The 1,153,433-nt window shown below is 32.8% G+C and overlaps 2 protein-coding genes, 1 long non-coding RNA gene and 1 other non-coding gene across 4 annotated transcripts; 2 read left to right on the top strand and 2 right to left on the bottom strand.

Annotated features, from left to right (window-relative positions):
• The first annotated feature begins 16,268 nt into the window (after positions 1–16,268).
• On the top strand, positions 16,269–19,504 carry LOC126890496 (nucleolar protein 58-like). The gene is made up of 2 exons (XM_050659477.1): positions 16,269–16,859; positions 19,459–19,504. Exons 1-2 carry the CDS (start codon positions 16,403–16,405, stop codon positions 19,470–19,472), a joined length of 471 nt encoding a protein of 156 aa, XP_050515434.1. The 5' UTR covers positions 16,269–16,402; the 3' UTR covers positions 19,473–19,504.
• A 40,263-nt stretch (positions 19,505–59,767) lies between these two features.
• LOC126890527 (uncharacterized) lies at positions 59,768–61,240 on the top strand. The gene is made up of 2 exons (XR_007700347.1): positions 59,768–59,984; positions 60,435–61,240. It is a non-coding gene; the product is annotated as an uncharacterized LOC126890527 (long non-coding RNA).
• Positions 61,241–181,091: 119,851 nt separating this feature from the next.
• LOC114336588 (uncharacterized) lies at positions 181,092–1,126,034 on the bottom strand. Its single transcript, XM_050659329.1, has 6 exons — positions 1,125,631–1,126,034; positions 705,388–705,593; positions 700,073–700,208; positions 515,944–516,077; positions 349,410–349,671; positions 181,092–181,396 (listed from the first exon to the last, which is right to left on the bottom strand). The coding sequence occupies exons 1-6, from the start codon at positions 1,125,704–1,125,706 to the stop codon at positions 181,323–181,325; spliced, it is 888 nt and encodes a 295-aa protein (XP_050515286.1). The 5' UTR covers positions 1,125,707–1,126,034; the 3' UTR covers positions 181,092–181,322.
• On the bottom strand, positions 699,680–699,751 carry Trnas-uga (transfer RNA serine (anticodon UGA)). Its single transcript has one exon. It is a non-coding gene; the product is annotated as a tRNA-Ser (tRNA).
• Positions 1,126,035–1,153,433: the final 27,399 nt, after the last annotated feature.

The raw sequence follows: 1,153,433 nt of genomic DNA, 5'->3' as shown, positions 1-1,153,433 counted from the left end.
GGGTGACAAAATTGAAATAGGAGAGGAGTGGACACATTAGTAGAATGGCAGAGGATAGGATAATACGAATACCACGAGATAAGTCACCAAATGGACGAAGAAGTATTCGTAGACCAAGAAAAAGATGCTGCGATAACTTCAATAATTTAGGAGGCTAATATTGAAGAAGAAACAGGCTTTAGAGCCTACATACAAGAAGGAAGAAGAAGGTATTATACAGGGTGTAACAAAAATACAGGTCATAAATTTAATCACGTATTCTGGGACCAAAAATATTTTGATTTACCTGAGTACAAATGTGCATAGAAAAAAACTTACAACTCTTTGAAGTTACAAAATGAAAATCGATTTTTTCCGATATATCGGAAACTATTAGAGATTTTTTTATTAAAAATGGACATGTGGCATTCTTATGGCAGTAGCATCTTAAGAAAAAATCATAGTGAAATTTGAACACCCCATAAAAATTTTATGGGGGTTTTGTTCCCTTAAACCCCCCAAACTTTTGTGTAAGTTCCAATTAAATTATTATTGTAGTACCATTAGTTAAACACCCTACTTTTAAAACTTTTGTGGCTCTTAGTACTTTTTCTAAAACTCAGTTTTTATCGAGATATTTTGAATATTTGTCAAATCCACCACATATTTGTATATGGTTATTGGTTAAGTACGATTATGGAGACTTGATAATAATATGAAAATTTATGTCGGATTTACATTTTTAGGTATATTTTGAACCATATTACAAAAGAAGCCACATCTCGATAAAAGATGCCTTCTCGAAAAAATACAAAGAGGCAAAAACGATTTAAAAACTCTGTGTTTAACTAACGGTACCGCAGTAACATTTTAAATGGAACGTACACAAACATCTGGAGGGTTTAAAAGAACAAAACCTCCATAAAATTTGTATGTAAACATATTAAAAATAGGCTTCAACTCGATAAAAACTGCCGTATAGAAAAAATACTGAGAGGCAAAAATTTTTAAGAATATTGAGTTTAACTAATGGTACCACAATAATAATTTAACTGAGACGTACACAAATGTTTAAGGGAACAAAACCCCCATAAAATTTTTATTGGGTGCACAAATTTCACTATAATTTTTCTTCAAGATATTCCTGTCATATATTGGAAAAAATCGATTTTCACTTTCTAACTTCAAAGGGCTGTAACTTTTTATGTGCATATTTGTACTAAGGTAAGGTAGGTCCATTCGAAACTATTTTTGGTCCCAGAATATGTGATTTAATTTGTGACCTGTATTTTTGTTACACCCTGTCGCACCTTCAGTGCAAGACTGCAGTAACTCAAAATTTTATGAAAATTAAGTAATCATGGAATTCGATTGTAAACATGCATACTTATCCCCTGTAAAATTTTAGTAACTTTCAAATGCTTAATGGGCTAAATACACTTCTCAACAATTGAAGTGGATATTATGAAAATGTGTATTTTATTTTTTGTTCATAAGGTCAAATAGAAAAATGAAGTGATATAAATAAAGATTTATTTTTACTTCGTATTTTCATACAGATGAACCGAAAGAAAGAAATTCTTTAAGAAAAAAAAATAGAAAATAAACAAAAATTGTAAAATTAACAACCTAAAATTTCTATTCCTGCTTAATTTCTAATATCCCGAAAAGAAAAATTAATAGTGTGTGGGTCCACCTCTGTGTCGCGTTAGCGCTCTAACTCTATTTGGAAGACCTCTTATTAAATTATTGATGAACTTCTGCGGTATACGTTCCCAAATCGCGCGTAATGTATTGGCCAACTGATCTAAGGTTTGGGGCGGTTGAAGGAGCCTGTTTTGTTGCCTAGACAATTCGGCCCAAACATGTTCAATGCAATTTATATCGGGTGAACACGGTGGCCACTCCATTCTTGTAATGCCATGAGCTTTTATATACTCATTCTCGCACGGTGAGGGCGAGCATTATCATCAATCAGAACAAATTGTCGCCTATTGCACCAAAAAATGGAACACCTATTGGTACTATGACTCTGTCTCGATATCGTGTAGTAGTCATTATCTCATTAATTAAGACGATTAAGTCCGTGCGACCGTCAAAACATATGCCTCCCCACACGCAAACGGATCCACCTCCAAAAAGAGTGATTGGGACTCTCAGATTTTCATTGTAACGCTGTCCGCTTTCCCTCCACACCAATATTCGGCCATCATTCGTATACAAACGAAATCTGAACTCGTCAGTAAAGAGACAATTCCTCCAATTTTCGAAATTCCACTGATAGTGTTCCATCGCCCAGCGATATCTGCATGCACGCTGCTCCCTAGTTAGTCGTGGATGGGTAGCGCGCCGTCTAGCCTTTAAATTGGATGCATGTAACCGTCTTCTGACAGTTTGACTGGAAATCGCTCGTCCAGTAGCATGCCTGAAGATACTGTTAATTCTGGAAGCCGTGAATGTTGGTTCCTTCTTGCCGTCAGAACTACAAAACGGTCTTGCCGACGAGTTGTAGATCGTTCCCTTCCTCCTCCATGCCTGTATGTTACAGATCCAGTTGCTACATACCGATTCCATGCACGACTTTTCACTATTACACTTTGCGACACATTTAGCCTCATAGCAACCTCTTCTTGAGTTATGCCTTGATGGATCCAACGAACTAATTGCTCGAGCTGCACTAGTTTTAAACGTCTTTGCGGCTTAATGTTTTTGTGATAAATAGATTACTTGACTTATTGACAACTGGTAAAGCCAATAAAAGCACTTTTATACGAATGATATATTCATGTTTGGAACAACATTTCTCTCTTTGTACGAGATAAGGGCCGATAAGAATAGGGAGAAAAAAACCACATGCAAAAAATATTGGCAATAAAGATAGCATATAGAGTATAGTATAGGCAATTATTTGAAAAATAGTTTTATATGTTAATTTTAGGAATTTTAAAATTATCCACTTCAATTGTTGAGTAGTGTATTACAACAACAACAGTTTAACTATTTTGCGTTTTTGCACGGAACATTGCAACGGATTCGATAACAAGCAATAACAAGCAATGAAAAAAGTATGATATTGTTTATTTTAATATTTATATCTGTGGTGTTTAATTTTAATATACAGCGCGTCTACGTAATCCATGAACGGCTGAGAAAATAAACAAAGATTTTCGAGACCAATATATTCATGTAAATTTTATGTCCTTTGTGTGATATTATATTTATTTTCCATAAGATGTGTGCGATGTCGTTTGACCATTTATTTGTTAGATTGGATTAAAACCACATAAATTAAGACTATGTAATCATTTACGACCAAAAAGTATTTTTTCTCATGAAAGGAAAAAGAGTTATCTTAAAACTTGTGTATTGACAATACTGAGACGTCAAAAATATCTATTCTCAGAAAACTTGCCAAAGAACAGCCAAAAATTCAAATGGCCAAAAAGAAATATTTGGTTTACTTATGCCATTCGGGTATGGTACCAGAAACCCACCATAGTTTTTATAAAAATATTTTGGCACAAGATGATGTACGAGAAGAGGACAACAACTACGGTAAAACCTGTCAGCAAAAGCCACTAAAAATGAAAGAACTACTGGCCGATATAGAAAGGTGGCCGGTATTGCCAGTTTTTGTAGTTTAGATATACATAATTGGTTTGGGGAATTTTTAAACTGGCCGTTAGTACAGGTGGCCGATGTTGGCAGGTGGCCGGTAACACAGGTTTTACTGTAAAATAAAATGTGTCTACACTTTTTACAATTTTCTCAGTTCAAAACTGTTGTAACTTTGAAATTCTAATACTAAATGTGTAGTGATTAACAATTTTTTCCGTGCAAAAGTGTTGTAACTTTGAAATTCCTAATTTTTTTTGCATTAATATTATTTTATTTAAATTTCTATTTTTGGTTAATGTAATATAGACTGAAAAGCATGCAAAATCATAATCAAGTATTAATTTTTCTTAAAACTTGTGTCTTATTTCACCGATATTAGCACGAAAATAAACAACATCGTGTTTATCTCGAAACTTACTTATTTTGATTTACTGCAGTCTTGCACTGAGGGTGCGATATAACGAATTGCGCTCTTGTACCATTTATTTGGTTCAAACATCATAACGTGGGCAACGCTCTTGCTAAATCCTAGGGCTAGCACCCCACTTGCGATTTGTAGTCGCGCGATTGTTTTGTCGCAAAGATTGAAAACATTGTGGCTAATACAAGTCAATCCATTTGCGACTAAATAATCACAACGAGAAAGAAAACACAACCGGTCCTATTTTTACAGCGACGCGATAGTCGCTCTATAAAATGAATCATACAGACAATCATATACATGCATCCCCCTGCGATTGTTTAGTCGCGATTCTGAAACCAACTGGTGTGTCGTGACACGTGAACAGTATTTAATATTCAATTTTTTTAAAATGTCAGGCGATGAAGATGCAAATGTTGGGGGCAATTTGGGTAGGTATTGTTGATTAAGAGATATTAATTAAAGAAGTTAAAAAAACACCAACACTTTATAATAAACAATTCAATGAGTACAGCGCGCCAGAAATATTAGAGAAGAAATGTGGGATGTAGTTTGCATTCTTGTGTGCCAAACTAGACCGAACTTTCTGCAAAAGATTTAACTTGCTCCGATTTCACGAAAAGTCCGATTTCAACCAAATTTAGTATATAGGTTTTCTTTTTGATTTACAAGAGGGATATGGTGAACCGGAAGAATCGGTTTACCAGAAGCTGTGTTTTTACTGGTTGTTTATCTAAAAATATGTTTTTTTTTTCAATTTTTTCCCTCTGTACATATTAATTTTTCAAAAAGGTAATACCGCAATTGAAAAGAACGTAAAAATATTTTGTAGAAAATATTTTGAACTTTTTAGTTATGTTAATTATCATTTAATAAATGCATAACGTATCATCACAAGTACCTATGTGTGGCAAATTCGTGCAAACATTATAAGAATTATTGTGCATTTAATGGTAGAAGCATATAATTTGGACCACATATACTACACACATCAAGGTTCAAATTTAGATATAAGGCCATCTCAGATTTTACCTTTTACAAAAATGGCGGGCATGCAAAATGGCGACTATACATATGTGACTTATAGCACGATAACTTTTGAACGAAAAGTCCGATTTCAACCAAATTTGTTTTATAGATTCTTATTTTGATGTGTTAGACCAAAGTCTTGAACCGGAAGAATCGATTTACCAGAAGTTGTGTTTTTCCTGATTTTTATGTAAAAACATGTTGTTCTTTTACCAATTCTTTCACCCTGTATATATTAATTTTTCAAAAAGTTAATACCGACGTTAAAAAGAGCGTAAAAATATTTTCTAGGAAATATTTTGAACTCTTTAGTTATATTAATTACCAATTAATAAATGCATAACGTATCTTAACATGTACCTATGAACCTATGTGCGGCGCATTCGTGCAAATAATATAAGAATTATTGTACATTTAATGGTAAAAGCATATAATTTGGACCACACACACTACACATACAAAGATTCAAATTTAGATATGAGGCCATCTCAGATTTCGTCTTTTACAAAAATGGCTGGCATTCAAAATGGATCTACCGCACATAGGTACATATGAAGATACGTTATGCATTTATTAAATGGTAATTAACATAACTAAAAAGTTCAAAATCTTTCCTAAAAAATATTTTTACACTATTTTCAATGGCGGTATTACCTTTTTGAAAAATTAATATATACAGGGTGAAATAATTGAAAAAGACAACAACATATTTTTACAAAAAAAAAAACAGTAAAAACACAACTTTTGGTAAACCGATTCTTCCGGTTCAAGACCTCGATCTTATTCATCAAAAAAAGAAACTTGATACCAAATTTGGCTAAAATCGGACTTTTCGTTCAAAAGTTATCGTGCTATTAGTCACATATGTATAGCCGCCATTTTGAATGCTCGCCATTTTTGTAAAAGGCAAAATCTGAGATGGTCTTTTGTATGTGTACTTTTGTATGTGTAGTATATGTTTTCCAAATTATATGACTCTAACATTAAATGTACAATAATTCTTATAATATTTGCACGAATCTGCCACATATAGGTACATGTGAAGATACGTTATGCATTTATTAAGTGGTAATTATAATTAACATAACTACAAAGTTCAAAATATTTCCTAAAACATATTCTTACGCTCTTTTTAATATTGGTATTACCATTTTGAAAAATTAATATATACAGGTTGAAAAAATTGAAAATATATTATTATCATAATATAAAAGTTTTACATAAAAAACCAGGAAAAACAAAACTTCTGGTAAAACAATTCTTCCAGTTTACGGCATCGATCTTGTAAATAACCAAACGAAACTACGTACCAAATTTGGTTGAAATCGTACTTTTCATTCAAAAGATATCGTGCTATTAGTCATATACGTATAGTCGCCCATTTTGAATGACCGCCATTTTTGTAAAAGGCAAAATCTGAGATGGCCTCATATCTAAATTTGAATCTTTATTTGTGCAGTATATGTGGACCAAATTATACGGTTGTATCATTAAATGTGCAATTCTTTTAATATATTGCACGAATCTGCCGCACTATAGTCTTTTTCATATCCAGTATTTTTATACGCTAAATCGATTGCCACTAGTCGTGATAGATTAAATCACTTTCCGGCTTTGTTAAATAAATTATTGCAAAAATACCGGTTAATAGTACTAGGTCTGGATCCCGCGTATGAGAAAAAGTTGATTAATAGCAAGCTGAAAATTTGTTAATAGCTTAAGGGTGTCTAGTCGGATAAACTTTGATATATGGGAACACTGGAACAGGGGTAGTTTTAATTGTGGAACATGTTAAAAATTTGGAACGGCCACACCACAAAAACGGCACATTTATTTTGTCCGACAGAACAGACTTAAACTCTTCGAACAGAGATTAAACTCTCATGCAAAAATCAGACTGCTATTTATCACCAAATGGGCGTTTTAATGAGTGGAACATGTAGAATATGTCAAATGACAGGAATTATGACAGGTGATAAATAGCAGTCTGATTTTTGCATGAGAGTTAAATCTCTGTTGGGAGAGTTTAAGTCTGTTCTGTCGTACAAAATAAATGTGCCGTGTTCGTGGTGTGACCGTTCCAAATTTTTAACCTGTTCCACAATTAAAACTGCCCCTGTTCCAGTGTTCCCATATATAAAAGTTTATCCGACTAGACACCCTTAAGCTATTAACAAATTTGCAGCTTGCTATTAATCAACTTTTTTTCATACGCTGGATCCAGACCTATACCACAGCATAAAGAGGGACAGTAAAACAACTTCTCTGTCGGCACTTTGATCTCAAGAAGTAATACCGGCAGTACGCAATTGATAATTCACCAGTGGTGGATGTCAGTTTTCCCTGTTAAAACCCGTACGTTTCTATGCGAATAGCAATGCGAGAGTGGGGCAAAAGCGACTAAGAACATTGCGCGGTCGCCATGCGCGACTACAGATTTTACTTCCAATTTTTCGGAGAGTGGTTCTACTGCCCTCTTTATACTGTGCCTATACGTTTACCCACGGTTTTGCCCTAGATTTTTAAAAACCACTTGAATTGACATAACATTTGGCATACACGTATGTAGATAACATGTCAAACAAAACAAGTGATATTGTGCCGATGTGTGCTTTTACCCTGGGTGTGAGTTTCACCCCTTTTCATGGCTGAAAAAAGAAACCTTTAAAATATGTCCGAAAGTGGATCGACTGATTAATTCTAAGCAACTTTTGTTCTATACAGTTTTTTCACTGAGTCGATACTTTTTGAGTTATTTGCGAGTGAATATGTTCATTTTTCAACAAAAAACCCACGTTTTTAGACGGTTCCTCGCAAATAACTCAAAAAGTAAAAATGAAAAAAAAGTTTCCTAGCAAAAATGTAGATTATAAAAAAGTGAAAAAATGGTTTATGTGTGAGATCCGTACAACCTGTAGAAGCGGAGTTGTAGCTAATGAACCACAGGTTCATATTCGTCAAATTCCAAATCGAATATTTCAACATAAGATAACCAAAAAATGAAGCACTTTTTAAGAAAAACTCATTATAACTTTTTTCAAGCTTTTAAAAAAAATTTATTATGGTTTTTTGAGAAAATATCTAGTATTAAAAATAAGCAAGTTACGCTCAAAATAAAGTTGGTTCCTTTTATTTTGGTAAAAAACGGGAAAATCACCCCCTAATTAGCATCTCAAATAAAATTAATCATTACCGCTTCCCAAGTTGCTTTACTTATGTTAAATTTGTATGATCTGTAAGTTTCATCAGTTCGAAAGTGCTTATAAAATCACCAAAAACGTGGTTTATTTATTGAAAAATGAATACATACACTCGAAAATAACTCAAGAAAATATTGACTTAGTGAAAAAACTGTATATAACGAACAAAAATTGCATTGCTCAGAATTAATCGGTTTATCTACTTCGGACTTATTTTAAAGGTTTATTTTTTCACCTTCTAAAAGGGGTGAAACTCACCAGGGTGAAAGTATAGATCGGCACAATATCACTTGTTTTGTTTGACATGTTAGCTAAGTGTATGCCAAATTTCATGTCAATCCAAGTGGTTTTTTTTAATTCAGAGCAAAAACCGTGAATAAACGAACTATAAACCGTTATTATTGCTATAATTTATTAATAACAAAGTCGAAACGTAGATTAAGCTATCACGACTAGTGGCAATCGATTTAGCATATAAAAATACTATGATAATGACTACACACTTGCTGTAGATAGCGCATTATTTCGAGTCACATTCGATTCAGCGACCAAAAATACACCAGAGAAGATATTAATTCTACAGGGCTTCTAATAATACCTGAAAAATAACTAATTTTACCATAATTTGTTAATAACAAATTAACGCACCATATTTGGGCATCCAGAGCACTTCTGTTGGATTCAGGGACCCAAAAAACCTATAATACCACCATCACGGCGAGCTAGAACTTCCCACGAGATCCCCTATGTTGCGACTAGACTATAAGATTCAGATTGGTTTACACTAATAAATACCAATTAACTTCCCATTAGCGGAAGTGACAATTGAGTAATAGACGTAATAATATTAACACTGTTTATGATATTATTAATATACATATTATGGCTACGACCTCAGTTGGATGAGTTCAGATAATTTCATCAATTCTGCAATTTTCGGAACAAGGTACACGGTACACATCTCGCACTATAAGCGATGACGCATATGGTTTCGATGTCATCGATTGCAAAAGTGATGTAATTCAGCGACTTAAAAATCGCAGTTGAGGCACCCTCTAGATTTTCTACGACACCGATTTTTTTGTCGCCGCGACTATAAATCGCAAGTGGAGTGCTAGCCTTAGTGCACAACATTTTATAAAGCACCACAAATATAGGAACCGACTCATTTCAAGACGGCCTATTACACAGCCATCAGGATAGATGGCGTTTTTGTGCTTGGTCACTGAAACTGTGAAGTTCCACGACACATCGATTCCCTTCTGCTTGCGAATTTTTGTTCTACTCCGATGGCTGAAGAGGTGGAGACACCGAAACGTATTTAATCCTATTGAATACTAATTTAAAAGCAGAGGGTGTAACGAACTGACTGAATAATTATCACAATAAAGAAATGGGTCATAATTGTGAGTCCATGATGTACAGTATATGAAAAAAGGGGTCAATACTCACAAATTTTATTATTGTGTTTAATAAGGCGACCGGTTTCGAGGCTTACAATTTATGCCCTATTCTCAAGCCCAGTGTAAGAGTCTGTTTAGAAAAAAGAAATTAGTTATGAGAAGTTTTCCGCTAACGTCAGAGGTACCGTCTGTCATCATCCTTTCTTTAGGATACTCATATTAGTCCGTTCTTTAACGGTAAAATATTGCAAAACCTCTAAATTTTAAAGAACCGCTTGGATTGACATGAAATTTGGCACACACATAGCTAACAAGTCAAAGAAAAAAAAGTGATATTGTGCTGATATCTGCTTTTACCCTAGGGGTGGTTTTCACCCCCTTTTGGGGGTGAAAAAATATTCGTCCAAAGAAAGTCAGGAAATGGATAAACTGGCTAATTTTAAGTAACTTTTGTTGTATAGAGTTTTTTCACTAAGTCAATACTTTTCGAGCTATTTGGCAGTGAATATGTTCATTTTTTCAACAAAATAACCAAGCTTTTAGACGGTTTTTCGCAAATAACTCAAATAGTAAGTATTTTGTCGAAAAAACATTGTTAGAAAAAATATAGCCTGTAAAAAATAAAAAAAAAATGGTGGATACTTCACGTCTCTACACCTAGTAGAAGCAGAGTTATAGCTAATGAAAAATAGGTTCATATTCGTCAAATTCCAAATGGAATATTTTAACGTGAAATAACCAAAAATTAAGCACATTTCGGGAAAAACTCATTACAACTTATTTAAAGTGTTTAAAAAAGCTTAATTTTTGTTTTATAAAAAAAATTCTAGCATCAAAATTAAACAAGTTACGCTCAAAATAAAGTTAGTCCCTTTTGGTTTTGGTAAAAAAATCGAGAAAATCATCCCCTAATTAGTATCTTAAATGAACTTACTCGTTAGAACTTCACAAGTTTCTTGACTCGTGTATATATTGTTTATATGATCTGTAAGTTTCATCGGTTCAAAGTCCTTATTATTGAAAGGGCTGTAGTTAAAATGGGTTGAACGAGTCACTGATCACGAATGTATGCAAATTTAGAAACACCAAATCTTAATAAATTTTTGTCTAACAAAAAAATACATGATATTTAGAAAAGCTAATCTGACTTTTTTTGTTTTTCGAGATTTCTGGTATCTCTAACAATTTTTAAGTTATTTTGAAAAAAAAGCATATTTTTCAAAATTTAAATTTTTAAAAATTTTACTTTGAAACCAAATTTTTTCAAAAATAAGCACTTTGAATCAATGAAACTTACAGATCGTATAAACACAACAAAAGTAAAATAATTTGTGGAGCGGTAACGATTAATTTCATTTAAGTTGCTAATTAGGGCTTGGTCTTCCCGATTTTTTTTTTGCAAAAACAAAAGGGGCCTACTTTATTTTGAGTCTAACTTGCTTAAATTTAATGCTAGAAGCTTTTTGTAAAAACAGAAATAAAGACTTTTTAAAACACTTTAAAAAAGTTAAAATGAGTTTTCCCCAAAAAGTGCTTAATTTTTTGGATATTTCACGTCGAAATATTCTATTTGAAATTTGGTGAATATGAATCTATTTTTCATTGGCTATAACTCTGGTTCTATGAGATCCAGAGACCTAACGCGTACACCATTTTTTTTACTTTTTGTAAGCTATATTTTTGCTAAGAACGTTTTTTTCGACAGAATACTTACTTTTTGAGTTATTTGCGAAAAACCGTCTAAAAATGTGGTTATTTTGTTAAAAAATGAACATATTCGCTCGCAAATAACTCGAAAAGTGTTGACTTGGCTAAAAAGCTCTATAGAACAAAAGTTACTTAAAATTAGTCAGTTTACCCATTTCCGGACTTATTTTGGACATATATTTTTTCACCCCCAAAAGGGGGTGAAAGTCACCCCCAGGGCAAAAGCACACATCGGCACAATATCACTTTTTTTCTTTGACATGTAAGCTATACTCATGCCAAATTTCATGTCAATCCAAGCGGTTCTTAAAAATTTAAAGCAAAAACCGTAAAAGAATGGACTATATATATTTAATTGAGTATAATATACATATTATGTATAGTGTTTTATTTATACATATTATTTGTTCTTTATATTCTGTGTGTGTGATATTTTGTTGTAATTAAGCTCTTGGATAGAGTGCAATTGTTACTTAGGTGTATTGTATATTTAGAATTTTTTAAATTTTTAAGCTGCTTCAATAATTTTGTAGTTGTTTTTGTTACAAGTTTTTACAGACTTTTCTATTCTTGATTTCTTCGTGGTTTGGGACAACAAATGTACTATAATTAGATGACATACACATACACATAGCTTAAACTACACAGGATGTACTTTACATTCCCAATTTTTGTGTTTTATTCAGGAGGTTCTGGAAGAATTAATATTCTTTTTGTGGTTAATTAGATCAAACACACAGAATATTAAAAAAAAAACACATATAGTACATACATATTGTAGTGGTTTGCTCACATGTATGTTTATGATATTTATTTTAAACTTCTGTCTCTATTTGGACTTATAATTTTTTTAAACAAATTAATATGATATCTCAGGGCTCTTTTACTAATTAAAACAAAACGTGGCTTCAAAGTATTTTTTGCTACTTGTCTTTGAGGAAAGGGATAGACAATACGAAAATAAATTTACAGCAAATCATGAAATTACAAAGCAAAAGTTATATTTTAAAATCAATCAAATATTAATAGTAAAAAGATCCAAGCAAACATATACCATACACCATTATCACAATAATAAAAAATTTCAATCATCCATCAAATCATGCACCCAAAATTATCAATAAAGATTAATTAAATTTATATCCAAATCAAAGATTTATTAATTTTAGTGATTCAAGATAAACGAATAACTCTAATGTAACTAGGTGGTCGTGGTTGATAATCTCTGTTTACTAAAATTGACAAAACTAACCTTATGTCCGCAAAATTGTTGACTCACTCTCCTTGGATTGTGCCTTCTCCACCTTGCTCCTTCTTGTCAGTTTCTCCGAATAGTTCTGCTAACTCCTCTGCTCCAAATCTTAATTACATGAACCAACTCCTTCTCTCCAGACACAATGATATCTCAACTAATCGACTTGGTCCAGTATAAAACTATACATCTGTTTATTACTTACAGCATGTCAGTTATTTTTTCAATTTCTTCTATCTACTACCACCGTTGGAACTTTTTCCACAAACATAAACACAACTTTTCAACACATATACTGTTATATTCCTATTTGACATAAGAAATAAAAGTCTATAGTTATATTTAAAATTCAAATAAAAATAAAGGTTTTCGTTTTTCTCGACCGCGGGCATGTAAATTTGGAACACCCTGTAAAAAACAAATTTTGTATAGGTAGTTTTTAAGAAAGTGTTTCGGAGAAGTGTTTACGAACCCCAGGAACAATACGACTCAAGTAAACAATTAGAGTGATGTTTAAAAAGAAAGTGTTCGTGGAAAGGTTGTCAATAACCACCGATAACTCATATTCTAGTAAATAAGATAATAGGTTATTAAATTTGTAAAGAGGATTAATGTGGAAAGTAAAATTGAAATGGGGAATATTATTTTTTCTTGAAATCCATTAAGATATTTAGAAAAAGGAAAGTTTGTGTTGGTAAATACGGATAATTGAAAGTTGCTTGGGATTGGTTGATTTTTGAATGCTGAAAGGGGTATTTTGGAAGGAGGAGAATGAATGAGAAATGAGAGTTAGTGTGTTTTGAGCGATCGGGAGGCGAAGTCCAGTTTTCGAGAAGAGTGTACAAAAAAGTGAAACGCTGGGTTAGATAGTTTTGTTTTTGAAAAATAAAAAGTAAGATATCGTGGAACGAGTGATAGGCCGAGTCGAGATAGTATATAACTCCTTGAGTCTAGAGTATCCCGGTTTGTTGAAGTGTTTAAAAAAGGTGGAACACGGCATCAGGAGAAGGCAGGAACGAGTGCTGTACGAGGCGTAGTTTTCAAAGGATCAGAGGCATTACTGGAAGACTGGGACGAGTCGTTGGATCGCAACCCAAGCCAAGAGGAAACGTGTTTTGTGTGAAGACATTGTCAAATCATCAGTAAAAGTCAGTCTAATTTGTTATGACATGAATGTATGGTTTGTTTATTAAATACCGCATTGAAAATTGAGACACACAATCACTATTAAAAAAATTTCATCAAACCTAAATCAATTTGTTACTGATAAATCATAATGGTTCATTATAAATAAAATAAATTTGAAGACAAAAAGAAATAAGATTCCCATTTTTGTAACTGTTGTATTAAATAGAGATAGAAAGATAAGATATAAGAAATATTAAGCAGTTATTGCAATTTAGATAAAATAAACGATTTTTATAATTTCTAATTGAAATCCGTATGTGTGTATTATTTTACTCTCTTTTATCTATCCCGATTAGGAATCCACTGAGAAATACTTTGAAGCCACGAAAGTAAGTAATTGATATTCTAATTTAGCCCTGAGATTGACACTATATTGGTATTTGATCTGTTTGATTAATGAGATAATTATTGATTAATTAATTAAGATAAATTACATCTGAGAACATCATTAGATTTCAAAAGTAAGATCACAACAAAATGGCGCCCAAAGTGGAAAGCATTGAAAAGTATTTCTAATGGCAAATTTGAAGGAATAGAAAGGGAAAAGCCGGTGGATGGAAATTTATATGCCCGTGGTGAAAAGTGAGATATTTACATTTGATGACATAAAATTTTAGATCTCTTTAGGTACACATTTGCCATAATTGATTTAATTTATCGATATTTACATTTGATAAATTTAGTGACAATTTATTAAATTTGGGTGAGAAAAATTCGTCTTGGTAACATACTATTCAAATTTCATATTTGACGGGGATAGTACTTCTTGAAAACAAATACCCGTGACAAGAAGCAAAAGCAAAGACAACAAAAAACAAGAAGAACATTCAGATCAAGAGGAAAATTTAGACCAAGAAGATATTTTAGACACAACAATCATGGAAACAGGAAACAAAGAATTATCAGAATTAGAAAAGATATTACAACTGATGCAACACCAGTCACAAAAAATGGATGAAAATCAACGTGAAACGAAACAAGACATAGAAGAAACATCAAAGAAAATGGATAAAATGCAAGAAAATCACGAAGAAGCAAAACGAGTAATACAAGAAAATCAGGAAGAAGCAAAACGAATCATGGAAGAAACACAACAAAAAATGCAAGAAAATCAGGAGGAAACAAAACAAGCAATAGAAAAAAACTACCAGAAAATGGAGGAACGCATACGAAAATATGAAAAGAAAATGAAAGCATGTTTGACAACAATGAAAAACGAGATGAAAGAACAAGAAATGAAAATTCAAAATAAAATGAAGGAGTTAACGAATTGCCAGAAAAAGGAAATAGAAAATTTGGAAAACAAGTTGGAAAACGCTAGATATAGAAGAAGTGGAAAGAAAGATCAAAGAAAACAAAAGAAAAATTGCGGAAATCAATACTCAACAAAATGTCGGAGAAAGAAGAGAAATGGTTATACATGGCACAGATGACGTGAAAATACGGTTTGGCGGGGATGTAAGAAGATTACACCCAGTGCCGTTCATAAATAGCCTGAAAAAGAAAGTACAGCACATCGGAAATTTCGAAACAGCTAAAGAAACAATCAGAAACTATCTTAAGTATGAGGCAAGTCTATGGTTTGATAGCAAAGAAGAAGAATTTGGCAGTTGGCAACAATTTGAACAAAAATTTTTGAATTATTTCTGGGGAAAAGTCCAACAAGTGGAAATTAACAAGGAATTGCAAAATGGGAAATACAATGATAGGATGGGTATCTCAGAAAGGACATATGCATTACAAATTTACATAATGCAAAACATTTGCAATATAATTATTCATCAGAACAATTAGTCGAACTGATTGCAAGACATTTCGAAGAAACGCTGGAAGACCATATCACGTTGCAAAACTACAAAGACATAGCTAGTTTATGCCAATTCCTACAAATAAGAGAATCACGTCTAAGAGAAAGAAAATCAAGAAGGTCGCGAGAAGATTACAGGCCCCGAGAAACACAGGATTACAGAGATAGAAATCAAAATAGGAGGGACTATACAAGACGAGATTTTAATCCCAGAAGGGAAAACGAAAATAGAGACAACGGAAGAGGAAATTATGAACAAAGAAATAAGCAATGGAATGAGGACAGAAATCGAGAATACCAGAATAGAAATGCCACTCGCTCAAATCAAGAAAACAGAAATAATGGTAGACAAAATGAACAGGGATATCGAGAAAACCGAAACAGATCCAACAGACCAAGAGACAATAGAAGAGAGGTAAATAATACCCAGACAGAAGGATATGACGGAGAGAGACATTATGACGAAAATATAAACAACGAGGAGCAACCGGCGTCTTTTCACGAAGGCGCTCACTAAAAACAAAAAACCAAACAGGAATCTTTTGTCACCCCAAGGAGTTTATTAAATTGGCAGGAAACAACGAAAAGAAAAATGGATCTGATTTAAAATTTGTGGATGGATTTATCAACGAGAAACCAATTAAAATTATGAGAGACACTGGATCTGAAATAACACTGGTCAACAGAAAACTAATAGAAGAAGTTAACTTAACAAATTTAATTTACAAAATACCTAGGGTAAATTTAGTGGGCGCAAACAAACGGACATTGGCAACTATAAATGAAGGCATACGAGTAATGGTACGACTGGGTAAGAATATGTGTGCACTACAATGTGTAATAATGCCAAACATGTCACATGACATGATAGTAGGAGTTGACGAATTGGCAGAAAAACATGTAGTGATAGATTTTAAAAATAATACGATGAAACTAACAGAAGAAAAAGAAGAAGAACAGGACAAGGAACATGAGGAACAAAATACGGACGAATCAGGTAAAGAACAAACAGTGGAAATGAATTTGGCAACGAAGCAAGGACAAAGAAGAAAAAGGAGAAAAGGTCAGAAAAAGATAAAAGAAAATAAAACCTGGGATTCCTCAAAAGAAGAGACGAGCTCAGGAGAAGAAGAAATAAAGCTAACAAATGAAAGTGAAAAGAATATGATTGAAACAGTGGTATTTGAAGAGGAGGTATATGCAAACGAGGATGCAGAATGCACGGTAAACATATGTGAAGAATCTGAGGAAAAAGGCAGAAAATTGATATGTGGAGAAGGAAAAGAAAAAGAATTGCGGCTGATGTTAAGAAACTATGAAACTTTGATCAATGAGGAAAACAGAGTGGCTAAAAAGTACGAACATTCATTTGAGGTTAAAAACTTGGGAAATTTTCGATCAAAGACTTACACGATTCCATATAAGTATCGACAAGAGGTGAAAGAAGAAATTAATAAAATGTTGGAAGATCAAATTATCGAAAGATGTGATTCACCGTATGTTAACCCAATTGTGATAGTAAAGAAAAGCAATGGAGAATTGAGATTATGTTTAGATGCCAGGAATATCAACCAGCACAATGTATCACAATATGAATCACCTCTAAACATCGAGGCCATTTTTGGAAGAATTACGGGGTCATACATATTTTCTAAAATTGACTTAAAACACAGTTTTTGGTTGATACCTTTAGCTGAAAAGTCTAGAAACTATACCGCTTTCTCAATTGATGGTATTGTCTACCGGTTTAAGGTAGTGCCATTTGGATTGCAGAGTGCTTGTGCAGCACTCGTACGAGCTCTACATACCATTTTAAATCGCCATGAAGATTTCATAATTCATTATATCGATGATTGATTAATTTTTTCACAAGATACACAGAGTCATTTGGAACACATAAAAATAATTCTGGAGGAATTGGACACAGCGGGATTAAAATTAAACATTGAAAAAAGTCAATTTTTTCAAAAAGAAGTAATTTATTTGGGTTTTAAATTGGACACCAAAACAGTAAGATTAGCCGAAGACAGAATCATGCTCATAGATGAATACCCAAGGCCAACGAATTTGAAAACATTGAGAGGTTTTCTTGGCACGATTAATTATTTTAGCTGATTCAAAGCTGATTCCCGATTTGAGCCAAAAGGAAATCCCTCTGATAAAATTACTGAAAAAATGAATAAAATGGAATTGGAAAGAAGAACAGGAGGAAGCTTTCAAAACATTAAAACGAGAATTCGCAAAAGGAACGAAAATATATCACCCCATTTACAATATACCTTTTATACTCCGAACTGATGCGTCCATAAAAAAATTTGCAGGAGTTTTGTCTCAAATACAAAACGACCAAGAAGTGCCGATATGTTTTATATCTGGAGTGACTAAAACACATGAGAGAAAATATAGTGTAACAGAATTGGAGTTTGCCAGTGTACTATATTGCGTAAACAAATTGAGGTTTTACTTATTGGGAGCGAAATTCACAATCGAAACAGACCATGCAGCTTTAGTACATATCATGAAGAATCGATTAGTAAATAATAGAATACATAGAGGCATTCTATTATTAAAGTAGTATGATTTTGAATTCCGATATATAAAAGGAGAAGACAACATAATAGCCGACGCTCTAACACGGGATGAGGACACCGGAAAAAAGAAACAATTACTCTACAGGTGGGACTAAATAGATTAATACAAGAAGAAGGGGTATATTCGTTAAATGAGATAAGGACAAACCAGGAAGACCTAGAGGAAAGAGAGAAAAGAAAAGCGGAGGTAGAAAATAACATATTTTTTAAGAGAATATACGGAAAAGAACTATATTTAGTGACACAGACATTGGCAGAAAAGATAATAAAGAAATTACATGTGGACAATGGATACATCGGTAGCAGAAAGATTTGGCTCGTTTTTAGGGAAAATTACATCAGCCGACAAGATTACCGCATTGCAAGGGAAATTACCCAGAAGTGCGATGTATGTCAAAAATATAAGAGTAGGAATTTCAAAAATGAAAATATTGCAAAAAATATTGAAGCTCGGAACAAATTGGACATTGTAGCAATAGATATGTTAAGCGATCTAATTATGACCACTAAAAGGAACTAAAAAGATCATATTCTGGTGATGGTGGATGTGTTTTCAAAATACGTAAAATTATACAGTTGCCGCACCACAAAGGGGGAAGAAATATTAAGAAAAATCGATAATTTTATAGCCACAGTAGGAACACCAAAAAAGGTTCTACTAGACAATGCAACGTATTTCCGAAATGATTGTTTCAAGGGACAACTTCGAGAACGGGGAATAGAGACAAATTTTGTCAGCATCAGGCATCCCCAGAGTAATCCTTCGGAGCGATTCATACAGGAAGTGACGAAATTTCTTCGCATTGCAACGGATGGTCAACATCGCCACTGGGACAGGAAAATGGTGGAAATAGAAATGTATCTAAATACCATTCCGAGCACAGTAACAAAAGAGACCCCGGAATACATCATGAAGGGTGTAATGCCGATAAGGCCATGGGAAGACCCAGAGCCAAAGGAATATCAACAGGTGATTGAAACAGTACATTGCGGCGATGCAATGAAAAGTATATCCAAAGATAGGAACATAATAGAAAACGAAGACCAGTGACTTTCCAAAAGGGTGAAAAAGTACTTGTGAGGGCATTACGAGTTTCAAATCTTCCTGGGGGCATTTGCGCAAAGTTAATGCCTGTTTTCGAAGGCCCGTACATCGTGAATAATGAAGATGGGATAAACAGTTATGACTTGAGGCATAGGAACTCGGAAAAGATCCGAGGAATTTATAATATTCACGATGTGTACAAATATCACGAATAAAAGACAGAACTGCATAAAGTAGATAGTAAGTTAGGGTATAAGACAAAGCAAGGTAATATACGGGGAGTTGGTTTTGCCTCGAGAAAATTTAGTTGAAGATGTAGATCAATTTTATCGAATACAAAGGCGGGGATTTGTTATATTCCTATTTGACATAAGAAATAAAAGTCTATAGTTATATCTAATTCAAATAAAAATAAAGGTTTTCGTTTTTCTCGACCGCGGGCATGTAAATTTGGAACACCCTTTAAAAAACAAATTTTGTATAGGTAGTTTTTAAGAAAGTGTTTCGGAGAAGTGTTTACGAACCCCAGGAACAATACGACTCAAGTAAACAATTAGAGTGAAGGTTGTCAATAGCCACCGATAACTCATATTCTAGTAATAAGATAATAGGTTATTACATTTGTAAAGAGGATTAATGTGGAAAGTAAAATTGAAATGGGGAATATTATTTTTTCTTGAAATCCATTAAGATATTTAGAAAAAGGAAAGTTTGTGTTGGTAAATACGGATAATTGAAAGTTGCTTGGGATTGGTTGATTTTTGAATGCTGGAAGGGGTATTTTGGAAGGAGGAGAATGAATGAGCAATGAGAGTCAGTGTGTTTTGAGCGATCGGGAGGCGAAGTCCAGTTTTCGAGAAGAGTGTACAAAAAAGTGAAACGCCGTGTTAGTTAGTTTTGTTTTTGAAAAATAAAAAGTAAGATATCGTGGAACGAGTGATAGGCCGAGTCGAGATAGTATATAACTCCTTGAGTCTAGAGTATCCCGGTTTGTTGAAGTGTTTAAAAAAGGTGGAACAAGGCATCAGGAGAAGGCAGGAACGAGTGCTGTACGAGGCGTAGTTTTCAAAGGATCAGAGGTATTACTGGAAGACTGGGACGAGTCGTTGGATCGCAACCCAAGCCAAGAGGAAACGTGTTTTGTGTGAAGACATTGTCAAATCATCAGTAAAGGTCAGTCTAATTTGTTATGACATGAATGTATAGTTTGTGTATTAAATACCACATTGAAAATTGAGCCACACAATCACTATTAAAAAAATTTCATCAAACCTAAATCAATTTGTTACTGATAAATCATAATAGTTCATTATAAATAAAATAAATTAGGAGACAAAAAGAAATAAGATTCCCATTTTTGTAACTGTTGTATTAAATAAAGATAGAAAGATAAGATATAAGAAATATTAAGCAGTTATTGCCATTTGGATAAAATAAACGATTTTTATAATTTCTAATTGAAATCCGTATGTGTGTATTATTTTACTCTCTTTTATCTATCCCGATTAGGAATCCACTAAGAAATACTTTGAAGCCACGAAAATAAGTAATTGATATTATAATTTAGCCCTGAGATTGACACTATATTGGTATTTGATCTGTTTGATTAATGAGATAATTATTGATTAATTAATTAAGATAAATTACATCTGAGAACATCATTAGATTTCAAAAGTAAGATCACAACAATACTTTTTCAAAACTAGGCTAATTAGCAACGTCGTCTCCGCAAAACTGTAGTGTTCTCGCCTGGTATTCAAGTCACAATGGCCTTTCCTCTCTGGCAAAACTCCATCTAAATCATTAAATCTCCCTCCACTTTTTTATTGAACCAATCAGGACGTATCTCCTTCCAAACAAATTTTACCGTCTTTTAAAAAAAACCAACTTTCTACTATCCAATAATCCGAAAGTCATTCTTCGTAAATACATAATAAACATTTTTAATTTCTACGGAAAAAAGGATAATTACCTATGCCCCACGACCATTCACTAAACCTACTCTTTTGTATAAATCTTTTCATTTTTTGTGGTAATCCATACAATAGAATGTTCCACGTTAAATGTTTACAAAATTTCGGACGGGGTCGAGTTCGCTCCCAATGGTAAGAATTTTACCTGAACTAAAAAATTAGAGTCCGAATTGGCTCCCATAGACAAAATTGATTTTACCTAAACATGTCGAAAATATCACCCAGCGTTGTCACTTCTTTCAAATTTTCTCTTTTTGTTAGAAACAGGTACCTTCCTAGAAATATCTATGGGAAAGGAGGAAGACCTAACCCTTCGGTCCTAACTTAACTTTCGGGTATTAGAGTGTAGAGCGCAAACCGGCCGATTTCAGGTAAGAGCGCAAAACGGTCGAGCGCATACCGGCCGACACCGATAATTTGTGTTAAAATTGCCACATATGCCAATGTTGAACTAAAACAAACTCTAAAAGTATTTGTCTAAAAGTATAATTTTCCTATAAAAAGTCTATATCGCTATGTAAATTTCCTAAGCAGTATAAATATTACACGATTTGGCAACAATGTCTAATGTTTCCGCGATTATATGAGAGCCAACCCGCATTCATGAGGGAGCCAATTCGTACCCTTCTAAAATATACCTGAACGAAGCGGAGCGAACTCTCGACTTCACCCAAAATTTCTATCTAACTAAACGGTAGAAAAACCAATATATTGTTTTCTAATTTTCTTGGAATGTCTCTAACCGAATAAGATTCACTTACTCCGAAAAACACTTTCTACATCTAATGCTTAATAGTATAATATACAGGGTGTTGAGGTTTCTGTTGGTCGGTGATTTAATTTTTGCCTTAATATTTTCTGTTTTATTTATAAAAAATAAGGAACCTTATTAATATGTATATATAAAATCTACACAAAATATTACACACACACACAGATCATAGAAAACACATATAGGTATATTATGTATAAATAAAACACTATGCTAAATTTACATTCAAGATGCAGAAGAAATAAACAAACCAAGATAATTTGGGATTTACAATGTATATACATTGTAAATTATGCTTCGGGAGTGCTCCTAGTAGCATTTAACGTGTCGGTTTGTTTATTTCTACTGCATCTTGATTGTAAATTTAGTATACACATATCTTCACTTAAATAGATAGTGTACTAAGGAAGGGATGAAAAAAGACGCTGCCTCTGATGTTAGTAGGTTAGTGGAAAATTTCTCATAACTGATATATTTTAAGTTTTTTCTAAAAAACTCTTACACTGGCTCTGAGGATGAGGCATAAATTAGGCTCGAAATCGGCCGCTTTATTGAATGCTAATAATATAGATTTTAAGTGCATAATATATACCTACCCCTTTTTTTATATACTACAAATTATCACAATATTACTACTAAAGGCAGCACCAAATATTAGGTACATACTATCAATGTTTTTCGACTTTGCCTCAATTATTGTTCCTAATGACCAAATATCCCATTCTATTCTGTTGGGATATACCGGGTGTCCACTTATATTTTCCCCTATTTAACTGCCTATAACTTCTAAACGGCTTAAGATAGAAATATGCGGTTTTCGATGAAATGTTTTATTTTAGTAAAAGTTTTGTCTGAATGGATTTAATTTTTTATATCGCTTTCAAATACGAAAATAAAAATGGCTGATTTAAAAAAAAAACGTTGTTGACTTTTTTTAGTGGAACACCCAGTATATTTTTTTGTAAATTGAAAGAAAGGTCATTCACCTATCCAGCGATATAAATTTTTTCAAAATCGGTTGTCAAATCACTGAGTAATTATTTTTTAAAATGAGCGGTGCAACGTGGATATCACATACCTAAATAATATAACTAAGCAAAATGATATTATGTTATGTTATTTCCACATTGCATCTTTCATTTTAAAAATTATTTGCTCAGTCATTTGACAACCGATTTTAAAAAATTTAATATCGATGGATAGGTAAATGATCGTTTTTTCAAGCTACAAAAACATATACTGGGTGTTTCAATGAAAAAAGTCAACAACGTTTTTTTTTCCAAAAATCCGCCATTTTTTATGTAAAAGCGACATAGAAAATGATTATTTACCTAAAAACTTGAAAAAACGGTCATTTCCCTATCCAACGATATAAATTTTTTTAAAATCGGTGGTCAAATGACCGAGCAATTAATTTTTAAAATGAGAGATGCAATGTGGAAGTCACATAACATAATATCAATTTGCTTAGTTATGTTATTTAGGTATGCGATATCCACGTTGCACCTCTCATTTTAAAAATTAATTACTCAGTGATTTGACAAACGATTTTGAAAAACTTTTTATCGCTGGATAGGTGAATAATCTTTCTCTTAATTTACAAAAAAATATACTGGGTGTTTTATTAAAAAAAAAGTCAACAACGTTTTTTCACAAATCAGCCATTTTTCTTTTCGTATTTGAAAGAGATATAAAAAATTCAGTCCATATTTTACTAAAATAAAACATTTCAGCGAAAACCGCATATTTCTATCTTGAGCCGTTTAGAAGTTATAGGCAGTTAAAAGGGGGGAAAATAAAAGTGGACACCCGGTATTGTCCCAGAGAATTACTAATACATAATCATTAAAATAATTTAAATGCTAAAATATTAAAAAATATAAAAAATTAAAAATATTAAATATTAAAATAATTTAATATTTTATTCGAATCTGGAATTTTACTACTGTACGGTCATAGGTTGGTAAACAAGTCCAAACATTATCTCCTTTGCTGTTGATTTCTGTCTGCTTTTTTTTCAATCAAATTTCATCGGACTCGATTTATAGATGTTGCTAGCAAAGAGTGGACACTGATTTTTTTATTCAAGTTATAGAAACCAGTATTCTATCTCTAAATAGAAACCATTTTATTATTGAATACACAAAGTGTAACTCACCAAAAAATAAAATAAAGTGTTATAACCAAATTGTTGAAATGTCTTTTCTTCTGGAAATTCAATTGCTCTATATACTTGAATGAACATCAACGGCCAATGGATAATCACTACTGACACACATAACCATTTTGCTGTTTTACTTGCAAATAATTTTCTATATATTTTCATGAAAACTTCAAGTGGATCCCCTAAAAATAGTACGATAATTTTTTATGAATTTTTTACAATAACGTAAAAATCCTTTTTCTACGAGCGTGCAAAAAAGTATACTTTTCCGCACGCGTTTTAGATATTTTAATATGGCCTTCAAATAATTATAATACATGCAATAAACTAATATTTAGATATTATTTATTAAATTGATTAAATTTTGGTCATTTTTTAAATCCTCGTAGAAAAAATATTGTTCCTAACTCTTGCAGAAAGTCTGTTTTCCGCACTCGACTGCTTGCCGAACGAAGCTACTGGCGATATTTCTTTGCGAGGTATTGGGTTATGTTTGTTCTTCTTCATTATCATCGTCACTTTGTTTGTTATCAGTGTCAGACTGATGTTCAGGAACATAATCATCGTCTTCATCTGATGAGTCTCCAAAATCATCTTCGATGGTCTCAGGTTCATCTTCATTCGCCCACAGCTGTTCAGCATCCCACTCTAATTCTTTTGTTGTCAGTGGACGCTAATATTTTCTCTTAGAATATGCCATACTAGCAAATAACAAAAAATCACCCATAAAAAGTACCCACAACTCCACTAAAAGCGTCACAGCAAACTATACAACAAACTCGCGCGGCGCAGCGATTGTCTCTCAACGTAGTCGGCTGTTAACTGAATTTACATGCAAGGGATCGCCAAAAAAAACGCAGACATGTGCATAATGTGCAAGTTACATTGAACGATTCATGTGCCTGGGTTTTTCAGACCCCAATGTGCTGTTCCAGGGTTAAAATGCCCAGTTGGTGATAAATACTAGTCTGATTTTTGTATTAGAGTTTAATGAAATTGTAACTTTGATACAGTTTGAATTTTGAAACTCTTTTGTGGCGCCTTTACTTCAAATTTAGCAAATATTATGGAAAAATCGTTTAAAATAAAACTAAAATTTTATTTTGCATCAAAATTAAAATACATTTTCGCGCTACGTAATATTCCTATCAGATTTTTTTAGCTGGAATATTGTATGCGCCACTCATTTTTAAGGGGTTTAGCGATTTTTTATTCTTGTATCAAGCGTTTTTCAAAGTTTTTTATAAATTAAATGTATGAAGTTGAATACAGTTGTTTTTCTCGATTACACGTTAATCTTTATAAATGGTCGACTTTGTCGCATTATCTCCCAAATGATCTAGTGTCCATCGAATCTACAATAGATTTTTTTCTATTCGAAATAGATTGAAAAAAATATTGGGATGACCGGTTATTGAACTAGGATTGCCCGTTGTCAGATCAAATTTAGCGTCGTAACCACTACAACTACATAAACCATTTCGGGAATAAATCGTTAATTATTGTATTATATTTTGTAGCTTAATAACTTCTAAACGGCTTAACCGATTTTGATCACTATACATGAGTTTGAAACGTATTGACAAGTAGTATTTGATGCATCTAGGGTCAAGTATGATAACTGAAGCTATTACAGGAATTATTGAGCTTGAAAACCGTTTTACCCATAGGAAATAGATTTGATCATATTTGTGAAGCCTATAACTTAAAAATTCGAAATTTCCCGGATATAAGGCATACAACGTCAGATTCGCCTAGAGTCTTTCTATTAGTTACTGGCGTAATTCTTATGTTGAAATTTTGAGTAATTGTCGAAAAACTAAAATTTTCAAAGTTTAGTTTTTCAGTTTTTTGGCGATACTGAGCCGTGTGTATGTCTGATCCTGACAGTTTAGACACCATTGGAAATCTTAACTCAACACTATTGATCTGGTGTATTTGCGGTTCTTCTGTCCGCAAATGAGTAGTTAGTTATTTCATGCTTTAAACAAAAATGATATATTTTCTTTCATCTAAAGCGTGTCGATAAAAATTAGGTTAAAGCATTTTTGTTTCAGTTATATATATTTTTGGTTTATTCTATTTTATTATTAAATTTATAATAGGTCTTTACTAGTTCTTAAGCTAAGCCTAGATATAATTATATATATTTTCTTTAAAAAAATGTTTTGTCAAAATTTATATGCTTATTTTCATGCTTTTTTTGTATAATAAAATGCTTTTTTTCGTAAAATTGTTATGCAGGAAAGTAGTGTTTATTTATAGTTAATTTATTATATTTTTGTGTAATAGAACTAAGTTGTTGGCCTATTTGAAAAAATAGATTATTGTTAATTGTGAGTTTTAATTATATGTAGGTAGGTAAGTATATTTTACGTAAAAATATTTCGAATTCTAATGCGAGCATATAAAGTTTTAGAAGGATTTTTTATTCTAAAAATATTAATAATAGTTAAAAAAATGGGATAAGCTCATTTAAAGTTCTATTTTAAATAAAGGGTTGAAACTAGATAGAGTGGTTTTGGCGCTCTATGAACTAAATAAAATAAGACGCCTCTTGTTTCGCTTCACAACGAAATGATTATTTATTATTGTTTTATTACTATTTCGTGCAAATACCTATGTTAACATAAAATTTTCACCCATTTTGGTTTATTTTTATAAATATCTATTTACTAATAACAAAATTGTTTTCTATTACTTCCATTGAGCGCGCCTATGAGTATAATTGCCAAAATATTGATCTTAGATAATGTCAAAGAGTACCACTGTTGCCAAAGTTTCGGAATCCTTACGAAAAAAGGTATGATACTATCTCTCGAAGTTATATTGATGACACGCTACTGTATGCTCTTAATATGTTTACCTTAAAATTTTATAGGGGTTTTGCTCCTTTAAACCACCCAAATGGTTGTGTACGTTCCAATTAAAATATTACTGTGCTACCATTAGTTAAACAGTGTTTTTAAAATATTTTACTCCTTAGTATTTTTTCGATAAGCCACATTTTATCGAGATGTGGCTGTAAATAGGGAGTCAATAGAGATTTTGACTACGGACTATCAAACAAGATAGAACTTTCTGTGATTTGATTAAGAAATGTTTACTAAACACCATATCAAAAAGTTCTAATTCAGAAGTGGTTACTTCATTTTTTATTAAACAAATGAACTGCGAAATTAGTTAGTTTTTTTAAGTAACTACGAAAATATAAATCTTAGAAATACTGATTTGACCATTGAAAATTTGAGAAAATTTTACACATAAAACCTTGTATAAAGATACATGTATTTCTAAAATTAAATATATAGCTTTTATAATTTTTTATTTATAACGCTGAAGTCACCCTTCTCACAAACATTGGCGCACTGTATACTAGCGTCTAGCGAAGCGCAAGAATGAGTTATTTTAATATAATTCTTTAATTAATGGATCAAATGAAATTTTACAAATTGGACGTGAAAGAAGAACAATTAAGCTATCTTGTAGTTATAATAAAAAGAAATAAAATGTATGGGCATAGTACGGTGTGGGCGGAAAATTAGACTTGCTTGAAGTTTGTTGAAAAATGTGTAAATAATACAATTTTATTTATATAGCTTTCAAGTTTACACAACTAACCTAACAAACATATTACTAAATAATATTTTATTCAACAAAAATCTCAAAAATTTAACTCAAATGATACGATGTCTCAAAAATGTAATTTTTGAAAACTCCATAGCTTTACAAAAGATGACTACCACTTTGAGATGGTATTACGATATTACTCAAGTTTAAACAGATATATTACAATTTTATAGGTGTATTTTAAAGCTTAAGATGTAATCTTTAAAATGCACTACATTAGTTTACTTTAGACATAAAAAAATATAACTTATTTTTGAGAAAATTAAAAAGATAAAAGAATGTGATACAAAAACCGAAAAATACAGTTAAAAAAATGTTTGTACAAAGTCATCAAAACTTTTTTCTGTACAACTTACCTAAAATATATTTAATAACAAACTTAAAAAATAATAAATTATGTTCAAATTTTTTTGGAGCTCACAATATACCTGCGTAACATGGAACCTATTGATAACTTTTTTATTATCAGTTTTATGAAAAAAAGTTATTCTTTATAAAATGCTTCTCATCGTATAGAATCTAAGATGCAACCATCAGATATAAAAATTTATTAATTTTATGCGAGGTATGTCAAAAAATATGAATTTCGCTCAAGAGTAAAGTACCTTCATATTTCACAATATCGAAAATTGTTATTAAGAAAAGTTGTTTGGAACTAAAAATTATTATTTAATATTCAATTACATCGTTCTAATTGAAATATTGTAAACTTATAAAGTAGTATGGTATAGTTAGACCCAAACCCAGACATCCAAAGTGAAAGTTATCCTTCAACACCAAATTGTTCTATATGGTCCACATAATCTTCAGAAAAAAGTCACACCATTTTGAGCGTCCGGTTTGGGGGGGGAGAGGGGGGAGAAATCTGCAAATTTGTAGTTTTTCGTCAATATTTCTAAAACTAAGCGGTTTAGCATGAACAACCTTCTACACAAAATTGTTCTACATTAAATTTAAAATAAAAAAGGCCCTATGCATAACCCTTCTATAATGAACAGTTCCAAAGTTACGGAGGTAGTATAATATAATTGGTCCAACAAAAGGCCTAACCCAGACATCCAAAGTAAAAGTTTTCCTTCAACACCAAATTGTTCTATATGGTCCACATATTGTTCAGTAAAAAGTTACACCGTTTTGAGCGTCCGGTTTGGGGGGGAGATGGGAGAGAAATCGGTAAATTAGTAGTTTTTTTTAAGTTTTTCGTCAATATTTCTAAAACTCTGCTTTATCGTAAGAAATGTTCTATAGAAAAATGTTCTACATAAAATTTAAAACAAAAAAGATTCTATACATAATTGTTGTAAAATCAACGGTTCCAGAGTTACGGAGGGTGAAAATTGGAGGTTTTCGATACTTTTTATGTTTATTATACAAATATTAAAAATATCTGGATAGAAACTGGCTTATCGAGAAAGTACTGAGATTCAAAAAGGTTTCAAAAACGTTTCAAAAACATTGTATTTAACTAATGGTACCACAATAATAATTTAATTGGAACGTACACAAAAGTTTGAGGGGTTTAAGGGAACAAAAACCCCATGAAATTTTTATTGGATGCACAAGTTTCATTATTTTTTTAAGATGTTCCTACCATAAGAATGCCACATGTCAATTTTCAATGTTTTCGATATATTGAAAAAAATCAATTTTATTTGGTAACTTGAAATGGCTGTAACTTTTTTTATGTGCACATTTGTACTAAGGTAAGCTAGGTTGAATCTACTTATTTTGGCCTCAGATTATGTGATGTAATTTATGGCCTTCATTGTATTTCAACCTGTATTCTGGGTATGTGCAAGTAAATTAAACAACGAAATCCATCAAAAAGTCAATCGAAAATATTATACATCATGACAAAAAATATCGAAAATACCAATTCATGATGATCTGAGGATAAAAACTAATTTATTTATTATAAAACTTACTTGTCATTATTCTACTTGTAGAGACCTGGTAATAATAATTCTCAGATCTTACTAATGGAACTCTTCGAACTAACTGGAATATTTATTCACTCATTACTTTTTAAGTATACAAAGAAACCCTTAATTATATATAAAAAAAATGGGTACAGGGTGTTTCATTGGGAAACGGAAATACTTGAATGGTGAATAGAGGTCACTGAGGCGATTCTAGATTCTTGTTCTCTAAGTGCCGTCTCCTAATCGGAGGTTGGATATCATCATCACTATCTTTACTTTATTTACTGCTGCTCTTATAGAACTGCATTTGACCAGTCCCTTAAATTCTTCAGCCATGACACTTTCCTTCTTCCTTTACTCCTTCCGCATCTTATTTTTCTCTAGAAGAATCGGTGAGTTAAAGAACAATATAAACGCCAAAAACGACATTTTGAATTGAGATACAAACCGAGAACAAAAGAACAGTATAAACACAACTCTCTGCGATTCAATATCGACAGGGCAATTTGGTAGATGAGTGAAAGAACCGTATACTTGCAACGCTTATACTGTTTTTTTGGCTGCTTATATTGTTCTTTTACTCAATGGCATTACGTCGCGTCGTCGCGCTCCACTTGTAATCAGGATTCATTTAGTGGTTGACAGTCGGTTCTAGGTCAATTTGTCGACATGAAAATTGCTCGAAATACAAATTGCTCGAATAAAATAAAATAAAATAAAATAAAATAAAATAAAGTAAAAAAGAGAAGTATATATCTAAAACATTTATTCACAATAATGTACAATATTAATATGTATGTACTTACATAAGAAAGACACTCTTAATGTGACAAATTATGTAAAATTGCACGTATATAATCACAGATGTTAATTTGTGGTTCATAATTGTTAATTAAACGCAATAACCTATCAGCAGTGTCTCTATATCTCCTATGACCCACTTGAGGTTGTTCGCCACTTATGTATTGTTCAATTTTTAGTTCATTTAAACTTTGTTCACGTTTTAGGGCAGAAATAAATTTCCAAATGCTTGGATGGTCCGCACTTATTTGTATTTGAAATCCGCGATGTCAACCTTCGATAAAATTATTTGTTTTAGGAAGTCCATCCCGTACTCCATCGTAACAATTCCACATGGCATGGGCAAAAAGTGGTTGACGTCGTTGATGTCCTCTGCGTTGTGGCCGGCCAATCCAAGTATCTTCGAAATAATCCAGGACAGCCTGAAACTCTGTTGGGAAAATGTTCTGGTCGCAGAGATGATCAAAAGCGTTAACCACATCATTTGTAGGAACAAATGCCAAGGCTGGAAGCATTTTTAAAGTTAAAGCTGTCAGTGGATTCTGCTCATATTCCCTTTGTAAACCGTTGGACTGGATATGGCGAAAGATGCATTGACGAAAATGAAAAAAGCATCCCCTATTTACAGTACCTGGTAACTCTTGTTGTACAGCATTTATCATCGCCAATTCAAAATCAGTCATGATCGTAATTGGTGTTGCAGCAGCAGGCAAAAAAATTTTTATTTCTTGTAATAATGTAATATAAGTCTGTTCTGTCTTATTCGGCAATAGGAATGGCCACATTGTCCTTTAGTCCATGAATTGTATAAAGTTGTTCAAAGAGCGTTGGAACTACTTTGAAAGTGCCGTCGGCATACCAATGTTGTGACTGTGCCAATAGAGTAATGTTGCGCCGAGTGGAAAAAATCAGGATTCTAGTAGGTATAGGTCCTGAGTCAAACAAGGGAAAAGTTTCTCCAGACTCACTCGTTTTAAATTCATTTGGTAAAATGAGATCCTCTCTTCTGCTTGGATTGGCTGGTGCAACTTCTTTTTTTTTTCTCTTACTTTCCTAATGGTTCGCTTCGTATTTCCAACGCAAGGTAATTTGGCTGCAACAGCTGCTCCTATGTTTGTAGAAGCTTGGGACAGAATGTATTGCGGAGAACCCCTCATGTTTTCTGCATCTTCTCTTATTGTCTGCATAACTTTTGTTCCTTCTAATCTTGCAGCGTCGGCATTGTGGTTATGGTCGTTGTTAGATGAAGACACTTGTCCATCCACGGTTATTACACGAGCGCGGCACTTATATTTCCGACTGAGATCGCACTTCCAATATACTTTTGTGTCGACCCTTCGATCTTCGATGAAGAGGAAATTGTTATAACAAAATTTTCGTTTACCTTTCTCGCTTAACACGTACTCCATGTCTCTTAACAAAGTATATTTAAAAATAAAAACAACTTATCACCACTGACACAAAAAATACAATGAATAAAATCAAAACGAAAAAGCAAATATATACCCAATAAGGAAACATTAATAACTAACATTTTAATGGGCAGATAAAGATTAAGATTAAGATTAAAGGACTTATTATCATAATAGGCCTTGGGCCCACATATAAAATTATTATTTATGACCACACCGTTGAAACTTTTTGTACTTGTTATTTGGGTGGAGTCGGACAAATTTGGAGCTTGGCGCATTATGGTAGTGGGGCGTTTGTCTGTCAAGCGGTGACGAAGTTGTCAATTTTATGCAAGAAAAAAATTTATAACCACATCGGTCATTTTATTTTAATCAATGGTTTTTATCATATAAACAGCGAAAGCAATTTTGTCGGACAAAAATATTGGGGCATATGACGCGTCGGACACGCTAAATATGTCAAATTTATAAAAAAAATAGATTTATTACCACATGGATAATTTTAACTGAATCTACCATAAATCCTTTTTCCAATAATGTGGTAACCTTGTCGGACAATTTTCACGGGGCATATGAGCAGTCGGATGCGCCAAAGATGTCAATTTCCTGAATTTTTTTTATTTATTACCATTTTTCCGACAATATTAGTAGGTTATAAGTAATTATATTCTTAATAAAAAAATCAAAGTGTCGGACAAATATATTGGGGCAAATCGACAGTCGGACAAAAAATTTAATTTTTATTGGTAAACTATACTTTTAAACTATGCTGGATTCGTACATCCCTTATCTTTACAACCATTTTTCCGACAAAAGTAGTAAGTTACAAGTAATTATATTCTTAAACAAAAAATGTAATTGTCTGACAAAAATGTTGGGGCAAACGAACAGAAAACTTAATTCTTTTAGGCTATCGACGAGGAGGTATTATCAAAAAAAAATTTAAAACAGCTTTTCTCGGTTATTTTTGAATCGATTTAGCTGAAAATAGGTACACACACTAAGTAAAACATTTAAAAGGGTATGACGAAGAGCTGTACCCAAAATTTTCTTAAAAAATTTTCCGACAAGAGGGAAAATTTGAGAAAAATCGTGATCTGATAATTTGTGTACATACTCCTTGAACAAACAACAATCGTCATTCTATAGTTTTTTTTCTCGAATTTAAAAAAAAAACATTACCGACACACGTATCAGGTTATAAGTAGTTATATTCTAAATCAAAAATCTAAGTGACCGACAAAAATATTGGGGCAAATCCAAAGTCGGACAAAAAATTTAATTTTTATTAATAAACTATATTTTGAAATTATGCTGGGTTCGTGCATCCCTTACCTTTACAACCATTTTTCCGACAAAGTTAGTAAGTTACAAGTAATTATATTCTTAAACAAAAAATGTAATTGTCTGACAAAAATGTTGGGGCAAACGAACAGAAAACTTAATTCTTTTAGGCTATCGGCGAGGAGGTGTTATCAAAAAAAAATTTGAAACAGTTTTTCTCGGTTATTTAAGAATCGATTAAGCTGAAAATTGGTACACACTAAGTAAAACATTTAATAGGGTATGACGTAGATCTGTATCCAAAATTTTCCCAAAAAATTTTCCGACAAGAGGGAAAATTTGAGAAAAATCTTGATCTGATAATTTATGTACATACTCCTTGAACAAACGACAAACGTCGTTCTATAGTTTTTTTCTCGAATTAAAAAAAAAAACATTTCCGACACAAATATTAGGTTATAAGTAGTTATATTCTAAATAAAAAAATATAAGTGTCCGAGAAAAATATTGGGGCAAATCCAAAGTCGGACAAAAAATTTAATTTTTATTGGTAAACTATACTTTTAAATTATGCTGGGTTCGTACATCCCTTATTTTTACAACCATTTTTCCGACAAAAGTAGTAAGTTATAAGTAATTATATTCCTAAACAAAAAATATAATTGTCTAACAAAAATGTTGGGGCAAACGAACAGAAAACTTAATTCTTTTAGGCTATCGACGAGGAGGTATTATCAAAAAAAAAATTTAAAACAGTGTTTCTCGGTTACTTTTGAATCGATTTAGCTGAAAATAGGTACACACACTAAGTAAAACATTTAAAAGGGTATGACGAAGAGCTGTACCCAAAATTTTCTTAAAAAATTTTCCGACAAGAGCGAAAATTTGAGAAAAATCGTGATCTGATAATTTGTGTACATACTCCTTGAACAAACAACAATCGTCATTCTATAGTTTTTTTTCTCGAATTTAAAAAAATAACATTTCCGACACACGTATCAGGTTATAAGTAGTTATATTCTAAATCAAAAAATCTAAGTGACCGACAAAAATATTGGGGCAAATCCAAAGTCGGACACAAAATTTAATTTTTATTAATAAACTATACTTTGAAACTGTGCTGGGTTCGTGCATCCCTTACCTTTACAACCATTTTTCCGAAAAATTAGTAAGTTACAAGTAATTATATTCTTAAACAAAAAATGAAATTGTCTGACAAAAATGTTGGGGCAAACGAACAGAAAACTTAATTCTTTTAGGTTATCGACGAAGAGATATTGTCAAAAAAAAATTTTAAACAGTTTTTCTCGGTTATTTTAGAATCGATTAAGCTGAAAATTGGTACACACACTAAGTACAACACTTAAAAGGGCATGACGTAGAGTTGTACCCAAAATTTTCCAAAAAAAATTTCCGACTTTAGGGAAAATTTAGGAAAAATCGAAGTTAAAAAAAAATCGGACAAAAGGGAAAATTTCGGAAAATTTTTTGAAAATTTTGGAAAGTTCTCTACGTTACGCCCTTATATTATAAGGAGTATTCCTACAAATTTTCAGTTTGATCTATGTAGAGCTAACCGAGAAATATTGTTTATAGTTCGCTTTGGCCTCCTTATTATTTTTTATATCCCAGAGGACGGCTGTTCCCGTACTTGTGACACTATATATATGTACAAGAAATTTTCTATTTTCTAAATGTGACTGAATTAAAAAAATTGGGCCAAATCCAATCTTAAAGTATAGGGAAAGACTCGCCCATCCAAATGTCAACCATCCATTTTGGTCCAAGGGTGTGGATTTTACGGCCCTTCCCATTTAGGGTCTGTTTTTCGTTCTCGTCCCCAAAACTCCCAAAAATTTCGAAAATTTAAGTCCGACCTTTACGGCTTCTTATAGTACTGATCATTACCTTTCCAACGCATGTTTAATTTTGAAAATTGGTTATACCATTAAAAAGTTACCGATCTCAGAAATTTTATTCAATTTCTATTTAAAAAGGGAAAAATGTTTTGTATGTGTGTATGTTTGTGAAAAAGTTACACCGATCTGAATTTTGTTTCTATATTTTAAGATGGGGTCAGGGCCGATTCATAACTGGTGTAGCTTGTGATTTTCGACCACCCTTAAGCCAGCTATAGGACTTGGTAGGTACAAAACGGCATATTTTTTGGGGGTACATACATATCTTAGGTTCAAGGAGAGACAGGAAAACCGCAAATACACCAAATTAATAGCTTTAAGTTAAGCTTTCAAATAGTGCCTAAGTGGTTAGGATCAGAGATACACACGGCTCAGTACAGCTGAAAAACTGAAAAACCAAACTTTGAAAATTTTGGTTTTTGGACAATTACTCAAAATTTCAACCTACGAATTGCGCCAATAACTGAGGAGAACTCTAGACGCGTCTAACGGTGTATACCTCATATCAGGAAAGATTCGAATTTTTAAGTTATAACCTTCATAAATGTGATCAAATCTATTTCCTATGGGAAAAACTGTTTTTCAAGCTCAATTGTTCCTATAATACCTTCAGTTATCATACTTGACCTTGGATGCATCCGACACTACTTCTCATATTTAGTGATCAAAATCGGTTATATCGATTAGAAGGTATCTAGTTCAAAATGTATAATCCATTTGACCATTATCGCCGAAATGGTTTATGTAGTTGTAGTGCTTGCGACGCTAAATTTAATAGAGCAATCCGAGTTCATTTACCGGCCATTAAAGTAATTTTTTATTCTATTTCGAATGGAAAAAAAAACTCTAGTGTACATTCAATGGACACTAGATCATTTGAGAGATAATCATAATCATAGAAAGGCGACCATTTATCTTAACGTGGAATCGAGAAACAATACATTCAACTTCATACATTTAATTTATATACAGGGTGTTTGGTAAAGAATGGGCCATAGCTTAACCTCAGGTTCCTGAGGTTAAAATAGACCGATTTAAGCTAACTTACCTTGGTACAAAGTTTATAATAACCGAGATACAGGATGTCAAAGTTAAACTTTTTTTTATTTATTATTGAATATTTCCTGACAGGTATGGGATAACAACATGAAATTTGGTATGTGGAGGTTTTTTGGGTCGAGAAAACTAAATTCCCTACCAAAAATTATGTATTGCCCAGAGGGCGCCACATACGCCTTTCAGCACTCATTTATTACGTTCAATTTTTTTTATCCCTCACTCTGTATAATTTTGACATTAAAAGTTTTATTCTCCTATTACTTTTACTTAAAAAAGGTATACTTTTTCATCTCCCTAAACTCAACTGTTTTCGTGATAAACGCATTTTAAATCTGCGATACACCATCATTTTTTGCATAATATCATTGTAGTTACACCCGAAAAATAACTTATGCCTGGTTGCACCAACAGATCTTAAGCTCCAGCTTGGCTAAGCTCTACTTATAGATAGGGCCTCCTTGAGTATCACTTACGTTGCACCCTAATTTTAGATTCTTACCTTATTATCAATTATATCTATTATTATATTATGGTATTTTTATTGTAATATATTATTATTATTTTATATTAATTCTTATGATATTCTCGACTTAAGCTTAAGATCTGTTGGTGCAACCGGGCATTAATACCATAATAATTGTGCCAGTTCTCAAATTTATGTCATTGCATCGCAAATTCCATTCGCAAATTCCATTTGAAGAAATTTGCGGTACATTTTTGGATAATTTTATGGTTTTAAGTTATTTTTCGGGTGTAACTACAATGATATTATGCTAAAAATGATGGTGTATCGCAGATTTAAAATGCGTTTATCTCGAAAACGGTTGACTTTAGGGAGATGAAAGAAGTATACCTTTTTTAAGTAAAACTAATAGAAGAATAAAAATTTTAATGTCAAAATTATACAGAGTGAGAAGTAAAAAAAATTGAACGTAATAAATGAGTGCTGAAAGGCGTATGTGGCGCCCTCTGGGCAATGCATAATTTTTGGTAGGGAATTTAGTTTTCTCGACCCAAAAAACCCCCACATACTAAATTTCATGTTGATATCTCATACCTGTCAGGAAATATTCAATAATAAATAAAAAAAAAGTTTAAATTTGACACCCTGTATCTCGGTAAACGCCCCATTATTTTTGTCCGACAAGTGATCCAATATGCATTACACATGTAAAAGAACAGTACAAAATAAAAATGACATCTGTGGTAATAAATAAAAAAATTCCAGGAAATTGACAACTTCGGCGCATCCGACTGCGCATATGCCCCGTGAAAATTGTCCGACAAGGTTACCACATGATTGTAAAAAGGTTTTATGATAGATACCGTTAAAATTATCCATGTGGTAATAAATTTATTATTTTCATAAATTTGACATATTTAGCGTGTCCGACGCGTCGGACAAAAACCATTGATTAACATAAAATGACCAATGTGGTTATAAATTTTTTTCTTGCATAAAATTGACAAATTCGTGACCGCTTGACAGACAAACGCCCCACTGCCATGTTGCGCTAAGCTCCAAATTTGTCCGACTAAACCCAAATAACAACCACAAAAAGTTTCAACGGTGTGGTCATAAATAATAATTTTATATGGGGGCCTAAGGACTATAATGGTACATAAAATACAATGAATACAATCAAAATGAAAAATCCAATACATACCCAATAAAGAAATATTGGTAATGGGTAAGCATGTTAATGGGTATTTAATGATTTTAATCTTTCCCCAATACCTGGAAATTATTATAAACCCTAATTATCATAATGAGAGAAAATCAAAACCGTTATTTTTCTTATTATTTTAGAAGTTCAAAGATAGTTTTGATTTGTAATACATACTTTTTCAACATAAATTAATATACTATTATATATGTATGTGACAAATCACATAATTTGTCCTATTTCAAGAATCTTCCTTAGGTCTATATTTTGTATTATTTTGAATAAATATTTTAGATACATAATTTTCTTATTTATTCGAGCAATTTGTATTTCGAGCAATTTTCATGTCGAGCAATTGATTTTCGAGCAATTGCATTCGAGCAATTGACCGGTTACCTTGACAGTCAAAGGTTAAAAATCTTGCATTCCATGCATTGTTAACAAATATTTCTAAATAAAACCAATAAATGTAGTTTCAGAATTGTGTTTTTTTTTAATTGAGTGAAAGAATAGTACGACATGTACGCGAAACATTTTTGCAAATATATTTTTTTTTGGACTCTGTTTTAATAAATTTTATTTGGTCATTTAATAAACAAGAACAAAAGCTACAACTTTACAATGTATGAAAATATCAAAAAACCACTCGATTTTTGTTTAAATGTTTTTTTTTATTTTCTTAAAATGACAGTTTTGGAGATGTACCGTTCTTTCACTCACCGATTCAAGTATTATCAGTCTTAGCAATTTATATATCTGTCCCCTCATTACGTGTCCCAGATATTTTAACTTTCTTATTTTTATTGTGTTTATTATTTCGCATTTTTCCGTGTTCGTTTTCTTCTGTGTCTATGCTATTCTAAGTATCCTTCTGTAATACCACATTTCAAATGACTGTAGTTTATTATTCATGTGTTTTTGCTTCAACGTCCAGCTTTCAACTCCATATTGCAGTATCGAAAACATGTAACATCTCAAAGCTCTTACTCTCATTTCTAATCAAAAGTCTTTGTTGCAGAGAAATGTTTTCATTTTTACAAACGCATTTCTTGCTAATTCTATCCTGGTCCTTGTTTCTGTTTTTGATAATTTTTCTCTGAAATCCAGGTTCCTAGGTATTTGCATTTATCAACCCTTTCTATGGGTACATTTTCCAAAAGTATGCTTGTTTATTTGTTTATTTTCTTAGTTATTATCATGCATTTGGTGTTTTCTATGTCCATTTCTAGTCCATATCCTTCACAGAAACTGTTTGTATTGTTTAGTAGTTATTGGAGTTGTTCAGAAGAGCTTGCCACAATCACTGTGTCGTCTGCATATCTTATGTTGTTAATAGATCCTCCGTTAATTATTATTCCTTCACTTTCAGATAGTAATGCTTCTTCATCAATGGCTTCACTGTATACATTACAGAGTAATGGAGACATAATACATCCCTGCCTAATAGTCGAGGAAATGAAGCATTTTGGCTCGCAATTTTTTCATCCAGCATGGATTTACTTGAAATTTTTACAGAAGGTAGGGCTGTACGCTAACACCTACCGGGTGATTGCCACTCCATCTCGGGGGTGGAAATTTTTTATTACATTTTAACCATGTAAATCGATGTAAAAAGTATTTTTAAGAAAAAAATGCTTTTTACACTTTCTTCGTAAAACTAATATTTTTCCAGTTATTCGCGCTTGAAAGTAACAGTTTTTCGTCGAAATAATCGACTTTATTAGAATTTTTTTTGGGAATACCTCAAAAAATACGCATTTAATAAAAAAAACTGCAGATAACAAAATTGTATCTTTTGGTAACACAAACTAAATTCTTTTTTTATAATATCTTTAAGACTAATATAAACCGAAATAAGGCATGTTAAATGTTAGCTTTTCTCGACAAATGCATAATTTGAAACATTCAAAGCCAAATAATGGGAAAACTTTGCATTTTTAGATGAAAATTTTAATTATCTTTTTTCAAGCATACGATTAAATCTTTCACAGAAAAATAATAAAAAATTTCTAGCATGAAAATAAAGCGACTTATGATTAAAAAAATGTCGGTACAGTGGAACCCCGATAAGTCGGCCCCCGATAACCCGGAAGTCCGGCTAACCCGGACCGATTTTCATCAGAAAAACATTTTGATTTTCAATATTTTGTATTTTTCAATTTAATTGTGGCTTATTTTCAATCAAAATAGTTAATTATCAGACAAACCTTTCAACAATAGGTTTGTTCGTAGTACGATCCAATCGATCAGCAACCGTTGCCAACCATCAGACGCATGCGCAGTTAACAGTTCGAGTTCGTAGACTACGAACGCGCTTGCGTCTGACGGTTGGCAACGGTTGCTGATCGTTCTACGAACAAACCTAATAAAAATGTATGTAATATAATATTTGAGAGATAATGTGTATGTGTGTAATTTGAACTATATGATATTAAAAATGACTCATAGCACACGCCGCAGAAACAACAGCCACCTGTCTGTAGTATCTATTCCTTTTTATTTCAAACTGTCAGCATTGTTTAGGAAAGACTATTTAAAAAATTCTTTTATAAACAATGGTCTTTATTATTGTGTGTCTTGTATTGCTCGCTTCCATTTGCTTACGTTTGGGTTTGGTGTTTTTTAGTAATTTTAATGAGTAGGTACTGTGCATATTTATAAATATATTTCATGTTATTTCAATTCTAACGGAGTTTATCTGTAAGCATACCGTATTTTATTAATTTTTACCATATTCTCCAGCTACCTCGGATTTTCGATAACCCGGATCGGTCGCGGTCCCGATTAATCCGAGTTATCGAGGTTCCACTGTACCTACTTTTCTCTAGGAAAGTATCAGTGAAAATAACCCCCTAACTACCCTTCTAATTAAAAATTGGTCTTCACCTTTCTGTAATTCCGTGTATATTTGTATTTTCGTTACACCCAAGAAGATTGACCTATTTAAAAAGCCTAATTTTAGAAAAATTGGAGTTTAAAGAAAAATTTATTTTTTGATAGTCAAAATTATATTGTGCACATGTTTTCATTAAAGTGAACAGTTAGCGAGATATAGCTGTTTAAATCCTCTATTTACGAGCAAACACCCCCTTATTCGAGCCCTTTAAACCCACTCCAATTAAAATCTAAGGGATCTAACGGAATTTAATTTACATAGCCTTATATCTCTTCAAAAATCCTACAAAGTCATTTTTGAAAAAACTTTTTATCGCCAAAAATAAAGGAGCTATAAAACGAATTTTTTTTTTTTTCGAAATATTCGAATAGTCGACTCATGGAATGTTTTTGTAATACTTTAATTCTACTTTTTTTTCTGTATAGATCTATTAAATTATCTACTTATAAAAATTGTAATGTTTTTAAGGGTGGTTTTTAAGGGTTGAAATATTATGATATTATATCCTAAAGCCTAAAACAATCATCATTTTTAGCCAATCAAAACCAAATTTTACCCATATTAAAGTTTACAATATTTTTATATAATTTTTGACAATAAGGGTTAGTTTACACCCCTAAAAATAATCGACGCCCTTGAGCATGTTATAGAATATGAAGTACAGGGTGAGATGATCCTAATCCCAAATTTTTATCTAAATCGATGCAAGCCGAAATGATTCTTTTAGGATAAGTAATTTTTTATATATAGCTCCAACAAGGGTGGCTTTAAGGGTTGAAATATTATGATAGTGTATCTTAAACCATAAAACAATCAATATGTTACTAATAAGAACCAAATGGTGACAATATTAATATTAAAGTATAAAATGTTATTTTATAATTTTTTACAAGTAGTTTTTAGGGGTAGTTTTCACCCTTAAAAAATCAAAAGCGTACAACACCTCAATATAGAAAATAAACTAGAGAGTGAAATGAACCTAATCCCAAATTTTTGTACAAATCGATGCTAGACGAAATAATTGCGAAATTTTGTCATTTTTTCAGTTTCATTTCCTCGACTATAAGTCCTCTCCTGATTTCAATTTCTGGACAATGTTCTTTATGTATTACAATGTGTGATCTTGGATTCCAGTAAAGGTTTGTTATTATTCGTAAGTCCCTTTTGTCTATGTTCTTGTCTTTAGAATTTGGACTAATTTTTCATATTTAAATTTGTTAAATGCTTTCTCAAAATCATCGTAATATGCACATTATATATAATATCCACATATGCACATCGTAATATCCACATTCATATCATACATCTTTGAGCTAACACATTCAAAGCAAATAACGCTTCTCTGGTTTCTAGTCCGTTTTTGATCCTAAAGTGACTATCATCTATTCCTTCTTCCAGTTTTCTATTTTTTATACGACTATGTATTATTTTCAAGAATAATTTGAGAATATGCCTTTTAATGAAATTGTTCTCTATCCACTGCAATCTTTAGCGTTTGTATTTTTAATGATAGCAAAAAAGGTGGAGAGTAATGATTATAGATATACTGTATTTATTGCTTTACTGATTTTTTATATTCGAGTTACAGGGTGTTTTATCGATTTTGCCCATTTCTTTCTAAATCCATAAAAACCTTAGAACCACCTTAATATTTTTTTGATATTTGGTACACATATGTATATAATATGTTACTTAGAACCCAAACCACCCATACACTAATCACAAGAAAAAGGCAGCTCCGGATTAATAAAAAATATAATTTCATTGTGCATATTGTGTATTGTGCATAAAATCAGTTTGAATATTTGAAAAGAGTACAAAAGACTAATTTTAATGGTACGCTTTAATTTTTGGCCAGAAAATTTAACGACTTTAATTTTGAAATTATATTGAAATTTTTAAGAAATCTGAGATTAAAAAGCTGGTATAACAATAAATTAATTAAGTTAATGATTAAATACTAATTTTAAATCAACACTTATTTACTACATTGAAACGATCCGCTTGTTAATAACAAAAAAATACAGGTCCCGATTAACAAAACATATAAAGTAATTGTGACTTTGAAGCAACACCCTGTATGTTGAAAAACTTTCAAAATCCGTTTGCACATTTGAAAAAAAAACATAATAAATTAAGTTTATGGTAGGCTATTGATTATGTTCAAAATAAGAGAGCTTAAAGGAAATACAACAGTAACGGAGTTTTATTGTTTCATATGGTCAATGGACTTTTTAATATGAAAAACCGTGGAGTGCTACCATTTAAAGGGATGCGTTTTTGAGAAAGGTGTGAATTACTTCCTAGGCACAGGGGGCATTAGGGTAAATTCTATGCACTTTTGGTACAAATACGTCTACAGAAAAAATGTTTCAGGTCAAATTTTTTAGCGAAATATCACCTTTTAAAGTCAAAAATATTTTTTTTACAAAAATATATTAAAAAAGCAAAAAAACCGCAAAACAAATCAACACTCCTGTTAAATTAGTTGTTTATGTATATTTATCTAAATTATTTTTATATCTACACTGTTTGGAATTATTTATTATAAATATATTTGTCATTAGTACGGTTGATTTTTATTTCAGTCTTTATTATCAGTATATAATATAGCAAGGCAAGGTAAGTATTGAGTATTTTGTATTTCAGGTCATTGTATCAAGTGTCATTTATTTCCTGTCGTTCGCTACTTCAAATGCCTCGAGCTTTTCAAATTCTAGGTCCAGAAATCCCGAGTTGGCGCCCTTCTTTTTCCAGCGTTCTTATCTAGTTGCCTTCCATTTTTATTTTAACCGGTCTAATTTTCCCCTTGTTTCTATAATTTCGTTATCCCATATCTCTGTTTTTTAAACGTTTTCTCTTTAGTTCAATAGTTTGCGTCAAATTTTTAGACGTTAATTTGACTGCCTTTTCTTCAATGCAAATGAATGAAAATTTGCAGACATATGCATTCGCGGGAAAAATACACGAATAGTCGGTAAAAAAGTTCTTTTTTGTTTATTAATTGTTTAAATAAAAAATAAGCGATTTTAATGGAAAATGCTTAAATTCTCTTGTTTTTTACAATGTAGAAACTTGAAATTTTACGGATTGTAGCTAATGATATAAACTATACATAATTTCACTTTTACGTTAATTGCTTACGTTATGCTTCATAAAAATAAACAATAAAGTTTCAAATTTTGAACGCTCATATATTTGTTTATATAAAAATCGGCGCTTATTCGTGTCAAATTTCAATACGACACGAAATAAAACTTCAACCAAAACTCGAATTAAAAAAATTCGTGCTTTTATCGTAGTCTTAGAAAAACCACCGGTAGAGACGTTTTGTGCTAAAATTAACATTAGAATTCGTTTTGGCGTATTAATTAAACGCTTTTCTTTAGTTTAATCGTTTAGGTCAAATCTTTCGACGTTAATTTGACTGCCTTTTCTTCAATGCAAATGACTGAAAATTTGCAGACATGTGCATTCGCGGAAACAATACACGAATAGTCACTTTTTCCGTTAATTGTTAACGTTATGTTTCATAAATTAACAATAAAGTTTAAAATTTTTTGCCGATTCCGACTACTTTTCAGGTTTGTACATCATGTTTTATACCTACATATTTTAATAAACATGACGATATATTTTAATGTTTGAAAAGTGTAAGACTAAAAAGTAAAAAATAAAAAAAATAAAGATTTTTTAAGAAACGCTTTTCTTTAGCTACGAGTGACTAAAATTAAAAATATTATAAAAAAAGAATGTGTGTGTACTTTGTACGCACGTAAGAAGATATTCTTCTATTATATAATAGGTAATTTAAACGAAGTAAATATACTTAAAAGGTTATTTGTACTTATTTTATTTAAAAATCAAACTAACTTTCTTATCTACTACTTTCAAAAAAGAAGAATATCTTCAAAAATTATACAATAATATACTTACAATCATAAAATCTATAAAAAAATAAAAAAATAATAACTTGCTTGGGGCTTGAACCCACTTCACGTCTACCGCGCCGTACGAAAGTTGACGCCATTTCAAACTGCACCAAACTCTCGTATACGTCATGTAGGAATATACACAAACTAAACGTTTACACCATAAATTTATTTGAATTTAATAAAATTATTAGTTTAATTTTTGTCGAAATAAAATACAACAAAATATAGAGTAAGAAAACGATATATGAGATGAAGATTTGTAGAAAGTTTGCTCGTAATCAGATTATATAAATTACAGCATTGCCTACTAATAGGTAACTACATTATTTTGTTTACATTTTCCAAATAGATAGGTATTGAAACTATTAGGTATTTCCAACTGAAACATTTAGAATTACGTATCTGCGGCTTTTCAAAACTATTTGAAAAGTCACTATAATTATAAATTTGATTTTATTTCTGTCCACACATCAATAAAAACTAATATTATACAATATTTTTCTTTACCGATAACCTCCATATTGAACAATTATTGACAGATCATTTCAAAATTTCAACACCCAATCAGAGCCCGTATAACAACTAATACCATACTGTCGGTGTGAGCATGCGCGCGGATCAATCAAATTTTACCCTCAATCGATTCGCCGCTAAAGAAGAATATCTTCAAAAATCAACTAAAAAGCAAAATATAAAAAAAAATTGAAAAAATCCAACACATTCGTTAAAGAAAAGGGTGGAGCAAAAACCGTTTATTCGATGAAGACGCGCCACGCTTTCTTTGACGAATGTGTCAGATTTTTTCAATTTTCTTTTTATATTTTGCTTTTTAGTTGATTTTTTATAATATTTTTAATTTTAGTCACTCGTAACTAAAGAAAAGCGTTTCTCAAAAATCTTTTTTTAATATTTTTTTTATATATCTCAAAGTCAATATTCAGTGTATTGAGGCTAGCCCAAATACTCACTTGAGATTTAGTGTCTCTCTGCCTATTTGATTTGTTCTTCTGAGCTAAGCCACTCTTTACTATAGTCTTAAATCTCTTCTCTTCTAGTTTTTTCCCCTATTTAGTCTGTTCTTCCTCTTCAAAATCTCCGTACCGAGAGTATTGAGGTTTCAGATTGTAAAGAATATAGGCCAATATTTTGTAGGTCACATTTAGCAGGGTAATGCGTCTGTAGATATCACAAACTGTTTGGTCTCCTTTCTTGTGAATAGGTACAATTTTACCTATGTTCCAGTCTTCTGGTAGTTTTACCTGCTTCCAAATCAGTTCTACTAGCCTATTATACTAGAGGTCAGATTTTTTGCGCCATGTTTTAAAAGGTCAAAAGGTATGCTATCTGATCAAGGAGATTTGTTTTCTTTCAATTTTTGCATTGCTTTGATGACTTCTTCTTCTGTCGGGATGCTATCTTTCTTTCTTTCGTCATCCATGTCTTCGAGCTGTATTTATACTCCCTGCAACCTCATCTCACTTCTTATATTTAGTCTACCCTCAAGATTTTTTGCCCATCGTTCTAGTATCTCTTCCTGATCACCAATTATTTCTCCTGTTCTCTTTCTAACTATTGATAGTCTAGGTGCGAATTCCTTTATGGTCTGGTTAATCTTCTTGTAGAACTTTCGCGTTTGCACTTGTGTGTTATACACCTCTAGTTCTTTCAGTTGGTTTTCTGTATTCTCCTTCTTCTTTCTTTTCAGTATTTACTTTTCGTCTCGTCTCAGCTGCCTATATTCTTCTTTTACTTGTGTCCTTGTTCGTGCTTGTAGTCTTGCATATGCTTGATTTTTTCTTTGTGTTGCTTGTGAACATTCCTCGTTGTTCCAGTCCGGCCCAAATTTTTCACGCTTTTGCGTTCCAATCACCTCGGTTGCTACCTCTTGTAATATCGTTCTACACCGCCTCCAATAGTTATCAACCTCTTCAACTATATCACAACTATATATGGCTATTGTAGGGTTTTTTAACGCTTCCACGTTAAACCATTCCTCTTTAACTCCTTTAGCTTTCTTTGAATTGGAGATTCTAGCTCTTATTTTTGTTTGGACTAGGTAGTGGTCCGAGTCTATGTTTGCCCCGCGTCTTGCATGCACCTAGGTCTATACCCAAGTAGCAATTTTACGACCTGCAACCAATTTTGTCCTAATGGGACGTTAAATTTAAGGACAAAATTGGTTCACAATAAGCCTTAACCAAGGACAACGTCTGTTTTTCCTATGGACCAACGTTGCTACTAATAAGTAATATAATCTGATGACCAACCGACATCGGGAATAACGACGTCAATTATTAGGATAAGGTTTGACGTTAAGCTGACGTCGGTCTTAACCTATCTGTAGTATAAGTGCAATTAAGTGGCATACATCAACGACTACTCAACGTCGGGAATTACAACGTATTTTTTAGGATAGATGCCAACGTTCAGAGGACGTTGGTGTTTTATCGAGTATGGTAGACGTATTTTTCGGAAAGACGACAACGACAATCCAACGTTGAGAATACCAACGTTAATTATTAGGTTAAGGTTTAACGTTAAGCTGAAGTCGGGTATAACCTATATACTACAATGTAATTTACTGGAAGACATTTAACGAGTGCTCAACGTCGGGGATTACAGAGTATTTATTAGTATCGAACCCAACGTTCAGGAGACGTCGGGTGTTTTCTCAGTAGGTATATGGTAGATTGCTGCGTGTACTTGCGGGAAGGTGAGAACGACAATACAACGTAGGTAATCAACGTAGAACTTAAGTAAAGTGGTATACGTTAACCTGACGTCAAAGTTTTTTTTATAAGATACCTGTAATTTATTAAAAAACGTCGACGACTATCCAACGTCGTAAAGTAAATTGTCCACCAGATTAAGGCGTGTTCACGACGACGACCGGTCATCGGGAGTCTGTCGTCAAGACCAGGTTGTTTGCGCTTACTTTAGGACGTATTAGGTATACCAATAGGTAAATTAGAGGTGTGCAAGGTAAAAATAGGTTATACTAAAGGTCGGCAGGGGGTGTCCTTGTCCAAATCAGTTAAAATGTAGTGCAATTTAGGTCGCGAGTCAAATCCGCCATTAATGAAAGATCGCCATGGTTCAGCCATTTTTTGAAACATAATGTTTGGCAATTTTTTTGCTAGATTTTAATGAATATTTGATTTTAATTAACGAATTTTGTTTATATATAAATCAAGGATAATTTTGTATGGGTCTAGACATAATAATATGTTTTTTTAATTACGATGGTTATTTCTATTTTTACCGTTTTGTTCGATTTAACCTGTAAATTTCTGAGGCGCTTTCAGTTTTTAGCAATTTTTATACCTAGTTTAACAGTACACTTCCTTGCGTTTGTAAATTTTCGACCGCATTATGCAATGAGGCAGATGATTAATAAAATAATTATACAAGTCACTTAGGTTATATTCTGAAAAGAGTAGAAACCTACTTAAATAAGTATCAACAGGCCGTCATGCATCTTAGTTTCTGATGATTTAATATCCTCCAAGATTATTAACCTATTTGGTAAAAATGAAGTGTGTCAGCCGTACTTCTGTGGTAGAGAATTTTATACTATTACTTTACAAGACCAAAGTCCTAAAAACTAACGTAATTTGACGATAAAATATCTCGAGCTGAGAAGTCGAGAGGGGGATGTCGAGGCAACCCGTATTTCTATTCCCCACTTAGGTGCAAATAGCAGTTTTCTGACCGTCGTCGCAACGTCGCGTATTAACGTTGGGGCATTTAATCCAACGTTAAGACATCGTAATATTACGTCCAATTGCTTCTTGGGTAATGTCACTGAAATATCTTGCGTCGATCACTACCTGGTCGATTTGATTTACTCTATTCCGATCAGGGCTTCTCCATGTTCCCTTATGGATATATTTGTATGTACATAAAGCATGTGCTGGCAATGACCATGTTCATTGAGGCGGCTAGGTGTATCAGGGGAGTTCCGTTGTTGTTCGTTTCTTCATGTTAACTGTGGTTTCCAATGGTTGGCGCATATTCCCTCTCTTTACCCACCTTTGCATTAAAATCTCCTATTTATAATTTTACGTAATTTCTAGGACATCCTTGTATTATACTTTCTAGTTGTTCGTAGAACTCCTCTTTCTCTTCGTCCAACTTTTTCTCAGTTGTCGCATGAGCATTTATTATTGAATATTTAAAGAATTTGACTCTGATTGACTCTGATTCTTATTTTGCATAGTCTTTCGTTGATAGGCTGGAAGGCTATTATGAGGTGCTTCACTCATTTATTTAATATGAAGACCGTTCCTAATTTATGTTCTGTTTGATCGAATTTTATCGCTTTGATATATTTTTAAATTGCTAGTAAGCACCTGTAAGGCCCCTGGCCTGTAAAGCTATCTTACATTCCACGTGAATAGACTTAAATCTTTGTCCTTTTTCTTGCCAAGTCGCCGTCTAGATTTCACTCCAGAAACTTCTCCTTGAATACTCGTAACGATATTTTTTTATGGTGTCAGATTAAAAACTTGCCAGATAATAATTTTTTTAAAAATGTGTGTTCGTCAAAGTCAGTGTTTGTGATGTCCATAGTTTTAAATATTTTATAAAATTTCAACCCTTTTGAAAAAATACCCATAGACTCCGTAAATGGAATTAAGAAGAACCAGACAAAAGCAGCTATATCACAGAAAAAAGCACATAAAAAAGGAACCACTACATCTGGTATCCTACAGCCGTAAAATAGTTTGATACAATTTTCAACACAAAAAACACACACAAATAGTAAGATTCCCAACCTTAAAACTGGGGAAACGAGGTCCTGTTTTAAGGAGATGATGACACTAAATATATCTAAACATGTTAACTTGCAACTCCCTTTTAACTGATATCTTATCGTTTTGTTTTCAACAACGAACAATAAAACTTTTTTGGCCTTGAATGGGACACCACTATTTAACATAAATAAACAAACAAGCTTGTGAGTATTTGTTTTGTTCAGTTCAATGATGGATTCAGAGGAGGAAGGTCTCCTTCGACGTCAAAATGTATAATAAAATGTAAATATAAATAGAGAAAATATTGCTTACTGGATTTATTCTTTAAAATCTTAAGACATCGACTTAATGTCGACTACTTTTTAATGTACAATGTAGCAATAATGTAATTTAGAGGTTTTTACACATACTGAAGTGGCTAGTTACAATTACTTGTACACTGGACGTTTACACTGATGATGATCAGTTTGACCGAAAACGTTTTGTACATTTTCCACTTCCTCGTGGATAAATTTTAAGAATTTTAATAAATTCATATATCCATATACAACAGAAGTGTTTATTTAATTCCACGTTGTTTTATCTAAGGTATATATCCACCTACAGGGTTTACCTTTTTTAAAGTTATAACTACTACCTAAATCCAAATTTTTAAGGAAATCGACCTCGATTCTCAAAATTCCACGAAAAAATGGCTGTCGATTGGACTATTACTTGGATCGTTGTCGACACTCATTTCAAAATTACATTATTTTTAAATAATTCTGTTTATTTCGTTACTAACAAAAAATTTATATGCTGTGCTCCATTCTTGATTTTAAAGAGCCATAATACAATCCAAAACTTCTTTAACTAACTCGTTTTGCTGAATTCAAAATGAAAAAGATTAACTATAGTTCAACAATTCCAAAGTCATAGCAGCCGACTTGATTACTTTCAGAAAGTTCGCCCTCTTTACAAAACTTCTGTCTACGCTTATGCATATTTTAATAGAAAAGCATTTCCACTAAGGCCTGCAGGTATAGCGACCCAGGGAGTTTTCCTGAATGAATTTGAATGCCATTTTCGATTCTTTTCTATTTCTTTTCCCAGCGCAAACAACAGAGGATATTCTTCGCCTACTGCTATATTCGAAAATGGAATAAGTGAGCAACAGTGTCGAATGGAGTGAATTTCATTTTCTGTAATACTCGATATTACTGTTTTTATTACGTGCTACATATATATAAAAATTGTTTACTTTTCCGGAAACTGATGTAAGTGCTACAATTTTATTGTTAGATATTGGGATAGCGGGTTTGGAAAGTATGTATTCTTTTTCGGCACTTATTTCATCTTTTTCTTTGTCTGCCGTGCTTATTTTCAAGCGTTGGCTATCGTCGTATTAACAAGCTGATGAAATTTTTCTCGAGCGGAAGCTATATGAAACAATTCGTCAACCGTTCGACCTGTTCATTGTCTAATATTACGCAGCCAGGACAGTTGTTTTCTTCCAACAAAGCCGAAGTGAGCGATATTTATGTCCTCTCGTTATAGGGATGGGAAAACCTACCGGTTATAACCTAAAACCGGTTTTTTTACTTCGCAATAACCGGTTTTGCCGGTTGTTTTTTTGTCACGGTTATAACCGGTTTTTATTTTTAATGTAATAACCGGTGAAAAACCAGATAAGATGCCTTAGATAATAAAACCTTAGTAGTTACCGGGTAATTAAAAAATAATGAATTCCGAGCAAAAATACTGTTTGTTTAAATTCTTGCTCACTGAAATATGTTTAAGAAATGTGATAAGCTGAACTAGCTATTTTGATGAACTTGAGAATAAGCAGGTCATGGTTGCTGAATTGGGAATACTATTAAAAACATATATTAAAACATATTAGTATCAATGTCAATCAGCTGTGTGTTGTGCAGAATGTGCAGTCATAGTTGTATTATTTATAATAAATGCTATACCTACACAAATGACCCTGTGGAATCACTTAAAAAAATGAGAAAATAAAATAGTTTTGTGTGTCTTGTATAAAATTTTTTGATTTTTTTTTTTCGAATATACAACAAATTTGCAAAACATCTAGGAAAATAATACATCCAGTTCAGAATTTTAACAATGATTCATTATTTGCTTTTACTAATTTTAACTTCATAATTCATTCATAATACTTCATAACTACAGTTTATCTCATGATCATCTTTCAGTGCGTCACAGTTTTTCGATTTCTTTCTAACGCATTAAATTGTATGTGACAGAAAAAAAGGCACGTCGGTGATTACATTTCGTCGGTGACATTTTTATAACATTTATTCTAGTTATTCTAGTTGTCGATAGATGGCGCCATAATAAAAAAATAATTTTTTTTTAATTAGATAATAATATTACAAATATAATCTGTATAATTTATAAGACTAAACAAATCAAAGAAAATACCGTTTTATAAATGTAAGAAACACTTTTGATTTGTTTTTATTCCAAATTGAAAATAAAATGTGAAAACTGTCAGATTTAACTAAAATGTCATGTTAGAATAAATGTCATAAATGTGTATTATCACGGACTAACCCTTTTTCCTATCATTTGTTACGCACTGAAAAATGATCATGAGAAATACTGTACGTTTATAGTCTTATAAATAAGTACCTGTTTCACCACTTTTGTATTTTTCAATCATTTGGTATTATGTATTTGGACCCGAAACTTTCAGTGGGTTAGTTTATTATTATAAAGGGTTTAACAAAAAGGTAGGTCATAAATTAATTCACATATTTGGGACCAAAAATGAATCGATTTAACCTAATTTACCTTAGTACAAATGTGCCGTTAAAAAAGTTACAGCTCTTTGAAGTTACCAAATGAAAATTGATGTTCTCCAATATATCAAAAACTGTGAGATTTTATATTGAAAATAGACATTATGGAGTATCACAAACTAAAGTGAAATGTAAATGTGACGGTGAAACTTATTGGGTATTGAATATTGATTCAAAAAACCTAAAACCGGTTTTTGGAATAACCGTTTTTTTTTCACCGGTTATACCCGCCAGGTTAAACCGTAAGTATAATAAAACCGGTTTAACCGAAAACCGGTGTTTTGTCAGTAACCGCCATCCCTATCCCGTTATATACGAACGAAGTATTTATTTCATGGTACACGGTGAATGACAAACCTAGAGTAACAGTAAAATAAGTCATTCTACGTTCTGTAGATTCGGTCACAGAAGTACCTAATTATCACAAAATTTTCTTACACTATACACCTGCAAGTAAATGCTTTTATCAATGAAAACACATCTAACTTATACAGTGATGAGTGCACTACTAACCGGCAAAATAGTGTAAAAGACGGAAAACATAATACGTTTTAAAATAAAAAGAGATGAAACTAGTAGAGGTGGGAACGTATCACTAAAAACCTAGCAATTTACATTATATTGATAGTTTCCCACCTTTAGACATATCGGAGGAGTGTTTTACAACTACAACTGTGGCATGAAAATTTTATAAAATTCTCCTGTTATTTTACCTCCGATACGTCTTAAGGTGTGAAACTATCAATCTAATAAAAATTTATAGGTTTCTATTGATAATTTCTCACCTCTACTAGTTTCATTTCTTTTTATTTAAGTGTTATGTTTTCCCTCTTTTACGTTGTGTTGCCGATTATTACCGCACTCATCACTGTATATTCATACAGGAATAAAAAACCGTTAAACGCCGTAAAAATGAGTGGCACATACACTCCAGCTACAAAACAGCTGATATGAAAAGTACATGGCGCAAAAATGTATTTTTGTGTTGATGGAAATGAAATTTCTAGTTTTATTTTGAAATATTTTTCCATTATATCTGCTAAATTTGAAGTAAAACAAGCCACAAATGAGTAACTTTGATACAGTTTGCATTCTGAAGCTCTTTTGTGGCGTGTTTTTCTTCAAATTTAGCAAATATTATGGAAAATTCTTTAAAAATAAATCTAGAATTTTATTTTCCGTCAAAATGAAAATATATTTTTGTGCCACGTAATATTCGCATCAGATTTTATGTATCTGGAATATTGTGGGCGCCCCTAATTTTTACGGCGTTTAGCAGTTTTTTATTTTTGTATCAGGAAATTTTTCAAAGGTTTTTATAAATGAAATGTATGATATTGAGTGTAATGTTTCTCGTTTCTAGATTACAGGTTAAGCGTTATAATTGGTCACTTTTGTCGCACTATCGCCTAAATGATCTAGTGGTTACGACACTAAACTTGTAATAGAGTAATGCGAGTTCATATCCCAGCCATCACAACTTTTTTTCAATATAATTCTGTGTGTCCATCGAATGTACACAATTTTTTTTCTCTACGGAATATATTGAACAAAAATATTGGGATGGCTAGCAAATGAAACCGGATTTCGCGGTCAAATTTCCCTATTATTTTCTATTTTTTTCCCAGCGCAAACAAGAGAGGATATTCTTCGCCTACTGATATATTCGAAAATGGAATAAGTGAGTAGCAGTGTCGAATGAATTTGATTTTCTGTAATACTCGATATTACTGTTTTTATTACGTGCTACATATATATAAAAATTGTTTACTTTTCCGGAAACTGATGTAAGTGCTACAATTTTATTGTTAGATATTGGGATAGCGGGTTTGGAAAGTATGTATTTTTTTCGGCACTTATTTCATCTTCTTCTTTGTGTGCCGTGCTTGTTTTCAAGCGTTGGCTATAGTCCAGGGGTGGGCAAATACTTTTAAGCGCGGGCCAAAATGGAATTTTCAAAATGTCTCCCGGGCCGGAGACCTATACCATACCCAGTATGTACGCTGCGCACACGCTAATGTTTTTGGTGGATGTTTTTCTCTGCCCAAGAAATTTTTTTGACAACAATACTGTAAGAATTATTTTAAAGAATTTGGACAAAGACATTTGACTGTTAATAATAGATAATACTGAAAATAAGTTGTCATAGTTGGGTGTGGGTGTACATGCGAACCATTTGTTCCCAGTAAAATTACGAAATTTTTAACGTGGTCCATTATATTAAGCCATAGCAAGGATCCAGATAAAAAATTAAATTTAGAAATTCAAGAGCAGCCTTCTGAGTAACCAAAAATTTAATCTGCAAATCTGATATCGAATGGTAAAACGTTATGTCAAGTCAACCATCATTGACGACATTCAAAGGAGACAACTGATCTGGTATGGTCATGCAGAAAGAATGGACGACGACAAGCTGCCAAAACAAATTTTAAAATTAACGCCAAGGGAAAGAAGAGAGGAAGGCCGATGGCCGAAACAATCCTAGCCCTGTAGCATTCAAAAGGTAATGTCAAAAAGAAACCTTCACCCTGGCGAACGCAACGACAGACGAACGAAGCTGGAAACTGGGAACCGGAAGCCAGAGAACCCTATAAAAAACCGGGATAATAATAAAAAGGGTATGTCCACTCTATTCTCGTTTATTGGATTGTTACTGCTGACTTAATGAAAAAGCTGGAAGCTTTTGAGATGTGTCTTTTTAGGAAAATTTTGAAAATACCATGGACCGATCATATTACGAACGAAATGGTGAGAAATCATTAAAAGGAGAAAGACAGCAAGGAGAAAGGACACATACTTAGAAATGATAAGTACGTTGTTGTAAGTTGTTGCAGCAACTGATTATGAAGGGTAAAATCGAAAGAAAAGGGTCCTGGTAGACGACAAACACCCTGGCCGAAAAATATTCGTGCCTGGACCGGGTTCAACATAGATGCTTTTAAGAAAAGCAGAAGAGAGAGATTCATTTCATTGAACACTACGAATACTAATACTGTTTATTTCAACAAAATCGCATAAAAGAGATGAAGAGCGTAGGCGAAAAATTTCGGACCAATGCTTTTTAAATGCATTCCTTTTTTCAAATCCTGAGAAAACTAAAAAATCTTTTTGAAAAATTTAAACGCAGAATGAAAGATCACATTATTACCGAGGGCCGAAAATCCCCTAGAATAATCAAACAGTTTCTTTTGAATGAAATATTTGAAATTAAAAAACACATAAAATTTCCTCTTTTTTTCACCCCTGTGACTTATTAAAATATACATAGATGTTTTCAGGGACTTTCGGCCCTCGGCAATAATGTAATATTTCATTCAGCGTTTAAATTTTTCAAAAATACTTATAAGTTTTCTCAGGATTCGAAAAAAATGAATGCTTTTAAAAAGCATTGCGCCCATGCTCTTAAAAAATTGCTTGCGGGATTTCTCAACGGGCCGGGTAAAGTAAGCAAAAGGGCCGCATCCGGCCCGCGGGCCGGCTTTTGCCCACCCCTGCTATAGTCGTATTAACAAGCTGATGAAATGTTTTTCGATCGGCAGCTATATGAAACAATTCCTCTACCGTTCGACCTGCCCATTGTCTAATGTTACGCAGCCAGGACAGTTGTTTTCTTCCAACAAAGCGTTTTCCTTCGATTTTGAAGCGGAGTGAGCGATATTTATGTCCTCTCGTTATAGGGATGGGAAAACCTACCGGTCATAACCTAAAACCGGTTTTTTTACTTCGCAATAACCGGTTTTGCCGGTTGTATTTTGTCACGGTTATAACTGGTTTTTTATTTTTAATGTAATAACCGGTGAAAAACCAGATAAGATACCGTAGATAATAAAACCTTAGTAGTTACCGGGTAATTAAAAAATAATGAATTCCGAGAAAAAATACTGGTTGTTTAAATTCATCAATAATTCTTGCTCACTGGAATATGTTTAAGAAATGTGATAAGCTGAACTAGCAATTTTGATGAACTTGAGAATAAGCAGGTCATGTTTGCTGAATTGGGGATTCTATTAAAAACGGATATTAAAAGACATTAGTATCAATGTCAATCAGCTGTGTGCTGTGCAGAATGTGCAGTCATAGTTGTATTATTTGTAATAAAAAATGCTATACCTACACAAATGAGCCTGTGGAATCACTTAAAAAAATGAAAAAAATAAAATAGTTTTGTGTATCTTATATAAAATTTTGTGATTTTTTTTTTCGAATATACAACAAATTTGCAAAACATCTAGGACAAAAATACATCAAGTTGAGAATTTTAACAATGATTCATTATTTGTTTTTACTAATTTTACCTTCATAATTCATTCATAATACTTCATAATTATCTTTATAGTCCTATAAATAAGTACTTATTTCACTACTTTTGTATTTTTCAATTATTTGGTATTATGTATTTGGACCCGAAACTTTCAGTGGGTTAGTATATTTATTATTATAAAGGGTGTAACAAAAAGGTAGGTCATAAATTAATTCACATATTTTGGGACCAAAAATAGATTGATTTAACCTAATTTACCTTAGTACAAATGTGCAGTTAAAAAAGATACAGCTCTTTGAAGTTACCAAATGAAAATTGATGTTTTCCAATATATCAAAACTGTGAGATTTTATATTGAAAATAGACATTACGGAGTATCACAAACTAAAGTGCGTGTAAATGTGACGGTGAAACTTATAGTGAAAACCTAAAACCGGTTTTTGGAATAACCGGTTTTTTTGACCGGTTATAACCGCCAGGTTAAACCGTAAGTGAAAAAAACCGGTTTAACCGAAAACCGGTGTTTTGTCAGCCACCGCCATCCTTATCTCGTTATATATTATACGACCGAAGTATTTATTTCATGGTACAAAGTGAATGACAAACCTAGAGTAACAGTAAAATTAGTCATTCTACGTTCCATAGATTCGGTGACAGATGTACCTAAATGTCACAATTTTTTCTTACACCGTACACCTGCAAGTAAATGCTCTTATCAATGAAAACACATCTAACTTTTACAGTGGTGTTTGCGCTACTAACCGGCAAAATAGTGTAAAAGACGGAAAACATAAAACGTTTTGAAATAAAAAGAGACGAAACTAGTAGCGGTGGGAACGTATCACTATAAATCTAGCAATTTACATTATATTGATAGTTGATATACCTTTAGACGTATCGGGGGAGTGTTTGACAACTACAACTGTGGCATGGTAATTTTATAAAATTCTCCTGTGTTACTTTGTCTCAGATACGTCCAAAGGTGTGAAACTATCCATCTAATAAAAATTTATAGGTTTCTATTGATAATTTCTCACCTCTACAAGTTTCATCTCTTTTTATTCACAACGTATTACGTTTTCCGTCTTTTACGTTGTGTTGCCGATTATTAGCGCACTAATCACTGTATATTTATATACTTAATACAAAAATAAAAAACCGCTAAACGCCGTAAAAATGAGTGGCACATACAATACTCCAGCTACAAAACAACTGATATGAATAGTACCTGGCGCAAAAATGTATTTTCGTTGTGATTGAAAATAAAATTCTAGTTTTATTTTGAAATATTTTTACATTATATTTGCTAAATTTGAAGTAAAACACGCCACACATGAGTAACTTTGATACAGTTTGCATTTTGACGTTTTTTGTGGCGTGTTTTTCTTAAAATTTAGCAAATATCATGGAAAAATATTTCAAAATAAATCTAGGATTTTATTTTCCGTCAAAATAAAAATATATTTTTGTGCCACGTAATATTCGTATCAGATCTTATGTATCTGGAATATTGTGGGCGCCCCTAATTTTTACGGCGTTTAGCAGTTTTTTATTCTTGTATCAGGAAATTTTTCAAAGGTTTTTATAAATTAAATGTATGATATTGAATGTAATGTTTCTCGTTTTCGATTACACGTTAAGCCTTATAAATGGTCACCTTTGTCGCACTATCGCCTAAATGATCTAGTGGTTACGACAATAAACTTGTAATAGACCAATCCGAGTTCATATCCCAGCCATCACACCTTTTTTATTTCAATATAATTCTGTGTGTCTATCGAATGTACACATTTTTTTTTCTCTACGGAATAGATTGAACAAAAATATTGGGATGGCTAGCAAATGAAACCTGATTTCCCGATCAAATTTCCCTATTATTTTCCATTTTTTTTCCAGCGCAAACAACAGAGGATATTCTTCGCCTAGTGCTATATTGGAAAATGGAATAAGTGAGCAACAGTGCCGAATGGAGTGAATTTCATTTTCTGTAATACTCGATATTACTGTTATTATTACGTGCTACATATATAAAAATTGTTTACTTTTCCGGAAACTGATGTAAGTGCTACAATTTTATTTGTTAGATATAGGGATAGCGGGTTTGGAAAGTATGTATCCTTTTTCGGCACTTATTTCATCTTCTTCTTTGTGTGCCGTGCTTGTTTTCAAGCGTTGGCTATCGTCGTATTAACAAGATGATGAAATGTTTCTCGGTCGGCAGCTATATGAAACAATTCCTCGACCGTTCTCCCTGTCCATTGTCTAATGTTGCGCAGCCAGGACAGTTGTTTTTTTGTTCATCCCAACGTTTTTCTTTGATTTTGAACCGGAGTGGGTGATATGACTGAAGTATTTATTTCATGGTACACGGTGAATGACAAACCTAGAGTAGCAGTAAAATAAGTCATTCTACGTTCTATAGATTCGGTGACAGAAGTATCTAAATGTCACAAATTTTTCTTATACCGTTCACCTTCAAGTGTAAAAATTAATGAAAATTAATTAAAATTAAATTAATAAAAACACATCTACAGTTGAGTCCCTCAATCTTTACCCGTACGTCATCACTTAAAGCGTACGAAACAAGTCGATGATAAGTCGAAAATTGAAATTTACTAAACGCAACAGCAAGTCACTTACTGTCACTTACTGTTGCGTTTATTAAATTTCAATTTCCGACTTATCATCCACTTATTTCGTATGCTTTAAATGATGACGCACGGGTAAAGATTCCCGGACTCAACGGTAACTTATAATACAGTAATGAGTACGCTACTAACCGGGAAAATAATTCAAAAGATGGAAAACAGTACGTTTTGAAATAAAAAGAGGTGAAGCTAGTAGAGGTAGGAACGTATCACTAGAGACCTAACAATTTACATTATATTGATAGTTTCCCACCTTTAGACGTATCTGAGGAGTGTTTGACAACTACAACTTTAGCATGACAATTTTATAAAATTATCCTGTGTTACTTTATCTCCGATACGTCTAAACGTGTAAAACTATTAATCTAATAAAAATTTATAGGTTTCTATTGATAATTTCTCACCTCTACTAGTTTCATCTCTTTTTATTGTAGCGGTTACGCCATTAACTAAATAAATCCCATTAAAATTTCATGAAAAATACCCCTCTAGAAAATTCTTTGAAGACGCCTATGGAATCGCCCAGGTGCCTACTTTCACAACGAAGCAAGAATAAAGCATCGCGCATGAATTTTATCGGATCGACACGAATCGATTTCATTGAACATTGAACGGCAGTTGGTGAGGAAACGGCTCTAAGGGCAGACGCCGCTTGTGAGGTTATTCTCATTTTTAAGTGACGGGATTGAAACAAATTTTAGATGGAAATCAAATAATTATAAGGAAATCAAACGTCAGCTAATACCATCTACAAAATTTGATAATCAAAATTAAACATCTCTTTGGACTTCTTCGCATAACAGAAGTGGATATTCCGGCGTACCTGCCTTTATTTCAGTAAGTACATAATACATTTATCTCTTATTCCTTCGTTGTGAAATCAAATGCATCATTGTAGTTAGATCTTTCGTAGATTAATTTAGCACATAAATTCCATATTATAGCTCATATTATACTTTAAATATTTGTAAAGAACGTAGAAGGTCGAGTTTTTATAGTGTCAAACCTAAATTCTAATATATTTTATACCTTATCGTTAGGCTTTTTACTTAAGTTTGTTTTATCTGTGATTTATGGAAAGTTTTACAAATACTATACAGCCTTCTGACACGCCAATCTACTGTGCGAGTCTCTGTCATGTTACCTTAAAAGTAGATTCAGAAATTTTGACATGACATTATGTATACCTAACCTGAGTTTTTGTTTTGGGTTCAGTTCAGTGAACTGCTGTACTGGTCCACAGATTCTAATAAAGAATGTAATTTAACTTGATAAATTTCATTTTAGATTCCGTCACTTAGTTATTTAGTCATGCAACTTGACTCTATCACGTTAATTATGTACTAGTACCAGATTGTTAGCAACTCGGGTGTGGATTACCCCTAGAGGTTGATGCTTCTGTTTGGAGATACCATTACCTGTAGGACAATACCATCTTTCCAGTAGGACTTACTCACCACAGCAGCCAACTAGTTTTTGCCGTGCCAAAAGGACCTTCCTAAGGACTTCAACATTTTTTTTAATAGGCGTTGTGTTAAGATAAGTTTGTTTACCTTTTTATTTACTTTTGATTACTATGTATTTGCTACTGTGTAAACTTTTCGTATGCATACGAGGAAGTAAACTACAATGGGTACATATTTTCGTGATAGATAGGGTTTTAGGTCGTTGTTTTTTTTCTCTTTGATTCAATATAAGTAGTAGTTTGTTCAAATAAATAAAATCAGGTATTGTTTAATAATCATTATAAATAAGTGCATCTTAAAATCTAATATGGAATCGGGTTGTAAAAATTTCGTCGAGGGTTTTAAATAGGGAATATGTCTGGTAGGTTTGGTTTTTAAATAGAATATAAAGAGTCACTGACCAACTCATTTATATAGACCTTTTTGCTATTCCAACGGACTTTGATTTTGGATTTTGTGATAAATACCTTTACTTAGCGCAGTGTGTAGTGGTTCATTGCACGTTAGTGGCTTTTTGGTCCTGTTTGACCGTTACACCACCCACTACCACTGTTATTGTGTTTATAGAGAGTTATATGTAACTTGTAATATATATAACTTATTTATTATTAATATATTTGTAAGTATATATTAAGGTTGGCGTTTTATTTCAGTGTGTATTACCAGTATGTAACATAGCAAGACAAGATTAGTATTTAGTATTTTGTATTTCAGGTGGTCGTAACCAGTGTCATTTAGTTCCTGTTGTTCGTTACTTCAAAAAAATCTCGAGCTGTTCAAATTCTGGGCCCAAAACTTAGTTTTTTCTTTTTGCTATAGATAAGTAGAGTGAGCTTTCAAATATTGTGCCCTAGAAGTTGAGCTGACCGAGTTGGCGCCCAGTTTCTTCTCTCTTTATCGTCCCTTTTATCTCGATCTCTCTCCAGTGGTCTTACCAGGTTGTATTAAGTTTTTGTATTAACAGGTCTTATTTTCTGCCTAGTTATTATCATTTCATTATCAAATCTTTCCTTTTATATCTCTAAGCTAATATTCGGTGTATGGAAGATGGAAGCTAGCCCGAATAGTCATACTTGAGATTTAGTGTCTCTCTGCCCATTTGATTTGTCCTTCTGAGCTAAGCCCCTCTTCTTTTTGTCTTAAATCCCTTCTCATTTATTTTTCACCCTATTTAGTCAGTTCTTTTCTTTAAAATCTCTATACCCAGAGTACAGAGGTTTCATTATTTCACAACATGTTTTTCCTCCTTTACGTTTTGTTGCCGATTATTAGCGCACTCATCACTGTATATTCATAATTCTTAATAAAAGAATAAAAAATAGTTAAACGCCGTAAAAATGAGTGGCACATACACTCCAGCTACAAAACAGCTAATATGAATAGTACGTGGCGCAAAAATGTATTTTTGTTTTGATGGAAAATAAAATTATAATTTTATTTTGAAATAGTTTCCATTGTATTTGCTAAATTTGAAGTAAAATGCGCCACAAATGAGTAACTTTGATACAGTTTGCATTTTGACGCTCTTTTATGGCGTGATTTTCTTCAAATTTAGCAAATATTATGGAAAATTCTGTCAAAATAAATCTAGAATTTTATTTTCCATCAAAATGAAAATATATTTTGGTGCCACGTAATATTCATATCAGATCTTATGTATCTGGAATATTGTGGGCGCCCCTAATTTTTACGGCGTTTAGCAGCTTTTTATTCTTGTATCAAGAGTTTTCAAAGGTTTTTATAAATTAAATGTATGATATTGAATGTAATGTTTCTCGATTGCACGTTAATCGTTATAAATGGTCACCTTTGTCGCACTATCGCCTACATGATCTAGTGGTTACGACACTAATATAAACTTGTAATAGAGCAATCCGAGTTCATATCCCAGCCATCCCAACTTTTTTCAATATAATTCTGTGTGTCCATCGAATGTACACCAGATTTTTTTTCTCTACGGAATAGATTAAACAAAAATATTGGGATGGCTAGCAAATGAACTCAGATTTTCCGATCAAATTTCCCTATTATTTTCTATTTTTTTTCCAGCGCAAACAACAGAGGATATTCTTCGGGGACTGCTTTATTAGAAAATGGAATAAGTGAGCAGCAGTGCCGAATGAATTTCATTTTCTGTAATACTCGATATTACTGTTTTTATTACGTGCTACATATATATAAAAATTGTTTACTTTTCCGGAAACTGATGTAAGTGCTACAATTTTATTGTTAGATATTGGGATAGCCGGTTTGGAAACTATGTATTCTTTTTCGGCACTTATTTCATCTTCTTCTTTGTGTGCCGTGCTTGTTTTCAAGCGTTTGCTATTGTCGTATTAACAAGCTGATGAAATGTTTTCCGATCGGCAGCTATATGAAACAATTCCTCTACCGTTCGACCTGCCCATTGTCTAATGTTACGCAGCCAGGACAGTTGTTTTCTTCCAAAAAAGCGTTTTCCTTCGATTTTGAAGCGGAGTGAGCGATATTTATGTCCTCTCGTTATAGGGATGGGAAAACCTACCGGTTATAACCTAAAACCGGTTTTTTTACTTCGCAATAACCGGTTTTGCCGGTTGTATTTTGTCACGGTTATAACAGGTTTTTTATTTTTAATGTAATAACCGGTGAAAAACCAGATAAGATACATTAGATAATAAAACCTTAGTAGTTACCGGGTAATTAAAAAATAATGAATTCCGAGAAAAAATACTGGTTGTTTAAATTCATCAATAATTCTTGCTCACTGGAATATGTTTAAGAAATGTGATAAGCTGAACTAGCAATTTTGATGAACTTGAGAATAAGCAGGTCATGTTTGCTGAATTGGGGATTCTATTGAAAACAGATATTAAAAGATATTAGTATCAATGTCAATCAGCTGTGTGCTGTGCAGAATGTGCAGTCATAGTTGTATTATTTGTAATAAAAAATGCTATACCTACACAAATGAGCCTGTGGAATCACTTAAAAAAATGAAAAAAAAAATAGTTTTGTGTATCTTATATAAAATTTTGTGATTTTTTTTTCGAATATACAACAAAGGCTATAGCGGGATAAGATGGTAAAATCTGCACTCGGCTGGATTCTTAGTTGGGGTTGGTCAATCGAAAGTACATAATTCAAAAACCCCCTAACCAAATTTTTAGCTCCCTATGTGACCCCAGGTGTCCCCTATCGAAAAAAATGTGTTTTTTAGAAAAACATTTTTTTGGAGCGATCTGTTGCTTTAAAAAATGTGAAAAAAATTGTGAATGTACACTATTATACCCTAAATCACACTGATTTTTTTCAGATTTTTTGGATCAAAATTGACGCCAGAAAAAAATTTTGAAATTTTCAAAAAATTTTTGGGTTATGTAGGTAATTTTTGGCTAGCTCCGACAAATTTTTTTTAGTGTAGTTTTTTCTGTTCTTTTGAATGGCAGTTATAGTTTTGCCATTTTCTCGCCGGAAATTACTCAAAATTCGAAAAAACCCATTTTTTTGGTTACCCCCCTCATATTTTTAGTGTTTACTGAGCGATCTTTTCTTTAAAAAATCTAAAAAAAATTATGAACATACATTGATGCCCAAAAATATACTATTTTTTTTTCAGATTTTTTGGATCAAAATTGAAAAATTTTGAATTTTTCAAAAAATTTTTAGGTTATGTAGGTAATTTTTGGCGAGCGCCGACATAATTTTTTTTAGTGTATTTTTTCCGTTCTTTTGAATGGCTGGGATAGTTTTGCCATTTTCTCGCCGGAAATTGCTCAAAATTCGAAAAAACCCATCTTTTGGTTCCCCCCTCATATTTTTAGTGTTTACTGACCGATCTTTCCTTTAAAAAATCTGAAAAAAATTATGAACATACATTGATGCCCAAAAATATACTGTTTTTTTTTTCAGATTTTTTGGATCAAAATTGAAAAATTTTGAACTTTTCAAAAATTTTTTAGGTTATGTAGGTAATTTTTGGCTAGGTCCGACATAGTTTTTTTTAGTGTATATTTTTCTGTTCATTTGAATGGTTAGGATAGTTTTGCCATTTTCTCGCCGGAAATTGCTCAGAATTTGAAAAAACCCATTTTTTTGGTTCCCTTCCTCATATTTTTAGTGTGTCCTGAGCGATCTGTTCTTTAAAAAATCTGAAAAAAAATTATGAACATACATTGATGACCAAAAACATACTTTTTTTTATCCGATTTTTTTTAATCAAAATTGAGGCTAGAAAAAATTATTGAATTCCTCAAAAATTTTTTAGGTTATGTAGGTAATTTTTGGCTACCTCCGACATAATTTTTTTTAGTGTATTTTTTTCCGTTCTTTTGAATGGCTGGGATAGTTTTGCCATTTTATCGCCGGAAATTGCTCAAAATTCGAAAAAACCCATTTTCTGGTTTCCCCCCCCCCCTCATATTTTTAGTGTTTACAGAGCGATCTGTTCTTTAAAAAATCTGAAAAAGATTATGAACATACATTGATGCCCAAAAACATACTTTTTTTTCAGATTTTTTGGATCAAAATTGAGGCCAGAAAAAATTATTGAATTTTTCAAAAAATTTTTAGGGTATGTAGGTAATTTTTGGCTAGCTCTGATATAATTTTTTCTTCTTTTGAATGGCTTGGATAGTTTTGCCATTTTCTCGCCGGAAATTGCTCAAAATTCGAAAAAACCCATTTTTTGGTTTTCCCCCCTCATATTTTTAGTGTTTACTGAGCGATATTTTCTTAAAATAATCTGAAAAAAATTATGAACATACATTGTTATGCCCAAAAACATACTGATTTTTTTTAGATTTTTTGGAATAAAATTTTACTCAGGGAAATTTTTTGAATTTTTCAAAAAAAATCGTTTATGTAAGCCATTTTTGACAGACTTCGAAATAATTTGTGTATTTTTTTTTTCGTTTTTTTGAATAACTGGGTTAGATTTGCCATTTTCTCTCCGGGACTTCCTCACAATTCGAAAAGAGCCATTTCTTTGTGTCCCCCTATGTGTACACATAAACTCAATTGCATGTCAATAAATAACGATTTTTGATGTCAAGAAATAACGATTTTCCGTTATTTTGAATAGCGTGATCAGGTTTTTTGAGAAAAGAAGGTAGCCATTTTGAGAAGAGAATATGCATAAAATACGACAAACTCCCTTTGTTGATATTTTTCCTATGTTTTTAGTAGACAACCTTAGCCTCTAACTATAGGAACATGGCTACCTTAATTACATTATGTATAGATCAATTCATAGATATTTCTTCGTCTTAGTTGTGTTTTCCGATTTCTCAATTGAAATTACCATATTAATATTACCTTTTGCGTATTTATTAATTAAGTTAAGGTAATTGAAAGTTAATTTTTTGATACGCTAGAGTACCTATTTTAAAAAATATATCAATATTAAAAATATTTAAATATATATAGACATTATTAATGTTATTAATAAGTAATTATAAATAATTAATAAGTAATTATTAAAAACGTTTTCACAGCATGAAATATGCCATACAGTTATAGGCAAACGTTTATTTTCAACGTTATTTGATTTATTAATTTTACTTTTCAAAGGTGTAAAATAAATAAAATTATTCGTTAAAAGTTACATTTTCAATAAGCAAACACATTTGCACCGTAATCAAGTTATTTCCATAAATGTAGCTTACTAAATAAGTATGTGAATATCTACATATTTATATTTTCAATCCATGATATACATAGATAGAATAAAAATACAATAATACTATAGGTAAGCATAAGCCAATTCGTGCTCGATTTTCCACGTGCGGCACAGTGCGCAGCACGTGGAAAATCGAGCACGAATTGGCTTATGCTTACCTATAGTATTATTGTATTATTATTCTATCTACAGTCGAAAAAATGAAAGAATACCCATGGACGAACATATAAAACACGCTGTATTTTCCTGTCACCTTGTCACAAAGAAAATTGTCCAGTGCAATTACATGTAACAATAATTGTTACATGTACTTGCGCTGGCCAATTTTTTGTGTAACACAGTGACAGGAAAATACAGCGTGTTTTATATGTTCGTTCATGGGTATTCTTTCATTTTTCCTACTGTATGTATATCATGGATTGAAAATGTAAATATGTAGATATTCACATACTTATTTAGTAAGCTACATTTATGGAAATAACTTGATTACGGTGCAAACGTGTTTGCTTATTTAAAGTGTAACTTTTAACGAATAATTTTATTTACTTTACACCTTTGAAAAGTAAAATTAATAAATCAAATAAAGTTGAAAATAAACGTTTGTCTATAACTGTATGGCATATTTCATGCTGTGAAAACGTTTTTAATAATTACTTATTAATTACTTATAATTACGTATTAACAACATTAGTAATGTCTATATATATTTAAATATTTTTAATATTGATATATTTTTTAAAATAGGTACTCTAGCGTATCAAAAAATTAACTTTCAATTACCTTAACTTAATTAATAAATACGCAAAAGGTAATATTAATATGGTAATTTCAATTGAGAAATCGGAAAACACAACTAAGACGAAGAAATATCTATGAATTGATCTATACATAATGTAATTAAGGTAGCCATGTACCTATAGTTAAGGGTTAAGGTTGTCTACTAAAAACATAGGAAAAATATCAACAAAGGGAGTTTGTCGTATTTTATGCATATTCTCTTCTCAAAATGGCTACCTTCTCTTCTCAAAAAACCTGATCTCGCTATTCAAAATAACGGAAAATCGTTATTTATTGACATCAAAAATCGTTATTTATTGACATGCAATTGAGTTTATGTGTACACATAGGGGAACACAAAGAAATGGCTCTTTTCGAATTGTGAGGAAGTCCCGGAGAGAAAATGGCAAATCTAACCCAGTTATTCAAAAGAACGAAAAAAAAAATACACAAATTATTTCGAAGTCTGTCAAAAATGGCTTACATAAACGATTTTTTTTTGAAAAATTCAAAAAATTTCCCTGAGTAAAATTTTAATCCAAAAAATCTAAAAAAAAATCAGTATGTTTTTGGGCATAACAATGTATGTTCATAATTTTTTTCAGATTATTTTAAGAAAATATCGCTCAGTAAACACTAAAAATATGAGGGGGGAAAACCAAAAAATGGGTTTTTTCGAATTTTGAGCAATTTCCGGCGAGAAAATGGCAAAACTATCCAAGCCATTCAAAAGAAGGAAAAAAAATACACCAAAAAAATTATATCGGAGCTAGCCAAAAATTACCTACATACCCTAAAAATTTTTTGAAAAATTCAATAATTTTTTCTGGCCTCAATTTTGATCCAAAAAATCTGAAAAAAGTATGTTTTTGGGCATCAATGTATGTTCATAATTTTTTTCAGATTTTTTAAAGAACAGATCGCTCAGTAAACACTAAAAATATGAGGGGGGGAACCAGAAAATGGGTTTTTTCGAATTTTGAGCAATTTACGGTGAGAAAATGGCAAAACTATCCCAGCCATTCAAAAGAACGGAAAAAAATACACTAAAGAAAATTATGTCGGAGGTAGCCAAAAATTACCTAAATAACTTAAAAAATTTTTGAGAAATTCAATAATTTTTTCTAGCCTCAATTTTGATCCAAAAAATCTGATAAAAAAAACAGTATGTTTTTGGCCCTCAATGTATGTTCATAATTTTTTTTCAGATTTTTTAAAGAACAGATCGCTCAGTAAACACTAAAAATATGAGGGGGGAACCAAAAAAATGGGTTTTTTCGAATTTTGAGCAATTTCCGGCGAGAAAATGGCAAAACTATCCCAGCCATTCAAAAGAACGGAAAAATATACACTAAAAAAAATTATGTCGGACCTAGCCAAAAATTACCTACATAACCTAAAAATTTTTTGAAAAATTCAAAATTTTTCAATTTTGATCCAAAAAATCTGAAAATAAAACCAGTATATTTTTGGGCATCATTGTATGTTCATAATTTTTTTCAGATTTTTTAAAGGAAAGATCGGTCAGTAAACACTAAAAATATGAGGGGGGATCCAAAAAATGGGTTTTTTCGAATTTTGAACAATTTTCGGCGAGAAAATGGCAAAACTATCTCAGCCATTCAAAAGAACGGAAAAAAATACACTAAAAAAAATTATGTCGGCGCTCGCCAAAAATTACCTATATAACCTAAAAATTTTTTGAAAAATTCAAAATTTTTCAATTTTATCCAAAAAATCTGAAAAAAAAAATAGTATATTTTTGGGCATCAATGTATGTTCAAAATTTTTTTTCAGATTTTTTAAAGAAAAGATCGCTCAGTAAACACTAAAAATATGAGGGGGGTAACCAAAAAAATGGGTTTTTTCGAATTTTGAGTAATTTCCGGCGAGAAAATGGCAAAACTATCCCTGCCATTCAAAAGAACGGAAAAAAATACACTAAAAAAAATTTTGTCGGAGCTAGCCAAAAATTACCTACATAACCTAAAATTTTTTTGAAAATTTCAAAAATTTTTTCTGGCTTCAATTTTGATCCAAAAAATCTGAAAAAAATCGGTGTGATTTAGGGTACAATAATGTACATTCACAATTTTTTTCACATTTTTTGAAGTAAAAGATCGCTCCAAAAAAATGTTTTTCGAAAAAACACATTTTTTTCGATAGGGGACACCTGGGGTCACATAGAGAGCTAAAAATTTGGTTAGGGGGTTTTTGAATTATGTACTTTCGATTGCCCAACCCCAACTAAGAATCCAGCCGAGTGCAGATTTTACCATCTTATCCCGCTATAGCCTTTGCAAAACATCTAGGACAACAATACACCCAGTTGAGAATTTTAACAATGATTCATTATTTGTTTTTACTAATTTTACGTTCAAAATTCATTTATAATACTTCATAATTATCTTTATAGTCTTATAACTAAGTACTTATTTCACTACTTTTGTATTTTTCAATTATTTGGTATTATGTATTTGGACCCGAAACTTTCAGTGGGTTAGTATATTTATTATTATAAAGGGTGTAACAAAAAGGTAGGTCATAAATTAATTCACATATTTTGGGACCAAAAATAGATTGATTTAACCTAATTTACCTTAGTACAAATGTGCAGTTAAAAAAGTTACAGCTCTTTGAAGTTACCAAATGAAAGTGATGTTCTCCAATATATCAAAAATTGTGAGATTTTATATTGAAAATAGACATTATGGAGTATCACAAACTAAAGTGCAATATAAATGTGGCGGTGAAACTTATTGGGTATTGAATATTGATTCAAAAAACCTAAAACCGGTTTTTCGAATAACCGGATTTTTTGACCGGTTATAACCGCCAGGTTAAACCGTAAGTTAAAAAAGCGGTTTAACCGAAAACCGGTGTTTTGTCAGCAACCGCCATCCCTATCTCGTTAAATGCGACCGAAGTATTTATTTCATGGTACACAGTGAATGACAAACCTAGAGTAACATTAAAATAGGTCATTCTACGTTCCATAGATTCGGTGACAGAAGTACCTAAATGTCACAAATTTTTCTTACACCGTACACCTGCAAGTAAATGCTTTTATCGATGAAAACACATCTAACTTGTACAGTGATGAGTGTCCTTACTAACCGGCAAAATAGTGTAAAAAAATGAAACTAGTAGAGGTGGGAACGTATCACTAAAAACCTAGCAATTTACATTATATTGATAGTTTCCCACCTTCAGACGTATCGGAGGAGTGTTTCACAACTACAACTGTGGTATAACAATTTTATAAAATTCTCCTGTGTTATTTTACCTCCGATACGTCTTAAGGTGTGAAACTATCAATCTAATAAAAATTTATAGGTTTCTATTGATAATTTCCCACCTCTACTAGTTTCATTTCTTTTTATTTCCCAATGTGTTATGGTTTCCCTCTTTTACGTTGTGTTGCCGATTATTCGCGCACTCATCACTGTATATTCATATACAAGAATAAAAAACCGTTAACGCCGTAAAAATGAGTGACATACAATCCAGCTACAAAACAGCTGATATGAAAAGTACGTGGCGTAAAAATGTATTTTTGTTTTGATGGAAATTAAATTTCTATTTTTATTTTGAAATATTTTTCCATTATATTTGCTAAATTTGAAATAAAACAAGCCACAAATGAGTAACTTTAATACAGTTTGCATTCTGATGCTCTTTTGTGGCGTGTTTTCTTCAAATTTAGCAAATATTATGGAAAATGATTTCAAAATAAATCTAGGATTTTATTTTCCGTCAAAATGAAAATATATTTTTGTGCCACGTAATATTCATATCAGATCTTATGTATCTGGAATATTGTGGGCGCCCCTAATTTTTACGGCGTTTAGCAGTTTTTTATTCTTGTATCAGGAAATTTTTCAAAGGTTTTTATAAATTAAATGTATGATATTGAATGTAATGTTTCTCGTTTCTCGATTACACGTTAAGCGTTATAAATGGTCACCTTTGTCGCAATATCGCCTAAATAATCTGGTGGTTAGGACACTAAACTTGTTATAGATCAATCCGAGTTCATATCCCAGCCATCACAACTTTTTTTTCAATATAATTCTGTGTGTCCATCGAATGTACACAACTTTTTTTCTCTACGGAATAGATTGAACAAAAATATTGGGATGGCTAGCAAATGAAACCGGATTTCCCGATCAAATTTCCCTATTATTTTCTATTTTTTTCCAGCGCAAACAACAGAGGATATTCTTCGCCTACTGCTATATTCGAAAATGGAATAAGTGAGCAACAGTGTCGAGTGGAGTGAATTTCATTTTCTGTAATACTCGATATTACTGTTTTTATTACGTGCTACATATATAAAAATTGTTTACTTTTCCGGAAACTGATGTAAGTGCTAAAGTTTTATTGTTAGATATTGGTATAGCGGGTTTGGAAAGTATGTAGTTTTATTTTTCGGCACTTATTTCATCTTCTTCTTTGTGTGCCGTGCTTATTTTCAAGCGTTGGCTATCGTCGTATTAACAAGCTGATGAAATTTATATGCTCTGCTCCATTCTTGATTTTAAAGAGCCATAATACAATCCAAAACTTCTTTAACTAACTCGTTTTGCTGAATTCAAAATGAAAAAGATTAACTATAGTTCAACAATTCCAAAGTCATAGCAGCCGACTTGATTACTTTCAGAAAGTTCGCCCTCTTTACAAAACTTCTGTCTACGCTTATGCATATTTTAATAGAAAAGCATTTCCACTAAGGCCTGCAGGTATAGCGACCCAGGGAGTTTTCCTGAATGAATTTGAATGCCATTTTCGATTCTTTTCTATTTCTTTTCCCAGCGCAAACAACAGAGGATATTCTTCGCCTACTGCTATATTCGAAAATGGAATAAGTGAGCAACAGTGTCGAATGGAGTGAATTTCATTTTCTGTAATACTCGATATTACTATTTTTATTACGTGCTACATATATATAAAAATTGTTTACTTTTCCGGAAACTGATGTAAGTGCTACAATTTTATTGTTAGATATTGGGATAGCGGGTTTGGAAAGTATGTATTCTTTTTCGGTACTTGTTTCATCTTTTTCTTTGTCTGCCGTGCTTATTTTCAAGCGTTGGCTATCGTCGTATTAACAAGCTGATGAAATGTTTCTCGATCGGAAGCTATATGAAACAATTCGTCAACCGTTCGACCTGTTCATTATCCAATGTTGCGGAGCCAGGACAGATGTTTTCTTCCAACCCATCGTTTTCCCATGAAGTACTGTGGCGGCCGGTCAGGGTCGGCAGTGCCGACCCACACATTTATATAGATAGATTTTTTTAATATTTGTATCTGTGAAGTAAAAAAAATCTGTCAGATAATACAGACTAAATTTTATTCATGGTCTTTAAAAGGATTTGATCAATCCGAGCGTTAAGTGATCCCTGCGCATAACAGACTTCTCAAAAAATGAATGATCCGAGCCATTCATCTGACTTTTCGGCTAACCGTACCCAACTCATCCGTAGCTTGACGATTTACACGTAAAACTCAACGAAATAACAAGTCGATGAGCAAACGAACATACATTCTCTCCGTAGACATTAAGCGGCAGGTACGGCATATTTAAATCTGCCGGTCGGTGTTTCATTTGGCATCGCCAGATCGCATCGGCAGAAATTGTCAAAAATAATCACGCCGTTTTACGTCGTTTAATTGATATTGTAATTTTTTTAAGTTGTCAGGAATTATCATTTAGTGGACATGATGGATCGAAGCATTTGTTAAAAATCAAAGTAATTATAGAGAAAATAATAAAATTGTTTTAGAAATATTTACTTTCTGATTCGAAGTGTATTCGTAATACAGAATGAACTAATACATATAATCAAATAGTTACATTTTGAATAACGTTATTGAATCTGAGATTTAGAAAACCATTTGCTTTTCGCTGGAAGTAGATGAAACTTCTGATTATCATGTCATTCACAATTATCAATTATTGTTGTTCGATACGCGTTACGTGGAAATATTTATGAGAGGTTTTTAGGTTTTAGAGACGTGAGTAAAAGCAATAAGGCAGAATATATTTTTGGTGTTTTAAAGAACAGATTAAAATTTTTTGATATCAAAAATAAATTGGTAGGGCAAACGGGGGCAATCTTATGACGGCGTTGCTGTGATGTGTGGTGAATTTAATGGTCTCCTGTCAAAAGTTAAAACTACATATTGCATCACAAGCTTTATTTACGCACTATTATGCGCATATAATGAATTTAGTTTTGCATGATACGTGTAAAAAAATAAAGAATGTCGTCTTTTCTTGCCAGTTTAGCTCACCTAAACGGATTACTCTTTTAGAACAAATTTGTTTCGAACAAAAAAAAAGCGAACAGTTTGTCAGACGCGATGAAATTTTAAATCTCGGTTAGTTTATCTAAGCAGATTATCTCTGGTAGTTTTAGTATCTGTAGCAGATTTTCGTGAACAGCTTTTGGAAGTTTTTGATTTTGTTATCGAAGACGACGATTTTGAAATTGGCGATACCTCGATCCGTAAAGCAATCGGTTTGAGAACTTTATTAAATAATTACTCTTTTAATATTCTTTTAAGTATTTTTAAGACAGAGTTTGCCCAAGATATTCATTATTGTTCAAAATCAGTCAACTGACATTATTTATTAAAAAAATAGAATACGAAAGCTGGTGCAAAATCTCAGAGATTTTCGTAATGATAGTAGTTTCCAATATATACGCAATGACATTTTGGATTCGCTTGATATTTCCGAACCATCCCAAAAAGACAACAACATGATACATATCTCGAAAAATGAGTAGGTATATCTTGAAATTTTGGATACCTACTAATATGTGCAAATAGATACTCGTTTTTCGAATTTTGAAGATTTGCAAATTTTTAAAGTTACCTTCGCCAAAGAATTTCCAAGATATTTATTATAACAAGTTATGTACTTAAAAATTATGCCGATCCAAATATTTTCAGAAAGTTGGATAAGTTACAAAATATGTATGTATAATTCTATGTAGTAAGTACTGCAATTCAATATAACAAACTGTTGATCAATTTTCTTATCACCACTACCACCAATTTCTGTCTCAAATAAAAATAGGATGTATCTTGTCAAACAAGAGAGAATGTCAAGTACATCAAATAAAAAAAAAAACAAAAAACAACAAAATCTCCTCTGATTATTTAAGCCTTTTAGTTTGATGGTATACCTATTATGAGGAGACAAAAAACCTTGCCGATCCTATCTCCAAGGCCACGAGCCGCCACTGAATTGAAGTATTTATTTCATGGTACACGGTGAATGACAAACCTAGAGTAACAGTAAAATAAGTCATTCTACGTTCCATAGATTCGGTGACAGAAGTACCTAAATGTCACAATTTTTTCTTACATAGTACTCCTGCAAGTAAATGCTTTTATCAATGAAAACACATCTAACTTTTACAGTGATGAGTGCGCTACTAACCGGCAAAATAGTGTAAAAGACGGAAAATATAAAACGTTTTGAAATAAAAAGAGACGAAACTTGTAAAGGGGGTAACGTATCACTAGAAACCTAGCAATTTACATTATATGGTTATTTTCCGTTAGTCTTTTCACGAAAAAATGAACATGGTACACGGTGAATGACAAACCTAGAGTAACAGTAAAATAAGTCATTCTACGTTCCATAGATTCGGTGACAGAAGTACCTAAATATCACAAATTTTCCTTACACCGTACACCTGCAAGTAAATGCTTTTATCAATGAAAACACATCTAATTTATACCGTGATGAGTGCGATACTAACCGGCAAAATAGTGTAAAAGACCAAAAAAAAAAAGGTTTTGCAATAACAAGAAATGAAACTAGTAGAGGTGGGAAAGTGTCACTAGAAACCTTGCAATTTACATTATATTGATATTATCCCACCTTTAGACGTATCGGAGGAGTGTTTGACTACTACAACTGTGGCATGACAATTTTATAAAATTTTCCTGTGTTACTTTGTCTCCGATACGTCTAAAGGTGTGAAACTATCAATCTAATAAAAATTTATAGGTTTCTATTGATAATTTTTCACCTCCACTAGTTTCATCTCGTTTTATCTCACAACGTATTATGTTTTCCGTCTTTTACGTTGTGTTGCCGATAATTAGCGCACTCATCACTGTATTGTATATATTAATACAAGAATAAAAAACTGCTAGACGCCGTAAAAATGAGTGACACATACAATACTCCAGCTAAAAGAGTGCTCCAGCTACTTTTTATTCTTGTATCAAGAGTTTTTCAAAGGTTTTTATATGTTAAATTGTATGAAATTGAATGTAATATTTCTCGATTGCACGTTAAGCGTTATAAATGGTCACCTTTGTCGCACTCTCGCCCAATTGATCTAGTGGTATAGTCGGTTCGCTAAACTCAGACGCAAATGGCTAAAGATTTTAGTACGTAACTTTTTTGTTTTTTGCCAATTTTGACAAAATTTGCAAAACTACTAAAGATTTAGTAAATTGTTAACTATTTAGTAATAATTTTTTTGGCAATTTTATCAAATTGGCAAAATTACTAGCTTAAATCACTAGCCAGTTGAGTCTGAGTTTAGCGAACGGACTATATCCATCGAATGTACACTAGATTTTTTTCCTCTTCGGAATAGATTGAACAAAAATATTGGGATGGCTAGCAAATGAACTCGGATTGGCCGATCAAATTTTCCTATTATTTTTTTCCCAGCGCAAACAAGAGAGGAATTCTTTGCCTACTGCTCTATTCGAAAATGGAATAAGTGAGCAGCAGTGTCAAATGAATTTGATTTTCTGTAATACTCGATATTACTGTTTTTATTACGTGCTAATATAAAAATTTTTACTTTTCCGGCAACTGATGTAAGTGCTAAAATTTTATTGTTAGATACCTATTGGGATAGCGGGTATGGAAAGTATGTATTCTTTTTTCGGCACTTATTTCATCTTTTTCTTTGTATGCCGTGCAAAACACCAAAACTGGAACATTGGAAATTGGAAAATTGTGCTATTTTCAAACGAAAGTAGAATGTGTAAAATCAGATGATTAACGAATTCGTTTACTAAGAGGGCGAGGAACACAGGCAAGAAAGGAAACTGACAGATTTGTTGATAAATATAAAAGAGGAAGGGTCATGTTCTGAGAGGAATTAAGATCGGGAAAAAAATCCTTAATTTTCATTCAACCAAGTTTAATAGCTCGTATAGGCTATTGATTATATTCAAAATAAGATAGCTAAAAGGAACTACAACGTTAACGGGGTTTTATTATTTCATATGGTCATTGGATATCTATGTATGAAAAAACCGCGAAGTGCTACCATTTAAAGGGGTGCGTTTTTGAGAAATGGGTGAATTAGTCCCTGGGCACGGGTTACATTAGGGTGAGTTCTATGCACTTTTGCTACAAACATACCTACATAAAAATTGTTCCTGGTTAAATTTTCTATCTAAATATCACTTTTTAAAGTCAATGATACTTTTTTTACAAAAATATATTTAAAAGAAAAAGCACAAAGAAACCCAAAAGAAAGAAATTTTGTTTTTTGTCCCATAACTTTTGTCCACGAGGATATAGTTATAGACATTACCTTAGAGAAAAAAAACCTACATATCTCTTCTTTAAAATGTTGTTAAGTAGAGGTAATTAGGATTTTTGGTTTTCGAGATATGATTTTTCAAATTTCGCCACTCACAGCAATTTTGGGCAATTTTCCTTGTTATTTTGCAAATATTGTTCTGTAACTTTTTTCTACGTAACTTTAGGTATATGCAATAGTACATGTAATAAAAATAGAAATCAATTACCTTTAAAATGGTCTACTGTATAACGTTGTACGACTTTTTTCTAAAGAGATTATGGTTTTTAAACGTTTTATAATTTTAACGATTTTTTTATAATATAATATAAAAATAAAATAATATATTATAATTATTATAATATAATATTATATTATAATATATTATATATTATATAATATTATATTATATATTATATAATACCTAATATAAAAAAATATCACTTTTTACGATTATTTTTGAAATTTCTCATTGTAACTTTCTTCTTCTACATTTAGGTATATATTATATTATATAATAAAAAAGCTTATTTTTTTTACTTTAATGGTGCATTTCAAAAAATTGAAAAATACAAAAAACTACAGATATTATTTTCCAAATGTAAACGATTTTTGATTTTAGGATTATTTTTTAAATTTCTCATTATAACTTTTTTTTCTTGTACATGAATATACTATATATTGTTCAATAAAGAGGGCTTACTTTCTGTTCTTTAAAATGGTGTATCATCTATATTTAAATAATGGAAACCAAGTGATTCTTTGATATTTCTTTACCTGTATTATTTAAAAGTATTTCTTTTACAAAAATTACATAAACAGTAGTCTTAGAAAACATCACTTTAGTTAAAATTATTTAAACGTTGACATCTAAAAAATTTTCAAAATCAAAGTCCATCTCTTCGTTAGCGTTAGCTTCAATATCTTCCTCTGACACCTCAGTTACCTTAGAGTTCCCACAATTAGTACCCATGCACATGCACCTTTGCAGAATATTGAACAACTAATTTCTATCTTCCTACAACCACAGTTTTTTGTACATCCTTTGGTACATTTACATGCTATTTTTTTAAGCAAAGCTTGTGGTGCAGGAGCTTTGACAGTAAATATTGGAATTAATCCAGATTTTGAAGTTTGCCCGGCCGAGTCAAGTGGATCCAAGTATTACCTATAAAAAAAAAGGATTCAATCATAACACACAATCACATAAAAAAGTTATAATGAGAAATTTAAAAAATAATCTTAAAATCAGAAATCGTTACAAGTACTTATTACATTTTGAAAAAGCATACCTTATTCAAAAATAATCCTAGAATTTTTTATAATACACCATTTTAAAGTAAACAAAATAAGCTTTCTTTTTTATTATATAATATACCTTAATGCAGAAAAAAAATTGTAATGGAAAATTTAAAAAGTAATCGCAAATAATATAAAAACTTGTTAAAAGTATAAAATCTTGAAAAAGATAACCTCTTTAAAAGAATTCGTACAACATTATACAGTAGAACATTTTAAAGGTAATTGATTTCTATTCCTCTTACATGTACCATTGCATATGCCTAAAATTGCATATAAAAAAGTTACAAAACAGTATTTGCGAAATAACAAGGAAAATTGCCCAAAATTGCTGTGAGTCGCGAAGTTTGAAAAATCATATCTCGAAAACTGTAAACCCTAATGACCTCTACCAAACATCATTTTAAAGAGAAAATATGTAAGTTTTTTTTCTGGGAAGCAATGCCTATACCTATATCCCCGTAGACAAAAGTTATGGGACAAAAAACAAAATTTCTTTCTTTTGGGTTTCTTTGTGCTTTTTCTTTTGGATATATTTTTGTAAAAAAAATATCTTTTGACTTCAATAAGTTATATTTATATAGGAAATTTAACCAGGAACAATTTTTATGTAGACATGTTTGTACCAAAAGTGCATAGAACTTACTCTAATGTAACCTGTGCCCAGGGACTAATTCACCCATTTCTCAAAAACGCACCCCTTTAAATGGTAGCACTCCGCGGTTTTTTCATATATAGAGATTCATTGACCATATGAAATAATAAAACCCCGTTAACGTTGTAGTTCCTTTCTATAGTACATAATCAATAGCCTAGTAGGTATGTTGATTTGGTTCTATAACCTGTAGTTAGACTCCTGAGGGATGGGATGGAAGAAAATTTAATTTAGCATTAATTCACTTAAAATAATAAAAAATATCAGATGAATCCATATTCCAAGTTTGGTTAAGTGTATTATACATTTTTGGTAAAAGGATCTCAGCAACATTTCTTGTTTGAAACAATTTTTTGTACTGCGTACATATTTTCCATTCAGCCCCTTCCTAAGCGAGGAGTTTTTATGGATAATCTCCGGGATAGGCGTAGCAAACTTTTTTGCATATTTTGTGTGCCAAAATTGATTTCCTCAGCAAAATTCAGCTTGTTCGTATTAGAAATCAAAATATTGTCTCTGATTACTCTAATATTTGTTTTGTTATATTATAAGCAGCAGCAAAGATAACTCTGGGCTAATTAGCAAAATACAAGGAAATGTTATTTATCAGCAATTTTATTGCTGGAATCGAATCTTATGATTGTATATAATAATAATATAGGTAAACAAAGTCCGCAAATAGTGTGCTCCTTTTTTTTATAAACAAACTGGCGCCCGAAAATCGTGTTTTTTCAATTTTTGCTCTCTAACTCCAAAGATTTTAACTTTACACCAAAATACCCAAAAAAATTCACCGTAATTATATTCTGCATAGGGAGGTCTTTTTTCCGATTTACTTCGACGAAAATTTTCCCCGGAAAATGCCGGTTTTTTCAACAAAATCTTTAATTTTCAACTAGAGTCGGATGAACTAAAGTTCAGAAGTCGATGGAAATTGAATGAACAGTTTGGCAAGAATTGAATTGTTAATTAAAAATTTACGGTCGCTATAATAACCACAATAATTTTGATAAATATTAATAAATAGACATCGTATAAGAAAATAAAACTACATATCTTTTCCAGTTGTAGACTTTTTTTAGATAAACTTACTACAAGTGTACCGTTTAACGTTAAAAACACAGATATTTTTATTTGAAAGCTATATAATTATTTAAACAATCTTTATTTAAACAAATTAATATTTTTTGTTATAATAAATAAATTAATTTATTATAACCAAACAAAAGCAAGTTTGACATTTAATAATGCGTTAGTTAGATGGCTCTACTCGAGTTACTTGGGAACAAAAACAGAATGAAGAAGATTGCTCTATGGGAAGCCAAGAAAATGCATTTTTTTAACGTATACCGATTTTGACCTTTGGGAAGACATTTTCCCCAACCTAATTTTTGATTGGAATTTTACTATTTTTTCAATTTTCATTCGTAATATCGATAGTTTTTATTATAATAATATATGTTATGAGTATTTCAAAGATATGAAAATTGGTGTGGAGAAAGAGGACCAAAATAAAAAGGTGATGGTTCAAAAATTAGGATCCTATTGTTTATATCTTTGCCGTAAATGCCGGTCAATTTTGACCGGTTGTATCTCAGGATCCACATATCACAATTACACGTTTTTTCTTTTAAAATAATCATCCTGCTGATTTTTCCCAATACCGTTTTCACGATTTAATTTAATTTAATATTTCCTGAAATATTCTATTTTATATAAGCCAAGAAATTGTTTATAACTTTAAAATATTCCTGAGTCCGCTTAAATACTCCAATTTCAATTCTGTAAAGTACATTGGATAGGTACAGTATCTATTTATACAGAAATGATGACTACTCGTACCTATTATAACTATTGTGGTTATTATAGTGACCGTAAATTTTTAATTAACAATTTAATTGTTGCTAAACTGTTCATTCAATTTCCATCGGCCTCTGAAATTATAATCTATACAAAAAGAACTTTTATATTACCAAGTTATTTAATTATTGATAAACAATTACTTATCTAAAATTATGTTTAAAAATTAAAGATTTAAGAAAAACACGTCTCTATGCAGAACTTAATTACGGTGAATTTTTATTTGAGTGTTTTTGGTATAAAGTTAAAATCTTTGGAGTTATAGAGCAAAAGAAAAAAAAAACGATTTTCAGGCGCCATCTTGTTTATAAAAAAAGTAGCATATATCTGCGGACTTTGCATACCTATATTATTAATATATAGAATCATAAGATTCGATTCCTGCAAGAAAATTGCTGGTAAATAACTTTTCCCAAAAATGGCCTATTCTCCGATAATCTGTCCAGACTAATAGGATATTATCATTTTTAAAGTTTGTAGAAAACTACACAGGAAAAGACGACAATAAATTGGCACCAGTGTTTTATATTGTTTTTATGTTAAAGGAAGCATCCCCTTAAAGACCTATAAACATAGCGGTGTCCCTAATCCTCCCATCCGACCAAGACACTCGCCTATGGCACCAAAACGTAAATGTTTGCGAGCAAGTGAAGCGGTAAATTACATTTGACAATTGCTTGCAGTGAGCGGGTGTCGCCACCACAAAAGGTCGAATTAGTGTTCACGAGATACGCCTTTCCATTTCCACTTGGAGAGCAAGATCGACTCGATACGGCTCTTGCAGGATGAACCCGATAAAGGTCGATTAAGGCGAAAGCCGCAGATCGTTAGTAAAAACTGCAATATATCGGGCTTAAAAGTTTGACTCCGCGTGGTGTTTTACGGATAATAACACAGAAGGCATGTTGACGAAATCGACACTAAATCATCGATTCCTTTTTAATTTGTACTTCCTTGCTTTGAAAACATTTTACCTTTTTTTCAGTTACTTGTATAAAAAGAGTTATTTTAGTCTATTTAAAGTGTAATTGTATTTATCTCTAATAGTATGGTATAGTTAGACAAAAACCCAGACATCCAAAGTGAAAGTTATCCTCTAACACCAAATTGTTCTATATGGTCCATATAATGTTCAGAAAAAAGTCATTTTGAGCGTCGGGTTTGGGTGGGAGAGGGGGAGAAATCTGTAAATTCGTAGTTTTATACGTTTTTCTTCAATATTTCTAAAACTATGCGGTTTAGCATGAACAACCCTCTATACAAAATTGTTCTACATTAAATTTGAAATGAAAAAGGCCCTATGCATAACCCTTCTAAAATAATGAACGGTTCCAAAGTTATGGAGGTAGTATAGTATAATTGGTCCAAAAAAGGCCTAACCCAGACATCCAAAGTAAAAGTTTGCCTTCACCACCAAATTGTTCTACGGTCCACATATTGTTTAGTAAAAAGTTACACCATTTTGAGCGTCCGGTTTGGGAGGGATGTCGGTAAATTAGTAGTTTTTCGTCAATATTTTTAAAACTATGCTTTAGCGTAAAGAATGTTCTATAGAAAAATGTTCTACATACAATTTAAAACAAAAAAGGTTCTTTACATAATTGTTATGAAATCAACGGTTCCAGAGTTACGGAGGGTGAAAAGTGGAGGTTTTCGATACTTTTTATATTCACCGATTTCTCCCCCCTCTCTTCCCCAAATCCGGCGCTCAAAATGGTGTAACTTTTTTCTGAACATTATGTGGACCATATAGAACAATTTGGTGTTGGAGGATAACTTTCACTTTGGATGTCTGGGTTTTTGGTATAGTTATACCATACATTGTCCAAAAAATATAAAAAGTATTGAGAACCTCGACTTTCACCCTCTGTAACTCTGGAACCGTTGATGTTATAACAATTATCTATACAAGATTTTTTGTTTTAAATTTCATGTAGAACACGTATACAGGGTGGTGAATTGGAAAACGGGCCATAGGAAACTCAATGTAAAATTCTAAACTGTTGAATTCCTGCTTCCCTAATTATTCTACATCAAAAGACATGAGAAACTATTTGTAGATGATTGAAATCTTTATTGAAAACAATTGTTAAAATTGTTCTACGAATTAAACACATTCCAAAATTTTGTAAAATATAATAAATTTTATCAAAGTATTTGCCAAATTTAGGCCACACACAATGAGAGAATGTGTATAAGTTTGCCTTCAGTCCCAATGAAAATATTATATTAACAATATTTTGACCTGTCAATATTTTTATTTTATCGTTTTTATTGTTTAAAAACAATAAAGTCGAAAATATGTCCTCAGTTGAGGAGAAAGTAGTAATAATAAAGATGTTTTATTTAGTAAATAGTTTGCGTGCTGTCAGAAATAGTAACGTGTGGGCTTACTTTTACGCACTTGCTTAGGTATGGCAAATGTATTCTATTTTTCAAAATTTTGGACTCTGTTTAAATCGTAGAACAATTTTAACTTTTGTTTTTAATACAGATTTAATCCTCTACAAATAGTTTTTAATGACTTTTGATGTAAAATAATTAGGGAAGCAGGAATTTAACAATTTAGAATTTTACATTGAGTTTGCTATGGCCCATTTTCCAATTCACCACCCGGTATAACATTGTTTACGCTAAAGCATAGTTTTAGAAATATTGACGAAAAACGTAAAAAAACTACTAATTTACCGACTTTTCCCCCATCTGTCCCCCAAACCGGACGCTCAAATTGGTGTAACTTTTTACTGAATGATATGTGGACCATATAGAAAAATTTTGTGTTGGAGGAAAACTTTTACTTTGGATGTTTGAGTTAGACCTTTTTTTGGACCAGTTATAATATACTACCTCCGTAACTTTGGAACCATGCATTTTAGAAAGATTATGCATAGAACCTTTTTTATTTCGAATTTAATGTGTAACAATTTTGAATACAGGGTTGTTTATGCTAAACCGCTTAGTTTTAGAAATATTAACGAAAAACCTAAAAAACTACGAATTTACCGATTTATCCCCCCTCTCCCCCCTCAAACCCGACGCTCAAAATGGTGCGACTTTTTTCTGGAAATTGTTTGGACCACATAGAACAATTTGGTGTTGAAGGATAACTTTCACTTTGGATGTCTGGGTTATGCCATCTTTTGGATCAACTATACTATACTATAACATAACCCTTTCAGTCTCAATTGTGTATACAGTGAGTTGAAATCGTAATTTCTTTTACTTTACGCAAACAGGATTTCATAAGATATTTTTCTTAATTTTGACATTGACAGATGGGACGTATGTGTCCCACACGGTTCTTAGACATTACTACGGTTGCCTAAATCGACTAACCAATGAACATTAAGGGTGCGATTACGTCACGAGAGTGTACTGTCATTTGAATCGTAATATGATTTTTGCGAATGCTGAGAAAACCAAGTATTTTAGAAAAATTTAAACGCAGGATAAAAGATTACATTATTACCGAGGGCGGAAAGCCCCTTAGAATAAACAAGAAATTTCTATTGAATGAAATATTTGAAATTAAATATCACACTTCTCTTTTATTTTCAGCCCTGTAACTTATTAAAATATGTATACATTATAGAAGTTTTCAGGGACTTTCGGCCCTCGGTAAGAATGTAGTCTTTCATTCTGAGTTTAAATTTTTCAAAAATATTTATTAGTTTTCTCAGGATTCGAAAAAAATGAGTACAATTAAAACACATTGATAATTTTAACATGCGTCAAAATTTTGCATTAACTCAATGTAAAATTCTAAACTGTTGAATTCCAGCTTCCCTAATTATTTTACATCAAAAGACATTAGAAACTATTTGTAGGGGATTGAAATCTGTATTGAAAATAACTGTTAAAATTGGTCTACGTAATTAAACATATTCCAAAATTTTGTAAAAATGTAATACATTTTAGTTTTCAGCCCAAACTTAGGCCACACACAATGCAATAATTTTCACATTTTTGAACTGTCAATATTTTTATTTTATCATCTATTGTTTAAAAACAATACAGTTGATAATATACCCTCAGTTGCGGAGAAAGTATTAATAATAAAGATTTTTTTATTCAGTCAATGGTGTGAGCACTGTCAGTTATAGTAATGTGTGGCCTAACTTTTACACGCATACCTATTGTGGCAAATGTATCATATTTTTCAAAATTTTGGAATGCATTTAAATCCTAGAATAATTTTAACTTTTGATTTTAATACAGATTTTAATTCTCTACGAGTATTCTCTCATGACTTTTGATGTAAAATAATTAGGGAAGTAGGAATTCGACAATTTAGAATTTTACATTGAGTTTACTATGGCCCTTTTTATGATTCACCACCCGGTATAAGATAAAATGTGTACTATTTGTTTTATTAATTCATAATAACACAAATAATACACATATATACACAATAACACACATTCAATTATCGAAAATCATTTAAAAATATGGGAATGTGAACTCTTGTGACGTAAAGTCAAAAATATAAGTCTCCAAAAATATAACCGTGTGTGTCCCATTGGTATTATTATCCTGGATTTTTATATATCCGAGTGGTAACCTATGAAAACAATGTAGTGTTCTTAAGTATATACTTTACAGTAGTTTTAAGTGTGATGTGCTGTAAAATAATTTCTTCAAAGTGGAACTTAACACATTCTGCATAAGGTTTGAAGTTCTTTTTTTAATTTTCCGTTGGAAATATCTTGCACAACGTTGACGTATTTCATTCTCGACTGGCAGGTGTTTTCCTACATTTATCATGCTTTTTGTCCGCTTGGACGGCCTTCCGATAACTTTCTTCTTGTGTGAACTTTTGACGTAGACTTTCCAAACTGAATCAGCCCTTCATCGATGAAGAGTCCTGTAGATGACCCAACCGTTTGCATCACCAACCATCTTCTTCTTCTACGGCACTACAGCCCAAATTGAGCCTTGGCCTCTTTATTTTTTTGCCTCCACCCTTGTTTGTCTGTGGCTGCTCTTCTCCATACACGGACCTCTAAAAGAGCGTCGCTGTTCACTTTGTCTTCCCAGCGTTTTCTTGGCTTTCCAACCGGTCTATTTCCCTGCATTCTAGCACTCAGTGCTCTCTTTGGCAACCTATCCTCTCCCATTCTTATCACGTGTCCGGCCCATTGCAATCTTTGTATCCTGATGAAGTCTGACAGGGGTGCTTTCTTATAAAGTTGATAAGGTTCGTTTTTATATCGACTTCTGAAAATTCCGTTCTCCCTTACAGGTCCTAGTAATCTCCTCAGTACTTTCCTTTCGAATGTGTTGAGTTTGTTTTTAGATGTTTCTTTCAGGACCCAGGCTTCACTGCCATAGCATGTTATTGGTCGAATTAAAGTTTTATAGATTCTCATCTTTGTATTTCGGTGGACACTTTTAGACCGAAATATATGGTAGAGGGCAAAATAAGCTCTGCTTTCCTGGGTTATTCTCTTCCGTATTTCTCCGTCTTCTGATCCGTCGGCATATATTTCTACTCTTAGGTATGTAAACTTTCCAACCGTTTCAATGTCATCTTCATGTATAATGTTTTGTGGGACTGGTTCGTCCACATAAGTAGGAATAACAATTTTTAATTTTCTTGTTTTTGTAAAGAATATTTTAATTCATTTTCTTTTCAATATTATGGGACACCCCGTATATACGAGTAGGCCAATACCTAATTCAGTGAGTATGTATTAATTTTTATCATTATTTTCAAGTAAAAACCTTAAAGTTTTTTGTATGTAATTACTTGCCTACTCGCCTCATTTTAAAAAGACAATTCGCCAACCAACTCTCTTGGTTAACAGTCACTTACAATCATTCCGAAAAGTGTATAGAAACTCAATATAGTCCTCGCGAGTGATTTATACTTTATACTACTCAGCAATAGCAGTACGAAAAATAGCAGGCCTGCTCCAGCTTGTGCAACGAGAAATGACAAGGTAGGAAATATTTTTATTACAATTTACTTTAAGGTCTGGTTTTTTTACTGTTATTTTTTTTTATTCTATTTTAAATTCACCCTATGCTAAACAGTCCACTAATAAAGCTCACTGAGTTAGTAATCTCCTCCAAGATGATTTATTGATCCGTTACGAGCCTGATAGATCCATTTTCTATATTTTTTTCTTGCATTTTTCATTTTTCTAAGAGGGTAATATAGTCGGGGAAAGTTTCTTTTAAACCTGAATTGTTTGATTTTATTGTCATACTTTGCTAATTTACAAAGATCAGAATCAAATTCAGGTTATTTAACCGCATTTCCTTTGACTTTATTTTTTGTTATTCTTTAACATAAGGCGATAAAATATTCTTTACAAAATTAAAATCACGTATCAATTAGTACATTGGTTTTTTGTTTGTGCCGATCGTTAGTGGTACCTATACCTCAGTTAATGTTGTTTTTTAAGTAAAAAAGGAACACATTAATGTAAAAGTAATTATTATTAAATTGTCAACGTCGGCCAATAGACAAATTTTGTTATAATAATTATTATACAGGTTGACTCTATTATAGATGAAACTGTGTGTTTATTTTACACAGTAATTTTTATTTAAAGGGTTTATGTTTTATAATTATTTTTTGTCTATAAATATTCAAATAGCAGAGGACATAGTTTTCTATTTTATTAGCACAAAGTTCGGTTGTATTTTATTAATTTTCGTGTGGTGAACCTATTTTATTTCCTAACGCTAATTTCATATTTTTCTAAATTTATTAATTCTACATTTAAATTTACAAAATGGCAGATAAAATTAAAAAATATCAATCTTTAAGACAAGTTGAAGTGCAACAAATGACTGAAATTCATGCTGTTGCTTTAAAGGTAGCTGCTGACGATAAGAATTTTTACCCGGTTTTGGAAGTTATGTATGAAGGATTGGAAAAAATTCGTGACAATTTTTATGATCTTCATAATAAAATAATTATGTTAGTTTCTGAGCAAGATAATGAGGACGCGCTATTTAAAGTCGAAGATGATTGCCGTAGTAATTTTGACAAATTATATTATAAAATTAAATTAACATACGTGCAAGCCTTTAGAAAATCTTCAACATCAAGTCAGCAAACTACATCAACTTCACAGTCTCAAAATCCTTTACCTATAAATTATTTTAATTTACCAAAACCGGAATTGCCATCTTTCAGTGGAAAAATAACTGAATTTAGAAGTTTTATAGATCAGTTTGATGCTCGCGTTCATACTCTTACTTACTTACAACCAATTGACAAATTTAATTTGTTACTATCGTGTTTAAAGGGTGCAGCGCGCGATGCTGTGGATCATATTGACATCACAGCAAACAATTATCCAATTGCCTATGATCTGCTTTGTGAAAGGTTTAATAATGTTAGGGTAATCGCTGCCAATTTATGGAATAACCTTGAAAGTTCACCACAACTGACTTCAGAAGATCCAAAAGAACTACGCAAGTTGTTAGATACATTTTCGAAAAATGTGGCATCTCTAAATAAGCTAGGACTACCCACAGTACATTGGGATTTTATACTTGTTCAAATGATTTTAAAACGATTAACTGTTTCTTTAGTAACACGTTTTGAGTTTTTTCATAATAATTCAACCATCCCAAGCTATAAAAAACTGATTGATTTTTTAAATCAAAGTTGTCTCGCTTTAGATAATATTGATTTTCACACTAAACCAAAATCTAACTTTTCTAAAAAACCTAATTCTTCCAAATCTACATCATTGCTTGCTCAAACAGAACCTGAACCAAAATGTTCTATCTGTAAAACTAATGATACCCATGCCATTTATAAATGCTCCGTTTTTTTGGCAAAATCTCCTGTAGATCGATTTCAATTAATAAAAAAGAACAAGATGTGTATTAACTGTCTTGGATCACATCGTTCTAGCCTATGCAAATCTACATGGACTTGTCACTCGTGCCATAAAAAACATCATACACTCCTTTGCTTCTCCTCTTCTAAGAAAGAAGAGAATGTTCGAGGTTCGGCGGCATCCACTTTAAATTCAACGACTGGATCATCCGTTTCTGTGTGTTTTTCTTCCGCTGATAAAAGTACTTTGCTTTCCACTGCATGTATTGAGGTGCTTGATTGTCACGGTAACTACCAACCTGTTAGGTGTCTGTTAGATTCGGGAAGCATGACGTCCTTCATCTGTCAAAAGACCCTTAGGCGTTTAGGTTTACGTCCCATGAAAACTTCAGCTAACATCCAAGGATTAGGTTCTATGCAGTCGACCACTAATTTAGGTGGGGTTACCATTTCTTTTAAACCAGTACGTAAATCTTCTCCTATTTTGACAACCGATGCGTTAGTCTTGACAAAAATATGTGAGGATCAGCCTTTATGTAATTTAGAAGTTAATACTTGGCCCCATATTGCTAATTTAAAGTTAGCAGATGATAACTTCTTTCGTAGAGGATCCATCGACATTCTTTTAGGAGCTGATGTATTCTCTACAATTCTTTTGGATGGACGTATTTACGGCAATCAAGATCAACCTGATGCAATTAATACTATATTTGGCTATGTGCTTATGGGAAAAGTAAATATTTCAAAGGCACCTACTCTTACTTCTTTATTTTGCCAAGTTGAAGATACGGTTTCTTTGGATCAGCAAATAAAGAAATTCTGGGAATTAGAAGCAGTCCCTGAAGTTTTTTGCTTAGCTCCTGATGACGCTAAAGTGGAAAATATGTTTATGAATACTTATAAGCGTGAACAATCAGGACGCTTTGTAGTAGATCTACCTTTTAAGGAAGAAAATCCTGTCTTTCCTAATATTAGATCACTTGCTCTTAGTAGGTTTTATTCATTAGAAAGAAGGCTTCAAAAATCTCCTGAACTTTATGACCAATACCGCACCTTTATGAAGGAATTTGTTGAGCTCGGTCACATGGAACCTGTCCCATTGAATAACTTCGATTCACCTTATGTTTACTATTTATCGCATCATTGTGTTTTAAGACCTGAAAGTCTAACAAGTAAATTAAGGGTCGTTTTTAATGGTTCCGGGCATCTTCCAAATCAACCCTCACTCAATGACAAATTATTCACTGGTCCTAAGCTTCAGACTGACATCTGTACAATTTTGATTAATTTTCGATTGCATGGTTATGTAATTACGGCCGATATTTCTAAAATGTATAGGCAAATTTTAATTAATCCTACTCAAACAGATTATCAAAGAGTACTTTGGCGTTCTAATAATTCTGAACCTGTTCGAGATCTTCGTATCAACAGAGTTGCTTATGGTCTCTCTTGTTCTCCTTATCTTGCTATTAGATGTCTACATCAGTTGGCTAATGATGACGGGGATTCGTTTCCTCTAGCAGCCGAGGCACTTAAAACTGGAACCTACGTTGATGATATCATTTCTTCCTGTCCTAGTTTCGAAAATGCCTTAGCACTAAGAGACGAACTTATTGCCTTACTTGCCAAAGGAGGTTTTGAGTTGAAAAAATGGTCCAGTAATGTACCCGATTTATTGAAAGGATTAGCTGTATCAGATTTAGCAATAAAACCTCTTACATTTAATGATGATATTTCGTCCAAAACACTTAAAGTATTAGGGTTGGAATGGGACGCTTCTTCGGATACATTTGCTTTTAAAGTTCAAGTTTTAGACTCTTCTTGTACAAAACGTCATCTTTTGTCCAATTTAGCAAAAATATTTGATCCTCTTGGATTTTTATCTCCAATAACATTTCTAATTAAACACCTTATTCAAAGAATATGGACTCAAAAGATTGGTTGGGATGATGCTCCATCAAAAGAAATTATCCGTTTGTGGAAAAAATACATTGATGATGTAGCATATTTGAGTAAATTAAATTTACCTCGTCGTTTATTAATTGACGATATTTTACGCTTAGAAGTTCACTGTTTTGGTGACGCTAGCGAGAAAGGTTACTGCGCTGTCTTGTACTTTCGATGCTTATCACCTTCAGGCCAACCTTTTGTTTCTTTTGTTATAGCTAAATCTAAGGTCGCACCCATTAATAAGGGACTTACTATTCCCAGATTAGAATTGTCTGCTGCGGTTTTAGTGGCTCGACTAGTCTCCTTTGTTTCTTCTGTTATTAAAGATAAAGTAGAAATCAAGGAAATATACTGTTATTCTGATTCTGCTGTTACATTACGTTGGTTACAATCTTCCCCTCATCAGTGGAAAACTTTTGTGAGCAATAGAGTAGCTTATGTGCAGGAACGAGTAACTTCTTCATGTTGGCACTATGTTCCTTCTGAAGAAAATCCTGCTGACATTGGTTCAAGGGGTTGCTTACCCTCTGAGTTAATTAACTGTTCCAAATGGTGGGCGGGGCCAACCTTCTTACAATCTGATCCGCTAACGTTCTTTGAACTTAATTCAAAGGAGTCTACTAATGTAAATTTGGAAGTGCGGACTGTCGCATTGATTGCTGAAATTCCCAATAATTTTTTAGATATTTTATTGGATCGTCATTCGTCTTTAAATAGGTGTGTTCGATGTTTGTGTTACATTATTCGTTTTTTCCATTATGTAACCAAAAACCGATATGGTAATCTGGAAATAGGTTGTTTAAGTTTATTGGAGCAACATAACTCCTTACTGGTTTTTGTTAAACGAACACAGCAGATCTTTTTTAATACTTTAATAAATTTTATCCAAGATAAACAGCTGCTTCCAAAAAATTTAAGAAAGCTTTCACCTTTTATCGATGCAAAGGGAATTCTACGTGTAGGTAGTCGCCTAGCTAATGCGCCCATTTCGTATGATCGCAAATTTCCGGCATTACTTCCTAACAGTTGTAAATTAACTGATATGATTATTGAATCTACTCATCTGCAATATCTACACGCCGGGCTTCAAACTGTTCAATACCTAATTTCTCAGCGTTTTTGGATTATATCTTCCAAACGAGCCATTCGTAGAGTACTGTCTAAATGTGTTAAATGTTTTAAGGTGAATCCTTTGTCCCCAGTTCCGTTAATGGGAAATCTACCGCTAGCTCGAATATCTCAACTAAAACCTTTCAGTAATGTTGGAGTTGATTTTGCGGGCCCTTTTCCTATAAGAGCTTCCAAACTTCGAAAGTCTCAAACTCTTAAAGCGTATTTGTCGCTTTTTATTTGTTTCTCAACAAAAGCTCTTCATTTAGAGCTCGTATCTGATTTATCCACTGACGCGTTTTTAGCTGCGTTTAAGCGATTTGTCAGTCGTAGAGGCCGATGTCAACATGTTTATAGTGACAATGGCACTAACTTTGTTGGAGCCAGAGCAGAACTTAACAGATTGGCATCACAAGCTGCTTCTCATGAATCTATTCAATGGCATCTCATTCCCCCTTCTTCTCCACACTTTGGAGGTTTATGGGAATCTAATATTAAGACGGTAAAGGGTCATTTAATTCGCACAATTGGAGAACAAGTACTAACTTTTGAAGAGTTATATACTATTTTTTCTCAAATTGAGGCCATCATGAATTCGAGGCCAATATGCCCGTTAAGTTCAGACCCAAACGATCTTAGTGCGTTAACTCCAGGACATTTTTTGACCATGGAGCCTTTGAGTGCTCCGCCCGAAGAAACGTTGCTCGATGTTCCGCACAATCGGTTGAATCGTTGGCAATTATTAAATAAGTTGCACCAACAGATTTGGGAACGGTGGTCTAAGGAGTACCTCCAAACTCTTCATCAAAGGGCTAAATGGAATTCTCCGTCTCCAAACGTCCAACTAGGTACCTTAGTGGTAATCCGCCAAAATAATATTCCCCCGCTACAATGGCCTTTGGGCCGTATAATTGAGGTTCATCCTGGATCTGATGGTATAGTTAGAGTGGCCACAGTGAAAACTAATAGTGGTATATATAAACGCTCTATAGTAAAATTATGTCCTTTGCCTTTTGAGCCGTAACAATACTGCGTATTGTGGTGGGCGGTTGTGGTTCGTCCACATAAGTAGGAATAACAATTTTTAATTTTCTTGTTTTTGTAAAGAATATTTTAATTCATTTTCTTTTCAATATTATGGGACACCCCGTATATACGAGTAGGCCAATACCTAATTCAGTGAGTATGTATTAATTTTTATCATTATTTTCAAGTAAAAACCTTAAAGTTTTTTGTATGTAATTACTTGCCTACTCGCCTCATTTTAAAAAGACAATTCGCCAACCAACTCTCTTGGTTAACAGTCACTTACAATCATTCCGAAAAGTGTATAGAAACTCAATATAGTCCTCGCGAGTGATTTATACTTTATACTACTCAGCAATAGCAGTACGAAAAATAGCAGGCCTGCTCCAGCTTGTGCAACGAGAAATGACAAGGTAGGAAATATTTTTATTACAATTTACTTTAAGGTCTGGTTTTTTTACTGTTATTTTTTTTATTCTATTTTAAATTCACCCTATGCTAAACAGTCCACTAATAAAGCTCACTGAGTTAGTAATCTCCTCCAAGATGATTTAGGGACTATATTTCTTCTCGTCTGAGTCATTATTTTTGTTTGTTCTGTTTTAATTTCCAGACCTAGCATTTTTGTTTTTGTTTTTAACTCTTCTTATGTTTCCTGTGCTCCTGTTGATGTTCTACTCATAATATTATTATCATCGGCATAAGCGGCCCGTTGAACCGTTCGGTTGGTCAGTAGGTTTCCTCGTCCAGTTTGCATTTGCCTAACCGCATACTTCAGTGCCAGGTTAAACAATGTTGGGCTCAGCCCATCTCCCTGCTTTAGTCCCTGCGAAATTTTGAAAAAGTCTGTCCGGTGGATTTGTATTCGTACACATGCCTGACTTTCATCCATTGTGGCTTTAATGAGCCTTATTAGCTTGTGTGTTATTGCCAATTCAGCCAATATATAGTATAATTTGTTCCTTTCGACTGAGTCGTATGCCTGTTTGAAGTCTACAAACACGTTGTGAACATCAATATCGTGTTCCCATAATTTGCTCAAGATCTGTTTGACTGTCACTATTTGATCCAGTGTCGATCTTCCCCGTCGGAAGCCCGTCTGATACTGTCTAAAAATATTTTCTGCTCGAGGTTGGAGCCGCTGGTTTATAATATATGTAAGGACTTTATATGCTGTACATAGTAGAGCGATTCCACGGTAGCATTTGCATTGGCTCTCTTTTTCTTTCTACATAGCTTGTCTGCTTTCCGTCTTGCGACTTCAAATAATGTTCGTCTTTCCACATCACCAACCATACTCGTTTCAAAAATACGACTATATCACCAAGCTTTCCGTCAACTTGTCCGCCTTCCTTCCTAGCAGACATAACGAGGGCTAACCAGAAATTTTGTTACGTTTTGACCTGTAGCTGCTAAAGGAGGGGTTAGCGCGGCCATCTCAGCATCGTGGCGTTCCTCCATTCCTCCGTTCAGTAGCTATCCAGCCATGCTACCGCGAAGTCACTGTCGCTTGTGTGCCGCTATCGAAAACCCTGCCAGTTCTGAGGCGCGATTGGTAATGCGGTTCCTGTTGGCTAAAAACAACAAATCAATTGAAATTGTTCACGAAATTTGTGCTGTTTATGGGAACAATGTAATCACTGAAGGTGTAGTGCATCAATGGTGCATTAAATTCCAAATGGCCAAACCAATGGTCACGATGAAGAACGAAATGGGCGGTCAGGCATTATGACTGATGAACTTGTCTCTTCAATTTATGTGAAAGGTGTTGCCTACCATCTGTAGCGACTACCATCTGTTTCGAGCAATGAAAAGCTGGCCTGCAACGCATCGCTCTGATGACGATGCGGATCTAAGGCATGAACACCTGGTTGAAGTCTCAGATGGCAGAATGTTATGACGCTGGTATTTCGAAGCTAGTAATAGAGTGGTCGTTATAAAGAGAGTGTTAAATAAGGCATACAGTGACTCACAGCTTAAATGATGCAGTCGCTACTCCATTAAAGTAGCTTGTATAGGCTAATTTATAAAAAAAATATATATACATCGATAAGCTTGCTAATAATCGGTAAAATAACGCAAAATATGGAAAACATTCTTATTAAGTTGTGAAATATAGAGATGAAACTAGTAGCGGTGGGAAATTTAGCGATAGAAACCTATAAAATTACATTACATTAATTGTTTCCCACCTTTCGACGTATCAGAGTAGTATACCAACTAAAACTGTCGCTATCACTTTATACAGTACAGATTACAATTTGTCTCCAAGGCCAACCTGGCCAAAGATGGATATAAATTGAGAGTCGTATATCTAGGAGAAAACAAAAGTGGTAAACTGAGCAAAACATTATTAAAAAAATATCTATTTTCATTACACTCATTTTGGTCTTCACAACGCCAAGGTTCAGAGGGCTGTATTGTACCTTTAAAATTAATAAACTTTTCTTAATTATGTCTTTCTCTTACAAATCTATACAATTTAAAAAATTATATCTGTATTTTAGTCGTAGAAATGGCGGATTTCCTGAAAACAGTTTGAGAAACACGTCCGTGGGACCATTTTACCGCTAATAGCATTATCGTACACGTGTTACGTAATCTCACAATAACACGAATGGAATTGCGGGAACCACTCGCTAGAGCTAGGTTCTTTGGATATATGTGCAGATATGGAATGAATGTGGAATTGCGTAATGCGTGCCTATCGATATATTCATTTCCCGATGTACATGTGTTTTTCTTATCAAATTGGAAGAAAGTTGCGGAAGAAGTCCTTAATATTGTTGTTAATGGAATGGATATTGAACAGACCGCATATAATAAGTACTTGGTACATGAAATTCAATACTATCGATAGTATTGAAACCTGGTCCTTTTTGTCAGCCCTCAGGGATGCTCGAATAGACTCACGGTACACTACACTCATTAAAAACATTTTGAACAGGCCACATTCCACATCAAAATCAATGAAGACCAAAAAATCGAAAAAATACGCCTTGGTAAAGGTATTACACAAGGTGATACTATTTCACCAAAACTTTTTACCTTGGCATTGGAAAATGTATTCAAACAGCTCGACTGGGAGGAAAAAGGTCTAAACATTGATGGTGTACGTTTGAGTCATTTGAGGTTTGCGGACGACATAGTATTATTCAGTACAGATATCAAGGAACTGGAACAAATGATGAAGGAACTAAACCAGCAGTCAAATTAAATAGGTCTCAAAATGAATCTTCAGAAAACAAAAATAATGAGTAATGTACAAACTAATCTTGTTATTGACAACGTCAGTCTTGAAAATGTAGACCACTATATATATCTTGGACATACCATTAAAATCGGCAAAGAAAACCAAATAGCCGAAATAAAAAGACGCATACAATTGTCTTGGGTAGCTTTCGGCAAGTTAAGCTTTATCTTGAAGAATAGAGATATACCAATGTGTCTAAAACGTAGAGTTTATGACAAATGTATCTTGCCTGTAACTACATATGGACTGGAGACCATGGCCTTTACAAAGAAAACCTTAGAGCAGCTCAGTACAACTCAAAGAGCGATGGAGAGGGCCATGCTAGGGATTAGTTTGAGAGACAAAATTCGAAATATCGACATTCGTGAAAGATCAAAGATTACTGATGTCGCAGAACGTATAGCAAGGCTCAAGTGGCAATGGGTCGGACATGTTGCCCGAGATAATCCTGAAAAATGGACACAGAGACTAACAAACTGGAGACCAAGAGAGAACAGGCGAGGAGTAGGTAGACCGCAGAAGAGGTGGGCAGATGATATCAAACAAGTCGCGGGCAAACAGTGGATGAGAATTGCCAAGAGTAGAAATCGATGGAAGCAAATGGAAGAGGCCTATGTCCAGCAGTGGACGAACACAGGCTGAAGAAGAAGAAGAAGACATGAAATTCGGTTGGGAAGAGATAACCAGACGTGAGAGCTTCCACGTAGCATAGGATTAGCCTGGGCAGCGTTTGGTAAACTTAACTATGTATTTAAATCGGACTTGCCCATATGCCTCAAAAGGAAAATCTTTGACCAGTGTATGTTGCCTGTACTCACTTATGAAGCCGAAACACTATCACTCACACAAAAGGTAGTGAGCAAGTCGCTATGTTCGCGTAAGTCAGAGGGCTATGGAGAGCCAGATGTTGGGTGTCTCCCTGAGAGACCGAATTCCGAAGAAATACGCCGTAGAACAAATACAACAGACGCTGTCGAAAAAATCCCGTCGCTAAGTCAGATCGAAAAACTAAAAAATACGTTTTTAATATTTTTCAAAAATCCATCGAACGATACCAAACACGACCTACCACGGAGAGAGGTGAGGGTAAATTTAAAATTTTAAACACGAATTCCGCGATATTTCGCGAAATAAACATCAGACCAAAAAACTGCAAAATAAACGTACCTATTCAATATTTTTGAAGAATCTATCGAATTGCGCCATACACGACCCCCCACGAAGGTGGGGTGGACGATTACTTTAAAATATTAAACAGGAGCCCCCATTTTTATTGCATATTTGAAGCCCTTTCGTAAAAATAAGCAACTTTTATTTGAACCATTTTTTCGAATTATGGATAGATGGCTCTATAATCGGAAAAACGATTGTTGCAAATGGAAAATTAAATTAAAAAATGGAAAGTCCCCACTAAAATGAAAAACTTAACTTTTTTTGGTTTTAAGACATACTCTTCACAACCCAATAGGCCCCCAAAGCGCTCGAGTAACTGCAAATTTGGCATACTTCCCTCCCCTACTTTATAACATGAGAATTTTACTGTCATCATTGCATATGGTATGTGGTTGTCTTTTTAAAGACAAATCACATGCTAATATGATTTCTCTGCCGGATATTTTTGAGATAAAGTTGATTTCACTTATAGCCCGATCAGGGAACACAAAATTTAACGAAAACCTCCAAAAAGATAAAGGAAGGATGAAAATTTGGAAATAGGTAGTTGAAATTGTCTATTATTATATAAGAAAAAGTTTACAATTCTACATCCCCTCCATTTTACAAAAATTGGGAAATACGGGGAGAAAAATATGTTCTCGTGATTGAAAAATATACGTTCAAAATAGGCCCGGAATTGGATAAAATGACCAATTCAAAGCAACTTTTGCTCTATAGAGTTTTTTCACTAAGTCAATACTTTTCGAGTTATTTGCGAGTGAATATGTTCATTCTTAACAAAAAAAAACATGTTTATGGACGGTTTTTCGCAGATAACTCAAAAAGTAAGTACTCTAGCGAAAAAAATATTCTTAGTAAAAATATAGCTTATAAAAAACTAAAAAAAAGATGTACGCGTGAGGTCTGCAGACCCCATATAAGCAGAGTTGTAGCTAATGAAAAGTAGGATCTTCTTCGTCAAATTCCAAATCCAATATTTCAATGTGAAATAACCCAAAAAAAAAACAGAGCACCTTTCGGGAAAAATTCATTACATCTTTTTAAAGTGTTTAAAAAAAGGTTTATTTTTGTTTTTTAAAAAAATTTCTTTAAACATTAAAAAAACATTAAAAATAAGTGAGTTACGCTCAAAATATTGTTGGTCCCTTTTATTTTGTGGTACAAAAATCGCGAAAATCACCCCCTAATTAGCTTCCCAAATAAAATTAATCGTAACCGCTTCACAAGTTATTTTACTTATGTATTGTTTATATTATCTATAAGTTTCATTAGTTCAAAGTGCTCAGTTTTGAAAAAAATTGGGTTTAAAATAAAACATTTTTTTTTAATTTGGAGAAAAAATGGAATTGTTCATGGAATTAACTTAAAAATTATTAGTAATACCAAAAATCTTAAATAGTAATAAAATGTACGTTTTGATTTTCTGAATATTTTTCCTTTTTTGTTTTCTTGTTACACTAAAATTGATTATGCTATGGCTGTTCAAAATTTGCCTAAACTCGTGATTAGTTACTCGTTCAAGCCATTTTAAGCACAGCTTTTTCAAAAATAAGCACTTTGGACCGATGAAACTTAGAGACCATATAAATAATACATAAGTGGTAATGATAAAATTTATTTGTGATGCCAATTAGGGGGCGATTATCGCGATTTTTTTACCAAAACATAAAAGGGACCAACAATATTTTGAGCGTAACTCACTTACTTTTAATGTTACAAGTTTTTTAAAAAACAAAAATAATCCTTTTTTTAAACACTTTAAAAAAGTTTAAATTAATTTCCCCGAAAATTTTTTGCTCAATTAGAAATCCAATGAAATCAATTAATTTGTGGTCATCTGATTGAATACAACCAATAAAACCAACATTATACTGAAAACAGATCCCATGGGCTGTTTTCACTCAATCATGTAGCTATGGATACCTACATTTCGTTTCATTTCGATTTTGACATTTCAAATATTCAATATTTCAAAATGTCACGATTTGGTTGTAATACTGATGAGAATATTAATGAAATTATCGAATCAAATATACCGAAGAATACTGTTTACAGTAAAAAATTTGTATGGAAAGCGTTTATGGACTTTTGCAATGATAGAAAATATGAATTAGATGGAAATCGGACGGTGGAAGAATTGTTAATTGCACATTTAAATAAATTGTTTCTGCTCTGTATTTTTTTTTCATAACCAGCAAAAAATTTTCTATCCGAATAACCCTCGAACATTGATAAATGCTTAAAAATTTTTTAACAACTTTCTCAAGCTTGTTGCTTACAGGCAACAGACCTCCGCCTACGGCGTCGGTCTGTTTCCAAGCAACAAGCTTTCGAAATCTTTTATAAAATTTTTTCGAACAATTATCAATGTCCTTGGGTTATTACTACTGAAAAGTGCTCCGTTTTTGGGTTATTTCACATTGAATTATTCGATTTGGAATTTTATGAAGAAGAACCTACTTTTTATTAGCTACAACTCTGCTTCTACTGGGTCTACAGACCTCAAGCATACACCATTTTTTTCAGTTTTTTATAAGCTATATTTTTTGCTAAAAATATTTTTTCGCTGAAATACTTACTTTTTGAGTTATCTCCGAAAAACTGTCCAAAAACATGTTTTTTCTCTGTTGAAAATGAACATATTCACTTGCAAATAACTCGAAAAGTATTGACTTAGGGAAAAAAACTCCATAGAATAAAAATTTGCTTAGAATTAGTCATTTTATCCAATTCTGGACTTATTTTGAATGTACATTTTCACCTTCGAGAGGGGGTACTCCCCTCTATTTTTGACAAATGGAGGGGATGTAGAGTCGTAAACTTTTTCTTATATAATAATAGACAATTTCAACTACCTATTCCCAAATTTTCATCTTTTCTTTATTTTTTTTAGGTCAGATTTTTCTTTGATCGGGCTAGTAATCGAATGAACTGTCTTAAAAAATAATCAACTTTTCTTTATTCTGCCTTTCTTTTACAAATGTATACAATTTAGAAAAATCATATCTATATTTTAGTTGTACAAACGGAGGATTTTCTGAAAACAGTTTGAGAAACACGTCCCTGGGACAATTCTGCCGCTAATAGCATTATCGTACACGTGTTACGTAATCTCACAATAACACGAGTGGAATTGCGGGAACCACTCGCTAGAGCTAGGTTCTTTGCATAAATGTGCAGATATGGAATGAATGTGGAATTGCTTAATGCGTGCTTATCGATTTATTCATTTCCCGATGTATATAAGAGCAATATTTTAAATAAAAATTTCATTTGTCTGTGTTTATAAATAATTCATGTTTTGCAGACATTTCTGTATTTATGTGAAATTTAATTATTCCCTTTTGTACTGGTAAACCAAACATTACAATTTTATTAGAATTGTCTCTACTCATATAGATATACATATTTTTAAACTGCATTTTTTTGCATTTTTTATTTGTAAATAAATTGATACATTTGCAGTATGGTGCTAATGAAAGGATTCGTTATTTCGTAAATTGGCGACTTTAAGGAAAAATCTCGAAACAGGTCGATTTTTATTTTTTAATAGTGATTTTCTGACATATATATGATAATAGCGACGTCATCCATCTGGGCGTGATGACGTAATCGATGATTTTTTCAAATGAGACTAGGGGTCGTGTGCTAGCTCATCTGAATGATAATTTAATTATATGTTCACTAATATAAACATTAAGATAATTATTTATACAGGGTGGCAAAAAAAAAATGGTGCACACAAAATATGATTTAACAAAATCAGAACTTTTCAAATTACCCCGCACAAACCTTATGGAAAATAGGTCCCAGTGGATTTAGTTCATACTTTGGGAAAATACTCTTTGAAGCATTGTGATGAAAAGTTCTCATGGGCAGATCTCGATCGTATGAAGGATTTTCAAGATATAAAGGCACAAACCCGGAAAATTATAAGATTTACCGGATATTCCAATTCCTTGAGTTACTGGTTATCTGGCAACATGTAGAAGTTTGGATCAAAGAAAAGTACTAGTAGTCTAGGATTTTTTCCTGGCTATCCAATGGCGACCTTCACTTTGACCTTGACCCTCAACGGATATCATCTTCTAGAGTTTTGAAGGTTATTGGCATTAAATTTATATAAACAGATTACTCATGGGTTTTTAGGATCGCTAAACACGAATATGTCATCAAAATTGACCTCCGGAACACGTAGTGGTCAGGGCCACTGCAAGGGACGTCATCTTCTAGAGTTTCGATGGTTTTCGGCATTTAATTAATGCCAATGCATTACTGGACTATCTTTTGAAGTCGCTAAACACGAATATGCCACCAGAACCGACTCCCGGAGCACCTGGTTTCCAAGATCAATGAAAGGGGGTCCTGGAGTTTCGAGGGTCTTCATTCAAAGTATGAACTAAATTCACTGGGACCTAATTTCCATAAGGTTTGTGCGGGGTACTTTGCGTAAATTTTATTTTCGTTGGATAATAGATAGATACAGTCGTAAAAATGAAAGAATACCCATGAACGATCACATCAATCACTTATTTTGTATTTGCTGTCTTTCTCTATAAATAACAAACGTTTGTTATAAAAAAAAGATAGCAAATACAAAATAAGTGATTGATGTGATCGTTCATGGGTATTCTTTCATTTTTCTGACTGTATATATATTTAAAGGTAGCTTTATGACCTATTCTACTGCGACCTTTTCAAATCTATTGTGGTCCTCTATTCCAGATAACATTCTCTAGCCTGACCCTTATTAAAAATTCTAATAGCTTCGCGACTGAACCTTCCATATAGCTATTTGCCGGTGGATTTTCTTCTTCTAATGGAAAGAACCACACATTTGCCAGACTGTCACACTGACATAAAATGTGCTCTGTTGTTTCTTCTTCCAGGTGACAGAATCTGCACAGGTCATCATCTGACAATATCATCAGCTGCAAGTGCCTATTCAGCTTACAATGCGCTGATAGCAGACCTACTTATTGCTTCGATTGTTTTCCTGTGTCTGCTTATTAGGTTTGCCGTAAATTTTGGCAAATGTTCTGTACTGAACTTATAGATAAGATAGTTGTTTTCGATGCGTTTGTCAGGGCCGCAATAGGGAACTTGCGCATTTTTATTTTATTACATAATAATGTTCAGTTGGGTTTAAAAATAATATTTCCATAATCTCACACCTCAAAATTTTACAATAATTTAGAAGTAGAAATTTAAAATCTTCCATGTATTTAGATCATTTCAAACGATCTAAAAAGCGCTCGAACCCTTGTGACTTCATAATATCATCATATTTTGTATGACGTTTTTAAAATCTCATTTAAAACTACATAAAATTTTGTTTACTTTGGAGTCTAAAACAGTTTTTAAAGAGAATTGTGTGTGTGTTTTACTATGAGAAATAAAAGTAAATACTATGAAAGTGTTGTTTATACCATTTTGTTAAATTAAAACCATTGAAACTCACAATAAAATATTTATTAGATTATCGATTATCAGTAGATAAGAAACGTAGTTTAATAAAGTGGTTAAAAAGGACATTAAAGACATTTTAGTTCATTCTAATGTAAATATTTATTGTTTTAACCCTGGAACAGTCGCGCTCTTTTCTGTCACGTAAGCGGTCGCGCGTTATGTTAAATCTAACAATACGGATTTAGACGCGAATTTACAACAAATCTTTATGTTATAGTATTTTTATTTACTTGCAATGTTAGAAATATTATTTCTAACAATTATTAAAGCTAATTTTTTCTCACCAAAGCCATAAATTCCAAAAAAAAGAAGAAGAGGAAGGAAGAAAAATAAACCTACGCATTACTACACCCTTCCTCGAGACACTTACGAGTGGAAAGTTATGTTGCAAAATGTTTCATTAAGTTATCACGAAAAAGGATAAAATATTAGATTTTTCTAACGGCGCGACGGCTCACGGGTTAGTGTAATATCTGTTGTGTGCTTAATAGTTTTTTTTTTATAAATCAAATGTATTTTGGACAAAAAGTAACATAGAATTTTTGAATACGGAATGTATAAATGGTACATTCCATGTCAAATCACTCAGGCACAAAAATTTGGATCTCCGATTTGTCTGAAAATTGGTATATAGCTTCTGCGGGACGTAAAAATAAGATATTTAAGGTCAAAAAATCTTTTTCTTCTTTTTTCTTAAATTGTTATTTTATGCGATTTTACAGTGATTTGGTGCTTATTTAAACAAATTTGCATTTACTATCGTAAAGTATCAATGAAAAACATAATATTTTAATAGAAGGGACTTAAAAATGTCATTATATGGCATTATAACAAGTTATTTTGATTCAAAACAAGTTTTTGATCAAACTTTATAGTGTAGAAAATGTTAAAACACCGTTTTTTACATTTTCCTCCATTCCCAAAATACATCATCATCGATTTGGCTAAAAATTTGCCACATATAGCCAAAACATAGGACTTTAAGTGGTTAGAAGGATTTGAATTATATTACAATACCAAAAAAGTTACATGCAGTAATATGAGACTCAAAAGTATATTAGTCCAGTCGGGATAGCATTTGACCTTGCATTATTTTTCTAATCTTTAGGGGAGTCAATAGTAGCCTAAATTTAAAATCATGAATGAATTCCTCCGTTATATTAGTCGCCATCTCGATTTTAAAGAAGAACCTGTTTTGCTCAATATCTCCGCCATTTTTAACTTTTCGACAAAAATGGTAGGAACTGAAATTATTCCAAATATATCGTATTGACAATTATTACAATTTATTTTAACAATTTTTGTCGTGAGGTCGATATTTTCGAGTTAATTTTACTTAAAGTAGGAGCCTATATTTTTGGCTATGATATTGCATGTAACTTTTTTGGTATTGTAACATAATTCAAATCCTTCTCACTGCTTAAAGTTCTATGTTTTGGCTATATGTGGGCAAGTTTTCATCCAAATCAATTATGATATATTTTGGGAATGGAGAATAATGTAAAAAACGGTATTTTAACGTTTTCTACACTATAAAATTTGATCAAAAACTTATTGTGAATCAAAGTAACTTGTTATAGTGCCATATAATGACATTTTTGAGTCCCTTCTATGAAAATATTATGTTTTCCATTGATACTTCACGATAGAAAATGCAAATTTGTTTAAATAAACACCTAATCACTGTAAAATCGCATAAAATAATATTTTGATAAAAAAAGAAGAAGAAGATTTTTTGACCTTAAATATCTTATTTTTGCGTCCCGCAGAAGCTATATACCAATTTTCAGACAAATCGGAGATCCAAAATTTTTTTTGCTCCAAAATTAAGTGATTTGAAATGGACTCACCCATATAGATGTAGAAGATAAAAATAGTAATTTAATATATTATAATATGAGTTCTGTGAAATTTTTTTATCCTTTTCAAAATATGTGGCCACCTGCCCACCATAAACATATTTACATTGGGTACGTTATCAGACTGCCCTTTCTCTTCGGTGATTTTGAAAAAATTGTCTTAACCAAAACACTCAGATTTTATGAAATATATAGTTCACAGCAGCTATGTAAAGATTTATAAAACTGAAATACACCATAAAATGATTACAAGAAGTTAATGAATATAAAACGTAATGATTTACTGACGCTGAGTTTAAATATTACAATGGTATACGACCAATGAGGGTGAGTTTTGGGTTGGCCGCTATAATTTGAGTTTTCTCTTGATTTTAATCGTCTTTAGCGACAAAACGAAGGACAAAAACAACTTTTTTCCTTAAATAAAATATATTTTAAATTATGTTTTCTTGTGATTTATAGCATCTTTTTCGAATTAAAAATGTTATGCAAGTTCCCTATTCTTTCTGTTTTCTTAGAAGAAGTAAAAACTTTACTCCGGCAATTATTTCTCAGAGAAAATTAATATAATACATAATTTAAGTTCATCTATTACATGGAAGGCTCAAACAAAATATAAATTTTAATAGAACATATCGCTAAAACGATTTAGAATTTAAGACTTTTATCTGTATTTTCGGTATTGAGGAAATATAACAATAGCCGGTTAGTAGATTAATCCTTTTTAAGATTCTGATTGGCATAATTTTGGGAAAATTCTGACAACAACAAAGGTATTGTCAAGTCAAGTGCTGCGATCGAGGACGCAAACAGTTATCGATATACAATATACACTCTCTCCCACACTGCACCTTACTTATAGTACTTTTAAATCCCATGGAGGCTTAAGTTTTTTGATTACCTGGTAGATAGAAAATCTCGCCAAAAAACCTGTCTTTTTAGAATATTTATTTTTAGTATTAAAAAATACCCTGTCAAAATAGCAATTGCACTCCCTTCCGGAAAAAAGTACATAGCTATACTTGTATAGTTATATATTTCACATTGGTTAATAGTATGTATAGATTCACATGTAACCCGATGAAGTTCAGATTCACCCACTGAAAGTAATACTGGGGGCGTCAATGCAAGCATCTTGCGGAGATAATATCCCTCGCAAATCGCCTGGCTTGTTTCATTTATTTGTTTTTGAATATCTAAATTTACTTTAAGAAGCTTTGAAATTACTCTCTCTCTCTCTCTCTCCTCTCTCTCCTCTCTCTCTCTCTCTCTCTTGTCGTTTCCCCATTACTGAGGATCGTAATTTCTTCCAATATTCCTAACAATGTTCCTCCATTGGTCTCTATCTTCAGTTGCTCTAAAAGCTACGCAGAATGAGTTTCCAGATGAACGCTTTATTTGGTCAGACCATCTAGTTGGTGATCGTCCTCTTGATCTTCTCCCCGGAACGTTTCCAGAAACAATTAATCTCTCTAAACTGTCGTCACCTCTGTGAACCAAGTGACTAAAGAACTGCAGAATTCGTTGCTGAGTTGGTTTAGAATGGAAACGTTTGTCCTATGAGCTATCCAAGGTATGCGTAGCATTTTTCTCCAGCACCACATCTCAAAGGCATCAACTTTTTGGCGCTCGCATGCGCGAAGAGTCCAAGTCTCTGCTCCGTATAGAAATATTGAGAATACAAGTGCATTCACCAGTCGCATCTTGATATTTTAAGAGATATATATGTCTTTCCAAACTTTAGTTAGGCGACTCATCGCATTTTTTGCCATACCAATACATCTCCGAACTTCTGCTTCACAGTTACCATCGTTAGTTATACTAGACCCGAGATAGACAAAGGTGTTTACTATCTGGTATTCCTGTAACATGTTAGTCAGTTGAATAGTGTCGAATCTGTCGACCACCATTATTTTTGTCTTAGCTTTATAGATTTTCAGACCAAGTTTATTGTTTCGTACTCAACTTTTCGCAGAAGATCAACCATTTCTTACTCATTTGCTGCTATAAGTGTAGTATCATTAGCAAATCTTAAATTGGAGATTTTCCTACTAGCTACTGTTACTCCACCGGCCCATCCTTCTAAAACCATATTCATGACATGTTCACCATAAATGTTAAATAAGTCAGGTGACAACACTCATGCTTGTCTAACACCTCTATCGGTCTTGAATTGGTTTAAACTCACTGCTGTAGTCAAAAACCATATCAAAAGAGAAAACACAGCTTTATGTTAGCATCTTCAAAAGCGTGATACTGTATGGATGTGAAACCTGGCAACTGAATGAGCGAACAGAACAGAAGTTGCTCGCACTGGAAATGGACTTCTGGCGAAGATCGACCAGCACTCCAGAGTCTCACATATAACGAATGAACGCGTACGAGACATTACGACTAGGAAAACAAACATAATAAAAGAAGTCAATATTTTGTATTTTGGCAACGATATCCGATGTGGACGTCGAAAAGTTAATAAAATCATTTTTTTTATTTAAATTGTGGTTTATTTCCCATTTAGAATATTAAATTCTTAATTTTTTGTTTAAAAAATGGGCAATAATTATGTTTTAAAAACCACCAAATTTGATTTACATATCTCACCTGGTTTTAAAGCAATAAATAAATCATCAGTTTGTAAAAAAAATTGAGCATCCCGTATCCCGGAAACGAAGCGTTTGTGGACATAAGACAACTATGGCCTCAGGTTTTCTTAACATTCCGTTTTTAGATTCATTCGCTTATGTTGGATAATAAAAAAGTTAGGTACTTTAACAACTAGCCACGTTCTTCATCAGTGCAGGGTGTTTCTAAATAAGTGCGACAAACTTTAAAGGGTAATTTTATAGGGTAATTCTTTAAAGGGTGATTATAAAGCAAACTGTCATTATTTTTTCATGTAAAATTACCCTTTAAAGTTTGTCGCACTTATTTAGAAACACCCTGTACTGATGAAGAACGTGGCTAGTTGTTAAAGTACCTAACTTTTTTATTATCCAACATAAGCGAATGAATCTAAAAACGGAATGTTAAGAAAACCTGAGGCCATAGTTGGTTTTTAATTTCAGTATTTTATAAACGCTAGAATAGTCCACAGAGTGATGCGAACTTTAAGAAAAAACACAGTTTGATTCGTACACCCGGTACAGAATGACAGTTTACCTGTCTAGTAACAATATTATTACAACGATATTGTTAATGAATAAAGCTATAACATGGTAAAAAAATCATTTAAATCGGACAACAGGTTTAGGAAATTCGAGACATGACAAATGGCCAAATTTTCAGTGGATCGATTTTTTTGCACCCGAGTGTATAATATATGTATAACCCCATAATATATGTATAAAAAATCTTCCTCATTTTTTCTCTGAACTGATTATTTTTTCCAGGGGTAACTTATTCGGTTTTTCACCGGTTATTACGTTAAAAATAAAAAACCGGTTATAACCGGGACAAGAAAACAACCGAAAAAACCGATTATTCCGGAGTAAAAAACCGGTTTAGGTTATAACTGGTAGGTTTTTCCCATCCCTACTGGAAAGGATTAATACCGGCTGCAATAGTAGGTGGTGTAGGTGGAAAAACACGTGGTGGTGTAGATGAATAATATTTTCTATGGGTGATATACAATGTGCAACTTCTCTCACTACTTACATACATTCAAAACGAACAATTTGTCACGCAGTGAGAAAAGTCGGTCATTGCAGTGAGAAATATTTTTTGTCACGGGTTCTCGGTCGGTCCATACATATGCTAGCCGTTTCCATGGTGACATGCACAATGCAAATACAATAATTAATATTGTTAAACAAAATGTGTTGAAGCAAAACTTACCAGGAATTATTTTTCAAAACTGTTCAAGTATATTTTATATGTGGTTTATTTCAATTTATGCATATAATATACCTAAAGCACTTAAATTATTTAATTTCGAAGTATGAACTCCTGACAAAACCGCATCCATAGAAAAAGTACAGTGTACAACATGTGAGAAAATGACATATTTCTCCCTCGCTTGATTTGCGGCCATCGCCTCGTCCCTCGGCTCGTGCCAACAAACTTCTGCGCTCGTGAGAATTATGTCTTTCCCAAAAAACGGTTATTAGACGCCATTTTTTCATTATGGCCATTTCATTATCACCAGCACTATTTTTAGTTTTCAAAATCATTTTAAAATTAAATATGGCATTTAATTATCACAATCACAGCTACGCCTTTGGTTATTGAATATTAAACATGCCGGTCGAGCAAATTAGACGTGCCTTTATCCGATTCGGCATTCCTGTTTTTGCCGACTGGAGATAAACATGTTATTGTTCGGCACAACTACTATACTCGATTATCATTTTATTTCCATTAATTACCTCCACCTCTAGTGTTTCGTTAATAAATTAAGTGTTGATTCCTGTTTGTGAGAGCTTAATTAAAACGGTTATCTCTTGTGAAAAATGGCTGAATTAATTCTTTTTTCTGACCGTCTGGAAGATTCAACGGGGATATAAGATGGCGACGAGATGGTGCGAGAAATAGGTTTATCTCTTTTCTTTAGTTCGGGATTACCTTCAAACAGTTAGGTTCGGTAGTGTATATCTTAGGGCCAAACCAGTCGGGCCACTCTGCAGCGCTACTCTGTGGATCCACAGAGTGGCTGAAATAGGCGATTTTCTAGCGCCGGCGACTACGTTGCGAAGTGGATCGTTTGGAAGGCGTTTAATGTAATGGGTGAGAAAAAAACAGTAAGTTTAATCAAATGATTAAAAACTGGCCGGCCAATATTTTTTTAAAAAGTGTGTTCGTCAAAATCAGTGTTTGTAATGTCTATAGTTTTAAATATTTTATAAACTTTCAACGCTTTTAAAAAAATACCGATAAACCCCATAATCACAGAAAGAAGCACATAAAAAATCAACCAGTAGGTACATCTGATATCCTACAGGCGTAAAATAGTTTGATACAACCTGACAACTGAGTGAAAGAAAAAAACATGTTAGCTTGCAACCAGTGATTTGCGAGTGAATATGTTCATTTTCCATCAAAAGTTCCACTTTTTTAGACGGTTTTTCGCAAAATAACTCAAAAGTATGTATTTTGTCGAAAAAAAAACACTCTTAACAAAAATATAGCCTGCAAAAAAATGAAAAAAATTGGTGTATGTGTTAGGTATCTAGACCTAGTAGAAGAAAAGTTATACTAATGAATAATGTGGTCATATTCGTCAAATTCCAAATCGAATATTTTAACGTGAAATAACCAAAAAATGGGGCACTTTTTGGGGAAAACTCATTTCAACATTTTTAAAGTGTTTAAAAGCTTCTTTATTTTTATTTTATAAAAAAATTTCTAGCTTCAAAAGTAAGCAAGCTACGCTAAAAATACAGTTGGTTCTTATTTTCGTAAAAAATCGAGAAAATCACCCCCTAATTAGCATCTCAAATGAACTTAATCGTTACCACTTCACAAGTTGCTTTACTTCTTATGTATTGTTTATATGATCTGTAAGTTTCATCGGTTTAAAGTACCTATTTTTGAAAGGGCTTGAACGAGTCACTTATCACGACTGTATGAAAATTTAGAAACACTAAATCTTAATCAATTGTTGTCTTACAGAAAAAAAAATCCAGCATAATCAGAAAAGCAAAGCCAATATTTTTTACTCCATGAGATTTTTGATATCACTAATAACTTTTACTTTTTTTTCTTTTAAAAAAACAAGTTTGTCCAAAATTAAAAGTTTTAAAAATTTTATTTTAAAACCAAATTTTTTCAAACGTAAGCACCTTGAACAGTTGGAACTTACAGATCCTATATTATTAACACAATGTACATAAGTAAAGCAACTTGTGAAGCGGTAACGATTAATTTCATTTAAGATGCTAATTAGAGGGTGATTTTCCCGATGTTTTTTGCCAAAACAGAAGGGACCAACTTTATTTTGAGCGTAACTTACTTACGTTTGATGCTAGAAACTAAAAAACAGAAATAAAGTTATTAACACTTTAAAAAGTTATAATGAGTTGTCCCCAAAAAGTGTTTTTTTTTTTTTTTGTTATTTCACGTTGAAATATTCTAAGAAAACAAAGCAAGTTATCAATCGAAGTAGCAGAGAAAACGACAATAAGTATCGTCTCCATACCACCAGATTGACAACAGGTGGAATACTTTCTTTGGCTACACCCCCTGAGGGGGAAACTACCCCCGAAACCGGTATAGACTCTTCCTGTAATCTTAGTTTTGACCATAGTATTATGCAGCTGTTGCAATTTCGTGTTGCAAAGGAATTGAGAATGTTTATATATTTTTAATTTATTTACCCTTTTGTTTAAGTATTAAGGAATCTTTCTTGTTGGAGCTTTTACCACGGTGAGCAGATGAGTTGTGAATTATTTAAAATTCTCTGATCTTAATTTCCTTGGCATCCTGTTTGATTTATAAATGTTGAAAATCTCAGGAGGTGTAACCAAAAAAAGTATTCCACCTCTTGTCAATCTGGGGGTATGGAGACGATATTTATAGTCGTTTTCTGTGCTACGTCGATTGATAACTTACTTTGTTTTTCGGTAGGTGGCCCTAGTTCATCCGTGACATTTCTTTCTTTGCCATTCGGAAGGCCAAGGGTGTGGTACGTGGAAGAATCTGAGAGAGGAGGATATGGGACTACTGATGAGGGGGAAACAACCCCCGAAACCGGTATAGACTCGTCCTGAACTCTCAGTTTTGACCATAGTATTATGCAGCTGCTGCATTTTCGTGTTGCAAAGAAATTGAGAATGTTTATATACATTTTTTGAAATATTCTATTTGGATTTTAGCGAATATAAACCTATTCATAATTAGCTGAGGTCTAGAGACCCATATATTAGGGATGGGAAAAACCTACCGGTTTTAACCTAAAACCGGTTTTTTACTTCGCAATAACCGGTTTTACCGGTTGTTTTTGTCCCGGTTAAAACCGGTTTTTTCTTTTTAAAGTTAAAACCGGTTATTAGGTTCTTACGGTGATTATCATAATTATTATTCTCAAGTAATTATTCCAAACAAAACCATAATTCAAATTTTATTTAATTTTATAAAATACAGAAGCAAACTGAAAGTGCAATTTCACATCAGCCAGAAACAATTATTAAGTTTTATTATAATATTTCCTTGAAAAGGTATTTGTAATCATAATATTTACATAAGAAGTGATCTGTTTGAATTAGACGCAAACATCATCTATTTTTCACACTTAACTCTTGACATTGAAAGTGGGTGGATGACTTTTTCTGATTACCAAAAATAATGACTATGACTCTGAAAATGAATGTCGAATTACTGATTACGAATACGAATCTTCAAGAATTTCGCTAGGTTTTCAAAACGATACACTCATGCAGGAAGTATTAAATGAGTTAAAATGTACCTATTCTACAAATATACAAACGTGTTAAAAGTGATACATGTTGTTTCGATAGTATGTACTAATTTTCATCATATTGATATCGAGTCGAATGGAGTATCGCAAACTATAGTGTATTGTAAATGTAACTTTTTAACCTATTGGATTAAAAAAACCGAAAACCGGTTTTTCCAAAAAACGGTTTTTTTGACCGGTTATAACGGCTAGGTTAAACCGTAAGCAAAAAAAACCGGTATAACCGAATACCGGTATTTTGTCAAAAACCGCCATCCCTACCATATATGCACATTATTTTTTTTACTTTTTTTACGGGCTATATTTTTGCTAAGAATGGTTTTTTCATGATGGCTAACATGAACATATTCAGTCGCAAATAACTCGAACAGTATTAGTGAAAAAACTCTATGGAATAAAACTTACTTAGAATTAGTCAGCTTATCGAATTCCGTACTTATTTTGAACGTATGTTTTTTCACCCGGAAGAGGTGAAACTCACCCCCTGAGCCCTGAGCAAAAGCACACGTTGGCACAATATCAGTATATTTCTTTGACATGTTAGCTATGTGTATGCCCAATTTCATGTCAAACCAAGCGGTTCTTTAAAATTTTGAGCAAAAACCGTAATTCAATTTACTAACACTATTTGTTTCGTCACAAATTTCACTTTTAGTGGATTATCTCTGTACTCCAGGCCGGATCCTTTTTGAGTTCAACAATTTTCATGGGCGTCTATTTTTTATGCTGGGATAACTTCAAAATGTAACTTATATCAATAATCACGATATGGTCCTATCGTAAACCTTGTGTTGAATCCAGTAATCTAGCCAGTAATTCACCCCAGTGCTGGACTGGATCATATCTTCCACATTATTCTAGCCATTGAAAAGCTGTAAGATCGGTGAGACTATAGTGACTATGCAGCACTGGATTGGCTGTGTGCACTATTTCAGTGGTGCTGGAATGAAAAATAGGCCGTCACTTAGGTTAACTGGACTTAATTGATCACTGGAATGATTCAGTGGCATTCCAGTGGGAAATTGTTGCTTTTTGCGTAAATAACTCAAAAGATAAAGCCCCAACAAAAAAAATTGTAGAAGATAAACGTTTCTTTTTTCAATTTTACATAATAATATGTACCTAATTGACTTAGAATAGCCATGCTGATCGCCAACATCCGGAACGGATAGGTAACGTACAGAGAAGTAGTTGACTAGCTAAAAATGAAAGAATTAATGTTTCGCTCCCCGACTTCGTTAGTGCCATAACCCTAAAAAAATGGAAAATTTTTTTTGGCCTAATTTGTTCATTTAGGTGTTGCCTTCATTGTACAATAATTTCATTTAATTTAGTTATCTTAAAATCAAGATATTGCGCCTGTGTCGTTATGACGTTTTCCGGTTTTGACGCTCCCAGCGACAGCAAGCCCCATTGACATATTAAGCCTAGACTCGGCATACTCCCCAAAAAAGCGTAACGCGGAAACAGCATGGAAACAGTCGGTCGGTGGTCTATCTATCTCTTTTGACCAAACGATCCCGTGCATGTGACAGACAAAGATGGCTAGACCACTCAATCCTATGTCGACGTTACACCTCGATGCATTGAGTGGCATATCCTTAGCCAAGTCTATTCTATATACATGTCTCTGGCAAGCCCGCCACAAGACAGTTTGGGTCACGCTGTGGTCAATAGTAGATGTGTGGTAAGTAGCTTTCATTTTTCAATATTGCCCTAACATGTGATCATGCATTTGTTAACCAAGAAAATTTACTCAAGTAAAACTTCTCTAGTGCCGTAACCTGGGATATGGCAGTAATGCATATTGGAATTCTGGGTTTTTGTGATACACTTAACGTTGCTGACTGCCCTAACCTGTGTTATGGCTGTAATGCGAGCTTGATTAGAAATAGATTTCCGATGGTAGATCATTTGCAATACTGTTACATTATGTGCTAAGGCGTTATTGTAGGATAACTATAATTGACCTATGCTGGTATAAGACGCCATTACTTATGATTATTGGTCATTTAAAAGGCTTATTTAAGAGATTTAAAGCAAATTTGTAGCATCTTTTTTTTAATTTTGAAGCTGAGTTTTTAATAGCTATATATAGCTTATTAATATGGAGTTGGTCCTTCATTGCTCTGAGTCCGAAATTTATTCTGACACATTCCATTATTAAATTCCCTAATACATGGGCTGCAGTATGTATAAATGCATTCAATAAACATGATTATTAATATTTTCCTTCCTCTTCCTTTAACACAATGAATACCAATTCGAGAGCCGCCCTGGCCTTGATGCTGCGCCTAGTTCGCGACAATTCCTGGCAATACAAAGTAGAAAAGGAACTTCAAAAACAAATGGGTGCCAACTTTGATGTTGATAAAGCTGGCCAGAAGCATAAGCTTACTGAAATCAAGATTGCATGGTTCAAAAGGCCGGACTACTACTTAATAGCTACTTCGTACGAAGACATAGATGAAATAAAAAATGTTTTCTTCAAACAGCGATAATGCAACAAAAAATCTGTTAAATGATTACTGACGCATGCCTACAAGAAAAAAAAATGATATTGACGAAAAGAAAAAGCGTGATATTGAAGACTTGCTTAGTCAGCGAGTCATTCCCGAAGCTTATGGTCCCATGTTAAGAACCATTTTAGATTCATGAATGATCTTATCATTTTAAACAATTATTACAGTGTTTAGTTTGTTAAAATAATATCCTCATTTGTATATGTATTTATAACATGACAAATTTAGTTTGTTAAAAATATAGTACAATATATTGACCATTATTTTACAATTTTGCAGTTTTATTTCGTTAAACCTCTTGCTATTTAAAGAGCCTCCACGTAGACACCAAATCCGTACTTACTCTCAAAGAAATTCCACCACAAAATATCACCCAGCCTCATTAAACAATCTTGCCCTTATATTTTGCGTTGTGCTTACCATACCGCTCACTTGGTCGACAAATAAAGTTTTTGGCCGTTTTTAAAGTTTTGTTAACTGTTCACGAAAAAATTAACTATGAAAATGACCATAATTTTAGGTGATGCATAACTTTTGAAACTATATGTGTATTTTAGCTCCGGATATTAAACTTGCGTGCAAAGCAATCGGTCCACTTAAAAATTTGATCATTTTTGATGTCTCGAATTTCCTAAACCTATTGTCCGATTTAAGTGATTTTTTTAATAAGTTTTAATTTTTTAAAAAGTAAAGCCTTATTACCTAGCAACATCATCATCAACCCGTACTCGTCCACTGCTGGACATAGGTCTCCCTCAGCTCTTTTCATCTTTTTCTGTTTTGTGCGGCTTGCATGCAGTTGCCGTCAATACGCTTCTAGGCCAGGGTAATAAGACAAAAATATACCCTGTTTGTGACACTTCAGCAGCCAGGGTACTGAAGCGTGTTTTCGACAGGTAATACCTATAGGAACAAATTGTAAATATTTCCTGCGTAGGATCTAGCGGCCATTTTTATTTATAAACAATTAACTGTCAAAAAATGGCATTTTCCCCTTTTTTCTTCAAATCAATGGAAAACAGTGCAAACCTATGATTTTTTTAGTACAAATATCTTCGAGATTATGGAAAAAGCTTTAAAAGGACGTATTACAAAGTTTGGTATACTCGTTTATTGTTAATATAATTTCGAAAAAAGGTCGGAATTGCAAAAAAATATATTTTTGCAGTAACTGTTGTAAACAAATGAGGGTTCTTTGGTGTTTAATATGTGATAAAAACTTCAAAGCGATTAATTAAATTGTTTAAATTTTATTCAAATTGTTTATCCCAGAGAGCATTTTTTTTGCAATGACATAAGTCAGGAAAAAATCACGTTAGAACCATTCCACAGGTGTCAAATGAAATAGCATGAGCTACGTTTTCAACATGGTTTAAAAAGGTAAATAAAAGTGCATTTATTAGTAATAAATAATTATGCAAAAGTATCGTCAATTTTTCTTTATAAACTTTTTGAATAACTTTTTCCAAAAAAATTAACTTTTTTACCGTGTTTTAAGTGGACAACTACCAAGTAATGTTATTTATATTATAATTGATAAAAAATTGTAATAAATATATATTATAATTTCTTATATAACAAAATAAAAAGTTTATAGGGAAAGATTTACGATACTTTTGCATAATTATTTATTAGTAATAAATGCATTTTTTATTCACTTTTTTAAACCAAGTTGAAAACATAGCTCATGCTCTTTAATTTGACACCTGTGAAATCGTTCTAACGTCATTTTTTCTGACTTATGTTATTGCAAAAAAAAATGCTCTCTGGCATAAACAATTTGAATAAAACATAAACAATTGAATGAATCGCTTTACAATTTTTATCACATATTAAGCACCAAAGGACCCTTATTTGACAAAAATTTCAAAGCTGTACACTAATTTTTACAACAGTTATTGCGAAAATAATTGTCTTTGCAATTCCGACGTTTTTCCGCAAATATATTAACAATAAATGAATATATCAAACTTTGTAATATGTCATATTAAAGCTTTTTCCATAATCTCGAAGATATTTGTACTAAAAAAACCATAAGTTTCCCTGTTTCCATTGATTTGAAAAAAAAAAAAAGTGAAAAATGTAATTTTTTGACACTTAATTGTTTATAAATAAAAATGGCCGCCAGATCCTACGCAGGAAATAGTTACAATTTGCTCTTATAGGTATTACTTGTCGAAAAAACGCTTCAGTACCCTGGCTGTTCAAGTGTCAAGGAAAAAACCTTATTACCCTGGACGATTCAGATCGTCAGCCCATCTCGTTGGTGGTCGTCCTCTGCTCCGTAGTGCTTCTTCTCGTGGCCTCCTCTCGAGAATACGTTTTGTCTATCGATTGTCTGACAATCTGGCGACGTGTTCTTCCCAATTCCATTTGAGCGACGCGATTCTTTCGCAACACCTCTGTAATAATATTGTTGCTAAGCAGGGAAATTTAAATTGTATACCAGGTGTATAAATCAAAAACCTAACTATAGCATCATGTTTGTTCAACATTTTGTTTTTTTGATTTATTCGCATATGTTGGACCATAAAAAAGTTAGGTATTTTAGCCATGTTTTTCATCAATACAGGGTGTTTTTAAATAAGTATGGCAAACTTTATTGGGTATTCTGCTTACAAATTTAATGACAGTTTGCTTTATTATCGTATGTCCGCAAATGCTTCGTTCCGAGATAGATGGTGTTGAAAGTTTTCTTACAAATTGACTATTTATTTATTGTTTTAAAACTGATTGAGATTCCTAATTAGAAAGTCAACGAGTACACACGTTGTCGCTTTATCGTTTGCTGTAGGTAGATACTTCTGATATCTACGAGTTTTTTTTTCTTATTACTAGTTTGTACTAATTACCATGTAAACACAAAGAAATATGTGATATTTACGAACAATTCAGTGTTGTTTTTTAAAAAACTGTGCATCGTAAACTACATTAATTGAACAATTTGATTATCCAGTGGCGTAACATCATACCAGGTAACTGTTATTTTTTTTATCACTTTATCCACAGAGTCCTACTAGGACGTCTGTTGCATTAATAAAATTTACGTGTAGTGGTTTTGGCATCCAGGACCACTCACAAAAATGACCTCAAATAACTCTCAATTAAATTTACAAACTAACGTAACAATGAATATGTCTTATGTCGCCGCAACCTTAACTAAACCTGCACCTCCATCGTTTCCTCATAAAAATCAAGCCCTTGTCTTACATGCACTTCCAAATGTCGTTCTGTTTGAGTATATAAAAGCTATAGGTGACATTGTTACCCCCAAGAATATTACCTTTGCATCTCGAATTTCTAATAATCGTATTTGTATTTATTTAACCTCCGTTGCAGTAGTCGACGAACTTCTGAGTACCCACCAAAGTATTACCATAAACTCAATAGTTGTCCCTATCAGACGACTTATTACTCCAGCTAAACGTATCCTCATATCAAATGTATCGCCCACAATACCGCACCTTATAATAGAAAAAGCACTTAAAGATATCGGATTACAAATAGCTTCTCCTGTATCATTCATGAAATGTGGCTCACTTAGTGATGATTATGCCCACATAATGAGCTTCCGAAGAGTCTCTTATGTTATTCCTGATAACGAAAACTTTTCAATTCAAACCTCTATCTTAATAACTTACGACAACACGCCAAATAGAATATTTGTGTCTACTGACAAATTAGAATGCTTCTTATGCAAACAAGCTGGCCATACTGCTGACGCTTGTACAAATGCTCCAATCACAGTAACTCATACCGAACTTTCTACACCCGCTACCCCCGTATCTCTTCCCACCGATATATTATCTCCAACGGAAAGCAGTCATATTGAAACTAATTTACTAAATGCAACTTCTTCCGAAATTCCAAGTACTTCAACACAAACTGACATTACAGAGTCACCACCCCTCCTAACACACGGCCATAAAAGACCCATATCTACTGACAGCAATGCAAGCACCCCACTTCAAATTTCTCCGGTCGCTACACCGGATCTAACTAACAACCAAATGCCTCCACCCTTGCTTGTCAAAACTAATACTCCCTGTAAACGCAAAAAGAAAAAATCCAAAACAACAATAACAGAAGAACACAAACTAACAGTCAGTTCACTTAATGCAGTTCAAGGCATCTACAAAAATAATTCATCGGAACTAACTCTTACCGAAACTCAGTTTACAGCTTTCCTAGAAATTACATATGGCATCCCAGATCCACTTAAAGAAGCTCTTAATTTCACTTCTAACATTGAAGGATTACTAAACGATTTATCACTTCTCCATTCAAAATCAACTGAGAGGTCTTTTAAAAACCGCATTACTAGACTACAAAAAAAAATTAAACGACAACTTAATCCTGATGACAATGACAATATGAGTGCCTCGTCTGACTACCAAACTGAAGATGAAACCACCTTTCCTATTTCTGAACAAGCTCTTCCATCTTCACAGTATTCTACCTCTCAAGCTAACTAAAACTCGCTTTCAAAATAATTCAATGGAATTGCGATGGATTTTTTCCTCGCTTGGAAAGAATCCAGCAATTAGTTGCCGAAGAACAACCTGAAATCATATGTTTACAAGAAACTAATTCCAAATTATCCAAACTTCCTAAACTAAAAAATTTTGAAGACTATCACTATGTTCGAACTGACTGCCATAGAGCCAGTGGTGGAACCTCAATTTTTGTTTCCAGTGAACTATTTTCATCTCACCTCTCTCTCACCACCGAACTTGAGGCTATCGCCATAACCGTATGGTGTCCAAATAAGCTCACTATTTGTAGTGTATATATTCCACCCAACCACTCACTAAAGGAAATTGAACTTCTAGACCTTATTTATCAGCTTCCTACACCGTACATTCTAGTAGGCGATTTTAATGCTCATAATTCTATGTGGGGATCCAATCATACGTCAAATAAAGGCAAAACTATCGAGAATGTAATTAACTGTACAGGCTCTTGCATATTAAATACAGGTTCTAATACACATTTAAATTTTTCCTCTGGGACGTTTTCTTCGATAGATCTTAGCTTTAGTGATCCCAAATCTGCACCTTTACTAACTTGGAAAGTCTCTGATGACCTTTATGATAGCAATCATTATCCTATCTTTATATCATCTAATATTCCCAATACTGAACAAACTCTGCCCAGAAGCTACTGGCGACTTAAAAATGCTGACTGGACAAGTTATACATCCCAAACAGATATCGCATTTCCTTCTCTCATACTATCAGATAATATTGATAATAACATATCATTAATCACAGACATCATACTTTCAGCTGCCAATTTGCACGTTGGCAAAAGTACTATGTCACATAAACAAAAAAGAGTTCCTTGGTGGAATACCTCATGCCAAAGCTCTGTAGAACAACATTAAGTGGCACTAAAAAATTATCGAAAAAATAAAAACCCCGAAAATCTCACAACATTAAAAAAAGCTAGAGCCAAGTCACGGTTCATTATAAAACAAAGTAAAAAATCTTCTTGGAAAAACTATGTATCTTCTATTAACGAGAATACCAATCCTACTGATCTCTGGAAAAAAATACGCCAAATCCAAGGCATCAATACAAACACTAAAATCTCTAGTCTTATCTCAAATAATATTACTATCAGTGATAATCAAGAAATTGGCGAAACCCTAGCAAAACACTTCGATACAAAATTTAAAAGCAAAATAAATTCTTCTTTACTTGAGCCATTAGTCAACACCCTTCCTCCATGCTCTTCCGAAACAGTTAAGGATATTACTTATCTGAATTCGGCGTTCTCTTACGCAGAACTTACCTCGGTCATTAACACTTTCAAAAACACTGCTTCTGGCCCCGACGATATTCCCTATATCTTTATAAAAAAACTATCCAACTTAGGTCTCCTTAAACTTCTTGAAATGTTTAATTTAATCTGGTCATCCAACAAATTTCCCAACCAGTGGCGAACCTCAATTATAATACCCATTAAAAAACCTAACATAGCTCGCTCGTCACCCAGTGCTTATAGACCAATATCACTCACTTGCACCATGTGCAAAATCTTAGAAAAAATGATTAACAAAAGACTCATCTGGTTCTTCAACAAATATAACATAATTCCCAAAGAACAGTCAGGTTTCCGACGAAATCGCTCGACTCAAGATAATCTAATACTTCTCCAAAGTCATATTTCTGATGCTTTCAACAAAAGTCAGGAAGTCGTCGCTGCTATATTTGATATCGAAGGCGCCTTTGATACTATTAGCAGGCAATCTATACTGAACAAACTAACCCTTTATAATATTAAGGGTAACATATTCAATTTTATACAAAATTTCTTATCACTTCGATCGTTTAGAGTGTCTGTCAATGGTATTTTTTCATCAGTTCACACTCAAACCGATGGGGTACCACAAGGATCAGTATTAAGCCCAACTCTGTTTAATCTAGCAATAAGTGATTTATGCTCTAATATACTTTCCCCCATTAGACATGTCTTATATGCAGACGATCTAATAATTTACTGCCACGGACGATCTATCTCTACAACTTCTAAGCTCATTCAATCCGCAGTAGATACCCTCATTAAGAAAACAAGCTCCATAGGCTTATCATTATCATATACAAAATCAAAAATAATAAAATTTAGTAGACGACCACCATCACCATCTCCTAGTATTACGATTGACAAAGCTTATCTTCCCTCTGTCAGAGAATGTAAAATACTCGGTTTAACGTTTGACTCACGACTTACCTGGAAGCAACATATATTAGAAATAAAAGGTGAAGCTCACAAAAGACTAAATATTATCAAAACTCTTTCACACTATCAATGAGGTGCAGATGAAAATTCTCTTCTGAAGATATATAGATCTGTTATTCGTTCCAAACTGGATTATGGTTCTTACATATACATCTCTGCTCCTAAAACATATCTTAACCTCCTAAATTCAATACATAACACAGCTCTCCGCATTTGTATAGGAGCTTTCCGATCTAGTCCCGTAGAGAACTTATATTGTGAAGCAAATGAACCCCCTCTTTGGATTAGACGGGAGCAGCTGCTGCTATCCTACGCAGTATCTGTTTCTTCTAATCCCTCTAACCCAGTATATCCTCTTTTTGTATCATCCGCGAATAAACTGCATGACCACTCTAAATTACCTTCGATAAAACCCGTCCCACTAATTTTGGCGCAGTTACTTGATGACATTTCTTTATCACAAATAATTCCACTTCTCCCAACCCCTTATCCTCCTTGGTCTATAGTCATTCCTCATATTAACACATCACTCTCAAGATACGATAAATTTACAACTCCGAGGGAACTCATTAGGAACAGTTTTAAAGAAATAATCTCTACAAAGAAATACGACTTAGTTCTGTATACTGACGCTTCAAAAAATGATACAGGGGTAGGCTGTTCTGTTACAACGTCACATAATCTTATGACGGCATCCCTTATCCCCCCTTTTTGTAGCGTTCATACTGGCGAATTATTCAGCATACTTCAAGCTATCAAAAACATTTCTCTATCAAATAAGCAAGTTGCTATATGCACAGAGTCTCTAGCCTCAATCCAGTCTATCCAAAACATATTCACTGATCATCCTATCGTCCAAAAGATCCATGACCATTACCAACGTATCCTTTCCCAAAATATAACAGTTACTCTGATCTGGCTACCATCTCATATTGGGATAGAAGGTAATGAGCTTGCAGACCACCATGCCAAGATTGCCTCAACATCATCTGTTATCGCCGATAACATCCAAATTAGCAAGGATTTAAAAGCTTACATTAAAAGAAGAACAAGAGTCCGATGGCAACAACACTGGGACACCAACTGCTCAGCTTTACATCAAATTCAACCGCTAATCGATAGTCCTCCTATTTTTGGACCTACAAGTTTGTCTAGAAGAGATCTTGTCGTGGCAAGACGACTCCGTATCGGGCAAACAAAATTAACACATGGTTACCTAATGTCATCCAGCAACCGACCTAATTGTGAAAGCTGTCAATTACAACTGACAGTGAATCATATTCTCACCGAATGCCTCCAATATTCTGCCAGAAGACTATTTTTTCACCTCAAAGACAATATACGAGACATACTAAATAATGCGGATCAAATCAAGTGCGCCATAAAATTTCTAAAAGACATTCAGTTGTATTATAAAATATAATTTTCATTGTACCATATTTTTTGCATTGTGTAACATATTATTTATTGTAATATTGTTGTAACCGTTCTTGTGCAAGTGGCCTTAGTAGCCGAGCACATTAATTTTAAATAAAAAAAAAACTGATTGAGATATGCACATGAAATTTGGTGGGTTTTAAGATATGATTATTGTAAATTTTTTGATATACATTTAAAAATTTAATATTCACATTGGCGCGCATACGGGCAAAATGACCGATCATATTACCCGTATGCACGCCAATGGTGAGTATGTATTGATGTGATCTTGATTATTGATATGAGATAATATTCTTATATGTCACTTAATTTAATCAATGTATTAATACTAATCTAATTAATTAACCAGATCACATATCAATATGTTTTCAATCTCAGGGCGAATTATAAATTAATTACTTACTTTCGTGGCTTCTAAATATTTCTTAATGGTTCCTAATCGGGATAGAAAAGAAAAGAGTAAAAAAAATACACATATGGGTTACAATTATAATCAAAATATTTTTTATTTTATTTAAAAGGCAATCAATGCTTAATATTTGCTATTTCTTATTATTCTTAAACATAACATTTACAAATGGGAATCTTATTTCCTTTTGGTTTTCAATTGAAAGTTTTTATTAACATTTAACTATTAGGAGTTATTAGGAACAACTCTATTTAAGTTTGATGAAGCTTTTCTGATATTATTGATTATGTTATTCAATTTTTTATGTGGAATTTAATACGAAAAACCCATACATTCATGTCCAAACAAATGAGACTGACCTTTTCCTGGTGAACTGAAAATGTCCTCACACAAGACCCGTTTCCTGCTATCCTTGGCTGCGATCAAACCTCGTCCTGGCTTCCAGTAATGTTCTCCTTTGAAAAACTAGCTCGTATAGCTCTCGTTCCTGCGTCTGTCGTGATGCTGTGTTCTACCTTTCTCGAAACTGCTATCAGCTACCGGGACACTCTTGGCTCAAGGAGGTTCTTTTACTCTCGACCTGGCCTACTTCTCGTTCCACGATAGATACTCCACACTCACGGAACTACATCGGCTTTCTCACTCTCCGTACACTACCGTCTACTACTCGACTTCACTTCTCGACAGCTCAAAACATTCTGCTCTCACTTTGTCATCCATTCCCCTACTTTCTAAATATCCCTTCCAGATTCACAAATCAATCTTCCACCACCAACTCTCATTCGTAATATTCCTCAAAACCAATTTTTAATCTTTCTAAATATGCTTAATGGATTTCAAAAGAAAATATTTAATTCCCATTCTAAAATACTTTCTAACTATTTACAAATTTTAATGACCTATTCTCTCTTTCAAATGAGTCTTATTTAGCATAGGCTAATGATCGAAACCTTCCGCGAAAAACGATAATGAACTATCATCTATTTCACTGAGTTTTATTTAGCATAGGCTAATGATCGACCTTCCGAGAAGAACGATAATGGTACGCGTCATTCACTTTGTTTATCTAAGCACATTGTTCCGAGTTTCGTACGCTTATTCTAATCACTTCTTAAAATTAAATATAACAATTTGTTGTATACAGGTTGTTCTAAATTTATATGCCCGAGGTTGAGAAAATTAAAAATATTTTATATTAAAGTGAATTTTGTTTATAATTATCAAATTTTAATTTTTATATCAAATAGAAATAAAACAGTATGTAAAAAATCCGCAATAACTATCTCTTCAAACCTGCCAAATTTCATTTGCATATCTCAACTGGTTTTAGAACAATAAATAAATCGCCAGTTTGTAAGAAAAAATACAACATCCCTAATCTCGGAAACCAATCATTTGCAAAAATATGTTTATAAAGCAAACGGTCATTATTTTTTCATGCAGAATTTCTCTTTAAATTTTGTTGCAATTATTTACAAAATCTCTGTACTGATGAAGAACATGCTATCTTTTTTATTATTCAACATAAGCGAATGAATAAAAAAACAAAATGTTAAGAAGACCAGAGGGTTTTAATTTCAGCGTTTAACAAATGCTAGAATATTCCACAAAGTGATGCGAACTTAAAAAAAACACAGTTTGATTAGTACACCCGGTATACAATGAAAATTTACCCGTTTAGCAACAAAATTATTACAGCGTTATTCTTAAGGAATGGGGCTATAACATATTAAAAAGTCCCTTAAATCGGACAACAGGTTTAGGAAATTTGAGACATCAAAAATGACCAAATTTTTAAGGGGGCCGATTTCTATGCACGCAAGTTTATTATCTTCTAAGGTTTGTTTTTAAACCGAGAGGAGTAAACTAAAAAGACAGATTCACACCCAAGAAAGTCACTAGAAATATCACCAAATACATCGTCTTTTTTGGTTGATCATAATATCGACCTTTTACGGTAATCCATAAATACTATATTATACTAATACATCGCTAAAAAGTTCTAAAAACAGCTGTTTTTTATATAAAAACAGACTGTTTTTTTCCATATTTTAAGAGGTGGGTGGGAAATCATCTTAAGATACCGGTCTTATGCCTGGTTATGTGGGATTCCCTCGCCGCCGCCGAGATGGCTGCTCAGCCCACCACGTGTGGTACGCTGAGCCGCAATCCCCGCCGCGGCAAGGACCTACCCACTAAGACCCTCCGTCCTCTCAACCAAATTTTTTATGGCTGTAGCTGTCTTCATTCAGTCTTCTTGGATTTTAGCGTCTGTCTCACGAACGCATGGGTCCTTGCCCACGTACCTTCATCCTCACACATCCTCGCAATCATATCACTCACAGAGTCAAAACGAACACTATTCGTTCTCTCCAATTGTAATCTATCCACTCTCCATTAGTGATGTTGATTATAATTACTTTCGAGTATTCGCTACAAATCATTCTTCTTCTTCATGTACCACCTCCTTTCAGAATGTTGGTTACCATCATAGCTATCTTAATTTTTATTCACTGCCACCCTAAAAAGCATGCTTGTATCAATACCATACCAATCTCGCAAGTTCTTCAACCATGAGGTTCTTCTTCGTCCTGGACTGCGTTTGCCTGCTATTTTTCCTTGCATAATATTTTGTAGCAACCTATATTTGGGACCTCTCATTACATGTCCGAAGTACTCCAGCTTTCTCTGCTTGATGCTTTTTATGATCTCAGTAGTCTTGCTGAGACGTTCTAGTATTGTGGAGTTTCGAATCTTCTCCACCCAGGAAACTTTTAAAATTCTTCTATAGCACCACATTTCGAAAGCCTCAAGGCGGTTTAGATCGATTTTATTCACAGTCCAGGACTCGACACCATAAAGTAAGACCGAGAACACGTAGCAGTGAAGTAGGCGGATCCTCAATGCCAATTTTAGGTCTCTGTTACATAACACCTTGGACATCCTTCTAAAAGCGGCTCTAGCCTGCTCTATACTAGATCTAATATCGCTGTGACTTTCTGCGTTACAATTTAGTTGCTGTCCAAGGTAAACGATTTTATCAACTTGCTCAAGTTTGGCATTATTTACATATATATAGACGGTTTTATTTGCTGCTGTTTACTTATTACGAGTATTTTGCTTTTTCGTATGTTCAGATCAAGACCTGCCTCCCTACAACTCTCAACGACACTATAAAGTAGTGTTTGTAAGTCTTCTTGACTAGAAGCTAGGAGTACTGTATCGTCCGCATATCGCAAATTATTTTTAAAAATCATTACTTTTGTATAAAGTAATCATTTACAGTATTCGTTACTTTGATTACTATTATTACTTTTGTATTTGAGTACACCGGTAATCATATCGAAAATCGTATTTCTCAGAAGGTACTTAGGTATTTTGTATAAAGTAATCATTTACAGTATTCGTTACTTTGATTACTATGATTACTTTTGTTACTTTTGTATTTGAGTACCGGTAACGATATCAAGAATCGTATTTCTCAGTGGGTAGGTATTTTGTATAGGTATTCCAATATAACAACTACCTTCACCGATCTCTTTAAGGGATAAAAATGATTTTATTTCTATGATTACTTTTGTTACTTTTGTTACTGTTGTATTTTGTAACGAAGTAATCAGAGTAATTAAAGTAGATACAATAGTCGTTACTCGCTCTCATACGATTGGTACGAAGTAACGAAGTAATCAGAGTAATCAAAGTAATAAAAGTAGATACAATAGTCGTTACTCGCTCTGATACGATTGGTACGAAGTGACGAAGTAATCAGAGTAATAAAAGTAACGATCTTCCTCTCTGTAGTAATCGTTACTTTTGGTATTCGTTAGTAACGAGTACTTTTTAACGAATAGTTACTTTTTAAACATCACTATTCTCCATCTTACACATTCCAACAACGTATGTGACACGGTGTCGACCAAACCGCAGTAAGGGCAGTTTATATAAAAACAGACTAAAAATCTAAAAGTTAAAGGAATAACGCAGAAAATACAAAAAATCGCTGATATAACTTAATTAACCTATGAAATGCCAATAGTGTCAAAATTTTATAAATGTCATTAGTGTCAAAGTTTGATAACAGTGGGGTAAGCTTGCCTGAGGTTGGACCAATTACAATCAAGCTTTACGGCGACGGAAATTTAAATTACTCCTCTTGGTTTAAAAACAGACTAGAATAATGTCTAAATGTCAAAGAAGATAACCTATTTAAAAAATATTTTCGTTACCTTAACCATACCTTAACAGTATAAATTGTAATTAAAAATATAATAGTAACATTTCCGCCGACTCAGATTTTTCCGTTATTCATGTCGAAAGCCACTTTTGTGTCCGTTTTCCAATTGTCAGTCCTTCGCGATCTCAAAAAAGAGATTCTCGTTGAAGTTGAAGTGGATACAACAAGCTCTCCAGAATCGAAGTCTGAAAATGCTTTTATGTTTTGTCTTGGCGAGAGGTTATTGTATTTTTTGTTTTTCTTAAATTTTCCCTGGTGGTCTTAACAGAAAGAAGTTCGCAATAAACAATCTGAAATAGAAACACACTGTTTACACAGCAGGGGAGATAGGATGTCATTCTTTGTAAAAAGATCGAACTACTAAACAGATATCACCATATCATTCAGAGCATAGCATGTAATATTTCGCTGTTTGAAGCAAGTTTGTTAAAAATAAAGTCCGGCAAATATGCAGGCTGAGAAGTAAGTTATATGCGCATATAATAATATATTGTTATGATCTGCTTTCTATTACTTTTATATTAATTATTATTTACTTGATCAATTATTTAATTAACCCAAATCATACATAAAAATTAAAAATCTCAAGGTGCCTTTATATAATATAAAAAAAATGTCTAAATTATTTTATGTTATACTTATCTTCTCTCGTGGTTTCAGTATCTTTTAGTTGATCCTTATCGGGATAAAATAGGAAAAGGAAATAAATAGAAAAATCATAAATAAAAACATACAATTACCTTTATTATCAAAAGCAATGTTCTGAAAATTTATCAATTAAATTCGGTGGGCATAACTGTTCAAAAGAAACTTTTACCATATAAATTAATCTAATTCAAACAAATTTTTATCGCTTTGTTCTTGATACCATTAATAAACCCAGCTAAACAAACAAATTTGGTATTCGCAAAATTACTTATACTTCCTATTAAATTTTTGAAATGTTGGAATCTTAAATTCATATGCTGTTACGTAAAAAAATTAACTTCTGATTATAAAAAATCTATCACATAGGTTATTGACTGACCTTTTTGATTCACACACAATGATGTCTCCTCTTGACCCAAACAGCTCCTCCTTGTTGATTATGTTAGGCTACCAATCAAAGCCCTCTCCGTTCTCAGCAAACAATCCAGCAGGATACCAGCAACTATTTCTCCAAAACACAAGCCAGGCCTCTTTTTGCCAGTACTCGTTCAATAAACTCCAAAACTCTCTCCTCTCTTTCTCTCAACAATAATCTCCTGAGACCCAAGTATCTTTTTTACTTGGTGCCACAAATAATTTTTATTTTGATATTTCTTGTAACTTACTCTCTTGGACTGTACAGAATCAAAGAGGTATTTCTTCTCGATTTGATTTGTCTCTCGTACCACGTTTCGGCTACTCCCACTATCAAAACAAAACACTAGTACTTGCTGCTGAACTACTCACGAAAACTTTTGACTGCTCCTTTCGGATCCCGGTAGCACAATAATCTTTTCTTTTCCAAACTGTCTCAACATTCAAACAAAACTTCCCCATTCCAAATTTCCAAGCCAATCAGAAACATTTGTCTCTCCCCATTCTTTTTTTCATTCGAAAACCCAGTCATTCTTTCAAACAATACTTCTACTCAAAACTAATGACTTTTCGGAAATTATCTAAATATTTCTCTCACTAAACAAACATATTTAAAATTCCAAACTTTCTTTACCTTAATTTTCTAAGAACTAATTACCTATGGCTTCTATCTTTCCCGTAATAAACAATCGGTTTAAAATACTAATCCTAAATAACTTTCACTTCACTTTTATTTACAAAAATGTTTTTAATATTCTTCATGGAAAAATTCATTAAGGAGAAACCATTTTGCGTTGAAAGCTAAGTTCTAATAAATATTTACAAATCAATATACAGGGTGTATCAAATTTATGTGCCCGCGTTATATTAAAAAAATTAAAATTTTTATTCTATTTTTGATTGATAAATTGAAACACCATAATATTCATATTATTTATGTCAAATATGCATGTGTAAGCATTTATTTAAACAAAATATGCACTTCATAAACCGTTTGAATACAATAGTTTTATAAAATATTAGTTGTAAGCTTGATATTATAAAATAAAGTAAAACTTTTAAGCAATTGCTATAATTAGATAAATATTGTTTACATGGTTATTTATTTAAAAAACCATATGTGACCATATGTATTTTTCAAAATTTTCCAAAAAAATGTATGCTGCCTATCTGTATACATATGTTTGCATATAGAAAAGCTTCGTTCTACATCCACCGAAGTTATATGAGCTTATTTTTAAAATTATTTAAAACTTCAGCCTCCACATTGAGTGTTTTATCAAACTACTTTACTTAAAAAAAAACTAAGTTTTCAATCTAATAGCACATAAAACAACATCCAAAAATGTTATTTTACATCCCACCAGACTGCAAACAATGGGAACCTTCTCTGGTAACACCTCCGAAGCTTCTACAATTTGCAAGCCATAACGGATGCTGAGACTAAGGAAGATGAGGGAATTTTACAATTTATAATTCACATCCCATCTGCTCAGCGCGGTAAAATTCCAACGAGAATGGTTCGCTTCGTACTCCAATCGGAGTAAATATAAATCAAAAATGAATAACCATTTTAAATTTCGTTGCAGCACGAAACTACAGCCGCATCATTATTCCAGTTCAATCAGAGACTGCAGCAAGCACCTCTACCGGTTTCGAAACTTATTAGTCTCTCATCAGGAGGCACATATGCTGCTCTCTCTCTCTGACCCAACTAGGACAAACCCCGACGTGCAGTCACGGATTGCAACGAACGAAATGGCAGGGATGCCGTAGCGGCAACTGCTATCAAAAAACTAAGTTTTCAATCTAGTAGCACATAAAACAACATCCAAAAATGTTATTCTACATCCTACCAGACTGAAAACCATGGGAACTTTCTCTGGTAACACTTCCGAGGCTTCTACAATTTGCAAGCCATAACTGATACTGAGACTAAGAAAGATGAGGGAATTTTACAATTTATAATTCACGTCCCATCTGCTCAGCGCGGTAAAGTTCCAACGAGAATGTTTCCTTCGTATTCCAATGGGAGTAAATGTACATCAAAAATGAATAACCATTTTCAATTTCGTTGCAACACAAAACTACAGCCGCATCATTATTCCAGTTCAATCAGAGAGTGCAGCAAGCACCTCTACCGGTTTCGAAACTTATTAGTCCCTCATCAGGAGGCACATATGCTGCTCTCTCTGACCCAACTAGGACAAACCCCGGCGTGCAGTCACGGATTACAACGAACGAAATGGCAGGGATGCCGTAGCGGCAACTGCTATCAAAAAACTAACATCAAAAAACTAAGTTGTCAATTTATTAGCACATAAATACTTTACTTTATTTTACTTTACTCCTCTTGATTCCATTTGGAACATAGGGCCTCTACAGTCCGCCTCCGTTCATCTCTGTTTCTGACCAGGGCTTTCACCTCTTTCCATGTTAACCCATTGTCTTCTAGCTCTCTGGTAATATTTCTTTTCCATCTTCATTTTTCCTTAATGTGTGCCCAATAAACTTCCATTTGCGTCTATTTATCGTTTTGGCTATCGGCTCTTGATTAGTTTTTCTCCAAAGTTCCTTGTTACTTATCCGATTTGGCCAATATATTTGCAATGTTCTTCTAAGGCATCTATTTACAAATGTTTTTTTATCAAACACCCCTTAAAACATTTGCAACATAGAAATATGAAATCAGTATTTTTATCGTTGACTGAATTACCTTTATTTAAAATGTCTTTGCCAATTTGACCCTCAACAATTTTGCAAGATGTTCAAATTTGTTTATTAGTTTAACTGCTTCAATTAAAGATAAACTTGTATCCCGTAGCTGAAGGATCAGAGAAAGAAATCAGAGATTGATTTTATGTATGAAAGTTGAATTATTTTATTTTTCGTCAATTTTTACTTTCTATTTTCAGGTACCTATTTAGACATTGTTAAGGGATAAAAGATAATAATAATATTATTTTGAAAATATTAGGTACGAAGGTATTTGAACCATGAATCAACAAATAAATTCATTTTAAAAACCTAGTATATGCACTTTATTTTTAAATATACCAGTACATACAAAATACAAAAATATGCAAATGCATATGCATATGAACACTTGCATATTTGCGTGACTCTGGTTAAAAAGGATTAACAAAAATACAGTTTCTATTGTTAGCTCGGGGAAATAGGACTTCTCTCGAAATTAAAACAAATCCAGCTATCAGAACAGTGTTAAAAATGCAATTTTTAGCACTTCATGCGAGCGTTAAAAATGCTACTTTAAAGCACTAGTGCTTTAAAATTTTTAAGGCACTGCAGTTGGTATTGACCGTATAGGCAATTTTGTTGTAATGTCAAAAAAATATAAAAATGGAATGTCAGTCAAGTTCAAGTAAAAGTTTTTGTAGATATTGTCCTGTAATTACGTTTGTAGAAAAAATATTGTATGTTATGCGTGTTAAAAAGTACATTTTTAAGGCACTCATGTGAATTGCAGAACTCGCTATCGCTCATTCTGCAAACTTTCACATGCGTGCCTTAAACGTGTAATTTTAACACTTATATCATAAATAACTATTTCTTTTATAAATTCGCAAAGTCTGTTCGTTCGTGCGTTGCCGCTCCTGTAACACTTGGAGCCGATATAGCAGTCGATCCCCATGTAGTTTTGTCTCCTGAATCCAAATCTGAAAAATGCATTTCGATGATTTCTTGAACCATCTTTGCGAAAACCGGCCTCAAATCAACTTGCAACTCGGGACAGCAATTTAGTGTCTTTTAGCAATATAGCAAAATAATTCTACAATGGAGACACTGCTAAAAATTTATTAAACCTAATGTGCGTAAATATGCAAATGAAAATTTCATACAAGCGACATCTGCTAAACGCTTTTGATCAGGGTCCTAAATTGCTGTCCCGAGATTCTAGTCTTTGTTTCGTTTAACATATATTAAACGTCAAGTTGAAATGTCAAATAAATAAATTCAATGTATTAATGTTAATGTGGGTAATAGGCGAGCGGCAAACCCATAATTTGAGGCTTAAAAATCGAAAAAGCGGCCATGATGAGTGAATGGCAAATTTTGAACATTCTTTTTTTTTTTGAGGTCGCTCAATCCGAATATGAAGTTTATTTTTATCTATAGTTGGTGGAACTTGTCCAAAAATCAAATTTTATGCAAAAATGCGAAAAATCAATTTAGATGATTTTTCAATTTTAATTCGCTGTATCTTTCGTTGTTGTACATATTTCCTTTTGAAAATTTTACATTATTACCTTAAAAGTATTTAAATAACAATTAAATTTATCCAAAATGTTTCAAAAATTATGAGAGGAGTTGTTATTTTTAAACATTTTGTCGTTAGATTTCGTTAGTTTCATGTTTACTTAACCTTCGGATAAACAAGCGGGGAAAATTGTGACCCCAGCGTAAGTTTTTCTTGAATAAATTCAAAAGTATTTTCAATTTTTCACTCATTATTTTTTTTATTTGACTTTAATGTCATTCTAGATATCCTCATATTTTGAAATAAAAAAATTCCCTATATTTTACGAATAAAAAATATATTCTGATGTTTAGTAAAATACAGTCTATTATGTGTAATTCCAAGTTAGAGCAGTAAGGATCTGTGTTTAGGTGGATGTGAGAGGTGGCATTCAGATTTTTGCGGATAAAGTTAGCTGATACCTTCGTTAATAATAATTGATTTATGCTCCTTCTCAAATATGCCCGGAACATTAATAAAAAAAATAGAATATTTAAAAATTTTAAAAAATTTCGTTTTTTTTTTCTACTTTTTTTGCTTATATCTTAAAAACTGTTTTATTAGACTTATTTTAGAACAAAGTCCTATAAGAATAAAACAAAGATGATTAAATTTTCTATCAGACGCAATTGGTTAAAAATGTCTTAATTTATCACCCTTGCTTAACAAAACCTATGCAAAAAACCAACTTCTCCCTGTTCGGGGTAGGGAAGAGGAGATGTTAAAGGTGGGTACGGTAGGCTAACGGGGTAGCCTCGAGGATGTTTTCGTACTCCACCGGGAGTTCGTCAATGCATGTTTCCATTAGAGCGGACGGTAAATGAATCTTTTTGCGTTTGGGCTTTCGGTGGAGTACGTGGCCGGAAGATGAACAGGAACATTTGAGAGATTCTTGTGTGTCGGAGGGGGGGCCGTTGATTACTTTGATTGTGAAGTTCCTGTTCAGAGAGTTTATTCTCTCGGTGATTTTGGGGATGTTCGAGATGTTATGGATTTCGTTTGAGGGATATCGCCAGTGCTCATAGTTACATCTACGCAAGATTCTACGTTCAGCTCTCAACAACCACTCTTGCTTTGATCTAGCGCAAAGAGAGTAGAGGCAAGATTTGTACTCCATGACGGGTCGAATAAAGGTCTTGTAAGTGTGAATGAGAGTCTTCTTGTGTGTCTTGCCAATTCGTCCAGAGAGAGAGTTGAGAAATCTGGCCCTGTTCCTTACCCTATCTAAAGTTGCCTTTAGATCTGCGTTCCAGTTAAGAGTCCTGGTGAACAGAACTCCTAAATAGTTCGCAGTCGGACTAACAACAAGCCTTTCTCCCAACAGTCTCAGAGGATATTGGTAGTCTTCATTAATTATGATTCTATGTGACACAGAAGCGGCGCGAAACACAATTGTTGTTGTTTTGTTCGCGTTCAGCGTGACTCTCCACTTACAACACCATTCGCCGACACCGTCCAACAGAGCCTGGGCTCTTCTGAAGAGGAGTCTTGGGTTGTATCGAGAGGTTGTTGTGAGCAGAGCCGTGTCGTCTGCATAGAGAAACAGCCGAGTGCCTGGGATATTTTGGTTAGTGATATCGCTGTTGTAGATGATGTACAACAGCGGTGCTAGGACTGAACCCTGGGGGACTCCAGCTTGTGGAGTGAAGGGGGTGGACTTTTGATCACTTATTTTCACTCTGACAGTTCGGTTGTGGAGGTATGAGTGTACAATTTTGGTAAATTGCAATGATAGCCCGATGTCCAGAAGTTTCCGAACAAGTCCGTCATGCCAGACCTGATCGAAAGCCTTCTGCACATCCAGGAATGTGGCTATGGCGAATGAACCATCGTTGATGGTTTGAGTAACTTTAGTAGTGAAATCAGTTATTGCATGTTTGGTAGATTTACCTGACTGGAATCCATATTGAAATTTTGGTATGATATTGGCTAACGGCTATTGACATTGAATTTATATACCTACTGGTGTGGAAAAATGTTTAAGTTATTTAGGTATTAATAAATAATTAAACGTTGTTGGGATATAAGCAATAATAAATTAACACAAAAGAACATCATAAAAAATAATGTTGTTCTGAAGCTATTTCCTTGTCGCATTTTTATAATTAACTATTTATATGGGAAATAACCCACAATTAAATTGAAAAAAATAATTTTTGGTAACGTTTCGACGCCCAAATCGGGTGTCGTTGTCAAAATACAAAATACTACTAAATTAAACAAAAATTTTGTTGCTTAGTAAAAAATTCTTCTAATAATTTATTTAATCTGACTCATTTATATCGGCAATTCAGGCATATATTATACATTTTAAAGTATTTTTTACTAAGCAACTTCAATTTTCTTTTAATTAAGTAGTATTTTGTATTTTGACCACGACACCCCATTTGGGCGTCGAAACGTTATAAAATTATTATTTTTTAATATAATTGTGGCTTATTTCCCATCCAAATAGTTAATTATAAAAAATAATATTAGATTAATGAGCAGATCCATGCCCTTTCGCGTTAAGTGGGTTGTCTGTGATGTTTCTCATCAGGTTTCTGCTTCTTTTTTTTTCCTTTTTTGCCTCGGTTTTGGAAAAATAGTATGTTTACAGATGCTAGCGTGTGTTCACACTAGGGCACTAGGGTGTTGAAATCAGTTAGAGTTTGGAAAAACAGTACATTTACAAATACTAACAGATTTGGACACCAGAGTGTTGAAACAAGCTAGCTTTTTTAGTGGTTATACATGCATATATGCTAACGGCTATTGACATTGATTTTATATACCTACTGCTGTGGAAAAATATTTAGTGATTTAGGTATTAATAAATAAATAATTAAACGTTGTTGGGATATAAACATTAATATATTAACACAAAAGAACAACATAAAAAATAATGTTGTTCTGAGACTATTTCCTTGTGCCATTTTTATAATAATGTATAACTATTTAGATGGGAAATATGAATAGATAATAACACCCAAGACTTTACCCGTGAGGACTACTTCATTACTCACGGGTCATTACTCACGGGCTGAAGTAATGTTCAACTAGTGCATGCCACTTTCAGTATATTAGTTGTATATAAACCGCAGATAATAGTATATTATTCAACGAGCTTCATCATGTAATGATGGCTATTACTCACGATGATGAAGTTTGCGGCACGAGCCGAAGGCGAGTGTCGTAGTTCATCAGAGTGAATAATAGCCATTACGTGCGAGTATAATCCTATACTTTTTCTACGACCTTTTTTATTGAAGTTATACTTCTTTACGGGCGTAATGACGGTGAAATTCTATATGGGAAAACCTAGCGACCGGGCGCATGCGCATTATAACTTTGTTCTGATTGGATGTTCAAATGACATGACAAAAATTATCCAATATGGCAGCTGTGGCACAGCTGTGGGACTGTGTTTGGTTATAATGTATGCTTGTTGCGTTTGTTGCCTTTTTAAATAGTTTTCATATTATATTTTTGGACTTATTTACATAGAAGAGATTATTGTTGCATGCCAATGTGAAAGCTCATCAAACTGTGCCTAGTATGAGTGCCGCAGATCTCGCTTATTCAAAGCTAAAGAATCTTTCACTGGTAAGTGTTTTATAAATAGTTGATCAAATTTTGTTATGATATTTGAACATAGCCACTTTGCACGACGCAGGTGATTGCGAAATTTATTAGTCGTTATACGGGCTCCGATACCTACCTTGAACCTACCAAAATACATAAGTAGTATGTAATACTTTTTTTTACATAATTTGATTACCATCAAAATTTCTATCAATATTCACCTAATACATTGTCTTCTTACCATATGTTTTATTGTATTTTTTCAATTCTAAATCATTTCAATTCAAAATCAAAATAATTTGATTTACATAAGTTAAAAATGTCTAAAGGTTAATCTGTTTAGTTAGACGATCTTCGCACATAATGACAAGCTGTCTCTGTGGCGCAGTTTTAATGCGAGTGAATCCCAATACAACGCAAATACCAGCCGCGTGGTAAGTTAGTTCGAATCCCAATAGAAACTTTTATTTTTTTATTTTTTTTATATATTTTATGATTGTAAGTATATTTATTATATAATTTTATTTTCAGAAAATACGTATTTAGTTAAAAATTTTTCCGACAATTAATGTTCAGAAATCATTTGTGGCATTTTTTTAATGTGTTTGTGTGTGTTTTATTTTTTTATTATTTTAATTTTTGGCACTGTTTTAATAAAAATGTTTGAGAAGTATTAAGTATAAATTAATTTAATATTTAAATAAAATATAAATAAAAAGTATATTAATTTCGTTTATAATCATATAATCATATAATAGAAGTATAACTTCTTACGTGCGTACAAAGTACACACACATTCTTTTTTTAATTAGTAAAAACATGATTATCAACTACTCGAGATTAAAATTATACAGAATTATAAAAAATGTAACAATGGTTGAGTATACTTTTATATTTACACCTTGTTTAATATGTATGAATTTTGACCTTTATCATTTTTAGTGAGAGTGACATTAGCGCATTTGCTGTGTTTATTGGAATTTATAACTTACACTTATTGTGTTTATTTTATAAAATTATATTGTCTTAAATATATTATAACATAGTCATATTATTATATTATATAGTTAAATTTAAAAACGTACATTATAACTTATAACATACGTCCACCAGTAATAGCCATTTCTTACTTCTTACATTAACAATAGGTACAAAGTGCTTGAAATTTTCGTAAACGAATAGAACTTGAATTTACTATTTTTTGTTGTATTTTTACAATACATAAGACAGTATTTGCCGTTTTTTTAATTTTATAAAGCAACATTTATTTTTGTATATTATAATTTTAATCTCGAGTACCTAGCTGACAATATTATTTTTTAACTAATTAAAATAAAAAAAAGGTCGTAGAAAAAGTATAGTATTCTACTCTCATGTAATGACAATTACTCACTCTGCTGAATTACGACACTCGCCTTCGGCTCTTACCGCAAACTTCATCGTGAGTAGTAGCTGCCTATCAATGCATGCTCGTTGAATAATACAGGGTGTTTGGTAAAGAATGGGCCATAGCTTAACCTCAGGTTTCTGAGGTTAAAATAGGCCGATTTAAGCTGACTTATCTTAGTACAAAGTTTATAATAACCGAGATACAGGGTGTCAAAATTAAACTTTTTTTTTTATTTATTATTGAATATTTCCTGACAAGTATGAGACAACAACATGAAATTTGGTATGTGGTGGTTTTTTGGGTCAAGAAAACTAAATTCCCTACCAAAAATGATGTATTACCCAGAGGGCGCCACATACGCCTTTCATTACTCATTTATTACGTTCAATTTTTTTTATCCCTCACTCTGTATAATTTTGACATTAAAATTTTTATTCTCCTATTAGTTTTACTTAAAAAAGGTATACTTTTTTCATCTCCCTAAACTCAACCGTTTTCGAGATAAACGCATTTTAAATCTGCGATACACCATCATTTTTAGCATAATATCATTGTAGTTCCACCCGAAAAATAACTTAAAACCATAATAATGGTGCCAGTTCTTAAATTAATGTCATTGCATCGAAAATTCCACTTGAAGAAATTTGCGATACAGTTTTGGATAATTTTATGGTTTTAAGTTATTTTTCGGTTGTAACTACAATGATATTATGCTAAAAATGATGGTGTATCGCAGATTTAAAATGCGTTTATCTCGAAAACGGTTGAGTTTAGGGAGATGAAAGAAGTATATCTTTTTTAAGTAAAACTAATAGGAGAATAAAAATTTTAAAGTCAAAATTATACAGAGTAAGGGATAAAAGAAATTGAACGTAATAAATGAGTGCTGAAAGGCGTATGTGGCGCCCTCTGGGCAATACATAATTTTTGGCAGGGAATTTAGTTTTCTCGACCCAAAAAACCCCACATACCAAATGTCATGTTGTTATCTCATACCTGTCAGGAAATATTCAATAATAAATAAAAAAAAAGTTTAACTTTGACATCCTGTATCTCGGTTATTATAAACTTTGTACTAAGGTAAGTCAGCTTAAATCGGCCTATTTTAACCTCAGGAACCTGAGGTTAAGCTATGGCCCATTCTTTATCAAACACCCTGTATACTATGAAGACCTAAGTGGAGGAAGGGGGTATGTAACATTTTCTAAAATTTTGAGTTTCTTAGTGAATGAAGGTGGTATGTAACTTCACTATCATATGACACTTATACTGTATCTCTAAAAAGCTTAATAAGAGATATTCTAGTGGATGAAGGACGTATGTAAAATTTAAAATACGATTCTTGAATGGAAGAAGGTGGTATGAAATATTTTTCGTCTTTTTCAGGTTTAAATTGTTTATAACTCAAAAATATTAACTTTGGAGAAAAATTACAAAAGACCTTTTTTGTTTCCAATGATCAAAAGGACCTAAAATAATGTACCCGTGTTGTAAAAATTGATTTTTTTAATTTGTTTAAATTTCTTTTTATTAAATGTAGCTAAATAACTACGAAATTATGGTATTTAGATATACGGAATAAAACACGAAAAATAATCAGCATTTCTTAAGGACTACAAAACGCAAAAATATACAGGGTGTTCCATTTGAAAAAAGAAAATTCATTACATTTACAGAAAAATGGAAGTTCTGACAGCAATGTAATTGTCACTATTATATCGGCAGCATTAGAAAACCCTTTGTCACCAAAATCTATAAAAAATCGTGCATGCCGTTTCTGAGATAATTGAGGCTTTCCATATATAAAACTCAGTATGTGTAATATACTACATTTAATAATACAAGGCAAGGTATACGGAAGAACAAAGGCCAGGTCGAATAAGACCGTCATGGCTTAGACACCTGTGAGAATGGTTTAACAGATCATCTGCATCCCTTTACCGAGCTGCCATTACCAAAATTACTATAGCCTTGCCAATATAAATGAGTCAGTTTAAATAAATTATTACAAGAATTTTTTACTAAGCAACAACATTTTTGTTTAATTTAGTAGTATTTTGTGTTTTGACAACGACACCCGATTTGGGCATCGAAACGTTAATAAAATTATTTTTTTCAATTTAATTGTGGCTTATTTCCTAGTTTTTCCTATCTAAATAGTTAATTATAAAAATGCCACAAGAAAATAGCCTAAGAACAACATTATTTTGTATGTTGTTCTTTTGTGTTAATATATTATTGTTTATATCCCAACAACGTTTAATTATTTATTAATACCTAAATCACTTAAATATTTTTCCACAGCAGTAAGTATATAAAATCAGTGTCAATATCATTCTTTCACGGTTTTTGCTCTAAATTTCAAAGAACCGCTTGGATTGACATGAAATTTGGCATACGCATAGCTTACCTGTCAAAAAAAAGTGATATTGTGCCGATGTGTGCTTTTCACCTGGCGGTGACTTTCACCCCCTCTTGGGGGTGAAAAATATATGTCCAAAATAAGTCCGGAAATGGATAAACTGACTAATTTTAAGTAACTTTTGTTCTATAGAGCTTTTTCGCCAAGTCAACACTTTTCGAGTTATTTGCGAGTGAATATGTTCATTTTTCAACAAAATAAGTACATTTTTAGACGGTTTTTCGCAAATAACTCAAAAAGTAAGTATGTTATCGAAAAAAACGTTCTTAGCAAAAATATAGCAAGTACAAAAGAAAAAAACATGATGTACGCGTTAGATGTCTGGACCTCGTAGAACCAGAGTTAAAGCCAATAAAACATAGAGTCATATTCACCAAATATCAAATAGAATAATTCGAAGTGAAGTATCCAAAAAATTAAGCAATTTTTGGGGAAAACCCATTATAACTTTTTTAAAGTATTTAAAAAAGGCTTTATTTTTGTTTTAATAAAAAGTTTCTGGCATTAAATTTAAGCAAGTTACGATCAAAATAAATTTGGTCTCTTTTGCTTTGGCAAAAAAAAATCGGGAAAACCACCCCCCTAATTAGCAACTTAAATGAAATTAATCGTTACCGCTTCACAAATTATTTAACTTATGTTGTGTTTATATGATCTGTAAGTTTCATCGATTCAAAGTGCTTATTTTTAAAAAAATTTGGTTTTAAAATAAAATTTTCAAAAATTTTAATTTTGAAAAATATGCTTTTTTTCAAATTAAACTTAAAAATTGCTAGAGATACCAAAAATCTCGAAAAACAAAAAAAGTCAGCATTGCTTTTCTGAATATCATGTATTTTTTTGTTTTTCTGTTCGACAAAAATTGATTAAGATTTGGTGTTTCTAAATTTGCATACATTCGTGATCATTGATTCGTTCAACCCCTTTTAACGACAGCCCTTTCAAAAATAAGGACTTTGAACCGATGAAACTTACAGATCCTATAAACAATACATACACGAGTCAAGAAACTTGTGAACTCGTAACGATTAAGTTCATTGAGATACTAATTAGGGGGTGATTTTCCCGATTTTTTTACCAAAAAAAAGGGACTAACTTTATTTTGAGCGTAACTTGTTTACCTTTGATGCTAAATTTTTTTTTTATAAAACAAAAATGAAGCTTTTTTTAAACACTTTAATTAAGTTGTAATGAGTTTTCCCCGAAATTTGTTTCATTTTTGGTTAGTTCACGTTAAAGTATTCCATTTGGAATTTGACGAATACGAACTAATTTTTAATTAGCTACAACTCTGCTTCTACTAGGTACAGAGACGTGATATTTACACCATTTTTTTTTTAAATTCTTTACATGCAATTATTTTTGCTACAAACGTTTTTTCGACAAAATACTTATTATTTGAGTTATTTGCGAAAAACCGTCTAAAAGCGTGGTTATTTTGTTGATAAAATGAACATATTCACTGGCAAATAACTCGGAAAAGTATTGACTTAGTGAAAAAATTCTATAAAACAAAAGTTACTTAAAATTAGTCAGTTTATCCATTTCCGGACATACCTACTTTGGACGAATATTTTTTCGCCCCCAAGAGGGGGTGAAAACCACCCCCGGGGCAAAAGCACATATCGGCACAATATCACTTTTTTTCTTTGACTTGTTAGCTATGTGTATGCCAAATTTCATATCAATCCAAGCGGTTCTTTAAAATTTAGAGATTTTGCAATATTTTACCGTTAAACAACGTACTATAGTATTTTTACTACAAAAACGTTATTACGTAGGTCAAAATTTTTGACGTAAGAGAACTGTCAAAACAATAGAATGTGACTTTTCATTATTGCTATGTTTATTATAAACACGGCAATAATGAAAAGTCACATTCTAATGTTTTGACAGTTCTCTTACGTCAAAAATTTTGACCTACGTAATAACGTTTTTGTAGTAAAAATACTATAATAGCCGTTAGCATATATGCATGTATAACCACTAAAAAAGCTAGCTGCTTTCAACACTCTGGTGTCCAAATCTGTTAGTATTTGTAATTGTACTGTTTTTCCAAACCTGACTGATTTCAACACCCTAGTGTCAACACACGCTAGCATCTGTAAACGTACTGTTTTTCCAAACCCTAACTGATTTCAACACCGCGGCACACCGTGGTGTCAACACGCGCTAGCATCTGTAAATGTACTGTTTTTCCAAACCCTAACTGATTTCAACACCCTGGTGTCTACACACGCTAGCATGTGTAAATATGCTTCCGGGCATATTTGAGAAGGAGCATATGTCAATTATTATTACTGAAGGTGTCACCTAACTTTATCTGCAAAAATCCGAATGCCACCACTCACATCCAAAATTAGACGTTTTTTCGCAAATCCTTACTGGTCTAAGTAGTTTTCGCTAATGACGTCGACTTTGCAAAGTAATAAGACACTTACTCAACATACACACTACACATGACACTAATACTCATGTTGTGACTGGCTGAATGACATAAAATCCATGCCATAAAAAAATAATAAAAAAAAGCACTTTATTTTTTTGTTAATTTTTATTTTTGACATTTTTGACCTGGGGTCATTTTTCCTCCCTTGGTCATCCGTGTAACAAAAAAAGGTTGGTCATCGGAAGGTTAAAAAAGTTGAGTGAAAAACTTTTTATTTTATACTATTAACCATTACAGCATTAAAACATGTCATAGGAAAGTTTTCTGGAAAACTTCAAGTCAAAATATAGAATAAGGAAAAAGTTATGTAACTTTATATGTAGACAACTGTCACTCCCACAAAAAAACGCTTTTTTCTTGAGATACTGACCTCGTTGTTTCTGATGGTGCTGAGAAACATTGACAAAATGGCAATTTTACCCTAAAAATGAAATCATGGTGAAAGGTGAAGATTTCTGATTTGCAAAGTTTAATCGCAAAATTTGAGTAACAAAATTTGAAATTCAGCTTTTTAATCAAGGTTATGTTAAAATATAGGGCACAAGGAACACAACGTTTAATAGAAAAAAAAATGGTGCAACTTTTAATTTTAAGAAAATAGTGATTTCATTTTGTTTATTTTTAGGACAAAATTGCGATTTTAACAATGTTCCCCCACTTAAAATTCAACATAAACCTCATTTTGGTTTTCAGAACCATCAAAAACCTAAATTCTGTCAAAAATTAGTCAGTAGTCAAGTCGCATAATTTTTTTCCTGTTGCATATTTTGACTTAAATTTTTCCGGAAATTCTGTTCTTGATCACTGGGGGAGTAACTTCGTTTTGTTTTTTTCTTTGGAATATTATGTACAGTAGGGTGGGCTGAAAAAAATAAATGTTTTTTTTTTCAAGTGCTATACCGCGAAAAACTTGCATATATACTTCATAAATAAAATGCAACTGAGAAAAAAATTATTTTTTCAATATCACGGTAGCGCAATGCAATTAAAATAGTTCGTTTTTTGAAAAAAACTTGGATTTTTAAAATTTTTTCTCCGGTGTAAAAACTTTAAATAATCAATCGCTATAGTGAAAAAACTGTATAATTTGACTTAGAAAACAGAAATACACAATGAACCAGTTTAAAAAACAATGTTTACGGTAGCGCAAACAGCTTTAAATAACGGATAATTACGCTAAAAGGCGCAGTTTACAACACTGCCGTCCTGCGACAGTTTACTCACAATGCCTTTTAATAAAAAGATTTCTTTTAATTTATTTGTTGTTTAAAGTGTGGGGACTGCAAATTAATAATTCAAATTCCTTTTAACATAGTTTATTAGCATCAACTTAAATCATAGCATTACAAATCTTTCATGAAAATTGTTATTGAAAATTCAAAAAGGAATTTTGATTAGTAGAATATATTTCATCACTAAGTCCATAATCATTCTTGTTTAGGAAGTTTGAAGGCTGATTTGCTTTCAAAGCATGGCATAGCTGCTCTTGACTGTAGTGTAGTTCGGATGAGCCCATCTCTTGCTTCAAAACCAACTACTTTTTGTGAAGCGCTGGTTACAAGTTTGATGCATCGTTCAACCGCTTGCGTATGACAAGGAAATTTGTCGAATCTCCATTCAGCTGCGGTGTCCCCAGTGAAGATTTTTGCACGAATTTCTTCGTCGCTGATTCTTCTTAGTAATGGTGGTGGTGACAATGTGGTGGCAGTCCAGTCAATCAGTTCACTGTACTCTGTGGCTTGAAAATTTAATTTGGGTGGATGGAAAGCTCTAATTGACTTTCTTTTGGGTGCTGATGTCCTGGCCTTTATGATTCGTCTCAATCCCAATTCTCTTATGTGAGTTCTTTTATCTACTATCATACTCAACATCAAGTTTTCTGGGTGGGCAAAGTAAGCGTTCCTTTCAATAACGGGGTCTATTACTTGAAGCAGATTTTCAGGCAGGAATCTTGAGGATTTTACAGTTTGAAATATGTGTTCTGGTCCATCAGTTAAGTACTTGCTTTTTTTGATATTGAACCAAACAGGCATGTATGACTTCAGAATAAAATGAACTACGATTTTATGTTCGTCTGATGGATATTCAACACTCACATACAATCTTAGAATCCTGTTAGCCATTGTTAGCCATCTTGCGTGAGAGAGTGGGCCAGGTTCACGGTGAGATAAATCTATGGGACAGATTCCTGATTGTACAGCAGAACTTATGTCCAGTAAATACTGTTGGTCCTTGCTCAATATGCTTCGGTCAATATCTGGAATTTCACACTCCACACTAGCAAATTTCACCAAGGGGAGTTTTTCGCAGTTATTGAGCTCTGTTCCGATAGGTCCTTTAAATGTTGTAGGCCCTGTAGTGTCTCCATCCAAAAACTGGAACAGGTGTCGGAGTGGTAATTCGTTGAAGTGCAAGAGACAAACTGCCCACTGCATTGGCCTTTTCAATTTTTCTTCAATTGTTCGAATTACGCCCCCTTTCCACCCTGTATTTGTAACAGTGCCGTCACATCCAATGACGTCTAAATCATCAAGGGAAAGTCCAGTTTTTTTCAAATAAGTAATTATACTGTCGGCAATGTTTTGAGCAGATCCAGAACAAGGTGTAACATGACCAACATATACAGATCCAGGTTCTTGAATGATAGAATAATGTTCTTCCTTAATCACTCTCCGAAAATGCTTTGAATTTACCTTCTCAATCACAATGGTGTCATCTTTCCTTCCATCAAAATACAATCCTTGAAATGTGTTGAGCTCAGCCTTATTCTGCACCTGCAGTTCTGTGCGGATAACCTTTTTCCCCCTTCGGATTTTATTTTTATCAATAACATTAGAATGTTCAGTTTCAGTTATAATACCAAAATCTTGCAAAAGGCTAGAAGCAATAGCAGCTGTTGCTGTATCAGAAACTCCAAAACGATCACTTGTTAGCGCAGTATTAGTCAATTTAATTCGCATCTGCCATGGTGACTTTACAACAGGTTCAAACTCTTCTTCATCGCTACTATCCTCATTTCTATTTATTTCAGTTGAGTCAAAGTCTTCTATTTGTGTAGGTTCCATAGTTTTTGAGCACGATGGCTGTGACAATGAGTCAACGTTCGACTGACATCTGCTGTACTCAGACTCAGTGTTTTTTCTTTTTTGTCTTTGAATAATTTTTTTTGACTCCTTCACATCTACGTTACCAATTTTGCCTAAACTATGTTTTCTTTGAAGGTACAAAAACTTAAGTTCAATGACTGGTACTTTTTTTGACTTCTCACATGTACAAACAATCGATACCGGACACTCACACAAGTCAACGGCCTTTCGGCAATTGCAATCTAATGTTATTGTGCATTTGCATGCGGAGATATCAAACAGTCGCAAGGACTTTTGCTTGAAATCTTCAACTTTTTTTTTGAACGAGTCTTTTTCCTTATCTCGTTTGTAGCACTTCATAAGACCTCTGTAACTGTTATTGTAGGCATTGATCATTTGAACAATTCTGTAAAGGGAGACTGTTGGTATTGAGGCTTTATCAAATAATTGCTTAACTTTCGGTGCAACAATATTAGAAATTTGTGAAAAACTGTTGTTGTTCAACAATTTGTTGTTGGTTTCCACAGCTAAATTGTAATGTTCAAGAAAGAAGCACTTTAAAACGTTTTCATAGGAAGGCAGTTTACTTACAGGTAGTTCCTTTGGGTAACCGAATATTGGACAATCAAACTCACTACGCGTAATTTTCTTGGACAAAGCCATGACACTCAACACACACTCAACGTAACAGTAAAAGTAACACAACAAAAGCTTTGACACTGACAAACACTGCCGAGTCACTGACGCGAGCTCACAAAATGGCGAAGCAAGCGTACACAACACAAGGAATTGTGGGTTGGGTACGAGTGGTGGGGGAAACGGTACAGTCACATACAAAACGAATCATTCCGCGCGGGACGGCAGTGTTGTAAACTGCGCCTTTTAGCGTAATTATCCGTTATTTAAAGCTGTTTGCGCTACCGTAAACATTGTTTTTTAAACTGGTTCATTGTGTATTTCTGTTTTCTAAGTCAAATTATACAGTTTTTTCACTATAGCGATTGATTATTTAAAGTTTTTACACCGGAGAAAAAATTTTAAAAATCCAAGTTTTTTTCAAAAAACGAACTATTTTAATTGCATTGCGCTACCGTGATATTGAAAAAATAATTTTTTTCTCAGTTGCATTTTATTTATGAAGTATATATATGCAAGTTTTTCGCGGTATAGCACTTGAAAAAAAAAACATTTATTTTTTTCAGCCCACCCTAATGTACAGTAATAGAGATATTCAGAGTTTTATTAGGATCTTTTTCGGGTAAGAGCATTTCGTTTGCAGCACGTTTTGGGCTGAGGGAATTATCCTCGTTTACAGTTATAAGTAGTGTATTTTTGGAGTTTAATTCTGTGTTATAGAGATGAGAGTATTGTTTAGGTGCATTACTAATAGTTTTCTTTGAACTTGCTGGAGGTAATAAAATTAATACCTCACTGGATTAAAATATTGTAGCTGGGAAGATTGAGAAGTTTGTATAAGTTGAGGGTCCAACAACGGTTGTGAAGGTGAAGGTTGTGAAGTACGAGAGATGATCGGTGGGTAGTTTTGAAATTATAATAATTGAATATTGCTCTGTATATAAACGAAGAACATAGTGTTGGCATTGGATGGTGGTTGTAGCGGATTCCGCTATTCTGGTTGTAGGGTTTGGTATTCAGTGCATAAGGATGCTGTATGACCAGGCTTTTTGCATTTATAGCAGTTTTTGGAATCTGAGGAAGTGAATATCCTGTAGGTGTTATCTTCGTAGCTAACCAATACATATTGACTCTGGAATAACAGTATTCTAAGTGCTTATGACAACTTGACGTCTGAAGCTTAAGATATGTTTGTACTCTGGAAGACTGGCATTAATCTTTAAGAATGATATACACGATAAGATATTTAGGCCAATCTTTTGTAATTCTTGAATTAAAATATCGTGCTGAATTGTTGGACTTACGTTAGATAAAATAAACCTCTCGGATGGAGATACGAGTCATCTTGCATGACCAATGGTCTATCCTTCATGTTAAGAGTTTATATATTTATTTATTATAAAATTGGGCTTACTGCTAACATGTAGAAAAATGCAAAAATATTCTACTCATACTCATATTATAATAGTAGGGGAGGCACATATGCTAAATTTGCAGTTACTCGAGCGTTATGGGGACCTATTGGGTTTGAAGACTAAGTCATAAAACTAAGAAAGTTAAGTTAAGTTTTCCATTTTAGTGGTAACTTAATATTTTTTATTTTATTTTTCCATTTCCAACAATCGTTTTTTTCGAATATGGCGCCAGCTATCCATAATTCGAAAAAATATCTCAAATAAAAGTTATTTGTTTTTACGTAAGGAATCCAAATGTGCAATAAAAAATAAAGGCTCCTATTTAAGATTTTAAAGTAACCCCCCACTACACCTCCGTGGGCGTCGTGTTTGGTGTAATTCGAAAGATTTTTGAAAAATATTGAATATATATATTTTTCAGTTTTTCGATCTGATGTTCATTTGGCGAAATATTGCGGGGTTCTTATTTAAACGGGAACGACATTTATTGTCGTTTTATGTGCTACTTCGATTGATAGCTTACTTTGTTTTTCTGCAGATAGCTCTAGTTCATCCGTGACATTTTTTTCTTTGCAGTTCGGAAAGGCCCAAAGTGTGATACGTGGAGAAATCGGAGAGAAGAGGATATGGGACTAATGATGAGGGGGAAAAGACCTCCGAAACCGGTATAGACTCTTCCTGCACTCTCAGATTTAACCAGAGTATTATGCAGCTGCTGCAGTTTCGTGTTGCAAAGAAATTGTAAATGTTTATACATTTCTAATTCATTTACTCTTTTGTAGGAGTATTAAGGAATCTTTCTTGTTGGAGCTTTTACCACGCTGAGCAGAGTTGTGAATTATTTAAAATTCTCTTATCTTAATTTCCTCATCCTGTTTGATTTATACATTTTGAAAATCTCAGGAGGTGTAACCAAAGAAAATATTCCACCTGTTGTCAATCTGGTGATATGGGGACGACATTTATTGTCGTTTTCTGTGCTACTTCGATTGATAACTTACTTTGTTATAATTTTAAAATTACCCCCCAACCCTCGCCGTCGGGAGTCTTGTTTGGTATCACTCGATAGATTTTTGAAAAATATTGAAAACGTTTTTTTTAGGTTTTCGATCTGGCGTTAATTTCGCGAAATATTCGCTTTTTTGAGAAACTTTTTCTAAGTACTAGCCCATTTTCTTGCGCCCCGTTCAAATCGTTTAATTCGGATTTGCGCCCCGTAATCAAATCGGATTTTTCAATATACACTGTTCTGCATGTACTTAACTTACCTTATCTTAATCTTACGATTTCGAGTTTTTCTAAGGATAGATTTCTTTTCGGACTCCCTTAACGAACTCCCCTGTATTAATAGCCAATATATGGTAGAGGTACATTTACAGGGTACAAGGTTTCTCCCCATGTGATTTTATGACGCGCTCGAGTAACTGCAAAAATCCCGGCTTGGGTTCCCCTACCATAAAATTAATGTTGACCAGTCAATAGGCTTTTCTTTGAGTCACTAAAGGCGGCTACAGACCTTCCGTTTCAATTGAACCGCTGAACAGTCCAGTTAAAACCTATGTGTGTAGACAAAACTGTAGTGTGTGTAGTAAAGATTTTAACTGCACAGTTCATCTGTTTCCTTGAAATTGTGCAGTTAAAACTGAAGGTATGTAGCCGCCTTAAGTAATTAGCATGAGATCGTTTATTGGCACTAGTTTCTCCACTACTCTCCGTTTCAATTGTTAGAATCAGTATGGTCGTATATTACAAGCGGGTTTGCCATTCTCTGAATTATCATAAATAAATCCTCCTTTAGCATTCCACAGCAGTTAACAGCGATAATCCTCTAGAAGTACCTGCCCATTACTGCCTTTCACGGCCTCTACCGTAAAGAACGGCAACGTTGTCAAGAGAATTCTCATTTAGTTAGCATAGGGCTGGCTATCCTTGTACTTTACACTGCATCGCATGTTTGAAATACGCTGTAGATTGTAGATCATGTCAGCCTTCGGTGCAGAACCAAAAATCCAACTAATTTAACTATTAAATACTATTTCTCCGGTCCGGAATAATAATGACGTAACTGCAAAAAGCCAAATTTCTCAGGAGAGCAAAAAACGATTTTTAAATATTTAAAATAGGAATTACATGAGGAGTGATCATCCAGGAGCATCGGTATGACGTTTAGTGTTACAATTATGGCCTTTATTTTTATCCCTAATGGTTCTAATTTCATTATCTTAATTTAATTCCCGCATTTCAACTCTTTTTACAGTTGCGTCATTCTTCATCTAAAATTTTTTAAATATTTAAAATAGTGATTAAATAAAAAGTATCCGTCCGGAGCATCGGTGTGGTGTTTATTCATACAATGATGGCTTTTACTTTCATCCCCATTGGTTCGAATTTAATTATCTCAATTTAATCCCCATTTTCAACCATATCTACAGTTGCGTTATTCTTGACCAGAAAATTTTTCTGTGCAAAAAAAAACGATTTTTAATATATACTAATATATACTATGCCATTTATTGCGATGGCTCTTAATTTCATCCCTATTGGTCCAAATTTCATTATCTTAATGCAGTCCCCCCATTTTGAACCCTATTTACAGTTGCGTCTTTCTTCATCTGAAACAAGGTCTAAAATGTTGCGTATTTCAATAACGACGCAACTACTCTGTGGTGGCTCAGCACATAGTTACAGTTCTGTCTCTTTTGTATCATCTGCATACAGTATTTTAGAAGTTAATTACGCAATAAACAGTAATTGATAAATTTTGCAGTTACGTCATTTTTATTCCGGACCGGCAATTTTATCTTCGAAAAATCGTTAGAAACTATTATTTTTTGTGTAAGCAGATTAAATTTAAATATTGACTTTCATTGAGTGACATTAATCGTGTTAAATATTTTATCTATTTATTGTTTATTATCAATTTTGTTTAATATTACTATTAAACTATGGGGGTAGACGCAAAATTTCGGCTCCAACGCTTTTTAAATGCATTCTTTTTTTCGAACCGTGAGAAAACGGTTTATTTTCTATAATGAGAAAATTTACTGTGATTTTTAATTTTAAATATCTTATTCAAAATAAAGTTTTTGTTTATTCTAAGGGACTTTCGGCCCTCGGTAAAAATGTAATCTGTTATTCTGCGTTTAAATTTTTCAAAAATATTTATTAGTTTTCTCAGGATTCGAAAAAAATTAATGCATTTAAAAAGAATTGGAGCCGAAATTCTGCGTCTACGCCGTTAAAGTGATGTTGAAAGACCTCGCAACTGTATCCACGTCACTTTTCTCTACACGTGTTCAGCCAGGTTAAAGTGATTACCTCGTGAAATGGCATAAAAAATGAAAGACGATTTTATAACAAATCTTTATTTTAGACATTTGATAACAAATATTTCACATTTATGAGTTTTATTCTATACAGTCCATAGTTTATTGTTACATTTAATAATAAACTACTTAAAAGATTTACAGTTTGATATACATGCTTATACAATATTTTTATTTAAATATTTAAAATATTAACTAGTTGAATATTAACTTACATTCCTGATTTGGAGCAGTTTCATAAAATCAGAATTTAATGTAAATTATTTAATGAGATTAATTTTCAATATAAGTTCATTCTGCTTAAAACTCATAAAAATATATTTTGTTACTAAATAAATTGAAACATCTGAATCTCGCTAAATTTTTACTTTATATCTATTTAAATGGTAAAGTGTGTGTTTTGATCAAGATTTAGTCTTTTGGGGGCAGATATACACTTAATACAGATATGTACCACCAAAAATCATCACCGAAGTTCACAGTTTTAAAAGCCTGCAGTAATCCTTGAAGTGGTTATAAATTAAAACTTCGTCATTACATATAGGTACTAACTCCTTTTGAAATATAGCGGAAAGGAGATACTCACAAAATACTCTCCTGACAGGAAGGAGATGACAGAGTACACCTGTTGGGAGACTGTTTTGTTGTCTTTAGCTTGTATAAAGGTCTGCATACAACTCTCTAGCTATTTTCAGAATGTCCTGCTTATTTATCATTGTCTTTTATCGTTTGTTCCTTAGCTTGTACATCTTTTTTCCTTTAAACCTTTGTTTCTTCCTACTATTTGAATAATAAGATAAGTATCTATTACATCTTCTTAGACCTTTTCTAATTTTTGCTGAAATTTTTTATTTGATTTTCTATATATTTTTTGTTTTCCTTTAATTGTTTGCTTCGTTTTAGTCATATTTCCGTTAAAGTTTTTGTATTTATGCTAATATTTTCGCTTTTGATGTCATGTTTCTTTCAAAATTTGAGTTATGAGTTTATCCGTGCCTGTTATTAATTGATTGTAATTGTTAATTGTCGATACTCCGCGAAATAAAACTTCGAATTGTTTTAGGTAGATGCCGCTACGGCATCCATTTCGAGTTATTTTGTCGTGATTCGGTACTAGGAGGCTCGGTTTGTTTCAGTTTGTTCAGAGATAAACATATAGACACTCCCAAACTTATATGGAATCACCTGATATTTCTTATTATTTCGTGCGAATTTAATGAAACACGCACACGAAGTCAAACAATATTTATTTAAAGCAATTTAGTAACAAATACATGACAATAATAAAACAATAAAGTATTTAACAAACAAATTGAAACTAGTTGTGTTAAAGTCAATAGCATAAAAAATTTCAATTTAAAACGAATAATGTTTAAATTGTTTTTATTTTTTTTTTGTAGTCATTGTTTTCACCTCTAGTCCTCAGTTTGCGTGGGCCCGCTCCTAATCAAATTATCAACATTTTGTTGTGGTAGGTTGCTGCATCCTTCAAGAGCAGCTCGTACTAGCCGTGAGGTGTTTTGTGGATTATTCTGGCGAGCTCTAATTTTTCTTTTAGGCATATCCCACAAATTATCTATAGGGTTAAGCTCGGGTGAGCAAGCAGACCACTCCAAACAAGGGATACCTTCTGCTTCAATAATGTCTCTAGTCACTCTAATGGTATGTGGACGTCCATTATTATGCAAGAAAATAAAATTTCTCCTGTTGAATCTCTCCAGAGCCCAACTACAGGTTATCAACATACCTGTGAGGAGTTAAAGTTGATTTGATGAAAATTAAATGAGTTTTTTACGGATCACAATTCCTCTCCAGAATATTACAATTTCTCTTGTATATTTGTGAACAGATTTGACAGTTTACGTTCTTGCTTGTCTTCCTCAATCCTTAATTACACGATTTCGTAAGTTCACTGATTTTACACAAATCCTGACTTTTTCTGAAAATAGCACATTTTGTAAATTCCCAGTGTTCCAGTTGTGGTGATGAAGACACCAATTTAGGCAATCAATCTTCTGCTGCCTGGATAACTCGGGAACCCATAACTGTCTCCTGCTGTATACTTCTTGCTACGAACTCTTCCTCTTATCATTTCAACTGAAAGAGTTGTGAAAAAACCTGTAGCTTCCAAAAGCTGCCTTTGGAGCTGCAGGTGAGAAATGGTTGGGTGTCTTCCAGCTGAAAGGACAATTAAACGATCGTGGCGAGCCGTTATTACTTTTTGGTGACTTTCCCTTGCTTTATGTTTCAGCTTTTCTATTCCTGTTACCTAGCAAAGGTTTTGGACAGAGCTCCCGGTGTTACGCCTATCTCTACAGCTATGTCCCTCTGAGAACATTACTTGCTCCACAAGACTAATAATCTTTCCCCGTTGTAAGTTATATAAGCCCATATGACGCATATTTTCGATTTTGGACGCATAAGTTAATTTATTTATTTTCCTGTATGATTTATAAACTTTGAAAATCTCAGTAGGTGTAACCAAAGAAAGTATTCCACCTGTTGTCAATCTGGTGGTATGGAGACGATATTTGTTGTCGTTTTCTATGCTACTTCGATTGATAACTTACTTTGTTTTTCGGTAGATGGCCCTAGTTCATCCGTGATATTTCTTTCTTTGCAATTCGGAAAGGCCCAAAGTGTGGTACGTGGAAGAATCTGAGAAAAGAGGATATGGGACTACTGATGAGGGGGAAACAACCCCCGAAACCGGTATAGACTCTTCGTGCACTCTCGGATTTGACCATAGTATTATCCAGCTGCTGCATTTTCATGTTGCAAACAAATTGAGAATGTTTATACATTTTTAAATAAATATTACTTTGAAATACATGGTGATTCCATATAAGTTTGGGTGTGTGTATACACTCTCTGATGATTTCTAATGAGACTAAAACTAGTTAGGGTGTTTATGGCACTCTCTGAAAAAACTGAAATAGAATACGTCTCTTGATTTAGTTTCACGGCGAATTCTTTTGTATTTAGATTTACTCCTAACTGAGTATCGAGACCAAGTTTTCGTTGGAATTTTGTCACGTTGAATAGACACGAAGTGAGGTGCAATTTATAGACCTCCCAGTGTCTTCTTTTCAGCATTCGTTTGGTTTGTAAGTAATAGAAACCACGAAGGCGTAACCAGAAACTTTGTCTCATTAAAAGTTTTATTCCCGGAGAAATGAGTCGAATTAATTATTAACACTTTGAATATTGGTACTATAATTTCTACCAAGTTAACCACAGACCGGCAAATTTTCCACCATGTCACAAATAGTGACTACCTAGATCACCAAACTTAAATATCTTAGATTTGTTCTTGTAAATATATCCTTAAGAAGGAAAGTTGTAGTTAGCAAAATTCAGAAAATAGGCATTGTCTAAAGGGGAGGATACTCAGAAAACTACAAAATATTTTAATGATTTTTGCAGGTTATGCAGGTGTTTTACTACTAATAAAGATTTTATGTTTATTTTTTAGATAATAATTTAATTTATTCTATTATTCAGATAGTTAATATTTTTATAAGAATATTGATTTAAACTAAAACAGTTTTTTTTTCATAAACATCATTACATAACATCTTATTTGTTGTATAACTTTCTTTACAGACAATATTTTATTTTACAAGTATTTCAAATACTAAAAATAATACTCTGCGAGGCATAAGTTAAGAATGCTCATAGTAAGAAGGCTCAAGTAATGTATGCTCATTTTCATAGTTGATTTTTTCATGAACGGATTAACGGATTTCGCCAATTTTTTTTATTATTTTAGACATTTCTGTAGTATTTACACAGTTGCGCAAATATTTACACAAACTTCTTTTTATACTTATACCGGGGGGAAGAAATAAAACGTTTTTCTTATGTCAAGTTTTAACAACCTCTAGGGAGGACGAGGTACAAATCTGAGTATAGATCGGGATCGTATTGTAGTCTTATATTTTGTGAACATTTTGATTCTTAAATCTCCCTGATACCTTTAGAAACAACGAAAATACCAATGAAAATAGGTGGTTTTATTCCTTAACATGTGTTGTAACGGAAACAAAACTAAATTAGGAAAAGACTTTGAACCTCCGAACCGTAAGTACGTATCGAAGACGAGCTAGGTAGTAATCAAAAAGCAATTAACAGAAAATGTATCTTTCATTAAGTTAATATAAATTAAAGTTTATTTATATATAAGTTAAATTTTTGTGAAAGTGCATACAAGTAAAAAGACAGGAAGTGATATACGGCATTTATCTACTTTTTAAGTAATTAATTGAAATATTAAATATTTTATTGTATTTTAATATACAGTTGTATATGCTAGTAACATTTTAAACACACTTTCAATTTTATTGCGTCTTATACTGAAAAGAACTGGAGTCGGTTCCAAGTAGGGGGGCAGGGCCGCACTCACTCTTGCGGATGATACCTGTTCTTCTAAAAAAATCTCCACCGAAGCAAGCATGAATCAGCCATCTTAACATAACCAAAATTCATCTAAAAGCTACTCAGCGGTGACAAATCAATTCAAATTCCCTTAAAAATAACAAGCACTAGTCTTTGTAACATTATTCAACCTAAAAATATCATTTTCGCCTCACGCCTTTCCAACAACCGAGTTTGCATGTACCTTGCGAACAAAAAAATATCCTAGATGAGTTTTTAGATAACTATGGCCAAATCACTATCTAATGGGAACTTTTAAAGGCTAGACGACTTATAACATCTGCCGAAAGAATTGTTATGTCAAATGTATGCCCGACCATTCCACATCATGTTCTTGAAAAAAGATTGCTAAAAATCGCTAAAAATCGGTCTACATTTTGTATCTCCCATAACATTTCTAAACATTAGTTTAAAATCTTCTCGACTACAGCAGTATCCTAAGCTTTCGACGGCAAGTATATGTTAGCCCTCACAATTTAACCATCGCTAGCGCCATAACAATAAAATTCGACAACACAAACTACACAATATTCTTATCTCAAAATGGAAACGTCTTCTTCAAAAAACATCTGAAAAATATCTGCAAATCATTTGCAAAAACCAGGATACGTGGCAGCAGCCTGCACCGAACCTACAAATATATCTGCGACACAACAAACTCCGCTAAGTTCTATAACTTCAAATACTACAACTGTAGCTGATTCGGCTGCACAAACAGCAGCAGCATCGATTGCTAGACAAGCCCTTACCAGTACGACTAACCAACCTGAAACGTCCCAATCTAGTCAAGCTCCAACCACATCATCACACCAAAACACCTTTTCACAACATACTGAGTCAAAATTACCAAACGAAAATACAAAAGTAACTAAAAACAAAAAAATTCATTTAAAACTCTCTATAAATGAAGTCGCCTCTCCAGAAACTGACAATGCACTTCAAGAAAACCCATTTGTAGTACCAAAATCTACAGGAACTCGTAAGAAGCGAAAGACATCTAAACCTAAAGAAACGCATTCGAATGTATCCATTTCATCCACCATTTCCGCTAAGAGAGCTCAATTAATCCTCCTTCTAGACAAAATAGCTGGCTTATCGAACCCCATAATCTCAATCAATTACTTCACTTCTCATTTGAGAGGTCTCAGTGACATGTTAAAGGAAATCCGTCCCCACTTAAAAGAAAGATCAATAAAAACAAGGCTGACTAATTTGAATAAAAAAATACTTGCTCATCTTGGAGAGGTGGGCTCCGGATTAGAAAGTGATGCATCACAGTCATCATAGATCAGGCAATGAAGAGGCAGACAGAAGTTCTCGTAATGCAGCAAAAAGTGCGGATTCTGAATTAGTGCGCGAGTGTGTACATAAAGATCTCAAAACGTTTTTGAAGTTATACTTCTTTAGGCACTACTGTGAATTTTTACATTCCGTGGCGCATGCGCACACCGAAAGTATGGTATTAGTCGCTACATCTTTATGTAGCGCAAATAAGGTGTGCGTGAAAAGAATAATATATTATTAGTGTTTTTAGTAAATATATTTAGTATATATATTAGCAGAACTGGACACCAAAACAATAGTGAGATTGTAGGCCTCTACGGAGAAGATACGTGCAACGATAATGGGAATAGACTAATTTATGTATGTCAAAACAACAGACTAAAAATTGCCAATGGTTTCTTTAAACACAAAGATATACACAAATTTACGTGGACGCAACCAACCCTTAATCTAAAATCAATCATCGACTACATCATTGTGAAACAAGTTTCAGAGCTAAAAATAAATGATATTAGGGTCATGAGAGGAGCAAGCTGCGACTCTGATCACTTTCTAGTTAAAAGCAAGATTGTAGTTCCCTATATTACAAGCAATGAACATCAAATCGAAGAACAACTAGAAGAAATAAAAGAACCTAAGTATAACCTTCAAAGCTTTATCCATGAAATTACTAAAGAGCTGTATCAAAGAAGACTAGATCAAAATCTCAATGAGCATTTAGAAAACACAACAGACCTATATCAAGACATGCTATGGGCAATGCAGAAAAGTGCCAAAGAAGTGTTAGGAGAACAACCAAAAACCAAACCAAGCAATAAACTCTGGTGGAACGAGGAAATAGAAGAACTAGTTTTGACCAAGAAGAAGTTTTACCAAAAATGGTTAAATACTAAAAATGACGAAGATCGAATAGAGTACAACAGAATAAAGCGAGCAGTGCGAAACACTGTTATAAAGGAGAAAAACGATTTATGGGATCGCAAATGTATGGAGATAAACACATATATAGGTGGCAGGAAAACCACAGAAGCTTGGAGATTTATAAATTCCGTAAAAAAGAATGATAAAGAAAAAGTACCCATACACTGTATACAGTCACAAAAATGGATGGACCACTATAAAAAATTGTTAACAGAAGAACGAGGCGAATATCTAGAAAATATAGCTACACCAGGTATAGAAATAGAAGGAGAACATATAAATATCGACGTAGAAAGTCTGATAAAAGCAGTGAGAAGCTTAAAGAATGGTAAAGCTTGCGGTCCAGAAGGTATTCCAGCAGAACTGATTAAAAATGGAACAGCTAAGCTATTTCGAATGCTAACAAAAGTCTTCGTCGAATTCTTAAATGGACATCCAGTGCCTCATGAATGGAAAATGGCTTATACCTCATCCATCCACAAGAAAGGAGATAAGCGAAATTGCGAAAACTACAGGGGAATTTCGGTGACCAGCACACTCAGTAGACTGTATGGTAGAATACTGAGAGACCTAAAAGAGTCCGAATATAGCCAATATGAAGAAGAAGAACAAGGGGGCTTTAGAGCTGGCCGCTCCTGTACAGACAACGTATTTAGTTTAAAACAAATGATAGAGAAAAAACAGCCAGAAACAGAGAAGTGCACCTGACATTTGTTGACTTACAAAAGGCTTATGATAATATACCCTTAAATAAGATGTGGGAAGTTCTACAAGCTTCACCAGTAAGCTACACTCTCACCAATGCATTAAAAAATCTATATGCAGGATCACGTTCACGAGTAAAGATAGGAAACTCACTTACTAATAGCTTTCCGGTAACTAAGGGGCTTAGACACGGATGTTGCATATCTCCGACCCTGTTTAAAATCTACCTTGCAGCAGCACTTAAAGGTTGGAAGAGGAAAGTAAATGGAATGGGCATCGAGCTAAACAATACATGCCTCTACACGCTCCAGTTCGCGGACGACCAGGTCGTAATAGCAAACGACAGGGAAGACATAGAATACATGATGCGTAAGTTGGTCGAGGAATATTCAAGATGGGGATTGGACGTCAATATAGATAAAACAAAGTACTTATGTGTTGGTTCAGAAGAGAACGATATTCATCTTACTATGGAAAATAATCAAAAAATTAAAGCCTGCCAAGATTATAAATATCTAGGAGTAACATTTGATAAAACTGGAACTGATGACAAAGAAATTACTTCCAGAATTATACAAGCAAAAAGAGCAATCCGATGTCTCAATAATATTCTTTGGAGTACTCAAATATCAAATAAGAGAAAATTTAATATCTACGAGACTATGATTAAGAGTAGTTTATTATATGATGCTGAAACTTGGAGGCTTACAGAAAAAAACAAAAACAAAATTGAAGTAGTGGAAATGGATGCAATCAGAAGGTCATTACGTATATCCAGAAGAGAACATATCAGAAATGAAGATATTAAAAATCGAATGGGAATAGAAGGAACAATAATGAAAGATATAGAGAGAAGACAACTGATCTGGTATGGACACGTAAACAGAATGAATGACGAGAGACTTCCAAAACAATGTCTGGAATGGCAACCTCCTGAACATCGGAAGCGAGGGAGACCGAAAGTTAATTGGACCACCGGCATCCGAAAAGCGATGAGCGCGCGAGACCTCAGAGATGACCTGTGGCAAAATAGGAAGGAATGGAATTTGGGAATCGGACAACGCCGCAAGATGTTCTAAACCGATCATATATATATATATATATATATATATATATATATATATATATATATATAGTAAATATATTTATTATAATTTTTGTGTCTTTGGATTTGTCTTCCTCGGAAATAAGACACTTTATAATAATAGTAAGTATATTTAAAGTATATTTGTATACTTCACTTGGTCTATTAAATTTGTCAGTATGTATGAGAAATCTTGTAACCTCTCACAGCAAAGGGAATATAGCTCAGTGGTAGAGCGTGTGACCGGAGATCGAGAGGTCCCCGGTTCGAATCCGTTTGTTTTCTAATTTTTTTTTATATTTGGTATTGTTTTAATAAAAAATTTTGGAAAGTAGTAAGTAAAAATTAATTTAATCTTTAAATAAAATACAAATAACGCATTGAAAGTATATTTATTTCGTTGAAATCATATAATAGAAGTATAACTTCTTACGTGTGTACAGGGTGTCCCAAATTGGTATGTTTTGCAGTGTATACCGAAAACTAGAGGAGAAAGAAAAAAGTAGTTAAGATGTCATGAATTCTTTTTTCGTTAAAGTAACGATTGCCCAATCGAATCATCAATAGCTCCTCACATTATCGAGATACTGGGCGATTATTGAAAAATGTCGAAAAGGACAGGGTTACAGATCTTCTTTATTAAGAAAAATTTTAAAAAACTTTATAGGAACTTTTGATAGATATATTATGTACGGATTCAGTGGCGTACAAAAACTTTTTTAGGGGGTCTCGTTAAGGAAATATAAACCATTCTTATGTTTTTTTAAATGGGACACCCTGTATATTTTGACATTTTTCGTTTAGCTTTTTAATTCTCTTTCATCTGATATGACATATCATATATCTGTTTTCAGTTGTTGGAGCTACCGTGCAAATAAATTGTTTATAGTTGACGTCAGGTTAAAGGCACTTAAAAATAAAACACTTGGTAACGTATTTTAAAATTTTAATATTGGGGTACCAATTTGATTTAGCAAAAATAAAATCAATCAACTTAAAAAATAGGAATAACGAATTTACCAACAACAAAAAACTACTTAACTACAAGAATTAATTTTACAAAAATGTTAACATTAACATAAACCAACAAACAAAAATAATGAACAACGTAACAACTATAATTAATTTTACAAAAATATGAAAATTATAATAAATGTTCAAAATACTCCCCGTTTTGTTGTAATAATAATAATAATTGATATCCTAACGATTATTTGAGAAGGATACAATTTGCAGAATGGTATAAAGAAAAATGTAATGAAAATCCAAATTTTTATTCAAAGGTAATATTTAGCGATGAAGCTCGCATATCCAGTGCAGGAATATTTAACCGACAAAATGAACTATATTGGAATGACTCAAATTCCCACTTAGATCAAGGGATCAGGAGGCAAGGCAGATTCGGTTTTAACGTTAGTTGTTTTGTCAAGCATAATAAATTAGTTTATCACGTATTTGACAATAAAATAACTGCTGTCGGATATGTAGATATATCTTAGAAACGAATTTAAATGACATTTCTGATGAGTAATATCTGGCTGATCGGAATACATTTTGGTTCCGACAAGATGGAGCACCTGCCCATAATGCAGAATTCGTTGGAAATTATTTAAATGAAAAATTTCATAATCGGTGATTGGAACTTATGGTCCTGTTAGGTGGCCCCCTCGTTCACCAGAACTAAATCCTCCTGATTTTTTTATTTGGGGATTTTTAAAAAACAATATTTATAAAACTGAATTTAACTACAAGGAAGAATTATTACAAAGCATTCATCAAGCATTTAGAAAAATAAAATCAGTGTATAATATGCACTGCATATACTCAATTGTGTAAGATCTGTAAGAAAAAGGTGTCATTATTATTACAACAAAACGGGGAGTATTTTGAACAGTTTTTATAATTTTCATATTTTTGTAAAATTACTTATAGTTGTTACGTTGTTTATTATTGTTGTTTGTTGGTTTATGTTAATGTTATTATTTTTGTAAAATAATTCTTGTAGTTAAGTAGTTTTTTGTTGTTGGTAAATTCGTTATCCCTATTTTTCAAGTTGATTGATTTTATTTTTGCTAAATAAAAATTTCAAGGATTGGTACCCTAGTATTAAAATGTTAAAATACGTTACCGAGTGTGAGAATTTTTAAGTGCCTTTAACCTGACGTCAACTATAAACAATTTATTTGCACGGTAGCTCCAACAACTAAAAATAGATATATGATATGTCATATCAGATGAAAGAAAATTAAAAAGCTAAACGAAAAATGTCAAAATATACAGGGTGTCCCATTTAAAAAAACATAAGTATGGTTTATATTTCCTTAACGAGACCCCCTAAAAAAATTTTTTGTACGCCACTGAATTCGTTCATAATATATCTATCAAAAGTTCCTATAAAGTTTTTTGAATTTTTTCTTAATAAAGAAGATCTGTAACCCTGTCGATTTCGACATTTTTCAATAATCGCCCAGTATATCGATAATGTGAGGAGCTATTGATGATTTGATTGAGCAATCGTTACTTTAACGAAAAAAGAAGTCATGACATCTTAACTATTTTTTTCTATCTCCTCTAGTTTTCGGTATACACTAAAAAACATACCAATTTGGGACACCCTGTACAAAGTACGCACACATTTTTTTGTTTTAACAAAAAGTGATTGGTCAGTGGCAACGCGAATGGTTTCTGTCGCAATATAAACTAAGATCGGTAAAACCAAATACACGACAGTGGAAAACAAGTCCTAGTTCACGGTTTATTTAAACGGTTCTAACGCGCCTACGTATAAGACACATCTAGATTCTTCTTCTTTTAGTGTTTATTCGTTTCGAATATTGGCGATCATTCTGGCTATAATTATTGTATTAACTGATGCTTTAAATAGATTAGTTGTTGTGGTGAACGACTTCCTCAGGTTATTTAACCATGATATTCTTCTTCTCCCAATTCCTCGCTTTCCGAATACTTTACCTTGAACGATTACCTTGAGTAATCTGTATTTAGTGCCGTTTCTCATTATGTGTCCGAGATATTCTAACTTTCTCCTTTTAATGGTATACATCACCTCTCCTTCTTTGCTTACTCTTCGTAATACGGTCTCGTTGGTTACCTTGTCTGTCCATGATATCCTTAGGATTCGCCTGTATAGCCACATCTCGAAGGCTTCAAGTTTTTTTTACACATAGATTACATACTCATATTTACTTTCAACCAGTGAACGTCCCATGTGCGACCTATGTGCTTCGCCTCTTACCGTCACCCATATGTTAATTGAGTGGCCAAAATATCAAAGTGAACGTTCAATAAAAAATCTACCAAACACTATCCAGCTTTATTAGAAGAAAACTGCTCAGTAAAATACTTATTAAACTGTCTAATCTCAATTAATATTTTGTATCAAATCTAGTTATTTGTTATTTGTTAAAAATCAATTATAACCTTTGTTTACCAAGTAATGCCGCTAATAACCTGTTGTTGGATGCGGTAACTTTTCTTTAATAAAAAATAAACTAAATTAACAATAAAAAATAACAGTTAACAAAACTTTAAAATCAGAAAGGCACATAACGTAAACAGTTCTTATCGACACATGCCGACCAGGTAAGCGGTATGCACAGCGGAATATAAGAGAGACGATATTGTTTAATGGAGACTCTGTGATGTTTTGGGGTGGAATTTCCCTGAAAGTAATACGGATTTGTTGTCTACTTTGAGGCTCTTTAAATAGCGAGAGGTACATTACACATATTATTTTTCTTTGAATACTTTTTTCCTTTCGCTCTCTATGTAAGAAATAATTTCATCTTAGTGATATGATAAGACATGGCCTCCTCACCTATCGCAGTCGTCAGTTAAAACACATATTAAAGAGTAAAACCGTCTAGTTTCTTTGTTGTTAAAGACATCAGAGAAATTAAAAAATAAAAGGTTCACACAATATGAAACTACAACATAGTATCGATGCATAACCACCTTTCACCTTTTCCTCCCTAAAGGATGTCTCAAGCTTTTGTTTCAGTTAAAACACATGTTAAACTACAAAACCGTCTATTTTCTTTGTTTCTAAAGATATCAGGCACTTTCAAAAAACAAAATGTTCACAAAACATAAGACTACAATACGGTTTCGATCTATACTCAGACCTGTACCTGGTCCTCCCTACAGGGTGTTTAAAACTTAACATAAGGAAAACGTTTCTTTTCTTCCACCCGGTATAAGTACAAAAAAGAAATTTGAGTAAATCTCTGCACAACTGTGTAAATACTAAAAAAATGTCTAACATAACTTAAAAAAAATTAGCGAAATCCGTTAATCCGTTGACAAAAAAATCAACTATGAAAATGAGGATACATTTTCTATACTCTTAACTTATGTATGTCTCGCAGTGTAGTAGAAAAGCAAAATTATACTGTGTTTTAAAACATTAACATGATGCCATTTATTAACAGTTCACGTAGGCCTTTCGAACTATTTCTCTGATTAGTTTTTTAAAGAGCTTAAAATAAACTTGAATTAAAATAGTGCCGAATCAAGGCAAATCTGACCTAAAGAACTTATTGGGTGTGATATTAGTTATCTTTATGACGACTATAATATAGAAAATAAGTCAAATCTTTAAAACACATTTTGATTTTTTTGGTAGGACCCACTGATCAAAATATATCGAATTTTTACCTTCGAGTCTATACAAATTTTATTAAAAAAAATTAATTTGCTGTGTTCAAAAGCGCCGGTCGCTTCAAGGGTATCGTCAACATGGGTATCGTCAGGTGACGCGATTTTGCCCGAGCGAATGGAATCGCTGCGAACGGGGTCGCAAATAGCTATCGATAATACGTTCTCTCTCACATTGCACCTTACCTATAGCGCTTTTCCTACATACACACGTGTAATTTTGTTGGTCTTCTGGCAGACAGAAAATATCAACACAAAAAACCTGTCTTTTTTAAAATATTTATTTTTAATATTAAAAAACACCCTGTCAAAATAGCAATTACACCTCCATGTCAGGAAAAAAAGTACATAGCTATACATGTATAGTTTTATATTATATACTGATTAATAGTATGTATAGATTTAGATGCAATCCCCGGAAGTTCAGATGCACCCCCTGAAAATAATCCTAGGGCGCCTATGCAAGCATCTTACAGAGTTAAAATCACTCAAAAATTGCCTGGTTTGTTTATTTTCTTTATATCTGAATATTTAAATTTACTCTAAAGTCACCTGCAAGATATTTTGTGCAACAACAAATTTTACCCTTTTTTTGAAATTTGGGAGGGATTTTGGGAAAGTAACCGCTACTTTTCAGCCAGACCGGCATTTTTGTATTAGGCTATCACGGAAGAGTTACCTAAAAAATTTTCAGATTGCCTAAAATACCTACTAAAAATATTCTTAAAACTACTCTATTGAAGGTCTAAAATAATCAATCATAATGGCATTTGAGAAAGCCCAAGGACACCTTACTGATCATAGTGATCATGGAAGTCGGAAACCAAGATCCGACAGGAGAGGTACACTTAAAGAGTATGAGGCCTCTCAAGTCGTCAGCAAACGACACCCTCATAATCAGAAGGAAACCAAGAAAACCATTGGTTTAGAAAAAATAGAAAAAGTAAGAACCCTAAGACTGGCCACATGGAACGTGAAGAGTTTGTATCAACCAGGTAAGCTCAATAACCTAACAGCTGAAATGAAACGCCTTAAGGTAAATATATTCGGTATCAGCGACGTTCAATGGCCCGATTCAGGAAAACTAACCACAAACAACGGCATGATGTATTATGTTGGTAACAATGATCCAAGACATCGATATGGAGTTGCCAAACTTGTAGACAAAGAGACAAATAAATCTGTCGTTGGTTTTACCCCCTACTCAGAAAGATTGATGATGATTCAGTTACAAACATTCTCTAAAAAGATAAACGTTGTCCAAATATATGCACCTACTGCCGACAAAAATGAAGCCGAGATAGAAAGGTTCTATATGCAATTGAACGGAATCATAAGATCCACAAAAAAGATGACATATTGTTGGCGATGGGAGATTTCAACGCCAAGATTGGAAATGGTAAAGTGGATGGATGTGTGGGAGAATTTGGCTTGGGAGAAAGAAATGAAAGGGAGGACAGACTTGTCGAATTCTGCCAAAACGAGGAGCTGGTAGTAATGAATATCTTATTTAAATTACCTAAAAGAAGACTTTATACCTGGATATCACCGGCGTATTCGGAAGACTACATTTTAAGAAACCAGATAGATTACATTTTAATCAAATTCAGAGATAAAGTCTGTGAGAACATACCCCGGAACTGACATAAATTCAGATCATAATCCATTAGTAGGCGTGATGAAGATACAACTGAAAAAGATCCAAAAACAAACAAATTTACCACGATTTGATGTCTCAAATGGAACATGATACAAGAAACGTTAGTAGAGGAAGGAAAGAAGATACTACCCACAAAAATAATAAAAAAACAGAGATGGATAACTTCAGAAATTCTAGAGCTAATGGTGAAAAGAAGGAAACATAAAGGCAGGAGTAGGGCAAAATACACGGAAATCCAGAGATTAATAGGAAAGAAAATAAAAGAGGCCAAATTTATCTGGCTGGCAAATCAATGTAGTGAAATAGAAGAATATTCTAAAAAGTATGATAGCTTTAACATGCACAAGAAAATAAGGGAAATCAAAAATACACAGCGGAAAAAGAAAGATGGCCTTCTTAAAGACATAAATGAAAAAATTATTATTATTATTATAGAAGTCAAAGAGAAATTAAAAAAGTAGAAGACACACCTAACAGATCTGTTTGAGGATAATAGACAAGAACCGGAAAAAATCGACAGCGAAACGGGACCAGACATCATAATGGAGGAAATTGGACAAGCAATACGAACGCAAAAAACGGAAATACTGTAGGTCCAGACGAAATACCTGCGGAATTACTGAAATGTCTAGACGATGAAACTCTACCGGTACTACTGGATCTGTATAATCCAGTATATAAAACCGTAAAAATCCTTCAGGAATGGTTGGTGTCCACGTTTGTTATAATACCAAAAACAATATATGTCAAAGATTGTTCGGAATATAGGACAATATCACTAATAAGCCATATAGACCAGTAAATGAACGGGAAATTCGGCGATACCGTGTAATTTTCAGGGGCAACTCCGAATTGCATGAAAATTTGGATTTAGGTTCTACTTACCCTCCACTTCAAAGTTGAAATTGTGCCGTTGGTTGCTTTTACTTGGGGGGTGACAGTCACCCCTTCTCGGGGGTGAAAATACATACGTTCAAAATAAGACCGGAAATGGATAAATTGACTGATTTTAAGCAACTTTTGTTCTATAGAGTTTTTTACGTAAGTCAATACTTTTCGAGTTATTTGCCATTGAAAATGTTGATTTTTCGACAAAAAAACTACGTTTTCAGACGGTTTTTCGCAAATAACTCAAATAGTAAATATTTTATCGAAAAAAATATCCTTAGCAAAAGTGTAGCTTAAAAAAACCCAAAAAAAATGGTGTATCAGCAAAGTCTATCAAAAAAATTAAAACAAAGTTGTAGCTCATGAAAAATACGTTCTTATTCATCTAATCCCAATCGAATATTTCAAGGTGAAATCACCGAAAAATTACGCACCTTTCAGGAAAAACCCATTTAAACTTTTTTAAAGTGTTTATAAAAAGCTTTGTTTTAATTATTAACAAAAGATTTGGCATTAAAAATAAGCGAGTTATGCTCAAAACAAAGTTTGCCCTCTTTTTTTTTTGTAAAAAATCATGAAAATTTAGCCGTGTTTAGCTCCCTAAATGAAATTAATCGCTACCGCTTTACAAACAATAATTTACTTACCTATCTATTTTTTATATGAACTGTCAGTCTCACCGGTTTATAGTGTTTATTTTTGAAAGGGTTATAATTGAGAAAGCTTGAATTTGTCACTAATCACGAGTGTATGCAAATTTTGAACAGCCATATCTTAACCAATTTTTGTCTTACGGAGAAACAAAATGAAACTAGCATATTTATAATAGCAAAACCTACATATTTTTACTCTTTAATTTTTTTCTATCACTAATACTTTTTAAGTTATTTTGAAAAAATGAAATTTGTCCAAAATTTTTAAAAAATTTTTTTTACTATAGAACCAAATGTTTTCAAAAATAAGCACTTCAAACCAATCAAACTTACAGATCATATAAACAATACACATACAGTTAAAATAGATGGTAAAGCCAAACTATTAATTTCATTTAGGGTGCTAATTACAGGGAGGTTTTCACGATTTTTTTTTTAACAAAAAAAGGGGCAATCTTTTTTTTTAGTGTAACTCGTTTATTTTTAATGCTGTAAACTTTTGTAAAAAACAAATAATAAGCTTTTTTTCGATACTTTAAAAATGTTAATAAGGTTTTCCCGAAAAACGCTTTTTTCTTCGATGATTTCGCGTTGAATTATTCGATTTGGAATTAGACGAATAAGAACGTATTTTTCATGAGCTACAACTTTGCTTCTACCCAATTTGTAGACTTTACTGGTACACCATTTTTCTCGTTGTTTTTTTTATAGGCTACACTTTTACTAAAATTATTTTTTTCGATAAAATATTTACTTTTTGAGTTATTTGGGAAAAACCGTCTGAAAACGTAGTTTTTTTTGTCGAAAAATCAACATTTTAAATCGCGAATAATTCGAAAAGTATTGACTTACGTAAAAACTTTATAGAACGGATACGGAAGGTGCTTAAAATTAGTCAATTTATCCATTTCCGGCCTAATTTTAAGCACGCGTATTTCACTCCTGAGAAGGTGAAAATGTCACCCCCCCAGTAAGAGCAACCAACGGCACAAATTCAACTTTGAAGTGGAGGGTAAGTAAAACCTAAATCCAAATTTTCATGCAATTCGGAGTTGCCCCTGGAAATTACACTCCAAAACGGTCATTTATTGGGCTAATTCCCTCAAAATATTTCTAAAGGTGATTCATGGAAGATTATACAGAAAGCTAGAATATGATATGGATGATATCCAATTTGGGTTCTGCAAAGGACTTGGAAGAAGAGAGGCATTGTTTGCGTATAATGTCCTCTCTCAAAGATGCTTAGATATGAACCTGAATATTTATTGCTCTTTCATCGACTTCCAAAAAGCGCTCGACAGGGTCCCACATGAAAAACTAATAGAATTATTAAAAAAACAGATATAGAGAGACGAGATTTACGAATTATCATCAATCTGTATTGGAATCAAAATGCCAATATACAGATAGAAGAACAAGAATCCGAGAATATTGATATAAAGAGAGTAGTAAGACAGGGTTGTGTTCTGTCTCCGCTACTGTTTAATCTGTACAGTGAAGCCATACTTCAGGAAGCGATAGCGGAGCTAAGTGATGGAATCTCTATAAATGGAAGAATAGTAAATAACATAAGATTCGCTCATGACACCTTTATAATGCCAGACACCCTGGAGTCGCTACAAGAATTGGCAAATAGAATTAAAGATTATTGCATTCGATACGGACTAAAAATAAACAAGAAAAAAACTAAATTTATGATTGTCTCAAAAACAGAACATGGAAATAAAAGGTTTATGATGGAGCAAACCCAAATAGAAAAAGTTAAGACATACAAATATCTGGGAACCTGGGTTTATGACAAAAATGACCAAAGCAAATAAATAAAGTCCGAATTGAAACTGCAAGGCAAGCATTCATAAAAATGAAGACACTGCTTACAAACAAAGGCCTTCAGTTGCCTCTCAGATTCAGGGCTCTAAGATGCTACATATATTTTCTATATTGCTATACGGAATGGAAGCTTGGATATTGAAGAGACAACACATAAGAAGAATAGAAGCGTTCGAAATGTGGTGTTACAGAAGAATATTGAAAACTCAGTGGGTTCAAAGGATTACCAATGTTGAAGTTCTACGACGTTTAAATAAGGAGTTAGAAATTATGAAAAGTATAAAAACTTGAAAACTGGAATATTTCGGTCACATTACCAGAAGAGAAAAATTTGAGTTGCTGAGAATTATTATGCAAGGAAGGATTCAAGGAAGAAAAAAAAGAGGAAGAAGACGTATCTCCTGGCTGAGGAACCTCAGAGAATGGTTTAACTGAAATTCATTACAACTATTCAGAGCAGCAGCCAACAAAGTGACCATAGTCATTATAATATCCAACCTCCGATAGGAGAGGGAACTTTAAGAAGAAGAAAAAGTACCTACTCAAAAATGTCTAACAGCTCTCGGACCAATAAGTAAGATAATAATTTTACGTTTTTTCAGACACTTTTATCAGGATGTGTGTAGAGTCGATCCCGACAAAAATAGCCGGGGAATTTTGTCCTGTCAGGAGACCTAACTTTGTCGGCCCCGACTTTGTCAGAGCGTGTGTAGACGGCTTAAATCAGGAAAGAAATAACAGGTTGGCCGTCCAATACCGCCCCAGTTTTCCACTTTGTCCCTTCAAATGCCTATTTAAATTTTGCGAAGCGATAACTGTGTTCAAACATTATTAGATACAGATATTAATATTGCATTCTGCGCACATTAATTAAAACTATTCTATACCTTCACATACTATTAATATTCAAACTGAATAGCATTGACCAATTTATAAACTAATTCGGGATAATATGCTTAGAGAAGTGTAATATTGCAGAAATTAATAGAATGTAACATAATTATACAATTCTAGCGTAAACATGAAAATATTAACATAAAACACTCAGGCCCGGATCCCGAGTACAAAACAAAATTTATTAATAGCAAGCTGAAAATTTGTTAATAGTTTAATAGACGGAGAGGCAGCTCTGAACAATTTCTTTGAATTTAATAAATCTAGATTTTTCACAGTTGATTACTGCGAGTGTGTAGAGAAACATACTGCGGTCGGTCAAGCGAAACGTAGAACAGGGGTTACTGAGAGGGTATCAAAGTTGCTTTCCTACGAAGGTAATTAAATCCATTTACTAAGGCTGAAAATCTGTACACACATTCTAAATTAAATATAAATAAAAGTTTTTATAGTCGGTCAGCTGTATGATGGGACAGAGCCGGTCGGCCGGCCCCAATAGTCGATTGAGGAAATAAAGCATTTTGGCTCGCAATTTTTTCGTCCAGCATGGATTAACTTGAAATTTTCACAGAAGGTAGGGAATAGTCCAAGGATCATTTTATATATCATGCCTCTATCATACGCTAAAACCTTGGTGGTGGTTGCCACCCCATCTCGGGGGTGGGAATTTTTTATTACATTTAAACCGTGCAATTCGATGTAAAAAGTGATTCTAAGAAAAAAATGTTTTTTACATTTTCTTCGTAAAACTAATATTTTTCGAGTTATTCGCGATTGAAAATAACAGTTTTTCGACGAAAGAATCGACCTTTTTGAGGGTTTTTTGAGAATACCTCGAAAAATATGCAATCAATCAAAAAAACAGTTAACATCAAAATTGCATCTTTTAGTAACACAAACCAAATTCTTTTCCAATAGTATCTTTAAGGCCAATACAAACCGAGATACGGCATGGATAATTCAGCTTTTTTCGTCAAATGCATAATTTGAAATATTCAAGCAATGGGAAAAACTTGGACTTATCGAGGAAAACTTAAATAATTTTTTTAAGTATACAATTAGACCTTTCAAAAAAAATAATAAAAAGTTTTTAGCATGAAAATTAAGCGATTTGTAATCAAAAAAATGTCGGTACCTGCTTTTCCCTACGAAAAAATCAGCGAAAATAACTTCATAACTACCTTCTTAATTCAAAATTAGTCTTCACTTTTCTGTAGTTCCTTTTACATTTATATTATCAATACACTCAAGGAGTTTGACCTATTTAAAATGCCTAATTTTGGAAAAATTGGAGTTTAAAGGAAAATAGATTTTTTGCAATTTCGTATTTTTCACCATTTACTTCAAAATATCTCAGAAAATACTGAAGATACGAAAAAAATTACAAAATACTAAATTGTAGCTTTTTTAATGACTAAAACTATCCTGTGCAAAAGTGTTCATTATAGTGAATAGTTAGCCAGATATAGCTGTTTAAAACCTCTATTTACCAGTAAACACCCCCTTATTCGAGCCTTTTAAACCCGCCCCAATTAAAAACTAAGGGATCTTAAAGAATTTAATTTACACTGTCTTATAGCTCTTTAAAAATCCTACAAAATCATTTTTAAAGAAACTTTTTATCGCCAAAAATATATAGGATATTTTTCGAGGAATTCTCAAAAAACCCTCTAAAAAAGTCAATTTTTTCGTCGAAAAACTGTTATTTTCAAGCGCGAATAACTCGAAAAATATTAGTTTTACGAAGAAAATGTAAAAATATTTTTTTCTTATAATCACTTTTTCCATCGACTTACATGGTTAAAATGTAATAAAAAATTCCCATCCCCGAGATGGGGTGGCAACCACCCCCAAGGTTTTAGCGTATGATAGCGGCATGATATAGAAAATTATCCTTGGACTATTCCCTACCTTCTGCAAAGAATTCAAGTAAATCCATGCTGGACAAAAAAATTGCGAGCCGAAATGCTTCATTTCCTCAATCGACTATTGGGGCCGACCGACCGGCTCTGTCCCGTCATACAGCTGACCGACTATAATAATTTTTTATTAAATGTGTGTACTGATTTTCAGCCTTAGTAAATGGATTTAATTACCTTCGTAGGAAAGCAACTTTGATACCCTCTCAGTAACCCCTGTTTTACGTTTCGTTTGAGCGACTGCAGTATGTTTCTCTACAGACTCACAGTAATCAACTGTGAAAAATCTAGCTTTAGTAAATTCAAAGAGATTTTTCAGCGCTGCCTCTTGATCTATAACGGTGTCTAGTCGGACAAACTATGATGTATGGGAGCACTGGAACAGGGGAAATTTTAATTGTGGAACGTGATTTTATTTGTGGAACGTGTCATCCTGACAGGTTTATGATTGTGAAAACTAGCAGGTTGTTTTTAAGTTTATTCAATAGCAAACTTTATACAGGGTGATTCATTAAGAATGGCTAATCTCTGAGTTGCGGATTCTCCACTTCAAAATATTAAGATTTAACCCAAATCACTTACATCAAATGTGGCTTATAGGGTTTTTCATTCACAGTCATTTGTTTCGAGCTGCTGTCATGTGTCACATAATATTAATATAATATCTACGCCATACGTTATTTATATAACCAATGAGACAAACCAAAGACGTATGACGTAGATATATTAGTGTTATGTGACACATGACAGAAGCTCGAAACAAATGACTATCGATGAAAAGCCCGATTACCGAGTTATAGGGTGTTTTATTTAAAAATTTAATAACTATTTTTACCCAGTGCTTTAAAACTGTTTGACATATCATTGTCATACTTGGCAGAAAATGTAGGTATCTACTATTTATATTCTAATACATTATGACAAACAGACGTTTCTGGCTACTACCAGTGGTGTACGACAGGGGACAATGAATAGTTTACCCTTCCCAAATTCTACGCCATTGGCGGAATTGCTATTTAGTATATAGTTCAGAGAAATAAGGAAAAAAAAATATCCTGTTGGTGACACAACCCCCTCCAGGTCGAAACCAAATTTTTTGAGTAGTATGGACATCTACATATTGATAACCTATATGTTTCCTGCAGCCGATTTTGATGATATACATAGTTATAAACAAATGAAAATCAAAAAACGGTAAATTTTCAGTTTTTTCGTCTATAACCAAAAAGTTAAGTATTTTAAACACATTTGAGAGTGATAAACTCATAAATCGTATAAAAAAACTTCAATATGGCGTTCGCTGAATATGTCTATCCTTATTGGTTGCTTAGAAAATTGCAAAATAAATCATAAATTTTGAGTTTTTTAAATGTACAAAACTTATGTAAAGCTTAACTTAGAACGTTCTTATTAAACGGAATGCTGAGACTTCTGGTGATTTAAAGTATACCGTAAATTTCAAAGCAATTGGTCAAATAGTTCAAAAGGTATTTAATTTGTTTATTCCAAATTAATTTTTTGTGCAACGCTATAAGTCAGAAAATGATGAAGTTACACTAATACTTTGGAAAGTTTAGGAAAGAAGAAGATTTATACTATTAATTTAATTAAAAAAAAATGACAAAAAAATTCTAAATACTGCAAAATTATTTTGCAAAAACATGTGAATTAAAAAAAGTGGGGGGGGGGGGCTAACTTCGTCCGTAATTGTCCTAGGACAATTATTTTTCTTTCTAAATGTGTATAAAAATTCAGTCGTTCCAAATCTTAAAGAAATAATTTTCTACGGGTAACGGTTAAAAAGTTATTCTAATTGTTTAATTAAGTAGCAAAAAATCGACGTGATTTTACAAAATAATTTTACACTGTTTAAAATTAGTTAGTGTCACTTTTTTTAATTAAGTCAATAGCATAAATGTGCTTCTTCTATAAACTGTCAGAAATCTTATTGTAACCTCATAATTTTCTGACTTATAGTGTTGCAAAAAATAATGAATTTGGGAAAAACAAACTAAATAACTTTTAAACTATTTGACCAATTGCTTTCAAATTTAGAATATAATTTAATCACCAGAAGTTTCAGCAATTAGTGTAATAAGAAGGTTCTAAGTTAATTTTTACATAAGTTATGAATATTTATAAAAACTCAAAATTTATAATTTATTTTGCAATTTTCTAAGCAACCAATAAGGATAGACATATTCAGCGGACGCCATATTAAAATTTTTTAGACGATTTATGAGTTTCTTACTCTCAAATTTGTTTAAAATGCTTGACTTCTTAGTAATAGACGAAAAAAGAGAAAATTTACCGTTTTTAGATCTTCATTTGTTTATACTATATATATCATCAAAATCGGCTGCAGGAAACAGATAGGTTATTAATATAGATGTCCATACTACTAAAAAATTTGGTTCCGGCCTGGAGGGGGATGTGTCACGAGAAAAATCTTATTTCTCTAGACTAATAATATTTTGATTCTACAATACTTTTTGTGTAAATTTCACACTCTTCATTCATAACGTTAAAGCCATTAGTTTTGGAGATATTTGAAGTTAAAAATGAAACGGCACAGCTATTTTGATTAATGTAGTGTGCCCTTCATTTTTAACTTCAAATATCTCGAAAACTAATGATTTTATCGGTGCAAATGGAGAGTATATTATTTGCACAAAAAATATTGGAGAACCGAAAAATTTCACTAAAATAGCAATTCCGGCAGTGGGCTAGAATGTGGGAAGGGTCAACCATTCACTTTCCCCTGTCGTACGCCTCTGATAGTAGCCAGAAAGGTTTATTCAACCTATTTAAGTAGGTTGTACAGCATCTACATTTTCTGCAAGTATGATAAAAATATGTCAAATACTTTTAAATTACTGCACACAAAAATATGTAATATTTATGTAAAAGGGATGTTAAAAATTTTTAAAAAATTTTTACTCAGTACTTTAAAAGTATTTGAAATATCCTTATCATACTTTTCAAAAAGTATGTGTACCTGAGCAAGACATCCCAGTGTTTCGTTCACCGATTGAACTCTGAAATATGAATAGAATAGAATAGAATAGAATAGAACTTATTTCATCAAATATACAAAATTTCTTTTGTTTTTGACAAGTCAAAAGAGTACGTACCTACATTATAAAATTTTGACAAAATTTAAAAGATAAATATTATAAATTATAATGAACAGATATACAAACAGGTACTAACAAATTTAAACAATTTAACACACTATGTAAAAACGTAAAGACATGAAATAAACTTAAAAACATGAAATATCGTCATAATCGGCAAAAAACCCTGACCAAACTAGTGTACTTATTATAATGTATTATAAGCGGTACCTAAGTACTCTGTCTTTGTGTAAAAACAATGTTTTAAAAAGTGTGATTTTATTTTATTTTTAAACGACTGTAAATGAAGACTTTTTACTTCATCTGGCAAAAAATTGTACAAACTAACATCAGTTGAGTTTTTTATACTTTTCGTCAACCTAAAACGTTGTGCTCTAATAGCATCGCTCGATCTTGTATGGTGATCATGAAAGTTGGAGTTTATGTTAAACTTACTTTTGTTGGAATGAATTTCAATCAGCGTCTCATATATAATGAGTGAAGGTAGTGACATAATACCTAACTTCTGAAATAAAGGTTTACAGTGTTCCCTATATTCTGCTCCTGCAAGTATCCTCACTACTTTCTTTTGTAACTTAAAAATTCTGTCTGCGTGACAAGAGCCACCCCAAACAGTTATTCCGTACTTTAAATGGCTATGGAACAGTGCAAAGTAGATCATTTTAAGGGTACTTTTAGGGATCATAAAAACTAAGTTGCGTATCAAAAATATAGTTGTAGCAAGTTTAGAACTTAAGTAGTCTGTATGAGCACTCCAGTCCAAATTATCATCATGCTCTAGTTTGAGTGCTATGGCAGTGATTAGAGATTGCAATTGCATGCTTTTTATATGCTGAATCCAGCAAACCGTGCTGGATCCAGCAGCGCGTATCCGAGAACGTGTGTAATTCGAAATAAGTTACTTAATGTCTTTATTAGCCTCTATTCAAAGCCGTGAGTCGCCAACTTGCTATTATATTGTGCTAGCAGTAGCTCATTATACTGAAAAGTTTCTACGGCCTAATAGTTTGCATCGATAAAGTGTTGATAGACATTGATTCTGCGATAAAATTCTTTGATGGCGAGTGTTCAATAATCAACGAGTTGATCTCCACTCTTTAATCGGTCAAACTGTCTGTATAAGCTCTTTGCAGAAGAGAGTCCACTTTGATAACGGCCGACACAACCATGAAATTTGTCTAAGACAAACTAAATAGTAGGGTGGTTCGAAAAAAACTTTTTTCTTATTTCAGATCGCTACAGTGCGCAAAAGTTGCCATTGGTATAGACTTGAAAAAAGCACTAATTATTATTTGTCTTCCGGTCGCGCAATGCCATCGAAGGTAACAAAAATTGTGAAAAACCTTAATTTTTCAATTTTTTTTTAAACAGGCCATATGGTTTTAATTGCGTTCCTATACCATGAATTAACTACTAAAAGTATGTAAAATCAATATAAATGCACTTATTATACATTATTTGTTTCATATCTTCCGGTCGCGCAACGTAATACAAAATGAGTAAAATTAGTAGTTTTTGCAAAATTTCAAAGTTTGACTGTTTAGTACAATTTAATCATACGACTTTTAGAGATGCTATAATTTAATTTAATTACAATAATATATTTAAAATCCAAGCATCTAAGATACATTTTAATATTCAAGTGGAATTAGGTCGCGCAGCTTCGTCAAAAACAGCAGACTACCGAGAGGCGAGGCGAAAGTGACGAATGCCAGCGAAGCTCGCGCAGCCACAAATAGAGATACATGTGGGAAGACCTCTACAACAGAGTATTTGTCTTCTTCATTACAACGAACTGCCATTCCACCACCTTTTCCAACACTTTAATGGAAATACAAGAGGCACTATAGGATATCCGGACCGATTGGAAAGGCCCTACCTGATTGTGAAAGACTACCAGTTGTTGTTGATTTTAATCGTTGGCATCGCTGAGCAGTGCAATAATGTGGTTCTAATATAGCTGTCTCTGGAACTGTGTTAACACACTTTACTTGAAGCTACGGTCACTAGCTTAACACATCTTTCAACTGCCTGTGTATGGCATGGCAAAGTATCTATACTCATAACAGGCTTGAAATTGCTCACATACTGTTTTATCTCTTCATTAGTCAATGTTCTTAGCAGTAGAGGATATTCAGTGTACTGATGTTCCATTTGATAATTTCGTAATACTATTTAGCTTCAAAGTTTAAGTTTGGTGGTTTAAAGATTCTGATAGAGTCACTTTCAGATATTGCTTGCTTTTCCTTCATGATACGCCTAAAGCCCAGCTCTCGGATATGGTTTCTGTAATCAGTTACCATAGCCAAAAGTAAATTTTCAGGATGGGCAAAGTGAGAATTCCGTTGTAAAACGGGATCAACAACTTGAAGAAGCTCTTCTGGTAAGTATCTTGAATATTCAATGATTTTGTAATCATGTCTAGGCCCATCTGTGAATTTGTGGTTTATTTTTGTGGCAAATCACATAGGCATATTATAACATTTGATAATGAATGTGACAATCTCTCTCAGACTTTCAGAAGGGTTGGACACACTGATGTAGAAACGCAAAACTCGGTTTGCAGTAGTAAGCCATCTTGAATGTGAGGTTGGGATAGGATCACGTAACCACTACAAAGTCTTCTGAACAATGTCCTGACTTGATGACTTCTGATATCTCAAGCAAGTACAATTATTGGTGCTTGCTAAGAATATGCTTGTCAACTTTTGGAATCTCACAATCAATAGGATTAAAATCAATAAGTGGTAGTCTTTCAAAATCAGGTAGGGCCTTTCCAATTGGTCCGGAATATCCTATTAGGCCTGTTGTATTTTCATCTAAGTGTTGAAAAAGGTGGTGGAATGGCAGTTCGTTGTAATGGAAAAGGCAAATACTCCATTGTAGAGGTATTCCCACATGTATCTTTATTTGTGGCAGCGCGCGCTTCGCTGGCATTCGCCACTTTCGCCTCGTCTCTCGGTAGTCTGCTGTTTTTGACGAAGCTGCGCGACCGAATTCCACTTGAATATCAAAATTTATCTTATATCCTTGGATTTTAAATACATTATTGTAATTAAATTAAACTATGCCGTCTCTAAAAGTCGTATGATTAAATTGTACCAAACAGTCAAACTTAGAAATTTTGCAAAAACTACTAATTTTACTCAGTTTGTATTATGTTGCGCGACCGGAAGATATGAAACAAATGTATAATAAGTGCATTTATATTGATTTTACATACTTTTAGTAGTTAACTCATGGTATAGGAACGGAATTAAATCCATCTGGCCTTTTAAAAAAATATATGAAAAATTAAGGTTTTTCACAATTTTTGCTAACTTAGATGGCATTGCGCGACCGGAAGACAAATTAATAAAAAAATAATAATTAGTGCTTTTTTCAAGTCTATACCAATGGCAACTTTTGCGCACTATAGCGATCTGAAATAAAAAAAAGTTTTTTTCGAACCACCCTACTAAAAAGCCAATACTCTAGCCTTAGTGCTGGTCTATCGGAAGCACTACGCAACAGAAACGCGGAACGGCGCCTCTTTAAAATTACAGGTACTTATAGTTTACTTACAAAATCCAAAAAAGTATGACGAAGAACTAAACAATCCTGGTTATTTCCCCATGCCCAAACAGAATGCAATGCGACAAGAGATGAAGAATTTTTTGATTCGTATAAATAAACAAATGATGGGGGAACAAATCTGGAGCAAATGCAAGAGGGCATAGTAGAAGAAGATCCCCAGTTAATCAATTAATCCGGAGCCTGTGAGTTTTAATTTGGAACAAGAACTTGAGATTGAACTGAAATGAGAAAGAGACTGGCTCTCAAAAAGATTACGAAACGATATTGGTAAAGGAAATGGGCGTTTATGAGACCAAATGAGTAAAAGGCGATCATTTGTCCATGGTCTATGACTATTTGATGACTTCAAAACGTCTCACTTCCAAAAAACTAAATAATTCATGTTTCTGTTGTTTAGAAATTTAGAATACAGACAAAAAAACATTAAAAGTTGTTTTTATTTTGATTTCAAATTCTGGTGGATGCACACTGGATCCAGATGGATTCAGACCAATCTTGCAAAAATCCAGCTGGATCGAAAATGCTGCCGGATTGCAATCCCTGGCAGTGATGATAGAAAAACGCTTAATCATAGTATGTTTTTGAAGATCGTAGAAAACCATTTACAAAGTTTTCTTGTGTATTAAAAATGTCGATATACTTGAAAATAGGGTAAATTCTTGGGATATTATAAATTTTTGTGCTTTGACAGAAATGTAAATAATAAAGTTCCATAAAATTATTCAATCAATATTAAAGCTATTTTATTTATCTACTATACTAAAAGTATACCTGTATTATACCTACAAAGGTATAAAATCCATCATTAGAAGATTTTAAAATACAAAACTTTATGAAATATACACAATATTTGTGTTATGTTTTGTAAAGTTTCTATATTATGTATCTTTGTATACATTTACTTAAAACTTGCTGGTAGATTCGTATTTTCTGATTCTCTATTTCACAATACGTTTAGAATTCGTACACAAGTATAAAAAATGAATATTCAGATTTAGTGGAGTCACTTAAGGTGGATATGAGCTATTACCTCCGATTTCGTTCAACCTCCATCGATTTGCATGAAAATTGGTGAGTGGTTAGAGGATATCTCAAGGAACAAATGTGACATGGTTCCAACTTGCGATTTTACCCTGGGGATGGATGCGACCTCTTCTCGGGGTGAAAATTATTTTATTAAAAATAACCCCATAATTAGATAGGGACATATTCTAAGCAAAACTTGTTATATAAAGTTATTAAAATAAATCAAAACTTTTTGAGTTATTAAAGATCAAAATTTTTAATTTTTCGTAAGAAAAATGCAGGTTTTTAACCGATTTTTCATAGATAACTTAAAAACTATGTTTTTACAAAAAAGTTATTATTACCAAAATTGAATCTAATAAAAAATTAAATAAAGTTCTTACTAAAAAAACCTTTTAATATTCACTTAAAATGAGTTATAGGTAATTGAGTGTATATTTTTTCGGCGAGTACCCAAATCTAAGAATTCAAGCTTAAGTTACGGGAAAATGATATATTTGTGAAAGTACTTAGAAGTACATATCTATCAAATGAGATCCCGAACAAGTTAATAGCATTAAAATTTATGCTACAAAAATTTTTCAAACTTTATCTTTTAAAAATATTTCCAAAAAATGTTATCGTTTTTTTTTAATAACTCCGTTAATTTTTATATCAGATTCACCTAAAAACGGTTCGAAAGGTAATCCTAAAAGCTATTAAAACTCGTTGAATTTAATCCTTTAAACCCCTTACTTTTTTAAAAATCAAAGATTAAATGGCCACGGTTAAATGGTTCTCGTAGCAAAATTTAAGTTTAAACGTTTCTATCTCGGTTATTTTTCATCCTACAGAAATGGTAAAAAGGGTAAAACATTTGATATAGAAAAAACTCAAATTTGGTTTTTTACCATTTTTTACAAATATTTTTACATTTCTATCAAATGAGATCCCGAACATGTTAATAGCATTAAAATTTATGCTACAAAAAAGAAAATGAAAATGACGATAATTTTAAAAATTCTGATTTTTTTAAATTGTATCTTTTTTCCGAAAATATGCATTCTAAGCCAATGAAAATTGTTAATATTATTACTTATGCTAATACAAAGAAATTTTTGTAAAGATTACTATAAATTTAAATTTTTGTGCAAATGGCGTATATTTTATTTTTCACTTTTTCCTAAAAAATTCGAATCTTAGTTTCATTATAACTTGCTTAATTTTGTTGCTATTAACTTCTTCTGGAGCTCGTTTGTTAGGTAGTCTAAAGTACTTTGATAAGTGTTTGGCAGGTATATTTTATAGAATGCATCGTTTTCCCATTATATAAGCTTGAATACTTAGATTTGAGTACTCGTCGAAAATAATATACATTCAACTACCCAAAACTCACTTTGAATTAACATTAGTTTAGTACTTTGAGTAAGTAGTATATTTAATTTTTTATTGTCTTCAATTTTCATAATAATAACTTTTTGTAAAAACTAATAGTTTTGGAGTTATACGTGTTATAGAGTTATACGTAAAAACAGCTTTGAAACATGCATTTTTTACGAAAAAATAAAATCTTTGATCTTTAATACCTAACTCAAAAAGTATTGATTTATGTTAATAACTTAATATAAAAAATTTTGCTTAGAATTTGACCCTCTATCGATTTATGGTATTATTTTTAAATAAAATAATGTTCACCCCAGAAAAGGGGTGGCATCCACCCCCAGGGTAAAAGCGCAAGTTGGCATCATGTCACCTTTGTTCCTTGAGGTAGCCTCTAATTACTCACCAATTTTCATAAAAATCGATGAAGGTTCAACGAAATCAGAGGTGAAAACTTTCAGTGACTGCACTAATTATTATTCATTGTATTATAGCTTCTTAAATTATAAAAATTTAATTAGAAAAATCATTGGGGAGCTTCCTTTTGGCCAAATTTTAAATTAGATGTAGAGATTAAAGCGTCAAACATATCTTTCAATAGCTTTAATTAACTTTCCAAATTCTCATATGCAGCATATCACAATCACTGTATTTCATATACTATTAACTATACACTTTCCCATTTAACATGTATAATTATTTATATTGAATATCACACCACTAATTTTGATTTTATACTATTTACATATTATAAAAGTATTTACATACGCAACGACAAACTTAGCCTATATAAAAAATATTATTCAGTCCTTTTAATTGTTACCGCTGGCACACCTGCAGCACAAATAACAGGCAGATGATGAAATTGGCGGTTGCAGGCCTATAAGTGGAACCTGAAAAAAAGTTTCAAGATTAGATTTTGTATATTTTAGAAAAATATTTAAATATGTATTTATTTATGGGTAATGACTTCCATAATAATTATAATTTCGTATTAGACAAGGCGAAACCGGCGGGTTCGTTGGGAAAAATATTCCTATGAGATTTTTTTGCATAATTACATTCGTGAGACATCCCAGAATAAGGTTCAAGAAGTGACCACGTGAAAAATGGTCCAAATTTTTTTAACAATTTTTTTTAATCAAATTGTAAAAATCAATATTTCTGGTTCGGACAATTTTTTTGTAGGTTTTTTGGACCATTCTAGATAAAAAAAGGTCTCTTATAATGTTTCTGTAGAGTTGATCGTTTTCGAGTTATAAGCAATTTAAAATTGAAAAAAAAAAACGAAAAATGGCGATTTTCAAGGCTTAATAACTCGGTAAGAAGTTATTATTATGAAAGTCAGAAAGTGACTAATTCAAAGTTTAATGCCCCCCTACAAGATCCCGAAGAAACTTTTGTCATTATTTTATTACCAAGCTGTTATTTTTAATTAATAATATTGAGCGCCATGCACGTGGTAGGCGGCCGTAAATGTGAGTGCAAGTAAGATGCACTGCCGGAGTGGCATCTCTCTCGCACTCAGCATTTACTGCCTGCTACCACGTGCATGGCGCTCAATATTTTTACTTAAAAATAAGAGCTTAGTAATAAAATAATAACAAAAATTTGTTCGTTATCTTGTAGGGGGAGCATTAAATTTTGATTTAGTCACTTGTCACTTTCTGACTTTCATAATAATCACTTTTAACCGAGTTATTAAGCATTGAAAATCGCCATTTTTCGTTTTTTTCAATTTTAAATTGCTTGTAACTCGAAAACAATTAACTTTAGAGAAAAATTATACGAAACCTTTTTTATCCAGAATGGCCCAAAAAACCTAAAAGATATTAATTTTTACAATTTGATTAAAAAAAAATTGTTAAAAAAAATTTGGCTTACTTTTCACGTGGGCGACTTCTTGAACCTTATTCTGGGATATCTCACGAATGTAATTATGCAAAAAAATCTCATGGAAATATTTTTCCCAACGAACCCGCCGTTTTCGCCTTGTCTATATGGCATTTTTGTCGTAGAGATCCTTTCGGACAGGTTCCGGCTCCACTTGCATCTTTAACCCTCTTTGAAGTAGGTAGTGTTGATGCTCACACTAGCCCAGGGGGACCGACGGCCTAACACCCCTATCGGGCTGCCCCCCTCTCCACTTGCAGAAATTAAAAAAACAAATAACTCTAATTTACGAGCTATTTTTGAGCTCTTATATTCCGCAAATTAAAAATTTTAAGCTCGGTAAACTGGGCAGGAATTTAATATTTTGCTGCAGAATTACGATCTATTTATGAACTTTCAGAGAAAGATCAAAACAGATGGATCAACACCTCCTAACATAGTTAGGATGTATTTAAAGTGCAATGTTAGAGAGAAATGTTCAGAAATGATTATAGTACATTGTACAACAAGTTAAAAAAAAAGACATATTTCTCACGAGCGCAGAAGTTTGTTGGCCCGAGCCGAGGCACTTGGCGAGTGCCTCAAATCAAGCGAGGGGAAATAAGTTATTTTCTTACGTGTTGCACACTGTACTTTTCCTATGGATGCATTTTTGTCAAGAATTTAAACTTCAAAATTAAATAATTTAGGTGCTTTTAGGTATATTAGATGCCTACATTGAAATAAAATACACATTCATACACATATGTAGTTATTTAATATTCTTAATTTATGTATAGTTTATTTATTTAAAATTATAATTTACAGTTGTATTTGAACAGTTTTAAAAGGTAATTCTTGATAAGTCTTGCTTCTACACATTTTGTTTGACAAAAAAATAATTGTGTTTGTATTGTGCATGTTACCATGGAAACGGCGATCATCTATAGGGAAAACAAGCAATGGCCGACTTTTCTCACTGCATGAGAAATATTTCGTTTTGAATGTATGTAAGTAGTGGAAGAAGTGGCACATTGTATAGCATCCATAGAAAAAAGTATTTACTATAAACATAACTAATTAACTCACCTTTTAAATTTTAACAAAATTGTTGTTAAGGAAATTATCTATATTTGGTCAATATCAATCTTATTACTGTATTACCCTTCAAAATTTATTTGACTGCGCTAATGTTGCAAACAATAGAGAAACTAGTTTGCAGATTATGTCAAAAGTTTTAATTGAAACTTATAATTACGCTGATATGAGAAACTAATACATTGTAGGTATACATTGTAGATAAGCTGAGAGTTATGCAGTAAACACTTCTCTTCAGAATATAGCATAAACATAGTATGTTCTTAGTGATTACGCTTCATAGTTAATTAATTTATTAAAAATAAATATATTCGTTTTTCATTTATTTATTGTCAGAATATCTCTGAAAATAGTCGCTTCCTATCTTACTTACAGTCCGTCTAATTTACTTAACGTTGCACGTCATTATTTACGTTAGAAATCTAAGTTGACATTGTTGCCTAATTACAAAAAAACTCTTGAATTCATTTTAAATCAAATACATCACATAATTTTTCCGCAAGTGGATTATACAGCAAAACAAATTAATATTCAATGTAAATCAATAAAAACTTTAGAAATAAAAAAGACGTTAAAGTGCATACTTAGTAAAAACAGTAAATATAAAAAAACAAAAACTTATAGTAAAGAATCAAAAAAATATGAAGTGTCATCGCCGAAACTGTTAAATAAATGTTACCAATTTATGCCAAAATATCACCTTCATTCGATTACAGTTATAGTGTGTTCCGAAAAAATGTGCTTCATAAAAACGCTTTATAATCCATTTATACAAATTAATTGAAAAATATTATTGTGTATCTCTTTAAGTTAACATTAATAGAAATCTTTAAATATTATTTCTACGCGTACATAATAAAATATGTCTAGTGGGTGTAATGCCAGTGTAATCGGCAAAATGATTCTAAAAAAGAACACACCTACCGCCTAAATATTTCGTGTTGGTATCATGTGAAGTCACGGGCTATGACGCGGATGACGTGCAACGGTAAGTAAATTAGATGGAGTATACGGTCCATTGGTCGCTAAATTATTATCATGTTTGTTTTCTGAAATCTGTCAGTTCGTCCTGTATCCAATGGGTTTGTTTTATGTATTGTATTAACTGTTATAGACGTGATTGGGATGCTAGCAGATTCGCTCTCAACCAACATCCGATATATCTTTTGGTTCATTCAGTTAGAGTTAGACCCTAGTCCATTGTATCAAGGTGACATCAAACATTTTAATATTATCAGTAAAATCTGCCGAAGCTGCCTTACCGTGTTAAAACTTCGTGAGAAGTGAATCGTCCATATATGATTTTACAAAAAGTATGAGTTTCAGATGAGTGACATTATATTCAGATTTCGATAAGGATTGCGAACACGAGAAGTTCTTTTTCCCTTAACACGTTGACTGAGAGAACGTCTATAGACGTCTAATTTCCATTGATGTAATGTGACACAACGTCTATAGACGTTGCATTTTTCCCTATTCTACTTTGCAAAATACATATAGTGTCACAACACTTGTTTATACATTTGACGCACTGTCCGTCAACGTGTTAAATTTGTTAACACAGCTATGCAGAGACATGAAGAATGTAGTTGTATACTTCTTCTTCTTCTTTAAGTGCCGTGTCCTCCCAGAACATTGGCGATCAGTCGCATGATTTTTACTTTGTCCACAGCTGACCTAATAGACCAGGGTAATAAGCTAGAAATATACTATGTTCGGGACACTCAAATATCCAGGTAGCTGACTACTTTTTTAGTTATTGTATACCTATAGGATGAAAACCTACCTGTTTCCTGCCTAAAGTTCATGTCCGTTTTTTAATTATTAAAAATTTAGTGCAAAAATCGCGATTTTTAAGATTTCTTGCACCCCATTCAAAAGCTAAATAGTTGACATAACGCACCCTCAGTGCAAGACTGCAGTAACTTAAAATTTTATGAAAATGAAGTAATCATGGAATTCGATTGTAAACATGCATATCTATCCCCTGTAAAACTTTATTAACTTTCAAATGCTTAACGGGCTAAATATTACAACAACAACAGTTTAACTATTTTGCGTTTTTGAACATAAGTTCCGTGCAAAACTGTTGTCTAATGTAACAGAGTTACAACAGTTTTGCACGGAACATTGCAACGGATTCGATAACAAGCAATGAAAAAAGTAAGATATTTGTTATTTTAATATCTATATCTGTGGTGTTTAATTTTAATACACAGAGCGTCTACGTAATCCATTAACGGCTGAGACAATAAGCAAAGATTTTCGAGACCAATCTATTCATGTAAATTTTATGTCCTTGGTGTAATACAGTAAAACCTGTCAATAACGGTCACTAAAAATGACAGAACTATTGGCCGATATAAAAAGGTGGCCGCTAATACCAGGATTTGTAGTCCAAAAATTTTGGTTTGGGGAACTTTGAAGCTGACCGGCTAGTTCAGGTGGCCGGTTTTGACAGGTGGCCGTTAACACAGGTTTTACTGTATTATATTTATTTTCCATATGATTTTAAAAGGAAAAACAGTTATCTTAAAACTTGTGTATTGACAATACTGAGAGGTCAAAAATATCTATTCTCAGAAAACTTGCCAAAGAACAGCCAAAAATTCAAATGGCCAAAAAAAAAGATTTGGTATACTTATGCCATTCGGGTATGATACCAGAAGCCCACCATAGTTTTTATAAAAATATTTTGGCACAAGATGATGTACGAGAAAGGACAACAACTACGGTAAAACCTGTCAGCAACGGCCACTAGAAATGAAAGAACTATTGGCCGATATAGAAAGGTGGCCGTTAATGCCAGTTTTTATAGTCTAGATATACAGTAAAACCTGTCAATAACGGTCACTAAAAATGACAGAACTATTGGCCGATATAAAAAGGTGGCCGCTAATACCAGTCTCTTTTCCGCACTCGACTGCTTGCCGAACTCCCGCTTCGCGTCGTTCGGCAAACTGCATTCGCGTGCGGAAAAGAATGACTTTCTGCACTTGTTAGGAAAATAATTATTTTTTATATTTTTTTAATACATTTTGATACTATCACTCTTCTTTCATTTGGCATACTCAGAATTGCACTATCTTTATTATTTTCTATCTTATCTTATTGCAAAATAAGGTCTCTGGGAAAAACAAATAGAATAACTCTTAAACTAATTAATGGATCGGTCTCAAATTTTGAGGGTTTTTTAAGTACCCCAATATCCAACATTGGGTGAAACACTAAAGTTCTAAGGTAATTTTAGTAAAAGTTATTAACAAATAACGATTTTCACTTATTTTACAGCTTGCGTAGCAACAAATTACCTTTTTAGCTTTCAAAAATCGGTATATTGAAGGTTTTTCAATGTTCTAAAAAACTGAATTTTGTAATTTTATGTCAACTATTCAGCTTTTTAATGGAGTGCAAAAAATCGAAAAAATCGCGATTTTTGCAATAAATTGTGAATAATTAACAAACGGACGCGAACTCTAGACAGGAACAGGTAGGTTTTCTTATAGGACCTATCCTATAGGTCTACAATAACTAAAAAAGTAGTCAGCAACCTGGATCTTTGAGTATTCCGAGAAAATCCTTATTACCCTGGACTATAAATAGTGTCGTGGTGCTCACTCCATATCACTGGTGGTGGTTCCTAAGCCAGGATAGGATGTTCTTATGCGTCCAGGGTCGCGCGTTCCCTCTACCTTTCGTTGGATGATTACATGTAGCTTTTCATATTATTGTCTACGCATGTTTTATATAATTAATGCAGTAATTCGTCATATCTAAACGGGTCCAAAACTAAAATTCTAGTATTTTCAAAGATAGCAATAAACATATGGGTGTTTCATTGGGAAAGTAACATACGTTAACTGTAGAAAGAGGACACTTAGGCGGTCTCAAAAATACCTACTTACTGGGTCTTACTTCATTAATAACAAAGATACGGGGTGTTTTATCTATTTTGCCATTTTTTTGTTTGGTTCATAACTTTTTAACCACACTGTATATTTATTTTATATTTAGCACGCAAATATTCTTTACCGCTCACTCCATACCACTGGCGGTGGTTCTTAAGCCAGGATAGGATAGGGTCGCGCGTTCCCTCTATCTTTCGTTGGATGATTACATGTAGCAATTCATATTATTGTCTACGCATGTTTTATATAATTAATGCAGTAATTCGTCATATCTAAACAGGTCCAAAACTAAAATTCTAGTATTTTCAAAGATAGCAATAAACATATGGGTGTTTCATTGGGAAAGTAACATACGTTAACTGTAGAAAGAGGACACTTAGGCGGTCTCAAAAATACCTACTTAATGGGTCGTACTTCATTAATAACAAAGATACAGGGTGTTTTATCTATTTTGCCATTTTTTTGTTTGGTTCATAACTTTTTAACCACACTGTATATTTATTTTATATTTAGCACGCAAATATTCTTTAAGGTGTACAATCAACTAATTTATTTACAATTGAAAAAAATCCAGATCCGCATTAAAAAATATTGGAAAAATATTCGACCCAAAAACACCATGTACATTAAATTTTTTTTAAAATGGATTTTGCATTTTAAGAGAGGATAAAAAACTATATTTAGTAGTATACTTTGAATTTTCGGTAAAATGATTTTTCTTGTAAAATTTTGAATATGAATTCTGAAATTATGCGAATTGCGAGAGCTCTAAGTAGAAAATTGCAATACGACTTAAAACTTGTTAAACACACTGCATATTTATATTATATTTAACACCGAATATCATTTTAGGTGCCCAATCAATTAATTTATTTAAAATTATTTAAAAAAAGGCAGGGCCGGATTAAAAAAGATTGGAAAAATGTTCCGACAAAAAAAACTAAATTATATTTTTTTGGATTTTGCGTTTAAAAAGAGGATGAAAAACTAAAGGGCCTAGCCGGGTAAGATGGTGAAAAGTGTCCCCAGCTCGATTTAAATTCCATATAGGCCACTTTTTAGCACATATAGAGGAACTCACTTTCTGAAATTTTTAGCCCCCTAGGTGGTCACGTGACCCCCCTAGAGCCTAATTAGTCATTTTAGGTTTTCATTTTTTATCTCAGCCGCATCAAGAGCTAGCCAAAAACTTTATTTAAAAAAGTTGTAAGTTTCAAAAAGATCTATAAGAATTTTTTTTTTATTTTTTGGCGGGAAATTCGAATTTTTAGAACAATTTTAATCTTTTAAATAACTCTGAAAAAAAAACTAAGACACTCGTTTTTACGAAAATCAATTATAATGTGTATTTTTGCACAATCTTTCACGCTGAATTTTTTCAGATTTTTAAAATTGGTGAAACGTACCTTTAAAAATAAAAAACCGCGTTTTTTCGGTTTTTTTTTTCGTTTTTTGATATAATTTTATACATATTTTTCAAAAAAGGTAACACTGTCACTAGAATAGGTAAAAACTGAAAAATAATTGGGGTTTGCTTAATAAAATTTTTTTGTAATGCCATCGATTTTCAAGATACAGGGCGTTGAAGAAAACAAAATTTTACACATTTTTTACGATTTTGCTGAAACTACTAGCAACATTGTAATAAAACTTGGCGAGATTTAAGAGGTAGTTATTGTGCATGTTTTGACATACAATTAAGGATTTGATATTCATCATTGGCGCGCATAGGGGTAATGGTCTGAACTTTTTAAAGAATAAAGATAGTACGCCACTGACATATTTCAAATTAACAATGGTTTTTGAATTTCTCGTTCAATTTGTGACAAAAAATGTATCTTCTTATTTTTTCATCCGACGCGCCATTTTTATTCGAAAAATAAAAGATCTTAACCCTTACAAAGTATTCGAACTTCTAGTACTTTCTACATCTACATAATAAACTCGTACATCCATTATTTATCAACATTAATTCGAATACTTTGGAAGCGTTAAGATATTTTCTTTTTTGCAGCAAAACGGCGCGTCGTATGAAAAAATGAGAAGATAGATTCTTTATTGAAAATTGAACGAGGAATTCAAAAATAATTGTTAATTTGAAATATGTCAGTGGCGTACTATCTTTTTTTCTTTGAAAAGTTCAGACCATTACCCCTATGCGCGCCAATGATGAATATCAAATCCTTAGTTGTATGTCAAAACATGCACAATAACTACCTCTTAAAACCCGCCAAGTTTTATTACAATGTTGCCAGTAGTTTCGGCAAAATCGTAAAAAATATGTAAAATTTTGTTTTCTTCAACGCCCTGTATCTTGAAAATGGATATCGTTACAAAAAATTTTTATTAAGCAAACCCCAATTATTTTTCAGTTTTTTACCTATTCTAGTGACAGTGTTAAATTTTTTGGAAAATATGTATAAAATTGTAGTATCAAAAAACGAAAAAAAAAACCGAAAAAATACGGTTTTTTATTTTTAAAGGTACGTTTCACCAATTTTAAAAATCTGAAAAAATTAAGGGTGAAAGATTGTTCAAAAATACACATTATAATTAATTTTCGTAAAAACGAGTGTCTTAGTTTTTTTTTCAGATATTTAAAAGTTTAAAATTGTTCTAAAAATTCGAATTTCCCGCGAAAAAAATAAAAAAAAAATTTTCTCACCTAGATCTTTTTGAAACTTACAACTTTTTTAAATAAAGTTTTTGGCTAGCTCTTCATGCGGCTGAGAGAAAAAATAAAAACATAAAAAGCCTTATTAGGCTCTAGGGGGGTCACATGACCACCTAGGGGGCTAAAAATTTCAGAAAGTGAGTTTCCTCTATATGTGCTAAAAAGTGGCCTATATGGAATTTAAATTGGGTTGGGGGCACTTTTCACCATCTTACCCGGCTAGGCCCTTTAGTGGTATATTTTGAATTTTTGGGAAAATGATTTTTCTGGTAAAATTTTGAAATTGAATTCTGAAATTATGTGAATTGCTCGAAGTAAAAAAAAATTAAATGTGATTTAATTTTAATTAATAAAATTATTTTATCTAAATTGGTAAAATATTAACATTTCAGTGTTTTTTTATTATTGCGACAAATAATTCATAACAAATATTCACCACTAATAGTTAATGAATATATAATAAAAATAATAAAAATAATATAGAGACAAAAGATACATAACTTTAATCAACGAACTATCTTAAAAATTAAAAAGAAACAGAAAAATTTTTCAAAAAAATTAATTATTAAAACTATAGTAAATGTTTAAAATAGCCACCAACTTGTTGAAGACAAAATCTTGCTCTTTTTGTTATTTGTCTGACTGACTTCCTAATCTCGTCAGGGTTTTTATTCTTCATTTCTTGGAAGGTGTCTCGAATCCGGTCAAGAAGTTCTTCCCTACTATGTATTTATTTCGTCGTTATAAACTTTGGATTTCAGATATCCAAAAGTTATTTTTTAGCAATTTTTTTCTGTTTTTTTTTAATTTTTAAGACAGTTCGTTAATTAAAGTTATGTATTTTTTGTCAGTGCCAAGGGCACTTGGATATCACCTGACGGAAACACAATAAATCAAATAGACCATATACTGACTGAAAAAAGAATGGCGACGAGTATATTAGATGTAAAAAGCAGACGTGGTGCAAGCTGTGACTCAGACCATCTACTAGTGCATACACGGTTTAGATGCAAAATCAGTCGACAGGTAAAGGAAAAATATCCAAAACAAGAAAAACTAAACTTAGATAACCTAAAAGTCCCTGAGGTACAAGAAAGATTTGAGAGAACAGTGGATGAAAAATTACTAGAAGAAAACAGAGCAGACTCCACAATAGAAAATCAGTGGAACACCATAAGCAGTATAATACTAAACACAGCGAAAGAAGTCATAGGAACAAAGACACAACGGAGAGAAGAAACATGGTTCGATGAAGAATGCAAACAAGCTATACAGGAAAGAAATGAAGCACATAAGAATTACATACTCAGACGTACTAGAGGGAGAAAAACAGAATTTGAGAACAAAAGACGAAGAGCAGATAAACTGTGCAGGCAGAAAAAGAGAAAGCACGAAAACCAACGGATACTAAACATAGAGAGGGAGTTTAAGGAAAACGAAACACGTAGTGCATACCAACTTATTAAACATTTAAGACAGGGATACAATCCGAAGACTAGCCTCTGCAAAAATAAGAAGGGTGAAATCATTTGCGATATGGACGAAATTAAGATAACCTGCATGACATATTTTAAGGAAGTATTAAACAAAGGGGCACAACCACCATTACAACAACAGAGGCAGCAGCAGGCACGGCAGGAGGTACAACAACAAGAGCTGGGGGAAGATGGAGAAGAAAATGAATTAACTAGACCCCCAACGCTATCCAAACGGCAATCCACATACAAAAAAGCCATAAAGCACCGGGAATAGATAAAATACCGGCAGAACTACTCAAGCAAGGAGGAAGGAATTTGACACAACAGATGTACCAGCTAATACGAGAGATATGGATAGAAGAAGAAATCCCCCAACAATGGAAGAAAAGTATAATCTGCCCTATTCATAAAAAAGGAGACAAATTGTTGTGTCAGAATTATAGAGGCATCTCTTTACTTTGTTCGGGATACAAAATATTTACAAACATCCTTAATCGAAGACTTCAACCTCTCACGGAAAAAATTATCGGGGAATATCAAGCAGGGTTTAGGCAAAATAGATCTACCATTGACCAACTATTTACAGTTAAACAAATACTAGCCAAAGCATGGGAATATGACATGGACGTTTACAATCTCTTTGTAGATTTTAAACAAGCCTATGATTCAATAGATAGAACAATTCTACCTAATATATTGGAAGAATTTGGCATACCATCAAAATTAATACGACTAGTGCAAATGACAATGACAGAAACAGAAGCACAAGTATGTATTCAAGGACAGATCACTGATGCGTTTACGATAACGCAAGGACTGAAACAAGGCGACGGACTGGCTCCAACGCTTTTTAATCTTGTTCTTGAATATGTAATTAGACGGTTGACGGTGAGTGGAAATAACATACTTACAAACAAATCTACCCAATTAGCAGCATACGCGGATGATATAAACATAATGAACAGAACAACGAATGCAGCAAAAGAAACCTACGTTGAGTTGAAACAGAGTGCAGAAGCAGTAGGGCTAGCAATAAACACAAATTAAACAAAACTACTCATACAAACCAGATCAAATAGACCGGCGCAACAACACTTTATTGACGATATAGAACATGTGAATAGATTCACGTACCTAGGAATGGATCTGGTTGCAAGCAATGAAGAAGAACCGGAAATAAATAAAAGGCTTGTGCTGGCAAATAAAGCCTATTTCGCGATGGGCCACATATTCAAATCGCGAGACGTACACCGGAAAACAAAACTCCGGGTATATAAAACAATAATCAGGCCCATAGTAAGTTATGGCTGTGAAACATGGGTGGTGACACAGAAATCTGCCAATGCATTGGATGTGTTTGAAAGAAAAGTATTACGCAGGATACTGGGCCCAATAAGTGAAAATAACAACTGGCGAATTAGGTATAATAGAGAAATATACGAGCAATATAGCGAACCAACTCTAGCACAACATACTAAACTGCAGAGATTACGGTGGGGAGGGCACGTGGTCCGCATGCATGAGAATAGAATCCCCAGAAAATTGCTGAATGCAAGAATGCAGGGAAGAAGACCTGTTGGAAGACCTAAAAAGAGATGGGAAGACGAAGTCGATGAGGATGCCAGGAACTTCCTGGGAACGCGTTCATGGAAAAGAACAGCGGTAAATCGAAATGATTGGAGAAGCTTATTGAAGGAGGCCAAGGCTCGATTTGGGCTGTAGTGCCATTGGATGGATGGATGGATGGATGGATGGATTTTTTGTGGACTCTTTACTATTTATTCATTAATTATTGAAGGTGAATATTTGTTATGAATTATTTGTCGCCATAATAAAAAAATACTAAAATGTTAACATTTTACCAATTTAGATTAAATAATACGTGGTCGAAATTAATAAATGATATGTGGTCTAAGTTATTTTTCACTTATTTCATCATTCCCCGTTAGAGGACAGTCTAGCCATACTCCGGTGCAAATATTTTAATATTTCTTCGTTTCGTTATGGTACAATTCAGTCTGCTTGTAAAGCCTTTTTGACAAGGAATAGATTCCGAAACATCGGATGTGGTAAGGCAGGAGACTCAAATTGAATTTCTTTTTGTCATACCTTACTCGGTTTTAGAGTACAAAATGGCCACGTGTCATATAAGTAATCTGCGACGCATTATTGGAGTGTTCTCCTAGCGGCGTCGCTTGGTACTAGTTTACTTTGGTTAACAGATTACTTGCTACGTGGTCGAAATTATTTTTTCTCATTTCAACTAATTAATTTTTAGCATATAAGCAAAACGCTCCGACAGGTCGATTTTTAAAATAATCGTAGTATAATATAGCATCAATATTTCGAACTTTCCGCTATCCCTCTTCAGGTGACAGTCATAATTTTGATTTTTTTTAATGGGAAGGTACATCATGTCACATCTCATTTAAAAGCTTTTAAAACACTGATTATAAAAATCTATATTACTTGGGCAAAAATTTTGATCCAATGCTTTTTAAATGCATTCATTTTTTTTAATCCTGAGAAAACTAATAAGAATTTTTGAAAAATTTAATAGCAGACTGAAATATTACATTATTAATGATGGCAGAAAGTCCCTAAAGACTTCTATAATGTTTTAATATTAATCAAAAAAACTGTTTGTTTATTCTAATGGACTTTTGGCCCTCGGTAATAATGTAGTCCTTTATTCTGCGTTTAAACTTTTCAAAAATACTTATTACTTTTCTCAGGATTCGAAAAAAAAAATATTGCATTTAAAGAACATTTTACCAAAATTTTGCCCAAGTGTTATACATTTTTGTAATCAGTATTTCAAAAGCTTTTAAATTAGGTGTCACATGATGTACTTTCCCATTTAAAAAAAGAATGTGTGTGTACTTTGTACGCACGTAAGAAGATATTCTTCTATTATATAATAGGTAATTTAAACGAAGTAAATATATTTAAAAGGTTATTTGTACTTATTTTATTTAAAAATCAAACAAACTTTCTTATCTACGACTTTCAAAAAAGAAGAATATCTTCAAAAATTATATAATAATATACTTACAATCATAAAATCTATAAAAAAAAAATAAAAAAATAATAACTTGCTTGGGGCTTGAACCCACTTCACATCTACCGCACCGTACGAAAGTTGACGCCATTTCAAACTGCACCAAACTCTCGTATACGTCATGTGGGAATATACACAAACTAAACGTTTACACCATAAATTTTTATGAATTTAATAAAATTATTAGTTTGATTTTTGTCGAAAAAAAATACAACAAAATATAGAGTAAGAAAACGACATATGAGATGAAGATTTGTAGAAAGTTTGTTCGTAATCAGATTATGTAAATTAAAGCATTGCCTACTAATAGGTAACTAAAATATTTTGTTTACATTTCCCAAATAGATAGGTATTGAAACTATTAGGTATTTCCAACTGAAACATTTAGAATTACGTACCTGCAACTTTTAAAAACTATGGAAAAAAGTCACTATAATTATAAATTTGATTTTATTTCTGTCCACACATCAATAAAAACTAATATTATACAATATTTTTTTTTACCGATAACCTCCATATTGAACAATTATTGACAGATCATTTCAAAATTTCAACACCCAATCAGAGCCCGTATAACAACTAATACCATACTGTCGGTGTGCGCATGCGCGCGGATCAATCAAATTTTACCCTCAATCGATTCGCTGCTAAAGAAGAATATCTTCAAAAAGTCAAAGTTCTGACCTGAAGAGGGATCGCGTAAAGTTGATGCGAAACATTGATGCTATAATACTATGAATATTTTAAAAATCGTCCTGTCCGAGCATTTTGCTTATTTGCTAAAAATAAATAAGTTAATGTAGGGGGGGGGGGCACTTATTCCAGCTCATTGTAGATGTACTCCGATACCTGCCAGTTCTGAATTTGATTAGATATTTCTGTTCTGTAAGGTGTACCAACCTTTTCTAATCAAAAGGAGACCGTGCAATAAGCAGAAAATAACTATTTAAGATTACTTACATTTCTTAGAAGAGCTATCCTTTCGTATTAACAATAAGTTAAACTGGCTCACGACAAAATTAGGACACTTGGACCAAATAAACTTGCAACCTATGTAGGTACCTATGTAGGTACTATGTAATACCTATATTTTCTTAAATGTGACAGTTGTCAAAACTAGGAGACTGGTTGCCATTAAGCAGAAACAATCTACTTAAAAAAATTCTATCGGTAATTTTCTGAAATAGATCATTCTCAGTATAATATTAATATGATTGGACAGAATTAAACACGTGATCAAATATCTTACTATAGCATTGGAAGTTAAAATCATCAAAAAATAATCACTTTAATTTTTATTTCTGTAGCTTTCTATTGGTCAGAATCTCTTATGAATGAAATAATCGCGCTAATTTCATTAAAACACGAACACAAGATGAATTTGAAATAAATTAGTAAATAATATCTAAATATTAGTTTATTCCATGTATATTAATATGCCATATATAATAATGCCATTTTATGTACAAGGTATTTTACTTTCCCGCACTCCGTGCGGGAACATTAACTTTTACGCACTTTAATTTTACGCGCGCCGTGCGGGAAAGTGCAACTTTTGGCAACAAAATGCGTGCGTGAAAGTGGCTCTTTTAGCACGGCCGTAGAAAAAGTTTATTTTTCTTCGGTGTATATGTATTTGTTTAAAACAAAACACACACAGATTTAGAAAAAAATACACTCATGCAATATCTGGTATACACAAGAACATTTTGCAAGTGTTTTAATATAGTTTGACATAGTAAGCTGTCTATGCCCATGAATCAACCCCCAGACTATAAACGCAACGCTACCACAAGTCTGCATTACCCCCAAAAAAGTATCGGTTTCTTTCCTCGGGGGAAATCAGGACTTTGAGACTCCAGGGAGCGATTCACATACTGAACGTATGGCCTAATAATTGAATTAGTTTGGAAGTATATCACATTTTTGGGGTCTAATGGAGACAATATTATTAACTAATGAAACCCTATATCGAAAGAATTGTCCAAAAATTGACGGAAGTTACGATGGCTGGGTCTTCGGAGAATTCTCTTTATAAGATTACGTAACTTTCAAAGTGTTTTTTGCTCGTCCTCATGTTAGTTACTTTTATATTAAATTTAGAAGTTTATAGTAACTATATCGGTACAAGCTTTACAATAAATTTGAAACTACTTGTAGTCCAAGTAATGAAGCTTAAAATAGGACAAAACCTCGCAATTTTTACAGAATGGATCGATTTGCTTGAAAATTTGAGAATAAGTAGTGGATAGTCCAAGGATCAAAATCTATATGATGCTGAAAGGCGCTTTCACCATGGGGGTGGTTGCCATCCCATCTCGGGGGTAGACATTTTTTATTATATTTTGACCGCAAAATTCGTAAAACCGTTTATTATAAGCAAAAAACGTTCCATACATTTTTTTGATAAAATTAATAGTTTCCGAATTAGTCGCTATCTAAAGTGTTAGTTTTATATCGAAAAAATCAATGTTGTTAATAAGTTTTCGGCTAATAACTCCAAAAGTTTTCGTTTAATCAAAACAACTTTACTTAACAAAAATGTACCTTTTGAAACAATAAACAAAACCGTTTCTTTTAGTTTTTTTAAGACCAATAGTAATCGAGCTATATATTATTAAATGTTAGGTCTTCTTTGTCAAATGCTAAATACTGTAGTTTCAAAGTCAAAAGACGGGAAAACTATGCATTTTTCGAGGATAACTTGTTTAAACTAATTTAAAACATTTTAAAATATCTATCTCCAGAAATAAAAACAAAGTATTTAGCCCAAAAATTAAGTGACGTACATTGAAAAGAATGTTATTCCCTACTATTTTCAGCGAAAAAGTGATCCGTAGCAACCTCCTAATCACCACCCTAATTAAAATTAGTTATTAGCCTTATTTGGTCTTCTTTATTTTTATATTATTAATAGGTTCTAGAAGTTTGACCTGATTAGATCGATTAGTTTAAAAAAAAATGAAGTTAGGAACGAATTACGAATTTTTGTAGTTTGGAAAAAAATGGTATTTTCTTTAGAATAGAAAGATTAGCTTCAGAGATACGAAAAAATGTTTAAATATGAAATTGTAGCTTATTTAATTCTCAAGAAACTGGTTTGCAAAAATCTTTATTACAGCAAAAATTTAGTGAGCTATTGATAATTAAAACTTTTAATAACATGCAAAAACCAGCTTTACCAACCCTTTCAAAGTCACCTCTTTTGGCGACTGAGGATTTTAAAGAGAATTAATATTAACACTCTTATAGACCTTATAAAAACCTACAAAACTCTTTTTGCCAAACTTTCTAAGATAAAAAATAGAAAAGTTACGGTTAAAAAACCAATATATTTTTTTGAAGAAATAAAAAGGAGAAATCCAATTGGAAGCAAAATAATGTAAGTTATTATATTTTAAGCGATATTTTTAGTCATTGGCCTTATTCATTCTTCTTTATTTATGTATTATTAATAGATTCTAGAAGTTTGACTGGCTTAGAAAGATTAGTTTTTAAAAAACTGGAGTTAAGATCAAATAACTAATTTTTGTAATTTGGTAAAAATGTCGATTTCTGCAGAATAGAAAGATTAGCATCAGAGATACGAAAAAATGTTTAAATACGAAATTGTAGGTTATTTAATTCCCAAGAAATTGGTTTGAGAAAATTTTTTCTACGGCAAAAATTGAGTAAATCGTAAATTAGAATATTATTGAAAAACACTTATTTTTTCGATATAAAACTAACAATTTCGATAGCGAATAAATCGAAAACTATTCATTTTATGAAAAAAATGTATAAAACATTTTTTGCTTAGAATGAATGTTTTTATCAACTTTTGTGGTCAAAATATAATGAAAAATTTCCACCCCGGGATGGGGTGGCAACCACCTCCATGGTAAAAGCGCCTTTCGGCATCACATAGATTTTAATCCTTGGACTATCCACTACTTGTTCTCAAATTTTCAAGCAAATCGATCCATTCTGTAAAAATTGCGAGGTGAAAAGCTTCAGTTCCTGGACTGTTGGTACAAAATATAATTGAGACACTTTTATAAAGTTCAACAATTGTAATAATTCACTAGACTTGAATAATTAACTATTTTAATTAATAGGGGGTCAATGGAGTTTTTACTTACGGAAAAAAATCAAACAAGGTAGAACTTTTTATAATTTCATTAAGAAATGTAAAATAAACAACATATCGAAAAGTTGTACTGCAAAAGTGTGCTTAATTTTTTATTAAACAAATGAACTGCGAAACTAGTTGTTTTTTTAAACACCCGCGAACATATAAATGGACCAGGACGCATCTGTAAAAATATTAGTACATTTGGACGTTGAGAGGTGACTCAAATTTTTTTGCAGAAATTGCTTGAAAATAAATCAAATAATAATATTTGAGTTATCCTCCCTCTCAAAAAGGTCCGGAACATTGTTTAAATAATCAAAATGTAAAAAAATTAAGGAAAAATTCGATTTTTTTCTTGGTTTTTTGATTATAACTTTAAAAGTATTCATTTCCGAGAAAAGTTGTACTGATATAAAAGTTGCGTAATTAAATTTCCTACAACAAAGAAGAATTGGTTAAAAATTTAAATAATAGTCACCCTTGTTGCAAAATAGCAATAATTGTGAAAAAAACATACAAAAACAAGTATTCGTATTTTACGCTTTTCAACCATTTATGCTACATTTAGGACCTTTATATTTCACCGTGAAAAACTTTATGATACAGTAAAACAATACTGTAAATTCCATTAAGATCGGTTCAACAGATTTTGCAAAATAAATTTTAAAATCCAGCTTTCGTAAAAAAAATTCATTTTTTCAAAATGTTACAGGACTGAAAATAAAGCAGAGAGCAAGTTGAAATTTTTTTGCGTATAGAAGTGTACTGTACCTTTCATTCGCAATTTTGCAAAATTAAAATCGATTAACACCACGGCGTCAGGAATTTTTTTAAATAAACATTAATTATTGGTGCTACGCGCAGGACAGCGGATAGTTTGCTCTGATTGGGCATTCCAATGACCTTTGAAAATGATTGATACATTTTAATTTTTATTACATTTCGATATAAATAAATAAATTTGTTTATTGCAAAATAAAAACACATGCTGTATCCTTTGAAATAACACTTTTATTAGCCAAAACTTTCTTTGTTCATATATTTTAACTTAAATAATAAAAGTTTATTATTTTTAAACATATGCAATTTTTTAAATAATATTTCACAAACAATAATAAAATTAGTTTGATTTTTGTGGAATTAAAATATTAAAATACAACAAAATATAGAGTCAGAAAGTAATATATATTAGATAAAGATTGGAAGAAATTTTGGTAGAAATCAATTTGTGTGAATCGAACACCGCTGTCCTGCACGTAGCACCAAAAATTATTGTTTATTTCAAAAATAATTTTCTGACACCGTGGTAATTAATCGATTTTAATTTTGAAAATTGCAAATGAAAGGTACAGTACACTTCTATAAGCAAAAAAAAAATTCAACTTGCTATCTGCTTTATTTTCAGTCCTGTAACATTTTGAAAAAATGAATTTTTTTTGCGAAAGCTGGATTGCGAAATTTATTTTGCAAAATCTATTAAACCGATCTTACAGAAATTTACAGTATTGTTTTACTGTATCATAAAGTTTTTCTGGGTGAAATATAAAGGTCCTAAGTAAATGGTTGAAAAACGTAAAATGCGAATACTTGTTTTTGTATGGTTTTTTCGCAATTATTGCTATTTTGCAACTAGGGTGACTAATTTTTAAATTTTTAACCCATTCTATATTGTAGGAAATTTAAATACGCAACTTTTATGTCAGTACAACTTTTCTCGGAAATGAATACTTTTAAAGTTATAATCCAAAAACGAAGAAAAAAATCGAATTTTTCCTTCAATTTTTGACATTTTGATTATTTAAACAATGTTCCGGACCTTTTTGAGAGGGAGGATAACTCAAATATTATAGTTTGATTTGTTTTCAAGCAATTTCTGCAAAAAAATTTGAGTCACTTCTCAACGTCCATCTCAAAACAGATGCGCCCTGGACTAAAATTTTAGAAAAAAACTGACTTGACCATTAAAAAATTAAAAAAGTTTACCTAAAGAAACTTATAAATTCTAACTTATTAAACTTATTTTTCTAAAATTAAATCTACAGCTTCTATAGTTTTTTTATTTATAACGCTCAATTTACCCCTCTCACAAATATTGGCGCACTGTATGGCATCGTTTGGCGTAGCGGGCGGTTCAGTTAACTTAACATATTTTTTTACCTAATTGATCAAATTAAATTTGACAAATTGGACGTGAAAGAAGAACAATTAAGCTATGTTATAGTTATAATACAAAGAAAAAAGTTATGTGCATAAGTACAGTGTGGGCGAAAAGTTGGACTTACATGAATTTTGTTTAAAAATGATTTAAACATGTATAACTAATACAATTTTACCTATAAAACTCTCAAATTTGAACAAATTACTTTTCAAACGCCTTACTAAACAACGTTTTGTTTAGTAACTCTAGTACTAAACAATGTAAAAAAATCTAAAAGAATTTATTCAAATAATTTGACTTCTCAAAAAATTTAATTTTTGAAAACTTCGTAGTTTTACAGAATTATTACAATTTTAAGAGGATATTACGCATGTTTAAACGAATATATTATAATTTTTTAGGTATTTTTTAAAGCTTAATATACGTTCTGTAAAATTCACTAAAATATTTTACTTTAGATGAAATAAAAAACTTATTTTTCAGAAAATTAAGAAAGTTAAAAAAATGTAATACAAATACCGAAAAATATCAGTTAAAACAAACGACAAAATAATCAAAACTTTTTTCTGTGCAACTTACTTAAAATACATCTAATAACAAGCTTACAAAATAACAAAAATATTAAAAAATTCTTTATGAGCTCGTATAAAGTATGTCTGCGTAAATTTAAACCTATTGAAAACTTCTTTTATTATCAATTTTAAGAAAACAGTGATTCTTCATAAAATGCTATATATGGTATAAAACGTAAGAAGCATTCATCAGATATCAAATTTTACCAATTTTATACGAGGTATGTAAAAAAATATGAATTTTGCTCGAGAGTAAAATACCTTTATAAATTCACAATATTGAAAATTGATATTAAAAAAGGTTGTTCGAAATTAAAATCTATGTTTGAAAATGCAATTAAGTCCTTGTAATTTTAATATTGTGAACTAGCATAGTTTTTAATTCTGAACAACTTTTTATAATAACAAATTTCAATATTGTGAAAAATAAAGGTAATTTACTTTTTAGCGAAATTCATATTTTTTAACATACCTCGTATAAAATTGATAAAATCGTTTATGTATTACTATTGGGTCTTAGATTTTAGACCATGTAGAGCTTTTTATATAGAATAACATTTTTTCGTAAAATTAATAATCAAATAGTTACCATAATTATAGTAATAAAATTATATTGAGTATCCGTAATTAAGAAAAAAATCAATTTGTTTCTCAAGTAGAAGGATTGTGACTACTTGTATTTTTGTGCCGTGAAAATCGTCACCTTTTGTTCTTCTTTCAGTTTTAAATTGTTTATAACTTGAAAACGATCAACTTTAGTGAAAAATTACAAAAGACCTTTTTTGTTAGAATGATCCACAAAATTTAAAATAATGTTTGCCCGATTTTTTTTTAATTTGATTTATTATCTGTTGATTTATTATATGGTGTTGATGTATTATCTGTTAATGTGGCACGAAATTTAGGTTTAGAATTAAATACAGATCTCAAATTTGGCAGTCATGTGAATAAGTGCATTAAACGGGCTTATACCAATCTAAAAATGCTTTTTCCGCATCGTCACATTTTAGATCAAAAAACAAAAATTTTATTGTGTGATACAATGGTTCTCAGTCACTTTATTTATTGTGATACAGTATATGGTCCGTGCCTTGACAATATAGAAACAACACGTATTCAAAGGGCTCAAAACTCTTGTCCCTGGTACATCTACGGTATCAGAAAAATTCGAAAGAATTAGCCATAAACTGATTGAAGCTAAATGGTTAAATATGAAGAGTAGAAGAGAGTTACGTTTGACCACATTGTATCATAGGATAATAGGTATTATATAAGTCTCCACCATATTTATACAATAAAATTACGTTTCGCAGTGATGTGCACAACATACATACTCGTTTCAGAGGCCAAATATCACCACCTGCTCACCGAACTACTAAATTTCAAGGATCATTCACATATATGATTTTTAAAATATATAACCAAGTACCCCAACATCTAAAATATCTACCAATAAGTACGTTTAAGACTAAGTACAAAAGTATTTTACAAGAAAGTAAATAGCAATTCTTTTTCTTTGTATTTTTTTTAATGTCACATATCATTTGTTTTTGTTTATAGTAATAAAGGGATGACACTTCATTGTATCAGCCTAGCTGTTTGTCATCTCTTTTTTGCAGAAATGTATTATTGAATTTAATATGTAAGTATTATAATGTATTGTTACATATCATTCTGCAAATAGAACATATTATTATCCAGATTTAGCCATACGGCTCACACTCCCGCTGAGGGGAAAATTGACTCATCCCAGATACCTACGGTATCAAAAGGATTGAGCTCTGGTGGGACTCTTTCCGTGTTATCGAGCCCTAGATGACTTGGAATGCAGGTGTATCTCCCAAAAATTTTCTTACACTTCTGGCCGTCGCAAGTAGTACAGCTTTCTGCATGGTCTTATAAATATGTTTATTGAGACCCAGCTTTTTTATGCTTTCGAGGAGGGTCTTCGGAATGACTCCAGTAGTAGACATAACAATAGGTATCGTCTGGGTACTTTGCATTCTCCATTGTCTCCGTATTTGAATTTCCAGATCTCTATACTTGGCGATCTTTTCAGTAAATTTACTACGTAGATTATTGTTGTTAGGTATCGCCACATCAATTAGTGTTGTTTGTCTTGTTAATTTATTAACTAGTACGAGATCTGGTCTATTATGTGCCACTGTTTGGTCTGTGAGCACACTGCGGTCCCAGTATAGCTTGTAGTTGCCATCCTCAAGCATACTCTCAGGAACGTATTGATAATATGGGAGATGGTCCGTTTGGAGAAGTCCCAGCTTGTTAGCTATCTCTTGATGAAGGATTTTTCCCACTGCGTCATGCCGTTCCTTGTATTCAGTTGCAGCAAATGCCTGGCAGCCCCCTGTAATATGTTGGATGGTTTCTTGGGCTTGACATCCATATCGGCATCTGTCGTTTTGAACATGAGGGTCTTTGACGATATATTTCAGGTAATTTCTGGTTGGTATAACCTGATCCTGAATGGCCAGTAATGAACCCTCCGTTTCAGGGAACATCTTTCCTGATGTCAACCAATAGTTCGACGCTGTATTGTCGACATAGTCTTGGCTGACCTCATTGGGATGTCGCCCGTGCAGAGGTTTACCCATCCAGGCGCGCAGTTTTTCGTCCTTAGTAAGGTGGTTTAAGCGCATTTCTGGTTCCCTCAGTTTGATCGGTGTTGTGTCATCTACTGCGCAAATGGCGCGGTGTAGAGTAGATGTCTCAGCCTGCATCTGAAAATAAGTTCTTAAATGAGCAATTTGTTTATCTAATTGCTCACCTATATCCATAAGCCCTCTTCCTCCTAAATACCGGGGTAATGTCGTTCGTTCTACTGCACTTTTAGGGTGGTGTTTTTGTGCCTTTGTGAGGTGTGTTCGTACTTTTCGCTGAAGATTTTCTATATCCGTTTTTGTCCACTTAACAATACCAAATGAGTAGCTAAGCGCGGAACAAGCGTAGGTGTTTAGTGCCTTAAACAAATTTTTACTGTTAAGCTGTGAACGAAGCAGCTGTTTTACCCTTCTTATAAACTCAGTAGTTATCTCAGTTTTCATTTGCTTATGGTCAATTTTCCGCGCCTGCTTTACTCCAAGATATTTGTACATATCGTTGTCGCCCATGGCCTCGATGTTCTGGCCATTTTGCATATCGAATCCACCGGGCTGTACCTTTCCTCTGACTATATTCAAAACACGGCACTTGTCTAGACCGAACTGCATACTAATATCATTAGAGAATGTTTCTACAGTTTTTAGCATCTCTTCTAGGTGTTCTCGAGTGGAAGCCATTAATTTCAAATCATCCATATACAACAGATGATTGAGCTTCGCTACCACAGTATTATTGCTTTTAATGCTAAAACCTGAGTCAGTGGAGTTTAATAGCTGGGAAAGGGGGTTCAAAGCTAAACAGAACCACAATGGACTCAACGAGTCTCCTTGAAATAGGCCCCGGTTGATTGCGATATTTTCGGTTTCGATATTGTTTTCACCAGGTATTTGGAGGTGAATTTTAGTCTTCCAATCTCTCATTATATGCCTTAAAAAGGTCACTATGTTATCATCGACTTTGTATATTTTCAATATATCTATTAGCCATTCATGCGGTACTGAATCAAAGGCCTTTTTATAGTCAATAAAAGCAGTAAAAAGGTTCCTTTTTTTAGTGAATGCCTGGTTAGAAATGACTGAGTCGATGATAAGCTGTTCTTTGCAACCCATGGAACCCTTAGCGCATCCTTTCTGTTGAGGCTCTATGATATTGTTTAGAGCACAATGTTGGTAGATACGCTGGGTTACACAGGATGTGACCAATTTATACAAAGTTGGAAGACAAGTAATTGGGCGGTACTTGGATGGATCTTGGGTGTTATTTTGATCCTTGGGTATTAAATAAGTAGTTCCCTGAGTTAGAAATGATGGTAATTCCTGCGGATTAGAAATAACATGATTAATTAATGTTGATAAGCACTCATGAATACTCCAAAACTTTTTAAGCCAGAAGTTCTGGACTCCGTCTGGTCCAGGAGATTTCCAGTTATGAAGCTCTTTGATGACATTTGAGACTTCTTCAGTCGTGAATGGTTCGTAGTTAGCAGTGACGTAGTGGTGACAGTTGTGCGTCGTATCTTCTATCCAGCCAGCATTGTTGTTAAAAACAGCTGGTGTGGAAAGTTGATTTCCCCAAAACTCATGAATTTCTTCTTGGCTTGGGTAAGACTTGTCGACACTTTCTACGGTGGAATTGAGTTTTCGGTAGAACGCCTTCTCAGAGTTCTCAAAAAGTGCATTGTCACATTTTCGGTTGTTACTAACTTTATACCTTCTTAATCGTCCTGAATAGACGGAGAGTTTTTGTTTTAATGTATCCAGACACTGTTGGGCTGTGTTATTTTCTAGATCGTATCTCGAGTGTCTTGAAGTGCTCCGCATTATTTCTTCAGCTCTCTTAATGACTTTTCTACTTGTTACACCTCTTATATATTCTGTGACTTGACCAATATCCCTACGCAGTAATTCAATTTTTCCGAGAAGTCTTTTTTCCCATGGTGCAATTCTGTTACCAGTCTTTCCGTTATTAGTACCCCGTCGTGTTCTGATCTTAACGCCCATTACATTGGCAATTGCTGTTGCTGCACAGTAGATTAGCATATGCAGATATTCCAATGTGTGGGCTTCTACGACATAATTGCTTAGGACTTCAGTGTTCACAATTTGTAACAGCGCACCTAGTTTCTTACAAGAGTTTATTCGTGGTAGCGGTGGTCTGCTAAGTGGATTTGTTCCATTAAACTCTTGTACGGCACGAGCCATTTCGTTTTCTAGACTATGGCGCAACTCGTTGTTTTCCTGCTGTGTATTGTCAGGTTGAGTTTCTGGTATGGGAATCTCAGGAATCTGCTCCTCAAGGATTTCATTAGGGACTTGATCTAAAACTAGCTCTTGGTTGTTAATCTCCCGTTCGACTTCGCTTTTGATGGCATCGCGTCTAGTCTCTGGGATAAGATTATTTCTTATGATCACCCGGTATTGATCTGATACTCTTTGCTCCGATACTTGAATATCTGGGTACTCCCTGCAAAATTCGGCATACAGCTGTTGTCTGTAGCCGATCGTTTCTTGACCGAGGTTTGTCACCTTATAATAGAAGCGCAAAATGCTTTCGTTGATGGACACAGTCCATTTCATGCGCTGCCTCGGTCGTCCCGCTTGAGTGAGCGCCGGCTGATGTTCCAGCGCAGCACCTTCAGCGGGTGGAGCTCTTGCTGTTGTTTGGCTCGCTTGTGGTTGTGGTTGGGCTGTAGCTGATTGTATGACAGGGGCCCGCCTCCTCAACACCCTGCCACCGACGTCCCGCATGCTGTCACGTCCAGCGCCGGCTCCAGACGTGCCCTGGCGATCCCCAGGCAGCGATTCTCCATTCTCATGGGTGTGCATTTTATACCTACTGCAAGGTGTCAGTTTTTGTTCCACGGCAAGTATCCCTGCTACTCTCTGGGTACTGGCGCTACGAATACCCAGAAAGCATCCCCCATTCGCAGGGGGCCGCGCCTGATAGAAGAACTGACAAAAAACTCCCACAGGTTATTATTATTATTATTATTATTATTATTATTTTTTAATTATTAATTAATTATAGTTAAAACAAAATTAGATCGGGTACCCCTTGTTTTATGTAATTGTTAACATGATAAATTATAATAAAATCCAATAATTTTTATCCGATAATAGACGAAGCAACCAAGCACTAAAAAGCCCAAAACCTAGGAATTTTGTGCAGTAAGATGAATCGTCATGGAACTTTTTTGCATTCGATTAGAGAGAGTGTCAGGCAACTTTGTGAACTAAATTCGTCTAGGGCAAAAATTTTTGTGCATAAGAAAATGCATTTTAAAAGTGCATCTCGAAGAGGTGAAAATGAAAAATTTAGAACTTGGGAAATATTGACGAAAATGAGTTGAATTTTTATACTCGGGGATTTTGGGGATCGCTGAGTACGAATTTCATATCGGCGATGGTCTTCAAGGTACCTGGTGCCAACGGTGGAACTCATCGCCTAGAGTTTTATGTTATAATCATTAAAAATCAGTCAATATCCATTAGTCGGGGCTTTTTGGGTTCGCCGGCTACGAATTTAGTGTTGGCGATGGCATCGAAGATACCTGGTGCCCAGAGTGGAATTCGTCGCCTAGAGTTTTTAGTTATAATTATCCAAAATCAGCCAAAAACTATTACCCTGGGGGTTTTGGGGGTCGCTGAGTACGAATTTCATGTCGGCGATGGTCTTCAAGGTACCTGGTGCTCAGTGTGGAAGTCGTTGCCAGGAGTTTTTAGTTATAATTATTCAAAATTAGTCAAAAACTATTACCCCGGTGGTTTTGAGGGTCCCTGAGTACGAATTTTATGTTGGCGATAATGCCCAAGGTACCTGGCGCCAAGGGTTGGAACTCGTTGCCTAGCGTTTTATGTTATAACCATTCAAAATTAGTCAATAACCATTACTCGGGGGTTTTTGGAGTCGCTAAACACAATTTAATGTTAGCGGTGGTCTCCAAGGTACTTGGTTCACAGGTTACAACTCGTCGCCTGGAGTTTTATGTCATAATTGTTCAAAATCAGTGAAAAACCAGTAATCTGGGGGTTTTGAGGGTCGCTTAGTACGAATTTCATGTCGGCGATGGTTTCTAAGTTACCTGGTGCCCAGGGCGAAACTCTTGCCTGGAGTTTTATGTTGTAACCATTCAAAACCAGTCAATAACCATTACTCGGGGGTTTTTGGGGTGTCTGAGTACGAATTTCATATCGGCGATGATCTCCAAAGTACTTGGTGCCTAGGGTGGAACTCGTCGCCTTCAGTTTTATGTTATATTCATTCAAAATCAGTCAATATCGATTACTTCGGTGTTTTGGGGATCGCTTAATATATTTTTCATTAATAATTTTTCTTAAAACACTTTTGTATTATATCCTAGAAAATTACCTATTTAAAAATTATTTTAAAATTTTGTCGCTTTTGAAGCAGTAGTCGTTAAATTTTGACACTAATGACATTTATGAAATTTTGACACAATTGGCATTTCAAGGGTAATTAAGTTATATCAGCGATTTTTTGTGTTTTCTGCGGTATTATTTTAATTTTTAGATTTCTAGTCTGCTTTTATATAAAAAAACAGTGGTTTTTAGAATTCTTTAGCGACGTATTAGTATAATATAATGTTGATGGATTACTGTCGAAGGCCAAAATGATCAACCAAAAAAGAAGATGTATATGATGATTTTTCTATTGACTTTCTTGGGTGTGAATCTGTCTTTTTATTTTACTGCTCCTGGTTTAAAAACAAAGCATAGCATATATGTGAATACCTCCAAGCTACACTTTTATGTAGTTCTGATATTTTAAAAATTTTTAATTAATTATAAAAAAACATCTAAAATGTGATACCGTATTTAAAGCAAAGTAAGTTTTTAATGTTAATGTTTTGAAAAAGTCATATATTTTATACTTATTAGTTTTCTTAATTACAGGATAAATAATAGAATAAATAATATTATAATATCAAGCCGTTTAGGGTTGGTATTAAAGGAATTTTCATTATCTACAGTCTATAGCTGCGCTGTTTTATAATTTTGGTTTTCGAAATTGCGGAAGAGTTAACTTCAAGTAAGTAAATATATTTTTTTATTTTATTTTACTTTTTTATTAATTTTTTCATTATATTATACAAATAAATTGATTATGAATACGTGCACTAACATTTACTTTAACACGTATTTTTTAGATTATTGTATACCTACCTTGAAGACCATCGCCAACATGAAATTGGTGCCCAGCGACCCCTAAAACCCTCATAGTAATGGTTATTGACTGATTCTGCATGATTATACCATAAAACTCCAGGCGATGAGTTCCACCCTGGGCACCAGGTACCTTGGAGACCATCACCGTCATGAAATTCATGTTCAGCGACCCCAAAACTCCCCGAGTAATGGTATTAAATGATTTGTAATAATTATAACATAAAACTCCAGACGACGAGTTCCACTTTGGGCACCAGGTACCTTGAAGACCACCGAACACATGAAATTATTGTTCAGCGACCCTCAAAATCCTCAGAGTAATGGTTATTGACTGATTTTGAATGATTATAACATAAAACTCCAGGCGACGAGTTCCACACTGTGCACCAGGTACACAGAAGATCATCGCCGTCATGAAATTCGTGCTCAGCGACCCCCAAAACCCCCCGCGTAATGGTTTTAAAGATTTGGAATAATTATAACATAATACTCCAGACGACGAGCTCCACCCTGGGCACCAGGTATCTTGGAGACCATCGACCACATGATACTCTTGTTCAGCGACCCCCAAAACCCTCAAAGTAATGGCTATTGACTGATTTTGAATGATTATAACATAAAACTCCAGGCGACGAGTTCCACCTTGGGCACCAGGTATCTTGTAGACCATCGCCAACACTAAATTCGTGGCCGGCGACCCCAAAAACAGTGAACCCGAGTAATGGATATTGACTGATTTTTAATGATTATAACGTAAAACTCTTGGCGACGAGTTCCACCGTGGGCACCAGGTACCTTGGAGACCATCGCCGATATAAAATTCGTGCTCAGCGATCCCCAAAACCCCCGATTATAAAAATTCAACTCATTTCCATCAATATTGCCCGAGTTCTAGATTTTTTATTTTCACCTCTTCGAGATGCACTTTTAAAATGCATTTTCTTATGCACAAAAATTTTTGCCCTAGATGAATTTAGTTCAAAAAGTTGCCTGACACTCTCTATCATCGAATGCAAAAAGTTCCATGACGATTCATCTTACTGCACAAAATTCCTAGGTTTAATGCTTCGTTGCTTCGTGAAGTTCGACCTTATATCGGTTCCTCCACTAACTATTTAAATATATAGACTTGGATCACGCGTACCAAAAAAGGTTATTAATAGCAAGCTTTTTGTTAATAGGTTAACGGTCTCCATTCGGCCAAACTTTGATTTACGGGAACACTGGAACAGGGGAAGTTTTAACTGTGGAACAGGTTACAGGTTTCGAACGTCAGACTACGAAAACGTCCCATTTATTTTGTCGGACAGAAGTTCCAATTGATTTGTTACCCTTTCATTAAACTCTTATGCAAAAATCAGACTACTATTTAACACCAACCTAATTTCTGCCATTTGACATGTTCTACGTGTCGGACTTATTAAAATGCACAACATATTATTTGTCGGACAAACATTTTTTCATATATTATAATAAATATAAAGCTTGCTATCGAATAAACTTAAAAACAACCTGCTAGTTTTTAAAATCATAAACTTGTCAGGATGACACTGTCCACAATTAAAATCACGTTCCTCAATCAAATCTTCCCCTGTTCCAGCGTTCCCTTACATCAAAGTTTGTCCGACTAGACACCGTTAAGCTATTAACAAATTTTCAGCTTGCTAATAATCAACTTTTTTTTGGTACGCGGGATCCGGGCCTATAAGACAATCGCGCACAATGAATGTTCATACAAACAGTTTAAAAAACCATTATTTGCAACTTCTTATGGGACCAATATTCAGGAATTACTAAATTAGAAATGTTTGGAAAGGAAATCGATTAATCGATCCCTATTTGATCGCTATCGATCAGAAAAGTGAAACATAAATAAAGCTGAAAAAAAAAGATTGATTAAAATTTGAAAATTTATTTGCAAGAAAACATTCCAAAGTAAATAAGTAATGAGAAAAGTGTTGTTTTTGTTTATTCCATTTTAAGCCCATACTGCACATACAAGCGGCTCAAATTGTTTTCAGCGTATTTTTTTATACGTTGGCAACAATGTAAGATAAAAAGAAACGATTTAGCTTAAAAAAAAACGAAAGAAAAAAGAGAAGGCGCCAACTATTTTTTCAAGATAAAATAGTAAAACAAAAAAAAATGTTAAGAAATAAATAAATTCATTAGAAATTATAGTCTAACAGCTGGGAGCGTATTTTGTGCGTGATAAGTAATATGAAAAAACTATAAGGGGATATTTTGAATTAGTTGTGTGCATGACTTTCCCCAACGGCCAGAAACCAGAGTTGGGGACGACGGTAGTTATAAGGGGTCAAAGTCGCGGTTTTTCATTATTTTCTTTTGTGACGCTCATGATCGAGATAGAGCACCAAAATTTGGGAATAAGTAGGTCATGACATAAATAAGTAAAATCTCTAGGGGCGGTACGCTGCGTGGCCGACAAAGGGGTGGGGGTAGAGGTGAATATAAAAAATGTAAGGGTTTTTTTGCGACGTTCGTAATTGAGATAGTGCACCAAAATTTGGGAATAAGTAGACTATGACATAAATAAGTAAAATCTCCAGAGGCGTAAACCAGAGTGGGGGACGAGGGTAGTTGTAAGGGATAAAATTCGCGGTTTTATTATTTTTTTTGTAACGCTCATGATGGAAGTAGTGCACCAAAATGTTGGAGTAAGTAGGTCATGATGTGTCTAAGTAAAATCTCTAGGGGCATAACGCTGCTTGGGGTACAAAGGGGTGGTAGGCAGGGGCGAGTATAAAAATATAAAGGGTTTTTTGCCGTTCGTGATCGTGATAGTTCACCAAAATTTGGGATTAAGTAGATCATGACATTACTAAGTAAAATCGCCAGGGGCGGAACGCTGCGTGTGGGACAAATGTTGTGCGGCGTTACAAAAAAAAAATAATACAAACTGCGACTTTGACCCCTTAAAACTACCCTCATCCCCAACTTTGGTTTCCGCCCCTGGAGATTTTGATTAGCTACGTCATGATCTACTTAATCCCAAATTTTTGGTTCACTATCTCGATCAAGAACGTCACAAAGAATCTCTTATAATTTTTATATTCACCCCTGCTCCCACCCCTTTGTCGGCTCTGCAGCGTTCCGCCTCTGGAGATTTTAATTAGTTACGTCATGACCAACTTATTACCAAATTTTGGTGCACTACCTTGATCATGAGCGTTACAAAAAAAATAATAAAAACCACTACTTTGACCCCTTATAACTACCCTCGTCCCCCACTCTGGTCCGGCTCTGGGGATTTTATTTAGATATCTCATGGTCTACTTATTCCCAAATTTTGGTGCACTATCTTAATTACGAACGTCGCAAAAGCCCCTTGTATTTTTTATATTCACCCCTACCCCCATCCCTTTGTCGGCAACGCAGCGTTCCACCCCTGGATGTTTTACTTAGTTACGTCATGACCCACTTGTTCCCAAATTTTGGTGCACTATCTCGATCATGAGCGTCACAAAAAAAAATAATAAAAACCGCGACTTTGACCCCTTATAACTACCGTCGTCCCCAACTCTGGTTTCTGGCCGTTGGGGAAAGTCATCTTCTTCTTTAAGTGCCATCTCCGCGGCGGAGGTCGGCAATCATCATAGCTATTCGTATTTTAGAGATGGCTGCTCTGAAAAGTTCATTTGATGTACATCCGTACCACTCTCTCAGGTTGCGCAGCCACGATATTCTGCGTCGCCCTATGCTTCTCTTTCCTTGAATCTTTCCCTGCATAATCAATTGGAGCAAGCTGTATCTCTCTCCACGTGTAATATGTCCGCGATATTCCAATTTTCTTGTTTTGATGGTATTTAGGATTTCCATTTCTTTATTCATCCTTCTCAGAACCTCTTTGTTTGTAACGTGTTCTGTCCACGATATTTTCAGAATTCTTCTGTACACCCACAGCTTGAATGATTCTAGTTTTTTCATTGATGCAGCATTCAAGGTCCAAGCTTGGGAAAGTCATGTACACAACTAATTCAACATATCCCCGTATAGTTTTTACATGTTACTTATCACGCACAAAATCCGCTTCTATGTCCCCGACTATTATAACAAAATAAATATTTAAATATGGAATACTAAAGATTTAATGTTTATAACGTTACACTAACGTTACATTATATCGAACAAAATTTTGAGACCATCAAGCGTGAAAAAATCATAAAATATTCCGTCCGACAAATCGCTCTTTAGCGCGCTCAGTTTTTTTCCATCACCGTCTGCCGTTTTGTGAAGTTTTCTTCGTCTTTAAGACAGTGATAAAGGCAGTCGGGGCACGCCGTGAATAAGTAAAATTGCCCAGTCCACGCACATCACACGATAATGATTATAAATTGCACCACTTCATCCCCTAAAACAGAGTAGGCCAGGACCGGTCGCTTTTAGCGCCAACTTTTCGTTAACTGATTCCGATTACGTCACTTCCGAGTGCGGCAAAAGTCTGCGAAACTTTGTTTAAGTTTCTGAATCTAACGTTGACAAAGTTATAGGTAACTTTGTGAGATGCACTTTTTGCTAAAATTGTAAGTTGGCGCTAAATCTACAAAATGTATTTCAAAGTTGAAAGATTGAAGGAAACAAAAAGAAAATTTATTAAAAAACTCTATCCTTTATAAAACAAAGTTAATTAGCAAACTATATAGAAAATGGCACTAATGAAAAATGGAAAGGTATTTTTATTTCCTAGTGAATAAGCGTTTATTAACCCTTTAAACGCTGAATCATTAAAAACTGTAAAAATAGGAAATATCCGTAAAAATATATGTTATTATGGTATCTTTTATCATTTTATTTTGTAAGAACAAAAATAAAATATTAAAAAAAAAAAAAAACAGTGTGACACTTGCGGAAGGCCGAAAAAATAAATACTTCTTATAGATTCGATTATTATAGTCGATTCGACTTAATTCGTTTCGATTCGATTTGATTCGATCCGATTCTATTTATTTTATTTATTATATTTTATTTAATTTTACTTACTTTATATTATTTTATTTAAGTTTATTTTATTTTATATAATTCTGTATAATTTTATTTAATTTTATTTAATCTTATTAAATTTAATTTAATTTGACAAAGTTAGAGGTACCTTGTGAGAGGCACTTTTTGCTAAAATTGTAAGTTGGCGCTAAATCTACAAAATGTATTTCAAAGTTGAAAGCAGGGATGGGAAAAACCTACCGGATATAACCTAAGACCGGTTTTTTTAGTTCGCAATAACCGGTTTTAGCGGTTGTTTTTTTGGCCCGGTTATAACACGTTTTTCCTTTTTAAAGTAATAACCGGTGAAAAACCGTACAAGTTAAGTTACTTCCAAAAAAATAAGGAGTAAGAAAAAATTTTTGGTTAAATTCATCAACAATTCTTGATTTGTTTAATGTTTATATTCGTTAATGACCCTCGCACTCACCGAAATATGTTTAAGAAAGGTGATAAGCTCAATTGGCTATTTTGATGAACTTGATTAGCATGTCTTGCTTGTTGAATTGGGAAATCCTAGTTAAAAATAGATATTATGTTAAATAGATAGTAGTATCAATCAGCTTTGCAGTCATAGTTGTATTATAATTATTGTATAGATGCTATGCCTACACAAATGAGCATATAGTTATTTTCCTAACTACTGCGAAAAGTGATAATTTCACGTACGAGACTGCTGTTGACCGAACGGCATATTTACAGATGCTTGCGTGTATAGACACCAGGGTGTTGAAATCAGTTAGGGTTTGGAGAAACGGTACATTTACAGATGCTAGCGCGTGATGACACCACGGTATTGAAACCAGTTAGGGTTTGGAAAAACAGTACGTTTACAGACGCTAGCGTGTGTTGACACTAGGGTGTTGAAATCAGTTAGGGTTTGGAAAAACAGTACAATTACAAATACTAACAGATTTGGACACCAGAGTGTTGAAACCAGCTGGCTTTTTTAGTGGTTATACATGCATAGATGCTAACGGCTATTGACTTTGATTTTATATACCTACTGTTGTGGAAAAATATTTAAGTGATTTAGGTATTAATAAATAATTAAACGTTGTTGGGATATAAACAATAATATATTAACACAAAAAACAACATAAAAAATAATGTTGTTCTGAAGCTATGTGCTTGTGGCATTTTTATAATTAACTATTTAGATGGGAAATAAGCCACAAATAAATTAAAAAAAATAATTTTATTAACGTTTCGACGCCCAAATCGGGTATCGTTGTCAAAATACAAAATACGTACTGCTAAATTAAACAAAAATGTTGTTGTTTAGTAAAAAATACTTTAAAACGTATAATATATATATGAATTGTCAATATAAATAAGTCAGATTAAAAAAATTATTAGTAGAATTTTTTACTAAGCAACAACATTTTTGTTTAATATACAGGGTGTTTGGTAAAGAATGGGCCATAGCTTAACCTCAGGTTCCTGAGGTTAAAATAGGCCGATTTAAGCTAACTTACCTTAGTACAAAGTTTACAATAACCGAGATACAGGGTGTCAAAGTTAAACTTTTTTTTATTTATTATTGAATATTTCCTGACAGATATGAGATAACAACATGAAATTTGGTATGTGGGGTTTTTTGGGTCGAGAAAACTAAATTCCCTACCAAAAGTTATGTATTGCTCAGAGGGCGCCACATACGCGTTTCAGCACTTATTTATTACGTTAAAATTTTTTTATCCCTCACTCTGTATAATTTTGACATTAAAATTTTTATTCTCCTATTAGTTTTACTTAAAAAAGCTATACTTCTTTCATCTCTCTAAACTCAACCGTTTTCGAGATAAACGCATTTTAAATCTGCGATACACCATCATTTTTAGCATAATATCATTGTAGTTACACCCGAAAAATAACTTAAAACCATAATAATTGTGCCAGTTTTCAAATTCATGGCATTGCATCGCAAATTCCATTTGAAGAAATTTGCGATACATTTTTGGATAATTTTATGGTTTTAAGTTATTTTTCTGGTGTAACTACAATGATATTATGCTAACAATTATGCTGCACCGCAGATTTGAAATGCGTTTATCTCGTAAACGGTTGAGTTTAGGAAGATGAAAGAGGTATACCTTTTTTAAGTAAAACTAATAGGGGAATACAAATTTTAATGTCAGAGATATACGGAGTGACCGAGATATGGATAAAAAAAATTGAACGTATTAACTTTGACACCCTGTATCTCGGTTATTATAAACTTTGTACTAAGGTAAGTTAGCTTAAATCGGCCTATTTTAACCTCAGCAACCTGAGGTTAAGCTATGGCCCATTCTTTACCAAACACCCTGTAGTAGTATTTTCTATTTTGACAACGACACCCGATTTAGGCATAGAAACGTTAATAAAATTATTTTTTTCAATTTAATTGTGGCTTATTTCCCATCTAAATAGTCAATTATAAAAATTCCACAAGCAAATAGCTTCAGAGCAACATTATTTTTTATGTTGTTCTTTTGTGTTAATATATTATTGTTTATATCCCAACAACGTTTAATTATTTACTAATACCTAAATCACTTAAATATTTTTCCATAGCAATAGGTATATAAAATCAAGTCAATAGCCGTTAGCATTTATGCATGTATATTAATTACTAAAAAAGCTAGCTGGATTCAACACTCTGGTGTCCAAATCTGCTAGTATTTGTAACTGTACTATTTTTCCAAACCCTAACTGATTTCAACACCCTAGTGTCAACACACGCTAGCGTCTGTAAACGTACTGTTTTTCCAAACCCTAACTGATTTCAACACCCTGGTGTCTACACACGCAAGCATCTGTAAATATGCGACCGAACAACGCGATAGTTGAGTTCGGGCAAGCAGTCGAGTATGGGGAAGACACTTTCCTCGTGAGTTAGGCACAATATTTTTTTAAGGCAGTACGTTTGGAATAAAAACCACAAAAAATAGAGTTATATCAATTTTTATTTAGAAGTGAAAATACACAAATTAATTCTTTGACAAGGTTGTCAAAACCAAACTTTCAATATAATGGGTTACTACGACGACGATATTGGTTTGCATGACGACGAATCAAAACCATTGTAATTGCCTACTGATCTGACTCTTGAATATTATATCAAAATAATTTTATTTCATCGAATTATCGCGCTAATTTCATTAAAACACGTACACAATAAGATAAATTTGAAATAAATTTATAAATAATATCTAAATATTAGTTTATTGCATGTACTATAAATTATAATATACTATAATGCCATATTACAAGGTATTTTACTTTCCCGCACGCCGTGCGGGAAAATTTACTTTTGGAAACGAAATGCGTGCGTGAAAGTTCTTTTAGCGCGACCGTATAAAAATAGTTATTTTCCTAACTAGTGCGGAAAGTGATACTCTCACGCACGAGACTGCCGTTGACCCGAACGACGCGATAGCGGAGTTCGGGCAAGCAGTCGAGTGCGGAGAAGACACTTTCCGCATGAGTTAGAAACAATATTTTTTTTGGGCCGTACGTTTGGAAAAAAACCACAAAAAATAGAGTTATATCAATTTTAATTTTGAAGTGAAAATACACAAATTATTGCTTTGGCAAGATTGTTAAAACCAAACTTTCAATATAATGGGTTACCACGACGACGATTCAAAACCATTGTAATTGTCTACTGATCTGACTTAAATATTATGTCAAAAAAATTTAATTTCATCGAATTATCAGTAGTAATTGCGCAAGAGCTCTAAAATTCTATATTAATTTTAGAGATCGAGTGCAATTTGTTGCGATTATTTCATGAATAAAACTGTTCAAAACCAAAATTTTATTGTAATCTATTTATGTTAGTACAAATTAGTACAATTAAACACACAGTTGTTATAAATATTTGACTGTTGAAAGTCATCACTTTTATAATTTTTAAAACATTAATTGTCATTAATGTCACTGAAAGTATTTTTTTATAACAACGAAGGGCATCTGACGTAATATACTTGACGACGGGGAATTATCAAAAATTATCGGCTTTAATATCACAAGAGAGTGAGAATAAATTGAAAATAATGCGACAGTTTTTCGAAAATTTGTTGTCTGGCAATAGACACGAGAGCCCGCAGGGCTCGAGTGGCTATTGCCCACTGACAACAAATTTGAGTAAAAATTAAGCATTATTTTCTTATTTATTCTTACTGTTGTGTGATATTCGTAAGATTATTGTTTAATACGTATATTATGGATATTTTCTTAAATGTGACAGTTGTCAAAACTAGGAAACTGGATGCCATTAAACAGAAACAATCTACTTAAAAAAATTCTATCGGTAATTTTCTACAGTAGATAATTCTCAGTATAATTTTAATCTGATTGGACAGAATTAAACACGTGATCAAATATCTTACTATACGATTGGAAGTTAATATCATTAAAAAATAATCAGTTTAATTTTTATTTCTGTAGCTTTCTATTGGTCAGAATCTCCCATGAATGAAATAATCGCGCTAATTTCATTAAAATATGAACACAATAAGATAAATTTGAAATAAATTTTTAAATAATATCTTAATATTAGTTTATTGCATGTATTTTAATATATAGGGTGAGGCAGATAACTGGCCTATTAGAAATATCTCGAGAACTAAAGGCAACAGAATCATGAAAATTAAAATAAAGGGGTTTTGAAGGATGATCTATTAAATGAAAATATTTTCATCTCTTTGCCACTTCCGGTTATACCGGAAGTTGCTTAAAACTTCGTTTTTTTAAATAGGACACCCTGTATATTTTTACATTTTTGGATTTTCTTCGATGTCTTCTTTCTTAAAATATAAGGTTTTGTAATATTATACAGGGTATTTTAAAAGATAGTTACGTTTTTTTATTAATTTCGTAGCAACATTCACACCCTGTAGAATTGTAGTAGTTTGACATCTAAAACTCTACTTACGTTCAAATGATTTTTAATATACTCTACTATTGTTAAGAATCATTAGTATAGCTAAATTTTTAATTTTAGTATACAGGGTTGGTCGAAACTCGGAATGAGTATTTTCTGAGTTTTCTTAAATGGAACACCCTGTATTTTTGTATTGTAGTGAAATGATATTTTATAGTACTTTTTTATTTCTAAAGCATTCCCTATAGCTAACTGCTTTAATTTGCGAGCTATTGGTGATTCAAGCTAAACATTAATTGCAACAAAAAATACGTAAAATCTTATTAGGTTGGCCGTGAAAATACTCAATCCCAAATAATTTTTCAAAAATAAATACATATTAATCCACACTGGTCCTTAAAATTACCAACAATGGTTTAGCTTTTGAAATACTTACTTAGTTAAGATTGTTGGTGCGATTAACAATTAAGCACAAATTAAAGCAGTTAGGTATAGGGAATGCTTAAGAAATAAAAAAGTACCATAAAATATCATTTCAGTACAATACTAAAATACAGGGTGTTCCATTTAAGAAAACTCAGAAAATACTCATTCCGAGTTTCGACCAACCCTGTATACTAAAATTAAAAAGTTAGCTATACTAATGATTCTTAACAATAGTAGAGTATATTAAAAATCATTTGAACATAAGTAGAGTTTTAGATGTCAAACTACTACAATTATACAGGGTGTTAATTTTGCTACGAAATTAATAAAAAAACGTAATTATCTTTTAAAATACCCTGTATAATATTACAAAACCTCATATTTTAGGAAAGAAGACATCGAAGAGAATCCAAAAATGTAAAAATATACAGGGTGTCCCATTTAAAAAAACGAAGTTATAAGCAACTTCCGGTATAACCGGAAGTTACAAAGAGATGGAAATATTTTCATTTAATAGATCATCCTTCAAAACCCTTTTATTCTAATTTTCATGATTCTGTTGCCTTTAGTTCTCGAGATATTTCTAATGGTCCCTTTATTTGCCTCACTCTGTATTATAATGTCATATTACAAGGTATTTTAGTTTCCTGCGTGCCGTGCGGGAAAATTTAATTTTACGCACGCCTTGCGGGAAAGTGCAACTTTCGGAAACGAAATGCGTGCGTGAAAGTGGCTCTTTTAGCACGGCCGTAGAAAAATAATTTATCAATAAATCCCGGAGAAAAAAATCACTGCAATGGAATCTGGAATCACTTAAAAAAAATGAAAAAATTAAAATTATTTTGTGTCAGTTGTGTAAAAAGGATTTTTTTTTCGGAAATACAACAAATTTGCAATAACATTTAGGACAGTAGTATATCCAGTTCAGAATTTTAAGAACGATTTTATAAGTTTTACTATTTTTGATTGGGTCCGAAATTTCATTGCATTAGTTTATTATAAAGGTTTTAACAAAGAGGTAGGCCATAAATTAAATCACATGTTCTAGGACCAAAAATAGATCGATCGAACCTAACTTAGCTCAGTACAAATTTGTACTTAAAAAAAGTTACAGCCCTTTGGAGTTACCAAATGAAATTTTTTTTTAATATATCGAAAACTGTAGGGATTTTATATTGAAAATGGACATGTGGACTATCACAAACTACATACCTCAAGTTCAGTATAAATGTAACGTTCTAACACTAACCTATTGGGTATTTATTGAATATTGATTCAAAAAACCTAAAACCGGTTTTTGGAATCACTGCTTTTTTTGGCCGGTTATAACCGCCAGGTTTAACCGTAAGTAAAAAAACGGTCTAACCGAAAACCGGTGTTTTGTCAAAACCCCCATCCTTAGTTGAAAAATTGAAGGAAACAGAAAGAAAATTTATTAAAAAACTCTATCCTTTATAAAACAAAATTAATGAGCAAACTATTTAGAAAATGGCACTAATGAAAAATGGAAAGTTATTTTTGTTTCCTAGTGAATAAGCGTTTATTAACCCTTCAAACGCTGAATCATTAAAAACTGTAAAAAAAGGAAATATCCGTAAAAATATAAGTTATTATGGTATATTTTATCATTTTATTTTGTAAGAACAAAAATACAATATTTTCTTTTGAAAAAAGAGCGTGGCACTTGCGGAAGGCCGCAAAAATTAAATACTTGTTATAGATTCGATTATTATAGTCGATTCGACTTAATTTTTTGCGATTCGATTTGATTTGATTCGATTCTATTTATTTTATTTATTTTATTTTATTTAATTTTACTTATTTTATATTATTTTATTTTAGTTTATTTTAGTTTATATAATTTTATTTAATTTGACAAAGTTAGAGGTAACTTTGTGAGATGCACTTTTTGCTAAAATTGTAAGTTGGCGCTAAATCTGCAAAATGTATTGAAAGATTGAAGGAAACAGAAAAAAAAATTATTAAAAAACTCTGTCCTTTATAAAGCAAAGTTAATTAGAAAACTATTAGGGCAGTCAATGAGGGTATTGGGCTCCGAATTCCATCCTACTACATCGATTTATTTAATATTTTCACAGTAAGCAGGGAATAGCTCAAGAAACCAATTCTACCCTATGCTGAAGTGCGCTTTTATCTTGGGGGTGGTTTCCACCCTTCTCGGGGGGTGACAAATGTTTTGGTTGAAATAGCCACGGAAGAGGCTAGAGAACACAATTTTAAGCAAAAACTGTTCTATAATTATTTTTTGAAAACTCAATACTTTTTGAGTTATTCGTGGTTGAAATTTGGCCATTTTCATTGAAAAATTACACCTTTTCGGACGGATTGTTGCGAATACCTTAAAAACTATGCATCTAACAAAAAAACTATAGGTATAACATATTTCTGTAGGTTATAAAAATCAAAGAGATTTGATCCTTCATAAATCTTCTAGTTAAAATTCAAAGAGGGGTATGGTAGGTAAGAAAAGTTTGTTTTTTTGCTGCATGCTCAAATCGCTTTATTCAACTTGAAATAACAGAGAAACTGTCAATTTTAGGTGTATAATGATACTAATAACTTTTTTAGGGCTTGAGAAGACCTTTAAAATGAGCAATACTAAATGTCGATCACATTCAAACTAAGCGAGATATTCTGCAAAAAGTTGATTACTAATGTATTTTAAGAAGAAATGAGAAGTATATTTAACCCCTCATCCATCAGAACTTAAATGCATTGTTTTTCTTCTACAATACTTTTTATTATAGTGTTATTTCTATGTTCAAAAAGTTGGAATATATTAAAATAAACGGTTTTTGGAAAAAAATAAGATTAAATTATAGAGCGCGTTTTTAAATTTTCTTAAAAATCTTCCTTTTCCTCCATGTAACTCGAAAAAGATACGAAAAAAAGATACCACACAAAATGTAGGGCTTTTTCAGATATAAATTTTCATTTGATTTTTCATTACTGTATCTCTTATCATTTTCAAGTTACATGGAGAAAAATGAAGATTCTTAAAAATGCGTTCTATAATTTGATCTTTTTTTTTTTCAAAACCATTCATTAAAAAAAAACAGTAAAATCCTGTATAGAAGGTATATTTAAAATCCCTTAAAAAGACCACATCAAAATCACCTTTAATACAGGATTTTACTGTTTTTTTTTATTATATGGTATACAGCCAACTACAGGAAAACTTTTTCCTTGTGGATTATTCATTTTAAACCCGTCCAACTTTTTGAACATAGAAATAATACTATAATAAAAGGTATTGTAGAAGAAAAACGGTGCATTTACATTTTGGTGGATGAGGGTTAAAATTACTTCTCATTTTTTTTTTTAAATACATATTAGTTATCAATTTTGATTGCAGCCTATCTCGCTTAGTTTTAATGTAATGGACCTCTAATGTACATAGCTGATTTTAAAGATGTTTTCAAGCACTACAAAAGTTATTAGTAGCATTATACACCTAAAAATTACCGTTTCTCTGTTATTTCAAGTTGAAAACACCAATTTGAGAACGTAGCAAAAAACAAACTATTTTCATCTACCATATTTCTTTTTGTATCATAACTAGAAGATTTATGAAGGTAAGTTCCTCTTTGTTTTTTTATAACCTACAAAAATGTTTAATACAGTTTTTTTAGTTAGATGCATAGTTTTTAAGGTATTCGCAAAAAACCGTTCCAAAAGGTATTATGTTTCAATGAAAATGGCCAATTTTCAACCACGAATATCACAAAAAGTATTGAGTTTTCAAAAAAAAATTATAGAACAGTTTTTGCTTAGAATTAGGTTCTCTAGCGAATTCCGTGGTAATTTTAACCAAAAATTTTTCCACCCCTAAGAAGGGGTGGCAACCACCCCCAATATAAAAGCACAAAAGCACGGCATAGGGTAGACTTTGAATTAGGAGAAGGTAGAGGCTAGGCCCAAAATTTTATTAAAATCCATGCAGTAGGATAGAAATCGGAGGTAATATCCTATTCGTGCTCCCATTGACTGGAGTATATTATGTAGAAAATGACAATAATGAAAAATGTAAAGGTGTTTCTATTTTCTGTGAGTAGACGTAAGTTTGTTAACCCTTTAAAGGCAGATTCAGTCATTACAACCACGTGCAGAAATTTGCCACAGTTCCAGAAATCCTTAAAATAATTCGATTATTCGTAGGTGTAAAAGAAGAGTCGTGATGCTGAATATGAGTGCGTACTGTATAGTACGAAGTGTACTAAACGGTACACTCGTAGGCCAATCTATTCTGCCGTTATCCGTTGTCGAAATATATCCTGTTTATTGAGCATTCTGCTAACAGGAGTGTTATACCGTGGTAAGTTAACCTTCCACAACTAACACAGGTTTTCTGAACATTAAAGCTAACATCCGTCTTAGAGACCGACATAAAAAATGTTTCCATTGACACACTTCCAAGTGTAGGGTTGTGTTTACTCCTTGAAGAGGTGAAACTAAACAAGAATAATAACTACTTTTAATTTACTAAGCCTCTTAAACATTAGCAAAATACCAAAGAAAATAAAAACAATTATATCACATCCCATTTGTGAAAAACAAGTTCAATTTTTCCACTGGTGTTTTTTGTACATAGCTTCACCTTTTACTCCTGGCAAGTGGGTTCATAAATTATCAGCACTTGTTTGCACGTTCTTTCGTTAATATAAATATTTTTTTTCGTCGAGTACGTTTCATCGATGTCGCGTCCAACATGGTCTCTGAGACAAAATTTGCCGATAATTGCATAATCACTTGACACTGAAGACTCAAACTTCAACACTAAAAACATACACCTGAATCAGGCAGCTACCGATGGCGGCGAAGATACATAACGAACAATTTGGATATAATTGTAAAAATTCTAAGTAGTCCGTCTCACAGACCCAATGTTAGTCACAGAAGGTTAAGTGAACAATTTGCTAATAGAACTGTTGCTAGGTAAGTATTTAAAAAATTTATTTTTACTAGTTATACAATTAATAGTTATATAATTTCAGTATTTTAGTGTTTAATGTAAAATGGAGTCGTATGATCCATATGAGGCGATAGGTGATGATTTATGTGATCATAGTGATACCAATGAAGCAAAAATAATAAATCATGCAGAAATCGATAAGGACTCACAGGAGAGTATTGCAGAAGAATTTTCGCAGACTCAGAATATGGCCAATGAAAAGGGGAATTAAAATTTATATCCGGTTTTTAATAAGATTTAAGTAAAGAGCTTCTAACCGACTCGGTTCTATAGCATTTTATATATCTTCCAATATCTAGATGTACAGTTGAGTCCGCGAATTTTTACCCGTGCGTCATCATTTAAAGCAATCGAAATAAGTCAATGATAAGTCGGAAATTGAAATTTACTAAACGCAACAGCAAGTCACTTACTGTCACTTGCTCTTGCGTTTAGTAAATTTCAATTTCCGAGTTATCATCGACTTATTTCGTATGCTTTAAATGATGACGCACGGGTAAAGATTCGCGGACTCAACTGTAAGTATGTTACTTACGGTATGGTATGTTGGAAGTTATTCTGACACTTGTCGGTCCTATTGTGACTCTCACCCTATTTAATTTACTTCTGCTAGGTAAGGTATTCAATTTTTGGTAACCGTTGTTGTTCTTTGTTTACTTTTAATACATTACCTATAAAAATTTCTATTTTAAATTTATAATTTATAAAAAAAATGAATAACCATTTTCAATTTCGTTGCAACACGAAACTACAGCCGCATCATTATTCCAGTTCAATCAGAGAGTGCACCAAGCACCTCTACCGGTTTCGAAACTTATTAGTCTCTCATCAGGAGGCACATATGCTGCTCTCTCTGACCCTACTAGGACAAACCCCGGCGTGCAGTCACGGATTGCAACGAACGAAGTGGTATGGATGCCCTAGCGGCAAGTGCTATCAAAAAACTAAGTTTTCAACCTAATAGCACATAAAACAACATCCAATAATGTCATTCTACATCCTACCAGACTGAAAACAATGGGAACCTTTTCTGGTAACACCTCCGAGGCTTCTACAATTTGCAAGCCATAACGGATGCTGAGACTAAGGAAGATTAGGGAATTTTACAATTTATAATTCACGTCCCATCTGCTCAGCGCGGTAAAGTTCCACCGAAAATGGTTCCCTTCGTACTCCATTGGGAGTAAACACAAATCAAAAATGAATAACCATTTTCAATTTCGTTGCAACACGAAACTACAGGCGCATCATTATTCCTGTTCAATCAGAGAGTGCCTATCAGAGAGCAAGCACCTATACCGGTTTCTAAACTTATTAGTCTCATATCAGGAGGCACATATGCTGCTCTCTCTCTGACCCAACTAGGACAAACCCCGGCGTGCAGTCACGGATTGCAACGAATGAAATGCCCTAGCTGCAACTGCTATCAAAAATCTAAGTTTTCAATCTAATAGCACATAAAACAACATCCAAAAATGTGATTCTACATCCTACCAGACTGAAAACAATGGAAACCTTCTCTGGTAACACCTCCGAGGCTTCTACAATTTGCAAGCCATAACGGACGCTGAGACTAAGGAAGATGAGACATCTACAATTTGCAAACCATGTCCCATCTGCTCAGCGTCCCATCTGCTCAGCGCGGTAAAGTTCCAACTAGAATGGTTCCCTTCGTACTCCAATGGAAGTACGAGGATTGACTAAGGACGATTCCCTCATCTTCCTTAGTCTCAGCATCCGTTATGGCTTGCAAATTGTAGAAGCCTCGGAGGTATTACCAGAGAAGGTTCCCATTGTTTTCAGTCTGGTAGGATATAGAATGACAATTTTGGATGTTGTTTTATGTGCTATTAGATTGAAAACTTAGTTTTTTGATAGCAGTTGCCGCTAGGGCATCCATGCCATTTCGTTCGTTGCAATCCGTGACTGCACGCCGGGGTTTGTCCTAGTTGGGTCAGAGAAAGCAGCATATGTGCCTCCTGATGAGAGACTAATTAGTTTCGAAACTGGTAGAGGTGCTTGCTGCACTCTCTGATGGAATTGGAATAATGATGCGGCTGTAGTTTCGTGTTGCAACGAAATTGAAAATGGTTATTCATTTTTTATTTGTGTTTACTCCCATTGGAGTACGAAGGGAACCATTACGTGAATTATAAATTGTAAAATTCCCTCATCTTCCTTAGTCTCAGCATCCGTTATGGCTTGAAAATTGTAGAAGCCTCGGAGGTGTTACCAGAGAAGGTTCCCATGGTTTTCAGTCTGGTAGGATGTAGAATGACATTCTTGGATGTTGTTTTATGTGCTATTAGATTGAAAACTTACTTTTTTTTATAATTTATATTTTTTTTTATAAACTGGGATTGTTTTGTATTATACTATTATACTACTAACCTTAATGATAAGTTACTTCGCTTTTCTCCCGGACTTTGATTATTGTTTTTCACTAATACCTTTTCTTGGCGTAGCCTAGTAGTGGTGCTATTTTTATTTGTTCGTGGCTATTAGGTCCTATTCTACCCTTACACCACCGCACTACTACTGTTATTCAGCGTTTCTTTATATGTATATAAATTATTTATACATTGTTTAACAAATATTGTTTATTAAATATATTTATTAGTATTTTTGCTTTATACATAGAAAGTACCCGGTGATACCCCAGGCAAAATCATAAGAAACCAAATTGATTTTATCAATATAAAAAAAAAGGTTTAGAAATTCTGTCACCTCAACAAAAACATATCCAGGCGCCGATGTCTTCTCAGATCATAGTCTATTAGTTGCAAATATCAACATATGACTCAAAATAATTCATAAGAAAATGAGACCCAAGATAGATATAAAACTAATGAAAGAAAATTACATCCAGGAAAAAGTAAAAACAGAGGTTAATAATAACTTTGCGAAAATAGTTGAAGACGCTCCTAGTGACTAGTGGCATAGAAGAACAATGGAACGAAATAAAGACATCTATTAACACACTTTCGCATGAATATCTTAAATCAAAAAGACAAACGAAGCAAGAATGGGTGACAGATAAAATATTGCAGATCATGGAAGGGCGAAGGAAATTTAAAAGTTAGAAATGACAATGAATACAAAAAGTTGCATAAGAGGAAATAAAAGGGACAAAAGAAGCATGGCTGATGGAGAAATGTACGGAAATTGAAACAATACAAATACAACGCAAACATGACGATTTCCATATGAACAAAAAGATTAAAGAAGTACAAAACATCAGAAAACAACGCAATACAGGCATAGTCGTTGACGTCGAAGGTCAGATTTTGACTACAATTGAAGATAAATTAAGAAGATGGAAAGAATATATGCAAGAATTATTCGAAGATGCTGCACGAATTCCGTATGAAATAGACAATCCCTACGGCCCAGAAATAACAAACGAATAAGTAACTATGGCCACTAAGTCGATTAAAGATGGAAAATCACCATAGCCTGATGAAGTGCATGGTGAAATTTTAAGGCTATTAGAGGCACACCAAATTATAGCACTTACGAAGCTATTGAACAACATATATGAGACTGGTTACTTAGCAAAATACAGGCTACTCTCAATATTCATTCCACTTCCCAAAAAAGCCAACTCTAGAAAATGTGAAGAACATAGATTAATTAGTTTGATGAGCCATGTACTTAAAGTACTTCTTACTATCATTCACTCCCGAATATACACCAAATTAGAAGAACAGCTGAGTGAAGTTCAATTTGGATTCAGAGCACGACTCGGAACGAGGGAATCACTTTTCAGCTTGCAAGTTTTAATACAGAGAGCTAGAGATGTCAACTGCGATATGTATGCATGTTTCATAGATTTCGAGAAGGCATTTGATAAGGTCCCACATGGAAAACTAATTGATATCCTAAAAATATCAGGACTCGATGGCAAAGATATAAGATTCATCTCAAACTTATATATCCAACAAAAAACAACAGTTCGATTCGAAAATGAACTCTCCGGTATCTTCACAGTCGAAAAAGACAGGGTTTCATACTGTCACCAGCATTATTTAACATATACTCTGAAAACATATTTAGAGAGGCCTAGGGCGAATCAGAAGATGATATTGCAGTAAATGGACAACTTATAAATAATATTAGATATGCAGACGATACAGTATTGCTGGCAGATAGGGCACAGGGGCTCCAAAGGATCATGGATAATGTTGTAGAATCATGTATCAAATACGGCCTAAAACTAAATTGTAAGAAGACAAAATAATGATCATTAGTAAAAACACCAACATAAACGCCCAAATTACCATAAACAATACACCCCAAGTGAGAGTACAGAAAATATGCTATCTGGGCTGCAACATTAAGGATACCTGTTATCATAACTACGAAATAAAAAGTTGTATTGAAAAAGCCAGAAGCTCTTTTAACAGTCTTAGGAAAATCCTGTGCAACTTGTTTTTAAGTATCAATGTACGCATAAGAATACTTAGATATTGCGTTTTTAGTGTCCTTCTCTACGGAGTTGAAAGCTGGAGCCTGACAGAAGATGCTATAAAACGGTTAGAGACGTTTGAAATGTGGTGATACGGACGTATGTTTAGGGTCTCATATATACACCACACAACTGATATAACTATTCTACAAAGGCTAAGAAAAGACAAAGAAATAATGAACACCGTAACGAACAGAAAATTGGCTTATTTCGGCCACATTATGCGTAATGAAAAATAGTGACTGCTACAATTAATTCTGCCCTGGACGTAGACGTATTTCCTGGCTGGCCAATCTTAGGAAGTGGACTGGTCTAACGTCCACTGATCTATTTCGAGCTGCCATAAATAGAATAAGATGGATCAATGTGGTTGCCAACATCTCCAGAAGATAGGCAGTTTTAGAAGAAGAAGAAGAAGATGTTTGCTTTTATTTTAGTTTCTACTAACCAGTACATTATATAGAAAGACCAGGTAAATAGTGATTTTTTAAATTAATTCCAGGTTCTTTTCCTAATTCTAATTTCTTGTTGTTCATAATTTCCAAATTCTCAAGCTAGTATGGAGTCGCGCCCACATTTAGTATCTTAGGCAACTCGGTATATCTGCTTATAGTACATTTAGTACAAGTAATAAATTCCAAGTTGTCCCATCTAATTGCATTGTTTGTTTGAATAGGTCTCATTTCTCCCTTGTTATATAATTTTATTATCCAATATATTTGTCTTTTTTATCTCAAAGCCAATCTTTGGTGTAGAAAAGCTAGCCCGAATCATCACTTTAGTCTAGTCGCAACATAGGGGGTCCCGTAGCCAATTTTAGCTCGCCGTGATTTGATGGTGGTATTATAGGTTTCTCGGTTGCTGAATCCAATGGAACTGGTCTGGAAGCCCAAATATCTATTTACATCTTATTTATCAAATAGAAAACAGGCAGTTTTTCTTAATAATAGCTTTTCTGATTTGAACACGGTCGAATACGGTGTTCCTCAAGGTTCAATACTAGGACCCACTTTGTTTCTTATTTATCTTAACGATCTATTTCACTACACTTTTCCCATAAAATGTGTGTGCTTTGCAGATGATACCACTCTCATAAATACTGACATTAATCAACATAATTTGAAAATTAAAATAGATAGTGATACTCAGAAAGCAAAAAACTGGTTTTTGCATAATGGTCTGAAGCTAAATGAAGACAAAAATCAGAATTTGATGTTTAGTTCTGATCGGAAGTGTGTCTTAGGAAATAGTGTTAAACTCTTAGGAATTTTTCTAGATGATAATTTGGACTGGAGTGCTCATACAGACTACGTAAGTTCTAAACTTGCTACAACTATATTTTTGATACGCAACTTAGTTTTTATGATCCCTAAAAGTACCCTTATAATGATCTACTTTGCACTGTTCCATAGCCATTTAACGTACGGAATAACTATTTGGGGTGGCTCTTGTCACGCAGCCAGAATTTTTAAATTACAAAAGAAAGTAGTGAGGATACTTGCAGGAGCAGAGTATATGGAACACTGTAAACCTTTATTCAGGAGTTAGGTATTATGTCACTGCGTTCACTCTATATATATGAGACGCTGATTGAAATTCATTCCAACAAAAGTAAGTTTAACATAAACTCCAACTTCCATGATCATCATACAAGATCGAGAGATGCTATTAGAGCACAACGTTTTAGGTTGACGAAAAGTATAAAAAACTCGACTGATGTTCGTTTGTACAATTTTTTGCCAGATGAAGTAAAAAGTCTTCATTTACAGTCGTTTAAAAATAAAATAAAATCACATTTTTTAAAACATTGTTTTTACACAAAGACAGAGTACTTAGGTACCGCTTATATAATATAATAGTACTAGTTTGGTCAGGGTTTTTTTGCCGATTATGACAATATTAATTTCATGCTTTTATGTTTATTTAATGTTTTTACGTTTTTACATAGTGTGTTAAATTGTTTAAATTTGTTAGTACCTGTTTGTATATCTTTTCATTATAATTTATAATATTTATCTTTTAAATTTTGTCCAGGTTTTATAATGTATGTTCTCTTTTGACTTGTCAAAAACAAAAGAAATTTTGTATGTTTGATTCAATAAATTCTATTCTATTACCCGTTTAATTGCTATTAACAAATTATGGTATAATTAGGTATTTTCAGGAATTATTATAAGCTCTGTAAATAAATTGATGGTGTTAAGGTCTTTTCTGGTGGTGTATTTTTGATCGCTGAATCGAATACGACTAGTCGCGATTACTCAAAATATGTTCTTATTTTGTTAATACAAAATAATTGTTTATTTCCGAAAAGCTCGAAATAATGCGCTATCTACAGCAAGTTTGTAGTCTTTTTCATAGTATTTTTATACGCTAAATCGATATTGCCACTACTCGTGATAGCACGTTCTGACTTTGTTATTAATAAATTATTGCAAAAATAACGGTTTATAGTACGTTTACTCACGGTTTTTGCTCTAAATTTTAAAAAACCACTTGGATTGACATCAAATTTGGCATACACGTAGTTAACATGTCAAACAAAACAAGTGATATTGTACTGATGTGTGCTTTTCCCATGGGGTGACTTTCATCCCTTTTAGGGGGTGAAAAAATAAACGTTTAAAATAAGTCCGGAAATGGATAAACTGATTAATTCTAAGCAACTTTTGTTCTATACAGTTTTTTCACTAAGTCAATACTTTTCGAGTTATGTGCGAGTAAATATGTTCATTTTTCAACAAATTGAAACACGTTTTTGGTGGTTTTATAAGCACTTTCGAACGACATACGATACGACATAAGTAAAGTAACTTGTAAAGCGGTAACGATTAATTTTATTTGAGATGCTAATAAGAGGGTGATTTTCCGGTTTTATTTTTAACAAAATAAAAGACATCAACTTTGTTTTGAGCGTAACTTTCTTACTTTTGACTATAAATACTTTTTCAAAAAACAAACATTTTTTTTACAAGCTTTAAAAAAGATGAAATGAATTTTCTTCAAAAAGTGCATCATTTTTTGTTGGTTATTTTATGCTGAAATATTAGATTGGGAATTTGACAAATATGAGCCTGTTGTTCATTAGCTACAACTTCTACTGGGTCCACGTACTTCACAGTTACACCATTTTTCACTTTTTTATATAGTCCATTCATTCACGGTTTTTGCTCCAAATTTTAAAGAACCGCTTGGATTGACATGAAATTTGGCATGCGCATAGCTTATATGTCAAAGAAAAAAAGTGATATTGTGCCAATGTGTGATTTTGTCCTGGGGGGTGACTTTCACCCCCTCTTGGGGGTGAAAAAATATATTTCCAAAACAAGTCCGGAAATGGGTAAACTGACTAATTTTAAGTAACTTTTGTTCTATAGAGTTTTTTCGCCAAGCCAACACTTTTCGAGTTATTTGCGAGTGAATATGTTCATTTTTCAACAAAATAACCACATTTTTAGACGGTTTTTCGCAAATAACTCAAAAAGTAAGTATTTTGTAAAAAAAAACGTTCTTAGCAAAAATATAGCATATAGAAAAGTAAAAAAAATGGTGTACGCGTTAGGTCTCTGGATCTCGTAGAACCACAGTTATAGCCAATGAAAAATAGACTCATATTCACCAAATTTCAAATAGAATATTTCGACGTGAAATATCCCAAAATTAAGCACTTTTTGGGGAAAACCCATTATAACTTTTTTATAGTGTTTAAAAAAAGCTTTATTTCTGTTTTTACAAAAAGTTTTTAGCATTAAATTTAAGCAAGTTACGCTGAAAATAAAGTTAATCCCTTTTGTTTCTGCAAAAAAAAATCGGGAAGACCACCCCCTAATTAGCAACTTAAATGAAATTAATCGTTGCCGCTCCACAAATTATTTTACTTATATTGTGTTTATATGATCTGTAAGTTTCATCGATTCAAAGTGCTTATTTTTGAAAAAATTTGGTTTCAAATTAAAATTTTTAAAAATTTAAATTTTGAAAAATATGCTTTTTTTTTCAGAATAACTTAAAAATTGTTAGAGATACCAAAAATCACGATAAACAAAAAAAGTCATATTTGCTTTGCTGAATATCATGTATTTATTTGTTTTTCTGTTAGACAAAAATTTATCAAGATTTCGTGTTTCTAAATTTGCATACATTTGTGCTCAGTGACTCGTTCAACCCCTTTTAACTAAAGCCCTTTCAATAATAAGGACTTTGAACCGATGAAACTTACAGATCATATTAACAATATATACACGAGCCAAGAAACTTGTGAAGTCGTTACGATTAAGTTCATTTAAGATAATAATTAGGGGGTGATTTTCTCGATTTTTTTACCAAAACCAAAAGGGACTAACTTTATTTTGAGCGTAACTTGTTTAATTTTGTTGCTAAAATTTTTTTTGTAAAACAAAAATGAAGCTTTTTTTAAACACTTTAAATAAGTTGTAATGAGTTTTCCCCGAAATGTGCTTCATTTTTGGTTATTTCACGTTAAAGTATTCCATTTTTAATTTGACGAATATGAACCTATTTTTCATTAGCTATAACTCTGCTTCTACTAAATAAAAAGACGTGATATATACACCATTTTTTTAAATTTCTTATAGGCTATATTTTTGCTAAGAATGCTTTTTCGACAAAATTCTTACTACTTGAGTTATTTGCGAAAAGCCGTCTAAAAGCGTGGTTATTTTGTTGAAAAACTGAACATATTCACTGCCAAATAACTCGAAAAGTATTGACTTAGTGAAAAAACTCTATAGAACAAAAGTTACTTAAAATTAGCCAGTTTACCCATTTCCTGACTTTCTTTGGACGAATATTTTTTAACCCCCAAGAGGGGGTGAAAAGCACCCTCAGGGCAAAAGCACATATCGGCACAATATCACTTTTTTTCTTTAACTTGTTAGCTGTGTGTATGCCAAATTTCATGTCAATCCAAGCGGTTCTTTAAAATTTAGAGGTTTTGCAATATTTTACCGTTAAATAATGGACCAATAGTCTATGTTTGCTAAGCAATTTTTTTTGGAAAACATATTTACTTTTTAATTATTTGCGAAAAACCGTCTAAAAACGTGGGTTTTTTGTTGAAAAATGAACATATTCACTCGCAAATAACTCGAAAAGTATTGACTTAACGAAAAAAAACGGTATAAAACAAAAGTTGATTAGAATTAATCAGTTTATGAGTTTATACTTTCGGACTTATTTTAGAGGTTTTCTTTTTTCACCCCCGACAAGGGGTGAAACTCACTCCCATGGTAAAAGCACAGATCAGTACAATATCACTTGTTTTGTTTGATATGTTAGCTACGTGTATGTCAAATTTTATGTCAATCCAAGTGGTTTTTTAAATTTAGAGCAAAAACCGTTAGTAAACGTACTATAAACCGTTTTTTTGCAATAACTTATTCATAACAAAGTCAGAACGTGGTTTAAGCTATCACGAGGAGTATAAATATCGATTTAGCGTATAAAAATACTATGAAAAAGACTACAAACTTGCTGTAGATAGCGCATTATTTGGACCTTTTCGGCGAATGAACTGTTATTTTGTTATTAACAAAATAAGAACATATTTGAGTAATCGCGACTAGTCGTATTCGATTCGGCGACCAAAAATACACCAGAGAAGGCCTTAACGCCATCAATTTATTTACAGGGCTTCTAATAATTCCTGAAAAACACCTAATTTTACCATAATTTGTCAATAACAATTAAACGCACCATGTTTGGGATTCCAGACCACTTCCATTGAATTCAGCGACCCAAAAAACCAATAATAGCACCATCAAATCACGGCGAGCTAGAATTGCCCACGGGACTCCCTATGTTGCGACTAGACTACTTGAGATTTTGTGTCTCTTTAGCCATTTAAATTTATTCCTCTGATCTAAGCCATTCTTGATTAGTATATTCAACAACTTCGCTCCCAATTCTACTTCAATTTTAAATTCTTACTGCTTCGCAATCACAATAACCCAAACTATTTAGTGGAGTCACTGAAGGTTTTCACCTCCGATTTCGTTGAACCTTCATATATGTTCATGAAAATTGGTGAGTAGTTAGAAGATACTTCAAGGAACAAAGGTGACATGATGCCAACTTGCGCTTTTACCCTGGGGGTGGATGCCACCCCTTCTCCGTGGGTGAAATTTTTTTAATTAAAAATAATACCAGAAATCTATAGAGGCGCAACTTCTAAGCAAAATTTGTTATATAAAGTTATTAACATAAATCAATACTTTTTGAGTTATTAAATATCAAAGATTTTATTTTTTCTTAAAAACAATGCATGTTTTAAAGCGGTTTTTCACGTATTACTCAAAAACTATAAGCTTTTTTGAAAAAGTTATTATTACTAAAATTAAAGATAATAAAAAATTTAATACACTCCCCACTTAAAGAACTAAACTGATGTTATTTCAAAGTGAGTTATGGGTAATTGAATGTATATTTTTTTCGACGAGTACTCAAATCTAAGTATTCAAGCTTACATAACGGGAAAACGATGCATTTTATAGAATATACTTGTTAAGCATAAAGTATGTACTTCGGAATACCTATCAAATGAGCTCCAATAGAAGTTAATAGCATCAAAATTAAGCAAGTTATGATGAAAATAAGAGAACCCTTTCGATTTTTTTAGGAAAAAGTGAAAAATAAAGAACATACGCCATTTACATAAAAATTAAAATTTGTAGTAATCCTCACAAGAATTTCTTTAGGTTAATATAGTTAATGATTTCAAAAATTTTGACCGGTTTAGAATGCATATTTAAAAAAAAAGATATAAAAAGACATAATAAATCAGAATTTTTAAAATTATCGTACTTTTCATTTTCTTTTGATAATAACGCCAAAAATACTCAAAATACGTAAAAATGATATATGACTAAATTTTAGTTTTTTCTAGTCCAAATACTATACCCATTTTACTATTTCCGTAGAGTAAGAAATAACCGAGATAGAAACGTTTAAAATTTTAATTTTGCTGCGAGTACCATGTAACCGGGCCATTTAACCTTTTATTTTTAAAAAAGTAAGAGGTTTAAAAGACTAAATTTGACATTTTTAATAGCTCTTGGAATCAACTTTCAATTACTTTCTAGGTGAACCTGATATCTTAAAAATTAACGGAGTTATTTACAAAAAAACAATAACATTTTTTGGAAAAAGTTTTAGAAGATAAATTTTGATAAATTTTTGGTGCATACATTTTAATACTATCAACTTGTTCGGGGGCTTATTTTATAGATATTTATAAGAACTTTGACAAATGTTTAATAAGTTTATGTTATAAAATGCATCATTTTCCCGGTATTTAAGCTTGAATACTTAGATTTGTGTACTCGACGAAAGAAATATACATTCAATTACCTATAACTCACTTTCAGTTAACATTGAAAGGTTTTTCTAGTAAGGAGTTTATTTGATTTTTTATTATCCCCAATTTTGGTAAGAATAACTTTTTTGTTAAAACTTATAGTTTTTGAGTTATTTATGAAAAATCGGTTAAAAACATGCATTTTTCTCACGAAAAATTAAAATCTTTGATCTTTAATAACTCAAAAAGTTTTGATATATTTTAATAACTTTATACAACAAATTTTGCTTATAATTTGTCCCTTTATTGAATTGTGGGGTTATTTTTAATAAAATAATTTTCACCCCCGAGGAGGGGTGGCATCCACCCCCAGGGTACAAGCGCAGGTTGGCACCATGTCACCTTTGTTCCTTGAGATATCCTCTAACCACTCACCAATTTTCATGCAAATCGATGGAGGTTCGACGAAATCGGAGGTAATAGCTCATATCCAACTTAAGTGACTGCACTAATTGTGTTACACGTTGTTTATATTTTATGAAATTTTTTGGTCACTAAACTTATACGTTTGCTATAGTAGCCTAGTTGTGACTCTACCTCAAAAAGAAGCTTCAGTTTTCTTCTCTTCGCATCTATTATTTAAAAATTAGTTTTAAATTTACAAAATTTAGGTCAGCAATATTATTATTAGTTTTTTTAATCCTTTTTTAGTATGTGAATTTTCGTTTCAATCCATCTTTTAATCATCATTTTGTACTATCGGGCTTTTAATTTGTCTTCGATCGTTTCCATGTTCGGCATGCTTCTAATTTATCACTCAGCAAAGGGATTATCGATATAATGAAAGAGTCAGAACAGATATTCCCGGAAACTCTTAAAAGTATTCTCGATTGCCTTTAAGACCATCCCTATCGAAGGGATGGAATTATTCAAATTCCTTTCTAACCTTCGTGTTTCAGTAGCGGTTCAACATTCGCAAATAGTGTTACTAGAATATGAACTTAGATGTAAAACTTTGGAATCACTCAGTTTCGTGCTTAAGGCCATCGGTACATAATTCGCAAATATTTTACGGCTATTCCTACTTTTTCTGTCTTTACACGGCAAACTACGTGTAGTAAAATTCAGACTGGTATGGATATGTAAACATTACTTGACAATGTCATTCTATTTGACAATGTCATTCTACTTGACAATGTCATCATTAACTTAAAGAGATGGCTTTTGATTGTTCTTGGATAACTCTTATTTGTATAATTGCAAATTGTTAATTCAGATAATAAATGTAATAGTTTTGTCACTATCTATGTATTCAGTGATTGTAATAATTTATATGTACAACAAAAACTAATACTCAATCGAGAAAAGAAAAAAAGTGTTAAAGTGATTTTTTAATATTATATTGTTACTATGGAACGCTTACAATTTTAAACATCTTTAACAACAAAATACTTGGATCACAGAATATAATTATCCTGATGTATTCTCTGGTTCCATCTTCCACAAATAATACACAATAAATAACGTTTTATTAAGTTCACGTCTTAAATAATTATTTATCAAATACACTATATATCAGTATTATTTAAGTCCATCGGTACATAATTCGCAAATATTTTACGGCTATCCCTACTTTTTCTGTCTATACGGCAAATTACATGTAGTAAAATTCACACTGGTATGGATATGTAAACATTACTTGACAATGTCATTCTACTTGAAAAATCATCATTAACTTAAAGAGATGGCTTTTGAATGTTCTTGGATAACTGTTATTCGTATAATTGCAAATTATTAATTCAGTTAATAAATGTGACAATTTTTTCACTATGTATTCAGTGATTGTAATAATTTATATGTACAACAAAAACTAATACTCAATCGAGAAAATAGGAAAAGTGTTAAAGTGATTTTTTAATAATATATTGTTACTATGGAACGCTTACAATCGTGCCCATCTTTAACAACAAAATACTTGGATCACAGAATATATTATCCTGATGTATTCTCTGCTTGGATCTTCCACAAATAATACACAATAAATAACTTTTTATTAAGTTCACGTCTTAAATCAATTATATTTATCAAATACACTATTATTATTTATATATATATCAATATTATATATATCAATATTATTTAATCAACAACTAAAAATATTCCCGATGCCATGTCAAATATTTAAAATTGTCACTGATTGTCACTGTTTTCCTGACAATATGCTATTATGCTGACAATATTCTATTCGACTGAGGGCGTTGTAAGACAAAGATAGATTTGGAAAATATTACCACGGACATTGTGTTACTTTTTTTCGAATCCTGAAAAAACCAATAAATATTTTTGAAAAATTTAAATGCAGAATGAAAGACTAAATTATTACCGAGCGCTTAAAGTCCCTTTTACTAAATAAAAAGTGTATTTTGAATGAGATATTTGAAATTAAAAATCACACAAAACTTTCTCTGAGTGTTTCACCCCTGTAACTTATTAAAATAAACATTATAAAAGTTCTCAGGGACTTCCTGCCCTCGCTAATAACGTAATCTTTCATTCTGAGTTTAAATTTTTCAAAAATATTTACTAGTTTTCTCAGGATTCGAAAAAAATAAATCCCCATTTGAATAGCATTGCAGCCGAAAACACGTACCCATCCCCTTAATCAACAACTCAAAATATTCCCGATGCTATGTCAAATATTTAAAATTGTCACTGATTGTCACTGTCTGACTGAAAATATGCTGACAATATTCTATTCGACTGAGTGCGTTGTAAGACAAAGATAGATTTGGAAAATATTACCACGGAGATTTTGTTCATTTTTTTCGAATCCTGAAAAAACCAATAAATATTTTTGAAATATTTAAACGCAGAATGAAATAATAAATTATTACCAAGGGCCGACAGTACCTTAGAATAAATAAAAAGTTTATTTTGAGTGAGATATTTGAAATTAAAAATCACGCAAAATTTACTCTTAGTTTTTCACCTCTGTAACTTTATTAAAATAAACATTATAGAAGTTCTCAGGGACTTTTGGTCCTCGCTAATAACGTAATCTTTCGTTCTGCCTTTAAATTTCTTAAAAATTCTTATTAGTTTTCTCAGGATTCGAAAAAAACGAATCCCTATTTGAATAGCATTGCAGCCGAAAATAGGTACCCATTCCCCTTAAGCGGTTGGGATATATTATTATTATAAATTGATTAGCTCAAAGAATCAGAGACTAAAAATCCGAATTATTATTTCTCTGATGCATTTTAGGATGTAAAAATAATGCCATGCAGAATAACGAATTGGTCAAAAAGGGGATCTAAAAATTTCATCCACAGACTGTCGTTCATCTCAATAACAATTCATAGCGGAATAGTTCCTTTGTTACTCACAAAAGTGAGTAAAAATAAAATAAGAAATAAATCTGATTTAGATCTGATTACAGAATAGGGCATCTACTATGTGCTTATACATATTTCAGGTTTATCCTTTCCCTCTTCAGAGCACCTGGCTAGAGGCCTAGAAACCTTTTCAGCATTTCTGTGTAATTATTAAAATAATTACGAAGGATTCAAGAGCCCCATCTCTAAATAGTTAGCTCAAAGAGTCAGTAAATAAAAATCCGAATTATTATTTCTCTGATGCATTTTGGAACACGGGAAGCTTTGTTTGGTCTGAGTGTGTTAATGCAAAGATGTTTGGATGTAAACCAAGACCTCTACGTAGGCTTCATAGATTTTGAGAAGGCCTTCGATAGAGTCATACACCAAAAGCTGTATGAAATCCTAAGAAGCAAGAACATCGACAGTCGCGATATTAACATCATATCCAGGTTGTACTGGGGACAAACAGCAAAAATCTAGATTGATAATGAGTTAACCGAAGAAATTGAGATTTGTCGAGGTGTGCGTCAGAGTTGTGTGCTTTCTCCACTACTATTTAATATATATATATATATATATATATATATATATATATATATATATATATATATATATATTGTTATATTTCTATTTGATAGGAAAATTAAATTTTGATAATTATAAACAAAATTCAATTAAATATAAAATATTTTCAATTTTCTCAACCACGGGCATATAAATTTAAAACAACCTGTATACAACAAATTGTTATATGTAATTTTAAGAAGTGATTAGAATAAGCGTACGAAACTCGGAACAATGTGCTTAGAATAAACAAAGTGAATGACGCGTACCATTATCGTTTCTTCGCGGAAGGTCGATCATTAGCCTATGCTAAATAAAACTCAGTGAAATAGATGATAGTTCATTATCGTTTTTCGCGGAAGGTTTCGATCATTAGCCTATGCTAAATAAGACTCATTTGAAAGAGAGAATAGGTCATTAAAATTTGTAAATAGTTAGAAAGTATTTTAGAATGGGAATTAAATATTTTCTTTTGAAATCCATTAAGCATATTTAGAAAGATTAAAAATTGGTTTTGAGGAATATTACGAATGAGAGTTGGTGGTGGAAGATTGATTTGTGAATTTGGAAGGGATATTTAGAAAGTAGGGGAATGAATGACAAAGGAGATCAGAATGTTTTGGGCTGTCGAGAAGTGAAGTCGAGTAGTAGACGGTAGTGTACGGAGAGTGAGAAAGCCGGTGTAGTTCCGTGAGTGTGGAGTATCTATCGTGGAACGAGAAGTAGGCCAGGTCGAGAGTAAAAGAACCTCCTTGAGCCAAGAGTGTCCCGGTAGCTGATAACAGTTTCGAAAAAGGTAGAACACAGCATCACGACAGACGCAGGAACGAGAGCTATTCGAGCTAGTTTTTCAAAGGAGAACATTACTGGAAGCCAGGACGAGGTTTGATCGCAGCCAAGGATAGCAGGAAACGGGTCTTGTGTGAGGACATTTTCAGTTCACCAGGAAAAGGTCAGTCTCATTTGTTTGGACATGAATGTATGGGTTTTTCGTATTAAATTCCACATAAAAAATTGAATAACATAATCAATAATATCAGAAAAGCTTCATCAAACTTAAATAGAGTTGTTCCTAATAACTCCTAATAGTTAAATGTTAATAAAAACTTTCAATTGAAAACCAAAAGGAAATAAGATTCCCATTTGTAAATGTTATGTTTAAGAATAATAAGAAATAGCAAATATTAAGCATTGATTGCCTTTTAAATAAAATAAAAAATATTTTGATTATAATTGTAACCCATATGTGTATTTTTTTTTTACTCTTTTCTTTTCTATCCCGATTAGGAACCATTAAGAAATATTTGAAGCCACGAAAGTAAGTAATTAATTTATAATTCGCCCTGAGATTGAAAACATATTTATATGTGATCTGGTTAATTAATTAGATTAGTATTAATACATTGATTAAATTAAGTGACATATAAGAATATTATCTCATATCAATAATCAAGATCACATCAACTGTCGCCCAACGTGGAAAGCATTGTAAAGTATTTCCAGTGGCAAATTTGAAGGATAGAAAGAGTAAAGCCGGTATTTGAAAATTTATATGCCTGTGGTAAAAAGTGAGATACTTACATTTGGTAACATAAAATTTTAGATCTCTTTAGGTACAAATTTTACATAACTGATTTAATATTTTATTTTTACGATATTTACATTTGATATATTTATTGACAATTTATAATATTTGGGTGAGAAAAAGTCGTCTTGGTAACATACTAGTAAAATTTCATATTTGGCGGGGACAGTACTTCTTAAAAACAAATGTCTGTGACAAGAAGCCAAAGCAAAGACAACAAAAAACAAAAAGAACATTCAGACCAAGCAGATATTTTAGACACGACAATCATGGCATCAGAACAGCAAGAATTATCAGGAATAGACAAACTATTACAACTGATGCAACTCCAGTCACAAAAAATGGATAAAATGCAAGAAAATCAGGAAGAAATATCAAAAAAAATGGATGAATCACAACAAAAAATGGAACAGAAAATGGATAAAGTGGAGAAAAAAATGGATGACAATCAACAGGAAACAAAACAAGCGATAGAAGAGAACAATAAGAAAATAGAGGAACGCATAGAAAAGTATGAAATGAAAATTAAAGATCACATGCAAAAACAAGAAATGAGAATGAAGGACCACATGAAAGAACAAGAAATGAAAATTCAAAATAAAATGAAGGAGTTAACGAATTGCCAAAAAAAAGAAATGGAAAGTTTGGAAAACAAGTTGCAAAACGCTATTCAAGCAGACATATAAGAAGTGGAAAGGAAGATTGCGGAAATCAATACTCAACAGAATGTCGGAGAAAGAAGAGAAATGGTTATACATAGCACAGATGACGTGAAGATAAGGTTTGGCGGGGATGTAAGAAGATTACACCCAGTGCCGTTCATAAATAGCCTAAAAAAGAAAATACAGCACATCGGAAATTTCGAAACAGCAAAAGAAACTATCAGAAACCATCTCAAATATGAAGCAAGCCTATGGTTCGATAGTAAAGAAGAAGAATTCGGCAATTGGCAAAAATTTGAACAAAAATTTTTGAATTATTTCTGGGGAAAATTCCAACAATTGGAAATTAACAAGGAATTGCAAAATGGGAAATACAATGATAGGATGGGGGTATCAGAAAGGACATATGCTTTACAAATTTACAATAATGCAAAACATTTACAATATAATTACTCATCGGAACAATTAGTCGAACTGATTGCAAGACATTTCGAAGAAACGCTGGAAGACCATATCACATTGCAAAACTACAAAGACATAGATAGTCTATGCCAATTCTTACAAATAAGAGAATCACGTCTAAGAGAAAGAAAATCAAGAAGGTCGCGAGAAGATTACAGGCCCCGAGAAACACAAGATTACAGAGATAGAAATCAAAATAGGAGGGACTATACAAGACGAGATTTTAATCCCAGAAGGGAAAACGAAAATAGAGACAACGGAAGAGGAAATTATGAACAAAGAAATAGGCAATGGAATGAGGACAGAAATCGAGAATACCAGAATAGAAACACCACACGCTCAAATCAAGAAAACAGAAATAATGGTAGACAAAATGAACAGGGATATCGAGAAAACCGAAACAGATCCGACAGACCAAGAGAAAATAGAAGAGAAGTAAATAATACCCAGACAGATGAATATGACGGAGAGAGGCATTATGACGAAAATATAAACAACGATGAGCAACCGGCGTCTTTTCACGACGGCGCTCACTAAAAACCAAAAATCAAACAGGAATCTTTTGTCACCCCAAGGAGTTTATTAAATTGGCAGGAAACAACGAAAAGAAAAATGGAGTTAATTTAAAATTTGTGGATGGATTTATCAACGAGAAACCAATTAAAATTATGATAGACACTGGATCTGAAATAACATTGGTCAACAGAAAACTAATAGAAGAAGTTAACTTAACAAATTTAATTTATAAAATACCTAGGGTAAATTTAGTGGGCGCAAACAAACGGACATTGGCAACTATAAATGAAGGCATACGAGTAATGGTAAGACTGGGCAAGAATATGTATGCACTACAATATGTAATAATGCCAAACATGTCACATGACATGATAGTAGGAGTGGACGAATTGGCAGAAAAACATGTAGTGATAGATTTTAAAAATAATACGATGAAACTAACAGAAGAAAAAGAAAAAGAACAGGACAAGGAACATGAGAAACAAAATACGGACGAATCAGGTAAAGAACAAACAGTGGAAATGAATTTGGCAGCGAAGCAAGGACAAAGAAAAAAAAGGAGAAAAGGTCAGAAAAAGATAAAAGAAAATGAAACCTGTGGCTCCTCAAAAGAAGAGTTGAGCCCAGAAGAAGAAAATTTGAGAGTAAAAGAAACAAAGGAAACCTGGGATTCCTCAAAAGAAGAGACGGGCTCAGGAGAAGAAATGAAGCTAAAAAAATGAAAGTGAAAAGAATATGATTGAAACAGTGGTATTTGAAGAGGAGGTATATGCAAACGAGGATGCAGAATGCACGGTAAACATGTGTGAAGAATCTGAGAAAAAAGACAGAAAATTGATATGTGGAGAAGGGAAAGAAAAAGAATTGCGGATGATGTTAAGAAACTACGAAAATTTGATCAATGAGGAAAACAGAGTGGCTAAAAAGTACGAACATTCATTTGAGGTGAAAAACTTGGGAAATTTTCGATCAAAGACTTACCCGATTCCATACAAGTATCGACAAGAGGTGAAAGAAGAAATAAATAAAATGTTGGAAGATCAAATCATCGAAAGATGTGATTCACCGTATGTTAACCCGATTGTGATAGTAAAGAAAAGCAGTGGAGAATTGAGATTATGTTTAGATGCCAGGAATATCAACCAGCACACTGTATCACAATATGAATCACCTCTAAACATCGAGGCCATTTTTGGAAGAATCACGGGGTCACACATATTTTCGAAAATTGACTTAAAACACAGTTTTTGGTTGATACCGTTAGCTGAAAAGTGTAGAAACTACACCGCTTTTTCTATTGATGGTATTGTCTACCGGTTTAAGGTAGTGCCGTTTGGATTGCAAAGTGCTTGTGCTGCACTCGTCCGAGCTCTACATACCATTTTGAATCGCCACGAAGATTTCATAGTTCATTATATCGATGATTTATTAATTTTTTCACAAGATACTCAGAGTCATCTGAAACACATAGAAATAATTCTGGAAGAATTGGACACAGCGGGATTGAAATTAAACATTGAAAAATGTCAATTTTTTCAAAAAGAAGTCATTTATTTGGGTTTTCAATTGGACACCAAAACAGTAAGATTAGCCGAAGACAGAGTCAAGCTCATAGATGAATACCCAAGACCAACGAATTTGAAAACATTGAGAGGTTTTCTTGGCACGATTAATTATTTTAAAAAACTGATTCCCGATTTGAGCCAAAAGGAAATCCCTCTGATAAAGTTGCTTAAAAAAGGAATAAAATGGAATTGGAAAGAAGAACAGGAGGAAGCTTTCAAAACATTAAAACGAGAATTCGCAAAAGGAACGAAAATATACCACCCCATTTACAATTTACCTTTTATACTCCGAACTGATGCGTCCATACAAAAATTTGCAGGAGTTTTGTCTCAAATACAAAACGACCAAGAAATGCCGATATGTTTTATATCTCGAGTGACTAAAACACATGAGAGAAAATATAGCGTTACAGAATTGGAGTTTGCCAGTGTACTATATTGCGTAAACAAATTGAGGTTTTACTTATTGGGAGCAAAATTCACAATCGAAACAGACCATGCAGCTTTAGTACATATCATGAAGAATAGATTAGTAAATAATAGAATACATAGAGGCATTCTATTATTACAGGAGTATGATTTTGAGTTCCGATATATAAAAGGAAAAGACAACATAATAGCCGACGCTCTAACACGGGATGAGGATACGGGAAAAAAGGAAACAATTACTCTACAGGTGGGACTAAATAGATTAATACAAGAAGAAGGGATATATTCGTTAAATGAGATAAGGACAAACCAAGAAGACCTAGAGGAAAGAGAGAAAAGAAGAGCGGAAGTAGAAAATGACATATATTTTAAGAGAATAGACGGAAAGGAACTATATTTAGTGACACAGACATTGGCCGAAAAGATAATAAAGAAATTACATGAGGACAATAGGCATATCGGTAGCAGAAAAGTTTGGCTCGTTTTTAGGGAAAATTACATCAGCCGACAGGATTACCGCATTGCAAAGGAAATTACCCAGAAGTGCGATGTATGTCAAAAATATAAGAGTCGGAATTTCAAAAACGAAAATGTTGCCAAAAATATTGAAGCCCGAAACAAACTAGACATTGTAGCAATAGATATGTTAAGCGATCTAATTATGACCACTAAAAGGAACAAACATATTCTGGTAATGGTGGATGTGTTTTCAAAATACGTAAAATTATATAGTTGCCGCACCACAAAGGGGGAGGAAATATTAAGAAAAATCGACAATTTTATAGCCATAGTAGGAACACCAAAAAAGATCCTACTGGACAATGCAACGTATTTCCGAAATGATCGTTTCAAGGGACAACTTCGAGAACGAGGAATAGAGACAAATTTTGTCAGCATCAGGCATCCACAGAGTAATCCTTCGGAACGATTCATACAGGAAGTGACGAAATTTCTTCGCATTGCAACAGATGGTCAACATCGCCACTGGGACAGGAAAATGGCGGAAATAGAAAGGTATCTAAATACAATTCCGAGCACAGTAACAAAAGAGACCCCAGAATACATCATGAAGGGTGTACTGCCGATAAGGCCATGGGAAGACCAAGAGCCAAAAGAATATCAACAGGTGATTGAAACCGTACAGAGAAGATTACGGCGAAGCAACGAAAAATATATCCAAAGACAGGAACAAAATAGAAAAAGAAGACCAGTGACTTTCCAAAAGGGTGAAAAAGTACTCGTGAGGGCATTACGAGTATCAAATCTTCCTGGGGGCATTTGCGCAAAGTTGATGCCTGTTTTCGAAGGCCCTTACATCGTGAATAATGAAAATGGGATAAATAGTTATGAGTTGAGGCACAGGAACTCGGAAAAGATCCGAGGAATTTATAATATTCACGATGTATACAAATATCACGAATAAAAGACAGAATTACATGAAGTAGATAGTAAGTTAGGATATAAGACGTAGATTAAAGTAAGGAAATATACAGGGAGTTGGTTTTGCCTCGAGAAAATTTATTTAAAAATGCAGATAAATTTTATCGAATACAAGGCGGGGATTTGTTATATTTCTATTTGATAGGAAAATTAAATTTTGATAATTATAAACAAAATTCAATTAAATATAAAATATTTTCAATTTTCTCAACCACGGGCATATAAATTTAAAACAACCTGTATACAACAAATTGTTATATGTAATTTTAAGAAGTGATTAGAATAAGCGTACGAAACTCGGAACAATGTGCTTAGAATAAACAAAGTGAATGACGCGTACCATTATCGTTTCTTCGCGGAAGGTCGATCATTAGCCTATGCTAAATAAAACTCAGTGAAATTAAATTAAGTGACATATAAGAATATTATCTCATACCAATAATCAAGATCACATCAATATATATATATATATATATATATATATATATATATATATATATATATATATATATATATAGCGAAACAATATATCACGAAGCGCTCCCAGAGCAAAACATCTAAAAAAAAGAATGTGTGTGTACTTTGTACGCACGTAAAAAGTTATATTTCTATTATATGATTTAAACGAAATTAATATACCTTTATTTATATTTTATTTAAATATTAAACTAATTTATACTTACTACTCCTCAAACATTTTTATTAACACAGTGCCAAAAATTAAAATAATAAAACAATAAAACACACACAAACACATTAAAAATGCCACAAATGTTTTCTGAACATTAATTGTAGGAAATTTTTTTAAATAAATACGTATTTTCTGAAAATAAAATTATATAATAAATATACTTACAATCATAAAATGTATAAAAAAAATAAAAAAATAAAAGTTTTTATTGGGATTCGAACCAGCTATCAGTGCGGTTGGTATATTGGGGTTCATTCGCCTTAAACGCTTCGCCACGGAGGCAATATGTCATTATGTGCGAAGATCGACTAACTAAACGGATTAAGCTTTTGACATTTTTGAATTAAATTAAATTATTTTGATTTTGAATTGAAATGCTTTAGAATTGAAAAAATACAACAAAACATACAGTAAGAAAACAATATATTAGGTGAACATTGATAGAAATTTTGATGGTAATCAAATTATGTAAATAAAAGCATTACATACTATGTATTTTGGTATGTTCAAATAGGTAGGTACCTATGATATATTTACAACCTGTTGCGTACCTATTACGTACCTGTTGCTTTTAAAAACTATTTAAATGTCCCTACAATTATAAACTGTTTTGTTTCTGTCCTCACAACAATAAAACTAATATATTATACATTTGTTTACCTTGATATTGAACAATTATTTATTATTGACAGATCATTTCAACACCCAATCAGAGCCCGTATAACGACTAATACCATACTGTCGGTGTGCGCATGCGCGCAGATCAATATAAATTCACCCTCAATCTCAATCGCGCCTAAATAAGTATAACTTCAAAAATTTAGGCACATCCAAAAAATAATTTTAAACCAACTTATCCTAGGGGTAGTAAGACTAAGTGATATTGTATCAAAGAAAAATAATTAAATCACCCTCAAGATCCATGACCCCCCAAAAAATTTTTTATATTGTGTGATAAAAATATACAGCGCACAGTTTTTATACAGTTTTGGGTGTGTGTTGTTTATCATTTTTCATCACTTATCATTAATAAACTAGTCCCGGTCGATAGCAGAGACGGACAGAAAAACTTGAAACTTGAATCTCGAGAGCGATATGGATACGTATTTACCTCTCGGAAGTCAAATACGAACGGGGTGTGCGTGTGCGTTGTTTAAAAGAATATTTTTGATTTGCGATGGACCTTAAAATTATTTTAAGCGAAAAGAGAAAGCCGTTAGCAGTTATAAATAACTATAAGTATAGTTTTCAAAAAAGGTTGAAAAGTGGGGAAAAACGGTGGATTTGTACTAACAAAAGTAAATGTAAATCATATGTGCTTACTTTGGGCGAGGTGGAAAGTTAAATTATAATAAAGCATGTACAGGACCATTGCCACAGTGCCAATGTGGGACAATTACAGCGCCAAATTATACGTGGTTCTTGCAAGAGGAAGGCAACTGACGATTTATCCGAGAAGCCTTCAAAAATCATTCGGAAGGAGCTTCAAAATGACCTGCGTGCAGCGATTAAAACAACGGACGTTTCATTGATAAGGAGGAATCTCTACAACGCCCGACGAAAACTGCTTCCAACATTGCCATATAGTATTGGACAAACTTTTGACATTCTGCTGAACATGAACATTCAGGCATCTAAAGGTGAAAATGACAAGATGTTATTATTTACTGAATCCCTCATAAAATAATTTACTGGGGACCGAATTTACATACACACACCCAAACCTATATGGAATCACCATGTATTTCAAAGTAATATTTATTTCTTTTAAAAAAACTTGTTATTGTTGGGAAGACTAAAGATTTTTATTGAAAATAAACAAATATACAAGACAATCGGGTAGTACAGCCCGGTACGGTATAGATTATTTGCTTGGGTTGCAAGTTGAACGAAAATAAATAAACTAACTTTTGCCTCAAAAAACGAAAATATGCTTCATGTGGGGTTATAGAACTTACAACAAGGAAAGATTATTGGTCTTGTGGAGAAAGTAATGTTCTCAGATGGACATAGCTGCAGAGCTAGGGGTAATACAGAGCGTTCTGTCCAATATATATGCTAGGTAACACGAACTAGGAAAGCTCAAAAATAAAGCAAGGAAAAGTCGCCAAAAGTAATAACGGCTCTCCATGATCGTTTAATTGTCCAATCAGCTGGAAGACACCCAACCATTTCTCACCTGCAGCTCCAAAGGCAGCTTTTAGAAGCTACATGTGTAACTGTTTCAGTTGAAAGGATAAGAAGCACAAATATACAAGGGGAAGTGTAATGTTCTGGAGAGGAATTGTGATCCGTAAAAAAACTCCTTTAATTTTCATCCAATCAATTTTAACTGCTCACAGGTATGTTGATAACCTGTAGTCAGGCTCTGGAGAGGCGCAACAGGAGAAAATTTAATTTTATTGCATGATAATGGACCTCTACATACCATTAGAGTGACTACAGACATCATTGAAGCAGAAGGTATCCCTTGTTTGGAGTGGCCTGATTGCTCACCCGAGCTTAATCCTATAGAGTATTTGTGGGATATGCTTAAAAGAAAAATTAGAGCTCGCCGGGATAATCCACAAAACACCTCACAGCTAGTACAAGTTGCTTTTAAAGGATGGAGCAACCTACCACAACAAAATGTCGATAATTTGATTAGGGGCGTGCCTACTCAAACTGAAGCTTGCATAAGGACTAGAGGTGATAACACTGGCTACCACAAAATGCAAAAAAAAAATAAATTAAAACAAGTTAAACGTTATTCGTTTTACATTGAAATTTTGTATGCTATTGACTTTAAAACAACTACATTCAATTTGTTTGTTAAATACGTTATTGTTTTATTTAATTGTTATGTATTTGTTATTAAATTGCTTTAAAATAAATATTGTTTGACTTCGTGTGTTCGTTTTTTTAAATTCTCCCGAAATAATAAGAAATAGCAGGTGATTCCATATAAGTTTGGGTGTGTGTATATGCAGTGTCAGGTAGAAACGAAGTTTGGGACCCAATTTACTCGTTATTTTGGGCGTAATCTTTCTTGGGACCGAATTTACGTATTCCCCTCTATAGGATTGGGGTGAGGAATAGTCAGCACCGCGGCTCTTCTTTTATGCGAACAATATACATGTTCATTCCGAAAATTAACCACCACAAATAACGTAGAGAGGTAGTACGAGTCTTTAAGCGTCGTTTAAACGCAACGACAAGTCACAGCAACTAGTTGTGATGACAAGTTGAAACGCTGTTTAGACGCTGCGATTCAATGCGATACCACCTTCAACCCAACTCCAACTTTGATAAGTTGTGCGATGCACCGTTTACACACAATGATAAGTTGCAACAACTCGATTGACCTTGATAAGTTGTTTGATTTATCGCTGTGTTTAAACGATCCTTTAGTAAACTCGGTAAACCACAACCAAGCCAATTACGTCGATGGTAAAATGGTAACTACTATAATCCAGTATCGATAAAGACTCCTTTAAGCTATGGGCACAATCGCATCAGCAGCAGATTTAATCGTCACAGCTCAATCATTATTAGGTACTTAATGGAATTTCTGCTCTTCTGGTAAAATTTATAACTTGCATAAAAAGGTAAGTAACAGATGAGGGTGAAAATGGATGTTTATTGATCACAAGGAAGAAAGGTTTGGTGAGAGACGGGGTTCTTATTTAAGTAAAGTATAAAAATGAAATCTTTTAAAAAATGGCAATTGTTTAAATTTACCCACCTACAATATGCACCAATACTGCGACCGAAAAAGACAGAAAAGAAAAACCATGGATGACCGACTGTATATTACAGATGATGGACAGAAGAAGAGAATCCAAGCGGAAAGACTACGTTGCATATCAGTTTCTAGACAAAGAGATAAAAAAAGCTGTCAGAGAAGCTAAAAACAGAAATCTGGAAGAACAGTGTGAAGAAATCGAGATGTTGGAACGTAAACACGATTCCTTCAACCTCCACAAAAAGATCAAAGAAGCAGCAGGCATCTATAAATCAAAAAGGCCGGGACACTTAACAGACGCTCAAGGAAATCCAATAGTTGATATTGAAGAAACAAAAACAACATGGATGAACTATGTGACAACAACATTTGAAGACGATAGGAATTTCACCATCACACAAAATAAAAATGACGATACCGGACCACCTATTTTCGAAGCGGAAGTAGAAGGTGCTATAAACAACATTAAGGAGGGAAAAGCCGCAGGACCAGACGAGTTCTACTCAGAATTTTTGAAAATTATGGATAAAGGCGAAGTAAAAAGACTTACCTTGATCTTCAACAAAATATATCAAAGTGGAAAAATACCCTAACAGTGGCTAAGATCAACTTTTATAACAATCCCTAAAAAACCCAATGCCAAAAAATGTGAAGATTATCGAATAATAAGCCTTATGAGCCATCTCGTGAAAACTTTTTTAAAAATTATACAAAAAAGAATATATAAAAAGTGTGAAGAACACATGACAAACACACAATTCGGCTTCAGGGATGCATTGAGTACTCGACAGGCACTTTTTGCAATACAAGTTCTCTTTCAAAGATGTAGAGACGTGAATTGTGATATATATGTGTCTTTTGTTGATTACCAGAAAGCGTTCGATAGAATAAAACATGACGAACTGATGAAAATATTAAATTCAATTGGTCTAGACAGCAGAGATCGCCGTATAATAAACAATATCTATTACGAACAAACTTCAGCTGTTAGAGTAGGGGATCAGTTAACAGACGACATAAAGATAAAAAGAGGTGTGCGACAGGGATGTATATTGTCCCCATTATTGTTCAATACATATTCAGAGCACATTATGAACATAGCGCTAACGGACATAGACGAGGGAATACTTATAAACGGAGAACGATTGAACAACATAAGATACGCTGATGATACTGTCATTTTTGCAGACAGTCTTGAAGGTCTGCAGACACTTGTCTCCAGGGTGGCAGAAGTAAGTAGCAGGTTTGGGCTTGATTTTAATATAAAAAAAACCAAATACATGGATATAAGCAAAAATAGGATACCACCTGGTCAATTACTAGTTAACTAATAACCTATAACACAAATCACCAACTTTTGTTATTTGGGTGCAAACTGAAATGAACAATGGGACCAATCGACGGAAATTAAGATAAGGATCGAGAAGGCAAGATCAGCCTTCGTCAAAATGAAAAAAATCTTTAACAGCCACGATATAAAATTGGAAATAAAAATTCGTTTACTAAAGTGCTACGTATTCTCCGTTCTTTTATATAGCGTGGAGTCATGGACCTTAACTGAAGCATCACTGAAGAGACTCGAAGCATTTGAGATGTGGTGCTATAGACGCATTTTGAGATTTCCTGGATAGACAGAGTTACCAACGAAGAAGTTCTACATATAATGGGTAAAGAGCGCGAACTAGTCGTAACCATAAAACGTCGCAAACTGGAATACTTGGGCCATGTAATACGCAATGAACAACGATATGACCTACTTCGGACCATACTTCAAGGTAAAGTGCATGGGAAAAGAGGTCCAGAACGAAGAAGAATATCCTGGCTGCATAACCTGCGAAAATGGTTTAACTTAACCACTACCGGACTTTTCAGGGCAGCAGTCAACAAAGTCAGAGTAGCCATGTTAGTGTCCAACATCCGTAACAGATAGGCACCATAAGAAGAAGACAATATGCAGAAATTCTAAGGAACAAGCAAAACCCTTATACTGTATAAACATGATTTTAAATTTTTAACATTGCGGACCAAGTACGGGTATAAAGGTTGAAAATTTCATGGATAGAACCATGTACCAATAATCAGGTGTTTCGGCGCATCTGTAAACAAAAGGAACTGCTAGCCACGATCAAATAGAGGAAAATAGAATAATTGGGTCATACCTTAAGAGGTGATAGATATGAAATAATCCAAACATTTTACAAGATATTGTACAGGGTAACATATCAGTATGAAGACGCCAGAACCGATGGCTAAAGGACCACGTAAGATGTTTTGACTTCTCGTCCGTAGAACTTACACTTTCATACTTACAGCAATTTTTAAACCTACAGTTGTTATTCGGAACATCAATTTTCAAAATGGGATGACGTGAGAAAAATATTTGGGTATTATTTATTGCAATAAAATTTAAATGGAGTCATCATTTACTTAATCATCATAAACCTGTCTGCGTTTTCTGCTAGACCTAGGTCTCCCTAAGCTCTCTCCTTGGGATTGTAATTTTTTCCACGACGATGGTGGGAGAGCCGCGTAATTGGTCTTAGTCCCTAAATTTTGTGAGGGGAGCACGACCAGTGAAACCAAACACAGTCCCAGCGTCCAGTGTCTGTGCACCGGGTGGTCACCGGACACCGCCACTGGACGCTAAAAGGCGCGGCAACTGAAGCGACCAGTTGCGGCGTCTTCGCCTTCAGCAATTTGAGTAATAACCTCCAACTTCCCTGCAGCTACTCTAGTCCCTAAGTCTAATCGCCACTTCCAACAAACGTTTTGTCGGCTATCGATAAACACTTTATTCATTCTTAGAATGATCTTAACCCCTCTCTAAAGGGTAGCCGAAATGTCTCACCCCATCTAAGTACCTTTATCCCCCACATAAAAATCCCCACCCAAATCCCGGAAATTCAAGGTAGCCTGCGAATACCGACTGCCACTGCGTCCTGAGGCAACCGTGATAAAAAGCCTAGGGGAGTAAACCTCAATAAAATAATCCCCACTATCACGGTGAAAGGCATCGTGCCAAATATATGAGAGATGCGAGGGTTAGAGCATCACAAACGATGCCTTCGGGATACCTGGCGACCTCCCGAAGTAACCCAGCCTTAACACGGTAAGTGTGCAGTCGGATGTGTAGCACGTCCCGACTGGTGGGAACTACATGGATAGACCAACACAAAAAAAAACCGATGGGGGAGAAAGATGACAAACACAGGCAAAACATACAGGAAAATGAGAAGGAAAACGATTCAAAAACGAATAGGGGAGAATAGTCGCTAGACGACTTTAGAAAGGATGGAGAAGAAGAAATGACCAGTTTCGAAAAGGAACTCTTAATCACGCATAACGAATGAAGGAGAATGAATAGGTCGACTGTCCAAAAGCAGTCAAAATTATTCGGGGAGACAATCGATTTAGAAGACAGCCAGAACGACGAAGAAGATGTAAGGGAGGAAAAATCGCAGGCGGATGCAGACGAAATGGAGGAAGGATGGCGCAATTTCCTTCAAGAGAGTGTGCTAGCTACCGTCTTGCTTAAAGAAGAAAGAGATGGGGGAGTATAAACACAAAAAAGAAAGGGGGATAGCCTAGAGAGGATAAATGACCTCAAGAGGGAAATACTAGAGGAAAGTATAAAATTCCTGAACAAGAAAAGAAAAAATAAATAGAAAATTGCAGGAGCTATTCGAGAAAGTAAGCAATAAACTAGGGGAGGGAGTGGATACCGAAATACGAAAACATCTTTTTTAAAAACTTGTCAAATTTGGGGCACCACCCCCGCTAAACTGTGGGTGATAGACATATGCTATCTGGAAATAAATAGTATAAAATATAGTCCTCTTCATATTTCTATTAAAGAAATTTTTTGCAAAACGTACAGGAATGGCTACGTTTCGCAAGAACCACAAATTACCTCCTTTAAAGGGATGAAAAGGGGTTTTTCGCTGCAAAATTTTTAAGAAAAAGTTAGTCTCGTAATACCCCTTGATATACCAGAAACAAAATTTAACCGGACTTGTGTCCATTTTGCGGGGTTTCAGCCCAAATGAAAGGCTGTACCGTCAAGAGATGAGCGGTACCCGCGTTGACCCTTCGAAAAGTTGTAAAGAAGAAGGTTATATGTCCGGTTATCGCTATCAATGCTCAACCAAGTTTTATGTCTTAAGTACTTTCATGGTTTCCATAACACCTTGTATCCAAGGCGAATGGTTTTCCTCGTTTCCTTCTATTACTTGGATTACCATATTAACTATCTAGTTTCTATTCTCTCCGATATTTTATATACTATATCTGTTTTCCTTCTAATTTCACTAATACATAAAGTACTTATACGATGCAATCTGCTCAATATCCCTTCCATCAACAGCAATATTGCGATTTGTCATCAGTTTATTTGCGACTTGATCATGGTAATCTTTATTCCGACCTCCAAGTAATATAACTTTTCCTAGATTATTATTGCATCCTTCATACGATCGGCTATAAGAACGATGTCATCTACAAATCTCAAATTATTAACCATCTCCCCATTTATGTTAATACCATACTCTTTCAGATGTGCCTTGTTACAAGAATGTTCTAAAAGCGTCCTGAATAACTTTAAAGAGACGTTTCCTCCCTGCAATTCTTCTTCTTCTTTTTCTTCAGCCTGAAATAATCCAACTTTGGTAATAAGCCTCCCCCAATTCGAACCAATGTTTATTATTTTCCGCCAATTGCTTCCATTTATGTCCATATTTTATTCTTCAGTCGGGCATTGTGTCCTGCGAAGCTAAATTTTAATTTGGCAGCATGTTCTCCTGCGTCTTTTACTTTGGTTTTGCTCCTAATCCATTTGTTTGTATTTTGTCTAACCCAGAGCATTCATCTTTCCGTCGCTTTTTGTGCCTTTACTATTTTATCCATATTGGCCTTGGTGAGTGTCCACGTATGTGAACCATACGTGAGTATACAGAAGATACACTAATCGTAGACTCTGGTTTTCAAATATTGTTCTATTCTAGTGTTTTTCAAGATCTAACTCAGTTTTCAAAATCCTGCCCACACCAAGCTTATTCTTCTGGTAATTTCGGCAGTTTGATTTTCTTTGTTAACTTTTATTATCTGTCCAGGTAGATGTATTCGCTTACTGTTTCTAAATTTATGTCGTTTAACGGTATTTTTCTAATATTCGGTGTTTTCGTCATTATTTTTGTTTTTTCCAAGTTCATCTTAAGACCTACTTTTTCCGAAGCTTAAAATAGTTGCGGCATCAAGGTCTGTAATTCTTCGAAACTTGTAGCCAATATTACAATGTCGTCAATGTCGTCGTCATTGTCTCCTTGTAGTACTCCCCACTTACAGAATTGATTTGTTTCTTGTTCAGATACTCTTATGCCAACCATAGCATTTTGGTAGATTATAGATTTGATTAAGTTAGTACTACGATGGTCTGTCTATTCGGTATTCTGTCAATGCTATTAAGATTTTCTGCTGGGTTATACTATCGGAAGCTTTCTCGTAGTCCACAAATATCAGTGCCAATTGTTTGTTGCATTCTGTAGACTTTCCTGCCAGGTTTTTTATCACTAGCAATTGGTCATTAGTGACGTATTCCGATATAAACTCAACTTGCTTTCTAGGCTGATAAAAGTCTAACTCAGCGTACAGCCTTTTTTAAGAATTTTTGTGAAAAGTCTAAATACCATAAGGATATTAAATTTATATTAAAAAAGAAAGTATACAACATGTAGGGTAAAGAAAGATATATTGTTGATAAAAATGAACAATACTAATAATATAGGAATTTGACAACTACGCCAGAAATAAGTTTTGCTTTATTATGTTACTTATGTATTATTTGAAATAAATATTTAGAAGAGTTAATTGAACATACAATGAATAATAATAATACTAAATGTCAAATTGACATACAAACTTATATTAGGTAAGTTGGTGATACGGTAAGGTATATTGGTGATATTGGTTAGAAAATTTGGTGAAACAACCACAATTTAAGGAATTTAACTTACCTTGAGTAAATCACAAATTCAGTGCAGCTTTTTTTTATTGATAATTAGTTTATTGAATGGTTCTATAAAGTTTTATAAAGAAAACAGCAATTATTCCAATAAATATGTAACTGTCTCTCACATTAGATGAGAAATGTCTCCATTGTCGACTGTCGCACAACGCAACGGTCAATATAGTCTGTTTACTAAAAATCGTAATATATGCTTGTCTTGCATACACTCGTAACAACTTACTAGCGCTGTGTCATGAATGTGCTTGCATAGGTAACTGTGTGGTAATCTGATTAAAAATTATCACCAAATTACTTGTATCACCAATATACCTTTCCCTACCTTATCACATAATTTTACAAATAATCTTATGGGTATATTGCGACCAATCACAAAATAAAAATTCGATTAGTGCGAGGTTAAAAAAGTGTAATTTGTGTAAAACAACCCACGTAGCACCACTGTTTTACACCCTGTCTTCTAGGTCGTAATCCAAATTAATGATTATGATAAAAACGCGATAATAAAAGAAGACTAAATTTCGAGGTTCTTTGTATTCAATTGAAATAAATTTCTTTCTTTAATCTCCTTACTATCAGGTGCTGACTCATCTAATGAACATTAATTTGCAATCACGTAGGAATCTTTCGATGGATCCGTTTTTTCTTTTTTATTACCCTTTTTTCCTTCGTTCGCGGTGAAAGTGAAACGTAATGCTTCTAGAAACGTCAATCTACTTAAAAGCAGGACCGGGTTGAAAACGTCTCAATTAGTGAATTTCGGGTCTGCAGAAACTCGATCCGAAGTTAAGAAATGCTTAATAAGACCAAAGAAACGGGTTGTTGGAGAAATTTAATTGGATGGTCGATTTTTGTATGCAGAAGATTAGCGGGATAAGATGAAACTTTTTATTTACGGTGTAATTTCGGATGATTTGAATCATCCCTTTTTCCTTTGAATGTTGAAAAATTAGATATCTATATTAAACTTACGTTTATACCAAACTGTCCTATAAATATAAAATATAAAGCATTAATTAATGTTATCTTTCTACGTCCATTAAAATAACAAAGCTTTATTAAACCAAATATTATTTAATTATTAGTGAACACATTCTTTCTTTTTCTCATAAGGCAATATAGTTATTTATGAAACAGTTCGTTAACTATGCCGTTTACGAACGCATGCGAAGTTTAGAGAACGACCGACAACTGAGCGAGTGCTATACATTGCGTAAGTTCGCAAAAGTACTTTACGCACAGTTTTATACAATGTTTTATCTATGATGAACAAATAAAAAAACTGTAACTCTTCGTCACTGGAATTTATTTTTATTCTACAATTTTTAGGACTTTGATATTTAAAAATTCTAACTTCTTTCAAACCACAAAACTGTCAAAACTTTTGTCGTAATTTATTGCTCATTATGTCATCACCATGACAACGCGAAAGTTAAGAATATTTGATTATGAAAGTGTGTCAAAAACAGTGCTAAAAAGTAAGTCCCATTTAAAATACATTGTTACTTCACGCACACTTTAAATACTTCACGCACTGCTATCTATAATGGCAGTTTTCACCAACTAAAAACTTATACATAATATGACATAGAGTAGATAATAGTTATTTATGAAACAGTTCGTGAAGTATGCTTTTTGCGAACGCACGCGATTTTTAGAACACGAACGACAAAGGAGCGAGTGCTATACATCGCGTAAGTTCGCAAAAAGTACTTCACGCACAGTTTCATAAAATATTTTATCTACGATAAACAAATAAAAAAAACTGTAACTCTTCGTCACTGGAATTCATTTTTATTCTACAATTTTTAGAACTTTGACGTTTAAAAATCCCAACTACTTTCAAACCACAAAACTGTCAAAAATTTTGTTGTAAGTCATTGCTAGTGTGCCAAAAAATCCATTGAAAGTGTGCGAAAAAGTATATCCCATTTAAAATACATTGTTACTCTATGTCATATTATGTATAATTTTTAGTTTGTGAAAACTGTCATTATAGATAGCAGTGCGTGAAGGGTTTAAACTGTGCGTGAAAACTGTCATTATAGATAGCAGTGCGTGAAGAGTTTAAAGTGTGCGTGAAGTAACAATGTATTTTAAATGGGATTTACTTTTTCGCACACTTTCAATGGGTTTTTTGGAACACTTTCATATAATCAAATATCCTTAACTTTCGCGTTGTCATGGTGATGACAATATGAGCAATGACTTACAACAAAATTTTTGACAGTTTTTTGGTTTGAAAATAGTTAGGATTTTTAAATGTCAAAGTTCTAAAAATTGTAGAATAGAAATGAATTTCAGTGACGAAGAGTTACAGTTTTTTTATTTGTTTATCGTAGATAAAACATTGTAGCAAACTGTGCGTGAAGTACTTTTTGCGAACTTCGCGATGTATAGCACTCGCTCCGTTTTCGCTCGTGCTCTAAAAATCGCGTGCGTTCTCAAAAAGCATAGTTCACGAACTGTTTCATAAATAACTATTATTACACTCATGTTGAATTATACGGAGTGTAACAAAAAGGTAGATCATAAATTATCGGTAGATCAAAAACTGTTAGAGATTTTATATTGAAAATGGGATTTCTTGGCTTTCCTATAGCAGGAACATCTTAAAAAAACTAAGAGCGGAATTTGTTGCCTTACATCCCCTCTCTCCCAAATGTTTTTATACGTTCTAGTTAAATTATTATTTTGTTCCCATTAGTTTAAAACTTTTTCGCCTCTTAGTAATATTTCGATAAGCCAGTTTTTATCGAGATGCTGCTTGCTTTTTTAATATGTTTCACTGAGTAGGTACCTAACAAAATGTAAATTATAAATCAAATTTCATATTATTACCAGGTCTCTATAATCTTACTAATCCATTTACAAATATTTGGTGGATTTTACAAATGCTCAAAATACCTCGACAAAAACTGGCATACCGAAAAATACCTACTAAGAGACAAAAAAGTTTTAAAAACATTGTGTCTAGTGGCACGACAATAATAATTTAATTGGAACGTACACAACGTATGGAGGGTTTAGAGCAACAAAACCCCCATAAAACTTTAGTTACAGCCTGTAGGATAGAGTTTTGTAATTTTGATTAAAATAATATAATATATTTTTGAAAAGTACTCCCAAAAAGAAATTTATTTTCAATAAGTTTCTATATAACTGAAAACATTCAAATACGTGATAACGGTTAGTGCGACAGATTCGTGAAAATATTATAAGAATTGTACATTTAACGATAGAAGCATATAATTTGGACCACGTATACTACACATATAAAGATTCAAAATTAGATAGGAGGCCATCTCAGATTTTGCCTTTTACAACAATGGCGGGGATTTAAAATGGCGACTATACATATGTGACTAATAGCACGATAACTTTTGAACGAGCCTTCAGATTTCATCCCAATTTGGTATATAGGTTATATTTTTGATTTATAAGATGGAGGTCTTGAACCAGAGGAATCGGTTTACCACAAGTTTTATGTAAGTCCAAACCAAGTCCTGGTTTTTATGTAAAAATATATTGATTGATTCGACCGTTACTTGATGGAAGTTCATTTTATCTAATAATAAAACACTAAAAACGTTTGTTTTCTATATTTCTACAGAATTTATTATAACTAAGTGACGACAGCTGTTTCGGCAGAGTGCCTTTCTCAAGTGATATAGTTTACAATGTGCTTGCCTTTTTAAGTCTTCAACTGAAGAGGTTGAGGAGTGGGGAGCTGTTTGTCTCGAGTTGGTCATTCAGAATTATATCTGTATTTTTCAGTTTATTAATTTCCATAGATTCTAAAAAAGATAGCTTAAGGCCTTTATTTTGAATATGCAGAATTTGAAACTCTTCATAGAAAGAATGATTATGATCTAGAAGGTGAAGTGCGTATGTAGAAGTGTCTGTTTTTCTATTGTTGAATGCCCTTTTGTGTTCTGCTATCCGTTTGTCAAAAGTTCTGCCAGTTTGACCGATGTACGTTTTCGGACAGTCACCACACGTTAGTTTGTACACACCACTCTGTAGTTGCTTTCTCTTTCGGTTTTTATTGTTCTTAATATATTTGCTTAAGTTGTTGTTAGTTCTTAAAGCTGGTGTTATTCCTTTCTTTTTTATGTATCTGGCTATTTTTGTTGTTATCTTGCCAGTATATGTGAGAGAGCAGAAGGTACTAGGTTCTTTCTGTGGTGGTGGATACACTAATTTCAGGGCTTTCTTATGGAGTTTTTGGTTTAAAATTTTGTTAACTGTTTGTTCGTTATAGCCGTTGTTTACTGCTATTTGTTTAATGGTGTTTAGTTCTATCTCGAAGTTATTTTTTGTCATGGGAATTTCTGTCAGTCTATGTATCATGCTATGGTAGGCTGCTAATTTGTGTTGTGTAGGATGGGATGATGAATTGTGTATAGTTGTGTCAGTATGGGTAGGTTTATGATATACGGAGAACTCATGTTTGTTGTGTAGTCTGGAAATCGTTACATCTAGAAAGTTTATGGAGTTATTCTGTTCTGTTTCTATTGTAAACTCAATATTATTATGATTTGAATTAATATATGATAGAAATTGGTCAAGTTGTCTGTTAGTTCCTGTAAAGCATTCTAGTATATCATCCACGTATCTCCACCAATATAAGAACTGTTTAAATACGGGATGTTTAAAAATTGTTGTTTCAAGTAGGTTCATAAATATATCTGATAGCAATGGGCTTAGAGGATTACCCATAATAAGTCCAGCACTGTTGTTTGTGTATATTTGATTATTCAATTCAAAATAGTCTTGATTTATGCAAATTTCAAGAAGGTGTAAAATTTCAGATGCAATGATCGGATTTGTACTATTATGGTCTAAAAGATTCTTAACTAAAACAAAAGTTTCTCTAGGAGCAACACTAGGAAAAATATTTTTTACGTCAAATGAAATTAGTCTGGAGTTGTTGGGCAATTGAAAATGTTGTATTTTATTAACTAGTTCTAGTGTATTTTTTACGGTGAATTTAGGTGAAAATTTAGTGTATTCTGTAATAATATCTGACAGTTTTTTTGAAAGTTTATATGACGGAGCTGTATAAAAAATAAACTACAGGTCTTATTGGGTGGTCAGGTTTGTGTAGTTTAATAAAAGAGTATAATTAAGGAGGTTGTGGGTTCATAATGTTGAGGTATTTCTGTTCTGTTGAATTTAGTATTGATTTTGAATTTTCAATGGCTAGTTTAATTTGTTTTCGGTATTTTTCTGTGGGGTTTTTGTTTAGTTTTGTACTGTTTTGGTTAGTTAAAAATTCTATTGTTTTGTTATTATAGTCTCGTTTGTCGATAGCAATAGTAGTGTTACCTTTGTCTGCTTTTGTAAATATTATGTCATGTTTTACTGATTTATTTTTAATTGAAACGGCTATTTGGTTTTCTTTGAAACAGCAATTATTAGCTTCACTACATACATCGGTAAAAGATTTTGCAATGATGCTTTTTTCTATGTTTTTGGCAGTTTTGTTTAACGCTACTTCACATTCTACACCTAAATATTCTAAGTTTTTTTGATTATTATGTTGAGGCAAGTTGTGTTTGAATCCTTTCTCTAAAAGTTCTATTTCACTATTATTGAACTTAGTATCTGTTAGTTTTATAAATCTACTGAAAAAACTATGATTTGAAAAAAATTTTGTATGAGTATTGAGTTTCTTACTATTGCAAGCTTTTCAAAAAGGTGATACCGGCATTGAAAACGGCGTAAAAATAGTTTTTAGGAACTCTTTAGTTATATTAATTACCAGTTAATACATGCATAAAGTATCTTCATATGTAGGTACCTATGTGCGGCAGATTCGTGCAAATAATAATATAAAATTATTGTGCATTTAAAGGTAGAAGCATATAATTTGGACCACACATACTACACATACAAAGATTTAAATTTAAATATCAGGCCATCTCAGATTTAGTCTTTTACAAAAATGGCGGGCATTCAAAATGAATCTGCTGCCCATAGGTACATGTGAACATATGTTATTCATTGATTAAATGGTAATTAACACAAATGAAAAGTTCAAAATATTTCCTAAAAAGTATTTACACTTTTTTCAATGGCGTTATTACCTTTTTGAAAAATTTATATATACAGGGTGAAATAATTGAAAAAACAACATATTATTACATAAAACAAAACAGTAAAAACACAAATTCTGGTAAACCGATTTTTACGGTTCAAGACTTCGATATTATTCATTAAAAAAATAACCTATATACCAAATTTGGTTGAAATCTGACGTTTCGTTCAAAAGTTATCGTGCTATTAGTCACATATGTATAGTCGCCATTTGAATGCCCGTCATTTTTGTAAAAGGAACAAAAACTGAGATGGCCTCATATCTAAATTTGAACCTTTTTATGTGTAGTATATGTGGTCCAAATTATATGCTTCTACCATTAAATGCACAATAATTCTTATAATATTTCCACGAATCTGCCGCATATAGGTAGGTACATGTAAAGATACGTTTTGCATTTATTAAAAATGGTAATTAACATAATTAAAAAGTTAAAAATATTTCCTAAAAAATATTTTTACGCTCTTTTCAATGGTGGTATTAACTTATTGTAAAATTAATACTTACAGGGTGAAAGAATTGTAAAAAAAAACAGCATATTTTTACATAAAAATCAGTAAAAACACATGTTCTGGTATACCGATTATTTCGGTTTAAAACTTCGATCTAATACATAAAAAAAAACAACCTATATACCAAATTTGGTTGACATCTGAAGTCTCGTTCAAAAGTTATCGTGCGATTAGTCACAATGCAGAGTCGCCATTTTGAATCCCCGCCATTTTTGTAAAAGGCAAAATCTGAGACGGCCTCATATCTAAATTTGAACCTTTACCTATATGTGCAGTATATGTGGTCAAAATTATATACTTCTATCATTAAATGCACAATTGTTTCACATATCGGCTGCACTAGGTAGATTTGCTGTTATATTATCACTCTAATAATGAAAATATATCGCACCTCAGCTCAAAGAGTGTCATAAGTCAAAAAAGCAAAGTTTCTAGAAAACGACGTGTGTGGGTTAAATTCAAAAACTATTAAAATTAGAATAATAACTGTTTTAGTCAGTTACAATGGTTTTTGAAGCTCTATATAATAGCTTATTAGGTATATTAAAAATATTAAAGAAAAATTTTTTGAGTTGTGACACTATACAAATAAAATAACGAAAAATTTACGAAATATTATTCATCAAAAGTAACACTTGTAGTATCATTATAATATCTTTATTATTATCTGGTTAACAGACTTATACTTTTTAATAATGTAACTTTAAATACAAGTAACAACATTAAACATAAAATACTGCGCAAAAGAAAGATAAATAAGTAATAAATGTGTCTCTTTCTTGAGCACATACACAGATTGTTTTGAATAAAGTAATCACATATTATACTGTCTTAACTCGACAAACTACGCTTTACACACATCTTAAATGGATAAATGCTTTGCACAAGTCAATATGTGACACTGTTTGTATTCGGTGCGTCGTTGATTTTGGATAATCGTATAATGATACTAGGGATGGCGGTTTTTGACAAGACACCGGTTTTCGGTTATACCGTTTTTTTGCTTATGGTTTAACCTGGCGGTTATAACCGGCCAAAAAAACCGGTTTCTCCAAAAACCGTTTTTCGGTTTTTTAATCCAATAGGTTACAATGTTACATTTGCAATGCACATTATTTTGCGATACTCCACTCGACTCGATACTCGATATCAATATGATCAAAATTAGTACTATCGAAAGAACATTAATATCAATATAAATAAAACACAATTATCCAGATTTAGCCATACGGCTCACACTCCCTCTAAGGGGAAAATTGACTCATCCCAGATACCTACGGTATCAAAAGGATTGAGCTCTGGTGGGACTCTTTCCGTGTTATCGAGCTCTAGGTCTAGGTGACTTGGAATGCAGGTGTATCTCCCACAAATTTTCGTACACATCTGGCCGTTACTACTTTATGCATGGTCTTGTAAAGATGTTCATTTAGACACAGCCTTTTTATGCTTTCGAGAAGGTTCTTCGGAATGACTCCAGTAGTAGACATAACAATAGGTATCGTCTGGGAACTTTGCATTCTCCATTGTCTTCGTATTTGATTTCCAGATATCTGTACTTGGTGATCTTTTCAGTAAAACTACGTATTAGATTATTGTTGTTAGGTATCAACACATCAATTAGTGTTGTTTGTCTGGTTAATTTATTAACTATATTTATTTATTACTTATATTTATTTATTATTCTATTAATATTATATGTTTATTGATTATTATTAAATATAACATAGCGTAAGATTAATATATACATATTGCAATAAAATACAACTTAACCTAACTGGGATTTTAAAAAAATAATATCAACGTAAATATTTTACTTAAAAATAAATTGGATAATGCAATTTATCTTTTATTTTTACTACCATCAAAAAAATTTATCATGTATTTCTTTTAACACGTTTGTATATTTGTATAATAGATATATTTTAACTCATTTAATACTTCCTGTATGGGTGTATCGTTTTGAAAACGTAGGGAAATCATTGAAGATTCGTATTCGTAATCAAACATTCGTTTTTAAAAACAAGATGGCGCCCAAAAATCGTTTTTTTTTCAATTTTTGCTTTATAACTTCAAAGATTTTAACTTTACGCCAAAAACACCCAAATAAAAATTCACCGTAATTAAATTATGCATAGAGGCGTGTTTTTCTCGATTTATTTCGACAAAAATTTTCCCCGGAAAATGCGGGATTTTTTAACAAAATCTTTAATTTTTAACTAAAAGTTTAAATAAGTAATTGTCTATCAATAATTAAATAACTTGGTAATATAAAAGCTCTTTTTGTATAGATTATAATTCCAGAAGCCGATAGAAATTGAATGAATAGTTTAGCAACAATTGAATTGTTAATTAAAAATTTACGGTCGCTATAATAACCAAAATAATTATGATACATAAGAATAACTATGATTTTTGTATAAAAAGACACTGTAACTATTTAATGTACTTACTTGTACAGTAATGAAATTAGACCATTTAAGCGGCCTCAGGATTATTTTAAAATTAGAAACAAATTTTTGGCTTATAAACAGATAGAATGTATCGGGAAATATTAAATTACATACATTAAATCGTGAAAACGGTATTGAAAAAAAAAACGGCAGGACGCATCTTTTAAAAGAAAAAACGTTTAATTGTAATGAGTGGTTCCTAAGATACAACGGGTCAAAGTTGACCGGCATTTACGGCAAAGATATAAACAATACGATCATAATTTTCAAACCATCACCTTTTTAATGTTGTCCTCTTTCTCCGCATTAATTTTCATATCTTTTTAAAATACTCATAACATATATTATTATAATAAAAACTATCGATATTACGAGTGAAAATTGCCAAAAATAGCAAAATTTCAATCAAAAATTAGGTTGGAGAAAATGTAATCTCAAAGTTCAAAATCGGTATACGTTAAAAAAAATGCATTTTCTCGACTTCCCATTGAGCAATTTTCTTCATTCTTTTTTGGTTTCCAAGTAACTCGAGTAGAGTCATCTATCTAACGTATTATTAAATGTCAGACTTGCTTTTGTTTGGTTATAATAGATTATAATTTATTTATAAGGAAAGAAAACTACATATTTTGTCCAGTTGTAGACTTTTTTTAGATAAACTTACTACAAGTGTACCTTTTAACGTTAAAAACACAAATATTCTAATTTGAAAGCTTTATAACTATTTAAACAATTTTTATTTAAACAAATTAAAAATTTTTGTTATAATAAATAAATTAATTTATTATAACTAAACAAAAACAACTTTGACATTTAATAACGCGTTAGAAGGATGGCTCTTTTCGAGTTACTTGGGAGCAAAAAAAGAATGAAGAAAATTGCTCAATGGGAAGCCGAGAAAGTGCATTTTTTAACGTATACCGATTTTGAACTTTGAGACTACATTTTCTCCAACCTAATTTTTGATTGGAATTTTGCTATTTTTGGCAATTTTCACTCGTAATATCGATAGTTTATATTATAATAATATATGTTGTGAGTATTTTGTAGATATGAAAATTGGTGTGGAGGAAGAGGACAAAACTAAAAATATGATTTTTTGAAAATTATGGTCCTATTTTTTATATCGTTGCCGTAAATGCCGGTCAACTTTGACCGGTTGTATCTCAAAAACCACTCATTACAATTAAACGTTTTTTCTTTTAAAATAAATATTCTGCTCTTTTTTTTTCAATACCGTTTTCACTATTTAATTTAGTTTAATATTTCCCGAGATATTCTATTTGTTTATAAGCCGAACCATTGTTTATAATTTTAAAATATTCCTGAGGCCGCCGAAATAGTACAATTTCAATTATGTAAAATAAATTAGATAGGTACAGTGTCTTTTTATACAAAAATCATAGTTATTCTCGTGTATCATTATTATTGTGGTTACTATAGCGACCGTAATTCTTTTATTAACAATTCAATTGTTGCTAAACTGTTCATTCTTTTTTCATCGGCTTCCGGAATTATAATTTATACGAAAAAATATTTGATGCTACTAAGTTATTTAATGATTAATAAACAATTACTTTTTTTGGAAAAACCCGCATTTTCCGGTTAAAATTGTCGTAGAAGTAAATCGGGAAAAACACGTCTCTATGCAGAATTTAATTGCGGTGAATTTTTATTTGGGTGTTTTTGGTGTAAAGTTAAAATATTTGGAGTTATAGAGCAACAATTGAAAAATAACACGATTTTTGGGCGCCATTTTGTTTATAAGAAAATTAACACACTATTTGCGGACTTTGCATACCTATATTATTAATATATACAATCATAAGATTCGATTCCAGCAATAAAATTGCTGGTAAATAACTTTTCCCCAAAATGGCCTATTCTCCGGTAATCTGCCCAGACTATAACTAGGCAAAAAGTACGTGAAATATGTATACTTTGCAATGCATGTAGTTCAAGCATTGGAAATATTACTGAAAGCAAGAGTCTTCTAGTGAAATTTACGGCGTGGAATTTATAACAAGAAAATTAAAGACTTTGATATTAAACTATCCGAACCCAATAATAAATTAAATCAACTTGATTCGATTGCAAAACCTGAATTTACTGACAGAATTGTCAATGAATCCGCTGACCGCATATCACGTTCCAATTTGTTTTTATTACGGGTCTTCTTGAAACTTCAGGAGATTACATCGAATGAATAAGAACAGAGAAATAACAAAAACGATAAAAATTCGAAAGTACAATATTTCGACTATGTAATGAGACATATAACGAACTGATGGACAAGAGGTCATGAAGGCTGAACCAGAAGGATCAGGACGATATTATCATTAGATGGAATAAGGAATGACTGAAGATGGAAAGGTCCAATCGCCTACATTGACGAAACAATGGCCACGCTGCTCAGTCGGAAGAGATGTGAGCATGGTTCTTTGTATTGGGCTTCTGTTACAATGATAGACGTTAAATGAATAAATAATGGTATGCGAATAGAGCTAATGAAACGAAGACTTTAGACAAAAGATAAATAGATAACATTAACTGATGGTTTGACACTTGGACTCTAATAAAACGTAAATACTGAATACACAAACGAAAATATAGGGCGCCATTAAATTTTAACCGTTTTAAATTTACAAAAGAACAATTAACGATACGTAACGCAACAAAGAAATGATTAACTCTACTACGACTCTTAATGCTACAAAAGAAAAATTAGCAACATTGCTACAACAAAACACCAATAGTCTAGTCTTGAGCTGTAAATAATAATTAAATGAAATACAACATCGTACACTTTAATAAAACATTTTTTTAAATCTCAATGGAATCTTAATATTCACATAATATATACAGACAAATAACTATAAAATGGTTGACCAAAAAAATAAAATTTCAAATACATGTAATTATTACTGTATATAAATTGGTGTATTCACCAACACAGTAAAACCCAAAAAAGTACAATATCTAAGTGCACGAATATAACTCTTAATAACTCAAACGAAAATGAACTGAATAGTTAGGTACTCAAAAAAATAAAAAGTCGATATTCTAAATAAAATCTCAAAATCTTACCGTTCACTTACAAACATACAAGGAAAAGAGCTCTTTGCTGAACTCATAAATCTAATACTTAATAATACTCAAAATAATACATATTTACATAATGAAAATGTCTTTACGCACCGAACTACATAGCGATCTATAAAAAAATTAAGGCAATGACCTTATGTCATGTCAAAATGAAAATAAAGTAACTGTTTATCACTCACTTGCGAACTTAGGTAGAGGAAGCCCATGTTTCAGACTAGACAGTGTCCAGACTGTCCAGATGGTAGGATGGCAGCAAAACAGGGCTAAAATTGAATTTCGGAAGAAATTGCATATCGTATATGCATTACGATATAGAGAGAGCTATTTATTAGTCCAGAAGAACAGCTCATACATGAAGAATTATATTGACAGCATAAGGCTAACATAGATGGACAACATAATGGGTGGATGGAAGGTGTACCCTTTAAAAATAGAAAAACGCAATTGTATTGTAGGCATTTATAAAAGATTGTTTTTTTTTTAAACTCACCGACATAAGTCGGGTCTACCAAACCTATGGCCACTGGAAATCAGATGACTGAACTTTATCAAAACTCAACCCACAAAAATGATGCCGAATTTTAAGAAGTTGTGCTTTTTATGAACGCTAAGCGTCGTTTTGGGTGGAGTGGGGTTTTCCAGCCAATGGGAAGCTGTGTGAAATATTTAAAAACGGATTTGTTAACACTCGAAAAGGGCTTAGCGAACCTAATACTTAAAATGAGTTATGAGATGCAAGGCCGATATCTTTCACAAAAAAGCTATTAAAGTCTAACATTTTGCATGAGAACGCAGCTATCGATAGCGACACATGTGTTTCTAAGGAAAACACTCCGATAGGGACTCTAAAATCTAATCAGCTAAGCCAAAATCGTGAAATGAAGGGGGACCAGACCAAAATCTACACTGGGAAAACGTAAACGTTACAGACATCCAGAGAGGTATAACCTTCTACACCTCATAATAAAGGGCAAGATCGCCGGAAGAAGTGGCTCAGGCCGAAGACTAACATCCTGGCTCCGAAATCTTCGGGAATGGTATGAATAGACCACCGCTAATCTGTTTAGAGCTTCCGTAAACAAAGTTAATATTGCCAATATGTTCGCCAATGTTCGGTAATCGGACAGGATACTAACAGAACAAGAAAAAATAATTATATACTATTTTTATATCATATTTTTAATTATTACTTGAATACTAGTCACTAGTCACATTGGCCTATTCAGAGGGTGGTAGAAGAATTTATCAAACAGCGGAATTTGTTGCAGTTTTATTGAAAGCACATGCATTCTATTCATTAGTATTGTTTTGTGTTTTTTGTAACAGCGTAAATGCAATATCACGATGTGCTGGATACAAGTAGTTAAACCGAATTTTAGTTTCTATGAGTTACGGGTATTGTGTAAATACCGAACAACAATATATCGACAGGTTATTTAAAAAAGCTTTGTACAATATAAACTTGAACTTTTATTAAAAAAGGGTAATAAACAATTTCATTTCGGTAAAATAAAGCGCTGAAATTTTTTTTAATTCCCAGTTTTTCACTGCTTGTTTAGCAGATTAATAGGAAATTGAAACTGGATTTAAAAATATATGTATATAAATGTTATAGTCAAAGCTCGAATATCAGGTACTCCTAGGTTTAACTAGGCAATCCTCAGGTCTGACTGACGGTCTTGATCAAATCTCGAAATAAATTAGAGTTTCGGCCTTTGACTAGTCACACCTAGGAGAGACTAAGTTAGTCAGGCAAAGGTCAAAATATAATTTTCTGAAATCGGGGTTTGGCTAGTCAAACCTCGATCAGCTATTAGTATAATAAAATTGATCCAAATAATGGCATAACCCAGACATCCAAAGTGAAAAGTATCCTCCAACACCAAATTATTCTATATGGTCCACATAATGTTCAGAAAAAAGTCACACCCTCTTGAGTGTCGGGTTTGGGGGGAGAGGGGGGAGAAATCGGTAAATCCGTAGTTTTTTTAGGTTTTTCGTCAATATTTCTAAAACTATGCGGTTTAGCATGAACCACTTTCTATACAAAAATGTTCTAAATTAAATTTGAAATAAAAAAGGCCCTATGCATAATCTTTCTAAAATGAACGATTCCAAAGCTACGAAGGTAGTATAGTGTAATTGGTCCAAAAAACGCCTAACCCAGACATCAAAAGTAAAAGTTTTCCTCCAACACCAAATTGTTCTATATGGTCCACATATTGTTCAGTAAAAAGTTACATCATTTTGAGCGTCCGGTTTGGGATGGAGATGGGAGAGAAGTCGGTAAATTAGTAGTTTTTTTAAGTTTTTCGGCAATAGTTAAAACTATGCTTTAGCGTAAACAGGGTTCTATACAAGAATGTTCTACATAAAATTTAAAACAAAAAAGGTCCTATACATAATTGTTATAAAATCAACGGTTCCAGAGTTACGGAGGGTGAAAAGTGGAGGTTTTCGATACTTTTTATATTATTTGGACAATTGATTATTACTTTCGATGGTGAAGTTGACGTTTTTTTAAGGGCTTATCCCTAACATACCATCGGCCACTAAAATAGCAAATTTTATTTATAAAAAAATTTCTTTTATCAGTAATAATATTATAAATTGTCCAAAAAATATAAACAGTATCGAAAACCTCCACTTTTCACCCTCCGTAATTCTGGAACCGTTGATTTTATAACAATTATGTATTGGACCATTTTTGTTTTAAATTTTATGTAATAAATTTCAGTATAGAACATAATTAACGGCAAAGCACAGTTTTAGAAATATTGACGAAAAACATAAAACAACTACTAATTTACGGACTTATCCCCCATCTCCCGCCCCAAACCGGACGCTCAAATTGGTGTAACTTTTTACTGAACAATATGTAGACCATATAGAACAATTTTGTGTTGGAGGAAAACTTTTCCTTTGGATATCTACGTTAGGCCTTTTTTTGGACCAGTTATAATAATATACTATCTCCGTAACTTTGGAACCGTTCATTTTAGAAGGATTATGCATAGGGCCTTTTTTATTTCAAATTTTATGTAGAATATTTTTGTATAGAAGGTTGTTCATGCTAAACTGCATAGTTTTAGAAATATTGACTAAAAACTTAAAAAACTACGAATTTACCAATTTCTCCCCCCTCTCCCCCCCCCCCCCCAAAACCCGACGCTCAAAATGGTGTGACTTTTTCTGATGTGGATCATATAGAACAATTTGGTGTTGGAGAATAACTTTCACTTTGGATGTCTGGGTTAGGGTCTAGTTATACCATACTATATTCATAGGTGGCCAAACTGTGGCTCGCGAGCCACATGTGGCTCTTTGAAGAATTATTTGTGGCTCTCAATAAATGTACCTACCTGAATTACTTTTAATTCTTGTGTTTTAAAATGACTTAAATTATTGACACAAAAAATATAATAGACTGTAACATTAGACTTAGACAAGGAGACCCCTTATCATCGTTGCTATGTAATTTGGTCTTAGAATAGGTAATAAGTAAAATATCCTCTGAGCTGACAGACAAATTGAGGATCAAAACTGTTGTTGGCCTTTGCTGATGATCTAGGTGCAGTCGCTCATTTACAAGAGACGTGAGAGAGGTGTTTTCACAACTAGTGGAAGGAACAGGTAGGCTGGGCCTTCAAATAAACGAAGAGAAGACGAAAAACATGACAGTAACCAAAAATCCAAGACCAAGAGTTAGGCGGAACATAACTATTAACAGGATCGCATTTACGTCAATTGCCGCCCTAGACAATTTAGTAGCCGCCCTTCAACATGTGGTACCATTTTTGTGTATTTTTGCTTTTGCCGCTCTCCCATAATTTGCCGCCCTAGGCAACTGCCTATATTGCCTAATGGATGAAGCGGCCCTGATTATTAATGACCACAACTTCAAAGTAGTAAAAGAGTTTAAATATCTAGGGGCAGTTTTCACAGATAACAGCCACATATAAAAAGAGAGCTCAGAAAGAATAACTGTGTGGAACAGAGCATCATACTCCCTATCATCATTATTAAGATCTAAGATACTAAAAAGGCAATCTAAATTAAGAGTACAGTGGAACCCCGATAAGTCGGCCCCCAATAACCCGGAAGTCCGGCTAACCCGGACCGATTTTCATCAGATAAACATTTTGATTTTCAATATTTTGTATTTTTCAATTTAACTGTGGTTTATTTCCCATCAAAATAGTTAATTATCAGACAAACCTTTCAACAATAAAAATGTATGTAATATAATATTTGAGAGATAATGTGTATGTGTGTAATTTGAACTATACGATATCAAAAATGACTCATAGCACACGCCGCAGAAACAACAGCCACCTGTCTGTAGTAAAAATACCTATTCCTTTTTATTTCAAACTGTCTTAGCATTGTTTAGGAAAGACTATTTAAAAAATTCTTTTATAAACAATGGTCTTTAGTTTTCACTGTTCTTTAATAACATTACATCGTTGTGACTGTATTGTGTGTCTTGTATTGTTCGCTTCCGTTTGCTTACGTTTGTGTTTGGAGTTTTTTTTTTTAGTAATTTTAATGAGTAGGTACTGTGCATATTTATAAATATATTTCATGTTATTTCAATTCTAACGGAGTTTATCTGTAAGTATACCGTATTTTATTAATTTTTACCATATTCTCCGGCTATCTCGGATTTTCGATAACCCGGATCGGCCGCGGTCCCGATTAATCCGAGTTATCGAGGTTCCACTGTATATGTCAATTATTCGTCCCATTTTCATATATGGGAGTGAAACATATACTCTATATCAGCGGGAAAAAATAAGCTGCTGGTATTTGAAAGGGAGGTTCTCAGAATGATATTTGGCCCTCAAAGATGAATTGATAGAAGAGTGGAGAAGGCGCCGCAAAGCTGAATTGGTGACTGTATGGTACTGAAAATATCCTAAGAGATATAAAAGCTAAGATAAGATGGGCAGGTCATGTGGTAAGATCAGAGGAAGACAGTGTGTTAAAGACAGTGCTTTTTGAGAGACGGTAGAAGATCAGTAGGCTGTCCCAGAAAAAGGTGTAAAGATAATGAAGAATTGAAGTATTCTGAATTAGTAAAGGCTGCTTGTAGATTAATTTGCATATTTGAAACAACAAACAACGATGTGAAACATTTTATTTCACTTTAAAGTTCGTGTAGTCCAAACAGTATGAGAAAAATTAAATACCTTTGTTACACTTTTTAAATAATTGTTTAATTGCGGCTCGCGAAAAATTTCAAATTTTGAAAAATGGCTCGATTATCGAGGAGCTTGGCCACCCCTATATTACAATGTCGTCATTTGTTAGATTGGGTTTAATAAAGCGTCATTTTTTCATTTTAATATTTATTATTTTTATATTGTACTAATTAAAATACAAAAATTAATGTTTATTTTCACATGTTGACGCATTTTGTCATTTAGTTTTTCTCAAATATTTCCAGAACACTTCTATGTAGAAAAACGAAAAGTGGTACACTTATAATTTATCACCCAGAGATAAATCGATTTCATTAATTACGAATTTCTAGTACCGGTCATAGGCGTCCTTTTTGGGTAGGGCAACGGTAATTTTATCACATAACTTTTTTGTGTTTAACTGCTGAGCATTTTTGACACTGGATTATATAATTATGTGGCATTCTAGTACTAAAAGGTACTCTTACCTTAGGTCGGTAGAATGTACCGTTTTTTAGAAAAACCGATTTGAAAATTTTTAGTTTTTTGAATGCAAAAAATTTTTTCAGAAAAAAACGGTGTATTTTACTGACTTAAAGCAAAAGTAACTATTAATACTCTCATAATTTAATCATCAATAGGGAGCGGATTTTATGCTAAATGCATATTGCATGCATATTTCGCATATTTGAGAACTTTACTAAATTTTGCATATTTTAAAGAAACATGCATATTTTGTGCCTATAAAAAACAGTCCAAAAAAAATTTTAAATTTTTTAATTCGACACAAAATTAATATTTCCCCGCACAGGATGTTCTATTAATTCGAGAACTACCTGAAGAGGGACGGCTCATTCACTGCCTTTTTCTTAGAAAATATCCGATCTTTGCACAAAGTACTTATAGTACGCCGTTATCCCTCTTTATACTGTGCCGTTATAAAATGATTGTAGGATGTTAAAATGATGAATGATGGTTTACCGGGAAATCCGAATTTTATTTACTTTTATTAATTGTACAATTTTATTGTATTATTTATGGCATTATTTAGTACAATTTGTATCCCGATTTAGTAGGTACCTATAATTGAATCGTTTATTTCAGAAAGGGGTCAAGTGACTAATTTTGACAAAATGAGTTTTTGGTGGAATTTTTTAATTTAAACGTAAATACAGCTTTTCTTGCAGAAAGGAATCAATTGCTGCCATAGTGTTGCCTTGGCAGCGCAGAGAAATTAGCGTTTAGTGCAGAAAGGGGCCAAACAACGCATGATTCCTTGCCTAAAAATTGTGTAACCACCAACTTTATTTCAGAAAGGGGCCAAGTGCAAAAAATTATTTATTTTTTTCTTAAACAAATTAAACAGATAAATTTTTGAAAAATACAATACTTTTTGACAAACACTACAGGTTATTAGTGAGAATTTTATTTTATATAAATAAAAATTTTGTTGAATGTAAACACGTTTTTTTTTTGTTTTTCTCAAAAGCAGGTTTTTGTGACTTGACCCCTTTCTGAAATAAACGATTCAATTCTGGTGATTCTTTTAAATCCCCTATTAAGAGAGTTTGTTTGAGAATATTGTTTTACGATTTTCTAACGGAAATTGAAATAATCATGCTTTAGATCAGATCCCGCCTTTAAACGGCTTTAAAACTTTTTAGGACATATGCGAAATTTTTAATGGAAATTTTGAAATTGATTTTGGTTCAGAATTTTCGGCTTTAACAAATTATTTTAAATACGCCTCGATTACTTCTGTTGGTGTTGAAAGGCGTTTTCCAAGTTATAAAAATATTTTATCTGATTCTATCTGAAAAGGTTTCCTCTTAAAAAATTTGGAAAAACACATTGTAGTGAATTATAATCGAAGATATAATATAGTAATATTGTTGTTTTATTTTAAATAGGTAACTGTTGGTATCAGTTTTTGTAAAAAATGTGAATAAATTGCATATATAAAAAATAATGATTTTATTTGAAAGATAATAATTAAATAAGTTTGCCGCCCCCCTATAAAAGAACCCCCTAGAATACAATAGAACAGAAAATTTGTGGTTTCTCGAAATGCGCATTTTTTAAATTTTTGTGCATATCTTGCGCATATTTCGTAATTTTTTACTGCATATATATGCGCATATTTCATCAAAATTGATGGCATATAAATCCGCTCCCTAATCATCAAGTATCAAAAATGCTTAAAAATTGGAGACAAAAAGTTATGCAATTAAATAACCGTCGATCTACCCAAAACGGACGCATATTTATGATTTGTACTAGAATTTCGCAATTATAGTCCCAGTAATGAAGCATAAAATAGGACAAAGCCTCGCAATTTTTACAGAATGGATCGATTTGCTTGAAAATTTGAGAATAAGTAGTCGATAGTTTAAGGATCAAAATCTATATCATGCCGAAAGGCGCTTTTACCATGGGGGTGGTTGCCACGCCATCTCGGGGGTGGACATTTGTTGTTATATTTTAATCGCAAAAATTGGTAAAAACGTTCATTTTAAGTAAAAAACGTTCTATACATTTTTTTGATAAAATTGATAGTTTTCTATTTATTCTCTATCGAAAGTATTAGTTTTATATCGAAAAATCAATGTTTTTAATAAGTTTTCTGTTAATAACTCCAAAAGTTTTTGTTTTATCAAAACAACCTTACTTAACAAAAATGTACCTTATGAAAAAATAAACAAAACCGTTTTTTTTAACTTTCTTTAAGACCAATAGTAATCGAGATATACTTTATTATATGATGGCTCTTCTTCGTCAAATGCTAGATATTGTAGTTTCAAATTCAAAAGACGGGAAAACTATGCATTTTTTGAGAACAACTTGTTCAAACTAATTTAAAGTACTTAAAAATATCTATCTATAGAAATAAAAAAAAAGTCTCTAGCTTAAAAATTAAGTGACTTACAATGAAAAGAATGTCAGTACCTATTTTTTTCAGCAAAAAAGTGATCGCAAGCAACCTCCTAATCACCACCCTAATTAAAATTAGTCATTGACCTTATTTGGTCTTTTTCATTTATGTATTATTAATAGGTTCTAGAAGTTTGACTGGCTTAGAATGATTAGTCTTAAAAAAACTGGAGTTGAAAGTGAATGACGAATTTTTGTAATTTGAAAAAATGGCCTTTTCTTCAGAATAGCAAGATTAGCATCAGAGATACGAAAAAATGTTTAAATATGAAATTGTAGCCTATTTAATTCCCAAGAACGTGGTTTGCAAAAATTTTTTCTACGGTAAAAATTGAGTGAGCTATTAGCAATTAAAACTTGTAATAACATGCAAAAACCACCTTTACCAACCCTTTCAAAGTCACCTCTTTTTGTGACTGAGGATTTTAAAAAGATTTAATGTAAACAGTTTTATAGATCTTGTAAAAACCTATCAAATTATTTTTACCAAACTTTCTAAGATAAAAAATAAAAAAAGTTACGCTTACAAAATCAATATATTTTTTTGAAAAAAAAAAGAGAAATCAAATTGGAAGCATAATAATGTAAGTTAGCGGTGTTTTTAGTCATTGGCCTTATTCATTCTTATTTATGTATGTATTGTTAACAGATTCTAGAAGTTTGACTGGCTTAGATTGATTAGTTTTTAAAAAACTGGAGTTAAAAGCGAATAACGAATTTTTGTAGTTTGGTAAAAAATGTCATTTTCTTCAGAATAGAAAGATTAGCATCAGGGATAGGAAAAAATGTTTCAATATAAAATTGTAGGTTATTTAATTCCCAAGAAGTTTGTTTAAAAAAATTTCTACGGCAAAAATTGAGTGAATCATAAATGAGTAAGTATATCGAAAAACATTGATTTTTTCTATACAAAACTAACACTTTCGATAGCGAATAAATCGAAAACTATTAATTTTATCAAAAAAGCGTATACAATATTTTTTGCTAAGAATGAATGGTTTTATCAACTTTGGCGGTCAAAATATAATAAAAAATTTTCACCCCCGAGATGGGGTGGCAACCACCCCCGCCTTTCGGCATGATATAGATTTTGATCCTTGGACTATCCACTACTTATTCTCAAATTTTCAAACAAATCGATCCATTCTGTAAAAATTGCGAGGTCAAAAGCTTCGGTTCCTGGCCTATTAATGAAATCGATTTATCTCTGGAAGATAAATAACGTACCAATTATCGTTTTTCTAAATAGTTTATTATTTTTTTTTATTAAAAAAACGAAAAATTTTCAAATCGATTTTTCTCGAAACGGTGCATCTATCGACTTAAAACAGGAGTAGGTACCTTTTTGTACAAAATGACCTCACAATTTAATAATCCAGTGTCAAAAGTGCTAAGAAGTTAATGACAATAAAGTTATGGGATAAAATATCCGTTGCCCTATCAAAAACAGACGCCTATGACCGGTATTAGAAAATGGAATCGATATATCGCTGGGAGATAAATATGATTAATTATTTATATGGGAAATAAGCCACAATTAAAATGAAAAAAATAATTTTATTAACGTTTCGACGCCCAAATCGGGTGCCGTTGTCAAAATACAAAATATTACTAAAATAAACTAAAGTGTTGTTGCTAAGCAAAAAAATTCTTCTAATAATTTATTTAATCTCACTCATTTATATTGGCAATTCAGACATATATTATACATTTTAAAGTAGAAGACTTTAAAATGATATTGCCAATATTTATGAGTTGCGTTCTATTTATTCTATTTATTCGGGAGATAAATAAGCGTACCACTTTTCATTTTTTCTAAAAAGAAATCTGATCTGAAAGTCTGATCTTTTAACACAGGCAAAATTTTTCCTTAGTTATACCTCTCTGGATATAAACTGATAAGCGCGCTAATAACCGGAAAAATAACGCAAAAGATGGAAAACATAATACACTGTGAAGTAAAAAAAGATGAAATTGGTAGAGGTGGAAAATATCGATATAAACCTATAAATTAACAATGCAATACCCAGTTTCCCACTTTTAGACGTATCGGAGGAGTATGACAACTGTCATTGTGACAGAAGAATTTTAAAAAGTACTCTTGTCACAGACGTCTACAAATGGGAAAACATGTAATGCAATCTTGATACGTTTATATCGATAATTTCCACCTTTACTAGTGTCATCTCTATTTACTTCACAATGTATTATGTTTTCCATCTTTTGCGTTACTTTGCCGGTTATTGGCGCGCTCATCACTGTATAAATGTACCTCTCTAATGAGAGTGAAACGTACGTAATAGTAGGGGAGGAAAGTATGCTAAATTCGTAGTTACTCTAGCGTTATGGAGACCTATTAAATTGTGAAAAATAGGTCCTAAAACCAAAAAAAAGTTAAGTTTTCCATAAAGTGGGGGACTTTACATTGTTTAATTTAATTTTCTATTTCCAACAATCGTTTTTCTGATTATATCTATCTATCTATCCATAAATCGAAAAAATGTTTTGAATAAAAGTTACTTATTTTTATGTCCGCAATCCAAATTTGCAATAAAAATGGGGCTCCTATTTAAGATTTTAAAGTAATGTTTGATGGTCGTGTTTGATATCATTCAATAGATTTAAAAAATAAGTACGTGTATTTTTCAGTTTTTCAATCTGATGATCATTTCGCGAAATATCGCGGGGTTCGTATTTAAAATTTTGAATTTACACTCCGCCACTCTCCGTGGAGGGTCCTGTTTAGTATTATTCGATAGATTTTTGAAAAATATTGAACACGTATTTTTTAGTTTTTCGATCTGACGTTCATTTCTCGAAATATTCCCTTTTTTTGTGAAAACTTTGTGACTCGCCCATTTCCTGACGCCCCGCTCAAATCGTCAGATTTTTAAAATATACACCGTTTTGCATGCACTTAACTTACGTTATCTTAATTAATCTGACGATTTCGAGTTTATCTAAGGATAGATTTTTTTTCGGATCCCCTTTAACGAATTCCCCTTATTAAGAGCTAAAATATGGTAGAGGTACATTTACAGGGTACAAGGTTTCTAGTGATGAGCGAGACTGGTCTTGGTTTTGCGGTCTTGGTCTTGGTCTTGCAACAAGACCAAGACAAAGACCAAGACCGCCTTTTGGTTTGCAAGACCAAGACCAAGACCAAGACCAAGACCGAACCTTGCAAGACTACGCAAGACCAAGACCTACCTGCAAGGCTCTTGCACTTTTTTACAAAATTGGTTTTTTATCATTTAACTTTATTTTTTTAGTTCAATAATATATACTAACATTGTAATAAATTTTAAACAATATCGAATTTTTTAAATACATAATATTTTGGTTATATTTTTAAGTCGTTTTGATTAAGTCAAACGGTTTGAATTTTCTCAACCTTCAAAGTGTCCAGAAGGCAAGTTTTCAAACGGCGACAGTTCAAGGACAATTGAAATTACTTGTAAGATAAAAAAATGTAATTACAGATTTAATTACAAATGTAATCCATTTAAATAAAATGCGATTAAAAACGGTTTTTATGTACCAGTAGTTTTCGCTTTTTTGTCTATTAAAAATACTGACACTTATTTCAATTCTTTTCGCATAATCGAGGAAAAATGTAGGTCGTTAAATTTAAAATTAATACCAAAAAATATCATAATAAATTTTGAAAAGGGATTCACAATGCTGTGAAGGCATTGTGGCCTGAATAAAAAATAACTGGTTGTCGATTGTAATGTGTCAAGCTTGGTATCGTAAAATCCAAAACTTAGGTTCAGTTATAGAATATAATGGCAAAAATTCCGATACTGGCAAATTTTTAAAATTATTTTTTGGATTAATTTTTTACAATCAACGAAAGTTGGAAGTTGAATTATTTGTGAAAATTCCGGATGACAAATGCGTATAGAATTTTACTGATTTCATAGTTGAAAACTATTTGGAAGAATCTAGGTTTTCCCCAGAAAGGGCCAGTACTACAAATAGTACGTGCCGCACTTGAAATGCATGCGGATCATTTCAGTTTGTTTTAAATTCTAGTTTTTACTACCCAAATCCAAATATTTTCAACTTTTTAAATGTTATAATGGGTATTCAATCCAAAAATCTGTGAAAATAAAAAGTTCGAATCACTCGTGCTACGAGAGCAATGTAGTTTAAATAAAATTAAAGAACTCCAAGATAACAAATTACAGAATTAAGCGTTTATAACTCCCCATTAGGTTTAGTTATTATGATATAGTATTAGGTCTATAAATAGGTATGGTAAATATGTATGTATTTACTAAAAAGTATGTTTTAGTCCGTTTATAAAAAAAGTTAATTATAATAAATAAAGTAAAAAAATATTTGATTTTTGTGTATTTTATTCGAAATTGTTTAGTTCAAATTATTACTACCAAAAAGCAAGACCAGCAAGACTCTTGCACAGCAAGACCAAGATCAAGGACAAGACCGGCTAGTGCAAGACCAAGACCAAGACCAAGACTGTCTTTTAGCTGCAAGACCAAGACAAAGACCAAGCTTGCAAGAACAAGACCAAGACCAAAGCTAGCCTAGTCTTGGTCTTGTTCTTGTTTTGCTCATCACTAAAGGTTTCTCACCATGTAATAATCTGACGCGCTCGAGTAACTGCCAAAATCCCCGCTTGGGCTCCCCTACTATAAGAACGTTTATGGCGCTCTTTGAACAAACTGAAATATACGACGTCTCTTAATTTCGTTTTACGGCGAATTATTTTTCCTATTTACTTTCACCTGATTCGTTTTTGAACGGAAGAATACCTACTTATCTGAGGATCCTTTTCGAAAATGTAGCCTATAATGAACGTGTATGTAGGTCCATTTTATCGCATTTTATTTTACACTAATGTTTTGTTAAACTGTAAAGATAACAGATATTGAGATAAAGCTCAAAACTGCAATTTTTAAATAATCTCTATCAGCTGATGCACTAACGACAAAAGCGATAAAATATTAACTGCTAACACAAAACACTTAACAGAATGTGTGTCGATAAATTGCTAAAACGTTAGAGAACTTAATGGTGGCAGTTTAACTATAAATTCAGTTATCTCTAGAAAATAACGCAAGCACAACTTTAAATTATGGGTGGCGTGCTGGTATTTTGGGAGTTATTTTAAATTATTTACACAATATACTTCCTGCAACCTATAATGACTGCGCCACAAATTTAGGTCAGAGCTTTTTATTTTACGAGTAAAAACATGTTATTTGTGGAGAAGTTATGGAGAAATCAGTGTGATATCAGTAATGAGGATACCGCTTAGGTAAACTTACGTAAGGAGAACTTACAAAAGTTATATCGTAGTGTAATGTGTGCATGTTGTAGGAGTTTACCATTAACTGGAAGTGTAGATTAACCATAACAGATTATAACTTGTTACAGTACCTTAGATTTTATTTATTAAACATATTTCCATATAATTATATATCTGTGTTCATGTTGGAGATCTAAACCCCCGGCTGACGTTGCCAAGTGCGGTGTTGCCAATATATGCTCAACAAAACAACCACATGCAACACGTAGGAGCTGTAGGTTTCTGCTTAATAAGAATAAAAATAGGGAAGTAAAAAATGAGCCGAAAACCACGCTAGAGAAAGATGATATTAATTAAAAAAATATAAAAGAAATTTTTTAAGAAACGCTTTTCTTTAGTTACGAGTGACTAAAATTAAAAATATTATAAAAAAAATCAACTAAACGAAAAATAAAAAAAATGAAAAAATCTAAAACATTGTCAAAGAAAAGCGTGGCGCGTCTTCATCGAATAAACGGTTTTCCTTAATGAATGTGTTAGATTTTTTCAATTTTTTTTTATTTTTTGCTTTTTAGTTTATTTTTTATTTTAATATTTTTAATTTTAGTCACTCGTAACTAAACAAAAGCGTTTCTTAAAAATTTTTTTTAATATTTTTTTATTTTTTACTTTTTAGTCTTACACTTTTCAAACATTAAAATTAATATATCGTCATGTTTATTAAAAAATGTACAGTAAACTCTCTCTTAACGGACACCTCTCTTCGCTGGACACCTCCTTTATACGGACGATTTTTAAAACAAAAATCATTCGGCGATATATTAACCTGTACTTTTTAACTCCCTTAGACGGACACTCTCAACAACGGACGCGAACAGTAAATGAGGGTAAATGCGGACAGTACATGAAAAAAATTAACATTTTTTTTTTGAAGTGATTACTTCTTATTTCAAATATTTTGCAACATAAATGTGTAAATATAATACATTTATTATTTCAAATCAACAAAATGTCTACGACGTGATATTTTATACCTATTGTTTAACACTAAATAATAAAAATTGAATGTGTGTGTCCCTCGATGAAAGAAATGCGACACCAGGAACTCACTAAATTATTTTCTTGACTGGAATAAGGATTTAAGAATTTTAACCGAAATGTCTGATTTAGCCATTTCAATAGGCGTAGGTGTATTTTTATGAGTGTTTTTGCAACGTAAATAATATGGGGTCCGATAAAAGGAAGTTTTAAGATTAAAAGAAAAAGTCGATTAGGGTGCTGCGTTAGACCTAGAAATAATTGTTTTCGATTGATTTTGTAAAGTGCTTCTTCTTCTTCTTGACTGGCTTTACAACTCGGGGTGAGTCCTCGCCGCATCCACTATGGCCCTCCATCGTCTGCAATCTTGCGCTTCGATTTGCCATTGTTGTACCCCAATCCTAGATAGATCGGTTTCAACATCATCCTTCCATCTTTTTCTGGGACGGCCCACTGATCTTCTACCGTCTGGTCTCTCGAAGAACACTGTCTTTAGCACTCTGTCTTCCTCTGATCTTACTACATGACCTGCCCATCTTATCCGATTAGCTTTTATATGTCTGACGATGTTTTCAGTACCATATAGAGTCACCAATTCAGCATTGCGGCGCCTTCTCCACTCTCCTGTCAATTCATCTCTTTGAGGACCAAATATCATTCTGAGGACTTTCCTTTCAAATATCAGCGATTTATTTATTTCTCGCTGATGTAGAGTCCATGTTTCACTCCCATATGTAACAACTGGGCGAATAATTGACATGTACAGTCTTAATTTAGATTGTCTTTTCAGCAGCTCAGATCTTAATAATGATGATAGGGAGTATAATGCTTTATTTCCCGCAGCTATTCTTGCTGAGATCTCTTTTTCTATGTGATTGTCCTCTGTGATTACTGCTCCCAGATATTTAAACTCTTTTACTACTTCAAAGTTGTGGTCATTAATAGTTACGTTCTGCCTAACTCTTGGTCTTGGATTTTTGGTCACCAGCATATATTTCGTCTTCTCTTCATTTATTCGAAGGCCTAGGTTACCTGTTTCCTCCTCGAGCTGTGAAAACACATCTCTTATGTCTCTTGTAGAATGAGCGACTGCATCTAGATCATCGGCAAAGGCCAACAATAGTTTTTGATCCTCGATTTGCGAATCCCCCTGTTAGTTCAGACGATATTTTACTTATTGCGTATTCTAAAGCCAAATTGAATAGCAATGGTGATAAAGGGTCTCCTTGTCTAAGCCCTGATATTATACTAAATGGCATCGATGTTCTGTTTTTGTATCTTTACCTGTGAATATGAGTCTGCCACGCACATTTGAGTAAGCTGCACTAATTTTCTTGGTATTCCCATTTCTAGCATTGCTAGCCATAGTCTGCTTCTTTTTATCGAGTCATATGCTTGCTGGAAATCTACGAAGATTTGGTGTACATCTCGGTTGAATTCCCAGTTTCTTTCTAATATTTGTCGGATGGTAAATATTTGATCTATTGTTGACCTTCCACTTCGAAAGCCGCATTGGTAGTCGCCTAGAATATCTTCCGAATTCTTAGTAAGTCTCTTTAGTAAGATAATTGATAGAATCTTATACGCTGTATTAATAAGCGATATGCCTCTGTAGTTTCGGAATTGCTCTTTATTTCCCTTCTTATGTATGGGTATTATAACGCTTCCATTCCATTCTCTAGTCATTTTCTTCTGTTGCCATACTCTGAGAATAATGTCATACAATTTTTGATGTAAAACGTTTATAAAGTGCGGTCTAAAAATATTCCTGTTTCTGGTAAAATTATTCAATAAAATGCATTAGAAGTTGCAAGGGAACTAAGCGTTGGTGTGAAAGCTTCTGGTGGATGGCTCGAGAAATTTGTAAGCGACACCATATATTTCCTTCAAATCTGTGTGTAGCGAAGCAGCTGCTGTAGATTTATTAGTGGTTTCTAACTGGAAGGAAAAACTGCTCACTTGATGAGACGGGATTATTTTTTTAGAGTTTACAGCATTACCCAAGAAAACTTATACCCTGAAAGGAGAAAATGTGTTGGCTTCGAAACATAAGGCAATGGACAGGGATTAACGACATTCAATCTCTGATATACATTGCAAGAAATAGAGAGTTTTAAAAAAATGTGATCGCTAACATCCATTGGTGGATTTGCATTTGAAGAAGAAGAAGAAGAAAGGAGAAAGGTGCACTGGAGGTAAGGCTTCTAAAGATAGTATCACAATTATATTTTGCACCAATATGATGGGAAACAAAGAAAGACCATTGGTAACAGGGAACACTAAAAGTCCACGTTGGTTCAAGGTTTCACACGCAGAACAATTACCCACATTGCCTATCGAATGGTACAGCAATAAGAAGTCGTGGATGACAAATGACAGGGGAAATCATGACAGACTGGCTGAATAAATTAATTTGATAGAGGAATGCAGAGAGAAAATTCAAAATTTCGTTTGTTCCTAGAAAATGCTGCGTCTCATCCACAACTTGTTATAAACTAATACATACTATACATAAATACATAATATGTCCATTATACAGGGTTATTTACAGAAACCCTGTAAACTGCTTTATTTACAGAATTAGAAAAAAATATAAAATACCAAAGTTATTCGATTTTCAAATTATGATTTTTTGACATATTATACATACATCATACTAATATCTAACGTCATCCATCTGGGCGTGATGAGGTAACCGACTATGTTTTTAAATGAGAACAGGGGTCGTGTGCTAGCTCATTTAAAAGGTTATTCAATTCTCTATTCAGTAATATAAACATTAAGATAATTATTTACACAGGGTGTCTAAAAAAATTGTTTGAATTAAATTAATTGACACAAAATGAAGAATTTATGTAATTTATTTAATTCAAGGTATCTTCGACTACTGTTAGAAAAAAGGAAAAAAAGTTTACTGCACAAATAAACATTGCTTTTTGCCTAAATCCAATGTTAAAACTACCAAGAGGCAGATGGGTGGCAGCTTGAACATTGAATTTAAGTGAAAAGTGATGTTTATTTGTTCAATAAACATTTCTTTCTGCTTTCTGACAGCAGTAGAATGTATTTTTAATTAAATAAATTACATACATTCTTCTTTTTGTGTCAATTAATTTATTTAAAAATTTTTTTGGACATTCTCTACAAATAATTATCTTAATTTTTATATTACGGAATAGAGAATTTAATACACTTTCAAATGAGCTAACACACGACCCCTATTCTTATTTAAAAAAATAGTCGATTACGTCATCACGCCAAGATTGATGACGTCGCTAGTATGATGTCTATGTCAAAAAATCATAATTTAAAAATCGAATAACTTTTGTATGTAACATTTTTTCTAATTCAGTAAATAAAGCAGTTTACAGGGGGGTCAAAATATAGTAAATAACCCTGTACATGCCCTTATTTTTAAAAAATTAAGTCAACATATATTTTTTTTTCTCTTCAACGGACACCTCTTTAAACGGACACTTTTTGAGGAACGACCACTGTCCGTTCAAGGGAGAGTTCTGTATAAAACATATGATGTACTAACATGAAAAGTAGTCGGAATCGGCAAAAATTTTTAAATTTTATTGTTTATTTATGAAGCATAACGTAAACAACTAACGTAAAAAGTGAAATTATGTATAGAAAAAAGTAATAAATATTTTATATGTTTATATCAAATTCAACCACAATTGTTTGGAATGCCTCTTTCAACGTTTTAAAGATTTGTATAATTTCTAGTGTATGATTTTATCATACACTAAAAATTATACAAATCTGTAAAAGGTTGACAGAGATATTCCAATCAATTGTGGTGTATAGTCCATGTGGTGGGACCGCTCCCGTCTGGAAAATTTCTGATTCGGTTTCTTTGTGGATTCCTATTCAAAAATGTCCCCTTTAAACAAATCTGAAGGGTGTCGGGAGGAATTTTTGGGCAGAATTTTTTAAACAATTTTTTAAAACAAATACAAAAGATCACGTTATTTGCTCCATAACATATATTTTTAAGTTTCGTGAGTCATTCTAAACAAGAAAGGTATCTTGTAAATTTTCTCAAAAATTGATAGTTTTCGAGTTATAAGCGATTTAAAATCTGAAAAATGCGAAAATAAGCATTTTCGAGGCTTAAAAACTGATATTTAAATTAGTATTTTTGAGGTTGCCATATACTTAAATTGAAGTTTAAACATTCAGCTTCATGATTCTGAAGAGTGATCGCGTCTAACCTTAATTTTAATCGTTGTTTTTTAATTGTTAAATATGCATGTCCATCCGATTTTTTTGCCGGTGCGGCGCGCTCTATTCCAAAAATCTCCTATTTTCCTCCTAAAAATATTTTTTATAGATTGTTTGGGACATTCTAAATAAAAAAGCTCCCTGACATTTTTTCTACAAAGTTAATAGTTTTAAAGTTATAAGCGATTTAAAAATCGAAACTACGTTTTTTTGTCATTTTTCGGATTTTAAATCGCTTATAACTTTAAAACTATTAACTTTTGAGAAAAATGTCAAAAAACTTATTTTATTTAGAATGTCCCAAAGAATCTAGAAAAAATATTTTTCAGAGGAAAATAGGAGATTTTTTAAATAGAACGCACCGCACCGGCAAAAAAATCGGATGGATATCACTCTTCAGAATCTTGAAGCTGAATGGTTAAACTTCAAACTAAGTACCTGGCTACCTCAAAAATACTAATTTAAATATATGAGTTTTTAAGCCTCGAAAATGCGTATTTTCGCATTTTTCAGATTTTAAATCGCTTATAACTCGAAAACTATCAATTTTTGAGAAAAAATACCTTTCTTGTTTAGAATGACCCAAGAAACCTTAAAATATATATTTCAGAGCAAAAAAGTGATCTTTTGTATTTGTTTAAAAAAATTGTTTAAACAATTTCTGCCCAAAAATTCCGCCCGGCTCCCTTCATATTTGTTTAAAGGGGACATGTTTGAATAGGAATCCACAAAGAATCCGAATCAGAAATTTTTTCAGACTGGAGCGGTCTCACCACATGGACTATGTATGATAATATCATACACTTATTTATACACTTATTTAGTGTATGATAATATCATACACTAGAAATTATACAAATATTTAAAACGTTGACAGAAATATTCCAATCAATTGTGGTTGAATTTGATATGAACATAAAAAATATTTATACTTTTAGTCTACAGGAATTTAAAGAAATGTGTCTATTCGCCTTTTGGATTGTACACAGCTTTGGCGAATTGAAATATATTTCATATAGCCTATATTTTCTTCTGTATATCATTTCACTAATGCATATTATAAATCAACCGTTAAAACATCTTTTCCGCCACATCCGGTGGCGTTTTTTTAACAAACTACGCTTTCTACGCGTAATAAAATTTCAAACAAATCCCAACAATTTTTTTCGTATCATCAACATCGGGTATAAATTACTTGAACAAATCTAATATTTCACCGCTTAAAATTCACCGCATATCTTCGCGTATAACGCGAAAATAAAAATCAAAACATTCTCCAACAATGAAAATATGAGACACAAAATGCCGCCCCGATCCTCATAAAAATGCTTTCATGAATTTATAAGTTTTATTGAAGTTTTGGCGCTGCGAAATGTAGAATTTATGGCTCCAGTCTTGCCGGCAAACACCACTATCCAACAGATAACTCTGCTACTAGTCTTTTCTTTCCTCTCTCTTTTCGCTAAGTTTTGCCCCTCATCCTTCCATGAAATACTACAACTTTATCGATTTGTTTAAAAGCAACTTTCTATCTTGGCGACAATATAATGAAATGAAAACTGTCGGGAGACTAAAGACACTATCTTATAGTAATAAATCTTACGCATATGTTTATGTTTATGGAAAACATCTTGTTTTTATTATATAGATTATATTTACTGCTCAATTTCGGATGTCCATATAATCCTTATAACCGTATCTTTTGTCAAAAGGTGACGGAAAGCAACTGGTCTTGTACATTATTTACTTAAATATTTGACTTGTACAGTACATACCCCATAACTAGACAGTCGAAGAGCTGGGAGCGGATTTTGCTCGTGATAAGTAATATGGACAAACTACGAGCAGAAACCAGTGTGGGGGACGAGGGTAGTTATAAGGGGTCAAAGTCGCGGTTTTTATTATTTTTTTTTTGTGACGATCATGAGATAATTGTTTTATTCATCCCTGCCCAGCGCATCTTTGTCCCACACGCAGCGATCAGCCCCTGGAGATTTTGCTTAGTTACGTCATGATCTACTTCTTCCCAAATTTTGGTGCACTATCTCGATCATGAGCGTCATAAAAAACCCCTTATAATTTTTATATTCACTCCTGCCTGCCACCCCTTTGTCCCCCACGGAGCTATCCGCCTCTAGAGATTTTGCTTATTTACATCATGATCTACTTATTCCCAAATTTTGGTGCACTATCTCGATCATTAGCGTCACAAAAAAATAATAAAACCACGACATTGACCCCTTATAACTACCCTTGTCCCCCACTCTGGTTTCCGTCCGCAGGGGAAAGTCATGTACACAACTGATTCAACAAATCCCCAAATAGATCCCCAAATTACTTATCATGAGCAAAATCCGGTTCTATCTCTCCAAGTAAGAGACAGGAATATATTATGGAAAATGCTTCTTCTTCATCTTTACGTGCCATCTCCGCGACGAAGGTTGGCAATCATCATTGCTATTCTCACTTTTGACACTACATCCCAAAGGAGTTCAGTTGAGCTGCATCCAAACCATTTTCTCAGATTTCTCAGCCAGGATATTTTTCTCCTACCTATGCTCCGCCTTCCTTGAACCTTTCCCTGCATAATTACTTGTAGGAGTTTATATCTGTCACCACGTGTTATATGACCCAAGTATTGAAGTTTTCTTATTTTGATGGAATCCAGTATCTCCCTGCTGTTCTGTATTCTCCTTAGTACTTCCTCATTTGTTATCCTGTCTGTCCAGGAGATTCTCAGCATTCTTCGATACGTCCACATCTCAAATGCTTCCAATCTATTGAGGCAATGCTTATTAAGAGTCCATGTCTCCACACCATACAAAAGAACAGAAAACACATTTTAGTACTCGCTTTCTAAGATTTAGGCTGAGGTCCCTACTACATAATATTTATTTCATATTAGTGAATGCACTTCTAGCCCTTTCGATTCTAATTCGTTTCGGTATAATAGTTTGTTTCACTAATGTTTGTCCCTAAATAATTATAATTCTGAACTCGTTCTTTCGTCTTATTATTTACGTGTAGATTGATGTTTCTAATATTTTTCTTTGATATAACCATGCAGTTTGTTTTCTTTATGTTTAGTGACAGATCAAATTCTTCACTCGTTGCAAATGCATGGAAAATGCAGTTTTTTGCAATTCTGTCATATTTTTCACACATTTCAATTTTTACATGAAACTGTATATTTTTATAAAAAAAATCAAACGGTATAATGCCAATATTTTCTGAATGTGTCGACCTTTTCTGAATATGAGGAGCAAGATCCTAAAAGATTCTGCGGTCTATAGTTCTCGAAAACATAAAAATAAAAAAACAAGCATACTCTAATTTATTCGAAACGCTCGGAAATAGATTAATAGCAGGAGGGGACTATAATTCCATCCCACGGCCAGACTAATAATGCTCCAGACTAATAACTACTACCAAACGTAGAGAATTACTTAAAATTATAAATTCCAGTAACTTAAAGCACTTCGCCACAGGGGAACTCACATACTGGCCCAGTCATCCACAGAAAGCACCAAATGCCATAGAATGTTTCTCAACATAACGTATTAAGAGGCTACATCAGCGCGTCATCATTTTTTTTTTTCGAAACTTTTGCGAACTTTCAACAGTGCGGCAACAATGCATGGGCAGTACATGACACTATCAAAAATGATGGTACAATATTGTGATAATAATTTTTATATTTATAGGCACGCTAAATGTTGCCAAGTCAGTCAGTTCGATTTCTTGTTATAGATAATCGATTTTAATAAGTCCAATGTGACGCAAAATCTAGGAAAGGAATAAAAAAGTTTATTTAAAGAAAGTGTATTTTTGTGCGGCCTGAATAGCTCAGGCAGGCCGGGATTCGAAAACCAGCGCCGGCGATAAGATGTTAACATTTTTAAATGTCTACAAGCTTCAGGTCAACTCAGCCTGAATAAGATGAGTAACTTGGTAGGTACTCAATGTGGGTTTCGTGTGACGATAAAGGATTACTTTATTTGGAAGGATTCATTGAGTTGTCCCTGTTTAGGATTTTGTCCTCTTCAGGGTAAACAGTCCGAAAAAACACTGGGGCAAGGAGCGGTTGCCAGACGGTGGTGGTTCAGCTGACTGTCAGAGATGAGAGAATAAAGTTTGATGGAATTGGTGTTAATTCCATTGACAAGTGTGTGTACTGTCCGTGCTTTGCCCTCGACCAAGCTCCCTAGAAACAATTTTACAATGGACAGGCAAACCTGCAATCTTCGTCGGCGGTGAGGAGGTGGTTTTGGGCATTGCGTGGACAGTATGCGTTCAAGTGGTAGAAAATGGTTGCGGCTATTTTCTTAGGGCGAACAGGTATAATTGTGCAATGAAGTTGGGAAACCGCAAGAAACCAACTTCTCCCTGTTCGGGGTAGGGAAGAGGAGTTAGAAGAGGAGGGTACGGTAGGCTAGCGGGGTAGTCTCAAGGATTTCTTCGTATTCTGTCGGGAGTTCGTCAATGCATGTTTGCATTAGAGCGGACGGTGGGTGGACCTATTTCCGTTTGGGCTTTCGGTGGCAGAATACGTGGCCAAGAGAAGAACAGGAACATTTTAGAGATTTTTGTGTGTCAAAGAGGGGACCGTCGTTTACTTTAGATGTGAAGTTCCTGTTCAGAGAGTTTATTCTCTCGATAATAATTGTGGGGATAAAAGAAAGGTTATCGATTTCATTAGACGGGAATCTCCAGTGCTCGTATTTTGCTTTACGCAGGATTCTACGTTCCACTCGTAACAACCTCACTTTCTGTTCTCTATTGAAAAGGCTATAGAGACCTGCTTTGTACTCAATGATGTGTCGAATATAGGTCTTGTAAGTGTGAATGAGAGTTTTTGTGTGTGTCTTGAGTAGCTTGAGTAAAACCAGGGGAAATAATAGGCGGTTGAAGCGTAGCACTGGCCTTGATATATTCCTTGTATACCGTAGGCCCTAGATATAGCAGACTACCCTGCTATAATCCCAAAACCGCTATAAAACGGGAGACTGTTTTTATTAGTATTTTTTGTTCTTCTTAATGACGGTACAGACTCTTTTTGTTTAATATATTAGTTAATTATCGAGTAATTTCCACATGTTAACATATTTCTCAAATTGGACTATGAACCGCCATTCTTTACTATATTACGTATGCGTGTGCCAAATAACTCGACAACATATTCAATATTAAAGATGCAGTCTTGGAACGTGCTTTCCGCAAGCTGATGTGTCAATTTTTAATCTCTCATCCGACCCTTCACCAATATTTTAAACTATTTTAATAGAATAGGAGAGCGACCAAAAAACCTATAGTATGCAATCTTAAAACAAATTGGGGCACCTTCAATAAAATATCGTTATACTCATAGATCTTAAAAGTCCTATTAAAAAACAGAGGATAAAGAAGGATCATTAAAAAGACTTGCATTGAAACGGCGGGCTGGGCTGCAAGTCCGACACAAAAAGACAGCGAAAAAAACCGACGAAAACCCAATAATATTAGGTTTGTTCTTGCATCAGTTTCAAACGGTTTGAAACCATCAGCGAATAGCGGACCAGCGCGAGTAGAGGGGATAGCACTGGTGACTGTATTATGTTCCCTCACTGACCAACTGTTTGCTGACGGTTTCTGACTAGTTTGACTGTTTGCTAGAACAAACCTAATAAAAGACCAAATTTCTTAAAAAAAGAAGATTATATATTATAGATGGTAGCAAAAAACGACAACAGGTCTATATAAATCTTAAAATCAGATTAATATATTAATATTAATCAGACTATTAACTTCAACTAAGAAGAAAACATGGACAAAATTTGGTGATAAAATCGAACAAGACAGTAAAAGTAATCAAAAGCTTTTTTATAGAAGACTAAAAATATTAAGAACAGAGAACAAACAAAAAATACACAATGTTAAGAGAGTAAAAATGGAAATTCATTAGCAGAACCAAATCAAATAATGAATAAATGGAAAGAACATTTTGAAGAGCTATTGAACCAGGACAACCATACAGAAACCAGCACTGAACCAGAAGAAACACCTGAAGAAAATGTAGAAGAACCAATAACATTAGAAGAACTACAAGAAGCCATAAAAGAACTAAAATATGGAAAAGCTCCGGGAATTGACAAAGTAACGGTGGAAATAATAAAAAAACCGGGACAACAAGGTACTGAAACACTACCAGAAATATTGAATAAAGTTTGGAAAGATGAAATATTACCAGAAGACTGGAAAGCCGCATTGATAGTTCCCATACATAAGAAAGGTGACAAAAGAGAATGTAATAACTGCAGACGATTGACGCTACTATGTGTATCAATTAAAATATTAGAGAAAATTATAGATAAACGAATAAGAATAATCGCCGAAGATACACTAGACGAGTCACAAAGCGGTTTCAGAAGCGGAAGGAGCATACATGATCATATCGTCGGTATACTGCGAAAACCAGGTAAATGAAAAATTTTAAAATATTGAGTTAAGTATACCAAAATTCTCAGCTTTTTACGCTCTACATACAGGTAAAACCCAGTAAATGATACGAATTACCATTGAGCAGATAATCTCTGCGATAAACAAATAAGTTACACATAACCAACTTTTCATTTTCAAGTAAAACAATATATCGCTACTTACTTCCACAAAATTAAAGTTCTGTTGCATGTAAAACCAAGTAAGCGCTCATATATTATTTTGCCGGACAACAATATATTTGTATTGCTGTATACCATATTCAGTAAAAAGGTGATAAATGTCTTTAATACATTTTACATGTATATTTTATTAAAATTTCTCATTCATATCGACTGGTAAAATCGATAGTATCGACTACGTTTCTTTGAATGGTCAAGAGGTACAGGTATGTGAGAAGTTTTTTTGTAAGAAACTTTGTATATTAGCGTCGTTAATGCAAGATGTTGTAAGAAAAGTTGATATTCTATGTTGTTATGCAGATACGGGCAAAAGAGACCAGCATATACTGCCAAATAAAACAAGCAATGAAAACCGAAAAATTGTGAAGGCTCATATTGAGTCTTTTCCAACCATGGTCCCACATTATATTCGCTAAAGTTCGAAGCGTAGATATTTGGGCAAAAATTTGAGTATAAGGAAAATGTATCAACTTTATATAAATGATTTTCAGCTGAAGAAACCGGAAGGTATTAGTGAAATTACATCTCTATCTATCTAATTAGCCTTCTTCGGTCCATCTTTGGACATAGGCCTCCCCAATCCTGTTCCATTCTTCTCTGTCTGTCGCTACAGTTATCCACCTAGAGCCCACGTGCTTCTGGACATCATCTGCCCATCTCATTTGTGGTCTTCCTCTGCTTCGTTTATATTGCGACGGTCTCCAATTTATGAGAATTTTGTTCCATCGGTCTTCCTTTTGTCTTATAGTGTGTCCGTCAGATCTCCATTTCAACTTTGCAACTTCTTGTCTAACATCCCTAACTTTGGTTTTCTCTCTTATCCACTCGTTTCTCTTTTTATCCAATAGTTTTATGTGCAACATTTGCCTTTCCATTGCTCTTTGCGTCTTTATGATCTTGTCCATGTTTGCTTTTGTAAACGTTCAAGTTTGGGAACCGTAAGTGAGAACAGGGAGTACGCATTGATTGTATACCTTGGTCTTAAGATGTTGTGGATATCTTTTGTTTTTAAGGATGTAGCTTAGTTTTCCAAATGCCGCCCATGCCAGTCTAACTCGTCTTTTGATCTCTGCTGTTTGGTTTTCCTTGTTAAGTTTTGTGAAATTACATACCGAAGAATATTTTCTAACGACTATAATTTAAGCTTTTTTTCCTAAATAAGATCAATGTTTAGTTTGTAATAACTAATATTTATTAGCCCTATCATATCATGATATGGCTAATCCAACTGAGAAACCGGATTTAGAAATCAGTTACAGGCAACGTCAGAAAAAAAGTAGTATGGAATCTCGAAAAACGAAATGATAAGAAAAGCTCTAATCAACAAAGGAATTTTGTTTAAATCACTTTCGATCTACAGGCTATACTACAGATTTCAGATTAACTGGACAATTCATATATTCTTCCCGAAAATTATGGGTCTACAATTTGTGTGTAAATGAAGCCGCATTACCAAATATAGCTTACCGTTTTGCCTGGTCAGAAATTAACGGTAGACGAGGAAGTTCTGAAATAGAAAGCATTATACTCAACTACTTATCAAAATGTGTCCTAGAATATGTAAGCAAGTGTAAAAAGTGTATTTTCTTACACCTGCGGAGGACAGTATCTTAAGATAAATTTTTAGAGTCGGGACATTCTTGTATGGAAGTTGACTCTATACATAGCAGCATCTAAACCGCTAGAAATCAGGTCTCTCTATGGTATGCCAGATTACTTGTCTGCAAGGAAACTAAAAATGTCATTGTCAGTGATAAAAAAGTATGTATAGAACCATACAACTGTAAAGATTTTAAATAGGTACTACGACTTTTATGATTTAAAAAAATTGTCACACACTCTAATTAAAAACCGAACAAAAGACCAAAACGGCGAAAAAATAAAGTGGTTAAAGATAAAAAGATGAGATTCGTGAAAGAAGAGACCAACAGAATCCATTTCAATTATGATGCGTCACCAATAAGCTTCATTTCCTTATTGATACTGCACGGCAGTCAACAAGAAAAAAGCAAGCTGAGTTATCAACTAACGTAAGCATGCTTATGTTGGTCGATAAAAACTTAAGCAACTTTATGATAGACTTTGCCAACTAGCATAGCAAAAAACAGAGATTTGTTACAACTATCTGATAAGGGAGTTATACCGGAGGAATATAACAGGTGGTATAGTGTTTTACGATGCCAATGGCATCTTGTCAGATCCTGATTTCAGTAAATAATCTGACGAGTAATACGCATAGTAATATTATTTTCTTGTATCTATAACACGTTCAAAATAAATTTGTTTTTTCTATAAAACTGCCTATCATTTATGTAAATAATATCCATATAACTACAAACAGCTCTGAATAAAATGTTCAGGGAAAACCAGTTAAATCTTATAATTATCGACTAATCACTTAAAAATATTGCTAGTAACTAGTTAAAGCCTTATATTCCGATCACAAAACTACAAAATATTATATTTGGTTTACTATATTTGTTATAAATGTGTTATTTTAAGGGTAACTGATTAATTTAGATTTACGGGTAAAACCAGGTAAGTGACCGCATCTCCATCTTAAATTTAGGTTAATTCAGCTAGGCGTCTTAACATTTTCAAACTAATGATATAATATCATTTCTGATATATGCATCTTTCACTAGAATACCGAATATCAAACACAAATTGTCCTTTCAATTCAAAATAAAACACTAAACTTTAAAAACGTTTTTTCTCGGTTTCGATATTTCGGCATTTACCTGGTTTTCGCAGTATACCGACGATATAATCACGCTAAAAGAGATAAGCGAAAAAGCGCTTCAAGAGAAAAAGAACATATACTTGGACTTCTTAGACCTAGAAAAGGCATTCGACAAAGTACCCAGACAGAGAGTGTGGAAAGTGCTAAGAGAGAAAGGTGTAGGACCGAAAATGATACGAGTCATCCAGAAAATATATAGTCAAAATATGAACTCGGTGATTAGTAACAAACACTTTTACAGTGATCAAACACTTTTACAGTAACAGGATCACAACAGTGATCACAAAGTGATCAAACACTTTTACAGTAACAGGAGGACTAAGACAAAGCGGAGCACTTAGCCCAACGCTGTTTGTATTGTTTGTGGACCAAATAATTAAAAAATGCACAATAGAAAGCAAAAAATTAAATGTTAGACACAGATATCTACGTAGAGCAGAAATATCAGAAGGAGTGTTTGCAGACGACTTGGTGTTAATTGCAAGAAGTGAAAAATATTTACAACACAACATTGAAATATGGAATAGAGTATTCCTCAAAAATGGAATGGTAATAAACAAAAGCAAAACCAAACTACTACAGATCGGTGAAGAGAGTCAGGAGCTCATACTCTATACAGCATATACTGTATAGAGTACACAGACCCTTTTCATATGGGTTCTCTGAACCGCAAAGTGGAATGTTTTCCTAGCGGTGCCTGTTGGTATGGTTATACCTGGGTAAACAGAGAACTTGAATCGAGTCGAAATTTATTTCGCTTATTCCCCGTTAGAGGGCGTTCTAACCATACTGTTATATAAATTGTTTTAATTTATATCGAGAATCTACGGTCGTGATGGTAAAAATCTGCTTTCTCAGAGCCTCCTTGACAACAGGTAGACCTAAAAATGGTACCATCGGGGGATGGAGGAAGACAGATTTTAATCAAAACGAAACCGTAGATTTTTTTATTTTACTAATGCCATACTCTGTATACAGGGTGTAACAAAAATACAGGTCACAAATTAAATCACATATTCTGGGACCAAAAATAGTTCGATTGAACCTAACTTACCTTAGTCCAAATGAGCATACAAAAAAAGTTACAGCCCTTTGAACTTACAAGATAAAAATCGATTTTTTCCGATATATCGAAAAATATTAAAGATTTTTTAATGAAAATGGACAAGTGGTATTCTTATGGCAGGGACATTTTAAAAATAAATTATAGTTAAATTTGTGCTCCCCATAAAAATTTTATGGGGTTTTGTTCCCTTAAAACCCCCCAAACTTTTTTGTACGTTCCAATTAAATTATTATTGTGGTACCGTTAGTTAAACACAGTGTTTTTAAAACTTTTTTGCCTCTTAGTACTTTTTCGAAAAGTCAGTTTTTATCGAGATATTTTGACTATTTGTCAAATCCACCACATATTTGTGTATGGTTAAGTACGATTGTAGAGACCTGGTAATAATATAATTTTTTTTATAAATTACAGTTTGAGGTATATTTTGAACCATATTAGAAAAGAAGCCACATCTCGATAAAAGGTGCCTCATCGGAAAAATACTAGGGAGGCAAAAAAGTTTTAAAAACATCCTGTTTAACTAATGGTACTGCAATAATAGTTTAATTGGAACGTACACAAACATTGGGGGGGTTTAAAGGCACAGAACCCCCATAAAATTTTTATGTAAACATATTCAAAAAGAAGCCGCATCTCGATTAAAACTGGTTTATCGAAAAAATATTAAGAGGCAAAAAAGTTTTAAAAATATTGTGTTTAACTGAGGGTACTACAATAATAATTTAATTGGAACGTACAAAAAGTTTGGGGGGGGGGTTTAAGGGAACAAAACCCCCATTAAATTTTTATGGGGTGCACAAATTTAACTATAATTTATTTTTTAAATGTTCCTGCGATAAGAATGCCACGTGTCCATTTTCATTAAAAAATCTCTAATAGTTTTCGATATATCGAAAAAAAATCGATTTTTATCGTGTAACTTCAAAGGGCTGTAACTTTTTTTGTGTGCATATTTGTACTAAGGTAAGTTAGGCTCAATCGAACTATTTTTGGTCCCAGAATATGTAATTTAATTTATGACCTCTATTTTTGTTACACCCTGTATAAACTGCGTGTCATAGAAAACGGACACCCTAAAAAATGGGTAATTTTTGAGGTTGCGTATCTCCTAAATTTGTTGTCCGATTTAAGTGATTTTTTAAATATCTTATAACCTTATTCTTTCCCAATATCACTGTAATAATATTTTTGCTAAACAGGTAAATTTTCATTGTATACAGGGTGTACGAATCAAACTGTGTTTTTTGCTTAAAGTTCGCAACACCCTGTGGAATATCCTAGCATCTATAAAATACTGAAATTAAAACCCAACTATAGCCTCAGGTTTTCTCAACATTTTGTTTTTTGATTCATTCGCTGATGTTCGATAATACAAAAGTTAGGTACTTTAACAATTAGCCACGTTCTTTTTCAGTACAGGGTGTTTCTAAACAAGTACAACAAACTTTAGGGGCAATTCTGCATTAAAAAATAATGACAGTTTGCTTTATAATTGTATGTCCGCAAATGCCTCGTTTGCGAGATACGGGATGTTGAATTTTTTCTTACAAACTGACGATTTATTTATTGCTTTAAAACCGGTTGAGATATGCAAATGAAATTTGGTGGGTTTTAAGACGTAGTTATTGCACATTTTTTGATATGCAATTAAGAATTTTATATTCACAATTGGCGTGCATACGGGTAATATGATCGGTCGTATTACCCGTATGCACGCCAATAGTGAATATAAAATTCTTGATTGCAAGTCAAAAAATTTGCAATAACTATCTCTTATAACCTACCAAATCTCATTTGCATATCTCAACCGGTTTTAGGGCAATAAAATAAATCGTCAGTTTGTAAAAAAAATTCAAGATCCCGTATCTCGTAAACGAAGTATTTGCCGACATAAGTTTATAAAGCAAACGGTCATTATTTTTTTATGCAGAATTGCCCCTTAAAGTTTGTCGCACTTATTTACAAGCAACCTATACTGATGAAGAACATGACTAGTTGTTAAAGTACATAACTTTAGTATTATCCTACATAAGAGAATGAATCAAAAAACAGAATGTTCAGGAAACCTCAGACTATAGTCGGGAGTTAATTTCAGTATTTTATAAAGGCTATAATATTCCACAGGGTGTTGCGAACTTTGAGAAAGAAACAGAGTTTGATTCGTACACCCGGTATACAATGAAAATTTACCTGTTAAGCAAAAATATTATTACAGGGATATTGACAAAGAATAAGGCTATAACATATTCAAAAAATCATTTAAATCGGACAACAGGTTAAGGAGATATTTGACATCAAAATGACCCATTTTTTAGGGTGCCCGTTTTCTATGACGCGCAGTTTAGTACACAGACTCGTTTAATACGGGTTCTCTGAACCGCAAAGTGGAATGTTTTCCTAGCGGTCCTGTCGGTATGGTTATACCTGGGTTATTCAATTCTCTATTCAGTAATATAAACAATAACATAATTATTTATACAGGGTGTCCAAGAATTTTTTTAAATAAATTAATTGTCACAAAAAGAAGAATGTATGTATTTAATTTATTTAATTCAAAATACATTCTACTGCTGTCACAAAACAAAAAATATTTTTTGATTAATAAACATTGTTTTTTGCTTAATTTCAATATCCAAACTGCCACCCATCTGCCTCTTGGTAGGTTGAATATTGAATTTAAGCAACAAACAATGTTTATCAAATAAACATTTGTTTCTGTTCTCTGTCAGCAGTAGAATGTATTTTGAGTTAAATAAATTGGAGACATTCTTCTTTTTGTGTCAATTATTTTAATCCAAAATTATTTTTCTTGGACACCCTGTATAAATAATTATGTCAATGTTTATATTACTGCATGGAGAATTGAATAACCTTGCCAATGAGCTAGCACACGACCCCTATTCCCTATTAAAAAAAAGAATGTGTGTGTAATTTGTACGCACGTAAGAAGTTATACTTCTATTATATAATTTCAAAGAAATAAATATACTTAACAGGTTATTTGTATTCTATTTAAATATTAAACTAACTTTCTTACCTACCACTTTTAAAATTTTTTTATTAAAACAATACCAAAAATTAAAAAAAATAAAAAAAAGAATATGAATCGTATGGGATTTGAACCCGGGACTTCTCGATCTCCGGTCACACGCTCGACCACTGAGCTATATTCCCTTTGTTTTGGCAGGTTACAAGATTTCTCATACATACTAACAAATTTAGTAGACCAAGTGAAGTATACAAAAATACTTTAAATATACTTACTATTATTATAAAATATCTTATTTCCGAGGAAGACAAATCCAAAGACACAAAAATTACAATAAATTATACATTTACTAAAAACACTAATATATCCTTTTAATGACTTATTTGCGCTGAAAGCGCTGATACATACATATCTTGAAAGATTAGCAACGAACTACATACTGTCTGTGTGCTCATGCGCCCGGCATTATAAAATTTCACTATCGATCGTAAAGAAGTATTGGGACCGTGCAAGTTCGGAAAAGCGGCACCTGGTTTCTACGGTCTGCAACTTTATTCGCACTTTTAATTATGTTGACCAATCATATGGTCCTGGTTGCTGGATAATTGTCAAGGCCATAGTCCAAAAAAATAATATGAAGAAAAAATAAGATTCAGGTTATGTTATTAAAACGTAAACAATTGTATGTAGTAAATAAAATTAGTTATTAAAGTGCAGTACTGCAAGCAAAATAAAATTAATTAAATTTACCTTTATATAATAATTGCATATCGTATCAATATTGTGGAGCAATATATAATTTTCCTTCTTCAATGACAGTAGGTATTAAATATATGTCAATTTGACAATTTCAATTGACAATATGAATTATTTAAGCAAGTTGCAATATTTCTCCGCTATTCCCGCACGATCGTTTCTCGTATCCCCTCCAAGTACTTGCACACCGCGAATAACTTCAATAAGGGGTGGAGAATGTGGAAGGGAGGGGGTTGACAAATGACAGATGTATGTATCGTAAAAATGTGTCTCACTTAGATCAAAAATCGACCTGTTTCGTCTTTTCCTTAAAATCTAATAAATACTGCCAAATATCGAGGTGGACTGTTTTCTTTGGCCCACACTGAGTACATAAAGTAAGTAGATTTCATATGAAAGTTTTGTAGCATAAGAATGTTTCGAGTGGAGTCTGGGAATGATCAAATTAAAAACCATAACGCGTAATGTCAATCTAATCACGGAGTCCGTTACTGGAGGTCCGCAACATCCGCCTTGTACTAAAGTATTTAATATCTCAAGAATGTGGTTGGGGTTTAATATGCAATTTTCATAGTCGAGATTCCAACCGGCGTGTCTTCTTTATGGCAATCCGGAGTGTCTGGAAACATGTTAAAATTTAGATAATGTCTACTATTACGAACGTCGTGAATATGGTTATCGTTATTTAATATGTGACATTTCTGGATTTAATTTAAGTCTCTTGTTTAACTATGTAGCGGGATGATTTTATGTTGCCATTCAAAATGCGTTGCCTGGAGAATATTCACCTGCGCCATAACTAATAACCAAGTTTCTTAGTAGAGCTTGAGACTTTAACAATAAGATAGAGTTACGATATAGGAGATTCAAAATGAAAATACAAGTTATTGATTATAATTGAGGTTAGGTGTCTAGAGCTGCGAGAACTTTAAGAAAGGCACTTTAGAATAAATATTATGAAATTTTCATGTTGTAATAAAGTTTTTTTAAAGCTAGTTTAGAGAGTCTAAAGCAGAGATTTTAAATAAAGCAAGCATTTAATTAAAGTTTTGAAAATTATTAATATATTGGGATAGTTCACAGAACAAAATTTTTTATTAACTTGGGTATCAAGGTTATTAGTATTATCCAATAAAAAAAATATGAAAAAAAAAATGTAGGAAAGGTTTTTTTAGTTACGAGTGACTAACATTAAAAATATTATAAAAAAATCAACTAAAAAGCCAAAAATAAAAAAAATTGAACCCAACACATTCGTCAAAGAAAAGCGTGGCGCGTCTTCATCGAATACACGGTTCTTGCCCCACGCTTTTCTTTAACGAATGTGTTTGATTTCTTCATTTTTTTTCTTATTTTTGGCTTTTTAGTTGATTTTTTTATAATATTTTTAATGTTAGTCACTCGTAACTAAAGAAAAGCGTTTGTTAAATTTTTTTTTCATATTTTTTTTTATTTTTTACTTTTTAGTCTTACACTTTTCAAACATTAAAATAAACTGCGCGTCATAGAAAACGGGCACGCTAAAAAATGGGTAATTTTTGAGGTTGCGTACCTCCTAAACTAAGACTCATTAAAGCCACAATGGATGAAACTCAGGCATGTGTACGAATACAAAACCACCGGACAGACTTTTTTAACATTTCGCAGGGACTAAAACAGGGAGATGGGCTGGCCCCAACATTGTTTAACCTGGCACTGGAGTATGCGGTTAGGCAAATGCAAACTGGACGAGGAAATCTACTGACCAACCGAACGGTTCAACTGGCCGCTTATGCTGATGATATTAATATTATGAGTAGAACATCAACAGGAGCACAGGAAACATATGCAGAGTTAAAAACACAAACAAAAATGCTAGGTCTGGAAATTAACACAGAAAAAACAAAAATAATGATTCAGACAAAAAGAAATATAGTCCCAGAAAACATTATACATGAAGATGACATTGAAACGGTTGAAAAGTTTACATACCTGGGAGTAGAAATATATGCCGACGGATCAGAAGATGGAGAAATAAGGAAGAGAATAACGCAGGCAAACAGAGCTTATTTTGCCCTCTCCCATATATTTCGGTCAAAAAGTGTCCACCGAAATACAAAGATGAGAATCTATAAAACCTTAATTCGACCAATAACATGCTATGGCAGTGAAGTCTGGGTGCTGAACGATAAAAACATCCAAAAACAAACTCGACACATTCGAAAGGAAAGTACTTAGGAGAATACTAGGACCTGTGAGGGAAAACGGAATCTTCAGAAGTCGATACAACAACGAGCTTTATCAACTTTATAAGGAAACGCCCCTGTCAGACTTCATTAGATTACAAAGATTGCAATGGGCCGGACATGTGATAAGAATGGGAGAGGATAGGCTACCAAAACGAGCACTGAATGCTAGAATGCAAGGAAAGAGACCGGTTGGGAAGCCACGAAAGCGCTGGGAAGACACAGTAAACAGCGACGCACAAGCCCTTTTAGGAGTCCGTGTATGGAGAAGAGCAGCCACAGACTGGCAAGGGTGGAGGCAAAAAATAAAGGAGGCCAAGGCTCAATTTGGGCTGTAGTGCCGTAGAAGAAGAAGAAGTACATCCTAAACCTTTTGTCCGATTTAAGTGATTTTTTGAATATTTTATAGCCTTGTTCTTTGTCAATATCCCTGTAGTAATATTTTTGCTTACCAAGTAAATTTTCATTGTATACCGGGTGTACGCATCAAACTGTGTTTTTTCTCAAAGTTCGCAACATCCTGTGGAATATCTTAGCATTTATAAAATACTGAAATTAAAACTCAACTATAGCCTCAGGTTTTCTCAAAATTTTGTTTTTTTATTCATTCGCTTGTGTTGGATAATACAAAAGTTAGGTACTTTAACAATTAGCCATGTTCGTTTTCAGTACAGGGTGTTTCTAAACAAGTCCGACAAACTTTAAGGGGTAATTCTGCATTACAAAATAATGACAGTTTGCTTTATAATCGTATGTCCGCAAATGCTTCGTTTGCGAGATACGGGATGTTGAATTTTTTCTTACAAACTGACGATTTATTTATTGCTTTAAAACCGGTTGAGATATGCAAATGAAATTTGGTGGGTTTTAGGAAGTAGGTATTGCACATTTTTTGACATAAAATTAAGAATTTCATATTCACCATTGGCGTGCATACGGGTAATATGATCGGCTATATTACTCATATGCACGCCAATAGTGAATATAAAATTCTTGATTGCAAGTCAAAAAATTCGCAATAACTATCTCTTAAAACCTACCAAATCTCATTTGCATACCTCAACCGGTTTCAGGGCAATAAAATAAATCGTCAGTTTGTAAAAAAAATTTAACAACCCGTATTTCGTAAACCAAGTATTTGCGGACATAAGTTTACAAAGCAAACGGTAATTATTTTTTAATGCAGAATTACCCTTTAAAGTTTGTCGCACTTATTTACAAACAACCTATACTGATGAAGAACATGACTAGTTGTTAAAGTACATAACTTTTGTATTAGTCAACATAAGAGAATAAATCAAAAAACAGAATGTTCAGAAAACCTGAGGCTATAGTCGGAATTTCATTTCAGTATTTTATAATGGCTAGAATATTCCACAGGGTGTTGCGAACTTTGAGAAAAAAACACAGTTTGATTCGTACACCCGGTATACAATGAAAATTTACCTGTTTAGCAAAAATGTTATTACAAGGATATTGACAAAGAATAAGGCTATAACATATTCAAACATTCAAACAATCACTTAAATCGGAATACAGGTTAAGGAGATATGCGACATCAAAAATGACCCATTTTTAGGGTGCCCGTTTTCTATGACGCGCAGTGTATATCGTCATGTTTATTAAAATATGCATAAAACATATGATGTACTAACATGAAAAGTAGTCGGAATCGGCAAAAAATTTTAAACTTTATTGTTTAGTAATGAAGCATAACGTAAACAATTAACGTAAAAAGTCAAATTATGTATATTTCATATATTTAGCTACAAACTGTAACAGTTTCAAGTTTCTTCATTGTAAAAAACAAAAGAATTTAAGCATTTTCCGTTAAAATCGTTTTTTATTTAAACAATTAATAAACATAAAAATTTTTTTTATTAATTATTCTTGTATTGTTCCCGCGAATGCATATGTCTGCAAATGTTTAGTCATTTACATTGAAGAAAAGGCAGTCAAATTACCGTCCAAAGATTTGACCCAAACGATTGAACTAAAGAAAAGCGTTTAATTAATTAATACGCCAAAACGAATTCTAATATTAATTGTAGCACAAAACGTCTCTACCGGTGGTTTTTATAAGACTACGGTAAAAACCCGACTTTTTTTAATTCGAGTTTTGGTTGAAGTTTTGTTTCGTATCGTATTGAAATTTGACACAAACAAGCGCCGATTTTTATATAAACAAATATATGAGCGTTCAAAATTTGAAACCTTATTGTTTATTTATGAAGCATAACGTAAACAATTAACGTAAAAAGTGAAAATATGTATAGTTTATATCATTAGCTACAATCCGTAGAAGTTTCAAGTTTCTACATTGTAAAAAGCAAGATAATTTAAGCATTTTCCATTAACATTAAAATTAAAAGTACTGACTGAAATTCACAGAAAAAGGGCCCAGTTAATAAAACAGTCTGATGTTAACGTTCATAATACGCGAAACTCTAACTATTTGCGAACAAATCGCTCTAGATTGCGTCTTTCAGAAAAAAACTGTCTTAGTTATAACTATTACAATATTTTACCAAAAGATATTAAACAGCTAAGCTGTAACAGTTTCAAAAAAGTCATAAAAAGGTATCTGTTGAAACATTGCTTTTATTGCTCGGAAGAATATAATATAACTCATTGCAGAACATCTACTGAAATGCTTACCGTGACACAAAATATTTTTTGTTAATCTATGTTCTTGTTTGTGATATTTATAGGTTATGTTTTATATTTCTATTTTATATACCTTGTAATTTTTATATACCTTTTAATTTTGACTTGCTACAAACAATTTTTTTGTAAAGTAGTTAAATAAACCTGTCTATCTATCTATATATCTATCTATCTGTCTACCATTTTTTTTATTAATTATTCTTTCTAAGTGCCGCCTTTTTCCTGTACAATTTGAACTCTTTCTGTAATCTCTTTAATTTTTCGTCCTTCGTAAGATTTATCTCTGATTGTAGTCAGTTTCTCGTTTTACGTGGCTTGGACCTCCAATTCTGTATTAAGGTCTTTCAGCAGCTCATTATTGTTTTATTGTGATTTCTTTTTCTGTACTTTTTTGATACTGTCTCGGAATACCCCCACCAGTGGAACTTGGTTCGTTTCCAAAGTCTACTCCCGCATAACTCTTGACAACTGTCTAAAATGGACAGTAGATTAAGACTAAGACACTAGAACTGTAGACTAAGACTGAGACAGAAATAAAATCTAACTGATTTTGATAGAGACAAGAATCACACCTCAAATCAGAATTGAAGGAGAGCACACCGAATACGTGAAAATCGTGCGAAAAGTGAGGCAAGGCTGTATTTTCATCTCCTCTAATCCATCTCTCCCCTGAAAGAATATTATTTATAGAAGCTTTGCACGAAATTAAAAAGGTATTATGCTGAACGGGTAGCGGTCAAACAAAAATTAGATATTCAGATGACACCATGGTATTTGCTCACGACCTAGAAAACCTATAAGTCGTTATGAAAAACATCACGTAATTAAGTCTCAAAAATATAGACTTATATAAACGTAAATAAAGCTTATAAAATAAATCAAACTCCAGTAAAATTATTAATGAAATCTGACTATTTCGGCACTATCATAAATGAAGACTGTACCAACAACCGTGAGATAAGAGCGCGCATTGCAAAAACTAGATCCATCTTCAACCAGATGGGATACTTCCCAAAAATCACAACCCCTCTCTTGGTATAAAAGTAAGAATTATACGATGGTGTGTCCTTCATGTCCTTCATGTGGGAACACATGGATCTTGCTTGAACGAACATACGTGCAGAATATTGGAAGCATTTGAGGTGTGGTTATATCAGAGAATACTTACGATCCCGTGGACTTTTATACACAAAAATATTATAATAAAAGCGGAGTCCAGGATGAAGAAGAACGTCCTGGCTTAACAATCTTAGAATCTGGTTCAAGACAAAACCTATTCAGCTTTTCCGCGCTGGTGCACATAATTGTATCTTTACAATACACAAAATATAAATAGCATCATTATCTTCCAAAAACACTACAGGAACTGCTAGGAGAATCCAGATATACATCACACTGTAACACAATCACTATTTAATTTAATTAAACTTAGACGAAGGTGTAAGTTAAACTACCTAAATATTTAATTCAATATTAAAAACAGGTTACTTTCTACTCCAATGGAAAGTAGCTCAAATTGTTCTAATCCCAAAACCTAATAAAGATCACGCGGAAGTATTTTCATATCGTCCAATAAGCTTGTTGTCTATTCCATAATATATCCAAAGTATTTGAACGGCTTTTCCTGAGAAGACTAGAACCTATCTTAGATAGCAATAATGTTTTACCCAATTTTCAGTTTGGTTTTAGGAAACAACATGGTGCCATCGAGCAAATTCATAGAGTGGTAAAAACTATCAGAAATTTGCTCGAACACAAAAATTACTGTACAGCTGCATTTCTAGATATCTCACAGGCATTCGACAAAGTTTGGCATGTGGGTCTTATCTCCAAAATTTAATCCATATTTCCCTATCCCCTAAGTTCTCTATTAATATCCTATCTGACAGATAGATTTTTTCTAATCAAAAGAGGTGGGGAAATTATCAACCTGTTTCAAATATATTTTGGAGTTCCACAAGGAAGCATATTAGAACGAACATTCTACTTAATATATACATACATCAGATCTCCCAACCACCAAAAATTCAACAATTGCTACATATGCGGGTGACACAGTTATCATGGCTTCAAATTCTATAGCAACGGGAGCATCCGAGGCATTGCAAAATCATCTGCTTAAACTGGAGAGCTGGCTTAAACTGTGGCGAGTCCAAGTCAACAGTTTAAAATCAACACAGATAACATTTACCTAAAAAAAAGGTGTCGCGCCACCTCTTTCTATAAATAACACTACACTACCAGTCAATACAGTCGTAGAATACCTCGGAATTCATGTGGATAGTAAACTTATTGGGGCACCCACATTTGGAAAAAACGTCTTTACCTCAGTATAATCTACAGAAAAATGTATTGGTACATGAGTCGAAAATCAAATCTTAGCCTGGAGAACAAACTTCTGATTTATAAATGTATTTTAAAACCAGTATGGCTATATGCAGTACAAATATGGGGAGCAGCAAGTAACACCAACATTAAAAAACTTCAACGATTCCAATAAAAAATATTGCGCCAGATCTGCACTGCTCCTTGGTATGTTACGAACCACAGATTACACCACGATCTACAGCTACCAACTGTTAGCGGAGCAATATCTGCTAGAACTCTACATAGAAGACCAGACTATCTTGCCATCCAATTCCGCTCACCACGGACCTGCTAAATATTTTACATGAAAGAAGACTAAAAAACCTGACCCTTTGGACCTCTAGTACATCTGAAGAAACAGAGTGCAGTGTGATAGTGCGGTGAAATAATCAAGTTTTATTTTCAGTGATTTTTTACACTTTTTTCGTATTTTTATTCTTGCTTTTAGACTTCTAATAGACTTAAGGAAAAGAACAGGTATCACTGACCTGTTCAACGTATAGCCACGCTGAAATGGAATTGGGCAGGTCACATAGCGCGACTGAAAAACTCAAGATGGACCAGAAAACTAATTTACTGGCGCCCAAGAGAAGATAAACGTAGCAGAGGACGACCACCAACAGGCTGGATGGACGACATTAACCGAATATCCAAGAAATGGCAACAAGAAGCACAGAACCGTGAAGAGTGGCGAAGAATGGGAGAGACCTATGTCCAGCAGTGGACAGAAGAGGTTGTATGATGATGATGATTAGACTTCTAATAATCATATTTATTGCCTGTGCTGTCTAATATACTAAATTGTATCTATTATGTTTCAAGTAACTGTATAGGGTGAGGCAGATAACTGGCCTATTAGAAATATCTCGAGAACTAAAGGCAACAGAATCATTAAAATTGGAATAAAGGGGTTTTGAAGGATGATCTATTAAATGAAAATATTTTTATCTCTTTGCAACTTCCGGTTATACCGGAAGTTGCTTATAACTTCTTCTTTTTAAATAGGACACCCTGTATATTTTTACATTTTTGGATTCTCTTCGATGTCTCATTTCTTAAAATATGAGGTTTTGTAATATTATATAAGGGTATTTTAAAAGATAATTACGTTTCTTTATTAATTTCGTAACAATATTCACACCCTGTAGAATTGTAGTAGTTTGACATCTAAAACTCTAATTACGTTCAAATGATTTTTAATATACTCTATTATTGATAAGAATGATTAGTATAGCTAAATTTTTAATTTTAGTATACAGGGTTGGTCGAAACTCGGAATGAGTATTTTCTGAGTTTTCTTAAATGGAACACCCTGTATTTTGGTATTGTAATGAAATGATATTTTATGGTACTTTTTTATTTCTTAAGCATTCCCTATACCTAACTGCTTTAATTTGTGAGTTATTGGTGATTCAAGCTAAACATTAATTTCAACAAAAAATACGTAAAATTTTATTAGGTTGGCCGTGAAAATACTCAATCCCAAATAATTTTTCAGAAATAAATACATATTAATCCAGAATGTTCCTTAAAATTACCAATAATGGTTTAGCTATCGAAATACCTACTTAGTTAAGATTGTTGGTGCGATTAACAATTAAGCACAAATTAAAGCAGTTAGGTATAGGGAATGCTTAAGAAATAAAAAAGTACCATAAAATATCATTTCATTACAATATTAAAATACAGGGTGTTCCATTTAAGAAAACTACGAAAATACTCATTCCGAGTTTCGACCAACCCTGTATACTAAAATTAAAAATTTAGCTATACTAATGATTCTTAACAATAGTAGAGCATATTAAAAATCATTTGAACGTAAGTAGAGTTTTAGATGTCAAACTACTACAATTCTACAGGGTGTTAATTTTGCTACGAAATTAATAAAAAAACGTAATTATCTTTTAAAATACCCTGTATAATATTACAAATCCTGATATTTTAAGAAAGAAGACATCGAAGAGAATCCAAAAATGTAAAAATATACAGGGTGTCCCATTTAAAAAAAAAGAAGTTATAAGCAACTTCCGATATAACCGGAAGTTGCAAAGAGATGAAAATATTTTCATTTAATAGATCATCCTTCAAAACCCCTTTATTCTAATTTTCATGATTCTGTTGCCTTTAGTTCTCGAGATATTTCTAATAGGCCCTTTATTTGCCTCACCCTGTATATATGTTGTATTTTAAAGTTATAATCTTATATGTCTTACAGGGTGCTCGCCACTGGGCGGCTTCCCTCTATCCTATTTTATAATAATTATGCATATTGCTTATTGTTTGTGATGAGACATATTGCAGTAAACATTGGATGTGATTAAAAAAAGCGGCGTCCACGATGAAAAGAACATCCTGGCTAAACAACCTCAGAATCTGGTTCAACACAAAACCTATTTATCTTTTCCACGCTGGTGCAAATAATTGTATCTTTACAATACAAAAAATATAAACAGCATCATCACTAGAGCTCGGGAAATATGCAAAATGCATATTAAGTGCATACTTGCATATTTTGGATAAATTTTGTAAGTGCATATGCATTTATTAAAATTGCATATTTTTAGACTTTTTTGCATTTTTTGCATAGATGCATTTTAAAGAGAAATGAGAAGTCCCAGATCTAAATAATAAATCTGAAAATTCTCGTGTAACCACTTTCTGGTAACATCCTTTCTCTGCCTTTTACAATTTTTAAGGCGACGAATAAAGGAGACGAAGCAGACTCTACAATATGCAATGCAGTCACATTTTGTTAGTGAAAACATTTTGTTATTGTTAGGTGATGCTGCGCCATATGACCAAAAGTGGAAAACATTTAAAAATATTTTTTCAAATTTATTACTTGTCTAGGGCACGCTTCCGCTACAAATAGAGTAGCAGAAGGCTACAAACTGTAAGGATGGAATTTCCAATGATTAATACCCTTCTATCAAAAATAAAAACATAATTTTGAAAGCCCTTCTGCGAGTATAGGTGTATAAAGGTCGTTTACCTAATGTGCCTTTACCACCTGAACCTATGATAACTAGATGGAGAACATGGTTAAATTCTGTAAATTTTATAACCGATATTTTGAAGGAATTAGAGACGTCAATTTGTAGTTTCGATGTAGACGTAACTCAGGTGCTATGAAAAATGTGTTGATGTTTTAAAAAAACCGTTATTAAAAAGTAATTTGACACATATCCAATCCAAACCAATTTTGTAAATATTGCTTAGCCAATTACTAAATTAGAAAAGCGAAACGTTTCTTTAGACCAAAGTATTGAAATTATCAATTCATTAAATGAAATAATTAAACACCTTGGTGAAACCAACAAAATGTATCAAAAATTCTGCACGGCGTTAAAGAAAAATGAGGAATATCACAAAATAATTAAAAAAAATATTATTATGATGGGGAAATGTGAAAATAATTTAATTTTATAGGTACAACCCTCAATTAAACAATATTTTAAGTAAGCTTCTTTAACTTCATGTGAAGTAGAAAGAATTTTTTCCGTGTATGCTTAAACAATTACAATCAGATATACCTACGGCTGTTTTTCTGTAGAAAATTTAGAAAACGTTTAACCTTTAACTACCCGCGCATCAAGTTATAACATAACTACACGCGTGGCGTACTTTATACGCCACAAGAAAATACACTTAAAAACAGCGGATTTGTTTAGTTTTTTTTTTGAAAAAATACACTTAGTTGTTTGTTATAAACCGTATTCGGCATCAGTGAATACTTGGAGTTCCTTCTCAGTAAGCCAATTGGGATTTATAACTGGAATCATGGAATAACTGGATTCCATGATAAATAAAATTACTAATAAAAAATTTTATTTTTGTATTGTGAAAAAGTATTGTTTATAAAGAAAAATATATTTTGTGCCATCATAACTCAAAAACAATTGAAATATGTACTTATATTACGACTTACATTAATATAATCGTGACGTATATTGTCCACCACCGGAAACAATAAATAATAAACTGTAAATTACGATCTTCCCAGAACGCCGATTATAACGAAATTAAAACCAAATTACAAAGCACATTCCACTGATAGGTTAGAGAGATAAACAAAGTCAAAAATCATATTTTTAAATATATTTGCAGTAGAATTCTTATATCTGGCGTAGAGAATACGCCAGCGCGTGTAGTTAAAGGTTAATAATGTACAGTTTTAATAATAATTGTAATAATAAATAATAAAGAATGATGATAAATATAAAGAATAAATGAATATAATGATGTAGGTTATAGAAATTTCAATAAATATTTTTTATGACTTTAGCATAAAATAAATATTTTTTTTTATTTAGCTTAAATGCCTCTACAGTCCATTGGCATCAAATAAATAATTAAATACCTTCAAAACAAGGATTACCGTGTTGTTTATTTATATGCAGTAAATGCATAAAAGCATATTTAAGTGCATATTTGAACTGTTATTTGTGCATATTTGCATGCATATTTTAGGGTTTTTTAAGTGCATATTTCCCGGGCACTAATCATCACCATCTTCCAAAAATATTACAGGAACTACTACGAGAATCCTGATATACATCACACTATAACACAATCACTATTTTCTTTAAAATTGATAAACAGTAATTGAAATAAACAAGAACTAAGGAAGCGATTTTAAAATTATTAAAATACATGTTACAAATCCAGATTCCCGCTACAAGAGTTCTAGAAAATGTCTAAATATTTGCCAGTAGCTTAAAGCTATTCTATATACAATTATTTCCAAAATGAGTACACGATTCTGAATTTAAAACAACCCATTTACACAAGTTCAGTCTTGCAAAATAAGTCTGAGAAGATATTATTGCCTCTAGAGGATTTTATACGAAATGTTTAAGAAAGAGGTACATTACCATTACCATCTGATAAATTTAAATATATGAATACACAACTAAACATCCTTGTGTTTAAATTACTACACAAATAAAATTTCATTAATTTTATTTTTCCCGTAATAATATAAAGTATATAGTTTTATCAATAATAGACAAGACGATAACAACGGTGGGTTCGTTGTAAAAAATATTCCCATGAGATTTTTTTGTATAATCACGTTCGTGAGACATCCCAGAATAAGATTCAAGAAGTCGCCCACGCGAAAAGTGGTCCAAATTTTTTTAAACAATTTTTTTAACAAATAAAATTTTTTTTGACAAATTTGTCCGGGTCGAAAATATTGATGTTTCCAATTTGTTAAAAAAAATTATTTAAAAAAATTTGGACCACTTTTCGCGTAGGCGACTTCTTAAACCTTATTCTGGGGTGTCTCACGAATGTGCCTATGCAAAAAAATCTCATGGGAATATTTTTTCCAACGAACCCACCGTTGTTATCGTCTTGTCTATAACTGAATCTCGTTTTTGTTTATTTGCCACGTATTGTTGATATCTTATTTCCTTAAAGCTCAATAGCTCCGCTATAGTAATAGATAGCAATAAAAGTTAATAACAAAAATTTTAGCCACCTTTGAGCTTCATATTACAAAATTAGGTATAATGTTACAGGGTGTTCGATAACACAGTGGCAGACCTAACTTTTGTTTTTTTAAATAGAACACCCTATATTTTATTTTATATTCGAAATCCTGTTAACTTCTCCATCACAAAAATAGATAATACATAATTGTAATGTTATACAGGGTATTTAAAAAGTTATAACCAATTTTTTATGAAAATCGTAACAAGTTCAACTCCCTGTATAAATAAAAATAAGCACAACAGCAATGGTTTATTAATGCCATATTTTTTTATTTATTGTCAAAATTTTTAAGAATTATTGATATTGCTAATTTTCTTTATATCAAATACAGGGTGAGTCAAAACGCAAGTACATTATTTTCTCAGTAATATTAAATGAAACACCCTGTATTTTATATAAATTTTGAAAAGTAACATTAACGTACTTTAATTTTTATATAACATTTCCTATACCCAAATTCATTAGTTTTCGAGATATTTTCATTTTTCAGAGCAAATTATTTTAGGTGTTGATATGTTTCAACCCTTGTTGATATGTTTGTTGATATTTTGTATTCAAAAACTTGACATGTTTTTGTAAATTGTTTGTCAATTATGTAAGTATCTAAAAGAAGCCAATTTTTAATGTGCATTTTTTCCAAATATAAATAAATATTGATCATTTCTTACTATATTGTCATTTAAATATAGTTATGTTAAACATTTAGTCACATCAAAATATTAACAGAAAATCACAACCTAAGATATTCATTATTAAAAAAGTCGGTGTCGTAGACCGAGACGTTACCAACTATGTTACAAGAATTCACGTTACCGGCGGAAGGTTAAGTAAGCCATGACTGAATTGACAATTAAATATTACCGATTATCAATCCGGTGATCAATGTAACACTGTAGCAAATAAAGAAATAAAAATACTTTATTAGTAATACATTTTACAAACAAAAACAGAACCATCACATGCAACATTTTTGAAACAATTAAAAACTATGTTTTTATGTAAATGCAACAAATAAACAAAGAAAATTAGTAATAAATTTTACAAAAAAACACACAAACACAAAATACAATATTTTGTGAAGAAAATTAAACACTACTTTTGTATGTAAATGTAACAAATAAAGAACGAAACATAATTAATCAGTAATACATTTTGCAAAAAAACATGTTTGAAAAAATTAGAAGCTACTTTTAATAAAATATTTTTAATATTTAATTTCATAAGGTGTTCAAAATTATTCCCTAACACATTTATGTACGCCTAAAAACGATCATTGAATGAGCTACTTACTCTAAGGAGCGTTTGTAAATTAACACATCGAAATACACTTTGTATTCTATTTTTCATCTCATCCCTTGTTGTTGGAGGTATTTTATAAACTTCATTATTAACGTAACCCCAAAAAATCAGTCCAGTTTATTAAATTCGGGTGATTTGGGTGGCCACGCTACTGGTCCATTGAAAAATGAAAATATCTCGAAAACTAATAAATTTAGACATAGGGACTGTTATCTAAAAATTAAAGTACGGTAATGGTACTTTTCAAGAGTGATATAAAATACAGGGTATTCCATTTAAAATTACTGAGAAAATAATTTACATGCGTTTTGACTCACCCTGTATTTGATGTAAAAAAAATTAGCAATATCGACCATTCTTGAAAATTTTGACAATACGTTAAAAAATATGGCATTAATAAATCATTGTTTTTGTGCTTATTTTTATTTATACAGGGAGTTGAACTTGTTACGATTTTCATACACAATTGGTTATAACTTTGTAAATACCCTGTATAACATAACAAACCTTTATATTTTTGTGATGTAGAAGTTAACAGTATTTTGAATTTAAAATAAAATATAGGGTGTTCCATTAAAAAACACATAAGTTAGGTCTGCCACTCTGTTATCGAACACCCTGTAACATTCTAACTAATTTTCTAATGTGAAGCTCAAAGGTGGATGCAATTTTTGTTATTAACTTTTATTGCTATCTATTACTATAGCGGAGCTATTGAGCTTTACCCTACTAATCAATCACCCTGTATATTATGACAACTTAAAAAAAAACTACTACTACATGTCGGTTTATAACGTTCTGCGACGTTTTCCTACTTCCAATTGAGACTTCGTCCAGTTGTTCCATAAGTACTCTTCTATGTTTCTTTCTCTCAGCTCTCTGTCTTTTCCTTCGCTCCAACTTTTTTTCGATCTACCTCGTTTTCTATTTCCTTCTGGTTGCCATTTTAGTACTTCCTTTATTATTCGTTGTTCACCCATTCTTTCTATATGTCCGAATAAGGTAAGTTATTTTCTTGGTAAGTCATTCGAGATTGTGGTTTGATTATTTCTTTCTTTCAGTGGCCATACCTCAGGGCTGTACAGAGTGATACTTTTCGTTATAGTCTCATATTTATATCCTCTTTTTATTGTCTTTGTGAATGGACTGATTCCATAAAATACTGTTTCACATTGTGATATAACTTTAAATGAAATAGTAAATTTAACAATCTCCAGCGATTACATTCCAGAATTTCATACAAAATTAAAAAAGGAAAATATCTAGAAACAGAAGTTCAATGATTTCAGAATTTTATATTACAAACAATATATTTCCACAAAGTTAGTAGGTAGTACTAAAATCAACGAACATAACATGCACCTATCTTTAAATAAAAGTAAAGTTTCATTCAGTGCAGAAAACAACAAAAAACAAAGGAAACAAATACAATAAACTACCTATTATGACTGGAAACCTGCGTCTAACTCGAACTTTCTCGTGCACTACGGATCGCAAGCGACGAGAGTCGTACAAGACGAGGAGATTTGCAATCCTAAACGCTTCGTGTACGGAACTCAATGCCACAACGAAGGAACTTTACTGGCGGGGAGAGACCTACGTGACTGGAATCGAGTCGAGTAGTTCGAGCGTCGCTCCATGTGCGGATGATCTAAATCATGACAACTTTCCTGCACATTTAGCTAAAATAGGAATGCGTATCAACTCTCTCTATTCATGTGATAACTACTTTACCTCAGATTTAAATCTATAGAGAGATAGCGCCAAACCTATTCTGCAGCCTTTGTTGTTCTACGGCGAAAACATTGCACCGGAAAATGCAATGTTCCGCATCGTCCCTCTCGTGACACGTGGTGCATATATCATCGTTGGTTTTTTTGATGCCATACGTGTAAGACCTAAAAGATCCATGACCCGTCAGGAACTGAGTAAAGTAGTAATTTACCCGTTTAAATTTACAGTTGTACCAAGCTACAACATCGGGGATCAGTGTTTTGGTCCAGCGAGCCTTCGTGGTCTGTACCTCCCATTCCCTTTGCCATTCCATTAGCATGTTTACTCGTATGGTCGTTCTCACCTGTTGTAAGTGGCCATCGTGTGCTTCATACAGTATTTGTCTCTCTTTGGCTAACAGGTGAATAGGAAGAGTGCCCGCTATCACCTGTAAGGCCAACGTAGAAGTGGTTCGGTACGCACTCACCACTTTTAAAAGAGGCTTCCTTTGGGCTCTTGTTATGATATCTTTGTACTTCTGGTATTTTAGTACGCTGATCCAGACGGAGTTCCATATAGAAGGGTCGACTGCACCACTTGGAGGTACAAACTTCTCTTGTTGCTGCTGGGCCCTCCAATGTTAGGTATTATTCTCTGGATAGCTGCTGTCCCTTCGTCTGCCTTCTTAACCACTCTTAATAAGTGTTTCGTGTATCTTAGGCCTCTGTCCAGGTCAATACCCAAATACCTCGCACAGTTTGTCGGCTCTAGTTGGCTACTACCTATTTGGAAGGTCAAGTCCGGCCCATTTCTTGGAGCTTTGAGGATGACCACTTCTGTCTTGTGACCTACAAGTTCAAGATTATTATTTTCCATCCACCTGTTCACTTTCTCGCAGCATTCGTTTACGATTTCCACAAGGTCCCAGTACATGTCGTTGGTGACCAATATAGCAAGGTCGTCTGCATAGGCTACAGCCATGTTGTTTCTACCGTAATCGATATTTAAAACCCCATTGTACATGACATTCCACAACGTTGGACCTAATACAGAGCCTTGCGGTACGCCGTCTGTTAGTTTCATCTCAACATTTTTGGCCACTGATACATGTTTCTCGCTTAAATATCTTTTTATAATCAAGTATATTCAAATGGGAAATAAGCCACAATTTTACCTAAAAATGATTTTATTAACGTTTCGACATTATCTTCAGAATATAATATAATATTGAAAATAGCTTCAGAACAACATTATCTTTTTATAATATTGATCAGATATCCCGAGACTTTAGCGGTTTCTAATTTAGTAATAATATGGGCCAAGTTGGCCGAGTTAAAGGCGTCATTTACGTCAAACATTACTAAAACGGCCCATCTTTTTCTGGTGTTCTTCACAGTGTCTGTAGGGGAAAGGCGGGCAAAATGGGGTACTTAAGGTTTAAATTCGGATTTAAAAAAAAATCTGCAACTTTTAAGGTCTTAAAATAAGACAAATATCATTGTTATAGTATTAACTATTTATTAATATAATTTAAGTTTAAAAAAAGTCAAAGTTTTTTTTATTATGTGAAAAAACAGAAACGAATGTAAATTGCCCTATTATGCCCGTCGTATAGGGTAAAATGGGGTACCAAATTGAAACCAAGAAAAGCCTATTGACAAAATTCGCATACAAGTACTACTTCATCATCCTCATCTTCTACACCTGCACATGAATTTTTAGCCCATTTAAGGCAGCTGGATCGGCTTATCGATCCTTCTGTGGAACTTGAATAAAAGTTTCCGCAGAACCAGTCAGTGTCACTATCTTCGCTTTCTGAATCTGACTCTACTTTTTGAGTTTGATTCAATTGCGATTTCTTACTCGTCTGTCATTTGGTTTGATCATCTGCTATCTTACTTGGTATGGTAAAAGGGTAAAGACTACCAACAAGTATGGTAAAAAGGGTACCCCATTTTACCCTACCTATTGGTATCCCATTTTGCCCAAAGAGCAGATTTTGAGATTATCACCTGTTTAAATTATTACAAGTGTTTATTTTTTGACATAATGACAAACGAATACTCTAGAACACATTCACTGTTAGTTGGAAGTAATGATATTAAATAATAAAATGTTTTAGTAATACTAACGATGGATTATTTTTCGGCCGATATTATAACTTGGTTAAATAAAAACGCACATGTACTCTTCACAACAATCGACTAACAGTTAATTATATTTGCTTTATGATAGAAGGCGTAAACAGGCGTCTATAATATAATTTCATTAACGTAGTATAGATGGAGCGAGTGATATTGAAAAAAAAGTGGGTACCCCATTTTAGGCAGCTACCCCGTTTTGTGCGCGTTTCCCCTAATATGCTTGACCGCATCTATAGCAGATTTTCCTTTCCTGAAACCCTACTGTCTGGTTTAGATGATGTCTTCTTCTCTCAGCTCTCTTTCAAGACGGTTTTTAACAATATTCTCATACAACTCTCCTAGGCAGTCGAGTAGGCATATCGGTCTATAGGCGGTGGCTTCTTCCGGGTCTTTACCGGGTTTGAGTATTAGAGTTAGTCTTGCGAGCTTGAGCTGGTTAGGAAACTCTTGTTTTGTCAGCAGCTGGTTCAATATGGCTCTGATAGCGTCTGGCTGTATTTTAACTATTAGTTTTATCACCTCTGGTGGCAAACGATCGGGTCCTGGGGATTTACCTACTTTAACGGACTCTGCTGATTTGATGAGTTCCGCATTACTTATTTTCTCCGGACAGATATGTTGATTGTACGTATGTTCAATGCCGGGCTTGTTGGGAAAGAGAGTGTTAGCTATTTCTCTTCTTTTCTTATCGCACAGATTGTATGGGACCTCGAACTTCAGCGTTTTGGTGGCTATTCTATAGGCATCGCCCCATACGCATTTTCCAGTGCCTCGCACAAGTCTTGCCAACATGTGCGCTTTGCGTTCTTTATAAGTTTGTTTAGTTCGTTTTTGATGGATTTATATTCGTCTTTTGTCTGCTGGGTCCTGTGTCTCTGGGCGATTCGTCTGATTCTAAGGCATTCTGTCCGTTCCGACTGAATTTCGTCATTCCACCAGTAGGGTACGGTATATGAGGCGGTTTTGCTCCTACTACTTAATTTGTATGCCCTAGTAATGGAGTTCCTGAAGGTGGAAAAGTCAGTGGCTTCTTCCTGTAGATTACTAATCAACTCCGCACATCTTGCTTTGTTGAAGTCAAGTACCTTCCTGCCGTTCTTTTTTGTTACCTTTGTGCCAGTCTCGAAGAAGATGTACTTATGTAAGGTAAATATGTTATCATCTAGCACGTTCCAATTCGTAATCTTCTTAGCGTAGTTTTTGGATGCCAGGGTAACATCTATGTGGCTCCGCGATTCACCTCTTTCGAACGTGTGTTTCCCATTATTCATCACTACCATATCGGTAGAGGCAATCCATTCATTCCATATATTCCCTTTGACGTCATTTCTTGGGGACCCCCACCATATGGACTTGGCGTTTATGTCGCCAGCAATTATATAATGCTTCTCTGTTATTGCCGCCTCTATGATGTTTTCGACCGTCTCTTGGTATTGTGTGATGTTGATATTTGGTGAGATATAACAGGCTATAATAGCTACATCATTGAGTTTTAACTTGATAAAGCTTTCTTTCTTGGTGATTTTGCTTATGGACAGGTTCCTATTAACCAAGAAGATGGCGACGTCAGCCCGCTTGTCGGCGACCCAACCAAACTTTTTAGAGATGTTTTTATTAGGTTCAGGGACTATAATGAGGTCTGCTTTTATTTCCAGAGCTTTGGCGTGAATCAGATCATGTCCCACCTTGGCCCTTCCGATATTTACTTGTAATATTTTGGAGTTTAAATACCTAGGCATCACACTATCTAGCTACGGAAGGCTCGAAACAGAAGTGGACGATCAATATGAAGAAATAAAAATATCTGAAAAAAAAAATTAAAGGCAGAATTTACAAAATAGTCATCAGGCCAATAATGACATATGTGGCAGAGACACGACCTAATACAAAGAGTACAAAAAAATGCTAGAAACAGCAGAGGTAAAAACACTTCGAAAAAGCGATGGTAAGACACTATAGGATAGAGCTAGAAGTGTAGATATACGACGGGGATGCAAGGTAGATAACATTAATAACTGGGTGAAAAACAGAAAAGTAGAATGGAACGACCACATAAGCCGAATGACATCAAATATAGTAGTAAGGATGGCGAGAGTCTGTCCCCAATAGGAAGACAATCTGTGGGAAGACCACGAAAAGATGGAATGACAACTTACTGGATTCACATTGAAAAACAGACAGAGTCATGGCTATACAAAAATAAGAAGAAGAAGAGGAAGAATGTTCATCTTTGTAGAAAGTTAGGTCCTGGTTTAAGTGAAATAAATTTTGTGCTCCTAAATAAAAATAATTAAAAACTGAATTTTGTTGTTTGCTCTTTTGTAAACCCTAGCCATAGACTTTTGTAAGTAATCGTATACATTACATTAACTGACCACACCTTTGTAACCGTATCTATACATTACATTAGCGTACGTGCACTACACGAACCATTCAATCCAAAACGTTTTCCTATAAGTAGCAATATTAACTATAATGTTTTGGATCAACAATGCGAATCAAAGGAAATAGCTGAATGAGAGCTCCGTTTCGAGGACGTAGAGAATGCACTTTGTTGTTGAGTGTATGTTTCAGCTCTCACATAATATACGCTTACAGAGTTCAAAACAATGGCGTACGCCCTTAAGGTGCACAGGGCCAATTATTGTTCATTGGAAATGATACACGTCAAATTTACTACCGCAGATGGTATCACGATGAGTCTGAAACGCTTTTGTAAATTATATTGCTGGAAAATTATAACATCAAAGTAAAAGTTCTTTACTCAAACACGCTTTATAGGAATAAAGATTTTGTTACATAAGGCAAGACATGAAATGTATTAAATAGAAAATAAAATTCGCATATAGTAGCATTCAAACTATATTCATAGAATTTTTAAAGTATAAACGGTGAATCGATGCATAATGCCTATCTCGTATAATATAAGTTCTGTAGATGGCGAATCTGCCATCAAATTTCATAACTCCTAAACTAATACTAAAGATTTCTATCACGTCAATAATGGGTAATATAATAAATAATTATACTATGGTTCGTTTTTTAAATAGGAGGAGTAACGTAAGAAGACTGACTTACACAGGGTAAACATATTTTGGGCGGCAATTTTCAAAACATCGTAATTGTTAATAATAAATTATTAAGACCTTAGTTTGAATTTTTTTAAACTATACTTCTTGAGGTGCTATTGAGAACATGATGAGAGTGAATTTTTATAAAACCAACAGTATGAAGTAAAGCAAAAAATTAAGTGTGAAAAATATATTGGCGTTTTTAGTAAATAATATATTTTATTATAACTTTTGTGTCTTTGGATATATCTTCGTTGGGAATAGGATAATAAATATTAAAGTATGATGAAAAGAAAATTAAAAATTGGTGTAGAAAATCTTACGTTTTTTAGACATTTTACGATTCATCTAGAAAAGAGCAATTGCGGGTAGGATACAGTTTATAAAAAATTACGTATTAATATTTATTTTTAATTTTTGTTATTATTTTAAGTAATAAAATTATTACTTAAGCTGAAAATTTGTTGGTAGTTTACTTGTGTCTAGTCGGACAAACTTTGATGTATGGGAACCCTGGAACAGGGGAAGTTTTAATTGTGGAACGTGATTGTAATTGTGAAACGTATTATCCTGACTAGTTTATGATTGTGAAAATTAGCATGTGGTTTTTACGTTTAAACAATAGCAAACTTTATATAATGATATAAGAAAAAATGTTTGGCCGACAAATATGTTGGGCATTTTAATAAGTCCTAAACGTAGCATATGTCAAGCTGAAAATTTTTTAATAGCTTGATGGTGTCTGGTCGGACAAACTTTGATGTACAGGAACACTGGAACACGGGAAGATTTAATTGTGGAACAGGTTAAAAATTTGGAACGTCAGATTACGAAAACGTCCCATGTATTTGTCCCAAATTATATGTCCCAAACATATTAGCATGTTAGCATATTATATGTCCCAAAACCAATTATTAATGCTCATATTTTAATTAGACTTTGTCATTTGAAATGGGGCTCTACCATAGAATCTTACGCATAAAATGAAACGCTGTAACATTTTTTTATATAATAGTGTTAGTAAATAATTAATATACCTTTTGGAGTAATTCTTAAGCCCACTAGCACTAATTACGGGTACACCTATGGCCGTATCTGCAAGTAACTTAGTTTATTATTATAAACGGGACCATTTTTTATTGCAGCTTTGCCTAAACACAATGTTTTGGAATAAGACCGAAAATCTCTTATTTTGTATAGCTCCTGTTATTGTAATCTGTTTAGTATAAAAGATAGCTTTAAAAAACCTCCCAAAGCTTACTGCTAAGATCCCGTTAAGTACTCCACTCTATTCAAAGCGGCAATGTGTATTGCAATGTCTCATTGCTGCTTTCCGTTTACTTTCGATTTCAAAGGAAACCTTTTTACCCAATAACTTACCGTCTTCTGCTTTTTTGGCATTTTTTTTCATGTTCCGTTATATTGTTTAGATTACCGAGAAACAACCTGGTTTGGGCGAAAGCAAAGTTTTAATTTTTTTTTGAAAGGGGAAATATCCCCAATTTTTTTTAAAGAAAAAGCATCGAAAAGATTGCGAATAGGAAAGGACTGGGTGGCCGAGTATCTTGGAGTGCAGACGTGTATCTCTTGTATCTAATATCTTATCTACAATATATCTTGTTAGTGAGAATCCACTCTATCTTTCTGTATTTAGATCTAACATCCGATTAGGTCCAATATGCAATATAAGTAACTTCAGTGCTTGATTACTAGTTAAAGTAAAGTGTATTAAAGTTACTGTATGTGTCTTAATTTAACATACATCCAATTATCTCCAAAAGTAGAGCTAATCTACGGGCTATCTACCTCAAACCTTTCTTCATCTGTGGTTAAGGCTAACCACCGATTTAATCTAGTTCATTAAAGGACAGAGATTTCATTAATAGAACTTTTTAATCATTAAATAAGAACTTTTCATTGTCAAACATCAATCACAAACATTTACTATTTAAAAGAGTGCGGGTGGTTTTTCAATTTTGAACTATAAACTTTTGTTAACTTTGTACGCTTTGCATTTAATTTTATTATACATTTGTTCTTTATATTTCCTATCCATCGTTAAATTTATAATACTAGTTACCTCAAAATAAGCCCTAAAACAGCAAAGAGAGTATATTTTATGATAGATGCTTGATTGATTTTTTTTAATTGATGACCAGGCTGGTGGACGACGTAGGTGGACAACTGTCACCGAATATATTTGTTATTTCTTTATGTAGTGTGTTGACAACATTTATTTTTTACTAATTAACTGTTCATATCTTTTCTTTTCCCGAAGAGCTCTGGTAAAATTAACAAACCTCTTTAACGGCGCATTCAGATTAAAATATATACCAATGATATGGAAGATGGCGGAAGTCATTATGATTCCTTAACCAGGAAAACCATCACATGAGGTTTCGTCATACAGACCGATATCTCTGCTTCCTGTAATATCGAAGCTGTTTGAGAAACTGCTCCTCAAGCGAATAAAACCAATTATTGAAGCAAAAAATTTGATACCGACACATCAATTCGGATTTAGAAATAAGCATTCAACAATTGACCAGGTGCGCAGAATCACAAATATTATCGAAAGATCCCTAGAAGAAAAGAAAGTCTGTTCAACTGTATTCCTTGATGCTGCACATGCTTTTGATAAAGTATGGCATGACTCAAAACTTTTACAATCATACATAAAAGAACGACATTTTAGAATTAAGCAAGAAGACTGTTTTTCAGACTTAAAGAAATTAGAGCAGGTGTTCCACAAGGCAGTGTGTTGGGTCCGGTCATATACTTACTATACACGTGTGATATACCTGTACTGGAAGACAACACAGTTGCCACCTTTGCTGATGATACAGCTATTCAAGCAGTAGGGACGACAAGTGAAGAGGCGACCAACAAGGTCCAAATAGCAGTTAACCAAATCCATAAATGGACACAAAAATGGAGAATCAGGCTGAATGAAGCTAAATCTGTCCATGTTAATTTCACCAACAAAAAAATACAAATATATAATAGTGATAATCAACAATATCCAAGTACCATATGCAGATACTGCTAAGTATTTGGGTATAACATTAGATGCAAAACTACGCTGGAAGGGGAACGTTAAGAAAAAAAGGGAAGAACTAAATATAAGATATAGAAAAATGTATTGGCTAATTGAAAGAAAATCCACATTGTCGATGCAAAATAAGTTACTAATTTACAAACAAATATTGAGACCTGTATGGACTTATGGATGCCCACTAAGGGAGTGTACTATTAGACCAAGTAATATAACAGTAATACAAAGATTCCAGAACAAAATACTAAGAAATATTGTAGATGCTCCTTGGAATGTGACAAACAGTAATCTCATAAGGACCTAGGAATGGAAACTGTGGATATAATCATCAAGGAGATGGCAGGAAGTCACGAGCAACGACTTCATATGCACGAGAATATTGAGACAATCCAGCTCCTCGATACCACTGAGCAAGTCAGAAGACTGAAGAGGACAAAGCCTTTTGAACTAGTTTAAGTGATAGGTGATAGTGAAAAGCAGAGCATAGTGCTTGTGCGCGTTAGTGTGTATGCTAGAATAGTGCACTATCTTGTTAGGTTAGATAAGAGACGCTATGGGGTAAGCTCTTAATTTTAAGGAACAGTAATAACTTAGGTTATTTTAAAATTGCTCATTGGTCAATTATGACCAGATTGTAATTGTAATAATCATCATCGTAGTGATGATTAGGGGAAAAATGTCTTTCTTGTATTTGGTCTCAGAACTTAATTATCTTCCCTTACCTGCTTCCGTTTCTAAGGTTTCTTAATTTGCCCTTTGTATAACCTCAGAAAGTTAAGTGGCGCCCTGTATCTCTTTTCTTTTTATGGCATTTCTATGGTAATTTTCCTATCTATGTTTTGATCTGTTTCTCCCTCTTCGCTAATCTACCTTCTATTGTCTTATCCTTACCTATTTCTTCTATTGGCTCATTCCACGTTCCAAAAGCTAGTTTCGAACCCACGACTCGCTTTCCACCAACCATCTGGCTGCCGTTCGCAGTGTCCCCATTGGTGATCTTTCTAGCACCATTCAAAAAAGTTTCCGAGGTTACAACGCACATCGCACAAATAGTTCAATAGTAGAAGAACTTAACGTAAAAACTAGACACCACAACTGTCAAACAAAATAAACTGAGATATTTTGGACATATAAATAGAAGAAAAGAAGGCATGGAGCGAACAATAGTTGAAGGCAAAGTAGCGGAAAAATATCCAGAGGAAGATCTCTAATACGATGCCCAGACCAAATAAAAATATGACTGGTTAGTCATTCTCCCAATCAAAACAACACGCACAGGAGATAAATAATTCAGTATAAATAGTCAAACAAATTGCTTAACTCCATTACATCCTTACGAAGGAGAACAGATAAAAAAGGAGAACTTACTGTTAAAATGTCAAAAATACCAATGCAATTTGATGGAATTTGAAATTGATAAAATTTGAAAAATAAAAATGTAGGTATACCACGGCGACAAATTCGCATAGTTAAAGAAAATTGGCTTAAAGAAAAATGTGATGAAATTGAAACGATACAACATAAACATGACAGCTTTAATGTACACAGGAAAATAAAAGAACTAAATACAAAACCATAATGGACATAGTAATGGATACAGAAAACAAATTGATGGTATGGGCAAACTATATAGAACAGCTGCAACACAAAAGAGACACAATAGATAACGAATATTTCACCATTAAAGAAATGAAAACTTAGAAAGCGGTAGAACGGGATGAAATACCGAAAGAAATATTACAACTTATAGCCGATAGCAATATAGGTACAAAGTAATTCTCGACTTATTTAACGACGTTCTACACCTTCGGCAAAGAATTAAGGATTTGCATGAAATTTTAGTATGTTATAGTTTACATTAAAAAACTAAGACTTGATTTTTTAAAAATTGTTTTACCGTGCCGTTTAATTACTGTTAAGGGTCAAAATTAAGTTTTAACATGTAGGCTATTGATTATGTACTATAGAAAGGAACTACAACGTTAACGGGGTTTTATTATTTCATTTGGTCAATAAATCTCTATATATAAAAAAACCGAGGAGTGCTACCATTTAGAGGGGTGCGTTTTTGAGAAATGGGTGAATTAGTCCCTGGGCACATGTTACATTAGGGTGAGTTCTATGCACTTTTGGTACAAACACGTCTACATAAAAATTGTTCCTGGTTAAATTTACTATCTAAATATAACCTTTTATAGTCAAAGATACTTTTTTTTTACAAAAATATATTCAAAAGAAGAAGCACCAAGAAACCCAAAACAAAGAAATTTTGTTTTTTTGTCCCATAACTCTTGTCTACGGGGATATAGGTATAGACATTGCTTCACAGAAAAAAAACATACATATTTTCTCTTTAAAATTATGTTTGGTATAGGTCATTGCGATTTAGAGTTTTCGAAATATGATTTTTCAAATTTCGCCACTCACAGCAATTTTGGGCAATTTTCCTTGTTATTTCGCAAATATTGTTCTGTAACTTTTTTTTACGTAACTTTAGGTATATGCAATGGTACATGTAAGAGGAATAGAAATCAATTACCTTTAAAATGGTCTACTGTATGATGTTGTACGACTTCTTTTAAAGAGGTTACCTTTTTCAAGACTTTATACTTTTAACGAGTTTTTTATTTTTTTGCGATTTTTTTTTAAATATCCCATTATAACTTTTTTTCTATATGGTATATATTATATAATAAAAAAGAAAGCTTATTCTGTTTACTTTAAAATGGTGTATTATGGAAAATTCTAGGGTTATTTTTGAATAAGATATGCTTTTTCAAATTGTAATAAGTATTTGTAACGATTTTTGATTTTAGGATTATTTTTTAAATTCCTCATTATAACTTTTCATGTGATTGTGTGTAATGTTTGAATCTTATTTTTTATAGGTAATGCTTTGGATCCAGTTGACTCGGCCGGGCAAACTTCAAAATATGGATTAATTCCAATATTTACTGTCAAAGCTCCTGCACCACAAGCTTTGCTTGAAAAAATAGCATTTATGTACCAAAAGAATGTCAATGTAAATGTACATTTACATTTATGTAAATTTATGTACCAAAAGAATGTAAATGTACCAAAGGATGTACAAAAAACTGCGGTTGTAGGAAGATAGGAATTAGTTTTTCAATATTCTGCAATGGGTGCATGTGCATTGGTACTAATTGTGGGAACACTAAGATAACTGGCGTGTCAGAGGAAGATATTGAAGCTAATGCTAACGAAGAGATGGACTTTGATTTTGAAAATTTTTTAAATATCAACTTTTAAATAATTTTAACTAAAGTGATGTTTTTTAAGACTAATGTTTATGTAATTTTTGTAAAAGAAATAATTTTAAATAATACAGGTAAAAAAATATCAAAGAATCACTCGGTTTCCATTATGTATTTAAATATAGATGATACACCATTTTAAAGAACAGAAAGTAAGCCCTCTTTGTTGCGCAATATACAGAGTTGGAATAAAATATGGAACCAAGCAAATATATTTGAAACGAAAAGAACAATATTTATGAAACTTTGCATGCAAGTACAGTGACGAAAAAGGCATACGTTGCCATATTTGTTTGTTACTACTCCTCTTCCGGTTTCACCGGAAATACCCTTAACTTATTTACTTTAAATGGGACACCCTATATATTTTTGCAGATTTTAAAAGAACTTGTTATTTTTAATTTATACATACCAAGTTTGGAAGAAAAAACTATTAAAACAAGAAATAAATCTCTTTAGAGTTAAAAAATAGGTTAATTTGTTTACGTTAGACCAATGATATTAAAAATAAAAAAAAAATAATTTCAAATGTTGAAAATGTTTGCTGTTCACCTCCTGACAACGTGCAAGCCTATAAATAAATTCGTGACTCACTTTTTGCAAGATTTCTCCACGTATTAGTTCACATTCATCAATTATTATTCTTTGTCTCAAATCCTGCAAGCATGTTGGTCACCTAACGTAAACACGTACACGTAATTTTAGAAAACCCAAAGAAAAAAATCTAACGGGTTGAGGTCCGGAGAACGAGCGGGCCACTCTATGAATCCTCTACGTCCAATCCATGGATTTGGAAAATTCACTTCCAAAAAATGAAAATTTACCATAACCTATTTATCATTAATATTTCAATACGATCTTTTCCACTTAAATGAACTATTTTTAATACAACTTATTTCTGTCAATTAGTTCAGTAACAGTTTTACCTACTATACTAAATTCAAATAAGTCATGCAGTGCATGTAAACAACAATAATTTTAGTCTACAGCAGCGTTTCCCAACCGGTGGGTCGCGGTCAGATTTCAGATGGATCGCGGTGTTGCTCTTACAGTAGCTGAGTAGGGTACAGTGACCGTGTTCTCTATTTTATTCTATCATCCATCATGGGTGAGGGATGGGTCGCGAATTTGAAAAAATATCAGAAGGTGGGTCGCCAGTCATAAAAAGTTTGGAACCACTGGTCTACAGTATAGATGGTACTCGTTTATTTCCTATTACGTTGTATTAATACAAAAAATTATCTACAGACACTTTTTAACAAATTTTCTCTACCAAATTTGATATGTATGAATTAAAAATAAGAAGTTCTTTTAAAATCCGCAAAAATATATAGGGTGCCCCATTTAAAATAAATAAGTTAGGAGTATTTCCGGTGAAACCGGAAGTGGAATAGTAACAAAAAATATGGCAACAGATGCCTTTTGCATCACTGTACTTGCATGCAAAGTTTCATAAATATTGTTCTTTTCGTTTCAAAGATATTTGCTTGGTTCCATACTTTATCCCAACCCAGTATACATAGAGTGTATATTCATGTACAAAAAAAAAGTTATAATGAGAAATTTCAAAAATAATCGTAAAAAATGTAAAAAATAATATTTTTTTATATTAGGCATTATATAATATATTATATTATATAATAATTTTATTGTATTTTTATATTATATTATAAAAAAATCCTTAAAAGTATAAAACTTTGAAAAACCATAATCTCTTTAAAAGAAAGTCGTACAAAGTTATACAGTAGACTGTAGACCATTTTAAAGATAATTGATTTCTATTCCTATTACGTGCAACATTGCATATACCTTAAGTTACATAGAAAAAAGTTACAGAACAATATTTGCGAAATAACAAAGAAAATTGCCCAAAATTGCTGTGAGTGGCAAACTTTGAAAAATCATATTTCGAAAACTTTAAATCTTAATGACCTCTACCACACACCATTTTAAAGAGAAAATATGTACGTTTCTTTTCTGTGAAGCAATGTCTATACCTATATCCCCGTGGACAAAAGTTATGGGACAAAAAACAAAATTTCTTTCTTTTGGGTTTCTTTGTGCTTTTTCGTTTGAATATATTTTTGTAAAAAAAAAGCACCTTTGACATTAAAAAGTTATATTTAGATAGGAAATTTAACCAGGAACAATTTTTATGTAGACGTATTTGTACCAAAAGTGCATAGAACTCACCCTAATATAACCTGTGCCCAGGGACTAATTCACCCATTTCTCAAAAACGCACCCCTTTAAATGGTAGCACTCCGCGGTTTTTTCATACATAGATGTCCATTGACCATATCAAATAATAAAACCCCGTTAACGTTGTAGTTACTTTTAGCTATCTTATTTTCAATATAATTAATAGCCTAATGGGCTCTTATTGGAATTCTTAAAAAGTTCATAACTTTTTACCCAAATTTACGATTTTTAATTATTTGTGCTTAAATTAAAGGTTTTCTCGTAGGAATAACATATTAAAAAATGAGGATTGTTTACTGTACCATATATTTTTAATTTATTTATTATAACTAATTCCGTAATTTATTCCGTAATTTCCGTAATTTATTATAATTTATTTTTATAAAGTATTCAATACTGAAACATATGATTTGAGTTTTCTGCTATAAATGCATTGTTACCAACTTTCGCTTGCATATAAGTTTCCCCCCCTTTCTTCTGAGAGGCATACCCCGCAACGAAGGTGTAGAACGTCGTTAACCTTCGGATGACCAAGCGGGGGAGATTGTGACCCCAGCGTAAGTTTTTCTTTAATAAATTCAAAAGTATTTTTAATTTTTAACTCATTATTTTTTTATTTGACTTAAATGTCATTCTAGATATCCTCATATTTTGAAATAAAAAAAATCCCTATATTTTACGAATAAAAAATATATTCTGAAGTTGATGTTTAGTAAAATACCGTCTATTATGTATAATTCCAAGTAGTTTTACGCTAATAACGTCGACTTTGCAAAGTAACAAGACACTTATTCAACATGCACACTACACATGTCACTAATACTGATGTTGTGACTGGCTGAATGACATAAAGTCCATGCCATAAAAAAAATAAAAAAAAAACTTCATTTTTTTGTTAATTGTCATTTTTGACATTTTTGACCTGGGGTCATTCCCCCCCCCTTGGTCATCCGTGTAACAAAAAAAGGTCATCGGAAGGTTAATATCATATACAGAACTAGTATATTACCTAAATAATGGCTTCTATCAACATTCGTGATTATACCGAAAATAGAAACGCCAGATAATGTTGTGAACACCGTACCATCACTCTAATGTGCCTTATACTCAAAGTATTTCTAAAGTTTATTCATCCTAGAATATATATAAAAAGTTAGAACAAGATATTGGACAAACTCAGTTCGGATTTAGAAATACTCAAGGAACCAGAAAAGCATTACAAACAGTAAATGTGCTAAAACAGAGATTGTTAGATGTAAACCAGGACATCTATGTCTGCTTGCTAGATTATAGCATGGCATTGAATAGGGTGAAACATAATCCGTTAATAAAACTACTAAGAACAAAGAACATCGACACAGTGGATATAAGAATAATAAATAATCTGTATTATGAACAAGAAGCTGTCTCAATAATATATAATTTATAAACTAATAAAATCAAAATCAAAAGAGGTGTTAGACAGGTCTTGTCGTCATCATTGTTTAATGCATACTCAAAGGAAATATTCAAAAAAGCATTAGAAGATGAAATAGGAGGCATTAAAATAAATGGCTTATCCCTATGTGAAATTAGACATGCTGATGATACAATATTAATAGCACAAAATATTACACAACTACAAAGAATTTTAGATAAGGTTGTTGAAACGAGTGAATAATTTGGTCTGTCGCTAAACATACAGAAAACAAAATTCACGGTTATATCAAAGAAAAATAATAGAAGCATCAAACTACACTTGAATATTAAGACGAAAGAACGAGTTCAGAATTATAACTATTTAGGAAAAAATATTAATGAAACAAACGATTATACCAAAGAACTCAGAGTTAGAATAGAAAAGGCTAGAAGTGCATTCAGTAATATGAAACAAATATTATGCAGTAGAGACAATATCCTAAATCTTAGACAACGAGTACTAAAGTGTTATGTATTTTCTGTTATTTTGTATGGTGTGGAGACATGGACTCTTAATAAACAATGTATTAATAGATTGGAAGCATTTGACATGTGGGCATATCGAAGATGCTGAGAATCTCCTGGACAGACAGAATAACCAATGAAGAAGTACTAAGAAGAATAGAGAACAGCAAGGAGGTACTAGATTCCATCAAAATAAGAAAACTGTAATATAGCCCAATAAATGACCGTTTTGGAGTGTAATTTCCAGGGGCAACTCCGAATTGCATGAAAATTTGGATTTAGGTTCTATACTTACCCTCCACTTCAAAGTTGAATTTGTGCCGTTGGTTGCTTTTACTTGGGGGGTGACATTTACCCCTTCTCGAGGGGTCAAAACCGCGTGTTTAAAATAAGGCCGGAAATGGATAAATTGACTTATTTTAAGCACCTTTTGTTCTATAAAGTTTTTTACGTAAGTCAATACTTTTCGAGTTATTCGCGATTTAAAATGTTGATTTTTCGACAAAAAAACTATGTTTTCAGACCGTTTTTCCCAAATAACTCAAAAAGTAAATATTTTATCGAAAAGAATATCTTTAGGTAAAATATAGCCTATAAAAAAACGAAAAAAATGGTGTACCAGTAAAGTCTACAAATTGAGTAGAAGAAAAGTTGTAGCCCATTAAAAATACGTTCTTATTCGTCTAATTCCAAATCGAATAATTCAATGCGAAATCACCGAAGAGAGAAGCGTTTTTCGGGAAAACCTTATTAACATTTTGAAAGTATCGAAAAAAAGCTTATTATTTGTTTTTTACACAAGTTTACAGCATCAAAAATAAACGAGTTACACTGAAAAAAAAAAGTTGGTCCTTTTTTTTGGTAAAAAAAGTCGTGAAAACCTCCCTCTATTTAGCACCCTAAATGAAATTAATCGTTTGGCTTTACCATCTATTTTAACTGTATGTGTATTGTTTATATGATCTGTAAGTTTTATTGGTTTGAAGTGCTTATTTTAAAAACATTTGGTTTTAAAAAAAAATTTTTCTAAAAATTTTTTAAAAATTAAATTTTTTCAAATTAACTTAAAAAGTATTAGTGATAAGAAAAATCTTAAAGAGTAAAAAAATGTAGGTTTTGCTATTATAAATATGCTAGTTTATTTTGTTTCTCCGTAAGACAAAAATTGGTTAAGATACGGCTGTTCAAAATTTGCATAATCTCGTGATTAGTGACCCATTCAAGCTTTCTCAATTATACCCCTTTAAAAAAAACACTTTAAACCGGTGAGACTGACAGATCATATAAAAAATAGATAGGTAAGTAAATTTTTTGTAAAGCGGTAGCGATTAATTTCATTTGGGGAGCTAAACACGGCGAGATTTTCATGATATTTTACAAAAAAAGGCTAACTTTATTTTGAGTGTAACTCGTTTATTTTTAATGCTAAAACTTTTATTAACAATTAAATCAAAGCTTTTTATAAAAAATTTTAAATGGGTTTTTCCCGAAAAGTGCTTAATTTTTCGTTGATTTCACCTTGAAATATTCGATTTGGAATTAGACGAATAAGAACGTATTTTTCATGAGCTACAACTTTGTTTTTATTTAATTGATAGACTTTACTGATACACCATTTTTTGGGTTTTTTATAAGCTACAATTTTACTAAGAATATTTTTTTCGATAGAATATTTACTTTTTGAGTTATTTGCGAAAAATCGTGTGAAAACGTAGTTTTTTTGTCGAAAAATCAATATTTTCAATGGTAAATAACTCGAAAATTATTGACTTACGTAAAAAACTCTATAGAACAAAAGTTGCTTAAAATCAGTCAATTTATCCATTTCCGGTCTTACCTTGAACGTATGTTTTTTCACCCCCGAGAAGGGGTGACTGTCACCCCCCAAGTAAAAGCAACCAACAGTGCAATTTCAACTTTGAAGTGGAGGGTAAGTAGAACCTAAATCCAAATTTTCTTGCAATTCGGAGTTGCCCCTGAAAATTACACGGTATCGCCGAATTTCCCGTTCATTTACTGGGCTAATACTTGGGTCATATAACACGTGGTGACAGATATGAACTCCGAAAATTAATAATGCAGGAAAGATTCAAGGAAGGCGCAGCATAGGTAAAAGGAAAATGTCCTGGCTGAGAAATTCCAGAGAATGGTTTGAATGCAGCTCAACTAAACTTTTTCGGGCTGTAGTGTCAAAAGTTAGAATAGCAATGATGCTTGCCAACTTTCGTCGCGAAAATGGCACGTAAAGAAGAAGATGGTTTAATGCAATTATAAACTTATGTGAAAAGAAATCGGTCAACTTAAAAATTTGGTCATTTTTGATGTCTCATATTTCCTAAACCTGTTGGCCGATTTAAGTGATTTTTTGAACATGTTATAGCCTGATTCTTTAGCAATACCACTGTAATATTATTGTTGCTAATAACGTAAATGTTCACTGTATACCGGGTGTACCAATCAAGCTGTGTTTTTTTCTCAAAGTTCGCATCACCCTGTGGAATATTCTAGCATTTATAAAATACTTAAATTAAAACCCAACTATAGCCTCAGGTTTTCTTAACATTCTTTTTTTTGATTGATTCGTTTATGTTGGATAACGAAAAAAGTTAGGTACAGTGGAACCTCGATAACTCGGATTAATCGGGACCGCGACCGATCCGGGATATCGAAAGTCCGGGTTAGCCGGAGAGCATTGTAAAAATTAATAAAATACGGTATACTTATAGATAAAGTCCGTAATAATTAAAATAACATGAAATATATATGCACAGTACACATCTAACTTACCTATTATAGTTTTATATTGTATAGAGTATAGTATAAACAGTATAGATAGAGTATTGTTCATTTCTAAGTAAAAAAAACTCAGTCAGTTTCGGTTGTGTCAATTTCGTCTGCCATCGGAACGATGTTATGTTATTTAAGAACAGTGGCTCTTTCATTGTTTAAAGTTTAAAAGACCGTTGTTCTAAAAATAATTTTTTAAAAGACATTTGAAAATAAATAAAGGAATAAAGGTGCCTGTTGTTTGCGATAGCCCGATAATGGATAATGATCATCGCTCTGCCGCCGCTGCCGCCGTGTGCCATGAGTAATTTTTACCGTATAGTTCAAATTACACGAATACACATTATCTCTCAAATATTATATTATGGTCCAAGCCAAGTTTTATCAATGAAACTCGATATTTTTAAGACATCACAGAAGCGGCTACAGATAAAATGTTTTAACATAATACATACACTTTTATTGTTAAAATGTTTGTCTGATGAAAATCGGTCCGGGTTAGCCGGACTTCCGGGTTATCGGGGGCCGACTTATCGAGGTTCCAATGTACTTTAACAACTAGACATGTTCTTCATCAATACACGGTGTTTCTAAATAAGTCCGACAAACTTTAAGGGGTAATTCTGCATGAAAAAATAATGACAGTTGGCTTTATAAACGTATGTCCGCAAATGTTTCGTTTCCGAGATACGGGATGTTGAATTTTTCTTACACACTGACGAAATATTTTATTGCTTTAAAACCAGTTGAGTTATGCCAATGGAATTTGGTGGGTTTTAAGACGTAGTTATTGCACATTTTTTAACATACAATTAAGAATTTAATATTTACCATTAGCGCGCATACGTGTAATATGACCGATGATATTACCCTTATGCACGCTAATGGTGAATATAAAATTCTTAATTTTATGTCAAGAAATCCGTAATAAATATCTCTTAAAACCTACCAAATATCATTTGCATATCTCAACTGGTTTTAAAGCAATAAATAAATCGTCAGTTTGTAAGAAAAATTTCAACATCCCGTATCTTGGAAACGAAACATTTGAGGACATACTTCTATAAAGCCAACTGTAATTATTTTTTCATGCACAATTACCTCTTAAAGTTTGTCGCACTTATTTAGAAACACCGTATATTGATAAAGAACATGTCTGGTTGTTATAGTACCTAACTTTTTTATTATCCAACATAAACGAATGAGTCAAAAACAGAATGTTAAGAAAACCTGAGGCTATGGTTAGGTTTTCATTTTAGTATTTTATAAATGATAGAATATTCCACAGGGTGATGCGAACTTTGAGAAAAAAACACAGTTTGATTGGTACACCCGGTATACAATGAAAATTTACCTATTTACCAACATTGTTATCACAGTGGTATTGATAAAGAATGAGGCTATAAAATGTTCAAAAAATCACTTAAATCGGTTAACAGGTTTAGGAAATATGAGACATCAAATATGACCACATTTTTAAGTGGGCCGATTTCTATGCACGTAAGTTTAGTTTCATGTTTTTTATGATGTTACTAATAATGGATTTAGAGCAAATATTTTATAGGTCAACAATAGATTATTCTAAAACATAATGTGTTACTAAGCATGCACCGATATTAATTTCTATTATCTATGTAATTTAAACAATCTGTAAACAAAACCGCATGTGCTAATATTATCCACCGCTAATTTTCTGACTATATGATCAAAATATAATTACATATTTTATAAAACCAAATTTTCAACCACGAACACCGACCACAAAAACACTAATTATTTAATAATTCAATACTGTTACCGCTAACGGCTATACACGTTTTCAAGTTTAGGTCTCACCAATTTGAATATTTTGTCGAAAACATAAACCAGATATTTTTATCTGGGTCATTTATTTTCTGTTTTATTTGTGATGCCTAACCATTACATACAGATATATCCAAAAGATTGGATTATTGGAATATTTTCTTTTTTTGATTTCTATATTATAAACCCTTCTGAATATGTAGTTGTATCATTTCGTGGGGTTCAGTGGAGGCTGTTCTTCAGAGAGAATGGAAACACCAAATAGTAATGCGAGAATTTATTAATGAGACCTACACCCAGGGAGAACTTTGAGTATTGACTTATGACTTATTCGCGTTTCAGTTGAAGACTCTAATGATACTACATATTGATTGAAGTTAAAGGCACCTCTGACCTGGTTGAAGTGATTCTTGAGAATGATTCTAAATGTGTATACTTTCTCAGCGGTGGAAAATATATTTGATCATCAAATTAAATAATGCAATTGCCCGAACGATTGTTTACAATTTACAATTCGTGAACTAAATTAGAAACCCGTACATGTATTATACCATAACAAATTGGCTCATGTTATATACGGGGTGATAAAAATATACTGTTCACTATCGAATATGAATTCTGAATATTTGTTATTGGACATACTGCCCGCCGGCCAATCTGGCCCAAGTGTCAGTGCTCAAAGTTTACAATAATCCTGATGCATTAGTTTACAAAGATAGGTTAATATAATGTGTGATGTCAAGACACTAGTCTTTGAACAAATAATACTTCTCCAACTGCAACACCTTAGGTAATAAATCAAAGTCAAGGTTAGGAAATGAAATGAAAGTAAATGCAAGGTATTGAGTGGGATATATGTTTCAAAGTGTAACGTGTTGTATTATAATTGTATTATTTTATTATTATTATCGAATTGTATTACTAGTATTAAAAGTTTTATTATTAATGTTATCGAATTGTACTAGGAGCTCTCGGACTATTTTTACGTAGATATATTTAATTGTATTTTATGTCATCCAAACAACTAGGATTTATTGTTCCTGCTGAATCTCGATAATTATGTTTTGTAACATACTCCGTGTTGTATTACCTCAAGTAAACATATTATGTAGGTTAATAATGAAAGGTCGTGTTTTATAAACACGAGAAATAAAAATATTTAATTTTAGAAGAAGATTTTAGATTTGATTATTAGAGGGTTGTACTATTATTTAATTTATTGTTTCTATTATTATAGCGTTGTGTGTATGTGTTTATGAATTAATTATATTGGTCTACCTTTTGTATTATTCTTCTTGTGAGTATTCTTCTTTCATAATTGAAGTATTAAGTTTTCAACCCTGTAGTTGTATACAGGGGTTGAAGAAAATGTAAAATAATCTAATACAGTTATTAGATTCCTTGGGCCGAGTGAAAAATTCCTCCAACTGCAGCGTCATAGCTGATTTGAAAAAAAATATTCTAATTCCATAATCCCAAGTTCCGTTTGTTTATTTCCATCATGTAAACAATCTATTTTGGTGTTAAATTTGCAGGTCCTCAAACCGAGTGGGATTCGAATTACCACCCTAAGCCTACCTCCTAACATCATCCGACCCGACTTAGTTTTCAACCCTTAAGGCCAATCCCTATCTAGTTTGCATACTTTCCTGAAAAATTTTGCATCAGGCACCGCATTCTTTTGTCGCTCACGGTGGTTGTAAGTCACCTGAGTCCATTGTTTGTTTCTTCTACCTTGTTGAACTTGCTGTGCTCCTCTGTTTCTTTGTTTTCTATTCTTATTTTAATAAGTCCTTCTTTCATATGTTTCATGTTTTTTCTTATTTGTATGGTTTTCATAATGATTCCTCCTCTTATAATTGTGTCTGTCATATTTTCTATTTTTATTCTTGTAAGTTTTCTGCTTATTTTCGCTTGTAATCATGTAAGTTTGATCCCGATACGTCCTTGTATCACGACGTCTATCTTTTGTTTTTCTGTAAATTTTATCGCGGTACATCTTCGTGTCACGTTTTCCTTGGCGTTAGTGCTGTTGCAGTTTTGTTTCTGTATGTTTCTCTTCTTTTTTCAGAGTTATTGTTATAATCTTTCTGTGTTACATTGTTTTCTTCTTTCCGTCGATCGACGTTTTGTTTTGTATTGTATTTGTGTCCGTTTGGTACACCTCTTCTGCTCCCTTATACCTACTGCCATTCGGTACCTGCGGGAGTCTTTTGTTTTGTTGGGACAAGTGTTTTGTCATTCTTTGCCCATGTAGTAATGTATTTGTGTCCGTTTGGTACGGTACACCTCTTCTGCTCCGCTACCTACTGTCCTTCGGCTTCTGCTGGATTCTTTTGTTTGGTTGGGACGAGTGTTTTGTCACTCTTTGCCCACGTAGTTGCCCCTGATTAGGAGCTGAATTGTACTGTATTGTACGATGGTTATCGTATTATGACCTGTCTGTTGAGGATTGGATTCCTTTCTTTGTGTCGCTCCTGACACTATCCATCCTCGTTTCGTGTTTTGAGTGGGTAGGCCGTTACTTCCTCGGTCGATATCTTCCTCGTATATGTAACTGTATTCTTTGGTAGTACTAAAGCCTCTGTTTTTCTTATAATGCTTCCTGTTTATAAAGTTGTTCCAATTCGCACATTTCTAAGTATTTTTATTATTTCCTTATTTAATTCAACAAACTGTCGACGATATCGAATCTGCAGTTTTTCTATTTACAACCTATGACACTGACCTAATTGTAATATTGTCTGCTGTTATGTAATGCAGCTCCTGTTTTGTGACATTGACTTAATTATGTGTAAGGTTGTGGTAGAACACGTAAATATTATTGCAGCAGAAATTATTTTTATTTTACATGCATTGAAATAATTGTGTACTGTTTTTCATTTATTTATATAAGTATTTTGAATTTTAATTCAAGCGGCTATTTAAATTAAATTCAGTCTAATTATTAAAAAAATGTTTGGTAAATGTATATAGCTACGTTAAATATAAATATATAATATATGAGATTGCTTTGTAGAATTATGAAAGTTTTACGTATTTGATTTTAATTCAAGTGACTATTTATGTTTTGAACTATTTGTATCGTTTTTTTTTACCAAATTTTCAATTAATATAAATATGTACTAAATATTTTTAGAGATACATTACGCTAATATAAAATTGAAATTCTTTGCCACGATGTTCTAGTAAAATTATAAAATGAACTACAAATGAAATATTTAATATGTATACGGTTTTCTTTATAAAATTTTCAATTAATATAAATATGTACTAAATATTTTTAGAGATAAGTACCGTTGGTTATTATTATATAAAATTTTTCTGTATAATTTAAATAGTTTAGGTTTAAATATAAGTTTCGATATACTATACGTGAAAGTTGGAGAAATAGTAACTTATTCAAAAACTTACGGTTTTTTTTTCTTTTTATCTTGGACGCTGAGGCTCTCCTGATTCTGGTTCGGCCCTGCGGCTGTGGTTTGGCTCTGCGGCTCTGGTTCGGCTCTTGGCTCTGGTTCGGCTCTGCTCTAGTTCGGCTCTGGGCTCTGGTTCGGCTCTTGGCTCTGGTACGGCTCTTGGCTCTGGTTCGGCTCTTGGCTCTAGTTCGGCTCTTGGCTCTAGTTCGGCTCTTGGCTCTGGTTCGGCTCTTGGCTTTGGTTTGGTAGATCCTTTGCTTGTTTCTCCTGTTCTCCCGGGTCTAGTGATCCCTCTCTGCTACTGGGTGTTGTTGGTGTGGACTGTATAGTATATAGGTATCTTGAATCTTCTTAGTTCCTCGAAGTTTTTTTTTCCTAATAAGGACCATCTATAATTTCGTGGGGCTCAGTGGAGGCTGTTCTTCAGAGAGAATGGAAACACCAAATAGTAATGCGATAATTTATTAATGAGACCTACACCCCGGAAAACTTTGAGTACTGACTTATAACTTACTCGCGTTTCAGTTTAAGACTCTAATGATACTACATATTGATTGAAGTTAAAGGCACCTCTGGCCTGGTTGAAGTGATTCTTGAGAATGATTCTAAATGTGTATATTTTCTCAGCGGTGGCACTTAGTATTGGTGTCAAGTCACGGGCTGAGTATATTTACAAATATTGAGAACAAAGAAATATATTTGATCATCAAATTAAATAATGCAATTGCCCGAATTATTGTTTACAATTTACAATTCGTGAACTAAATTAGAAACCCGTACATGTATTATACCATAACAAATTGGCTCATGTGATATACGGGGTGATAAAAATATACTGTTTAATATCGAATATGAATTCTGAATATTTGTTATTGGACAGTAGTTAAACATCATTTTGCTTCAATTCTCATCAATACTAAATAAATCTCAAAACCAGACGTAATGCAAAAAAAATTAATCCCTGGGAGTGAAACACTTACAATATACTACTGACATTTAAGAATAAATTAGAAAATTAGTATAGATAAAAATAATTTTTAATAAAACTAATAATCCGTATTTCCTCCATTGGCCTGTATGCATGCCAGTAGGCGATCTGACATGCTGCCGAATTACTGGTCGAGCTGGGCTTGAGTAATCCTCTCCCATTCTTCACGAGCAGCATCTTTTAGTTCTCGAAGTGTAATAGTTAGGGGTATTTTTTCGCTTCTGGATGCATGTTTTGATAATGTTCCAAGAATATTCAATGACGTTCATATCAGGGGAATTCGAATGCCACTGTAATGTGGATACTCCTTCTTCCAGAAAATTTTGTACTGCTGCTGATCGATGAGGAGGTGCGTTGTAATGATATGATGCCACAGCTGGCGATTGGGACCGGTCGACCGTAGATGATCAAAGAAGTATCCGTGTTGGCGCATCCCCTCTGAACGAAAACTAAGGAGAAGTGGCACGGAGAGCGTATTTAAGACGAGGAGGAGATTCATAAAATCAGTTATTCTTAACGTATTGAATTCAGAATAGCTCATTGGCAGAGATGCACCGGGTTGAGATGCTATTCTGCCTAGGTAGGCGCCGCAGTATTGACGTGGCGCTCCACCGAAATCGTTATCGCAGTGAGCGGTAGTATCGATGGACTGAAATGCGATGTCTCTGAGTCTGAATGTGTAGATAGATTGATTCCATGTTATTATGCAGGGTGTTTCATTGAGAAACGGAAATACTTGAATGGTAAATAAAGGTCACTGAGGCAGTTCTAGATATACCACATTTATTGCTTCACCGATTTTAATAGCCAAGTTACAGGGTGTTTTATCGATTTTGTCCATTTCTTTCTGGACACTAACTTTAGAACCACCCTGTATATTTTTTTTATTTGAAGGGTACAGGCAAAGAGGGTGCTATGTCAAAATAATAAGTTTCGAGAAGAATGGTTTTAAAGGTTAAGACTCTCTGGTGTTTGTTTATTATTTATGCACTGACGAAAACTCGTTTATTTACTAAAGTACCCCGCACAAACCTTATGGAAATTAGGTCCCAGTGGATTTCGTTCATACTTTGGGAAAAAACTCTTTGAAACATCCTGATAAAAAGTTCTCGTGGGCACAACTCAATCGTATGAAGGATTTTCAAGATATAGAGGCACAAACTCGGAAAATTATAAGATTTACTGGGTATTCTAATTCCCTGAGTTACTGGTTATCTGGCAACATGTAGAAGTTTGGATCAAGGAAAAGTACTACTAGTCTAGGATTTCTTCCTGACTATCCAATGGCGACCTTTACTTTGAGCTTGACCTTCAACGGACGTCATCTTCTAGAGTTTCGAGGGTTTTCGGCAATAAATTGATAGAAACAGGTTACTCATGGGTTTTTGGGATCGCTAAACACGAATATGCCATCAGAATTGACCTCCGAAGGACGTGGTGGCTACGGCCACTGCAAGGGACGTCATCTTCTAGAGTTTCGATGGTTTTCAGCATTTAATTTATGCAAATGAATTACTGGAGGGTTTTTTGAGGTCGCTAAACACGAATATGCCACCAGAACCGACTCCCAGAGCACCTGGTTTTCAAGGTCAATGAAATGCGCTCCTGGAGTTTCGAGGGTTTCGAGACTACATTCATGCAAACGGATTAGTTATAGGTTTTTGGGGTTGCTAAACACGAATACGTGATCAGCACAGACACAGGAGCACCTGGCGCCTAAGACAGGTTATCTTCTGGAGTTAAAAACCTAAGAGTAATCCATTTGATTCCTTCGAAACTCCAGAAGATAACCTGTCTTAGGCACCAGGTGCTCCTGTGTCTGTGCTGATCACGTATTCGTGTTCAGCAACCCCAAAAACCTTCAACTAATCCGTTTGCATTAATGTAGTACCAAATACCCTCGAAACTCCAGAAGCCGCTTTCATTTACCTTGGAAACCAGGTGCTCCGGGAGTCGGTTCTGGTGACATATTCTTGTTTAGCGACCTCAAAAACCCTCCAGTAATTTATTTGCATCAATTAAATGCCGAAAACCATCTAAACTCTAGAAGATGACGTCCCTTGCAGTGGCCCTGGCCACCACGTTATCCAAAGGTCAATTCTGATGACATATCCGTGTTGAGCGGTCCAAAAAACCCATGAGTCAGTGGCGGCCGGTCAGGGTCGGCAGGGTCGGCAGTGCCGATCCACACATTTATATAGACAGATTTTTTAAATATTTTTATCTGTGAAGTAAAAAAAAATCTGTCAGGTAATACAGACTAAATTTTATTCATGGTTTTTAAAAGGATTTGAACAATCCGAGCGTTAAGTGATCCCTGCGCATAACAGACTTCTCAAAAAATGAATGATCCGAGCCATTCACCAGACTTTTCTGCTAGCCGTACCTAACTCATCCGTAGCACTCCGTAGCTTGATAATTTACGCGTAAAACTCAACGAAATAACAAGTCGATGAGCAAGTGAACATACATTCTCTCCGTAGGCAGGTACGGCATATTTAAATCTGCCGGTCGGTGTTTCATTTGGCATCGCCAGATCGCAATGGCAGAAATTGTCAAAAATATTCACGCCGTTTTACGTCGTTTAATTGATATTGTAATTTTTTTAAGTTGTCAGGAATTATAATTTAGTGGACATGATCGATCGAAGCATTTGTTAAAAATCAAAGTAATTATAGAGAAAATAATGAAATTGTTTTAGAAATATTTACTTTCTGATTCGAAGTGTATTCTTAATACAGAATGAACTAATACATATATCTAATCAAATAGTTACATTTTGAATAACGTTATTGAATCTGAGATTTAGAAAACCATTTGCTTTTCGCTGGAAGTAGATGAAACTTCTGATTGTCATGTCATTCACAATTATCAATTATTGTTGTTCGATACGCGTTACGTGGTAATATTTTTGAGAGGTTTTTAGGTTTTAGAGACGTGAGTAAAAGCAATAAGGCAGAATATATTTTTGGTGTTTTAAAGAACAGATTAAAATTTTTTGATATCAAAAATAAATTGGTAGGGCAAACTGGGGCAATCTTATGACGGCGTTGCTGTGATGTGTGGTGAATTGAATGGTCTCCAGTCAATAGTTAAAACTACATATTGCATCACAAGCTTTATTTACTCACTATTATGCGCATATAATGAATTTAGTTTTGCATGATACGTGTAAAAAAAAAGAATATCGTCTTTCCTTGCCAGTTTATCTCACCTAAACGGATTACTGCTTTAGAACAAATTTGTTTCGAAAAAAAGAGAAGGTAGTTTTAGTATCTGTAGCAGATTTTCATGAACAGCTTTTGGAAGTTTTTGTTTTTATTATCGAAGGCGACGATTTTGAAAGTGGCGATACCTCGATCCGTGAAGCAATCGGTTTGAGAACTTTGTTAAATAATTACTCTTTTAATATTCTTTTAAATATTTTTAAGACAGAGTTTGCCCAAGATATTCATTATTGTTCAAAATCAGTTAACTGACATTATTTATTAAAAAAAAAAATAGAATACGAAAGCAGGTGCAAAATCTCAGAGATTTTCGTAATGATAGTAGTTTCCAATATATACGCAGTGACATTTTGGATTCGCTTGATATTTCTGAGCCATCCCCAAAAAGACAACAACATGATAAATCTCTCGAAAAACGAGTAGGTATATCTTGAAATTTTGGATACCTACTAAATATGCAAATAGATACTCGTTTTTCGAATTTTGAAGATTTGCAAATTTTTGACCTCTTTGACGATTCAAAATTTAAAAGTTACCTTCGCCAAAGAATTTCCAAGATATTTATTATAACAAGTTAGGTACTTAAAAATTATGCCGATCCAAATATTTTCAGAAAGTGGGATAAGTTACAAAATATGTATGTATAATTCTATGTAGTAATGTACTGCAATTCATTATAACAAACTGTTCATCAATTTTCTTATCACCTCTACCACCAATTTCTGCCTCAAATAAACGGGATTTATCTTGTCTCAAAAGAATCAACACGTATTGTCGAAACATCATGAAACAAGAGAGAATGTCAAGTACATCAAATAAAAAAACAAAAAACAAAAAAATCTCCTATGATGATTTAAGCCTTTTAGTTTGATGGTATACCTATATGAGGAGACAAAAAAACCTTGCCGACCCTGTCTCCAAGGCCACGAGCCGCCACTGCCATGAGTAATCTGTTTACATCAATTTAATGCCGAAAACCCTCGAAACTCTAGAAGATGACGTCCGTTGAAGGTCAAGGTCAAAGTAAAGGTTGCCATTGGATAGCCAGGAAAAAATCCTAGACTACTGGTACCTTTCCTTGATCCAAACTTCTACATGTTGTCAGACAACCAGTAATTTAGGGAATTGGAATACCCAGTAAATCTTAGAATTTTCCGAGTTTGTGCCTCTTTATCTTGAAAATCCTTCATACTATCGAGTTGTGCCCATGAGAACCTTTTATCAGGATGCTCCAAAGAGTATTTTTCCAAAGTATAAACGAAATCCACTGGGACCTAATTTCCTTAAGGTTTGTGCGGGGTACTTTGCTGGAATTCCAGCGATGGCTTTTGCCTATGTGTACAACATGACATAGCACTTTTTTCGCCGGGCCCGCGCGAACCTGACACCTTCTTAGCCTGACTAGAGAAATTAAAATATGTTGTTATTCCTGACTGAACACATTCATAGCGGTGATTGATTTATAGAATGGTAGTCGAGATCGCTGGCTAATAGTAGCGACCAGAAACCCATTTTGTGGAAAAATTGACATAGCACCTTCTTTGCCTGTACCCCTCATTTGGTACACATATGTCTCATTTACAACCCAAAACATTCAACTACTAATCACAAAAAAAATCCAGGTCCGGACTAAAAAAAATTATAAATTCATTGTGATCTTGAAACAACACCCTGTATATTGAAATTTTCAAAATCTGTTTGCATATTTGAAAAGAGCACAAAAAACTAAGTCTGGTGGTTCTCTTAAATTTTTCGGCCACACAATTTAATGACTTTAATTTTGAAATTATATTGTTGTTTTTAAGAAATTTTACATTAAAAAGCAGGTATTATTAACTTCTAATAATAAACTATTAAAGCTAATGAACGACTACTCATTTTAAAAATAACCAATACTTATTTACTATATTATAACAACCCATTTACTAATCACAAGAAAAATCCAAGTCCTGATTAACAAAAACCATAAAGTAATTATGACCTTGAAACAACACCCTGTATATTGAAATTTTCAAAATCCGTTTGCACATTTGAAGCGAGCACAAAAACTGAATTTACAGGTTCGCTTTAATGTTTTGCGCAAAAACTTTAATAACTTATAATTCTGAAATAAAAACAATTGAAATTTTTTATAACTCTGAGATTAAAAAGCAGGTATTAGTAACTTTTAATAATAAGGTAATGACTAAATACTCATTTTAAACATAATCAATAATCATTTACTACATTGGAACGACCCATTTACTAATCAAAAGAAAAATCCAGGTCCGGATTAACAAAACAATATCAAGTAGGAATAGTCACCTCGAAAAAATAGCCTGTTTACTGAAACTTTTAAAATCCGTTTGAACATTTGAAAAGTGCACAAAAAATTAAGTTTAATGGCTCGCCCCTAATTTTTTGCGCATACAATTTAATGAAATTACATTTGAAATTATATCGAAATTTGTGTTAGGGTTCTCATAGTTCTGAGAACTCTTAAAATTTCGGCATAATTTCAAAATTAAAATCATTAAACGGTCTGCGCAAAAATTGGAAGCGAAACATTAAGCTTAGTTTTTTGTGCTTTTTTCAAATGTTCAAACGAACTGTAAAAATTTCGATATACAGGGTGTTGTTTCAAGGTCATTATTACTTTATATTTTTTTTTGTTAATCCGGACCTGGATTTTTGTTTTGGTTAGTATGTGGGTCGCTCCAATGTAGTAAATAATATTGATTATTTTTAAAATAGGTATTTAGTCATTAACTTTATTAATGTATTATTAAAACTTACTAATACTTGCTTTTTTATCCCAGAGTTCTAAAAAATTTCAATAGATTTAATTTCAAAATTATGAGTTATTTGTATTTTCTGCGTAAAAAATTGAATCCACCCTATAAACTCAGTTTTGTGCTCTTTTTAAAAGTGCAAACAAATTTTAAAAATTTCAATATACAGGGTGTTGTTTCAAGGTCATAATTACTTTATGTTTCTTTGTTAATCCGGACCTGGATTTTTTTATGATTAGTGAATGAGTCGCTTTAATGTAGTATTTAACTATTATTCACAGGGTGTTGCGAGCTTTTAGAAAAAAACGCAGTTTGATTCGTACACCCGGTATACAATGGAAGTTTACCTGTTTAGCAACAATATTATTAAAGCGATATTGTTAGAGAATAAGGCTATTATAACATATTAAAAAAATTACTTTAATCCGACAACACCTTTAGGAGATACGATTCATCAAGAATTACCCATTTTTTGGGGTGTCAGTTTTCCCTGACGCGTATTGTATATAGTAGTCCTTACAAGCGTCTAACGGTTTTTTTATATATGTACAACAAAAAGATAAACATGATCAACTTACCCGCAGAGGTATCTCTATTTCCTAGCACAGATGAAGGCCTTGGTCTAGGCCTATCTTCTTCAACTTCTATTTCTTTCTGCCTTTTATACAAATTGAAAACGGTAACTTCACACATAAACCTAGCCTTGCCGCCATAAAAGCTCCTCTCGTCTACTTCCACCTCAATTCCAGAGAAGGTTACTTGTGGCACCCTCTTTGAAGTTGATGGTGTTAACTTTGTCTGGCCTGCTGCTGGTAGAGTGCGTTTCATGCTTTCGTTTATCTGAAACAATAATTATTTTCAATGTAGCATTAGTAAGCCTAAAAACGATTATAGAAAAAGAAAACTAAATTATAAAACCTGTATATTTATACAGTATGTTGCAAATGTTTGGAATAAATTCGTTATTTCGTAAGCCAGCGACTTTTATGGAAAATTTCTGAAACAGGTCGATTTTTATTTTTAACACGTTGACGGACAGAACGTCTATAGACGTCTAATTTTTATTGATGTAATATGTAATATGACACAACGTCTACGAACGTTTTTAAAATAACGAGTTGTGACAAAAATCGATCTAAGTACATATCCATATAAAATGCGACATGACGTCCATGGTCGTCGTACACATGTTTACATAAATTGTTAAAAAATTCATTGATTTCATTAACTATAAGCACTAAAAGAAATTCAAGAATTTCTTTATTCTACATTACAAAATACAGTCACAACACTTGCTTATACATTTGACGCACTGTCCGTCAACGTGTTAATTTATGATTTTTTTACATATTATATACCATACTTGCGACGTCATCTATCTGTGCATGATGAGGTAATCGACGATTTTTTTAAATGAGAATTGATGTCGTGGGCTAGCTCATTTGAATGGTTATTCAATTATCTATTCAGTAATATAAACAATAACATAATTATTTGTACAAAGTGTTCAACAAATTTTTTTTGCAGTAAATTGATTGACACAAAAAGAAGAATGTATGTTATTTATTCAATTTAAAATACACTCTACTGCTGTCAGAATACACAAAATAATGTTTTTTGATAAATAAACATTGATTTTTGCTATCGACCTGTCCCAGCATTTTTCCTTAAAGTCGCTGGCTTACGAAATAACGAATTTATTCTAAACATTTGCTGCATACTCTATATACAGTGAGCACGTAAAGGTTGGAATAAATTCATTTTCTCGAGAACGGACGACTTTAGAAAAAAAATAACGAAACAGTTCAATTTTTATTTTTAAATTACGACTTTTTGGCATATATATCATTCTAGTGACGTCACCCGTCTGGGCGTGATGACGTCATCGATGATTTTTTTAAATGAGAATAGGGTTTTTAATCTAATAGCACATAAAACAACATCCAAAAATCTCATTCTACATCCTACCAGACTGAAAACAATGGAAACCTTCTCTGGTAACACCTCCGAGGCTTCTACAATTTGCAAGCCATAACGGATGCTGAGACTAAAGAAGATGAGGGAATTTTACAATTTATAATTCACGTCCCGTCTGCTCAGCGCGGTAAAGTTCCAACGAGAACGAGAATGGTTCCCTTCGTACTCCAAGAGTAGATTGAAAACTTAGTTTTTTGATAGCAGTTGCCGCTAGGGCATCCCTGCCATTTCGTTCGTTGCAATCCGTGACTGCACGCCGGGGTTTGTCCTAGTTGGGTCAGAGAGAGCTGCATATGTGCCTCCTGATGAGAGACTAATAGGTAAGTTTCGAAACCGGTAGAGGTGCTTGCTGCACTCTCTGATTGAACTGGAATAATGATGCGGCTGTAGTTTCGTGTTGTAACGAAATTGAAAATGGTTATTAATTTTGGATTAACATAATTATTTATACAGGGTTTTCAAAAAAATATTGTTTGAATTAAATTTATTGACATAAAAAGAAGAGTGTTTGTAATTTATTTAATTCAAAATACATTTTATTGCTCGCAGAAAACAGAAAAAAATGTTTATTTAACAAATAAATATTTTTGAAGTTATACTTTTTTAGGCGCGATTGAGATTGAGGGTGAATTTATATTGATCTGCGCGCATGCGCACACCGACAGTATGGTATTAGTCGTTATACGGGCTCTGATTGGGTGTTGAAATGATCTGTCAATAATAAATAATTGTTCAATATGAAGGTAAACAAATGTATAATATATTAGTTTTATTGTTGAGAGGACAGAAACAAAAAAGTTTATAATTGTAGTGACATTTAAATAGTTTTTAAAAGCAACAGGTACGTAATAATTGTAAATGTATCATAGGTTCCTACCTATTTGAACCTACCAAAATACATAGTATGTAATACTTTTATTTACATAATTTGATTACCATCAAAATTTCTATCAATGTTCACCTAATATATTGTTTTCTTACTCTATGTTTTGTTGTATTTTTTCAATTCTAAATCATTTCAATTCAAAATCAAAATAATTTAATTTAATTCAAAAATGTCAAAAGCTTAATCCGTTTAGTTAGTCGATCTTCGCACATAATGACACATTGCCTCCGTGGCGAAGCGTTTAACGCGAATGAACCCAATATACCAACCGCGCTGATAGCTGGTTCGAATCCCAATAAAAACTTTTATTTTTTTATTTTTTTATACATTTTATGATTGGTAGTATATTTATTTTATAATTTTTATTTTCAGAAAATACGTATTTAGTTAAAATATTTTCCGACAGTTAATGTTCAGAAAACATTTGTGGCATTTTTGTGTTTGTGTTTGTGTGTGTTTTATTCTTTTATTATTTTAATTTTTGGCACTGTTTTAATAAAAATGTTTGAGAAGTAGTAAATATAAATTAGTTTAATATTTAAATATAATATAAATAAAATGTATATTAATTTCGCTTAAATCATATAATAGAAATATAACTTCTTACGTGCGTACAAAGTACACACACATTCTTTTTTGCTTATATTTAATATTAATGCAGCCACCCACCTGCCGCTTGACAGTTTAAACATCAAATTTAAGCGAAAAGCAATAATTATTTTTCAAATAAATATTTTTTTCTGTTTTTTGAGAGCACTAATATGTATTTTGAATTAAATAAATTACATACATTCTCCTTTTTATGTCAATAAATTAATTTTTTTGGACGCCCTGTATAAATGATTATGTTAAAGTTTATACTACTGAATAGATAATTGAATTACCTTTCAAATGAGCAATCACACGACCCCTATAATCATTTAAAAAAATCATCGATGACGTCATCACGCCCAGTGTCAAAAATCATGGGTGACGTCACTAGTATGATAAATATTTATGCGAAAAAGTCGTAATTTAAAAATAAAAATTGACCTGTTTTGGGATTTTTTTCCAAAATTGTCCAAACTCGAGAAAATGAATTAATTCCAACCTTTACGTGCTCACTGTATTCCTAAATATATAAATATGTAGGTATAGTCCGTCCGCTATAACTTTTCCCATGCGGTACGATTCATTTTCAATCAATTTAAGTCAAAACATAAATTGAAACGAACGTCGATGTGTATATACATTTTATATATAGGGTGAGGCAGATAACTGGCCTATTAGAAATATTTAGAGAACTAAAGGCAGCAGAATCATGAAAATTGGAATGAAGGGGTTTTGAAAGGTCATCTATTTAATGAAAATATTTTCATCAATTTGCCACTTCCGGTTATACCGGAAGTTGCTTAGAACTTGGTTTTTTTAAATGGGACACCCTGTATATTTTTACATTTTTGGATTCTCCTCGATGTCTTCTTTCTTAAAATATGCGGTTTTGTAATTTTATACAGGGTAGTTTAAAAGCTAATTACGTTTTTTTATTAATTTCGTAGCTATTTTCACACCCTGTAGAATTGTAGTAGTTGGATATCAAAAACTCTATTTATGTTAAAATGATTTTTAATATAGTCTACTATTATTAAAAATTATTAATATAGCAAAATATTAAATTTTAATATACAGGGTTGGTCGAAACTCGGAATGAGGATTTTCTGAATTTTCTTAAATGGAACACCCTGTATTTTAGTATTGCAATGAAAAGACATTTTATGGTACTTTTTTATTTTTTAAGCATTCTGTATACCTAAATGCTTTAATTTGTGCTTAATTGTTAATCCCGCCAAGAATGTTAGCTACGTAGGTATTTTGATAGCTCAATCATTATTGCCAATTTTAAAGAGCAGTCTAGATTAATATGTATTTATTTCCGAAAAATTATTTGTGACTGAATATTTTCACGGCCAACCTAAAAAAATTTCACGTATTTTTTGTTGAAATTAATGTTTGAGAAATAATAAGGTGGCATAAAATATCATTTCATTACAATAATAAAATATAGGGTGTTCCATTTAAGAAAACTCAGAAAATACTCTTTCCGAGTTTCAACCAACCCTGTATAGTACAATTCAACATTTAGCTATACTAACAATTTTTAACAATAGTAGACTATATTAAAAATTATTTGAACATAAATAAAGTGTTTGATGTCAAACTACTACAATTCTACGGGGTGTGAATGTTGCTAGGAAATTAAGAAAAAAAGCGTAATTATCTTTTATACTACCCTGTATAACATTACAAAGCCTCATATTTTAAGAAAGAACACATCCAGGAGAATCCAAAAATGTAAAAATATACCATTTCAAAAAACGAATTTATAAGCGACTTCCGGTATAACCGGAAGTATCAAATCGATGAAAATATTTTCATTAAATAGATCAGTCTTCAAAACCCCTTCATTCTAAATTTCATGATTATGTTTCCTTTAGTTCACGAGATATTTCTAATAGGACTTTTATCTGCCTCACCCTGTACTGTATACTATATACTACACACATCGGCGTACGTTTCACTTTCTGTTTTGACTTAAGCATGGGAAAAGTTATAGCGGACGGACTATACATAAAATAATATATTATTTATGTAACATTTTGTGAATTTCTCAATGATCGGGTAAGTTTTTTTAAACTTTATATTTTCATTGGTATTTTAATAAAACAACTAATTTTGCAGTTCATTTGTTTAATAAAAAATTAAACACCCCTTTTGACGTAGAACTTTTTGATTTGTTATTTATCATACCCTTCTTAATGAAATTATGAAAAGTTATATCTTGTTACATTTTTTCCGAACTAAAATCTACATTGAGTCCACTAAAGAGCATATTAGGTTCCTAGAATTCTATCTACGTCTTAAACTTATTTTCTCATGTATGTATGTCCAATTTCTTGTAGCAGTCATAGTCCAGAGAAATAAGGATTTTCTCAGGACACTAAAATATCCAGGTAGCTAACTACTTTTCAGTTATTGTAGACCACTAGGATGAAACCTCTCTGTTTCCTGCCTAGATTTCGCGTCCGTTTTTTAATTATTAACAATTTAGTGCAAAAAATGCGATTTTTTTCGATTTTTTGCATCTTATTAAAAAGCTAAATAGTTGACATAAAATTACAACAATTAATTGTTTAGAACATTGAAAAAGCTTTGAAAATGCCGATTTTTGAGTGTTAAAAAGTCAATTTGTTGCCTTTCAAATTGCAAAATAAATAAAAATAGATATTTAGTAATAACTTTTACTAAATTTAACTAAGAACTTCAAAGTTTTACCGAAAGTTGGGTATTGGGGTACTTAACAAATCGTCAAAATTTAAAACCGATCCATTAATTATAGTCCTGTTGCCAGGGGGGGTACAACGGCCTCCTGTATTCAGATGGACTTACCCAAGTTTTTATTATGTATTTTGGCCCGTAGAACACGAATTTTTTGGGTAACATTTGATCCGGATGTCGATAAGTTTGTTATAAACAAAGAAGTTGAGGAATTTCATAACAGCGATTTCTCGCAAAACAAAACATGTTTTTGTATTTTTTGGGCCATTCTAACCAAAAAATGTTCCTACAAGTTTTTTCGTAGGATGCATAGTTTTCGAGATAAACGCGGTTGAACTTTCAAAAAATTGAAAAATTGCCATTTTTGAACCCGAATAACTTTTGATTAAAAAATAAAATAGCAATTCTGCTTACCGCATTTGAAAGTTCAAGTCAAATTCTATCGGTTTCGAATATATACTGCTGAAAATGTATGTGTTTATTGCTAAAAAAAAGCTATAAACACATAGTGTTTCCCGTGCCTAATACATGCGTTTACATGCATGCTACGTAGAAATAGCCTCGCTTGCACTTTTACCTACTCTACCTACTCGTTCGATTTTAAATGAGAAATCATTGAAAACATCACTCCAGCACTAGGTGTTTATACTTTTGTTTAACAATAAAATAATAAATTTTTAGCAATGCAAATAACTAAAACCGATATACTTTGACTTGAACTCTCAAATGCGGTAAGCAGAATTGCTATTTTATTTTTTAATCAAAAGTTATTCGGGTACAAAAATTGCAATTTTTCGATTTTTTTAAAGTTCCACCGCGTTTATCTCGAAAACTATGCATCCTACGAAAAAATTTGTAGGAACACTTTTTGGTTAGAATGGCCCAAAAAATACAAAAACATGTTTTGTTTTGCGAGAAATCGCTGTTATGTAATTCCTCAACTTCTTTGTTTATAACAATCTTATCGACATCCGGATCAACTGTTACCCAAAAAATTCGTGTTCTACGGGTCAAAATACATAAAAAAAACTTGGGTAAGTCCATCTGAATACAGGAGGCCGTTGTACCCCCCCTGGCGACAGGAATATTAGTTTAAAAGTTATTCTATTTGTTCATACCAGACCTTTGTTTTGCAATAACATAAGGCAGAAAATAATGAACATAGGACAATTCTGCGTATGTCAAATAAAAGTAGAGGAGTGATACTGTCAAAATGTATTATAAAAAGGTAAAAAAATTATTTAACGTAGTCAATTTTTTGGAATTTGTGGTTTATAAATATTTAGAATACCTAAATGTAAAAATTTTGCCCGTAGAAAAAATCTTTTTATACATTTATACACAAATACAAAAGTATACACTATACAAAACCTTATAGGTATTTTAACACGAATTTTCAAATAAAAAAATTAACCTAGGTTCATTTGGGCCAAAGTTAGCCATGTAGTTTTTTAATTTACAGCTAACTTGTCTTTAATAATTAAGGAACTTTATTGACGCCATTTTAAAGCATGGGATTTGTATTTTTTGTTAAAAAATTTTCGTAAGCATTGTACTTTTTTAGGACCCTTTACGAATTTTCAAAAATGTAGTTCAAATGGTTACTAGTGGGAACCTACAAATCCGCCGAGTTCAAATACCGAAAAAGCAATTTCAAACTATGTAATACAATTTTCTGTATCTCTGGACATAATAAATGGATTTTGATCTATCTTGTTTTAATTTGTATGTAATTTCGGCGTACATTAAAAATATGCAATCTGTTGTAAGTTTATTCATTTGTTTTAAACAGTCTAATTTGTTTAAACAATTCTTGAATTTATTTTTATCAAAAATCAATTTTTTTTAATCATGCTATCAATAATGATTATAGAAAAAGTTCAGTACGCTTTATAGGCTATTGATTATATTCAAAATAAGATAGCTAAAAGAAACTACAACGTTAACGGGGTTTTATTATTTCATGTGGTCAATGGACATCTATACATGAAAAAACCGCGGAGTGCTACCATTTAGAGGGGTGCGTTTTTGAGAAATGGGTGAATTAGTCCCTAGGCACAGGTTACATTAGGGTGAGTTCTATGCACTTTTGGTACAAACATATCTACATAAAAAATGTTTCTGGTTAAATTTTCCATCTAAATATTACTTTTTAAAGTCATTGATACTTTTTTTTACAAAAATATATTCAAAAGAAAAAGCACAAAGAAACCCAAAAGGAAGAAATTTTATTTCTTGTCCCATAACTTTTGTCCACGAGGATATAGGTATAGACATTGCTTTACAGAAAAAAAACCTACATATTTTTTCTTTAAAATGTTGTTCAGTAGAGGTAATTAGGATTAAGAGTTTTCGAAATATGATTTTTCAAAGTTCTCCACTCACAGCAATTTTGGGCAATTTTCCTTGTTATTTCGCAAATATTGTTCTGTAACTTTTTTCTGCGTAACTTTAGGTATATGCAATGGTACATGTAATAGGAATAGAAATCAATTACCTTTAAAATGGTCTACCCTATAACATTGTACGACTTTTTTTTAAAGAGATTATGGTTTTTCAAAGTTTAATACTTTTAACGATTTTTTAAAATATAATATAAAAATAAAATAATATTATTATATATTATATAATATTATATTATATATTATATAATACCTAATATAAAAAAATATTATTTTTTACATTTTTTACGATTATTTTTGAATAAGATATTATTTTTCAAAATGCAATAAGTACTTGCAACGTTTTTGATTTTAGGATAATTTTTTAAATTGTCATTATAAATTTTTTTTCTTATACATGAATACACTACATATTGCTCAATAAATAGGTCTTACTTTCTGTTCTTTAAAAGTGGTGTATCATCTCTATTTAAATAATGGAAACCTAGTGATTCTTTGATATTTTTACCTGTATCGTTTAAAATTATTTCTTTTACAAAAATTACATAAACATTAGTCTAATTATTTCTTTTACAAAAATTACATAAACATTAGTCTTAGAAAATATCACTTTAGTTAAAATTATTTACACGTTGACATTTAAAAAATTTTCAAAATCAAAGTCCATCTCTTCGTTAGCATTAGCTTCAATATCTTCCTCTGACACCTCAGTTATCTTAGAGTTCCCACAATTAGTACCCATGCACATGCACCCTTTGCAGAATATTGAACAACTAATTCATATCTTCCTACAACCGCAGTTTTTTGCACATCCTTTGGTACATTTACATGCTATTTTTTCAAGCAAAGCTTGTGGTGCAGGAGCTTTGACAGTAAATATTGGAATTAATCCATATTTTGAAGTTCGCCCGGCCGAGTCAAGTGGATCCAAAGTATTACCTATAAAAAATAAGATTCAATCATACTACACAATCACATAAAAAAGTTATAATGAGAAATTTAAAAAATAATCCTAAAATCAAAAATCGTTGCAAGTACATATTACATTTTGAAAAAGCATATCTTATTCAAAAATAATCCTAGATCTCTTTATAATACACCATTTTAAAGTAAACAGAATAATACTTCTTTTTTATTATATCATATATACCTAAATGTAGAAAAAAATTATAATGGGAAATTTCAAAAATAATCGTAAAAAATATAAAAACTCGTTAAAAGTATAAAATCTTGAAAAAGATAACCTCTTTAAAAGAAGTCGTACAACATTATACAGTAGACCATTTTAAAGGTATTTGATTTCTATACCTCTTACGTATACCATTGCATATGCCTAAAGTTACGTAGAAAAAAGTTACAGAACAATATTTGCCAAATAACAAGGAAAATTGCCCAAAATTGCTGTGAGTGACGAACTTTGAAAAATCATATTTCGAAAACTGTAAATCCTAATGTCCTCTACCAAATATCATTTTAAAGAAAAAATATGTAAGCTTTTTTTCTGTGAAGCAATATCTATACCTATATCCCCGTGGCCAAAAGTTATGGGACAAAAAACAAATTTCTTTCTTTTGGGGTTCTTTGTGCTTTTTCTTTTGAATATATTTTTGTAAAAAAAAGTATCTTTGACTTTAAAAAGTTATATTTAGATAGAAAATTTAACCAGGAACAATTTTTATGTAGACGTGTTTGTACCAAAAGTACATAGAACTAACCCTAATGTAACCTGTGCCCAGGGACTAATTCACCCATTTCTCAAAAACGCACCCCTCTAAATGGTAGCACTCCGCGGTTTTTTCATATATAGAGATTCATTGACCATATGAAATAATAAAACCCCTTTAACGTTGTAGTTCCTTTCTATAGTACATAATCAATAGCCTATTAATAAATAAATTGTTTTTAATAAATAATTATTTATTGAAGATAAGTTATTTATTAAAGTATACCTTAACTTTTTCTATGATTAATAATGATAATATGATTTAAAAAAAATTAATTTTTGGGAAAACAATTATTTTTTCAAAAATGAATTGAACAATTTAGACTGTCTATTAATAAATAGATGTCTAGTCAAATTGCATATTTGTAATGTACACAAAAAGTAAATACAAATTAAAAAAGAAAGATCAAACTCCACTAAGTAGATCCCGAGATATAGAAAATGATAGTAGTTCGAAGTTGCTTTTTTAGTTTTTGAACTCGTGCATTTGTCTGCTTTCCCTTCACTTACCACGAGTATTCACCATTTGAACTACATTTTTAAAAAATTCGTGTAAAATACCAGCTTCTCGCATATATAAAAAGATTTTTTCTACGGACAAGTTATTATAAATGTGTACAAACTACGAAATTTCAAAAATGTTGCATTAGGATTTTTAATTATATTAGATAATTTTTGTATCTTTTTTAGTACATTTTGATAATATCACTTTTCTACTTTCATTTGGCATAAGTATAATCTTCAGTATTTTCTGTCTTCTGTTATTGCAAAAAATAAAGGTCTCTGGGATAAACTTTAAACTAATCAATGGATCGGTCTCAAATTTTAAGGGGTTTGTTAAGTTCCCCAATACCCAAGTTTGGGTGCAACACTAAAGTTCTAAGTTAGTTTTAGTAAAATTTATTAACAAATAATGGTTTTCACTTATTTTGCAGTCTGCGAGACAACAAATTAACTTTTTAACTTTCAAAGCAAGCAGGGTGCCATAAATGCAGCAGAAATGAAGCATCTGAGAAATTAGCTGGAAAGACGAAGATGGACAGGAAAAGGAACGAAAACATCAGAAACATGCTAAGAGAGGAACCAATAGAGAAAAAAAAGACTGGATTGGTTTGGACATATAACTAGGATGAACGAGAACAGACTAGTAAAGAAGGTGAAAGATGCCAAAAGACAGGGGAAAATATAAAGGGACAGACCTAGAAAGGGGTGGTTGAAACAAATCGAGGAAATTGGGACCAAGAGAGGGAAACAGTGCAACAGATGAAGGAAATGACAGGAGACCGAAAGGCGTGGAAGAAATAAGTAAAAGATGGATAGGTGATCCAAAGTCCGACGCTATTATAGGGAATAAGGACAACGAGAAGAAGAAGAAGAACTTTTAAAAATCGGCACTCTGAAGGTTTTTCAATGTTCTAAAAAAAATTGTATTTTTATGTCAACTATTTAGTTATGGAGTGCAAAATATCGAATAAATCGCTTTTTTTAACTAAATTGTTAATAATTAAAAAACAGCTCCGAACTCTAGGCAGGAAACAGGTACTTAGGTTTTTCTCCTATAGGTCTACAATAACTAAAAATGTTGTCAGCTACCTGGATATTTCAATGTTCCGAAAATATGGTATAATTCTTGCTTATTTCCCTGGATTATCAGCAATTTTAAATGTTCAGTCTTATGTCGTTTTTATTTACATTTCATCCTACGCTTAACGATCTTATAAGCATGTCACACGTGCGACGTCTTCTTGCCCCCAACTGTTAAATTTAAATTAAACTCCCAAGAGTTTTAAAATACTTGCTTTTTACTAATCAAAAGTCAGCTCACAAAATTCGGATTTCGTTTTATCCATGTAGTCATTGGGATTTGTTTGCCTTCTGCCCTGCGAAATATTTTTAAAATAAAAATAGAATAAGAAATATATTGTAAATAAAAATGGATTTATTTTGTTTACATGTTTAAAAATTGAAAAAAAGGTCAATTTATAGTCCAGGGATGAAATTTTAAAAAAATATTAAGCAGGCGAGGCAATAAAGCCGTAAAAACCCTTCTTCTTAATAGTATGATACAGTTGATCCAAAAAATGCATAACCCAGACATCCAAAGTGAAAGTTATCCTTCAACACCAAATTATTCTATATGCTCCATATATTGTTCAGTAAGAAGTTACACCATTTTGAGCTTCGGGTTTGAGGGGGAGGTGGGGGAAAAGTTGGTGAATTGGGAGTTTTTACGATTTTTCGTCAATATTTCTAAAACTGTGCGGTTTAGCGTGAACAACGTTCTATACAAAAATGTTCCACATTAAATTTTAAGCAAGAAAGGTTCGATGTATATGGTCATCCATATTTCAAACTGTGTTTGGTGTAAAGCAGAACAACATGACAATTTTAAAATCACTGTCTAAAATAATATTAACAACTACACATTGTGAGTAGAGAATGACAACTAATTATTAAAAAAGTAAAATGGAACAGTTTGAATTTTTTTCCCATCTATGTTACAAAATAAAGTAGTACTTTTACATAACTGTAAATAATTTTTGTCAAACATTTGGGCAAAACTATATGTCATTTTTCAAGGAATCCAAAGATTTTGCTACTAATTGTGGCTTTCGCTGTACTTTTAAAAACAAAAAGTTTGGTAGAGTTAAGAAGCATTTTGATTATTCTTACATGATCAACTCATCTCAAACCCTGAAGAAATATAATATTATATATTATAGAGTAGGCATGTTTTTCGAAAATCTCGACGTAGTCATTGAACAATTTCAAGCTGGATTTAGAAATATGTACAAAGTGAACAACGATTTTAAAGTCTTACATCTTAGAAGTGGATATCTTTTCAAATCGGATCCAGAAGTTTTTGCAGGAGCCAGTAGATCAGTTGCTGCGTACCTGTCAGATTTAAGTAATGAGTTTTTGGAGCAACTGCAATTTGTTAGAAAATCATTAGGGACACAGTTGGAATCGGAAAACTCAATTTATGATGCAGCCAAAATTATTATTCTTATAGATTTTCATTGCACTAGTGCTTGCATCTTGCATACCAGAAGTGTGTCATGCGTACTTTATGTTTTCAACTTTGTCACGACCGCTAGTTCAGAGAGATAATTTTTAAACTTAAATTAATAAAACCATATCATCTTAGTATAATATCAGAAGCACGGTTATCTTCTCTAGCGCTTATAAGTATTGAAAACGAAGTTGCCCATCAGATAGATATTAATAAAATAATTGTAGATATATTCTCTGATAGTAATTGATAGCACGAAGAAAATTGTTCATCTTATAGAATAATACTATGTAATAATGTAATAATTTCAAGAGTGTAGGCGCAAAATTTCGGACTAATGCTTTTAACACGCATTCATTTTTTTCGGATCTTGGGAAAGCTAAGAACTATTTTTGAAACGTTTAAACGCAGAATGAATGGTTACATTATTACCGAGGGCTGAAAGTTACTTGAAATAAACCAAAAGTTTCTTTTGAATGGGATATTTAAAATTAAAAATCATACTAAATTTTGTTTTTTTTTTCACCCTGTAACTTATCTAATTAAACATTATAAAAGTTTTTAGGAGTCATATGTAGTCTTTCATTCTGCGTTTAAATTTTTCAAAAATACTTACTAGTTTTCTCAGGATTCGAAAAAAATTAATGCATTTTTTGTTCTATTTTATTCTATACCAATAAAGATCAAAAATGTAAGTTGTTATAAACAGTGCATAAATACACTAAAACATATACGTTTTTGTTACAGAAGTCGCATTTAGTAATTTTTTAAAGTTTAAAGAGGGCCCCATTTCCAATTCTGCGGGGGGGGGGGACGGAGTTTGTTCCGCCGCGGCAGCTCTCGCAATAGTAAACAAACGATTTATCTCCTTGTAAATTAGTTTACACCCACACCTATAATACACGTCTAGTCTCCTACGTATAGGTGCGTATCTTAATAGGGAACTTGCATATTTTTGTTTTATTACACAATATTGTTCAGTTTCGTGTAAAAATAAGTTTTCCAAAATTTCACACCTCAAAACCTCATAATAAATTAAAAGTACAAATTTAAAATCTTTTGTGTATTTAAATCATTTCAAGCGTTCGAAAAAGCGCGCGTAACCTTGTGACGTCATCATAATATTTTATAATGACAATTCTCATTATGAGAATATAAAAATATAGGTACACCAGCTTGTTTAGATTGAAGTTTAATAAAGTTTTGGAAGAGATAGTGTTGAATTGTATGTGCGTGTGTTTACTACGGAAAATAAAAGTAAATAGTACAAGTGTTGTTTAGCACCACTGTTTAAAATTACAAAATTATACAAACCCCCAATACAATATTTATTAGATTACCAGTCGATAAGAAACGGCGTAAGTGGTTACGTTCATTTCGAAAGGACATTAGAGGCATTTTAGTTCATTCGTAAGGTTTTTATGGATTAACTAGTTTTGATGGGAAATAAGCCACAATTTTACTAAAAAAATGATTTTATTAACGTTTCGACGCCCAAATCGTGTGTCGTTGTCAAAATTCAAAAAATATTTTTAATATTTTATTTATCATTAATATTTTTTGTATTTTGACAACGACGCCCCATTTGGGCGTCGAAACGTTAATAAAATCATGTTTTTATTAAAATTGTGACTTATTTCCCATAAAAACTAGTTAATTGCAAAATGCCACAAGAAAACAGCTTCAGAACAACGTTTTCATGGATGCGAAGATAAGTTTAATCGAAATATTTAATGTCCGTTGTCTGCTTTAATAGTTTGTTTTTAACAAATAAAGTGTATTTTGAATTTCTTCTTCTTCGTGTGCCGTTCTCGATTATCCAACGTTGGCTATCAAATTGGCTATAGCAATTTTGTTAACGACAGCTCGGAAAAGGGATGCAGAGGATCTGTTATACCATTCTCTCAGGTTTTTAAGCCATGACGTTCTTCTTCGACCTGGCCCTCTTCTTCCGTCTACCTTGCCTTGTATTATTAAATGGAGTATATTATATCTTTCTGGGTGTCGCATAACATGACCAAAATATTCAAGTTTTCGATTTTTAACTGTTCTGACGACTTCCGTGACTTTTCCCATCCGGTGCAAAACAACTTCGTTACGAACTCTATCCTCCCAACTTATTCGTAGGATTCTTCGGTATACCCAAATTTCAAAGGTATTTTGAACAAAAAGGAAACATAACTTTTGGTATATTTTGGTAATATTAATAACTGGGTAAGAAACAGAAGAGTAGAATAAAATGACCACATAAGCCGAATGACAACAAATAGGGTAGTCAGAAAAGCGAGAGACGGTTCCCCAATAGGAAGACGATCAGTGGGAAGACCACGAAAACGATGGAATGACAACTTACTAGAGGCACATTGAAAAAAACAGACAGAGTTATGTCTATACAAAAAGAAGAAGAAAAAGAGAGGTATATTTTAGTAGATTTAAAATACAGATTAAATGATATCTACCTATACAATACAATATTTTTCTGGAAATGTTTTTACTATAAAGTTAAAAGAAACTATTCATAATAATAAAAATTAATGTTCATAATGGGTAAGTTAATCTACTGCTCTTTAGAAAACCCTCTTCGGTCATTTTAAAAAAGTCGTCCAAACAAAAACCCTCAAATATTATGAAATATATATTTTTCACAGCAACTACTATCTACAGATATACAGAGTGGGCCAAAGAAAAGAGTCCACCTCGATAATTGGCAGTATTTATTAGATTTTAAGGAAAGAAGAGACAGGTCGATTTTTGATCTAAGAAGGACACATTTTTACGGTACATACATCTGTCATTTGTCAACCCCCTCCCTTCCACATCTCCCACCCCTTATTTTGAAATAGGAAAGAGGGGTCGTGTGCTAGCTCATTTGAAAGGTTATTCAATTCTCTATTCAGTAATTAACATTGACATAATTATTTTTACAGGGTGTCCAAGAAAAATTATTTTGAATTAAATTAATTGACACAAAAAGAAGACTGTATGTAATTTATTTAACTTGAAATACATTCTACTGCTGACAAAAATCAGAAAAAAAATGTTGATTTGATAAATAAACATTGTTTGTTACTTAAATTCAATATTCAACCTACCAAGAGGCAGATGGGTGGGAGCGTGAACATTTAAATTAAGCAAAAAGCAATGTTTATTTATCAAAAAACATTTTTTTTCTGTTTTATGGCACCAGTAGAATGTATTTTGAATTAAGTAAATTACACACATTATTCCTTTGGCGCCAATTAATTTAATTTAGCAATTTTTTTCTTATACACCCTGTATAAATAATTATATTAATAATGTAACATTTCCAATTCCTTTGCAACACGAAAATGCAGCAGCTGAATAATACTCTGGTTAAATCGGAGAGTGCAGGAAGAGTCTATCTCGGTTTTGGAGGTCTTTTCCCCCTCATAAGTAGTCCCATATCCTCTTCTCTCCGATTTCCCCAGGCATCACACTTTGGAACTTTCCGAATTGCAAAGAAAGAAATGTCACGAATGAACTAGAGCCATCTACCGAAAAACAAAGTAAGTTATCAATTGAAGTAGTACAGAAAACAACAATAAATATCGTTCCCATACCACCAGATTGACAACACGTGGAATAATTTCTTTGGTTACACCTCCTGAGATTTTCAAAGTTTATAAATCATACAGGATGCCGAGTAAATTTAGATGAGAGAATTTTAAATAATTAACAACTCATCTGCTCAGCGTGGAAAAATTCCAACAAGAAAGATTCCTTAATCTTCTTCTTTAAGTGCCATCTCCGCGGCGGAGGTCGGCAATCATCATAGCTATTCGTATTTTAGAGATGGCTGCTCTGAAAATTTCATTTGATGTACATCCGTACCACTCTCTCAGGTTGCGCAGCCACGATATTCTGCGTCTCCCTATTTCCTTGAATCTTTCCCTGCATAATCAATTGGAGCAAGCTTTATCTCTCTCCACGTGTAATATGTCCGAGATATTCCAATTTTCTTGTTTTGATGGTATTTAGGATTTCCATTTCTTTATTCATCCTTCTCAGAACCTCTTTGTTTGTAACGTGTTCTGTCCACGATATTTTCAGAATTCTTCTGTACACCCACAGCTCGAATGATTCTAGTTTTTTCATTGATGCAGCATTCAAGGTCCAAGCTTCCATTCCATAAAACAGAGTCGAGAAAACGTAGCACCTAGCCAACCTAACTCTTAGCTCCAACTTCAAATCTCTTGTGCAGAGCACTTTCCTCATTTTGTTAAAATTTGCTCTAGCCTTTTCTATCCTGATTTTGATTTCCTGTAAGTAATCTCCTGTGGAGTTGATCATTGTTCCAAGGTATGCATATTGATCGACTCGTTCGATATTGGATCCGTTGATGACGAGATTTTCGTTATTTCTTTGAGTTTTCGATATTCTCATAAACTTTGTCTTCTTGACATTCATTTTTGCCCGTATTCTTCTCCAAACTCTGCTATACTGGTCACCAGCCTCTGAAGATCCCAATATTTTCAGCTAAGATGACAGTGTCATCCGCATATCTAATGTTGTTAATGGGAACTCCATTTACCTTTATTCCAGCTGTTTCACCATCCAGAGCTTTTTTCAAGATCTCTTCCGAGTAGGCTTTAAAAAGAACCGGCGACAACACGCATCCCTGTCTCACTCCACGTCTGATGTCAATTTCCTCCGACAGCTGATCGTTAACATGTACTTTTGCTCGTTGCTTATAGTATAAATTCGATATAATCCTGAGGTCATTGTAGTCCAGCTTCCTTGATTCCAGAACATGCATTAATTGTTCATGTCGTACTTTGTCGAATGCTTGATTATAGTCAATAAAACACGCAAATATATCTTGATTGACGTCCAGGCACCTTTGTATAAGTATGTTAAGTGAAAAAAGAGCTTCACGAGTTCCCAGGCCTTTGCGAAACCCAAATTGCGTATCATTAATGTCTATGTCTAGTTTATGATATATTCGGTTATGGATGACTTTCAGTAGCAACTTTAGCACATGGGACATCAAACTAATGGTGCGGTAGTTGCCGCATTCTCGTGCGTTTTTCTTTTTAGGGAGGCAAATAAAGATCGACGTCAACCATTCTTTGGGTAATGTGCCTGAGCTATAAATTTTGTTCAAGAGTACCACTAAAATATCAATATGCTGCTCATCTACAATTTTTAAAAGGTCGATAGGAAGCATGTCAGGTCCTGGGCTTTTTCTGTTCTTCATTGTTTTTAACGCATGTATTATTTCTTCCGTTGTAATATATGGACCTACTTCTCCTGAAGTAAGTTCTATGTGTTCCAGGTACCCTCTTTCATCATCGAACAGTTCAGCGATGTATTCTGCCCAACGTTGTACTTTCTCATCGGTCTCTGTTATAGCGACCCCGTGTCTATCCAGAAGTGCACCAGTTAGATTTTGCTTTCTTAGTCCAGCCATTTCTTTGACTTTCTTATGTAGGTTAAATAGATCGTATCTTTTTTGGAGATCCTCGATCTCTTTGCATTTCTCTTCAAAGTGTTTTTCTTTTGCATGCTTTATCATCTTCCTTATCTCGTGGTTAATCTCCCTGTATTTATTGTCATTTTTGTTCTTATATTGTCTCCGTTGTTCCATCATATTCAGTATCTCGTCATTCATCCATCCTTAATACTCCTACAAAAGGGTTAATAAATTAAAAATGTATAAACATTTTCAATTTATTTGCAACACGAAAATGCAGCAGCTGCATAATGCTCTGGTTAAATCGGAGTGTGCAGGAAGAGTTTATACCAGTTTCGGAGGTCTTCTCCCCCCCCCCCCCCCTCAGTAGTCCTATATCCTCTTCTCTTCGATTTCCCCAGGCATTACACTTTGGGCCTTTCCGAATTGCAAAGAAAGAAATGTCACGGATGAACTAGAGCCATCTACCTAAAAACAAAGTAAGTTATCAATTGAAGTAGCACAGAAAACGACAATAAATGTTGTTTCCATACCACCAGATTGAAAACAGGTGAAATACTTTTCCTGTTCTCTCTTCCTGCGGTGGAGGACTCTTCCTGCACTCCCCGATTTAACCAGAGCATTATGTAGCTGCTGCATTTTCGTTTTGCAAAGAAATTGAAAATATTTATACACTTTTAATTCATTTACTCTTTTGTAGGAGTATTAAGGAATCTTTCTTGTTGGAAATTTTACCACGTTGAGCAGATGAGTTGTGAATTATTTAAAATTCTCTCATCTTAATTTCCTCGGCATCCTTTATGATTTATAAATTTTGAAAATCTCAGGGGGTGTAACCAAAAAAGTGTTCCACCTGTTTTCAATCTGGTGGTATGGGAACAATATTTATTGTCGTTTTCTGTGCTACTTCGATTGATAACTTATTTTGTTTTTCGGTAGATGGCTCCAGTTCATCCGTGACATTTCTTTCTTTGCAATTCGGAAAGGCCCAAAGTGTGATGCCTGGGGAAATCGGAGAGAAGAGGATATGGGACTACTGATGAGGGGGAAAAGACCTCCGAAACCGGTATAGACTCTTCCTGGACTCTCCGATTTAACCAGAGCATTATGCAGCTGCTGCATTTTCGTGTTGAAAATAAATTGAAAATGTTTATACATTTTTAATTCATTTACTCTTTTGTAGGAGTATTAAGGAATCTTTTTTGTTGGAACTTTTACCACGCTGAGCAGATGAGTTGTGAATTATTTAAAATTCTCTCATCTTAATTTCCTTGGCATCCTGTATGATTTATAAATTTTGAAAATCTCAGGAGGTGTAACCAAAGAAAGTTTTCCACCTGTTGTCAATCTGGAGATAAAAGAACAACATTTATTGTCGTTTCCTGTGCTACTTCGATTGATAACTTACTTTGTTTTTCGGTAGATGGCTCTAGTTCATCCGTGACATTTCTTTATTTGCAATTCGGAAAGGCCCAAAGAGTGATGCCTGGGGAAATCGGAGAGAAGAGGATATGTGACTACTGATGAGGGGAAAATGACCTCCGAAACCGGTATAGACTTTTCCTGCACTCTCCGATTTAACCAGAGCAGTATGCAAGTGCTGCATTTTGTATTGCAAAGAAATTGAAAATTTTAATTTTAACTATTTATAATGGGAAATAAGCCACAATATTATTAAAAAATTATCTTTATTAACGTTTCGACGCCCAAATCGGGTGCTGTTGTCAAAATACAAAATACTACTAACATAAACAAAAATGTTGTTGCTTAGTAAAAAAATTCTTCTAATATTTTATTTAATTTGACTCATTTAAATCGGCAATTCAGATACATATGATACATTTTAAAGTAGAAGACTTTAAAATCATATTGCCAATATTTATGAGTTGCGTTCCTGGGACGACTTAACTGAAAGATAGTTCATTCGATTACATGAAATCAACCCCAAATCAAGAATATCCGTCACAAAAAAAAAATCATAGCATGTGATCTGTCTTTAAAAAGACAACCACATGCAACGGTGACATTAAAATTCTCGCGTTAGAATTAAAACTTTAAAATGTATCATATGTATCTGAATTGGCGATATAAATGAGTCAAATTAAATAAATTATTAGACGAATTTTTTTTACTAAGCAACAACATTTTTGTTTATGTTAATAGTATTTTGTATTTTGACAACGGCACCCGATTTGGGCGTCGAAACGTTAATAAAAATAATTTTTTAATAGTATTGTGGCTTATTTCCCATTCTTCTTCTTCAGTTGCCGTCCTCGTTCCGAAGTTTGGCTATCATCAAGGCTATGCGTATTTTCGACATCGTAGATCTAAACAATTGGCAGCTGCTGCACTTCTACCAATCTCTTAAATTCTTCAACCATGAATGTTTTCTTCTGCCAATGGATCTTTTACCTATTATTTTTCTCTGAATAATTAATTGTAGCTGGTACTTTTGTCCCCTCATTATATGTCCCAAGTATTTCAGTTTGCGCTTTTTAATAGTAAGCGCAAGTTCTTTTTCTTTCTGCATCCTTCGCAACACTTCCATGTTTGTCACTCTCTCTGTTCACGATATTCTCAGTATCCTGCGGTACATCCACATCTCGAATGCTTCTATTTTCCTTGTATCGATCTTTTTCAGTGTCCAAGCTTCCATTCCATAGAAAAGAACTGACAGCACGTAACATCTCATCAGGCGAATTTTAAGATTTATTTCCCATTATAAATAGTTTAAATTGTAAAAATGCCACAAGAAAATAGCTTCAGAACAACATTAAGAAACCGGTATTTGCCTAACGTGTGTCAAAATTTTAGGAAATTGGAAACCTTCTACGAGAAACTGGCACACTGTCAAAATTCTATCAAATTCTTAAAACGATGTAGAGATAACAACTTAATACCGAAGGGCTTGAGGTTACGGCCAGCATACTCAAGCAGAAGACTCCAAAATATTTTACATAGTGCCAGTTTGTCAATGATCCGGGAAAGGTTACAATTTCACAGGTCAAATTTATTTTTTATTGAACAAGACATCGTAAGTATTAATGATTTGCTTTTCGGAATGATATCAAATTCTGATTTTGATCGAATTATTTTTAGTTTACACATAATTTCAAAATTCATATCAGAAACAAAGAAATATACATTTAAATAAATTTAATATTCTTTTAGAAAAAAAAGTATACATACTTTTGATAACCTAAATAGAAATAATGACATATTAGCGACAGTTGTCAATCTATCAAATAGACAGTTAAATGCAACGGAGAATTTGGTATTGTCAAAGGGTTTAAACTATGCTCTTACTCATCCATCTATTCCAAAATTAGACATAATTAGTTCAGTGGAAAAAATATCCCAGTGTTTACCAACTCATGAAAAAGAACAGTATAGGGTACTATGTAAACTTGAATTGGAATAGACAAATAAAATTGAACAGAACATCAGTAAAGAGGAAATGGAAGCTTTAAAAACTTAAAAAAATGATGACTCCATAACGATCCTACCAGCGGATAAAGGAAATGCAACTGTAATAATGGATAAAATACAATATCAGGACAAAATTACAGATCTAATTACAAATGGACCTTATAACAAATTAACGAAGGATCCAACGAAAACACTAGAAAACAAAATCTATAGAACTTTATTCAAATTTAAAAATGATCTAACATATTATCAAAGAAAATTAATGACACTTCATTACAGTAAGTCACCTCATTTTTATGGAGTGCCGAAAATTCATAAAGCGAACATACCACTTAGACCCATTTGTAGTACCATCAGTTCTCCTTGTAGTGAAATATCAAAATTTTTATTAAATATTATAAAACAATTTGCTAATAATGATGACACATTTATAAGAATACAAAACATTTTTTAAACAAATTATCAACTATTGAGTTTAATCCAAATAATATTTTAGTAACTTTTGACATAAACAGTTTATTTACAAATGTGCCATTAGATAAAACTTTAAACATAATCAAAACGAAATTAGAGAATGATGATACATTGACAACTAGGACAAGACTAAATGTATCAGCTATAATGGAGTTATTGACATTATGTAGTAATAATACCTATTTTCAACTAAATAATGAATTTTATAAACAAAATTTTGGTCTAGCAATGGGCTCCTCTTTATCTCCATTATTGGCTAATATATTTATGGAGGATTTCGAAACTAATATCATTTCTAAACAAAATTTAAAACCCACTGTATGGTGGAGATATGTAGATGATGCGTTTTCAATATGGCCTCATAGATCAGAATTGTTGGATACATTCCTGAATATTATAAATGATCAAGAAGAGACAATAAAATTTACAATGGAAAAGGAATATAATAACACCCTACCTTTCCTCGATGTTTTAGTCTCAAAGAAGGATACTGGATATGAGACTCAAGTGTAGAGAAAACCAACACATACCAACAGATATCTCAATTACAAATCAAATCACAACATCAACGTTAAAAAGGGAATCATAAAATCCTTATATGATAGAGCCAAAATTACTTGTTCTAACAAAAATTCATTTTTAGAAGAAAAACAATTCTTAACATCTGCTCAAGGGCGGATCCAGGGAGGGGGCCATGGGGGCCATGGCCCCTCCGAGAATTAAAAAAAAAATTAAATATTTGCAGTTCAAATTTTTTTAGTTTCAAACACATATATGTAAAAAAACAGGGGATAAATATGTCTTCTGAATTAGAATTGAAAAAAAGCAATAACGGAAGCTTCAAGAATGACATATTTTGTAAATCAAAATGTTGATAATTTTACAAAGTGCCAATTGTTAGATCGACCTTGGCAGCCATCAAAATCGTATGAATTTGCATATTCTGTACACAAAAAGAATAAAAAAGAAATGAAGAGTTATACTTGTGTCACCAGCACTTAGAATAAAGTTGGTTGGTACTTTCGCACATTCGAAAGGGATTGTTTTGCAAGTATTGCGTTTTATTTTTCTAATGAAAAATGTAGTCAAAATAAAGGGATGACAGCCCAAAGCCTTGTCACAAAGCCTTTAACATTTTTTGCCAAATTCATGGGCAAAGACGGAGCCATACAAACCCATGAAAAAACATCATACCACAAGGAGTGCGTCCAGGTTGGGCTGGATTTTCTACAAAGTTATCTCAACCCGCAAAACTCAGTCATTAACCAGTTAGACTCTCACAGGTCTACACAGATAGGTACTAGAAAATAGATAAAGATGCTGGACATAGCAATGAGGGGAATTGTTAAGATTTAAAATCGCATCAGGAGATAAGACCCGTAAACAACACCTATCCACAGCATCTTCCCGAGCAACATACATTCTAGCTCCAGCCAAAATCAATTGATAACATGTGGTGAAGAAATAATTGAACAAATAATGAATTAGAGTCAAAGTACAAATTATTACTCTGCCATATTTGATGAAACGACCGACGTATCCCACGTGGAACAGCTTTTTCTAAATTTGAGATACATACACAATAACAACATTCATGAAGAGTTTGTCAAGTTCATTGACGCTTATGAGGACATAAAAATAATTCGTGAAAATCAAGATAGATGGAAACAATGCCTGACAGGAGAAGCATTGGGAAAAATAGTATTGAATGTGTTGAAAGAACTGCCCTTGGATCCGAACTAATGTGTAGGAATCGGTACTGACTTCATTAACGATAAGTTTTGAATGTCTTTATGACACTCAAAAGTGTGAAAAGTACCTTAAAACTTATCACCGTAACCCTATTTTTTAAAAATTACCCCCAGATCTCCTGGTACCCACCCCTCAAAAAGTGGATGGCCCCTCCCGAAAATCGATCCTGGATCCGCCCTTGCATCTGCTTTACTAATAAATGATTATCCTTTATCGTTTATAAATAAGGAAATCTCAAGATTGGATCGAATGGAACAGAACAACATAGAACGGGATCCTACAACATTCACAAGAAATAATACGAGGAAAATATCAATACCATACTTAAAAGGACTATCCGAGAAACTTAAAACAATAGGAAATAAATTCAACATTTCAACAACATTCAAAAAAACCAACACATTGAGATTTATTCTATCTAAAACTAAACCTAACAATGAACAAGAAAGGACAAAGAATTGTATTTATAAAATACCTTGTGAATGCGAACAGTTTTATATAGGTGAAACATCAAGACCATTAAAAGTTAGAATAAGTGAACATCAATCTTATATTAAAAATAGAGAATTTGATAGATCTCAAATATGTCAACACGCATGGGATAATGAACATAGAGTTCAGAGGAGAGATTCAAGTATAGTCCTGAAAGAAACAGATAGTAAAAAGAGAAAAATCAAAGAAGCGGCTCTAATTATGCTAAACGAAACCAATTGTGTCGCAAATTCCTCGATGGAATGCAGTAGGATGTGGATACCCATACTGAAAGAGGAAGCCAATAGAAAGAAAATACCACAATTAGTAAGTCAATAGTCGAGTTAGTACATATTTTATATTTTAGTATTCCTTATATATCCATGTATTATTGATATTATTTATAATTTAAACAAAATTATAGTAAAGTCAGAGTTTGGTATTAATTTTGAGAGTCAATTAAATGTAAGACCAAATATTTACGAGGTCGGGATAGTATCACGAGGTTTTTCCTGGTTTTCCCTCGTGATTTACTATGAGATCTCTAACGCGAGAATTTTAATATCACCGTTGCATGTGGTTGTCTTTTTAAAGACAGATCACATGCTATGATTTTTTTTTTGTGACGGATATTCTTGATTTGGGGTTGATTTCATGTAATCGAATGAACTATCTTTCAGTAAAGTCATCCCAGGAACGCAACTCATAAGTATTGGCAATATCATTTTAAAGTCTTCTACTTTAAAATGTATCATATGTATCTGAATTGCCGATATAAATGAGTCAAATTAAATAAATTATTAGAAGAATGTTTTTTACTAAGCAACAACATTTTTGTTTATGTTAGTAGTATTTTGTATTTTGACAACGGCACCCGATTTGGGCGTCGAAACGTTAATAAAAATAATTTTTTAATAATATTGTGGCTTATTTCCCATTATAAATAGTTAAAATTGTAAAAATGCCACAAGAAAATAGCTTCAGAAATTGAAAATATTTATACATTTTTAATTCATTTACTCTTTTGTAGGAGTACTTAGGAATCGTTCTCGTTGGAACTTTTACCACGCTGAGCAGATGAGTTCTGAATTATTTAAAATTCTCTCATCTGAATTTTCTCGGCATCCTGTATGATTTATAAATTTTGAAAATCTCAGGAGGTGTAACCAAAGAAAGTATTCCACATGTTGTCAGTCTTGTGGTGTGGGAACGATATTTGTTGTCTTTTTCTGTGCTTCTTCGATTGATAACTTACTTTAAATATGTTAATGTTTATATTACTGAATAGAGAATTCAATAACTTTTCAAATGAGCTAGCACGCATCTCCTATTCCCTATTTAAAATAAGGGGAGGGAAATTGGAAGGGACGGGGTTGACAAATGAAAGATGTATGTAGCGTAGAAATGTGTCCCCCTTAGATCAAAAATCGACCTCTTTTGTCATTTCCTTAAAATCTAAGAAATACTGCTAAATAACGAGGTGGACTCTTTTCTTTGGCCCACTCTGTGTAAAACTGAGATACACTATAAAATGATAATTTTACAAGTTAACGAATATCAAACGTAACGAATTTTATATTATAATGACATGACCTCACGAACAACGAGGGCGCGTTTTTGGCTGGCTGCTATAATTTGAATTTTCTCTCGACTTTAATCGTCGTTGGGGGACAAAACAAAACACAACAACAACTTTTTTTCTTTGATATATATTTTAAATTATGCTCTGTTGTGATTTATAGCGTTTTTTCGAATTTAAAATTTTATGCAAGTTCCCCATTGTACAAAGATCAATATAAAGTTCGGTTAGAAATTTCTGTGGAAATCTTTCTTTATATTATAAAAATAAAGAATAAAAAACTTTAATTAAACCACAAACACAAATTAATTTCTTAAGAATTGGTATAAGATTTAGCTTTCTTAAGATGCCTATCTTCTTACAATAGTCTTTCTAGTAGAAACATTAAAGAATAAAAACAACAAATACCGCGCCAATAAAAAGGGGTTAATGAAATTAATTAAAAAGCATTTCAAGAGAATCGGTTTCCTCTGGAATCTTGAAGCTGAAACACAATTGAAAGGATTAACGACAAACGCTTTAATAAAAAGCAAAATGGAACAAAAAATTTCTGGAAACTGAAGTTGTAGTTTTGAAAAGGAGTCCATTGCGAGAGAGTTTATCCAAACTTACAAATCCACTAAAACGTTGCTTTCATTATCAAAGTTGGAGATTTCCTGATGAATTATTTGTTTAATGAAAAGAATTAAGCTCTAAGTTAAAGAAGAACAAGAACACGGAAAAAAATAAAAAGTTTTCTTATAAAGTATCCAAGATAATCTTTTCATACAATGTAAAAGTTAAAAAATCTGGGAAAAAATTAATTTATACATATATATGTATAATTCAATTTTTAAAAACGTTTAAATATTATATTTTGTATAAATACATATTGGGGAGTTCATACAGATTTTCACTTCGGAAAAGATCAAACAAGATATAATTTTTTATAATTTAATTAATTATTAAACGACATATCAAAAAGTTTTACTCGAGAAGTGGGTGCTTCATTTTTTATTAAACAAATGAACTGCGAAATTCGATATTTTTTTAAATAACTCCGAAAATATAAACTTAAAAAAACTGACACAACCATTGAAAAATTAAGAAAATTTTACAAAAAAAATGATAAAAGATAATTTTCTAAAATTAAATCTGTACCTTCTATATTTTTTTATTTATAACGCTAAAGTCACCCTTCTCACAAACATTGGCGCAATGTAAACTAGCGTACAGCGAAGTGCACGGTTGAGTTATTTTAATGTAATTCTTTAATCGATCGGTCAAATGAAATTTTAGAAATTGGACATTAAAGAAAAATAATTAAGCTATCTTATGGTTATAATAGAAAGGAATAAAATATCTGGAGATAAGTACGGTGTGGGCGGAAAATGAGCCTTAGATAAATTTTGTTTAAAAATGATTTAAAAATGTTTAACTAATACAATTTTTCTTATAAAACTTTCAATTTTGCACAACTTACCTTTCAAGCACCTTACTAAATGATGTTTTATTCAAAAAAAAATCTCAAAAATTTAATTCAAATGATATGACGTCTCAAAAAATGTAATTTTTGAAATCTTCGTAGTTTTATAGAATTATCACCACTTTAAGATGGTATTACTTAATTTTAAACAGATCTATTACAGTTTTATAGGTGCTTTTTTAAAGCCTGGGATATAATATTTAAAATGCACTAAATTATTTAACTATAGAAATGAAATGAACTATTTCTTTTTGAGAAAATTAAGAAAGATAACAAAAATTTAATACAAAAACCGAAAATTACCAGGTAAAAAATGTTTATACAAAGTGATCAAAACTTTTTTCTATAAAACTTACCTAAAATACATTTAATAATAGGCTTTAATAATAATATGTGCAGCAAAAAAATATTTCTAGCTCTTATACAGTATGTCTGTGTAACTTGCAACCTATTGATAACTTTTTTATTATCAGGTTTACGAAAAAAAAGTTATTTTATATAAACTGCGCGTCATAGAAAACGGGCACCCTAAAAAATGGGTCATTTTTGATGTCGCGTATCTCCTAAACCTGTTGTCCGATTTGAATGATTTTTTGAATATGTTATAGCACTATTCTTTGTCAATATCACTGTAATAATATTTTTGCTAAACAGGTAAATTTTCATTGTATACCGGGTGTACGAATCAAACTGTGTTCTTTTTTTCTCAAAGTTCGCAACACCCTGTGGAATATTCTAGCATTTATAAAATACTGAAATTAAAACCCAACTATAGCCTCAGATTTTCTTAACATTCTTTTTTTTGAGTTATTCGCTTATATTGGATAATACAAAAGTTCTGTACTTTAACAACTAGCCATGTTCTTCATCAGTACAGGGTGTTATAAGTCTAAAGGGTTTTAGGGACTAAATAAGTTCGACAAACTTTAAGGGGTAATTCTGCATTAAAAATGATGACAGTTTGTTTTCTAATCATATATCCGCAAAAGCTTCGTTTCCGAGGTACGGGATGTTAAATTTTTTCTTACAAACTGATGATTTATTTATTGCTTTAAAACCGGTTGAGATATGCAAATGAAATTTGGTAGTTTTTAAGAGATGGTTATTGCGCATTTTTTGACATTCAACTAAGAAATTTATATTCACTATTGGAGCGCATACGGGTAATATGACCGATCATATTATTCGTATGCAGGCCAATGGTGAATAAAAAATTGTTAATTGTATGTCAAAAAATGTTCAAAAATTACGTCTTAAAGCCCACCAAATTTCATTTGCATATCTCAACCGGTTTTAGTGCAATAAATAAATCGTCAGTTTGTAAGAAAAAATTCAACATCCTGTATGTCGGAAACGATGCATTTGCGGACATATGTTTATAAAGCAACCGATAATTATGTTTTCATGCAGAATTACCCCTTAAAGTTTGTCGTACTTCTTTAGAAACACCCTGTACTGATAAAGAGCATGCCTAGTTGTTAAAGTACATAACTTTTGTATTATCCAACATAAGCGAATAAATTAAAAAACAGAATGTCAAGAAAACCTGAGGCTATAGTTGGGTTTTAATTTCAGTACTTCATAAATGCTAGAATATTCCACAGGGTGTTGCGAACTTTGAGAAAAAAACACAGTTTGATTCGTACACCCGGTATACAATGAAAATTTACCTGTTTTGCAAAAATATTATTACAGAGATATTGACAAAGAATAGGGCAAAGGAATATCATATTCAAAAAAATCACTTAAATCGGACAACAGGTTTAGGAGATACGCGGCATCAAAAATGAACCATTTTTTAGGGTGCCCGTTTTCTATGACGCGCAGTGTAAAATACTCTGCATCGTATATAATCTAAGATGCAATCATCAAATATCAAATTTAATTAATCTTATACCAGGTATGTCAAAAAATATGAATTTCACTCAAGAGTAAAATATCTTTACATTTCACAATATCGAAAATTGTTATTAAGAAAAGTTGTTTGTATCCTTCTAATTAATTATTGTGAATAATAAAGGCACTTAACTCTTAAGAAAAATTCATATTTTTTACATACCTCGTATAAAATTAAAAAAATTGGATATCTGATTGTTGTATCTTAGATTTTAGACCAGGGAGGGAATTTTATGAAGAATAACTTTTTTTCGTAAAAGTGATAATAAAATAGTTATCATAATTGTAATAAAATGATGATGAGCATGTATCCGTAATTTGAGAAAAAATAGAAATTTTTTTTTCGATTAGAATGATGAAATTGTATATTTAAACATAGTTTTTAATTTCAAACTACTTTTCACAATATCATTTTTTGATATTCTGGAATATAAAGGTACTTTACTCTTTAACGAAATTCATATTTTTGACATAATTCGTATAAAATTGATAAACTTTGAATGATAGTTGAGTCTTAGATAGTCCTGTCGCCAGGGGGGGTACAACGGCCTCGTTAATTCAGATGGACTTACCCAAATTTTTTTTATGTATTTTGACCCGTAGAACACGAATTTTTTGGGTAACAGTTGATCCGGATGTCGATAAGATTGTTATAGACCAAGAACTTGAGGAATCAAATAACAGCGATTTTTGGCAAAACAAAACAATATTTTGTATTTTTTGGGTCATTTTAAGCAAAAAATATTTCTACAAGTTTTTTAGTAGGATGCACAGTTTTCGAGATAAACGCGGTTGAACTTTCAAAAAATCGAAAAACTGCAATTTTTAAACCCGAATAACTTTTGATTAAAAAATAAAATAGCAATTCTGCTTAGCGCCTTTGAAAGTTCAAGTCAAATTATGTCGGTTTTGATTATTTGCATTGCTAAAAATTTATTGTGTTATTGCTAAACAAAGCTACAAACAACTAGTGCGTGAGTGATGTTTCTATGATTTCTCATTTAAAATCGAACGAGTAGGTAGAATAGGTACTAGTGCAATCAAGACTATTTCTACGTTACATGCGTTAAAACGCATGTAAAAGCACGGGAAACCCTACGTGTTTATAGCTTTGTTAAACAATAAAAAAATAAATTTTTACCAATGCAAATAATCAAAACCGATATAATTTGACTTAAACTTTCAAATGCGGTAAGCAGACTTGCTATTTTATTTTTTAATCAAAAGTTATTCGGGTTCAAAAATTGCAATTTTTCGATTTTTTTAAAGTTCAACCGCGTTTATCTCGAAAACTGTGCATCCTACGAAAAAACTTGTAGAAATATTTTTTACTTAAAATGGCCCAAAAAATACAAAATATTGATTTGTTTTGCCAAAAATCGCTGTTATTTGATTCCTCAAGTTCTTGGTCTATAACAATCTTATCGACATCCGGATCAACTGTTACCCAAAAAATTCGTGTTCTACGGGTCAAAATACATAAAAAAAACTTGAGTAAGTCCATCTGAATTAACGAGGCCGTTGTACCCCCCCTGGCGACAGGACTATAGATTTTTGACTATCCAGAGCATTTTATGAAAAATAAGTTTTTTTCGTAAAATTGATAATAAAATTTTTTTCGTATAATTGATAATAAAAAATTTTCCATGTGGTTCCTAGCTACGCAGACATACTGTATAAAAGAGCTTCTGTATAAAAATATTGAAATTGCAATGCCATATTCGGATTGAGCATAATCAAAAACAAAATAGAAACATATTTGATCAAAGTAAAATGATGAATTTAATGATATTTTTAAAATTATTTATAAAAAACAATTGTTATTGTTTAAACAATTAATAAACAATTAGCGACCAAATCTGCGAGTAGAACTATTTACTTTAACAAGTATATAAACTAACAAAAAAAGTTTTAGAAAAATAGAAGCTTGTTTGAATTTTTCCGAAACAATGCATATTTTCGTTCTAATTGCACTCCCCTAATAATACAAAGTACAAAGAAATAAGGTAAAAAAGTATCCTGATGAGGACTTCCTATCCTGGCCAGGTAACTGACCATTTTTTTGAGTTTTATGGACCTCGACATCGTCGGTCTAATATAAAAAATGCATAAGTCCAAAATAGTCAATTTTAGACTTTTGATGGCATCTGTTGGCATTATTTAAAAGCTATGTACGGCTCTGTTTTCTTCTGATATAGTTTACTAGATTTTGCTAAAATTGTGGAAATGAAATCTGCATAAGTTTATTAATGTTGAAAACCATATGAAATTTGTAAAAGTCAGGGTACAGGTTAAAATGACTCAACAAATTGATTTGTAAAAAGGTGAATAGAAATTGTTCAGGGACTTGTGCAATTTTCACATTATATTTAGCTGTACACGTGGAGTTATGCACAGTTAGTTTTTTGTCTCTCCTGTAAAATCAAGTATTTTGGACTCATGCATTTTTCAAATTAGGCCGGCGATATCCAGAAGTCTATACTTCCTGCTGTTGGTACGGTGAATTTTTTAAATTTGGGGTTCTAATTTCGTGGGGAACCTAGCTATGGGAACCAATGGAAGACATCGAAGGTCCACGAATAACGAATGTCCACGAAACAAGAATAACAAATTGGCTATCAAAACGGACAATAGAATATGAAGTCCATTTAACCCGCGAGTAGTCGCGCGGTGAGATAGAATCTCAATTTTTATCCTTTTTCGCGATAACTTCATGAACAATTTTGCAATTTTGAAAAAAATTCGTAAGTGCCTCGAGTAAGGGTGTAGTAACGCGCAGGAATTTTTTTCTTCTTCGTTTTGTGGAATTTATGGCTTTGGGGAGAGCCAATTAGCTTTAACCCGCGAGTAGTCGCGCCGTTAGATAGAATCTCACATTTCATCCTTTTTCGTAATACATACAGTAAAATTTGTCAGTAACGGCCACTAAAAATGAAAGAACTATTGGCCGATATAGAAAGTCGACGGTATTGCCAGTTTTTGTAGTCTACATATAATTGGTTTGGGAAATTTTTAAACTGGCCGTTAGGACAGGTGGGCGATGTTGGCAGGTGGCCGTTAACACAGGTTTTTTTAATAAAATTGTTAGAAATATATATTTTCAATATAAAAAGTAGATAAAAATAGTACAAAATAAAAATTTGTTTTAAATTTGTATTTTGAGATAGAATCTCACACGCGACTATCGACGTTACAGAAGTGAGCGCGACTACTCCCGGGTTAAGACGACAAAGGGACTACTACAAAGTTGCTCCAGATTCTCTACCCTGTTCAAAATGTTCCTGGAAAAAACCCTGACACCATGAAAAAAAAAGTGAGAAGGAATGGTGTAACGTTTAAGTTTTCTGAGTGTAGATTTTAATTCAGTTTTATCGCTTCACGGTTTTTGACTTAAAATACATGTGTTGTTGCTATCGATATATGCGATTCTCACGTAAAGTGTGAGCCTTTAATAGGTTTTTTTTTTGGGTAAAAGATATCGCCTTTGCCTCTCATAACTCATTTAATAATTAGTGTTGCTAAGCCCTTTTCGAGTGTTAATCTGTTTTTAAATATTTCGCACAGTTTCCGATGATCTTGATTGGTTCAAACCCCACCCCCCATCAACCGACGCCACACGTCCATAAAAAGAACAAATTCTGAAAAATCGGCGTCATTCTTATTAGTTGAGTTTTGATAGAGTGCAATCATGTGATTTCGAGTGGCCATAGGTTTGGTAGACCCGACTTGTGTCGGTAAGTTAAAAAAAAACAATCTTTTATAAATGCATCCAATACAATTGCGTTTTCTATTTTTTAAAGGGTCCATCTAAGGTCGCATTATGCGGTCGAACTTCAATTTTATTAACACTGTTAATGTTATTCGTTCGACTGTGTCTAGAGTCGAATTTCTTCCTGGTCATCTTTCGCACCTTAAGAGCCTGCCACCTTACAAAGGGCCATCCTACCATCTGGGCAGTCTGCAACACTGTCTAAGTCTAAAACATGGACTTCCTCTACCTGTTATGTGTGAGTGAACTATTATATTTTTTGGTTTATTTTTGTTCCTCTGAGATAACGTAGCTACCATGTGTTATTTGCATAAAGTTCAGAGATCTTAGGTCATTTCCGTTTTGTATTTTTAAAAAAAGAAATATAGACATCTACTTTTGCATAAATTTCTAATTCAGGATATATAGGCACTTTCGCTTAATTTTTTTGACATTTACAGTGAATTTGAAGTATGTTGTTATATAGTTAATTCTTTTACTTAAGAGGAAACAGTAGCGATCAACAGGTAGCGAAAGCGCGTTCCAAGATTGCGGCTGTAAATTTGAATATTTTTTCGAGATATTTGGCACACGTATTCGTAATATAATAAACAATGGCAGTACAGAGCCCAATTTGAAAAATATATTAATATGTGGAAATTACTCAGAAGAAATTACTAAGAAGAACTAAAAATTAAACTTTCTTCAAATAAACTTTTTTATCCGATGCCTAGATTTTGTCATTTTGGAACTACTAAAATTTTTTATTTCATTAGTAGTTAGAAAATGACACACAATCTAGGCATCGGGTAAAAAAGTTTATTTGAAGAAAGTGTATTATTTTGTTCTTCTTAATGGCGGTACAGGTTCGTTTTTTAATATATTATTTAATTACAGAGTAATTTCCACATATTAATATATTTTTCAAATTGGGCTCTGTACCACCATTCTTTATTATATTACGAATACGTGTACCAAATATCACGAAAAAATATTCAAAATTACAGCCGCAATCTTGGAACGCGTTTTGGCTACCTGTTGATCGCTACTGTTGTTAAAGTATAATTTAAGTAAGTATTTTAATCTTATAGAGATAAAAAGGCCTTTTTTACTATATTTAGAAATGGACGAGGTATGACTAATTATCGTCTATGGTAATAAACAATTTAAATTTTTTATATTTTTAAACTTTATAGATAATGTTTATGAACTTCAGTTAATTCCATTTTCAAATAATGAGAGTCACAATCGTCCATTTATCAATTTTTTTTTGTGTGTATATGCAATTTGTTATTCATTTTTAAATGATTCTTTTTTAATTTTTATTTTTGTGGTTCACGTTTTTACGCTTCTTTTATGTATATTATGTGAGTATTAATATTCCATTGAGTTTTAATAAATGTTTATTAGAGTGTACATTAGAGAGTGTTAATTATTCCTTTATGGATTTAGAGGTAAAATCCCAGGTGCCCAATTTCGTTTATGTATTCAGTTTTCTCGTTTTATTTGAGCCCAAGTGTCAAACCATCTGTTAATATTGTTATCTATCCATCTTTTGTCTATTGTTTTTCGAGTAGCCCTATTCACGTATCATTATCTATTCATTTAACATCTTTCATTGCAACAGAAGCCCAACCCAAAGAACCACGCCCACATCTCTTCCGACTGAGCAACGTGGTCTTCGTATCGTCAATATAAGCGATTGGACCTTTCCGTCTTCGGCAATTCGTTATTCCATCTAAGGATAATTAGTATTGTCCTAATCCTTCTGGTTCAGCCTTCATGGCCTCTTGTCCATCCGATCGTTATAATGGTATACCAGTAAGGAACATATTATATCTGGATACTCTAGGTTTCATCTATCACAGATCTATCACAGATATACAGACCTAATAGCCAATATATATAAAGATGCCACAACAACAATTAAAGTATACGAAGGAACACAATCAATTCAAATAAATAGAGGCGTAAGACAGGGTGACACAATATCACCGAAACTTTTCAATCAGGTTCTGGAAGATATCTTTAAAAGATTAGAATGGGAAGAAAAAGGTATAAAAATTTGTGGACAACGCTTGAACCATCTAAGGTACGCCGATGACATCGTATTGATAACCGATAAAAAAGAAGAATTGTTTGAAATGATGAAAGAACTGGACATAGAAGCCGGAAAGATAGGCCTTAATATGAATTACAGCAAGACCAAAATCATAACAAATACAGATGAGGACATCACAATGAGGATCGGACAAGATGAAATAGAACAAGTTCATGATTATATATATCTGGGTCAAATTATAAAACTTAACAAGGAAAACCAAACAGCAGAGATCAAAAGACGAGTTAGACTGGCATGGGCGGCATTTGGAAAACTAAGCTACATCCTTAAAAACAAAAGATATCCACAACATCTTAAGACCAAGGTATACAATCAATGCGTACTCCCTGTTCTCACTTACGGTTCCCAAACGTGGACGTTTACAAAAGCAAACATGGACAAGATCATAAAGACGCAAAGAGCAATGGAAAGGCAAATGTTGCACATAAAACTATTGGATAAAAAGAGAAACGAGTGGATAAGAGAGAAAACCAAAGTTAGGGATGTTAGACAAGAAGTTGCAAAGTTGAAATGGAGATTTGCCGGACACACTATAAGACAAAAGGAAGACCGATGGAACAAAATTCTCATAAATTGGAGACCGTGGCAATATAAACGAAGCAGAGGAAGACCACAAATGAGATGGGCAGATGATGTCAAGAAGCACGTGGGCTCTAGGTGGATAACTGTAGCGACAGACAGAGAAGAATGGAAAAGGATTGGGGAGGCCTATGTCCAAAGATGGACCGAAGAAGGCTAATTAGATAGATAGATAGACTCTAGGTTTTGCTGACGACCAAATAGTGGTCGCACAAGACGAATATGACTTCAGTTTTATAATGAGAAAACTGGAACAGGAATATAAAGAATGGGATGGAAATAAACCTAAAGAAAATTGAATATCTAACAACGGAGGATACAGAAATAAAACAGCTGAAACTGAACAAATCAACGGAACAGACAAGTACAAGTATTTATGTTTCATAATATCAAACAAAAGAACAACCGAAGTAGATACAAAAAATAGACTAGGACAAACAAGAGACTGCATACGAAAAGTAAACCGGCAGTTAGGGATAAGAACATCAGCATAGAAACAAAAAAAAAAAGAATATAATAATACCATGAAAAGAAGTAATCCAAAAACAAACTACGAGCAACCGAGATGAAATTCCTAAGGATAAGCTGCAGAGTAACAAGAGGAGATAGGAGAGGAGAATAGATAGGGCAGAAGAAATGAATGTGAATTAACCCAGTTATAATAGACTACATCGAAAAAAAGATTAACCTGATACGGACATGTCAGAAGAGCGGAACAAAATCGTTAGGTAAATAGAATAACAGAGTGGAGTCCCATAGGAAGGAGGAAGATAAGCAGACCCCGAAGATCTTTCGGAGATAAAGTGGACGAAACAATGGAAAGAAATCTGCAGAAAGGGGACTGGCAAAATAGAAGGAACTGGAGAGAACGGTTGAGTGAAGCAATACAGTGAGAACTGTGGAAATCCTTAGTTAAAGACTGGTGGTAAATATGGAATATTAAGATGAATTTGAATTGGTATGTGCGATAAAAAGTAGAATCCGACATTCGTGGCTGCGAAATATAAGAGTTTGTTATAAATTTCGAAATGCAAATAAAATTTTATCACTTGCTAGAAAGGGACTATTGCGATTAAATGAAGAACTTTATAGTTCAGAGAAATAAGGAAAAAATATCCTGTTGCTGACACAACACACTCCAGGCCGAAAGCAAATTTTTTGAGTAGTATGCACATCTATAATAATAACCTATATGTTTCCTGCAGCCGATTTTAATGATATATATTTATAAAAAAATAAAGATCAAAAACGGTAAATTTTAGCGTTTTGCATCTACTACCAAAAAGTTAAGCATTTTAAACAAATTTGAGATTGAGAAACTCATAAATCGTATAAAAAACTTTAATATGGCGTTCACTGAATATGTCTATCCTTATTGGTTAATTAAAAATTGCAAAATAAATCATAAACTTTGAGTTTTTATAAATATTCATAACTTATGTAAAAATGAACTTAAAAGCTTCTAATTATAAGGGATGCTGAGACTTCTGGTGCTTAAATTACACCCTGAATTCCAAAGCAATTGGTCAAATAGTTTAAAAGTTATTTAATTTCTTTATTCCAAATTAACATTTTTGCAACACTATATAGTACAGCATTTTTAACGCTCCTATGAGTCCTAAAAATTGCATTTTTAACACGTTTTTAGAAAAATATATTTAAAAACATTAATATATTCTTTCCACACCTTTTCTGGACTGATACATACATAAATTAAAACATTTTGAAATATAACTTCAAAAATATCATATGAAAACTATTTAAAAATGCAGTATAACTATTAACTAACCTTTGTTGTTTCTCTTCCCACAAATTTTAAAACGCAACAACCATACATAACCAAACCGTCAACCGTCCAAACCACAGCTGCCATATTGGATAATTTTTGACATGTCATTTGAACATCCAATCAGAACAAAGTTATAATGCGCATGCGCCCGGATCGTAGGTTTTAACATATAAAAATTCACCCTCATATCGCGCGTAAAGAAATATAACTTCAATAATTCTAAATATTGCAAAATTATTTTGCGAGAACATGTGAATTAAAAAAAAGGGGGGGTTCTAACTTCGTCCCTAATTATTGTCCTAGGACAATTGTTTTTCTTTCTAAATGTGTATAAAAATTCAGTCTTTCTAAATATGAAAAAATAATTTTTCTGCGGGTAGCGGTTAAAAAGTTATTCTAATTGTTTATAAGTAAGCAAAAAATCGACATGTTTTTGCAAAATAATTTTACACTGTTTAAAATTACTTCTAGTCATTTTTTTTAATTAAGTTAATAGTTAAATGTTAGTTAAATGTTCATCTTTCATAAACTGTCCGAAGTGTTATTGTAACCTCATAAATTTCTGACTTATATTGTTTCAAAAAAATTAATTTGGGATAAACAAATTAAATGACTTTTAAACTATTTGACCAATTGCTTTGAAATTATTTAAAATATAATTTAAGCACAAGAAGTCTTAGCATTCCGTGTAATAAGAAGGTTCTAAATTAATTCTTACATAAGTTATGATCATTTATAAAATTTCAAAATTTATGACTTATTTTGCAATCTTCCTAGCAACAAATAAGGATAGATGTCCATACTACTCAAAAGATTTGGTTTCGGCCTGGAAGGGGATGTGTCACGAGAAAAATCTTATTTCTCTGGACTATTAAGTTTGAATCGGAGGGTATCAATCGAAGGGAATGGTTTAATTAGGCTTGGGCACATTAGGATATTAAATATCGTTATTAAATATCATTAATAATTAAATTTTAATTTAACGTAGTAGATCAGAATTGGTTGGTTAGTAGGTATCATGAATAAAGTACGTGCCTCCTATTGGTGGGATACGGGTAACAATGCACTGGTTTATAGGGCAGTTCCTAAAGTAGGAATCCTGGTCATATAGAGATCGGACGAGCTTCAGTCGCGGACCAATCAGCGTAGAGAGAACATGTCCCACAAATTGTTCGAAACGCGATTGGTCCAACCACTTGGAAAATCCACTCTCCTACGTCATAATCCTTAGAACAAAGGAAAATATGGATATAAAAGGAGGTGGATTTTCCATCAAAAATCAGTTCGAGCTGTACCTCGTAATCGAAGACTCCTAGGTTCGGTACTTGTTTACCCACCTAGAATCTGACTTTTATTTCTTTTACCTATTGCTATTTGTGTATATTGCAGAGAAACGAAACTCTGCCATTTATTTGAATATTTGATATTTCTTGATATATAATATTTACTTGTATATTTTTGTGTACTGTTTCCAGCGGAATCTCTGCTTGCCAGACCACGCGCTAGAAACATACCCCATTTATTTGCCATTTTATAGTTGCAATACTTTATATTTTTTTTACTTGCTGAAAAATAGTGTCTAGTGATATTCCTCCCGTAGGTCAAACACTTGGAGCTATTTTTCCCATTTTACCTGTGCATTCTTTGTGGTTTAATTTTATTTCGAAAATACGGCCCAGGTGCTCTTCCTTCCGTAAGTTAAGGAACCTCTTGGCCTATTTTCACATTTTCACCTTCTACTGTTTGATCTACTGTTTGATTTCGAGAATACGGTCAGGTGTCTTTCCTTCCGTAAGTTAAGGAACCACCTCCGCTTATTCTCGCATTTATCTTTTCATATTTCCATGCTGTTCTCTTTTAGGGTCCGTGTTTCCGAATGTAAGAAATTGTTTTGACTTGTTCTTATCAGAACTAACCAAAACTCCTCCTATATGCCCTGCCCAGCTTCTTTTTCAGGCATTGTTCATTTTTAATATAAAAGATCAAACAGTATAAAATTTAACCTTTCGTTTTATATTTACGATATATATTTCTGTGCCAGGTATTCCTTCCGTAAGTTAAGGAATCACACAATACCTTTTCTTTTTTTTTTTTTTTTGATTATCATTGCTTACCATTACATAAACACGCTCCAGTGGTATTCTTGCCGCAGCAAGTCACGCATCCGAGCTGTTTATTACTTTCTGTGGACTTTCTCTGCAACTCAGGTGATATTTCCACTCTGTGGATCAGACACCCGAGCTCACAGCAACTCCAGGTCTGCGATATTTCCCTACGGGATCAAACGCTCACCTGTATATTATTTTTTTCGTGTCAGAAACGCTCTGTACACACGAGATATAAGAAATTCTTGTCTTACTTGTTCGAATACGAATCATGGACACTCGAAATGTTCTCAGGTCCAACGACAAGGATCTTACTAAGTCGGAAGAGGGTCAAACTGACAAAATGGACACATCCAGCCTTACTCCGCAACATGGCGCCCAACTAAACAAGGAATCCACGACCCCACCAGAACTCAAAGACAACAACGCTCAACCTGGACCCACAGCTACCACTCAACAACCGACCACAGACCACAAAAATCAACCATCCACGAGCCACACCGGACCTTCCGAATGGATGACCACATTCATACAAGCTTTAACATACTTCTCCGCTGCCCAGACCACCAAAGAACCAGCCAAACCTCCTAGGATATGGACATCCAAACCACCTAGATTTGAGGGACGCGAAACAGAGATCCCAAAACAGTTTCTACAAAAAGCAGAAGACTTCCTAACGAAATTCGAAGTTGACAAGGACGACTGGGTGGACTATCTAACGACCAATTCACTTCACGGCGAAGCAAAATCTTGGGCAGAGAGTCACAATTCAGCCGAGATAGGCTATCAGACCTTCAAGACTCGATTTTTGGAAAAATTCGACGACCCAGCACTTCTATCAGCCCTCACGGTGAAATTGTACGGCCAAATACAAAGAAGCGAATCTGCCGAAGACTTCATCGCCAGAAAAGCTGCCCTTTTCAAGAGACTATTACCAGACATCCCGGAAGCTCAAAGATGCAGAGTGATAGCAAACCAACTCCACCCACAAATCAGAATTTGCCTGAGACTCGGGATGCCGACAACCGAGGACAGCCTTAGGGTGATAGCCAAAGACATGGAAAGCGACGCTCAATACCTGCGACCCAGGAGACACGAGGACCAAACACCTCGCCAATCAGAAACCATCCAAGACTGGCGAAACAGAAATCCACAAAGGCAGAGGCAGAACCAACAAACCCAACAAGAACAGCCGGAAAACTCCAACAGGGGCACCAACTAACCCCTGTTGACGAACTGGTGCCCCAACTGAATCCCATCCACCAACGGTCGATGACGGCAGGGCTCCCAAACCTCGATGGAAGGATCAACGACAGCAAAGTGAAGATTTTGATCGACACCGGAGCATCTGGAAACTTCATACACCAGAGTCTGATCCAGAGGGGAGACCTGCAGATTCGACCCGGAACGATTCAGCTGGCATGCACGGACAGCACGTCCCATAGCCCAGGGACTGCCGATGTCGAAATTTCACTGGACAACTTCTCCACAACCGTACGATGCACAGTATTGGAGAACTTAAACCACGATGTTGTACTCGGAATGCCATGGTTGGAACAAGAAGAGGCCAATGTAGACATACCCCGTAAATGTTTACACGTAGGCACCACCAGACGAACCACTATCTACTGGAGGAACCAAGGCAAACCACACCCCAAAACTCAAACATTAGAGGCACACCAGGCTCCTACCTTCGCCTTCGAGACAATCAAACAAATAATTCAACAGTACAACGATGTTTTCGACGACCGTCTACGCCAGCCAACCACAAAAGCTACGGAAATGACAATCGAAGTAACAGACACACGACCAATCAACATCAAACCCTACAAGTATTCCACGCAGAAGAAAAGGATAATGTTCCAAGAGGTGAAAGAGATGCTCACAGCAGGAGTCATCAGACCAAGCAAATCACCATACAATAGCCCGGTGGTTATTGTAACCAAGAAGGATGGCACACCCCGTTTCTGCGTGGATTACAGAAAACTCAACGAAATCACAATCGACGAAGCCTCCAGTATGCCGCCAATACACGATAGCATCAAAGAAATCGGCACAGCTAAGATCTTCTCCACACTGGATTTAAAAAGCGGGTTCTGGCAGATACCACTACATGAAGACTCCAGCCCTAAAACCGCTTTTAGCCTGCCAGACGGATCATCCTACGAGTTCTCAGTGATGCCCTTCGGAATTAAGAATGGACCAGCCGTCTTTCAAAAACTAGTGACAACAGTCTTCGCTGGATACATCGATGAATTTATAAAAGTTTACATGGACGATATTATCATTTTTTCCGAAGACTGGACACAACACCAAAAACATCTCCACTTGGTGTTAGAAAGACTACGAACACACGGACTATGGGCATCACTGAAGAAGTGCAGGTTCGCAGCAGACGAATTAGAATACCTAGGCCATAAGATCACATCAACAGACACTCAACCCCTAGAAAAACACGTGGAGAAGATTAAAGGCTTCAACACCCCCAAGACGCTAAGACAGCTGAGGAGCTTCCTGGGAACAGCAAACTGGCTAAGAGATTTTATCCCTCGATTCGCAGAGACAGTAACACCCCTCACCGATCTCACCGCAGGCAATAAGAAATTGCTAAGATGGAACGAGAAAGCCGAAACAGCGTTTAAGGAGATCAAAAAAACAATCGAGGGCCAACTACATCTGAAACGACCAGACACCTCCAGACCATTCAGCCTCCAGACGGACGCCTCCGACATAGGTATGGGAGCAGTGCTGTTCCAAGGAACCCCAGAGAACAAAGACGTTATCGCCTACGCCTCCACAAAACTTCGACCAGCAGAAAAACGTTATCACATTAACGAGAAGGAATGCCTCGCACTGGTATGGGCACTGAAAAAATACAAACATTTTCTACAAGACCAACACTTCACGCTATACACGGACAGCCAAGCACTCATATGGCTCAACAGGTTCAAGGAAGACAAAGCAAAGCTGTCCAGATGGGCCTTATTACTACAAGAATTCAACTTCACAATACAACACATCCCAGGCAAAGAAAATGAGCTCCCAGACCATCTCTCGAGAAACCCAGTAGAAAACAGAGAAGAAGACGAAAACCAGGACGAAGAAGTGAACCGATTAAGCTGGCCCACAAAACAAGCCGTCGAAGAAGACACATTCCCACTACTCTGCATGCTGGAAGATGTGGAAGAGGGCGAAAACAACCCAATACTAGACGATCTCACAAACCTACCACTACAGGACAAGATAAGGAGAAGCCACCTGGTCCACCATGGGATGAGACGATTCCGAAGACGGTACCAAGAAATCTCAGACAGAGGTCCAAGAAGCGAGGTAGAAGAGAGCCTTCTACGGGAATTCACCATAGTAGAAAACGCAGCCTACTACAAACAAGACGAAAACACAAGAGTACTGGTCGTGCCACAGTCACTCCGAACACAAGTCCTGAAAGCATACCACGACTCAGAAGAGGCCAATCACCCAGGACGAGACGAGACCATCCGGGCGATCAAGAGGTTCTATTACTGGCCAACACTATCCAAAGATGTCCGAAACTACGTTCGATCCTGCACGACATGTGCCTCCATAAAACGAGCACCAACACAACCCACAGCACCAATCGTAGCAAGAGAGCCCCGCCAACCATGGGAAAGGGTCTCCTTTGACGTATTAGGACCATACCCAGCTGCCCGAGGGACACGCAACAGATACATCTTCCTGGCCACGGATTGCCTAAGCAGTTGGGTGGAGTTCCGCTGTGTCCAAACAACCAAAAGTAGACAAATCATCTCGTTCCTCCAAGACGAAATATGCAGCCGCTGGGGGAAACCAACCACCATCATCACAGACAACGGGCCCCAATTCCGGACGGATGCCTGGGAGAGATTCCTGAGGAGAAACAACATTCAAGCCGAATTCAGCCCCATTTATCACCAACGAGCCAACCCGGTGGAAAGAAGAGCCCAGGAACTGAAAAAGGGAAAAAGGGACTACGTGCCAGGGTCAAATCTCCAGACGACCCCCGATGGGACACCTACCTACCCGACATCATCTTCAGCCTGAGAACCAGGAGGAACGAGGCCACCAAAGAAACACCAGCAGAATTATTGCTAGGATACCTTCCCAGACGCTCGGAAGAGAGCGAAAAGGAAATCAGAGAGGCCAACACCGCAGCCAGACGGCAAGCACGAGTAGAACAAGCAGTCCGAAGAGCCACGGTGTACGCCAGGAACCTATATCCTGACAACCCAAACGAACCACCCCCCAGACGCTACATCCAAGGAGAGCAAGTTAGAATCAGAAACCACCACAAGGGAAATTTTGGACCTACATGGACAGGACCACACACAATCCTGAAGGTCCTCGGCAACAACACCTACGAGGTTCACCGTGACCAGGATGTAAATCGTACCATCCATGGAGACGACATTAGACCTGCCCTTCCACCTAGAGACGAAGAATTGAAACAAGAAGACTAAAACAAATTCAAAATATAAACTTTGTAAAAAATATATTTATCACAGTTAATATAACCTTTTTACCACACCTAGGGTCTTCGAAGGGGGGGGGATGAGATCGGACGAGCTTCAGTCGCGGACCAATCAGCGTAGAGAGAACATGTCCCACAAATTGTTCGAAACGCGATTGGTCCAACCACTTGGAAAATCCACTCTCCTACGTCATAATCCTTAGAACAAAGGAAAATATGGATATAAAAGGAGGTGGATTTTCCATCAAAAATCAGTTCGAGCTGTACCTCGTAATCGAAGACTCCTAGGTTCGGTACTTGTTTACCCACCTAGAATCTGACTTTTATTTCTTTTACCTATTGCTATTTGTGTATATTGCAGAGAAACGAAACTCTGCCATTTATTTGAATATTTGATATTTCTTGATATATAATATTTACTTGTATATTTTTGTGTACTGTTTCCAGCGGAATCTCTGCTTGCCAGACCACGCGCTAGAAACATACCCCATTTATTTGCCATTTTATAGTTGCAATACTTTATATTTTTTTTACTTGCTGAAAAATAGTGTCTAGTGATATTCCTCCCGTAGGTCAAACACTTGGAGCTATTTTTCCCATTTTACCTGTGCATTCTTTGTGGTTTAATTTTATTTCGAAAATACGGCCCAGGTGCTCTTCCTTCCGTAAGTTAAGGAACCTCTTGGCCTATTTTCACATTTTCACCTTCTACTGTTTGATCTACTGTTTGATTTCGAGAATACGGTCAGGTGTCTTTCCTTCCGTAAGTTAAGGAACCACCTCCGCTTATTCTCGCATTTATCTTTTCATATTTCCATGCTGTTCTCTTTTAGGGTCCGTGTTTCCGAATGTAAGAAATTGTTTTGACTTGTTCTTATCAGAACTAACCAAAACTCCTCCTATATGCCCTGCCCAGCTTCTTTTTCAGGCATTGTTCATTTTTAATATAAAAGATCAAACAGTATAAAATTTAACCTTTCGTTTTATATTTACGATATATATTTCTGTGCCAGGTATTCCTTCCGTAAGTTAAGGAATCACACAATACCTTTTCTTTTTTTTTTTTTTGATTATCATTGCTTACCATTACATAAACACGCTCCAGTGGTATTCTTGCCGCAGCAAGTCACGCATCCGAGCTGTTTATTACTTTCTGTGGACTTTCTCTGCAACTCAGGTGATATTTCCACTCTGTGGATCAGACACCCGAGCTCACAGCAACTCCAGGTCTGCGATATTTCCCTACGGGATCAAACGCTCACCTGTATATTATTTTTTTCGTGTCAGAAACGCTCTGTACACACGAGATATAAGAAATTCTTGTCTTACTTGTTCGAATACGAATCATGGACACTCGAAATGTTCTCAGGTCCAACGACAAGGATCTTACTAAGTCGGAAGAGGGTCAAACTGACAAAATGGACACATCCAGCCTTACTCCGCAACAATATTCTGTGAGCATCATATCCTGTATAGGATAATGATTATCCTATCCTATGCAGGATATGATGCTGACAGAAAAGGCATTAAGACATTGAATGTTCAAACTCATTAATAATGAAAATACCTTTTTCAATGTAATAAAACTTAACTGAAATGATGGCATCTACTGAGGTAAAATGTTCCGAAAGCAAAAATGAGAGGATTTCTGGGTGAGAACCATTTCAGCGGAAACACCATTACGGGTTATAAAAACCAGGATATTGTATTAGTTGTCTTAGTAGTCATAGGTGTGGAGTTAGTAAATATGCTAATAAAGGAGACTACCAATAGGGAACTTGCACATTTTCTTTATTAGATAATAATGTTCAGTTTTGTTTAAAAATGAGATTTCCAAAATTTCACGCTTCAAAAACTCGTAATAACTAAGAAATACATATTTAAAGTCTTCTGCGGTATAAAGTAGTTCAAACGGCCCGTGACGTCACATAGTTTTGCATTCGTTTTTATTATGGTTATATTTCGCTGTGTCTAGGTACACGATAACGTGTACGCAAATAAAAAAGTTAGGTAGACGCGAATTAAACTTCATCAAGCCAGTGACGTCATTATTTAGCTTGCGCAGTGACTATATATTTTGGTACATGCTATTTTGATATGTTTAGTGTTTGTTTGATAGAAATATATTTGTTAAGGGAAGGGAAGCAGAACTATTCAGATGTTTCAAACTTAATTGTAATAAATCAATGTATAATATAAAAGTATATATTTAGGTTAGCAAAATAATTATAATATGTATTTAGTTTACATGACATGTAGGTACAAAATATTTTTAAAATAATTTTTATACGTAAGTGAATTATTATTATTAACTATTCTAAATGCAAAATAAGCCACAATTTAACTAAAAAAAATATTTTATTAACGTTTAGACGTCCAAATCCGATGTCATTGTCAAAATACAAAAATTAGTCAGATTAAATAAATTATTAAAAAAAAGTTTTTTACTAATCAACAACATTTTTGTTTAATTTAATAATATTTTGTATTTTGACAAACGACATCCGGTTTAGAAGTCGAAACGTTAATAAAATCAATTTTTTAGTTAAATTGTGGCTTAGTTCTCATTTAGAATAGTTGATTACAAAAATGCCACAAGGATAATAGCTTCAGAACAAGTTAATTATTATTGTGAAAGCTTCAGGTCTTCCTTTTATTTTAATCTTTTACGGTAATACTATTTCATTTATAAATAAAAAAAATATATATTAATTTATAGTCTCTTATCTTTTTCGTACTATTTTAAAATGTTCTTAAACTCATTAAAAGAACTAAATAATTGTCCACACTCCGTAGTTAATTTAAAAAACAAACACTAAACAAATAAAAAGTAAGAAATCACTGACACTAACTTTTTTTATTTGCGTACACGTTAGCGTATACCTAGACACAACCTTATATTTAGGTATATTCTTCTTCTCCTTCTTTAGTTTATTGGCCTCCACCTACTTGGGTATTTGGCAAGCTCATCGTCGTGGAATAAGTCAAAAGTATTTATATTCTAATGACATTATCGTATATCATTGTAATAATCTATACCAGGTTGTTAAAATTGTAGCTTTATACTGTTTTTGAAGAAAAGGAACGAAGGTTTACTATTGAAAATAAAACCAGTTTGTAAAAGTACAAATTTTCTATGAATAGGTCTAACGATCAAAAACACTTGTAACGTCACATAAATGTATTTTCTACTGACGTTTATAACGTCTAATTTAAAATTCTGTTTACTTTATTGGAAAAATGTAAATGTAAAACCAAGTGACGTCACGACGCATTTTGGACCACCTGTTTTAATTTGAATTTTTAATCGTCTTTAGGGGCCAAACGAAAGACAAACAAAACTTTTTTATCTTTGATACATGTTTTAAATCATGTTCTGTTGTGATTTATAACATTTTTTTCGAATTTAAAAATTTATGCAAGTTCCCTATTGCTTGCATTCAAGAAACTAGGTGTAAAGTGCGAAAAAACTAGGTGAATGGTACAACTTGTGGTATGGAGGGAAAAATGATTAGGAAATAAAATCTATATACATATAAAAGAAAGTCGAGTTATGTTAGTTACACCGTTAATAACTCGAGAACGGCTCATCAGATTTTTATGAAATTTTACACGTGTATTCTACCGGACTGGGAATGCCGGTATGGATGTCAAGCCCAAGAAACCATCCAACATCTTACAGGGGGCTGCCAGGCATTTGCTGCAACTGAATACAAGGAACGGCATGACGCAGTGGGAAAAATCCTTTATCAAGAGATAGCTATCAAGCTTGGACTTCTCCAATCGGACCATCTCCCGTATTATCAATACGTTCCTGAGAGTATGCTTGAGGATGGCAACTACAAGCTATACTGGGACCTTACTGTGCTCACAGGCCAAACAGTGAAACATAATAGACCAGATCTCGTACTAGTAAATAAATTAACAAGACAAACAACACTAATTATTGATGTGGCGAAACCTAACAACAATAATCTACGTAGTAAATTTACTGAAAAGATCGCCAAGTACCGAGATCTGAAAATTCAAATACGAAGGCAATGGAGAATGCAAAGTACCCAGACGATACCGATTATTATGTCTACTACTGCAGTCATTCCGAACACCCTCCTCGAAAGCATAAAGAAGCTGGGTCTGAATGAACATCTTTATAAGACCATGCGGAAAGCTGTACTACTGGCGACGGCCAAAAGTGTACAAAATTTTTTGGGAGATACACCTGCATTCCAAGTCACCTAGGGCTCGATAACACGGAAAAAGTCCCACCAGAGCTCAATCCTTTTGATACCGTAGGTATCTGGGATGAGTCAATTTTCCCCTAAGAGGGAGTGTGAGCCGTATGGCTAAATCTGGATAAATAATAATTTAACCGAAAATAGTGTTGTAACCAAAAAATATCATGAGATATTTCAATTATCAAAGTTTCATGAATAGCGTATTTTTCGTTTCAAAGATGTCTACTTGGTTTAAAACCTTATCCCAACCATGTGTACATGTATATATTGAAATGATGTTTGCTCAAAACACACATTAATTTAACAATAAAACATTGTTTTCAGTTTTAAATTATATTTGAGCTTGATTTTGTTTTGTAGCAAATTTAAAAAGTTAATAATTCTAGTTTTTGAATTATAAAAATATTTTCATATACAACTGTTCAAAGTTCAATATGACACTCCCTTTGTAATAAATCCTGTCACACTTTAATTAATATATCCGTAACTGCAACGAACAGAAAACAATCGGGACATGTAATATCAGCATGATAACAAAAGGTACTCAAAACCCAACCAATAACGTCCTATTTTACGCTACAGAATATGCTTTGGGTTTTTATTCGACTGTGGAATATTTTCCATTTTCATTATTTTCGTTAAACGTGGCGGCGCTTTTAAAGCTTTTCTCTTTTCTGGTTTACTTTAAATTTCGTCGTTCATTTTCCAAATGGGTCTCTCAGGATCTCGGTGTTAGAGCTAAACAAGAAATTATATTTAAAAAAAAACTAAAGTAAGCAAAATAATCTACCTCTTGTTTACCTAATCCTAAGTAAAGTGGAAAATTTAATTGGGAGTTTTAAACAACAATATTTAGACGATTATAATAAAATAAATATGAGCTTTTGTTATTTGAGTAAATGGTATTATAGGGTAGTGCAATTAGAACGAAAACATGCATTGTTTCGGAAAAATCCAAACAAGCTTATATTTTTCTAAAACTTTTTTTGTTAGTTTATATACATGGTAAAAAGTTCTACTCGCGGATTTGGCCGGTAATTGTTTATAAATTGTTTAAACAATAACAATTGTTTTGTATTAATAATTTTAAAAATATCGTTAAATTCATCCTTTTACTTTGATCAAATATGTTTCTATTTTGTTTTTGATTATACTGAATCCGAATATGGCATTGCAATTTGCAAATTCTTATACAGAAGCTCTTATACAGTATGTCTGCGTAGCTAGGAACCACATAAAAAAGTTATTCTTCATAAAATGCTCTGGATAGTCAAAAATCTAAAACTCAACCATCAGATATCCAATTTTATCAATCTTGTACGAGTTATGCCAAAAATATGAATTCTCCAACAATATGAAATATACGCCAAAAATATCAAAAATATGAATCGTTAAAGAGTAAAGTACCTTTATATTTCAGAATATCAAAAAGGGCTCTTATGAAAAGTTGTATGAAATTAAAAACTATGTTTAAATATAAAATTACATTATTCTAACCGAAAAAATTTTTCAATTTTTTCTCAAATTATGGATACTCATCATTATTTTATTACAATTATGATAACTATTTTATTATCACTTTTACGAAAAAAAGTTATTCTTCATAAAATTCTTTCCCTGGTCTAAAATCTAAGATACAACCATCAGATATTAAACTTTTTTAATTTTATACGAGGTATGTAAAAAATATTAATTTTTCTTAAGAGTTAAGTGCCTTTATTATTCACAATATTTTAATTAGAAGGATGTAATTGATCAACAAAACAAATTTTTTAATTCCAAACAACTTTTCTTAATAACAATTTTCGATATTGTGAAATTTAACGATACTTTATCTTTAGTGAAATTCATGTTTTTTGACATACCTCGTATGCAGAGTATTTTATAAAAAATACCTTTTTTTCGTAAAACTGATAATAAAAAAGTTATCAATAGATTTCAAGTTACTCAGACATACTGTATAATAGCTAAAAAATTTTTTTGATGAACATTTATTATTGTTGAAGTTTATTATTAAATGTATTTTAGGTAAGTTTTACAGAAAAAAGTTTTGATCACTTTATATAAAAATCCACGAAGAAAAATTTCCTGTAGTTGGCTGTATACCATTACAAAAACATAAAATCCTTTATAAAAGGTATATTTATTAAAATCCCTATACAGGGCTACATCAAAGACAGAACTAGTTTTCAATCGGTTGACCGATCATCATCAGTGCAATCTTAGAATCTACATGCAAGCCACCAAAGTAAAAATAACAGGGTAAAAACCCTTTACAATTGATCCGTCATCGGAACATATGACTAAGATGTGAATTATAACATGGATGATTAAGATATCCAATGTTTTTCGCCCGAGGTACCAATGAGCTCTATCTGACAAGTTCACATCATGACTGTATGGAAGCAAGTGATTTTGATAACGGAGATGTTATCAAAATCACTTGCTTCCATACAGTCATGATGTGAACTTGTCAGATAGAGCTCATTGGTACCTCGGGCGAAAAACATTGGATATCTTAATCATCCATGTTATAATTCACATCTTAGTCATATGTTCCGATGACGGATCAATTGTAAAGGGTTTTTACCCTGTTATTTTTACTTTGGTGGCTTGCATGTAGATTCTAAGATTGCACTGATGATGATCGGTCAACCGATTGAAAACTAGTTCTGTCTTTGATGTAGCCCTGTATAGGGATTTTAATAAATATACCTTTTATAAAGGATTTTATGACTTTATATAAAATTTTTTTAGCTGGTAATTTTCGGTTTTTGTATTACATTTTTGTTATCTTTCTTAATTTTCTCAAAAAGAAATAGTCTATATCATTTTTAAAGTAAAATAATTTACGGCAATTTAAAGACTGCATCCCAAGCTTTAAAGAAGCACTTATAAAACTGAAATAGATCTGTTCAAACTTGAGTAATACCGTCTTAAATTGGTGGTAATTCTATAAAACTACGAAGATTTCAAAAATTACATTTTTTAAGACGTCATATCATTTGAATTAAATTTTTGAGATTTTTTTTGAATAAAACATCATCTAGTACGATTCTTGAAAGGTAAGTTGTGCAAAATTGAGAGTTTTATAAGAAAAATTGTATTAGTTACACATTTTTAAATCATTTTTAAACAAAATTCATGTAAGGCTCATTTTTCGCCCCCACCGTACGTATGCCCATACATTTTATTTCTTTTCATTATAACCATAAGATAGCTTAATTATTCTTCTTTTGGGATCAATCTGTAGAATTTTATTTGATCCATTAGTTAAAGAATAACATTAAAATAACTCAAGCATGCACTTCGCCGTACGCTAGTTTACAGTGCGCCAATGTTTGTGAGAAGGGTGACTTTAGCGTTATAAATAAAAAATTATAGAAGATACAGATTAGTTTTAGAAAATTCTTTATATAAGGTTTTTTTGTAAAATTTTCTAAATTTTTCAATGGTTAAGTCAGTTTGGTTCTAAAATTTATATTTTCGGAGTTATTTAAAAAAAACATCAAACTTCGTAGTTCATTTGTTTAATAAAAAATGAAGCACCCACTTTTCGAGTAGAACTTTTTGATATGTTGTTTATTAAATATTTCTTAATAAAATTATAAAAACTTCTATCTTGTTTAATTTTTTCCGAAATGAAAATCTATATGCACTCCTATTAGTGAAACAGTTTTATTGTAAGGTAATCTTCGGAAAATGAACTGTTTAATTTGCATTTTTAATTTACAATTTACATTGATGAATAATTCTAACAATTTTCTTTTACTACAAACGGGGATGTTCTAAAACCATGAAAATCAATAACTCCTCCTTCATTAGATCAGATATAATTACAAATTAGGTATCGAATTAAAGGCTATAACCCAAGAATAGAATTAAAATTGAACAATTTGACCTAGGACTTCCGGTTTTTAGTTGCAAGCGGAAGTACTATTTTAAATTTGCCGAAATTATACAAGCGGTATATTATTATTCTACGCGTCTTAGCAAGACGAAAACAAATATATATATTTCCGGGTTTATGCCTGTCTGTCTGTCCGTCTGCCTGTCCGCGAATATAACTCCTACGTTATAAGAACTGATAGAATGAAAAGTGAGGCGTGGAGTCAGAGTTCATACCGACTCCTATTACCCCTATGCGCGCCAATGGTGAATATTAACAGCTACCTGAGAAAAAGAACGCCAAGATGTTTAAAACATAAAAAGGATGTTGATTAGTGCGAGTTCAAAGTAAAGGTATAGATAAGGAAAAAATATTGGCAAAGCTCGCAATATGGTGTAAAAAATACACAAAAATACCTGAAATTATGTAATGCAACCAAAGACACGTGTTTCTGACTCCTTAGTCGTCATTAGTACGGTATAGCTAAGTTAGAAAAAGGTGGAATTTTAACTTGGGAAAGGATCACTACAGGAGCAAGTGCCCAATTGTGGCAATAATGCTAGAAGACCCCGTTGGATTCAGGGCTACAACTAACACAGCCACACCAAGGAGCTACAGCTACCTGAGGAAAAGAACGCCAAGATGTTTAAAACATAAAAAGGATGTTGATTAATGCAAGTTCAAAGTAAAGGTATAGGTAAGGAAAAAATATTGGCAAAGTATCGCAACATGGTATAAAGGATACACAAATACCTGAAATGATGTAATGCAACCGCAGGCACGTGTATCTGACTCCTTAGTCGTCATCAGTACGGTATAGCCAAGTTAGAAGAAAGTGGAATTTTAACTTGGGAAAGAATCACTACAGGAGAAAGTGCCCAATTGTGGCAAAAATGCTAGAAGACCCCGTTCGATTCAGGGCTACAACTAATACAGCCACACCAAGGATATACAGCTACCTGAGGAAAAGATCGCCAAGATGTTTAAAACATAAAAAGGATGTTGATTAATGCGAGTTCAAAGTAAAGGTAAAGATAAGGAAAAATATTGGCCAAGCTCGGAACATTGGTATAAAGAATACACAAAAATACATGAAATGATGTAATTCAAACGCAGACACGTGTTTCTGACTTTTTAGTCGTCATCAGTACGGAATAGCAAAGTTAGAAAACTGTGGAATTTTAACTTGGGAAAGGATCACTACAGGAGCAAGTGCCCAATTGTGGCAATAATGCTAGAAGACCCCACAACACCAAGAACTAACATAGCCACACCAAGGAGCTACAGCTACCTGAGGAAAAGAACGCCAAGATGTTTAAAACATAAAAAGGATGTTGATTAATGCAAGTTCAAAGTAAAGGAATAGATAAGGAAAAAATATTGGCAAAGCTCGCAATATGTTATAAAGAATACACAAAATCAATCGTCAGTTTGTAAAAAAAATTGAACATCCCGTATCTCGGAAACGAAGCGTTTGCGGACATACGTTTATAAAGCAAACTGTCATTATCTTTTCATGCAGATTTACCCCTTAAAGTTTGCCATATTTATTTAAAAACAACCTTTGTGGATGAAAAACATGGCTACTTGTTAACATACCTAATTATTTTATGGTCAAACATAAGCGAAAAAATAAAAAGACAGAATGTTGAGAAAATATGAGGCTATAGTTGGATTTTAATTTCAGTGTTTGATAAATGCTAGAATATTCCACAGGGTGATGCGAACTCTGAAAAAAAACACAGTTTGACTAGTACGCCCGGTATGCAATGAAAATTTAACTGTATAGCTGTTTATTACTACGATATTGTTAAATAATATGGCTATAACATATTAAATAAATTACTAAAATCGAACAACGGGTTTAGGAAATAAGAGACATCAAAATTTACCCATTTTTAAGGTGGGCGGTTAATTTTGGCCTAGAGTGTATAATCTATAAATAGTTATAACATTTGTGTTTATTGAATTAATTCAATCTTTTTCTTCTTCGTGTGCGTCATCCTTTCAGGGCAATGCCGAAAATCACGACCCATTTTTTTCTGTATGCAACGGTTATGAAGAGTACTATTTTTGTTTTTACTTAAAATTTTTTAACCAGGATATGCGTCGTCTTCCCGGTTCTCTTTTTTCTTCCACTTTTCCTTGTATAACTAATCGCATCAATTCATATTTTTCATTTCTTGGTACCTATGTGATCAAAGTAGCAGACGCGTAGCTACCGCCGTATCAGCCGTATCAATTATACAGGGCCACCGACATTCAGGGGCCCCGGCGCGGCATGTCAAAACAAAAAATCTATTTAAAATAATTGAACAAAATATTCTACAATTTCACTCTTAAAACACTTTGAAACAGTGTGTATTATTTTCATATCAAAATTTTTGTGTAATGGATTCTTTATCTATCTTATTATAAATTATGTATCTACCTATGCATATATATTTGCTGCCGCTCGCCGTTATTCCATGATAACAGAGCTTTTCTGTTTTTAAGCTACTTTTCATTGTCGATTGTCCATTCACCGTTGGCTGTGTGTGACATATTGTATAATGTATAATGCCAAATTGCAATTTTGTAATCGCTATACCTTTGAATATTTTTAACAGTGTGTGTTGTTTGGGTATATTTTCCTGTAATATATTGTTTATCTAGATATATTCTATTTATTTATATAAATTTCTAGGAATTCGGGGTATTTCCTCTTCGAGGTAACAAATGGTTAGAGCAAATGATACCTACTGACTTTATTCTCACATACATTGTATGTGAGATACCACAGGGTTCAGTATTGCGTCCTCTACTTTTTCTTATCTTTATAAATGACATCATCAATTTAAAAATCGATGGAAACATTTTTCTTTATGCTGATGATGCGAGTATCACTTGGAGCAACATAAATATTGCAACTCTTCATGCAACTATAGTTTCTGATCTACTTACAATAAAAACCTGGTCCGACCCTAGCTTACTCTCATTTAAGGTGGCTAAAACAGTGGCATCGTGGCATTATTCAACTCTCGCTTCGTAATAACAGCCAGATTAGTACCGTTGATTCTGTAAAATTTCAGAATCTCAGCACTAAATTTCAAGCCGAGCTCAAGCTTGTCAAAAGCTCGGCTCGGCTTGAGTCCATCCCTAAAAATGGGCCCCGCGACAAAATTTGATAGGGGGCCCCTGTGGGGCTAGCTATGCCACTGCAAAGTAGCTAATTTTTCTTTTCTTCATAGTGTTGAGTATTTCTTTTTCACATTTTATATTTCTTAGAGTTTGTCCATGTTTGTTACGTGTTCTGTCCATGATATTTTTAAATTATTCGATAACACGACACCTCCAAAAATGGCAAGTCTTTTCTCAATTGAGTCTGTGATTGTCCAGACTTCGACTGCATATAAAAGGACAGAGAATACGTAGCAACTTAATTAATTAATTGTCAATTAATCTTTAATTAATGCAATAAACACATATAACTATTTACCGATCATATAGAGGAATCCGTGTCTCGAGGGAGTCCGACGAAAAAGAAGAAAATGAATATTTTAACTCAGATCGAAAGTTTGAAGCAGTACAAGATTCGGACATGGAATTAATTTGATTTATATTTTTATACTTTTATACCTACTTATATATTTATAGTAATTTTTTTTATCATAGAGCAAGATTTATCTTGGAGTATGTATGATTTTCTTTTAATTAATAAAAAGATATCGGAGAAATCTAAAATATAACATAATTACTCCAACATTGTGAGGCACAACAACATGGGTATCATCAGGTAACGTGATTTTGCTCGAACGAATGGAATCGCTGCGAACCAAGACCCAAACAACTATCGATTATACGCTCTTTCTCAACTGCAGCTTACCTATAGCGTTTTTTATTCATATGCACGAGTAATTTTTTTGATCACCTGGCAGGTAGAAAATCTCACCAAAAAAACCTGTCTTTTTTAGAATACTTATTTTTAATATTAAAAATACCCTGTCAATAGCAATTGAATCCCCCTGTCCGGAAATAAAGTACATAGCTATACATGTATAGTTGTATATTGTATACTGGTTAATAGTATGTATAGATTCAGATGCAATCCCCTGAAGTTCAGATGCACCCCCTGAAAATAATCCTGGGGCGCACATGCAAGCATCTTGCAGAGTTAAATTCCCTCGCAAGTCGCCTGGCTTGTTTATTTTTTTATATTTGAATATTTAAATTTACTTTAAAGTCACCTCAAACATATTTTTTGTAATAATAATGTTTACCCTTTTTTTAACTTTGGGGGGCATTTTTGGGAAAAATGGAGGTTATTCTTCAGCCAGACCAGCATTTTTGTATTAGGCTATCATGGAAGAGTAACCTAAACATTTTTCAGATTGCCTAAAATACCTACCCAAAAATGTCTAACAGCTCTCGGACCATTGGGACTTCACAAAGAACACATTAAAACATTTGACTATGGGATCAAGGTTTCATGATAAGGATCAATGATCATGGTAATATCACCCACCATTTGAAGTGTAGTTGGCTGACAGAATTCTGGAGATGGGCCTTGTAAGCCGAAAGCACTTCGCTAAGAATTTAATAAAAATATTTTTACACACTTGAAAAATGCATTTCTTTTTTTAATCATTCCTTTGTCATAACGTCATAAGTATATAAAAAACATAGCAGTTTTTTCAATGTTTAAAATAACCGATTTTTATATAAGGATAGGTACAATGTAGACGATCAAAATCGATATTCCTGCATTACCAATATTTAACCACCCCTAAAGTAGAGCGGAAAATTTCCATCACTTCTAATACCAAAGTTATAACCCTGTCACGTAACCGACCCGGTGTAACTGCCGATTTATTTAAATATTCAGCGAATGTGCAAAAATTCTCTAATATTAAACTTTAGAATGATATTAAACATTTATATTTTGCACAATGTGTCATTAAATATCTGTATGTATATTTAAAATTAGTGGATAGGTTGGGTTTAAAAATCAAAAACATTTTTATTGTATGCATAATTTGGTAAATACCGAAAAAGGTACAAAAATTTAAGGTTTTAAATTTTTACCACCTACTTTTGAAGTGAATACTTCTGATCGTTCGGTATGGAATTTTGACGTGTGTAAAATCGTATTGGGCGTACATCGAAAATCGTGACCCGAGAGCTTACCTTGCGGTTACCCCTCGCGGCATACATATAATCCGATCAACTTAGACATCAAAATAATTGGCAAATAACAAGAATAATTTACCAAGAATAATTTAATTGGAACGTATACTAAAGTTTGGGGGTTTAAGGGAACAAAACCCCCATAAAAGTTTTATTGGGAGCACAACTTTCACTGTTATTTTTTTACGATTAGCGTGCCATAAGAATGCTACATGTCCATTTTTATTAAAAAATTTCTAATAGTTTTCGATATTGGAAAAAATCAATAATTTTGTAAGATCAAAGGGCTGTAACTTTTTTTATTTCTATAGTGTATTTAACACATTAGATCAAACTAAGTGACAAAATCGGTTAATTCGAAATAGTTGTCATGTACCTACCATATCCAAGATTGGACAGTTATATACCAACGATTTACCAATAATGTGATTTAATGCTTGAGAAATGTCATATATTGTTCGTCCGCTACAACTTTTCCCATGCGTCACGATTCATTTTCAAACAAATTAAGTCAAAACATAAAGTGAAACGTACGCCGATATGTGTAGTATATATTATACAGTATACAAAATATACACATCGACGTTCGTTTCACTTTATGTTTTGACTTAATTTGTTTGAAAATGAATCGTGGCGCATGGGAAACGTTATAGCGGACGAACTATACCTATCCAGTCCCACAAAAGGGATTCTTCTAACATTATATCTGCAAACAAAATCGGCCAAACTGATTTACGATATCTAATGAAAGGTCGTACGAAGCTGGTTTTGTTGAATATCGCATGATAGCATTTAAAAATATAGCGTCAAGCGTTATTTAAAATATAGTGTTCATTACAGTCAATTGTGTCTTAACACTATATAAAGAAAATATTATAATATTGTAGATAAATTGTATAAATTGTAGAGTAAGAAAAGATAAACAAAAGTTGACTTTATCTATTCATAAAAGTGGAAAGGGTAGTTAACGATGTTTTTTAAAATCAAATGAAAAAGAACAATTAATTTTTTTAATAAAAAAGTATACAAATCATCAAAGTTCCTTTTTATTACTTTTTCGGTGGTATTTAAAATTTTGAGTCACGATCGAGGATCAGAAACTTTTGGCCATATTCATTAGTTAATCTCTCTAACAACTTTTCAAAAAAAAAGTCCTAAAAAGCTGATTCTCGCGGGACACGGAAAACTTCTGTAAATTCGACTTTCTACCAATTTGTTTTCTCCCGTAAACCTATTGAAAAAAATACCTTTCAGTAAATAACCCAAAACTTTGACAATCAATGGCAAACTTTAAAACTTTGTTACAGATAAATGAAAGCTACCTGAAGCGCATACACATCCGGCGAGGAACACAACAAGATGGCGGCGAACAATGCCAGGAGATTTATTCAATAAATGGGTCGAGTTACCTAGTTAAGAGGATATCTACATAAATTTGAATTTTTATTACTTTTAGTTCAGAGCAAGTTCTTGTTTTATGAAGACATTGGGACTTCTTTTCATTATCTATTAAACCTTAGTCAAACAAATCGCTTAGGTAGATAAATTAATTTATAGCAGAATTAACTTAAATCTCAGCAACTTGTACAAGTCATCATTTATGGAGTCGTATAAGAGGAAATTAAAAGGTAATAAACCCCACGAGTTACTTTATATAGATATAATGATCCTGTCTTTTTTATCTGAATGTTATGGTCGATTGCTAAGATATCAATTTTATAAGATTAGTGCAGCACATAAATTTGATGAGTCCTACAGTATTGTAACAGTTTTTTTAATTTTAATTCTTTTTCCTTTTTATTTTACTTAGCTAACTGTCCACTTGAGATAAAATCTCGAGTTAGTAGAGTAACAGGTTACTGGAAACCAAACAGAATGGCGACGAATATTGGAGGAGGCCAGGATTCCAAGATGATAGTCGAGCAAAAGATGATGATATTGTCGACGATGCTGATTTTGCTGATGATGATGATAAAACAACAACATAGTAGTCACTTTGGGCACCAATTTTTATAACATTGAATCTCTAAATTTTGCATGTAGATATGTAAAAAAGCTAAACAGAGTAGGTCAAGGCGAAGGTGACTTAATGAACATGATAAAAAAGAGAAAATTTGAATATCTGGGGCATATAATGAAAGGTAGCAGATACAGGATACTGTAGTTAATATTCAACGGACAGATCGACGAAAAAAGAGAAATTGGTAGGAAGAAATATTTATGGTTCAAATATTCAGGTTCTCAATCTTCGTCAATAGACTGGTTTATCAGCAGATGAATTATTACATGCCGCGCAAGATCGTGAACGATATCGACAAATTGTCATGAAAGCTACCCAGGCCTAAAATTTGGGCACGGTACTTAAAGATGAAGACGGAAAAAAAAGGACAGTACCTCAACTAACATATTGCAATTTTATTGAATTAGTTGATCACCATGATTACAGATAATATTTAGCTTTTTATGATTATTAGAAGGAAGTTAATAAAAAGTGATACATGGTGAAATATTTTGTTTATTTAACTTAAATGCCTTGACAACTAAGGCCATTGGCTTGGTACAGTTGATTTCGCAATCATATTATAGTGTAATGTATATAAGGCAATAAGGCATATAAGGCAATATAATTCACATAAGGCAATTGATGGAAAAATACAGGAATAAAATCCAAACGCTCATATTATGTTATTCATTGATCTTAAGAAAGCATATGATAGAGTTCTTCGAAAAATTTTATGGTGGGTGCTCATGTGCTCAATAAGAAAGGAGTCCCTGATGAATATGTAAAGATTTTGAGAGATATATATGAGGGAGTAACGACTAGTGTTAGGCCAGGTGTGAGAGAGATTGATACATTTCATGTGAAACGAAGTATTTCAAGTAGGATTGCACCAAGGCTCGGTGCTGAGTCCTTATTTATTCGCATTAGTTTTGGACCAGATAACAGCGAAACTACAGGGTAACATTTCATGGTGCTTAATGTATGCTGATGGTGTAATGTTAGTAGGAAATATGTAGTAAAAGAGACTTAGAACAAAAACTGGATCCGTGGAGACAAGCTCTGGAGGAAAAAGGTTTAAAACTTAGAGAAACAAAACCAGAGTATTTGAAATGTTCATTTAAAGATGGACTTACTACAAATAAAATGAAATTTTTGGATGGTGAAATGATTGTGAGAAACAATAGATTTAAGTACCTGTGATCGGTATTACAGAGTAATGGAGAAAAAGATGGAGATGCATGCAGTAGAGTTAGGGCTGGATGGATTAAGTGCAAGAAAGCTAGTGGTGTGTTGTGTGACAGAAAAATTCTATGAAGGAAGCTAAAGGAAAAATTCTTTAAAACAGCCATGACCGGCTATGATGTAGGGAACTGAATGTTGGGAAGTGAAAAAGAAAGAGGAACAATGAATGCATGTGGCGGAGATAAGAATGCTTACATGGATGAGTGGAGTGACAAAAAAAGATAAAATTAAAAATAAGTATATTAGGGGAAGTCTAGGTGTGGCACCAATTGATGCCAAAATGAGAGAGCATAGGTTAAGACGGTTTGGTCATGTTGGTCAAGTGTATGGAGAAATGCAATAAGAAAAGCCGACCCCGCATAGAGATAAGGCAAAGAGAATGATGAATATAGTCTAATGTTTAGTGTATGTGATGAAATGATGAAAGGCTTTATGATAGCTATATGATAGGATAAACGCTAAATGATAGCCTCCAACTATATCCAATTGTTTAGTGTATGTATTGAGTAAATGTCTTGTTAGTTAAGTCGACTTCATTTACAAAGAGACGCTAACTTGAACATAAATTAATTAATAATAAACAAATTCAAGACAAAAATTTACTATGTGACAGTTCAGTATATCTATTCAAGATAAACTCTCAAACTATCAACTTCAAAATCTGTTGAAATAAGGCCATACCTATTTTCCGCCAAAAATTTTACTCCGCTAATGCAAAATAAGTTTCTAAAATCCATTTCATGACCTAATTACAAGTCTTTTATCTAGAGTAATATTTTATAGTCAAATTGCTTTATAAAGTATATTGCATTGTGTTATAAAAATGAAGTTAAATTTTAAAGTTGCCCCTACAAAGGTAAATGCATTACTCCGTAAACTCTAAACGAGGTCTTGTATAAACTTTTATTTAGTTTTAAAATGAAGTAAACTTCGTCCAATTAAAAGTTTTACTAATCATATAGGACAGACCATTAGAGTTAATGCAGTTTAAAAATGCATGACGGGATTACTAAAAAAGTCTTTTTACATATTATCAAAGGTAACTGAATGACTAGAACTTAATAATTGGTAAAATTGAACTATCAAAGCCCAATAAAGTTGGAATATACATACGACCAATATAGGCAAGCGGCAGCAACCCCTACAATTAAGAGGAAACAGTAGCGATTAACAAGTAGCGAAAACGCGTTCCAAGATTGCGGCTGTAGTTTTGAATATTTTTTCGAGATATTTGGCACACGCATTCGTAATATAATAAAAAATGGCGGTACAGAGCCCAATTTGAAAAATATATTAATATGTGGAAATTACTCTGTAATTAAATACAATAATAAAAAAACGAGCCTGTACCGCCATTAAGAAGAACAGAAAAATACACTTTCTTCAAATAAACTTTTTTATCCGATGCCTAGATTTTGTGTCATTTTGGACCTACTAAAATTTTTTATTTCATTAGTAGTTCCAAAATGACAGAAAATCTAGACATCGGATAAAAAAGTTTATTTGAAGCAAGTGTATTTTTTTGTTCTTCTTAATGGCGGTACAGGCTCGTTTTTTTAATATTGTACTTAATTACAGAGTAATTTCCACATATTAAAATATTTTTTAATTTGGGCTCTGTACCGCCATTCTTTATTATATTACGAATACGTGTGCCAAATATCTCGAAAAAATATTCAAAATTATAGCCGCAATCTTGGAACGCGTTTTGGCTACCTGTTGATCGCTACTGTATCACCTTAAGTTATACGGATCACGAAAATCAACTTTAAGGTGAATGACCAATTTTGATAATTATATATGTTTTCAGGCTCGCTGAATTCGAATATGAAATTTATTTTTATCTAGAATTGGTGGAACCTGTTCAAAAATGAAATTTTATGCAAAAATGCGAAAAATCCATTTTGATGATTTTTCAAATTTACCTCACTGTACCTTTGGTCGCTGTAAATATTTCCTTGTGAAAATTTTACCGTGTTATCTTTGAAGTATTTTAATAAAAATGAGATATGTCCAAAATGTTTAAACAAACTAAAAGATGAGTTGTTAATTTTTAAACATTTTGTCGTCAGATTTCGTTAGTTTCATGTTTATTTAAAAAAGTTAGGGACAAACTTTTTAACCAACACAACATTAAAACATAATTCATGAAGAAGTTTTCTGGAAATTTTTAAGTCCAAATATGTAACAGGACAAAGTTACGTGATTTTAAAGACGAGCGGCACACCACAAAAAACGCTTATTTCTCGAGATACTGACCACGGTGTGGTGAATGGCCAATTTTGATCATAATTTATGTTTATGATGAAAATATTAGGTTTATTTTGAATTTTAATAAATAATACAGGGGGAACATTTTCAAAATCGCAATTTTGCCGTAAAAATAAAAAAAAATAAATCACGTTTTTTGCGTTTAACTAGCTACAACTCTGTTCAATTTTAATATTTTTTTCTGAAATTTTTACAGTATAATACTTCTTACCTTTCTGAGGACAACGGGATCTGTTTCAACCTTTCTGTCTTAATATAATAAAATTTATCAACGGTTTAAAATAAAAGGTGCAGATTCTTGAATTGCAAAATTTGATCGCAAAAGTTTAGTGACAAAATTTGAAATTTAACGTTTTAATCTAATATTCTAATATTCTTTTTATTGATGAGTCAAGATTTGCACTTTGTGGATCCGACAGAAAAAATGGTCTGCTGTTTTATTTCTGCAAAAACAAGCTTCAAATTGAAATGTTATGGGTTTGTAGACACATAAAGAAGAAGATAGACGAGTATTATAACATTCTGTTAATAATTAAAATTATTTTTAAATTTTTTTTATTTTTAAAAATTATGCTATACTTTTTGTGATTAGTGTATTATGTCTGAAATGTGAATATGAACGATTCGAATATAATTAAACTATTAGAAGATTTTTTTACGGTACAAATAACAGAAACAAATTATTTTTAATTTTTTAATGTTTTGCATTTTGAGAAAGATTTCCGAAGTGTAAATGGAAACACTAAAATAAAATTTGAAGTAAATATAAAATTTTAAAGTAAAATTATGGCTCATTCCCAATAAAAATAGTAAATTATATTAAAATGCCTCAAGATATACTTAGAGCTTCAGAACAATATTACCGTTGAACAACGCAAACAAGTAAATAATGAACAAAATAAATTATCTGTCTACTACTTTGTTGATCAGCTGGATAAATAAAGCAGCCGAATCCAATTTTATGCAATCCATTCATTTCCCAATTCAACAAGTCCCAATATTAAAATTCCTATTTCCATATAAACGGCGAACGGCAAAACATTTTCGAATCAGGAAATGTAATTTAAAGCTAGCAATAAACTAAACTACGTCATATAATTGAACAACAAATAAACATGATATCGAGATTGTTCTGCTAAAACTACTACAGTTTGATATGATTATACGGCATTGTATGGATGTAACACATTTACAGATAATGTAGTAGGTACTTATTTTAAAAACGAACTCTAAACATGTAACCACTATACATAATATGGGTTGTATGTATGCTTAGTAAAAAGTATAATTATATTTGTGAATTACGAGGTTTATGTAAATACATGATTGTTATATATACGCCACTACTGGAGCTGAAACATCAAATATGTTCATCATTATCAAAAAGCTTAATGTTTTATTGGTTTAGTCTGTGTGCTGTTTCTTTGCACTCACGGTTTTTACTCAAAAATTATTGTATTATTTTAGGTATCTTTTTAACTCAAAACTAGAGTTGCACAAGTTTGCCTTGAATGTTTGAACTTGACTTGAGCTTGACTTAATTTCAAGTCAAACTCAAGTCAATCCTTCTGACAAATAATTCAAGTGATGTCAATCTGGTCAATCGTACAGGTTTGAAAATTCAAACTGTTTGTCAAACTAGTTTGAGAGTTTAAAAAATAATTTATTTAGTAGATATACTTTTTTGTCGAGATTGACATGTTAGTTGCCAATTAAGACAAGAAAATTAATAATACAATGAGTGCCACATAAAAGTAGCTTGATACAGGAACCGATTATAATCAAAATAGGGTAAATTTTTTGAAAATGATTACTGTATGCTTAGAACTGCTCGCTGGCAAGGTTCGTTTTATCGATTTAACTTTTTTTTATATTTGAGGGTTAGTAGATTAAAACAAAGAATTCGTTGGATAATTTTTTTTATCATACCAAGTGTAATTTAATCTACTTTGGAAGCTTTCAAGTATTACGTAACGCAAGTTGGGGGAGGGGTGCCATGTAAAATGTTACGGCGCGTTATACGGGGGGAGGGGGTTCGAACAGCGCGTTACGTAACATTGTTTTTTAACTTAAATAAAAAAACTACGGAAGCACAATCTCAAAAATTTTCAACTTTCGTTTATATTTTACATAGAACTCCTGGATTTTATTATATTGCCCCCTCACGCTCCGCTCATGTTACAATACGATAATAGTATTCAAGTGAAAAAATCTTAAAATTTGTATTAATCAAATCAAACACAGTAACACGTGTTTGCAATAAATAGCTGGACCTTTCTATACAACAAAAGATGAAAATATACAGATGGGATAAAGAGGTTGTAAGAGCTTAAAAAATTGCGTTTCGTAATACTTGAAAACAAATTACGTAATACAAAAATTTATGAAGGAATAACAAATTATTATATTTTTGATAGAGTAGGTTTAATGAATTTTTTGCTACTTTGCAATGTCCTCTTAAAGAATTAGTTCACTATTTGTCATTCTATAACGTTGTTCTTTATTTTTACATAATACAAGTATGCAGATTTTTTTCTCTTAATTTTTGCACTGGGAATACCTTCAAAATCAAACTCAATTTGACCTGGTACTTTTTCTGAGCCGAAAAATATTCAGGTTCAGATATTATTTCACAAAGCACACACTTCAAAACAAACATAATAAACAAGCCAAGCATATACTTCTTAATAATATGAACTACAAACTAATTTGCGGAGTAGCAGATTCAGACCTATCCAAATAAGTCAAACCAAAAGTCGGTACGCTCTCAATTAGAATTGAAAATAAACACGTTGCGCCATATAGTCCTGTCGCCAAGGGGGGTACAACGGCCTCCTTAATTCAGATGGACTTACCCAAGTTTTTTTTATATATTTTGACCCGTAGAATACGAATTTTTTGGGTAACAGTTGATCCGGATGTCGATAAGATTTTTATAGAGAAAGAACTTGAGGAATTACATAACAGCGATTTCTCGCAAAACAAGACATCTTTTTGTATTTTTTGGGTCATTTTAAGCAAAAAATATTTCTACAAGTTTTTTCGTAAAATGCATAGTTTTCGAGATAACCGCGTTTGAACTTTCAAAAAATCTAAAAATTGCAATTTTTTAACCCGAATAACTTTTGATTAAAAAATAAAGTGGCAATTCTGCTTAGCGCATTTGAAAGTTTAAGTCAAATTATATCGGTTTTGATTATTTGCATTGCTAAAAATTAATTTTTTTATTGGTTAACAAAGCTATCAACACATAGTGTTTCCCGTGCCTAATACATGCGTTTTAACGCATGCTACGTAGAAATTGCCTCGCTTGCACTTGTAGCTACTCTACCTACTCGTTCGATTTTAAATGAGAAATCATTGAAAACATCACTCGCGCACTAGGTTTTTATAGCTTTGTTTAACAATAAAATAATAAATTTTTAGCAATGCAAATAATCAAAACCGATATAATTTGACTTAAACTTTCAAATGCGGTAAGCAGAATTGCTACTTTATTTTTAATCAAAAGTTATTCGGGTTCAAAAATTGCAATGTTTAGATTTTTTGAAAGTTCAACCGCGGTTATCTCGAAAACTATGCATCCTACGAAAAAACTTGTCAGAGCATTTTTTGCCTAGAATGACCCAAAAAATACAAAAAGATGTTTTGTTTTGCGAGAAATCACTGTTATGTAATTCCTCAAGTTCTTTGTCTATAACAATGTTATCGACATCCGGATCAACTGTTACCCAAAAAATTCGTATTCTGCGGGTCAAAATATATAAAAAAAAAACTTGGGTAAGTCCATCTGAATTAAGGAGGCCGTTGTACCCCCCCCCTGGCGACAGGACTAATATGATATTCAAACTTCAAACTGTTTGAAGAAGTTTAATTTCAAGTCAAACCTAAAGATATTGAAATTCAAGTCAAGTCAAACTTTTATAAAGAAAGTTTGGTCTTCAAGTCACGTTAAGTTTGTTGAATAAAATCAAACTAGTTTGACTTGATGCATCTCTACTCAGAACCTTCTTTTTCTCATTCCTGTTTATAAGCAATTCTGCTTATTCATTGGAGCAATGAAATCTCTATAAAAGATTGTCACTTCATCTTTTACGCGGACGTCCACTATTTCTTCTGCCGATTGATGATTTGTCTTTTCTATTTTGACCACACAGGTTTCTCCCATTCTGCTTGTGTTGGTAGTTGTTCCATTCTTTTTTCTACTTAGTGTCCATTCGTTTACAGAATCTACGTTCCATCATTCCAGACATTCTTCTAATGTCTTTAATTCTCTTTCGATCATCTGACAGCAGCGATATTGGCTGATATGATGTTACCACGTTTGATGGTTTTCGAGGTTTAGTTATCATAGTTATTTTCGCTACCTTCCGGCTTCCTGGGAAGTATTTAAATCTAATCGATGCATTGAATGTCTCCGACTGTCTCCGACTTTATTTAAAATATATATTCAATCATCGCTAGAGCAGTGGAGGAAACAAGTATCCGGAATGGGAATAGACATAGGCAGTGGTAAATGTCTAACAACTTTGTTTTTTGCAGATGATCAGGTAGTCGTAGCGAATGATGAGGAAGACATGGACTACATGTTTAGAAAACTAAATAAAGAATATGAAAAATGGGGCCTCAATATGAATATGTCAAAGACAGAGTATCTTAAAATAGGGGATGATGAAGAAGATCCAGAGTTAGAAATTAGAACCACGAAAAGATGTAATGAATATAAATATCTCGGATCTATAATATCTAAAGAAGGCACTACCAAAAGAGACATCGAAAAGAGAACGCAGCAGGGCAAAAAAGCGGTAAACATTCTGAGCTCTCTACTGTGGTCTAAAGATATAAGGCAAGAAACGAAATTGACAATGTATCGTACCTTGGTAGAGCCTATTATGACTTATGGGGCAGAAGTTTGGCAGATGACAAAAAAAGATAGGAAAAGAATAGAAGTAGTAGAAATGGATTATCTAAGGAGAGCGTGTGGTATATCTAAAAAAGATCACATCAGGAATGAAGATATTAGAAGGAGGACACATACTGTATATTCCAGTGTAGATAAAATTGAAACTAGACAACTAGTGTGGTATGGTCACGTGAAACGAATGAATGAAGATAGATGGCCAAAGAAAGATTTAAATTACATACCACACCAAAGAAGAAGAAGGGGAAGACCTTCAGTTGCCTGGGAAGAAAATGTACGGCACATCATGAAAGATAGAGCCATCAAAGAAGACGAATGGATGGACAGAAAACGATGGCGGTCGAAAGGCGAGAAGCGGCAGAGGCTGTAGGAACCTCGCTGATAGATAGATAGCTTAACTATTGCTTTTATTGGCAACTTTTTACTGACAGACCTGTTGTTAATAACCTTTAAATGAATTCGACTTTATCTTTAAATAATAGTTATTTATGTACCAAGTCAGTAAAATGACCATTTATCGAACGAGTCTGATATTACGAGCAGAGGGAGCGAAGCGAGCGAGGCGAGTAACAGACGAGTTCGATAAAGACTCTTTACTGACGTGGTGCATACAAAATTTTATCGCCTTAACACTTCCTTAATTGCATCTTTGTAATGAAAAAACACGTTAGTGTTTCGTACGCCTCTGGTAGTTGCCAGAAAGGTTTGCTTAACATAACATTGAAAAAAGAGTGTGTGTACTTTGTAAAAACGTAAGAAGTTATACTTCTATTATTATGATTTCAACGAAATAAATAGATTTTAAATAGTTTAATCCTATTTTTATTTAAACATTAAAATAATTTTAATACTAAAAATAAATTAACAAAAATTAAAAATACCGTTAATAGTTAAGTCATTGTTTATGAAGTGTAACCTCCCTCGGAGCAGTTGGTTTCCCCTTGATGAATAGTAGAAATTCTAAATAAATATATTTGCAAATTATCGGAAAATATCTATCACCGTCCTAGGCCTACATATAATCGAATTAACAATAACACCATTTCATGCTATAGGTATTTGCATTACAACAATAAAAGATTTATAGACCAATCAAGTTAGTAAACAATAAGCCGTTTTTCGACATAATTGAAAAGACGAGGTTTGACAGTTAAAATGTGTAGTATGAGATATTACAAAAAGGCTACCATCTTGGGATTCATCAATTTTTTAGTGGAACATTTCTTAAATAAACAATCAAAACGTCAAACTTAGTTTTTTGCTCATAACTTAAAAACTTGTTTATTTAGAAATTTGACGTCCACAGGTAACTTTTTCAGAAAAAAAAGATACATCGAATGAGATACACCAAATCAAAATCGGTTAATAAACAAAAAAGTTATTGCAAAACGGACGACAAAATCACTGTTTTTGAATATTGTTAATAACAATTTTATTGTTTATTAAAATATGTTTAAATATACCTAAACTTAAGGGCATTATGGTGCTTGAATGGTGTGCAAAAAATGGTCCAGATCTGTTAAATAGTTTTTGCAAAATTTAATTTGTTTATAAAAATTTTTGAAAAACGAGCTAAGTTCTGAGGCTGGTCCAGTTAATATGGCTGAATGTATCTCAATAATCAGGGACTCATTTCCTTCGTTAAGATGTATGCTAATACCCTATGAAAAAAAAAGTAAAAAAAATTACATGTACGTACACAAAATTATTTGTTAATAAATAGCAGTTTTAAGCTTATGAACAATTACAATAATTTCGTAGAAATTAGATCAAATTAAATGGCAATAAAAATACTGAAATCTGGTTAAAATACACAACTTCTAAAAAAAATTTTTAGGTCCTACGCTCCTTGGGGTCTGAGATAGCCCCTTTTTTTGAAAAAATCACTGTTACGTTAAATAACAACACTAAGATCTGAAATTAACCAATATAAGAAAAGTCAAAGTTTTTAACAAAGTTTTTTGCAAGAAAAATGTTAAAAATTGTTTAAACAGTATTGTTATAAAGAAAGAGTATTTTGCGTTCCGACTAAAGTAAAAAAAAATGATGGGCGCAGCCGAATGAGAATAAATTCGCGGACTAGCATTCGCTAGCGCTAGACCGTTGAAGCCCATTTTTAACATTGACAGTATACCGGATTTGAAGCTTAATATTATGTTTATATATTTTGGTAGAAACTTGAATTTTATGAATATTATTATGTTGCACATTTATTTAGTAAAATTATATTTTAAATAAATAAATTTAAAAAATAACAATAAAAAGGCCACAAAGTCAAAATATGCAACAGAAAAAAAGTTACGCGACCTTATAGACGAGTAGTACGTGGTACTAGGTCTGGATCCAGCGTATGAAAAAAAAGTTGATTAATAGCAAGCTGAAAATTTGCTAATAGCTTAAGGGTGTCTAGTCGGATAAACTTTGATATATGGGAACACTGGAACAGGGGCAGTTTTAATTGTGGAACAGGTTAAAAATTTGGAACGGTCAGACCACGAAAACGGCACATTTATTTTGTCCGACAGAATAGACTTAAACTCTCCCAACAGAGCTTAAACTCTCATGCAAAAATCAGACTGCTATTTATCACCTGTCATAATTTCTGTCATTTGACATATTCCACATGTTCCACTCATTAAAACGCCCATTTAGTGATAAATAGCAGTCTGATTTTTGCATGAGAGTTTAATCTCTGTTTGGAGAGTTTAAGTCTGTTGTGTCGGACAAAATACATGTGCCGTTTTCGTGGTCTGACGGTTCCAAATTTTTAACCTGTTCCACAATTAAAACTTCCCCTGTTCCAGTGTGCCCATATATCAAAGTTTGTTCGACTAGACACCCTTAAGCTATTAACAAATTTTCAGCTTGCTATTAATCAACTTTTTTTTCATACGCGGGATCCAGACCTATACTCCCCCAAAAAAACGCTCATTTCTCGAGATATCAACCACGGTGTGGTGAATGGCTAATTTTGGTCTTACTTTATACTTTTTATGGTGCTGAAAACGAAAATGAGTTTTATTTTGAATTTTAGATGGGGAAACATTGTCAAAATCGCAATTTTACCCTAAAAATAAAAAAAAATGAAATCACATTTTTCTTAAAATTAAAAGTTACACCACTTTTTTTCTATAAAACATTTTGTTCTCTGTATTCTAGATTTTAACTTAAAATTAATTAAGTAGCTAAATTTCAAATTTTTTTACTCAACTTTTGCGATTAAACTTTGCAATTCAAGAATCTGCACCTTTTACTTCCAACAATTTATAACTTTCTTTATGGCAAGACAGAAATATTGAAGCAGGTCCCATTGTCTTCAGAATGGTGAGAAATATAAATATACTATAAAAATATCAGAAAAAAATATTACAATGAAACAGAGTTGTAGCAAATTAAACTCAAAAAAACGTGATTTTTTTTTATTTTTAGGGTAAAGTTGCGATTTTGATAATGTTCCCCATGTAAAATTCAAAACAACCCTAATTTTAGTTTTGAGCACCATCAAAAATATAAAGTATGACCAAAATTAGTATCAGTATCTCGAGAAATAAGCTTTTTTTGGGGTGTGCCGCTCGTCTATAAAGTCACATAACAGTTTTCCTATTGCATATTTTAAATTAAATTTTTTTGGAAAACTTCTTCATAAATTATATTTTATTTCTGTGTTAATTAAAATTATAAACTAAAAAGTTTGTCACTCGACTTCTTTAAGTAAACATGAAACTAACGAAATCTAACGACAAAATGTTTAAAAATTAACAACTTCTCTTTTAACGTGTTGAGTCATTTTGGACAAATCTCACTGTTATCTAAATGCTTCAAAGATAATACAGTAAAATTTTCAAAGGGAAATATTTACAGCGACCAAAAATACAGTGAGTTAAAATTGAAAAATCATCAAAATTGATTTTCGCATTTTTGCATAAAATTTGATTTTAAACATGTTCCACTAATTCTAGAAAAAAATTAACTCCATATTCGGATTGAGAGACCTCGAAAACATAAGGAACGACGAAAATTTGTTATTCACCTTAAAGTGGATTTTTGTGGTCGGGATAACGTAATTTTAATAGTTGCTGCCGCATGCCGGTCGCCAACCGCACCCACTATTCAGTCAGTCGACTACGCCCGCTATTTTTTACTTTAGTCGGAACGCAAAATACTCTGTGTTTATAACACTCCTATTTAAACAATTTTTAACATTTTTTCTTACTCAAAGCTTTGTTAAAAACTTTGACTTTTCTTATAAAAGATTGGTTAATTTCAGCTTTTAGTGTTGTTAATTAACGTAACAGTGATTTTTTCAAATAAAGGGGCTATCTCAGACCCCAAGGGTCGTAGGACCTAAATTTTTTTTTTTAAAGTTGTGTATTTTAATCAGCTGTCCGTATTTTTATTGCCATTTAATTTGATCTAATTTCTACGAAATTATTGTAATTGTTTATAAGCTTAAAAACTGCTATTTATTAACAAATAATTTTGTGTACGTATATGTAATTTTTTTTTACTTTTTTTTTCATAAGCTGTTAGCATACATCTTAACGAAGGAAATGAGCCCCGGATTATTGAGATACATTCAGCCATATTAACTGAACCAGCCTCAGAAATTAGCTCATTTTTCAAAAAATTTTATAAACAAATTCAATTTTACGAAAACTATTTAACAGATCTGGACCATTTTTTGCACACCATTCAAACACCATAGTGCCCTCAATTTTTGGGTATATTAAAACGTATTTTAACAAACAATTAAATTGTTATTAACTATATTCAAAAACAGTGATTTTGTCATCCGTTTTGCAATAACTTTTTTGTTTATTAACCGATTTTTATTTAGCGTATCTCATTCGATGTATCTTTTTTTTCTGAGAAAGTTACCTGTGGACGTCAAATTTCTAAATAAACAAGTTTTTAAGTTATGAGTAAAAAATTAAGTTTGACGTTTTGATTGTTTATTTAAAAAATGTTCCACTAAAAAATTGATGAATCCAAAGATGTTAGTCTTTTTGTAATATCTTATACTACACATTTCAACTGTCAAACCTCGTCTTTTCCGTTATGTCTAGTAAAAACCTAACTTGATTGGCCTATTAAGAATTATTTTAATTTTCGACGAAATAAAAACTTCGTATTACAGTAATGACAGTGACAGAATGCAGATTTGCATGATGGTCGATTTCGATGTTTAATCTATAGTTGTTATTGTACCTAATTACTAAATCTGTAAAGTTTTGATTTATGTTTTATGAATATAAATGCAAAATACTACAGAATTTCACTTTCTGACACAAATTTAATCAATAATAACGTAAATTTTGTACAATATTTTTAATAATTAAAGCAAATAAATTTTAAGTTCACTGAAATAAATAATCGATTACCTACTGCCATCGACCACTTACATTCAATCTCAGTCAATTTGATTAATCGCGGCAGGTAAAATAAAATTTTCCTTTCAGTACAATAAAATGTTACTTTACTGCCGCAAATGGCGGCAAATGAGTACAATAATAATGAATGACTTTAGAGACGGTTGGCGATAAAAAATTATTATTATATGCGAACCACCAAAGCAATGAATACATTTAGAAGTTCAATATTATGGTAGGGGAGCAAAGTATGCTAAATGTGCAGTCACTCGAGCGTTATGGGGACCTATTGGGTTGTGAAGAGTAGGTCCTGAAACCAAGAAAAGTTAAATGATGTTTTCCATTTTAGTAGGGACTTTCCATTTTTAATTTAATTTTCCATTTACAACAATCGTTTTTTTAGATTATCTATCCATCTATCCATAATTCAAAATATGTCTCGAATAAAAGTTACTTATTTTTGCGTGAGGAATCCAAATTTGCAATAAAAAATGGGGCTTCCATTTAAGATTTTAAGGTATCCCCCCACCCCACCTCTGTGGGGGGTCGTGTTACGTGCCATTCGATAGATTTTTGAAAAATATTGAGCACATGATTTTTTAGTTTTTTGATCTGTCATTCATTTCACGAAATATTCGCTTTCTTCTTGTGAAACTCTGGGACTTACCCATTTCCTTACGCCCCAGTCAAATCGTCAGATTTTTGGAATACACTGTTTTGCATGTACTTAACTTACCTTATCTTAATCTGACGATTTCGAGTTTTTCTATGGATAGATTTTTTTTCGGCCCCTCCCCTAAACGAACTTCCGTGCATTAAGAGCCAGTATTTAGTAGAGGTACATTTTCAGAGTACAAGGTTTCTCCACATGTAAAAATCTGATGCGCCCGAGTAACTGCAAAAATCCTTGCTTGGACTCCCCTACCATTATGACGAAATTTTATAAGAAGCCGGCTCAGCTTAGGAATAGAGGCAAAGTAATTGATAACAAACTGTTAGCCGTCTTTGGTTATTTTAAAAAAATTAGGATTATTATTTTTATTTTCGTCTGTTTAGATTTATGTGTTGAAGCTAATGCCCCCATATTTTCCACAATAGGGAACTTTCATAAAATTTTAAATTCGAAAAAAAATGCTACAAATCACAGCAGAACACAATTTAAAATATATATAAAAAAGAAGTTATTTTTTGTCTTGTGTTTAGCCCCTAAAGACAACTAAGATCGAGGGAAAATTTCAATTATAGCAGCCAGCCCAAACACGCCCTCATTGGTCGTGACGTCATATGATTATAACGTTTAAACACCGCCGCAGTAATTTATTATTAGTCTAGTCGCAACATAGGGGGTCCCGTGGACACTTTTAGGTTGCAGCGATTTGATGGTGGTATTATAGGTTTTTTGGGTCGCCGAATCCAATGGAAGTGGTCTGAAAGCCCAAATGTGGTGCGTTTAATTTTTATTACCAAATTATGGTAAAATTAGGTTTTCAGGAATTATTAGAAACACTGTAAATAATTTGATAGTGTTAAGGTCTTCTCTGGTGTATTTTTGGTCGCTGAATCGAATGCGACTAGTTGTGATTACTCAAAATGTGTTCTTATTTTGTTATTAGTAGAGCTTCAAATAGTTCCTGAAAAACACCTAATTTTACCATAATTTGTTAATAACAATTAAACGCACCACATTTGGGCTTCCAGACCACTTCCATTGGATTCAGCGAACCAAAAAACCTATAATACCACCATCAAATCGCGGCGACCTAAAATTGCCCACGGGACCCCCTATGTTGCGACTAGACTATATGTTTGATATTCACTTACTTGTAATTATTTTATGGTGTACTTCAGTTTTATAAATCTTTAGATAGTTGCTGTGAACTCTATATTTCATAATATTTGAGTTTTCTAAAGGGCACTCTGATAACTTACCCGTTTTATCTATGTTTATGGTTTCCATGTGGCCACATATTTTCAAAGTTATGAAAATTTTTCACATAATTGAAATTATAATAATATTAATTTATTATTTTTATCTGTTACATCTATATACATTCTGTATTCAAAAGTTCTATATTCTTTTTATTCAAAATACTGTTGATTTAAAAAAAGACTATTAATCAGACAACAGATGTTACATTAAAACATCAGATACTTACATTAAAATTAGCTTCGCATCCATGAAAAACTTGAGAATGAACTAAAATGTCTTTAATGTTGCTTGTAACCACTTTATTAAACTCCGTTTCTTATCGACTGGTAGTCTAATAGATATTTTATTGGGGGTATTAATGGTTGTTTTTTAATGCAACGGTATTAAACAGCACTTCTATATTTACTTTTATTATATTATTTCGATATTTGCTTGAATTTTTTCTATCAATATAAACTGAAAATGTCCAGAAACGGGGGGTGTCCAATAATGGGTACATTTAACATATTCGAATATATTTTTGCTAAATTTTACATAAATGTCTTAAAACAATTTAAAAAAACTTATATAAATAATATAATAATTAAGCTCCAAGTTTTGAACCTTCCGATGACCAACCTTTTTTTGTTACACGGATGACCAAGGGGGGGAGGGGGAATTACCCCAGGTCAAAAATGAAAATTAACAAAAAAATGAAGTTTTTTCTATGGCATGGACTTTATGTCGTTCAGCCAGTCACAACATGAGTATTAGTGTCATGTGTAGTGTGTATGTTGAGTAAGTGCCTTGTTACTTTGCAAAGTCGACGTCATTAGCGTAAAACTACTTGCAATTACACATAATAGACGGTAGTTTACTAAACATCAACCTCAGAATATATTTTTTATTCATAAAATATAGAGAATCTTTTTTATTTCAAAATATGAGGATACCTAGAATCATATTAAAGTCAAATAAAAAGTAATGAGTTAAAAATTGAAAATACTTTTCCCCCGTTTGGTCATCCGAAGGTTAAAGCCCAAACTTTGAAAAATATTTGTAGCATAATGTTTAATGGTATCAACTTCTCCGGGAGCTTGAATTTGATACATATTTGTGAGTACTTTGACAAGTATTTAGTAATAGTTATTTATGAAACAGTTCGTGAAGTATGCTTTTTGCGAACGCACGCGATGTTTAGAACACGAGCGACAACGGAGCGAGTGCTATACATCGCGTAAGTCCGCAAAAAGTACTTCACGCATAGTTTCATACAATATTTGATCTACGATAAAGAAATAAAAAAACTGTAACTCTTCGTCACTGGAATTCATTTCCATTTTACAATTTTTAGAACATTGATTTTTAAAAATTCTAATTTTTTCAAACCACAAAACTCTCAAAATTTTTGTTGTAATTTGTTGCTCATTATGTCATCACCATGACAACGCGAGAGTTAAGGATATTTGATTATATGAAAGTGAGTCAAAAACAGTGCGAAAAAGTAAATCCCATTTAAAATACATTGTTACTTCACGCACACTTTAAACCCTTCACGCACTGCTGTCTATAATGACAGTTTTCACAAACTAAAAACTTATACCTACATAATATGACATAGAGTAGATAAATATATTTTTTCTACAACCGTGTTAAAAATGCAATTTTTAGCACTCCATACGAGCGTTAAAAATGCTACTTTAAGGCACTAGTGCTTTAAAAAAAATTTAAGGCACTGCAGTTTGTATTGACCGTATATGCAATTTTGATGTAATGTCAACACAATATAAAATTGGAATGCCAGTCAAGTTCAAGTAAAAGTTTTTGTAGATATTGTCCTGTAATTACGTTTGTAGAAAAAGATTGTATGATATGCGTGTTAAAAAGTACATTTTTAAGGCACTCGCTTTCGCTCATTCTGCAAACATTTACATGCGTGCCTTAAACGTGTACTTTTAACACTTATATCATAAATAACTATTATAAAATGCATTTTTCCCGTTATTTAAGCTTGAATACTTAAATTTAAGTACTAGCCGAAAAAAAAATATACATTCAGTCACTCTTTTAATTAATTCTCAAAGGTTTTTCAAATAAGAAATCTATTTTATTTTTATTTTCTTTAATTTTAATAATTATAACGTTTTCGGTAAAACTTATAGTTTTTGAGTTATTTATGAAAATCTGCTTTACACCATGCCTTTTTTTCACGAAAAAATTTAAATCGTTGATCTTTAATAACTCAAAAATTATTAATTTATTTTAATAACATGGTATAACAAATTTGACTTAAAATTTGTCCCTCTATCGATTTGTGGGGTTATTTTTAATAAAATAGTTTTCACCCCCGAGAAAGGGTGGTATCCACCCCCAGGGTAAAAGTGCAAATTTGCACCAAATTAATTTTGTTTCCTGAGGTATGCTCTAACTAGTCATCAATTTTCATGCAAATCGATGGAGGTTTAGCGAAATAGGAGGTAAAAACCTTAAAAGACTACACTAACTTTCCCCTTTCATCCCCTATTGCTACTTCCTGTATCCACTGAGGTGTCAGCTGAAAGAGGTCATAATTATCAATATACAATAGACACATTTCACATGCCAAACTCCATATTACTTATGACGATGATTTTTCGGCTCTATTTCTTAGACGTACTTAGACGCTCTTATAAGGTTTCGAGCCGTGAGCTTTTGGAAATCTTATTTTAAACGAAACTGAACATTACCTATTTCAATATGTAATAAAACAAAAATGTGCAAGTTCCCTATTGGACATAATATTACAACTACATTAGTGTATAATAGCCGTACGCTATAGTTTGTTATTTCCACATACTTTGTGCTTCTGCCACTGGCTAAAACATCGCATCACATCGCTTTCCAAACTCAGCTTTCTAAATCTAGTGAACCATAAACTGGCATCAATTTGGGTTATGCTTCCGCTTTACGATAAGTTTTATGATAACAACTGTATGCAGCCGGATTTTACATGGTAAATACACCGGGTCACATTCAATGCTTTTACAAATGTTGGATTCCTACTCTTTAATAGTTTTGAAAAGTATTTTATTTCATTCTGGATTACTAATTAAACCAATGGTAAATTGCAGATAGGCTAAAGCAAACATTTGCCAGTAGAATAGTTTATAGGAGGTTTTCCGTAACAAGAGGTAATAAATACATATTACCACAGTAGTTGTAAAATAAAGTAGGTACTAAATAAAATATTTTAAATTCTTTGCTTATATTATGTATGTCCCTCTAATTTGGAACCATATGGAAAAAATTTTTATTATTAATTTTACGAAAAAACGTTATTCTTCACAAAAAGTTCTGAATGGTCTAAAACCTAAGATTCAATCATCAGATACATATCAAATTTTATGAATATTATACGAGTTATGTCAAAAAATATGAATTTCGCTCAAGAGTAAAGTAGCTTTATTTTTCAAAATATTAAAATTTGTTTTTATGAAAAGTTGTTTGGAAGTAAGAACTATATTCTAATATGCCTAAATTAAAATTTTTCTTAAATTATGGATAACACTATTTTTAATTATTTCAATTATGATAACTCTTTTATTATTAATTTTACGAAAAAACGTTATTCTTTACAAAATGTTCTGCATGGTCTAGAACCTAAAATGCAACCATCTCATATTAAATTTTATCAATTTTATACGAGGTATGTCAAAAAATATGAATTTTGCTAGGAGTAAATAAAATAACTTTATTTTTCACAATGTCGAAAATTGTGATTATGTAAAGTTGTTTAGAATTAAAAACTAAATATGTTCCAATATGTAATTCTTCTTCTTCTTCTTATGCAATCCACTAATGGATGTTCGCGATCACGTTTGACCATTTTTCTCTATCCCTTGCAGTATGTATTATGTCTCCTATGTTTTTTAGTCCTGTCCATTGTTTGACATTACGGAGCCATGACATTTTCTTCCTGCCCACTCCCCTTCTTCCTTCAATATGTAATTATATGATTCGAATTGAAATATTCTGAACTACATACTTTACTCTTGATCGAAATTCATCTTTTTTAACAAACCCCGTGCTTATAAAATTGATAAAATTTGATATAAGATGGTTGTATTTTAGGTATTAGACCATGCTGAACTTTTTATGAAGAATAACTTTTGTCGTAAAAATAATACTAAAAGTGTTATCATAATTTAAATGAATGAAAATAATGTTGGTTATCCATAATTTAAGAAAAATTTTCAATTTTTTGTTAATTACAAGGATGTAATTTCATACTAGAATAAAGTCCTTAATTCCAAACAACTTTTAATAATAACAATATTCAATATTGTGAAAAATAAAGCTATTTTACTCTTGAGCGAAATTCATATTTTCCCATACCTCACATAATAGTTATAAAATTTGATATCTGATAGTTAAATATAGGTTCTAGACCACGTAGAAATTTTTATGAAGAATAACTCTTTTTCGTAAAATTAATAATAAAAAAGTTTTCCATATGGTTCCAACTTACGGGGACATACGTACATAATATTAATATCGAATGTAATTTAGTAGGTATTATTTTGGTGGGAGTAAGGTACAGTGAACTCTCCCTTGAACGGACAGTAGTCGTTCCTCATAAAGTGTCCGTTTATAGGAGGTGTCCGTTGAAGAGGAAAAAAATATGTTAACTTAGATGTTTTAAAAATAAGTGCATGTATGTATGTATATATAAAAAGAGATACTAGGTTTAATATTACATAACACAAGTTGTGGATAACCACGCAGCATTGTTTCTGAAGAATCTTCTCTCTGCATTCTTCTATCAAAATATTATATTGGTACAAAAGAGAATTGTGATTCTATCTTTAGAAGCCTTGCCTCCAATGTCCCTTTCTACTTTCAGTGTATAAGTTTTCTTGGGTAATGCTCTAAACTCTAAAAAATAATCCCGTCTCATCTGTGTTAATAATAGGTTTGTTCCAACACAACGAAAATTGTCCATGTAACGATCACCGTCCTGCGCAGTGAACAAAATAACTTATGGAACGCACGATATACAGACACAGAATGCACGGAACGTATTATTTTATAGTAACGTGATCGTTACATGATGGTTCTTCGTTGTGTTGGAACAAAACTCAACGCTTAGTTCCCTTGCAACTTTTATAATGCCTTTTCTTGAATAATTCTACGAGAAACAGGAATATTTTTAGACCGCACTTCACTAAACAAATCGAAAACAATTATTTATAGGTCTAATGCAGTACCATCGGTTTTCAAAAAATTTCTTTTCGCTTCCAGGTGACCGTTCTCAGAAAACTGATTGATTAAATCACTTTTATGTTTCAAAATTTCACTGGCTTGAGGTTTTTCAATTACAAAGTTTTCAGCTAACTGTCTAACATTTAATTTATGCTTCTCTCCATTATGAACCAAATCGACTTTTTCTTTCAAACTTAAAAAAATCTAATAGACACAAAGGACATCGCACACATCTTATGGAAAATATAATGTCACTCAAATTGAATAAAATTTATACGAATAGATTCGTTTTAAATCAACGGTCAAATCTTATCATTGCGCCAACTCTATATTTTCAATAATAAGAGCAGAAATTGATATAAATAAATCTGAAATCAAATGAATACGTACATAAGTTAGAGAGAGACAAAAATATTTTAAAACACCCAAATTGTCGGTACTCCATAAATCAGAGGATTAGTTTCACTAATTCGCTTAGGCCCAGCGGGGGGTTTAACCTCTTTTGAATAGTACCCAGAGCAATAATGATGGTAACTGACGCTTTTACTGACTCAAAAAATGTGATTTCGATAAACTTTAATTGCAATTTGCTCCGTAATTAATCATAATTAAGAGTTGGCGCAATGATGAGATTTGACCGTTAATTTAAAACGAATCTATTCGTATAAATTTTATTGAATTTGAGTGACATTATATTTTCCATAAGATGTGTGCGATGTCCATCCAAAATAATTTTTTTAAGGAAACACTCATAAAAATACTGCGACATCTATTGCATATGCTTAATTAGACATTTCCGTTAAAATTCTTAAATCTTTGTTCCCGTCAAAACACAATTAACAATTTCCTGGTGTCGCATTTCGTTCACCGACCAACAAAAACATTAAATTTTTATTACTTATGTAGTGTTGATAATGTGAAGCGTACCTACCAAATATCATTTCGTGGACATCTGTATTGATTTGAAATAATAATTGTATTATATACTGAAGATTTATATTGTAAAATATTTCAAAAAAAGTTTTAATTTTTTTCATTTACTGTCCGCATTTACACATCATTTAATGTCCGCGTCCGTTGTTAAGAGCGTCCGCCGGAGGGAGTTAAAGGGTACAGGTTCATATGTGGCCGAATAATTTTTGGTTTAAAAATCGTCCGTATAGAGGAGGTGTCCGGCGAAGAAAGGTGTCCGTTAAGAGAGATTTTACTGTACAATTTAACGGTACCTATTTAAAAAAACAACAACTAATTCCGCAGTACATTTGTTTAATAAGAAGTTAAGCACCCACTTTTGGAGTAAAACTTTTTGATAATGTTGTTTATTAATCATTTTTTAATCACTTAGGGCCGTTTGTTCGAACGCTAATCAACAATAATCATTATCAAATAATTAATTACTGTCAATGTCAAATTTGTTTGGGTTGTTAAAAGTCTGTGGAGTCTATAATCAATTAATATAGCAATAATTATTAACATAATTAATAATACATGTCATAATTGTAATTAATTATGTTTTCAGCAACCCAAACAAAGTTGACATTGACTGTTTTGGTGACAGTAATTAAATATTTGATAATGATCATTGTTGATTAGCGTTCGAACAACCGGCCCTAAAAGTTCTATCTTGTTTGATTTTTTTCGTAAGCAAAAACTCCATTGACTCCCCTACAAAGCAAAACAAGACATACGTCTCACGGATTTTTAATCAGCTACCTCTAATTTATCTTTTAGAACCTTCAAATATCTCTATAAGATTTTTATGTAAAATTGGTGATTTTTTCACAGATAATTGGTGTAGGTTATACATGTTTGTTTCATTTTGTCGTCAAATTTTTTAATCATTCTATTATTAAAAAAAAAAAAAAAAAAAAAAAAAGACTCACTCTAATGGTATATATCATATCCCACCAGAATGAAAACAATGGGAACCTTCTCTGGTTACACCTCCGAGGCTTCTACAATTTGCAAGCCATACGGATGCTGAGACTAAGGAAGATGAGGGAATTCTACAATTTACAATTCACGTCCCATCTGCTCAGCGCGGTAAAGTTCCAACGAGACTGGTTCCCTTCATACTCCACACAGAGTAAATGTAAATAAAAAATGAATAACCATTTTCAATTTCGTTGCAAAACGAAAATACACCCGAACCATATTCCAGTCCAATCAGAGAGTGCTGCAAGCACCTCTACCGGTTTCGAAACTTATTAGTCTCTCATCAGGAGGCACATATGCTGCTCTCCCTGATCCAACCAAAACAAACCCCAGCGTGCAGTCCAGAATTGCAACGAACGAAATGGCATAGATGCCCTAGCGGCAACTGCTAGCAAAAGACTCACTCTAATGGTATATAGCATATCCCACCAGAATGAAAACAATGGGAACCTTCTCTGGTTACACCTCCGAGGCTTCTACAATTTGCAAGCCATACGGATGCTGAGACTAAGGAAGATGAGGGAATTCTACAATTTACAATTCACGTCCCATCTGCTCAGCGCGGTAAAGTTCCAACGAGACTGGTTCCCTTCATACTCCACACAGAGTAAATGTAAATAAAAAATGAATAACCATTTTCAATTTCGTTGCAAAACGAAAATACAGCCGAACCATATTCCAGTCCAATCAGAGAGTGCTGCAAGCACCTCTACCGGTTTCGAAACTTATTAGTCTCTCATCAGGAGGCACATATGCTGCTCTCCCTGATCCAACCAAAACAAACCCCAGCGTGCAGTCCCGAATTGCAACGAACGAAATGGCATAGATGCCCTAGCGGCAACTGCTAGCAAAATACTCACTCTAATGGTATATAGCATATCCCACCAGAATGAAAACAATGGGAACCTTCTCTGGTTACACCTCCGAGGCTTCTACAATTTGCAAGCCATACGGATGCTGAGACTAAGGAAGATGAGGGAATTCTACAATTTACAATTCACGTCCCATCTGCTCAGCGCGGTAAAGTTCCAACGAGACTGGTTCCCTTCATACTCCACACAGAGTAAATGTAAATAAAAAATGAATAACCATTTTCAATTTCGTTGCAAAACGAAAATACAGCCGAACCATATTCCAGTCCAATCAGAGAGTGCTGCAAGCACCTCTACCGGTTTCGAAACTTATTAGTCTCTCATCAGGAGGCACATATGCTGCTCTCCCTGATCCAACCAAAACAAACCCCAGCGTGCAGTCCCGAATTGCAACGAACGAAATGGCATAGATGCCCTAGCGGCAACTGCTAGCAAAAGACTCACTCTAATGGTATATAGCATATCCCACCAGAATGAAAACAATGGGAACCTTCTCTGGTTACACCTCCGAGGCTTCTACAATTTGCAAGCCATACGGATGCTGAGACTAAGGAAGATGAGGGAATTCTACAATTTACAATTCACGTCCCATCTGCTCAGCGCGGTAAAGTTCCAACGAGACTGGTTCCCTTCATACTCCACACAGAGTAAATGTAAATAAAAAATGAATAACCATTTTCAATTTCGTTGCAAAACGAAAATACACCCGAACCATATTCCAGTCCAATCAGAGAGTGCTGCAAGCACCTCTACCGGTTTCGAAACTTATTAGTCTCTCATCAGGAGGCACATATGCTGCTCTCCCTGATCCAACCAAAACAAACCCCAGCGTGCAGTCCCGAATTGCAACGAACGAAATGGCATAGATGCCCTAGCGGCAACTGCTAGCAAAAGACTCACTCTAATGGTATATAGCATATCCCACCAGAATGAAAACAATGGGAACCTTCTCTGGTTACACCTCCGAGGCTTCTACAATTTGCAAGCCATACGGATGCTGAGACTAAGGAAGATGAGGGAATTCTACAATTTACAATTCACGTCCCATCTGCTCAGCGCGGTAAAGTTCCAACGAGACTGGTTCCCTTCATACTCCACACAGAGTAAATGTAAATAAAAAATGAATAACCATTTTCAATTTCGTTGCAAAACGAAAATACAGCCGAACCATATTCCAGTCCAATCAGAGAGTGCTGCAAGCACCTCTACCGGTTTCGAAACTTATTAGTCTCTCATCAGGAGGCACATATGCTGCTCTCCCTGATCCAACCAAAACAAACCCCAGCGTGCAGTCCCGAATTGCAACGAACGAAATGGCATAGATGCCCTAGCGGCAACTGCTAGCAAAAGACTCACTCTAATGGTATATAGCATATCCCACCAGAATGAAAACAATGGGAACCTTCTCTGGTTACACCTCCGAGGCTTCTACAATTTGCAAGCCATACGGATGCTGAGACTAAGGAAGATGAGGGAATTCTACAATTTACAATTCACGTCCCATCTGCTCAGCGCGGTAAAGTTCCAACGAGACTGGTTCCCTTCATACTCCACACAGAGTAAATGTAAATAAAAAATGAATAACCATTTTTAATTTCGTTGCAAAACGAAAATACAGCCGAACCATATTCCAGTCCAATCAGAGAGTGCTGCAAGCACCTCTACCGGTTTCGAAACTTATTAGTCTCTCATCAGGAGGCACATATGCTGCTCTCCCTGATCCAACCAAAACAAACCCCAGCGTGCAGTCCCGAATTGCAACGAACGAAATGGCATAGATGCCCTAGCGGCAACTGCTAGCAAAAGACTCACTCTAATGGTATATAGCATATCCCACCAGAATGAAAACAATGGGAACCTTCTCTGGTTACACCTCCGAGGCTTCTACAATTTGCAAGCCATACGGATGCTGAGACTAAGGAAGATGAGGGAATTCTACAATTTACAATTCACGTCCCATCTGCTCAGCGCGGTAAAGTTCCAACGAGACTGGTTCCCTTCATACTCCACACAGAGTAAATGTAAATAAAAAATGAATAACCATTTTCAATTTCGTTGCAAAACGAAAATACAGCCGAACCATATTCCAGTCCAATCAGAGAGTGCTGCAAGCACCTCTACCGGTTTCGAAACTTATTAGTCTCTCATCAGGAGGCACATATGCTGCTCTCCCTGTCTCGTTGGAACCAGTCTCGTTGGAACTTTACCGCGCTGAGCAGATGGGACGTGAATTGTAAATTGTAGAATTCCCTCATCTTCCTTAGTCTCAGCATCCGTATGGCTTGCAAAATTGTAGAAGCCTCGGAGGTGTAACCAGAGAAGGTTCCCATTGTCTTCATTCTGGTGGGATATGCTATATACCATTAGAGTGAGTCTTTTGCTAGCAGTTGCCGCTAGGGCATCTATGCCATTTCGTTCGTTGCAATTCGGGACTGCACGCTGGGGTTTGTTTTGGTTGGATCAGGGAGAGCAGCATATGTGCCTCCTGATGAGAGACTAATAAGTTTCGAAACCGGTAGAGGTGCTTGCAGCACTCTCTGATTGGACTGGAATATGGTTCGGCTGTATTTTCGTTTTGCAACGAAATTGAAAATGGTTATTCATTTTTCATTCTATTATTGCTTACAAAACTGGTAAATTTATTGGGACATTAACAAATATTTTATTATTTGTCACTGCTCCCTTTTTAACGGCGTAAACACAATAAAACTGACGAAACACTTTCAAAAATAAAAATTGAATTTGAACATGAAGTGAAATTTAAAAATGCCTTTGTCATGGATTAAACATATGAGTAAAATAAAAAGACTTGTTATCAACACCGGCTTCGCAATAGAACACAATGCATTAATTGGACATTCAACGACACATAAAATTCAGTAACATTAAAATGCAGGAGTATCATGGAATCAAGTTTAACACAGTACACTGTTAAAAGTTAATATATTCAGTTTACATGCACACTATGTTACTACTAAACATTGTCTTGCTTTACCGGAACCCTCCATGGATGGGTAGATGACCAAAAACACCAAGCCGACTCAAAATGGATGCACATGGCTCAGAATAGAGAAAGATGGAGGAGTGAAGGGGAGGCCTATGTCCAATATTGGATGTCGCAAGGCTAATAGAATAGAACCGTAACCCTCCATATGCCTCCATAAATTCCTCAAACGTGAGGTCAGTAGCTTCTTAGACTTGATTTACTTCCACTGCTTCATCTACGTCGTGGTCTCCTTCGAATGGCGCCAGTCGGTTATGGTGTACTTTCATCGACATTCGGCTCAAAATCTTGCTTATTCGGTAGATAACGTTGTTAACATTCTTCACAATGAGCTACGGACCTTCTCAGAACTGCTGCAACTTGGAAAGGCAACCCTTTCGCTTCTTTGGATTATACAGCTAGACCTCGTCGTTGTTCGTAAAACATTCCTTTTAGGATTTGATATCGTATCGCTACTTAATTCGGTCGCTAGCGATCTGAATATAGAAACGGGCCAACTTGTGTATATCGTCCATTTTTCTTCGTAATTTATTCACAGTCTTCACCAGCTACTTTTTCAGGTCGACAAACCCTAGATCACAAGTTCACAAGTAGGTACCTAGATCTCGCTTCTAAATTTTAACTCTCACATATATTGTGAGGGTTAAAAATGGCCGATTTCGCAATTTTTCAGTTTTTAATCGCTTATATGTCAAAAACTATCATTTTTAGAGGAAAGTTATCAAAGATCTTTTCTGTTTGGAATGATCCAAAAAACCGAAAAGAACTTTATTCCATGCAAAAAAAATAATTTTAGGAAAAAAAAAACGTTTAAAAAATTTTTGACCACCTTTTGGTCCTGGCAACATGCAAATTTGTTAAAAGGAGTCCTTTTTGAGTCAGATTGTGCAAAAAATCCGAATCAGAATATTTTTCCTAGCGGATGCGCAGTGGCTTTCTGGACTAATAGAAACGGACTTGTGTATAACTTGTGTATATCGTCCATTCTTCTTCGTAATTTATTCACATAATCTTCACCAGTTACTTCTCCAGGTCGACAAACCCTAGATCACAAGGACCTAGATCTCGCGTCTAAATTGTACTTTTGATGGTGTTTGGCCCGTTGATTCATTAACAGCAGAAAGTAGGCTATTGCGTTTTTATAATAATCAGTTTACATGCACACTATGTTACTACTAAACATTGTCTTTCTTGATCGGAACCCTCCATAGGCCCCCATAAATTCCTCAAACGTGAGATCAGTTGCTTCGTGGACTTGATTTTCTTCCATTGCTTCTTCTACGTCGTGGTCTCCTTCGAATGGCGTTAGTCGGTTATGGTGTACTCTCATCGACATTTCCCTCAAAATCTTGCTTATTCGGTAGAAAACGTCGTCAACCTTCTTCACAATGAGCTACGGACCTTCTCAGAACTGCTGCAACTTGGAAAGATAAACCTTTCCCTTCTTTGGATTATACAGCTAGACTTCGTCGTTGTTCTTAAAACATCCCTTTTGGGATTGGGTATCGTATCGTTACTTAATTTGGTCGCTACGTCCCTCAAGTTAGCAGAAAAAAGTCAGCAGAACACAAATATTCTTATACCATAATCAAGTGTAAATTAAATGCTAATTTAATGTTACAAGAAAAAATTTATTGCTCTTCTTGTTTAAAAGTTATCGCATGTTCTGCTAACTTGATAATAAAGCTAGCAGAACACTAGTTCAAAATTTTGATAAATCATTTATAATTGAATGCCAAAGTATTATCTGAATTAAATGCTAATTTATTGTTCCAAGAAAAAAATTATTGCTCTTCTTCTTTAAAAGTTATCGCATGTTCTGCTAACTTGATAATCAAGGTAGCAGAACACTAGTTCAAAAATTTGATAAATCATTTATAATTGAATGCCAAAGTATTCTCTGAATTAAATGATAATTTAATGTTTAAATAAAAATTTATTGCTCTTCTTCTTTAAAAGTTATCGCATGTTCTGCTAACTTGATAATCAAGCTAGCAGAACACTAGTTCAAAAACTTGATAAATAATTTATAATTGAATGCCAATGTATTCTCTGTACTAAATGCTAATTTATTGTTTAAAGAAAAAATTTATTGCTCTTCTTCTTTAAAAGTGGTCGCATGTTCTGCTAACTTGATAATCAAGCTAGCAGAACAGTAGTTCAAAAATTGATGAGATAACTTTTACAGAAGAAGAGGAATAAATTTTTTCTGGGAACATTAAATTTGCATTTAATTCAGAGAATACTTTGGCATTCAATTATAACTGATTTATTAAATTTTTGAAGTACCGTTCTGCTAGCTTGATAATCAAGCTATTAGAACATGCGATAACTTTTAAAGAAGAAGAGGAATAAATTTTTTCTTGGAACATTAAATTTGAATTTAATTCAGAGAATAATTTGGCATTCAATTATAAATGATTTATCAATTTTTTTAGTACGGCCCTGCTAGCTTGATTATAAGTTAGCAGAACATGCGATAACTTTTAGAGAAGAAGAGCAATAAATTTTTTGTTTGGAACATTAAATTAGCATTTAATTCAGAGAATACTTTAGCATTCAATTATAAATAATTTATCAAATTTTTGAACTAGTGTTCTGCTAGCTTGATTATCAAGTTAGCAGAACATGCGATAACTTTTAAAGAAGAAGAGCAATAAATTGTTTCTTGGAACATTAAATTAGTATGTAATTCAGAGAATTATTTGGCATTCAATAAAAAATGATTTACCAAATTTGTGAACTAGTGTTCTGCTAGATTGATTATCAAGTTAGCAGAACATGCCACAACTTTCAAAGAAGAAGAGCAATACATTTTTTCTTGGAACAATAAATTAGAATTTAATTCAGAGAATACTATAGCATTCAATTATAAATGATTTATCAAGTTTTTGAACTAGTGTTCTGCTAGCTTGATTATCAAGTTACCAGAACATGCGATAACTTTTAAAGATGAAGAGCAATAATTTTTTTCTTGGAACATTAATTTAGCATTTAATCTAGAGAATTCTTTGGCATTCAATTATAAATGATTTATCAAATTTTTGAACTACTGTTCTGCTAGCTTGATTATCAAGTTAGAAAAACATGCGATAACTTTTAAAGAAGAAGTGTGACGTTCCGCCCCTTATAGAATCGATTATTGATGGGAAGATATTATTTAACTATCCAAAATATTATTTAATTATTTTCAGAATTATTTTCTTTCAATGTTTATTCAAATAGAACTTAAACCCATCTCAGAATTTTTAAATGCTTGATGACGTCACATTTAAAACGTGGCAACATTGGTTTCCCCACTTTGACAGCCAATGCTTAGTAGAGGGGTACGAAGGATTCAGCTGTGAACGTGAGCCTTGGATTGCCATTGTTTCTCGAGTGTTCGGTCTGAATCGTAGTGTGCGGGGTCATTAGACTCAATTATTCACCTCTAATTCTCAGTTCCAAATTGATTAAATATTACAATAAAAGTATAGTGAAGTTATCCAGCAGCAGTGGATTTGAAGAATTTTAGAGCATACTATATCCAATGAGTTCTACCCCGCACCTACCATGAAATCTTAAAGCCACCCTACAACAACACCAAGGCCAGACCACACAGAGAGAAACAATCAATAGGCGACCAGCCTGGATTATTTCCACATTTTCTTTTTTTTTGAGTACCTCCAGCTGCTTTCCAACAGTTTTGAGTACCTTCAGCTGCTTTCTACCAGTCTTCCTCTCCTGTACCTCCAGCAGGACAGCTGCTAGCGAGAGTTAGCACCCTTGGGTGCTCATTACATCAACTTCAAGATTAGGAAAGAGTGGTTTGTTTGGGAACATTTACTGTGCTCGTATTAAAGACAGACTGGTTTTGTGATATTTAGTACATTTTTTTTTTATAGTTCAATTGCACACACATTTTTCCTGCTTTATATTTTTTATAGGTTTTTTTTTCTTTACAACATAATATTTAATTGATAGCGTTCCCCAACACTCTGCAATCTATAAAGGTATAAATTTCTGAGCTCAGATATTTTCCCTGATAATAGTAGTCGGTACTCTTATCTTGATTATTTTTAGGCTGTGTTCCACTTTTGTATAATTATTTAAACTCATTCCATTATTTTAGTATATGTTTAATTAAATTTTTAAAAATTAACTTCACATATTAGTCAAAATTGTAATTATTAACTTTATTTAACTTGAACTTATTAACTTTACTTAACTTTAACTTATTAACTTTATTTAACTTTAACTTTAATTTATTAAATTCATATGAACTTCTGGATTCTAATCCCTCAGATTAGTTTTTGGTTTCACTTGTTATTATTACTATTATAAACCACGAGTTAGGAAAAGGATCTGTGTATCCACTCGTAGGTTTATTTATTCAATAAGGCTTGTGCCTGTCCCACTCACAGTGAGGTATTTATATGTTATATATAGTATCAGGTAGTATTTAATTAAGGTGTACGTATTATAAACGTACAATTATTATTTGGTGAGGGTTCTACTAACCTAGTTGTAAGTTGTACTTCCTGTATTAGAGGTACCCGTAGTCAGTTTTTCTAACCTTATAAAGAGTATTCTTAGATCATAGTTGTATGATGATTTTGTAATTGACTTTCACTAGTATCACTTTTTCCTGTCATGTTAGAGTTACACACTAGTTACTTGTCCTAACTCAGAGATTGTTAAAAAGATCTAGTAGTTACATTCAATAAATATACATTTATTGTGAAAAAAAAAAAAAAAAAAAAAAAAATGTCACATCTAGCTGATGATTTTCTGTTGGAGTGAATGAAAAGGGAGTGGTAAACTCCAACAGAAGTAGTAAAAAGAAGAAGGTCTACTTAATGTAGCCAAAGGACAAAAATGTGTGGCTTCTCCGTTGAAGAAGCTGGAGTAACTAAAATACAACTTTGTAGTAGTATTTGTATGGAAGGATGCCAAGACAAAGAATATCGAATTGATACAGGACTAGAGATGAGAAATCATTAACAGATAGATATAACTTGAATGGCTAGCTAAATATGTATGAGAAGGGCCACTTGACACTCAAGGAAGGATTCGGCCAATTTGCACGGCTATTTTTGGCCAGACAATAGATTAAAGGAAGTGACAATGATGGCTCGAAAAGAAGATATGAAGATAATGTTCAGAAAATAGATAGAGTAAATATAATAATATACTGAAAATAGAATGAATTTTTGGGCGCCAGAAGAAGGATAACTAGGTTAACGCTCTTCCAGGTATTCTACGCTGCTATAGAGTATGTTAAATTTGTAGTACAAGTATGTGAAAAGTTATTAAAGATTATTAAATTATAAAATATACTACTAAAAATAAAGGAGTAATAAGAAAAAAAAATCACAATAAATGTATATTTATTGAATGTAACTACTAGATCTTTTTAACAATCTCTGAGTTAGGACAAGTAACTAGTGTGTAACTCTAACATGACAGGAAAAAGTGATACTAGTGAAAGTCAATTACAAAATCATCATACAACTATGATCTAAGAATACTCTTTATAAGGTTAGAAAAACTGACTACGGGTACCTCTAATACAGGAAGTACAACTTACAACTAGGTTAGTAGAACCCTCACCAAATAATAATTGTACGTTTATAATACGTACACCTTAATTAAATACTACCTGATACTATATATAACATATAAATACCTCACTGTGAGTGGGACAGGCACAAGCCTTATTGAATAAATAAACCTACGAGTGGATACACAGATCCTTTTCCTAACTCGTGGTTTATAATAGTAATAATAACAAGTGAAACCAAAAACTAATCTGAGGGATTAGAATCCAGAAGTTCATATGAATTTAATAAATTAAAGTTAAAGTTAAATAAAGTTAATAAGTTAAAGTTAAGTAAAGTTAATAAGTTCAAGTTAAATAAAGTTAATAATTACAATTTTGACTAATATGTGAAGTTAATTTTTAAAAATTTAATTAAACATATACTAAAATAATGGAATGAGTTTAAATAATTATACAAAAGTGGAACACAGCCTAAAAATAATCAAGATAAGAGTACCGACTACTATTATCAGGGAAAATATCTGAGCTCAGAAATTTATACCTTTATAGATTGCAGAGTGTTGGGGAACGCTATCAATTAAATATTATGTTGTAAAGAAAAAAAAACCTATAAAAAATATAAAGCAGGAAAAATGTGTGTGCAATTGAACTATAAAAAAAAAATGTACTAAATATCACAAAACCAGTCTGTCTTTAATACGAGCACAGTAAATGTTCCCAAACAAACCACTCTTTCCTAATCTTGAAGTTGATGTAATGAGCACCCAAGGGTGCTAACTCTCGCTAGCAGCTGTCCTGCTGGAGGTACAGGAGAGGAAGACTGGTAGAAAGCAGCTGAAGGTACTCAAAACTGTTGGAAAGCAGCTGGAGGTACTCAAAAAAAAAGAAAATGTGGAAATAATCCAGGCTGGTCGCCTATTGATTGTTTCTCTCTGTGTGGTCTGGCCTTGGTGTTGTTGTAGGGTGGCTTTAAGATTTCATGGTAGGTGCGGGGTAGAACTCATTGGATATAGTATGCTCTAAAATTCTTCAAATCCACTGCTGCTGGATAACTTCACTATACTTTTATTGTAATATTTAATCAATTTGGAACTGAGAATTAGAGGTGAATAATTGAGTCTAATGACCCCGCACACTACGATTCAGACCGAACACTCGAGAAACAATGGCAATCCAAGGCTCACGTTCACAGCTGAATCCTTCGTACCCCTCTACTAAGCATTGGCTGTCAAAGTGGGGAAACCAATGTTGCCACGTTTTAAATGTGACGTCATCAAGCATTTAAAAATTCTGAGATGGGTTTAAGTTCTATTTGAATAAACATTGAAAGAAAATAATTCTGAAAATAATTAAATAATATTTTGGATAGTTAAATAATATCTTCCCATCAATAATCGATTCTATAAGGGGCGGAACGTCACATTCCCTTTCAACCACCAGAAAAAAAATTTTATTTAAAAAAAATTTTTTTTTTTTTTTTTTTCAAAATATTAAACTAGAGTAGTAGTGCTTAGTGTATCATTCCCCGTTGATTCGCAAGATTACAAATAATCACCACTAATAATCAAGGGAAAGTAGGATGGTCACTGCAGCAAATAACGGAAATTGCAAAATATGACCCGAAGTCCTAGTAAAAGTGCTAAAGATGAGACATAATTTATAATGACAAATAAGTGTCGAATTGGCAGTAAATCCAAAGTTGAACTATCCATGGACATCAGATTTATAAGGAGTATATCCAAGGACGAACAACCAGGCAAAGGTGAGAGCCAATTCATACCATAACGCAAGTACATATACTAAAGTCACCAATGAAATCAATAACTATAATAAGTGAAGAATCAAACACTCAATCCTAAATTGGACTAGCAATGGACACCAGATTCGTAATAGCATATCCAGAGAAGAACAACTAGGAATATTTATAGAATAATTTTCACCAATACCAACTAATATAAATAGTGAACATACCAAAGGAATGCAAACACATTAACCAAAATAAATGTGGAATCAGACACTCAATCCAAAGTCAGACTATCAATGGACAACAGATTCACAAAAGCATATCCAATGAAGAACGACCAGGAAGATTTATGGACCAATTCACATCCATACTAAATCATATAAATAAATTAGGTCTACGTACACCCACATCCGGTAATACGAACCTATACAACCAAATAAACAAAATAAGTGAAGAATCGGACACTTAATCCAAAATCGGACTAGCAATGGACACCAGATTTATAGGAGCATATCCAAAGAAGAACGATCAGGAAGATTTATGGACCAATTCTCACTAATACTAAATAACTAACTAAATTAGCTCTAGATCTACCCTCATCCGGTAATATGAGCCTATCGAAACTAAATAGTAAAAATAAAGGATGAACTTATAAGTTCTATGACTCCATGGTAAATACAAAATATGACGGGAACGAGCTCCCAATCTTTCATAAGACTGTATATTCATGTGAACATACATAGGATTATCCAGGAGATATTCCTGAATCTAAGCAACAATTAATGCCTAAGGAAAGAAGAGGGAATCTACTAAAAAGAAAATCAATAATTTGTCCCAGTGGGTTAATCACTAACATTACGACTCTACGTCTATGGAAAGTCAAGCATCAATATACTATGAACTAAGAGACATAAAATAAGCAAACTAGACTTCCCTATTATCGTGTGAAAATGTGCCTGGAATATTTGGAACAATTGCACAAGAATGGTTAGGAAGTGTTGTACACCATTTCCCAACCAGAAATATTATCATGGATAAACATCTGCCTACTCTGACAAGAAAGACATGGATTACGAAATCGGATAGCAGTGATCAGTTGCTGAACTTCGAACCCACGTATTCACCAACTTTGAGCATTAACAGACTAGTTCATAAGAAGAAATATGAAGGACTCAAGAATTCATTTATAAATCAAAATTCCAAATTCATTCCAGAATCATCCTGTGGAGGAAGTAAGAATCCGAATTAATATAAAGTATTTAAGGTACCTGTGACAAATATCAATAAAGTAACCCAATAACAAATTAACAACCACAACTTCTTTCCAATATGGCAAATCCAATGACATGATATAAAAACAATAAGAAAAAAATAATAGGTATGTAATCAAATATCCAAGATATAACACATAATCTAAGATATGGTAGTGTAACATAGCTCCATCTATATTAAGCAAGAATACTTGTATGAGCCCACACATCCAAATATCTTAATATATAATAATCAACAGCCCTTTTATTCTGAGAGGTTGAGTACAAAACTAAGAGTACAAGTGGAGGTTATTAACTTGGTAATACTACTGGCTGGATTAGTATTTGAGAATATTTGTCGATAATGACTCAAATGCAATCTATAATACAAAAAAAAATAATAATAAACTCATACAAGCGGTATTACACAAGAATTCGGTACCTAATAACTAATACGTGAGAAATCATCAAGCCATGCCGAAGGATAAAAATTGCTATGGTCAGGCATTATCTGGTGATTAACAATTTAAACTAAAATACTATACCATAATAAAACTAATTAAAGGCAAACACAGGAAGATATTAGCTTAAACAACCCTGTTAAGCTAATCTTCTTCCGATGAAGTTGAAGAATCCACATCGTCCATGGTGTTGTCAGGCAGTAAATCCTTTACATGAAATTGACCAATTCGCTTATTAGTCGAATTGTCCTTTAATTCATAAATCAAAGGAGATATTACCCTTGAGACAGTACATGGGACATATTTCTGGCAAAACTTTGCAGAAATGGCATCACCCTTATTGGATTTGACAAAATTGCGCTTTAAGACTCGATCACCAACAAAGAATCGCAGATCTCGTTTCCTCAAATTATAGTGCTGCTGGTTCCTTAGGTAAGAAGTTTTTAACTTCTTCCTAATGTCTGCGAAAATATGAGGTAACGTCTGGAGATCATCTAAGCGATGAAGTTTCTCAGATATTTGAGGAAGATTTTCGGAATTGTCTGAAATTACACCAAAATAATCACCTGATAAAGCCACATTCCTACCAAAATTCAAATATGCTGGAGAGCACTGGGTAACTTCATGGACAGAAGTCCTTATGGCTTGAGCTATGGAATGAATATATTGATCCCAAGCTCTGTGATCAGGGTAAGTATAGGACCTTAGAGCTGTGACAATACTGCGATTTACTCTCTCAGTATGATTTGCTTGTGGATGGTAGGCAGCATTATAAAAGGTCTTTTGAACCTTATATTTAGCTAGAAGATCTTTAAAGGCCTTCGATACAAACTGAGGACCGTTGTCACATGACACAATTTGAGGAACACCATACACCAAAAAGACTTGTTCCTCCAAATATTTTAAAATTGCTGGAGTTGTGGCCTGGCGAAGGGGACAAACTAAAGGAAATTTAGTGAAATAATCCACAACTACCAGGCAATAGGTATTACCCTTGTAACTCCGAGGATAAGGTCCAATGAGATCCATTGAGATCATCTGCCAAGGAAAATTTATGTTCCTGAAGGAACCCATAAGTCCAGCCTGTGGTAGGTTACTTGGTTTACAAGTAGCACAAACCATGCATTTAGAAATGTACCTTTTTATAGACTTCCGCATACCAGGCCAATAATATAATTCGGCAATACGGTGATAAGTCTTATAAAAACCAAAATGACCCGCCGTAACTTCATCATGAAACATATGCAGAATATTTTCCCTATTTGGCGTAGGTACAACTATTTTCCACTCCGACATATTGGATAAGGACTCTATCGGACTTAAGATGTGTTTGTACAGAATATTATTCTCTACCTTAAAATCAGGATATTTTTGTGGGTCTTGAGTGACCCTATCAATCATATTCTGATACCACATATCAGGACTTAAAGAGGACAGATCTAGGACATTAATATCATGGACACGTGAAAGAGCATCTGCGACCACTACCCCGTTTGCCTTTCTATGGACAATCTTATATGAATAGGCAGCCAGTTTGCATATCCATCGAGAAAGCCTCTGTGAAGGGTTTTTCATACTATGAAGCCATACTAAGGAACTATGATCAGTAATTATAGTGAAATTACGACCTTCCAGATAATAACGAAAAGCTTCTAACCCATGGATGATAGCTAAGAGTTCTTTCTCCGTAGTTGAATAGTTTTTCTGGGCCTTGTTCAACTTCTTACTAGTGTACGCTATGGGGTGTTCGGAGCCATCTTTCAACTGAAATAATACGCCTCCAGAAGCTGTATTAGAGCAATCTGTCATTAGATAAAAATGCTCATCAAAATTAGGTGACATCATAACCGGAGCGCTCGTTAAAGCATCTTTAACGCGCCTAAAAGCTTCGTCAGCCTCAGGAGTCCAAGTAATGGTCTGTCCCTTTTTCCTGTTCTTCAAAAGATCAGTAAGAGGTGACAACAAAGTAGAGTAGGACGGTACAAATCGCCGATAATAGCCACACATTCCCAATATCCTACGGACTTGGGTGGTGGTCTTTGGTATAGGAAAATTTTTGATAGCAACTATTTTCTCAGGATCAGTCCTCAGCCCCTGGTTATCCACAACATAACCCAAGAACTTAAGACTAGGGCGACAAAACTGACATTTATCCAGATTGACCGTTAGATTAGCTTCCTTAAGACGTAAAAATAACTTATCTAAAATTTCCATATGAAGGGAAAAATCAGGAGTGACAACCAAAATATCGTCTAAATAATAGAAAACATAGGGCTCTAACGGTGGACCAATGACTAAATCCATCAGACGACACATTGTCTGAGGAGCAGAAACAAGACCGAAAGGCATGGTGACAAACTGGAATAATCCTTTACCACTGACAGCAAAAGCAGTATACTTCTTGCTCTCTTCACTCAGTGGGATCTGTAGGAAGGCCTTAGACAAATCAATAGAAGAGATGTATTTGGCATTCTGAAGTTTGCTCAAAATCACATCTATTCTGGGGATAGGATAAGCATCCCTGTTAGTTGTGATACTGTTTAGTTTTCGACCGTCAAAGCAGATCCTGAAGGATCCATCCTTCTTCTTCGTTAACCAGAGCGGAGAACAGTAGGACGATGTTGAAGGTTCTATGATATTTAAAGCAAGCATCGAATCTACTTCCTTTTCTAAGTCTGCCTGCCAGGCTTGAGGTATGGGGTACTGATATAATCTGAAAGGAGTGGGATTTCCCACTTCGATAGTGTGAGAGATTAACGACGTACGACCTAGTTTGTCTTTTGAAGAAAGAGTAGTAAATTTAGAGATCATACTCTCTAATTGCCTTTGTTCAGAGCTTGATAAACTAGCAAAATCGTGAATAGCACTAAGGGTAGATAAATTAAATTCAGATATGGAAAAAGAAAAATCAGAACAACTTAAGGTACTATTGAAAGCATTGAAAAAGTCCATACCTAAAATTATAGAATTCTGCACGGAAGGAATAACATAAAATGTAATTTCCCTACATAAATCTGCCACTGTGATTTTAATTTGGAGTTTGCCCGTAATGGACTGAACTGTACCATCTGCAGTAGATACTTGCAAAGATGAAATGGGCATAATGGGAATACTAGAATTTTTCAATAAATTTAACGAATGTGCCCCTATCAATGAAATATTAGAGCCACTATCTAACAAAGCTAAACACGATTGTCCTAAAATTTGAATAGGAAGATATGGCCTATTATCATTTTGTTTCCTAACTAATAACGAATTAATATCTAGATCTAAAGTATTTGGTTGTCTACAACCGTTATATGGAACTAACCCAGACGTATCATCATCATTAACAAAACTAGAATCTAATATAGATAATGGAACCACATTACTATCACAATTATTATTGTTACGTTGAACACTACCAATCAAAGAAGCGTTTGTAAATGACCATCTGTGATCATTTGAATCAAGCGAATCTAACGTATTATCTATAGAAATAAATTTCTGGTTTAATTTTGTTTTGTGGTGTGTGCTGCTTTCTTGAACGACACCCCTTTCCCTTTTCGTGAAGATGGGTTTGGGTTGCTGGATGTGCTTGGTCCAGCAGTTTCGTTTGACGATGGGGTTTGATTCCCTGATTGGATGTTGGACGGAGAAACGTTCAGGGGACGGACCTCCGACGTGTCGTTTCCCGAACACTTAGAACAGTTTCTTTTAAGGGTGTTCTCTCGGCCACAACCATGGCAGAAAATACGATTTTGAGGAATCCCACAATTGTAAAATGGGTGACCAGGCTGATCACAATTCCAGCAGACAAGAGAACTAACAACCGAAACATTATGTTCATGACCCTTATTTAGCCAAGAACGTTGCCTAAAGGAAGTTGGCTGAGAAGAAGAGTTAGAAGAGGATCGAGATGTGGATGGAGGTTGAGAAGACCAGGATAACGTTTCCTCCAAACGTTTGCATTTTATAGTAAGGTCATCAATGTTCTGAATGTCCATAAGAGCTAATTGTTGATGATAAAAGGGCAATAGACATTTAAGGATGATTTTAATTTTAGCTAAATCTGACAAAGGAGTGTCTAAACGACTACACATACCTAATATAGTATTAATAAACATAGTAACAGATTCCCCAGGTTTCTGCTTATGATTCTTAATTTGATCTAATAAATCATCCTGGAATGAATACGGAAGAAAATCTGACTTCAACTTTTTAATCAGATCAGACCAACAAGAAAAATTACCCCTGTTATTCATAAACCATGTAAAAGCGGTCCCGGTGAACAACTCAGCAGAAGCAGCAAACAAATCCTCTTCAGAAACACCTCTAGATATTCGAAGACATTCAACCCTTTCTAAAAATGACATCACATCAGTGTGCTGTTTTTCACCTGAAAATGAAATACCCCATTTGTGTACTTGAACAGGTTTGGAGTACGTAAAGCTAGGTACATTGACTGAAGCATTAGGAGTAGAGGTAGCAATGGGGTTAACTCTAGAATCAAGTTCACCCTCTAGTGTTAATATTTTAAGAGAAACAGACCTCTTGAACGGTTCCTGTTCTTCAGAAGGACAGTGTAGCAAGTGTACACGGGCAGAAATATGGCCTAGACGAGATGTTAATCGCGCATACTCTGTATCCTTTACAGTTCCCCTAAACTTTTCGATTTTTTTAGACAAGCTGTCCAATGTTTCAGTGATTCCTTTTTGTTGTTCCTCAAAAGGAAGGGATACAGCTGAAATTTGGAGAAAACTTCTATTGCCAGCTTCTTGTTTCAAAGCACCTCTCAAAAGATTGCGTTTTTTATCGACAGTTGTCGACTCCTCTGGCATTATGTCCCGAATCTTTAATTCATAATCCAATTCATCCACCAGAAGATGTTCAGCTTTAAAAGCACACATGATGAGAGCAAAGTTATTGACAAATAGTCCAAAGAACAGAAATATGAAAAATATGAAAATATGAAAGTTTGCACGCAAAATATATATAATATAAACCGAGAAAATATCAGCAACACACCAACAAAATCAAAATAGCCAGCAAAAAAAAAATATATATATATAATGCAGTATATAATCTAATAAATAAGATCAAATAAATATATAAGATCAAATAAATGGATAAATAATCCAATAAATATTGTATACTCAAGTAAACCTACTACCTAAATACTGGAAGTAAATTTTTTTATTTATATGTAACTTACCACCACTCTAGAAAAAATATATATCTATAATAATAATAATAATAATCAACACTTAGTTGTACCTCCAACTATACCACTATTGACTGAAGAAATAAAATTGTTATATGAATTATATTATTAATAGCAATATTAAATATAAGTTCCCAATAAAAATTCAAAATCTAACCCAGAATGTAAGCTGCACAAACATATACTATAATGAGGTCCCAAAATATAAACAAAAATCAAAACAGCGTTTAAGAATACCTGATATGTATCAGAAATTAAAAATAAAATAAATAAGTAACAATATGTGTATAGGATACCAAACGGAAATAACAAAGAGATTTCAGATAAAAGAGAAGAATTGACCTAAATGAATACTGTCTCAGACCAAAAATAAAGCCACCACGTTGGAAAGCCGATGTAACAACTAGCTGATACTATATATAACATATAAATACCTCACTGTGAGTGGGACAGGCACAAGCCTTATTGAATAAATAAACCTACGAGTGGATACACAGATCCTTTTCCTAACTCGTGGTTTATAATAGTAATAATAACAAGTGAAACCAAAAACTAATCTGAGGGATTAGAATCCAGAAGTTCATATGAATTTAATAAATTAAAGTTAAAGTTAAATAAAGTTAATAAGTTAAAGTTAAGTAAAGTTAATAAGTTCAAGTTAAATAAAGTTAATAATTACAATTTTGACTAATATGTGAAGTTAATTTTTAAAAATTTAATTAAACATATACTAAAATAATGGAATGAGTTTAAATAATTATACAAAAGTGGAACACAGCCTAAAAATAATCAAGATAAGAGTACCGACTACTATTATCAGGGAAAATATCTGAGCTCAGAAATTTATACCTTTATAGATTGCAGAGTGTTGGGGAACGCTATCAATTAAATATTATGTTGTAAAGAAAAAAAAACCTATAAAAAATATAAAGCAGGAAAAATGTGTGTGCAATTGAACTATAAAAAAAAATGTACTAAATATCACAAAACCAGTCTGTCTTTAATACGAGCACAGTAAATGTTCCCAAACAAACCACTCTTTCCTAATCTTGAAGTTGATGTAATGAGCACCCAAGGGTGCTAACTCTCGCTAGCAGCTGTCCTGCTGGAGGTACAGGAGAGGAAGACTGGTAGAAAGCAGCTGAAGGTACTCAAAACTGTTGGAAAGCAGCTGGAGGTACTCAAAAAAAAAAGAAAATGTGGAAATAATCCAGGCTGGTCGCCTATTGATTGTTTCTCTCTGTGTGGTCTGGCCTTGGTGTTGTTGTAGGGTGGCTTTAAGATTTCATGGTAGGTGCGGGGTAGAACTCATTGGATATAGTATGCTCTAAAATTCTTCAAATCCACTGCTGCTGGATAACTTCACTATACTTTTATTGTAATATTTAATCAATTTGGAACTGAGAATTAGAGGTGAATAATTGAGTCTAATGACCCCGCACACTACGATTCAGACCGAACACTCGAGAAACAATGGCAATCCAAGGCTCACGTTCACAGCTGAATCCTTCGTACCCCTCTACTAAGCATTGGCTGTCAAAGTGGGGAAACCAATGTTGCCACGTTTTAAATGTGACGTCATCAAGCATTTAAAAATTCTGAGATGGGTTTAAGTTCTATTTGAATAAACATTGAAAGAAAATAATTCTGAAAATAATTAAATAATATTTTGGATAGTTAAATAATATCTTCCCATCAATAATCGATTCTATAAGGGGCGGAACGTCACAGAAGAGCAATAAATTTTTTCTTGGAACATTAAATTAGCATTTAATTTACACTTAAATATGGTATAAGAATAACTGTGTTCTGCTGACATTGTTCTGCTAACTTATGGACGTTCGGTCGCTAGCGATCTGAAGATAGGAACGGACCAACTTGTGTATATCGTTCATTCTTCTTCGTAATTTATTCACATAATCTTCACCAGATACTTCTCCAGGTCGACAAACCCTAGATCGCAAGGACCTAGATCTCGCGTCTAAATTATAGTTTTGATGGTGTTTGACCCGTTGATTCATTAACAGCAGAAAGTAGGCTATTGCGAAGAACAGAAGGTACTCTGGTCCCAGTCTCACTGGTGACTGGACACCTTCTGTTTTATTCATCCGCTCTACCATATCCGTTTGCGGGGGTTAGGCTGTAGTTCTTGTCTTCTTCATGCCTATTCTATTACAGATTCGTAAACTCGATAAAAAACCACTGACGCAACAAATTCAGAAATAAAAAGTGAATTCGGACATAAAGTGAACGTTAAAATGCCTTTGTCACGGATTAAACCTATAAGTAAAATAAAAAACTTTTTATCAACACCGGTTTCGCAATAGAACACAATGCACTAATTGGACATTCAACGACACATAAAATTCAGTAACATTAAAATGCAGGAGTATCGTTGAATCAAGTGAAACACAGTACACTTTTAACAGTTAATATATTCAGTGTACATGCACACTATGTTTTTACTAAACATTGTCTTGCATTACTGGAACCCTCCATAGGCTCCCATAAATTCCTCAACCTGAGGTCAGTAGCTTCTTGGACTTGATTTGTTTTCACTGCTTCCTCTATGTCGTGGTTTCCTTCGAATGGGGACAGTCGGTTATGTTGTACTATCATCGACATACCCCTCAACATCTTGCTTATTAGGTAGATAACGTCCTTAACCTTCTTCACAATGAGCTACGGACCTTCTCATAACTGCTGCAAATTGGTAAGACAACTCTTTCGCTTCTTTGGATTATAGAGCTAGACCTCGTCGTTGTTCTTAAAACATCCCTTTTGGGATTGGATATAGTATCGTTACTTAATTCGGTCGCTAGCGATCTGAAGCTAGGAACGGACCAACTTGTGTATATCGTCCATTCTTCTTCGTAATTTATTCACATAACCTTCACCAGCTACTTCTCCAGTTCGACAAACCCTAGATCACAAGGACCTAGATCTCGCATCTAAATTGTGCTTTTGATGGTGTTTGGTCCGCTGATTCATTAATAGCAGAAAGTAGGCTATTGAGAAGAACAGAAGTTACTGGTTCCAGTCTGGCAGGTGACTGGAGTCTTAAGCAAGCAATTTGATTCAACCCGACCTGTGGGAGATTTTCACCCTATCGAAAATACATTCCGGTGTAACAATTCATTGGGGCAAGGTGTTTTGACCCAAGTAAAAACAGGGATCGCCCCACCTCGCTCCAATGCCCCAGGCCATCCTTTCCCCCCCCCCCCATAGTACGCTGATGCGCGATGGGGGCACAACTATCGTAGCCAAATGCTCTTCACAATGAAATCCTGGGTAATAAGAAACCAATGTGGTGCCCTAATCGAATTCAAAACTAGGCCAGCGTGAAGCGTTTTATGCCTTTATCTTCTAATTACTTTTCCTTGGAACTAAAAATTGCTTGCTTGGGGCCCAAGTCATTGTACCAAGCCCCAGTGAGCTCAGTCCAATGGCTTGGTGCTCAAGTATTTTTTGTTTTTATATTTTTTTCGATGGCTTGCGCCCTTTTTTGTTTTTTATTTTTTTGGGGGGGGGGGGGTCTGCGCCTTTTTCTTTTATTTTTATATGGGCTGACTTTACCTGATCGTGATGTTGGACCTACGCTTTGGTTACGTGTTTCTTCGGCACTTGGTGTTTTCGAGCTACGAACTATCTACTATTACTTATTCTTTCTTTTTTGTCACATTACTTTCGCTTTCTCTTTATATCCCTCTTGATCTACTTTATTTATTTCCCTTTATTTTCACTTTATTCCACTATTTGTTGTTTAGGACGTTTGTGCTTTCATCGGTGGAAAGCGTCATACCTTAACATCTCTCGCAGTATGGGACTTAGGTGGTGCTCTAGTTCCGCGAATTTGACCCTCGCCTCGCCTTGTCTGTCATCGTTTCGGTGACTCTCACCTGTTGTAGTTTTCTGAACAGGAATCTTTCAGCGACGTATCTCGGGACTCTGGCTGCTGCTCTTAGGCTTCTGTTGTGAACCGCTTGTATCTTCTTTTTGTGAGTTTTGCATACTTGTCCCCATGCGAGAGATGCTTATGTTAATACCGGTAATATTATGCTGTTTATTAATCTTAACCTCTTTTTAGTCTTAATTTACTTTTCCTGCCTATGAATCCTCTTAATGTTGCTCTTGCCATGTTGGCCTTCTGGGCTGTGGCTTCTACATGTTTTTGGAAGGTTAATCCTTTGTCCATGGTGACTCCCAGGTATTTAGCTTCATTTTTCTACTGGATAAGGTTGTTCTGCACCGTCAGTTGTTCTTCTGGCCTAACCTAACCTAACCTTCTGTCTTATTCATCCGCGCTTGTCTTCTTCATGCCTATTCTATTACAGATTCGTAAACTAGATAAAAAACCACTGACGCAAAAACTCAGAAATAAAAAGTGAATTTGAACATAAACTGGAAATTAAAATGCTTTTGTCAGGGAATAGATATAAAGGGTAAAATAAAAAAACTTGTTATCAACACCGGTTTCGCAATAGAACACAATGCACTAATTGGACATTCAACGACACATAAAATTCAGTAGCACTAAAATGCAGGAGTATCATTGAATCAAGTGAAACACAGTACACTGTTAACAGTTAATCTATTCAGTTTACATACACACTATGTTGCTAATGAACATTACTTGTTAACGCCTGAATATTGACGTAATCTGATTTCAGAGTTTGCTGATAATTCCGCTATGAATAAATACATTTTCATTAAACAGGTGAATAAGAGACTTAATCAAATATTAAGCGATGCGTTTATATATATATATAGTGACTGTACACCCCGATATGGGGCTAAGTCGCGTAAGCTTTCTAGATCTTATTTCTTAGGGAGGATCAGTCCCTTTTGCTTATGTTATCTTCTTAACGATTTCTCTCCATTTTTTCCTATCTCTAGTTTTTCCCCGCCATTCTCTGACTCCTGCGTTTTTTAAGTCTTCTTCAACTTCTTGCAACCACTTTGATCTTGGTCTTCCTCTTTTCTTTCTTCCTCCTGGATTCCATTCTATCATAGCATATGTCACTGCTTCATCTCCTGCCCGCCAGATGTGACCTAACCATCTAACTCTGCATTGCTTTATTTTGGTCACGATATCTTCTTTTAGTACTTTCTTAATCTCTGCATTTGTTCGGCTTCGATATTCATTTTGCTCTGTTCTGATTGGTCCCAGTATGGTTCTCATGATCTTTCTCTCCACTATTCTTAAGTTTTCTTCATCTTTTTTAGTCATCGTCATTGTTTCTGCTGCGTATAATAATATTGGTCTAATTATGGTGTTATACATTCTCATCTTGGTTTTAATAGACAGTATTTTGCTTTTAAGTAGTGTTTTATTTGCAAAATAAGCTTTATTCGCTGCCAATATTTTTTCTTTTATTTCTGGTATTCTTTCAACCGTTTTGCTTATTGTCACTCCTAGGTATTTGAAATGTTCTACATCTTCAAACTCTGAATTTCCTATTTTGGTTTTTCCTTTTATTGCTGGTTTCCCTAGTCTTAATATTTTCGTCTTTTCTTCATTTAATGTGAGTCCCATTGTCTCCCCTTTCTCTTTTATTTCTTCTAGCATTTCTTTCATTATGTTTCTATTTTTTGCAATAATAACAATGTCGTCTGCATATGCAATTATTTGTCCACCTCTTGTTCTTAGGTTTCCTTTGTTTATATTTCGTAGTACATATTCTAAAGCTAGATTAAACAGTGTCGTGGATAAGGCATCCCCTTGTTTCACTCCTTTATTTATAATGAATTCATCTGTCTCGCCTCTTTGCGTCTTTATGCTAATTTTGGTAGTTCTCATTGTCATATTTATTAATTTTCTGAGTTTATATGGGATTTTTAATTTTTCCAGGGCAATCATTAGTTGTTTTCTCTTAATCGAATCAAATGCCTGTTTGAAATCGATGAATAGCATTTCTAATTGCAGTTTGTATTCATTTGCTTTTTCCATTATTTGTTTTATTGTGTGTATAGCATCTATTGTTGATCTTCCTTCTGTGAATCCACATTGGTACTGTCCCACTCTCTTCTTCGTGATCTTTGACAATCTTTTTCTTATTATCGAAGTCAATATTTTATATGTTGTGCTTAGTAGTGTTATTCCTCTATAATTTTCACAAATTTGTTGGTCTCCCTTTTTATGTATTGTTATTACCTGCCCTATCTCCCAGTCCTCTGGCATCTTCTCTTCCTTCCATATATTTTTCAATAGTGATAGTATTTTTTCCTTCAGTTCCTTTCCTCCATATTTTATAAGTTCCATGTTAATTTCGTCTTTTCCTGGAGCTTTTCCATTTTTGCTCTTCTGTATTACTTCCTCGAGTTCATCCATTGTTGGCTCTTTTGAGACTGCAATGTGTATTTCGTCTGCTTCTTCGTCCACCGTTTCCTCTTCTTCGTACATTTCTTCTCCAGTGTATTCCTCCGTCAAGAGTTCTCTGTAGTGATCTGCCCATACCTGCCTATATTCATTGTCTTCTACAATGACTATTCCCTCTTTATTTTTTATTCCGTTTGTTTTACCTTTGTATTTTTTGGTTTGTTCTTTAATATTTTTATAGAAATGTTTCGTGTTTCTATTTGTTCTTTCCTGTTCTATTTCTTGCATCTTTTCATCTGCCCATCTTCTTTTATTTTGTCTTATAATTTTCTTAGCGTCCTTTCTTAATTTTTCATAACTTTCTCTGTCTTCCTCTTTATCCGTTCTCAGCCATTTAATTCTTGCTTGCACCTTTTGTGCTGTTAGTTCTTTACATTCGTTGTTATACCATTCGTTTTTTGTTTTCTTCTGGTGTTTGCCTACCTGCTTTTTTGCAGCTTCTTCTATTGACTTTTTGATCATGTCCCATTCTGATTTGATGTCCTCTGCTTTATATTTCTCTCTTATTTGCACTGTTACTTCTTCTTCATATTTTTTTCTAATATCTGCATTCTGCAATTTATTGACATTCCATTTTTTCTGTTGATTTTTCTGTTTAGTTTGGATTTTAACTTTTTGTCTTATGGTGGCTGCGACCATATAGTGGTCTGAATCCGCACACGCACCTCTGAAAGTTCTCACGTCCTTCATTGAAGATTGTTTTCTTTTGTTTATTAGTATGTGATCAATTTGGCTATACGTTTTCTGATCAGGTGACCTCCATGTTACTTTATGCATTTTAGGGTGTTCAAATTTTGTTGAGCTTATTATCATGTTTGTTCTTGTTGCTAGGTTACATAGTCTTAGACCATTATCATTAGTGTTTTTGTGTACGGTGTGTTTTCCTGCAATTTGCTGTAAAAAATCTTCTTTTCCAATCTGGGCATTGAGGTCTCCTAGTATAATTATAACATCTTCTTTGGGTATTTTTTCCATCTCTTCTTCTATCTTATCATAAAAATTGTCTTTATCGTCTGTGTTGCTTGTTTCTGTAGGTGCGTATAGGTTTAATAGTGATATATTGAATGGTTTATTATTTATTCTTACATACGCAATTCTTTTACATATCGGTTTAAAGTTTATGACTTTTTCTCTTAGCTGTCCTAGAGTCATGAATCCCACTCCTTTTTGTCCTTGCTTCTTTCCTCCTGAGTATAATAGTGTAAAGTCTTGTTTATCAATCTGTCCTTGTCCCTCCCACCGTATCTCTTGCAGTGCTGCAATATCTATTTTATACTTTGCTAGTTCTTTGCTTATTTCTAGCATTTTTCCTGGTGCCAACATCGTTCTTATATTCCATGTGCTTATTTTCAGTTCTTTATGTTTTTTATTTTTTTGTTTTCGTCTTGTATTTTTGTTTCCTTGTCTGCTCTTATTTATTTCTTTTTTGTGATACATCAATTTATCTGCACTCATTTCCTTTTTATTTGCCTCGTCCGTCGCCAAATAAGTATTGTCTTCTATTCTCTCATCAGTTGCTAGTTTTTTGAAACGTTTTGAAAAACCTCATCCAACTGATTCTTGTTCTTATTCCATTTCCTCTCCCGTCCATCTATTATCAATTTGTTGTGCTTAATTTGGACGCGTTTTCCTTTCTCTATTTCATCATTTGCTATTTTGACTATTTCTTTTTGTATTTGTAATTCCTTTTCGTTAAATCATTGTTTATATATATTCTTTCTTCTTTTACTTCTTTAAGTTTTCTTTTATTTTCCATTACTTTTATTTTTTCCTCTTTGTTTGGCAATCTGACTAAACATGTTTTGTTTCCTAATTTCACAGCTTCTTCTATCTTTATATTAATATCTAGTTCTTTTTTCATAAAGTTCTCCATTGTTTCTTTTAGTAATCTTCTATCTCCCGTATCTATTGTCATTCCCTGTACTATAACATTATTTTCTTTTCTTGCTCTATCGAGTCTTTCAAGGCGCACTTTTACATCTTCCAGTTCCTTTTTCATATGTTCATTTTCTCTTCGCACTTCACCATTCTCTTGTCTTAATTCTTCTAATTCAATTCGGAGTTCCCTCATTTCTTCTCTGTATTGCCTTTGCTCCTCTTTAATTTCTTTTACGTGAATTTTCAGATCTTGTGTCTCTTTCGTTAAGTTTGCCATCATATTTAATATTTGGTCTAGTTTGTCTTCCTCTGTGTTCCTTTTATCTGGGATTCTTGATACTTTTTTGCTTTTCGAAAAAGACTGCTCTTCATTTTCTCTATATCTTTTCCGATTATCGTCGGATGTGTAATCGTCGGGGTTCATTTTCTTACCGAAATTGCTCGCGATAAAATCACCCTCCCCACCTATCGCGCCGGAGGAAGATGATTTTCTCAAGCAATATGTTTCTCTTTCGAATGTGTTGCCCCTAAATTGAATTAAATTAAATTAAATTATTTTCGTTATTTTGGAGCAGTTCGATTCAACAGTTGATGATTTTCTCAAGATGATTTTCTCAAGCAATATGTTTCTCTTTCGAATGTGTTACCCCTAAATTGAATTAAATTAAATTAAATTATTTACGTTATTTTGGAGCAGTTCGATTCAACAGTTCCCACCTTTAACTTTCAAAATTCCAGTTTCTGGAGCTTGTAATCAACGTTCTAATGATCTACTTTTTTGGCTTGATGTTGAATTAAATTTTATTTGTTGTTTTAAGTTTATGTATTGTATTTAATATTATTGTACTTACAGTCTGTTTCAAAAGTTTATTTCTATAACTTCACTTAACACTAATCGTCTTTGACACACTGTAACTAAAATCACTTTACAAACTATTTCTTATTCGCCAAAAAATTGAATTTTTAGAGAGCCTGATTTTTCACGTGTTGATCTGCCCACACTAGAGATGGGCTTCATTTTTCTACTCGATAAGGTTGTTCTGCACCGTCAGTTGTTCTTCTGGCCTAACCTAACCTAACCTTCTGTCTTATTCATCCGCGCTTGTCTTCTTCATGCCTATTCTATTACAGATTCGTAAACTAGATAAAAAAACCACTGACGCAAAAACTCAGAAATAAAAAGTGAATTTGAACATAAACTGTAAATTAAAATGCTTTTGTCAGGGAATAGATATATCAGTAAAATAAAAAACTTGTTATCAACACCGGTTACGCAATAGAACACAATGCACTAATTGGACATTCAACGACACATAAAATTCAGTAGCATTAAAATGCAGGAGTATCATTGAATCAAGTGAAACACAGTACACTGTTAACAGTTAATCTATTCAGTTTACATACACACTATGTTGCTAATGAACATTACTTGTTAACGCCTGAATATTGACGTAATCTGATTTCAGAGTTTGCTGATAATTCCGCTATGAATAAATACATTTTCATTAAACAGGTGAATAAGAGACTTAATCAAATATTAAGCGATGCGTTTGGTGGATTTAATTTCGATAATAGTGTTGTAACCGGCTCAGATTTGCTGTAATAGATGGCTGAAGCTTGTTATTGTGATTGTTAGTAATATGCATCCATTTGAATCGTATACAATAATTTCCATGCAAGAATAATCTTACTAGGAATGATATAATATGTTGTTAGGTATATTGGAGTTCTATTAGAATAGCTCCCAAATAATAAACTAATAAACTAATAACGATATATGTTATGAAAGTATCTTATAAAATATTTTTTCTACGAGCGTGCAAAAATGTCTACTTTCGCGCACGCATTTTAGTTTAGAAAGTTTCACTTTTCCGCACGCGTGTTAATTTTCCTGTTTTACATGGAAAAGAACAGCGGTAAATCGAAATGATTGGAGAAGCTTATTGAAGGAGGCATAGGCTCGATTTGGGCTGTAGTGCCATTGGATGGGATGGATGGATGGTGTTACTTTTCCGCACGCGGTTTTTACTTTTTCGCACGCGTGTTAAGTTAGATATGTTAATATGGCTTTAAAGTAATTATAATACATGTAATAAGCTAATATTTAGATATTATTTACTAATTTATTTCAAACATATCTTATTGTGTTCCTGTTTTAATGAAATTAACGCGACAATTCGATGAAATAACATTATTTTGACATAATATTCGAAAGTCAAATCGGTAGACAATAACAGTCATTTTGAATCATCGTCATGGAAACCAAGATCGTCGTCATGCTAACACTAATTTTATTGAAAGTTTGGTTTTGACAACCTTGTCAAAGAATTAATTTGTGTATGTATTTTCATATTAATTAAATTAATTGATTATAATTTGGTAATTTTTTAAAGACTATTAGAAAAAATATTGTTCCTAACTCTTGCAGAAAGTCTCTTTTCCGCACTCGACTGCTTGCCGGACTCCCTCTTCGCGTCGTTTTGCAAACTGCAGTCGCGTGCGGAAAAGAATGACTTTCTGCACTTGTTAGGAAAATAACTATATTTTTAACAACAAGTTATATTTTGAGAAAAATATAGCATAAACGATGCAATAAAAATTTTTAGTGAAATCAATAATAATATAATTTACACAATATTTATAGTTCAGGGACTGAGCAATTTCGCTACAAATTATTTAACCCGCGAGCATTTTTTCCTCTTTCGCGATAATTTGATGAAAAATTTTGCAACATAACTTTCCACTCGTAAGTGTCTCGAGGAAGGATTTGCATAGTAATGCGTAGGTTTCTTCTCCTTCTTCTTCTTCTTCTTCTTCTTTTTCTTCTTCTTCTTCTTCTTCTTTTTGAGGAATTTATGGCTTTGGAGAGAGCCAAGTAACTTTAATTATTGTTGGAAATAATACTTCTAACATAGCAAGTAAATTAAAATACTATAAAATGAAAATTTGTTGTAAATTCGTATTATGAGATAAAATCTAACACGTGACTGTTTAAGTTACAGAAATGAGCGCGACTGCTCTCGGGTTAATAGTTATTTATGATATACCTAAGTATTAAAAGTACAATTTTAAAGCACGCTTGTAAAGGTTTTGTCCTGCAAATCACATGAGTGCCTTAAAAATGTACTTTTAACACGTATATCATACAATATTTTTTCTACAAAAAACTGCTGCCGGTGCAGCGAACATCACCAACAACATCCGAAGATATTGTGGCCTCAACGTCGACTGGAAATTCAGTTGTTTCTACTCATTCCGCCTAAACCAGGGGGTCGGCAACCTTTTGAGTCGGAAGAGTCAAAAATTACAATTTCCAAAATTACATAGTTTTTAAAGAGCCACAAATTTTTTTTGTCAACAAAAACTCGCATAAATATAGTTCTTTGATAAAAAAATTTCTTCTATTTATTCATATGTATACAATACTCTTTTTCACATAACATATATTTTCATACATTTCCATTTATTCAAGTAAAAAATTAAAACAACTAAATGTTCACTTACAACACTAACTTATACTTTAATGACAAATAATTGAGCAAATAATCTCAATGGGAGCATTGGCTTTGCATGGTTTTAGAAAGTTTGGATAAATCTGGCACGTAACTTGTTGTTTTAAGTTTGAAACATGACTCTAAATTTGCATTTGTTAGTTGGCTTCTTAGTTTACTTTTAATTATATTCGTGCAAGAGAACGCTTGTTCGCAAGAATATGTGTCGATCCGAAGATAGTTAGCACTCCCCAAATGCCAAATTCTTTTCCTCACTGTAGCGATATGAATATAAGTACCTCAATTCACGGCATTTCTTTCAAAGCTGTCCACTTTTGTTGCGTTACGTACATACATTTCTGGACCTCCAACTCTTCCAACTTGCTTTTCAATTCTGTAAGGTTTCCACTCCACAAAGCTTTACTTTTTAAATCGATCAATTGCATTTCTAAAGATCCAGTAACAATTACAATTGGCTCAACGTGGATTTCGTTACTTTTTGTGTGGAGAGGGTTTACTATGAATGCTAGAGTGGTTTTGTTCTTTTTGAATTGTTCAAATCTGCCAGAAAATGCATCTTTAATTTTTTTTGTAACTGTGCTGAAATAATTCGTGTCAACAGTTGCACTGGTTTTATCGCGATATTGCTTTAGAAATTGAAAATGAAGTAGTTTACCGGTCTGAATATCTTCTCCTCCAAAAAGAGTTTTTTTTTTTCAAAACAAACCAATTCTTCCACCAAAACATAGGCTGGGTTTTCCTTTCCTTGCAGTTTTAGATTCAGTTCATATAATTTCGCTGTGATATTCACCATAAAGTAAAATTTTTGCAACCATTTGTCGTTACGTAATTCAGGGTGATTAATGCAATTTCCATTTGGGAATGTATTTATTTCATTCAACCACAAAGCAAAAGGTTTCAACAAATTACCTTTGGAAAGCCATCGCACTTTATTTTGAAGAAAGAGGTCGGACTACAAAGCCTCCATTTCGTTTAAGAATTCTTTAAAATGACAACGGTAGAGTGCTTTTGACAAAATGCTATTAACAATCTTGATCACCAAATTCATGACCTCGACTATTTCGTCTGGAAATGTTTGGGCACAAAGCGTTTCTTGGTGTATTATGCAGTGAAACGTAAGAATTCCGTGATTTATTTTGCTTTGAAGAATCGTTGTTGCCCATTTATTTTTTGCTGTAATACTTCTGGCTCCATCAGTTGCTATTGAAACGATTTTATTTAAATCATCTCATTGTCTTCAAGGCATTTTTGCACGGCATTCGCTATATCTTCAGTATTAAAAATATATACCTAACAAAAAGGGCAACGAGTGCCGTGTATTTTACATCGCAAGACTCATCTATAGCAAGGAATAAGGCGGAAGAAAGTTGAATATCTTCCACCTGCAAATATGTTTTTCACATTTGAAGATATTTTAGCTATTCTATCTTGTACTGTTTTAGCGGATAGTGGCAAATATTGGATTTTTTCAAGATTTCTGGTTTGTTTTTGAAATCATGAAAGAGTTTAAAAGGCTTTTTAAATGTTTTTTTTTTGTAAAATAAATAATATTTGCGTGTGGGACTAAAGAGCCGCAGCTTCACATCCAAAGAGCCGCATGCGGCTCGCGAGCCGCAGGTTGCCGACCCCTGGCCTAAACCATGGAAAATGGTAAAACTGCAGTGCAAAAAATTCATTTATCAAATTGTGCAAATTGTAATATGAATAGTAATGTTAATAAATGAAATATAAATATTTTGACATTTACTTTCAAAATTTGACATTTCACATTTAACTGCAGTGCCTTAAAAATTTTAAAGCACCCAGTGCTTTTAAGTGACAGTTTTAAGGCTTCTATGGAGTGCTAAAAATTGCATTTTTAACACGTTTGTAGAAAAAACCAAATAGATTTACTTGCAATTTTGACAACAGTTGTAAAATACATCAAATAAGAAAAGATATATAGTGCTCAACAATTGATAAGAATCACCCTAAAAATTGGTCATTTTTAATGTCTCGAATTTCCTGAACCTCTTGTCTGATTTAAGTGATTTCTTTAAAAGAGGTGATACACACGCGAGTAAGTACGCAAACTTATGGCTCGCGACCTTTTTCGCGCGTGTATCACCTGAAGTACGCGTACTTTAAGTCGGCCGAGTAAGTACGCCGTCGATCCAACAAGTTTGAAATCTTACTCGTAACCCGTACGTGTATCACTGCCACGAGCCGCAAGCCTCGAGCCATCATGTTATTGCGTTTAAAGTTACACTTATATTTTTACTAATTAAGCAAATTGCCTAGAAATATTTCAATCGTTTATTGTTGAAAGGAAACAAGTTACATTTTATAAGTTTTGAGAATACCGTAAAACACTATTTTAAGCTATACTAATTTTTTTTAAATTATTTGTTTTTGAGTAAACCTAATTATGTATAGGCTGTTTTATCCTCCTGATGAAAATATTACCATCTTATCTATGATATTTTGTTTGTTTATGCCTACCTTGTATTAAATTAAAATAGATCAAAAACAAGTGCTATACTTCACATCATGGTTTTGACAGCTTACTACACTTATAAAAAATCAAATTGTTCTTCTATTTAACAAAACCTAATCAAAAAAATAATCAAACTCTACTAAAGAACATAAGATTTCAGCAAAATTAGGTACACAGAAAATAAAAAATTTAACCACGAGGACAGTTTCTAAATTTTTTGCTACCGACGGCGACCGCGATCTTTAAAACCGCGTACTTTAAGTCTGCCGTGTATCACCGACGGCGAGCCGAGTAAGTCCGCGATCTTTAAATCCGCGTACTTAAAGATTGCCTGTGTATCACTCGCTTTACATGTTATAGCCATATTCGTTAACAATATCGCTGTAATAGTATCGTTACGAGACAGGTAAATTGTCAATGTATACCGGGTGTACCAATCAAACTGTGATTTTTTCTTAAAATTCACCACCTCCTGTGGAATATTCTAGCATTTATAAAACACTGAAATTAAAACCCAACTGTAACCTCATGTTTTCTTAACAATCTGTTTTTTGATCTATTCGCTTATGTTGGGTAATAAAAAAGTTGGCTAGTTTAACAACTAGCCTTGTTTTAATCAATACAGGGTATTTTTAAATAATTATGGCAAACTTTAAAGGGTAATTCTGCAAGAAAAAGAAACGACACTATGCTTTATAAATATATGTCCGCAAATGCTTCGTTTCTGACATAGAAAGTGTTGAAATTTTTCTTACAAACTGACGATTTATTTATTGCTCTTAATCCGGTTGATATATGTTAACCCGGGAGTAGTCGCGCTCACTTCTGTAACGTGAATAGTCGCGTGTTAGGTTTCATCTCACAATACGAATTTACAACAAATTTTTATTTTATAGTATTTTTATTTACTTGCTATGTTAGAAATATTATTTCTAACAATTATTAAAGCTAATTGGCTCTCCTCAAAGCTATAAATTCCACAAAAAGAAGAAGAAGAAAAAAAGCTACGCATTACTACACCCTTTCTCGAGGCACTTACGAAATTTTTCAAAATTCCAAAATTTTTCATCAAGTTATGGCGAAAAAGGATAAAATGTGAGATCCTATCTAACGCCGCGACTACTCGCGGGATAATGAAATTTGGTGGGTTTTAAGAAGTAGTTATTGCGCCCCAATGATGAATATTTAATTCCTAATTGTATATAAAAATGCACAATAACTACCTCTTAAAATCCACCAAATTTGATTTGCATATCTCAACCGGTTTAAGAGCAATAAATAAATCGTCAGTTTGTAAGAAAAATGTTAACACCCCCTATCTCGGAAACGAAGCATTTGCGGACATACGTTTTTAAAACAAACTGTTATTATTGTTTTATGCAGAATTACGGCTTAAAGTTTGCCATACTTATTTAAAAACACACTATTGATGAAAAACAAGGCTAGTTGTTAAAGTACCTAACTATTTTATTATCCAACATAAGCGAAATACAGAAAGAAATAAGCAAAATGGCGAAAGAAGAAAGAGAAAAGGGAAAAATGGCAAGAATAGGATACAAAGAGTTAATAGTAGACGGTAGAGAATGGAGATGGGATGAGGAGAAGGAGCAACTCTACGAAATAAAAAAAAGGGGAAGCTGTAAAAGGGGGATCAAAAAACTAATAACTAGTAAACAACAAAGAAAAAATGATAACGACATGGCTACAACACGGACGACGATTTGGGCGGAAGGAAAAGAAGATAAGAAAGGAAACAATCAAATTGAAAATGGATTGAAAGTGGGCACATGGAACGTAAGAGGCACCTACGAGGAAGGAGCATTAAGAAATTTAGATGAAATATGTGAGAAATATAGAATCGAAATAATGGCGTTGCAAGAGACAAAGCAACTGGGAAATGAGAGAATAAAAGTTGGGAAAAGTACTCTTTTTAAAAGCGGCGGACCAAATAGATACCTGGGGACGGGTTTTATGGTATCAGAGAGAATAAGCCGAGTAGTAACTGACTTTCAAGCAATATCAGAAAGACTGTGCTATTTAAGATTACCGGGGAAATATAGAAAAATCAGCATAACTAACGCACATGCTCCTACAGAAGAGAAAGACATGGAAATAAAAAATGAGTTTTATGAACAACTCGGGGAGCTAATTGGGAAAATACCAAAATATGATATTAAAATAATTGTGGGAGACGTGAATGCGAAAGTAGGAAGAGGGGATATGTATATGAATATAACAGGGGGTAAAAGCCTACATAAAGAAAGTAGTGACAATGGCAAAAAACTAATAGAATTTTAAATGGAACATAACCTTAAGATAGTAATTACACAATTCGATCATATAGATGTAGATAAAATAACCTGGATCTCTCCTGATGGGAAAACCAGAAACCAAATATACCATGTTCTAATTGAAAGAAAACACAACAGATCCGTGACTGATTGTAGAAGCTACAGAGGAGCAGATGCTGACAGTGATCATATATTGACGATAGTTAAACTGAAGCAAGAAATTCCCATACTACCCAGAAAAGGAAAACAAGGGAAAAAGTACCAATTAGAGCGCCTTCAAGATAAAGAGGTAGCAAAAAGAATAGAGGAAGAGATAAACAAAAGATTGGGAAGAATCACAACGGAGAATGTAGAAGAGGAATGGGATATAATACAAACAGCCGTGATAGAAGCGACAGATCTTAGTATTGGTAAAGCAGAAAAAGAAAAGAGAGAATAGTGGTTCGATGAGGACTACAAAAGAATCCTAGAGCAGAGGAACAACGCAAAATTGGATAATATTAGAAACAACACAGAAAAAAGTAAAGAGCATTATAAAAACCAAAGAAGAGAAACTAAACGATTATGCAGGCAAAAGAAGAGAGAATTTTTGGAAAAACAACTAGAAATAATAGAAGAAAACTATGCCCCAAAAAAAAAGGTTAGAAATTTCTATCAAGGAGTAAAAAAGACACGAGCAACTCAAAATAAATACACAATGTTTTGCAGAAATAAAGATGGTACGTTATTGGAAGACAAGACAGAAAAATTAAACAGATCAGTAGAGTATTTCGAAAAATTATTAAACGATAAAGGCCAAACAGAAACAGAAATGCAACAACAAAGACCAGAAATAGAACAACAACAAATACAAGAAACAGAACCACTACAAATACAAAACCCGACAGAAATTGAGATAATAGCAGTAATAAAAGATCTAAAAAATAATAAAAGTACCGGAGAAAGCGGAGTTCCAGCAGAGATATTAAAGCTAGGAGTAAATATGCTGCAGCAAAAGATAGCTCGACTAATAAAGAAAATATGGGCACACGAAAAAATGCCAGATCAATGGAACACAGCCATTATCTGCCCAATTCACAAGAAAGGTGATAAAACCATCTGTGAAAATTATAGAGGAATCGCACTGTTAGAAGTGGTATATAAGGTATTGGCAAAAATCATAAGAACCAGAATAAAAACCTATGAATCAGAAATAATAGGAGAATACAAGGCTGGTTTCAGATATGGAAGAGCAACAACCGATCAAATTTTAATGCTAAAATTGCTACAAAACAATAGTTATGAACAAAATCTAGGCTTGCATATGCTCTTTATTGATTTTAAACAGGCTTACGATTCCATCTCACGAAACGGACTATATGAAGCAATGAGATCACTAGGAATACCAGAGAAACTGATAAGATTAGTTAAAATGACGCTAACCAATACAGTCAACAAAGTCATGATCGAAGGTAATCTTTCAAATCAGTTTAACGTCAATAGAGGATTAAAACAAGGAGATCCCCTGTCCACAGATTTATTCAACATAGTACTGGAAAAGGTAATTAGAGGAGCCAATATCCAGACAAGCGGTACGATTTTCAACAAAAGACAACAATGCATAGGTTTTGCAGATGACTTGGTGTTTTTGACACGTTCAAGAATAGAACTTCAAAAAATGTTCAAACAATTTGAAGAAGAAGCTAGAAAATATGGCCTGAATATTAAACAAGAAAAAACCAAGTATATGGAAATGAGAGGGGAAGATGCAGAATAAAATAAATGGATCACTCTAACGACGAATGACAGAGAATATAAATTTGAGAAGGTAACTGAATTTGAGTACCTTGGAGTAACCGTTACAAATAGAGGAGACGAAGAGAGAGAGGTTGATAAACGGTTGTTGAAAGCTAGCAAAGCAGTAGGATCATTAAACGCACTGTTGAAGGCCAAAAACGTGTCCAGGGCAGCCAAAATTCGAACTTATGAGACAATAGTGAGACCAACGGTGATGTATGCATGTGAAACTTGGACCATGAAACAAGAAAAAAAGCTAGAGATTTGGGAGAGGAAAATCTTGAGAAAAGTTTTTGGTGGTATCAAGGAAGCTAACGGGGAATGGCGCAGAAGAACAAACCAGGAGCTAATGCAGATATATAAGAGACCCAAAATAACACAGAAAATCAGGGCGCAGAGAGTTAGATGGTTGGGACATCTTTCACGAATGCCACAAGAAAGAAACGTCCTAAGAGTTTTGTTAGCAGGAGAACAAGAGAAGAAAAGAAGAGGGAGACCACGAAGGAAGTGGTTGGATGCCGTCCGGACTGACATAGAAGAAATGGGTACAAGAGGCTGGAGAGAACAAGTGAAGGACCGGAAAAAGTGGAAGAATATAGTCAAGACTATCGAAGCCAAGGGCCTCTAAGGCCTGTAGCGCTGTTATATATATAACATAAGCGAATGAATCAAAAACAGATTGTTAAGAAATCGTGAGGCTACAGTTGGGTTTTAATTTTAGTATTTTATAAATGTGAAGACTGAAATAGTTTTGTACACACTTATGACTACAGGCAAACAGGGCGAAGTGTACGTTTGAAGTGATACCGTACACTTTAGATTGTACGGTTTCTTGACCTTATCATGATCAAATATTCGTTATATGTAATGCAATATTTTTTGTGTGAAAGTTTTTGTGCTCGTATTGGATGTTTTTAACTTGTCCGGCTACAAAAGCCAACAGCAAAAATTAGCAATTTTTTCAACAAACAGACTAGGTTTTTTTCCATCATTAAAAAAAACTGCATAAGAAATAGAAGTATTTTTATATCGTACATGGGATCCATCTCTCTTCATAGTGGTATTTTGAACTTTTTGACCATAGCTCTGAGGATGGCTTTATAAGCCGAAAGTGCTCAGCTAGGAATTATTTATTTTACACACTTCAAAATACAGTTCTTCCTGTTTACCTCTATTTTATAAATGCTAGAATAAAAGGATGAAGTAGTCTCCAATCCTAATAGCCATATTAAAAATATTAAAAAATATTAAAACATTACTAAAAGATTTTTAAATTGAAAACTTATTGGTCCATTTTTGCAAGCCAGATGGATGCTGAAGCAAAGAAGACAAGGGGGAATTCAAAAACTTACAATTCACGACCCCGTCTGTTTAGCTGGTAAATTCCAACAGAAAATGGACCTAGTTACTCAAAGAAGTAACGACCAATATAAAAAGAAAATAAAAATTCCATTTAAAAATAAGATTGTTTTGCCTTTGCATTGCAACTGAATAAAAATGGAATTTTTATTTCCTTTTTATATTGGTCGTTACTTCTTTGAGTAACTAGGTCCATTTTCTGTTGGAATTTACCAGCTTAACATACGGGGTCGTGGATTGTAAGTTTTTGAATTCCCTCTTCTTTTCTTTGCTTCAGCATTCATCTGGCTTGCAAATTTTAGAAGCCATGGAGGTGTTACCAACGAAATGGACCAATAAGTTTTCAATTTAAAAATCTTTTAGTAATGTTTTAATATTTTTAAATATTATTAATATTGCTATTAGGATTGAAAACTACTTCATCTTTCAATTGCCAGATGACGCTAGTCACCTAGTCCATTCACGTCAATTGCTATGTTTGGGATAAACTCTCGGTGTTGGTCACTTAGGGTATGGAGTAGCAGGTTTACGTTCTCTCCGATGAGACTCCAACAAGAGTCGAAAATCGTCGATTCAGAGTGCTGGACTGCGCTTCGTATTCTAAGTGAAAAATAAGATTGTTTGTCCTTCGCATTGCAACTGAATAAAAATGGAATTTTTATTTTCTTTTTATATTGGTTGTTACTTCTTTCAGTAACTAGGTCCATTTTCTGGTTGGATGTCTGGGTTAGGCGTTTTTTTGGACCAATTACACAATACTACCTCCGTAACTTTGGAACCGTTCATTTTAGAAGGATTATGCATAGGACCTTTTTTATTTCAAATTTAATGTAGAACATTTTTGTATAGAAGGTGGTTCATGCTAAACCGCATGGTTTTAGAAATATTGACGAAAAACTTAAAAAACTACGAATTTACCGATTTCTCCCCCTCTCCCCCCCAAACCCGACCCTCAAAATAGTGTGACTTTTTCTGAACATTATGTGGACTACATATAATAATTTGGTGTTGAAGGATAACTTTCACTTTGGATGTCTTATTCCATTATTTGGATCAATTTTATCATACTAAGAGTGCAAAATTCGTAGAAATATCTTTAAAACATTACTCATCAAACTAATGGTTCGGTAGTCACTACATCTTTTCGCGTTTTCTTTTTTAGGTATCGTCACAAAAGTCGACAGCAGCTAATCGGTTGGTAAGTAATAGACGAAGCACTAAAAAGCCCAAATCGGTTGGTAAGTAATAGACGAAGCACTAAAAAGCCCAAAACCTAGGAATTTTGTGCAGTAAGATGAATCGTCATGGAACTTTTTGCATTCGATTAGAGAGAGTGTCAGGCCACTTTGTGAACTAAATTCATCTAGGGCAAAAATTTTTGTGCATAAGAAAATGCATTTTAAAAGTGCATCTCGAAGAGGTGAAAATGAAAAATTTAGAACTTGGGAAATATTGACGGAAATGAGTTGAATTCTTATACTAGGGGGTTTTGGGGATCGCTGAGCACGAATTTCATATCGCCGATGGTCTCCCAGGTACCTGGTGCCCACGGTGGAACTCGTCGCCTAGAGTTTTATGTTATAATCAGTCAATATCCATTAGTCGGGGGGTTTTTGGGGTCGCCGGCCACGAATTTAATGTTGGCGATGGCATCCAAGATACCTGGTGCCCAGAGTGGAACTCGTCGCCTAGAGTTTTTAGTTATAATTATTCAAAATCAGCCAAAACTATTACCCTTGGGGTTTTGGGGGTCGCTGAGTACGAATTTCATGTCGGCGATTGTCGCCAAGGTACCTGGTGCCCAGTGTGGAACTCGTCGCCTGGAGTTTTATGTTATAATAATTAAAAATTAATCAATATCTATTAAACGGCGGTTTTTGGGGTCGCTGGCCATGAATTTAATGTCGGCGATGGTCTCCAAGATACCTGGTGCCTAAAGTGGAACTCGTCGCCAGGAGTTTTTGGTTATAATTATTCAAAATTAGTCAAAACCTATTACCCTGGTGGTTTTGAGGGTCCCTGAGTACGAATTTCATGTCGGCTATAGTGCCCAAGGTACCTGGTGCCAAGGGTTGGAACTCGTTGCCTAGCGTTTTATGTTATAACTATTCAAAATCAGTCAATCAGCATTACTCGGAGGGTTTTTAGAGTCGCTAAATACAATTTAATGTTGGCGGTGGTCTCCAAGGTAACTGGTTCCCAGAGTGCAACTCGTCGCCTGGAGTTTTATGTCATAATTATTCAAAATCAGTGAAATACCATTAATCTGGGGGTTTTGGGGGTCACTTAGTACGAATTTCATGTCGGCGTTGGTCTCTAAGTTACCTGGTGCCCAGGGTGAAACTCTTCGCCTGGAGTTTTATGTCCAGTCAATAACCATTACTCGGGGGGTTTTTGGGGTCTCTGAGTACGAGTTTCATGTCGGCGATGGTCTCCAAAGTACCTGGTGCCTAGGGTGGAACTCGTCGCCTGCAGTTTTATGTTATATTCATTTAAAATCAGTCAATATCCATTACTTCGGTGTTTTGGGGGTCGCTAATATATTTTTCATTAATAATTTTCCTTAAAATACTTTTATATTATATCCTAAAAAATTACCTATCTAAAAATTATTTTAAAATTTTGTCGCTTTTAAAGCAATAATTGTCGTTAAATTTTGACACTAATGAAATTTATAAAATTTTGATATAATTGGCATTTCAAGTGTAATTAAATTATATCAGCGATTTTTGGTGTTTTTTCTGCAATATTATTTTAATTTTTAGATTTCTAGTCTGCTTTTATATAAAAAAACAGTGGTTTTTAGAACTCTTTAGCGACGTATTGGTATACCTAATATAATGTTGATTGATTACCGTCAAAGGCCGATATGATTAACCAAAAAAGAAGATGTATATGGTGATTTTTCTATTGACTTTCTTGGGTGTGAATCTGTCTTTTTATTTTACTGCTCCTGGTTTAAAAACAAAGCATAGTATATATGTGAATACCTCCGAGCTACAATTTTATGTAGTTCTGTTATTTTAAAAATTTTTAATTAATTATAAAAAACATCTAAAATGTGATACCGTATTTAAAGAAAAGAAAGTCATATATTTTATACTTATTAGTTTTGTTAATTACAGAATAAATAATAATATTATAATATCAAGCCGTTTAAGTTTGGTATTAAAGGAATTTTTATTATCTACAGTCTATAGCAGCGCTGTTTTATAGTTTTGGTTTTCGAAATTGCGGAAGAGAGAAATTTGTGTAACTTCAAGTAAGTAAATATATTTTTTTATTTTATTTTACTTTTTTATTAATTTTTTTATCATATTATACAAATAAATTGATTATGAATACGTGCACTAACATTTAATTTAACACGTATTTTTTAGATTATTGTATACCTACCTTGAAGACCATCACCAACATGAAATTGTTGCCCAGCGACCCCTAACACCTTCATAGTAATGATTATTGGCTGATTTTGTATGATTATACCATAAAACTCCAGGTGACGAGTTCCACCCTGGGCACCAGGTACCTTGGAGACTATCACCGTCATGAAATTCATGTTCAGCAACTCCCAAAACTCCCCGAGTAATGGTTTTAAATGATTTCTAATAATTATAACATAAAACTTCAGACGACGAGTTCCACTTTGGGTACCAGGTACCTTGGAGACCATCGAACACATGAAATTATTGTTCAGCGACCCCCAAAATCCTCAGAGTAATGATTATTGTCTGATTTTGAATGATTATAACATAAAACTAAAGGCGACGAGTTCCACCCTGGGCATCAGGTACACAGGAGACCATGGCCGTCATGAAATTCGTGCTCAGCGACCCCCAAAACCCCCCGCGTAATGGTTTTAAATGATTTGGAATAAATATAACATAATACTCCAGACGACGAGCTCCACCCTGGGCACCAGGTATCTTGGAGACCATCGCCAACACTAAATTCGTGGCCGGTGACCCCAAAAACCCCCCGAGTAATGGATATTGACTGATTTTTAATGATTATAACGTAAAACTCTAGGTGACGAGTTCCACCGTGGGCACCAGGTACCTTGGAGACCATCGCCGATATGAAATTCGTACTCAGAGATCCCCAAAACCCCCGATTATACAAATTCAACTCATTTCCATCAATATTGCCCGAGTTCTAAATTTTTCATTTTCACCTCTTCGAGATGCACTTTTAAAATGCATTCTCTTATGCACAAAAATTTTTGCCCTAGATGAATTTAGTTCACAAAGTTGCCTGACACTCTCTCTAATCGAATGCAAAAAGTTGCATGACGATTCATCTTACTGCACAAAATTCCTAAGTTTAATGCTTCGTTGCTTCATCTATAAACTTTATTAAATATATGAAGGAGAGATCTTCACAAAAATGTGCTTGAAATGTTGATTTCCGTAACATTTTTTTAAAATGTCTGTATTTGCTTCTCATTCCTGCGACTCTCCCACCAGATTCCTTTTTCGTCCTTACAGAGAATCATTTTTACTTGTAATGACTGCTTCTGTTTTTATAGAAAAATTACTGATTTTTTGTAAAAATTTCTAAAACATTTTTTATATAATTTTGTTTTAATATTTAACAAAAAATTACTATTTTATTGCATAAAATAAAATTCCTTTTAATGAAAAGTAAACCAAATAATCCATTTATATATACAAAAATGACATTTCTAACGAATTCTCGAATATTGCTGATTAAATAACACCAGACAACTACTATTTTGTTCCGTGAAAATCGAGCTTTGATTTAACTTTGATTCCTCGCTGCTTGAGTTGATTAGATGCTTCATTGAAACCTAACGAACGTTTTTATATCTAGGCGTGCGTGAGATAGTAAAAGGGCGTTTTAAGCTTTTTCGTTATACAAAGCGGCTGCGAACTTTGTGGGGGAATATTTTAGCATTGAAGGTATTTTTAAATTGTTTGTTTATTTTTTACTCCGATATATTCTGAAACGTTATTGTGCTAAATCAAATTGATCAGCGTAGGCTAAAGTATATTTTATTATTTTATTTATTACGTTACTTAAGTATTTATTTATTATTATCCTACAAGCCATCCTTCAAGAAAAAATCTTTAAAAAGCGAGGTCCAAGAAGAAGAAGAACATCCTGGTTAAAGAACCTCAGGACCTGGTTCAACACAACATATGTGCAGCTTGTCCGCGTTGCTGCAGATAAAGTGAATATTACCATGATGATCGCCAACATTCGTCACGGATAGGTACATCAAGAAGAAGAAGTATTTATTTAACCCTGCTGTACTGTTCAAGTTTAATTCACAAATCTGCTGTTAGATTAATATGGCCCAGTTATAGTTTACGCACACAAATTTAAATAAAATCAGGTAATTGTACAAAGGAATATCAACTGCGATGCTTATGCATATTAAAATTGATTTGAAGAACGCATTTGATAGAGTCCCACATGGGAAACTAATCAGGGTATCCTAAAAGATCAGGACTCGATGGTAACTAGTCGAAGTGTAAAATTATCGATAGGAACCTGAAGCGTTTAATGAGCTTGTGAGGATTAAGGTCGCTGGGTTTAATTAATTTAAATAAATGATGAAAACATTGCAGTGGACAGTAAATGGTACAGTAAATATAAGATATAAAGTACTGAGTGTGAAAAACTGAATAAATATGTGCGTTCGTGTATAAACGTGATAAAAACTTCTCTATATTCATAAATTTTATCTATGTCAAAGATGTTATCACCTACTTTTACAGTAGTTGGACAGCATCTCCAGGAGTGGCAAGGAACCCGCCGCGTCGTAGACGGTCGTCCTTTTGGTAAGCTAGGCAATGTGACTCAACTTATAATTTCGTACTGAATTTTGTCTTTTGTCTTCCTTTGCAACGCCCAGGTACAGCTCTTTCTTGGTAGAGATAGCTTGGGTCATAAAAGTATCGACGCATATGGTGCTTTGAAAGGCGTTAGCTTTAAAGATGCCTTTGTGTTAAAAGTGAAAGTGCGTTTTCTCTGAATATCTGCTCAAAATATGAAATAGCCAGTATGGTAACTTTACAGGGAGGTGTTAAAAAATACGAAAATATAGGGTGAATTTTGAAATAAAAAGAGATGAAACTTGTGGAAGAGTAAAATTATCGATAGGAACCTATAAACTGACATTACATTACAGTTTCCCACGTTTAGACGACTGTAACAGGAGAATTATATAAAATTCTCCTGTGACAGTTGTTATACTTCTTGGATAGGTCTAAAGGTGGGAAACTATGTAATGTAACGTACATTTTTAGGTTTCTGCCGATAATTTTATACCTCTACTAGTTTCATGTCTTTTTATATCACAACGTATTATGTTTTCTATCTTTTACGTTATTTTGCATGGGAAACATCATCAATTGTGAAATAAAAAGAGATGAAACTAGTAGATGTGGAAATTATCGATATAAACGTATAAATGAACATTACATTATATAGCTTCCCACCTTTAGATGTCTGTGACAAGATTATTTTTATTTTATAAAATTGTCCTGTCACAGTGAAAGTTGTTATACCCCTCCGATACATCTAAAGGTGGGAAACTTTGTAATGCAATGTAAATTTATACTAGTCTGGGCTGATTATCGGAGAATAGGCCATTTTTGGGAAAAGTTATTTACCAGCCATTTTATTGCTGGAATCGAATTATAAGACCCTATATATTAATAATATAGGTATGCAAAGTCCGCAGATAGTGTGCTACTTTTTTTATAAACAAAATGGCGCCCGAAAATCGTGTTTTTTTCAATTATTGCTCTATAACTCCGAAGATTTTAACTTTACAACAAAAACACTCAGACAAAAATTCACCGTGATTAAATTCTGCATAGAGACGTGTTTTTCCCGATCTGCTCCGACGAAAATTTTCCTCGGAAAATGCGGGTTTTCCCAACAAAATCTTTAATTTTCAAAGAAAGTTTTAGATAACTAATTATCCACCAATAATTAAATAATTTGGTGACTTAACAGTCTTCTTGGATTAGATTATAGTTCCAGAAGCTGGTGAAAATTAAACTAATATTTTAGCAACAATTTAATTGTTAATTAATAATTTACGGTCGCAATAATAACCAAAATAATTATGATACACTGATCAAACTTTCAAATCTTATAAAGATGAGATGCCTATTTAACATTTTGTTGACAAAATATAATTTTTTTATTTTTTTGCAAAATCTTTAAATGTTAAAAAAAATAGTTATAAACAAATTAACGTTTCTTAGAAAGTTTTTATTATATTATAATTTTAAAAAATAACTAAAATGCGCATTTCAAATATCTTGAAAATCAATGCTTTAAAACTTTTTTGCAACCATTTGCAAAAAAGTTATGAAACAGCAAAGTAAACATACGATTACTACGGTGTTTATAATTTTTTTTAATTCTTTCAAAGCGTAGAAGTGAGTTTAAAGTACAAGCTAATTATTTACAATAAAATATCGATTATCAGTTTAATGGTTATATTTTAATTAAAGATTATAAATATATTTTTTTGTAATTTACACGCGTGAAAGTATACTAATACAGCACTGTAGCTAAAATTTTCACTCGGAGCGACGACCGGCCGCGCAACGTACACTTTTATTAAATAATGTATGCTGCATGTCAGTCGCTTCGAGTGAACATTTTAGCTCCGACTCTGTATCAGGTATACTTTTGCGCTAAAAATTACAAAAAAAGTATTTTTAATCTTTTATTAAAATATAACCATTGCACTAATTTTTGCCATTCTTTGTGAGTAATCAGTTTCTACCATAGACTCACATTTAAGCTTTGAAACAACTTAAACAAATTATAAACAACGGAGTTATCGTATATTTATTTTGCTGTTTCATAACTTTTTTACAAATGGTTGTAAAAATTTTTTAAAGCATTCATTTTCAAGATTTATGAAATACGCATTTTAAGTATTTTTTAAAATTAGAATATAATAAAAAAAATTTCTGAAAAATGTTAATTTGTTTATAACAATTTTTTTAAACATTTATAGATTATGCAAAAAAATGAAAAAACTTATATTTTGTCGACAAAATATTAAATAGGCATCAAACCTTTATAATCTTTCTAAGTTCGATTAATGTCTCATGATTATTTTGGTTGTTATTGCGACTGTAAATTGTTAATTAACAATTGAATTGTTGCTAAAATATTCGTTTCATTTTCACCGGCTTCTGAATTTATAAGCTATACCAAGAAAGCTTTTATTTCACCAAGCTATATAATTATTGATAAATAATTACTTGCCCAAAAAATTTATTTGAAAATTAGAGATTTTGTTGGGAAGACCCACATTTTTCGAGAAAAATTTTCGTCGGAGTTGGGAAAAAATTGCCTCTATGTAGAATTAAATTGGGGTGAATTTTTATTTGAGTATTTTTGGTGTAAAGCTAAAATCTTCGGAGTTATAGAGCAGTAATTGTCGGCGCCATTTCGTTTATAAAAAAAGTAGCACACTATCTGCGGACTTCGCATACCTATATTAATAATATATAGGATCTTATAATTCGATTCCAGCAATAAAATTGCTGGTAAATAACCTTTCTTTGTACTTTACTAATTAGACCAGCGTATTATAACTATTTTTTTTTCAAAATTTAAAGATTATGCAAAAAAAAAGAAAAATTTATATTTTGTCGATAAAATATTAAGTAAGCATCTCATCTTTATAATCTTTATAAGTTTGATGAATGTATCATTATTATTTTGGTTATTATTGCGATCGTAAATTGTTAATTAACAATTAAATTGTTGCTAAATTATTCGACTAATTTTCACCGGCTTCTGGAATTACAATCTATACCAAGAAAGCTTTGATGTCACTAAGTTATTTAATTATTGATTAATAAATACTAACCTAAAACTTTATTTGAAAATTAGAGTTTTTGTTAGGAAAACCAGCATTTTCCGAGGAAAATTTTCGTCGGAGCAAATCGTGAAAAACAGATCTCTATGCAAAATTTAATTGCGGTGAATTTTTATTTGAGTGTTTTTGTTGTAAATTTAAAATCTTCGGAGTTATAGAGCAATAATTGAAAAAAAATACGATTTGTCGGCGCCATTTTGTTTATAAAAAAAGTAGCACACTATCTGCGACCTTGCATACCTACATTATTAATATATAGGATCTTATAATTCGATTGCAGCAATAAAATTGCTGGTAAATATCTTTTCCATGAATTTTGCTAATTAGCCCAGAGTATACGTTTATATCGATAATTTCCACCTCAACAATTTCATACCTTTTTATTTTACAGCTTACTGTGTTTTTCATCTTTTGCGTTATTTTGCCGTTTATTAGCGCGCTCATCACCGTATACTATATTTATTTTTCCTTCTCTGTCTAGAAGCTTAAATTGTAATTAGTACAGGAGTATTATTATCTGATGGAATATTTGGCGACTTATGTGAAAACCATGTGTTGTTATTATTAGATTCCAACTATACGAACGTACGGCGCGTTAAGGCAAAACTGCGGTTTCTGCATTCTGTAAGCTTGTCGCTGATAAACACCAAGCGATCGCGAGACTCCATTGTTGTAAATTTCATTAGGTAATTAACATTAAATTTGACGTTGGTACACAACACCTAGAACACATCGAATTATAAACACCAACTTCCAACTCAATACACTTCTACCATCATCACAATAATTATGCACCGAATAGGGAGTAGCTTCCTTGTCATGCATTAAACAGCCACATGTCCTGTAAAATTACGTCCGCTGGGAAAGCATGTTTTATTATCAAGTAATGTCAACAGTCGACTACACAGTCATGAAGGGACGATAAACCCTCTCGTATCACTAAAAGTGACAACATCTCCACAACCATTCATCACATCACTTCAACGCGAACACAAACAAAATTATGGCGGACAACTTTTCATCAATGCAACGGGCGCCCAGGGAAAATGGAGAACTGCGGTTACTGGAAAAACATAAGGGACAAAGGTCTATCAGCGAGTTGGTAAGGGAATATATTGTTTAAACAAAGAAAATGTCTGTTAGTGAAAGCGTCCAAATTAGGGGTTTCTGCTAAATTTGTGGTAGATTTAATCTGAAGCTTTTCGAAAATCTTTAATATCTCAGATACAAAGTTCTACAAATTGTACATTTATCATATTTCTACATAAAAATATTGGTAATATGTATGTATATTCTCTGCGTTTGGAACCCTTATGGGAAATTATTTTGTTGTTAATTTTACGAAAACTTTAGTTTTTGATAAAAAGTTCTGCATAGTCTAAAATTTAAGATGCATCCATCAGATATCACATTTGAAGACCTTGGGACCACAAGGGGACAAGCCACAATTTCGTTAAAAATGGGTTAAAGTAGAAATCGCATACTTTAAGGCCATATTAATGTCGGAAACAGAAAATTTAAGCTGGTTTCTCATAGTTGGCGCCACTGTAGTAAGTCCCGTTATGTCACCATAACTTTATATTGCAACAGAAGGAGACAAGCCACAGTAATAATCAACATGGCGGCGGAACATTCCCGTGTATGTAAATGGAAAATAGACGTTTCTGAATTTTATTCTGAACACAGTGACCAAGATCCGTTTATATATGAAAGCGAAGATGTTAAAGACTATACAATATGCGCAAGTAGCAACGATTCCTAAAACATAAACTTAGGAACGGTATGTTTATTAAATGTGTGGCTTGTCCCCTTATGTTATATTTTTCAACCTAAAAATATTAGGATTGTTCTAACGGTTTTTTGTGGCTTATCCCTTTTTAGTAAAATGTTTACTTTATTGTAGGAAAATGAATAGGTTTATACGCCATAGCTTCAGGTGCCTTGCCAACTCCAGAAAAGAAGGCGCCTTCTAGATGGAGACACAAGGATAACCAACGACATAAAAAAATTAAGCACAAGACTAAAAGAAATATAGGTTACGAATATATAAATACAAAAGGAAAGAAAATAGAACCAAAAAAATTGGGTGCACCTTGCGGTTGGACAAAACAGTGTAGAGAGAAATTGGTACTTACCAACAGATTCTACCAGATACTGAGAATAATGGACCACTGAAGGACACTGAACATTTGGAACCCTTTTCAGCAATTGAAAATATTTACATCTGAAAATTTTATTGGTGAATTTTATGTTCATTTTAGAATATAATTTTTTATACAAAAGGGGATAAGCCTCATATTTTTTTCAAAAAATGTTCAAAAACTCAAAAACCGTTAAATAAACATTTGTGTTACTTTTATTGTGTATTTAATAACATATTTCCAAACGATTATGCGCCTTACTTCCGAGAAAAATGTAAAAATTGGATTTCGGGATTTGAAAATAAGTTTAAAATGATGTTTTCTCCAAAGTATTGTTTGGTGGCATGTCCCCTTCTGGTCCCAAGGTCTTCATTTTATCAATCTTATACGAGGTGTATCAAAAAATATGAACTGCGCTCAAAAGTAAAGTATCTTTATATTTCACAATATCGAAAATTGTCAATTATGTAAAGTTGTTTGGAATTAAGAACTATGTTTTAATATGCAATATGTAATATCTTTCTAAATGAAAAAAATTGCAAATCCGTCTTAAATTACGGTATTGTCAACATCATTTTCATTTTTGAAGTTATACTTCTTTAAGCGCGATTGGGAGTGAATTTTTATTTTACTGGGCGCATGCGCACACCGACAGTGTGGTATTAGTTATTATACGGGATCTGATTGCGTGTTGAAATGATCTGTCAATAATTGTTCAATATGGAGGTTATTGGTAAACAAAAATGTTGTATATATTATGTTTTTATTGTTGTGAGGACAGAAATAAAATCAAATTTATAAATCTAGTGACTTTTTAAATAGTTTTGAAAAGCCACAAGTACGTAATTCTAAATGTTTCAGTTGTATTGCAATAAAAAATTATCTTCATACCTATTTGGAAAATATAAAAAAAAATAATGTAACTACTTACCTATTAGTAGGCAATGCTTTAATTTACATAATCTGATTACGAACAAACTTTCTACAAATCTTCATCTAATATAAATATCGTTTTCTTACTCTATGTTTTGTATTTTAATATTTTAATTCGACAAAAATCAAACTAATAATTTGATTAAATTCATATAAAAAACAAAATGTCAAAAAGTTTATGGTGTAAACGTTCAGTTGGTGTATATTCCCACATGACTTATACGCGAATGTGGCGCAGTGGGAAATCGCTTTGACTTTCGATCGACGGGGTGGACGGGAAGCGGGTTCGAGCCCCAATGCAAGTTATTAGTTTTTATACATTTTATGATTGTAGGTATATTATTATATAATTTTTTTCAGAAAATACGTATTTAATTAAAATTTTTGGCAACAATTATTGTTCAGAAATCATTTCTTTGTGGCTTTTTCAATGTGTTTGTGTGTGTGTTATATTCTTTTATTTTTTTAATTTTTGGTATTGTTTTAGTAAAAATTTTTGGAAAGTAGTAGAGAAACTGTTTAAAGTATATTGATTTCGTTGAAATCATATAATAGAAGTATAATTTCTTACGTGCGTACAAAGTACACACATTCTTTTTTTACAAATATGACAACTCTTTTATTACTACCGGAACTGACTATGGCATATAACATATTGTCAAATATTGTGTATGAGCGATTGAGACCATTTGCGGATCAAATAGTTGGGGGATATCAATGTGGTTTCTGCAGGCAGAAGTCCACAATAGATCAGATCTTCGTCTTGATACAAATCTTGGAAAAGACTAGTGAATTTAATATAGACACACATCATGTCTTCATTGATTTTGAGAGTGCCTATGATAGTATCCATCGAGAATTTCTGATACACGCCCTAAAGGAGTTTAATATTCCAACTCATCTCATTGATATAGTAAAAGTAACACTTAAAGTACAAAGAAATATTCGAATTCAAACGCACTAACAGATACAATAAATGTTAGAACGGACCTGCGACAAGGAGATTCCCTATCCTGTATTCTATTCAACATCACATTAGATAAAATAATTAGAGAGTTAAAAGTCAACACCAGAGGAACAAAGATAACAAAAGTATACAAATATTGGTATTTGCAGATGATGTTGATATTATAGCTAGAAGCGAAAGAGATATGATATAATCATTTAAGTCGATAGAAAAAGCAGCACAAGACCGAGGCCTAAACATTAATGAAATAAAAACCAAATAAATGAAGGCCAGCCAATCTGCATGCCAAAGAAACTTACAGAATCTGACAATAGGAGATTGTAACATCGAAAGCGTGAAAAATTTTACATATGTAGGTTCACGAGATACCGCAGATAACAATGACAGTGAAGAAGTTAAGAGAAGAATACATATTGCTAATAAAACATATAATGGACTACTTTAACATTTAAGATCTAACAACATCACAAGAAAAACCAAATGCACAATATACAAAACTCTGATAAAACCGGTCTTTATAATATGGATCAGAAACCTGGACGCTGTCGAAAACCGATGAGATCCTATTAGGTACGTTTGAACGAAAAATCCTCAGACACATATATAAGGGGGTTAAATAAAATGACGTATGGCGCAGAAGATATAATTTTGAACTATACGCAGCATACAACGAACCCGACGTCATAACATCCATAAAGTGCGGACGTCTGCGCTGGGTGGGCCATGTTGAAAGCAAGTTGGAGACTGAAACACCAAAACATATAATGAGACAGACACCACTAGGGAGAAGATCAAAGGGAAGACCCAAACTTAGATAGATAGAACAAGTGGAACAAGATCTGAAAACAATTAAAATTACCAACTGGACAAACCAAGCAAGGAACAGAACAGAATGGCGGAAAATCCTAGAACAAGCCAGGATCCAAAAAGGGTCATCGAGCTACTGATGATGAATGTGAACAGTCCACTACACAGTCATGAAGGGACGATAAACCCTCTCGTATCACTAAAACTGACAACATCTCCACAACCATTCATCACATCACTTCAACGCGAACACAAACAAAATTATGGCGGACAACTTTTCATCAATGCAACGGGCGCCCTGGGAAAATGGAGAACTGCGGTTACTGGAAAAACATAAGGGACAAAGGTCTATCAGCGAGTTGGTAAGGGAATATATTGTTTAAACAAAGAAAATGTCTGTTAGTGAAAGCGTCCAAATTAGGGGTTTCTGCTAAATTTGCGGTAGATTTAATCTGAAGCTTTTCGAAAACCTTTTAATTCATTTCAGATACCAAGTTCTACAAATTGTAGCTATACATGTATTATACAGTGCGTCCATAAAGTAACGCATAAATTCATTATTTGGTAAACCAGCGATATTAAGGGAAAATCCCGAAACAGGTCGATATTTATTTTTAAATTCCGATTTTTGGCATATACATCATACTAGTGACGTCATCCATCTGGGCATGATGATGTAATCGATGTTTTTTTAAATGAGAATAGGGGTAATGTGATAGCTCATTTGAAAGGGTATTCAATTCTCTATTCACTAATGTAAACATTAACATATTTATTTATACAAAGTGTTCAAAAAAACATTTTTTTAATTAAAATAATTGAGACAAAAAGAAGAATGTATATAATTTATTTAATTCAAAATACGTTTTACTGTTGTCAGAAAACAGGAAAAAAATGTTTATTTGACAAATAAATATTGTTTTTCGCTTAAATTCAATGTTAAAGCTGCCACCCACCTGTCTCTTGGCAGTTTGAACATTTCATTAAAACGAAAATCAATGTTTATTTGTCAAATAAAATTTTTTTCTCTTTACTGACAGTAGTAAAATGCATTTTGAATTAAAATAAATTACATATATTCTTCTTTTTGTCTAACTTATTTTAATTATAAAAAATGTTTTTCGAACACCCTGTATAAATAATTATGTTAATGTTTATATTATTGGATAGAGAATTGTATACCCTTTCAAATGAGCTATCACATGACCCCTAATTATATTTAAAAAATCATCGATTACGTCATCACGCCCGGATGGATGACGTCACTAGTATGATATATATATGCCAAAAAATCGTAATTTAAAAAAAAATCGACCTGTTTCGGGATTTTTCCTTAATGTCGCCGGTTTACGAAATAACGAATTTATGCGTTACTTTATGGACGCACTGTATTTTTACTTATATACCGGTACATATAATTATATACAGTGTGTCTGCGTAACTTGCAACCCTATTGGAAACTTTTTTTATTAATTTTAAAAAAAAAGCAATTCTTGATACAAAGCTCAGCATAGTCTAAAACCTAAGATGCATCCATCAGATATCAAATTTTATCTTATAGGAGGTATGTCAAAAAATATGAGAAATAAGCCACAATTTTACTAAAAAATGAATTTATTAACGTTTCGAAGCCCAAATCGGGTTTCGTTGTCAAAATACACAATACTATTAAAATAAAACAAACATGTTGTTGCTAAGTAAAAAAATTCTTCTAATAATTTATTTAATCTGACTCATTTATATTGGCAATTCAGACGTATATTATACATTTTAAAGTAGAAGACTTTAAAATGATATCGCCAATATTTATGAGTTGCGTTCCTGGGACGACTTTACTAAAAGATAGTTCATTCGATTACATGAAATCAATCCCAACTCAAGAATATCCGTCGCAAAAAAATCATAGCATGTGATCTGTCTTTAAAAAGACAACCAAATGCAACGATGACAGTAAAATTCTCGCGTTGGAGATTCCATAGTAAATCACGAGGGAAGATATAAATAAATTTTTTTGAAGGTAGATTAAATGTAAGACCAAATACTTACGATGTCGGGATAGTATCACGAAGTTTTTTCCTGGTTTTCCCTCGTGATTTACTATGGAATCTTTAACGCGAGAATTTTACTGTCATCGTTGCATTTGGTTGTCTTTTTAAAGACAGATCACATGCTATGATTTTTTTGCGACGGATATTCTTGAGTTGGGATTGATTTCATGTAATCGAATGAACTATCTTTTAGTAAAGTCGTCCCAGGAACGCAACTCATAAATATTGGCGATATCATTTTAAAGTCTTCTACTTTAAAATGTATAATATACGGCTGAATTGCCAATATAAATGAGTCAGATTAAATAAATTATTAGAAGAATTTTTTTACTTAGCAACAACATGTTTGTTTTATTTTAATAGTATTTTGTATTTTGACAACGAAACCCGATTTGGGCTTCGAAAGGTTAATAAATTCATTTTTTAGTAAAATTGTGGCTTATTTCCCATAAAAAATACGTAAAATTATAAAAATGCCACAAGGAAATAGCTGCAGAACAACATTTAAAAATATGAGCTACACTCAAAAGTAAAATACCTTTATCGCCAACCGTCACTAAAGTCATTCATTATTGTACTCATTTGACGCCATTTGCGGCAGTAAAGTAACACTTTATTGTACTGAAAGAAGAATTTTACTTTACCTGCCGCGATTAATCAAATTAACCGAGATTGAATGTAAGTGGTCGATGGCAGTAATCGATTATTTATTTGAGTGAACTTAAAATTTATTTACTTTAAGTATTGAAAATATTGTACACAATTTACGTTATTATTAATTAAATTTATGCCAAAAAGTGAAATTCTGTAGTATTTTGCAATTATATTCATATAAAATTAATCAAAACTTTACCGATTTAGTAATTATTCAATATTGATAACTATCAATCTATCGATTAACAATCGAAAGCGGCATGCAGAAGTCACCTGTCATCACTGTCATATTTAAAAAATTTAAATTGAAAATTGTATTTATTGTAATAAAAGTGTTAAAACGAATATCAAATTATAGTACAGAAGTGCTGCTTTGGAAATGGAAGAAATTACATGAACGCCACCTGAAATACGCAAGTAATCGTTAGAGGCAGTTTCAGCCCAGCAAAATCCATCGAAAAATTCAATAGGCAATATGACATATTTAAAGCATAGCGTGAAAAAATTGTATTACAAATTATAGTGAAAGTGTTTTACTAGCATATTTCTCTGAATGGCCTAAAGAATATTCCCCATCGACTATGTGGTCCTATTATTCAATGTTAAAAGCAATTTTGACCACAAATAAAGACATAAATATAAGCGATTATAAAAAACTTACAGCTTTTTTGAAACAAAATGAAGGAATTACATTCCCAAAAAATCAAAAATCCTGCCCCAAGAAGAAGTGCTAAATTTCTTATTAAATGCACCTGATAACGATTATTTCTAATGATGAAGGTAATTCAACAAAAATAAAATTACTATTACATATCATATTGTACGTATAGTTCTTTTTCATATCCTTGAATCTACCATGATTTATGTATAATGTCTTTTCATTTGATGTCAATTATTTTTTTACATTTTTTACTTGCCTATTTGTTCTTTTTATACCTATTATCGGCCGGGTCTAGCAAGTGGTTGCGTACGCTAGCGGTATGTGTATCTAGCTACGGACGTGTCAGTACTTGGTTCGAATCCCCCGTAAGGAAAACTTTTTTGTTTATTATTAATGATTATTGACATACTTAGACTATTATAAGGACTAAGTACACACACTCTTTTTTCATTAGAAGGATATAATTAAGTAAGTGTTAAGTAAGTGTTAATGTTTTTTATGATTGGCGATAAAATTTTGTATGCACCACGTCAGTAAAGACTCTTTATCGAACTCGTCTGTTATTCGCCTTTCTCGCTACGCTCACTCGACTCATAATATCAGACTCGTTCGATAAAGAGTCACTTTACTGACTTGGTACATAAATAACTATTATATTTCACAATATCGAAAATTGTCATTATGAAAAGTTGTTTGTAATTAAGAACTATGTTTTAAGAGGCTACTGTAGCGCGTTATCAAAACGGAAAACATGTTCCAAGATTGCGGCTTTAATTTTGAATATTTTATCGAGATATTTGGCACATATATTCGTAATATAGAAGAGAATGGCGGTACAGAGCCGAATTTGAGAAATATGTTAGTATGTGGAAATAACTCTACAGGGTGAGGCAGATAAAGGGCCTATTAGAAATATCTCGAGAACTAAAGGTAAGAGAATCATGAAAATTAGAATACAGGGGTTTTGAAGTATGAACTATTTAATGAAAATATTTTGGTCCCTTTACTACTTCCGGTAATACCGGAAGTTGATTGTAACTTCGTTTTTTCAAACGGGACACCCTATATATTTTTACATTTTTGGATTCTGCTCGATGTCCTATTTCTTAAAATATAGGTTTTGTAATATTATACGGGGTAGTTTAAAAAATAATTACGGTTTTTTATAAATTTTGTAGCAAACTTCACACCCTGTAGAATTGTACTGATTTGATATCAAAAACTCCATTTATGTTAAAGTGATTTTTAGTATAGTTTATTATTATTAAAAATTATTAATATGGTTAAATGTTTAATTTTAGTGTACAGGGTTGGTCGAAACTCGGAATGAGTATTATCTGAGTTTTCTTAAATGGAACACCCGGTATTTTAGTATTGTAGTGAAATTAAATTTTATAGTACTTTTTTATTTCTTAAGCATTCCCTATACCTAACTGCTTTAATTTGTAAGTTATTCGTAGTTTTTTAAGCCTAACAATAATTGCAACAAATATTACGTGAAATTTTATTAGATTTGCCGTGAAAATATTCAATCACAAATAATTTTTCGAAAATAAACACATATGAATCTCGACTGACCCTGAATTTATTAATAGTGGTTGATATATCAAAATACCTACGTAGTTAAGATTGTTGGTGTGTTTAATATTAATAAAAACATAGGTACAATATTCTATCTAGTTGGCTATGACTGACACTAAATGCTTAAACATTTGCTTTGCTTAAGCTTAAACATTCTACCATTTTTGAAGTTCCAGTTGCTTTGCTACCATTGCTAATATGAATTTTTTTAATGAGGAACTGATTCAGATGTTTTTTTTGTTCTAGGAGAGTATAACAAATAAAAATGGGCTACTAGCAATAAGAGTTTATCATCAGCAATTCCATGATAGATGACCACCAAAAAGAGAAACTTTTCAAAATTTACTAGAGCGGTTTCAACGAACTGGAAATTTAGATTACGAGAAATCTGATCGAAGAAATAACTATTTGTATAACAAGGGAGGAAAGTGCTACTTTTCCTCCCGAGAATGAAGTTTACTGCCCGACGCGTAGCGGAGGGCAGTAATCATTCAAGGGAGGAAAAGACACTTTACTCCCATGTTATACAAATGGTTTTTCCACCTTCCTCAAATTAAAAATAAGTCACTTTTCATTTTTACTTAATTTATTTATGTAACTAACCAACAAAATCTATTAAAACTAAAACTAAGAAGTAGGTACAATATAACTGTCAACTGTCAAATATAAGTAAAATTATTAATGTAAACATTGTTAAATCAAAATAACAATTTACTGTTTTTTACCATTCTGCAAAATACAGGGTGTTTTATAAATAAACGTTAAAATGTATAGAAACTTACGTAATAGAAAATAGATATTGTACAGGGCGTCAATAAGTTATATTTCATGAATGAAATACCATGACGTCACTTTTAATTTTCCTCCCTAGGGAGGAAAAATATTTTCCTCCCTAGGGAGGAAAAGTACAACTTTGCTCCCTACAATCAGGTCCGGAAAAGTATACTTTCGGTAGAGGTAGGTGGAAAAATTATTTTAAATGATTAAAATGAATTAAATTTTAGTGTCACTGAGAATCTGCGTATTAGTATGAACGTTCTCGTAAAGTGTCTAGCACGTCGAAATTACTCTAGTAAACTTTGAAAAGTTTGTCTTCTAAACTTTGAAAAGTATTCTTCTTGGCTGTCGTGTATCAGGGAGTTGCAGATGATAAATTCTTATTGCTAGTAGTACATTTTTGTTATACTTACCCTCCTAGAACAAAAACTTTACCAATGAGTTCCCCATTACAAAAATTTATATTAGTAATGGTAACAAAGCAACTGGAACTATAAAAATAATTTAATGTATAATGTTTAATCAACTTTGGTAGAATATGTTTTGTTTTTATTAATATTTTATGCACCAACAATCTTAACAACGTATGCATTTTGGTATCTCATACACTATTAATAAATTAAGGATCATTCTAGATTAACATGTACTTATTTTCAAAAAAATATTTATGATTGAATATTTTCACGGCAAACCTAATAAAATTTCACGTAATTTTTGTTGAAATTAATGTTTGGCTTAAAGAACTACCAATACCTTACAAATTAAAGCAGTTAGGTATAAGGAATGCTTAAGAAATTAAAAAGTACTATAAAATATCATTTCATTACAATACTAAAATACAGGGTGTTCCGTTTAAAAAAACTCAGATAATACTCATTCCGAGTTTCGACCAACCCTGTATACTAAAATTAAACATTTCGCTATATTAATCATTTTTAATAATAATAGACTATATTAAAAACCACTTTAACATAAATGGAGTTTTTGATATCAAATCAGTACAATTTTACAGGGTGTGAAGTTTGCTACAAAATTTATAAAAAACCGTAATTATCTTTTAAACTACGCTGTATAATATTACAAAACCTATATTTTAAGAAAGAAGACATCGAGCAGAATCCAAAAATGTAAAAATATATAGGGTATCCCATTTGAAAAAACGAAGTTACAATCAACTTCCGGTATAACCGGAAGTAGCAAAGAGCCCAAAATATTTTCATTAAATAGTTCATACCTCAAAACCCTGTATTCCAATGTTCATGATTCTCTTACCTTTAGTTCTCGAGATATTTCTAATAGGCCCTTTATCTGCCTCACCCTATATAATTAAATAAAATATTAATAAAAACGAGCCTCTACCGCCATTAAGAAGAACAAAAAATTACACTTTATTAAAATAAACTTTTTTATCCCAGGCCTATATTTTTTGTAACATTGCAACTACTCAAATTTTTTGTTTCTAATAAGAAATCTAGGGGAGTGCAATTAGAACGAAAACATGCATCGGAAAAATCGCAATCGGAAAAATTCAAACAAGCTTATATTTTTCTAAAACTTTTTTTGTTAGTTTATATACATGTTCAAGTAAAAAGCTCTACTCGCGGATTTGGCCGCTATTTGTTTATTAATTGTTTAAACAATAACAATTTTATTGTATTAATAATTTTAAAAATATCGTTAAATTCATCATTTTACTTTGATCAAATATGTTTCTATTTTGTTTTTGATTATACTGAATCCGAATATGGCATTGCAATTTGAAAATTCTTATACAGAAGCTCTTATACAGTATGTCTGCGTAGCTAGGAACCACATGCAAAACATTTTTATTATCAATTTTACGAAAAAAAGTTATTCTTCATAAAATGCTCTGGATAGTCAAAAATCTAAAACTCAACCATCAGATATCAAATTTTATCAATTTTATGAGTTATGTCAAAAATATGAATTTCGTTAAAGAGTAAAGTACCTTTATATTTCAGAATATCAAAAAATGCTATTATGAAACGTTGTTAGAAATTAAAAACTATGTTTAAATTTACAACTACATTATTGTATTCAAAAAAAAATTAATTTTTTCTCAAATTACGGATAGTCATTATCATTTTATTACAATTATGATAACTATTTTATTATCACTCTTACGAAAAAAAGTTATTCTTTATAAAATGCTCCTCCTGGTCTAAAATCTAAGATACAACCATCAGATATTAAACTTTTTTAATTTTATACGAGGTATGTAAAAAATATCAATTTTTCCTAAGAGTTAGGCGCCTTTATTATTCACAATATTTTAATTAGAAAGATATAATTGAACACTAAAACAAATTTTTTAATTCCAAACAACTCTTCTTAATAACAATTTTCGATATTGTGAAATTTAACGATACTTTACTCTTGAGTGAAATTCCTCGTATAAAATTCATTAAAATTGATATTTGACTTTGATTGCATCTTAGATTATACAGTGAGCACGTAAAGGTTGAAATAAATTCATTTCCTCGAGAATGGACGATTTTGGGAAAAATTCCCAAAGCAGGTCAATTTTTATTTTTAAATTGCGACTTTTTGCATATGTATCATGCTAGTGACGTCACCCATCTGGGCGTGATGACGTCATCTTAAAAATTTTTAAACGAGAATAGGGGTCGTGTGATAGCTCATTTGAGAGGTAATTGAATTATCTATTCAGTAATATAAACATTAACATATTTAAAAATGAATAACCATTCTCAATTTCGTTGCAAAACGAAAATACAGCCGAACCATATTCCAGTCCAATCAGAGAGTGCTGCAAGCACCTCTACCGGTTTCGAAACTTATTAGTCTCTCTTCAGGAGGCACATATGCTGCTCTCACTGATCCAACCAAAACAAACCTCAGCGTGCAGTCCCGAATTGCAACGAACGAAATGGCATAGATGCCCTAGCGGCAACTGCTAGCAAAAGACTAAGTTTTCACTCTAATGGCATATAGCATATCCCACCAGAATGAAAACAATGGGAACCTTCTCTGGTTACACCTCCGAGGCTTCTACAATTTGCAAGCCATACGGATGCTGAGACTAAGGAAGATGAGGGAATTCTACAATTTACAATTCACGTCCCATCTGCTCAGCGCGGTAAAGTTCCAACGAGACTGGTTCCCTTCATACTCCACACAGAGTAAATGTAAATCAAAAATGAATAACCATTCTCAATTTCGTTGCAAAACGAAAATACAGCCGAACCATATTCCAGTCCAATCAGAGAGTGCTGCAAGCACCTCTACCGGTTTCGAAACTTATTATTCTCTCATCAGGAGGCACATATGCTGCCCTCCCTGATCCAACCAAAACAAACCTCAGCGTGCAGTCCCGAATTGCAACGAACGAAATGGCATAGATGCCCTAGCGGCAACTGCTAGCAAAAGACTAAGTTTTCACTCTAATGGCATATATCATATCCCACCAGAATGAAAACAATGGGAACCTTCTCTGGTTACACCTCCGAGGCTTCTACAATTTGCAAGCCATACGGATGCTGAGACTAAGGAAGATGAGGGAATTCTACAATTTACAATTCACGTCCCATCTGCTCAGCGCGGTAAAGTTCCAACGAGACTGGTTCCCTTCATACTCCACACAGAGTAAATGTAAATCAAAAATGAATAACCATTCTCAATTTCGTTGCAAAACGAAAATACAGCCGAACCATATTCCAGTCCAATCAGAGAGTGCTGCAAGCACCTCTACCGGTTTCGAAACTTATTAGTCTCTCATCAGGAGGCACATATGCTGCTCTCCCTGATCCAACCAAAACAAACCTCAGCGTGCAGTCCCGAATTGCAACGAACGAAATGGCATAGATGCCCTAGCGGCAACTGCTAGCAAAATACTAAGTTTTCACTCTAATGGCATATAGCATATCCCACCAGAATGAAAACAATGGGAACCTTCTCTGGTTACACCTCCGAGGCTTCTACAATTTGCAAGCCATACGGATGCTGAGACTAAGGAAGATGAGGGAATTCTACAATTTACAATTCACGTCCCATCTGCTCAGCTCGGTAAAGTTCCAACGAGACTGGTTCCCTTCATACTCCACACAGAGTAAATGTAAATCAAAAATGAATAACCATTCTCAATTTCGTTGCAAAACGAAAATACAGCCGAACCATATTCCAGTCCAATCAGAGAGTGCTGCAAGCACCTCTACCGGTTTCGAAACTTATTAGTCTCTCATCAGGAGGCACATATGCTGCTCTCCCTGATCCAACCAAAACAAACCTCAGCGTGCAGTCCCGAATTGCAACGAACGAAATGGCATAGATGCCCTAGCGGCAACTGCTAGCAAAAGACTAAGTTTTCACTCTAATGGCATATAGCATATCCCACCAGAATGAAAACAATGGGAACCTTCTCTGGTTACACCTCCGAGGCTTCTACAATTTGCAAGCCATACGGATGCTGAGACTAAGGAAGATGAGGGAATTCTACAATTTACAATTCACGTCCCATCTGCTCAGCGCGGTAAAGTTCCAACGAGACTGGTTCCCTTCATACTCCACACAGAGTAAATGTAAATCAAAAATGAATAACCATTCTCAATTTCGTTGCAAAACGAAAATACAGCCGAACCATATTCCAGTCCAATCAGAGAGTGCTGCAAGCACCTCTACCGGTTTCGAAACTTATTAGTCTCTCATCAGGAGGCACATATGCTGCCCTCCCTGATCCAACCAAAACAAACCTCAGCGTGCAGTCCCGAATTGCAACGAACGAAATGGCATAGATGCCCTAGCGGCAACTGCTAGCAAAAGACTAAGTTTTCACTCTAATGGCATATATCATATCCCACCAGAATGAAAACAATGGGAACCTTCTCTGGTTACACCTCCGAGGCTTCTACAATTTGCAAGCCATACGGATGCTGAGACTAAGGAAGATGAGGGAATTCTACAATTTACAATTCACGTCCCATCTGCTCAGCGCGGTAAAGTTCCAACGAGACTGGTTCCCTTCATACTCCACACAGAGTAAATGTAAATCAAAAATGAATAACCATTCTCAATTTCGTTGCAAAACGAAAATACAGCCGAACCATATTCCAGTCCAATCAGAGAGTGCTGCAAGCACCTCTACCGGTTTCGAAACTTATTAGTCTCTCATCAGGAGGCACATATGCTGCTCTCCCTGATCCAACCAAAACAAACCTCAGCGTGCAGTCCCGAATTGCAACGAACGAAATGGCATAGATGCCCTAGCGGCAACTGCTAGCAAAAGACTAAGTTTTCACTCTAATGGCATATAGCATATCCGCCAGGGCATCTATGCCATTTCGTTCGTTGCAATTCGGGACTGCACGCTGAGGTTTGTTTTGGTTGGATCAGGGAGAGCAGCATATGTGCCTCCTGATGAGAGACTAATAAGTTTCGAAACCGGTAGAGGTGCTTGCAGCACTCTCTGATTGGACTGGAATATGGTTCGGCTGTATTTTCGTTTTGCATCGAAATTGAGAATGGTTATTCATTTTTGATTTACATTTACTCTGTGTGGAGTATGAAGGGAACCAGTCTCGTTGGAACTTTACCGCGCTGAGCAGATGGGACGTGAATTGTAAATTGTAGAATTCCCTCATCTTCCTTAGTCTCAGCATCCGTATGGCTTGCAAATTGTAGAAGCCTCGGAGGTGTAACCAGAGAAGGTTCCCATTGTTTTCATTCTGGTGGGATATGCTATATGCCATTAGAGTGAAAACTTAGTCTTTTGCTAGCAGTTGCCGCTAGGGCATCTATGCCATTTCGTTCGTTGCAATTCGGGACTGCACGCTGAGGTTTGTTTTGGTTGGATCAGGGAGAGCAGCATATGTGCCTCCTGATGAGAGACTAATAAGTTTCGAAACCGGTAGAGGTGCTTGCAGCACTCTCTGATTGGACTGGAATATGGTTCGGCTGTATTTTCGTTTTGCAACGAAATTGAGAATGGTTATTCATTTTTGATTTACATTTACTCTGTGTGGAGTATGAAGGGAACCAGTCTCGTTGGAACTTTACCGAGCTGAGCAGATGGGACGTGAATTGTAAATTGTAGAATTCCCTCATCTTCCTTAGTCTCAGCATCCGTATGGCTTGCAAATTGTAGAAGCCTCGGAGGTGTAACCAGAGAAGGTTCCCATTGTTTTCATTCTGGTGGGATATGCTATATGCCATTAGAGTGAAAACTTAGTCTTTTGCTAGCAGTTGCCGCTAGGGCATCTATGCCATTTCGGTCGTTGCAATTCGGGACTGCACGCTGAGGTTTGTTTTGGTTGGATCAGGGAGAGCAGCATATGTGCCTCCTGATGAGAGACTAATAAGTTTCGAAACCGGTAGAGGTGCTTGCAGCACTCTCTGATTGGACTGGAATATGGTTCGGCTGTATTTTCGTTTTGCAACGAAATTGAGAATGGTTATTCATTTTTGATTTATATTTACTCTGTGTGGAGTATGAAGGGAACCAGTCTCGTTGGAACTTTACCGCGCTGAGCAGATGGGACGTGAATTGTAAATTGTAGAATTCCCTCATCTTCCTTAGTCTCAGCATCCGTATGGCTTGCAAATTGTAGAAGCCTCGGAGGTGTAACCAGAGAAGGTTCCCATTGTTTTTGTTTTCATTCTGGTGGGATATGCTACATGCCATTAGAGTGAAAACTTAGTCTCATTAACATATTTATTTATACAGAGTGTCCAAAAAAAATTTTTTGGATTAAATTTATTGACATAAAAAGAAGAATGTGTGTAATTTATTTAACTCACAATACATTTTACTGCTATCAGAAAACAGGAAATAATGTTTATTTGACAAATAAATATTGTTTTTTGCTTAAATTCAATATCAAGGCCGCCACCCTCCTTCCTCTGGACAGTTTGAACATTTAGTTTATGCGAAAAGCAATGAATATTTTTCAAATCAACATTTTTTTCTGTTTTCTGAGAGCAGTAAAATGTATTTGGGATTAAATATATTACATGCATTTTTCTTTTTATGTCAATAAATTAAATTAAAAAATGTTTTCTTGGACACCCTGTATAAATAATTATGTAAATGTTTATATTACTGAATAGAGAATTGGATTAATTTTCAAATGAGCTATCACACGACCCCTATTCCCATTTAAAAAAATCATCGATGACGTCATCACGCCCAGATGGATGACGTCACTAGTATGATATGTATGCCAAAATGTTGTAATTTAAAAATAAAAATTGACCTGTTTCGGGATTCTTTTCAAAATTGTTCATTCTCGAGAAAATGAATTTATTCCAACCTTTATGTGCTCACTGTATACGATGCAGAGTATTTTATAAAGAATAAATTCTTTTCGTAAAACTGATAATAAAAACTTATCAATAGGTTCCAAGTTACGCCGACATACTGTATAAGAGCTAAAAATTTTTTTTTTGCTGAACATTTATTACTGTTGATGTTTATTATTAAATGTATTTTAGGTACGTTTTACAGAAAAAAGTTTTGATCACTTAATATAAACATTTTTAGCTGGTATTTTGCGGTTTTTGTATTACATTTTTGTTATCTTTCTTAATTTTCTCAAAAACAAATAGTCTATTTCATATCTACAGTAAAATAATTTAGTGAATTTTAAAGATTACATTCTAAGCTTTAAAAAGCATTTATAAAACTGTACTAGATTTGTTCAAACTTAAGTAATACCGTCTTAAAATGGTGGTAATTCTATAAAACTACGAAGATTTCAAAAATTACATTTTTTAAGACGTCATATCATTTGAATTAAATTTTTAAGGTTTTTTTGAATAAAACATCATTTAGTACGATGCTTGAAAGTTAAGTTGTGCAAAATTGAGGGTTTTATAAAAAAAAATGTGTTACTTACACATTTTTAAATCATTTTTAAACAAAATTCATGTAAGGCTCATTTTCCGCCCCCACCGTACTTATGCCCATACATTTTATTTCTTTTTATTATAACCATAAGATAGCTTAATTATTTTTCTTTTAGATTCAATTTGTAAAATTTCATTTGATCCATTAGTTAAAGTTTTACATTAAAATAACTCAACCGTTCACTTCGCCGTACGCTAGTTTACAGTTCGCCAATGTTTGTGAGAAGGGTGACTTTAGCGTTATAAATAAAAAAATATAGAAGATACAGATTTAATTTTAGAAAATTCTTTACATAAGATTTTTTTTTGTAAAATTTTCTGAATTTTTCAATGGTCAAGTCAATTTTGTTATAAAATTTATATTTTCGGAGTTATTTAAAAGAACATCAAACTTCGTAGTTCATTTGTTTAATGAAAAATGAAGCACCCACTTCTCGAGTAGAACTTTTTGATATGTTGTTTATTAAAAATGTCTTAATAAAGTTACAAAAAGTTGTATCTTGCTTGATTTTTTCCGAAGTGAAAATCTATACGCACTCCCCTAATCGGACATATTATAACTAAAAACTAATTAGGCAACATAGAAAAACAGTCACTGTCATTTTGACAAACCTGCGTCAGGCTCGGCTTGCGCCTCGACGGCAATCTTGACATCGTCCGGGAATGTTAAGCTTTTCCTGCGAGGTACACAATGTACAATGTTTTGAGAAGCTATAATATTTGAATTTATATAAAACATAATTCATAAATTATATTGTTTTACTTTAAATGCAGCTAAATATGGTAAATTATTTTTGATATATTTGATATTGCACTTGAGAGTATGAAATAATTTAGGATATGACAATAATGACGTATGTAAAGCTTACATCGAATAATGTCAAATATATAAACTAGGCGCAAGTCAAACTTAAAATATTCGTGTTTTCTATATTTAAACTATATAAATTTATGTATTATATTTCAAAACATTTTCTACCATATAGCATCGAAAATTTATAGCAAATTTCTAATAATGTATTGATACATTAGGACAAAATTAATAGTAAAATTTTAAATACTTTCTTGTTTTTGTAAATCGCACCCAAGGCATACACATAACATCGTTCCCCGCCTCGTCAGAGTATACCACGTGACATTATAATCTTAGTTAAAACTTCCAGGGGATAGTTCAAAATATTTCAACAAGAAGAAGAAACATTTTTATTTTTACAATTAGAAAGATACAATAATTACATATTAAAACATACTTTTTAATTCCAAACAACTTTTCATAATACCAATTTTCGATATTGTAAAACTTATAAAGGTAACTCAAAAGCAAAATTTATTTTTTTTGCCTCATATAAGATTGAAAAAGTTTGATATCTGATGGTCGCATCTTGCTTCTTTAACTGTGCAGAGCTTTTTATAAGGAATAACAACTTTTTTTGTAAAATTAATAAGAAAAAATTTCCCATATGGTTCCAACTATTGAACACCACAGTGTCACGGAACACAGTGAAGAGGAATGGGGTAATGGCGACGAGAAAAATTGTAAAAAAGTGTAAAATATGTCAATATTCAAAAAACCAAAATAAACTAACGGTAGGGGAGCGCAAGCGGGAATATTTGCAGTTACTCGATCACGTCAGAAAATCACCTGAAGAGAAACCTTGTGCCCTGTAAAGGGTTCCGCCTTTTATCCATTTCTTGCAATCGCTTCTATTGGTGGCCTGGTTCTTCATATCCCTCATACTCATATGTCTCCTGTCACCTATATCCTAGATCTGGCCCATCCATGTCTTCCTCGGCCTTCCCTTTTTTCTTTTGTTTCCCATAAAAGCCTTTAAGATAAGGGCGTAAAAAACTGTCCTTAAAAACCTCGAAAAGGTCAGATTAAGACAAGATAGGTTGGTATATCAAGAACAGTGTATATTTCAAAAATATGAAGATTTGTGCAGGATGTAAAGAAATGATTGAGTCACAAAATTTCACAAAAAAAGAGAATATTTCGCAAAATTAACATCAAATCGAAAAACTGAAAAATTCGTGTTCAAATATTTTTCAAAAATCTATAATAGGGCAGTCAATGAGGGTATGTGGCTCCGAATTCCATCCTACTATAGTGGAACTACTACACAGTAAGTAGGGAATAGCCCAAGAAACAAAGTCTACCCTATGCCGATGTGTGCTTTTGACTTGGGGGCGGTTCTCACCCCTTCTCGGGGGTAGAAATTTTTTGGCTTAAATAACTATGGAAGTTGCCAGAGAACCTAATACTAAGCAAAAACTGTTCTATATTTTTTTTTTCGAAAACTCAATACTTTTTGAGTTATTCCTGGTTGAAAATTGGCCATTTTCATTGAAACATAACACCTTTTCAAACGGTTTTGTGCGAATACCTTAAAAACTATGCAAAAAAAAACTATGCAAGAAACAACTTGTTTTCTTGGTGCATGCTCAAATCAGTGTATTTAAATTGAAGTATCTAATACCTGCAATTATAGACCTATTCCACTACTACCGGTACTCTCCAAAATTATTGAAAGACTCAAAAAAGCCCGACTTATGTCCTTTCTAGTTGAAAACAACATTTTATCACAAAATCAGTTCGGCTTTTTAAATAATAAATGCACCACTGATGCCATGTTTTCTGTGCTACATGAGGTTTATCAAGCACTGAACAATAATCTTCACACTGCCACCGTTTTTTGTGACTACGCCAAAGCTTTTGTTTGTGTAAATCACAACATTTTGATAAAAAAACTAAATTTCTACGGAATTCGAGGTACTTCTTTGGATTGGTTCCAATCTTACTTGGATGATAGGAAACAACTGGTTAGAGCAAAGGTACAGACTCTAGTCTCAAAAACATTGTATGTGAGTTACCTCAAGGTTCAGTATTGGGTCCTCTACTTTTCCTTATCTTTATTAATGACATCACTAGTTTAAAAATCGATGGAAAAATCTTTCTTTTTGCTGATGATACCAGTATCACTTGGAGCAACTCAAACATTGCAACTCTTCATGCTACTATAACTTCTGATCTATTTACAATAAAAACCTGGTCTGACTCTAATTTACTCTCATTTAACGTAGATAAAACAGTAGCATTGTCTTATAAAGGAGCTCTTCAACCATTACCTCTTAATAACAGCCAGATCAGTACCGTTGATTCTGTAAAATTTCTTGGTATTTTTTTAGACAGCAACCTTAAATGGTCCCTCCATATCGATTTGTTAAGAAAGAAACTATCTTCAGCTTGCTATGCTATAAGATCTGTTTCGAATGAACTCAATCTAGCATCTTCCAAAATAACATATTTTTCTTTGTTCGAGTCACATCTTCGTTATGGTCTTCCTTTTTGTGGTTCTGGTTCAGCTGCCCAATTCGATGTTATTTTCAAATTACAAAAAAGAGCAATTAGATATCTGTTTGGCCTCAGAAGAACAACATATTGTAGAAGTTACTTCAAAGATCACGGAATTGTAACCCTTTCATCTTTGTATATATTAGAAACTGTTTGCTTAATTCGTAAACATCTACATGTCTTTCCACCAAGACCTAACCATGACTACTTCACGAGAAATTCTACGTTTAACGTCTATTTGCCAACCCCGTCCTCGAAGTTAGTAAAGAAATCTATATTATACTCCGCAAAAAAACTTTACAACCATCTCCCTCTACAACTTAAATCTGCAGCATCTTTCTTCAAATTCAGTAAACTGACAAAAGCCTACCTATCTGAAAGACCATATTATTCAGTAGAAGATTTCCTTAATCAATAACTAAGAAATTACAGTACCCTTTGCACAAGTAGTATTTTTATTATTTTTTTTATCTATATTTGGGTGTCATATGCAGCAGCTTAACTGTTATAACTTTTAAAGCTTTTTTTATTAATTACTAGGTAGACTATGATTTGCAATTTATTTTAAATTTAGCAATTGATTAATTATGTTTAACTTCATTATTGTTATTATTATTTTAAATATATTGACGATTTATGTAATTTTAGTCAATTGGATTGTTATTTTGTTTTCTTAACTTTTATATGCTTTGTCGATAAAATTGTACAATTTTTCATGACAATAAAGCATATTTCTATTCTATTCTATTCTATTCTATTCTATTCTATTCTATTCTATTCTATTCTATTCTATTCTATTCTATTCTATTCTATTCTATTCTATTCTATTCTATTCTATTCTATTCTATTCTATTCTATTCTATTCTATTCTATTCTATTCTATTCTATTCTATTCTATTCTATTCTATTCTATTCTATTCTATTCTATTCTATTCTATTCTATTCTATTTAATTCTATTCTATTCTATTCTATTCTATTCTATTCTATTCTATTCTATTCTATTCTATTCTATTCTATTCTATTCTATTCTATTCTATTCTATTCTATTCTATTCTATTCTATTCTATTCTATTCTATTCTATTCTATTCTATTCTATTCTATTCTATTCTATTCTATTCTATTCTATTCTATTCTATTCTATTCTATTCTATTCTATTCTATTCTATTCTATTCTATTCTATTCTATTCTATTCTATTCTATTCTATTCTATTCTATTCTATTCTATTCTATTCTATTCTATTCTATTCTATTCTATTCTATTCTATTCTATTCTATTCTATTCTATAAATAACAGAGAAACGGTAAATTTTAGGTGTATAATGCTACCAATAACTTTTGTTGTGCTTGAAAAGACCTTTAAAATAAGCAATGTTAAATGTCGATGACATTCCAACTATGCGAGATAAACTGAAAAAAATGTGATGAATAACGTATTTTAAGAAAAAAATGAGAAGTGTATTTAACCCCTCATCCACAAGAATTTAAATGCGTCGTTTTCCTTCTACAATACATTTTACTATAGTGTTCTTTTTATGTTCAAAAGTTGGGCGGGTTTAAAATGAATAGTTTTTGAAAAAAATAAGATCAAATTATTGAGCGCATTTTTAAATTTTCTTAAAAATCTTCCTATTTCTCCATGTAACTCGAAAATGATAAGAGATGCCAAAAAAAAGATGCTATACAAAAATGTAGGTTTCTTCTAGATAAACATTTTGATTTTATTTTTTATAACAGTATCTCTTATAATTTTCAAGTTACATGGAGAAAAAGAAGATTTTTAAGAAATTTTAAATATGCGCTCTATAATTTAATCTTATTTTTTTCAAAAACCATTCATTTTAAACCCGCTCAACTTTTTGAACATAAAAATAATACTGCAGTAAAATGTATTGTAGAAGAAAAACGATGCATATTAATTCTTGTATCATCAATTTTTTGCAGCATATCTCGCTTAGTTTGAATATGTAATCGACATTTAATGTTGCTTATTTGAAAGTACTTTTCACTCACAATAAAAGGTATTGGTAGCATTATACACCTAAATATAAAAATCGACCGCTTCTCTGTTATTTCAAGTTGAATTCACTGATTTGAGCATGCACCAAAAAACAAACTCTTTTTACCTACCATATCTCTTTTTGTGTTATAACCAAAAGATTAAAGAAGGAACGAATCTCTTTGTTTTTTTATGAGCTACAAAAATTTTTTATATAATTTTTTTAGTCAGATGCATTATTTTTAAGGTATTCACAAAAAGCCGTTCGAAAAGGTGTTATATTTCAATGAAAATGGCCAATTTTCAACCACGAATAACTCAAAAAGTATTGAGTTTTCGAAAAAAAATTATAGAACAGTTTTTGCTTAGAATTAGGTTCTCTAGCAACTTCCGTAGTTGTGTAACCAAAAAATTTTCCACCCCCGAGAAGGGGTGGGAACCGCCCCCAAGACAAAAGCACACATCGGCATAGAGTAGACTTTGAATAAGGAGATATTTTCAGGCTATTCCTAAAATTTCATTAAAATTCATGCAGTAGGATAGAATTCGGAGGTAATAACCTGTTCTTGCTCTCATTGACTGATTTAATGTCGAGATTTTATTTGCAAAAAGTAAGGTAAAAACCATACTTGTCATTTTTTAGATACAAAGTCTAATTCAATTTTTTGTATTAAAGGCAGGAGCTATGATATCTAGAATCCACCACTGGATCTAAAAAATCTGCACATTTTAATATTTTTATTATATATCTAGAAAGAATTTTCTTATAAAGTTATACCTAATAAATGAAATGTCGGATTTTTCTATAAAAATTTAAAAATTGTTGTAAACAAAATAATTTAAAATAAAAGCAAGTTAAAAAAGTAAAAATTTTTATACACGAAACAACGGGATCAAATCTGACTCTGCCATAATAAATGTTACTATTTTTGTCCATGGAAGTTAAGGGTTGACTGTTGGATTTATATGTATAGAACAGTTATTAAAATATTTGATTTTTCATTGGTATCGGTTAAATTTTTCGATGAAAATTATTAAACTTGCATCAGAAATGTTTGTTAATTTCTGTTAAGTGTTTCAAATTGTCAATAAATCCTCTTCGGTTAAGTTATTTTATTTAAATTTGTAATTGATGTTTAACTAACCATGTATTTCCATGCTAACATTTCAATCAAATTGCTAGAGTAATTAATAACTGCATAATTTTCGAATTTATCAATTGCAAACTACAAGTGGGTTGTTCACAGTAATAAATTTACATTTCATACATAAATGTTATTTTTTTCTGTTTAATACGAGAAAATATGTTAAGTTAGTTTAGTCTAGTAAAATACAGTGCGTCCATAAAACAACGCATAAATTCATTATTAAGTAAATAAACATTATTAGAAATTCTCGAAACAGGTCGATTTTTGATTTTAATTTACTATTTTTTCAAATTATAATCTAATATACGGGGTGAATCACCCTCGTATGATGACGTCATCACCATTTTTTTTTAAATGCAACTCCTTTCTTTTTCAAATTGGTACAGGGGGCAAAAATGCAAAAATTCCAAGTTACTTACAAAATAATAAATGAAGAATAAACATAATAAACACATTATATGAAAGTAAATAATTATTGTTACACAATTACTTTACTGTAAGACTGTACATGTCAATTATTCGCCCAGTTGTTACATATGGGAGTGAAACATGGACTCTACATCAGCGAGAAATAAATAAATTGCTGATATTTGAATGGAAAGTCCTCAGAATGATATTTGGTCCTCAAAGAGATGAATTGACAGGAGAGTGAAAAAGGCGCCGCAATGCTGAATTGGTGACTCTATATGGTACTGAAAACATCGTCAGATATATAAAAGCTAATCGGATAAGATGGGCAGGTTATGTAGTAAGATCAGAGGAAGACAGAGTGCTAAAGACAGTGTTCTTCGAGAGACCAGACGGTAGAAGATCAGGGGGCCGTCCCAGAAAAAGATAGAAGGATGATGTTGAAACCGATCTATCTAGGATTGGGGTACAACAATGGCAAATCGAAGCGCAAGATCGCAGACGATGGAGGGCCATAGTGGATGCGGCGAAGACTCACCCCGAGTTGTAAAGCCAGTCAAGAAGAAGAAGAAGAAGAAGAATTACTTTACTATTATGCAATTACTGTGATACACTAGCAAAAATAAACAACCGAAAATTTACAGTAAATATTTAATATTTTTCTGAAGCTATTTCCTTGTGGCATTTTTATAATCAATTATTTTCAATGGGAAATAAGCCACAATTTTATAAACAAAATGATTTTATTAACGTTTCGACGCCCAAGTCGGGTGTCGTTGTCAAAATACAAAATAATACTAAATTAAACAAAAATGTTGTTGCTTAGTAAAAAAATTCTTCTAATAATTTATTTAATCTGACTCATTTATATTGGCAATTCAGATATGTGTTATACATTTTAAAGTAGAAGACTTAAAAATGATATTGCTAATAATGATGAGTTGCGTTCCTGGGACGACTTTACTAAAAGATGGTTCATCTGATTACAAGAAATCAACCCAACTCTAGAATATTTGCCACAAAAAATCATAGCATGTGATCTGTCTTTAAAAAGACAACCAAATGCAACGGTGGCAGTAAATTCCTCGCGCTAGAGATTCCATAGTAAATCACGAGGGGAAAAAAGAATTTAAAGTCAGAATTTGGTATTAGATTTGAGAGTAAACTAAATGTAAGCCCAAATACTTACGATGTCCGTATAGTATCACGAGGTTTTTTCCTGGTTTTCCTTGATAAAAGATAAAAACATTGTGTTTATCTAATGGTGCCATAATAATAATTTATTTGGAACGTTCACAAAAGTTTGGGGGGTTTCATGGAAAAAAACCCCCATAAAATTTTTATGGGATGCACAAATTTCACTTTAATTTTTTTAAGATGTTGATGCCATAAGAATGCCACATTGCCACATGTCCATTTTCAATAAAAAATCTCTAAGAGTTTTCGATATATGAAAAAAATTCGATTTTCGTTTTGGAATTTCAAAGAGCTGTACCTTTTTTTTGTGTGCACTATTTTATATAGGTTAGTGAGGTTCAATCAACCCATTTTTGAACCCAGAAACTGTGGTATAATTTATGACCAATCTTTTTGGGTAAATTGCTCGTCAAAAGTTAGAGATATAGAAAATTCTGCTGATTTTCATAGTTGATTTTTTCGCGAACAGACGGATTCCGCTATTTTTTTTATTTTAGCCTTTTCTCTAGTGTTTACACAGTAAAGGTTTACTCAAACTTATTTTTTGTACTTATACCGGGTGGAAGAAAAAAATATGCTTTTCTTGTGTTAAGTTTGAGACACCCTGTAGGAAGAACGAGGTAGAAATGTGAGTATACATTAGAATAATATTGTAGTCTTATGTTTGGTGAACATGCTGTTGTTTGAACGTCCCTGATGTCTTTATAAACATAAAAAATAGACGGTTTTGTAATTTAACATGTGTTTTAACCGAAACAGAAGTTTGAGACACCTTGTAGCGAGAAAAAGGCACAAAGGTGAGTATACCCCGATATTATGGTGTAGTCTCATATTTTTTGAATATTTTATTTTTTTGATATCTTGAATAACAAAAAAACTAGACGGTATTACTCTTTAATAGGTTTTTCTATGTTTTACAGATGTGATGTGACGCATGTCGTCAGTTAAAACACATATTAAAGAGTAATATCGTCTAGTTTCTTTGTTATTAAAGATATCAGAGAAATTAAAAAAATAAAATATTCGCAAAATATGAGACTACAACAAAATGTCGAGGTATACTCACCTTTGTGCCTTTTTCTCCCTACAAGGTGTCTCAAACTTTTGTTGCGGTTGAAACACATGTTAAATTACAAAACCGTCTATTTTTTTTTATTTCTAAAGATATCAGGGACATTTAAAGAACAAAATGTTCACAAAACATAAGACTACAATAATATTTCGATATATACTCCCATTTGTAGCTCGTCCTCCCTACAGGGCGTCTCAAACTTAACATAAGAAAAACATTTCTTTTCTTCCACCCGGTATAAGTACAAAAAAAAATTTGAGTACACTTTTGCATAACTGTGTAAATACTAAAGACAAGTCTAAAATAATTTAAAAAATTAGCGGAATCCGTTAACCTGTTCACGAAAAAATCTACTATAAAAATTCAGGAGAATTTTCTATATCCCAAACTTTTGACGAGCATTTTATATCTATGTCAACTTATAAAATAACAAGGAAAACTAAACAGCAGAGATCAAAAGACGAGTTAGACTGGCATGGGCGGCATTTGGCAAACATCCTTAAAAACAAAAGATATCCACAACATCTTAAAACCAAGGTATACAATAAATCCCTGTTCTCACTTACGGTTCCCAAAAGTGGACGCAAACGTGGACAAGATCATAAAAACGCAAAGAGCAATGGAAAGGCAAATGTTTCACATAAGACTAATGGATAAAAAGAGAGTCGAGTGGATAAGAGAGAAAACCAAAGTTAGGGATGTTAGACAAGAAGTTGCAAAATTGAAATGGAGATTTGCCGGACACACTATAAGACAATAATAAGACCGATGGAACAAAATTCTCATAAATTGGAGACCGTGGGAATATAAACGAAGCAGAGGAAGGCCACAAATGAGATGAGCAGATGATCTCAAGAAGTACGTGAGCTCTAGGTGGATGATTGTAACGACAGACAGAGAATAGTGGAAAAGGATTGGGGAGGCCTATGTCCAAAGATGGACCGAAGAAAGCTAATTAGATAGATAATAATAGTAATAGTCTCCATTTTATCCCGCTAACGCGGCTTTGGCATTATATCAGGGTAGTCTGCTATCTCTACAGTATACAAGGAAGGTAACAGGGCCAGTGCGATGCTTCAACTGACTATTATTACCCCTGGTTTTACCCAAAGTACTCACTGTATTCAGGCGGAGTCAACCTGGGGCCTGTATACCTTTTTAAAAATGTCTAGATGTTCTCGTGGTCGCTGGGATTCGATCCTGGGCCTTTTGCTTGGATGTCAGACATCCTACCAACTGAGCTATCAGACCCTATCTTTATGTGTTTTTGATATTCGATAAATATATTTTTTACTATTAATTGTTGTATATAGATTCATTTAACATAAGAGTCACGTATAAACTCTATAAAATTGTAATATTCTTCCTCTTATACTTGTTGTAGATCTATGGATCTGTTAATTCCGACGTTAAAGTATTTCTTGAAAGGTAGACTGCCAGCTATCTCTTCTTTTTTTTAGTGGTCTCCCCGGTGGACACTTGTCAGCTGGTTTTCCTTTTAGCGCAATTCTTGGTAGTCTGTGCTCCTCCTGTTGCCTACCCCATCTTACTACATATTGCATGCCACATTGTTCCCTGATGATGTTGTTTCGTATTATATCCCTTCTTTTCTTCCCTGCTATTGTTTTTAGTGTTTTCATTTCGGCTCTTCGTAGCATGATTTTGGTTTTATTGGTGTAGTTTCTTGATTTAATACCACAGGTCATAACAGGTCGGATGCAAGTTTTATAAATTCTAACTTTGCTATCCATTCTCATACATATATACTCCAGGGTGATAAGCTAGAAATAGACCATGTTCGGGACACTCAAAGATCCAGGTAGCGGATTACTTTTCTAGTTATTGTAGGCCTATAGGAAGAAAACCTACCTGTTTCCTGCCTAGAGTTCGCGTCCGTTTTTTAGCTATTAACAATTTAGTACAAAACTCGCGATTTTTTCGATTTTTTGCACCACATTCAAAAGTTGAATAGTTGACATAAAATTACAAAATTTAATTTTTTAGAACATTAAACAACCTTCAAAATGCCGATTTTTGAAAGTTAAAAAGTTAATTTGTTGCTACCTACGCAAACTGCAAAATAAGTGAAATCATTATTTGTTAATAAATTTTACCAAAACTACCTTAGAACTTTAGTGTTTCATCCAAATTTGGGTATTGGGGTACTTAACAAACCCTCAAAATTTGAGACCGATCCATTAATTAGTTTAAGAGTTATTTTAATTGTTTATCCCAGAGCCCTTTATTTTGCAATAACAAGACAGAAAATAATGAAGATAGGGCAATTATGCGTACGCCAAATGAAAGTAGAAAAGTGATGCTATCAAAATATACTGAAAAAAAGATATAAAAATTATCTAATACAGTCAAAAATCCTATTGCCAAATTTGTGAAATTTTTCAGTTTATAAACATTTAGAATCGACTTTGCAAAGTAACAAGACACTTACTCAACACACACACACACACACACACACACACACACACACACACACACACACACACACACACACACACACACACACACACACACACACACACACACACACACACACACACACACACACACACACACACACACACACACACACACACACACACACACACACACACACACACACACACACACACACACACACACACACACACACACACACACACACACACACACACACACACACACACACACACACACACACACACACACACACACACACACACACACACACACACACACACACACACACACACACACACACACACACACACACACACACACACACACACACACACACACACACACACACACACACACACACACACACACACACACACACACACACACACACACACACACACACACACACACACACACACACACACACACACACACACACACACACACACACACACACACACACACACACACACACACACACACACACACACACACACACACACACACACACACACACACACACACACACACACACACACACACACACACACACACACACACACACACACACACACACACACACACACACACACACACACACACACACACACACACACACACACACACACACACACACACACACACACACACACACACACACACACACACACACACACACACACACACACACACACACACACACACACACACACACACACACACACACACACACACACACACACACACACACACACACACACACACACACACACACACACACACACACACACACACACACACACACACACACACACACACACACACACACACACACACACACACACACACACACACACACACACACACACACACACACACACACACACACACACACACACACACACACACACACACACACACACACACACACACACACACACACACACACACACACACACACACACACACACACACACACACACACACACACACACACACACACACACACACACACACACACACACACACACACACACACACACACACACACACACACACACACACACACACACACACACACACACACACACACACACACACACACACACACACACACACACACACACACACACACACACACACACACACACACACACACACACACACACACACACACACACACTACACATGACACTATTTAGGTACCTAACTGCAAAAATTCACTGTACCTACCATGCCATGCCAATGGCCATTAGTTGTCGAGGCATTAGCTAAATAAAAAAAAAACATTTAGAATAACTTTAAAAATATTGTCCGTAGAAAAAATCATTTTACATATTAGAAAAGCTGTTATTTTACACGAATTTTTAAAAATGTAGTTCAATTGGTGACTACTCGCGATAAGTGAAGGGGGGAGTTGGGAGCCGACAAACGCACGAGTTCAAAAACTAAAAAGGCAACTTAAAACTACTATCAATTTCTATATCTCAGGATCTACTGAATATATTTTGATCGTTATTTTTTTAATATGTATGTAATTTTTCTGTACATTACAAATATACAATTTGTCTAGAAATTTATTAATTAATAAACAGTCTAATTTGTTAAAAAATTTTTTTCCCAAAAATCCATGATTTTAATCATACTATCGTTATTATATAGAAAAAGTTAAGGTATAATTTAATAAATAAATTATCTTCAATAAATAATAATTATCTAATAAAAATCATTTATTTAAAGTTTACTTTAACTTTTTCTATGATCATTAATAATACTCTGATTAAAAGAATAATTTCTTGTAAAAAAATTTTTTTCAAGAATAGATTTAAAAAAAACATTTTTTCGGGAATTGTTTAAACAAATTAGACTGTTTATTAATTAATAAATTTATAAACAAATTTCATATTTGTAATTTATGTAGAAATTACATACAAATTAAAAAGAAAGAGCAAAATCCATTAAGTTGATCCGGAGAAACAGAAAATTATATTAGTTTGAAATTGCTTTTTCGGTATTTTAACTCGATGGATTTGTAGGTTCCACCTAGTAATCGTTTGAACTACATTTTTGAAAAATCGTAGAGGGTGCTGTGAAGGTACAATGTTTGTGGAAATTTTTTAAGAAAAAAGACAAATCCCATTCTTTAAAATGGTATTAATGAGACTCCTTAATTATTATAAACAAATTAGCTGTGAATTAAAAAAACATATTGCTAACTTTGTCCAAAATGAACCCAGGCTAATTTTTTTTATTTGAAAATTCGTGTTAAAATACTGTCTTTTTGAATATATAAAAAGATTTTTTCTACGAATAGCATTTTTAAAGTTATTGTAAGTGTATATAAACTAAAAAAATTTACACAAAAATATTAGGATTTTTGACTACTTATATTAATTATTTTTTTAATCTTTTTTAATACAATATGTTACTATCTTCTATTTTCATTTGGCATACTCAGAAATACTCATTATTTTCTGTCTTGTGTTATTGCAAAATAAAGGTATCTGGGAAAAACAATTAAAATAACTCTTAAACTAATTAATGGATCGATCTCAAATTTTGAAGGTTTATTAAGTACGCAAATACTCAACGTTGTGTAAAACACTAAAGCTCTAAGCTGTGTTTTAGTAAAAGTTATTAACAAATAACGATTATCACTTATCTTGCAGTTTGCGTAGCAACAAATTAATTTTTATCTTTCAAAAATCGCCATTTTGAAGGTTTTTCAATGTTCTAAAAAACTAAATTTTGTAATTTTATGTCAACTATTTAGCTTTTGAATGGAGTGCAAAAAATCGAAAAAATCGCGATTTTTGCACTCAATTGTTAATAATTAAAAAAAGGACGCAAAATCTAGGCAGGAAACAGGTAGGTTTTCTTCCTGTAGGTCTACAATAACTTTGAGTGTCCCGAGAAAATCCTTATTACTCTGGACTAATATGAGTTATTACAGACCACATCTCTTAAACATCCATGACTGCGGCCTTGTTTATTTGTCCTTTAGGTTTCTGGCTAGATCATGATAATTTTATAAATAAATCTGCACCTAGATATTTGAATTGGTTTAGCTGTTATATGGTTTCCCCTCTACCACGAGCTTGCATCTAATTGGATATTTCGCAATGGTAACGCATTTTGTTTTCTGCGTGGATATGTTCATGTTGAGTCGTCGAAATGCTTTGTAGAATCGATAAAGTTGTCTTTGTAGGTCATCCTCATCCCCTGCAATCAAGGCTGCATCATCCGCATAGCACACTATACTGATTCTCTTGTGACCGAGTATGTATCTTAGTTGTAGCGATTCCACATCTTCTAATATTTCATCCATTAACATATTAAATAGAAATGGACTGAGGCTGTCTTCCTGCCTGATTTTCCTTGGTGTTGGCCGCAGTGGTGTTGTTTGTTTTAATTTTTGTCGTATTGTTCATCTGTTTTATGACTTCCACAATGTTTGCCGGTATCCTTTTTTGCTTCATTTTCTCTAATATGTCGCTAAATCTGACTCTGTCAAATGCTTTTGTTAGGTCTATGAAGCAAATATCTATTTGTCTATTTTGTTAGGTCTATGCGGGTTTGTTATATTCTATGGACTTTTCTTTCGCTTGTTTCATGACAAATATTGCGTCCGTCGTCGACTTACTTGTCTTGTCTGAAACCTTGCTCTTCTTCTCTTTTCTTTATCTGTGATTCCAATTTATCCTTGAGTATGCCCGTGAATAACTTCATTATCGTATTTAAGAAAATTATTCTTCTATAGTTGTCCGGACATGTTCATTGTAATTTCTTAAAAATCGGTACTGTAATACTGGTGTGTCAATCTTGTGGTATCTCTGCTCGGTCTAAGACAATGTGGTCATACAATTAGTGAGTTCCTGACCGCCGTATTTCAGCAGTTCGTTCGGTATTCTATTAACACCTGGCGATCGTCTATTCTTTAAGATCTTCATTCTCGCTTCTACTTCAGTTGCTTTAGTAATATACCTGTCTCCTGTTTTGTTATCGTCTTCGTCATTAGCTTTTCCACCTTTGTAGAGTTCTCGGAAGTATTTTTTCTATGTCTTAGTCGGTATCCCCTTTGTCTGTACAAATTCATTTAGGTTCTGGTTTTTGTTTTTTTTTTCATTTTAATTCAGCATTATCCAAACTTTCCTTTGTACACCATGGATGTCGGGATCCATGTCACTTGTGTACTTGATCCAATGCTCTATTTTTATTTCTTTTGTTTGCAAACAAATTGAAATAAAATGGATAAATGTATATTTTATTCACATTATTCAAATAATGCAAACTGCAATATGTGGATGCTATCAACCCTTTGAATTAGAAATAAAACCAAAACTTACAACTCAAATACACTTTCCTTGAATTACAGATATGAACAGTGCATTTGCATAATTTTAACCATAAAATTTAAGTGCTCATAAAACTGATAACTCTATTTGGCGGACCATATGCACATATCTGATAACTAAAGCCCGATTGGCAATATTCTAGGATTCCGAGAGTGATTGCACGATTATTTCTCTAATAATTTGATTTCGTTGAATAGGTAAGTATAAATTGAAGTAATTCCTTTTCGTGATTTGGTTTTTAATATATTTTCATTCGGTTTTGAATTTTATAAGATAAGTCATAAAATTTTAAGGTTAAAAGATATTGAAAATGATAGGTTTAGACTTCAGATAATATGTGAAAGTTTTATGTCCATTAAATTGTATAAATGTAATTTTAAAAATTATATTTGAAGTAGATATTACAGGAATGAAGTAAAAAACAGACCTACCCGCAATCATTTATTGTTTAACTTCCGACGACCGGTTTTGCTCTCTACAATTTGCACAGCATCATCAGATCAACAGTTAAAATTAAACTAAATGCTACAAATAAAATCCAGAGCTAGAACATCGTCTGGTTGTAAAAATAAATATAAGATCATGCCAATATTTAAAAATATATAAGTTAAAACCACAGACAAATACATATTATGTATGCACACATACCGGTAAACACAAACCATCATGTACCCTCAAATACATGCAAATCTGTGTGGCCTATGATTTTGCAATGTAAACGTGTTGTACTTACATGCCGTTACAAGGAGTGATTTCTAAAGTCTTCAATAACATGATTTCTTGCTCAAATTAGGCTAATAGGAAACTTATTGGATAGCCAGACAAATCTGCATAGGTGAACAATTATTTGAGCAAGTCCTTGAGGGTAGAGAGAAAAGTGGCGAAAGGCAGCCAACAAATCTGTGTTTGATATTTTGTGATGTCATGTATTTAATTTTTAATACATAACTGTTTTAATGTTTTATTTGTATTTATTAAAAGATTTCTGTTTATTTATGTGTTAATAATTATTGTAAGACTGACAACGTTTGTATCAAAAGAGTTATTAACTGAAATAATTGATGTTATTGAAATTGAAATTGACATCAATTTCGGTTACTCTTTTGATCCACACGTTGTCAGTTTTACAATTAATAACACCTAAATAAATATAAATCTTTTAATAAATATAACTAAAACATTAAAACCGTTATACAGTGAGCACGTAAAGGTTGGAATAAATTCATTTTCTCGAGAATGGACGAATTTGGAAAAAAAATCCCAAAACAAGTCAATTTTTATTTTTAAATTACGACTTTTTGGCATATATATCATACTAGTGACGTCACCCGTCTTTTTTAAATAAGAATAGGGGTTGAGTGATAGGTCATTTGAAAGGTAATTCAATTCTCTATTCAGTAGTATAAACAATAACATAATTATTTATACAGGGTGTCCAAAAATTTTTTTTTAATTAAATTTATTGAAATAAAAAGAAGAATGTGTGTAATTTATTTAATTCAAAATACATTTTACTGCTATTAGAAAACAGAAAAAATGTTTATTTGATAAATAAATATTGTTCTTTGCTTAAATTCAATATTAAAGCAGCCATCCACTTGCCTCTTGACAGTTTGAAATTTAATTTAAGCGAAAAGCATTGATTATTTTTCAAATAAACATTTTTTTTTTCTGTTTTCTGAGAGCAGTAAAATATATTTTGAATTAAATAAATAAAATACATTATTCTTTTTATATCAATAGGTTTATTTAAAAAAAAATTTAGACACCCTGTATAAATAATTATGTTAATGTTTATATTACTGAATAGAGAATTAAATTACGTTTAAAATAAACTATCACACGACCCCTATTCTTATTTTAAAAAAATCATTGATGACGTCATCACGCCAAGATGGGTGATGTCACTAGTATGATATATATGCCAAAAAGTCGTAATTTAAAAATAAAAATTGACTTGTTTTGGGATTTTTTTTCCAAATTCGTCCATTCTCGAGAAAATTAATTTATTCCAACCTTTACGTGCTCACTGTATATTAAAAATTAAATAGACAACATCACTTTGTATTCCATTTTACAAACAAAATATCAAATACAGATTTGTTGGCTGCCTTTCGCCACTTTTCTCTCTACCCTCAAGAACTTGCCCATATACTTGTTAACCTATGCATCATTGTCCGTCTATCCAATCAATTTTCTATTGGCAAAATTTGAGCAAGGACTCATATTACTAAAGACTTTGAAAATCACTCCTTGTAACGGCATGTAAGTACAACACGTTTACATTGCACAATCATAGACCACATACATTTGCATGTGTTTGGGGACATGAGTATTTTACGTTTTGTCTGCATACAAATGTATTTGTCTGTGGTTTTAGTTTATATTTTTTAAATATTGGCTTGATCTTATAGCATCTTTTTATAACCAATATTCTAACTGCATAGGGTTTGTCTGCATACAAATGTATTTGTCTGTGGTTTTATTTTATATTTTTTAAATATTGGCTTGACATTATAGCATCTTTTTATAACCAATGTTCTAACTCTGGTTTTTATTTGTAGTATTTAGTTTACTTGTAACCGTTGACCTGATGATGCTTTGCAAATTGTAGAAAGCGAAACCGGTCGTCGGAAGTTAAACAATAAATGATTTCAAGCTTAAAATTTGTTAATAGCTCAACGGTGTCTAGTCGGGTAAACTTTGATGTATGGAAACACTGGAACAGGGGAAGTTTTAATTGTGGAAGAGGTTAAAACTTTGGAACGTCAGACTACGAAAACGTTCCGTGTATTTTGTCGGATAGAACTTCCAATTGATTTGTTAACATTTCAATAAACTCTCATGCAAAAATCAGACTAGTGTTTAACAGCAACTGGGCATTTGAATATGTGTAACAAGAAGAATATGTCAAATGACAGGAATCATGTTGGTTAGTAATCTGATTTTTGCATGAGAGTTTAATGAAAGGGTAACAAATCAATTGGATGTTAAGTTCGAGGAAATATATAGAACGCTTTCGTATTCTGACATTCCAAATTTTTAAACTGCTCCACAATTAAAACTTACCCTGTTCCAGTGTTCCCGTGCATCAAAGTTTGTCCGACTAGACACCGTTAAGCTATTAACAAATTTTCAGCTTGCTATTAATCATCTGTTTTTTTGGTACGTGGGATCCAGGCCCATAATAGCTATAACATCACTTTAAGTTCACTTACTTTCTTGCCATTAAGAAACCAGGTGATATTTGCAGGGGGGTATGAAGGGGGTGCTGTACAATTCCCTTTTAAAACGTGTCCAATTTCCATTAAATCTTTTTCCAGTACCATTGTTGGGTCATCTTCGGGCACATCTAAAACAAAAATAAGAAGAAATTTAATAGATATGTCACCGGCCAAACCAGACTTCAGGATAGACTAGTTTGGCCTGGACCCCTGAACGCGTTAGGATAAACTAGTTGGGCCTAGGCCAAACTAGTTTGTCTTGAACGCGATCGGATAAACTAGTGTAACCTAGGCCAAACTAGTTTATTCTACTGGTATTAATAGAGACACAGCAGGACAAACTAGTACGGCCTAGTATAAACATTATAGAATACCTGCAAAGCAAAAATAAATGCAAAGATAAACTGAATAAAATACTTTATAATTGGAAAATAATCATTTTTATTAACACGATAATGATGATTCGTCGTTAAATCTGATGGACAGTTTTTAATACAAACAATCAATTTATAAAAATTAGTCACTGTTTTTTTATAAAAGCAATAGTTTGGCCTAGGCCAAACTCGTTTGTCCTAACGCGATATGATAAACTAGTTTGGCCTAGGCCACACTAGTTTATGCTGATATTAGAACGGACACTGCAGGATAAACTAGTACGGCCTAGTATAAACATTATAGTATGCCTACAAAGCAAAATTAAATAGATATACTTAATAAAATACTCTATAATTTGAAAATAGTCATTTTTATTAAAACAATAATGATTCGTCGTTAAAACTAATGTACAATTGGTAATACAAACAATCAGATTATAAAAAATAGTCACTGTTTTTATACCTCAATAATTATACCTCAATTATAAAAATTATGATCTATTTTTTCATAAAGTTCTTTGGTGACACTTGCGGACTATCATGGCCTTTTTGCACTTGCATCTGTTTGTAGAACAATTTTTGTTGCAGCTGCATTTGACAAAACCTTACCCTGACTCAACTAAATCTCTCGAGCCTTAGTTTATATCTGCTACCTCTCGAAAAGTTTTATGGCAAATGTCGAATTTTGATCTAAAAAAAATTATCAAATGCTGCTGCAACAAAAAATGTTCCACAAACAGATGCAATTGCAAGAGGGCAATGATACTTTCGGCAATTCTAAGTGTCACCAAAGCACTCCATAGAAAAATAAATAATAATTTTTATAATTAAGGTGTAATAATTATTGCTTTTATAAAAAAGACACTGATTATTTTTTATAATATGATTGTTTGTATTACTAATTGTCCATTAGTGTTAACGATGAATGATAATCGTTTTAATAAAAATGATTATTTTTCAACTACAGAGTATTTCATTCAGTTTAAATATCTATTTATTTTGGCTTTGTGGATATATTATAATATTTATACTAGGTCGTACTAGTTTATCCTAACCTATCCTGCAGAGTCCGTATTAATATAAGGATAAACTAGTATGGCCTAGGCTAAACTAGTTTATCCTATCGCGTTTAGAACAAACTAGTTTGGCAATTTATCCTGAAATCGGGTTGGCCGGTAACAGATATATAAATATTCACAAGGAAAAAGTTTTCCTGTGGTTGGCTGTATACCATGTAATACAAAAAACAGTAAAATTCTGTATAAAAGGTATATTTAAAAACCCTCAAAAAGGCCACATCAAAATCACATAACTAGTTTTCAACTGGTTTACCAGTCATCATCAGTGCTTACGTACAATGTACATGCTAACCACCAAGATAGTATTTAACACAAATATTAGGGTCAAAGCCCAGTAAAAGAAGTAGGGATGGCGGTTTTTGACAAAACACCGGTTTTCGGTTATACCGGTTTTTTTGCTTACAGTTTAATCTGGCGGTTATAACCGGCCAAAAAAAACCGGTTTTTGGAAAAACCGATTTTCGGTTTTTTTAATCCAATAAGTTACAAAGTTACATTTACAATACACTTTAGTTTGTGATACTCCATTCGACTCAATATCAATATGATCAAAATTAGTACTATCGAAAGAACATGTATTACTTTTAACACGTTTGTATATTTGTAGAATAGGTACATTTTAATTCATTTAATATTTCCTGTATGAGTGTATCGTTTTGAAAACGTAGCGAAATTCTTGGAGATTCGTATTCGTAATCAGTCATTCGATATTCATAGTCGGAGCATTATTTTTGTTAATCAGAAAAAGTCATTCACCCACTTTCAATGTCAAGAGTTAAGTGTGAAAAATAGATGATGTTTGCGTCTAATTCAACCAGATCACTTCTTATGTAAATATTATGATTACAAATACCTTTTCAAAGAAATATTATAATAAAACTTAATAATTGTTTCTGGTTGATGCGAGATTGCACTTTCAGTTTGCTTCTGTATTTTATAAAATAAAATAAAATTTGAATTAGGGTTTTGTTTGAAATAATTACTTGAGAATAATAATTATGATTGGGATCCAAAATAACACCTAACCTAATCCTAATCACCGTAAAAACCTAATAACCGGTTTTTACTTTAAAAAGGAAAAACCGGTTATAACCGGGACAAAAAAACAACCGGTAAAACCGGTTATTGCGAAGTAAAAAAACCGATTTTAGGTTTAAACCGGTAGAAAAAAAACCGGCTAAAAAGAAGTCCGTCAAGGAAACATTGGTTTAAAAAGCTACATAAAGTATGGATGTTTAAAATATTTAACTAATCTGCCCCACGTAACATCTGAGATGTGGATTTGACTTGTTTACATGTTGAACGTATGACGGCAAGTGACGGAATGTATGACGGTAAACCAGTCGAAAACTAGTTATGTGATTTTGATGTGGCCCTTTTGAGGGTTTTTAAATATACATTTTATACAGGATTTTATTGTTTTATGGATATATAAATGGCAATTCTAAGTGTCACCAAAGCACTCCATAGAAAAATAAATAATAATTTTTATAATTAAGGTGTAATAATTATTGCTTTTATAAAAAAGACACTGATTATTTTTTATAATATGATTGTTTGTATTACTAATTGTCCATTAGTGTTAACGATGAATGATAATCGTTTTAATAAAAATGATTATTTTTCAACTACAGAGTATTTCATTCAGTTTAAATATCTATTTATTTTGGCTTTGTGGATATATTATAATATTTATACTAGGTCGTACTAGTTTATCCTAACCTATCCTGCAGAGTCCGTATTAATATCAGGATAAACTAGTATGGCCTAGGCTAAACTAGTTTATCCTATCGCGTTTAGAACAAACTAGTTTGGCAATTTATCCTGAAATCGGGTTGGCCGGTAACAGATATATAAATATTCACAAGGAAAAAGTTTTCCTGTGGTTGGCTGTATACCATGTAATACAAAAAAACAGTAAAATTCTGTATAAAAGGTATATTTAAAAACCCTCAAAAAGGCCACATCAAAATCACATAACTAGTTTTCAACTGGTTTACCATTCATCATCAGTGCTTACGTACAATGTACATGCTAACCACCAAGATAGTATTTAACAAAAATATTAGGGTCAAAGCCCAGTAAAAGAAGTAGGGATGGCGGTTTTTGACAAAACACCGGTTTTCGGTTATACCGGTTTTTTTGCTTACAGTTTAACCTGGCGGTTATAACCGGCCAAAAAAAAACGGTTTTTGGAAAAACCGATTTTCGGTTTTTTTAATCCAATAAGTTACAAAGTTACATTTACAATACACTTTAGTTTGCGATAATCCATTCGACTCAATATCAATATGATCAAAATTATTACTATCGAAAGAACATGTATTACTTTTAACACGTTTGTATATTTGTAGAATAGGTACATTTTAACTCATTTAATATTTCCTGTATGAGTGTATCGTTTTGAAAACGTAGCGAAATTCTTGGAGATTCGTATTCGTAATCAGTCATTCGATATTCATAGTCAGAGCATTATTTTTGTTAATCAGAAAAAGTCATTCACCCACTTTCAATGTCAAGAGTTAAGTGTGAAAAATAGATGATGTTTGCGTCTAATTCAACCAGATCACTTCTTATGTAAATATTATAATTACAAATACCTTTTCAAAGAAATATTATAATAAAACTTAATAATTGTTTCTGGTTGATGCGAGATTGCACTTTCAGTTTGCTTCTGTATTTTATAAAATAAAATAAAATTTGAATTAGGGTTTTGTTTGGAATAATTACTTGAGAATAATAATTATGATTGGGATCCAAAATAACACCTAACCTAATCCTAATCACCGTAAAACCCTAATAAGCGGTTTTTACTTTAAAAAGGGAAAACCGGTTATTGCGAAGTAAAAAAACCGGTTTTAGGTTTAAACCGGTAGGTTTTCCCATCCCTAAAAAGAAGTCCGTCAAGGAAACATTGGTTTAAAAAGCTACATAAAGTATGGATGTTTAAAATATTTAACTAATCTGCCCCAGGTAACATCTGAGATGTGGATTTGACTTGTTTACATGTTGAACGTATGACGGCAAGTGACGGAATGTATGACGGTAAACCAGTCGAAAACTAGTTATGTGATTTTGATGTGGCCCTTTTGAGGGTTTTTAAATATACATTTTATACATAATTTTATTGTTTTATAGATATATAAATGTTTTTTAAAAACGAATGAATTTATATTAGAGCAGCCACTGAAGGTTGGTGCCTAATACCTCAAGGAACAAAATTGATTTGGTGCCAACTTAAACTTTTAGCCTGAGGGTTGGTGCCACCCGTTCTCGAGAGTGCCAATTACTTTATTAAAAATAACGCCAGAAATACTAAAGAAACTGTAAGTTTTTGCGAAAAAGTCAGGATTACCAAAATTGAACCTAAGAAAAAACCGAATAAATTTGTTAAGTACTTGAAAAACGTTTTAGTATTAGACTAAGTTTTCAATCCAATGGCATATAAAACAACATAATGTTATTCTACATCCCACCAGACTGAAAACAATGGGAACCTTCTCTGGTTACACCCCCGAGGCTTCTACAATTTGCAAGCCATACGGATACTGAGAGTAAGGAAGATGAGGGAATTTTACAATTTATAATTCACGTCCCATCTGCTCAGCGCGGTAAAGTTCCAACGAGAATGGTTCCCTTCCTACTCCAATCAGAGTAAACATGTAAATCAAAAATGAATAACCATTTTCAATTTCGTTGTAAAACGAAAATACAGCCGCATCATATTCTAGTCCAATCAGAGAGTGCAGCAAGCACCTCTACCGGTTTCGAAACTTATTAGTCTCTCATCAGGAGGCACAAATGCTGCTCTCTCTGATCCAACCAAAACAAACCCAGGCGTGCAGTCACGGATTGCAACGAACGAAATGGCATAGATGCCCTAGCGGCAACTGCTAGCAAAAGACTAAATTTTCAATCCAATGGCATATAAAACAACATAATGTTATTCTACATCCCACCAGACTGAGAATAATGGGAACCTTCTCTTATGGCTTGCAAATTGTAGAAGCCTCGGAGGTGTAACCAGAGAAGGTTCCCATTGTTTTCAGTCTGGTGGGATGTAGAGTAACATTATGTTGTTTTATATGCCATTGGATTAAAAACTTAGTCTTTTGCTAGCAGTTACCGCTAGCAAATCTATGCCATTTCGTTCGTTGCAATCCGGGACTGCACGCTGGGGTTTGTTTTGGTTGGATCAGAGAGAGTAGCATATGTGCCTCCTGATGAGAGACTAATAAATAAGTTTCGAAACCGGTAAAGGTGCTTGCTGCACTCTCTGATTGGACTAGAATATGATGCGGCTATATTTTTGTTTTGCAACGAAATTGAAAATGGTTATTCATTTTTGTTTTAGTATTAATTCAAAGTGAGTTATAGGTAATTGACTATATACATATATTTTTTCGGTGAGTACTCAAATCAAATTAGTCATGCTTAAATAACAGGAAAAAAATACCTTTTTTAACACATATTTACTAAACACTTGTCAAACTACTTAGAAATACCTAACACGCTAACACATAAGCTCCAGAAAAAAATGATGGCATCAAAATTTATGCTACAAAATTTTTTATAAAAAACTTTATTTATTTCGTTTTAGAACTACTCTAAAATAATATAAATTTTACGGATTCTCTTGTTTTCAGCATAACTTGCTTTATTTTGATGCTATCAACTTCTACTGGAGCTCATTTGATAGGTATTCTTGAGTGTTTAGTAAGTATATTATTATAATGTTATAAAATGCATCGTTTTCCCGTTATTTAGCTCAAATACTTATATTTGAGCACCCCCGAAAAAAAAATATACACGCTATTAACTATAACTCAGAAATACTAAAAGGTTTTTCAAGTACTGAATTTTTTTGATTTTTTATTATCTTCAATTTTGGTAATAATAACATTTTTGTAAAAACTTAATTATAAAATCGGTTTTATAGCGTTATACGCCTTTACGATCCTAATTGCCACTCCTTTCTATTGTGACATTCTTCCTCTCTTAAATTTCTTTCCGACATCGCCTTGGAGATGACCTTTATCTATGTAGTTGCTGGTCTTCCTCATTTTCGTTTATCTGTGGGGGTCCATTCTAACACGTTTTTTTTTGAGATTTTTCGTTCCTCCATTCGCCTTACGTGTCCGTATCATATTAGCTGTTGTTTTTTGATGTCATCTATAACAGTTCTTTTTATTCCCATTTGTTGTCTAATGTCGTCGTTTCTTATGTGTTCTAGTCTAGGTCTTCTTGCTGACCTTCTCCAAAAATACATCTCAGTGCCTAGCAATTTATCCTTGTACTTTTTGGTTAATTTCCAGACTTCAGATCTCTGGTGTCAATATTGTGTTGTAAATTCGTTTTTATTTTCTGTTCTTATAGTTTTTTGAGAAATAAATGTCGACTCGATTTTAGTTTTCTGTTGATCCAGATATGAAAATATCAAAAGGCACCGCTAGGAAAATATTCCAAAAATGCGGTTCAGAGAAACTATATGAAACGAGTCTTTGTACTCTCATACAGAGTATGGCATTAGTGGAAATACAAAAATAAACGGTTTCGTTTTGATTTAAATCTATCTCCTGTCATCGCCCGATAGCGCTATTTCTAGGTCTACCTGTTATCAAGGAGACTATGCAAGAAGACAAATTTACATCAGAACTTCCGTAGTTCTCGGTATACAATAAAACTATTTATACCGGAGTAAGGTTAGAACGCCCTCTAACGGGGAATACGTGAAATAAATGTCGACTCGATTTTAGTTTTCTGTTGACCCAGATATAAAAATATCAAAAGGCACCGCTAGGAAAATATTCAAAAAATGCGGTTCACAGAAACTATATGAAACTAGTTTTTGTACTCTCATACAGAGTATGGCATTAGTGAAAATACAAAAATAGACGGTTTCGTTTTGATTTAAATCTGTCTCCTGCCATTCCCCGATAGCGCTATTTCTAGGTCTACCTGTTATCAAGGAGGCTATGCAAGAAGACAAATTTACATCAAAACTTCCGTAGTTCTCGGTATACAATAAAACTATTTATACCGGAGTAAGGTTAGAACGCCCTCTAACGGGGAATAAGTGAAACAAATGTCGACTCGATTCTAGTTTTCTGTTGACCCAGATATGAAAATATCAAAAGGCACCGCTAGGAAAATATTCCAAAAATGCGGTTCAGAGAAACGATGTGAAACTAGTTTTTGTATTCTCATACAGAGTATGGCATTAGTGAAAATACAAAAATAGACGGTTTTGTTTTGATTTAAATCTGTCTTCTGCCATTCCCCGATAGCGCTATTTCTAGGTCTACCTGTTATCAAGGAGGCTATGCAAGAAGACAAATTTACATCAAAACTTCCGTAGTTCTCGGTATACAATAAAACTATTTATACCGGAGTAAGGTTAGAACGCCCTCTAACGGGGAATAAGTGAAATAAATGTCGACTCGATTTTAGTTTTCTGTTGACCCAGGTATGAAACTATCAAAAAGCACCGCTAGGAAATTATTCCAAAAATGCGGTTCAGAGAAACTATATGAAGCGAGTCTTTGTACTCTCATACAGAGTATGGCATTAGTGTAGGGTGACCAAACGTCCCGTAAAAACGGGATTGTCCCGTTTTTTAACGATTTGTCCCGGAGTCCCGAAAAAGAATCTCGGGACGCCTAAATGTCCCGTATTTGCGTTGGGTTGAGTTTTTTTATCTGACTATATTTTCTCTCTTTAATTTTTCTGCAATTTCTGCATTTGTTTTCATTCTTATTTCTCCCTCTTTTGTTACATCGTGGCCCAGTATTGTTCACATTATTTTTCTTTCAAATTTCAGAAGGCTATCTTCCTCTTTCTTGTTAATCGTCGTTGTTTCCATCCCATCTGTAACACCAAGTCTTATTAAGGTCTTATATAGGTTCATATTATACTTAGAGTCTTGCTTCTCAGCAGATTTCTACCGTGTAGATGTTTTTCTGTCCTTCAGAATTCTTTCCCCTGTTCTCTCTTTTCCGGTTTTCCCTATGTTTACTCCTAAGTAGCTAAAGGTGAATACAGTTTCAAATTTATGGTTCTGTGTTATAAGATATTTCTGAGAGGGGTCATCTTTCCCTATCGCCATGTATTTTGCTGTGAGCTGGTTTATCTCTAGTCCTATTATTCTCTTCGCTTCCTTATGTAATTTTCCAACGGCAAGTGTTATCTTCGTTTTCGCTGTGATGGCTGAATCATCTGCATATGTTACTATAATACCTACTATAGTACCTGCGTTCCAATCGGCTGGTAGTCTGTTTTGTTCATATTTGTTGTATTAGCTGGTTTATTCCTGTACGTAATTCTTTTCCTCCGTATTTTATTCCAGTTATTTCATCTTCTGTGAAAATGTTTTCTTCGTCATTATCTTGTACGGCCTTACTTCTTCATCGCAGTGTATTTCCTTCACAGTGAATACCATTTTTTCGTAATATTCTTCGCATATTTTGCTGATCTGTCTGTCCTCAAACAAGGTTTTTCTTTTTTTGCTTTTTTAGTCCTCTTGTTTTAATGCTGGGCGTATTTTTTGCTGCTTTGACTTTTTTGTAAAATTATTGTTGTATTTGATAGTTTTCTCTGTCTTTTTCAATATCCTCCAGCGAAACCAGTCATTTTTCTTCTTTTTATTTGTTGAGTTGGCTTTGTTTCTCGATATTTTGTATTCTTCCCTGTTTTGTTCTGACGGGTTGTTGATCCATGCCATTCTGGCGGAGTTTTATAGTTTTCTGTTTCGCAGTCTTGATCGTACGTAAATTAAACATTCAAAACTAAATTGAAAAGTATTTATAGGTCCCAAATTAGCTAAAAGACCATGTTTTAATTATCCCTGCCTGTTTGGGTATGGCTACAAACACTCCTTGGCAGTGGCGCACCCAGGGGGTTTTGGGGGTTAAACCCCCAGGACATATGAAAAATATACAAAAAATCGTAGGAAAATACATGTCTTTCACAAACAATACAAAAAAAATTCGACGCCCAACCAACCCTCTCCCCCCAGAGAAAAATTCTAGGTGCGCCACTGCTCCTTGGATGTGTCCCGTTTTTTTCAAGTTTATGATTTGGTCACCCTACATTAGTGAAAATACAAAAATAGACGGTTTCGTTTTGATTTAAAATCGAAGTAAGGTTAGAACGTCCGGTTAGAGGGCGTCCGGTATAAATAGTTTTATTGAACTACGGGAGTTTTTATGTAAATTTCTCTTCTTGCATAGCCTCCTTGATAAAAGGCAGACCTAGAAATAGCGCTATCGGGGGATGGCAGGAGGCAGATTTAAATCAAAACCAAACCGTAAATATTTTTTTGCCATCGTACCGAATTTAGGGCTCCTATCACCTGTTTTCCTTTTACTATCCTTTCTTTAATATTTTTTTTTTTGTAAAAACTTATAGTTTTTAAATCATTTATAACACCGATTTAAAACATTTTTTTAACGAAAAATTAAAATCTTTGATCTTTAGTAACTTAAAATTATTGATTTATTTTAATAACTTAATATTAAAAATTTTGCTTAGAATTTGTTAGTCTATTAACTTTGGTTATTTTTAATAAAATACGTTTTACCCCCGAGAAGGGGTGGCATTCAACCCCATAATAAAAGCGCAAGTAGGCACCATGTCACTTTTCTTTCTTGAGGTCTCCTTTATCTACTCACTAATTTTCGTTAAAATCGATTAAGGTTCATCAAAATCGGAGGTGAAAGCCTTCAGCGACTGCACTATATTAATATCTGTTACTTATTTTCAAATGAATTTCCGGAGATGAAATTTTTGACGTGAGTTTTAAAAATACCTTTGGGACATAAATACTGAGAACAACGTTAGTGGTATGCGCATAACATACGACGGAAAAATTATTTAGCATTTTCTATGCAGTATTCAAATTTTATTCAAATTTTTATTACCATACATGCATTTGCACGACAATAAAATTATAATGACTTTGTACAGACAAATATACTATAGGTTAATTGTAAATATAAAAACATACGGGGTACATGTAAAAAATTACACTAAAAATAAGAATTACAAAAATTAACAGAAAATAATTTTTGTGTAGTAGGGATATAGATTCTGATATATTTAATATATATTTTGTCGATATAGATTTTGACTTCGGAAAAAATCAAACAAGACCAAACTTTTTGTAATTTGATTAAGAAACGTTTAAAAAACAACATATCAAGAAGGTTCACTCCAGAAGTGGGTGCTTAATTTTTTACTAAACAAATTAACTGCGAACTGAGTTGTTTTTTTAAATAACCTAAATAACTCCGAAAATATAGAAAAAAAACTGACTTTACCATTGAAAAACTCAGAAAACAAACTATATATAAAGATTTTTTTAAATCTAAATCTATAGCTTCTCTAATTTTTTATTTATATAACGCCAAAGTCGCCCTTCTCACAAACATTGGCGCACTGTAAACAAGCGTTCGGCAAATCGATGAAGGTTCATCGAAATCGGAGGTGAAAGTCTTCAGCGACTGCACTATATTAATATCTGTTGACACCATTTTTTACTTATTTTCAAATGAATTTCCAAAGATGAAATTTTTGACGTGAGTTTTAAAAATACCTTTGGGACATAAATACTGAGAACAACGTTAGTGGTATGCGCATAACATACGACGGAAAAATTATTTAGCATTTTCTATGCAGTATTCAAATTTTATTCAAATTTTTATTACCATACATGCATTTGCACGACAATAAAATTATAATGACTTTGTACAGACAAATATACTATAGGTTAATTGTAAATATAAAAACATACGGGGTACATGTAAAAAATTACACTAAAAATAAGAATTACAAAAATTAACAGAAAATAATTTTTGTGTAGTAGGGATATAGATTCTGATATATTTAATATATATTTTGTCGATATAGATTTTGACTTCGGAAAAAATCAAACAAGACCAAACTTTTTGTAATTTGATTAAGAAACGTTTAAAAAACAACATATCAAGAAGGTTCACTCCAGAAGTGGGTGCTTAATTTTTTACTAAACAAATTAACTGCGAACTGAGTTGTTTTTTTAAATAACCTAAATAACTCCGAAAATATAGAAAAAAAACTGACTTTACCATTGAAAAACTCAGAAAACAAACTATATATAAAGATTTTTTTAAATCTAAATCTATAGCTTCTCTAATTTTTTATTTATATAACGCCAAAGTCGCCCTTCTCACAAACATTGGCGCACTGTAAACAAGCGTTCGGCAAATCGATGAAGGTTCATCGAAATCGGAGGTGAAAGTCTTCAGCGACTGCACTATATTAATATCTGTTGACACCATTTTATACTTATTTTCAAATGAATTTCCGGAGATGAAATTTTTGACGTGAGTTTTAAAAATACCTTTGGGACATAAATACTGAGAACAACGTTAGTGGTATGCGCATAACATACGACGGAAAAATTATTTAGCATTTTCTATGCAGTATTCAAATTTTATTCAAATTTTTATTACCATACATGCATTTGCACGACAATAAAATTATAATGACTTTGTACAGACAAATATACTATAGGCTAATTGTAAATATAAAAACATACGGGGTACATGTAAAAAATTACACTAAAAATAAGAATTACAAAAATTAACAGAAAATAATTTTTGTGTAGTAGGGATATAGATTCTGATATATTTAATATATATTTTGTCGATATAGATTTTGACTTCGGAAAAAATCAAACAAGACCAAACTTTTTGTAATTTGATTAAGAAACGTTTAAAAAACAACATATCAAGAAGGTTCACTCCAGAAGTGGGTGCTTAATTTTTTACTAAACAAATTAACTGCGAACTGAGTTGTTTTTTTAAATAACCTAAATAACTCCGAAAATATAGAAAAAAAACTGACTTTACCATTGAAAAACTCAGAAAACAAACTTTATATAAAGATTTTTTTAAATCTAAATCTATAGCTTCTCTAATTTTTTATTTATATAACGCTAAAGTCGCCCTTCTCACAAACATTGGCGCACTGTAAACAAGCGTTCGGCAAATCGATGAAGGTTCATCGAAATCGGAGGTGAAAGTCTTCAGCGACTGCACTATATTAATATCTGTTGACACCATTTTTTACTTATTTTCAAATGAATTTCCAAAGATGAAATTGTTGACGTGAGTTTTAAAAATACCTTTGGGACATAAATACTGAGAACAACGTTAGTGTTATGCGCATAACATACGACGGAAAAATTATTTAGCATTTTCTATGCAGTATTCAAATTTTATTCAAATTTTTATTACCATACATGCATTTGCACGACAATAAAATTATAATGACTTTGTACAGACAAATATACTATAGGTTAATTGTAAATATAAAAACATACGGGGTACATGTAAAAAATTACACTAAAAATAAAAATTACAAAAATTAACAGAAAATAATTTTTGTGTAGTAGGGATATAGATTCTGATATATTTAATATATATTTTGTCGATATAGATTTTGACTTCGGAAAAAATCAAACAAGACCAAACTTTTTGTAATTTGATTAAGAAACGTTTAATAAACAACATATCAAGAAGGTTCACTCCAGAAGTGGGTGCTTAATTTTTTACTAAACAAATTAACTGCGAACTGATTTGTTTTTTTAAATGACCTAAATATCTCCGAAAATATAAATCTCCGAAATTATAGAAAAAAAAAACTGACTTTACCATTGAAAAACTCAGAAAATTTACAAAACAAACTTTATATAAAGATTTTTTTAAATCTAAATCTATAGCTTCTCTAATTTTTTATTTATATAACGCTAAAGTCGCCCTTCTCACAAACATTGGCGCACTGTAAACAAGCGTTCGGCAAATCGATGAAGGTTCATCGAAATCGGAGGTGAAAGTCTTCAGCGACTGCACTATATTAATATCTGTTGACACCATTTTTTACTTATTTTCAAATGAATTTCCAAAGATGAAATTTTTGACGTGAGTTTTAAAAATACCTTTGGGGCATAAATACTGAGAACAACGTTAGTGGTATGGGCATAACATACGACAGAAAAATTATTTAGCATTGTCTCTGCAGTATTCAAATTTAATTCAAATTTTGAATGACTTTGTATAGACAAATATATTATAGCTTAATTGTAAATATAAAAATATACAAATATATATACAAAATATACATGTAAAAAATTACACTAAAAATAAAAATTACAAAAATTAGCAGAAAATAATTCTTGTGTAGTAGGGATATAGACGGCGCACTGTAAACAAGCGTTCGGCAAATCGATGAAGGTTCATCGAAATCGGAGGTGAAAGTCTTCAGCGACTGCACTATATTAATATCTGTTGACACCATTTTTTACTTATTTTCAAATGAATTTCCAAAGATGAAATTGTTGACGTGAGTTTTAAAAATACCTTTGGGACATAAATACTGAGAACAACGTTAGTGTTATGCGCATAACATACGACGGAAAAATTATTTAGCATTTTCTATGCAGTATTCAAATTTTATTCAAATTTTTATTACCATACATGCATTTGCACGACAATAAAATTATAATGACTTTGTACAGACAAATATACTATAGGTTAATTGTAAATATAAAAACATACGGGGTACATGTAAAAAATTACACTAAAAATAAAAATTACAAAAATTAACAGAAAATAATTTTTGTGTAGTAGGGATATAGATTCTGATATATTTAATATATATTTTGTCGATATAGATTTTGACTTCGGAAAAAATCAAACAAGACCAAACTTTTTGTAATTTGATTAAGAAACGTTTAATAAACAACATATCAAGAAGGTTCACTCCAGAAGTGGGTGCTTAATTTTTTACTAAACAAATTAACTGCGAACTGATTTGTTTTTTTAAATGACCTAAATATCTCCGAAAATATAAATCTCCGAAATTATAGAAAAAAAAAACTGACTTTACCATTGAAAAACTCAGAAAATTTACAAAACAAACTTTATATAAAGATTTTTTTAAATCTAAATCTATAGCTTCTCTAATTTTTTATTTATATAACGCTAAAGTCGCCCTTCTCACAAACATTGGCGCACTGTAAACAAGCGTTCGGCAAATCGATGAAGGTTCATCGAAATCGGAGGTGAAAGTCTTCAGCGACTGCACTATATTAATATCTGTTGACACCATTTTTTACTTATTTTCAAATGAATTTCCAAAGATGAAATTTTTGACGTGAGTTTTAAAAATACCTTTGGGGCATAAATACTGAGAACAACGTTAGTGGTATGGGCATAACATACGACAGAAAAATTATTTAGCATTGTCTCTGCAGTATTCAAATTTAATTCAAATTTTGAATGACTTTGTATAGACAAATATATTATAGCTTAATTGTAAATATAAAAATATACAAATATATATACAAAATATACATGTAAAAAATTACACTAAAAATAAAAATTACAAAAATTAGCAGAAAATAATTCTTGTGTAGTAGGGATATAGATTCTGATATATTTAATATATATATTGTCGATATAGATTTTGACTTCGGAAAAAATCAAACAAGACCAAACTTTTTGTAATTTGATTAAGAAATGTTTAATAAACAACATATCGAGAAGTTCTACTCCAAAGTGGGTGTTTATTTTTTTATTAAACAAATTAACTGCGAACTGAGTTGTTTTTTAAATAACCTAAATAATTCCGAAAATATAAATCTCCGAAAATATAGAAAAAAAAAACTGACTTTACCATTGAAAAACTAACTCAGAAAATTTAGAAAACAAACCTTATATAAAGATTTTTTTAAAACTAAATCTATAGCTTCTCTAATTTTTTATTTATAACGCTAAAGTCGCCCTTCTCACAAACATTGGCGCACTGTAAACAAGCGTTCGGCAAATCGATGAAGGTTCATCGAAATCGTAGGTGAAATTCTTCAGCGACTGCACTATATAAATATCTGTTACTTATTTTCAAATGAATTTCCGGAGATGAAATTTTTGACGTGAGTTTTAAAAATACCTTTGGGGCATAAATACTGAGAACAACGTTAGTGGTATGCGCATAACATACGAGGAAAAATTATTTAGCATTTTCTATGCAGTATTCAAATTTTATTCAAATTTTTATTACCATACATGCATTTGCACGACAATAAAATTATAATGACTTTGTACAGACAAATATACTGTAGCTTAATTGTAAATATAAAACTATACGGGGTACATGTAAAAAATTACACTAAAAATAAAAAGTACAAAAATTAGCAGAAAATAATTTATGTGTAGTAGGGATATAGATTCTGATATATTTAATATATACAGGGTGAGTTTTTAGTGCGGGATCGGTCGATAATTCCATTACGGTATAGAATATCGAAAAAAGTTATATGGAAAAATGTAGGCAATGATATTCTCCACGCTTGGAAAATATGTCCATTTCTACAGGGTGATCAGTAACAGCGTGGTATATCAAATATATAATTTTTTAAATGGGACACCCTATATATTTTTTCATATTTATATTCCCCTCATAATTCTTGTTCATATAATATAGGGTTTTGCATTACTATACGGAGTATTTAACAAGTTATGACCATTTTTATTTCGAAATCCCTGTTAGATTAACACCCTGTATATAAAGAAGTAATTCATATACAATAATTTGTTTTATGTAGTAAGATAAAAAAATTTACTGTAGTTTTTAAATTAAGTCCAATTGAAATCATTGACCAATGTTTGTATACAGGGTGAACTACAAAACCAAATTACGATTTTCTCTATTTTTTTTTTAAATGGATCACCCTATATTTTATTTTTCAACATTATTGTATTTAATATACTCTTTCATTTTTATACAGCATTCCCTATATCTAAACTGATTACTTTCCGAGATATTTTTAGTTTTCTTCAACTTTCGGGAATACATTCAATTTTTCTAGTAGAAATAAGTTGGTATTGAATGATAATTAAACAAAATTATTTTTAGTCAATAAATAACAAACACAAAATATAAACCATAGCAATATGCAACGAATGTATCAATAAATGTGATATTAAGGAATTAACATATAATATATTTCCCTAATATACAAGAATCATAAAATTCCTACAAAAAAAATATAGGTTCTTGTGTATAATAAAATTACAAGATTATTTTTATTTAATAAACAACTCACATAAAACATAAATCAAAACAATATACAACTAATTTAATAGTGTTTAGATTATTATATCAACAGCATTCTAAGCCAAGAAATTTTTAGTAACACATTCCTAATTGCAGATTGTGACCGCAGTTATTAATAATATAATTTTCGTATTAAATTTCATTAATATGCATCAAGAAATCCCTACTTTGTTAACACTCAAACTAGGTGATCTATAAATGTTTAAGGTGATATTGTTAGAGATTATGTGATTGGTCCACATTTTTTGACGGTTGAGGTTTTTATACTACGGCGCTCCAGTTCTTCCAAAATTGATTTTTTTCAAGTGGGGCTATATAAAAAACCTTGTATACCAGAAGCATCCAACAACGCTTGATGATATGAAAAATAGAATAAAAGAAGCTTTTAATAATATTGACTTCCAAAAATGTTAGAAATATGGCTCAGTCATTTGAATATCGGTTACAAAATTGCATAGACGTTGAAAGTGGTCATTTTCAGCATTTACTTTAGACTTTAGACTTTAGACTTATATGGTACATTCATTAAATTTTGTTATGGTTTATTATTTTTTTGTTAGTTATTTATTAAATTAAAATATTTGTTATATTATTACATAATACTTATTTGTTAGTTTTATATTTATAAGAATTGAATGGATTCCTGACAAATGAAGAAAACTAAAAATATCTCAGAAACTAATAAGTTCAGGTATAGGAGATGCTATATAAAAATGAAAGAGTATCATAAATACAATATTTAATAAAAAATAAAATATAGGGTGATCTATTACAAAAAAAATTGAGAAAATCATAATTTTGTTTTGTAGTTTAAAAGTGCTTATAAAAATGAATATTATACTAAAAAATTCTTGGCTTAGAATGCTGTTGATATACCAATCTAAAAACTGTTACATCAGTTGTATATTGTTTTGATTTATGTTTCATGTAAGTTATTTATTAAATAAAAATAATCTTGTTATATTATTATATACAATACAAAGTTTTTTTGTAGGAATTTTACGATTCTTGTATATTAGGGAAATATGATAATTTCTTAATATCACATTTAGTAGTATATTAACTGCATATTGCTATGGTTTATATTTTGTGTTAGTTATTTATCTTATAAAAATAATTTTGTTTAATTATCACTCAATACTAACTTATTTCTACTAGAAAAATTGAATGTATTCCCGAAATTTGAAGAAAACTAAAAATATCTCGGAAAGTAATCAGTTTAGATATAGGGAATGCTGTATAAAAATGAAAGAGTATATTAAATACAATAATGTTGAAAAATAAAATATAGGGTGATCCATTTAAAAAAAATAGAGAAAATCGTAATTTGGTTTTGTAGTTCACCCTGTATACAAATATCCGTCAATGATGTGAATTGGAGTTATTTTAAAAACTACAGTATGTTGTTTATCTTATTACATAAAACAAATTATTGTCTACGAATTACTTCTTTATATACAGGGTGTTAATCTCATAGTGATTTCGAAATAAAAATGGTCATAACTTGTTAAATACTGTGTATAGTAATGCAAAACCATATATTATATGAACAATAATTATGAGGGGAATATGAATATGAAAAAGTATATAGGGTGTCCCATTTAAAAAATTATATGTTTGATATACCACGCAGTTACTGATCACCCTGTAGAAATGGACATATTTTCCAAGCGTGGAGAATATCATTACCTACATTTTTTTTAAATAACTTTTCTCAATATTTTATACCATAATGGAGTTATCGACCGATCTCGCACTAAAAACTCACCCTGTATTTTGTCGATATAGATTTTGACTTCGAAAAAAATCAAACAAGATCAAACTTTTTGTAATTTGATTAATGGGTCCGACTATAGGGTCCGACGGGCCCGTGTTGCCCCTTTGCGTGACAAAATTTTTGAATATTTTGAATTAATAGCTCATTACTATGTTGAAGGAAACATACTTCTAAACAAATTCAGTGATGCATAAAATTCAATAAATTTTTTTTATCAGTTTATGATAAAATAATTGGCCTCTTGGGCCCGTTGGACCCACCTTGCCCGGATAAGGGTTAAGGATACAGTTCGATGGAATTTTTATCCGGATGGATAAAATCTCGGGTTGCAGTTTTATTTGTCAGTCTTTTTTTTGCAGTTTTCATAAACCTTAAATAATTTTATTTTTTGGTAACAACGAATGAGATAGAGACCCTGTATACTCAACTCACGGAGAGCTGCTCGGGAGGGCTGCGAAACGGAGAACGAAAGTTGCTTTTAATTAATGTTTTAATTAAAGTTTGGAATATGGCGCTAATGATGTATCCATCTTGAATAAACATGGGTTGAGAGCATTTTTTCAAATACAAGTGTTCGCTGTTGATGCTGGTTACATTAAAACTCGTATACACGTATTTTGAATTTCACCAGATTTCATACAAAGAAACCACGAGTTGAAAATATACTCTAGCTATCAGAGTAATACCAGGTTCAAACTGCAAGTTTTGTATTAACTTCTTTCATTTGTTTTTGGAAAAGATAATTTTGTGTGTGTTTGTTTGCTGATGACAATGGTAATATTATGTTTGTTGCTCGTAACGAAGCATTCTTTGTACTTGTTTTAAACTTGTTTTACACTACAAAATTGACTGAAAACATTCATGAAAAACGCATAACAAAGAAAACAATATAATAGACAATATTTTATAGTAAATAATAATTTATAAAAATGGCTAAATACCCCAGGTGGAGTTGAGCCGCTAAAAAGCTATCTAGATCCATATTTTTTGGGGGGATCAGTCCCAGTCTGCTACTCGATACTATTGATTATGCTTATCCATTTCTTTCTTTCCCCTGTCTTTCCCTGCCAGTCTCTAATTCCTGCCCTTTGTAAATCTTCCTTTACTTCCTGTAATGCCGCATTTATACTCAGTCCTGTTGGACAGAGAATTGGGCAGGGAAGTGGGTAGCGTGAATGTGTAAATAGCTCACTCACCCTGCCGCTGCTAATGCTACTGCCATTGCACGGCGCTCCCTCAAACGTCGGTTTTCGAGATGGAAGTCAAAGGACTGGCAGCGCGAGCACGAGTAAGCATTCACATTCAACTACTCTCTCTCTCTCTCTCTCTCTCTCTCTCTCTCTCTCTCTCTCTCTCTCTCTCTCTCTCTCTCTCTCTCTCTCTCTCTCTCTCTCTCTCTCTCTCTCTCTCTCTCTCTCTCTCACACACACACACACTTGCCTCCGGCAAAGCGGCAAGTGAGTAAGGGAGCAAGACGATGCTGTCGTCACATTCCATTCTCATTCGTTCGGTAAATGAGTTGTGAGGACATTGGCGAGGAACTGATGTGAACACCTTACTCGCGTCGATATCGTATTTCGGGCAATATTTCCGGCAACGGCAGCAGCAGTGGCAATGGCTGAGTATGAATTCGGCATAACCATTTTATTCTAGGTCTTCCGCGTCTACTTCTAACTCCGGGTTCCCGTTGTAAAATTGAGTGGATGGTTCTTGCGCTACCTGCTATCCACATATGCCCCAACTCGGTACTGTTGAAGATATAATTAAAAAAATTAATTTTTTAATTACATCTCCATCTTTCAGCTGTTGTTTTATTTCATTCTTCTTCTTCATGTGCCTTGTCCGTTGCGGACGTTGACTATCATCATAGCAATTTTAATTTTGTTTGCGGCGTTTCTGAATAACTCGATCGATGTTAGTCCAAACCATTGACGTAAGTTTTGAAGGCATGGGTGTCTTCTTTTTCCGGGTCCGCGTTTGCTTTCTATTTTACCCAGTATTATTAGTTGTAGTATATGATATTTATCACGTCTCATAATATGACCTAGGTATTTAAGTTTCCGTTTCTTAATTGTGAAAGAGATTTATTTTTGTTTTCCCAGTCGGCGCAATACCTCTACACGTTGGTGGTGTGAGTCGTCCAGGATATTTTAAAGATACGTCGATACACCCACATTTCGAATGCCTCCAGCTTCCTCATTATTGTTTCCGTTTATGTCCATGCCTCTGCGCCATACAGCAAGACTGGAAATTCATAGCATTTTAGCAGCCGTATTTTTAGTGTAGAAATATGTCGAAATGGGTGAATATATTTCTCATGTTATTGAATGTTGCTTTGATCTCTTCAATTCTAGATCGTATTTCGGTTGTTTGATCCTATTTCGAGTTGACGACTGTTCCAAGGTATATATACGAGTCAACGTGTTCAATTAATTGGTTTTTTATTTTCTATTGTCTGGCAGGATTTTGAGTTTTGCTGACCAGCATCTAATTTACTTTATTTATGTTTAGGTTAAGTCTTTTTTCTTCACTCGCTCTTTGTACCCTGTCCATAAGATACTGAAATTCATCGATACTACTGGCAAGTACGACTGTATCGTCCGCATATGGGATGTTATTTGTTAATTCTCCATTGATTTTTATGCCTTCGTTTGCTTCATCCAGTGCTTTTTTAAAAATTTGTTCGAAGTAAACATTAAAAAGGTGAGGGGAGAGAACACATCCCTGACGCACACCTTTTCTGATATCAATGCTCCCTGTGGACGCATTGCCGACTTTTACCCTGTCTGTCTGATTCCAAAAGAGACTTGTCACAATTCGGATGTCCTTATCATCAATTCCTATGTTTTGTAAAATTTCAATTAATTGGTCATGTCTTATATTGTCAAAGGCTATCGAGTAATCTACAAAGCACATGTAGACATCCTTGTTCATATCTCTACACATCTACTAATACTTGCAAACAAAACACTGTATTTCATTGTCAGTCCTAATCCTGTATTCTGTTTCAGACAATCTAACAGGTCCCAGTATAGCTCTCATCACTTTCTATCATCACACATCTCCAATATTCTCAAGTCCACCTCCTCTCTTTTTGACATAGTATTTGTGCATATTTTGATGACACCTGAAGATCCTGCGTAAACGCCGTATTGGGCCGTATTGCCGTACTGAGACAAATCACAGAACAGGTCATTGAGTACAATAAACCAGTATATCCATGTTTTATAGACCTGACAAAGGCTTCAGATCCCATCCAAGTCGAAGACGTCTTACATTTACTGTATAGAAGGAACATACCAATCAATATTATCCAAACCATCGAAAACATCTACTTTCATAATCGAATACAGGCAAAGATAAAAGGAAAACTACCGCAGTTTATACCAGTACAAAGCGGAGTCAGATAAGGTGACTCATTAAGCCCACTGCTCTTTAATATAATAATGGGCGAAATAATAGAAGCAGTACGTAAAGGTCATCATAACAGAATGGGGAACAAAGAAATCCAAATATTATGTTATGCAGATGACGCCGCATTAATCGGCGAGACAGAAGACGATCTCCAAAGATTAACACACATCTTCAATACAACAGCCAAGAAATACAGTATGATAATATCAACAGAAAAAACCAAATATATGACAACATCTAAATACCCACTACAACGTAAAATCGAAATTGATAGGAAAATAATAAAGCAGGAAGCAAGGTTTAGATATCTGGGAATAGAGATAACCAGTTACGGAGATGTTGAAGAAGAAGTATGACAACAAAGCTTAAAAGCAAGTAAAGCGGCGGGACCTCTTAATGACACAATCTGGAAGAACAAACACCTAAGACCAAACACAAAAGCAAGAATCTATAAAGCAGCAATTAGACCTATATTGACAAACACGGCGGAGACAAAACCTGACACATCTACAACGAGACGACTACTAGAAACAACAGAGATGAAAATACTCCGACGAATATCAGGGAAAAGTCTGTTGGATAGGGAGAGAAGCGAAAACATAAGATCATGTAATGTAGAAGACATAAATATATGGGTGATAAAACGGAAACAGGAGTGGAACGAACACATTAGTAGAATTGCAGAGGATGGGATAGTACGAATAGCACGACATAAGTCACCAAATGGACGAAGAACTGTTGGCAGACCAAGAAAAGATGGTGCGATAACTTAAACAATTTAGGAGGCTAATATTGAAGAAGAAACAGACTTTAAAGCCTACATACAAGAAGAAAGAAGAAGAAGAAGTGATGACACCGCTTTTCGGTTTATTTCCAAATCCCAATATTTTTTTCATTTCTTCAATTGGCTTTAATCCTAGTTTTCTGCTTGTTCTACTATTTCATTCAGCATGCTTCCATTATTTTTCTTCTTTTTGTGATTAGTACCTACTACCTATGTCACCCGCGTATGAAATAACTTGATCACCACCCATCCTTAGATTTTCTTTATTTATTTTTCTCATAGTATGTTCTAATGCTAAGTTAATGATAACGCATTTCCTTGTTTTATTCTTTTATTTACAATTATTTCTTCCGTTTCACCTTTTAGTGTATTTTTACTAACCGTAGTTCTCTTCATAATCATTGTGATAAATCTTATAAATTTTCCGGGTACCTCCAGATTTTTTAGTGAAAATATAAGCTGTTGTCTCTTAATTGAAAACTTTATTCTTTATATCTTTATTATCAAATGCCAGTTGAAAATCGATAAAAAGCATTTCCAGTTACATTTTGTGTTCATATGCTTTCTCCATTATTTGCTTAATTGTGTGAATGGCGTCCATAGTCGATATTCCTTGAGTAAATCCACACTGATATTGCCCGACTATTTCTCTTGTAACTTTTGCTAATCGTTTGTTAATTATTATCGATGTTAACATTTTATAGACTGTGTTGAAGTTTCTGCATGTTTGTTGGTCTCCTTTTTATTAGTTATTACGATTATCTGCCCATTTTCCCATTCCTTCGGTATTTTTCATCCTTCCATATTTTCTTAATTAGTAGATATAGTCTCTCCTTTATATATAGCATAACAAAGAAGACAATAAGTATACGAAAAGAACGATACGAGAAGAACGTTTTAGTTGATCGGATAGCCTAGCGAGACGAGGATGGCCCTCACATCACTTCACCGTGATGAATGCTAGTTCAAATCCTAGCCCGGTAAACGGAGAACAAAAAGGCTAACGCAGCAGTTTAAAATTCATATGAATCTGAGGCTTAGAGTGGAATACGCGGGCATCTGATCAGGCTATGGGGGAGCAGTATGGCAAGAGATAAGGACTTGCGGCTCAGTTATATTTCTCCATAGATCCCTACTGGAAGGGCGTTGACGCCCAAATACCAGTGTGTATATTATTAAATATTAAAGGATACTAGTTAATAAAATTAAACATAGAGTGTTTAACATGTTGAACGTCGCGCAAATCATACATGATTCACACTTATTCTACTTATAATGGTAGGGGAGCCCAAGCGGGGATTTTTGCAGTTACTCGAGCGCGTCATATTATCATATGGGAGAAACCTGATACCCTTCAAATGAACCTCTACCATATATTGGGTCTTAACACAGTTCGTTAAGGGGGGCCCGAAAAAAAAATCTATCCTTAAAAATACTCGAAATTGTCATATTAAGATAAGGTAAGTTAAGTACATGCAAAAGATAAGAGTGTATATTTCAAAAATCTGAAGATTTGAGCGGGGCGTAAGGAAATGGGTGAGTTAAAAAGTTTCACAAAAAAGCGAATATTTTGCGAAATGAACGTCAGATCGAAAAACTAAAAAGTACGTCTTCAATATTTTTCAAAAATCTATCGAATGGTACTAAACATAACCCCACGGAGAGGGGTGGGGTAAATTTAAAATTTTAAACACAAACCCCGCGATATTTCGTAAAATGAACATCAGATCGAAAAACTGCAAAATTCACTTTTAAAATGTTTTTGAAAAATCTATCGAACGTTACCAATCACGACCCCACACGGAAACGGGATGGGGGGTTACTTTAAAATCTTAAATGGGACCCCCAAATTTTTATTGCCGATACGTATAAATGAGCAACAAATGAGACATTTTTTCGAATTTTGGATAGATGGCGCTATATTCGGGAAAAAACGTTGTTGGAAATGGAAAAGTAAATTAAAAAATGGCAAGCGCCCACTAAAATAGAAAATTTTATTTTAACTTTTTTTGATTTTAGGACCTAATAATCACAACCCAATAGGTCCCCATACCGCTTGAGTGACTGCAAATTTAGCATACTTTGCTCCCCTACTACAATCAAATGTACTTATATAAAAGTTGGAAGTTAGCAGACTCCTCAACAAGTATTACTGAGGCAGATACAATAGAGGATAGATAGTATTGTAAACAAAGGGTAATACACATATTAGTTTTACATAATACCTACATTACCTAATAACATTAATATGGACCAACTGTAACGATCAGTATCCCGATCGTTACTATAAGATTCATTTCTGTAACTATTAAGTATGCAACCAGGTATACGTCCACTCGCATAGAGTGTAATCTAAACTTGAGCCCATTATAATTATTTTGGTTGGTAGTATGGTTAGTGAATTTAACATTTATTCGTTGGCTCATGGGTAAATGACAATTTCCGCCTGTTGACAGGACGGAAAGAAAGTGAAAGTTGATGGTTACTTGATCTTCGGTAGCCGTCTGCAAATGATGTGATTTTCCAGCGACCGGTGTCTAGCCATTTTATTTTATTTAGAAAATAATTATTTAGTTGAAAAGGAATGCATTTAAGTTGGAAAGAAGTTATTTTATGGTATAAATTATGGTGAGAGTGCTGTTTTAGTTCCAATATCGGAGGATTCTGGACATTGGGTAAGCGCCATTTTTTGTTCTTGCCAAGGAAAAAAAAATAACCATTTTCTCATTTTCAATACCATACTTACATTAGGAAAATTGTTATTCTGTAACCATCAGGTCTTAAGTAGTCCCTATAACTACCAAATTTATATATTCTACTGAGCAAGATTCTTTAAAATTATATGTCCAGTTCAAAGTAATTTCTGACTTAACGGCATTTTCCTTTACTTTTAGTTTTACGTCTGTAAAGAAATCCTTCTTGTAACATCCAATTTTACAATCATATTTCGCAACAAGTAATCCTTAACCATAGTTTAGTTTTTCAAATGTCTTCACATGGAAAAAGAATCAAGGTCAATCATACTTCAATTACACACATCAGTGATTCAACTTTTTGTTTCAAGTTTTTCTACAAACTTTTTATAAATACCTTCCTACATACCGTGTTTCATGTTACTCAAAAGAAGTAATATGACTGAAAGATTTTTGTTTTCTTTTAGTCGCTGGAGAATAGAAGATTTAGTCAAAAAAAAAAAGAAATAAGAATAATTTTGGGAAATTTTGGGACATATTTGGAAGTTTTAATTTTATTGGAATCTGGGTTTTTATGGAATTTTTTTTTTGGAATTCGCCGATACTGAGAGGTATCTCCAGTTGGTAACAAGGCTACACCTCCCTCCTAGGTTGAGGAACACCGCAAGCTACCTTCCTTGGGCCTCTGATCATTCCCTGGAAAGAGTTGGAGAACCCATGGTCACTTAGTAGACCGGACAGGTTTTTATAAGTCAATTTGATTGTAATTTGTTTTAATAATATTTGCACTTTTACCTATTTTTTTTTGTATCAATAACTTAATAATCCTAATAATAGTATACCTTCATTTTCTTAAACATAATTAAACTATACAATAATTTTTCAAGAATTTTATATTTCAAGGTTAGCTCATTTATTTTAAAATAGTAGGGGGAATTATAAACTATCTGTAAAGATAGTGTGCACATTATCTCAGTTTGAATCCTTATCGAAACTTTTATTTCATTGTCAGGTATTATACTTACGTTTATCACCTCCGAACAGATACGATATTGTCAGCCAATATTGGCTTCTTCATTAACAACAAATTTGTACATACATTTTTACATTAATTAACTTTCATATATAAACCATTCATTACATATTTTTCACATATTGTAAAAACCTGTGTTATCAACAGGAGTGTCATAGCTTAGTACGTCCGGTTTAGCTAGTGTATAAAAATTGTATATAGGGGTTATAGGTTTGTTTTATTAAATTTGTTAGTTGTACCTAAATATATGTTTTATTTCCTATAAATTCGCAGATCTAGATCAAAGTAATAGTACTATAACAGTAATAAGTAGATGCAAGCAGCAGTATAAGTCACTCGGTGAAGTAAAATTCACCAGGCGCCCTCTTCCGTACTTCTAAATATCTTCTTGGTCAATATTTCTCTTCTTTTCATTCTTTTTTATTTTTAATTTATTTGCTTGAACACTTCAGTACTTTATTAGTTATCGTCTTATTTCGGGTGTGCAAATTCGGCTTGATCCTCTCCTGAGTCACACAAAAAGTCTCTTACATATCCAGCTAGCCAGCTCAATAACACTTAACAAGCAATTAAGCTATTCCTTCAAAGCTTATCTCTATTCTTCCACATCACCTACAGATTTGTAATAATTAACACCCTATTCGTTACACAACGAGCAAATAAAGCCAATTGCCAATTTCATACAAAGAAACCACGCGCGGAAAATATATAAGCTCTCAGAGTAATACCAGGTTCAAGCTGCAAGTTTTGTACTAACTTCTTTCGTCATTTTTTTTAATTGATTATTTTACGAGTATTTGTTCGCTTAGGTCCATCGTAGTGATATATTTGGTGCTCGTAACGAAGCCTTTTTTGTCCATGTTTTAAAGTTATTTTAACACTAAAAAAGTGACTGAAAAAATATCTGAAAAGTACAATAAAGGAAACAATATAAAAAAAGAACAGAAGTTATAAATATTAACCCATTAGCACCCTTTTTTAATTTCAGTTTATTTAACATATACATAATTATCAGTAGTCTTGTTCTTTGAAGGTTTCTTGTTTGATCTTTTGTATTTTTTATTATGGTATCCATGATTATTCTAAACAAGAGATGACTTAGTCCATCTCCTTGTTTAATACCCTTATCCCATTTAGACGTGTCTGATCTTTCCTCATTTATTTGTACTTGGCCTTCTACTTCCATATAATATATAGATTTTATGACTTTTATCATCTGTTTTGGTACAATATAACTTTCCAATATTTTCCACATTATTTCTGTTTATCGTATCAAAACCGCCTTCAGATCAACGAACATGAGAAATGAGAAATAGTTCATCCTTCAACCAGTTTTTTAACCTCTTTATTATTTATTAAGCGCAACAGGCCTTGTAGGCCTAGGGCTAAAATGTTTACATATCTGATTACATAAATAATATAGTAAATAACTTAATATAACTTACATAACTTATAAATTTTATTTAAATACACTTCAGTCTTTTTATACACTCCTTCACAACCTCTCTCCATCTCCTTCTGTCCAATGCTAGTTCTTTCCATCTCTCAATGTTACTTTTCTTCAAGTCTTCATATACACTGTCCTTCCATCTTTTCCTTGGCCTGCCTTTCCTCCTCTTTTGTATTGGTTTTCGTGAAAGTACCATTTTTGGCATTCGTTTACTTCCCATTCTCTCTATGTGCCCCAAGTATCGTATTCTCTGTGCTTTGATCGTCGTCGTAATCGTTGGCTCTTGATATAGTTCTTCCAATTCTTTATTGGTTCTTCTTCTCCACTGACTTTCTATTTTCACACCTCCATATATTGCTCTTTGCATTTTTCTCTCCCATCTTTCTAACAGGTCTGTTTCTGACTTTTTGAGCACCCATGTTTCGCTTGCGTATATTACTGTAGGTCTGATAACAGTCTTATAAATTCTTATTTTTGTTTTTCTTGATACGTATTTGGATTTCAATAATGTGCGTAATGCTCCATATTTTTTATTTCCTTTAGCTATTCTTGCCTTTATCTCCCCTTCTTCATGACCATTTTCATCTATTTTGGCTCCCAGGTAAATAATTTCTTTGGCTCTTTTAAACGAGTATGTTTTTTCTCCATCTATTTGTACCAATATGTTATTCTCTTTTTCTTTTTGGATCTCTCCCATTATCATATACTTTGTCTTTTCTTCACTTATTTTAAGTCCGAATTTTTTGGCTTCTGTTATTATGTTTTTCATTAACTTTTGTAGTTCTTTTTTGCTTGTTGCTAATAGCGTCAGATCATCTGCAAATGCTATGCATTGGTGGCCGTTTTTAAATATCGTTTCTTGCATGTTTATTCTGCTTTTCCTGATTATTCCTTCCAATGTTAGATTGAATGCCATTGTTGATAGTGGGTCTCCTTGTCGTAATCCATCCTTGGTTTCAAACTTTTTGGATGTATACCCTTTCCAAGCTATTTCGTTTGTTGTGTTTTCCATCGTCATCTTTATCATCTTGACAATTTTACTTGGTATCCCCAATTCTTTCATCAGTTCGTACATCTGCTGTCTATTTACTGTGTCGTAAGCCTGCTTAAAGTCTATGAACAAAGCATATAGTACTGTTTTATGTTCGTAACAGGTAGTCTGTATTTCTTTTAAGGCAAATATTGGGTCAGTCGTTGATCTGTTGTTTCTAAAACCTGCCTGGTATTCCCCCAGTATTTTTTCCGAATAATGACTTAGCCTTTTACTTATACTTTGTGCCAAGATTTTGTAAACTATTTCTAATAGTGCGATGCCTCTGTAGTTTTCGCATAGCATTCTATCACCTTTTTTATGTATAGGGCATATTCTTGCTATGGTCCACTCTTCTGGCATTTTTTCTACTTCCCATATTCTTTTTATCAGATCATATATCTCTTTCTGTAGTCTTTTCCCTCCTGATTTTATCATTTCGGCCGATATTTCTGTTATTCCTGGGCTTTTGTTATTTTTCAAGCTCTAATCTCTTTAACATACATAACATAACAATGTAACATACCTAGGTTTACGGTCCTGTGTGGCGATTTCAATGCCAAAACCGGAATAAAATTGGACGCTACCGAAGAAGCACTTGGAAATTTTGGAACGGAAGGCAGAAATGATCGCGGAGAAACACTGCTGAGCTTTCTGCAGCAAAACAACTTATACCAGACGAACAGTTTCTTCCATAAAAAACTCAATCATGGAGAAGTCCAGACATTCGAACGAAAAACAAAATGGATTTCATAATCACTAACAAAAAATATGTAGTCAAAGACGTAACAGTGCTGAAGAAGCTGGCTACCGGTAGTGACCATAGAATGGTACGAGCTAAGGTTATGATTAATGCCAACAAAGAGTGGCATAAACTAATTAAAAATACTGAGCTAATTACGTTACTGAGAGGCTAAATAAAGCTGAACTACAAGAAAACGTCAATGATTTAAATAAGATCATCGTTATGGCCTTATTAGAGAGCCAAACCCCATATTGACAAACAACTCAAAAAGAAACAAAACTGAGCGACGCTACTATGCGCCAAATGGAACATGAGAAGCGAAGAATTTACCACAGTTGAAGAAATTAACGAAATCACAAGCAAATCTCAAAGGCTATAAGACGCGACATTAGAGCATACAATCAAACACAAACTAAAAAGACAATAGAAAATAACAAAAGTATGAGGGTTCTACCTACGTAAAAAACTCAAAATCAGGAAAAAACAAATGACGAGTTTTAAAGACAAACAGGAAAATATTACAACAAATAGAGAACATATCCTAAAAGTAGTTTAAGACTTCCACCCACCATCTACTGTATAAAAGCCAAAAAGAATTGAATTTAGATTCGGATGCTGAACCAGATACTCCTACTGAAAGCTAAAAAGGGTATCGTAAATCAAGGATCTAAACCACTACCGAATATCACCATGGACGAAATAAATCTAGCCTTGAAGGAAACAAAAAATAATAAGTCCCTTGGTTGCTAATGCAATAATAAAGGGTGGTGGTAATTATTTACTCAAGAAAATAAGAGATCTGTTCAATATCTGTCTTTTTATCAGCACTATACCAGAAAAATGGTATAACACGTTAGTGATACTAATCCACAAAGAAGGGGATACAAGGGGATGATTTGGACAACTGCCGACCAACTAGTTTACTGGGCCATCTCTATAAACTTCTTGCACTCTTTATACTTAATAGAACAGACCATCTTTATGTCAGTGAGTGCAATAGGCCACTTGTCCTTGCCTTTGTGGACTCATATAAGGTCTTTAATACCGTTAAGCTGGACGCAGTTTTGAGTGCTTTACATGTATACCGTATCGATTATCGATATACTTAGCTAATATCATCATAATCAATGGTGCTACACAGCCCTATGAAAGAGCCTCGACCTCCCCAAGTCCAATACGCCAGTCAGCCAGTTTGCTGCGCCTATTCTTCTTCTATCCTCATCTACACCATCCTTTCATCTAAGTTTTGGCCTACCCCTATTTTTACTTCCCACAGGTTGTGACATAAGGATTCTTCTAGGAGGGCTGTTGTGCTATGATCTTGCTAGATGTCCTGCCCATCTTAGTCTTCCTATTCTTATAAGAGATACTACGTCTTTACCACCAAATATGTTTATATTTGTGGTATACCTCGTAGTTGTACATCCTCCTCCAAATACCATTTTTACAGATGCCACCGAATATTCCTCTCAGGATCCTTCGTTCAAATATAAGCAGGTTTTCATCTGCCTTGGAGATGGTCCCTATCTCCGATCCATATGTCAACACTGGTTGTATAAGGGTTTTTTATATGGTTATTTTTGTTTTTTGACTTAAGTTTCTGCTTTTCATATGTCTACTCAGTCCAAAATAGCATTTGTCCGCTAGGATTATCCTTCGCTTGGTTTCTTCCGTCATGACGTTCTCCATGGTGATCAGGGAGCCCAAGTATGTGAATTTGTCTACCACTTCAAAGGTAGAGTTATCAACAGTGAATTGGTGACCGATGTTTTTGGCTCTATTGTTGGGCTCTATAGCTAATATACAACATCTATAAAAACGGCACAATAGTAGTGAAGCCGCACGAATAACAATCCCATACGAATTAACAGAGGAGTACGGCAGGGCGATACTATGTTGCCTAAGCTGTTTATCACCGTTTTGGAATACACCTTTAAATGCTTGATTGGAGGGAGAAAGGTTTAAGTATGGATGGAGAAGGTCTAACCAACTTGCGTTTCACAGACGATGTAGTTCTACTGGCAGACAATTTAAAGGATATTAGAATAATTTTGCAAGACCTTTAAGAAATGTGCTCTCAGGTTGGATTAAAAATTAATATATCTAAGACAAAAGCTAATGACAAACCTGGTCCCCAGTGAAAACATTGTCAATACCGACTCCAAAATAGAGTTTGCGGAAAAGTACACATATCTTGGTCATGAAATATGAATCACGAGAGACAATGAAACATGCGAATTGAAACGAAGAATTATCCTGTCCTGGGCCGCATATGGTAAACTCAGAGACGTATTCAAAAGTGATCTTCCAATCTTCTTGAAACGGAAAGTCTTTAACCAATGTTTTTTCCGGTTATGATCTATAGTCCTGAAACTCTAACATTAACAACCACATCTGCTTGGAATGTAAGAATTGCTCAACGTAAGATGGAAACGTCGATGATTGGTGTGTCATTGCGGGACCATATAACAAACGAAGAACTACGATTGACAAAAGGAGTCACAGATGTTGTCGTCAGGTGGCTAAACTTAAATGGAACTGGGCCGGTCATGTGAGCCGTTTGACAGATAGGAGATGGACAAAGAGGTTGCTCGAGTGGAGACCAAAAGCCGATAAAAGAAGTAGAGGAAGATTACCCACGCGTTGGACGGACGATATAAAAAGAATGAACACAAATTGGATTCAAAGCGCCCAGGACAGAAGATAGTGTACGGAAATAGGGCAGGCCAAAACCAGCAGTGGATGCAAAGGGCTAAAATATGCATATGTCTAGTTTTACTTTTAAAATTTTAAAATTGTACAGATCCTTCGCTAATATCCATAAGGTGGATGTGACTGTGTCTTTAAATAAAACAATACATAAAAACAATGACATTTGAATTACATTTTGGTTATTACCAGAGAACGGCAGTTCTCGCCAGTGGCGCATACCAACACCCACCTACACGCGACACTATATATATACACGAAATTTTCGATTTTCTAAATCTGACTAATTTAAAAGTTGGGCCAAGTCCCATCTTAAAGTTAAGGAAAAGACTCACCCATTCATTTGTCAACCATCCATTTTGGTCCAAAGGTGTGGATTTTATGGCCCTTTCTATTTAGGGTCTGTTTTTCGTTCTCGTCCCCAAAACTTCCAAAAACTTCAAAAATTTAAGTCCGACCTTTGCTGGTTCTAATAGTACTGATCATTTCCTTTCCAATGCATGTCTAATTTTGAAAATCGGTTATAATACCATTCAAAAGTTACCGAGCTCAGAAATATGACTCAATTTTTATTTAAAAAAGGGAAAATGTTTTTGGATATATATATATATATCCAAAGCGATCAAAGGGTTGATAAGGAGTCCTGGGGGTGGTTAAGGTTGCCGAAGCCTTGGCCACACAAAAAGCCTTGGGAGATGCTCACAGTATCAGGAGAAAAATCAACAAATCCTACTTCCACGTCCTTGTCGTGATTGCTGGGCAATGCATAGCGTACAATGGGTGTGCGTTATGTAGCAGACGGAAGAGGGTGAAAGGCGAATTTCCAGCGCCTGAAAAAATGGAATATCTCGGCTAAGGGAAAAAACCCTAACAGAAAATTCTAGCCCTCCAGGTTGGGGGTTGGGCGATGGGCTAACAACTCATTCCCGTAAAATACTAAAGTTGTTACAAATCCACGCGCTATGCCTCGGATCCAGGATGGAACTTACGGAAAACGAAACAGGCTACGGAAACGGACGATGATTTTCGGAACATGGAATATTCAAGGAATCTCTACAAAACATAATATTTTTGAAGAACTAAAAATGAATCGCATAGATATCTGCGCTCTAACAGAAACAAAAAAGAAAGGAACTGGAATGGAACAAAAGGAAAACTACATTCATATCTACAGCGGAGTGAAGAAGGAGAACAGAGCAAAGTCAGGAGTATCATTTGCAATACGCAAGAAATATAAGAAAAGTATAAAAGATTGGGAATACGTAAATGAACGAATTTTAAGAGTAGGTCTAAAACTCTATAACAGAGAATTAGAAATATTTGTTGTATATGCTCCTACCGATGATTCAAACCAGGATGTAAAAGATAAATTTGAGGAAAGCCTAGCGGACACCATCTCAAAAATCAGCAACCGAAAAGAGATTATCATGATGGGCGACTTCAATGCCAGAACTGGGTCAAAGATCAATGACGACATTGTGGGAAGATTTGGCGAAGAAACTGTTAACAACAACGGAACAAGACTTGTGGGACTATGTGAAGCGTATTCCTTACGGATAACGAATGGATTTTTTCAACACAGATCCATCCATAAATACACATGGACGCAGCCAACCCGACAATTGAAATCGATTATAGATTACGTCATCATGAAGCAGAAATCATCAATTGTGACGAAAGATGTACGAGTCTATAGAGGTGCAGAATGTGGAACTGACCACTTTTTACTCAGAGCAGACCTATACTTTCCATATATCTTGAACAACAAAATTGAAGAGACCCAGGAAGAGATTACAGAAGAACACCCGCCTCAGTACAAATACAACATCGACGCACTGAAAGATAATTCAATCTCCTTTCTTTTTAAATTAAGACTGAGCCAAAAGATAACCAATACACAGTTTAATACAAGAACAGCAGATGAAAAATATGATCGGCTAAAAAAGTGCTTACATGAAGCTGCATTCGAAGCGTTAGGGGAAAAATCCTCAAATAACACTAATCACCCTTGGTTTACAGATTCTTTAAAAGAAAAGACGAGGGAAAAAAAAGAAGCATATCAAAAATGGCTCAGTACCAATTGCTCAGAAGACCGAAAAACCTACGCAAGAATAAGAATGGAAACAAAAAAAGAAGTGATTAAAACCAAAGAAAATATGTGGCTGAAGAAATGTGAAGAAATAGACACTCTTATGGGAGGAACAAAAAGCAGAGAAGCTTGGAGAACAATATCAAATACAAGACAAAACGTACAAGAAAGATGCCAGATATCCCTTATAAGTGTAAACGAGTGGGAAACATACTTTAGAAACCTATTGCAAGAGAATAGACAGGAATATGTAAGGCAAACCATCATCGCCCCAAACAACCTGGAACAACTAGAAGATATAACTATTCGAGAACTAGAACTAACGTTAAGAGAAATGAAAAACAATAAAGCTCCTGGTCCCGGAGGTATTCCAATTGAACTCATTAAGCACAGCACGACACAGGCAAAAGAAATTTTAGTTGAAATATTCAACGGATGCCTTTCAGGCAATAGTGGCGTGCCCTCTGAGTGGAAAAACTCCATAACTACCCCTATATACAAAAAGGGTGGTAGAAAAAATTGTAATAATTACAGAGGCATTAGTGTGACCAGCTCAGTTGGAAGACTGTACGGACGAATAATAAAGAAACGGATAGAAAAGGAGTGGCAAGATTCCGAAGAACAAAGTGGATTTAGGGCAGGTAGATCATGCACAGATAACATTTTCTGCATAAGGCAATTACTAGAAAAACGTTCTGCTAGAAATCTAGAAACTCACATGGTATTTGTAGACTTAAAAAAAGCATACGATACCGTTCCCAGAGGAAAAATGTTTGAGGTATTACAACAAACCACTTTAAATAGAAAATACATCCAAACAATAAAAGATCTCTATGCTAATGCAACAACAGCAATTAAAATTGGAACGAAACTTTCAAATACCTTTGAAACTTCGAAAGGCCTTTTGCAGGGATGCTGTCTGTCGCCCACTTTATTTAAAATTTACCTTACACATGTGTTAAAATATTGGACTAGGAAATGCCAAACAATGGGGATACCAGTAGGAGATTCTTATTTGTATACGTTGCTATTTGCTGACGACCAAGTTGTGATTGCTGCTGATAAAGATGACGCCAGTTACATGATTAGAAAATTGAAAGAGGAGTACCAAAAATGGGGTTTGGAAATGAGCATGGAGAAAACTGAATACCTTGTAGTCGGAGGTGATACTGAAGACTTAGAATTAGAAGGGGAATACATAAAAGGATGTGATGAATTTAAATATCTAGGTTCAATTTTTGACAAAAACTCCACATGCGATCAAGATATAGAATATCGAATAAGCCAAGGAAGAAAAGCTATAAAACAGCTAAATGGCATTTGGTGGAGTACAGGACTGCAAAATCAGACAAAGAAAAAAATCTACCAAACTATCGTGGAAGGAATTGTCCTGTACAACTCGGAAGTGTGGGAAGTAAAAGACCGACAAAATAAAAGACTTCAAGCTTTAGAAATGGACGCGCTTAGAAGAAGCTGCAGAATATCTAAACTGCAGCATATCCCAAACGAAGAAATAAAAGAAAGAATGGAAGTAGAAAAGGATATTATAGACAGAATAGAACAAAAAAGATTAATATGGTACGGGCATGTCCAGAGAATGGGACCAACAAGATGGCCCAAGAAAATGATCCAGTATGTACCACCCGAGAGAAGAAAAAGAGGCAGACCGAAGAGAACATGGATACAAGACGTAGAGAAAGCAATGAACAGTAGACAACTCAACGAGGAAGATATTCGTGACCGAAAAGCATGGCGAATAGGATGCGGGAAACGGCGAATGCTGTAGAACACCCGATATATATATATATATATATATATATATTTGATTAGAATGTGTCTAAAGATATTCAACCTCTTGTCTTTACCGACGAGCCCAGAGAGGTTGAAGAGGGCGAAACACATTTCTAAGAACTGGTGTTTGGATCTTTGATTCTATTCGAAAAATTTTTCCCAACCCGAAATGGTGGATGTGTGAATTGTTCGTAAGGGGATTTTTCCACATTCTCTATTTCATCTATTTGATATATATATATATATATATATATATATATATATATATATATATATATATATATATATATATATATATATATATATATATATATATATATATATATATATGTGTGTGTGTGTTTAAAAGTTAAACCGATTTGATTTTTTTTTTCAGTGTTTGAAGAGGGGGTCAGGGCCGATTCAGAACCGGAGTAGTTTGTGACTTTTGACCACCTATAAGCCAGCTAGAGGACTTGGTAAGTAAAAAATGGCATATTTTTGGGGGGTATATATCTTCGGATCAAGAAGAGAAAGGAGAACCCCAAATACATCAAATTAATAGAGTTGAGTTAAGCTTTCAAATGGTGTTTAAGCCGTCAGGATCATACATACACACGGCTCAGTATAGCCGAAAAACTGAAAAACTATACTTTGAAAATTTTGGTTTTTCGACAATTACTCAAAATTTCAACCTACGAATTGCGCCAATATCTGAGCGTTTGTAGAAGGACTCTAGACGAATCTAACAGTGTATACGTCATATCCGGAAATATTCGAATTTTTTAAGTTATAGGCTTCATAAGTATGATCAAATCTATTTCCTACGGGAAAAATGGTTTCTCAAGCTCAATAATTCCTGTAATAGCTTCAGTTGTCATACTTGACCTTAGATCCATCAGATAATACTGGTAAATAAGTTTCAAACTCATGTTTACTGATTAAAATCGGTTAAGTCTTTAGAAGTTATTAATTCAAAAGTATAATCCAATTAACAATTATTCCCGAAGTGGTTTTTTTAGTTGTAGTGATTACGACGCTAAATTTGATCTGGCAACGGGCAATCCGACTTCTTTTACCGGTCATCTCAACATTTTTTTTTCAATCTATTTCGAATAGAAAAAAATTAAGTGTACATTCGATGGACACTAGATCATTTTGGAGATAATGCAACATACATTTAATTTATGAATAACTTTGAAGAACTCCTGATACAAGAATAAAATCCGCTAAACGCCTTAAAAATGAGTGGCGGATACAATATTCCAGCTACAAAAGATCTGATATGAATATTACGTGGCGCGAAAATGGATTTTCATTTTGATGTAAAACAAAATTCTAGTTTTATTTTAAAAGATTTTTCCATAATATTTGGTAAATTTAAAGTAAACGCGCCACAAAAGAGTTTCAAAATTCAAACTGTATCAAAGTTACTCTTTTGTGGCGCGTTTACTTCAAATTTAGCAAATATTATGGAAAAATATTTTAAAATAAAACTAGAATTTTGTTGTACATCAAAATGAAAATACATTTTCGCGCCACGTAATATTCATATCAGATCTTTTGTAGCTGGAATATTGTATGCGCCACTCATTTTTAAGGCGTTTAGCGGTTTTTTATTCTTGTTTCGTCTATACTGTAAATTGTTTTCTATTTTCATCGTCATCGTAAAAGTTCTTATAGCATATATATCTGATAGTTAGCTGTGATGAAACACACTATGAAATATTAGAACTATCGCAGAAACAAATAATCAATATCGTACGACCGACCAGATACGCCTTTGTAGTCAAATTTGAAATTTATGAAGTCTCCTGACGGGACAGAGGCCATTACTGAAAAACCAAATTTTGTTTTGCGGTCGGTACAATGAGTGATCCATCCATTTTGCAGGCGACAGTTGAACTGTTTTCAACGAGAGATTCACTTCTGCATCATTTGTCATTGAACCGTTGACGTTATTTAGCGCTCAATTATTTTCAACCCTACAAGAATAAAATTTGATATCTGTTAAAAGAAAATTGAGTGAGGTGGAAAATATTATCAATTTTATGTTAGCTAATCTGAAATTTTATAAATTAGCCCAATAAATGACCGTTTTGGAGTGTAATTTTCAGGGTTAACTCCCAATTGCATGAAAATTTGGGTTCAGGTTCTAATTACCCTCCACTTCAAAGTTAAATTTGTGCCATGGGTTGCTTTTACTTGGGGGGTGACAATCACCCCTTCTCGGAGGTGAAAAAACGCGCGTTTAAAATATTTTTCGAGTTATTTGCTATTGACAATGTTTAATTTTCGACAAAAAACGTTTTAGGCGGATTTTCGCAATTAACTCAAAAAGTAAATATTTTATCAACAAAAATATTCTTATTTTATCAACAAAAATATTCTTAGAAAAAATGTAGATTAAAAAAACGAAAAATATGTTGCATCAATGAGGTTTTTATCCAGTAAAAGCAAAGTTGAAGGTTCATGAAAAGTACGTTCTTATTCGTCAAATTTCAAATCGAATATTTGAACGTGAAATAACCAAAAAACTAGCAATTTTCGGGAAAACCCTATTAATTTTTTTTTGGGTGTTCAAAAAAAGTTTTATTTTCATTTTTTATAATAGTTTCTAGCACCAAAACTAAACGAGTTACGCTCAAAATAAAGTTAACCTCTTTTTTTGTAAAAAAATCGAAAAATCTCCCCCTATTTAGCACCCTAAAGAAAATTTATCGTTACTGCTTTAGCATTTACTTTATATGTATATGTATTCTTTATACGACCTGCAATTTCGACCGGTTCAAAGTGCTTATTCTTGAAAAAAATTTTGGTTTTATAGTAAAAAATAATTTCTAAAAATTCTGGAAAAATTGCCTTTTTTCAAAATAACTTAAAAAGTATTAGTGATACAAACAGTCTCAAAGAATGAAAATAGTAGGTTTTGCTCTTACAAATACGCTAATTTCATTTTGTTTTTCTGTAAGACAAAAATTGGTTAATATAATATGGCTGTTCAAAATTTGCATACACTAGTGATAAGTGACTCGTTCAAGCCCTTTTCACTATAACCCTTTCAAAAATAAGCACTGTAAACGGGTGTAACTTACAGATAATAAATATAAAAAATACGTAAGTAAAGTAAATTTTTTGTAAAGGAATAACGATAAATTTCATTTAGAGTTCTAAATAGGGGGATACTTTTACGATTTTTTTACCAAAAAAGGGCCAACTTTATGTTGAACGTAACTCACTTAGTTTTGATGCTAGAAACTCTTATAAAAAATACAACTTCTCCCCATTTCCCTCCCCCCCAAACCGGACGCTCAAAATGGTGTAACTTTTATTGCACAATATCTGGACCATATCGAACAATTCGGTGTTGGAAGAAAACTTTTACTTTGGATGTCTATGTTAGACCTTTTTTTTGGACCAATTATACTATACTACCTCCGTAACTTTGGAACCGTTCATTTTCGGAGGATTATGCATAACTAGGCCCTTTTTTATTTTAAATTTAATGTAGAACATCTTTGCATAAAAGGTTGTTCATGCTAAACCGCATAGTTTTAGAAATATTGACGAAAAACTTAAAAAACTACGAATTTGCCGATTTCTCCCCCCTCCCCCCCCCCCCCCAAACCCGACGCTCAAAATGGTGTGACTTTTTTCTGAACATTATGTGCATGATATAGAACAGTGATACTCAACCTGCGGACTGCTAGCGTTTTTATGCGGCCCGAAGGCTAACTAAAGTGCCCTGTGATCAAATTATTTGTCAAATTTCACGTGTTTTTCAAATTATTTGACAGTGTGCCGATGTGTTTGTGGCGTGTTTGGGCATGACGCAGACAATTTAATGACTTTAATTTTAAATTATATTGAAATTTTTAAAAACTCTGATTAAAAAGCAAGGTATTATTAACTTTTAATAATAAATTATAGTTATTGAACAAATACTTATTTTACTTAAAATTTAAAATAATTGTGACCTTGAAACAACACCCTCTATATTAAAATTTTCAAAATTCATCTGCACATTTGAAAAGAGCACATAAAACTAAGTTTAACTGATCGCTTAAATTTTTTTGCGCAGATAATTTATGACATTAATTTTGATGAAATTACATATATCGAAATTTTTTGTTTTGAAAATTCGAGTCCTTAAAAATTTCGACATAATTTCAAAATTCAAGTCATTGAATTATCTGCGAAAAAATGGTAGCTCTTTTTAAATGTGCAACAAATGGGTTTTGAAAATTTCAATATACAGGATGTTGTTTAAAAGGTCACAATGGATCTATAATTTTGTTTAATCCGGACCTGGATTTTTCTTGTGATTAGCAGTTGGGGGGTTTGGGTTCTAAATGTGACATGTGTACCTACCAAATATCGAAAAAATATACAACGTGGTTCTAAAGTTATGGGTCCACAAAAAAATGGGCAAAATCGATAAAACACCCTGTAACTCAATTATAAAGTCGGTGGAGCAATAAATTTAGTATGTCTGCAATCGCCTCATTTACCTCTATTCACCATTCAAGTATTTCCGTTTCCCAATGACACACCCTGTATACTACTTCATCTTGATTGCGGCCCGCAAGTTGTGGCAATAGCTACTATGTGGCAAAGGAAAGAAAAAGAATGAGTATCGCTCATATAGAACAATTTGGTGTTGGAGGATAACTTTCACTTTGGATGTCTGGGTTATGCCATTATTTGGATCCATTGCATCATACTACTTAAGCTTTACAAAAACACCTATAAAATTGTAATAAATCTGTTCAAACTTGGGTAATACCGTCTAAAGTGGTAGTAAATCTGTAAACTACGAAGTTTTCAAAAATTACATATTTTGAGACGTATCATTTGAATTAAATTTTTGAGATTTTTTTAATGAACCATCGCATCGTTTAGTGAGATATTTCAAAGTTAAGTTGTGCAAATTTAAGAGTTTTATAAGTAAAATTGTATTAGTGACACATTTTAAAACCCGAACGCACCGACGATTATAGTCCAGAAAGCAACTGCGCATCCGCTAGGAAAAATATTCCGATTCGGATTTTTTGCACAATCTTACTCAAAAAGGACCCCTTTTAACAAATTTGCATGTTGCCAGGACCAAAAGTGGGTCAAAAATTTTTTAAACGTTTTTTTGTGTTTTTTATTCACATTCAACATTCAAACATTCAAATTTTAAGTTTTTCACATAGTTTTTGAAGATTAAAAATGGTCGATTTCGCAATTTTTTAATATCTAATCGCTTATATGTCAAAAACTGTCAACTTTAGAGAAATGTCACTAAAGACCTTTTCTGTTTGGAATGATCCAAAAAACCTAAAACAACTTTGTTCCATGCAAAAAAAATAATTTGAGGAAAAAAACTAAAAAAAAAACGTTTAAAAAATTTTTGACCCACTTTTGGTCCTGGCAACAGGCAAATTTGTTAAAAGGGGTCCTTTTTGAGTAAGATTGTGCAAGAAATCCCAATCGGAATATTTTTCCTAGCAGATGCGCAGTGGCTTTCTGGACTATTATGCATCACCAAAAATTATGCTTATTTTCATAGTAGTCCTATAGTTGATCCAAAAGATGGCATAACCCAGACATCCAAAGTGAGAGTTATCCTTCAACACCAAATTGTTCTATATGGTCCACACAATGTCCAGAAAAAAGTCACACCATTTTGAGCGTCGGGTTTGGAGGGCAGACGGGGGAGAAGTCGGTAAATTAGTAGTTTTTTTACGTTTTTCGTCAATATTTCTAAAACTATGCTTTAGCTTAAACAATGTTATATACAAAAATGTTCTACATGAAATTTAAAACAAAAAATGTTCTATACATAATTGTTATAAAATCAATGCTTCCAGAGTTACGGAGGGTGAAAATTCAAGGTTTTTGATACTTTTTATATTTTTTGGGCAATGTATGGTATAACTATACCAAAATCCCAGACATCCAAAGTGAAAGTTATCCTCCAACACCAACTTGTTCTATATGGTCCCCATAATGTTCAGAAAAAAGTCACACCATTTTGAGCGCCGGGTTTGGGGGGGAGAGGGGGGAGAAATCGATAAATATAAAAAATATCGAAAACCTCCACTTTTCACCCTCTGTAACTCTGGAACCGTTGATTTTATGAAAATTATGTATAATCCTTTCTTGTTTTAAATTGTATGTAGAACATTCTTCTATAGAACATTCTTTACGCTAAAGCATAGTTTTAGAAATATTGACGAAAAACGCAAAAAAACAACTAATTTACCGATTTCTCCCCCATCTTCCCCCCCCCCAAACCGGACGCTCAAAATGGTGTAACTTTTTACTGAATAATATGTGGACCATACAGAACAATTTGGTGTTGAAGGAAAACTTTTACTTTGGGTGTCTGGGTTAGGCCTTTTTTTGGACCAATTATACTATATTACATCCGTAACTTTGGAACCGTTCATTTTAGAAGGGGTATGTATAGGACCTTTTTTATTTCAAATTTAATGTAGAACAATTTTGTATAGAGGGTTCTTCATGCTAAACCGCATAGTTTTAGAAATATTGACGAAAAACTTAAAAAACTACGAAATTACATATTTCTCCCCCTCTCCCCCCCCCCCCAAACCCGACGCTCAAAATGGTGTGATTTTTTTCTGAACATTATGTGGACCATATAGAACAATTTGGTGTTGGAGGATAACTTTCACTTTGGATGTCTGGGTTTGGGTCTAACTATACCATACTAATAGTTGATTTTTTCAAGAACAGATTAACGGATTTCGCTATTTTTTTTTATTATTTTAGATCTTTCTTTGGTATTTACACAGTTAATCAGATAAGGGAAATTTAAATAATCATCATCATTCTCTTTGCCTTATCCCTATGGGGGGTCGGCTTCCCTAATTGCATTTCTCCACACAATTCCATCTTGAGTCATATCAATGTTAATCCCCTTTACCAACATGTCCTGACTTATCGTCTCTCCCCAGGTCTTCTTTGGTCTTCCTCTCCTAATCCTTCCAGGAATCTGCACTTCAGCTATTCTTCGTATTGGGTGATTAACGTCTCGACGTTGAACATGACCAAACCATCTTAACCTATGCTCTCTCATTTTGGCATCAATTGGGGCCACACCTATACTTTCCCTAATATACTCATTTCTAATTTTATCCTTCTTTGTCACTTTACTTATCCATCTAAGCATTCTCATTTCCGCCACATGCATTCGTTGTTTCTCTTTCTTTTTCACTGCCCAACATTCAGTTCCGTACATCATAGCCGGTCTTATGGCTGTTTTATAGAATTTTCCCTTCAGCTTCATTGGAATTTTTCTGTCACACAACACACCACTCGCTTCTTTCCACTTCATTCATCCAACCCTAATTCTACTGCATGCATCTCTATCTATTTCTCCATTACTATGTAATACCGATCCTAGGTACTTAAAACTATTGCTTTTTACAATCATTTCACCATCCAAAGATACCATTTTATTTTTAGTAGCTCCATATTTAAATGAACATTCCAAATACTCTGTTTTTGTCCTATTAAGTTTTAAACCTCTTTCCTCCAGAGCTTGTCTCCACTGTTCCAGTTTTTGTTCTAAGTCTCTTTCACTATTTCCTAGTAACACATCATCAGCATACACTAAGCACCATGGAATGTTACCCTGTAGTTTCGCTGTTATCTGGTCCAAAACTAATGAGAATAAATACGGACTAAGCACAGCCTACTTTCACATGAAATTTATCAGTCTCTCCCACACCTGTCCTAACAATAGTCGTTACTCCCTCATACATATCCCTCACAATGTTTACATATACACCAGGGACTCCTTTCTTATTGAGTGCCCACCACAGAATCTCTCGAGGAACTCTATCATATGCTTTCTCAAGATCAATGAATACCATATCAGCGTTTGTTTCTTTACTCCTGTATTTTTCCATCAACTACCTTATAATGAAAATTGCATCTGTTGTTGTTCTACCCTGCATAAAGCCAAATTGATTCTCGGATATTTCGGTCTCTTCACGTATCCGTCTATCAATTACTCTTTCCCATATTTTTATGGTGTGGCTAAGCAGTTTTGTAGCCCTGTAGTTTGTACAGTGTTGTATATCTCCCTTGTTTTTGTAAACAGGTACCAGTATACTGCTTCTCCGATATTACCGATCGTAGGTACTTAAAACTATTGCTTTTCACAATCATTTCACCATCCAAAGATACCATTTTATTTGTAGTAACTCCATCTTTAAACGAACATTCCAAATACTCTGTCTTTGTCCTACTAAGTTCTAAACCTTTTTCCTCCAGAGCTTGTCTGCACTGTTCCAGTTTTTGTTCTAAGACTCTTTCACTATTTCCTATTAACACTACATCATCAGCATACATTAAGCACCATGGAATGCTACCCTGTAGTTTCGCTGTTATCTGGTCCAAAATTAATGAGAATAAAGAAGGACTAAGCACCGAGCTTTGGTGCAGTCATACTTTCACCTGAAATTTATCAGTCTCTCCCACACCTGTCCTAACACTAGTCATTACTCCCTCATACATATCTGTCACAATCTTTACATATTCGCCAGGGACTCCTTTCTTATTGAGTTCCCACCAAAGAATCTCTCGAGGAACTCTATCATATGCTTTCTCAAAATCAATGAATACTATATGAGCGTTTGTCTCTTTACTCCTGTATTTTTCCATCAGTTGCCTTACAATGAAAATTACATCTGTTGTTGATACATAATTTTAAGTGATGCATAACTTTTGAAATTATGTGTATAATATGCAATGAATTACCAAATCAGATAACGGAAATTTAAGCAATAGCAACTCTAATATTTTAAATTAATTTTTTTGCAACAAATATTTAACCATCTTGTATATTTTTGGTGCATATAAATATGACTTTATTTGTTGTATGCTAAATATTATGCTACTTATTTGTATATTAGATTTTTGTGTTTTAATCACTAATTTTATCTACTCAAGTGATATTATGACTACTATTTTGAATGAATATGCAAATGTTTAAAGACTTTTTACTCCAAATCCGTTATAGATAAAGTTATATCAATTTGTAAACTAGTCTCGAAATATAGCGTAACACAGCAGAAAATAATATCCAATTATTTCTTTATCAAAAAAGCTCGTCTTGTTTAATGGTCGAAAATATTAAATTATTAACGCTCTTCTGAATTAATTATATTTTTCTGAAACATGCCACAAGAAATTGGTTCATTAATCTTCCACCTAATATTCCCGACGTCAACAGAAATCCCTATACAATTTTGAAAAATGAGTGACTTTGAATTCTTCATGTCGCGTCGCGAAAAATACATAAAAAACACTGTTCCACACTACTCGTCGTAAAAAATCCTTGTGCCCTGCGGATGCTACATAAATTAAGTTAATTCTGCTGAAAACTTTGGCTGCTGCGTCAACCGAATGTTCCATTCAAGTTTGGACTTTTCCCAATGGCGCAATTTCTTCGAGAATATTGAAAGAAAGCCACTTTACTCGTTGGCAACTAATAATAAATGGCTGAACATTCATCCGGGCTGATACTTTAGACAGGTTACCCATATCTCAGGGACGCCAAACTTGCGCTCCATTTGTCATTTTGTTGTAGGCCATTGTGGCCGTCCAATGGCGGAGGGAGAGGATTCTGGGTAAATTGGGCGTTAACATTCATACCGTGATTCTTGAAGTAGGTAATAGATATAAAATATAAATTTAGGAAGATTTCATTGGATCAGACAGTAACGATTTTCAAGGAAATGAACGTTTATGCCGGAGTTTGGCGATAAGAATATTATAATGTGGTTTCTACGATATCTCCTACTATTATTATTATTGATTCAATTAATTATTTTAATTGGGAAGCCAAAATTTAAGCTTCAAATTAGTAGTCCAATGAAGTGTTACATATCCTTCTATTCTAAATGATTTCATTTTCTAGATTATAGTTTTCTAATTTATATTTAGAACGCACAAAATGGTTCTAGATTTATAACTCTAATTTATGGAAGATTTGGAATCAAAATTAATCTTGTTCGAAAGATTATTTTTGGTTTTCAGCTAATATTGTTCTAACATTTGTATTTAAGTTAGTATTAGGTCTATTGGTGCTTACCAATGTAAGTTTTATATTGAATAATATATATTTTTTCATTTGAATCGTCCTTTCCTAAAATGGATGTCAAATGACAAAAAAAAGGATAAAATTAAAAATGAGTATATTAGGGGAAGTCTAGGTGTGGCACCAATTGATGCCAAATGAGAGAGCATAGGTTAAGATGGTTTGGTCATGTTCAACGTCGAGACGTTAATCACCCAATACGAAGAATAGCTGAAGTGCACATTCCTGGAAGGAGTAGGAGAGGAAGACCAAAGAAGACTTGGGGGGAGACGATAAGGCAGGACATGTTGGTAAATGGGATTAACATTGATATGACCCAAGATAGAATTGTGTGGAGAAATGCAATTAGGGAAGCCGACCCCGCCTAAGGATAAGGCAACGAGAATGTTGAATTTTATTAAAATATTCTTTTTGTAATTTTTTGTTCTTATTTATCTTTTATAATAAGTTTTAAAATAAAGCAATTAATATTTAATAACCTGCTAACTAGTAGTGAAAATAGCATATAAATAACGAACAAAAACCAGACGAACAAAAAGCCCTTTTTAAACCATTTTCCTTAAGTGGGCATTACTCTTCAGAAACTCATCGTATCTGGTGTCAGTCCTCACATACTCACTAAAACATTTTTCTATAGACGTTTTGTGAAACTCTCTCTGCTAATACTTCCGCGTTATTTAGTTCCATTCTCCGCACGAAACGTCTATAGTGCGTATTGAGCCAGCCATTACGTTATTCAATGACCTTTCTTTCACACAACAACATGCAGCTCACTACCACTCGGTTGTTTTCATCTAAAACGGTGGGCGATCCATCAAGACCAACCTCGGTTGATTAGTTCCATTGGTTTGTTGGAAAAAAGAGCCAGGGTTTAATAGGGATAGTGGCCTTATTTGAACCACGATATGCCGCCGCCGAGCTCTAGATTGCCGTAGAAAGGAACGAAAGGAAGGAAATAACTGTGATAGCAAAACCTGGGAAACCATCAAACGAGATAACATAATATCGGTCAAACTATCGTTGCTGCTCGTGATTTCAAAATTGTTTGAAAATATCTTATTGAAAAAACTAAACCTATAATAGAACAAAAATGTATTATTTCTCTACATGGGTTTAGAAATATTCACGCAACACTAGACTAGGTCCACAGAATCACTGATCCAATCGAAAAACCACTAGAGGAAAAAAAGTATGTTTGGAAGCTTTTCTGGATGTTGCCCAGGCTTTTGCTCAAGTCTGGCATGAAGGGCTAGAATAAAAAGTAAATTTAATTTTACCTCAAGAACATAGTCAATTACTAAAATCATATATTAGTGGAAGATTGTTAAGAATAAAATATGAAGACTGTTACTCTGAATTGAAAACAATTGGTGCTGAAGTACTCCAAGGTAGTGTTTTAGGTCCCTTATTTTATATGCTGTACACCACAATATACCAGTATTAGACACAACCACAACTGGTACGTTTGATCGTGACATAAATATATTAGCAGTTGATGATGATGAAATTGAAGCACAAGTAAAATTGCAAGAGACACAATGAGGTTAATGCATGGACCAAGAACTGGCGTATTAAACTCACTGAGACTAAATCAATACATGTAGATTTTACCAACAAAAAATTAAACACCAGTAGTACTAAATGGCACATCTATACCATAAGCCAATATAGCAAAATATTTGGGTATGAACCTAGATGTCAGACTGAGATGTAAAGAACACATTAAAAAAAATAATTGAACATCAAAAATATATAAGATTGTACTGGCACCTCGGAAAAATTCAGAACTATCAGTACATAATAAGCTCATAATATAAACAAGTACTGAAACCGGTATGGACATATGGCATACAGCTCTGGGGATGTGCTAGTGCGAGTAACATCAAAACGACTCAAAATTTCAGAATAAAGTACTAAGGGATATTGTAAATGCTCCCTGGTACATAAGAAGTGGTGACCTACACACAGACTTTGGTGTGGAAGTGGTGGCAGATGTAATTAAAGTATTCGCAAGGAATCATGAAAACAGACTTCATAACCATGCCAACGTAGAGGCTGCTCAACTCCTGGATCAGCATGGAGTAATGAGAACACTCAAGGGAAATAAACCTTTCGAGTTAGTGTAAAATCTTTTGAGTTAGTGTAAATAGTAAATGTCTAAAAATAGAACCATGTGCGTGTTAAGCGCTAGGTTTAAGCTGGCTAAAAAAATTGAGGAATGCCATTGGGGAGAACTTAACAAACATTAGTTTTAAGATTTTTTTTATTTTTTTTTATATTTTTGGGTTAGACCTACAGTTCTAAGATTGTCAATAAAAAAAATCCGTTCGTTATATGTGGTGACTAGTTGTAAATAACCAAGGCACCGCCTCGGTGTTGTTTAAAATAAAATAAATTAATACGTTTTATAATAAAGCAATTAATGTTGAATAACCTGATAACTAGTAGTATAAAAAGAGCATAAAAATAACGAACAAAAATCAGACGAAAAAAATGCCCTTTTTGAAACATTTTCCTTAAGTGGGCATCACTCTTCAGAAACTCATCGTATCTGGTGTCAGTCCTCACATACTCACTAAAACATTTTTCTATAGACGTTTTGTGAAACACTCTCTGCTAATTTTTTCGCGTTTTTGAGTCCCATTCTCCGCACGAAACGTGTATATTGCGTATTGAGCTAGCCATTACGTTGTTTAATGACCTTTCTTTCACACAAGAACATGCAGCTCACTTCCAGTCGGTCGTTTTTATCTAAAACGGTGGCGATTTATCAAGACCAACTCCGGTTGATTAGTCACATGCATCGGTTTGTTGGAAAGAAGAGCCAGGGTTTAATAGGGATAGTGGCTTTATTTAAACCACAATATGCCACCGCCGATCTGTAGATTGACGTAGGAAGGAACGAAAAAGAAAGAAATAACTATGACAGCAAAACCTGGGAAACCATCACACGAGGTAACATCATATCGGTCAAAATATCGTTGCTGCCAGTGATTTGAAAATTGCTTTGAAAATCTCTTACTGTATAGACTAAAACCTATAATACAACAAAAATGTATTATTCCTCTACATGAGTTTAGAAATAATCACGCAACATTAGGCCAGGTCCACAGAATCATTGATCAAATAGAAAAAGCACTAGAGGAAAAAAGTATGTTTGGCAGTTTTTCTGGATGTTGCCCAGGCTTTTGCTAAAGTCAGGCATGATGGACTAGAATACAAACTGAATTTAATTTTACATAAAGAACATAGCCAATTACTAAAATCGTATATTAGTGAAAGATTGTTTAGAATAAAATATGAAGACTGTTACCCTGAATTGATAACAATTGGTGCTAAAGTAACCCAAGGTAGTGTTTTAGGTCCCTTACTTTATCTGCTCTACACCTACGATATACCAGTATAAAACACAACCACAACTGCTACGTTTGATCGTGACACAAATATATTAGCAGTTGATGATGATGAAATTGAAGCACAAGTAAAATTGCAAGATTCACTCAATGAGGTTAATGCGTGGACCAAGAACTGGCGTATTAAACTCAATGAGACTAAATCAATACATGTAGATTTTACCAACAAAAAATTAAACACCAATAGTACTAAATAGCACATCTATACCATAAGCCAATATAGCAAAATATTTGGGTATGAACCTAGATGTCAGACTGAGATGTAAAGAACACATTAAAAAGAAAAAAAAAAGAATTGAACATCAAAAATATATAAGATTGTACTGACACCTTGGAAGAAATTCAGAACTGTCAGTACATAATAAGCTCATAATAGTTATATAAACAAATACTGAAGCCGATATGGACATATGGTATACAGTCTTGGGATGTGCCAGTGCGAGTAATGTCAAAACGATTCAAATTTTCAGAATAAAGTACTAAGGGACATTGTAAATGCTCCCTAGTACATAAGAAGTGGTGACCTACACACAGACCTTGGTGTGGAAGTGGTGGCAGATGTAATTAAAGTATTCGCAAAGAAGCATGAAAACATACTTCATAACCATGCCAACGTAGAGGCTGCTCAACTCCTGAATCAGCATGGAATACTGAGAACACTCAAGAAAAATAAACCTTTCGAGTTAGTTTAAAATCTTTTGAGTTAGTGTAAATAGTAAATGTCTAAAAATAGAACCATGTGCGTGTTAAGTACTAGGTTTAAGCTGGGTAAAAAAATTGAGGAATACCATTGGGGAGAACTTAGCAAATATTAGTTTTAAGATTTTTTTTATATTTTTGGCTTAGACCTACAGTTTTAAGATTTTCAATAAAAAAAATTCTCTCGTTAGTCTGATATTTGGTAACTAGTTGTAAATACCCAAGGCACCGCCTCGGTGTTGTTTAAAATAAAATAAATGAATACGTTTTAAAATAAAGCAATTAATGTTGAATAACCTGCTAACTAGTAGTATAAAAAGAGCATGTAAATAACGAACAAAAAGCAAACGAACACAAAACCCTTTTTAAACCATTTTCCTTAAGTGGGCATTACTCTTCAGAAACTCATCGTATCTGGTGTCAGTCCTCACATACTCACTAAAACATTTTTCTATAGACGTTTTGTGAAACTCTCTCTGCTAATACTTCCGCGTTATTTAGTTCCATTCTCCGCACGAAATGTGTATAGTGCGTATTGAGCCAGCCATTACGTTATTCAATGACCTTTCTTTCACACAACAACATGCAGCTCACTTCCACTCGGTCGTTTTCATCTAAAACGGTGGGCGATCCATCAAGACCAACTCCGGTTGATTAGTCCCATTGGTCTGTTGGAAAGAAGAGCCAGGGTTTAATAGGGATAGTGGCCTTATTTGAACCACGATATGCCGCCGCCGAGCTCTAGATTGCCGTAGAAAGGAACGAAAAAGAAGGATTACGGCTTGGAAATTGCAACGTATAACTCCGTCGGGTGAAAAATGGGTGGAGATTTTTAGTTGCCAGATGTAGAAAAATCTGGGAAACGTTCTAGTGTTGCTTTATTTGAAATTACACGAGTAGTCCGAGCGAAGAGGACGTTTATGGATGCTATAATTAAAGTTTGCGGCTATTAAATGGAATTTTATGGTTTCTGCTGATTTGATGAATGAGATATTTTAGCAAAATTCATGAGCTTTTTATTTTAGATATAATTTTTTAATACAAGCAAAAAGAAAAAGAATTTTAATTTTTTCATTAGCTTAATTAAAATTAATCGTTAAATATTTTTCAATTCTATTAAGCTACTAAAACTTTTTCTAGATAACATATGTAGTTCTTGGGAACCGGGATTATATTAAGGTATTTTAAAAAAATATTATTATTAACCACTACAGCTTTAGCTACAAATATTCATCTACTATAATTAAACAGATCCTGGCAAGCCAATTTTAAGTCAATATGCCACTACCCTTGTTGTTTATTCATTTTCGACAAGCATAATATCATATTATAATAATAGTCCAGTTGAGTTAGACGAATGACAGGCCTAACCTTGCATTAGGAGCTGCCACAAATTTTATTTTCTTAATGTTTAGGGGGGGTCAATAGTAGTGTAAATTTAAAATCTCGACTGAATTCCGTGATTGCGTTAGCCGCCATCTTGATTTTAAACGAGAACCATTTTTGCTCAATATCTCCGCCATTTTCAACTTTTCGACAAAAAGTATAACAACCAAAATTGTTGAAAATGTAATATTCTATTATTTCTGCTTTTACAATTTTTTTCGTGCCATCGATATTTTCCGAGTTATAGCGGAAAATATTGACAGCTATATATAAATAGAGCATATTATTTAATTATCTCGTTTATTGTTAGCTTTACGACAAAAATGTCCCTATACAAAAATAGAGAAAATTAAATTCTACACAATTTTAGTTTCTTTAATTTTTTTGCTAAAGTTAATGTTTAAGGTAGTATGTATGCGATAATGGCGCGAGCGTAAAACCTGATTGATTTTGTAGCAATTGTTTTCGTTCAATATCTACGCCATTTTTAACTTAAATTGTTCCAAATATGATTTCCTACAATTTCTTTTAACAATTTTTTTCATGCGGTTGATATTTTCCTAGTTAAGTGGGGAAATATTAAAAAGTGGTGGGGGGAGCATAATTACTGAATTGAATCTTTCCTCCGAGCTGCCCCAAATTTTATAATTATATCCTTTAGGGGAGAGCAATAGTAGTGTAAATTTAAAATCTCGACTGCATTCCGCGGTTGTATTAGCCGTCATATTGATTTTAAAGGAGAACCCTTGTTGCTTAATATCTCCGCCATTTTCAACTTTTCGACAAAAACGGTAGGAACTAATATAGTTGGAAACGCAATTTCCTACAATTTCTTTTCCACGATTTTTTTATGCCATCAATATTCTCTGAGTTAAGGAGGAAAATATTGGAAACGGAGGGGAAGCATAATTATTGAATTGTCTCATTTATTATTAACTTTACGACATAATTGTACATAAACAAAAATAAAGAGAATTATATTTTACACAATTTTTGAAATTTCCAATGAAACACCAACCAAACTAAGTACATAAAAGACATAAATAATAACTTATATGCATTAAGTTCACTTAATTTTATTAACTAGCGGGTTTTATTGGTTGAATTTGTCTGTCGATAATTAAGTTTCATGTCAGCTGACATATTTTAATATTTCAACAATTTTTTTAAATTTTGGACCCCGTTGGGGGGAATTTTTCCATCCCCCCTCTTATACCGGCCACTGGTTCTCTCGAAAAATTGTAGAAAATCGTAATTGCAACAATTTCAGTCCTTACACTTTTTGTCGAAAAGTTGAAAATGGCGGAAATATTAAGCAAAAACAGTTCTCGTTTAAAATCAAGATGGCGGCTAACTCAACGGTCAAATTCAGTCGAGATTTTAAATTTATACTACTATTGACCCCCCCTAAAGATTAGAAAAATAAAATTTGGGGCAGCTTCTAATGCAAGGTCAAATGGTATCCCGACTGGGCTATAATAAGCAGACATAAATTGATCAACACACAGAGTATACGCTCTGAGCATCGCTGGTGTCGCTCCTAGCGGTTACTAATTCAACTTTTACTGGCAATTTTTAAATTTATTATTTAATTGTTATCGCTTAATATTTACAACGCAAAAAAGTAATTAAATTGTAATCGATTTTTTTAAGATTTCGCTAATCATTTTGACGTTCTATTGATAACATATGAATTTCTTAGTTCGGATACTTTCACAATTATCGTGTAGATGGCGCTAAGATTAATTTATAATTACATATTACGGAACATTAAAAAAACTTAAATTCAGTATTTAAAACGTAAGTATATTTAAGGTAAAAATATATACCACAACTTTGACCAACTAATATTTTTTATAATTAATGTTTTTAATTTTAATTTTAAATTAATCACTTTGACATATATGTCAAATTTCCGGTAAACGTTTACAGACTTGTCACTACTGGCGCTCGCGTCTTTGTAAATATCCCCTCTACGTACGAGCTCACAGCGTATAGTAGACAAACCATACATACTCTAGCTAAACGTTCCACACCCATGTTATACTTTTGGATCGAATTAACGCCATCTCTTAACTGCAAAGGCAACTAATTTGACAAATTGTAGTTATTCGGGAATTTCAAACTATAAATTTTGCGGGAATTTTGAATAAAAGGTACAGAAAACCTACCCTAGTTATTATGCCAATACGCTATGAGCTCGTAGGTAGAGGGGATAATTAAAAATTCGCGAGCGCCAGTAGTGACAAGTCTGTAAGCTTTTACTGGAATTTTGACAGAAATGTCAAAGTGATTAATTTGAAACTTTGAAATTAAAAACATTAATAGGAAATAATATTAGATGGTCAAAGCTGTGGTGTATATTTTTACCTTAAATATACTTACGTTTTAAATACTGAATTTAAGTTTTTTTAATATTTCATAATATGTAATTATAAATTAATCTAAGCGCCATCTACACGATAATTGTGAAAGTATCCGAAGTAAGAAATTAATATTTCATTAATAGAACGTTAAAATGATTAGCAAAATCTTTAAAAAATCGATTATAATTTAATTACTTTTTTGCGTTGTAAATGTTAAGCGATAACAATTAAATAATAAATTTAAAAATTACCGGTGAAAGTTGCATTAGTAATCCGCTAGGAGCGACACCGGCGAAGCTTAGAGCGCATAGGAAATTTCGCAGGAAATTAAAACAACAGAAAGACAATTCAATGTTTTTTTGAATAATTATATAGTGTAGGAAACAGAGGTTTTTTTTTAATGGCATTGATTGTATGTCATTCGGCCAGTCATAACATGAGGTATTTAGTGTCATGTGTAGTGTGTGTTGAGTGAGTGTCTTTCTACTTGGCAAAGTCGCCGTCTTTGTCGTTACAAAGAGACGCTAATTGTATTCGAGCGTCTGCGGTCTCTCCGGTGATTAGCGATCCCACAAGGACATAAACTATCTTCATTTATTAATTTATAATAAACGAAAAATTCCTGACCCTCGTGAGATTTGAAATCACGACCATTCGGACCTTTCAATCCAAAGGTAAGCGCTCTTACCACTGAGCCACAGAGGGGGATGAAACAGAGGGTGAACCTCGCAAAAAAAACACAACAGGTCTGGTTTTATTTTTTTTCCTGGTACATCAAGGGGTGCTTATAAAATTTATAAGGCTAAACATATACTTACCACCAAAAACACAACGCTGAATTCACTATTCTTAAAATCAACAACGATTATTAATACAGGTGCAAAATTAAATACGTAGTTTAACAACGACCAAACTGCAATGACGTTAAGTATTTGGAGCAGCAGAGAAACTCTGTATTTTAAATGTATTATATAATAAGTACACAGTCCTTTACGCTATTTCTTAATAGATGGCGGATAAAGTACGCATTTAAATATTTTTAAATCTCATGATTTTCACTTACCCTAAATTTCCACTTACCCCGGTGTACCTTATATAAAAAAATATGAATTTCGCTCAAGAATAAAGTACATTTATAGTTCACAATATTTAAATCAGAAGGATATAATGACACATTAAAACATAGTATTTAATTCTAAACAACTTTTTATAGTAGCAATTAATGAATTTAAATATGTAAATAAACAAAGTTTTCGTTATGGCAATGCTTGCATTTTTAGCTTGTTTGATTTAAAACAATTACAAAATACAAATGCCTAAATTTAGTTGTGTTATTCCTCTTCCATAATTTATTATTACAACTATTGTTAGTTATATTATGTACTTACTTATAACACTTAAATAAAGTAGCAAAAGATTTGTTACACTCATTGTTGCGAAAGCTAAACAGTAATAGACCCTTGAATTTACTTAAGACTCCTCATTCATTTCATTGTAAGACATTTTTTTATTTTTACATTATTTTATGCGAAGATAAACAACTAATTCTCATTTCCGTATCCGTGAGGAAGCACAAAAGTTTTGTTTCATTCTCCAAAATCGAGTTTAAGAGCCATTGTTATTCCTAGCGCTATAAAATTTATCTAACGTCGGGGTAATCTCTTAGGACACTGACAACAATGGTACATCATCGGCATACATAATTGTTCTGTTTATTTACTTTGTACATTCTGCAAATATTCCATTCGGCCTTATTATAAAGATAACATAGTATGGCATATGTGAACGGTATAACGAGGAGAAAAATAAATTTTGTGACCGCCATTATTGAATAGGACATCGGGTTCTTATCTTTACAGTAATAAACATAAATATATTAATTTTAGTCCACTGAAACGGTACATTTAGGGTTGCGTTTTTCAAAATACGCAATTTTATTTTTTTAGTATGTAGGGGGGGGGTCAGTATAAGCTTAAGTTCAAATTTGTGGGGTTGCTACCCTTGTCCACCGGCCGCCATCTTAAAAAAGGAGTGCATAGATTTTTCGCGCTGTGTCTCACAAACTAGCAAACCTGCAGAAAATTTAATCCAACATAAAATGTAGCAACTTAAATTTTCTAGAACTTTATTTTTATTACTGTTTGTCGTCAAGTGTCCAACAAAATAGTTATAAACAAAAATAAGTGAAAATTTTGTAACAAGTTTCTTTTTGAAGGTTATAACTTTTTTCAGTTCATTTTACAATAAAATGACATCATAGCAATTTTGCAGACGGTTTTTCAACAAACATTTTTCACTATAAAGTTGTTTAATTTTATTTATTTTAGGTTTTACAGCGCTCCAAACTTGACTAGATTTTTAAATGCTCATATGGATACAATACAAACAAAACATTAGACTTACTTTTCTATCTATAAATTTTTTTATTCATAAAATTTATTATGATCTTAACATTCCTATGTTATTACTGAACTATTTTTGACCGTTTTCCTCACTGCAGAACTTGGAACTCTAAGCAGGTAGAAAAAAGTAGGTACTTCCGGTTGCAACTCAAAAACCGGATGACCGGGGTCAAACTCTACTTTCTATCCTTGGTTTGTAAGCTTTCATTCGACACCTAACGTTAACTACTAAACCTTAGACATTGGGAGACTGAAAATTCCGGAATGGGACGTTTCATCGCCGCCGGTTCATCGCCGCCGTTTCGATGCCGCCGATTCATCGCCAGTCCATTTCATCGCCGTCCGTTTAATCGCCAGTTAGTCAGTTGATTTTGTATTATGGGAGATAACTCAACATGACGTTAAATTCAGTTCAAAACTTATTAGCCTAATAAAATAAAAAAAAGTCAAAATGTAAATTCGTACAGATTAAAACAAATTTTATATCAAAGTTTAGGTGGGTACAAAAGATATTTTCAAGAAAGTATCCAAATCATACAAGGGGATCATTTTGTAAATAATTAAAAAGGGGTAATTTTTGCAAAAAAAATACTTTTTTAACTGCTGAGGTAATCCACTTATCGATGAAGGTCTATGGGATTTTCTTCTGCAAAGTTGAAGAGAAAATTTTTCTCATAAGACGTACTAAAGTAAATTTGACCCCCTGTTTATTTAAATAATTGTATATAAAACTTAAAAAAAAAATTGCAAAAAAATATTTTTAGCGTTTTAAATAAGCACTATAAAATATCTATTTTTACAGACTAAGTTGCGCTATGTTACTGGTATTAAGCAAAACAAAATTGGTCAAAAAATATTTAATATTTTTTGAGATATTGAATTTGTTTATTAAATGTTACTATATTTTCAATTGCAAAAACGCGGTTGTTGCCAAAGAAATATTCACCTGCTTAAGATCTTAATATTTTTATTTTTATGTATATTTTCGATAAATGTATTGATAAATTCAAATTTCAATTAAACTCCCCCCTACAATGGCATTTGAAAATTATTCAAATTTGTTTTTTAAATAACGTCGCGGCGATTAAGTATTTTAAAATGCCGTTTCGATAATTGGGTTCCTGGGAATTTTTTTTTGGAGTTATATTACTACGGGCCCTTTCAGGGTTAAATTTTATTAAGAATGTCGAATCTCTGAGTTTTAGATTCTAGACCTAAAAATATTAAGATTTAACTAAAATCTCTTAAATAAAATGTGGCTACTTACTGAGTTACAGGGTGTTTTATTTAAAAATTTAAAAATTATTTTTACCAAGTTCTTTAAAACTATATGACGTATCGTTATCATACTTGGCAGAAAGTGTAGCTATTATACACCCTACTAAATTGTGATTAATAAACGTTTCTAGCTAGTGCCAGAGGCGTACGATAAGAGATAGTGAATGATTGACCCTTCCCAAATTCTACGCCACTGAGTGAATTACCATTTTAGCGAAATTTTTCGATTCTCCTATACTTTGTATGTAAATAACTTTATTGGTATCGATAAAGTCATCAGTTTGAGAGATATTGGAAGTTTAAAATTAATGAATGAATGAATCAAAATAACTATGACGTTTCATTTTTAACGTCCAATATCTCGAAAACTAATGACTTAATCGTTACCAGTAAAGAGTATATTATTTACATGGAAAGTATTAGAGAATCGAAAAATTTCGCTAAAATAGTAATACCCTCAGTGGCGTAGAATTTGGAAAGGGTCAACCATTAACTATCCCCTGTCGTACGCCTCTGGTAGTAGCTAGAAACTTTTGTTGATCACAATTTAGTAGACTGTATAGTACCCACCGTTTTTGCCAAGTATGATAAGGATACGTCAAATAGTTTGAAAGTACTTGGTAAAAATAATTTTTAAATTTTTAAATAAAACACCCTGTAACTCAGTAAGTAGCCACATTTTATTTAAGTGATTGTAGACCAATCTTAATATTTTTAGGTCTAGAATCTACGACTTAGAGATTCGACATTCTTAATGAAACTTAACCCTAAAAGGGCCCGTAGTAATATAACTCCAAGAAAAAAAAAAGAAGGGGAAAAAAAGACAAAAAAAATTTGTTAATTAGTGAAAAATTCCCAGGAATCCAATTATCGAAACGGTATTTCAAAACGTTTAATCTCCGCGACGTTATTAAAAAAAAACACATTATAAACAAATTTGAATAATTTTCGAATGCCATTTTAGGGGAAAGTTTAATTGAAATTTGAATTTATCAAGACAGTTATCGAAAACATACAAAAAAATAAAAATAATAAGATTTAATACAGTTGAATACTTCTTTGGAAACAACCGCGTTTTTGCAATTGAAAATAGAGTAACATTTAATAATCAAATTCAATAGGTACCTCAAAAAATATTAAATATTTTTGAACTAATTTTTTTTTTGTTAATACTGATAACATAGCGCAACTTCTCCTGTAAAATAAGATATTTTATAGTGCTTATTTAAAACGCTAAAAATAATTTCTTGCAAATTTGTTTTTAAAGTTTTATGTATAATTATTTAAATAAATAGGGGGTCAAATTTAATTTTGTAAGTCTTATGTTAAAAATTGACCCTGTAACTTTGCAGAAAACAATCCTATACACCTTCATTAGTAACTGAATGGCCTCAGCAGTAAAAAAAGTAATTTTTTTGCAAAAATGACCCCTTTTTAATTATTTAAACAATGATCCCCTTGTATGACTTGGATACTTTCTTGAAAATATCTTTTGTACCCACCTAAACTTTGATATAAAATTTGTTTCAACCTGTACGAATTTACATTTTGATTTACATGTAGTGTAATTTTATTTTACTAGACTATATGTCAATTAAACAGATAAAAAATATTATTATATTTATTGTTCTATTTCTACTTCCCCTAACTTTTATACTAAATAGTACTAAATTTGTAGTCTTTGTAGAAATAATATATATGTTCAAATGTATGTAGTGTTAAGTTGGGTTAGGTTAGGTTGGGTCATTTCCTAGAATTCCTAATTAATATTAAAAATGTAAATGTCGAAAATTGGTCGGAAATTTGGAAATAAATTAGTTAGCGAATAACTGACTAGCGATGAATCGGCCGACGATGAATTGGCGATGATGAAACGTCCTAGACCCGAAAATTCTGTAGTATTTTGCAATTATATTCATACAAAATAAATCAAAATTTTACAGATTTAGTAATTCGGTATTCAATATTGATAACAACTATCGATTAAACATCGAAACCGCCATCATGCAAAACCATCTGTCATTACTGTCATACAAAATTTTTTATTAAGTCTAAAATTAAAAAAATTCTTAAATCTTTTTGGTTAGATAATAATGCAAATAACGTGTGAAATGGTGATTTTGCCGGAGAGGCTAGAGTTCATAAACAATGACGTAACTATTAACGTTATTTTTAATTTTTGGTATTATTTTAAGTATTAAAATTAGTTTAATATTTAAATAAAAATACTGAATCAGTCATTTTGAAAAGGGGTCATCTTCACTTTTTTAAATGTTACGGGAGAGGTCAAAAACTTTTTATCTTTAAGACTATTAGGAGCTTATTATTTTAAGTATTTTTTTGCGTTTAATATTCACTATACAAGCTGATGAATAATTTGAAAAAAAAATTTTTGGTTTGAAAAGACGTAGAAACCGCAATTTTTTTGAACCCGTTTTCAAAATGAACAGGTATGTAAAGAAAAAAATAGTCATTATAATGTAAATATTGTTTATTATTACACACATTAAACGGCTAAATACAAGCTGACGAATATTTTAAAAATGTTGTTAAATTTTAAAAGACCCAGAAACTTCAATTTTTTTAAATAGAGATGACTCCTTTTCAAACTGAACTGGTTTGCGGGGTATGCTGGTTATGGTAATAACGTTGAAAGTTTACCCGTTTTCATGTGGAATAGACGTCTCTATGTGTATTAAATATAAATTCAACGAAAAGTGGAAATGTCAAAAAAGTGGAGATGACCCCTTTTCAAAATGACCGATTCAATTAAAGTGTTTAAAATATATTTATTTCGGTTGAAATCATAATAATAGAAGTGTAACTTCTTACGTTCGTAGAAAGTACACACACTCTGTTTTCATTAGAAGGATGTAATTAAGTAAGTGTTAATGTTTTTTTTTTGATTGGCGATAAAATTTTGTATGCACCACGTCAGTAAAGACTCTTTATCAAACTTGTATGTTACTCGCCACGTTCGGTTGGCTTCCTGTGCTCGTAATATCAGACTCGTTAGATAAATAGTCACTTTACTCACTTGGTACATAAATAACTATTATTTGTTAATGTTAATGTAGGTAATGTTAATTGGCATCTCACTATTTTTTTAATTAAAGCTGTCTACAAAATTATATGTATTATGTATATTATATTTATGTAGGATTATATTATACTTACTTAAGTCTACTTAAGTTGGACACATAATATAGGAAACTTTTTTATTTTTAATTTTACGATCCTACCATCAGATATTAGTCTAAGAGCTAGTGAACCCTCCGACTAACGGTCGTCCTGTAAGGCTAGAAATTTTTCTAGTGATAATTCATAGCACACCAAGGCTAAAAACCATGACCTGGCAGGCCTCAGCGGTGCACGTGTATCTACCAGGTGAATCGAAAAGTGCAAATTTAGGGGGTAAAATAAACTTTCTCCTGTAAGGTTTAAATTTAAGTATGTGTTTGAGTAAGTCATTTAGAAGAAATGTGTACAGTGACAGGCGATTCTGAAGAGCATAAGACCTTGCCAGGCGAGGGGAAAGATTAGGGGTTTTTCCTAAAATTATTCTTTTTGCATCGAACAAATTTTTTTTAGGTTTTTTGAATCATTTCAAACAGAAAACGTCTTTGGTGATTTTTCTATTAAGTTAATAGTTTTTGTTATATGAGCGATTGAAAATTTTGAAAATTGAGAAATCGGCCATTTTTAACCCTAAATCGGACATTTATCTAAAAATTTCAATGTTACCAAGGTGCGTAGATATTCTTTAAACATTGATTGATGAAATCTAGAAGAGCTTTTTGCAATAAAATATCGAAAACCCCTTTGTTTTTTAATTGCTAATCAAGCGTGTGCGACACTGTAGTATAAGTGAGGACGTTTGAGTTTGCATAAATTCATTATCTCGAGAATGGGCAAATTTCAAGAGAAATCCTCAGACAGGTCGATTTTTATTTTTGAATTAGGACTTTTTGCCATATATATAATACTAGTGACGTCATCCATATGGGCGTGATGACGTCATAGATGATTTTTTTAAATAAGAGTAGAGGTTGTGTGATAACTCATTTGAAAGGTTATCTAATTCTCTATTCAGTAATATAAACATTAACATAATTATTTATACAGGGTGTACAAAAAAAATTTTCTTCTATTTGTTGAATTTAATCAAAGTTAATTTAATAAAAAAAAATTGTTGTACACCCTGTATAAATAATTATGTTAATGTTTATATTAGTGAATAGAAAATTCAATAACCTTTCAAATGAGCTATCACACAACCCCTACTCTTATTTAAAAAAATTATCGATTACGTCATCACGCTCAGATGGTTGACGTCATTAGTATTATATATATGCCAAAAAGTCCTAATTTAAAAATAAAAATCGACCTGTCTGAGGATCTCTCTTGAAATTTGCCCATTCTCGAGATAATGAATTTATACAAACTCAAACGTCCTCACTTATATACTACAGTGTCGCACTTGCTTGATTAGCAATTAAAAAAACAAAGGGGTTTTCGATATTTTATTGCAAAAAACTCTTCGGGATTTCATCAATCAATGTTTAAAGAATATCTACGTATCTTGATAGCATTGAAATTTTTAGATAAATGTCCGATTTAGCGTTAAAAATGGCCGATTTCGCAATTTTCAAAATTTTCAGTCGCTTATATAACAAAAACTATTAACTTAAGAGAAAAATCACTAAAGACGTTTTCTGTTTGGAATGTTTCAAAAAACCTAAAAAAAAGTTTGTTCGATGCAAAAAGAATAATTTTAGGAGAAACCCCTAATCTTTCCCCTCGCCTGGCAAGGTCTTATGCTCTTCAGAATCGCCTGTCATTGTACACATTTCTTCTAAATGACTTACTCAAACACATACTTAAATTTAAACCTTACAGGAGAAAGTTTATTTTACCCCCTAAATTTGCACTTTTCGATTCACCTCGTAGATACACGTGCACCACTGAGGCCTGCCAGGTCATGGTTTTTAGCCTTGGTGTGCTATGAATCATCACTAGAAAAATTTCTAGCCTTACAGGACGACCGTTAGTCGGAGGGTTCACTAGCTCTTAGACTAAATCAAGTTGTATCTATATTATACGAGGTATGTTAAGAAATATGAATTTCACTCAAGAGTAATGTACATTTATTTTTCACAATATAATGAAAATTGATGTTATGACAAGTTGATTGGAATTAAAAACTATGTTCTAAGATGCAATTACATCCTTCTAATGAAAAAAATCGTTGGATATCGTTAGATATCCGACACCAATTTATAAAAACTATCATGTATTCCATATTTCTACACGGAGTGGAAACATGGACTCTCAGAATTACAAGTGTGAGGCGTATAGAAGCCTTTGAGATGTGAGTTTTTCGAAGAATGCTGAAGATTTCTTGGACAGAGCACGTGACTAACAACGAGGTGCTGAGAAGAATGGGGACTGAGAAGGAACTCCTAAATGTTGTAAAAAACAGAAAAACGAGTTATCTAGGACATATTTACAGACATGAAATATACAGCTTTTTACGACTCATAATGGAAGGGAATGTGGAAGGAAGAAGAGGCCCAGGAAGAAGAAAATGCTCCTGGCTGAAGAACGTAAGAGACTTGACAGGCATCGACATTTGGACATACACTCGATACTAAGAACCACTCAAAATAGAAAGCAATTTGCTGTAGTTATAGCCAACCTTGAGTAACGGAGAGAGAACCTAAAGAAGAAGAATGAAAAAAATATTTTAAATTTTACGAAAAAAAGTTATTGTTCAGAAAAAGATCTGCATGGTTTAAAATGAAAGATGCAACCATCGTATATCAAATTTTATCAATTTTATGAGGTACGTCAAAAAATATGAATTTAGCTCAAGAGTAAAATACCTTTATAGTTCACAATATTTCGACGCTGCCAAGCCAAAACGGCATAAACGCCAAAATGGCCACTTTTTAGTTAACTGCACCAAAAAATAATTTAATATCCGCATCAGACACTCAACGCGGCATAACCACACACAAAGTACATTTATTGTAATATTGTAATATGTAAATATGGTGGTAGTATTAATTGTAATATGTATTATTACAATTTTTATACACTAACAGTAACATGATTTTACTTACATCTGCTATATTTCTAATTTGTATGGATTTTTTAAGCGTAAACATACCGAATTGCTTTAAAAACTTACGAGGCGTTTGTGTCAAAACCAAATATTTACATCGTGGTTGAAACAAGTGCCATCCCTCCATGGCATTCTTATGCAGGTTTCACATTTAAAAATTGCGCAAATAAAAAGATTATTTTAAAATTTTCTATTGTAGCTCTGTACTGGTGTGTTGAACGATTTTTTTAGGTATTACAGCACAGTTCAAATTGTTTTTAGATAGCTAAAAACGGCGATCGATTTTTGCCGTTTACGTCATTTTTTTGTTGCAGATGAATAGCAGAAGTATACACCGGCCGGCACCCTGTGGATATATTATAAGGACCTCTTTTGAGTAAGTTTGTGCAAAAAAAATCTAATAGAAATAGTTCCGCTAACGGGGGTGACGATACAGTTGGACTATAGCGCTAATTGTTAATAACTAAAAGTAACAGCTTTGTAATAAAATAATGCCAAAAATCTCTTCAGGACGTTGAAGAAGATATTTGAATCCTGATTTTGTCACTTTTTGAATTTCATAATCATAATTTTTAATCGAGTTATGAAGCCTTGAAAATCGCCATTTTCGCATTTTTCAAATTTTTAATCGCGTATAACTCGACAACAGTCAAGTTTAGAGAAAAATGAACAGAGACCTTTTTTACTCACAATGACCCAAGTTATCTAAAAAAAATTGTCGGAAATGAAAAAATTATTTTTGTGAATTTGTTTAAAAAAAATTGTTTAAAACATTTTTCGACCACGGCACCGCCCGGCACCCTGTGGATATGTTATAAAGACCTCTTTTGAGTAAGTTTGTGCAAAAAAATCTAATCGAAATAGTTCCACTAACGGGGGCGACGAGAGAGTTGGACTATACCGCTAATTGTTAATAACTAAAAATAATAGCTTTGTAATAAAATAATGACAAAAATCTCTTCAGGACGCTGAAGAAGGTATTTGAATCTTGATCTTGTCACTCTTTGAATTTCATAATAATAATTTTTAATCGAGTTATGAAGCCTTGAAAATGGCCATTTTCGCATTTTTCAAATTTTTAATCGCGTATAACTCGACAACAGTCAAGTTTAGAGAAAAATGACCAAAGACCTTTTTTACTCACAATGATCCAAGTTATCTAAAAAAAAATTGTGGGAAATAAAAAAATTTATTTTGTGAATTTGTTTTAAAAAAAATTATTTAAGAAATTTTTCGACCACGGCACCCCCGGCACCCTGTGTATATGTTATAAAAACCTCTTTTTGAGTAAGTTTGTGCAAAAGAATCTAATCGAAATAGTTCCGCTAACGGGGGCGACGATACAGTTGGACTATACCGCTAATTGTTAATAACTAAAAATAACAGCTTTTTAATAAAATAGTGACAAAAATCTCTTCATGACGTTGAAGAAGGTGTTTGAATCTTGATTTTGTCACTTTTTGAATTTCATAATGATATTTTTAATTGAGTTATAAAGCCTTGAAAATGGCCATTTTCGCATTTTTCAAATTTTTAATCGCGTATAACTCGACAACAGTCAATTTTAGAGAAAAATGAAAAGAGACCTTTTTTGCTCAGAATGACCCAGATTATCTAAAAAAAATTATTGGGAATAAAAAAATTATTTTTGTGAATTTGTTTAAAAAAAATTGTTTAAAAAATTTTTCGACCACGGCACCACCCGGCACCCTGTGGATATGTTATAAGGACCTCTTTTTGAGTAAGCTTGTGCAAAAAAATCGAATCGGAATAATTGCGCTAGCGGGGGCGACGATACTGCCCGGTCTATATGGCATATATCCATTTTAAGCGCCATATTGGCTAACGTTACAGCTATGCGATCGACATAAAAGTCAGAGGTAAGCTGGCATAATTATTATTCGCCAGTGTTATATTTTCATTTGGCATAAGCTCCATTTTTTAACTTTTAATTTATTTCAGACAGTATCTTCAGCCACATTAATGTTCACAATATTAAAATTTGAAAAAAACATACAAAAATTTTTTGAGCCACCGTGCAGATAAATAGAATTGGTAAAAATAAAAATAATTAGTTTTTGTGTTTCCTGAAAAATCAAGTTAATGTAGTTTATGCCGTTTTGGCTTGGCAGCGTCGATTTAAAGTAGAAGGATATTATATTTGCACATTAAAACATAGTTTTTATTTTAAACCACTATTCATAATAGCAACTTTTCATATTATGAATTTCAATACGTACATAAATAAAGTTTTCGTTATGATAATGCTCGAGTTTTCAGCTTGTTAATAAATAAAACTTAGGGCCGGTATCGGTAAATTGAAAAAAAAATTAATTTTTAAAAGCAATTTTTTTTACAAGGATGTAATTGTATGTTTAAACATAGTTTTAAATTCTAAACAACTTTTCATAATAAAACTTTTCGATATTGTGAAATGGAAAGTTACTTTATGGTAGGGGAGCCCAAGCGGGGATTTTTGCAGTTACTCGAGCGCGTCAGATTATTATATGGGGAGAAACGTGGTACCCTGCAGATGTACCTCTGCCATATATTGGCTCTTAACACAGGGGAGTTCGTTTAGGGGGGCCCGAAAAAAAAATCTATCCTTAAAAATACTCGAAATTGTCAGATTAAGATAAGGTAAGTTAAGTACATGCAAAACAGTGTATATTTAAAAAATCTGACGATTTGAGCGGGGCGTATGGGAATTGGTGAGTCACAAAGTTTCACAAGAAAAAGGCGATTATTTAGCGAAATGAACGTCAGATCGAAAAACTAAAAACTACACGTTCAATATTTTTCAAAAATCTATCGATAGATACCAAACACGACCCCTCGCAGAGAGGGGTGGGGGTAAATTTTAAATTTTAAATACAAATTCCGCGATATTTAGCAAAATAAACATCAGATCGAAAAACTGCAAAATACACTTATTTAATATTTTTGAAAAATATATCGAATGGTACCAAACGTGACCCCCCACGGAGGTGGGGTGGGGGGTTACTTTAAAATCTTAAATGGGAGCCCCCATTTTTTATTGCAGATTTGAATACTCTGCATAAAAATAAGCAACTTTTATTCGAAACATTTTTTCGAATTATGGATAGATGGCGCTATATTCGGAAAAAACGATTAATGGAAATGGAAAATTAAATTAAAAAATGGCATGCGCCCGCTAAAATGGAAAATTTTACTTAACTTTTTTTGGTTTTAGGACCTAATAATCACAACCTAATAGGTCCCCAAAGCGCTCGAGTGACTGCACATTTAGCATACTTTGCTCCCCTACCATTAGTCTTGAACGAAATTCGTATTTTTTGACGCACTTCGTAGAATATACTAGAAGTATAGAACTTGATATATCTGATGGTTTTATCTTAGGTTTTAGACTCATAAAATATCTCAAAAAGACATAAAACTCTAAAATTTGCACAACTTACCTTTCAAATATATTACTAAAAACGATGTTTAATTCAAAAGAAATCTCAAAAATTTAGGTCAAATGATACGACGACGTCTGAAAAAATGTAATCTTTGAAAACTTCATAGTTTTACAGAATTACTACCATTTTAAGACGGTAGTACTCAAATTTGACGTTGAGTTTTGATCAGCGAAAATGGTTGTCTGTGTTTATCGGCGATAACAAACACTCGTTGATCGAGCTGATCACGGTTTAGCAGATAAAAACTAAATATATCGGTAATTAGGTTTTGAATTTATTTATTGACTAAGAGAATTTAAAATTAAATTTAATGTATTTAAAATTTAAAAACAGTGTGGTAAATAAACAAAAATACAAAATATATTCAGAAAAGCAAATATGACTTTTTTAGTGTTTGAAATTTTTGGTATTTCGAATAATTTTAAACTTATAAAAAAGCATTTTTTTCAAAATGAAAAATTTTAAAAATTTTACTTTAAAACCAATTTTTTTCAAATCTAAGGACTTTGAATCGATAAAACTTACAGATCATTTAAACACAATATAATTTAAGCAACTTGTGAAGCGGTAATGATTAATTTAATTTATGTTGACAATTCTTCTTCTGCTTCTTCTTTTTGTATAGACATGACTGTCTGTTTTTTCAATGTGCCTCTAGTAAGTTGTCGTTCCATCGTTGTTGTGGTCTTCCCACTGATCGTCTTCCTATTGGGGAACCGTCTCTCGCTGTACTGACTACCCTATTTGTTGTCATTCAGCTTATGTGGTCATTCCATTCTATTCTTCTGTTTCTTACCCAGTTATTAATGTTATCCACCTTGTATCTCTGTCGTATATCTGTACTTCTAGCTCTCTCCCATAGAGTCTTACCATCGATTTTTCAAAGGGTTTTCATCTCCGCTGTTTCGAGCAATCTTTTTGTCCTCTCTGTGTCGGGTCGTGTTTCTGCCGCGTATGTCTTTATTGGTCTGATGACTGTTTTGTAAATTCTGCCTTTCATTTCTTTTAAGATATTTTTATTTCTCCATATTGTGTCATTCAGGCAACCTGCGGCTCTGTTTGCTCTATTCACTTGATCTTCCACGTCTGTTTCGAGCCTTCCGTAGCTAGATAGTTTAATGCCTAGATATTTAAACTCCATCACTTGTTCTATTATCTGAACTTCCAGCTCCAATTTACATCTTATTGGATCTGCTGTTACAACCATGCATTTTGTCTTTTTTGAGGAAATCAACATGTTAAATTTTCTGGCAATTATGTTGAGTTGGTGCAGCATACGTTGTAAATCATCTTCACTTTGAGAGATTAGTATTGCATCGTCCGCATAGCAAATTAAGTGGCTAATTAAGTGGTGATTTTCCCGATTTTTTTTTTTTTTCCAAAACTAAAGGCCCCAACTTTATACTGAGCGACATTTGCTTACATTTGGTGCTTGACTTTCTTTATAAATACACAAATAAAGCTTTTAAAACACTTTAAAAAAGTTGTAATGAGTTTTCCCCAAAAGGGCTTCATTTTTTGGATATTTCACGTTAAAATATTCTATTTGGAATTTGTGGAATATGAACCTATTTTTAATTAGCTATAACTCTGCTTTTATTAGGTCTAGAGACCTCATGCATTTTTTTTACTTTTTTACAGGCTATATTTTTGCTAAAAATGAACAAATTGACTCGCAGATAACTCGAAAAGTATTGACTAAAAAACTCTAAACAACAAAAGTTGCTTAAAATTAGCCAGTTTATCCATTTCCGGACTTGTTTTGAACGTATATTTTTTCACCCCGGGAAGGGGTGAAACTCATCCCCAGGACAAAAGCACACATCGGCACAATATCACCTTTTTTCTTTGACACGTTAGCTATTTGTATGCCAAATTGCATGTCAATCCAAGCGGTTCCTTGACATTTTCACCAAGAACCGTGACAGAACGTACTAAAAAGAATAAATATTCTATACATCCCGCTGTATATTTTTATGCTTATATCGCTTTAAAATTATTGGCGGGATCTCAAATTCCATCTAAAAATATTTGCACCATGTCATTTACATAAAAATGTATACCAGCTATGAACTAAAAGAAATCCGATCCTGCAAGGGAAGAGCAAAAACCCTGGAAACTCTGAAGTTCCGGTTGTCGTGAACACGAACACAGTTTATTCGAATTAGAGCTCAATTTAAGAAAGAGCACATCCCGTTAGAGTACCCAACTACAAAAAGAAGGAAACAACTTTGCCCGCGCGCTCGAAATAAAACTTTCCAGCACTTAAGCTCACAGATTATTATGCTCTTGTGTACAAGTGACTCTGGCTTGCCATAATTTATTTTTCAATTTTATTTCATAAACTTGAAATACACTTCTCACATGAACGGGCTCGAGGTACGGATGATGCAAATGATGAGATGCACAATGTATTTTTGTTGAGGTTATCTGATACAATAAACTACTTCAAAGGATTGGCAAGCTACCTCACAATTGTTTGATTCTATTTTATATTCAAACCGACTTTTCACGTTATTTTGATTAAGTTAGCAAGTTTAATAATTGAAAAACAAAAATTCGGCTTTTAAAAAGGTTTCGTAGTCCTAAAAGAAACAGATGGTTAGAAAAGGAAAATCAAATAAGTGGCTCTAATTATTTTAAATGAAACCCATTGTGTAGCAAATTTCTCGGCAGAATTCAGTAGAATGTGGTTAGCCATATTAACCTTCCGATGACCAACCTTTTTTTGTTACACGGATGATCAAGGGGGGGGGGAATGACGCCAGGTCAAAATGTCAAAAATGACAATTAACAAAAAAATTAAGTTATTTTTTTTATTTTTTTTATGGCATGGACTTTATGTCATTCAGCCAGTCACAACATGAGTATTAGTGTCATGTGTAGTATGTATGTTGAGTAAGTGTCTTGTTACTTTGCAAAGTCGACGTCATTAGCGTAAAACTACTTGGAATTATACATTATAGACGGTATTTTACTAAACATCAACTTTAGAATATATTTTTTATTCGTAAAATATAGGTAATTTTTTTATTTCAAAATATGAGGATATGTAGAATGATATTAAAGTCAAATAAAAAAATAATGAGTTAAAAATTGAAAATACTTTTGAATTTATTAAAGAAAAACATACGCTGGGGTCACAATTTCCCCCGCTTGGTCATCCGAAGGTTAAGACAAGAAATCAATAGAAAGAAAATATCACAATTAGTAAGTCAATAACATATCGAGGATACATAATTTTATATTTTAAAATATCATACATATAAAATCGGCAACATTTTAATAAGTGTTTTTCCTGATTTATTGAGGTAATAGTGAGAAATAAATACCCAACTATAAAATAGTGGCAAAAATCGTCCTATAAGTAAGTTATAGAACATTTTATTTTAATCAAAACAAACGTCATTTATAAATTCCAGTTCTTTTGACAACAGATAGGAGAACAAGTCTTGATCAAATTGAAAGCGACGTTGCCGGTTTTTCAAAAAGTTTTAAAAACCCAAGGAAGGAAATCAAATAATTATTAATAGACTAAATAAACAAGATTTCGAAGAAAATAGAATTTTAATATATTTAAATTTAATACTCAATTATTGCTTGAGAAGTTCTAGAGCTTCTGACGGGTTGACCGGAGAACTAGAACTTACCGCTTGCTTTAATATAGACTAAACATGCATAAAAAAGAAAAAATGGTGGATAGCGATAATGATTACACCTCAGAAGACAGTAAAAAGAGAAGTCTAGAGATAGATGCAGAAGATATTTTCAACAAGAGCAAGAAACTATCCAGAACACCAACCAAATAACAAAAAGATGAATAGAAAAAGGATCAGCTTTTAAAAACGATGCAAAATTTACCAGATCAAACACAAAACCTAACAGGTCAAACAAAAAGCTTAACATCGGAGGAAAAAGGAATAAAAGAAGAACAACGAGAATATAGAAATGACCTCAGAGAATTAAAAAAAAAAGAAATAAATGAATTCAAACAAAGCAACCAACAACTAAAAAAAGAAAATGATGAAATGAAAGAGGAACTAAAGATAATGAAAATGAAGGTAGAACAGTTCGAGAAAGAAAGAAAAGCTAACAATGTTATTGTCCAGGGTCTACCGATGGATACAAATAACCCAAATGTAGTCAATGAGGTTATGGCAAATTTCGTGGAAAGAGAATTAGGTATTAAAGTAGAAATAGAAGAAGCTTAGAAAATAGGGGACAAAACATGTCTTGTAAAACTAAAAAACAGACATGAAAAAATAAAAATTATGAAGAACAAAAACAAACTAAGGAAAGCAAAGCCAGAAATATACATCAATAACAATCTAACGCAAGAAGAGATGAAGATACAACAAGAAATACGGAAAATTGCAAAATAACAAAAACAAAACGGTAAGAACACCAGAGTAGGTTATCAAAAATTAAGTATTGACGGGACTATATGGAAATGGAATAAAGAGAAGAATGAACTGGAAAGGGCAAACCAAGGCACTCCAAAAAACTGATAAAACAACAAATATCGGATACAACACAAAAAACGGACACGAAAATGGCAAAGGAAAAGGACCTGAACAGATTAGATAAAATAAAACATACGAACAAAAAAAAATATAATAAAAAACGAAAAAATATGATCAACTAAAAATAAGTACGTGAAACATCAGAACAATGCTTGAACCAGGAAAAATGCAGGAGATCGTCTCAGAACTAGAAAGATACCAAATTGATATTGCAGTGATTCATGAAATTAGATGGGCAGATCAAGGAGAAATAAATAGAAAAACTACACACTACAGTACTCGGGATATGAAAAACAAGGTCAATATGGAGTTGCTTTCATAATTATGGGAAAAATAAAAAAATAACATTATGCAATTTAAACCAATAAATGAACGTATGGCTTGCCTGAGAATTAACGCCAAACCATTTAATATATCAATCATAAACGTATATGCCCCAACTGAAAGTGCTGCTCCGGAGTAAAAAGACAAATTATATGAGGAACTCGATCGATAAATGGATAATTTACACAGAGAAGACACAATACTGGTAATGGGAGATTTTAATGCCCAAATAGGTAAGGAAGACTACATTAATCAAGTAGCAGGTAAGCACAAAATACACGAAAAAACTAATGACAACGGTCAACGATTATGTAACCTAGCTGCTAGTACCAATATGATTATAATTAGTACAAAATTCGAGCATCCTAAATACCATAAAATGACGTGGATTTCCCCAGACCAAAAAACATGGTCACCAATAGACCATATACTGATTACAAGAAGAAAGCAAACATCGGTAACAGACATGAGAACCTACAGAGGTGCACATGCAGACACAGACCGTTTTATGGTGGCTGCAAAGGTAAGACAAAAAGTCAAAAGAACTTCAAAAAACACGACAACAAAAAATAAATGGCACGTAGAAAAACTGAATGCTCCAGACATAAGGATTAAGTATGCTGATGACATGAATAAAATACTGAAGGAACAATATTATCCTACAAAGGATACAGAAACAGAATGGAGAAATATAAAAAAATGTATAAATAAAACAGCGGATGTACACACGGGGATAAAAAGAAAAAAAAAGACAAGAATGGCATTAAGAAGAATGCCATAACATGCTAAAAAAGAAGGTAGAAATGAGACAAATGTGGATAAGAACAAATAGACACGATTATAGGAAAGAATACAATAGAATAAGGAATGAATGTAAGAAAAAAATAAGGAAAATTAGACGTGACTTGTTGGATGATAAGATAAAGAAATATAAAAGAAAGTAAGAACGGAAACACAAAAGAATTCTATAAGAAAATTAGTGAGCAGAACAAAACCTTTAAAGGAAAGATAAAAGGCATAAAATATAAAAATGTAAAAGTATCAGAAAGTACAAAGAAATTTGGACTAACTATTCTAAAGAATTTTTAACAGAACAAGAAGATCAAAACCTAAATGAAAACATAGAAAAAGAGACAATGATATTAGGAAACCAGCTAGAAAGACCAACAAAAGAGGAAGTTGAGGAGATTATTAATAGCAGCCGTAATGGTAAAGCCTCAGGATCGGACTGTATCAATATGGAGCTTGTAACATATGGTGGTGAAAAATTAAAAGATAAATTATACAATTTAATAAAAGACATATGGGACGAAGAAGAAATGCCGGAAGAATGGTACCAAGGACAAATTACAGAGGACTGACGCTATTAAACACAGCATATAAAATTATGTCCGCCTTAATATAACGAAGACTGACCGAAGCTCCCACGAATATCATAGGATACTATCAATGCGGATTTATTAAAGGAAAGTCTACAACAGATGCCATACATACGGTTAAACAAATTATGGAAAAAGCTCATTCATATAAAATCTGAATTAAACTGCTTTTTATAGATTTTCAGCAACCATTTGATGCAATAAAAAGATCAAAATTAATGGTAGCTCTGAAAGAAATGGGAATACGAAATAAATTAAGAAGATTAATACAAATGAAACTGTAGTTAGTATAAAAACTGTAGTTATAAACTGTAGTTATAAACTGTAGTTATAAACTGTAGTTATAAACTGTAGTTATAAACTGTAGTTATAAACTGTAGTTAGTATAAAAACTCAAGTAGGCGACACAGAAGAATTTGTCATCAATAAAGGGGTGAGAAAAGGAGATTCATTATCAGCAACTGTGTTTAATTTTGCCCTAGAATACATCGTCAGGAAGATCAACAAAGGCACCATCCGAACGAGAGAACGACAAATAATAGCATACGCTGATGATATTGTGCTAACAACAAAAAATAGAGAAACAATGGAACGAATGATAAACGAAATGGTAACAGAAGGAAAATACTGGGATTAAAAATAAACCAAGAAAAAACCAAAATAATGAGATTTGACAAAATCTTTGAAAACAGAAAGGTTAGAGTAGGAGAATACACTTTTGAAGAAGTCATGGAGAAAGAGAAACTGAAATCAAAAAAGAATTATTACAGCAAATAAAAGCTTCCATGCAAATAGAAAATTACTTAAAAATAAGTTATTGAGTAAGAAATCAAAAATGAAAGTACATAAAACAATAATTCGACCGACAATGATGTATGCAGCGGAAACACTTGGCATGACAAAGAAACAAGAGGAAAATCTTAGAATACAAGAAAGAAAAATACTAAGAGCAATATTAGGAACAATAAAAATAAATGACAATGAATTTAGACAAATAACGAACCTTGAGCTACTGGAAGAAATTAAGGAGTATACAGTGTGTAAAATAAAACAGCAAAGAGCAAAATGGCTAGGACACATATGGAGATCCGGATCAACTACGACGATATTCTCAATATTGGAATGGACACCAGCTGGCAAAAGAAGACGTGGAAGACTAAGATCTACATGGTTGCAAGAAGTAGTAAGTGATCTCAACAAGGCGGGCATACGACATTGGAAAGAAAAAACCAGAGACAGGAAAGAGTGGAGAAAAATAACCGAGAAAATTAAATAACGAACATGAGGACTGATCTATCTCAAAACATAGATCTAGAGAGCTAAAGCGGCGTAACCCCTAAAGGGGTGTTTAGTCACTATATATCTTCTTCTTCTTGTGCCACTCCTATCGGAGATTGGAAATCATCAAGGCTACCCTGACTTTGTTTACAGCTGACCTAAAAAGTTCATTAGTGGTGCAGCCAAACCACTCTCTCAAATTCCGCATCCACGATATTCTTCTACGGCCTGGATTCCGTTTTCCTTCTATTTTTCCTTGCATTATATTTTGAAGTAATGCGTATTTATGACCTCTCATCAGGTGACCCAAATACTCGAGTTTTCTTCGTTTTATCGTTAATAAAATTTCTGGGTCTTTTCCTATCCTTCGTATTACTTCAAGATTTGTGATTCTTTCAGCCCAACTTATCTTCAGCATTCGACGGTAGCACCACATCTCGAAACTTTCAATATTTTTTATGTTGTTCTGTTTGAGAGTCCAGGCCTCTACACCGTATAATAGCGTGTTAAATACGTAGCCACTTAGCATTCTTAATCGTAGAGGGATGCTTATATCTCTGTTGCAGAAGAATTTTCTCATATTTATGAAGGTGGCCTCTATCAATTTCGATACGTCTTTTTATTTCATTGTTTTGGTCTCCAGTTTCGTTTATTAAAGTTTCCAAGTATTTATAACTTGATGCTTTTTCAATTTGAATGCCGTTTATACTAATATGTGCTGGTTGTGTCATGATTTTACTGAAGACCATATACTTGGTTTTTTTGATATTAATGTTTATTCCATAAGTGTTGCAAGCAATATTTATGTTTGTAAGTAATCGTTGTAATTCTTCTACTGTTCTTGCAACTAGTACAGTGTCGTCTGCGTATCGAATATTATTTACAACCTCTCCATTGATTACGATTCCTTCATTTGCTTGCAAAAGGGCTTCCTGACAGATGCTTTCACTATATACATTAAATAGCAGTGGTGACAAAATGCATCCCTGTCTTACCCCTCTACGTATTTCTATTGCCTTTGATATCTCGTTTTCTATTTTGATGTTAGCTTTCTGATTCCAATATAAGTTGAGAATTATTCGCAGATCTTTATTATCTATGTCTTTTCTTTCAAGAATATCTCTTAGCCTATCGTGGCGTACTCTGTCAAACGCTTTTTCAAAATCGATAAAACATGCATGTACTTCTTGATTAACGTCTAGGCATCTTTGTGTAAGAACATTCAAACCGAAGGGAGCTTCTCGAGTAGCTAGTCCTTTTCTGAACCCCATCTGTGTATTACTAATATCTGACTCCAACTTTTGATAAACTCGGTTGTGGATGATTTTTAGAAATATCTTTAGTAGATGGCTCATTAAAGATATTGTTCGATGTTCTGAACATTCTTTTGCATTGGATTTCTTTGGCAGTGTAACGAATGTAGACAGCAGCCACTCTTGAGATATAATACCAATATTGTATACTGTGTTAAATAAATGCAATATTATACCTATTGATTAATCATTCAAGAGCTTTAGTAATTCAGTAGGAACCTCATCGGGTCCATTTGCCTTTCCAGTTTTGGAATTTCTAAGTGCCATTTCTACTTCACATTTTAGGATTTTAGGTCCTGTTTCACCATTTACCTTGTCAATGTTATTTCTGTTGTCCTCAAACAATGCTCTTATGTATTCACTCCATCTATTAATTTTTTCTGTTAAGTCTACAATAATATTTCCGTCTTTGTCCTTAAGCAGACTTATTTGATGTCCTCTTTGGGTTCCTGTAAGTTCTTTTACTTTTTTATGTATATTGAATGTGTCATACTTTCTTTCATAGTCTTCCATTTCTACACATTGTTCTTTAATCCATGATTCTTTGGCCTTCTTTATTATTTGCTTTATGTTCTTATCAACCTCTCTGTATTTTTCTGAATTATTCTTCAATTTGCGTCTTTCATCCATTAGTTCTAGTATGTCTGGTGTCATCCACACCTTATGTTTCTTTGGAGATTTGGTTAGGTGTTTCTTTCCAGTAGTTCTTATTATAGTGTTTATATACTTCAGTTTTTCATTTATGTTGTCTGTTCTGCGGATTTGGTTTTCTGCTACACTGAGGTCGGTGTTGATTTCTTCGCGCACTGTTTGTCGTCGGTGTTCACTTTTAAGCTGACTTAAGTCTAACGTTGGGATAATGGTTTTTCTCATTTTCTTTGGTCTAGCTTCTAACACAGATACTACTGGATTATGATCCGAACCGATATCAGTTCCAAGGTAAGTTTTAGTAGATTTCACGGCATTACGGTATCTTTTTGTCACCATTATGTAATCTATTTGGTTTCTGATAACTTTTTCTTGTGTGTGTTGAGGTGACGTCCACGTATACAGTCTCCTTGGGGGTAATTTAAAGAATGTATTAGTTATTATTAAATCTTCGCTTTGACAAAACTGAACTAAACGATCACCCCTTTCATTTCTATTACCTAAGCCGTGTTCACCGACATTTTCTCCAACTTTACCCTTAGTAAGGTATAGTTAGACCCAAACCCAGACATCCAAAGTGAAAGTTATCCTCCAACACCAAATTGTTTTATATGGTCCACATAATGTTCAGAAAAAAGTCACACCATTTGAGCGTCGGGTTTGGGGGGGAGAGGGGGGAGAAATCTGCAAATTCGTAGTTTTTTAAGTTTTTCGTCAATATTTCTAAAACTAAGCGGTTTAGCATGAACAACCTTCTACACAAAATTGTTCTACATTTAATTTGAAATAAGAAAGGCCCTATGCATAACCCTTCTAAAATGAACGGTTCGAAAGTTACGGAGGTAGTATAGTATAATTGGTCCAAAAAAAGGCCTAACCCAGACATCCAAAGTAAAAGTTTTCCTTCAACACCAAATTGTTCTATATAGTCCACATATTTTGAGCGTCCGGTTTGGGGGGGAGATGGGGGAGAATTCGGTAAATTAGTAGTTTTTTTTAATTTTTTCGTCAATATTTCTAAAACTGTGCTTTAGCGTAAGGAACGTTTCATAGAAAAATATTCTACATAAAATTTAAAACAAAAAAGATTCTATACATAATTGTTATAAAATCAACGGTTCCAGAGTTACGGAGGGTGAAAAATGGAGGTTTTCGATACTTTTTATATTTACCGATTTCTCTTCCCTCTCCCCCCCCCCAAACCCGACGCTCAAAATGGTGTGACTTTTTTCTGAACATTATGTGGACCATATAGAACAATTTGGTGTTGGACGATAACTTTCACTTTTGATGTCAGGGTTTTTGGTATAGTTATATCATAAATATTGCCCAAAAAATATAAAAAGTATCGAAAACTTCGACTTTTCACCCTCTGTAACTCTGGAACCGTTGATTTTATAACAATTATGTATACAACTTTTTTTATTTTAAATTTCATATAGAATATTTTTGTACATAACATTGTTTACGCTAAATCATAGTTTTAGAAATATTGACGAAAAACGTAAAAAAACTACTAATTTACCGGCTTCTCTCCCATCTCCCTCCCAAACCGGACGCTCAAAATGGTGTAACTTTTTACTGAACAATATGTGGACCATATAGAACATTTTGGTGTTAGAGGAAAACTTTTACTTTGGATGTTTTGGTTAGGCCTTTTTTTGCACCAGTTATAATATACTACCTCCGTAACTTTGGAACCATTCATTTTAGAAAGATTATGCATAGCGCCTTTTTTATTTCAAATTTAATGTAGAACAATTTTGTATAAAGGGTTGTTCATGCTAAACCGCATAGTTTTAGAAATATTGGCGAAAAACTTACAAAACTACGAATTTACCGATTTCTCCCCCCTCTCCCCCCCAAACCCGACGCTCAAAATGGTGTGACTTTTTTCTGGACATTGTGTGGACCATATAGAACAATTTAGTATTGAAGGATAACTTTCACTTTGGATGTCTGGGTTATGCCATCTTTTAGATCAACTATACTATACTACCTGACCTACCTTGGCGTTCAGATCGCCCATTACTATGTTAATGTGTTGTCTCTTTGTTGTTCTCATCACCTCTTCTAAGTTATTATAGAATTGTTCTATTTCCTCTTCGTCTTTGTCTGCTGTAGGAGCGTACACTTGTATGATTTTTATTATGTTCTTCTTATCTTTCAGTTGTATTAACATCACGCGCTGTGAGAATGGAGTAAAATTTGCTACAGCATCTTTCCATTTTTTTGAGATGATGACTCCAACTCCTTATCGATGGGTTGTGGTGTCACTTCCGGCATAATAAAACATACCATGATTAGTTGTGGGGTATTTCCCATTTCCTGGCCATTGTGTATCGCTTATGCCTAATATGTCTATACCCAAACGATCCATTTCCAACACGGCGTTATCTAATTTTCCCGAAGAGAATAAGCTCCTCACATTCCACGTAGCAATTTTTATGGTTGTCTTTTTCTTATTACAAGGGTTTCGCAGGTTTACGACCGAGGAAGCCTTGTACTTATCTATTTGTCTTCCTCTGCCGGATCTTGGTATGCGATGTCCATGATCAGTACTTCTCCTTTGCATGTCCACCATGATGATTACTACTAGGGGTACTCTATGAGTCCTTAATGCAGTGGTTCCCCGTTGCCTTCTGCATCCTTATGCCGTTTACCACTATATATACATACATTTAAAATCAGTGTTTTGAGAGTAAACTGAATGTAATGCCAAGTACTTACCATGTCAAGCTAGTGTCCTGAGATTTTTTTCCTGTTTTTTTTTTCTCGTGATTTGCTATGGAATCACTAACTCGATAATTTTCCTGTCGTTAATGCATGTGCTTGTCTTTTTAAAGCCAATTACACGCTTTGATTTTTCTGATGGATATTCTTAAATTAAACTTGACGTCATGCCAATCAAACTAAGCCAATGTTGAATTAAAGAGGACGCGGAGAGGTCTATAATTTGGACCTAACTTCCCTGTCTATTCAACGTGGCAAAATTCCAACGAAAACATTAGTCTCGATTAGGAGTAAAACAAATACTACGTGTTTACCGTGAAACAAAATCAAGAGACGTATTATATTTCAGTTTGTTCAGAGAGCACCATAATCACCGTTACTAATTTCATTGCCATTATGGTGCTCTCTGAACAAACTGAAATATAATACGTCTCTTGATTACGTTTCACGGTAAACACGTAGTATTTGTTTTACTCCTAACTGGGTATCGAGGCCATGTTTTCGTTGGAATTTTGCCACGTTGAATAGACGGGGAAGTGAGGTGCGACCTCCACGCGTCTTCTTTAATTCAACATTCGCTTGGTTTGTAAGTAATAGAAACCACGAAGGTGTAACCAGCAACTTGCTTCCATTAAAAGTTTTATTTCTCCAGAAATAAAACTTTGAATTGTTTTAGGCAGACGTCGCTACAACATCCATATCGAGTTATTTTGTCGTGATTCGATACTAAGAGGCTAGGTTTCTTTCAGTTTGTTCAGAGATAACCATATTATATATGTTACGGACAATGAAGTAAATCCGGCCAATAACGTTATTGACCGGCCAATATCGACAATGGCTGGTTGAATTGGTCATTGTCGACAATGGCCGGATATTAACGTTATTGTCCATAGAAACTGGACATTGATGTTAATTTTAAATTCTTGATAACATTTCTATCATTACCCGACAAATGTCGACAATGCCCGTTGTTAATCGGTCAATGTTGAAATTTTGACTAAAAGATAGGTTATGTGTAGGTTTACTATTTTTTACCCCATGTGTGTATATTGTGTATTGTTTTCGTTCTGAAATTACTCGTAAATTAATTTAATAAGTGTTATCATGGATATCAACAATGTGCGCACTCGTTTTAATAAATATGAACTTAATAGTCAAGTGAAAACGTGATGACAATAAATCATTTTTAAACTGTGACGAATACAATAGCCGAATAAGTGAAATTAGAGAAGCGAAATAGCTATTTGTATAACAAGTGAGGAAAGTTACGACGCGTAGCGGAGGGCAGTAATCATTCAAGGGAGGAAAAGGCACTTTACTCCCATGTTATACATATGGTATTTCCACCTTCCTCAAATAACAAGTCATTTTTTCATTTTTACTTAATTTATTTATGTAACTAACCAACAAAATTTATTAGAAGTAAAACTAACAAGTACGTACAATATAACTGTCAACTGTCAAATATAAGTCAAATTAATAATGTAAACATTGTTAAATCAAAATAACAATTTACTGGTTTTTACCGTTCTGCAAAATACAGAGTGTTTTATAAATAAACGTTAAAATGTATAGATACTTACGTAATAGAGAATAGATATTGTACAGGGCGTCAATAAGTTAAATTTCATGAATGAAATACCATGGCGTCACTTTTACTTTTCCTCCTTAGGGAGGAAACCTCCTTATTTATAAAACATCCTATATTTTGCAGAATGGTAAAAAACAGTAAATTGTTATTTTGATTTAACAATGTTTACATTAATAATTTGACTTATATTTGACAGTTGACAGTTATATTGTACTTACTTGGTAGTTTTAATTTTAATAAATTTTGTTGGTTAGTTACATAAATAAATTAAGTAAAAATGAAAAAATGACTTGTTATTTGAGGAAAGTGGAAAAACCACATGTATAACATGGGAGTAAAGTGCCTTTTCCTCCCTTGAATGATTACTGCCCTCCGCTACGCGTCGGGCAGTAAACTTCATTCTCGGGAGGAAAAGTAGCACCTTCTTCACTTGTTATACAAATAGCTATTTCCACCTACCTCTACCGAAAGTATACTTTTCCGGACCTGATTGTAGGGAGCAAAGTTGTACTTTTCCTCCCTAGGGAGGAAAAGTAAAAGTGACGTCATGGTATTTCATTCATGAAATATAACTTATTGCCGCCCTGTACAATATCTATTTTCTATTACGTAAGTATCTATACATTTTAACGTGTATTTAAAAACACTCTGTATTTTGCAGAATGGTAAAAAACAGTAAATTGTTATTCTGATTTAACAATGTTTACATTAATAATTTGACTTATATTTGACAGTTGACAGTTATATTGTACGTACTTGTTAGTTTTAGTTCTAATAAATTTTGTTGGTTAGTTACATAAATAAATTAAGTAAAAATGAAAAAATGACTTGTTATTTGAGGAAGGTGGAAAAACCATCTGTATAACACGGGAGTAAAGTGCCTTTTCCTCCCTTGAATGATTACTGCCCTCCGCTACACGCTCCGTGTTTACCGCGCTCTCTGAACAAACAAAAATATAATATGTCTCTTGATTTCGTTTCATGGCAAATACATATTTTTTTGAATTTTGGTAATGGTAGGGGAGCCCAAGCGGGGATTTTTGCAGTTACTCGAGCGCGTCAGATTATCATATGGGGAGAAACCTGGTACCTTGCAGATGTACCTCTACCATATATTGGCTCTTAACACAGGGGAGTTCGTTAAGGGGGGCCCGAAACAAAAATCTATCCTTAAAAAAACTCGAAGTTGTCAGATTAAGATAAGGTAAGTTAAGTACGTGCAAAAGAGTGTATATTTCAAAAATCTGACGATTTGAGCAGGGCGTAAGGAAATGGGTGGGTCCCAAAATTACACAAGAAAAAAGCGAATAATTCGCGAAATGAACGTTAGATCGAAAAACTAAAAAATACATGTTTAATATTTTTCAAAAATCTATCGAATGATACCAAACATGACCCCCCACGTAGAGGGGTGGGGGGTAAATTTAAAATTTTAAATACAAATCCCGCGATATTTCGCAAAATAAACATTAGATCGAAAAATTGCTAAATACACTTAATCAATATTTTTGAAAAATCTATCGAATGGTACCAAACACGACCCCCCGCAGAGGTGGGGTAGGGGGTTACTTTAAAATCTTAAATAGGAGCCCCAAATTTTTATTCCAGATTTGGATTTTTTACGTAAAAATAAGCAACTTTTGTTCAAAACATTTTTTCAAATTATGTTGATGGAATTGTTGGAAATGGAAAATTAAATTAAAAAATGGCAAGCGCCCACTGAAGTGGAAAACTTTACTTAACTTTTTTTGGTTTTAGGACCTACTCTTCACAACCCAATAGGTCCTCAAAGCGCTCGAGTGTCTGCACATTTAGCATACTTCGCTCCCCTACTATAACGGTTTCTGAAGGAAAAATCAAAAGGTCAAATATATTTAGTTTCAAACTTAAATTGTGGCTTATTTCCCAAATAAAATAGTAAATTGCATAAGATTCCACTTTTAAAATTTGTTGGAAAGCGGTGGCTGCAGAGTATTATTGGTTGCAAAATTATTAGGACTAAATTTTCAAATATTCCATATCGAGCATGCGTATTCCGTCGTTGAAAAGTATAATGCCTGAACTGTTGATCTTAGCACTGTGGGTTTGGCGCCCCATTTACAATTGCTATGATTCCTTAAATGCTTGTTGCGCTCATCCACCTTCTCTCGGGTTTTTTCACAGTGTAACCTCTATGTTAATGTGTTTAGTGTGACTATAAGGTATATTTGGTGGAACTGAAGGTGGAAAACGCAGACCTGAATTTTGGTTGGATTTGGTCCTAGTGAATCTTGTTTATAATAATCAGACATCAAATTCAGGGTAGATTCCAATTTTTATTGGACCTCTTCAAAGCTTGAACCTTGGGCTGTGGGAAGTGGGAAGAAATTTCAATATTTAATTTAAGCCAAAACTAATTCTACTTAGTCAAATAAACATTTTCCCTGAATTCTGTCAGCAGTAAAATGTATTTTATATTAAGGGGAAAGGAGCAAAATATCGCCTGTCAAAATTTTCAATGTGTTTTAAATGTATTCATTTTTTTTTCGAAACCTGAAAAACTTATAAGTATTTTTGAAAATCCATTTTCAATTTCGTTGCAAAACGAAAATATAGCCGAACCATATTCTAGTCCAATCAGAAAGTGCAGCAAGCACCTCTACCGGTTTCGAAACTTATTAGTCTCTCATCAGGAGGCACATATGCTGCTCTCCCTGATCCAACCAAAACAAAACCCCGGCATGCAATCCCGGATTGCAACGAACGGAATGGCATAGATGCCCTAGCAGCAACTACTAGCAAAAAGACTAAGTTTTCACTCTAATGGCATATAAAACAACATAATGCTATTCTACATCCCACCAGAATGAAAACAATGGGAACCTTCTCTGGTTACACCTCCGAGGCTTCTACAATTTGCAAGCCATACGGATGCATGCAACGAGAATAGTTCCCTTCGTACTCCAATCAGAGTAAATGTAAATGATTTACATTTACTCTGATTGGAGTACGAAGGGAACTATTCTCGTTGGAACTTTACCGCGCTGAGCAGATGGAACGTGAATTACAAATTGTAGAATTCCCTCATCTTCCTTAGTCTCAGCATCCGTATGGCTTGCAAATTGTAGAATCCTCGGAGGTGTAACCAGAGAAGGTTCCCATTGTTTTCATTCTGGTGGTTTGTAGAATAGCATTATGTTGTTTTATATGCCATTAGAGTGAAAACTTAGTCTTTTTGCTAGCAGTTGCCGCTAGGGCATCTATGCCATTTCGTTCGTTGCAATCCGGGACTGCATGCCGGGGTTTTGTTTTGGTTGGATCAGGGAGAGCAGCATATGTGCCTCCTGATGAGAGACTAATAAGTTTCGAAACCGGTAGAGGTGCTTGCTGCACTCTCTGATTGGACTAGAATATGGTTCGGCTGTATTTTGGTTTTGCAACAAAATTGAAAATGGTTATTCATTTATGATTTACATTTACTCTGAATGGAGTACGAAGGGAACTATTCTCGTTGGAACTTTACCGCGCTGAGCAGATGGGACGTGAACTGCAAATTGTAGAATTCCCTCATCTTCCTTAGTCTCAGCATCCGTATGGCTTGCAAATTGTAGAAACCTCGGAGGTGTAACCAGAGAAGGTTCCCATTGTTTTCATTCTGGTGGGATGTAGAATTGTATTATGTTGTTTTATATGCCATTAGAGTGAAAACTTAGTCTTATTTTTGAAAAATTTAAACGCAGAATGAAATACTACGTTATTACCGAGGGCTGAAAGTCCCTTAGAATAAATAAAACGTTTCATTTGGATGAAATATTTGCAATTAAAAATCACATTAAGTTTTCTCTTTTAGTTTCACCCCTGTAATGTATTAAAATAGACACTACAGAAGTTTTTAGGGACTTTTGGCTCTCAGTAATAATGTAGTCTTTGATTCTGCGTTTAAATTTTTCAAAAATATTTATAAGTTTTCTCAGGATTCGAAAAAAAATTAATACATTTAAAACAATTAACTATTTTGATTGGAAAATAAGCCACAATTAAATTGAAAAATTAATTTTTTTAACGTTTTGATGCCCAAATCGGATGTCGTTGTCAAGAGTTTTTTTGTATTTAAATGATAGTTTATTTGAACTAAAATACAAAAATCAACGTTAGTGCGGATTTTCGTAACATATACATGTCGTTTTAAACAAAGAATATTCGTCACAAACAGGTAGAAAACATACTATACAAATTTTTCTAGTTTTAGGTTGTTTTTCCGATCGTTTCGATAAACATGGCAACTTCCGGTTACTGGAGTAGATCCACAAATGCTGTGAGATACTTGAGAAGGAGTACATACAGCAAGACAAAAATCTTCAGATAGATCCTTCAAAAACTTCTTGCGTTGGTCCTTTGTTTTTTTAATGGATTGTGCTCTCGATATAATGTAGGATGCTAAACCAGTAACGTCAATCATATTATTAAAAAAAAGGCCAAGTACCAACTCAATGTTCGACGCTTGAGCGTACATTCACCCAGCATTTTATCCATGGTATCAACCCCCTTTAGTTTTACTCTAATACTTAATCATTTTCGGCTATTTGTCCTATCATATGCATGGACGAGAGTAACACTACTGCTTTGATTTTCTTTAACAAATAAGAGCATATTATAGTAGTATCAGTAGCATCATGATTGTATGCAAGATTTGTGAAAAAAACAGCTCTTTCCTTGCATGCTTGCATATTGGTGGGTAGAAATCTTTTATTTTTACTAAGCCCACTAACGTCATATGACATGAATTCTAGACTTTAGCGAGTTCAAAACTGGTAAAAAGTTATCTGTGATAACATTTCGCCCAGAAACTTTACAAGATGTGACCAGATTCAAAACTGTTCGTTCGCCAACGTTAACTTGTCGGGAACCCATATGCTGTTTTTTAAATATAAATGTGAATTTGTATGGGATAAGATGTTTGATATATTACTAACCCAAAATACCAAGTTTAGTGGGTTTAGAAGATATATATTGTGTAAATTTTGTACGGCCTATAAACGGAAACAATTGTTCATCTATGGTTATGCATTAAAACAAAGATAATCATGTACAAAAATGTGGATAAACAAATAAAATCCAAAATTAAACAGGCTAAAGAACAGTGGTTAAAAGAACAATGCGCAGAAATAGAAGAACACCAGAAAAGACATGATAATTTTAACACACATAAAACAATTAAGGAATTAACGCAGATCAACAGAAAAAGAAAACCGGGAATACTAAAAGATACAGATGGGAAACTTGTGTTGAGTACTAACGAAAAATTAAAGAGATGGACAGAATACATAAATGAATTGTTCAAAGACAATAGAACAGAGCAGATGGAAGTCGAAGTAGAAGATGATACGGTTTTGAAGATATTAAAAGAAGAAATTAAATCGGCATTAAAAAACAGCAAAAATGGTAAAGCAGTAGGTCCAGACCAAATCCCAGTAGAAAGCTTAAAATGTATAAATGATGAAACCTTAGACATTATCGTAGACTTGTTTAACACAGTGTACAAAACAGGAAACATACCAAAACAATGGTTACTCTCAACCTTTTGTGCTATCCCTAAAAATACAAACGCTAAAGATTGCAGTGAATACAGAACAATATCATTAATAAGTCACATTCTCAAATTATTCTTGAAAATAATACATGGTCGTATAAACAAAAAACTAGAAGAAGGAATAGATGATAGTCAGTTTGGGTTCAGAAACGGACTAGGAACCAGAGAGGCGTTATTTGCTTTTAATGTGTTAGCTCAAAGATGCATGGACATGAATGTGGATGTGCATGTTTGTTACGTTGATTTTGAGAAGGCTTTTGACAAAGTAGGACATGAAAAATTGGTCCAAATTCTAAAGACAAAAAACATAGACAAAAGGGACTTACGAATAATAACAAACCTTTACTGGAAACAAAGCGCACAAATTGTAATAGATAACGAACCCAGTCCAGAAATTGAAATCAGGAGAGGAGTTCGGCAGGGATGTATTATGTCTCCATTACTCTTTAATGCATATAGTGAAGCCATTTTTGAAGAAGCATTGCTATCTCAAAGTGAAGGAATAATAACTAACGGAAGATCTATTAACAACATAAGATATGCAGATGACACCGTGATTATAGCAAGCTCTGCTGAACAACTCCAACTACTACTGAACAAAACAAACAATTTATGTAAAGAATATGGACTAAAAATGAATATAAAAAAGACCAAATACATGATAATAACTAAGAAAACAAACATACAAACAAGCATACATTTGGGAAATGTGCCGATAGAAAGGGTTGATAAATACAAATACCTAGGAACCTGGATTTCAGAGAAAAATGATCAAACAACAGAAATAAGGACCAGGATATAAATAGCAAGAAATGCGTTTGTAAAAATGAAAACAGTTCTCTGCAACAAAGACCTTAACTTAGAACTGAGAGCAAGAGCTTTGAGATGCTACGTGTTCTCGATACTACAATATGGACTTGAAAGCTGGACATTAAAGCAAGAACACATAAATAAGCTACAGTCATTTGAAATGTGGTGTTACAGAAGAATGCTTAGAATAGCATGGACACAGAGGAAAACGAACACGGAAGTACTGCGAGAAATGGGTAAAGAATACGAAATAATAAACACAATAAAAATAAGAAAGTTACAATATCTGGGACACGTAATGAGGGGACCGCGATATGAAATGCTAAGACTGATAATACAGGGAAAGATAAGAGGCGGAAGGAGTATAGGAAGAAGGAGAGTGTCATGGTTAAAGAATTTAAGGGACTGGTTTAGATGCAGTTCTATAGAACTCTTTAGAGCAGCGGTGGATAGAGTAAAGATAGTGATGATGATATCCAACCTCCGATTAGGAGACGGCACTTGAAGAAGAAGAAGAAGGTTATGCATTGGGAGTGTAGCCTTCTTGCATATTTTTATTCAGCATTGTCCAGATATCTCTTATGAGTGCAGATTAATCGGCTGTTTTGAGTTATTGGCGGATATTTTCTTTGTCAAATCTTATAAATCTTGGCATCATCTTGAAATGATCATGAGACACTGCTGCACGTATTAATCGCAGAGACTCCATATTCCACATCTCACACAAGTTTTCTTCGCTGATTCTATGTATATCTCTTTTGTCGACATTTCGGACAACTAGATGTAGAATCATTATTAACCATGATAATTTTTAGGTATACACTTATTGACAAACACCAAACAAATAAATGTGGATGAAATCTATGTTTCCAATTTAAATACAATACAATGCTACTCTCCCTAGAATTTGTTTACGACCACCATTTCCAAGTTTATTGTTGCAGTAATTTTAATAATTTATGATAAATAAGAGGGGTCACTTAAAAGCAGCTTCTAATCTTTGTTTGTGAATCCGTACAAGAACAAATTACCGAATATTATTATTTATTTACTGCAATATTAAATAATTTTGAACTAATTATGCTAGCAATTAATATTATCTTAAAGCTAACAAATATTTCCCTTTAGATTAAGGAATTTTTAAGAAAATACATAATAGGTACACTAATTGTAATTATGCCGTCTTCTACCGTTGTAAAATTATGCCGCTCGACAAAAGTTAAACTGGGTTAAGTTACAGATTCATGTAGAATTTTATATGCATTCAAATTAGTGGGTACAATTGTACCCAACATGACTGAAAGAGGTTGTTTATATAACTGAATGGATAATTGCCTAACCTTTAAAATGAGCTAGCACATGACCCCTATTCTTATTAAAAAACTATCGATTCGTCATCAATCCTAGATAGATAACGGCACTGATATGATATATATCATGCCAATAAATCAGAATTTAAAAATAAAAATCTACTTTTTTCGGGATTTGCCAACACATCGTTTAATCTCGAAAAAATTCATTTACTCCATAATTTTGCCCCTCACTACAGATTAGTCGAATTCTGTTCGATAATCTGTGGAGATTAAAAATAATGATGAAGTACTCCATTCTTGCGGTTGTAAATCAGTTTCAAGTTATTTCTGTCTTTCTTTACGGTATTGGAAAGTGATGGCCCAACGCCACACTATATTAATAAGGTACTAGACAAAACTACAAAACATCAAATAAAGTAAATTACCATTTTTTACAAGTCTTCTTTTTCAAAAATAAAAATTAACTAACAGAAAATAATTCTTGTGTTTGTTTGTTTAAAGGCCACTTTAATGAATGCTATGAAACAGAATCAATCCCCCAATTAAAATGTTTGTCAGAAAGAGATGTTAAACCTTTTTAAAGGAAAACATAATAACAAAACATGCATCACATCGGCGAAACAAAGAAAACTAACAAACCAACTTTAAATCAAAATAAATGGTGGTAGCGCTATGTCGGTCACAAATTTCCAATTTTGCAAAGCAATAACAAACTGCATGAGAGTTACAGCAACAAATAGTTGAAAATAAAATTAATTGTTAACTCTGGCATAGTATTTAATTTATACTGTAGAGTATAAAAGTTTAAAATGTTTTCGTTTTTACTAGAAAATAAAATATAATGTTAAGCAAACTTATTTTTACTCTTTAAGCTCTATTCTGACAATTCAGCGGGTTTATCAATAACATATTTAATTTAATTATTTTAATTTAATTTTAACTATTTGTTTATTCTTAATTCTTCTTAAGTTGACAGATTTTACCACTATGTTTTAAAATAACTCAGATTCTTTAAATATGTTTTTTTTTTCGTAACTGGATTGAGATATAGCCACTTGTTAAAGGTATGCTAGAGGTCCAGCTAAATATAAAGAATTTTTCCCGTAAATTCAAAAAAATAACTTACATAGTCCACGGACATGATGAGACCACGGACTTGGGAAAGTATTTTTTTACGGCCGTGCTAAAAGAGCCAATTTCTCGCACGCATTTTGTTTCCGAAAGTTGCACTTTCTCGTACGCCGTGCGTGAAAGTAAAATACCTTGTAATATGGCATTATAATATATTATAATACATGCAATAAACTAATATTTAGATATTATTTACTAATTTATTTCAAATTTATCTTATTTTGTTCATGTTTTAATGAAATTAGCGCGCTTATTTCATTCACAGGAGATTCTGTTCAATAGAAAGCTACAGAAATCTAAATTAAACTGATAATTTTTGATAATTGCCCGTCGTCAAGTATATTACGTCAGATGCCCTTCGTTGCTATGAAAAAGTTAATTCAGTGACATTAATGACAATTAATGTTTTAAAAATTATAAAAGTGATGACTTTCAACCGTCAAATCTTTATAACAACTGTGTGTTTAATTGTACTCATTTGTACTTACATAACTTAATTATAATAAAATTTTGGTTTTGAACAGTTGTTTGGTTTTGGACAGTTTTATTCATGAAGTAATCGCAACACTCGATCTCTAAAATTAATATAGAATTTTTTAGCTCTTGTGCAATTACTACTGATAATCCGATGAAATAAAATTACTTTGACATAATATTTAAAAGTCAGATCAGTAGACAATTACAATGGCTTTGAATCGTCGTCATGGAAACCAATATCGTCGTCGTGGTAACCCATTATATTGAAAGTTTGGTTTTGACAACCTTGTCATAGAATTAATTTGTGTATTTTCACTTCTAAATAGTCCAGCAAGCCACTGCGCATCCGCTAGGAAAAATATTCCGTTTTTTTTGTTTTTTTTTTACTAAAATTATTTTTTTTGCATGGAACAAATTTTTTTTAGGTTTTCTGGATCATTCCAAACAGAAAAGGTCTTTTGTGACTTTTCTCTAAAGTTGATGGTATTTGACATAATATAAGCGATTAAAAATTGAAAAATTGCGAAATCGGCCATTTTCAACCTTCAAAAACTATGTGAAAAACTTAAAATTTGAATGTTGCCAAGGTAGGTAGATATTCTTTAAACATCGATTGATAAAATCCCGAAGAGTATTTTGCAATAGAGTATTCAAAACTCCTTTGTTTTTTAATTGCTAATCAAGCGTGCGCGACACTATTTTCCACCGAGACAATATGAATGGTGCAAATGAAAGTAATAAATTCGTTATTTCGTAAACCGGCGACTTTAAGGAAAAAATCCGAAACAGGTCGATTTTTATCTTTAAGTTATGATATTGTGGCATATATTATGGTATACTAGTGACGTCATCCGTCTGGGCGTGATGACGTAATCGATAGTCTTTTTAAATGAGAATAGGAGTCGTGTGGTAGCTCATTTGAAAAGTTCTTCAATTCTCTATTCAGTAATGTAAACATTTACGTAATTATTTATACAGGGTGTCCAAAAAATTATTATTAAATTAAATTATTTGACAAAAAAAGAAGTAGAAGGACACCTTGTATAAATAATTATATAAATGTTTATATTACTGAATACAAAATTGAAGAACCTTTCAAATGAGCTAGCAAACGACCCCTATTCTCATTTAAAAAAATCATCGATTACGTCACCACGCCCAGATGGATGATGTCACTAGTATACTATATATGACACAATATCATTACTTAAAAAAAAATCGACCTGTTTCGGGATTTTTTTCTTAAAGTCGCCGGTTTACGAAATAACGAATTTATTCCTTTCATTTGCACCATACTGTCGGTGGAAAAGAGTGTCGCGCAAGCTTGATTAGCAATTAAAAAACAAAGGAGTTTTGAATATTGTACTGGAAAAAACTCTTCGGAATTTCATCAATCGATGTTTAAAGAATATCTGCCTGTCTTGGCAACATTCAAATTTTCGGTTTTTTACATAGTTTTTGAGGGTGAAAAATGGCCGATTTCGCAATTTTTCAAATTTTAATCGCTTATAACGTCAAAAAGTATCAACTTTAGAGAAATGTCACTAAAGACCTTTTCTGTTTGGAATGATCCAAAAACCTAAAAAACTTTGTTCCGTGCAAAAAATAATAATTTTAGGAAAAAAACAAAAAAAAAAACGTTTAAAAAATTTTTGACCCACTTTTGATCCTGGCAACATACAAATTTGTTAAAAGGGGTCATTTTTGAGTAAGATTGTGCAAAAAATCCGGATCGGAATATTTTTACTAGCGGATGCGCAGTGGCTTTCTGGACTAAAATAAAAATTGATATGACTTTATTTTTTGTAGTTTTCTTCCAAACGTACGGCTTTAGAGAAAATATTGTTCCTAACTCATGCGAAAAGTGTCTTTCCAGCACTCGACTGCTTGTCCGAACTCCGCTATCGCGTCGTTCGGGTCAACGGCAGTCTCGTGCGTGAAAGTATCACTTTCTGCACTAGTTAGGAAAATAACTATTCATTTCTGATATCTATATACGTTGGGTACATAAAATATAATCTTCACTATTTATTTTAATATTAAGTTAGCAACAAACTGAGTCAAACTTTTTCTTTTTTATGTTATTTTAATCAAATATAATGTTACTTGCAAAATAAATCGCGTCTTTGGATATTCTACTACGTTTGTGGAAAACAAGAATCCGCAAACATGACGTCCAAGGACGTCACTAAAAACAAATTACTAACAATCTACACTTCACATTTTTGGGGTTAGAACATGTTTTAAATATGGAATACAATCAGGTCTATATATTTTAGTTACAGTGTGGTCCTGTTTTAAAATAAAGTATAATGTGACTTGTACAATAAATTGCGTCCGTGGATATTCTCCCACGTCCGTGGAAAACAAGTCATGACTTCCACGGACGTGACGAAAAATACGTTACTAACAATCTACACATCACATTTTTGATATTACAAAAAGCTTTGTATATTTTAGTTACAGTGTGGTCCTAAAATCTAAATCTAAAATTACACTTATTTCGACAGATGTGACAAACGGTCTTGACAAAACAGATTTCCCAAACAAATCACTATTTATACGCCAATTGCCTGTTGAAATAACTTTACTGGTGCGATTAACAATTTGTTTGGTTTTATGCTTGCCTCGCCTTCTGGCAAACAGTTGTGGTATTTTAATATGTGCGCTAATTTTTAAATTTATTGTGAAAGTCCATGGACATGACAAATATTTTGTGGCAAGTTTTAAACCTATATAAATTAATAGCTGATCCAACTAAATTAATTTTACTTCTAGGACAGATAACAGAACATAAAAACAAATCGTTGATCCACAATTCGTTTTGTTATTTGTAATATGTTGTTTAAAAACAGACTTTCAATAGTACTTACTACAGATGTGACTGTCCACGGACGTGATAACTCATGTTCCGTGAACAAAATAAAAACTCAGAAAATAAAGCTTTTAAAAAATGTATGGATTATGTTTAAATAAAAATTAAATGTATGTATTAAACGATTTTAAAACAGGGCAAATACACCGATACAAAAAAAATTATAGAAAAAGATATTTTTATAATAATAAAAAGTAATTGTGACCTACTTTCTTCCTATTTGATAAGAACAACCCAGATGTCTATTATATTTTAATTTATTTTTGAGAATATTTACCTTCTGGTAAAACTAGACCATTTGCCGAATTACTATAACGATATGCGAATAATATGCGAATAAAAAATGCGTTATAAAATATGCGAATATTATACAGGGTGTTTCATTAATAATATTTGAACTATAGATTCTTAAGCTCAAAATATTAAGATTTAACCCAAACCCAAACCCTTAAATAAAATGTGGCTCCAGACTGAGTTACAGGGTGTTATATTTAAGAATTTAAAAATTATTTGTACCCGGTACTTTAAAATTATTTGACATATCCTTATCATATTTGGCAGCCTTACTCCTATATATAAATACAATATTTATCTGATGATTTTATAATTATTAGGTACGTCTCATAGAATCTCTTATTAGCCCAGTAAATGAACGCGAAATAAGGCGATACCGTGTAATTTTCAGGGTCAACTCCGAATTGCATGAAAATTTGGGATAGATTTTACGTGAATCGTGAAAATTTTCCCTAAATGAAATTAATCGTTACCGCTTTAAAACAAAGTTACTTTACTTTTGTATTGTTATATTATGATCTGTAAGTTTCACTGGCTCAAAGTGCTTTTTTTTAAAGGGTTGTAATTGAGAGGCTTGAACGAGTCACTAATCATAAGTGTATGTAAACTTTGAACAGCCATATCTTAACCAATATTTGTCTTACAAAATGAAACTAAAATATTTATAAAAGTAAAACCTATTTTTTTACTTTTTAAGATTTTTCGTATCACTAACACTTTTTAAGTTATTTTAAAAAAAGGCCCAACATTTTAGAAAACATTTTTTTACCATAAAACCAATTTTTTTTAATAAGCACTTAGAATTGGTCAAACTTACAGATCGTATAAAAAATATAAAGTAAATGGTAAAGCGGTAAGGATTCATTTCATTTAGGGTGTTAAATAAGGTGAGATTTTCACGATTTTTTTTTTACCAAAAAAGGGGCCAACTTTATTTCAAACCAACTCGCTTGGTATTGATGCTAAAACTTTTTTAAACAATTTCCAGTACCTATGGAAACACTTAATAACACTTTGCAAAAGTATTAATGAGCATTTTGGTTATTTCACGTTGATATTCAATATGGAATTTGACGAACGAGAACGTATTTTTCATAAACTACAACTTTGCTTTTACTTGATCTATAGAATTTATGAATACACCGTTTTTTTTTTTCGTTTTTTGGTTTTTTATCAGCCATATTTTGCTAAGAATATTTTTTCGAGAAAATACCTAATTTTTGAGTGATTTGTGAAAAACCGCCTGAAAATGTGGTTTTTTGTCGAAAAATAAACATTTTCACTCCCAAATAATTCGAAAAGTATTGACTTAAGTTACCAAGTTATCCATTTCCGGACTTATTTTAAAGGTATGTTTTTTCACCTTCGAGAAGGGGTTACTTTCACCCCTTACGTACAAGCATCCCTGGGTCAAGTCCAATTTTGAAGTGAAGGGTAAGTAGAACCTAAATCCAAATTTTCATGTAATTCGGAGCTGACCCTGAAAATTATTCGTTACTTTTTGGTCATTTACCTACTGGGCTATTATATAGATATTATATCAAATTGGTTATTATTGAAACAGTTCTGTCGATATATTATATGGACCGAAGATTTTATACATTATCGGTAGAATATCATTTGAGGAGGATCTATGCAAAACCACACATGTCCACATTACATCTAAAGTGAGTTAGGAGTTGAATCTCAATGAATTTCCTGAACTAAATCCGAATATGGCGTCAGAATTGAGCAAAACTCATTTTGTCGCATACTAAACAGATGGGAATATACGAAAAGTCATCCAAAACAACACTTGTCCAAACGCAAAATTTCATTCAATATTTCGAACAAAACTACTCATGTCCTTGGAAAAACATATCGACTAATTTATTGACTACTACAAAACTGCACTTGTCCACATAATACAGTTTTCTGTATTGCGGATTTGCGAGTTGCTTTATATTTTTATATTCACTAAGAGAGGGTAGTATTAGCCTAATATGACAGTATTAAATCCTGCCTTCCTAAACATCTGATTTCTCCGCGCGGTTTCTGTATTACCTAACCTACAAATTATAAGTAGCAAGCAGTGAGTAGTGTTACTCTAAATTTCTGGTTTGACTGTGAGATATTATTGTTACGTTAAATAATTTAAATCATCAGTTTTATTATTAGAATATGGATGTGTCTGTGGGGTTAATTAATGTTGGTTCTAGAAAACGGCAAAGTAGGTAATAGATCAACACGCGACGAAGCCAGGTTTAGAAGGTAGGAATTATTTTTATCATAGTGATAAGCGATTATCAGTGTTTCTTTTTTTTTTAGGTATGCGTATGTAGATCCCCATATGAAAAAATTTAAACGTCCTTGTATGCACAATGCACAACAGCAAAAAGTTAAATTGTTCTTCAGTTTCCTTAAAAGAGATTAAGCTACAGAGAGAAAAATTGTAGGGTTATGTCAGTAAAATAGACCAAGACCAGAAGTTGTGCCATTTTATGTCAGTATGCCCCCCTCAAAGGCGACGTGGAAGAGTTAATACCCAAGAAAGCAATGCTAAACCTAAAAGCTTTCATATTTTTTATTACTTCCGTACAAAAAATAAGACGGTTCCGGTATGTAAAAAATTTCTTATGGCTGCTTTCAATATTTCTGCTGGTCGAATACGCACAGTTGCAAAATTCCTAGAATCAGGACAAATACCTAAAGAAAAGCGCGGTGGGGATAGAGTATCACGCAAAAGCGCTGAGAAAAGAGACAAAGTTAAAGAATTCATAGCTTCATTACCGGCATACGAAACTCATTATAATCGTAAGAAATCCTCACGAATTTATATGTCATGTAACTTAAGTATCAAAAATTTTTTTCAAATGTATAACAATGCGCAAAGCAATGAATACAAAGTAAGTCTTACAATGTTCAAGAATATGTTCTATCGTAACTTTAATATTGGTTTTAAGTCACCAGCATGTGATGTATGTGGTACTTGTCTGAACTTGAAATATGCCATTAGTAAAGAAACAGGAGAGAATAAAACAAAAACAATGACCGACTTAAGAATTCATAAGTTACGGGCAAATGCATTCTACAAATTAGCAAAAGAGTCTCCCCCAAGAAGCATTTCATTCGCTTTCGATTTGCAACAGGTCCATCCGCTTCCGAAAACACCTATCCAATATACCTTTTATCTCCGGCAAATAAACTTTTATGCATTTTGTTGTGTAGATATGGAAAGCAGACATTCTTCATTTTATACATGGGATGAGTCACAAGCAAAACGAGGTTCAACTGAGGTTGGGTCAGCCTTATTATACCATCTGCGCTCTTTGAATCTAGCAGATTGTGAAACCATACGATTATTTTGTGATGGCTGCGCAGGCCAAAACAAAAATTCGTATATAATGCATGTTTTGGCCTGCTGGTTACTAGAATCTCCTGCGTCAATTCAAAATATAATAATACACTTTCCGGTACGAGGGCATAGTTTCCTCCCAGCAGACCGGGCATTTGGCAGAGTAGAGAGGTTTCTAAAACGCAAAAATGTGATCACAAGTGTAGAAGAATACAATGAAGTTTATCGTAATGTTGGAAGAGTTAATGTTTTAGGAAAAGACTGGTTTTTATACAATATAAAAAACTACGGATGACCTCTACAACAAAATTCCAGGCATAAAAAACTTTAAACGCATAGAACTAAAAATTTAAGACAAAAAACAACGCTATAACTATCAAGAACAGGGGAACTGAATTTTATAGATACGAAATCGAATTGAATCCATATCTTTCCATGGTTAAAAGAGGCAAAGCTGAAAAAAAATTCAAACTGAAACAGCAACCCCTTGGAAATGAAATTACTAAAGAAAAGAAACAAAACATACAGCAGTTGATGGAAAAACAATTCAATAACGACGAAAAGAAAATTAAATGGGAAGAACTACTGGAGCTTGCATTTTTTAAAAACATTATTTATGGTAATTCTCCCCAAAGAGAAAATGATGAAGAATCAACAACAATCGACATCGACGAAGAGGAGATATGTGAATGTTTGGAAACTGATTGTGGAAAGTTACATGTGTAAATTATTGCTTTTGTCTTGTTTAGTCTAAGGGACTCTCTGCATAATTATGTTCTTTTGTTATTTAACAGAAATAGTATTTTTGTTAATAAATTTTTGTTCAAAGTATCACTTGTCCATTAGTCGGTCCGGCCAAAACTACACATGTCCATAGAGTTCGAGCAAAATTGAACATGTCCAAAATATATATGGTATTTTTTCACTTATTTTCAAAAAAATTAAATGTTTTAAAATGTTTTATGAATAAATGCCCCTTAAGGTGTTTCTACTGAAACTTTCAGTAAATGAAATATCAATTGCTACTATGTAAACAGTTTTTGTGTAATAACTCAAAACTACTTTTAACGGACACGTGTGGTTTTGCATAGACCCTCCTCATTTATTCACAATTTTGTTTCAGGAATTTTTTTAAACAATTTCCACATTGAAAATAACAGTCGAGGAAATGAAGCATTTTGGTTGGCAATTTTTTCTTCCAGCATGGATTTACTTGAAATTTTCACAGAAAGTAGGAAATAGTCCAAGGATCATTTTCTATATCATGCCGCTGTACGCTAAAACCTTGGGGGTGGTTGCCACCCCATCTCAAAGGTGGGAATTTTTTAGTAAATTTTAACCAGGCAAATCGGTGTAAAACGTAATTCTAAGCAAAAAATGTGTTTTACATTTTTTTTTTCGTAAAACTAATATTTTTCGAGTTATTCGCGGTTGAAAGTAACAGTTTTTCGACGAAAAAATCCATTTTTTTAAGAGAGTTTTTTGAGAATAACTCGAAAAATATGCATTTAATCTAAAAAAACTCTAGCTATCGAAATTGTGTCTTTTAGTAACACAAACCAAATTCTTTTTCTATAATATTTTTCCGACAAATACAAACCGAGGTACAGCATGTTAAAAGTTAGCTTTTTTCGTCAAATGTACAATTTGAAATATTCAAAGCCAAATAACGGGAAAACTTTGCATTTTTCTAGGAAAACTTAAATAATCTGTTTTTAAGAATACAATTAGACCTTTCAAAATAAAAAAAAACAAAAAGTTTCTAGCATAAACATTGAGTGCCTTATGATCAAAAAAAGGTCGGTACCTGCTTTTCTTTATGAAAAAATCAGTGAAAACAACACCCTAACTACCCTCCTAATTAAAAATTTGTTTTCACTTTTCTGTAATTCCTTTTATATTTGTATTATCAATACACCCAAGAAGTTTGATTCATTTAAAAGGCCTAATTTTAGAAAAATTGGAGTTTAAAGGAAAATTTTTCACCATTTTCTTCAAAATATCTCCGAAAATACTAGAGATACGAAAAAAATGATGGACTACTAAATTCTAGCTTTTTTCATATCTAAAATTTCCATGTGCATAGATTTTCATTGCAGGAAATAAGTAGCGTGATATATAGATGTTTAAATTCTCTATTTACGAGCAAACACCCCCTTATCGAGCCCTTTAAACCCACCCCAATAAAAAACTAAGGGACCTTACGGAATTTAATTTAATTGACATAGTCTTATAGCTCTTCAAAAATCCTACAAAATTATTTTTGAAAAACTTTTTAACGCCAAAAATAAAGGATTATAAAACGAATTTTTTTTTTGAAAATTTCGAATAGTCCGCTAATAGAGAATTTTTAATGTATTATAATACCACAGAACTAGTTCCTATACTAGAAGGTGACTAAAAAACTATTTGTATTTGTATTTGTATTTGTATTTGTACATATTTGTAAATTCGTATTTTTGTGTAAATAAATGTTTTTGTATTTCTTTAATTCTACTTCTTTTTTTGTATAGATCTATTAAATTATCTCTTTATAAAAATTGCAATGTTATCAAGGGTAGTTTTTAAGGGTTAAAATATGATATTATATCCTTTAGCATAAAACAATCATTATTTAACCAATCAAACCCAAATTTTACCCATATTAAAGTTTACAATGATTTTATATAATTTTTGACAATAAGGGGTAGTTTACACCCCTAAAAATAATCTACGCCCTTGAGCATGATATAGAATATGAAGTACAGGGTGAGATGATCCTAATCTCAAATTTTTCTGTAAATCGATGCAAGCCGAAATTATTATTTTAGGATAAATCAATTTTTTATATATAGCTCCAACAAGGGTGGTTGTAAGGGTTTAAATATTATGATATTATCTCTTAAAGCATAAAACAATCATTATGTAACTAATAAGAATGAAATGTTGACAATATTAAAGTTTAAAATGTTATTTTATAATTTTTTACAATTAGGGGTAGTTTTCACCCTTAAAAACAAAAAGCGTACAACGGCTCAATATAGAAAATGAACTAGAGGGTGAAATGAGCCCAATCACAAATTTTTGTACAAATCGATGCTGGACGAAAAAATTGCGAGGTTTTGCCATTTTTTCAGTTTCATTTCCTCGACTATAAGAACGTCAAAAAAATGCAATTTTTATTACGATTTACTGTGATTTATTCCCATGTATCAAATATTTTATGAAAACCATTCCATCAAAAATACTATCGGATACGTTTGAAAACTCATAACCCTGCTCAAAAGGGTTCCCCAGATTATGCTTTGTATTATAAGGTGTTAAACGTACATAGTTCGTATATACGTGTCAATAGTAGCATTAGATGTCTAAAGTAAATACAAGCATAAATACAAGAAACTCTAATTTCGTATGCGAAATATGCTCGAATGAATTCGAAAATAGGACCCCTGGTCGGTGTACAAAGCCGATAAAGTAGGTACCTACAGCTGCACAAACGTCGAGACAAGACCACGAGAAAAATAGTAATTGATCTTTTGAGATACCTGCCTGAACCATCTAGAAATGAAATATTTTTTAGAAAGTTTAGAAAGTTCTAGAAAATTTAAGAAAAAATTATGTGCAAAAATGTACAGCAATGGAGTTAGCTAATGAAGAAAACGGCAAGAGGTACATAATATGAATTAGTCCGTTCTTTAACGGTAAAATATTGCAAAACCTCTAAATTTTAAAGAACTGCTTGGATTGACATGAAATTTGGCATACACATAGCTAACAAGTCAAAGAAAAAAAGTGATATTGTGCCGCTATGTGCTTTAGGCCTGGGGGTAGTTTTCACCCCCTCTTGGGGGTGAAAAAATATTCGTCCAAAGCAAGTCAGGAAATGGATAAACTGGCTAATTTTAAGTAACTTTTGTTCTATAGAGTTTTTTCACCAAGTCAATACTTTTCGAGTTATTTGGCAGTGAATATGTTCATCTTTTCAACAAAATAACCACGCTTTTAGACGGTTTTTCGCGAATAACTCAAATAGTAAGTATTTGGTCGAAAAAATATTCTTAGCAAAAATATAGCCTGTAAAAAATTTATAAAAATGGTGTATATATCACGTCTCTATACCTAGTAGAAGCAGAGTTATAGCTAATGAAAAATAGGTTCATATTCGTCAAATTCCAAATGGAATACTTTAACGTGAAATAACCACAAATGAAGCACATTTCGGGGAAACCTCATTACAACTTATTTAAAGTGTTTAAGCTTCATTTTTCTTTTATAAAAAAATCTAGCATCAAAATTAAACAAGTTACGCTCAAAATAATGTTAGTCCCTTTTGGTTTTGGTAAAAAAATCGAGAAAATCGCCCCCTAATTAGTATCTTAAATGAACTTATTCGTTACGACTTCAAAAGTTTCTTGACTCTTGTTTATATTGTTTATATGATCTGTAAGTTGCATCGGTTCAAAGTCCTTATTATTGAAAGGGTTGTAGTTAAAAGGGGTTGAACGAGTCACTGATCACGAATGTATGCAAATTTAGAAACACCAAATCTTAATCAATTTTTGTCCAACAGAAAAACAAAAAAATACATGATATTCAGAAAAGCAAATCTGACTTTTTTTGTTTTTCCAGATTTTTGGTATCTCTAACAATTTTTAAGTTATTTTGAAAAGAAGCATATTTTTCAAAATTTAAATTTTTAAAAATTTTACTTTGAAACCAAATTCTTTCAAAAATAAGCACTTTAAATCGATGAAACTTACAGATCGTATAAACACAACATAAGTTAAATAATTTGTGGAGCGGCTTTAAGCGGCTGTGTTTAAGTTGCGAATTAGGGGGTGGTCTTCCCGATTTTTTTTTTCAAAAACAAAAGGGATCAACTTTGTTTTGAGAGTAACTTGCTTAAATTTATTGCTAGAAACTTTTTGTAAAAACAAAAATAAAGCTTTTTTTAAACACTAAAAAAGTTATAATGGATTTTCCCCAAAAACTGCTTAATTTTTTGGATATTTCACGTCGAAATATTCTATTTGAAATTTGGTGAATATGAATCTATTTTTCATTGGCTATAACTCTGGTTCTACGAGATCCAGAGACCTAAAGCGTACACCATTTTTTTTACTTTTTAATAGGCTATATTTTTGCTAAGAACGATTTTTCGACAAAATACTTACTTTTTGAGTTATTTGCGAAAAACCGTCTAAAAATGTGGTTATTTTGTTGAAAAATGAACATATTCACTCGGAAATAACTTGAAAAGTGTTGACTTGGCGAAAAAGCCCTATAGAACAAAAGTTACTTAAAATTAGTCAGTTTACCCATTTCCGGACTTATTTTGGACATATATTCTTTCACCCCAAGAGGGGGTGAAAGTCACCCCCAGGACAAAAGCTCACATCAGCACAATATCACTTTTTTTCTTTGACATTTACGCTGTACGTATGCCAAATTTCTTGTCAATCCAAGCGGTTCTTTAAAATTTAGAGCAAAAACCGTGAAAGAATGGACTAAATATAGATTCGACAAAAGTAATGAAATTTTGTGTGTGAAATGGTATGACAATCGTGTTTGTTCTATGTTATCCAATTATGGTACCAGTGAATTACTAGGTCACGTAGAACGGTGGTTCAGGGCATCAAAATCAAAAGAAAATGTAGTACAGCTAAAATTGCTTCTACAGTACAAATTCTGGAATGTGTGAAGTAGATGCGCATGATCAGTGCATATCAGTATATCGAATAAGTATAAAAGGTAAAAAGTGTTGGTGGGTTTTATTTATGTTATTTCTTGACATGATCATGAATAATGCCTGGCAACTTCATCTTTCTGCTGAACATATTATGATGGATCCGTTAGAATTCCGTCGTCATGTAGTACGTTATTATTTGAGAGGAGTCACTTCAAGGACACAAAGAAAAAAAAGCTGGTTCCGGCATTGACGTCACCGAAGGCTTTCATTTTCCGGGAAAACTGGAAAAACGATTAAAGTGTTCTGTCATATGAAGGAAAGGTGCACATGCAAACAGTGTAAAAAAACAATAGAAAAAGGATCTTTTGAAAATTACAATACAAATACCTAACGTCCCCATTTGAGGACGCCCTTGTATTTCAAAATGTTTTTAAAAACAAAAATATTTTTTTAAATATGTACCTATACGTAATAAATGTAACCCAAATATCATAATTTTGTATCATTCAAGTACCATTTTTTTCAAGCTAGTTTCTTTTTAGACGTTGATGGGTTATATCAAAAAATTAAAATATTAATCAAAGATTTATTTATACATTATCAGTAGTAATTGCACAAGAGCTCTAAAATTCTATATTAATTTTAGAGATCGAGTGCAATTTGTTGCGATTATTTCATGAATAAAACTGTTCAAAACCAAAATTTTATTGTAATTTATTTATGTAAGTACAAAATTAGTACAATTAAACACACAGTTGTTATAAATATTTCAGGGTTGAAAGTCATCACGTTTATAATTTTTAAAACATTAATTGTCATTAATGTCACTGAATGTATTTTTTCGTAGCAACAAAGGGCATCTGACGTAATATACTTGACGACGGGACATTATCAAAAATTATCGGGTATAATATCACAAGAGAGTGAGAATAAATTGAAAATAATGCGACAATTTTTCGAAAATTTGTTGTCTGGCAATAGACACGAGAGCCCGCAAGGCTCGAGCGGCTATTGTCCAATGACAACAAATTTGAGTAAAAATGAAGCATTATTTTCTTATTTATTCTTACTGTCGTGTGATATTCGAAAGATTATTTCTTAATACGTATATTATGGATATTTTCTTAAATGTGACAGTTGTCAAAACTAGGAAACTGGTTGCCATTAAACAGGAACAATCTACTTAAAAAAATTCTATCGGTAATTTTCTACAGTAGATAATTCTCAGTATAATTTTAATCTGATTGGACAGAATTAAACACGTGATCAAATATCTTACTATACGATTTGAAGTTAAAATCATCAAAAAATAATCAGTTTAATTTTTATTTATGTAGCTTTCTATTGGTCAGAATCTTCTTTGAATGAAATAATCAGTAGAATATCAGTTATTCACAATTTTATTTCAGGAATTTTTTTAAACGATTCCCATATTGAATATAAGAACGTCAAAAAAATGTAATTTTTATTTCGATTTACTGTGATTTATTTCCATATATCAAATATTTCATGAAAAGCATTCCATAAAAAATACTATCCGATATTATGTTTGGAAAATCATAATCCTTTTGAGCACTATTCCCCAAACTATGCTTTGTATTATAAGGTGTTAAACGTAGTTCGTATATACGTGTCAATAGTAGCATTAGATGTGTAAAGTAAATACAAGCATAACAGAGAGCGCTGAATATCTGGTCGGTGTACAAAGCCGATAAAGTAGGTACCTAGAGCTGCACAAACGTCGAGACAAGACCACGAGAAACCTCAAAGCTAATTCCCCATACACCGTGGCTTGCATCGTGCGGAACGCCGACTCGACGTCAAAGCTTAATCTTTGTTCTATAAACACGAGAATTTCATTGAAAAAGGTCCTTTACTTGAACGGATGGGTTGGTCATATTTTAGCCTTTTTATGTTTTCAAAGAATTCTACGTACGAGATTTTTAAATCCTTGATACACATGAGTGTAAACACATAATATTATTATTTTCAATAATAAATTTTTCTGTTAAAAAGTCTCGTCGTCAAGTAATAATAACGTAATATTTCATTCTTCTGATTTTCTGATTTTACCCCTGCTGAACACGCAAAGGTACGTATAGTCCAAGCGCCGGAAGCGGAATTAGGTCGTAATAAGTAATATGGACAAACTAAACGGGGACATGTTGAGTTATTCGTGTACATGACCTTCCCACACGGATGGACACCTGAGTGAGGCACGAGGGTAGTTATAATTAATTGATCATAGTCGCGGTTTTTAATTTTGTTGTGGCGGTCATGATCGAGATTTTGAGATCGAGACACAGGGGTGGTGGGGCAGGGGTGAATTTAAAAATTTTAAGGGATTTTTTGTGATGTTGGTGATTGAGGTAGTGCACCAACATTTGGGAATAAGTAGATTATGACGCAGTTAAGCTAAATCTCCGGAGGCGTAACGCTGCGTTGGGGAAAATGGGTGGCGGCCAGGGGTGAATATAACAGTTATATAGGGTTTTTGTGACGTTGAAAAGTGCACCAAGAGTGCATCAAGAGTGCACCAAAATTTGGAAATACGTATATCATAACGTAACTAAGGAAAATCTCCAGAGGCGGACAAGGGTGAATACGTAAAATTTTTGGGTGATGCTCGTTATGGAGAATATGTCCGGAACTTGAACAATTAATTCATTTAGATGTGTAGATGCAAAATCCAAAAGGGCGGACAGATAGGTGGGGTTATTTTTTTTTAAATGGGGTCACAATATTTTTATAAAAAATGTAGAAAAAAAAATAAAATTTTCATATATTTTTTTAAATATATTTTGATTTATTTATGCAAATATTTAATTTTAGCAAATTATTAAAAATTTTTCTCGAAATTTTTATTATTAATTGATAGAAACAGTGATGAAGTTAGAAAAATTAATCGTTTTTGATTTGAATTTATAATTTTTTTAAATTATTGCTGTCCGCCCATGGAGATTTTATTTAGTTATCTCATGATCTTTTTATTTCCAAATTTTGGTGCACTATTTTGATCACGAACCTTCACAAAAACTCCTTATAATTTTTATATTCACTCCAGTCCCCACCCCTTTGTGCCCCACACATCATTCCACTCCTGGAGATTTTAAGTTTTGTCATGATCTACTTACTCCCAAATTTTGGTGCACTATCTCCATTAAAAACTTTTACAAAAAAACCCCTTATAATTTTTATATTCACCCCAGCCGCCACCACTTTGTCCCTTATGCAGCGTTCTGCCCCTGGAGATTTTATTTAGCTATGTCATGATTAGGGAGCGGATTTTATGCTAAATGCATATTGCATGCATATTTTGCATATTTGAGGACTTTACTAAATTTTGCATATTTTTAAAGAAACATGCATATTTTGTACCTATTTAAAAACATTTAAGTCAAAAAAAAATTTAAATTTTTTAATTCGACACAAAATATTTCCCCGCACAGGCTGTTCTATCAATTCGAGAACTACCTGAAGAGAGACGGCTCATTCACTGCCTTTTCATTTTTTCTTAGAAAATACCCGATCTTTTCACAAAGTACTTATAGTGCTTATAGTACGCCGTTATAAAATGATTGTAGGATGTTAAAATGATGAAGGATGGTTTACCGGGAAATCCGAATTTTATTTACTTTTATTATATTTAGTACAATTTGTATCCCAATTTAGTACGTACATACCTATAATTCTGGTGATTCTTTTAAATCCCCTATTGTTAAGAGAATTTACACCTTTAACCATAGTTTTACGATTTCGTCTTTAAACGGCTTTAAAACTTTGGAGAACATATGCGAAATTTTTAATGGAAATTTTGAAATTGATTTTGGTGCAGAATTTTCGGTTTTAATAAGTTATTTTAAATACGCCCCAATTACTTCTGTTGATGTTGAAAGGAGTTTTTCAAGTTATAAAAATATTTTATCTGATCAAAGAAAATGTTTCCTCGTAAAAAATTAGGAAAAACACATTGTAGTGAGTTATAATCGAAGATATATAATGATATTGTTATTTTATTTTAAATAGGTAACTAGTGGTATCAGTTTTTGTAAAAAATGTGAATAAATTGCATATATAAAAAATATTGATTTTATTTAAAAGATAATAAATATTATTGCCGCCCCCCTATAAAAGAACCCCCTCCCCTAGAATAGAATAGAACAGAAAATTTGTGGTTTCTCGAAATGCGCATTTTTTGAATTTTTGTGCATATCTTGCGCATATTTCGTAATTTTTTACTGCATATATATGCGCATATTTCATCAAAATTGATCGCATATAAATCAGCTCCCTAGTCATGATATACTTATTCCCAAATTTTAGTGAACTATCTCCATCACAAACGTCACAAAAAACCCCTTATAATTTTTATATTCACCTCTGTCCCAATCTCTTTGTCCCCCACGAAGCGTTCCGCCCCTGGAGATGTTGCTTAGTTACGTTATGAGCTACTTATTCCCAAATTTTGGTGCACTATCTCGATCATGAGCGTCACAAAAAAATAACAAAAACCGCTACTTTGATCCCTTATAACTACCCTCGTCCCCCGCTCAGGTTTCATTCCGTGTGAGAAAGTTATGTACACGAATAATTCAACATTATATATCTGTATGTGTAGTTTGTCCATATTAGTTATCGCGAGCAAAATCCGCTTCTATATCTCCGACTAGTAGTACAAACATGCGCACATGACCGGGTCATTATTTGCAATTTTAACTGGCATAGTTTTTTAACAAATTCAGTTTCATTTAAGAGCGTAGGAGAAAATGATATTGTCATCATTAAATTAGACATAGCTTTTGAATGTTGTTGGATAACTTTTTCTTAACATTAACTGTTACTTAACTGAACTGTTGCTTAAATTATTCATTCAGTTAATTACTATGATTATTTAAATCAAAAATGAATAACCAGTTTCAATTTTGTTGCAAAACGAAAATAGAGCCGCATCATATTCTAGTCCAATCAGAGAGTGCAGCAAGCACTTTTAACGCTTTCGAAACTCATTAGTCTCCCATCAGGAGGCGCATATGTTGTTCTCTCTAATCCAACCAAAACAAACTCTGGCGTGCAGTCACCTATTGCAACAAATGAAATGGCATAGATGCCCTAGCGGCACCTGCTAGCAAAAGACTAAGTTCTAAATCTAATGGCATATTATAAAACAACATAATGTTACTCGACATTCCACCAGACCGAAAACAATGGGAACCTTCTCTGGTTACACTGAGACTAAGGAAGATTAGGGAATTTTACAATTTATAATTCGCGTCCCATCTGCTCAGCGTATTAAAGTTCCAACGAGAGTGGTTCCCTTCGTACTCCAATCAAAGTAAACATGTAAATAAAAATTAACCATTTTCAATTTCGTTGCAAAACGAAAATACAGCCGCATCATATTCTAGTCCAATCAGAGAGTGCAACAAGTACCTCTATCGGTTTCGAAACTTATAAGTCTCTCATCAGGAGGCACATATGCTGCTCTCTCTGATCCAACCAAAACAAACCCCGGTAGAAGCTCCGGAGGAGTAACCAGAGAAGGTTCCCATTGTTTTTGTTCTGGTGGGATGTAGAGTAAGATTATGTTATTTTATATGCCATTAGATTGAAAGCTTAGTCTTTTGCTTAGCAGTTGCCGCTAGGGCATCTATGCCATTTCATTCGTTGCAATCCGTGACTGCACGCCGGTGTTTTTTGTGGTTGGATCAGAAAGAGCAGCATATGTGTCTCATGACGAGAGACTAATAAGTTTCGAAACCAGTAGAGGTGCTTGCTGCACTCTCTCATTGGACTAGAATATGATGCGGCTGTATTTTCGTTTTGCAATTGAAAATGGTTATTCATTTATGATTTACATGTTTACTCTGATTGGAATACGAAGGGAACCGTTTTCGTTGAAACTTTACCGCGCTGAGCAAATGGGACGTGAATTATAAATTGTAAAATTCCCTCATCTTCCTTAATCTCAGCATCCGTTATGGCTTGCAAATTGAAAAAGCCTCGGAGGTGTAACCAGAGAAGGTTCCCATTGTTCTCGGTTTGGTGGGATGTAGAGTAATATTATGTTGTTTTGTATGCCATTAGATTGAAAACTTATTCAATATGATTATTGTTTCACTATGTATTCAGTGATTACAATAATTTATATACTATACAATAAAAACTAATACTCGAGAAAAGAGAGAAAGTTATTCTTTTAATAATATATTCTGTTACTATGGGGCGCTTAGATAAATTTTGAGAACACCTTTAACAACAAAATACTTATATAGGGTATAAAATATGCTCTTGGAAAGATATAAAATGAAACCCTCTGATCTTAACAATTCTGTGTGGATAGACTTAATAATTTCATTTTGTTTTCGGCCATTTTGCTTTCTCGAGATGCTGAAAGCCAAGATAGATTACAATATGAGGCTTACATAAAAATTATGAATAAGTGACTTAAAGACATAAATTCGATTTATTTTAGCATTAAAACATCAAAGGACATCGCACACATCTTTTGGAAAATATAATGTCACTCAAATTCAATAAAATTTATACGATTAGATTCGTTTTAAATTAACGATCAATTCTTATCATTGCGCCAACTCTTAATTATGATTAATTACGGCGCAAATTGCAATTAAAGTTTATCGAAATCACATTTTTGGAGTCCATAAAATGTTAGTTACAATCATTATTGCTCTGAGTGCTATTCATAACAGCTTAAATCCCGCTGGGCCTAAGCGGATTAGTGAAACTAATCCGCTGATTTATGGAGTACCGAAAATCTGGGTATTTTAAAATATTTTTTCTCTCTCTAACTTATGTACCTACCCATTTGATTTCAGATTTATTTATGCTCTTATTTTTCAAAATAGAGAGTTGGCGCAATGATAAGATTTGATCGTTAATTTAAAACGAATCTATTCATATGAATTTTATTGAATTTGAGTGACATTATATTTTCCATAAGATGTGTGCGATGTCCTTTGTAGATAAAATTATTTATCGCCAACCGTCACTAAAGTCATTCAATATTGTACTCATTTGCCCTTATTTGCGGCAGTAATGTAACATTTTTTTGTACTGAAAGAATAAATCTACCTAACCTGTCGCGATTAATCAAGATTGAATGTAAGTGATCGATGGCAGTAATCGATTATTTATTTGAATTAACTTACAATTGATTTACTTTAATTAAAAATATTGTACAAAATGTACGACATTGTTAATTAAATTTATGTCAAAAAGTGAAATTTTGTAGTATATATTTTGTAATTATTATATTCATATAAAACAAATCAAAACTTTACCGATTTAGTCATTATTCAATATTGATAACTATCGATTAAAAATCGAAAGCGGCCATCGTGCTGTAACGTTGCAAACGTCACATCTTTGATATTTTATGTTTAAATAATTATTTTACCTTATTTCCTTTAATATTTCATTAATCTTCTTCTATTTGGTTTACCCATTTCCCCTTTAAAAATTGGTTGGCGTCCGTTCTATAATAGGCAACCCTATTTACATTGTATCATCCCTTGTGTTTCATGTTCTTTATTTCAAATTTCGGTCCAAGGTTCGTTGTCATGTCATTTTAATGACAGTGACAACCCCCATATTTTATTCTCCAAAATGGAGGTGGAAATGTTTTAAAAGGCAGAAGAGCTTCAAAAATAAATCATTTCTATTACAACAATTATCTTCCTCTTGGGGTGAGTTACATATATTATTTTTAATAATTTCTTACAGTCATTATGTTCCATCCATACCCAGCTTTTTATAATATTTTTTTTATATCTAACCTAAATTTCAATGTTAGATCATGTGTTCTGATATTTTGGTTTTAAATATATTATCTTTTTAATTTATATAATATGCACGTTTAGTAATCAGAATTTTAACTATTCTCATCTAAATTTCATTTGATTTATTCTTGTCATCTGCTACTCTTTCTGACGATTAGAACGGTAGATGGCACACGTTGGTTTTTCTTCTTGATGATTGATATGTTTCTTTATCTTATAGTTTTTGGGAATAGAATAAACCTTTCTTCCTCCGGGAGCCTCCAAGCCGTCAACATCACCGGTGATGCACACTTAAAGGCAAAGACAAGAGATGACATCCAGACTGCAACACCTAACATCTCCAACTGCAGAGGCCTAGGGCCGAAGATCCGTCCAGGTCTACAAGAAGTCTACAACAGCAGTACCATTCGACATCAAGAAGATACCATCAGCTATCAAAAGCCATAAGTATAATCCAGAATTGTTAGTTTTTGGCAAGAATTTAAATACATTTTTTAATGCAATTTACTAAGTCATTTTATTTATTATATCTTTATGAACAATAAACATGATTAGTTAAAAATTGTTGTTTTGTTTGCTACCATTCCAATTTTCATAGTTCATATCTAAGGTTAGGACAAGACGAACACACACCTGAGTGACTGAGCTAAGCTAAGGGTGTAACGATGGCTATCTTAGTTGATTGGGGTAATATTTTCGAATATTGTTTCAATTAGCTGGGGTAGTCCATCGCTTACTCGTTTCAATGCACAAGTCATTTGTCACTGTCATGAAATTTTTATTATGTCTAAAATTTAAAAAATTCTTAAATTGTAAATTGTAAGTAAGTTTTAAAACCAATATCAAATTGTTGGCGATAAAAGTTTGTATGCACCACGTCAGTAAAGACTCTTAATCGAACTCGTCTGTTATTCACCTCGCTCGCTACGCGCGCTTTGCTCGTATCAGACTCGTTCGATAAAGAGAAACTTTACCGACTTAGTACATAATTAACTATTTTCTTTCAAATTCATATTTTTCGGATTAAATTTTTTTTATTATTATTTTCTAACTGCCAAAAATAAGAAATTTTAGGGCGCGTGAGTTTTTTAGACTTGTTTCTGTTAACATTATCAATAAAGTTGGGTGCGCAAGTATTTTTCTACGTTGACAATCCGAAATAACCAAGTACTTTTTATTATTTTATGCTTGCAAATACGTACCTACCTACCTACATTTTAATACATGTAAAATTTTGGTGGCCTATTGGGACCGTGCAAGTTCGGAAAAGCGACACCTGGTTTCTTCGCTCAGCAACATTTTTAGCACTGCTAACCCTTATCCGGGCAAGGTGGGCCCGAGACGCCAATTCTTTTATCATAAACTGATAAAAAAATTAATTGAATTTTATGCATCACTGAATTTGTTTAGAAGTATGCTTACTTCAACATAGATGAGTTATTCAAAATATTCATTATCATTTTTAAAATTATTGCGTCGAAAGAATTTTGTCACGTAAATGGGCAATACGGGCCTGTCAGGCCCTACTTGTATTTATACCTAAAGTCTAAATCTTTGTTACAGAGGTTAATCTGGCAGTCAGGTAATGTTTTTGTGGATTATGTAAAAGACTTTTATGATTCCGGAAATCCAATAATAAAGTGTAAACGTGCTACAAACAATTTAAACATCTCTTTGATGTGAACATCAAAGAGATGCTTACAGTAGGTGTTATATCTATTCTAAATGAATTGTAAAAACTGATAATGATTGTTGGAATGTAATAGTATTTTTAGGTAGGTACCTATGCATATTTTGAAATAAATAATGCATCTGCTATCAGTCGTTTGATACCGATGTTAGTGTCGACAACTACTAAGCCAGTAAAATTATATTGAATTACAGTGAAAGTAGATAGTGCGAATAAAATGTCCCGAAAACCATTATCAGCTGCAGAACTGCAAGATATTGCTTATAATTTATGGGATTCCGATGATGAAGTATCTCCTGAAGTAGTTGGCATTGACAGTGACTCTGAAATTGAAGATCATCTTTCGGAAGCAAGTAAAGAGAATGATCAGCAAGTAGTATTGAGTGATAATGAAGAAAAATATATAGCTACCAGTTCCCAGATTTCAGAGTGTGTAATTTTTGAAACTAAGGATGGAACTAACTGGAAGAGTCAACCACAACCGACAGGACGTATGCGATCCTGCGACATAATAAAAAGCAAAGTGCACAAAGTAATGTTAGCCCCTGGTCAAAGTGTGGATGATCCTGTTGATTCCTTTTGTTTGTTTATGGACGAAAAAATTGAGAACGAAATAGTGAAGTGTACAAATAAAGAAGCCGAAAAAGTCCTGGAGATATATGCCTTGACTGGACTTCTACTAACTGCAGGGCACCTGAGTGTCAACAATCATAATGTAGATATACTTTGGAGTAAGTTTTATGGCCCTACTATATTTTCTCTTTTATACTCTTTTCTCAGAAGGGTTTTCACACAATAATGAAAGGCAACAACATCGTAATCTTTTTCCAGAGTATGCGTAAATACCAATCCCTCTTTTCAAATAAAATGGCCTATTATATTTACAAAAGATTTCATTTTTTTATTAATTAAGTCTTCTTTGGCTCCAAATCTTTATTACTTGTAAATAAATATTTTTTCTACAAAAGTTTTTTGCATTTCATTATTTTGTGCAAATCCTTCAGGTAGATCGCACCCTCGAGGTAGACCGCATAGGTACTATAGTAGCACCTTTTTTTAATCTAGAGAATTTAAATTTAACTTTAATAAAAAATCAAAAATGAATATTAGACATAATATATGGGTAAATGGTAAATATGAATAGTACATTAAAGAACAGTGGTGGGCTCAACGGACCCGAGATGCCCGGTTAGGTAAGTAAAATGTGTTGCCCGGATAAGGGTTAATTATATTGGCCAATTATATCAGTCATGGCTGGTGGATAATTGTCAAGGCCATAGCCCAAAAAAATTATAAGAAGAAAAAGTAAGATTGAGGTTATATTAGTAAAAGATAACCAATTGTATGTAGAAAATAAAATTAATTATTAAAATGCAGTAGTGCAAGCAAAATACAATTAATTAAATTTACTTTTATATAATAATTGCATATCGTATCAATATTGTTAGGAGCAATATGTAATTTTTCTTCTTCAATGACAGAAGGTATGATATATACGTCTATTTGACAATTTCAATTGACAATATGAATAATCATTATTTAGGAAAGTTGCAAGATTGCTCCGCTATTCGCGCACGATCGTTTCTCTTATCCCCTTGAAGTACTTGCACACAACGAATATGGTTTAAAAGAATAATTTTGATTTTGAGTTTATGTTTATAATAAATAAATGTCTTTAAAAAGCTTCATTTAATAAATACTTTTAAGTTTGCTATAAAACTGCGTGCACTTAAAGTGTATTTTAACATGGTTTTAAAAGTACCTCCACGGCAGCTTTAAAAACAGTTACAAAGTTTTGAGAAGGTTTTTATTTTTGGTTATATTGACCTCCTTCGGTGTGGGCCCTTTTATGCTAAAAGCGGGTTTATTACAACCTTAAGGTTTATTTCAAAACGAAATGGTTTAAATTTTAGTTTAATTTTACAGTTTTAATGCATTCTTAAAATATTTAATAAACCCGTTCGGTGCTATCTGGGTAGTGCCACGAATTCAGCGGCGGATCCAGAAAATCGATTAGGGGAGGGCACATAGGGTACAAACTCAAGGAATCTGGAATATACCCCGATAAAATCTATTCTATCTAGTGTATTTTTGATCCGTCCGGGGGGGGGGGGCACATGCCCCCGTGTCCCACCCCTGGATCCGCTACTGGCCACGATTACTGTCGTTCTGTCGACGCACTGTTGCCCCTGTTGCCGCACAGTTGAAAGTTCGCAGAACTTTAAAAAAAAAAGTATTGATGACGCGCTGATGTAGATTCTTAAATGAAAGGGCAGACATCAATATATTAATCGGTTGATAAAATGTCTTAATTTTATTTCTTTCTTTTAAAAAACTGCAGTTTATTGCGTGCATACATGTTACAATACTAATCATAATTATTAATAATCTTTAGACGACACTTATCTTAACGTCATCTTAGCGTCAATATATTTTTTCTTCAATCTCCTCAGTTTAGTGTGCTCGCTTTTTTTAAGTGACACCATGATATTTTTCCCAAACAATAACCGTTCCGCCTCTTTGGCAATGCCCATTATAACAAGAAACCTTCACTTTCATTTGTAGGGTAGACGAAAACGGGAAAATCCAATGACTTAATTTCCTCAACGTGTTAGTGAGTTTCCGAGATTTTTACGCACAACGCATCTCCCGTTTCAAGTCCTTATCCACTTTTCAGGAGACAATAATTTCCTTCGTAAAAAAACGGAGATGAATTCCATTGTCAGTGGAAGACCCTATCCCGCGAATATTTTTCACGACGTGTCATAAAATTTATCTGAGTTTATGAAGTCCTAATGATTTTGGTATCTTTCGTTCGTGTCGGTTTTAAAGTTTTTACAAGTGATTTTGTTCGAAACTTTTGGAACATTTAGAACGGTTGTAGACAAAAGATTATTTGCTTTATCGTAGAAATTCAAATTAGGTATTTGGAGAAATATATTAATCATCAGAATAAACAGTATCGGAACGTAGACAACTGAACAAATATTCAAATTAACACTCACTAATTAATACTCAGAAGAATTTACCATTTTTTTTTACCGACGAAAATCTGTTTTAATAAACTATTATTTTGTAGGAGACTGAATACTTAGTTTAAAACAAATTTTTGTGTCATTACTCCGAATGAGAAATCGAACGAATCGTACGTTCAAACCAGCTCCACAATAAAGCTAGTTTCTAAGTGTTACAAACTAATAAATTTGTACTAGTTTTACGTATAAAGTGAATCTAAGTAATTTAATCCAAATAATTAACATTTTCGTTAAATCCATGTAATCAATAATCAATTTTGGATATAAAGCAATAACTTTTTACTGCTACCTGCTATCAATTCTGGTGTAAATGGGACAGGACCGGAGTAAGTTTTAAAATTGATCGATGACAATAATATTTAAAGATGGATAAATTTCGGCTTCTTGGGCTCCTGATTAAGAACTCGAGCAACATTTAGCAAATCCAAACATGAAAAAATCTTTTGCCACTGTCACAAATCAAAATGTACCTAAATTTCCATCAAAAACACAAGCAATAGTTTTTCCTGCGCTGGAAAATACAAAGTTGAGAGAATATTTGTTTGTAGTTGGTGATTTGTTGCATCCCAAAAAATCGTTTTCTCCTCTAAAATGTAAAATTGTCGAATTTGTATTTACCTAGCAAGCGAAATTTTAGTAGTTAATCTACAAATTAACAAAGGAATAATAACTGTAAACAACCAAAAAATTCAGGGTTGTAAATTAATTTCACAACACCATGATATTTTTCCCTTTAAGCAACACCTAAAGGAAAACATATTTTCCATTTTTTTAGGATTATGGCACTATTGAAGTCGGGGTGCAATATGTAGGGGATCAAATATTTAGTTTAAAACAACATTTTATTATTACCAACTATACACTAATACTTTTAAACCGGACAAACAGAATATAAAGTAGAGTTATTATAATAACCAAATTTATATGGAATCATCTGGTATTTCTTAAAATTTCAAGCGAATTTCAAAAGACCATCACAAAGTCAATCAATATGATTTACTTTAAAGCAGTTTGATCACCAATACATAAAATTTAAAGAAAACAATAAATTCCTAAAATAGTAGATTAAAACAATTTGGTTTAAAGTCCATAGAATAATAAAATTCAATGCAAAGCTAATAATGCTCAAATTGTATTTAATTATTTATATTTTTTATTAGTCAGTTTTACCACTTCTAAACCTTAAACAAGCTTCAATTTGCGTGGGAATGCTCCTAATCAAATTGTCAACATTTTGTTTTGATAGATTGTGTAGGTTATAAGTAAAATATTATCATAATTTCAAGTAATAAACACAAAATAAAATCACTTAAACCATTACAACATTATACCCTTTACAAAAATAGAAATTTAACAATAGTGTCTGTGTGTTAAGATTGCAGAGATAAGAAAAAATGATGATTGATAATTCATTTGGGTCTAGATGCGACCTTTCCCTGGTACCGGCTGTCTGTTATCACCTTGAGAAGTGGAAGTAACGCATGGTACAATAAATTTGACAGTTGGTCATAATATTTGCTTATTCTCTGAATTAATCAACTTAATTTGACTTTTGTGTTTGACTTAGTTTGACTTTGTTGCATTAAAATATTAAAATACATCAAAATATAGAGCAAGAAAATAATATATTAGAGAAAGATTGGTAGAAATTTTGTTGGAAAGAAAACTATGTAAATCGAACATTTTACAATTTCCAAATAGAATATATAATTTTTCATTACAATACTAAAATATTTACACTAAAGTAATTGTTACTTTTAAAAACTATTTAAAAAGTCACTACAAGTATAAACTTACTTTCGTCTCTGTTCTCACAAGAACAAAAAACTAAAGCAATAACTTTATTTATTTATTTAACATGCTCTACAGACCTTAGAGGCCTAGGGCTTTACAACTTAACAATAACAATTTTACATAATACAAATAACAATATATACTAGTGTCTTATATTTATTATATAATTTGATTTAATGACTATGTAAAAATTGCTGCACTATGTTTCTCCACTGTATCCTGTTTTTCGCTTTCTCTTTCCAGTCTGTAATTTCCATCGATCCTATATCTTCTTGAAACTTTTCGTGCCATCTTTTTCTTGGTCTACCTCGTCTCCTTGTCCCAACTGGTTTTCTTAATAGTATCTTCTTTGGCATTCTTGACCTATCCATCCTCTCGACATGACCTGCCCACCTCATTCTTTGTGCCTTTGTGTATCTTGTTATAGTTGGTTCCTTATAAAGCATCCTTAATTCTTCATTAGTTCTTCTTTGCCAACCATCTGCCGTATTTTTCCCCCCGAAAATAGTCCTCAGTACCTTGCGTTCCCATCTCTCTATCATTTCTTCTTCTGTTTTGTTTAGTACCCATGTTTCACATCCGTAGGTGACTGTTGCTCTTATTACAGTTTGGTATATTCTAATTTTAGTCTTTCTTGATACGTAATTTGACTTTAATAATTTTTTTAAACTGCCGACCTTTCGGTTACCTTTAGCTATCCTGTGCTTTAGTTCGTTTTGCTCGTGTCCTTTTTCATCTATAATGGCACCTAGATATGTAAAGTGATTTACTCGTTTAAATTTATATTCTTTTCCATCGAACGCTGTTAACTTTAGCATATCTACAGGTTCTCTTTCTGTGTTGCCTAGCACCATATACTTCGTCTTTTCTTCATTTATTTCTAGGCCGAATTTTTTTGCCTCTCTGACTAATCTTCTCATGATTTTCTTTAATTCGGTATTAGTTTTTGCTAGCAGTGTAAGGTCGTCGGCGTAGGCCATGCATTGATGTTCGTTACGGTAGATCGTTTCTTGTGTTTCTATTCTGCTGTTCCTCACAATTGTTTCCAAAACTAGGTTAAATAACACAGTTGATAGAGGGTCACCTTGTCTAAGTCCTTTTTTGACTATAAACTCTTCCGATTTGTGACTGTTCCACACTATTTCGTTAGATGTCATATTTAAGGTAATTCTTATTAACTTGATTAGCTTTTCTGGTATTTCCATTTGCCGTAGGGCTTCATACATTTTTTTCCTATTAATTTTGTCATAGGCCTGCTTAAAATCTATGAATAGTGCATATAAAACCATTTTATGTTCGTAGCAGCTTGTTTGGATTTCTTTTATGTTAAATATTTGCTCTGTCGTCGATCTATTGTTTCTAAAGCCTGCTTGGTATTCTCCTATTAGTTTCTCTGCGTATACCTCTAATCTTTCTCTTACAATCCTAGCAAATATCTTATAGCACACGTCCAGCAAAGCAATACCCCTGTAATTCTGCAACATCGTTGCATCCCCTTTTTTATGTAATGGGATTATCCAGGCTTTGGCCCACTCTTCAGGCATCTTTTCTTCTTTCCATGTAAGTTCTATCAGTTCATACACCTTTTCCAGTAGTTTTCTTCCCCCTGCTTTCAGCATTTCTGCACTTATTTCGTTTGGCCCTGGACTTTTATTGTTTTTCAATTTGCTTACAACTCTTTGCACTTCGTCTTTGGATGGTTCGGCTATTCTTATATCTGCACCCTCTGTTCTGTCTTCGTCCTCTCCCTGATCTTCATCATCACTGTTTAGTAACGTTTCGAAATACATTTTCCATTCTTTCATAACTTTTCCCGGCTCACTTACTAGCTCTCCTTCTCTGGTCTTTATGTAGCTTGTTTTGCTTTGGTAACCTTTTTCTACTTTTTTTACCTCTTGATAAAATGATCTTATTTCATTGTTTTTAAATTTTTCTTCTATCTCCTGCAACTTTTTTTCATTGGATTCTCTCTTTTTCTTCCTGCAACTTTTCTTTAACTGTTTTCGTACGTGGTTATACTCTTCTCTGTTTTTGTCGTTAGGGTTGGTCAACATACGTATTCTTAACTTTTTCTTCTCTTCTGACAGCTCTGCACACTCCCTATCAAACCACTCCTTAGTTCTTGTCTGTTTTTTAATTCTGGGTATCAATTTTCTGCTTACTTCTTTTGTAATGTGTTTTATTTGTTCCCATCTTTCTTCTACATCTGTGGCTTCATTCTTTGTTTCCAAAAACATTTTTTCTATTTCTTCTTGATAATTTTGCCTGGTTGTTTCTTTTTTCAGTTCAGCTACTTCGTATGATTTTGTTCTTTTTGCATCCTTTTTTACAACTATTTTTTCTTCTACTTTACTTTTACATTCAATTTTTACTAAAAAATGGTCTGAACTGCAGTCTGCTCCTCTCATACTTCTGACATTTGTAATAAATTCCGCGTGTCGTTTTTCTATCATTACATGATCAATTTGGTTAACGGTTTTTCCGTCCGGAGATGTCCACGTACCCTTATGTATCTCTTTCCGCTGTAGCTGTGTACTTCTTACCACCATATTTTTTTCCATTGCAAAACTTATCAGTCTCTGTCCGTTGTCATTTGACTCGTCGTGTTTGCTATGCTTTCCTACTGTATTTCTGTAGATTGCCTCTTTCCCCACTTTTGCATTTACATCTCCCATTATAATTTTGACGTCATGTTTCGGTATCTTTTCATATTCCATCTCCATTTTTTCATAATATATGTCTTTTATCTCTTCATCTTTTTCTTCGGTAGGGGCGTGTACATTTAAAATGCTTATATTTCTTTTTTCCCCTTTTATTCGTATATAACACATCCTCTCCGATATGGGATTAAAACTCATAATCTTTTCTTTTAGACCTTTTCTTATAATAAAACCTGTTCCCAACATCCTATCTGCTCCTCCACTTTTGAAAAAAACCACATTTTCTAATTCCGATATTTCTGACCTCAATTGTTTTGTTTCTTGTACCGCTACAATATCCAATTTATATCTCCCTACTTCTTTTACTAATTCCTTCATGGCTCCTTCCTCATAGGTGCCGCGTACATTCCATGTTGCCATTCTTATTTTCTCTTTTTTCCCTTTTTCCACTCTTCTTTTTTCTTCACCCATTTCTTTACCTTTTTCATCATTCTCTACGTAGTCAGACTTTTGATCTCTTGGCTTTTCTGACTTATGGTTTTGTTTTGCCTCGTTATCTTGTTTATACTTCGTATTATCATTTTCCAATCTCATGTACTTGTCCGTTGCTTTAGTCGTTATACTTTTTGTAGTCGTTTCTGCATTCCTTTTTAGTTTTTTGGGAGTCCTCTCTGGCTGTTCTGTGTGCTCTCTGTCAGTTTACCATTATCCTTATCCCATTTCATATCTTTTCCATTAATATTTAGCTTCATATACCCTATTTTTGTTGTATTACCCTTATCTTTTTCCTCCTTCGCTATTTTCCTAATTATAGCCTGTATCTCTCTTTCCATTTTTGTCATGTCAGACTCTATATATACTCCTTGTCCTGTTATGTTTCTAAGTTTACTTTTGTTCCTTAATACCGAGATTTTATCCGTCATATTTTCCATTTCTGCCAGAAATGATTTATCACCAATTTTATTTCCTTCCCTCAGTTTAACCTTTATTTGCAGATTTGCTTCAATAAACTGTTCTAGTTTTTGTTTAGTAGACCTGTTATCATTGCTATCGAGAGTTAATCCTTTAATTATTATGTTCTTTTTTCTTTTATCCTTCTCAATTCGTTCTATTCTGTCATTTGCTTCATTGAGTCGTTTTTCTAACTCCTTATTCTTTTTCTCCAGCTGTCTGACGCAATCCAAGGTTTCTTGTTGCTCTCTGCGCAAGTTTTTTAGTTCAATCATCATATCTTCATTTCTTGACATAATTGTCTGCATCATTTGTATCATCTGTTCATTTTGGTTATCACTCTTAGTCGGAGTTCTCCTCGTTACCTTGCTTTTTCTGAATAAATCTTCCGCATCGTACCCATCCCTACTTCTCTTATTCCCGTTCTCTTCGCTGCTGCTTTCATACTCCACTCTTGCCGGTCCCGTCTTCTTAATTGCTCCACCTCCACCACTGGCCATTTTTAAGGATTATATTAATTTGTGAATTTATTTATCAACAATTATGTAGATAAAAATCTGATTGTTTACTTTTTATTTTGTTGGGTATCGATTAGTTGTTTAGTTGTTTTTGTGGATTATCAGTCACCCAGCGCCAGAATTCCTAGTGTCTAATGTATAATATGTTGTCTATCAATTGGTGCTAAATATACTCGCAAATGAGGCCTTTGGAATATGTATGCAAATTACTGTACAGGTCTAGTGTAAAATGTGTTGCCTATCGACCGGCGCCAAAAATTACCCACAATTCAACCTTGCGGATGGGTAATTTCTACCAATCGACGTCACAACACCTTATATTCCCACAATTTGTTATCTTTTCGTCCTTATTCGATGGTTTATTTGTTCACTAACACTCTCACTGTTAAGTATTAATATTAACTTTTTCCCTAAAACACTTTTGTAAATTAAAAAGCTCGTTACTATCCGAAATACGGAGAAAATAGCGGAGCAAATAATTTGCAATGTTTATCGATACAGTGGCGTTTCAATATCCAAATATTTACAATATGAACACAAAATAAAAGTAAGTTACATTGAAATAATAATAAACACCTACAAATGATTTTATCATGACCTTAATTTGCCTTATTGTTTCTTTAAAAAATTGTTTTTGCCGGAAATACGTAAATAAGCATAACTCCAAATTGCAAAAAGAAAAAAATCAGTAAAGTAACACAATAAAATGCATCTGGATCAACACTAATACCGTGTAGGCCCTCCTCTACTTCTTATGACTGCATTTATGCGTCGAGGCATGCTTGATATCAAATGTTCAACATGCTTGCGGAATATTCTCCCATTCTTCAATAACGGCCTCAATGAGTTGGTTGTGATTGGCAATAGGGGGTCTACGACTTCGAATCTTTTTTTGAGATAGTCCCATAGATGCTCTATATAGGATTCATGTCCGGACCGTTAGGTGGCCGCACTAATAATAGAATATCAACATCATTTAGGTAATAGCCAATAACCTGTCGAGCCACATGAGGACGAGCGTTGATTTGCATGAATAAAAAAGTAGGTCCAAAAAAAGGAGCAAAAGGCATAATATGTTAGACAATAATGTTGTCTAAGTAATAAGGGGCGTTCATAGACCTCGTACGTATGGGGACCAACTCCGTACGAGCTTCAAAACAAATTTCCCCCCCCCCCAAAACATTTTAGATCCACCACCAAAAGTACTTTAGGAGAGATATTGCAGCTGGCACACCTTTCTCCTCGCCTTCGCCAGACACGCTCACGACCATCTGGAGCTTTTAGGCTTACTCTAGTCTCATCGGAGAAAAGAACTCGTTTCCAATCATCGATGTTCCAATTTTGATGCAATCTTGCAAAATTCAGTCTCTGAAGCCTGTGTTCTCTGGTAAGTAAAGGTTTTTTGGCCGGTTTCCTGTTGGTCAATTCTGCTTCATGTAAACGTCTTCTAACTGTTCGAGACGATATTGCGACATTTACAACATCTGCTAGTTCATTTTTTAGCAAATTGCTGGTGCATCTTCTATCTCTGAGAGCACGTTGTCTCAAAAAACGATCATCAATTTGATTAGTGCAACGTTTTCGCCCTTGCCCTGGTCTTCGATGTTTCATTATATCGCCTCACCTTTCGACTGATGCTGGAATGATGTCTTCCTAACAAACCTGCAATGTATCGCATTGAATATCCTTCATCTGGGACAGTCGATGCTCGCACTGCCTCCTCCATTGACAAATTTCTTTGACGGTTCATTTTTATATTTGATTTTAATGCAAATGAACTTCCAAACATGCACGTGATGAAAAATATCACAATAAAAAGCTTGTTTCTCACAAGCACTTTGCTTTAATCGGCACTTTTTATGAAAAGTTTAACTCGCTTTTAGTCTAAAACGAAGTTTAATACAAATTATTATAACAAGACTATTATTAGCTTACATAACAACTGTCACTGTCAAACAAGGTCCATAGGCAACTTGTCGTACAGTAAATTATCAATAAATAAAGATTATTAAGAAAAATATGAGTGGTGCGTTAATTTTGTCCAGGAGTTTATCTCTTAGTGAACCATACGCTGCCCAAGCCAGTGTTATTCGTCGTTGAAATTCAGAGGTCTGATTTATCCTTGCTTATTCTGATTTGATGACTGAGATATATGTACTTTTCTGTCAATTCGATCACTTGATTTTGGATGGTTAGGTGTTTGCTGGGAACTAAATTTGTCATAAATTTGGTCTTACTGAGGTTCATTTTTAGACTTATTGTTGAAGATATCTACGTCTTCTAATTCTTGTAGCATTTGTTCTTCACCCAGATCTTCGGTAATAAGTACTATATCGTCGGCAAAACGCAGATGATTGAGCATTTTCCCATCTATTTTTATTCCTCTATTTTCCCACTTTAGCATTTTAAAGGCGTATTCGATACGTACAACTTATACGAACGTATGGGAAAAATTCCCAACAAATACTAGCATTTGTCGAATTTGTATTTACCTAGCAAGCGAAATTTTAGTAGTTAATCTACAAATTAACAAAGGAATAATAACTGTAAACAACCAAAAAATTCAGGGTTGTAAATTAATTTCACAACACCATGATATTTTTCCCTTTAAGCAACACCTAAAGGAAAACATATTTTCCATTTTTTTAGGATTATGGCACTATTGAAGTCGGGGTGCAATATGTAGGGGATCAAATATTTAGTTTAAAACAACATTTTATTATTACCAACTATACACTAATACTTTTAAACCGGACAAACAGAATATAAAGTAGAGTTATTATAATAACCAAATTTATATGGAATCATCTGGTATTTCTTAAAATTTCAAGCGAATTTCAAAAGACCATCACAAAGTCAATCAATATGATTTACTTTAAAGCAGTTTGATCACCAATACATAAAATTTAAAGAAAACAATAAATTCCTAAAATAGTAGATTAAAACAATTTGGTTTAAAGTCCATAGAATAATAAAATTCAATGCAAAGCTAATAATGCTCAAATTGTATTTAATTATTTATATTTTTTATTAGTCAGTTTTACCACTTCTAAACCTTAAACAAGCTTCAATTTGCGTGGGAATGCTCCTAATCAAATTGTCAACATTTTGTTTTGATAGATTGTGTAGGTTATAAGTAAAATATTATCATAATTTCAAGTAATAAACACAAAATAAAATCACTTAAACCATTACAACATTATACCCTTTACAAAAATAGAAATTTAACAATAGTGTCTGTGTGTTAAGATTGCAGAGATAAGAAAAAATGATGATTGATAATTCATTTGGGTCTAGATGCGACCTTTCCCTGGTACCGGCTGTCTGTTATCACCTTGAGAAGTGGAAGTAACGCATGGTACAATAAATTTGACAGTTGGTCATAATATTTGCTTATTCTCTGAATTAATCAACTTAATTTGACTTTTGTGTTTGACTTAGTTTGACTTTGTTGCATTAAAATATTAAAATACATCAAAATATAGAGCAAGAAAATAATATATTAGAGAAAGATTGGTAGAAATTTTGTTGGAAAGAAAACTATGTAAATCGAACATTTTACAATTTCCAAATAGAATATATAATTTTTCATTACAATACTAAAATATTTACACTAAAGTAATTGTTACTTTTAAAAACTATTTAAAAAGTCACTACAAGTATAAAATTACTTTCGTCTCTGTTCTCACAAGAACAAAAAACTAAAGCAATAACTTAACAATTATTAACAACAACACATTTGTTGGTCCACAGCCGCAATATTCGATAATTTTTGACAGGTATTAGAATGCCCAATCAGAGCAAACGGATCCGCTGTCCTGTGCGTAGCACAAAAATGAATGTTTATTTAAAAAAATTTCTGACGCCGTGATAATTAACCGATTTTAATATTGCAAATTGCAAATGAAAGCTACAGTATTTTTTACACTTAAAAAAAGTCAACTTGCTATCTGCTTTACTTTCAATCCTGCAAGATTGTGAAAAATGCCAAAGCTGGATTGCAAAATTATTTTCTCAAAATCTATTAAACCGATCTTAATGAAATTTACAGTATTGTTTTACTGTATCTCAAAGTTTTTTGGGTGAAATATTAAGGTCCTATATGTAGCATAAATGGTTGAAAAATTGAAATAAGTAAAATGCGAATACTTGTTTTTTATATTTTTTTTTTCGCATTCATTGCTATTTTGCGACAAGGGTGACAATTTTTTAAATTATCCGTCTCAAAACAGATGCGTCCTGAACTACATTTGCAGTAAACCGGCGTAATATTATAATACTCTAAGTAGCTTCCATGGGTGAAATTCCAAAATAAAACTTATTATAAGACGGATCCTCTAACACATTCACATACGTTTCCAGCCTCAAAGATGTTTCCAGAACTTTGCTAACTTCCCTTTCATGTTAAATTTTTAGAGAAGGTATTTACGAAGACCGTAGAGACGCTTGTTGTCGAAATACTTTGGATCCGTTAGTAGGTTGCTTCTTCGTATTTATTGAACTGTGTTATATTCTTGAGACTCTTGTCGATAAAGATATTTATCTGAATTTGAAAGTTGGTTGTTTAGTGATGTAAACATGGATTGGAGTGTGGGACGATATAAGGTGCGCTAGAAGTATTCCCAGTTTTTTACATAAGAGCCTACATACAAATTATTTAAAGCGCAATATTATAAACCGAAAATCTTTTGGAGTCATGAATATATTAATAAAAAGCCTATATAGGGGAGTCAATAAAGTTTCTGCTTACGGAAAAAATTAAACAAGATAGAATTTTTTGTAATTTCATTAAGGCCATCGGTACATAATTCGCAAATATTTTACGGCTATCCCTACTATTTCTGTCATTACACGGCAAATTACGTGTAGTAAAATTCACACTGGTATGTATATGTAAACATTACTAGAATGTCATTCACTTGAAAATGTCATCATTAACTTAAAGAGATGGCTTTTGAATGTTCTTGGATAACTGTTATTTGTATAATTGCAAATTATTAATTCAGTTAATAAATGTAATAATTTTTTCACTAACTATGTATTCAGTGATTGTAATAATTTATATGTACAACAAAAACTAATACTCAATCGAGGAAAGAGGAAAAGTGTTAAAGTGATTTTTAATAATATATTGTTACTATGGAACGCTTACAATTTTGAACATCTTTAACAACAAAATACTTGGATCACAGAATATATTATTCTGATGTATTTTCTGCTTGGATCTTCCAGAAATAATACACAATAAATAACTTTTTATTAAGTTCACGTCTTAAATCAATTATTTATCAAATATTGTATATCAAATATAATATGTCAATATTATTTAATCAACAACTCAAAATATTCCCGATGCCATGTTAAATATTTAAAATTATCACTGATTGTCACTGACTGACTGACAATATGCTGACAATATTCTATTCGACTGAGTGCGTTGTAAGACAAAGATAGATTTGGAAAATATTACCACCGATATTGTGTTCAAATTTTTCGAATCCTGAAAAACCAATAAATATTTTTGAAAAATTTAAACGCAGAATGGAAGAATAAATTATTACCGAGGGCCGAAAATCACTTAGAATAAATAAAAAGTTTATTTTGAATGAGATATTTGAAATTAAAAATCACACTAAATTTTCTCTTAGGTTTTTACCCATGTAACTTATTAAAATAAACATTATAGAAGTTCTCAGGGAATTTCGGCCCTCGCTAATAACGTAGTCTTTCATTCTGCGTTTAAATTTTTCAAAAATATTTATTAGTTTTCTCAGGATTTGAAAAAAATGAATTTACATTTGAATAGCTAGCATTGCAGCCAAAAATACGTACCCATCCCTTAGGAAATGTTTATTAAACAACTATCAAAAAGTTTTACGCCAGAACTGAAGTTGGTGCATTTTCTATTAAACAAATAAACTGCGAAATTAGTTGTTTTTTAAATACCTACCAAAATATATACCTTAGAAAAAAACTTACTACACCATTCAAAAATTTCGAAAATTTTACACAAAAAAATCTCATGGTATAGTATAGTTAGTATCTTATAGTATCGTATGGTATAGTTAGACCCAAACCCAGACATCCAAAGTGAAAGTTAAGATGTCTGGGTTTTTGGTATAGTTATATCATAAATATTGCCCAAAAAATATAAAAAGTATCGAAAACCTCGACTTTTCACCTTCCGTAACTCTGGAACCGTTGATTTTATAACAATTATCTATGGAACATTTTTTGTTTTAAATTGCATGTAGAACATTATTATATACAACATTGTTTACGCTAAAGCATAGTTTTAGAAATATTGACGAAAAACTTAAAAAAACTACTAATTAACCGGCTTCTCTCCCATCTCCCTCCCAAACCGGACGCTCAAAATGGTGTAACTTTTTACTGAACAATATGTGGACCATACAGAACATTTTGGTGTTGGAGGAAAACTTTTACTTTGGATGTTTGGGTTAGGCCTTTTTTTGGACCAGTTATACTATACTACCTCCGTAACTTTGGAACCATTCATTTTAGAAAGATTATGCATAGGGCCTTTTTTATTTCAAATTTAATGTAGAACAATTTTGTATAGAAGGTTGTTCATGCTAAACCGCATAGTTTTAGAAATATTGGCGAAAAACTTAAAAAACTACGAATTTACCGATTTCTCCCCCCTTCCCCCCCAAACCCGACGAACAAAATGGTGTGACTTTTTTCTGGACATTGTGTGGACCATATAGAACAATTTGGTGTTGAAGGATAACTTTCACTTTGGATGTCTGGGTTATGCCATCTTTTGGATCAACTATACTATACTATATAAAGATTTTTGTAAAATTAAATCTATAGCTTCTATAATTTCTTATTTATACCGCTAAAGACATAATAGAAAAGACCAAAATATATGAACATAAGTACTGTGTGGTCGGAAAGCAAGACATGCATGAATTTTGTTTAAAAATTATTTAAAAATATGTAACTAATACAATTTTATATATTTTTATAACTCTCAAATTTGCACAACACCTTTCAAACATCATACTAAAATGATATTTCATTCAAAAAAAAACTGTCAAAAATTTAATTCAAATGATACGACGTCTCAAAAAATGTAATTTTTAAAAACTTCGTAGTTTTACAGAATTACTACCATTTTAATAGGGTATTAATCAAATTTGAACAGATATATTACAATTTTATAGGTGCTTTTTTAAAGCTTAAGATGTAATCTTTAAAATTTACCAAATTATTTTACTTCAGAAATGGAAATAAATAATTTCCTTTTGAGAAAATTAAGAAAGATAAAACAATGTACACAAAAACCGAAAAATATCAGTTAAAAAAATGTTTGTACAAAGTCATCAAAACTTTTTTCTGTACAACTTACCTAAAATACATTTAATAACGAGCTTTAAAAATAATAAATGTTAAAAAATCTTCGAGCTCTTATACAGTATGTCTGCATAACTTGGAACCTATTGATAACTTTTTCTTATCAGTTTTATGAAAAAAAGTTATTCTCTATATCATCAGATATTAAATTTTAGTAATTTTATATGTGGTATGTCAAAAAATATGAATTTCGCTCAAGAGTAGAGTACCTTTATGTTCCACAATATCGAAAATTGTTAATAAGAAAAGTTGTTTGGAATTAAAGACTATGTTTCAATATTCAATTACATCTTTCTAATTTAAATATTGTGAATTATAAAGGTACTTAACTATTCCATAAAAGTACTTAACTGTTAGCTAAATTAATATTTTTTACATACTTCATATAAAATTGAAAAAGTTTGATATCTGATGGTTACATCTTATATTCTAGACCTGGTATAGCATTTTATGAATACTAAATTTTTTTCTTAAAACTGATAATAAAATAGTTATCATAATTGTAATAAAATGATATTGGGTATCCGTAATTTGAAAAAAATTTGCAATTTTTTTAAATTAGAAGGATGTAATTGCATGTTAAAACATAGATTTTGATTGCAAACAACTTTCCATAACAATTTTTGATCTTCTGAAATATAAAGGTACTCTTTGACGAAATTCATATTTTTAACATACCTCGTATAAAATTGATAAAATTTGATAGCTGATGGTTGTGTTTTAGGTTTTACACTATGCAGAGTATTTTATAAAAAATAATTTTTTTTCGTAAAATTGATAATAAAACAGTTTCCCATGTGGTTCTTCGTTACGGAGACATACTGTATAAGACCTGAAAAAGAAAAAATTTTTTTTTAATTTTTAAATTGTAATGGGATATTTGGATTTAGCATAATTAAAAACAAAATAGAAATATATATGTGATCAAAGTAAAATGATGAATTCAACGCTATTAAAAAAAATATATTTTTTTAATTTTTAAATTGTAATGGCACATTTGGATTTAGCATAATTAAAAACAAAATAGAAATTTATATTTTTTCCAAGTAAAATGATTAATTCAACGGTTATTTTAAATGATGTACACAAAATATTTGTTATTGTTTAAACAATTATTAAACAACTAGCGGCTCAATCTGCGGTTGGAACTTTTTACTTTAACATGTATATAAACTAGTTTTAAAAAAATATAAGTTTGTTTGAATTTTTCCGAAACAATGTATGTTTTCGTTCTATATTGACTCCCCTCATAATAACGTTATCAATTTTATTTACAAACTTGCGAAATAAAAACTATGGTTTATTACACCAGGGCGCATCTGTAAAAATATTAGTACATTTGGATGTTGAGAGGTGACTCAAATTTTTTTGCAGAAATTGCATGAAAATAACTCCAGTAATAATATTTGAGTTATTCTCCCACTCAAAAAGGCCCGAAAATCTCTTTTTACCTACCATATCTCTTTTTGTACTATAACTAGAAGATTTATGAAGACATGAGTCTCTTTGATTTTTCATGAGCTACAAAAATCTTTTATACAGTTTTTTTTTGTTAGATGCATAATTTTTAAGGTATTCGCAAAAATCCGTCCGAAAATGTGTAATTTTTCTATGAAAATGGCAAATTCTCAACCACGAATAACTCAAAAAGTATTGAGTTTAAAAAAAACTATAGAACAGTTTTTGCTTAGAATAGGTTATCTAGCCACTTCCGTGGTTATTTTGACCAAAAAATTTTCCACTCCCTAGAAGGAGTGGAACCACCACCAAGATAAAAGCTCCATAGGATATAGGGTAGACTTTGCTTCTTGAACTATTCCCTACCCGCAGTGAAATATTTAGTAAATTGAAGCAGTAGGATGGAATTCGAAGCCAAATACCCTGACTGACCGCACTATTTAATTTGTAATAAATTTTGTGGAAGTATCGAAAATAAAAGTTTTCAGTATTTTATTGTCAGATAATATAAAATGTACCAACTATTGGACTTCGTGAGTCCTAGGTTTTCACCCGACGTGACAGGAAGTAGAGCAGGAGGTCGATATTTGAGCTATTCGTATAACTTTGCGTTGATTGATATACAATTTCACTAATTTTGAGTAATTTGCCAAACTTTTCGAAACTGGAACATTGGAAAAGATTCAAACTTGACTTGTCAATACGCGTCGATTGATATACAGGGTGATTGATTAGTAGGGTAAAGCTCAATAGCTCCGCTATAGTAATAGATAGCAATAAAAGTTAATAACAAAAATTTTAGCCACCTTTGAGCTTCACATTACAAAATTAGTTAGAATGTTACAGGGTGTTCGATAACACAGTGGCAGACCTAACTTAAGTTTTTTTTTTAATGGAACACCCTATATTTTATTTTAAATTCGAAATTCTGTTAACTTCTCCATCACAAAAATATAAAGGTTTGTAATGTTATACAGGGTATTTACAAAGTTATAACCAATTTTGTATGAAAATCGTAACAAGTTCAACTACCTGTATAAATAAAAATAAGCACAACAGCAATGGTTTATTAATGCCATATTTTTTTACTTATTGTAAAAAATTTTAAGAATGATTGATATTGCTAATTCTCCTTATATCAAATACAAGGTGAGTCAAAACGCCATTACATTATTTTCTCAGTAATGTTAAATAGAACACCCTGTATTTTATATCATTATTGAAAAACAACATTAACGTACTTTAATTTTTATATAATATTCCCTATGCCCAAATTTATTAGTTTTCGAGATATTTTCATTTTTCAGAGCAAATTATTTTAAGTGTTTAAATTTATCTAAATTTTAAGTAAGCCATGACTGAATTGACAATTGAAGATTACCGATTATCAATACGGTAATCAATGTAACACTGTAGCAAATAACGAAATAAAAATAATTTATTAGTAATACATTTTACAAACAAAAACACAACCACTATATGCAACATTTTTAAAACAATTAAAAACTATCTTTTTATGTAAATGCAACAAATAAACAAAGAAAATTAGTAATAAGTTTTACAAAAAAATACACAAACACAAAATACAATATTTTGTGAAGAGTAAACACTACTTTTGTAGTAAATGTAACAATGTAACAAATAAAGAACGAAACATAATTTATCAGTAGAGCTCGGGAAATATGCACTTAAAAACCCTAAAATATGCATGCAAATATGCACAAAAAACAGTTGAAAGATGCACTAAAATATGCTTTTATGCCTTTAATGCATATCAATAAAAAACTTAGTAATCCTTGTTTGGAAGGTATTTAATTATTTATTTTATGCCAATGGCCTTATTTACCTGTCGAGGCATTTAAGCTAAATAAAAAAATATTAATTTTATGCTAAAGTCACAAAAAATATTTATTGAAATTTCTATTATGTACCTACATCATTATATTCATTAATGTATTCTTCATATTTATCATCATCATTCTTTATTATATTGTTTTTAAAATTAAGACTATACATTATTAAATGTTTTTCTAAATTTTCTACAAAAAAACTGAGTCGTCTATCTGATAATAATTATTTAAACACGGAAAAACTTCTTTCTACTTTACATGAAGTCAAAGGAGCAAACTTAAAATATTGTATGAGGGTTCTACCTCTGTTAAAAATTATCGGTTGTGAAATTTACAGCATTTAACCATGTTCCCCATTTAGTTATCACAGGTTCAGGTGGTAAAGGCACACTAGGTAAACGATCTTTATACAACTGTACTCGTAGAAGAGATTTTAAAAATATTTTCTTATATTCGATAAAACGGTATTGACCATTTGGAAATTGTGATCTACCAGTTTCTGCTACTCTATTTAAAGCGTGCGCTAAACATGTAACAAATTTGAAAAAAATAGTTTTTAATGTTTTCCACCTTTGGTCATATGGCGCAACATCACTTACAATAACAAAATTTGACTGCATATTGTAGAGTCCCCTTCGTCTCCTTTATTCGTCGTCTCCTTGCCTTATAAATTGTAAAAGGCAAAGGAAAAGGATATTATTAGAAAGTCGTTCCATTTCAGATTTAATGTTTAGATCTGAGACTTCTCTTTTTTTTTAATTTTTCTGTTGGTATCGTTTGAGGTAAAAAAGTCTGAAAATATGCAATTTTAATAAATGCATATGCACTTATAAAATTTATCCAAAATATGCAAATATGCACTTAATATGCATTTTGCATATTTCCCGAGTTCTATTTATCAGTAATACATTTTGCAAACAAACATGTTTGAAAAAATTAGAAGCTGCTTTTAATAAAATATTTTTAATATTTAATTACATAAGGTGTTCAAAATTATCTCCTAACACATTTATGTACGCCTAAAAACGATCATTGAATGAGCTACTTACTCTACGGAGCATTTGTAAATTAACACATCGAAATTCAGTTTGTACCCTATTTTTCATCTCATCCCTTGTTGTTCGAGGTATTTTAAAAACTTCATTATTAACGTAACCCCAAAAAAATCAGTCCAGTTTATTAAATTCTGGTGATTTGGATGGCCACGCTACTGGTCCATTGAAAAATGAAAATATCTCGAAAACTAATAAATTTAGACATAGGGAATGTTATTTAAAAATTAAAGTACGGTAATGGTACTTTTCAATAGTGATATAAAATACAGGGTGTTCCATTTAAAATTACTGAGAAAATAATTTACTTGCGTTTTGACTCACCCTGTATTTGATATACAGAAAATTAGCAATATCGACCATTCTTGAAAATTTTGACACTACTTTAAAAATATGGCATTAATAAACCATTGTTGTTTTGCTTATTTTCATTTATACAGGGAGTTGAACTTGTTACGATTTTCATACAAAATTGGTTATAACTTTGTAAATACCCTGTATAACATTACAAACCTTTATATTTTTGTGATGGAGAAGTTAACAGAATTTCGAATTTAAAATAAAATATAGGGTGTTCCATTAAAAAAAAACAAAAGTTTGGTCTGCCACTGTGTTATCGAACACCCTGTAACATTCTAACTAATTTTTTAATATGAAGCTCAAAGGTGGCTAAAATTTTTGTTATTAACTTTTATTGCTATGTATTATTATAGCGGAGCTATTGAGCTTTACCCTACTAATCAATCACCCTGTATATCTATCACATAAATATACTACTTTCTGCGACTAATGTTACTTCCACTTTTTAACCGGCAATTATATAAAAACCATAATTATACATTTGTTCCTATCTTGCTTTATGTTTGATCGCAACTACTATCTGGGGTAGAAGCTTGGACTCTAAAAGCACAATCCGTAAAAAAAGTTGGAGGCATTCGAAATCTGACTATATAGGCGTATTTTGAAAATTTCTTGGACTGCAAAAGTCTCAAACGAAGAAGTGTTAAGAAGAATTGGACATGGCAGGAAGCTTATGAACACAATTAAAATAAGTAAAATATCATATCTGGGCCACATACTTCGTAACGATAAATACTCTCTGCTACACGTCATCATGCAAGGAAGAGTAGAGGGGACAAAAGGCTTGGGAAGAAAGAAGAAATCTTGGCTGAGGAATATAAGAGATTGGACTAAACTCAGTGTTGAACAGATATTTTACGTTGCAAAAGACAGAGAAGCGTTTAAAAAAGTGATCGCCAACCTTCGTTAGAAGACGGCATAAGAAGAAGAAGAAGATACATTTGTTTTCATCTTGCTAAGGTGCGTTAAATAATATATCGCTTGTACTATTTCGGCGACTTATAAACAGTACTTCCGGTTTAAACTCTTAAACCGGAAGTCCGAGGTCAAATTTTCACATTTAGTGTCATCCTTGGCTTCTAAGCTTTCATCGAAACCTCATTGGTCATTCTATATTTTCTAATGACGGAGGAGCTGTGTTTACACACAGACAGACAGATATGGATAATTCAAGGTTTTCGTATTTTTTTTCAAAATGGGTGGAAAAAAATTTTTAAACTTATAGACCTGGATCCCGCGTAAGAAAGAAAAGTTGATTAATAGCAAGCTGAAAATTTGTTAATAGCTTAACGGTGTCTAGTCGGACAAACATTGATGCACGGGAACACTGAAATAGGGGAAGTTTTAACGGTGGAGCATGATAAACGTGTCGTCCTGACAAGTTTATGATGGTGAAAAATAGCAAGTTGTTTTTAAGTTTATTCAATAGCCAACGTTATATAATATATGAAAAAATGTTTGTCCGACAAAAAGGTTGGGCATTTTAACGAGTCCGACAAGTAGAACATGTCACATCACAGGAATTATGTTGGTGATGAATAGCAGTCTGATTTTTGCTTGAGAGTTTAATGAAATGTTAAAAAAGCAATTGGAAGTTCTGTCGGACAAAATTAATGGGAAATTTTCCTAGTCGGACATTCTAAACATGTAAGATATAGACAAAAATGTTGGTGATGAATAGCAAGCTAATTTTAATTTGTTTATGTACAAATTATATTTTGTAACGCAAAAAGTTATATGCCGGACAAAAAGTTCGGGCAAATCGAAGGAAATAAATAAAAAAAAAACATTTTTTCAGAATGACTTAGTCACATATTGATAAAGTTATTTTAGTTGTATATTATTATTTATATTCACATATTTGCATGTGCATATATATACATGCACACTCCAAAAACAGTGATGTAAGTATCAATGCATGTATATATTGCAAAACAATTATTTTTTTGGGTGGAGTTTTTTCTAGATATTCTCAAAATGATAATAAAAAATGTCAAAGAACATGTGAAAGCAATCTCTTAGGGTTTTATAATTAGGCGCATCAGAAAGTACGGAAAATTTCCTACAAAAAACGTTGTATATATTTTTTTCCGTACTCAAATCTTAACCCTGTAAACGACATTGAAAAATGTGAAGAGTCTAAAACTTCGGTGCTTATAAGAATAGACGTAAATATGACACATTATGCTTAGAAGTATGTATTAGAAGGCTGCATTTGTCAGTGTGACACTTTGTGCTATACAAAGTAGTATTTGAAAGTACATGGTCTCTGAGTTTCTGTTTGCCACGTGTGTTGGAAATTAAAATTTATATTAACTATGGAGCGTTTTTGTGTCTAGTTTTGAGTGTCAACAGTTTAAATTTTAAGTCGCCAAATCAAAAGTGAAACCATTCAACGGAACATTTTTGAGTAATTTTCGAACATTTTACAAAGTTTGTAAAATACTTGGCCATCAATTCAATGAGGTTCAGTTGCCAGATAATTGTGAAAATTCTATTGAATATCATTATTCGTGCTATAATGCTTTGCTTGATTGAAAAAGGGTACCTAAATAAATTATTACTAAAATTGTCTAACGTAATTTTTATCAACTTTCTACAAATGAAATATTAATGTAATTAATATGTCACATCGCTAGAAATAATTTGCTGCCAAAATAAATCGATTAGTTTAAATTTGAAGTTACGATTGCAATTTGTTATGAATTATTGTCAAAAGTGACAGTTTTTCTTAAATGGAAATGTATTCATAGACATAAGGGTAGACAGGGAATACAGTGCAAAAAGTCGATAGGTGGTCTATCTATTTTTTTTAACCAAGCGATCCCGCGCATGTGGCAGACAAAGATAGCTCTAGACCACTCAATCCATAATATAATTTGCCTGATCAACTATAAATGTATTACAGTGAGGTATCTAAATGATGTTGAGATAAATCGAAACATATCGATTGTAATTGATTGCAGGTACTTTGGACATAGAATAATCACCCCTTATTGAAATTTTAAAAATTATTTTTTTAAATTGTCCGACTACAAAATCTACCCCTAATTTTTTTCCGACAACAGTCATTCTTGGTAAGGAATAATTTACTAAATTAAATTTCGTCTTTGTCGGAAAGCTATTTATCACCAGCATTTTTGTCTATATCTTACCTGTTTAGAATGTCCGACTAGGAAAACTTCCCATTAATTTTGTCGGACAGAACTTCCAATTGCTTTTTTAACCTTTCATTAAACACTCATGCAAAAATCAGACTGCTATTCATCACCAACATAATTCTTGTGATGTGACATGTTCTACGTGTCGGACTCGTTAAAATGCCCAACATTTTTGTCGGACAAACATTTTCTTATATATTACATAACGTTGGCTATTGAATAAAATTAAAAACAACTTGCTATTTTTTACAATCATAAACTTGTCAGGACGACACGTTTATCATGCTCCACAGTTAAAACTTCCCCTGTTCCAGTGTTCCCGTGAACCAAAGTTTGTCCGACTAGAAACCGTTAAGCTATTAACAAATTTTCAGCTTGCTATTAATCAACTTTTCTTTCTTACGCCGGATCCAGGTCTATTAGTTATATCGGGATTTAAGGAAAACCATTTGATTTAAAAACAACGATAAAATCTGTATTTTGCCAAACAAAACGATACATCCCCCTTAACGCGCAAATCTGTCCACTTCAGCGTCTTCTATGCAAAATACAAAAAAGTCCATCTAAGGTTCAGAACATAAAATTTGGAGTCAAAGTGAAGCGAAATATCTCGAATTCGCTGACAACAAGATGTTTCTTCGAACATATACGGACAATGAAAGACCAGAGACGACTCGATGGTTGACTAAACATCATACATTTTTAAATTTAGAAATTTATTGTTTTGACTATGTACAGTTGGGTCCGTATATAAAATATTTTCAATACATACATAGTTGTTTGGGAAAGTATGCAGTATTTATTTACCTAAATATTTTGCATCCGTACTTTTAATACTTAAGGGGATGGGTACGTAGTTTCTGCTCCAATGCTGTTCAAATGGGAGTCATTTTTTTTCGAATCCTGAGAAAACTAATAAATATTTTTGAAAAATTTAAACGAAGAATGAAATATTACGTTATTAGCGAGGGCCGAGAGTCCCTGAAAACTTCTATAATGTTTATTTTAATAAGTTACAGGGGTGAAAAATTAAAAGAAAATTTAGTGTGATTTTTAATTTCAAATATCTTATTCAGAATAAACCTTTTATTTATTCTAAGGGACTTTCGGCCCTCGATAATAATTTAGTCTTTCATTCTGCGTTTAAATTTTTCACAAATATTTATTGGTTCTTTCACCGAAAAATATGAACACAATGTCCGTGGTAATATTTTCTAAATATATCTTTGTCATACAACGCACTCAATCGAATAGAATATTGGCAGCATATTTTATTGTCAGTCAGAGAGTTAGTCCTGTCGCCAGGGGGGTACAACGGCCTCCTGTATTCAGATGGACTTACCCAAGTTTTTATTATGTATTTTGGCCCGTAGAACACGAATTTTTTGGGTAACAGTTGATCCGGATGTCGATAAGATTGTTATAAACAAAGAAGTTGAGGAATTACATAACAGCGATTTCTCGCAAAACAAAACCTGTTTTTGTATTTTTTGGGCCATTCTAACCAAAAAATGTTCCTACAAGTTTTTTCGTAGGATGCATAGTTTTCGAGATAAACGCAGTTGAACTTTCAAAAAATCGAAAAATTGCAATTTTTTAACCCGAATAACTTTTGATTAAAAAATAAAATAGCAATTCTGCTTAACGCATTTGAAAGTTCATGTCAAATTCTATCGGTTTCGAATATATACATCGCTAAAAATTTATGTGTTTATTGCTAAAAAAAGCTATAAACACATAGTGTTTCCCGTGCCTAATACATGCGTTTACATGCATGCTACGTAGAAATAGCCTCGCTTGCACTTGTACCTACTCTATCTACTCGTTCGATTTTAAATGAGAAATCATTGAAAACATCACTCCAGCACTAGGTGTTTATACTTTTGTTTAACAATAAAATAATAAATTTTTAGCAATGCAGATAACTAAAACCGATATACTTTGACTTGAACTTTCAAATGCGGTAAGCAGAATTTCTATTTTATTTTTTAAACAACAGTTATTCGGGTACAAAAATTGCAATTTTTCGATTTTTTGAAAGTTCCACCGCGTTTATCTCGAAAACTATGCATCCTACGAAAAAATTTGTAGGAACACTTTTTGGTTAGAATGGCCCAAAAAATACAAAAATATGTTTTATTTTGCGAGAAATCGCTGTTATGTAATTCCTCAACTTCTTTGTTTATAACAATCTTATCGACATCCGGATCAACTGTTACCCAAAAAATTCGTGTTCTACGGGTCAAAATACATAAAAAAACTTGGGTAAGTCCATCTGAATACAGGAGGCCGTTGTACCCCCCCTGGCGACAGGACTAAGTGACAATTTTAAATATTTTGCATGGCATCTCCGGAATATTTTGAGTTGTTGATTAAATAATATTAGTAGGGTAGCAAAGTATGCTAAATGTGCAGTCACTCGAGCGTTATGGGGACCTATTGGGTTGTGAAGAGTAGATCCTAAAACCGAAAAATGTTAAGTAAGTTTTCCATTTTAGTGGGCGCTTGCAATCGTTTTTTCCGATTATAACGCCATCTATGCATAATTCGAAAAAATGTTTCGAATAAAAGTTATTTATTATTTCGTAAGGAATCAAAATTTTTAATAAAAAATTAGGCTTCTATTTAAGATTTTAAAGTAACCCCCACCCCACCTCCGTGGGGGTCGTGTTTGGTGCCATTCGATAGATTTTTCAAAAATATTTAATAATTGTGTTTTACAGTTTTTCGATGTTCATTTTGCGAAATATCGCGGGATTCGTATTTAAAATATTAAATTTACTCCCCTCCCCTCTACGTGGGAACTCGTGTTTGATATCATTCGATAGATTTTTAAAAAAATTGAGCACATATTTCTTAGTTTTTTGATCTGTCATTCATTTCGCGAAATATTCGCTTTTTTCTTGTGAAATTTTGGGACTCACCCATTTCCTTACGCTTGGCTCAAATCGTCAGATTTTTGAAATATACACTCTTTTGCATGTACTTAACTTACCTTATCTTCTGAGGTACATCTGCAGGGTACCAAGTTTCTCCCCATATGATAATCTCATGCGCTCGAGTAACTTCAAAAATCCCCGCTTGTGCTCCCCTACCATATTGATAGTGTATTTGATAAATAATTGATTTAAGACGTGAACTTAATAAAAAGTTATTTTTTCTACGAGCGTGCAAAAATGACTACTTTCGCGCACGCGTTTTAGTTTAGAAAGTTTTACTTTTCCGCACGCGTTTAGATATTTTAACATGGCCTTAAAATAATTATAATACATGCAATAAACTAATATTTAGATATTATTTACTATTTTATTTCAAATGTATCTTAATGTGTTCCTGTTTTAATGAAATTACCGCGATTATTTCATTCATAGGAGATTCTAACCAATAGAAAGCTACAGAAATCTAAATTAAATCGAAAATTTTTGATAATTTCCCGTCATCAAGTATATTACGTCGTATGCCATTCGTTGCTACGAAAAAATACATTCAGTGACATTAATGACAATTAATGTTTTAAAAATTATAAAGGTGATGACTTTCAACCGTCAAATTAATATTTATAACAACTGTTTGTTTAATTGTATTAATTTGTACTTACATAAATAAATTACAATAAAATTTTGGTTTTGAACAGTTTTATTCATGAAATAATCGCAACAAATTGCACTCGATCTCTACAATTAATATAGAATTTTAGAGCTCTCGTGCAATTACTACTGACAATTCGATGAAATGAAATTATTTTGACATAATATTCGAAAGCCAAATCGGTAGACAGTTTCAGTCGTTTTGAATCATCGTCATGGAAACCAAGATCGTCGTCATGCTAACTAATTATATTGCAAGTTTGGTTTTGACAACCTTGTCAAAGAATTAATTTGTGTATGTATTTTCATGTTAATTAAATTAATTGATTAAGATTTGATCATTTTTAAAGACTCGTAGAAAAGACTCGACTGCTTGCCGAACTCCCGCTTTGCGTCGTTCGGCAAACTGCAGTCGCGTGCGGAAAAGTATGATTTTCTGCACTTGTTAGGAAAATAACTATATGGTTTATTATTTATGGAAAAACCAAGCAGAGAATAAACCAGGATGTATTCAGTGATCCAAGTATTTTGTTGTTAAAGATGTTCAAAATTGTAAGCGTTTCATAGTAACAATGTATTATTAAAAAATTACGTTATCACTTTTCCTCTTTTCTCGATTGATTATTAGTTTTTGTTGTACAGTAAATAAATTGTTACAATCACTGAATACATAGTTACTGAAAAAAATATCATATTAATTAACTAAATTAATAATTAAGGCAATTATTTATACAAGTAACAGTTATCCAAGAACATTCAAAAGCCGTCTTTAACACTAAAAGCACCAGAGCGGTCATTTTGACTGCTTTTTATTTTTGACCCACTGTATGACTTATTCATATTTATTTTAGAAACTTGATAGTTTTAGAAACTTTTCCTAGATCTATTTGAGGATTATAATTTTGTCTTTTACACGTACTTAGTGTAGGCAGGTACTGTTTGAGATACATATATTGATCGCTACCCAGAAGCACCGGATGCAGTCATTTTGACCGCTATATATTTTGGACCCTCTGTATTACTCATTCATATTTATTTTACAAAATTTATAATTAAGGACTTTCCCAGATCTATTTGAAGATTACAATTTTTTTTTAGATGTACTTAATGTAATTACTTTTTGAATATGTTGATGCCAACCTCTAGAAAAATTCGGTCCTTATTATGACGGCTTATTCTACATACATTATTTGTTAGAAGTTTTTACTCATAATGTGAAACATGTATCGAAAAGTATTGTTAGTTAGTTTGGGTATGCTCTTTGCAAGTGTTCAAGCTATATTTTGACTTTTCATTGTGATTTTTCTCCTTTCTGCTCTTATCATCTCTCATCATAATGTGTCGTCGATACTCGTATTTGATAGAGCTGGAACTTTTGTTTACAGTTTACAGAGTATCTACAGAATTTGTCAGATAATGAATCTGAAATAGAGTTACGTGATGATGATGTATCCGATAATGAAAATGACGAGCATGTGCCTGATACAGTTGATCAAGGGCATTCATCGGGCAGCGATTCTCTAGCTTATCGGCTAGCTTTTATATCACGAAATTTTAGCATAAAGATGCTGTGGTCTGGTACATGGGGTCCAATTTTTTTTCCAAGATATCTAGAAACAGATTTACATAAATAATGAGCTTTATCCCCGTTGATATAAAGAGTGCCAAGTCTGAGCGAATATTAACAGATAAATTTGCAATTGAGTCGGGAATATGAAAGAGCTTTTTCTCACGAAGGCAAGATGCCGCTTTACCCAGTGCCTACATGGCGAATAAACCAGATAAGTTTGCAATTAAATCCTGGCTTGCCGCTGATATCCAGGCCAAATATGTATCGAACGGATTTCCTTACCTGGGCACAGGTGAGCAACGACCAGCCAATCAACTTCTAGGGGAACATGTAGTAACCGTCTAATGGGCCATTTATAAATAAAGGAAGATATGTCATGACGGATAATTTATTTACATCTGTAAATTTGGCAAAGGAATTACGCAACAAGGCTACCAGCATTGCTGGAACAGTAAACCGAGCAAAAACGGATATTCCGCCATTCATAAAAAACGAAAAGATGGAACTATACAAAACATAAATGTTCAAACACGAAGACTTGACGCTATCGCTGTACCAGGGAAAACGAACAAAAATGTTTTAGTGGTGAGTTCTTTACACTCAAATAATAAGTAAACACAGATAAAAAGAAGAAAGAGGAGAAACCATTACCTACTACAACCACACAAAAGACGGATAAAAAGTTCAAAGACAAAATTCAACCAAATCAGCTACAAGAAGACTAAAGGAAGAATAACATCAACGAATACAAATCCAAGGGATACAAAAAAGTAATCAAATAATAAACATAGACAATGCTATATAGGTAACTGCGACAGAAAAAAGCATTTTTCTACAACCATGTTAAAAATACAATTTTTAGCACTCCATACGAGCGTTAAAAATGCTACTTTAAGCCACTAGTGCTTTAAAAATTTTATGGTACTGCAATTAGTATTGACCGTATAGACAATTTTGATGTAATGTCAAAAAAATATAAAAATGGAATGTCAGTCAAGTTCAAGTAAAAGTTTTTGTAGATATTGTCCTGTAATTACGTTTGTAGAAAAAATATTGTATGATATGCGTGTTAAAAAGTACATTTTTAAGGCACTCATGTGAATTGCAGAACTCGCTATCGCTCATTCTGCAAACTTTCACATGCGTGCCTTAAACGTGTACTTTTAACACTTATATCATAAATAACTATTAAAATTTGTTATACCTATATGTAAAAAATTTGTGTGTGGTTCTTGTATAAGCAAAATAATTACAAAATTTGGCTGGTGCATAAATTGTGCTTGAATAATGAAGTAATTTGTATAAATTAATTACATAATGTATTCTTTTAGTAGGTAATAACTCAAGTTTTTTCAAGTAAACAAGAATTCAAAACCGGCTGGCGATAGAAAACTTTAATAACCGTCATTTTGACCGCTCTGGTGCTTCTAGGTATGCAAAAATGCTGGTGCTTCTAGTGTTAAAGTTAATGATGACATTGTCAAGTAAAGTTTACATATCCATAGTAGTGAGAATTTTACTACACGTAATTTGCCGTGTACAGAGAGAAAAAATAGGGATATTCGTAAAATATTTGCGAATTATATTCCGATGGACTTAACACATGACCCAACTTAATTAGAGTCCGTACAATATAGATACAACAAAACAAATTAATATTCAATGTAGAAATAAAAAACAAGAATTAAATTCTAATCTTACGTTAAAGTAAATAATAAAAACAATAAATATAATAAAAAAAATATTTATAGTAAAGAATAAAAACAAATCTGAAATATCATCACCGCTACTGTCAAGTAAATGTTACCAATTTATGCCAAAAATATCACCTTTGTTTGATCGGAGTTAGAGTGTAATCCGAACAAATGTGCTTTATAAAAACGCTTTATATTTCACTTATACAAATTAAATGAAACAAGTTAGAGTATGTTTCTTTAAATTTATATTAATAGAAATCTTCCAATATTATTTCTACGCGTATATTTTAAAATATGTCTAGTGGCTGCAATTCCAGTGTACTCGACTAAACGATTCTATAAATGAATAGATATATTACTTAAATATTTCGTGTTATTATTATGTGACGTCACGTGCTATGACGCGGATGACGTGCAACGGTATTTATATTGTACAGACTGTACGTAATGCTAAATATCTCTTTTGTAACATATATTATCTTATTTTGTAATTATCATAGAGTAATTTGACATTGATCGAATTTAAGTATATATTTTAAATTCTATATTACATAATTTGAGATACGCCGATGACACGGTGTTAATTAAAAGCAAAGATTTCCACAACGTATGATAAATAAGGAATTAAACTAAACACCGCAAACACAAAGGTGATGGTGGTCAGTAAAATGTCAATAAAACCGGAAGTGGTAACAGCTTATGGTGAACAACTGGTGAGAACTATCAGTATCAACTACCTGGGTTGTAATCTAAATGAGACCTGAGATATTAGCAAAGAAATTAGAATTTGTATAGAGAAGGCCAGAGCTGCATTCTTTAAGATGAAGAAACTGTTATTTGGATACAATATTACTTTAAGTCTGAAAATTAGAGTAATGAGATATGATGGGTTCTCAACTCTTTTGCATGGTGTCGAACTTGTACTTTAACGGATACATCTCTCAAGAGCCTTTGAAATCTGGTTGTATCGGAGAACCCTACAAATAATTTGGGTGAATACAGTTCGTAATGAATCTATTTTGCATCGGATGGGAAAAATTACGGAAGTCGCAAAAAGGAGTGCTTTGGTGCACTATCGAGATAGTGCACCAAAATTTGGGAGTAAGTAGATCATAACGTAACTAAGCAAAATCTCTATGGGCGGAACGCTGCGTAGGGGACAAAGGGGTGGTGGGCAGGGATGATTATAAAAATTATAAGGGTTATTTCTGTTAATGTTAAATCTCATGATCGAGATAGTGCAACAATATTTGGGAATAAGTAGATCATGACATAACCTCTGACATAACTAAGCAAAATCTTCAGGGGCGGACAAGGGTGAATATGCAAAATTTTTGGATGATGCTCGTCGTCGAGAATATGTCCGCAACTTGCCCAATTGATTCATTTATATGTGTAGAATAAAAATGCAAAATGAAGGAGAGCTAGGTGGGATCATTTTCTTAAAAATGAGGTCACAATATTTTTATAAAAAATGTAGAGAAAAAATGAAATTTTCTTATATATATCAAATATTTTTTTATATTGATCTATGCAAATATGGTGCAGTTACTGAAGGTGGATATGAGCTATTACCTCCGATTTCGTTGAACCTCCATCGATTTACATGAAAATTCGTGAGTGATTAGATGATACCTCAAAGAACAAAGGTGATATGGTGCCAACTTGCGCTTTTACCCTGGGGGTGGACTCTACCCCTTCTAGGGGGTGAAAATTATTTTATTAAGAATAACCCCATAATTCGATAGACCACAAATTCTAAGCAAAATTTGTTTTACAAAGTTATTAAAATAAATCACAAGTATTTGATTTATGTACTATAGATCAAAGATTTTAATTTTTCGTTAGAAAAATGCATGTTTTTAATAGATTTTTCACAAATAACTCAAAAATTGTAAGTTTTTATAAAAAAGTTTTAATTTCCAAAATTGAAGCTAATAAAAAATGAAATAAACTCCTTTCTAAAAAAACTTTTAATGGGAACTACAAGTGAGTTATAGGTAATTGAATGTATATATATTTTTTTAAATATTCAAGCTTAAATAACGGAAACATTATGCATTTTATGACATAAACTTATTAAGTAAACATTTGTCAAAGAACTTAGAAATATCTAGGAAATGAGCTCCCGAACCAGTCGATAGCATTAAAATGTATGCTCAAAGAATTCTTTAAAATTTATCTTTTAAAAATTTTTCCGAAAATGTTGTGTTTTTTAAATAACTCCATTAGTTTTTACGATATCAGATTCACCTAAACACCATTTGAAACTTAATTCGACGGGCTATTAAGCCATGTTGAATTTAATCTCTTAAACCCCTTACTTTTTTAAAAATAAAAGGTAAAATAGACCCGGTTACATGGTTTTCGTAGCAAAATATGAGCTTTAAACGTTTCTATCTCAGTTAATTTTTACCCCACTAAAATAGCAGAAAAGGTAAAATATTTGTTACAGAAAAACTAAAATTTGGTTATATATCATTATTTACGTATATTGAATAATTTTGGAGTTATATAGAGTAATGAAAATTTCGATAATTTTAAATATTCTGATTTTTTTAGTTATATCTTTTTGTCAAAAATATGCATTCGAAACCGGTCAAAATTGTTGAAATGATTACTTATGCTAATATAAAGAAGTTGTTGTAAGGGGTACAAAAAATTATAGTTTTTGCGGAAATGGCATATGTTTGATTTTTCATTTCTTGCTAAAAAATTCAAAAAGGTTCTCTTATTTTCATGATAACTTGCTTAATTTTGAAGCTATTAACTTCTTCTGGTGCTTATTGATAGATACTCTGTAGTGCTTATACAAGTGTTTAGGAGGTATATTTTATAAAATGCATCGTTTTAACGTTATGTAAGCTTGAATACTTAGATTTGAGTAATCGTCGAAAAAAATATACATTCAATTACCCATAACTCACTTTAAATTAACATTATTTATTTCTTTTAGTGAGTAGTGTATTCAATTTTTTATTGTCTTCAATTTTGGTATTAGTAACTTTTTTGAATAGCTTATATTTATTCAGTTATACGTAAAAAATAGCTAAAAACATGCATTTTTTGGGAAAAAATAAAATCTTTGATCTTTAATAACCCAAAAAGTATTGATTTATGTTAATAACTTTATATAACAAATTTTACTTAGAATTTGTCCTTCTATCGACATATGGTATTATTTTTAATAAAATAATTTTCACCCCGAGATGGGGTGGCATCCACCCCCAGGGTAAAAGCGCAAGTTGGCATCATGTTACCTTTGTTCCATGAGGTATCATCTAACTACTCATCAATTTTCATGAAAATTGATTAAGGTTCAACGAAATCGGAGGTGAAAACCTTCAGTGACTGCACTAATAATTAATTTTAGCAAATTATTGTTATACTTGTTTTCGAAATTTTTATTATTAATTGGTAGAAACAGTGATGAAATTAGAAAAAAAAAATATTCGTTTTTTCATTTGAAGTAGGTATTAATAGACTACATCAACGCGGCATCAATATTAATTTAAGCGATATTAGCCGCACCCATTTTCGAAAATTTTGGAAGCCTTCGGCAACATTGCGTCGGCACAATATTGTGTTAATATATATTGTGACGACGGTGACTATTTCTCTATGTTGCCAAATCAGTCAGTTAAGTTCGATTTCTTGTTACCTATAAACGATTTTAGTAGTTCCAAAATGACACAAAATTCAGCCATGGGATAAAACGTTTATTAGAAGAAATTGTAATTTTCTGTTCTTTTTTGGCGGTACAGACTCGTTTTGTAATATTTTATTTAATTATACAAATTTAAATTAATGAACTGTGCAAGTTGAGGATTATATTCTCGATGACGAGCATCACCCAAAAGATTTGCATATTCACCCCTGCCCGCCACGCCTTTGTCCCCCACGTAGAATTACGCCCCTGACATAGTGACATCATGGTCTACTTATTCCCAAATTTTGGTGCATTATCTCGATCACGAACGTCACAAAAAACCCCTTATAATTTTTATATTCACCCCTGCTCGCCACCTTTTTTCCCCAATGAAGCTGTCCGCTCCTGGATATTTTGCTTAGTTACGTCATGACCTACTTACTCCCAAATTTTGGTGCACTATCTCGATCATGAACGTCACAAAAAAAACCGCGGCTTTGACCCCTTATAACTACCCTTGTCCCCGGCTCTGGTGTCCGCCCGTATGGAAAAGTCATGTACACAAATAATTCAACATATCCCCGTATAGTTTGCCCATATTACTTATCACGAGCAAAATCCGCTTCTATCTCTCCGACTATTACATTGTAGTGACATAAACAAATAAAATATACTACCATTTGGTTAAAATGATTTATTTGACGGTAAATTTGTATATCTATTGATTACAAATGAATTTTGATAAGATTGTAAATTCCAGGTAACCCGTTACTGACCGGAACGAGGCAAGACGACAGTAAAAAAGGCACTTTCGACAACCCGACAGTCTGAAACGTGTATAAATATTCCCTGACTGCGTATTTTTGTTTGATGTTTTAAATTTGATTTAGTGGAAAGCAGCTTGTGGTCACATATGTTCGAATGGCTCGTATAACTTCCGCTCGGCTGACCACGGAAATAAATTTGGGCTTTTTCGACAACCGAAATTTTGCTTCGGCCTTATTAGGTAAGGTGAAAAATTTCGAAGGGAGGAACATTCGTCGACTGAATGTTAAAATTTTAATTAAAAATACTTGGGGCAAATTGAGGCAGCAGGTTTTTATAAAAAAATCTCTCAAATCCACAAGATTTAATTTTTGTATGCATGAAATTGGTGGCCGAATGAAGAGCTAAAATAAAGCAGATGTTAGTGAAACAAAAAATAATACGCTTAAGCTATATCTAAACTACAAGACACGAATAAATAAACCGAGTGAAAAGATATATTCAAAAAATTACACAATCGAATATACATGTTGTATCGATTTTCTGATGATATACAGCGTGTCTACTTAAGTTGGAAACATATGGGAAACTTTGTTATTATTAATTTTACGAAAAAAAGGTATTCTTTATAAAAAGTTCTGTATGCCCCAAAACCTAAGATTCAATCATCAGATATCAAATTTTCTCAATATTATACGAGGTATGTCAAAAAATATGAATTTCAGTCAAGGGTAAATTACCTCTATTTCTCTCAATATCGATAAATTCTTATGATAAAAAGTTGTTTGGAATTAAAAACTAAGATTAAATATGGAATTACATGCTTCTAATAGAATAATAAAAAAAATTTCTCAAATTTATGGACACCCAATATCATTTTTAATTATTACAAATATGATAACTCGTTTATTATTCATTATACGAAAAAAAGTTATTCTTCATAAAAAGCTTTGTATGGTCTAAAATCTAAGACACAACCATGAGATATCAACTTTTATTAATTTTATACGAGGTGTGTCAAAAAATATGAAATTCGCTCAAGATTATAGTACCTTTATATTTCACAATATTTCAATTAGAAAGATGTAATTACATATTGAAACATAGTTTTTATTTCTAAACAACTTTTTTAATAACCGTTTTCAATATTATGAAAAATAAAGGTACTTTACTCTTGAGTGAAATTCATATTTTTTGACATACCTCGTATAAAATTAATAAAATGTGATATCTGATGGTTGCATCTTCGGTCTTAGGACATACAGAGATTTTTATAAAGAATAGCTTTTTTTCGTAAAAGTAATAATAAAAGAGTTATCGTATGTGTAATAAATAAAAACGAAGTTCGTATCAATAAATTCCGAGAAAAATTTGGAAAATATTTTTTTTCAATTAGAAGTATGTAATTGCATATTTGATCTTAGTTTTTATTTCCAAACAACTTTTCATAATAAGAATTTTCGATATTGATAGAAATAAAGGTACTTTACTCTTGAACGAAGTTCATATTTTTTGACATACCTCGTATAATATTAACAAAATTTGATATCTGATGATTGAATCTTAGGTTTTAGAGCATGCAGAACTTTTTATAAAGAATAACTTTTTTTCGTAAAATGAATAACAAAAAAGTTTCCCATATGTTTCCAACTTAAGTAGACACGCTGTATAAGAAGGAACAGCAACTTAAACGAATCAGTGTAAACGGTCAACAAATAGAAATAGTAAAAACATATACCTATGTACCTACCTAACATCAATGAAAATTGGGACCATTCCCTAGAAATCAAATGTAGGAAAGAGAAAGCAAGATTTGTATTTCAAAAAATGGCTAAGCTATTCAAATGTCATGATTTATCTATATATTATATCGGCTTTATAGCGTTCTACGCCTTTCCGTTCCTAATTGCCACTCCTCTCTATTGTGGCAGTCTTCCTCTCTTAGATTTCTTTCAGACATCGCCTTGGAGATGCCCTTTATCCATGTAGTTGCTGGTCTTCCTCGTTTTCGTTTTTCTGTGGGGGTTCATTCTAACACTTTTTTGGGGATTCTCCTTTCGTCCATTCGTCTTACGTGTCCGTACCAAACTAGCTGTTTTCTTTCGATGTCATCTATGATTGTTTTTTCCAAAAATCCTAACATTTAATTTCCACTAACAAACGATTTTTCATTTTTTCTAATTTCTCTACTTTGGCCATAGTGTTCATTTACCCAGATTCTCATATATTTGTAGTTATTCACTCTTTCTACTTATTTTCCCTCGATATCTAGCCTTCCTACAGTATGTTGCTTAGAAATAATCATAAACTTGGTATTCTTAACGTTAATTTGTAGTCCATATTTTATAATGACTTGATGTAATCTATCTACTAATCGTTGCAGTGCTTCTCGACTGTCTGCAAAAATAGCGGTGTCGTCTGCGAATCTTGTGTTGTTCAAGCTTTTTCCGTTTATTGATATAGCCTGTTCTTCCTATGATATCACTTGAAAATAGCTTCGCTGTACAGATTGAATAACAATGGAGATAACACGTAACCCTCTCTAACATATCTTTTGATTTCTATAATTTCTGGTTCGATATTTTCGATTATAACCTTTGATTTTTGATTCCAGAACAGATTGGCAATAACCCGTGTATTTCGACTGTCCACATTCTTTTCTTTTAAAAGTTCTACGACTTTCTAATGTTCTCTATCAAAAGAGTACGACACCAGAAACTAGAAATCATCAAAATGAGATCATCTGACGGGAAAAGATTAATACCGGCGGCAATAGTAGAATATTTTAGAAAAATATACAAAAAAGACGTGGTGGTGTAGATAAATAATATTTTCTGACGCTGGTTTGCGAATACTATTGATTAGAGATGCATCAAGTCAAACTAGATTGATTTTATTCAACAAACTTGACTTGACTTGAAAACCAAACTTTTTTGTAAAAAAGTTTGACTTGACTTGATTTCAATACCTTTAGGTTTGACTTGAAATCAAACTTCTTCAAACAGTTTGAAGTTTGAATATCATATTGCGCAACGTGTTTATTTCCAATTCTAATTGAGAGCGTACCGAATTTTGTTTTGACTTATTTGGATAGGTCTGAATCTGCTACTCCGCAAATTAGTTTGTAGTTCATATTATTAAGAAGTATATAATTGGCTTGTTTATTATGTTCGTTTTGAAGTGTGTGCTTTGTGAAATAATATCTGAACCTGAATATTTTTCGGCTCAGAATAAGCACCAGATCAAATTGAGTCTGATTTTGAAAGTATTCCCATTGCAAAAATTAAGAGAAAAAAATCTGCATACTTGTATTATGCAAAAATAAAGAACAGCGTTATAAAATGACAAATAGTGAACTAATTCTTTAAGACGACATTGCAAAGTCATAAAAATTCATTAAACCTACTCTATCAAAAATATATTATTTTGTTGTTCCTTCATTATCCCATCTGTATATTTTCATCCTCTGTTGTGAAGAAGGGTCCAGCTATGTATTGTAAACACGTGTTACTGTGCTTGATCTGGTTAATACAAATTTTAAGATTTTTCTTGAATACTATTGTCCTATTGTAACATGAGTTGAGCGTGAGGGGGCAATATAATACAATCCAGGAGTTCTTTGTAAAATATAAACGAAAGTTGAAAATTTGGGAGATTGTGATTCCGTAGTTGTTTTTTTTAAGTTAAAAACAATGTTACGTAATGCGCTGTTCGAACCCCCCTCACCCCTGTATAACGCGCCGTAACATTTTATAAGGCCCCCTCCCCCAACTTGAGTTACGTAATACTTGAAAGCTTCCAAAGTAGATTAAATTACACTTGGTATGATAGAAAAACTATCCAAAGAAATCTTTGTTTTAATCTAGTAACAGTCGAAAAAAGTTATATCGATAAAACGAAACTTGCCAGCAAGCAATTGTAAGCATACAGGAATAATTTTCAAAAAATTTATCCTATTTTGATTATAATCGCTTCCTGTATCAAGATACTTTTATGTGTCACTCATAGGATTATTAATTTTCTTATCTTAATTTGCAACTAACATGTCAGTCTCGGGAAAAAAGTATATCTACTAAATAAATTATTTTTCAAACTCTTTCAAACTAGTTTGACAAACAGTTTGACTTTCCAAACCTGTACGATTGACCAGTTTGACTTGACTTGAATTATTTGTCAGAAGGATTGACTTGAGTTTGACTTGAAATTAAGTCAAACTCAAGTCAAGTTCAAACATTCAAGTCAAACTTGTGCAACTCTGCTATTGATTTTACAGAAAAAATTATAACATAAATTGTAAGAAAGTTTATCTAGTTTAATTTTGTACATAAATGTTTTTATTGTAAGATGCGTCGGACAGGAGATATTCCCAAAACAACTGTTATTTGGCGCTATTTTTTCAAAATGGCGGCGCGAGCGGCGGAGATACGAGGTAGCAAAGTTGAAATTCGGAAAGACCATACCGAAATCCATAAAATTATCTATTTTCAAAATTCCCGGAAAACTTTCCAAGTAAAACCACTTAATGATTGGGCTATTATGAGAATCCAAAATAATTAATTATATTTATGGGTGATCCGATAAGTACTTAGCATCTCGGTCCGATTGCGCCACTGTCGCAAGAGAAATCTACCTACCTTCGTGTAATACATTCCTGTAGACGGCCTTTGTCAAAATATCAGACCAATCGGACCAGTAGTTTTGTTTTAACCGCGTGCGTAAACGGGCGTGTTTTGGGAATTTAGAAAAATAAAGAAAGAGCCAATATCAGTCAGTGATTCGACTCTTGTTATTAGAAGGGAAATCCCGCAGCGAAATCAAAAAGCGCTGGAATTCTGTAAACGATGATTCTTCTCCGATCATAATCGTCAAAAATTGGTTTAACGAGTTCAACGTGGTGGCACTCCGGTTTTTGGTAAGTCACTCCCAGTTGCCCCGAAAACAGCTACCACTGAGGATAACATGAAAGAAATTCACGATCTCGTATTGCTAGACCACCCACTGAAGGTGCGTGAGATAGCTGAGACAGCATGCATCTCAAAATATCTCATTGGTCATGTACTGCATGAAATTTTGGACATAAAAAAGCTATCGGCGTGATGGCTGCCGCATTTTTTAACTCAGAAAAATAAACGCAACCATGGGACCACATCAGAACAGTGGCTGATGCTGTTTAAGCGTAATCCAAATGAGTTTCTATGTTGTTTTGTAACCGGCGACGAAACATGGTTTCACTGGTGTACACCAGAGACCAAGGAACAGTCGATACAGTGGACGTCAACCCGTGAACGTGCTACGAGGATAACGAAGACTCTCCAATTGGCTGAAAAGGGGATGGCCACCATTTTCTGAGATTCACAAGGTGTGATGTATATTAGGGTGGAGTGAAAATAAAACAAAATTTTTTTTTTCTCAAATTTTTTCGCCTGTATGCGGAAAAGTGGTCTCACGTGTAGTGTAAGTAGCTTGCAAAAAATGAATTTGATGGGATAATTTTTTCCGGTGCCCCAAGCCACCTAAAAATTAAGATAACGTGAAAATAAAACAAAAATTTTTTTTTCTCAAATTTTTTCGCCTGTATGTGGAAAAGTGGTCTCACGTGTAGTGTAAGTAGCTTGCAAAAAATGAATTTGATGCGATAATTTTTTCCGGTGCCCCGAGCCACCTAAAAATTAAAATAAAGTGATTTTTTTTGCAGCTCTTCGCTTGTTTTCCGTGAAAACAACCCAGAACTCACCACGAGGAGGTGGCTGCAATTCGAGTTCCACCCACCCACCCACCTTTAAAACGTTTATGATTTAATGCTTGAGATTAGCTAAAAACTCAACTTTTGTGTTAAATTTAGGTAATGCTTGTCGGGAAACTATTTGGGACCTTATGAAGCCATCTCTTGCTTCAGGCCCACATACTTTTAAGGATGCCTCTGTTACCAACTTAACGCAGCGTTCTATAGCTTGGGAGTGACAGGGAAAACGTAGTATCTCCATTTCTTCAGGAACATCTTTAATCATCTGTTTTAGATCTTCTGTTGAAATTTTTTTTGTCATTGGAGGTTCGCTTATCACTAATTGTTGCCAGTCAATCATTTCAATGTAGTCATTTGCGTTAAAGTTAATTTCTGGGACTTTAAATTTTCTTATTTCATGGGAGTTTCTGGATTTTAAGATTCGCCGCAAACCTAACTCTCTGATATGCTGCCGTTCATCACAAAGCATTGCTATCAACACATTTTCAGGATGTGCAAAATAACCATTAATTTGTATTATCCTGTCCACTATTTTTTGCAGTTCAGGTGACAAATACCTCGTCCTTTTTACTAAATTAAATAAATGTACTGGTCCATCAAAACAAAATGGTCTTGCTTTAATCTCGAACCACAGTGGGGCATATACGTTTTGTATATAGCATACCAAAGATTTTAGGTTTTCCGAAGGAGGATCTGTTGCTACGTAAAGACGAAGAATTCTGCTTGCAGTTGTTAGCCATCTAGCATGTGAAATTTTTCCCGGTTGTCTTCTTGCTAAGTCACTCGAGATTTTACCGTTAGATACTGAATTACTAATTTCAAATAAATATTTCTGATCCGTGCTAAGCTTCTCGATTTCCTTTGCATCATATTTGGGTAAAACTGATCGAATTTGCTCAAATTTAACTACAGGAAGATGCTCGCAGTTTTGTAGTCCTTTTCCAATTTGTCCTGAAAACTCACGTGGTCCGGTAGTTTCTCCATCCAAGTGCTTTATTAGATGGCGCAGAGGTAGTTCATTGGTATGTAATATGCAAATAAACCATTGCATTGATCGACCAATTGCAAGTTCTACTTTACGGATAACACCATTGTGAATACCTGTATTGACAGCAGTTCCGTCGCATCCAACAGCTACCAAATTATCAAGGTCTACATTTTTATTTAGAAAGTCCAACATTGTCTTGCTGATTTCTTCTGCACTACCCGACGATACACTAATATGTCCTATATATTTTGACTTGGGCTCAGAGACTAAGACAATATGTTCTTCAGATATGGTAGTTTTGTAGTATTTATTATCCTTCATTTCATTTTGTAGAGTTCTATCTTTTCTACCATCAAAATAGATTCCATGAAGAAATTTAAAAATTTTTGTATCATCAATTTTAATCTGGTTGCGCCTTTTTTTTCTCTCCCGCCTAATTTTACTCCGATCTATGATTTTGTCATGACTTTCTACCGAGATGAAACTTAGATCTTGCAACACCGAGTTTGTTATTATGGATGCTACTCTATCAGATACTCCTGTACGATCGCATGCTTGAGCTAAGTTTGGCAAACTAATTCGCATTTGTTTTGTTTTTTTTGTATTCGGTAAATCGTCTTTTGTTCCGGTTTTTGTATTTTTCTCGTAGACACTTGTGGCACTTTCATCTGAAGACTCACTTATAATTTGTTCTACTGGAAGATGTGTTTCGGATCTTGATGAAGAAGATGTAGCTATTGGAGATTGTGTTTCCACAATTTTCCGGTAAATAGAGCGTTCTAGTTTTTTGGTAATTACTTTATCCACCGAACCAATTACCATTTTTCTATCATGCCTCTGATCTTTAATGAAGTCATGCTCTCGAGCCGGTATTTTATTTTTGCATTTGCATAATAAATAGTCAGAACATTTGCATGATGCAATATCAAACAATTTCTTTTCCAATAAATCTCTAAAATCTTTAACCTTTCTTTGCATATTGGCTGAGTTTCTACTTTTCATAGGTTTTTTAATATTTCTGTATTTTTGATGTAATTCCTTTAATTTAGATTTAATTTGTTGATCGGATATTATCGGAATGGATGCTTTAACCCACAGCAATTTTAATTCAACAAGAAGAATTTCATTAATGTCACTAACAGTTGGTTCAGCATTATTTGCTGCAGCTTCTTTCATAAACTGGCGAATACACAAAAAGTTTCTGATAACATCAGCACAGGTCGGTAACATATTGTCTTTAAACTTCCTTGGTGCTCCAAAAACACAACAAGCGACGTCTGTTCGTGTTTTAGGCATGTTTTCTTTTTTTACGGATCTCACGGACACAGTTTAACAACACAGAATAAAACAACGGTTCACTGTATTGCATCTAAATTGATACTAATACAAGAAACGCAGTTTGCTCTCGAATCGAACTACTACCAAAATTAACCAAGTAAGTATTAACGAAGGCGGGCGCATCGGCGCATTACTTTAGTGGGAGGCCAATAGCCTCAAATTTCGAAGTAGTGGGGGCACCGCTAAACGAAGTCCGATCGATTTGAAATTTTGCAGGGTATTACAACAAATATGCAGACCACTTTTCCGCATACAGGCATTTTAAATTTTAAAAGTTGATTTTTTCGCTCCACCCTAATGTATATCCACTACCTGGAAAAGAGCAAAGCGATTATAGGGCTTTACTATACCGCATTATTAGCCCGACTCGACGCCAAATTTCAGAAAAAACAGCCCCAATTGGGGAAGAAAAAATACTATTCCACCATGAAAACGCTCCGGCTCACACCTCCGCCATCTCCAGGACCAAATTGGTCGAATTGGGCTACAAACTGCTGTTCCATCCAACGTATTCTCCAGATTTGGGCCTGTACGACTTCTTTTTGTTTCAAAACTTAAAAAAGTCACTCGCTGGGCAAAAATTAAATTCGAATAAGGTGTTCATCACCGCCACGGCAGACTACTTTGCAGACCTCGAGAAAAGGTATTCTTCAGACGGGTTAAAAAAGGTGAAGCATCGTTGAGTAAGTGTATCGAGCTACAAGAAGACTAAATTCAAAAATACATCGCCACTTTTCAAAATTTTCGTTTTTCTTTTGAAGGCTAAGTACTTATCGGACCGCCATAGTAAAGGATTAAAAAATTCAGTGCACGTAAATAAGCTTCGTCGATATTTATCAACAGTGATTATATTACTAAATAACCTGTTTGTACACGGAAAATCATTTCAAATCAAGTTTGGACTAATTATATTATAACCCTTTGAAAATATTTAAAACCGTGATGAGCAACGTAATTACCATTTAATATTTTTCAAAGACCCCGGAATTAAAGCTTCATTTATATGAAAATTAAATTGGTAGCTTTAATGATTGACCCGATACAAATTGTTGCGATACTTTTTTACTAACTTGATATTAAAAAAAACGTAATAACTCAATATTTTTATGTTTTTTTATGTACTGGAATATACTGCAATATACCTTTAAAAATTTGTTAATTTGTTTGTGTGATATTTTCAATTATTATATTTAGCAACGGAAAAAATTAAATTGTATATACCTCTGCATATACCAGAAAACTGGAATTTAGGTATAATTTGTGCATATTCACAAGAAAAAGATCAAACAGGTTGTAATAACTACAGAGGAATTACCCTCCTAAACGTGACCTACAAAATATTAACTAATATATTGTTTACGATCGATTATCGGGATATTGTGAAAATATAATCCACTGACAAATGCCAGTCTAAATTTTGCAAAGAAAAATCAACTAGCTATCAAATATTCCTTATAAGACAAGTTTCGGAAAGATACATGTCAGTATGGAGTTGATAATCACCATTTGTTTGTGGATTTTAGATGAGCCTATGACAGTGTAGACAGAAACGTATTATACGGGGTGTCCCGAAAAGATTGGTCATAAATTATACCACAGATTTTGGGGTCAAAATTAGGTTGATTGAACCTCACTTACCTATAAACAATGCACACAAAGTTACAGCCCTTTGAAGTTACCAAATGAAAATCGGCTTTTTTCATATATCGAAAACTCTCAGAAATTTTTTTTTTGAAAATGGACATGTGGCATATTTACGGCAGCAACATCTTAAAAAAAAATTAAAGTGAAATTTGTGCACCCTATAAAAAGTTTACGGGGTTTTGTTCCCTTAAACTCCCCCAAACTTTTGTATACGTTTTAATTAAATTATTATTGTGGCACCATTAGTTAAACACAATGATTTTAAAACTTTTTTGCCTCCTAGTACTTTTCTGATAAGCCAGTGTTTATCGAGATATTTTGAATATTTGTCGAATCCACCACATATTTTTATATGGTTAAGTACGGTTATAGAGACCTGTTAGTAATCTGAAAATTTATTTATAATTTACATTTTTAGGTATATTTTGAAAAAGAAGCTACATCTCGATCAAAGGTGACTTATGAAAAAAAGACTAAGTGGCAAAAGTTTTAAAAACACTGTTTAACAACTAATGGTACGACAATAATAATAGTTTAATTGGAACGTACAAAAACATTTGGGGGGTTTAAAGGAACGAAACCCCATAAAATTTTTACGTCAATATATTGAAGAAGAAGCCGCATCTCGATAAAAACTGGCTTATCGAAAAAATCTATGAGACAAAAAAGTTTTAAAAACGTTGTTTGTAACAAATGGTACCCCAATAATGAATTAATTGGAACGTACACAAAAGTTTGAGGGGGGTTTAAATGAACAAAATGCCCATAACTTTTATGGAGTGGACAAATTTCACTATAATTTTGTTTTAAGATGTTCCTGCCATAAGAATGATACATGTCCAATTTCAATAAAAAAATCTCTAATAGTCTTTGATATATTGAAAAAAAAAATCGATTTTCATTTTGTAACTTCAAAGGGCTGTAACTTTTTTTATTCATATCAGATCTTTTGTAGCTGGTATAATGTAGGCGCCACTCATTTTTACGGCGTTTAGCGGTTTTTTATTCTTGTATCAGGAGGTTTTCAAAGTTTTTTATCAATTAAATGTATGAAGTTGAATGTAATGTTTCTCGATTACACGTTAAGGGTTATAAATGGTCGCCTTTGTCGCATTCTCTCCCAAATGATCTAGTAGATATGACACCAGACTTGTGACAAGTCAATCCGAGTTCATATTCCAGCCATCGTACAGTAACACCTGTAACGGCCACCAAAAATGAAAGAACTCTTGGCCGATATAGAAAGGTGGACGGTATTGCCAGATTTTGTAGTCTACAAATAATTGATTTGGGGATTTTTTAAACTGACCGTTACTACAGGTGTCCGATTTTGGCTGGTGGCCGGTAACACAGGTTTTACTCTAATAATTATGGCCGGCAAATGAACTCGGATTGCCCGATCAAACTTAGCGTCGTAACCACTACAACTGCATAAACCATTTCGGCGATAGTGGTTAAATGAATTATACTTTTGGAGCTCGATAATTTCTGAACGGCTTAACCGATTTTGATCATTAAACATTAGATGACATATATTGGCAAGTAGTATCTGATGCATCCAAGGTCAAGTATAATAACTAAACGTATTACAGGAATTATTGAGCTTGAAAAACCGTTGTTCCCATAAGAATCAGATTTAATCATATTTATGAAGCCTATAACTTAAAAATTCAAATTTTCTTAGATATGAGGTATACACCGTTAGACGCGTCTAGAGTCCTCCTACAAACGCTCAGTTATTGCCGTAATTCGCAGTTTGAAATTTTGAATAATTGTCGAAAAAATAAAATTTTCAAAGTTTAATTTCTCACTATTTTGACTATACTGAGACGTTTGTAGGTATGATATTGACCGCCTAGGCAACATTTGAAAGCTTAACCCAACGCTATTGATTTGGTGTATTTGTGGTTCTCCTGTCTCTTCTTGAACTTAAGATATATACCCCCAAAAAATATGCCGTTTTGTACACAACCAGTCCTATAGCTGGCTTATAGGTGGTCAAAAGTCACAAACTACACAGGTTCTGAATCGGCCCTGACCCCTATTAAAACACAGAAAAAAAATTCAGATCGGTGTAACTTGTTCAAACACATACATACATACATATCCACAAACATTTTCCCCTTTTTAAATAAAAATTGGGTCACATTTCTGAGCTCGGTAACTTTTGAATGGTATAACTGATTTTAAAAATTAGACATGCGTTGGAAAGGTAATGATCAGTACTATCAGAAGCCGTATAGGTCGGACTTAAATTTTTGAAATTTCTGTGAATTTTGGAGACAAGAACGAAAAACAGACCATAAATGGAAAGGGCCGTAAAATCCACACCCTTAGACCAAACTGAAAAGTTGACATATGGATGTGCGAGTCTTTTCCTAAACTTTAAGATGAGATTTGGCCCAATTTTCAATTCAGTCAGATTTAGAAAATCGAAAATTTCGTGTATATATAGTATCGCATGTAGGGGTATTTTGCGGCATAAAGTTGGCATATGGATGGTCCAGTCTGCTCCTAAACTTTAAGATGGAATTTGGCCCAATTTTCAATTCAGTCAGATTTAGAAACGGTTTAAAAAGAGTTTATATGTATATAAGGCTCTAGGCTCACAAATCAACCTAAATAATACAGTAGCTGCAGGAATTAATAGACGTATGTATGTATCTAACAAGAAATACAGAGGCGAATAGGCCTGACACAGACAGCATTTGGTAAACTAAGTCATGTACAAATGAGTCAGTGTAAAAAGTTCAATTCCCATGTGTCTCAAGCGAAAGGTTTATAACCAATCGATGGCTTAGTGTGAAAACCTCGTATCTCGTTTTACAGAAAATTTTACAGGAGTGACTTTAAACTGAATTTCTGCATGCCCTAACCTAAAATATATGTGAAGAAATTAATGTGTAACGATCTAGATGTATTCAGAATCAAAATACGTAAAATGAAATGCCTGTTTTTAAGATAGAGTATGCAAAAATTCAGTTTAAAGTCTGACCTGTAAAATTTTCTGTGAAATGAGATAGGAGGTTTTCACACTAAGCCATCGCAATGTGTTTTGCCTGAACAAACTTATGGAGAAGAGACTTTAACATTGATGCAAAAATTCGCTAATAAACTCAGAGTTACATAACGAGCCATGGAACGTGCACTGCTGAACGTGAGCCTTCGAGACCACATAACAAACCAACAAGATGGTGAACACAAGATAGACGGTGGACAGGGCGAATCATGTGATGGAGGCACAGAAACTTTAAAAAATGCCGAGAACGACCACCGACTAGGTGACCAATGACATAAAAAGGGTAGCAGGAAACTGGCTACGAGCTGTCCAGTGTCCAGTGTAGAGAACACTGGAAGAAACTGAGACAGGCCTATGTCCAGCAGCGGACGCAATTAGCTGATTGATAATGATTATGGATAAAAGAAACTTTTAATGCCAAACATAATCACAACAAGCAAGCAAGCAATTTGATTCAACCCGACCTGTGGGATGTGTCCACCTTATCGAAAAAGTACATTCGGGTGTAACAATTCATTGGAGCGAGGTGTTTTGACCCGAGTATGAACAGGGATCACCCCACCTCGCTCCAATGCCCCAGGCCATCCCTTTCCCCCCATAGCACGCTGATGCGCGATGGGGGCACAACTATCGTAGCCAAGTGCTCTTCACAATGGAATCCTGGGTAATAAGATTCCATGTGGTACCCTAATCGAATGCAAAAAAAACTAGGCCAGCGTGAAGCGCTCTATGCCTTTATCTTCTTACTTACTTATCCGCGGAAACTAAAATTGCTTGCTTGGGCCCCAAGTCATTGTACCGAGCCCCATTGAGCTCTGTCCAATGACTTGTTGCTCGAGTTTTTTTGAGTGTTTTTTGGTTTTTATTTTTTTTTGGGGGCTTACGCCTTTTTTGTATTTTATATATTTTTTTGGGGGCTTACGCCCTTCTGTAATTTTCTATTACTGTCTTACCTTGAGGTGATCGTGGTATTGAACCTACGTGTGTTACGTTATCTTCGGCACTTGTTGTTTTCGAGCTACGAACCGTTCACTGTTTTCACTATTTTTCCCATTTCACAATATTTGCTGTTTTGGACGTTTGTGTTTCCATCGGTGGAACGCATCGTACCCTAGCATCTCTCGCAGTATGTGACTTGGGTGGTGCTCCAGTTCCGCGAATTTGACCCTTGCCTTGTCTGTCATCATTTCGGTGACTCTCACCTGTTGAAGTTCTCTGAACAGGAATCTTTCTGCTACGTATCTTGGGACTCTGGCTGCTTCTCTTAAGCTGCTGTTATGGACCGCTTGTATCTTCTTTTTGTGGGTGTTACATACTTGTCCCCATGCGAGAGATGCGTATGTTAATACCGGTAATATTATGCTGTTTATTAATCTTAACCTTGTTTTTAGTCTTAGTTTACTTTTTCTACCTGTGAGTCCTCTTAATGTTGCTCTCGCTATGTTGGCCTTCTGGACTGTGGCTTCTACATGTTTTTGGAAGGTTAATCCTTTGTCCATGATGACACCTAGGTATTTAGCTTCATTTTTCCACTCGATGGGGGTGTTCTGCACTGTCAGCTGTTCTTCTGGCTGTTGTCTTCCCTTCTTGTATAGTACCGCTTGCGTCTTTTCTGAGTTTATGGCTATCTTCCATTTTATACTCCATTCCTCGATGTCTTCTAACGCTGTTTGCAGGTTGGTCACTGCTATGTCTACATTTCTGTGTTTGGCCGCTATCGCTGTATCATCGGCGTAGAGGCTCATTAGGGTCCCTGGTGTTCTAGGTACGTCAGCGGTGTATATTGTGTACAGCAGAGGTGACAGGACCGCTCCCTGTGGCACTCCAGCTTCCGGGCTCCCGAGCTCGGACAGGACTTGTCCTATCCGAACCCTGAAACTCCGGTCGCCCAAGTACGAAGAGATCAGTCTCGTCATCGCCCCGCTGTACCCATATCCTCGCATTTTATAAATGAGCCCCTTATGCCATACTCTGTCGAAAGCTTTGCTTACGTCCAGGAATGCCGCTCCAGTGTACTGCTTATCATTGAAACCAGCTGCTATGTACTCAGTTAGTCTGAGTACTTGTAGCTCACTGGAGTGCTCTGCTCTAAATCCAAATTGAGCTTCAGGGATTATCTCTAATCTATTTGTTTCCGCTTGCAGTCTGCTGAGGATGATTCTTTCCACTATCTTGCTGATAGCTGGGAGTAAGCTGATTGGCCTGTAGTTCTGCGGGAACGTGTGGTTTTTGCCAGGTTTTGGGATCATGATGACATGGGCCTCTTTCCATCTGTTTGGGAATCTTTTATATCTGAGTATAGCGTTCACTATGTTTGTAAAATACACTATAGCTTTTCTGGGAAGGTATTTCAGAGCTCTATTTGATATTTGGTCTAGACCAGGCGCTTTTCTCGGAGAACTGTTTCTTATATGTTCGTTAATTTCTTCCGGTGATGTTGGGGGAATAATGTCTTCCGGATCCTCTGGTACCTCTTCTTGCTCTTCTACTTCTTCCAAGAAGTCATCGTCTTCGTCTACATGGAAGTTTAGCCTGCATTCACTTTCGAGTGTGGACCTCATCGCCTCAGCTTTTTCTTCTATGGAGTATACTATGCCGTTTACTCCGTGTAATGGGGGGATGGGTTTTCTATCGCTTTTTAGCATTTTCTGAAGCTTCCAGACGTTTTTCATGTTTGAGTCTGTTTCTTCCATCTCTTGTACGTAGTTTTCCCATTTTTTGCTGCGGTGTAGTCGAAGAGCCGTCTTCACCTCTCTATTTAGTGTATTTGCCCAGGTTTTGTCTACTCTGTTTCTCGTTCTTCTGGCTATTTGCTTCGCTCTGTTCTTTTCCCTTATAAGACCTTTTATTTCTTGTGTTATGTCTTTGAACCTTCCCGTGTGGATCTCGACTTCTTCTTCCGTTGTGCTGTTTCTAATTGCTTCTTGTATGGTGTTTTCTAATTCTAGGACTTTTTCTTCTATTTGTTCTGGGTCGGTTAGAATTGGTACTATATTTATTCTTTCACTAACTAGTCTTTTGTAATTTGTCCACTTTATTTTCTTTTTAGTTCTCTTCGGTTTGTTTGTTTCTTCCCATGTTCCTATTTCTAGTAGAATGGGGTTGTGATCTGTGGTTCCTTCATTTAGTGTGATTAATTCTGTTTGGAGTCCTAGGTTTTTAGCAACAACGATGTCTATGTGGGTGGGAAGTCCATTTCCTGGGAAGTGTGTTGGATCTTCTGGGCCCATTGCCACTGTATCTTCGTTGTTTTCTATGTAACTGTTTAATAATCTTCCGTTTCGGTTCGTAGCTCTATCATTCCAGTTGGGGGATCTTGCATTAAGGTCTCCTATTATTATTGATGGTTCTGGGATGTTTAGGAACGCCTCTAGATCTTCGTCCATTAATGGGTCTTGCGGTCTTACGTAGGCTGATGTTATTCTGACTGCGCCGTACCTCATTTTCACTTCTACCGTTGTTGCCTCCATGTTTACTAGTGGTGGAGTCGTGAATCTTGTGTGTTTAATTCCCTTCTTGACTAGTATGGCCGTTCCTCCTGATCTTCTTGTGTGGTCGTTCCTGTAAACATCGTACCCAGGAAACTTTAGGTTGAAGTTGTTAGTGAGCTTGGTTTCCTGTATTGCTACGATGTCCATCTCGTATCTATTGACGAGTTCATCTAGGATGTTTTGGTTGGTTGAAATACCGCCTGGATTCCAGGAACCTATCCTCAAGTATCCCCTTTCTGTCACCATTACTCCTGTGCCTCCCTGGTGCCCAATATCACCTCTCTGACTACCCTAGTCACTATTCTGACTATGTAGTCTTCGTCTGGGATCGCTGTGGTGTTTTGCGCGTTTTGTGTAGAGACCTTTTATTTCTTGTGTTATGTCTTTGAACCTTCCCGTGTGGATCTCGACTTCTTCTTCCGTTGTGCTGTTTCTAATTGCTTCTTGTATGGTGTTTTCTAATTCTAGGACTTTTTCTTCTATTTGTTCTGGGTCGGTTAGAATTGGTACTATATTTATTCTTTCACTAACTAGTCTTTTGTAATTTGTCCACTTTATTTTCTTTTTAGTTCTCTTCGGTTTGTTTGTTTCTTCCCATGTTCCTATTTCTAGTAGAATGGGGTTGTGATCTGTGGTTCCTTCATTTAGTGTGATTAATTCTGTTTGGAGTCCTAGGTTTTTAGCAACAACGATGTCTATGTGGGTGGGAAGTCCATTTCCTGGGAAGTGTGTTGGATCTTCTGGGCCCATTGCCACTGTATCTTCGTTGTTTTCTATGTAACTGTTTAATAATCTTCCGTTTCGGTTCGTAGCTCTATCATTCCAGTTGGGGGATCTTGCATTAAGGTCTCCTATTATTATTGATGGTTCTGGGATGTTTAGGAACGCCTCTAGATCTTCGTCCATTAATGGGTCTTGCGGTCTTACGTAGGCTGATGTTATTCTGACTGCGCCGTACCTCATTTTCACTTCTACCGTTGTTGCCTCCATGTTTACTAGTGGTGGAGTCGTGAATCTTGTGTGTTTAATTCCCTTCTTGACTAGTATGGCCGTTCCTCCTGATCTTCTTGTGTGGTCGTTCCTGTAAACATCGTACCCAGGAAACTTTAGGTTGAAGTTGTTAGTGAGCTTGGTTTCCTGTATTGCTACGATGTCCATCTCGTATCTATTGACGAGTTCATCTAGGATGTTTTGGTTGGTTGAAATACCGCCTGGATTCCAGGAACCTATCCTCAAGTATCCCCTTTCTGTCACCATTACTCCTGTGCCTCCCTGGTGCCCAATATCACCTCTCTGACTACCCTAGTCACTATTCTGACTATGTAGTCTTCGTCTGGGATCGCTGTGGTGTTTTGCGCGTTTTGTGTGGCCTGGGCGTAGGAAACCCCGGCTGCTTGTGGTCGTCTTTGTTGTTGTGCTTGTTGGTGTTGTGGCCTCCTTGGCGGTGGTCTTCCCCGTATTGGGCACCTAGGGCATCCTCTGTAGCTGGCTGGATGGCTGCCTTTGCAGTTTGCGCAAGTTGCTTTGACATCTCTGACACGTTTGCACTCTTTTGTTTGGTGGTCTTCACCGCACTTAACACACTTTGGGTCTTTGTGGCAAGCGTTTTGGGCGTGATGGAAGCCCTGGCAGTTAAAGCACTGCGTTGGTCCATTTGCCTTTCGTAGGTCCTCTACCACGACCTTCATATGGCACAGGTTGGTTATCCGCTTTGCACCCTCAACGTCTTCGTGGTCCAGAGTCAGGACGAACATCGGAAGCTGTCTCTTGGGACCGGCTCTGGTGGACATGTTTTTCGCCGAATGGCAGACAATGTTATATTGTGCTGCCATTTCGTCTTTTATTGTCTCTTCTGTGGTGTTCGTTGGTAACCCTCTTAAAACCACTCTGGGTTTTCTATCCTCGTCTAACGGGAAGGCTATCCATTGTAGCCTTTTGGTTTTTTCTTTTGCGTCGTATGCTTTTGCATAGTCTTCCACTATCCTGACCATGCTTCTGTAATCTTCGGGGCTTTTTGCTTGAATGAGGGTTTCCCTACCGCTCCTGGAGATTTTGTTTATCGTGATTATTTTTTTCTTTTGGGCGATGCTGAGGATGGCCCCTGTCTCGCTCACGCTCTGTAATTTTATTACAGGCGGTTTTCGGTGATGTGTTACCTGTTGTTCAGGCAACACAGCGGTGTCTTCGTCTTCGTTTGTTTCCATCCGACTTTCTGACTCTGAGACACTGGGACGTCTCGGGGCAGGCGTGTCGCCACCTGAGCTCGTAGCTGGATGGATTGGGGAAACTGATCCTTGGGGCAGGTTGGGGGTGTCTTGCATCTGGGGAGACTTTGCCCTCATAGCGTTGCCTGCTTGGAGTTCCCATGCCGTCGCCTCTTCCTTTGAAATCGGTGATTTCAGCGCTGGGAAATCTTTGTTTTTTGGTTTAGCTTCGTTTCGGATATTTTTTAATCTCTCTTCAGCAGTTGGTTTTTGCTTTTTATCTTCAGGGCTTGGCTGTGGCTTCTTCACGTCAGAGGCTGGCTGTGGCTTCGGTTTAATCTGCTGTAGCTGTTGTTGCATCTGTTCCATGAGTTTTCTTGTTTCTTTCTGTTCTGTCAACAGGTCGTCCAATCGGTTTGTCATCTTCCGGAGTTCAGCTCTTAGTCGCTCGTTTTCTTCTTCTTTCTTTGCCATTTGTTCTTCGGCATTTTGAAACCTGGCCCTCATCGTTTCTATTATTTCTTCTAGGATTGCTACTTTGTCTCTCGGTTCATCTTCGCTCTCGGATTTTGATGTCCGTGCTCTTTTGGTCGTACCTCTGCCTGCCTCATCGGGAACTTCTTCCTCCATGGCCTCTACTTCCGAGCTTTTCTTTTCTTTCTTGTCGCTCTCTTTCTTTTTCTCCTCTTTCTTTATTTTTGACTTTTCCTTCTTTATCTCGCTCTTGGGGAGTTTAAAACCATCGGTTTTTGCGTTCTCGTCCACGGACGAGTATCCATCATTTTCTTCCGATCCTAATCTCTGAAACACGTTTGAACCCACTTTACGTGTGTCCTCATAAGTTGGCGGGGTAGGCGCCATGGAACGGGGGGGTGATCGAGATCTAGCTCGATTCATCTGGGGTTTGGGGACGGATTTATCTAATTTTGATGAAGCCTTTTTGTCTGCCGACTGGTCCGACACCACGTCGGCTTCAGGGTTGGCTCCCTGCACAGTGGCGCGGTTGTTCACGTACTCAGACAGAACTGAGTACGGGATCCTCTTGCTGTTCTCGTTCTACTGACCTAGGGGCCGGGGCTGCCCGATGTAGATTCCAAAGAACTACACCTTGCAGTGTCGATACCCTTACGGAGGCACAGTAGAAATCCCGTGACGGGCTCAAGTAGAGCCCGTCTTGCTTTTTCCGCTAACCGTTGTCTAGCTACGGCGTCTCAGAGAATCCAATAAAATCAAATTCCCTAAGTTTCACCGCATCCAGTCAATCGGCCTTTGCCTCTCCTTCTCGCCTCGGAGAGTGAGTATCGCTCAACTGGTGTTGCGCTTACATCCGCAACTGGACTGAGAAGTCCACAGTCAAGCTACCCCCACCTCGTTCGGCTGCTCTTCGCTGTTGCACCGCTCCGCTGGCACGTCTTTACTGTTCAGCGTCCGACGCTGAACTTTTTACATAATCACAACAAAAACGAAAATATTGATTTGAAAATTTAATTTTGATAAATAATAACAATCTATTTGAAATCACTCAATTCTAGGTACTTAAGTCTTTATTGCAAAATATTCAATACAAACTAACTTAAGATGCAATACGTAACATTCAGGTGATACTAATTTTAAATATAAAAAGAATAACAGTCCAGAGAAATAAGATTTTTCTCGTGACACATCCCCCTCCAGGCTGAAACCAAATTCTTTGAGTAGTATGGACATCTATAATAATAACCTATATGTTTCCTGCAGTCGATTTTGACGATATACATAGTTATAAACAAATGAAGATCATAAAACGGTAAATTTTCGCTTTTTTCGTCTATTACTAAAAAGTGAAGCATTCTAAACAAATTTGAGAATAAGAAACTCATAAATTATATAAAAAAACTTCAATATGGCGTTCGCTGAATTCAATACAATTCAATATGGCGTTCGCTATCCTTATTTGTTGCTTAGAAAATTGCAAAATAAGTCATAAATTTTGAGATTTTATAAATGTTCATAACTTATGTAAAAATTAAGTTAGAACCTTCTTATTACACGGAATTCTGAGACTTCTTGTGCTTAAATTACATTTTAAATTTCAAAACAATTGGTCAAATAGCTTTAAAAGTTATTTAATTTGTTTATTCCAATTTCTTTTTTTGCAACACTATAAATCAGAAAATTATGAGGTTACAGTAATACTTCGGACAGTTTATGAAAGAAGAACATTTATACTATTAACTTAATTAAAAAAAATACAAAAAGTAATTTTAAACAGTTTAAAATTATTTTGCAAAAACATGTCGATTTTTTGCTTACTATAAACAAATAGAAAAACTTTTTAACCGTTACCCGTAGAAATAGTATATTAAGTATGGAGAACGGTAAGGGTTTTATACCGATCGAAGACAATTATTGTCTGAGATCGGTTACCCTTAACGTTCGACATGCTTATAACGTTTTTTGCACGATTGATACCATTATAAATTATAAAATTAAACATTTTCGTCATATTGACTAGTTTCATTCATTTTATCAAGATAGATACTTTGGTTGTTAGGTAGTAACTAGGGTGCATAACAACAATGGAGAAGTGAGTTTTTATTTAGTTGTCAATAATTTTAAGTACAATTTTGATTATTATAAATTAAAATATGAGCGAAAGTGAATTTGAAGAAATTGAACGGGCTTGGGAAGAAGGGTGTTCCGCAATTATTCCCGAAAAATCCAAAATCCGTTATCAAAATACCTACCAAAGTTTAAAAAAATGGTGCGAAGGCAAGAATTTAAGAATCGAAGAAAAGACTCTGTTGGCATATTTCGTTCAAAGACATATGCAGTTGAAAGCTCCTGGAAGCCTCTGGGCAGAATATTCAATGATTAAATCTACCGTTTTTCTTTATGATGGCATTGATATTTTCAAGTTTTCAACTTTGATCGCGCCTTTGAAGAGAAAAAATGTTGGATACTACTAATGCATGCGATTCTGCAGGAGTTTCTGTTAGAAGTGAAACCACAGCACAAACAAGTTAGGTCTGGATCCCGCGTATGAAAAAAAATTTGATTAATAGCAAGCTGAAAATTTGTTAATAGCTTAAGGGTGTCTAGTCGGATAAACTTTGATATCTGGGAACACTAGAACAGGGGCAGTTTTAATTGTGGAACAGGTTAAAAATTTGGAACGGTCACACCACGAAAACGGCATATTTATTTTGTCCGACAGAACAGACTTAAACTCTCCGAACAGAGATTAAACTCTCATGCAAAAATCAGACTGCTATTTATCACCTGTCATAATTCCTGTCATTTGACATATTCTACATGTTCCACTCATTAAAACACCCATTTGGTGATAAATAGCAGTCTGATTTTTGCATGAGAGTTTAATCTCTGTTCGAAGAGTTTAAGTCTGTTTTGTCGGACAAAATACATGTGTCGTTTTCTTGGTCTGACCGTTCCAAATTTTTAACTTGTTCCACAATTAAAACTTCCCCTGTTCCAGTGTTCCCATATATCAAAGTTTGTCTGACTAGACACCTTTAAGCTATTAACAAATTTTCAGCTTGCTATTAATCAACTTTTTTTTCATACACGGGATCCAGACCTAAGTGGGATTTCATTAAATAATTTAGCAAATTGTACCATAAGTTTCAATATTAATAAATAATTCGTTAGTTTTCTTTATTCTTTCAAAAAATAAATTAAAATTAAGAGATTTTTTAACTCGACGGTAAGTGAATTACTTACCGTCGAGTTGGAGTACTTACCGTCGAGTTGGATTACTTACCGTCGAGTTGCTAGTAAATGTCACCTACTGACGTAAAATCTGTCACGGTAAACAGTCAAAAATGATCAATCGTGCAAAAAATTATTTTATCTACTCTATGTCATATTATGTGTAAGTTTTTACTTTGTGAAAACTGTCATTATATGGGCCATTCCACGAACATACGCCTGTTTTGGATTACTTCGACAACGAATATTTTACTGTGCAACATAAGAAGTACGAAAGTAAATGGCGCTAATAATTATTCCAATAAACAACAATGTAATTTGCGATTTACTTTCGTTCTTCTTATTTTGCACAGTAAAATATTCGTTGTCGAAGTAATCCAAAACAGGCGTATGTTCGTGGAATAGGGTATAGATAGCAGTGCGTGAAGGGTTTAAAGTGTGCGTGAAGTAACAATGTATTTTAAATGAGACTTACTTTTTTCTACGGCCGTGCTAAAAGAGCCACTTTCACGCACGCATTTCGTTCCCGAAAGTTGCACTTTCCCGCACGGCGTGCGTGAAAGTAAATTTTCCCGCATGGCGTGCAGGAAAGTAAAATACGTTTTAATATGGCATTATAATATATTATAATACATGCAATAAACTAATGATTAGATATTATTTACTAATTTATTTCAAATTTATCTTATTGTGTTCATGTTTTAATGAAATTAGCGCGATTATTTCATTCATAGGATATTCTGACTAATAGAAAGCTACAGAAATCTGAATTAAATTGATAATTTTTGATAATCTCTCGTCGTTCAGTATATTACATCAGATGCCCTTCGTTGCTACGAAAAAATACATTCAGTGACATTAATGACAATTAACGTTTTAAAAATTATAAAAGTGATGACTTTCAATCGTCAAATATTTATAAAAACTGTGTGTTTAATGGTACTTACATAAATAAATTACAATAAAATTTTGGTTTCGAACAGTTTTATTCATGAAATAATCGCAACAAATTGCACTCGACCTCTGAAATTAATATAGAATTTCAGAGCTCTTGTGCAATTACTACTGATAATTCAATGAAATAAAATTATTTTGACATAATATTTAAAAGTCAAATCAGTAGACTTAAGGTTTGTTCCAACTCGATACAAAACCGTTCTTGAACGGTTCGTGAACCGTGCAGTAACGAAAAATGTGTTACTGCGCATAAGTATTCGTTATTGCGCATGCGCGTAACGATTCAAGAACGGTTTTGTATCGAGTTGGAACAAACCTAATTACAATGGTTCTGAATCGTCGTCATGGAAACCAATATCGTCGTCGTGGTAACCCATTATATTGAAAGTTTGGTTTTGACAACCTTGTCAAAGAATTAATTTGTGTATTTTCACTTCTAAATAATAATTGATATAACTCTCGTACCATCAATGCAAGACTATCACAACCCAAAAATTGCCATTTTTTGTTTTTTATGAATCTGTAATGGTAATGGGTAGTCTAACATAATGCAAGAGTATTATAACTTAACATTAATATTGTTTAATAATGTCTTATATTAAATTTTGAGTAATAATACTCTTTCATTTTTTTAGACTACCCATTACCATTACAGATTCATAAAAAACAAAAAATGGAAATTTTTGAGTTGTGGTAGTCTTGCATTGATGGTGCGACTCTATTTTTTGTGGCTTTTTTCCAAACGTACGGCCCTAGAAAAAATATTGTTCCTAACTCATGCGGAAATTGTCTTCCCCGCCTCGACTGCTTGCCCGAACTCCGCTATCGCGTCGTTCGGGTCAACGGCAGTCTGATGCGTGAAAGTATCACTTTCCGCACTAGTTAGGAAAATAACTATTTCGCACACTTTCAATGGGTTTTTTGGCACACTTTCATATAATCAAATATCCTTACCTTTCGCGTTGTCATAGTGATGACAAAATATGAGCAATGACTTACAACAAAATTTTTGACAGTTTTGTGGTTTGAAAGTAGTTAGGATTTGTAAATGTCAAAGTTCTAAAAATTGTAGAATAGAAATAAATTCCAGTGACGAAGAGTTACAGTTTTTTTATTTGTTTATCGTAGATAAAATATTGTATGAAACTGTGCGTGAAGTACTTTTTGCGAACTTACGTGATGTATAGCATTCGCTCCGTTGTCGCTCGTGCTCTAAAAATCGCGTGCATTCGCAAAAAGCATACTTCACGAACTGTTTCATAAATAACTATTTTCATATTTAGAAAGACTGAATTTTTATACACATTTAGAAAAAAAAATTATTAATTGGCCTAGGACAATTCGGGACGAAATTAGCCCCCCCTTTTTTAATTCACATGTTCTTGCAAAAAAATGTTGCAATATTTACAAATATTTTTTTGGCATTTTTTTTTAATTAAATTAATAGTGTAAATCTTCTTCTTTCAAAGAATATCCAAAGTATTACTGTAACTTCATCATTTTCTGACTTACAGTGTTGCAAAAAAATTAATTTGGGATAAACAAATTAAATAACTTTTAAACTATTCGACCAATTCCTTTGAAATTTAGGGTATGATTTAAGCACCAGAAGACTCAGCATTCCGTGTAATAAAAAGGTTCTAAGTTATTTTTTACATAAGTTATGAATATGTTTAAAAACTCAAAATTTATGATTTATTTTGCAATTTTCTTAGCAACCAAATAGGATAGACATATTCAGCGAACGCCATATTGAAGTTTTTTATACGATTTATGAGTTTCTTAAAATAAAATTTGTTTAAAATGCTTAAAGTTTTGGTAATAGACGAAAAGAGCGAAAATTTACCGTTTTTTAATCTTCATTTTTTTATAATTATGTATATCATCAAAATCGGCTGCAGGAAACATATAGGTTATTATTATAGATGTCCATACTACTCAAAAAATTTGGTTTCAGCCTGGAGGGGGATGTGTCACGAGAAAAATTGTGTCACCAACAGGATATTTCTTCTTTATTTCTCTGAACTATAATAGAAAAATCTTAAATTTATCAAAAACTAAAATATACATTTGTATTTTGTATTTTTTTTTTTTAAATCGAGGCGAAATATCGAAAATGTCTAAAATTTTCGACAATTAATTTCGAGTGACATGGTAGGTATTGGAAAATTGGTCCAATATAAATATATTGGAATAGCCTAAATTTATGTTTCTCTGTACCAGAAAAAACTCAATATCAAAACTGATGTTTTATTTTTTTAATAATGTGACCGCCAATACATTGCGTTTTTACAAATTGAGATTTCAGCAATAAAACAAATTTATTGGTTTTATCTCCCGTGCTTTTGATATTTTTATAATTTTGAAATATTTTTATTGCCTTGCTAACGAACCTAGTATCGTCCAATGAACAAAAAATAATAGTATACGAGGAAACATAAAAGAATATTTTGAATATCTCACGCAAATTTTAAATGTAAATTGCTAGTTATTGAGCATTTTTCCAGTGTGCAGTCAAAAAAATTTTCAGTATCTTCTAGCAAAGTTATTTGTAAATTTTGTTTATATCTTTCGAAGGTTGGGTATCATTATGAATATTCGTATCCTGTTTATAGCTTTTCTTAGAAACGCTTAGATGAGCAATAATTAAGACATTCCCTGAGATTATACAGTCATGACATTTATCGCCTTCCAAACGCTATGCTTTCATAAAATCCTTCCCTGCATGATATTCAGCAAAAGCTGGTATTTTATTCCTTTTATCACGTGGCTACCGCAGTTTTTTATCTTTTTCTAATTATTCAGTTCATTCTTGTTTAAAGCCATATCTCGAATGCTTCCATTTTCCTCATCATAGATTTAGTCAGAGTGGCTATCTTTATACCGTATAGAAACATGCTAAATATGTAACATTTAAGCATTCCCAATTTTTTGTCGATACTCAAAGCTCTATTGCAGTTACATGAAGTTTCATAAATGAGTTACATGCAATTTTAATTATGGTTGTCTGGTTTTAATTGTCTGGTTTCTTGGTAAAGCATAGAAACTTGGTTTTAACCGAGTTCATGTTTACTATACTAAAATCACAATCAAGATGCACTAGAAATAATTAAACCAAGACACATTAAATGCTTCAAGGAGTACTCCTGAATCATGATTTAGAATGTATAAACTTTGTAAATCATTATTTGGGATTTACAATGTATATACTGTTAAATAATTTTTATGGGGAATCTTTAGAGAATTAATTTTATGTCAAAGACCAAAAGATCGTAAATTTTCATTGCCCTGTATATAGCCAAAATTTGTAAATAATATAATATAACACAGTGTTTCGTGGAAAAAGGAAATGTTTAGTTATAAAGATTCTACGAACAAACTTATACAAATTAAACAATAAACTAAAATAGGGTCGGATTTGAAAGTGAATGTACTCGCGTTTGGAGTAGACAATATAATGTTTCTAAATGGTATCCTAGAAAGAAACGACGGTAAAAAATTTGTTTAGTTTTAGAATATATGGTTTTTCTAGGATATAAGAAAATATTTAATTTTAATATCTCCTGGAAATTTGACAAGATAGAAAATTTGTATATTTGTTCTTAAGAAATGAAAGTAGGGATGTAATGTGTAGAGAGAATGCTTGTGATTGGCGAAGAAATGGATGGAGGGAGAACAGAGTGGTTGAGTCTCAGATTGATGAAGGAAAAAGATTGACTGTGTAATTAAGATCGGAAGGGAGCAGTCCAGTTCTAAAAATAGTAATTTTGTGTAAAGTGGTGAATTTGGTGGCCGTGTAAGCAGATACCAGTTGGGACGAAATCTTGAGTCAAGAAGTACAATCTCCTCGTGTTCGAAGAGATTTCAGTTTTCTGTCTGGAACGAGTAGCCGGTTTGTGTCAATTTTGCACAAGATATCGAGCTGAGAGAACAAATCTTGGAACTATAAAGATTGATATTTTTTATATCGAGTCGGAGACTAAATAGGGGAGAGATTTCGATCGAGTGCTGTTTTTTGTTTGTGAAACAGTTTGGAAGAGAGAGAAAGTAGCAGCATCCGAGGAGCACGTGTGGGAGAACCGAGGACAACACAATCCATAAGAAGAAGTAAAGACGATAAAAAAGGTTAGTCAGTTTATTTGTGAAAAGGAGAGAGTTGTATATTACATACCATATTTTTTTGTCAATTTAACAGCTTTTACAGCATAATGAAAGCTTGATAGTATGGAATGAGGTATTAACAAAATACGGTATGAAATTGAATAAGAGTAAGACAAAGAAAATGGTAATAGATAGAAATAGGAAAAGGATAAATGTGCAAATATATGGAGTAGAAATAGAGCAAGTCAGTAAATATCAATACCTAGGTGTAATATTTGAAGAAAACTGAAAACAAGAAATAGATATAAATTATAGAATACAAAAAACAAACAGACTATAATATTATGCAATAAACAGTGGATTTGTAAATAGACGAGAAATATCAAGAAAAACAAAAATGAGTGTATACAAAACTGTTTATAGACCTGTACTCACATATGGATGTGATTGCAGACAATAGAAATGAAATATCTAAGAAGAGTAATGGGAGTGACAAGAAGAGATAGAGTTAAGAATATAAAAATAAGAGAAGAATTAGAAATAGAACCAGTAGAAACTTATATAGAAGAAAGACAGCTGGGTTGGTGGGGACACCTTCAAAGAATGAGTGATAATATACCTGTTAAAAGAATCTGTGAAAGCAGAAATATAGAAAGGAAAAAACGTAAACGAAAGGTAGACCAAGAAAACAATAGAATGCAGTAATAAGTGATATTTTGGAAAAGAGGGGAACAACATGGAACGATGCCAAAAAACTAACAGAAAACAGAAAGGTATGGAAGAAATTTGCGAAGACCAAAAAAGAATAAAAGAATCAGTAACAGATCCCTACACCTCAGGGTAGAAGGGATAAAGATTATATATATAATAATATCCCATCCAAAACACATGCATTTTATATCGTATTATAGTTTTACGAAATTTCAAACTGTGGACTTTTTCGTGTCTGTATTTTTATTATCGTCTTCTGAAATTATGATTCAAAAACGGACAACGGACGATCGATCTTTAAAGATTTTCTTCTTATTTTTAAGAAAATTCAATCGTTGAACAAAACAATATTATACATAATAATAAATCAACATAAAAATGTTTTGAAGCTGATATCTTGTGGGATGTTTGACAAAGACAATTATATTTTTGATGGGATTAAGCCATAATCGGCTGTAATGATAATTACATTGTTATATTAACCTAAGGTTATATTTACATGGAAATCCAACATCAGTTATTTTCCAATTTTTCCTTTTTTCTGAACGATTTCCCGATTGGAAGTTGAAACATCAACAGCTAACAAAAATGTAATTACATATCGTTAAACCAATTGCGGTTAATAAAAATGTTAAGTAATCAATAAAATGATGATATTAAATTTCTACATTAAAAAAATGGACCGATTGTCATTAAAGAGTCCTGAATTTCAGGTATTTATTTCAGGATTGTCCCGGATTCGACTGAATTGGAGTTGATGGATTCGACCGTTACTTGATGGAAGTTCATTTTATCTAACAATAAAAGACTGAAAACGTTTGTTTTCTATACTTCCACAAAATTTATTATATCTAAGTGACTACAGCTGTTTCGGCGGAGTGCCTTTCTCAAGTAATATAGTTTACAATGTGTTTGCCTTTTTAATCTTCAACTGAAGAGGTTGAGGAGTGGGGAGCTATTTGTCTCGAGTTGGTCATTCAGAATTATATCTGTATTTTTCAGTTTATTAATTTCCATAGATTCTAAAAAAGATAGCTTAAGGCCTTTATTTTGAATATGTAGAATTTGAAACTCTTCATTGAAAGAATGATTATGATCTAGAAGGTGAAGTGCGTATGTAGAAGTGTCTGTTTTTCTATTGTTGAATGCCCTTTTGTGTTCTGCTATCCGTTTGTCAAAAGTTCTGCCAGTTTGACCGATGTACGTTTTCGGACAGTCACCACATGTTAGTTTGTACACACCACTCTGTAGTTGCTTTCTCTTTCGGCTTTTATTGTTCTTAATATATTTGCTTAAGTTGTTGTTAGTTCTGAAAGCTGGTGTTATTCCTTTCTTTTTTATGTATCTGGCTATTGTTGTTGTTATCTTGCCAGTATATGTGAGAGAGCAGAAGGTACTGGGTTCTTTCTGTGGTGGTGGATACACTAATTTCAGGGCTTTCTTGTGGAGTTTTTGGTTTAAAATTTTGTTAACTGTTTGTTCGTTATAGCCGTTGTTTACTGCTATTTGTTTAATGATGTTTAGTTCTATTTCGAAGTTATTTTTTGTCATGGGAATTTCTGTCAGTCTATGTATCATGCTATGGTAGGCTGCTAATTTGTGTTGTGTAGGATGGGATGATGAATTGTGTATAGTTGTGTCAGTATGGGTAGGTTTATGATATACGGAGAACTCATGTTTGTTGTGTAGTCTGGAAATCGTTACATCTAGAAAGTTTATAGAGTTATTCTGTTCTGTTTCTACTGTAAACTCAATATTATTATGAAGTGAATTAATATATGATAGAAATTGGTCAAGTTGTCTGTTAGTTCCTGTAAAGCATACTAGTATATCATCCACGTATCTCCACCAATATAAGAACTGTTTAAATACGGGATGTTTAGAAATTGTTGTTTCAAGTTGGTTCATAAATATATCTGATAGCAATGGGCTTAGAGGATTACCCATAATAAGTCCTGCACTGTTGTTTGTGTATATTTGATTATTGAATTCAAAATAGTCTTGATTTATGCAAATTTCAAGAAGGTGTAAAATTTCAGATGCAATGATCGGATTTGTACTATTATGGTCTAAAAGATTCTTAACTAAAACAAAAGTTTCTGTAGGAGGAACACTAGGAAAAAGATTTTTTACGTCAAATGAAATTAGTCTGGAGTTTTTGGGCAATTGAAAATGTTGTATTTTATTAACTAGTTCTAGTGTATTTTTTACGGTGAATTTAGGTGAAAATTTAGTGTATTCTGTAATAATATCTGACAGTTTTTTTGAAATTTTATATGACGGAGCTGTATAAAAAGAAACTACAGGTCTTATTGGGTGGTCAGGTTTGTGTAGTTTAATAAAAGAGTATAATTTAGGAGGTTGTGGGTTCATAATATTAAGGTATTTCTGTTCTGTTGGATTTAGTATTGATTTTGAATTTTCAATGGCTAGTTTAATTTGTTTTCGGTATTTTTCTGTGGGGTCTTTGTTTAGTTTTATACTGTTTTGGTTAGTTAAAAATTCTATTGTTTTGTTATTATAGTCTCGTTTGTCGATAGCAATAGTAGTGTTACCTTTGTCTGCTTTTGTAAATATTATGTCATGTTTTATTGATTTATTTTTAATTGAAACGGCTATTTGGTTTTCTTTGAAAAAGGAATTATTAGTTTCACTACATACATCAGTAATAGATTTTGCAATGATGCTTTTTTCTATGTTTTTGGCAGTTTTGTTTAACGCTACTTCACATTCTACACCTAAATACTCTAAATTTTTTTGATTATTATGTTGAGGCAAGTTGTGTTTGAATCCTTTCTCTAAAAGTTCTATTTCACTATTATTGAATTTAGTATCTGTTAAGTTTATAAATCTATTGAAAAAACTATGATTTGAAAAATTTGTTGTATGAGTATTGAGTTTTTTACTATTGCAAATTAGATTATTTAGTTTTTTACATTGTGTATTAAATTTTTTGTCTATTATATTATCTACTTCAGTTCTTACTTTAGAATCTAGGATGTCAAATTCTATATTATCTAATCTATAATGTAATTCTGAATGACATACCTTAATATAAACAGCTATAAGCCATAGCAGGTATCCACCAGGGTCAAACCAGATGGCTGAAACGGGATAGGAGCACCCAATACAGAAAACGAGATATTATAGCTGTTTATCTTAAGGTATGTCATTCAGAATTACATTATAGATTAGATAATATAGAATTTGACATCCTAGATTCTAAAGTAAGAACTGAAGTAGATAATATAATAGACAAAAAATTTAATACACAATGTAAAAAACTAAATAATCTAATTTGCAATAGTAAAAAACTCAATACTCATACAACAAAATTTTTCAAATCATAGTTTTTTCAATAGATTTATAAACTTAACAGATACTAAATTCAATAATAGTGAAATAGAACTTTTAGAGAAAGGATTCAAACACAACTTGCCTCAACATAATAATCAAAAAAATTTAGAGTATTTAGGTGTAGAATGTGAAGTAGCGTTAAACAAAACTGCCAAAAACATAGAAAAAAGCATCATTGCAAAATCTATTACTGATGTATGTAGTGAAACTAATAATTCCTTTTTCAAAGAAAACCAAATAGCCGTTTCAATTAAAAATAAATCAATAAAACATGACATAATATTTACAAAAGCAGACAAAGGTAACACTACTATTGCTATCGACAAACGAGACTATAATAACAAAACAATAGAATTTTTAACTAACCAAAACAGTATAAAACTAAACAAAGACCCCACAGAAAAATACCGAAAACAAATTAAACTAGCCATTGAAAATTCAAAATCAATACTAAATCCAACAGAACAGAAATACCTTAATATTATGAACCCACAACCTCCTAAATTATACTCTTTTATTAAACTACACAAACCTGACCACCCAATAAGACCTGTAGTTTCTTTTTATACAGCTCCGTCATATAAAATTTCAAAAAAACTGTCAGATATTATTACAGAATACACTAAATTTTCACCTAAATTCACCGTAAAAAATACACTAGAACTAGTTAATAAAATACAACATTTTCAATTGCCCAAAAACTCCAGACTAATTTCATTTGACGTAAAAAATCTTTTTCCTAGTGTTCCTCCTACAGAAACTTTTGTTTTAGTTAAGAATCTTTTAGACCATAATAGTACAAATCCGATCATTGCATCTGAAATTTTACACCTTCTTGAAATTTGCATAAATCAAGACTATTTTGAATTCAATAATCAAATATACACAAACAACAGTGCAGGACTTATTATGGGTAATCCTCTAAGCCCATTGCTATCAGATATATTTATGAACCAACTTGAAACAACAATTTCTAAACATCCCGTATTTAAACAGTTCTTATATTGGTGGAGATACGTGGATGATATACTAGTATGCTTTACAGGAACTAACAGACAACTTGACCAATTTCTATCATATATTAATTCACTTCATAATAATATTGAGTTTACAGTAGAAACAGAACAGAATAACTCTATAAACTTTCTAGATGTAACGATTTCCAGACTACACAACAAACATGAGTTCTCCGTATATCATAAACCTACCCATACTGACACAACTATACACAATTCATCATCCCATCCTACACAACACAAATTAGCAGCCTACCATAGCATGATACATAGACTGACAGAAATTCCCATGACAAAAAATAACTTCGAAATAGAACTAAACATCATTAAACAAATAGCAGTAAACAACGGCTATAACGAACAAACAGTTAACAAAATTTTAAACCAAAAACTCCACAAGAAAGCCCTGAAATTAGTGTATCCACCACCACAGAAAGAACCCAGTACCTTCTGCTCTCTCACATATACTGGCAAGATAACAACAACAATAGCCAGATACATAAAAAAGAAAGGAATAACACCAGCTTTCAGAACTAACAACAACTTAAGCAAATATATTAAGAACAATAAAAGCCGAAAGAGAAAGCAACTACAGAGTGGTGTGTACAAACTAACATGTGGTGACTGTCCGAAAACGTACATCGGTCAAACTGGCAGAACTTTTGACAAACGGATAGCAGAACACAAAAGGGCATTCAACAATAGAAAAACAGACACTTCTACATACGCACTTCACCTTCTAGATCATAATCATTCTTTCAATGAAGAGTTTCAAATTCTACATATTCAAAATAAAGGCCTTAAGCTATCTTTTTTAGAATCTATGGAAATTAATAAACTGAAAAATACAGATATAATTCTGAATGACCAACTCGAGACAAATAGCTCCCCACTCCTCAACCTCTTCAGTTGAAGATTAAAAAGGCAAACACATTGTAAACTATATTACTTGAGAAAGGCACTCCGCCGAAACAGCTGTAGTCACTTAGATATAATAAATTTTGTGGAAGTATAGAAAACAAACGTTTTCAGTCTTTTATTGTTAGATGAATTGGAGTTGTTCACACTACTCATCAGCCATGCTCAATTCCACACCTAGATTTATTTTATTATTTGATTTTAAGCGGAATAATTATTTCCTAATAGAATCCAATTACATCCAACTGCAGCCTTTGAAATTAGTCAAAATTTATTGTGGTCTATTATAATAATTTTAATGAAATTAATATTATGAAAACTAACCCAATTTGACAAAATATACTAATAGTTAGAGCTCAGGAAATATACACTGAAAAAACCCAAAAATATACATGCAAATATGCACAAAAAACAGTTGAAATATGCACTAACATATGTTTTTGTACATTTAATGCATATAAATAAGAAATGCAATAATCCTTGTTTTGAAGGTATTTACTTATTAATTTTATGCCAATATCCTTAGCTGTCGAGGTCTTTAAGCTAAATAAAAGAATAATATTTATTTTGTGCCAAAGTAAAAATAAATATTTATTGAAATTTCGATCACCTTATCATAATCCCATCACATCATTATATTATCCATGTATTCTTTATATTTATCACCAATATTCTTTATTATATTATTATTTCAATTGAAATTATACATTATTAAACGTTTTTTTTTAATTTTCTACAGGGTTCTACGTTCTACCTATAACATTAAATTATCTTCACATTTTCTTATCTTAATAATATTATTTATTTGAACTATTTTTTGATATCCATCATTTTTCTTTAACACCGTTCAGAACTTTTGATATATTTTGTTGGTTTCCCCAAGGTGTTTAATTTTTCATATAATGAATTGATAATTTCAATACTTTGGTCTAAAGAAATGTTTCGCTTTTCCAATGTAGTAATATATTCAGCAATATTTACAAAATTGGTTAGGATATGTGTCAAATTACTTTTTATTAACGGTTTCTTTAAAACATCCACACATTTTTCATAGCACCTGAGTTATCTACATCGAAACTGCAAATGACGTCTCTAATTCCCTCAAAATTCTCGGTTATGAAACTTACAGAATTTAACCATGTTCCCTATCTAGTTATCACAAGTTCAGATGTTAAGGGCACATTAGGTAAACGATATTTATACACCTCTACTCGCAGAAGGGTTTTTAAAAATATTTTTTATATTTGATACAAAGGTATTGACCATTGGAAATTCTGTCCATCTAATTTCTGTTACTTTATTTAAAGCGTGTGCTAAACAAGTAACTAATTTGAAAAAAAATATTTTTAAATGTAGATCCCCTTCGCCTCCTTTATTCGTCGTCTTAAGAGATATTAAGGATGTTACGAGAACGTGGTTCCACGAGAATTTTCAGATTTATTGTTTGGATCTGAGACTTATCATTCCTCTTTAAAAAATTTTCTCTTGGTATCGTTTGAGACAAAAAAAAGTCTGAAAATATGCAATTTTAATAAATGCATATGCACTTATAAAATGTATCCAAAATATGCAAATATGCACTTTTTACATATTTCCCGAGCTCTACTAATAGTCATATAGATCCAGCGTCTTCTTCTTCTTCTTCTTAAAGTGCCCTCTCCTCAATGGAGGTTGGCTATTACTATTGCAAACTCTTCTCTGTCTTCAGCTGTTCTCAATAACTATTCAAAATTTAGCCCTGTCCATTGTCGGATGTTTCTGAGCCACAATAGTCTTTCCCTTCCTTGTTCGCTCTTTCCCTCGATCTTTGTTTTCACTATAATCTGGATCCAGCAGAATCTAGATTTATTTCTCAGTGAGAATTACGAGTATTGTTACAAAATCTTTACAGACTCGTCAAAGTGTGAGAAAGGAATAGGCGGTGCCTTTGTTACTCCAATCAATACATACCAATTTCATCTTCCATCCTATTTCTCGATCTTCTTCACTGAGCTCTATGCAGTGCTCAAAGCTATTATTATGCACATTAATTCTAATGACATTTCTAATTAAGTTATCTGAAGTGACTCACTAAGCGCCCTTCAAACCCTTAAAAATATTTATCTTAAAGGCTCTCTTGAGAAACTCATAAAAACTAAACTGATGCAGGCTCAAGAAAACGCTAGACCATCAGATTTATATGGATGCCAGACCACATTGGCATTTCAGGCAACAAAAAATCTGACCAGTGCGCGAGTGAAATTGCCGTATGCTCCGATATCGAAAATGACCAGTATTGAAATACCGCGAGTGATATCAAAATTACATAAAGATTCGTATTTTGTGCAAGTGGAAAAATGAATGACAATCGTCTCAAACATAACTGAAATTAATTAAAAGTGACATTACAGCCTGGGAACCCTCAAATCATAATAGAAGAGAAGAGTTGATGATAACTCGATTAAGAATTGGACACATGAGACTTACTCTACTCACTCATATTTATTCTCTAAAAGTGATCCACCTGTATGTGAAACATGTAATGTACAAGTTACTGTTAACCATTTGTTAATTGTGTTCCTTCGTTTTGCCAATTATCGCGATATATTATTTAACATACCTAACTGTGTAAGTAATTTATTGGGCACTTATATTCCAATGGACAATATTGTATAGGAATCTATAGGAATGGATTTAGCTAGGACAAATCTATAGTAATATTTTATAAAATTTAATTTCTTATTCTTTAGCCACCGCCTTTGGTTTACCATTAAGGTGGATGCGGCAGTATTTTCTAAATAAAAGAAAATAATTTGTGTGTACTTTGTGTGTACGTAAGAAGTTATACTTCTATTATATGATTTCAACGAAATAGATATAGTTTCGAACAGTTTATTTATATTTTATTTAAAGATTAAACTACCTTTTATTTAGTACTTTCCAAAAATTTTTATTAAAACAATACCAAAAATTAAAAAAAAATAGAAAACACCCGGATTTGAACCGGGGACCTCTTGATCTCAAATCGAACGCTCTACCACTGAGCTATGCTCCTTTTGTTTTTGCGGGTGTGGACGACGAGCTTTCTCAGACATAGTGTCAAATAGACCAAGTGAAGTATAAAAATACTTTAAATATGACTGATTATCTTATTCCCGAGGTAGACAAATAGATACAACAATTATAATAAATTTATTTACTAAAAACACTAATATATTATTTCCACACCTTTTTTGGACTAATACGTACATAATTTTAAACATTTAGCAACGAACTCATACTGTCTGTGTGCGCATGCGCGTAGAATAATAAAAATTCACTCTCAATCGCGAATAAAAAAGTAAAACTTCAAAAAATTATGAAAAAAAGTACTCACCTACAACATACATATATCCAGATTCCATAAAAGTATAAAAATTCGGTGCATCTGATGATACTTCACATTTGTATCTACCAGTCACTTCTGATTGAATATTTGTTAACACTAAGTTGTTGGGATTGCTCTTGATAGTCTAGAAATAAAATAGAAATAAATTGTAATATTCCTTACAAAGGTTCTAAAACTAATAGTAGGGAAGCAAAGTATGCTAAATGTGCAGTCACTCGAGCGCTTTGGGGACCTATTGGGATGTGAAGAGTAGGTCCTAAAACCAAAAAAAGTTAAGTAAAGTTTTCCATTTTAGTGGGGACCGTCCATTTTTAATTTAATTTTCCATTTCCAACAATCGTTTTTTTAGATTATAGCGCCATCTATCCATAATTCGAAAAAATGTTTCAAATAAAAGTTACTTATTTTTACGTAAGGAATCCAAATCTGCAATAAACAATGGGGGCTCCTATTTAAGATTTTAAAGTAACCCCCCACCCCACTTCGGTGGGGTGTCGTGTTTGATGCCATTCGATAGATTTTCAAAAATATTGAATAAGTGTATTTTACAGTTTTTCGATCTGATGTTCATTTCGCAAAATATCGCGTGATTCTGTGGGAAGTCGTGTTTGGTATCATTCGATAGATTTTTAAAAAATATTGAGCATTAAGTTTTTTAATCTGTCATTCATTTCGCGAAATATTCGCTTTTTTCTTGTGAAATTTTGGGAATTTCATTTCCTTACACCCGGCTCAAATCCTCAGATTTTTGAAATATACACTTCTTTGCATGTACTTAACTTACCTTATCTTAATCTGACAATTTCGAGATTTTTTAAGGATAGATTTTTTTTTCGGGCCCCCCTTAACGAACTCCTCTGTGTTAAGAGCCAATATATGGTAGAGTTACATCTGCAGGGTACCAGGTTTCTCCCCATATGCTAAACTGACGCGCTCGAGTAACTGCAAAAATCCCCGCTTGGGCTCCCCTACCATAATTTCTTATGGCACGTCTAATTTTAAAATTGTGTTTATAGGGGATAAAACTAGAACTGATTGTAGTGAGAATTACATTTTTAACTAACTAATGTTTGACACTTAGATGTCCACTCAGGAAATCGTTTTCAAAAAAGATTATTTTAAATAATATTCTGCGAAAATATATAACCACTACGTTGTTGTTAGTACATAAGTTATGCTTTTTTTTTAAATTCATAATTATATCTATCCCTTATGTAAGCTTCAATTCGAGTAGCCCTGCTCCGAATCCAATTGTTAACATTATTTTTATGGTAGGTTCCATCTTCAAGATCCAATCCATTCTTCAAGAGCGGCTTGTACTACATTTTTAAGAGTAGCTTCTTTTACGATTATCCTACAAATTAATAATCTATGAAGTTAAGATCGGTTGAGAAAGCAGGCCACTCCATAACAACATAGTTTCTTCTACCTCAAGGAAGACTATAGTGACTCTGCTGGTATACGGAGGTGCATTATTATGCATACAAATTTACTTATATTATATCAATCCAGAGCCTAAATTGTAGGTGCTAAAACCAAATTAACGTATCTGCGACCTGTTAAAGTTGGTTCGATGGAAAATAAAGTAGTTTTCACCTATAATAAAATCTTCGCAGGACATGATAGCTCCTTCTTTATATCTAAGAACAGATCTGACAATTTCCGTTCTTGCTTATCTCAATGATTTTATAGAAGCTAGTTTTCAAACGAAAAAAAGACAGCAACAGTATTCATAGATCTAACAGCAGCATATGGTACTGTTTGGAGACAGGGATTAGTATATAAACTGGCCCGTGTTATCCCCTGCAGAAACATAATTAACCTCATTGACAACATGCTGACAAACAGAGCCTTCCAGGTTATAATGGAAAAGGAGACGAGTAGACAGATAAAACTTAACAATGGCCTTCCACAGGGTTCTGTCCTTGACCCTTTACTTTTCAGCCTCTATATTGCTGACATGCCTGAAACCGAATCTCGGAAGTTTGGATATGCTGACGACTGGGCCCTTGCAACAAGCCACCAATCTTTAGAAACTACAGAAATCACTCTCAAAAATGACCTATCCATCCTCAGCGAATACCTTAAGAAATGGAGACTACAACCAAGTACTACAAAAACTGAAGTATCAGCTTTTCATCTCAACAACAAGCTGGCAAACAGAGAATTGCGAATGTATTTTAATAACAAGCTGTTGAAATACAGAACGCTCACATTCAGAGAACGCCTAACGAAAACGGCAGCAAAATTGAAAACACGCTACAATATAATAGAGAAACTCTGCGGCACTACATGGGGGTCAAAAGCATCAACTTTAAGATCCTCTGCTCTTGGCCTGATATATCCGGTGGCCGAATACTCTGCACCAGTGTGGCTAAATAGCAGGCATACCCACCTGGTCGACACACAACTAAACCGTGCTATGCGTATGATAACAGGCACAATTAAACCCACCCCTACAATGTGGCTACCTACCCTTAGTAATATAGCACCATCCAATCTACGTCACGAACATGCATTGGTTAAAGAATATAACAAAATAATGGACAGTCGCCAGCTTCTAGTCCACAACGACATCCTAGATATTCTTGGAAACTGTCTCCGATCCAGGTTACCCCCTCTACAATCTGCTCAATTGCTGCAGTAATCCAACTTTGACTCTAATACCCGATGGAGAGAAGACTGGGAAAGTAAGACAGATCCGCATTACCATAGTTTACCGGACATCATAGAAAAAACTGGCGAATTTGAACATCTCCGTAAGATTTGGGCAGCCCTTATTCGAATTCGAACAAATTTAGGAAGATGCGCCGACTCCCTCTAGAGATGGGGTAAACTTCCCCCGCCTTCTTGTGACTGCGGTGCTGCAAGACAGACGGCCAGACACATTGTTCAGGACTGCCCACGCAGAGCATACACAGGCTCTGCCTATAGACTTTGTAATGGCAACCAAAGGGTCATTCGAATATATAAAAAAATTGGACATCTCTTAGTGATGCATTGTATTATGCATAATTCTAAATATATTCTGTGATGTTCTTAAGCCATACGCTAAATAAATCAATCAATGATTTTGTACAAATCCTGGTGTCGTATGAAAATAGCACATGTTGCTAAATTCCAATGTTCTAATGTTCCAGTTTTGGTGTTGAAGACACCAAATTATGCGATTAGTCTTGTGATGCCTGAGTAAATCTGGGAACCCTTAACTGTTTTCAGTTGTATATTCCTTGGGCATAATGGGCATGCAGTGTTTTTCTTACCGTTTCAACTGATACACTGAGAAACTTACACTTGTAGTTCCAAAAAGCTCATTTTGGAGCTATAGGTGAGAAATCGTTGAGTCTTTTCTAGCTACTTCAACAATGAAACAAACGTGGTGAGCCGTTGTTACTTTTTGGTATATTCTTCTTCTTCTGTTTTGAGTACCGTGCTCAAATTTTAGGCGTGGGTAGCTTCCTTACAATTTGCCGGTTTATTCGACGGCGTTTCTAATTCCTCTTATCTAACATTGGTTTTTGACACAACGCTCTTTATGACGTCTATCACCGTAGCTATGTCCCTCTGATATATGCCTTACTCCACGAGACCAATAATATATCCCTATTTGCATATCCGTTAAAATTCAGGTTATAATTAACAAGATAACTCAAGTAGCACAATAAAAATATTTTAGTTTTATTTAAGGTTTATAAAGGTTTTATTGTGGTAAATAAGAAGATAATGGTTTCACAGTTACATTGTAGATATACTGCTAGAACTTTAAAACTGTTTAGCATTTGACACTAGTTCTAAAGTATCTAATAAAAGTATCAAATAAGACTAATTAATCTTAATAGATAATTTGTCTTATTGTAGTTTTAAATTGGTTTATTCTCAGTTCACTTTAAAACTAATCAATTTTAAGCAGAACTTCCGGACTGTTTGGTTTTATTAGATTTTAGTTTGTAACCTTTTAGTTTTATTGCAGTTTCAACGATTCTCCTAATATGACTAATATAACCTATTATTAAAACTACTTGATCTCAAGCCTATTATGTCGGTAAATCATATGTCTTAAAGCTATTTTTTAGATTTTTAAAAGTTGCTTTTCTAAAAGCAATTAGTAGGCTATGTATACTAAAACCGAACGTTCTTAACTGAATCAATTAGGTTATGGTAAGGACTAAATTAAGCTTCTTGTTAGAAACAATAAAACTAAACTCATCCCCTCGTCTTTCATGTCTAAAATGGTCGGCCATTTGTTTTAGACTACGTACAGTTAGTATGGAAGAAATAAGTCGCAAGTACTTAAAATATAAATGAACTCGATTTTAGATTAGCATTAGATTCACATTAAAACCGAGTGGCATTATTGACAGCAGCATTAAAACTAAACGGTGTTAATTCCAATGCAACCTCGTTTTTAGGTAGGATACATATACTCTTGGAATTGGAAAGATATAAAATAAAACCATTTGATCTTAGCAATTCTCTGTCGATATTGCTCTCTAGAGATGTTTAAAGCCATGGTAGATTACAATATAAGGCATACACAACAATTATAAATAAGCGACTTAAAGACATACATTCGATTTATTTTAACATTAAAACATTAAAATTGTACATAAAATTATTTTTCTTTCACATTCATATTTTTCTGATTAAATTTTTTTTTATTATTACTTTTTAATCGCCAAAAGTCAAAATTTTTATAGGGCACGTGAGTTATTTATACCTATTTTTGTTAACATCATCAATAAAGTTTTGTACGTAAGTGTTTTGTACCTTGACAGTCCGAAATAACCAAGTACTTTTTATTATTTTATGGCTAAAAGTACGTATCTATTTATCATAACACATGTAAAAATTTGTTGGCCTATATGAAGTATATGGTATTAAAGAGTTATTTTAATTTAGAGTTTATGTTTATAATAAGGTAAATTGTCTTTTAAAGTCTCCATTTAAGAAACCTTTTTAAGTTTGCTATAAAATTGCATGCACTTTAGTGTCTTTTAACATGGCTTTAAAAGTACCTTCACGGCAGCTTTAAAATCGGTTGCTTAAGAAAACAAAATTTTAAGGTTTTTATTTTTGGTTTTATTGACCTCTTGCAGCATGGGCCTTTTTATGGTGAAAGTGGCTTTATTGCAATCTTAAAGTTTACTTAAAAACCAAATGGTTTTAATTTTAGTTTTATTCTACAGTCTTAAAGCATCCTTAAAATACTTTAAACCTGTTCGGTGTTAGTTGGGAAGGTAACCCTAATTTTACTCGAAATAAGTTTTACCATAATGGAAATAATAGATGACTTTTGTACTTACATCAACGTTAATCCCTGGGAGAGGAAAAATCTGAGTGCTAGGCAGTTCTTTTGGGATATATCTATAAAATTCCTTGGCTCCCTTATACCACTTTAGCGTGTATAAAGGTTCTCCTTCAAGATCATATCTACATTGAAGGCTAACAGTATCTCTTGTTTTCGCTGCAATGGGTATTGTAACTGACACATGCCTGGTACCTTGTGAGCCTGAAAAAAAAGATTTATTTATAAAATGCTAGTAGTACAATGCGTAAAAAAGCAAGATATAGTCCTTTCATTCAGCTTGGGAATATTCTGACATTGGATTCATTGTCGGAAATATACAACAAACAAATTCCTAACTCTGACTTAACAAAAGATCTTGAAAGCCTCCATTCACTTCGAGATCGGTATCGATACATATCGCTCACTGAGTTCTATAGTGGCACAACCACAAAAATGAAATTCTGAGATAATTGTCCATGACGTTTCATGACATCATAAAATACCATTGCTTATCAACATCAAGCAATTGTGTTTAACTAATGGTACCGAAGTAATAATTTAATTGGAACGTACACAAAAGTTTGGGAGGGGTTTAAGGGAATAAAACCCCCATAAAATTTTTATCCGGTGTATAAATTTCACTATAATATGTTTTTAAGATTTTCCTACGATAAGAATGCCAGATGTCCATTTTCAATAAAAAATCTATAATAGTTCTGGATATATTGGAAAAAATCGATTTTCATTTTGTAACTTCAAAAGGCTATAACTTTTTTTGTGTGCACTATATACAATTTGTACTAAGGTAAGTTAGGTTCAATTTTTTGGTCCCAGAATATGTGATTTAATTTATGACCTGCATTTTTGTTACACCCTGTATATTAAATTTTATTGCTGAAAATATTTATGGCATATTTCCGAATATTTTCATGTTTGTTATATTCTGGATCGTATATTTTACATATTATAAAAGCATGTTCACTTCTATGAATTCTCGAATTCATAATAAAAATATAGTATAGTATAGTAAGTTAAAGATAAAAAAACTAAAAACTAAAATATAAAAGTTGTCCCCAAGAGCTATAAAACATTCGTCAACGGCTGGGCTGGGAGCTACGAACGGAACTGGAACTTCACTGGGCTTAGAGCCCGAAGCAGATAAAATCCTGAAACTTTCGTATAATATCTTGTCATCCCCTAATCTCTTCACCTGAAATATGTATTTTTCTCTCAGGTATACCTCCCCAGCTCGAATTATTCACTTCTCTATTTCTAGCTCGTGAAACTTCCAGAAAATCTAAAATTAATGGAAGAATATTATAATATTCAAGAAACCTGAAGTGCTTGGCTTCTAATTTAATTCCATTAAAATCATTTCCAGTCCTATACAAGCTACGAATTAACGTATTAATAAAAGGAAGAACTTATCGATTGCACTTAAGCACAGTATTTAAATTTTAATATGTAAAATTTATTTTGTAAGGCCAGAAGTTGATTTGCGTTTATTAGGGGGAAAGGCGCAAAATGCCGCCTGTCAAATTTTCAATATGTTTTATAGTCAAGGGACCGAAGCTTTTCACCTCGCAATTTTTACAGAATGGATTGGTTTGCTTGAAAATTTGGGAATAATTAGTGGATAGTCCAAGGAACAAAATCTATATGATTCCGAAAGGCGCTTTTACCATGGGGGTGGTTGCCACCTTATCTCGGTGGTAGAAACTTTTTATTATATTTTGACCACAAAAGTTGGTAAAAACATTCATTCTAAGCAAAAAACGTTCTATACTTTTTCTGAAAAAATTAATAGTTTTCGATTTAATCGCTATCGAAAATGTTAGTTTTATATCTAAAAAATTAATGTTTTTCGATGGTATAGTCATTTACAATTCACTCAATTTTTGCCGTAGAATAATTTTTTAGAAAATAGAAATATGCTTTATTGTCATGAAAACTTGTACAATTTTATCGACAAAGCTTATAAAAGTCAAAAAACCAAACAATAACAATCCAATTTACTAAAATTACATAAATCGTCAAATATTTAAAATAATAAGAACAATAATGAAGTTGACTACAAATGAAGGTGAATGAACACAAATAATCAATTGCAAAATTTAAAATAAATTGCAAATGCATAGTCTACCTAGTAATTAATAAAAAAGTTTTAAAAGTTAAGCTCCTGCATATGACACCCAAATATAGAAAAAAAAATACTATTTGTGCAAAGGGTACTGTAATTTCTTAGTTATTGATTAAGAAAATCTTCTACTGAATAATATGGTCTTTCAGATAGGTAGGCTTTTGTCAGTTTACGCAATTTGGGGAAAGATGCTGCAGATTTAAGTTGTAGAGGGAGATGGTTGTAAAAATTTTTTGCGGAGTATCATATAGATTTCTTTACTAACTCTGAGGACGGGGTTGGCAAATAGACGTTAAACGTAGAATTTCTCGTGAAGTAGTCATGGTTAGATCCTGGTGGAAAGACATGTAGATCTTTACGATTTAAGCAAACAGTTTCTAACAAGTTTTTGGGAATCAAATAACCTGCAATTTTATATGTAAACATTTTTTCGTATTTCTGATGCTTATCTTTCTATTCTGAAGAAAATGGCATTTTTTACCAAACTACAAAAATTCGTTATTCGCTTTTAACTCCGGTTTTTTAAAACTAACCATTTTAAGCCAGTAAAACTTCTAGACTCTAATAATAATATATAAATAAAGAAGAATAAATAAGGCCAATGACCAAAAACACCGCTAACTTACATTATTATGCTTCAAATTGGATTTCTCCTTTTTTTTCAAAAAAATATATTGATTTTTATACCGTAACTTTTTTATTTTTTATCCTAGAAAGTTTATTACAAAAGAATGTTGTAGGTCTTTACAAGATCTATAAGCCTATTACTATTACATCTTTTTAAAATCCCCAGTCGCAAAAACAGGTGAATTTGAAAGAGTTGGTAAATATCCACAAGGAAAAAGTTTTCCTGTAGTTGGCTGTATACCATGTGATACAAAAAACAATAAATCCTGTATAAAAGGTATATTTAACAAACCCTCAAAAGAGCCACATCAAATTCACTATAGTGAATTTGATGTGGCCCTTTTGAGGGTTTTTTAAATATACCTTTTATACAGGATTTATTGTTTCTTTTTTAGTTGGTAAATGTGGTTTTTGCATGTTATTATAAGTTTTAATTGTCAAGAGCTCACTCAATTTTTGCCAAAAAAAATTTTTGCAAACCAAGTTCTTGAGAATTAAATATAAGCTACTTTCATGTTTAAACAGTTTTTCGTGTTTCTGATGGTAATCTTACTATTCTGAAGAAAAGGCCATTTTTTCCAAAGTACAAAAATTCGTTATTCGCTTTTAACTCAATTTTTTCCAAAACTAATCACTCTAACCGATCAAACTTCTAGAACCTAATAATACTACATAAATAAAGGAGACCAAATAAGGTCAATGACTAATTTTAACTAGGGTGGTGATTAGAAGGCTGCTTCCGATCACTTTTTCGTTGAAAAAAAAGAGGGACTGAAATTCTTTTCGTTATAAGTCACTTAATTTTTGAGCTAGAGACTTTTTTATTTCTGGTGATAGATATTTTTAAATACTTTAAATTAGTTTAAGAAAATAAAAAAAAGTTTTGTTTATTTTTTGAAATGTAAATTTTCTTTTAAATAAAGTTGTTTTGATGAAACCAAAACCTTTGGCGTTATTAGCAGAAAACTTATTAAAAACATTGGTTTTTTCGATATAAAACTAACACTTTCGACAGCGAATAAATCGAAAACTATTAATTTTATCAAAAAAATATATAGAACGTTTTTTGCTTAGAAGGAATGTTTTTACCAACTTTTGCGGTTAAAATATAATAAAAAATTTCCACCCCGAGATGTGGTGACAACTAACCCCATGGCAAAAGCGCCTTTCGGCATCATATAGATTTTGAGCCTTGGACTATCCACTACGTATTCTCAAATTTTCAAGCAAATGGACCCATTTTGTAAAAATTGCGAGGATTTGTCATATTTTAAGCTTCATTACTTGGATTATTAAATTTAATTTTTTTTTCGAATCCTGAAAAAATTAATAAATATTTTTAAAAAATTTAAGCGCATAATGAAAGACTACATTATTACCGTGGGCTGAGAGTCCCTTAGAATAAATAAAAAGTTTATTTTGAATGAATAATTTGCAATTAAAAAGCACACTAAATTTTTCTCTTTTATTTTCTCCCCTGTAACTTAATAAAATATACATTATAGAAGCTTTCAGGAACTTTCGGCCCTCAGTAATAATGCAATCTTTCAGTATGCGTCTAAATTTTTCAAAAATATTTACTTATTATTTTTCTCAGGATCCGACAAAAATTAATACATTTAAAACACATTGAAAAATTTGACAGGTGACATTTGGCGCCTTTCCCCTTAAGAAATAGTTATTTTTCTACAACCACTATTCAAAATGCACATTCAAAATGCACTTTTCTGCACAGTTTTATGTTAGCAAACTTGATATTTTCTCACAGTATAAGATATTTGACATTAGTGTGCAGAAAAGTAACGTTTCTGTGCCGGAAAGTTCTTTCTGCACAGTTGACTACCTCATTCTGAGTAACGTGATATTCTGTGTACATCCGTGGTTAAAGTTTAGACAAATATATACCTAACCTATAAGACAAGTTTTAAATTTAACTATAGAATAGAAATTAAATTATAGACGTTACAACTGTTTTATTTTACAATTTTATTCTTAACAAACATTTTATAATTATTATCAAATAACCAATAAGGATTTAGCAACATCAACAAAATACGTCGAATGAAGTACGTCGATGTAGGTTTGGTGGAACTCAGTGACTGCATAAATATAACGTCAAATGTGACAGTATTTTGTAATAATTATTTAATAGTTATTTATGATATAAGTGTTAAAAGTACACGTTTAAGGCACGCATGTGAAAGTTTGCAGAATTAGCGATAGCGAGTTCTGCAATTATGTGAAAAGTGCCTTAAAAATGTACTTTTTAACACGCATATCATACAATATTTTTTCTACAAACGGAATTACAGGACAATATCTACAAAATATTTTACTTGAGCTTGACTGACATTCCATTTTTATATTTTTTGACATTCATCAAAATTGTCTATACGGTCAATACGAACTGCAGTGCCTTAAAAATTTTTTAAAGCACTAGTGCCTTAAAGTAGCATTTTTGACGCTCGTATAGAGTGCTAATAATTGCATTTTTAACACGGTTGTAGAAAAAATAGTTTTTCTACAACCGTGTTAGAAATTCAATTTTTAGCATTCCATACGAGCGTTAAAAATTTTACTTTAAGGCACTAGTGCTTTAAAAATTTTTTGAGGCACTGCAGTTCGCATTGACCGTATAATATGCAATTTTGATGTAATGTCAAAAAAATATAAAATTGGAATGTCAGTCAAGTTCAAGTAAAAGTTTTTGTAGATATTGTCCTGTAATTACGTTTGTAGAAAAAATATTGTATGATATGCGTGTTAAAAAGTACATTTTTAAGGCACTCATGTGAATTGCAGAACTCGTCTTCGCTCATTCTGCAAACTTTCACATGCGTGCCTTAAACGTGTACGTTTAACACTTATATCATAAATAACTATTAAATTCAAACAAATTAAGGCAGTGCATTAATATTTTAACTGATTTCTGTGTAATTTGTTTAGGTATAATGAATTTAAATTGTTTAGTATTAATTGAATAGAGTTTAAAGTTTATAATTTATTATTATAATAAATCTTCGTTTGGAAATTGTGATTTTTATTTGTAGCAAACACTGTGGTTGTAGCAAAAATTATGGTGTGTAACACGTGCAGAAAGGTAATTTCTCACTCGTTTGGATTGCGGCACTCGCTTGCACTCGTACCGCAACTTTTCAAACTCGTGAGAAATTAGTACCTGTCTGCACTGGTTGCACAATATACTATTTCCTAACTATTGCGGAGAGTGATACTTTCCCGCAGTTGACTGCCGTTGACCCTAACGACGCGATAGCGAAATTCGAGCAAGCAGTTGCGAAAGGGGATGGCATTATACAAAACAAAATTAACAACAAAGCAAAACAATTAAATAGCGGGTATGTCCACCTCTCGTAGCAACTGCTAGTCGCAATCTGTTTGGTATCGAATAAAGATGTGTTATTCTTGCCGGGGAATAGCCCGATATTGCTCTACCAAGGCCATAACTGTACCAAATTTTCTGGGTGCCTAGAAGACGGCGAATATCTATTTTTAATTCATCCCATACCGTAAAACCGGATGAAGTGATACAATGGGGTGAACTGATACAAAATGCAGCGGTTGTCAAAAAAATCACAGTAATTAAATTTGAAAGTAAATATGTTGGCAACATTGGTGTTATAGCGTCCATACAGGTCAGTATTAATGTCCTTGACAGTCACCTCATGTTTCCCCTAACTGCCATGCACATTTTGGTTTGATTGTTTTTGAGGTTATATTGTACAGTTTTGAAGGTGTCGGAAACTTTGCTTGCAGAACACTGAACAAGCATTTCAATAAGGCTGAATTTGTCACATAAGGTAAGGAATATATCAAAGATTCATAATATACAGGGTGAGGCAAATAAAGGGCCTATTAGAAATATCTCGAGAACTAAAGGCAACAGAATCATGAAAATTGGAATAAGGGGGTTTTAAGGGATAATCTATTAAATGAAAATATTTTCATCTCTTTGCAACTTCCGGTTATACCGGAAGTTGCTTATAACTTCGTTTTTTTAATGGGACACCCTGTATATTTTTACATTTTTGGATTCTCTTCGATGTCTTCTTTTTTAAAATATGAGGTTTTGTAATATTTTACAGGGTATTTTAAAAGATAATTACGTTTTTTTATTAATTTCGTAGCAAAATTAACACCCTGTAGAATTGTAGTAGTTTGACATCTAAAACTCTACTTACGTTCAAATGATTTTTAATATACTCTACTATTGTTAAGAATCATTAGTATAGCTAAATTTTTTATTTTAATACACAGGGTTGGTCGAAACTCGGAATGAGTATTTTCTGAGTTTTCTTAAATGGAACACCCTGTATTTTAATATTGTAATGAAATGATATTTTATGGTAATTTTTTATTTCTTAAGCATTCCCTATACCTAACTGCTTAAATTTGTGCTTAATTGTTAATCGCACCAACAATCTTAACTACGTAGGTATTTTGATAGCTAAACCATTATTGGTAATTTTAAGGACCAGTCTGGATTAATATGTATTTATTTCTGAAAAATTATTTGGGATTGAGTATTTTCACGGCCAACCTAATAAAATTTTACGTATTTTTTTTGTAATTAATGTTTAGCTTGAATCACCAGTAACTCACAAATTAAAGCAGTTAGGTATAGGGAATGCTTAAGAAATAAAAAAGTACTATAAAATATCATTTCACTACAATACAAAAATACAGGGTGTTCCATTTAAGAAAACTCAGAAAATACTCATTCCGAATTTCGACCAACCCTGTATACTAAAATTAAAAATTTAGCTATACTAATGATTCTTAACAATAGTAGAGTATATTAAAAATCATTTGAATGTAAGTAGAGTTTTAGATGTCAAACAACTACAATTCTACAGGGTGTGAATATTGCTACGAAATTAATAAAAAAACGTAATTATCTTTTAAAATACAAAACCTCATATTTTAAGAAAGAAGACATCGAAGAGAATCCAAAAATGTAAAAATAAACAGGGTGTCCCATTTAAAAAAACGAAGTTATAAGCAACTTCTGGTATAACCGGAAGTTGGAAAGAGATGAAAATATTTTCATTTAATAGATCATCCTTCAAAACCCCTTTATTCCAATTTTCATGATTCTGTTGCCTTTAGTTCTCGAGATAATTCTAATACGCCAGTTATCTGCCTCACCCTGTATAATTACACTTCCAAAATCAAAACAGGTTTTTTATGAAAATAAAATTTTAAACTTTTTAGTCCCTACCGGGGTGAAGTGATACATGTATCACTTAAGTAAATTAATTTTCTTTTTTTTCTTTTTTCAGATTAAAGAGACATGCCAAGGTTTTACAAGAGACTCCCTGGGACAAAACCTTTAAGAGAATACAATTCAGATGATTTAGACAAGGCAGAGAATGCAGTAAGATGCGGAAAATTAACTTTGCGTGCTGCTGCGGAAAAATATAATATAGGCAAAATAAATATTTTCCGAAAAATCAAAAATATCCAACAAAAGCAGCATGATGGGCAGTCAACTTTGAGTTCCATGGAGGAGTCTGTTTTGAAAGGTAGGTAAGGCTGCATAGCCATATAAACATAGACATGTTATAATAAAAAGGTTATCAAAACATTTCTTTTTTCAAAAAAAATCATCCTTCTCGGAGAATGGGGTTTTCCATTAACGTACTTGGATCTGCGTCTTGTTGCAAAAGCTATTTGGACTTACAAGGGAGGACTGTAAGTCCTATAACTTAGTATTATTTCTGTAAGTGGAGACTGTAAGTATTATTTCCTTCCTTAAGAGGCACAAAGATCAGCTTAGCTCAAGAATGAACCAAAATATCAAAAGGACACGAGCAGGCGTTTCTGCGCAAACAATAAATGAGTATTTTGACAATCTTGAAGAAATTCTTAGGGGTGTTAGGGAGCTAACTGCTCAATATTATCGTGACCTGTCAAAATAGCCCGGTCAAAACAGCCCCGGCAAAAAGCCCGTCAAAATAGCCCGGACACAAAATAGCCTCGACAAAATAGCCCGCAAACAAAATAGCCCCGACAAAATAGATCGCACACAAAATAGCCCCGGTCAAAATAGCCCCGGCTAACATAGCCCCGGCTAAAAGAGCCTCTTAGAAAACACCTCCAATAAAAAGTTTTACCTTTTAACGGAGTAACATTTATTTTAAATTACTATTCTAATTGGTAAATAAGCCACAATTTACTTAAAAAAATTATTTTATTAATGTTTCGACCTCCAGTTCGGACGTCGTTGTCAACATAAAAAATATTAATTAATTAAACAAAAATGTTGTTGCTCAGTAAAAAAAAACTTCTAATAATTTAATTTAATCTGGCTCATTCGTATCGGCAATTCAGACGTACAGTATGGTGCAAATGGAAGGAATAAATTCGTTATTTCGTAAACCTGCGACGTTAAGGAAAAATCCTGAAATAGATCGATTTTTACTTTTAAATTACGATTTTCTGTTATATATGTCATACTAGTGACGTCATCCATCTGGGCGTGATGACGTAAGCGATGATTTTTTTAAATGAGAATAGGGGTCGTGTGCTAGCTCATTTGAAAGGCTATTTAATTCTCTATTTGGTAATATAAACAATTACATAATTATTTATACAAGGTGTCCAAAAACTTTTTTTAATTTAAATTATTTGACAAAAAAGAAGAATGTATGTAATTTATTTAATTTAAAATGCATTTTACTGTTGTCCGAAAACAGAAAAAATGTTTATATCACAAATAAACATTGATTATCGCTTAAATTAAATGTTCAAACTTCCAAGAGGCAGAGAAGACAGGACTCGAGTTCTCTGAAAAGACCATTTTTATTTAATGTGTTTAAGATGAACATCTGCATAGAGAATAATTACCTTTCCGAAAAAATGTATTTTTAAGAGATTATTTCATAATGAATTCTGAAGGAGCTTTTTTGTCGGGTCTATTTTGTCGGCGGGCTATTATTCCGCGTGTCACCCCCCACCCTTCAAGTTACTTACAAGTAGAAGGGGGGACATAGGGGTATGTCCGGCTAGCTGAACCCTGTCAGGCAGCGGAGTGGGTCGGAGTTCTTTATAGACCTAAATATGATGTAATAAGGGGCGCCAGTCCGTTCCAACGGACTACCCCTCGGCTATGAATGTTTTATTTTAGGAACAGACAAGAAATAAAACGAGCCTTAAAGTAAACCAAACATGTATTGACTCTTCTAATGCGTAAAACAAATGAATGAATGAAAGGAATAACGGAATCGGTAAGTCCTAACAAACAAAATAATAAATAAATACCAATCGAACAAATGCACCTCTTTTTCAAAAAAAATAAATAAAAAAAGATGAAACTTTAATAAAATTTAACAATAACATGTACCTAAGTTCCTCATTTTAAAAATATAAATTAAACAACCTGTAAAACATAACATATTTTCAGCATAATTAAAATATAAATTAAACAACCTGTAAAACATAAGTCAGTTTTGCAATAATAAATATCATATAACATTATTCTCCGTTGTAACAATAAAATTAAGAAGAGGTGTAGATGTACGCAATACCAAGCCCTGCGTATCTGATCAGATATGGGACCGTCAAGATAATTATTTGATGTCATAAATGTAGGGTTAAATATAGTATCAATTACACAAATTACAATTAATTAATTTAAAATAGTTGTCAATACCTGGCCTAATATTAAATAATAATAGTAGATATTGTTTGAAACCAGGCAAGTAAATAAAAAAGTTTTATAAGAACTTACCGTCCGACCATGCAACTAAACTTATCTGAATTTAATAACATAGCATTTCTTCCTCCGCCGTCGATATGGCCTTTACAGAAAGCCGGTAGGATTTCCACATGTCCACGTAAGATATGTTCAGTAGGAAATATCAACGTACACGAAATCAAAAGTCCATTTATAGAGAGGAAAAGTCCCTATACCATGAAAGACAATTCTGCTTACAAGTTCCTCTACCAGCAAAAATAGGTAGAAAATGTTCTGCATACCAGGAAATAGAAATAATTCTTTATACCAGGAAATAAAAATGATTCTCCATACCCAACACAAAAATAATTCTTCAAACCCGGATCAAAAAAAAAACCCTAAAACAACACGGAGAAATCAGAAAAATGTTTTTTATTTCATAAAATATAAGCTTCCCCCAATTAAACTTTTTTTACAAAATTGTAGTAACTAAGAATTCATTGAAACTAGAAAGTTTATATCCAAAAACCATTCTTTAATTATCTATTATTTAAATAACGTTCAAGAAGAAAGCTAAACCAAAAAAATGACATAAAAAAATAGAATGATGACAACCAAAAAAATTAATACAAAAAAATATACATAACTTACCCAGCAAATTACACCAATGATTGAACTGGGGTTTTTATACAATTCACAATATCTTCGAAAACTTCCAAATTCCCATATAGTCCAGGAGTCCAATATAGTCAACGGGACATCAGACCGGCAGGAGATGACAAATAACTTTAACCCTTGAGGATAGGCTGACCTAGGAACACTCAACAAAATAGGTAGCCCTTATAGAGGGGTGTGCAATAATATCCCTCAGCACGAGGTAGGATTCATCCAGAATATTTGCTATCACGCCCTTTTCAAACTTTGCCTTCCACCATGTCTCACTAACACATTCCAAAAATGTCCCCTCGGACCTCCTCTACCGAAGGAAATTCTTCGGCTTCCACAACAGTGTCGCCAATGCTTAGATCAATTAGCCCTAATGGATAAGCGGCTCATTTAAAAATCTAATACATAAATATATAAAACAATGTGTGTTGCCTACAGGTAGGGCCAAAATACACGTAAATAATTAGTTACTAATTACTATTTAATACCACCAGAAACGTATTTGGCCATACTGATACAATTATACCTTTACGACCAATAACACAAAAGACGTTAGGCCAGTACAGTAAATATTTAATTTATATTTATGACAAATTATATTTGTGCTTTTGCACAAAATTTAAACGTAACACGCGGCTATTTTGTTTGCAGGCTATTTTGTCGGAGCTATTTTGTGTGCGGGATATTATTTCGGGGCTATTTTGTCGGAGCTTTTTCGACGGGGCTATTTTGACGGGGTACCAATATAATATCCTGGAGATATTCCTAAGATTCTGATTTTTGAATTATCCGAATATCCCTTTTCTTGTAACAGCTGTAAAATTTTTTGTAAATAAAAACACTGATTGACTCATAAACCTAAATATCTTAAATAGAGGTTGGATTGATACGATTAGAATGGCCCGCATGCACAGATCTCAATCATATTCGGATAATTCAAAAATCAAAATCTTAGGAATATCTCCCTCCAGGATATTATATTATAAAAGAAGTATATAAAAAAATCAGCCCTGCAATTTTCCTTAGAATTTTTTAAAGTTAGCAGAAGATACAACGCTTCCATTCACCCCCGTATAATATCATCTAAGCAAACAAAATTTGTTACCGAAATAATAACAAACCACACCAAAACATGTACCTACAAACTGGTGCAAGAAATTTGGAGCACAAATAATAAAGTTATAAATTGTCAAACTTAATCAAAAATTTTTGGGTGGCGGAATTTTGTGCCGGTGAGTGTATAATAAAGTGATAGCCTTCTATATTATAAGGCAGTAAAAATTAATTTGCAATTTGTTAGTAAGAAAAGTAGGAAACTGAACATTTGTGCTAGCTTTTTCGAATGCAAGAGAACATTTATACGCTTTATAATTGCACTGTATAAGTTGCAGGCATCAGTATAAATGCAACTTAATCAAATTCCTGCTTCTTGTAGATCCTTTGGACCATAAATATCCCTATTACGCAAATTGTAACATCGACAGCAGAAAAGTTTTAAGCCGACATCGTCTACAAGAAATGCAATTTAAATCTTACCTCTTTGTGGAGCTAAAATTGATTCACTTGTTTTCCTACTTCAGTAATCAATCTTGGCCAAGCCACAGGAAATTGAACATTTGATATTAAATAAATTAGATCTTCTCCGCAGGCTCATGTAGATCCCAGAAAATTGGTACAACTTTTTGCTTCACGAGTAGAGTAATTGGTTTCTTAATTAAAACAAAATTGATAAACGGATTGCGAAAACAGTAATTATAAAATGGTAAACACTTACTTGGCATTAATTGAAGAAATATTATGTTACTATTTGTAACAATACCTAACATTTAAGACATATTTTATTTTATAATAGAAGTTTTTTTTTTTTTTTTTACAAAATAGTCGCATCAACCTCGGAGGTTATTAGCGACATATACATATACATAAGGTAATTTATTTACATAAGTTAGATTTTGTTAAATACATTGATATCTTTAAGGAATTTTACCAAGTGTTCAATTTTACAATTTTCTCCTAAGATTTCACTTGTTGATCCGAGGATGTGGTTGTTCTGTCTCTGCAACTGGTATTTTGGACACTCTGCAAGTACATGCTTAACACTTAGTGGGATATTACAGTTTTCACATAAAGTGGGATTAGTGTGACCAATTATGTGTCCGTGGGTAAGTCGGGTATGTCCTAGACGAAGGCGAGTAACAATGACATGGTGAGTTCTGTTGTGAATTTGAGATTTCCACGGTTTTACAAACGTTTTCACTTCGCGAAGTTTTGAAGTTGAACTGTCCCACTGGTTTTGCCACAGATTTTCGACTTTCACTTTAATAAATGATTTTAAATCATTAAGAACTACATCTCTCACTTCACTCGCGGTTTCACTGTCCCTGGCTTGTTGGGCTGTCCGATCCGCCGATTCATTTCCTTGGAGGCCAATGTGTGAAGGAACCCATAGAAATTGTACAATATGGTTGTTGTTTTGAATGGTAGCTAGTTCTTTTTTAATTAGGAGAGCAATTGGATGCTTCGTGTACAGTTGGTTAATGGTATGGATGGAACTGAGGGAATCGGTAATTATAAGAGCATTGGATATATTACTGGAGTTAATATGAACGAGAGATTGATAGATGGCGTATAGCTCGCCAGTATGTATACAGCTTGAGGATGGTAGTTTATACTCAAGTGTACTATTTGGAGTAATGACAGCTGCCCCAACTCCAGTAGATGTTTTAGAAGCGTCTGTATATATATGATAGGACTTAGAAAATTTTGTTAGTTTGTTGATGAAAGTATTTTTTATTAAGGAGTGTGGAGTATCGTTCTTTCTAAAGATATTTAAGGATGTATCGGATTGAGGAATGCTTAATGTCCAAGGAGGAGGAATTTCTATGAAGTTGGAATAGGTATTTGGTATCGGAATTTGTAAAGTCCTAAGGGTTTGCCTAACTCTTTCGTAGAATGGCGGTTTCATGTTCCTATTTTCAGTATATAGGTTTTTAAAACGATCAGTGAATATGTTATTTCTAGATGGATTGTTTGGATTAGAATTAGCAGCAAATGCGTATGTGAGAGTTAAGTGCATCCTTCTATGTTCAAGTGATGGCTCTCCAGTTTCTGCTCGTAAACTTTCTATTGGGCTGGTCCGAAATGCTCCTGTAGCTATTCTTAATGCCGTATTTTGGATTACGTCAAGGTGGTGTAATAAGGATTCTTTCGCAGATGCATATACTATGGAACCGTAATCTATTTTAGATCTAATTAGGGTTTTATAAATATGGATTAGGCAGTTATAGTCAGCTCCATAGTTTTTATTAGAGAGAGTTTTCATAAGATTAATTCCATTTTGGCATGTTTTTTTTATTTGTAGAATGTGTTTTTTCCATGTGAGTTTCGTATCAAAAATCATCCCTAAAAACCTAATATCATCGGCATAATTCAGGATTTGGTTACATAATTTTAGTTGCGGTTTATTCGGATCACGTTTCTTTGAAAATAACAAACACTTCGATTTGCTGAGTGAAAACTGAAATCCTGTTTTCTTCGACCAGTTTTCGAGTTCATGAAGTGAGGTTTGTAAGTGACGCTGTACTGATGAGATGTTTTTTCCTGAAGATACTAATACCAGATCATCCGCATATAATCTGCCATGAACTAAGCTGGAGTTTGATGCTATAATATTATTAATGGCAATTAAAAATAACGTTGCGCTTATTACAGACCCCTGAGGGGTGCCATTTGCTTGAAGTCTTATTGAAGATGTGCAGTGATTGACTCTTACTTGAAAATTGCGTTGTTTAAGGAAATTTGAAATGAAATTAATGATATTACCTCTAATATTCCAAGTGTGTAATGATCTGATAATATCGTAACGCCATGCTGTGTCAAATGCTTTTGTAATGTCTATGAATACTGCAATAGTTTGCTGTTTGTTTGCGAAAGATTCAAGAATTTCAGATTCTAAATCAATGAGGTTGTCAGTAGTAGTTCGATTTTGTCGAAATCCACTTTGCTCGTTAACCAGGAGGTGATTTTCTTCTAATATCCATAGCAATCTTTTATTAACTATTTTTTCCATGACTTTGCACATTACATTGGTGAGAGAGATGGGTCTATATGAGGAAATTTTAGTTCGTGCATTGTTAGGTTTGAGAATAGGTATAATTATTGAATCACTCCAGGAGGTTGGAAAGACATTATTTAACCATATTCGATTGAAAATTTTTAGAAGAGTACACTTTGCATTGTCTGGCAGTTTTTCCAAGAATACTAAAGGTATATTATCGGGTCCAGGAGCAGAGTTTTTTGTAGTATTAAGGGCAAAGTTAAGTTCATCTAAGGTTAAAGGGATATTGAAGGAACTGTTATCTCTATCTTCACAATCGAGCTGTTGTTTTTCTGTGATGATTTTGTGTTGTATAAACTCTTCGGAATAGTTGCTATTGCTGGAGTTTTTTTCTAAGTATGTAGCAAAAGCATCAGCTATTTCATTAGGTTTTGTTATTATATTAGTATTATGAGTAATAAAAGGCACTTGGTAAAATTTGTTTTTTCCTGATATTTTACGAATATTGGCCCAGACTGTAGATAAAGGTGTTGTACTGTTTATATTTGAGACAAATTTCCTCCAGTTGGTTTTTCGAGCATTTTTTGTTATATATCGAGCATGTGCTCTCTGTTTTTTGTATTCAGTTATGTTAGTTGTGTTACTATGTTTTTTCATTTTATTAAAAGATGCTTTATATTGCTTGATTGCATTTTGACATTCCGTATTCCACCATGGTAGAGGTCTGTGTTTCCTTAATATTTTAGTTTCCTATATGTGTTTCTGCCGCGTATGTAATAATATTCGTAAAAATGTTAAGAGTTTCATTTATATCAGTGTTTTCAAAACTAGATTCTTGTGATTCTATGCCTGTTTCTATGGCATCAGCGTACTTGTACCAATTAGCGTTTTTCAGGTTCCATTTTCGGACTGGTTGGTATTCAGAGATATTGTCATCAGAAAATACAGACATTTTTATTGGGTAATGGTCGCTCCCATACAAAAAAGGTAGGGGATCCCAATTAAGAGCAGTTGAAAGAGTTGGGTCACAAATCTATAGATCGATTGCCGATGTTGTACCAGTATGTACATTAAATCTGGTTGGTCTTCCATCATTGAGAATGTTTAAATTTTCTTCAGTTAACAAGTCTTCGATTAGTCTGCCTTTGATATTAAAATTTGTTGAGCCCCACATTGGGTTGTGACTATTGAAATCTCCTACTATTAGTCTGGGCATAGGTATTTGTGAAATGAGTGCTTTTAAGTCGGTTAAGGTGATAAGTGTGTTTGGGGGAGTATAGATGCAACATATATTAATGCATTGGGAAGCTTTAACTGAGACGGCTACAGCTTCGATGTCTGTTTTTAGTGGAATCGTTTGTGCTTCAAGAGTATTTTTAACATAAATGGCCACTTCACCACTTGCTTTTTCCTGGTTGTTTCTATTTTTATAAAATGTTGAAAAATTTTTAAATGAGTGGCAATATTGGTCTTTGAAATTCGTTTCTTGGAGACAAATGATAGCGGGGGTAATATCATTAATTAAAAGTTTTAGCATTTCATAATGGGTATAAAACCCATTTATATTCCATTGTAATAAATTGAATGTTATAGTTATAATTATTGAATGTTCAGCTCCTGGGATAATTCAGTCGATGTATCCGTGTCAGGTTCTTCATCCTCGTAGTTGTCTTTTGTGAGCTGTCTCGTAATTTTTTTGTTAAGCTTTGTACATTTCAATTTTAATGAGCGTTCGGATGTATATGAATGAATTTTGGTTATGAGTTTTTTAAATTCTAGAATGTCTGCTGTATATTTATTTATAACGCTGATAACATCTTTTGTTCCATGAGCGTTTTCAAATAAATCAACTGTTTCCTCAAAAGTTAATATTTGCTTTTCGGAATTGAATAATTCTTTAATTGGTTGCATTAGCGTTTCTAATGGTATTGTTGATATTTTTGTTTTTATTCTTTTTTGTTTCTGAGTTGGCTTTGAAAATACATCGTCACTAGCTGATGTCTCAATCGGGGGTGATATTGCTTCAGATACAGTTCGTTTGGAGGATGATTTAGATGTATTTTCTTCGTTGGATACGCTAAATTCTTTTGGTGCTGGATTCTCTTTATTTTCATTAACCGAGCAAGAATTATTGCTTAGACTGGAAGATGAAGGCTGGTTAGTTATGACTATGTGAGGTGAGGGGGCTGATGAGGTGGATATATTTGGTTTGGATATCACTGGCATTGTATTATCTGTAGTTGATGTATCAAGAGGTGTTAGGTTGGTTGTAGATAATATTTTTGTTAGTGGCGTTGAATTATTTGATATGATTGTAGAAGTGCATGTTGTTGAAGGTGTAATAGCATTAGTTTCTGTTGAAGTTACTGTACTAGGTTCGTTTCTGTTTGAAAGTGTAGCAGTTGGGACAGCTGTTTCTGAGTGATTTACATTTACTGAGCAACTACTGGAAATGTGGCCATGTTGTTTGCAAATGAAACATAAGTTGTCTAATGTCAAAAAAATTCGATTTGTAGTATCTTCATGAGTTATTAAAATGGTATCGGGAATTGGACCTGTGGGTGGAGATACGTAAATATGTCGACGGAAACTGAGTACATGTTTGTATTCAGGATTGTTGGTTCCTATTCGCAAAAATGACATTGATGAAGTTGGTTTTAGCCCTAAGAGCAGTAGTTCGTTTTCTATTACCTTATGCGGGATAGTGGGAGAAACATTGGATATTAGGAGTCTTTCACTTGGAGTAATTAGTCTACGGACTTGAATTTGTGTATTGTTTACAGTGATGAAACCTCTACTGTTTGAAAAAAATTCATCTACGACTTGTTTGGTTGAGAAATAGATACAGATACGATTGTTGGTGATTCTTGATGAAAAAATAATGTGTTTTGGACTAACTAAAGCTCCTACCGCTAACAAGTATTCTTCTAATTTAACATCATTGAGAGAATTAAAAACTACTGCTTGTAGCTTGGATGGATAGATTGTCTCTTTTTGTCTACTAGCTGCAGCAGAGTAAGATAAAGGTTTTTGTGATGTGTATTGCGATAATGATTCATCGCTATTATTAGTGACGTCGAATTCCATTTCTCAACACCATTTGATTTTCCTAAGTACGGACCTGTTCCGCTTCGGGTTTTGGTAATTGTCTTTAAAGACAAAAAATTGGTGTCGATCAATGACTGGTGTTGTTTATTGACGGTTTTATAAAATTCTTTGGTTATGAAATACTTATTAATAGAAAAATATGTACTCACAGAAAATGTTTTTCTATACACACTTAACTAACACTATTATACTTGATGTTAACGTAGTGTAAGAATACTATGATTGGTTTTTGTAAGTTAAATTTACTATTTGTCAGGATCGATCAAAAAGCATGTGTGCTTATTCGATATCAGTCTTATAATAGAAGTAATCAACCGCTTTTTGACTATTAGACCAGGCCGCATCTATAAAAATATTAGTACATTTGGACGTTGAGAGGTGACTCAAATTTTTTTGCAGAAAATGCTTAAAAATAACTTAAATAATAATGAGTTATCCTCCCTCTCAAAAAGGTCCGGAACATTGTTTAAATAATCAAAATATCAAAAAATGAAGGAAAAATTCGATTTTTTTCTTCGTTTTTTGATTACAATTTTAAAAGTATTCATTTACGAGAAAAGTTGTACTGACATGAAAGTTTCGTAATTAAATTTCCTACAATCTAGAATTAAACATGAATTTAAAAAATAGTCACCCTTGTTGCAAAATAGCAATAATTGCGAAAAAACCATACAAAAACAAGTATTCACATTTTACGTTTTTCAACCATTTATGCTAGACCTGGGACCTTCATATTTCACCCAGAACAATGTTAAGATACAGAAAAACAACACTGTAAATTTCATTAAGATCGGTTTAATATTAATATAAGTCAATTAAAGTCAAAAAAATTAAGATAAGTCAAAAATTGTTCATTATTAGTTTATATCAACAAACTACTCAGAATGAATGGATCTATTATGGAGAAAAGTATTGTAAGTGCAGTTTAAACGACAAGCACTAGAGAGCTCTGTGACCAACTATGGCATCTCCCACTTCCACACAACCGGTGTGGAGAAGACTCGGGTAACTCAGTTGTCTATAGTTCGTGCTAAGCTTAGGTCATTTTTATTTAATCAATACTATTATTAGTCAAAATGTTAACACTGCTTGCATCTTATTAGTGAATATTTTTGGAGCAAGAGAAAATTATATTTCAAAATATCATATTCTTCTTTACAGGTAAGCATTTATTTTTATTATAATTTTGGTCAGTATGATGACTACAAATAATATGATACTCTTGAATAAAATAAGTACACCTGTGGGCCTTTTATCTTTATTTCATTTTGAGTTAACATAGTTTTGAATATAATTTTGCCTTAAGTATAACGTGATATTTTTAGTTAACATTGTCTTCAACATAATTTAACTCAAATCCAAGAAATTATTTCGTTTTATCATTCTATTCCTTAAAATATTTTTTTCTCACTAGATACTTAATAACGCATTTTTTTCACATACGCAGGAGAAAAAATTCGTGTTTGCAAATCCTTCTTTATGGCAACTCTTTGCATTAACTCTCAAGTAATTGAGACCATTTTACGCAAACAAAATAATGAAGTAAATGGAATAATACAGGCAGATAATCGAGGTAGACATGAAAAACATAGCAGTGTTCCTGAGGAGTTGAAAGAAATGCGTAGTCATATTCGATATATTCCTAGAATGGAGAGCCACTACTGCCGATCTCAATCAAAGAAATAATACATTGAAGGAGGAAAAACTATTGCCGACCTGCACAGAGATTATGAGCAGCGATGTAAAGAACTCGGGAAACCTAACGTAAACTACTTGATGTACTCCAATATATTCAAAGGAGAGTTTAATTTATCTTTTTTTATTCCAAAAAAAGATAAGTGCGATTTTTGCCAGGGTTTTACTAATGCCTCCCAGGTAGAAAAACAAAAACTTCAGGAACAGTACAATAACCATATTGAAGACAAAGAACTGGCAAGAAAATAGAAGGACATGGATAAAAATTCTCCGGATAAAATTGACGCTGTTTATGATATTCAGGCAGAATTGTCATGTCCACAAGGGGACTGGTCTTCTTTTTATTATTTATCAAAATTAAGTGTATATAATTGAACATTATACGAGCTAAAAACTTCGGAAGCAATGTGCTTTATGTGGCACGAAGGTCTTGCTCACAGAGGTGCAAATGAAGTGGGTTCGTGCGTTTGGAACTATTTGCAGTCTGTGAACGCCAAAAATACTGAAATAGTAAATGTTGTATTTTATACTGACAACTATTTCGGACAAAATAAGAACCGCTTCGTATTTGCTTTATACATCCATGCAGTTTCTATTCTGGAAAATATTAGAACTATCACCCATAAATTTTAAATTAGTGGTTATACTCAGAACGAGGGAGGCGAGGAAAACGAGGGAGACCACGTTCATTCTGTTGTAGAACGTTCAATTTATAGAACATGTTATAGTGTTATAGAACTTTTACGTACCAGATCAATATGTAACATTGGTTAGACAAGCAAAGAAGAATGGAAATTCATTCAACGTACATGAAATGGATCACGAGAATTTTTCTAATCTAAAACAACTATCAAGTGATATGGGCATGAAGGATTCTTTTAAGACGGAAGAAGGTGGGTCAGTCCCTCTCTCAGGACTATGCGTTTTAAAAGTTATCAAACAAAATCCTAGTCACCTGCAATATAAAATGTCGTAAAAAGAACAGAAATTTAAAACCATAAACGTTCTTCAAAGCAAACGACGACTTCCATCAGCACGTAACGTTACTCTAAAATAAGCTTACAAGAAGAAAGTTGGAATAAGTGAAAAAAAGAAAGCTGGCCTGCTCTCTCTTTTTGAAAAGAAAAAAAATGTAGCGGTTATGCCACAATACTATAGGGATTTTTACGCTAACTTGTAGAAACTTTCTTAATGGGAGTCCAAATTTTTCTTTTTTTTATATTGGTATTGTACTATAACTGCGATTTTTTTCATTCATTGTTGTTTAAACTCTAATAAAACATTAAAACTGTTCCGTTTTATTGTTCCTAATAACCTTATAATTGTGAAATAGTACAAAATTTTTATAAAGAAAAGTATTATAACTCTAAATGGGGATGAAAACTATGAGTTAGGGGTGGTATATCGATTGGATGTAAACCCCATATTGTCAGTTAATACTGTAAGTTTTAATTATTCTAATGAAAAGGATATTTAATATTGTATTGCTTAAGTAATCCGATCTCGTAACCCATCTCAATCTTTAATTGTCTTTTCTGTAAACTTAATGTTTTTGAAATATCATACTATTCTTCCCAATCAACGAATTGTATAATTTGTAACAATAAGGGAATGGCATTTTTAATCCAGTACATCCCTGGTTGAGTTTATATTATCCCAGAAATGATAGGTGTTATCCAACTTTTTCGTGTTGTATAAAAAAGTTGGCAAATAGGTAACCATAAAAGTTTAAGCAATATCCTATGACTAAGTATTTTATGTATTTATACCAAACTAAAATACTCTTTCATCCCCTTAATACAGCTTTTATAGAGCAATGAAATCGAAATGGTCCATAATTTATCAAATATATCTGAGTTAGATTTTAGTTTACGAAAGATTTGGACCGTAGTACAAGTTTTATGGGAGAATTAAAGTGTTCTTGATGGTATACATTACTGTATATTGTTTTGACGAACTTTTTCTCTGGTATAATATATTACACTCGCTGACAAAAAGGAAGAGTAAACATTTGCCAATTATATTAATATCTGGCGTGTTTATTTATACACTGGCGGGCAGAAAGTTGAGTTTACTTCAAAATTGGTCTTCTCTTAATATATTGATTGATGTTATATTATTTAAGATATTATTATTGTAGTAATATAGTACAATATGCGTCAAAATAAAGAAGTACAATATGCGGCAAGTAATGAAGCATAAAATAGGACAAAACCTCGCAATTTTTACAGAATAGATCGATTTGCTTGAAAATTTGAGAATGAGTAGTAGATAGTACAAGGATCAAAATCTACATGAGGCCGAAAAGCGCTTTTACCATCTGGTGACGGGGTTGCCACCCCATCTTGAAGATGGGAATTTTTTGTTTTATTTTGACCACAAAACTTAGTAAAAACATTCATTCTAAGCAAAAAACTTTCTATACATTTTTTAAATAAAATTAATAGTTTTCGATTTATTCGCTATCGAAAGTGTTAGTTTTATATCGAACAAATCAATATTTTTAATCAGTTTTCTGCTAATAACTCAAAAAGTTTTCGTTTTATCAAAACAACTTTGCTGAACAAAAATGTATCTTTTGAAAAAATAAAGATAACAGTTGTTTTTATTATCTTTAAGACCAATAGTAGTCGAGCTATATTTTATTATATGTTAGCTCTTCTTCGTTAAATGTTAAATATTGTAGTGTCAAACTGAAATGACGGGAAAACTGTGCATTTTTCGAGGATAACTTGTTTAAATTAATTTAAAGTATTTAAAAATATCTATCTACAGAAATAAAAAAGTCTTTAGCTCAAAAATTAAGTGACTTATTATGAAAAGAATGTCAGTCCCTATTTTATTCAGCGAAAAAGTGATCGGAAACTTCCTCCTACTTACCACCCTAATTAAAATTAATCATTATCCTTATTTGGTCTTTTATATTTATGTACTATTAATAGGTTCTAGAGGTTTGACCGGCTCAGAATAATTAGTTGTTAAAATAATGGAGTTAAAGCGAATAACAAATTTTTGTAGTTTGGTAAAAAATGACTTCCTTCAAAATAGAGAGATTAGCATCAGAGATACGAAAAAATATTTAAAGATACAATAATTGTAGCTTATTTAATTTTCAAGAACGGGGATAGCAAAAATTTTTTCTACGGCAAAAATTGAGTGACCTATTGACAATTAAAATTTGTAATAACATGCAAAAACCACCTTTACCAACCCTTTTACAGTCACCTCTTTTTGCGACTGAGGATTTTAGAAGGATTTAATATTAGCAGCCTTATAGATCTTGTAGAAACCTACAAAATTCTTTTTTACCAAACTTCTAGAATAAAAAATAAAAAAGTTACGGTTAAAAAATTAATATATTATTTTAAAAAGAATAAATAGTCCATTCTTTCACGGTTTTTGCTCTAGATTTTAAAGAACTGCTTGGATTGACATGAAATTTGGCATACGCATAGCTTACATGTCAAAGAAAAAAAGTGATATTGTGTCGACGTGTGCTTTTGCCCTGGGGGTGACTTTCACCCCCTCTTGCGAGTGAAAAAATATATGTCCAAAACAACTCCGGAAATGGGTAAACTGACTAATTTTAAGTAACTTTTTTTCTATAGAGCTTTTTCGCCAAGTCAACACTTTTCGAGTTATTTGCGAGTGAATATGTTCATTTTTCAACAAAATAACCACATTTTTAGACGGTTTTTCGCAAATTAATCAAAAAGTAAGTACTTTGTCGAAAAAACCCTTCTTAGCAAAAATATAGCCTATAAAAAAGTAAAAAAAAATGGTGTACGCGTTAGGTCTCTGGATCTCGTAGAACCAGAGCTATAGCCAATGAAATATAGATTCATATTCACCAAATTTCAAATAGAATATTTCGACGTGAAATATCCAAAAAATTAAGCACTTTTTGGGGAAAACCTATTTTAACTTTTTTAAAGTGTTAAAAAAAAACTTTATTTCTGTTTTTACGAAAAGTTTCTAGCATTAAATTTAAGCAAGTTACGCTTAAAAATAAAGTTGGTCCCTTTTATTTTTGCAAAAAAAAATCGGGAAGACCACCCCCTAATTAGCAACTTAAATGAAATTAATCGTTGCCGCTCCATAAATTATTTTACTTATATTGTGTTTATATGATCTGTAAGTTTCATCGATTCAAAGTGTTTATTTTTGAAAAAATTTGGTTTCAAAGTAAAATTTTTAAAAATTTAAATTTTTAAAAATTTAAATTTTTAAAAATATGTTTTTTTCAAAATAACTTAAAAATTGTTAGAGATACCAAAAGTCTTGAAATACAAAAAAAGTCAGATTTGCTTTTCTGAATATCATGTATTTTTTGTTTTTCTGTTTAACAAAAATTTATCAAGATTTGGTGTTTCTAAATTTGCATACATTCGTGATCAGTGACTCGTTCAACCCCTTTTAACTACAGCCGTTTCAATAATAAGGACTTTGAACCGATGAAACTTACAGATAATGTAAACAATATATACACGAGTCAAGAAACTTGTGAAGTCGTTACGATTAAGTTCATTTACGATACTAATTAGGGGGTGACTTTCTCGATTTTTTTACCAAAACCAAAAGGGACTAACTTTATTTTGAGCGTAACTTGTTTAATTTTGATGCTAGAAATTTTTTTTATAAAACAAAAATGAAGCTTTTTTTAAACACTTTAAATAAGTTTAAATGAGTTTTCCCCGAAATGTGCTTCATTTTTGATTATTTCACTTTAAAGTTTCCACTTGAAACTTGACGAATATGAACCTATATTTCATTAGCTATAACTCTGCTTCTACTAAATAAAAAAACGTGATATATTCACTATTTTTCTAAATTTTTTATAGGCTATATTTTTTGTTAAAATAGCTTTTTCGACAAAATACTTGCAATTTGAGTTATTTGCGAAAAACCGTCTAAAAGCGTGGTTATTTTGTTGAAAAAATGAACATATTCACTGCCAAATAACTCAAAAAGTATTGACTTTATAACTCACTATAATGAAAAAACTCTATAGAACAAAAGTTACTTTAAATTAGCCAGTTTACCCATTTCCTGACTTTGTTTGGACGAATATTTTTTAACCCCCAAGAGGGGGTGAAAACCACTCCCAGGGCAAAAGCACATATCGGCACAATATCACTTTTTTTCTTTGACTTGTTAGCTGTGTGTATGCCAAATTTCATGTCAATCCAAGCGGTTCTTTAAAATTTAAAGGTTTTGCAATATTTTACCGTTAATGAATGGACTAAAAGGAAAAATACAATTGGGAGCATTATAATGTAAGTTAGCGGTATTTTTAGTCATTGGCCGTATTCATTATTCATACTTCTTTACTTATGTATCAGTAATAGATTCCAGAAGTTTGACTGGCTTAGAATTAATTTTTAAAAAACTGGAGTTAAAATCAAATAACGAAGTTTTGTAGTTTGGTAAAAAATGCCATTTTCTTCAGAATAGAAAGATTAGCATCAAAGATACGAAAAAATGTTTAAATATGAAATTGTAGGTAATTTAATTCCTAAAAAATTGGTATAAAAAAATTTCTACGGCAAAAATTGAGTGAATCGTAAATGAGTATAATATCGAAAAACATTGATTTTTTCGATATAAAACTAACACTATCATTAGCGAATAAATCGAAAAATATTAAAAATAAAATAAAAATTCCATTTTTATTCAGTTGCAATGCGACGGCAAAACAATCTTACTCTGAGCTAATTAGCAAAATACAAGGAAAAGTTATTTACCAGCAATTTTATTGCTGGAATCGAATCTTAGGGCCGGTATTTCAATAGCTACTTAAGCTTTTGCTTAGCTAAGCCTGTGTCAAAAGTTAAGGAGAAGCTTAAGCCGGGTGTCGTATTTCCATCATTTCCTTAACTAAACTGATGCTCAACTGTAAAGTTAATTGGTTTGGTACCTCTGAATACGTCAAAATGCCAAAATTAACTGTTCTGAGGTAAAAACCACTACTGTTGACGTTTAATTTTATAATTGTCATCTGTATCCAATGTCAGTTACTTAATTTTGTGTACATGGTACATGTGTTGTTAGTTAATTGTCTATATTTTCTCTGGTTATATTTTTATTGCTATTTTGCATAAGCAATAGATCCGTCTTTGTAATTTTGTTTATTGGATATATTCCTTAAAATGTCAAATTCGATTGAAAGTTTATTTTTTTAAAATAAATATACCTACCAAGCATTGTATAAATAAATAATTTCCATGTGCATACACCTTCCAAAAGTAGTAAGAATTTTAATGATCGTTATTACGATTAATAAGTTAATAGATTTATAGATTATTATTTAATAATCTAATAATAACGTTATTACTCAAAAGTTGGCTTTCAAAATAACTCTCTAATTAATAATTTATAGAAATAACCTCAAAAAACAGAAAACAAATTTTAAGCAAAGGCTTAAACCAACTCCCGTGCGAGCTTAAAATTATTTGGTTTAAGCCTAGGCTTAAGCCTCAAATTGAAGTGGAAATACAGGCATCTAAGCTTAAGCAAAGGCTTAAAGTAAGCTTTGGCTTAAGTGAGGTTGGAAATACCGGCCCTTATTATTGTATGTATTAATAATATAGATATGCAAAGTCCGCAGATAGTGTGCTACTTTTTTTATAAACAAAATGGCGCCCGAAAATCGTGTTTTTTTCAATTTTTGCTCTATAACTCCAAAGATTTTAACTTTAGACCAAAAACACCCAAATAAAAATTCACCGCAAATTCTGCATAGAGACGTGTTTTTTCCGATTTACTTCGACGAAAAATTTCCCCGTAAAAAGCGGGTGTTTCCAACAAAATGTTTAATTTTCAACTAAACTTTTAGATAAGTAGTTGTTAATCAATAATTAAATAACTTGGTAACTTAAAAGCCCTTTCTGCATATATTATAATTCCAAAAGCCTATGGAAATTGAATAAACAGTTTAGCAACAATTAAAATGTAAATTAAAAATTTTCGGTCGCTATAATAACGACAATAATTAAGATGCATAAGAATAACTATGATTTTTTAATAAAAAAACACTATACCTATCTAATGTACTTTACAAAATTGAAATTGGTCTATTAAAGCGGCCTCAGGAATATTTTAAAATTATAAACAATTTTTTGGTTTATAAACAAATAGAATATCTCGGGAAATATTAAACTAAATTAAATTGTGAAAACGGTATTCGAAAGACAGCGGCAGGACGCTTCTTTTAAAAGAAAAAAAGTTTAATTATGACGAGTGGTTCCTGAGACACAACCGGTCACATTTGACCGGAATTTACGGCAAAGATATAAACAATAGGATCATAATTTTGAAACCATCAGCTTTTTATTTTTGTCCTCTTTCTCCACACCAATTTTCATATCTTTGAAATCCTCATAACATATATTATTATAATAAAACTCTCGATAATACGTGTGAAAATTACCAAAAATAGCAAAATTCCAATCAAAAATTATGTTGGAGAAAATGTAACCCTCAAAGTTCAAAATCGGTATACGTTAACAAAATGCATTTTCTCAGCTTCCCATGAAGCAATTTCCTTCATTATTTTTTTGTTCCCTAATAACTCGAGTAGAGCCATCGAACTAACGCATTATTAAATGTCAAACTTGCTTTTGTTTTGTTATAATAGATTAATTTACTACAAGTGTACCTTTTAAAGTTAAAAACATAAATATCCTCATTTGAAAGCTGTATAATTATTTAAACAATTTTTATTTAAACAAATTAAAATATTGTGTTATAATAAAAAAATTAATTTGTTATAACAAAACAAAAGCAAGTTTGACATTTAATAATGCGTTAGTTCGATGGCTCTACTCGAGTTACTTGGGAACAAAAAAAGAATGAAGGAAATTGCTCCATGGGAAGCCGAGAAAATGCATTTTTTTAACGTATACCGATTTTGAACTTTGAGGGTTACATTTTTTCCAACCTAATTTTTGATTGGAATTTTGCTATTTTTGGCAATTTTCACACGTATTATCGATAGTTTTTATTACAATAATATATGTTATGAGGATTTTAAAGATATGAAACTTGGTGTGGAGAAAGAGGATAAAAATAAAAAGGTGATGGTTTGAAAATTATGATCTTATTCTTTATATCTTTGCCGTAAATTTTGGTCAACTTTGACCAGTTGTATCTCAGGAACCGCTCGTCATAATTAAAGTTTTTTTCTTTTAAAAGAAGCGTAATGCCACTCTCTTTCGAATACCGTTTTCAAAACTTAATTTAGTTTAATATTTTCCGAGATATTCTATTTGTTTATAAGCCAAAAAATTGTTTATAGTTTAAAAATATTCCTGAGGCCGCTTAAATAGTCCAATTTCAATTTTGTAAAGTACATTAGATAGGTATGGTGTCTTTTTATGAAAAAATTGTAGTTATTCTTATGCATCATAATTATTGTCGTTATTATAGCGACCGTAAATTTTTAATTAACATTTCAACTGTTGCTAAACTGTTTATTCAATTTCCATCGGCTTCTGGAATTATAATATATATGAAAATGGCTTTTACGTTACCAAGTTATTTAATTATTTGTTAACAACTACTTATCTAAAAGTTTAGTTGAAAATTAAAGATTTTGTTGGAAAAACCCGCTTTTTCCGGGGAAAGTTTTCGTCGAAGTAAATCGAAAAAAACAAACGTCTATGCAGAATTTAATTGTGGTGAATTTTTATTTGAGTGTTTTTGGTCTAAAGTTAAAATCTTTGGAGTTATAGAGCAAAAATTAAAAAAAAAACACGATTTTCGGGCGTCATTTTGTTTATAAAAAAAGTAGCACACTATCTGCGGACTTTGCATATCTATATTATTAATATATACAATCATAAGATTCGATTCCAGCAATAAAATTGCTGGTAAATAACTTTTCCCAAAAATGGCCTATTCTCCGGTAATCAGCCCAGACTATCTTATTTTTCACTTAGAATAGGGAGCGCCATAGCTTTTCGAAAAATATTAGTTCTACCAAAAAAATATATAGAACATTTTTTGCTTAAAATTAATGTTTTTATCAACTTTTGCGGTCAAAATATAATAAAAAATTTTCACCCCCAAGATCGGGTGGCAACAATCCCCATAATAAAAGCGCCTTTCGGCATCATATAGATTTTGATCCTTGGACTATCCACTACTTATTCTCAAATTTTCAAGCAAATCGATCCATTCTGTAAAAATTGCGAGGAGAAAAGCTGTGGTTCCTGGACTATGATATAGCATTGCAAACATTATTCATGACGACGTTCACGATAAAAGAGATGTTAGAGATGCCCTCCTCTGGCACGAAAAAAAGAATGAGTGTGTACTTTGTACGCACGTAAGAAGTTATACTTCAATTATTAGTGGAGTGCAAATAGATTTTCACTTCGGAAAAAATCAAACAAGATATAACTTTTTGTAATTTCTTTAAGAAATGTTTAATAAACAACATATCAAACAGTTCTAGTCGAGAAGTGGGTGCTTCATTTTTTATTAACCTTTAACTACCCGCGCATCAAGTTATAACATAACTACACGCGTGGCGTACTTTGTACGCCACAAGAAATTACAATTAAAAACAGCGGATTTGTTTAATTTTTTTTTTAAATACACTTAGCTGTTTGTTATAAACCTTATTCGGCATCAATGAATACTTGGAGTTCCTTTTCAGTAAGCCAATTGGGATTTATAACTGGAATCATGGAATAACTGGATTCCATGATAAATAAAATTACTAATAAAAAATTTTTTTAAATGTGATTTTTTACAAGAGAAAAAGTATGGTTTATAAGGAAAAATATATTTTCTGCCATAATGACTAAAGAACAATTAAAATATGTACTTATATTACGACTTATAGTAATATAATCCTGGGGTATATTGTCGACCACCGGAACAACAAATAATAAAATATAAATTACGATCTTTCCAGAACGCCGATTATAACGAAACTAAAACCAAATTGTAAAGCACATTCCAGTGATAGGTTAGAAAAATAAGCAAGGTCAAAAATTAAATTTTTAAATATATTTCCAGTAGAATTCTTATATCTGGCGTACAAAGTACGCCAGCGCGTGTAGTTAAAGGTTAAACAATTGAACTGCGAAATCAGATGTTATTTTTAAATAACTTCGAAAATATAAATTGTAGAAAAAAACTGACTTAACCGTTGATAAATTCAGAAAATTTTACAAAAAAACCCTGTGTAAAGATTTTTTTTTAAATTAAATCTGTAGATTCTATATTTTTTATTTATAACTCTAAAGTCACCGTTCTCACCAACATTGGCGCACTGTAAACTAGCGTACGACGAAGTGCACGGTTGAGTTATTTTAATATAATTCTTTAAATAATGAATTAAATGAATTTTTATAAGTTGATCATGAAAGAAGAATAATTTAGCTATCTTATGGTTGTAATAAAAAGAAATAAAATGTATGGGCATAAGTATAGTGTGGGCGGAAAATGAGACTTACCTGAATTTGGTTTAAAAATTATTTAAAAATGTGTAACTAATACAATGTTTCTTATAAAACTCTCAATTTTGCACAGCTTACGTTTCAGACATCTTACTAGACGATGTCCCTCTCAAAAAAAAACAAAAATTTAATTCAATTGATACGACGTCTCAAAAAATGTAATTTTTGAAAACTTCGTAGTTTTACAGAATTACCACCAGTTTAAGACGGTATTACTCAAGTTTGAACAGATTTATTACAGTTTTATAGGTGCTTTTTTAAAGCTTAGGATGTAGTCTTAAAAATGCACTAAATTATTTTACTTTAGAAATAAAATAACCTAATATTTCTTTTTGAGAACTTTAAGAAAGACAACAAAAATGTAATACAAAACCGAAAGTTACCAGTTAAAAAAATGTTTATACAAAGTGATCAAAACTTTTTTCTATAAAACTTACCTAAAATACATTTAATAATAAGCTTCAACAATAATAAATGTTCAACAAAAAAAATTTTTTAGCTCTTATACAGTATGTCTGCGTAACTTGAAACCTATTGATAACTTCTTTATTATCAGTTTTACGAAAAAAAGTTATTCCTTATAAAATACTCTGCATCGTATATTATCTAAGACGAAACCATCAAATGTCAAATTTTAATAATTTTATACAAGGTGTGTGAAAAATATGAATTTCACTCAAGAGTAAAGTACCTTTATATTTCACAATATCGAAAATTGATATTAAGAATAGTTGTTTGGAAATAAAAAATATGTTTCAGTGTTCAGTTACATCCTTTTAATTAAAATATTGTGAATAATAAAGGCACTTAACTCTTGTAAAATTCATATTTTTACATACCTCGTATGAAATTGCAAAAGTTTGATATTTGTTAGTTGTATCTTAGATTTTAGACCAGGTACAGCAGTTTATGAAGAATAACTATTTTTCTTAAAATTGATAATAAACTAGTTATCATAATTGTAATAAAATGATGATGGGTATCCGTAAAGTGGGAAAAAATTGAAAAAAATCTTTTTTCGATTAGAATGATGTAATTGTATATTAAAACATAGTTTCTAAGTTCAATCAACTTTTCATAATAGCATTTTTTGATATTCTGGAATATGAAGGTACTTTACTCTTTAACGAAATTTATATTTTTGACATAACTCTTATAAAATTGATAACATTTGGTATATGACGGTTGAGTTTTAAATTTTTGACTATCCAGAGCATTTTATGAAGAATAACTTTTTTTCGAAAAATTGATAATAAAAAGTTTTGAATGTGGTTCGTAGCTACGCAGACATGCTGTATAAGAGCTTCTGTATAAGAATTTTTAAATTTCAATGCCATATTCGGATTCAGCATAATCAAAAACAAAATAGAAACATATTTGATCAAAAGTAAAATGATGAATTCAACGATATTTTTAAAATTATTTATACAAAAAAATTGTTGTTGTTTAAACAATTAATAAACAATTACCGGCCAAATCTGCGAGTAGAACTATTTACTTTAACATGTATATAAACTAACAAAAAAAATTTTAGAAAAATATAAGCTTGTTTGAATTTTTCCGAAACAGTGCATGTTTTCGTTCTAATTGCACTCCCCTATATATGATTTCGACGAAATAAAGATACTTAAAAGTTTATTTGTATGTTATTTAATTATTAAACTAATTTTGATATTACCACTTTCAAAAATTTTTCATTAAAATAATACCAAAAATTAAAAAAAAAGAATAACAATCGTCCGTATCAGGATTTGAACCCGGGACCTTAGCGTTATGTAGTCGAATGCTATGCTAATAACCCATCAGGGTTTTGTTTTTACGGTTTGTGGTAGGTAATTACAAATGACGGTGACAAATAGATTAAGTGAAGTATTATAACTAAAAAAGTTTAAAATACTTATTATCATACTCCCAAGGAAGACCAATCCAAGGACACAAAAATTATAATAAATATGTTTACTAAAAACACTAATATATTATTTTCAAACCTTAATTGCGCTGATACATACATAACTTGGATGATTTAGCAACTAACAATATACTGTCGGTGTGCGCATGCGCCAGGGAATGTAAAAATTCACCCTCGTGCCGAAAGAAGTATAACTTCAAAAATCTTTAATTCTAGTCAGACGGTGTCAGACGGTGTTCAGCGGAATGTCAGACGGTGGATCAGTCTGCATCCTTCGGCATTCTCCATATGTACGAATCAGATGGCGTTAGGTCTAGTGAGTGGGGATCTCCCAAAATGCTCGATCGGTATTCAAAAAGGCTCCCTGGCAGTGTTAAAATTTGCTCCGTCCTGCTGAAACCATTGTTGATTTTAATCTTGGACCGTTTTTGCGACCTTATCTGTTGATAACATTCAAATTTTCTTTAAAGTTCAAAGCCATTTTGGTCAATGTCTCACCAACTCTAAAGACCCTATTAACTACATGAATCGTAGTGGTGCCTATAAACTACAATGTTCTGATTGTGACACCACATATATAGGAAGAACTTTTAGGTCACTTGCCACCTATTCACTCAAACACACAAAAAGAGAGACATCAACTTTTTCTCAACATCTAAAACAAAACAACCACACTCTTAATATCCCAGATAACGTATCTCTAATTTATAATATTCCCCAAAACTCTTTCTACGGTTGGACCTTTATGAAGTCTTGGAAATAGTTAAAGAAACACAAAGAAGCCCTAATTGTGTTAATCGTCATGTGTAGACTTAGGCAAATATGCAAATAAAAAACTATGAAATATGTGCATAAATATGCAGTATTTTACCAAAAAAAATATGCATGTTTATCTAGAAAATATGCATAATAATAAAAAATATTTACAGTATCTTCACATGTTATCTTAATTAACATGTACCTAAGTACATGTATTTTATAAACTAAGTTTATGTACCTAATTAAATATTTAATGTCTGACTGGTATATTATTTGACAAATAGTGACATGATTTCCAAGTCAGGTAAGTATGTTATAATGCCCTGTATTTTTCAAAATAACGCCCTAGGGCATTAAATTCAAATAACTAGTTAAATACTGTCAAGTTGACAATAACAACCTAATTAAAACTATGGTTACCACAATTACGTTACGACTATTGCTGGTAAATGCACTTATTTGAAAACTAATTAAATCAAAATTCATTCAATTTTTCTGCATTTAAAGAATATTTAGTCGGACATTAAACGTTGAATGCACCACGGGTATTATAAATAAAAACGCTTTCGGTCAACGTATATCCCTCGGGCCAAAGGCCCTCCGTATATACACCATTGACCTCAAGCGTTATTATCCTTATAGTACCCTTGGTACCTTAATAACTATAAGTTTTTTAACAAATAAATTATATTATTTTGAATTGTGGTACCAATAAATTAGCAAATGCTGTTCAAAATTTTCTAATAAAAAATTATGGCTTAAATCTGAGGACATACAAAAACTTCTTTCGACATCAACTGATGTAACTGGGGCATTTTTCAAATTTACGATAATAGTTGGTTCTAAATTAAGTGGTTCGGAAAATGTCCCAGCTAATACTTGAACCACTTCAGAAAGAACCTGGTCACCACTGTTTTTTCCCATGGTTGCTTTAAATTTTTGGAAAATTTTCTTTCCAATATGTATTACTTTTAACGTTCTGACACAATGGTAATTTGGAGGATTCTGATTGGGTAATAGTTTTCTGAAGCTGGTTGTTAAAGTACCCTAACCTTTTTATTATCCAATATCCAAGCGAATGAAGAAAAAAAAAGAATGTTTTCAATTTCAGTATTTGATAATTGCTAGAATATTCCACAGGGTTTTACCAACTTTGAGGAAAAACACCGTTTGATTGGTCCACCCGGTATACAATGAAAATTTATCTGTTTAGCAACAACAAAATTACAACGAAATTAATAAAGAAGAAGGCTATAAAATATAAAAAAAACACTTGAATCGGGCACCAGGTTTAGGAAATTCGGGGCGTCAAAAATTAAAAATTTTGTAGGCCGCCCCTTTCTTTTTGACGTACAGGGTAGTTTGATTTTATGAATGACACTGAACTGTTTATTTTCGGCATTTTCAAAGCACAATAATTATCCACAATTATAAAAACACGGGTTCACGGCTTATTTTACAACAAAGTGAAATATCAAAATAAAAATTTTTACCTAGGGATATAAACTGGCAGATTTTGGAACCCTTTTGTCAAGGATAAAACGTGACAAAAGTAGGTATAAGCCTATAAATCTTTTATTATAAAGCATAAATCTATACCAAGAGATTTTAAAACAAAATAAAATACATATTGAGATTTCCAAGCTACTTGTTACATGATTATAAAAAGATATGTATAGTTACAATCAAAATTTCAAGCTATATGCACTGTATGCACACTAATATAAAAATATGCAAAATTGGACATTTTTGCATATTTTATGCAAAATATGCAATTTTCATATTTGCCTAAGTCTAGCATGTGTCTTTCAATCGTGACTTTCATCCCTTACACCGTCAACTTTTTTCATAAATTACTCTTTGTTTTTCTCCTTTATACATTTTTAGCTACAATATTTAATATCTATCGTTCACTTCATGTAACGTTACTTCTATTCACTACTCGATTTATATCAACCTTTCGTTAAAATTCTTCAAATATCGCTTAATCTCATTTATTTCTAAACATCCTATTTGTCGCAATTCTTACACAACTATAATCAAAGTCTATCCTCTCACTATTCTCTAACTTCATCTATTTATCCGGGTCTTCATCTAGTTTCCAACCAACACTACACAACATTCATTTCATTAAGATCAACAATATCCTCTACTGATTTAATTAAACATTTACACCTATTTATCTCACCTTCCCGCCTAACATCCTCATCTTTTGGTAGATTGTGGTGGTCGGGCTCCTGTAGCTCTCAGTCTCTCATTTTAATCATGTCTCAATCACTCTGCTGTCTGATAATTACTTATTCCACAACTTACTTTCATTCAATTACTATTCATCAATTCCAATTTTAACTTTTTAATATTTTAGAAAAATTTTTGAAACAACAACTTTTACTCAACACCGTCTTTCTTCATTTTCTCCATAAAGGTAATAGCTTAGAAAATCATACTCAATTTTTCATTGTCCTAGATATACCTACACTCTACACTCCTCCTCCTCAGTCTTTTCCTCATTGCTAAGTGTCGTTATTCCCTATAATACGAGCAACTATCTCTTTCCATCGTCTCCTGTCCTGAGCTTCTCTTATGGATTCAGAGAATGTTTTTCCACTGGCTTTCTGTACTTGATCCGTCCATCGAGTAGGTGAGCGACCTCTACTTTTGCGCCCTTCAACGTTTCCCGAAATTATGAGCCTCTCAAGTCTCCCTAGATATATACATATAAGGACAGATTAATTTTTCTAAACCTTTGATAATAAATTTTACTCTTAATCACAGTGTTGAATAACCCTTACATTCCCCATAAACTTTACTATTGTACGAATATCAGTTACATTGATTTATCCCCCATACCAATATATAATTCTAAGTCCTCTTTTTTAGAAATCTACACCAATACATACTGTTATGTAATCATATTAAATATCAGACATATGGAGCTCCATGTCTAATAGGTCTACCACTAGTCATGCCTTTGCTGACTTTCTCATTTCAATCAGTTACATAAATCATCTTTGTGTTTGATCTCAAATAACTACAGTCCATCTAATTTACTTACCGTTGCACGTCATTATCTACGCCAGAGATCTAAGTTGACATAGTTGCCAAAGTATAAAAAATCCTGAATCCATTTTAAATCAAATAGATCACATAATTATTGTAAACGTGGATTATACATCAAAACAAATTAATATTCAATGTAAATAAGTAAAAACTTAAGAAATAGAGAACAAGAATTAAGTTATAATCTTTTAAGATTTGCAGTGCAAGCGTTTTTGCACTGCATTGTTAATAATTAAAAAACGGCTTCGAACTCTTGACATGAAGCCGGTTGGTTTCTTTGTATATGTCTACAATAACAACTAAAAAAGTTGTCAGATACCTCGATTATTCCAAGTCGTGATAAAATTAGGTGAAATTTATATTTTTATAGTAAAGGATGTTTTTATATTAAAGTAAATAATAAAAACAGTAAATATAATAAAACAGATACTTATAGTAAAGAATATAAACAAATATGAAGTGCCATCACCGCAACTGTCAAATAAATGTTACCAATTTATTCTAAAATGCCACCTTCGTTCGATTACAGTTACAGTGTAATTCGAGTAAATGTGCTTCATAAAAACGCTTTATAATCCATTTATACAAATTAAATAAAACATATTATTGTGTATTTCTTTAGGTTAACATTAATAGAAATCTTCAAATATTATTTCTACGCGTATATAATAAAATATGTCTAGTGGCTGTAATTCCAGTGTATTCGGCAAAGCAATTCTAAAAAAGAACACACCTATCGCCTAAATATTTCGTGTTGGTATCATGTGACGTCACAGGCTATGACGCGGATGACGTGCAACGGTTAGTAAATTAGATGAAGTATACATACTTATAGGAATATACAGCGTGTCTACTTAAGTTGGAAACATATGGGAAACTTTTTTGTTATTCATTTTACGAAAAAAAGTTATTTTTTATAAAAAGTTCTGCATGCTCTAAAACCTCAGATTCAATCATTAGATATCAAATTTTTTCAATATTATACGAGGTATGTTAAAAAATATGAATTTCGTTCAAGAGTAAAGTACCTTTATTTCTCTCAATATCGAAAATTCTTATTATGAAAAGTTGTTTGGAAATAAAAACTAAGATCAAATATGCAATTACATGCTTCTAATTGGAAATAGATATTTTCCAAATTTTTCTCAAATTTATTGATTTCGTTTTTATTTATTACACATACGATAACTCTTTTATTATTACTTTTACGAAAAAAATGTATTCTTTATAAAAAGCTCTGTATGTCCTAATACCGAAGATACAACCATCAGATATCACATTTTATTAATTTTATACGAGGTATGTCAAAAAATATGAATATCACTCAGGAGTAAAGTACCTTTATTTTTCTCATAATGGAAAATGCTTATTAAAAAAGTTGTTTAGAATTAAAAACTATGTTTCAATATGCAATTACATCCTTCTAATTGAAATATTGTGAAATATAAAGGTACTATAATCTTCAGCGAATTTCATATTTTTTGACACACCTCGTATAAAATTAATAAAAGTTGATATATCATGGTTGTGTCTTAGATTTTAGACCATGCAGAGCTTTTTATGAAGAATAACTTTTTTTCGTAAAGTGAATAATAAAAGAGTAATAATCATATTTGTAATAATTAAAAACGATGTTGGGTATCCATAATTTTTTTTTTCAACTAGAAGCATGTAATTGCATATTTGATCTTAGTTTTTAATTCCAAACAACTTTTTATCATAAAAATTTTCGATGTCTCTAGTACAATCTCATCTTGTATATGTGATTTTAGGATGGGGTGGAGTAGCTGATTACCATCTGGTGACCCTTCAAAATACTCAGAAATGGTTTCTTAAACTAATATATGGAAAACGAGAAACATATCCCTCAGACCAACTTTTTCATGAAAAACAGGTTCTTGATGTTCGGCAATTGTACTGCTTAGAGCTACTTAAAATATTCATAAAGATAAAATTCATCTTAAAGTAAAAGTGTCAATTTATGAAACAAGAAGAAAATTGAATGTCGGATGTCTTCACACTTTAAAAACAATCACGCAACGGTAAATTCAATATTTTGCTCCAAGAATACACAACCAATTGCCCAGTACCATTTTATCCATTGGGCGCTTGGGTCGGGCGCCCAGGGGACTGGGCCCCGGAGGGGCCCTTAGTGACCCTTCCTTTTATTAATAACAAATGAAACAAATATAACATATATACACAAATATAAACAAATAAACAAAATAAATTAATAACAAAGAGCGATTCTTTAGAAAATTGTAAAAAAATGTATGAAGCTGGAGACAAATCTTATTATAGAAGATTAAATGAAAGCAACTCTTATAGAGTAAAACCCAATGGAGGTAAAGAGAATTGTTAAAGCTGTTTATTGTTACCTGTGCAAATTATTTTGAATTGAAAAAAATAGTTTAACCGATTTTGGATATATTTTACCCACTGGAAATATTTGAATAGTTTACTCCAATCTCACGAAGAAAGTAAATTTCATCTGAACTCTATGGTTACATTAATAGCAAGATCATCAGTTGGAGTTAGATGGACCATCAGTTAAATTGGAGTTATAGACGCTGGCTTGAAAGAGCAAGTAGGAGGCAAAGCTGACTATTGAGTAAAGGTCCTAAGAAGAGTAGTTCTTGTCACCATGAAATTACTTGCTTCTCAAGGACTAGCTTTTCGTTGATCCCATGAGAATTTAACGAGTCGTCATAAGGGGAATTACTTAAGTTGTCTTGTATACTTTGCTTTTGACAACTTCTTAGCTCGGCATTTACATCGGAATGCGAATAAAGAAAAGGTACAGTTGTCTGACCAAACTTGCAATGAATTCCTGGAAGCGATGAAAACAAAACATGTAGAAACTTTTGACGCTGTAAATGCTTTACTTAAAAACTACGGATCCATCAAACATATTTTTCCAGTTAAGCAATAATAGAGACAAAAAATCAGCAGTTAGAAGTAAAGCCAAAGCACTGCATAATAAAATGGATACCTTTGAGACAGGTTAACTTGGATACTCTATTGACACTGATTTGGGCAATGATTTTAAAACGAGTGAATGCAACAATCAAAACGTTAGAAACTGTGGACGAACGTGTCAATTGAAGTAGAATTAATGACATTTGAGCTTCGTTGGAGACTTAAGAAATAAATTAAGCGAAATTGAACTGGAAGCCAAAAATATTTTTTTGTGAAGGAAATATTTTTAGAATCTCAAACATATTTTATAGAATTGGCATTCAAAAAAAAACAAAGAAAAAAACATTTTTCGATGAAGCAGTTTAAAGTGAAACAATTTTAAAAGGGCAAGAGATATTCAGAATTGAAGTACCTATGTATTTAATGTTATATGCCACAATATTCCTCAAGATCCTTTAAAGAGAATATAATGCTACAAAGATGTTACATAAGCTGTTAGATGTTTTTTTACGCTAAATAAAGAAGAAGTCAAAAAGTGAATTAATATTTTATGCGAGGAATATAAAAAAGATATTGATGAAACCAAAGAGAACTTGCATAACGAAATTATTCATTTTATAACGTTATGCCAAAATTTGAATAAACATTGGAAAATTTGGTGTCATCCAGGATGTAAAGGCAAGTTTTGCCAATTTTTAACTTTACTGCAAGTTTATTTGATGATACGTCAGATTTGATGATACGTCAATTTCTAATGCGTCAGGCGAGCGGTCTTTTTTGACTTTAAAAAGCATAAAGATACATATATTGAAGGTAAAAGGGTCAAGAAAACCTAGACGCATTATCACTATCGTTTTATAAAAAAATGAAGAAGTGGAGCAACTGAATTTTGATAGTATTAATATGGCAGTTTGCTAATGCTTAGTCCAGAAAAAAAGTGAGCTAGTTTTTTTCATATATTTTTTAGAATATGTTTTGTTGTTTGTCATGTGTGGTTCTGTAGAACTTTCTGTCTTTTTTTTTATATTTTTAAATACATTTTTTGGAATATGATTTACGTTTGCTATTTTTCTCGTTTGTTTTAAAAATATTTTTTTAAATTTTTAAAAATGTATGGGTTTTACAATAAACGTTTATAGTTAATGCAGGTTAATGCATGTGTCTATTTCTTAAAGAACTTGACAACGAATAGCAATGAAGGGGGCCCCTAAATATCTAGTGCCCAGGGCCCGAAGTTAGGTTAAACCGGCACTTGAATTGCCCATAAATTTTAAAAATGTCAAAAATTTTTTTTGTATAAAAAATTAGTTACTGCTTGGGTAAAAGAAAAAAGGGAGTTGTGTAACAATTTAATAAATTTAAATTATACTAGATAAAAAAAACATAGAAATTGGATTAGAAACTGTAAAAATAAAATAATGATTTGTAAAAAAACAATAAACATAAACCTGTCAATATTAGACAGATTAAGTCAACAAGCATGTTTATGCTTTTAAGACTTTTCTTTACGTTTATTTTAGTGTAAGTAAACTGAAATTGTAAATTATTGTAATAACTATTGATTTGAATAAACGTATATTATTATTGGGGTTTTCAGATAAATATACCTTTTACACACAAGATTTTTTCTTCCATTTTTGTAATTAATGGTATACAGCCAGCCACAGGAAATTTTTTTCTTGTAAATTTTATTTATAAACGACTGAAAAATGTAAAATGGCAAAAAATAGCCTCTTTCGACCATAATCAAAAAGTATTTTGAAACCAAATTATGATTTATTTAATACGCTTCCCTCAATTTCGACCCACAACATCTGAGGACTTTCATTCAGTATAACCTTCTTACCTTTTAACCCAAGAGGAAACGATATTTCCTAAAATGGGATTAAAGGAAAGCAGATATTATATAAAGAAGGGTCCAGAAGAGATTATCATAAGGTTTTTAGGAATTCCGAGCGGAAACGAAAACCGGAAACGCCAAATCGCCAAATGTTGAACATATTACACAAGAAAATATTATACTAAAGTACGCACTAGGAGAAAATCGTTTCCTGAATTTTTTATCTTTATGAATGTATGGAAGCCTAATGGTGCAAAAATTTTGAGGATTATGTTCCGCTACGAATAAAATGTCAAATATACAAGAGGATAATAATATGAAAAGGACAAAAATTGAAAACACGAGCATGACTTATATTTATGATAATTTAAATAAGATATTATTTCACAACAGGTACATGTATATTATTTGTCTTTAAATATGGAAAAACTTAAAAAAAAAAAAATTATGAAATAATAATAATAATGCTATTGTATAATCTGGGGCCAAATAATTAAGTGTAAAATATTTTTGCTAAGATGTTTTATTTATATGAATAGGTGGATGATTGTGGTTCCTATTCAAAACTGAGGTAAGTCCAAACGTGTTGATGAAAATTTAATTTACTATGAACTAAAAGGGGGTTGTTGATTTATGTACTAATTGGCAGAGTAAATTAGAGACTCTGTAGTATATGGAAGTCTGATATCAACGTAGTGTTGAAATTAAGATAAGTAGTATAAGTCACAGGAGGAGACTGATATGATATAATGATATGTAAGTTAATTGGTTATAGATAGCTGAGTGTTGAAATTGGAAGTGAAGACAGAATATTAATTGAACTAATAACCAGGGCAAAAGTATGGAAAAATATTTTCCACTTAATTATTTGGTCCCAGATGTTCTTTAACATAAATGGATCCATTATTCGCTAATCAATTCAACTTTATTTGAATTATGTATAGATGGCTGCATACATTCTGGCTAATTATATATTTGCATTATAAAAATAATTTTATACTCTACCTACATCTTACATAATCAAGGGACTTAAATTTAATTATAGCCACAACTTTGTTGATGCTTGTTATTACTGTGAAAAATTTTTAAAAAATCTTTTATTACAATAGGGATGTTCACTAATTTTTAAATATAGTTAAATTCAATAGATTACAAGGTATATAAAAACGTAACAATCATAAAACTGTTTAAAAATGTATATTTTTTAAGATAAATGAGTTCATAATGTTGATTTTCTTGGAGGCTAGAAAAACGGTACCCTGCAGCGAGGCTACGGTCTGTGACGTCAGCAGTCGTAACGTCTTTGATCGACGACTAGTTTTGTATACTTATTTACTCAGTGTATTTAAATGTGCGCAGTTTTTTACGTATTTAATTAATAAAAATAAAGCCAAATAAATGGTGTTTTGTTCCTGGTTATGTAAATACATCAAAAAACAGTTCTGACAAGATTTTTATTACCGTTCCAGCCAATTTAAAACAGAAAAAGAAATGGTTTGTTGCAGCTAGAACTTAAAATAACTAACTTAAAGAACTAACTTAATAAAATAAACATTATAGAAGTTTTCCAGAGACTTTCGGCCCTTGGTAATAATGTAATTCTTCTTTCTGCATTTACATTTTTCAAAAATACTTATTAGTTTTCTCAGGATTCGAAAAAAATGAATGAATTTAAATAGCATTGGACCAAGATTTTTCACCTACCCCCTTAAAGAGTAAATGAAAAAGTTTCGGGACCTCAAATTTGTATTCCTTAAACTGGGATATTCCTAAAAACGGGATTCTAATAATACATACAGTAAAAGTAAACCTTGAAATAACTACATGTGGATGTAGGTATGACTTTATATTATATTAAAATCATTAATAATTTAGTGAAAAGATTGGTTGAAATGAAAATGTATAATACCAAAGTTCAAAAATATTTTTTACCTTGGAACAGTTGTCAACTCGAAATACGAAACAACCGAAATAAAATCTAGAGTTGAAATGGACATAGCAACATTTAACAACATGCATGAGAAATATTTTCACTCATTGCGACATAATATCCCTCCCACTAAAAATGCGGCTGCTAAAATGTTATTATTTCCAGTCTTGCTATATGGCGCAGAGGCGTGGACAATAATGGAAACATTAATGAAAAAGATAGATACATTCGAGATGTGGGTGTACACACGTATCCTTCAAAATATCCTGGGCGACCCACACCAACGTACAGGTATTGCGTCGAATGGGAAAACAAAAAGAAATCTCTTTTACAAGAAACGAAATCTTAAATATTTCGGTCATATCATGAGGCGTGATAAATATCGTATACTCCAACTGATAACGCAAGGTAAAATAGAGAGTAAACGCGGACCCGGAAAAAAAGACACTCATGACTTAAAAACTTACGCCAATGATTTGGACAAAAATCGATTGAGTCATTCAGAAATGCCTCAAATGAAATTAAAATTGCCATCATGATAGCCAACGTCCACAACGGACAAGGCACATGAAGAAGAATAAAAATATTTTTAATACACCTAACCAAGGTAAAGTAATAACCAGCCAATGTATGTATACAATATGCATGCGTACAATGCAGGCATACAACTTTCTCTATTTTTTTTTGTGGAGTATTAAGCATTTATTTTTTTAGCTTAAAGAAGACATGGAAAATTATATGGAATATACACTCAGTAAAGCTGTGGTAGATTTATTTTTTTACAAGATGCCAATAAATCATACACCATTGTTACATCTACACTACAATCGGTAGTTTATACGAATCGGCTTTCTGAAAACCTTCTTCCCTTTTATTTGTTTATTTTTGTAAAACCCAAAATATGTCCTTACAAACAGTCTATCCACTTTAAACTAAACAAATTCACTATAAAACTCCACTTTAACCCTGATAAAACAAGAAGAGAACAAAATAAAATGACCTGAAACGTCAAACAGGTAAACAGTAACACTATGAGAATGGCGCGCGCTTGGGGTATGCAACTAGTGACGTCAGGCCAATAGAGAAGCATTCTTGAAATTTAAAATAATGCTACATTTCTAATAAAGATTTTTTATAGAAAGGCTTTTTCAATTTTGTTGAAATTTTGGACAATTATTCCTAGGGTGTTTCTTAATCGTTTTACATGTTTGAAATGACTTTTTAATTTTTTGTGAACATCCCTATTAGTTGGCTGTGGTAATACAGGGTAACTTCTACGTCACGTTCTCGGTTTGCTTTTTGACACCTTTCAGAAACTTCACTTATTTTGCATTTAGTTGCCATTAAGTCATTGGAATGTAAACAACTCAATTTGGATCCCACGTGTTGGGAAATTCAATACATTACCTTAGGGCATTATCCTAGTTGCTATGTGACTATCATAAGGCATTTTATAAAAGTATGCACTTTTAACGCATCTATGTTATATTTAAAGGGTTTTTACCTGGATATTTTCTTTATTGGCTCAGCTAGCATCCAGTTTGTAAGTATAACCAACTTGCTCTAACCTTATAGTCCATGTGGTGAGACCGCTCCCGTCTGAAAAAAATTTGTGATTCGGTTTCTTTGTGGATTTCTATTCAAAAATGTCCCCTTTAAACAAATCTGAAGGGTGCCGGGTGGAATTTTTGAGCAGAAATTGTTTAAACAATTTTTTTAAACAAATACAAAAGATCATGTTTTTTTGCTCTGAAATATATATTTTTAGATTTTTTGGGTCAATCTAAACAAGAAAGGTATCTTGTAATTTCTCTCAGAAATTCGCAGTTTTGGAGTTATAGGCGATTTAAAATCTGAAAAATGCGATAATACGCATTTTCGAGGCTTAAAAACTCATATTTAAATTAGTATTTTTGAGGTTGGCAGATACTTAGATTAAAGACTGAACATTCAGCTTCAAGATTCTGAAGAGTGATCGCGTCTAACTTTAATTTATACCGTTGTTTTTTAATTGTTAAATATGCGTGTTTATCCGATTTTTTGCCGGTGCGGCCCGCTCCATTTCAAAAATCTCCTATTTTCCTCCAAAAATATTTTACTAGATTCTTTGTGATATTCTAAATCAAATTAGTTTCTTGCCATTTTTCTCAAAAGTTAATAGTTTTTAAGTTATAAGCGATTTAAAATCCGAAAAATGACAAAAAAAAATGTCTATTAAGCCAGATCATCCATTTCATAAGTCCATATTTGGAATAGTTTCATATTTTTTTGCCAATTTTTTGCTAATTTATTACCACAAAAACAAATTTTTTGCTCCACCCCTAACCGAGAAACAATGGTTGATGTAGCTTAATATTATGTCACATCATCAATAGCCATATCTCGCGAACCCAAAGAGCTAGAAAATCGTACGACGCGGCATATTTTTTTGCTAATTTATTGCTGTCGATCTGCATATTCAACATACCCCAAAACCACCCCTGCTTCCCTTACAGCTAAACAACACCCCCAAAAAACAACGAAAAATCTTGAAAAATGATTTTTGTGATATAGTTGACGGTTGATATTTAATTGCTAATTTTTTGCTGTCATTAGCCGTAAAAAACAAATTTTTTGCTCCACCCCTAACCGAGAAACAATGTTTGATGTAGCTTATTATTATGTCACATCATCGATAGCCATATCTCGCGAACCTAAAGAGCTAGAAAACCGTACGACGCGGCATATTTTTTTGCTAATTTATTTCTGTCGATCTGCATATGCAACCTTTCCCAAAAACACCCCTGCTTCCCTTACAGCTAAACAACACCCCCAAAAAACAACGAAAAATCTTGAAAAATGATTTTTGTGATATAGTTGACGGTTGATATTTAATTGCTAATTTTTTGCTGTCATTAGCCGTAAAAAGCAAATTTTTTGCTCCACCCCTAACCGAGAAACAATGGTTGATGTAGCTTAATATTATGTCACATCATCGATAGCCATATCTCGCGAACCTAAAGAGCTAGAAAATCGTACGACGCGGCATATTTTTTTGCTAATTTATTGCGGTCGATCTGCATATGCAACATACCCCAAAACCACCCCTGCTTCCCTTACAGCTAAACAACACCCCCAAAAAACAACGAAAAATCCTAAAAAATGATTCTCATGATGTGGTTGACAGTTGATGTTCAATAACAAATTTTTTTCTATGATAAGTTCTATCGATCCAAAGCTTATTTTAAATGTTTTTTAATGATACTTATGCACGTATTATAAAAATTTAGTTATCCATCGCATTTTTTCGGCATGTCAAAAAAAAATGTTTCATTTTTTGTTTATTACATTTTCTGTTATATCTTGAAAACTGCTCGATGGATTTTAATGATCCTCATCTCTTTTTATTTTGTTAAACGTGCAAAAATATGAATTTTTCATTTTGCCATATCAATGTATATCGAACCATATCTCCGAGATTCATCGATCGATTTTTGACTATTATTAAATATAAGTCACTTCGATACCACTCCGGCTACACTCATAAAAAAAGTAGTTACCAATCTTAGAAAAAGCGTTCTTGAACGAAGAAAGGCTGTTTTCTACAGCAAAGAGTAAAATAAACTATAGCCAAGAACTTATTCTTCATAAGAATGTATTGAAAAAAAATTCTTGGTTGTAATTTATTTTACTCTTGGCTCTAGAAAACAGCCTTTCTTCGTTCAAGAACGCTTTTTCTAAGATCGGTAACTACGTTTTTTATGAGTGTAGCCGGAGTGGTATCGAAGTGACTTATATTTAATAATAGTCAAAAATGGTACAATGAAACATTCATATTTTGCACGTTTAACAAAATAAAAAGAGATGAGGATCATTAAAATCCATCGAGCAGTTTTCGAGATACATATAACAGAAAATGTAATAAACAAAAAATGAAACACTTTTTTTTTGACATACCGAAAAAATGCGATGGATAACTCAATTTTTATAATACATGCATAAGTATCATTAAAAAAACATTTAAAATAAGCTTTGGATCGATAGAATTTATCATAGAAAAAAATTTGTTATTGAACATCAACTGTCAACCATATCATGAGAATCATTTTTTAGGATTTTTCGTTGTTTTTTGGGGATGTTGTTTAGCTGTAAGGGAAGCAGGGGTGGTTTTGGGGTATGTTGCATATGCAGATCGACAGCAATAAATTAGCAAAAAAATATGCCGCGTCGTACGATTTTCTAGCTCTTTAGGTTCGCGAGATATGGCTATCGATGATGTGACATAATATTAAGCTACATCAACCATTGTTTCTCGGTTAGGGGTGGAGCAAAAAATTTGTTTTTTACGGCTAATGACAGCAAAAAATTAGAAATTAAATATCAACCGTCAACTATATCACAAAAATCATTTTTCAAGATTTTTCGTTGTTTTTTGGGGGTGTTGTTTAGCTGTAAGGGAAGCAGGGGTGGTTTTGGGGTATGTTGCATATGCAGATCGACAGCAATAAATTAGCAAAAAAATATGCCGCGTCGTACGATTTTCTAGCTCTTTAGGTTCGCGAGATATGGCTATCGATGATGGGACATAATATTAAGCTACATCAACCATTGTTTCTCGGTTAGGGGTGAAGCAAAAAATTTGTTTTTGTGGTAATAAAATAGCAAAAAATTAGCAAAAAAATATGAAACTATTCCAAATATGTACTTATGAAATGGATCATCTGGCTTAATAGACATAAAAAAAAACGCATTTTCGGATTTTAAATCGCTTATAACTTAAAAACTATTAACTTTTGAGAAAAATGGCAAGAAACTAATTTGATTTAGAATGTCCCAAAGAATATAGAAAAAATATTTTTTGGAGAAAAATAGGAGATTTTTGAAAGGGAGCGCGCCGCACCGGCAAAAAAATCGGATAAACACGCATATTTAACAATTAAAAAACAACGGTATAAATTAAAGTTAGATGGGATCACTTTTCAGAATCTTGAAGCTGAATATTTAGTCTTCAATTTAAGTATCTGGTAACCTCAAAAATACTAATTGAAATATGAGTTTTTAAGCCTCGAAAATGCGTATTTTCGCATTTTTCAGATTTTAAATCGCCTATATCTCGAAAACTATCGATTTCTGAGAAAACTTACAGGATACCTTTCTTGTTCAGAATGACTCACAAAACTCAAAAATATATGTTCCGGGGCAAAAAAACGTAATCTTTTTTATTTGTTTAAAAAAATTGTTTAAACAATTTCTGCCCAAAAATTCCGCCCGGCACCCTTCAGGTTTGTTTAAAGGGGACATTTTTGAATAGGAATCCACAAAGAAACCGAATCAGAAATTTTTCCAGACGGGAGCGGTCTCACCACATAGACTATTAGTCAAAATTTAAATACCAACTTTACATTCATTAAATCGGTTATGCTTATTTTTAGATCTAACACTGATCATGATTTTTTATAAAAATCGAAAACGTTTTGTTGTGATGTAGCTCTTTAAAGGGATTTTAATTAAATTTTATACCTATTACACAGGATTTTTTCCAATTTTTTTGATTGATGGTATACATCCAACTACAGGAAAAACATTTTATTTTCCTTGTAGATTTTTGAAACTATGTTTATTATGCCATTTATTTTCCACAATTCACATTTTGTAAGAAAATGATTAGTCAGGTTTTTATTATAATCATTTTTTTCTTTATTTTGTTAAACTTAGGAACATAAAAAAGTTATTGGTCGTTTAAAAAAGCTGGGTATCTAAATTATTATTAACGCAGTATGAATGTTTTATAAAATTGAGAGCTTTTTCGTGTTCTAACGACGTTGCGAAGATGCTCTTTCACGGCCTTCTGGGATGTCGCAATTAATTTTTATTATTTAATAAGGAGTTTGTGACAACGCACTACTGCTCTCCAAATAATTTCGTCAATTTGTCTCGCCCGGCTTTTTTCATTATTTATGGGGCGAAAATAGGGTAAGAGAGGAAAAGAGTGCGAATGATGGGGAGTGAAATATTTATGGGCGAGATTATGTTGGGGTTGGATATTAACCGCCTCGTACTAAGGAATTATGCTTGCGATTAACGAAATTTTTTATTTGATTGGAATTTCTTGGGCGCGTGAAGTTTTCGCGTAAAATAAATGAGCACTTTTATATTTTAATACCTGAAGGTGGTTGACTAATTGCAATACGAGTTGGAAAGGGGATGTTCTAGATTAAAACAAGCAAAGTATATATCTTTTTTTGGCAATTGAGTACAACTTTTATCATTTTACAGTTTTAACAAAAACCAAAGATATCCATAGTGCAGTCACTGAAGGTTTTCACCTCCGATTTCGTTGAACCTCCATCGATTTTTATGAAAATTGGTGAGTAGTTAGAAGATACCTCAAGGAACAAAGGTGACATGATGCCAACTTGCTCTTTTACCCTGGGGGTGGATGCCATCCCTTCTCGCGGGTGAAAATTATTTCATTAAAAATAATACCATAAATCGATAGAGGGACAAATTCTAAGCAAAATTTGTTACATAAAGTTATTAATATAAATCAATACTTTTTGAGTTATTAAAGATTAAATATTTTATTTTTTCGTAAAAAAATGCATGTTCTAAACCTGTTTTTTCACGTATAACTCAAAGACTATAAGCTTTAACAAAAAAGTTATTATTACCAAAATTAAAGGTAATAAAAAGCTAAATACACTTCTCATTTAAAGAACTACACTTATGTTAATTCAAAGTAAGTTATGGGTAATTGAAGGTAAATTTTTTTCGACGAGTACGCAAATCTATGTGTTCAAGCTTAAATAACGGGAAAACGATGCATTTTATAAAATGTACCTACTAAACACTTGTCAAAGTATTTCGGAATACCTATCAAATGAGCTCCATAAGACGTTAATAGCATCAAAATTAAGCCAGTTATGATGAAAATAAGAGAACCCTTTGGATTTTTCTGGAAAAAGTGAAAAATAAAACATCGCCATTTCCACAAGAATTAAAATTTATAGAAATCCTTACAAGAGTTTCTTTATATTAGCATAGTTAATGATTTCAACAATTTTGACCGGTCTAAAATGCATATTTTTGAAAAAAAGGTATAATTTTAAAAAATCAGAATTTTTCAGATAATCGTAATTTTCATTTTATTTTAGTAATGATATATAATCAAATTTTAGTTTTTTCTGTATCAAATATTTTACCTGTCTTACTATTTCTGTAGGGTACAAAATAACCGAGATAGAAACGTTTTAAGCTTAAATTTTGCTTGCGAGAACCATGTAGCCGGGCAATTTAACCTTTTATTTTTAAAAAAGTAAGTGGTTTAAAAAATTAAATTCAACGTGGTTTACAAACCCTTAGTTTTAGCTTTCAAATAGTTTTTAGGTGAATCTCACGTCTCAAAATTAACGGAGGTATTTAAAAAAACAATAACACTTTTTAAAAAAAATTTTAAAGGATAAATTTTGAAAAATTTGTGGAGCATAAATTTTAATGCTATCAACTTGTTCGTGGGCTCATCTGATAGATATTTTCATATACTTTGACAAATGTTTAATAAGTTTGTGTTATAAAATGCATATTTTCCCGTTATTTAAGCTTGAATACTTAGATTTGGGTAATCGCCGAAAGAAATATATATTCAATTACCTATAAGTCACTTTTAGTTAACACTAAAAAGTTTTTCTAGTAAGAAATTTATTTTATTTTTTATTATCTTCAATTTTGGTAATAATAACTTTTTTGTAAAAACTTATAGGTTTTGAATTATTTATAAAAAATCGGTTAAAAACATGCATTTTTCTCAGGAAAAATTAAAATTTTTAATCTGTAATAACCAAAAAAGTTATGATTAATTTCAATAACTTTATGTAACAAATTTAGCTTAGAGTTAGTCCCTCTATCGAATTATGGGGTTATTTTTAATAAAATAATTTTCACCCCCGAGAAGGGGTGGCATCCACCCCCAGGGTAAAAGCGCAAATTGGCACCATATCACCTTTGTTCATTGAGATATCCTCTAACCACTCACCAATTTTCATCCAAATCGATGGAGGTTCAACGAAATCGGAGGTAATAGCTCATATCCACCTTCAGTGACTCCACTACCGGTTCTAATATTTTTTAATTTGAAATACGTGTCTCGACTGCTGATGGTAGGGGAGCCCAAGCGGGGATTTTTGCAGTTACTCGAGCGCGTCAGATTATTACATGGGAAGAAACCTGGTACCCTGAAAATGTACCTCTATCATAGATTGGCTCTTAATGCAGGGGAGTTCGTTAATGGGCGACCGAAAAACAAATCTATCCTTAGAAAAACTCGAAATCGTCAGATTAAGATAACGTGAGTTAAGTACATGCAAAACAGTGTATATTTAAAAAATCTGACGATTTGGGCATTGGGTAAGGGATTGAGTGAGTCGCAAAATTTCACAAGAAAAAAGCGAATATTTCGCGAAATGAATGACAGAAACGCAATGAAAAACTGAAAAATACACTTATTTAATATTTTTGAAAAAGCTATCAAATGGCAGCAAACACGACACACCACGAAAGTGGGGGGGGGGTTACTTTAAAATCTTAAATAATAGCCCCCATTTTTTATTGGCTATAAGCTGTGTATTTTTTATAGTGGCTGTGTATAATTTCTGATAATATCTTCTAGTATTATTCTTCTTCAGAAGAAGAAGAATAATATAAGGATGGGCAGCATACGGAGCTCTAGGAACATTTTTAAGAGTGACATTCCAATTAACATGAAGAAAAAAGTTTTCGACCAATACGTGCTACCGGTGATGACCTATGGTGCAGAAACATTATCTCCCACAAAGAAAAACGCACAAGAACTAAGAGTAGCGCAGAGAAGAATTGAGCGATCAATGATAGGGGCCACTCTGCGAGACAGGATTAGAAACGAAGATCTACGAGCTAAGACCAAAGTCATAGACGTGATTGAAAGAAGCTGTCACTTAAAATGGAAATGAAGGACGTCACAGAATGAAAGACGGAAGATGGACTCGCAAACTAGTTGACTGGAGACCAAGAGCCGATAAACGTAGCAGAGGAAGGCCACCAATACGATGGCAAGACGACTTACGAAAGACAACAAAAAACTGGATACAGAAAGCACAAGATAGAACACTTTGGAGACAAACAGGGGAGGTTTATTTCCAGCAGTGAATTGAGAGAAGCTGATGATGAATATCTTGTAGACGACGCGACATTTAAAACTGTTATTCCCTTATAATTTTCGCAGAGTATTTTGTTTCCCCCTTTGTACATAGGGAGTATGATTCCTACTTTTCAATCATATGGGGTGACATTGTAACATTCCGTTAACTTCTAATTATCTTTATAGTTATTTTATTTAAATTTTAATAACGGTTTGTCATAAGTTATACTTAAAAACAATAAGATCTAATTATTATAATTCTTTGACTGATGTCATACTTAACTATTAGTTGGCACAAGTTCTTCAGTTGGTAGTAGACATCATTCGCTGTCATGTAAGTCTCGTTCTGTGATGCTCCTCGTTGAACGAAGGGGAAAGATTTGACACTTGGCTTGGTAAGCTCGAACGAGAAAGTGGCAGATGACTGATCAACAATAACGAAAATTTTAATACGGTAGTTTCAAGCTCCTATAAGTACTATTTAGTGGCAAATTATTAGTGGTGTTTTTGGAGGAGCTAGGAGACGAAGTTTTGGGAGATCCCGGAGGAATTGAAGTCATGTCATCTGCCACTTGGGAGAAATTCTAATCTGTAACCAGTCCATCAGCTCCACTCACAACTGGTAGCAACCGTTCTGCGCCAAGCCATGTCATTTGGAGACCAGCCTCGAGAACCTCCTACATAACTTTGTATTCTGCACTTTGCATCCCAGAAGGGCATTTTTATATTAATTGTTACAAGCTAGCACCATCCATGTGCTAATTCGACTACCAGGGATTTTGGAATCCGTAGTAAGGACACTCTCGGGAATCATATAGGGTTTGTTTTGGGACACTTGGTATCTGCAAATTGATTGTTACTTTTACCATTACACCACGTTAATTTTTTTTATAATATTCAGGACATTCATTTTAATCATTAAGTTATAGTTTATCTCACATATTTTTGTTTCAAGACTTAAATTTCATATTTTTTTTTATATATCTATAATAGTGATAGTGTTCCCCAAACTCTCTGGACAAATAGGTTTGAGCTCAGATCATCTTTCCCCATATGAGATTCTCTTTACCTTTATACAGGGTGCCCCGAAAAGAATGGTCATAAATTATACCACACATTCTGGGGTCAAAAATAGTTCGATCGAACCTAACTTACCTTAGTACAAATGTGCTCATAAAAAAAGTTACAGCCCTTTGAAGTTACAAAATTAAAATCAATTTTTTTTAATATATCGAAAACTATTAGAGATTTTTTATTGAAAATTGACATGTATCATTTTTATGGCAGGAACATCTTAAAACAAAATTATAGTGAAATTTGTCCAACCCATAACAATTGTATGGGGGTTTTGTTCCCTTAAACCCCCCAAACTTTTGTGCACGTTTCAATTAATTCATTATTGTGGTACCATTAGTTAATTACAACGTTTTTAAAGCTTTTTTGCCTCAGTATTTTTTCGATAAGCCAGTTTTTATCGAGATGCGGCTTATTTTTTTAATATATTTACATAACAATTTTATGGGGGTTTTGTTACTTTAAACCCCCGAAATGTTTGTGTACGTTCCAATTAAACTATTAGTTTGGTATCATTAGTTAAAGACACTGTTTTTAAAACTTTTTTGCCTCCTAGTCTTTTTTTGATAAGTTACCTCTTATCGAGATGTGGCTCCTTTTTCAAAATATACCTAAAAATGTAAATTATAAATAAATGTTCAGATTATTTACAGGTCTCTATAATCGTACTTGCAACGTTTGAATAAAAGTTGCGAAGTAGTGAACACGGTTAAAAGGCGCAAATTGGAATACTTTGGTCATATAATGCGTCACCCAGAAAAATGTGACATACTTCACCTTGTCATGCAAGGTAAAATAATGGGAAAAAGAAGTGTGGGCCGCCGTACAACTTCTTGGCTTAAAAACCTACGCCAATGGATTGGGAAAACTAGCACTGAACTATTTCGTGCGGCTGTAAATAAGACAATGATTGTTAATATGCTGCGCAACATGAGAGCCAACGATCGACAAGCGGTCTCGGCACCTTAAGAAGAAGAGATAATCGTACTTAACCATATAAAAATATATGGTGGATTCGACAAATATTCAAAATATGTCGATAAACAGTGGCTTATCGAAAAAGTAGTAGGAAGCAAAAAAGTTTTAAAACATTGTGTTTCATTAATGGTGCCACAATAATAATTTAATTAGAACGTACACAAAAGTTTGGGGGGGTTTAAGGGAACAAAACCCCCATAAAATTTTTTTGGGGTGCACAAATTTCACTTTAATTTTTATTTAAGATGTTGCTGCCATAAGAATACCACATGCCCATTTTCAATAAAAAATCTTTAAGAGTTTTCGATATATGAAAAAAAATCGATTTTCATTTTGTAATTTCAAAGGGCTGTAACTTTTTTTGTATGCACTATTGTATATAGGTAAGTGAGATTCAATCAACCTATTTTTGACCCCAGAATCTGTGGTATAATTTATGACCAATCTTTTCGGGACACCCTGTATATTATCATAACTTGTACCATTTATTTACTTAATTAACTTTATATTTTTTTAATACTAACCTTGCTTGTCTCCACTTATAATTTAAATTTATATACCTACTTTTTCCTCTCAATTTGCTTAATTTATTAACTTATTCATATAACTTTTAACTTTCTTTAGTCAATCATTATAATTAATTTAACTTATTTGCTTAACTTTTTACTTAAATTCATTTAATCAATTTTTAATTATATCTCTGGACGCTATTCCCTTTGAATATCTATCCATTTTACTTGCTATATTTTTTGTGACTATGTGTCGAAGCAACTGATTTTTATATATCAAGTAGATCGTAGGTTCACCTTAATGAGGCTGGTGCCTATTTAACTCTTTGAGAGTCACGGAGATTATTCATTGTGAATAATCCTCCATAATTATATTATTGTTTATTCGTTTTGTAGTATTTAGCGTTTCTGTACGTATTACAATTGTACTATTATTTGGTGAAGGGTTGTTATTTAACCTAGATGTAAGTTGGGGGTACGCTTCATATAAAAGCTACTCCAATACTAATTTAATAAGTGATTATATTTATACTAAGACAGGTAATTATTTCCAATTGTCATTTTAGAGTCACATAGTTTGTATTTTCCTAACTCAGAGGTTGTCAAAAATCTAAGTAGTTATATTTAATAAATATTTATTTGTTTTGTATATCAATTATTTTTTCCTCATTTTTGGAATTTATTGAGTTAATATTGAATATTTTTTAGCAGTGTAAGATACCTGGGAGATTGTCAATTTCAATCTTCTGACGCCCACAACTTAGTCTATTTTATTTATCTCCTACTTTCTTCTATTTTTATTATATTATTATTTTTATTCTATCTATTTTCTGAGCATCTATTTTTATCTTCATACTTCCCTTTTTAGTCATCATTCCTATCTGTTTTGATCTACTGTCTTCGACAGGCATAAAAATTGGCCGTATCCATCCTTGAGTGTCAAGTTGTCGTTCACTTGCATATCTAGCTAGCCTAACTCCATTCAGTTTTCATCTGTCTCTTCATACCTATTATCAGTTTATCCCACTTACTCCTTTCATCTGATCATTTTCTTTCTACAAATACTACTGTAAAGTAGTATTTTGTTAAAACATCTAGTGTCCATATGCGGTCAATTAATTTATAGATGCGCTTCCATAACACATGTCTACCATTCTTTATCAGCTCTGCAGTTTTTTCATCTGTGCCAGGTGCTTTGTTATCTTTTAGATATTTTATGACGTTTATAGTTTCTTGCAGTGTTGGTTGTTACTCAACTAGTTTTTTCTGCTGTGTAGTGAATTATTTCTTTATCTTGGTTTTGTTCTTTTTCTGGATTTAGGAGCTCTTGAAAATGCCTCTTACACTTTTTCATTATTTCCTCTTTCTCGCTGATAATTGCCCCATGTGTGTCCTTGCAAACTGTTGTCCTTGTCATGTATTCTTATGTGTATTGCTTGGTTTCCTTGTAAAATTTTCTAGTCTCTCTTCTGTTATTATAATCTGTCATTTGTTGTACTTTTCTATTCAACATTTCTCCCTTTTTCCTTCTATTATTTTCTTTGCATCTTTTCTCATTTCTTCATATGACCTTTTATTCAATCGGGAATCCCTTTGTAGAGGCAATTGATTATGTACTATAGTAAGGAACTACAACGTTAACGGGGTTTTATTATTTCATATGGTCAATGAATCTCTATATATGAAAAAACCGCGGAGTGCTACCATTTAAAGGGGTGCGTTTTTAAGAAATGGGTGAATTAGTCCCTGGGCACAGGTTACATTAGGGTGAGTTCTATGCACTTTTGGTAAAAACACGTCTATATAAAAATTGTTCCTGGTTAAATTTCATATCTAAATAAAACTTTCTTAAGTCAAAGATACTTTTTTTTACAAAAATATATTCAAAAGAAAAAGCACAAAGATACCCAAAAGAAAGAAATTTTGTTTTTTGTCCCATAACTTTTGTCCTCGAGGATATAGGTATAGACATTGCTTTACAGAAAAAATACTTACATATCTTCTCTTTAAAATGGTGTTTAGCAGAGGTCATTATGATTTACAGTTTTCGAAATATGATTTTTCAAATTTCGCCACTCACAGCAATTTTGGGCGATTTTCCTTGTTATTTCGCAAATATTGTTCTGTAACTTTTTTCTACGTAACTTTAGGCATATGCAATGGTACATATAAGAGGAATATAAATCAATTACCTTTAAAATGTTCTATTGTATAATGTTGTACGACTTCTTTTAAAGAGGTTATCTTTTTCAAAATTTTATACTTTTAACGAGTTTTTATATTTTTTACGATTATTTTTTAAATTTCCCATTTAAACTTTTTTGTCTAGATTTAGGTATATATTATATAATAAAAAAGAAAGCTTATTCTGTTTACTTTAAAATGATGTATAATAGAAGATTCTAGGATTATTTTTGAATAAGATATGCTTTTTCAAATCGTAATAAGTACTTGCAACGATTTTTGATTTTAGGATTATTTTTTAAATTTCTCATTATAACTTTTTTATGAGATTGTGTGTTATGATTGAATCTTATTTTTTATGGGTAAAATGTACTTTGGATCCACTTGACTCAACTGAGCAAACTTCAAAATTAGGATTAATTCCAATAATTACTGTCAAAGCTCCTGCACCACAAGATTTGCTTGAAAAAATAGCATGTAAATGTACCAAAGGATGTACAAAAAACTGCGGTTGTGGGAAGATAGGAATTAGTTGTTCAATATTCTGCAAAGGGTGCATGTGCATGGGTACTAATTGTAGGAACTCTAAGGTAACTGAAGTATCAGAGGAAGATATTGAAGCTAATGCTAACGAAGAGATGGACTTTGATTTTTAAAACATTTTTAAATGTCAACGTTTAAATAATTTTAACTAAAGTGATGTTTTCTAAGACTAATATTTATGTAATTTTTGTAAAAGAACTAATTTTAAATAATACATGTAAAAAAATATCAAAGAATCACTCGGTTTCCATTATTTAAATATAGATGATACACCATTTTAAAGAACGGAAAGTAAGCCCTCTTTATTGAGCAATATATATGTAGTATATTCATGTACAAGAAAAAAAATTATAATGAGAAATTTAATAAATAATCCTAAAATCAAAAATCGTTGCAAGTACTTACCTATTACATTTTGAAAAATAATATCTTCTTCAAATGTAGTCCTAGAATTTTTTGTAATACACCATTTTAAAGTAAACAAAATAAGCTCTTTTTATTATATAATATAATATATACCTACCTAAATGTAGAAGAAAAAAAGTTATAATGAGAAATTTCAAAAATAATTGTAAAAAATGTAAAAAATAATATTTTTATATTAGGTATTATAAAGGGTGTCCAGAAACTCTACCGACAAACGAAGACAGGAGATTCTTCAGATAATTTTAAGATAATTTAACCCAATTCACTTAGTCCGAAAATGCTTCCTAAGGGAGCTAGAGCTCTTTGAAAATGGCGTCTTGTAATTAGTTTTTCTTAAATACCTCCAGAACGCTTCTATTCAGAAAAACAAAATTTGGGACGCGCATTTATCTTCAAAATATAAATCTAATCCATCCATTGCAAATTTCTAGTACCGATCATAGGCGTCCGTTTTGGGTAGGGCAACGGTTATTTTATCACATAACTTTTTTATCTTTAACTTTTATGAATTTCTGACACTGGATTATTAAATTGTGAAGTATTCCAGTACTAAAAGGTACTCTTGTTTTAAATCGGTAGGACACACCGTTTTCTAGAAAAATCGATTTAAAAATTTTTCGCTTTCTGAATTAAAAAAAAATCAAAAAAAAATCTGTTTAGAAAGACGAAAACTGGTACATTTATTTATATTCCAGAGATAAATCGATTTCATTAATTGCGAATTTCTAGTACTGGTCATAGGCGTCCGTTTTGGAGAGGTCAACAGTTATTTGATAGCATAACTTTTTGTCTTGAATTTTCGAGCATTTTTGACACTAGATTATTAAATTATGAGCTATTCGAGTACTAAAAGTTATTCTTACTTTATGTTGGTAAAATACTTCGTTTTTTGTTGAAAAGTTCTTTCAATTTTTTTTCAAATTCCAAAAACGAAAAACTTTCAAATCGATTTTTCTAGAAAACGGTGTGTCCTACCGACTTAAAGCAAGAGTACCTTTTAGTACTAGAATACCTCACAATTTAATAACCCGGTATCAAAAATGCATAAAAGTTACGGACAAAAAAGTTATGCGATAAAATACCCGTTGCTGTACCCAAAACGGACGCCTATGACCGGTACTAGAAATTTGCAATTGATGGAATCGATTCATCTCTGAAAAGTAAATAGGCATACCAATTTTCGTTTTTCTAAATGGAAGCCTTCTGGAGGTATTTAAGAAAAACTAATTTCATGACGCCATCTTCAAAGAGCTCTAGCTCCCTTAAGAAGCATTTTCGGACTAGGTGAATTGGGTTAAATTGTCTTAAAATTATCTGAGGAATCTCCTGTCTTCATTTGTCGGTAGAGTTTCTGGACACCCTGTATAATATATAATATAAGATTATATAATATATAATATAATATTATATAATATATAATATATTATATAATAATATTATTTTATTTTTATATTATATTATAAAAAATTTTTAAAAGTGTAAAATCTTGAAAAACCGTAATCTCTTTAAAAAAAGTCGTACAAGCAAGAAACCCATTATGAACGCCCGGCACGGCACAGCACAGGCCGGCACGTCCAAAAACCCATTTGTAACGGCCGGCACGGCACGGCACCGGAAAAATGATCATATATTTTAAAAACTATCGTAAAATAAAAGTTTTTAAAAGACATAAACTACACAATTTTAATGAATATGCATCATGTTAAAAAAACGAATTCATGGTTAAAAGATAATGTACGTACCTGTCCATTGATCAAAATTTTCGGATATTTGTACCCATGTATTGTCCTTTTTCTTACTATCATGATAACTTGAGTCCGATGCATCATACAAAAATGGGTATTCTCTGACACTCTCAATGAAAAGTTCTTCCATATTATTTTATTTCAAAAGAAACAACGCGCTTTCAATTAAAAAATCAACAATATATCTGCTTTTTACCAACAATTATGACGCACTGGCGCCGACTGGCCGTTCAGGCCGTTCAGGCCGTTCGACTTCAACGGATTTTATTCTCCTCGGAGAATTTTGGCCGTTCCGTTTGCGTGCTGGCCTGTGCCGGGCCGAACCGGCCGCTCATAATGGGTTACGTTGCATTTAAAACTATACAAATGAATTTGGACTGTCCTGTGCCGGGCCGGGCTGTGCCGTGCCGGCCGTCCATAATGGGTTTCTTGCTTTATGTAGTAGACCATTTTAAAGGTAATTGAATTCTATTCCTATTACATGTACCATTGCATATACCTAAAGTTACGTAGAAAAAAGTTACAGAACAATATTTGCGAAATAACAAGGAGAATTGCCCAAAATTGCTGTGAGTGGCAAACTTTGAAAAATCATATTTCGAAAACTATAAATTCTAATTACCTCTACTAAACAACATTTTAAAGAAGAAATATGTAGGTTTTTTTGTGTAAAGCAATGTCTATACCTATATCCTCGTGGACAAAAGTTGTGGGACAAAAAACAAATTTTTTTTCTTTTGGGTTTCTTTGTGCTTTTTTTTGAATATATTTTTGTAAAAAAAAGTATCATTGACATTAAAAAGTGATATTTAGATAGGAAATTTAACCAGAAACAATTTTTATGTAGATATATTTATACCAAAAGTGCATATAACTCACCCTAATGTAACCTGTGCCCAGGGGCTAATTCACCCATTTCTCAAAAACGCACCCTTTTAAATAGTAGCACTCCACGGTTTTTCATATATAGATGTCCATTGATCATATGAAATAATAAAGCCCCGTTAACGTTGTAGTTCCTTTTAGCTATCTTATTTTGAATATAATCAATAGCCTATTATATCTAGCTATATTTTTGCTATTATTATAGTCTTATTCTAATGTTCTGGCAATGCTCTGACGTCAGAAATCTTGAATGACGTTAGCTTGTTTTTGTAGTAATAAAAAGGTTAGTAGTAAGTTAAAGCGCAAAAAAAGAAGTCTAGGACGTCCTATATAAAGGTGGAGCAATGTTTGAGCCGTTTGATGTAATTTAAATAATTATAATAATTGCTCTATTTCCTTGTCACGTTCGAAAATGGGAGTGAGACGATACATTTTTGTCGAAGTTTATAAAAATTAGTTTTACAGTAAAAACGAGACTGGTATGGTAAACTTCATTAGATTTTACTTTTATAATCTCCGGTAAGTTTTAGTCAATTCTAACAGTCCAAGCTTTTTTTATTTGCGAACTTCCAGAAAATTATTACTGTGATAGTTGAGTTTATGGTATAATTAGTCTCTCCACAAGATTATTGCGTTCACATTACGAGTGGGGCAATAAAAAATTATGGAAAAAGTTACGAGTCGACAAGCGAGGATAGTGATCGTTAATTCGAAAACAATGTAATAAAAGGGAGTTAGCAGGAACTTCCATTAGCTGCGTAACTATCCGATTTATTTCACTCGGTCCATACAAAATTTATTACGGCGTTGTAGCACTTACAAATTGTGTCAACATAGTACGGACCTTTATTTCAACTGTATATTATATCGAAATAAGTCAATAAAAATGGAACTGGCCGATAATTCGGTATGTATGTTATATGGTACAATTAATTTCATACATACGGTGGAGCAAATAATTCAAAAATCGAGAGAATACAACAGGGAAATACACCTAATATTACTAGATTTCAAAAGCGCTTTTGACACAATTAATCAGACCAAAATGATGGAGGAGCTAGAGAATCTTGGAATCCCAGAAAAATTAACAGTGTGCCTAAAGAACACCACAGCAAAGATCAGTTTCAACGGAACAACTTCTTAGAAGATAAATGCAAATAATGGCGTGAAAAAAAGTGACTCTATCTCACCGACACTATTTGACCTGATGTTGGAAGTAATAATAAGGAGGACAAACTTTGCAAATGAAAACAGTATTACAGAACAACTAGTAGTATATGCAGATGATCTAGTCAGCATAGCGAAGACGGAGATGACACTTATAAAAGCAGTTAAAAAATTAGATAAGGAAGAGAAGAGAATGGGGATAGAGGTAAACCAGCACAAAATAAAATACATGACGATAGAGAAGAACGACACAACAACTCAGAAACATCAAATAACACAGAACCATAAATTTTAAACTGTGTCCACCTTTAGCTACTTGGGAGTAACAATAGGGAAAACCGATAAAGAGAGAACATAGGAAAGAATTCTGAAAGGCAAAGAACATACGGAATGAATAGGAATCTGCTGAGAAGTAAGGCTCTAAGTTAAAAAACAAAGATGAACCTATATAAGACCGTAATTAGACCTGTTGTTCCATATGGGATGGAAACAACAACGATTAACAAGAAAGAGGAAGATATCCTGAAATTTGAAAGAAAACTAATGAGAACAATACTGGGTCACAATTTAACAAGAGAGGGAGAAATACGAATGAAAACAAATGCCGAAATTAAAGAAGAATTAAAGAGAGAACATATAGTCAGATACAGACAATAGCCTCGCTTAGAATGGATAGGACATATACAGAGACGTCCACAATCAGATATGTTGAGAAGGATAAATAACTGAACACCACTATGGCCTAGGTGTACAGGAAGGCCCAGAAGAAGATCGCTGGATGATGTAGAATGTAGAAGAAGACATAAGAGCAATGAATGTGAAAGACTGGAAAGTTCAGTGCAAGGAGAGGGGGGAATAATTTATTATTATTAAGAAGACTAAGTTTCCACTCTAATGGCATATAAAACAACATAATGCTATTCTACATCGCACCAGAATGAAAACAATGGGAACCTTCTCTGGTTACACCTCCGAGGCTTCTACAATTTGCAAGCCATACGGATGCTGAGACTAAGGAAGATGAGGGAATTCTACAATTTACAATTCACGTCCCATCTGCTCAGCGCAGTAAAGTTCCAACGAGAATGGTTCCCTTCATACTCCACACAGAGTAAATGTAAATCAAAAATGAATAACCATTTTCAATTTCGTTGCAAAACGAAAATACAGCCGAACCATATTCTAGTCCAATCATAGAGTGCTGCAAGCAGCTCTACCGGTTTCGAAACTTATTAGTCTCTCATCAGGAGGCACATATGCTGCTCTCCCCGATCCAACCAAAACAAACCCCAGCGTGCAGTCCCGGATTGCAACGAACGAAATGGCATAGATGCCCTAGCGGCAACTGCTACCAAAAAGACTAAGTTTTCACTCTAATGGCATATAAAACAACATAATGCTATTCTACATCCCACCAGAATGAAAATAATGGGAACCTGGGTTTTGGAAATGGGTTGCTCGTAACTGTCAACTGGCATTTTTTGGTTTGTTCCTGGAGTGCCGTAGGGGAGCTATGAGTATGGTCGATGGTTCAGATATGCTCGCTAAGTACGGTTCCAGACCCGTCAGCTGGAGAAAGAGGGGATGGGTTTAGTCGGTAGGCGGCCCGGCAAGATAGAGATAGGACGGACTGAATCCGACACACCTGGGACACCTTCCCAGACGGTCTTAAGAAGATTCCCACCTCCCCAAAAAAAGGAGAGGGAGAAATGGAAAAGGGTCACGAGAAGAGCAAAAACACACCGCAAGCTATAAAATGACAGAGGAGTAATCAACCTCACCCAAAAATAGGATTTTGAATGCCATGGCGTTAGCAATAATCCCCAGGGATTGTAATCCTTAATGAATGAATGAATGAATGTTACTGAATATTCAACTGTGCCGTAAGTAAAAATAGCAAAGAAATTTATAAAAACTTTATTTCATTTAAAATAGATACCAAAATATTACTAGATTCTTCTTTCCTATTGGATTGTAATTATCTAGTCACTAGATTGCTAGTCTAAAATTTGCAACAGACAAATGGCACTATATTTTGAAAAACGGAAGCCGATTGTAACAAATAAAAATTAGATATTCTTGATATTTTCATGTTTAATTTAAATAAATACAGGTAGTCTTAGTGATAAATTTTTAATATTGAAAATTGTTCAATTGAAACCCATATTTGGTAATGGAAGCTCATAATGAAAAAGATGAGACAAATGATAAGCCTTGGTCCTGGTGTATTGAGTACTGCATTAACCGACAGGAATGTGGCATGTGCGAAAGGCTGGATTGAAGAAAATTGGCTATTTTCAATTATAGCAATTTTATAAAATATTGGTGGGAGTAGGTATCAGATCTGCCTATAGTTTCGTACGTAAACTGGATTACAGCAAAATTTGGGCGCAATAGGTTCTTCGTCTTTTATCCGAGGACCAAAAAATCTTTCGAATAATAAAATCATTTTTCAGGTTAAATTGTGGTTCAGAAAAGAAATAAAAGAGAAACAAGGGGCCTACACGAAGTATAAAACATCATATACTCAAGAATCGAGAGACATCTATAGCAGAATACGAAATGAAACAAAGCAGTTGGTAAGAAGAACAAAAAATGAACACTGGGAACAGTTTACAAAAAGGATGGAAAGCGTCTTCTACATTACACAAAAACAAACATGGAGATTCATAGGAAACCAACGGAAAGAATGGCAGAAGTGAAGGAATACAATAACATACCGGCAAACGAATGGAAAAGATACTTGACGGAACTATCTAAAGGAAAAGAAAATAATAACCAACACATTGTGTGTGTGTGTTCAAAAAGAGGGGATGGCATTAGACGAACTTTTTGCCACAGATATAATCAACACAATAGTATACCTGAATTAAGACACGAAATTTAAATAAGTTTTCAGAAAGTAGAGATAGCAACTCTCAGCTGAACTTACAACTAAGAATCAAGTTCCTAAAATGTTATGTGTGTCCTGTATTACTATATGGATGTGAAACCTGGATCATGAAGGTTAACATGATAAACAAATTAGAAGCCTTTGAGATGTGGTCATATCGTAGAATGCTCAGAATATCTTGGGTTCAACGCATTTCTAACAGAGAAGTCTTAAACAGAGTAGGTCAAGGCGAAGGTACTTAATGAAGATGATAAAAAAGAGAAAACTTGAATATCTGGGGCATATAATGAGAGGTAGCAGATACAGGATGCTGCAGTTAATACTCAATGAAAAGATCGACGGAAAAAGAGGAATTGGTCGAAAGAAATATTCATGGCTCCGAAACCTTTGTCAATGAACTGGCTTATTAGCAGATCAATTGTTACATGCCGCATAAGATCGAGAACGATATCGGCAAATTGTTATGGAAGCTACCCACGCCTAAAAATTTGGGCACGGTACTTAAAGAAGAAGAAGAGATAGACATAAATTCACTCAAACATAGAAAGTCACCAGGACCAGACGGAATAACCAACTAGCTTCTAAAATACGGAGGAGAAAATATAACCGTAGAGATGACAAAATTTATACAAAAACTAATTTTGCACTGCAAGATACCAGACGCATGGGGAAACAGTATAATGATATCAATGTCAAGAAAAGAGATAAAAAATATAAAGGTATAAATCTACTGAATACTTCACTTAAGCTTACCACATAAGTCCTAACCAACAAAATCAATAAACTAACAACTTTATCAGATGAGCAACAAAGATTCAGTTCCGGAAGATCCTGCGTAGACGCCGTATTTGTACTAAAACAAATCACAGAAAAGGCCATCGAGGAAAATAAACCAGCATATGTCTGTTTTATCAACCTGACAAAGGCTTTCGATCACATCCAAGTCGAAGACGTCTTACACCTACTGTGTAGAAGAAACTTACCTATCAGTATTATACAAACTATCGAAAACATCGACTTCCATAATCGCATACAGGCAAAGATAAATGGAAAACTAACACAGTTTATACCAGTACAAAGCGGAGTCAGACAAGGTGACTCGTTAAGCCCACTGTTCTTTAATATAATACTGGACGAAATTATACAACCAGTACGTAAAGGTCATGGTTACAGAATGCGGAACAAAGAAATCCAAATATTGTGTAATGCAGACGACGCCGCATTAATCGCTGAGACAGAAGACGATCTCCAAAAATTAACACAGATCTTCAATACAACATCCAAGAAGTACAATATGATAACATCGCCAAAAAAAACCAAATGTATGACAACATATAAATACCCAGTACGATTTAAAATCGAAATTGATGGGAAAATAATAAAGCATGAAGCAGGGTTTAGATATCTGGAAACAGATATAACTAGTTACGGAAATGTTGAAGAAAAAGTATGACAACAAAGTGACAAAACGGAAACAGGAATAGAACGAACAGATTAGTAGAATTTCAGAGGACAGGATAGTACGAACAGCACGATATACGACACCAGATGGACGAAGAAGTATTGGCAGACCAAGAAAAAGATGGTGCGATAATTTAGACAATTTGGAAGGCTATTATTGAAGAAGAAACAGGCTTTAAATCCTACATTTAAGAAAGCAGAAGAGGAAGAAGAAGAAGAACTTAAATTGTGGCTTATTTCCCAATTAGAATAGTAAATTACATAAATGCCACAAATAAATTATTTCAGAAAAATATCTTTCGAATAGGTTTATTTTTGTAACAATTCACGGAATACAGCAAATCTCTGGTGAGTTTCTTTCATCAATAATTGCTGGTGACGAAACTTTGTGTCATTCTTTTGAACTATCCAGTAAGCTCTCATCGATGTAATAAAAATCAGCGAACTTTCCTTTACCAAACAAGTTTAAAGTTCAACTTTCTGCAGGCAATGTCATGTGAACATTTTTTTTTTTCAACCATGAAGGATCCTATTTCATTGAGACTGCATAACCTTAAGTGCATATCAATATAAGTCGGTATAATGAAAGTTTAAATAATCTCCATCAAATAGTAAGACTAAGGCCGCACCTACATTGGATCAGTTTTTCTCCGATCCGATCAGATCAGATCAGATCCGATCCGATCCGATCCGATAGGCGGCACCTACATTGGATCCGTATTTCTTCGATCAGATCAAATCCGATATAGACTGATTTTTCGGCGAGGGTGCCTACATTGGTTCCGTTAACTTCCGACCACCGACCACCGACAATGAGTTCCAATGAAGATGTGTTGGCTGTTGTTGGAAAACAACGTTCTTAAAAGACGTAGAAAAAAGCGTAGATGGATGCATAAATTTAATAAAAACAGATCTTCAGGAGAATTTAATATAAACAAAAATATACGTAACTATCCTGATAAATTTAAGATCCTATTTCCTATTTTTTCGTCACAAGAATGTAAAATAATTCACGAGAAAAGAAAAAATACATTTATTTATTACAAACTATGTAGCCTTCTGTTGGCACGTATTAAAATTATTCTGATATAAAAAGATATAGTAATATAATAAAAGGTAGTATAATTATACTTCCAGTTTTATCTAAGATTATTTTCGGCAATTTCAAAGACACATTATAGTACCCGTTACAATTTTATAACCAAAGTGAAATTGACCATCCCAATAAAACTATTTACCTAGAGGCACAGAGTACGGAACAATTGTTTCCTATTATGTGCTAGAGGTATTAAATTTTCTACCTGTGTAAATAAAGAGATTTTGTAACCATTATATTCAAGACAACATTATAAAATATTTACCTTGTAGAGATACATATTACAAAATTAAATATTAAGAAATAAAAATAAATAGTAAAATTCTTTATAAAAGGTATATTTAAAATCCCTAAAAAGGGCTACATCACAATCACATAGTTTTCGACTGGTTTACCAGTCATCATCAGTGCTTACCTAAAATGAATATAACCTGGTAAACTAATGCAAAGATTTTAAATTTTGACTAAGGTTAAGAAAAGTTGTAGGTCCTTAGTCAAAATTTAAAATCTTTGCGTTAGTTTACCAGGTTATATTCATTTTAGGTAAGAACTGCTGGTGACTGGGAAAGCAAAATTCAATTACTTTATATGCAAAAACCGGAATGAAACCAAACACTTCTCGATAAGAATAGGAGAAGCTACTCCCGACGTCGGCCGATATCGTATATGATCTGATCTGATCGCATCGGAGAAAAACGGATCCAATGTAGGCACCCTCATTTAATACTATGGGTATATTTTTTATTCCGACGTCGGCCGTCGGATCTGATCGGATCGGAGAAAAACGGATCCAATGTAGGTGCGGCCTAAGACATTTAGGGAAGCTCTTGTGCCTCTATTTGCTCTCTTTAGTGGTGTAATGCTTCTCTACGACAATTTTTGGCTTTATATTACAAAAGTAGTGAAATAAACTCTACAACCAAATAAATTAAAGATATTAGAGCATCCAACTTTAGTCTTCATTTAGGGCACTGAGAAAGAATTAAAAAAATAATATTTTTTATTTGGGCGAAGAAATACAGAATGATGTAAAAGACTTATTCGAGGAAGAGTCGCAAAAAATCTTTAAGCATAGTATGGATCTATTGATGAGACAACGGGATATGTTTCTTAATTCTAATTGTAATTATTTGTAAATATATTTGTCAAAAACGTTTTTCTGGGCCAAAGTTGGGTTTCTATTTAAAAATATGCCTCGTAGTTAACCCGAGAACGGAGTCGTGCTCTATTCTGTCACGTAATCGGTCGCGCGTTAGATTTTGTGTAACAATACGAATTTATACGCGAATTTACAACAAAACTTTATGTTAGAGTATTTTTGTTTACTTGTAATGTTAGAAATATTATTTGTAACAATTATTAAAGCTAATTTTTTCGCACCAAAGCCATAGATTCAAAAAATAAGAAGAAGAAGAAAAAGAAGAGGAAAAAGAAGAAGAAGAAAAAGAAGAGGAAAAAGAAGAAGAAGAAGAAGAATAATAAGAAGAAAAAAAATGTAAAAAAAATAAACCTACGCATTACTACACCCTTCTTCGAGGCACTTACGAGTGGAAAGTTATGGTGCAAAATTTTTCATCAAGTTATCACGACAAAGGATAAAACGTTAGAATTTTTCTAACGGCGCGACTTATCGCGGGTTAAAGCCGTCTCTTAAGTGACGTCGAGACAGTTTCTTTGTATAGCCTGCGAATAAAACTATGAAACTGACTAAATACAATAATTGGATACATTCGACATTGCATTGGTAGCGAACAATACAAATAAAATGCAAATGCTGATGAATTCGCGGAATGAAGAAATACTAAAAATGAAAATGGAAGATGAAGATAAATAAAAAGAGAAACGATGATAGTTAATCAAAACAATAAGGAAGTTAAATGTACGAATATTGGAAAAAATAACAAAGTACGAATATCTGGGCAGCATTGTGACTGATGATGGCAGAAATATACGCGGAAATAACAAATATAGGAAATAAGTCTACACGATTATACTAACTAAATAATGCAACAATAGTAGGAGATAAAGATGTAAAAATTGAAGGCATGAGAAAATTCACAATTCCATAACAGTGCCATAAGCGCCATATAACAGTGCAATATAATAACATACTCAAGCGAAAAGTGGGCAATTACGAACACACATGGGAATAAATTAATCGAAAAAACATATAAGAAGAATGCCCAGCATAAAAATGAAACAGGATAAGAAATAAAGGAATTAGACAAATTACAAAGAACTAACCTATTGCTGGCTATATAAAACAGATACAATGATTTGGTTCGAATATATTAATAGAATAAAACCAGATATAATTACAAGACCCCCATAGAGGGCAAATGGAGTAACATCAAAAAAGCTAACATCAAAAGAGCAGTACTGACAACAACAGCGTCCACCCTGGGAAACAAGAAAAAGGAGAGAAGATGAGCATGGTTTGATAAAGAGTGCAGATAAACAATAGAGAAAAGAAGCACACAAAATGTACATAACAAGAAGAACACGGGAAAGACGAACATTATTTGAAGTCGCAAGGCGGAAAGCAGACAAGATATGTAGAAAGAAAAAGGGAGCCTATGAAAATGTATAAATAGAAAAAAAGGAAGAAAATTTCAAAAACAACGAAACTAGATGGGCTTACCAATACCTAAAGAAGATAAGAAGTGGGTATAAACCTCAAAGAAGTCTACGTAAAGATGAAAGTGGGAAAATAATCAGTAACGAACAGAAAGTCACAGAAACCTGGAAGCATAATTTTAAGACCCTACTTGAAACACAAGTAGATATGGAAGATGAAATGGGTATGAACTACGTAGAAGAGAATGAAGTAGATAATGGATTAGAAGCTCCAACTATAGAGGAAGTTCTTAAAGCTATCAAGGCCAAGAAAAACAATAATGCTGCGGTAGTTAACGAAACACCAGCAGAACTCTATAAGGTAGGTGGCGACCACCTACAAGTCATATCCACGCGCTCATCAAAGACATATGGCAAGAAGAGAAAATACCCGACGACTGGAAGAAAAGTATAGTATGCCCGATCTATAAAAAAGAAGACAAACTCCAGTGCAAAAACTACCGTGGAATCTCTCTACTATGTACGTCATATAAAGTCCTCACCTATATTATAAACCAGCGGCTCCAACCACTAGCAGAAAATATTATTAAAAAGTATCAGACGGGCTACCGACGGGGAAGATCGACACTGGATCAGATATATACAGTCACACAGATCTTGAGAATATCATGGAAACACGATATTGAAGTTCACAACGCGTTTGTAGACTTTAAACAGGCATACGACCTAGTCAAAAGGAACAAACTATGCTATAGGCTGAATTGGCAATACCACACAAGCTAATAAGACTCATTAAAGCCACAATCGATGAAACTCAGGCATGTGTACGAATACAAAACCACCGGACAAACTTTTTCAAAATTTCGCAGGGACTAAAGCAGGGAGATGGGCTGGCCCCAACATTGTTTAACCTGGCACTGGAGTATGCGGTTAGGAAAATGCAAACTGGACGAGGAAACCTACTGACCAACCGAACGGTTTAACTGGCCGCTTATGCCGGTGATATTAATATTATGAGTAGAACATCAACAGGAGCACAGGAAAAATACGCAGAGTTAAAAATACAAACAAAAATGCTAGGTCTGGAAATTAACAGAGAAAAACAAAAATAATGACTCAGACGAGAAGAAATATAGTCCCACAAAACATTACACATGAAGATGACATTGAAACGGTTGGAAAGTTTGCAAACCTGGGAGTAGAAATACATGCCGACGGATCAGAAAACGGAGAAATACGGAAGAGAATAACGCAGGCAAACAGAGCTTAGTTTGCCCTCTCCCATATGTTTCGGTCTAAAGTGTCCACCGAAATACAAAGATGAGAGTCTATAAAACTTTAATTCTACCAATAACATGCTATGGCAGTGCAGCCTGGGTCCTGAAAGAAACATCCAAAAACAAACTCGACACATTCGAAAAGAAAGTACTGAGGAGAGTACTAGGAACTGTAAGGAAAAACGGAATCTTCAGAAGTCGATGCAACAACGAACTTTATCAACTTTATAAGGAATATGTCTGATGTCTGACAGGAAGCCCTGTCAGACTTCATTAGAATACAAAGAATGCAATGGGCCGGACATGTGATAAGAATGTTAGAGGATAGGCTACCAAAAAGAGCACTGAATGCTAGAATGCAGGGAAAGAGACCGGTTGGAAAGCCAAGAAAACGCTGGGAACACACAGTAAATAGCGACGCACAAGCCATTTTAGGAGTCCGTGTATAAAAAATAGCAACCACAGACAAGCAAGCGTGGAGGCAAAAAATAAAGGAGGCCAAGGCTCAATTTGGGCTGTAGTGCCGTAGAAGAAGAAGATAATTATGTGATGAAGAGAATAATGTGAAACTAGAAAGAAAAAATAAGTAGAAGACCAGAAAAAAATGTATAGACCAGAGCAGAGAAATAGGAAGTAATAAAGGAAAAACTATTGAAGAATTAAAGACGATGGACAATAATAAAAATGAGCAAAGCAAGAACTGGAAACCCAGTCCGATGCCTGAGAGGGCATAAGGAAATGAGGAGAGAAAAAGGAAGAAGGGCACTTACTTAAAATAAATTAAATTACTTTAGGGCACTCAACCCATTTTTTTTTCCCTGGAAGCCGTCTGTTGTGAACCGGTTGTACTGCAGCCACTTGGCTTATTGTACATCTTCCATTGTTTATGAAACCCATTCCAGAATTCTGGAACCCTGTACCAGCTTGTACAGGTCTAGTGGGTGGGTGCCATATAATTTTGGAGTCATTTCGATGTCTCCGAAAAGTGTTTGCCGCCTCCGATCCAATGCCTCACAGTCATGCAAAATATGGTTGACTGTTTCAGGTTCTCTGTTACAGAGTCTGCAGCTCAAGTCTCCATGAAACAGCCCCATTGTATGCAGGTGACCCTTAACTGGCGCATGTCCAGTGAGGAAACCTGTTATGACTCTGAGCTGATTCCTGCTTGTTTTCAGCAGTAACTCAGCTCTACTAGCACATGTCCGTCCGATATACATCTTGCCATGTGTTTGACCGGGTACACTCTCCCAGTGTGAGTTGTGTTGGCTTCGGATCCAGGCTTTTTTTCGTTCGCGGACGGTGCTTTTTGGCACTCCCACGGCCGGCTCTGGACCCAGGTATTTTGTAGCTGATGCTCTCTTGGCAAGTGCATCAGCTCTTTCATTGCCGTATATGCCCCGATGACCTGGAACCCATACCAGTATAACACTGTTATGTTGTGCCAGTCTATCAAGTTCTTGTCGACATTCCCACACCAGCCTAGAGTTCACCTTAGGGCTTATAAGAGCCCCAATGGCTGCTTGGCTATCTGTGCATATGTTAACCCGCTGCAGTTCGAATGCCCTCAGGTTGTTTTCTCTTGCACACTGCAAGATTGCAAAAATCTCTGCCTGAAATACGGAGAAACACTCTCCCAGTGGAATAGAATTGTTGAAATTTCCACCACTATAGAATATTCCTGCGCCCGAACCGTCTGCAGTTTTAGACCTGTCCGTATACCAGGTGCAACCCTGCAGTCTGGGTCGAGAGTTTCCTCTGTCCCATTCGTCTCGTGGGCAAATGTCCACTTGAAAAGGTACTTCAGGCATATATCTTGATGTCATATGGTCAGAAATCATCATCCATTCGGCATCATTAATTTCATTCGTTATTTTACTATGTCCTGATTTAACTGGTACGTTGCTCAGGTTTTCTCGCAGTCTATAATAGCCCATTCTCGCCTCACCTCTTATTGTTATATGTAAAGGAGGGAGATCCAGTAGTGCCTCCATAGCTGCCGTAGGTGTGCCCCTCATAGCCCCCGTGATCCCGAGACAAGCAAGTCTTTGCACCTTTCTTAATTTGATGATGGCACTTTTTTGCTGCACTTTTGGCCACCATACCACTGATGCATATGTAATTGTGGGTTTTACTACCATGTTATAAGTCCAATATACCATGTCTGGTCTCAAACCCCACATTTTTCCATGAGTACGTCTGGCTACCATTAACGTAGATACCGCTCTCTTCGTTATTCTTTCTATCTGCTGATTCCAAGTAAGTCTTGAGTCTAATATTATCCCGAGATACTTTACTTCACTCACCAGATTTAAATGTATACCATTTAGACTTAGAGGACCCAATTCCTCTGAATTCCTTCTTTTAGTAAATTTCATGATTTTGGACTTTAGAGGACTGATGTTAAGCCCTACATTTGAAGTCCATTCTGTAACTACTGTCAGAGCCTGTTGCATTCGATCTCTGACTGTACCATTAAATTTTCCGTGGGCTAAGATGACTAGGTCATCCGCATAGCCCAGGACGTGATGCCTATCGTTGTCGAGTCTAGCTATCAGGCCATCCATGACCAGATTCCACAATAGAGGAGATAAGACTCCCCCCTGTGGGCAGCCTCTGGCTACCTGAGCTGACACTGTATCCCCTAGCAACGTAGCATATATCACACGGCTTCTCAGCATGCAGTCTATCCATCTACAGCTTGTTTCGTCTATTCCTTTTAGACGGATCGCCCTTGTGATCGCTTCGTAAGAGGTGTTGTCAAATGCTCCCTCAATATCGAGAAATGCACCCAACATCACCTCTTGGTTTTCTAGAACGTACTCCACTCTCTGTACAAGATGGTGCAGTGCCGTTTCTGTGGAGACTCCCGCTCGATATGCATATTGTCCCCGATGTATCGGACTTTCAACCAATACACCATCCCTGATATGCCTATCGAGCAGTTTTTCTAAGGTCTTCAGTACGAATGACATCAGACTTAATGGCCGCAGAGACTTGGCCCTTTCCTGTCCGATTTTGCCAGGTTTGGGTATAAAAGCCACCCTTATCAGCCTCCATGCTTTTGGTATGTACCCCAGCCCTAAACTAGCCTGCAGTATCTTACACAATTTTTTGAAAAGAAGGTCGTTTCCCTTCTGTAGAAGTATTGGATAAATCCCGTCCGGACCCGGTGATTTATATGGCTCGAATGAGTTTATTGCCCATTTGATTTTGTCCTGGTTTATAACTTCTTTTGCCACATGCCAGTTTTCCCTAGAACCATAATTCATGATATCCAGTCCGGTTTGCCATGTGTCTAGTGGTATCAGTTTTGTCTCAGACTCAGGAAAGTGCACCCTGAAAAGCTCTTTCAGGGTGTCTTCACCATTCTGAGTGTATTCACCTGACTCTTTTTGGAGCGAGGGAATACTTATCTGAGGGTCCTTTGAGAGAACTTTATGGAGCCTTGCCATTTCTGAAGTCCCTTCTATCTCTTCACAATGCCTTCTCCACGATTCTCTTTTTGCCCTTCTCAGTTCCTTATTGTAGTCAGTCAGAGCTTTGCGATAATCGCCCCACTCGCCTGACCTTTTGGCGAAATTAAATTTTCGTCTAACCTCTGTCCTTTGATTTGCAAGATTATGATTCCACCAGGGAACTTTCCTGTTGGAATTCCTGACTATCTCCGGACAGTTGTCTTCGAACGCTGACGTGACAATCTCTTGAAATTGTTCGGCAGCCATGTCTAGGTCCAATGTATGCCTTATCTTCCCGTTAATCCTGCCTAAGCTATATTCTATGTCTGCTTGATATGCTTCCCAATTTGTTTTACGAGGATTACGATAAGTTTCCTTGATAAGCTCATTGCCTGTCATTTCAAAACAAATGTGTCGATGGTCCATTACTTTTATGGATGGATTTTAATTAGGAAAAAAAGAAGGTAAGTACTATAATTTCTTATAAATAATCATACTTCTTATGAGTATAAGGCTTTGTTACGAAAACAAAAGGTAAATATTCGCCCACATCGTGCGTATCATCATCATCCTGTTTCCTCTCAATCCCCAATCCGCTTTTTGATAATATTAACAATCTATATTTTCACGAGATACCAAAATGGGTACGAACTTAATATAACTTCCTTGTTATTTTATGGACACCGGCTTCCAGTTTAACACCAGAAAGTGCATGGAAACGATTTCATCAATCTCTGTTTGTGGTAGAGAAAATCAATTTGCCGTGCCAGCGGCTGGGGCCGATCGGATTTGAACTTTATTTGTTTTAATTAATATTTTTAATTAAAATCAGCTTAATCTGCTTGAGTAAACAGAAAAATTACGTCAAGTAATATCTGAGAAAAAATACTATATTTAAGAAATTATAATTAAGTTATTTTTAATCTATGTTATTATTGATCAATTGAGAGCGAAGTGCATATAGATGAATGTATTAACCTAATCACGATTTATTTTGCATATTCTAAAAATAAATTATATAAAAAAGTTTAAAATGTTCCTCTCTTAGTTGGAATTTTATAAATTAACTCATTATTTATCGTTTATTATACAGTGGTGGGCATAAGTTAGTTAACCAATTTGCATACCAAACAAAAACAAACTATAGAGAAAACTACACTCGCGAGCAAAAAAATCGACTCACTCGATAAATACTTCATTAAAAATTACAACATAAAATTTTTGTGTTATTTGAATTAAAAGTTTTCAATAAAGTTTTCAATAGTTGGTGGGTAGGAGAGCAATACATAGATCATTTTAAAAAATATATCATACAACCATTGTTAAAAGCTAACAAAGACAAAAATTTATCTAAGTTATATCGACCAATTTCTTTAATGTCGTGTATAAGTAAAACCTTCGAAAGATTAATCAAAGCTCGACTAGAATGGTGTTTAGAATCAAATTGTATTTTACCTAGTACACAGTATGGATTTCGCCGAGGCCATGGATCATTGGATGTAGTAACGAAGCTAGTTACAGATATACAAATTGCGCTGTCTAAAAATGAGTACTTAGTTTTTTTGTTTCTGGATATAAAAGGAGCTTATGATTCAGTAGATCTTAACATACTAAAATATAAAATGTGTTCGCTTGGTTTCAATAATGAAATCTGTAATAATATAGTAAATCTATATACTACAAGAACAATGTGGTTAAAAGATCATAGAAATATACTACACGGACCAAGAGTTGTAAATCAAGGTCTGTCACAGGGTTCAGTATTAAGTCCAACATTATTCAACTTATATTCTACTAGTATTCATAGTTTATTTGACGAAAACGTTAAATGTTTACAATATGCAGATGATATCTGTATATACTCCACCCAAAAAGCCTACGACTGTCTACGGTCATTGAGGCATATAGTTGAAATTATTATACAATGGACAAATGAAAATAATATGACAATGTCCACAGAAAAATCCAATATTATGTTTTTCACCAGGCATAGGTTGCGCGCACCGGGAAACGTAACCTCGATTGGGCGTACTATACCAGTGGTGAATCAGTATAAGTATCTAGGGATAGTACTAGATAATAAACTTCTGTGGACTAAACATCGCACCTTTAATAAAAAAAAAGAAATAACTCAAAAAACACAGTTTGTGGGAATTTGCAGTCAAAGTTTTTAAGTTTTGCACAGTAAAGGTTAAAAATTAATTTCACAAAATCATACGGGTTAGAGGAATTCTAAAGGTTGGTGTGGAGAGTTTAATTAGTAAGCTCTTAGATTTTAGTAAATGATAATCCTCTCGTCTATTGTTAAGGGTGCAAATGTGATGTTCTTTTGATAGTTTATAGTTATTTCACTTTATGATTAAACATATATTCTGCGCCGATGAAATAATTCTACATGATGCTCTTTTAATGCTAAATGAACTGTCATGTAAAATTAACAATTAGGTTTGTTGCAGTTTTGATGTAAAAACTTTGAGTAAACACTGAATTAATCCTAGTTGTTTCTATATTTTCTTAAACACAAAATTAATTTTCGTTTTCTTTATAATAAAATACTGATTATTCGTTTATTTATCTTTATTAACAAAATTGCCTGTTGACAAAATTAAAATAAAACATAAGTAACACTATAATAATACAATGAAAAGATGTTAATACATTTTAAAAAATAAACCGAAAATATAAAATACAGTGGAACCCCGATAAGTCGGCCCCCGGTAACCCAGAAGTCCGGCTAACCCGGACCGATTTTTATCAGACAAACATTACAACAATAAAAATGTATGTCCTTTATGCTGGATTTTCCAATTTCTTTTCAACATCTTAAAATATTTTCTTTTATCTTTCCTTATAAACATATTGTTCGAATACCATAATATCTTATATTTTTCAGGCTAATTTTATTTATCATAATAAACTTTCTTCGTAAAATTTTGTCGTTTTAGCGCATTCCTTTGTAGTTCATTCGTTTCAATTTTCAATGTCAAACACATTATGTGTGTGTGTTTAGATTTATGACCTTGGTTTGAACCAATTGGCCAGCTCAAATTTTTTTTTTATTTTCATAGACACAATTTCCTAATTTTAACTGATTTATTACGGATATTACTGATATTTTAACTGATTATATTTTAATAATCACAAACATATATTACATACATTACATTAAAAATACATACTAATAAAACACTATTACTAAATACTTATACTAAACCACTAATTGATATTAATTTGTTTTTTTTTTCTTCTTTTTTTTCTTTTGCGCTAAGACCTAAACCCGATTCATCCTCGCGGAGGTTTAGGCCTTCTTTGTGATTTTTTTGTTTTTTTTTTTGTTTTTTTTTGTTTTTTTTTTTGTTTTTTTTTATTGTTTTTAAATATTTATTTATTGTTTTTTTATTATTTTTTTTCTTTTTTTTTGTTTTGTTTTATATATATATATATATATATATATATATATATATATATATATATATAGTTTGAGTTTAATTCTTGAACCTTGATATATTTTTTTACCAATGTTTCTTGGGTTTAGGTTCATAAAAAAAGCTTGTCTAGGATGTTATGACCATATTTATTGATATATTATCCGACGTTTCGGCAGGAAATCCATGCCTTTTTCAAGGATTGACTAAAACAACATTTATTGAAAGCTACAATACAATTTAAAAGAAAATCGACTTACCATGCAATCGTAAATTTAGTTTTGAAACAAGTACACAAATAGACGTCACAATTAAAACAATGTTAAAATGTTAAAGCATAGGAACGGACCCACTAAGTCATTGCGTTAAGAGAGTAATGAACTGTGTCAAAAATTATTATGGTGTTTATTGATGTTTGATTTTATGTTAAGTCAAAATAGTTGTCTTCGTCTCATAGGCGTGCTGAAATATTATATACATAGTTAATTTTAGATTAAGTTGAAATATACCCTATTAAGGTTTTTGACATCCCGTTTATCATTGACAGCTTTGTTATTTTTTTTAATTTCTATGGACTCTAGCAGTTCCCTCTTCTTTTTGTTGGGTTCACTTTTTAGGATTTTAGTTTTATCGAAATCAAATTTGTGTTTCTTTTCGTTTTCATGTTTTGTGAGGGCTGTAGTGTTATTTTTGTCATATTTGTGAGACCGAATTCTAGAGTTTAGTAGCTGGCTGGTTTGTCCGATATATACCCCATCGCAATTTGAACAAGGAATTTCATATACAACATGTGATTTTTTTGATTGCGGGGTTTTAGTTTTAAGTTTAGTAAAATAACGAATTAGTTGATAGATGGGAAAAAATGTGTTACATCTCACCAAACACCGCAAAATCCCTCAAGATGCATAATGCTGTAGCTCCAAAAATATATGGTCTACCCAAAACACATAAAGAAGGTATGCCTCTGCGTCCTATTGTCTCATGTATTCAGTCTCCTTTTGAAAACCTTTCTAAATATTTGAAGAACATTATTTCTAACGTAATTAACAAAAATCCGCACTATTTAAAAGACGCTGAGGACCTGAAATCTAAAATCAAAAATATACATTTACCTACAACGTATAAATTAGTGTCTCTCGATGTTGTATCTTTATACACCAATATTCCCATAGATATAGCGAAAGACATCATAAGAAAAAAGTGGAATGAAATAAAAGTATTTACAGACATCCCTCTAGAAGAATTTATTTCAGCAGTCGAAACAACATTAAAATCAACATATTTTATATATAAAAACAAAATTTTCCAACAAACAGATGGATGCGCTATGGGTGCTAGCATATCTAGCGCCATAGCTCAATTAGTTCTAGAGCACCTAGAGGAAATTGTTTTGAATAAAATAGATTTCAATATTCCTTTTTTCTATCGATACATAGATGACTGTTTAAGTGCAGCACCAGAGGACAAAATGAATGTTTTGCTAAATGAGTTCAATAACTTCCACCAAAAACTCAAATTCACGTTAGAAGTTGAAAAAAATTGTCAAATCAATTTTCTGGACCTGACCTTACATCGAGACAACAGCATCATAACTACTTCATGGTACACCAAAAAAACCTGGTCGTCAAGATACCTAAACTTCAACTCTCATCACCCGTTGTCCCAGAAGAAATCAGTAGTTATTGGCCTAGCCGACAGAGCCATCAGATTGTCTGATCCCATCAATAGACCTCATGCTATAAAAAAAGCAAAAACAGCACTAACACTTAATTCATACCCACATCACCTCATTGAAAACACCTTCAAGTCACGACTACATACATTTTACAATAACAAAAACAACAACAAAAATAACAAGGAAAAGAAGAAATATATGTCTTTGCCTTACATACAAGGGTTATCTGAACAACTTTCGAATCTCCTAGCCAAGCATAACATTACAGTTGCTCACAAAGGATATAATCTCTTGAAAAGGAATTTTATATATATATATATATATATATAATCTAAACCTTTCTACCTAACGGTGTAAGGTGTTTAAAAATACATTTCATACATCTACATCATATACATATCGTCTCCAATCTTGCTTATTCTTGGCCCTTCGTTTCGCTTCAGTCCACGTTGTATTTTTCGTCCTCAGAATTTCTACCACTTCATCGTTCCAGGTTTTCTTTGGTCTCCCTCTTCCTCTCTTGTTTCGTACTTTTGCCTCCCATATGCGTTTTACCTGTCTATCATCGTTCATTCTACACAAATGTCCAAACCATTTAAGTTTATTCCTATCTAATATTTGTGTTATTGGTTCGACTTGTAGTTCTTCTCGCACACTGCTGTTTCTTATTCTATCACGTCTTGTAATTCCTTTTACTTTTCTTAGGTACTTCATGTCCATGGAGTTTATTCTGCTTTTCGATGATGGTGTTAGCACCCAGCTCTCACTACCATAGGTAAGGATTGGCCTGAAGATTGTTTTATATACCATCATCTTTGTCCTGCTGCTTACTTCTCTCTTTCCAATGAATGTTCTGTTTAAGCTGTGGTACATTCTGGACGCCATGGTTATCCTTTCGTTGACTTCTTCTTCTGATCTTCCTCCATTCTCTATTTTCACACCCAAGTATTTATATGTTGTTACTTGTTCTAGTTTCTTGTTATTTATCTCTATATTTACTTGTTTATCTTCATTCCCCATGACCATTATCTTTGTTTTCTCCATGTTTATTTTCATATTTCTCTCTTCCAGCTCCTCTTTCCACATTATTAGGTTCCTTTTGAGGTCATCTTCGCTGTGTGCTAGTAACATCAGGTCGTCTGCAAATGCACATACTGAAATTCCTATAGGTTCTAGTCTGTGGTAACCAATGTGTAATTTGCGTGTCTTTGCTTCCATTACTTTTATGATGTCATCCATGAGTACGATGAATAGTGTGGGGCTCAGTACTCCTCCCTGCTTCAGTCCATCATTTATCTCAAAAGTTTCACAATGGGTATTATCTTTCCTGATGTAGCATTTGTTACGTTTATATAAGCTTTGTATAGCCTGCCTCAGTTTGGGTTCAATATTTCTTCGTTCGAGACTTTCCCATACTTTGTATTGTGAAACTTTATCGAATGCTTTTTCTAAATCTATAAATGCTGCATATACTTCATTTTTAGTAGTTCTCGTTTTTTCTGTTACTTGTTTGATCGTAAAGATGTGGTCTTGGGTACTCCGGCCTTTCCTGAACCCACTTTGTGGTTCTGCTAGGTTGTGTTCAACTATTGAACTAAGTTTTTTGTTTAAAATATATTCGTACGATTTTGACACCACACTTAACAACGTAATACCTCTGTAGTTGCCGCAATTTCTTGTGTCCCCTTTCTTAAAAATGGGCAATATAATTCCTGTTTTCCAATCTTCTGGTACAGTACCCAAGTGCCATGCTTTGTTGAGAATTTCTGTTAACATCTCTACCCCTGACACCCCTAGATTTTTCAGCATCTCTGGTGTGATCTTATCATGGCCTGCTGATTTTCCTACTTTTAGATGCGAGATGGCTTCCAGTACTTCATTCTTATCGATATTTTCGTCTTCGTCGTCGTGTTCTACGTTGGGGGTGGTCGTTTGTTCAGGTGACTCATTACTGGTGGTTGTTCCATTTAGTAGATCTTGGAAATGCTCCTTCCATCTTTTCATAATTTCGTCTTCATCTGTCAGTAGTACATTATCTTTTGATTTGATTTGTCTTATGTTTGGTTGTTTGTCCTTTCGTAGGTTCTTCAAAACTCTGTAGAGTAACTTCTGATTTCCTTGGCTATTTTCTTCTAATTTTGTTCCAAATTCTTCCCAGGATCTCTGTTTGGCTCGGGTTACTAGTTCTTTGACATTAGTACGTTGTTCTTTATATAGCGTGTAATTATTGTCTGTTCTGTCTCCGAGGTATTGTTTCCATAAACTTTTCTTTCTTTTCACTTGATCTTTAATTTCTTCGTTCCACCACCTTGTCTGTTTTATATTTTTATTTACTACTATTGTACCACATGTTTGTTTTGCTGCCTTTAGGATGGTATCCTTAAATTCTAGCCAGAGTTCTTCTAGATTCAGACTTCGCCATATTTGTCTTCTGTTTTCGATGTGTGTTTCTGTAGTGTTTTTATATTGTTCAGCAATCTTTTTGTCTTGTAACTTATAGGATCTAATTGATTCGTTCCTATTCTTGTTCTGGCTTGTCATTTTTGTTATTTCTTGATGGTTATTATCCTCAAGTTTCCACTTAGCTACTAATAAGTAGTGGTCACTGTAGATTTCTGCGCCTCTATTAACTTTCACGTCAGTTATTTCTTTTCGGTTTTGTCTGTTGATTAGTACATAATCTATTATTGATCTTTCATTTCTGCTTCTAACTTCTCTGGTATATTTGTGTATATCTTTGTGCATGTAAAACGTATTCGTTACTATCAAGTTGTTCTCCATGCAAAAATTGATCAATCTATTTCCATTGTTGTTTCTGGTCTCCTCTCCATGCATTCCAATTACATCTATTGTGTCATTTCCTTTTCCTACTCTACTGTTAAAATCTCCCATGATGATTAGTCTGCCATTTACGTTTTCCACTATATCTGTCAGCTCCTCCCAGAAGTCATCTTTTTTACTTGCAACTTCATCTTCACCTGGTCCATATACAATTATTATTGTTGTGTTACTAGTTTGATCTATATTCATTTCAATTTTTAATATTTTCTCAGATATAAATTCCCATCTTGTCATGTGCTTTATATGTTCTTTTGCTATAATGCAACCAACCCCTGCGGCCGCTCGTATCTCTGGTTTTACTCCACTGTATAACAGTAAATGTCCCCCTTCTTGTTCTATGGTTCCTTGTCCTTTCTTTTTTAATTCTGTTACTGCTAGGATGTCTAGTTTGTAACTTTCAAATTCCTGTATGAGTTCTCGTTCTTTATCGTTGATACTTCTGATGTTCCACGTTGCTATTTTCAGTATTTTCATTTTTGTGTTGCTCGTTGTTGTGTCTGTTAAGATCATATCCTTATTCATTTCCTTTTTCGTTGCCATTTGTCGGTCCATTTCTTCGTCTATTATCATCAGTTTTTTGACCCAAATTTTTGTTTGTCCGTAGATGAGTGTTTTTCTAATCTATTTTCATTTTCAATCCAATCGAATTGTATGTTATCAACCCATAATTTTTTATATCCAATTCTCACTCTTTTTCCTTTATCTCTTTCCTCTGATGCCCTCCTTTTTATTATAGATTGCGTTTCTAGTTCTTTTTTAGTGAGGTCGTGGTCAATATATATTCTCTTATGTGGATGGTTCTTCAGTTTCTTTTTGGCTTCCATTACTCTCAGTTTGTCTCCGAATGATTCTAATTCTATGATGCATTTGTTTTTCCCTATGCTATATACTTCTTTCAGGTCCACTTGCAGTTCTAGCAAATCTGTCATGATACTTTTGGCTTGTTCCTTTAGACGTTTATTACCGACGTTGTCTGTCTCTATACCAGTAATGACAATGTTTTTTCTCTTTTTGTCTCTTTCGTTCTTTTCTACTTTTGTTGCGAGCAGTTCTATGTCTTTTTTCATTCTGAAATTTTCTTCAGTTAAAACTCTGTTCATATCAATTAGTTCTGTTATCTGTTTAGAATTTTCCTGCTTTATTTCCCGAATTTCGGTTATGAGGTTTTCCAACATTTTCATCATTTTATTCAGTTTTTGTTCGCTGTCGTCTCCCATATTTAATTGTACACGATGTTTTATTCAATAATTTACTATTGCTGAATTGTGTGTTGCCTATGCTATCAGCGTTTATGTGTTGCCTACTCTATGGGCGTAATAGATGCAAATATGTAATATGTTCTGTGGTTACGTTTGTTTGTGCTGTGTACGTCAGGCGTAAGACACTTGACACACTTCAACCGTGCGGATGTCAGAATATCTATTCCGGCGTACTTTCAAGGTTATATCTATTTTTACTAATGATTACTGATTTTGACTTACTATCTTGTTTTAGCTTCTGATTTCACTCACATTCACTGCTTATTGTTCCAGTTTACCAATGGTCACAATTTCGCAATTTTCTGCTCGTAAGTTTTCGTTGTTTCGAAATTTTCTTACGGAGCGTATTTATCACGTGTTTACTATCACCAGTGGCGTACCCTTCCCAGGGAATTTTACTAAACTTAAAACTAAAACCCCGCAATCAAAAAAATCACATGTTGTATATGAAATTCCTTGTTCAAATTGCGATGGGGTATATATCGGACAAACCAGCCAGCTACTAAACTCTAGAATTCGGTCTCACAAATATGACAAAAATAACACTACAGCCCTCACAAAACATGAAAACGAAAAGAAACACAAATTTGATTTCGATAAAACTAAAATCCTAAAAAGTGAACCCAACAAAAAGAAGAGGGAACTGCTAGAGTCCATAGAAATTAAAAAAAATAACAAAGCTGTCAATGATAAACGGGATGTCAAAAACCTTAATAGGGTATATTTCAACTTAATCTAAAATTAACTATGTATATAATATTTCAGCACGCCTATGAGACGAAGACAACTATTTTGACTTAACATAAAATCAAACATCAATAAACACCATAATAATTTTTGACACAGTTCATTACTCTCTTAACGCAATGACTTAGTGGGTCCGTTCCTATGCTTTAACATTTTAACATTGTTTTAATTGTGACGTCTATTTGTGTACTTGTTTCAAAACTAAATTTACGATTGCATGGTAAGTCGATTTTCTTTTAAATTGTATTGTAGCTTTCAATAAATGTTGTTTTAGTCAATCCTTGAAAAAGGCATGGATTTCCTGCCGAAACGTCGGATAATATATCAATAAATATGGTCATAACATCCTAGACAAGCTTTTTTTATGAACCTAAACCCAAGAAACATTGGTAAAAATATATATATATATATATATATATATATATATATATATATATATATATATATATATATATATATATATATATATATATTTTTTAATTTTTTTTATATATATATTTTTTTTAAATATCAATTTTCATATTTTTTAAGTGGTTATAAACAATTTTATACAAATTTATATTTCGTGTACATAAAATGAAATTTAAATTGGTGGGGAGAGTAACTCCTACTGTTTGTAGATTCTTATATAACTGTTGATTCAGCATCTGGAAGTTTGCGCAATCGAAAATCACATGCTCTAAAGTACCCAACTCCCCGCATGTGCAGTTTTGAGAAGTGGCCAACCCTAGTTTATTTTTGTGAACTGGATATAAACCATGTTTGTTCCTTGCTCTATTTAAGGTTTTAATGAAGTGCCGATTTGTAATGTCGTTAAACCACGGTTTTCTATAAATTTTTGGTTGGATATCATGAAATCGTACACCTTTAAGAGAGATATCATATTCCAGTTGCCATTGCTCCATTTGTTTTTTCTTAAACCATTGTCGTAGATCAGTGACTGGCATTAATGGTTCTTCAATCGTTTCCCCTGTTGTAGTAGCATCCTTGGCAAGTCTATCCACTATTTCATTTCCGTTAATTCCATAATGAGCCTTAATCCAAACCAAAGAAATTTGTTTACCTGTATTCGTAAGTAACTGGATTGTTTCTAAAATTTTTATAATTACTACTGATGAAGTGTTTGATAATTTAGTTTGTACTATTGTGTCTACCGAACTTTTGCTATCTGTTAATATAACAAACTTATTCTTGTGATGGATATTAATATACCTCAAAGCTCGAAGAATTGCGATGAGCTCAGCAGTATAACTAGACATTTGATTTGAAAGTTTAAATTTTTTGGATAGATTTTCATTTGAATGGTAAAAGGCGCATCCAGTTGACTCAGCGAATTTGGATCCATCTGTATAAATACAATCGGACTCCGGCCATCTTTTCAGAATTGTTTTCTTAACAAACGTATTTATGTTAAATTGATTAACATGTGGTTCAATATTAAGATAATAATAAGGAATTTGTAGTTCTAATAGGTTATAATCACAATTATAAAAGGGAAGGATGTCATTTCTGTAAACCTCGCTATTAAATTGGAATAATAGCTGATAACTGCTTATTACTTTGGGATGAATTTTACGTCGCCAGAAGGGACTATCTATTTTTGAATTGAGGTTTTGTATTTTCTCAGATCTTTTCTGTGCTAGGAGTTTTGACATAAAAACATCACACAAAAATTGCCGTCTAAGATGCAAAGGACGCTCTGCTGCTTCAATTTCTTAAATATGTGTTGGTGTGCTTTGTATACATCCAAGACAAAGTCATAAACACTTATTTTTTATTTTTTCCAATATCTCCAATTGAGTTAAATTTGCATTTCCATATAAAATACAACCATAGTCAATCACTGAACGTATTAGTGCTCTATAGAAGATTAGTGATATATTTGGATCGGCTCCCCACTTTGTGTGGCTAAAAGCTCTTAGTACATTTATTGCGTTTTCACATTTTTTTGACAAATGATGAATATGTTCTTTCCAAGAGAGCTTTTGATTTAAAATTATTTATTTAATTATTAAAAGGTATTTAACAGATGTTTTATATGGGAATGTGAAAGGTCCTATATTAATTTGGTTTGGTGGTTGATAACGTCTTCTCGTAAATGAACACATGACTGATTTATCTTGAGAGATGCTGAATCCATTTCTTTGTGACCATTCGGCAATTCTTTCTGTAACGTTTTCTAATGCATTGATTGAAGCTTCGATCGACTTCTTTTCCGTATAAATGCAAAAGTCGTCTGCGTACTGAAGTATTCTAGTTTCTTCGGTAATAGAACTAGTAACATCAGCAGTGTACAGAATAAACAATAATGGACTTAAAATACTTCCTTGAGGCAATCCAATTGATGTTGATTTGGGCGTACCTATCACTCCATTTATATTTAAATACACTTTTCTATCACGGTATAACTTCATTAAGTTCGCAATAACCCCTTCTGGAATTCCTATGGCGTATAATTTATCTGTCAATATGTCTAGATTAACTACATCATATGCTCCCTTAATGTCTAAAAATAGGCAGGATATTGAGTTGTTACGAGTAAATGCTAATTGTACATCAGTAACAAATGATGTTGTAACTTCTTGAGTTGAACGTCCTCTTCTGAATGTCGTTCGTACGTTTTCATTATACAAGACCCCAATGTAATAGGTCTGTAGGAGTCTGCAGAATCTCTAGGTTTATTAGGTTTAAGAATAGGTACTATTAAATATTTTTTCCAATCGTCTGGTATGTTCGACTTGTTTGTATATATACTGTTATAAATGCCTAATAAGCGCTGCTTAGTTATAAATGGAATCTCAGCAATCATTGGGTAATGGATATTGTCTATTCCGGGAGACGTATTATTTCTTTTCTTACAAGCTTGTTGTAATTCGTTCATTGTGAAAGGTTTATTTAGCATGTGATCATTTGTATAATTATTTTTGAACTCTCTTGGTTTTTCGTTAACCCAATTCGGACAAATTTTACTGTGAAAATATTCTGTCCAGTCTCCCCACTCTATTTGATGTCTATTTGCTTGTTTCCTGTTTTTGAATCTGTTTAATTTAGCCCAAACATCTTTCACTGGAGTATTTTAGTTCAAACTTTCACAATACAAATAAAAATGTATACCATTTTCATTCATTCAGTTGCGGTGCGAAACCAAAACTGTCTTAATTTTTACTCAGATCAGAGAGTGCAGCCAGCACTCTTATCGACGATTTCACCTCTTTTTAGAGGTTCATCAGAGACTGCATAGGCTGCTTTTCTCTGGCCCAGGTAAAAATCTTCGACATATCCATCTCCCACCGCAACTGACGAGATGGTAGTAGGTGCCTAGCGGCATCTGCTAAATAAAAGACTAAGTTTTTCAACCTAATAAAAATATTTGTAAATTAAATATTTTTAAAAGATTTTTAATTGAAAAACTTTATTGGCCCATTTCCTGGTGACAACCTCCAAGGCTTCTACAATATGCAAGCACATGGATGCTGCAGTGAAGACTAAGGGGAAGGAATTCTACACTATGCAATTCACAACCCCCGTCTGCAGCGTGGTAAAGTTCCAGCGGAAAATGGACCAAGTTACTCTATAGGAATAATACTAATAAAAATAAAAATGTATACCATTTCTTCCCTTAGTCTTCACTGCAGCATCCATGTGCTTGCATATTGTAGAAGCCTTGGAGGTTGTCACCAGGAAATGGGCCAATAAAGTTTTTCAATTAAAAATCTTTTAAAAATATTTAATGTACAAATATTTTTATTAGGTTGAAAAACTTAGTCTTTTATTTAGCAGATGCCGCTAGGCACCTACTACCATCTCGTCAGTTGCGGTGGGAGATGGATATGTCGAAGATTTTTACCTGGGCCAGAGAAAAGCAGCCTGTGCAGTCTCTGATGAACCTCTAAAAAGAGGTGAAATCGTCGATAAGAGTGCTGGCTGCACTCTCTGATCTGAGTAAAAATTAAGACAGTTTTGGTTTCGCACCGCAACTGAATGAATGAAAATGGTATACATTTTTATTTTTATTAGTATTACTCCTATAAAGTAACTTGGTCCATTTTCCGCTGGAACTTTACCACGCCGCAGACGGGGGTTGTGAATTGCATAGTGTAGAATTCCTTCCCCTTAGTCTTCACTGCAGCATCCATGTGCTTGCATATTGTAGAAGCCTTGGAGGTTGTCACCAGGAAATGGGCCAATAAAGTTTTTCAATTAAAAATCTTTTAAAAATATTTAATTTACAAATATTTTTATTAGGTTGAAAAACTTAGTCTTTTATTTAGCAGATGCCGCTAGGCACCTACTACCATCTCGTCAGTTGCGGTGGGAGATGGATATATCGAAGATTTTTACCTGGGCCAGAGAAAAGCAGCCTATGCAGTCTCTGATGAACCTCTAAAAAGAGGTGAAATCGTCGATAAGAGTGCTGGTTGCACTCTCTGATCTGAGTAAAAATTAAGACAGTTTTGGTTTCGCACCGCAACTGAATGAATGAAAATGGTATACATTTTTATTTTTATTAGTATTACTCCTATAGAGTAACTTGGTCCATTTTCCGCTGGAACTTTACCACGCTGCAGACGGGGGTTGTGAATTGCATAGTGTAGAATTCCTTCCCCTTAGTCTTCACTGCAGCATCCATGTGCTTACATATTGTAGAAGCCTTGAAGGTTGTCACCAGGAAATAGGCCAATAAAATTTTTCAATTAAAAATCTTTTAAAAATATTTAATTTACAAATATTTTTATTAGGTTGAAAAACTTAGTCTTTTATTTAGCAGATGCCGCTAGGCACCTACTACCATCTCGTCAGTTGCGGTGGGAGATGGATATGTCGAAGATTTTTACCTGGGCCAGAGAAAAGCAGCCTATGCAGTCTCTGATGAACCTCTAAAAAGAGGTGAAATCGTCGATAAGAGTGCTGGCTGCACTCTCTGATCTGGGTAAAAATTAAGACAGTTTTGGTTTCGCACCGCAACTGAATGAATGAAAATGGTATACATTTTTATTTTTATTAGTATTACTCCTATAGAGTAACTTGGTCCATTTGCCGCTGGAACTTTACCACGCTGCAGACGGGGGTTGTGAATTGCATAGTGTAGAATTCCTTCCCCTTAGTCTTCACTGCAGCATCCATGTGCTTGCATATTGTAGAAGCCTTGGAGGTTGTCACCAGGAAATGGGCCAATAAAGTTTTTCAATTAAAAATCTTTTAAAAATATTTAATTTACAAATATTTTTATTAGGTTGAAAAACTTAGTCTTTCACAATACAATTTCCAACTAGCTCTTTTTGCTTCATTTGTAATTCTTTTAACGATCGCATACTTGATTTTGATACTTATTAAGATTATCCAAATTTGGATTCTCTTTATATTTACTTAATAACTGCTTGCGTTTCGTTACTGCATCTTGGCAGTCATTATTCCACCATGGTTTGCATTTTTCCCAAGTATTTCGTTTATTTGTACTCTTTTTGGTATAGCTACGGTAGCTGCTTCGTTCATATCTTCTAATAATTTGTCATAACTATCGTCAATAACATTCAATGATTTTTCATATAACAAAGTGCTAAATTTTCTCCAGTCTGCCTTGTTAATTTTCCATATTTTATGACATTTTGTTGGTGGTGGCGTTCCTCTAAGTTGACATTTCATGAGTATTGGCAAATGGTTAGAGCCAAGGGATCTTGAAGTACCTCCCACTGGAATAATTGACTGATATTTTGAGAGCATATAGTAATATCAATAGCACTTTTTCTTTGGCCTGGTCTAGTAACAAGGGTTGGTTCCCCTGTATTTAAAAATACTAGATTTAATGAGTTTATTGCTTCTAACAGGTTTCTTCCTTCAAAATCTTCTAGAGCTGATCCAAAAGCCGAATGATGCGAATTAAAATCCCCACCAATTATACATGGTTTTGGTATGCTATTAAAAAAATTAAGAAATTGTGTCAGTGTAACTCTACTCAAAGGTTTTATGTAAACTGAAACAAGATAAACTTCCTTAAATTGACCAATCCGAACACACACACACCTAGCCATAATCTTTTCCATTTGAGGTAAATTTATCTCAGAAAAACTAATTTCATCCTTAATTAAAATTGCTACACCAGCTTTTCCATCTTCTCTATCTAAACGTGAACAATTATAACCTACGAAATTATAATAAATATTTGGTTTAAACCAAGTCTCCGAAAGAAGACCTATATTGATTTTATATTCATAAAGTAAATACTCCAAATTACATTTATTTGAAACTGCTGATCGGCAGTTCCATTGTGTAATAGAAAAGGTTTTGTTCATGTCTTCGAGCTTAATCCCTGTTTATTGAGTCTGTCCTTAATAATATTAACCACTTCAAACTGTTGAACATTTAAAATATTATCCCTATTTAAAGACTTTAATATATTCATAACTAATTCAAATACTAATGTTATGGTTTCTGTTTCTGACATTTCATTCGTTTTAATAATATTCTCTCGGTGAGATTCTTGACTCAAAATACCCCCTTGTAACCTAGCGATTTCAATTGGTTTAGTTATTTTGATTGCTTCATTAATACAAGGATCAGGTGTTTGAGGCCTGGCCCTTTTCGTTGGATTTCTATGGATAGTGTATTTATGGGAATCTATGGGGCTAGACTGCGAAAAACCTGAAGAATATGGAAGAGCAGCTTGACTGGGAAGGAGTGGAAAAGCTTTTTGAGACGCTAATTCTATGGGAAATTGAGGATTTAATGTTTTATTTTCACTAGTAGTTGCATTTGCATATGTTCTATTGGGGATTAATTTAATTGCGTCATTGTATGTTAAATTTTTTTGAGACATAATATCTTTAATAGTTTTTTGCCTCAGATATTCAGGACACAGCTGAAAATTTGTAGTTAAATGATCTCCGTTGCACTGAAGACATTTATTTTTTGGGTTTTCCGTGCATTTGGAGGATAAATGTTCACCGTGACATTTGAAACATCTAGACTTACCACGACACTGTCCACCCACGTGCCCGTAACGATGGCAATTGAAACACAAAATTACTTTCTGTACAAATAGTTCGACCGGAATTAATACCTTATTAATAACTACATACTTAGGTAAACTTTGTGCCCTAAAAGTCACAATCATACTTTTAGTTGGAACATATACCGTAGTATTATTCTCAACAATTTTCCTTTTTAATCTTTTGACTTCTACTACTGTAAATTTACAGTGGTAGTCATAGGCTTTAATTTTATTTTTTAACTCCTCATCTGAAATGTCTCTATCAATATCCCTTAAAATACCCTGACGATGAATCATAAATTTAGGTACATAAGCCTCAAGTTTATTTTCAGTAAACTTTTTTGATTTATTTTGATGTACTAAAAAATTGGCCCATTTTGACTCTCCAAAAACTACTTTTACTCGATGTTTTCCTGCCAAATCAATTCTTTTTATTTTATTATCCAGTTCCGGCCAATTTTTTAATATTATATCACCAACCCTAATCGCATTTAAACGTAAATCACTTTTACTTTCAATTATTACTTCAAAAGGACCTGTGTCAGTTTGTAAATATTTATAGGTAGTTCTAATGTCATTTGTATTTATTTGGGACGAGTTTGACGAAATATGAAGTTGATTTTTACTTACGTTTGAGCTGCTATTGATATTTTTATTAATATTATAGATACCTGAAACCGCTGTTATTTCCATATTATTATTCTGTTCTTCTCTAACCTTGTAAAATTCGTCCGCTCTGGGATCGGGAGGGTCACCGTCACCGTGTCCGCTCATCAAGATTTAATCGCTTCGAACGCTAAAACTGACTTATATTTATATAAAACTTAAACTATAACTAAATTAACGAAACTAAAAAAGAAAATTTAACGGATTTAACTAATCAAAACTGCTAATAAATTTTAATTTTCGAGAGGAACTTTGAAATGCGTCTTTACACTTTGACAGTAGTTTGACGTTTGTCAAACACATTATACAATGAGAGATAATGCGTATTTGTGTAATTTGATACATAATATACCTTAGTAAAAATAACTGGCATGGCAGACAACGCTCATTCTCGAGTTATCGAAACCAATAGGCATCTGTAGTATCCTTTATTTACTTGAAACTGTCTAGCATTGTTTAGAAAAGACTATTAAAAAATTATTTTTCAAACAATGGTCTTAGTCTTCACTCTTATTAAATAACATAAGTTCGTTCTCGTTGCGAGACGGTATTGTGTGTGTGTGTAGTAAAGTCTCATTGTTCGTTCCGCGTAAATATATTCAGATTTTGTTGTGTTTGCGTGATTTTTTGTCTGCGTAATGGCAATAAAACTTAAAATGTTGTTTTTGTTTCAAAATCATAACAAAAGACAGTTTGGACAATCGGTGCAAAGCTAAGAAAGCTAAAAATGAGACTCTCGACGACGCTTTGTATGTGTGGAACGCGAACGTGGTTTACAAGTGTCTGTGTGCCAATTATAACGGAGTTTATCTGTAAGCATACCATATTTTAATAATTTTTACTATTTTCTCCGGCTAACCCGAATTTTCGATAACCCGGATCGGCCGCGGTCCCGATTAATCCGAGTTAACGGGGTTCCACTGTAGATTGTTTCAAGAAACTTGTGTGGCTACTCTCAAATATGGCACAACGTTTATCTTAGAACTATGAATTAAAAAAACGATTAAATTATTGAATTATAAAATTGGAAGTAAAAAGAAGGAATCAATCCTTTAGATAGCAGTGCTTGCAAATCTTTTCGTTTGTTTGTACTCAATTTTTGTTTTTTTGTATAGGCGGGTTTGAGTGCTATTTCCGTTATTGATCCTATTTTTTTTTCGTTTGTTCCTTACATCTACCTGTTTATAAGTCTTATTATTGTATGATGTCTTATAAAAAAATATGTAGGATTATCTTTGTTCATTTGTATTGCTTTGATTTCGTTTCAGTTAACATTTTCTCCCTCAGTATTAATCGTAAAGTTATACCCCAATTCTTCTTGCAAACCTTTTAAATCATAAAATGATCGGTAATTCATCTCGTGCACAATTAAAGGTGGGTTCGATTTTCCAGCATTCCTTGTTAAAGTTACATATTGGTCTGGAGTGTAAATAGATCCAGATTTCAAGCTCTTTTTAACTTCTTTCTCAATAAGACTGTGCACACTATCGGCTTCGTTCTGACTGTGGCCCCTTATTAAAAATTTATGTGTCATTCTCTTAATTTTTAACGTGTGCACAGCGAATAAATACAGAGACGTTATATACTTATTCTTGTTTTGGCCACAGCAATTGTCTGAATAGAATATGACTTCTTTTTCACCATCGCCCTCTTCACTTATATTTTTTAAATAGGCCCATATGCAAGAACCGATTTCTATGGAGCCTCGTTTTGCATCACATTTAGATCAAAAATAACAGTGTACATTTTTATATGCCTGCTTAGATTCTTTCTGTCAGTTCCGACACCGTTAAATTGTAACAGTTCAGTTTTTATTTATAATAAAATAAAGAAGACTGACCTGTGTGACATTGCAGCACAACTAGCTACTCTTACATTTTGGCTGACTTTGTTTCGGTCATTTAATTTCTCAGCCCTACTCCAGTTTTTTTTTTTTTCTTCTAAATTTGATTTATATTTTTGCTCCAGGTCTTTATTTTCATTAACATTGGAATTGTTGTAGGTATTACACAGATCGCATTGATCTTTTTTTTTGTTTGGAAGAAACCGATATTAACCCTTTCGATGCGGCTCTCTCTCCGGCGATACTCATGCCCCAGTGCGGCTATTTCTGACGTCAAAACGGTCGGCCGCTTTCGCGCTAAATAATGCGACTAAATGATTCTTTATAACGTTGTTTTATATAAACAAAATAATTGGGTAATTATTTATAATTTTTTTTATTTTTTTTTGAAACAAAATAAATTTTACAAAAAAATACAAAAACGCTATTGTTTAGAAAAACTTAGGATAGAAAGATAGATAAAACAAATTAAAAAATTATTGCACATATTTTTGCATTCAAATTCAATGTAAACAAATGTTAACAAAACAAATAAAAACAAAAAAATTATCCATAACAAAAAAACAACAAAATTATCCATAACAAAAGAAAAACAAAATTATCTAAAACAAAAAATAAAACCAAATAGTCATTTGTTATGTAGAACTTACTTTCTAAAAATGTTTGATGGTGTGAAATCTTTCAAAACAATTCACAACACATAAAGGCACATTGCACTCACGGCACATAAAACTTGTTTCTTTTCTTTTTTTGTTTTTGGCACACACAACACATTTTCTTAGTCCAACTTTCCTACTTGTTGTGGGAGGTACATGCGACGGAAAATGCCTACAAGTAAGCCGCAATGGATTGTCGTCGACTGATCTTCGACCTGCTGACGTGCGCATTTTCCCCTTGTGATTTTCTTCCACTATCTGTTGGATGAGTGTCAGTTGAAATTCTGCCAACGAAGTTTTAGTTTTTGCTACTATATTATTCAAAACGTTTGCATTGAGCAGAACCATATCCATAAGGTGAAGGAAAACTTTTTTGTACCATTTCGCAGTTTTTCGGACGCACTCTACTGAACTCAGTAGCATGTCCGTCTTGTCTACTGCACCCATAAACTTATTGTATGCAACAATACACTGGGGTTTTACAATTGTCCTCCCAGTGAGGCGATCTTTTTTACCAGTTTCCATACCGGTGTTGTTATGTAAGCTCGTAAGCATGTATACTTCTCGTTTATCACAATATTTTAGCGACAACAATTTGTCATCATTTCGGAAACTCCATTCTCCTCTCTGAAGCTTTTCTGCCATTTGCGGCATATATTTTCTATTTTTCCGCACAGTTCCACACGCATTTGTAGCTCTATTATACAGCCATACAAACAGACTGGGGCTTGTATACCAATTGTCACAATACAAAGTATGACCTTTATCCAAATAGCGTGCCAAAAGCGTTAGCACCACATCGCCAGATTTACCCAAATTACAATTATTCGTTTGTAAGTCAGTTGTTGCTCCAGTATAGACAACAAAATCGAGAATGTACCCAATCACTGCGTCGCATAAAACAAAAAACTTTACACCAAATCGATGTCTCTTCGAGGGTATGTACTGTTTGAAAAAGAGTCGGCCTTTGAAAAGCAAAAGGCTTTCATCTATGCACAATTCTTTATGCGGCTTGACAGCGTTTCGGAAAGCATCACGTACGTGGTCTATTACTGCTCTAATCTTGACCAAACTGTCGCCGTTTTTTGGCAGATTGTTGTCCGAGAAATGCAACATTCGCAAAATCAGAAAAAACCTGTCACGCGACATAAGCTCAGAAAATGCTGGAGTAGATAATAGTGTGTTTGTTGACCAGTATTCACTGAGGCGCAATTTTTTTACACGAGGCATCAGATATGTAATCCCAAAAAATAACCACATCTCATTGAAATCTGTATCTTTCCATTTCTTCAAACGTGACTTAGCGGATACTTCCACATGTTCACAAACGTAAATATAAAATTTGTTTGTTTCCGTAACTATATGATTTACTATATTGTCCGTAAAAAATACTTTACAAAAATCCAAAGGTTTATTTTCAGCAGTCAGCCCATCAATTGTGCAACCAACCTCTGACGAGTCAAATGCAAATGTTTTTGGTAGAAGGTCTTTTTTTTTCCAGAGAAAATCGTAGGTATTATTCGATGTTTGGTCTTCGGGCTCTTGAGCAACGTCCATTTCTTCATCGGAATCTAAAGCATTTTGCGTATTTTCTATGTATTCGTCTTCACTGTCGCTTCGAGTAAGAATTTCAAGTAACTCTTTTTCAGTATAAAACTGCCCCTTCTTAGGTCTTGGTAACGCTTTTGAAGGCCCCGGTTGCTGCTCGTCCATTATTTATAAAAACTAATAGGACGATACTGATGTAAAAATGATGCAATACTAAAGTAAAACTGATAGAAATCGCAATGTTTTCGTGTTGGGACAAGCATCGGCAATGAGTGAATAACAACATCTAAACGCAGACGTAAAGAGACCGCCCACTACTCAGCAAGCGCTAGCCCCGCCTTGAATTACCCACAAATGAACACGTGCGCAGGAAACTGCAATTGTCGGCCACAGCACTTCACGGCAAATCAAAATAACTAAATGACGTCCATAGCACTGTAGGCACGGCAAATCAAAGACGTCAAATGACGTCCGCAGCATTCAAAGGGTTAAATTCAGTAGTAAATATTTTATAATAGGTAATATATGAACCAATTTCTTTATTGTTCCGCTCTTGTTCTAATTTAAAATCATTGTATAAATTTTTAATGGTTTTGCTGCCTTCTATGTATTCTCTTAAAGTAGAAGCGCGTAGGCAGTGAGTCAACCCTTGGTGTAGAATTAATATGCCCCTTGATGTCGGTTATCAGTTCGGGATCATTTTTTCTGTGCTTGCCATGTTTTCCTCTTAAATCATCCAGTGCAAAACCATTTGCATCAATCTTAGTCTGTATTGTAAAAATCATGCGGTCAGAAATATCTAAAGTTGATTTAAAAATTGTTTTGCACACTCTAATTTTGACATCATTTATAACAAAATGGAAAGCCTGGTTGCAGCGTCTAGGATTCTCAGCGTTTGTGTACCTGTACTTAGGTTGAATATCATCCATACAAGAATGTATGTATGCTCTTTGCTTTAGCAAACTGCCCAATTCCCAGAACTTGCAAAAAATACCATATCTGTTTGATGTATTGATATTCTCAGAGCACTTAAGTCTGCACTTTTCGGTACATGGCTCTTTCAGACAACGAGCGGGAATAGTTTTTTTTTATTTTTTGACATAGATACGTAAGTTTACTATTATTCGTAAGATACTATTACTGTTTGATAGAAACAAGTAAAAGCCTTAGTTTATAATAAAATAATGTGTATTTATACATATAGGGTGTCCCAAAAGTAGTGGAACGGTCAAATATTTCGCGAACTAAACATCGGATCAAACAAAAATCTATCCAATGACACCAAACATCAATCCCCACTACACCCCCTGGAGGTGGGGTGGGGGGTAACTTTAAAATCTCAAATGGAAACCCCCAGTTTTTCTTGCAAATTTGGACTCGTTACGTAAAAGTAGTCAACTTTTACTCAAAACATTTTTTCGAACTGTGCATAGATGGCGCTATAATCGGGAAAAACCATTTATCCTGATACCATAGATAAATTATAGAAACGGTCTAATATCTCACGAAATACACTTTCAAATGAGAAACCAAAAAACAGACTTTTAATCTTTTTTAAAAACCTATCGAATAACACCAAATATGACCCCCAACCCACCCCCTGGAGGTGGGGTGGGGGGAAACTTTAAAATCTTAAATAGCAACTCCCATTTTTTATTACAAATTCGGATTCGCCATAAAAAATTAAGCAACATTTATTCGAAACATTTTTTAAAATTTCTGATAAATGGCGCTAATAAATCGTATTTTTCCAATTAAAGCGCCATCTATTAACAATTTTAAAAAATATTTCGATTAAATGTTGCTTAATTTTTCGTGGCGGATCCGAATCTGTAATAAAAAAATAAATTTAATATTTTAAAGTTACCCCCACCCCACCCCCAGGGGGTGGGTTGTAGGGTCAGATTTGGTGTTATTCGAAAGGTTTTTGAAAAAGATTAAAAATATGTTTTTTAGTTTCACATTTGGAAGTGTATTTCGTGAGATATTAGACCGTCTCTATAATTTACCTATGGTATCAGGATAAATTGTTTTTCCCAATTACAGCGCCACCTATCCACAGTTCGAAAAAATGTCTTGAATAAAAGTTGCTTACTTTCACGTAACGAATTAAAATCTGCCAGAAAAACTGGGGGTTTCTATTTAAGATTTTAAAGTTACCCCCCACCCCACCTCCAGGGGGTGTAATGGGGGTTGGTGATTGGTGATTGGTGTCATTGGATAGATTTTTGAAAATGATTGAACACGTATTTTTCAGTTTTTCGATCCAATGTTTAGTTTATATTAAGGCAGGTTTTGTTTATATTCGATTCAGAGTTGGACCACCATCTCCATATAGTAACTATTTCAGCATCCTTATGCATCATCAGTGAAGATTATGCAGTCACAACTCTAGAGTTGAGACTCTAGAGAAAAAAAATTATGTTCAGCATGTACAGGCGCAAGGTTTGTTTCATACTTAAAGTTTTCTGTAATTAACCCTTTGTTTAATTACAAGCTATTATCATTGTCTAACTAGACAATATCTAGTAGTCTAGTTATACAATGCTATTATAAATAGGTAAAAGACAATGTGATCATATTTTAATCATAACATATAAGTAGTTTGTACAATACAACTAATAAAATGTTAAAATTTGCCCTATTTACATTAAGTAATGGTATTTTAATACCCAATATGATATTGTGAAATACCCAATAATATAACAATGCATAATAATATTAGGGTAGGTGTCGGCTATCATAAAAATGTTAAAGCTCTATAATAACATGTCGTAAATAAATAGCGAAACTTTGTCGCTAAGAATATAATAGCTCAAAATAGAAAGTGAAAAGTATGGTTTACAATCACATTCACAGTTCAAGAATTCTTTAAAACGCTTAACATCAGCAGATAACAATCTGAAGGGATTCTGTTTTTTCCTAGTATAAGTACAGTTTCGCCTAAATTATTAGACGCACTATAAAAGATTTTATAAAAAATGTTAATTATGAGGTAATACCATTGTAATACTAAATAGGTTTTTCGGTATGTACCAGACACAAGGTATGTTGTTCATTTGTCTATTTAATTGTCTATATTGAATCACAAATGGAACATTATTATTAATGAACCAATATGTATTTATTGACTCTTGAAAGAAAACAGATATAACGACAACTAAATATTGTCAATTTGTTGTTATCATATCGTGGCTCAAAAAAATAATAACATTTAATAGTACTTTAATTCTTTCAATTTAATAAACTTTAATACACAGAAAAGCTTTTTATTTCATATCAATCACAACTGTAACCACATACCGCTAATAGGCTTAGTATTATAGTAAGTTTTGATAAAACGTTTTAGCGGTATCTACCTCTTTTTATATAAAACTTTGTTTTAAAATATAATTAACGGTTCCCTTAATAAACTGGGGCATATAACCATGCTTTAAATCTATTAGCTAGTCCATAAATCCGTAACGGGCCAAAATTGTAGCATTCAATTTTGAAATCGATTTTGCCACCATTTCTTCAAATGTTAGTTACCGCCTTTGGGCCTAGTATGGCAGTATAGGGGAAATTCTCTAAGCAGAAATGGTTGGGAGATTTTTTGGCGTGAAAATTATGGAAGATTTTAAGGGGTCATGGGAAATTAAATTTGCGAATGTACACATAGAACTGTATATTAATACATATAATCGAAGAAGATAGGACCTATGAATTATTTCCAGGGCCCTCTGTTGATAAGTAGTATAATTTTGGTTTACTGTTCTCTACATTTGACTACTAATTTATTAAAATGCGGCAAAAATATAAATTTGGGTGATTTGAGGGAATTTCAGTTCCTCAGACGGACAATACACGGGGGGTCAGGATTGAAGAGAGATAGCAATTTACTTTTATACTCATTACATTTTTTTTATTTATTAAATAAACAATGCACCTAATCTTAAGACTAACCAGCATTTTACATTTAACTTAATCTACTACTGTACTGTCCTAGGTATTCCCAACGGTTCACCTTACAATTTAATAATTATTGTTGCACACATCACTGTTGTGGTTAGGTTCACTGTCCGAATTTAAACTGACACTGATATTTTTATAGATTTATCACTATCACACAAGTTCAAAAGGTTTGGTGCGTTTGAGCCTGCGGACTAGGTTTTGATTATCTAAAAGTTCTAACACTTCCCTGTTTGTATGGTTGTGGAGTCGTTTTTCGTGACCCTCGGCAATCTTCTTTATTTCTTCTTTGATTGTTGCTATACGAAGTTCCCGATGTAGGTCTTTGTTGCGGATGTACCATGGAGCGTTGACTATGTTTCTTAGTATTCGGTTTTGGACTCTTTGAAGGCAAGCATAGTTACTCTCACTAGTACAGCCCCATAACTGTAGACCATAGGACCATACTGGTTGGAGCATTTGTTTGTAAACTAATACTTTGTTTTTGATTGTAAGTTGTGAGCCTCTACCTAATAACCAATATAACTTATTGTACTTCAGTTTTAGTTCTTCGGTTTTCTTTCTGATATGTTCCTGCCACTTTAATTTGCTATCCAAACGTAGCCCTAGATATTTAACTGTTTTCTTGTACGGAACGATTTTATTGTTTATTCTAACTGGGTGACTATTTATTTTTTTGTAGGTGAAATTGATATGGGCAGATTTCCCTTCATTGATTTTTATGCGCCATTTATTATTCCAGGTGTTTATTTTGTTTACTGCATTTTTCAGGTGTCTAGTTGTTTCTTCGAATGTTTCACCGACTGCTAGTATTGCAGTGTCGTCTGCAAATGTTGCCAGTTTAATATTTTCTGTAACAGGTATGTCACAAGTATATAATAAATATAGTATGGGTCCCAGAACACTGCCCTGTGGGATTAATGCTTTAATTGGCCGTAGTTCTGAATATTCGCCTTCCTGTTTAACTCTAAAAGTTCTATTTTCCAAATATGATTGTATTAGATGTACAAATTGGATGGGAAGATATCTTTTTAATTTTAGTAACCAGCCTTTGTGCCACACTTTGTCAAATGCTTTTGCTATGTCTAGAAAAATAGCTGAGCATATTTTATTCTCCTCCAGAGATCTCTCTATAATATCTGTTATTCGATGAATTTGGTCTATTGTTGAATGTTTATTGCGAAATCCAAATTGGTGGGAAGGAACAATTTTCCTGTGGTCGAGTATAGGTTGCATTCGTGCTAGCAATATCCTCTCAAATAGTTTGGATAAAATTGGTAGCAGAGATATTGGTCTGTATGATTCTACCTTGATGGTTGGTTTCCCTGGTTTGGGAATCATGATTAATTCAGATGTTTTCCACGTTATTGGTACATATTGCAACCAGAATACTGCATTTATAAGGTTTGTGACTTTTACGATGGCCTTTCTAGGTAATTGTTGTAGTATTTCTCCTGTTATTAAGTCACATCCTGGAGCCTTTTTGGGATTGATATTGTTTTTGATTACGTTGGTAACCTCTTTAGGAGTAGTAGGCTTTATTATGTCTTGATCAGTATTGTTCAAATCAATTTCAGTGTTTTCATCATCTTCGTTTTCGGCTTGATGATTATTTCCCATTTCGTTATTTTGGAATACATTTTCCAAGTATAAAGCGAAAATATTTGCTTTTTGTTTTCCATCCCTTGCCCATGTTCCATTTTCTTTTCTAATCGGCGGAATCTGTTGCGTTGATCTATTTATTCTTTTTGTACATTTCCACAACGAGTAGTCAGTGGTTTGGTCATCTGTCAGATCATTTAGGTATTGGTTTACTAATTCATTTTTAAATAAATCTATTTCCCTTCTTAACTGTTGGGTGAGGTTGCTTAATACATTTTTATTTTCTGCAGTTCTGCTTTTTTGCCATGTCTCCCTGGCTTTTCTTTTTCTTTGCACCAGTTATCGAATTTCTTTGGGATAATTTTGTCCTTTGGTTTTTCTTATAATTTGTTTGGTATTATTCCAAGCTGCTTGTTGTATATTTATGGTTAGAGTCTCTGTTTCTTCATCAAGTTGTTCATTAGTTTTGATTGGTTCATTAAGCTTAATTCTGTCACTTAACTCCTGTCTAAAGCTAGCCCAGTCCATTCTCTTATTGGTTAATGTTGGGTTATTTTCTCTTAGCTCACTGATTGTGAGTAGTATTAGAGAGTGATCAGAACTGGGACCATCAACTTCTTCTATTTTCATAAAATTTGTTGCAACTTTTCTTGAAATGAAAAAGTCAATTAAGTCTGGTATCTTATTTTGATCAGTGGGCCAATATGTTGGTTTTCCAGTTGAGTGCCATTTGCCGTTTATCTTTTCTATTGCTGCATGTAGTTCTCTGCCCTTTGTATTGGTTAACCTTGAACCCCATACAGTGTTTTTAGCATTAAAGTCTGCACCAATAATAAATTTTTCTCCAAGCGTGTTAAGCAAATGGACATAATTTTCTTTTTTTTAGATTTGTTTGGGTGGAAAATATGCAGCTGCTATTGTTACTTCATATTTTTTTGTTTTGACACTTATACTAGCTGCCAGAATGGCTTCAGTCTCTATATTTTCTCTTTCGAAATGAATTAGATTATTCTTAACGATTATTGCTGCTCCTCCACTAGCTGTGTTTCTAGGGTGAAGAGCTTGATATATTTGGTATCCTCTCAGTTTAATATATGTTTGTTTAGTAAAGTGTGTCTCTGATATTAAACATATATCGATTTTTTGGTTATTTAAGGTAAACAGCATCTCCTGCTGATGTTGCAAGAGGCCGTTTGCGTTTCAATGTAATATTCTTAACTCTTCCGCCATTTTATCGTCTTCTAGTTTCTATGCTATTATTTAATCTTTCTAGGATTTTTTTATTGAATTCTTCTTGATTGTTCATGCGTTCTATTAGTATGTGTAGCATGTTTTATATCGAATTGAGATCATTCTCTACTGGTTGTTTTGCGTAGGATTCTCCATGTTATACTCATTACATAATGACTTTTATTCATAACATGATTTCTCACATACAATATTAAGTTATCTTTCTTATGTTCTTTAGTTACTAACTTTATAAATATTGGTGTTACTACAATAAAAATTACTTTTGTTCACAATATTTTACTTGTAAATTTATACATTGCGTGTGGATAGACACTTTTTTTGGTCGCAAATTTAATTTATGGCTTTGATTTATTTATATACAAAAGTAAATATAGTTTTAACCTTTAACTACCCGCGCATCAAGTTATAACATAACTACACGCGTGGCGCACTTTATACGCCACAAGAAATACACTTAAAAACAGCGGATTTGTTTATTTTTTTTTTTTTGAAAAAATACACTTAGTTGTTTGTTATAAACCTTATTCGACATCAGTAAATACTTGGAGTTCCTTCTCAGTAAGCCAATTGGGATTTATAACTGGAATCATGGAATAACTGGATTCCATGATAAATAAAATTACCAATAAAAAAATTTTTGAAATGTGATTTTTTGCAGGAGAAAAAGTATTGTTTATAATGAAAAATATATTTTGTGCCATAATGACTAAAAAACAATTGAAATATGTACTTATATTACTACTTATATTAATATAATCGTGGCGTATATTGTCCGCCACCGGAAACAACAAATAATAAACTGTAAATTACGATCTTCCCAGAAAACCGATTATAACGCAACTAAAACCAAATTGTAAAGCACATTCCAGTGATAGATTAGAGAGATAAACAAGGTCAAAAATTAAATTTTTAAATATATTTGCAGTAGAATTCTTATATCTGGCTTAAAAAGTAAGTAGTTAAAGGTTAAAGTTACCATTTGTGTCCAAACTGTATACCACCTTCCTCAATGCAGCAATTATTTACGCTGCCAATTACTTAAATTTTTCGCTCATTGACTTCTATATAGTGACACAGCCGCAAAAATAAAATTATGAGATAATTGACCATGAAGTTTCATGATATAAAATACCATTCAAAATTACAATTTATGGATAAGAGGTCCACAGAAGAAACCAAACACTTCTCAATGGAGGGTTAGATATTACATTTTTTTCCATTGTATGAATTTCGAGAACTTTGATATAAATATGTCAGTACTGAATTCAAGTTTTATAGTGATTTGTCAAAGATGGTAGAATAGAATAGAATAGAAATATGCTTTATTGTCACTGAAAATTTTTACAATTTTATGGACAAAGCTTACATACAGTCAAAAGAAAAATAATATCAACAAGAAATAACAAATAACAACTACAATTCAATAAAATTAGATAAATCGTCAATATACAATAAATAAGATATAAAACCAAAGACAAAAACAATTAATTGCAAAATTTATATACATTGCAAATTGAAAGTTGAACATACTTACAACAACTAAAATACAACATTAGGAATTGACAGTTTAAGCTACTGTTATTAACATTAGTTATAACATTAGTTGTTCATTAAGAAATTCTTCTATTAATAATATGGTCTTTCAGATAGATAGGCTTTTGTCAGTTTACGGAATTTTGGGAAAGATGTTGCAGATTTAAGTTGTAAAGGCAGATGGTTGTAAAGTTTTTTTGCGAAATATAATATAGATTTCTTTACTAACTCAGTGCATGGGATCGGTAAATAAATATCAAAGATTGAATTTCCGGTGGAGTAAAGATGATTGGGCCTTGCTGGAAAGGCATGAAGGTGTTTACGAATTAAACAAACCGTTTCTAGAATATATAAAGATGGAAGTGTTAAAATTCCGTGATTCCTGAAGTAACTTCTGCAATGCGTAGATTTTCTGAGGCCAAACAAATACCTTATTGCTCTTTTTTGCAATTTAAAAATAACATCAAATTGAGCAGCTGTACTAGAACCCCAAAAAGGAAGACCATACCGAAGATGAGACTCGAATAATGAAAAATATGTTATTTTAGAAGATGCTAAATTGAGTTCCCTTGAGACAGATCTTATTGACAAACCAAGCTGAGGTGAGTTTCTTACTTAACTAATCGATATGAAGGGACCATTTGAGGTTGCTGTCTAAAAAAATACCAAGAAATTTTACAGAATCAACGGTACTGATCTGACTGTTATTAAGAGACAAAGGTTGAAGAGGTCCTTTATAGGATAATGCTACTGTTTTATCTACATTAAAAGAGAGTAAATTAGAGTCAGACCAGGTCTTTATCGTCAGTAGATCCGAAGTTATAGTTTCATGAAGAGATGCTATAGTTGAGTTGCTCCAAGTGATACTGGTATCATCAGCAAAAAGAAAAATTTTCCCATTGATTTTTAAATTAGTGATGTCATTTATAAAGATAAGGAACAGAAGAGGACCCAATACTGAACCTTGCGGTACTCCACATACAATGTTTTTGAGACTAGAGTCAGTATCATTTGCTCTAACTAGTTGTTTCCTATTATTCAAGTAGGATTGGAACCAATTCAAAGAAATACCTTTAATTCCATAGAAATTTAGTTTTTTAATCAAGATGTCGTGATTTACACAATCAAAAGCTTTGGCATAGTCGCAGAAGACAGTGGCAGTATAAAGATTATTGTTTAGTGCTTGGTAAACCTCATGTAGTACAGAAAACATGGCATCAGTGGTACAATTATTTGTTAAAAAGCCGAACTGATTTTGTGATAAAATGTTGTTATCAACGATAAAGGACATAAGTCGAGTTTTAATGAGTCTCTCGATAATTTTCGAGAGTACCGGTAGTAAGGCAATAGGTCTATAGTTGCACCCATTAGATTTTTCGCCACCCTTATGAAGAGGAATAATAATGGCTGAATTTAGGCACTCTGGAAATTGACCTTTTTCGAAGGAATCACTAATTAGTGAGACGAGGATTTCCAACACATTTTCTGTGAGATTAGAGAAAATTTTTATAGATAGTCCATCAGTACTACAGGATGATTTGCTTTTGATACTATTGATTATTTGGGTCAGTTCAGAGTTATCGACTGGTTTTAAAAAGAATGAATTCGAGACCTTTCTTGAATTAGGGAGATAGGAAATGGGATCTTTTTGCGGCAAAATAGTTGATGTTATATTTTTACTGACATTAACGAAGTAATCGTTTAGACTCTCAGGATTTGGAAGGGAAAATGATTGAGCTGTGTGAGTTTTATTTCGAAGATCGTTTATTATAGACCAGGTTTCTTTTGCAACACTTTTAGAGCTTCCCAGACGATTTTGATAATAGGCTTTTTTAGCTGATTTGACAAGTTTTAGATAAGTTGTCCTGTACTTCGTGATATATTCAGTGACAGAAACATTGGTAGTAAATTTCTTGATGTATAGAAGTGAACGCATATTCTTGGCTGATATGGTCGGTCGTAAGTAGTGGCATAAAGAGTTCATAAAATTAGCTTTTATTTTTTAATGTTTTAGTTATCATTGTATTCGCACTAAAGATATACTATATGAACCAACAATATTTTTCTTACTAATAACTAAAAAAAATCTTAAAATGATTATCAGTTATAGAAAAGCCTTGTTTATAGAAACAAGAATAAAAACGTGGAATGTAAGTCAATGTAAAATTCACTGTGACCTTAAATAATTGCATTGGATCGAATAAGATACATTAGATCTTCATACTTTTTCTTGGCAATTGGTGTTTTACTCTGATCGACCCTACTAATTTCAATCTCTTTAAAAGAGAATATTTTGTTAGGATTTATGGTTCGTATTCCTTGGATAAGTTGACCATTTTAAAATCAAATTTTTTAAAGGAAGTTTTATACAGGAAAATGTTATGATTATACTTTCCGACTTTCAGTATTGAATTATCACTTAGATTTCTACCTAAAGTCCTGAAGTAATACCTAAAGTCGAAGTGAAAAAAAAGCACACTCTTACTTTTGTACCTTGTTTAACAGAATAAAAAGCATTGTTATTGGTTCTTCCACCACTCTTTGCTACATTAACCTGTTCCATCAATGCCAATATGTAGTTAAGCTGCTTGAAAATGTCTCCCAAATCCCAGTATAACTTAAAAACTCTCGTCCCTCTTCTTCTGTTAATTTCCGGTACATGTTTGCCTGCATTTTGTCGCATGATGTCACACGGATATTTAACTGATCTGGCTGGAACGTCTATCTTCCTGTTGTACATTTGATAAAATTGTCCAGAGATTCGGAGGCGTTTAATTCGGTGTTGTCTCCACTGAGAAGGTTGAGCTTTCCTTTTTCTCGTTTTCTTCTTACATTCTTCTTCTTACATTCTAAGTGAAATATAAGAAAAAGTAAATATATACTGACACAACTTTTTCTTTCATGGCATAAAGTGAAGTATTTGAAGTAAAATAAATTCTATACCGACACAACCTTACATTTTGGTGAAATAAAGAGTAGGTTTTTACTAAAAAATTCATTCCATACTGACACAACTTTTAATGTGCCGGTATAGACTAAAAAATACCATGTTTTTATTGAAGGTTATAAAGATTTTAAAGTGGCATAACTTTAGTTTTATTAGAATGTGCCGGTATTACACGTAGAAGCAACACAAACACACCGAAAGTTAACGGCATATTAAGTATGTGCCGGTATAGTGCTGCCGCTCAAGCGAAATGGAGGGAATATGCACGTGATACACCTCTATCTAGGGAATTCTATGCAAACTACATTTACGTCGGTTTCGTTCAATTATAAAATGAAATTTCGTGATTGTTAAGTAGTGGTTATTACAAAACACCATTTTCTGAAAATGTGCCACTATAGAACTCAGTGAGAGATTTGTTTTTTAGGTAAACATTTTTTATTCCAATTTTTGTCCAGCAAAAATATTATATTTGTTATATTTTTTCTAGATTTGTATGCTGCCTTTATGTTTATGTTGGCAAAAAAATAATCGTAACTACTTCAATCGGCACTGACCGTGGCAAATCCGCGCAATCTTGAAAGTTCATATCAAATCCGAGTAACCGTGAATACTCCGAACAAGATTTAAAATGTACCATTGTAAAAATGCGGCTGAAATATTCTAAACTTTTGCTTCGCGTGGCTGATCCGGACATAATTTTCCGTGGAAAATTTTAAAGCGAACGAGAAGAATTTCCATGGGTGCCGGTTATTTTAATAAATAAATACTGCCAAAGCGTATACGCCTAAATTAAATTGCACAGAATCGGTGTTGGTGATTTGGATTTTCACTTGGTAGATGGTTATTATAAATATTCGAATTATTACTGGAAAAAATGGAAACAAAAATACTACCTTATTTATTTTCGAATTAGTTATAGTTTATTAATTTGGTCCAAAAAAAACGGGGTTACCTGCAAAGTTTTCCGGGAGTTTTTAAAATTAGTTATTTTATGGATTTCGGTATGCTCTTTTTGAATTTCAACTTTGCTACCTAATATCTCCGCCGCTCGCGCTGCCATATTGAAAAAATTGCCTCTAATAACAGTTTTTTGGGAATATCTCCTTTCCAACACATTTTACCAAAAAAACATTTATTTGCAAAGTTAAACTAGAAAAAATGTTCTACAATTTATGTATTTATAATTTTTTCTGCAAAATCAATAGTATTCGCCTACCAGCGTCAGAAATTATTATTCAGCTACACCACCACGTGCTTTTCTTTTCGTCTATTTTTCTACAATATCTTATTATTGCTGCCGGTATTAATCCTTTCGAGTCAGATGATGTTATTTTGATGATCTCTAGTTTCTGATGCCGTACTCTTTTGATAGAGTACGATATCAGAGACTCGTACAACTTTTAAAAGAAAAGAATATGAGAAACTATAAAAATTGGTTGCACGGCATCTCTAAAATCATTGGCAGCGATTTTTCTACGGTGTAATTCAAGCGGACTGACAGAATAAAATCACTTTTTTTGTGATTGCAGGCATCCCGATAGAAAGTGAAATTGTTTTAATTAACCAATTATAATTTTTCAAGGAATGTGTATTGCAAAAGAATCTGAAGAGGAACTTAAAAACATTCTTACGTAAATACGAACTATAGTCGGTTCGCTAAACTCAGACGCAACTGGCTAGATATTTTAGTCGATATTTTTTTTGTTTTTTGCCAATTTTGCAAAAATTGACAAAATTACTAACTATTTAGTGATTATTAACTATTTAGTAATTATTTTTTGCCAATTTTACTAAAATTGGCAAAATTACCCACTAAAATATCTAGAAAGTTGCGTCTGAGTTTAGCGAATAGACTATAGCTCCATTTCCATTACCATTTTTCAATGGCGAAGGCATGCGTAAATGCGAAAACGTTAAATATTCTACTTTTAAGGCATTTGAGCAACATTTTGGAGACATAAATATTGGCGATACAATGTATGTCATCGGCGGAAGTCACTTTTTACACCGAGTCATTTGGCATCGCGGTAAACTTATCTTGGTTCTGGGGGTGATTACCCTCGATGATGGGGTGGATTAAGTTGAAACACTAATATATTTATATATATAAACCGAAATATATTTATTTAAATCACCGTGTACGACAGTAACTAGTTGGTGTCGGGATTGTTAATGTGTCTACTCTAACCACGCCGGTTTCTGAATAATGAATAATCTCTTTCTTTACTTTCTACGTATTTATAAATAAATCCCAATCGTTTAGTATGACTGACTATACTTGAATGTGACCATGAATTACTAAAAGCAGTATAATAATTGATGACTTCGGTATTTTCAAAATGCGTGGCCTTGATTACAAAATCAATGTCACCCATTTACGAAATCCAAACAATGTATGTAAATAATGTTTGCTTAAGACTTTTTAAAATTAAATCGATATGGATTAACTCTTATTTTTTGGATGCCAATATAAATCTGTTACAATCTATTTCCATATATTTGCAGTAACTACATCACTTACGCTCGATCGAAACATAAATCCCATGCCATACTCGTATTCGACGGATATCCTGACGATGTAGCAAACCGTAGTACCAAATACGCGGAGCGGCCCCGACGATCACAAATTGCCGCTTCAGTAGACATACTTTTTGACGAGACAATGATTCCAACTGTGTCACAATATAAATTCCTGGGGAATGATCTGAACAAGAAACGCCTCATTAGAATGTTGAAGACAAAATTTGAGGCGGAAAATTTCATGATCTCACAAGCCACGGAAGATGCGGATACGCTAATTATCAATTCCGCAATAAATGCTTCACCAGCATTCGATACCGTAATAGTAGTCGGCGAAGATATAGATCTTCTGATTCTTTCCACAGCTCTATGTATGCGATCAAACATGTACTCTCTCAAAGCATGAAAGGGAAAAATTTGCCAACAAATATATTCCACTGAAAGTATCACAGATAAAGCAGCCGCAGATCATATTTTATTTTTGCATGCCTTCAGTGGCTGTGATAAAACATGTGCACTCTTTAACCGAGAAAAACTAAAATTCATTAATGTACCTACTCCGAAAAAATCCTAATTTGAACGAGGTTATTGAGGTATTTAAAAATCCAAACGTTAATCCCGAGATCACTGCTAAAGCAGAAGAACGTTTTATCCTCAATTTTATGGTTACAGTGATGTGAAAAGTAATAAAAACATGTCTTTAAACGAACATAGATACGTCGTATGCTTCACAAAATTAGCATATAAAAGTAAATTTAATATTGCGTCGCTACCATCAACAGAAGCAGCAGCATGACAAAATTCATTCCGAACCTATCACCGGGTTCAGCAGCGGTATGAGAATGAAAAAAATGCAGAACAATGGGGATGGAAAAAAACAAAAATGGAATAATTCCTGTTGCGATGCTCCAACCCCACGCTCCAGCATCGTTAATGAAACTTATTTCTTGTAAGTGTAAAAAAGAATGTCAGAAAGCCTGTGGAGGCAGAAAATCTGGATTAAAATGCTCCTTAATAATAATATGCACAAATTATAGTGGTACTTGTAATAATTCGAAAATTTAACAATAAAACACTGAAAACGTTTGTTTTCTATACTTCCACAAAATGTATTATAACTAAGTGACTACAGCTGTTTCGGCGGAGTGCCTTTCTCAAGTGTATCCGCCGAAACAGCTGTAGTCACTTAGTTATAATACATTTTGTGGAAGTATAGAAAACAAACGTTTTCAGTGTTTTATTGTTAGATAAAATGAACTTCCATCAAGTAACGGTCAAATCCATCAATTAATTCGAAAATTGCATCATATAATTACGATGAAGAGGAAGAAACGTCGACTACTTTTGAAAAAGCTTTCACTGTACTTTCGGTGTACGTCTCGCGATTTGAATATGTGGCCCATTACGAAATAGGCTTTATTTGCCAGCATAAGCCTTCTATTTATTTCAGGTTCTTTTTTATCGTTTACGACCAGGTCCATTTCTAAATACGTGAATCTATTCACGTGTCCTATATGGTCTATAAAGTGTTTCGTTACGTTGCTCTATTATTGAAACTCCATGTATAATTATAATTTAATTTGCAGCAGTTTCATGCGATGCGCAAAACATCATACTAAATCTACTTTTTGTTTTTTTAATAAAATTTTCCAACACTTTATCATCATCACCATCAGTCTCTTTCTGCCTTTATCTCTTTGTGGTTCGGCGTCCTCATTTAATCTTCTACATTATTTTCGATTATACTTACATTAATCCCCCTCATTGAAATGTCTTGCTATCTATAGTTCTTCCACTTTATATTTGCCCATGCATGAAATTATTTACGAATTATTTTTATACTAGGTCTCTCTTTTACTCACATAAGCTAGTATCGCAAAATTGGACACGCGCCAACTCGTAAATCTTAATGACAAACTTTTTCAAATCAAAATGTACACCGGCCAATTCGTACCTTTTTTACTACCTGACTATCCCAACTCGCAACTTTATACAGGTGAATTCGAAACCATTGTTTAATTCTAATACCACAGGTATAGGTACATATCTACCACAGGTAACTTATCTACCACAGGTAGATAAGTTAAAAGGTAAGAAATAAATTTGAACAGTAAAGGATTAAGCCAACACGGGGCATATAGCATATTATGTAAGCGAATGGTTCTTGGTTTGTTTAAAACATGTTGTGTATTATATGTACCTATAAAAAATAACAAAAATAAAATTCTCTTAATAAAATAATTGAAACAATATGATATATGTATATACCAGGGCGGATCTGTAAAAAAACGTCTATTTGCGGATGTGCGAGGTGGCATTCGGATTTTTGCAGATAAAGTTAGGTCACAACTTCAATAATAATAATTGACTTATGCTCCTTCTCAAATATGATCGGAACATTAATAAAAAAAATTAAAATATTTAAACATTTCGAAAAACATTGATTTTTCTACTTTCTTTGCTTATAACTTTAAAACTATTCATTTTGGAGCAAAGTCGTAGGGAAATAAAATAAAGATAATTGAATTTTGTATGATACACGACTAGCTAAAAATGTCTGAAATTATTAACCTTTCTGTAAAATAGCAATAAATACAAAATAAGGGGGCAAAATAAGCCTCTTTTTATTCAGTGTTTTTCAACAACTTTGGTTGCACTTAGAACCTTCGTGATTCGCATAGAAGATCCTTATAACATACTTAAATCGTCCACCAAATTTCATTAAAATCGACCAGACAGATTTTGCATAATAATTTTGCAATTTAAATTTTTTTAAAAAATTCAAATTTTTTAACAAAAAGTAGACCATTTAGAAGTGTGCTAATTTTTTCACATATAAAGAGACTCTCTACCTATCTAATACACTTAAGAAATTAAAATCGGATTATCTCTGGATAGTCTCTGGAGATAAATCCCGGAATAGGTCGATTTTTATTTTTAAATTCTATTTTTTGGTATATATATCATACTAGTGACGTCATCCATCTGGGCGTGATGACGCAATCGATGTGTGTAGCTCATTCTAAAGGCTATTCAATTTTGTATTCACTGATATAAACATTAACATAATTATTTATACAGGGTGCCCAAAAAAATGTTTTGAATTAATTTAATTAAGACAAAATAGCTATTTGTATAACAAGGGAGGAAAGTGCTACTTTTCCTCCCTAGAATTAAGTTTACTGTAATCATTCAAGGGAGGAGAAGGCACTTTACTCCCATGTTATACATATGGTTTTTCCACCTTCCTCAAATTAATAACAAGTCATTTTCCATTTTTACTTAATTTATTTATGTAACTAACCAACAAAATTTATTAAAACTACAACTAACAAGTAGGTACAATATAACTGTCAACTGTCAAATATTAGTCAAATTATTAATGTAAACATTGTTAAATCAAAATAACACTTTACTGTTTTTTACCATTCTGCAAAATACAGGGTGTTTTATAAATAAACGTTAAAATGTATACTTACGTAATAGAAAATAGATATTCTCCCTAGGGAGGAAAAGTACAACTTTGCTCCCCACAATCAGGTCCGGAAAAGTTTACTTTCGGTAGAGGTAGGTGGAAATAGTTATTTTCCTAACTAGTGCGGAAAGTGATACTTTTACGCACGAGACTGAGGTTGACGCGAACGACGCGATAGCGGAGTTCGGGCAAGCAGTCGAGTGCGGTGAAGACACTTTACGCATGAGTTAGAAACAATATTTTTTTAGGGCCGTACGTTTGGAAAAAAGCCACAAAAAATAGAGTTTTTTCTATTTTTTTCACAAAAATATCAATTTTTGTGAAAATACACAAATTAATTATTTGACAAGGTTGACGACGATTCAAAACCATTGTAATTGTCTACTGATCTGACTTTTAAATATTATGTCAAAATAATTTTATTTCATCGAATTATCAGTAGTAATTGCACAAGAGCTCTAAAATTCCATATTAATTTTAGAGATCGAGTGCAATTTGTTGCGATTATTTCATGAATAAAACTGTTCAAAACCAAAATTTTATTGGAATTTATTTATGTAAGTACAAATTAGTTCAATTAAACACACAGTTATTATAAGTATTTGACGGTTGAAAGTAATCATTTTTATAATTTTTTACAACATTAATTGTCATTAATGTCACTGAATGTATTTTTTTTTCATAGCAACCAAGGGCATCTGACGTAATATACTTGACGACGGGAAATTATCAAAAATTATCAGTTTAGTTTGTATATCTGTAGCTTAAATTTGAATAGCTTTGAATTTGAAAAATAAACATTGCTTTTCGCTTAAATGTTAAAACTGCTAAGAGCCTGGTGGGTGGCAACTAATATTGAATTAAGTGAAAAACAATAGTTGTTTATCAAACAAAACATTTTTTTTTCTGTTTTATGACAACAGTAAAATGTATTTCGAATTAAATAAATTATATACCTTCATTCTTCTTTTGTCTCAATTTAATTAAAAAAAAATTATTTCGACTTTCTCATGTAACTCGTGTAAGAGACAATACACATAAATGATGAATAACTTTTACACCACCTTCAAAGAGGGTAATTTATACAAGTACATACCTGAAATACCAGTATTAGTTTATCAACATCGTTAGTAACTACTTAGAAAAGAAAGTTACAAATTTACCGGTACTTGATGGGTTACCGAAAATTTACCTGCGCGGCAGGGTTACCAGTTGGCCTGTAATTAGGATGGGGGATTAAAATAGTTACGAATTCACCGGGACCCGCAAAATTAAGCCGCAAGTCCATAGAAATGACAATATATTAAACAAGGATAAACAATACTCTTTGATACCTTTTTTACTATGAATTTTGACGTTTATAATTTTCAGTGACAGTGACATTAGTGCATTTGTCATGTTTATTGGTTTATTTGCATTTATTTTTAATTTAGTTTTATAGATCCATAAACTTTTTTTGATTTTTTAATAAAGTCTATTTGTTTTTATATTAATAAAAAATAAATATAATAGTTTAGATAAATAAAGGAACGTTGCGTCCCCAGACAAAGACGAGTATTAGAAATATCGTAGTGTTGATAACTCAATTTGTGAAAAATTTGCACCTATAATATGTCCCTGCTTTCTTATAAGTGCGATATATTAAAAATATTAATTGTTTTTTATGTAATTTACTCGAAACTTTTGTATTCTTCAACCATAGGTAATATTAAATTTTAATATTCACTTTGTTGTTGTGACATTTTAATTTGATTTATTTATTACCGTTCTATTTTTATCTTTATAGGTACTATTATAGTAATATCGGTATTATGTCCAAGCTGTTAAATGTTGAGTCCATCAATCTCCTCAATAGTGAAAAAAGATTAAAACTTCAATAAAATAACTTTATAAAATACGTCCACTGGAATACTAGCCATTTCCTAATTATTAAATTGACAGTACTTCTTCTTCTTAACGTGCCCTATCAAGTCCCCTTAACGTTGGCTACTAACATGGCGAAACTGTCTCTGTCTCAAGCTATTCTAAATAGTTGCTGTGCTTTTTTATACCTGTCCACTTACTGATATTCTTCAACCAAGAGGACTGTTTTCTACCAATTCCTCTACGTCCTTCGATTTTACCCATCATAATAATTTGAAGAATATTATATCGGTCTTTCCTTACTACGTGTCCAAAATAGGCCATCTTTCTACATCTTATATTATCAAGCAGCTCGCGAGTATCATTTGCTCTCTTAATGGACTGCCATAAGGACTGCCACATTTGTCAGCATAGCCTTCCATGGTATTTTTAGTGTACGTCTGTGCAGCCACATTTCAAAGGCCTCCAAACGATTAATGGTGGATATTTTTATTGTATATGCTTCGACACCGTATAAGAGGACTGAACAAATGTAACATTTACTCATACACTTTCGAAGTTGAAGTTGCAAGTTATCATTACAAAAGAACGACCTCATTTTTAAAAATGTTGTGCGGACTACCTCGATTCTACATTTTATCCCTTTATCTGGATCTAGTTATTTAGTAATGTGGCAACCAAGATATTTAAATCTAGGTACTCTTTGTATTATATGACCATCAGCATATTATAACCGTGAATCTTGATGTGCTAAACGGCTGAACACCACATGTATTTTGTTTTTGAACAGTTTATATTTAGACTAAACCGTCTTCCCACTGTCTCAATGGCATGTTTAGATCTGACTGTTCAAAGTTTGCATACACTTGTGATTAGTGGTTCGTTGAAGCCCCTTCAACTATAGCCCTTTCAAAATAGGCACTTGAAACTGGGAAACTTACAGGTCATATAAAAATACATAAGTAAAGTAAATTATTTGTAAAGCCTTAACAATTAATTTCATTTGTGGTGCTGAATATCGGGAGATTTTCACGATTTTTTTACCAAAAAAAAGGGGCCAACTATATTTTGTGCCTACCTCGCTCAGTTTTAATGCTGGAAATTTTTTTTTAGATATCAAAATAAAGCTGTTTTTAAATACTTTAAAAAATTTTAATGAGTTTTTCCCGAAAATTGTTTCCTTTTTTGGTTATTTTACGTTGAAATATTCGAATTGGAATTTGACGAATAAGAACTTTTTTTCATCAGCTACAAATTTGCTGTTGCTGAGTTTATAGACTTTACAAACAGACAAGTCTTTTCGTTTTTCTTTACTCTGCATTTTAGTTTAAAGCATTTTTTCAATGAAGTACTTAGTTTTTGAGTTACTTGCGAAAAACCTCCTGAATACCTGTTTTTTTTTGTCGAAAAATAAACATTATCAATCGCAAATAACTCGAAAATTATTAACTTACTTAAAAAACTCATAGAACTAAAGTTGCTTAGAATTAGTCCATTTTCGGACTTATTTTAAACGCGCGTTTTTTCACCCCCGAGAAGGGGTGGCTGTCACCCCCCCCCCCCAAGCAAAAGCAACCGGCGGCACAAGTTCAACTTCGAAATGAAGGGTAAGTGGAACCTAAATCCAAATTTTCATGGAATTCGGAGTTGACCCTAAAAATTAAACGGTATCACCTTATTTCCCCTTCATTTACTGGGCTATGATTAGATAAAGGTCCAGATGAATCGTCGTCGCGGAAAACTATCAGAATTCAGAAAAGTTTTTTAAATTACGAGAAAAGGAAATCAGTCAAGTAGGAAATCACATCTCGCCAACATTACTGCAAACAATAGAACTAGAAATTGGATCAGTGGAAACAAAAGACGTTGATTAATGATGGCGGACGGTTTTGCCCTGTAAACTGCACCCACATCTAGTAAGTGATTGATTATAAAACAAGAAAATGATAAAAAAAATCAGATCTATAAGTGCAAAAAGTTGAGATAAACTCTTTGAAATTTACAGTGACATTTATTGGTTGTTATGGGTTGGTTTACGGAAAATAGAGAAGAGGATAAATATTTTAAAATAAAAGATAAAAGAAGTTGTCAATGTTAGTGCTGTCACCGGGGGGGGGGGGGGGACAACAGCCTCGTTTATTTTTTTATGTATTTTGACCCCCAGAACACTCATTTTTTGGGTAACAGTTGATCCGGCTAAGATAAGATTGTTATAAACAAAGAACTTGAAGAATTACACAAAATTTTCAAAATTACACATTCTAAGCAAAAAATTTTCCTACAAGTTGTTTCGGATGATGCATCGTTTTCGAAATTAATGCAGTTGAACTTTAAAAAAATCGAAAAACTGCAATTTCTGAACCTTAATAACTTTTTATTAAAAAATAAAATAGCAATTCTGCTTACAGCATTTGATCAGTCTAATAAGCAAACTGCCCAAGTCCATTTTCTGCGAAAATTGTTTTGTGGTGTCATCTAGTAGTAGACGGTAAAAGCTACTGGGCTGACCATTCCTTCCCACAAGCGCTATTATTATTTTATTTCGCTCCAAATTCGCTAAACGAATGTTGCCGAAGTCTACTCTTTCTTTCACATTCATATGAATATTGCCTATGTCCATTGTTTGATCAGGTGTTCGCTTGTACGTTACAATGTTTCTGAAGTTGTTTTGTTTGAAAACGTTAGGAAATGTAAGTAAATAAATATATTTTGATTATTATTATTAATAAAGATATAGTATAATAAGTAGAAAGTTTGTGTAAATATTTTGTTTAATTAATTTTGGTAAATTATCTGTTGCATGGAATTAGGCACTTTTCTCTTTTATTACTTCTGTTGTCTTTTGGACATAGGCAAGTTCCAAAGCTTTTGTCTCTCCTGTAAAATTTTCAATTTGTGACTTAGGCAATTTGCTTATTAGACCGACGATTTGAAAGTTTAAGTCAAATTATACCGATTTTAATTATTTGCATTGCTAAAAATTAATTTTTTTGTTGTTAAACAAAGCTTTATAGGCCTGGATCCCGCGTACCCAAAAAAAAAGGTGATTAATAGCAAGCTGAAAATTTGTTAGTAGCTTAACGTTGTCTAGTCGGACAAACTTTGATGTAGGGGAACACTGGAATAGGGGAAGCTTTAATTGTGGAACAGTTTAAACATTTGGAACGTCAGATTACGAAAACGTCCCATGTATTTTGTCGGACAGAACATCCAATTAATTTGTTACCCTTTAAATAAACTCTCATGTAAAAATCAGACTGCTATTACTAACCTTGACATGTTCTTCGTATTCCACTCATTAAAATGCCCAGTTGGTGATAAACACCAGTCTGAATCATGAGAGTTTAATGAAATGGTAACAAATCAATTGGAAGTTCTGTCCGACAAAATACATGGAACGTTTTCGTAATCTGACGTTTCAAATTTTGAAACTGTTCCACAATTAAAACTTCCAATGTTTAACTGTTTCCATACATGAAAGTCCGACTAGACACCATTAAGCTATTAACAAATTTTCAGATTGCTATTGATCAACTTGTTTTGGTACCTACGCGGGATCCAGGTCTAATGAACACATAGTGCTTGAGTGATGTTTCCAATGCATCTCTCATTTAAAATCGAACGAGTAAGTACAAGTGAGCGCCTGCAAACAGGCAATTTCTACGTATACTCTGGGCTAATTAGCAAAATACAAGGAAAAGTTATTTACCAGCAATTTTATTGCTGGAATCGAATCTTATTATTGTATGTATTAATAATATAGGTATGCAAAGTCCGCAGATAGTGTGCTAAAAATTTTAACTTTACACCTAAAAAAAAACAAAAAAAAATTGACCACAATTAAATTCTACACAGAGACGTGTTTTTTCCGATTCAGTTCGACGAAAACTTTCCCCGAAAAAAGTTTTTCAACAAAATCTTTAATTTTCAACTAAAATTTTAGATAAGTAATTGTTAATCAATATTTAAATAACTTGGTACTGTAAAGCCCTTTTGGTATAGACTATAATTCCAGAAGCCCATGGAAATTAAATAAACAGTTTAGCAACAATTGAATTGTTAATTAAAAATTTACGGTCACTATAATAACGACAATAATTATGATACATAAGAATAACTATGATTTTTTCATAAAAAGACACTATACCTATCTAATGTACTTTATAGAATTGAAATTGGACTATTTAAGCGGCCTCAGGAATATTTTAAATTTAAAAACAATTTTTTGGCTTAAAAACAAATAGAATATCTCGGGAAATATTAAACTAAATTAAATTGTGAAAACGGTATTCGAAAGAAAGTGGCAGGATGCTTCTTTTAAAAGAAAAAAAGTTTAATTATGACGAGTGGTTCCTGAGATACAACTAGTCAAAGTTGACCGGAATTTACGGCAAAGATATAAAAAATAGGATCATAATTTTCAAACCATCACCTTTTTATTTTTGTCCTCTTTCTCCACACCAATTTTTATATGTTTAAATTACTCATAACATATATTATTATAATAAAAACTGTCGATAATACGTGTGAAAATTGCCAAAAATAGCAAAATTCTAATCAAAAATTAGGTTGGAGCAAATATAACCCTCAAAGTTCAAAATCGGTATACGTTCAAAAAATGCATTTTCTCGGCTTCTCATGGAGCAATTTCCTTCATTCTTTTTTTGCTCCCTAATAACTCGAGTAGAGCCATCGAACTAACGCATTATTAAATGTCAAACTTGCTTTTGTTTTGTTATAATAGCTTAATTTATTTATAAGAACAGAAAACTACATATTTTTTCCAGTTGTAGCCTTTTTTGTTTAGATAAACTTACTACAAGTGTACCTTTTAAAGTTAAAAACATAAGTATTCTCATTTGAAAGCTGTATAATTATTTAAACAATTTTTATTTAAACAAATTAAAATTTTGTGTTATAATAAATAAATTAATTTATTAAAACAAAAAAAAGCAAGTTTGACATTTAATAATGCGTTAGTTCGATGGCTCTACTCGAATTACTTGGGAACAAATAAAGAATGAACAAATTTCTCCATGAGAAGCCGAGAAAATGCATTTTTTTAACGTATACCGATTTTGAACTTTGAGGGTTACATTTTCTCCAACCTAATTTTAGATAGAAATTTTGCTATTTTTGGCAATTTTTACACGTATTATCGATAGTTTTTATTATAATAATATATGTTATGAGCATTTTAAGAATATGAAAATTGGTGTGAAGAAAGAGGACAAAAATAAAAAGGTGATGGTTTAAAAATTATGATCCTGTTGTTTATATGTTTGCCGTAAATTCCGGTCAACTTTGACCGGTTGTATCTCAGGAACTACTCATCATAATTAAATGTTTTCTCTTTTAAAAGAAGCGTCCTGCCACTGTTTTTCGAATACCGTTTTTACAATTTAATTTAGTTTAATATTTCCCGAGATATTCTATTTGTTTATAAACCAAAAAATTGTTTATAATTTTAAAATATTCCTGAGGCCGCTTAAATAGTCCAATTTCAATTATGTAAAGTACATTAGATAGGTATAGTAGCCTTTTTTGAAAAAATCATAGTTATTCTTATGCATCATAATTGTTGTCGTTATTAGAGCGACCGTAAATTTTTAATTAACAATTCAATTGTTGATAAACTGTTCATTCAATTTCTATCAGCTTCTGGAATTATAATCCATGCGAAAAGAGCTTTTACGTTGCTAAGTTATTTAATTATTTATTAACAATTACTTATCTAAAATTTTAGTTGAAAATTAAAGATTTTGTTGGAAAAACCCGCTTTTTCCGGGGAAAGTTTTTATCGAAGTAAATCGGAAAAAACACGTCTCTGTGCAGAATTTAATTGCGGTGAATTTTTATTTGAGTGTTTTTGGTGTAAAGTTAAAATCTTTGGAGTTATAGAGCAAAAATTGAAAAAAACACGATTTTCGGGCGCCATTTTGTTTATAAAAAAGTAGCACACTATCTGCAGACTTTGCATACCTCTATTATTATTATATACAATCATAAGATTCGATTCCAACAATAAAATTGCTGGTAAATAACTTTTCCCAAAATGGCCTATTCTCCGATAATCAGCCCAGACTAGTAGCATTCTTAAAACTCATCCATTGGGCACGCGTCAAAACGGTCAAACATTATTTGTTTATAGCTTTGTTTGACAATAAAACAATTAATTTTTAGCAATTCAAATAATCAAAAACGGTATAATTTGACTAGAAATTTCAAATTCTGTTAGCAGAATTGCATTTTATTTTTTAATCAAACGTTATTCTGGTTCAAAAAGTGCAATTTTTAGATTTTTTGAAAGTTGAACTGCGTTTATCTCGAAAACTATGCATCCTAAAAAAAACTTGCGAGGACATTGTTTGCTTAGAATAACCCAAAACATAAATCGCTTTTGTGTAATACTGCAAGTTCTTTGTTTATAAAAATCTTATCGACATCCAGATCAACTGTTACCCAAAATATTCGTGTTTTACGGCTCAAAATACATAAAAAATCAAGGAGACCGTTGTACCCCTCTCCCCCGCCATGGCGATAGTACTGTGTGTATCGCAATATAAATTTTTTATGATATGTAGTCATTTAGTTGGAAGTTTTATTTAAAATTGTTTGAAATATTGATAAATTTTGTATAAACTTGAATGAACCAATGAAGTGAAAATACTTGTATATCAGAGTGTGTAAAAAGTATTTATTTCCGTAGCTAGGCGCTTTCGACAAAATTGTCATCATCGGAGCTAATGGTCATTATAAAAAGGAGTACCACTACTTAGGGTCGTATGCATAAGTATATTATTTAACATTAGAAAACTAATCATTTATGCTCCAGTTGTCTCTCATGCAAACAATTAAATCTCTCTTCATGGCGTGGGCATTTCACCCAACCATCATACCTGGAGAGGAATACTTGACTGGCAGGAAGAATTCAACGGGAAATAACCAAAAAATTAATAATCACTTATCGGGGGAAACTCATCACAACTTTTTTAAAGTGTTTAAAAATAGCTTTATTTTTGTTTTTAAACCAATTAAAATATCATGAAAATAACCCCCTAATTGGCATTCCAAATGAAACTAATCATTACCGTTTTACAAGTTAATTTACTTATGTATTTTTATATGATTTGTAATAGTAGGGGATAGGAGGAAAGATTGCTAAATTTGCAGTTACTCAAGCGTTGTGGGAACCTGCTAAGTTGTGAAGATTAGGTCCTAAAACCAAAAGTTTTTCGTTTAAGTGTCTCGAATAAAAGTTTGGGGATTTCGAGTTTTTCTAAGGATAGATCGTATCGGATAGATACTAAGGATAGATTTTCGGACCACCCCTAACGAACTCCTCTGTATCAAGATCCAATATTATGGTAGGGGTACATTTACAGGATACAAGGTTTCTCCCCATGTCATAATTTGATGCGTTCGAGTAACTGCACAAATTCCCTCTTGGGATACCCTACCATAAGTTTCATCGATTTAAATTTCTTACCTTTTAAAAAAAGTACCTTTTTTAGTAAAACAAAAATAAATCTTTTTTTAAACACTTTAAAAAGTTCTGATTAGTTTTCTCGAAAATTGATTTATTTTTTGGTTATTACACGTTAAAATATTCGATTTGAACCTACTTTTCATTAATTACTCTGTTTCTAGTGGGTATAGATACTTCGTACATACACCATTTTTTTCAATTTATTATACATTTTAGCTAAGAATATTTTTCTTGATTAAATACTTACTTTTTGAGTTATTTGCGAAAAACCGTCTAAAAATGTTTTTTTGTTGAAAATGAACATATTTTACTCACATATAACTCGAAAAGTATTCACTTAGTAAAAAAACTTAATAAAACAAAAGTTGCATAGAATTAGTCAATTTATCCATTTCCGGACTTACCTTTAACGTATATTGTTTCACCTCCGAGAAGAGGTGGTACCTACCCACCCCCGGAACAAAAGGACACATCGGTACATTATTACTTTTTTTTAATGTCAGCTATGTGTACACCAAATTTCATGTCAATCGAAGCGGTTCTTTAAAATTCACAGGTTTTGCAATATTTTACCGTAGGTAAATGGACAATAATTATTGAAGTAATTTTTTATCTTCATAAATAGCAAATAAGTAAAGTTACATACACAGTTGATTTAACATCATTGGTACTCACTTGTGGTACTTATTAATCTAGTCTTTATTTATATTTTTATTTTATGTATTAAATTTAACGGTTGGGTAATGCTGGTCACAGTGGGCCGTATTAGCAGCAAAGCAAAGTGGATGAATATGCTACCATAAAATAGTTTTCCCGTTTATTGGGTAATTTAGATTTAATCTTGTTTAAAATAAATACAGAATGTCGAGAACCGAAAACAAAGAAAAGGTAAAAGTAAATTGGTACCTTAATGTTGTTCTAAAGCTATTTCCTTGTGGCATTTTTGTAATCAACTATTCTAAATGTCATCCAAATGACATCCAAATCGGATGTCGTTGTCAAAATACAAAATATTCCTATATTAAACAAAAATTTGTTGCTTTTTAAAAAAAAAATTCTTCTAATAATTTACTTAATCTGAGTCATTTATATCGGCAATTCAGACATGTATTATATATTTGAAAGTAGAAGATTTTCAAATGATATTGCCAATATTTATGAGTTGCCTTTCTGGGACGACTTTCAAATAATCGAATGAACTATCTTTTAGTAAAGTCGTCCCAGGAACGTAACTCATAAATATTGGCAATGTCATTTTAAAGTCTTCTACTTTAAAATGTATAATACATGTCTGAATGGACGATATAAATTAGTCAGATTAAATAAATTATTAGAAGAATTTTTTACTAAGCAACAACATTTTTGTTTAATTTAGATTTTGTATTTTTAGAGCGACATCCGATTTGGACGTCGAAACGTCGTAACTTTTTAACTCATTTTTTTAGTTAAATTCTGGCTTATTTCCTATTTCGAATAGTTGAAAAAAATGGTACCAGAACTCATTAATCACTAGGAGCACTGGGATCAATAAGACTACTGAGTAATACACAAAGCCAATCGTGGCCTCTGTATTACGGCGGCCATAAAAACAATTGACGTTTGAAGTTTTACCACCACTTCAAATCTTTATACAGAGAGAAGCCAAATCTGTAATGTAGAGATTAATACATAGACAGCCACACGTAAGCCAGGCGCATAGTACTGACAATAGAAATATAATCTAGGAGCTAAAAGCAGATATTGTCATGGGCCGACCCATCGATGGAACAGTTACGAGAAAAACTTTAGAACAATAAATTCAAAATTAATATAGCAACTGAAGCTACCTGGTACACTGATGGCTCAAACTGTCGAAGGGTGTAGGAGTCGGTATAGAAGGGACAAAGCAAGGGATACATTTCCCAGTCAGTCTATCTAAGGATGTCACAATATTTCAGGAGGAAACAACGGCATTTAATTACTGCGTGGAAGAGATAGAAAGGCAGGCAGATAAAGACGTACCGTTTAATTGCCATATTTACAGATATTTCAGGTAGAGCTTAAGGCACTCAATTATTTAGAGGTCAATTCTAACCAAGTATTCCATTCTGAGTGCCATAAATAAACTAGGAGACCATAGCAAAGTTACGGTAGCCTGGGTACCAGGGCGCGAGAGTCATAAGGGCAATGAAAAAGCAGATAAAATGGCGAAACAAGGCCTATCAATGCCATTCATTGAACCGGAACCCTTCTGCGGCGTTGCAAACACATTAACAAGAACGACTACAAGAAATTGGGTAGCTCACAAATCTCTGGAATGGTGGAGGCGAACATTTCAATTTTAAGGAAATTCGCCAAAATTTATAACAGCCAATTTACAACGCCAATTTTTTATTTTTAAGATTGTTATATTGTAACGTTCTGTACCAATGTTTTGCTCTTAGAGTTCAGACCTTCAGGTAGACCTTCATTGGTATGAACATTAACGGAGAGTTAATTAACAATATACGATGCGCTGATGACACGCTAATAGTAACAGATAACCTAGCAAATTTACAGTATCTGATGGAAAACATCAACACTCATACCAATAAGTATGGTCTAAAACTGAACATCAAAAAGACTAAATTCATGATTGTAACAAAGAAGCCATACACCAATGTCAATTTAACCATAAATAATCAGCCAGTTAAAAGAGTTACATCCTACAAATATTTAGGGGTTTGCTTCACTGATACTAATGACCAGACAAGAGAAATCAAGAGGCGAATTGAGATAGCGAGACAATCGTTTGTCAAAATGAAAAAGTTCCTATGCAGCCGGGACATAAATATAAACTTAAGAACGAGAATGTTAAGATGCTATGTTTTCTCCGTTCTGCTGTACGGCATGGAAGCTTGGACACTGAAAAAGATAAACATCAAAAACATTGACGCATTCGAGATGTGGTGTTACAGGGAATGTGGAAAATACCACGGACAGAAAGAGTAACAAATCAATACGTTTTGCTGAAGATGGGATAAAAACCATACAAACGAAAAAACTGGAGTATCTAGGCCACATAATGAGAGGAGAAAAGTACTCTCTGTTAAGACTCATAATCCAAGGAAAAATCTCGGAAAAGAGAAATGTGGGACGTAGGAGGATTTCTTGGCTGCAAAATTTAAGGGAGTGGTATGGGTGCAGTTCAATACAGTTGTTCAGAGCTGCAGCCAACAAAGTTAAGATTGCTGTGATGGTAGCCAACCTCCGATAGGAGACGGTACTGCAAAAAGAAGAAGAAAGTTTAAAAAAACTCAAACCATTAATTTTATATCCTGTCCTAAATATTTTAAAGCCCACCCTGTTAGAAGTATTACAACGAATAATTTTAAAATAGCTGCATTGTATTTCGTTTACTATATTTCGTTAACCCACTCTGTAGGCTAGAGCAAAAATGAAATTGGTGACCTTCGGAAGTGCTTTGCAGGTGTCGAACCATGCGACGCAGATCTTTTTTGTCGAGGAAACAGCTTTACGGGCGAAAGTTGCCCAGTAATTGCGCGATTTTTCTTGATCTGTGGTCTCACCCGGTGTCCGGGGAGTGAAGGAGAACTCAGTTTCACATCAACATCTGAGCTGGTAATATGTCAACTAACGGTGGACCTCACAAAAGCCACCACTTTGCCGGCATCAGTTAGATATTTTCGCTATGTGAAGTCAAATAGATAGTTCAAATTTTGTTCTGTTACTATTGAAGAATACCCTTGAAAATTTCACTTCATAATGTTGGATTTGTAAGGTGAAAATCAGCAGATACGCAGTACAAATTGTGTGACGCAGTTATGGCCGGCATTGTGTGGTGATGTTCTCTTCCTGTTCCTTTTTTATGAAGTTTGGTCCAATGTTATTCTTTTTTTTTTAAATCTCCGACCAGATGTCTGGTACCGTTCCAGTTTTTGTCCTGTTTCCAGTTTCCCAGAGCCCCTTTGTATAATTGAATGCTTGCCACGCCCACCTGTTGGATGGAAAGGTTTGGTTAAGTAGTGTGATGTGACCAGTGTGACACCGATATATTTAAAAAAAAGAGGTAGGGGAGAGTTGGACAAAACCGGGTAGGTTGATAAAACTGGGTACCCCTTAATTTTTCTAACTGTCTGCTGCTATTTATTAGACAATGTTAAAATTAGTGTCCGTTTACCACCAACAGTCGTGTGTATTCATTTCTACCTCATTTGAGTAATCTGTGCCGGAGCATTAAGACCTCACCTGTTTTTTGATACAGGAAACTCGATTTTTAAGGTAAGTTTATAGCTGTTTTTTCCTTAAATGAATAACTATTGGCCATTTCAAAATTTAATACATGTAACTTAGTATATTACCTTTAATTTGGCCAACAATTTTAAATACTATTTCATAACTTAAAAATTTAAACAACATTTAATGTCTTGTTTACGAGTTTGACAAAACCGGGTACTCAGAAAATCGACAAAACCGGGTACCCGATTTTATCAGACCTGTTGTTACTTCTAGTTTCTGCAGTGGTTTTTTTGCTTTTAGTTAACTACAACATGTGGCTTCTTCCGTTGAAGAAGCTAGTAGGAAAAATTAAAAAAAAATCTCCAGTCGTAAAAAAATTAAAACTAAGTAAACTGGACAAAAAAAAAGAAAAAAACGTGGTAAAAAGGGCTGCACCAAAAACAAATTTTTGGAGAGTTTGGAGGAAGAAGATAATAATGACAATGCGAGTCTATATTACAATTATTAACTATTTTCAAATTATAATGCGAAGCAAGGCTGGATAAAATGTGTGTCTTGCACCAAATGGGCTTATGACGTCTGTAGTGCCTATGAAGATTTTCGATTTTTGTTCACATACTTTTAATAAATATTTTATTTTCTGCCCATTATTCTTTTTACATGGTAATTAAGTTACTACCCGGTTTTATCATACCGGTTGGACAAAACCGGGTACTTTGCAATATTTTCATAAAAATAAAAAAAATTAAAAATCTAACAATATTTTTTAAAATCGACATTGGCATATCAAACTTAAGTCATTTGAGAATATTTTAATCTGCAGCAAACATTTGCTACTCTCACATAGCAAAAGATACAGACGGTTTTTGGAGTGGTACCCGGTTTTGTCCAACTCTCCCCTACTGTAAATATTGTTTGTAATATAAAAATAATATTGAAATTTGCAATTGGTAAGATTTTTTAGATTTTTTTTAAATATTTTAATAGAGATTGTTTTCAATATGGGTAAAGTTTTTTATAAATTAAATAAAATTGCAGTGACGTTTGATAGCCCCTAATTCGAAATATGTAGGTCAAATCTCAAATCTTGTTTTGGAATATACTGCCCGATATAGTTTAAAGTTTTGTGTATTGTTAGAAGTCATAAAAGGTTGTAATTTTTTTTATTGTCATTCCTATGGTAAAGTCATTCATTTCCTGTTTGAGAATATGTTTTGTCAAAATAATAAAAATGAAGTCTAAGGTTTTAATAAACATTTTAGAAATGTACTTATTTTTATTTCTATAACCCATTTGGAAAATTATTAACCAGATTTCTAATGCAATTGAAATTGAGTTTTAGTATAAAAGAAAAAGAAAAATGGCGTAGAAGGCAAGAATAAAGTTAAAAGTTTTCCAGTTTGACCCAAAAGAGGAATCTCACATGAATGTCACCCCAATTAATACCCGTAAGTAAATATATGTGTCCAGTAAGTACCCAATAGTGAATCGGAGGATTTTTTTCCAAACGGCGTCATATTTTAAATAGTAGGAAGGTCCTCCAGTCTGTGTAAGTATGTGTAAGTATTACTATTGCTTATTTGGTAATAGTAGTTAGTCTTCTTAAAACCCTCTCATTTTCCTAACGAACCTACGACCTGCTCACCGAACAACCAACTGATAAGCCGCACGCAAAAGAACGTTATATATAAGTGTCAGTTTCTTCTACTTTAGCACCATTTTGATCCCCAGTATCTATGTAGTTAGTTTTATCCCTGACCCCATCAGAGCAGATATTTAAAACGCGTCAATATCCTTTTTTCTATTTTATTTTATGTTCTACATATATGTGCTGCCGCGGCTTCGGTCTTCCTCTTGTTATTATTTCTACTGGCACTTGTTTACTTATTTTGTTTGATATTTTTCTTCCTTCCTTTGTTATAATATCCGGATCCCGGTATATTTGGATAGTTCAAACGTGTATCTTCTTTGGCAAATTCCATTTTCTTTTGTGTCTTTCTATATGTGTCATAGGATTTTCTTTTAAAGCCAGCTAGCTCCCTGGAAATCAAGTGTAGACTAACAATGACCCGAACTGAAAGTAAAAAATTAAATTGTGGAAAGACCCAAGAATAACAAGGAATACTAAGGTCAGGTAAGTCAATGGTCTAATTTTTCCATTGCTTTATATGCAGCCGATAAATCTAAAGAAGTAAGATCGACTTCTATGCAAGATATAAAGGCATAAGATTTTTACGCGTGTCCTGGAGAGGAAACAGAACCAATCTGTCAATTCTGGAAGAAGCTCATATAAGAGACAAGCCATTAAAAAAAGTAAACCGAACATATCTAAATTACTTCGAGCACGTTTGCAGAAGAAGTGTAACTATGGAACTATTTGTAGTAGAAAGCCGTATGGTGGTTGTTGGGGTTGGTCGTCACGGAGACACTTTGCTACCCATATACATACAGTCGGAAAAATGAAGGAATACCCATGAACAATCACATCAATAACTTATTTTGCATTTGCTGTCATTTTCTATAACAAACAATTGTTATTTATAGAAAAGAGAGTAAATACAAAATAAGTGATTGTTGTGATCGTTCATGGGTATTCTTTTATTTTTCCGACTGTATTTCCGACGTTATTTAGTACCTAAATGCAATAAAAGTTTAAAGCAAAACCACAGTTGTGAGTGTTTAGAGATTTCTAAAAACATATCTAAAGACAATTTGTTTATAACTAAAAAAAAACGTATAAAGCGGCAACTACGCGGACGTTGAGTAGATGGCTAAAAGATGATTTAAAGTTAGTAATATAGGCACTAATATTTTTAAAGGGTATAGTGTCAGACATGCATATACCTCAGCGGGAGTTGGGGTGTATTAAATATAGAAAATATCACAGAGACGACGAGATGGACAGAAAATTCTCAAGTATTCAATATTTTTTATAATAAACCTCTAGCAAAAGATTACGGACTCTTTACAAAAGCCGTATTGTCTGGTGAGTCCATATTCGCGGTGTGCAAGTACTTGGAAAGGGAAACGAGAAACGACCGTGCGCGAGTCGCGGAGAAATATTGCAACTATCTTAATAATTCATATTGTCAATTGAAATTGTCAAATTGACGTATATTTCATACCTTCTGTCATTGACGCAGAAAAATTATATATTGCTCCACAATATTGATATGATATGCAATTATTATATAAAGGTAAATTTAATTAATTTTATTTGGCTTGCAGTACTGCATTTTAATAACTGATTTTATTTACTACATACAATTGTTTACGTTTGCTAAACATAACCTGCATCTTATTTTTTCTTCTTATTATTTTTTTGGACTATGGTCTTGACAATTATCCAGCAACCAGGACTAATATAATTGGCCAATATAATTAAAAGTGCGAATAAAAGTACAGAGCGTAGAAATAGAGGTCGCTTTGCCGAACTTGCACGGGTTTATCAACGAAAACTTTTCGTTTATAAATTTGCAAAAGTCTGTGTGTTATTGCGTTGCCGCTCCTGCAATACCTAGAGCAGATGTATCGATGGATTCTTATGTAGTTTTGCCTTCTAAATCCAAATCTGAAAACGGCATTTCGATAAATCTAATCGTCTTCGAGATAATCGACTTCAAAATCTAAAATGTGACGTCACAATCCGGTTATCTCCTACAGACGCACTAAACGTCAGCTCAAATGGTTGATTAGGAAGTAGGCTACTTTTTTTTAATCTTGATTTGCCAAGCATAGGTTATTTACATTTGAGTTTGACACTTCGTGAATGTCAAACTAAATTTTAAATTAAGTATTAATACTTAATTTAAAATTTAATTATTATATTAATTAATAATAAAAATTATTAATTAATAAAACCTCAATGACATTTGATAGTGAATTTAATTATTATATAAAATAAATAAGATGTTCAAAAATACAATTTGAGTATAAATATTTTAAAAGCAATCATTTATTAACAGTTTTAAAAAGGTTTATACCAGTATAAATACGGCCTCCCCTTTATGATAAATGGACTGTTCCATTTGCTATAAAATTAAAATATTATATATACCTAGTCTTTCTCTAAACTCGACATAATTGGCTAGTGATTGTAGAAGGTAATTTTTTGTTTTTTGAGAATTTTGCCGAAATTGGCAAAATTACTAATTATTTAGTAATAATTATTAACTATTTAGAAATTATTTTTTTGTCGAATTGGCAAAATTATTGACTAAAATCACTAGCCAGTATTGTGTCTGTGTACATTCTTCTAATGGAAAAAAATATTTAAACATTTTTCTCAAATTATGGATACCAAGAACATTTTCATTTATAACTCTTTTATTTTTAATTTGACAAATAAAAGTTATTCTTCATAAAAAGCTCTTCTTGTTCTAAGATTTATGATGCAACCGTGTCCCAAAAGTAGGGGAACGGTCGAATATTTCGCGAACTAAACATCGGATGGAAAAACTGAAAAATACGTGTTCAATCATTTTCAAAAATCTATCCAATGACACCAAACACCAACTCCCACTACACCCCCTGGAGGTGGGGTGGGGGGTAAGTTTAAAATCTTAAATGGAAACCTATAGTTTTTTTTGTAGATTTGCATTCGTTACGTAAAAGTAAGCAAATCTTATGCAAGACATTTTTTCGAACTATGAATAGATGGCGCTATAATTGGGAAAAACGATTTATCCAGATACCATAGGTAAATTATAGAAACGGTCCAATATCTCGAGAAATACACTTCCAAATAAGAAACCAAAAAAGAGGTTTTTAATATTTTTCGAAAGCCTATCGATAAACACTAAACATGACCCTCCAACCGACCCCCTGGAGGTGGAGTGGGGGGCAAAATCTTAAATAGCAACCCCATTTTTATTGCAGATTCGAATTCGTCATGAAAAATTAAGCAACATTTATTCGAAACATTTTTTTAAAATGCTGATAGACGGCGCTAATAAATCGTATTTTTCCAATTAAAGCGCCATCTATCAACAATTCTAAAAAATGTTTCGAATAAATGTTGCTTAGTTTTTCATGACAAATCCGAATCTGTAATAAAAAGTGGGGGTTGTTAAAGTTACCCCCCACACCACCTGCAGGGGGGTGAGTTGGAGGGTCATGTTTAGTGTTATTCGATAGGTTTTCGAAAAGTATTAAAAAAATTTGTTTGGTTTCTCATTTGGAAGTGTATTTCTCGAGATATTAGACCGTTTCTATAATTTACCCATGGTATCAGGATAAATCATTTTTCCCAATTATAGCGCCATCTATCCAGAGTTCGAAAAAATGTCTTGAATAAAAGTTGCTTACTTTTACGTAACTAATCCAAATCTGCAAGAAAATCTAGGGGTTTCCATTTGAGATTTTAAAGTTACCCCCACCCCACCTCCAGGGGGTGTAGTGGAGGTTGGTGTTTGGTGTCATTGGATAGATTTTTGAAAATGATTGAACACGTATTTTTCAGTTTTTCGATCCGATGTTCAGTTCGCGAAATATTCGACCGTTCCACTACTTTTGGGACACTTTGTATAAAATTTTATTAATTTTATACGAGGTATATAAAAAATATGAATTTCGATTAAGAGTAAACTACCTTTATAGTTCATAACATTTAAATTAGAATGATATAATTGCACATTAAAACATAATTATTAATTCTAAACTATTTTTCATAATAGAAATAAATATACAAAGTTTTCGTTATGACAATGCTCGCATTTTCAGCTTGTTTTTGTTATGCATTTTGTAATTATATTATATTATTAGGTTATTATTATTATTACGTAAGAACATTAATTTTCCCATTATTTTTTGTACCTGGTTAAACGTACATATCTTATAAGCTTAAAATATAAACATTAATCTTAATTGTTCTAATATGTTATATATTTTTTTAAAGTTTTGTTTATTTATCACACAATATTTTTTTAATCTTTCAACAGCCTACCATAAGTACAAATGTTCGAAATGTAATGTGAAGGACAATTAATTGATTGATTGACTTACCTGTTAAGGAGGGACAATTATAATTATTGTCCTATCTTACATTTCGAACATTTGTACGCCCCCCCCCCATTGATTCTTTTGAACCCACCCATGTCTTGTGCGATAAAAATAAAATAAAAAAAAACAGTGATGCGCACACGTCACGTGTCAAGAAGCTTGAAAATCTTCATTTTTCTTCTTCTGCTTCTTTAAACTGTGATCAGCGGCCCGAAAATACCACTGAAAGGAAATAAGGTTTCTAAATATTCTGAATTTTTATTAGGGATATGGTTTGCAACCTCTAAGCTGAAGTAAGAGCAATCAACATTACAAGTTTGTAAGTAAGTTCTTTCAAGGGAAGGTCTGTGTTTTGCTTTAAAATAAAAATAAAAATATTTTAAAATTTAAAATTTTAAAATATTTTGCTGATAAATAATATCTGACTTGCTTCATTAGATTTCATACTAATTAGTAATTAATCCTGTTGTTGTTTCGTTCTTTTTGTTTATATATTTTTAATGTCAGTTTGTAAATACATCATCAAAGCATGCTTTACGCTGACTTGCAAAAATTTACCTAACAATGCGTGACCCAGATCTCCTAACTTTGCGGGTAATTATGAAATCAAAACAATATCGTAAAATATATAAATTTAAATCTTTTTGATTAATCTTTTTTAATGAGACATCAAATTAATAAACTTTAGTATTTAAATATATCTGGATTTTTATTTTGTATCCCAGCTTTTGCTAATGTAGAGTGAGCATCGCCAGTTTCACAATTTCACTGTTCTAACTTGAACCAACCAATTATTGACTGAAGGGGAGGCGTGAGCTATCCTCAGTGTTCAAAGGGGGCGGCAGTGCTAAAAGGTTGAGAACCGCTCTCATACAGGGTAGTTTAAAAGCTAATTATTTTTTTTTATTAATTTCGTAGCAACTTTCACACCCTGTAGAATTGTAGTAGTTGGATATCAAAAACTCTATTCATGTTAAAATGATTTTTAATATAGTATAGCTATTATTAAAAATTATTAGTACCGCTAAATATTAAATTTTAGTATACAGGGTTGGTCGAAACTCGGAATGAGGATTTTCTGAATTTTCTTAAATGGAACACCCTATATTTTAATATTGCAATGAAAAGACATTTTATGGTACTTTTTATTTCTTAAGCATTCCCTATACCTAAATGCTTTAATTTGTGCTAAATTGTTAATCGCGCCAAGAATGTTAACTACGTAAGTATTTTGATAGCTCAACCATTATTGGCAATTTTAAAGATCAGTCTAGATTAATATGTATTTATTTCCGAAAAATTATTTGTGATTGAATATTTTCACGGCCAACCTAATAAAATTTCACGTATTTTTTGTTGAAATTAATGTTTGGCTTGAATCACCAATAACTCACAAATTAAAGCAGTTAGGTATAGGGAATGCTTAAGAAATAAAAAAGTAGCATAAAATATCATTTCATTACAATAACAAAATGTAGGGTGTTCCATTTAAAAAAAAAACTCAGAAAATACTCTTTCCGAGTTTTGACCAACCCTCTATAGTACAGTTCAACATTTAGCTATACTAACAATTTTTAACCATAGTAGACTATATTAAAAATTATTTGAACATAAATAGAGTTTTTGATGTCAAACTACTACAATATTCTACAGGGTGTGAATGTTGCTAGGAAATTGAGAAAAAAAATGTAATTATCTTTTAAACTACCCTGTATAACATTGCAAAACCTCATATTTTAAGAAAGAAGACATCCAGGAGAATCCAAAAATGTAAAATAATACAGGATGTTCCATTTAAAAAAACGAAGTTATAAGCCACTTCCGGTATAACCGGAAGTAGCAAATCGATGAAAATATTTTCATTAAAGAGATTACTCTTCAAAACCCCTTCATTCCAATTTTCATAATTCTGTTTCTTTAGTTCTCGAGACATTTCTAATAGGACTTTTATCTGCCTCACCCTGTTACAAATTTTTGGCATAAATTGCACTATATCTATAAAAAATAATACCAAAAAAGTGTTATTAACAATATAGGTAATTGTTCCCGTTTTCACATACCACTAATTCAGTGTGTTTATGGACTCTAAGCGTATAGTCTATTTTTATGTATCTTCTTGACTTTTTCGTTATCTATTTTAATTTTATAGTTAACGTTATTTACCTCTGTTATTGTGAAAGGGCCTACATAAAGACTATCAAGCATACCAATTTCTTCTCTTTTTACCAGGACTATATTTCCTATTTTGAAGTTTTGTGGCGTCGCTTATGACTTATTCCTCTCTTGTCGTTCCTTTTTGTGCTTTAATAAGAAGGTTTTAGCTCTTTCCGTTTACTTCTCATGTAAAGTCTTCCGGTAAGTTTATTTTCCGACCTTACACCAATTCGAACAGTGTATATCCATGGTACGCATTTGGGGTTATGTTGTAGCAGTATGTGAACATTCTGCAACACATGTCCCAATTTCCTTTGTCTTTATCTGTCAATCATCGCACGTACTCGTTTAATGTTTTGTGCAGCTTCTCACAACTTCCAATCAACTGTGGATGGTATGCCGTTGAAAAGTTGTGCTCTTAACATTTTTGTTAGTTCGTTAATTACTTCATTTTTATACTCTGCGCCTTGGTCTGTTCTGATTGGTTTCATGAGTCAGTATGTTGGCATAAAATGATCAAAAATTCTACGAGTTATTGTCTCGGCTTCTTTGTTGCACACTGGTATACTAACTGCGTACTACGTCAGCTAACACAACATTGTGATACAGTATCTATTGCCTTCGTTAATTCTAGGGAATGGACCTATCGTGTTTATGATCCTGACAGAATCGCCATATGGTGGTTGTTGGGGTTGGTTTACCCTTACGTTGAGTTGGTCGTCAAGAATACAGTTAGTTTCCCGTAAATACTTTATTTTGTAACTAAATACAATAAATAGTTAATCCCGTGTTAGTTGAATATGAATTTTATACTTGCGTTTTCAATGTCAGTTTGTAAATACAATATAAAAGTATGCTTTACGCTGCGTTGCTAAATTTTACCTAAGATATCGTAAATATCGTAAAATATAGAACTTTAAATCCTGTTAGAGCCGAACTTCAAGAGGAATATTTCGGACAAGACGAGCAAACCAAATAAACACTCTGGTTGATAAATCCCTACATGCAGCCGTTTGTCCAGCACAGAGTTGCAGATAATGGAGATAGCAAGCTAATAATAATTAGAGTGTAACCACCCCCTTACTATCACTGTACCCACTACTGTCATCAAACGGAAAAAATGTTAAAGGAATAAGGAGAAACGATGTTCAGGAGACATCACTGCACTGTTCATAATCATTGTCACTTGAGTTACTATCACTGCCATCGGATAATTTAAAATAATTAATATCTTCACCATCTCGCAACAGTTAAAATATAAAATAAAAATGTGTACCTACCAATTTTATTCAGTTGCATTGCGAAGCCAAAACTGTTTTAATTTTTACCTAGGTTAGAGAGCTCGGCCAGCACTCTTATCGACGATTTCATCTCTTGTTAGAGGCTCTTCAGAGAATGCATAGGCTGCCATATCTACTCCAGGTAAAAATTTTCGACATTTATTAGTCCCCCCCATTGCAATTGACGTGAAGGTAGTAGGTGCGTATAGGTCTGGATCCCGCGTATGAAAAAAAGTTGATCAATAGCAAGCTGAAAATTTGTTAATAGCTTAAGGGTGTCTAGTCGGATTTACTTTGATATATGGGAACACTGGAACAGGGGAAGTTTTAATTTTGGAACAGGTTAAAAATTTGGAACGGTCACACCACGAAAACGGCGCATTTATTTTGTCTGACAGAACAGACTTAAACTCTCCGAAGAGAGATTAAACTCTCATGCAAAAATCAGACTGCTATTTATCACCTGTCATAATTCCTGTCATTTGACATATTCTACATGTTCCACTTATTAAAACTCCCATTTGGTTATAAATAGCAGTCTGATTTTTGCATGAGAGTTTAATCTCTATTTGAAGAGTATAAGTCTGTTCTGTCGGACAAAATACATGTGCCGTTTTCGTGGTCTGACCGTTCCAAATTTTTAACCTGTTCCACAATTAAAACTTCCCCTGTTCCAGTGTTCCCACATATCAAAGTTTGTTCGACTAGACACCCTTAAACTATGACCAAATTTTCAGCTTGCTATTAATCAACTTTTTTTTCATACGCGGGATCCAGACCTATAGCGGCATCTGCCAAATGAAAGTCTAAGTTTTTCAACCTAACAAAAATATTTATAAAATATTTTTAAAAGGTATTTAATTGAAAAACTTTTTGAACCATTTTCCTGGTGACACCTCCATGGCTTCTAAAAATTGCAAGCCAGATGGATGCTGCATTGGAGACAAGAGGGAATTATAAAAAGTTGCAATTCACAACTCCGCCCCGTCTACAGCTTGGTAAAGTTCCAACGGAAAATGGACTCGTTACTCTATAAAAGTAATACTAATATAAAATAAAAATGTATACCATTTTTATTCAGTTGCAATGCGAAGCCAAAACTGTCTTAATTTTTACTTAGGTTAGAGAGCGCGGCCAGTAATCTTATCGACGATTTCACCTCTTGTTAGAGGCTCTTAAGAGAATGCATAGGCTGCTATCTCTACCCCAGGTAAAAATGAGGGGAATAGTAAAATTCGAAAAATTTTACCTGGAGTAGAGACAGCAGCCTTCATTCTCTGAAGAGCCCCTAACAAGAGGTGAAATCGTCGATAAGAATACTGGCCGCGCTCTCTAACCTAAGTAAAAATTAAGACAGTTTTGGCTTCCCATTGCAACTGAATAAAAATGGTATACATTTTTATTTTATATTAGGTTTGTCCGTAGTAGCATCCAAACGATCAGCAACCGTTGTCAACCATCAGACGCATGCGCAGTTAACAGTTGGCGTTACGCAGTTAACAGTTAGCGTTCGTAGACTCCGAACGCGCATGCGTCTGATGGTTGGCAGCGGTTGCTGATCGTTCTACGAACAAACCTATTAGTATTACTCTTAAGAGTAAATAGGTCCATTTTCCGTTGGAACTTTACCAAGCTGTAGACGGGGTTGTGAATTGCAACTTTTTAGAATTCACTCTTGTCTTCAATGCAGCATCCATCTGGCTTGCAATTTTTAGAAGCCATGGAGGTGTCACCAGAAAATGGTTCAAAAAGTTTTTCAATTAAATATATTTTAAAAACATTTAATAAATATTTTTATTAGGTTGAAAAACTTATTTCTGAGAATTTCAGTTAAAATATATTTATGTTGACGTTTCCATATTCTCTTCAAAAGCCGTTCTGAAATTCTTAAGAAAATAGCTTCAGAACTACGGCTAAATGCTCGAATATACAAGGTGTAACAAAAATTCAGGTCATAAATTAAAGTACATATTCTGGGACCAAAAATAGTTCGAGTAAACCTAACTTACCTTAGTACAAATATGCACATAAAAAAAGTTACAGCCCTTTGAAGTTACAAAATGAAAATCGATTTTCTCGAATATTTCGAAAACTGTTAAAGATTTTTTTATTGAAAATGGACATGTGACATTCTTATGCCAGGAACATCTTAAAGAAAAATTATAGTGAAATTTGTGCACCCCCTAAAAATTTTATGTGGTTTTGCTCCTTTAAACCGCCCTAAATTTTTGTGTACGTGCCAATTATATTATTATTGTGGTACGATTAGTTAAATTCAATATTTTCAAAACTTTTTTACCTCTTAGTATTTTTTCGATAAGGCAGATTTTATCGAGATGCGGCTTCTTTTTTAATATGTTTACATACAAAATTTATGGGGGTTTTGTGCCTTTAAACCCCCCAAATGTTTGTGTACGTTCCAATTAAACTGTTACTGCGGTACTATTAGTTAAGCACGGTGTTTTTAAAACTTTTTTGCCTCTTTGTATATTTTTTCGATAAGGCACCTTTTATCGAGATGTGGGTCCTTTTTTAATATGGTTCAAAATATACCTAAAAATGTAAACCATAAATAAACTTTCACATTACTACCAAGTCTCCATAATCGTACTTAACCATATACCAATATGTGGTGGATTTGACAAATATTCAAAATATCTCGATAAAAACTGACTTTTCGAAAAAGTACTAAGAGGCAAAAAAGTTTTTAAAATATTGTGTTTAACTAATGGTACTACAAAAAAAATTAAATTGGAACGTACAAAAAAGTTTGGGGGGGTTTAAAAGAACAAAACCCCCATAAAATTTTTAAGGGGTGTCCAAATTACACTATAATTTTTTCTTAAGATATTACTACCATAAGAATGCCACATGTCCATTTTCAATAAAAAATCTGTAACAGTTTTCGATATATTGGAAAAAATCCATTTTCATTTTGTAACTTCAAAGAGCTATAACTTTTTTTATGTACACATTTGTACCAAGGTAAGTTAGGTTCAGTCGAACTATTTTTGGTCCCAGAATATGTGGTTAAATTTATGACCTGTATTTTTGTTACACCCTGTATAAATAATAAAAAATAAAAAGCAGAAATAGAGCACAGTTATTTATTAAATCTTATCGAAGAACTTTTGCTCTCAGAGCATCGTTAGGGGCATTTTGTGTGTATTACTTTATTTCTCTTTGGCAAAATATTTTAATCTGTTTATCTTTTGTCCATTGTGTGTTAATTGTTTGCTAATTTTAAGTAAATTCTAAGATATCTTCCTCCTCTTTTGACGAAATGCTCCTGATGATATTCTAAGAGCGGAAGTATCTGGGCAAAATTTAATAAATATCTGTGCTCGATATCTGCATTTTATCTTTTAAAATTCATATTATAGGTGTTCGAGAATATATCTATACCTTATGAAGATAAAAAATTATTGAATTTTTCCCGAGTGACACTTTGACAGTTTTAATTTCACGACCCGAAGGGGAGTGAAATTATGTCAAAGTGTCACGAGGGCAAAAATTCTATATTAATTTTAGAGATCGAGTGCAATTTGTTGCGATTTTATCATGAATAAAACTGTTCAAAACCAAAATTTAATTGTAATTTATTTATGTAAGTACAAATTAGTACAATTAAACTCACAGTTGTTATATATATTTGACGGTTGAAAGTCATCACTTTTATAATTTTTAAAACATTATTTGTCATTAATGTCACTGAATGTATTTTTTCGTAACAACGAAGGGCATCTGACGTAATATACTTGACGACGGGAAATTATCAAACATTATCGGGTATAATATCACAAGAGAGTGAGAAAAAATAGAAAATAATGCGACAATTTTTCGAAAATTTGTTGTTTGGCAATACACACGTGAGCTCGCAGGGCTCGAGTGACTATTGCCCAATGACAACAAATTTGAGTACAAATGAAGCATTATTTTCTTATTTATTCTTACTGCCGTGTGATATTCGTAAGATTATTTTTTAATACGTATAATATGGATATTTTCTTAAATGTGGCAGTTGTCAAAACTAGGAAACTGGTTGCCATTAAACAGAAACAATCTACTTAAAGAAATTCTATCGGTAATTTTCTACAGTAGATAATTATCAGTATAATTTTAATCTGATTGGACAGAATTAAACACGTGATCAAATATTTTACTATACGATTGGAAGTTAAAATCATTAAAAAATAATCGCTGTAATTTTTATTCCTGTAGGTTTCTATTGGTCAGAATATCTAGGAATGAAATAATCAGTACTAATTACACGAGATCTCTAAAATTATCAATTTGTATCCCGAGTGACACTGACAGTTTTAATTTCACGACCCAAACGGGAGACAAATTATGTGTCAAAAAAAGTGTCACGAGAGCAAAACAAATCGATAATTCGAGCTCAAGAGTAATTCGGTAAGACTATTTTATGAATAAAACTATTTTTTAAATAACTTTAACTAATATTATAATAATATCTTCGCTGAATATTTACCAAACCTGTTTCTTGGTGTTCTTTGTGACAAGTTCTAAAACATTATTTGTCATTGAATCCAATAATGTAAATTTTCATAAAACAGAAAGAAGGATACATTGTTATCGCGATTTATCAGATCATTGCTTATTTCAGTTTCAAAATGCATTGTCTTTACTTAATTTTGATGAAGTGTATAGTCAAAATGACATTAATTTGGCCATGAACGAGTTTGTAGATATAATTTCTTTTAACATGAATGTTTATTGTCCTGTAAAAACACAGAGAAGTAGTACTAAAAATCGTAAAAATAAATGGGTAACCGCAGAAGTAAAGAAAGCCGGTCGTCATATAAAAAATGTATATTGGTTATCTAAAAAACTTCAAAATAATAATTCTCAAAAGGCATATAAAGAAGCCAAAAGAAATTATAATAAACTTATTAAAAATGCAAAAAAGCAATTTAATGAAGAGCTTATCATACAATCAGATAACACATCTAAAACAACATGGAATTTGGTAAATAAAGCAACAGGTAGAAAACAAAAAAAATGTAATATAACTCTCAGCTCTGACGGTGGCGATATTACATCTTCTGAGGATATCGCTAATGTTTTTGCTGAATATTTTGCAACTGTAACTGAAAATAATCTTGAATCATATTTTGGCTTGTCTAGATCTACAAAATGTACTTGTTCTAAAATTTCGGACAAAACTTTTTTCTTTACACCCGTTACATATCAAGACGTTGAAGACGCAATTATAAATCTTAAAAACAAGTCCAGTACTGGTTTGGACAACATATCCACAAAAGTCGTAAAATCGGGAATATTTTCTCTATCTGCTCCTTTGAGCTACTTAATTAATTTATCGGTTGCTAATGGCAAATTTCCTGACGCACTTAAAAGCGCAAGAGTTATTCCTATACACAAAAAAAATGATCCAGGATTGATTTCGAATTATAGACCGGTAGCAGTGCTGAGCGTTTTATCAAAAATTTTTGAAAAGGTTGTATATAATAAAATGGTTTGTTTTCTCGACAAATTCGATATTATATCCCCGCATCAACATGGGTTTAGGTCAAGAAAGTCAACGTTGACTGCTGCATGTCATTTTTTTAATTATATATATACAGATCTTGACAGGGGAAGGCATGTGGCAGGTCTCTTTTTTGATTTGTCCCGTGCCTTTGATTGTCTGGATTTTAAATTTATTAAAAATAAATTTTACAACCTAGGTTTCAGAGGAGATTTCTTGGACTGGATAGTAGACTATTTGAGCAATAGAAAAATGTTAGTTTCATATCAGAATTCTGCTTCGACAGTTTTCAATATTGATAAAGGAGTCCCTCAAGGATCTGTTTTAGGACCGCTTATATTTATTCTTTTTATGAATGATCTTCCTGATTACATTAAATCTCGAGTTATTACTATTTACGCAGATGATACTGCACTAGCGATCTCTGCGCCTAGTAAAGAGGAACTTATATTATTATCCAACGGTGTTTTTGGGTCATTTGTAGATTGGTCCAAAGCAAATGGATTAATAGTAAACGTTGATAAAACTCAATTTTTATATTTTCATTCCCAAAATGTTCTTAGCAATGTATACTCATTATCATTTAAATTTGACAATATACTTATTTCGTCAGTTACAACAACAAAATTTTTAGGTTTAAATATAGATTGCCGTTTGAGATGGACTGAACAAGTCAATACAATAAATACAAAATTAAATAAATCGTTTTATGCTATTTCTAGAATAAAAGATACTATGCCGATATCAGCACTGATCAATATCTATTACGGCCTTGTTTACAGTCATATGAGTTACAACATACTACTATGGGGAAATTCTATTGACAGCCCTAAAATTTTTGTAACTCAGAAAAAAATTATTCGAAAAATATTCGGGCTAAAATTTCGGGAAACTTGTAAACCAACGTTTATAAAATACAAAATCATGTCATTCTATAGTCTGTACATTTACCACACTCTTCTGTTTGTCAAAGAAAATTTTAATCAATTTGAAACTAATGCTCATCGACATGATTACCATACAAGAAATTGTAATAAGCTCCGAATACCCCAGTTTAAAACATCAAGATTAGAAAATAGTTTTAAATTTATGGGAATGAAATGGTACAATAAACTTCCCGATGAAATGCAGGAGATTGCTAGTTTTAACAGTTACAAAAATAAAATCAAAAATTTATTATTAGCCAAATGCTACTATTCCGTCAAAGAATTCCTTGACGATAGCCTATAAACTATTTTACACTATTTTATTTTTTATGTATAAATTGTTTTGTGTATACAAAGTCTAAAATGTCTAAAAATGTTAGTCTAAATATGTTATTTTATAATATGTGTTAGGTGTTAAGTACCTATAAAAAAATTGTGTAGCTAAACAATGTTAGCTTGTAACAGTTATATTACTGTATATGACCTGTCCTATACATTTGTAAAAATGTCTTAAAAGGATGAATAAATATTTCTGTTTCTATTTCTATTTCTATTCTATTTCATTCTTAGTGTCACTGAACGTATTTTTGCGTAGCAACGAAGAGCATATGACGTAAAATACTTGTCGACGGGTAATTATCAAAAATTATCGCTGTAATTTTTATTCTTGTAGATTTCTATTGGTCAGAATCTCCATAAATGAAATAATCAGTGCAATTCCATCAAAAACATAGCATTGTGAAAGTACCTTTGCAAAACATACAGTATGGTGCAGATGAAATCTGGCCATTTTAAGGAAAAATCCTGAAACAGGTCATTTTATTTTATTTTTAAATTATGATTTTTTGACATAAATATATATTATACCAGTGATGTCATAGCTGATTAGAAAGGTTATTTAATGCTTTATTTAGTAATATAAACATTAATATAATTATTTATAAAGAATGTCCAAAAAAATTATTTTAAATTAAATTAATTGACACCAAAAGAAGAATTTGTTCTGTGTGTAATTTATTTAATTCAAAATACATTTTACTGCTGTCAGAAAACGGAAAAAATTTTTTTTTGATAAATAAACATTGCTTTTCGCTTTTCGAATTCACATTGGTATGGATATGTAAACATTACTAAAATGTCACTCTACTTGACAATGTCATCAGTAACTTTAAAGAGATGGCTTTTGAATGTTCTTGTATAACTGTTATTTGTATAATTGCAAATTAATAATTCAGTAAATTCACTAACTATGTGTTCAGTGATTGTAAAAATTTATATGTACAACAAAAACTAATACTTAATCGAGAAAGTAGGAAAAGTGTTAAAGTGATTTTTTAATAATATATTGTTACTATGGAACGCTTACAATTTTGAACATCTTTAACAACAAAATACTTGGATCACTGAATATATCCTGGTGTATTCTCTGCTTGGATCTTCTCTGGTCTTAAATCAATTATATATCAAATACACTATCATTATTATTTAATCAACAACTCAAAATATTCCCGATGCCATGTCAAATATTTAAAACTGTCACTGTCTTGTCATCACATTTTATTTGACTCAGTGCGTTGTATGACAAAGATAGCGAATGTTCGATTTGGAAAATATCACCACGGACATGGTGTCCATTTTTTTCGAATCCTGAAAAAACTAATAAATATTTTTAAAAAATTTAAACACAGAATGAAAGACTAAATTATTATCGAGGGCCGAAAGTCCCTTAGAATAAATAAAAAGTTTCTTTTAAATGAGATATTTGAAATTATATATCAGACTACATTTTCTCTTAGTTTTTCACCCCTGTAACTTATTAAAATAAACATTATAGAAGTTTTCAGGGACTTTCTACCCCCGGTAAGAACATAATCTTTGCGTTTAAATTTTTCAAAAATACTTATTAGTTTTCTCAGGATTCGAAAAAAATTAATCGCCATTTAGATAGAATTACAGCCGAAAATACGTACCCATCCGCTTAAATTCCATGTTCAAGCTGCCACCCATTTGCCTGTTGGCAGTTTGAACATTTAACTTAAGCGAAAAAAAACCCCCTGTAAAAATAATTACGCTAATGTTTATATTACTAAATAGAGAATTGATTAACCTTTCAAATGAGCAAGTACACGACCCCTATTCTCATGTAAAAAATTACGCCATCACGCCCAGATAGACGATGTCACTAGTATTATTATATAATATTTGAAAAAATCATAATTCAAAAATAAAAATCGACCTCTTTCAGGATTTTTCCAAAGTCGCGGGCCTACGAAATAACGAATTTATTCCTTCCATTTGCACCATACTGTCTGTATATTATAATACTAATAATAATTTCCATCTCAAATCTCAGCTTTTCGCATAATAAAACTTTATAAGCTAGTAAATCAGATAAGAGCGCATCATAAATTTTATTAAAATGAATATGGAACATCTTTTAAACAAAGTTCTAAAGCTCTCAACTGAATGCCAGATGCTAAATGCATCAACAATGCAACTAGTTAACAATAACTCATTTTATGTGCATTGCTCTGGAAAATTAGATTAATATGAATTGAAGCAAACCGCAGAGTGGAAGAGAGATTTTACTTCTAAATATGTAAGAGCGCCTTATGCAGAAAAATTGTTTTCCACCTACCTATACCGAAAGTATACTTTTCCGGACCTGATTGTAGGGAGCAAAGTTGTACTTTTCCTCCCTAGGGTGGAAAATATTTTTCCTCCCTAGGGAGGAAAAGTAAAAGTGACGTCATGGTATTTCATTCATGAAATATAACTTATTGACGCCCTGTACAATATCTATTTTCTATTACGTAAGTACCTATCTATACATTTTAACGTTTATTTAAAAACACTCTGTATTTTGCAGAATGGTAAAAAACAGTAAATTGTTACTCTGATTTAACAATGTTTATATTAATAATTTGACTTATATTTGACAGTTGACAGTTATATTGTACCTACTTGTTTGTTTTGGTTCTAATAAATTTTGTTGGTTAGTTACATAAATAAATTAAGTAAAAGTGAAAAAATGACTTGTTATTTGAGGAAGGTGGAAAAACCATATGTATAACATGGGAGTAAAGTGCCTTTTCCTCCCTTGAATGATTACTGCCCTCCGCTACGCGTCGGGCAGTAAACTTCATTCTCGGGAGGAAAAGTAGCACTTTCCTCCCTTGTTATACAAATAGCTATTTCTCTTTCAACGTTATGATGTGCAGTTTAATCCATTTATGCTCAACGGACTGGTAACAACTAACGTCACAAAAATATTTTTTCAATAGACGTCGCGTCGGACAAGACAAATCAGGGGCCTGATTCTAATTCATTTCGATGTCGCAATTTAATTTCGAGTCCGCCACGGCAGTCGCAATTTATAGCGATTTAGCCTAATAAAATAAAAAAAAGTCAATATATAAATTCGTACAGGTTAAAACAAATTTTATATTAAAGTTTAGGTGGGTACAAAAGATATTTTCAAGAAAGTATCCAAATCATACAAGGGGATCATTGTTTAAATAATTAAAAAGGGGTCATTTTTGCAAAAAAATTACTTTTTTACCTGCTGAGGTCATTCAATTACTAATGAAGGTCTATAGGATTTTTTTCTGCAAAGCTGAAGGGTAAATTTTTCACATAAGACTTACTAAATTAAATTTGACCCCCTATTTATTTAAATAATTATACATAAAACTTTAAAAACAAATTTCCAAAAAATTATTTTTGGCGTTTTACATAAGCAATATAAAATATCTTATTTTACAGACTAAGTTGCGCTATGTTACCAGTATTAAGGAAAAAAAATTGGTCGAAAAATATTTAATATTTTTTGAGATATTGAATTTGCTTATTAAATGTTACTATATTTTCAATTGCAAAAACGCGGTTGTTGCCAAAGAAATATTCACCTGCTTAAGATCTCATTATTTTTATTTTTATGTATATTTCGATAAATGTATTGACAAATTCAAATTTCAGTTAAACTCCCCACTAAAATGGCATTTGAAAATTATTCAAATTTGTTTATAACTTGTTTTTTTAATAACGTCGCGGGGATTAAGTATTTGGAAATGCCGTTTCCATAATTGGGTTCCTGGGAATTTTTTACTAATTAACAAAATTTTTTGGTCATTTTTCTTCTTCTATTTTTTTCTTTGAGTTATATTACTACGGGTACTTTTAGGGTTAAATTTTATTAAGAATGTCGAATCTCTGAGTTGTAGATTCTAGACCTAAAAATATTAAGATTTAACTAAAATCTCTTAAATAAAATGTGGCTACTTACTGAGTTACAGGGTGTTTTATTTAAAAATTTAAAAATTATTGTTACCAAATACTTTAAAACTATTTGACATATCCTTATCATACTTGGCAGAAAGTGTGGCTATTATACACCCTATTAAATTGTGATTAATAAACGTTTCTAGCTAGTGCCAGAGGCGTACGACAGGGGATAGAGCATGATTGACCCTTCCCAAATTCTACGCCACTGAGTGAATTACTATTGTAGCGAAATTTTTCGATTCTCCAATACTTTGTATGTAAATAACTTTATTGGTATCGATAAAGTCATCAGTTTGAGAGATATTGGAAATTTAAAATTAATGAATGAATGAATCAAAATAACTAGGCCGTTTTATTTTTAACGACCAATATCTCGAAAACTAATGACTTAATCGTTACCAGTAAAGAGTATATTATTTACATAGAAAGTATTGGAGAATCGAACAATTTCGCTAAAATAGTAATTCCCTCAGTGGCGTAGAATTTGGGAAGGGTCAACCATTAACTGGCCCCTGTCGTACGCCTCTGATGGTAGCTAGCAACTTTTATTTATCACAATTTAGTAGACTGTATAGTACCCACACTTTCTGCCAAGTATGATAAGGATATGTCAAATAGTTTGAAAGTACTTGGTAAAAATAATTTTTAAATTTGTAAATAAAACACCCTGTAACTCAGTAAGTAGCCACATTTTATTTAAGTGATTTTAGACCAATCTTAATGTTTTTAGGTCTAGAATCTACAACTTAGAGATTCGACATTCTTAATGAAACTTAACCCAAAAAGGGCCCGTAGTAATATAATGCCAAGAAAAAAAAAAGAAGAGGAAAAAAAGACAAAAAAATTTGTTAATTAGTGAAAAATTCCCAGGAACCCAATTATTGAAACGGCATTTCAAAATATTTAATCCCCGCGACGTTATTAAAAAAATAATTTATAAACAAATTTGAATTATTTTCAAATGCCATTTTAGGGGGAAGTTTAATTGAAATTTGAATTTATCAATATATTTGTCGAAAATATACATAAAAATAAAAATAATAAGATTTAAGACAGGTAATTATTTCTTTGGTAACAACCGCGTTTTTTCAATTAAAAATAGAGTAACATTTAATAAACAAATTCAATATCTCAAAAAATATTAAATATTTTTGGACCAATTTTTACTGGTAACGATTAAGTCATAAGTTTTCGAGATATTGGTCGTTAAAAATAAAACGGCCTAGTTATTTTGATTCATTCATTCATTCATTTTAAATTTCCAATATCTCTCAAACTGATGACTTTATCGATACCAATAAAGTTATTTACATACAAAGTATTGGAGAATCGAAAAATTTCGCTACAATAGTAATTCACTCAGTGGCGTAGAATTTGGGAAGGGTCAATCATCATCTATCCCCTGTCGTACGCCTCTGGCACTAGCTAGAAACGTTTATTAATCACAATTTAATAGGGTGTATAATAGCCACACTTTCTGCCAAGTATGATAAGGATACGTCAAATAGTTTTAAAGTATTTGGTAACAATAATTTTTAAATTTTTAAATAAAACACCCTGTAACTCAGTAAGTAGCCACATTTTATTTAAGAGATTTTAGTTAAATCTTAATATTTTTAGGTCTAGAATCTACAACTCAGAGATTCGACATTCTTAATAAAATTTAACCCTAAAAGTGCCCGTAGTAATATAACTCAAAGAAAAAAATAGAAGAAGAAAAATGACCAAAAAATTTTGTTAATTAGTAAAAAATTCCCAGGAACCCAATTATGGAAACGGCATTTCAAAATACTTAATCCCCGCGACGTTATTAAAAAAACAAATTATAAACAAATTTGAATAATTTTCAAATGCCATTTTAGTGGGGAGTTTAACTGAAATTTGAATTTATCAATACATTTATCGAAAATATACATAAAAATAAAAATAATGAGATCTTAAGCAGGTGAATATTTCTTTGGCAACAACCGCGTTTTTGCAATTGAAAATATAGTAACATTTAATAAACAAATTCAATATCTCAAAAAATATTAAATATTTTTCGACCAATTTTTTTTTCCTTAATACTGGTAACATAGGGCAACTTAGTCTGTAAAATAAGATATTTTATATTGCTTATTTAAAACGCTAAAAATAATTTTTTGGAAATTTGTTTTTAAAGTTTTATGTATAATTATTTAAATAAATAGGGGGTCAAATTTAATTTAGTAAGTCTTATGTGAAAAATTTAATAATATCAATCATAAACGTATATGCCCCAACTGAAAGTGCTACTGCGGAGGAAAAAGACAAATTGTATGAGGAACTCGAACGAGAAATGGAGAAGTTACCTAGAGAAGACACAATACTGGTAATGGGAGATTTTAATGCCCAAATAGGTAAGGAAGACTACATTAACCAAGTAGCAGGTAAGCACACAATACACGAAAAAACTAACGACAATGGCCAACGATTATGTAATCTAGCATCTAGTACCAATATGATTATCGTTAGTACAAAATTCGAACATCCCAAATACCATAAAGTGACGTGGATTTCCCCAGACCAAAAAACATGGTCACAAATAGACCATATTCTGATTACAAGAAGGAAGCAAACATCGGTAACAGACGTGAGGTCCTACAGAGGTGCACATGCAGACACAGACCATTTTATGGTGACTGCAAAAGTAAGACAAAAAGTCAAAAGAACACTAAAAAACACGACAACAAAAAATAAATGGCACGTAGAAAAACTGAATACTCCAGACATAAGGATTAAATATGCTGATGACATGAACAAAAAACTGAAGGAACAATCTAAACCTACAAAGGATATAGAAACAGAATGGAGAAATATAAAAAAATGTATAAATGAAACAGCGGAAGTACACGTAGGGATAAAAAGAAACAAAAAAAGACAAGAATGGTATAATGAAGAATGCCATAAAATGTTAAAAAAGAAGGTAGAAATGAGACAAATGTGGATAAGAACAAATAGACAGGATTATAGGGAAGAATACAATATAATAAGGCATGCATGTAAGAAAAAAATAAGGAAAATTAGACGTGAGTGGTTGGATGATAAGATAAAAGAAATAGAAAAAGAGAGTAAGAACAGAAACACAAAAGAATTCTATAAGAAAATTAGTGAGCAGAACAAAACGTTTAAAGGAAAGATAAAAAGCATAAAAGATAAAAATGGAAAAGTATCAGAAAACGATGAAGAGTATAAAGAAATTTGGACTAACTATTTTAAAGAATTATTAACAGAACAACAAGATCAAGACCTAAATGAAAACAGAGGAGAAGAGACAATGATGTTAGGAAACCAGCTACAAATACCAACAAAAGAGGAAGTTGAGGAAATTATTAATAGCAGCCGTAATGGTAAAGCCTCAGGATCGGACTGTATCAATATGGAGCGTATAAAATATGGTGGTGAAGAATTAAAAGATAGATTATACAATTTAATAAAAGACATATGGGACGAAGAAAAAATGCCGGAAGAATGGTACAAAGGACAAATTATCACGATTCATAAAAAAGGAGATCAACAGATGTGTAAAAACTACAGAGGACTGACGCTATTAAACACAGCATATAAAATCATGTCCGCCTTAATACAACGAAGACTGACCGAAGCTACCACGAATATCATAGGACACTATCAATGCGGATTTGTTAAGGGAAAGTCTACAACAGATGCCATACATACAGTTAAACAAATTATGGAAAAAGCTCATGGATATAAAATAGAAATTGAACTGCTTTTTATAGATTTTCGACAAGCATTTGATACAATAAATAGATCAAAACTAATGGTAGCTCTGAAAGAAATGGGAATACAACATAAATTAAGAAGATTAATACAAATGACAATGAGTAGAACTGTAGTTAGTATAAAAACTCAAGTAGGCGACACAGAAGAATTTGTCATCAATAAAGGGGTGAGACAAGGAGATTCATTATCAGCAACTCTGTTTAATCTTGCCCTAGAATACGTCGTCAGGAAGATCAACAAAGGCACCCTCCGAACGAGAGAAGGACAAATAATAGCATACGCTGATGATATTGTGCTAATAACAAAAAATAGAAAAACAATGGAACGAATGTTAAACGAAATGGTAACAGAAGGAAAAGTAATGGGATTAAAAATAAACCAAGAGAAAACCAAAATAATGAGATTTGACAAAAACTTTGAAAACAGAAAGGTTAGAGTAGGAGAATACACTTTTGAAGAAGTCGAAAAATTTAAATATTTAGGAATATTAATAACAAACAATGGAGAAAGAGAAACCGAAATCAAAGAAAGGATTATTACAGCAAATAAGAGCTTCCATGCAAATAAAAAATTACTTAAAAATAAGTTATTGAGTAAGAAATCAAAAATGAAAGTATACAAAACAATAATTCGACCGACGATGATGTATGCAGCCGAAACTCTTAGCATGACAAAAAAACAAGAGGAAAACCTTAGAATACAAGAAAGAAAAATACTAAGAGCAATATTAGGACCAATAAAAATAAATGACAATGAATTTAGACAAAGAACGAACCTTGAGTTACTGGAAGAAATTGAGGAGGATATAGTATGTAAAATAAAACAGCAAAGAGCAAAATGGCTAGGACACATATGGAGATCCGGATCAACTACGACGATATACTCAATATTGGAATGGACACCAGCTGGCAAAAGAAGACGTGGAAGACCAAGATCTACATGGTTACAAGAAGTAGTAAGTGATCTCAACAATGCGGGCATACGACATTGGAAAGGGAAAACCAGAGACAGGAAAGAGTGGAGAAAAATAACAGAGAAAATTAAATAACGAACATGAGGACTGATCTACCTCAAAACATAGATCTAGAGAGCGTAAGCGGCGTAACCCCTAAAGGGGTGTTTAGCCACTATATATATATATATATATATATATATATATATATATATATATATATATATATATATATATATATGTGTGAAAAATTTACCCTTCAGCTTTGCAGAAAAAAATCCTATAGACCTTCATTAGTAATTGAATGACCTCAGCAGTTAAAAAAGTAATTTTTTTGCAAAAATGACCACTTTTAATTATTTAAACAATGATCCCCTTGTATGATTTGGATACTTTTTTGAAAATATCTTTTGTACCCACCTAAACTTTGATATAAAATTTGTTTCAACCTGTACGAATTTACATTTTGATTTACATGTAGTGTAATTTTATTTTACTAGACTAGACTAATTCTTATTCATTTCGATATTAGTTCCAACTGGGGATATTAACGTTATCATTTTGACACTGCTCAGAACTTGGGTTGGTCCTCCTGTTTATTGGATTTATTGGCTATGCAACCACCGCAACATTTGTTGATAGTCTCGGCAAATTATCGAAAGAATGTCATTTTGGGAAAAGTTATTTACCAGCTATTTGATTGCTAAAATCGGATCTTAAGATTACATATATTAGTAATATGGGTTATTACAAGTCCGCAGAAGGTGTGTTATTTTATTTGTAAACAAATTAACACTCCTAAATCTTTTTTTTTTCAATTAGTGCTCTGTAACTCGTAAAATTTTTCCTATAAACACTCAAATAAATATTCACCGAAATTTAGTTCTGCACAAAGTTAATTTTTTTTCGATTTCCTTCAACAAAAATTTTACTCGGAAAATCCGAGATTTCTCAAAAAAATCTGCAATTTGCAATTAAAATTTTAGGAAAGTAATTATTTATCAATAATTTAATAAATTGGTGACATGAAAGATTTTTTATAGATTTTATATATCAGGAGGCGCCGGCGACAACCTAACCAATAGTTTAGCAATAATTAAAATGTTAATTAAAAAATTTCGGTCGAAATAATAACCAGAAAGATATCACTAGTCAACAAATTTACAAAAAAAAGTTGCGACTGACGTTTAAATGTCTGTAACGGGGAGTTTAAAGTGTCCTGAATACAAATTCAAACACCAAAATGTTCTACCACGTATATATTTTGAGTTATCTTCTTAAAATGCCGCGAATTTCTGCGTAGGAGTCCACCGTACATTGTCTGGTCAGGTGAAATGTTAGATTTGGAGTTATAGAATGCACCAAATATTGCTATTTATTATAAAAATTCTTATATACTATATACACATAAGTTTAGACCTAGAAACACTAGAAACACTATAGTAAGTCTTTTGTGCATATCCTAATTTTGCCAGATCACTATTTCGATTAACACAAACACACATGTTATCCTGCATAGTAAAAAAACGAGGATAGCTCCTGGTTACGGTTCCTAAATATTATAAGTTGTACTGGCTAGTAAATTCCATTTAAAAAAATCCATCTTTGTAATCTAGAACCTAAGGGTTAAGCATGTCCTTTGGACAAGTGAAGGTCTCGAACTAAATCATGTAATTCGGCTTGTTGGATGCAATAAAGTGCTTTTTCGTCGCTTTCGGGAAAAAAAGAATTATTCTTTTCTGATACATCATCAGGTTCACTTTTATCACCATATATTTCCAAATTTTTTCCCCAATTTGCCGAGGTCCGGGAACAGGCAAATCTTCTCCATAAAAATTTGGTTTTATTGCTGAGGTAATACAAATCTGGATATTCAATTTTATGCTTGCTTATCCTTGAAAAGGTAGACACTTTTGTCATGCAGAAGTAACAGTCGTTAAAATGGTTTAAAACTATAATACAGTCGGAAAAATTAAAGAATACTCATGGACGATCACATCAATCACTTATTTTGTATTTTCTGTCTTTTTCTATAACAAACGTTTGTTATTTATAGAAAAAGGCAGCAAATACAAAATAAATGATTGATGTGATCGTTCATGGGTATTCTTTCATTTTTACGGCTGTATATGCTCTGAACTTCGCTGGTGGTGCTCCTGGCGGATTACTAATTCAACTTTCACCGGAAATTTTTTAAATTTAGTATTTAATTGTTATCGCTTAATATTTACAACGCAAGAAATTAATTAAATTGTACTCGATTTTCTTTAAATTTTGCTAATCATTTTGACTTTCTATTAATAAAATATGAATTTCTTACTTCGGATACTTTCAAAATTATCGTGTAGGTGGCGCTAAGATTACCGTTTATTTCAATCAACGATATTACGGAACATTAAAAAAACTTAAATTCAGTATTTAAAACGTAAGTATATTTAAGGTAAAAATATATACCACAGCTTTGACCAACTAATATTTTTTATAATTAATGTTTTTACTTTTAATTTTAAATTAATCACTTTGACATTTATGTCAAATTTCCGGTAAACGTTTACAGAATTGCCACTACTGGCGCTCGCGAATTTGTAAATATCCCCTCTACGTACGAGCTCACAGCGTATACGCTCTGAGCTTCGCTGGTGTCGCTCCGAGTGGATTATAATTCAACTTTTACCGGTAATTTTTAAATTTATTATTAAATTGATATCGCTTAATATTTACAACGCTAAAAAGTAATTAAATTGTAAAAGATTTTTTTAAGATTTTGCTAATCATTTTGACGTTCTATTGATGAAATATTAATTTCTTACTTTGGATACTTTCACAATTATCGTGTAGATGGCGCTAAGATTAATTTATAATTACATATTACGGAACATTAAAAAACGTAAATTGAGTATTTAAAACGTAAGTATATTTAAGGTAAAAATATATACCACAGCTCTGACCAACTAATATTTTTTATAATTAATGTTTTTAATTTTAATTTTAAATTAATCACTTTGACATTTATGTCAAATTTCCAGTAAAGGTTTACAGACTTGTCACTACTGGCGCTCCCGAATTTATAAATATCCCCTCTACGTACGAGCTCACAGCGTATAGGCCCTGAGCTTCGCTGGTGGCGTTCTTAGCGGATTACTAATTCAACTTTCACCGGTAATTTTTAAATTTATTATTTAATTGTTATCACTTAACATTTACAACGCAAAAAAGTAATTAAATTGTAATCGATTTTTTTAAAATTTTGCTAATAATTTTGACGTTCTATTGATAAAATATGAATTTCTTACTTCGGATACTTTCACAATTATCGTGTAGATGGCGCTAAGATTTTTAGATTAAATTATAATTGCATATTACGGAACATAAAAACTTAAACTCAGTATTTAAAACGTAAGTATATTTAAGGTAAAAATATATACCACAGCTTTGACCAATTAATATTTTTTATAATTAATTTTTTTAATTTTAATTTTAAAGTAATCACTTTGACATTTATGTCAAATTTCCGGTAAACGTTTACAGACTTGTCACTACTGGCGTTCACGAATTTATAAATATCCCCTCTACGTACGAGCTCACAGCGTATATAAGTTTAAATGGGTAGGTTTATTGATTAAGGACTACCTTTGGTTTATTCCTTATTTAAATGGTAATGTGTTATTCGTAGGCATAAGTTGCGTAGTGTTGCCAAATTATGCACAATTTTTAGGAAAAATGTTAATTTGATAAGATCACGCCCCAATATATTACAAATGACCGTTTTAAAAAAGATTTAGTAAAATAATCATAGCTTAAAAATCATAATCCATTTTTTTTTTGAAAAAATCATATCTTACGTGTTAGAAACTTTTTACCATCATATTCATATTCAGAGAGCAAAAATTAACAAAAAACAGCATTTTGCATTAGAGTCGCAAATTGGTTGTAAACTAGTGCTATGATACACCGAAATAACTATGATTTTCGTATAAAAAAGCACTACATATACCTCTTCAATTTTTTGGCTTATAAACAAATGGAACCCTCAGAAGATATCAGATTAAATTAAATTAAGTTAACGCTGTCGGAAAGGGCACGGCTTCTTCTTCGAAGAAAAAAAAAATCGAATTGAGTGATTTCAGGTATAACCGGTCAAATTTGACCGGCATTTTCGACAGAGTTATAAACAACAGGATTTCAATCTTTGAAACAATACCTTTTTATTCTGGTCTTCTTTGTACATTTTCATATTTTCAAGACACTCATAACAAAAAAGATTTATGTCACCAAGTTATTTAATTATCGATAAATAATTACTTCGCCAAAATTTTAGTTGAAAATTAAAGATTTTGTTTGGAAAATCCGAATTTTCCGAAGAAAATTTCCGCTGAAGGAAATCGAAAAAAAATATCTATGTGCCGAATTAAATAGCAGTGAATTTTTATGTGAGTGTTTTTGTATAACGTTAAAATCTTCTGAGTTAAAGAGCAATTCTGAGGACTTTGCATAGCTATATTACTAATAGATCAAACTCCTTACTAGAGAATTTAAACCTCAAACGTGGTCTGTAATAGATAAGGATGGTAATTTAAATACCGATACTGATGAAATATTGGAAACATGGCGAAACTACTGTGGCGAGCTATATAAAAATAACGAGGTATCAGCAGAAAATCAGTGGCCTTCTGACTACCCTAGAGAACCTACTGTCTTACTCGCTGAAGTCAAAGATGCAATTAAATCACTAAAGAGAAATAAATCCCCAGGCATTGATTCAATACCATGTGAAACACTACAGTTCTTCTTCTTCTTGTGCCACTCCTATCGGAGATTGGAAATCATCAAGGCTACCCTGACTTTGTTTACAGCTGACCTAAAAAGTTCATTAGTGGTGCAGCCAAACCACTCTCTCAAATTCCGCATCCACGACATTTTTCTACGGCCTGGATTCCGTTTTCCTTCTATTTTTCCTTGCATTATATTTTGAAGTAATGGGTATTTATGACCTCTCATCAGGTGACCCAAATACTCGAGTTTTCTTCGTTTTATCGTTAATAAAATTTCTGGGTCTCTTCCTATCCTTCGTATTACTTCAAGATTTGTGATTCTTTCAACCCAACTTATCTTCAGCATTCGACGGTAGCACCACATCTCGAAACTTTCAATATTTTTTATGTTGTTCTGTTTGAGAGTCCAGGCCTCTACACCGTATAATAGCGTGTTAAATACGTAGCCACTTAGCATTCTTAATCGTAGAGGGATGCTTATATCTCTGTTGCAGACGAATTTTCTCATCTTTATGAAGGTGGCCAGGCAATTTCGATACGTCTTTTTATTTCATTGTTTTGGTCTCCAGTTTCGTTTATTAAAGTTCCCAAGTATTTATAACTTGATACTTTTTCAATTTGAATGCCGTTTATACTAATATGTGCTGGTTGTGTCATGATTTTACTGAAGACTGTATACTTGGTTTTTTTGATATTAATGTTTATGCCATAATTGTTGCAAGCAATATTTATGTTTGTAAGTAATCGTTGTAATTCTTCTACTATTCTTGCAACTAGTACAGTGTCGTCTGCGTATCGAATATTATTTACAACCTCTCCATTGATTACGATTCCTTCATTTGCTTGCAAAATGGCTTCCTGACAGATGCTTTCACTATATACATTAAATAGCAGTGGTGACAAAATGCATCCCTGTCTTACTCCTCTAAGTATTTCTATTGCTTTTGATATCTCGTTTTCTATTTTGATGTTAGCTTTCTGATTCCAATATAAGTTGAGAATTATTCGCAGATCTTTATTATCTATGTCTTTTCTTTCAAGAATATCTCTTAGCCTATCGTGGAGTACTCTGTCAGACGCTTTTTCAAAATCGATAAAACATGCATGTACTTCTTGATTAACGTCTAAGTAATCTTTGTGTAAGAACATTCAAACCGAAGAGAGCTTCTCGAGTACCTAGTCCTTTTCTGAACCCCATCTGTGTATTACTAATATCTGACTCCAACTTTTGATAAACTCGGTTGTGGATGATTTTTAGAAATATCTTTAGTAGATGGCTCATTAAAGATATTGTTCGATGTTCTGAACATTCTTTTGCATTGGATTTCTTTGGCAGTGTAACGAATGTAGACAGCAGCCACTCTTGAGGTATAATACCATTATTGTATACTGTGTTAAATAAGTGCAATATTATACCTATTGATTCATCATTCAAGAGCTTTAGTAATTCAGTAGGAACCTCATCGGGTCCATTTGCCTTTCCAGTTTTGGAATTTCTAAGTGCCATTTCTACTTCACATTTTAGGATTTCAGGTCCCGTTTCACCATTTACCTTGTCAATGTTATTTCTGTTGTCTTCAAACAAGTCTCTCATGTATTCACTCCATCTATTAATTTTTTCTGTTAAGTCTACAATAATATTTCCGTCTTTGTCCTTAAGCAAACTTATTTGATGTCTTCTTTGGGTTCCTGTAAGTTCTTTTACTTTTTTATGTATATTGAATGTGTCATACTTTCTTTCATAGTCTTCCATTTCTACACATTGTTCTTTAATCCATGATTCTTTGGCCTTCTTTATTATTTGCTTTATGTTCTTATCAACCTCTCTGTATTTTTCTGAATTATTCTTCAATTTGCGTCTTTCACCCATTAGTTCTAGTATGTCTGGTGTCATCCACACCTTATGTTTCTTTGGAGATTTGGTTAGGTGTTTTTTCCCGTAGTTCTTATTATAGTGTTTATATACTTCAGTTTTTCATCTATGTTGTCTGTTCTGCGGATTTGGTTTTCTGCTACACTGAGGTCGGTGTTGATTTCTTCGCGCACTGTTTGTCGTCGGTGTTCACTTTTAAGCTGACTTAAGTCTAACGTTGGGGTGATGGTTTTTCTCATTTTCTTTGGTCTAGCTTTTAAAACAGATAATACTGGATTATGATCCGAACCGATATCAGTTCCAGGGTAAGTTTTAGTAGATTTCACGGCATTACGGTATATTTTTTTCACCATTATGTAATCTATTTGGTTTCTGATTACTTTTTCTTGTGTGTGTTGAGGTGACGTCCACGTTTACAGTCTCCTTGGGGGTAATTTAAAGAATGTTTTAGTTATTATTAAATCTTTGCTTTGACAAAACTGAACTAAACAATCACCCCTTTCATTTCTATTACCTAAGCCGTATTCACCGACATTTTCTCCAACTTTACCCTGACCTACCTTGGCGTTCAGATCTCCCATTACTATGTTAATGTGTTGTCTCTTTGTTGTTCTCATCACCTCTTCTAAGTTATTATAGAATTGTTCTATTTCCTCTTCGTCTTTGTCTGCTGTAGGAGCGTACATTTGTATGATGTTTATTATGTTCTCCTTATCTTTCAGTTGTATTAACATCACGCGCTCTGAGAATGGAGTAAAATTTGCTACAGCATCTTTCCATTTTTTTGAGATGATGACTCCAACACTACAGTTACTAGGTGACAAAGGATTACATATCATCCATTCTATCTATGTCGCTGTTTGGAATTCAGGAAAATGGCCGTCTGATTGGTGTACCTCAATTTATATCCCACTACACAAAAAAGGAACTGCTACCAGAAAACTACCGCACACTGTCACTAATAACACATGCTAGTAAAATCTTGTTGCATATCATCAAAAATAGATTAAAAACCTATCTATATTACCAAATACCCCAGGAACAAGCGGGGTTTGTAAAGGGTAAAGGTACAAGGGAACAAATCCTGAACCTGAGACAACTCATTGAAACGTCTAGAGAATTTCAAGTACCTATGATTATATGCTTCGTTGACTACCAAAAGGCATTTGATTGTGTAAGCTGGATAAATCTGTGGTCAATTTTAATAGAAATGGACGCACCAATGCACCTGGTGACACTTATTAAAAATCTGTACCAGTCTAATACAGCGACAGTACGACTAGATCAGAAGTTCTCAAACCAATTCATGACCGAGAGAGGTGTTAGACAAGGATGCGTGTTGTGACCTGACTTATTTAACATTTATGGTGAACATGTCATGAGGATGGTTTTAGAAGGATGAGCCGGTAGGAAAATCTCCAATTTAAGATTTGCTGATGACACTACACTTATAGCAGCAAATGAACAAGAAATGTTTGATCTTCTGCCAAGAGTTGAGTACGAAAGCAATAAAGTTGGTCTGAAAATCAATAAAGCTAAGACAAAAATAATGGTGGTCGACAGATTTGACACTATTCAACTGACTAACCTATTAGAGGAATACCAGATAGTAAACACCTTTGTCTATCTCGGGTCTAGTATAAGTAACGATGGTAAATGTGAAGCAGAAGTTCGGAGACGTATTGGTATGGCAAAAAATGCTATGAGTCGCCTAACAAAAGTTTGGAAAGACAGATCTCTCTCTCAAAATATTAAGATGAGACTGGTGAATGCCCTTGTATTCTCAATATTTCTATACGGAGCAGAGACTTGGATTCTTCGCGCATGCGATCGCCAAAAAATTGATGCCTTTGAGATGTGGTGCTGGAGAAGAATGCTGCGCATACCTTGGACAGCTCATAGGACAAACGTTTCCATTCTAAACCAACTCAATATTAAAAAAAAAAGCTGTCCACAATATGTCTGCAACGAGTTCTGCAATTCTTTGGTCACGTGGTTCGCAGAGGTGACGACAGTTTGGAGAGATTAATTGTTGCTGGAAACGTTCCGGGGAGAAGATCAAGAGGACGATCACCAACTAGATGGTCTGACCAAATAAAGCATTCAGCTGGAAACTCATTCTGCGAAGCTCTTAGAGCAGCTGAAGATAGAGACCAATGGAGAAACATTGTTAGGAATATTGGAAGAAATCACGATCCTCAGTAATGGGGAAACGACAGGAGAGAGATTACTGATATATGAAATCTTAAGATTTTATTCCAGCATATCCAGCAATAAAATAGCTGGTACATAATTTTCCTTGTTTTATACTTATTTTCCCAGATTATTACCTTACATCTTTCATTGAGCTGATTATTCACGTTGTGGACATCCTCAATTATTATATTTCTAATTTAATACTATTCTATCTTATTCCTCCAAAACCAGCAAATTTCCATAAAACCCAGCCATATTAATAGCTTTTACTTTAGTTTTCCTTGCAAGAAACAAAGAAAACACATCTCCTAAACTAAACTTAACCTCGATTTCGGCCATTCATTCATGTCCGTGTCACAATAATTTCAACTCGAAATTATAATATCAACCACTTTTTTGGAGTCGCTATTAATTTCAATAAGTCGCTATTTTATGACATCATTTCATTAGTTTAACTAAAATTCACAAGGCTCGTACAGTCGCATTTCAACGTTGATACAAGTCTCAATATTGACTGAGACTTGTTTTGAGTCGAAATTTGAATTAGAATCAGGGCCCAGAATTACATGCGGATTAAACAGAAAGTGGTCAACGAAAACACCATGGTTTACACTAGAGGTTAAACACAAATGTCACCAAAAATAGAAAGTTTTCCTAAAATATAAGCTTTCCTAAAAAATAAGAAAAGACGAATAAATCATATAAAGGCTATAAAAGAGTAAGAACTGAAGCTCATAAATTGGTAAGAAAAACAAAAACAGAGTACTAGGAAAGATTCACAAAAGGACTAGAGATGGATTTCTACGGACAACAGAAACAAGTATCAGACGCTTTATCAGAAAACAAAGAAGCGAAATGAAAGAACTAGTTGAAATAGAACGCATAAAAGAGGATACATGGGTGGCCTTCTTGACAGCAATGTTTAAAAAAGAAAACGAATAAAATATCTGATGAAAAGACCAAAATATTCCAAATATATGTGAAACAAGGAATAAACAAATTAAGAAATGGAAAGTCACCAGGGGAAGATCAAATACCAAATACCACAAGGAAGAATTTCCTGTAGCTGGCTGTATACAATGAATTACAAAAATTTCAAGAAAAATCTTCTGCATAAAGGGTGTATTTATTTTTAAAAACCCCAAAAAACGGCTACAAATACAATACAGAACGTTTTCGCTTTAAATAGAGCATCATCAGTGTTCTTGCAAGCTCTATGCTAAGCCACCAAAAATACATCGATTAAAACCATTAAAATGTCGACTAAATGTCTTACATTTTAGTGTTAAATGTTAAATCCAGATGATGGATGAAATCATTAAGGATCTACCCTAAGCCATTATATGACCTTCCACGAAGCACGTGGGTTATTGGTCTCGAGTTGGTCATTCAGAATTATATCTGTATTTTTCAATTTATTAATTTCCATTGATTCTAAAAGTGATAGCTTAAGGCCTTTATTTCGAATATGTAGAATTTGAAACTCTTCATTGAAAGAATGATTATGATCTAGAAGGTGAAGTGCGTATGTAGAAGTGTCTGTTTTTCTATTGTTGAAAGCCCTTTTGTGTTCTGCTATCCGTTTGTCAAAAGTTCTGCCAGTTTGACCGATGTAAGTTTTCGGACAGTCACCACAAGTTAGTTTGTACACACCACTCTGTAGTTGCTTTCTCTTTCGGCTTTTATTGTTTTTAATATGTTTGCTTAAGTTGTTGTTAGTTCTGAAAGCTGGTGTTATTCCTTTCTTTTTTATGTATCTGGCTATTTTTGTTGTTATTTTGCCAGTATATGTGAGAGAGCAGAAGGTACTGGGTTCTTTCTGTGGTGGTGGATACACTAATTTCAAGGCTTTCTTATGGAGTTTTTGGTTTAAAATGTTGTTAACTGTTTGTTCGTTATAGCCATTGTTTACTGCTATTTGTCTGATGATATTTAGTTCTGTCTCGAAGTTATTTTTTGTCATAGGAATTTCTGTCAGTCTATGTATCATGCTATGGTAGGCTACTAATTTGTGTTGTGTAGGATGGGATGATGAATTATGTATAGTTGTGTCAGTATGGGTAGGTTTATGATATACGGAGAACTCATGTTTGTTGTGTAGTCTGGTAATCGTTACATCTAGAAAGTTTATGGAATTATTCTGTTCTGTTTCTATTGTGAACTCAATATTACTATGAAGTGAATTAATGTATGATAGAAATTGGTCAAGTTGTCTGTTAGTTCCTGTAAAGCAGACTAGTATGTCATCCACGTATCTCAACTAATATAAGAACTGTTTAAATAAGGGGTGTTTAGAAATTGTTGTTTCAAGTTGGTTCATAAATATAACTGATAGTAATGGGCTTAGAGGATTACCCATAATAAGTCCTGCACTGTTGTTTGTGTAAATTTGATTATTGAATTCAAAATATTCTTGATTTATGCAAATTTCACCTTCTTGAAATTTGCATAAATCAAGACTATTTTGAATTCAATAATCAAATTTACACAAACAACAGTGCAGGACTTATTATGGGTAATCCTCTAAGCCCATTACTATCAGATATATTTATGAACCAACTTAAAACAACAATTTCTAAACACCCCTTATTTAAACAGTTCTTATATTGGTTGAGATACGTGGATGACATACTAGTCTGCTTTACAGGAACTAACAGACAACTTGACCAATTTCTATCATACATTAATTCACTTCATAGTAATATTGAGTTCACAATAGAAACAGAACAGAATAATTCCATAAACTTTCTAGATGTAACGATTACCAGACTACACAACAAACATGAGTTCTCCGTATATCATAAACCTACCCATACTGACACAACTATACACAATTCATCATCCCATCCTACACAACACAAATTAGCAGCCTACCATAGCATGATACATAGACTGACAGAAATTCCTATGACAAAAAATAACTTCGAGACAGAACTAAATATCATCAGACAAATAGCAGTAAACAATGGCTATAACGAACAAACAGTTAACAACATTTTAAACCAAAAACTCCATAATAAAGCCTTGAAATTAGTGTATCCACCACCACAGAAAGAACCCAGTACCTTCTGCTCTCTCACATATACTGGCAAAATAACAACAAAAATAGCCAGATACATAAAAAAGAAAGGAATAACACCAGCTTTCAGAACTAACAACAACTTAAGCAAACATATTAAAAACAATAAAAGCCGAAAGAGAAAGCAACTACAGAGTGGTGTGTACAAACTGACTTGTGGTGACTGTCCGAAAACTTACATCGGTCAAACTGGCAGAACTTTTGACAAACGGATAGCAGAACACAAAAGGGCTTTCAACAATAGAAAAACAGAGACTTTTACATACGCACTTCACCTTCTAGATCATAATCATTCTTTCAATGAAGAGTTTCAAATTCTACATATTCAAAATAAAGGCCTTAAGCTATCACTTTTAGAATCAATGGAAATTAATAAATTGAAAAATACGGATATAATTCTGAATGACCAACTCGAGACAAACAGCTCCCCACTCCTCAACCTCTTCAGTTAAAGACTTAAAAAGGCAAACACATTGTAAAATATATCACTTGAGAAAGGCACTTTGCCGAAACAGCTGTAGTAATAATATAGTTGTAATAAATAAATTGTGGAAGTATAGAAAAACAAACGTTTTTCAGTGTTTTATTGTGAGATAAAATGAACTTCCATCAAGTAACGGTCGAATCCATCAATTATTTTATGCAGAAGATTTTTCTTCAAATGCCAAATGAACTCTTAAAATATGGAGGTGATCACCTTGTACAACAACTGCAATTTCTAATTCATAAAATAATCACCACGAACAGAATACCAGATAATAAATGGATGTGTCATGCTGATGTTCTTTAAGAAGAGAGATAAGAAAGACCCCAATAACTATCGAGCAATAAATATTTTAAATTCAACATTCAAATTGACAACAAGAATGAAAATATATATGCGCTCATTATTATTACTTATAAATAACAGCTTAGTAATAAAATATTGACAAAAATTTCTTTAGGATCTTGTAGGGGTGGCTTTAATCTTTGATTGAGTGAGTTTCTGACTTTCATAATAATAACTTTTAACCCAGTTATTAAACCTTAAAAATTGCAATTTTTTGTTTTTTTTTTAATTTTAAATTGCTTATAACTCGAAAACGATCAACTTTAGAGAAAATTTAAAAAAGACCTTTTCTGCCCAGAATGATCGTAAAAACCTAAAAAAATTGTCCAGGCCAAAAATATTAATTATTGCAATTTGATTAAAAAAAAAAATGTTAAAAAAAATTGGACCACTTTTCACGTGGGCGAGTTCTTGAACCTTATTCTGGGATGTCTCACGAATGGGATTATGCAAAAAAATCTCATGGGAATATTTTTTCCAACGAACCCGCTGTTTTCGCCTTGTCTAAAAGCAATTTATTCTAGGCAATTATTTTAATAACAACTTTAATAAGAGAAGCGATTACTGTTAGAAAATTATTCCATAAAAACATTTGCTTCTGTTGTTTTCGTAGATTGTTTACATAATATAACAACTAAAAATAATGCAGATTTATTTTGAATTTTCAATTAAAAATGCACAACAACGTCTAAGCATGTTTCCACTGAACAAATTTTATATATTTTATGCAAATATTAGCATTTTTCTAAAGTTGTTAGTCAAGCAACTGAACCTAATATAATTTTGTTTGTGCACCTAAAACATTGTAGGAAATATTCATTGCAATTATTCCCAACATAATAGAGCTGTAAGTAAATTACTCTATTGAGTTAGAAAACTGGGTCATGCAAATGCGCATTTTTATGATAAGCAAATATAGAAAGTAAAATGTTATTTTCCATTATTTTAATCAAAAAGTTCACCTAAAAGTTTATACGTGATAGAAGCGATTTGAAATTGCAATGTTTTTTTGTCGGGAAGAAAAGCAATAAAATTCCAACATTTCAAATATTTTTAAATGCTTTTCTTATTTCAATGGTTTGTGTCGAATGTTTAGACGTTAATTTGACTGCCTTTTCTTCAATGCAAATGAATGAAAATTTGCAGACATATGCATTCGCGGGAACAATACACGAATAGTCAATAAAAAAAATTATGTTTATTAAATTGTTTAAATAAAAAAAAATTTTAATGCACAAAGACTTAAATTCTCTTGTTTTTTACAATGAAGGAAATTGAAACTTTTACAGATTGTAGATAATTATATTAATTATATGTAATTTCACTTTTTACGTTAATTATTGTTTACGTTAAGCTTCATAAATAAACAATAAAGTTTCAAATTTTTTACCGATTTCGACTACTTTTCATGTTTGTACATCATATTATGATGTACATCACAATCCAATAGGTCCCCATAACGCTCGAGTAACTGAAAATTTAGCATACTTTCCTCCCCTACTTTGAGGATTTATTGATAAAAAGCATGGCTAGATGTTAAAGCACATAACTTTTTTATTTTCCAACATAAGCAAATGAATCAAAAAGAAAATGTTAAGAAAGCCTAAGTCTACAATCAAGATTTTATATATGCTAGAATATTCCACAGGGTGTTCCGAACTTTAAGAAAAAACACAGTATGATTGTAACACCCGGTATAAAATGACATTTACCTGTCTAGCAACAATATTATTACACCGATATTCTTAACTAATAAGGCTATAAAATACTAAAAGAATCACTCAAATCGGACAACAGGATTAGGAGATTCGAGACATCAAACATGTCCCATTTTTAAGTTGTTCGGCTAATTTTGCTGGTGTGTGTATTATAATCAGTCAATTTATTCATTTCCAGGCTTCTCCGCAACATATGTTTTTTAACCCCCCCCCCCCCCAAGTAAAAGCAACAAACGGCACAAATTCAACTTTAAAGTGGAGGGTAAGTAGAACCTAAATCCCAATTTTCATGCAATTCGGAGTTGCCCCTGAAAATTACACGGTATCGTCATATTACCCTTTCATTTACTAGGCTATTTATACGGCACATATACATATCTAAAATAAAATTAAGGAAATTTGCTTATGCTGACAACATAGCCATTGACATTGAAGGTAAAAGCAAAGAAGCACTAAACGAAGATCTAACTAGCTTAGTATTATGTATTTTCTAGTCTTTCGCCTGTCGAGTCAACGTTAGTTAGATACTCTGAATACTAATTGATACAGCTAGCAAATTATATAACAACCCCAAACATCTAGGCGTCATACTTGATAGAACACTACACTTATTAAGTCATCTTACAAACGCAGCCGGTAAACTGATAACAAAGAACAATATAATAACAAAATTCGAGAAAAATTTTCAATTTTGTTTTCAATTAGAAGAATGTAAATGCATATTAAAACATAGTCTTCAATTCCAAACAACTTAACTTAATAACAATTTTAGAATTTGTGAAATATAAAGGTATTTTAGTCATGGTTAAATACATATTTTTTGATATACCCACCTCGTATAAAATTTGATATCTGATAATTGCATCCCGGGTTTCAGACCACGCAGAACATTTTATGAAAAATAATTTTTTTTCGTAAAACTAAAAATAAAAAAGTTTTCGATATGGTTCCAACTTACGCAGACAGACTGTATATAGAAAATGGTATTTTTAATTGACATAATTTCTCAAAAACAATTGTAAGTTTGCCTTAGTCATTGTCAAACTTACAATATTATATTATATTACAATAATACAGATATACCAATCCAACCTTATATAGCGGGCTGTATTGTCGCCCCCGTTAGGGAAACTGTTCCGATTCGATTTTTTTGCACAAACTTACTCAAAAAGAGGTCCTGATAAGATATCGACAGGGTGCCGGGCGGTGCCGTGGTCGAAAAATTGTTTAAACAATTTTTTTAAACAAATTCACAAAAATAATTCATTCATTTCGAACATTTTTTTTTTAGATAATTTTGGGTCATTCTGAACAAAAGGTCCCTTGTCATTTTTCTCTAAAGTTGATTGTTGTCTAGTTATACACGATTTAAAATTTGAAAAATGCAAAAATGGCCATTTTTAAGGCTTAATAACTCGATTAAAGATTATTATTATTATGAAAGTCAAAAAGTGACCAAATCAAAGTTTAAAACCTCTCCTTCAATATCCTGAAGAAATGTTTGTCATTATTTTGTTACAAAGCTGGTATTTTTATTTATTAACAATTAGCGTTATAGTCCAGGCTATATCGTCGGCCCCGTTAGCGAAATTATTTCGATTAGATTTTTTTGCACAAAGTTAAAGTGGGACCTCGATAAGTCGGATTAATCGGAACCGTGGCCGATCCGGGTTACTGAAAATCCGGATTAGCCGAAGAATATGGTAAAAATTAATAAAATACTGATATGCTTCTTTTCATGAGCATTTTTCAGTGCGTCACAAATGATAAAAAGAAAGGTAAGTCCGTGATAATATACATTTTAGTGACATGACATTTTATTTGCAATTGGGAATAAAAACAAATCAATTGTGTTTATTGCATTTATAAAATGGTATTTTCTGTGATTTGTATAGTCTTATAAATTGTACAGATTATATTCGTAGATACATTATATATTTCGCAAATAATTTCTTTTCGAATATAGCGCCATCTATTGACAACTAGAATAAATTTTATAAATGTCACCGATGAAATGTAATCACCGACGTGCGTTTTTTTATGTCACATACCATTTAATGCGTTAGAATGAAATCGAAAAACTGTGACGCACTGAAAGATGCGAAGGATCATTTTTCATGAGAAAAAGATACTTACAGATTATCTTCCATTATAATTACATAAACATTAAATACATATGCACAGTTAGTACATCTAAATTACATACAGTGGTATACAGTATTGTTAATTTCTTGGTAAAAAACTCACTAACATTTGTATTGTTGCAATGTTTGTTTGATGAAAATTGGTCCGGGTTATTAGAGGCCGACCTATCGGGATTACACTGTACTTAAAAAGAGGTCCTTATAACAAGTTCACAGGGTGCCAGGCGGTATCTTGGTTGAAAAATTTTTTCCCATTTTTTTAAAACAAATTCACAAAAATAATTTTTTTACTTCGAACAATTTTTTTTAGGTAACTTGGGTCATTCTGAGCAATAAAGGTTTGTTGTGATTTTTCTCTAAAATTGATTGTTGTCGAGTTATACGCGATTTAAAACTTGATTTAAAAAATGCTTTCAAGGCTTATTAACTAAGCGTATCGCGTATAACTCGACAACAATCAATTTTAGGGAAAAATCACAAGAGGCCTTTTTTGCTCAGAATGACCCAAAGTGGCTTAAAAAATTAATCTAAGTGAAAAAAATTATTTTTGTGAATTTGCCTCGCACCCTGTGGATTTGTTATAAGGACCTCTTTTTGAATAGCTTTGTGCAAAAAAAACTAACCGAAATAATTTCGCTAACGGGGGCGACAATAGGGCCTTGACTATAGCAATAATTGTTAATAATTAAAAATATTAGCTTTGTGATAAAATAATGAAAAAAAAAAGAATGTGTGTGTACTTTGTACGCACGTAAGAAGTTATACTTCTATTATATGATTATATGATTATAAACGAAATTAATATACTTTTTATTTATATTTTATTTAAATATTAAATTAATTTATACTTACTACTTCTCAAAATTTTTTATTAAAACAGTGCCAAAAAACACATTAAAAATGCCACAAATGATTTCTGAACATTAATTGTCGGAAAATTTTTTAACTAAATACGTATTTTCTGAAAATAAAATTATATAATAAATATACTTACAATCATAAAATGTATAAAAAAAAAAATAAAAAAAATAAAAGTTTCTATTGGGATTCGAACCAACTTACCACGCGGCTGGTATTTGCGTGGTATTGGGATCCACCCGCATTAAAACTTCGCCACAGAGACAGCTTGTCATTATGTGCGAAGATCGTCTAACTAAACAGATTAACCTTTTGACATTTTTAACTTATGTAAATCAAATTATTTTGATTTTGAATTGAAATGATTTAGAATTGAAAAAATACAACAAAACATAGAGTAAGAAGACAATATATTAGGTGAATATTAAGGTGTAAAATAAAAGTATTACATACTACTTATGTATTTTGGTAGGTTCAAGGTAAGTATCGGAGCCCGTATAACGACTAATAAATTTCGCAATCACTTGCGTCGTGCAAAGTGGCTATGTTCAAATATCATAACAAAATTTGATCAACTATTTATAAAACACTTACCAGTGAAAGATTCTTTAGCTTTGAATAAGCGAGATCTGCGGCACTCATACTAGGCACAGTTTGATGAGCTTTCACATTGTCATGCAACAATCATCTCTTCTATGTAAATAAGTCCAAAAATATAATATGAAAACTATTTAAAAAGGCAGTATAACCATTAACTAACTTTTTGTTTGTTGTTTCTCTTCCTACAAATTTTAAAACGCAACAAGCATACATTATAACCAAACCATGCACAGTCCCACAGCTGTGCCACAGCTGCCATATTGGATAATTTTTGTCATGTCATTTGAACATCCAATCAGAACAAAGTTATAATGCGCATGCGCCCGGTCGCTAGTATTTCCCATATAAAATTTCACCGTCATTACGCCCGTAAAGAAGTATAACTTCAAAAATTTTTCAGGATCTCGAAGGAGGAATTTTAGACTTTGCTTTGATCGCTTTATGACCTTCATAGTATAATTTTTAATCGAGTTATTACGCCTCGAAAATGGCCATTTTTGCATTTTTCAAATTTTTAATCACGTATAACTCGACAACAATCAATTTTAGAGAAAAACCGCGAGAGACTTTTCTTACTCAGAACGACCCAAGTTATCTAAAAAAATTTTGTTAGAAATAAAAAAAAAATTTGTGAATTTGTTTAATAAAATTATTTAAACAATTTTTCGATCACGGTACCGCCTTGCATCCTGTGGATTTGTTAAAAGGACCTTTTTTGAGGAAGTTTGTGCAAAATAGTTATTTTCTTAACTAGTGCGGAAAGTGATACGTTCACGCACGAGACTGACGTGGACCCGAACGACGCGATAGCGGAGTTCGGGCAAGCAGTCGAGTGCGGTTAAGACACTTTCCGCATGAGTTAGGAACAATATTTTTTTAGGGCCCTACGTTTGGAAAAAAGCCACAAAAAATAGAGTTAATTTTTATTTAGAAGTGAAAATACACAAATTAATTCTTTGACAAGGTTATCAAAACCAAACTTTCAATATAATGGGTTACCACGACGACGATATTGGTTTCCATGACGACGATTCAAAACCATTGTAATTGTCTACTGATCTCACTTTTAAATATTATGTCAAAATAATTTTATTTCATCGAATTATCAGTAGTAATTGCACAAGAGCTCTAAAATTCTATATTAATTTTAGAGATAGAGTGCAATTTGTTGCGATTATTTCATGAATAAAACTGTTCAAAACCAAAATTTTATTGTAATTTATTTATGTAAGTACAAATTAGTACAATTAAACACAAAGTTTTTATAAATATTTGACGATTGAAAGTCATCACTTTTATAATTTTTAAAACATGAATTTTCATTAATGTCACTGAATGTATTTTTTCATAGCAACGAAGGGCAGCTGACGTAATATACTTGACGACGGGAAATTATCAAAAATTATCTGGTATAATATCACAAGATAGTGAGAATAAATTGAAAATAATGCGACAGTTTTTCGAAAATTTGTTGTCTGGCAATAGGCTATTGCCCAATGACAACAAATTTGAGTAAAAATGAAGCATTATTTTCTTATATATTCTTACTGTCGTGTGATATTCGTAAGACTATTTTTTAATACGTATATTATGGATATTTTCTTAAATGTGACAGTTGTCAAAACTAGAAAACTGGTTGCCATTAAACAGAAATAATCTACTTAAAAAAATTATATCGGTAATTTTCTACAGTAGATAATTCTAAGTATAATTTTAATCTGATTGGACAGAATTAAACACGTGATCAAATATCTTACTATACGATTGGAAGTTAAAATCATTAAAAAATAATCAGTTTAATTTTTATTCCTGTAGCTTTCTATTGGTCAGAATCTCCTGTGAATGAAATAATCGCGATTATTTCATTCATAGGAGATTCTGACCAATAGAAAGCTACAGAAATCTAAATTAAACTGATAATTTTTGATAATTTCCCGTCGTCAAGTATATTACGTCAGATGCCCTTCGTTGCTATGAAAAATACATTCAGTGGAATTAATGACAATTAATGTTTTAAAAATTATAAAAGTGATGACTTTCAACCGTAAGATATTTATAACAACTGTGTGATTAATTATACTAATTTGTACTTACTTAAATAAATTACAATAAAATTTTGGTTTTGAACAGTTTTATTCATGAAATAATCGCAACAAATTGCACTCGATCTCTAAAATTAATATAGAATTTTTGCCCTCGTGACATTTTTGACATAATTTCACTCGCCTTCGGCTCCTGAAATTAAAACTGTCAAAGTGTCACTCGGGAAAAATTCAATAATTTTAGAGCTCTTGTGCAATTACTACTGATAATTTCATTAAAACATGAACACAATAAGATCAATTTGAAATAAATTATTAAATAATATCTAAATATTAAATCATACAGAAGTAAAAAACTTCATTTGTACAATGGTATAAAAAGTTTATTAAAAACTATTAAAAGTCATCCAAAAGGATCTGTAAAACGTTTTTGATCTAGATCAGATCATCTTCAGTGCCTAGAACGAAGTATTTCCAGGTTAGAATGAATGCAAAAGGTTAAAATTGTGACTAGTTGAAGAAAAAATGTGGTAATACTCACGTTCTGCCTAGTACATGGAACTAGCAACCTTATGAAAATGGTAACATCGAGAAATATGGTTTACATGATAATTCTATAATATTTATAGCGACTCCAAGTCGATGTTAAAGGATTAATTTATGTGTTAGGAGTGCTCAAAGGGCAACATGGTTCCCTGCTCGATAAAAAAATCGTGGTTCTCGCCAGTTCAATGGACACAGACCAACAAAGGTGAAGGAGATGACAATCCAATTATTAGACAGAAGTAACATGACAAGACAGGTAGTCAATTTTTGGTTATGAATATAAAATAGTGTTTTTAGAATTTAGATTATTAGTTAAACTGAATGTAGATTAATAACAGTATTAAGTGAAATTTAAATTATAATAAATTAGGAATATAATGAAAAATCGAAATTTCATTATATTCCTAATTTATTATAATTTAAATTTCACTTAATACAGTTATTAATCTACATTCAGTTTAACTAATAATCTAAATTCTAAAAACACTATTTTATATTCATAACCAAAAATTGACTACCTGTCTTGTCATGTCACTTCTGTCTAATAATTGGATTGTCATCTCCTTCACCTTTGTTGGTCTGTGTCCATTGAACTGCCAAGAACGCTATAAATATTATATAATTATCATGTAAACCATATTTCTCGATGTTACCATTTTCATAAGGTTGCTAGTTCCATGTACTAGGCAGAACGTGAGTATTACCACATTTTTTCTTCAACTAGTCACAATTTTAACCTTTTGCATTCATTCTAACGTGGAAATACTTCGTTCTAGGCACTGAAGATGATCTGATCTAGATCGAAAACGTTTTGCAGAACCTTTTGGATGACTTTTAATAGTTTTTAATAAACTTTTTATACCATTGTACAAATGAAGTTTTTTACTTTTGTATGATTTTTTAATTATGGTATACAGCCAGCTACTGGGTATTTTCCCATTGATTTTATCTAAATAATAGTTTATTGCATGTATTATAATATATTATAATCCCATATTACAAGGTATTTTACTTTCCCGCACGCCGTGCGGGAAAATTTACTTTCACGCACGTCGTGTGGGAAAATGCAACTTTCGGAAACGAAATACGTGCTCCACAAGGAAAAGAAAAAGTTTTCCTGTAGTTGGCTGTATACCATCAATCACAAAATTGGAAAGAAATCCTTTGTAAAAGGTATAAAATTTTTTTATTAAAAATCCCTTAAAAGGGCTACATCACAACAAAACGTTTTCGATTTTTATAAAAAATCATCATCAGTGTTCGATAAACTGGATGCTAGCTGAGCAACAAAAGAAAAATATCTGCGTAAAAACCCTTTACATAAAATATAGATGCCTTAAAAGTGCATACTTCAATAAAAAGGCCTGTGATGGTCACATGGCAAACAGGATAATGCCCTAAGGTAAGGTATACCTGTATATGCACTTTTAAGGCATCTATATTTTATGTAAAGGGTTTTTACCCAGATATTTTTCTTTTGTGGCTCAGCTAGCATCCAGTTTATCGAACACTGATGATGATTTTTTATAAAAATCGAAAACGTTTTGTTGTGATGTAGCCCTTTTAAGGGATTTTTAATAAAAAATTTTTATACCTTTTACAAAGGATTTCTTTCCAATTTTGAAATACGTGCGTGAAAGTAGGTTTTTTAGCACGTCCGTAGAAAAAAACTTAATAGGAATAATTTCGCTAACCGCGGCGACGATACAGTCCGGTCTATTAAAACCAGACGAAAATATCATCTGTTTGCACTTGCTCTTCTACGACTTACGAGAGAACTTTCCATAAAAATTAATGTAGCAGACAAAAGTATGTGCAAAGCAATATTCATTAAATTCTACGGAAGGGAAATCCTCATTACATCCTTTGATGGTGAAGGAAAATCTGCAAGTGCAAAAGTTTCATCAAGCGACGCAGTCACATAACACGGGAGCTGGTTGCATGAGCCGATATAATGAGTCGGTAAAATGCAACCTCAAAAGGAAAAATATGCGATCCGGAATGCTCTCTAATGCTTTCCTACGAAATGTTATATACTGCGGTACAATGGTGTTTTAGGATGTAACATCTCTTTTATGTTACCTCCGTATACATAGCTTTTCAAAAAGTGTTTACAAGTGAACGTAGTGTAATAGGTATTCTACTGAATAAATAATTTTCGTATTTCGAGCTAATGCTGTATGTGTAATGATGGGGATAAATAGTGTAAATAGAAGGATAATACACATAAAGTTTTCGTTAGATCGTATATTTACTCCCAGAATCGTTCGACATAAGCCTGATGACATTGACATTGTGGGAAACACAGTCACCAATGTGAAGGAGTCTCTCAATAAATTGGAGATAAACACAAAGAAAACTGGTTCAAAGGTTAATGATGGAAGAGAAAACCAAATACATGTGCATTAACACACAAAACGGACGAGACAGAATAGGGCAAAATGTTACAATAGGCCCATATAACTTTGAAAGAGTGAAGGGTTTTAAAATGTCGAAGCAATAATTACTGCAAATAACGATATCACGAAAGATGTTAAGGGGAGAATTCAAGCAGCAAACAGATGTATGTATAGCCTCCACAATATTATTAAATCTAATAGACCTGGATCCCGCGTACCAAAAAAAGTTGATTAATAGCAAGCTGAAAATTTATTAATAGTGTAACGGTGTCCAGTGGGACAAATTTTGATGTATGGGAACACTGGAACAGGGGAAGTTTTAATTGTGTAACAGGTTAAAAATTTGGAACGTCACACTACGAAAACGTTCCATGTATTTTATCGGACAGATCTTGCAATTTATTTGTTACCATTTCATTAAACCCTCAAGCAAAAATCAGACTGGTGTTTATCACCAACTGGGCATTTTAATGAGTGGAACACGAAGAACATGTCAAATGACAGGAATCATGTTGGTTGATAATAGCAGTCTGATTTTGGCATGAGAGTTTAATGAAAGGGTAACAAATCAATTTTTTTTTTTTTTAAATCAATTGGATGTTCTGTCCGACAAAATACATGGGACGTTTTCGTAATCTGACGTTCCAAATTTTTAAACTGTTCCACAATTAAAACTTTCTCAGTTCCAGTGTTCCCGTACATCAAAGTTTGCCCGACTAGATACCGTTAAGCTATTAACAAATTTTCAGCTTGCTATTAATCGACTTTTTTTGGTGCGCCGGATCCAGGCCTAATACCATTTTGAGCATCGGGTTTGGGGGGTGAGGGGGGGAAATCGGTAAATTCGTAGTTTTTTACGTTTTTCGTCAATATTTCTAAAACTATGCGGTTTAGCATGAACAACCTTTTATACAAAAATGTTCTACATTTTATTTAAAATCATCTCCGCCGTTTCCAGTAGTCTTTATGTTGTGGCTATATCGGGTCTTGTTTCTGATGCATATGTCATTATCGATCTTACACTGGCTTTATAAATTCTTGACTTCATCTCAGTGTTAATATGTCGGTTTCGCCGTATAGTGTTATTAAGGCATCCTGCCAATCTATTTGCTTTTTGTACTTGATTTCTCACTTCTTTGTCTAGGTCTCCGTAACTTGACAATGAAATTCCAATGTAATATTCTATACAAAAATGTTCTACATAAAATTTAAAACAAAAAAGGTCCTATACATAATTGTTATAAAATCAACGGTTCAAGAGTTACGGAGGGTGAAAAGTGGAGGTTTTCGATGCTTTTATGTTTTTGGGCAATTTATTATATTACTGATGAAAAAAATTTTCTTTAACAGGATTGTGTTTTGTAAACAAAATTTGCTATTTTAGTTGCCGATGGTATGTGATAAGCCCTTGAAGAAACGTCAACCTCGACAACCAAAATCATCATCAATTGCCCAAAAAATATAAAAAGTATCGAAAACCTCCACTTTTAACCCTCCATAACTCTGCAACTGTTGATTTTATAACCATTATGTATATGACCTTTTTCGTGTTAAATTTTATGTAGAACATTTTTGTATAGAACATTGTTTACGCTCAAGCATAGTTTTAGAAATATTGACGAAAGTAAAAAAACTATTTATTTACCGACTTCTCTCCCATCTCCCCTTAAACCGGACGTTCAAAACGGTGTAACTTTTTTTTGAACAATATGTGATATAGAACAATTTGGTGTTGGAGGATAACTTTCACTTTGGATGTCTGGGTTATGCCATTTTTGGATCAATTGTATTATACTGTAGCGATGAACCCATATCTCAGCTACTTAACTGCACTGGCTCAGGTTTTAACATTAAAAATAACAATACTATTGTGAAAAAGTTATCATCTGTTGTATGTATATTGATGATTTGAAATTAATGGCTTCCACTCGAGATCACTTATATCAAATCCTTAAAACTGGAGAAATTTTCTCAAATGATATCAGTAGGCATTTTGGACTAGACATTCATACTAGATATAAATACAAGTAAGGTTACAAAAAAAAACTTAAAAATGAACAGTTTTAGTATTTTTTTGTATAAACAAGGACTGTCTCGTTACATAGTTACATAGTTATCTCGTAAATATAGTTACCAATCAAGTTCTCATTACATTCTCCTTGATACCGTTGTTCGTTACATCTTAGTGAAAGCGTTCCCCGTGCTCTTCTGAATATGCACCCAACTTGTCTTTAAATTGATCCAAGTATATACAAAAATGTAGCAATGTGTACTTTAAGAGACATCCCGCTGCCCATGACTTCGAAGCTGTCAAGCATATTAGAAATAAGCTCTTTGTAATTTTCAGCTTCTAAAGTTTCGGAAAAATTGTTTAAAAATTTAAAGGCCTCAGTATCTTGACAAAGAGCCTTTACGAACTGCTTCATGAGATTAAATTTTATATACAATAGAAGCACTAAAGCATGATGGGGCTCCACATTTGAAACTCGCTCCAATGAGACCAGGAGTGCTGCTTATAGTGAAGTACATCAGCTCTACTAATATCAGTGCCGGTTTATCCACTGGGTGCTTGGGGCGGGCGCCCAGGGACCCGGGCCCCGTAGGGGCCCGTTCCTTTTAATTATAAAAAAATAAAGTCACTAAATAAATTACATATTCTCCGAAAAAAATCTCATACGCAAATAGGCCAATACACTGCAAATGCATTTCTTCTATTGTTACATCTCTTCATGCCTGTACACAGTCCCGTAGCCTAGCCCCACAGGGGCCCCGTGTCAGTGTTTGTAGCGGGGCCCTTTTCCAAAAACTACGGAAAGTTGTCAGATTTCGCTATGTCATTGATTAAAAACTACCCAGGTAGTGGGTAAAAACTGTAAATAATCGCACAAACGGAGTTTTTCTAGTTTCTAATAATTTCTTTTTGAATTGTGGGGCTTAAATAATAATAATTTATCTCACTTTTCCACTTGAAAGTCTTTCGAAAATCTCTCGAAAGCGGAACAAAATAAGTCTTTTTAAAATAATTAAACGAAAGACAAAATAGATATACCTACATAAATCTAATTTATAGATAAAGAATTGATTATTCTCGAAAATGCCAATACCCAAACAATAGGTACACACTCTTTCAAAATTCAAAAGTAAAGCGATTACACAAATTGCAAATTGGCATGATACAGTGGCCTCTAAGGCTAGCACTCCACTTGCGATTTGTAGTCGCAGCGACAAAAAAATCGCTGTCGCAGAAAATCTAGAGTCTAGAAAATTAGTCGCTCTTTTCAGAATCGCGAATTGAATGCTACAACAGCTTTTAGATGATTTTTTAATCTAGAGATAAAGAAGAAGTCAAGACGTCAATTAATATTTTATGCGAGAAACATAAAAACATGAAACCAAAGAGAACTTGTATCATGAAATTACCCATTTTGTAACGTTATGCCAAAATTTGACATCATACAATCTATGAAAAATTTGATTCTTCCAGGATGTAAAAGCAACTCTTTCCAATATTTACACTTTACTGCAAATTTATTTGACGATACCTATTTCTAATGCGTCAGGCGAGCGGTCTTTTTCGGCTTTAAAAAGAATAAAAACATATTTAAGGTCAAATTTGGATCAAGAAAACCTAGACGCATTATCACTACTGTATATAGAGAATGAAGAACTGGATAAACTGAATTGTGGTAATATTATATAGTCCAGGGCGCATCTGTTTTGAGATGGACATTAAGAGATGACTTAAATTTTTTTGCAGAAAATTCTTGAAAATAACTCAAATAATAATGTTTGAGTTATCCTTCCACTCAGTATGGTCCGGAACATTGTTTAAATAATCAAAATGTCAAAATATGAAGGAAAAAATCGATTTTTTTATTGTTTTTTTGATTTTAACTTTAAAACTGTTCATTTTCAAGAAAAGTTGTACTGACATAAAAGTTGCGTAATTAAATTTCTTACAATATAGAATTAGTTAGTAATTTAAAAAATAGTCACCCTTGTTGCAAAATAGCAATAATTGCGAAAAAAACCATACAAAAACAAGTATTCGCATTTTACGTATTTCAACCATTTATGCTACACTTAAGACATTCATATTTTACTCAGAAAAACTTGATAATATATTAAAACAAGACTGTAAATTTCATTAAGATCGGTTTAATAGATTTTGCAAAATAAATTTTGCAATCCAGCTTTCGCAAAAAAAATTCATTTTTTTTAAATGTTGAAGGACTGAAAATAAAGCAGATAACAAGTTGAATTTTTTGCTTATAGAAGTGTACTGTACCTTTTATTTGCAATTTGCAAAATTAAAATCGATTAATCACCACGGCGTCAGGAAATTTTTTAAATAAACATTAATTTTTGGTGATACGCGCAGGACGGCGGTGTTCGATTCACACAAGTTAATTTCCACCACAATTTCTTCCAATCTTTATCTAATATATTATTTTCTTACTCTATATTTTGTTGTATTTTAATATTTTAATTCCACAAAAATCAAACTAATTTTATTATTGTTTGTGAAATATTGTTTAAACAATTGCATATATTTAAAAATAATAAACTTTTATTCTCTAAGTTAAAATATATGAACAAAGAAATTTTTGCTACAAAAAGTGTTATTTCAAAGGATAGATTATGTGTTTTTATTTTGCAATAAACAAATTTATTTATTTATATCGAAATGTGATGAAAATTAAAATGTATCAATAATTATCAAAGGCCATTGGAATGCCCAATCAGAGCAAACTATCCGCTGTACTGCGCGTAGCACCAATAATTAATGTTTATTTAAAAAAATTCCTGATGCCGTGGTAGTTAATCGATTTTAATTTTTCAAATTGTAGATGAAAGGCACAGTACACTTCTATATGCAAAAAAAAATTCAACTTGCTACCTGCTTTGTTTTCAGTCCTGTAACATTTTGAAAAAATGAAATTTTTTTGCGAAAGTTGGATTGCAAAATTTATTTTGCAAAATCTATTAAACCGATCTTAATTAAATTTATAGTATTATTTTACTGTATCATAAAGTTTTTCTGTCTGGGTGAAATATGAAGGTCCTAAGTGTAGCATAAATGGTTGAAAAACGTAAAATGCGAATACTTGTTTTTGTATGGTTTTTTCGCAATTATTGCTATTTTGCAACAACGGTGACTATTTTTTAAATTTTTAGCCAATTTTATGTTGTAGGAAATTTAATTGCGCAACTTTTATGTTAATACAACTTTTCTCGGAAATGAACACTTTTAAAGTTATAATAAAAAAACGCAGAAAAAAATCCAATTTTTCTTTCAATTTTTGATATTTTGATTATTTAAACAATGTTCCGGACCTTTTTGAGAGGGAGGATAACTCAAATATTATTATTTGAGTTATTTTCAAGCAATTTCTGCAAAAAAAATTTGAGTCACCTCTCAACGTCCAAATGTACTAATATTTTTACAGATGCGCCCTGGTCTAATATGGCAGTTTGCGAATGCCAAGTCAAGAAAAAAGTGATCTAATTTTTGTCTTTATGTATTTTGTAGAATAAGTTTTTTTGCTTGTCATGTATTGTTTTCTGAAACTTTCTGTTTTTTATTTATGTTTTTCAATGTATTTTTTGGATTATTTTTTATGTTTTCTGTTCTTCTTGCTTGTTTAAAAAAATGTTTTATGCATTTTACAATAAACCTTTATAGTTAATGCATGTGTTTTCTTGTTAAAAACTGACAACGAATAGCAATGAAGGGGGTCCCTAAACCTCCAGCGCCCAGGGCCCGAAGTTAGGTTAAACCGGCACTGACTAGTACATAAGCAAAGGTAACATGGATATTTAGTGCATCCGCCTTGCATTCGCACCAGAAAACCAACCATTTTTAATTCGCCTATCACTGGGCAGACGTACTTTTCATATTTTAAAACTAGTACCATTTTAATGCTCTCGTAATTTTCTTTGAGCATTAAAGAATGATCCTCTCTTTTAAGCTTCTTGTAGAGCTTTCAAATAAAATTTTTTGACTCTTACTTTAATGAGTTCGCCACAAATACAGTGCGTCCATAAAGTAACGCATAAATTCATTATTTCGTAAACCGGCGAAAATAAGGAAAAATTCAGAAACAGGTCGATTTTTATTTTTAAATTCCAATTTTTTAGCATATATATCATACTAGTGACGTCATCCATCTGAGAATGATGACGTAATCGATGATTTTTTTAATGAGAATAGGGGTCATGTGATAGCTCATTTGAAAGGGTATTCAATTCTCTATTCACTAATATAAACATTAACATATATATTTATACAAGGTGTTCAAAAAACATTTTTTAATTAAAATAATTGAGACAAAAAGAAGAATGTATGTAATTTATTTAATTCAAAATACGTTTTACTGTTGTCAGAAACAGGAAAAAAATGTTTATTTGACAGATAAATATTGTTTTTCGCTTAATTCAATGTTAAAACTGCCACCCACCTGTCTCTTGGCAGAATATTTCGTTTAAACGAAAATCTATGTTTATTTGCCAAATAATTTTTTTTCTGTTTACTGACAGTAGTAAAATGTATTTTGAATTAAATAAATTACATATAGTGTTCTTCTGTTTGTCTCACTTATTTCAATTTTAAAACTGTTTTTCGATCACCCTGAATAAATAATCATGTTAATGTTTATACTATTGGATAGATAATTGAATACCCTTTCAAATGAGCTATCACATGACCCCTATTCCTATTTAAAAAAATCATCCATTACGTCATCACGCCCAGATGGATGACGTCACTAGTATGACGTGTATGCCAAAAAATCGTAATTTAAAAATAAAAATCGACCTGCTTCGGTATTTTTCCTTAAAGTCGCCGGTGTACGAAATAACGAATTTATGCGTTACTTTATGGACGCACTGTATAGCAAAAACAGTCCACGTCATTTTGACACTTTTTTAGGCCTAGCGACAGATAAAACACGTTATTCCATTGCAATGCTCACGCGCACACTAGCATGTCAATCTGCCACTTCTCGCTTCACACCCACAATTACCCTCAACCCCCTCTGGCATCTTAAATGCAACGACTCCTCAAAAAATTTGCCAAAACACCGTATGGTAGGGGAGATCAAGCGGGGATTTTTGCAGTCACTCGAGCACGTCAGATTATCACATGGGGAGAAACCTTGTACCCTGTAAATGTACCTCTACCATATATTTTCTCTTAATACAGAGGAGTTCCTTAAAGAGGTCCGAAAAAAAATATATCCTTAGAAAAACTCGAAATCGTCAGATTAAGATTAGGTAAGTTAAGTACATGCAAAATTGTATATTTCAATAATGTGACGATTTGAGCGGGGCGTAAGAAAATGGGCGAGTCACAAAGTTTCACAAAAAAAAAGCGAATATTTCGCGAAATGAACGTCAGATCGAAAAAGTAAAAAAATTAACTTATCCAATATTTTTGAAAATTATATCGAATAACACCAAACACGACCCACCATGAAGTAGGGTGTTACTTTAAAATCTTAAATAGGAATCCCCATTTTTTATTGCAGGTTTGGATTCCTTAGCGAAGAAACGATTGTTGGAAATGGAAAATTAAATTAAAAATTAACTATTGTTAATGGGAAATAAGCCACAATTTTATTAAAAAAATGGTTTTATTAAGGTTTCGACGTCCAAATCGGATGCCGTTTTCAAAATACAAAAAATATTAATGAGTTAAATAAAAATGTGGTTGCTTAGTAAAAAATTCTTCTAATAATTTATTTAATCTCTCTCATTCTCAAGGGGATATCTAAGTATCGAATCAAATTTTGATATAGAGTCTGATCATACTCCTGTAGTAGCAACTGTACATTCAGGAATTAAAGAAAAAGAGCCTCTGCCCAAGTTGCACAATTACAAAACCAACTGGCAAGCTTTCAGAGAAAGGGTTGAAGCAAATATTGAACTAAACGTATCACTAAAGTCACCAGAAGAACTAGAAAAAGAAATTAAAAATTACACAACAACGATTCAGGAAGCTTCATGGAAATCAACACCTCCACCAACAAAAGCAAAACAAAAAATGAATTGTCCAATAAATGTCAGAGAAAAAATAATTGAAAAAAGGTATCTGAGTAGAACTTGGAAGCAAACTAGACATCCAGATGACAAGTTAAGGCTCAATAGAGCAGCACGACAATTGAAGGAACTACTAAACCAATAAAAAATAACAGCGTTCAAGAATACCTAGAAAATTTAACGCCGTCAGATGCTAGCGATTATGCGCTATGGAAGGCTACAAAAAAATTAAAACAGCAACATCGTCATATCCCACCAATTAGAAAATCCAACGGAACATGGGTGTATTAAATAGTGTGTTGTTACTGCCTTCTGGTTCTAATTAATTAAAAAGACTAAACACGTCTTACTATACATTATATTTTATTCACTGGTATCCAATATCTAAACAATAACATTAATGATTCATAGCGCCTTACTACATACTAACTTCTAATAATTATTTGTATATCTATATCCATACTGATTGCTCAGCGTGTTTTTATACCTATCTGAACCATAACAAATATAGTTCAAGTTCACTCGTAATAAACATGTGATACAAACTATAAGCTATTGTTTTTATGTATGTTCAATACCCTAAAGGTTAATAACATCATATTTAAATTATGATTTATACAGAGGGTTCATAATATACCACATCTCGGCCGTTTTTAAAAAAGAAAGTCCTAAGAAGAGAAGAAGAATATCTGACGGTATATTCCTCTTTCCCTTTTACAAAATGTTTATGGTTACCTAATACTATTTTCAAAAATTAAATTTCCTAACTATCCTAACTAACTGTAACATGGTACGTTTCAGAGTTTTTTTTTAATCCTAAAAATTGTTTATTATTATCACTAATTCACTTTCTGTTCCGTCTTGCTTTTTGAGTCTTTTCTCCATTCACAAAACAGTGTCCACATGAAAACAGTGACTAAACCTATCGGAATTTTTAATATAGTCTTTTAGTGCCTATATGCATCTCCTATAAGCAGGGGAATAATCTAATCTACCTAACTAAAAATCTCGTATCTAACTAAAAGTCCTAAGCTAAGCTAATATTACTCGAATAAGTAAAAAAAATGTATCCTTTACTCTATTAATAATTCCTATTTCAGTCTTCTTTTGATTTATTTATATATGTCTTACTAACTTTAAAATAATGTACCTATAATAAAAATGTAATATCTCTAAAAACTTCTAATATGTCTCTATAAAACTTTCAATAACTCTCTTGTACCTATAATAAAGATTTAATCTCTCTAAGAACTTCACTTTTTGTGTCCCTTTGCTTACTATCTACTAAAACTTATTGTAAGATATTGTCTATCCTTAATTCAAACACTTCTATTTTCCGCGAAAATTTAACCTGAATCCATTATATACATTTAAAAATAAGTTATTTAGAATTTACGTTACTTTAGAAAAAAAATTTACAGCTTTAATTCTTAGACATATTTCAATGATTAGCTACTTGTTTGCTTAGTATCTTCTTAATTTTGCTTCTTTTCTTGCAATTTTTATGTGTCTTCTTTCATTTTTCCCACATATTTTACTAAAAATTCTCTTTTTTTCTACTCTTCTTCTTGTCTGGTACTACAACTCATAATTAATTTTCTCCACATAATAACACTTCTACAGTGTACATAATTCATCTTCATATACATATTTCATATAACAATCATAATCATCACTTCATATACTAGCTCCGATACCTTCGTTTTACCTTAATAAAAGAGGTTTCACTCGGATGTCTTAGTTCTCCGCCAATATTAACCCGAATTTTCGCCCTGATCTGTACGCACCGTTGAGGTGGTATAGTTAACTCAAAACACGAAATAGGTATTTTATGCGGTTCAAATTCTTCTAAAAATATCACAACCTCAATCCCTTGCTTTGAGGCCGTTGTTTATTCACGAATAATCATGAACAAAATAGGTACTCTCAAAACACAGAGTGGGTCTCTAATAAGCTTTCAAGCTTCTATAAATCACTTAGTACCTTCCTAATTTGACAAGAGCAGTGGGTTTCTTATTGTCTCAAGTTGTCTCATAATATTTAGCTTATAATATTGTTAGTTCTTCTTCTTATCTATATAGTCCTCCAGATTCTTTATCTCGACTCTTCAGGTCGGTTCGTTAAAAATATATCTCTTGCTTATAGCAATGTTTGTCTTAAAGCTCTTATATCAACGTATGTCATCACTAATCATTATTCATTAAAAAATATCATTTATATATGGATAGCGCTAATCGAAAAGGAACCAAGCGACATTTGACAAAAAATGAGTTAATAGCACCTATAGATAGCCAGATATTCACTTTATATGTGTAAAAAAATCCGTACGTCTACGGAGCTGCTAGTGACATCTGTAGAAAAAAGGTCCAAGCGACAATCGGTAAATCGGGCAGTTTTCTTTAATATAAAAAGACCCAAGTGGTGGTACTTTGTAGAAAAATTATTGGTGTCGCTTGGATCTTTTTAAACTTAATGTGATTCTGTAGCGATCGGTAGCAATTTTCTTTAGCTTAAAGGTTTAAAGTGAAAATAATAAGTGAAAGATGAGTGAGCGATCCAAATTAATCCTCAAAAAAGCTCTATTAGAGCCAAAATCCATGGAGGCAACTCCCCTTGAAACGAATCGGCTTAAAACAAGCAGAAACAACTTGGTAAGTTTTTTTGGTTAGGTTATTTGTTGGTTTTAAAACAAGTTTTTTATTAGTTTTACATTTACTTTTAAAATAAGTATTATAGGTTTATTCTACACCGATAGAAAATAGTTTTTGTATTATTTTTATTACTTTTAACATCGTAAAAAATATTTCGTGGTTGTTGGTTTCTTTTATATTTTTGCAATAAATGCAACCAAACGACCTGTAAGGAAGTTGATTCCTTTTATAATATTGCAAATATTGTAACCAAACGACATGCAAGGCGATTGGTTCCTTTTATATTATTGAAAATATTTCAACCAAACGACATGCAAGGCGGTTGGTTCTTTTTATATTATTGCAATAATTGTAACCAAATGACCTACTTGGTGGGTGATTCTTTTTGTAAAAAATCAGTGTACAGTGTTTTAAATGAGTTATTTATATTTTTAACATTTCTTTTTTATTAATAGGAACCAGATATTACAAAAAAAGAAATAGAATATCCCACTTTGAGTGCAAATGATGATGTGAACCTAAGGGTAGCAAATTCAGACAAAATAATTGTTCAAGAAGTACTCATCTTACAGAGTCCAGTTGAAAAAATTACTCAAACTGAACCACCGAATGTAACAGGTAGGATTGGTTAACCACACCACATATTCCTTCAAAGTATTTTTTATTTTTTGTTTTAGAAATCGTCAATAATATAAATATATATGGAGAAAGTTCTAATGACAAAAACATTAATGAAGAAAATATAGAAAATGTATTTGGCACAAGAACAAATAATTTAAACTTTATTGTTGAAGAAGTTCCGTACGTTGAAGAACAATATATTTTACCGCTTGTTAATCACACAACTATGAATAACCACAATGATGATTCGCAGGAGTACCTTGAGGGTGAAGATTCAGATGACTCCGTTAAAGATAGGGACTATACACCTAATGAATCAGACGGGAGTAGTTCAGAAGACGTTGAAAATGGATTTAATGAGGAAGATCACATTAAAAAAAAGTTAATCGAGGAGAAAGAATCCTGGAAAGGCAGACCTAAAAAAGGAAGAAATCCGAAATATCCTGGACAAACATTTCAAACTAGAAAAAAAATGAAAGATTCCAATTTAACTCATTATACTGTTGGAGGAAAAATTAGAGAGGCCAAAGGGTTTATTGATTACAAATGTACATGCATAAAAAAATGTGACGAAAATGTAAGAAGAGATGAGAAAGAAATATGTTTTAAAAAATTTTGGAATTTAGCTTCCTATGATTTACAAACTGGTTACATCGGAGCAACAGTAAAAGAAATGCCAATTAAAAGAAAGCGAACAAAGGCAACAGGTAAAACCTATACGAGGAGGTATATGATTGGAGAAAATGAAGTTTGTCGAGATACCTATATAAAAACTTATCAAATATCCTCGAAAAGGGTAAATACTGCATTAAATAAAATACGTGTCTCGGATGTAAAAGATAACCGAGGAAAACATGGACGAAAAGCACCAATACCCGAAGAAACAAAAACCCATATAATTGAGCATATAAAGAGATTTCCTACTTATATCTCTCACTATTCTCGGTCGGAAACAGAAACAAAATTTTTGCCATTCGATTTAACACAAAAAAAAATGTATGAACTTTATCTAGAAGAAAATAATCCAAAGGTTAGTTTTCAATCTTACCAAAATATTTTTTACATGCATTTTAATCTCAAACGCAAACCTCCAATAAAAGACACATGCAACAGCTGTGACATGTACTCTGCAAAAATTAAAAATACACAAGACGAAAATGAAAAAAAAACTTTGAATGAGTTGCATGATAATCATCTGAAAAAGGCAGAAGACGCTAGAAATCAAATGCAGATAGATTTTAAAGAAGCAACTACTAATCCTACTCTGGAGACCCTGTCATATGATATGGAAAAAGTATTAGGATTACCAAAACTTTCAACGAATATAGTTTATTACAAAAGACAATTAGGTATTTACAATGAGGGAATCCACTCTGCTTCAACTAATACTCCATATTGCTTTTTGTGGAAAGAAGGTGTTGCTGGCAGGGGTGCACAAGAAGTGGGTTCCTGTTTAAAAAAATATATCGAACTATATCTCAAAAAAGGTGTCGAAGAACTTATTTTGTGGTCAGATAGTTGCGGTGGTCAGAACCGCAATATTAAAATTGTCCTATTACTAAAAACAACTTTAATGGAACACCCTACGTTAAAGACGATCCAATTAAAATACCTTGAATCCGGACACAGTTTTTTGCAGAATGATACTGATTTTGGACAAATAGAACGTGGAATTAAAAATCAGGTTCGACTTTACACCATGGAAGATTTTGTGAGCGTAATCGAAAGTTGTAAAAAAACTAATAAATTTGTAATAAACCTAATGGAGAGCCAAGATTTTTACTCTACTGAAGACTTGGAAAAAAATATTATAAACCGAAAATTATCTACTCAAAAAGAAAAAATAAGTTGGTTAAAAACAAAAATAATAAAATTAGAGAAGTCGAAACCTTTTTCAATTTTTTTATGTGAATCTCATTCATCTTCTGAATTAATGTTTAAAGAAATAGATATTTCAAAAACCGTCCGACGTCAAAACCCATTATCTTTTAATCCAGGAAATTTAAAAGTACTTTATCCGAATGGAAAAGCTATTTCAAAAGAGAAATGGAATGACATTAAGTCTTTATTCCAGTTTCTTCCAAAAGCTGCCCTTCAATTCTACAAAATTAAAAACTTAAAGGATTTTGAGGATGATATTGAAGGATTTGGTTCCTTGCCTGACTTTGATTTGGACGCAGAAGAAATTTAATGAAAGACATATTTTAGCAAAACTTACGTTCCTATACTTAAATATTAGTTTTAAAATTTAAGTATTTGTTGTTTGTTTAGAATTTTTATATAATGAGTTTTTTAAAATCTTTTTATTACTAATCTTAAGAATAAGAAAATTAACGCAGATTTTTGTGAAAGAGAGATTAGGAAAACTGTTAAGTTCCTACACTTGAGTATTATTAGTTTTAGAAGTTAGAGTTTTTTGGTTTTTTAAAATTTTTTGATTTTATGAGTTTTAAAAGATTTTCTATTATTACTTAAATTAAGAATGCGAAAATAACCAAAAATGTATTTTTTTAAGATTAACTAGGTAAAACCATACCTATACTATGAGTTTTATTTTTATAAAGTTTAACGTTTGGTTGAAATTTTCGAGATTTGTAATGCCTTAAAAGTAAATATATATTTTTACCAAAAAAAACGTACTTCTTATTTGCATTCTTCTATAGTTTAAGGGTTTTTTGATTAAAAAGTATTTACTTTTTTTTAATAATAAGTATTTTTTTTCTAATATGAACACTTAGGTAAAATTTCAAGAAAGAACCAATCCATATTTTCTTCATCTCTAAACAGAACCATGAGTCTCTTGGTTCCATTTACACCAGTAAGTAGTTTTTCTGAAATAATTCAAAAAGATCCAACCACCAAAACACTGTCAAAAAACAAAAAAAGTTAACTTATGAAAAAATAATTCAATAGTGGCTAATATTTCCTTTCTAACGCGGTATCATACCTTAAAATGTATTTAATATCTTGGAAGCTACAAGGAAAAACATTTTTTATTTTTGTAACCTCAATTACTCAAAATCATCTTTTGGCGGTTGGTTCCCTATCGATTAGCGCTATCCATATCACACAAAAATTATTAATTCAGGTTCATATCATCCAAATTTTAACACAAAATCGATGAAAATGTACTAAATATACTCAATAAATATCAACATGTAATAAGATAACTGGCTAATAAAAATTCAAGAATAGTATACCTATTCGATACAAATTCAATTCAAAATTCAAAAATAGCATATGCAAAAGTTAGATAAAAATATTCAAATTAAGTTTATATCTCAAAATTCGATAGAAATTTTTGAAAAAAAAAATTCGAGATTCCATAAAATATTCAAAAATAACCGTACTAAAAATCGAAATCGGATAGAGATTTTTCAAATAAATTTAATAACAATTCAAAATTCAATAAAAATTCAAGAATAGCATATATAATAAACTTTGATAAAAATATTCAATTCAAAAAATCACTTCATGTTTCAAAATTCATAAATATTCTTAATAAAAAAAAAATCGATACCTCATAAATTATTCAAAAATCAGCAAAGATAAATATTCAATGTTCCATAAAAATATAAAAACGAGGGAAGCATTTTTAATAAAGATAGACATTCTTACTTACATTTTATCACTTTGTCTTTTTACTGGGTTTCCTGTCCATCTTCGTCCTGGTCCATCTTCGCCGTCTCCGTTTCCAATTTTTGTCGCCCATTTTCAGAAGATTCTCCCAATTAATTTACAGGAGCGCCATGTAATATATAGTGTGTTGTTACTGCCTTCTGGTTCTAATTAATTAAAAAGACTAAACACGTCTTACTATACATTATATTTTATTCACTGGTATCCAATATCTAAACAATAACATTAATGATTCATAGCGCCTTACTACATACTAACTTCTAATAATTATTTGTATATCTATATCCATACTGATTGCTCAGCGTGTTTTTATACCTATCTGAACCATAACAAATATAGTTCAAGTTCACTCGTAATAAACATGTGATACAAACTATAAGCTATTGTTTTTATGTATGTTCAATACCCTAAAGGTTAATAACATCATATTTAAATTATGATTTATACAGAGGGTTCATAATATACCACATGGGCCAGAACAAACAATGAAAAGGCAGAAACTTTCGGCGAATACCTAGAAGAAGTTTTCAAAACTATACCAGCTGCTGCAACAAATAACGATCAAGAAATCTACAATTTCCTACAGATCCAAACCCCGACAGGAGAAAACACACTACACGCTTCACCCAAAGAAGTTCAAAACATAATCAACAATAATCTAATAAAAAAGAAAGCACCTGGCTATGACTTAATCACAGGTGAGGTAATTAAAAATCTACCTACCAAAGCAATTAAAATGCTGACTCAATTGTGTAATGCGGTAGTAAGGCTTAAACACTTCCCAATGCAATGGAGGGTTGCGGAAATTATCCTTATACAAAAATCAGGAAAACCTCCAAATGAGCCCACTTCATATCGACCAATTAGTTTAATGCCAGTAATGTCTAAGATAATGGAAAAATAATAGAAGAAAGACTTCTACAAATACTAACAGACAGAAATATGATACCCGACCACCAATTTGGCTTTAGGAAAGAGCATGGCACCTTTGAACAAGTTCACAGATTGGTCAACGTTATAAATAAAACATTTGAAGAAAAAAGTTACTGTTCAGCAGCATTCCTCGATGTTAGCCAGGCTTTTGATAAAGTTTGGCATCAAGGACTGTTGTATAAACTGAAAAAGAACTTACCAGAGGAACTATATACACTCCTTAAGTCGTATTTATCAGAAAGATACTTTCGAGTGAAGTTTGAGTCAGCCTATACAAAACTATATCACATCAGATCAGGGGTACCGCAAGGAAGTGTTCTGGGACCGCAACTGTATCTGATTTACACAGCAGACTTACCCACAAATCGTGATACAACGACCACCACCTTTGCAGACGATACTGCAATCCTAGCAGTACACAAAAATCCCGTCGAAGCTGCTGCAAAACTCCAGAGAGTATTAAATCAAATAAATACATGGGCACACAATTGGAGAATTAAATTGAATGAACAAAAATCAAACCATATTGTTTTTACAAAATGTCACGGTGAATCACCTACAGTAATAATAAATAATAAGGTAATTCCCTCAGTTACCTCTGTAAAATATCTGGGCATGCACTTGGACAGGGGATTAACCTGGAGAACCCATATATGGAACAAACGGAAACAACTGGGCATAAAATTTAGTAAGCATTATTGGCTTCTAGGGCGTAAGTCTAAGCTCACGACAAGAAATAAACTGCTAGTCTACACCACATCATTGAAATCAGTCTGGGCATATGGTCTGCAGCTCTGGGGAACAGCATCCAAGTCGAATGTATCCATAATTGAGAGATTCCATTCCAAGGTGTTACGTTCAATAATCGATGCTCCGTGGTTTGTTACTAACTGGGATATTTACAATGATCTGGAAACCAAAACCGTCAGTGAAGTGATAGTGGAGTTAAGTGCAAAATACGTCGTACGTCTTGAAAGCCACGTGAATGTGCTTGCAATTAATTTGTTAGACAACAGTCAGGAAACAAAACGGTTAAAGAGACAGGCACCATTAGATTTACCGCACAGACATTAATATTGTTACAGTAGCTAAGTTAATATATGTAATACAGTAATTTAATATTATCTCTTATAGAGATGTGTGGCGCTGGTCACAATCTCTTCATGTCATTATTTCTCAGATAAAATGTGCCCATTGTTATATGTTATAACAGATTGCCTAATAAACATAAAAAAAATGGGCGAGTCACAAAGTTTCACAAAAAAAAGCGAATATTTCGCGAAATGAAGGTCAGATCGAAAAAGTAAAAAAATTAACTTATCCAATATTTTGAAAAATATATCGAATAACACCAAACACGACCCACCATGAAGTAGGGTGTTACTTTAAAATCTTAAATAGGAGTCCCCATTTTTTATTGCAGGTTTGGATTCCTTAGCGAAGAAACGATTGTTGGAAATGGAAAATTAAATTAAAAATTAACTAGTGTTAATGGGAAATAATAATTTTATTAAAAAAATGGTTTTATTAAGGTTTCGACGTCCAAATCGGATGCCGTTTTCAAAATACAAAAAATATTAATGAGTTAAATAAAAATGTGGTTGCTTAGTAAAAAATTCTTCTAATAATTTATTTAATCTCTCTCATTTATATCGGCAATTCAGACATATATTATACATTTTAAAGTAAAAAACTTTAAAATGATATTTCCAATATTTATGAGTTGCGTTTCTGGGACGACTTTATTGGAAAATAGTTTATTCGATTACATGAAATCAACCCCAACTCAAGAATATCCGTCACAAAAAAAATCATAATATGTGAACATGTGATCTGTCTGTAAAATGACAACCACATGCAACTGTGACAGTAGAATTCTCGCGTTAGAGATTCCATAGTAAATCACGAGGGAAAACCAGGAAGAAAACCTCGTGATACTATCAGAGGAGCGGCTCTAATTGTGCTAAATGAAACCAATTGTGTCGCAAATTCCTCGGTAGAATGCAGTAGGATGTGGTTACCCATACTAAAAGAGGAAGTCGATAGAAGGGAAATGCCACGATTAGTAAGACAATAGCATATCGAGTTAGAGATTCCATAGTAAATCACGAGGGAAAACCAGGAAAAAACCTCGTGATACTATCAAAGAAGCGGCTCTAATTATGCTAAATGAAACCAATTGTGTCGCAAATTCCTTGGTAGAATGCAGTAGGATGTTGTTACCCATACTAAAAGAGGAAGTCAATAGAAAGATTATACCACGATTAGTAAGTCAATAACATATCGAGTTAGTACATATTTTATATTTAAGTGTTATTTATATATCTATGTATTATTAATATTATTATTTATAATTTAAAATAACATGTGTACATACATATTAAGGTCAGAATTTGGTATTAGTTTGGAGAGTAAACAAAAGTAAGACCTAATACTCACGATGTCGGGATAGTATCACGAGGTTTTTTCCTGGTTTTCCCTCGTGATTTACTATGTAATCTCGAACGCGAGAATTTTACTGTCACCGTTGCATGTGGTTGTCTTTTTAAAGACAGATCACATGTTATGATTTTTTTTGTGACGGATATTCTTAAGTTGGGGTTGATTTCATGTAATCGAATAAACTATCTTTCAGTAAAGTCGTCCCAGGAAGGCAACTCATAAATATTGGCAATATCATTTTAAAGTCTTCTACTTTAAAATGTATAATATGTCTGAATTGCCGATATAAATTATTAGAAGAATTTTTTACTAAGCAACAACATTTTTTTTAGTTCATTAATATTTTTGTATTTTGACAACGGCATCCGATTTGGACGTCGAAACGTTAATAAAATCTTTTTTTAGTAAAATTGTGGCTTATTTCCCATCAAAACTAGTTAGTTACACGAATGCCACAAGAAAATAGCTTCAGAACAACATTAAAAAATGGAAAGTCCCTCCTAAAATGGAAAACTTTTTTGGTTTTAAGACCTAATCTTCACAACCCAATTGGTCCCCATAACGCTCTAGTATAGTCTGTTCGCTAAACTCAGACGCAACTTTCTAAATATTTTAGTCGGTAATTTTGCCAATTTTAGTAAAATTGGCAAAAAATAATTACTAAATAGTTAATAATCACTAAATAGATAGTAATTTTGCCAATTTTTGCAAAATTGGCAAAAAACAAAAATATTATCGACTAAAATATCTAGTCAGTTGCGTCTGAGTTTAGTGAACCGACTATAACTCCAAATTTAGCATGCTTGCCTTCCCCACTATTATGTAGACTTTCATAGAGAAAAAATAGGCGTTGATGCTTTCTGATATATTTTGGGCCGGGTTCTATAAATTAAATTACAGAAAATATTTATTTTTTCTTTTTAAAGAATTCTTTTGAAATATAGAGATTCTTTTTAAAGTAGTCTGCATCAACCATCAGTCTTTTCGTTAACTAATAAAGGGAACACCAATAATTCCAAATTCAGTTACACGTTTCGTTCAAATATTACTTTATTAAGAAATAACGCAGTAATAAAACTAGTGCCTTATTAAATTATGTATCAAATTTAATCAGAATATTCCGGATACAAAAATTTATCGAAACACATACCTCTTTGCCTTATTTCGCATTCCAGGGAGTGAAAGGTTCATTAGATAACAGAAACAGGCGAATCCTAAGTTAATAAAATATGAAATGAATATTCTTTCAGTCGCTACTTTTAATGAGAATTTTTCTGGGGTGCTTATTTAAATTCCTTTTCATAAAACTTCGAATGGAAGAGGGGTAGAAAATATAAATTTTTTACGTTTGAAATGTTTATTTTTCTTATTGTCAGCTTTTAGATGAAAAATGTATATAGCAGATACTTTCTTGTTTAACATTAATTATATATGTATATATACATATATAAAACTAAAGTATACATAAAAACAAATGGAATGCAACCATAGACACGTGTTTCTGACTAACTATTTGTCATCAGTATGGTATAGCCAAGTTAGAAAAAAGAGCAATTTAACTTGGGAACGGATCACTACAGGAGCAATGTTTCTATTTGTGACAACAATATCAGAAGACCCTGCTTTTTAGGGCGACGACCAACATAGTCACAGAAGTAAAGCTACCTGAGGAAAGAAAAGCCAAAACGTTATGAACTAAAGGATGTTGAATAAGCGAGTACAACTATAAATTATATGGAAAAGAAAAATCATTGTGAACGTGAATGCAAAACTGAATTATACATAAAAACAGATGGAATGCAATCATAGACACGTGTTTCTGACTCATTAGTCGTCATCAGCATGGTATAGCCAAGTTAGAAAACTAACTTTTTCTAACTTTTCTATACGATACTGATGACGACTAATGAGTTAGAAACACGTGTCTATGGTTGCATTCCATCTGTTTTATTTATACTTTAGTTTTGTATTTTGTGCAATTTTTATCTCGAAATCGGTATCAAATAAAGACACTATAAAGGGTGAGCCAAACCTCCGGTTTTCTTTGACTACGGCTAAACTATGAGATATACAAAAAAATGTTTATAACAAAACTAATGTGTATCAAAGACGCCTATAATTTAAAATTATCTTCGATTATACAGGGTGAGTGAGAACGACGGTATGAACCAAAGTTTTATTTTTTTAAGTAGAACACCCTATATGTTAAATTATTTTTGAATATATTATTTAAAAATATGAAAAATTTGTATAAGGTCTTATAGGCCTAAAGTTAGTAATTTTCGAAATATTTACATTTTTATTGAGAAAAATGGTAATATTTATAGGGTTGTGGATTATGTTTCCAAGGTAATAAAAATTTAAATTATAGGTGAAAGTTTTTATAATGTAGTGTTATTTTTAAATAATTCAATATCTTTTACTTTTATCCATAAAACGTACAGTGTGATCCCTATTTGTAAATACAAAATTTTCTCATTATTTTTAAATAATACACCCTGTATATTAGTTTTGCATTTTGTAGTAAATATTATAACCTTTCTTTTGGTATAAGGTTGTATGTACCTAGCATGTTTCGTTTTGTAGATATTTAAAAAAAAATCTATAGATTTTACGTTTTTGCGGATTTTTTTGTTAAAAATTTTTTTTCAAAAAAAAATATAATCTTATTTTAGAAATATACACTAAAATATCAAATATGAAAATAAAAACGTAATTAAAGATTAAAATAAATCGTATGCTAGTATAATTCAATTGAATTTAATAACTTTAAATTATTTTACAAAAAATATTTTACCATACTAATGAATGCATAAAGTAGTTACTAAACTAAATAAACAACCAAAATTTTAAATCTACCTTAGTAATTTTCCTACCACAGCAACTTTCCTATACCAAATTAATTGTTAGTTATATTGCATTTACGAGTAAGATCAGTTAAACTTTTAATTTACATTTTAAATAAATTTACTTACATCTTGAGGACATAATAATTATAAAGTATGCTTTGAAACAAATGAATGTTAAATGTATCAGCCAAACTATAGTTATAAATACAGTTATAAATAGTATTTATCGGTGTCACAAAAGCTGGTACCTAATACGTTCGTAGTTGAAATTTTTGTAACAATTTTTTTATATTTTAAATTTTAATTTTTCAACCGAACAACTGGTGGATATGACATTTGTTTTGGACGAACCATTAGAAATTATTACCAGCTTTTGTGACACGGTAGGTACATAGATACTATTTACTTCTTAATATACTTCTATAACGTTCATTTGTTTCAAAGTATACTTTATACATTCTCAAAATGTAGGAAAATTAAAAAGTTATTAACTGATCTTACTCGTAAATTAGTCCTGTCGCCAGGGGGGGTACAACGGCCTCCTTTATTCAGATGGACTTACCCAAGTATTTTGTATGTATTTTGACCCGTAGAACACGAATTTTTTGGGTAACAGGTGATCCGAATGTCGATAAGATTGTTATAAACAAAGAACTTGAGGAATTATATACCAGCGATTTCTCGCAAAACAAAACATTTTTTTGTATTTTTTGGGTCATTTTAAGTAAAAAATATTCCTACAAGTTTTTTCGTAGAATGCATAGTTTTCGAGATAACTGCGGTTAAACTTTCAAAAAATCGAAAAATGGCAAATTTTGAACCCGAATAACTTTTGATTAAAAAATAAAGTAGCAATTCTGCTTACCGCATTTGAAAGTTTACGTCAAATTATATCGATTTTGATTATTTGCATTGCTAAAAATTAATTTTTTTATTGCTAAACAAAGCTATAAAAACATGGTGTTTCCCGTGCCTAATACATGCGTTTTAACGCATGCTATGTAGAAATTTCCTCGCTTGCACTTGTAGCTACTCTACCTACTCGTTCGATTTTAAATGAGAAATCATTGAAAACATCACTCACGCACTAGGTGTTTCTAGCTTTGTTTAACAATAAACTAATACATTTTTAGCAATGCAAATAATCAAAACCGATATAATTTGACTTGAACTTTCAAATGCGGTAAGCAGAATTGTTATTTTATTTTTTAATCAAAAGTTCTTCGGGCTCAAAAATTGCAATTTTTCGATTTTTTGAAAGTTTAACCCCGTTTATCTCGAAAACTATGAATCCTACGAAAAAACTTGTCGAAACATTTTTTGCTTAGAATGACCCAAAAAATACAAAAAGATGTTTTGTTTTGCGAGAAATCGCTGTTATGTAATTCCTCAAGTTCTTTGTCTATAACAATCTTATCGACATCCGGATCAACTGTTACCCAAAAAATTCGTATTCTACGGGTCAAAATATATAAAAAAAACTTAAGTAAGTCCATCTTAATTAAGGAGGCAGTTGTACCCCCCCTGGCGACAGGACTAAATACAATATACATAACTAACAATTAATTTGGTACAGGAAAGTTGCTGTGGTAGAACAATTACTAAGGTAGATTTAAAATTTGTTTGTTTTTTTTAATTTAGTAACTAATTTATGCATTCATTAGTATGGTAAAATATTTTTTGTAAAATAAATTTAAGTTATTTTAGTATTCAATTGAATTAGCATACGATTTATTTTAATCTTTAATTACGTTTTTATTTTCATATTTGATATTTTGGTGTATGTTTCTAAAACCAAATTATAATTATTTTTTTTTTGCAAAAATTTTGTAATAAAAATATATAGGGTTAGGCAGATAACTGGCCTATTAGAAATATCTCGACAAGTAAAGGCAACAGAATCATGAAAATTGGAATAAGTGAGTAGTAAAGGACGATCTGTTAAATGAAAATATTTTCATCTATTTTCTACTTCCGGTTATACCGGAAGTTGCTTATACCTTCGTTTTTTTAAATGGGACACCCTGTATATTTTTACATTTTTGGATTCTCCTCAATATCTTCTTTCTTAAAATATGAGGTTTTGTAATATTATACAGGGTATTTTAGAGATATTTACGTTTTTTTTATTAATTTGGTAGCAACATTCACACCTTGTAGAATTGTAATAGTTTGACATTAAAAACTCTGCTTACGTACAAGTGATTTTTAATATAGTCTATTATTGTTAAGAATCATTAGTATCGCTAATTTTATAGCTTTAGTATACAGGGTTTGTCGAAACTCGGAATGAATATTTTCTGAGTTTTCTTAAATGGAACACCCTGTATTTTAGTATTGTAATAAAATGATATTTCATGGTACTTTTTTTATTTTATAAGTATTCCCTATATCTAACTGCTTTAATTTGTGAGTTATTGGTGATTCAATGTAAACATTAATTGCAAAAAAAAATACGTAAAATTTTATTAGGTTGGCCGTGAAAATATTCAATCACAAAAAATTTTTCAGAAATAAATACATATTAATCTAGACTGATCCTTCAAATTACCAATACTGGTTTAACTATCAAAATACCTACGTAGTTAATATTGTTGGTGCGATTAACAATTACGCACAAATTAAAGCAGTTAGGTATAGGGAATGCTTAAGAAATAAAAAAAGTACCATAAAATATCATTTCATTACAATACTAAAATATAGGGTGTTCCATGTAAGAAAACTCAGAAAATACTCATTCCGAGTTTCGACCAGCCCTGTATACTAAAATTAAAAATTTAGCTATACTAATGATTCTTAACAATATTAGACTATATTAAAAGTCATTTGAACGTAAGTAGAGTTTTAGATGTCAAACTACTACAATTCTACAGGGTGTGAATATTGCTAGGAAATTAATAAATAAACGTAAATATCTTTTAAAATACCCTGTATAACATTACAAAACCTCACATTTTAAGAAAAAAGGCATCGAAGAGAATCCAAAAATGTAAAAATATACAGGGTGTCCTATTTAAAAAAACGAAGTTATAAGTAACTTCCGTTACAACCGGAAGTAGCAAATAGATGAAAATATTTTCATTAAACAGTTGACTCTTCAAAACCCCTTAATTCAAATTTTCATGATTCTGTTGCCTTTGGTTCTCGAGATATTTCTAATAGGCCCTTTATTTGCCTCACCCTGTATATAAATATATTTCTATATATTTTTTTAAATATCTACATAACGAAAAATGTGTCCCTTTAAAAAAAATGAGAAAATTTTGTAATTTCAAATAGTGACCACACTGTATATTTTACGGCTAATAGTAAAAGATATTAAATTATTTAACAATAACACTATATTAAAAAAACTTCGACCTATCACTTAAATTTTTTATCCTGGGAAACAATCCACAACCCTATAAATAAATATTACCATTTTTCTCAATAAAAATGTAAATATTTCGAAAATTATTAACTTTAGGCCTATAAGACCTTATACAAATTTTTCATATTTTTTAATAATATATTCAAAAATGAATTAATATATAGGGTGTTCCATTTCAAAAAATAGAACTTTGGTTCATACCGTCGCGTCGTTCTCACTCACACTCTATAATCCAAAATAATTTTAAATTATAGACGTCTTTGATACACATTAGTTAATAAACATTTTTTTGTATATCTCGTAGTTTATTAGTGATCAAAGAAAACCAGAAGTTTGGCGCACCCTGTATATTCAAGAAGTAATAAATATGTTGATTAGTTAAGTGTAATTAGTTTTGCATAATAAGATACACAATATGAGCTACTTTTCAAATTAAGTTTAAAGGAAATCATTGACAAATACCCCTACAGAAGAGTAAACTACAAAAGAACTACGATTTTTTCATATTTTTAAATGTATCACCCTATATATTTTATTTTGTCAAAAGACTGTATTGAGAATTAAGGGTACGAAATGAGAAAACCAAGGCGAAGGATAGGAAGTAATGGAAGCTGATTATGGGAGAGGCCAAGACCATCCATGGTTTGTAGAGCCAGTGATGATGAAAAGACTGCATTTATCATTATACAGGGTGTTTCATTAACAATTGTCCATATCGTAACTGGAGAAACCTTAGCACAAAATACGAAGATTTAACCCAAAACACTTAAATAAAATATTCCTCCTTACCGAGATACAGAGTGATTTATTACAAATATTTTTAAATGCTCTTAGCCCATTTTTTAAGCACCTCTTAATATTTTTTGTTTACACATGTTTTACACGGTTAACACATGTCAGGGTGCTTTAACTAGTCTTAAAAGATAGTTTTCCGCTGTTACCAGAAGCGGGCTGTAGGGATGTATACGTCATTTTCACCCCCTTTTTCCCCTCACAATCTACGCCACTGTCGTAATAATCAGTTCGGCATGTTTTTTGATTCCCTGCTACTTTTTACATAAATATTATCCTGTTGTCTCATTGCGATAAAGTAAGTAGTTTTCAAGTTATTTGCGTTTAAAGATAATGGATTCCATAAGATTATGTACCGGGTATCCCAATAAGAATGGCTCTCGGCCATATCTCAGGAACCGTTTATAGTACAGCTTTGAGAAAAAAAATTTATAACAAAAGTTGCCTCGGGAAAATCCTGGAAATTATTTTCATAATTGTAGGTCCACCGATAGAGGGAGTAATTAAATATCAAAAATTAAAAAATCAAAATTTTACAAAATTTACATAATGAAAGGGCACTGGAAATTTAATCGTCGTATTCTTCATGAAATTCTGTGCATATTTAATTTTACAAGTTTAAGTCTACCTTTGCAAATAAGAGGTGGGGGTGAGTGGGAACCTTGTTATGAAAAAATGGCTATAAGTCCGGTTCTGCTACATCGAATTTTGCAAACTTGGTTTTGTTGAAAACAGCTCTTTTTCGCCAATGTAAGAGTTATAAGTTTGAACCAGCTTACGAAGCAATATGCCAGCTATGAGGCGTTATTTAATTTTTTTCAGAAATCTAGTTTTCTTTGGAAAATATTAAATACAAGCATGCATTTTTAATCCTATATTACAAAATTGGACCAATGTACAAGAATTCATCTGTACTCATTAGATATCTTTTAAAAACACCCTTTAATTATCTACGCTAATTTCTTTCGGTTATTTAAATGTCATCATAAACAATTCCAACCTTCTTTCGTTACATAAACATTATTGACCTAGATCGTGAGGTGTAAGTATACATACAGCCACTATAAACACTTTTCAGGGTCGACGCTGACTTTGCACTTTTCAATATATTTATACAACCAAAACATATAAGGGAATCCTCATTACACATTCCACATTCGTCATTCTATTCTATTCTTAGATGTAAGATTATTCACATTAAAAGAGAGTGTCATCTACACTCCGCGGGGACGACGTTACGTAGGTTGTTACCAGCTTGTACTCATGCGAGTATAATAAAACAACTTGAACAGTGAAACGACTAGTAATCATTCCACCCCTCGGATAAGGGTTAACCACCCTTACCGGGAGAAGATAGCCCTAGTAATCCTGGACCATCATATGGCGACCCAAGACCAGGGAAGGAAACTGAAGTAAACTGGAACGAGAAATGGAAAGAAAAACGTCTATGGCTGAGGATCTGGTACCTCGACCACCCTAGAATACAGTGGGGTATGTAGAAAGGATGGAGAGAGCAGGCCTGACATGGAGCTAAATGGACAATGGTATGGAGATGGAACATCGTGGGACAATGGACAATGCCAGGGAACGTGGATCGAGAACTTTTGTTGATACGAACACAAACGTTTAAAGTTGTGAGTCTATATTTTGTTCTTATAGTATTTCCACGGTATTTCTTAACAAATGAATGAAATAGCAGTAATGTAATTAGTATTTTTATCTATTTATTTTTAATTATCTTTATGGGTATTATTGGAATTTTTTTTAACACATATTAAAGTTATTCACATGGCATATTACCATTATTATTTGAGGTATATATTATTTATATTATTTATTATGAGGGTACATTTTTGCAATTTTTTTTATGATTTTAATATTTGCTATCGTAAATATACACTATCAATATAAATATACGATATAAATATATAACAAATATACGCTATATGCATAATACATTTACATTAATATTCTAACTACTTATTTACAAGGGTAATATAACGTTATTTATTTTTGAACTATTATTTATTATTATTGCAATTTTTTTTACATATTTTTACCATATATTGACGTATTATTTTATCTCGTTATTTTTTACTATATATCTATATATCACATATCTATATACACCGTAAGACTATCGAATTTATATTTTCGCTAAGAAGTGCAGGAACTGAGGATAGAATATTATGTATAAATGAGTAGCAACAAAGTTACTTGGGAAGATTTTGTCAAAATAGTTGAGGAACTTGCACAAGAAGTAGGAAGACAGAGCAGAAGGGTCTTAAAGAAAAAAGTACCGAAATCTAAGGACATACAGGAAGAAGTAACGACACAGCTAATTAAATCCTATAACAAGTTCACGCACTTAACTAAGAAAAACTGGGAAGCACTTTCGGACAAACAGAGGGAAGCGTGCAACAAATATTTTGGAAAAATCAGAGACAAAGTTATACGCTCATTTCAAGCAGTAAATGTAAGAACAGTGGTTCCAAATTCAATACATCAACCAATCGACGAGGAAGTTGAAGAGGAACAAAGCGACGAGGAAGCAGAAGAAGGAAAAAGCGACGAGGAAGTAGAAGAAGAAATAATTAACGACGAAATAAAAGAGGAAAAAGGTCACATAAAACAAGATATAACAATATTAAACATGGCTCCGACAATCAATGAATTTTTGAATATCGCAAGCAAGATATTGCCCAACGAGTTCGATGGAACCGCAGGGAAATTACAACCATTTTTGGACGCATTAGCTGTGTCATGAAGACACAGCTGTAACGCTAATAAAAACACGACTTACCAATAAGGCTAGGAACTTAATAACCACGGAAGATACGATTCCACGGATAGCTGAAGCACTAAAGAAAGAACTAAGAGGTGATAATCCGAAGAATTTAATAGCCAAATTAGCCAAGAAAAGGCAAGGGCATAGAGATGCAGCAGTGTACGCATCTGAAGTGGAAGAGTTAGCAGAACAATTAAAAGTAGCATACATAGCGGAAGGAACGCCACTGGAGTTAGCGAAGAAATATACGACGGAAACAGTAGTAACAACAATGAAACGAAACGTTAATGCAGAGAAAGCTAAGCTAATACTGGAAGCAGGTAACTTTACATCACCGCAGGAAGTAGTATCTAAATTTTTATCGATCGATACGACTGAAGAAAATGCACAAGGAAGAGTCTTAAATTATAGGACAAACTACGAGAATAGGAGAGGACAGCAGCAATACAGAAGAGGATACCATAACAAGTATGACAGAGGAAGAAGAAATAACTTCGGACAACGGAACGAAGGAGAAGCAACGGACAATCAACGAAATTATTCGAACAGAAGATACAGACAATTTAACAATCAAACATACAGAGGAAACCAGAGAGGAGGACGTAACAGGAACGTAAGGTTACTAGAGATAGAGGACAGTCAAGAAGAACAAGAAAACCAGCAGTTGGGGTTTTGAATGAACAAGAAGTTGGAAGCACACAGGCAGAAATAAAATATAACATTTACAACTTCGACCTGAACCTAACGAACTTTGTACGAATGAAAACAGGAATCCTTGAAAACACAAGCACCTTTATCATAGACACAGGAGCTGATATTTCAATACTAAAATGTTCACAAGATTTTATGAAGGAACAGGTGAAACCAAACACAAAGGCGAAAATAAAAGGAGTCACCAAAGGAGAGTTGCAAACAATGGGAGAAGTTGAGACAACACTAGAAGTAAAAGGAACTCGATTCGAACACAGCTTTCAATTGGTAGAACCTAACTTTCCAATTCCAACAGACGGAATCATTGGGAGAGACTTTATTTCTAACTTTCAATGTATACTGGACTACGCAAACCTTAAAATGCACATTAAAGAGGACAACGATTGTTACATTAGTACGAAAATTCTGGATAATATAGATAATGACACCATAATAATACCACCCCGATGTGAAATTTACAGAATAGTCAAAATTTTTCAAACGCTAAGGAACGACAGGATAGTGGAGCAACAGGAAATACAACCAGGAATATTCATAGCAAGAGCAATTATTTCAAGTAATAATCCATACATCACAATTTTGAACACAACATACGAAACAGTAAACGTAGAGGCAAGCACAATCAGGACGTTGGACATTAAACTATTCAATATATATAGACTAGTCAACGACAGCAAGGATAGGAAAAAAGAATTACGAGAATCACTGAAATTAGACATACCAGAATATATACGAGATAACTTAGTATCGTTATGCGAAGAATATGCAGACATATTCGCCCTATGGCATGATATGTTAACCTGTAACAATTTCTACGAACAGAAACTAAGAGTTAAAGACCAAACTCCGGTATATATCAAGAATTATAGGACACCTCATGCGCAAACAGAGGAATTAAATCGACAAGTACAAAAACTAAGAGACCAAGGAATCATAGAACCATCTACATCCGAGTACAACAGCCCAGTTGTACTGGTACCGAAAAAAGCTATAGATGGAGGAAAAGCATGGAGATTATGCATAGATTTTAGACAACTGAACAAGAAAATAGTCACAGACAAATTTCCATTACCAAGAATAGATTCGATATTAGATCAACTAGGAAGAGCAAAATGGTTTTCAGTTATAGACTTAATGTCAGGTTTTCATCAAATACCATTAGAAAAGTCATCGAGAAAATACACATCGTTTAGCACGGAAAACGGAGCATTTCAATTTACCAGATTACCTTTTGGATTAAATGTAAGCCCGAATAGCTTTTCAAGAATGATGTCAATAGCATTTTCGGGATTAACACCAGATAAAGCATTTCTTTACATGGACGATATAGTAGTGATAGGAATATCCGAAAAACATCACCTAGACAACCTGAAAAAGACATTTGAGACATGTCGAAAATTCAATTCGAAACTTAATCCAGGAAAATGTCAATTTTTTAGAAGGGAAGTAACATATTTAGGACATGATCTTTCTCAAGAGGGAGTATCGCCCGACAAAGCGAAGTATGCAGCAATTGAACAATATCCGACACCTAAGACAGCGGAAGAAACAAAGAGATTTGTAGCATTTTGCAACTATTACAGACGTTTTATTAAAAATTTTGCGGAAATATGCAGACCACTCAACAGATTATCGAGGAAAGGAGTAGAATTTTTTTGGTCTGAGGAGTGTGAAAACGCATTCAAAAAGCTTAAAGCATCTCTGACGAAACCACCAATTTTAAAATATCCTGATTTCAACAAACAGTTTATCCTAACAACAGACACATCCAATGAGAGTTGTTCAGCAATCCTAAGTCAAGATTACAACGGAATAGATCTACCTATAGCATATGCATCAAGAAGTTTTAGTAAAGGAGAATGTAATAAACCTATAATCGTTAAGGAATTACTAGCGATTCATTGGGGAATTAATTATTTTAAATGTTATCTATATGGAGCACCAACATTCAAAGTAAAAACAGACCATAAACCTTTGACACACCTATTTGCAATGAAAGAACCAACCTCAAAACTCACGAGGATCAGATTAGACCTAGAAGAATATGACTTCGAAATAGAGTATATAACAGGGAAAAATAACTACGCAGACAGCCTTTCAAGAATAACATTGAATCAACTAAAGAACCTATACATAGACAACACCCATATACTAGCTATAACAAGAGCTCAAGCAAGAGAAAAGGAGAAGGAAGCAAGACAAACAACGGCTGAAAGTGAACTCGCACTACAGCCAGAAGCCACCAAACAGACAGTAAGGAAGGTACTAAATAATTTAGAGGCGCATAGACTACCAATTTTGTCCTTTGGAGCAGAACTAATCTCACTAAGACTGAGCATTAGGGCCAAAAACAAAATAAAATGCAGCAAAAGCATAGCCACAGGATTTGATCGTTTCGATTTAAACCAAGCGTTGGCACAGCTTGATAAGCTGGCGGTAGAGAATGCAGTACGTAAAGTAAAGATATACGTAATAGTACATTGTTTACCGGGTAGGAAAAGCTTAACATTCCTGGACGACTGTGAAGATTGCTAAGTCGAGGCGCAAGCCGAGACTTAGCAACACAGAGTCCAGGAATGTGGCTTTTCCTACGAGGTAAACATACTATTTTTCCGCAAATCGTTTAAAATTCGACAGATATTGATTGATTTAAAAAAAACGCGATAATTTTATTCCCAAATAAATGGTGGTTTGAAATTTCTAATAAAATTACTTGGGTTACTATGGAAACGTATTGAGGTTGAATTATCATTTATGTAGAACACTAACAACTGTACGGAAATATAATTTCCTTACAGTAAGGAAATGACATTTCCTTACAGTAAGGAAGTCCTGACTTTTTCTTCAAGAAATTTTGACAGGAATGTCAAAATTTCCTGGCGATTTGCGGAAAATGATATTATTTTTAAATTGTGCACAATTGATGAATTTATTGAAGAAGGAAATAAAAAATTGAAGAATATAGAAATATACATATGTGAAGTACCAGAAACAATAAAAGATGACAAAGAAAAACACAGATTAATAGAAGAATAGCATAATCACCCGATGTTCGGAGGACACTTAAAGAAAAATAGACTAATAAAGAAGCTAAAAGCAAGATTTAGATGGAAAAATTTGGAAAAAGACGTAAGAAAATACGTTAAACAATGCCATAAATGTCAAATTAACAAACCGAATAGAACACATGTCAAAGAAGACGTGATATCGGACACTTCTTCGAAACCAGAGGACACAGAATACATAGATACGATAGGTCAATTCACTAGAAGCAATGAAAGCAAGGAAGACAAAAAAGAGCGGCAAGAAGAAAATAAGCCCAAAACAACATCACAACACTTTAAAATAGGAGACCTAGTCCTGGTAAAAAGGGAAGAGAATGGTAAGTTTGATAGTCTTTATGTAGGTCCTTTCACAATAACAGAAGTAAATAACGTTAATTGTAAAATCAGAATAGAAAACAATAAAATCAAGGAAATACATAAGAATAGATTATATGCTTACAATCCGAAAACACAGTGAGTGACAAGTGTGATGAAACAATGTTGTTAAACAAACATTTTTATTTTTATTTATGTATTTACGTAGTTTTAGGAAGTTTGTATATAAAATAAAATGTTTTGTATTGATTACAACACAGTATGGGCTGGTAGCATCACTTGCAAAATTTTCTGCCCGTAGTCAGAAAATTCTTAGGAGGGAAAGGTGTACAAGAATTCATCTATACTCATTAGATATCTTTTAAAAACACCCTTTAATTATCTACGCTAATTTCTTTCGGTTATTTAAATGTCATCATAAACAATTCCAACCTTCTTTCGTTACATAAACATTATTGACCTAGATCGTGAGGTGTAAGTATACATACAGCCACTATAAACACTTTTCAGGGTCGACGCTGACTTTGCACTTTTCAATATATTTATACAACCAAAACATATAAGGGAATCCTCATTACACATTCCACATTCGTCATTCTATTCTATTCTTAGATGTAAGATTATTCACATTAAAAGAGAGTGGCATCTACACTCCGCGGGGACGACGTTACGTAGGTTATTACCAGCTTGTACTCATGCGAGTATAATAAAACAACTTGAACAGTGAAACGACTAGTAATCATTCCACCCCTCGGATAAGGGTTAACCACCCTTACCGGGAGAAGATAGCCCTAGTAATCCTGGACCATCATACCAAATTAGCAACAAAATAGCGAAAACGGCATGTCGATACCTTTTTTCTACCTCGAGATATTTTACGAAAGGTGTAAATTTAAAAACATAACTGTTACTTCACCGGTAAACGAAGTTAAGGAAAAGTAGTGTGCTATGGAAAAAACAAAGAAACATTTTCCACATGTCGACGTCCATAATAGGGCTTTCCATCCCTTCTTATTTGTTTCGAGCCTCTGTCATAATATGTCGTAAATATATTAATATTATACGCGGATTAAAGATACGACATAAATATGACAGAGGCTCGAAACAAATAAGAAGCGTTGAAAAACACTATTAATTAAAACAACAATAAGAGAAACAACAGTATAACATATAACAAAGAAATAAAAACAACTATTTAGTGACGACCTAAATGTTCAAATTGTTGCCCATCATTTTCGATGCAAGCAATGCTTTGGATAGCGTTTCGTATTCTCTAGACTCTACATTCTAGATCATGTTTTCTCGAGTAGTGTAGTAGTAATGTAGTAAATGCTTGCATCGAAATGATGGGCAAGAATTTGAACATTTAAGTCGTCACTAAGTAGTTGTTTTTATTTCTTTGTTATATTTTGTAGTGTTGTTTGTCATATTGTTGTTTTAATTAATTATATATATATACGTTGACATCTGGAAAATGTTTCTTTGTTCTTTCCATAGCACACTACTTTTCCTTAACTTAGTTTACCGGTGACATAAACAGTTGTTTAAAATTTACACGTTTCTTAGGATATCTCGAGTTAGAAAAGAGGTATCGACATGCGGTTTTCGCTATTCTATTTCTAATTTAATCTTATTTTATAATATAGTATCAAAAATGCATACTTATATTTAATAGTATTTTCCAAGGAAAACTAGGTTTCTAAAAAAAAAATTAAATACCGCCTCCCAGCTGGCATATTACTTATTAGGCTGCTTCGAAATTATAACATTTACATTGATGAAAAGGATCTGTTTTCAACAGACCAAGTTTGCACAATTCGATTTAGCAGAACCGGACTTACAGATATTTTTTCATAACAACGTTCCCACTCACCTCCACCTATTATTTACAAAGTTAGACTTAAACTTGTAAAATCAAATATGCGCAGAATTTTATGAAGAATACGATGATTGGATTGCCAGTGCCCCTTCATCAGGAAAATTTTGTAAAATTTAGATTTTTAAATCTTTGATAGTCAATTACGCCCTCTAGCGGTGGACCCACAATTATGAAAATATTTTCCAGGCGTTTCCCGAGGCAACATGTTATAATTTTTTTCTCAAAGCTGTACTATAAACGGTTCCTGAGACGTGGCCGAGAGCCATTCTTATTGGGACACCCGGTACATACTTTAAACTACATTCAATAAGATTATGTGTTTAAAATACATAATATTATTGAATCCATTACATTAAAGCGCAAATAACTTGAAAACTACTTACACTATCGCATTGAGAAAAGGATGATATTTACGTAAAAAGTAACAAAAGAACAAAAAACATGCTGAAATGATTATTACGACAGTGGCGTAGATTGTAAGGGGGAAAAGGGGCGAAAAGGAAGTATATATCCCTACAGCACGCCTCTGGTAACAGCGGAAAACTATCTGTTAAGACTAGTTAAAGTGCCCTAGCATGTGTAAACTGTTTGTCAAGTTTGTACAAAAAATATTAAAAGGTGCTTTAACGATGGGCTAAAATCATTTTAGAACATTTGTAATAAAACACTCGGTAATCTCGGTAAGGAAGAATATTTTATTAAGTGATTTGGGCTAAATCTTCGTATTTTGTGCTAAGGTTTCTCCAGTTACGATATGGACACTTGTTAATGAAACACCCTGTATACAATAGCGCTGCAGGCCTTGTTTCTGACATTCAAGAGTTTTATTATTTCTGGAAGGACTTTTTCGGTACCTTGTCTTATCTCTTTAATCTCTCACGTTTACTTCTGACAAGACTTGCTTTGCTGCTTTCAACCATTTCTTCTCTGGCCGTTCTCTTCTTTTCTCCTATTTCACCGTCCTTCAGTATTACTTTAACATTTCGGTTTATTCACATTCTTATAATATTTAAGCCACGGTAGACAGAGACCGGTATGCCTATACGCACGCTAGCTAAGGAGTGACGTCACGTGCTAAGCAAAGTTTCTATTAGAACATTAACGCTTGCCCGGTTAGCCGGTTAATATTAAATATAAGCACGAATATTTGGTACTTTATTTTATAAGGTGTGTAGTTTACAATTTTTAACATTTTTTGTTATTTTAACATAACAATTTTAACATAATAAATAAAACAACTATTTTCGACATTTCGCCGCTACATAAACTGTATATTCATATTAATGTAGGAATATTATAATGTTTTTGAAGTTACACTACTTTACGCGCGATATGAGTGTGAATTTTTATATGTTAAAACTTACGATCCCGGCGCATGCGCATTATAACTTTGTTCTGATTGGATGTTCAAATGACATATCAAAAATTATCTAATATGGCAGCTGTAGCGCAGCTGTGGTTTGGACGGTTGACGGTTTGGTTATATATGGTTGTTGCGTTTTAAAATTTGTGGGAAGAGAAACAACAAAGGTTAGTTAATAGTTATATTGCCTTTTTAAATAGTTTTCATAATATATTTTTGAAGTTATACTTCAAAATGTTTTAATTTATGTATGTATCAGTCCAGAAAAAGTGTGGAAAGAATATATTAGTGTTTTTAAATATATTTTTCTACAAACGTGTGAAAGATTCAATTTTTAGGACTCCATAGGAGCGTTAAAAATGCTAATTTAAGGCACTAGTGCTTTAAAATTTTTAAGGCCCTGCAGTTAAAAGTGAATTGTCAAATTGTGAAACGTCAAAATATTTATATTTCATTTATTAACATTAATATTAATAATACAACTTGCGCAATTTGAAAAAGGTAGTTTAAAAGGTTTTTCGTTATAATTTTGTGTCTTTGGATTTGTCTTCCTTGGGCGTAAAATAATAAAACATCTATTTTTATATTTCACCGTGATGTATAATTATGTATATCTGAAAGGAAAGTAGCATGCGGCTTGATGGCCTTGTTGGTAGAGCATTGGACGAGAGATCAAAAAATCGCGAGATTGCGGGTTAAAATCCCGGACGATTCATATTTTTTTCTTTTTTTTTTTTAATATTTGGCATTGTTAAGTTTTGGTTCGTTTTTGGTAATTATTGTTAATTTTTTGTATTGTAACTGTTAAGTAGGTATATTTATTTCGTTGAAATTATATTATAATAGAAGTATAACTTCTTACGTGCGTACAAAGTACACACACATTCTTTTTTTCAATTAATAAGCATGTAAATGAATTATATTTTATACATAAATATTTCGATGGTCAGATTCATTACTGGAATATTTCGACAATCCTGTATTTTGAACAAAGTAGGTAGAATGGTTAAATATTAAAAACACTTTACGAATTACTTAACTAACGTTTACAATAATTAGAGGTTACAAAATATCTTCAAATTTGCATTTACATTTTCCAATATTAGCTTACTATACAATGTTCCAATAATGAATCCGGCCGACAATTCATAATGAAGATTTATTGCACATTTATTGAATACCTATTTATACATTATTACAATTTATTTCTTAGAGTTAACAAACTTTGATATTTTTTTGTCCAGCTTTCTTTGATAGTTACTCAAACTAATTTTTCTGTTCATTTATCTTAATCTTATATATATATACGTGTCCTACTGAGGTATAGAAGTACCTCAAATGGTATCGTGGTATTCAAAAGTTGAGCCAAAATGTTCTGTGCCAGCTCTTGAAAGATTTTTTTCTAAAGAGCTTCCATAGATTGTACAAAACAGTGATTCCATTTTTAGTGCAGCTTCCCACAATTCTTCGTTTGGGTACAGAAGAGAACCTCTTGAGACTGTCTGTAGCCAATTTGGTTCCATATGTGTCTCACAGGTTTTTGTAGGGTTTCCCAAACTATATTTATGCTTGAATTTGTATGTCACAAAACCAGCAACATACTTCAAAGAATCCCGATGAATTTTTTCTTTCACCTTATAATTTTCTGCGACTTTCAAAATGTCATCGTCAGTTATCCGATCATCCTCCAAGTAGTGAGCTTCTATAAATTTATTTTGAATTATTTTGTCCTCTTCAGACTGAGATTTTTCGAACCTTCAATTTTTTCTATCAAATTAGACAGCATTTTTTGTGTCAAGAAAATATATTCTGATGCCGAAATATCGCTTGGCAATTGAGGATTTTATATTGAGCTGTTGCTTACGCAAGATTCAGTAGTTTCAATAGTATTGCGACATTCTGTAAAGATCGCGCCGAATTTTTTCCTAAAATATACCATCATAATCTATATTTAAAATCTATTGGTGAAGGATGATAGTTTGCACCACCCATTCCTCGAATATAAGAAAAAAACTTCTCTAGCACGTCCTGATTCAGCTTCGAAGTAAAAATATAGTCAACGTTGTATTTTGCTTGTAGGTAAGGAAGTAACTCTTTCAGAGATCTATTAGTAAGAAATATCCCTTTTTGAAATGGAATAAGTCCTTTATGTTTACCAACCCGCATTAAATTGACCATTTCTGACATTTCATCCAGTAGACGTGTCTGCTTATCTAAATCTGTACCATATGCATTTAGTGTTGGAGAATTGGCAACGAACTTAGATCGTGAGTTTAACAGATTAAACCAATCATTAAATAGTTAAACAATTACAGAAGCTTCTTTCAAATAGCTATCCTTTGGCATAATTCCATTTTCTTCAGCATAGCTAATAGCTTTTGCTACAGAATTTGACAATAATTGAGCTGCAGGCCTCACTCTTTGCCTCATAGAACCTTTTAAGCAGAGATGATGTAGTGTCAATTTATGCTCAATTGTCAATTCTGAAGTTGATATATTTAGTAGTGCTTCAAAGTAATCCTTGTTGATTATTTTATCGTCAATGACAAAACCATCATCAATTACATGATTTCAGGCAAGTTTAATCAAATGCGGAGGATCTGCAAAAACAAAAACTTTGCTTTACAAAATCTTCATTTTAAGGAAATCGAAAGTATTTTATGTCTGATCCTTTTTCTTCTTCTGCTAATTCTTAGAATTAGCTACGGCACAACCAGGCATGTCTTTGTAAATACTAAAAAACTGAACCAAAACAGACTTAAATAATAGAAAAAGAACGAAACGAGAGGCTTTGTAAAAAGAGTTCACCTACCCTTCTTCTTCTTCAAATGCAAATCCACTAATGGATGTTGGCGATCACATTTTCCATTAACTCTCTGTTTCTTGTAATGTGGATCAGTGATTGTATGTCGGTAATCCCTGTCCATTGCCTTATGTTTCGGAGCCAGGACATTTTCTTGCGTCCTACTCCTCTCTTGCCTTCAATTTTACCCTGGATTATAAGTTGAAGGAACTGGTATTTTTCGTTTCGCATGATGTGTCCCAAATACGCCGTTTTTATTTTCTTGATGTTTTCGAAAAGCTGACGTTCTTGGTTGATTCTTTTAAGGACATCCACATTTGTGACTTTCGCCGTCCATGGTATCTTTAGGATACGGCGATAAAGCCACATTTCGAAGGCTTCTAATCTGTTTATATCCCTCGTTTTGAGTGTCCAGCCCTCTATGCCATATAGCAGCACCGACCACACGTAGCATTTAGTAAACCTTAGTCTCAGTGTAAGGTCGAACTCTGAGCAGCTCAGTACCTTCCTGAATTTTACGAAAGCTTGTCGAGCTTGCTCAATGCGACATTTTACTTCCCTGTCCGATGCCTAGTCTTCAAAAAGCCACGTTCCTAGGTATTTGAATTTGCTCACTCTCTCAATGGACTTAGTATTCAGTGTTATGGTGGAGTTTTCAAATGCATCCAAGTTTCTGGAGATGATCATGAATTTGGTCTTTTTGGTATTAATCTCTAATCCCATTCGCTTACTGTATTCTCCGATTATAGTGACAAGTTGTTGAAGATCTGCTATGTTGTCGCAAATTAAGACAGCATCATCAGCATATCGTATGTTGTTGATTAATACTCCATTCACTTTGATTCCCATCTCTGCATCTTCCAAAGATTCTTGAAATATGGCTTCCGAATAAATGTTAAATAAAAGAGGGGAAAGCACACATCCCTGCCGAACACCCCTTCTTATATGTATGGATTTGGATATAGAATTGTCTATTTTTAATTGTGCTGCCTGATACCAGTACAAGTTTTCAATGCATCTTATGTCTTTTTGGTCTATATCAAGCATCTTGAGGATCTGCATTAACTTGTGATGTTGGACACGATCAAACGCTTTCTTGTAGTCTAGAAAGCACAGGAATACGTCCTTCCTCTGATCGTAACAATTTTGGACCAACACCTGTGTTGCTACTATTGCTTCTCTTGTTCCCAAACCTTGCCTAAACCCAAACTGAGAATCACTGATGTCCCATTCACATTTTTTGTATAATCTTTGATGTAGTATTTTTAAGAATATCTTTAAAGTGTGACTCATCAGGCTAATGAGTCTGTGATCCTCACATCTTTTTGCATTGACTTTTTTGGGTAGGGGAATAAATGTAGAGAGCAACCACTGCTGAGGATAGCAACCAGGTTCATAAATAAAATTAAATATTTTATGTAGTGCTGAAATTCCCCTTTCATCTAGTAGTTTGAGTATTTCTGAAGGGATTTCATCAGGTCTAGGTGCCTTATTGTTTTTTGAATATAATATTGCCTTTTCTATTTCCTCTTTAGTAATTGAAGGGCCAGTCAGTTGGTCGTATGTATAAACTTCACTCATGGGTCTTTCGTCATGAAAGAGCTCCTGAATATAGTTTTCCCATATATGAATTTTCTCTTTTTCACCTAGCACTACCTGGTTAGTTTGGTGGATATGTCAGACCATGGAGTTTAGGGTGTCTACATTGTAAAAATTACGTGAACCTTATCCTCCATGCTATGGCATGCTGGACGAACCATACAGTCTGTAGTCAACACCCCGAAGTATGAGCGGGAACACAAAGCGTACCAATACTCATACGCTTATGAAACGCACCTGGCGGATCATAAGGGCCTTCACATTTTACTCTTCTTCAACTTGTCTTGAGTGAAATGTCTTTAATCTTTTCTATCAGCCTCTCTTGGCTAACTCTTGTTTTTTTTCCGACCCCGAATGGCGATTAGGTTTCCGAAGGCAGACGGGTCACTATATTTCTTTCTACTACAGATTCTTCCCATATAAACCTTTTTCCCTCCCCATCTTAGCCAACAAAATATGGAGAAAACCAGATGCAAAAATCCGTAAGTTAAGGTGGAAGCTATCGTGCTAAAAACTGAATGGTCGCACGTCACGCGGCCGCTAACGATGCTCTTGGGACACCGGGCGAAATCCCATTGAAAATTAGCCTTGTTCCTGTACGCGGGGCTCTACAGGAATCGACAACGATCCCCAGCTACTCATGGGAATAAATATGAATACTCACCAACATGCAAGGCAAGCACGGTGTTTAAATGCCACAAACCCGACCAGTGTAAACCAACCCTATTCAAAGTGCGTCAAAAATATAAACCTCAACATCGCCACATATAATGCTCGGTCGCTCTCTACCGAAGAAAGGTTCGAAGAAATGGAGGAAGAACTTTCAAAAGTGAATTGGGATATTGTGGGTATCAGCGAAGTTAGAAAAAAAGGAGAGAATCTTATCTCACTCCCATCAGGCCATCTGTGGTACTACAAAGTAGAGTAGAGTAGAGTAGAGTAGAGTATTTATTGGTAATAATGTACAAATGTACTTTTACAGGTCAGAACAAAGGAGAAGAGGAATCGACAGTCGGAGGAGTCGGCTTCTTTGTTCACAAAAGAATTGCGAACAGAATTGTGTCAATAAACCAAATATCAACAAGGGTGGTCTACTTAAACATCAAAATGAGCACTAGATATATCCTAAAGTTCATTCAAGTATACGCACCTACTACAGGCCATTCAGATGAAGAAGTCCAAATATTCTACGACCAAATATCCTGTGCAATCAAGGAAAATCCTGGCCACTTCTTAATAATAGGCGGTGATTTCAACGCCAAAATAGGTACCAAGGAAGACCCCTCTGAAATAATATTGGGAAATTTTGGAAGCGAAGGCAGAAATGATAGAGGCAAACAACTGTTAACTTTTCTTTTGGAAAACAATCTCTATCAAATGAACAGCTTCTTTAAAAAGAAAAAACACAGAAGATGGACCTGGGAAAGTCCAGATGGAAAAACAAGGAACGAAATCGACTATTTCTTAACAAATAAAAAAGAATTATTTAAAGACGTAAATGTGTTACACCACTTCAGCACAAGCAGTGATCACAGGTTAGTAAGAGCTAAAATAACGATATCGATCGAAAAGGAAAGACTCAAAATGATAAATAAGAAACACCCAAAGAAATGGGTAAAACCAACTAATATTCAGGAGTTCGAAAAATATATTAATGATACATTGAAAGATACAACAACAACAGACATTAATATACTGAACAAGCAAATAATCACCACAATACAACAGGCTCAAACTAAATACTGTCCAACAAACCAAAAAGATGAAAAACTAAGTCAACCTAATAAAACCCTTATAGAACTAAGACGACAGATGAAAGAAGATACAAGTTCCAGCAAAGAAGCGCTAAATCCAATAAATAAGACTATCACAAAGTCAATAAGAAAAGACATAAGAAACTACAATGTAGAAAAAACAAAACAAGCAATAGAGCAAAATAAGAACATGAAAGTTTTGAAGAACGTAAGCGTACAAAAAGGAAAAACAGAAATCAACAAACTAAGAAACAGAACTGGAAAAGAAACTACAAACAGAGATGAAATATTAACAATAGTCGAAGAGTTCTACACAGAGTTATACAAATCAAGAAAAAAAGATGACAATGCGCAACCTCCAATTACAGTAAAAACTGGAGTATTAAATCAAGGATCGGATTTAATGCCCGATATAACAAAATCAGAAATCAAAGAGGCTCTGAAGAAAATGAAAAATAATCGAACCCCAGGTGAAGATGGAATAGTATCAGAAGCACTAAAAATTGGAGGAAATATACTACTTGAAAAAATTAAACAACTTTTCAATATCTGCCTTCACAACGCCAATATTCCAACAGACTGGAACAACGCTACTATGATTCTATTACACAAAGCAGGAGACAAAGCCAATTTAGAGAATTACAGACCGATTAGCCTCCTCAGCCATTTATATAAGTTATTTACGCGAATAATAGTTAAGAGAATGGAAAGAAAGTTAGAGACTTATCAACCAAGAGAATAGGCAGGATTCCTAAAAAATTACGGAACAAATGACCATCTACAAAGTATAAAAACCCTGATAGAGAAAGTAGTGGAATACAATAAACCCCTAGTTCTAGTTTTTATCGATTTTCATAAAGCCTTTGATACAGTTGAACTTAGCAAAATATTACAGGCGCTTAAAGAATGCAGGCTAGATTATAGGTATACAAAATTATTACACAAAATATACTTACAGGCAACAACCACTGTCAAATTACATACTAACAGTAATCGCATAAAAATAGAACGGGGGGTTAGACAAGGAGACCCAATGTCACCTAAACTTTTTAATACGGTCTTAGAACATGCTTTCAAGAGTTTGGATTGGATGACAAAGGGAATAAAAATAGATGGAGAATACCTAAACAAATTACGTTTCGCCGATGATATAGTCATAGTAGCTGAGGATCTAGGTATGGCAAGAGAGATGGTACAAGAACTCGTTGTAGCTACAGAAAATGTTGGTTTAAATATAAACATCTCAAAAACAAAAATAATGACAAATTTGGTACCCAACCAGAACATCAGTATTGGTGGGAAGGAAATAGAACTCGTAGATAGATATAAATACCTGGGACATGAAATTACGATTGGCAGGGATAACCAGACTCATGAGCTGAAGAGAAGAATCGGTCTTGGGTGGGCAGCATTTGGAAAACTAAGAGAAACTTTTAAAAGTGAGTTACCCACATGTCTAAAGAGAAAGGTATTCGATCAGTGCGTCCTCCCAGTCTTGACGTACGGATCAGAAACACTTACCTTAACTAAAGCCTCGGCTACCAAACTAAGAGTCACGCAGAGAAGAATGGAGCGGTCAATGTTAGGAATAACTCTGCGAGACAAAATCAGAAACGAAGAAATCAGGAGAAGAACAAAGGTGACTGACGTCATCGAGAGGATAGCCAGGTTGAAGTGGAGATGGGCAGGACACGTAGCCAGAATGACAGATGGGCGATGGACGAAGAGGTTATTGGAATGGAGGCCAAGAGAAGACAAGAGAAGCGTCGGTCGACCGCCTACAAGATGGACTGACGACTTAAGAAAGGTAAATAAAACTGGATGAGGGCGGCGCAGGATAGATGGGGTTGGAAACGAGGGGAGGAGGCCTATGTTCAGCAGTGGACTTTTGAGGCTGGATGATGATGACTACCTGGTTACCCTGATTAACTATAATAGTTGGTCTTCGTTTTCTGTATATTCCAGCAGTCTCCTTAAGCTTTTTATGTAAATTCCGATCGTCGTGCTGTCGTTGTAAATGTTCTAGATCGATACATTGTTGCTTAAGCCATTCATTTTTTGCTATTCTTGTCTTTGCTTTTATTTGCCTGTTAATGTTTTTATACATATTGCTGCCATCTGGGTCATTCTTGTGTCGTCGTCGTTCATCCATTAGTAATAGTATTTCTTCTGTCATCCATTTTTGCTTCTTGTTCTTTGGTTTGTACCCCAATTTGCTTTTCATGATGTCTGTTACAGCACTTATAATCGTATTCCATGTTGGTGTTAGATCTTCGGTAATGTTTGTCGTCAATATTTGAATTTGTGTGTTTATTTCATTACTTATTTCTGCTTGTATCATTGGATCTTTCAGTTTATCCAATGCGATCTGTTGTTGAGTTTCAGGCTTGTTTTTACATGAAAGAGCGATCTTTATGACGGCCACTAATAGTACATGGTCAAAAGGCACATCTGCTCCAGGATATGTGCAAGCTCTTTTGACAGTTGTGCTGAATCTACCGTTGATGAGAATGAAGTCTATCTGATTTCTTATTATGTTCTGAGCTCTATCGGCTGGAGATTTCCAAGTATAAAGGCGACGGGGGTGGAGATAGAACCATGTGTTGGTAACTCTCATGTTTTCTTCCTGACAAAATTGTACAACTCGGTCCTTTCGTTCCTTGTTCCAAGACCATAAGGTCCAACTACGTCTTCAAAGCTGCCTTTCCCTATTTTGGAATTAAAATCTCCCATAATTATGTTAACATCATTACCATAACCTACCCTACGACACACAAATAGATCAACCGGGACACGGGTGGTTCCTACTCCTGCATTGTTGCTTCGTAGGTGACATCATGCGCGTCGGGGTACACATTTTGATTTATTAACGAGCATACCGGTCTCTGTCTACCGTGATCTAAACTATTTTTAGCACAATAAACAACGATATTTTACAGAACAGATTAATAAATTTTAGTACATGGGATGTTGAATCGTCAGCAGCCTAAATAATGATCAAGAAATAAGATCGTCAGTAGAACAGGCTAGAAAATCTTTTGAAAAAATCAGAAGTCTGCTATTTAGTACTCCTAATTCGACTAATCGAGCGATCTTTATGACGGCCACTAATAGTACATGGTCAAAAGGCACATCTGCTCCAGGATATGTGCAAGCTCTTTTGACAGTTGTGCTGAATCTACCGTTGATGAGAATGAAGTCTATCTGATTTCTTATTATGTTCTGAGCTCTATCGGCTGGAGATTTCCAAGTATAAAGGCGACGGGGGTGGAGTTAGAACCATGTGTTGGTAACTCTCATGTTTTCTTCCTGACAAAATTGTACAACTCGGTCCTTTCGTTCCTTGTTCCAAGACCATAAGGTCCAACTACGTCTTCAAAGCTGCCTTTCCCTATTTTGGAATTAAAATCTCCCATAATTATGTTAACATCATTACCATAACCTACCCTACGACACACAAATAGATCAACCGGGACACGGGTGGTTCCTACTCCTGCATTGTTGCTTCGTAGGTGACATCATGCGCGTCGGGGTACACATTTTGATTTATTAACGAGCATACCGGTCTCTGTCTACCGTGATCTAAACTATTTTTAGCACAATAAACAACGATATTTTACAGAACAGATTAATAAATTTTAGTACATGGGATGTTGAATCGTCAGCAGCCTAAATAATGATCAAGAAATAAGATCGTCAGTAGAACAGGCTAGAAAATCTTTTGAAAAAATCAGAAGTCTGCTATTTAGTACTCCTAATTCGACTAGTCGTACGTTTATCAAAATGCTATGTCTGGTCGACTCTTACTTATCTATGTATTTGGGACGTGAACCTCTAAAACATCAACCGTAAATCAATCGGAGGCCATTGAAATGTTGATATACCGGAGAATCTTTCAAAGTTCATGGACATCCCTTACCTCAAATGAAAAAGTTCTGCATAGAACAGGCAAGGAACGACCACATTTTAACACAGTGAAAGTTAGAAAAACATCATGCATAATCCCCATACTGATAAATAATAAGTACGAGTATGCTCTAAATAGTAAAAGGAAAGATCGAGGGAAAGAAAGGACTAGGATGGAAAACACTATCATGCCTAAGAAACATCCAGCAATATACAGGGCTAAATTTTTAACAGCTAAGACAGCTGAAGACAGAGAAGGGTTTGCAATAACTAAAGAAGAAGAATTGAAGGAGAATTTCTAGAATATGGATAAAAGAACCCACAATAAAGAAAAGTGGCAAAACGTGGTGAGACCTACTCTGCCGTGCTAGGCCTGAAGGCGGTAACATTTCACAAAATGGTGGCAAAATCGATTTCAAAATTGAGTGCTAAAATTTTGGCCCGTAAGGGATTTATGGACTAGCTAATAGTTTTTATGGATGGATATATGCCCCAGTTGATTAAGGGAACCATTAATTATATTTTAAAACAAAGTTTTATATAAAAAGAGGTAGATACCGCTAAAACGTTTTATCAAAACTTACTCTAAAACTAAGCCTATTAGCGGTATGTGGTTTACAGTTGTGATTGATATGAAATAAAAAGCTTTTCTATGTATTACAGTTTATTAAATTGAAAGAATTAAAGAACTATTAAATGTTATTATTTTGTTGAGCTACAATACGACAACAACAAATTGACAATATTTAGTTGTAGTTATATCTGTTTCTTTCAAGAGTCAATAAATACATATTGGTTCATTAATATTAATGTTCTATTTGTGATTCAATCTAGACAATTTAATAGACCACCAAATAACATAATTTGTGTCTGGTACATATACAAAACCTATTTAGTATTACAATACAATGGTATTACCTCATAATTAACATTTTTTATAAAATCTTTTATAGTGCGTCTAATAATTTGGGCAGAACTGTACTTATACTAAACAGAATTCGTGCAGATTGTTATATATGTTTAAACATCTGCTGAAGCGTTTTAAAGAATTCTTCAACTGTGAATGTGATTGTAAACCATACTTTTGACTTTCTCAGCTATTTTTATTTTGTTTCTTAGCGACAAAGGTTTGCTATTTTACGACAGGCCTGAGTTATTATAGAGCTTTAAGATTTTTATGATCGCCGACACCTGCCCTAGTATTATTATGTATTGTTATATTATTGGGTATTTCACAATATTATATTTGGGAAAATACCATAATTTACAGTAATTAGGGCAAATTTTAACATTTTATTAGTTGTATTGTACAAACTAGTTATATGTTATGATTAAAATATGATGATCATTGTCTTTTAGACCGAAAAATACCTAATTATGGGATATATAAGATTTTTAAAATATGCAAACAAATTTTTGGATTATTATCCAGGTACCTGACGCATTCTTAGAAAATTTATAAAGGAGTAAAACCAGCATTTTTGTATAAAACTTACGTAAAGAATTCTCAAAAGTTTAAATAAAGATATCCCAAATCTACAACCCCGTATCTATAATAGCATTATACAGGGTGTCCCGGAAATTAGTGCGTTCCTTAAAGGTGTGGGTAGAATGCACCATTTAAAAGAAAACTTTCTTATAAATTTTTTTTCTAAAGTCATCTGTTGCCCCAAAAAATTAAAATAATGTATTTTACTAAAATTTACATTTGGCAACACGGCAGTTTTATTTATTTTGACAAGCTTAGATAAAAATATACAAATTGTAAACACAAACAGTCATATCATAATCACCTGTAACCCCAGAATAGGTACATCCTATTGTTGTGATATTGTCATGATTTCGATAGCGAGTATCATGATATTATGTTAATTACGTTTAGTGCAAGATTTACAGCAAGGCTATTTACCTCCAAGTAAAATAAGATCTTCAGAGAACCCGAATTTCTGTGTAAAGTGTTATGTGCAGATAAAGTTTATTTTTACGAATGGTGTGTTTAACTTTCGTGGTTGACAAAAGTATGAATTTGTGAGCTGGGAATATTTTTTATAATCATCTAATTGAACTATTCGAACTTCCCAGAAGATTGAATGGAGAAATGCAGGTACTCAAATATTTGCAACATGTTCTATCGATGCTTCTTGAAGACGTAGCTTTATTGTAATAAAAAAATTTTATGTAAGTTAAAACACTATACAAACCTTATTTATTAGATATTTAATAAATACAAATATTATGCTGTTTTTCTATTACTGTTATCAGTATTTTATCAATGTATATTATGCCTATGATCGATGATTCATGATAGTTGAGTTACAGTAAAATTATTTTAGCACAGAAGGAACGCAGCGCTGCCGGCTGTATTTGCTTTTCTGTGGACATTAATCAAATGCATTAAAATTAATAAATTATTTTTTTGAAAACGGTTGACTTAACAAAAAAAATTTATTAGACTTTTTTGCTTTAAATGGTGCACTTAGCCCATACCTTGAAGGAACGCACTATTTTCCGGGACACCCTGTATAGCTAGACTACTAGACATTATCTAGTTAAAGAATGATATTAGCTTGTATTTAAACAAAAAAAATGTAATCAATGGGACTGCTAATTCTAATCCCATGTACGACCAACAAAGGGTTTAAACATACAGAAAACTGAAACAAACCTTGAAACAAAGTATGAAACAAACCTTGCGCCTGTATAGGCTGAACATAGTTTTTTTTTCACCTCTTGCTTTACAATAAATTTTTCTCTTTCTACAATATTGTCTTCAGTGGTATCACCTCGTGGTTCACAACTCTTACTCGACTTGATTTTCTAAAAAAACATAATACCTATTTTAAGTCTCTTTTTCTAAAAATGTTTGTGGACAGCGTGTGGATATATTATTAAGTTTTTAAAACCTAATTAAAAAAAAGACATATTTTTTAAATATGAAAATCTCTTACTGCCTTATTCAAGATATAAAAAATCATCCACTTGGGGCAGATTCATATTGTTTAGGACAACATAATTTGGTTAATTCTTGAAATATTATAAACAAAAATGAAACTACATTTCAATAGATATAATAAACCCGAAAATTTCTTACCATCCTCGCTAATTATTTCTTTTACTAACTATCTAATGCCATCCCCTCGTTGTGAACACACACACACACACAACTCTTTTAACTAACACAATAATTTATTGTAAAGTTAGGCCGAATTTACTTTGTAATACTAAGGCGATTTGGCGGTTTCTAAATGTAGGCGTAGCATTCTTGAAAGTATATATATATATATATATATATATATATATATATATATATATATATATATATATATATATATATATATATATATATGCATTGCTCCTGTTTAGCTATATCATACTGATGACGACTAATAAGTCAGAAACACGTGTCTATGGTTGCATTCCATCTTGTGCATATTTTGTTTTATATATATATATATATATATATATATATATATATATATATATATATATATATATATATATATATATATATATATATAATCTTTAGACCTTCTACCCTCTCAGGTGTAGGTATAACTTTCTTGAAAGTAGATTAGCGGTAAGTGCAATATGCTAAGGTATATGGACGGCAACTGTAGCAGTACCGTCAAAACGCCATAGTATTTAACATTTGCCGCCAAATGGCTTAGTATTTTAACTGAAAAGTGTAGATACCGCTAACAAAATTGCAATTTTATTTAAAATTTAATGCTTCTACAACTCCAAAAATTTTATAAATATATACTAAATACCCTATTTTACCTAAAAATACAAAAATCTCATTTTCGATAAAAAATCAGTTCCCGCCTTTGGGCTTAGCACGGCAGTACTTTCAACCGTGAACAATTTTGGCTTTTTAGATAGATTTAAAATTGCAACTCATAGAAACATCTCAAAGATAATAATTTTTATCGCCAACCGTCACTAAAGTCATTCATTATTGTACTCATTTGACGCCATTTGCGGCAGTAAAGTATTACTTTATTGTATTGAAAAAAGAATTTTACTTTACCTGCCGCGATTAATCAAAATAAACTGAGATTGAATGTAAGTGGTCGATGGCAGTAATCGATTATTTATTTGAGTGAACTTAAAATTTATTTACTTTAATTATTAAAAATATTGTACAAAATCATTCATCAAATTCGTTATCGGTAATCGTTATCATTAATTAAATTTATGTCAGAAAGTGAACTTCTGTAGTATTTTGCAATAATATTCATAAAACATAAATCAAAACTTTGCAGATTTACTAATTAGGTATTTATTCAATATTGATAACAACTATCGATTAAACATCGACATCGGCCATCATGCAAAAGCTTTCTGTCATCGTCATTACTGTCATACGGAATTTTTATTTCGTCTAAATTCTTAAATCTTTTAAGTTTTGTATTAATGCAAATACAAATTGTATATTATGAAATGGTGTTTTTGTTAATTCGATTATATGTATATAGGACGGTGACAGATATTAATGATTACTTCATTCATAGGAGATTCTGACCAATAGAAAGCTACAGAAATAAAAAGTAAACTGATTATTTCATTCATAGGAGATTCTGACCAATAGAAAGCTACAGACATGCAAATTAAGGTGATAATTTTTGATAATCTCCCGTCGTTAAGCATATTACGTCAGATGCCCTTCGTTGCTACGAAAAAATACATTCAGTGACATTAATGACAAATGTTTTAAAAATTATAAAAGTGATGACTTTCAACCATCAAATACATATTTATAACAACTGTGTGTTTAATTTCACTAATTGGTACTTACATATATAAATTACAATAAAATTTTGGTTTTGAACAGTTTTATTCATGAAATAATCGCAACAAATTGCGCTCGAACTCTAAAAATACAGAATTTTTGCCCTCGTGACACTTTGATATAATTTCACTCGCCTTCGGCTCGTGAAATTAAAACTGCCAAAGTGACACTCGGGAAAAATTCAATAATTTTAGAGCTCTTGTGCAATTACTACTGATAATTTTTGATAATATCCCATCGTTAACTATATTACGTCAGATGCCCTTCGTTGCTACGAAAAAATACATTCAGTGACATTAATGACAATTAATGTTTTAAAAATTATAAAAGTTATGACTTTTAACGGTCACATATTTATAACAACTGTGTGTTTAATTGTACTAATTTGTAATTACATAAATAAATTACAATAAAATTTTGGTTTTGAACAGTTTTATTCAGGAAATAATCGCAACAAATTGCACTCGATATCTAAAATTATTATCGAATTTTTGCCCTCGTGACACTTTGACATAATTTCACTCCCCTTCGGGTCGTGAAATTAATACTGTCAAAGTGTCACTCGGGAAAAATTCGATAATTTAGACCTCTTGTGCAATTACTACTGTTAATTTGTTAGCAAATATATTTATTTAGATTTTCTACTATTCGTTAAGGGAAAAGCAACTGCGCTGCGGGAACGAAGCAGCACTTCATAAACATAACGTAACTAATTAGTAACGGTATTTTTAATTTTTGGTATTTTATTTTAAGTGTTAAAATTGGTTTAATATTTAAATAAAAATACGATTAACTGTTTAAAATATATTTATTTTGTATAAATCAAAATAATAGAACTATAACGTTTTACGTGCGTACCAAGTATCCAAAGTGAAAGTTATCCTTCAACACCAAATTGTTCTATATTTTCCACACAATTTCCAGAAAAAAGTCACACCATTTTGAGCGTCGGGTTTGGGTTTGGGGGGGAAGAGGGGGGAAGAAATCGGTAAATTCGTAGTTTTTAGAGTTTTTCGCCAATATTTCTAAAACTATGCGGTTTAGCATGAACAACCTTCTATACAAAATTATTCTACATTAAATTTGAAATAAAAAAGGACCTATGCATAATTTTTCTAAAATGAATGGTTCCAAAGTTACGGAGGTAGTATAGTATAACTTGTCCAAAAAAAGGCCTAACCCAAACATCCAAAGTAAAAGTTTTCCTCCGACACCAAAATGTTCTATATGGTCCACATATTGTTCAGTAAAAAATTACACCATTTTGAGCGTCCGGTTTGGGAGGGAGATGGGAGAGAAGCCGGTAAATTAGTAGTTTTTTTACGTTTCTCGTCATTATTTCTAAAACTATGCTTTAGTGCTTTAGCGTAAACAATGTTATATACAAAAATGTTCTATATGAAATTTAAAACAAAAAATGTTCTATACATAATTGTTATAAAATTAACGGTTCCAGAGTTACGGAGGGTGAAAAGTCGAGGTTTTAGATACTTTTTATATTTTTTGGGTAATATTTATGATATAACTATACCAAAAACCCAGACATCCAAAGTGAAAGTTATCCTCCAGCACCAAATTGTTCTATATGGTCCACATAACGTTCAGAAAAAAGGCAAACCATTTTGTGTGTCGGGTATGGGGGGAGGGGGGAGAAATCAGTAAATATAAAAAGTATCGAAAACCTCCAGTTTTTCACCCTCCGTAACTCTGGAACCGTTGATTTTATAACAATTATGTATACAACATTTTTGGTTTTATATTTTATGTAGAACATTTTTCTATAGAACATTCCTTACGCTAAAGCACAGTTTTAGAAATATTGACGAGGAACTTAAAAAAACTACTACTTTACCGACTTCTCCCCCATCTCCCGCCAAACCGGACGCTCAAAATGGTGTAACTTTTTACTGAACAGTATGTGGACCATATAGAACAATTTGGTGTTGAAGGAAAACTTTTACTTTGGATGTCTGGGTTAGGCCTTTTTTTGGACCAATTATACTATACTACCTCCGTAACTTTGGAACCGTTCATTTTAGAGGGGCTATGCATAGGGCCTTTTTTATTTCAAATTTAATGTAGAACAATTTTGTGTAGAAGGTTGTTCATGCTAAACCGCTTAGTTTTAGAAATATTGACGAAAAACCTAAAAAACTACGAATTTGCAGATTTCTCCCCCCTCTCCCCCCCCCAAACCCGACGCTCAAAATGGTGTGACTTTCTTCTGAACATTATGTGGACCATATAGAACAATTTGGTGTTGGAGGATAACTTTCACTTTGGATGTCTGGGTTTGGGTCTAACTATACAATAATATACACACTATTTTTTCATTAGGATGTAATTAAGTAAGTGTTAATGTTTTTTATGATTGGCGATACAATTTTGTATGCACCACGTCGGTAAAGACTCTTTATCGAACTCGTCTGTTATTCGCCTCGCCTGCTAGGCTCGCTCGTCTCATAATATCAGACTCGTTCGATAAAATGTCACTTTACTGACTTGGTACATGAATAACTATTTTTTTCATTTCGCTTAATGCCTCGACAACTAATGGCCATTGGGATTGTACAGTTGATTTTTGCAATATGATACCTAGTTTAGTGTGTAGTGTGTGTGTGTTGCGTAAGTGTCTTGTTACTTTAAAAAGTCGACTTCATTGTATTTACAAAGAGACGCTAATTCTATCCGAACGTCTCCAGTCCCTCCGGTGAGTACCGATCCCACAAGTATAGAAAGCTGAGAAAGGATAGAAATATTAATTTTTAATAAATAAAAACTTTCCTACTCCTGATGAGATTCGAACTCACGACCCCTGAATCCAAAGGTAGGCTCTCTTACCACTGAGCCCAAAAAAATTGGGTCGATTATAAATTATTTTATTATTCATAGACTAATATTACATACTACTACCACATAGTTTTATGATTTATTTATTTTGAAAGTTACGAAGCAAATCAATAATTAGTGTTGGAGTAACAAAGTAATTATTAGTAGTTTGGCTTGTAATTAAAGGGAATTAATAAAATTCCTAATTTCGATTTCAACTTGCACGAATTTCCATTTTAGTCACATAACGAAACTTAAGCCGAATAAACTATTCCATGCATATTCTACCGTCATTAATTTAGTTTCAAATTAGTCAAATTTCAAGTTAGTTCACTACATGTTCCATACATATCAACACTAGAAATTCCTTCAAGTCATGATGGATTGTTCAGAAATTGTTTCCCAAGTTTTGAGCACTGATTATGTCAAACTTATTGATGATATCCCAATAAGTTTACTTCTACGTTTGAAGTTAGATCCTATACAAAGAGGTATATTATGATATATTCTATTAATAACTAATAAATAGTTGTAAGGAATGGTATATAAAACAACTTGGCAAGAAGCAAATAAAACATAGTAAGCTCAAATAATTTTAGTTCTTTTGATATTTCCCTATACAGCATTATAATGGACCAATTTTTATTATTGTAATCTTTAACAACTCGAGAACGATTGAATAGATTTAGCTAATTTTGATTTTGAAATATTTCTAGAAGTCCAAGGAAGGTTAAAAGGTGAGAAAATATGTTGAAATTGCAAGAAAGTTAGTTGAAGCAACAAATTTATTTTCCCAAACAGTTATATAGTTACCGGCCAAACCCGATTTCAGGACAAACTAGTTTGCCCTAGGCCAAACTAGTTTGTCCTAAGCGCGTTAGGATAAACTAGCATGGCCTAGGCCAAACTAGTTTGTCCTATCGAGCGTAGGTAAAAACTAGTTTGTCCTAGGTCAAACTAGTTTATCCTGATATAAATACACCCACTTCAGTGGTACTAGTATGACCGTTACTTTTTGGTACAGCATAGAGATGAGCGCACGTCACTATTTCCAGTTGGATCAGGAGTACCACAGGGAGTCTCTTGCGGCTAGTGTTATAACTATTGTACACAGCAGACTTACCAACAAATTTTCATACCACGAGAGCTACATAATATGGAGATGACATAGCAATGATGTCAGTACAGGGGAACCCACGGACAGCTTCTCAACTTCTGCAAACTAGCCTCAACAAAATGCAAAGGGTACCCCCCGTTAAGATAGGCAAAATGCCCTCACTCCCAGAATTCAATATTATTAATTTTTTTACGTTCTATGCAACTAAAAAATGAGATAACGCGGATTTTTAGCTCGCCACCCCCCCTTACCCCTCCCCCCACAGCCAAAAACGTAGATTTTTAGATTTAATTTTTTTTAGTTGGGTTCCAATTGATTTAAAAATTTCAAAAAATTCACAAGTGTAGCTGAGGCTTGTACAAAACATGTCCATTTTTTATGGACCCATAGGTCGAGTGTACATAACTTCAAAATTTTTTTTAACTTTTTTAAACCCTATAACTTTTTTTGGGGGGGGGGGGCTGCAAATCCAATTTTTTTTGCATTTTGTGTATTTTATCAAAAGCTATTTCTCTGATTTTTTTCAGATTTTTCCGTCAGGTGCGCCATTTTGAAAAATTAAGAAAACTGTTTTTTAGGGGGTTTTTGAAGATTTTCTCCATTTTATAGACTGCAACATAGATCAACTCAAGGTTTTGTTAATAGATTATGTATAATTTAAAATAACTGAGTATATTAGGATATTCAAAAATTGGGGGAAACACTTTTAAACCCCCCAAAGACCATGTTTTTTTAAAGTTTTGTAAGAATTTTTGCGGATCTAATTATATTTTTTGTGGTCGATACAGACTTAATATTTTTTTTACGTTCTATATGATTCAAAAAAAATTGGGACTTACCGCAATTTTAGCCCACATCCCCTATTCCCCCTCCCACACAGTCAAAAATATCAATTTTTCGATTTTTTTTTTAAGTTGGCTTGCAATTAAATTATGAATGTTATTCTGAAGCTATTTCTTTGTAGCATTTTTGTAATTAACTATTCTAAATGGTCATTTTTTAGTTAAATTGTGGCTTATTTCCCATTTAGAATAGTTAATAATTATTAAATTATAAATTACAAAAAATTCACACGCACAGCTGAGGCTTTTACAGAACATCTATTTTTATGGACCCGAAGGTTGAGTGTAAGTACATATTATAACCTCTTTGTTTTTGTTTTTTAATACGTATATTTTTTTGGTGATGGATTTATGTCTTTTTTTTTGTGTTTTGTGTATCTTATCAAAAACTATATTTCTGACTTTTTTCAGATTTTTCCGTAAGGTGCGCCATCTTCAAAAATCCGCAAAACTGGTTTGTTCGGTGGTTTTTAGGGATTTTCTCCATGTTATAGACTTCAAAATAGATTAATTCAAGGTTTTTTTTATAGATAGTGTAGGTATAATTTGAAATAACTGAGTTTTTAGGGATATTTTATATAATCTATTGAATAAACTTAAAAACAACCTGCTAGTTTTCACAATCATAAACTTGTCAGGATGGCACGTTCCACAATTAAAATTATGTTTCACAATTAAAACTTCCCCTGTTTCCATACCTACATCAAAGTTTGTCCGACTAGACACCGTTAAACTTTTCAGATATTTTCAGCTTGCTATTAATCAAAAATAATTTCAAATTTTTGCAATATTTTTATATAAAGTAAAGATGTCATTGTGATACCTTTTGGGTAGGATACAAAAAACAAAAACAAAACAGAATAATCAATTTAAGAAAAATACATTATTTTTATATATCCTACTTCTTGTCGTTTTGTGAATCAAAACATTTTGTTCTTTGTTAGTGTGTATTTAGTAGGTACCCTAATATTACCTTCCATTATACATATTCTAATTATTCAAACATGTGCTTGTACCATCTACATAACCTATATCTCTGCTCTGCCTATTATAATGTCATTTTGATTCACGTTTATTGCTACGTAAAACACCATAAAAAGAATAAGGAAAGTATTAAAAAAGAATATATAGCTCCGTATATCGACGCTGCCAAGGCAAAACGGCATAAACGCCAAAATGGCCAGTTTTGAGGTAGATGCACGAAAAAATAGGATTTTAATTTCCGCACCAGACAGTCACCGCGGCATAACCGAGAACAAAGTGAAATAGGTGTAATATTGGTTTAAAGTTTTTATAAACGCCAGTCTAGTCACGCACGTGAAGGTCGACGTGAACAATGATTGACACAACCGCCAGTGCCCATAAGATTATCATTGTGTACAGTTCGGTCCAGTAATAATAGTAAAGGTATGTATTTTTAAAATTTTTATGGATAAGTAATATGATATTACTTACCTCTGCAATATTTTCAATTTGTATTGATTTTTGAAGCGTAAACAACCTGAATTTCTTTAAAAACTATGAGGCGTTTATGTCAAAACCAAATATTTACATCGTGGTTGACACAAGCGCCATTCCTCAATGGTATTCTTATGCAGGTTTCTTTTTTAAAAATTGCGCAAATAAAAAGTTTATTTTAAAATGTTTTATTATAACTTTGTACTAGTGTGATGAACAATTATTTTTGTACTACAGCATATAGTTCAAATCAATTTTATATAGCTAAAAATGGCGATCGATTTTTGGCGTTTATGCCATAGTATTTTAGCAGAAGTAAAAAATAATGGTCTTACTAAATGAAAATAAGTCATATACCGAAGTAGCACAAAATGATATACAGACTGGCAATAATTCCCCTATATTCCCCTTAGAGGTTTATGACATTTATAATGCCAACATTGCAGAAGCTTTTAGCAATAACATTATCATCTTTGAGGAACCACCAGACGTTGCAGCAGAAGAATAAATATTTAGTCACGATCTCACATCATGTTTCAACTTAGCAACAGAATTAATTATTAAACCAGAGTATCATGCAGAATATTTATCTCTAAAAATGAACAACATAGTTCCAGATCAACTGGATGAAACAGATGTAGAAGATGAAACGGAGTGAATTTTTTTTTAAATTGTTTAAAAGTTAAAAGTTGTTAAATATTTTTCTGTTATTTTTCTGTTTTTTTTTATTAACTTTTATTTTGAACTATATAAAAGAAGTAAATCTTATGTTATTTTTGTGAATAATTATTTTCTTATTTGTTTTAGAAATTAAAAAATAACTATTTTTATGTACCTCTGATTTTTGTGTTTTCTTAGGTTTTAAGTTGTTGTTCTTTGAAAGTGTTTTTTGAGTTTTATTTTTATACCAATTTTTGTATAGCTCTTCTATTTGAGTATTATTTATTTTTAAGTATTTCATCCTAGCACCAAAAACATGTTTAAAGAATTTAGAGTTTTGTTTTTAACTTAGAATGTATTTTTGATTAATAAAAAATAAAACCAATCAAAAATCTTCGTAATTTCATAATTTTTCTTGTTGGCATAAACGACAATTTTTAATTTTCGTTTTTTTTCATTAATGGCATATATCCTTTTTAAGCGCCATTTCGGTTAACCTTACAACAATGCGATCGACGCAAACCGCCAGAGGTAAGTTTGGCATATTCACCAATGTTATATATTGATTGGACACAAGCGCCATTTTCTAGTTTTTAATTTATTTCACATAGTATTTTCAGCCACATTAATGTTTACAAAATGTTAAAATTTGAAAAAAAAATCACCAATTTTTTTGAGTCAGTTTGCAGATAAGCAGAATTGGTAAAAATAAAAATAATCAGTTTTTTGTGTTTCCTGAAAAATCAGGTTAATGTCGTTTATGCCGTTTTGGCGTGACAGCGTCGATATACTCGTAAAGTATTCGGAGAGTATATTCGTTGGTATAACACTTCAGTTCTAAAGTCTTCATCGCTGTCTTCGTCTATTACAGGTATACCATCTGTATTGTCAAAGAGTTTTGTAAGATATTCTGCTGGCTTGATGATTTTTGTAAAATATCTTCCATGGCGATAAATATTATATTATGGCAGCTAATTACATGCGAGCAACAGCCTATGGTCATGTTACCGTTTGCGCAACTCGCATCTACAACAGTATCTATCGTTTAATGTTTTCCGAACCATCTTAGTGTGGCTCATAATGCAAATATTCCATGCTGTATGCTTGTCCCCATTAGGTAAATTATTTCGATTCATTTTTTTGCACAAACTTATTCAAAAACAGGTCCTTATAACAAATCCACATGGTGCCAAGCAGTACCGCGGTCGGAAAATTGTTAAACAATTTTTTAAACGAATTCAAAAAATCATTTTTTTCACTTAGAACAAATTTGTTTTAGATTCTCTGGATCAATCCGAGCAAAAAATGTCTCTTGTGATTTTTCTATAAAATTGACTGTTGTCGAGTTACATGCAATTTAAAATTTGAAAAACGCGAAAATGGCCATTTTCAAAGCTTAATAACTCGATTTAAAATTATTATTATGAAAGTCATAAAGTGACCAACTCAAAGTTTAAAGCCCCCCCCCCCTGCAGGAGCCTGAAGAAATTTTTGTCATTATTTTATTACTATTATTTTTAATAATTAAAATGAGCGCTAATCACGTATTGAACCGGCCGTCCGCGAGAGAGATGTAAATTCATTGGACGTTTTAAAAAAATATAGATTGGAAGTCAAAAATGCGTTTTAAAAAAATAAAAAAGGAACTTTGAGGTTATATGTATTGTACACTCGACCTACGGGTCTATAAAAAATAGATATGTTTTGTAGAAGCCTCATAAAATTTTTAAATTAATTGCAACTTAACTAAACAAAAAAAAATAGAAAAATTGACTTCTTTGTGAGGACAGGGGGAGGGGGTGGTGGGCTAAAAATACTAGTCTTATTTTTAATCACACATAACGTAAAAACATGAAAAAAAAATATTCAGGCTCTATCGATCTCAAAAAAATATAATTAGACCCGCAAAAATCCTTACAAAACTTAAAAAAAAAACATGGTTTTTGGGGGGTTTAAAAGTGTTTCGCCCAATTCTTGAAAATCCTAGTATACTCAGTTATTTTATATTATACATAATCTATTAACAAAACCTTAAGTTGATCTATGTTGCAGTCTATAAAATGGAGAAAATCCCCAAAAACCCCCTAAAAAACAGTTTTCTTGATTTTTCAAGATGGCGCACCTGACGGAAAAATCTGAAAAAAATCAGTAAGATAGCTTTTGATAAAATACACAAAACGCAAAAAAATTGGACCTGCAGCCCCCTCCAAAAAAAAGTTATAGGTTTTTAAAAAGTTAAAAAAAAATTTGAGGTTATGTACACTCGACCTATGGATCCATAAAAAATGGACATGTTTTGTAAAAGTCTCAGCTACACTTGTGAATTTTTTGAAATTTTTAAATCAATTGGAACCCAACTAAAAAAAATTAAATCTAAAAATCTACGTTTTTGGCTGTGGGGGGAGGGGTAAGGGGGGTGGCGAGCTAAAAATCCGCGTAATCTCTTTTTTTAGTTGCATAGAACGTAAAAAAATTAATAAAATTGAATTCTGGGAGTGAGGGCATTTTGCCTATCTTAACGGGGGGTACCCTTTGGCTAAAACGGTGGCGTTTTTAAACAAATGAAACAAAGTCGGTTCATATTACCTTTATAAACCGGAAAGGTCACTGCCCGCCTGTGACCACAACCACCAACTAAAACTAACAGAAAGCAGCGGCGGTAAAATACCTTGGAAAGCACCTTCACCAAAAATTAAACAGAAAAACACATTTTTATGAAACGTATACAACTTGGTCTCAAATTACACAATCTATACTGGCCAAAATGTGAACCTTGCGAAGAATGTTCCGCATGCCATGGAAAATAGGGTGAGAAACGAGGAAGTCTTAATAAGAGCAAATACTGAGAGAGAATTACTCCATACCGTGAGAGGGGAAAATTACGCAATCCCTCAACTAATCATCCAAGGAAAGGTTAAGGGCAAAAGAGGGGTGGGTTGCAAACAAATGTCGTGGCTGCGACATATAAATAACTGGACAGGCATAACTAACACTGGCGAAATTTTGCATGCCGCAAAAGACAGACGTCTGACCTTGATAATACGTCAACGCACGGCACCATAAGAAGAATAATACTGGCTGATTGGCCACAAATCATCACTATCGATAAATATTAAAATAATTGTCTACAATACAATCCTGAAGCCAATATCGAGTTACGGAATCAAACTTTGGGGTACTGCATCAAACTCCAACCCTCAAATCTAGGAGAGGCAATGCCCCATGATATGTTACAAATAATGACCAGAGAACGGCAGCTCTCGTCAGTGGCGCGCACACACACACACCCTCCTACACGCGACACTATATTTATATACACGAAATTTTCGATTTTCTAAATCTGACTGAGTTGAAAATTAAGTAAACTCCCATCTTAAACATCAGGAAAAGACTCACCCATTCATATGTCAACGATCCATTTTGGTCCAAGGGTGTGGATTTTACGGCCCATCCTATTTAGAGTCTGTTTTTCGTTCTCGTACCCAAAACTCCCAAAAACTTCGAAAATTTACGTCCAACCTTTACGGCTTCTAATAGTACTGATCATTCCTTTCCAACGCATGTTTAATTTTGAAAATCGGTTATACCATTCAAAAGTTACCGATCTCAGAAATATGACTCAATTTCCATTTAAAAAGCGAAAATATTTGTGAATATGTATGTATGTATGTATGTATGGCTCAAGCGCTTCAAAAAATAAAGAAAGGAAAAGCGGTAGGACCAGATGATATTCCTGGGGAAGTATGGAGAGCACTGGGAGAGACAGGAACAAGGTGGCTAGCAGGTCTATTTAATAGAATTATGGAAGTTGGACAAATGCCAGACGAATGGAGAAGCAGTATATTGGTACATGTTTACAAAAAGAAGGGAGATATACAACAATGTACAAACTACAGGGCTATAAAACTGCTTAGCCACACCATGAAAATATGGGAAAGAGTAATTGATAAACGGATACATGAAGAGACCGAAATATCCGAGAATCAATTTGGCTTTATGCAGGGTAGATCAACAACAGATGCAATTTTCATTATAAGGCAGTTGATGGAAAAATACAGGAGTAAAGAAACAAACGCTCATATGGTATTCATTGATCTTGAGTAAGCATATGATAGAGTTCCTCGAGAGATTCTGTGGTGGGCACTCAATAAGAAAGGAGTCCCTGGTGAATATGTAAAGATTGTGAAGGATATGTATGAGGGAATAACGACTAGTGTTAGGACAGGTGTGAAAGAGACTGATAAATTTCATGTGAAAGTAGGATTGCACCAAGGCTCTATGCTTAGTCCGTATTTATTCTCATTAGTTTTGGACCAGATAACAGCGAAACTACAGGATAACATTCCATGGTGCTTAATGTATGTTGATGATGTCGTGTTAGTAGGAAATAGTGAAAGAGACTTGGAACAAAAACTGGAACAGTGGAGACAAGCTCTGGAGGAAAAAGGTTTAAAACTTAGTAGGACAAAAACAGAGTATTTGGTATGTTCATTTAAAGATGGAGCTACGACAAATAAAATGGTGTCTTTGGATGGTGAAATGATTGTGAAAAGCAATAGTTTTAAGTACCTAGGATCGGTATTACAGAGTGATGGAGAAATAGATGGAGATGCATGCAGTATAATTAGGGCTGGATGGATGAAGTGGAAAGAAGCGAGTGGTGTGTTGTGTGACAGAAAAATTCCAATGAAGCTGAAGGGAAAATTCTATAAAACAGCCATAAGACCGGCTATGATGTACGGAACTGAATGTTGGGCAGTGAAAAAGAAAGAGGAACAACGAATGCATGTGGCGGAAATGAGAATGCTTAGATAGATGAGTGGAGTGACAAAGAAGGATAAAATTAGAAATGAGTATATTAGGGGAAGTCTAGGTGTGGCATCAATTGATGCCAAAATGAGAGAGCATAGGTTAAGATGGTTTGGTCATGTTCAACGTCGAGACGTTAATCATCCAATACGAAGAGTAGCTGAAGTGCAAATTCCTGGAAGGAGTAGGAGAGGAAGACCAAAAAAGACCTGGGGGGAGACGATAAGGCAGGACATGTTGGTAAAGGGAATTAACATTGATATGACCCAAGATAGAATTGTGTGGAGAAAGGCAATTAGGGAAGCCGACCCCGCATAGGGATAAGGCAAAGAGAATGATGATGTATGTATGTGGAAAAGTTAAACCGATCTGAATTTTTTTCTGTATTTGAAGAGGGGGTCAGGGCCGATTCAGAACCGGTGTAGTTTTTAAATTTTGACCAATCATAAGCCAGCTATAGAACTTGGTAGGTACAAAATGGCATATTTTTTGGGGGTATATATCTTTGGTTCAAGACGAGACAGGAGAACCGCAAATACACCAAATCAATAGTTTAAGTTATGCTTTCAAACGGTGTCTAAACCGTCAGGATCAGATATACACACGGCTCAGTATAACCGAAAAACTGAAAAACAAACTTTGAAAATTTTGGTTTTTCGACAATTACTCAAAATTTCAACTACGAATTGCGCCAATAACTCAGCGTTTGTAAAAGAACTCTAGAAGAATCTAACGGTGTATACCTCATATCCGGAAAAATTCGAATTTTTATGTTATAGGCTTCATAATTATGATCAAATCTATTATCTAGGGAAAAAACGGTTTTTCAAGCTCAATAATTCCTGTAATAGCTTTAGTTATTATACTTGACCTCAGATGCATCAGATACTACTTGTCAATACGTTTGAAACTCATGTTTAGTTATCAAAATCGGTTAAGCCGTTTAGAAGTTATTAAGCTACAAAAGTATAATCGAATTAACGATTATTCCCGAAATGGTTTATGTAGTTGTAGTGGTTAAGACGCTAAATTTGATCTGGCAACGGGCAATCCAAGTATATTTACCGACCATCCCAATATTTTTTTCAATCTATGTTGAATAGAAAAAATCAAGTGTACATTCGATGGACACTAGAACATTTGGGAGATAAAGCGACAAAGGCGACCATTTAAAGCTTAACGTGTAATCGAGAAACATTGCATTCAACTTCATACATTTAAATTATAAATAACTTTGAAAAACTCCCGATACAAGAATAAAAAACCGATAAACGCCGTAAAAATGAATGTCGCATACAATATTCCAGCTACAAAAGGTCTGATATGAATATAACGTGGCGCGAAAATGTATTTTCATTCTGATGCAAAACAAAATTCTAGTTTTATTTTAAAAGATTTTTCCATAATATTGTCTAAATTTAAAGTAAACGCGCCACAAAAGAGTTTCAAAATTCAAACTGTATCAAAATTACACTTTTGTGGCGCGCTTTACTTCAAATTGAGCAAATATTATGAAAAAATCTTTTAAAATAAAATTAGAATTTTGTTTTGCATCAAAATGAAAATACATTCTCGCGCCACATTATATTCATATTACATCTATTGTAGCTGGAATATTTTATGCGCCACTCACTTTTACGGCGTTTAGCGGTTTTTTATTCTTGTAGTATTAGACATGAACTAGAAATTGCAACGGAAGAGTAGAAATTAGTAACATGGACAGATTGACACAACATCCCAACGTATAATGAGAAATCTAATGAGATAAACCAAGAGACGCAAACTTAGACGGAATACACGCAGTGATTTACCATCACGATTATAATTATGTGTCCTTTTAAAACCATTCTATAGTTATTTCAAATATAAGTAAAAAACGATTAAAGTATAATTTTCTCCAAAACACATACACAGTGGTCATATCGTTTATTTATTGCAACTTTTTTTACAGATCGTAAATAAATTGGGAGGTTAAATAAAAAAACGAAACAAAGCTTTTGAAGCTTTTAACGAAACTTTTGACAAACGGATAGCAGAACACAAAAGGGCTTTTAACAATAGAAGAACAGACACTTCTACATACGCACTTCACCTTCTAGATCATAATCATTCTTTAAATGAAGAGTTTCAAATTCTGCATACCAAAATAAAGGCCTTAAGCTATCTTTTTTAGAATCTATGGAAATTAATAAACTGAAAAATACAGATATAATTCTGAATGACCAACTCGAGACAAACAGCTCCCCACTCCTCAACCTCTTCAGTTAGAGACTTAAAAAGGCAAATACATTGTAAATTATATCACTTGAGAAAGGCACTCTGCCGAAACAGCTGTAGTCACATAGTTGTAAATAATAAATTTTGTGGAAGTATAGAAAACAAACGTTTTCAGTGTTTTATTGTGAGACGAAACAAAGCATTTGCGGACATACGTGTGTATAGCAAACTGTCATTATTTTTTATGTAAAATCACCCCCTGAAGTTTGTCACAATTATATACTAACATTACTGTATTGAGTATCAATATTTCAATTGAATATAAAATATTTTTCAGTATTTCATTTTGTAATTTTAAATTTAGAGAATGTTTGCCCTACTAATATTTCAGGCGATCGAATAGAAACCCTGTGGATATTCAAAACAGAATCCTCTCTATAAAATCTACGAATGCTAATTAATAAAATAATAAACCAGACATCCACGTTGTTAGCCGCATCTGTGCGCACTACAGGAACTCTTGGAATATTGCATATAAAGTTATTTTGCCTCTTAGCTATTTTAGACCAGTAGATAACTATCTTAAACACCAACAGATGGAAAATAGTGTTATTTTGTTGCACTTTGGAAAGCAAATTAACAACGCAAACACATGTTAGGTGCTTTCCGGAAGGAACGTGCAACTATTTAAATACAAAGCGAGAATTTATAGTCCAGTCGGAATGTACTAGGGCGTCCCGTTAAGCATTTCAAAAGAAAAAGAAAAATTTTTGAAAAATGGTGTTTTTGGTTTCTGAACGTACTCTCCTTTTAGCTGGATACGCTTGACCCATCGATGCTCTTCCTTCTTTAACCTTCCGATGACCAACCTTTTTCTGTTACACGGATGACCAACAGGGGTCTAAAATGACCCCAGTCAAAAATGACAATTGACAAAAAAATGAAGTTATTTTAAGAAATAAAATAATGTATTCGTATTTTTAAAGTTACTCTTAACCCTTAAACGCCCAAGGGTGGATAAAAAATGTCCACCTAATGCATATTCCCTTGTCACATATTTATTACGTGTTCAAAAATTTTTCAAAAATTATTTATTGTTAAAAATACATCCCTTTATCGAATGTTAATTTGGTTCTACCGATATTTTTGAAAATAAAAGTAATATCTTAAGTTAAATATGGATGGGCACAAAAAGTACACCCTTGGTAAAGCTTGATACTAAAGGTTTCTATATAATTTCTCATTAGTAGGAACGTAATCCATATAATTATCGACGTCTAATTACATAATCGATATAATTATCCGCCATTGAGGAGGCTGAAAGGAAGAATGTGGAGAAAATCGACAATCTGAATTACTGGCTTTAACTGGTATGTTAATTTTGATGTACATCGTAATTTTGTTGTAAGGTTTGTAAATTGAATTGTTTATATTAATATTTTAGAAGATGCTCTGTTTAGTAAGCATAAGATTCTTAAGTTTAATCAATTTGCAACAACTCTCAATAAATATATTAGCTATTTTCGAGGTGGACATTTTTTACCCACCCTTTGGCGTACATGGAACCTAAAAAAGGTTGGGCGTTTAAGGGTTAATTGTATCAATAAATAATAAATAAACATTGGTAAAACATGTTTTTAATTACAATTGAACAAAAACAGGCATCATTGTTCTGAACTTAGAAATAAAGAAATTTTAAAATAATATTTTAAAATTTATATTATACTAATTTACGTCGCCACATGTTACACAAACAATTTTTTTTCAATATTGGAATGTTTCTTACATAAAATTCCACATAATAGACGGTATTTACTTAATATAAAATTGCAACATGGAAGGTCAAGGTAGTTCGTATTTGACCCCAAATTAAAAAAAAACATATTTTTCGTAAAATATAGGGATTTTTTTTATTACAAAATATGAGGGTGACTAGAAAGATATTAAAGTCAAATAAAAAAATAATGAGTTTAAAATTGAAAATATTTCTGAATTTGGCCTAAGATGGTTGGCTAGGATGGTTGTTTAAGTTCCCTGGTAGGGTTTCACCATGTTCCGGGAGGTTATATCTTTTAACATCGGCGTTTAGCCTGTTCAATATTACATTGACATAATGTAGATGGAATTATAAATTCAACCATTGTTTGGTTCTGGGGCTATTTAGCAAGTATTCAAGTAAGTAATCATAACCACATTTTTTAACTTTCAAAATTTCAACTATCTTTCAATTTTAATAGTGGGATTACTTCTTTTATTGTAGATTCACTGATGATGGGCCGATAGGTCAGAAAGCGTTCTGAATTTGACACATTTTATTCAGTCCATTGGGATTTTAAAGTTTAATAAATATAACAATTAGATAGAAGTGGTTTTTACTTCATGTTAGATTTTTTTAACTATATGGTATACAGCCAACCTAGGGAACTTCCCTTTTAGTTTCTGAATTTATTAAATAAAAATATGCATTGGGGTCAAAATTTAACCCCCTTGGTCATCCGAAGGTTAATCAGTCTGAAAAATACGTTTTATCGAGGTCTGCAATGTAGACTCCTCATTCGACTTAAATTTAGTCCCAGCGAGTGCCTTTTTTAAATTTGGAAACAAAAAGAAGTCGTACAGAGCCAATGCCGATAAAATATGGCACGTGAAAAGAATATAATCTTGCAGCTCCCTCCTTATCATTGTGAGCTGAATCATATGGAGCTTATATGAGTTCAAATAAAAAATCAACTAGGAAGGGAAAATTAATCTTTTAAAATGATTGATATGAAAGACCTGCTAGCTACTGCTATAAAAAACGTCACGCCAAACTAGAAACACTTAATTACACCTTACAGAAAATAAGAAGTCAGACTGTGGGATCTAGACACTAGAGTGGATTTTTCCGGCGAAGCATTAATTATTAATATGTACAGTGGAACCTCGATAACTCGGATTATTCGGGACCGCGGCCGATCCGGGTTATCGAAAATCCGAGATAGCCGGAGAATATGGTAAAAATTAATTAAATACGGTATACTTACAGATAAACTCCGTTAGAATTGAAATAACATGAAATATATTTATAAATATGCACAGTACCTACTCATTAAAATTACTATAAAAAAACACCAAACACAAACGTAAGCAAACGGAAGCGAACAAGACAAGACACACAATACAGTCACAACGATGTAATGTTATTTAAGAACAGTGAAAACTAAAGACCATTGTTTATAAAAGAATTTTTTAAATGGTCTTTCCTAAACAATGCTGACAGTTTGAAATAAAAAGGAATAGGTACTACAGACAGGTGGCTGTTGTTTCTGGGGCGTGTGCTATGAGTCATTTTTAATATCCTATAGTTCAAATTACACACATACACATTATCTCTCAAATATTATATTACACATTTTTATTGTTGAAAGGTTTGTCTGATAATTAACTATTTTGATGGGAAATAAGCCACAATTAAATTGAAAAATACAAAATATTGAAAATCAAAATGTTTATCTGATGAAAATCGGTCCGGGTTAGCCGGACTTCCGGGTTATCGGGGGCCGACTTATCGGGGTTTCACTGTACTCATATAAATGATAGTGACTACGATAGTTGTTCTTCATCATTAGACGAATGTTTGAAGATGTCAAATAATTTAGTTAATGTTTTGACCTTTTGTGGATGTCGAACTACTTGTCATTATTGCTTCAGATATAAGTAAGTTAATTTTGTTTACGTACATTGTCAAATTAAAATTAATAAGTCTTTTATAACTCCTATATACGTCACTAATTTCAAGTTTACCAAATTTTGTTTCAAAAACATAAAACAACATACAAATTTACAAAAACACATAATACAGGGTGTGTGGTAAAGAATAGGCCATAGCTTAACCTTTGATTCCTGAGGTTAAAATATGCCGATTTACGCTAAACAGCTGCCTGGTCTTCTCTGATTTTCTTCTTTATATGTATATATTTCTAATTTTTCTGAAAAAAGGTTGCACATGTAATCAATTATCTTTCAGATTTTTAGTATATAAGCAATTGCTTCTATTCTTAGTAGGAAACCCTGAGTATTTATATTTTTTTTAATGTTTATTAGGCAATCTGTTTTAACATATAACAATAGGCACATTTTATCTGAGAAATAATGACATGAAGAGATTTTGACCAACGCCCCACATCTCTATAGAGATAATATTAAATTACTGTATTACATATATTAACTTAGCTACTGTAACAATATTAATGTCTGTGCGGTAAATCTAATGGTGTCTGTCTCTTTAACTGTTTTTTTTCCTGACTGTTATCTAACAAATTAATTGCAAGCACATTCGCGTGGCTTTCAAGACGTACGATGTATTTTGCACTTAACTCCACTATCACTTCACTGACGGTTTTGGTTTCCAGATCATTGTAAATATCCCAGTTATCAACAAACCACGGAGCATCGATTATTGAACGTAACACCTTGGACTGGAATCTCTCAATTATGGATACATTCGACTTGGATGCTGTTCCCCAGAGCTGCAGACCATATGCCCAGACTGATTTGAATATTGTGTTGTAGACTAGCAGTTTATTTCTTATCGTGAGCTTAGACTTACGCCCTAGAAGCCAATAATGCTTACTAAATTTTATGCCCAGTTGTTTCCGTTTGTTCCATATATGGGTTCTCCAGGTTAATCCCCTATCCAAGAGCATGCCCAGATATTTTACAGAGGTAACTGAGGGAATTACCTTATTATTTATTGTTGCTGTAGGTGATTCACCGTGACATTTTGTAAAAACAATATGGTTTGATTTTTGTTCATTCAATTTAATTCTCCACTTTTGTGCCCATGTATTTATTTGATTTAATACTCTCTGGAGTTTTGCAGCAGCTTCGAAGGGATTTTTGTGTACTGCTAGGATTGCAGTATTGTCTGCAAAGATGGTGGTCGTTATATCACGATTTGTGGGTAAGTCGGCTGTGTAAATCAGATACAGTTGTGGTCCCAGAACACTTCCTTGCGATACCCCTGATCTGATGGGATATAGTTTTGTATAGGCTGATTCAAACTTCACTCGAAAGTATCTTTCTGATAAATACGACTTAAGGAGTGTATATAGTTCCTCTGGTAAGTTCTCTTTCAGTTTATACAACAGTCCTTGATGCCAAACTTTATCAAAAGCCTGGCTAACATCGAGGAATGCTGCTGAACAGTAACTTTTTTTCTTCAAATGTTTAATTTATAACGTTGACCACTCTGTGAACTTGTTCAACGGTGCCATGCTTTTTCCTAAAGCCAAATTGGTGGTCGGGTATCATATTTCTGTCTGTTAGTATTTGTAGAAGTCTTTTTTCTATTATTTTTTCCATTATCTTAGACATTACTGGCATTAAACTAATTGGTCGATATGAAGTGGGCTCATTTGGAGGCTTTCCTGATTTTTGTATAAGGATAATTTCCGCAATTTTCCATTGCATTGGGAAGTGTTTTAGCCTTAGTACTGCAATACACAATTGAGTTAGCATTTTAATTGCTTTGGTAGGTAGAGTTTTAATTACCTCACCTGTGATTAAGTCATAGCCAGGTGCTTTCTTTTTTTATTAGATTATTGTTGATTATGTTTTGAACTTCTTTGGGTGAAGCGTGTAGTGTGTTTTCTCCTGTCGGGGTTTGGTTCTGTAGGAAATTGTAGATTTCTTGATCGTTATTTGTTGCAGCAGCTGGTATAGGTTTGAAAACTTCTTCTAGGTATTCGCCGAAAGTTTCTGCCTTTTCATTGTTTGTTCTGGCCCATGTTCTCTTGGATTTTCTAATTGGTGGGATATGACGATGTTGCTGTTTTAATTTTTTTGTAGCCTTCCATAGCGCATAATCGCTGGCATCTGACGGCGTTAAATTTTCTAGGTATTCTTGAACGCTGTTATTTTTTAATTGTTTTAGTAGTTCCTTCACTGACATTTATTGGACAATTCATTTTTTGTTTTGCTTTTGTTGGTGGAGGTGTTGATTTCCATGCAGCTTCCTGAATCGTTGTTGTGTAATTTTGGATTTCTTTTTCTAGTTCTTCTGGTGACTTTAGTGATACGTTTAGTTCAATATTTGCTTCAACTCTTTCTCTGAAAGCTTGCCAGTTGGTTTTGTAATTGTGCAACTTGGGCAGAGGCTCTTTTTCTTTAATTCCTGAATAAACAGTTGCTAATACAGGAGTATGATCAGACTCTATATCAAAATTTGATTCGATACTTAGATATCCCCTTGAGAACCCTTTTGTAACAAAGTAATCTATTTATATAATCTATAAATTTTAAAGGAAGATAATTTCAAAGAAAACTTAAAATGCGGTTTGGCGTAAAATCTTATTAATATTCACACACTAACTCTCTCACATTTATGTTAAATTTAATCTAGAAATTGTAATATTCCAATTACCGCACAATTAGGTGTTCACAACAATGTGTGTTGGCAAGGAAACCAATACACAGTAAATTGTATTCAATAAGTGACTTCAACACGTTCTGCATAATAGACTAGTCAATTAAGGACACATGTGGAGGTAGAACTTTGGGATCGTACCAAACGTAGAGACGCGTGATTTATGCGGATTAATTACGATTGGATGTGGAAAGGACATACATTTAATCTAATAAAATACATGCTACAATATTGCCTAATCATAGTAAAATATTAATATGCATAAATATACCTATTATAATAACAAATCGTCGGCCTCATATGAAAAATCCAGTCCAAATTAACAAATCTTATAGGAGATGAAAAAAAACTGATTTTGAATGATTTTGACTTAAAACTTTATCTTATTTGACACAGTTACTTAGAATAGTGTCCGTCAGCCTTCTCATAAAGATAGATCTATTTTTAAAATATTATTACTTTAAAAATGGAGTTAGGCAGCTTTCATTTTTGAAATAAGGAAAAATTTGGGGTTAGGCACATTTAATAATTAAAATCATGAAGAAATATGCGTAACTCAATAAAAAGTCGCCAAAAATAAACTGTGAAAAATGCTTAAGTCGCACAAAAAAAAACAAATGTGGGGTTTTAAGGATAATAATGCTACTTAAATGTAGTTAACACAAAAACTATAAGAATTTGATCAAATTGAACTTATCCTCAATAAGTTTACGCTATTTCCATGAAGATACGTTAGCTTATTATACTTTTCTTGAAGATATAACACAGCAGCGCAGCAAAAGTACATCTAACGTCAATGACAATGATGGACTTTGGCAAGTTTTATGTGATTAGGTAGAATTATTTTTTGTGGTTCTAGCGACATCTATTGACTTTTTTGTCTTGCTATGCATGCGTACCATAAATATTAATCAGAGGGCGCAAAAATCTCATTTTTTTTTATTTTTCATATGAGGCCGACGAAATGTTGTAAATACTAAGCAAATAATATGATTAACTTAAAAAAAGTAAAAACCTAAGCAAAATATTGTTTACAAAGCTTTTATTCTTCTGCTTCTTCTTCAGCCTGTTTGCATCCACTCCTGGACAAAGGCCTCCCCATGAGCTTTCCACTCTCCTCTGTTTTGTGCCAGTTTCTCCCCACTTTGGCTTTGATGTCGTTTAGCCATCGTTTTTGTGGTCTTCCTCTACTACGACTGTGTTGGCGCGGTCTCCAATGTACAATGTTTCTCGTCCACCTGTTGTTGTTTTGCCGTGTCACGTGTCCTACCCAGTTCCATTTCATTTGCGCAATTCTTCCAATTACATCTTCCACCTTCGTCCTGTTTCGCACGTCCTCGTTCGTATATGTGTTATAGTCAAAGCCCGAATTTCAGGCACTCCTAGGTTTGACTAGGCAATCCTCAGGTCTGACTGACGGTGAAAGTTACAGTTTCGGCCTTTGACTAGTCAAACCTAGGAGAGACTAAGTTGGTCAGGCAAAGGTCAAAATTTAATTTTATGAAATCGGGGTTTGACTGGTCAAACCCCAATCAGCTATTAAAATGTCATAATTTGTTAGATTAGGTTTAATAAAACGTCATTTTTTAATTTTAATGTTTATTATTTTTATATTGTCGTGATTAAAATAAAAAAAATAGTGTTTATTCTCACATGTTGAGGCATTTAGAGTTGCACAATACCTTAGAGCTTTCTTACACTTACATAATTTTGAAGAGCATTTCTTATTGCAGTAGCATTTTATAAAGCCTTGTCCTCCAATTTTGAATCTTTTGTACTAATTTCTCCTAGAGACAGCTTAACGTCTGGAACATCTTCGAAATTAAGAAAATTCTCTTTGCATTCTATTAGATTTCTTGAAAAAATAATGTTTATTGTTCCGTATTTCGTACCAACTCTATATAAAACGTCAATTGTTTTAGCTTTTATGCATCCCAAAATATTTCGAGCATCTCCTTTGGCTATGTCAAAGCTGAGGATAGATAATGAGTGCGTTCGGACGACCACAGCAGCTGAACAGCCGAGCCAGCAGTAGCTGTCAGACGTCAGACGATGAGAGATTTACTGAGCTTTCCCTATCACGGCTGGATTGGATACAACCACAACCACTCAGCCGATTTCTGCTCACAGTCAGCCGCTATGGTCGTCCGAACGCACCCATTGTTAGACAGACAGAAAAGATTAAAATAATATAGGAAAGGCGATTTAAGGTCTTCATGCCCAGGCTAATGCTAAGAAACAATTAAGCGAAAAACGTTTTCCTCCAATTTCGATTGGAAAAACTGTAACAATACCCATTTCCAGCTTTGATAGAGCCAAAGGAGATGCTCGAAATATTTTGAGTATCACACAAGATAAAACAATTCACGGTTTATAATAGAGTTGGTACGAAAAACGGAACGATAAACAAACTTGTTTCAAGAAATCAAATAAGAGAATGCAAAGAAAATTTTCTTAATTTCGAAGACGTTCCAGACGTTAAGCTGTCTCTAAAAGAAATTAGTACAAAAGATTCTAAATTTTGAAGACAAGGCTTTATAAAATGCTGCTGCAATAAGAAATGCTCTTCAAAAGTGTAAAAAGTGTAACGTATTGTGCAACTCTAAATGCCATAATGCCTCAACATGTGAGAATAAACACTTTTTTTTTTATTTTAATTACGATAATATAAAAATAATAAACATTCAAATTAAAAAATTACGTTTTATTAAACCTAATCTAACAAATTACGACATTTTAATAGCTGATCGGCGTTTGACTAGTCAAACCCCGATTTCATAAAATTAAATTTCGAACTTTGCCTGACCAACGTTGTCTCTCCTAGGTTTGACTAGTCAAAGGTCGAAACTGTAATTTATTTCGGGCTTTGACTAAGACCGTCGGTCAGACCTGAGGATTGCCTAGTCAAACCTAGGAGTGCCTGAAATTCGGGCTTTGACTATAACATATGTACTCTCAGAGATACTCCCAACATAGCTCGTTCGATGGCCCTCTGTATTGTTCTTAATCTATTGACTGACAACTCTGTAACTATCACGGTCTCCATTCCATAAGTCATAACTGGTAGAATACAACTCTTGAATATCCTTTTCTTTATATTTATTAAAATTTTTTGTTTTTGAAGTTATACTTCTTTAGCCACGAGGGTAAATTTTTACAGTCCCTGGCGCATGCGCACTCCGACAGTATCGTATTAGTCGCTACATCTTGTAGCGCAAATAAGGTTTGCGTGAAAATAATATATTATTAGTGTTTTAGTAAGCGAGCAAAAGAGGACTGGATGGAACAAAGATGTCGTGAAATGGAAGAACTACAAAGAAAACATGACGAGTTTAATATACATAAAAAGCTTCAAGAAATTACCTACACTCAGAGAAAAAGAACTCCTCACTTTATGAGAAACTCCAAAGGTAACATAATTCTCGACTTGGATGAAAAAAAGGAAGAATGGATTAACTATATAAAAGAGCTCTTCCTGGATACGAGGCCACCACTTAACACCACAAAGTATACGAATACTGGTCCTAGTATTTTAAAAGCGGAAGTAGAGAAAGCCATCAAACAGAGCAAAAATGGGAAATCTCCAGGCCCTGACCAAATACCATCAGACTGGCTCAAACTTCTGGATGACGATAATGTCTCACAATTAACAAACATTTATAACCATATATACGAGACTGGAATGATGCCACAGATATGGTTGGAGTCTACATTTATTCCACTCCCAAAAAAGCCTAATACATCATCATGTAAAGACTTTAGACTAATTAGTCTCATGAACCACTCTCTCAAGCTACTTCTTAAGATAATTCTTAATAGAATCAAGCAGAAATGTGAAGAGACAATGGGAAACAAACAATTCGGTTTCAGAGGATTGGGAACAAGGGAAGCTTTGTTCTCAATGTTAACATTACTTCAACGATCATGGGAAGTACAGAAACCAATTTACGTCTGCTTTATAGATTTTGAGAAGGCGTTTGATAGAGTTCAACATGATTGATTGTTTGAATATCTAGAAATGATTGGAATAGATGATAAAGATCTGAGACTTTTACAACATCTATATTGGAATCAAGAAGCTTCTATTCTGGTAGACGGCAAAGAAACAGACAAAATTTGCATTCAAAGAGGTGTCAGACAGGGTTGTGTGTTATCCCCAACTTTGTTTAACGTATACTCAGAAATAATTTTTAATGAAGCCTTGGAACGACCATGTGGAGTTCGAATCGGGGAGAAACTATTAACAACATCAGATATGCAGACGACACCGCGATCATGGCTGAAAATATCGAAGATCTTCAATTCATTATTGATCGAGTCACTAGAGAATGCTCCTATAACGGACTTAATATAAATGCAACAAAGACAAAGTTACTTGTGGTTAGTAAACAAGACGTCGGCCCTATGCAACTAATTGTCAGTGATGAATCAATAACAAAAGTTAACCATTTTAAATACCTAGGATGTTGGATAAACGAGACACTAAATCCGGATGAAGAAATTAAAACTCGTATAGAAATTGCAAGAGGAGCATTTATGAAACTTAGATCTATTCTGAGCAACTCTCAGCTGAATTTAAAACTAAGAATCAAGTTCCTAAAATTTTATGTGTATCCTGTATTACTATATGGATGTGAAACCTGGATCATGAAGGTTAACATGATGAACAAATTAGAATCCTTTGAGATGTGGTCGTATCGTAGAATGCTCAGACTATCTTGGGTTCAACGCATTTCAAACAGAGAAGTCTTAAGCAGAGTAGGTCAAGGCGAAGGTGACTTAATGAAGATGAGAAAAAAGAGAAAACTTGAATATCTGGGGCATATAATGAGAGGTAGCAGATACAGGATGCTGCAGTTAATACTCAATGGAAAGATCGACGGAAAAAGAGAAATTGGTCGAAAGAAATATTCACGGCTCCGAAACCTTCGTCAATGGACTGGCTTATCAGCAGATCAATTGTTACATGCCGCACAAGATCGAGAACGATATCGGCAAATTGTTATGGAAGCTACCCACGCCTAAAAATTTGGGCACGGTACTTAAAGAAGAAGAAGAAGTGTTTTAGTAGATATATTTATTATAATTTTTGTGTCTTTGGATTTGTCTTCCTCGGGAATAAGATATTTTGTACTAATAGTAAGTGTATATAAAGTATTTTTGAATACTTCACTTGGTCTATCAAATTTGTTAGTATGTATAAGAAATCTTGTAACCTGTCAAAGCAAAGGGAGTATAACTCAGTGGTAGAGCGTGTGACCGGATATCGAGAGGTCCCCGGTTCAAGTCCGTGTGTTTTCCAATTTTTCTTATTTTTCTTATTGTTTTAATAAAAAATTTTGGAAAGTAGTAAGTAAAAATTAGTTTAGTCTTTAAATAAAATACAAATAACCTGTTGAAAGTATATTTATTTCGTTGAAATCATATAATAGAAGTATAACTTCCTACCTGCGTACAAAGTACACACACATTCTTTAACCCATTAACCACCAAGCAAAGAAATACTGCAATAATATGTAATATATTTGATTAACTATAGTAAAATAAACTTAAACATTCGTAAAAAAATTGTTTTACACTTTGATAATGGCAGGTGTTACAACAACAAAATGGTTCGTTTTCGAACCTTTGGCGGAAATGAGATATAAAAATTGAAATACACAATTTTATTTTTTGTGAAAAGTCTCAAAACATTTAGAGTGTAAATGGACCTGGAAGTTTTGATAAACAAAAATAGTATGGTTAGAACATTGCCTACACCTTCTTCAGCTTCTTTCTCAAAATCGAAGTCGAACGGCCCTCTATCTTTTTTAGAAATTATTTTAGATATTTCCAGTTTACAATTTCCAATCCTGTATCTTGCACTGTGCCAGTTGCATAAATTCGACAAATCGACATAATATTGTCTACAACACTACACAACCTCCCTTATGTAGCCCCTCTCCCCTCCCCCACCCTAGATTATAACAAAACTGAATACCAGAATACCCGTCTTTCTAAAGGTACGTATCCACTAGGTTCGTAATATTGGACCACCGAGGCACTGCCGCACGGTCGTTGGCGCACTGCTGTACGGTCCGGGATCGCCAACCATCCACTATGTTCACGAACCTCTTGCACTCCGCGCTCCCTGCAACTGCTCCAATCGATACGGTATGCGCTTTTCTACATATAAACCGACACCAATTGGAACGCCGAGGCGGATCGTACACTGTTGCACGGTCCGGGAGTGCCTAACATTCACTATGTTTACAATCCTCTTGCGCTCCGCGCTCCCTCCAACTGCCTGATACGGCTTGCGCTCCTATACATATAAACCGCCACCTATTGGAACGCCGAGGCGAAGCGCGCACTTTTGCACGATCCGGGAGCGCCAACCAACCACTATGTTTACAAACTTCTTGCGCTCCGCGCTCCCTGCAACTGCTCCCATCTACATGCATGCGCTCCTCTACATATAAACCGCCACCTATTTGACCGTTGAGGCGGAGCGCACACTGTTGTATGGTCCGAGAGCGCCAACCATCCACTATGCTCACGAACTTCTTGCGTTCCGCGCTCCCCGCAACTGCTCCAATCGATACGGTATGCGCTCCCTTACATACAGGGTGTCCAGAAACTCTACCGACAAACGAAGACAGGAGATTCCTCAGATAATTTTAAGACAATTTAACCCAATTCACTTAGTCCGAAAATGCTTCCTAAGGGAGCTAGAGCTCTTTGAAGATGGCGCCATGAAATTAGTTTTTCTTAAATACCTCCAGAACGCTTCTATTTAGAAAAACGAAAATTGGTATGCTTATTTACTTTTCAGAGATGAATCGATTCCATCCATTGCAAATTTCTATTGCCGGTCATAGGCGTGCGTTTTGGGTAGAGCAACGGGTATTTTATCGCATAACTTTTTTGTCCTTAACTTTTATGCATTTCTGACACCGGATTATTAAATTGTGAGGTATTCTAGTACTAAAAGATACTCTTGATTTAAGTCGGTAGGACACACCATTTTTTAGAAAAATCGATTTGAAAGTTTTTCGTTTTTGGAATTTGAAAAAAAATTGAAAGAACTTTTCAACAAAAAACGAAGTATTTTACCAACATAAAGTAAGAGTAACTTTTAGTACTCGAATAAATCATAATTTAATAATCTAGTGTCAAAAATGCTCAAAAATTCAAGACAAAAAAGTTATGCTATAAAATAACTGTTGACCTACCCAAAACGGACGCCTATGACCAGTACTAGAAATTCACAATTAATGAAATCGATTTATCTCTGGAATATAAATAAATGTACCAGTTTTCGTCTTTCTAAACAGTTTTTTTTTTGAAATTTTTTTTTATTTAAAAAGCGAAAAGTTTTCAAATCGATTTTTCTAGAAAACGGTGTGTCCTACCGATTTAAAACAAGAGTATCTTTTAGTACCAAAATACTTCCCAATTTAAGAATCCAGTATCAGAAATGCATAAAAGTTAAAGATAAAAAAGTTATGCGATAAAATAACCGTTGCCCTGCCCAAAACGGACGACTATGGTCGGTACTAGAAATTTGCAATGAATGGATTAGATTTATATCTTGAAGATAAATACGCGTACCAATTTTGTTTTTCTAAATAGAAGCGTTCTGGAGTTATTTATGAAAAACTCATTGCAATACGCCATCTTCAAAGAGCTCTAGCTCCCTTAGGAAGCATTTTCGGACTAAGTGAATTGGGTTAAATTATCTTAAAATTATCTGAAGAATCTCCTGTCTTGACACAGATTGGAGCGCCAAGGCAGAGTGCGCACAATTGTACAGTCCGGGAGCGCCAAACGTGTCCACTATGTGGAGCAGTTGCAGGTGCTCGCAGCGCAAGCATAGTGGAAAAATTGTTTTTGCACAAAATAAAGAAATATCCCAACAAATTACTGCCTGTGCAATGTGCATCACCTTGAACTTATTCCTGATCAGACAGGATAAATAATATGTCGACTTCCGCTAATGGTTCGTTATCGAACCATTATTTTCAAATATGAGATTTGATGACTCAGAAAAAGTTTTTTTTGTATTTTTATAACAATTGGTGTATACATAGGTTAAAAAAAATAATGTTTTAATTTATTTGACCACAAAAGTGTTACGCCAATAAAATTACTACAGTAAAAATAAAGTTGTGTCGAACGATTGAAAATGTCGGACATTTAGAAAATATTTTTGTGATGAAAGCATGAGTTTGGAAATTAAACAAAATTAAATTTAGTTAAACTTATATCTTCTGGTTGCTTAAAAAATACAAAGATTTAAAAAAAATTACCGAATTGTCAAAAAAAAATTCTAGAAAAAATGGTGCGTTTTCGCACCTTTGGCGCTAAATGGGTTAACACAGCGTTTCCCAAATAGTGGGTCGCGACCCGGTACCGGGCCACGAAAGCAAAATGCCGGGTCGCCGAACTATTTAAAGACAGTTTTCATGATGTCAATTGGTAGTACAAGAGAAGGTGGAAGCTGCAACAAAAAAACTTAATTTGTGGACACGTCGCACGGAAGCAGGAAATTACTAAGCTTTTTCTAAGCTAACAGAACTACAAAAAGAGTATAAGAATCCATTGCTGGATGAGATTTTAGCGGCTTTCAAGGAACAGGACTGGAGGCAAATCTAAAGGAATAATTTCTCCCCATCCAGAACAACAAAGCATGGATAAAGAATCTATTTACAATGGACGTAAAATCCGAGACAGAACTTTCGGATTTAGATATTGAGTCAGTAATTGAACTGTCGTGTGATAGGGCACTCAAAGACATTTTTGACAAAATACTGCTGATAGATTTTTGGCTGTCTTTCCGACAGGAGTACCCAGTTTTAGCAGAAAAAGAGATAAAGTTTCTGATTCCTTTTGTAACGACCTATAAGGGCGAGGCGGGGTTTTCAACACTGGTTTTCTTTGTCAAGTTTTTAGTTAACCAGAAACAACTGCATACTTCTCATTAATAAAGTATTTGATTTTTATTTTATATTAAATTTTTGTTTGAGCTAATGATTCTTTATTAGAATATATAAGACTATAATAAATATTTAAATATGTTTTCTTGTACACACACATCAGAGTACGCAAAAAAATTAGTGGGTCACCAAGGATAAGCACATAAATAACCGGGCCACGGAAAAATAAGTTTGGGAAACGCTGGGTTAACACATAACTGAGTCTTCCTACTCCTGCCCAAGTCATTTGGATTTTTCTGGCTATATCTGCCGTTTGATTCTGTTTGCATATTGTGATCGTGTGACCTAGGTATATATGTATACTCTTCGACACTTTCGATTTCACTTCGAGACACAGTAGTCTAGACACTGTTGAGTGAACACGTAAAATAAACATAAAATACAAGGTACATGTAAGTACACCAAACGTTTATTTTTGTATGTGAATTCATCGTGATGTTGTAAGTCATCTACTTTTTTCAATGTTTAAAACTACAATGGAGCAAAAACTTGATAAACTAATTCAAACAATAGGAGAAATGAAATCTGATATCCATTCAATAAAAACTGGCATGGAACTAATGCGACAAGAAAACGATGAATTGAAATTAAAGGTCAGTCAACTTGAAAATAAAATAGTAAATCTGGAAAATAATAGAAATAAAAACAATATAGTTGTATATGGACTGAAAGAAAATCTTTTTATAAACCAAGACGAAATTATAGAAAAGGTTTTATCGGTATTAATGAGAAAATGGAAGTCAAGTTGGAAGAACGTGATATACAGGATGTCTATAGGATTGGCTATAAAAAATAACGCAGAGATCGACCGACAGTTATAAGACTTAATTCAATTCAAAAAAAATATCAAATTATGAGAAATGCTAGGAAATTAATAGACACCAGTTATAGTGCATCAGAGCAGTTTAGTAAAAAAAACGATAGAAGAAAGAAAACAACTGGTCCCTTTTTCTTTCTTCTTTTGCCCTTTAATTCGTCCAATTCTGAACATAGGCTTCCCCCAGTTTCCTCCATTCGCTTCTGTTTAGTGCTTTCTGTTTCCAGTGCGTTCCTCCTATCTTTTTAATGTCGTCTCCCCTTCTCATCTGTGGTCGTCCTCTTGCTCTATTTCCTGTCCATGGTCTCCATTGTTGTATCGTGCTATTCCACCTATTGTCCGTTTGTCTAGCGTTATGACCTGCGAAGCTCCATTTTAGCCTGGTTATATGTTGGCCTGCGTCTTTGACTTTTGTTTTATTTCTGACCCAGTTGTTTTGCTTTTTGTCTGTCAATTTTACTCCTAACATTGCTCTCTCCATGGCTCTTTGTGTGTTTATTATTTTATCAATGTTATTTTATCCAGGATAACTGCTCCCTTACTTGAAGAAAATTAAAGATTCTGGTGCAACGGCTTTTATTAGACATAATTATATAATAGTGGACAACAAGAAAATGTTTTTGACAGAGATCAAGCAAAAAATCGACGATTCTGAAAAACCAATTTCATCACAGCAACAACAAAATTCATCATCGTCTTCAAAAAACTACAGTTTGAGAAGTGGAATACGGAGCTAAATCCGAATTCAACTGAACAATGTTCGCAAAAATTCTCATTAATGCATCTTAATGTTCATTCAATTCGCAATAAAGTTGATGACATAAATATTTTTATTGACGATTATAGTTCAGAAAACTGTATTGACGTGATCTGTTTCACAGAGCATTGAATGCAAGAGGGAGAATTTGACTTTTACTCTTTAGAGGACTATCAATTAATAAACAAATATTGTAGGAAAACGGATTCCCATGGTGGAGCGGCCGTTTTTTCTAATAGAAAGTTTGATTTTAGTCCAGTTGTTAATTTAGAAACTGTTTCAGTAGATAACAAAATTTGTTGTTTATGTTGTTCAGTAGATAACAAAAATGTTTACCGTTGTAAACAATCATAATTTAAAATTAGTAATTTCTTGTATTTATAAACCCCCCTCGGAAGATTTGCAAATATTTTTTAATGTGTTGTGCGAATTGTTAAGTGAACTGTATTTAAAATACAGAAATTACAATTATATAATTTGCGGTGATTTTAATATAGACTTAGATTGTAAGAATAGGAATATTTTTGATTTTGAAAACATATTGACAATGTATAATTTAATACCAACTATTTTAGAACCTACTAGAGTAACAATAACGTCTGCTACACGAATAGATAATATTTGTGTTAATTTGAATCTTAAACTATTATTTGATGGGTCTACATTTGAAGTAGGAGTGTCTGATCACAAAGCTCAAATTTTAACCATAAGTGTGGATAAAGCTGATGCTAATAATCAATATCATCTGGTTAGATCCTTTTTTCTAACTAATAAATTAAAAGTTTTTGAGTATCTTCGTCAGTGCGACTTTAATGATGTATATGAAATATCAGATGTGGAAGTAGCTTATAATGTTTTTAATGAAAAAATTGGTTCGGGCTTCGAATACGCGTTCCCGACTAAACGTAAAAAAATACATAACAAAAGAAATTTTAAAGGTTGGTTAACTCCCGGAATAAAAGTATCGTCAAAAAACAAAAGATCCTTATTACAACTAAAAAATATACAAATAATATTACCATAAAAAACTACATTAAAACGTATTGTCGATGGTTAAAACAAATAATTAAAGAGGCAAAAAATAAGTACTTCCACGGTATAATCAACTCTTCAAATAATAAATCTAAAGCGACAGGGGATTTAATTTCACATTTTAACAAAAAAAAACATAACAGCTAAGAAAGATATATTTATTAAAAAAGATGATATTGATATCACAAATCCAACTGAAGTTGCAGAAGAATTTAAATCTTATTTTCAACACATTGCATCAAGTATTATTCCTAATATCAAAAGTAAAAAATCTGGTGATAACTATTTGCAGAGTTTACCGGCAAATAATGTAAGTTCATTGTTTTTTTGGACCCTTAATAGAAACTGATGTCAGTCAGTGCATTTTGTCACAAAAACCAAAGAAATTCGCGGGGCTTGACAAAATTCCAATTACCCTTGTAAAAGAAAATATTGATACCCTTTGTAGGCCTTTAGTTTTTCTTTTTAATTTGTCTCTTGAAAACGGAATATTTCCTAAATGTTTTAAAAAATCGGTGGTTATTCCTGTACATAAAAAAGGTGATAGGTGTAATATAGAGAACTATCGCGGAGTGTCTCTATTACCGTCCCTTCCAAAACTATTAGAATGGTGCGTAAATAAACAATTACTTCTTTTTTTAAATAAACATAAAATTCTAACAACTTCTCAATATGCCTTTAGATCTGATATGAGTACTACAGATGCAGCATTTTCTCTAATGGAAAATGTGCATAAAATCTTGGAAGCAAAACACCATCCTCTTGGTATTTTCTGTGATTTATCGAAAGCTTTCGATTGCGTAGACCATCAAATACTACTGGACAAGATCTACTACTACGGCATTAGAGGTACACCACATAAATGATTTCAGACATACCTATCACACAGAAAAATGTGGGTTAGAATAAATAATTCTGATAGTAGCTGTGAAGCATCCTATTCAAATTTCGCAGAAGTTCAGTGTGGAGTTCCACAAGGGTCTGTTTTAGGACCAACATTGTTTCTTATCTATATTAATGATTTGGTAGCTAGTTTCCCGACTACCATTTTCCACATTTCCACTTTTTGCAGATGATACGAGTATAGTAATTAAAGGCGATAGTTCTGATACATTAACATCATGTGCCGCTACTACAGTTGAAGAGATATCAGACTGGTTTCTCGCCAATAAATTGGTTCTGAATATTAGTAAAACACAAAGTATCCGTTTTAATTTGTATCAAAATGTGGAAGATGTTGTTATTAAAGTAGATCAAGAAAGCATTACTCCTTGTCATACAATTAAATTTTTAGGCATAAACATAGACAGCAAACTTGATTGGAATTACCACATAACTGAACTTAATAAAACCCTCAGCAGAGCTACATATGCCATAAGAGCAATAAGACAAAATACAAATTTTTGTGTGGCAAAAATAGTTTATTTTGCTCAATTTCAAAGTATTATGCAATATGGTGTGGAATTTTGGGGCGCGGCTAGCACAGCAGAATCCAGAGTTGTGGCTCAAAAACGGGCAATTCGAGCACTATTCAACTTAACAAATAGAACTTCATGTAGACCTCTCTTCAAAGATCATGGAATAATGACGCTCATTAATATTTATATTTATAAAATGTCTCTACTTATACATAGAAAACGACATGAATTGTTAAAATCTTCTGATATACACAGTCACAATACACGCAGGCAAGATATTATTCTTCCCAATTATAATTATAGACGTACTCGAAATGGTCCATTGTACTCCGATATTAAAGTATACAACCATTTGCCCACTGGGATTAAAGCACTTTCAATATGTAAGTTTAAAAAAAAATTAAAAAATTGTTAGGTCAATATGTTTTTTATAGTCTGGATGAATTTTTTTTAATAAATTTTAATGATCTAGACGGTTCCAACGCTTAGGCTAAAATCACATATTGTTCTTGTACAAATATTTTTGTTAAAATTATATTTATTGTAAATTTGTGATTTTTTTGGAATAAAGATAACTAACTAACTAACTAACTAACTAACTTCCATCTAAGTCGATTGTGATATTTTGATTTGTCTTCACTTTTGTTTTATTTAAATTTACTTTTAAACCGATTTTCTCAGATTCTCGTTTAAGCTACTTCATCATGCAGATAAGTTTATCTGTAATGTTGCTTATGAGTACTATGTCATCGGCAAATCTTAGGTGACTTAAAAATCTGCCATCGATTTAAATTCCGCGTTGTTCCCAATTTAACTTCTTGAACACATCTACGAATGCAAGAGTAAAGCCTGATTCTCATTAGACGTGCAAGGAACCGGACCGGCAACGGCAAGGCACGGGCAAGGTTTTCGGAGCCAATTCACACTGCGAAAGGCTTGCCGCGGGTTGGTTGCTTTGTGTAGTGAACAATGTTGAAATTGAACGTTAATAAAAATTGCTCTAATATTAGACGAAGAAACTGAAAATGGAAACAAATATTGCAGAAATAGAAAAAGACGTTGTTGGGTGCTTAAAATGCTAAAGAAACGCACAAAAGAAGGAGAATTTGCAACCTTACACTCCGAACTTTTAGACGATCAGACAAAATTTTTTAAATATAACCGAATGACAGTGGATGAACATAACAACTTATGGCTGCATATTGAACCATAATATTCAACCTAGTTCTGGAGTCACTCATCAGAAAAATATCAATGAAACACCAAGACAGTACAAATTACTGCATATGCAGACGATGTAGTTCTAAAAGGGAGCTTTAAATAAACGAAGCAAAAACGAATTACATGACCGTCAAAAGAACACCTGACAATGAAAATTATCACAATAGACAACTATACACTTGAACGTGTGGATGCATTCACATATTATTATCTAGGCAGAGAAATCAGAAGAATTCCGTAAGGATCGAAATTAATGCACGTATTTAAGAGGGGAATCGTACATACTATAATATGCTATTAAAAGATTGATGACATCGAAATTATTAGACAAAAGGACCAAAATAATTATCTACAGAACATTGATTAGACCCGTATGGTTGTGAAACATAAACCCTGTAAATAAGACAATGATTGTTAATATGCTGCACAACATGAGAGCCAACGATCGACAAGCGGTCTCGGCACCTTAAGAAGAAGAAGGTTGTGAAACCTGAGCAATGACGAAAAGGGATGAAGCCCAACTCAGTACATTCGAGAGAAAAATACTGAGAATAGTATATGACCCGGTGCAAGAGGAAGACGGCACATGGAGAATCAGTAGAAATGACGAGGTTAATAAATTTAATGAAGGTTACGATATTGTACAATTTGTGAAAAGTCAAAGACTGTCATGGCTGGGACATGTGCAGAGAAAAGACAATGAATAAACAACAAAGAAAATATTACAATGGATGCCGATAGGAAGGCGAAAAAAAAAGAAAGGGCCAGAACGAGAGGAATGGATGACGTGGAAGACGACATGAAAACCATGAACATAAGACAATGGAGAAAAAGTACACAAGAGAAATCCGAAAGGACAAAGCCAGACAGGCAAAGTCCCATTCAGAGTTATGATGCCAAAAGAAGAAGAAAAATTGGCGCATATTGAGGGACCCCTTCAAAAACAAAATACTCTTTTTCTCTATCGTCTTTGTAAAACTGATTTTAAACAGCCAATATTGCAGATTGCTTGCCGGTAAGGTATTCACACTGTCGTGACCTTCACGGCACATGCTAGGCAAAGAATGTTTCGAAAAGAACGTCGCATGCAAAGCCCGTCGCTTGCCGGTGCCTGGCACGCATAGTGTGAATTGCATCCCGTGAAGTGCATAAGATTTTATGTAAAATGTATCTTGCCGAGCCGATGCCTTGCCCATGCCGAGCACTTGCCTTGCACGCTAGTGAGAATCAGCCTTAAATAATTTTGGAAATATGGTGTCTCTTTTTCTAACACCTCTTTCCGTTCTTATTTTGCTTTTTGTTGGGCCTTCTGCTACGTTTATTTGCATAGTTGCATTGTCGTAAATGTATTTTAGGAATATTCTATATCTGGAATCAATTATTGCGTTATTCATTCCATCTAATACGGCACAGAGTTATATGGAATCGAATGCCTTATTGTAGTCCACAAATGCCAAATGAAGAGGTTCATTGTATTCGTTGCTCTTTTCGATAAGTGTCCTTATTGTCTGTAGATGTTTTATGGTACTATAGCGTTTGCGGAATCCCGCTTGTTCAACAGGTTGATAACTATCGAGTTTATTTTTTTTTTTGTGAAACGACTCACCCATTTCCTTACATGTTCTTCATGTACTTAACTAACCGTGTCTTAATCTGACTATTTCGAGTTTTTTTAAGGATAGATTTTTTTTCGGAGCCCCCTTAACCAACACTCCTGTATTAAGAGACCATGGTAGGGAAGCATTTATAGGGTACAAGCTTTCTGGGGTATTCCCATCTCGGCTCACTATAATCCTTTAGTCCTTTCTGATACCCCAGGTACATTTTAAAAACCTCCCAGGCCGGCTCAAAGATTAACAGGTAGTTATTAGTACCCCGTAATAATTAGGAGTTCTTTGCGAATTTAAGAAAGAGTTTCTCTTGGTTGGAAATGTTGGCCGTGGAATCGCTTTCGCTACTGATACATACGATAAAGTTTGGTTAGATGTTTGAGACATATTGACTGTTTGAGTATCTGCTACGCCACTGCTCATGTAGTCAAAAGAAATTACGTTTTTATCTTGAAATTATACCTAATTTAGCTTCTATGTATTATGGTGAAGGCTCAGGTTTTTATCGATTTTACAATAAAAATAGATTTCCGATTCTAAAACAATCTTGTTTAAATTTTTCTTCTGTTTCTAACAGTTGAAACCAAAAATAAACCTCAACTAATAAAATGAGTTATAATACCCCAGGCTGTGGGTGAAAAAACGTGATATAATTCAGGAATTTTTGAAACCTATTAGGTGTTGTAAAGGACGATGCCAGGAATAACTTGTACTAAAATGTAACCAAAAATATTGTGCGCTTTTTTTTTAATTGCGATTTTCATTTGTAAAATTTGCAATTTTTATTTATTTTTAATTTTGTAGCTTAGGATATTGATTTTAGAGAAAAACTTTTTAATAGAAAGTTGTAGTAAATTAAAAAACATACAATTTCAGCTATGATAAGATTAATTTCGTTAATTGGTTATTTCAAAACAGCCTGCGAAAGGTCCAAAATGGCCGTTTTTTACAATTGCATTATTTGTTGTACAAATAATTTTTTTATTTTTTAAAGCTTTAAAATGAAGATCTTTCAATTCCAAACATAAAAAAAATTGTAAAGCCAGATTAACGAATTTGTTGCTTAGATATTATAAATTGTTTATCCCAAGAGGTCAAATGTCGAAGGCTATAACTTTTTGAAAAAAATTCTAGAAAGTTGGTGAAACATCCAATCTCCTTCTAAAGAGTTATGTTTTCATATTCTGATGTAAATAAATGCTTAGAATATTTTTAAACCTCTAATTTTTGGATTTGAAAATAAGGGGGCAAATTTCGTTAAAAACATTTAGAGCTGAAGCGGCCCTGTACATTCTATGAGATCTTAACTTACATATTATTGTTGCTGAAGATGAAACGAAGATTTATAAAAAAATAAAAAATTTGTACGATTAACTAAAGCCGAGATAATTTTTGGGTTTGAAAATAAGGGAGCAAATTTCGTTATAAACATTTAGAGCTGAAGCGGCCCTGTATATGCTATGAGTTTCTAACTTACAGATTATTGTTGCTAAAGACGAAACGAAGATTTATAAAAAATTAAAATTTTCTACAACCAACTGAAGCCGAGATAATTGTTTTTTTTTTTTTTCTTAAATCATAGTGCCTTTATTTGTAACAATTAAGAAATTATTTTACAGTCATTGACTAAAGGAAGACTTATATTATCTTAAAATAAAATCATTATAAAATATAATTATATTTAATTATTAAAAATTATATTTTAAATCGATGCTTTTGCAAGCGGTCGAATTTTGCAAATCGCCCGGCTCGCTTTATATCCGCGCGCTCGGAAAATTTTTACGTAACTTTTATTAAATTTTGAGAGAAAACAATTTAATAATATTACCATTATAATATACAGTCTATTTACCACTGTATTTGTTTTTCTTGATAAACTTTTATATGTGAAATCCAAAAAGAATAGTCACTGCAAGAAAAAAAAGTTTTATATTGTATATTATAGTAAGAAGTAACATTATTATTATTATATTTATATAACAATGAAAAAATTAAAAATATAGTTATATATTTCATATATATGTATCATTTTTTTAATTATATTTCTTCAGAAATTAAATTTCACATATAAAAGTTTATCAAGAAAAAGAAATACAGTAGTAAATAGACTGTATATTATAATGGTAATATTATTAAATTGTTTTCTGTCAAAATTTATTACAAGTTACGTAAAAATTTTCCGACCGCGCGGATTTGAAGCGAGCTGGGCGATTTGCAAAATTCGGCCTCTCGCAAAAGCACCGATTTTAAAAATAATTTTTAATAATCAAATGTAATTATATTTTATAATAATTACTATTTTAAGATAACATAAGTCTTTCTTTAGTCAATGACTGTAAAATAATTTCTTAATTGTTATAAATAAAGGCACTACGACTTAAGAAAAAAAAAACAATTATCTCGGCTTCAGTTGGTTGTAGAAAATTTTTATTTTTTTATGAATCTTAGTTTTGTCTTCAGCAACAATAATCTGTAAGTTAGAAACTCATAGGATGTACAGAGCCGCTTCAGCTCTAAATGTTTATAACGAAATTTGCCCCCTTATTTTCAAACCCAAAAATTATCTCGGCTTCAGTTGGTCGTAGAAATTTTTAATTTTTTTATAAATCTTTGTTTCAACTTCAGTAACAATAATCTGTAAGTCAAAAACTCATAGGATGTACAGGGCCGCTTCAGCTCTAAATGTTTATAACGAAATTTGCCCCCTTATTTTCAAACCCAAAAATTAGAGGTTTAAAAATGTTTCACGCATTTATTTACATCAGCATATGAAAAGATAACTCTTTAGAAGGAGATTAGATGTTTCAATAACTCTCTACGATTTTTTTTTCAAAAAGTTATAGCAGTCGAAATTTGACCTCTTAAGAAAAACAATTTATAATATCTATGCAACAAATTCGTTAATCTGGCTTTACAATTTTTTTGTTTGGAATTGAAAGATCTTCATTTTAAAGCTTTAAAAAATAAAAAACAATTATTTGTACAATAAATAATGCAATTGTAAAAAACGGCCATTTTGGATTTTTCGCACGCTGTTTTGCAATAACCAATTAACCAAATTAAACTTACTGTACCTCAAATTGTAGGTTTCTTAATTTACTACAACTTTCTGTTAAAAAGTTTTTCTCTTAAATCAATATTCTAAGCTGCAAAATTAAAAATCCTTAAAAATTGCAAATTTAACAAATGAAAATCGCAATTAAAAAAAAAGCGCACAATATTTTTGGTTACATTTTAGTAGAAGTTATTTCTGGCATCGTCCTTTACAACACCTGATAGGTTTCAAAATTCCTGAATTATATCCTGAAATCGACCTATTTTTCACCCACAGCCTGGGGTATAATACATACATCTATTTCTAGTTGAAGGTAATACACTAATGTCACTGACAACCGCTTAGGGTATAAGCATCTATTTATTGCCATTGATATATAAATAACTATTTTTACAATGAGATGTAAAATTATTTGATAGTAACAATTAATATCCCATGAGCCGAGCTGGTATATTTTATATCGGTCAATTTTAATTTTTGCGCCAACTTGGGACATATTTAAAAGAACTACCGGATTCGATTGTAGTACCTCAACGAGTAAACATCGACGATCGCAGCTGTGTTTATTAATAGCAGTGAAATACGAGTTTACCAGTGAGAGTGATAACAATAATTATAACGTACGTATTTGAACATTTTAAATTAGATTTGTTTAGTTTATTCGGAACTATAATTAGATCCAATTTTTTTGCTTTTTACATTAATTAGAAACATCAATAATATTAATGGACTAGCATAAACATCGAAAAGTGATCTAGCCGGCTACCAGTGGTGCCGGCAAAATGCGTAAATATCAACAAAATTCTAAACTAAACAAATAATTATTATATTTCATAATATTGTTTCTGCTTCTGACTACATGGGCAGTAACGTGCAAAACAGTTCAGCTTCAAATATGTCTAAAACTACAGATAATGCAACTTCTAGACAAACAACTTCGTATGCATCCCTAGTTACATCCATAGTAAAACCTTCGTTTCCAAAGCACACCCAAGCGGTAGTATTACATGCTGATCAAAACCTTAAATTACATGACTATGTTAGAGCTATAGGCGACATTATCGGTCCCAAACAAATTTCTTTTGCTTCTAGGATATCCCATAATAGGATATGTATTTATCTTACCAATTCCAATTTAGTCGAACAGTTATTAACATCGCATCCTAATATTCAGATAGGGAACATTACCCTAAATATTCGCAGACTGGTTTCCCCCACGAAAAGAATTGTCATATCAAATATTTCCCCAACCGTTCCGCACGATTTAGTAGAAAGTGCCATTAAAAATCTTGGGCTTGAGTTAGCCTCCCCGATTTCCTTTTTAAGAGCTGGTATCCCAGGTGATGAGTACTCTCACATCCTTAGCTTTAGACGCCAAGTATATGTTTTTTCCAATACAAATAATTTTGAGTTACAAACGTCAATTGTAATACCTTTTGAAGGTATTGACAACAGAATCTTTTTATCTACAGATAAGATGGAGTGTTTTATCTGTAAACAACCAGGACACATTGCTTCTAAATGCTCTAATCCTCCAACTGTTAATGTAACCGAAACTTCTAATTCAAATCCCGAATTATCCACGAACACAACCCTTATACTAGATAACACACAGCCGACAGACACCTCCAGCGTGACCCCTATTACAGATACTGCACAACAGGTCACAACTACTGCAGTAAAACCAGACCTTAAACGAGGTCGCTCAGAAGTATCAACGGCCACGAATGAAAACAGTTCCCTAGATGACACTGTTAGCATGCCTCCACCCGTTTCACCTGCCAGCCACATACAGCAGGATAAAACCATTAAGCGAAAAAGAAAGAAACAAAGGACAAACCCACCAATAGAAACCGGATTGACTGAACAAACTAAAGAGGATATAAAAGAGGCCTACAATAAAACACCAGAAGCATTCATACTTCCACAAGATAATCTGATAGCTTTCCTTGAAAACACCTTTGGAAATAACGATCCTTACACTGAAGCATTGAAATTTACGAGCGATATTAAATCTTTGATCTTAAATTTACAATTTCTGTACCCATCTCTCCAAGAACGGGCAATTAGATATCGTATAACACGTATAAATAAAAAAATTAAACTCCAACTGGAACCTGATGATGCCGAAAGTGTATCTAGCATGTATGACGTAAGCGATGAAGACAGCAACTCAGACGTATCTCAATTATCTCAACAGTCTCAAAATTCCTTAAAATAATCTGTAATTATATTCACATTAATTCAGTGGAATTGTGATGGGTTTTTTCCCCGTCTTGAACGCTTACAACAATTAATCTCAGATCACGTCCCAGACTTTCTCTGCTTACAAGAGACTAACTTTAACACAACACACAATCCGTATCTTAAAAACTATTCTAGCTATCATTTTATTAAGACAACGCATTTAAGAGCCAGCGGTGGATCCTCCATTTTTATCTCGAATGATGTTTTTCACCAAGAATTTTTGTTAAACACAACGCTAGAAGCTGTAGCAGTAACTGCATGGTGCCCTAACAAAATTGTCATATGCAATGTTTACATTCCCCCTAACTATAATCTTGCCAGTGCTGAACTTTTAAATCTCATTAACCAACTTCCAGCTCCATTTATTCTTGTTGGAGATTTTAACGCTCATGGTATTATATGGGGATCTAAAAATACGTTTGGTAGGGGTAAGATCATTGAAGATATTATCATTAATCATGATGTTAGTCTTTTAAACACAGGAAGTAGCACGTATTTTCATATACAGTCTGGCTCCTTCTCTTCAATTGACCTGAGCATTAGTGATCCTAAAACAGCTCCTCTTCTTACCTGGTACACGCTTGATAGTCTCTATGACAGCAATCACTTCCCTATCTTCATCACTAATAATGAAGCTAAACCGTCTTATGTTAAGAGCAAATGGAATATCTCAAAAGCTAATTGGGAGCTTTTCAGCGCATCTGTTAAGGATCGAGTTAACGAAATTGTTTATCAAACAATGCTGATACGGATGTTGATGAATTTAATAGATGCATACTGCAAGCAGCAGAGGAACACGTTGGAAGGTACACTATTAATCCATCCCATAAATCTGTACCATGGTGGAACCTATCTTGCAAGCTAGCAGTTAAAGCTAGCAAAAAAGCCTTAAACAAATTTCGCAGAACACGAGCAGAAGTGGACTTAATTAATTTCAAGAGACTAAAGGCCAAATCAAAACGAGTAATAAAAGAAAGTAAACGAGAATCTTGGACTAAATTCTCCAGTACTATAACCGCTGACACATCTCCAACTCAAGTATGGAACAAAATTAAACAAATTAATGGACGCAACACAACGTATAAAATACCTGCTCTTATCCACGAAAATAATATTATCACAGGGGACCAGAAAATCTCTGATACTTTTGCACAATATTTTTTAGAAAAATCCAAAAACAGAATTAACCATTTATTGACACGAGACGAACAGCACCCTCCTCAGTCCTCCTCATCTAACCCTGATCCACTTAACCTACCGTTTACTCTGGACGAACTCTATGATGTTGTTAGCTTTCTAAAAAAATCTGCTGCCGGGCCAGATGACATTCCCTCAATATTTATTAAAAAACTACATTCAGATACATTAAGAAAATTATTAGATCTGTACAATATTTTATGGACAGATCAACTGTTTCCCAGGCTATGGAGAAAATCCATTTTGATTCCAATTAAAAAGAATGACTGCATGTCAGCATTACCCAATTCATTTCGACCCATTTCTTTAACTTGCTCATTATGTAAAGTCTTAGAAAAAATGATAAATAATCGTCTTAACTGGTACTTAGAACGACATAAGTTACTAAATCCATTTCAGTCAGGATTTAGATCAAATAGATGCACTATGGACAATTTGGTTTCACTTCAGTCTGAAATTGCGTACGCCATGCAAAACAAGAATGAGGTAATTGCCGTTGCTCTAGATATAGAGAGTGCTTTCGATACCACCTCAAAATCAATAATTCTTGCAAAACTTAGTGACCTCAAATTAGAAGGTAATATAACAACATTTATTAATCACTTTTTAACGGATAGAACGTTTCAAGTGTCCATAAATGGTAAAATGTCTGCAACACAAGCTGTAGAGAATGGACTACCTCAAGGTTGTATACTTAGCACCACACTATTCTTAATCTGTATTAATGGCATAAGCACTATGATAAAAGCACCAGTTCAACACGCTATTTACGCTGATGATATCATTCTAGTTTGTCAAGGTAGGACCACATCCAGTACATGTGCGTTACTCCAAAACACCCTAGAGTCTATTACCAATTGGTCAGAAAGTACAGGATTCAAATTTTCACCACCTAAATCTGTAGTAATCCAATTTAGTAAAAAATACAGGTCTCCCCAACCTAATTTACAACTACATGGAACTTCGCTTCGTGTAGTAGATAACCATAAAATCTTAGGTATGCAATTTGATAAAAGGCTGTCTTGGAGAAATCATATACAAACCACTAAAGCTAATTGTTTAAAAAGAATAAACATAATTAAATCCCTTGCTCACTGTCACTGGGGATCTGAAGAGGAAGTATTACTCAGAATTTACCAAGCTCTAATTAGGTCCAAACTTGATTACGGTAGCATACTCTATATGTCTGCATGCAAGTCTCTCTTAAATTCTCTTAACGTCGTTCAGAACACATCTCTTCGTATTTGTCTTGGTGCTTTCAGGTCTAGCCCATCTGAAGGCATCCATGTCGAAGCCTATGAACCTCCACTGACTGATAGGAGACAAAGACTCCTTCTGAATTATTTTGCAAAGGTCTCTGCCAACCCCTCAAATCCAGCTGCCAATCTTGTTGCCAGACACACAGTAATAGATCCAACAGAAAAACCTAGGTCTGTATACCCAATTGACCGCAAATTACACCAGTTAATTAACAACATAGATTTTTCAAATATGACCCCGATCTGTATCCCTCATACCCCGCCTTGGACCAGAAAGCAGCCTAGTTTTAACATTAGTCTATGTAGATACGACAAAAAGGAAACACCCAGCCTTATGATTAAACAAGAGTTCAATAAAATGATCGACATGGAAAAGTTTGATACAATCTTATACACAGACGCCAGTAAAGATGAACATGGTACAAGTTGCGCAGTTACTACTACAAATGAAACAATAGCGTCATTCCGCCTACCTACAATCTGCAGTATACATACAGCGGAATTATATGGAATAAATAAAGCTCTAGAAGTCACACCAAAAAGCAGCAAACGTATAGCCATATGCACCGACTCACTGTCATCGATTCATTCACTAAAAACCTTAAGATCACAACACCCAATAGTCAATAAGGTACACACTCCCTGCCATCAGCTGTTAACTTCGGGTACCTCAGTCTCCATAATCTGGGTTCCTTCGCACGTAGGTGTTACTGGTAACGAGAAAGCGGACCAAGCAGCGAAAAAAGCTAATTGCCCTAATAATCCTGTCGAAAAGATACAGCTCCATCAGGACCTCAAATATCTCTTCAAGCAATCAGTTTTGGAAAATTGGCAAGATCAATGGAATAGAAGCACATCAAAATTGCATCAAATACAACCAATAATTCGACCATCGCAAATTCCCATACAAAAAAGAAGAGACAAAGCCATAATCAGACGAATAAGAATAGGTCACACTCGTCTCACGCACGGTTACCTCATGAGTTCTGGAAATCCACCAGTCTGTGAAAGCTGCAGCAACACGCGGCTTTCCATACAACATATCCTACTTGAATGCAGTAATTTCAGCTCCATCCGACGACGACATAACATTATTGGTACCCTTAGTGATATACTTAGTTCACCTGGTTCAATGAACTCTCTGATTGCTTTTCTGAGAGACTCTAAATTGTATAATTTAATATAAAATGTTTATAAATTTTGTAAAAGTACCTAAAACTTGTAGCTTAAGCAAATATTGTAACCAATTATTGTAACCAACTATTGTAACCAATTATTGTAACTGTTTTGTTCCCGTGTCAATGACCATAGTTGTCGAGACACGTAAATTTAAATAAAAAAAAAAAAAAAAAAAAAAAAAAAAAAAAAAAAGAACTACCTGTTTGTTGGACCGAGATAGACACTGCCCAGCTTTCTACCCATGTGATTTTCTAACGCAATCGATTAACTGCAAAAATCCCAGCTTGGGCTCCTCTAACATTATTAAAATTCATTAATTTGAGGATAAGTTTTTAATATTCCTATCGTTTTCAGACATTTTCTTAAAAATATTTAATTTTTAAATCCGTTTGTTCACGTATTGAGGACTGTCAAAGCTTATGTATTTAACTCGACATTGGTCACTGCTATGTGCCATCTTCATCGCGAATGTCATCTCGCGATTCTATTGGTTCAAAATCTGTATCATAGTGAAAATCTGTATCCTAATGAAGCTCATGATGATACAGGTAATGAAATCATGATTGATATTATATTAAAGTATGAGAGTAGAAAATTTTCCATGCTATGAATTAGACTATGGGACACTAATGAATCCACTTCCAATTTTAAATTATAATACCAAAAAATATGACCCGATGATTAAAGAAAAATTCCTTATGACTACTTAACAATATGGAAAAGACCATACCTTTATATATTATACCGATGCCTCAAAAAACAAAGAAAGGGTAGGTTTTGGGATATGCATCCCGAGTAATGAATATAATTTTTTCTCAAGACTTCCTGAAGCTCTAAGCATAAGCAAAGCAGAGAGTATAGCAATACATCAAGCGGTGGAAATAACAACTACAAAACATCTAAAGAAAGCTATACTATTTTATGATTCGCTCAATGCAATAACCAATATTAAAACATGTAACATATCAGCTTCAGCAGATATAAGGGCCCTAAAAACAAAGAAACTTATATCTTCAGCCAATCAGAATGACACCAAAATTCTCCTTTCCTGGATACCTGGACATTCTAATATATCTGGTAACACCAAGGCTAACATACTGACAAAAATAGGAAGAGACCTGAATGTACCAACGGAAGTACAACTGGATTCCCAGGATATCCTATCAGTCATCAGAGGAAAAATTACAAAATAGTACCAAGAAAAATGGAAATCTTTAGTCCAGAAGACGACTTCGCAATACAAATCAATTCAAGACTTCTTTCCCACAAAACCTTGGTATTCAGATTTTCCATATAGAAATAAAAGACACACTACCACCATCATTAAAATGTGCACAGGCCATTGTTTAACAAAACAACATCTGTATAAAATAAATATAAAAGATAATTCTTTTTTTGAATGTGGTCGTCTCGGGGATCTAAACCGCATCTTTTTTGAATGCCCGATTAATGTGATTCCTAATTTTGATATATTCAAAAAATTCATTTCCATGAACTTCAAAACACCGATCTTTATATACAATATTCTAAGTTCCTTAACGGAAGAATCAGTCAATTTAATTATGCGTTTTCTTGCAATTAACTACTAACAGCTACTAAAAGCTAACAGCTTATAAACTGCAATGCATTTTCTAGCAATTAATAAAATATGCTTACAAATTGCAAGGCTCAACTGTTTATATGTATTCGTGTTATATGTTGCTATTTGTCATTTAATTTATGATTTCTTCATACTTAACCTGACCCAATTAATATTATTTAATTATATCACACCTCATTAAAAGCTTCTTACAAGAACATAGTCAGCGATTTTGGTATGGCTTAGAGCCAGACTAAATCAAGATCCCCTATAAATCGTGCTGGTAATCGCCTTGCAGCGAAACCAAAAAAAAAGAATAAGAAGAAAATGATAATAAAGGACAATTTCTTGCGGAGAATATAGATATAAGCCGACCAGTACTATTCATCAGTACCCGAAATAACGTTACCACCGCTTGACAAAGTAGAGACAGCACTATTTGCATTAAGAAATAACAAAGCTCCGGTCCCAGATGACGTTCTTGCGGAACTGATTAAGAAGGCGGAGAACAATTATTGCATGTAGGTACAAATACACCTGGGGCTGGATAGCTCAGGCGGTAGTATGCCTGCCTTCCACGCAGGTAGGCCGGGGTTCAAAACCCAGCGCCGGCGAGAACATTTAGACATTTTTAAATGTATGTAGGCCCCAGATCGACTCAGCCTCAATAAAATGAGTACCTTGGGTAAAACCAGGGATAATAATAGGGGTTGAAGCGAAGCACTGGCCCTGTAACCTTCACTGTATACCGTGGATATAGCAGAATACCCTGCTATAATGCTAAAGCCGCGTTAGCGGTATAAAACCTGAGACTATTATAGTCCTTGGGCTCACATATAAAATTATTATTTATGACCACACCTTCGAAACTTTTGGTACTGGTTATTTGGGTAGAGTCGGACAAACTTGGAGCTTGGCGCGTTATGGTAGTGGGGCGTTTGTCTGTCAAGCTGTCACGAAGTTGTCAATTTTATGCAAGAAAAAAATTTATAACCACATTCATCATTTTATTTTAATCAATGGTTTTTATCATATAAACAGCGAAAACAATTTTGTCGGACCAAAATATTGGGCCGTATGACGCGTCGAACACGCTAAATATGTCAAATTTATGAAAATAATGAATTTATTACCACATGGCTAATTTTCACAAAATCTACCATAACACTTTTTTACAATAATGTGGTAACCTTCTCGGACAATTTTCACGGGGCTTATGCGCAGTCGGATGCGCCGATGATGTCAATTTCCTGGAACTTTTTTATTTACAACCATTTTTCCGACAAAAATAGGAGGTTATAAGTAATTATATTTTAAATCAAAAAATCTAAGTGTCCGACAAAAATATGGGGGCAAATCGACAGTGGGACAAAAAATTTAATTTTTATTAATAAATTATACTTTTAAATTATGCTGGGTTCTTGCATCCATTATTTTCACAACCATTTTTCCGACAAACGCAGTAGGTTACAAGTAATTATATTCTTAAACAAAAGATGTAAATGTCTGACAAAAATGTTAAGGCAAACGAACAGAAAACTTAGTCCCCTTAGGTTATCAACGTCCTTAAGAGGAGGCATTCTCCAGAAAAAAATTTAAACAGTTTTTCTCGGTTACTTTTCAATCGATTTAGCTGAAAATTTGTGCACACATTAAGTACGACATTTAAAAGGGCATGACGTAGAGTTGTACTCAAAATTTTCCAAAAAACTGTCCGAAAAGAGGGAAAATTTTGAAAAAATTTTGACCTGAAAATTTGTGTACGTACTCCTTGAACAATGACAAACATTGTTCTGTAGTTTTTTCTCGAATTTTCAAAAAAAAATCGGACAAGGGGGAAAATTTTGGAAAAATGTTTGTCCCATTATTTTTGTCCGATAAGTGATCCAATATGCCCCGTGAAAATTGTCCGACAAGGTTACCACATTATTGTAAAAAGGTTTTGTTGTAGATTCTGTTAAAATTAGCCATGTGGTAATAAATTTGTTATTTTCATAAATTTGACATATTTAGCGTGTCCGACGCGTCATACGGCCCAATAATTTTGTCCGACAAAATTGTTTTCGCTGTTTATGTGATAAAAACCATTGATTAAAATAAAATGACCAACATGGTTATACATATTTTTCTTACATAAAATTGACAACTTCGTGACAGCTTGACAGACAAACGCCCCACTACCGTAATGCGCCAAGCTCCAAATTTGTCCGACTCCAGATAAACATGACAATGTCATGTTTATCTCAATCAGCAGAATAATTAACATACCTTTGTAGGTTGTGAGAATTCATGATATTCCTCTATCCTCTATACCTAAGTATTCCATACAATGTATTATTTTTTATGTATTCAATAAATTATGACATAATGTATTATGTAGAGATATAGTAGGATAGAGGATAGAGGAATATCATGAATTTTCACAACCTACAAAGTTATGTTAATTATTCTGCTTTAAATGTTTATTCCATACGTAAAAGAAATAATATGTGATTACATATATGGCTTTCGATAAGGTCAATAGGGCTTTTCATTCACACTCATTTGTTTCGAGTTTCTGTCATGTGTCACATAATATTAATATATCTACGCCATACGTTATTGGTATATACCAGTTATACAAACCAAAGACGTATGACGTAGATATATTAATATTATGTGACACATGACAGAAGCTCGAAACAAATGACAATCGATGAAAAGCCCTATAATAGACCAAATCTCAATCTTGCGCCAAATTTTAGAAAATAGTTGGGAATATTGTATAAAAAAGATGTATGTATATTTTAAACAATCATTTGACCCTTTAAACTGGGATACAGTGTGCAAGGTAATGGTGGAAAAGGGAGTATCCAGAAATATGGTAGGATTCCTTCAGATGTTCACGTATCAGAATTCGCAGCAGTACATCAAATGAGTTTCAAATCGAGACGGTTCTAAGACAAGGCCATCTACTTTCTCCTTTGATATTTAACTTCGCTTTAGATCACGCTGTTAGGAAAACACAACCAGAGTTAACAGATGTCTTTACTGTCTGGAGAGCAAAGGTACTGTTAGCTTTTGCTGACGGTGTCAATACAAGTGCACAATTGACCAGAGATGGCCTTAAGGTGAACGCAGATAAGACCGTGTACATGGTCGTTACTAAAAACTCAAGACAAAAAAGAATAGGGAACTTGCATAAAATTTTAAATTCGAAAAAATGTTATAAATCGTTTGGCCCCTAAAGACGATTCTAAATTCAAATTTAGCAGCTAGCCCAAAACGCGTCGTGACGTCATATGATTATAATGTTTACACTCCGCACCAACAAAGTAAACAAAATTGTATATAATTTTAAATAAAATCCTTATTTTGTAAAAGGTATATGTATTTAAAATCGCTAAAAGGACTGTATCACAAAACGTTTTCGGAATCAATATTCCATCATCAGTGTTATCACAGGTTTACATGCTTTAAGCCACCAAAATATACGGGTAAAAACCCTTAAATTAATTTTAAACAGTTGGGGTTACATTGTGTTATCTTATTTTGAAGGATGTTAAAAATATTTCCGGATTAACCCCTGGCATCACACGACATCAACCATATTGTTTGGAAAATTGTAGGTGGAACCTTACATGGCAGAGTTTAGGTGACAAATCTACAGGAATTTTTCCTTGTGATATTTTGAGTTGTCACCTAAACTCTGCCATGTAAGGTTCCACCTACAAGTTTCCAACCAATATGGTTGATGTCATGTGATGCCAGGGGTTATTCCGGAAATATTTTTAACATCCTTCAAAATAAGATAACATAATGTAACCCCAACTGTTTAAAATTAATTTAAGGGTTTTTACCCGTACATTTTGGTGGCTTAAAGCATGTAAACCTGTGATAACACTGATGATGGAATATTGATTCCTAAAACGTTTTGTGATACAGCCATTTTTAAGGATTTTAAATAAATATACCTCTTACAAAATAGGGTTTTTATTTTTTGTGATTTATGGTATACAGCCAGTACAGGAATTTTTTCTTGTGATATTTATAATTTTAAATGAGACATTATAAACGTCAGTAGAAATTACAATGACGTGACGTCACAAGTGTTTTTGATCGTTTCAAATTATTTAAATACATATAAGATTTTAAATTTGTACTTCTAAGTTATTATGTGGTTTTAAGACGTGAAATATTAGAAATCTTATTTTTAAACAAAACTGAACATTAGCAAACTCCCTATTAAGCAAAATATCCACAAGGAATAATTTCCTGTAGCTGGCTGTATACCAATAATTTCAAGCAAATTTAATGAAAAATCATCATTCTTATCATTCATAAATCATTTCTCATCATTCTCTTCACAACATCTTTTTCAACCTGGTCTTCGTTTAGTGTCCAATCGTAACCATTTCATAATCCCAACTCATTTATCCAACAATACTTTACAATAATTCAATCAAGTTTCACACATCAAGTTATTCTATTCAGCCCACCTTTTACTCTCATTATCTGGTTTGTTTGGTTGCTGGGTCTCTAGAGTTCCCAGTCTCTCAATAAGTATCATTAGTTTTAATTCCGATATCAAATTTATTTTTTATTCCACAACCTCATGTATCTATCCACCTTTCTTTAATTCTGTTTTATCTTCTAATTTAATTAAATAAACACAATTTTAATTTTTCTCCCATACTCAACAATTTTACTCTACACTTATCTTCATCTGACCTCACTTTAGACATAGCTCAGATACTTTTATTCAACTTTATTAATTTTCCTTGCCCTAGATGTTATTTAACATAAAAAGACAGAATAAATAAATTTGAGCTAAGCTTTTTAAAACAACCTTTTCAGTATTTCAAATTTATTTTGATGAATCCATCTATATCCTATTAACTTATAAACAAGTTTTTGCATTTACAACATTTCTCAGTATTTGATATCACAACCCTTATTTATTTGTCTCACCTTTATTTCAGCCCGATTTATCAGCCATCATTTGTGTTGGGTCACAAATAATAATTATCTATTTTCAACACAACCTACACAACTACAACTTACCTTCTGTATTTTGATTTGCCTATCTTTGCTTCATAAATTCATGTACACCTCATTGATGATTGTGGGTTTTCAAATTCGCCCCATTTTTACGTCTTGGATAATTTATTCTCACTAACTCATATTTTTATAATTCCAGCACACTAATGTCAGCTGCTATCATTGCTTGTACCATAAACAACTTTAAAATTTAGTGGCTAGTGTAACCAACATTTCATAAAACTTTAAGTTTCATTGACAAATTGTTGTCCTGACATCAGACAGATTCGCTTTTGAAATCTCATCTATTAGTTGCCTGTCACCTCTTGTAACATAATGACCTAGTAACTCACTTACCACGTGTGGGAGTCATATGTTGCCCTAGGGCCGTATCCAAAGGAATTATATCCATCCTTTGGATTTTACCATGTTTACATTTATATGAGACTTTTAGTCTATTTTTGAAATGTTTTAAACTTTGTATTTTTGGGTGGCTCACCATGTTCTTGTAAGTATAACTAAACTTTGCTTTTACTTTGGTCATCATTTTAACTTCAACATTTTGCTTTAATTAATACGGTTATACTTATTTTAGGTAACACTGATGATGCTCTTGTTACAGAGCGAAAACGTTTTGTTTTTATATTTGTAGCCCTTCCAGGGGCTTTTTAAATTAATATACCTTTTACCAAGAGGAATTTTTCATTAAATTTACTTAATAAGCAAAACATTTCGATAAATGAAAACTATTTCAAAGCTGTCAAAGAATTACTTGGAAGTAGTTAATTAACTATTGAAAACAGTTATGGAAAATGTAGTAGCTAGAATGTCAATGTCAGAAAATAAAGCGTATTACTCGCTACTTAATTTAAAATTGCTTCCAAAGGAGTATAGTTAGGTTATATAATAGAAATATGCTTTATAGTCACTGAAAATTTTACAGTTTTATGGACAAAGCTTAGTTTATATTCTGGATGTACTAGGGTCATTCGTAAAATAAGATTCCTTACGCCACTGAGAAAGAATGCGACGTTCTGGGAGAAATCTGGCAACATTGCCTTACACATCAACTCTCCCTCTCTCTTACCTCGCCACTGTCGCCTCGCTGCATAGCTCAGTGTCGGCCTAGGAGCAGTCAAAGATGGAGGTCCAGGTAGCTGTTATCGCCAATGTGAAATTCATACGGTGATACGTTTTTTTAATGGAAAATGGATTTCACTTATTGACATTCATCGTCAGTTAATCGAAGTTTATGGATAAAAGTGTATACCTGTTCAACCTTTTCGCAAATGTTCTAGAGTCTATAGAATTCAGTGAAGGCCTAACGGGAATTCACAATGAATCTGAAGTCTTTTCGCTCGGCCTTCACTGAAAAATAATCCTGTTAAATATTTATTTTATATCAGTGGTTAGTATATATATAGTCTTTTGAGTCCCTTTTACTTTTCTGTGTCGGGACTGACAAGTCTTTTCACGTGTGTACAAATGTTGACAATTGTTTCTTATTGTAGGCTAATCTGCTTGCTTCTGCTATTGTTTTCCCCTTCCCTTGGATGATTTTAGTGACTACTGTATCCCAATCTTCTCTAGGTCTTTCTCTATTTCTTTTCTTTGGTATCCTAGCTTCCCATATTTTCTTTACCGGTATATTATCTTTCATCCTTTTCATGTGTCCCCACCAACTTAGTTGTTTTTCTTCAATATACTCAAGTACTGATTTCGTCTTAAGATCTGTGCGTATATCTGTGTTTCTTATTCTGTCTCTCATTGTCACTCCTCTAATTCCTCGTAAATACTTCATTTCTAGGGCTTGTATCTTACTTTTTAGTTTGCTAGTTAGTATGTAGGTCTATATATGGTGTTGAATACAGTTAGTTTGGTTTTTCTTGTGATTTCTTTCTTGTTTAAGAAGCTATTTTATTGCATGAAATAGCTTTGATGTTTTACTAATTCTCTCTTCTACATATTTGTCCTGCCTTCCATTATTTTTGATTGTAACGCCTAAGTATTGGAAATGGTTTACTTGTTCTAGTTCCTTTCCATTAATTTGCATATTTATTATGACTGGTTCTTGCGATATTACCATGGTCCTCGTCTTATGTGTATTTATCTTCATACCATGTTTACACAACGCGTGATTCCACGCTTGCAGGTTATTTTGCAGATCTTCTTCTTTTTCTGTGATAACAACTACATTATCTGCGAATGCACATTCCGAAATGGTTACTCTTTGGAGATTCCTGTACCCTACATGCAATTTCTTTAGTTGCGGATGGTTAGTATATTATACAGTGAGCACGTAAAGGTTGGAATAAATTCATTTTCTCGAGAATGGACGATTTTGGAAAAAAATCCCGAAAGAGGTCAATTTTTATTTTCAAATTACGACTTTTTGGCATATATATATCATACTAGTGACGTCACCTATTTGGGCGTGATGACGTCATCGATGATTTTTTTAAATGAGAATAGGGGTCGTGTGATAGCTCATTTGAAAGGGAATTCAATTCTCTATTCAGTAATATAAACATTAACATAATTATTTATACAGGGTGTCGAAAAAAACATTTTTTTCAATTAAATTTATTGACATAAAAAGAAGAATATGTGTAATTTATTTAATTCAAAATACATTTTACTGCGCTCAGGAAACAGAAAACAATGTTTATTTGAACAAAAAATCATTGCTTTTCGCTTAAATTAAATGCTCAAATTGTCAAGAGGCAAGTGGGTGGCTGCTTTAATATTAAATTTGCAAAAAACAATATTTATGTGTCAAATAAACATTTTTTCCTGTTTTCTGATAGCAGTAAAATGTATTTTAAATTAAATAAATTACACTAATTCTTCTTTTTATGTCAATAAATTTAATTAAAAAAAATTTTTTTTGGACACTCTGTATAAATAATTATGTTAATGTTTATATTACTGAAGAGAGAATTGAATTACCTTTCAAATGAGCTATGACACGACCCCTATTCTCATTTAAAAAAATCATCAATGACGTCATCACGCCCAAATGGGTGACGTCACTAGTATGATATATATGCCAAAAAGTCATCATTTAAAAATAAAAATCGACCTGTTTCGGGATTTTTTTCCAAAATTGTCCATTCTCGAGAAAATGAATTTATTCCAACCTTTACGCGCTCACTGTATAAATATACACACTGTTTTTAGGCGTTAACGCCCTTCGGTAGGAATATATGGAGGAGTATCGCCTAGCCGAACGCCTTTATTCCTTGTCGTACCGCTCCTCCATAGGCCAATCAGACACCAGTTTTTCCCAGACCAAGTCGTAGATTCTATATAGAATTTTATACTACGACGTTGACCTTTTTATTTTTCAAATAACCAGGCTGGGGCTCGAACCTCGATAGTATATCCGCTCAGTGGGCAGAGGCTCGATCGCGCCTCTGCCCACTGAGCCGTCTGACCGGCTAAAGTACTTCGCCAAAATAATATCTGTAGACAATACCTAACATACGACAAAGATAAAATTGATATCTAACTAAAGGAACGTAATATACAGTGATGAGCGCGCTAATAACCGGCAAAATAACGCACAAGTTAGAAAACATATTAAGTTGCGAGGTAAAAAGAGATGAAACTAGTAGAGGTAGGAAATTGAACGATAGAAACCTATAAATTTGCATTATATTAATTGTTTCTCACCTTTAGACATATCGGAAGAGATTGGCAACTAGCATAATGACATTTTTCGATTAAAGCTTTCGATAAAGGACGACATGAACAATTAATGAATGTCCTGAAACCAAAGAAGATAGACTACAATAAGCTTAGGATCATATCGAATTTATCTTATAAACAAAAGTAACTCTTAACGAACAGCTGTCAGAGGAAATTTAAATTAGACATGAGGTGAGACAGGGATGCGTATTGTCAGTTCTTTTTAATGCCCACTCGGAAAATATCCTAAAAAAACTCTTTCGAATGTAAAACAGCTAGAATAAAAGTAAACGGAGTCAATATAATGTAAACTATAGGTTTCTATAAGGCATTCCAAGACTTTGACGTTTATGATACTGCTGGAAGGGATTGTATTTATTTATATTTGTACCACATTGTGTTTCTTAAGGTTTTTTACATTTAATAGTTTTTTAGTTGTATTTTCCGAACATGTTGTTGTTGATTTTGTGAAGTTTTTGCAGTGAATAAATAAACATAAGTGAATATTAGAAAGTTGTTGCTAGTAGGTAGCAACAACAATACAGATGTTGCTAGCAGGTACAAACAAAAGATTAGCAAAATAAATAATATATATTTATTTTCCCTCAAGACGGCTGAGTTACCTACAGTGGAGACAATTTTCCAAGCGTAAGTAACAGGGACATAGTTAGTTATTTACCATTTTCATAGGACATTTTATAGCATTTAACCATTGTTTATTAGGGTGGAACGAAAGTATAGGAAAACATTTTTTTCTTTCATGGAACTTTCTAATAGCACTCTAAAGTTGCCTTATCATGTCTACAATAAAACTACAAAATATTTTTGTTTTAGGTTTACATCTTGAGGTGCCGCAAGAGCTTTGAAAGATAGGTTTTTAACAAAAAATAGATAAAATTTCAAATATTTTATATATTTACCCTGGTGACGTAGCTAACATTTCTTAGTCAAATATTGTTTCTAAAAACAGCTAACATTGCTACCATTACTATATGTACACATTGCTATAAGATTTCTTTAGTTACAATATTTATGTTATTACCTAAATAAAATGGTTCTTTGTCTCAAACTTGGGCATGATCTTTTGGGAAGAAATCTTTGCTCTAACAAAGCCATTTTTGCTTCAAGACCACAGACACTAAGAGATGACACAGTCACGAACTTTATGGCTCTTTTCACTGCCTGTGTATGACAGGGAAAACACGGAAAATCCACAGACTGTACCTGACAACTAAGGTCTCGTGCTTCACTTATATATTTTTAAGTCCTCGTCAGTTTTATGTTGTGTCATAGGAGGCTAAGTAATTTTATTCTTCCGTCCAGTTAATTATATCTATATCAACGTAATAGACTAAGAGCCGCTATAGGTGAAATTTCTTAATCATTTTAGGCACGATGGGACCCTATAACTTAAATAGTAGAACCTAAAAGAGAACGTTTGAACACTGTGCCGTCACTTTTCAGTGGCACATGCGTCGACAGTGGCGCATTAAACTTTCCAATTATGGACGGGATAAATAAATTAAAAGTTACCCTCCCTTACTAGCAGAATTAAATTGTTTTTATTTTTTTAAGTTCTATGTGAATAACACATAGGATTCAGCGTAGTTTTAACCCACCACCCCTTCCCCCTGCTCCCACCATCAAAAACTTAATTTTTCGTTTTTATTTTTTTTTGGTGGGGTGCAATCGATTTTAAAATTTCAAACAATTCACACGCATAGCTGAGGCTTTTATAAAACATGCCTATTTTTTATAGACCCATAGGTAGAGGGTACATAACCTCAAAAAATGAAAAGATTTTTTTTTTCAAAAAAGCGTATAACTTTTTTTGAGGAATAGCTGCAGGTCTAATTTTTTCTTAATCTTGAGTGTTTTATCAAACACTATATTTTTATGAACACGTTCAAACCCCCCAAAACCCCCTTAAAAAACAGTTTTTTGGATTTTTGAAGGTGACCAGCATTACATAAAAATCTGAAAAAAATTATAAATATAGTGTTTGATAAACTACACAAGACTAAGAAAAAATTAGATCTGAAGCTATCTCCAAAAAAAAGTTATATACTTTTTCAAAAAAAAAATTTTAAAATTTTTTTGAGTTTATGTACACTTAACCTACAGGTCTATAAAAAATAGACGTGTTTTATAAAAGCCTTAACTATGCTTGAGAATTTTTTGAAATTTTAAAATTAATTGCAACCCACCAAAAAAAAAATAAAATCGAAAAATAAAATTTTTGATGGAGGGGGCAGGGAGAAGGGGGTGGTGGGTTAAAATTACGATGAATCTTATGTCTTAATCACATAGAACTTGAAAAAATGAAAAAAAAAATTCTGGTAATGAGGGAGGGTATTTTTTAATTTATGTATCCCGTCCATAAGTGGAAAGTTTGATGCGCCACTGTAGACGCATGTGCCACTGAAAAGTGACGGTACAGTGCTCAAACGTTTTCTTTTATGTTCTACTATTTAAGTTATAGGGTCCCGTCGTGCCTAAAATGATTAAGAAATTTCACCTATAGCGGCTCTTAGTCTATAAGTCATTGGCATTAAAGTTAAGCTTCGGGACAACAAACTTCCTTACACCATTTATGAGTTCCGATCATGCCTTCAAAAGTCGCCGCAGACCTAGCTCCCTTATATGTTTTCTCTTGTCACATTCCTTTGAATTACTGGATCAATTATTTGGAGATATTCCTTACAAAGATAACGTGAAAATTTGATGAGTCTCCATAGATGTTTTGATATGAAACAAAAATTTACACAAAATGGTTTCAGTTTGATATGAAACCAGACTGGGACATACACCTTCATCACATACATAGTTACAGTTTTCAGATTATTTGAAGGATTCTCTGTTGCAACATATAACCGAAGAAGGCGACTGGCCAACGTAAGCCATCGTGAATGAGCTAATTTCCCATGGGTACTTAAAGAAAGATCAGAAGGACATACACCACTGGAGATTGCTTTGCATATTTCAAGTAAATATTTTTGATCAGTTCTTAGATCATCCTTAATCTCTAGAGTAGGGAGGTTATTTTGTATGGGAACGCAGTGGTGAAGCGTGACTTTTTCTAAAGTGTTACCAAAACTAGATGTAAAAAAATCTTATTGAAAAATAGTTATTTATGAAACAGTTCGTGAAGTATGTTTTTTGCGAACGCACGCGATCTTTAGAGCACGAGCGACAACGGAGCGAGTGCTATACATCGCGTAAGTTCGCAAAAAGTACTGAACGTACAGTTTAATACAATATTTTATCTACGATAAACAAATAAAAAAACTGTAACTCTTCGTCACTGGAATTCATTTCTATTCTACAATTTTTAGAACTTTGACATTTAAAAATCCTAACTACTTTCAAACCACAAAACTGTCAAAAATTTTGTTGTAAGTTAGGGTGACCAGATCATAAACTTGAAAAAACGGGACACACCCAAGGAGCACTAGCGTAGAATTTTTCTCTGGGGAGGGGAGTTGGCGTATTTTTGTTTTGTTTGTGAAAGACAAGTTACATTTTCCTACTTTTTTTATATATTTTTCATATGCCCTGGGGGAAAGGGGTTTAACCCCAAGTCCCCTCTCCAGGTACGTCACTGCCAAGGAGGGTTTGGGGCGATATCCAAACAGGCAGGATGAAACATGGTCTTTTAGCTAATTTCGGACCTACAAATCCTTTTCAATTTACCTTTGAATATGTAATTTACGTACGATCAAGACTGCGAAACAAAGTAAAAAATTCAGCCAGAATACCATGGATTAAAAATCCGTCAGAACAAAACAGTTGTTAACTGAACAGTAAATAAAGCAATTTTACAAAAAAGTCAGAGCAACAAAAGATAAGCCCAGCATTAAATCAAGCAAATCAAGAGGACTAAAAAACCAGAAAGGAGAAACCGTATTTGAAGAGAAACAGATCAGCAAAATATGGGAAGAATATTACGAAAAAATGCTATTCACTATGAAGAAGGAAGCACACTGCGATGAAGAAATAAAACCGTAGAAGATAACGACGAAGTCGAAATTTTCACAGCAGAAGAAGTACAAAAACAAATATTAAAAACCTAGGAAACGGAAAAGCAGCAGGAGAAGATGAAAAAGTAGTGGAATTAAAAAAATACGGAGGAAGAGAATTACATAAAGAAATAAACCAAGTAATACAACAAATTATGGACAAAACTTACTACCAGACGATTGGAACACAGGTATTATAGTACCTATAATATATGAAAAAAAAAGGATATCGGGAGGAGTGCCAGAATTAAAGAGCAATAACTTTATTAAACACCACATATAACATTCTAGCAAACATAATAAACATGAGACTTAAATAATGCGCTAAACGAATATTAGGAGAATACCAGAATGGATTCAGACCAAGGAGGTCGATGATTAATTTCACAATTTCACACATACAGTGAAACAAATAATTCAAAAATCTGGAGAATACAACAGAGAAATTCCCCGAATATTCATAGATTTTAAAAGCGCTTTTGATATAATCAATCGGACGAAAATGATGGAGGAGATAGAGAATGTTGGAATCCCAGAAATATTAAGACAGATTATGCTAACAGTAAGCCTAAAGAACACCAAAGCAAGGATCAGTTTCAACGAACAACTTCTAATGAGATAAATGTTAATAAATGAGTGAAATAAGGTGACTCCGTCTCCCCGACACTATTATTTAATCTGATATTGAAAGTAATCATAAGGAGGACAAACTTGTATCCACCTTTAGCTACTTGGGAGTAACAATATGGAAAACCGGAAAAGAGAGAACAGAGGAAAGAATTCTGAAAGGCAGAAAAACATATGGAATGATTAGAAATCTGTTGAGAAACAAGACAACTATAATATGAAATAATATAATACCTTAATAAGACCTGTTGATACATATGGGATGGAAACAATGACGACTAATAAGAAAGAGGAACATAGCATTCCGAAATTTGAACGAACAATAATGAGAACAATACTGGACCACAATGTAATAAGAGAAGGAGAAATAATAATGAAAACAAATGCCGAAATTGAAGAAACAATTGAAATTGAAGAAAAAATACGAGACATTTAGGCGTCCCGAGAGACTTTTTGGGAACACGGGACAAATCGTTAAAAAACGGGAAAATATCGTTTTTTCGGGACGTTCGGCTACCCTGTTGTAAGTCATTGCTCATATTGTCACAAATATGACAACGCGAAAGTTAAGGATACTTGATTATATGAAAGTGTGCCAAAAAACCCATTGAAAGTGTGCGAAAAATAAATCCCATTTAAAATACATTGTTACATTGTTACTTCACGCACTCTTTAAACCCTTCACGCACTGCTGTCTATAATGACAGTTTTCACAAACTAAAAACTTATACATAATATGACATAAAATGTAGATAACAATTATTTTGAACCTCCCAAATATAAGTTTTTGTAATTATGTATACATGTATTATATGCATGTAATAGGTATAACAATAAATAATAAACAAACTAAACAGATTATTCTACAATAAAATTAACATAAAAATAAACAAGTAGGGAACAGAACATATTTTGAAAACTAGTGTTTATAAATTTTAAATCTTCTATTTTCAATAATTTCATTTTTTTTTTCTTCAAAATTATATACGTATAAAAAAATATACAAGGATAATGACTTTTCAAGTAGTTGATCGATTACGCAGCAACATTCTTCCATGTTCAAATTCAAATGCACGAATAGCTACTAAACTAACGTTACCATATTGTAAAATGGTGACAATACTGATATACACAGCGTGCCCTGTGTCTCTGGAGCCGTCATTCCTTCAAAATTTTCAGTCTCGACTGATAGCGAGAATCATCTTTCGTTACCAGAACTAGAAGTGGTAACGGAATATAATAACGTGCAACCGTGCAACGGATTCAAATGTATTCACATGGTAATCTCGCCAATATTTTCGTGCGTCTAATTGGCTATTTACTGAATTTGGTAGGTACTACGTATTAACAAATATTTCTGTTGGTGAAAAATATAAATGGAGTTATTTCATAGTAGTCATAAAATATTTATTTGCAAGATTTTTAACTGTTACCAATGGTAACAGTGGTTAAATGGACTCTTCGCCAGTGTGGGAACGAAATTAACCACATGAAGCTGGCTACAGATTTCAAGTTCTTTGCCTAAAAGCCCTATAAATTCATTAAGGTCTTTATTTTTTCCATCCAATGTGCAAAACAAATGATGCAAAGGCAATTATTCATTGGTATACTTAGAACAAACGAATCGACCACTTCAGCGGCTTATTTAGGTTTTTTCTATAAAAGCAAATACACCTTGTTAATACCGGTGTTAGTGGCAGTTCCATCAAATCCGACAGATGTTATATTGGAAATGTTCAAAAGCTTGTCCTCTTGAAAATGCTCCATTATCTTTTATAGTTTCACCTGTTCCGGAAGCAGATGTTATATACCCTAGCAAGGTTGATCCAGGTTCCTCTACTATTGAAATATGCTCTTCTTTTATAGTCAGAATGTTAAATTGTATTAAGGAATGAAATAAATATTTCCTATTAAATATTTCTTTAAATGTTGTTTTCAAGTTCAAACTTTGCCAGTTTTAGTAAAAATAAACAATGGATGGTTGTAACTTAAAAACTAACATTATCTTGAAAGAGTAGTTTTAGAGTGTGTATTTATCATTTAAAATAGGAACTAAGACATGAAAAGAGCTACTTTTTACCAAACCAAAATTATCAAAATTCGCAAAATTTAACTAAAAATTCTAACTTTAACCCTTTTGCGGCACCTCTAAAACTATTTTGTTTGGAAAAATATTTTATTTGTGGCTTCACAATGGCTATAGGCAACTTTCTATCACTATTACACATTGAAATTATAAAATAATTTTTTTCGTTCCACCCTTTTGTTTATGTCAATCAGATGATAACTTATTTAGTTCAGTTTTATTCTTAAAATGTAGCACTGATGGTAACCGATAAAACTTAATTTTATCATGGTTACTTCGCATTCCACACTTCAATACACAACAGAAATGAGGCATATTATCTTTTAAAATTAATTCTTCCAGTGAAAATGTTAAACTAATCCTGGTACAAAACAAAATTACAAAGAAACGTAACTAAAATGATCTAAAACACAGGAAGAACTATCTGACCATTTATGTTTGCAAAATCCACAAGGAAAAGAAATGTTTTTCCTGTAGTTGGCTGTATACCATCAATCACAAAATTGGGAAAAAATCCTTTGTAAAAGGTATAAAATATGCTGTCTCCAATTAATATTCTGTCTTCACTTCCAATTTCAACACTAAACTATCTATAACCAATTTACTTACATATCATTATATCATATCAGTCTCCTCCTGTGACTTATACTACTTATCTTAATTTCAACACTACTTTGATATCAGACTTCCATATACTACAGACTCTCTAATTTACTCTGCCAATTAGTACAATTAAACCAACAACCCCTTTTAATTCATAGTAAATTAAATTTTCATCAACACAGTTGGGCTTACTTCAATTTTGAATAGGAACCACAATCATCAACCTATCCGTATAAATAAAACATCTTAGCAAATTATTTCCACTTAATTATTTGGTCCCAGATATTCTTTAGCATAAATGGATCCATTTTTTGCTAATTAATTCAACTTCATTTGAATTATGTATAGAAAGCTGCATACATTCTGGCTAATTCTCTATTTGCATTATAAAAATCACTTTATACTCTACCTACATCTTACATAATCAAGGTACTTAAATGTAATTATAGCCACAACTTTGTTGATGTTTGTTATTATTGTGTAAATTTAAAAAAAATATATTTTATTACAATTAGTTGGCTATGGTAATACAGGGTAACTTCTAGGTCACGTTGTCCGTTTGTCGTTTGACACCTTTCAGAAACATCACTCATTTCGCATTTAGTTGCCATTAAGTCAGTGAAATGTAAACAACTCAATTTGGGTCCCACGTGTTGGGAAATTTCAATACATTACCTTAGGGCATTATCCTAGTTGCCATGCGACCATCATAAGGCATTGTATTAAAGTATGCCATTTTAACGCATATATGTTATATTTAAAGGGTTTTTACCCGGATATTTTTTCTTTTTAGGCTCAGCTAGCATCCAGTTTGTAAGTATAACCAACTTGCTCTAACCTTAGTCAAAATTTAAATACCAACTTTATATTCATTAAATCGGTTATACTTATTTTTAGATCTAACACTGATGATGATTTTTTATAAAAATCGAAAACGTTTTGTTGTGATGTAGCCCATTAAAGGGATTTTAATAAAATTTTATACCTTTTACAAAGGATTTTTTCCCAATTTATGTTTGCCTCCCAGCCGCCACATTGACTTAATTTCTCACAGCATGTTGTAATGCCCTGTCGCTAAATTTCCCACCTCCAAGAGTTTCATATCTTTTTATCTCACAACTTAATATTGTTTTCTATCTTTTGCGTTATTTTCCCGGTTATGCTCTCTTCACTGTATACGATAAAGGCAGTAAGGTTTAAAATACATGACAGAAGACAAGAAACAAGCAAAAACTTATTTAACAAATGGAACGCGAATAGAAAAAACCTTTTTCGTCCACGTTTTTACTAACAGATTAGATTTGGTGAAGCGTGAAGTTCCGGTGTCGAAAATAAGAATACTCCAGAAAATTTTCAAGTAATTTTACATCAATTTCGATGAAAATACCGCAAAGTCCCTTCGTGAACTTTTATTAGGAAGCGGCAGTATTCAAAATTACCTTTGAATGGAATCGAAATTTCGTCCAAGCATGCCGAACTCAACCTCTTAACCGTATCTCTGCACAGTGTCGCCCTAAGGGGGTTTGTTTATAATTAAAAAATTATTTTCTGTAACAAAGGGATAATAGATTAACCTTAAGGAAAATGACTAGACTCTAAACTTAGGCAAATATGCAAATAAAAAAGTATGAAATATGCGCATAATTATGCAGTATTTTATGCAAAAATATGCAGTATTTTAAGCAAAATATGCATATTTGTCTAGAAAATATGCATGCAATAAAAAATATTTATAATTATTTTTTATTTACTAAAATATTTACAATATTATAAATACATAACATATACAATTATTTGAACATAAATATTATTTTGAATTGTGGTAACAATAGATTATCAAATGATGTTCAAAATTTTCTAATAAAAACTTAGGGCTTCTATCTGAATACATAATATATTTGTAAATAAAAAACTTCTTTCGACATCAACTGATGTAACTGGGGCATTTTTCAAATTTACTATAATAGATGGTTCTAAATTAAGTGGTTCGGAAAATGTCCCAGCTAGTACTTGAACCAGTTCAGAAAGAACCTGGTAACCACTATTTTTTCCGTGGTTACTTTAAATTGTTGAAAAATTTCCTTTCCAATAGTACCTTTAACGTTTTGACACAATGACTCAAATTCTTTTATTAAAACTGTACTCTCTAACAATGATAATTTGGAGGATTCTAATTGAGTTAGAGTTTTCTGGACAAAACTATAATTTGATTTTATGAATGACAGTTGCTGTTGGAGGATGTTATTTTGGAAGGCTTGCTTAGCTTCCAATAAAGATTGGCAACTATCATCCGTTAAAAGGTTAATTATTTTTTTTAAATCAACAAAATGATCAGCATAGAAATTAGCTGCTTCCAACCATGTTCCACAACGTGTTAAAATGGGTTGCAGTGGCAGTGTAATAGCAGGAAGCATATCTCTGTAATGTTGTATTCTTACAGGTGATTTCAGGGATACCTTTTTGACGCTCGCTATTAAACTGTTAACTAGTGGAAATTGTTTTCTTACTTCTTCCGCAACTCTGTTTATTCCATGCGCTAAACAAGTTACATGTATTAAGTTTGGATAAAATATTTTTAAATTTTGTCCTGTTTCACCATATATTATGGTGCGGCATCAGATAAAATAAGCAATAATTTATCATTAGGCACAGCAGCAGGAAGAAAAAAGTTTGGTAATGCTTCTTGTAGAAACCGTGATATGGTTAGAGCGTTGGTTTTTTCCACTTGCTTACAGGAAATTAAATACGATTTTGGAAAGATTTCATCACTAAGCACACCAATTAATAAGTGCACAATGTATCTTCCTGACGAGTCAGTGGTCCCCTCCACACATATGTAAAAGTAATTATTACCTATGTCGGCTTTTATGTTGTGGATAACTGAGGAGTATAACAAAATGACATTATTTTTCTTTAGAGTTCCTTCACTGGGAATGTTTTGTTTGCAATATTTTTTTAGAAAAGAACTAAAGTTTTCATTAGATAATTTTGAAAGCGGTATACTAGAAGATACTAATGCACGACATAAGTATTCGTTAAAAGTTTCTTGTTCAGTTTGTTTTTTGGATTTTGACTGAAAGCACTTGGACACTGAAGGTTGATATTTTTCACCGAATGTAGTTTTTACTTTTTTAGCTAAATGTTTCGCGGTTCTGACATGCTGATCTCTTTGAAATTTTTTTCAGACGAAATCTAAAAAAGAATATAAATATTCTATAGTTGTACCCATTTTTAGATTGTAGAAATAAACTAAAAATAAACTGTTTTTGCATAACCAATAAAATATTTAAATTAAATCAAATAAAAATCGATGTAGCAGTCTTGAAAATGTCAAGAAATGACTGTGCAAGAAGGAAGAACCCCCAAATATTTACAAGAGGTCTTGGTCTTTTCTGTTTACATTTAAAGAAAAAATACTGTGAGCATAAATTAAAAGCACTTAATTAGTTAAGTCCAATATATGATATGTTTTTGTTTTTAGCAAAATTAAAGCAAACTATGCTATTGTTAGAAAAAGAATGTTAGCGACCTTTCAGTAGACCATTAAATAATTTGAATTTGAAATAGGTATCCTATTTTTTATCGCAAGGAGTTTAAAAAATGCTTGAAAAAAGAAAAAATACATCGATTTATTGCGAACTAGCCTTGTGTCGGTACTTTTCTAAAACATAATCTCCAATTTTAAAATCTTTGTTTGTACCACCATGTAAATCTTATAAAATAAAATAAAATCTTATAAAATAAATAAAATCTGTAAATAAAATAAAAAATAATACGTATGTACTATGCAATAAACGTTATTAATATCCATAGATAGCTCTTTGTAAGGTTTGATCCAAGTTGAAACATTGCATATTTTCGGCATTTTCAAAGCACAATAATTATTCACAATTAGAAATACACGTTGTTTTCGTCTCCAATTTTACAACAAAAGTGAAACCAAGTGAAACTGACCGTCAAAATAAAAATTTTTACCTAGAGACATAAACTGGCAAACAGAAACCCTTAATTCCAGGACAAAATGTGACAAAACTATAAGCCGCTGTCTTTTATTAGTTACTATACCAAGTATTTGAATACTCAGTGAATATAAAACAAAATTAAATATCGGCATTTTCATGCTATCTGTAAGTTTGAATATAAAAATATATAGTTAACACCAAATTTTCAAATTATATGCACTTTATGCTCACTTTTATAAAAATATGCAAAATTTGACATTTTTGCATTTTTATTCATTATATATGCAAAATATGCAATTTGCATATTTGCCTAAGTCTAAAAATGGCAACTATAAATGCGCACTAAAATCAATTTAATCAATTTCAGATACTCTCGTATTTTTACAAGTTCAGGAAGGGAAGAATTTAGTAATTTCTAAACCAGTAATTTGTAGTAACAGTAATTTTTAAACAAGAATAAAAAACCGCTAAGCAAAGTATAAATGAGTGCAGTGATCAATATTCTAACTACATAAGAACTGATATGAATATTACATGGTGCAAACACATATTTACATTTTGATGGAAAATAAAATCATAAATGATTATAGTTTTATTTTGAAATGTGTTTCCATAATGTCTTCTAAATTTTTACAAGATAGTACCTTTGATAAAGTTTGCAGTTTGAGGCTGTTTTGTGGCGTACTTTACTCTAAGTTTAGTAAATATTATGGAAAAATCTTTCGAACTAAAAGTATAATTTTATTTTTCATCAAAATGGAAACATAATCTGCGCCACGTAATATTCATATCAGCCCAATTTTAGTTAGAATATTGTGTGTGCCACTCATTTTTATCACGTTTAGCGGTCTTTTATTCTTGTATCAGGAGTTTTGCAAAGTATTTTATAAATTATATACAGGGTTGTGAAAAAGTCTGGTAGCACGTTATTTTCTCAAAAATCGCTAAAAAACAATTTTTATAGGTTTTGGTGGGTAAGAGTCTTTTAATACGGCCGATATTATAGTTGTAATTACAATGTTGTCAAATCTTCCGTTTTTCTGGAAATCTAATGAACTTTCTTATTTCAAATGGAACACCCTGTATATTTTTTAAGTTTTGGAATCCTTAAGGGAAACTGATTAATTTTTATTTGATATTCCCTATACCTAAATGCCATAATTATGGAGTTATTGCTTCATTTATTAAAAAAAAAATTAAACAATTTAGGTTACAATTTAAACAAAGTTAATATTTTTGGAGTTCATTCGGTAAATTGGAGAAACAATTTAAAATTGAAAAAAAAACGAAAAATGATGAATTTCAAGGTTCAAAAACACAAGTAAAAAAAGTAATTTTTAAAATTACGAAGCACTTAAATTCAGGATCAAACCTTCTTCCATAAGAATTTTTGGCACGTTTTATTCTAAAGTATTGTTTTTTTTAATTATTAACCCTCGCAGAACCAACCTTTTAGTAGAAACAGCGAGGACCAAGAGGGGTCAATAAATGTCCACACATAAATTAATCAAAAACGAGCTTCTTTAATTAAACTAATTTAAAAATAACACTTTTATATTATTCCTAGACGTTATACTCTGGGCTAATTAGCAAAATACAAGGAAAAGTTATTTACCAGCAATTTTATTGCTGGAATCGAATCTTATTATTGTATGTATTAATAATATAGATATGCAAAGTCCGCAGATAGTGTGCTACTATTTTTTATAAACAAAATGGCGCCCGAAAATCGTGTTTTTTTCAATTTTTGCTCTATAACTCCAAAGATTTTAACTTTAGACCAAAAACACTCAACTAAAAATTCACCACAATTAAACTCTGCGTAGAAACGTGTCTTTTCCGATTTATTTGAAAACTTTCCCCGGAAAAAGCGGGTTTTTCCAACAAAATCTTTAATATTCAACTAAACTTTTGAATAAGTAGTTGTTAATTAATAATTAAATAACTTGGTAACGTAAAATCCCTTTCCGTATATATTATAATTCCAGAAGTCTATGGAAATTGAATGAACAGTTTAGCAACAATTAAAATGTTAATTAAAAATTTACGGTCGCTATAATACCGATAATAATTATGATGCATAAGAATAGCTATGATTTTTTCATAAAAAAAGATAAATATCTAATGTACTATACAGAATTGAAATTGGACTATTTAAGCGGCCTCAGGAATATTTTAAAGTTATAAACAATTTTTTGGTTTAAAAACAAATAGAATATCTCGGGAAATATTAAACTAAATTAAATTATGAAAACGGTATTCGAAAGACAGCGGCAGGATGCTTCTTTTAAAAGAAAAAACGTTTAATTATGACGAGTGGTTCCTGAGATACAACCGGTCAAATTTGACCGGAATTTACGGCAAAGATATAAACAATAGGATCATAATTTTCAAACTATCACCTTTTTATTTTTCCTCTTTCTCCACACCAATCTCCATATCTTTAAAATACTCATAACATATATTATTATAATAAAAACTATCGATAATACGTGTGAAAATTGCCAAAAATAGCAAAATTCCAATCAAAAATTAGGTTGGAGAAAATGTAACCCTCAAAGTTCAAAATCGGTATACGTTAACCAAATGCATTTTCTCGGCTTCCCATTGAGCAATTTCCTTCATTCTTTTTTTGTTCCCTAATAACTCGAGTATAGCCATCGAACTAACGCATTATTAAATGTCAAATTTGCTTTTGTTTTGTTTTAATAGATTAATTTATTTATAAGAACAGAAAATTACATACTTTTTCCAGTTGTAGGCTTTTTTTTAGATAAACTTACTATAAGTGTACCTTTTAAAGTTAAAAACATAAATATTCTCATTTGAAAGCTGTATAATTATTTAAACAATTTTTATGTAAACAAATTAAAGTGTTGTGTTATAATAAATAAATTAATTTTTTATAACAAAACAAAAGCAAGTCTGACATTTAATAATGCGTTAGTTCGATGGCTCTACTCGAGTTACTTGGGAACAAAAAAAGAATGAAGGAAATTGCTCCATGGGAAGCCGAGAAAATGCAATTTTTTAACCTATACCGATTTTGAAATTTGAGGGTTACATTTTCTCCAACCTAATTTTTGATTCGAATTTTGCTATTTTTGGCAATTTTCACACGTATTATCGATAGTTTTTATTATAATAATTTATGTTATGAGGATTTTAAAGATATGAAAGTTGGTGTGGAGAAAGAGGACAAAAACAAAAAGGGGATAGTTTGAAAATTATGATCCTATTTTTTATATCTGTGCTGTAAAATTCGGTCAACTTTGACCGGTTGTATCTCAGGAACCTCTCATCATAATTAAACGTTTTTTCTTTTAAAAGGAGCATCCTGCCGCTGTCTTTCGGGTACCGTTTTCACAATTTATTTAGTTTAATATTTCCCGAGATATTCTATTTGTTTATAAACCAAGAAATTGTTTATAATTTTAAAATATTCCTGGGGCCGCTTAAATAGTCCAATTTCAATTCTGTAAAGTACATTAGATGGTATAGTATCTTTTTATGAAAAAATCATAGTTATTCTTATGCATCATAATTATTGTCGTTATTATAGCGACCGAAAATTTTTAATTTACATTTCAATTGTTGCTAAAATGTTCATTTAATTTCTATCGGCTTCTGGAATTATAATATATACGGAAAGGGCTTTTACGTTACCAAGTTATTTAATTATTGATTAACAACTACTTATCTAAAAGTTTAGTTGAAAATTAAAGATTTTGTTGGAAAAACCCGCTTTTTCCGGGAAAAGTTTTCGTCGAAGTAAATCGGAAAAAACACGTCTTTATGCAGAATTTAATTGCGGCGAATTTTTATTTGGGTGTTTTTGGTCTAAAGTTAAAATATTTGCAATTATAGAGCAAAAATTGAAAAACACGATTTTTGGGCGTCATTTTGTTTATAAAAAAAACTTTTGTCCACACTATCTGCGGACTTTGCATATCTATATTATTATTATATACAATCATAAGATTCGATTCCAGCAATAAAATTTCTGGTAAATAACTTTTCGCAAAAATGGCCTATTCTCCGATAATCAGCCCAGACTATTAATGGATCAGTTAAAATATACGAATTTATAAATTACAATGTTGTGGATACTTTTTAACCCTTCTTGGTCCTACTAGGGTTAATGAAGCGCATATTAGAGAACGGGCGATCGGGCATTAACAACTAAAAAATAATATTTTAAAATGAAACAAGAACAAATTTCTTATCGGTAGCTGATAAAATAAGGCTTGAACTTGAATTTAGTTTTAAACTAAAACTCGAAGTTTTAAAAATAATATTTTCTAGTTGTGTTTTTGAACCTAGAAAATCGTCATTTTTCGATTTTTTTCTGTTTTAAATTGTTTATAACTCGGAATCGATTAACTTTAGAGGAAAATTACAAAATACGTAGAGTTATCACCATGACGACGTGCTCTGCAGTTGCCGTCTACAGCCTGCCGTCGATGTCGGAATCGTACCTTAACACAGCATTAACGCGTATGTCATGAAGAAGTTTTCTGGAAAATTTTAAGTCCAAATATACGATAGGAAAAAAGTGATGTTGCTTTATAAACGAGTGGCACTCACCAAAAAAAAAACGCTTTTTTCTCGAGATACTGACCACGTAGAGGTGAATGGCCAATTTTTACTGTATGTACCTGACGGAGCTGAATGAAACAAAAATGAAATCAGGTTTTTTTGCGTTTAACTCGCTACAACTCTATTCCATTTTAATATTTTTTTTTTCGAAATTTTTACACTATATATTTCTCACCTTTCTGAAGACAATGGGACATGTTTCAATAACAGGAAAGGAACGTGAATTAACAGAGGAAATGGAAAGATTTGAGCTGCAGTTGATAGGAGTAAGCGAGAAGAAAAAAGCAGGAAATGGAATTGTCGATATCGGAGGGCAGCACATAATATACTATTCCGGAGTTCAGATAGGACAAAGGGCAAAAGAAGGCGTGGGAATAGTTGTAACGAAAGAAATGAATAGAAGAATAACCAAATTCAAACCAGTATCATCAAGAATCATATACATGAAAATAGAGTTAGAAGAAGAATAATGTCACATAATACAGGTATATGCACCGGTAGAAGGAACAGAGCATGAAAAAATAGAACTATTCTATGATGAGATACAGAAACTTATTGATGAGATACAAGAGGAAAGCAAAAACACCATTTTACTAGGAGACTGGAATGCACGAATAGGAAATGATGAAAATATGGCATTAGGCTGCTTGGGAAGGTATGGACAAGAGACGATAAATAGAAATGGTAGAAGAATGATAAGTTTCTGTCAAATAAATGACTTGTTAATAGGTAACTCTTTCTGGTATCAACCGAGAAAAGAAAAATATACATACGTAGCAGAAGAAAGGAATGCGAGAAGCATAATTGACTACATAGTATATCCTCGAGACGCAGAACTAACGATACAAAATATAAAAACAGAGAACGAAGCCGAGCTCGGTACCCAACACAGACTAGTGACAGCAGAGATAAACATGAAACTAATGGAAATAATAGAGAGTCCTCAATATACAAGAATAGCCATACATAAGATGAAAAATATGGAAATGAGGAAGTTATACCAAAGAGAGACAGACAAAATACTGGAACAGCATGAAAACAATGAGGAAATATGGAATATGGAAGAGAGATGGAAAAAATTGAGAGACACGTTATGGAACACTGCAAAACAAGTATGTGGAATAAGAACGAATGGGAAGAATAATAAAAGAACTGGATGGCGGAATAAGGAAATAAAGCAAGCTGTAAAAAAGAAGAAAGAAATGTGGAAGCGATACATAAACACAAATGAAGAGCAAGACAGAGACGAATACAGAAGACAGAGAAATATAGTGAAAGAACTAGTAAAAGATGCGAAGAAGAAGAGCTGGAAGGAATTCGGTGAAGAATTGAACAAAGGTTTTGGGAATAACAATAAACAGTTTTGGAATAAAATAAGAAGCATGAAAGGAACAAAAAGGAAACAAATAAGAGGAATTAGAAATGAGTGAAATGAATTGAAAACAAACATACAAGACATACTAACCATATGGAATGACCACTATAAAGAAAAATTCGAGGCAAGTAACCAACAAAATGAGGAGAGAGGCAGCAGGCAAGAGAAGTGGATAGAGACAATCGAGTAGACGAAATTTATATCAAAGATATTGAAGAAGGATTGGCAAGAATAAAGATTGGAAAAGCGGGAGGTGCCGATGACATAGATCCGGAGATGATGAAGTACGTGGGCGACCGAGGCAAGCTTTGGCTACTGGAAATAATGAGGGAAGCATGGAGAACAGAAAAGATACCGAAAGACTGGGAAGAAAATTTATTAATACCAATACACAAGAAAGAAGATGAAGCGGAATGTGATAACTATAGGGCTATATGCTTATCGTCAGTGGCATATAAAGTCTACACCGGGATAATAGAAAGACAACTTAGGAAAGAACTGGAAGGAAAACTAGAAGAAGAACAAGTGGCTTTTAGGAAAGAAAGAGGAACAACAAATAATATATATATATATATATATATATATATATATATATATATATATATATATATATATATAATATATATATATATATATATATATATATATATATATATATATACTGAGAAATATAATTGAAAGGAAAAGTGAAATAGGAGAAGACTTATATATTACGTTTATAGATATTAAAGCTGCTTTTGATTCTATAAATAGGGAAGTAATATGGTCAGTAATGAAAGACCTGCAAATCCCGCAAAAGATAGTAAGCGTGGTAAAAAGTACATATAGAATCGTACTTTCTAAAGTACAAATAAACGGAAACAGATCGCCAATAATAAACCTAAGGAGGGGAATAAAACAAGGGGACAGTCTCAGCCCACTTTTTTTATATTAGTACTGGATAGAGTAATGAAGAGCGCTAAAAGAAGGTCAAGGCCATTACAGTCAATAATAGGGTACAGGAATTTAGTACCAGTGAGAATGGAGGGATTACTATATGAAGATGACTTAGTGATAATAGCAGGCAATAAAGAGAAAATGCAAAAATTAATCGATATCTGGGTGGATGAAATAGAAAATTTGAAAATGGAGGTAAATGTAAAGAAAACGAAGACCATGATAGTAACCCAAAAGAAAAGGGAAGAAATAAACCAAACGATATTTAGGTGCAAAAACAAAATAATAGAAACAGTCTCGACGTTTGAATACCTTGTAGTAATAATATCAGAGGACGGAAAGATAGATCAAGAAATCTCATACAGAGCGAAAAAAGCAAATAAGATCTACTATGCACTAAATAAAACAATATTTGGAAAGGAAGAAATAGATAAAGAAATAAAACTGAAGGTATACAACGCAATCTCTGTACCAACTTTAATATATGCAAGTGAGACGTGGGTAAACAATACAAAAATAGATAGTACAATAAACGCAGCGGAGATGAAGCAGCTAAGAAAAATAGCAGGAAAAACGAAATTGGACAGAATAAGAAATGAAGATATTAGACAAAGACTGAAACAGGAATCGATAATAATCAAGATACAAAAAGAAAATTAAAATGGTATGGACACATTAACAGAATGGACCAGGGAAGACCACCAAAGCAGGTGACGGAATCGAAAAGATATGGTAAAAGAAGGAAAGGGAGGCCAAGGAAGAGATGGATCGATCAGATTATAGAGATTGGACAGGAAAAAGGAAAAGCACATCAACAAATGAAAGAGTTAGCAAAGGACCGCAAGAAATGGAAGAGATGGATAGAAGATGAATAAAACCTCCGACGCCCCTGAGGGGCATAAGGAGTTTCGAGAAAGAAGAAGAAGATATTTCTCACCTTTCTGAAGACAATGGGACATGTTTCAATCTTTCAGTCTTATTATAATAAAAGTTATAAATGTTTAAATAAATGATGAAGATTCCTGAATTGCAAAGTTTAATCGCAAAAGTTGAGTAACAAAATTTGAAATTTAGCTTTTTAATCAAGGTTATGTTAAAATATGGAGTACAAAAAACAAAATGTTTTATATAAAAAAAATTGTGCAACTTTTAATTTTAAGAAAAACGTGATTCCTTTTTTTTATTTTTAGGGTAAAATTACGATTTTGACAATGTTCCCCTACCTAAAATTCAAAATAAACCTCATTTTCGTTTTCAGCACCATCAAAAATATAAAGCATGACCAAAGTTAGCCATTCACCACACGGTGGTCAGTATCTTGAGAAATAAGCGTTTTTTTGGAGGAGTGTTACTCGTCTATAAAATCACATATCTTTTTTCCTATTACATATTAATCAGTAGTAATTGCACAAGAGCTCTAAAATTATCGAATTTTTCCCGAGTGACACTTTGATAGTTTTAATTTCACGACCCGAAGGGAAGTGAAATTATGTCAAAGTGGCACGAGAGAAACAATTCGATAATAATGTTAGAGCTCGAGTGCAATTTGCTGCGATTATTTCATGAATAAAACTGTTCAAAACCAAAATTTTATTGTAATTTATTTATGTAAGTAAAACTTACTACAGTTAAACACACAGTTGTTATAAATATTTGACGGTTAAAAGTCTTCACTTTTATAACTTTTAAAACAGTAATTGTCATTAATGTCACTGAATGTATCGAAGGGCATCTTGCTTTTCTACACGACCAGCCTTCTTCTGTATTTTATGATGGATACACCAACACCAGCGTGAAACTCTTTTTGGCTTCCGAAGGACTACCTACTAAGACCGAAGAACTACGAAAAGTTCTTCTAGAATTTAACCATGCCTATGGAATTGGTCCCGCTGAAGTGGAAGCTGATCTTGCCGCTTATAGGTCCTATCTCAGTTCGGAAAGAATTATACACCTACAAAAGTCAAGGGAATGTCACCGAAGTTATTATTTCACTGGCTCTCCAAAGCGAAATTTTTAAACAACACGAAGTGTTCTGAGGGACTAGAAACCTCAAATTATTTTAGTGATGACAACTTTGGCATGGTTCTGATTAATATTCGTTCTATAAGAAATAAAACTGATGCATTCTTTTTGTTTCTGGAGGAATTAGGATTTTCCCCGATAGTTGCGGTTACAGAGCACTGGCTTGAAGTTAACGAGCCTTTTTTTGTAGAAAAATATACCACAATTGCTAGGTATGCACGTCCAAGTTCGGCTCATGGAGGCACCCTAATTCTCTCTAGAAATAATGATTTTTCTCTGGTAACAAAATATGACTTTTTGTTAAGTAAATCCGTCTTTGAGTTTTCCTTAGTTTATAATAAAAATCTTTAATCTTTACATTATTTGCATTTATAGATCACCTGACTCTACCGTCAAACTATTTTTTCAGAACCTGCTAAATTTGTTAGATGACCTGCCGTATAAAAGCAGAAAAATTATATGTGGTGACTTTAACGTTAATTATGCTGCTGCTTGTGCTACCCAAGTGTCCCTGGTCAACATATTTGAATCGTATGCACGTCTCTCAATGCACGTTAATTCTTCTACAAGGATTACAAAAACTACATCTACCATATTCGAGTATATTGTCTCAGATTTCTCACCCCTTGATGTCTGCTCTACAGTTAATAATTCGAGACTATCTGATCATGATTCAGTGTATACGAAGTTTAACAACTTCAGCAAACCCTCCTCAAAAACCCAAAGTTTAGGTAGGATTTTTTCCGTCCAGAATTTTCGTAAATTCCAAATTTTATGCTTAACTTCTGAGTGGCAGTTTCCTTCTATAGACGTGGACTATATTTTCAGTGTTTTTCTAGATAAGCTTCTCCGCATCTTCAATAAGGCATTTCCTTTAATTCCTATTAAGCCAAAACATCGGAAACACTTGGGGTCCGAAAGGTATCCGCACATCAGCAAAGAATGTGCGTTCACTTCTATACATCACGAAATTTACTACCAATGTTTCTGTCACTGAATATATCACGAAGTACAGGACAACATATCTAAAACTTGTCAAATCAGCTAAAAAAGCCTATTATCAAAATCGTCTGGAAAGCTCTAAAAGTGTTGCAAAAGAAACCTGGTCTATAATAAACGATTTTGAAATTAAACTCACACAGCTCAATCATTTTCCCTTCCAAATCCTGAAAGTCTAAACGATTACTTCGTTAATGTGAGTAAAAATATAACATCAACTATTTTGCCGCAAGAAGATCACATTTCCTATCTCCCTAATTTAAGAAAGGTCTGGAATTCATTATTTTTAAAACCAGTCGATAATTCTGAACTGACCCAAACAATCAATAGTATCAAAAGCAAATCATCCTGTAGTACTGATGGACTATCTATAAAAATGTTCTCTAATCTCACAGAAAATGTGTTGGAAATCTTCGTCTCACTAATTAATGCTTCCTTCGAAAAAGGTAAATTACCAGAGTGCCTAAAGACAGACATTATTATTCCTCTTCATAAGGGTGGTGAAAAATCTAATGCCTGAAACTATAGACCTGTTGCCTTACTACCGGTACTCTCTAAAATTATTGAGAGACTCATTAAAACTCAACTTATGTCCATTATCGTTGATAACAACATTTTATCTTAAAATCAGTTCGGCTTTTTAACTAATAAATGTACCACTGACGCCATGTTTTCTGTACTACATGAAGTTTATCAAGCACTAAACAATAATCTTTATACTGCCACTGTTTTCTGTGAATATGCCAAAGCTTTTAATTGTATAAATCACGACATCTTGATTAATAAGCTAAATTTCTATGGAATTACGGGTATTTCTTTGAATTGGTTCGAATCATACTTGAATAATAGGAAACGACTAGTTAGAGCAAATGATACTGACTCTAGTTTCAAAAACATTGCATGTGGAGTACCGCAAGGTTCAGTATTGGGTCCTCTTTTGTTCTTTATCTTTATAAATGACATCACTAATTTAAAAATCAATGGGAAAATTTTTCTTTTTGCTGATGATACCAGTATCACTTGGAGCAACTCAACTATTGCATCCCTTCATGAAACTATAACTTCGAATCTACTGACGATAAAGACCTGGTCTGACTCTAATTTACTCTCTTTTAATATAGATAAAACAGTAGCATTATCCTATAAAGGAGCTCTTCAACCTTCGCCTCTTAATAACAGCCAGATCAGTACCGTTGATTCTGTAAAATTTCTTGGTATTTTTTAGACAGCAACCTCGAATGGTCCCTTCATATCGATTCGTTAAGTAAGAAACTTGCCTCAGCTTTCTATGCAATAAGATCTGTCTCAAGAGAACTCAATTTAGCATCTTCTAAAATAACATATTTTTCATTGTTCGAGTCTCATCTTCGATATGGTCTTCCTTTTTGGGGTTCTAGTACAGCTGCTCAATTTGGTGTTATTTTTTAATTGCAAAAAAGAGCAATAAGATATCTCTTTGGCCTCAGAAGATCTACACATTGCAGAAGTTACTTCAGAAATCACGGAATCTTAACACTTTCATCTTTATATATTCTGGAAACCGTTTGTTTAATTCGTAAACACCTTCATGTCTTTCCAGCAAGGCCCAATCATATGTCCACCAAAAATTCAATATTTGATATTTTATTTACCGATCCCATCCACTGAGTTAGTAAAGAAATCTATATTATATTCCGCAAAAAAACTTTACAACCATCTCCCTTAACAACTTAAATCTGCAACATCTTTCCCAAAGTTCCGTAAAATGACAAAAGCCTATCTATCTAAAATACCATATTATTCAATAGAAGAATTTCTTAATGAATAACTAAGGAAATTGGGTTTAATACGCAGTAGCTTAAACTGTCAATTTCTAATGTTGTATTATATTTGTTGTAAGTATGTTCAATTTGCAATTATAAAATTTTGCAATTAATTGTTTTTGTCTTTGGTTTTATATCATATTTACTGAATATTGACGATTTATATAATTTTAGTAAATTGTAGTTTTTATTTATGTTATTTGTTGTTGATATTATTTTTTTTTTGACTGTATGTAAGCTTTGTCCATAAAATTTGGAAAAATTTTCAGTGGTAATAAAGCATATTTCTATTCTATTCCATCTGGCTTAATATACTTGACGACGGGATATTATCAAAAATTATCGGGTATAATATAACAAGAGAGTAAGAATAAATTGACAATAATGCGACAGTTTTTCGAACATTTTTTATCTGGCAATAGACACGAGAGCCCGCAGGGCTCGAGTGGCTGTTGCCCAATGACAACAAATTTGAGAAAAAATAAAGCATTATTTTCTTACTTATTCTTACTGTCGTGTGATATTCGTAAGATTATTTTTTAATACTTACATATAAAATTCAAGTCTTTATATAAAAACAGTCAGTGACATTGATCCCAATTAATGTGACACACATTTTTCAACTTATCAAAGTGAGAAGCACAGTTTAGCAAATATTAATAAAATATTAGTTAATTTATTTATAAATACAGTTTTATTCATGAAATAATCTTACCGAAGTAAATCGAGCTCTTAAATTTGCCTATTTGTGTTGTCCTCGTGACAATTTGACATTAGATGCAGAACTAAAAGTATGTTATGGATATTTTCTTAAGTAAACATGAAACTAACGAAATCTGGCGACAAAATATTTAAAAATGAACAACTCCTCCTTTAATTTGTATGTATAAACATCTCTGATAAATCTCGTTGTTATCTAAATACTTCAAAAATATTACAATAAAATTTTTGAAAGAAAATATTTAAAGCAACCACAGATACAGCGAGTTAAAAGTGACAATTCATCCAAATTGATTTTTCGCATTTTTGCACAAAATTTTATTTTTGAATATGTTCTACCAATTTTAGATAAAAATAAACTTCATATTCGGATCTAACAACCTCGAAAACATAAAGAATGACCAAAATTCGTCATTTACCTAAAAGTTAATTTTCGTGGTCGGTACAACATTATTTTAGGGGTTGCTGGCGCTCCCCTACTAAACCATTTCGGCGATAATGGTAAAGTGGATTATAATTTTGGAGAATAATTTCTAAACGTTATTACCGATTTTGATCAATAAACATGCGTTTGAAAGGTATTGTCAAATAATGTTCGATTACTTTACGGTCAAATGTGATATATTTGAAGCATTTATATAAATTAATGAGCTTGAAAAACCGTTTTCCCCATTGGATATGGATTTGATCACACTTATGGCGCCTATACCTTAAAAACTCGAATTTTTTCAGATAATATGAGGTATACACCGTTAGACTCGTTTGTTATCCTCCTACAAACGCTCAGTTATTGTCGTTATTCATAGGTTAAAATACCAAAATTTCCATATTTCAATTTTTCAGTTTTTCGGCAATACTGGGCCCTGTGTATATCAGATCCTGATCACTTAGGCACCGTTTGAAATCTGAACTCAAGTGCTACCGATTTAGTGTAGTTTCGGTTTTCCTATCTCTCTTTGCACCTGAGATACAGGATAGAGTTACTAAAAAATATTCCATATTGTACCTACCCAATCATATAACTGGCTTGTGGGTGGTCAAAAGTCACAAACTACGCCAGTTCTGGATCGGCCCCGATTCCCTTTTGAAACATAGAAAATAATTCAGATCGGTGTAACTTTTCCACGCACATACAAACATACCCACAAACATTTCCCCTTGTTAAATAGAAACTGAGTAAAATTTTGAGCTCGCTAACTTTTGAATGGTAAAACCGATTTTTAAAATTAGACATGCGTTGGAAACGTAAAGATCAAACTATCAGAGCCGTAGAGATCGGAGCTAAGTTTTAAGTACGTAAATATTTTGTGTTGTTATCATAATATAACGTCACTTGCGGTGAAGCGGGTGACGTTCAACGGTATTTATACTGCACAAACCATAAATAATAGAAAATTAATTTTAAGCTTTATTTATCTTATTTTAAATCTGCTTTGTCTAAACAATTAATTTGAATGAGCCTCGAATATCTAGCGGGAGAGTGTAAATAACACAAATAGTCTTTTTAATATGAAAAACAACGGCTTTAGGTACTAGTCATATGTAATTATTTCAAAATTGTTGAAAGCAAAATGAGACTCCCTTCATTTGTATTCAATTTAAATAATTTTAAATTATCCAGTTCTCTTTGTTGTCGTATATGAGTTAATTAAACACTTAATTATGCATGAAATAACAATTTGCGCTATTTACCATTTAATTTGATAAACTTAGTTTGTAAATTATGTAATTAATATTAAATTTACTTAATTTACATACATATTTGTAAACAGTATAATAAACTAAAATGATGCAAAATAATTACGTTTTTATGATATATTACCATAAAAATTATCATAAGAATTATCACAACCAAAACATTGTTTATTTACGTATTTAAATTCATAATACGGATAATTGTTATTATGAAAAGTTGTTTAGAATTAAAAACTACGTTTTAATTAGAGCTTTATTTTCCCGGCCCCATTTGATTTCCCGGGAATCGGGAAATTTAAAAATAAAAAGAAGAAATTGTTTTTGTTCTAATTTTTCAATGCAATTAGTATAAAAAATTTGATTACAAATTAATAATGTTTAGAAAAATTCAAAAATTTAAAAGGAAATTAAAAATGTTAAAGAAAATTTTAAAAATAGAAAAATTATAAATTTGTGTAATCTGAATTTTCGTTGTTTTTATTATTGAAATATGTTTTAAAAAACAAATTGTTGAGTGTTTAATCTTTCAGGCTGGCTCTTTTTTGGATAGAAATTTGCTGAAGTTGAAAACACACTTTCTGTTGATGTAGGTCTGATGCTTTTTAGTAAAGTGAGTAATTTTTTAAATTTCAGGTCAGCTGATTTGCACTACTCTAATTAGTTCAGAGAAATAAGGAAAAAAAATAGCCTGTTGGTGACACAACTCCCTCCAGGCCGAAACCAATTTTTTTGAGTAATATGGACATCTATAATAATAACCTATATATTTCCTGCAGCCGATTTTGATGATATACATAGTTCTAAACAAGTGAAGATCAAAAAACGGTAAATTTTCGCTTTTTTCATCTATTACTAAGAAAATAGGCATTTTAAACCAATCTGAGGGTAATAAACTCATAAACAGTATAAAAAACTTCAATATGGCGTTTGCTTAATATGTCTATCCTTATTGGTTGCTTAGAAAATTGCAAAATAAATCATAAATTTTGAGTTTCTATAAATATTTATAACTTATGTAAAAGTTAACTTAGAAGCTTCTTATTACACGTAATGCTGAGACTTACGGTGCTTAATTCATACCCTAAATTCCGAAGAAATTGGTCAAATAGTTTAAAAGTTATTTAATTTGTTTTTCCCAAATTTATTTTTTTTGCAACACTGTAAGTCAGAAAATGATGAAGCTACAGTAATACTTTGGATAGTTTATGGAAGAAGGAAATTTACAGTATTAATTTAATTAAAAAAAAATTACAAAAAATAATTATAAATATTGCAAAATTATTTTGCAAAAACATGTGAATTAAATAAATGGGGGGGCTAACTTTGTCTCTAATTGTCCTAGGACAGTTGTTTTTCTTTCTAAATGTGTATAAAAATTCAGTCTTTCTAAATATGAAAAAATAATTTTTCTACAGGTAACGGTTAAAAAGTTATTCTAATTGTTTATAAGTAAGCAAAAAATCGACATGTTCTTTCAAAATAATTTTACACTGTTTAAAATTATTTTTTGTCATTTATTTTTAACAATGGTAATAGTATAAATGTTGTTCTTTCATAAACTGTCCGAAGTATGATTGTAGACTCATAATGTTCTGACTTATAGTGTTGCAAAAAAAATGAATTTGGGATAAACAAATTAAATAACTTTTAAACTATTTGACCAATTGCTTTGAAATTTAAAATATAATTTAAGTACAAGAAGTATCAGCATTCCGTGTAATAAGAAGGTTCTAAGTTAATTTTTCCATAAGTTATGAATATTTTTAAAAACTCAAAATTTATTATTTATTTTGCAATTTTCTAAGCAACCAATAGGGATGGACATATTCAGCGAACGCCATATTGAAGTTTTTTATACGATTTATGAGTTTCTTAAACTCAAATTTGTTTAAAGTGCTTAACTTTTTGGTAATAGACGAAAAAAGCGAAAATTTAGCGTTTTTTGATCTTCATTTGTTTATAACTATGTATATCATCAAAATCGGCTGCAGGAAACATATATATATATATATATATATATGTATATATATATATATATATATATATATATATATATATATATATATATGAAAATTACTAAGTTCTCGGGAAGAACCGCGTTGAGAATTTATAACTCGACGTTTCGGCACCCTTTTTGGAGCCATTATCAAGAGGGGTATGGTTCCGTTCGAGTTCGGGGTCTCAATCTGCCTACTCCCCTCACTCGTGACGTACCAGTAGTGTCTTGTTCTCTAGGAGAACGGTCAAGCGGCACTGAGGTCTCAATCTGCCTACTCCTCAGTGTCGAGTGACGACCTGTCTTCGCCTGTGTAGCTCCTTTTATACTCTCAGTGCGCGCGGGAACTGTATGCGCGGGAGAGGCCTGAGTGGGATCGACTGACGTGGGGATTCGCCGAAGCAGCGGTCGCCATGTTGCCGGCAGTCTTTTGGCGTCATCGCGTGTGTTTAGGCTGTGAGGGCGTTTTTCAATTTCGATGGCTTCACGGATGATTCTCGATTTTAAGGAGCGGACAGGGGCGCTATATATATATATATATATATTAAATATATATATATATATATATATATATATATATATATATATATATATATATATATATATATATATATATATATATATATAAATATATATATATATATATATATATATATATATATATATATATATATATAATCCGGTTCTCTTTTACCGTGAGGTGTCGAGAAATCTGCTTTTACTTCCTAATCATCTCTCTCCGAAGTTTTCTGTTGGATGTCCTTCTCTTGGCTTCCTCCCATATGAGATTTCTGCTTTGTAATGATTTTCCCACAGCATCGTTCCATTGTTGACACGGTCTTCCTCTTCTCCTTGTACCAATTCCCTTTGCTTCCCAAACTACCTTGACTAGTCTATGTGGATCTAACCTATTTAAATGACCGAACCATCTTAGTTGCGATCTTTCTATTGCTTTGTTGGCACTCTCAACATCTAGGTTGTTTCTTATCGTTTCATTTTTTACTTTGTCCATTAGCGTAACTCCTTCTACTCTTCTTAAATACTTCATTTCAGAAGATTGTATCTTGCTCTTCTCCCGTTCAGTTAGTGTCCATGTTTCACTTCCATATAACAAAGTAGGGAGGTATATTGTCTTATATACTGACACTTTTGTCTTCTTGCTGATTTCTCTTTTGCTAATGAAACCTGAATTCAGGGAGTGATATAGTCGTGATGTTTTAGCAATTCTGTTGTTCAGCTCTTTTTGCATTTTTCCTTTTCCATCTATTATAGTTCCTAAATATTCAAAATCCTCCACTTGTTCTACTAAATTTCCGTCTAGGTTTATATGGATTTCTCTGGGTGTCTTGGATATAAGTAGAGTTTTGGTCTTTGCTAAATTTATTTTCATTCCTTTGTCTGCAAGTTCTCTCGTCCATAAATTTAGGTTGTTTTGCAAAGATTTCTCTGAACTTGCTATTAATGCAATGTCATCTGCAAATACACATTCACTTATCGTTATACTTTTTAATCGATGGTAACCTAAATCTAATTTTCGGGACTCTCTACTGCATTTTTCTATTACTTCATTCATATATATAATGAATAGCAGTGGGCTCAAAACTCCACCTTGCCTTACTCCTTGTGTAGTAGCGAATGTGTTTGATTCACAATTTAATGCTCGGACAATGTTTCAACTCTTCCAATACATAGATTTTACTGCATCAATTAGTTCTACTCCAACATCGAACTGTTCAAGTGCTTTCCAAATGTTCTGCCTGGGTACCTTGTCAAAGGCTTTTTCCATGTCTATGAAACACATGTATATATCTTTGTCAAAATTAAGGAATTTTTCTGTTATTTGTCTTATAGTAAAGATATGATCTTGGACACTGTGCCTCGGTCGGAAACCACTTTGTGCATCGTGTAGTTGATGTTCCACTTTCTTTCTCAGTCTCATCTCCAGTATTCGTTCATAAACCTTAGCCGGGACACTTAGCATGGAAATACCTCGATAATTTGAACATTCCTTTTTATCTCCCTTCTTAAATAAAGGAGCCATTACTGCTGTTGCCCAATCTTCTGGAATGCGTTTCTGTTTCCAAATTGCTATCAGTAATTTGTGTAAGTAGTGTAATGCAGATTTTCCCATGTATTTCAACCATTCTGCCTTGATATTATCTATTCCTGCCGCTTTACCATTTTTCATTTTTGCGATGGCTTCGGTTAATTCTTCCAATGTTATTTCATTACTCTCATTTCTCGCCGTCCTATATATGATCTCTTCTTCTTGTTCTTCTTCATCATCTGTTTCATCTGCTTCCAGTAACTCTTTGAAATATTCACTCCATCTGTTAACTATATCTTGTGGTTGGGTAAGTATTTCACCATTTTTATTTTTTATTTGCACGACAGTACTACCTGATTTACCTCTCATTTTTTTCAGAACTTTATAGAACAATTTTTGGTTTGTCCTACTATCTTGCTCCATCTTTTCTCCAAATCTCTCCCACTCTTCCGATTTAGCTTTTTTAACTTTTTCTTTCACAAGCTTTCTTGCTTCTTTGTATTTCTGATACATATGTGAACTGTTATTTTCTAGATAGGCTCCCCATGCTACTTTCTTTTCTTTCACAGCTATTTTTATCTCTTCGCTCCACCAACTAGTCCTTTTTTTTTGACCCACCAGTAATTGTATATCCGCAAATTTCACCAGCAGCATTGGAAATAGTATCTTTGAAGAATTTCCACTGTTGTTCAATGGTTTTTCCTTGTATCCATTTTTCTTTGAAATTTTCGTCAGTGGTTTTGTTGAACTTGTTTCTCACTTCAATATTGGCTAATTTATGTGTTCTTACTGATATTTTTTCTTGTATTTCCTGTATGTATCATTTCTAGTATTATTTGTGTTCTGCTCTTTTCCTTTTATTTTTCCAACAACTAGAAAATGGTCGCTTCCTAATTCTGAATTTCTAGTCACTTTCACATCTTGGATTTTATTTTTGTGAATTTTCTCTATTATGATGTAATCGATAATAGATTTTTCATTCCGGCTTGGAACTACTCGGGTATATTTGTGTATATCTTTATGCTGAAAGAAAGTATTCATTATAACTAGACAGTTTAATCTGCAAAAATCCATTAGTATATCACCGTTAATATTTTTTGTAGTCTCTCCAAATTTACCTATGACGCCATGCTGCAGGAAACATATAGGTTAATAATATAGATGTCCTTACTACTCAAAAAATTTGGTTTCGGCCTGGAGGGGGATGTGTCACGAGAAAAATCTTATTTCTCTGGACTAAATACCGTATTAAATTTCGTATGTACTAATTCTTCATCATAAACATAATTTTAATTCAAAATAATTATTTACATATATTATAATTCTGGATGCTTCAAAATGAATCGGATTGTCGCATAAACAAAACAATGTTTATGCTGGCGGATGTGATACATTCTGATTGTACCCCAAAATTGGAAAGATTAACTCGAGAGCAGTCGCGCCAAAAAAATCTAACATTTTATCCTCTTCCGTGATAACTTGAAGAAAAATTTTGTAACATAACTTTTCACTCGTAAGTGCCTCGAGGAAGATTGTAGTAAGGCGTGAGAATTTTTTAAAATTTTTTTTTTTGAGTTTTTTTTAACTAATTTATTTTTTTTTTGGGAAATTTACGGCTTTGGTGAGAACCAATTAGCTTTAAAATTGTTAGAAATAGATATTTTTAACGTAACAAATCAATAAAAATATTATACAATAGAAATTTCTTTTAAATTCGCATTTAAATTCGTCTTCTGAGATTTTTTTTCGTCCACATCTCGAATACTTCAAGTCGATCGCTTATTTCTTTCTTTAATGTCCAGGCCTCCACCCTATATAAATTTGGTGGTTTTTAAGACATAGTTGTTGCGCATGTTTTGACATACAATTAAAAATTTTATATTCACCATTGGCGCGCGTACAAGTAATAGTCTGAATTTTTTTAAAGAAAAAAATAGTACGCCACTGAGATATTTCAAATTAAAAATTATTTTTGAATTCCATGTTCAATTTCTGACAAACAATCTATCTTCATGTTTGTTCATACGATGCTTCGTTTTCATGCAAAAAAATAAATATCTTAACGCTTACAACGTATTATTCGGAATAAGTTTCTACACATTCATACAGAAACTTCGTCGAAAACTTTGTATGCGTTAAGATGTTTTATTTTTTGCATGAAAACGAAGCGTTGCATGAAAAAAGGGAAATTAGATTTTTTGTCAAAAGTTGAACGAGAAATTCAAGAAAGACTTTTAATTTGAAATATTTCAGTGGCGTATCATTTTTATCCTTAAAAATTACAGACTATTATTCGTATGCGCGCCAATGGTAAATATAAAATTCTTAATTATATTCAAAATATGCGCAACAACTATGTCTTAAAACCCACCAAATTTCATTTGCACACCTCAACCTGTTTTAGAGCAATAAATAAATCGTCAGTTTACAAGAAAAATTTTAACACCCCATATCTCGGAAACAAATGAAAATCGAATAGCAACATATGAGTTTTTTTTGATTATTTTTACGTATATTATACAGTCTTGAAGTTTGGCACATTCCTCCCCACTCACCCTGTATATATACACCGTTCTTAGGTGTCAACACGCTTCGGTAGGGATCTATGGAGGAGTATCACCAAGCCGCAAGCCCTTATCCCTTACCGTACCGCTCCTCCATAGGCCGATCAGACGCCAGTATATTCCAGACCAAGCCGTAGACTCTATTGAGTTTTATACTATGGCGCGCGGCGTTGGCTTTTATTAATTTCATGACCTAGCTGAGGCTCGAACCAGCGATCACAAATCGCAAATCCACTAAACTTGTCGATAGACTGCGCCTCAGCTAACTGGACCATCTAGATCGACAGAAGGATGTAATTGCATATACTACAACAAAATTTTAATTCAAAACAACTTTTCATAAAAACAATTTTTTTCTTCAAACGTCAAATAATGATGACATTACTTATCTAACTTGATCCTGTCAAAATTTGATGTCTCCGCCGGCAGCAGTTTTCTTTTTCCCATTTCTTTACGGCGGAGGGAAAGATGTTGTCATGGCAACAATATGAAACATGTCACAAAGCAACAATACAAATGTCATTAACAACAATTAAACATCATTTTTATTTATAGTAATATTAAAAGTACAATTAGTTAATGAGGCATTTTCAAAATTGAAACCGTGCAAAAATGTTCCCGACTCTTGATACGCATTGGTAATTGTTGATGATACTGATGGTCGAGCACAACTTTCAGCAATCATTCCCGATGTTGGCGAATCATGAGGGTTTAAAATTTTGTGAGCATTATTGTTCTTATTTGTCTCATTCGAACCTTCAAGCAGTTAAAAAGTATCAAAGAAATAACTAGTATAATTACCTTATTATAATCATTATCGTATGGTAATTAATTTGACATTAGAAAACTGAAATACAACCGGTGCGATGTTTTGTATTTAAACAAAAAGTGTTGTGTTGTGATAAATGTTGAAGTAATTATCCAGTACGAAACCAGTACTACAAATATATGTATTAGTAGGGGAGATATGGGCAAAATGATAATTCTAATTTATAACGATGGCTAGTAACTTCAATTACAATTATACAGGGATACCACTATCCCAACCAAACCCAGCAATGTTCTTAGATCAAAACGGACAAATGTACCAAAATAGTCAAATGTACAATAGTCAACCGTTACCTGGATATCAACCAACACCACTTCAAATGATACAACAAACAGCACCAACATACATGCAGATCGGTGGAAACGAACCCAACATAAACCAAAACATTGTGCAAACAACGTTGTTACCACAACAACAACCACAAGCGCCAAATGAATGGAAAACAGTAACCTATCAGAAAAGAATACGCAGTCCCGATGATATCCAAAAGCACTCAAAACAAACCAAATTGGATGACTACTGGTTAGGAACAAACAAACAAACAAATATATTTGAAAATTTACCAAAAGAACAAGAAGAAGAGGAACACGAAGCTAAAAACGACCAAAAAGAACCAAAACCTCCACCAATTTATATAGACGGTGTAGCTGACATAAATCCATTAATATCACTTCTAGAAGAGATCGTTAAAGAGCAGTATCTCATCAAAACGGTTGGACAAGAGAAAGTCAGAGTACAACCTAAAGTAGGTGAAGCCTACACTAAAATTATAAAAGCCTTGGAAGAAAAACAAACCCAGTTCTACACGTATAAGCCGAAAACTGATAAAACCTACAGAGTCGTGTTAAAAAATCTGCATCATTCCACTGACATGGAAAAAATCAAAACAATTTTAATGGCATTAGGACACGAAACTGTAAATATACACAACGTTCTCCAAAGTCGTACAAAAAAACTTTTGCCACTATTTTTTGTGGACTTGAAACCCAAGGACAACAATAAAACCATTTATGAAATAAAAGAGCTCATGAACTGCAGTGTTATAATTGAACCACCTCGCAAGAAACGGATAATACCCCAGTGCACGAGATGCCAACAATACGGTCACACAAAAAACTTCTGTCAGCGAAATCATAAGTGTGTGAAGTGCGCGGGTCCACATAATACAGCAGAGTGCCTCCGGAAAACAAGAGACAACACAGTGAAGTGCGCGAATTGCTTAGAAAACCATCCCGCTAACTACAGGGGTTGTGTAGTGCACAAACAGTTACAACAACAACTTTACCCGAAGCTACGAGAAAAGACCAATGGAGAGAACCAATCAAACATCAGACCTGGAATATCATATGCTCAAGCAACAGTGGGACAACAGCAGCAACAAATACAGCAAGTAAGTAATACTCAAACTCAGATACCATTACAAATGATACCTCCACAGCAAAACGATATAACCGAGTTAAAAGGAATGATGAAGGACCTAATCACACAGATGGGGACCATGATGAACCTTATCACAGCCCTAGTTATCCAATTATCGAAATGAAACAGTTACTAAAAATAGCTCAATGGAATTCAAACGGACTGAGCCAACATGCAGAAGAAATAAAGACGTTTCTCAAAGAAAACAAAATAGACATCATGTTAATAGCAGAGACGCATTTTACTAAAAAGTCTTATATGAAAATCGCAAAATATAATATCTACCAAACAAATCACCCAGATGGAGCAGCTCATGGTGGAACTGCAATTATAATTCGCAGCAATATAAACCACAACGAAGAAACAAACTATGCGAAAGATCACCTGCAAGCAACAACAGTTGCTCTAAATACTGGAAGCGGTATTCTAAAAGTTTCTGCAGTCTATTGTCCTTCAAAACATAACAATAAAAAACAAGAATACTCTAAATTCTTCGAAACGCTTGGAAACAGATTCATAGCAGGAGGAGACTATAATGCCAAACACAAAGCCTGGGGCTCCAGACTAATAACTACGAAAGGTAGAGAATTACTTCAAACTATAAATCACAGTAACTTAAAGCACTTCATTACAGGAGAACCTACATACTGGCCCAGTGATCCACAGAAAACACCAGATGCCATAGATTTTTTCGTAACAAAAGGCATTAATACTAAACAACTCAAAATACAGTCCAGCTTTGATCTGTCATCTGATCATTCACCAATACTCTTAACCATGTTTGAGGGAATAGTAGGGCGACCAAAAAAACCTATAGTATGCAATCATAAAACAAATTTGGACACCTTTCAGGAATGGGTGGATGCATGTATAGATCTTAAAATTCCTCTTAAAACAACCGAGGACATAGAAGTAGCATTAAAAAAACTAACAACTTCCATTCAAACTGCGGGTTGGATTGCAACCCCGATACAAAAAGACAGTGATAAAATCGACGAAAACCCAATCATAATAAAAGACCAAATTGCTGAAAAGAGAAGACTACGCAAGAAATGGCAGCAAACAAGGACAGCAGCAAATAAGAAAACCCTCAATAAAGCAAGTAAGGACCTAAAAAAACTTCTGTTAACGATGAAAAATGACTCGGTTCAGGCATATCTTGAAAACCTAACGCCAACGGAAGCAACAGACTACTCACTCTGGAGAGCAACAAGAAAATTGAACAGGCCACAACAACATATTCCCCCTATAAAAGATCAACAGGGGAAATGGGCCAGAAACGACAAAGAAAAGGCCAATGCATTTGCACTTCACCTATCAAATGTGTTTAAACCAAATGAAGTAGAGAGTACACAAGAAGACATGGACGACATACAAAACTACCTGGAGTCACCTCTCCAAATGGAACAGCCCATAAACAACTTTAAATACAAGGAAATAAGAGATGTAATTGTACACCAAATTAAACCAAAAAAAGCACCGGGCTATGACCTAATAACCGGCATTATAGTGCAAAAACTCACTAGAAAAGGAATCACAGCATTACTACAAATTTTTAACGCAATGCTAAGGCTGAGCTACTTTCCAAATCAGTGGAAAGTAGCAGAAATAATAATGCTTCCCAAACCAGGTAAAAACCCTAATGAAATATGCTCGTACAGACCCATCAGTCTCTTGCCAATCTTATCAAAAATATTCGAGAAACTTCTACTCAAGCGAATGCAGCCAATATTAACGGAAAAAAAGCTCATACCAGATCATCAGTTCGGCTTTAGAGCAAAACATGGCACAATAGAACAAGTCCACAGAGTCGTTAAACAAATTAGCAATGACTTAGAAAAGAAAAGGTATTGTTCAGCCGCATTCATAGATATTAGCCAAGCTTTTGATAAGGTGTGGCATCCTGGACTATTGTATAAAATAAAAAAAGGTTTACCTCACAACTTCTATCCATTATTAAAATCATACCTAACTAACAGATTTTTCTTAGTAAAACAGCAGTCTGAATATACTAACATCTACCACATAGAATCTGGAGTACCACAGGGTAGTACCTTGGGCCCAATATTATATTTATTGTACACGGCAGACATTCCCACTACAGAACAAACAACAGTATCAACATTTGCTGATGATACAGCAATACTAGCCTCCCATCACAATCCTGCAGGAGCTACAAGAAACCTACAAACAAACTTGAACAAAATAGGAGTATGGCTAAAAAAGTGGAAAATAAAAGCGAATGAATCCAAATCAATTCACGTTACTTTCACGATGAAAAGAGATCAGTGTCCACCAGTGAAACTAAATAACAGCCAATTAGCACAAGCTGATAGTGTGAAATACTTAGGCATGCACCTAGACAAACGCCTCACATGGCGAACACATATATTCAACAAGCGAAAACAACTAGGACTTAGACTGCAGCAACTATACTGGATTATCGGCAGGAAATCAAAACTGACTATTCAAAACAAAATACTTGTATATAAATCAATTCTAAAACCAATCTGGACATATGGAATCCAGCTATGGGGCACAGCGTCAAATTCAAACTTAGAAATACTTCAAAGGTTCCAAAATAAGGTTTTAAGAATAATAGTCAATGCCCCCTGGTACGTGCCAAATACAGCAATAGAAAGAAACTTGGAAATCCCCACCATCAAAAGTGAAATAAAACGACATAGTGAAAAATATCGGGATAGAGCAAATACGCATGTGAACCCCCTCGCGAGTGATCTATTTAACACAGTAGGTGAGGTGCGCCGCTTAAAAAAATTTAAACCAACGGACCTGATAAGCAGGTTTAACTAAGTGTATTCAGAATAACAAACAAATAACGGTTTTAAATAAATAGGTTAATTATGTAAAGGAAATAATTCACTGGAAATATTTCCTACATGTCCAATGTAAATATCCGACCATTTACTTATTGTCCTTCAATATTATATATGTGACAGATTGTAAATATACTGGGAGTTAATAAAAAAAAAATTGTTCTTATTTCTTATTGAATCCTCTATATATCCTTCGGCAACCGTGCTTGATTTCCAGCCACCATGTCGTTTGAGGCATTCTAGATTTCCGCCTCCATCAATTATTTTAATTTCTAACATCTAGACGACTTTGATAGTTGTCACAGTTAATTTCGAGTAAAAATAGCGTATGAATTGTACTATTTATGGTTGAAAATTGCTACGTTTGAAGAAAAAATAGTATACTTTATTCGGCAAAGAAGCGACTTTTCTTGACTTGCCCTCTATTACGCGCCTCACTTCGTTCGGCGCGTAATATCGGGCGCGTCAAGAAAAGTCATGCTTCTCCGCCTCATAAAGTAATATAATATTATTATTTTGAGAAATAAAGGTACTTTATTCTTTAGCGAAATTCATATTTTTTAACGTATCTCGTATAATACAGATACAATTTGATATCTGATGGTTGAATCTTAGGTTTTAGATCATGTAGAACATTTTATGAAGAACAACTTTTAAAATAAGTCCGGAAGTGGATAAACTGATTAATTCTGAGCAACTTTTGTTCTATAGAGTTTTTTCAGTAAGTAAATACTTTTCGAGTTATTTGCGAGTAAATATTGTTCATTTTTCAACAAAAAACACACTTTTTAGACAGTTTTTTGCAAACAACTTAAAAAGTCAGTATTTTTTCAAAAAAAGTTTTTTCAGCAAAAATATAGTCTATAAAAAAGTAAAAAAACTGGTGTATGTGTGAGGTATGTAGACCCAGTAGAAGCAGAGTTGTAGCTAATGAATAACAGGTTCATATTCGTCAAATTCCAAATCGAATATTTCAATATAAAATATCCAAAAAAATGAAGCACTTCTTCTGAAATGACTTAACTGGTATCAAAAATAAGCAAGTTACGCTCAAAATAAAGTTGGTCCCTTTTTTTGGTAAAAAAAAAATCGGGAAAATCACCCCCTAATTAGCATCTTAAATGAAATTAATCGTTACCGTTTCACAAGTTGCTTTACTTATGTTGTATGTATGTAATATATTCACTCGCAAATATCTCGAAAAGTATTGACTTAGTGAAAAAACTCTACAGAACAAAAGTTGCTTAGAATTAATCAGTTTATCCACTTCTGGAATTATTTTAAAGATTTCTTTTTTCACCGCCGACAAAAGAGAGTGAATGGACTATATTATATACAGGCAACCCATTTATATAATTACTTCTTCTTCTTCTGCGGCACTACAGCTCAAATTGAGCCTTGGCCTCCTTCATTTTTTGCCTCCACCCTTGCTTGTTTGTGGCTGCTCTTCTCCATACACGGACTCCTAAAAGGGCTTGTGCGTCGCTGTTTACTGTGTCTTTCCAGCGCTTTCTTGGCTTTCCAACCGGTCTCTTTCCCTGCATTCTAGCATTCAGTGCTCTTTTTGGTAGCCTATCCTCTTCCATTCTTATCACATGTCCGGCCCATTGCAATCTTTGTATTCTAATCAAGACTGACAGGGGTGCTTCGTTATAAAGTTGATAAAGTTCGTTGTTGTATCAACTTCTGAAGATTCCGTTTTCCCTCACAGGTCCTAGTATTCTCCTCAGTACTTTCCTTTCGAATGTGTCGAGTTTGTTTTTGGATGTTTCTTTCAGGACCCAGGCTTCTGTTATTGGTCGAATTAATGTTTTATAGATTCTCATCTTTGTATTTCGGTGGACACTTTTAGACCGAAATATATGGGAGAGGGTAAAATAAGCTCTGTTTGCCTGCGTTATTATCTTCCGTATTTCTCCATGTTCTGATCCGCCGGCATATATTTCTACTACCAGGTATGTAAAATTTCCAACCGTTTCAACGTCATCTTCATGTATAATGTTTTGTGGGACTATATTTCTTCTCGTCTGAGTCATTATTTTTGTTTTTCTGTGTTAATTTCCAGACCTAGCAATTTTGTTTGTGTTTTAACTCTGCGTATGTTTCCTTTGCTCCTGTTGATGTTCTACTCATAATATTAATATCATCGGCATAAGCGGTCAGCTGAACCGTTCGGTTGGTCAATAGATTTCTTCGTCTAGTTTGCATTTGCCTAACCGCATACTCCAGTGCCAGGTTAAACCATGTTGGGGCCAGCCCATCTCCCTGCTTTAGTCCCTGCGAAATTTTGAAAAAGTCTGTCCGGTGGTTTTGTATTCGATCTTTCCCATCGGAAGCCCGTCTGATACTCTCCAATAATATTTTCTGCTAGTGGTTGAAGCCACTGGTTTATAATATACGTGAGGACTTTATATGCTATACATAGTAGAGAGATTCCACGGTAGTTTTTGCACTGAAGTTTTTCTCCTTTTTTATAGATCGGGCATACTATACTTTTCTTCCAGTCGTTGGGTATTTTCTCTTCTTGCCATGTGATAAGCGAGTGGATGTGACTTGCTAGGTGGTCGTCACCTACCTTATATAGTTCTGCTGGTATTTCGTCAACTCCCGGAGCTTTATTGTTTTTCTGGGCCTTAATAGCTTCCAGAACTTCCTCTATAGTTGGAGCTGTACTCCATTATCTACTTCATTCTCTTCTACGTAGTTCATACCCATTTCATCTTCCATATTCGATGGCATAGTGCACAATTGTGGTAAGTGCAAAAACTAACATTTTACAGTACAGCCATTTGAAATTTATAGGTATGTACTTACCACATGTGGAGTTTCTGATATTGTACATACTCCATTTGACAGGTATATACTACAAGCGTATAACGATGGCTTAGTGTGAAAACCTCGTATCTCATTAAATTACAATTTTACAGGAGAGGCAAAAAACTGATTTTCTGCATAATATAACCTAAAAACAAAAATTACGTTACGTATTTTTAATTCGAGCACATTGAGACAAATATCTGATATTGACACAGAGCTAAAAGTGTTAAATGTTGCTATTAAATTGGAAATACAAATATTAACTATGAAAACACGTAAATATCCTTGCAGTATGTAGAGCCTTTGCCTAAGTAACTATGATAACCTCGTATATCTTGATATACGTGTTTTTCATCTCAAATGTGGTTGTGTTTATTATTATTTACGAGGTTTTCATTTTTCATAGCTTATTGCACACCTCCAAATACTAGGTCGATACAATACAAATCTTTTGATTTAAGGTTCATAAAATGTTCCTATATGCCGGGCTACCTTTTGTTGTTTCTACACAAAAAACTACAAAAGACTACAAAAAACATTTCAGCAAGTCGAATCTCTCAAACAAACACTCCAAATTAAGTACCAAATTCTTGGTTATAAATATACGTGGTATTCACACTAAATCAAGAGAGCAATTGATATACGTGGTTTCTTTTTTCGGCTGCAGAAAATAGTCTAGTGTATTTGGAATTTTTCTAACAGTTGCAAATCGTGAGATACAAGGTTTTCAAACTAAAACCACCAAAATGTCATTTTCTAAAAAAAATGAGATACGAAGTTTTCACACTAAGCCATCGATAAATGAAATTAAATAACAAATATCAAGGAAGAACTGTTTAATTCGCAAAAATAATGAATAAAAATATTTATTCATCATCAGAAGTATCATAATATTAGAACAGTGAAGAAAAACCATTTGTGGTAAGGGCACATACAACATTTGGCTTATTTAATATTTCTTATATTTAGCAGTTACCACATTATGTCAACTTGTATTTCTTACACGTTTCATTATTTGCTTACCACATTTGTGCACAATAAACTTTGGGTCAAAATAATGTACTATGTGTACTTATCAATTTTCTAAAAAAAGTTGTACTTACCACATTTGTGCACTATACCATCGAATATCTACTTGCGTTCCAAGTAGGGTCTGAAAATAATGCTTCCAGGTTTCTGTGACTTTCTGTTGGTCACTGATTATTTGCCCACTTTCATCTTTACATAGATTTGTTTGAGGTTTATACCCACTTCTTTTCTTCTTTAGGTATTCGTATGCCCCTCTAATTTAGTTGTTTTTGAAATTTTCTTCCATTTTTTCTATTTGTCTATTTTCATAGCCTCTCTTTTTCTTTCTACATATCTTGTCTGCTTTCCGTCTTGAGACTTCAAATAATGTTCGTCTTTTCCGTGTTCTTCTTGTTATGTACATTTTGTGTGCTTCATTCCTTTCCTCTATTGTTTGTCTGCACTAGTCATCAAACCATGCTCCTCTTCTCTCCTTTTTCTTGTTTCCCAGGGTGGACTCTGCTGTCAGTACTGCTGTTTTGATATTACTCCATTTGCCCTCTATGGAGTGAAGTTCTAGCGTCCTTAACTCATTTACGACTTCTTGTTCGAACTTCTCTTTACATTCCTGGATCTTCAGTTTTTCTAGGTCAAGTTTGTTTGTTCTTTGTTGTCTTTCGTTTCTTTGCTGTTAACTCTGCGTCTAAATTTGGTTTGTAGTAAAAGATGGTCCGATCCACAGCATGCTCCTCGTCGTGTTCTCACATCGAAGATACTATTGGCTGCCCTTTTGTCTATCAGCACATTTATGTAATTACGGACACTATTTATTGATATTGATCTAAATAAGATTAACATTTTACGCATATATTTTTAGTCAAAAATCAATTTATAAAACCTTTAAAATATGTTACACTGTCCGGAACTTAAACACTACAACCTCAAAATAAACTACAAGATCACAAGAATAATAACTCAAGTGATCATATGAATATAAAATGGAAATCTTCACATGAATAACTCCGCTATTAAACATAATATATTATATAACTTGAACAAAGTAACCAAACATAACGACTTATCATACAGTACTTAGCAACCGGTCTTCCTCACGAATAAATCTGCCAGAATAAACTCCGAAATTTCACAACTTCCTTAACAACTTCCTTACCTTTACTCCAGGGTCCGACTGACGACGGCAGGCGCCCACGAATGTTGTATAATTAAGACGGTGTACGCGTACCGACGATTAAATTTTACATTCTCCCAACATATATTGTTTCAAGATTGTATTATACAGGGATGGAAACAGTTCTATAATACGATGTGAAATGAATTTAGTTTCAACGTTGGAAAACGTTTTCATATATCCAGGATGTTAAAAGTCAACATGTTTTGTATAAATTTCTTCTTCTTTTTCTTCTTAAATCCATATTCCTGCATCGCTGGACATATAATTCTTCCGTTTGTTTCCGTTTCCATTTTTTTCGTTACTTTTTCATCCATTGCTTGCCCACGATATGCTTGATATCACCCATCCGCCTCTTCTGTCTACCCACTCCATTTATGTACTCTTTTGTTCTCGTTTTCTGCTAGCGTAACCGTATGGTCACACTAAATGGCCCGTCCTAAATATACAACGTTTAACACATACAGCAATATGTAACTATTACTACAACCACGCAGACTAGAGACATCTGCTTAACGAATGACATACTCAGTAAATGATCTATTCGCTGGCAAGGTCGTGTTATAGATATTATTTGGTGGTGTTACAACGAGAAAGGATCAAACTGAACGTTTGCTTAAAGTAAATAATATTTTTTAGTCTTATTTTTATTTAAAGATACTAAAAATATTTTTGAAAAAATAGAATCTAGACGAATTTGTTTAAGACATATTTATACAATTTATTACAAAAGTATTGTGTCAAATGTGGCAGAGCTGCTAATATTTGTTTTTGACCGTACGGTCACATACGGATAATATATAATAAATGATAGGTCTTCTGTTTTTTTTTTTTTTCTTTTAGACTTGGTTTTACATTAGAAGAAGCACTGACTATGTTATATGAGGATGAAAATATAGAGAATGGTGGAACATCGGTGTTTATTTGTCCTACAGATCTTCATGAGGGCACGGATGAAGATTCCGGCGTTGAAGACGGTGGTGGTTCAGTTGAAAATTTGTCTCATAGTCAACTATTAGCGTCAGTTGAAATTCGGACAAATCGTAATTAAAATATGGAACAAGGAGGAGAAGCCTCTGTGAACGAAATAAAGACAAAAGAACCTGATAAACAGGGGAGTCAAATAAATAAGGTAAAAAATAAAGAAGTACAATTTCTAAAAAAACTGAGATCACGCATTGTATACATGGAGATTTGATAATTATTAAAAAATTTGAGAGCATGAATGGATCTGAAAGTTATGAATTTTTTTAATTGAGTCCGTTACAAATTTTCGAACTGTTTTTAACAAAGATATGTTTGAATATATTTTACATGAAACAAAAAAATATGCTGTGTGTCACGGATAGAATGGATGAAGATGTGGAACGATACAGAATGGGCATCATAAGTAAAAGTTGGTATTGACCTCTTTTTACTTGTCTTTTAGACGTATGCCTACATAACACGTGGGTACTTTATATAAGTCCTCAAAAGATAGAAAAAAACAGCTAATATAATTTTCCGCAGAGAAATAGCAGATATGTATATGCGAAAAGTCCACCTAGTCGTTCTGGTTAGCCTGCGCTAAGCAGTAATAGTCTGTCCATAAATATAGTTTCCGACAATCTACGCTATGACAAAATTGATCATATTGTTGTTCCAGTTTCTAACGGTAAAAGACGCAGGTGCGCTGGAGAAGGGTGTTCATCTGTGATAAGTACACAGTGTAAAAAATGTGATTTAGGACTTTATGTGTTTTTTGACATTTTTGCACAGTAGTAAATATACAGTGATGAGCACGCTAATAACCGGCAAAATATCTCAATAGATGGAAAGCATAATACATTGCGAAACAAAAAGAGATGAAACTAGTGGAGGTTGAAATTCTCGTTATACGGGTACGTACGGGTATAAATATTTTAAATACATCCCGTCTGCACGTCAATGGTAAATATAAAATTCTTAATCGCATCTCAACAAATGCGCAATAACTACATCTTAAAGCCTATTAAGTTTCATTTGCATATCTCTACCAGTTTTAGAGCAATAAATAAATCGTCAGTTTGTCAGAAAAGATTCAACATCCCGTATCTCGGAAACAAAGCATTTGCGTACATAGGATTATAAAGCAAACGGTCATTATTTTTTTTCCTTAAAGTTTGTCGCACTTATTTAGAAACACCCTGTATTGATGAATAACACGGCTAGTTGTTAAAGTACCCAGCTTTTTTATTATCCCACGTAAGCAAATGAATCAAAAAGCAGAATGTTAAGAAAGCCTAATGCTACAGTTGAGTTTTAATTTCAATATTTTATATACGCCAGAATATTCCACGGGGTGTTACAAACTTTGAAGAAAAAACACACTATTATTGTTACACCCGGTATACAATGACACTTATTTATTTAGCAACAATATTATTACATCAATATTCTTGAAGAATAAAGAATATACTGATAAAATCACTCAAATCGGACAGCGGGTTTAGAAAATACGAGACATCCAAAATGTCCCATTTTTAAAGTGGTACGTTAATTTTGATGCTTAGTGTATAATATGTTACAATATATTCAGCACAATATAACTTTAATATAAGTTATAAATTCCAATAAACACAATTAATGAGCAAATGTCACTGTCAATGAAAATGATAAACGTCAAAATTCATAGTAAACAAGGTGTCAAACACATGCCAACGAGATTGTTTATCCTTGTTTAACTTATGGTGGTTTCTATGGACAAGCGGTTAAATTTTGCGATACTAGTTTCTGTGAGTAAAAAAGAGACCTAGTGTGAAAAGTAATTCGTGGATAATTTCATGCATGTACAAAGATACAATGGAAGAAAATATCATCCGTCCACCTCTTTTGTGGTTTGCCCACTTCACTCCTATTCTCTTTTAGTCTCCAGTTTTTTCATCTTTACGTCCATTTTTCAGAGTTAATTTAAGCAACATTTCTGCCTAGCGTTACATTCCACGTCATCAGTAATTTTTGTTATGTCACGAATATCGATATTCCGAATTCTGTCTCTAAAAGTGATCCCGAAGATCTCTCATTCGCTCTTTGAATTGTAATGAGCTGTTCTGAAATATGTTTGTAAAATCCATGGTCTCATAATATTATTAGCCATGGTTTATCCAACCATAACCAGACCAGCTATGGTCTCATCTTACTTAACCATTTACAAATATGTGGTAGATTTTACCAATGTTAAAAATATTTCGATAAAAACTGGCTTATCGAGCAAGTAAAAAGAGACAAAAAAGTTCTAAAAACATTGTGTTTAACTAATGGTACCACAATAATAATTTAAATGGAACGTATACAAGCATTTTGGGGGGTTTAAGGGAACAAAACCCCCATAAAAATTTTATGGGGCGCACAAATTTCACTGTTATTTTTTTAAGACATTCCTGCCATAAGAAAGCCACATGTCCATTCTCAATAAAAAATCTCTAATAGTTTTCGACATATTGGAAAAAATCGATTTTCATTTTGTAACCTTAAAGCTGTAACTTTTTTCATGTGCACATTTTTTGTACTAAGGTAAATTAGGTGCAATCCAACGATTTTTGGTCCCAGAATATGTGATTAAATTTATGACCCATATTTTTGTTACACTCTGTATAATAGTCATAGATACTATTTTAAGCCTATTGATTGACATTTAAGATTGGTGTATATGTTATAGTCAAAGCCCGAATTTCAGGCGCTCCTAGGTTTGACTTAGTCAATCCTCAGGTTTCATGAAATTTCATGAAATCGGGCTTTGACTAGTCAAACTCCGATCAGGTATTAAAATATCATATTTTGTTATAGATTAGGGTTAATAAAAAGTTATTTTTAATTTTAAAATTTATTGTTTTTATGTTGTCGTAATTAAAATAAATTACTCAATATTCTCACATGGTGAAACATTACAACATTAATGTCCGACTGGTATATTATTTGACAAATAATGACATGATTTCAAAGTTAGTTAAATATGATATAATGCCCTAGGGTGTTATTTTGAAAAATAACGCCATAGGGCATTAAATTTAAATAACTAGTTAAATACTGTCAAGTTGACAAATAGCAACTTAAGTAAAACTATGATTACCACAATAACTACATTACGACTATTGCTGGTGAATGTACTTATTTGAAAACTAATTAATTCAAAATTCATTCAAATTTTTTGCATATAAAAAATAATTTAGTCGGATATTAAACGTTGAAGGCACCACGGGTATTATAGATAATAACGCTTTCGGTCAACGTATATAACTCAAGCGTTTTTATCCTTATAATACCCTTGGTACCTTAATAACTATTAGAATTCCACAATATAATTGCACAATAATACGTTAGAGCTTTTACATTTACATACATAGTTTTAAAGAGTATATTTTATTGAAGTAGCATTTTATAAAGACTTGTCCTCTTTGGAATCTTTTGCACTGATTTCTCTTAGAGACAGCTGAACGTCCGGCACATCTTCGACATTTAGAAAATTCTTTTTGTGTTCTTTTTTTGATGCCTCGAAAAAAGTGTGTTTGTTGTTTGGTGTTTCATTCCTCCTCTGTATAAACCGTCAACTGTTTTATCTTGTATGATACCCAAAACAATTCAAGCATCTCTTTTAGCTATATCAAAGCTGGGAATAGGTATGGGTACAGTTTTTCCGATCGTAGTGGGCCGAAAATTCTTGTTCAGTTCTCTAACTCTTCCTCTGTCTGAAGAACCTGTCTTTATCGAATCTGGCGGTGTAAAGTACGGTACAGAGCGACGTTTGACCTTTTTTTTATTACTCAATTTTATTTAACAATCTGTTCCGTTAAGAACAATCCAATTAATAAGAATTCCAATGAAAACTTTCCTTTCTAAATTATCAACTAATGTATAGATAGTACTACTAGTAAAATAAAGTAACGCTTAAAATAGTTCTAATTTCTCTAAAATCTATTTGGTAAGTCAGTTGGTTTATAACGCTTCAGTCTGCGAACTTCACCCTCCATGTTTAATAATTCACTCGCGAAATCATGTGGATGCGCACTACATAAGTCTTTCTTCATACTTTTTACTGTATTTGCTGATTTCTTCTTTGATGCTGAGAACTTTCAGGTATATCTTTATTATTGCGTTAAGGACGTACCATTGAGCGTTTACTATGGTTCTTAATGACTTATTTTAAAAACGTTGTATGATTTCCAAGTTGGTTGCTGGCTGAGCCCCATAGCTGTATGCCATAGATCCATATGGGTTTAAGTATGGCTTTGTATACCACTAATATCTTTTCAATTGACAGTCTTGAATGTCTGCACAGGATCTAGTACATTTGTTGAAGTTTGAGTCCCAGTTAGTGTTGCCAGGTCCGATTTGTTTTTAATCGGTACATAAGCAAAAATAGATCGGGATTTAAGGTTGTAGATCGGGACAAATAAACAACAATAGCCCAGTGGTAAATAAAAGTCTCTAGCATTAAAACTAAGCGAGTTACGCTCAAAATAAAGTTGGCTCCTTTTTTTGGTAAGAAAAATCGTGAAAATCTCCCCCTATTTAGCACCGTAATTAATCATAACCGCTTTACCATTTACTTTATATGTGTATTGTTTATACGATCTGTAAGGTTTACCGGTTAGGAGTTCTTAGTTATGAAAAAAATTGGTTTTATAGAAAAAAAATTTCCTAAAATATTGGAAAATGCCCTTTTTTCAAAATAACTTAAAAAGTATTAGGAATACTAAAAATCTCAAGGAGTAAAAAGTAGGTAGGTTTTGCTTTTATAAATATGATAGATTCATTTTGTTTTTCTGTTAGACAAAAATTGGTTAAAATATGGCTCTTCATATTTTGCATACACTCGTGATTAGTGACTCGTTCAGGCCCATTCAATCATGTAAAAAATATATAAGTAAAGTAAATTGTTTGTAAAGTGGTAACGAATAATTTCATTTGGGGTGCTAAGTAGGGGGAGTCAACTTGATCTTGAGCAGAACTCGCTTAGTTTTGATGCTAGAAGCTTTTTAAAACATAAAAATAAATCTTTATTAAAAAAGTTTTAATTGGTTTTTCCCGAAAAATGCTTCATTTCTTGGTTATTTCACGTTGAAATATTTGATTTCGAATTTGACGAATAAAAACGTATTTTTCATGAGCTACAACTTTGCTTTTGCTGGGTCTATATAGTTTACGAGTTCACAAGTTTTTCATTTTTTTTATATTATGCTACATTTTTGCTAAGCATATTTTTTCGATCAAATACTTACTTTTTGAGATATTTGTGAAAATCGCCTGAAAACGTGATTTTTTTATCGAAAACTAAACATTTTAATTCGTAAATAACTAGAAAAGTATTAAGCAAGTTAAAATTCTATAGAACTAAAATTGCTTAGAATTACTCAATTTATCCTTCTCCTTATTTTAAACGCGCGGTTTTTCACCCCTAAGTAGGGGGTGACTGTTACCCCCCGAGTAAAAGCAACCAACAGCACAAGCCGTCCAAATTTTCATGCAATTCGAAGTTGATCCTGAAAATTACACGGTATCGCCGTATTTCCCGTTCATTTACTGGACTACAAGGTGTTTCTATAATCTGTATGTAATCCTACTTAATAATAATTATCAGACGAAATTACAAAAAAAAATGTTTTTATAACATAAAAACTTGTTTTTATAACATAGTTATAAAATTCACTGCAAGTCCTCCTGAAATTGGTTTTCGTGGGTGAAAATCGGGACATTTAGTGTCCCGATCAGGTACAAATCGGTACGCGTCCCCAGACCCCTCAAAATCGGGACGTCACGCGCAAATCGGGACACCTGGTAACGCTAGTCCCAGTTGCTTTCTTTTGGTAAAGATGTATTTTCTCCATGTTAGTCTTGTATCTAAATGTATGCCCAGGTTTTTGGTTGTATCTACTTGTACTAATTGTTTGTTGTTTATGTATACTGGTGGACAGCTCCCTCTTCACATGGTAAATGTCATGTGGGTCGATTTTGTTTCATTAGCTTTTAGTTTCCATTTTTTTTAACCATTTTTCTATTTTATTTAAGTGGGCTTGTAAGTTATGAGAAGCTCTTTGGTGGTCTGTGTGAGATACGATAATACCTGTGTCATCTGTGAATGTTGCGACTGTTGTCAATTTAGTTATAGGTAGATCAGCAGTAAATAACAGGTATAATAATGGACCGAGTACACTACCTTGTGGGACACCGGATTTTATTTTAAAAAGTTCTGAGCGGGCATCTTGTTGTTTTACTAATGAAAAGCAATCTGTCAGATACGATTTTATAATTAAATAATATTGATAAGGAAGATTTTTCAGCTTATGGAGCAGTCCTGTATGCAATACTTTGTCGAATGATTAGCTGAAACGTTTGACCTAATCTGTCAGTCATTTCTAATTAGGATTGCCTAGGCAAAGTTCACAACAGATTATTTTTATTTCGACGTCTGACTGAAATGTTAGACACTTCTATGTTTGAATAAAAACACTTCAGTCAAAGGTAGAGTTTCACGATATTCGATAAAAATATCGATATTGTATTGATATCGTATCGAAAACCTATACGATACCAATACAATACATACCTTAGCAATATTAATGTCGATACGATACTCATTATCTGAAATCAATACAATACTCTTGTATTGTCGATACGCTTGCCTCGATATTATTGAAAATATCGATATCGAGAAAAAAAATAAAACGAATCAATTGTTTGATTATATTTTGTGGAACAGGTATTTAGATCATTTAAATATTACATAAAAGTATAAGTGATCTGCAACCCAAGCATCAGCCGTTATAATATTTTACACTTGAGTGCATGAACTTGAAATTCTTGAGAGTGAGTAAATGTCTGTTATGATTACACTGTTTATATCATGTGGCATTTGTGGCAATTTTATGGAAGTAAGTGATGATGATTCAAAAATAGTTTTTAACAAATACTGAATTGCGATTTATTCCAAATCTCCGGCGATTTCCCTATATTTTCAAAAGTAGTTTTTAAACAATACAGAATTAGTGAGTATTTGTCGACTTTCAAAGAAGCATTCAGCCATATTCAATATTTATAAAAATATACATATAAGTTATAAGCAATATTCGTAATATTTTTAGAATAATCCCCATTTTCCAAGCATGCAAAAGTTGGCATAAAGGACCTACACAGCACAGATGTATAACCTTTTTTATGCCGATATTTTATCGAGTATTGTATCGATATCGTATCGAAATCAATATCAATACGATATTTTTATAAGAAAGTATTGCCGATATCGATACTCGATACGATACTTCATTGGCATATACAATACAATACTCAATACTTAAAAAGTATCGATATTGTATCGTATCGTGAAGCTCTAGTCAAAGGCCGAAAATGGAATTTATTTCGGGGTTTGACTAAGACTGTTAGTTAGACCTGAGGATTGACTAGTCAAACCTAGGACTACCAGAACTTCGGGGTGTGACTATAACATATGGATCATTAATTACCTTGATTTTTGGAAGGTTCGTTTTGAGACCTATTTTATTTGACTGCTCATTTAATTCTGTTGATATACATATGTACTGAATAATACTATGTCATCTGCAAACCCCAAATGACTACAACGTACACTTTGACGTGTACGACGTATAGACCTGGATCCCGCGTACCAAAAAAATTGATTAATAGCAAGCTGAAAATTTGTAAATATACCCTATTCCACGAACATACGTCTGTTGTGGATTATCTCGACAACGAATATTTTACTGTGCAAATTATGAAGAACGAATGTAAATTGCAAAATACATTGTTGTTTGTTGGAACAATTATTAGAGCCATTTACTTTCGCACTTCTTATATTGCGCAATAAATATGCGTTGTCGCTATAATCCAAGACTCGTATATTCGTGGAATAGCCCATAGTGTTACGTTCGACAGTTCCGGCAGTTCTGTAGATTGATTCTACATAGAAAAAGTTCCTTGACGTGAAAGAAGAAGTAGTCACGTACGAGAATATTCTGGATGCCATCGAATAACCCAAAAATATCTGGTGACGTCTAGAACGTCAAGAAATCTATAAAAACACATGTGCTTAACATTTTAAGTAACAGTTGTAATTCAGATTTTGAAGTTCACAGTTATTTTTAAACTGTTCCATAATTAAAACTTCTCCTGTTCCAGTGTTCCCGTACAGCAAAGTTTGTCCAACTAGACACCATTAAGCTATTAAAAAAATTTCAGCTTGCTATTAATCAACTTTTTTGGTACGCGGGATCTAGGCCTAGTATTTGAATACATTTTTCAATGCTAAGGTAAAGAACTTGTGAAATCAAACTTGTCTATTATAATACCTTTGCAAAGGCGCATCTTCTTAGTTTGTGCATCTTGATTGATTTTTGTGTAAATTAACACTGAGTATAATGTGCTTTTTGTCCAGATGTTCTATTTCCTTGCATCTGTCGGAGACCACTTATCTTTTGCTTCTCGAATTTTCTTTTTGATAATTCTTTTTTTTTTCTCGAATGTTTTGTATTTATTCAGATCTTTCGCTTTAATTTTGTTCAATCTTCCATAAGTTTAAGAATTTCTACTGTCGTCCAAGGTTTAATTTTTTCTTGAAATGGTTTAAGGGTTTCTTTTCTAACTGATACAATGGTATGTTGAATTTTTCCCCATTTTTGGTCAACAGTTTGACAGCTTCTCAATATCTTCTTTGACTTTCCTTAAGTTCTCGTTTATTTTAAATGTCGTTCCCGTATATCTATTGTCTTGTTTGAACCGCCTTACATCCATGATTTTCTTGGAGCTAGGGCTTCTTACATTCTTTAGTATCGACAAAATAATCGTATTGTGATTGGAGGATATGTCCGCTCCGGGATCAGTTTTGAGTTTTACTATTAATTCTTGTTGATGATGATAATAATATATGTTTGTCTTGATTTCTCACCATTTTTTGTTATTTTCAGCTGGTGACTTACATGTGTATAATCTACGTTTAGGAAGTTTGAAGAAGGTATTTGCCTGTATGATTTGAACCTATCCCATACAATTCTCTACGCCTCTTTAGCCAACTTTAGCATTTAAATCGCCCATTATAATATCTATATCATGTCTTTTAATTAGCTTTAAGACATTGACAATTTGTTCCTAGAATGCCTCTATGATGTCTTCACCCTTGTGATGTCTTCACCCTTGTGGTAGGTAATGTGCAGTAGGTATATATAGTGTATATATTTTTTATTTTACGTTTTATAATAAGAGTTCACAGACAGCATCGATACTGACTGGACAACTCAGCAGTTCTTTGAGAATTCTTATCAACTATAATGCTAACTCCCTGCCTGCGATTGAAGTTATTGTTACCGGAATAATGCATTTTTCCATTTGAGGTGTTACATTTAATGATTAATGTTCCATTTTTTAAGGCTATAGAGAGTTATTCCTATGTATTTGTTTGACAAGAATTTACTTTTATGACGACCTGAGAGGCCCTGTCGTCTAAATGTGATTGTCTTTCCTGCCGAATATGGAATTCCACACTCCATGATCATTAAGTTAATTATCGATTAGTGGGTTCACAATGATACTAGGATATCAATGCGGAACTTTAATATGATAGTCATTTTGTGGCTTTTGACATCTCTATACAGTTGACTAATTTAGCTCTTCCAACTTCGGAGTTAATTTCTTAGCTTCGGGAAATAAAATGCCCTACCATTTGTCGGTTTTTCTACCCTTAACTCTTGACCAACAAGTAGGAGATTAGTCATACCGTTAATCGTTTCGGTTAAATTAAAACTTCTATACTAAATTTACTTTTCTTTACAAAAATTCTTTACAAACCAAGTCACGTTAAATGCTACTTACACTCCCGAATCATAATTTACAATGTATAAACTTTGGAAATCATGATTTGGGATTTATAATAAATATATACATTGTAAATTATTAAACTAAACTGTAAGAAGACAAAAATAATGATCATTAGTAAAAACACCAACATAAACGCCCAAATTACCGTACTAGAGAGAGTACAGAAAATATGCTATCTCGGCTGCAACATTAAGGATAGTTGGGATCATAGCTACGAAATAAAAACTCGTATTGAAAAAGCCAGAAGCTCTTTAAACAGTTTTAGGAAAAGTATGTGCAACTTCTCCTTAAATATCAATATACGCATAATAATTCTTAGATGTTACGTCTTTAGTGTCCTCCTCTACGGAGTTGAAAGCTGGAGGCTGACAGAAGATGCCATAAAACGGTTAGAGGCGTTTGAAATGTGGTGCTACCGACGTATGTTGAGGGTCTCATATATAGACCACACAACTAATATAACTATTCTCCAGAGGCTAAGAAAAGACAAAGAAATAATTAACACCATAAAGAACAGAAAATTGGCTTACTTCGGCCACATTATGCGTAATGAAAAATACCGACTGCTACAGTTGATTCTACAAGGCAAAATTGAGGGCAGGAGAGGCCCTGGGCGTAGAAGTAGTATATCCTGGCTGGCCAATCTAAGAAAGTGGACTGGTCTAACGTCAACTGATCTATTTCGGGCTGCCGTAAATAGAATAAGATGGGTTAATGTGATCGCCAACATCTCCAGAAGATAGGCACTTTTAGAAGAAGTAAATTATGATTTGGAAGTGCTCCTAGTAGCATTTAGCGTGTCTTTTTATGTGCGCTCATGGTGAACATAATATTCTTAATGGTATGTCAAAAATGTAAAATAACTACGTCTTAAAAGCCACCAAATTTCATTTGCATATCTCAACCGGTTTTATAGCAATAAATAAATCGTCAGTTTTTAACAAAAACTTCAACACCCCCATCTCGGAAACGAAGCATTGGCGGAGATACGTTTATAAAGCAAACTGTCTTTAGTTTTTCATGCAGAATTCATGCTGTATTGATGAAAAAGAAGGCTAGTTGTTAAATTACCTAACGTTTTTATTATCCAACAAAAGCGAATGAATCAAAAAACAAAAATTTTAAGAAGACATGATGCCATAGTTGGGTTATAATATCAGTACCTTATAAATTCTCCACATGGTCACGCGAACTTTGAAAAAAAAATACACTTTGATTGGTACACCCGGTATAAAATGACAATTTACCTGTCTACCAATAATATTATTACAGCGATATTGTTAAAGAATAAGGCTATAACATGTTAAAAAAATCACTTAAATCGGACAACAAGACAATTCGAGACATAAAAAAATTGCCCATTTTTAAGGTAGTGCATTAATTCTTGGAGAAGTGTATATTAATTGGGCATATCTAAAAGCTTCCCATTATAATTTTAAGATATTAATTTTGTTGTTTCTTTAAAACGTCTAATATTAATTTCAAAAGAGTTACCCTACCCTGTATATTGTTGCTAGGACTCTCATAGTAATTACTATTATGTTTTCAGTTTGGTTGGCACTATAATATTTTGTAAGTCCTGTACCATTTGATTTCCTAATATATTTGTCAAATTAATGTATGTTTGTACTCTAGGATCAGGAGAAATATTTTTATGCCATATTCGTAACTCACCTCCATAATTTGTCTTCATTTGTAGTTGGCTTCCAGGTTTGTATTATTGTAGTAGCTTTATATTCAACAATTGTAAACAATCCCAAAAATACCAAAAAATCAAATTGAAATAAAGTGTTATAATTTTAAACTGCTTGTTATGTACATTGTTATTCACTATATTTTGATCCCCCTGTAAACTGCTTTATTTACAGAATTAGTAAAAATGCTAAATAAAAAAGTTATTTGATATTTAAATTATAATTTTTTGACATACATATCATACTAGTGACGTCATCCATCTAAGCTTGATGACGTAATCGACTATTTTTTTATTGAGAATAGGGGTCGTGTGCCAGCTCATTTGAAAAGTTATTCAATTCTCTATTCAGTAATATAAACATTAAGATAATTATTTATACAGGGTGTCCAAAAAAATTGTTTTTACTTAAATTAATTGACACAAAAAGAAGAATGTTATGTAATTTATTTAATTCAAAATATCTTCTACTGCTGTTAGAAAACTGAATTAAAAGTTAATTGCACAAATAAACATTGCTTTTTGCTTAAATTCAATGTTCAAACTGCCAAGAGGCAGATGGGTGGCAGCTTGAACAGTGAATTTAAGTGAAAAGACAAGTAATGTTTATTTTTTCAATAAACATTTATTTCTGTTTTCTTACAGCAGCAGAATGTATTTTAAATTAAATAAATTACATAAATTCTTCTTTTTGTGTCAATTAATTTAATTAAAAAAAAATTCTTTGACACCCTGTATAAATAATCATGTTAATGTTTATATGACTGAATAGGGAAATCTTTCAAATGAGCTAACACAAGACCCATATTCTCATTTAAAAGAATAGTCGATTACGTCATCACGCCCAGATGGATGACGTCACTAATATGATATATATGTCAAACAATTATAATTAAAAAATCGAATAACTTTTGTATTTTCATTTTTTTCTAATTCTGTCAATAAAGTAGTTTACAGGGGGGGGGGGTCAAAATATAGTGAATAACCCTGTATTTTATATAAAACGTATTTTTCGTTTTCTAAATTAATATTTTCTATTTTCTTTCTGGAACTGTGTACATAAATTACCTTTTAGATTTACCCTCTATGGTTTTTTTTTAACTGGCGGTTCTACATAATTATCTTAAATGTATGGCTTAAAAGTCTACTAAAAGAACTTTATAATACCGAAAAGTGTAACAAAGTTTTGCCATGAGAGGATTAACGTTAATTTCATAAATCATTAGCGCTTGGCTGGAAAATAGTTATCAGGACTGGATTTAGCCCTTTTAACACAATTTTTGCTCTTAAAAATTAGATGATGCCAACTAGCCAATTTTCTTCAATTGTAGCATATTAACACGTACATTACACGGACCAAGTTTTTACCTATTAGGTACACACCCTGCGGCAATTTACCTCGTTATACTAAAGAGGCTGAACATTAGCCAAATATTATTAAAATGTGTAAATTCTATTTTAAAAGTCTTTTAGTATGCTGAATCAGAATTGTTGTTGTTGTTCTCTTGTTTTTTCTGTTGTGTGATGGGAAAACACGCCCCTTAGCACTTTCCCGGATCCGACTCATCGAGACTACGCACTCCGTTATCAAAACACCGCTAACATTTTATCAATGGATATTTTCAGATAAATATGTATTCGATTAAAAATTATTATTATGAAAGTCAAAAAGTGGCCTAATCAAAGTTTAAAACCTCCTTCAAGATCCTGAACAAATTGTTGTCATTATTTTATTACGAAGCTCTTATTTTTAATTATTAACAATTATCTGTCTATATATCTATATTAGTCTATATATATATATGTCTAATAAAAATTGGAGGGCTCATTTTGTTTCATACTCCTTTTGTGTTATCCTGGAAGTATCGCTAAGGTTTTTTTTTTAATTATCCGGATATCTCTTTTATTGTAAGAGCTGTAAATAGAAACTTTGAAGGTTTAAGGTGGTGCATTTGAAGGTTTATTTAATTAAAATTATCAAGCGCACTAAAATTAACAAAATAAAACAAAATTAACAACGTAACAAAACAGTTAAATAGCGGATATGTCCACCTCTTGCAGCAACGACTGCTCTCAATCTGTTTGGCATCGAATAAAGATGTGATATCCTTGCCTGGGGAATAGCCCGATATTCCTCTACCAGGGCAATAACTGTACCAAATTTTCTGGAGGCCTAGGATGACGGCGAATAGCTCCTTTTTAATTCATCCCATAAATGCTCAAGAGGATTAAGCTCTGGGCTGTACACGGGCCATTCTAATATTATCAATCCAACCTCTATTTAATGAGTCAATCAGTGTTTAAAAAAAAATGATACAGCTCTTACAAGAAAAGAAATATTCGGATAATTAAAAAAAAATTAGTGATGCCTCCGGGATAATATGTCCTCCACCCCTGTATAATGCCATGCAAGCAAAAATTTTTTGTTACCCAAATAATACCAAACGATATCAATACATGTACCTACAAACTGCTGAAAGAACCTTGTAGGCTATTGATTATATTCAAAATAATGTAGCTAAAAGGAACTACGGCGTTAACGGGGTTTTATTATTTCATATGGTCAATGGACATCTATATATGACAAAACCGCGGAGTGTTATAGGGGTGCGTTTTTGAGAAATGGGTGAATTAGTCCCTGGGCACAGGTTACATTAGGGTGAGCCATATGCACTTTTGGTACAAACATATCAACATAAAAATTGTTCCTGGTTAAATTTCCTATATAAATATCGCTTTTTAAAGTCAATGATACGTTTTTTTACAAAAGTATATTTAAAAGAAAAGCACAAAGAAACTCAAAAGAAAGAAATTTTGTTTTTTGTCCCATAACTTTTGTCCACGAAGATATAGGTATAGACATTGCTTTACAGAAAAAAAACCTACATATTTCTTCTTTAAAATGTTGTTTAGTAGAGGTAGTTAGCATTTATAGTTTTCGAAATATGATTTTTCAAAGTTCGCCACTCACAACAATTTTGGGCAAATTTCCTTGTTATTTCGCAAATATTGTTCTGTAACTCTTTTCTACGTAACTTTAGGTATATTCAATGGTACACGTAATAGGAATAGAAATCAATTACCTTTAAAATGGTCTACTGTATAACGTTATACGACTTTTTTTTAAAGAGATTATGGTTTTTTAATGTTTTATACTTTTAACGATTTTTTATAATATAATATAAAAATAAAATAATATTATTATATATAATATAATATTATATTATATACAGTATTATATTATATATAGTATATATAATATTATATTATATATTATATAATACCCAATATAAAACAAAATTATTTTCTACATTTTTTACGAATATTTTTGAAATTTCTCATTATAACTTTTTTTTTCTTGTACACGAATATACTATATATTGCTCAATAAAGAGGGCTTGCTTTCTGTTCTTTAAAATGGTGTATCATCTATATTTAAATATGTAATGGAAACCGAGTGATTCTTTGATATTTTTTACCTGTATTATTTAAAATTATTTCTTTTACAAAAATTACATGAACATTAGTCTTAGAAAACATCATATCACTTTAGTTAAAATTATTTAAACGTTGACATTTAAAAAATTTTCAAAATCAAAGTCCATCTCTTCGTTAGCATTAGCTTCAATATCTTCCTCTGACACCTCAGTTATCTTAGAGTTCCCACAATTAGTACCCATGCACATGCACCCTTTGCAGAATATTGAACAACTAATTCCTATCTTCCTACAACCGCAGTTTTTTGTACATCCTTTGGTACATTTACATGCTATTTTTTCAAGCAAAGCAAATAAGGTTCAGGTGTTTTGACAGTAAATATTGGAATTAATCCATATCTTGAAGTTTTCCCGGCCGAGTCAAGTGGATCCAAAGTATTACCTATAAAAAATAAGATTCAATCATAACACACAATCACATAAAAAAGTTATAATGAGGAATTTAAAAAATAAGTACTTGCAAGTACTTACTACATTTTGAAAAAGCATATTATCTTATTCAAAAATAATCCTAGAATTTTTTATGATACACCATTTTAAAGTAAATAGAATAAGCTTTCTTTTTTTATTATATAATATATACCTAAATGAAGAAAAAAAGTTTTAATAGGAAATTTAAAAAATAATCGTAAAAAATATAAAAACTCGTTAAAAGTATAGTCTTGAAAAAGATAACCTCTTTAAAAGAAGTCATACAACATTATACAATAGATCATTTTAAAGGTAATTGATGTTTATTCATCTTACATGTACCATTGCATATGTCTAAAGTTACGTAGAAAAAAAAATACAGAACAATATTTGCGAAATTACAAGGAAAATTGCACAAAATTGCTGTGAGTGGCGAACTTTGAAAAATCATATTTTTAAAACCGTAAATCAAAATGACCTCTACCAAACACCATTTTAAAGAGAAAATATGTAAGTGTTTTTTCTGTGAAGCAACGTCTATACCTATATCCGCGTGGACAAAAGTTATGGGACAAAAAACAAAATTTCTCTCTTCTGGGTTTCTTTGTGCTTTTTCTTTTGAATATATTTTTGTAAAAAAAAGTATCTTTGGCTTTAAAAAGTTATATTTAGATAGGAAATTTAAACAGGAACTATTTTTATGTAGACGTGTTTGTACCAAAAGTGCGTAGAACTCACCCTAATGTAACCGGTGCCCAGGGACTAATTCACCCATTTCTCAAAAACGCACCCCTTTAAATGGTAGCACTCCACGGTTTTTTCATATATAGAGATTCATTGACCATATGAAATAATAAAACCCCGTTAACGTTGTAATTCCTTTCTATAGTACATAATCAATAGCCTATTGAAAACCTGAGCACAAATTATAAAGTTATAAATTGTCAAACTTAATTAAAAATTTTGGTTGGCGAAATTTTGTGCCGGTGAGTGTATAACTAATCATTTTATGAGATTGTTTTATTTTTGCATGAAATCCAAAAATTACAACAAAAATTACAATAGATTAGCATGTAGTCTGTCAGGTAAACTTCCGATACCTAGTTATCCGGAGGTGAAAAGACCGGGCCTTTCAAACAGACCCAACTATTTTCGTCTGTTACTAAACTAAACATATTTTACCAAAAAATATTTACCAGCTATGAACAGTTTCTAAAAAATTATAAAACAATATCTGCTGAAATATTGCTGTTACCGCTCAGAAGCATAAATCATTTTCTTTTAATCTGTTTTCTTGTTTGAGATGCTTTTAAACGTTTTATATTCCTTTTTTATTTTTGACCATTATATGTGTTTGTGACTTGCTAAAAACAATATTTTTATTTGTAAAGTAGTTAAATAAGTCAAAAAAACGGGTCTAGGAAAGTTGGTCGAGAACACTTCGTCGACGGAAAATTAGTCGACAACATTTGCTGGACAAACAGTTGTAGGTCTGGATCCAGCGTATGAAAAAAAAGTTGATTAATAGCAAGCTGAAAATTTGTTAATAGCTTAAGGGTGTCTAGTCGGATAAACTTGATATATGGGAACATTGGAACAGGGGCAGTTTTAATTGTGGAACAGGTTAAAAATTTGGAACGGTCAGACCACGAAAACGGCACATGTATTTTGTCCGACAGAACAGACTTAAACTCTTCGAACAGAGATTAAACTCTCATGCAAAAATTAGACTGCTATTTATTACCTGTCATAATTCCTGTCATTTGACATATTCTACATGTTCCCCTCATTAAAACGCCCATTTGGTGATAAATAGCAGTCTGATTTTTGCATGAGAGTTTAATCTCTGTTCGGAGAGTTTAAGTCTGTTCTGTCGGACAAAATAAATGTGCCGTTTTCGTGGTCTGACCGTTCCAAATTTTGAACTTGTTCCACAATTAAAACTTCCCCTGTTCTAGTGTTCCCATGTATCAAAGTTTGTCCGATTAGATACCCTTAAGCTATTAACAAATTTTCAACTTGCTATTAATCAACTTTTTTTTCATACGCGGGATCCAGACCTATTATTGGTCGAATGCATAATTCATCAAATGTACAATTCATCGACGAACATTTGTTCGAATGGATTTTTCGTCGACAAACTGTTATTTATCTTTAGGATAAAGAAATTAATGGTGACAAACGACGCCGACAGATTATTGGTTTTTATTTTGTTAACTGGAATATTGTATTATACATATTTGAATTTATTTTTTTTGGGGGTTTTGTTAATTTTTTTTCTAAATCTTAATTATTTTTAAATTTAATGAAAAAATTGGCTGCGGTGGGAGAGTAGACAGCAAATATAAACGGATATTTTAATTAGTGATGTTGTACCGTTCTTCTTTTTGGTGTCGGCGCACTTGCAAACGGAGCATTTCCGGAGAACTCAAATTTGGGGGCATTTGCGGACAAGACGAAATATGCGAGATGCTGAGGTAAATAAATTGTTAGGGAATCGAGGCATTTCTGTACAATCTTTTCAACTGCAATTATCAGTTAATATCAATAAAAAAGTAAAGAAATCGTGAGAATAAACTTCACACTTTATCCAAGGCTTAGGACTGGCAATCTATAAAATATTTTTTTTATGGCACAAAGAAATTAACTTTATATATTGGTGTGTTTCCGCCATGTATTATTCCCTTTGGGTCTTTGTCGACAAAAAATCTATTCGATCAAATGTTCGTCGACGAATTGTACATTCGATGAATTGTGCATTTGACCAACTGTTTGTCGACCAAATGTTGTCGACTAGTTTTCCATCGACGAAGTGTTCTCGACCAACTTTCCGACACCGCAATAAAACATGAAAACGAACAGAATGATCGCTCCAATTTCCGTCTACAAGCTACGATAGAACTGTGCTGCTGCGATCGATCGACAGTCGACAACGGCACACAACGGTTTATCGAATAAATTTTGTAGTCCAGGGCGCATCTGTTTTGCGATGGACGTTGCGAGGTGACTCAAACTTTTTTGCACAAGTTGCTTGAAAATAACTCAAATAATAATATTTGAGTTATCCTCCCACTCAAAATGGTCCGGAACATTGTTTAAATAATCAAAATGTCAAAATATGAAGGAAAAATTCGATTTTTTATTGGTTTTTCGATTATAACTTTAAAACTGTTTATTTCTGAGAAAAGTTGTACTAACATAAGAGTTACGCAATTAAATTTCCTACAATATAGAAGTGGTTAAAAATTTAAAAATAGTCACCCTTGTTGCAAAATAGCAATAATTACGAAAAAAACACACAAAAACAAGTATTCGAATTTTACGTTTTTCAACAATGTATGCTATAGCTTCGACCCTAATACTTTACCCAGAAAAACATTATGATATAGAAAAATAGCACTGTAAATTTCATTAAGATCGGTTTAATAGATTTTGCAAAATAAATTTTGCAATCCAGCTCTCGCAAAAAAAATTCATTTTTTTAAAATGTTGCATGACTGAAAAAAAAACAGATAGCGAATTGAATTTTTTTAGTGTCCTGTACCTTTCATTTGCAATTTGCAAAATTAAAATCGATTAATTACCACGGTGTCAGGAAATTTTTTAAATAAACATTAATTTTTGGTGCTACGCGCAGGACAGCGGTGTTCGATTCACACAAGTTGATTTCCACCAAAATTTCTTCCAATCTTTATCTAATATATTATTTTCTTACTCTATATTTTGTTGTATTTTAATATTCCATAAAAATCAAACTAATTTTATTATTGTTTGTGAAATATTGTTTAAACAATTGCATATGTTTAAAAATAATAAACTTTTATTCTCTAAGTTAAAATATATGAACAAAAAAAGTTTTAGCTAAAAAAAGTGTTATTTCAAAGGATAGAGTATGTGTTTTTATTTTGCAATAAACAAATTTATTAATTTATATCGGTTTGTAATAAAAGTTAAAATGTATCAATCATTATCAAAGGTCGTTGGAATTCCCAATCAGAGCAAACTATCCATTGTCCTGCGCGTAGCACCAATAATTAATGTTTATTTAAAAAAATTCTTGACGACGTGGTAGTTAATCGATTTTAGTTTCGCAAATTTCAAATGAAAGGTACAGTACACTTCTATACGCAAAAAAAATTCAATTTGCTATCTGCTTTATTTTCAGTCCTGTAACATTTTGAAAAAATGATTTTTTTTTGCGAAAGCTGCATTGCAAGATTTATTTTGCAAAATCTATTAAACCGATCTTAATGAAATTTTCAATATTATTTTATTGTATCATAAAGTTTTTCTGGGTGAAATATGAAGGTCCTAAGTGTAGAATAAATTGTTGAAAAACGTAAAATGCGAATACTTGTTTTTGTATAGTTTTTTCGCAATTATTGTTATTTTGCAACAAGGGTGACTATTTTTTAAATTATTAAATAATTTTATATTGTAGGAAATTTAATTACGCAACTTTTATGTCGGTAAAACTTTTTTCGGAAATGAATTCTTTTAAAGTTATAATCAAAGAACGAAGAAAAAAATCGAATTTTTCCTTCATTTTTTGACATTTTGATTATTTAAACAATGTTTCGGACCTTTTTGAGAGGGAGGATAACTGAAATATTATTATTTGAGTTATTTTCAAGCAATTTCTGCAAAAAAATTGAGTCACCTCTCAACGTCCAAATGTACTAATATTTTTACAGATGAGCCCTGGTCTATTGTTCCTGCCTGCCGATTGTTTCCACCGACCAAAAATCTGCTTCGGTTTGCGTCCACACGTTCGATGAATTGACACCAACGCACTGCACAGTCACATCGTTACGAAAAATCGTTGTCGTGTATAAAACTGATTGTAGCGTCTTAAAAATATTCTTATAATTTTTTTTCTGATTATTGCTCGTTTAAATTCTTTACCCGTTTTGCATAAAAAGACTAAAGCTTTTTAAAAGAAATTATCTAATTTTCTGTGTTTTAATTAGTAGGACGATGTTGTAATAAAATTCGGCAGACATCAGGATTTTTCCTCTGGGAAAATGCGGTTAATGAATTTTAAAATAAATCGTTTTAAATTCCGAAATACGGCATTTCCCACTGGAGTAACTGTAGAAACCTACTTTATTCCCTTGTTTTTTTAACGAACTGGTGTTATTCATTCGGTTTCAGAGGTTTGCTCTGTTTACTTTATAAACATTTTTGTGTTGATTAAAGACAAGGAAACGAATTTGTTTGAGGGTGTTTTAATACAATATTTCAAATATTATTTAAAAAAAAATTCAAATATTCTTAACAGAGAAGATATTACTTTCCTAGTAGTTCTTTCTACATATCATCCCACCATCGGGGGTTGGCAACCGTAAAGTTCTTCTAATATGTATTAGATGCTGCTGCATTGAGCAGCTAAATATTCATTAATATGCATCCGTACAATTCCTATAAGTTAAGCAGCGACGAGATTGTTCTTTATTTCTTGACCACTAATGTTGTAAATGGCAAAAAAGAAATAACGAAATTAAAGGATAGAGATGGAACTATCATAATCAACGGAGATGAATTATTAAGGGTAGTAGAAGACTTCTATACAGAACTATACAACAGCCAACAAGACCATGATGGGCCACTAGAAGATTCAGGAAAAAGGTTAGTCAACCAAGGATCGAAATTGATGCTTGATATATCAACAGACGAAATCAGGAACCCATTGAGAAAAATAAAAAGAAATAAAGCTCCGGGAGAAGACAATATCGTTATAGAAGCCGTAAAGATTGGAGAAGACAGACTTTTAAACAACATAAAGGAATTTTTCAACCTATGTCTGCACCAAAGTAAAACACCTACAAGATGGCACAGTGCACTTACCATCTTATTACAAAAAAAGGGCGATCCAACAGACCTCGAGAATTACCGAGACCACCTCTTCAAGTTATTCACAAGAATAATAACAAATAGACTGGAAACAAAATTGAATTTTTACCAACCTAGAGAACAGGCGGGTTTTAGGAAAAACTTTGGCACTAACGACCACCTACACTGCATAAAAGGAATTATAGAAAAATCTATCGAATACAACCGACCATTGGTCCTGGCTTTCGTAAACTTTCGCAAAACATTTGATACGATAGAAATTAATAGCATAATGAGAGCATTGGAGGAAAGACGTATAGATTATCGGTACTTCAAACTGATAGCGAACATATACAATAATGTAACCATGATCGTCCGACTACATAAAGATACCAAATATATAAAAATCAAAAGAGGAATTAGAGAGGGGGACAAGTTATCTCCCAAACTCTTTACGGCAGTACTTGAACATGCTTTCAAACAATTGGAGTGGGACGCCAAAGTAATAAATATCGACGGTGAAAGGCTCTCCCACCTACGATTCGCAGACAACATATTTCTTATAACAGACAACTTAAAAGAGATTAGAACTATGCTTACTTAATGGGTTAGATGCCGCCTGTAAAAAAGTTGGTTTAAACATAAATTTTGGAAAGACACAATACATGACAAAGCTGGTACCAAGCGAAAATACAAAAGTCGACTTCAACGAAATAGCATTGGTCCATAAATATAAATACTTAGGGCATGAAATCCAAATTGCCAGGGACAATCAAACTGCTGAATTACAGAGAAGGATCACCTTAGCATGGGCTGCATATGGAGCTCTATCAGACATCTTCAAGAGCAACTTGCCAAATTATTTGAAAAGGAAGACGTTCAACCAATGTGTGCTTCCAGTCATGACTTACGGCGCCGAAACATTATCGTTAACCCAGGCCACAGCAACGAAACTTAGAGTGGCCCAAAGAAGAATGAAACGGTCACTACTTGGACCGACTCTCAGAGATAGGGTCAGAAACGAAGAAATCAGAAGAAGGACAGGCGTCACAGATGTCATAGAGCGAGTAGCATGGCTGAAGTCGAATTGGGCGGGCCATGCAGCCAGAACGAAGGACGGGGGTGGACCCAAAAAATTACAGTGTGGAGACCAAGAGAAGATAGAAGAAGTAGAGGTAGACCACCTACACGATGGACAGACGACGTCAAAAGGATTGCTGGGAATTTGTTGCAGAAAGCCCAAGATCGACAAATCTGGAAGAAATTAGGGTAGGCCTATGTTCAAATTTGGATGCAGAAGGCTGGATGATGATGATGATGATGGTGAATATTGTAATGATCATATTTTATAATAGTGATCAACAAAATTTTATTTTTTGTATACTTTTAACTACAATGGCTGTTTGTTATGGAGTAACAAGAAGTTCAAAAGTGAATCCATAAAGTCTACTTTTCTGGAAAATTCTGTTTGGTTCTTTGGCAAATCTGAATCACTAACTAGGTTATTGTATTCAAAGTGATTGAAACGGATAAAAAATGAAAAACTTCTGGAGACCACAGAATATCAAAAGAGATGATTACAGTTGAAGGTGAAACTGCTTTGGAGGCAGTCTTAATGAACAAGTGCTTCTTTGGAGATGCCATTCCAACTTCTTGGCAAAATGCGTAAGTACTTTTAGTACACAAGAAAGGAAAAAAACGCAAACTCGAAAATTACAGACCACTTACTCTGTTACTACATCCGTACAAACTGCTTACTAAAATAATTTCCAACAAACTATCAACAGTTCGATAGTTACCAGCAAAGTTTATAGTACCATAGAACACCTACAGAGAGTACGGACATTTATCGAAAACTCTTTATTTGGCATTTGTGGATTAGAATGAAGCATTCGATTCCATAGGACTCTGGGTCATACTAGACGGAATGAATTACGCAAGGATTGATTCTCCGGATATAGAATACTCCTAAAATACATATACGACAATGTAACTATGAAAATGAACGTCGCAGAACGTCTAGAAACATGCAAAATAAGAACGAAAATAGGAGTTAAATATAGAGACACTATCTCTCCAAAATTATTTACTCTTGTATTAGAAGATATTATGTTCAAGACAGTGGCGTAGCTAGGGTAAGGCGGGGGGGCGGTCCGCCCCGGGTGTCACCCCTTCAGGGGTGACACCCGAGAGACCCGATCACACAAGAATAAATCATTACTTTGTGACTTTACTCACGTATCAATCTAAAGTACGATATTATTTTGTGAACACACGAAACCACAGTATAAATAGGTACACTAGAACTTGGAAGTAAAATCGTAAAAAGATGTAAAGAAGTAAGAAGTAAAAAAGGCCCATGGCGACCGCGCAAGGTTCCCAGTCGCTAGACCGCTAGAGTACCACTCTCGCATTGCTGGTCGCGTAGAAACGTACAGGTTAACTGCCGGTAGTACTTCTTGAGATCAAAGTGCCTACATAGAAGAAATTTTACTGTTCCTCTTTATACTGTGACGAAACCGAGAGAACTCGGGGTCAAAGAAGCATTTCTTGGATTTTTTTCCGTTAAAAGTAAAAAAACAGTTAATCTAAGTAACGAAATTCTCAAGAAGCTTGAAATTGATGGTGTAGAAATATTATGAATTACCGTTCACAGGGATACGATAATGCAGCTGTTATGAGCGACGTACATGGAGGAATACAAGCTATTATTAAAGCAAAAATCAAAAAGGCAATTTTCCTCGGATCTATTGATCATTTAATTAATTTATGTGGCCAGCACTCTTTTGCACAAAACGCATCTTGTGTAACATTTTCGAGAACTGAAGAAGCAATTTTTTAAGTTTTTTTGTATGTGTTTCCATTAGCTGCTAGAAAGTGCTTATTAAACACAGCAAAACATCTGTTAAGCGACTTTTCACAACGCGTTGGAGTTCTCAGTCACTGCGCATTATGCTGGCTGCAGTTAAAGTAATGGCAGAACATTTTTATAGTGTTGTTCCTTCAATTTACAAATTCTCTCATCAACAAGAAAATTTATACACCAGAGGTGCTGCACATAACCTTATGCCCGCTTTGTATAATTGAAGGCATTGATCAATCCGCGACTAAAATAGGGGCACTTCGTCTTTATATTGAAGAAAAACGTAATCATATTATAAAATAAAGTAATACATAGATTTTGCAACAACAAAATATGAGGACGACATTTCCACCTAAAAACTAATTCGACGTAGAAAACAAATGGATGGTGAGTGAGCTACCTATATAGGACTTACACTTCGAGCCGAACTTCAAAAAGATAATATTAGGTTGAAATGTTTTGACATTCAATGTTAAACTCGAAACCAGATCAGTCCATTCATATGGCTTCATTGTTCGAGGCTGTGCAGACACACACTTTGCTTTTCCACGAACAGTGAACAGTTAAAATTAGCTGTTTCAACATTTTGTGACTTTTACCATGAAGAGGTTGTAGCGTTCCGCTACGTTTACGAGTAGCCACTCCCGACAACCGTAATAATTAACATCGAATAACAAAAAGTTACCTTACGATCGAGGTAGGAAAATGAAAACAGAATTAGTGCTAGCTAACCAACGATTTAAGAAGGTCAAATACAGACAAATATGGTTGGAGAAAAAACGGCAGATGTCATACATAAAAGAATAGGAGATATTCAATAAATCTATTTTGGAATTGCAATTACAAAGCAAGCTAAATATATCTGTAAAGATATAATATACCTAAAATGAACGTCTGGTAAGTGATTTTATTTTAAAAATTTCTTTTGGAAATTTAGGAAACACATATATCAAAATGAATAATTTTATACCTTAAAAAGTCAAATCTAGCAAAGCTACTTTTAGAAATATATTACTTAAGTAATAATGTAATTTCATTTTGGATAAATGACCTTCCCATTTATGTGGAAGAATATGTTCGGTTATCTTTTGTAACCGGTCTGTCTCACCTTGTATCCAGGAAAAAATTTCTAGATACCTAATGAGAACCTCTCTTTTTAGCCGTACCTAGAGAATTATAAAATAGAACCAAGCTTTTAATATCCCCCAAAGACAACTTATATGGAAAATGCACTAAGAATAACATTCCTATTAATTATCCGGAACGTAAATCTTCCCCAAGATGTGTATACTCATAGAGCCGCTTACCGTCTGATAAACCGGCACGTCCATAAGCCAACACTTGGAATTAGAGCTGAAGGAATTTCATCTAGATTGGAACAAAGATAAGTGTACTTAATTAATGTTCTCATTTATAGACCGAATTGTGTTCCGCAATATATTATATATTTATTGGAAATTTGTTGTTAAGTACTAGATTATTTTTTTTAACTTCCCTTATCATATCTTTTACTATCGGTTGTGTCTACACAACAAATAATATTTTGTCAATTTTTCATCTAAATCTCAATGCATGTAAGGGAACATAAGTACTTATAGACCTAAAGCATTGGTCTCTATAGGGTTCATTACATAATAACTTAGGTATTGTGGTAGATAATATACAAGTATATTAATACGGTCTTATGAAGAATATCATCTGGTTCTGTTGACTAGCACTCACTATTGTTTTTCTGTCTCTTTATTGTTTGTATCTGAAAGAAACGTAAACTCATAGAAATCATTTAATAGTCGGAAACTTTTACGTTATCTGCTTATATCTTGGCAACCAAAATTTTAACATTACTCATATTCATTATTTATATTATTAATTAAATTTTACTATTATATTCATCTTGCAAGCCAATGTTTTACATTATTATACATTATTTATATTTTTAGCTAGAAATTTTACATTATATATATATACATTAGTTACCAAAATCTTACTTTACATATATCTAGGTATTTTTTTTACACAATAAAAATAAGGTATACCTATTGGGTTTGTATCATTTCACCTGCACCTGATATCTCTCAACTATATGTGTTCATATAATATTTTATTTCAGGATTAAGTTATTTGGATTGTTTATATCTTTCTCCTTATTTCTCTCTCTCTCTTTCTCTCTCTCTCTTTCCCTCTCTCTCTCTCTCTCTCTCTATATATATCTCTCTCTCTCTCTATATATATCTCTCTCTATATCTCTCTCTCTATATATATCTCTCTCTATATCTCTCTCTCTCTCTTTTCTAGTCTCCCACACTGTTCTATCAACGAAGTAAAGGCTCTAAAAGGCATTTACTTCTGGCGCCCATCTTTGGTTTATTGATCATAGGTCAGTTCTTTTCTTTTTAGTATTTCATTACTTTTTAATTTTTCTGGTTTCTTCCATTATCACTATCTCTTTCTCCCCTAAACAACAGCACGAAAATAAGCCGATCTCCACTTCCTGAGCTTTTACGTCTCATCCTCATCCTCATAATTAATTTGTTATCTTCATTCTAATTTTAACTTGTTAAGCCGTTTCTCACTACTCCTTTCTCTTCATCAATCAAATTTTAGTACCAAAAAAAAAAATATAACCCTACTATAAGGGTTACAAAGTGGCGCCCAACGTGGGGCTGTTGTTTTTCATTTAGGTGGTGATTTAGTGTTAGTTACACTACATTCTCTCATTCAATTTGGTTATTGCGAATTATCACTTACAGTTTGTTTGTTGTTTTGGAATAAAAAAAAAAAGAAAAAGTTGATAGTAGCAGTGTATCATTTTGTTTTTTTTTGAGAGAGTATACAGGTGTAAGGGAAATTATTTTAGAATTGAGGATATAGCATTAATTGTTGGGTGGTATACGAACATAAGTTAAAAGGTAATATATAAATGTTTATTGAAGGTGACGTTAATATTTAATAAACTGAATTTTTACGTTTTTATACGTTACATATTTTTTGGTATCTTATAATTATTATGGTATCCTGTACTGGCACTTGTATCCACACAATTATATATTTTGGGTTATAGGTATATGTTTATTAGGTTCTGATTTCTATCTCAATTTTAGATTACTGTATGCGATTAAATTTGCGGGCTTTGTGCCAGTTGTAAAATTTTTTTATTGAGTTTATCTATCTAAACTTCATTGGGGTGTTTTGTCTTGATACTGAAAGTTTCTTTTTTAAAATGTCCACTTTTAAAGTTGATCATTTACTGGTAAAAGAGTTAGATTACGAGCTTAAAATCCGAAGTATTGATGTTACTGAATATCCTACCGTCGAGGCTAAACGCAAAATATTGCGTGGAGCTCTGCGACAGGAGAAGGAAAATAGGAGTTTTCGGCAAATTTCTTCCTCCTGTATTCCCTTTGACAAACATAAGGAGGAGATTGAGGACACACTGAAAGACCTTACCCAGAAAATCGGGATATTCAGGGGTACAATACTGGATCCTACCTTTGCTAGATTGTCGTCTAGAGTAGCTCATTTATCTGAACGAGTAAGTCGCTTAGAGTGTGATACCGATGAACAGGAATTATACCAGAAAACCGTCGCAGTCAAAATCTTGGATATTGAAGGTGACCTCGATGCTCGGGGAAACCCAGCTGCTACCTCCACTCCAAATGCACCCGTACACAATGCGTCACCCTTCCCATTTTCTAAATCTGCCCAAGTTCATAAATGGGGTATTTCTTTTTCTGGTACAGGTGATCGTGATACTGTTGTCGCTTTCTTAGAGAAAGTTGAATGTTTACGAATCTCTAGATGTATTCCAGAGGATGACTTATTTGCAGCCTCCGCTGAGTTGTTTACCGGTCCTGCGTTCACTTGGTTTATGAATAATCGCTCTAACCTTTCTTGCTGGAAAGATCTGGTGCAAAAACTTAAAGCTGATTTCCTACCATATTCCTACCAAGATGATCTTTTGGATGACATTAAAAAGCGGAAACAACTCCAGAATGAACCCGTTACTATGTTTATCAACAACATCCTTGGGTTGTGTAGTCGTCTTGACATTCCTCTCACGGAATCCGAAAAGGTAAGAATCATCATGAAATCTTTGTTACCCTCATATCACTCTCAACTAGCTCTTGTAGAAATCCGTAGTATCGACGAACTTACGGAAAAATGTAAGCGGTTAGAAGAAACATTTTCTTGGTCTAATCAACCCTCAACTGTAGTTTCGTCTCGTCCTTTCCCGTCTTCTAGTCAGAATTCCTTTTCACGAAATCGATCATGGCAAAATAAAGTACCGAAACACAATGTATCTACCGTTACCTCCACGATCGTATGTTGGAATTGTTATACTCAGGGACATGCCTTCTCTGCATGCCCAAACCCCAGATTGCGTCCCTTTTGTTTTGGGTGTGGCCTTGAAAATACCACTAAACCCAGGTGTAGGAATTGTCAGGGAAACGGTCGTTTAGAGGATTGTACCCTGAGCCCTCCTCTGACAGTTTCTCCATCAGGGAATTCCGTAACTTCCATAAACAATACAGGACTCAACACGTCAAGCCCTCCCGTACCTTCTACCAGTCGGAAAAGGGAAAGGTATTTCGTCCAAAAAGACAACAACTTCAAACAACAACCTATCTCAAGATTAAGTTATCTGAAGCAGACACCCTTTAATGTCGAATCAGATAATGATAGTGTTTCTTTCTCAGTATCTTCATTAAATCTCCCATCTCCTTGTCTCGAGCAAGAACTTAACTCTGCGTTAATTCCGTTACCTTTACCTTCTTCTTCCAGAAAAATTAAGGAAGGAGATACCTGTCTACCTTTATCTCAATTTTCTGGCAACACCATAGTGATTGATAAAACAACCTTAGATTTAAATTCTCTATTAGTTAGGAAACATAACGATAATCGTCCGTATCTCCCTATCGAAGTATTGGGTCAATCTTGTTTAGCACTTCTGGACAGTGGTTCAAACATATCTTTACTAGGTTCTTTATCTCTTCGTTTAATAGACAACGATAAAGTCAAAGTTAACCCGATTTCTTCTCTTCAAGTATCGACTGCTGATGGCACTGTACAACCCATCACGGGAAAATTCGTAACAGAAGTCTCTGTAGCGAATATACGCAGAAATGTTACTTTTTATGTTATCCCCTCAGTGCAAAATTCAGTTATCCTTGGAATGGACTTTCTTAATGTTTTTAATAGCACACTTAACTGCTCTGATTTTTCTATGTCTATATCTTCATTTAATATTTCGAGCTTGAATGCCGTACAAGATTTTTCTAGTTTATCAAATGAGGAACAAAATCAGTTACAAGAAACTATCTCCAAGTTTAATTCTATCTCCTCTACGGATAAGTTAGGCCGTACTACCTTGCTTTCCCATTCTATTGAAGTGAATAATCCCACACCATTTAGGCAATACCAATATCCGATACCCCAAGCGTGGCAAAAAGATTTAGACCAAGAGATTGATGAAATGCTTAAACTTAATATCATCGAACCGTCTACCTCTTCCTATAGTAGTCCATTATGGCTCACGAAAAAAAAGAATGGATCATTTAGGGTCTGTTTTGATGGACGTAAGTTAAACAGCATCACAGTAAATCGGGATGCTTACCCGATCCCTCGAATTGATATTATTTTGAGCAAACTTCAAAACTCGAAGTTCATATCGTCTATAGATCTTTCAAAAGCTTTTTTACAAATACCTCTTAGTACTGAGAGTAGGAAATATACCGCTTTTGCCGTCAATGGTAAAGGATTGTTTCAATTTGTAACAATGCCTTTTGGGTTAGTATCTGCTCCCCAAACTATGTGTCGTCTCATGGATATAGTAATAGGTCCTCAGTTAGAGCCCTACGTGTTTTATTATCTTGATGATATCTTGGTAGTCACCCCGGATTTTTCTACTCATATCGAAATTTTGAATAAATTATTTGTCCGGTTAAAAGAGGCCAATTTAACGGTTAATCTTGATAAATGTCAATTTTGTCGACCAAGTTTGAAGTTTTTAGGCTATATGGTTGATAACCAGGGTCTTAGGACAGACCCTGAAAAGGTCGCCGCTATAAGAGATTTTCCCATCCCAAAAACTACCACCCAAGTTCGCAGAATTTTAGGCATGTGTGGATATTATCGTCGGTTTGTTCCGTCTTATTCTACCTTACTATCACCCCTTACTGATCTTCTGAAGGATAGGAAAAAAGGCCAAACGATTATTTGGACTCCTGAGGCCGATGAAGCGTTTAGGCGCGTTAAAGATGCACTAACGAGCGCTCCAGTCATGATCTCACCTAATTTTAACGAACATTTTTATCTGATGACCGATTGTTCTAACACCGCTTCTGGTGGCGTGCTATTTCAGGTGAAAGATGGCTCTGAACACCCAATAGCTTATACAAGTAAGAAACTGAATAAGGCGCAGAAAAACTATTCGACTACGGAGAAAGAACTCTTAGCTATTATTCAGGGTTTAGAAGCTTTTCGTTATTATTTAGAGGGTCGTAATTTCACGATAATTACGGACCATAGTTCTTTGGTATGGCTTCACAGCATGAAAAACCCTTCTCAGAGACTTTCCCGATGGATATGTAAACTGACTGCCTATTCGTATAAGATTGTCCATCGAAAGGCAGCCGGAGTAGTGGTTGCTGATGCTCTTTCCCGTGTTTTTGATATTAATGTTTTAGATCTATCTTCATTAACTCCTGATGCGTGGTATCAAAATATGGTCGATAAGGTTACTCAAGACCCACAAAGATATCCCGATTTTAAGGTGGAGAACAATGTGCTGTACAAACACATTTTAAGTCCTGTTGAGGTATTATCGAATATGACCGAATGGAAAATAGTTGTACCTACGCCAAACAGGGAAAATATTTTGCGTATGTGTCATGACGAAGTTACTGCTGGCCATTTTGGTTTCTATAAAACTTACCACCGTATTGCTGAGTTATATTATTGGCCTGGCATGCGCAAATCCATTAAAAGGTACATCTCTAAATGCATAGTTTGTGCTACTTGTAAACCAAGTAACTTACCACAAGCTGGTCTTATGGGTTCTTTTAGAAATATTAATTTCCCTTGGCAGATGATTTCTCTCGATTTAATTGGTCCATACCCTCGTAGCTATACAGGAAATACTTATTGTCTCGTAGTAGTGGACTATTTCACCAAATTTCCTTTGGTTTGCCCTCTTCGGAAAGCCACAGTCCCAGCAATTATTAAGTATTTGGAAGAACAAGTATTTTTAGTATTTGGTGTTCCTCAAATTGTCTCCTGTGACAATGGGCCCCAATTTATCTCGAACGCTTTCAAGACTCTTATGTCCAAATATAGGGTGCAGAAGATTTTCTATAATGCTGCATATCACCCTCAAGCGAACCACTCAGAACGTGTAAATCGTAGTATTGTTACCGCTTTAAGGTCTTATACATTTGAGGACCATAGGTCGTGGGATCAATACATTCATTCTGTTGCCCAAGCCATAAGGACTTCCACTCACGAGGTCACTAAATGTTCTCCCGCGTATCTTAACTTTGGTCGAAATGTTCCTCTCTCAGGCGATTATTTTGGTTTAATTTCCGATAATGCAACTACTTTACCACAAGTTTCTGAGAATCTTCATCGACTAGAGGATCTCCAAAACCTGCCCCCTATATTTGCCGATATTCGGAAGAGATTGAAATCTTCTTATTTACGTTCCCAGAAATATTATAATTTAAGGAAAAGACCGTTACGTTTTTATCCTGGAGACCGAGTCCTAAAACGAAATTTTGTGAAATCAAGTAAAAATAATGCCATAGCGGCGAAATTTTGTCAGAAGTATATTCCATGTACGGTTTTAAAAGTCATATCGCCTCTTGTATATGAACTAAAAGACAATTCGTCCAATAAACGAATTGGTCGTTTTCATGTCAAAGATCTCCTACCTGATAAAACAGTCATGGATTCTGAGTCCTCGACATCAGAGGATGATTAGGTATTAACTTGCGTTCTGAATTAATTTTGGGAACCTTTTATCGCAGTCTGCAACTTGCTAGTTTCCTAAAAAAAACTCTTATTTTTGCTATTTGGTAATTATTATTTTTACCTCTGCTCTTGATTTTACCTTTGATAGTTAAGTTGTTCACATATATTATGGACTCAGCGTTTGCACAGGGAATGTCATAACATTTGTCTGGTGTAATAAATGCATTATACAGGGTATTCCATTATTATCACTTCTCAAAATATTAGACTGTTATAGGTAAATTGCTTTTAAATATTGTCTTTTCACTTTTATTAGTAAATTTTGTTGTATATGGGTATATAGGTGTATCTAAGCATAATACGTGGGTTCGAATTCGTTGATCAAATTCCGGACTAGATCGTTAGCGGATTTCGTAATCCATGCTATATTTTGTGATGGATGTACTTTTACCTGGAGTCGCTATGTGGCGAATATGGTCGTTGACCATCTTCGGTTCTGTAGCATAGATTAAGTCTTCATCAAGTTATACAATGGATTTTTTTCTTGTACAAGGCGATAACCCAATACCTTTAATATTAATTTCGTTGATGGTTGTTATATCAATAATTTTGGAAAATACATTCATTAGCTGTTGTTTAGTGACTACTCTAATATTTGATTTTCGTTTTCTTACGCATTGGTCCACTATAGTAGTCCAGTTCGGACCTCTTCTGTCATTGATTTTAGGAACTGATCTATAAATATACGGTTTCAGATGAAATTGTTTGATTTTGGTTCTTAAATTTTAGTTTTACCTTTGAGAAATTGTAGTTAAGAACTTACTTGTGTTGATGCTTATACATGTGTTAGTATAAAAATACACTGATTATCAAACGTTTTGGTATATCGTACACTGAAATCAGCTGTAGCCTTAGGCTATAGATTTATCGGATACAGATATTAAGTTAGGTTATCTTTAGGTTACCTTTCAATGATTATTACCTGTGATTATATTAAGTCAATTCGGGAATGGATTATGAATTATACTGACGGAACCATATTTGGATGGATACGATAATGGCTATCCATTTGTGGAACTGTTTTGTTTGTCCATTTTTTGTTTTGCTGTGCATTCTTAACTACCTGGTTTATATCTGCATTGGATATATAATATATTTAACTTAGCGTATCGTACTTCACTTTATCTTATCTTATCTTACCTAAGAGAGTTATGTTACATCTCTATTTCCTTACCTTAAGTTATCTTTGATACCATGTTTTGAATCGGTTGGAGAATATCCTGGTTACTCTCCGTTGAATATGTCAACAATAAATTTTGTGTTCATCTTTGGATTAACTTAGGTGCTAATATCCAAATCGATAGTGAGTCCGATAGTGAGTAAGGCCAAATTTAATGGTTCTTTATGTAGTTGGGTGGATACTTTGTTTTAGTCAGGAATATTTTTTTCTAGTACCTTTAGTTCACGTTGATCACAATTTGGGGTTACGTGTAATCTAAGCCTTTAATGTGAACGATTTAATAAGTTTAATTGATGTAAGTAATGGTACAACAAGAATAACTATTAGTAAACTTTAAGATACCTAGTATACGGTTCATTCGTAAATAAAGTCTGGATGCAGATCATCAGACTAGTCCTTGTCTACGTTAAGGAAGGAAAAGTTCCTTTCTCGCGATCTCCGTAAACCATACCGGTTCCGGAATCTTGGGAACTTACCTTGATGCACTCTTGTGTTGGATCCACACAAGTGTGTCATACTTTTGTGCCCGCACTCTTCCATGCTCGGAAGCATGAGAAGTGTTGCCTTTTATTTCCCTTGTGTAAATATGTGGTATAATGTGGATGTTTACCCACTTTGAGCCAAATTCAAAATTAATGTTTTAGGTTAGATTAGATTAGTTAGTTGATGTACTAATCCTATCTTTAACTTTGTGGAGTGGTTGTGACTGTAACTACAGCTACAACTGCTAGGAGCTACTACTCCTGACCCATATTAAAGTACTAACCCTGCCAAGAATAAACTACGTTTTGGTTTTTGCCAGAATAATTTTCTGAAGGAAAATTATATCGAGTGGAGGGGGAATGTAGCGTTCCGCTACGTTTACGAGTAGCCACTCCCGACAACCGTAATAATTAACATCGAATAACAAAAAGTTACCTTACGATCGAGGTAGGAAAATGAAAACAGAATTAGTGCTAGCTAACCAACGATTTAAGAAGGTCAAATACAGACAAATATGGTTGGAGAAAAAACGGCAGATGTCATACATAAAAGAATAGGAGATATTCAATAAATCTATTTTGGAATTGCAATTACAAAGCAAGCTAAATATATCTGTAAAGATATAATATACCTAAAATGAACGTCTGGTAAGTGATTTTATTTTAAAAATTTCTTTTGGAAATTTAGGAAACACATATATCAAAATGAATAATTTTATACCTTAAAAAGTCAAATCTAGCAAAGCTACTTTTAGAAATATATTACTTAAGTAATAATGTAATTTCATTTTGGATAAATGACCTTCCCATTTATGTGGAAGAATATGTTCGGTTATCTTTTGTAACCGGTCTGTCTCACCTTGTATCCAGGAAAAAATTTCTAGATACCTAATGAGAACCTCTCTTTTTAGCCGTACCTAGAGAATTATAAAATAGAACCAAGCTTTTAATATCCCCCAAAGACAACTTATATGGAAAATGCACTAAGAATAACATTCCTATTAATTATCCGGAACGTAAATCTTCCCCAAGATGTGTATACTCATAGAGCCGCTTACCGTCTGATAAACCGGCACGTCCATAAGCCAACACTTGGAATTAGAGCTGAAGGAATTTCATCTAGATTGGAACAAAGATAAGTGTACTTAATTAATGTTCTCATTTATAGACCGAATTGTGTTCCGCAATATATTATATATTTATTGGAAATTTGTTGTTAAGTACTAGATTATTTTTTTTAACTTCCCTTATCATATCTTTTACTATCGGTTGTGTCTACACAACAAATAATATTTTGTCAATTTTTCATCTAAATCTCAATGCATGTAAGGGAACATAAGTACTTATAGACCTAAAGCATTGGTCTCTATAGGGTTCATTACATAATAACTTAGGTATTGTGGTAGATAATATACAAGTATATTAATACGGTCTTATGAAGAATATCATCTGGTTCTGTTGACTAGCACTCACTATTGTTTTTCTGTCTCTTTATTGTTTGTATCTGAAAGAAACGTAAACTCATAGAAATCATTTAATAGTCGGAAACTTTTACGTTATCTGCTTATATCTTGGCAACCAAAATTTTAACATTACTCATATTCATTATTTATATTATTAATTAAATTTTACTATTATATTCATCTTGCAAGCCAATGTTTTACATTATTATACATTATTTATATTTTTAGCTAGAAATTTTACATTATATATATATACATTAGTTACCAAAATCTTACTTTACATATATCTAGGTATTTTTTTTACACAATAAAAATAAGGTATACCTATTGGGTTTGTATCATTTCACCTGCACCTGATATCTCTCAACTATATGTGTTCATATAATATTTTATTTCAGGATTAAGTTATTTGGATTGTTTATATCTTTCTCCTTATTTCTCTCTCTCTCTTTCTCTCTCTCTCTTTCCCTCTCTCTCTCTCTCTCTCTATATATATCTCTCTCTCTCTCTCTATATATATCTCTCTCTATATCTCTCTCTCTATATATATCTCTCTCTATATCTCTCTCTCTCTCTTTTCTAGTCTCCCACACTGTTCTATCAACGAAGTAAAGGCTCTAAAAGGCATTTACTTCTGGCGCCCATCTTTGGTTTATTGATCATAGGTCAGTTCTTTTCTTTTTAGTATTTCATTACTTTTTAATTTTTCTGGTTTCTTCCATTATCACTATCTCTTTCTCCCCTAAACAACAGCACGAAAATAAGCCGATCTCCACTTCCTGAGCTTTTACGTCTCATCCTCATCCTCATAATTAATTTGTTATCTTCATTCTAATTTTAACTTGTTAAGCCGTTTCTCACTACTCCTTTCTCTTCATCAATCAAATTTTAGTACCAAAAAAAAAAATATAACCCTACTATAAGGGTTACAAGTTACAAAGGGAGAAGAAGACCTCCTGCTAGAAATACCAAGTCTCAGAAGACTTTTACAAGCGGCCAATATTACAGCATCTAAATGGTTAGCTGTAGACTTTTTAAAATTCATTGTGGAATGGGATTTTATGGAATCTCTCCCAAACTTGGTCGCCTTAAAACTGTTTATGACCATTTTTGCATCGGTTGCTTCGTGAGAGAAGTTTTGGGAAGCTAAAATCAATCAATAATTACTTTCGAGAAACAGTGACGTCAACAAAGCTAAATAAACTCGCTTTATTAACTATCGAACGGAGCGGTTAATGTTAGGAGAATGGAGCGGTCAATGTTAGGAATAACAATCCGAGACAAAATCAAAAACGAAGAAATCAGGAGAAGAACAAAGGTGACTGACGTCATCGAAAGGATAGCCAGGTTGAAGTGGATATGGGCAGGACACATAGCCAGAACGACAGATGGGCGATGGACGAAGAAGTTACTGGAATGGAGGTCAAGAGAAGACAAGAGAAGCGTCGGTCGACCGACTACAAGATAGACTGACGACTTAAGAAAGCTAAAAAAACTGGATCAGAGAGGAGCAGGATAGATGGGGGTGGAAACGAGGGGAGGAGGCCTATGTTTATAGGCAAATGTTTAAGTTATCTAAGATTTCCCGGTAATATAGTACTCATAAGCAACAATACACCAGAACTGCTCTGTATGCTATAGGAGCTTAAACAAGAATATGCGAAACTCGATTTAAAAATGAATTTCAATAAATCAAAAGAGATGGCAATCAAATATTACAATATACTTAGATGGAAGTGAGATCTAAAATGTCGAAGAGTATATTATCGGCTGCTGCCAGAATCCCCGCATTATAGCACTACAAATAGCACCAAACAGAGGAGAGCGGTGTACTCATGGGAGGCTTTTTCCGGCGGTGGATGCAAACAGGCTAACGAAGAAAAAGGCGAATATTTAAAGTAATCATACTTCTGGTGTAGGTAGAAATGAACCATTCTAGCAGACACATATTCTGTTGTTTTCATTTTTTTTATATCCAAAATAATCTCTCATTGATAATAGGAAATCAAATTTATGTATCAAGATATATTCTATCTCTGGATAAAGAATTCTTGCTCATTTATGTTTAAAGAAACTTTTTTTAAAACACGTTTTAAACTACAACGATAACTTTTGGCGAGTGTATAATATGGATTAATATAGTAATATTTTTCCAAATTATAGCAATTAGGGGAGTCAATAGAGATTTTGACTTCGGAAAAAATTAAACAGGATAGAACTTTTTTTAATTGTATTAAGAAATGTTTAATAAACAACATATCAAAAATTCTACTCTAAAAGTGGGTGATTCACTTTTTATTAAACAAATGAACTGGGAAATTAAATGTTTTTTTTAATAACTATGAAATTATAAATTTTAGAAAAAACTGATGACTTAACCATTGAAAAATTCAGAAAATTTTACACAAAAAACCTTGTGTGAAGATTTTTCTATGAATCTTCTATTAATTATGTTTAAAAATGATTTAAAAATGTGTAACTAATACAATTTTACTTATATAACTCTCCAGTTTGCACAACTTACTTTTCAAACATCTTACTAATGATGTTTCATTCAAAAAAATCTCAAAAATTTAATTCAAATGACACGACGTCTCAAAAAGTGTAATTTTTGCAAACTTCGTAGTTTTACCGAATAACTACCACTTTAAAAGGGTCTGAGCTCATGTCTGAACAGATATATTGCAATTCTATACTTATGTATTTTTTACACTTAAAATGTAATCTTTGAAATACACTACATTATTTTACTTTAGACATAAAATAAACAACTTCTTTTTGAGAAAATTGAGAAAGATAAAAAAATGTAATACAAAAACCGAAAAATATCAGTTAAAAAAATGTTTGTACAAAGTCATCAAAACTTTTTTCTGTACAACTTACCAAAAATACATTCAGGCTTAAAAAATAATAAATGTTGAAATAAAAAAAAATTTTGAGCTCTTGTACAGTATGTCTGGGTAACTTGGAGCCTATTGATAACTTTTTTCAAAAAAAGTTATTCTTCATCAGTATCAGTTTTACGAAAAAAGCTATTCTTTATAAAATACTTTGCATCGTATAGAATCTAAGATGCAACCATCAGATATCACATTTTATTAATGTTATAGGAGGCATGTCAAAAAATAAGAAGTTCGCTCAAGAGTAAAGTACCCTTTTCACAATATTGAAAATTGTTATTAAGAAAAGTTGTTTGGAATTTAAAACTGTGTTTCAATATCTAATTATACTAAATTTACAATCAGGATGAAGTAGAAATAAACAAACCAAGACGCCGTAAATGCTACTTGGAGCACTCTTGAATCATAATTTACAGTTTATATACATTGTAAATCCCAAATCATGATTTCAAAAGTTAATACATTGTAAATTATGATTCGGGAGTCTCCTAGTTGCATTTAACGTGTTTTGGTTTGTTTATTTATACTTCATTTTGACTCTAAATTTAGTATACATCCTTCTAAATTTAAATATTGTGAACTATTAAGGTACTTAACTGTTAAGCAAAATTCATATTTTTGACATACCTCTTATAAAATTGAAAAAGTTTGATATCTGATGGTTGCATCTTAGATTTTAGACCAGGTAGAGAATTTTATAAAGAATAACTTTTTTTCGTAAAATTGATAATAAAATAGGTATTATAATTATAATAAAATGATTTTGGGTATCCGTAATTTTGGAAAAATTTTCACATTTTTTTTCAATTAGAAGGATTTAATTGCATATTAAAACATAGTTTTTAATTCAAAACAAATTTTGCATAATATCAATTTTTGAGATTCTGAAAAAATATAAAGGTGATTTGCTCTTTAACGAAAGTCATATTTTTGACATACCTTGTATAAAATTGATAAAATTTTATATTTGATAGACTATGCAAAGTATTTTATGGAGAATAACTTTAAGTAAAATTGATAATAAAAAAGTTTCCCATGTTTGGTTCCTAGTTACGCAGACATACTGTATAAGAGCTCAAAATTTTTGAATTTTCAAATTCTAATGCCATATTTGGATTCAGCATAATCAAATACAAAATAGAAACATATTTTATCAAAGAAAATATATCAAACGATATTTTTAAAATTATTTATCAAAACGATTGTTATTGTTTAAACAATTAATAAACAATTAGCGGCTAAATCTGTGAGTAGAAGTTTTTACCATGTATATAAATTAACAAAAAAAGTTTTACAAAAATATAAGCTTGTTTGAATTTTTCCGAAACAATGCATGTTTTCGTTCTCTATTGACTCACCTAAATATACTTTATAAAATTATAATAGAGTTCATCAGTGATTGAAAATAAAAAGTTTTTTAAAGCCCTTTGTTAAACTCGCATTAAAAACAGGTTTAAAAAAAAGCAACCGATCTTTGTTTTGATGTTAGCACAAGTCATAATCCGATGATATCGAAAAGGTCCTCCATACACTATTTCCCTTTTGTTTATGTGTCATCAGAGCACACTACATTTTCCCTTGGCACATTTAATTTTTAACGAAGCTTCCAAATGTCTGCCACGCTACTCTTGTTTGGTGTAAACAGGGATAAATCAAAGCATGATAGACTTGAAGGAGCTTACGAACAATATAAAGAATGCATCATTTAACGAAAATCTGACAAGTACACAAGATACAAACTATTCGTTATTAAAAGCAGTTAAGAACTTAAAAAGTCAAAATTAGCCAATTCCACCAATTCGTAAAAGAGACTGAACATGGGCACGCACCATTAGGAAAAAGCAAATACCTTCCATAATATCTGAAGGAAGGCTTTCAATCTCTTTCATCTCAAAATACGCCTGAAATAGAAGCTAAGATCAAAGAAACTCTTGAAGCTCCACATCAAATGTCCCAAATTCCAAAATAGTGCAGTCACTGAAGGTGAATATGAGCTATTACCTCCAATTTCGTTGAACCTCCATCGATTTGCACGAAAATTGGTGAGTGGTTAGAGGATATCTCAAGGAACAAAGGTGACATGGTGCCAACTTGCGCTTTTACCCTGTGGGTGGATGCCACCCCTCCTCGGGGGTGAAAATTATTTTATAAAAAATAACCCCACAATTCGATAGAGCGAAATTATAAGCAAAATTTGTTATATAAAGTTATTAAAATAAATCAAAACTTTTTGAGTTATTAAAGATCAAAAATTTTAATTTTTCGTGAGAAAAATGCATGTTTTTAACCGATTTTTCATAAATAACTCAAAAACTATAAGTTTTTAAAAAAAAGTTATTATTGTCAAAATTGAGGCTAATAAAAAATCAAATAAATTTCTTACTAGAAAAACCTTTCAATGTTAACTGAAAGTGAGTTATAGGTAATTGAATGTATACTTCTTTCGTCGAGTACCCAAATCTAAGTATTCAAGCTTAAATACCGGGAAAATGATGCATTTTATAACATAAACTTATTAAACATTTGTCAAAGCTCATTGAAATATCTATCAAATAAGTGCTCGAACAAGTTGATAGCATTAAAGTTTATGCACCAAAAATGTTTCAAAATGTATCTTTTAAAAAAATTTCTAATTGTTTCTATTGTTTTTTTTGTAAATAACTCCGTTAAATTTTAAAGTAGCAAGTTCATCTAATAACTGGTTAAAATTTTATTCCAAGAGCTATTAAAAAACGTCAAAATAGTCATTTATGCCTCTTACTTTTTTAAAAATAAAAGGTTAAATGGCCCCGGTTACATGGTTCTCGCAGCAAAATTGAAATTTGAAACGTTTCTATCTCGGTTATTTTTTACTCTACGAAAATAGTAAAATGGGTAAAGTATTTGTTACAAAAAAACTAAAATTTAGTTATTTATCATTTTTTACGTATATTAAGTATTTTTGGAGTTATTATCAAAAGAAAATGAAAAGTACGATAATTCTAAAAATTCTGATTTTTTTTAATTATACCTTTTTTTCAAAAATATGCATTCTAAACCGGTCAAATTTGTTGAAATAATTAACTATGATAACATAAAGAAATTCTTGTGAGGATTACTACAAATTTTAATTTTTGCGGAAATGGCGTATGTTTAGTTTTTAACTTTTTCCTAAAAAAATCGAAAGGGTTCTCTTATTTTCATCATAACTTGCTTAATTTTGATGCTATTAACTTCTACTGCAGCTCATTTGATAGGTATTCTGAAGTACTTTGACAAGTGCTTAACAAGTATATTATATAAAATGCATCGTTTTCCCGTTATGTAAGCTTGAATACTTAGATTTGAGTACTCGTCGAAAAAAATATAAATTCAATTACCCATAACTCACTTTAAAATAACATTAGTTTAGTTCCTTAAGGGAGTGTATTAAATTTTTTATTATCTTTAATTTTGGTAATAATAGCTTTTTTACAAAAGCTTTTAGTTTTTGAGTAATACGTGAAAAACAGCTTTAAAACATGCATTTTTTTAAGAAAAAATAAAATCTTTGATATTTAATAACTCAAAAAGTATTGATTTATGTTAATAACTTTATATAACAAATTTTGCTTAGAAGTTGCCCCTCTATCGATTTCTGGTATTATTTTTAATAAAAAAATTTCACCCACGAGAAGGGGTGGCAACCACCCCCAGGGTAAAAGCGCAAGTTAACATCATATCACCTTTGTTCCTTGAGGTATCTTCTAACTACTTACCAATTTTCATGAAAATCGATGAAGGTTCAACGAAATGGGAGGTGAAAACCTTCAGTAACTCCACTAAACTCTTCAAAGTCAAAGAGGTACATGCGATAATCACAAGAAACTTAAATCCAGATAAGGCTCCTGGGTTTGATCTAATCAAAGTCGGTCTTATTAAAGAACTTTCAAGGAAAGGGATTGTGCCAGTTACAACAATATTCAACGCAGTGCTACGATTAGGATACTTCCCAGCGCAGTGAAAAGCTGCAGAGCTTATACTTATTCCGAAACCTGAAAAACCTATAAATGAAGTTACTTCATACAGACCAATCAGCCTGCTGCCAGTCCTTGGTAAACCCCTAGAAAATCTACTCATAACTTGATTGACTCCCATAATAAAAGAAAACCACCTGATTCCTGAACACCAACTCGAATTCAGAAAAGATCATAGCACAATTGAACAGATACACAGAGAAATAGCCACAATTAAGGAATTAGTAATAGGCCAGGGTAATAAGACAAAAATATACCCTGTTCGTGACACTTCAGCAGCCAGGGTACTGAAGCGATTTTTCGACAGGTAATACCTATAAGAACAAATTATAACTATTTCCTGCGTAAGATCTGGCGGCCATTTTTATTTATAAACGATTAACTGTCAAAAAATAGCATTTTCCCCTTTTTTTCAAATCAACGGAAAACAGTAAAACTTATGATTTTTTAGTACATATATCTTCGAAATTATGGAAAAAGCTTTAAAATGACGTATTACAAAGTTTGATATACTTATTTATTGTTAATATAATTGCGAAAAAAGGTCGGAATTGCAAAAAAATATATTTTCTCAATAACTGTTGTAAATATTAGTGTACAGCTTTGAGATTTTTGTCAAATGAGGGTTCTTTTGTGCTTAATATGTGATAAAAATTTCAAAGCGATTCATTCAATTGTTTAAATTTTATTCAAATTTATTATCCTAGAAAGCATTTCTTTTGCAATAACATAAGTCAGAAAAAAATGACCTTAGAACCATTCTACAGATATCAAATGAAAGAGCATGAGCTCCATTTTCAACATGGTTTAAACAAGGGAATAAAAAATGCATTTATTAGTAATAAATAATTATGCAAAAGTATCGTCAATTTTTCTTTATAAACTTTTTGAGTAACTTTTTCCAAAAAAATTAACTTTTTTACCCTGTTTTAAGTGCACAACTACCAAGTAATGTTATCTATATCATAATTGATAAAAAATTTTAATAAATATGTATAATTTCTTATATAACAAAATAAAAATTTATAAGGAAAGATTTACGATATTTTGCATAATTATTTATTACTAATAAATACATTTTTATTCACTTGTTCAAACCAAGTTAAAAATATAGCTCATGCTCTTTCATTTGACACCTGTGTAATGGTTCTAGCGTCATTTTCTTTTGACTTATGTTATTGCAAAAAAAAATTTTATTCAAATTTTCTATGGGATAGAAAATTTGAATAAAATTTAAACAATTGAATGAATCGCTTTGAAATTTTTATCACATATTAAGCACCAAAGAACCCATATTTGACAAAAATTTCAAAGCTCTGCACTCATTTTTACAACAGTTATTGCGAAAATATTTTTTTTTTGCAATTCCGATCTTTTTTCGCATTTATATTAACAATAAATGAGTATATCAAACTCTGTAATACATCATTTTGAAGCTTCTTCCATATTCTCGAAGATATTTGTACTAAAAAAACCATAAGGTTCCCTGTTTTCCATTGATTTGGAAAAAAATTAAAAATGCCATTTTTTGACACTTAATTGTTTATAAATAAAAATGGCTGCCAGATCCTACGCAGGAAATAGTTACAATTTCTTCTTATAGGTGTTACCTGTCGAAAAAACGCTTCAGTAACCTGGCTGTTCAAGTGTCATGGAAAAACCTTATTACCCTGGACTATAAGTTAATATAGCAACCGCTATTTGGTAAAATTGGAAAATCACCCAAACAATCTTACACTAAACCTGCTAGACAATAGTGAACAGACTCGGAGACTGAAGAGGCACAAATCATTGGAACTACCATATAGGTTCTAAGCAGCACTGAAGTGAAGTGCAGTGAAGTAGTTAGCATTTAACGCACATTTCAATAATTTAAGAGACTGGTGAAGTTTGTGGTATCACTGGATAACAAATCTAGATTTATACATTCACCCCTTTGTACAAACAAAAAATATGCTTTTAAAAATTATTTTTAGCTATTGATTGCATGTAGTAAATAAACTATAATAATAAAAAAATAATGGATTAATATAGCAATATTTTCCAAATTATAGCAATATAATTTATAAAATTATAACAGAGTTCATCAGTGATTGTCAACAAAAAGTTTTTTAAAGCCCTTTGTTAAATTCGCATTAAAAACAGGTATAAAAAACGCAATCGATTTTTGTTTTGATGTTAGCACAAGTCATAATCCGATGATATCGAAAAGGTCCTCCATACACTATTTCCCTTTTGTTTATCTGTCATCAGAGCACACTACATTTTCCCTTGGCACATTTAATTTTCGACGAAGCTTCCAAATGCCTGCCACGCCACGCCACTCTTGTTTTGTGTAAACAGGGATAAATCAAATCATGATAGACTTGAAGGAGCTTATAAACAATATAAAGAATGCATTATATAACGAATACTTGGAAAATCTAACAAGTGCAGAAAATACAGACTATTTGTTATTAAAATCGGTTAAGAACTTGAAAAGTCAAAATTAACCAATTCCACCAATTCGTAAAAGAGACTGAACATGGGCACGCACCATTAGGAGAAAGCAAATACCTTCCATAATATCTGGAGGAAGACTCTCTTTCATCTCAAAATATGCCTGAAATAGAAGATAAGATCAAAGAAACTCTTGAAGCTCCACATCAAATGTCCCAAATTCCAAAACGCTTCAAAGTCAAAGAGGTACATGAGATAATCAGAAGAAACTGAAATCCAGATAAGGCTCCAGGGTTTGATCTGATCAAAGTCGGTCTTATTAAAGAACTTCCAAGAAAAGGGATCGTGCTAGTTAGAACAATATTATATTCAACGCAGTGCTACTATTAGGATACTTCCCGACACAGTGAAAAGCTGCAGAGCTTATACTTATTCCGAATCCTGGAAAACCTATAAATGAAGTAACTTCATACAGACCAATCAGCCTGCTGGCAGTCCTTGGTAAACTCCTAGAAAATCTACTCATAACCAGTTTGACTCCCATAATAGAAGAAATCCACTTGATTTCTGAACACCAATTCGGATTCAGAAAAGATCATAGCACAATTGAGAAATAGCCACAATTAAGGAATTAGTAAGTGAATACAGCAACTGCTGCGCTGTTTATTTTGCTGTAAATTTTGCTGTAAATTTTAAAGAACCGCTTGGATTGACATGAAATTTGGCATACGTATAGCTTACATGTCAAAGAAAAAAGTGATATGGTGCCGATGTGTACTTTTGCCCTGGGGGTGACTTTCACCCCATCTCAAGTGTGAAAAAATATATGTCCAGGATAAGTCCCGAAATGGATAAACTGACTAATTTTAAGCAACTTTGGTTCTATAGAGTTTTTTCACCAAATCAATATTTTTGAGTTATTTACAGGTGAATATGTTCATTTTTCAACAAAATAACCACGTTTTTAGACTGTTTTTCGCAAATAACTCAAAACGTAAGCATTTTCTCGAAAAAAATATTCTTAGCAAAACTATAGCCCATAAAAAAGTGAAAAAAAACTGTGTAGATATTAAGTCTCTATACCTAGAAAAACCAGAGTTATACCTAATGAAAAATAGGTTCATATTCAAAAAATTCAATGTGAAATATTCAAATAACGAAGCATTTTTGGGAAAATCACATTACAACTTTTTTAAAGTGATTAAAAAATCTTTATTTTTGTTTTTATAAAAAAAATTCTAGCATAAATGTAAGCAAGTTTCGCTCAAAATAAAGTTAATCCATTTTGTTTTGGCAAAAAAAAATCAGGAAGATCACCCCCCAATTAGCAACTTAAATGAAATTAATCGTTACTGCTTTACAGGTTATTTTACTTATGTTGTGTTTATATGATCTGTAAGTTTCATCGATTCAAAGTGCTTATTTTTGAAAAAATTTGGTTTTAAAATAAAATTTTTAAAAATTTTAATTTTGAAAAATATGCTTTTTTCAAAATAACATAAAAATGATTAGAGATACTAGTCCTGTCGCCAGGGGGGGTACAACGGCCTCCTGTATTCAGATGGACTTACCCAAGTTTTTTTTATGTATTTTGACCTGTAGAACACGAATTTTTTGGGTAACAGTTGATCCGGATGTCGATAAGATTGTTATAAACCAAGAAGTTGAGGAATCACATAACAGCGATTTCTCGCAAAACAAAACATTTTTTTGTATTTTTTGGGCCATTTTAACCAAAAAATGTTCCTACAAATTTTTTTGTAGGATGCATAGTTTTCGAGATAAACGAGGTTGAACTTTCAAAAAATCGAAAAATTGGAATTTTTGAACACGAAAAACTTTTGATTAAAAAATAAAATAGCAATTCTGCTTACCGCATTTGAAAGTTCAAGTCAAATTATATCGGTTTTAATTATTTGTATTGCCAAAAATGTATTATTTTATTGTTAAAACAAAGCTATAAACACCTAGTGCTTGAGTGATGTTTCAATGATTTCTCATTTAAAATCGAACGAGTACGTAGAGGAGGTAAAAGTGCAAGCGGGGCTATTTCTAAGTAGCATGCAATAAAACGCATGTATTAGGCACGGGAAACAGTATGTGTTTATAGCTTTTTTTAACAATCAAAAAATAAATTTGTAGCAATACAAATACTCAAAACAGATATAATTTGACTTAAACTTTTAAAGGCGGTAAGCAGAATTGCTATTTTATTTTTTATTCAAACGTTATTCGGGTTCAAAAATTGCAATTTTTCCATTTTTTGAAAGTTCAACCGCGTTTATCTCGAAAACTATGCATCCTACGAAAAAACTTGTAGGAACATTTTTTGGTTAGAATGACCAAAAAAATACAAAAAAAAGGTTTTGTTTTGCGAGAAATCGCTGTTATGTAATTCCTCAACTTCTTTGTTTAGAACAATCTTATCGACATCCGGATCAACTGTTACCCAAAAAATTCGTGTTCTACGGGTCAAAATACATAAAAAAAACTTGGGTAAGTCCATCTGAATTAATAAGGCCGTTGTACCCCCCCTGGCGACAGGACTATACCAAAAATCTTAAACAATAAAAAAATCGGCTTTACTTTTCTGAATATTTTGTATTTTTTTGTTTTTCTGTAAGACAAAAATTGGTTAATATTCGGTGTTTCTAAATTTGCATACACTCGTGATAAGTGACTCGTTCAAAAATTAACTAACTACAGCTCTTTCAAAAATAAGGACTTTGAACCGATGAAACTTACAGATCATAAATATGATCAATACATACACGAGTAAAAAACTTGTGAAATGGTAACAATTAAGTTCATTTGAAATGCTAATTAGGAGGTGATTTTACCAATTTCTTACCAAAAAGAAGGGACCAACTTTATTTTGAGCGTAACTTGTTGAGTTGTGATGCTAAATTTTTTTTTAAACAAATATAAGCATTTTCTAAACACTTCAAAAAAGTTAAAATAAGTTTTCCCCAGAAAAGTGCTTCTTTTTTTGGTTAGAGCACGTTAAAATATTCGATTTGGGATTTGATGAATATGAACCTATCTTTCATTAGCTATAACTCTGCTTCTACTAGGTATAGTCACCTAATATATACACAATGTTTTTCACTTTTTTACGTGCTATACACGTAAAAAATTTTTTGAAAAAATTGTAATTTAAAAATGTATTTTTGATAAAATTTTTTTTCGACCAAATACTTACTTTTTGAGTTTATTTGCGAAAAACCGTCTGAAAACGTGGTTATTTTGTAGAAAAATTAACATATTCACTCGCAAACAACTCGAAAAGTATTAGCTTGGTGAAAAAGCTTTATAACAAAAGTTGCTTAGAATTAGTCATTTTATCCATTTCCGGACTTATTTCGAACATATATTTTCCCCCCAAAAGGGGGTGCAATTCACCCCTAGGTCAAAAGCACACATCGGCACAATATCACTTTTTTTCTATGACTTGTAGCTATGTGTATGCCAAATTTCATGTCAATACAAGCGGTTCTTTAAAATTTAGAGGTTTTGCAATATTTTACCTTTAAAGAACGTACTAAATTGGAAAACCACCCAAACAATCTTGCACTAAACTAAACCTGCTAGACAATAGTAAGCAGACTCGAAGACTGACGAGGCACAAACCATTGGAACGACCATATAGGTTCTAAGCAGCACTGAAGTGAAGTGCAGTGAAGTACTTAGCATTAAAGGCACATTTCAATCATCTAAAAGACTGGTGAAGTTTGTGTTATCACTGGAAAACAAATCTAGGTTTATACATTCACCCGTTTGCACAAACAAAAAACATGCTTATAAAAATTAATTTCAGCTATTGATTGCATGTAGTAAATAAGCTATAATAATAAAAAAATAATGGATTAATATAGCAATATTTTTCCAAATTATAGCGATATAATTTATAAAATTATAATAGAGTTCATCAGTGATTGTAAACAAAAAGTTTTTTAAAGCCCTTTGTTAAATTCGCATTAAAAACAGGTATAAAAAACGCAATCGATCTTTGTTTTGATGTTAGCACAAGTCATAATCCGATGATATCGAAAAGGTTCTCCATACATTATTTCCCTTTTGTTTATGTGTCATCAGAGCACACTACATTTTCCCTTGGCACATTTAATTTTCGACGAAGCTTCCAAATGCCTGCCACGCCGCTCTTGTTTTGTGTAAACAGGGATAAATCAAATCATGATAGACTTGAAGGAGCTTATAAACAATATAAACAATGCATCATTTAACGAATACTTACAAAATCTGGCAAGTACCGAAGATACAGACTATTCGTTATTAAAAGCGGTTAAGAACTTGAAAAGTCAAAATTAGCCAATTCCACCAATTAGTAAAAGAGACTGAACATGGGCATGCACCATTAGGAAAAAGAAAATACCTTCCTTAATATCTGGAGGAAATCTTCCAATCTGTTTCATCTCAAAATACGCATGAAATAGAAACTAAGATCTAAGAAACTCTTGAAGCTCCACATCAAATGTCCAAAATTCCAAAACTCTTAAAGTCAAAGAGGTACATGAGATAATCAGACGAAACTGAAATCCAGATAAGACTCCAGGGTTTGATCTGATCAAAGTCGGCCTTATTAAAGAACTCCCAAGAAAAGGGATCGTGCTAGTTACAACAATATTCAACGCAGTGCTACGATTAGGATACTTCCCTGCTCAGTGAAAAGCTGCAGAGCTTATATTTATTCCGAAACCAGGAAAACCTATAAATGAAGTAACTTCATACAGACCAATCAGCCTGCTGCCACTCCTTGGTAAACTCTTAGAAAAGCTACTCATAACCCGATTGACTCCCATAATAGAAGAAATCGACTTGATTTCTGAACACCAATTCGGATTCAGAAAAGATCAAAGCACAATTGAACAGACACACAGAGAAATAGCCACAATTAAGGAATTAGTAAGTGAATATAGCAACCGCTACTTGGTAAAATTGGAAAACCACACAAACAATTTTGCACTAAACCTGCTAGACAATAGTGAGCAGACTCGGAGACTGAAGAGGCAGAAACCATTGGAACTACCATCTAGGTTCTATGCAGCACTGAAGTGAAGTGCAGTGAAGTACTTAGCATTAAAGGCACATTTCAATAATCTAAGAGACTGGTGAAGTTTGTGTTATCACTGGATAACAAATCTAGATTTATACATTCATTGTACAAACAAAAAACATTCTTATAAAAATTATTTTTAGCTATTGATTGCAAGTAGTAAATAAACTATAATAATAAAAAAAATAATGGATTAATATAGTTTTTCCAAAGTATAGCAATATAATTTATAAAATTATAATAGAGTTCATCAGTGATTGTAAACAAAAAGTTTTTTAAAGTCCTTTGTTAAATTCGCATTAAAAAAGGTATAAAAAACGCAATCGATCTTTGTTTTGATGTTAGCACAAGTCATAATCCGATGATATCGAAAAGGTCCTCCATACATTATTTCCCTTTTGTTTATGTGTCATCAGAGCACACTACATTTTCCCTTGGCACATTTAATTTTCGACGAAGCTTCCAAATGCCTGCCACGCCGCTCTTGTTTTGTGTAAACAGGGATAAATCAAATCATGATAGACAGTTTGTTGATTCAGGGTAAAATGTTTCTAACTGAACTCCTCCTATTTCACTCGATTTCACCAAACAAAAATGAAGTGTTCGCCCTAGAAGTCGTCTGTTATGTTTGTACAAACACTCAAATCCGGGAATACAATAGCCTAATAATAATGAAAACAGCAGTAAAGGATGTGTAAGTCCAGACGAAAAAGAGAAAATAATAATAAAACTGGACATTTTCATCACGTAGAACGAAAATGGTTATTCTGGATTAGGGATTGAAACCGTCGCGTCGGAATGAAAAGTAAACAAACGATTTACTATTACAAAAATAACGAAATTCCCATATACGAGGTTTTGTCTCTTAACTTTTTTTGTATTATTTTTTTTTCTATGACACAATATTACTAGCTGGTAACAGATTGTAAAAATTGATAAATCACAATAGCCCAGTCGGGATAGCACTTGACCTTGCATTACGAGCTGTCCCAAATTAATTTTTCTAATCTTTGGGAGGGGTCAATAGCAGTATAAATTTAAAATCTCGACTGAACAGTTAGAAGCCAGAAACAGCAGTGTTTCGTTAGCCGCCATCTTGATTTTAAACGAGACCCTTTTTCAATATCTCAGCCATTTTCAACTTTTCGATAAAAAGTGTACAAACTGAAATTGTTGAAAATGCGATTTTATATAATTTCGCTTATTATAATTTTTTTCGTGCGGTCGATATTTTCCGAGTTATGGGGGGAAAATAGGCCAGCGAAAATAGAGAGAATGGCCCCCTCCGAGAATTTAGAATAATATAAATTTAAATATTTGCAGTTCAAATGTTTTTAATTTCAAACACATATATATACAGGGTGAGTCACCACTAACGGGACGGAAGATTACAGCGAAATGGTAAAAGATTTGAAAAAAATTTTAAATTAAAAGTTTGTAAGTTGATAAAAGCTACATTTTAAAATTATTTTGAAATATACAGGGTGTCACAATAAATGGCGGCGTATCAAAGTTATATTTTTTCTTATGGAATACCCTGTATTTTATTCCATTTTTTAATTGTCCCCCACAAAATAAGGTATAGTTTCATAAGGCTTCCCTATACCTATATACAGAGTGTTCTGAGTTATGTTGACTTTTCTTAAAATGTAAAGTTTTAAAAGAAGGCTTATTTTCAAGTTATTTAAGAAATTATAAAAATATTACTTTTACATATAAATTGTTGGATATTGGTTGAATGTAATCCATGATTACTTATTACACATTTATCTACAGGGTGTTCAAAATTTACAGTTTCATTATTGAAGTATTCAATGTGTCATATGATGCTTATTTTAAATGGAACACCATGTATATTAATAAAAAATTATACTAAACAAATTTACCTCTTTCGAATGGTATATGGATGTCCTATACCTAGGTCTCATAGTTCTTGCGTAATTTACAATTATTTAAATTATTAATCTGTAAATCGATTTCAAAACAAAAGATGAAGTTAATTAATGTCATTGTATGGCATTGTCATTTTATGACAATACGGTCTGGTAATTATCTTATAAGTAATGCATTCCATGATTGATTATTACACATTTATTTACAGGGTGTTCAAAATTTACAGTTTCATTATAGGATTATTCAATGTAGCATAATATGATGGTTATTTTATTAGAACACCATGTATATTAATCAATGATTATACTAAACACAGGTTTCTCTTTCTAATGGTATATAGATGTTCTATAACTAGGAGGCATAGTTTTTGCGTAATTTACAATTTTTTTAAACGGTACATCGATTTTAAAAATATTTATAGTCACTCTCGATTTTTAAACCCATCATCTTGGCATAGTTGTTATAGAGTGTAGTTGTAAATAAATATGTAGGTATATTTTTAGTTGCTGATTTGTAAAATAAATTTTTTCATTATTGAATATAACTAAATACATATCGAAACATATAGAATCTTAATAAAACAAATACATAAATAATACAAAATGAAACACAACTTAGTATAAGTAAAAAATTAGCAGTTATGTAATACATGTTCAAAATGTTTATACAACAAGCGATTTTAAATGATTTGTTTACATTATTTAACTCTCTGAACTATCTGAAGTAGTAGAGTAGGAAGTGTAGCATTTACAATATTTTTAATATAACCCCATTTAAAAAAATTCATCTTGGTCAATCCTGGTGACCTAGGTGGCCAAATATAGGTATGGACCGAATCTATCTATCAATTTATTCCTAAATTTTATGTTGAGGTTGTTCTTAACATCACGTCAAAAATAAGCTGGAACTCTGTCGTCCAATTGGAGCCACATGTTTGTTCGCACGCTAAGTGGAAAGTTTTAAGATGGATCCAAAAAACTTGTTTCAAGAAATTTAAAAAAGTGGCTCCATTCAGATTTTCGTCAAAAAAATATGGGTAGATAACGTATTCGCTCAGAATACTGCCCCAAACATTAACACTTCATCGATGTTGGCGATCAACAGTAAAATGTTTGTTTACTGTATCATAATAAAATAAAAGCTATGTCTATTAAATAGACGATTATTATGAAAAGTAGGTAGATTCGTCTGTACAAAATACATTCTTAAAAAAATCAGGATTTTCTCCAAATTCTAAAGTCTGTAAACGAAAAGTTAAACGTTACTGTTCTGTCTAATGCTGGTGTAGTTAAGTTTTATACGGATGATAGTGGTTTTTCTTATGTATTCTACATACACTCGTTTGACTGATTTCCCATTGACTCGAAATTTTTCACGTACATACTAGTATTTGGGTTTTCCGTAAGAGAAAGCAGGATATCAAGTTCGTTGACGTCATCAAAAATAAATGGTTTATTTTTATTTAACTTTTCGTACCTATGCAACCTTCCCAGTCGCACGGAATCTATCGAGAAATCTCTCGAAAACGTCCTTTTTGGGGTGTCTTCTATCAGGATACTACAAGCGACAATTTTAAAAATATTCCCCAATGCAAAATAGCATGTCTACTCTTTCATAGATAGCGTTATTATTCATTTTTAGGAACAATTAAATTTGAATGTAAAAGTCATTTTTAAGTAAAAAAAAATTGAATATCATACACGGATGTTTATAGTTTTGATAATTACCAGACCGTACTGTTATAAACTGACAATGTCATACAATGATATTAATTAACTATATCTTTTGTTTTAAAATCGATTTACAGATTAAGAATTTAAATAATTGTAAATTACGCAAAAACTATGACACCTAGGTATAGGATATCCATATACCATTCGAAAGAGGTAAATTTGTTTAGTATAATTATTTATTAATATACATGGTGTTCTATTTAAAATAAGCATCATATGACACATTGAATACTCCAATAATGAAACTGTAAATTTTGAACATACTCTAGACAAATGTGTAATAATTAATCATGGAATACATTCAACCAATATCCAACTATTTAGATGTAACAGTAATGTTTTTATAATTTCTTAAATAACTTGAGAATACGCCTTCTTTTAAAACTTTACATTTTAAGAAAAGTCAACATAACTCAGAACACTCTGTACATAGGTATAGGGAAGCCTTATGAAACTATACCTTATTTTTTGCGGACAATTAAAAATGCAATAAAATAGAGGGTGTTCCATAAGAAAAAATATAACTTTGATACGTCGCCATTTATTGGGACACCCTGTATATTTCAAAATAATTTTAAAATATAGCTTTTATCAGCTTACAAACTATTCAATATAAATTTTTTTGAAATCTTTTACCATTTCGCTGTAATCTTCCGTCCCGTTAGTGGTGACTCACCCATATATATATATATATATATATATATATATATATATATATATATATATATATATATATATATATATATATATATATATATATATATATATATATATATATATATATATATATATATACAGTGCTGTTTTTGTGACGGTACGCGCCGGTACGCCGTACCGGCACCTTTTGGGACCAAAAATAAAAAAACAACCAAATTATAGACAAATTCCTGAATTTTTTTTTGCTCCCAAATAGCTTTAAAACGCCCCTATTGAGGTTAAATTTAAAAAGTTTTCCCGGGGCAGACCCCTCTTATGAACGCTCCCCAGACCCCCCGGAATGGGTACCGGACCTCTATTGTTACAAAAACAGCACTGTATATATATATATATATATATATATATTTATGCACAGATATCAAAGTGAGGTCCTGACATTACGCGCACTTAGTGAGGACCGGTAGAAAACGTAGACATAATCGTTTCAACTCTTCATAGTGACCTTGACAAGTAAATAGCAATTAAAAAATGACGAGTATACACAAAAAAAATTACGTATATGTGCCCCGTATTGTTCAAGTATATTGCCACCCAAGTGAGGCCATTATACGCAGCTATTAAAGTGAGACTGTATATACTTTTTCGTTATGCGCACAAAGTGAGGACAACTTTACGTGTATATTTCCTTACAGCTCATCAAGTGAGGACCATACAGTGTTGTCGATAAATATGAGATTAATCGTTTCTACTGCCTTTTTCTGTATAACACAGTAAGAATTATTATTGTTTCGATGTTTCAGTCACTTGTAGTTATAAGAAGATGTGGACTCTTTGTTCTTGCTCGTACTGTTTGTTAATTTTATAACATTTTAGTACCTCAGCATTAAATCACGATAGCCTTATCGGAGACTAGCGTTAATAAAGAAATAGTTTTATATTTTTTAATAATTTACGTTAAAGATGGATAGGAAAGCAAGAATTTTGAAAATAGCGTTAGTTGAGAACAATAATAATCAAAATGGAGGACACAGTGATAGTTCAGTTATGTGAAATTTATATTGAACTTAACATATAAATATAAAAGCCCGACTTTTGATCTAAGGGGAACACAGTTTTTACGGTACATACATATCTGTCATTTGTCAACCCCCTCCCTTCCATTTCCCCCACCCCTTATTTTTAAATAGGGAAGAGGGGCGTGTGCTAGCTCATTTGAAAGGATATTCAATTCTCTATCCAGTATTATTAACATTGACATAATTATCTATACAGAGTGTATTTTAGTATAGGTACTGTTGCCCCTGTCGATTTTCATTTTGAAATGAAAATTTTAGAACCTTAATTTTAGTATACAAGATGATTTACTTAATTTAATTAAACTTAATGTACCTTTTTTACTGACTTAATTTTACAGTTATTCCACTAGATGGCAAATACAGTGAATATTTGCATATGTTTTATTTCGAATAATCATTTTAAAATAGTTTTAGTTTTCTATTTTCTCTGAAAATTGTTGCAAGCTTCTTGTTCTTATACTTAAAATCATGTCACTACAAATTTATACGAGACTACATATTAAGAGTATAGAAAGTTATAATATATGACATACATGCTTTTTTCCATTTATTGAAGATATTTCACCTTATCCTGAAACAGTGCAATGTGACCAAGTGTCCTCAACTAAAAAAATATATCCCACTATTTTGATATTAAATGTATATTTTGTACTATAAACCGTATTGAAATAGATTGCAACATGTGTGCGTGGTTGGGATATTGACTGCGAAACCTAAGGCTTCATTCGCCTAATCATATTTACCTTTGATTCTTATAACAATAAATAAAATTGATTAACATTTTATATCAATATTATTAGTGTTTTTAAACAATATCAGTATGATAAAGTCAAGATACACAATACTATAACAGAAAGCTTTGAGGTCAAACAAGGACTGCGACAGGGTGATCCATTATCGCCTATAATGTTTAGCATATTACTAGAAAAGGTTATACAGGAATCAAACATTAATAGAACAGGTCTGATCTACCACAAAAAACATCAGTGCTTGGCATTCGCAGACGATTTGGTAATCTTGGCTAGGAGCAAAATAGAACTTATAGAAACACTCATGAAACTCGAGGAGAGGGCAGCAACCAAAGGATTGTATATAAATGAAGCAAAAACAAAGTATATGGAATGGACAAATAAGCAATTCGTTCGGGGGCAATACATAACAATGACAACAGCGAAGGGAACACAGTATAAATTCGAAGAAGTTGAGAGATTTGAGTACTTAAGAACTGTCTTCACAAGAGATCCTAACTGTGAAGAAAAAATACAAAAGAGAATTATGTCGGACAACCGCGCTATATTTGCTTTTAATGGGTTGTTAAGAAGTAAACATATATCACGAAGAGCAAAACTAAGAACTTACAAGACCGTAATAAGGCCGATAGTAACGTATGCTTCTGAAACATGGGTCACAACAAAAAACATCAAGAGTTGTTATTAGTTTGGGAGAGGAAAATGCTGCGCAAAATCTTCGGTGGGAAAAACTTAAATGGACAATGGGTAAGAAGAACAAATAAGGAACTAACTGAGCTCTATCAAGATCCTAACATACTAGCAGTAATTAAGGCGCAAAGACTTAGATGGTTGGGCCATGTGCAGAGGATGATTCCATCTAGAATTCCCAGAATGGTACTATCTAGTGCATTGGCAGGGAAAAGACGAAGAGGAAGACCGAGGTCACGATGGAGTAATGGAGTTAGAGAAGATATGAGAAGAATTAACTTAAGGAACTGGGAAACAAAAGCGACTGACAAAAGGGAGTGGAAAAGAATAGTACATCAAGCCATGGGCCTACTAGGCTCGTAGTGCTTACATATTATAATATCAGTTTTCTAATATTATCCAGTTCCATATCCAGTTCCGAATCCAGTGGTTATATTTCTTCCGTATTGTTTAGTTTCGCTTCCAGTGATTGTATTTTTTTTCTTGTTTTTTTTTTTAAATATTTATTTATTATTTTATTACTATATTTTTTTATTGTGCTCATAATAGATTGCAACATTGTCTACAGACATGAATGCAGTAACAATAAATAAAAAAATCGGAGATCCACACCCCGGATTTGAAATCGAAACCTCTGCTTTACGAATTCGAGATCCGAGGTCTACCCACTAGGTCACTAGGCTATCGCTCTTAGACAATATTTTTTCCTGAAACGGGGAACTTTTAAAGCCGGGTCTAGACTATGTAACAAAACATGCTAATAACAAAGTTGTACAACAAATTTGTTGTACAACTTTGTTATGTAACTTGTTAATAGCATGAGTATCCAGACTATATAACAAAAAACAAAACAACAACATGAGCATAAAGTTTGCAGCATTTTAGATGGATAGCTGGTGGGTTAGGTAGTATATAAAATTGCGTCATATAAGTATGGAGGATCTCTTCATAGCAACAGCAGCTTGTGTAATATTGTGGAGGCGACACCGGCAGCGTGTTAAATTAATATTTTGGATGTGTCCTTCATTAGCAGCTCGAGCAAAATATAGGTAGTGGTACAGCTCTTTTAGCTGATCTGGAAAGAGATAACATAGACCCATCGACAGGAGACATTAAATGTGATGGCAGTTTTAAAAACTTCTTAAGAATAGAAAGTTCTGATTTTGAATTTCTTATAAATGAAATCGGCCATAAAATAGGCAGGAAAGACATTTCGAGATGCAATTCCAGTAAGAGAAAGATTAACAGTTATATTATTAGCAAAGTATATGAGGCGTTCTTTGCAAAAACCCCAGTTGTCCTTTTTTTTCGGAAATGGACTTATGGCTTCTATGGATTGAAGGACTAATTACCTACGTTCCTTGCGTAAGAAACTTGCATTAAAATTACAGTAGTTCAAAATATAAGCGACAAAAATATAGGCGATTCCGCCTAAACCCCATATGTCAAGCGCAATTGCCTTCAAAACCATAGTTGTTATTGGTGTTTTTGCGGGAAACTTTATCGCTTGGCTGTCAGAACCGTGGGCTGTCAGTAGGTTTTTATAGGTTAAATATCCTTCGAATAGTTGTGTTGCGTGATATTATAAGTAAACACCATTTTTCATTCATTTTTTATTTTGGTTTATTACTATAAATATCGTTTTTCCTATAAATTAATGAAAAATTCCTGCAAAAACCCCATATGTCAAATGAATAAATGTCCTTCATAAATAAACAAAAGGAAAAAATAATGTTATTTATATTGTAAACTGTGTGTAATCATCAAAATAATAAATCACTAATTTGGGAATTTCCGTAAACTTAATAGGGTTCAATTAAATAACTTTTTTTTAAATATCTCCGATGTTGTAAAAAGTGACATATGGGGTTTTTGCAAAGAACGCCTCATATTTTTTAAACTTTTTACTCATTGTTTCAGAGAGGAAGTATAACATTTCTGTAGAATTTAATTCCTCAGTATTATCGTCTTCACCTGTTCATGATTGAGTGTCACTGTCTGTTTGAATTGGTGTAGCTGGAGAAGTAGCGGATGTAGGTGTAGTGGACGGAATAGAAAGGCTCAGATATATTGTATGATTGAGTGCCTGTTTGAGTAGCTGATGAAGCAGTCTGCATCTGTGTAGCGAATGAAGTGAATGTTACAGGTTTTATGTCTGAACACTCTGCTCTGTAGAGAATAGTATTTATGTCAAATTTAGAGTTGATTTTCACCGATTTGCTGTTAAGGTTCCGCGTACTGCTTTTCTTTTGTTGGCTTGAGTTATAGGCGTACGTGCATTGCATTAGTTTTAACTACAGTTTCTGTATCTATTTTCACTTCTATTTCAGTCTATTCATCGTGTTTTTTATTTGTTTTTTAAATCAATAAATGTAGCTCATCCCATAGCAATCCCATAATACTCGTTACTTACGAAATAGCTCAATTAAATGAGTAGTCAGTTCTTTCGACAATTTCATCGCGTAAATAACCCTACGTGAACAGAGCAAAGAAAAATCTAGCACAATCACTCCAGAATGAACAAGGCGATATGACTCCAACGGTTGCTGCTCGCGTAGGTACTATGCCAGAGAAATGTTTCAATAACATGTTTTTAGGTGTAGATCAGTCGCGGTGCGGTTTTATAACTTTCTTTGATGTTTACCGACATCTGTTGGATAACATAAAACATGCTATATAACCAGAAAAATGTTATACAACACTGTGTTTTAAAACTTGTTTATTTAAAATTTTGTAACAAGTTACAAAACTTTGTTATTTAACATGTTTTGTTACATAGTCTGGACCCGGCTTAACGGTAACTTCTTATAGGTAATACACTACAATTTCTGAATATTTTTTCTGAAATCTATCGAATGGTACCAAACACGACCCCACGGAGGTGGGGGGGGGGGTTACTTTAAAATCTTAAATAGGAACTCCTTTTTTTTATTTCAGATTTGGATTCTTTGCGTAAAAATAAGCAACTTTTATTCGAAACGTTTTTTCTAATTACGGATAGGTGGCGCTATAATCGGAGAAAACGGGTGTTGGAAATGGAAAATTAAATTAAAATATGGAAAGTCCCCACTAAAATGGAAAATTTTACTTAACTTTTTTGGTTTTAGAACCTAATAATCACAACCCAATAGGTCCCCAAAGCGCTCGAGTGACTGCACATTTAGCATACTTTGCTCCCCTACTATATATGTATTATAAATAATATGCGAAGTAATTATTAACCCAAACAACCATAATTCAACTTTTATTTACTAATAAAGAACTGGACGAAAGTGTCACATCAGCTTTTATGAAACACATGAATATTTACATAAAAAGGTAAGTGATCTGCTTGAAATCGATATTCCCAAAATCATCTAAAAATTGTTTATACTTGAGTACTTTGAGACTCTTGTATGAAATGTGAATACCGAAATACGATTAGGAATCTCCATTATGTAATTTTTAAATAATACATAATTCTTAGGAAATGAGAGGTATTATACAAATGTGTTAAAAAATACTACCTACTGAAATTTTTTGATGGCAATAAATGATGAATTGGTTTATCGAATTTATTTTTAAGGTGATACAGTAGCGATCAACAGGTAGCCAAAACGCGTTCCAAGATTGAGGCTGTAATTTTGAATATTTTTTCGAGATATTTGGCACACGTATTTGTAATATAATAAAGAATGGCGGTACAGAGCCCAATTTGAAAAATATATTAATATGTGGAAATTACTCTGTAAATAAATACAATATTAAAAAAACGAGTCTGTACCGCCATTAAGAAGAACAAAAAAATACACTTTCTTCAAATAAACTTTTTTATCAGATGCCTAGATTTTGTGTCATTTTGGAACTACATACTAATGAAATAAAAAATTTTAGTAGTTCCAAAATGACACAAAATCTAGGCATCGGATAAAAAAGTTTATTTGAAGAAAATGTATTTTTTTGTTCTTCTTAGTGGCGGTACAGGCTCGTTTTTTTAATATTGTATTTAATTACAGAGTAATTTCCACATATTAATATATTTTTTAAATTGGGCTCTGTACCGCCATTCTTTATTATATTACGAATACGTGTGCCACATATCTCGAAAAAATATTCAAAATTACAGCCGCAATCTTGGAACGCGTTTTCGCTACCTGTTGATCGCTACTGTTTGCTCTTAAGTAAAATATGTCATTTGGATATTTTTTTAAACTCGATAGATCCTAGGGACATGTCGGTAGATCGGTAGGATCATCACTTTTGGGAGTTTTGGGAATATCCCAATTGACAACGCAATATACACCGACGCCGTCTACAACGAGCGACGAATCAGAGATGCCAGATTGGGGTACTTTCGCCCATTTTTAGGGTAATTTGAAAGCACATGGGAAAATTTTTATAGGTTGAATTGGTTGGGGAATTTTTCGGGAGGAAAATTGAGCAAACTGAATTGCAATATAAATGTAATTGTTATGATCTGCTTTTTATTAATTATATATTAATTATTATTTATCTGATTAATTATTTAATTGTCGAAAATCATACATAAAAATGAATAAAAAATCTCAGGGTGCCTTTTTATACTATAAAAAAAATCTAAATTATCTCACGTTATACTTATCTTCTCTCGTGGGTTCAGTATCTCTTAGTTGATCCTAATCGGGATAAAATAGGGAAAAGAAATAAAGCAAAATATTAAAATAAACATACAGAATTGTCTTTTATTTGTCAAAATCAATACTCTAAACTCTATCAAATCTAAAACCTGTGGACACAGATGTCTGAATGAAATCTTTACCACTTAAATTTATTATAGTTAAAAAAAAACAATTTATCGGTTTGTTCCCGATGACTTTGATAAAACAAACTAAACAAAACAAACTTATGTATTCGCAAGATTAGCTATACTTCCTATATACTTTTAGAAATATTGGAATTTTAATTCATATGCCTTTTACTCAAAATTTTAGTTTCCGAACATAAAAATATCTTTCACATAAGTTGTCTGACCTTTTGCTTCACTCACTCTGATGTCTTCTCGTGACCCAAAACAGCTCTCCCTCGTTGACTATGTTAAAGGCTACTCATCAAAGCCCTCTCCGTTCTCCAGCTTCAAAACTATCAGCATACCAGCACCAATTCTCCAACAAGCCGGGCCTCTTTTGACACGTACTCGATTCAAACAAAACTCCAAAAATTCTCTGCTCTCCTTCTCACAATAATACAGAATCAAAGAGGTATTTCGTCTCAATTTGATCTGTCTCTCGTTCCACTTTTCAACACTATTCTCCACTATCAAACAGCCACTGGTATCTGCTAACTATCTATCCACTAAAACGTCGAACCGGTCCTCAGCGATGCCAAAAACATAATGACTTCCCCTTCAAACTCTCTTAATCATTCAAACTACTTTTCCCCTTCCACGTTGCCAAGAATCTGAAACATCGACTTTTCCATTCGACAAATAAAACAGTCACCCTCAAAACCATTCCGACCATCCTAATTACCTTCTGAGAACTATACAACATTTACTCGTGTTGAAACAAAGATACTAAAATTCCAAACTTTCTCCTAAAACCACTTTTCTAGAAATTGATAATTACCTCTACCCTAAACAATCTTTTTCCATTTTAAATCAAAATACATCGTTATTTTCACTTTAATTATTCACAAAAGTCTTTAATGGTTCATCGGAAAGCTCATTAAAAAAAGAAATCCACTTACATCCAAACTAAATTCTAATAAATATTTACAGATCAATATACAGGGTGTATCAAATTTATGTGCCCGCGTTATTAAAAAAAAAATTAATTTAATTTTTATTTTGCCTTTGATTGATAAAATTGAAAACACAATATTATGTAACACATAACATTATATTAACATTATAACCTATCGAGTATTTGCTTCTGATTAAAAAAACCGAAAAATGGTTTTTGGAACAACCGCTTTTTTTGACCAGTTATAACCGCCAGGTTAAACCGTAAGTAAAAAACCGGTATAACCGAAAACCGGTTTTTTGTTCAACAACCGCCATCCCTACCTTGGTTGTTACAAATACAGTTCGCTGGAATAAGTTTTACCCCCCTTATTAACTTATTTATTTTTAGCACATAAGAAAAACGCTCGGATAGGTTGATTTTTAAAATAATCATAGTATATTATAGCGTAAATGTTTCGAACTTTACGCGATCCCTCTTCTTCAGGTGACAGGCACAACTTTGATTTTTTTAAATAGGAAAGTAAGTACATCATGTGACACCTCATTTAAAGGCTTTTTTCTACAACCGTGTTAAAAATGCAATTTTTAGAACTCCATACGTGCATTAAAAATGCTACTTTAAGGCAGGGCCGGTTTTAGGGTTCTGAGCGCCCCGCCCCTGGCAAAATAAAATTTGGCGCCCCTTCATATAAGAATATACAAATTTACTGCAAATATAAAAAAAATAGGAAAAAATCAAAATTTTACCATAAACCCTAATAGCACACGACGTCCTTTGGACGTCCAAAATAGGTCCATTTTTGGTCCTTACGTCCATGGACTATAAACGGACGTCCTTTGGACGTCCCATGTTGGACGTCCTTCGGAAGGAATAAATATGGACGTCCTTTGGACGTCCCATGTTGGACGTCCTTCGGAAGGAATAAATATGGACGTCCTTTGGACGTCCGACGTTGGACGTCCTTCGGACGGAATAAATATGGACGTCCGACGTTGAACGTCCTTTGGACGTCCATACTGGACGAAATACGGACGTTTTATGAACGCTTATATATTATATTGGACACATTATACCAATTACGGGATCAAATAGCAAAATAATTCAATAAAATATTAACTTAGGCGTTAACTTTACGTTAATGAAATACAGTCAAACCTGTCAGTAACGGCCACTAAAATGAAAGAACTATTGGCCGATATAGAAAGGTGGCCGTTATTGCCAGTTTTTGTAGTCTAGATATACAGTAAAACTTGTGTTACTGGCCACCTGTACTACCTGCCAGTTTAAAAATTCCCCAAACCAATTATATCTAGACTACAAAAACTGGCAATACCGGTCACCTTTCTATATCGGCCAATAGCTTTTTCATTTTTAGTGGCCGTTACTGACAAGTTTTACTGTAATTGGTTTGGGGAATTTTTAAACTGGCCGTTAGTACAGGTGGCCGGTGTTTGCAGGGGGCCGGTAACACAGGTTTTACTGTAGTTTAAATCGAAAAGATTAAATCTTAATTCAAAATTGTATATACAATTATTACAATTATAAACTATAGTTTAATATCCAAAACATGTTTTTGATTTTATGTAATGTAATGAAAATCTTATTTGTAAATTATTGGTTACAATGTTTAACAATAGGAAATATTCAAGAATAAATAAAATAAAAGTTTAATCCTAACAACACAAAACATTCCAGGAATGTAGGTACTACCGTTCTATTCCGTGAACATCTATCTGATTAAATTATGGGTGGAAAGTTACCACAAGATATAAATGTCTTCCTGGAGGGGTAAAATTTTCCATTACAAGATTTTAAGAGAGGCCATTTACTGTTCAATTTGCGTTCATTTTCAAATTTGCCGCGCGAATATCTATGTAGCGTCGCGTGGTCATTGGTCATCACATTTCATATATTTCATTTTCGTTATTGGTTATAACCGATAACCTAAAAATTTAGTAAAAATTTTGATTGGAAAAAAATTCATCGATAAGGGGGTGTGGGAAATGGAAGAAATTAGTGGCTTTTTTGCTGTACTGTCTACTAGTTTTTGCTCTGGGCTCTGGCTGGATCTCTTGTTTAAACAATTTTGTAAGTATTATAAAATCCGTTTTCAATTTTCTTTATTCTTTATGAAACGAATCATTTATGCATGCATATTATTACCTGTAAATAGTATCTATTTCTTTTGATTTTTAATTGTAAAGAATAGAAAAATTACGGTTCATTTTAATTTTTTTTAGAATCAGCTGAAAGTGGTCTACAAAAAAAACCAAGAAGGAAATGTATAGCCTTGTGGCTATGAAAGGCAAAAGAGAGATATAAAAAGTGTATTGGCTAGTTGGAAGAAAGTCCACATTGTCCATGCATAATAAGTTATTACTTTATCAACAAATATCAAGAAGATAGCAGGAAGTCACGAGCAACAGGAGCAATTGAACAACTTCATAAGTTCAAGAATATCGAGGAAATCCAGCTCCTCGATACTACTGGGCAAACTAGAAGATTGAAGAGGACAAAGCCTTTTGAACTAGTTTGAGTGATAGGTGATAGTGAAAAACGGAGCATAGTGCTTGTGTGCTGTGCCTGTGTATGTTAGAATAGTGCACGATCTTGTTAGATTAGATAAGAGACGCTATGGGGTAAGCTCTTCATTTTAAGAAACAGTAGTAATTTAGGTTAAATTAAAATTGCTCATTGGTCAGTTATGACCAGATTGTTTTTTTATGTTTGGCAAAAAGGACTTAAGTCAGAATTGCACATTGATAATGTTTTGATGATTTCTGGACCAGAAAAAAACTGTTGTAGATGTAAACTGTATGTACAGTAGAATCTACTACAGTACTGTAGAAATCATCAAAACATTATCGATGTGCAATTCTGACTTAAGCCCTTTTTCCCAAACATCAGAGAATTGTAATGTACAATAATTCTCCTATCTGCTTTTTCATGAATTTTGTAGGAGACGAAAAACCATTTTTAGGATCATCTGCTTTCACATGTAAATTTTGACATGTTTTGTAGTAAATAGATAGTTGAATTTACTACAAAACATGTCAAAAAATATATGAAAACAGGAGGTGACTATAAAAAAAGTTTTTAGTCTCTCTTACAAGACTCATGAAAAAACAAATCGGAGGTATGTCACATCTGTGACTATATCCAGGGAATGTGTAAAAAATATACTTTGATGTCCCAAGAACCAAATATAACCTACAGTCCATCTAATTTACTTACTGTTGCACGTCATTATCTACGCCAGAGATCTAAGTTGACATAGTTGCCAAAGTATAAAAAGATCCTGAACCCATTTTAAATAAAATATATCACATAATTATTGTAAACGTGGATTATACAACAAAACAAATTAATATTCAATGTAAATAAGTAAAAACTTAAGAAATAGAGAACAAGAATTAAGTTATAATCTTTTAAGATTTGCAGTGCAAGCGTTTTTGCACTGCATTGTTAATAATTAAAAAACGGCTCCGAACTCTTGGCAAAAAGCCGGTAGGTTTCTTTGTATAAGTATGTCTACAATAACAACTAAAACAGTTGTAAGATACCTCGATGATTATTCCAAGTCGTTATAAAATTAGGTGAAATTTATATTTTTATAGTAGAGGATCTTTTTATAGTAAAGTAAATAATAAAGACAGTAAATATAATAAATAAAACAGATACTTATAGTAAAGAATATAAACAAATATGAAGTGTCATCACCACAACTGTCAAATAAATGTTACCAATTTATTCTAAAATGTCACCTTCGTTCGATTACAGTTACAGTGTGATCCGAACAAATCTGCTTCATAAAAACGCTTTATAATCCATTTATACAAATTAAATGAAACATATTATTGTGTATTTCTTTAGGTTAACATTAATAGAAATCTTCAAATATTATTTCTACGCGTATATAATAAAATATGTCTAGAGTCTGTATTTCCAGTGTACTCAGCAAAGTGATTCTAAAAAAGAACACACCTACCGCCTAAATATGTCGTGTTGGTATCATGCGACCTCACAGACTACGACGCGGATGACGCACAACAGTTAGTAAATTAGACGAAGTATGTAGATATATACAGGGTGTAACAAAAATACAGGTCATAAATTTAATCACATATTCTGGGACCAAAAATAGTTTGATTGGACCTAACTTACCTTAGTACAAATGTACACACAAGAAAAGTTGCAGCCCTTTGGCTGCAACTATCTTACGAAAAAACTATAGTAAAATTTGGACACCCCATAAAAATTTTATGGGGGTTTTGTTCCTTTAAACCCCCCCAAACTTTTGTGCACGTTTCAATTTAATTATTATTGTAGTACCATTTAAACACAACGTTTTAAAAACTTTTTTGCCTCTTATTGTTTTTTCGAAAAGTCAATTTTTATCGAAATATTTTGAATATTTGTCAAATCCACCACATATTTGTATATGGTTAAGTACGATTATGGAGACTTGGTAATAATATGCAGACTTATTTATGCTTTACATTTTTAGGTATATTTTGAACCATATTAAAAAAGAAGCCAGATCTCGATAAAATGTGCCTTATCGAAAAAATACAAAGAGGCAAAAAAGTTTTAAAAACATTCTGTTTAACTAATGGTACCTCAGTAATAGTTTAATTGGAACGTACACAAACATTTGGGGGGTTTAAAGGAACAAAACCCCCATAAAATTTTTATGTAGACATGTTAAAAAAGAAGTCGCAACTCGATAAAAACTTCCTTATCTGAAAAATACTAAGAAACAAAAATATTGAATTTAACTAATGGTAACTACCACAATAATAAAATTGAATTGGAACGTACACAAAAGTTTGGGAGGATCTAAGGGATCAAAACCCCCATAAAATTTTTATGAGGTGCACAAATTTCACCATAATTTTTGTTTAAGATATTCCTGCCATAATACTGCCACATGTCCATTTTCAATAAAAAATCGCTAATAGTTTTCGATATAATCGAAAAAATCGATTTTCATTTTGTAATTTCAAAGGGCTGTAACTTTTTTTATGTGCATATTTGTACTAAGGTAAGTTAGGTTCATTCGAACTATTTTTGGTCCCAGAATATGTGATTTAATTTATGACCTGTATTTTTGTTACACCCTGTATATACAGCCGATTACGCACCACCTTAAAAATTGGGCATTTTTGACGTCTCGAATTTCCTAAACCTGTTGTTGCATCTAAGTGATTTTTTTATAATATTCTAGCCTAGGCCCTAGGCTATAGGTTAAGTACCTCCTTATGCTTGTCATGCACGGGGAGCTATACTGTAATATATATTATATCACATCGCTCTCTATAGTAATGAGTGAGCCTGTACATACGGAACCATTTGTTTAAGGTTTAATACCCCATATTTAAGGTGGTGCGTTAATTTCTTGGAGAAGTGTATTGTAATTTAATGTAAATAATGTAATATCCAATAATTGTAATTTAATATAAGATGTAATATAAGTTCCTTAAAAAATATATTTTTTATTTCCCACGACATTAGATGGATGTTCGGCAGCAAGACATTGGACCAAACTGGGACGTCCTATGAAGGCCCAATTGACGTCCACCGAACGTCCCTTCGGATGTTAAGTGGACCTCCATTGGACGTTTGGCAACGTGGCATTTGGACCAAAATTGGACGTCCTGTTAATGTCCAATTCACGTCCCCTAGGACGTCCGGTTAAGGTCCAATTTACTTCTGATTAAGGTCCAATTTACGTCCGATTAAGGTCCCATTTACGTCCGATTAAGGTCCAATTTACGTCCTATTAAGGTCCAATTTACGTCCGATTAAGGTTCAATTTACGTCCGATTAAGGTCCAATTTACGTCCGATTAAGGTCCCATTTACGTCCGATTAAGGTCCAATTTACGTCCTATTAAGGTCCAATTTACGTCCGGTTAAGGTCCAATTTACGTCCGATTAAGGTCCCATTTACGTCCCATTAAGGTCCAATTTACGTCCTATTAAGGTCCAATTTACGTCCGATTAAGGTCCAATTTACGTCCGATTAAGGTCCAATTTATGTCCTATTAAGGTCCAATTTACGTCTGATTAAGGTCCAATTTACGTCCGATTAAGGTCCAATTTACGTCCCCTAGGACGTCCGATCAAGGTCCAAATTACGTCCGATTAAGGTCCAATATACGTCCCCTCGGACCTTAGATGGACGTCCAATGGACGTTCGGTAGCGCGACATTTGGACCAAAATAGGACGTATAAAGGACGTTCCTCGGACGAAAACGGACGTCCAATGGACGTCCCTAAAGTCCGTGAAGGACGTCCAATGGACGTCCATTGGACGTCCTTGTGCTATTAGGGAAAGAACTATGTAAAAATATATTTATTTAAAAAATAGTAGGATAGTTATTACTTACAACTTATCCAACATAGGGCATAGCATAGCGAGCACATTTTAAGTTCAAGCGACGAAGAAGCGAGGTAAAAGATAAATGCACATTATCAACAATCAGTAAAAAATGTGTATAAATAACTATTTAGATGGAAAATAAGCCACAATTAAATTGAAAAAAATAATTTTATTATCGTTTCGACGCCCAAATCGGGTGTCGTTGTCAAAATACTACTAAATTAAACAAAAATGTTGTTGCTTAGTAAAAAATTCGTCTAATAATTTATTTAATCTGACTCATTTATATCATTTAGTGTGTATAAATCTTCTACAAGACCAAAAAACATGTTGATTGTGCGCAAGATATAGCTGCATCCCCAATAACTAAATTGAGGGAGTGGCATCCACTTAGCATAACATAACATTCTTTGCAAACGCGAGCTTGTACATCTTTATTTTTTCTCTTCCTTTTAGAGCCGTTGTGATATCCTTGGCCTTACAATCATCTATGCAAATTCAAATAAAATCATTCATTATTTTTTTTTTATTATCTCATGAGCTTTTTATTATCTCTATGACTCGATACCTATAGAACCAAGCTATGGTTTTAGGTATCGAGTTACTAGGACAAACAATATGCTGCATACTAAAATTAAACCCGGTACTGTGGGATAAGAACATCAGTATAAAAACAAAAAGAAGAATATAATATAACACCATGACAAAAAGTATTATGAATAATGGGTGTGAAAATTGAATAAAAAATACGAAAACCAAATGCAAAATAAGAGCAACAGAGATCGAATACCTAAGTAGAAGCTGTAGAAGGGATAGAATAAATAACATAGAGATTACGAAAATAATGGTAATGAATTCAAGGGATAATAGACAACATAGAACAAAAGAGATTAACCTGGTACGGACATGGCAGAAGAGCAGACCAAAATCGTTGATAAACAGAATAACAGATTGGAGCCCGATAGGAAGAAGGAAGAGAGACAGACCCCGAAAATCTTTTAGAGATAAAATGGACGAAGCAATATTAGAAAAGAAATCTGCAGGACTGGAAAAACAGAAAGAACTGAAAATAACGGTCAAGTGAAATAATACAGGAAAAACTATGGAAATCCAGGGTGGTCAAGAAAAAACAGGATGTTTCTAAATAAATGCAACAAACTTTAAAGGGTAATTCTATATGAAAAAATAATGACAGTTTGCTCTATAAGCGTATGTCAGCAAATACTTCGTTTCCGAGATATGGGGTGTTGACATTTTTCTTACAAACTGACGATTTCTTTATTGTTCTAAAACCGGTTCAGATATGCAAATGAAATTTGATGTGTTTTAAGAGGTAATTATTGCGCATTTTTTGACATAAAGTTAATAATTTTATATCTACTGTTGAAATGGTGTGAATTTTTTTAAAGAAAAACATAGTACGCCACTGAGATATTTCAAATAACAAATCATTTTGGAATTACTCGTTCAATTTATGATATATACAAAAATCTATTATTCCTTTTTTTCATACGTCGTTCGTGCCGTTTTTATGCAAAAAGTGAAACATCTTAACGCGTACAAAGTATTCGAAATAAATTTCTATATATTCATATTATGAAAAAGAACTTGTCAATTCTAATTCATATAGATATACCTGGTTTGTTTTTTTTATTTCAAATTACACACCCACGGACACACGACAATGTTGATAAAGCAAAGTTTACAGAACAGGAAGACAAAACTATCTAACCATTGAGGCTATAATGACAAGTAGCAGTATAATAATATCACTGACTATTCATAAATTTGTTGATACTTCGTAAATCTGATCTTCGTGTATTTTAAGTATGTATGTATAACATTGTAATACCATAAAAGTGATAGGTATTACCTGACAAAAATGACCTTTAAAAGCCATAACAGTTTTTAGGTTGCATTATTTTTATTAGAGAATTTTTGTGAGCTAGAAATAGTTTTCTTATTGTTACAATTATTTAATATTAATTGTCTTAGGAGTAATCTTAGCCCAAAGATAATCTATAAAGTCCAAAAAAATAGTGAATGTAAAAAATATTATATTTTTTTTTTGTTTAGCTAATGCCTCGACAACTAATGGCCATTGGCATGGTAGGTACGGTAATTTTGAACAGTTAGGTACCTAGTGTCATGTGTAAGTAGTGTGGGTGTTGAGTAAGTGGCTTGTTACTTTGCAATGTCGACGTCATTGTCTTTGCAAAGAGACGCTAATTGTATCCGAACGTCTGCGGTCCCTTCGGTGAGAACCGATCCCACGAGGACAGAAACTATATTCATTTATTAATTTATAATAAATGAAAAATTTCCGACCCTGGTGAGATTCGAACCCACAACCTTTCGGATTTTTTCGATCCAAAGGCAGGCGCTCTTACCACTGAGCCACGGAGGGGGGTAAATATTATATTTATATATCAGCGTCTCTCAAAATTTGGCGCCCCGGGCGGTCGCCCGGCTCGCCCGCCCCTTTATCCGGCGCTGCTTTAAGGCACTAGTGCTTTAAAATTTTTATGGCACTGCAATTCGTATTGATCGTATAGGCAATTTTGATGTAATGTCAAAAAAATATAAAAATGGAATGTCAGTCAAGTTCAAGTAAAAGGTTTTGTAGATATTGTCCTGTTATTACGTTTGTAGAAAAAATATTGCATGATATGCGTGTTAAAAAGTGCATTTTTAAGGCACTCATGTGAATTGCAGAACTCGCTGTCGCTCATTCTGCAAACTTTCACATGCGTGCCTTAAACGTGTACTTTTAACACTTATATCATAAATAACTATTGAAATACTGATTACAAAAATTTATAGTATTTTAAGCCTTTCTGAGAGCATATGCGCAAAAATTTCGCTCGAATTATTTTTAAATGCGTTCATTTTTTTCGAATACTGAGAAAACCTTAAGTATTTTTAAAAAATTTAAACGCAGAAAGAAATATTACTGTATTATCCATGGTCGAAAGTCCTTGAGAACTTCTATAATATTTATTTTAATAAGTCACAGGGGTGAAAAAAAAATAGTCTGATTTTTAATATATATTACAAAAGAAACTTTTTGTTCATTATAAGGGACTTTCTGCCCTCGGGAATAATGTAGTCTTCTATTTTGCGTTTAAATATTTTAAAAATACCTATTAGTTATCTCAGGATTCGAAAAAAATAAATGCGTTTAAAAAGAACTCGACCGAAATTTTGCGCCTACGCTCTCAAAAAGGATTAAAGTATTAAACATTTTTGTACTGTTTGAATTTATGCGACGATTGACGATCCACTGTTTTAAAGATTGGTTGAACAGATGTTGCCAGTTGTATGGTCCTCACTATGTGTATCGTAAGTTATTCAACAGGGCATAGAATATACATGGTTAGAAAATATACGCCAAAGTCAGCGCCTCTATGCGGAAAATCTCTGAACTAAAAATTGATGTGGACCATACAAAGTGAGGTCCCACTTTTTTTTGTAAAAAAACAGTGTTTGCTATCAGTACATGTCTACGAAAAAGTCTTACATTGATTGACTAAGTGAGGTCCGTATACTGGACCTCACTTTGTACAGGACCTCACTTCAACCGCAGTTTCTTTTGATATGTGGCTCACTTCATACGCTGGGAGTAAATATATGTATATATATATATATATATATATATATATATATATATATATATATATATATATATATATATATGTAAAAAACAGGGGATAAATACGTTTTCTGGACTAGAATTGAAAAAAAGAAGTAACGGAGGAGCTTCAAGAATGACTTTTGGGTTTTTTATAAATCAATATGTTGATACATTTTCAGAGTGCCAATTGTTAGAACGATCTTGACAGCCATCAAAATCGTATAAATTTCCATATTATATACACACAAAGAATAAAAAAGAAGTGAAGCGTTACTTGGGTCACTAGCACTTAGAACAAAGGAGTTGGTTGGTATTTTCGCACAGTCAAAAGGAATTGTTTTACAAATATTTCGTTTCATTTTTCTAATGAAAAATATGGTCACAATAACGGGATGACAGCCCAAAGCCTTGTCACGAAAACTTTAACATTTTTCGCCAAACTCATGAGCAAAGGCGGAGTCATGTAAACCCATGAAAAAACATCATACCAGAAGGAGTGCGTTAAGGTTGAGCTGGATTTTCTAAAAAGTTATCGCAACCCTCAAAAATCAGTTATTAACCAGATAGACTCTCAGAGGTCTAAACAGAAACAAAAAATAAAGAAAAACTACGACCAATAGTAGGGTCTATAGTGTTCTTAGGTCGACAAAATATTCCTCTAAGAGACCATCGTGATGATGGCCTTATGCTTTTGGACGAAGATGCTGGACCTAGGAATGAGGGGAATTGCTGTGGTACTAAGGCAAAACCCGATATGTCAAAAATTATCGATTTTTCTTTTTTAATGCCAATATGTACATTGAGCGATGAAGAATGTGATGACAAAACCCTACATGTCTAAACGCATCCATGTAACCAGTAGATAATAAAATTGTTTCCGATATGTCCACTATTACAACAACACCGCGAACTTTTAAACTCATCTGCTGCAAAATCACGTTTTTTGACATATCCGGTTTTTGCCTTAGCACCACAGTGTTAAGGTTTAAAATCGCATCAGGAGATGAGACTCTTAAATAACACCTATCCACAGCATATTCCTGAGCAACATGCATTAGTAGCAGCAGTCAAAATCCATTAATAACATGTTGTGGTGAAGAAATAATTGAACAAATAATATTTGACGAAACGACTGACGTATCCCACGTGGAACAGCTTTCTCTAAATTTGGGATACATATACAATAACAACATTCGTGAAGACTTTGTCAAAGTCATTGACGCTTATGAGAACCTAAAAATAATTAGGTAGTGAAAAAATCAAGAAAGAGGGAAAGAACAAAGCCTGGCAGGAAAAGCATTGGAAAAAATAGTATTAAACTTGCTGAAAGAACTGCACTTGGATCCGTAGAAATGTTTAGGAATCGGTACTATGGCAGGAATAGTGAGTTTTAAGGCACTTCTCAAAGTGTGTGAAAAGAGACTTAAAACTCATCATTGTAACTCTAATTTTTAAAAATTACCCCCGTACTTCTGGTACTCCTCCCCAAAAGAAGTTTATGACCCCTCCCGAAAATCGGTCCTGGATCCGTCCTTGTCGTGTACGTATACGAATATCTTTTTCTGTACCTCCGTTTTCTGTTATGACACTTTCACGATATAGCCCAGTAAATGAACGGGAAATACGGCGATACCGTGTAATTTTCAGGTGCAACTCCGAATTGCGTGAAAATTTGGATTTAGGTTCTACTTACGCTCCACTTCAAAGTTGAAATTGTGCCGTTGGTTGCTTTTACTTGGGGGGTGACAGTCACCCCTTCTCGGGGGTGAAGAAACATACGTTCTAGATAAGACCGGAAATGGATAAATTGGCTGATTTTAAGCAACTTTTAGTCTATAGAATTTTTTATGTAAGTTAATAACTTTCGAGTTATTTGCGATTGAAAATGTTTATTTCTCGACAAAAAAACTACGTTTTCAGACGGTTTTTCGCAAATAATTCAAAAAGTAAATATTTGATCGAAAAAAATATTCCTAGCAAAAATGTAGCCTATAATAATCCGAAACAAATGGTATATCAGAAAAGTCTATCAATCGAGTAAAAACAAAGTTGTAGCTCATGGAAAACACGTTCTTATTCGTCTAATTTCAAATCGAATATTTCAAGGTGAAATCACCGAAAAATTAAGCACTTTTCGGGAAAAACCCATTCAAACTTTTTTAAGTGTTTATAAAAAGCTTTATTTTAATTGTTTATACAAGTTTCTAGCATTAAAAATAAGCGAGTTACGCTCAAAACAAAGTTGGCCCTCTTTTTTTTGGTGAAGAAATTATGAAAATCTCCCCGTGTTTAGCTCCCCAAATGAAATTAATCGCTACTGCTTTACAAACAATTTATTTACTTATCTATTTTTTGAATGATCTGTCGGTCTCACTGGTTTAAAGTGCTTATTTTTAAAAGGGTTATAGTTGAAACAGCTTGAATATGCCACTAATAACGAGTGTATGCAAATTTTGAACAGCCATATCTTAACCAATTTTTGTCTTACGGAAAACAAAATGAAACAAGCATATTTATAATAGCCAAACCTACATTTTTTTACTCGTTAAGATTTTTCTTATCACTAATACTTTTTAAGTTATTTTGAAAGAAGGAATTTTTTCAAAAATTTTTAGAAATTTTTTTTTTTACTATAAAACCAAATTTTTTCAAAAATAAGCACTTCAAACCAATAAAACTTACAGATCATATAAACAATCCACATAGAGTTAAAATAAATGGTAAAGCGGTAACGATTAATTTTATTTAGGGTGCTAAATAGAGGCAGGTTTTTACGATTTTTTTACCAAAAAAAATGGGCGAACTTTTTTTTCAGTCTAACTCGTTTATTTTGGATGCTAGAAACTTTTGTAAAAAACAAATATAAAGCTTTTTTTAGATACTTTAAAAATGTTAATAAGCTTTTCCCGAAAAGTGCTTGATTTTTCGGTGATTTCGCGTTGAATTATTCGATTTGGAATTAGACGAATAAGAACGAATTTTTCATGAGCTACAACTTTGCTTTTACTTAATGTATAGACTTTACTGATACACCATTTTTTTCGATTTTTTATAAGCTACACTTTTGCTGGGAATATTTTTTCGCTAAAATATTTACTTTTTAAGTCATTTGCGAAAAACAGTCTGAAAACGTAGTTTTTTTTGTCGAAAAATCAACATTTTCAAACGCGAATAACTCGAAAAGTATTGACTTACGTAAAAAACTCTATAGAACGAAAGTTGCTTATAATCTGTCAATTTATCCATTTCCGGGCTTATTTTAAACAAGCGTTTTTCACCCCCCGAGTAGGGGTGAGTGTCACCCCCTAAGTAAAAGCAACCAACGGTACAATTTCAACTTTAAAGTGGAGGGTAAGTAGAACCTAAATCCAAATTTTCATGCAATTCGGAGTTGCCCCTGAAAATTACACTCCAAAACGGTCATTTATTGGGCTAATACGTAAAGTTTTTAATCTGTATGTTGTCGATATTAAATAGCGTGTTGTTCTTTGTATTTATTCTCATGGACTTGGTTTTACTAGTATTGATTTTTAAACCTATTTTATCGGCTTCCGTGGAAAGTGTTTTCAAAGATGCGCCTATAGTCAATAAAATATATAAAAACATCCTTTCTAGTATCCTTTTCAGCCAATACCTTCAAAAAGAGAAATATTAACTAGTCATTAAAATAATAAAACCGGATTGGGTGTCCCCTTATCTTTCCACACTTGAAAACCTATAAAAAATTAATAGAGTAGAGATTTTTTTTTATTTACATATAGTCCAGAAAGCCACTGCGCATCCTCTAGGAAAAATATTCTAATTCAGATTTTTTGCACAATCTTACTTAAAAAGGACCCCTTTTAACAAATTTGCATGTTGCCAGGACCAAAAGTTGGTCAAAAATTTTTTAAACTTTTTTTTTTGTTTTTTTCCTAAAATTATTTTTTTTTGCATAAAACAAAAATTTTTTAGGTTGTTTGGATCATTCCAAACCGAAAAGGTCTTTAGTGACTTTTCTCTAAAGTTGATAGTTTTTGACATATAAGCGATTAAAAATTGAAAAATTGCGAAATCGGCCATTTTTAACCCTCAACAACTATGTGAAAAACTGAAAATTTGAATGTTAACAAGATAGGTAGATATTTTTTGAACATCTATTGATGAAATCCCGAAGAATTTTTTGCAATACAATATTCAAAACTCCTTTGTTTTTTATTTGCTAATCAAGCGTGCGCGACACTATTTTCCACCGTTGCATGTGTATGCAGTATGGTGCAAATGAAAGGAATAAATTCGTTATTTCGTAAACCGGCGACTTTAAGGAAAAATCCCGAAACAGGTCGATTTTTATTTTTAAGTTATGATATTGTGACATATACGGTATACTAGTGACGTCATCCATCTAAGCGTGATGACGTAATCGATGATTTTTTTAAATGGGAATGGGCGTCGTGTGCCAGCTCATTTGAAAGTTTCTTCAATTCTCTATTCAGTAATATAACATTTACATAATTATTTATACAGGTTGTCCAATAATTTAATTTTTTTGTCAATTTGCCAAATGATTTAATTTAATAAAAATTGTTGGACACCCTGTATAAATAATTATGTACCTGTTTATATTACCGAATAGAGAATTGAAGAACCTTTCAAGTGAGCCAGCACACGACCCGCATTCTCAATTAAAAAAATCATCGATTACGTCATCACGCCCAGACGGATGACGTCACTAGTATACTATATATGTCACAATATCACAACTTAAAAATAAAAATCGACCTATTTCGGGATTTTTCCTTAAAGTCGCCGGTTTACGAAATAACGAATTTATTCCTTTCATTTGCACCATACTGTATACACATGCAACGGTGGAAAATAGTGTCGCGCACGCTTGATTGGCAATTAAAAAACAAAGGGGATTTTGATACTCTATTGCAAAAAACTCTTCGGGAGTTCATCAATCGATGTTTAAAGAATATCTACCTACCTTGGCAACATTCACATTTTCAGCTTTTCACATAGTTTTTGAGGGTTAAAAATGGCCGATTTCGCAATTTTTCAATTTTTAATCGCTTGTATGTCAAAAACTATCAACTTTAGAGAAAAGTCACTAAAGACTTTTTCTGTTTGGAATGATCCAAAAAACCGAAAAAAAATTGTTTCATGCAAAAAAAATTATTTTAGGAAAAAAACAAAAAAAAAACGTTTTAAAACATTTTTGACCAACTTTTGGTCCTGGCAACATGCAAATTTGTTAAAAAGGGGTCCTTTTTGAGTAAGATTGTGCAAAAAATCCGAATTAGAATATTTTTCCTAGCGGATGCGCAGTGACTTTCTGGACTAATACTATACTATAATTTACTAAATGTATGAATGAACTGCTCAAAAATCCAAAGTAAAAACATGTTTGAATTACTTCTCTGTAAAAATTTCTAAAAAAAATTTAAAAATTGACCACCTGCAGGGAAAGCGATAAAGAATGCAACTTATTTTAAACCACATTACAGTTTTTACAGCTCGCATGGTTTAGTTTGGAATGACAAAACTTTGCAATGAATTTAGGTAGATTTTTTAGATTAAATTTTTCTGCTTTTGCGTATATAATTGAGATTTATTTTAAAATGTTTTTTTTTGCGTAAAACCCACAAAAGCAAATTAAACAAAATTCAATGCAAGTCAAGCAACGTTTTTAGGGTAGGTTAATAGCTATTATTTATAGTAGAGGATCCGATATAAAGTCGATCGGGACCGATCTGTTTAATGGATAAAAGTTGTTCGATATGTAATTTAGTACGTTAACAATAATTATAAAAAACAAGGGGTGCCTTTTCTAATTTTGTTCTGACCATAATTAATTAATAATTAAGAAATTACTTTTTTATAAATTAAAAAAATTGACCCGAGAGGTATTATTTCAAAAATTTTAACAGCAACAATTTTTAACTCTAAACAAAAATAGTACATTGTTTACCGGGTAGGAAAAGCTTAACATTCATGGACGACTGTGAAGATTGCTAAGTCGAGGCGCAAGCCGAGACTTAGCAACACAGAGTCCAGGAATGTGGCTTTTCCTACGAGGTAAACATACTATTTTTCCGCAAATCGTTTAAAATTCGACAGATATTGATTGATTTAAAAAAAACGCGATAATTTTATTCCCAAATAAATGGTGCTTTGAAATTCCTAATAAAATTACTTGGGTTACTATGGAAACGTATTGAGGTTGAATTGTCAAACTTGACGCTTATAAATTTAACACTAACAACTGTACGGAAATATCATTTCCTTACAGTAAGGAAATGACATTTCCTTACAGTAAGGAAGTCCTGACTTTTTCTTCAAGAAATTTTGACAGGAATGTCAAAATTTCCTGGCGATTTGCGGAAAAGGGTATTTTGTAATTTTTCTCTTAAGGTAATCGTTTTTGTTATAAACAATTTAAAACTGAAAAAAGAACAAAAGATGACGATTTTTAAGTCTCAAAAACGCAAGTAAAAGAGATCATTTTTGAAATTATCAAGCACCTAAATATAAGTTCAAACCTTCTTCTATCAATTTTCGATAAGAACTTTTGCCATGTTTTATTCTATACAACATTTTTTAATTGTTAATTAGGAAGGTTGCCAGCGGATCGGGCTATATTAGCAACTAAAGAACAATGTTTTAAAGTTAATAAATTCAAAATAGTTATCAAGAACTGATAGAATAAGATTTGAACTTGAATTTATATACTTCGTAATTTCAAGCAAGCAGCAGGCAATTTGATTCAACCCGACCTGTGGAAGATGTCCACCCTTTCGAAAAAGTACATTCGGGTGTAACAATTCATTGGGGCGAGGTGTTTTGACCCGAGTTCAAACAGGGATCACCCCACCTCGCCTCAATGCCCCAGGCCATCCCTTTCCCCCATAGCACGCTGATGCGCGATGAGGGCACAACTATCGAGGCCAAATGCTCTTCACAATGGAATCCTGGGTAATAAGATTCCATGTGGTACCCTAATCGAATGCAAAAATACTAGGCCCAGCGTTATGCGCTCTATGCCTTTATCCTCTTACTTACTTAACCGCGGAACTGAAATTGCTTGCTTGGGCCCCAAGCCATTGTACCGAGCCCCAATGGGCTCCGTCCAATGGCTTGGCGCTCTAGAATTTTATGTTGATTTTTTTATTTTCTGTGATTTTTTTGGTGGCTTACGCCTTTTTTATGATTTTTTTAATTGTATGGTGGTTTTACCTGATCTTCTGTCTGGTATCTTGAATGACTTCTTGGACTACCTTGGTCACTATGTTGGTGACTAGTCTGACCAGGTAGTCTTCGTCTGGGAGGATCGCTGTGGTGGCTTGTTGGTTTTTGCCCTTTGTGGCTGTGGCATAGGAGACTCTGTTTGCCTGTTGTCGTCTGTTGGTCTGTTGTTGTGGCCTCTGTTGTGGTGGTCTGTTCCAGGTTGGACTTCTCGGGTATCCTCTGTAGCTTGCGGGGTGACTTCCTTTGAAGTTAGCGCAGGTTGCCTTTGTTTCTCGGGGTCTTTTACACATCTTCGTGTGGTGATCTTCTCCGCATTTCACACATTTGGGATGTTTGTGGCACGCGTTCTGTGCATGGTGGAAGCCCTGGCAGTTGAAGCACTGCGTTGGCTCTGTCGCTTTTCTTAGGTCTTCTACCTCTACCTTCATGTGGCACAGATTGGTGATCAGCTTAGCCTTTTCTACGTTCTCACGATTCAGAGTCAGTACGAACATCGGTAGTTGCCTTTTGGGCCGACTCTTGTGGTCATATTCTTGGCTGCTTGGCAGACTATTTGGTGCCGTGCTTCCATCTCTTCTTGGATTTCCTCCTCGGTGGTATTTGAGGGCAATCCTCTTAAAACTACTTAGGGTTTTTTATCCTCTTCTACTGGGAAGGCTACCCATTGTAGCCTTTTGTCCTTGTGTGCCTCTGCGTATTCTTCTATTACCCTCACCATTTTCTTGTAATCTTCCAGGCTTTTCGCCTGGATGAGTGTTTCTTTACCGCTCCTGGAGATTTTGTTTGTCGTGTATACTTTTATTTTTTGGGCTATGGTGAGGATAGCCCCTGTCTCATTCACGCCCTGTAATTTAATTACAGGCGGCTTTCTGTGAGGTGTTGCCTGTTGTTCGGGCAACACTGTGGTTTCTTCGTTTGTTACCATGTCCTCTGTCTCTGAATCGTCAGATCGCCTCAAGGCAGGCGTCTCACCATCTGTGTTTTGCTCTGGGGGGGGGGGGGGGGGGGGGCTGGCTTTCTGGTCTTCGTGTCAGTGGAAAGTTTTCTTTTGTCCTCGGTTTTTTAGGTGGCTTTTCGGTCGTTGGGTTGTTTTTTGTTTCTGGCTTCTGTATGGGCTTTGCCTGTTGTTGGTGTTCTAGCTTCAGGTTTTTCTGAGCTTCTCGCAGCTCTTTGAGCAGTTCGTTCATCTGGCTCGTCATCTTCATCATCGATTCTTGTAGTTCCGCTCTTTCGGTCTTTTGTCGGGCTATTTCTTCGTCCTTTTTCTTCAATTGCTCCGTGAGCTGGTTTTGCATCCTTCTCAAGTCTTCCCTTAGTCGCCCTGCCAATGCTTTTTCCACATCTAGACGACACATTGCATGATCTAGGTGTCTCTCGAATGTCTCTCGTTAGAAGAGTTTCTCTATTTTTTTCTTTGTATCGCTTTCCGTTTCCTCTTCGGAGTCTTCCTCGGATTTCATCTCGGTATCTTCTTCGGTTTCCTCTTCGCTTTCATCGGTTTGTTGTTCCTGTAAAAGGCTAAGATCCACTTTGCGTGGATCTTCATATGTTGGCGGAGTGGCCATAGGGGGGGGGTGATCGAGACTTAGCTCGATCAATCGTCTGGGGGGGAGAATCCCTAATTTTGGCGAACCTTTTTTTCCGCCGACTGGCCCGACGCCAGCTCGGCTTCAGGGTTGGTTTCCCTACCCCTATAGCGGTTGTTCACGTACCCAGACAGAACTGGGTACGAGATCCTCTTGATGTTTTCGTTTTACTGACCTAGGGGCCGGGGCTGCCCGATGCAGATTCCATAGAACTACACCTTGCAGTGTCTACCCTTACGGAGGCACAGTAAAAATCCCGTAGCGGGCTCCCGTCGAGCCCGCTTTACTTTTTCTGCTAACCGATCTCTAGCTGTGGCATCTCAGAGAATCCAATAAAATCAAATTCCCTAAGTTTCACCACATCCAGTCGATCGGCCTTTGCCTCTCCTTCTTACCTAAGGCTTAGAAGTGCACGATTTCGCTATCACGCTTACATTCGTGATTGGAATGAAAATTCCTGCTAATCGTACAACTTCTTCCACCGTTGGCTCCTCGTCGTCTTCTAGCCTCAGAGAGTGAGCACCGCTCAACTGGTGTTGCGCTTACACTCGCAACTGGACTGAAAAGTCCACAGTCGAACTATCCCCACCTCGTTGGCTTCTCTGCTGCTCCGCTTCCGCTCGTACGCGTGTTACTTCTCCGGTGGTCGGCACCGAAATTATTTCGTAATTTCAAAAATGATATTTTTTATTTATATATTTGAGCCTTGAAAATCGTCATTTTGTATTATTTTTTCAGTTTTAAATAGTTTTAAATTGTTTATAACACGAAAAGGATCAAGAAAAATTGCAAAAGAGCTTTTTTGTTTAGAATGATCCAAAAAATTTGAAATACTATCTACCCCGGTCGAAGTTTTTTTTTTTATTTATAAAAAAAAATATTTTTTTAATTATTAATAATGTATAGTCAGAACAAAATTAGATCGGGCACCCGTGTGCCCGTTGTTTTTTATAATTGTTAACATACTTAATTAGATATCCAACCATTTTTATCCATTAAACAGATCGGTCCCTGGATCGGGTCTGGATCCCGCGTATGAAAAAAAAGTTGATTAACAGCAAGCTGAAAATTTGTTAATAGTTTAACGATGTATAGTCGGATAAACCTTGATATATGGGAACACTGGAACAGGGGCAGTTTTAATTGTGGAACAGGTTAAAAATTTGGAATGGTCACACCACGAAAAGGGCACATTTATTTTGTCCGACAGGACAGACTTAAACTCTCCGAATAGATATTAAACTCTCATGCAAAAATTACACTGCTATTTATCACCTGTCATAATTCCTGTCATTTGACATACTCTACATGTCCCACTCATTAAAACGCCCATTTGGTGATAAATATCAGTCTGATTTTTGCATGAGGGTTTAATCTCTGTTCTAAGAGTTTAAGTCTGTTCTATCGGACAAAATACATGTGCCGTTTTCATGGTGTGACCGTTCCAAATTTTTAACCTGTTCCATAATTAAAACTGCCCCTGTTCCAGTTTTCCCATATGTCAAAGTTTATCCGACTAGACACCCTTAAGCTATTAACAAATTTTCAGCTTGCTATTAATCAACTTTTTTTTCATACGCGGGATCCCGACCTATTATATCGGATCCTCTACTATAAATATATAGCTACTTATGATGAAGTAGTTTTCAAGACTAATAGCAACATTACTAATATTTAAAAATATTAAAATATTACTAAAAGATTTTTAAATTGAAAACTTATTGGTCCATTTCCTTGGTAACACCTCCATGGCTTCTACAATTTGCAAGCCAGATAGATGCTGAAGCGAAGAAAACAAGAGGGAATTCAAGAAACTTACAATTCACGACACCGTCTGTTCAGCTGGTAAATTCCAACAGAATTCTTATTTTAAGTGAAAAATAAGATTGTTTTACCTTCGCATTGCAACTGAATAAAAATGGATTTTTTATTTTATTTTTATATTGGTAGTTACTTATTTAAGTAACTAGGTCCATTTTCTGTTGGAATTTACCAGCTGAACAGAAGGGGTCGTGAATTTTAAGTTTTTTGAATTTCCGCTTGTCTTCTTCGCTTCAGCATCCATATGGCTTGCAAATTGTAGAAGCCATGGAGGTGTTACCAAGGAAATGGACCAATAAGTTTTCAATTTAAAAATATTTAAGTAATATTTTAATATTTTTAAATAATAATAATGTTGCTATTAGGATTGAAAACTATTTCATCTTTCAATTGCCAGATGATGCTAGTCACCTAGTCCATTCACGTCAGTTGCGGTGTGTGGGATAAACTCTCGGTGTTGATCACTTGAAATATGGAGTAACAGGCCTACGTTCTCTCCGATGAGACTCCAACAAGAGTCGAAAATCGTCGATTCAGAGTGCTGGACTGCGCTCCGTATTCTAAGTGAAAAATAAGATTGTTTTGCCTTCGAATTGCAACTGAATAAAAATGGAATTTTTATTTTATATTTATATAGCTACTTATAAATCGTTGCTTGCACTATTTACTTCAAAATTATCGTATTTTGTTTAATTTGCTTTTGTCGGTTTTACGCAAGAAAAACATTTTGAAATAAATCTCAATTATGTATATAAAAGAATAAAAATTTGATCTAAAAAATCTACATAAATTCATTGCAAAGTTTTGTCATTCCAAACTAAACCATGCGAGCTGTAAAAACTGTAATTTGGGTTAAAATAAGTTGCATTCTTTATCGCTTTCCCTGCAGGTGGTCAATTTTTAAATCCAACATGCTTTTTAGAAGTTTTTACAGTAGAAGTAATTCAAGCATGTTTTTACTTTGGATTTGGGAGCAGTGCGTTCATACATTTAGTGAAGTATATTATAAAGGGTGATTCATTTAGAGGTACTTTTTTTGGTGAGGATTTGTTGGGAGATCGTGCATGATTGGTATCACCTAAAGTTGTTTTCTTATTCAGTTTTGTTTGACATTTTATCCTAGAAAGACAACTCGGCACAACGTCTGGAAATTATTTAACTGTATTACGAAAATAGGCGTTCAACGGAGAATGTGTTTCGTGCGCTTAGAGCAAAAAGAATGTTTTCCGATGAGACCCGTTTTTGGCTTAATGAGGACATGAATAAACAAAATTCCCGTATTTGGGTTGATGAGCAACCCAAAGAGGTTCAGGAGTGGCCAATACATTCAAAAAAACTACTGTTTGGTGTGGTTTATGGGCCGGTGTCATCGTCGGTCCATGTCCATGTCTTGGACCGGCCAGAATGTTACTGTGAATGGAGACCATTATCGCGCCATAGTAACAGACTATTTGATACCAGAAATTGAAGTTCGTAGTTTAAGTGACATTTGGTTCCAAAAATATGGCGCCAACTGCCATACATCCCGTGAAAGCATGGTTTTAGTGAGAAAACGGTTCGGTGAGCAATTTAGTTCACGCTTCGGACCAGTGACTTGGCCGCCTATATCCTGTGACATCACACATCTAGTCGTTTTCCTCTGGGGCTACCTCAAGTCCAAAGTCTACATGAATAAACTGGCTACGATTGAGGCATTGGAGGCCAGTATTACTCGAGTCACTGGTCAAATACCAATCGAAAAGCTCAAACGCGTCATCGAGAATTACACCTTCAGAATGGACCGTCTTAACCAGGGCCCCCGTAATCGGGCATGCAACGCGTGCGGCGTACGCGGGCGTAACCCCAAAGGGGCGCCAAAATGAAGGTTTGGTAAATAAGAAATATTTATTTTAAATGAGAAAATCATTTTTTATATACAATTTTAATTATTTCATAAAGAGCTAGAGAAATCTCAAAAATCAAATAATGTTATTACTGAAAAAATAATTATTGCCGTCATGAAATGTTCAACTTACTCCGTCAAAAATATATTACATATTGTTGTTCCTTCCTAGTTTTTTTCTTTGAAGTAGATTGAAAGACGCTTGGCATACCATCCAATCGATTTTATGTTGTAAACTAAAACGACACTCAAAATAGTGAAATAAACATCAAATCACACTCCTTGACGAGTAGAAACATAAATTGCCACCCAGAAGACGCAACTTAGCAGTTTTACTCCAACAAAAACACAACTTGCTGGATCAAGCAGTTTTACTGGTATAAAGTAAATCTTTTACTCGAATTTTTGATAATTATCCTTAAGTAAACAAATTCTCTATGAATTATGATTATGTATTTGACTTAAATATCTTTTCCCTTCTTGTCTATGCGTTTATTAGGCACAAACATCATTTACTGTTACTGGTGAACGGGTGGTTTCCTGCAGTAAAAGGTTTAAAAGTGGTGTGGAAATTAAATTAATTGTGAAAATGGTCAGTATCATAATCATTGCGTAGAATAATAATGATTTATTTTAAATAGTTATGATCGGGTTTCCTCTAATAAAATCCACAATTTACAATTTATTTTGAAAAAAAAAAAGAAATTAATTAAGACATTGTGTCTGCGTAACTTGGAACCATATTGGAGACTTTTTTATTATTAATTTTACGGTAAAAATTTATTCTTCATAAAATGCTTCGCATAGTCTAAAAACTAAAATGCCACCAAATATAAAATTGTGTCAATCTTATGAGTATCAAAAATATCAATTTCGATCAAGAGTACCTTATATTTCACAATATCGAAAATTATTATGAAAAGTTGTTCGGAATTAATTAAAAACTATGTTTTAATAAATATGCAATTACATCCTTTTAATTGAAATTTTTTTTCTCAAATTACAGATACTTAACGCCCTTTTCATTTATTACGAATAATGCGATAACTCTTTTATTGTTATTGATTAATTAATTAATAATAATAAAAGAGTTTTCACATTATTTGTAATAACTGAAAAAAGCTAATTATTAATAACAAAAGACTATCACATTATTTCTAATAACTGAAAAGGGCATTGTTGAAAAGTACAATTAATGTAAGATAAAAAGTTCTTTCTAAAAAGCTTTGAATGGTCCAAAATCTAAGATGCAACCATCATATCCTATCAATTTTTTTCAATTTTATATGAGATATATATAAAAAAATATGAGTTTCGATCAAAACTAAAGAGCCTTTCCAGATCACAATATATTTCAATTAGAATGATGTAATTGCAAATACGTATAAACATAGTTTTAAATGCTGAACAAATTTTCATAATAAATTTTCAATATTGTGAAAACTAAACGTACTTTGCTCTTGACCGAAATTCATATTTTTTGACATAATTCGTATAAGATTCATAAAATTTTATATTTGATGGTTGCATTCTGGGTTCTAGACAATGCAGAACTTTTTGTGAAGAATAACTTTTCCTTAGCTATGTAGACACCCTGTATAAAATTTGTTTGGGAACTTTGAAATGACAAAATGTAATTGTTTATTTACTTAAATGTATATTTTTAATTTAATATGCAGGGTGCTTCATTAATGTCGCAAAAAATTTAAGGGGAAAGGCGCAAAATGTCGCCTGTCAAAATTTTCAATGTGTTTTAAATGTATTCATTTTTTTCGAATCCTGAGAAAACTAATAAGTACTTTAAAAAAATTTAAACCCAAAATAAACGATAACGTTATTACCGAGGACCGAAAGTCCCTTAAAATAAATAAAAAGTTTCTTTTGAATTAAATGTTTGCAATTATTAAAAATCACACTAAATTTTCTCTTTTATTTTCACCCCTGTAACTTATTAAAACAAACATTATAGAAGTTTTCAGGGACTTTTGGCCTTAGTAATAATGTAGTCTTTCATTCTGGCTTTAAATTTTTCAAAAATATTTATTAGTTTTATACATATTATAATAGATTTAAAGGGCGCTAAAATATGTCCCGCACGCGGGCGCCAATCAGCCTTGCGGGGGCCCTGGTCTTAACCGCAGTCATGGTCAACATTTGAAAGAAATTATCTTTAAGAAGTAATTGTAAAGAATGGTTCTTTTTTACGACAATAAAGATTTTCAAATAAAATTCATTTTTTTCATTGCTTTTTCTTTTTTAAAAACGTACCTCTAAATGAATCACCCTTTAGTAGGTACCTATAATATATGCCTATAATATATACCTTTAGTAGGTACCTATATATACAAAAAAACTTTTCTACTGTAACAATTTCTGATATGTTTTCAGGTGTAGAAAGATAAGAGAACACCCAATCCGGTTCTATTATTTTAATAACTAGATAATTTCTCTCATTGAAAGTATTGGCTGAAAAGAAAACTGAACAGGATGTTTTTATATATTATATCGCCAACCGTCACTAAAGTCATTCATTATTGTACTCATTTGCCCTCATTTGTGGCAGTAAAGTAACACTTTATTGTACTAAAAATATATTACTTTACCTGCCGCGATTAATCAGATCAACCGAGATTGAATATAAGTGGTCGATGGCAGTAACCGAATGTCGAGTATTTCACTGAACTTAAAATTTATTTACTTTTAATAAAAATATTGGACACAATTTGCTTCATTATCAATTAAATTTATGTCCAAAAGTAAAATTCTGTAGTATTTTGTAACTATTATATTCATATAAAATAAATTAAAACTTTACCGGTTTAGTAATTATTCAATATTCATAATTATCGATTAAAAATCGAAAGCGGTCATCTTGCAAAAATTACCTGTCATCACTGTCACGAAATTATTATGACGTATAAATTTTAAAAAGTTCTTAAATTGTAAATTGTAAGTGTTAAAACCAATATCAAATTGTTGGCGACAAAATTTTGTCTGTTATTCGCCCCACTAGCTACTGATACTAATATCAGACTCGTTCGATACAGAGTCACTTTACTGACTTGGTACATAAATAACTATTATTATCTATAGGCGTACCTTTGGAAACACTTTTCACGGAAGCCAATAAAATAGATTTGAAAATCAATATTAGTAAAACCAAGTCCATGAGAATATATCGCACCCTCGGTAATATAGAGGCATAATTCAAAAAAGTATTTCCTGTTGGTTTCCAAACTTATAGTATAGTATAGTTGATCCAAAAGATGGCATAACCCAGACATCCAAAGTGAAAGTTATCCTTCAACACCAAATTGTTCTATATGGTCCACACAATGTCCAGAAAAAAGTCACACCATTTTGAGCGTCGGGTTTGGGGGGGAGAGGGGGGAGAAATCGGTAAATTCGTAGTTTTTTAAGTTTTTCGCCAATATTTCTGAAACTATGCGGTTTAGCATGAACAACCCTCTATTCGCGGTGTGCAAGTACTTGGAAGGGAAACGAGAAACGACCGTGCGCGAGTCGCGGAGAAATATTGCAACTATCTTAAATAATTCATATTGTCAATTGAAATTGTCAAATTGACGTATATTTCATACCTTCTGTCATTGAAGCAGAAAAATTATATATTGCTCCACAATATTGATATGATATGCAATTATTATATAAAGGTAAATTTAATTAATTGTATTTTGCTTGCAGTACTGCATTTTAATAACTAATTTTATTTACTACATACAATTGTTTACGTTTTGATAGCATAACCTGAATCTTATTTTTTCTTCTTATTATTTTTTGGGCTATGGCCTTGACAATTATCCAGTAACCAGGACTAATATAATTGGCCAATATAATTAAAAGTGCGAATAAAGTTGCAGAGCGTAGAAATAGGGGTCGCTTTACCGAACTTGCACGGTCCCAATACAAAATTGTTCAACAATAAATTTGAATTAAAAAAGCCATATGCATAATATTTCTAAAATGAATGGTTCCAAAGTTACGGAGGTAGTATAATATAACTGGTCCAAAAAAAGGCCTAACCCAAACATCCAAAGTAAAAGTTTTCCTCCAACACCAAAATGTTCTATATGGTCCACATATTGTTCAGTAAAAAGTTACACCATTTTGAGCGTCCGGTTTGGGAGGGAGATGGGAGAGAAGCCGGTAAATTAGTAGTTTTTTTAAGTTTTTCGCCAATATTTCTAAAACTATGCTTTAGCGTAAACAATGTTATATACAAAAATGTTCTACATGAAATTCAAAACAAAACATGTTCTATACATAATTGTTATAAAATCAACGGTTCCAGAGTTACGGAGGGTGAAAAGTCGAGGTTTTCGATACTTTTTATATTTCTTGGGCAATATTTATGATATAACTATACCAAAAACCCAGACATCCAAAGTGAAAGTTATCCTCCAACACCAAATTGTTCTATATGGTCCACATAATGTTCAGAAAAAAGTCACACCATTTTGGGCGTCGGGTTTGGGGGGGAGAGGGGGGAGAAATCGGTAAATATAAAAAGTATCGAAAACCTATACTTTTCACCCTCCGTACCTCTGGAACCGTTGATTTTATAACAATTATGTATAGAACCTTTTTTGTTTTAAATTTTAGGTAAAACATTTTTCTATAGAACGTTCTCTACGCTAAAGCATAGTTTTAGAAATATTGACGAAAAACGTAAAAAAACTACTAATTTACCGACTTCTCCCCCATCTCCCCCCCCCCCCAAACCGGATGCTCAAAATGGTGTAACTTTTTACTGAACAATATGTGGACCATATAGAACAATTTGGTGTTGAAGGAAAACTTTTACTTTGGATGTCTGGGTTAGGCCTTTTTTTTGACCAATTATAATATACTACCTCCGTAACTTTGGAACCGTTCATTTTAGAAGGGTTATGCATAGGGCCTTTTTTATTTCAAATTTAATGTAGAACAATTTTGTGTAGAAGGTTGTTCATGGTAAACCGCTTAGTTTTAGAAATATTGACGAAAAACCTAAAAAACTACGAATTTACAGATTTCTCCCCCCTCTCCCCCCCCCCCAAACCCGACGCTCAAAATGGTGTGACTTTTTTCTGGACGTTATGTGGACCATATAGAACAATTTGGTGTTGGAGGATAACTTTCACTTTGGATGTCTGGGTTTGGGTCTAACTATACCATACTATTACAGCTATTTTTTTAAATAACATGCTTATTATTTAAGTTATAAATGTGAAATTTGGCAGTTTTGTTATTTGATTATTTCATTCATAGTAGATTCTCACCAATAGAAAGCTACAGAAATAAAAATTAAAGTGATTATTTTTTAATGATTTTAACTTCCAATCGTATAGTAAGATATTTGATCACGTGTTTAATTCTGTCCAATCAGACTAAAATTATACTGAGAATTATCTACTGTAGAAAATTACCGATAGAATTTTTAGAAGTAGATTGTTTCTGTTTAATGGCAACCAGTTTCCTAGTATTGACAACTGTCACATTTAAGAAAATATCCATAATATACGTATTAAAAAATAATCTTACGAATATCACACGACAGTAAGAGTAAATAAGAAAATAATGCTTCATTTTTACTCAAATTTTTTGTCATTGGGCAATACCCACCCGAGCCCTGCGGGCTCTCGTGTCTATTGCCAGACAACAAATTTTCGAAAAACTGTCGCATTATTTTCAATTTATTCTCACTCTCTTGTGATATTATACCCGATTATCTTTTAATGATTTTAACTTCCAATCGTATAGTAAGAATTTTTATCAGGTGTTTAATTCTCTCCAATCAGATTAAAATTATACTGAGAATAATCTACTGTAGAAAATTAACGATCGTGAATTCATGAATAAAACTGTATTTATAAATAAACTAACTAATATTTTATTATTATCTTCATCTAAATATTTGCTAAACTGTGCTTTTCACTTTGACAAGTTGAAAAATATGTGTCACATTAATAGAACTTTTCATTCAGAGTCATTTGTTTCGAGCTGCTGTCATATTTCGTATAATAAGATATCTATGTCATACGTCTTTGGTTTGTATTATTGGTATATACCAATAACGTATGACGTAGATAATTTAATATTAGACGACACATGACAGAAGCTCGAAACAAATGACAATCGATGAAAAGCCCTATTTGGAACAATGTCACTGACTGTTTTTATACAAAGACTTGGATTTTATATGTAAGTATTAAAAAATATTCTTACGAATATCACACGAGAGTAAGAATAAATAAAAAAATAATGCTTCGTTTTTTCTCAAAGTTGTCATTGGGCAATAGCCACTCGAGCCTTGCGGTCTCTCGTGTCTATTGCCAGACAACAAATTTTCGAAAAACTGTCGCATTATTGTCAATTTATTCTGACTCTTTTGTGATATTATACCCAATAATTTTGATTATTTTATTTATAGGAGATTCTGACCAATAGAAAGCTACAGAAATAAAAATTAAGCTGATAATTTTTGATAATATCCCGTCGTCCAGTGTATTACGTCAGATGCCCTTCGTTGTTACGAAAAAATACATACAATGACATTAATGACAATTACTGTTTTAAAAGTTATAAAAGTGATGGCTTTCAACCGTCAAATATTTATAACAACTGTGGGTTTAACTGTAGTAATTTGTATTTACATAAATAAATTACAATACAATTTTGGTTTTGAACAGTTTTATTCATGAAATATTCACAGCAAATTGCACTCGATGTCTAAAATTATTATCGAATTGTTTTCCTCGTGCCACTTTGACATAATTTCACTCCCATTCGGGTCGTGAAATAAAAACTGTCAAAGTGTCACTCGGGAAAAACTCGATAATTTTAGAGCTCTTGTGCAATTACTACTGATAATTATTGCACTATAATAGCAATGAGAAAAAAAATAATATAAATAAATTCCATTAATTACATGTCATTGAAAAAAATACTTTCAAGTTAGTCCCATATAATACAAAAAAAAACATAACAGAAATAAGGAACTGTTTAAGTTTGATCCCTTACATTATTAAAGCCCTGTCATTGTTTATGCAAAATAGTATGGTATAGTTAGACCCAAACCCAGACATCCAATGTGAAAGTTATCCAACAACACCAAATTGTTCTATATGGTCCACATAATGTTCAGAAAAAAGTCACACCATTTTGAGCGTCGGGTTTAAGGGGAGAGGGGGGAGAAATCTGCAAATTCGTAGTTTTCTAGGTTTTTCATCAAAATTTCTAAAACTAAGCGGTTTAGCATGAACAAACCTCTACACAAAATTGTTCTACATTAAATTTGAAATAAAAAAGGCCCTATGCATAACCCTTCTAAAATGAATGGTTCCAAAATTACGGAGGTAGTATAGTATAATTGGTCCAAAAAAAATCCTAACCCAGACATCCAAAGTAAAAGTTTTCCTTCAACACCAAATTGTTCTATATGGTCTACATGTTGTTCAGTAAAAAGTTAAACCATTTGAGCGTCCGATTTGGGTGGGAGATGGGGGAGAAGTCGGTAAATTAGTAGTTTTTTAAGTTCTTCGTCAATATTTCTAAAACTAAGCTTTAGCGTAAGGAATGTTCTATAGAAAAATGTTCTACATAAAATTTCAAACAAAAAAGGTTCTATACATAATTGTTTTAAAATCAACGGTTCCAGAGTTACGGAGGGTGAAAAGTGGAGGTTTTCGATACTTTTTATATTTACCGATTTCTCCCCCCCTCTCCCCTCCAAACCCGACGCTAAAAATGGTGTGACTTTTTTTTGAACATTATGTGGACCATATAGAACAATTTGGTGTTGGAGGATAACTTTCACTTTGGATGTCTGGGTTTTTGGTATAGTTATATCATAAATATTGCCCAAAAAATATACAAAGTATCGAAAACCTCGACTTTTCACCCTCCGTAACTCTGGAACCGTTGATTTTATAACAATTATGTATAGAATATTTTTTGTTTTAAATTTCATGTAGAATATTTTTGTATATAACATTGTTTAGGGTAAAGCATAGTTTTAGAAATATTGACGAAAAACTTAACTACTAATTTACCGGCTTCTCTCCCAGCTCCCTCCCAAACCGGACGCTCAAAATGGTGTAACTTTTTACTGAACAATATGTGGACCATATAGAACATTTTGGTGTTGGAGGAAAACTTTTACTTTGGATGTTTAGGTTAGGCTTTTTTTTGGACCAGTTATACTATACTACCTCCGTAACTTTGGAACCATTCATTTTAGAAAGATTATGCATAGGGCCTTTTTTATTTCAAATTTAATGTAGAACAATTTTGTATAGAGTGTTGTCCATGCTAAACCGCATAGTTTTAGAAATATTGGCGAAAAACTTAAAAAACTACGAATTTACCGATTTATCCCCCCTCTCCCGCCCCCCACACCCGACGCTCAAAATGGTGTGACTTTTTTCTGGACATTGTGTGGACCATATAGAATAATTTGGTGTTAAAGGGTATTTCACTTTGGATGTCTGGGTTATGCCATCTTTTGGATCAACTATACTATACTAAAATAGCGATTTATTATGAATTAGACCCATTTATTTATTATATTTTGCATAATATAACGGCTCAACTAAAAACTATTCTATATAATACAAAATGTTAAAACACAAACTAACCCGGATTTTCGTCATAGAAAGACATGTTACTGATTGCTCCCTTGTAGCAGTAAAAACCAGAGGTGTCCGGGGAGAGTGAGAGAGAGGATAAATATATTTACCGAACCATTCATATTCTTTATCTTCCTCTGTATATGCATAATGTATATGTATATCTCTATATTATATAGAGTGGGTTTTATGTATGGAAACTCTCAATTATCTCGGGGACAGCTTGCACGATTTTTATAGATTTTGGTGAGTTATGTTTATATAATGCGGCCAATATTATAGTGGTAATTACATTGTTGTCAGTTCTTCCGTTTTTCTGGAAATCTAGTCAACTTTCTTATTTCAAATTAAACACCCTATATATTTGTGTTTGGATGTCCTTAAGAAATATTGATTATTTTTTATATTATATTTCCTATACCTAAATGCCATAATTTCAAAACTATTGCTACATTTATTAAAAAAAAATTAAACAAATTATAAAAATCAATTTTTGGCCCGGCTAGACATTATTTTAGGTTCTTTGTATCATTAGGAACAGAAAAGGTCTTCTCTAATAATTGTTCTCTTAAGTTAATCGTTTCTGAGTTATAAACAATTTAAAACTAAAAATAATCGAAAAACGAAGATTTTCAAGGTTCAAAAACACAAAAAAAATTTTTTTTCAGAAACTACGAAGTGCCTAAATTCAAGTTTAAACCTTATTTTATCAGTTACCGATAAGTAATTTGGACTTATTTCTTTTTAAAACATGGTTTTTTAGTTGTTAACCCTGGAAGGACCAATGGGGGTTAAAAAGTATCCACAACATTGCATTACATCCGATTTTCTAAAAACCTTTGTTCCTAAAAATATCAAAGAATTAGTAGTTTTCGGCGTACTACTGCCCTATTAGATACCATTATTAGCATTTCTGCAATATAATTCATTTCCTCATACTTTTATAAAAACTTGACCGTGGACTATAAATAATTCCCCTTGAATACCTTCAGCACCATACCTAAATGGAAACGGACGGTACCATTTAAATATTCAAAATTGCAAATTAGCAAAATCTAAAAGAAAAAAGACCAATAAGTTGGAAAAAATAACCATTGTTTGTTCAAAATGCCAGAAGTTTGTATGCGGTAAGCACAGCAAGTAAAGTCAAATGTTTCTGTATCCTACGATGATGCCAATTCCACTGAGGTCGAAGACTCCAGGTAAATTATACATTTTTATCTTTTAACTATTCCATTAACGTCTATAAATAATTTTTTTATTTGTAAAAGTGTCATTTTTAAATTAGTTTAAATAAAAAAGCACCTTTTTGATTAATTTATGTGTGGACATTTATTGAGCCCCCTTGGTCCTCGCTGTTAAAAGGGTTGGTCCTGAGAGGGTTAATGCGACTCGATCGCCCGTCCTCTCATATGCGCTTCATTAACAATTAAAAACCATGTTTTAAAATAAATCATCCTAAAAATTCTTATTTGAAGCTGATAGAAGAAGATTTGAGCTTAAATTTGGGTATTTCGTAATTTCAAAAATTATATATTTTTCGTATTTTTTTAAACTGACAATCGTCACACGAGTAGTCAATAAAAAAATGGTATGTTTATTAATTGTATAAAAAAAAACGATTTTAATGGAAAATGCTTAAATTTTCTGGTTTTTTACAATGTAGAAACTTGAAACTTTTACGGATTGTAGCTAATGATATGAGCTATACATAATTTCACTTTTACCCTAATTGTTTACGTTATGCTTCATAAATAAACAATAAAGTTTCAAATTTTGAACGCTCATATATTTGTTTATATATAAATCGGCCTTTATTCGTGTCAAATTTCAATACGATACGAAAGAAAACTTCAACCAAAACTCCAATTAAAAAAATTCGTGTTTTTATCGTAGAAAAACCACCGGTAGGGACGTTTTGTGCTACAATTAACATTAGAATTCGTTTTGGCGTATTAATTAATTAAACGCTTTTCTTTGGTCAATCGTTTGGGTCAAATCTTTGGACGTTAGTTTGACTGCTTTTTCTTCAATTCAAATGACTAAAAATTTGCAGATATATGCATTCGCGGGAACAATACACGAATAGTCAATAAAAAAATTTTGTTTATTAATTGTTTAAACAAAAAAAAAACGATTATAACGGAAAATGCTTAAATTTTCTTGTTTTTTTTCCAATGAAGAAATTTGTAACTTTTACAGATTGTAGCTAATTATATGAACTATACATAATTTAATTTTTCACGTTAATTGTTTACGTTATGCTTCATAAATAATCAATAAAATTTGAAATTTTTTGCCGATTCCGACTACTTTTCATGTTTGTACATCATATGTTTTATACATATTATTTTAATAAACATGTCGATATATTTTAATGCTTGAAAAGTGTAAGACTAAAAAGTAAAAAATAAAAAAATATGAAAAAATATTTTTAAGAAACGCTTTTCTTTAGTTACGAGTGACTAAAATTAAACATATTATAAAAAAATCAACTAAAAAGCAAAAAATAAAAAAAATGAAAAAATCTAACACATTCGTTAAACAAAAGCGTGGGGCTTAAACCGTTTATTCGTGAAGACGCGCCACGCATTTCTTTGACGAATGTGTTAGATGCTTTCAATTTTTTTTATTTTTTGCTTTTTAGTTGATTTTTTATAATATGTTAATTTTAGTCACTCGTAACTAAAGAAAAGCGTTTCTTAAAAATATTTATTCATATTTTTTTATTCAGTTTTAAATTGTCTATAACTCGAAAACGAGTAACTTTAGAGAAAAATTACGAAAAAACTCTTTTTTTCCCAATGATCCAAAGAAATTAAAATAATGTCTACCCGGGCTGAAAAAATTAATTTTTATAATTTGTTTAAAATTTGTTTTTAAAATAAATGTAGCAATAACTCCGAAATTATGACATGTAGGTATAGGGAATGTCATATGAAAAAGAATCAGTATTTCTTAAGTAATTTAAAATGCAAAAAAATATACAGGGTGTCCCAGTTGAAATAAGAAAGTTCATTAGATTTTCGGGAAAACGAAGATCTGACAACAAAATAATTACCACTCTATAAGATGTCTAACTCGGAGTCAGACCCGGAAAACTACAGAGACACATTTGACTTCCGCGGAAATTTTATATTCTTTATATTATTTAAATTTTATTTTATATAATATATGTATGTGTGTATATCTCTATACACATATATGTGTACGTAAGTGTATATGTATATGAAGGATAGAAATATATCTTCCACTGAACAAAAAGTACTATCAAATAAAAGAATATTCAAATTTAAGTTTAAATAATTAAGAGCTACTGACCGTGTAAATATGTCAACACAATTAACAGAACCAGTCTTTTAAAGCCACCAACAAAAAGTGCATCCATACTGCTCATGTTTATCCGCAGCAAAATCCCAATCAACCAAAATCAACAAACTCACTTGAAAAACACAATTTTCCACGTCAAACTAATCCTTTTTTATCGTATGTCTAAATTAGCCAACAAACATTTTCCTGGCGTCAAACCGTTTACAGTCACCCCAGCACATTTCTTCGTGTGTCGTATAATCAACAATTTAAACAAATTATAACCGGTCGTTAATTGATTTAATTAGCGGCAAACGGCGGGAGCGCCGGGCGGCGAAAAGCGTCGAACGAGACGAAACGCGTGGTGATGCCGAAGAGGAGCGCAGATTCTTCCTACGGGACGAACGCGTGGAAACTGCGTTCGGTACACGGGCGATACAGAGCTGCTGATTCTTCTTCGGATGGTGCGCCGCCGCCCGATTTTCTACGTCCGAAATAGCCGTCTCCAATTTAGATGGTAACGGAGTCTGTGGAGGCGAGCCCGTGCCACTCCCACCGCAGGATACAAGACAACACTGATTTTACTTGGAAAATACCCACCTGATGACCATTATTTAGGGGATTTTTTCAATTAAGTATATGTGTGTAGGTTTACATTATATCTACGCTCCACTAAAAAATGCTTTTTTGAAGGAAAAAATGACATGTTAACGACCTATATACAGGGTGCGTCAAACCACTGGTTTTCTTCTGTTACGGCTAAACGATGGAATCCTGTGAGCTCCTGGAGGAGATGGCATTCTTTCTGAACTTTTAAAACATGGCGCAAAAATCTGGCTTGTAGTATAAGTACAATAGAACTGACTTTGAACGAGGAGACTGGAACGTAGGTATAATTGTACCTCTTCACAAGACAGGAGACCAATCGGTTTGTGATAGTTACAGAGGCATTACCGTCCTAAATGTGACCTCAAAATATTAGGCTACATTCTTTAAGATCGACTATCGGGATATTGTGAAAGCATAACCGGCAAATACCAGTTTGGATTTCGCACGGAAATCTCATATTAACATGAGTCTGGAATAGATACTCACCATTTGTTTGTGGATTTTAGATATGCCTATGACAGTGTAAATAGAAACGCACTATACAAAGCCATGGTCAAGTTCAATATCCCAATTCACTTAGTGAAATTGTTGTAAGGAATCCTCCCAATAGTTGAGTGTAAGGTTGGAGTGCAGAACAGGGTATCAAGAATTTTTCAAACATAAACAGGACTCCGACAGGGAGATAGCCTATCCTGCCTTCTATTTAACATTTACCTAGAGAAAGCTATTAGAAAATCTGGAGTAACAATAAGAAGAACTATTATATTATTAATGGGAGAGCACAAATACTAGCGTATGCAGACGATATCGATATCGTAGTAAGAAGAAAGGTGGACCTGGTCCAATCGTTTACGGCATGCAAAAATAATGGGGTTACACGTTAATATTAATAAAACGGAATATACGAAAATGTCAAACAATAATCAAGTAGCAAAGCCCGAAGATCTAAAGGTTGTAATATACAGGGTGTAACAAAAATACAGGTCATAAATTAAATCACATATTCTGGGACCAAAAATAGTTCGAATGAACATAACTTACCTTAGTACAAATATGCACATAAAAAAGTTATAGCCCTTTGAAGTTACAAAATAAAAATCGATTTTTTCGAATATATCGAAAACTATTAGAGATTTTTTATTGAAAATGGATATGTGGCATTCTTATGGCAGGAGCATCTTAAAGAAAAATTATAGTGAAATTTGTGCTTCCATAAATATTTTATGGGGGTTTTGTTCCCTTAAACCCCCCAAACTTTTCTGTACGTTCCAATTAAATTATTATTGTGGTACCATTAGTTAAACTAAATATTTCTAAAACTTTTTTGGCTCTTAGTATTTTTTCGATAAGGCATTTTTTATCGAGTTGTGGCTTCTTTTTTAATATGTTTACATAAAAATCTTATGGGGGTTTTGTTCCTTTAAACCCCCCAAATGTTTTTGTACGCTTCAATTAAACTATGACTGCGATACCATTAGTTAAACAAAATGTTTTTAAAACTTTTTTGCCTCTTTGTATTTTTTCGAGAAGGCAACTTTTATCGAGATATGGCTTCTTTTTTAATACGGTTCAAGATATACCTAAAAATGTAAATCATACATAAATTTTCATATTATTACCAAGTCTCCATAATCGTACTTAACCATATACAAATATGTGGTGAATTTGACAAATATTCAAAATATCTCGATAAAAACTGAATTTTCGAAAAAGTAATAAGAGCCAAAAAAGTTTTAAAAATATTGTGTTTAAGTAATGGTACTACAATAATAATTTAATTGGAACGTACACAAAAGTTTGGGGGGGTTTAAAGAACTAAACCCCCATAAAATTTTTATAGGGTGTCCAAATTTCACTATATTTTTTTGTCAAGCTGCTACTGTCATAAGAATGCCATATGTTCATTTTCAATAAAAAATCTTTAATAGTTTTCGATATATTGGAAAAAATCGATTTTCATTTTGTAACTTCAAAGGGTTGTAACTTTTTTTATATGCACATTTATTGTACTAAGGTAAGTTAGGTTCAATCAAATTATTTTTGGTCCCAGAATATGCGATTGAATTTATGACCTGTATTTTCGTTACACCCTGTATATATATATATATATATACAGGGTGAGTTTTTAGTGCGGGATCGGTCGATAATTCCATTACGGTATAGAATATCGAAAAAAGTTATTTAAAAAAAATGTAGGCAATGATATTCTACAGGTTTGTAAAATATGTCCATTTCTACAGGGTGATCAGTAACTGCGTGGTATATCAAACATATATTTTTTTAAATGGGACACCCTATATATTTTTTCATATTTATATTCCTCTCGTAATTCTTGTTCATCTAATATATGGTTTTGCATTACTATACAGAGTATTTAACAAGATATGACCATTTTTATTTCGAAATCTCTTTGAGATTAACACCATGTATATAAAAAAGTAATTCATTAACCATAATTTGTTTTATACAATAAGATAAACAGTATACTGTAGATTTTAAATTAAGTTTAATTAAAATCATTAACGAATATTTGTATACAGGGTGAACTACAAAACCAAATTACGATTTTCTCAATTTTTTTAAATGAATCACCCTATATTTTATTCTTTTAAAATATTGTATTTATGATACTCTTTCATTTTTATATAGCATTCCCTATAACTAAACTTATTAATTTCCGAGATATTTTAAGTTTTCTTCAAATTTTGGGTATACATTCAATTTTTCTAGTAGAAATAAGTTAGTATTGAGTGATAATTAAACAAAATTATTTTTATTCAATAAATAACTAACACAAAATATAGACTATAAAAATATGCAGTGAATGTAGCAATAAATGTGATATGTATTAAGAAATTATCATATTTCCCAAATATACAAGAATCGTAAAATTCCAAAAAAAAATTTGTCTTGTATATAATAATATAACAAGATTATTTTTATTCAATAAATAACTCACATAAAACATAAATCAAAACAATATACAACTGATGTAACAGTTGTTAGAAAGTTATACAAACAGTATTACAAGCCAAGAAATTTTTAGCAAAACATTCAATTTTATAAGCACTTAAACTACGAAACAAAATTACGATTTTCTCAATTTTTTTAAATAGATTTTATTATTTAGGAATGTTGTATCAATGATACTTTTTCATTTTTATATAGAATTTTCTATACCTAAACTTCTTAGTTTCTGAGATATTTTTAGTTTTCTTCATTTGCCGGAAATACATTCAATTTTTTTAAATAAAAATAACTTAACAAATAATTATAGTGTAATAATATAACAAATATTTGCATTCAATAAATAACTAACAAAATATATAAACCATAACAATCTTTATCTAATAAATGTACCAATTAATGTGATGTTAAGGATATAAGTCTAAAGTAAATGTTGAAAATGTCCACCTTCAACGTCTATGCAATTTTGTACCGATGATAAAATGATCGAGCCACATTTTTTAACATTTTTGTAAGTCAATATTATTAAAAGCTTCTCTTAAATCAGCTTCTATTTTCCATATCATCAGGCGTTGTTGGATGCTTCTGACATATGTACAATTTTTTTTATATAGCCCCAGATGAAAAAATCAATTTTGGAAGAACTGGAGCACCGTCGTGTAAAAACCTCAATCGTCAAAAAAAAATGTGGTCCAATTAAATAATCGCCAACAATAGCATCTTAAACATTAATAGATCACCTAGTTTGACTTTGAGTGTTAACAAAGTATAGATTTCTTGATGCATATTAATGAAAATTAGTATGAAAATTATAGTACCTATTAATAACTGCGCGTCACAATCTGCAATTAGGAACGTGTTACTAAAACCTTCTTTGCTTAGAATACTGTTGATATAACAATCTAAAAACTGTTACATCAGTTGTATATTGTCTTGATTTATGTTTTGTGTGAGTTGTTTATTAAATAAAAATAATCTTGTTATATTATTATACACAAGACATATTTTTTTGTAGGAATTTTACGATTCTTGTATATTAGGGAAACATGAAATTCCTTAATATCGTATTTATTGATACGTCCATTGCATATTGTTATGGTTTATATGTTTTGTTAGTTATTTATTGAATAAAAATAATTTTGTTAATATTATCACTCAATACTAACTTATGTCTAGAAGAAAATTTGAATGTGTTGCCGAAATTTGAAGATAACTGAAAATATCTCGGAAAGTGATGAGTTTAGATATAGGGAATGCTATATAAAAATGAAAGAATATGATAAGTACAATATTTTTAAAAAATAAAATATAGGGTGATCCATTTAAAAAAATTGAGAAAATCGTAATTTGGTTTTGTAGTTCACCCTGTATACAAATATTCGTCAATGAAATCAATTAAACTTAATTTACAAACTACAGTACATTGTTTATCTTATTATAGGAAACAAATTATTGTTCATGACTCATGGTGTTAATCTCATAGGGATTTCGAAATAAAAATGGTCATAACTTGTTAAATACTCTGTATAGTAATGCAAAACCCTATATTTTATGAACAGGCATTATGAGAGGAATATAAATATGAAAAAATATATAGGGTGTCCCATTTAAAAAATTATATGTTTGATATACCACGCAGTTACTGATCACCCTGCAGAAATGAACATATTTTCCAAGCCTGGGAAATATCATTATCTACATTTTTTCTAAATAATTTTTTTCGATATTATATACCATAATGGAATTATCTACCGATCCCGTACTAAAAACTCACCCTGTATACATATATATATATATATATATATATATATATATATATATATATATATATATATGTATATATATATATATATATATATATATATATATATATATATATATATATATATATATATATATATATATATATATATATATATATATATATATATATATATATATATATATATACAGTATGTCCCTGTAAGTTGTATCCATATGGAAAACTTTTTTATTATTAATTTTACGAAAAAAAGTTATTCTTCATAAAAAGCTCTGCATGGTCCAAAACCTAAGATTCAACCATCAGATATCAAATTTTATAAATATTATACGAGGTATGTCAAAAAGTTTGAATTTCACTCAAGAGTAAAGAAGCTTTATTTTTCACAATATTGAAAATTGCTATTATGAAAAGTTGTTTGGAATTAAAAACTATATTATAATATGCAATTACATCCTTCTAATTGAAAAAATTTATTTTTGAAAAATTATGGATAACTAACATTATTTTCAGTAATTTTAATTCTACTAACTCTTTTATTATTAACTTTACGAAAAAAGTCATTCTTAATAAAAAGTTCTGCATGGTCTAAAATACTCTAAAACCTAAAATACAACCATCTTATGTCAATTTTATACGAGGTATGTCAAAATAGATAAATTTAGATCAAAAGTAAAGTACCTTTATAGTTCAAAATATTTCAATTAGGATGTAATTACATACTGAAACATGGTTTTTAATTCTTAATAACTTTTCATAATAACAATTTTTGATATTGTGAAAAATAAAGGTATTTTACTCTTGAGCCAAATTCATATTTTTTGGTATACCTTGTATAAAATTGATAAAATTTGACATAGATGGTTGTATTTTAGATTTCAGGCCATGCAGAACTTTTTATTAAGAATCACTTTTTTTCGTAAAATTAATAATAAAAGAGTTATCAGAATTGAAATAACTGAAAATAATGTAAGTTATCCATAATTTTTCAAAAAAAAATTCTTCAATTAGAATAATGTAATTGCATATTAGAATATAGTTTTTAATTCCAAACAACTTTTCTTAATAGCAATTTTCAATATTGTGAAAAATAAAGCTACTTTACTCTTGAGTGAAATTCAAATTTTTAACATACCTCGTATAATATTCATAAAATTTTATATCTGATGATTGAATCTTAGGTTTTGGACCATGCAGAGCTTTTTATGAAGAATAACTTTTTTTCGTCAAATTAATAATAAAAAAGTTTTCCATATGGATACAACTTACAGGGACATACTGTATATATATATATATATATATATATATATATATATATATATATATATATATATATATAGTAATGTTTGAATAACGGCAATTCGGTCAGTTGAAAGAAAACTCTATTTGTTTTAAGTCTCAATATTTCGTCACTATTTGGTGACTTCTTCAGGAGAAAACTGCAAATTTATTAATATTAGACATGGACAAACTTAAATATTTCGATACTTACAACTATAAGAGTAAAAATTTAAATTTCTTTAACATTATTTTGAAAATTGATTTAGAAAATGACAGATTTTATTTTGACTTATTGGGGAGTTATGGTAACTGCAATATATTTTATATTAATAGAATGTTATCTGATATATACAATTTTTAGTGAATAGGTCAAAGTAAAAAAGGAAATTATACATCTACGAAATTTTAAGGTGGAAAGGTAATAGTAGAAAACTAAGAAAGGACCTAGAGTAAGTTAAATTGATTTATAAAATGTAATTGATGGTACTTCATGAGTTAGTGTAAGACTGGTATTTAGAAATTTAAATAGAATTGAGGTAGATTAACTATTAGAAGATAAATTGGGTAATTTGTTTATTTACATGTTATGTATTAGTTAGAATATTACAGTAGATATTACTCAAATGGTTAGTATCAGTCTTATAATTAATTGATTCTGGAGTTTTGTTAATATGTACCATCTCAAGGAAAAGTCGCTTTTTATAATTATCAATTTGTTCCAATATTTTTACATTATTAAAATCAAATTTATGTCCTGTATGTATGTGGTGATCTACTAAGGCACAACAGTTTTTTCTTATATTGCAGTCACTTTTATGTTGAGTGACACGTTGCTTAAGCCATTGTTTACTTTGACCAATATAAAAACCTTGACATCCAATGCAATTTATTTTGTAAATTATGTTGCTCTTCAATGTGTTTGGAGTATTAGCTTTAGTTTTTGAGAACAAAATATATATCAGATAACATTCTATTAATATAAAATATATTGCAGTTACCATAACTCCCCAATAAGTCAAAATAAAATCTGTCATTTTCTAAATCAATTTTCAAAATAATGTTAAAGAAATTTAAATTTTTACTCTTATAGTTGTAAGTATCGAAATATTTAAGTTTGTCCATGTCTAATATTAATAAATTTGCAGTTTTCTCCTGAAGAAGTCACCAAATAGTGACGAAATATTGAGACTTAAAACAAATAGAGTTTTCTTTCAACTGACCGAATTGCCGTTATTCAAACATTACTATCTAACAAAGTACGGTCGATAATATTTGTACAAATATATATATATATATATATATATATATATATATATATATATATATATATATATATATATATATATATAAGAAATACTGTTGTTTGTTGTATATATATACAGGGTGTCCCGAAAAGATTGGTCATAAATTATACCACACATTTTAGGGTCAAAAATAGTTCGATTGAACCTAACTTACCTTAGTACAAATGTGCTCATAAAAAAAGTTACATCCCTTTGAAGTTACAAAATGAAAATTGATTTTTTTCAATATGTCGAAAACTGTTAGATATTTTTTATTGAAAATGGACATGTATCATTCTTATAGCAGGAGCATCTTAAAACAAAATTATAGTGAAATTTGTCCAACCCATAACAATTTTATGGGGGTTTTGTTCCCTTAAACCTCCCCAAACTTTTGTGTACGTTTTTTTCTTAGGATTTTTTCGATAAGCCACTTATTATCGAGATGCGGCTTATTTTTTAATACATTTACATAAAAATTTTATGGGGTTTTGTTCCTTTAAACCCCCCAAATGTTTGTGTACGTTTCAATTAAACTATTATTTTGGTACCGTTAGTTAAACACAGTGTTTATAAAACTTTTTTGCCTCTTAGTCTTTTTTTGATAAGTTACCATTTATCGAGATGCGGCCTCTTTTTCAAAATATACCTAAAAATGTAAATTATAAATAAATTTTCAGATTATTAACAGGTCTCTATAATCGTACTTAACCATATACAAATGTGGTGGATTCGACAAATATGCAAAATAACTCGATAAACAGTGGCTTATCGAAAAAGTACTAGGAGGCAAAAAGTTTTAAAAATATTGTGTTTCACTAATGGTGCCACAATAATAATTTAATTGGAACGTACACAAAAGTTTGGGGCGGTTTAAGGGAACAAAACCCCCATACAATTTTTATGGGGTGCACAAATTTCACTTTAATTTCTTTTTACGTTGTTGCTACCGTAAGAATACCACATGCTCATTTTCAATAAAAAATCTCTAAGAGTTTTCGATATATCAAAAAAAATCGATTTTCATTTTGTAAATTCAAAGGGCTGTAACTTTTTTTGTGTGCACTATTGTAAATAGGTAAGTGAGGTTCAATCAACCTATTTTTGACTCCAGAATCTGTGGTATGATTTATGACCAATCTTTTCGGGACACCCTGTATATATATAATACTTTCGAAGGAGTCTTCTTCTTTTAGTGTCTATTCGTTTCGAATATTGGCGATCATTCTGGCTATAATTATTTTATTAAATGATGCTTTAAATAGATTAGTTGTTGTTGTGGAGAACCATTTCCTCAGGTTCTTTTACCATGATATTCTTCTTCTGAAAATCCCTCTCTTTCCGAATATTTACCTTGAAAGATTACCTTCAGTAATCTATATTTAGTGACGTTTCTCATTATGTGTTCGAGATATTCTAACTTTCTCCTTTTAATGGTATACATCACCTCTCTTTCTTTACCCACTTCGTAATACGGTCTCGTTGGTTATCTTGTCCGTCCATGATATCCTTAGGATTCGCCTGTATAGCCACATCTCGAAGGCGTAAGGCGAAGGAGTAAGAGAGTTCATATACCTATGCTCACAAATCAACCAAAGTAATACAGTAACTGCAGAAATGAACAAACGTATATATCTAGCAAATAGAGCGTACTATAGACGATGACAAAACGTGATGAAGAACGTGTAGGCTGTTTTAAACGTAAAATCCTCAGACATATTTATAAAGGCGTGCAAAAAAACGACTTACGGTGTAGACGCTATAATTTGGAGCTTTACGGCCTTTAAAGTGGCTAGGCCACTTAAAGAGAATGAATGAGATGGAGCTGTCGAAACACATTAATAACCAAAGACCGAATAGGGTGAGGAGAAGAGCCATAGTACGATTTAAGAACCAGGTAAAAATTTGTTAATAGCTTAACGGTGTCTAGTCGGACAAACTTTGATGTATGGGAACACTGGAACTGGGTAAGTTTTAATTGTGGAAAGTGATTTAAATTGTGGAACGTGTCATCCTGACAAGTTTATGATTGTGAAAACTAGCAGGTTGTTTTTAAGTTTATTCACTAGCAAACTTTATATAATATAAGTATGAAAAAATGTTTGTCCGACAAATATGTTCGGCATTTTAATAAGTCCGACACGTAGAACATGTCAAATGACAGGAATTATGTTGGTGATAAATAGCAGTCTGATTTTTGCATGAGAGTTTACTGAAAGGGTAACAAATCTATTGGAAGTTCGGTCCGACAAAATACATGGAACGTTTTCGTAGCCTGAAACCGGTACTTCACCGGTTCCAGTGTTCCCGTACATTAAAGTTTGTCCGTGTATTTTCACCGGTTCCAGTGTTCCCATACATTATATTTTGTCCAACTAGACACCGTTAAGCTATCAACAAATTTTCAGCTTGCTATTAATAAGGGACATTCCATGTCAAATCACTCAGGCAAAAACTTTTGGATCTCCGATTTTTCTGAAACTTGATGTATAGCTTCTGCGGGATGTAAAAATGAGATATTAAGGTAAAAAAATCTTATTCTTTTTTTTCTCAAAATGTTATTTTATGCGATTTTACAGTGATTTGGTGTTTATTTAGACAAATTTGCATTTACTATGTAACGTTTCAAACGTCACATCGTTTTTTTTTATATACTTTTAAACATTTTCAGTTATTTTTGGCCCATGGTATTTAATTTTCGTTTACAATAATTTCGTTTCTCAATTTTCACTTTTATTCCTCCGTTTCTATAATTTCCTATTTCTATCTCCTATAAATGCTCTGACTAGTTTCTAAAGTCCCCTCGTATTCTACTCAGTGACTATATCTGCTTCGGCGCTGTCACATGGCGTTGAAAGCCCCACCAAAAAGAGATGCTTCTTCTAGGATGAGTACTCGATACAAATTCTTTTCCAATTCTTTCTCCATAGAGAAAATACATAATATACTAAGTTAGAATTATTTCGTGGCCAGGTCCTCTTGCCAACTTGGCCATTTGGGACCACTTAGAACGTTTCCAATCAACTTTATGGCAACCTCCGAAGTTAAGGCTTAACACCAGCCGAAGACCAACCTAGGGTGCTGCAGCAATCGATCAGCAAAGGAAAAGCCGGCCGAACATCAAGAGCATCACATGAGAAATCTAATTTAAGCTAACTAACACCCAAGAAGCAGGAAAGGTCGGCCGAACATCCGTCGAATAGAGTCCACAACAACGGGAACTCCTGGAAAAGTTGAGTTAAGTACATAGTTTCTTTCTTGGCTTGAGCATCGATCCCTGATTCGCTGATTTTAATTTTTAAGTTGTCAATTATTAATTTGGTTACATGATAAATATAAGCAATAAGATGTAATTGAGTATCTAATAGCTGAATAAAGAATAAGTGTTGAAAACTTTTTGTTCCGTCAATAATTCCTAATTCCTTCATATTAATTAGTTTATGCCAAACAACACCCCTGAGGGGTTTCAACTTGAAGGAGGGTGAGCTAGCCGCTTTACAATTGGCTCCCAACGTGGGGCACAACTATCGTAAAGTATCAATGGAAAAAATAATATTTTATTAGAAGGGACTAATGCCCGGTTGCACCAACAGATCTTAAGCTTAAGTCGAGAATATCATAAGAATAAATATAATATAATTATAATATATTACAATAAGATTACCATAATATAATAATAGATATAATTGATAATAAGGTAAGAATCTAAAATTATGGTGCAACGTAAGTGATACTCAAGGAGGCCCTATTTATAAGTAGAGCTTAGCTAATCTGGAACTTAAAATCTGTTGGTGCAACCAGGCATTAGAAATGTATATTAGGTATATGGGATTATAACAAGTTATTTTGATTCAAAACAAGGTTTTAATCAAATTTTATAGTGTAGGATAGGTTAAAATACCGTCTTTTACATTTTCCTCCATTTCCAAAATACATCATAATCTATTTGGCTGAAAATTTGCCCACAGATAGCCAAAACATAGGACTTTAAGTGGTTAGAAGGATTTGAATTATATTACAATACCAAAAAAGTTACATGCAATAATATCCGACTCAAAAGTATATTAGCCCAGTCGGGATAGCATTTGACCTTGCATGTCGAGCTACACAAAATTTTATTTTTATAATCTTTAGGAGGGTCAATAGTAGCCTAAATTTAAAATCGCGAATGAATTCCTCTGTTCTGTTAACCGCCATCTTGATTTTAAAGGAGAACCGTTTTTGCTCAATATCTTCGCCATATTTAACTTTTCGACAAAAATGATAGGAACTGAAATTGTTCCAAATAAATCGTATTTAGAATTATTATAATTTCTTTTTAACAATTTTGGTCGTGAGGTCGATATTTTACGAATTAATTGGACTTACAGTAGACGCCTCTATTTTTGACTATGATATGGAATGTAACTTATTTGGTAGGTATGGTAATATAATTCAAATCCTTGTAACCACTTAAAGTCCTTTGTTTTGACTATCTGTTGGCAAATTTTCAGCCAAATCGATTATGATGTATTTTGGTATTGGAGGAAAATGTAATAAACGGTATTTTAACGTTTTCTACACTATAAAATTTGATCAAATAGTTATTTATGAAACTGTTCGTGAATAATGCTTTTTGCGAACGCACGCGATATTTAGAGCACGAGCGACAGAAGAGCGAGTGCTATACATCGCGTAAGTTCGCAAAAAGTTCTTCACGTACAGGTTCATACAATATTTTATCTACTCTACCATAAACAAATAAAAAAACTGTAACTCTTCGTCACTGGAATTCATTTCTATTCTACAATTTTTATAACTTTGACATTTAAAAATTCTAACTTCTTTCAAACCACAAAACTGTCAAAACTTTTGTCGTAATTTATTGCTCATTATGTCATCACCATGACAACGCGAAAGTTAAGGATATTTGATTATATGAAAGTGTGTCAAAAATAGTGCGAAAAAGTAAGTCCCATGTAAAATATTTTTTTACTTCACACACACTTTAAACACTTCACGCACTGCTATCTATAATGACAGTTTTCACAAACTAAAAGCTTATACATAATATGACATAGAGTAGATAAAGGTTGTTTTGAATCCAAATAACCTGTTATAACACCATATAATGATATTTTTGAGTCCCTTCTAAAAATATTATGTTTTACATTGATACTTTACGATAGAAAATGCAAATTTGTTTAAATAAATACCAAATAACTGTAAAATCGCTTAAAATAACATTTTGAGAAAAAAAAGGAGAAGACAATTCGATCTTAAATGTTTTATTTCTACATCCCGCAGATACTATCCCTAATAGCACAAGGACGTCCAATGGACGTCCATTGGACGTCCTTCACGGACTTTAGGGACGTCCTTTGGACGTCCGTTTTCGTCCGAGGAACGTCCTTTATACGTCCTATTTTGGTCCAAATGTCGCGCTACCGAACGTCCATTGGACGTCCATCTAAGGTCCGAGGGGACGTATATTGGAACTTAATCGGACGCAAATTGGACCTTAATCGGACGTCCTAGGGGACGTAAATTGGACCTTAATCGGACGTAAATTGGACCTTAATCGGACATAAATTGGACCTTAATCGGACGTCCTAGGGGACGTAAATTGGACCTTAATCGGACGTAAATTGGACCTTAATCGGACGTAAATTGGACCTTAATCGGACATAAATTGGACCTTAATAGGACGTAAATTTGACCTTAATCGGACGTAAATTGGACCTTAATCGGACGTAAATTGGACCTTAATCGGACGTAAATTGGACCTTAATCGGACGTAAATTGGACTTTAATCGGACGTAAATGGGACCTTAAGCGGACGTAAATTGTACCTTAATCGGACGTAAATTGGACCTTAATCGGACGTCCTAGGGGACGTGAATTGGACCTTAACAGGACGTCCAATTTTGGTCCAAAGGCCAAGTTGTTAAACGTCCAATGGAGGTCCACCTAACGTCGGAGGGGACGTTCGGTGGACGTCATTTGGGCATTCATAGGATGTCCCAGTTTGGTCCAATGTCTTGCTGCTGAACATCCATCTAACGTCCTGGAAGGTCATTCGGTGGACGTCTAGCGACGATATTTAGACCTGTGGAGAATGTATTGTGGGAAATAAAAAATATATTTTTTAAGGAACTTATATTTCATCTTATATCAAATTACAATTATTGGATATTACAGTATTTACATTAAATTACAATACACTTCTCCAAGAAATTAACGCACCACCTTAAATATGGGGTATATTTGATGTCTCGTATTTCCTAAACCTGTTGTCCCATCTAAGTGATGTTTTTATAATATTATAGCCTAGGCTATAGGTTACCTCCTTAAGCTTGTCATGCTGTAATATATGTATATTATATCATATCGCTCTCTATAGTAATGTGATATAATATATATTACAGTATAGCTCCCTGTGCATGACAAGCATAAGGAGGTAACATATTCTAGGGCCTAGGCTAGAATATTATAAAAAAAATCACTTAGATGCAACAACAGGTTTAGGAAATTCGAGACATCAAAAATGCCCAATTTTTAAGGTGGTGCGTAATGGGCTGTATATACAGGGTGTAACAAAAATACAGGTCATAAATTAAATCACATTATTCTGGGACCAAAAATAGTTCAAATGAACCTAACTTACCTTGTACAAATATGCACATAAAAAGTTACAGCCCTTTGAAATTACAAAATGAAAATGGATTTTTTCGATTATATCGAAAACTATTAGCGATTTTTTATTGAAAATGGACATGTGACATGTGGCATTATTATGGCAGGAATATCTTAAAGAAAAATTATGGTGAAATTTGTGCACCCCATAAAAATTTTATGGGGGTTTTGATCCCTTAAATCCTCCCAAACTTTTGTGTATGTTCCAATTCAATTTTATTATTGTGGTACCATTAGTTAAATTCAATATTTTTGTTTCTTAGTATTTTTCAGATAAGGCAGTTTTTATCGAGTTGCGACTTCTTTTTTAATATGTCCACGTAAAAATTTTATGGGGGTTTTGTTCCTTTAAACCCCCCAAATGTTGTATGTTCCAATTAAACTATTACTGAGGTACCATTAGTTAAACAGAGTGTTTTCAAAACTTTTTTGCCTCTTTGTATTTTTTCGATAAGGCACGTTTTATCGAGTCTGGCTTCTTTTTTAATATGGTTCAAAATATACCTAAAAATGTAAAGCATAAATAATTTTGCATATTATTACCAAGTCTCCATAATCGTACTTAACCATATACAAATATGTGGTGGATTTGACAAATATTCACAATATTTCGATAAAAATTGACTTTTCGAAAAAGCAATAAGAGGCAAAAAAGTTTTTAAAACGTTGTTTAAATGGTAGGTACTACAATAATAATTAAATTGAAACGTGCACAAAAGCACATTGTTTTCGATACATTGGAAAAAATCACTTTTCATTTTGTAACTTCAAATGAGTGATAAAGGCACAGAGACTTAGATCACGAGGTCACATTGAAAGGATGCCAAAAACGAGGACTCCGAAAAGGGTACTAAACTACACTATAGCTTCAAGAAAGAGAAGAGGAAGACCGGAAAATAGATGGAAGCAAGAGGTCGAAAAAGATTTGGAAAGAATGGTGTTACAGGGTCAGAAAAGAAAAATGAATAAGAGGAAGGAATGGAGAAAAATCACATATCAAGCCAGAGAAGATCTCAGTACATAAAGAAACGTGAAAATGAAGAAAAAACAAACTTTTCAAGCCATGGGCCTCTAAGGCCCTTGGTGCTATTAATATATAACTTCAAAGGGCTGTAACTTTTCTTTTGTGCACATTTGTACTAAGGTAAGTTAGGTCCAATCAAACTATTTTTGGTCCCAGGATATGTGATTAAATTTATGACCTGTATTTTTGTTACACCCTGTATATATATAAAGGTTATATTTGGTTCTTGGGACATCAAAGTATATTTTTTAGACATTCCCTGGATATAGTCACTGATGTGACATACCTCCGATTTGTTTTTTCATGAGTTTTGTAAGAGAGACTAAAAACTTTTTTATGGTTACCTCCTGTTTTCATATATTTTTTGACATGTTTTGTAGTAAATTCAACTATCTATTTACTACAAGACATGTCAAAATTTACATGTGAAAGCAGGAGATGATCCTAAAAATGGTTTTTCGTCTCCTACAAAATTCATGAAAAATCAGATAGGAGAATTTGTACATTACAATTCTCTGATGTTTGGGAAAAAGGGCTTAAGTCAGAAATGCACATCGATAATGTTTTGATGATTTCTGGACCAGAAAAATCGGCTCTTTTTATTGGTACATACAGTTTACGTCTACAACAGTTTTTTGCTGGTCCAGAAATCATCAAAACATTAGCAATGTGCAATTCTGACTTACGCCCTTTTTGCCAAACATAAAAAAAGCAATCTGGTCATAACTGACCAATGAGCAATTTTAATTTAACCTAAATTACTAATGTTTCTTAAAATGAAGAGCTTACCCGATAGCGTCTCTTATCTAATCTAACAAGATCGTGCACTATTCTAACATACACAGCCACATCACGCACTATGCTCTGCTTTTCACTATCACCTATCACTCAAACTAGTTCAAAAGGCTTTGTCCTCTTCAATCTTCTAGTTTGCCCAGTAGTATCGAGGAGGATTTCCTCAATATTCTTGTACTTATTTAAGTTGTTTGTCGGGATTCCTGCTATCTTCTTGATGATTATATCCAGGTTCCATTCCTAGGTATTAATATTTGTTTATAAAGTAATAACTTATTATGCATGGACAATGTTGTTTCTTCCAATTAGCCAATACACTTTTTATATCTTTATTTTGGTTATATCTGGTTTTTTGTAGACCACTTTCAGCTGATTCTAAAAAAAATTAAAATGAACGGTAATTTTTCTATTCTTTACAATTAAAAATCAAAATATTTACAGGTAATACATGCATAAATGATTCGTTTCATAAAGAAAATTGAAAACGGATTTTATAATACTTACATAATTGTTTAAGAGATCCAGCCATAGCCAAAACTATTAGCATACTAAACAGTACAGTTGAGTACAGCAAAAAAAGCCACTAATTTCCATTTTTCACCCCCTTATCGATGCATTTTTTTCCAATCAAAATTTTTACTAAATTTTTAGGTTATCTTATGATGAAAATGAAATAATTGATGACTTGATGACCAATGACCACGCGACGCTACATAGATACTCGCGCGGCAAATTTGAAAATGAACGCAAATTGAATAGTAAATGGCCTCTCTTTAGAGTATGGAAAATTTTACCCCTCCAGGAGGACATTGTACTCTTTTCATAGAATATCTTGTGGTAACTTTCCAGCCATAATTTAATCAGATGTTCACGGAATAGAACTTTGATAGTAGAATTCCTGGAATGTTTTGTTGTTAGGGGAAACTTTTATTTTATTTATTCTTGAATATTTCCTGTTGTTAAACATTGTAACCAATAATTTACAAATAAGATTTTCATTACATTACATGAAATCAAAACATGTTTTGGATATTAAACTATATAGTTTTATAATTGTAATAATTTAGTATACAATTTTGAATTAAGATTTAATCTTTCGATCTAATCGATTTAAACTACAGTAAAACTTGTGTTACCGGCCCCCTGCCAACACCGGCCACCTGTACTAACGGCCAGTTTAAAAATTCCCCACACTAATTACAGTAAAACCTGTCAGTAACGGCCGCTAAAAATGAAAAAGCTATTGGCCGATATAGAAAGGTGACCGGTATTGCCAGTTTTTGTAGTCTAGATATAATTGGTTTGGGGAATTTTTAAACTGGCCGTTAGTACAGGTGGCCAGTAACACAGGTTGTACTGTATATCTAGGCTACAAAAACTGGCAATAACGACCACTTTTCTATATCGGCCAATAGTTCTTTCATTTTAGTGGCCGTTAGTGACAGGTTTGACTGTATTTCATTAACGTAAAGTTAACGCAAGTTAATATTTTATTGAATTATTTTGCTATTTGATCTCGTAATTGGTATAATGTGTCCAATATAAGCGTTCATAAAACGTCCGTATTTCGTCCAGTATGGACGTCCAAAGTCGGACGTCCAAAGGACGTCCATATTTATTCCGTCCGAAGGACGTCCATATTTATTCCTTCCGAAGGACGTCCAACATGGGACGTCCGTTTATAGTCCATGGACGTTAGGACCAAAAATGGACCTATTTTGGACGTCCAAATGACGTCGTGTGCTATTAGGGAATTGTCCGTATTTCGTCCAGTATATATACGTCCATATTTGTTCCATCCGAAGGACGTCCAACGTCGGACGTCCATTTTTATTCCGTCCGAAGAATGTCCAACGTCGGACGTCCAAAGGACGTCCATATTTATTCCTTCCGAAGGACGTCCAACGTCGGACGTCCATATTTATTCCTTCCGAAGGACGTCCAACGTCGGACGTCCAAAGGACGTCCATTTTTATTCCGTCCGAAGGACGTCCAACGTCGGACGTCCAAAGGACGTCCATATTTATTCCTTCCGAAGGACGTCCAACGTCGGACGTCCAAAGGACGTCCATTTTTATTCCGTCCGAAGGACGTCCAACGTCGGACGTCCAAAGGACGTCCATATTTATTCCTTCCGAAGGACGTCCAACATGGGACGTCCAAAGGACGTCCATTTATAGTCCATGGACGTTAGGACCAAAAATGGACCTATTTTGGACGTCCATTGGACGTCGTGTGCTATTAGGGATATATCAATTTTCAGACAAATCGGACATCCAAAAGATTTTTGATCCAAAATTGAGTGATTTGAAATGGAATCACCCATAAACTTTTTTGGAACGCGGGATCCAGGCCTACTAGTAAAAAATTACAAATTAGAAAAAGTATCTACAAATTAGTTGAGCGGGCACTCAAAACTAGAATCTGTCGAATATTTCAGAATGAAAACAATTCAAGCAGAACCATTTTAGAACGATAACGGAGTGCAAGTAGGGAATACCTTGGCTGAATCTACCAAAATGTGGAAAACCACGTGCATGTACTGCACAGAAGTCAAAGAGATTGGTGATACGGGTAAAAAGCCAGCTTGGAATGGAAACTACAACATTAGCTCGTCAATACAGATCTTCTAAGAGTACGATATCGTTGAAATTGAGGAGGGATGGTCTTAAATATCGAAAGAGACGTAAGTGCCCCAAATACTCTCAAGCGCAACTCCTTCAGACCTAGCATCATAGTGTTACTCGAGAGTTACCTAGCCAAAACTGGCTTCTACAACACCAAATACCTTTTGTTCCCAAAAACGATTATCCTCCAAACTTGCCGCAGGCTCGCCTAATAGAGGATTTTTTGGGATTTACTGTCTAGAAAAGTTTATCATGAAGGCTAGGAAGCCCAATGTGAAGAACAATTAAGACGACGAATTTACAACAACGAAGAGAAATTGACCTGAACTTCGCTCAGGACCTTATGAAAGACATACGTAGAAATTTGAGTCTAGTATATAAGAATGGGCCAGTCTACAAAATTTGATAGTATAGTTTAGTTAAGAATTGAGTTGTAATTTATGATGATTAGTTAACGTGTAAATAAATTCCTTCATTAACCCGCAAGTGGTCGCTATATGAGATTTTCTCTCACGATTTCAGAAAATGGCGCACAACTTTTTTTCTGGGAAATTATACGCGCTGTAGTTCCTTCTAGTCTCCTAACTATCCTCTCTCGATAATCTAATAGACTTGTCCGCTCAGATAGTGACTCAGTTTACTTAGTATCACGTGGTATCACCATATTTTTGAGTCAGTGCGCTGCATGTGAGAGATGTTTCACGGGTTAGTTGTAGATGGTCACTTTCCATAAATATATTTTTCAATGTTAAATATTAGCGGCATCAATAGTCACATTTTATATAAAGATAAAAATAATAAAACAGAAAAACATCGTGTCTTTTTAAAGCAGATGGCTTTTTCGTTGATGAAACCTCATCTTTTTTGTAAAATTTTGTAAAGAAAGGCAAAAGTTGGATATATGAGAGAAAATCTCACGCGCGACCACTCGCGTAACAACCCACCTAGCGACCAATGCCAAGTTAATAAAAAAATTACATAAATACTTTTTGCCAAAACTTTTAGGACATACGTGAGGCTAGTAGAGCTGATTTGGAAGCAGGTAAAACTACCAGGAGTCTGGAACGTAGGTATAATTGTACCTATTCACAAGAAAGAAGACCATACAGTTTGTGACAACTACAGAGGCATTACTGTCCTAAACGAGACCTACAAAATATTAGCCTACATTCTTTACGATCGACTATCGGGATATTGTGAAATCATAATAGGCAAATTCCTGTGTGGGTTTGCAAAGAAAAGTCATATCCATCAAATATTCCTTCTATGGCAAGCTTTGAAAAACGTGTGAATCTGCAAGAGATACTCACCATTTCTTTGTAGAGTTTAGATGCTCACTTAGTTAAATTTTCACAACTCAACTTTAAAGTTAGAGTGCAGACCGGTTATGGTTATGGTACATCGAGGCAGGGCCATTTGTGAGTCTTTTAGACACTTGGACCTTCTACGGCGGGTCCATTGTATCACCCCTATCTTACGGACCAGGTCCATAAGAACCTGGTCTTAGAAGTTTCTGGGCCCCAGGCTACACCGGGCTCACAAGTCTGTCAGAATCAGCAGGGTCTGCAAATCTGAGCTCCTGCCGATGCCACTCCGAAGTTCTAATCCCACAGATACAGATATCTTATGGCCTCACAGAAAGCCACAAGTCTCTTAAAAGGCAACTCCCTCACCTGGCTCAGCTGCATAGATGTCGATCCCAGGATCTGCCACCTCTGATAGGCCACTGCTGGGCATTCCCAGAGGACATGTGAGAAGGTTTCCTCATCCTCATTACATAGACGGCACTGTAAGCCATCCGCCAGTCCAAGCAGATGAACCTGCCGCCGGAGTCTACAGTGGCCGGTGAGTATACTGGCCACCAGGGAGCATCTTTTATGATCTAGAAGAAGCAGTTGGGCGGTGAGACTTTTGGATAGCCCCACTATGTTGAGCCTAGCCTATCTCAGACCTCCACAACTGACCCAGTAGTCCTAGAACCTCCGCAGAAGAAGCTCCCTCAGACTACCCAGACCAATACTGAAGGGCACCCCAATTACAGGTCCAAGTCCTACAGGCAGATTGGATAAGCCCCGTCTTGCCAAGGCGTCAGCCCGTTCGTTGCTTTTCACACCTTACCAACCTAACCCTTTTGGTCAAATCAACATCATCCATTGCTCTCTTGCACTTAAGAACCAGCTTAGAGCTGATCTTGGGCTTCTCCAAAGTCCTTAGCGCTGCCTGGCTTTTAGTGCAGATAGAGATGGTCCTGCCCAAGCAAACCCCGTATGTAATCTCTTGAGCACATACCAGGATTGCAAAGATCTTGGCCTGAAAGACTGATGCATGAGAGCCGAGAGCCAAGTTAGACTCAAATCTGACTCCACCACCATACACTCCAGCACCTGCCCGCTTGTCCATTCTAGATCCATCTGTGAACCGAGTGAGCCCATTCCGACAGATTAGTGTGGGTTCTCGTTCTACCGACTTATCCCGGTCAGGAAATTGAACCAATAGGGAGGATGAGAATTCAAATTGAGAGGCCATGCTGTCCTGTACCATAGAAAGTACAGGACAACACTCGATATCCTGTCTCCAAATATCACAATGGCCCATCCGCCCATTCATTCCTAACCTGTATCACATGACAAGTGTCACATGAGAAACATGAGTTTGGAATAAATACTCACCATTTGTTGTGGATTTTAGATGTGCCTATGACAGTTTAGACAGAAATGCACTTTACAAAGCCATGATAGATTTCAATATTCCAATACACTTAGTGAAATTGTTGTAAGGAATCCTCTCAACAGTTGAGTGTAAGGTTAGAGTACAGAACGGATTATCAAGAATTTTCCAGACATAAACAGGACTCCGACAGGGAGATACCCTATCCTGTCTTCTATTCAACATTGCCCTAGAGAAAGTTATTAGAGAATCTGGAATAACAACAAGAGGAACTATTATTATAAGAAGTGTACGAATATTAGCGTACGCAGACGATATCGATATCATAGCAAGAAAAAGGCGGACCTGGTCCAATCGTTCACAGCATTGGAAGCAGCAGCAAGATGAATGAGGTTACACGGTAATGCTAATAAAACCAAGTATAATATTATTATCAAACAATAATCAAGTAGCAAAAACCGTAGATCTAACGGTTGGAACATATACTTTTGAAGCAGTAACCGAGGTAATATATCTAGGCTCACAATTCAACCAAAGTAATACAGTAACTGCAGAAATTACCGGACGTATATATCTAGCAAATAGAACGTGCTACGGATTGAAAAAAGTTTTATCATCAAACAGTCACAAAAAGAACGAAAATATTGGTATACAAAACTCTAATCAAGCCCGTACTCCCTTACGCGTCAGAAACGTGGACGATGACAAAAAGTGATGAAGAAAGTTTAGACTGTTTTGAACTTAAAATCGTCAGACATATCTATAAAGTCGTGCAGAAAAACGTATTATGGCGTAAACGCTATAATTTTGAGCTTTCCTGCCTTTATATTGAGCCTGGTATTGGTGGGTCTATCAAAATAAACAGGCTGCGGTGGTTAGGCCACTTAAAGGGAATGAATGAGATAGAGCCGTCGAAACACATTATAACCAAAGACAGGATGGAGTGAGGAAAGAGGCAGGCCTAGAGCATGATTTAAGAACCAGGTGGAAGACGATTTTCGAGTGTTAAGAGTACGAAATTGTAAAACCAAATTACCCACCTGATGACTAATAAATCAAAATAACAAAATTTTTCAGGAGAGTAAAATCAATTTTTGTCAATTTTAAAATGCTAATAGAAGAAACAGAAATGAATTTATATATTTTCAAAATCTGTGAATTTTCATCTGTGTGCCAAAATTGTAGATTATTGTAAATATAGAGCACAAATATCATAGTAATTATCAGAAAAAAGATAACAGAAGGCCTAGTCTACGCCAACCAAACCCCAGTAGAAAAAATGAACTACAGCTACCTCGGCACCATAATAAATGAAGAATGGACGAACAACCAGGATAAGAGTGCTATTGAGAAAACTAGATCCACCTTCAACCTGATAAGGGCATCCTTCAAGAGCCACAACCTCACTTTTGGTAAAAAAGAAGAATATGGCGATGATATGTCTTTTCTGTCATTTTTACGGTGTCTAATCATGGATCTTGCAATTGGAGTATTGCAAACTACAGTGCATATAAATAACTACTGGGTATTGGCTATTGATTAAAAAAAACGAACACCGGTTATTGGAATAAGCGGTTGTCTTGGCCGGTTATAACCGCCAGGTTTAACCATAAGAAAAAAAACGGTATAACCGAAAACCGTTGTTTTGTCAATAACCGCCATCCCTAGCACAAACCTTACGACAAAATTACGATGTAGATCAAAATTAAATATCCAATAAAAGCCAGTAATTCAGATTTGTCGATTTTTCCACATTCTTCCTTTACCTCCTCATTAGTTTGGCGGATAATTCTGTTGAATATGTAATTATATGTCGATAATTATAAGCAATATGTTTCTGCCGACAAGTTATATATAAACTATAAACCTTTAGTAACAAGTTTTACCAAAGATCGACATTTTGTGCCTACCCATATTTAACTCAAGATATTACTTTTATTATTAAAAATATCGGTAGATCCAGAATAACATTCGATAAAGGGTCGTGTTTTTAACAATAAATAATTTTTAAAAAGTTTTGGAACACGTAATAAATATGTTACAAGGAAGTACGCATTAGGTGGACAATTTTGATTCACCCTTGGGCGTTTAAGGGTTAATCTGCCTTTTTTGTCTTTTTTGAAACACAACGGTTTTTGAAATAATGAGACATTTGTTTTAAATTTTTCATATGTTACAGTTTTCTTCGAAAAATCTCGAAATATTACGCTTTTACTCTGAAAACACAAAACAAAAGTCTAAACTCTTCCAAACTAAACAGCAATAACTACAAAATTATTACACTTTACGGCGGACGTAAAGTGAAAATATTGGTATAGATATTCCGATAATAAGAGTAGGAACTCTAAATGTTATACATTTACCGGGAGAACACGAAAATAAAGTTTAAAACCCCTTTAAATTAAACAGTAATTATTATTAGAGAGAGATTTAAGACTAATAACACACCTCTATTACAATCAGCGAGCAATAGTAAGAATTGAACAAGAAACATCTGAAGAAATGGAAATAAAGAGAGGAGTCAGGCAAGGCTGCATTCTATCACCTCTACTATTTAACGCTTATTCTGAAGAGGTAATGCGAGAAACTCTGGAAGATGAAGCAGTATCGGCATAAGAGTAAATGGAGTCTTAGTTAACAACATTAGGTATGCAGATGATACAGTAATAATAGCCGATAGTTTACAAGACCTGCAAAGACTCATGAGTAAAATAGTAAAGTGTAGTAGGGAGTACTGACTCTCTCTCAATATCAGAAAGACAAAGTTTATGAAAATTAGTAAAAACAACCATAATACTAACGATATCTTGATAGTAGAGGGCCAGCAGATCGAAAGAGTAAAAAAGTAAACTTACCTAGGAACACCACTTATAACAGAAAATAATGACTACACTGCAGAAATCAAAGTCAGAATCGAAAAAGCACGTTCTAATTTTATGAAAATGAAAAAGGTCCTATAGAGCAAAGATTTAACATTAGCTCTTAAAGTAAGCCTAACAAAATGTTACGTATACAGTGTACTATACTATGGAGTAGAATCATGGACGTTAAATGCAGAGACAATCAGACGACTTAACGCCTTTGAAATGTGAACCTATAGAAGAATTATGAAGGTTTCCTGGGTAGATAGAGTTACGAACAATGAAGTACTGAGAAGAATAGGTAAAGAGAAGGAAGTTGAACTTACAATTAAAGAAAGAAAGCTACAGTATCTCGGACATGTAAGGCGGGGCGAGAAGTATGGCATCCTGCGTCTCATAATGCAAGGAAAGATAGATGGCAGAAGAAGCATCGGAAGAAGACGAATTTCATGGCTGAAGAACCTGAGGGAATGGTTTAGATGAAGCTCAAAACAATTATTTAGAGCTACTGCCTCAAAAATTAAAATAGCTATGATGATTGCTAACCTCGTAGCGGAGATGGCACCTGAAGAAGAAGAAGAATTATTATTAGGCAAAGAATAAAAATTTATTTATACACTAACATCCAAGCAGAACTCGAATATTACTTTCAGCTATTTAGTACAAAAAATTGGTGAAATAAAGGTATATTTTTTAAATTATGAGCGTACATTGTCGTCCTTTATCCTGATCAATCACCTGAAGAAGAAGAAGAATTATTAGACAAAGAATAAAAATTTATTTATACACTAACATCCAAGCAGAACTCGAATATTACTTTCAGCCATTTAGTACAAAAAATTGGTGAAATAAAGGTATATTTTTTAAACTATGAGCGTACATTGTCGTCCTTTATCCTGATCAATCACTGTGTTCATAACAAAAAATATAAATACGGGCCTAGAGAGCCTTGTACACGTTTAGACACTTGACAGATATGCATAGAATGAGTGGCAGATGGTAAATAACCATGTTTTGCATGAATATTCCTATATTGGTAGGCCACCGTTTTTCATGTTAATTCTGCAATCTGATTCAGCCACTTCGGTATTTTTGAAATAAAAAAATACGTTAACAAATTTCTGAAAAATGGGTCACAGTAAGAGATGTGTTAGTTTCCATCAATATTAATTAACTAATGAAAGATTTTAATGCCATATTAAAGAGATACACGAATGGTGTAGAGTAGAGATGGCAACGATATATGGATACATTAAATATATCGATATATACAGTGATGAGCGCGCTAATAACCGGCAAAATAATGCATGGAAAACATAAGAAGTTGTGAAATAAAAAGAGATGAAACTGGGTGAGGTGGGAAATTATCGATAATAACCTATAAAATTACATTATATTACATATTTTCCCACCTGTAAACGTAGCGGAGGAGTAAGACAACTGCCACTGTGACAGGGTAATTTTATAAAATTCTCCTGTCACAAACGTCTAAATGTGGGAAACTATATATTGTAATGTACAGTAGGAAAAATGAAAGAATACCCAGGACCGATCACATCAATCACTTATTTTGTATTTGCTATCTTTTTCTATAACAAACGTTTGTTATTTATAGAAAAAGATAGCAAATACAAAATAAGTGATTGATGTGATCGTTCATGGGTATTCTTTCATTTTTCCGACTGTAAATGACCCAGCAGAAACCTTATGGGAAATTGCTCTCTGTCAAATGCTCTAAAACTTTGGGTTCTGGTAGTCCTTGACGTGTAGAACAAAATATTCAATGGGCCCCTAGCTCAAAAAATCATGGTTTTAAGATATAAGCCTCTGAAGTTATAGTAGGTACAGTGAGGACGTTTGAGTTGGAATAAATTCATTTTCTCGAGAATGGGCGACTCTGGAAATAAATCCCGAATCATGTCGATTTTTATTTTTAAATTATAATTTTTCGGCATATATATCATAGTAGTGATATCATCCATCTGGGCGTGATGACGCAATCGATGATTTTTTTAATGAGAATAGGGGTTGTGTGATAGCTCATTCGAAAGGTTATTCAATTCTCTATTCACTAATATAAACATTAACATAATTATTTATACAGCATGCAATTTTTTTTGTAATTAAATTAATTGAGACAAACAGAAGAATGTATATAATTTATTTAATGCAAAAAAGCGAAGAAAAGCGGTTCTTGTTATAGGGGTCCATTCTACTCAAAACAGTGGTCATTTGCCTGGAGGGGTTGTGTCAAAAACAGGTTCTTTTTTCCTTATTTCCCTCAACTACTATGTTAACATAAAGGTTGTAACAAAAAAGCAGGTCATAAATAATTAAATCACATATTCTAGGACCAAAAATAGTTCAATTGAACCTAACTTACCGCAGTACAATAAATGTACACATAAAAAGGTTACAGTCCGTTGAGGTTACAAAATGAAAGTCAATTTTTCCCATTATCGAAAACTATTAGAGATTTTTTATTTAAAATGGAATTCTTATGGTAGAAACATCTTAAAAAATATATCAATGACATTTGTGCGCCCCATAAAAATTTTATAGGGTTTTGTCCTTAAACCCAAATATTTGGGTACGTTTCAAATTAATTATTATTCTGGTTCTATTAGTTAAACACAATATTTTTGTTTAAAAGTTTTTGCCTTTTCGTACTTTTTCAACAAGCTAGTTTTTATCGAGATATTTTGAACATTTGTAAAATACACCACATATATTTAAATGGTTTAGTAAGATTATACGGGGTATCCAAAAACTCTTCTGACAAACAAAGACCGGAGATTTATCAGACAATTTTAAGAACATTTAATTTATTCAATCCACCTAGTCCGAAAATGCTTCCTACGGGAGATAAAGTTCTTTGAAGACGGCGCGCGGCGCCTTGTAATTAGTTTTTTTAAATACCTCCAGAACGCTTTTGTCAACGGTTATTTTGTCGCATAACTTTTTGTCCTTTGAGTTTTAAGTATTTTTGACGCTTGATTATTAAATTGTGATGAATTCTAGTACTAAAAGGTGCTCTTGCTTTTAAGTCGGTAGAATGCACCGTTTTCTAGCAAAATCGATTTGAACATTTTTCGTTTTTTTGAATTTAAAAAAAATTTCCAAAAAGAACGGTGTATTTTACCAACAACTTAAAGTAAGTTTACCTTTTAGTACTAGAATACCTCACAATTTAACAATTCAGTGTCAAAAAGGCTTAAAAGTTAAAAACTAAAAGGCTATGGGATAAAATAACCGTTGTCCTAC

Source organism: Diabrotica virgifera, chromosome 8 (assembly GCF_917563875.1).
Source record: "Diabrotica virgifera virgifera chromosome 8, PGI_DIABVI_V3a".
Taxonomy (NCBI): domain Eukaryota; kingdom Metazoa; phylum Arthropoda; class Insecta; order Coleoptera; family Chrysomelidae; genus Diabrotica; species Diabrotica virgifera.
This window is presented reverse-complemented; position numbering and strand designations above follow the sequence as displayed.

Bases quoted from the DNA above. Each gene is read 5' to 3' on its own strand.
- LOC114336588 (XM_050659329.1), bottom strand. From the start codon at position 1,125,706: ATGAGCAGTATGGATGCACTTTTTGTTGGTGGCTTTAAAAGACTGGTT. The intron at 705,594-1,125,630 runs GTCAGTAGCTCT...CTTTTTTTTCAG, and splicing joins TGTGTTGACATATTTACACG to GCTCACAAGGTACCAGGCAT. The intron at 349,672-515,943 runs GTAAGTGAACTT...TTATTGTTTCAG, and splicing joins GGTTTCTTAATGGCAAGAAA to ATAAACGAAAGCATGAAACG.
- LOC126890496 (XM_050659477.1), top strand. From the start codon at position 16,403: ATGGTACGACTGGGTAAGAATATGTGTGCACTACAATGTGTAATAATG.